General features: G+C 39.7%; 2 protein-coding genes and 2 pseudogenes across 4 annotated transcripts; 3 read left to right on the top strand and 1 right to left on the bottom strand.

The window, feature by feature from the left end:
• Positions 1 to 148,864: 148,864 nt before the first annotated feature.
• LOC149168547 (uncharacterized) lies at positions 148,865 to 709,473 on the bottom strand. Of its 3 annotated transcripts, XM_089428303.1 has the most exons (18): positions 709,224 to 709,470; positions 655,668 to 655,938; positions 644,281 to 644,312; positions 606,895 to 607,414; positions 606,665 to 606,763; positions 606,445 to 606,497; positions 584,015 to 584,072; positions 539,938 to 540,020; positions 456,499 to 456,576; positions 436,215 to 436,294; positions 386,826 to 387,022; positions 386,295 to 386,369; positions 315,498 to 315,538; positions 315,290 to 315,395; positions 236,897 to 236,982; positions 149,575 to 149,648; positions 149,327 to 149,467; positions 148,865 to 149,219 (listed from the first exon to the last, which is right to left on the bottom strand). In XM_089428303.1, exons 2-17 carry the CDS (start codon positions 655,908 to 655,910, stop codon positions 149,358 to 149,360), a joined length of 1,935 nt encoding a protein of 644 aa, XP_089284429.1. In that variant the 5' UTR covers positions 655,911 to 655,938; positions 709,224 to 709,470; the 3' UTR covers positions 148,865 to 149,219; positions 149,327 to 149,357. The 3 variants fall into 3 exon arrangements, with proteins under 3 accessions (XP_089284429.1, XP_089284428.1, XP_089284427.1); XM_089428302.1 differs by lacking the exons at positions 644,281 to 644,312; positions 655,668 to 655,938 and adding an exon at positions 419,754 to 419,834 and having other exon boundaries at positions 456,499 to 456,571; positions 539,963 to 540,020; positions 606,895 to 607,419; positions 709,224 to 709,473; XM_089428301.1 differs by lacking the exons at positions 644,281 to 644,312; positions 655,668 to 655,938 and adding an exon at positions 419,754 to 419,834 and having other exon boundaries at positions 606,895 to 607,419; positions 709,224 to 709,472.
• A 56,686-nt stretch (positions 709,474 to 766,159) lies between these two features.
• Positions 766,160 to 766,597, top strand: LOC149168548 (large ribosomal subunit protein uL15x pseudogene; annotated as a pseudogene).
• A 222,790-nt stretch (positions 766,598 to 989,387) lies between these two features.
• On the top strand, positions 989,388 to 989,900 carry LOC149168549 (uncharacterized). Its single transcript, XM_089424914.1, has one exon. The coding sequence runs from the start codon at positions 989,388 to 989,390 to the stop codon at positions 989,898 to 989,900; it is 513 nt and encodes a 170-aa protein (XP_089281040.1).
• A 51,722-nt stretch (positions 989,901 to 1,041,622) lies between these two features.
• LOC149168550 (large ribosomal subunit protein uL15x pseudogene) lies at positions 1,041,623 to 1,042,577 on the top strand (annotated as a pseudogene).
• The last annotated feature ends 110,856 nt before the right edge of the window (positions 1,042,578 to 1,153,433 follow it).

Consider the following 1,153,433-nt stretch of genomic DNA (forward strand, 5'->3'; position numbering starts at 1 on the left):
ATGGATCCCACACTATATTCATTCTGGGGTACTGACCCATAACTGGTTGAGAATACTGAGGACCATAACCGGGTTGAGGGTAGGATTGATAATTGAAAGGTACATTTCCCGTTCCTTGAACATATGTTTGACATTGGGGTGGTTGGAAACCTTGGTTCGAGTATTGACCTTGGGGTTGATACCCTTGAGGCACATACTGATACTGGGGTTGACCTTGAGGTATAAATTGATACTGGGGTTGACCTTGGGGTACATATTGAGTCTGAGGTTGACCTTGAGGAACGTACTGTCCTGTAGGTATGTACTGTCCTTGAGGTTGCCCCCCAGATGCAAATTGTGTACCTTGAGGTTGCCCCCCAGGCGTTAATTGAGGCTGCCCCCTAGGCAGTAACTGGCCACCTTGAGGTTGAGGATTGGGAATAGAACCTGACATCATAAGAATGTCTTCTACGCTCAACGACTTTGTACCATTGCTTCCAGTTAATAACCCTTGCTCAATGGATTGAGGAGATGCTCCCAAAAAAGTACCAGAAAGAGACTGATACCCGGAGGGAACAGAAGGACCGCCGTACAAAAAGGATTCAGGCGATTGAGTAAACATGGACAACTATCCTGCCATATTGACGGGAGTATAAAAACCTCTAGGTGTTGAGTGATAAGGAGCACAAGGTGGTGAAAAACTTAACCCTGAGTTTTCTAAATAATTAGTCAGAGAAAGATACCAAGAACTACTCCTAGGTGGACTGTAAAAAATTGATTCACACTCCCTTAGTTCAATAACAGGTTGATTTTCAGGGATAGGGATGCCTACTTCTTCTTCTTCCGGAGCAAGTTCTTCAATAAAAATAAGTCCAGAAGGAAGATCTTGAGTGATCACTCTTTCTACCCTAGGTGAACCAGGACCACTAAAAGTTGGAGAAACAAACCCCGATGTCGGAGTGGCAGCAAATTCACTTTCAAGCTCGGATATTTTGGGTTCTTCACCTATATCACTAGTAGATGAAAAGCTACCAGCGATTTCGGAGACAGACACTGACTGTGGATTATATTCTGCTACCGGCGTTTGAAAATCAGGATGCACTATCAAAGAAGCTTCTCCTTCTTCCGGTGACCCAACTCTACTGTCTCTAGGAGTTACGAGGACTTTTAAGCCTTCAAGTTGGCTCAGTACTTCCTCAGGAGGTTGGCCCCGAAGTCTACGGGACTTCCTCAATAACTCAGCCACGTTTATAATCTCAGGAGACTGGCCCCGAAGTCTACGGGATTGTCTTGGTAATTCAGCCACAGTTAAAGAATTTTAACTACTTCACACACAAACAAAGTAAAATCTCAATAAAAAGCACCTAAAGTCTCTAAAGAACCAAACAAATTTGAATCACACGCCTAAAGAATCTAGGAGATCAAACACACACAAACAGTAACTTTCCAAACCGAAAACACTAGTTGGTGATGAAATCCAACGTCGCAGAGTTCAGTACAGAAATGGCGGTTGGAACAGTTACCCCGGCAACCTGCTTAATGAATAGACTGGCACAATTTCCTCCACTTAACCATCTCGAGTGAAGTGAACCCCACAAAAAATCCAAGTGAGTCTAGCCGACGTCTGCTCCAGGTATAGTGGGATCTTCCCACCACTGTCACCTTAGGAAGAGTCCTAAAGAATATGGCCACTAAGGTTACCAACTGAGACAAATACACCTGGGGGAACAGTCTACTATCCGATACGCACACAAGGGCAGAGTAGCAAGCTCAATCCCCTTGAAGGCTCCTTGACATAATCCAAGGTTTACCAACAAGTGACCCCATACTCCTCGACAATGGTTAAGCCGAGGTTTACCATTTGTAATACGTGAATATCTGGCGTCGTTCCCAATGAGGAAGGATTGATTCCCACACTGGTTCGGACACGATCTCATGCTTCTCCTTTAAGAGGAGCTTTCCAAGATCATAAATGCAACAATACCACAAGATACAGCTACTTGTTTGTTTTTACTGTCTTGGAGAGTTAATTACTCTCCTACTCCAAGACACTAGCCTAAGCTAAGTTGGTGTATCAGAGCCCTAGAAATAAAAATGTTACTAGGTGAATTTTACTTTAAGCGTTAATTTTAGTGGTTTTCGTTTAAGTCCAAAGGTGCGGAGATGAAACTCATGGTGTGAAGACTCGACTCAAAATCACTAAAAATGCACTTAAGATGATCTAAACAATCTTTTTCTCCTCGATGAACTTCTAAACTAAGAAAGAGTTTGAGAATGCAAAAACTTTGTAAACACAAATCTTTCTAAATTAAACAAATTAAAAGAAGAGCTTCTCGTTTCCAAAACACTCAAAACGAGACAACTAATTATTTCACAAAAATTTCCCTTTTTCGTTTCAAAGCACTCAATCACTACAAAAAACAAACTTTTTCCAAAAGAGATTTTTTTATATATTTTTTGCAAAACACTCAAAACTAATGAAAATGACTAACTTTGAGATCTACAAATTATAAAAACCTATTTGAAGTCAAAGCCTACTAAAAGTCTTTTTAAGGATGTTTTACTCAGCTAGATGCAAGCTAAGGACTAATTTATGCAGAATCACAAATCAGTCAAGAACAACCAATTTCGTTTTCTTTTTGAAAATGAAAATCTAAACTTTCAAATACAAGCTTTTCGAAGTTTTGAAATGAGAAAATACAAAGCGTATTCCTCAACAAGGGGAGGTTTCATACATGGTCAGACTCATAAGAAGGCTGGTAGACACTAAGGTGATCTGAAGTCCCTACAGCTTCTAAGCTCAGAGCCACTACACAACCAAAATGAAAAAACAAACCCAACAAGCAAAACTCCTAGGAATTTCACCTAACCCTAACACTATTGAAATTAAACCAAGGAAAGTTTTTGATAGGGTACACGCAAGTCTGGGCAACGGCTAAAACCTATAAACAAATTCTAAACTGATAAAAAAGAGAAAAATTTAAAATTTCTCAAAATTTTGACAGGGTACGCAGGCATCCTGTTTACACAGGTGCGTTCACGCTCTGTGCACAAAGCAAAAGCGCGTACAGGTACACACTGTGCTTAACTCAGAGGGTGCGTACTTCTCCCAAAACTATGAAAAATAAAAACTAACTCAAAATTAACTAAATTCACCCAATCCCACAATCATCAAGTCAAAAATAGAAACAAAAAATACAGTTTCTCAGGTCAAAGTATAAACAAGGAAAACAATCAAGTCCCCAGCGGAGTCGCCATTTTGTCACACGGAATAAGTCGATCTTGCGGACAAGATAGACCTTCCTAGAATCTAAAGAAGACCTAATGACAAGCAAACCAACCAGACACTATCTTTCTCTAAATATGCTTTGATAAACAATAGCAAACAAGTGTTTTTAGGGCCTACCTTAGGTCCAACGCTAGCTTGTGGATGCCCTCGCTCCTTCGATCTAAATGAGCTCCTTTTCGCGAATCTACAAACACAAACAAGGCAAACAAATTAAATAGCACCTGAAAAGCCAATTGCATAAAACATATTTAACATGAAAGTCAAGGAGTCCATGAAACAAATAACATAAGATACTTGTTGAGAAAAATGAGTTTGATTGTATTAATTCAAAAGAAGAAGAACCTTACAACCTTTTCCTTGACGCTGTACAAGCTCCTCCCAGGGTCCAGCAAGAAGTCTCCTGTACTTTGACAATTTTCACTCACTCCCCAATGAAACCAAAAAGGTATGTGATCTCTCCTCTTTAGGCTTAACTAGGAAGTCTTGATTTCACCAGCATTTTCCCTCAAAAATGTTCAGCTTCTAACCTCCCTAGCAACCAGCCCAATGCCTGTATTTATAGTGCAATGGAGGGAGGTTACTAAGTCCTCCTTCAAAGGGATAAAGCCCTCCTTCAAAGGGATAACTCTTCTCATCAAGGGATTAGCTCCTTCTCTTTTGGGATGCATGGACCACCTCAGAGTGAACAATCCACGTCAAAATTCCTTCTAGAAACTCTAGAATTAACCCAAAGTGAGTTTTTAAAGATAAAACTTGTGCCTTTTGACTTTCACAGGGGTCCGCACCTACACCGTTAGGGACAGAGTGGGCAGGTCCGCAGCTTGTGTACACAGAAGGTGCGGGACTGCAGGTGACCATGAGAGAAAGTGCGGAACCAGAGTTACATTGATTTTTAATGTCTTTCTCTCATTTCCAAAGCTTGATTTGAAGAGCTGAGGTCTGAGACTTGCTTAGGAGGATAGTACAAGTGATGATAGACCCATACTGACTGCAAATAATCACGGTGACGATATTTTTGTGTAACACCCTGCAAAACTCAATCTGGCCGTCAACATAGAGCGAGAAAACGATAATAAAATTCATATTTAATAGAGATAACTACTATTATATTCAAAACCTAAATTACCATTCAAACCCCAACGACTGAACAAGATACCTATACTCAAATCGCTCTTCAGAAAGCTATATCAATGGCAAAAAAGAAATATATGCATGAAAATAATACATCTTACAGCATTTCCATGAAGAGTAACACTAGCAGAAATTAACCCCAAAGTCTTTCTTTATTGCTCATAAAAAGATTACAAGAGATCTTTTTGCTTAGTACACAATCAAAAGATCGGATGATACTGACTCACAAATGACCTTCTATTTAAAGATAAATCCTCCAACGGCTAGTTCGAGTGATCCTTGTCAAAGTGATCTCGACCGTTGATGAGGATCAAAATTTCTTTTAATCTCATCCGTCGAAATTTTAAATGTTGAGAAAATTTCGAATTTTTCAATTTAATGCATTTTAATAAATTCAAAAATTAAAATTTTGCATTTATTTTCTCAAAATTTTGACTTTGACTTAACCTCAAGGACCCAAGGCATAAAATTTAGCAAAATGATCAATTAACCTTAGTCCCTAGACCTGTTAAGATTTAATTTTTTTAAGGATCCATAATTTTTACCTCTCAAAAATTTAAATTTACCTAGGACCTAGGACCTATGAGGGGATAAATTATTTTTCTAACCCTCAAGACACTTTACATCATGATTTCACATTTTTACATCTCAAGGGGGAAAACCCATTTACAAAATACCCTCACAGACTACCCAATTCTACAACACAAATATAATATAGCAGATCAAGCAATTTGTAATAAAAAACCTAACTAAATAGTTAGGATTATTCCCAAATCACTTTTACATAGACTCGATCTAGAACACTAGGACTCCCCTAAGATTCTAGTGACAAAATCCATTCTGGCTTTGGGGTAGGCTGAAGGAAAACTCTGTCGACCATCCGAGAATGGATCGGTGAGACAAAAAATCTCCCAAAATGTAGATCGTTACCAGAAAACTAGGTTTACCTAGGTGATTACATACATGACATGGATCTGCCGAGATTATTTACATTATACACATGCAGACTAGGTTTTCATTATAAGATGATCCTCAGGATGACGATGATAGCTGGATGGCGGGAACATGTAGATGAGGCACTATCTCTTTTGCGAAAAAGGGGGTGTACTGCTATGGGTCGTTGACATGTAGAGGTCAACATCTGGCTCTACTTGGGGATAGGTTGCTGCATTGGAGGAACGTGAGAATCCAGAATCTGCATCCAAGCAACACACAACAAAACATAAATAGCGTCCATCCAAAAATCATCATATAACATTAAGCACATGAAAGATATAAGCTCTTCATTTATTAACTAGTCTAACAACATGAAAAAACAAATCTAACTATAAAATGAAACACTGAAATAATAGGGAATAAAGTTAGAAATACAATACAAAGATGCCCCATGGCATCAGATGCGTTCAATATAGTGCATACTGAGCATTTTCCTTCTTTCGAGCAAATCTGTTGGTTGTTTCTCGGATGTGCCATGTCCAATCCTGCATATAGTAGGACTTTTTCCTATCCGAAAATCAAGCTACTTACGACCATCTGATGCATCAAATCGCTTTCTCATTCTCTTTCTCTTGCGTTTTTTCTTTGTGGCAAGCTGTATCACTGATGATGTGGAACATTCTACTTCAAAACTCTCAGATAAAGTATGTAAGATATGTGTGACATGTCTTTATTCATTTTGCATCTGATTTTTATCGTTTTCAATTCTATCTGGGTCACCTTCAATTAACCACTTTTCAATGGAACAAATGACCTCCTCATAATAAGATGGCGCTTGTTGCAGCAGATAAAGAGGCTTCTGATCTATTGACGTCTCCTTGTTTCTTTCATCTTCTGACTAATGCTGAAATTTCTGTACCTGTATTATTATGGCATCCATCTAGTTAGAGTGTTCAACCTTCATAGCATTGACTTCCTTGGCATGGTCTTCCTCCATGCTCAACAACTTATTTTGAAGACATATCTAACTAGCTTCCATATCTTTTATTGCTTTGTCATTCTTTGCTTTCATGCCCATGAAACAATTTTGCATATGGTTTATCTCTTTCTTATGATTTGCTTGCATGGTAGCCAACTGATTATTATAATCGAATGTCATGATGGTCATTTCTTCATCCATAGTTAATAACTTGTTTTGCATAGAATTAATTTCCCTATCATGATTAGCTTTCATGGTTTCCATCTCCTTATCTCGCTTTTCCAGGTGGGTGTATAAAGTTCTCATATCCTTGACGTAATTAGTTACAAATTTTTCTTGATTAAGCTCCATATTTTTTACCAGCCACATTAGTTCTTCTATAATTTTCTTATGATTTTCCCTTTCATTGTCGACATTGATTTGATAACTTGTTCCTGCTTTTCCACTATCATGGATTTGATCTGCAACGGTACAAGTGGATGGCACATTCTGATATGGAGAATTGTCTTGAAATCTTTCATCGACAACTCGATCATTCACAAGATCACTTTCATTCTTTTGCATAATTTTAGGGGCACAAGGCGAGCTATCTTGATAACCATATCTATCTTTAAAAGCATTGATGATGTCTTGTAAAGAATCGAAAGAATCTTCAGGACAATTATTAAACCAATTCAAAGCATCACCCTCTAAAGAAAATGAAAATAGATGCATTTTGACATCTTCATGATCATATTGGGGAGAACTATAATATATGAGCATTATACGAGAAAACCTACATAGATGCTTTCTAACAGCGACTGAATCACCACCCGAGAACAAAGACAATTTATGAATGGCCTCTTCCGGAATATCATGGAGAAGATCAGTAAAATGACACGGGTTTAAACGAGTAATCCATGATGAATAATGAAAGACCAAATGGATGATAGAGAGAGACCTCTTCTCAAGAAAATCAAGAGATGAAAGAAGTGGAGTTGCCACTTGAACATGAATCTAACTCTAGGATCCAAAAGGCAACAAAAAACCGAATATAAGGGAGGGATTCTTGTCTGAGAAATAATAAATGGAAGAAGTGGAGTTGCCACCCAAACAAGAAATGAACCAAGAAGTCCAGGTGCTAAAGGTGCAGATGAAACAATTAAAGAAATGACATAAGATAGGGCGATGAAAAGATCAAATGACTCCAGGAAATGTTGTGCCGCTTGACAAGCTAATGAATGGTGGAAAAGATGAGATGATTAAAATGATGAATGTCGAAGGAATATCAGGAGGACCAAGGACAGAAAAACTCTATCCTCGGCAGCGGCACCAAAAATGTTGTCGCGCAGAGTGTCTAGGCACGACGACAACGCTCAGAGTAAGGGCTGTCACTCTCAAATCCTTACTCACTTTGTTTAGACTCTCTCCTAGACAAGTCAAGAGGGGTAGTCCCTAAGTAAATGGATGAGGATAGCCTATGAAAAACAGACTCTAGGAGATTTTAATGAGGGACAAATTTGATGAACCTAAATGAATCTCGATTAAACCATATGAATAGATTAACCACCAATGTAAACAAGACATGACCACAAGATAGATGTTGGCATTATGAGACAAGTGTTGGAAATAATACTGAGAGGGGGGGGGTGAATCAGTATTATTTCCAACAATAGAAACAATTATAGACCAATGCCTTTATGATCAATTAACTGTAGATTAAGTAAGAAAACAAGTTATCCAGAACAAGTTTTCCAATATGTGATCTCTAATTTTGTCCGTCAGCCTCTTAAATTTTGCCTCTATTTGATATCCTTCTTGCTCACCCATAAGAGCACATTCAGTTGTTTCGTTATCACTTATATCACCTTCAAATGGATAGATAGCTGGAACATCAGAGGATAACAAATTCATACCTGATAGTTCATCTTCATTCTGAAATGATTCTGAATTTGATTCTGAATCTGAAGTGCTTCTTCCACATAATCCCCAATCGATTCTCTTACTGTCATAGTTCTTCTGAGATGTCTTCTTCTGCTTAGGCGCTTTCTTCTTAAGCTTCTTTCCCATTGTTCCACAGATCTCCTTCAAGCGATCAAGCTTCTACCAAAGGACCTGCTCTGATACTAATTGTTGGAAATAATACTAGGGGGGGGGGGGGGGGTGAATCAGTATTATTTCCAACAATAGAAACGATTATAGACCAATGCCTTTATGATTAATTAACCGTAGATTAAGTAAGAAAACAAGTTATCCAGAACAATTTTTCCAATATGTGATGAACAGTGACAATTATGAATAACCAATATAAACGCACAAAACTTTAACACGCAAGAGATTCCAGATTTTAAATGATTTTCATTAATTGCCTAAGATCTAGAATTAATTAATTTTTTCCAATAAATCTGATTTAAAAAGTTTGTCACACTTGACCATAGAAAAATATGCATTTAATGACCAAGTGACACTAAGGAACTTTAGGTTAAAATTTTTAATTATTCCTTAGGAATTTAAATTAATCAAAGGGTTAAAAATTAAAAATTTTAATGGGCCATCGGTCACATTAAAAATTCTAAGTTGAAGCGAATAAACCCCTTAATTTTATTTATTCTCAGTCACAAAATCTTTTTTAGATTTTCTTAATCTTTAAATAATAATAATAATAATTTTTTAAAATGTTTTTTGGATTTTTTTTTTTTTTACTTTTTTAATGGTTTTTTTTTTTGAATTTTAGAAATTTTTAGATTTTTAATTTTAGAATATTTTATCAAAGTCAAAATGAAATCTAGCTGAAACAAATTAAACCAAAATCGAAATTTGATTTTTTCTTTTAAAAATTTAATTAAAAATGAAAAAATTAATAAAATGAAATAGAAATAAAGGAAACTAACCCTAAGTATAATAAAACGCAAATGAACTGAAATAAAAAGTAAAAATCGAAAGTGTTATTTATGTGCAAGTTTGATGGCTTGGACAGGAATGCATGCAGCGAGAGTGGAGGATTGATAGCAGAGAGGATGACGGCGAGGAGCTGCGGCAAAGGAGAGGAGTTCACGTTGGAGGAAGACGGGTTTGAGGAATAACGCAATGAAAGAAAGTTGCATTGAGGGAGCTGGAAGGGCATACGGATAATAGGAGGGTGGAAGGGAAATGGAGGATGCGTGGAGAGGTGGAGCAACATACAAGGTTTAGCGAAGGGGGTGAATTCCATGTACAGGAGCAGAGAAGACGCAGTTTAGTGATGGTGAAGTATGGTAGCAGCTGCGTGGGGCAAAAGAAATCTGAGTGTCGAAAAGAATAACAACGTATGGCAGAGAGCAAGGATGAGGAATAAAATCCCAGGCAACAAAAACAATCCCAAAAACGATTTCGAAAATAATCTGTCTGAAAAACCCCAAGGATGGACACAAAATTGAAATTTTCTTGCTAAAAAAAAGAAAAAAAACTAGGAAGCCAATCTGCAGAACTTCCACCAGAACCTCTAAATATTTTCCAAAAATCTTAATAAAATTTTTAGCTTGCTCTACTTCAGATTTCTTTGAAACCCTTAAAAATTACAGATTTTAAAAATTTATAACTCTTGGATTGCAAAATCTCTGGACATAAACCCTGTTAAAAATGATGCTAATAGACTTCCAGAGATCCAGATCTTACCCTCTGGGGCCTAGATCAAGACTCTGCACAACTTTCAGCTTAAGATATGTAGCTACAATACAACCAACAACACCCAAATGATATACACAAAGACCTAAAAAACACTAAAGCCCAGAAAACCCAAGTCAGAAAACTAAAATTAATCACATATCTATGTACATAAATGGCAAATCTATCAGATCTAGGGAGTGTGAGTCCGACTCCGCTCCCAAATTTGATGATCTGTGGCTCCCAACAGCCAGATCTGACGATTTAGCACGTAAAAACTAAAAAAAAATTAATTTTAGAGGAGGTACTAAGCTTGAAACCTTCATGCATTACCCAGAAAAATATCTTATGATGATCCTGGGATCGAATTTAAACTGGGATCTTCAGAAAACACAGATCGGGAGTTGGCTTGTTCAGCCGAGAACTTCCCCGAACACCCGATGATCTAATAATCAAGGATTTTCCTACAAAACTCAATCCAGATATCAAAATAGAGCGAGAAAATGATAATAAAATTCATATTTAATAGAGATACCTGCTATTATATTCAAAACATAAATTACCATTCAAACCCCAGCGACTGAGCAAGATAACTGTACTCAAATCGCTCTTGAGAAAGCTATATAAATGGCCAAAAATAAATATATGCGTGAAAATAATACATCTTACAACATTTACTTGAAGAGTAACACCAGCAGAAATTAACCCCAAAGTATTTCTTTATTGCTCATAAAAAGATTGCAAGAGAGCTTTTTTCTTAGTACACGATCAAAAGATCGGATGATACTGACTCACAAATGACCTCCTATTTAAAGATAAATCCTCCAATGGCTAGTTCGAGTGATCCTTGTCAAAGTGATCTCGACCGTTGATGAGGATCAAAATTTCTTTTTAATCTCATCCGTCGAAATTTTAAATGTTGAAGAGATTTCGAATTTTTCAACTTAATGTATTTTAATAAATTCAAAAATTAAAATTTTGCATTTATTTCCTCAAAATTTTAACTTTGACTTAACCCCAGGGACCCAAGGCATAAAATTTAGCAAAATGATCAATTAACCTTAGTCCCTTGACCTGTTAAGATCTAATTTTTTAAAGGAGTCATGATTTTTACTCTAGAAAATTTAAATTTACCTAGGACCTAGGACCTATGAGGGGATAAATTATTTTTCTAACCCTAAAGACACTTTACATCATGAGCTCACATTTTTACATCTCAAGGGGAAAACCCATTTGCAAAAGACCCTCACAGACTACCTAGTTTTGTGACACAAATATAATATAGCAGATCAAGCAATCTGTAATAAATTAACCTAACCAAATAGTTAGGATTATTCCCAAATCACTTTTACATAGACTCGATCTAGAACACTAGGCCTCCCCTAAGATTCTAGTGACAAAATTCATTCCGGCTTTGGGGTAGGCTGAAGGAAAACTTTTTCGACCATCTGAGAATGGATCGGTGAGACAAAAAGCCTCCCGGAATGTAGATCGTTACCAGAAAACTAGGTTTACTTAGGTGATTACATACACGACACGGATCTGCTGAGATTATTTACATTATACACATGCAGACTGGGTTTCCATTATAAGATGATCCTCAGGCTGACGATGGTAGCCGGATGGCAGGAACACGTCGATAATGCGCTATCCCTTTTGTGAAAAAGGGGGTGTGCTGCTATGGGTCATTGACACGTAGTGGTCAACAAGGCCATGATAAAAGGTGATTTTGATTTAATGTTAATTTTTTTGTTTTGAACAACGTTTGGATGGGTTGATATAGGGCTACCAAAAGAGAGTTGTAGATGTTATCTATAACTAGCACTCAAGTAATTGGATGGGAGATCTTGAAGGAAACTTGATGTGGAAAAGGTAGGTGTATGAATGAAATCCAGATGTGGACTAGAAGATCACTTTCAGACAAGAGGAGGGATGACATGATTGACTTGAAGAAAGTGATGGATGGGAAGGCTCCATAAAGATGAAGATAAAATTCATGACATTAAATAAAGGAGCTATACAAGAAGTTGAAGGTCCCATGATCCCCACCAAAGAAGAAATAGTTGTTGCTCGAAATAGTTCCCTAGGTAAGAGGGAGTCTGGAAACAATATTATGGTTAAGAAGGAACTTGTAAGAAAGTCCCTAGATAAGAGGGAGCTTGGAAAAGTCCTTGGTTGAGAGGGAGATTGGGTACATTCCTTCATGGGAATGGGTATATCCTCCCTATTTGAGAGGGAGAGATAGGCACATCATTTTTTCCTTCACTTGGGAAGAAAGAATGGAGGATTGGGTAAACATTTGACATCTGATACTCTTTGAGGATGTGGTAGGCCATCCAAGATAAGAGTAGTCATAGAGGATCGCTATTCTTTGAGGATTGGGAATCCAAGATAAGAATAGTCTTGGAAGGACATACCCTATGAACACTCGGGTGGGGTATGTACCTTGAGAGACAATGATGATGGTGTCTATCAATCATTGGTCTCGCCAGCATTGTGCTCTGATCTTGTGGAGAGATAGAGTTGTTAGTCAAGGCCTTGCTATGTGACAATGTTGGATGATATGATGCTAAATAGATGGGTTACCAATTTGACTCTTCTTATGAGAATTCTTCAGATTGAAAATGTACAAGTACCTTGTATAGATTATGAATACCTCCCTAGTTAAGAGGGAGTGTTGAAATATGTAACTAGGTTCGGTCTTCATAATGACATATGTAATCATGATTTTATGTATTTAATGTAAAGAGAAAAATAAATTTATTATTTTCGTTCTTGAGACATGGGTTTCATGTTCAAGGAAAATTTATTTTAGTTCAAGCACCCATTGAGTGCTTCAAGGTTTTTCATAAAGTCTATTGATTCATTGTCATGTATTTACGACCCATTTGGGTATGTTACATATTGTAAAAATAATTTATTTGAGTCAAAGTCGAGTCAAAGGCCCCTCCAAGACCTTATCATGGTGCAAGCTTCAAGTTGGCCTTCAAAAGAGCTATTCGGCCACCTAGAAGGAGATGTCAGCCTATTAAGGGACCCTAGGAAACCTATATAAAGAGGAACTTGGGCTCACTCAAGGGCGCATGCATTTAAGCAAGGAGGAGTTTGATATAAGTAATAAGAGGAAGCCTAATTGTAGCAAAGAAAAGAGAAATAGAAGAAAGAAGATCGAAGCAATTGTGGATTTGTTTATTGGGTTATTTTCCTCCACACATGCAAAGCATTAGGGCATCTTTCTGCACCAATAAGCATCAAATTGCAATCATCTTCAAGGTTCAAGTTTTGGACTAAGAAATGTCTCATTTTCAAGCCGGAATCACAAGCAAAGGAAATCAAATCTAGCAAAGGAGAAAGGATACAATTTCGTCAATTATCTAGCCACACGTGGGAACTAGGGTTACTGCATAAAAGGCCAAAAATTGTAGTCTTATCACAACAAGCCGAAATTCTAAAGAAGAGCGAAAATTTGAGATTTTAAAGCAAGTTTGACCAGCATTGACTTGAAGGAAGGAAATCACATCAAGGAAATATTTGACTTGGTCTTGGAGGAGTCTTGGCCAAGGGTCAAAGGTCTTGGAATTTTTCAATTGAAGGTCTATAAGAAGAGAAAGAATTTTGGTGGGTTTTCCTCTCAAGTTGGAGAGGTTTTGGCCCTTGCTGATCGCCTATACCTTGTGTCCTATTGTCTCATTAATTTTACTATTTGGTAGTCGTTTAATGATAGAAGAACAATAATAATAATCAAGTAAAAAAAGAAGCTTATCAAATTAAGTAAAAACACATCACAAACAATTATCAAAGAAAGAGAAATCTCCTACACTTGTTGCCCCTAGATTTATCAACACTAAGAAGGACCTATGCATAAATAAAGAACATGAACAAATGAGAAATGATGAAAATGGGTAGATGGGCTAGAAAAGGCCTTCAATGGAATTCCTTAGAGTGTTGCTCTTGAATATGAAAGCAAGCATAAAAGAAATTATGAACGACTGAAAACCATCGTGTGAATAACAACAACAATACAAGGAGTTATCTAAAACTTTGATTTATCTGTCATGTGTTAATGTATGACATGCCCATGACTAATTGAATGACAATATGACAACCAAGTGGGCTGGTTTGGTCCATGTGGATAATGGACAATGATATGGATGCCATAAAAATGGTTCAAAAGGAGGTTGTCTTGACTTTGACTCTAATTGCATATGTAAATGTACGTTTATGATCATTTATTTGTATGTATAAATTCCATTGTGTCTGACATGGTCTTGCAAGGAATCATTCATGTGGGAGAATGGTCGTGTAAACTTTATTTTATGCCAATATAAATGACTATATGGGATGACACGATAAGTTGTCCAATGAGATCCCTAGTTGAAAGAGGAATCTGTAATGTACCTCACACACACCCCAATTTTTTTTAAATAAATAATAATCAATAGATTTTTATTTCATGATGAGGTTTTTTCTTTCCTAATCATTTCTTATCTCTATTAATAATGGAATTGAGTAGTCCAGATTTCTCATATATTATTATTTTACTTCCAATTGAACTATAGATAACGCGTGCTACTCTTTAATTTATCTTGTATCATATAGATGATTCTTTTACACTCTAATGTTTAATCTTTATCCTCCTTCAAAAGGACATGTTGGTAGTTTTTATTGTGTACCCACTATTGAGATTGCCCACTATATAGTTTTCTAACCCATTATACTAGTTAATTACTAAGACTAATGTATATACACTATTGTCATATTATTAAAATATGGTTCTTGTACCATTTTTGTTTGAGCGTTTGCATATAAACATCCTTTCTACCCTCTCTACAAATGTTATTAACTTTCAATGAAACTATAATGATACAGTTGTATTATAACAAGATTTTGTTTATATTAATGCGGAGCATATTAAGTGCATAATATTAGTTGCACCAGACAAGTAACAATTTACCATATGAACATCATATTAGTTGCATCAGACAAGAAACAATTTACCATATGAATGGTTTGTCCTGCTCTATTGTTTTGAATGTGGTATTAATTTATTGATGTTTGGCTCGCCATTTGTGGTAAGACCTATGTAATTAATTGAGAACTCTCTAGATTAATCTACCCATACATGTGGCACTTTGTTGGAGTAGCCATGTATGGTACCTTTGACCTACCAAATCCATGCTCGAGATTGAATCTCGCATAATCAACGGTGGTAATAGACTTAGGGTTTCTTGATGTTTTAATGACTATTGTGCATTTACCAAACTTCTTTCATTTCATTTGTTTCTTCCCCCACTTTCATCGCTCCACAACTAGTATTTTAGGGTTAGTTTTTCTTTGGGGTGCTCGTTCAATTTACTTATATGAGAGTCTGAATCTACATTGTGTTGTTGGTCTCTCGCTTGTTGACTGGAATGACTTTTTCCAACTTTGCAACAACTTTCAGTAAAGGTAGATGGACTTGAAACTCTTTTGTTATTCTCTATCACCTTCATTATTTAACCTACAATCTATATATTTGTGTTGCTTGGATAATTTTAAAGTTATCTCTGTTTTTTTTTTTATCATAGGTTAATATAGGTTTTTTTTCTCTATCGGAATCCCTTTTCAGTATTTCCCCATAGATTTTGGATATGGGTTTACAATATTCTTTAATACCCATATGCAGACAACTTCAGATGAGCTTTCACTCATCGTTTAATTCCATAGTTGATATGATTCACAGTTCACTATTTCTTTGGCGGAGTGATGCTATAGTTGGAAAAAGGTTTCAAACCCTTGGTGATATGTTTCTTTTGGTATTTATTTAATTTACTCTGAACCCATTCAAGATTTTTTTTGGTAAGACAATGTTATATAAAATAAATCCTATAAATTTCAATGTTCTTGGGTTTTAACTACAACCCAAGTTTTTTTATTTTGGTTAACTATGAATTTTATTTTGGTCTTGGTAGTGTCTTTTCATGCTTTAATTTGACAATCACTATGTTAGGGTTTATACCCTTTAATGTCTTTGGCTATTCTTTTGGATGCAAATTCTTACATGTAAATAGAAGTTTGTAGGAGGCCACTTCTCCATCATTCACTAAAGAGTTTTAAACAAGGTTATTTTAATACTTCTATTCATTATTCTAAAAAACAATTCTCCATACCCTAGCCGAGTTTTTGTTTTTGTGTGACGCTCGACCTTTAGAATGAAACTGCTGAACTTGTTTATAATTTGGGGTTTTCTTTCAAATCTTGAGTAACAAGTAATAGTAACATTCTTTGTCAATTATGATTATTGTTCTTTTGCATACAATACTTTAATGTTTTCTTTTTGCTAGAGTTTCTTTGACCTTGGTTACCGAATAGAAGACTCGCTTATGGTATGCGACTAAATATTTACAAGGTTTTATTGGTGGTAATATTTTAGTATTGACAATTTCATTCTTTCTGATGAACTATTGAATTATTTTTCCATTCAATACAATTATTCATTTCTCAATTTCATCCCATAAGATTTAATTGTCCTATTATGTTAAAAGAACGTGTCCATGTTTTAAGTACAGTGGCTAATTATTTATCTCTATCTCCATTGTACATGAAAAGGGGACACTTGAACCTTTTATATATTAACCTCAAGTATTTCACTCTTACTCATATGCTCTTATTCTCTCAATTCCTAAACTTCTCTTTATTTTCCTATACAAGGTCAATTATGATTATTCGGTAACCAAGGTCAAAGAAACTCTAGCAAAAAGAAAACATTAAAGTATTGTATGCAAAAGAACAATAATCATAATTGACAAAGAACGTTACTATTACTTGTTACTCAAGATTTGAAAGAAAACCCCAAATTATAAACAAGTTCAGCAGTTTCATTCTAAAGGTCGAGCGTCACACAAAAACAAAAACTCGGCTAGGGTATGGAGAATTGTTTTTTAGAATAATGAATAGAAGTATTAAAATAACCTTGTTTAAAACTCTTTAGTGAATGATGGAGAAGTGGCCTCCTACAAACTTCTATTTACATGTAAGAATTTGCATCCAAAAGAATAGCCAAAGACATTAAAGGGTATAAACCCTAACATTATTGGTATACCCAATAATTCTTACATTATTGGCATACCCAATAATTGCTCTTATTCTCTCAATTCCTAAACTTCTCTTTGACCTTGGTCACTTATTCTATTTGCAGTTTATTTTACAGGTATTGGTATCGATTCAATCATAGCATATTCTTATGGTTTTTTTTCAAGTTGGACGAGGTTTAGTTTTCGACTTACTCATTTCATTTATTGGGTCGAAGTCTCCCAACTCTTGTTCTCTTCTCTTCTCTACAAGGATGAGATTTTCTTTGTTTGAAGAACAAACTCTGAGTTGTTTAATCCTGGAAGTGTGTTTTACATATATTCTTTAATGCCTTACTTGGCATGTAGTTCCTTTGAAACTAAGATTTCTACACGCCATCAGCCTCGTTTGCGTAAAACTGTTATTTCATAATGAACAGAGCTTTCCTATTTTCAATTTGTATATATTTGATAAAATTCTCATGAAATTGTAAATGCCTCTTTCTTCATTTGGTTTTCTTACCATTAGTATTACATAAATCCAAAAAATTATTGTATAATTATTTCAAATAGTTAATATTATAAGGTTTTGTAAAAAAAAATTATGTTTCATAATATTTAAATAAAATTTATAATACCACAAAAGTTTTTACATAGTTTTTTATTTTATTTACACTCATTCATAGTAAAGAACTCATTGAGGCTATTTTTGTTCTATTTATTATTGGGATAATGATTTTTATAAATAAGAATATGCTTATACTGATTATATAGTGTATATATTTATGTAAGAAACTTCTTTAATATAATTTATCTCTCGTTATTTCTTAAGGATTTACTCTCTAAATGACCATACTTGATCTAATGCATATACACATGGAGAAACAATCATGTATATCTTTTAAAAAAATACATATATACATGTAGGTAATTCTATTTAACACCGATTATATAGTGTATATATTTATGTATACAATTTCTTTAATATAATTTATCTCTCGTTATTTCTTAGAGGATTTACTCTCTAAATGACCATACTTGATCTAATGCATATACACATGGAGACACAATCATGTATATTTTTTAAAAAATACATATATACATGTAGGTAATTCTATTTAACACCAGAAATAATTCTCTAATTATCTGTATATAGTATAATATATACCTATATTTACATTTACATTCATATTTCCTTTCTATTTGGAAAATTATGTTTCAGGTTATCATTACAAATAAAATTCTACTCTATAAATTTAACACTTTATAGCACATACTACCTCCTTTCATTCTTTCATTTTTCCATAATAAGTTTTCAAATAAAATAAAATAGTATCTACTTTTTTCCTTCTGCCAATTCATGCATGTTGTTTAATTTACATGATATAAACTAGGTAAATAAAGCATAGTTTTTAAAAACTCCAATATAATTAACTTTCTTTTCTTTTCTTTTCTTTTCTTTTCCCACCATGTAAAAACTATATGTAACGCATAACCAATTCCATTCTCGTGACAAAAAAATAATTATAGAATTTAGAGATACCAACTTGAAACAATAATTTCTTTTTCCATAAAATTAATAGTCAAGTACTTGGCTCCTCCCAACCTTGACACTACAAAATAGGCAATATCCCCTGAGAATACCAGACCTGTAATTTCCTTCTGTCTCTATTTCTTGCTTCTCTTCAATCTATTTTTCCCTTAAAATGAGACAAAAGCAAGTAAAAATAGAGTATATTATCCATCCTATCTACCACTCTTTTAGCGGTTAATAACTATCTCCACCTCACCAACAAGTGGTAGGCAGTTATCTACTCATTAATGAGCTTTTGTTTCCCACTCCTGAAGACAACTCCCTATCCTTTAGTGGGGGGGAATTAATTGGCCAATCTCTTAATTTCTTAATTAAATCTAATCATCCAGATTAGATGCCTAGGACTTATTGATGGGTAATAAATATTGAACAATAATTTTCAACCTCATTTCTTTTAGCCATTTATACTCAATAATAAATTTTCCAAATTTTCTCATTTACAAAAATAAAACATCATAATTATAAATTCACAATCAATTATCATCAGCAATAAATTACTGATAATTAAAATTTTAAAATTTTCAATTGTCTTTCATATTATCATGCTTTAACTAGAAACACACATATGCACATTTATTTACATAATTTGTCAATCCAAGGGATATCACATCCTCCCCCACTTATATTTAACACCATTCTGATGTCTTAATCAATGTATTTCTAGAAACAAACTCCAATTTTTTATCCAGGCAGAAAAGGACATGCTTATTTAAAAGAATATTCCAACTCACAAGTTGCTTCCTCTAGACTAAAATGTTTCCATTGAACCTGTAGTTGCAATATATATCTATTCTGGAGCATGACTACCCTTCGCTATATAATACGTAGTGGTTCTACAAGAAATCTCCCTCTTGTTCCACATGTACAACGTTCTAATCAATGATGTGAGTTGAATCATGTACGTAATTTTTTAATATAGACACATAAAAAACATTGTGAAGTTTTATGTTTGTTGAGAGGGAAATTTGATAAGCAATAGGTCCAACTCTGGCTAAAACTTCAAAAAATCCAAAATATCTAGGTGATAGCTTGGCACAACTGCCAAGTTTGAGTGTGTTTTTCTTGGGTTTAACTTTAAAAGACACATGATCTCCCATATTAAACTCCTTCTAAACTCTTTTCAAGTTTGCATAACTCTTCTAATGATCTTGGGCTATTTTCAATTTATGTTTAACTTGCTTGACCACTTCTTCCATTTCCTTTAACATATTTGACCTCAACACTAATTTATCTTCAAGATGATCCCAACTTAAGGGTACCTTGCATCTTCTTCCATACATCACTTCGAAAGGGATCATTTTCAAGGAGGTTTGGTATCCATTATTATAAGCAAATTTTGCTAAGTGCAAATAATCCTCCCATTTAGTCTATTTGTCCTTAACATACATCCTTAACATATCCTCCAATATCTGATTGGTCCTTTCTATTTGGCCATTAGTTTGAGGATGGTAAGATGTACTAAAGTTTAACTTTGTTCCCATACCTTCAAACAACCCTTTCCAAAACTTGGATGTGAACTTTGCATCCCTATCTGAGATTACAATTTTAGGTATCCCATGGAGTCTGAAAATTTCTCTCATGAATATTTCTACAATGTTTATTTCTTTAAAAGTGGATTTTACAGAGATGAAGTTTGATGATTTACTGAGCTTGTAAACCATGACCATAATGGATTCATATTTCCTCCTATATTTGGTAGTCCAATAATGAAATCCATTGAAATTGTCTCCCATTTCCATTCTGGAATGGGTAGGGGTTGCAACAACCCAACATGGTGTTGATGAGAAGCCTTAACTTGTTGACACTCAAGACATTTAACCACATATTTTGTTGTCTCATTTTTCATATTTGGCCAATAAAAATCCTTTCTCAACACAGTAATCAACTTTTTGTAGCTAGGATGGCCAACTATTGGCTTTTTGTGCAACTCATATAAAACAAAAAATTTCAGATTTATATCATTAGGCACATAAATTTTTCCAAACAACAATATGTCTCAGCTATCTATTGAAAAATCACTCCCCTCTTTAGCTAGTGTTTCAGTTTTCTAAGATTTTTCCTTGATTTTCAGGTATTCTGAATCAGAATTTGTAGCCATTTTGATTTTATTTATTAAGTTTGTTGATCAACTTGTTGCGGATGTAGCACATATTTGATTGAAATTTCTACTTAAAGCATAAACTACTTTGTTTTCCTTTTCTTTAATATGTGTAATCTCAAAATCATATTTACTAATAAATGCTAAACATTTTCCTTGTCTAGCATTTAGATTAGGTTGATTAAATAGATATTTGAGACTAACACTATCTTTCCTCAATTGAAATTTTATTCCTTTAAGATAATGTATCCACATTTTGAATGCATGATAATAAATTCTAATACTAGATCCTGAGTAGCATAGTTTTTCCCATGTTCTTTTAGCTTTCTAAATTCATAACAAATAACATGACCATATTGCATCAAAACTCCTCCTAAAACTTCCTTACATGCATATGTACATACCAAAAAATCCTTATTGGGATCAACCAATTTAAAATTGGAGTTGTGGTCAAGAGTTGTTTTAACTTATCAAAGTTGTCTTGACACCTTTCACTCAATTCAAACTTGATTCCTCTCTTCTATAACGAAGTGATTGGATATGTAAGTCTGGAAAATCCTTCTATAAATCTTCTATATTATCCTGTAATTCCGATAAAATTTATCTGATTTCCTCTACATTTTTAGGAATCGACCACTCCATTAATTCATTTATCTTCTACGGATAAACAACAACTCCTTCTTTTGATATTACATGTCCTAGATAACGAATTTGATTTTGGTAAAATGAACACTTGCTAAATTTAACATATAATTCATTTACTCTAAGTGTTTGAAGGACCATCTGCAAATGTTGGTCATGTTTTTCTTTACTCTTCGAGTATACTAGAATATCAACTGTAAAGACAATTACACATTTATCTAGGATTGGTCGTAGTACATTTTTCATAAGGCACATGAAGGTAGCTAGTGCGTTAGGCCCAAATGGAAGTACCACAAATTCATAACGCCCATAACGTGTGCAAAAAGTTTTTTTGTGAATATATTCATCCTTACTTCTAATCTAGTGGTATCTTGATCTTAGATCAATTTTATAAAAAATAGAAGCTCCTCTGACACTATCAAACAAGTCATCTATCCTAGGTAAGGGATATTTGTTTTTTATGGTCATTTTATTAACTTGTCTGTAATATGTGCACAACTTAAGAGTATCATCCTTCTTTTTGACAAACAGAGCCGGTGCACCCTAAGGAGACACACTTGGCCTTATATACTTTTTATCCAAAAGTTCTTATGGCTTAATATTCAACTCCATTGACTCAGGAATAGTCATTCTATATGGGGCCTTTGATATTGGAACAACTCCAGATATAAGATCAATGGTAAAATCAATATCCCTTCTTGGAGGATGTCTTGGTATTTATTTTGGAAAAACATCCTTATACTATTCAAATATAGGGTATTATTCTAATGATGTTTTCTTATTATCATCAAAAATATTTTTTACTTGGATTGTGAACATTTGACTTCCTTTCCTAATATATTTTGTCTTTGTATTGCATAGATTTGTCTGACAAAAATATTTCTTGCTATTCCTTGGACCATGCAGGCTTCCCCCTTATCATCAATATAGGTAAAAGACTTTTCTAAACAATTTAATATCACTCTATGTGATTCCAACCAGTCCATACCTATGAGAACAACAAAAGATCCCAACAATAATATATTTAGATTTAGCGTGGTATGTATTCCATTGAAATTTACTGTGCAATTTTTGCTTATTTCAGTCACTTTTCTTTTAAATCTTGTGGCCAATTGTACCTGTTAGCGCTTGGAATTCACCTAGGCTAAGATAGACAAACTCTCAAGGCTACATCAAACCATTTCACCTCGTAGCTAGCCCTACGAGGTATGAGAAGGCTCTCTCGGGTCAGATTTGATAGATCTTTCAATATGATTAGGCTGACCAATTATGAATAAGGATTTTAGGCTAGTAAATTGATAGGGGGGTTGATTTAATGATTTTTGGGGTTTTTGGTGGCAATTGGTGGAAGTGCATTTCAGGGTGCGGGAAATGAGCAAAGTTTTTGCAGGGGGATCTTAGGGGCAAGGTAGGAGTGAGTGCTGATGCCTTAATCTGAGGTGGATGATCAGGAATGATAGAGGAGGAGCTAAAGAGGGCAAACAACCAATTTGAATCCTCTCTAGACAGTAGAAAACATAAATATTGAACAAACTAAAAAGTTGAGCATGTCAAAGCATGAATTCAAACTTTATCACTTCATCTGTCCAATTAGAAGCAAAAGAGAGATGTGGAATACATAAACAAACTTACAAGAACATGTAGAGAACACACCATCAACACAACAATTCACAAGAATCCACAATGATGTCTGCAAAACCCTGGCCTTCCTTTTCCTTAAATTGCAGAGATAGATGTACAATATACAATGAAAGCTTTCTTCCACAAGAGTCCAACCATGAAAATGAGAAGGAGAGAGCATAATATAGACCATCTAGACCATATAACTCCTTTCCCCACCTCTAGGGGTCGAGCTCAGCTTCCTAGGGGCAGTTTGAACTAATTCTAAACTAAGCACTAGATAATAGGCAGTCCAACAACTTGCCTCTATTACTTAGCTAACTGATTCATGCATTAATTATTCACTTTTTACATCAAGGAAGCTTCTAGAAGGGTAAAGAGAGATAAAATCTATCAAAGTGCCATGAAAATATTACATTTATCCATCATCTACAAGTAAAAATGGTCAACCATAGTCAAAACAGTGTTTTTTGACAAAAAAGGTCAATTCTGGTAAAGCTGGCTCGAATGGTCGCGCCCCCTGTTCAAATGGTCGCGCCCCTTTGCAGCAACTTTTGAGTGGGTTCCACTGGTCCAAATCAGGTGCAAGATGGCTCATTGGAAAGCTTGGTCTATCTACTTTCCATCCCAAGTGGAATTTCTGAATTTGGAGTTGTTTTTCCCCCTCAAAAACCATTTCTCCCAAGGTCACTTTCTGCAACTCAAAAAGTGGGCAGAAAGTCATTTTTTTGATGTATTTTGAGCTTTTGGAGGCTCAAATCTCAAAATCAGGCTCCTCCCAAGTATTGGTAATTTTTCTCTTTGCATGCCCTTTCCAAAAATGCTAGGTTTTCAAAATTCCGAGCAGTCCTCCAAAATGGTCTCACCCGGGGTGAGACCATTCCACGGGAAAAACCTGTAATTTTACCAAAAATTTGCAAAATGCTCCAAAATTCTCAAAATTTTCAGATTTTGATGCTAGATCAAGGCTGATCAGTACCATGATGAGTGAGGGATGCCTCAGCCAAGATACGGAGTGGGTTTGTCCTTTTCTTCTTCTTCTGGGCCTCTGACAGCTTCCTTTGGAGAATTTTCATTTTAGCCTTGCAAACATGCAATCTTGCCCAATAGTGTGTTTTCATGTTGCGTAGTAGCTCTTTGTCATGATTTGCCTTCTCCAACAATCTCTCCAAGTGTGCATTCACACTGATAAGCATGGACTCCCGATCAGCAGGCAATGGGTCACCGGGCCTCCTACGGTTCAAAGTTCGATCATTGCGGATCCTCCATAGCTCATCAAGTTCTTTTTCTTCTTCTAATTGTTTGGTGCGCTGTTCTAGATAAGTGATGGTCCATTGAGCCATTTGGAGCTTTTGCTGCAACACGAGGTTCTCCTCCTCTCTCTGCCTGATAATCTCATAAAAATCTGAAGGAGGAGAGCGGGCATCACGACCAATGAAATCATCATGTGCCTCGCCAACTGCCTCATCCTCAACCATGGGTTGCTTGCCCTCTCGTACTGCCTGTGCCGATGAAGAAAGCGAGGCCCCTTCCACCTGGTGTGGAGATAACACTCGATGCTCTGAAGATGATGACGAGACCCCTTCCACCGGCTGTGGAGAAAGTACTCGTCGAGCTGCTGCAAATAAGGTCCTATGACCTCTCTGATATGTGACCCTAGGAGAAGAAGCCATGTGTCTCGGAATGCTGGTCTCGGGCTGATGTGATGGCCCTCCCTCCTCGTGAACTGCCTCTGGCTCTGGATGTGGCTGTGTAAAAAACTCTCGGGAGATAAAATCTGCCCAAGGAATGCCATGTTGGCTCAGCTGATAGGAAACTACTAGCTGAATAAGACCATGATGGCATAGGCTCCGAAGTTGCTGTACTAGGGTCTGTCTCTGAAAGATAGAGACCATCCTCTGAGTGTCGTGAAATAAGTATGCTGAGATGTTCATCATCCTCACTCTGGTGAAGTGCATTAGCATGCGGATATGACCAGGACCTACCCGTGAGAATCTCCCCTCGCATGTGAAGTAGTGCATAATGAGTCTCATGATATCTACATACTCTGCTCGGAGGAACTTGATAGGAAAGTTCCTTGTCAAGTTACGCACATGTGTAGGCCTGACATATGGCTCATAGTATACTAGATCCAGCCACTTGCGCTTCGGCCACACCTCACCCACATTGGGTATCCCGGTAGCCTCTGTGATAGCCTCTGGAGAAAACACAAAATTCACCCCTGCAAGGGTGACCTGCCTGTCATGGAGATGTAGGACAAACAACCAGGCCAACTCTCTGTGATGCTGAATGTGTGACAGCCTCTCACAAAACTGATAACAAGCCATGTGCTGAAAACAAGCCACTGCCAATGGGCAAGCCTGCAACTCTGTCAATGATGTGGGCTCTTCTCTCCTGTGGTGACCACCTTTGCCTCCCCTACGAGGCCTCCGCTGTGTCTCAATCTCAGAAGATGATGATCGGTCATCACCTTGCTCATTAGTCTCAGTAGTTGACATGGTGTTGTTATTGAGCAAGGTGGAATAAACAAGTCAAAATGACCGCTGCCCTGCCTGCAAAATGCTGTGAAGTATGTTGTTTTCAAGGGGAAACATCATGAGGGACGTGTTAGGGGAGGGAATTTACATATAGGAAAGGGAAAAATATATATAAGCAGGGAATTTTGAAGGAAAACATCACATAATGCTAAACATGTCATTCCATCTTTCAACATTTGCAAATCAATACTTTATTTAGGGAAACTGTGTTTTTTAAGCATCAAGGGAAAGGACAATGAAAATCTTCATGATGGAGGGGAGGATGTCATGGGTATAGGGGGATAGGGCAGCATCACTTATGTACAAGTAACAGGCAGCTCATTTCATTTTGCTTTTGCATGTCCTTGAGGAGCATACTCTGTTTTTTATAACTTTTGGAATGGCCATTTGATGCTTTGGGAAACAGGGAGTTAGGGTATTTGATTGCAAGAGGAAGGGAGAGGGGATTGCTGTGATTATGTTACAATGGAAGGGAGAGGGAATTGGTAATTTGGGAATTAGGGAAAAGAGAGGATATTAGGAATTAGGTTTAGGGGGACAATGAAACCTTTTTAATAATCACTGCCAACTAATTTTCGTAACAGCAATTCATTTAGGACAGTGGCAGCTTCATCATGCTTTTACCATGGGGAATTAGGGTTTCACTGTGTACTTTGATCGTAGGGAGGGACATTCAATTTGCATAAGGAGTTTTGCATGAAGGGAAATGCAATTGAATTAGGGTTTTAATATAGGGAATAGATAGGGAAAAACAGAGTTCTAGGAAAGGGAGATGATACCATGTTACTGCAAACTCTAACCACAGCAAGACTGCTCTTTTTGGATAACTAGCAGCTGATACCTTTAATGAATTTTATCATTAATTTTACACAGCTTGTAACCTTTGACATCATACAGCAAGATGACATTTTTCTTTATTTTTTTTTTTAAGGCTATGCAAATGGTAATTTTCACTGTTTTTACAATTTCTTGTGTGCATGCCTTGTCATCACTTTTCTTTTTGTTTTTTACAATGTTTTCCTTTTTACTTTGCTGTGTATACTAGTGTTTAGGTTTTGAGCATATAACATGGTAAAAAATTAGGGTTTGAAATGGTTTAGAAGGGGTTAGGGTTTCATAGGATTTGGGGGTAGGGTTTGTATGGCTAATTTGCAAATATGATTAATGAATATGACATTTTAACACTTGTGATTTAACATGGGAAAATAATGGAAGGGAATAAAGGAAAAATCACCTTGAAAAACGAACAAACTATCAAAGCATATGCTTGCAAAACAACCATCATTTAACCTATTTTTCATTGTTTTCTTGCATGACAAAACATGACCATAAATCTCCTTTGAAACCATGACACACTCATAAACTTGATAAAGGAGGCATACCTTGGAAAAAACCCGAGCAAATTTGGAGAAATTTGGAGTTTGGATGAATTTTGGTGAGTTTTCTGTGCAGGCGGACCAAATGGTCGCGCACCACCCTGGAATGGTCGCGCACCACTGGAATGGTCGCGCCTGTGTAAATTTACACAGGGAAATGCTCGTGGAATGGTCGCGCACCACCCAGGTGGTTGCGCACACCTGTGGAATGGTCGCGCACCTTCCCAAGCGCTGGATTTGCAGAAAATTGCCACGAAATCGCCTTCTTTGCCTCTAGCACGAAATTTTCACTTTCAATTGCACAATAAGAGTGACTAAAGAGGGAAGTTAGCTTTTATAGGGTCATTTTAAAAAAAATTTAACTTTAGAACCCACTTTCTAATGTTTTCAACTTGCTTTTCTTTTTAACACTGTTTAGAGTCTTTTTGTCCTGAAATGAGCTCTTTTGATGCGTTTGACTTCGTTCTTTTTGCAGGTTGACCGCCTGATGGACTGTAGTGAAGGAACCAGGGTTGTTGCCGGCACTTTTACAAATTTTTGGAAATTTCTTTATTTTTACAAATTCCTCATGGCCTTGGACTTAAAAACAGGGTTTTTTAAATCCAAGGCATAAAGTGAGCTATAGCTGAAGAAAATGATAATGAAACATATGTACAAAATTCCTTCCGGCTTGCTGGGCACTTACTGACCATGACTCATTACCTTGAAATGATTTTGACTCAAAACCCTAGACCTAAGACCATGGGATCTCAAGACAAAAAAAATAAGAACAAGCATGACTCAATTACATTGTTGTATGACCTGATCCAGCAAAGCCAAGAAGGGAACAAAGACCAGCTCCTCCATTCAGTGTTATGGCATGCCTAGTGGGATGCAAAATTGACACTGATGAGACACCTATAAATGCATATGCAAAGAGTTATTGATCACTGATGGAGGGCTCAAGACCGACACTAACAGTACCAACCAAGGCTTGCTTTGTTTCTCTTTTACAAGATTACATATTTCAACTACAACAGGGGAAATATAACTTAATGTAGATCCTGGATCTATAAGTACATACACATATTTTTCAATAATTTTACCTTGAACTTCCACCATGGTGGACTGATGATTTTCTTGCCTCCCATCCAATGCAACACTAATTTTGGGTATGTTACATGAAACATCATTTATAGTAGATGCTTCTTGAATATTGTTTAATGTTGCTTTCTTATTTAATGGATTTTGTGGACAATCTCTCCATAAGTGATTTTCACTACAACCCCAACATTTTATTGGTGGTTTTATTGATTCACTAATATTTCATTTCCTATTCCCAATCCTTCTTTCTACCCCAGATTCTTTTGTTGCCTAACATTTATGTTATAGTTTCTTTCTTGCATCCTCTTAGAAAAGATAGGTTTATTAAACCCCCCTCTCTTCATATCAAATTTTTCATGTTTATTTTCCACGTCCCATCCCTTAGAACTTTCTCCTTTCTGTTTGAAACATAACTTTGTCTTTCTCATAGTCTCATCCATGGTCTTCGAGTTTCCAAATTCAATCTTATCATGTATGCAAATGGTAGGCAGATGATAAATATTTTTATTTTTGGCTTTCTCCTCTTTTAGATAAGGTACATATCTTAATAAACTCATAAATTTATTAACAAACTCATCCATGGTAGACTGTCCCAATTTCAGTTCATGAAACTCTCTAGCCTTTTCATCAAAGTACCTCTTAGTCAAATACTTCTTCTTGAATTCTTTCTTGAACAATTTCCATGTTAAGTTCTTACTTTTAATTCTCTTGATAGCTTTTTTCTCTTCCCACTATAAAAATTCCTTACCAATTAACTGATAAGTTGGCAATCTTGCTTTCGGGTTATTTGGATAATTGTATACTTCAAAATATTTGGACATATTGAGGATCCATGCCTTTGATCCTTCTTTAGATTCACCATCAAAATTAGGAGGCCTAATTTTCTTAAATTATCCTTGCAACTGAGATGAGGTCCTCTTCCTTCTGGTTATGGAGGTGACACTCGTAGATTTTTGCTCTTCTTCCTCTTCAAGTTCAAGAGATTCATCTCCACTAAAAGTTATAGAATCAATAGTATCTGTTGATTCACTTCTAAATCTTTTCTTATGAATATTTTTATTGCCTCTTTCTTCTTCCAATTTCCTTAACAACTAGCCTGTTAGCACTAAGAATTAACCTCAAGGCTGAGAAGAGGCAATTCTGAGGTAACCACAGACCAAGCTTTTGATCTAGCATCTAGCCCTGCCAGACCAGAGAGGGCTCTCTCTTTGCCAACAAAATCGTGGCTGCGATATCTGAATCTTAAACTAGCTATGAAGTACGGGGATTTGATTGAAAGTTGTGGGTCGAAAACAACAGGAGAAGGGATCATTGAGCTATGGAATCAAGGCTAGTTTTTGCCAACAAACTTGGGGCAAAGTAAGTGCAATGTTCAGCCAGATAAAAGATGTAAATGAGAGAAGGAAAGAGGATAAAACCCGCTTCCATACATGCATCAATCAAGGGATGGATCTATAGTGGCAGCGTTAGAAGAAAAAGAAACATCGGGTTACTCAACAGAGCATCTAACAGAGGATGGATTCTGCAAAGATAACCACTACATTTAACAACAAAATCATCGTGATAGGAGCATCTTGTGTGGATGGATTCCTACAACTTCTCTTAGATAATGTTGTAACAAGAATTAGAAAAAAAAAAACAAAAAAACAAAAAAAACAAAAAACAAAAAAAAAACAAACTATGTAAGTGATTTTACAAGGAACACATGCTAGACATTAAACATTGAGATGGATCCCAAATCTAAAGGGCAAAAACTGCTCCATAAAATTTTTTTATTCAAAAGAAGCTTTACACCATCCAAAGCAGCCTCCCTCTGCTGCAAAAATCGAACCCTTACATTTTCAAAAATCATCCTATATATACCCTATTACATCTTAATTTTGATTTCCTAAACATAGGAATCAAAATAATTAAAATCAAAATAAACAAATATGTGCTACGATCAGATAACATAAATTAAAATTATAACTAAATAATTTAATTAAATCTCATAAAAACAAAATAATTGGTTTGCTGTTGATTTGTTGAAGGTGTCATCGCTGGAAATCTGAGATACTCAGGAATACTGGTCAATCCTCTTCCACCTGCGCCCTATAAATGCTTTAAATGCCCAAAATTTTTTCCATTTGTTCATTTAATGATTTGGAAAAATGCCACATCCCTTGAAAAACTTGATTTGCTGTTGATTTCATGGTTGTAACACTTGCCATCAAAACTACTCTGATTCCTTTCACGGGACCTATTTCCATGCCTACTTTCATATTTATCATAACGCCTTCACCTTTATATGCTTTGTCTGTAGAATATCCACTGTCATACTTTGGGAATCACAACTTGTCAAACTGCCATAATTTCTTCTACCAAGGACATAATCTACCACCCAGATAGGAATAGCCTCATCAGTTGCAGCATTTCGTGCACAAGAACCAATTAGGATTCCATATTTATCCTTCTAAAGATCAATCCTTTCTAATTCACTTTTTCTGGATGCTTTCTCAAAGTAATCTTCTACATAGATTTTCTGAGAATCAGATGTTATTGATGCCAAGAATGGATGTTCAGGTGCAATAAATAAATACGTTGCCCCAAAAATAGTGTCTGGTCTTGTTGTAAAAACAATCAGCTTCAATTCCCTCTCTTGTCCATCTCTATCGAGGACATAAAATTCCAATTCAACACCTTTTGACCGTCCAATCCAATTATGTTGCATGTCCTTGATGCTTTCATGCCAATCTAGTCCATCCGTATCTTTGAGAAGGCGGCCAGCATACTCAGTAAATTTAAGCATCCATCGGCGCATTGGCTTGCGAATAATAGGATGTACACCTCGTTCACTAACACCATCAATGACCTCCTCATTTGCCAAAACAGTACCAAGGGCAGGGCACAAATTAACCGAAACTTCTGCCTAATATGTAAGTCCCTTTCTAGCACACAGGCTCTATGCGCAGCACCCCTTGAGGATGGCCCTACGTGCAACGCCCCTAGCTTCTCTGTATCACCCCTTCTATCATGGTTGCACTCTTTACTACTGTGTCCAAATGGAATCGTCATCTGCCTCCCCACTATATTGGGTCACAAGCTAGTGCAAGAAGATGGAAGCTTCCAATCTTGCCATGTCGATGCCTGGGCGAAGTCTGTGGCCTCCTCCAAATGGAATAAAACTGTTACCACTTGCATCCTTTTCTTTCCATCTCCAAGGATTGAATTTGTGTGGATTTTCATAATAGTCTTCATCAAGGTGAATGGATCTTCAAGTATGTGAGCACACACCATCCTTCAGGAATGAAGTGCCCTTTAATCTCCACGTCCTACAATGCTTTCCTCATCACACCAGTTATGATATTCCCCATTCACAAAGTCTCGGTTATCACATTCTGAGTAAAGGGTAAGGAAGTATAATTATTCCAAGTTAGCTGCTCTTTCTTCTGTTCCTTGGATTTCTCCATCTTCATGTTTTCTGCCTTTAATTGTTGTAGTGCAGGTGGACAATCTGTGAGAAACTTGACTGCAAGAATCATTAGTATTGGTACCGAGTTTTCTCCTGGAATCATCAAATCTATCATGGTTGTTTGCTTGGTTGTGCTCTCATAGTAAGCATGGCAGAAAAACAAGAATCCTTGGAACCAATATGCAAGGTTGCTTCAAAACTAGGCCGCAACTTATCCAGTTTGCCTCCCCAAACAAATTTTTCGAAACTTGCAGAAACATTTTTTGTTGTATGAGACATCCAGATGCCTTCTCTAGCTTAATCTTCATTGTCCATCTTATAAACACGTACATCAAACTGAGCTAGATAAAATTTAAAATCCATCTGATTTGAATAAATATCATAACATGAGATATAAAGAGGTCCAATTTCAAAACCCAACCTAAAGTTAGGTCGTTTAATTTCACTACACTCAGCATCTGGCAATTGAAAATCGATTTTTTCCATTTCCCAACTTTCTTCAAATTGACATTTGGCATTGTAATGGGTTTCATAGGATGTCCTTGGCACATTGTAATGGCTCTTGCTCATGGAAATGATTCTCGCAGATGATGGGTGATGCCTCTCAATGCTGGGTATCCTTCATTGATGTGAACCTAAGGATGGCCCTACGCACAGCGCCCCTATACTCCCTGTATTAGATGATCATTCTAAAACAAAAAACAAAAAACTCCTTTGGGAAGATGCCCACGTGGGCTCTAATATTATTGTCTTTCGTGGTCACTGCAGAAGATTTTTTGCCCCTAAAATTCTCCAGCTTAAATGATTCAAGGGCCTCCAGAGAGCGCGGCAGAGTCTTAGTGTTGATAAGAAGTGGATCATAATACATTCTGTTGTGACAAATATCCATCCATCTTAGTCAAAACATTTACATGGGGAAATTCAAGTTGCATCATTATAGAAAGAGAATACAACCATTGAGGTATTTAGCTATATCTGACGCAGACTGGGATCAAGCAAATACACAGCACAAACATTATAATTCCAACGTCGGAGTTGGTCAGCAAATGTTCGGAGTAGAGCTTTATCTTACTCAAGCAATCAAAAACAAGATAGATTTTGTCCAAATAATCCTCTAATTGTTCTGCAAGCCTTAAAGTCCTCTATAGCCGGATCAAGTTTCATAATATGGAAAAAATGACCAATACTCTCATAGTGTTGTTGCAAGTTGTAGCAGTACCACTGCCTGCATCATAACAACCTCAATATGACTATCCAATTTGAAGATATCGTGGATGTTGCGATTGAGGTGCTAGTTGCATTGGCATAGAACTTTTGCAATAATCTCGTTCTCTCAATAGCATAGTTTGAAACCAAGTGAAGGAGGCACCAATTCTAAGATCAATTTCCTGTCTAGCATCAACTGCATCTGTGATTAGTTAAAGTATTATAAGCGCCTTCTAGATATGATCGATCAATAGGGTTATCGGCAGTTGCTCCAACTTGCCAAAGCACTATAATTTTTCTACCTACTGAAGAAGCTGCTTTTAGTTTGCACGCTGCAAAACCTTTCGACTTGGTGCTAATTTTGGTGGATCCAAGATGACCAAATCCCAAGATTTTTCTTTTGAAATTGCTACTTTCATAAACTCAGTTGAATATTCATTTAGAAAAGAAATTATACAAGAGCTAATATCGTTTAGTTTGGCATTTTCCTCCGTAAGTTTCCAAAGCAAGTAATGAAGAGTCAATACCAGTAACATGAACAACACCTCCAAAATCAACATTAAGTGCAAAACCTCCACTGTAACAACAAACATCAAGAACTGTCCTGCCTTTTGAAAGTGAGCGCTTCAGAAGCCGATTGTCACGCTGATTTGCTTAGAATCCTATCTTCTGACCCTCCAATGAAACAATGTAATTAATTTTCGCAAGATCACCAACAAAACTATAATTCTGACAGAGGAATTCTTGCAGGTTCTTTTCTTTAATGTTCTCTGACACTTTTTCCCTTGTGGGATCGCCATACCTCTCTTTCTTTCACTATGTGTAAGGGTGCTATGAGCTGAAGCGAAATTCTGATAACAACAAAACCTTGATTAAAAAGGACCATTTCATATTCCCCTGAATTTCAATTTTTTCAGATGCTGGAAGAGCATAAGTTCTAGTGCCCTCATTTAGACCAAAACATTAATGATTTCCTGCTGCAATATTTTCAACATCTGAACATACGGATGCCATAATAGAAGCCTCTGAATTTGCAACTTTATCTTGTTCTAGTATCATGGGTTTCATAGAAGAATGATTTTTAAGGTTTTAATGAGCATAGAGCCATCTCACCAGAGGCTTTTGAAAGTATCCATGTTAGAAGAAAGGGGCAGTGACATCATCCCAAAAAAACCTTCCTAGGTAGGCCCAACAACATCCTTATCTAATGCAGGCTCAGAATTCTATTTCCTCTTGGCCTTCTTTTCCTTTTATCCATTCAGTGAATTTTTCATAAACAAGAATCAATCGTTCATTTGATCATATATTTTAATCCGGGAGCCGGTTTTGGGAGTGTGATATACCGTTGGAAAGATTTTTCCGAGCTGCTTCTGATGAACATGCTTATGACATATTTTTCCCTGAAGATCATGTGCAAAACATCTCTGAAAACCAGAAAAAGTAAGAGCCCATTTTGATCCCTGGTGACAGGCTACGAAGACTGGAACTAACATTGGCCTTATTGGGGATGGCAGCTCCTTGGAGGTGTCAAGAAAACTATAGACTAAGTGCCTCATACATTGGACAATACAGTCACAAATAGCTATAAACCCAAAGAAAAATCATACCAATCCAAAACATATACATACTGTCACAAATACCGGAAACTAAAATGTTGCCTTGGGTAGATTATTTATTTACAAATCTACCCTAATCTGATGCAAAATTGATCGATCAAGTAATGTTGTAATGCTAGATCAACAAATCAAGTAACTGTGACAAGGATGCTGCTTGGAAGTGCTTGAACCAGGACATAACTGGAAATGCTAACAGCCATACAGGCACAAAATGAGTGTGGTTGTGTAAAAGACAATATGGTTTGTCATTCAAACTGAAAAAATATTCCATATATGCAACAAAATGATCATAGAAACCAGACCATGTCTGCTACCCTGACTCCTCAACATATGCTTCTAGCTGCAAACTGTCAATGCAAAAATCCACGGGCAGCCCTATTGTTTCTTGTTTTGGAGGGAGAGTTTCCAAGAACCTTTTGGGATCTCGGAATTCATATGATTTAATTTGAACATCTATATACTCAATCTTCTTCCCAAACTTTTCAACCACTAACTCAAAGAAACCAGTTTTACTGTTAAGAGGAAACTTCAGAGATCTCAAACATTGAAGCACGGTAATGAAAGTACCTCATCTATTTCAATATCCACTAACTGATCTCTAACTTCTTTGAAAACTTCACAACACACAGGGTTTGCCACATACCCTACCATATTATTTTAGACATGAACGGATCAGTGAGCGTTGGAATCTCTGGATTGAGTTGGAGTCACCAGGTCAATTTTTCAACCTTCATATGTCTGATTGCTATCCACCATCAGTAACCAGATCTGCAACTTGAACGATCTTTCTCGGAGAAGATCTATCACCTCATTCCCTAGCAACGGCGCCAATATGTTAGCACTCAGAATGAACCTCAAGGCTGAGAAGAGGAAATTCCGAGGTAACCATAGACCAAGCTTTTGATCTGGCATCTAGCCCTGCCAGACCAGAGAGGGCTCTCTCTTTGCCAACAAAATCGTGGCTGCGATAACTAAATCTTAATCTAGCTATGAAATACATGGATTTGATTGAAAGTTGTGGGTTGAAAACAGCAGGAGAAGGGATCATTGGGCTATGAAATCGAGGCTAGTTTCTGCTGGCAAACTTAGGGCAAATTAAGTGCAATGTTCAACCAGATAAAAGATGTAAATGAGAGAAGGAAAGAGGAGAAATTCCACTTCCCTACAGGCATCAATCAAGGGATGGATCTACAGTGGCAGCGTTAGAAGAAAAAGAAACACCGGGTTACTCAACAAAGCATCTAACAGAGGATGGATTATGAAAAGATAACCACTACATTTAACAACAAAATCATTGTGATAGGAGCATCTTGCGTGGATGGATTCCTACCACTTCTCTTAGATAATGTTGTAACAAGAATTAGCAAAACAAAAAATAAAGAATAAAAAAACAAACAAACAAACAAACTATGTAAGTGATTTTACAAGGAACACATGCTGGACATTAAACACTGTGATGGATCCCAAATCTAAAGGGTAGAAACTACTCCATTAAAAAAAATATTCAGAAGAAGCTTTACATCATCCAAAGCAGCCTCCCTCTGCTACAAAAATCGAACCCTTACATTTAAAAAATCATCCTATATATACCCTATTACATCTAAATTTTGATTTCCTAAACATAAGAATCAAAATAATTAAAATCAAAACAAACAAATATGTGCTACGGTCAAATAACATAAATTAAAATTATAACTAAATAATTTAATTAAATCTCATCAAAATAGAATAATTGGTTTGTTGTCGATTTGATGAAGGTGTCATCACTGGAAATCTGGGATACTCAGGAATACTGATCGATCCTCTTCCACCTGCGCCCTATAAATGCTTTAAATGCCCAAAAAAATTTCCATCTATTCGTTGAATGATTTGGAATAATGCCACATCCCTTGAAAAACTTGATTTGTTGTTGATTTCATGGTTGTAACACTTGCCATCAAAACTACTCTGCTTCCTTTCACAGGACCTATTTCCGTGCCTACTTTCATATTTATCATAACACCTTCACCTTTATATGCTTTATCTGTAGAATATCCACTGTCATACTTTTGGAATCACAACTTATCAAACTGCCATAATTTCTTCTGCCAAGGACATAATATGCCACCCAAATATGAATAGCCTCATCAGTTGCAGCATTCTGTGCACAAGAACCAGTAAGGACTCCAGATTTATCCTTCTGAAGATCAATCCTCTCTAATTCACTTTTTCTGGATGCTTTCTCAAAGTAATCCTCTACATATATTTTCTGAGAATCAGATGTTATTGATGCCAAGAATGGATGTTCAGGTGCAATAACTAAATACGTTGCCCCAAAAATAGTGTCTAGTCTTGTTGTAAAAATAGTCAGCTTCAATTCCCTCTCTTGTCCATCTCTATCGAGGACATAAAATTCCAATTCAGCACCTTTTGACTGTCCAATCCAATTATGCTACATTTCCTTGATGCTTTCAGGCCAATCTAGTCCATCCATATCTTTGAGAAGGCGGCCAGCATACTCAGTAATTTTAAGCATCCATTGGCGCATTGGCTTGCGGATAACAAGATGTACACCTCATTCACTAACACCATCAATGACCTCCTCATTTTCCAAAACAGTGCCAAGGGCAGGGCACCAATTAACCAGAACTTCTACCTGATATGCAAGTCCCTTTTTAGTACACAGGCTCTACACGCAGCACCAAAGGGCTACTCATAGTGCCCCTTGAGGATGGCCCTACGCGCAGTTCCAAAGGGCTACGCATAGTTCCCCTAGCTTCTCTGTATCACCCCTTCTATCATGGTTGCGTTGTTTACTACTGTGTCCAAATGGAATCGTCATCTGCCTCCTCAATGTATTGGGTCACAAGTTGGTGCAAAAAGATAGAAGCTTCTAGTCTTGCCATGTCGATGCCTGGGCGAAGTCTATGGCCTCATCCAAATGGAATAAAATTGTTGCCACTTGCATCCTTTTCTTTCCATCTCCAAGGATTTAATTTGTGTGGATTTTCATAATAGTCTTCATCAAGGCGAATGGATCTTCAAGTATGTGAGCACGCACTATCCTTCAGGAATGAAGTGCCCTTTAACCTCCATGTCCTACAACGCTTTCCTCATCAGACCAGTTATGATATTCCCCATTCGCAAAGTCTCGGTTATCACATTATGAGTAAAGGGTAAGGAAGTATAATTGTTCCAAGTTAGCTACTCTTTCTTATGTTCCTTGGATTTCTCCATCTTCATGTTTTCTGCCTTTAATTGTTGTAGTGCAGGTGGACAATCTGTGAGAAACTTGACTACAAGAATCATTAGTATTGGTACCGAGTTTTCTCCTGGAATCATCAAATCTATCATGGTTGTTTGCTTGGTTGTGATCTCATCATAAGCATGGTAGAAAAATAAGAATCCTTGGAACCAATACACAAGGTTGCTTCAATACTAGGCCTCAACTTATCCAGTTTTCCTCCCCAAAAAAGTTTTTCGAAACTTGCAGAAACATTTTTTGTTGTATGAGACATCCAGCTGCCTTCTCTATCTTAATCTTCACTGGCGTTTCCATCTTATAAACACGTACATCAAGCTGAGCCGGATAAACTTTAAAAGCCATCCGATTTGAATAAATATCATAACATGAGATATAAAGAGGTCCAATTTCAGAACCCAACCTGAAGTTAGGTTGTTTAATTTCACTACACTCAGCATCTGGCAATTGAAAACCGATTTTCCACTTCCCAACTTTCTTCAAATTGACATTTGGCATTGTAATGGGTTTCATAGGATGTCTTTGGCACACTGTAATGGCTCTTGCTCATGGAAATGATTCTCGCAGATGATGGGTGATGCCTCTCAATGCTGGGTGTCCTTCATTGGTGTGAACCTAAGGATGGCCCTATGCGCAATGCCCCTATACTCTCTGTATTCGATGATCATTCTAAAACAAAAAACAAAAAATCCTTTGGGAAGATGCCCACACGGGCTCTAATATTATTGCCTTTCGTGGTCACTGCAAACGATTTTTTGCCCCTAAAATTCTCCAGCTTAAACGATTCAAGGGTCTCCAGAGAGCACGATAGAGTCTCAGTGTTGATAAGAAGTGGATCATAATACATTCTGTTGCGACAAATATCCATCCATCTTAGTCAAAACATTTACATGGGACAATTCAAGTTGCATCATTGCAGAAAGAGATGTCATACAACCATTGAGGTATTTAGTTATATCTGACACAGACTAGGATCAAGCAAATACACAGCACAAACATTATAATTCCAATGCCAGAGTTGGTCAACAAATGTTCGAAGTAGAGATTTATCTAACTCAAGCAATCAAAAACAAGATAGTTTTTGTCCAAATAATCCTCTAATTGTTCTGCAAGCCTTAAAGTCCTCTGTAGTCGAATCAAGTTTCACAATATGAACAAAATGACCAATACTCTCATAGTGTTGTTGCAATTTGTAGTAGTACCACTGCTTGCATCATAACAACCTCCATATGACTATCCAATTTGAAGATATTGTGGATGCTTTGACTAAGGTGCTAGTTGCATTGGCATAGAACTTTTGCAATAATCTCGTTCTCTCAATAGCATAGTTTGAAACCGAGTGAAGGAGGCACCAATTCTAAGATCAATTTCCTGTCTGGCATCAACTACATCTATGATCAGTTAAAGTATTACAAGTGCCTTCTGGATATGATGGATCAATAGGGTGATTGGCAGCTGCTCCAACTTGCCAAAGCACTATAATTTTTCTACCTACTGAAGAAGCTGCTTTTTGTTTGCACGCTGCAAAACCTTTCGGCTTGGTGCTAATTTTTGTGGATCCAAGATAACCAAATCCCAAGAATTTTATTTTGAAATTGCTACTTTCATAAACTTAGTTGAATCTTCATTTAGAAAAGAAATTCTGTAAGAGCTGATATCGTTTATTTGGAATTTTCCTCCGTAAGTTTCCAAAGTAGTGAATGAAGAGTTAATACTAGTAACATGAACAACACCTCCACAATCAACATTAAGTGAAAAACCTCCATTGTAACAACAAACATCAAGAACTGTCCTGCCTTTTGAAAGTGAGCACGTCAGAAGCTGATTGTCACGCCGATCTGCATAGAATCCTGTATTCTGACCCTCCAATGAAACAATGTAATTGATTTTCGCAAGATCACCAACAAAACTATAATTCTGACCGAGGAATCCTTGCAGGTGCTTTTCTTTAATGTTCTCCGACGCTTTTTCCCTTGTGAGATTTCCATACCTCTCTTTCTTTCACTATGTGCAAGGGTGCTATGAGCTGAAGCGAAATTCTGATAACAACAAAATCTTGATTAAAAAGGACCATTTCATATTCCCCTGAATATCAATTTTGTCAGACGTTGGAAGAGCATCAGTTCTAGTGCCCTCATTCAAACCAAAACATTAATGATTGTCTGTTGCAATATTTTCAACATCTGAACATACGGATGCCATAATAGAAGCCTTTGAATTTGCAACTTTATCTTGTTCTAGTATCATGGGTTCCATAGAAGAATGATTTTTAGGGTTTCAATAGGCATAAAGCCATCTCACCAGAGGCTTTTGAAAGTATCCATGTTAGAAGAAAGGGGTAGTGACATCATCCCAGACAAACCTTCCTAGGTAGGCCCAGCAACATCTTTATCTAATGCAGGCTCAGAATTTTGTTTCCTCTTCGCCTTCTTTTCCTTTTATCCATTCAGTGAATTTTTGATAAACAAGAGTCAATCATTCATTTGATCATATCTTTTGATCCAGGAACCAGTTTTGGGAGTGTGATATACCTTTGGAAATATTTTTCCGAGCTACTTCTGATGAACATGCTTATGACATGTTTTGCATTGAATATCATATGAAAAACATCTCTGAAAACTAGACATAGTAAGAGCCCATTTTGATCCTTGGTGACAGGCTGCAAAGACTGGAACTAACATAGCCATTAATTTTCTCCTATTCTTATTTGGCTTTAGACAACCTTTCTAGATTTGTATTAATGTCATCTAAATCTACTTTCAAGTTTTGTATTACTTGCGATAACTCAAACCCTCGATTCCTTACATTATTGGTTCCACCACCCATCATTCCTAGTTCAATATCAAGATCTTCAACACCCCTTGGTAATATTATAGAACTTTGTCCATTAAATTATTCAACCATACTTGCAACTCCTAGTAATCCTTTAAATAATTTATTCATAACATATAAACAATTTTAGTTCAAGACCCATATAAGGCCCAATGTTGTAACCTACAGCTCTGATATTGCTTGTAATGTGACTCACACACACCCAATTTTTTTTAATAATAATCAGTAGTTTTTATTTCAATTTAACACCCATTTTTTTTACATTTAAATAGATAACCTAAGTTTAACAATTAACGTCAATTCTAATGCCCGAACTTAAAACTTAACAATTCATTTATAAGTACTTACCTGGAAATCTTGTTTGAAGGCATTTCTAGTCTATTGTTGCTCCCGCTCCTGCTACCAAACCGATCTTCTCCTCCCATCATATCTGGGATCAACCTATCCAGTGCCCAGATCTAGAAGACTTCAAAATAGAGGTATTCTCGGCCCCGTGCCCAAAGCTCCAAGAATAATTAAGGCTCAATCTTCAGTCTTCCTCTTTGTCTATGATTTTCTCGGTATTCCTCCTATGTCTGTGAAAGACCAAAAAAAATACTTCCCACGAAAAGAATGTCCCTTCTTACAGTACCTCCCACCCTTTATATTGGAGAGGTTTCTTCCTCTCTTGAAATTTCTACACTACCCTTGCATAAAAATCTTCTCCACCCCTCTGAGCTACCTGCAGCCTACAATTTCCTTAATGATTATTAGGGGGTCACTGATCTTCATTGTTTCACAATGTTTATATATTAAATGATTTGTAACTTTATTTTAATGAATTTATTAAATGACTTTTAAATCCTAAGTATAAAGTTATGAATTGTAACTTTATTTTAATGAATTTATTAAATGACTTTTAAGTCCTAAGTATAAAGTTATGAATTGTAACTTTATTTTAATGAATTTATTAAATGACTTTTAAGTCCTAAGTATAAAGTTATTTAATGTTTTTTTTTTTTATAAAATTATGGTATGTATGTGAAGAGATCTTATTCTATATACAATAAGATTTTATATACACATGTAATTTCTATCCATAACTTTTAATGGAGTCCGTTTTTAATGAATTGATTAAATAACGTTTTTTCAAGGTTGAAAAAAAATTAATAACAATTGAATTTTGTCATAAAAATCGAATAATGACATCATTTTCCACCCCAATTTAATAGTGTCAATATTATTATTATTATTTAATATTTATTATATATATAAAAAACTAGTGATAGTTTCTCAATTTATGATTTTGGTACAATTCATTTTTGGATTTGGAGTAAAACATTAGAATATTTTCACAATAAACTCTAATTAATGCTTAATTCATTTCAAAATTATTTTTTCTTGGTAAATTGTAATATGTCCTCTTCTAGCAAAGTAGTGAATGTTGAAATTTGGCAACTCAGGGAGAAATTCCCTCCTTTGGGAAGCCTTCCTCACCCTTTAGAGAACCTACTAGCCCTTGGAAGAATTTAATTTGCACAAGGAAAAATATTATTTTTAATGTGAAACCCACATCTACACAAAAGTACAAGTTAACCTAGGCGAGGAAAAGCCACTTCATCAAGAACATATAAATACATCTCATGTCACATCATTTGGAGGCATCATCACACATTCACATCTTCTCTTGTTTGGTTTGAATACTTCTGAAAATTGCAGGTCAAAGCTCACACGTGTGAAGAGAATAGAGAGGAATTTATTGATTTCGTTGACTTTCTATTTTGGACCTTTGACTAGTGTTGAATTTTGGTTTTTGGACTTAGTTTGACCTACTTTGACTTGGGTTTTGGGATCTCTTTGGAAGTCCGAGTTGAATACTTCTTTGACCACGATATTTTGGGCATATTTGGCCAACATTTATTGCATTTCCAAGCTAGGGTTTCCACAGGTCAAAGTTTGACTTCGACCAAATCTTATGGGTAGATTTTTGGGACTATTTTGACCGATTTTGATTGAAGGAAGGAATCTGAATTCTTTGCTCCCTTGAATAAAAAATTTGGATCACTTTTATTATTGATCGTTGATTGGTTAGGGTAGCATTGACTGTTGTTGATTTTGACCATAAATTGCAAAGTTGAATTTTGATTAGATTTGACTTTTGGGCTCACATTTGATTGAATATTGGATGGTTGATTTCACTAGTCAAGACTTTGACCTTTGACTCATTGATCATGTACTTATACTATGTATCTCTTTGTTGAACATTTGATGACAATCTAATAGAAGAAGAATTTGGAAAGGGTTTTCCCCCTTGCATGGTTTTTCCTTGGTCTTCAACCAATCTACTATCTCTATTGTCCTTGGTTATATTCAATTGTGAATTTGGTTTACTAGTCTATTTATAATTGTTTATTGTTGCTTCAATATTGAAATTACATTGCAAATTTATTTCTAATTGAAGAAGAATTGTTATAAGTGATTGTGCCAAGCATTAAACACTGGAAAATTAACATGCTATCAAAGCAAAGCTGAAGACAAGCCCAAGGAGACAAGAGCAATTACCTTTGAAGGAATCTGATTTGAAGAAGCTTATTATCCTTGGTCAAGATGTCAATGTCATGCTTCAAGATTGAAGATAAGTTGAATGACGCATCTAACTATGTTGTTTGGAGAACTAGGTTGGATGTGACTTCAGATGAAAATGATGTCTTGGAATATGTTGAAGGTAAGGTGCCTGAGCCACCTTAGAATTTTTCTACTACCATCAAAGGAAAGTACAAGAAAGGTGAGATAAAAGAAAAGAAAAATATTATTGATTCTTTGAGATACCATTTTATTGCTTATATTTCAAAGTTGAAAAAGTCCAAAGAAATGTACGATAAGGTGATTGAGATGTATGAAGTCAACAATTTGAGCCACATTCTATCCTTGAAGAATCAACTCAAGGACATTAAGATGAACAAGGGAGAGACTGTGAAGTCATACTTCATGAGGATATCCCAACTCAAGGATCAATTGTTGTTTCCTAAAGAAGTTACTTCTGGTAGAGAGCTGGTACTAATTGCACTTAGAGATCTTCCTCTGATTTGGGAGACATTTATTACAACTATTACCAACAATGACAAGTTTCCTTCATTTGATGAGCTCATTGGAAAGTGTACTAAAAAGGAGACTAGGATGATATATAGAGGGAGAATTAAAAAGCATGAAGAAGGGGAGCCCACTACATTTATCGTTCAAGACAAGAAGAGGAAAGGAAGAGGAGGGTCATCTAATTCAAGAAGGCTTGCACCAACACCAAAGGATTATAATAGAATAATTAAAAGGGGTGTATCACAAATTGAATGCTACAATTGTGACAATATTGGTCACCTTGCCAGAGATTTTCCAGAGAAGAGAAGTGCCCCTAAGTCCAACTACAACAACAATCGTGTCTATGACAACTACAAGTTTGATGATAGAAGAAGAAGAGGAGCTCCTATTGATTGAGAAGAAGGCCATTTTTCTCCCAAGAGATATCAAGAAACTCAAGGTATGCAAATAATGCAACTGCTACTCAATCTGAATATTTTCTTATTTTTTCTCTTTCTAGTTCCTCTCCTCCGGATCTGCTTGATAGTTGGTTGGTAGATAGTGGGACATATAGACACTCCACTATTTATCATGAAGTCCTCTCAAACCTGGTTGAGAGGGAGACAAATTTGAATATTATTCTTGGGGACAATTGTACTTATCTGGTGAAGGGGTATGGATATGTTTCTTCTAATTTGAACTATGGTCAAATCATACATCTACTGATATCTTATATGTGTCGGGATTGAAGAAGAACCTTATCTCAATTTCTGCCATGAAGGACAAGTGTTTCAAGATCACATTCATCAATGGAAATGTTCTCACATGGCCAAGGAAATTTAGTGTGAGAGATAACTTCACTCTTGGGTCTAGGAATGAAGGCCCATATAAATTTTGTGGGAGCCCTATGCAAGCCCTAGTACATGATGTCTCTCGTCAATGTGAATTATGGCACCGAAGATTCACACCACTACACTATGAAGAATTTCCCAAAGTAAGAAAGATTGTTTCTAGAATGCCCTAAATTCAAGTAAATCAAGAAGGAATTTGTCAAGGATGTGCCAATGGAAAACATGTGAGGGGACCATTCCCTTTAAGCAGGAGTAGAATCAGTGGGATACTTCAACTCATTCATTCTGATTTATGTGGACCCATGTCGATGACATCCCTTGGTGGCTACATGTACTACATAATCTTTGTGGATGACTTCTCCCACAAGTCTTGGATATTCTTCTTGAAGCACAAGGACCAAACATTTGATATGTTCAAGGATTTTAAGGTGTTGGTAGAGAATCAAACATGAAAGAGAATCAAAGTATTTAGGTCTGATAATGGAAGAGAATTCATTTCAAATGAGCTCATTGACTTTTGCAAGAACGTTCGAATCAAGAAGGAAACAATTATATCTTAAAACCCTCAACAAAATGGCATAGATGTAAGGAAGAATAAGACAATCATGGAAGTTTCCCAAGCCATGTTGCATGATCAAAAGTCGTCAAATTTTCTATGGGGTGAAGCTGCTAATACAACGGTCTATATTCAAAATAAGACTCCTCATCAAGCCTTGGGTGATAAGACTCCCGAAGAATTTTTCACACGTGTGAAGCCTGACTTTTGAGAATTTTCAGTTTCCTCATTTACTTTCATGTGCCAAAGGACAAAAGGAACAAGCTAGAAGCTTTTGGAAAGAAATATACTTTTGTTGGTTACTAGGAAAAATGTAAAGCTTATATAATATATGTGCTTGATCAAAGGAATATAGAGTTTAGCAGGGATGTGACATTTGATGAAGATGTTGCCCAAAAGCAAGGGACACTCCTCCCCCTACCAATGTTGAGAGGAATGATGATGCCATGGATATTCTAGAAGGACCTTTTGTGCCTAGGCCTGAGTCTCACATTGTTGATGATCCCATGAACCAATGGACCCCTTGGATCCCCCTTCATATGATCCTCCTTCCAGGAAGAGACCACTTTGGCTCTGTGACAATTTACAGGATGTTGAGAAACATGCTACTGCCAAAGGAACCTTGATAGAAAGCAAGAAGTCATGTTGATATCAGGGATATGTTGCGGCTATGAGCAACATGATATAAGATGAACCACACATATTTTAAGAAGCAGTGAAAGAGCATGTATGGAAATATGCTATGGTTGAAGAAGATGAATCTATAATGAAGAATGATGTATAGGAAGAAGTTTTGAATCTTGAAGGAAGGTCTGTTGTGAGTTCTAAATGATTTTACAAGATTAAGCATGGTACGCATGGAATTATCGAGAAATATAAGGCGATATTTGTGGCTAGAGGTTTCTCCCAAAAACAGGGAGAGGACTATGATGACATATTTGCATCAGTTGCTCGCTATACTACTATTTGACTTATTGTTTCCCTTGCTACTATCCAAAGATGGAATCTTTACCAGATGGATGTAAAGACCATGTTTCTACATGGCATACTCAAGGAAGAATTATATGTTGAGCAACCACGGGGGATTTGAGGGGAAAGATAGGAAGACTCATGTGTTCAGGCTGCAGAAAGCACTGTATGGATTAAAGAAAGTCCCCAGGGCTTGGTATGCCTTTTACCCACAATTTTGTGGGTGATATCCTTGAGTGAATTTTTTTTTCCAAGATGGTCTTCAGCCGACAGCCAACATCCCCTTGTAGCCACTAACTAGCTCCTTGTGCCATTTTTCCACCACTTGAGCCAGCCATGTGCTCCCTCACCCATATGTCATGATTATATGTTTGAAGGTGGGCCTCTCGAACCTAAAGGTATGCCTTGTCATTTGGTACTTAAGTATTGTAGTTTGCTTATCATGGACACTTCTAGACATAGATTAATGGGGGGATTTGATGAAAAGAATGGGTTAGGTCTATTCTCTTGTCCCTTAGACCCCTTTTGGATATTAACCTTGGATTCTAGTCCTATAGGATCTCGTTTACTGACCATTTGGCTTTAGGGATGGTACTTCATGGGAAACCCTGATTTTGGTTGCATGGTCCTGCTACCTCATCCATATATATTACCCCCTTTCCACTCATTATTACCCCATTCATCATTCCTCCCAACTGGGTCTGCATTCCTCCCCTGGGTCCATAGAGGGCTAGCTCTCCCCTTCCCCTTGCCCACACCTTGGGACAAGCCTGGAATGATGCCCCGGAGGTTGATGCAACTAAAAAGAAAAGTAAAAGCATAATTGGCCACATTCAACTAGAAAATGTACCAAAAAATGCAAAAGATGGTTGAGATAAACAAATTTAGCACGTGGGTAAAAGCTAATACATGAGCTCTACCCCATCATCATAACCATCACCCTGGTTCCTACAGGTTCTATGAGCCGCCTTCATCATATAGGAATCCATAATTGTCTGAACCCCTGGTGGGTAATGAACCGCCCTACCTTAAAAGGGGGTATCCACTGCTATAGCTCACACATCATGCTCTTACCCTGTGAGTCCTGAGCAGTTAATTGAAGAAAAATCATAAAAAGGAAAAAGGCATATAAAGAAGGGTGGAAAAATCAAGGTTGGGGCACCTCATGTACCATGATTTCTCCCTCCTATACATTATATAACCAAGTGTGGGCTTCCCTTTTACTAGCTACCCTTGTACCCCAACATGTAGCCCAGGGTTGTCCCTTCTCATTCCCTACTCCATTCACCTCTTTATCACATGCCACCACCTTTTAATGGATGTACCTTGGACATATTATCCCCTTTAGAAGTAGAAACCACCTAATGGGATACTTGGTTAACCCGATTTGGAGTTTGGAGACATTGGCACATGCCAAATCCCATTATGGAAGGGAATTCCATTATAAAATCCCCACCTTTGGTCCATGGTTTGTAAGCTCTTTGACTTGGTTTCCTTAATGGCTTGTTGTAATGGAAGGCTAGGGGATGCATTGGATATTATGCAGGATTGTAGGTGGTATCCATCTTGGGTTTGGTCTCCCTATACAGGGTCCTAACTCTCCAAAGGGCCACATTGGCACATGTAGGGTGTGTGTTGAGAGCCATGGGCCTCCACAACATAAGACAACGCTCCATGGATCCCCATAGATGTTCAGAGATTGCTTGAGAGTCACCTTTTGGACGAGGAAGATGCACCTGGTTCACCTTTGCCCAGCTTGCCCCACAGATGTACCATGCACTTGGTAACTGACCTAGGACTTGTAGGATGATGTGGCGTCACATACACCATCATCTGAGCCCTTATATATGGTCTACATGCATCTTCTACATACTTGGAGACCCTTGAGGTCACTTGTGTGCCCTCACAACCATTGGAAGCACCACCTGTTTAAATGTGGAGAATAAGGGGCCAACCCCTTGTCCATTATTTTTGGAAGTCCAACTCATCATTTTGACACTTATGGACTTATTAGGCCTCTTAGAGAGCCCAATGACATGCATGGTTGATCACTTAACCTCTTGGGAGGATTACTATTTTATTTGTGAGCTAGTTTGGTGGGCTTGTCACCAATAGATAGTTATTTGCACATTATTTTAGTTGATGGGATAATGTAGGCTCAAATGAGGTAATTTGAACTCCTAATGAGTGTGTAAATAAGAGAGACATGAATTCATTTGTATCATCACTTTGTATTGGATCATTCTTCTCTTTAGATAATTTCACACTTTTTCTGGGATGATGAATTGGAGAATGGATGAATTTTCATGTTTGGATTGGAGTATTTTATCTTAGAGCTTCTTTATTGTCAAATTGTTGATGGTTGGATATGTTCTATTACATGAAAGTACATAAATTTAATGATATTCTTGTTTTACTTTTGTCATATGCATTGAATGGGATTTCCACCATACTAGGGATAATTGTTGCATTGCATAATTGCAAGACTGTGGAATTATTGTTTCTATATAGCATCTCTCAATGTTTGCGCCATGTATATGAATGAAATCTCCTAGGGATAATTCCACTGTGAATTTATCTTGACAAGACATCTCATTTTCCAAGCAAAGTATAAAATCTTTGAGGTCTCTTCTTCTTGCCCTAAAGGCTAAGCGAAGTAGTCCTTAAGGCCTCCTTGACTGAAACACGAGTTCCTTTCTCATCATTCTCCTAGACTCCATTCTCCCCAAGGTATTAGGCATTGGTCCACCAATAGGTGATCACTCAAAGAACATTTTTCTCCACATTTCCCTTTCTCTTCTAGGTCTAGCTAAGTTGGGTCACCTAGGGCATCACTTTCGTGACAAAATAACCCATGAAAAATTTTGATCGCCTAGCCTCTACTACGTTGGTGTGTCCTTAAGGCCTCCTCCAATTTTGAAGCCATTCTGACGGTGGAGTTGTAAGCTAACCCAAGCCCTAGCTCTAAGATCAAACTTTGCCCCAGTATTCCCTAGGGTAGCATGTCATAGGATCAATTTGACACTTTTAATTGGAAATTCTTGCTTTGATCCTTTCCCCTTCCTTGTCTAGGTTAAGAACATCATTGGTTGCTAGATTCTCTCTCCTTAATCTAGGTTGGGTCCACTTGGTCCCGTGTGGTCCCATACCTTTGAAAGGTCAATTCTTCAAGAACCATTTGGGAAGTCAAGTTCAATAAGGGTTTTAGGATTGGGAAACTCCTTTACAAGGAATATTCCTCTAACCTAACCCTCAAATCCCCACTTCCTTATCCTAGAAATCTGTGTACCTTGCTTGAAGGGAAAGTAAGCTCCATTATTTATCCCCTTCTAGGAAAAGGATTATTAGGGTCACCTCACATCCATTTATTGATTCATCCTTCAAAATTGACTTCCATATACCAAGTCTTCTCCCATCGGTGAAAGTTCGTAAAGAGTACAGAGTCTTAGCTAAGGTGACAGTGGACTAAGTCTCCATTTTTTGCCCTTGGCCTATCAATTTTCCCCTTTAGGCCCCTTACTAGTCTAAGCGGTAATAATGCCCACATTGATAGCTACCTAATGAATCTTGGATTCACAAGGAGCAATGCCAACCTGAACCTCTACTTCAAAATTGTTCAAGTTATTCCCCTCATTTTGGTATTATATGTTGATGATTTATTCTTGACAGGTGGAGAGCTTCTAATTCTTGAATACGGTAAGAGGGAGCTAGCCTATGAATATGAGATGAAATACCTTGGATTGATGCACTACTTCCTGGGTTTAGAGGTGTGGCAGAGGCCTGGTGAGATTTTCCTTTCATAAAGGAAATATGTTGTAAAATTGTTGGAAAGATTTGATATGAAGGAATGCAAGTCCATGGCCACACCAATGGAAATGAACTTCAAGAAGTTATGTGGAGAAGTTGTGGGACCCAATATGACGAATCCCTCTAAGTATCAATAGTTTATTGGGGCTTTGATGTTCCTTGTGAACACTTGACCGGACATATGTTTTGTAGTTAACACTCTGAGTCAATTTATGAATGAGCCTCGACACACACACTGGGTTCCTGCCAAGCATGTGTTGAGATATTTACATGGGACGATTAATCTTGGAATAAAATATGCTACCAGAGATGTAAGGCTTCATGGATACATTGATGTTGAATGGGCTAGAATTGTTATTGATAGAATGAGCACATCAAACTATTGTTTTAGCCTTGGATCTGCCATGATATCTTGGTTGAGTAGGAAACAGAAGTCCGCTACCCTTAGCATGGTTCAGGCTACATATATAGTTGCTAGTATGGCTAGCTGTGAGGTAGTATGGTTGAGGAAGCTCTTTGGAGAGTTGTTTGAGTAGGTTCTAGATACGACAATGATCTATTGCTACAACAAGAGTGGGATCTGACTAACAGAAATCATGTGTTCCACGAGAAGTCCAAGCGTATTGAGATTAGATATCACTAAATTCAAAATATGGTGCAGAGAGGAGCCGTAAGACTCCATCACATTTATATTGATGAGCAGATAGCTGATATTTTTACTAAGGCTTTGCTGAAAGGGAAGCTCTTGGTTTTTAGAGAGCACCTTGGACTGGTGGATGTGACCCTCCCGAGAAAGGGTCACGACTAATCGAGGACACTGAGTTATGATCGCCCCCCTTGTTTGAGCTACCAATGAGAGGAATTGAACTAGAGAGCTCCTGGAGTTGAGGGAACTCTAGAAAATAGGTGTGTGTGATCCTTACCCCTTGCGGTAAGTTGTGTCTCTCCTATTGTCACTATAGGGTGTCTGTGATCCTTGTCATTTATAACAAGTTGTATCTCTCCCTATCAGTTTTAGGATATGACAAAGTATACCCCATTATGCATCCTACCAACAAGTTGGGCTTGTAGGGATTGCCACCCATCTAGCCAATGGGTAAGGAGACTTAGGTATGTGTGACCCTTATCTTTTATGGTAAGCAGTATCTCTCCCAAGTGATGGGATGCATTTGTTATACCACTTGATTCTTGAGGGTCAAGATGGGAAGATCAATAGATAATAGGTGTGTGTGATCCTTACCCTTTGCAATAAGTTGTATCTCTCCTATTGTTAGGCAATAGGTGTGTGTGATCCTTACCTTTGATGCAAGTCGCATCTCTCCTATTTTCATTGGATATAGGGTGGTTTATTTATTTCCCCTATGATGATTCTTCTTCTTTATATTGAGAGTGTTCAATCGATGAGCATAGATGAGATATTGCAACGCAAATGATGATGAGACATTTAAAATGAGACTTATGGTGTAGTCGATAATTCCTCCTAGCTGAGAGGGAGTGTTGAAATTTGGAAACTCAGGGGTAAATTCCCTCCTTTGAGAAGCCTTCCTCACCCTTTGGAGACTCTACTAAACCTTGGAAGAATTTGATTTTCACAAGGAAAAATATTATTTTTAATGTGAAACCTGCATCTACACAAAAGTACAAGTCAACCTAGGCAAGGAAAAACCAACCACATATAAATACACCTCATGTCGCATCACTTGGACACATCATCACACATTCATATCTTCTCTTGTTTGGTTCATTAAATTCTAAAAATTGTAGGTATGATCTCACACGTGCAAAGAGAAGAGATATGAATCTGTTGATTGTGTGACTTTATGTTTTCGACCTTTTACCAACATTGACTTTTGGTATTTGGACTTGGTTTGGCCTACTTTGACTTGGATTTTTGGATATGTTTAGAAGGCTAAGTTGGTTGCTACATTGACCGATATTTTCTAGGCCTCTTTGACTAGCATTAACTGCATTTCTGAGCTATGGTTTCTGTAGGTCAAAGTTTGCATTTGACCATAGCATATGGACAAATTTTTTTTACTAGTTTGACCAATTTTGATTGAAGGAAGGAGGCCAAATTCTTTGCTTCCTTGACCAAAATTTTTGGAGCACTTTGACTGTTGATCATTGACTAGTTAGGGTAGCATTAACTGTTGCTGAATTTGACCAAAAAATACAGAGTTGACTTTTGACCAAATTTGACTTTTGGGCCCCTATTTTATTGAATATTGGATGGTAAATTTGACTAATAAAGGCTTTGACCTTTGACTCATTGATGATGTACTTGGATTATGTATCTCTTTGCTAAACATTTGATGACAATCTAATATAAGAAGAATTTGGAAAGGTTTTTCCCCCTTGTGGGATTTTTCCCTGGTCTTTGACCAATCCACTATATCTCTATTGTTCTTGGTTGTCTTCGAATGTGGATTTGGTTTACTGTTCTATCTACAATTGATTATCATTGTTGGAAGATTGAAGTTATATTGGAAATTTATTGCAAACTAAAGAAATTATTATATGTGATTGTGTTAAGCATAGAACACTGGAAAATTAATAGTGAATTTGGAGGTGGGAGATAATTCTTTGCAACTTTATTGCAAAGCATTAGTAGTGTGCAAATTTTCCAAACGCAATAGACTAAAGAATTATAGATAATATACGATAATGTGGTGCACCAAACAATTTCTATAATACTCTAACATGCTATAGAATTTGATCAAAACTATCATAGTATAACAACTATGGAAATAAATTATTTAATGAACCACAATATGCAAATTTGAAAAAACTAAATGTGATAGAATCAATGTTGCAAATAAAAAGAAATAGAAGGGAATGGATATAATCTAAGACTTTATTAAAGAATACACCAATTTAACTTGTGTTTTACAATTTGGAGGTCTTAATATCTACACAGTTCATAATATTCAAAGTAGTATGATTGGAATGACAAACAATCTCTGAATGCCCTAAACATAAGTAGATATTCAATCTCTTCTTCTCTATTACAAATTTGGCTTTGAAATTTTCTTCTCCTATTTAAATTATTGGAACTCTGTTCTTCTTTGTTAAATTTAATATATCTAAAATTTTCTATCCAACTCTTTAGTTCACATGATAGCCCAACAATCTTTGTAGCTCTTTACCTCCTCTTGAGATTTCTATAAATGCTTAGGTGGCTTGTGATCAAGCTCCTATTGGCTGTCACAATTTAAATTTTATGTTATGTATCCAAATCAAATTAACGCAGAAACATAAGAAAAGATAGATCAAAGACTAGATAATAAGCCACTTCAAGGGAGAAACCTCCTTTTACAATGCATAAATCAACAATTATGGGATGATTCAAATGAGTAGACCTCCATGGCATATATAGGAGTCTAAAGGGTCAAAATATAATTAGGGCCTACAGAATAATAATAATGTAAGGGAACAACAATAACAATAGTGGGCTTCTATACCTGGATGCGGGTGTCACTACTGAGCATTTATGAGGAGTTACTCCTCACAGGCAGTTGTCCCTACACCTGGCGCGCGGACGCGGAACCCACAATCCCATGGCATGTGATATGAATTCGACAGGGTACAGAATAATGGTCACACAGTTGGTATTCAATGCGCGCTCGACTCGAGAGACTATGCGCGGTGATTTATCCATGGCCTGGTGTCTGGTTTATGCAATTTCCCTCGGCTCTTTCTACCTCCGCCCGCTATTCTTCCCGCACCCCTGTTTCATTCAGGCAGATTGGAAGCTCACCTGGATTCTAAGTCTTGCCTGGTCTGCCTGCGCTCAGCCCTTTCCCCTTCGGCTCTGCCATTTTCCCTTACCTGGTCTCTCTGATAATTCGAAAATGGTTCGTCGTCGTGGAGTCTCTCGCCGTGGAGGCACCACTGGTAATCGAGGCCGGACATCTCATTCTGCTCCCTAGAACATTGTCCTTATCGCTTATGCCTCCCCGTCCTCTCCGCCTTCTGTCCATGCTAGGCCTCTCCTGCACAACTCCTTTCAAACAACCCGCTTCACCTTCCATAACAGGCTCAATAAGCCCGTGCTATCAGCCAACATCACTGTAATCCTTGCTGAGGAGGAGGATAAGCCCAGCAGCTCGGCCCACACCACCACATCTCAGTCTCAGGATGATAGTGTCCTTCAGGGGGAGATGGCTGGGGTCGTTTTCAACGACGACAACATGCAGGAAGATGGCATTGTACCTGAAGCTCCTCAACCTCCAGCAGACTCCAATCAGCGTGAGGTGCTTGCATGTGAGCCGGTTCATCCTCCAGGTAGCATTTTGAATATGGTAATTCCTCCAGATGGTGGTATTGCGGGTGATGCAGATAATGAGTTCATCACGTGGATTGCCTCTTCCAGCCAAGTGGACAAGGATGCTCCCGACTCTCCTAAACATGTTTAATGATTCTGGTTCAATGCCTACTGTTGGCATTCTTGCCTCTGCTCTGTTTCATTTTATGTTATGAGTCTATGCTATGCGTCTCTGGATACTGTTCTTGTTTCAGTTCTTGTTTTTGTATCGGTGCGAGCCAATATAATCTGATGAGCAGTAACAAATCATGGCTCAGCAAGCCTTGTTTTTGCTTTAATTTTGTATATGGTGGTTATGACAGAATTCTTATCAGCAAAGCCATAGTCGGCCATAGTACTGTTGTGTTAGACACAGAACTGGTGCACTTTCTTGTCGGTCAGGGACTTACAAATCATGTTTCAAGGTCTCTGAATCCTGGAAGGGCGGATAGAAGGATCTGTATGTATCAGAATCTCTGGTTGAGGGCTGGCTTCTGCCCCCTCTGAGGTCTTGACCTCTTTGTACATATTCTTTCTCTCTTTTTTTTTATATAAATAGTCTTTACGCAGGAAAAAAAAAAAAATAAAAAATAAATAAAATAAAATAAAATAAAAAATAGTGAGCTTCTATGGGGCACACCAATAACAATATGGGGGCTACACTAGTATTAGAGGGACCTAACATGCCCCTCTCTTTCAAAAAGTGTTGTCTTCAACGCTTGAGTAGTTATGGATGCTTCTGTAGAAAACACTCATCCTCCCATGTGTAATCTTCAACAGATAAGTTCTTCCACTTAATGAGATACTCTGAAATTGATCGATTTCATAGTTGTTAGATTTTTGTTTTTGTTATTGCTTCAGCCTCCAATATGATTTTTCCTTCCTCGTTAAGTTCTCGAAATATAGTTTAAATTGGGAACTTGTCACCTATAACCTTATTTAAGCATGAAACATGGAAAACTAGGTGTACTCACAAAGATGCAGGAAACTCCAATATGTATGTCATAGTACCAATCTTTTGCAACACCTTATAAGGTCCATGATACTTGGGTGATAATTTATTATCCTTCTTAGCTTGCTTGAGGGACATTTGTTTGTATGGTTGTAGCCGTAAAAATACCCAATCACCCACATCAAAAAAAAATTCACTGGGATGTTGATCTGCCTATTGTTTCATTTGATTTTGTGTTAGTCAAGTTATCCATTAAGAGTTGGAGAGCTTGTTGATGCTCGATGTGATCTTCCATTGCTTGAACCTTATAATTGTTTCTTAAAAGCGATGTGATGGATGGTGGATGATATCCATAGAGTGCCATAAATAGAATCATTTTTCCTATGATATGGTAGGAAGTGTTATACCACGATTCTGCTAGAGGTAACCACTTGACCCATTGTGTTTATTTATCAAATACAAAGCAACAAAGATATCCTTCCAAATATTTGTTCACTATTTTAGTTTTCTCATCTGATTGAGGATGATAAGATGAGTAATGAGCTAATTGAGTACCAAGACAACAAAATAATTATGTCCACAAATTTCTAGTGAAAATGGAACCTCTATCACTTACAATAATATTTGGGTTTCCATATAGCTTTTGAATTGTTTCCACAAATGTAATAGTGACAATACTGACTTTGAAAGGATGAGATAGTGCATAAAAGTGTGTTATGATACCAAATGTTATCTTTGTAGATAAAAATAACACAAAAAAATAAGAAAAGATAGATGAACGACTAGATAATAAGCCACTTCGAGGGGGAAAACTCCTATTACATCACATAAAGCAACAATTCTTAGATGATTGAAATGACAAGACCTCCTTGGTATATATAAGAATCTAAAGGGTCAAAATATAATTAAAACCTACATAACAATAATAATGTAAGGGTAGAACAATAACAATAGTGGACTTCTATGGATCACAACAATAACAATATGTGGCTACATTAGTATTATAGGGATCTAACATTTTAAGTATTTGTCTTTTGTAATAACTATTAATTCTATAGTGATTTCTTTATTCCTCCTATTAAGCTAAATGACTAAACAATAGGAAATGCATATTAAATAAAATATTTGATGCTAATTTCATGAGCCCAGGGATGTTCTTGCATCATAATGGAATATTATTGACATGATGGACTTTGTTTATTTGTTGAACTTTTTCCCTTACCATAGTTGCAAACCCTATAAATCTTGTAGAGCATACATAGATTCATCCCTATGTCAAAGTATCATTTAGGAAAAGATTTAATATAAGGAAAACATCTAAAGATTCCTTAGATGCTAAATATTTCCTAGATTCCTTTGATTCTAAGAGTGCAAATGGTGGTTCGATCACTAGGAGGAAAAAGGCATTTAAGAATACAAAAACTATCTAGGCGTCTTACCAATCTACCAATACCTTTGGAAAGTGTTGGTGTTGATGCAAATCTTCAAAGAACCCCAGTGACACTATATACAAATTCATATAATAGATCCACTTATGGTATTTGGCCTCATCCAAGGAGTTTCCCAGAGATTTTCTCATAATGTGGCTATAGTTTCATAATTTTCCCTTCTAAAATCAAAGGAGAAAACTTCATTTCTTCAGCATGAGGTCCCAATTAGACCTCACACCATTTGGTATGAGAGATCCATCTAGATTTTGGCCCCACCACCATGCTTGGTTTTGGGTGAATGTTGTGACATATTAGTGATTGTTACAGTGGTGGGGTGCACCTACTGGGCTAGATGTTATCCTAAGCATAGTAGGACACTCATGAATTTAAAGAAAGTGAGAGAGAATATGAAAAAATGCAACTTTCTAATTTATCTAAAGGGTAGGTAGATAAGGAAATTGGAAGTGATGAGTAGAAATTGCACAACTACGCAACCAAGGGATAGTTATTTGTAGTCTTAGATTATCAAAACCAGAACACAAAATAATTAGTCCCGAAAAAAACAATTACTCAATGAAGAAAGCAATTTAACTGAAACCACGAGTAAGAAATTACAAGCCAATTTTAGATTAGTCTCAAATTAGTAGCAATGAATCTCATCAATACATAGATAAATAATTGTTCAAGAACAACAAAAAATCAAAACAACATCATGTATGTGGAGTGATGTTTAGGAGTGGCCTTCATGGCTTCTCTATGTTAAATGGAAAAAATAATATAGAGACACCAACTCCCAGTCTCTGGTTTACAAGAATTTCAAAAAGATGCAAATAATTACAAATGTTCAACATCTCCTATTTGCCACTTACAATTACAATAATAATTTGTTGGATTTTGTACAAGTCATACAAGACAATTGCATCCTCTAGTAGAATCTTCTCAATCTCCTTATGATGCATTATCAATACTTCATGATAGGATCCAATCATTTTGATCGTACTTCACAACAAACTCTCCATGACAACATGATACTGTTTAGTCCTCAGGGAGAATGTGAGTAGTTCTCTTTGCAATGTGACTAAGAAGGATTTGAGGACTATTTTCTTTTGTGTTGGTTCCACCAGATGATGATTTAGGTTTTCCTTGGTAAGCTTGCTAGTGAAAGTGTTGAAGGATATCTCTTTCGCATCAAAGGCTTCTTTTAGTTCCTTGGTTACCACTTCAATATCTTTAGCCTCTCTCGCAACTCCAATTGAAGGAAATTTATTGACTTTGATGATTTTTTCAGCTAGAGAGTAATTATGTTAATACATGGCCACTAATCTATAAATATATTTCTCTAGTTTCTCTTATATTCTTATGGCTCGATTAACAATAAGAAAATCATAGGTCAACTCCTTGCTACTAATACTTGGGAGGTCTGATGGGGCTTGTAGATACTATTTTGGCCATTCCTTTAACTGAAAGACTACACTTAGAACTACTTGTAGCTGCAAACCTTGTTCTCTAGCCTTCTTCCAGAGCGGAATCAATTCAGCCATAGATTCTTGCATAATTTGTAGATGTGAATACACTTGTTGGACCTATTCTTTATAATGGTCATGAACTTTCACAGCGCAAGCCTTGTTCTCATCCACCCTGATACTTGTTTGCCTCATGGTCTTAGCTTCAATCCTCAACATTTTCACCTGTTCTTCCAACTCTGTGATCCAAGCATCCTTTTCTTGGACCTAGTGTAAGAGAGCTTGAATAGTTCTTTTGATTGCTTGGGAAAACATTGTGCCTACAGAAGCTATTGCAAGAGGGTATTTTCTTGTATCCAACATAATAGTTCTGTTGGTCATAATATGTATCAGTGGTAGTTGTGGGCAACTTGTAGCATAACATGTGTTATGTCTGTGTGCTCCATGATTTTGTTCTAAGAGTAGTCGAATATGAACTTATTTAGATTTACCATCTTCTTTCTTTTAGCTATCACAATGGCCATCTCCTCTATTGGTAGACAACTTTTTGTGATCTTTGGTAGCATTGGAATTATTGGGTCAATCTCCATGTCAGTCGTGTCACGTTGAGGTTGCAGTTCTGGTTCTGCTGGTTGAATCTACAAGGCTTCTTCTTGGATCCTAGCCTCAGTTTCATCCTGTATCCTTCTCTACTCTTCTTCCTTCTTAGCTTCAATTCCTTTTCTTCGCTCCATTTCTTTCCTCATCTCTTCCTCTTCTTGTTCTATATGGGGAGTTGTTTTGTTAGCTTCCTTTGCTATCTAGTCTGGTTCTTGTTCCCACCTTATCTTGTCCTTTTTCATCTGAGCTACTACCTGCTCTCAAGCTAAATCTTATGACTTAACATGTTCCTCCTCCATATTTGTTTGGTTCAGGTCATAACTAGTTCTTAAAATAACTTTCCCATAATTCCAAGCATTAATTTTTTTCCTCTTGCGCTGAGGTCTTTGATTGGTACTCCCATCTAAATCTGCATGTTTTGCAATGATTTCTAACTGCTAATCTATGATCATACCATTGAAATGTTAGATCATAAAAATGGAGAAGTGCCAATATATGTTCCTCCTCCTTGGCCTTCTTGATGTCCATCAATTGATAAGATCCCACATGGAATGACATTTGTGGCCATGGAAGCTTCTTGACTCTGGACAGAGCACCACCCACTCCTACATGAATATGGGATGCTATTTCTAGCAACACTACGTGGTCAATTACAAACATAGATAACAAGTGGGGAGGTTTGGTTGCCCCAAACACTGATGAATATATCATTTTTCTCCACAAACTAGTCGCCAATTGCAGATACTACCTATCTATCCCTTTCAGACATGCAAGGAGTAACTTCATTAAACAAGGCCTCGTATAAGGGAATTAGGAAGTCATGGAAAGTCTATGTGCATGCCAGGATGTAGTGGTCCTTCCTGATGATCTTACAATAAATGTGTATAGTTTCCTCGTGTAGGGTTCATCTCCACTTCATGCCTTGGAACAAAATTCTAGTGTAGATCACATCTAGCAAGAATGAAGCCATATAAAATTTGGGTTGTTTTCCCTCTCCAGGATTTTGGGCATTCTCGATATTGTCTTTTTTGCTCACTAAGATGTTAAACCAGTTGAAGATTCTACCCTCAATAGCTATTGTGTACATCATGGGAACCCAACTTTCCAGAAATGTTTATGCATTTTCTTTGTCGTGTAGTCTACAGATTATGGCAACCAGAAACTGATATGGAGTATTAAGCATGTTGACAAGATACTCTTTGTTGGCTCACATTCGAATGCACCTTTACCAACCCACCACTTCTTTAGGATTTCCCTGGGAAAGACCTTGAAACTTGTCAACCAATATTCATCCAAAGATACCTCTTATTTGAGTAGTCTATAATATAGTTCTATGTTGGAAGCAATGAATGAAGCTAGAGGTTTTACATGGTTGTCTCTGTTCATGGCCTCCTCCAGATCTAAGTGTTGCACAATCCATTCTATTGCCCCAATGCACGAAAAGAATGGTGGGTGAGTTGTTATCTTCGATATCCATGATCTATTTACTACTTGGTAAAATTCAATGTCTAGCTCAGCTGCATGAAGGTTATCTTTATGGAACTTCTGGAAGATTTCGTCTAGTTGTAGGAAGTGATTTCATTTATGAAGCATGGGGTATCCCATAATTCATGTCTGGTAGGGTTTTCTAGATATTCCTCTATATTTTCAATTACTGGTGCCTTGCCAGCCATTCTCTTAGGTGTGGACATGGATTCCCTACGAAAAACATCAATAAGCGACAAATACCCATTATGTAGTTAGCCTTCAAATATGAAATGCAAAGGACTATGACTTTTGATGTATCGGGGTTGTATGGGTTTCAACAAAGAAAATTTGATTGAAGCAAAGAGAACCTATCATTTTCACTCACTTCCACGGCGGTTGAATGTTTACTTTTGGAAAAGGTACTTGGCATGCAAGGTAGGTAGCTAGGGCTTCTATGCCTTAGGTTTTCTGTCATGTCCCTTCTCAAACACATTTGTAACAAGGTGCTACTACACAATTTTGCACAATTTGGGCTAAGGAAGAGAACCCATCATTTTTTACTTAGGGACTTAGGAGGAAATTCGACTTAATTTGGTTGCTAGTGGAATGTGGGGGCCACCCACATGGGAATTCAAATTGGCCCATCAGAATAGCTTGGATGGAAAGTCGAATAGGTGGATAGAGGGGCCCACATGAGGTAAGGGAGGCCCAAGGAGTTATAAGGAGGGAGAAACTCTCATTTTGGGATTCATTCATACATCTTGCAAATAAAATTACTTGACTGTTCACTCTGTTGTTTTGTTGATTCAACCGAATGTTTAGCCATGAATCTCTCAAGTGGGAGATTCAACCTCTACTTCGGGGGACCATCCGTGCCCGCTCTAGAGAGGCAATTCTATAAGGATTTCAAGAGTTCTGGGGCAGTGACATAGCACCACCAACTAGCGCAGAGCAGGAAGTGCATATTTCTGGGCAACCAAAGAATACGCAGAGGGAGATAGAGGCCAGCAGGGATCAGATTATTTGCCGCAGATTTAGAGAGCTGAGATGGAAGCAATAGACTAGCATTCTTGCCGAGTTTTACACCCAGCAGATCCAACATTCCAGTGGTTCGAATCGTTGGGCTAGGGGACAACACAGAGGCCACTCAACTGTTTTTCGTGGAGCTTAGGAGCAGGTGTCTTACCAAGCACTCACCCGGGAAGTTAGGGATTGGATAGCAAGGGTTAGCCTAACATTTTGGGGGCATTTACGGGAGAATTTACAGGCAATTTCCAACAGGTCGAGTATTGCAATTGCAGCTAAGGTTGGGCTCCAAGGGGATCAAATTTCAGAAGTCTAAACCAGCCAAAATCCTTTTTGGGTTTTTGACAAGGATCCCAAATACATAGTTTCATAATTTTATGAGCACTTGAGGTGGGGTTTTAAGCCGTATCTTTGCAGCAGACAATGTAGAATTGATGGCGATTAAATAGTGCCTTTAGGGGTCGATTTTGGGAAGTCCAAATCGGGCCAAACCATTTTTGGGTTTTTGTGGGTTTTGGCCAAGGAGTGTGTGTCTGAAGTTTCATCATTTTATGAGCACTGGAGGAGGAGTTTGTTGCAGTCCCTTTCCAGGTAATAATGAAGTTTTCTAGGCATTGTAGAGCATTAGAGGAGCTTTCATTTCTAGCATTTGAGATCATTATATTATCACCTGGGTTCTATCACACTTGCCATTGATGCAAGCTCAGGTGCATTCCTCTATACTATTGTACTTGATCCATTGATTAATAAAATGGCTCAGCTAGTTCTTAATTCCAAATTTTTTATGAGCATTTGTTGATTGTTTAAAAATTTTGTGCTATAAATTGTTTTTACTTTGCATATCACGATTTATTTAAGTTTGGAACATTACAGTGGTATCAGAGCATGATCTTGGCCCAGTGTGGGAAATTAGCCAAAAGATCATGGAAGCTTTGGGTATGAGTGCACAGTGACAGGTGAAACCAAAGACAAACCCATGTCTCAAGGGAAATCCAATATGCGGAAATTATGGTGTAGAATTCATTAGAACGATGAGAGGTTGGCCCAGTTGAGGAGGGTGACAGACCAAACCCATCCTCACCCCTACAACAAAGACATTAGAGGTGACCAGACCATGGGAGTGCAACCATCTACATCGTGTGGGAAAATTTGACCAAATTAGGGCACCAAATCTCCTGAAAAGGAGCAGACAAGACAAAGACGCTTAGAGGGTGAGACTAGGGGGGCGCTTTTGCTGGTGGAGACCTGACTTTAGATATCAGGAGCCTCAGGAGGAGGTTGAGCATGATGTTGAGAGTCCACAGGATGGTGACGAGCACATCAATATACCCGGTGTGGCATAAGAGTCACCTTTATTAGAGACCTCTTTGATAGCCCCAATTGACACCCTAGTGGACAGGATAGAGCCTACTCGCATAGAGCCATTTTTTTAGGGGATGCCATCCCTGGATGAGATGCCAACAACTGCTGAGGTATCTGGAGCTGTGACCAAGTTTACAGGTGATAGATTCCCACGACAGTTCCATCAGTTTCAGGCCGACCGTCTAGCATTAAAAAGGAAGGTTGTGTTAGTGCGAGAGGCTATTTTGCAACAAAACGAGGAGCTAGAGGGCATGAGAGTGGTTTGTGCCGAGTCCATGACCAAATTGACTCACGTTGGGGAGAAATTGGATTCCCTACTGGTGCAGCTAGAGTGCACATTGGAGCATGAGAACAGCCCTCTTCGGGCATACATAGATGGGGTTGGAAACACTGTTAAGTTACCTTGGCTCATTGGACAGAGGGAGACATGGATACCTAGTCAGATTGTATGTATTGATCAGGATAGCGAGCTTAGACGACCTGAGTTGCATAGGGTGAAACACCCACATGTTGGGGTTGTTCTATGTGCAAGAGTTCATGCATTTGATCCCTCTGTTGGGGTTGGGTGGCGAGAGATTCTTAGTTGGTACCCGGTGGAGTGGACTATGGAGATGGCAATGGACCCAAGTGGAGCTCAGCAAGAGTTTCTAGGCACTGGGGATGCTGGAAGCCCCCACTGGCATTGGGATGCAAGGGGGACTACCTATCATTTCCCATGTACATCGATTGACTACAACCGAGATGGTGCAACTGACCTAGCAGTTGAGCATGCACATTCGCTAGGGGAGTCTCGGGAAGCACCAGTGGATGACCAGTTTATGGACAGATTCTTTTGGTTTTCTTGGTATAGCATTTGTACATGGGATCACCGGGTGATCAACATACTCTGGCAGGAGTTTGTCGCAGGAGGTGGCATTGGCAGGCCACCAGACGATGCCTTGCATGGAGTTGGGGGCTCTTCACTTTTTTGTGGGGCACATAGGACGCAGAGGAGCGGAGCAGTGGTGGCATCACTACTGACACATAGGGAGAGTCACTTCTCGGATCCCTTAGGGGGGATTTGGAGGGAAGATCCATTCATCGGCAGGGATATTGAGGAGATGGTGGAGGTGATGATACTAATAGGGTGTGGCCTGACACATAGAGACCTAGCTCTAGGCCATCATATCCAGGGATGTGTGGGAGCATCTAGCGTTGAGCAGTGGTCTACACGTGGGCATGGAGATGCATGGTGGTGTGTTGGACTACGTTGTGGAGTGGGAGTGTCTCACATTGTAGTGAGTACATGCGAGGAGTGACATGTGTAGTGACACAGGTAGGAAGCAAGACGGTACAGGATGGCATAACTGTAGCCAAAGGTATCCAACAATGTACAAGGGTAGGCCGCGGTGTACATTGGCATGTTCAGGAGTACTGGGATGATTGGTGGTATGCAGAGGCGTATGGTGCTGCACAACGAGGTCTTGGAGCATTGCCTCCATGGACACCCATGGATGAAGATACCAGGCATACCTTTGGGTGTAGTTCACCCAGGATCGATGGGGACATAGATGAGCAATACTTGATGGTATCTGCAGGGAGTCTTGACCCTCTTCTACGTCACTTACAAGAATGGGCGATCTGGTTGTTTTCCTTTGACACTCTAGGCATGAGCAGTAGGGGACGGGGAGCTCACCCAAGATATTTGGATGACACTTGGTGCGATAGAGGGGAGACTTCTCAGCGGGGGCATCGAGTCGGTGTGCGAGTTGACAGCCATAGGTCGAGGGATGAGGTGATCACTGACAAGGATGGCATATCATTCATCACTGATCCTATGCCTGGGGAGCTGGTCACAGGGGAGACATGTTTCACTCTTTCCACAGGGCATGTTTGGACCATGGTGTATGGTTGAGATAGTTGTCCAGTATGTATCTGGGTTCCCAACATTGTATTGACACATTCTCCAGGGGGCGAGTAGCCGACCTAGTGGCGATGGCTGGCATGAGTACTACACAGTGGCAGGCAACAGAAAATTTAGCATGCCTCAGATTAGTTCATGATGTATGGAGCCTATATATGGGTGGCATGCAGGGACTAGAGATGAGGGCCAAAGGGATTCCATTGGTTGTTAGGGCTATGCCACAATAGGTCTGCCTATGGGATGCAAGGATTCAGTTGATTGATAGATCACTCATGATAAGTGGAGTTGTGAAAGAGAGTGATATTGTTCGCTCTTGGGATGACACATGGGGGTTCACAGAGGGTTTCATCATATGGGAGGCAGACATTCTCTATTGTTGCTCAGGTTCGGAGTTAGATTTGGATGGATAGACCTTGGTGATCCAGGTGGATATTGGTGGCCACCCGTCAATTCCACTTGGACCCCCACCATTGCTTCTTTCCATTTTTCAGTTTCCTTAATTGTAGCACAGTTAACTATTTTTAGCAATTTTTCGGGTCCTAAGATCGTCTTTTTCGTCGTAGTCCTCAAAGAGATATTTCCAATGGGTTATCATGCATGTCAAATGGAGATAATATGACCAAATCGCGACCCCGGGAAGTTGGTTGTCCAACTCACCCCAATGGGGCCCATAAACTCTTGGTGTTACATCTCCTCGGGTTAGGGTTTTGGTTGTTTAGGGTTTGCTCTTATTGTTCAATAATAAAAAGGCACTTGAGCCTCATTGTAAGGTAGTTCAGAGGCATGCAGCTATCACATCTCTTCTCAAAGACAAACTACCATCGCCTTAACTGGTTTATTTCCATTTCTGTTTGTAAGCATATTTAAGTATTTTACATTAATGAAATGAAGTATTATTTCCACATCATCTTTGTGTTTATGGTTATCTCTGTAATTTGTTGTGTTCCTGTTTAAATCCGGATCACTTGGTCCCATGGATATGCCCAGGAAGGATATGTCTCACCTCTTTCAATATTCCACCATCAAGTTCCAGGGAGAGGAGGATACTATCTACGCACGATGGGGAGTATGACATAGTCAGAGTAGCGTCGACACCACTCTAGGACTAGCAGGGAACTGGGGCGTCACAACTCTTCACAACTTAATAACCTTTAGGGATGCGTCGACTACTGCAGAGGGAGATCATACAAATCTCCCATTGGGATTTAGCGAGTCATTGATAGAGCAAGAGACTCCTGGTACTTCCACCGGGCAGGATAGTGAGAGGAGCAAGGGAAGCTTCATGTTGGACATGATGGCCTGGGATCCTGGTATAGAAGGATTCTTTCATATCATGATAGTGTTGAGGTCAGGAACGATTCAACGACACATCTGGGACCTTGGCACATGTTACAGAGACAGTGGGGAGAAACAGTTAGATAGGATGCTCGTTCAGGCATTGCTTGAGGACAAATGATTTTTGGAGCGTTGGAAGAACTTGTTGGATGAGGATGTCACATGGGAGGGTGAGCACATATTAGAGCACCCAACTTTGAGGTTGCTTGAGGGCAAACAACATTTGGGAGGGGAGGATTGTCATGTCCCTTCTCAAACACATTTGTTGTAACAGGGTGCTATTACACAATTTTGCACGATTTTGGCTAAAGAAGAGAACCCATCATTTTCGACTTAGGGACTTAGGAGGCAATTCGACTTAATTTGGTTGCTAGTGGAATGTGGGGGCCACCCACATGAGAATTTGAATTGGCCCATTCAAATAGCTTGGAAGGAAAGTCGAATAGGTAGATGGAGGGGCCCACATGAGGCAAGGGAGGCCCAAGGAGTTATAAAGAGAGCAATTCTCATTTTGGGATTCATTCATACATCTTGCAAACAAAATTACATGACTGTTCATTCTGTTGTTTAGCGGAGTCAACCGACTGTTTAGCCACAAATCTCTCAAGCGGGAGATTCAACCTCTACTTCTAGGGAACATCTGTGCCCTCCCTAGAGAGGCAGTTCTACAAGGATTTTAGGAGTTTCGAGGCAGTGACATAGCACCACCAACTAGTGCAGAGCAGGGAGTGAGTATTTCTGAGCAGCTAGAGAATACGCAAAGGGAGATAGAGGTTAGTGGAGATCAGATTGTTTTCCGCAGAGTTAAAGAGCTGAGATAGCAACAATAGACCAGCATTCTTGCTGAGTTTTACACCTAGCAAAGCCAACATTCCAGCAGTTCGAATTGTTGGGCTAGGGGAAAGCACAAAGCCCACTCAACAGTTTTTCGTGGAGCTTAGGAGAAGGTGTCTTAGGCAAAGAGCTCACTCAAGAAGTCAGGGATTGGATAGAAAGGGTTAGCCAAGCACTTTGGGTGCATTTCCAGGAGGATTTACATGCAGTTTCTAGCAGGTCGAGTTTTGCAATTGCAGCAGAGGTTGGACTCCAAAGGAGTCGAATTTCAGAAGCCTAAACTAGCCAAAATATTTTCTAGGTTTTTCTAGGTTTTTGACAAGGATCCCAAATACAGAATTTCATAATTTTATGAGCATTTGAGGTGAGGTTTTAAGCCATATCTTTGCGGCAAACAATGTAGAATTGATGGGGATTGAATAGTGCATTTTGGAATCGATTTTGGGAATTTCAAATCGGGCCAAACCATTTTTGGGTTTTTGTGGGTTTTGGGCAATGAGTTTGTAGTTGAAGTTTCATCATTTTCTAAGCACTTGAGGAGGAGTTTCTTGCAATCCCTTTCCAGGCAGCAGTGAAGTTTCTAGACAGTGCAGAGCATAGATGTCAGATGAGCAGTGATTTCCAACATTTGAGATAATTGTATTATCACCTGGGTTCTGTCACGCTTGCCATTGAGGCAAGCTTAGGTGCATTCCTCCATACTATTGTACTTGCTCCATTGATTAATAAAATGACTTAGTTGGTTCTTAATTCCATAGTTTTTATGAATATTTGTTGATTGTTTAAAAATTTTGTGCTATAAACCATTTTTGCTTTGCATATCACTATTTATTTAAGTTTGGAACATTACATTTTCATGAAACTACCTTTGGATGTAATGGCTTTCCCACTAAGTTGGGAGCCCCATGATAGGGAAGTATGAGAATGATTCCAAGAAGCGAAACATAGGTACTTCGGAGAAGAAACCATATATGTACGAGGAGGTAATAAGTGTTTAAGAGTTCCATATCTTTGATAAACACTTTTTAATTTTATTGCACCATAGTTAGTTACCCTCGTCAAAACAGTTGCAGGGGAGCTAGGGAACAACTTCAGATCACTCTGGGTGGAAAAAGGGGAAGATAAATCTCAGAAATAATAAGCTTGGGGTGGAATGACCAAACAATCATGATGTTCAAATCATTTTGCTGGCCAATAAAGGGTGATTTTCCTGCTAACTCGAATTGAAACATGTGGTAGCCAGAAGCACTGGGCCGATGGGTGCAGCTAGGAAAAGAGACATAGAACAACTCTCCAAAACTCATGAAATACCATTAAAATCATGCAATCGCTTGCTTACTTGATGGCAACAAATTAGAAGACAAAATTCCTTCGGTAGAAATATTTTCATTGCGTAAAAATCATGGTGGGAAAATCAAAACAGCTAAATCTAAATGGAACCGTGTGAAAAACTTACCTTAAGGCTGCGCTGTCAAGATAAACAATAGCCAAGATGGAGGATCCCTTCTTTCCAAGTGGTTTGATTCGTTGAGGGACCAGGTAGATTAATTTTACTGTCCACAGAGTGGGGTCGAATAAGCTAAAGTGCACTCTATGTGTTCTGCAAGCTAAAGCAATGCTTGGCTAGGCTCTTGTTATCCTTTATGTGGCTACCATTTTCTTTTTAACCTCTCATTAGCTTCTTATTAACTTGCTAAACGAATGCGTGAGCTTCATATGTGATTGGGAGTAGAGCGATTTGATGCCTAAACTGACCTATGCTGTAGCCAAGCGTTGTAGCGGTACTTAAGACACCATTGGAGTGACTGGTTATATGGGGGAGGTTTCAAAGGTTTAGAATCGTAACTCTTAACCTCTGACCAAGCAGTGTTGCGCAGGATTGCTCTAGCGCTATGCTAATAGCGTAGCCATGGGTTTCATGGCATGTTGTAAGCCCTTTAGTTTGAAGGTTGAAGTCTCAGTTATAAATTTCGTTGCCACTTAACCAAGGGCTATAGCACTGGTTTCACTACCAAGCTGGTGATACTAGATATGAGGGTGGGCCGTTTACATGTTTAACTTTATGTGGAGCTCTTACTTTGTGCCATATTGCTGCCTTAGTGGCTAGCCTGGTGCTATAGCGTTGTCTTAGCTGCCAAGCCAGCCAAATGCTTCTTTTGTTTAAACGTTTTCGTTTAAAACGTTGTATCGTTGCCTTGGGGTTAGCCTAGCGCTATACTGTTGGTTTACCCTACAAGGTGGCCCTACATAACACCCTTTTATTTGCGCAAACGACAATTTATCACCTTGTTGATTAAGGGAGTGGTGTAGCGTTGAGGATTAGCCCAATGTTATACTTGTGAAAAGGGACTTAAAAAAATGTTTATTATGACAAATCTTTAAGGGAGTGGTGTAGAGTTGGTGTAGAGTTGGGTTGAGGATTAGCCCAATGTTATACTTGTGAAAATGACTTTAAAAAGGAGGAGTTTATTATTACACATGCTTGAATTTGTGGCGATGGAAAAGGAGAGTTTGAGGGATATTGTAATGGCCATTATTAATTATTTTTTAAAAAAAATTATTATTATACATGCTTGAATTTGTGGAAGTGGAAAAAGAGAGTTTGAGGGATATTGCAATGGTTATTATTAATTAAAATTTGTAAATGCAATCAAGAATAGAATTGATATTTTTAAGTTATTTTGGAAGGTGAAGTTACCAAGAAAGTTTTGAAGTTTGAGGGAATTGCAATTGCAATTATAATTATTAATTAAAATTTGTAAATGTAATCAAGAATACAATTGGTTTCTTTAAGTTACTTTTGAAAGTGAAGCCACTAAGAAAATTTTGATGTTTCATGCCTTAGATCAAGTATTGTGTCAAAAGAAGTTGGTTATTAATAACTCAGTGCAAAGAAATTTTTTCGAGGATTAACAAGAGTATACAAAAGGAATCTTGATTTTAAAATGGTGAGCCCCTTAATTCCTTCCAACTACATGCAACTTGAAGAACTAAGGAGGGTGTTGCAACATCTACAACAAGTAGATTGATACAATTATAGATATTTTGTGTTTAACTACATTATATTCTTTATTCATTTGGAGACGAATGATTATGTATACGTAGATGGTTGTCCATGCACACATGGGAATATTATATGATTCATTAATAATTAAAACAACCATGCATTTGTATATTTGTTGAGGCAATTAATGATAATGAAAGATTCATGGTTGGGATTGTCAAGTTATATATTTCAGGAGATGCAATTGAAAATTTATTTGTTAGAGCTGAATTCTCTGTGAATTATTGTTTTTATAGTACAACCAATTTGAAAACATATTTGGTCTTTCGTTAAAGGTACCAATGGGATGCAAGAAGGAAACAAAATGATATTCTAAAGCTTTCCAACTTTAAGAGCTCATAGGAATTTCTTGTCGGTATTCGATTCGAGATGATGTGTATTGGCGATGTTCTTCCTGCTAAGGTTCCTGCGCAAACTCTGATGCCCTAATTCTTTTTGCACACTGTATCGAAGCTCGGCGTCTCGAGCTTCTCTTCTGACTCTTTCTCCATGAATCCGCCCTCCGGAGGGGTGGGCACGCCCCCCCCCCCCCCAAAACGGTTCCTCTTCTGACAACTCTGCAAGCGCAGACACAAATGCCAGTCCCGGCTCCACCCCACTGGCCGCCCATGTTATCGATCCCGCTATCGACAATGCTGGCAACACTGCTGCAGGCTCCGCGGCCGCTAAAGACAAAGGCATAGACCAGAATGCCTCGACGTCACTGCCAAAGGTGTCCTCTGCTACATGCATCCCCAAGACTTTAGAAAGAACCAAAATAGATCTCCCCAGTCACCGAATCAACGGCCAAATCCAATATATGAGGGATCATGCCCTCATAGGCAAGTTCTTAGGACTCTGGCCTACTGAAAAGGCCTTGCAAGGATGGATCGCTTCCAAATGGAAGCCTAAAGGACAAGTTACCCTGCAGCTTGGTCCCAAAGGCTTCTTCACTGCTATTTTCAACTGTCTGGAGGACAGAACTTGTATCTTTGAGGGAGGCCCATACTTCTTCAACTCTGCAGGCCTGTACCTTCGTGACTAGATAGAGAGATTCAATCCAGACAAAGAATATTTCAACTGGGCTCCAGTATGGATCCGTATGTACTCTCTTCCCCTAGAATACTGGGACGAGGAGACCTTAAAGGACATAAGCAATGGCCTGGGGGTTTTTATCAAAGTCGCTAAGGAAACTAAAAACCGAAGATACACCTCCTATGCCAGGATCTATGTACACATGCATCTGGCCAAAGCACTCACGGACTCGGTAAGTCTATTTCATGACGATTTTGAATGGGTTCAAACAATAGACTACGAGCATGTTCCATTTCGTTGCAGGAAATGCCATGAACATGGCCACCTATTTAGGGATTGCCCACTGAATCTTCAGTCTAAAGCCCCTGTCACTAAGACTAGCAAAGATGCTAAGGGATTCACAAAAGTCACCAGTTGAAGAAAGCATGCCAAGAAATCTCCAGTCGCCCCAGATAATCTCAAGAAACCTGATATACGAAACAGCTTCAAAATCATGACCTCTCAAAATAACTTGGAGGATCAACTTTCTATCCCTTCTTCTTCAGATCCACCTCCTACTTCTTCCCCCCCTCTTCCAAAATCTTCAGCTCCTCTCTTAGCCTCGATCTCACCATCATCCCCGCCTCTACCTCCTCTGATAATAAAGATCAAGATACAGCCCTTCAAACATCCAACATGGAGATAGATGCAGCTCTAGCTCTCAGTATCAATCAAAATCCAAACAAGGAAGAACATAACATACCTATACACATGGATGAGAAACCAGAGAGTTTAGGTCTGGGAGATCTGGACATTGTCAGCCTGGAAACAACGTGTCGACAGAAAGAATTCAGTGTTATACCCCCCCGGCAAATCAAAAGTCTTGAAGTAGTTTTAGCCAGAGCATAGCATAACAAATGTCTTAGTATTTAGGCAGGTAGTCCTTGGGATGGAAAAAAAATACTGAAAGAATCGAAGAAACGCGGGTGTAAAACAGATCTACAGAGGACCATTGTTATTGGAGAAATGTTGGTGGAATCTGGTAGATTCCCCAAGCTGACCAAGTTTTTCAAATATCTTCCCCACTGTTCCTCATGAAGCTCATCTCTTGGAACGTGAGAGGGCTTAACAACCCTGCAAAACATAGAATGTTAAAAAACATGATCAAGCAAGATAAGCCTTCATTAGTCTATCTACAAGAAACAAAATGCAATAGCACTGCACTAGAAAAGATCCTAAATAAAGCCTGGTCTGGATGCCATTCAGTCTCAGTGGATGCTTCAGGGGCTTCAGGAGGGCTAGCAATCATTTGGAACCCTCAAGTTCTCTCCCTTCATGATTTTCATGCCTCACACTACTTTATTCAGACAACTTTCCACCTAATTGGGACCAATATCCATGGTCATCTCTCTAATGTGTATTTCCCACAAGATTTACAAAAGAAGTTGGATCTGCTGGACACTCTCACAGCTCTCAACTCTGTCAGGAGCTTTCCCCTTTGGATTTGTGGTGGTGACTTCAACATCATCACAACTTTGGAGGAAAAATCAGGAGGAAGATCGAGGCTGGAAGGAGACAGCATCGGCTTCAAAGACTTCATCCATAGAAATCAGTTAATGGACCTACAGACTTCTAATGGTATGTATACATGGACCAATAAAAGAAGGGGACCACAGCATATAGCCTCCAGGCTGGATCGATTCCTTATGTCGGATAATGCCATTCACCTGGGTGGGGACTTTCATGCCTCTATCATGCCTCAAGTGGGCTCTGATCACTGGCCCATAATGCTACAGTGGTCGCGTCCGGGCTCTAGGTGTAATAGACCTTTTCGCTTCGAATCATTTTGGTTTTCACATCCTAACTTCAAAGAAGTAGTTAACGATGCCTGGAAATCCTTCACTCCCCCTGAAGGAGCCAAGATGTTCCAGTTTCAACAAAAGTTAAAACACCTCAAACAAGCTCTCAAATCATGGAATCACACTCAGTTTGGTAACATTTTTTACCATCAGAAAGCGCTGGAGCAACAAATGAATACATTGCAACAGTGTATTATCTCTGAGGGAAGAACAGAAGACTATGTGCAATAGGAGAAGACCCTCTTGACCAAGATTGAAGCACGAAGGCAACAAGAAGAGACCCTGTGGCATCAAAAATCCAGGGTCAGATGGCTTAAGGATGGGGAGAAAAATACCAAATTTTTTCACAGGTCTACTATTCAAAGGAGAATGCACAATAACATCGCCTTCATTAATAATCAGCAAGGGGAGCGACTGGAGGTGCATGAAGAAGTGGAACAGGAATTCAAAGAGTACTTTCAGGACATTCTTCGGGAGCCTCCGGGCTGCAGAAATCAGGCCATTCGATCTATTACGTAGCATATTCCAAAAATCATTACGGCGGACCACAACAATATGCTTCTCCAGCCTATCTCTATGCAGGAAGTGGAGGACGCTATGGCCCAACTTAAGGATGGCAAAGCACCTGGCCCCGATGGCTTCACAGCCAATTTCTTTCATGCTTTCTGGGAGCATATCAAAATAGAGGTCTGGGAGCTCGTGGAAGAATCATGATCGATGCATTGGATCCTTCCTTCCCTTAACATGACCTTCATAGCGCTAGTACCTAAAGTGGAAGAATCCAATACACCTGATAAATATAGGCCCATTGCACTCTGCAATGTAATCTACAAACTCATATCTAAAGTCCTAGCGAACAGGCTCAAACCTCTTCTCCCTCTCCTCATTTTGCCAGAGCAGACAGGCTATGTAAAAGGGCGCCAGATTCTAGACGGTATCATTCTCTCACATGAAGTGATCCATTCACTCAAGATTCTAAAAAAGCCAGGTATGATTCTCAAGTTAGATCTTTCTAAAGCTTTCGATAAACTCAGCTGGACCTATATTAATCAAATGTTATTAGCATTTGGCTTCTGTGCAACTTGGACACGTTGGCTTATGAATCTTATCTCCTCCCCCTGTTTCTCCATCCTTCTTAATGGTTCTCCTTCCTCACCCTTTCGTCCCTCCCGGGGTATTCATCAAGGCGACCCTCTCTCCCTGTTCCTTTTTGTTCTCATGGCCGAAGGCCTTAGTCGCCTTCTTCATTCTGCTATCTCTTCACACTCCTTAAAGGGCATTTATCTTGATGGTTAACCCCCCATCTCTCACCAACAGTTTGTCGATGACAATATGCTTTTCGACCATCCATCAGTTCAAGAGGCCTCTGCCTTCAAGTCCCTACTCAATCTCTTCTCAGAAGCTTCTGGCACCACCATCAATGCTTCCAAATCCCAGCTCTTCTTCTTCCACACTCCCATTCTCACTCAGAGAAATATAGCCAGGATTTTGGGCTTCCCAATAGCTGTGCTTCCTTCGAAATATCTTGGAGCTCCCCTGTTTGACTCAGCCATCAAACATGCTTCCTGGAGATCCCTCCTTGACAATTTAGAAACCAGGCTCTCTTCTTGGACCTACCGCTCGCTCAACATTGCTAGTAGGCTTATCCTAATCAAATCCATTCTCCAAGCCATGCCTCTGTACTTATTTTCTATATTGGCAGCCCCTAAATGGGTTCTTAAAAAAATTCGCAATCTTCAAAGAAACTTTCTTTGGGGTTCCTTAGGCCTCAACAGAAAATGGGCTCTTGTCAAATGGACTGAGGTTTGTCTTCTGAAGTCAGCTGGTGGGCTTGGTCTAAGGGATCCCCTCCACAGCAATAACACCATGGGTGCCCACATCTGGTGGAACTGGATCTCCAAACTACACACTCCTTGGGCACGTCTCTGGCAGGCCAAATATGCTCCAGGCAGTCCACTGGAGGATCTCATCCACATCAGCACGACCACCCCTGGCTCGTTGATTTGGAATGCGGCCAAGCAACATAGTGCCTTTATTCAAGTGCACAGCTTCTGAGAAATCCATTCGAGTACCACGGCAATATTTTGGGAGGACTCTTGGCAAAAACTTCCCAAACTCACCTCTCTCTTCCACAAACCCAAGTGGCAAGCTACTATGCAGAACAATGATCAAATCCATGTCCATCAGTTTTGGCAGCAGCAATCCCCTCAAGGTTTTCAACTTTGGAGATCAGCTGGCACCCGGCAGGCTAACTAGCAGGAGGAAACTTATGAAGAGATCGATCAAGAGCTCAGACTCAGGAATATTAAACTCTCTGATCAGAAGGACAAAGTGCGATGGGGATATACACCCAAAGGTATGTTCACTACCAAGGAAGCATGCCAACTTCTCTATCAACCCACGCATATAATAAAGGACCAGCTATGGGATCACGTTTGGCAACCAAGCATCTGGCCTAAGGTCTCTACTTTCCTTTGGCTACTAAGCAAACAATGGATCCTCACTTGGGACAATCTACAAAAGCGAGGATTTACTGGGCCTTCCAGATGTCCCAATTGCAATCTTCACACAGAGACCATCTTGCATCTCTTGGACACCTGCCCATTAGCAACACAACTTTGGGAGAGAACTGCACAGTGCAACAGAAGAATGGGCAGACGTGTGGGAGATATTTTAAACACCATCAGGAACTGGCCTCGGCATCCTTTCCAAAGTCTACTACTCAATTCCCTCTGGAACCTCTTACCGGGCTTTGTCTATTGGATCATCTGGAAGGAGAGAAATAACAGGATCTTTAAAAATCATAGTATGCCCCTTGACACCCTGTGGCTACTTCTCAAACAAAACCTTCAAGAAACTCTAGCTCTAAGACACTGGCAAGACTCGGATTTGCCAGCTTCACCCTAGGAATGCCTCATTATGAAAAATTGGAACCTGGACCTCACATTTTTAGCTCAAGTCAAGCCCAACTCCTCCATCCATACTGATTCTCCCCAATTCTGGTCTCCTCCTGCCACCCACTCTTACAAACTGAACTTCGACGGAGCTGCTAAGGGAAATCTTGGGCAGGTTGGTTACGTTGGTATTTTCAGAGATGCTGTAGGCTCTGCTCTGCACATATATCATGGTTCGCTTGGAAGAGACACCAACAATGCTGCCGAACTTGAAGGCTTATGGAAGGGCATTTGTATAGCAGAAATAGAAATTTTTTTCCCTCTAGAGGTAGAAGGGGATTCTCAAATCTTAATAGAGGCAGCTATTCGGATTCACTCAGGCACCTCAGCAACAAATATCGCTTTGAGCTGGCGGCTTCTAAGCAGATTGGAACAAATTGAAGAATGGCTCAGGGCATCCCGTAGCATTACCTTCAAGCACATTTGGCGTACAACTAACAAGGTAGTAGCCAGACTGGCTAATCAAGGTGTCAATTAACAGCTCCCATTCTTCTCTGGTCCATTGAGCAGTTCTAATGATGCAAAACTCAAACAAGACTGCACTCTTCTGGTGCAACAAGATCTATCTCTCCCGGATGCGGGTGTGTAACATTGGGTTCTGTACGTGGGAGGCTTGGTGGGTTGGTATATGGCTTATTACCACCTCCATCCGGCCTCGCGTGATGCCAGTCTTTAAGTCTTCTGCTAACATCTTCAATGCTGCGTTAATGCAGCTCGTCCCTCCACACCAGCCTGCAAGTTCATCTGTCATGGTGCCCCTCCAAGAATTCATTCATGCTTCTCCCCTGTGCTCGTGTTGTTCCCTTGCTGCCGCAGAGCCTTGCTCTTGGACCAGCCCAGGGAAACATTGTGCTCTGGAATGCTGTGTTGATTTATCGCTGGTATTTCATGTTTCACAAAGCCCATTCTGCAAATTCAGTTGTCGATCACCCTCAGTATTTCCCAGTGCTCCTTTGCGAGCTGAAGCTAGGCCCCTTTGAGTCCCCCCCTGCCTTCACAGTACTACTGCCTGTTCAGTACCTCCTGCTCTTTTCATTATGCCTAGATTGCGCCAGAGAATGTGCCGCAGGAGGGGAAGTTCCCATGGGCGAGTTATCCGCCAGCCCTCCTCCTCTACTTCAGACTCCTCGTCTTATTCCTTGGACTTCTGCTCTGACCTATATCCCGTTACCAGGAGTGGTCGTGGACGGGGTCGATGGCAGCATAATTCAATAACGCGCTCTCATAATTCTCAATCTCACACCGCTCGTTTTCAGTCACCATTGAGCTTCGAGAGGATACTTCTGGTCTGGTTGCTGTGACACCAGGGGTGAATCTGGAGACGAGGGTGGAAGATAAGCATGGCACTTCTCATATTGACAACAAGCAGAGTAAGAATCCTGGTGGCACTGCAACCCAGGACATGAACATTCAAGCTAGTCTGAGTGTCCTTACTGGTGGCGGTTCTTCAGGCAAAGAGGGCCATCCCTCTGAGGATGAAGATCCCTACAAATATGGGTGTCACATCATTGAAGAGTCGCCTTCCACCTCTCATGAAGCTTAATCAGGTCTGCGTTCAATGGTTTTTGATTCTCTATTGCTCGAAGGTGCTCAATCCCTCCTGTTTTGTAGTCATTATATGCTCTACAATTCTCATGCTCAGACCTTTTTTCTAAAGTTAAATTGCCGGTTTCCCCTGCGTGGGCGGCATTCTTCTAACTGTGTCTTTGGGTCTCAGTTACAGTTACAGTTGTTTAATGGGTCAGATTTCAGTTTTGAATTGGGTAGCGCTTCCCTGTTTATTTGTATGGGCCCAGTCAACTTGTTTTGGTCTTTGAATTACCTCTGGTCAGTCTTCAGTTTCGATATTGGCATATTCTGTTTCTATGAACTAGTCATGGTCATGGTCCTAGAAGCTCTTCTGGTCAGTCTTCAACAAGTCTTTTTGGTCAGTGTTCAGCTATGTAATGTGAGCATGCCGCATCTCTGGGCTAGACTTCTCGAGGCCACTGCCTCTTTGTAAAAATATTTTTGTATCAATATAGGAGTAGACAAATTCAGAAAAACTATGATGTTATTTTTCAAACATTTATTTTTAAAAAATATTTATATGCGACATTCTCAAGGAGCTTTGTTCAAAATAGTTATTGAATTGGATGAATTTTTATCTATTGTATTGACAATGATGAATACAATATATGGTTGTTCACATTGTATCCACTATTACAATGGTGATGAAAGAAGTTACGATGGTATCATCATTGTGTATTTTTATGTTGATATATAGAATGATGAATCCATTACTATTACATTTTTTTCCATTTCATCGTGTTAGAGTCGGTCTAGTAGCCCTCCACCAGAGATCAAAGCTCTTTGCATTTCATGATTAGGTGTCCCATCAGTGTGATCATGTTGCATTCCGTTAGGCATGCCATAACTCTGGTAGAGGAGTTTGTGTCTTTTATTCCCCTCTTGTTTGGCACTGCTGGTTCAGGTTTGCTTAAGTAAATAAAATCTTCAAAGGGTCATTCATCTTGTTTTAACTTTCGAGGTCTTAGGTCTAGGGTTGAGTCAATTTTTGTCTTGAGAGGTCATAAAGGACCAGCAGGCTAGAGGGATGTCCTTCATAAAACATCATTTCAATAATTCTCACTATTGTACAGCTAAATTTTCACCTTGTTTTCAAAACTCTGTTTTTGAAAAACAAAGGTCATTATCTCGTTTTTGTAAAAATTGTCAAAATTTCAAATTCTCCAAATGTTGAAGCGCAGCCTTGGTCTCCTTTGCCAAAGCATCTTAGAAGTTATCCCTGCAAAAATTTTCAAAAGAAATCATCATTTCAACCAATTTTTTTCAAAGAAAGGAAACCAGAAGTCAGAGCCAATTAATTCAAAAAGTGTCAACACTCAAACATTATAAAGTGGGTTTTGGGCAAATAAAAATCAAAAGGGAGCCTATAAAAGAACATCACTCTTCATTAGCAACTCATTTGCCTCTCACAAGCCAAGTGAATCCTTGCAAAGGCGATTTCAAGATTCATTGAGAAAATTGGGCAGTTTCAGGGGCGTGCTACGCATCAGGGTGGGCGCACTATGCATCAGTGCAATTTTCTCAGTGTAATTTTGTTCAGGCGCTACGCACCAGAGGGGCGCTACGCGTTGGGAAAGGTGCGCTACGCGTTGGGTTTTTCGCCCAATAAACCGCCAGCAAGCTACCAAATCCTCTTTTCTCTCAAGCAAATTTCAGGTAGGCCTCTCCTCCATGGCTAGTTTTGGTTTTGCAAGATGAATGAGAAATTAATATGTTAAAATGCCATGAAAATGAGAAGTCAAAACCCTACATTGTTGTGGAAGATTTAAAGACTTAATGGTGCTAGGGTTTCAAAATATTTTGTTGTCCAAGGTTGCCCATTTTTTATCCCTCTTTTCCCTCATCTTCACCAACATTCTCCTTCAAATTTTCCCATAAAATTTTATAATCTTCCTCTCTAAAATCCCTAAAACCTACTAAATTCCCAAACCCTACTTCCACCTTAAAGTTCCACAAGATTATGATTTCCCATGTTGCCTTCCCTAAATTCCTTATTTTTGTTTATTGTCCCTAATTCCCTCATGTTCCCCTATCCCTAACAATCCCCTTGTATTTATGTCCCCTTGGTGACAACATTTGAAAAAGTCAAATAGCAGTTAATTGGGTGCAAAGTTAGCAATACATTTCAGCCATCTTGCCTTCAAAACCATGTCAGAAACCGAATCAGATTATGAGCAGAGTTATGACAGTGATTCAACACCGGAGGTAGAAGTGCCAAGGAGGCATCACACGGGTGGTAAAGGTGGTCGGCATGTCAGGGAGGAGCCCACTTCTTTGGCTCATTTGCAAGCTTGTCCACTTGCAATGACATGTTTTCAGTATCAATCATGCTTTGGATATTGTGAGCGGATCTCACAAATTCAACATCTCAGAGAACTAGTCCGCTTGTTTGTCCTACATTTACACAATGGTCATGTGAACCTTGCAGGAGTGGACTTCACCCTATCACCCGAAATTGTTGCTCAAGCCACCGGGATACCAAATGTTGGGGAGGAGTGGAACAAGTGCCAACAGCTAGACAGATTTCATTATCAACCATATATCAAACCCAGGTGTATGAGACACCTAACTGCTATTTTTCCCTTCAGATTCTTAAGGGATGAGTATGCACCCTTGATGAGGCTCATTATGCGCTATTTCACTTGTGAGGGCAGATTTTCACGTTTATATTCATACCATATCCGTTTGTTGATGCATTTCACCCGGGTACGAATGATGAACATTCCATTTTTCATGTGCCGAAATATAGAGAGGATGGTGCCCTTAGTGCAAAGGAAGAACCCCGCACAACAACACAAGAGTATATATCATTATGCACTGATCGAGATCATAGTGATGCATCAGTTGGCACAGCAGGGTATTGCTTGGGAGGATTTCATCTCTCGCGACTTCTTCACGGTGCCACAGCCACCCCCTGAGATTGTCCATGATGAGGGAGGGCCTTCACATCAGTTTCACATTCCAGAGCCCGAGCATGTCAGCACTCCAGCATGTGTTACATATCAGAGAGGCCACAGGGCCTTATTTGCATCTGCACAGCGAGTATTATCTCCACACCAGGTGGAAGGGGTCTCGCCTTCTTCATCAGCACAACGAGTGTTATCTCCACATTAGGTGGAAGGGGCCTCGCTTTCGACAGCAGCATAGGTACAGGAGAGAGGCAAGCAGCCCATGATCGATGAGCGAGCATCAGGTGATCCGGACATAGACATCATTGACCTTGACATCAATTCTCCTAGCTCGGAGCTAAAGGAGATCATTCAACAACAAAAGGCTGAAAATCACTTGTTGCAGCAGAAGTTGGAAATGGCAAATTGGACAATCAACTACTTAGAGCAGCGCAACAAACAGTTAGAGGATGAACATACTCTTGATGAGTTGCGGAGGATCCGAGAAGACCGGAACTTGGCTCGCAAGAGACCCGGTGATTTGACATCTATTGAGCAAGGGTCTATGCTCATTCAGGTGAAAATTCATTTAGAGAAGTTGCTAGCCAAGGCAAACAGGGACAAAGATATGCTCTGCCACATGAAGAATCATTATTGGGCCCGCATGCATGTGTGCAAAGCGAAAATGAAGGTACTCAAAGGACGATTGGCCAAGGCACTAAAACGGAGAAAAAGGCCCGATCCACTTCATATTTTGGCTGAAGCCTCCTTGAAGGAGCATGGTGCTCAATGATACACCCCCAGCTCAAAATTCAGAAAATTTGGAGCAATTTTGGTCAATTTTGATTTTTTTTTTTACTAAAAACAGGTTTTTGCCCTCAACGCGTAGCGCGCCGTGCGCTACCCTGAAGATGGGGAGGTCCATTTCACAAAAACTATGCATTTTTGGATTTGTCATGACAAATTACATTTTCTCAGCCACTGCCAAGACATTTCATTGAGATTTGGGCCCCCAAAAGGTCAAAAAATAAGCAAAAAATGACCTTCTGCCACTTTTTGGACACACAGGAAGCAGTCTTGGGAGATTGCATTTTTGGAGGGGCAAATGGGCACCAAATTGAGAAATTCCACTTGGGCTGGAGAGTAGACATCTAGAACTTTCCAACAAGCCCACTTGAGCCTCATTTGGATGCCGGGAAGTTCCCCAAAAGTGGGCTCAAAGGCGCGCTACGCGTTGAGAAATGGCGCGCTACGCATCAGGGAAATTTGCCAGTTTTTCATCTACAGCTCAGGACAACGCAACTTTTGACTAGTTTTGACTTTTCATGGGATTTTTCACCCTCTTTGATGTAACTAATGTATTTTCATGATGACATGACACTTTTTTACCTATTCTAGAAGATTCATTCATAAAATAGTAAAAAATTAATGAATGAATTGGTTTCCTAACTTATAGAGGAAAGTTGTTTTGATTGCCTAGATTGTAGTGCTCAGTTTAGAATTGGTTGAAACAGCTCCTAGGATGATGAGCTCGACCCCTAGAGGCAAGGGAATGTGTTAGCTTGCCTATATTATGTATTTTCTTAGTCATTTTCATGGTTGGACTCTTGAGGGATAAGCTTAGACTGTATTACTCTTTGTATCTCTGCAATTTTCGCAAAGGAAAGACCAGGGTTTTGCAGCACTATTTGGGATTCCTGTGGTGATTTGTGTTGATGGTCTGTTTCTCTCATGTACTTGTAAGTTTTTTATGTGTATCATTTTCCTACTCTTCTCTTCTGCAAATTAAGTAAATGAAGTGTTAAGGTAGAATTCATGGTTTCTATGCTCTGCCTTTAAGTTTTCTTAATATCTATGTTTTCATCTTTTTAAGGAGAACTCCTGATGGTTTCTTGCTCTCCTTAGCTCCTCACCAGTCATACCTATCCATTCACTTCCTTCAAAGGCATCAAGACAATCTCCTACCTTGCCCCAAAAAGACCTCTGCAAAAACTGTGTCTCATCCCCACACCCAAAATTGCCGTGCTCAGGTTTCCACAAAAACCCTAAAAATTTGAAATCAAACTTTCCCTATCAGTTTACTAGCCTAAAATTAATGTTCTTTATTGGTCATCTCATCCCTTTGAAGACCTTTTGCCGAGATAGACCCGGAGAGAGCCCTCTCCTGTCCTCGTAGGGCTAGCTACGAGGCTAAGTGGTTTGATGTTGCCTTGGATTTTGCCTTCTTCAGCCTGAGGCCAAATTCGAGCACTAACACATTGCACAACTTTGTCTTGGAGAAAGAGGGGGGTAAACTATTTTCCCATAAGATTTTAATGAGTTTTTTAATATGCATCTTTAGGATGTCCGTTTTCTAATTTAAATGTAATTACAACACTAAAAGTTCAAGGGGTATTGATAAAAATGAAAAATATGGGATAAAAAGTGTAAATATGAATAGTGGAGATGAAATTATATGCCATATACACATTGCAAACCAATTGTTAGATAATGATTTTGAGAGGGAATACATTTATGCAATTCATGAACATGAAGAACAAATGGATGGAGGCACTACAACTATGGTATTGAATTAGAACATTCAACATATGTTGCACAAACACCTCCTTTCACAATGGTCCATGAAGAAAAATGCTAGAAGTTGAATATTGTTCTAATGCTTTATAATTTGAAAGCAACATATGGACGGTTGGATAGTAGCTTTATGTCTTTGTTAAGGTATAAAATGTTGTGAGTTCTTTCATTTTGTTAACTTCTTGTTAATGTTAGTTTATATCAGTTTGCTAAAATATAAATTGTTCAAGCATCAGACAATGTACATCTTAGCACATGTAAAGATGTTAGAAATATTTGATTGATTTGGATATTGATCACAAAGTATATCATGTATTTCCTAAGGATTGTATCTTATACAACTGATTATATAAAGATAATTCCATCTGTCTAAAGTATAGAACAAGTCGTCACCGGTCTAATGTAAAGGGAAAAAATATCCCCCAAAAAATATTACACCAATTGCCCATAAATCCTAGACCAAAACACATGTTTTTTTCTAATTATTTCACATAATATATGGATTACCATGCAATGAGTAGTGGGCACAACATGTTCATTATTGCACATTCTTGTATATTCTAAGACAATGAAGCATGTAAATATTACATGACCTAGAAATTTTATATGTGAACGAGGAAGCATAAGATTTGGCTTAGTGATGGACAAAGTGATATATGTATTCTCTTTTTAGCACAAAAATTCTACAATTTGATCCATTCTTATAATAAATTATGACACCGTTCATTGGATGGCTATGTGTAAAGAACATTTGATGTTGTTCCTATGGAATGATAATAAGATATATGATATTGCATGATTTATGTGTGGAAGGTCATTTACAATGTATTATATAATGTGTTGGAAACTCTATGAATTTTTCAAGGATCAAAGTATGCTCAAATACCTTTCTTTTGGAATAGTTTAAATCAGTTTGCTAATTATAGTCAGTGAGATTCATTATCAACTAATGCATCATCCCTTTTTCTTCCTTTTGTGGTTTAGGACTAAGGAAAAAACCATTATTTCCTTGTCTCATGGTTGTAGTGAGGAAATTTGTTTGAGGTATTCTAAAAATTACTTTAGTTATTCTAAAAATTTACATATGTGCATGTATGGAGGACACAAGATTTTACTACAACTATAGTATCACTTTTATCAAATGAAAAGAGTTTTTAGTGAACAAACCAAATAAATACCTCCTCCTAAAATCTATTGAATTTGGAAGCCATGGAGAAATTCCCAAATCCCCCTCCCCTCCTACATTGGATGAAATAAAGAAATATCAATTAAATTCATTTTTGGTATCAAAATAAATTATTAATATCCTCATCTAAGCCGGCTTAAATTATTGGAGGGAAATTATTTAAAGAAATTCAAATTTAGCTCAAGTCAGTCTTATCATCCAAGTTAACTCTTCAAGAGACATGACCCTTTTGCTTAACACATGAGCTATATTCCTATATGTCTTGTTTCAAAATGACATAGATCATTTGAGGTTCTAAGGCTGTGAATTATGGTGTGAATTATGTCTCTGTTATGGTGCAATTTATGTCTCTTTGTGGAACGAATTATGGTGAGGATTATGTCTCTCCTATGGATTCGAGATATGTCTGAGGTTCATGTTGTTTCTCTAAGGTACATCTCACTCTAACACTCACATGGCTACAAGACTCACTACACTCTCACTTCAGGACTCTCGCATCATCATGCTTGTAATAACAATACTCTCGCATACCTATGGCATATGATCTCTCTCTCTCTCTCTCTTATATTCTCACTATAATGCCTATAATAGCATATGGTTTCGTTCTCACTGTAATGGCATACCGACTTTGCATATGGTATGGTCTCTATAATGAATATGGTCTCTCGATTGATACATTGTGTGCATGGCATCTATGTGATATAGTTGGCATCAATTCACATGGTTCCTCTGCATTACATGTATGGTTCTTCTACAATTATATGTACAATTCCTTTGAATTTACATTTATGGTTCCTCTGCAGTTACATCACAGTTCTTCTCAGTTATATGATTGGCATCATTGCAGTATAGAACAAATAGTGATATGGAATCATAGAGCAATATTGGTATATTGGTATGGAAACATCATATTGGTATTAACATATTGGTATGGCATCATATATATATATATATATATATATATATACAATTTTGGTATTGGTATGATGATTTGGCACAATATATACTATCCTGTGGCACCATCTCATGTCTCTCTAAGATATATGTAGAGACCTTGAAGAGAAACCCCAATACTCATACATCGGTGACCTTGATGGAAGTCACTCTTGACTCATGGCAATGCATATATGATGTGTGCCCTTGATGATCGAAGTTAAGAGGCCTAAGATGACAGTTGGGCCTCATTCTCATTGTACTTTATATATTAGTTGAACAATTTATGATTATCTAATAGAAGAAGAAGAACTGAATTTTGGGTTTTCCCATGGTATCCAACCAAATCTCGGTGTCCCTATTTTTGTATGCTTTTCTTTTGATGTCCCTTTTATTGTTTTGTTACATTGTTGATTATATTTTTCTTTCTACATAACTACTAATGATGTTAAAATGTATGTGGGGTGATTGTGATATATGAAAAGGTGTAAAAATGCAATTATCTAAATCAAAACACAACATATCCCTAAGAAAAATTAACATAGTATTAGAACTGGGCTAGAATAAAAGTCATTGATATCACCCCCTTGAAGATGCTTATGATAAAAGAGGTGAAGATATTGGAGACCTAAAAGAATGCTAGGGTTTGAAGGCAACCCTAGGCAACTTTGTTCTAGCAAGAGAAATTAGGGTTTGATGGATAACGTGAGGTTAGGGTTTGGAAGAAATCCCTGAAGTGTGCTTGGAAGGGCTTGGATATGATAAATTCTTGAGTTCTATGAGTCTTGAAACCCTATCATGATTAGTAAGATGTTATTTCAACACCTGTGATAGATTCAGTGTAACCCTAGATGGGCTACTCTCAGTTGGGTTTGGCTGCTGATGAAGAGGATTGAAAATATTCCAGGCAACAATGACATATGAATGATAGACATTAATGACTCTTGAAGGCTAGTTCAAGAGGAAGTTGATCACCTCTCGTTAAGGATAAGTACCTTCTAAACTTATGTTATTTCTTTATGACATTGCTCTTGTTTAGATTTATTATTTTGAGTATTGCTTATCCTTCCTGCATAAATATTTGAATAATTGAATACTTCTAACTTCCTTGTTTGGGAAAATTATAGACTTATAATTTGAGAGACACAAATTATTGACCAAGGGTAGGTAAGCTTGTGAGATGTTGTGCAAAATATATGCGGGCTAATATTGTAAGTGTTTGTTTAGATAAAATCACACATACACAGCTTCAAGAACTCTTTTCATCATCAACACTTAGTAGCAAAGGCTATGGAGTATGTTAGTGTCAGTCTTTCCAGCCTTCCTCCAGTGATCAAATATGCTCTTACAAAGCGGTCTCAGAGTGTCAAGGTCAAATTTTGTCATTTCAAAGAGTCTTCAAGCAATATTTGGTCACTAGGCATTAGATCTAGGGTTTGCTTTCACTCTCTCTAAAGTTGTCCAAATGTTGGTCCATGTCATCATTCAGCTGAGTCTATCATCATTCATAGGGTTTTCCTCATCATTTCATGTTCCGTTGGGTCATTTTACACCTTGTTCATGCTTCAGTTGAGCCTAGGTAAGGTCATTTCCCTCTCCTAGGGTTTTGAAGGAAATCTCTCTTGGATGGTCAAATCATTAGCAAAACTTGTATCCAGATGTTCATACACCTTCCCCTATCCTTCATGTACCTTATCAAATGCTTCCCATCACTGAGATCCCCCAAATTCCTCATTTTCGCACAAACCCTAGTTTCTTGCTACAACCTGGCAATTTTCTAGGTTGGACCTGTGTTTTTCCCTTTTGGACCCCTTCCCCTCACTGGATTTCTGATATTCCACTTTCCCCTACTTCCTAACATCCCTCCCCACTCCCAAAAATTTCCTTAAGAATTTACGAGCCCCTCATCCCCTTCATTGCGCTTCATTTCCACAAGGTTCCTTGTTTCACACATCGGGATAAGTTTCACTCAAAAGATGTTTCAGTGCAATCAAAGAAGGATTTTGGAAAACAGAGAGAGGTTTTTGTCCAAAACATGCCAAATAAGAAAAACCTCCTTCACTTTTTACACAGGTTTCATGGTTTTAGAGAAATGTCAAAAATATCGTTGCCTCAGGAGAATCGAATGCACCTCTGAAGTGACCTTGGGAAAATCAAGTTTTCTCCTAGCTTGGTTGGCCAAATGACTTTCTTGATGAGTCAAATGATAACTAGACACAAGGATATTTCCAATGAGCTATCATGAGCTCAATTTGGAGTTGCGGAAGGCATTCAAAAGTTGACTGCAATAGCACTCTGCCTTGAGGCAACCTCATTTGGCACATTTTGACCAGTCTTGGGAGATTTGATTTTTGACAGGGCAAATGAACTCTAAATTGAAAAATTCTAGTTGTGTTGAAAATTATACTCAAATACCTTTCCAAGGAGCTATCCTACGCCCAATTTGGACACCGGGAAGGCCTCCAAAAAGCATCTGAAAGTCGCGCTATGCGTAGGGATCAGGCGCGCTACGCATCAGGGTTTTGGCTCAACGCGTAGCGCGCCGCGCGCTACCCTTAAGTTGGGGAGGTCCATTTCACAAAAACTTTGCATTTTTGGATTTTTCATGACAAATTACACTTGCTCAGCCACTGCCAAGACATTTCATGGAGATTTGGGCCCCCAAAAGGTCAAAAAACAAGCAAAAAATGACCTTCTGCCACTTTTTGGACACACAGGAAACATTCTTGGGAGATTGCATTTTTGGAGGGGAAAATGGCCACCAAATTAAGAAATTCCACTTGGGCTGGAGGGTAGACATCCAGACCTTTTCAACAACCCCACTTGTGCCTCATTTGGATGCCGGGAAGTGCCCCAAAAGTGGGCTCAAAGGCGCGCTACGCGTTGAGAAATGGCGCGCTACGCATCAGGGAAATTTGCCAGTTTTGCACCTTCAGCTCAGGAAAACGCAGCATTTGACCAGTTTTGACTTTTTGATGGGATTTTTCATCCTCCTTGATGTAATTGATGTAATTTCATGTTGACATGACACTTATTTACCTATTCTAGAAGATTCATTCATAAAATAGCAAAAAATTAATGAATGAATTGGTTTCCTAACTTATAGAGGCAAGTTGTTTTGACTGCCTAGATTGTAGTGCTCAGTTTAGAATTGGTTGAAAGTTTGAAATAGCTCCTAGGATGATGAGCTCGACCCCTAGAGGCTAGGGAATGGGTTGGCATGGTCTATATTATGTATTTTCTAAATCATTTTCATGGTTGGAGAGGTTGGACTCTGGAGGGATAAGCTTAGACTGTATTACTCTTTATATCTTTGCAATTTTGGCAAAGGAAAGACCAGGGTTTTGCAGCACTATTTGGGATTCCTGTGGTGATTTGTGTTGATGGTGTGTTTCTCTCATGTACTTGTAAGTTTGTTATGTGTATCATTTTCCTACTCTTCTCTTCTGCAAATTAAGTAAATGAAGTGTTAAGGTAGAATTCATGGTTTCTATGCTCTGCCTTTAAGTTTGCTTAATATCTATGTTTTCATCTGTTTAAGGAGAACTCTTGATGGTTTCTTGCTCTCCTTAGCTCCTCACCAGTCATATCTATCCATTCACTTATTTCAAAGGCATCAAGACAATCTCCTACCTTGCCCCAAAAAGACCTCTGCAAAAACTGTGTCTCATCCCCGCACCCAAAATTGCCGTGCTCAGTTTTCCAACAAAACCCTAAAAAAATTAAAATCAAACTTTCCCTATCAATTTACTAGCCTAAAATCAGTGTTATTTATTGGTCATCTCAGCCCTTTGAAGACCTTTTGCCGAGATAGACCCGGAGAGAGCCCTCTCCTGTCCCCGTAGGGCTAGCTACAAGGCTAAGTGGTTTGATGTTGCCTTGGATTTTGTCTTTTTCAGCCTGAGGCCAAATTCAAGCGCTAACAGAGTAGATAATTCATCTCTCTACAGCACGTAGAATTGCTAATGGAGATCAAGAAAATATACAAACCCAAACAAAAACAATTAACTCAATTCACAATTTGCATAACATAAATGAAATCCTAGTCAACCATTCCAAATCATTCATCAAATAAGCTCACATTAAACCATCATTCACAAGTTGTTACGATTTAGAAAAGAGAAATGTAGACTGTGTGCTAATTCTATTAATGCATAACAAAAATAAATAAAAATAAAACAAATTTGCAGCTACAGGAGTTGTGAGTAAAGGGGGCCCTCCCTTACTCACAACCCCTTCAACTATGAAAGGAGTTACTCAATGAAATTCAGTAGAACATCAAGTATTATATTAATTTGGAAAATATACAGTAATACAAGTCTGATATATTCAATCTGTCCTTCCTCTCTCCAGATCCTCCCTTCAAATCATGTCTTAATAAACATAAAGGTCTTTTATACAAATACATTGGCATAACTTGCCTCGAATTAGAAAATCTAACACCCTACAAATGTTGACTAACAATAGTCGATAAAGATAACATAAATAGGAATGATGAGTTCGATCCGTGACTGAAATCACAGATCAAACATATTTCATGAAGCTGCTGGAATTGCCTCTTAATACTACCATCTGAAGAAGGAATGAAGGTCTGGGAAGTTTCAATGGTAGTTCTGAGGTGACCAATAGGATAACACCCATATTAGTGACTTTCTCAACAAAACCCATGTATTTTTTCTCCTCAAGGCTGACCGAAACATGCCCAACCATGGATATTGCTATAGGAAATCGAGGCGGTTACAAGAAATCTCCACATATACAAGAAATCGTTGAACTTTGCAGGAAATTACGGAGTAGCTATAGGAAATCGGGGTGGTTACAGGAAATCTCCGCGTCTACATGAAATAGGTGAACTTGCTGGAAATTGTGGAGTAGCTGCAGGAATCTCAGAAACACTTCAAAAAATGGTTGATCTGAGCAAGATGTGGTCAGCTCCTTTGATACTGTAGGTGATTCGATTGGATAACATTTTAACTTCAAAAATACTTAGGAATTAAAGTAAAATGATATATTTTAAAACAAATTGTATTTTTTCAAGTTCATAACACCCTCTTGCTCAAAACACACAAAATGTAGTAAAAGAGGGTTTTTAAGGATAAGAAAGGTTCCAAATAAGGGGATTAAGGCCTTAAAAATATTATAAAAAATGAGAAAAATTGGGGCTCAACATCTCCCCCACACCAATCTCCTTGCATGTCCCTTATGCAAGCAAAAATGTTCCTCCAAGAAGAAAATTCAGTCCTTCTTCTAGATCGCAACTACTGCAACAAGATAGTCTAGGTGTGCCTTGTTGGATTCTCCTTTCTGTACCCTATTCCGATACTATTCATTCTTCTTCTAAAAAAGACCAATCTGAACTTTATGTTTCTTCATAATACGATAGGCCTTATGATGTTTTTTCTTTCCATTCTTCCACCTTTTTCTACAATTGCAAGCTATTCTCTTTCAAGTTTTTATTTTTTTGTCCAGAGCACTCGTTCAGAAATGGTGAGCTCATTTTAGAGGTCCCCTCATCATCGTGCTACCCCTAGGAGAACTGTGGCAGACTTGATTCCTCAATCTTAACAGGCTGTGCCCTTTCCTCTACAGGTTCTTTAATCACCAGGTTTGTGATCTGGATCCTCATAAAGTGTTTAGCAGGCGCGAGGGTGCCCTTTTGGCTTCGGGTTTTGCCCAACAATTTCCCTTGTTACTAAAACTAAGTGGAAATAATTTGAACCCAATGAATGCAAGAAGGTTTAATTAGGAAAGACTCGAGAGTAATGGGAAACTTTGAGTTATGGGGGAACGTGATCATTATTGTCATCATGATCTGTTCTACCAGATAAACATTAGGAAGATAACATCGTGCAAATCAGAATAATAGGCGGGTATGGTAATTTGTGTAAAATACCAACAGTCAAGGCCATCTTTTCCATGAAGGTAGCCATGACTTAAATTCATGAAAATTTAAAAAAATTGGTACCATTACTTTTCTTACCCTAAGTATTCTAACGTCAAAACGTACCTTCGATCTTACCTTACAACTGTCAATACATTTGATGACGCCTGTACTTACTTTGAAATTATGAACCACTTTGAAATCATATTAGATGAAAGATCATATAGCTACATGGCCTCAAATAACAATGATGATAATCGGTACTTTCCAGATTCTGTAGAATATGCTCTGATTGAAATTCGTTCTTCAGGAAATAATTATTTTTGTTGCGGAAATGATGCTGATGAAATGTTCTGTAGGAAATCCATCTACAGAAAACCATATTCTCCCCCTCTTGTATAGTTCACTACACACAAATAAATATACTGAGGTCAAATGTGTAGTGGACTCGTTGGATTACTAGCCATTAAGGTCAGTTGTTAACCAATGCAAGGCCCATCACCAATGATGAGAGCGAGGACCAAGGTACATTTGATGCATCCTTTCAGGTGTGAATGTATGATTTGTTGTCAAACCCCCTATAGGATCCAGTAGTCAAGGAGCCATAATGAATCCCCATTGTTGCTGACAAGATAGCCTATTGTTAAGGTATACAAACTTCAAGGCATCACCAGTTCTCTAATCTTGGAACCTAGATAATTTGCTGATGTCAATGGGCCAAGATCTTTGGAAGGAGGGCCTTAAGAAATCACACATCATTTCAACACGAGAAAATAATTGTTTTTCTTGAAAAACAAAACTTAATCTAAGGATCCACTGACCTGTTATTTTAACAAGCCTAGGACAGTCTATGCTCATCAGATTTTAATTTTAGAGTCTGAAATACTGAAAAAGAAGACTCCAAGGGGGATCATTTTCCGTAATTAGTCGATTGGGCCCCGAAAAAGGAATAAACCTGTACCCAATAGACGTTCCTCTCATGGTTTAATGAGCACAAGAAGGAACAAAGTAAGCTCAATTTATTACAGCAGAAGATCAAGAAGAGGTAGTGAAAGGAATGACCTCCTTTCCCACCATTTCGAGCTCTTTCTTCTTCAAAATTACTTCAATTTTTGCCGGGTCAACTTTAATTCCTACAACAGAAACATGATGATCCAAGACAATGCCTTCAGTCATGATTATAAAACGCTTTTCACTGCTTGATGAAATATTAGTCACTCTACATATGTGAAAAACGTTCCTAAGATTAAGTAAAGCCTCTTCAAAAGTATTGCCCACCACCATAAAATCATCCATATAAACCTCTATGCAATCATATAAGAGACCAGAGAAGGTACCAAGTATCATATACGTATCTACATATTCCTAAGAAAATGTGTCTGAAAAATATTTCAATATATGAGTTAATCGATTTTCCTGTTCATAAGTTAGGGCAAAATCGATAATTAAAGTTCTTTCGAGAAAGATCTCAATTACCTTGCTTCCACCTTCAGTCATTGATTCTGTAGGAAATACATATAGGAGGGATGAATTTAATTCAGCTGTTGTACTATGGTCTTGGAAGTTATGGTTAGCAATGACATTTATCTCATGACTTGAATGCCCCTCTAAGTGTTGGGAAAAATCAGGGTTTAAAATATAGAAATTAATTAAATTATCCCCATTGTTTTCTTTACAGCCCATAGCTTGGAATATTGTCAAAACGGGTTGAATAATTTATGAATTAAGTTCTTCCTCAGCCCAATGAATATTTTCTGATTTCAAGAGGGGTTTAGCATGTGGATATAGATTGATGTGCTTAATTTTAGCCTCATGAGTGATGGTCATGTTCCCCGACCTACACTTAATGAAGGCATCCATTGTGGCCAACCAAGGCCTCCTCAAGATTAAAGGGTGCCTCCCTAAATTAGTCCTAGGCTAAAGAACATAAAAATCTACAGGATATTCCCGGGAATCTAATGAAATGACAATGTCTTCCAAAACACCCTCTGACTTGACCTTAGATCTATCTGCTAATTCTAACACAGTAGGGGTAGGAGGCAAATCAAAGGATCCTATATGGGACAATGTTTCCATTGTCATTATATTAATGGTTGTAACTAAATCAATTAAAGTATTTATTATTGGATATCCATCGATGAAGGTGATAACCACAAGAATTCTAGGGTCTACATATTTTTCAATGGAAAATCCAGTAGACACAAGGCTTGCAATTTTCCCACCTACTTGAATTGTAGAGGGTTCTTGTGATCTTAGAATGTTTTGTTCTATTGTTTCTTGTACATTTTCTATTTCAGGTGTATTAGGGGTTTCTTCCTTTATAATCTCTTCAATCTTTTCTGGTTGGGTCACCACTTTTCCTAACCTTAGTTCAATTTCCTACAGAGACGTAGGAAACTCCTGCAACAAAGGTACAAAAATTTCCTGCAGAGGCTGAGGTGCAATGCAATAGGTAGGATAAGTGGGATAAATGGCCATTCCAATATTGTGAGTAGATTGGATGGCTTTATTATTGAGATTGAATACTAGCTAGGTAGGAAGTTGTTGTTGTACCATTTGTTGTAAATGAAAGTTTTGAGGGGAATAATTTGGTGCAGCAAGGTAAGGGAAATTCCCCTGCCAAGGCCAGGGCTTCCAAGGCATTGGAATGTTCCACATCTGATTTTGGGCATAAGGAAATTGAAAATGTTGTTGTAACATACCTGCAAGACATGTTTTCCATGGCCTTTGAGGTGCCATTGCAAATTCTGAATGAGAAGCAACAAAGGATTTTTTGGCAGAAGAAGCTGTTGTGGGAGTATTAGTCCGCTTAGGATCAACTATCAAACCCTCCTTAGAGTTGTAACCCCTTGTTGGATTCCTTTGTCTCCTTTTCCTTGTTATTTTACGAACTTCCTCTCCCTTACTAGTTTATTAGTGAACGAAGTGGTGCTCACACCACCACTAAAAATATTTGAAAATATTGGACCCTATTCATATAGAAAATTTAAAAACTTCTACTTACCAAACAATCAGGACATGGCTTTGGAAAAGTCGGATCTCCCCCAGCCCGGAAAAATTCAAACAAAAGAAATCATACTAAAACACTTCCAGTATCATCCCTTAGCACCTCCCTGACAACGACACCAAAATGTTTGGGCAAATTATAGACTTATAATTTGACAGACATAAATTATCGACCAGGGGTAGGTAAGCTTGTGAGATGCTGCACAAAATATATGCAGGCTAATACTGTAAGTGTTTGTTTAGATAAAATCACACACACACAGCTTCAAGAAATCTTTTCATCATAAACACTTAGCAGAAAAGGCTATGGAGTAGATACCTCATCTCTCTACAACACCTAGAATCACTGATGCAGATCAAGAAAAGATACAAACCCAAACAACAACAATTAACTCAATTCACAATTTGCATAACAGAAATGAAAGCCTATTCAACCATTCCAAATCATTCATCAAGTAATCTCACATTAAACCATCATTCACAAGCTGTTACGATTTAGAAAATAGAAATGTAGAATGTGTGCTAATTCTATTAATGCATAACAAAAATAAATAAAAATAAAACAAGCAGCTACAAGAGTTGTGAGTAAAGGGGGCCCTCCCTTACTCACAACCCCTTCAACTACGAAAGGAGTTACTCAATGAAATTCAGCAGAACGTCAAGTATTATATTTATATGGAAAATATACAGTAATACAGGTCTGATATATTCAGTAGGTCCTTTCTCTCTCCAAATCCTCCCTTCATATCCTCTCTTAATAAACATAAAGGTCTTTTATACAAATACATGGGCATAACTTGCCTTGAATTCAAAAATCTAACACCCTACAACTGCTGACTAACGATAGCTGATAAAGATAACATAAATAGGAATGATGAGTTCGATCCATGACTAAAATCACGGATCAAATAGATTTCGTGAAGCTATTGGAACTGCCTCTTAATACAACCATCTGAAAAAGGAATGAAGGTCTAGGCAATTTTAATGGAAGTTCTAAGGTGAACAATAGGACAACATCCATATTAGTTAATTTCTCAACAAAACCCATGTCTTCATTCTCCTTGAGGCTGACCGAAACATGCTCAACCATGGATATCATTGTAGGAAATCAGGGCAGTTACAAGAAATCTCCACGTCTACAGGAAATTGACGAACTTTGCAGGAAATTTCAATGTAGCTGTAGGAAATTGGGGTGGTTATAGGAAATCTTCGTGTCTACTGGAAATCAACGAAATTGTCGGAAATTGCAGAGTAGCTACAATAATCTCATAACCGCTTCAAAAAATGGTTGATCTGCGCAAGATGTGGTCAATTCCTTTAATATTGTAGGTGATTTGATTAGATAATGTTTTAAATTCAAAAATACTTAGGAATTAAAGTAAAATGATACATTTTAAAATAATTTGCATTCTTCAAGTTCACAACACCCTCTTGGTCAAAACACACAAACTGTAGTAAAAGAGGGGTTTTAAGGATAAGAAGGGTTCAAAATAAGTGGGTTAACGCCTCAAAAATATTATAAAAAATGAGCAAAATTGGGATTCAACATTCCTGATGAAGATGTGATAAGATGATCCTCCTTGAGGATCACCTGAATGCTAAAAGGTGTAGGAAAAGAGAGCTAGTGCAAGAAGAGAAAAGCTGGAGAAGGAACAAGAAGCTAGAATAGGAAAATAAACTTGATGCAAATTTAATTTTGAGAGCTAGTGGAAAGTATTATGGGCATATGCAAGATGACAAAGTGTATATGCTACAAGTTGTTAATTCATTTGAATATTACGAGCTATGTATAGTATAACATAATTGTTACAATGTTATGTTTTGATTTAGCTGCAACATTGGGATGACATGTTAAGCTCTAAGGTATGTCAAAAATATTAGCTTCAGAAAAGTATTAATTCATATAGTACTCTTGAGTAATGCATGAGTAAGTTTAATTCCCAGTACATGTGATATACTTTTTCACTTTATAGTTTAAATCTCATTTGTATTTGGATATCTTGATTTTGTCTAAAGATAAAGCATACCCAAAAACATTGACTTTGATAAACGGTAAATTGATAATGTTGTGAATGCTTGTAATGAGTATGATAACCCCGATGGAAATAGTATGGCTGTAATATTGATACTCAGGATCTACTAACTATCTTCTTGTTGATCTTGATAATGATTTGATAAGTTGTCACTGCTATGATGACTTAACAACATAGTAAATTTTATAACGTGACAAAAAATGGATGCTCTGATTTGATGATGTTAGGACTTTGATGGAAATGATTGTATAACGTGATAGATATGTGATATTGAATGAAGGTACACTTGTCAACTACCCTAATTGTATGACATTAACCCTTGATGAATGATTGATGACATATACATGTATGACAGTGAAGCCAAATTGAATAGCTGATGATGACTTGTCATGATATCTATATCATATATATATATATATATATATATATATATATATATATATATATATATATATATATATATATATATATATGAGAACTTGATATAGTTTGACTCCGTGGTATGATATATGACGGTTTTGCATGAACTAAAATAGCTATGCCCTGAAGAGACACTAATCTTGATGCATTGATTATAACTTAAGAAGCTTCTCATTAAGAGGAAGAGACCCTTGATGAGATTCCAACACCTATTATTATTTGCGTAGATTGTAAACTTGGGGCTACCTTAGAGGTTTTCAGGTGGATGAATAGGAGACCCATGATTGCATATTGAAATAAGTATTTTGGACTTGGATTGATGAACATATGATGTTGTTAAAGTGTAATATTCCTAATGGAAATATACAAATGATAAACAAGGAAAACATAACCAAAAACACGCAGAAAATACTCAAGCATCAAAGCACCATTTTAAAGCCAAAATATGTGTTGTTGAGACATTTTATTATAATATGAAGAGGGCATAATGAGGTGCTGGAAAGAGTGCAGCTGGGATTGCTCAAGGCAAGCTAGCAAAGCCCCAAATGACAGATAAGACACCCTCCACCTCAATGCTGCTATGCTGCTCAAGCTCTGTGCTGAAGATACTCATAAATACGTTGCTGGCTGAATGGATCTGCTACCAAGGTCCTCTCCAGTGCTCAAAAAACTCTGGGAAATTAATCCCGAGTTGTATCAGAGCACTAGAGAGGGCCCTAGTAGCAGGTCCATTCAAGAAACAACATATTTATGGGTATCTTCAGCATAGAGCTTGAGCAACATAGCAACATTGAGGTGGAGGGTGTCTTATTTGTTTGGGGCTTTGATAGCTTGCCTTGAGCAAGCCTAGGTGCACTCTTTCCAGTACCTCATTATACCTTCTTCATATTATAATAAAATGGCCTAGCAACACAATTTTTGGCCTTAAAATGGTGTTCTGATGCTTGAGTATTTTTATGTTTGTTTTTGGTTATGTTTTCTTTGTTTATCATTGTATAATTCCATTAGGAATATTACAGTGGTATCAAATCCATAATATTGGCTTAGCCTGTGGGAAATATTAGAACCAAACAACATGGTAGTAACCTTGAATCAAGTGATTAGGATATAACGAATGATGATTGATGTGGGGGGGAAGCTAATTCATTCCATAGTTGGGAACCTGGACATGATTGCAACTGATGTGGAGTTATTTCTACTCATGGCATTCAGGCGTCCCTCTCTTTTTGGGAATTATGTGAACTAAGGGGCATGCACAAACTAATGGAGATTTAGTGGGATTTTCTAGGGATGATGAGGAGTATTAAGGAAGAAAATGAAAGAGTAGTTGAAGGGGCCATGGTTGGTAAGGAGAAAGTTGGGAATACACCCATTGATGAGGTGTCATCCATTGTTGAGGTATCCATTGATGGGGTATCCGAAGTTGTGACTGAGTACTCAGGTGATAGTAATGCACCACAAGTTGATGAGGTGCTGGAAGATAGCCCCATTGTTGTTGAGAAGTTGATAGGTACAAAGGCCTCCAGGTCCATGACAGAGTTGCCGGAGGACAATTACCTGCAATAGGCTGGTGATAATGTCTTGCGTGTTTGGTTGTCTATGGAGGAGCAGTGGGAGGTTCATGTTGAGTCCATGATGGAGGAGGATGTGCAACCATCCTTTGTGGTAGCCATTGATGAGGGGCAGGAGAGAGGCCACACATTGGTTTTTCAGCACAGTTCACTTTAGAGGCACACTGATGGGATCTACAACGTTATTATCCCACCCTTACACACTGGGTTGAGGGAGGGAGAGTTGTCTAGATAGACCCGAGGGGACGACAAGGTTAACAAGACTGAGCAACATGAGCTGAGTATGACAACACATCATCTTGGAGGGATTTTTCCTTCCACAAGGGATTGTACATTCTATCCCTCCTTTGGGGTTGGAAGGCGAGGGGTATTGAGCTGGTACCCGATGGACCAAGCTAGGCGGTTGGATACATCCATGGCCATAGGTCAACAAAGGCCAAGGATTACCAGAGGGACTCGAGGGCCAGACCCTTTTGGGATCCAGGTGGGATTTCCCATCACAACATAGAGTTGGTAGGTGATGGTAGTAGATACGTGATGGATTTGATGCTTGGGCACACACACAATTTTAGATCTCCATAAGAGCCCCACTCAACACTAGTGACAGGATGGATTAATAAGTGAGTAGACAAATTTCATGAGTTGTCTTGGAATATTGACTGTGCATGGAGTCATAGGGTGATTAGCCTACTTTGGTAGGAGATGTTAGGAGGAGGTGGCATCAGCAGGCTAAAAGACACGACATTGTATGGAGACAATGCTCTCCTATTGGCATATGGGACATAAGGGCTACTGAGGCTAGGCGCAATAGTATCATTCCCATTAGCATGTGAGGAGTTAGGTCACTTAGGTATATCTAGGCAGATGAGGAGGTGTAACTCACCTCGTGGAGGGCTTACAAGTAGAGTGGTAGTAGAGATGGTGATCTTGAAAAGATGCGATATGTTACCTATGGATGCAGCCTTAGACCTTGATATCCAGGGGTGTATATGGGTATGCAGTGGTGCACAACATTATGCGGAGGAGGACAAAGATGTGCATTGGTGTGCAGGGTTGCATCGTGGTGTAGGAGGAGCGGTTCACATCTTAGTACATTACCTCATAGAGTGACAGACACATCAATACAGGAGGGATACCAGTTGAATCTGGATGATGCAGTAGCATGTAGTAGGGTCAAGAAGTGCATAAAGATGTGCGATTGGGTGCAGTTCAATGCTGGGAGACAAGAGGATACATGGTTATATGCAATAGTGTATGGGGTTGCATTATGGACTAAGGGAGTGCTACTAGCAGGGAGATTCCTTGACGAGGATGTTAGGCATGTCATTGGGGTGGACATACCTAGGTTGGGAGATCAGATTGGTTATGAGATGGGTTAGGAGCGTTCACATGGGTTCTTGATCATAACCATTGGAACCCATGCATCTTCCACTTGTTGGCACCATGTGCAGTTCAGGGGAGCCTTGTGTTCAATTGAGACCCAAAAAGTAGATAATAGGACTTGGGAGGTTTTCCTGAGACAATGCTATGAGATTCAGTGCCTTAGGGTCATGATAGATATTCTCCAGTCGAGGAGTAGGGCCGATGTGTGATTTGACAGCCACAGGCTGGGAGATGAGTTGATCTTCTACAGGGGTGGCATATTTTTCATCAATAAACCTATACTTGGGGGGCTGGTCACAGGGGAGACATGTGCCACTCTTTCCACAGGGCATGTCGAGATCCTGCATGAGCAGAGAATACCATGTGTGATTGAGGCAATTTTGCAGTGGGTGTTTGGGCTCCAGACATTGTATTGGCACATTACTGAGAGGATGGATGGCAGACTTAGTGGTGATTGTTGGCAAGAGTAGGTTGGATCCACATACATTGAGTCGATTGCGAGTATCGGAAACACATCTATTGGTTGCCTTCAGGCGGTAGCTATTTGGCACATACGGTTTCTAGTAGTCATCAGTACTACGCAGTGGCAGACATAGGGTAGTTTAGCATGCAATAGATTAGTTCATGATATATGGAGCATATATATTGCTTGCATGCAGGGACAAGAGATGAGGCATGGATGGATTCTAATGGCTATCAGAGCTATGTCACAACAAGTATGGCTATAGGATCTGGGGATCTAGTTGGTTGATAGATAACTCTATCTCATGATGAGCAAAGTCATGGTAGAGAGTGACCTATTTCACTCTTAGGTTGACACATGGGGGTTCGCGGAGGCCTTCATCAGATGGCGAGGCAGGGTTTCTCTGTTTTTGCACAGGTTTGGAGTTAGATTTAGATGGGTATACTTTGGCGTCATGGAGATGTCTGGGCAGGATGTGTCTCACCTCTATCAATACTCCACCATCGGGTTCTAGGTTAGGAGGATAGAATGTACACACAATGGGCAGTCTGTTAGAGCAAAAGTGGCGCATCGAAAACATGGTGGCACCCTTCTATGACTAGCATGGGACCCAGGCATCACAGTGCTAGATAATGCAATGACCATTAGGGGTGAGTTGGGTGCTACATGGGGAGGTCACTCAGATCTTCCTTTGAGCTTTAGCGAGTCACCAATGGTGTGGGGGACTTTTGGTATTAATACTGGACATGATAACGAGTGGAGCGAGGGGAGCTTCAGGTGGGACAAGATGGATTGATATCCTAGTATTGAGGGATTCTTTCATGTCAGGACAGTGCAGGGACCAAGGATCACTCAGCAGCATGTTTGGGACCCCAATATTACTTATGGTGATAGGGGTGATCAACAGACAGAGGAGGCACTGGTTAGGGCATTGCTTGAGGACAAGAAATTTTTGGTCGGGAGGACTATAATATCCCCAATTTTGATTTTCAGCATAGAGATGAGTTTTGGGATAAGACAAAATTCTGGCACCGAGACTTAGGAGGAAAAGAGAAAAATACGGCTCTAGTGGAAAGTGGGGACCACAAGAAAGAGAAATTCGACTAACAAGGAGGGAACTCAAACTCTTGGAAGAGAGAGGAAAGAGAAGGGAATTCAAATTAGGAAGAGAGAGAGAGAGAGAAAGAGTGGGGACCATAAGGAGAGAATGAGCCATAAATTATAAATAGAGCAAGAGGCACTCATTTTGGGCATTCATTCATCTATTCAAAAATTGTGTCTTTGACATAGCACGCTTGATTTGAAGCCAAGCTTGCAGTGTTGTTTAGCACACGAGTGTCTCCGAGCAGAGATCTGAACCTTCCTTCGGTGGACTTCGAGTGCCAGCCAAAGGAGGGAATTTTACTTCATCCCAAGTCGTACCAGCAAAAGTGAGCTGAGTTACGACAACTGTAAGTCAAGTTACAGTAGAAGGGAGAGTAACAACAAGGAGGCCGAGTTACAGTAGCAAAGAAAGTAGCAGCAGGAAGGGAGAGTTATAGCAGTAGGGGAGTAGCAGTAAGGAGGCCGAGTTATAACAATAGGGAAAGTTGTAGTAGTGCATGGACTGTGCAGTTCCTGGAGGAGGCACGTTGGGAGGTTGAGGAGTGAAGGGAGATAGGGCTAAAAAATGAGGTGGAGCCTGGGGAAGTGTTGTGAAGGATTTCCTAGCATTTTGGCGAAGCAACAAACACAACATCTACTAGAGGCTACATCTTTTGCTTATGGAGGAGGGCCAATCATTTTGGGTCAATTTTGGAATGTCAAAACTAGGACAAACCCTTTCTAGGTTTTTCAGAAGGACCTCAAAAATAATTTGATAGAATCTTCTGGGCATATTTGAGGGGTCAAACAGGGGTCCCGATTTAGCCAGCAACTAGAGGAGCTAGGGAAAATAAGGCTGAATTTCCAAAGTCAAGCATTGGCCAATTACTTCGTGGGTTATCCTGGGTATTTGGTGGAGAGGCCAGGATTAATTTCCCAATATTTTTTGAGCAATGAAGAGGGCCCTAATAGCTAATCCATTCAGCGAACAGTGTATTTTTGGGTATTTTCAGCCCAGAGCTTGATTAGCATAGCAACATTGAGGTGGAGGGTGTCCTATTTTTCATTTAGGGCTTTGCTAGCTTGTCTTGAGCAAGCCCAAGTGCACTCTTTCTAGCACCTCATTATACCCTCTTCATATTATAATAAAATGGCTCAGAAATGCAACTTTTGGCTTTAAAATGGTGTTCTCATGCTTGAGTATTTTTCTGTGTGTTTTTTGTTATGTTTTCTTTATTTATCATTGTATATTTCCATTAGTAATATTACATAAAGGTATAACTTTGCTAATTAATTTTATGAGATTACATTCATTACTGACATGATTGGTTTACCCTAAGTAGTTTCAGGATCCACTTTTCATGTATAAGTGTAGTAGAGGAATTCCTTCTTAGAGGAAGTGTATTATCAGAAACATGGCATGTTGGATTGCATAAATGAATTATCATTGCTAGATTTGGTGGATCTCGTAATGAGAAAACAACTAGATGGATTCTTATGTTGCAGAAAAGCACCCCAAGCTAGATAGAGTTTGGACACACACACACACACATATAGCTGGGATAGAGACATCTTCATGGATTGAGATCATGTTGATGTATCAGACAAGCTTGGGCTTGTGGTTGTTTCCTACCTATGTGAGTGGGAGAAAATATGAATATGGTATTTTTTTCTTAATGACATGTATTTTATCTAACATAATATTTTATTTCATGTCCTATATGAACAAGAAAACAAAGGATTGTTGCTAAAAAATATTGCATAAGGTAGTGTGCTTTAACTCTTCAGTGAATTATTTGAGCTGATACTGGATATGATCACTTTGATATGTTGCAGATAGAAGCAATGATGCTCCATCACATATTCATATCTCTAGAAAGAATCTTGGATTGATGGATGTGACCTTCCCAAGTAAGGGTATTGAATGATCGAGAACACTGAGCTATGTTCTTCCCCCCTGTACGAACTCCCAGGGTAAGGAATTGAGCCTTAGAGCACATGGGGTTGAGGGAACTTTGGAGAATAGGATAGTCTGTGATCCTTACCTCTTGGTAAGTTGTATCCTTCCTATTGTCTTTCTTTGGTGTTGACAGAGTATACCCCAGTTGGCATCCTACCCACAAGATGGGCTTGTTGGGATTGTTTTCCCACCCACCTGGCCATTGGGTGTTGACTATTTGAGTTAAGCGTGATCCTTACCATTTATGGTAAGAGTATCCTGCTCAAGTTATGGGACACAGTTGTTCTACCACTTGAATCTTAAGGGTCTTGATGGAGGATCAATGGAAAATAGGACAGAGTGTGATCTCAAGTCGATCTTGCCTATGGTCACTAGATGATAGGATAAAATGTGAACTTTGAGTAGATCTCGCATATTGTCCCAAGTCAATAGGATAGAGTTTTATCTTTGCCCTTGCGGTAAGTAGATCTCGCCTATTGATAGAGGGTGGTAGCTTTAGCTCCCCTATGAGGTAAAATTATTTCTCTTTATATTTGAGATTGTTTAGGAGATGGAGATGGTTAGAGATGAGCTGAGACGAGATATGATTATTGATTATTGGATATAGGGTGGAAGCCAGATGCTCCCCTATGATGATTCTTCTTCTTTAGATCAAGACATCATTGTTTAGTTGTTGATCAAAGGACAAAATTTATGTTGATATATGATGAGATGGATGGTTTATTGATGTCACTGAGATGAAGGCCATGGGACTTGTTGTAGCAACTACAACCACCCTCCAAAAGTTTTCCTTAGCCTCTTTTTGGAGCCTCCCTTCCAACCTTCACAACAGATTTCCTTTCTTCGTCAAGTTCACAAGCTTCAGTGTCTTTCTTGCACAAAGGTAGCCTGTCGGTCACAACTTAACCCATTCCTCTCACAGGTTATTCACCCGGAATTAGTCCAGCTGCAGGTTGAGCAGCTTCCCGTTGAAAATTGTGCATTTCTGGAGGGAAACCAACCTTCCCTCTAGAAATTGTGCAATCCTATTTGGTAGCTTGCTGGGCTCCAGGATTGCGTAATCCTGCCTGCCAACACTCCCAGCAGGATTTTTGAAAATTTCCCTAACAAGGCTACTCAGCCTAGGACTTACACAACTCTGGGTAGCAGTCAACTGCTCTATCCACAAATTGTGCAAATATCTTGGGCACCCAACCCAATTCCCAGCCAAAAATGCGCATTTTTCTCCAACAGTCAAGCAGTCTCTTGTATGTGCAGCTGAGTTGACCGTTCCCTCAGGAACTGAGAAAAATAGACTTGCATACATGGGCTACTTCTCCCAAGGAAACATGCAAAGGCATCCCTTTTTTCAGGGATCTATGTTTAGCATTTGGAGGTTACATGCAAGGAGCAATTCCAAAACATCCCACCAAGTGTCACTTCCCCTAGATTCATGGCATGAATGTCACAACCTAGATGCTATCAAAACTCATCAGTCAGATACTGCAAAGCTCCTTCCTCACATCAACCTTGCATCTCTGACATCCGACATCACATCTAGGAGCAATCAACACATTCAGCTCAGTTGTTTTGGGGTAAGCCCGCTTCCCATGCCTTGTGCTACATTTCTATCTCTTTTTGTGTTTTTGCTTGTGGAAGTACTGTTTTCTTGATTTCTTTGAACACTTGTTGTCATTTCATATATACTAGCTTGTCCTAGCTCTGTTTCAATTTTCGTTGTTATCTCACTGTTGTCGCATGCATGAAATTGTTTTGCACGGATGTTCGCCCAACCGACGAACCACCTCACCCACATGCATGTTGATTTATTTGATGAATCTTTCATTCATGTTTTGCATGCACTATCAATCACTTATGCTATCACTTAGTTTCGCCATGCATTTAATGTCTTAGTTGCTTTTATTTTCCCGTCGGCGAGTTGGGCCAACCTTGGCCCGAACTCTGCAATCTGGGGAAGGAAGGCTCACCTTCCTCTCTAGATTTGCACATTCTTGCCCAGCACTAGCCTCCATGATTTTTTTGCATATTTCTAGAGGAAAATGGTTGCTTGGCCCAAGAAATTGCGCAAATCTGTCCCTAGGCTAGTAGTCCTTCCCAGCTAGAATTGTGCATTGCACAATCCCAGCAATCAACAGTCAGACTGGATTGTGCATTGCACAGTTCCAGCAATCAACAGTCAGACTGGATTGTTCATTGCACAGTTCTAGTAGTCATCCAGTCTCCCAACAGCCCAGATTGTTCCTTGTGCAGTCTTGGCAGTTGATCTCCTGATCTCCCGGCTGAAATTGCACAACCTTCATGATCATGCACCCATATATGTTACAAGTCAGTTCTCATGTTCATTTTGGTTTTCCACTAACAGATTGCTTGCCATGAGTGTTTCCATGTCTCCAGGTATCCCAAGCGTTCATCTGCCTCTCAGCAGTATAGGTACAATGGTTTCCAAGAGAGCAGGAATGAAGACACCATTCATAGCACACTTGGGGATGCAGTCGATCAAGTGTCCATGGACTTGCCTACCCACGAAGACATGAAGTTGTTCGTAGACAAGGACATCAAGCAACAACATCATAAACAACAACTGAAGGCAGAACACCGAATGCATTGAACACAACGAATGCAAGAGGAAGGTTTTTGAAAACACAGAGGCGAAACAAAGTTGCAAGATCAGGCAGATCCACTGATAATGAAAGAGACTTTGGAGACTCAGGCTATGAAGTGATGACACGAGATGAAGATCATGCGAAAGCAGAAGATGGAACAAAGAAGGAGTTTCATGTGTTGAAGCAACAACTCAGGAAAAACATGAAGCTACACAGACAGATGAATGAGTTGCAACAGGAACAGGAACAGCAATGGGCGCAACATGTACTCATGGAAGAAACTACGCCCGTACAAGTTAAGGATCCATCCCAGTAGCTAACACAGAGCAGACATGGTGAGCAATGTTGTTGATCGCATGCAAGGGTTTCAACAACATGCATATCGTTGAGCACATACATGCAATCCAACCCATTCAACACACTCACCAAGGCGCAGACAAGAAGCAAGTCCAACTGGGGCCGAACATGACCACCAACACACACTTGAAGATCAGCATAGACACTATGCATCAGTGTGTTGCTGATTCAACTGTACCTAAGAAGACCATTCAAATGTTAACAGACGAGTTAGATGAAGGGGCCAAACCAATGAGCCAGTTGCAACAGAGGCAAGAGTTCACATCAGCGAGATGTCACCATAAGGTACATGCACACCATCACGGGTGACCAAGCTTGGCATCAGCTCACCAGCTTCACCATCACAAGCATGTCAAAGAGTTGGTCTCACCAAAGTGGACCAAGTGTCAGTGATGTCTTGCAAGGCTTGCTCAAGCCATGTTGTCTCACATGAGTACATGTGCATTGTAATGTTGAGTCATGTCAAGTGTAAGTTGAGTGTCAACAGTTGGATGTAACGGCCATAGAGTAGGTGAAGAGTCATGGGGGTAGTTGAACTGTCACAAAGGGGAATGTCAAGGGTCACCCCACCCTTTGCTATAAATAGTCCCTGATAACTCATTGTAGAGGCTTTTGGTCAGCCAAGCTTCTACTAATACTATCTTGAAGAAGGCTTGGACAATATTGTAACGTGCCTTGGCTTCTACACTGCATGGAGCTAGTACATCTCTTTGGACGAGCAGGCGGATGTGGCTGTAATGTTCCACTGTTGGGGCTAGCAGGTTTACATGGATGTATTGTATGATTATGACTTACAATTCTTTATATAATAAGAGCTAGCACATTTTCATGCATATGTTGTTATTGTAGTTGGACTACTCGGGTTGACTTAATGATATATTTTGTTTAACTTACATATTTGTGTATGAACTGATTCACGCTTGCAATTATATGAAACTTGTTGTTAATGTGTTGATATGTTGTTAATGTTGTCACTCTCCATGCTAACTGCCCTGTCAGACATCACACATACCTTTCACATGAGCCTTGCTGTAACAACCATCACTCTTGGACTGATCTGAGAGTGTTGTACGTGTTATCTTACCTTGTATGATGTGACTGCCACATCCGAGTGGACTGCTCTGCCTAAAGCTGTGCATGTCCTTTTGTGTTGTGTGTTCCTAGATGAGTTGGGATTGATCCCTTTAAACCTGGAACTCACCTTCACCTTCTTCTCCCTTCGAAGTGTTAGAACCTCTCATACACCTTCCTTGACTCACTGCATCAGTCACACCCTTGCTACTGACAGAGTTATCTTACTTGCCTCTGTGCGACATCGCGGTCAAGGCATTACCTTACGACCCACTGCTGGGACTCCTACACCAAACGGTCTGAGGTATAATTGGGACTTCTTACTGGGGAAATCCCCTTGACATGTTGGTGGGTCCAACACTGTCAACAAGACTTTACCTAGAGAATAGTAGGATTTGGAGGATAAATCTCCCCTACCATTGTTCGTGGATTATTCTTCTACTATGACAGTGAGATGAGACTAGATGTGATATGATGGAGCGATGATGCTAATTCAAGATGATACTTTTGATGCAAATGAAAAATTATCCCTAGCTAAGAGAGGGTGTTGAATTTGGTAGCCAGGGAGAAATTCCCAAATCCCCTCCCCTCCTACATTGGATCTAATAAAGAAATATCAATTAAATCAATTTTTTGGATCAAAATAAATTATTAATATCCTCATTTAAGTCAACTTCAATTATTGGAGGGAAATTAGTTAATTCAAAATTTAAATTTAGCTCAAGTCAGTCTTATCCTCCAAGTTGGCTCTTCAAGGGACATGTCCCTTTCACCTATAGAATCAATTATAAATTCCTATACGTCTTACTTCAAAATGACCCAGATCATCTAAGGTTCTGAGGTTGCAAATTATGGTGTGAATTATGTCTCTGTTATGGTGTGATTTATGTGTCTCTGTGGAACGATCTATGGTGCAGATTATGTCTCTCTTATGGATCCAAGATTTGTGTGAGGTTCACGTTTTTTCTCTAAGGCACAACTCGCTCTACCACTCACATGGCTATAGGACTCACTACACTCTGCTGGAGGACTCTCGCATTGGCATGCTTGTAATAAAAATACTCTCACATGCCTATGACATATGATCTTGCTCTTATATTCTCACAATAATGGCTATAATGGCATATGGTTTCAACCTCACTATAATGGCATAACGACTTTGCATATGGTATGGTCTCTATAATGGATATGGTCTCACCTTGGTCTCTATTGATACACTGTGTGCATGGCATATATGTGATATAGTTGGCATCAATTCACATGGTTCCTCTGCATTACATGTATGGTTCCTCTACAATTATATGTACAATTCCTTTAAAGCTACATTTATGGTTCCTTTGTGGTTACATCACAGTTCTTATTAGTTATATGATTGGCATCATTGTAGTATAGAACAAATATTGATATGAAATCATAGAGAAATATTAGTATATTGGTACAGAAAAATCATATTAGTATTAGCATATTGGTGTGTCATCATATATATATATATATATATATATATATACACACACACACACAATTTTGGTATTAGTATGATGGTATGGCACAATATATACTGTCTGTTGGCACCATCTCATGTATCTCTGAGTTATATGTAGAGGCCTTGAAGAGAAACCTTAATACTCATACATCAGTGACCTTGATGGAAGTCACTCTTGACTCATGGAAATGCATATATGATGTGTTCCTTTGATGATCAAAGTTAAGAGGCCTAAGATGACCGTTGGGCCTCATTCTCATTGTACTCTATATCTTAGTTGAACAATTTATGATTATCTAATAGAAGAAGAAGAATTGAATTCTGGGTTTCGCCCCTTGTGGGGTTTTTCCATGGTCTCCAACCAAATCCTAATGTCTCTATTTGTGTATGCTTTTCTTTTGATGTTCCTTTTATTATTTTGTTACATTGTTGATGATATTTTTTTTCTACATAACTACTAATTCTGTTAAAATGTATGTGGTGTGAATGTGATATATGAAAATGTTCAAAAATGCAATTATCTAAATCAAAAAACAATATAGCCCTAAGAAAAATTAACATGGTATTAGAACTGGGCTAGAATAAAAGTCATTGAGATGACCACCTTGAAGGCGCTTATGATCAAAGAGGTGAAGATATTGGAGACCTAAAAAAATGCTAGGGTTTGAAGGCAACCCTAGGCAAATTTGTTCTAGCAAGAGAAATTAGGGTTTGATGGTTAACATGAGGTTAGGGTTTAGAAGAAACCCCTGAAGTGTGCTTGGAAGGGCTTGGATATGCTAAATTCTTGAGTTCTACAAGTCTTGAAACCCTAGCATGATTAGTAAGAAGTTATTTCAACACTTGTAATAGATTCAGTGTAGCCCTAGATGGGCTAGCCTCAGTTGGGTTTGGCTGCTGATGAAGACAATTGAAACTATTGCAGAAAATATTGACATATGAATGATAGACAGTAATGAATCTTGAAAGTTGGTTCAATAGGAAATTGATCACCTCTCATTAAGGATAAGTACCTTCTAAACTTATGTTATTTATTTATGACACTGCTCTTGTTTAGATTTATTATTTTGATTATTGCTTATCCTTCCTGCATAAATATTTGAGTCACTGAATACTTCTAACTTCCTGATGAAGATGTGATAAGATGATCCTCCTTGAGGATCATCTGGATGCTAAAAGATGTAGGAAAAGAGAGCTAGTGCAGGAAGAGAAAAGCTGGAGCAAGAACAAGAAGCTAGAACAAGAAATTAAACCTGATGCAAATTTATTTTGAGAGATAGTGGAATGTATTATGGGCATATGCAAGATGAAAAAGTGTATATGCTACAAGTTTTTAAGTTATCTGAATATTATGAGGTATGTATAGTATAGCATAATTGTTACAATTTTATGTTTCAGTTTAGTTGCAACATTGGGATGACAAGTTAAGCCCTAAGGTATGTCAAAAATATTAGCTTCATAAAAGTCTTAATTCATATAGTACTCTTGCGTAATGCATGAGTAAATTTAATTCCCAGTACATGTGATATACTTATGCACTTTATAGTTTAAATCTCATTGATATTTGGATATCTTGATTTTTCCTAAATATAAGCATAACCAAAAACATTAACTTTGATATACAGTAAATTGATAATGTTGTCAATGCTTGTAATGAGTATGATAACCCCGATGGCAATAGTGGGTTGTAAGATTGATACTTAGGATCTACTAACTATCTTCTTGTTGATCTTGATAATGCTTTGATAAGCTATAACTGTTATAATGACTTAACAACATAGTAAATTTGACAGTGTGACAAAAAATGGATGCTCTGATTTGATTATGTTAGGACTTTGATGGAAATGATTGTATAACGTGATAGAGATGTGATATTGAATGAAAGAGTACTTGTCAACTACCCTAATTGTATAATAGTAACCCTTGACGAATGATTGATGACATATATATGTATGCCAGTGAAGCCAAATTGAATAGATGATGATGACTTGTCATGATAATGATATATATATATATATATATGTGTGTGTGTGTGTGTGTGTGTGTGAGAACTTGAAATAGTTTGAGTATGTGATATGATATATGACAGTTTTGCATGAACTGATATGGCTATGCCCCGAAGAAACAATAATCTTGATGAATTGATAATGACTTAAAAATTTTCCCATTAAGAGGGAGAGACCCTTGATGAGATTCGAACACCTATTATTATTTGCGCAATGATTGTAAACTTGGGGCTACCTTAGAGGTTTTGAGGTGGATGAATAGGAGACCCATGATTGCAGATTGAAATAAGTCTTCTGGACTTGGATTGATGAACATATGATGTTGGATTTAAGACCTCTGTGGTTTATTATTTTCGACTTAGTCACCGGAGAATCCACAGTGAGAACGATTTTCTGCCAACGTTTCGAATCCCAACCGGGATCCATCATCAGGACAACTTGAATGCTTTGATAGAAGAAGAGCAGACTATTAGGGTTTAAATAGAAATGAGGAGGGAAAAGAAGGGAAGGGAAGGTCGGCTCTCAATTTTTGAGAAGTCGGCTCCTCTCATTGATTAAATTGATTAATTAATTTAATTTATTTATTTTTTTTTTTTTTTTTTTTTTTTTTTTTTAGAACATTATAACTTTAATTATTATTATCAATATAATAATTAGTAATAAGTACTATTAATTATATATTATTATTGAAATTAATTAAAATGATTATAATGATTATTAATTATTATTATTATTAATATAGAAATATTAATTGAAATGATAGATTATTATTACTTCAACTATTATTATTATAATATTTGTAATATCAAATAATGTATATTATTTTCGACTTGTTAAAGTGTAATATTCCTAATGGAAATATACAAAGTTAAACAAAGAAAACATAACCAAAAATACACAGAAAAATACTCAAGCATCAGAACACCATTTTAAAGCCAAAAATTGTGTTGCTGAGCCATTTTATTATAATATGAAGAGGGTATAATGAGGTGTTGGAAAGAGTGCATGATCCAGGTGGATATTGGTGGCCACCTGCCAAGTCCACCTGGACCCCCACCATTGTCTTTCTCAGCATTTTCAGTTTCCTTAATTGTAGCACAGTTTACTATTTTTAGCAGTTTTTCGGGTCCTGAACTTCCGGAGCCGTTTTGAGGCCCTAAACGACGTTTTTTTGGGAATCTGGGGCAACATGGGTCCATGGACCATGTTGCCTCCCAAAGTGGTAGTACTCGGATAGATCTTTCTAACGAGCTATTGTACGCGTCAAACGGAGATCATATGCCAAAGTTACGACCCCGGGAAGTTGATGTACCAATTTACCCCCAAACGGGGCCCACAGTTTGGCGTTTCATCTCCTAGGGTTAGGTTTTGGAATGTTAAGGGTTTTCCATTGTTTCTCAACAATAAATAGGCCTTCGAGCCTCATTGTAACACAGTTCAGAGGCATGTAGCCACCACATCTCTTCTCAGAGATAAGCTACCATCGCCCTAGCTGGTTTATTTCCATTTCTGGTTGTAAGCATATTTCAGTATTTTCCCTTAATGAAATGAAGTATTATTTCCGCTGCATCTTTGTGTATATGGTTATCTCTGTAATTTGTTGCGTTCCTGTTTAAATCCGGATCAGTGGTATCAGAGGGGTCTGCTTTTTCTCTGTTTTTCTTTGCATGTCCCCAACAAGGTCGGGATATAAGGAGTTAGGGCTTGAACTGGTTGAACCTTTGCAAGACCAGCCTCGCAAATCCCGACGGCCTCCCATGGCGGACGAGAAGAAAGACGAGGGGGCAGGAGATCCCATCAAAATCTTGCTCGAAGAAGCCCTCGAGCGACAATGGAACGCGATGATGGACAGCTTTGCCCAGATCCTTCAGCGGCTACCCAGAAGCAACGCATCGGCTTCCAGCAGCTACTCTGGAAACGCCACACCCTTTAAGGTACAAGTTAATTTTGAAATCCCCATATTCGAGGGTCAGATAGACGCAGATGCCGTAGATAAATGGTTAAATCTGCTAGAGGGTTATTTTTCTGTTCATGAATTTTCGAGTCGGGAAAAGATTGTTTTTGCTCTTCTCAAAGTAGCCCCCCACGTCAAGGACTGGTGGGAAACCTACTGCGAGCAGAAGGATGAAAGTACTGGCTCACTATTTTCAGCCGCACCCACCTGGGATTCGTTCCGGGATGCCATCAAGGAGCAGTACTACCCTGTCGGAAGCTATGAGGATGAATACATAAAGTGGACCACGCTGCGGCAGGGAAGGGACCAAGACGTGCCAGAGTTCACCAATCTTTTCCATACCCTTCGCACAAAGTTGGGTATCAAGGATTCGGAGCAACATTTGATACTCAAATACCGTGGTTGCCTGCACAAGTACATCCAGGAAGAAATAAAATTCCTAAACATCCCCTCGCTCGGCGCAGCATACCGATATGCCGTCAAGGTCGAGCAGAAGTTTAAACAAAAGAAGCGAGACTTTGGATCTGCGAATCCGAAGCAGGGGAAAGGTGCCCCTAAACCACAGAACAAAGGACAAAGCCAAGGCAGGACAGCCCAAGACAACCAGCCGAAGCCGCAAGCAAAGAACAATGCCGCGAAGCCAAAAAAGGACACTGGAAAATGGTGCGAGTTCCATAAGAGCTCCACTCACAACACAAGTGAGTGTCGGGCCAAGCAGTCACTGGTGGCTGAGCTAAAGGTTTCAGAATCAGATGCATGTTCCGACTCTGAGTCAGAACCCGATAAGGGGTATGAAAAAGGGAAGCAGATCATTGATGCGGATCCCAGCGCCACTGTTGCTACCGCAAAGATCCAAAAAAATGAACCCGAAGATCCAGAGGAGGAGGAGCGTCTCTTCCACTCCCAGATGTGGGTAAAGGGCTCCCCAATACAGTTCATTGTTGATAGCGGGAGTCAAAAGAACCTCATTTCGGCAGAGGTCGTGAAGCGGTTGGGCTTACCGACCACAACACATCCACAACCATACACCATTGGGTGGCTTCACCAAGGACGAGATCTTCGCGTGAGCCAGCAATGTCGCCTTCCATACAACATCAAGCCCTTCACGGATGAGGTATTGTGTGACATTGCTCCCCTTGAAGTTTGTGATGTATTACTAGGACAACCATACTTGTGGAAGCGACATGCTGTGTATGAATCAAGGCCCCGTGCTGTTATTATTACATTGGGAAATAAGTTGTTCAGGATACCAGAGGTAGCACCACCTGCCGCCCTCTCTTTGATTACTGCAAAACAATGCAGTAAGATCATTTCCAAAACCAGGAAATTTGTTTTCCTGATGATACGCCCTCAAGGAAAGAAGAAGACAGTGGCCGCGGCCTCCAAACGGGGTCCCTCTGCACGACAACTACAGATGGACAAGGTTGTGGAGGAGTACGAGGACATCTTCACCTCCCCGGCAGGGGTTCCTCTGCACTGTCAAGTCAAGCACTCCATCGATCTGACCCCAGGTGCGCCGCTACCCAATGGACCAATTTATCGGCGCTCCGTTCTGGAGAACGATGAAATCAAGAGGCAGATTCAGGAGCTCCTGCAGAAAGGTCACATCCGTCCGAGTTCATCGCCCTGTGGGAGCCCGATCGTGTTGGTACAGAAGAAGGATGGGACGTGGAGGCTCTGTATTGACTATCGGGCGCTGAACAAGATCACTGTCCGTAATAGGTACCCGATCCCATGGATTGATGACCTCCTAGACCAACTAAAGGGGGCGAAATATTTCAGCAAGATCGATCTGAAGTCAGGATATCACCAGGTACCAATCGAACCCTCCGATGTGTGGAAGACTGCCTTCAAATCCAAGGAGGGCCTCTTCGAATGGTTGGTCATGCCTTTCGGATTGACGAATGCTCCTGCAACCTTTATGAGGCTAATGGATGACATCTTGCGGCCATTCACCAACTCCTTTGTAGTAGTATACTTGGATGACATTCTGATCTTCAGCCAGAGTTGGGAAGAGCACCTCCACCACATCCGACAGGTTCTCCAAACACTGCGGCAACACAAGCTATGTGCCAATTTGGAGAAATGCACTTTTGGCATGACCCAGGTTCAGTATCTGGGATACATCATTGATGAACAGGGGGTGCATGTCGATCCGGCCAAGATCCAAGTCATTCGGGATTGGCCCTCTCCAACCACTCTAACAGAGCTCCGCAGCTTTCTAGGTCTTGCCAACTTCTACCGCAGGTTTGTGTTGGGGTTTTCTCATATTTCTTGGCCCTTGAGTCAAGTCACCAAGGGCGGGGCGAAAGCAAAATTCTTTTGGTCTGAATCTCAACAGAAGGCATTCAGGGAATTGAAGGATCGCCTCTGCACAGCACCAGTGCTCGCGTTACCAGATTTACAACAACCATTTGAGGTCGAGACAGATGCCTCTGACTATGCTATTGGGGCAGTCCTTACTCAACATGGACATCCAGTGGCATATCACAGTGAAACACTTTCAGACACAGTCCGGAAGTACCCCACTTATGATAAAGAGATGTATTCCATTGTACAGGCCTGCCGACAATGGAAGCATTACATTTTGGGGAAGGAAACGGTCATCCACACAGACCACCGACCTCTGCAGTTCATACAGACCCAAGGGAAATTGCAGAATGATCGCCATCAGAAGTGGTCTACATACCTGCAACAGTTTCACTTGAATATCAAGTATAAAAAGGGCAGCACCAATAATGTTGCAGATTGCCTCAGTCGGCCACCGATCATGGCGCTGACCACCGTGCTCAACTCTTGTGGGCACGAGACTGCTGATTGGCCACTTCTCTACAAGAGCGACCCAGAATTCGGCCACACATACCAGACACTCTTGGAAGGTCGACATGTTGCAGATTTTCACCTCCAGGACACCCTATTATGCCACCTCGGTCACCTTTGTGTTCCTTCAAGCGAGCGTGCCAAGATGATTTGGGAAGCACACTACAGTCGGGCTGCTGGGCATTTCGGGGTCGAGAAAACAGTGGCAGTACTGCAAAATTATTTCTATTGGCCGAATCTTCGACAGGATGTTGGGAAGTACATCCGATCATGTACTGCCTGTGCCATTGCCAAACCGACCATTAAGAAGCACGGCCTCTATACCCCGTTGCCTACCCCTAGTCGACCTTGGGAATCCATCTCCATGGATTACATGTCAGGCCTTCCTTCCACTAAGCATGGAAATGACTGTGTTTTTGTGGTCGTCGACAGGTTCTCGAAGATGGCCATTATGATGGCCTGCAAGAAGAATATCACAGTAGAAGCCACTGCTAAACTCTTCTTTGAGCGAGTGTGGGTGCACTTTGGGATCCCACAGTCTATCATCTCAGATCGGGACAGTCGGTTTCTCAGCACATTTTGGTCCAGTCTCTGGTCAATGCTGGACACCAAACTCACGAAGTCCACAGCCTTCCATCCTCAAACTGATGGCCAGACAGAGGTTGTCAACAGGATGATTGTGCACATTCTGCGCATGTATAACTCAAAGCATCCACGCACATGGGACGAGAGCCTCCCCTATGTTCAGCACAGCTACAACCGAGCTCTTCACAGCTCCACTGGCCATAGCCCTTTCCAAGTGGGTTTGGGATTCCAGCCACTATGCCCCATTGATGTGGCCATGCCCCTTGCAGCTACTCACATGAATTCAGCTCATGTCCAGTCCGAAACAGATAAGGCCACCAGCTTCATTGAGCGCATCCAACATATTCGCCAGCAGGTCCATGACATTCTTGAGAAATCAAATGCCAAGTACAAGCAGCGACATGATCAACACCGGGTGCCACACAAGTTTCAGGTGGGCGACAAAGTCTGGTTGCATTTGCAAAAGGAACGCCTTACTGGAGCCTATCGGAAATTGAGACCACTCCGATATGGTCCTTACACCATTACTAAGGCTATGGGAGACAATGCATTTGAGCTCAGCATTCCCCCATTCCTTGGCCTGCACCCAGTGTTCAATGTGGACCGCCTTCGGCCATACTTTCCACCATTGCTAGACACATCCGACATTGCAGAACAGCTCAAACCCACAGAATTAAATCCAGATTGCATGGAACAAGCTGCAACTGATCGGATCATGGACACTCAGATCAAGAACACTCGCCAACAGAATATCCAACTGTATCGAGTTGTCAAAGCAGGCCAACTCCTTCAGCAGGGCAAGTGGCTCACCAGGGAACAAGTTCAGCAGAAGTTTCCTCATCTCATGGAGGAGCTCAACGCAATGGGGACCATTGCTTCCTAAGGGGGGATGAATGATCCAGGTGGATATTGGTGGCCACCTGCCAAGTCCACCTGGACCCCCACCATTGTCTTTCTCAGCATTTTCAGTTTCCTTAATTGTAGCACAGTTTACTATTTTTAGCAGTTTTTCGGGTCCTGAACTTCCGGAGCCGTTTTGAGGCCCTAAACGACGTTTTTTTGGGAATCTGGGGCAACATGGGTCCATGGACCATGTTGCCTCCCAAAGTGGTAGTACTCGGATAGATCTTTCTAACGAGCTATTGTACGCGTCAAACGGAGATCATATGCCAAAGTTACGACCCCGGGAAGTTGATGTACCAATTTACCCCCAAACGGGGCCCACAGTTTGGCGTTTCATCTCCTAGGGTTAGGTTTTGGAATGTTAAGGGTTTTCCATTGTTTCTCAACAATAAATAGGCCTTCGAGCCTCATTGTAACACAGTTCAGAGGCATGTAGCCACCACATCTCTTCTCAGAGATAAGCTACCATCGCCCTAGCTGGTTTATTTCCATTTCTGGTTGTAAGCATATTTCAGTATTTTCCCTTAATGAAATGAAGTATTATTTCCGCTGCATCTTTGTGTATATGGTTATCTCTATAATTTGTTGCGTTCCTGTTTAAATCCGGATCAGTGCAGTTGGGCTTGCTCAAGGCAAGATAGCAAAGCCCCAAATGACAAATAAGACACCCTCCACCTCGATGTTGCTTTGTTGCTCAAGCTCTGCACTGAAGATACCCAAAAATACAATGTTGCTTGAATGGATCTGCTGCTAGGGCCCTCTCCGGTGCTCAGAATATTCTGGGAAATTAATCCCAGGTGGTATCAGAGCACCAGAGAGGGCCCTAACAGCAGATCCATTCAACAAACAACATATTAATGGGTATCTTCAGCATAGATCTTGAGTAGCATAGGAGCATTGAGGTGGAGGGTTTCTTATTTGTCATTTGGGGCTTTGCTAGCTTGCCTTGAGCAAGCCTAGGTGAACTATTTCTAGTACCTCATTATACCCTCTTCATATTATAACAAAATGGCTCAACATCACAATTTTTGGCTTTAAAATGGTGTTCTGATGCTTGAGTATTTTTCTGTGTTTTTTGTTATGTTTTCTTTGTTTATCATTGTATATCTCCATTAGGAATATTATAGTGGTATCAAATCCATAATGTTGGCTTAGCCTGTGGGAAAGATTAGAATACATTAACATGGCGGTTACCTTGAATGAGGTGATTAGGATACAACAAATGATGATTGATGTGGGGCAGAAGTTGATTTATTCCACAGCTGGGAATCCGGACATGATTGCAACTCATGTGGATTTATTGGGAGAAAACTGGAGGGCATACCAATCATTGGGTCATGGCATTCAGGCATCCCTGTCTTTTTGGGAATTTTGTGAACTAAGGGGCATGCACAAAGCAATGGAGATTTAGTGGGATTTTGCAGGGATGAAGATGAGTATTAAGGAATAAGATGAAAGAGTAGTAGAAGGGGCCATGGTTGGCAACGAGACAGTAGAGCATATACCCATTGATGGGGTATCCAGGGTTGTGACGAAGTTCTCAGGTGATAGCAACGCACCACAGGTTGATGAGGTGCCAAAAGACAACTCCACTGTTGTTGAGGAGCTGATAGGTACACACACCTCCAGGTCCGTGACAGAGTTGTCAACAACAATCACCTGCAGCTGATTAGTGAGCATGTCTCTAGTGTTGGGTTGTCTATGGAGGAGAAGTTGGAGGTTCATTTTGAGTCCATGATGGAGGAGGATGTGCAACCATCCTTTGCAGCAGCCATTGATGAGGGGCAACATAGAGGCCACACATTGGGATTTCAGCACAGTTCGCTTCAAAGGCACACTGATGGGATCTACAACGTTATTATCCCACCCTTACAAATTGGGTTGAGGGAGGCAGAGTTTTCTAGATAGACCTGAGGGGATGGCTAGGTTAGCAAGACATAGCGACATGAGCTGAGTATGACACCGAATCATCTTGGAGGGCTTGTTCCTTCAACAAGGGATTGTACATTCGATCCTTCCTTGGTTATTAGATGGTGAGAGGTATAGGCCTAGTACCCGATGGGCTAGGCTAGGTGGTTGGATACATCCATGGCCATAGGTCAATAGAGGCCAAGGATTACCAGAGGGACTCGAGGGCCAGACTGTTTTTTGGATTCAAGTGGGATTTGCCATCACATCATATAGTTGGAACGTGATAGTAGTAGCTACATGATGGATTTGATGCTTGGGCATGTTAGCGCTCGAATTTGGCCTCAGGCTGAAGAAGGAAAAATCCAAGGCAACATCAAACCACTTAGCCTCGTAGCTAGCCCTACGGGGACAGGAGAGGGCTCTCTCCGGGTCTATCTTGGAAAAAGGTTTTCAAAGGGCTGAGATGACCAATAAAGAACACTGATTTTATGCTAGTAAACTGATAGGGAAAGTTTGATTTTAAATTTTTAGAGTTTTTTTGGAAAACTGAGCACAACAATTTTGGGTGCGGGGATGAGACACAGTTTTTGCAGAGGTCTTTTTGGGGCAAGGTAGGAGATTGTCTTGATGCCTTTGAAATAAGTGAATGGATAGATATGACCGGTGAGGAGCTAAGGAAAGCAAGAAACCATCGAGAGTTCTCCTTAAACAGATGAAAACATAGATATTAAGCAAACTTAAAGGCAGAGCATAGAAACCATGAATTCTACCTTAACACTTCATTTACTTAATTTGCAGAAGAGAGGAGTAGGAAAATGATACACATAACAAACTTACAAGTACATGAGAGAAACACACCATCAACACAAATCACCACAGGAATCCCAAATAGTGCTGCAAAACCCTGGTCTTTCCTTTGCCAAAATTGCAGAGATACAAAGAGTAATACAGTCTAAGTTTATCCCTCAAGAGTCCAACCATGAAAATGACTAAGAAAATAAATAATATAGGCAAGCTAACACATTTCCTTGCCTCTAGGGGTGGAGCTCATCATCCTAGGAGCTGTTTCAACCAATTCTAAACTGAGCACTACAATCTAGGCAATCAAAACAACTTGCCTCTATAAGCTAGGAAACCAATTCATTCATTAATTTTTTGCCATTTTATGAATGAATCTTCTAGAATAGGTAAAAAGTGTCATGTCATCATGAAAATACATTAGTTACATCAAAGAGGGTGAAAAATCCCATGAAAAGTCAAAACTAGTCAAAAGTTGCGTTGTCCTGAGCTGTAGATGAAAAACTGGCAAATTTCCTTGATGCGTAGCGCGCCATTTCTCAACGCGTAGTGCGCCTTTGAGCCCACTTTTGGGGCACTTCCCGGCATCCAAATGAGGCTCAAGTGGGCTTGTTGGAAAGGTATGGATGTCTAATCTCCAGCCCAAGTGGAATTTCTCAATTTGGTGGCCATTTTCCCCTCCAAAAATGCAATCTCCCAAGACTGCTTCCTGTGTGTCCAAAAAGTGGCAGAAGGTCATTTTTTGCTTGTTTTTTGACCTTTTGGGGGCTCAAATCTCCATGAAATGTCTTGGCAGTGGCTGAGCAAGTGTAATTTGTCATGAAAAATCCAAAATTGCTGAATTTTTGTGAAATGGACTTCCCCAACTTAAGGGTAGCGCACGGCGTGCTACGCGTTGAGGGCAAGAACCTGTTTTTAGCAAAAAAAATTCAAAATTGACCAAAATTGCTCCAAATTTTCTGAATTTTGAGCTGGGGGTGTATCATTGAGCACCATGCTCCTTCACGATGGCTTTAGCCAAAATTTGAAGTGGATCGGGCCTTTTCCTCCGTTTTAGTGCCTTGGCCAAGCGTGCTTTGAGTACCTTCATTTTTGCTTTGCACACATGCATGCGGGCCCAATAATGATTCTTCATGTGGCAGAGCATATCTTTGTCCTTGTTTGCCTTGGCTATCAACCTCTCTAAATGAGTGTTCACCCGAATGAGCATAGACCCTTGCTCAATAGGTGTCAAATCACCGGGTCTCTTGCGAGCCAAGTTCCAGTCTTCTCGAATCCTCCGCAACTCATCAAGAGTGTGTTCATCCTCTAACTGTTTGTTGCGCTGCTCTAAGTAGTTGATTGTCCAATTTGCCATTTCCAACTTCTGCTGCAACAAGTGATTTTCAACCTTTTGTTGCTGAATGATCTCCTTTAGCTCCGAGCTAGGAGAACTGATGTCAAGGTCAATGATGTCTTTGTCATCCATACACTTGCAATAAAATTTCCAACTGTAGCACCCAGTGCAATAGCAAAGCAACTGGTGAATCAAGAGGGAGGCATCTCTAGCTGTAGTAATCAGCCCAGCTTCTCAAAACGACAGATAGGGAACTCTGAGGCTCTCTGCAAGGGCACATGTCACCTGGCAAGTTCCAACTGCCTTCTGTCTTGAGGAACTCAGCTTCGAGACATTCACCAATTGCAGCTTTGCTTGCCATCAATGACAGGCCACATGTACATTCAAATTTCCATAAATTATCTTGATGAAGTCCTTGTTTCATTAAGAAAGAGCAACATGTTATCTGCCCCAGCTCCACCTTCTCTATACTTTCTCCAGTGAATCTAAATGGGAAATCATGCAAGATGCTTATGCATTTCATTTGTTCTTCCATTCGCTTACATTCATCTTTGTGGTCATTCCAATGAAGTTTTTGTATTTTTCTTGAGTTAAGAGAGAATTTGAGAGCTTGCTGGCAAGTCAAAGGGAAAAAAGCCCAACGCGTAGCGCGCCTTTCCCAACGCGTAGCACCCCTCTGATGCATAGCGCACGTGCAAATTTGCACTGAGAAAGGCAGCCTGATGCGTAGCGCGCGCCCGACGCGTAGTGCGCCCTCCCTGATGCGTAGCGCGCCCTCAGCTACATAGTGCATTTGGCAGGAGGCTTTTGGAGGCCTTCTAGGTGTCAAAATTGGGTGCAGGATAGCTCGTTGGAAAGGTATTTGAGTCTAATTTCCAACCCAACTTGAATTTTTCAATTTGGAGTTCATTTGCCTTGTCAAAAGTCAAATCTCCCAAGACTGGTCAAAATGTTCCAAATGAGGCTGCCTCAAGGCAGAGTTCTGTTGCAGTCAACTTTTGAATGCCTTCCTCAACTCCAAATTGAGCTCCTGATAGCTCATTGGAAAGATATTTGTGTCTAGTTATCATTTGACGCATCAAGAAAGTCATTTGGCCAACAAATCTAGGAGAAAACTTGATTTTCCCAAGGTCACTTCAGAGGTGCATTCGATTCTCCTGAAGCAACGATATTTTTGACATTTCTCTAACACCATGACACCTGTGTAAAAAGTGAAGGAGGTTTTTCTTCCTTGGCATGTTGTGAACAAAAACCTCTCTCAGTTTTCCAAAATTCATCTTTGATTGCTCTGAAACATCTTTTTAATGAAACTTATCCCGATGTGTGAAACTAGGAATTTTGTGGAAATGAAGCGAAATGAAGTGGATAAGGGGCTTCTAAATTCTTGAGGAAATTTTGGGAAGTAGGGAGGGATGTTAGGAAGTAGGGGAAAGTGGAATCTCAGAGATCGAGTGAGGGGAAGGGGTCCAAAAGGTCAAAACACAGGCCTAGCCTAGAAATTGCCAAGTTGTGGCAAGAAACTAGGGTTTGTGCAAAAATGAGGGATTTGGGGGATATCAGTGATGGGAAGTGGTTGATAAGGTACTTTAAGGATAGGGGAAGGTGTATGAACATCAGGATACAAGTTTTGCCGATGATTTGACCTTCCAAGAGAAATTAGTTTCAAAACCCTAGGAGAGGGAAATGACCTTGCCTAGGTGCAACTGAAGCATGAACAAGGTGTAGAATGACCCATTAGACACTGACATGATAATGACAACCCTATGAATGATGATAGACTCAGCTGAATGATGACATGGACCGACATTTGGACAACTTTAGAAGGAGTGAAAGCAAACCCTAGACCTAATGCCTAGTGACCAAATTTTGCTTGAAGACTCACTGAAATAACAAAATTTGACCTTGACACTCTGAGACCACTTTGTAAGAGCATATTTGATCACTGGAGGAAGGCTGGAAAGACTGACACTAACAGGGCACACACACATTTTCAGATCTCCATAAGAGCCCCAGTTAGCACTAGTGATAAGATGGTTTTAGAGGTGAGCAGACAAATTTCATGCATTGTATTGGCAAATTGATTGTGCATGGAGTCACAGGGTGATTAGCCTACTATGGTAAGATCTAGTAGGAGGAGGTGGCATCAACAGGCTATCAAACAGGGCATTGTATGGAGAAAATGCTCTCATATTGGCATATGGGACACAGGGGATACTAAGGTTAGACACAGTAGTATCATTCCCATTAGCATGTGATGAGTTAGGATGCTTAGGTCTATTTAGGGAGATGAGGAGGTAATAGGTATAGCTCACATCATGGAGGACTTTCCAGTAGAGTGGTAGTAGAGATGGTGATCCTGACAAGATGCGAGATGTTTCCTATGGACTCAGTCTTAGACCCTGATATCTAGGGTTGTATATGGGTATGAAACGGTGCACAATAGTATGCAGAGGAGGATAGAGGTGTGAAGGGTTGCATCGTGGTGTAGGAGGAGCGGTTCACATCTTAGTGCATTACCACATAAAGTTATAGATACATCAATACAAGAGGGATACCAGTCTATCCCGGATGATGCAGTAGCATATAATAGGTTCGATTAGTGCACAAAGATGTGTGATTAGGTGTAGTTTTATGCCGGGAGACACAAGGATACATGGTTATATGCAATAGTGTGCAAGGTTGTGTTGCGGACTGAGGGAGTGTTACTAGCAATGAGATTCCTTGACGAGGATGTCAGGCATGTCATTAGGGTGGACATACCCAAGTTGGGAGAGCAGATCGGTCATGAGACAAGCCAGAAGTGTTCACATGGGTTCTTAATCATACCCATCGGAACCTACCCATAATCCACTTGTTGGCACCATGTGCAGTTGAGGGGATCCTTGTGTTCGATCAAGACCCACAGAGTGGATAACAAGACTTGGGAAGTTTTCTCGAGACAACGCTGTGAGATTTAATGCCTCAGGGGCACGATAGATATTCTCCAGTGGAGGAGCAGGGTCGGTGCATGAGTTGATAGCCACAGGCTGAGAGATGAGGTGATCTTCTCCAAGGGTGGCATATTGTTCATCACTGAGCCTATACCTGGGGAGCTGGTCATAGGGGAGACATGTGCCACTCTTTCCACAGGGCATGTCGAGATCCTGCATGAGCAGAGAATACTGTGTGTGAATGAGGCAATTTTGCAGTGGGTGTCTGGGCTCTAAACATTGTATTAGCACATTACCGAGAGGGTGGATGGAAGACGTAGTGGTGATGGTTGGCAGGAGCAAGTTGGATCCACATACATTGAGTCGATTGTGAGTATCAGAAACCCATATATTGATTGCCTTCAGGGGGTATCTATTTGGCACAAATGGTTTCCAGTGGTCATCAGTACTACACAGTGGAAGACATATGGCAGTTTAGCATGCAATAGATTAGTTCATGATATATGGAGCATATATATTGATTGCATGCAGGGACCAAAGATGAGGCATGGATGGATTCCAATGGCTATTAGAGCTATGTCCCAACAAGTCTGGCAATGGGATTTGGGGATCCAGTTGGTTGATTGATCACTCTATCTCATGATGAGCAAAGTCATGGCAGAGAGTGACCTAGTTCACTCTTGGGTTGACACATGGGGGTTCGCGGAGGCCTTCATCGGATGGCGAGGCAGGCTTTCTCTATTGCTGCACAGGTTCAAAGTTAGGTTTAGATGGGTATACTTTGGCATCATGGAGATGTCTGGGCAGGATGTGTCTCACCTCTATCAGTATTCCACCATCAGTTTCCAAGAGAGGAGGATACAGTGTACGCACGATGGGAAGTCTATTAGAGCTAGATTGGCGCAATGACAACATGGTGGCACCATTTTATGGCTAACATGAGATCTAGGCATCACAATACTAGACAACACAACAATCATTAGGGGTGAGTTGGCTGCTACAGGGGGAGGTTACTTAGATCTTCCTTTGGGCTTTAGCGAGTCATCAATGGCATGGGGGACTTATGGTATTAATATTGGATAGGATAGTGAGTGGAGCGAGGGGAGGTTCGGGTGGGACAAGATGGCTTAGGGTCCTTGTATTGAGGGATTCTTTCATGTCAGGATAGTGCAGGGACCTAGGATGACTCAGCGACACGTTTGGGACCCCAGTATTACTGATAGTGATAGGGTTGAACAACTATTCAAAAATTGTGTCTTTGACATAACACGCTTGAGTTTAAGCCAAGTCTGTAGTGTTGTTTAGCACACAAGTGTCTCCAAGTGAAGATCTCCACCCTTGCTTCAGTGGACTTCGAGTGCTAGCCCAAGGAGGGAGTTTTACTTCGTCCTAAGTCATACCAACTACAGTAAGCCAAGTTACAACAACTATAAGTCAAGTTACAACAACAGGGAGAGTAGCATCTACAAGGTTGAGTTACAACAACAAGGAAAGTAGCAGCATGAAGGCCGAGTTATAGCAGCAGGAAGGCCGCGTTACAACAACAGGGAAAGATGTAGCAGTGTAGGGATTGTGCAGTTCATGGAGGAGGCACGTTGGGAGGTTGAGGAGTGAAGGAAGATAGGGGCTGAAACTTGAGGTGGAGTCTAGGGAAGTGTTGTGGGGACTTTCCTAACATCTACTATAGGCTACATCTTTTGCTTTTGGAGGAGGGATAAGCATTTGGGGTCAATTTTGGAGCGTAAAAAATAGGACAAACCCTTTTTAGGATTTTGACAAGGACCTCAGAAATAATTCGGTAGAATTTTTTGGGCAGATTTGAGGGGTCAAACAGGGGTCCTGATTCAGCTAGCAATGAGAGGAGATAGGGGAAATAGGGCCGAATTTCTGAAGTCAAGAATTGGGTAATTCCTTCGTCTGTTATTATGGGTATTTGGTGGAGAGGCCGGGATTAATTTCATAGAATTTTATGAGCACTGAAGAGGACCCTAGCAGCAGATCCATTTAGCTAGCAGTGTCTTCTTGGTATCTTCAGTGCAAAGCTTGAGTAACATAGCAACATTGGTTTGGAGTGTGCCTTAGTTTTCATTTGGGGCTTTGCTAGCTTTCCTTGAGCAAGCCCATGTGCACTCTTTATAGCACCTCATTATACCCTCTTCATATTATAATAAAATGGCTCAGTAACACAATATTTTTCTTTAAAATGGTGTTCTGATGCTTGCGTATTTTTATGTGTGTTTTGGGTTATGTTTTCTTTGTTTATCATTGTATATTTCCATTAGGAATATTAAATAAAGGTATTTCTTTACTAATTAATTTTATTAGATATTGGTTTACCCTAAGCAGTTTCAGGATCCACTTTTCATGTATTAGTGTAGTAGAGGAATTCCATCTTAGAGGAAGTGTATTATCAAAAACATGGCATGTTGGATTGCATAGATGGATTACCATTGCTAGATTTGATGGATCTCGTAATGAGAAAACAACTAGATGGATCCTTGTGTTGCAAGCATGCACCCCAAGCTAGATAGAGTTTACACACACACACACACACACACAGAGCTGGGATAGAGACATCTTCATGGATTGAGATAATGTTGCTTGGGCTTGTGGTTGTTGCCTCCCTATGTGAGAGGGAGAAAGGATGAATATGGTATTTTTTTCTTTATGACATGTATTTTCTCTAACATAATATTTTAGGAAAACAAAGGGTTGCTGCTAAAAAATATTGCATAAGGTAGTGTGCTTGAACTCTTTAGTGAGCCATTTGAGCCGATATTGGATACCATCACTTTAATATGTTGCAGAGAGAAGCAATGACACTCCATTTTTTCTGATCTCTAGAGAGAAGAATGGATTGATGGATGTGACCCTCCCAAGTAAGGGTCTTGAATGACCAAGAACATTGAGCTATGTTCTTCCCCCCTGTTTGAGCTCCTAGGGTAAGGATTTGAGCCTTAGAGCACCTGGGGTTGAGGGAACTATGGAAAATATGATAGTCTATGATCCTTACCTCTTAGTAAGTTGTATCCTTCCTATTGTCTTTCTTTGGTTTTGACAGAGTATACCCCAATTGGCATCCTACCCACAAGCTGGATTTATTGGGATTGTTTTCCCACCCATATGGCCAACGGGTGTTGGCTACATGAGTTAAGTGCAATCCTTAACATTTATGGTAAGGAGTATCCCACTCATGTTATGGGATACAGGTGTTCTACCACTTGAATCTTAAGGGTCTTGATGGGATGTCAATGGAAAATAGGACAGAGTCTGATCCTCAAGTCAATCTCACCTATTGTCACTAGATGATAAGATAAATTGTGAACTTTGAGTAGATCTCGCCTATTGTCCCAGGTCAATAGGACATAGTGCTATCCTTTCCCTTGCAGTAAGTAGATCTCGCCTATTGATAGAGGGTGGTAGCTTTAGCTGCCCTATGATGTCATATTCTTTCTCTTAATATTCGAGATTGTTTAGGAGATGGAGATGGTTAGAGATGATCTGAGGTGAGATATGACATGATGACTATCATGATTCTACTTCAAATGAAAAAAATGATTATTGTATATAGGGTGGAAGCCAGATGCTCCCTTATGATGATTCTTCTTCTTTAGATCGAGACATCATTGTTCGGTTGATGATCGAAGGACACAAGTTATGTTGAGATATGATGAGGTGGATGGTTTATTGATGTCATTGAGATGAAGACGATGGGACTTTACTTAGAGACTAGTAGGGTTTAGAGGATAAATCTCCCCTACTGTTGTTTGTGTATTATTCTTCTGTTATGACTCATGACTCATGATAAGGTGAGATGAGACTAGATGTGATATGATGGAGCGATGATGCTAATTCAAGATGAGACTTTTGATGCAAATGAAAATTTATCCCTAGCTAAGAGAGGGTGTTGAATCTGGCAACCAGGGAGAAATTCCCAAATCCCCCTCCCCCCCTACATTGGATCGAATAAAGAAATATCAAATAAATTAATTTTTAGGATCAAAATAAATTATTAATATCCTCATTTAAGTCAACTTCAATTATTGGATTATGGTGTGGATTATGTCTCTCTTATGGATCCGAGATATGTCTGAGGTTCACGTTTTTTCTCTAAGGCATAACTCTCTCTAACACTCACATGGCTACATGACTCACTACACTCTTGCTGAAGGACTCTCGCATTGGAATCTTTTTAATAACAAGCTCAAACGAGTTTACACGACTGCCCTCAAACGACCCGCCCGAACGAGTTTACATGGCAAACAACTCGCCCGAACGAGTTTATATGGAAAACGACCCGCCCAAATGAGTTTACATGGCGAACGACCTGCCCAAATGAGTTTACACGGGCACCCTCAAATGACCTGCCCGAACGAGTTTACATGGGCAAATGACCCACCCGAACGAGTTTACATGGGCAAACGACCCGCCCGAATGAGTTTACATGAGCGCCCTCAAATGACCCACCCGAACGAGTTTACACGGGCGCCCTCAAACGACCCGCCCGAATGAGTTTACATGGCAAACGACCCACCTGAATGAGTTTACATGGAAAACGACCCACCGAACGAGTTTACATGGGCAAACGACCCGCCTGAATGAGTTTACATGGGCGCCCACACATGACCGAAACGAAGGCACAAGGGAGAGTTGGGCAAACGGGTTGCACAAACGTGCACAAGGCCCACCCTCGGTCACAACTTAGCTTTTTTGATACGGGCACGTGTGCCCTGGGCGCCCTCACATGCCATAACTCAACCCACCCTGGGCAACCCGACCTGACCTGCTCGAACGAAATTTGGGGTTTCCATGGGTGCACGACCCGAATGAAGGCACGAGGGAGCACAGGCAAACGGGTCACACGAATGTGAATAACACACACGGGCGGTCACGACTTAGCAATTTTGGCACATCCACAGGTGCCCGGGCACCCACACACAACACGACATGACTTGACTTGCCCTAGGCGAGCCGACCTGACCCGCCCGAATGCGTTTGCATGGGCACCCACACACGACACGACCTGACTCGCCCGAATGTAATTTGGGGTTTCCATGGGTGCATGACCCGAACGAAATTTGGGGTTTCCATGGGTGCACAACCCGAACAAAGGCAAAAGGGAGTGTCAGGAAAATGGGCCACACAAATGTGCAAAAGACACACGGGCGGTCACGACTTAGCATTTTTGGCATGGCCATGTGTGCTCGTGCACCCACACATGACACGGTATGAACTGATCCACCCTAGGGATCCAACCTGACTCGCCCGAACGCATTTGCACGGTCACCCACACACGACATGACTTGACCCGCCTGAACGAAATTTGGAGTTTCCATGGGTGCACGACCTAAACGAAATTTGGTGTTTCCATGGGTGCATGACCCGAACGAAGGCACGAGGGAGTGTCGAGCAAATGTGCATAAGACACACGGGTGGTCATGACTTAGCGTTTTTGGCACGGCCACGTGTGCCTGGGCACCCACACACGGCACGACATGACCCGACCGGCCCTGGGCGAGCTGACTCGACCTGCCTAAAAGAAATTTGTGGTTTCCATGGGTGCACGACCTGAATGAAGGAACGAGGGAATGTCGGGAAAATGGATTGCATGAACGTGCAGAAGACACACGGGCGGTCACGTCTTAAGATTTTTGGCACGACCACGTGTGCTCGAGCACCCACACACGGCATGGCACGACCCGACCCGCCCTGGGCGAGCCGACCCGACTCACCTGAACGCATTTTCATGGACACCCACACACGACACAACCCGACCCGCCCCAACGAAATTTGGGTTTGCCATGGGTGCACGACCTGAATGAAATTTGGGGTTTCCATGGGTGCACGACCCGAACGAAGGCACGAGGGAGCGTCGGGAAAACAGATCACACGAACATGCAGAAGACACACAGACGTGACAACTTAGAAATTTTGGCACCATCACGTGTGCCCAGGTACCCACACACGACACGGCCACGTGTGCCCGGGCACCAACACACGACATGTCATGACCCGACCCGCCCTGGGCGAGCCTACCCGACTTGCCCGAATGCGTTTGCATGGGCACCCACCCACGACACGACCCGAACAACCCAAACGAAATTTGGGGTTTCCATCGGTGCACGACCCGAACGAAGGCACAAGTGAGCGTCAGGAAAATGGGCTGCATGAACGTGCTAAAGACACACGGGCGGTCACAACTTAGCCTTTTCGGCACGGCCACGTGTGCTCAGGCACCCACACACGGCACGACCTGGCCCGCCCAAACTAAATTTGGGGTTTGCATGGGCACATGAACCAAACGAAGGCACGCGGGTAGGAATATCTTTGACTCTAATACATATATATACCTGGTGTAACATGCCCTTAAGGTCTTCAACGTTTTCTTTTGACTCTTCGACTCACCTATAGCACTTTAACACGTGCTAGACCTATTTCAATGAGAAAGAAACTCAATGATAAATATATATATATATATATATATATATATATAGATATTTCTTTTCTTGAATAAATACAAATATCAAAAGTACATTTATGAAGACCGAACCTAGTTACACTTTCTTCAACACCCCCTCTTAACTAGGGAGGTATTCATAAATCATTACAAGGTGTTTGGCTATTTTTCAATCTTGAATAATTCACATAAGAGAAACCAGATTGGCAATCCATTTGTTATAGCATCATAGTAGCCAACATTGTTCATAGCAAGGCCTTGACTAACAACTTTATCTCTCATAAGATCAGAGCACAATGTTGGCGAGACCAATGGCTTATAAACACCTTAGTCATTGTCTCTCAAGGTACATACCCACCCAGGTGTTCCTTGAGTATGACCTTCTAGGAAAATTCTTGTCTTGGGTTCCGAGCCCTCAAAGAATATCGGTCCTCTTGCCTACTCTTGTCTTGGATGCCCTACACATCCTCAAAGAGCATCAAATGCCAGATGATTACCCAATCCTCCCATTCTTTCTTGCCAAGTGAAGACAAGAATGTTGTGTCTATCTCTTCCCCTTGATTGAGGAAGACATGCCCAAGTTTCCTCTGACAAGGAACTTGCCCAAGCTCCTTTGTAGTTGGGAACTTGTTAGAACTCCCTCTTAGCTAGGGACTTGTCCATTCATCAACAACGTCTTCTTCGTGGGTCCTTTAGCTTCTTGATCTCCTTCTTTCCTTCGATGTCATGAAGCCTTTGTTTGAACTTCTTCTTGGTAGGGTACCGACCATCGATCACTTTCCCTCCTGCTTTTTCATGTCATTGCTCCCTTCGTGGAAAGTGGGCTTCTAGATATATATCAGGCCCTTTTGTCATCTAGCTACTCCTTTGTCATCATGTCTACGCTTCATGATACTTATCACATGGATGCTTAGTTGTACTTCCTTGTTCCCATACTTTGATTTAGTGGCCCTTCATGACCTCATCGTGATATTGCTTCAACATCAAATGGTGCTTTTGTTGGATGGCTTATTCATCATGACATATTTGTAGAGTTGAATCAGTTATCTGCACCTTACTATCTCCAAGGCCTTCGTAGGTGTCAAGGGTCCTTTGATATTTTTCTCCCTTTGTTAGAGTTGCCATGCCTTCTTTTGAGAGATGTTGAGGAATCTTGTCAGATAGTGATTCTTTGTGACCACGATGTTCTTCACATGCTTGATCTCTTTCTTCATTTGCTTCTTCTTGGATTGATTAGTCAACCACCTTATACTCATGAAAGAGCTTCTTCATGTTGACCTTTACTGCATTGTAGTACATGCGTCCAAGCATATCGTTGGCAAAAGAGATCCTTTTATTCTTGATCATGATTCTAGAACTTTTCCCATGACCCAATATATATGATGACATGACTTAAACTTTGATGCATACATACCTCATCTTGATTATGCTTTTATCATCTCGGATTTATTTGATAGTTCTCCTTGATTGGTGTAGCCTTTCTTGCTTCATCTGCTCTCGCCTGTATATCATCCTTTCTTGAATCCCATAAATGGGACTCCCAATGAGACATCTGCCCTTATGTACGAACCTTCTTTTGAAGATTCTATCAGAGGATCTTGAAGACCCTTATCTTGCAAATGTTTCTTCCTTTGATGATGGAGGCCTTCTAAGAATTTTAATCATGATCAATCATTTTTTCATTGTGGATGAGGCCCTATAATAGGTATGCTCCTTCTATATGAATATCTTGAGCTATATCTACACCATGCTCCTATATTCTAGAAGATATCTTTAACCATGCAATCTGTTCTATTTCTATATGCTCCTATACTACTCAAAACTTTGAAAGAAGACTTTAAGCAAAGAGGTTGACTTAGTCATAGTAGAGATCTGGAGGATCTTCCTTCTTTTGCTTCTTGTCTTCTTCTTTCACTTCTTGAGTTACATGAGCTTCTTCCATTTTTCTCTTGTTGTTGTTGTCCTTCTTAAGTTTAGGACAATTCCTTTTGTAGCGTCCATATTCTTGGCATCCAAATCATTGGACTTTGGACATGTAGTGGTCCCAACCAATTTGTTACTTTCCTTGCAAAAATACATTGAGGTATACTCAAAAGGGGACATATACTTACTTGATAGAGTTTGAGATGTAGTGAACTTGATTTCTTCTTGAAGACTTGATGGCTTGCCTTCCTTAGATATTGATGTTCTTCAAGTTGCTTTCTTCAAATGGACTTGCTTGATGATGAGATTTGCTTGATGACTTGACTCGTAGTGCCTTTCCTTTTTGAAGATGGTGTGGCTTGATGTAGGTCCCTCTTTGATTTGTTCTTCTTGTAGGTGTCTTTATACGAGGCTTTTCTTCTTGCTTTGTAGTCTTCCATGCTGAATGATAGATGGTAGACCTTCTTTTCCTTGATGTGATTGAGACTTGGCTGGATGCTTCAACCTTGTAGATGTTCTTGAGATTCTCTTTCCTTGATGTGTCACCTTAGCTCCGATACTGTGTTGAAGAACAATCTTCCCGAAACAATACTCTCGCATACCTATGACATATGATCTCGCTCTTATATTCTCACTATAATGGCTATAATGGCATATGGTTATGATCTCATTGTAATGGCATAACGGCTTTGGATATGGTATGGTCTCTAATATGGATATGATCTCACATTGGTCTCAATTGATAAACTATGTGCATGACATCTATGTGATATAGTTGGCATCGATTCACATGGTTCCTTTGCATTACATGTATTGTTCCCCTACAATTATATGTAAAATTCCTTTGAAGTTACATTTATGGTTCCTCTGCGGTTACATCACAATTATTCTCAGTTATATGATTGGAACCATTGCAGTATATAACAAAGATTGATATGGCATCATAGAGCAATAATATTGGTATGGCAACATCATATTGGTATTAGCATATTGGTATGACATCATATATATATATATATAGATATAGGTATGATGGTATGGCACAATATATACTGTCATGTGGCACCATCTCATGTATCTCTGACATATATGTAGATACCTTAAAGAGAAACCCTAATACTCATACACCAGTGACCTTGATGGAAGTCACTCTTGACTCATGGAAATGCATATATGATGTGTTCCTTTGATGATCGAAGTTAAGATGCCTAAGATGACAGTTGGGCCTCATTCTCATTGTACTTTGTATCTCAGCTGAACAATTTATGATTATCTAATAGAAGAAGAAGAATTGAATTTTGGGTTTTCCCCCTTGTGGGGTTTTCCCATGGTCTCCAACCAAATCCTAGTGTCTCTATTTCATATGTTTTTCTTTTGATGTTCCTTTTATTGTTTTGTTACATTGTTGATGATATTTTTATTTCTACATAACTACTAGTGATGTTAACTATATATGGGGTGCATGTGATATATGAAAAGGTTCAAAAATGCAATTATCTAAATAAAAAAAGAATATAGCCCTAAGAAAAATTAACATGGTATTAGAACTGGGCTAGAATAGAAGTCATTGAGATCACCCCCTGGAAGACATTTACGATAAAATAGGTGAAGATATTGGAGACCGAAAAAATTGCTAGGGTTTGAAGGCAACCCTAGGAAACTTTGTTTTAGCAAGAGAAATTAGGGTTGGATGGATAACATGAGGTTAGGGTTTGGAAGAAACCCCTGAAGTTTGCTTGGAAGGGCTTGGATATGATAAATTCTTGAGTTCTACAAGTCTTGAGACCCTAGCATGATTAGTAAGAAGTTATTTCAACACCTATGATAGATTTAGTGTAACCCTAGATGGGCTAGTCTCAGTTGGGTTTGGCTGCAAATGAAGACGATTGAAAATATTGTAGGAAAAATTGACATATGAATGATAGACAATAATGACTCTTGAAGGCTGGCTCAAGAGGAAGTTGATCACCTCTCGTTAAGGATAACTACCTTCTAAACTTATGTTATTTCTTTATGACACTGCTCTTGTTTAGATTTATTATTTTGATTATTTCTTATCTTTCTTGCATAAATATTTGAGTAATTAAATACTTCTAACTTCCTTACGAAGATGTGATAAGATGATCCTCCTTGAGGATCATCTGGATGCTAAAAGGTGTAGGAAAAGAGAACTAGTGCAGGAAGAGAAAAGCTGGAGCAGGAACAAGAAGCTAGAACAGGAAAATAAACTTGATGCAAATTTATTTTGAGAGCTAGTGGAAAGTATTATGGGCATATGCAAGATGACAAAGAGTATATGATACAAGTTGTTAAGTTATCTGAATATTACGAGGTATGTATAGTATAGAATAATTATTACAATGTTATGTTTCGATTTAGCTGCAACATTGGGATGACAAGTTATGCCCTAAGTTATGTCAAAAATATTAGCTTCAGAAAAGTCTTAATTCATATAGTACTCTTGAGTAACGCATGAGTAAGTTTAATTCCTAATACATGTGATATCCTTATGCACTTTATAGTTTAAATCTCATTGGTATTTGGATATCTTGATTTTGTCTAAGGATAAAGCATATCAAAAAACATTGACTTTGATATACTGTAAATTGATAATGTTGCCAATGCTTGCAATGAGTATGTCAACCCCAATGGCAATAATGTGGTTGTAAGATTGATACTCAGGACCTACTAACTATCTTCTTGTTGAGCTTGATAATGGTTTGATAAGCTTTAATTGCTATGATGACTTAACAACATAGTAAATATGATAACGTGACAAAAAATGGATGCTCTAATTTGATATGTTAGGATTTGATGGAAATGATCGTATAACGTGATAGAGTTGTGATATTGAATGAAGGAACACCTGTCAACTACCTTAATTGTATGACAATAACCCTGGATAAATGATTGATGGAATATACATTTATGACAGTGAAGCCAAATTGAGTAGTTGATGATGACTCGTCATGATATATATATATATATATATATATATAAGAACTTGATGTAGTTTGAGTCTGTGATATGATATATGACAACTTTGCGTGAACTAATATGGCTATGCCTTGAAGAAACAATAATCTTGATGCATTGATTATGACTTAAGAAGCTTCCCATTAAGAGGGAGAGACCCTTGATGAGATTCCAACACCTATTATTATTTGCGCAATGATTGTAAACTTGGGGCCACCTTAGAGGTTTTGAGGTGGATGAATAGGAGACCCATGATTGCATATTGAAATAATTCTTTTGGACTTGGATTGATGAACATATGATGTTGTTAAAGTGTAATATTCCTAATGGAAATATACAAATGGTAAAAAAAGAAAACATAACCAAAAACACAGAAAAATACTCAAGCATCAAAACACCATTTTGAAGCCAAAAATTGTCCTGCTAAGCCATTTTATTATAAGATGAAGAGGGTATAATGAGGTGCTGGAAAGAGTGCACCTGGGCTTATTCAAGGCAAGTTAGCAAAACCCCAAATGAAAAATAAGACACCTTCCACCTCAATGCTACTATGCTGCTCAAGCTCTGCGTTGAAGATACCCAGAAATACGTCGATGGCTGAATGGATCTGCTGTTAGGGCCCTCGCCAGTGCTCAGAAAATTCTATGAAATTAATCTCGGGTGGTATCAGAGCACTGGAGAGGGCCCTAACAGCAGATCCATTCAGGAAACAACGTATTTCTGGGTATCTTCAGCACAAAGCTTGAGCAACATAGCAACATTCAGGTGGAGGGTGTCTTATTTGTCATTTGGGGCTTTGCTAACTTGCCTTGAGCAAGCCGAGGTGCACTCTTTCTAGTACCTCAATATACCCTCTTCATATTACAATAAAATGGCCCAGCAATGCAATTTTTGGCTCTAAAATGGTGTTAGGATGCTTGAGTTTTTTTTTGTGTGTTTTTGGTTATGTTTCCTTTGTTTATCGTTGTATATTTCCATTAGGAGTATTACAGTGGTATCAAAACCATAATATTGGCTTAGCCTGTGGGAAAGATTAGAATCAAACAACATGGCGTAACCTTGAATGAGGTGATTAGGATAAAAAAATGATGATTGATGTGGTGGAGAAGTTGATTCATTCCATAGTTGGGAATACAAACATGATTGCAATTGATGTGGAATTATTGGGAGAAAATTGGAGGGCATACCAATCACTGGGTCATGGCATTCAGGTGTCCCTCTCTTTTTGGGAATTCTGTGAACTAAGGGGCATGAACAAACCAATGGAGATTCAATGGGATTTTGCAGCGATGATGATGAGTGTTAAGGAAGAAGATGAAAGAGTAGTTGAAGGGGCCATGGTTGGCAAGGAGACAATTGAGCATACACCAATTGATGAGGCGTCATCCATTATTGAGGTATCCATTGATGGGGTATCCGGGGTTTTGACCAAGTTCTTAGGTGATAGCAATGCACCACAGGTTGATGAGGTAGCGGAAGACAATATCACCTTTGTTGAGGAGTTGATAGGTACAAAGGTCTCTAGGTCCATGACATAGTTGCCAGAAGAAAATCACCTATCGCTGATTGGTGAGCATGTCTTGCGTGTTGGGTTGTCTATGGAGGAGCAGTTGGAGGCTCATGTTGAGTCCATGATGGAGGAGGATGTGCAACCATCCTTTGTGCTAGCCATTGATGAGGGGCAACATAGAGGCCATGCATTGGGTTTTCAGCACAGTTCACTTCAAAGTCACACTGATGTGATCTACAATGTTATTATCCCACCCTTACACATTAGGTTGAGGGAGGCATAATTGTCTAGATAGAGCCGAGGGGATAGCCAAGTTAGCTGGACTGAGTGGCATGAGCTGAGTATGACACCACATCATCTTGGAGGGCTTGTTCCTTACACAAGGGATTCCGCATTCGATTCCTCTTTTGGGATTGGATGGTGAGAGGTATTGAGCTGGTACCCAATGGACCAGGTTAGGTGGTTGGATACATCCATGGCCATAGGTCAACAAAGGCCAAGGATTACCAGAGGGACTCAAGGGTCATATTGGTTTCGGGATCTAGGTGGTATTTCCCATCACATCATAGAGATGGTAGATGATGGTAGTAGCTATGTGATGGATTTGACGCTTGGGCGCACACACAGTTTTAGATCTCCATAAGAGCCCCAGTCAGCACTAGTGATAGGATGGTTTGACAGAGAAGCATAAAAATTTCATGATTTGTCTTGGAATAGTGACTGTGCATGGAGTCACATGGTGATTAGCCTATTCTGCTAGGAGCTGGTATGAGGAGGTGGAATCAACAGGCTATGAGACAGGGCATTGTATGGAGACAATGCTCTCTTATTAGCATATGGGACACTGAGGCTAGGCACAATAGTATCATTCCCATTAGCATGTGAGGAGTTAGGCTGCTTAGGTCTATCTAGGGAGATGAGGAGGTATAACTCACATCGTGGAGGGCTTACCAGCAGAGTGGTAGTAGAGATGGTGATCCTGCCAATATGTGAGATGTTGCCTATGGATTCAGTCTTAGTCCTTGATATCCAGGGGTGTATAGGAGAATGCAACAATGCAAAATAGTATGCGGAGGAGGACAAAGGTGTGCAGGGTTGCATCGTGGTGTAGGAGGAGCAGTTCACATCTTAGTGCATTACCTCATAGAGTGACAGACACATCAATACAAAAGGGATACCAGTTGATCTTGGATGATGTAGTAGCATTTAGTAGGGTCGAGCAGTGCACAAAGATGTGCGATTAGGTGCAGTTGTATGCCGAGAGACACGAGGATACATGGTTATATGCAATAGTGTGTAGGGTTTCACTGTGGACTGAGGGAGTGCCACTAGCAGGTAGATTCCTCGATGAGGATGTCATGCATGTCATTGGGGTGGACATACCCAGGTTGGGAGAGCGGACTGGTCACGAGAACAGTCAGGAGCATTCACATGGGTTCTTGATCATGCCCATCGGAACCCACACATCTTCCACTTGTTGGCACCATGTGCAGTTGAGGGGAGCCTTGTGTTTGATCCAGACCCATAGTGTGGATAACAAGTCTTGGGAGGTGTTCCTCAGGCAACGCTATGAGATATAGTGCCTCAGGGGAATGATAGATATTCTCCAGTGGAGGAGCAGGGTCGGTGCGTGGGTTGACAACCATAGGTTGGGAGATGAGGTGATCTTCTGCATGGGTGTCATATTGTTCATCACTGAGTAAATACTTAGGGAGCTTTTCACGGGGGAGACATGTGCCACTCTTTCCAAGGGCATGTCATGATCCTGCATGAGAAGAGAATACCGTGTGTGATTGAGGCAGTTTCGCAGTGGGTGTCTGGGCTCCAAACATTGTATTGGCACATTACTGAGTGGGTGGATGGCAGACTTAGTGGTGATGGTTTGCAGGAGCAATTTGGATCCAAATTCATTGAGTCGATTGAGAGTATCAGAAACCCATCTATTGGTTGCCTTCAGGGGGTAGCTATTTGGCACATGTGGTTTCTAGTGGTCATCAGTACTACGCAGTGGTAGGCACATGTGGTTTCCAGTGGTCATCAGTACTACATAGTGGCAGGCACAAGGCAGTTTAGCATGCATCATATTAGTTCATGATATATGGAGCATATATATTGCTTGCATGCAGGGACCAAAGATGAGGCATGGATGGATTCCAACAACTGTCAGAGCTATGTCGCAAAAAGTCTGGCTATGGGATCTAGGGATCCATTTGGTTGATAGATCACTCTGTCTCATGATGAGCAAAGTCATGCCAGAGAGTGACCTAGTTCACTCTTGGGTTGACACATGGGGGTTTGTGGAGAACTTCATTGGATGGTGAGGCAGACTTTCTCTATTGCTGCATAGGTTCGGAGTTAGATTTAGATGGGTAGACTTTTGCGTCATGGAGATGTCTGGGCAGGATGTATTTCACCTCTATCAATATTCCACCATCGGGTTCCAGGAGAGGAGGATACAATGTACGTACGATGGGCAGTCTGTTAGAGCCAGAGTGGCACAACGACAAAATGGTGGCACCCTTCTATGGCTAGCATGGGACCCAGGCATCATAGTACTAGAAAAATCAGACCATTAGGGGTGAGCTAGTTGATATAGGGGGAGGTCACTCAGATATTCCTTTGGGATTTATCAAATCATCGATGTTGTAGGGGAATTTTGGTATTTATACCAGACAAGATAGTGAGTGGAGCGAGGGGAGCTTCAGATGGGACATGATGGATTGGGATCTTGGTATTGAGGGATTCTTTCATATTAGGACAGTGCAGGGACCTAGGATGACTCAGCGACACATTTGGGACCTCGGTATTACTAATGGTGATAGGGGTGATCAACATACAAAGGAGGCACTGGTTCATGCATTGCTTGAGGACAAACAATTTTTGGTGGGGAGGACTGTAATATCCCCAATTTTGATTTTCAGCATTAGAGATGAGTTTGGAGATAAGACGCAATTCCGGCACCAAGAATTAGGAGGAAAAGAGAATAATGCGGCTCTAGTGGAATGTGGGGACCACCATAAAGAGAAATTTGACCCAAGGAGGGAACTCGAATTCTTGGAAGAGCGATGAAAGAGAAGGGAGTGCGAATTAGGAAGAGAGAGAGAGTGGGGACCACAAGGAGAGAAGGAACCACGAATTATAAATAGAGTTAGAGGCACTCATTTTGGGAATTCATTCATCTATTCAGAAATTGTGCCTTTAACATATCACGCTTGAGCTGAAGCCAAGTCTGCAGTGCTATTTAGCACACCCAAGGAGGGAGTTTTACTTTGTCCCAAGTTGTACCAACAATAATGAGTCGAGTTACAACAACTGTATGTTGAGTTATAGTAGCAGGGAGAGTAGCAACAAGGAGGCCAAGTTACAACAACAAGGAAAGTAGCAGCAAGAAGGGCGAGTTATAGCAGCAGGGGAGTAGCAGTAGGGAGGCTGAGTTTCAGTAGTACGGAAAGTTGTAGCAGTGTAGGGACTTCACAGTTCCTGGAGGAGGCACATTGGGAGGTTGAGGAGTGAAGGGAGATAGGGGCTGAGACTTGAGGTGGATTTTGGGGAAGTGTTATGGGGGTTTTCCTAAGGTTTTGGCGGATCAACAAATGTAGGATCTACTACAAGCTACATCTTTTGCTTGTGGAGGAGGGCCAAGCAGTTGGGATCAATTTTGGAGGATCAACACTAGGAAAAACCCTTTTTGGGTTTTTTACAAGGACCTCATAAATAATTTGGCAAAATTTCTAGGCAGATTTGAGGGGCCAAACAAGGGTCCCGATTTAGCCAGCAACTAGAGGAGCTAGGGGAAATAGGGTCGAATTTCCAAAGTCAAGCATTTGCCAATTCCTTCATGGGTTATTTTGGGTATTTGGTGGAGAGGTTGGGATTAATTTCCCAGAATTTTCTGACCATCGGAGAAGGCCCTAGCAACAGATCCATTCAACCAACAACGTATTTCTAGGTATCTTCAGCGCAGAGCTTGAGCAGCATAGCAACATTGAGCTGGAGGGTGTCTTATTTGTCGTTTGGAGCTTTGCTAGCTTGCCTTGAGCAAGCCTAGGTGCACTCATTCTAGCACCTCATTATACCCTCTTCATATTATAATAAAATAGCTCAACAAGGCAATTTTTGGCTTTAAAATGGTGTTCTGACGCTTGAGTATTTTTCTGTGTGTTTTTGGTTATGTTTTCTTTGTTTATCATTGTATAATTCCATCAAGAATATTAAATAAAGGTATGCCTTTGCTAATTAATTTCATGAGCTAATAATTCATTACTGACAAGATTGGTTTACCCTAAGCAGTTTCAAGATCCACTTTTTGTGTATAAGTGTAGTAAAGGACTTCCTTCTTAGAGGAAGTGTATTATTAGAAACATGGCATGTTGGATTGCATAGCTGGATTATCATTGCTATATTTGGTGGATCTTGTAATGAGAAAACACCTAGATGGATCCTTGTGTTGCAAGCATGCACCCCAAGCTAGATAGAGTTTGCACACACACAAACACCTGGGATAGAGACATCTTCATGGATTGAGATAATGCTGATGCATGAGACAAGCTTGGGCTTGTGGTTGTTGTCTCCCTGCGTGAGAGGGAGAAAGGATGAATATGGTATTTTTTTTCTTTATGACATGTATTTTCTCTAACATAATATTTGATTTGATGTCCTATATGAACAGGAAAACAAAAGGATTGCTACTAAAAAATATTGCATAAGGTAGTGTGCTTGAACTCTTCAATCAGTTATTTGAGCTGATACTGGATATGAGCACTTTGATATGTTGCAGAGAGAAGCAATGGTGCTCCATCATTTTTTCTGATATCTAGAGAGAAGCTTGGATTGATGGATGTGACTCTCCCAAGTAAGGGTCTTGAATGATTGAGAAAACTGAGCTATGTTCTTCCCCCCTCTCTGAGCTTCTAGGGTAAGAAATTGAGCCTTAGAGCACCCAAGGTTGAGGGAACTCTGGACAGTAAGATAGTCTATGATCCTTACCTCTTGGTAAGTCATATCCTTCCTATTGTCTTTCTTTGGTGTTGACAGAGTATACCCCAGTTGGCATCCTACCCACAAGCTGGGCTTGTTGGGATTGTTTTCCCACCCATCTGGCCAATGGGTGTTGGCTACTTGAATTAAGCGTGATCTTTACCATCTATGGTAAGAAGTATCCTACTCAAGTTATAGGATGCAGGTGTTCTACCACATGAGTCTTAAGGGTCTTGATGGAGGATCAATGGAAAATAGGACAAGAGTGTGATCTTCAAGTCGATCTTGCCTATTGTCATTAGATGATAAGATAAACTGTGAACTTTGAGTAGATCTCGCATATTGTCCTAGGTCAATAGGATAGAGTGTTATCCTTTCCCTTGCGCTATGTAGATCTCGCCTATTGATAGAGGGTGGCAACTTTAGCTCTCCTATGATGTCAGATTCTTTCTCTTTATATTCAAGATTGTTTAGGAGATGGAGATGGTTAGAGATGAGCTGAGATGAGATATGAAATAATAACTATGATGATTCTACTTCAAATGAACAAATTGATTATTGGATATAGGGTGGAAGCCACATGCTCCCCTATGATGATTCTTCTACTTTAGATCGAGACATCATTGTTCAATTGATGATCAAAGGACACAATTTATGTTGAGATATGATGAGATGGATGGTTTATTAATGTCGCTAAGATGAAGGCCATGGGACTTTACCTAGAGACTAGTAGGGTTTGGAGGATAAATCTCCCCTACCATTCATTGAGGATTATTCTTCTGCTATGAATCATTATAAGGTGAGACGAGACTAGATGTGATATGATGGAGCGATGATGATCATTCAAATGAGGCTTTTGATGCAAATGTAAATTTATCCCTAACTAAGAGAGGGTGTTTAATTTGGCAACAAGGGAGAAATTGCTAAATCCCCCTCCCCTCCTACATTGGATTGAATAAAGAAATATCAATTAAATTTATTTCTGGGATCAAAATAAATGATTAATATCCTCATTTAAGTCAGCTTTAATTATTGGAGGGAAATTATTTAATTCAAAATTAAAATTTAGCTCAAGTCAATATTATCCTCCAAGTTGGCTCTTCAAGGGTCATGACCCTTTCACCTATAGAATCAATTATAATTTCCTATGTCTTACTTCAAAATGACATAGATAATATGAGGTTCTGAGGTAGCATGAATTATGTCTCTGTTATGGTGTGATTTATGTCTCTCTATGGAGCGAATTATGTCTCTTATGGATCCAAGATCTGTTTGAGGTTCACATTTTTTCTCTAAGGCACAAATTGCTCTAACACTCACATGGCTATAAGACTCACTACACTCTTGCTGAAGGACTATCACATTGGCATCTCTATAATAGAAATACTCTTGCATACCTATGGCATATGGTTTTGATCTCACCATAATGGCATAATGACTTTGCATATGGTATGGTGTTTGTAATGGATATGGTCTCACTTGGTCTCGATCAAAACACTATCTGCATGACATCTCTGTGATATAGTTGTGGCATTAATTCACATGGGTCCTCCGCATTACATGTACGGTAACTCTACGATTATATGTACAGTTCTTCTGAAATTACATGTATGGTTCCTCTGTGGTTACGTCACAATTCTTCTCAGTTATATGTATGGCATCATTGCAGTATAGAACACATATTGATATGGCATCATAGAGTAGTATTGGTACATTGGTCTAGCAACATGATATTGGTATTAACATAATGGTATTGCATCATATATATATACAATTTTGGTATTGGTATGATGGTATGGCATGGTATATACCGTCTTGTGACACCATCTCATGTATCTCTGAGATACATGCAAAGACCTTGAAGAGAAACCCAAATACTCATACATCAGTGACCTTGATGGCAATCACTCTTGACTCATGGTAATGCATATATGATGTGTTCCTTTGATGACTGAAGTTAGAGGCTTGAGATGACTATTGTGCTTCATTCTCATTTGTATCTCAACCGAACAATTGATGATTATCTAATAGAAGAAGAAGAATTGAATTCTTTGTTTTCTCCCTTGTGGGGTTTTTCTCTAATATCTGACCAAATCCTAGTGTTTCTATTTTTGTATGCTTTTCTTTTGATGTTCCTTTCACTGTTCTGTTGCATTGTCGATGATATTGTTTTTTTCTACATAATTGCTAATGATGTTAAAATGTATGTGGGATGAATGTGATATATGAAAAGGTTCAAAAATGCAATTATCTAAAGCAAAGAACAATATAGCCCTAAAAAAATTAACAAAATCATGGTTAAAGAAGATTGAATCTTGCATTGAATCGATTTGAGAGGATATGTTTGATGGAGACCTATATGATATTGACAATGATTTAGATGAATTCAAAATTTCTCTTGATCACATGCCAAAAGGCATGAACAAGGCTTCCAAATTCTACAACATCCCATATTGAGAAAACATAAAGTGACACATTTATTGTATCCAAAGCACATGTTCAGAAATGTGTTGGAATCTCTTTGTAAACATATTTATTTCATGAGAAAGATACAAAATGGATTTAGAAGAGATTTAACTCAATTAGACAAACATATATATGAAGAATGAAACAACTAATGTGGATAATCAAAAAAATTATCCCACTACACAATGGATATTGTTTAAATATGGCTTAAAACTTGTGAATAAGGTAGTTCATGCAATTAAAACATCAACATGATATGATTCTTTATTGAGCAAAACATTCACCATTAATGGTTAGTTGACAAATCTCAGGACGTATGTTCACTATAAATTGTTTAAGGTACATATTACTAATGTTGTTTTCCATGTTATGAAGTACTATGTAAACCATGGGATTGAATGTTCAAACCCTCGTGAATCAAGCCAACAAAAAGAAAAGTAATTATGATTTAAAATACTCTAGAAATATTAATTATGCATATTCTAATTGATTTTGAGGTTGCATATGTTCCACATATCTATCAAATAGTTATACGTAGATGCACTAGTCTCACACAAGATTAACATCACACCATGAAATGGTTATTTGCATTTATAAGGTTGTTTTCTCATATATTCTATCTAGACCATAAATTTATCTTCAACGACTAAATATATCCAAGTATTACCATGACAATTTTTATGAAATTGATAAATAGTAATTAGGGTCATCTTGACTTTAGATGGATCACATCTAAAGAGACACATGTCACAAGCACCCCTTATTGTAGAATTAATTAGTGGAGTTTGTTTGTATTTTTTAAAAAGAGTTCATTTCTAGTTTTATGGATACTTAGGTTCATCTTTTGGTACATTTGATTAAAGACATTCAATTTGTTGGCATCGTAAGTTATAGTGGATGTTCTTCCTTAAGAAAGGTACATGGAAACACTTAGGGGGTTTATAAAGCAACAAGCATGTCCTAAAGGATGCATAGTTGAATGGTATATTGCTAATAAATCTCTTTTTATTTATGTTGAGTTCTTGAAGGAAATGCAAATAAATGTTCTACTCATGTGGAATGGTGATCTTGATGAAGTACAATTACAAGGAAAGAAACTTGAGACAAATGAAGACATATGGGTTTAAAAATGTAATATACTTATTTTAGATACATATGTAAAAATTGTAATATAGTTATTTCACAGATATATGCATATTTATAATTGTGTTATTTTAGGAATACACATTTTCACTATAAAATTAAATAATATTAAAGGTTCACTAACATTGCAAATGAAAATTAATGGGATCACAGAAATAGATTCATTTCATTCAATATGGAGGCTAATAGGAAATGGTGGTAATGCACAATACTATGTGTAAAGAGTGATAGAAACACAACCATTTAGAAGGCTAAACCATTATATTCCACTCTTTGAAAAATACATTACCAATGGCTCATATAGTGCACAAACATATGGGTGAAGAAATGCATTCAAAATTTGGAATCAACCAACAAGGAAAGTGAGCTAAATGCATTGAACATACAAATTGGATGCAAAAAGATTATGCGTGACATTGAATTGATCGTGAGATTCACTGCATAAATTTCAAGTAAATATATTTATATATTGTTGCAAGTTGAAAAACAATAATTTATCTTATAATACAATCTTTTTTGTGAAGGTACAAGCATATCATGCAATGTGGGCATTGGTCATCATTTTAAAGTGCAAGTGTAGATTGTCACAAAAAAATATGTGACTGTCAAGTGTTTATTGCATTTTATCATATAATTGATGCAAGTTGAAAGGATACAAAACCAATAAAATGGGGAACTTGATTATGTTGGTTGGGCACCAATTATGAGATAATTGAGGCGGTCTATAGGGCATTTAAATGTGTGATTTTAAATCTATATAATTATGAATTTTCTTTTTACAGAAGAATATTGGTTAGATATCACCTAGATAATGAATTATATTCTACTGACATATGTAAAAGAATGTTAGTATCTTAAACCTAATTATTCATGTTACCAAAACAATGTGAACAAATTTTATTCCAATCTAATGTGTTTGACAAAAAAAGGTGGTTTGTTAATCTATGTACACCTAGAGGAAAAAGGGATTTGGAAAATGTAATTGTTGCACTAAGTTAAGAAGAAAATGATGTCAATGCAACTGATGAAGTAAATGTAGGTGATCAAGTAGAATTAATAGTATAGTATAGTTTTTTCAAGAATTCAACGTACTCTTAGTCATTTTTTTTTGTAATACATACATACATGATGATTTTATATTGTTATTTTGTGAATTTAAATTCATAATAGATATTTTAATGAACATAAAGTCACCCAAGATCAATTAATGATCACATAAGCATGAAGTAAATGTAGGTGATCAAGTAGAATTAATAGTATAGTATAGCTTTTTCAAGAATTCGTTGTACTCTTAGTCATTTTTGTTTTGTAATATATACATACATTGCAATTTTATATTGTTATTTTGTGAATTTAAATGAATAAGAGTGTAAATTCATAATAGATATTTTAATTAACATAAAGTCACCCAAGATCAATTAATGATCACATAAGCATATTAGCACTTATTATAAATATATGATGTCCAATATCTTCATTGTTTTTCTTTGATAACTTCAATGACTAGGTAAATTATGTTCAATTTTATTGATTGATATAGCAGCCTTCACTTTGTTGTCGTGATTGATTTTGGCATGTCTATTTTTCATTCAAGTAGTTGATTGATTTTGTTTGAAGTATTGGTTTTCTTAACAAGAAAAAATTCACTTGAATCATTATGGAACATGGCTTTATAAAATTTATTAATGCATATTTTCGAATATATACATTGTAACACCCTCCTCCCGCAACTACCCAAGCAACCGGCCAACCGGGGTAAACATGCGACAAGAGGTCACTATGATATGATTCAACCTCCTAAGTCACGTTAAGGAAGTGGAACCAACGGAAACACACCATACATACATTCAACATCAGCTTCAGGGCCCTCCGGAACAAATCCAACACTTCAGACAACTTGGCCTTGGGTCCCACTGAACTTTTGGACAACTTAAGCCTCAATCACTCTTATGTTATAGGCATGTAATTCGCTCTCACAGGCTTGTCTGCCAACGTCCAAAGACTAAATTTGTCAGTGCTCTGCCAACATCCCCGAGATTTGAGCCACTTTTTCAAGCCCAAAGCCCAGGTCACTGCCTAGAATTTAATGACACCTTCAGAACAATAAAGTAACATGGAAATGACAGTACTCAAGAAAATGCTTGAATGACACCTTGAATGGACCCCTACTAGCCATGACAAGCATTTCTTCAGACATATCACGAATATGTAATCTACAGATGTAAAGAACAATTATGAGCATAGGGGTCTCATACTTAGCTGAGAATCGCTAAGAACCATTGATGTCTCAACACATCAACTGCCATTCCATCCATTAGGTCAGGAATACATTGAGCATTCAATTACAAGTGAAAAACATGATGAAATCCATACACATTTGCTGTCATAAAACACAAACATAACAAGCATAATAGCAACATAAATACTCATGAAAGTACAACTATATATACCACATATAATCCATCAAAATGCTCATAGAAATATAAGGAGAAATAACCTTTCATTAATGATGCAAAATCCAAACTTGGGATGGGACTTCCACGTTACACCCAACTGTAAAATGGCTAAGCCAAATCTCTCTTTAGCCATTCACCCCCGTGCCATATTCCAATCATGAATGTGGGATTTCATAGAATACATCAATCAAACTCATCCAGGGCTTCCAAAGGCCATCCACCTCAACCCATCAAACAATGATTCCACCTCACAGTCGAACATCACAAAACCATCATCAAATTGATCTCTATCCAAGCCTTCTAGGGCTCTAGAGTGTTTGTCCAACCAAGGCTTCAAGACTAGTAACTCAACACACAACTTTTACCGAGCTCCAAAGCGTTCGTCCAACCAAGACTCTAGGATTAGTAACTCCACCCACCAAGGCTCCAAAGCATTTGTCCAACCAAGGCTAGGGGACTAGTAACTCAACCCAAGCTGTTCTAGGGCTTTGTCAAACCAAGGCTACGGGACTAGTAACCCAACCCAAGCTAAAGAAACATGAGAACCAACCAAAAACACCACAATGAAAATAAACCCACAATCACCATGGCTGTCCAAGAAACGGCAAGGCCAGACAATCCACTGTCAATCTTGACCATCCTCCATGCCAATGACAAATCACAACCAACAAACCACATGCATATGCCATGCATGCCAAAACTAGTGAAGGAAAAATACATACAACTCGATATCTGCATGTAAATCTGATGTAACTGCTAATCCCGATGCCATCTTGCGCTTACCTGCTCTTCCTTTGCCTTCTTGCTCCAAGAATGCAAGTATGCCACACCCACCAAGAGTGCTCCAAGAAAACGCTAAGTCTCCAAGAGTATGAGAGAGAGAGAATAATGAGAGAGCTCCAAAAATGAACTGACAAAAGATTACCAACTAATCCTCATAAGTCTTTTTATGAATTAGACCTATATTTTTTTCATTTTCCATTACTTTCCTTCATTATCCTCCTCACATGCAACCTGTAACCTTCCACCTTCTTTTTCTTTTAATTTTCATTATTTTCATAAATAAATGTGTCAAAAATGCCATTTTGCCTTTACAAAGCTTTAGCCATTTCCTTTGCCAATTTCCTTAGTCATAAACAATCACAAGTGATTCCCATCACTAGGATTTTGCCCAACATTCAGCGTAGAATAAGTGTCCCATCAACCGTGGTTTTTTTTTGCTTTTATTAACTTTTATTACATGAAATTTTCACAAGGGCTGTTACATACATCCTTTCCTTCCACAGTTAATTGATTCAAAATTTGTCATCATAATCTCTTGTAATTTTAAGAAAATTGCAAGGGGATAACTACTTAATGGAACACATAAATATAAACCAGATAAAATATTAGCAAAAATGTTATTTGAAAGTTTGTGAGATTGTGAAAATTCTTACGTTTAATAAAATAGCCATAAGTTTTCAATATCATTGCAATATGCAAACCATTTCCTATTATTTAAAATAACTCTTCCCTTTTGGATAAATAATGAATCGTTTTTATTGTTGCGTTGAATGATTGCTATAAATGCTATACAAACAAAGAATGACATGACATATTCACTCATTTTGTTTCGTGAAGTGCTTTTCCAAAATAGATTTTAAGGTGACTTGCTCATTCCTTTATATATAGATGTTTCATATCTATGTTGGCATGCTTGCACAACATGTTTTACATGCAGTGATTACAATACATTTTTTTTCTAGACGTTTTTTATCACACAATTTTGTAAATTTTCATATTTGAGCAATAAGGAACATTTTTTTTCTAGACGTTTTTTATCACACAATTTTGTAAATTTTCATATTTGAGCAATAAGGAATGAGTAAATGGTTTTTATTACACTAATTTTGTTTTTCATATTTGAATAATGAGGAATGAGTAAATGGGGGGCGAGAAGGCCATACTTTTTTAATACGAGTATTTTTACAATAAGGAAGGGTGGTGATATAGTTATAATTTTTCCATACGAGTACTTCTATCTTTTATATGGTATAAGTGGTGTTTTGTCACCAGGACCACCATTTTTAAAGTGCTTCTACCTTGATTACTATTTTCTAACGTGGTGCCAATAGTAAAATAAATATCAACTTCACAACAACTAAAATCAAATAATGAAGAAAAAAGCTAATTTTGTAGAAAGGATGAGTATTACTTACAACTACAAAATGATGAAAATATGAATATATCAAAAATACATAAATAGAAACAAAATGTCTTATTTGCTTAAAATACCTATTTTCTTGGCTTCATTATTTGAAAGACTAGAATAAAATGCCATTCAATGTTATAAATATAGATGTTTCAGTAAGTCCAATGTCTTTCGAATTTTTTGATACATATGGTTGCTATAACTACAACAACTAGCACATCCAATTTACCATCAATTCCATTCACTATCTTACTCTTATAGAGTTATATAGGTCAACATATTCGCCAGCTGATTTTTCCCAACTACTGTCAATCTGCATAATCTTAGAAACAAGATCCATCCAAAATTGTGGCTCTGCAAAATTACATGAAATATTTATAGGTGAGAAGTGTAAAGATTTTTACTTGCTTTATGGATGATTAACTTGTACGAAATGAACCAAAATGGCAATCTCAACTTACTTTCATTGGAATTTACCAGCAATTCCATTCACTATCTTACTCTTATAGAGTTATATAGGTCAACATATTCCCCAGCTGATTTTTCCCAACTATTGTCAATCTGCATAATCTTAGAAACAAGATCCATCCAAAATTGTGGCTCTGCAAAATTACATGAAATATTTATAGGTGTGAAGTGCAAAGATTTTTACTTGCTTTATGGATGATTAACTTGTACGAAATGAACCAAAATGGCAATCTCAACTTACTTTCATTGTAGTATTTGAAAGCACGTTCCAAAGCCCCATTTAAGGATCCTTCATCTATGCCTTCAAATACAAATCTGGAAATAGAACGAGTTTATATTATTTTTTCAAAATAAATCAACAATGTTAAATAATTCAATCTTATAAAATCTCCCTATTCAATAAAAAGAATACGAGCTTCAAGTTGTCTAAAGGTCTTACAAAGACTATATCTACATAGTTGAGTAGAGATCTTAGCTTACTATGATGCTTATAATGATAATTCCATCTAAATCTAAGTGCAAACTCCTTGGCTCCTGAAATATTTGGGATTTTATGGATCTCTGCTACATTATTTTTCCACATTTGGTGATTAATTAAAAGTAACTATATGCCATATTTGGTTTTCTCTCTTTTTCATTTCAACACTAGACATTTTAATTTATTTTGTTAACATTACCTAAATATGTGACACATGAACACACAAAGACAATGATCTATTCCACCTAAGGTGGTAAGGGAGCTTCACTTCTCTAGATGCAACGGAGAAACACATTATTCTTATCATGGATATAAAACCCCTAACTATATAAATATTTACCACGACCATGTAGTCATAGTTGTGTGCCGCCAACATTTTTGTTTAATATGATCAAAACAAGTTGTAACTATATAAATATTTACCACGACCATGTAGTCATAGTTGTGTGCTGCCAACATTTTTGTTTAATATGATCAAAACAAGTTGTACGGGTCATGGAATACCCTTGACATTCTTATTGATATTATTGATTCTATTATTAATGCTTGTAGTTACTATTGCCATTTTAAGGAAACTACTTCTAAATCCACCTTCATTTGGGAGTGGTGTTGATGCTTGGATAAGCTCTCTTGCTTCTTTTTTTCAATTCATATTTGTTCTTCCAATTCTTTCATTAGATATATAGTCATCTACCCTTACATCACTCGTGAGTTCTTTTAGATGACTAACCATGGTATATCAACCCTTATGCCTTACACTTTAGATATTATGTGCACTCACAAATGCTACCTCATGTATTCATACACATGATCTTTATTTGATTTGATGTGCTATGCTCTTGGGAGTGGGTTTCTTACTTAGACATCTTGTGATGGTTTTTTACCTAGTCATGAACATGGGAAACATCGGGTGTGATCTAATAACACTTCTTAACAACAAAAAATTTAACATTTTGTCTCATTGTACCATGGGGTAACATAATTGTCCTCAAATAACTATCGTGAGACTCGGGTCAAGCCATACCACTAAGGATCTAGTTGAGTTAGCATACTTCATATCCTAACTATACTAAACATTTTTCATCATTTCCACTCATTCATAAAAAAAATATTAAATTCCCACTCATGTTTGGCTTATAATATGCCATCTAGCAAAGTCTAGTTGAACAAAATGAAAATCAACGAAGTCCAAGTCAAATAAAGCAAAAAAAGAAAAGAAAAGAAAAGAAACTAGAGGTAAAAAACATCAAAGTTAAAGGTTAAGAAATAATATAGCTAAAGCTATGCCACCTCATTAAAAAGCCCTTACACCATAAGTCCTATTCTGAATAATGCATATCTAAAGGAATGGATAAGAAATAAAGAAAAAAGAAAATACGAAAAGGGGTAGTAAAACAAAGTGCTAAGGTGGTAACTCTAAGAAAAAATCCTTTTTAAGGCTTACATGTGCAAATAATGAAGATTCCTAGCTCTTGAAAGCTAGTTAGACAAGATAAAAAAACCTTTACATCATCACATATGGCATTGAGGGTCAATACATAAAATTCCCTTCCATTTCCATAACTTATCCATCATTCTTACCTATTTTTAACTAAGTGATCTAAGAGATCCCCGTTCTCTTACGGATTGTCACATGTAATAGGGGTAAGGTTGTCCTAACATTGTAAACATTAGGCATATTATAAAATTAACTTATGTTAGGATGTTGTTAAAAGATGTTATTTAATGTGCATTGCTTAATGACTAGTGTATTAAGACTCGACTCACCACTATAGGTGGATGCCTTGCATTGGGATCCATGTTGTATGCCTGAAGATTCATGCACTTGCATTGAGATCTGTGGTATTGCCTTGGATCCATGTACATAATGGGAGTTGTGCCATTTGTCTTGGAATCCATGACACTATGTTGGGATACATTTAATTTCCTAGGATTGTGACAATGCATTGGACATCATCATAGAGGTATCCACATCATCATTTGTACATTTGCCTACATATAGAGCATACATGATCGAATTATGACGGTGATATCTTGACATTTCTAGCACTTCTGTGGAGTGCACCCATTTTGGACCCCTTTTTCACATTGCTAGGATGGTTAGTGTACTTGCTTAGAATGTGTGAACAACACACTTACTCTCTCCTATGCCACATGTGTGGATGTTTCTAAAACTTTTGATAGGGTGCACCTCCTTTAGCCCTCATTTCTCACATGTATGGTGGTTTTGGAGGGCACCCATGGTTTTTCCCATGGTATATTGAGGGCACTCATGGTTTATGGTAGTAGTTTGGGCACAAACATGGTTTTTACCGATTGTTTTTATGAGGGTGCTCATCTTGGAGTGTTTTTTACTCATTGAACTGAGGGTACTCATGGTACTAGGCTTATGATTTTTTTCTTGAGCACATGGTATTATATTAGCTTATGGTTATAGGAACACCTTATCTATATAAGGAGGGAATCTCCCTCATTTCCCTTTGTTGGAAGTCAATTATAAAAAATTGCTTACCTAGCAAACGCTCGTGTGAGAATTATCTAAATTTTAATATATGTTCTAGAACTAGAATAGAGAGCAATTGACCTTGTGGGTTTCTAGGACGAAAGGAGCTATTACAACATTAAACAATGTAGTGGAGTTAATGGATGTCTCCTATCTCTTATCTTTAGTGAATCTTTGAGATTAGATTATTGTATAGGACATAGAATTTCTAGGATTTTATTCTTTTACTTTATGCTTAATCAAATTTCATATTGTAGTACTTAGACTAAGTCCTCTAAGGATTAGTCTTCCATAGTGTTGACCACTATGTGTCAACGACCCATAGCAGTACACCCCCTTTTTTGCAAAAGGGGTAGCGCCTTATCGACGCGTTCCTTCCATCTAGCTATTATTAACAGCGTAAGGATCATCTTATAATGTAAACCCAGTTTGCATGTGTATAATGTAAATAATCTCAGCAGATCCCTGTCGTGTATGTAATCACCTATGTAAACCTAATTTTCTGGTAATGATCTACATTCCGGGAGGTTTTTTGTCTCACCGATCCATTCTCGGATGGTCGGCAGAGTTTTCCTTTAGCCTACCCCAAAGCCGAAATGGATTTTGTCACTGGAATCTTAGGGGAGTCCTAGTGTTTTAGATCGAGTCTATGTAAAAGTGATTTGGGAATATTCCTAACTATTTGGTTAGGTTATTTTATTACAAATTGCTTGATCTGCTAGATTATATTTGTGTCACAGAAATGGGTAGTCTGTGAGGGTATTTTTCAAATGGGTTTTTCTCCTTTGAGATGTAAAAAATGTAAAAATCATGATGTAAAGTGTCTTGAGGGTTAGAAAAATAATTTATCCCCTCATAAGTCCTAGGTCCTAAGTAAATTTAAGTTTTCCAGAGGTAAAATTCGTGGATCCTTTAAAAAATTAAATCTTAACAGGTCCAGGGACTAAGATTAATTGACTATTTTGCTAAATTTTATGCCTTGGTTCCCTGGGGTTAAGTCAAAGTCAAAATTTTGAGAAAATAAATGCAAAATTTTAATTTTTGAATTTATTAAAATGCATTTAATTGAAAAATTCGAAATTTCTTCAATATTTAAAATTTCGACGGATGAGATTAAAAGAAATTTTGATCCTCATCAACGGTTGAGATCACTTTGACAAGGATCACTTGAACTAGCCTTTGGAGGATTTATCTTTAAATAGGAGGTCATTTGTCACTCAGTAGGATCCGATCTTTTGATCGTGTATTAAGTGAAAAGCTCTCTTGTAATCTTTTTATGAGCGATAAAGAAAGACTTTGAGGTTAGAAAAAAAAAATTATGAATGTGTTTTTATTTTTGAATTAATTTAAAAAATAAATAAATAAAGAAAAACTTTGAAAAGGACTAATTAAATTGAAAAATTGAAAATTCCTTTTGGTGACTTTTTGTGCTAAGGACAAGATATAGAGAAAATTGTTGTGGTATTAACATTTTCATTTCTCTATAGTTAAATGTGTTTAAATTTCTTTTTTTCTGAAGATTAACTATTTGAAAGTGGTGAATCCTTTTTTGAAACTGGTTAGCTTTTAAATTTCGTGGTTGATTAAGGGATTTGCATTTCTTGAAATTTAATTGCAGAAGCATTGTGCATCTGTTAAAACTGATCGTCATTGCTTGATTTATTTAATGCTCGTTACATGTTAGACATTTTGCAAATATTTTCAAGCAATTGGTTTTATCGTGGAATCATTTTCTTGGATCATTGGCTCCATAAGGCACTGGTATTAATCAATTAAAGTCTAATTCATCTTAAGTATTGCTAAGCCTTAATCAAGTATTTGATTGCCTTGCTGTGTCTCTCGAGTTGGTTGATTCCCAGCTGGTTCTCCTTCATCCCATTTATCCATAGGGTCTACCCCCCTTAGCTTGCTATAGGGAGATAGCTTAAACGGAGAGATCCGAGATCAGGATGACAACCCTCAATCTGAGTGTTGTCGCGGTGTTTAGACAATCTGTGCGACAACACATAGCATCTGGTAGTTCATCAAGTATCTAAGCTTGAATCGCATTTAACAATCCTTCATGGTGCTAGTAACTTAAAGTACTAAAGATACAAGAAAATCAATCAAGATTGTTTAAAGTGTCCCCCACAGTCTAAGTGGGGAAGGCATTGATCTTCCTAGCATTTTTAATCACCTTAACTTTTTCCTTGTTCATTTTTATTCTTACATGCAATCTAGGGTTTGTAGGTTCATATTTTTAGAGCTGGGTTGCATCTCCAAGTTCATTTAGCTACAACTTCAATATTTGGCTGTTAATTTGGGTTTTTATCTAGGTTATTTTTTCAAAATTTGGGCTAAGTTTGACTTGCAGTCTGGGTTTAGATCTAGCAAGTTTATTTCAAATCTATGCATAGGTCTACCTTAGTAATTCCTTCATAGGCAAAATCGTTATTTCGAATCTATGCATAGGTCTAGCTTAGTAATTATTTATTAGGCCAAATTGATGCATTATCTCCTAGAATGCCTTATAATTTCAGGTTCAATTGCTTCCGCTCTTGCTGGTTTGAAATTTTAAGGGTATGATGTCATCTTTAATGGATTCATATTTCAGATCCAACTGATTTAGGGCAGGTAAGTGATGCTTTAAAGAATACTTCTAACCTCCTCCCTCTCCTTCACTGAATGGTGAATGACCTATGATAGAATTTACTTGAATGATATAATCACACAAATATTTAATATGTTACGTATATTCACGTGTGATTCACTCTTCATAATCCTATGTTCTCCACAAAACAAATGATGAATCTGATGGTCCCTAAATGCTTTGAATTGGATCTTTCATGGCATTCCGATGATTGAACACTTAACAGCTTTGAGCATATTTGAATTGGGGTTTATAGACATTTGCGTGTTCCTTTTCAAAGTCATTTGGCTGAATTTAAGCTCTGATCCACGCTATCTTCTAAAACGACCTGTTAAGATTTAAACGATTTGCAATCGGTATGAAAGAATTTATACTTCTAATGGTTTATGCCATTGGTTTATTCAGTGATTATTCTGGACATTTAATTAAATAAACTAAAGTTCATTTATGGCATAAATCATCCTATTCTAAATGCTTTGTTCCAAGGTTTGATGATTCACACATACTACTTTCATATATGATTTAGCTCAAATCATAACATAGCTGAACTGGTAGATTCCTTTGAGCTCTTAGCTGATTTATGATGATGTGAAATTGGAATGGTAAGACCTTGAAGGATTCACAAATGAATGGTAACATGACGGGCTAATTTACGGTTCATTGTCACAATGACAACATCACTGGTTCATTGACCTGGTCACAAATAAATGTTGAAATTGTCTATTGGATTTTGCACCAAATTCGAGGTTTAAGTTATTGCACTCACTAAAAAAAGATTTGGAGGTATGCCAATCACTTCTTCAAAAACTCTTAAATCCACTTCAAGTTCATTCTGAGTTTATTGCTTCTGTTATTCTGAGCTCTAAGACTTGAGCAACGAATATTTTGAGCACATTTCCGTACATTTGCTGATCTGGACTGTTATATTCATGCTTAATTCTGTTTCATGATCAGCGCTGTCATAATTCTCAGGTTCGTCACAGTTTATCATTCATGTTAATATCTGCTTACACCTTTCATAGCAACATCACTTTGCCGGAATATTTATGTGAATGACATTTCTGTCTTGACTCCTAAGCATTAAAACCTAAGGTGATGATTAATAAAACAGCAGCATGGTGTTGTGAATGGTTTCTAATTGTTACTTTGGATATGAAAAATTTGGTGACCCCCTAAACGATCTACATTTTCCTTAAATCGCTTATTCACAAGCATATTTGTATAATATGAACTCCCTTGTCACATGAGTTCTGGGTCCAGCATAGTTGAAGCATAACTTACATTTTGTATTAATCGGATCAAGGATTTAAGGGAAACTTGGTCAGAGTAAATCCATACGAGATTTGGTCATAGTGACTTCACTTTCTAGCTTTAGTCTTGTTCTGAAATAAGTTCTCTCATGACGTTGACAGTATAAATTGCTGGTATATTATCATTTGCATGTTTTGGTTGATCAAATAAACCATCTTGAAACTTAATCCATATTTTGCAACATCTTTAAAATACAATATTGGTTTCATGGGTTAATAACATTGATCAATTTACGTTATTTTTCTTCTCCCACTTCATCTGTAACAGTTTAGCTTGGAATGAACATAGGGACACTGCCCCCAACACTAGGAACCCATTTTCCTTAGTATGAAGAGTGGGGCAAGGTCACCAAGGAGATAGTAGGTGGCTTGCCTGATAATGCCTCTAGGATCTTATGATTTGTGGTTAGGGCTTTCTTCACCTAGTGAAAGTTTGAGCAGTAATAGTTTCTATTAAAGAACAAGCTGATAAACATGCAACTATAAGTATGGGCTGGGAGTTGCAAACTACTTCTTGCTTCCTTGGATGATAATGTAGAATGTGGAGGCTTCCCAAGGTACTTTAAATGTAGAGTCCTTCTTGCAACAGAGGTAGGGTTTTTGAGGTCTTCTACAAAATGTTGATGCTTCTAGATGATATGATCTTTGTGATGAGATGGGTAGTCCTCTTCGATGTTTCTTAGTTCCTTCCTTCAAGATGATGTGTGGATTGGTCCTTCATGATGATCTCCTTGTGCACGACGCTTATATATCCTTCTTCAATTGAGTGATCTTCTTCAAGTTTCCTTTCCTTGTTGTAGTCACCTTTGCTCTGATACCATGTTGAAAAATATAGGGGCAGATAAATAGATGATTTCTTTTACTTTGATAACTGCTTGTGATGTATTTTTACTTAACTTGATTATATTTTTCTTTTCCTTGATTAATATTAGTGTTCTCTATCATCAAACAACTAACAAATGAGATGAGAGGACATAAGATATAGACTAGAAGCCAGGGCCAAAACCTCTCCTCTTGAGCAAAAAACCCACAAGAACTCTTCTTATAGAAATTCAAATGATGAATTCCAAGACCTAAGACCCTTGTCAAAGACCGCTCCAAGACTAGGTCAATCCTTCCTTCTTGATGAGCTTTTCTTCCAACAAATTTTCTAGCAACTTCGACCCCAACAACTTCTGCAACTTCAACCCCAGCAGTTTCTCTTGCAACTTCAACTCCCAACAGTGTCTTTTGTAGAAACCCTAGCTCTTGCACGTGTGGAAAATATGGTGATTTCTTCCTCTTTCTTCTTCGCTTGAATTGATCCTTTCTTCTAAGGAACTTGACTTGCAAAGTATTCCAATTGATGGCTTAACTTCTGATGCCAGCCTAAACCGCATATACTTAATGATGCAGCCTAAGCCGCAAATACCCACAGTATGCAAATAAAATTGCATGTCACACTATGTCAATGTCATGCCAAAATCAATGGTGAAACCCTCTTAAACCAAAGTTTAAGTCTTTTAAATGAATGTCTAAGCGGAAGCTATCAAACTTTACCATGAAATGTTAATCCCGCTTATTTCTATTATAATTTCCATATAATAGAAATATTTTGTAACCCACACTTAAAACCTTACCTTTTCGCCATTCTTCAAACCTTTGCACATATATTGATGCTCTCCTTAGCACATTAAATCTCCGCCGTCGATCTCATTCCTCAATCCGACAATTATCGCGTCACCCAATCGCCAACTAGCTTGGTCGATCTACACTGTTGATCTGTCTCATTCGATCCAATGGTTATCGCGTCGTCTGCTCGCCAACTAGCCTGGACAATCTCCACCATTGATGTGACCCGTCCAATCGAACGACTATCGCGCAATCTCGGGCAGATTCTTGCACGACCGATATCAAGTTGAGAGCGCGCGAGAAAAGTAGTTTTCTCGTGCTACGTGTCGACTGCTAAGGTTAATCGCGTAGAATTTAGAAATATCGCTTCCCACCTTTAGGGCACGCAAGATACCACTTATCATCTTTTCAAGACCGCTCCGTCCTTCTGCTAACACGTTAATCTGCGCGTACTTTTAGAAGTGATATGCGTCCGATCACCCATTGAACAGATGACCCAATCACTCTGAACCTTAAACTCTTGACTTCATTTTGCGCGACTTAATCCTGGCCATCTAGCTCCCTCACTCTCGTTCGTTGATCTCACTAATCCAACGGTTCCTGTGCACTATTACGTTCATTTGTTTCTTACTGTGTAATAGCCCATTCGGCTTTCTGCCTACGTATTTGTTCACGCCTTATGGTCTTCACTTGTTCTGATCTCAATCTCCGCTATGTTACTTCATTTCTTCGCGCCTTTATGCTTCCTTCATAAATCCTTAGGTTTTAGGAAACCTTACAGTTATACCTTCGCTGTAACATTGAAGGTTTTCTCCAATACTGTCTGTGTGCAACCCCGTAACACTCTTCTATGAACTTCTTCTCTGATTTTGCACACCTGCAACATATGTTACGTAGAATTACTCTAGTCCACACACAATTTATAATTCAGTTACTCAATACAAACCACACAAACTCAGAAATCGAGTTATCTGTATTAATAAACAAACATTTACACAGGGATTTCTTCTCGGCTTGATCTTCTATATCAGTGGCCTTTCCTTTCCTGCCCGTAGGTTTACAGTCAAACCTATCTAATCTCTGAACTAACTGACTGACTGACTGACTCACCCTATGCTTTTAGGCTTACATTTATACAAAAGGTTCCGTTAACCAATTCTGTTTCAGATCCTTAATCTGCTGAACTAAATCCTGAATATCCTCTAAGTCCACTTTTGACTCCACTAATCCCTAAGAATCCTCTCTAGTTCCACAAACCATGAAACCAATTTCTAATTTAAGATTTACAATTGATTTCCAAATCTCTCAATCCTCACTAATCACTCATCATCACTCATGTTCTCCTACATTTGAAAGCATTTACAAACATTCTCACAATATCTAATTAATTCCAATTCCAATCACTCAAAACATTAATAATTACATTAATTTGATACATAGGAATCCAACTTGAAAACACAAGACCCCCTAAGTTAACTAGAATATAATGAAATTGCTGAGCTGGATGCTCCTGCATCAGGTTCCCAAGGTTAAAATAATCATGATCTCCTGATCATGTGCTTTCGATCTTTGTCCTCCTAGATCCCATACTTTGTTCTGTAATTTGTCTTTGGTTGCTGCTGTTGTTTGTTGCTGTTCTCCAAGTTTCCACACTTTATGTTGCTTTGCCCCACTAGCTATGTTTTCACAGTCTGTTGTTGTCTTTCTCTTGCTGCTGCTTAGCCTTCTTACTGCTGTTTTCTTCTGAGGCACCTTCATTATCAATCTTATTATTCTTTCAATCTCTATGTCCAATTTATCTTTTGACTAATATACTTCGCCATTTATTGTTGTACTCTGTCCACTCATCTTCAAACTGCTGTTTACTGTCTTCTCTTTGAAGTTGTTGGATTCTTACTACCGCCCTTTCATCCTTACCCTCTTGTGACTTTCCAAACAACCTCTATTCAATATCTGTAAATTTACTTTCAAGAAATAAATTATCCTCCAATTCCCTTTGTACTTGATTCCTCTCAAATACATTACTATGTTGTTCATCAATTCCAACATATTCTCTTTCCTCTTCTTTGACAACCCTCAGTAATTGTCCTTCACTTCCTTGACTGATTCTGACAATTAGTTTAACTTCTTCAAGCATGGTATCTTCATGCTTTTCTTTTTCCTCATCAGCATGTCTGACCTAGCAACTTCCAGTCTTCTTCAGTTCTAAAACTGACTCTTCAACTTGAAACATGTTTGTCTCATCTTCATCAAATCCTGTAATCATAAAACAATTATCAGAATTAAAAATATAAGGCCTCATTACCTTTTCCTTCTCTGGCAACATCTCAGTATGCTGCTCTGAGTTTTCCTTCAATTCCTTTGTCAACACATCAGTATGTTGATTTAACCTCTCCTTCATATCATCTGTTTCAATGATATCTCTCTGCTTTGGTTCACAATAATGAACTCCTCCTTCTGTAATGTCAATTTGCTGAACTTTTATTACCATCCTCTTTTCCTTATGATTGTCATTCATGACAATTTCTTTGTCTTCCTTTTTCAGCAATTTATCCTGAGTATACATCCTCTGCTTTTCCAACTTTCTTCTTTGAAAGTCTAATTTTATATATAACTCAATAATTTCAATTGGAGTAGAATTTGGAAATTTTACACAATCATCAGATATCCTTTCTCCCTTTGCTAAATCTTTTGCATAGACTTCCTCTTTCTTCAATTCTGTGATTGTCTTTTCTTTGTCTTGAGACAAATCTACCTCCCCTTCTTCTTCAATACACTTTTCCTTGCTGTCTCTCTGTAAACCTTCTTCAAGAGCTATCTTGGCCCCTTCATCTGCATTAATGATTTCCTGCATTTGTTCTTCATCAATAACATTAATCAAATTCATTAGATTACCTCTCTGAGACAATATTCCTTCGTTCTTCATCAGAATAAGATCCTAATCTTCCATCTCTATGACAGCTTTAAATGACTGTCTTCTCTCATTAAGTAACTCATTCATCGACTCTCTCTGCTGTAACCAGTCAAATTTTTCATCTTCTGAGAAATTTTCTTTGTCACCTTTTACTTCAAGATCTTTGTCCATTCTGAAGACATCTTCACAAAGTTGTTTTTCTCCTGTAATACCTGCAATCATACACAAATTATTAGTTTTAAAAACATAAGACCTTATGGTCTCACTTGATGCTTTAGTCATCATATCTCCTTGCTGTCTTGAATTCTCACAATAATTCATAAGATCTTCCACAGATCTCCAGTCTTCATCTTCACCCAGAACTTCACCTTGTTCTGCTTCACAAATGGAAGCTTCCATTCTCAACTCAGCTTCTCTGAGTTCTTCCACCAGCGATTTCACTTGCCTCTGTTGCAGCCTTCTTTGCAACTTAGACCATTTCACTGCCTTTTTCCTCAAGACCCAACCTTGTCTTTGGTTTTCCTCTCGTAGCATCCTTAATACATTGAGTTGTTCTTTTAACTCCGCAATCTCCTTGTCACGCTCCTCTTGACTCATTCGCTTGCCATTTGCCTTGGCATCCTCCTTCTTCTGTTGTGGTTTTCCTCAGAACATCTGTTATGACTATCAGTAGTCATTTCCTTCTCTATCTTCATGAGTTCCTCACTCACTTACTATGAGCTGCATTAAAGCCTCTGCAACAGCAAGTCCTCCCTGCTGCCACTTACCTCACCAAGCTCTCCTTTGTACTTGGTCTTTTGGCAAGCACTTGGTTCTCTATTCTCTCGAACCTCTTTGAGCACTTCTCTCTGCTCCTTCTAGGCTTCAACTCATCTGCACCTTTTAAGAACACAACTGTCCTCTTGTATTTCAATCACAAATGAAATACTAGGTTTTGGCCACCTCTTCTTTCACTCAGAAATTCTTACTAGCTTCCTTCATCCCTTAGCAATTCTACCCACATCCTCTGTGGAATTGCCTTTATGATCTTTCCGTGAGCTACAACAAAACCTCTGCAGTAACAAGTCCCCCTTGCTACATGATACCTCACTAAGCTTCTCTCCTTTGAGCTCAGTCTTTTGGCATCTCTCTGGTTCTCTCCTCTGGAACCAATTGAGCACTCCTTGCTCTAGGTTGTTGCAATCTTCTCACCTTCTTATGTCGCTGCCTTCAAGACCTTTGCATGATCTTGTTCTACCATTCACCTGCACTTTGAATGGATTGTTCTCTGTTTCCTTTGCATCTAAAAATTCTGCTACACTTTATCTCTGTGTGCCTACTGTTTGTCAGATTTAAAATCTGATCTCCTCTTGCTTGCATACACACCTTCAAAACCTAACTCTATTCTAAGAATTCTCAAAGAATTCTTACATGCAAAATTTCCTTGTTTTGCTCTGATATCAAATGATGCCAGCTTAAGCCACATATACTTAATGATGTAGCCTAAGCCGCAAATACCCACAGTATGCAAATAAAATTGCATGTCACACTATGTCAATGTCATGTCCCAAGATGAACACCAATATCAATGGTGAAACCCTCTTAAACCAAAGTTTAAGTCTTTTAATTGAATATCTAAGCGGAAGCTATCAAACTTTACCATGAAACATTAATCCCGCTTATTTCTATTATAATTTCCATATAATAGAAATATTTCATAACCCACACTTAAAACCTTACCTTTCCGCCATTCCTCAAACCTTTGCACATATATCGATGCTCTCCTTAGCGCATTAAATCTCCGCTGTCGATCTCATTCCTCAATCTGACAGTTATCACGTCACCCGATCGCCAACTAGCTTGGTCGATCTCCATCGTTGATCTGTCTCATCTGATCCAACAACTATCACGTTGTTCGCTCGCCAACTAGCCCGGACAATCTCCACCGTTGATGTGACCCATCCAATCGAACGGCTATTGCGCAATCTTGCGCAGATTCTTGCACGACCGATATCAGGTCGAGAGCACGCGAGAAAAGTAGTTTTCTCGTGCTACGTGTCGGCCGCTAAGGTTAATCGCATAGAATTTAGAAATACCGCTTCCCACCTTTAGGGCGCGCGAGATACCACTTACCATCTTTTCAAGACCACTCTGTCCTTCTGCTAACACGTTAACCTGCGCGTACTTTTGGAGGCGATATGCGTCCGATCACCCATTAAATGGACGGTTCGATCACTCTGAACCTTAAACTCTTGACTTCATTTTGCGTGATTTAATCCTGGCCGTCTATCTCCCTTGCTCTCGTTTGTTGATCTGATTGATCCAACGGTTCTTGTGCACTATTACGTTCTTTTGTTTCTTACTGTGTAATAGCCCATTCAGCTTTCTGCCTGCATATTTGTTCACACCTTACGGTCTTCACTTGTTCTGATCTCGATCTCTGCTATGTTACTTCATTTCTTCGCGCCTTTACGCTTCCTTCATAAATCCTTAGGTTTTAGGAAACTTTACAGTTATGCCTTTGCTGTAACACTAAAGGTTTTCTCCGATACTGTCTGTGTGCAACCTCGTAACACTCTTCTCTGCACTTCTTCTCTGATTCTGCACACCTACAACCTATGTTATGCAGAATTACTCTAGTCCACACACAATTTATAATTCAATTACTCAATACACACCACACAAACTCAGAAATCGAGTTATCTGTATTAATAAACAAACATTTACACAGGGATTTCTTCTCGACCTGATCTTCTATATCAGTGGCCTTTCCTTTCCTGCCCGTATGCTTACAGTAAAACCTATCTAATCTCTGAACTAACTGACTCACTCACTCTATGCCTTTTAGGCTAACATATATACAAAAGGTTCTGTTAACCAATTCAGTTTTAGATCCTTAATCTGCTAAACTAAATCCTGAATATCCTTTAAGTCCACTTTTGACTCCACTAATCCCTAAGAATATTCTCTAGTTCCACAAACCATGAAACCAATTTCTAATCTAAGATTTACAATTGATTTCCAAATCTCTCAATCCTCACTAATCACTCATCATCACTCATGTTCTCCTACATTTGAGAGCATTTACAAATATCCTCACAATATCTAATTAATTCCTATTCCAATCACTCAAAACATTAATAATTACATTAATTTGATACATAGGAATCCAACTTCCTTGAAAACACAAGACCCCCTAAGTTAACTAGAATATAATGAAATTGTTGCGCTGGATGCTCCTGCATCAACTTCACTTCTGCAATTCAGTCTTAGATGCTGCAATAGGTTCCCTAGTTTTCTCGCACACGTGAAGGAAATAGCCCAAAAAACAATCTCAAAATTTCGCTTTCTTCTTCCTCTTCTAGTCCTCCACTTCTTTGCACTTTTTTGATCTCTCTTTCTTGCTTGATCGAATCTCTTTTTTGTGTGTGAGTTAGTGCTCTTCAAGTGAGGTCGAAGTCTCTAATATATAGGCTTTCTTCTAGGTCAAATTGCTGCTTGGAGGCTGACTTGTCCTCTCATGATGGCCAACTTGAACTTTGCTTGTTGACAAGGTCTTGGAGGGTCTATTTGACACTTTTGACTTTATATAAATTTTCTTTACAATATACAACATGCCCAAAAGGGTCTTCTATACATGACAATGACTCAATTGACTTGTTGACTTAATGACAAGCCCTAGAAGCACTCAATGGGTGCTTGAACTATAAATAAATTTACTTTGAGCATGAAACCCATGCTTCAAGAATGACAAAAATAAATTTCTTTTTCTCTTTACATCGAATACATAAAATCATGATTACATATGTCATTATGAAGACCAAACCTAGTTACATATTTCAACACCTCCTTCTTTTGATGCTAACATGGAGCTGGTATTCTACCTGTATTCTTCTTATCAAACTTTCGAAAGTTTCTTCTTCCTTTTCCTTTTATTGCATGAGTTGCAAGAGCTTGAGTTTCACCCTTTTTATACTTGGCCTTCTCCTCAGCTCCCTTAGACTTTGGAGTGATTTTCTCCACATGATACTGAAGCTCATTCTCTTCTAAGATAAGAAGTATCCTGCTCTTCCAGGATCTGAAATTGGTGGCACAATCCAACATATTTTCAACTTTGAGACTTGGTGCCATTTTGACAAGAGATCCAAAAACCAATCAAGTTACTGAACAATGTCTTTTAGGCTGACTTCAATGGATGGTCTTTCAACAAGGCTCCGATACCATGTTCAATATTTTACAAGAAGTACAATAGATACAATTTCTGCTAGATAATTATTTCCTAATGATTTTCAAACAATATTTTTATGCCAATGCTATCATTGAAAATTATACTCAGAAAATCTCAACAGTAAATACAGTAGAGAGTAAAGATGATAGAAAGACAACCATGAACAATAGAGACAATAATTTTGCCCTGGAAAACCCAACCTTGGGAGAAATCCCAACAACTTTTCTTTAGGAGAAATTATTCTTTAGCAAGGTTTACAAATCAACAATTTGTCTATAAATATGTGCAATAATCCAAATCCAAATACTAGTCAAACCTGGTCAAACAACAACAATTCAATGCTAGTCAAACCAACCAAAAACCACAAAAGTCAATGCTAGTCAAACACCAAGCCTACGATCAAAGTTGGACCTATGGTCAAACTCAAACCTGGGGTCAATGTAGTGAATTGCGGTCTGCAGTCAACCTGCGGTCAATAGTCCTATGATCTGTGGCTAATCCCGAATCAAAAACTCGATCAAAACGAAGATCAAAAGCTCGATCAACAACTAGTCAAACTTAGTCAAACATATACTCTTTCTCTAAACTGTTGAATGGTGTTGTCATTGATGCCAATGTCGGTCTTTGAATGCTCTTATTATTCGTCTATATTGCATTACTTGGAAGCTCCAATGGACAAGAAGCCTCAGAAGAGAGTAGCCCCTGCAGTGTGGTCATGATGCCCTGCATTCAATAAGGATTTTGGATGGGAAGATCAATGTTTTTGGACTCAAGACCATCACCAGTTGATTCTCCTTGTTGAGCCATTTCTAACGATATGTAGCATGCCTTGTGGTTCATCACGATTGGGGAGATATGTTCGTTTAAAGTTAAAACCCCAATTGTGGCATCAAGGAGCCCAAAAGGAATGTTGGAAGGCAACTTGGTGATTGGTTAAATATTAACATTATTATTCAAATAAATTTAATTAAATCTTGTGAGTCTTATTAGCCCTTAAAAATAGGATTTTTCTTAGACCAAATTCGCTGGCCAAGGAGAATTACATTAAGAATTTTGATGAGATTTGGTTGGCTTTATTGGCTCCAAAAGTTTTGAATTTAAAAATTTGAATTCTGTCAAGTCGACCTCCATGATTCAAGGCCATGTCAGCCCCTCTAGAACCTCCTCACTCAGTATAAATAGTGAGCTCCTTTTTCCTTGTACAAGACATCAAATCATTTATGTATAATTGGGAGTAAATCAAAATGACTTTGCCAGCAAAATGTATGTCATTTGCTCCATCATTTAGGCCCAATATTGAATGTTGCAGATGCCATAACTATGGGCATATAGCTCACGATTGCAGGTACAAGATGAAATATTCCATGAATGACGGCCCTAACACTAGGTACAAGAAGGTTTGGAGAAGAAAACAAAAGCAAGAAGACCAAGCAAATGAAAAAGTCTCAACAATCATGATTTTAGGATTTGCAAAGGTGCAAGACTATGATGAATCGATAGGTACATTGGAAGATTTCAAGGTTCAAGATGATTTGGCCGCAAAGCTGGCTCATACATTATTCTAAAGAATCCAACATGATGACTCACTGTCCTATGAATAATGAAGAGGGGGAGTCTATGTAGCAGTGGTTGCACCTTTCGATATCTATTCTTTGATAGTTTGACTGATGGCAGATATGAAGAAGTTTTCAAACTAGTGATCAACATGGTGCGCAAATTAGTTAGCTTTGTGGAGCAGCAAGTTTGAAAAGCAAATTCGTGGATAGATTTTTCAAAAGAATTAAGGTGTAATCAACAATGGCATGTGTGAAGCATAACATGTCAATGGGAGAAAGGTGGTCTATTGCAGCAAGCGTTAAATGAAGATAGTTGGTTAGTGGGGGAGAAGCAATTAAAGGAGGAATTTTTTTTTGTAGGAAGTTAGAAGAAGATATTTTGTTAGGGGGAGAAATCAAGGAAAGAAGATTAGAGGCATGAAGTCAGGGGAAGTAGTGATCATAGGGGGAGTATGTATGTTGCAATCAATGACAAAAGGGGAGATTTTTGAATGGTGTTGTCATTGATGCCAATGTTCGTCTTTGAATGCTCTTGATGCTCGTCTAGATTGCATTAGTTGGAAGCTCCAATGAACAAGAAGCCTCGGAAGACAGCCATATTAGAAGTTAATATGGGTCATTCGTTGTCCAACAGAAAGATATAAGAAGAGGCTTGAGGGGCACTTGGAGAACATACAGAGGGGAGAACAGAAGTTCGATTGTCTGAAGCAAAGTAGCTTTCGGAGAGATTTTCGATAGCGATATTTTGCAGTGAGGGGTCGGGATAGTATTTGAAGGGAAATCTTTCTCAGTCGGAGAGTACTCAGCCGAGAGGAGAGAGAGAGATCCAACAGTGGCAGCATAGAGCCAGAGAGGCTGACACAGAGCCACGCAAAGGCAACGCAAAAGCTAAGAGGGAATCCAAACATTTGCTGAAGGAATTGATTGCCGAAGTTGGAAGCTGGGGTGTGAGACTGGGAGGTGCAAATGGAAGTTCCTGGGCAGCGAATCGATCAGCTGAAGGGGTGACATTGTCCCCAAAGGGTGTGACACTGGGCTGATGTAGTGACTGCGCAGAGGCAGCCAGGGGCAGTTCATTCAGTGGCTGGATCAGCGAGGATTTCCAGTGATAGTGTAAGGTAACCTAACTTATCTCTCTTTCAGTGATATTCTCTGTAATTGGATTGCTGGTAAGGCATCCAAAGATTGTATTAAGAAATTACTACTGCATAATAATAAAACCCTCAGAGTTGCTGCACTGATTTTCCCGCACTGGGTTTTTTCGGGGACATCTGTCCAATAATAACTGGGTAGATGTGTTGTGTATTTCTTTCTTGTTCAATTTCTTGTTTCCATATTTTATTTAAATGGTGAAGGCTGCAGTGTTTTCGTTTCAGTGTTTACTGTAAGAAGCAATAAATAATTTGGTTAAGTAATTAACAAATGGAAGAAATGTAATCAGTTGCTGCAGTAGGAATTTGGGCATCCAAATTTTGTTAGAGAGAGGATTGGAGGAAAGAGAGAGTGATGGGGGAAGAGAGAGGGAGGTAGGAGATAAAGCGAGAGAGAGGAATTGAGAGATAGGATGAGAGAGGGAGTGAGAGAGGAGGAGAGAGAGATGGAGTTGGAGGGGGAGAGAGGGAGGGAAGAAGAAAGACATAGAGTGAGAAGTGGAGAGAGAGCGGAAGCGACAAGGGAGAGATGGAGAGAGAGTGTGTATGTTTGGGGGTGAGATAAAGAGACAAAAAAGGAGAGATGGAGAGAAGGGGTGGGGGGAGAAGGATAGAGGGAGGGATATATTAACAAAGTTGGAGGGTGAAGAGAGAGAGAGAGAGGTGGGAGAGAGGGAGGAAGAGAGAGGATGTGAGAGATTGGAGAGGGAGGGAAAGAGAGATGAAGTTGGAGGGGGAGAGAGAGGGAGGTAAGAAGAAAGAAATAGAGAGAGAGAGAGGGAGTGATGAGGAAGATGGAGAGAGAGAGAGGACAACAGGAGGAAAGAGAGAGAAGCGGGGAAGAGGGAGAGAAAGGAGAGAGAGAGAGAGGGAGAGGAGGAGGGAGGGATAGATAGATAGATTGGAGAAAGAGAGTGTATGTTTTGGGGGTGATATAGAGAGACAAAGGGAGATAGAGATATTGATGGAAGGTGAAGAGAGGGAAGAAGAGAGAGATGGAGAGAGGGAGGGAGGGACAGAGAGATTGATAAATATGGAGTGAGAGAGCATGTGTGTTTGGGGGTGTGAGATAGAGAGACAAAGAAGGAGAGATGGAGGGATATATAGATATAGATGGAGGGGGGAGAGAGGGAAGAAGATTTATTGCACTAGATGCATTGATTTCAGTGTAGATGGCGATTTATAATCCTATTTGATTGCTTGCACTAGATGCATTGATTTTAGTGTAGATGTTGATTTCTAATGATATTTGATTGCTTGCACTAGATACTGTTGGAAATACTGAGAGGGGGGATGAATCAACATTCCTTAGCAATTAGCGCTTTTAAATCTTTTCAGAGCATTAGTTAATCTTCAATTATTATTAATGTTTATGCAGTAATAATAGTAAATACAAGAACACAGTAGACACAAGAATTTTAGGTGGAAAACCCCCTCCGGGTTAAAAACCACCGAACGCTTTTCTAATAAATTCTTTAATCTTTAGCCCCTATTGAAATGAAAGCAACAACTTCCTAGAATTCTAGAAGCATTCTTCTCCAGCTCCCACTGGAAAGATGCCCCAACGCCCTGGTTTCTTCTGTAGTCAATTGAATGGATCCCCCAACATCCTAGACCAACCTACCACCTTGAAGTGTTCACAGGCTCCAACCTGTAGGCGACTTCATGCACCAGCCTAGCACCTCTTTGCCACCCTATAATGACTGAAATGTGACAAGAGTGTGGATTCCCGTACCAGGGAAAACGATCCATGATACAATATGATTTACAATGATTTTGACCGAACACCCAATCACACTATGACCTGCAACCCAACCATGACATAATCCCAACAGAGACTCCTATACCTCCCAATAATGCCTTTTCGACTCTAGGCAGATTGACCCTTTTACAATAATGACTCTTCCAATGATGACACTTTTACAAATGACTCTTTTACAACTTTACAATGATGACTCTTGGCCTTGACACTTCTTCACAATATACGAATGGTTATCATGTCTTTAAAGGATGTCCCATTGCAATGCTTCCTTTGATTTGATACTTCTGCTCTTTAATTCTTTCTTGAAGTTGTACTTGAATCTTCATCTACTTGCATGAAAAATTTTCTCGGCGAAACCAATCCCAAAACAAAACAAAATACCCTTTAACTTACCTCTGCCTGCAAAACACATGTAAGTGCATAATAACGAATAAATACAAATTAAAATTACAATGCGTACCTGAAGTGTGCTTGTCACTTTTGTTGTTGACTTGTTGCAGCAGTAGACAAAGACTCCCACTCTTGATATAGGCCCGGACTCTATGCAAGACTATATCCAAAACTGACCTAAAGATATATACAATAAAAACTGATGACAAACCCTAGACTTGTGATGGACCAAGTTCTAAGTACAATAACAGAGACCATTGTATCAACTATGAAAAGACAAGCAACATGAACTTACAACATCATATAGATTTAGCAGACTTGGTGCAGCATCAAGAATATGTAGCATCAAATGTGTAATATCAAGAATAGGACATCCGAAATGTGGTATCAAAACTAACTGTGACATATAGAGACATAGAGATAAAACCGAGACCCTGTATATAGTTACGTTGTCCTGCAAAAATATATGTCAGAGATGATACTCATATTTCAAATGTAAAGACTAATCATACATACCTTGCCTTAGGAGACTTACCCTTGACTGTTGATGTGTGGTCCTTACTGCAGTGATCCTTGAATGCATGTTTTTTCTTGCCTTCTAGGAGCTCGATATTGAATCTGTTGTATCTATGTAATTTCGGATCTCCAGGGTCTGAAATTTTGTCCTGTGGTAGCCCTTTGAGTCCTCTTTCCAACCCCACAGGTCTGATCAAGATTGGATTCTTCAAGAAAGAGTTATGCCCAATCTCCCATGATGACCTGATTATAGACTGGTTCAGTAGAGCGAACTTGTACGAAGTGCCACGTGTCATTGTTGCGACCTTCGGCCCTGAAAACGCTACTCAACAAACTACAGTCCGTCCTCTTTTTGTGACTATTTACAAAATTTGAATCCAATGCTCAGAGATAAAGTTATGACGATTTTCTCAACGTTACCTGTTTGACATGGAATTTGGGAGCCTGCAAAAACGTTAACTTCCTCAGATCATATCTCCAAAAATATAGTGAATCAAGATCTGAAATTCAGTCACAAAGTTCATCAAGATTTTGGCTCAAATGGGTTTTAATTTCAGCTTCTGAAGCTTCGCAGAAAAAAATTATAGCGAAAATGCCACGATGACTTGTTTGAAGCTACAAAATCCCTATTAGAGGAGAATATGAGGGTCATTATTTATATGAATGTCTTGAGTTGAGAGGGTCCTCAACAAGTGAACGTTGGAGGGATTTTAGGAGATTTATTTATTTGTTATTAATTATTGACTATTCAATGACCACAACCAATTATGAGTGCCATGCCACAACCCCATAGGGTTTTAGCCCACTAACTGGGGTTACTAACTTCAAACATGAATATCTCTCAAACCGTGAAGAATTACTTAGCGTGCCATATATCAATGGAAACATCTGGACAAGTAGAATACATCTAGAAGATCCTTGACTCAGAATAGAGTAAGTTGTCAAGTCAAAATGCCCATGCAAGATCGGAGTGACCCCTGATGCTGCTTGGGTTGACATCAATGACAACCACTGATCAACAGATGCATTGATTTCAGTGTAGATGATTTCTAATCCTATTTGATTGCTTGCACTAAATGCATAGATTTCAGTGTAGATGGTGATTTCTAATCCTATTTGATTGCTTGCACTAGATGCATTGATTTCAATGTAGATGTTGATTTCTAATTATATTTGATTATTTGCGCTAGATGCATTGATTTCAATGTAGATGATTTCTAATCCTACTTGATTGCTTGCACTAAATGCATTGATTTAAGTGTAGATGGTGATTTCTAATCCTATTTGATCTTGCACTAAATGCATTGATTTTAGTGTAGATGTTGGCTTCTAATCCTATTTGATTGCTTGCATTAGATGCATTGATTTCAGTGTAGAAGTTGTTTTATAATCTTATTTGATTGCTTGCATTAGATGCATTGATTTTAGTGTAGATGTTGATTTTTGATTTAGTGTAATTGGATGTATGATGGTACATTAATTTTAAAGTGATTGGATTAACAATGTGCATTGATTTCAGTGTAAGCAAAAAACAATATTGGTAATGTACAATGATTTTTGTGTTATCGTAATTCAACTTATTAATATTGGAGAACAAGAGAGACGAGGTATGATGTTAATTACAACATCTTGAGCTAAACATTTAAATGGTTTATGATTTCAACTGTCCTTTGAATTACTTATTAATATTGGAGAGCAAGAGAGACAAGGTATGATGTTAATTACAACATCTTGAGCTAAACATTTAAATGGTTTACGATTTCAACTGTCCTTTTCATATAATCGATATGAAAAGATGAAAAAGCTAACAAGGGTGACAATAAGAATAGTAGAAGAAAATAGTTTGAGATTGATCACAATGAAGACTATTTGTAATTGACTACATTCTTATTATTCACATTTTTAATCATTCAACACTATTACATTGTCACTTTGCATTCAATTTTTTTTATTTCATCATTAAAGTTATTAACAATATTTATCATATCAAGAAACTAAGGTAACTAAGCAAATTTAAAATTAAAATGACCAGATTAATCTCAAACATATTTAGCATATTTAAAATGATTATATTAATATTAGATGTATTTACATATTATTGATAAAATTAATCATATCTTCAATAGGTTTTCCTTGGCCGCACATGAGTGAAACCAGCCTAGATCCATCTTAACTCCGGATCTATCAAGCGCCGAGAGGGATCAAATATCTCGAAATGCAAACCTTTCCTCAAGTTTTGCACTCAAAAAAGAGGTTTGCACCTCAGGAGATTTGATCCCTCTCGGCGCTTGATAGATTCGGAGTTAAGATGGATCTAGGTTGGTTTATGTATAATTGGGAGTAATTATTATGAGATTTGTTAAGATCGAGGGCAGTATGGTAAATCTGAAGCAGAGGACGAGACATGTAAAGTTCTGTCTGTGCTTCTTCGTAATGTTTTTTTTCTTGTTATCTACTATGGCACAAAAATATTGTCTATTGATGCGATTGGGGTGATGGGTGTAATTGGTATCTCGAATTTGGTACTTCATCAACTTCCGGAAACATGAAATCAATTATTGTTTTTGGTAGTATGTGTTAAAAGCGATTCTAGAAACGCTTGTGGTGCGAACCTGTGAGCCCTTGTAAACTTGTGTAAGGCTATTTAAGGCAGCTTGTATCGTTGTTTATCAATTGGGCATATTCGTGACCGTCCAGGGCATATGATTCAAAATCAGTCACATCGGTCTACGTAAAATATTAAAATATTTGGAACTAGTTCTAGTGCTCTTGGTTTTGTGGACAAAGGTCGTTTCATTGATCCATGTGAACGAATTACAGGAGAAGGAACCATAACATTATGACTTGAACCCTCGTCATTCCCTCAACCCTGCAATGTGTTCAATCTACTGGTCACGAGGATTGTTGTATGTGCCTTTGCGGCTCGACGTGCCATCAACATATTGGCGACGAGTTCGAGATCCCTCTCAATAGGAAGGTAAAAGTTACTATGTTGGGCCATGTCGTAGGAACCTCGGCTCAACACATATAGACTTATTGTAACCTTCGACAATCATTGTGGAGCTCATTGTTTATGAACTTTAATATATTACTCAAGGTTGAAGGTTCAAATTTTACAAACTTTATTTTTTTATTTTAAGTTTCATTTTGTCGAATCATTTGCAGAATCCGGTAGTTTATTGACGTACGTCCTGTGAGGAGAAAAGTGTAGAACACTTAATTTTATGTATGATTTTCGAGTTTCTAAAGTCATTGATTGTCCAAATTGAGATCCAAAAGAAGCCTTAAGATCTAAACTCAGAGATAGACTTTTGAAGGTAGTAACCTGTGTTGCAAAAGTTTTCTCTAGTACATTGATGCCATCAATTGAAGACAACAACAGACATCTCCAGAATACCATGATAGATGTACATTTTTAAGGTAAGGTCATCAACGGAAGAAATTAATTTGTAATATCCCCATTTTTTATTTTCCGCATTACAAATGATTTTTTGAAGAGGAGACAATTATGGCATTGGGAATTAGGAGGAAAAAGGGAAATCGCAGCTCTAGTGGAATGTGGGGCCCACAAGAGAGAAATTTTGGCCAAAAAAGGAACTTGCACTCTTGGAGGGGAGAGAGACAAGGGGGTGCGAATTTCGAGAAAGATTGGGGGCCACCAAGGGAGAAAATGAGGCCAACAATTATAAATGAGGAGAAAAGGTCTTCATTTGTATCTTTTTTCGTCAACTTTACTTCTGAACACAAGTTTTCTTGAGCTATTTAGCCAAGACAACCAGTGTTGTCTAGCACAAGGGATTCCCAAGCGGGAATTCCACTTCTACCTTCGGTGAACTTTGAGTGTCACCCTAGGAGTGTAAGGGGGAGTTTGTTCCGAGTGTTTGAGGAGCTAATTTGTAGACCATTCATCAATTTGGATGTGTTTTTTGTTAGTTTTTGTAGCATCAAGTGTGTTTTAGCTACAAAATTTGGTGGAAAGGCTAGAATACATGAGATTTCCAAAATCTAGAAATCGTTTATGGAAATTACACCTAGAAGTGTCTCAATTAGATTATTAACCGACTTTTAAATATTTCCTAAGTCTAAACTTAGGGAATATGTTTAATTAATTAGTATTAATTGAGATAAGGTGAGAATCATCCAGAAACTCAAACGGATTGATCCATAAATGATATGAGCCATTGATTAAGATTTAATCTTGGCCATTGGAGTCCCAGCAGAAAGATATAAGAAGGGATTGATGTGGTGATGGAAAATACACCAGTGCAGATACACAGTTGTGCAGACAACTCGATTTTCTCAGAGGCAGAGATTCAGCAGGGAAGATAGAGCTAGAGGGTGCGTAGTAGGTGGTAAATGGAGTAACAAAGTTCTAGGTGTAAGTATTCCAGTCCTGGGAAGAGGTAGTGAGAGGAAGGTTGAATTCCCTAGAGGATCTGGGTAAGCACTGCACAGATGGTGACGCAGAAGACTCAATGTAAGACTAGGGAGACAATTTCAGTGGTAGAAATTAGCTGTGGGGTGAGAGAAAATTCTCACAATAATTTTTCTAGTATTTTCCTCGGATTAGATTACCAGTAGAGTGTCTAAATCATTGTACTCAGAATTGCTGCTGAAGAATAATAATAAAACCTTCATCTACTGCACTAGTTTTCCCATATTGGGTTTTTTCGGGGACAATTGTCCAAAAATAACTGTGTTAAAATTCTTATGTGTGTGCTATAATTTTTCAGTTTCCAATATTTTATTTTCCACGGTATTTTTATGGTGAAAATTGCATTTTTGATTTTATTCATTGTTTTTCGTAGCAAATAAGCTGCACAATTTAATTTACAGTTAGGAGAATAATTTCTAGTTGCTGCAATAGATGGAATTTTCACATGGTATCAGAGCATAAGTGGTCAGCTGAAATCTCAAAAGAAAAATGAAATAATTTTGCTGCTCAGGAGGGGCAATAGGGCGAAATTCTTGAGGCACGCAATTCATTTCCAGTCAGGCTGAGTTGCTTGAGGAAGTTCGGTTTTTCTGTGCAGGGGGCAGAAAAAGTTCAAATTTCCCAGATCAGTGATTCTAGCAGGTAGAGGGAGCAACTGCAACTCAGAATTTTCGTTGAGCAGATTCCTGTTTGGACACAGAGGGTTTTGCTACAAGTTGCAAAAGCATAATTGTCGGGAGGGCAAGAGGAATAACACACAGTATGGCCATGGATCGATTTAATATTCAGGGAGCTTCAAAGTTATCTTCCAGATTGGAGGATGAATTTGCTTGCTTATCAGACTCAACTTCACAGGGTGTCTGGTATATAGACAGTGGAGCGTCAGCTCATATGATAGGGGTTAGAGAATATTTCTCTAGCTACAAGGAGGAGCAGATGGACTTCCAGATCACGATGGGAAACATAACTAAGTGTACTCCAATAGGGAGAGGTGCCATTGATTTTTAGAGGGAGTCAAGAGCAAGCACCAATGCTACAGATGTACTGCATGTGCCAGGATTGGGTATGAACCTGATTTCAGTATCCTAGCTACAGGATAAAGGATATGATATTCACTTCGTAGGGAAGAGAGTGTTTATTAAACACTCAAGCTGGAAGAAGGTAAGATAGATTAGAGTCTGAAGCAACAAATTGTACAGGTTGCAGCTCGACTCTCCAATGGCACTGATAAGCAGTGACAATAGCAGTGGGAAGGATCCCGAATGAGTTATGGCATAGCAGAATGGGATATCTACACCATGGAGCACTCAAGATGCTCAAGGAAACAGTTACAAGGGTTCCAAAACTTGGCACAGAACATGATGATGTGTGCAGAGGATGCGTACTTGAGAAGTATGGTAAGGCAACATTCCCAAGAAGTTACAGCAGCGCAGAAGGCGTGTGAAGACCCATACATTCAGTTATTTGTGACCTGATGTCCACTATAGCTCTAAGTGGTGCCGAATACTTCATCACCTTTATTGATGACTATTCCAGGATTACTTGGATCTACTTCTTGAAGACCAAAGATGAGATCTTTGGTTGCTTTAAAGATTTTAAGGCTCTTGTGGAGAATGCGATAGGGAAGAAGATCAAGGTGCTTCGCTCAGATAATGGTGGAGAATATATTGATAAGGACTTCACATATTTTTGTGCAAAGGAAGGCATCATAAGGGAATGGACAAATCTGTATAATCCACAACAGAATGGGGTAGCAGAGCGGAAAAACAAAACCATAATTGGGGCTGCAAAGGCTATGTTATATGACAAGGATTTTCCCAGGTTTCTATGGGTAGAGGCATGTAACATGACAAAGTATATCTAGAATAGGACTCCTCATAGAGCTTTGGGTAAGAATACGCCAGAAGGGATCTTCACAGGGAAGAAGCCAAAAGTTAGTCACTTCATGATCTTTGGAAGTGTTGCTTATTGCCATGTGCCAGATGAAAAGCGTAACAAATTGGATCAGAATGCAGAGAAGGGGTTTCTTGTTGGGTATAGCGAAACCTTAAAGGCATACATGATCTACATTCCTAACAGTAGGAAGATCGTGGTGAGACAAGATGTGAAGTTCATGGAGGAACGTGCTTTCAGGAGATCTTGTGAGATGCCTGCAGGTGATCAGAATTAGTCAGTAGAAGCTCCTTTGGTCCAACAGTAGGGCAGCCAGTGGGATTGACAAGAAGACAATCACAGGGATTGAGTACAGTGACTAGTACCCGTATTTCCTTAGGTGCAAGAGATATGGGGAGTTATTAGAAGACAGAGCAGCTGAGGTAGGATGAGGAGGAGCTGGTTGAACCTCCCACCACTAGTGGTTGAGCCAACAGAGAGGTTTGTCAAACATTGAGAGATGCAAAGGAGTTTATTGGAACTCCTAGGATGAACAAAAGGCAGTGCAACTGCAGACAGCCTGGCAGGTACCAAGCATTGGTGGCTTAGGTTGCAGAACCTTCTAGCTTTCAGGAGGCTACACAACATCAGGTGTGGGTAGACACCATGGTAGAAAAGTATAGCTCTATCATGACGAATGATGTTTGGGAGGTGGTGCCAAGGCCTGAAGACAGGTCAATTATAGGTTCTAGATGGATCTACAGGACTAAGTATGCTATAGACAACAATGTGGAAAAGTACAAGGCTAGGTTCGTGACAAAGGGGTATGCACAAAAAGAAGGGATATATTATGAAGAGACCTTTGCCCTTGTTTCTAGACATACCTCTATCCGGTCAGTTATATCCCTAGCAGCTCAGATGGGATGGCAGATTCACCAGATGGACGTCAAGACAACTTTCTTGAACGAGATGATATAGGAAGAGGTGTACATAGAACAACTAGAGGGCTTCAAGACTCATGAGAGGCGCACTCATGTGTGCAGATTGAAGAAAGCTCTATATGGACTCATGTAGGCTCCCAGGGCATGGTATGGTCAGATTGACAGTTATTTGCAGCAAATGGGATTTGTCAAGGGTGATGTAGATCCCAACCTTTACTATTTGACGGTAGAGGGTGAGCCACTTATCCTAGTTTTGTATGTGGATGATCTTTTTCTAACAGGATCATTAAGGCTCATAGAGGATTGCAAGAGGAACCTGGGAACAAATTTTGATATGAAGGACTTGGGGTTGATGCACTATTTTTTAGGATTGGAAGTGTGGCAGAAGGATGGGGAGATCTTCCTTGGGCAAGGAAGATATGCTACTGATATTTTGAAAAGGTTCAGAATGCAGGATTGTAGACCCATGTCTACGCCCATGATCACCAACTGGAAGAAGATAGATGCATCAGATGACAATGTAATATTCCTAATGGAAATATTAAGTGAATAACAGAAACATGCACTGTAACAACTAGGAAATTCGACACATACACATGAAATCAAAACAAAAGAGGAAATGCACTAAAACTCTGAGCCATTTTATTTATTTTGAGCAGAATGGAGTACAATGAGTATGGAAATAGAAACTTGGGCTTGCTATAGCAAGCTAGGTGAAACCTAGGTTGGAATTGTGATGCCCAAGTACTGGAATGACTCCACCAAAAACCTTTATTGATCCAGTAAATTATTGCCATTGTTGTTGTAGGTGAACTGAGATTTCGGCTCTCAAATCTACCCCAAAATTAAATGTAGGCTCTCCACATCAACTCCAACAAAACCCCAAAATATCTCACGGACCCAAGTGGTGGAAATGGTCTTGGGATAAACTATGCCCTCCAACAAATTCTGTTGTTAACTGCTGAATGGAACTAGGAATTCTGCCATCAGAAGTGTTCAGAAAATTCTATAAAATTAATCCTAGCCTCCTCTCACCAAACCCACAAAAACCCAAAGAGGGTTTGGGCTAAATCCACTGACCCTCGGTGACCCCCAACAAGTGTGAATCACCTAATTTGGCTAGAAAACACCCCACAAAATGGAACTGCTATAGGATGCCCAAAATATGACACTGAAAGGCTCCCAAAGTCCTGCAAAGATCCCCTCCGGAAAATGCCTGATTTCTCCAACCCAAATTTCCTCAGAAAGAAGCCACCTCTTGCTCCTGCACAGACTTGAGCCAGTGAGCTCTGCGCACTATCAAAATGAGGGGAAATTCATCCCAAATTCTAACCTCACTAGCTGCGCTGCAAAATGCTCCAAATCTCTGGCCTTAACTATGAAGAATGTCTCAGCGAAATCCTAGAGTCTCCAACCAACTCCAACTGCTCCAAATGATGTGCCATGAACTCCTTCTGTACCCGAGAAATGCGCATAGATGGGAAAAATCTTGCAATGAAACTCAAGGAAAGCCCTGAATTGCACTCCCAAATTACCTCACTAGGGAGGCGCTTGAAGTTCTCTGAAATGAAGGTGGAATTCCGCTTGGAATTCCTGGTTGTAAACAACACTTTTCTTCTTGTGCTAAACAACCCCAAGAGAAGATGAAAGGTGAAATGAAATAGTCAAAAAATGATTATCAAATGAGTTAATCCTTCTTTTCTAATTTCTCCCCATGCTTCTAGACGCCTTTTTAAATTATTATTTTATTGGTGGGGGCCATTTTCCACTAAGTGACTTTTGCCTCCATTTTAATAAAATAATAATTTGCCGCCAATCTCCAATAAAATAATACTTGCCACCTTTCTCCAAAATAATATTTGCCCCTTTACTTAATATCACCAAAATTAGGAAAAATTCCCATGCTCACAAAATTGGGGATATTAAAATCCTCCCTGCCAAAAATTGCTTGTCCTCAAGCAATGCCCGAACATGCGCCCCCTTTGACTGCTAATCACCACTATCATCACCAGTAATACTAGGGTTCCAAATGTGCCATTGATTCAACCCCGAATTGTCCACTGTCTGATCATGAAGGAATCTCTCAATACCAGGATCCCAAGGCATCCAGATCAATGTGAAGCACCCCTTGCTCCACTCATCGTCCAACCAGGTATAAGCTCCAGAAGCCCTTTGCATACTATCAATAAGTAGAACATCATGATAATGTAGGACTATGTCCAAATCTCCATGAAGCTGCTCTACCAAGTAGTCCACCTCATGCACACCAAGAGTAAACTCCTGAAGATACAACCCAATCCTTATGGGGATGAAGTCTTTCCTGCATGATCTCCTCCTGATATCCTCCTGTTGACGAACCTGCCATGCTGATGATGTCCCCTATGCCATCAGCAAGTCACTGAAGCCCAATGGAAAATATGAGCGATCTCCCCTATAGCAGCCAGTTCATACCTAAAGGTCGTTGAGCTGTCTCATACTGCGATGCTCGGGTCCCATGCTCGTTTCAAAAAAGCGCCACCATACTGTCACTACGCCACTCTGACTCGAATAGGTTGGCCATCATGTGCACACTACAACTTCCTCCCCTAAAACCTGGAGGTGAAATATCGACGAAGGCCAAGCTCATCTTGCCCAAGTGTCTCTATGATGCCAATATCTACCCACCCATCGCTAGTCTCGATCGTGAGCTGCAACTAAAGAAGCTTGCCTTACCAAACAATGGAGGCTTCAGTAATCCCCCATGTGTTAACCCCAAAGTGAGCTAGATCACCCTCTGCTACGGTCTTGCGCCTCACGGGATGGAGTGGCTTGTAAACAAACTGAATCTTGGATTCCCTAGCCAAACCTGTTGCGGCATAGCTCTAACAAATGTTGGAATCCATTTTTGCCTCGTCCTCAGTCCTTGCATGCAACCAACATATAGGGCCCATATATCATGAACTAATTTGATGCATGCTAAACTACCTTGTGCCTTCCACTGCATAGTACCGATCACTGCTGGAAGCCACATGTGCCAAATAAATACCCCATGAAGGCAACCAATACATGGTTATCTGATACTCGCAATCGACTTAGTGTATGCAGACCCGTCCTGCTCCTGCTAACCATCACCACTGAGTCTGTCATCTGCCCTCTTGATAATGTGCCAATATAATGTCTGGAGGCCGGACACATACTTGAAAGCTACCTCAGCTATACACGGTATCCTCTGCTCATGCATGGTCCTAACATGCCCTGTGGAAAGAGTGACACATGTCTCCCTCGTGACCAGCTCCCCAAGCATAGGCTCATTGATGAACGATATGCCACCCCTGCAGATGATCACCTCATCTCGCAACATGTGGTTGTCAACTTGTGCACCGACTCAATGCCACCGCTGAGAAGTCTCTCCCCAGTGCGTTGAGTGTCATCCCAATATCTCGGGTGAGCTCCCTGTCCCCCGTTGTTCGCACCCAAAGTGTCAAAGGAAAACAACCAAATTGTATGTGCCTGTAAGAGATGTATAAGAGAGACAGGTGTGTGAGTCCCCATGGATACCATCGAGTATCGCTCATCTGCGTCCTTGTCGATCCTGGGTGAACTACACCCAAAGGTATGCCTAGTTTCTCTGTCCATAAGTCTCCTTGGAGGCAACCCTCCAAGACCTCGCTTTGCAACACCATATGCCCCTGCATCCCACTGAGTATCCTTGTAATCCTCGACCTGGCACTGTACCTTGCGGCCTATCCCTGTACACCACTGGATACCCCGTGCTACTACTGTACCATCTTGCATGGTCTCGTATCCTGCTTGTGTCACTGTACTTGACACTCCCCACGTGTACTCGATGTGATGTGAGTCGCTCAATGCAAACCAACATGCTACATCAAACAACCACACATCTCCATGCTCCTCTGCAAGCCACTGCTCATCACTACATACCTCTATACAACATTGGATGCTAGGGTCTAAAATTGGGTCTGTATGCATCTGGTTGCATCCCTCTGCATAACACTGTAATCTACGGCATATCTCTGTGCACCCCTGGGTATCGCTACCTATTGTTGTACCACCCTATATCATATGCTATCCTGCATGTGCCAACGCATCCACCACTCTGCTAATAAGCCCTCCATGATGTGAGTTATAGCTCCTCATCTCCCCAGATAGACTTGAACGGCCTAACTCGTCACATGCTAGCATGAATGACACTACTAATCCTATCCTCAGTAGCTCATGTGTCCAATATACAAGTGAGAGAACATGGTCTCCATACAATACCCTATCTGGTGGCCTGCCAATGCCACCGCCTCCTACCAACTCCTGCCAGAGTAGTGTTTTAGGGAACACTGAAGGGGATATGAAAAGGTGTGTGCACCCAACAGAGTCCATCATGTAGCTACTACCATCACCTACTGACTCTACAATGTAATGGAGAATCCCACTTGGATCCCAACAATAGTCTGACCCTTGAGCCCCTCTAGTAATCCATAGCCTTTTTTGATCTATGGTCATGGATGCATCTAACCTCCTAACCAGCACCACCGGATACCAACTCAACATCTCTCGCCATCCAACCCTGAGAGATGGATCGAATGCACGAACAACCATACACGAAACAAATCCTCCATCTCGCAAATGCTGCACCCTGTGCAACTCGTGTTGCCTCATCTCGCTAGTTTGGCCAAACCATGTAATCTGCCTAGGTAACGCAGACTCTCTCTCACCAACATGACGAGGCGACCTAATAATGTTGCAAGCCCCATCGGTGTATACCTGAAGAGGACTGCCGTCTGAAAGCACGACAACTCTGCTAGCTGCCGATGCACCTAATTGCTCCTCATTGATGGCTGACTCTAAGGATGGTTGCTCATCCTCCTCCACCATGGGCTCAACATGAGCCACTAACTGCCCCTCCACAGATAGCTCATCATGCATAACATCCTCAACAATCAGCAATAGGTAGCTACCGTCTAGAAACTTTGTCACAAATCTGGATGCCTCTGTACCTATTAGCTCCTCATCAAAGGTGGATATGTCTCTAGGCACCTCACCAATCTAATGTGTGCTGCTATCACTTGAAAACTCGGACACAACCCCGAATATCTCATCAATGAATACCTCAACAACAAATGGAAACTCCTCAATTTTGGACACCTCTGTGTCTCCTGGCACCTCATGTAGCACCCTACTTTCTTATTACAACAACCATAGAAATAACCATAAAATTCGAAAAAAAACAGTAATGCATAGAACTGAAATCTGCACCTACCTGTACTGCTGGCTGACCTCCGGTACTGCTGCTGAACTGGCAGTTCTGAACTGCTGGCTGTTTTGATCCAATTTCGGGATGGCCAATACCACCCTACCAGACAGAGCAACCTGGTTGCTCAATCCAGAGAAGCTCTCCACCGAGGCTCTCTGTCCCTCCGTGCCCAGAACTCAGATCACTCAAGACTCTGCCACTGCAAGGTTACTTCTCCTGGTTTTTGCTGATCAATCCTCAATCCTCCTCCGGTTTTTCCCCCCCTCTCTTCAGGTTCAGACCCTGCTATTTAACCCCTGGTCTGGCGGTGGCCGCCCTCCCACTTGCAGCCACCGCCTTCCTTGCATTCAAGTTTCCCGGATATTTTTCCCTGACTTCTGCGTTTTGGCAATGAATGCCTGCTGGTTCGGACACGTTTTATTAATGGCTGGGGTGACTCATAGGTAGGTTAATGAAATAATATCCTGAATCCATTAATTGACTTGATAGCATATAACTTTCGTATAACTTGTAGGTTTTATTGTGTACACTTTATAACATTATATACGTACTTTATGACATTCAATATAAAGTTTCTTTTATATTTATAACACTACATATAAAGTTCATTTTATACTTTATATTTTACCTTACACAAAGTTATATATAAATATATATATACTTTATATAATTCAATTATATGATTTGTAATATTAATATATATATATTTTATAAGGTTAAATTGTATATTTTATAAAATTTAAACTTATAATGTTTTAAATTTAATTTATATATATATAATCTTAACATACTTATAGTTTGAATTTCCGCACAGTTGGTTTTTTTTTTTTTATTATAAAGTTAAAACTTTATAAGGTGGATTAATTTAGCAGGGTTGTTACATACATTCCCCCTTCTGAAAACTTCGTCCCGAAGTTAGAGCTTTAGGTTCAAGGTTTTAATAGGTATGCCCTTATCTATCCAGGTCCCCAAGCTATTCAAACTCATCCTATCCTCCCTAATCTCTTCTGCTCCCATCCTATCCGTCCTCTACTAGAGTATGCCATGGCGTCAATTTACTGACCTAACCATTCATAACACAAAGGTAACAGCGTCGACTATACCGACCTGATTCCCAGTAGGCATCTGGCAGTCATCATCACACGTCTAGGGGAGCGTGACTCGCACAGTCCTCCCATGACTCCAGGTTTCGGAGGATAAACGGTGGGTAACACCTCCACCCCTCCAGTAGTATCAGGGCTACTACCCTATCATAGAATCACTTTGAGCTTTAACTGATCTGAGTTCTGTCATCACGTGGTCATCTCGAAAATTGGATCAATTATCTGCAATCGTAGTTTACCTGCAAGTTTACCTGCAATCTTATACTTACCCGGCATTTGTAAGATGTGCATCAGCATATTCGAAATAACTTATGTATTATCTACATATAACAAAATTTTGTTCATTTTCTCATGCATGTATTCTGACTTTTCTATAGGGTGTATTCACTTCCTGTCTTTTATTTCAGTTGCTCGTTTTGACATGCATAAAATAAAATAGATTTATATTGTTCAATTTCTACCAGAAGTAAATTCATTTGACAGTCTTAATCTTTACTTCAACATTTATAATTGAGTAATATAATCACATATATTGTTTTGGTATCCATGTACCAGTAGGAATTAAACACATATTATTTTGGTATCCACGTACCAGCAGGAATTTTAAACATATATTATGCCGCAAAGTTTCATGTTTATCACTAATCATTCAAATGTTTTTGGTTCTCTGACAGAGGTGAAGTAAATATATATACTAAACATAGAGTAAAGTTCTTCAAAATGGACATAAACTAGGGTATCTCTGACATATGTCCTCTGTATCCTCCCAAGTCGCTGATCCAGGACTATACTTGTCCCACTGGACCTTAACTTGGTCCACCAGGCGGTTCCTCAGCTGTCGAACTCTACGTTCCAGTATACGTAACGGTTCGACCGTTATGACTCCCTCGTCCGATACCTGCAATTCTTTCCACTGGATGTTATGAGATAGATCAGCTACATAATGTCTTAATACAGAAACATGAAATACATTATGAATTCTATGCAGGTGAGATGGCAGGGCAAGACGATAGGCCACAGGTCCAACTCTTTCCACGACTTTAAACGGTCCTATAAATCGGGGTGACAGCTTTGTCCCTTTTCCGAATCGAATAGTACTTTTATTTGGCTTGATGCGGACGAAGACCTGGTCCCCTACTTCATACCTCCTATCAGACCGGTGAGCATTAGCATAACTCTTTTGTCTATCCTGTGCTTCCTTTAATCGCTCTCTAATCTGCCTGACCTGCGCTTCCATTTCATGGATTAATTCTGGTCCTATTATTACTCGATCTTCTAACCTGTCCCAACTTAACGGTGTTCTGCACGGTCTGCCATATAAAGCTTCAAATGGAGGCATCCCAATTGAACTGTGGTAACTGTTGTTGTAAGCGAATTCAACCAAGGGTAAATACTTTTCCCAGTGGGATTGCTGATCCATTACATACATCCGCAACATGTCTTCAAGTACTTGATTTACTCTTTCAGTCTGCCCATCAGTTTCAGGATGGTAAGCCGTGCTTAAATTTAGCTGAGTACCTAAGGCTGTCTGCATGCACGTCCAAAATCTGGAAGTGAATCGCGAATCTCTATCGGATATAATCTTCTTAGGTACTCCATGATATCTGATAATTTCGTTTATGAATACTCGAGCCACGTCAGCAACATCATAAGTATCTCTTACCGGAATAAAATGGGCGCTTTTTGTTAATTTATCCACCACTACCAGAATGGCATTGTGTCTTTGAGAAGTAAGAGGTAGTCCAGTGATAAAATCCATAGAAATGGTCTCCCATTTAGACATAGGAATGTCGTGGGGCTGTAAGAGACCCGCTGGGTGACAATGATCTGCCTTTACCTGCTGACATTCCAAACATTTTGCAACAAATTGAGTGATATCCCGCTTCATGCCTGCCCAAAAGAAGAGTTTCTTGGTATCCGCATACATTTTCCCTACTCCAGGATGAGCACAATATACGGCTTTGTGAGCTTCCCTGAGGATGGTATCTCGGAGATCTTTATCATCAGGAATGTACATCCTTCCATGGAATCGCAAGATCCCATCGCTTTCTAATTCATAACCCTCGAACTTAGATTCCTTTGCCTTAATCCCCTCAAGACTTGCCCTCACTTTTAAATACCAGCTGTCTTTTGTAAGACGATCCAGTACTCGTTGCCTTAAGTCCACTCTAACGGGTATGAGAGAAAATATCCAGGGTCTCCTGCTTAAGGCATCGGCTACCACATTTTCCTTCCCTTTAATATATGATATTCCGAAGTCATATTCACTTAGGAATTCACTCCATCGCCTTTGCCTGGCATTTAAGTCTCTTTGGGTGAACAAATATTGTAGACTTTGATGGTCGCTTTTAAGTGTAAACTTTCGTCCTACCAAATAGTGTCTCCAGATCTTTAAAGCTAGCATTACAGCGGCCAATTCTAAATCGTGAGTAGCATAAAGTTCTTCATGAGGTTTTAGCTTTCTGGAAGCATAAGCTATCACTCCCCTATCCTGCATCAATACTGCACCCAGCCCTTGCTTGGATGCATCAGTACATACTGTAAAGTCTTTGCCCATATCAGGGACTCTTAGGATTGGTGCACTGGTGAGTAGTCTTTTGAGTTCGGAGAATGCATTATTACATTCCTCGGTCCACTCATACTTAACACCTTTACGCTGGAGGGTTGTGATTGGCTTCGCGATTTTGGAGAATCCTTCCACAAATCTCCGGTAATAACCTGCTAAGCCCATAAAGCTTCGTATCTCATGTGCATTTTTCGGTATTGGCCAGTCCATGATCGCTTTTACCTTCTCCGGATCTACTGAAATCCCTTCACCTGATATGATGTGACCCAAATAATGAATCTTTTCCTGGAAGAAGGAACACTTGGACAGTTTTCCGTATAACTGACGTTCTCTAAGGCAGGACAGTACTAACCGCAAATGCTCTCTATGCTCTTCTTCATTCTTGGAATAGATGAGGATATCATCTAAAAAGACTTGTACAAATTTATCAAGATACTGACGGAAAACACTGTTCATAAGATTCATGAATACGGCTGGCGCATTTGTTAACCCAAATGGTACCACAGTAAATTCATAGTGTCCAAAACGTGTCCGGAATGCTGTCTTAGAGATATCATTTTCAGAAATCCTTAGCTGATGGTACCCTGATCGAAGATCAATTTTTGAAAAGACAGAAGCTCCTTTCATTTGATCGAAAAGATCATCGATTCGCAGCATAGGGTATTGATTCTTTACTGTAGCTCGATTCAAGTCCCGATAGTCTATGCATAATCTTAAGGATCCATCTTTCTTCTTCACAAAAATTACAGGAGCGCCCCAAGGTGAGGTACTGGGCCGAATAAGCCCTATATCGAGTAGTTCCTTCAACTGGATTTGCAATTCCTGAAGTTCTGGAGCTGTCATTCTATAAGGCGTTTTAGAAATCGGCTGGGTACCTGGCTTTAATTCAATAGTGAGATCCAATTCTCTTACCGGGGGTAATCCAGGTAGTTCCTTTGGAAATACATCCGGGAACTCGGTTATCACCGGATATTGTTCTAAGGACGGTCCCTTTTCCTGGCTTACTTCGTGAATTGCATAAGCCTGACAACCCTTTCTTAAACAACGCTTCACCTGCATTGCCGAAATGTAGCGCAAAGAAATTTCTCTCTTGATTCCTTGAATTTGGATTACTTCCCCCTCATCATTTAAGCCCAAAATCCTTTTCCCATAACAATCTACCCACGCTTGGTGAGCTTCCAGCCAATCCATACCTATGATAAGATCATACGTCCCTAGGGCGGTGACGTAGACTTTTAGTTTAGTCGAACAGACTCCTAGGTCAATTTTGCATTGATCCACACTCAAGCCCACGGTTTGGAGTTCTCCTGAGGCCATTTCCACTTGGTGGAAATCATTTTGTCTACGAGCTGCCAGCCCACATTTGTTTAATGCATATGACGAAATGAAACTATCTGTGGCACCAGTATCAAATAAGATTTTGAGTTTTACACCATTGATAATACCTGAAGATTCCACTACAGTGGATTGATGCGCTGCTTGGTCGTGGTTGACTACTGCATGAATTCTATGATTACTTCGCTTGGCTGATATCGGCTCCCTCCCAGTGCTTTGCAATATGTCCGATGACGCTTCTGGGCAGTTACGCTGGAAATGCGGCCCCCCACATCCCCAACAATTGAGCTGCACTGATCCTCTTGAATTAAGGTGAGAGTTCCTAGAGAACGAGCCGCGTCCTCCCATGTTGGTTCCTCTCGCACCCCTTCCTCTGCTGGTAGTCCCTCGCGATGCCCAAGGTCTGGTGCTGGATGATTCCGCAGCTATAGTGTTTACAGCCATGGGAACTCTTGTCCCCATACTTGGGGTAAACCTGTTACCGTAAGGTGGCCTCGAGCTACCTCCTCTGAAAAAGTTCCGTGGAGCCTTCCCTGGAAGTCCTGACTGTAAAGGCCCTGCTGGCCCTATATCCTTTTTGATTCCTAGGTGTTCTTCTGCATATCGGCTACATTCGACTGCCTCGGCTACCGAAGATGGTTTCCACATACTTACCAAGGCTCTGATGCGAGGGTTTAACCCAAATATGAAACGTTCAGCTTGACGTTCATCAGAGTCTAAGTAGGGAATGTATTTGACCAGCTCCATAAACCTTATTTCGTACTCTTCCACCGTTTTACTTCCCTGAATTAGTGTATGAAAGGCTCTGGCTTACTGCTGTTGAAAATATGGAGGTAAATACTTCGCGCGGAACCTTTCCTCGAACAGATCCCAAGGAACGTTGTCTGATGTAAGGTGTAGCTGCTTTTCCAGGTTTCCCCACCAAATCAGGGCACTTTCCTTTAGTTGAAACACGGGAATTTTTGTCTTTGCTGAAGGCGAATATTCTCTTAACCTAAAGCACCGGTTCATCCCTTCCAACCATGCCTCAGCGCGTTCACCAGCTCGACCTCCCGAAAATTCTGGGAGTCTAATTTTCTGAAGCTCTCTAGAGATGTCTTCTCTCGATCCTCTGGGCTCCAAATTATGTGGTTCCGCTGAACTGGTGGCTACATGCTGAAATTCCTCTTTGTTTTTAGCCTTAGTTGATTCCTTTAAAGTCTCCAACAAGGCCTCCAAAGAGTTCATTATCACAGCCAACTCTGGCGCTGGAGCGTTTGATGTTGACGGTTGCCTTGGTGGTGACGAGGGTGAGGGGGATGGCGATGGTGACGGTGGCGGCATTAATGGTGATGATGCTGCCTGGTCACGTCGTCGTCGCTCATACGTCTTTACCATCGTAATGGTCCCTGAGCACAAATAAAATGTATATATATAAAAAAAAATGAGGCGGATAACCGAATTTTAACACACCAATTTCCTTGCAACTTCACATTTAAAACGGGTATAGTTTTGCTATTTTTACCCGCTAGGCGGATCTTACTGGTACCGAGGTCAAGGAGGGTGGCCACGCGACCTCCTTGTCCTAATGCAGGGTTTTCAAAAAAAAATGAAAAATGAATAATGCAGAAGTGTATGGTTATTAGCCCCTAAGGTAAGACATCCAAAGTTTATTTACCTAATGACATCCCCAAAACGAAAATGTTAGCTTTTCGTTTACAATGTACATCGGTAACATAACTGTCATACCTCAACCTGACTATAACATTTAAGGGGGTCATCTGTATCCATACCCTGAATAAAATACAAGGGTATGTATTAAGTCTTTAGTTTGTATGATTACCGGCATTGACAACTTGGCAATAAATTGCAAGCAGTTTGCTATAGGTTCTAACATGCTGGTGCCTCCACTGATTGGCGCATGAATTAGCTAATTGAATTTCCAAAAGTCAGAAGTAATCAACCCAGAAGTAGTTCTTCCTTCGGGTGATGGAAGTGTGCCAATTTATCGATTCCTGTCATGACAAAAACTAAGGGCAGAATGGTTATTATACCTTTAATAAGAAAATTCAGTTCTTGACAGAAGATGTCGCGGATCTGCTGGAATACTAAGGATTTTCATTTAGCTGTGTCGTAAAGGTTTCATCAGCATCACATTTTTCAATCGTGTGAGTTTAAAGCTTCTGACATGAACCATGACAGGGAGGCACACATGGCCAGCAAACTCTGGGCTTCGATAGCATATCTCCTTTGTAATCAAACTGTTGTTTTGTTTTCCTTGCACTTTCAAGTAAATTGTAGTGCTTTGTTATTGGTTTATAGTTGTAATTACAAACTACCATTTTGTAAATGTTCTCACATTTGCAGATTCAATAAAACTTAACTCTGCCAGAATATTGCTGTGGTTGTTCCTTACTGTTGGTCTTCTGCAGCTTCTATTGTCACATGTTTTGTAGGTATTTCCTACACTATAAAATGGAATTTCATCTTTATCCAGTAGTGAAAGATCTCCTGTGATTAAAAGCAATAACATCTAGATTATGTAAACTATCTATTACCCGAATGTGATCTAAGTCACCTGGTTCATGTCCATCTCGAAAAAATAGTCAGTGCAAAGCGATGTGATCAAATTCAGCCTTAAGTTCGAGGAAATAAATAATCCTAAGTTTGAATTTAAATTAATTTAATTGCTGTATTTTAAACATAAATGAATTTAATCAAATTTTCAAAAGAAAATGCTCAACTTTAATGCACTTATTCAGCTGTCCATGAAATTTGTCGAATTCACAAGGATTAAATTCAGCAAACATGGTGACTTAGCATGTGATCCATAACTGAACTGTTTAAAAGGATTAATTACTTGAGAATCAGATTTGACGGTAACATATCATTAGTTGCAATCTTGCACTCATTTTCTCTAAGTTTGTCTATGCATCAATATGTTAAAATTTTGTTATGGTTATTAGATTCCTGAGTCTCTTGGATTTTTACTCGAGCCATTTCAAAACCTACAATGGATTAATTTTGCATGCAAATATTTATTTCTCTTCAGGTTTCTATAATTCAGAATCCAGACGACACAAGTTTCTTAGCTGATGGTCCCCGAAACTCAAAAGGTAGTGGGATGTTTGATGGCTCTTTCTACCTTATTTCTTCATTCATAGATACAGATGTAATACATCTTTCTTAAATATAATTTATATTTATTATTCTCTGACCTAATCATTAGTTTGGACAAGACAAACACTAATCACTTTACTTTGGTTTATTTCTCTTCCTATATATGCTTTTGCTATGTTTTGGACTTCATCAAATTGATTTGGTGGTCAAGGAGGGCACCTGTACACTAGCATTGAGTATTTCAGTTCCTGTAGTCAGCCTATGCAGACACACAACGTGGGCCCTAACAAGACTATATGATACAGTACCAGCCAGGTAAAAGAATAATATGGACACATTCTCACTGTCAGGAGCTTGAGCTTATATGGTGGTTCCCTTTTACACTAATTTGGTTGGTCAATGCAGCTCATCTTTTGAAATGCTTCCTTCACAGTTTCTGATGTGTGCTTTGTAATTTCTTAATGTACAGTATTATAAATTTGTAATAACAACTGAACAAACATGCAAAGAAACAAAATACAAATAGAACAGAACTCACTGTACTGGAGTCTTGACCAATAACCAAGACTATCATTTGAGTGACAATGAACTTCTACGAGCACGTTGAAAGCCAAAAGGTGACTTGATTAAATTATTTCACAAACAATATAAAAAAAAAACCAAATGAGCATCAAATATGAAATGATATTGTCACAAGGGTGAATTTTTTTTTTTTTTTGTGCGTTTCCTTCAAACAACAGTAATAAGAAAATTATATTTGTGGGTTTAATGACACATCGATAATCCATACAATCACGTCATGAGCTCATAACAATTTCAAAAAGAAAGTGGAGCCATAGACCATGTATAATTCAGAATAAAAAAAGGAACATAGAAAACCATATGGATCAATTGCGTTTGAGAAAAATGAAAGTGCTATGGTTCGGAATTATGAACAAATGCCGAATTAAAACAGAGGTTTTCCCTCATTGCGAAAAAGGGATTCAATATTAAATTTCCGCTTCTTCTTTTACTATTTTCTCGACATAATGTCGACTTAGCCGCATGGAATATTATGGTCCGACTGATTTCATTATAATTGGGCGTCGAACTTTACGGACTTTGACGTACCGATCACGGTGAACAGGGTTCGAATCTCGTTGCCGTCAATGGAACCCACAGCCTCAAGTTTCGCAGCAAAGCCGTAACTTCATAGCACAGCTCTCTATGTGAGTCATGTCAAACCCGAAGTCCGAAGAGAGGTTCGGACAGACAAGGTGCTGAGCCACGGCTACTGGCGAGGATTCGATTTGATATGGAACACTGGAACACTGCCCCGGATAGGGCAACTCCATCCGGTCTAGCCCACAAAAGGATTTTTCTAACTGTTTATTTAATTAACTTATACTTTTAAATTTAAAATTTACCAGAAGGAAATACAACAGCGTGAGCCATGCCTCCCGGAAAGATACTCGGCTCTCACCCGAGAGACCCGGGTTCAAGTCCCGGCAACGGAAAGTTTTCTTTTCGTGGATTTTAAACATTGTCGGGATCCACTGGATGTTAAATATCTTTATAATAGAACGCTGCTAAACGCTCTACAGGAGTAATGAAATCTGCTACAGCAGAGAGTATAGATATAAGAAAAGGCATACGTCTAATGGATTCTAAATACTTTGATAAGGGAACAACGCTGAAATGCTCTGACGGAGGAAAGACTGTAGAAACATGAAATTCCGTCTACTGGATTCTCAATAATCTTGATAAGGGAACAACGCTCAAATCCAATCACGCTTAGGATTCTCTAATCGTTTCAATTAATGACAGCGTAGGAGCGTAGGGTTGGGAGGTCCGAAGGTTTGAACAGGCTCCGATACCATGTGTAGCACCCTACTTTCTTATTACAGCAACCATAGAAATAACCATAAAATTCGAAAAAAAACAGTAATGCATAGAACTGAAATCTGCACCTACCTGTACTGCTGGCTGACCTCCGGTACTGCTGCTGAACTGGCAGTTCTGAACTGCTGGCTGTTTTGATCCAATTTCGGGATGGCCAATACCACCCTACCAGACAGAGCAACCTGGTTGCTCAATCCAGAGAAGCTCTCCACCGAGGCTCTCTGTCCCTCCGTGCCCAGAACTCAGATCACTCAAGACTCTGCCACTGCAAGGTTACTTCTCCTGGTTTTTGCTGATCAATCCTCAATCCTCCTCCGGTTTTCCCCCCCTCTCTTCAGGTTCAGACCCTGCTATTTAACCCCTGGTCTGGCGGTGGCCGCCCTCCCACTTGCAGCCACCGCCTTCCTTGCATTCAAGTTTCCCGGATATTTTTCCCTGACTTCTGCGTTTTGGCAATGAATGTCCTGCTGGTTCGGACGCGTTTTATTAATGGCTGGGGTGACTCATAGGTAGGTTAATGAAATAATATCCTGAATCCATTAATTGACTTGATAGCATATAACTTTCGTATAACCTGTAGGTTTTATTGTGTACACTTTATAACATTATATACGTACTTTATGACATTCAATATAAAGTTTCTTTTATATTTATAACACTACATATAAAGTTCATTTTATACTTTATATTTTACCTTACACAAAGTTATATATAAATATATATATACTTTATATAATTCAATTATATGATTTGTAATATTAATATATATATATATTTTATAAGGTTAAATTGTATATTTTATAAAATTTAAACTTATAATGTTTTAAATTTAATTTATATATATATAATCTTAACATACTTATAGTTTGAATTTCCGCACAGTTGGTTTTTTTTTTTTATTATAAAGTTAAAACTTTATAAGGTGGATTAATTTAGCAGGGTTGTTACACCTCATCAATGGATGGCCCTATGGGTGTGTGCTTTACTCTCTCCCCCAAGGTGTCAGCGAGAGCTATCAAAGGAATCTCCAACAAGGGTGACTCTTGCGTCACACTCGACACATCGACTTGCTCCTCACACTCTGGTGTGCCAACAATCTCATGCTCAACCTCCTCCTCAGGCTCCTAATATCTAAATCCAGGTCTCCACCAACAAACGCGCCCTCTGGTCTTACCCTTTAGCTGTCCCTATCCTGTCTACTTCTTTTGAGGAGATCTGATGCCCTAATTCTGTCGTCTTTCCCCACACAGTGTAGATGGATGCACCCCCACAGCCTACGCACCACTAGTGTCTCTGCTGTAAGGATGAGGACGGATTTGGTCTGACGCCTTCCTCAACTTGGCCAATCTCTCATCATTCCATCGGATTCCACTCCAGAATTTTTCAATACCAAATTTTCCTTGAGCCATAGGTTGTCTATGGTTTAACCCATCACTATGCACATATACCCAAATCTTCCATGATCTAGATGGCTACCCCACAGCTGGCCAAGATCATGACTTTGATACCACTGTAATATTCCTAATGGAAATATTAAGTGAATAACATAAACATGCATTATAACAACAACCAGTAAATTCAACACATACACAAAAAATCAAAACATAAGAGGAAATGCACCAAAACTTTGAGCCATTCTATTTATTTTGAGCATAATTGAGTATAATGAGTATGGAAATAGGAACTTGGGCTTCTATACCAAGCTAGGCGAAACCTAGGTTGGAATTGTGATGCCCAAGTACTGGAATGACTCCAAAAACCTCTGCGTTGACCCAATAAACTACTGCCACTGCTGTTGTACATGAGATGAGATTTTGACTCTCCAATCTACTTCAAAAATTCTGCAAAATTAAATGTAGGCTCTCCACACCAACTCCAACAAAACTCCGAAATATCTCAAGGAATCAAGTGGTGGAAATGGTCTTGGGATAAAGTGCGCCCTCCTCCAACAATTTTTATTGTTGACTATTGAATGGAACTAGGAATTCTGCCCTCCAAAGTGCTCAAAAAATTCTGTAAAATTAATCCTAGCCTCCTCTCACCAAACCCACAAAAACCCAGAAAGGGTTTCAGCTGAATCCACCGACCCCTAGCAAGTGTGAATTACCCAATTTGGCCAGAAAATACCCCACAAAATGGAACTGTTATAGGATGCCCAAAATATGACAATGAAAGCCTCCCAAAGTCCTGCAAAGATCCCCTTTGGAAAATGTCTAATTTCTCCAACCCAAATTTCCTCAAAAAGAAGCCACCTCCTGCTCCTGTGTAGACTTGAGCCAGTGAGCTCTGCGCACTATAAAAATGAGTGGAAATCCGTCCCAAATTCTGACGTCACTCGCTGCCCTGCAAAATGCTCCAAATCTCCGGCCTTAACTATGAAGAATGTCTCAGCAAAATCCTAGAGTCTCCAACCAACTCCAACTGCTCCAAATGATGTGCCACGAACTCCTTCCGTGCCCGGGAAATGTGTATAGCGGGGAAAACCTCTACAATTAAGCTCAAGGAAAGCCCTGAATTGGGCTCCCAAATTACCTCACTAGGGAGACACTCGAAGTTCTCTGAAATGAGAGTGAAATTCCACTTGGAATTCTTGGTGCTAAACAACACTTTTCTTCTTGTGTTAAACATCCCCATGAGAAGATGAAAGGTGAAATGTAATAATCAAAACATGATTAGCAAATGAGTCCATCCTCCTTTTATAATATCTCCCCATGCTTCTAGGCTCATCTTTTAATTATTATTTTATAGGTGGGGGCCATTTTCCACAAAGTGACTTTTGCCTCAATTTTAATAGAATAATAATTTGCCACCAATCTCTAATAAAATAATACTTACCACCTTTCTCCAAAATAACATTTGCCCCTTTACTTAATATCACCAAAATTAGGCAAAATTCCCATGCTCACAAAATTGGGGATATTACAGACAAGGATGTCGATCCCACCTTGTATAGACAGCTTATTGGGTCTCTCATGTATTTGGTCAACACTATGCCAGATATCTGCTTCACAGTTAATACTCTCATTCAGTTCATGGTAGAGCCGAAGAGGGTACATTGGGCAACAACGAAGCATATTCTAAGGTATGTGCGGGGCACAGTCGAGTATGGATTGAGATATACCCAAGGGGATGACGTCAGACTATGTGGGTTCACAAATGCAGATTGGGCAGACAGTTCAATCAACAGGAAAAGTACCTCTGGGTACTGCTTTCTCGTTGGATCAAGGATGGTTTCGTGGCGCAGTAGGAAGCAAAAGTCGGTAGCTTTGAGCCTAAGTTGCACGAAACGAGGAAACGGGTACGAGTTTCCGATACGGGAAGCGATATGAAACGCGACCTCCCCAAATTTTGGAAACGGGGAAATGCGATATATATATATATATATATATATATATATGTGCAATCATAAAGCATAAATGATACATTATAATTTATTACACTTAAACATTAAGATTTAATTTACATCACATTTACTCATGAATGATCACATAATGAAAATAAAAATATCGGAATATGCAAAAGCAACGTTTATTATATATCCAAATCTCAAAATCAACCTTTATTTATATTAATATATGAGGCTGCAAGTACAATAAAGACTATAAGGCTGCAAGAGAGAGATCCAAATCAGGATTTTCTGCATCCACATCCCATTCTTTAGAAGGACCACTGTTGTATTGGGAGTCTCCTCCTACATAGTCGAACGACCTTAGTGCTCTTGATTAAATACACGTTTCATACCCTAGTACCCTACATGATCTTGATTATTGGGAGTTTCCCCTGCATAGAGGGCTTGATTCTCTTGATTAAATACAAGTTCCATACCTTAGTACATGATAAAATTCAATGGGAACATTGCAATCCCCCCACTTCTGAAATCCTGAAAAACAAATAAGTCTGCTGGATTTTGAGTGAGATCTAAAATTCTACTTTCTCCATATGAAATCCAATGAGGGTGAAACCACTCTCAAACATCCTGAGTCATTTCATGGTAATGTTAAAAATTTAAGTAAAAGGATGAAAATGAAAAATAAAGGAGAATATCACTTTTACTTTAAGAATTTAACATTACCATGAACTGCATATGCCTCAAACTTCCTGATGAACTGCATATCAACACTAGGGCAAAAATTCACTTTTATAACTTTACACACACATCTAGAAGTCACTAACATACCCTAAAAGTAAATTAAAAAACAAATTAAAAAAACACAAGTTAATGAGAAAACGTGGGTCGTACAGCCCTGAAACGCGTTTCCGACCGTACTGGCCACGTTTCTGTTTCGGGAAACGTGGCAGTATGGCCAGAAACGCGATTCACGATCGTACCAAACGCGTTTCCACGTTTCGTACCCGTTTCCGTACGGAAACGGACCTCTATGCCACGTTTCTTGCAACATAGCTTTGAGCTCTGCAGAAGCAGAGTACATGTCAGCGAGCACAACTACGTGCGAAGCTATATGGATTCGGAAGCTGCTAGTAAGCTTGTTCAGGCAGAGGATGGAGGCGACCAGAGTCTACTGTGATAATCAAAGTTGCATCAAGCTCTTTGAGAATCTAGTGTTTCATGACAGGTCGAAACACAGATATACAATGTCATTTCATCAGAGATTGTGTACCGCATGGGGCGGTTCAACTACAGTATGTTCCTACAGAAGAGCAGGTTGCAGACATACTCACAAAAGCTCTAGGGAGAGTTAAGTTCGTCTATTTCAGAGAACAGATGGGTATGGTGGAGAACCCGTTCTAGTAGCAGGGACAAATTTTAAGTTGCAGATGTTGCAGTTGCAACAAAAATAGATGAGAGGGAGTTGCAGTGTTGGCAGCAGTATGGCAGTGTCAGCAGCAACACAGATGTAGCGTATATCAGAGTTGCACAGTGGTTGATGGGCAGCAACAGCCAGACATCAGCAACGTGACAGGAGATGATACAAAGATAGAGTGTTGTGGTAGGGTGTGCAACATTAGAACACATCCCTTGCTAAGAGGGAGTGTTAGATTTTGTAGCATCGAGTGTGTTCTAGCCACAAAATTTGGTGGAGAGGCTAGAATACATGAGATCCCCAAAACCCAGAAATCGTTTCTGGAAGTTCCATCTAGAAGTATCTCAATTAGATTATTAACCGATTTTTAAATATTTCCTAAGTCTAAACTTGGGGAATATGGTTAATTAATCAATATTAATTGAGATAATGTGAGAATCATCTAGAAACTCACACAGATCGATCTAGAAATCATCTGAGCCATTGATAAAGATTTAATCTTGGCCATTGGAGTCCCAACAGGAAGACATAAGAAAGGATTGATGTGGTGATGGAGAATACAACAGTGCAGATACTTAGTTGCCCAGGTAGTTTGATTTTCTCATAGGTAGAGATTCAACAGGGAAGATAGAGCCAGAGGGTGAGTAGCAGGTGGCAGAGGGAGTAGCAACATTCCAGGTGGAAGTATTCCAGTCCTAGGAAGAGGCAGTGAGAGGAAGGTTGAATTTCCTAGAGGATCTGTGCAAGCACTGCGCAAATGGTGATGTAGAAGGCTCAGTGTAAGGCTAGGGAGGCAGTTTGGTGGCAGAAATTAGCTGTGGGGTGAGAGAAAATTCTCACAATAATTTTTCCATTATTTTCCTTAGATTAGATTGCTAGTAGAACATCTAAATCATTGTACTCAGAATTGCTGCTGAAGAATAATAATAAAAACCTCATCTGCTACACCAGTTTCCCACATTGGATTTTTCCAAGGACAATTGTCCAAAAATAACTATGTCAAAATTTTTATGTGTGCTAGAATTTCTTAGTTTCCCGTACTTTATTTTCCACAATATTTTTATGGTGAAAATTACAGTTTTGGTATTATTCATTGTTTGTCCTCTCGTAGCAAATAAACTGCGCAATTTAATTTATATTACGAGAATAATTTCTAGTCGCTGCAATAGATAAAATTTTCACATTTTCCTTAGGGTGCAGAAAGGGAATTTGTGGGTTGAGAAGAGCTAGCAGGAAGTGGAGATTGGGCTAGAGATTTTGAAGGAATTTATCCATTGGAAGGGCAAGTTTCCTCTTGGTATTTTGTAGGGCTAAGAGTGTTTTATTTTGGAGCACCGACTTGTCTAAAATCTAGGTCTGCGTAGAGATCACTGGACATCTACTATGCAGTTATAGAGAACAAGGAAACTTCATGGGAGTTGGGCAAGGAGAGATAAAGTGATTTGGAGTGGTTTTAGGGGTTGGAGGAGATTTTCCAGGAATTGATTTGGCTTCCTACAGTCTAAGTCACCAGATTCGCCGAATTTGAACCATTAAATTCGAAATTCGGCGATTTTCAAGGGCAAACGAACATATTCGTTCGAGTTCGCCATTAAATTCGGCGAACTCGAATTTCATGTCGAATTTGATTTTCTGTCGAATAAAATCGCATGAAATTCGTTTAAAATCGTTGAAATTCGCCTACAGTTCATTAAATTCGTTTTTTTTTTTTTCGCGCGCCCGCGGGTTTTATTGTTCCTGTTTGGGACCTGGGTTTCATTGTTTCATTGTTTCATTGGCGCCGGCGGTCCAGACTCGTCACTCAGCACTGAGCAGACGCCATACTCCAGTCTCCAGTCACGATCGTAACTTGTAAGGGCTTGTGTTCACTGTTTACCAGGCCGAGAAAACTGCAGGCGTGCCCACTGGCGCGTGAGTCTACAACTGGAAATTTACCACAGGCGTGCCCACTGCCGCGTGAGTATTTACCTGCAATCGTTTTAATTTTTATGGTAAATTTATTCGAAGCCAGAGATGCTGTTAGTCTATAAGCAACATATAATCATTGCTCAACTACACCTGTTTAAAATTTCTCGCCATCCAGAAACCTTTATTTGAGCCATTAACTTTGTAACAATTTATCAATGGTGACTCACGGGTCACCCAGTTCTTACTGGTGTCGGAGTTATTCAGTATTGACCTTCAGGCTTCAACAGATTAAAGTCCAAACCATGCATTTCATTTACATTTATTGTTTTTTTTATGTTTTCTCAAGTTTTTCACCCGGATGGTTGATAAGTTATAGGGTCTTCTAGGGCTGCCCTTCTTTGTAAGTTAACCCCGTGTAGCTTTGCTGCATATTCAGAATTAGGAGTGAGATTGCATTAGTCAAATCACAAACAGAAGAATAAGACGAAGATATATAAATTGTTTACACCTCAACTTTCTTTGAATTTTCATTACTATTAAATAAAAAATAAAAAACTACAGATTCTCAAAAAAGCGTTCATTCTATTGACATTCCCAGCATAACATTCACCTATCAGCCAGCCACGTTTTGACATGATTTATTTAAACTTCCTTTTCCTTGAAAATTGACACAATTATTTAAACCCAAAAACTGATTTGTGAATTATCAAGTCTTGGAAAAGGAGATATAAGGGAGTTACCTAGGATTCATCAAAATATCCAGAATAAAGAACCCACCACAGGCTTCCAGCCTTCCACAGTGACAAGGCTGCTCTTTTGTCACACAACTTGGGGCATCAAGGAATTCCCACTTAACTGTGTCAAATGTATTCCTTGTCCACATGTAGACACAAGTTATTCACATCAACTTTCCCATTCTGGATAGTGTTCCAGAAGGACTTACAGGGCTTCAAGGATTTGCAACCTCTGGGCTCAGACAAGGCAGGCGTTGGATATGTAGCCTTATTTGGAGCTGTTCTAAGTTCTAAGTCTAACCATAGACTATAGTCCAGTTTCCCAAACAAACATGTGCCCAAATCAGGAAGCTTATTCATAATAAATTCACAGGAAGCTTGAGTGCAGAATCCTGACTTCTGCCATCTTATTCAAATTCAGGACCTGTTTGTATCACAAAGACAGCTTTCGATTTAAAACAAAAATATAGGCTGCCATTTCCTTATCTGAGGTGGTTCGGTTCGGTTTATATTTCTGTGTAGAAGTGACTTGTTAATCTTGCAATATGTTTGCTGTCAGCCTGTAGGCTGTCACAGTTTGATCATGAACATTTGCTTTACAAGTTTACATGACTAACGAAAATGTAATTTCAAAAAAAATTGCAGGCATTTCAGACATTGCAGTGTCAGACATTTCAGACTTCTAGATTCCAATGGCACCCCCAAAATCAACTGCTGTAGCTTGGAATTTTATCCAAAAAGATGGTTTTAATCTTTCATGTCAGCTGTGTGGACATAATTTCACTGGCACTTTGACTAGAGCAGTGGATCACCTTCTCGGTATTAGCAATGGAAGTGGAGGTGGTGTTGAAGCCTGCCGCAAGATCACTGATGAACAAAAAGCCAAAGTGGAGAAAGACCATTCCAGTTCACAGATGCAAAGGCAGAAAAGGGTGAATAAGAGGCAGCGAATTGAGAGGGAGATTGCCATGTCTTCCTCCAACACCATTAATTCAGTTTCAGACATTCATGGATCAAGTTCTACAGCTCCTCAAGCAAAAACAGGTGGGCCGAAAACATTAAATCAATTCTGGAAACCTGTTGAGAAACAGGAAGTTGATGACGCTGTTGCTGAGTATTTTTATGCATGTGCAATTCCCTTTAATGTGGCGAGGAGTCCATATTTTAAAAATGTAATTAAAAAGGCCATTGATTTTGGGAAGGGCTATGTTCCTCCTGGATCTGAAGCTTTAAGGACAACTTTGCTAAAGAGAGCGAAAGACAGAGTGACAGGAAAGTTGGCTGATATTAAAGAGTCCTGGAAGCTTACAGGATGCACAATTTTGAGTGATGGTTGGTCAGATTTGTGTCATCGCCCATTGATCAATGTGCTTGTTTATTGTCCTCAAGGGGTACTTTTCTTGAAGGCAGTGAATGCAATGGATCGAGTGAAGACATCAAAATTTATTTTTGGAATTTTGGATGAAGCGATTCAAGAAGTTGGGGTGGAAAACGTTGTCCATGTTGTTACAGATAATGCATCAAATTGTGTTGGTGCAGGGAAGCTGATTATGGAAAAACATGGGCAGATTTATTGGACCCCTTGTGCAGCTCATTGCTTGGATTTAATGTTGCATTACTTAGCCAAATTTCCTTGGGTCAATGAAACAATCCGAAGAGCCAAATCAATTTCAAACTTCATCATCAAACATCGTCTCACTTTGAGCATATACAGGAAGAATGCATCAAAAGAGTTGTTGAGGCCTTGTGATACAAGGTTTGCCACTTTTTATATTACTCTGAAAAGAGTTGTTGAGGAAAAAGCGAGCCTAAGAGCTGTTTTTTGCAGCACTGAGTGGGAGAGATCTACTCTCTCAAAAGAAACTAAGGGGAAAAATGTTGAACAAATAGTGCTCAATAATGGCTTTTGGGAAAATGCAAACAAGGTTTTAAAAATTTGTGGCCCAATTGTTAATGTGCTCCGCATGGTTGATGGTGACAAACCTTGTATGGGTTTTGTTTATGAAAGCCTTGATCGTTGCAAAGAGGCCATTGCAACTGCTTTTGATAATGTGGAAGCTGATTACAAGGAGATATGGGATTTAATTGATCATAGATGGAAGATGATGCATAGTCCATTACACGCAGCAGCATGCTATTTGGACCCTAGATTGTTTGGGTTACCAAGACATAGGGACGAAGAAATCATGAATGGACTTATCCAATCTATTGAGAAGCTAAATCCAGATCCAGAGATTGCAGGTTTGATCAGAAGTCAGTTGAGAGCATACAGGTTAGAAGAAGGATTATTTGGAACAGTATCAGCAAAGTATGATAGGAGCAGAAGTGATCCAGCACTATGGTGGGAATTTTATGGTTCAGGGGCACCAGAATTGCAAAATTTTGCAATTCGTATCTTAAGCCAAGGAACAAGTGCATCAGCATGTGAAAGGAATTGGAGTTCCTTTGACCACATTCATTCCAAAAAAAGAAATAGACTGTCATCTCAAAAATTAGAAGATCTTGTTTATGTTCGTAGTAATTTGCAGTTGGCATTGAAGAATGTGGCTAAAGAGTCATCCAATTCTTCTACTCCGTGGATCGATCCTGTTCCAAATGCAACAATGGATGATGCTGATTTGTACATTGATAGTGACATAAACACTGACAGGGAATTCAATGATGAATCTGGTGCTGAAGCATCTAGCGGATTCACATCTCATACTGCTCTTGATGACATAGAACTTTTTGATATAACAAGTGGGCAACAGGAACGTCAAGAATAAAACTTGTGTTCCTGTTTTAGATTTCTAGTTTAGTTTTTGCATGAACAATTTGCTAAAGCCTAAAACTGTCAAGCTGGCTGCTACTTTAAAGTTTAAAGTTTAAACTGTCTTTTTATCTTATAAATTATGATGCAGAGTTTTTCATTGAACTGCCAAAAGAATATATATTTGCTGTTCATTAATTAAATATCTTAGCATACAAGGGGTCCCCTACTGGGAAACTGTTTTTGTATATTTTTTTTATGCCAATCTATCTTTAAAAAACAGTTATGAATGGTTGCTCACAGCCTACAGGACTTGCTGCACTGGTCTGTTCTGAATTCTGTATACATGAATGATGAAGTAATTTACATTGTGTTTCAAGCTGACAATTTGTTTTGCAGACCTTGCAAGGGTTGGTCACCAAGTATCAAGCATTAAACATCACTTTTTTGTGGTCAAATCTCCAAATTTTCATTCCCTAGCTCTGCTAGTTATTTCTCTATAAGGCTGATCTGTTATTGGCATGTGTATGTGGGCTAACAAACTGTGGTTGCAGCAGTCATAAAGGTCTGATATTTGGTTTTGAGCTAACAATTGGTGAGTGCAGCTATTGAAAAATTGATCTATTCCATATCTCCAAGCTTGGCGTTGATTATTAGGCCTTGGGTTTGCTTCTCTTGCCCTCATCTTTCATTTCGATTAACAGCATAATTTATATCAGATCTGATATATCAACATAACAGTGGCATGAATCTGAATTAATCATCTTTAATAGACCTTAAAACACATCTACATAAGTTTGAGAACATTTCTCATTGATCTCTGAAGGCTAAGTAATTCATAGACTTGTCTTTTGAAGGCTTTATAGATGATTTCAGAATTTTGATATGTCTGATATAAAATTTGATATAAGCATTTAAAAGTCTGATTATAAGGATAACAATGATAAAACTCACTCTAAGTATACATGAAAGTATCCATACCATTTCTCATATGCATATGATATATCTATCTTTAATATACATTTTTTTTTTCGAATTTCTATATGTCGAATTTTATGTCGAATTTTATCGACAAAATTTGAGTTGCCGAACTTTATTCGAATTTCATGGTCCTCGAACTCGAACTCGAACTCGAACCTGGTGACTTAGCCTACAGTACGATTCTTTCTATACAGTGTTTTTTGAGCCAGTTGGAGCCACATGCACTTCTTGGGGGTCACTGGGGCATGTTGGATTCAACCCAAACCCTTTCTGGGTTTTTGTGGTTTTGGTGAGAGGGGACTAGGATTAATTTTATAAAATTTTCTGAGCACTTATGAGGGCAGAATTCATAGTTTCATTCAACAACCAGTAGCAGAAATTGTTGGAGGGAGCAGTTTACCCTGCGACCATTTCCACCACTTGGGTCCGTGAGATATTTCTGGGTTTTGTTGGAGCTGGTGTGGGGAGCCTACATTTAATTTTACAAAATTTTTGGAATAGATTTGAGGGTCGAAATCTCAGTTCACCTACAATAGCAGTGGCAGTGAATTTTATGGGTTAGCGCAAAGGTTTTTGGTGGAGTCATTCCAGCACATGGGCATCACAATTTCAACGTGGGGTTTGCCTAGCTTGTTATAGCAAGCCCAGGTTCCTCTGATCTCATTTATTGTACTCATATTTATCAGAATTAATACAATGACTCGGAGTTTTTGCCCATATTTTCGTGTTCAAATGTGTATGGTTGTGCATTTTTGAATTTAGTAGCTATAGCTAGTTCATTGCTTCTTTTATCTACGATATTTTTCCATTTGGAATAGTAAATGGTATTAGAGCCGTGATCTTGCCTAAATGTGGGGTAGCCAACTAGATCATGGAAGAATTGGGCATGTATGCACAGTGATGGGTTAAACCTTAGACAACCCATGGCTCAAGGAAGATTTAGTATGCCAGAATTTTGGGGTGGAATATGTTGGAATAATGAGAGATTGGCCCATTTGAGGAAGGTGTTCGACCAAATCCATCCTCATCCTTATAACCGAGACACTAGAGGTGCGCAGGCCAAGGGGGTGCAACCATCTACACCTTGTGGGGAATGTTGACAGACTCAGGGCACTAGATCTCCTCAAAAGGAGCAGGCAGGACAGGGACAGTTAGAGGGTGAGACCAGGAGGCGTTTTTGCCAGTGGAGACCTAGCTTTAGATATCAGGAGGTTGAGCATGAAGCCAAGGGCACGCAGGATTGTGAGGGGCACATAGATACAACGAGTGTGACAAAAGAGTCACCCTTGTTGGAGATTCTTTTGATAGCTTTGGCTAACTCCTTGGAGGAGAGAGTAGAGCATACACCCATAGGGCCATCCATTGACGAGGTGCCAGGAGACACAGAGATGTCCACAATTGAGGAGGTGCCATCTGTTGTTGAGGTATCCATTGATGAGGTATCCTGGGTCATGACCAAGTTTTTAGGTCACAACAACACACAATAGGTTGATGAGGTGTTGGTAGACATCTCCACCGTTGATGAGGAGTCGATAGGTACAGAGGCATCCAGATCTATGATAGAGTTGTCGGACGACAGTCACCTACAACTGACCGGTGAGGATGTTTTATATGATAGGTTGTCGATAGAGGAGCAGTTAGAGGCTCAAGTTGAGGCCGTGATGGAGGTTGATGTGCAGTCGTCCTTTGGGCTAGACATGTATGAGGGGCAACACAGAGAGTGTAGTACCTATTTGTTTACCTATTAAACAAAAATGCAAATATTGATTAAATCAATATCTACAGGAAATATACCTAAGCTTTCCACTTATTCATACATTCAATTAAGTTGGAATTGAATAACTGGGATGCATAAGAATACTTGATTATTTATTCGAAGGTGTTTTGGCTTGTTGCTATTCCTGCAGCAGTTACCAAACCAAACCTTTTCCTCCTAGCCTATCTGTGATCAACCTATACGGTTCCCAGATCTAAAAAACTTCAAAATGGAGGTCTTCTGGCAATTGTGCCCAAAGCTCCAAGAACAATCGAGGCCCAGTCTTCCTGTTTGTTTGTGGTTCTATTGGAAATTCCTTTTCTGTCTGTGTAATACTCCCAAAATCTCTCGCCCCCCCTATCCCAAATTCTTTCTCCTTATATTCCTCATACCACTGTTTCCCTGTCATCAGATTTGTATTCCTTGCTCTCCAACACGTGGAATATGTAAAGGCCATTTTTCTTTTAGAGTTTGTCAATTGAATTCATGGAGTCGGCTATGTCCTTGTCACAAATTTATTTTAATTCATACGTACATTAGTCATTGTTATTTGGTTCTTTTAAATAATATAACATATGTACCTTTTAGTTAATATTTATTTCTTTTAATTCCTTTGTATTTTATTTAATATAAAATATATAATTTCATTAACATAATTAATAATTAATACAATATTATGTTATATTTCTCTATCCCGAATTCTTTCTCCTTATATTCCTCATACCACTGTTTCCTGTCATCAGATTTGTATTCCTTGCTCTCCAACACGTGGAATATGGAAAGGTCATTTTTCTTTTAGAGTTTGTCAATTGAATTCATGGAGTCGGCTATGTCCTTGTCACAAATTTATTTTAATTCATACGTACATTAGTCATTGTTATTTTGTTCTTTTAAATAATATAACATATGTACCTTTTAGTTAATATTTATTTCTTTTAATTCCTTTGTATTTTATTTAATATAAAATATATAATTTCATTAATATAATTAATAATTAATACAATATTATGTTATAGTTCTTATTTAGTTAACATAATTAATAATATTATAGTTACCCTTTTATTTTGTATAATACCTTGTATTTACTTTTATTCTGAATAATATGTTAATTATATATTATCATGGTGGTATATATAGCAAGTAATCCACCTCAATATGTTCATTATATTCTGGAGAGTATTTACTCAGTATGTCAATAATTCATTCATTGGACTTTTCATAATTGGTTAGCACATATACTAGTGCAGTGCATGTGATACATGCATATGTAGCTATCATATGCATGTCTCGTATGCATGCTAATATTTCTATGTTCCCTATAAGTTGAGGTGGGTCATTATAGAGAGCACATGTTGGGATTTCAACATAGTTCGCTTCAGAGGCACGCTGACGGGGCCTACAACGTTATTTTCTCACCCTTATGCATTGGATTGAGAGAGGCAAAGTTGTCTAGACAGATCATAGGGGATGACCAGGTTAGCAAGGGCTAGCAACTTGAGTTGAGTATGGCACAACGTCAACATGGAGGGCTTGTTTCGTACACAGGAGATTGTACATTTGATCCCTCCTTTGGGATTGGATGGCGAGAAGTACTGAGCTGGTACCCAATGGAGCAGGTTAGGAGGTTGGGTACATCCATGGCCGTATTTTAGTAGAGGTTGCATATGACCAGAGGGGCTCAAGTGCTAGATTGTTGTTGGGATCCAGGTGGGGTTTCCCATCACATCATAGAGATGGTAGGTGACAGTAGTAGCTGCATGATGGATTTGATGATTGTGCACACACATTTTCAGATCTACGTCAACACTAGTGACATGATGGTTTGATAGGAGAGAAGGCAAATTTCACGAGTTATATTGGCATGTTGATTGAGTGTGGGATCATAGGGTGACTAGACTACTTTGGCAAGAGTTGGTAGGAGGAGGTGGCATCGGCAGGCCACCGGACATGGCATCATATGGAGATAGTGCTCTCTCATTGATGTATTGGGCATCGGATTCCACTGAGGATCGGCACAATAGCGTTATTCATGATTGCATGTGAGGAGTTGGGCCACTCAGGTGTGTTAGCGCTTGAATTTGGCTTCAGGCTGAAAAAGACAAAATCCAAGGCAACATCAAACCACTTAGCCTCGTAGCTAGCCCTACGGGGCAGGGGAGGGCTCTCTCCGGGTCTATCTCGGCAAAAGGTCTTCAAAGGGCGGAGATGACCAATAAAGAACACTGATTTTAGGCTAGTAAACTGATTGAGAAGGTTTGATTTCAGATTTTTAGGGTTTTGGTGGAAAACAGTGGGAAAAGCAATTTTGGGTGCGGGGATGGGACACAGCTTCTACAGAGGTCTTTTTGGGGCAAGGTAGGAGATTGTCTTGATGCTTTTGATTTAAGTGAATGGATGGAAATGACCGGTGAGGGGCTAAAGAGAGCAAGAAACCATCGAGAGTTCTCTTTAGACAGAGGAAAACATAGATATTAAGCAAACTTAAAGGCAGAGCATACAAATTATGAATTCTACCTTAACACTTCATTTACTTAATGTGCAGAAAAGAAAAGTGGGAAAATGATACACATAACACACTTACAAGTACATGAGAGAAGCACACCATCAACACAATAACCACAGGAATCCCAAAAAGTGCTGCAAAACCCTGGTCTTTCCTTTGCCAAAATTGCAGAGATACAAAGTGTAATACAATAGAAGCTTATCCCTCAAGAGTCCAACCATGAAAATGACTAAGAAAGTACATAATATAGGCAAGCTAACACACTTCCTTGCCTCTAGGGGTCGAGCTCATCATCCTAGGAGCTGTTTCAACCAATTCTAAACTAAGCACTACAATCTAGGCAGTCAAAACAACTTGCCTCTATAAGCTAGGAAACCAATTCATTCATTAAATTTTTGACTTTTTATGAATGAATCTTCTAGAAGAGATAAATAAGTGTCATGACATCATAAAATTACATCAATTACATCAAGGAGGATGAAAAATCACTCCAAAAAGTCAAAACTAGTCAAATCTGCGTTTTGCTGAGCTGTAGGTGAAAATCTGGCAAACTTCCCTGATGCGTAGTGCCCCAATCCTGAATGCGTAGCGCGCCTTTGAGCCAACTTTTGAGGCACTTCCCGGCATCCAAATGAGGCAAAAGTAGGCTTGTTGGAAAGGTCTGGATGTCTACTTTCCAGCCCAAGTGGAATTTCTCAATTTGGTGGTCATTTGCCCCTCCAAAATTGCAATCTCCCAAGACTGCTCCCTGTGTGTCCAAAAAGTGGCAGAAAGTCATTTTTTGCATGTTTTTTGACCTTCTGAGGGCTCAAAACCTGATGAAATGTCTTGGTAATTGCTGAGCAAGTGTAATTTGTCATGACAAATCCAAAAATGCTGAGTTTTTGAGGAATGGACTTGCCCATCTTCAGGGTAGCGCGGGGCGCGCTACGCGTTCAGAGCAAAAACCTGTGTGTAGCACAAAAAAGTCAAAATTGACCAAAATTGCTCAAAATTTCCTGAAATTTGAGCTGGAAGTGCATCATTGAGCACCATGCTCCTTCAAGGTAGCCTCAGCCAAAATATGAAGGGGATCGGGCCTTTTCCTCCGTTTTAGTGCCTTGGCCAACCGTCCTTTGAGCACCTTCATTCTTGCTTTACACACATGCATTCGAGCCCAATAGTGATTCTTCATGTGTCGAAGCATTTCCTTGTCCCTGTTTGCCTTCGCTATCAACCTCTCTAGATGTGTGTTCACCTGAATGAGCATAGAGTTTTGCTCCTTAGGTGTCAAATCACCGGGTCTCTTGCGAGCCAGGTTCCGGTCTTCTCGGATCCTCTGCAACTCATCAAGAGAGTGTTCATCCTCTAATTGCTTGTTGCGCTGCCCTAAATAAGTGATTGTCCAATTTGCCATCTCCAATTTTTGCTGCAACAAGTCATTTTCAGCCCTTAACTGCTGGATGATCTCCTCTGACTCTAGGCTAGGAGAAATGATATCAAGATCAACAACATCTATGCCTGGAACACCTGATGGCCCCTCATCAATCTTGGGCTGCTTGCCTCTCTCTGGTACCTGTACTGTTGTCGAAAGCGAGGCCCCTTCCACCTGATGTGGAGATAACACTCGCTGTGCTGATGAAGAAGGCGAGACCCCTTCCACCAGATGTGGAGATAATACTCGCCGTGCAGATGCAAATAAGACCCTGTGGCCTCTCTGATATGTAACATAAGGAGGAGTGCTGACATGCTCGGGCTCTGGAATATCAAACTGATGTGAAGGCCCTCCCTCATCATGGACAACCTCAGGAGGTGGTTGTGGCACCGTGAACAAGTCACAAGAAATGAAATCCTCCCATGGAATACCCTGTTGTGCCAATTGATGCATGACCACAATCTTGATCAGTGCATAATGATAAATGCTCTTGTGTTGCTGTGCTGGGCTCTTTCTTTGCACCAAGGGCACCATCCTCTCTATATTTCAGCACATGAAAAATGGAATGTTCATCATTCGTACCCGTGTGAAATGCATCAACAAACGGATATGGTACGAATACAAACGTGAAAATCTGCCCTCACAAGTGAAATAGCGAATGATGATCATCATCATAGGTGCATACTCATCTCTTAAGAATCTGAAGGGAAAAACACTAGTTAGGTACCTCATATATGCAGGTTTGATATATGGCTCATAATGAAATCTGTTCAACGGCTAGCGCTTGCTCTATTCTTCTCCAATATTGGGTATCCCTGTTGCTTGAGCAACAATTTCAGGTGACAATGTGAAGTCCACTCCTGCAAGATTCACATGCCCATTGTGCAAATGTAGGACAAACAAGTGGGCCAATTCCTTGTGGTGTTGAATTTGGGAGATTCTTTCACAATATTCATAGCATGATAGATATCTGAAACATGACACTGCAAGTGGACAAGTTTGTAGATAAGCCAAAGAGGTGGGTTCCTCCCTGACATGCTGACCACCCTTACCACCCCTGTGATGCCTCCTTGGCACCTCTACCTCTGGTGTTGATTCACGGTCATCACTTTGCTCATAATCTGTTTCGGTTTCTGACATGATTTTGGAGGCAAGTGACTAAAAAATAATGCTGACTATGCACCCAATGAACTGCTGTTTTGACTTGTTTGAAAGCTGTTACCAAGGGGACAAACACACATGGGAAATGTTAGGGAAAAGGGAAAATTTGAGGGGATTAGGGAAAACAAATGTGGAAGGAAATGTTAGGAAAGGAACATGGAACATATACAGTCATAATTTGTAGGATTGTAATGGGAAGTAGGGTTTAGGAATTTACATAGGATTTTAGGAATTAATAGGGTTTAGGGATTTTAATGATTTTTAGTAGGGAAATTATATGATTTGCATGGGAAATGTCAAGGAAAATGGTGAGGAAAATATGGGGAAAGAGGAATGGGAAAATGGGTTACCTTGGGCAGCAAATTTCAAATGAAACCCTAACACATTTGCATTTTTAATATTTGATACAGCAAGGTAAGGTTTACTGCATATTAGCATGGCATTTTTGCATTTTCATTGCTCATTCATCTTACCCAAACCAAAAATCACCATGATTAGAGGCCTACCTGAAAAGATTTGGAGAGAAAAGCAGTTTTGGTGGCTTGCTGGCGATTTCCTGAGCAAGAAATCCAACGCGTAGCGCGCCCAGCCTGATGCGTAGCGCGCCTCCCAACGCGTAGCGCCTGAGTAAAATTGAACTGGAAACTGCGCGCTGATGCGTAGCGCGCCCTCCAACGCGTAGCGCGCCTCTTCTGATGCGTAGCGCGCTGCTGCAACTGCTCAATTCGCCCAATGAACTTTGAAATCGACTTGACAACTATTCTCTTGGAGTGTTGAGAGGCAAATGAATTACCAATGAGGGATGGCATGCTTTTATAGGCTTCCTTTTAATTTTTCACTTGCCCAAAACCCACTTTGTAATGTTTGAATGTTGACACTTTTTGCTTTAATTGGCTCTGACCTTTAATTTCATTTCTTTGAAAAATTGGTTGAAATGATGATTTCTTCTAAAAATTTTTGCAGGGGTAGCTTTTGAGATGCTTTGGCAAAGGAGACCAAGGCTGCACTTCGACATTTGAAGACTTTGAAATTTTGATGATTTTTACAAAAATGAGATAATGACCTTGTTTTCAAAAACAAAGTTTTTTGAGAACAAGGCAAAAATTCAGCTGTACAATGATAAGAAATGTTTAATGAAGGACATCCCTCTGGCCTACTGGTCCTTGATGACCTCTCAAGACAAAATTAGACTCAACCCTAGACCTAAAACCTAAAAACTTAAAGCAAAATGAATGACCCTTTGAGGACTTTATTTATTTGAACAATCCTGAACCAGCAGTGCCAAACAAGAGGGGAATAATGACATAAACTCCTTCCACCGAGATTATGGCATGCTTAACGGAATGCAACATGATCACACTGATGAGACACCTAACTATGAAATGCAAAGAGCTTTGATCTCCGGTGGAGGGCTACTAGACCGACTCTAACAAGGTGTACCTGGGCAGATGAGAAGGTGTAGATCACATCGTGGTGGGTGTACTAGTAGAGTGGTGGATGCATGGGCACATATGGGAAGCTCTATGGTACATGGTGGCATGGCATTAAACGTTGGTATCCAGTGGTACATGGAGTTGTGCCACAGAATTCAGTGTTATGCAAAGGAGTGTAGGGTTACGTATTTGTGTGCAGTAGAGCATGATGATGCACAATAGGTTGTTGGAGTGTTGCCGCCAAAGAGATCTCTTGACAAGGGCATCAGGCACACCATTGGGTTTGGCACACTTAGATTTGGAGAGCGAGTTGATCATAGGGCCAACCGTGAGCTTCCATTTATCACTCTCCAGCATTGCACACTGACATAGGGGACTTGGATATCGTCTCTTGATGCTCTCATCATGAGCAATAGGACCCAGGAGGTTCATCTGAGACAGTTGGACAGGACACGGTGCATCAGGAGAGAGGCTTTCCAACTGTGGCATATGGTTAGGGCACGAGTTGGTGGATGTAGGCTTGGGGGTAGTCCGATCTTCTGCAGAGGTAACACTTGCACCACCCTTGAGCCCACACTCAAGGAGATGCATGACCCCCTTTTGGTGAGACATTTCAAGGTCTCTCAGGAGCATCTATAGTGGTGGGTGGACCTTACTTGTAGGCAGATGTTTAGACTCCAGACAGTATTGGGGAGCACTTTTAGGAGGTAGGACGACAGAGCCCACTTCATGGTATGGCTGGCGCAGGGTAGTTTTGCATGCACCAGATTGATTCGTGATGTATGGAGTCCATATATTGATTGCAAGCAAGGACCTGAGACGTGGTACAGGTTGGTGCCAGCAGCTGTTAGGACTATGCTGCAGTTGTTCTCGTTATGCCATCCAGGGACTTGGTTGTTTGATTCGACACTCTGTTTCACGATGAGCAAGATGAGGACAGAGGATAACCCAACTCACACTTGGTTTGACATGCGGGGGAGTGGTGAGGCCTTTGTCGTATGGCAAGGTTGGTTTTCCTTGTTGTTGCTACGAATTAGGGTGAGTGTTGGATGGGTAGGCCATGACATCGTGGAGATGCTTGGGCCAGATGCATTGGGGCTTTATAAATATTTTTCCATCAGGTCGTAGGAGAGGAGGATACATCTTGCGCATGATGGGAAGACCGTCATGGTCAAAATTGCGCAACGACAACATGGTGGCACCCTTTTTAGACTAGCATGGGATCCAGGCATCACAAGACTTGGCAATATAGCTACCCATGGGGATGAGATGATTTCTTCAGGGAAGATCATTCAGATCTTCCATTGGGCTTTTGTGACTCGTTGATGTCATGGGGGACTTTATGAGCATGGCAGGTTGGTCAACAAGAGGATATCAAAGGAAACCCATGGAGAAGAGACTTCATTCCCATAGTAATTCGGGTGTATCTTCAGGAGTTTGCCCTCGGAGTGTAAGAGGTGGACTACTCAGTAGGGAAGCTCCATGGGGAGTTGGAAAAAGTCCTACATTATCATGATGTTCTACTTATTGATAGTATGCAGAGGGCTTCTGGTACCTATACCTGGCTGGACAGTGAGTGGAGCAAGGGGTGCTTCACAGTGATCAGGATGGCTTGGGATCCGAGTATCGAGAGATTCCTTCATGACCAGACAGTGCAGAGATCAAGGATGACTTAGTGGCACATTTGGGACCCTGGTATTACTAGTGGTGATCAAGAGTCAGAGGGGGTGCTTGTTCAAGCATTTCTTGACAAACAATTTTTGGCGGGGAGGACTGTAATATCCCCAATTTTGATTTTCCGCATTAGAGACGATTTTTGGAAGAGGAGGCAATTCTAGCATTGAGACTTAAGAGGAAAAAGGGAAATTGTGGCGCCAGTGGAATGTTGGGCCCGCAAGAGAGAGAAATTTGGCCAAGAAGGGAACTCACACTCTTGGAGGAGAGAGAGAGAGAAAGAGTGGGGGCCACCAAGGGAGAAAAGGAGGCCAACAATTATAAATAAGGAGAAGAGGCCTTCATTTGTATCTTTTGTCAACTTTACTTCTGAACACAAGTTCTCTTGCGCTGTTTAGCCAAGACAACCAATGTTGTTTAGCACAAGGGATCGCCAAGTGGGAATTCCACCTCTACCTTCAATGAACTTCGAGTGTCACCCTAGGAGAGTAAGGGGGAGTTTGTTCTGGGTGTTTGAGGAGCTAATTTGTAGGTAATTCATCAACTTGGGTGTGTTTTTCTTAGTGCAGAAAGGGGATTCGTGGGTTGAGAGGAGCTAGCAGGAAGTGGAGATTGGGCCAGAGATTTTGCAGGAATTTATCCATTGGAAGGGCAAGTTTCCTCTTGGTATTTTGTAGGGTTGAGAGTTTTTATTTTGGAGGGCCGAATTGTCTAAAATCTGGGTTTGTGCAGAGATCACTGGACATCTACTACGTAGCCATAGAGAGTAGGGAAATTTCATGGGAGTTGGGCAAGGAGAGATAAAGAGATTTGGAGGAGTGGTTGCAAGGGTTGGAGGAGATTTTCTAGGAATTGATTTGGCTTCCTATAGTAGGATTCTTTCTACAGGGTGTTTTTCCAGCCAGTTGGAGCCACACGCACTTCTTGGGGGTCACCAGGGCATGTTGGATTCAGCCCAAACCCTTTCTTGGTTTTTGTGGGTTTGGTGAGAGGGGGCTAGAATTAATTTTACAGAATTTTCTGAGCACTTGTGAGGGAAAAATTCCTAGTTCCATTCAGCAGCCAGTAACAAAAATTGTTGGAGGAGGGCGCAACTTACCCCAGGAACATTTCCACCACTTGGTCTTTGAGATATTTCTGGGTTTTGTTGGAGTTGGTGTGGAGAGCCTACATTTAATTCTGTAGAATTTTTGGAGTATATTTGAGGGTCGGAATCTTAGTTCACCTACAACAACAGTTGCAATAAATTTTATGGGTCAGCGCAATGGTTTTTGGTGGAGTCATTCCAACGCTAGGGCATCACAATTCCAACCTGGGGTTTGCCTAGCTTGCTGTAGCAAGCCCAGGTTCCTCTGATCTCATTTATTGTACTCATATTTATTAGAATTAATACAATGAATCAAAGTTTTTGCCCATATTTTCAAGTTCAAATGTCTATGGTTGTGCACTTTTGAATTTAGTAGTTGTACCTAGTTCATTGCTTCTCTTATCTACAGTGTTTTTCCATTTGGAATATTACATATGTTGTGCAGTAGTTTGATTGGTTGAAGTTTGTTTATCCTCCAACAGTTTTTATTTGAAGAGTTTGGTCAGTTTGAAGTTGGGAATAATTGTGCATTCTTCAACAATTTGAATTTGGACAACTGTCATTGATTCTTGAGCTTTCACTGAGTATCTTTATAAGTGAGTCTGCTACAGTGACATTGTTGGGGTTGTCATGTATAATGATGTTAAGAGCAGAACTTAATATGAAAGTTCGAAGACTTGTATGTCTCTCATGTATTGATGAGCAGAGTTGACAATGAACTAAGATTTTCCGATACCATGTATAGCTGAGCTGGAAGAGTTTTCATATGACAAAATATAATTGATAGCTGTTAGGGCTTGATCTTGATTTTTAAAGACACCATATATGCTGCTGAGCATAAATATCAGTGAACAATCCTCTAGATCCTAGTTGCTTTATGAGCAGAGTTGACAATGAACTAAGATTTTCCGATACCATGTATAGCTGAGCTGGAAGAGTTTTCATATGACAAAATATAATTGATAGCTGTTAGGGCTCGATCTTGATTTTTAAAGACACCATATATGCTGCTGAGCATAAATATCAGTGAACAATCCTCTAGATCCTAGTTGCTTTAGACAAGGACACACTCAACACAACAATTAAGTTGGTTCTCCCATCTGTAATGTCCCTTCCTAATTATTTTCCCAAGGTGAGGAGAAACCATTTTTGGCAATTTTGTTATTTTTGGCTTAATGCAATTTTGATGGAAGAACTTAGGAGAAAGGGGGTCGATGTGCCTTTTAGTGGATTGTGGGGGCCACTCACCCACCCAAAATACGCACCCCTTGGAGGCAGCTCGATTTTCCTAAGTGGGGGATCGAAATATTTGATGGGACCCACATGGGGCCCAAGGGAGCAAGAATAAATAGAAGGAAGTGAGTAGAATTTGGGGCCTTTTGATGATTTGAGAATTTCATTGTTGCTTTGGTTGTTTAGCTAAGCTACAAGTGTTGTTCAGCACAAGAGCTTCCCAAGGAGTGAAGCTCATCCCTCTCTTCGGTGGACTTCGAGTGCCACCCTAGGAGGGATTTCTTTCCCATTGGAGACAAAGAGAATATCACCCAACAGTGGAGTACGCTGCCTTGGCTAGCAAGGACGTAGTTTGGGAGCAGCTGGGGACGCAGTGGGAGAGATTGCGTGTTTGGTGGAGCAGGGAATTCAGTTGGGAAGGTTGTTGGAGGTATTCACATCAAGTTGCCACGTAGGAGAGGAGAGATTACAATAGGAAGGCCAGTCAAATACCCAGGTCGAGCTGCTGGTCAAAGGGCCTGCGTCATCCTCACTCAGGACTGCGCAGTCACTAGTGGGGGTCACTTGGAAGGAGGCTTAATAGGAGGATTGGGGAGCTGGGTTGTGGGGAAATTGTTGGGAGTTTGATTTGGGGAGGTTTCCTGACTTTGTGGCAGCAAGTTACAATAGTTCTAGTTATAGGCAGTGAGTTACAGTATTGGAGGAGGGTCAATCCCCAAGGGGTCGAATTTGGAGGGTAAAACCCAGAGCAAACCCTTTTTGGGTTTTTGACAAGGATCACAGTCCTAAATTTACAGAATTTTTTGGGCAGTTTTGAGGGGCCAAGTCAACCAGTAGTGTAGAAAAACTGGGCCAATCCCCAAGGGGTCGAATATGGCAAGGGAAAACCAGGGAAAACCCTTTCTGATTTTTTCTAGGTTTTTGGAGAGTAACACATCCTCAAAGCTAGAGAAATTTCTGGGTTGTTTTGAGTGGGTAAATCAAAGCTTGAAGTCAACCAACAGTGTAGTTTTGAGGGGACAGAGCAGTTTTGTGGGAGCATCAAATTCATAGTAGCTGGGCACTTTGTATTGATCACCATAGGCTTGTAACTTGCCTTGTGCAAGCCCAGGTTCACCTCATCCAACTTTTATTGTACTCCAGTTTATTTATTAATGAAAAATGAGCCAATCTCGATGTTGATGAGAAATTTCTATTCATATGCTCCTTACTGAAATAAAATTTTATTGTGAATGTTATTACTTGCCTTTGTTATCACTGCAAATCATCCATTAGGAATATTACAGTGGTATCAGAGCATGATCTTGGCTAGCTGTTGGGAGGCTAGCAAGATCATGGAGCAGTTGTTGAGGTAGAGCCAACAATTGGTGAGGTAGAACCAATAGATTCTAGAGGGTATGCAACAACTGATACATAACCAACATAGAAGCCAAGTACATACACACGCATCCAAGTAGTACAACACCCACACATATGGTCAGTCTGATCATCCTACCATGCCTCATTCCTTGGATGAACAGGAGAAGGAGAAGTATAGTTCAAGGGTTGGACCATCATGTAGGGGTGACGAGTTAGAGGATGAGACCCGAAGGTGATTTTGTTGGTGGAGACCTAGTTTTAGACATTAGGAGACATATAAGGAGGCTGAACATGAGGTTGAGGGCACGCAGGGTTATGAGGAGCACGTAGATGCATACATCGTGACACAAGAGCCACCCTTGTGGGAGTTTCCTTTGGTAGACCCGATTGACACATTGGTGGAGACAGATGGGCACACACCCATAGGACCATCCTTTGATGAGGTGTCAATAGGCACAAAGGTACCCAGCGTTGTGACAGAGTTCCTAGACAATAACTACATTCAACAACATGGAGAGCACCATGAGAAGCGTGAGCTAGATGAGGATGTTATGCTTGAGGAGGTACCTGTGGTGGGGCAGTTCAAGACTTTGGTTGAGGCCATGATGGAGGAGGATGGGAAGTCATCTTTTGGGTCTGCCATCAATGGGGAGCAAATAGATGCGCAGGCAGCTAGCAGAGATGCAATACTTACATTTAGTAGCTTTCTTCAGGCTTACATAGATGGGGCCTGCAGTACTGTTAGGTTACCTCTGCACATTGGAGGGAGAGTGCCTAAGTTACCTAGACAGATTGTATATGTTGTTCGAGCCAGTGCGAGGAGGTGACATGAGTTGCGTAGGGAGCAACACTCGCATGATGGATTTGCTACGTACTCGGGGACTCTTGCATTTGATCCCTCTCATGGGGTTGGGTGGAAAGAGGTGTTGAGTTGGAACCTGATAGTGCTAACTAGTTTTTTGGATACATCCATGGTCGGGGGCATAGTTCAACATGGGTCGTGGTTTGCCAGAGGGGCTCGAGGGTTGGATCATCGTTGGGATCCAGGTTGGACTCCCCATCACTCCATGGATTGGGTTAGTCATGGTGTTAGCAAGATGGTGGATGCGGTGATTGGATTCACCCCCATTTTCATATTCCCATCAGGGTTGTGGATAGCATTAGTGACAGGTTGGGCTGACAGGGGCGTAGGCAAATTTCATGAGTTGTCATGGCATGTTGGGTGTACATGGGATTGTAGGATGATTAGCCTACTCTGGCAAGAGTTGGTAGGAGGAGGTGGCTTTGGCCGACCACCAGATAGGGTATTGTATGGAGACGGTGCTCTCTCACTGGGATATTGGACACCAGAGCTACTGAGGATAGGCTCAGTAGTGTTATTCACATTAGCATGTGAGGAGTTAGGCCGCTTAGGTCTATTTGGGAAGATGAGGAGATATAGCTCACATCGTGGAGTGCTTACCAGTAGAATGGTAGTAGAGATGGCGACCCTGACAGGATGCAAGATGATGCCTATGGACTCAGTCTTAGACCTTGATATCCAGGGGTGTATATGGGTATGCAGCGGTGCACAACAGTATGCGGAGGAGCACGAAGGTGCACAGTGGTGTGTAGGGTTGCATCGTGGTGTAGGAGGAGTGGTTCACATCTTAGTGCATTCCCTCATAGAGTGACGGACACATCGATACAGGAGGGGTACCAATTGATCTGGGATGATGCAACAACATGTAGTAGGGTGTGACAATGCATAGAAATGTGTCATTGGGTGCAGTTGTATGCCAGGAGACATGAGGATACATGGTCATATGCAGTAGTGTGTGGGGTTGCACTGTGGACCGGGGGAGTGCTACTAGTAGGGATTTTCCTAGATGAGGATGTCAGGCATGTCATTGGGGTGGAGATACCTAGGTTGGGAGAGTGGATCGGTCATGGGATGACAGGAGAGCATCCACACGAGTTGTTGATCATACCCATCGGAACCCATGCATCTTCCTCTCATTGGCACCACAGGTAGTTGTGGGGAGGCTTGTTGTGTTTGATTCAAACCCATAGTGTGGATAGCGGGACTTGGGGGATTTTCTTGAGACGACGCTATGAGATTCAGTTCCTTAGGGGCACAATAGATATTCTACAGTGGAGGAGCAGGGTTGATGTGCGAGTTGATAGCCACATGTTGGGAGACGAGGTGATCTTTTGGAGGGGTGGCATATCGCTCATCACTGAGCCTACACCTGGGGATCTGGTCATGGGGAATACATGTGCCACTCTTTCCACAGGGCATGCTAGCATCCTACATGAGCAGAGGACACCATGTATGATTGAGGCAACTTTCCAGTGGTTGTTCAGGCTGCAAACATTGTATTGGCACATAATCGAGAGGGTGGATGGAAGACTTAGTGGTGATGGTTGGTAGGAACAGGATGGATCCACATACAATTAGTCGATTGTGAGTATCTAAAACCCATCTATTGGATGCATTCAGGGGATAGCTATTTGACACGTGGTTTCCAAAGGTCATCAGTACTATGCAGTGGAAGACACAAGGAAGTTTAGCATCCATCATATTAGTTCATGATATATGGAGCATATATATTGATTGCATGCGGGGACTAGAAACGAGGCACGAATGGGTTCCAACAACTATTAGAGCGATGTCATAGCAGGTCTGGCTATGGGATCCGAGGATTCAGTTGGTTGATAGATCACTTTGTCTCATGATGAGCAGAGTCATGGCAGAGAGTGATCTAGTTCAGGCCTAGGATGCCACATGGGAGAGTGGACAAATCTTGCAGCACCCAGTTTTGCAGTTGCTTGGGGACAAGCGACATCCGCGAGGGGAGGACTGTAATGTCCCTTCGTAATTGATTTCCCAAGGTGAGGAGAAACCACTTTTGGCAATTTTGTAATATTTGGCTTAATGCAATTTTGATGGAAGAACTTAGGAGAAAGGGGGTTGATGTGCCTCTTAGTGGATTGTGGGGGCCACTCACCCACACAAAATACGCACCCCTTGGAGGCAACTCGATTTTCCTAAGTGGGGGATCGAAATATTTGATAGGACCCACATCGGACCCAAGGGAGAAAGAATAAATAGAAGGAAGTGAGCATAATTTGGGGCCTTTCTGATGATTTGAGAATTTCATTGTTGCTTTGGCTGTTTAGCTAAGCTACAAGTGATGTTCAACACAGGAGCTTCGCAGGGTGTGAAGCTCATTCCTCTCTTCGGTGGACTTCGAGTGCCACCCTAGGAGGGCATTCTTTCCCATTGGAGATAGAGAGAAGATCACCCAATAGTGGAGTACGCTGCCTTGGCCAGCAAGGATGCAGTTTGGGAGCAGCCGGGGATGCAGTGGGAGAGACTGCATGTTTGGTAGAGCAGGGGAGTCAGGGAATTCAATTGGGAACGTTGCTGGAGGTATTCACATCAAGTTGTGACATAGGAGAGGAGAGATTACAGCAGGAAGGCCAGTCAAGTACCCAGGTCGAGCTGCTGGTCAGAGGGTTTGCGTCATCCTCACTCAAGATTGTGCAGTCACTAGTGCGAGTCACATGGAAGGAGGCTGAATAGGAGGATTGAGGCGCTGGGTTGTGGGTAAATTGTTGGGAGTCCGATTTGGGAAGGTTTCATGACTTTGTGGCAGCAAGTTACAGCAGTTCCAGTTATAGGCAGTGAGTTACAATATTGGAGGAGGGCCAATCCCAAGGGGTCAAATTTGGAGGGTCAAAACCAGAGAAAAGCCTTTCTAGGTTTTTCTGGGTTTTTGACAAGGATCACAACCCTACATTTACAGAATATTCTGGGCAGTTTGGAGCCGCCAAATCAAGGGGAAAAGTCAGCCAGCAGTGTAGAAAAATTGGGCCAATCCCAATGGGTTGAATTTGGCAGTTCAAAATTAGGGAAAAACCTTTTTGGTTTTTTCGGGGTTTTTGGAGGGGAGCACATCCCCAAAGTTGCAGAAATTTCTGGGTTGTTTTGAGGGAGTAAATCAGAGCTTGAAGTCAGCCAACAATGTAGTTTTGAGGGGATAGCGCAGTTTTCTGGGAGCAACAAATTCACAACAGCTGGGCACTTTGTATTGATCACCTGAGGCTTGTAGCTTGCCTTGTGCAAGCCCAGGTGCACCTCATCCAACTTTTATTGTACTCCAGTTTATTTATTAATGAAAAATGAGCCGATCTCAGTGTTGATGAGAAATTTCTGTTCATATGTTCCTTACTGAAATAAAATTTTATTGTGAATGTTATTACTTGCACTTGTTATCACTGCAAATCTTCCATTAGAAATATTACAGTGGTATCAGAGCATGATCTTGGCCAGCTGTGGGGAGGCTAGCAAGATCATGGAGTAGTTGTTGAGGTAGAGCCAACAATTGGTGAGGCAGAACCAACAAATTCTCGAGGGGATGCAACCACTGATACATAACCAACATAGAAGCCAAGTACATACACGTGCATCCAAGTAGTACAACACCCACACGTATGGTCAGTCTGCCCATCCTATCATGCCTCATTCCTTCGATGAACAGGAGAAGGAGAAGTATAGTTCAAGGGTTGGACCATCATGTAGGGGTGGCTAGTTAGAGAATGAGACCCAAAGGCGATTTTGTTGGTGGAGACCTAGTTTTAGACATCAGGAGACATATGAGGAGGCCAAACATGAGGTTGAGGGCATGCAGGGTTATGAGGAGCACGTAGATGCACACATTGTGACACAGGAGCCACCCTTGTGGAAGTTTCCTTTGGTAGACCCGATTCACACATTGGTGGAGACAGTTGGGCACACACCCGTAGGACCATCCATTGACGAGGTATCAATAGGCACAAAGGTACCCAACGTTGTGACAGAGTTCCTAGACAACAATTACATCCAACAACATGGAGAGCACCATGAGAAGTGTGAGCTAGATGAGGATGTTATGCTTGAGGAGGTACTTGTGGCGGGGCAATTCAAGACTCTGATTGAGGCTAGGATGGAGGAGGATGGGAAGTCATCTTTTGGGTCTGCCATCAATGGGGAGCAGATAGATGCGCAGGCAACTAGTAGAGATGCAGTACTTACATTTAGTAGCTTTCTTCAGGATTACGTAGATGGGGCCTACATTACTATTAGGTTACCTCTGCACATTGGAGGGATGTCAGGCCAGGGTAACTCCAGCAATTAATGAACGCAAGACAGAACTGGATGATTTATTCATTTAGACAATTATTTATTTATACATATACACAACGGATCAGTTCATCTTCTAGATGACTGTCCAGCTTCACCTCATCCGTTTCGGATTAGGTGTCAACATTCCCCCCCTTAATCTGAAGGGATGTTGGTGAGTCCAAGCATCGTTCTGAATCTTTCAAGCTTTTCTCTTCCAAGCGCTTTGGTGAAGATGTCTGCAATTTGCTCGTTTGTGGAACAATGACGAAGATGGATTGTTTTGGCCTCAACATGATGTCGGATCAGATGATATTTAGTATTGATGTGCTTAGTACGATCATGGAACTTTGGGTTCTTGGCCAATTTTATTGCAGAGGTGTTATCAATCATGAGTGGAGTTGATTGTATTTGTTTTACCTACAAATCTTCAAGAATTTTCCTGAGCCACACAATTTCTTTCGTTGCTTCAGCTGCTGCCACATATTCTGCTTCTGTTGTGGAATCTGCTGGTACTGATTGTTTGCGTGATCTCCAGGAGACAGCTCCTGATCCAAGACTCATAGCATATCCTGAAGTAGATACCCCAGTTTCTTTGTCTCCATCGAAGTCTGAATCAGAGTATCCAATCAAGTTGAAGTCGTCCACCTGTGTATACTTGATTCCAAGGTCTTGAGTTCCCTTCAAGTACCTTAGAACTCTTTTTGCAGCAGACCAATGTCCCTCACAAGGCCTTTGCATGAACCTGGAGAGGATTCCAACAACAAATGAAATGTCTGGTCTGGTAGTAGTGAGGTAGATGAGACTTCCTACAAGCTGTCTATACTTTGTTGCATCCTCAAATTCCTTTCCTTCAGTAGATGTGAGCTTTAAGTTTTGTTCCATTGGAGTAGAAAGGGGATTGCACTCTGTCATGCCAAATCTGTATAACAAATCTCCAATGTATTTCTTTTGAGAAAGAAATATGGACTTTGGATGTTGGGTTACTTCAATGCCAAGATAGTAATGAACATAGCCCAAATCAGTCATTTCAAAAAAATTTCCTAATTCTTTCTTTATGGATGCAATATAGCTTTCATTGTTCCCTGTCATTAAAAGATCATCTACATATACCACAAGATATACAACTGTTTTGCCAACTTTCTTGACAAATAAAGTTGCATCATCAAGATCAAAATGATTGAAGTTGAGTTTCAGAAGATGCTCAGTTAGTTTTTCATACCAGGCTCGTGGTGCTTGTTTGAGGCCATACAAGGACTTCACAAGTTTGCATACTTTGTGTTCATGTCCTTTCACAGCAAATCCTTCAGGCTGGGACATAAAAACATTCTCTTTTAGATCTCCATTCAAGAATGCAGTTTTTACATCCATTTGATGGACTTTCCAACCGTTCTGAGCAGCTAGTGCAAAGAGTGTCCGGATGGTGGCCCATTTTGCTGTGGGAGCAAAAGTTTCCTCATAATCGACCCCTTCCTTCTGTGCAAAACCTTTTGCCACAAGCCTAGCTTTGTGCTTGTCAAGTGAGCCATCAGCTTTGTACTTGTTCTTGTAGACCCACTTGCAGCCAATTGGTTTGGTTCCAAATGGAGGATCAACCAGCTTCCAAGTGCCATTCTTTATGAGGGCATCATACTCCTTCTGCATCGCTTCTTTCCATTCATCATGAGAAGCAGCTTCTTTGAAGGAAGTTGGTTCAAAATCTGTAGACAAGTTCAATTCACAATCATAAGTAACATCCATATCAACAGGTGAATTAGAGTTATCTACATCACCTCCATCTTGTCGGTTTGAATTTCTGGTTCCTGTTTTTCCAATTTCATCAGGATGAACACTTTCAAGTGTCTTTGTTAGCCACTTTGGGGGACCTTTCTGAGATGGTCCAGGCTGTTCTGTTGATTGAGTTGGGTCTGAATCAAGATTGAGTCTCCCAATTCTATCAATTACATCACTTAAAGCATCATCCGCTGTTGGAGTGTCATGCAGGGGAGATTGTTCTTCAGAAGGAGATTCCACATGTTGATCTAGTATAGGAATCCCCCCTTCAAGATGTGGAATCTGATTATCAAACTCTTGAAATGATTTCGGTTTTGTGAATCTATCCAAGCGATCAAGTTGCCGCTCAACAACACTGTCAGATTTGGATGATTCAAGAAAGATGACATCTCTAGATAAAACAAACTTTTTATTTACTTCATCATAAAGGCGGTATGCTTTAGATGTGTTTGAATACCCTAGGAAGATACACTTACGACTTCTAGCACCAAGTTTGTTTCTATGTACCTTTGGTATTAAAGCATAACAGGTGGAACCAAATATCCTGAGATGTTTTACCGAAGGAACATGTCCATACCACAATTCATAAGGAGTCTTGTTTCTTATAGCACTAGATGGACATCTATTCTTTATATATGCAGCACATAGAACAGCATCAGCCCAAAACATTGTCTTTACATTTTTTAAGAAAAGCATGGATCGTACCATATTCAAAATTGTTCTGTTCATTCTTTCAGCTACACCATTCTGTTGAGGATTATAAGGTACAGTTGTTTGATGTTTAATCCCATGTTGGCGAAGATAGTGTTCAAATTCATTTGATGTATATTCTTTTCCATTATCAGTGCGAATAGACCCAATATGAGATTGTGCATCATTTTCAATCCACTTATGAAAATTCTTGAATGTTTGAAAAGCATCAGATTTGTTCTTCAATAAATAAACCCAACACATTCTGGTGTAATCATCAATAAATGTCATGATATACTTATTTCCATTTGCAGAAGGAACAGGCATTGGACCACATAAATCTGAATGAATAAGTTCAAGCTTCCTATGTGCTCTTGAATGTGAATCATGAAAAGACTGTTTGCTATGCTTTCCTAGAATGCAAGCATCACATTGTTTATGTTTTCTAGGAATTGTAGGCAAACCAGCAACACCATTTTTCTTCAACAAGCGGAGACTATCATAGTTTAAATGTCCAAATCTAGCATGCCATAATAAACTTGATGGAAGTGTACCTTCATCATGATGAGAAATATATGAAAAATGCTGTGCATGAGCAGAGGTTCCTTGCAGTTTAAGAAGTCTTTCTTCTTCTATACCCCTCATGACAAGTGAATGGTCAGATGCCTTTCTTACCTCAAGCTTTCCATCAAACATATGAATGGAGTGACCTTGCTGGCGGATGTGGACCAGGGACAACAAGTTTCTCTTGAGCTGTGGGAGATATAGAACATGATCCAGAAGAAAGTCTGGAAGACCAGGCAGTTTAAGCCTGATTGTGCCGAGCCCTGATGGCTTGATTTTTGACTGATCTGCAAAGTATACTGCTCCATCAACATTGTCAGTGAAATCTTCAAAGAAATCTTTCCTATGAGTCATATGACAGGTTGCTCCTGAATCAAGCAACCAGTCATTTTTCGACGAAGTAAGTGAAGCATTAAACAGATCTTCATTTACTCCAATGTTACATTGTGCCTCAATATAGTGAGCGGATTCAGGTGCTTTACCTTTGTCTGTGTCATCAGTTTTACCTTTCTGCTGTTTTCTTCTCTGCTCAATCTTGTCCCATGGTAGCTTGCATGTAGAAGCATCATGGGATCCATTTTGTTTGCAGCGAATGCAATGTAAGTCTGCCTTTTCTTCTTGAGGGTGTCTGCCCCCCCTGCCTCTGAAGTATCTTTTTCTTTCTCTTGAAGGCATACTGTAACAAAAAAACTTCTGCTGATAGAAAAAAAATACTTCTGCTGAAAAAAATCATATGCCATAGCTTTATGCACTTTATTTTCTTCCTATGTTTGATAGAAGCATCAGCATCACTGCAATTTTACTATGTTTGAAAAATGCGCAATGGATCTCATCACTTCATTCTATAACTTCAATATATCAATATATATGCAATTGAAAAACTGCGCAAGAGATATATATCTTCAATCAATGCAACACGCATAAGGGATAATATATATTACTTCAATATATATTAATGCAAAGCTGTTATGAAAGCAGTGCAATATATTGAACTTTTTGAATGAAACAGCACGTTTTAGTCTTCACAGTCTCCAACACACAATACATTACAGGCTTCAATACATCAAACACAGTCTTCTTGCGTTGCTTCAAACAGCCAAGCTTCAATACATTAAACGCAGTCAACCATTAATACGTTGCTTCAATACATTAAACGCAGTCAATAAAAAAACGCAGTCACCCACCGATGCCGAGAGTCTTCAATAAAAAACGCAGTTCCACGGTGAAACGAGAAAATGGCTTTCACTGGAGATGCTCTTTTAATACGTGGCTGTGGTCGCACTGATTTTCAGGGAGGAAGTGCGGAACAACTTTACAAATCTGTGCACTCATGACAGGCCATACAGTCACGACTGTAGAAGAAGAATCGCTCTATAATCCTCGGCTTTCAAAGGATATGGATATATTCAAGAAGATAATGGAAAATCTTGGTCTTTGTTATCCAAAAAAAAGATTGATGTAGCAGTGCCAGCAAATAATTACCCACGACACAGCCTCAGGACATCAATGCAAATGCAATAAACGCGGTGCTGGGCATTAAAAGTAATAACAACAGTATGGGTTCCGGTTGCTTGTCACAAGAAAATACTTTAAAAAAAGGCACGGACCGTCAGAGCTCTAAACAATCGGAGTTATGAAATACTCAGATAATTTAGCTGCTTGTCAAAAAAATGAAACCCAAACTCAGAGGAAAACGAGCCGACTGACGTGCTGTAATGAGGAGGGAAGAGGCATGAAACGGCAGACGAATCGGTTGATAGCGATTTGCATTAAATTTCTAACCATTGCTAGCCCCGAATATTAACCATATAAATACCATCCAAAACCATGCTCACGGCATTCACCATATTTCATGAAAATATTCGACCAACCATACCAGAAAACGCAGTCCACAGCACAAAAAACGATACCTCAGTTTGCATAGGTAACGGAGCTTCAACGCAGCGTTCCAGGGAAAGAACGCATCAACTCAGGGCGCAGTACTCAAGGTCTGAGGGCGCAGTCTCCAGAGGCGCAGTCTCTGGCAGTCAGAGAGCGCAGCGAATTCAGGCAAAGGCAGAGGCAGAGCCAGGGAATCAAGCCAGAGCAGCTCTCAAGACAGGAGTTACTACTATTTTAGGGATTGGGACCTGGGCTCTGATACCATGTCAGGCCAGGGTAACTCCAGCAATTAATGAGCGCAAGACAGAACTGGATGATTTATTCATTTAGACAATTATTTATTTATACATATACACAACGGATCAGTTCATCTTCTAGATGACTGTCCAGCTTCACCTCATCCGTTTCGGATTAGGTGTCAACAAGGGAGAGTGCCTAAGTTACTTAGACAGATTGTATATGTTGTCTGAGCCAGTGCAAGGAGGTGACATGAGTTGCGTAGGGAGCAGCATTCGCATGATGGATTTGCTACGTACTCGGGGACTCTTGCATTTGATCCCTCTCATGGCGTTGGGTGGAAAGAGATATTCAGTTGGAACCTGATAGGGCTAACTAGGTTTTTGGATACATCCATGGTCGGAGGCATAGTTCAACATGGGTCGTGGTTTGCCAGAGGGGCTCGAGGGTTGGATCATCGTTGGGACCCAGGTTGGACTCCCCATCACTCCATGGATTGGGTTAGTCATGGTGTTAGCAAGATGGTGGATCCAGTGATTAGATTCACCCCCATTTTCATATTCCCATCAGAGTTGTGGATAGCATCAGTGACAGGTTGGATGATAGGGGCGTAGGCAAATTTCATGAGTTGTCATGGCATGTTGGGTGTACATGGGATTGTAGGGTGATTAGCCTACTCTAGCAGGAGTTGGTAGGAGGAGGTGGCTTCAGCCGGCCACCATATAGGGTATTGTTTGGAGACGATGCTCTCTCACCGGGATACTGGACACCAGAGCTACTTGAGGATAGGCTCAGTAGTGTTATTCACGTTAGCATGTGAGGAGTTAGGCCGCTTAGGTCTATCTGGGCAGATGAGGAGATATAGCTCACATCGTGGAGTGCTTACCAGTAGAATGGTAATAGAGATGGCAACCTTGATAGGATGCAAGATGATGCCTATGGACTCAGTCTTAGACCTTGATATCCAGGGGTGTATATAGGTATGCAGCGGTGCACAACAGTATGTGGAGGAGCACAGAGGTGCACAGTGGTGTGTAGGGTTGCATTGTGGTGTAGGAGGAGCGGTTCACATCTTAGTGCATTCCCTCATAGAGTGACAGACACATCAATACATGAGGGGTACCAGTTGATCAGGGATGATGCAACAGCGTGTAGTAGGGTTTGACAATGCATAGAGATGTGTGATTGGGTGTAGTTGTATGCCAGGAGACATGAGGATACATGGTCATATGCAGTAGTATGCGAGGTTGCACTGTGGACAAGGGGAGTGCTACTAGCAGGGATTTTCCTTGACGAGGATGTCAGGCATGTCATTGGGGTGGAGATACCTAGGTTGGGAGAGTGGATCTGTCATGGGACGACCTGAGAGCATCCACACGAGTTCTCGATCATACCCATCGGAACCCATGCATCTTTCACTCATTGGCACCACAGATAGTTGAGGGGAGACTGCTTGTGTTCGATCCAAACCCATAGTGTGGATAGCAGGACTTGGGGGATTTTCTTGAGACGACGCTATGAGATCAGTTCCTCGGGGGCACAATATATATTCTACAATGGAGGAGCAGGGTTGATGTGCAAGTTGATAGCCACATGTGGGGAGATGAGGTGATATTTTGGAGGGGTGGCATATCGCTCATCACTGAGCCTACACCTGGGGATCTGGTCATGGGGAATACATGTGCCACTCTTTCCACAGGGCATGCTAGAATCCTACATGAGAAGAGGACACCATGTACGATTGAGGCAACTTTCCAATGGGTGTTTGAGTTGCAAACATTGTATTGGCACATTATCGAGAGGGTGGATGGAAGACTTAGTGGTGATGGTTGGTAGGAGTAGGATGGATCCACATACAATTAGTCGATTGCGAGTATCAGAAACCCATCTATTGGCTGCATTCAGGGGATAGCTATTTGGCACATGTGGTTTCCAACGATCATCAGTACTATGCAGTGGAAGACACAAGGAAGTTTAACATGCATCATATTAGTTCATGATATATGGAGCATATATATTGATTGCATGCGGGGACTAGAAACGAGGCACGAATGGGTTCCAACAACTATTAGAGCTATGTCACAACAGGTCTGGCTATGGGATCCGGGGATTCAGTTGGTTGATAGATTAGCTTGTCTCATGATGAGCAGAGTCATGGCAGAGAGTGATCTAGTTCAGTCTTGGGATGCCACATGGGAGAGTGGATAAATCTTACAACATCCAGTTTTGCGGTTGCTTGGGGACAAGCAACATCCGGGAGGGGAGGACTGTAATGTCCCTTCCTAATTGATTTCCTAAGGTGAGGAGAAACCATTTTTGGCAATTTTGTAATATTTGGCTTAATGCAATTTTGATGGAAGAACTTAGGAGAAAGGGGGTCGATGTGCCTTTTAGTGGATTTTGGGGGCCACTCACCCACCCAAAATATGCACCCCTTGGAGGCAACTCGATTTTCCTAAGTAGGGGATCGAAATATTTGATAGGACCCACGTGGGGCCCAAGGGAGCAAGAATAAATAGAAGGAAGTGAGCATAATTTGAGGCCTTTTTGATGATTTGAGAATTTCAGTGTTGCTTTGGCTATTTAGGTAAGCTACAAGTGATGCTCAACACAGGAGCTTCCCAAGGAGTGAAGCTCATCCCTCTCTTCGATGGACTTCAAGTGCCACCCTAAGAGGTCTTTCTTTCCCATTAGGTACAGAGAGAAGATCACCCAACAGTGGAGTACGTTGCCTTGGCCAGCAAGGACACAGTTTGGGAGCAGCTTGGGATGTAGTGGGAGAGACTGCATGTTTGGTAGAGCAGGGGAGTCAGGGAATTCAATTGGGAACGTTGCTGGAGGTATTCACATTGAGTTGTGACGTAGGAGAGGAGAGATTACAGTAGGAAGGACAGTCAAGTACCCAGGTCGAGCTGTTGGTCAGAGGGCTTGTGTCATCCTCACTCAAGATTGCGCAGTCACTAGTGCGGGTCACATGGAAGGAGGCTGAATAGGAGGATTGGGGCGCTGGGTTGTGGGGAAATTGTTGGGAGTCCGATTTGGGGAGGTTTCATGACTTTGTGGCAGCAAGTTACAGCAGTTACAGTTATAGGTAGTGAGTTACAATATTGGAGGGCCAATCCCCAAGGGGTCGAATTTGGAGGGTCAAAACCAGAGAAAAGCCTTTCTAGGTTTTTCTGGGTTTTTGACAAGGATCACAACCCTAAATTTACAGAATATTCTGGGCAGTTTCCAGGGGCCAAATCAAGGGGACAATTCAGCTAGCAGTGTAGAAATCTGAAAAACTGGGCCAATCCCCAAGGGGTCGAATTTGGCAGTTCAAAACTAGGGAAAACCCTTTCCGGTTTTTTCTGGGTTTTTGGAGTGGAGCACATCCCCAAAGTTGCAGAAATTTCTGGATTGTTTTGAGGGGTTAAATCAGAGCTTGAACTTAGCGAACAATGTAGTTTTGAGGGGGCAGAGTAGTTTTCTGGGAGCAACAAATTCACAGCAGCTAAGCACTTTGTATTGATCACCTGAGGCTTGTAGCTTGCCTTGTGCAAGCCTAGGTTCACCTCATCCAACTTTTATTGTACTCCAGTTTATTTATTAATGAAAAATGAGACGATCTCGGTGTTGATGAGAAATTTTTGTTCATATGTTCCTTACTGAAATAAAATTTTATTGTGAATGTTATTACTTGCCTTTGTTATCATTGCAAATCATCCATTATGAATATTACAGTGGTATCAAAGCATGATCTTGGCCAGCTGTGGGGAGGCTAGCAAGATCATGGAGCAATTGTTGAGGTAGAGCCAACAATTGGTGAGGCAGAACCAACAGATTCTAGAGGGGATGCAACGACTGATACATAACCAACATAGAAGCCAAGTACATACACGCGCATCCAAGTAGTACAACACCCACACATATGGTCAGTCTGACCATCCTACCATGCCTCATTCCTTGGATGAACAGGAGAAGTATAGTTCAAGGGTTGGACCATCATGTAGGGGTGGCCAGTTAGAGGATGAGACTTGAAGGCGATTTTGTTGGTGGAGACTTAGTTTTAGACATCAGGAGACATATGAGGAGGCCGAACATGAGGTTGAGGGCATGCAGATGCACACATCGTGACACAGGAGCCACCCCTGTGGGAGTTTCCTTTGGTAGACCTGATTGACACATTAGTGGAGACAGTTGGGCACAAACCCATAGGACCATCCATTGACGAGGTGCCAATAGGCACAAAGGTACCCAGAGCTGTGACAGAGTTCCTAGATGATAGCTACATCCAACAACATTGAGAGCACCATCAGAAGCATGAGCTAGATGAGGATGTTATGCTTGAGGAGGTACCTGTGGTGGGGCAACACGAGACTTTGGTTGAGGCCATGATGGAGGGGGATGGGAAGTCGTCTTTTGGGTCTACTATCAACGGGGAGCAAATAGATGCGCAGGCAGCTAGCAGAGCTGCAGTACTTACATTTAGTAGCTTTCTTCAGGCTTACGTAGATGGGGCTTGCAATATTGTTAGTTTGTCTCTGCACATTGGAGGTAGAGTGCCTAAGTTAACTAGAGAGATTGTATATTGTTCAAGCCAGTGTGAGGAGGCGACATGAGTTGCGTAGGGACCAACACTCGCAGGATGGATTTGCTGCGTACTCGAGGACTCTTGCATTTGATCCCTCTCATGGGGTTGGGTGGAAAGTGGTATTGAGTTGGTACCTAATAGGGCTAACTAGGTTTTTGGATACATCCATGGTCGGGGGCATAGTTCAACATGCGCCGTGGTTTCCTAGAGGGACTCGAGGGTTGGATCATCGTTGGGATCGAGGTTGGACTCCCCATCACTCCATGGATTGGGTTAGTCATGGTGTTAGTAGGATGGTGGATCTGGTGATTGGATTCACCCCCATTTTCATATTCCCATCAGAGTTGTGGATAGCACCAGTGACAGGTTGGGCTTACAGGGGCATAGGAAAATTTCATGAGTTGTCATGGCATGTTGGTTGTACATGGGATTGTAGGATGATTAGCCTACTCTGGCAGGAGTTGGTAGGAGGAGGTGGCTTCGGCTGGCCACCAGACAGGGTATTGTATGGAGACGGTGCTCTCTCACTGGGATATTGGACACCAGAGCTACTGAGGATAGGCTCAGTAGTGTTATTCATGTTAGCATGCGAGGAGTTAGGCCGCTTAGGTCTATCTGGGCAGATTAGGAGATATAGCTCACATCGTGGAGTTCTTATCAGTAGAATGGTAGTAGAGATGGCGACCCTGACAGGATGCAAGATGATGCCTATGTACTCAATCTTAGACCTTGATATCCAAGGGTGTATATGGGTATGCAGCGGTGTACAACAGTATGCGGAGGAGCATGGTGGTGCACAGTGGTGTGCAGGGCTGCATTGTGGTGTAGGAGGAGCGGTTCACATCTTAGTGCATTCTCTCATAGAGTGACAGACACATCGATACATGAGGGGTACCAATTGATCCGGGATGATGCAACAACATGTAGTAGGGTTCGACAGTGCATAGAGTTGTGTGATTGGGTGAAGTTGTATTCCAGGAGACATGAGAATACATGGTCATATGCAGTAGTGTGCGGGGTTGCACTGTGGACAGGGGGAGTGCTACTAGCAGGGATGTTCCTTGACAACGATATCAAGCATGTCATTGGGGTGGAGATACCCAAGTTGGGAGAGCGGATCGATCATCGGATGCCCCAGGAGTGTCCACACGGGTTCTTAATCATACCCATCGGAACCCATGCGTCTTCCACTCGTTGGCACCACAGGTAGTTGAGGGGAGACCTGTTGTGTTCGATCCAAACCCAAAGTGTGGATAACAGGACTTGGGGGACTTTCTTGAAATGACGATATGAGATTCAGTGCCTCAGGGGCATGATAGATATTCTACAGTGGAGGAGCAGGGTCGATGTGCGAGTTGACAACCACATGTTGGGAGATGAGGTGATCTTTTGCAGGGGTGGCATATCGCTCATCACTGAGCCTACACCTAGGGATCTGGTCATGGGGGATACACATGCCGCTCTTTCCACAAGGCACATTAGGATCCTACATGAGCAGAGGACACCATGTATGATTGAGGCAACTTTCCAATGGGTGTTCGGGCTGCAGACATTGTATTGGCACATTATCGAGAGGGTCGATGGAAGACTTAGTGGTGATGGTTGGCAGGAGCAGGATGAATCCACATACATTGAGTCAATTGCGAGTATCAGAAACCCATCTATTGGCTGCATTCAGGGGATAACTATCTGGCACATGTGGTTTCCAACGATCATCAGTACTATGCAGTGGTAGGCACAAGGAAGTTTAGCATGCATAAGATTAGTTCATGATATATGGAGCATATATATTGATTGCATGGGGGGACTAGAAACGAGGGACGAATGGATTCCAACAACTATTAGAGCTATGTCGCAGCAGGACTGGCTATGGGATCCAAGGATTCAGTTGGTTGATAGATCACTTTGTCTCATGATGAGCGGAGTCATGGCAGAGAGTGATCTAGTTAAGTCGTGGGATGCCACATGGGAGAGTGAACAAATCATGCAGCACCCAGTTTTGCAGTTGCTTGGGGACAAACAACATCCGGGAGGGGAGGACTGTAATGTCCCTTCCTAATTGTTTTCCCAAGGTGAGGAGAAACCAGTTTTGGAAATTTTGTTATTTTTGGCTTAATGCAATTTTGATGGAAGAACTTAGGAGAAAGGGGGTTGATGTGCCTCTTAGTGGATTGTGTGGGCCACTCACCCACCCAAAATACACACCCCTTTGAGGCAGCTCGATTTTCCTAAGTGGGGGATTGAAATATTTGATGGGATCCACGTGGGGCCCAAGGGAGCAAGAATAAATAGAAGGAAGTGAGAAGAATTTGGGGCCTTTTTGATGTTTTGAGAATTTCATTGTTGCTTTGGCTGTTTAGCTAAGCTACAAGTGTTGTTCAGCATATGAGATTCCCAAGGAGTGAAGTTCATCCCTCTCTTCAGTGGACTTCGAGTGCCACCCTAGGAGGGATTTTTTTCCTATTGGAGACAAAGAGAAGATCACCTAGTAGTGGAGTACACTGCCTTGGCCAACAAGGACGCAGTTTGGGAGCCGCTGGGGACGCAGTGGGAGAGACTGCGTGTTTGGTGGAGCAAGGGAGTCAAGGAATTTAGTTGGGGAGGTTGTTGTAGGTATTCACATTGAGTTGCCACGTAGGAGAGGAGAGATTACAACAGGAAGGCCAGTCAAATACCTAGGTCAAGCTGTTGGTCAATAGGCCTGTGTCATCCTCACTCCGAACTGCGCAGTCACTAATGGGGGTCACTTGGAAGGAGGCTTAACAGGAGGATTGGGGAGCTGGGTTGTGGGGAAATTGTTGGGAGTCTGATTTGGGGAGGTTTCCTGACTTTGTGGCAGCAAGTTACAACAGTTCTAGTTATAGGCAGTGAGTTACAATATTGGAGGAGGTCCAATCCCCAAGGGGTCGAATTTGGAGGGTCAAAACCAGAGCAAACCCTTTTTGGGTTTTTGACAAGGATCACAGCCCTAAATTTACAGAATTTTTTGGGCAGTTTTGAGGGGCCAAGTCAGCCAGTAGTGTAGAAAAACTGGGCCAATCCCCAAGGGGTCAATTTGGCAGGTCAAAACCAGGGAAAAACCTTTGGATTTTTCTGGGTTTTTGGAGAGGAGCACATCCTCAAAGTTGCAGAAATTTCTGGGTTGTTTTGAGGGGGTAAATCAGAGCTTGAAGTCAGCCAGTAGTGTAGTTTTGAGGGGACAATGCAGTTTTATGGGAGTAGCAAATTCACAGCAGCTAGGCACTTTGTATTGATCACATGAGGCTTGTAACTTGCCTTGTGCAAGCCCAGGTTCACCTCATCCAACTTTTATTGTACTCCAGTTTATTTATTAATGAAAAATGAGTCGATTTGGGTGTTGATGAGAAATTTCGTTTCATATGTTCCTCACTGAATAAAATTTTATTGTGAATGTTATTACTTGCCTTTGTTATCACTGCAAATCTTCCATTAGGAATATTACACCATCCTTGCAGTAGATGAATCTTTATGCCAGTCCACAACATCCTCAACATCATGTTTCACCTCATAAGGAAGTGATATATTCTCCAACGTTGTTTCAATGCCCTCCAACAAGTTTTTCTCTTTGGTAGGGAGGGCATCCAATAGTTTTCTTCCCTAAGCCTCTTCTATTCAATAAATTTTTCTGTCACTAGTTAAAGAACTCCATTTTGAGCAGGAACAAGTCCAGACAAATATCCCCACTACACATAGCCAAAGGACTATTTCATGTTTCTTTGAAATGGGTGTACTCACCACCTATGATCAAACTTGGGGATAATTTCATCTAACAAAGGATGACATAATGAGAATTGTAAGGTAAAGATGTGGATAATGTATTATATTTGTAACTCGTATTTTAAGAGATGCTTGTAAATCTCACCCAATACTCCATCTACCAATTTTTGTATTCATATATATATATATATATATATATATATATATATAGTGTGTGTGTGTGTGTGTACAATTGCTTATAAGTTATATTTTGTCCTCTTATGCAAGTCTTCATTGCTTTTATTCTTCATGCACATACCATTTAGACTCTTTGTGACAGATTCAGATGTAGAGCTCTGATCTCTGGTCAACCAAAGGTTATTCTATGCTCATAGGATCAATAGAAAGTTGTATATTTTCTGTAAATTATAAAGTTTTGAATTACCAAAATAATAAGGTTTAAACAAACTTATTCCATATCAAAACCTCAAAGCGAATGAAGATCATTCATTAGTGTATTGTGACAGTGCATATTGACCACACTACCAGTTTAAGCACACTTTCCAACCTGGCTATCAAAGGATTTGATCCTTTATCAAACCTTTCTAATATTGCAATATAAAACAATTCTAATTCCTCATGATGTAACACACAACAATTTCAACGATGTTTTATAACTTCACTTTCAACAATGAAAATTCCCTATGTTGATAATTAAATTACCCGTTTGGTTGGTTGGCATGGGATTGGCCATGATCTACATCAAAAACTGTATCCGCCAACCCTCCAGTTCTTCGAACTATTGGAACCTGTAAAGAATAGAATTGCTGCAGGTTAGGAATGTCGATTACAAAAGTAATGTCCATGTCATGATGAATGCAAACAACGGACATATTTATGTCATCTAATGAAGAATGGTTTCTGAGCATTTGACAAAAATTAGTTCAAAGAAACTGTCACTGTGGGTTAGAAAATAAGAATAGCCTTATATAAGAAGAATGGTTATCACAAGGATGATTTTAATTTCCAAAGCTTCGAATCATGAACTATTGTTAACATTTTCAAATTAATAGTAGAAAAGAAATTTCGCCAATAGGCATCATTATAGAAACAAACTCTAACAGAAGTCCAAAATCTTCAAATGGAAATAATCAGAAAATGGTTCACTTTTCCTAAAAATGGGATCTATGCTTATCTGCCATCTAAATGAAATACACTAGAATATCCATGTACATTTGAGAAGAAAAAATTATGTCATGAACTTTGCACAAGGTTTAGCTTAGCCAATCCTTCCGCTATAGTTTGAATCATGAACTATTGTTAACTATTGTTAACATTTTCAAATTAATATTAGAAAAGAAATTTCGCCAATAGGCATCATTATAGAAACAAACTCTAACAAAAGTCCAAAATCTTCAGATGGAAATAATCAGAAAATGGTTCATTTTTCCTAAAAATGGGATCTATGCTTATCTGCCATCAAAATGAAATACACTAGAATATCCATGTACATTTGAAAAGAAAATTTTATGTCATGAACTTTGCACAAGGTTTAGCTTAGCCAATCCTTCCACTATAGTACCCAACCAACATTCAATTTGTTCTTCATCGTTTTAAGATTTAAAGATATTTTAAGAGATCACTCTTGCATTATCCTTTGATGGTGACAATGTAGTTAATACAATTTTATGGTGGGTTTCACTGTTTTAACCAACGTTGCACAAAGCAGAGACAAAACAGGGACGTTTTTTGGAAGTGGGGATGTGGAAGCGTCATTTTCCAAAAATCTAGGAAGTGAAGCGTCTACTATCTATCTATATATATATATATATATATATATATATATATATGTTGCATTTATATTCAAAACAAACATCCCAAATAACAAATTAGTTGTAGAAGACATGAAAACATGCATATTTTACATAAATCAAGATAGATACCATGATTCCATTGTACATCAATGATTAATTATTCGAGCATCAACCATCTATATTCTAGCAATTACAAACATACATCAAATTTTTAAGCATATTATAAAACATAAAACATTTAAGCATATTATAAAACATAAAACATAAAGCATATTATCTAGCAGGTGAGCAACTGTCAACATTAGTCATGTACAAAATTCAAATAATAATGTTTACAAAATAGGCCACTTGCAAAAAAGTTCAAATTCACAACAAGCCTACAAGTCTAATGATTAATCTATGAGAAAAGTAGTAAATTGTGAATATATCTACTAATCTCTCCTCCTTCCACCATGAAGAGTAAGTGGCGGTGGGCCTCCACGTGGTGGCAATGAAGAAGATGGTGCTTGTGGAAGTTGTGGGAGTGGGATTGAAACTAATGAAGACGATTGGTGTTGAACCATGGAACCTGGGAACCAAGGGCCCAGATGGGGGTGGCAACTCAAATCGATCATCATCATCTTGGAATCGCTCAAAAAATTCATACCAAAAAAACCACTAGTTAACAAAAAAATTAAAAATAGGAATTAGAGAAATGATTTATAAGCAAAATTGACACATTTGAATTCAATGGACATACCACTTATTGACTGAATTTTGAAATTCATACCACAATGGACATACCTGGATAAGAGCATCCTCTAATTGCTCTCATCGCGACACTCCATCCTCCAAATTGGGCTCCTCTAGATTCTTGTCCCAAACCTTAAGGTCTTTATTAGTCTTTGCATCATCACAGTAATGGGAGAACAATCACAAGTTGTAATGAACATAAACCAAGCTCTCTGCTCGGTCTAAACTCAACCTGTTCCTTTTAACATTGTGGATGAAAGAATAAGAGCTCCAACATTTCTCTGCAAAAGAGGTGTTTATCGACTGTGATAGCACCCGCAATGCCAAAGTCTGTAGAAGTGGAGTAGCACCTCCATGCATGTTCCACCACTCAAGAGAAGAAAAACTCTCTCGATCTCTAATTGCATGCATGCTCCCTGTTGCATCAACTTCCCATAGCAGTACACCCCCTTTTCTTTGCAAAAGGGATAGCGCTTGATTGACGTGTCCGTGCCATTCGACAGTCATTGTCGACTTGATCATATTATGTTGTAAATCTAGTCTGCATGTGTGAATTGTAAATAATCTTAGCAGAGCTAAGTCATGTATGTAAATTGCCTATGTGGACCTAATTTTCTAGTGATAATCTACATTCCGGAAGGTAATTTGTCTCACCGATCCATGATCGGCAGAGTTTTCCTTCAGCCTAACCCCAAAGCCGGAATAAATTTTGTCATTAGAATCTTAGGGGAATCCTAGTGCGTTGATATGCTAGATTATAGTTGTGTCGCAGAACTGGGTGGTCTATGAGGGTCTATGTCAAATGGGTTTTCCCCTTGAGATGTAAAATTGTAAAAGTCATGATGTAAAGTGTTTTGAGGGTTAGAAAATGTTTTAATCCCCTCATAAGTCCTAAGTCCTAGGTCCTAGGTGATTTTTCCAAAGGCTAAGTTCGAGGATCCATTTAAAAATAAAAATTAAAAATTGAAAAAATAAAAAACAATAAAAAAATAAAAGATATAAATAATTAAAAAAATAAAAAAATTTAAAAAATAAAAAAATTTTAAATTTTAAAATATAAAAAATTAAAAATAATAAAATAAAATAATAAATAATAAAATAATAATAGGTCAAATTTTTGAGTAAATAAATGCAAAATTTCAGTTTTTTAATGCATTTGAAAATTCGACGGATGAGATTAAAAGATATTTTGATCCTCATCGACAGTTGAGATCATTTTGACATGGATCACTCGAACTAGCCGTTCAGAATTTTTCCTTTAAATAGGGTGCTAGGGGTCATTTGAGATCATTCGATCTGTGAGTCTTGTGCTGAAGAAAGCTCTCTTGTAAACTTTTATGGTGCAAATAAAGAAAGACTTTGGGGTTGAAATCTCGCTGGTGTTACTCTCCTGAAGTGTTGTGAGCTGTTTTATTTTCTGCATAATTTTATTTTCAGCCATTAGTAATAGCTTGATGTAGTGTATTGTTGAGCACAGGTATCTTGTTCACTCACTAGGGTTTGAATGGTGATAAAATTTCTGAAATAATGGCAGGTATCTCCATTGCATCTGGAATTTAATACTGTTTTTTCCCTCTTTATTGATGGTTGAAGTAAGCTGTGCAAGAAACCCTTATTGAAGAAATCAGTGGGCATTTGGGGAAGTTCTCAGCTGAACCAGCCAACTCCCGCAAAGCATTTTCTTGCAGAGCCCAGCCAGTTTCGATTCTGGGTCTGACATTTAAAGTTTATTTTTTTTTGAATTGCATGAGAGATTTCCAAAGTATCTCATAGTAGATCTGATATTCTGAAAATATTATTTGAGGGTTACTGACAAATCTGGCTGTTGCAGAGTCACAAAGCTGTAAATATTGTAACTGATTTGTAGGGTTTTAGTTTTTATACATATATTCTCTGGTTGTCTATCTTTCCATTACAGGTTGCAGGGTTTTCTGAAGATTTCCAAGGGTTTGAGCAGCTCCTTGCTATTTCTCAGGATTTCTTTGTGTTACAGGGGCATTTTGAATTCTTTTTTGAGGCAAATCTGTGCAGTTACATCACTCAACGTTTCCCCTGCATCTGCGTGTTGTATTCTCCTTGCTGCCATTCCACTACATGTACGCAGCCCTTTAAGCCATCATTCTCCACGCGGATTGCTGCAACACTGCCCACGCAGCTCCAGCTCTCACGTATTTTTATTGACCTACATAAAGCGTGGCTCCATGCATTGATTTGTCCTGCGCAGTCACTCCATGCTGGCCATCCCACATACACTGCAACCTGTCTCACGTGGTTTCATTCCATAGATCTGGCCTTTTCCATGCGTTTCCCCTCTCTGCGTACTCATTCCCTTCACCACCTCCGTCCCCATGCAGCATCACCTTTGCTTTTGTTGGGCATTGGATAATCCAACACTCCCCATGTGTTTCGTGACATGGACTAACCGCCTCTCAAGGATCCGTTAACTCTGGCGATGCGTCCGTTTACTAACACCTGCGGGTTTTGGTGTAACGGCAATCGTGATCCCAACAAGTGGTATCAGAGCCAAAGGTCTCGAGTTCGAATCACACCCGGCTCGCGCTGGGGGGGAGATTGTTGGGCATTGGATAATCCAGCACTCCCCATGTGTTTCGTGACATGGACTAACCGCCTCTCGAGGATCTGTAAACTCTGGCGATGCGTCCATTTACTAACACCTGCGGGATTTGGTGTAACGACAATCGTGATCCCAACAGCGTTTACGCATTCATCCTCGTCCCTTCACGTTGCCCTCTCCATCTGCGCGTTGCATCATTGCTGCGTGTAATTCTGAGCTGGCATCTTCATCTTGCAGCCCATCCCACGCTGCTACCATTAAACCTTTCTTTCTACATGCATTTGCAAGCAATCCACGTGCTCCTACGCTATCTGCAGCTCTCTCACTGAACCACGCAGCTGTTTACCTATGCGTCCAGCTTCAAAGCGCTGCGTTCGAGCCCTCTTCGCGTCACTGTTCACATCTACACGTTACCTTTCCTGTCGTCGAGTTCTCTTTTCTCCTCATCGAGCTCTTTCACAAGATGACAAGCAACCAAACATTTATGATTTTCATTCCTATTAATCACCACGTATGTGCTTGGTTGGTTAGGGTTAGCATTCATTTTTTGATTTCGATTTTTCTTACATCCTTAACGTTTGTAGTTGGGGTTCATCGTATGCAGTCGTTTCCAGTTTCGACTTTAGGTTCTATGCTTGAAGCGTTTCAGTTTCATTTTCATTTTTTTTGGGTGCATACATTTCTATATAGTGTAGTTTTAGTTTAGAATTATCATCTTTTATATTTATTTGCTTTAACCTTTGTTTTATTTGGATCTTGAATTTACAATTTTATAATCATATAGAACCAAAAACCAAAGAAAAAAATAAAAAAAATAAAAATAAAAAAATTCCAAAAAGCATAAAAAGTAATTTTTAGACTTTTTATTTTGTTCTATAGTTTTGATTTTTTTAGATTTAAGTTTCATCTATTTAAACTTCAGCTTTTGCTTAGCCCAATTTTTTTTTATTTGAAAATATAAAAATACAAAAAATTTGGAAATATTTTGCCGGATTCAGTCTTGGCTCAAGGATTTGTCATGTTTGTGAAATATCTTTTCTACGGAGACTAAAATTTTGATGTGGGATTAATATTTATCATTTCTTTATGTGGTTAAACATGCTTAAATGTTCACTTGAATATTAGCTACATGAATGTGATCTCTGGTTAGCATTTTATGTGATTGTTTAAAGCATTTAATCTTTCGAAATTTTAGTTGCTGGAGTATTGTTATGCCATTGAGCGCTTATTGATTATCTCACGTTTGGTAAAAGTTAATCTTTGTTTGAGTTATTTGATGGTAAACGATTGTTAATGAGTTCATCTTTCTGCAGCGTTTGATAGATAATCATTCAGTCATTAACTCTATAAGGCACTGGTCTATTAACTTAATAAAATCAATTAAGTGCTTGTTCCCCCTCGTGTCTCCCAACCCAACTGGTCCTTAGTTGGGCATCCATTTTCCCATAGGGTCTACCCCCCTTAGCCGCGGGAGACAGGCTTAAACGGAGAGATCGAGGATCAGGGTGACAGTCCCCGGTCTGAGCGTTGTCATGACAATCTGTGCGACAACATTTTTTGGCGCCGTTGCAGGGGACAAAGTTTTTTTTGTCCTTGGTCCTTTCATTTCGAGCTTTTCCGTGTTTCACTTCCTGTCCGAGTGGCGACTCCACCTCATATATTATCTACAAGAGTATATACTAGAAGACATCCAAGCATTCTGTGTAATCCTGCTCCTGATCCTGAAAGGGCCCTCAGGGTACGATTACACAAACTCTCTTCTTGTACACTTCTTGTTAACCTCGGACAAGAAGCCCTCTCTGATATCCATTTGCTTTTTACTAGTCTAGTTGGGACCGTACATCATTCAAGATATAGCTGGACCAAACTCATTCCACTTGAGCAAATTGGGTGGCAAACCACTTGATCTACCTGCGAATGGCCAAATGCTCAAGCTGTTCTTCAAAGATGATATCTGATGCCATAGGGCATCCTTTGTACTGTATTTCTAACCCTACTCCATGTTATTTCAGCATTTTATTTCTGTTTTAGGATTATATTTACTTTCCTTGTTAATAAATGAAGAGCTTATACCTTTCATGTGATTAAATGTTATATGATGATTTTTGGATGGACGCTACTTATTTCTGTTGTGTGTTGCATGGATGCAGATTCTGGATTCTCACATTCCTGCAGTGCAGCAACATGTCCCCATGTAGAGCCAGATGTTGACCACTACATGTCAACTTCCCATAGCAGTACACCCCCTTTTCTTCGCAAAAGGGATAGCGCTTGATTGACGTGTCTGTGCCATTCGACAGTCATCGTCGACTTGATCATATTATGTTGTAAACCCAGTCTGCATGTGTGAATTGTAAATAATCTTAGCAGAGCTGAGTCATGTATGTAAATTGCCTAGGTGGACCTAATTTTCTAGTGATAATCTACGTTCCGGAAGGTTTTTTGTCTCACCGATCCATGATCGACAGAGTTTTCCTTCAGCCTAACCCCAAAGCCAGAATAAATTTTGTCAATAGAATCTTAGGGGAATCCTAGTGCGTTGATCTGCTAGATTATAATTGTATCGCATAACTGGGTGGTCTATGAAGGTCTATGTCAAATGGGGTTTTCCCCTTGAGATGTAAAATTGTAAAAGTCATAATGTAAAGTGTCTTAAGGGTTAGAAAATGTTTTAATCCCCTCATAAGTCCTAAGTCCTAGGTCCTAGGTGATTTTTCCAAAGGCTAAGTTCGAGGATCCATTTAAAAATAAAAATTGAAAATTGAAAAAATAAAAAACAATAAAAAAATAAAAGATATAAATAATTAAAAAAATTAAAGAAATTAAAGAAATTTAAAATTAAAAAATTAAAAAATATAAAAATATAAAAAATAAAAAGTAAAATAAAAAGTAAAAAAATAATAATAAAATAATAATAGGTCAAATTTTTGAGTAAATAAATGCAGAATTTCAAATTTTTAATGCATTTAAAAATTCGACGGATGAGATTAAAAGATATTTTGATCCTCATCGACGGTCGAGATCATTTTGATATGGATCACTCAAACTAGTCGTAGGGAAATTTTCCTTTAAATAGGGTGCTAGGGGTCATTTGAGATCATTCGATCTGTGAGTCTTGTGCTGAAGAAAGCTCTCTTGTAAACTTTTATGGTGCAAATAAAGAAAGACTTTGGGGTTGAAATCTTGCTGGTGTTACTCTCCTAAAGTGCTGTGAGCTGTTTTATTTTTTGCATAATTTTATTTTCAGCCATTAGTAATAGCTTGATGTAGAGTATTGTTGAGCACAGGTATCTTGTTCACTTACTGGGGTTTGAATGGTGATAAAATTTTTGAAATAATGGCAGGTATCTCCATTGCATCTGGAATTTAATACTGTTTTCCCTCTTTATTGATGGTTGAAGTAAGCTGTGCAAAAAACCCTTATTGAAGAAATCAGTGGGCATTTGGGGAAGTTCTCGGCTGAACCAGCCAACTCCCGCAAAGCATTTTCTTGCAGAGCCCAGCCAGTTTCGATTTTGGGTTTGACATTAAAAGTTTTTTTATTTATTTTGAATTGCATGAGAGATTTCTGAAGTATCTCATAGTAGATCTAATATTTTGAAAATATTATTTGAGGGTTACTGACAAATCTAGCTGTTGCAGAGTCACAAAGCTATAAATATTGTAACTGATTTGTAGGGTTTTAGCTTTTATACATATATTCCCTGGCTGTCTATCTTTCCATTACAGGTTGCAGGGTTTTCTGAAGATTTCCGAGGGTTTGACCAGCTCCTTGCTATTTCTCAAGATTTCTTTGTGTTACAGGGGCATTTTGAATTCTTTTCTGAGGCAAATCTGTGCAGTTACATCACTCAACGCTTCCCCTGCATCTGCGTGCTGTATTCTCCTTGCTGCCATTCCACTGCATGTACGCAGCCCTTTAAGCCATCATTCTCCACGCGGATTGCTGCAACACTACCCATGCAGCTCCAAATCTCATGTATTTTTATTAACCTGCATAAAGCGTGGCTCCATGCATTGATTTGTCCTGCGCAGTCACTCCATGCTGGCCATCCCACATACACTGCAGCCTGTCTCACACGGTTTCATTCCATAGCTCTGGCCTTTTCCACTCGTTTCCCCTCTCTGCGTACTCATTCCCTTCACCACCTTTGTCCTCACGCAGCATCACCTTTGCTTGTACGCATTCATCCTCGTCCCTTCATGCTGCCCTCTCCATCTGCACGTTGCATCATTGCTGCGTGTAATTTTGAGCCAGAATCTTCATCTTGCAGCCCATCCCACGCTGCTGCCATTAAACCTTTCTTTCTACATGCATTTGCAAGCAATCCACGTGCTCCTACGCTATCTGCGGCTCTCTCACTGAACCACGCAGCTGTTTACTTGTGCATCCAGCTTCAAAGCGCTGCGTTCGAGCCCTCTTCGCGTCACTACTCACATCTATGCATTACCTTTCCTGCCGTCGAGTTCTCTTTTCTCCTCATCGAGCTCTTGCACAAGACAACAAGTAGCTAGACATTTACGATTTTCATTCCTATTAATCACCACGTATGTGCTTGGTTGGTTAGGGTTAGCGTTCATTTTTTGATTTCTATTTTTCTTACATGCTTAACGTTTGTGGCTGGGGTTCATCGTATGCAGTCGTTTTCAGTTCTGACTTTAGGTTCTACGCTTGAAGCATTTCAGTTTCATTTTCATTTTTTTTGGGTGCGTACATTTCTATATAGTGTAGTTTTAGTTTAGAATTATCATCTTTTATATTTATTTGCTTTAACCTTTGGTTTATTTGGATCTTGAATTTACAATTTTATAATCATATAGAACCAAAAACCAAAGAAAAAAAAAATTCCAAAAAGCATAAAAAGTAATTTTTAAACTTTTTATTTTGTTCTATAGTTTTGATTTTTTTAGATTTAAGTTTCATCTATTTAAACTTTATCTTTTGCTTAGCCCAGTTTTGTTTTATTTGAAAATATAAAAATACAAAAAATTTGGAAATATTTTGCCAGATTCAGTCTTGACTCAAGGATTTGTCATGTTTGCGAAATATCTTTTCTGTGGAGACTAAAATTTTGATGTGGGATTAATATTTATCATTTCTTTATGTGGTTAAACATGCTTAAATGTTCATTTGAAGATTAGCTACATGAATGTGATCTCTGGTTAGCATTTTACGTGATTGTTTAAAGCATTTAATCTTTTGAAATTTTAATTGCTGGAGTATTGTTAAGCCATTGAGCGTTTATTGATTATCTCACATTTGGTAAAAGTTAATCTTTGTTTGAGTTATTTGATGGTAAACGATTGTTAATGAGTTCATCTTTCTGCAGCATTTGATAGATAATCATTCAGTCATTAACTCTATAAGACATTGGTCTATTAACTTAATAAAATCAATTAAGTGCTTATTCCTCTTCGTGTCTCCCAACCCAACTGGTCCTCAGTTGGGCATCCATTTTCCCATAGGGTCTACCCCCCTTAGCTGCGGGAGACAGGCTTAAACGGAGAGATCGGGGATCAGGGTGACAGCCCCCGGTCTAAGCGTTGTCGTGACAATCTGTGCGACAACACTCCCAAATGGACTAGTGTTAAGTGTATAGTTGCTCAACTGTTTCCGTACCATGGCAGCCACCTCCTCATCAAGGACTAATTTACCCAATGCAATCATATATTTTTCTAGAACCTCTAAATCTAGGTGTGGTTTTCTCCTACTCCCCCCCACTGGTGCTGGTGTTGAAAGCCATGATGGATGATAGCATTTAGGTGTCAAAACATATGCTAATGCATGAAAAGGAACATTTAGCATTTCCCATTGGTTTTTGCAAATTTAAGCAACTGCAACTTGGAGTAAGTGCCATAGAAGTAGTTTACCCTTGTATGCCCTGTGATAAATTTAATGAGTTGCTTCCCTTTCGTATAAAGCTCATTAATCCACCCACATTCTTTATGCTTCACAATATCATGCATCAAAAGGTTCAATGTGTGCACCAAGTGTTGGAATTTCTAAGTCTAACCCATTAGAAATTCTTCCTGTACTATCTGGTTTAATTCACCTACTTGTTTAATTACTTAACAAGTTATTTACCATGTAAATACTGAAAATAAACACAAGTATAGTATCAACATCTATAGATCATCAACTGAAAGAAAACAAGCACACAAGTGACACCGTTATTTTTGGACCAACATCCCTGGAAAAACCCAATGCGGGAAAACCGGTGCAACCATTCAGATGGTTATATTATTATGCATTTTATATGAGTACAACTGGGTGCCTAAACCAGCCCACCCGACAGAGAAAAATTCACGGCAATAATACCTCTATATCCGGAAACAGGTATTCAGAAAACCTGTCCCATGAAACCCTCTCTGGCACAACTGAAGCACAACGCTAGCCCTTCTAGCCACTGCGTCAGCCTCCTGTTGATCTGCGTTAGCCCCAGGACCCTCTGCGTTAGCCTTCTGAGGCACTGCGCAGCCTCTGGAAGCCTCTACGTCACTCCCTCTGCCCTCTGCGTGGATGACATAGTCTCTCTGGGCTCTGCGTAACTTGGACTGACTATTGCTCTGGCTCTCTCCGCTTCTGTGCTGGTCTCCCAGTATTGTCCCTGCCTCTCTGCCTCGTACTCACTGCCCCTCACTGCTAACCATTGATTCAACTTTGCTTAGCAACCCTGCTCTAACAAAATGAATGATTGATCACTCTGGTGTGTTCTCCAACTGACCCCCAAGCCTCCTCTTATACTTTTCTCATTGGTCCATCAACAACTGAGATTAAATCTCTAATCAATGGTTAAGATTAGATTTGGCTTGATCCATGACTTTTGGAACCTTCTAACCTAGTTTTATATTAATACCCATTAATATTTTATTTTTCCTAAGTTTAGACTTAGGAACTCCATTAAAAATATTAATTATTTTAATATCTCCCAAACTGGTTAGAATTTTCCCAAACCACTTCCGGGTCTTGGAGATCTCATGTGCTTTAGCCTCTCCACCAATTTTCAAGGCTAGAGCACATCCGATGCTACCCCAAATCAACACCAAGCACCCAAACCAAAAAATGTGTGGATGAGTATGCTCAATAACTTTTTCTACTGCCTTACAATTTGATGCATTAACTGTGATCACTTGAACCACATTATTCGGACCAACATCTCTAATTGATTCCAATAGGAGATCTGCAATGTTTTGGGAAGTTGCACTAATGGAGGAGGAGTCATGACATGTAATAAATATTGCACCACTAGCAGAAACACCAAGAAAAATTGTCAAATGTTGGTTTCTAATATTTGTCCACCCATCTGATACAATGGATACCCCACAATCCACCCACTCATTTGTAAAACGTGTCAAATCTCTTTGAACCTTTGCTTTTTCTCTTTCTAATAACACAGTTCTAGCTTTCTCATAGTTGGGGGACTTGTATCCTTTCAGGGCTTCATTGATGGCCTTTACCATTTCATGCCAATAGGGAGAGTGAAACACATTGAATGGTACATCGCAAGCACAAAGAAATCAGACTATCTTTCCATCCACATCATCCCTCCCAGCAACATTCAGGAAATCCCCTATTGTTCTTTTACCTCCAGAGCTTGCAGAAGTACCATGAGGAGATGAGATACCAAATCTAGAGGTTGCACTTGATTCAAAATGAGTTTTTTGTTTCTTGATTTTTTGTTGTGCAACCTCCTCTATTTGGATGTATTTTCTTCTTTATTCAGCTGAAATGTTTGGGCAAATTTGTATCCCCACAACACCCTTTTTTTCATCATTGTCCATCACCCCACAAAGATGGCTCCTCACATGGGTATATGAACCGCTAAATAGTTTTCCTCCATGACAACCATGAGGGCACAAAAATTTGTAGCTTTCACCACCTTTTCCCCCTTCAAGTTTGGTCATATAGTTCCACAAGGGTGTCAATGCAACCTTCCCCTCTAGTGTTTCAATGTTCCCTTCAAGTTCATCCCCTTCATCTTCAAACCCTTTCTCCTCATCATACATTGGGTCACTCATAGACCATTATCCTCTTGTTCTTCTTCCCTTCTATCCCTACTTCCTCTTGCCATCATTAAAACCAAAATTGGAATGATACATAGAAACCAAAAGAACACCATCTTGGAATATGAATATAGGTGGTGTACAACCTGTAATTAAATGAGCAAGAAGCAATAATGGGAAAGAGTAGGAGAGGGAGGAGAAAAATACAAAAAACAATGAGAAAAAAATGAGGGAGTTTAGGGTTTGCACTTACCTCTTTAGCTCTTGTAGATGGAAGCCTATTTTTACTCCTCCAAGCTCCTTCTCCTTCTTCATTTCAAGCTCTCCTCTCTTTCTCATCCCTTCTCCTCTCTTCTCCAATCTCTCTTTTCCTCTCTTCTCCAAGTTCACAAAAAATACAAGTGAGCAAATGAGAGGTGAAAAGGCCTTTTAATCCCTTCATTCCTTACCCTAACCCAACTTGGACCCACCCCCAACCACTAGAAAAAAAAAAAAAAAAAAAAAAAAAAAAATCTTATTTGTGTGGCCGTGCGGCAGAACTGACTGGCTTCCCACGGAACCGATCGTGATCCGTACAGATCTGGCCTCGAAACGTCGTGTTTCGTACAAACGATCCGTCGGCCGAAATGCGTTTCAGAAATTCCGAAACGCTGATATGTCAGATGGTACCCACAGGAAAAGAACTGTCTTTTCTGGCTCGATCTGCGTTTCGGAATTTTCGAAATGCGTTTCGGCCGACGGATCACCCACAGATCCGTATAGATCGTGTTTTGGGGTTTTGATCCGAAGGGGCATTTCATGCAACACTGGTTTTAACATGCATCAATAACGCACATTAAGGGTTGCATAAGTCACTTCTGTTTCTAAGGTCATAAACCTTTAAGATATTAGGCAGTCTTCATACATTAGTGTCTTGTTAGTATGGTACATGTTATCCACCATCAGTGGGTAACCCCATAGGAGAAATTTTCTCCTATATTTGTCTTCAGCCGACAGCCAACAACCCGTTGCCAATCACCTGATAGCTTTGATGTGCTACTTTTCTCCGCCACCTGAGCCAGCCGTTGTGTACCCTCACTCATCTATCATGATCGTATGTTTGAAGGTGGGCCATCCAATCCCAAAGGTATGAATTTTCATTATGTAATTGGGTGTTTATGCTTGTTTTTCTTGGGCACATTTGGGCATGGATTATTTGGTGACTTGGAAGAAGGAAGGGTTTTGACAATACTCTTGTATCCTTACCTCAATTGGGCGGTTAATCCCAAATCCTAGTCCCACGGGATCTCCTTTATTGGTTATTAGCTTTAGGAGTGGCACTACATGGTAAATCCTGATTTTGGTTGTGTGGTTCCGCTTCCTAATACCATATATCTCACTTCCCTCCGCCCATTACAAGCCCATTTCACATTTTCCCTATCTAGGTCCACATTTGTCGATTGGGTCCACAAGGTTTTAGCCTCCCCTTCCCCTTGTCCACACCTTGGGTTTGTTAGTTTCTATAGCATCAAATTTGTTCTAGCCACAAAATTTGATTGAGAGGCTAGAATATATGAGATATCCAAAACCCAAAAATCATTTATGGAAATTTCACCTAAAGATGACCTAATTAGATTATTAACCAATTTTTAAAATATTTCCTAAGTTTAAACTTAGGGAATATGGTTAATTAATCAGAATTAATTAAGTCAAGATGCGAATCATCTAGAAACTCACACGATTGACTCCGATATGATCCTAGCCATTAATTAAGTTTTAATCTTGGTTGTTGGTGCTCCAACATAGGATTATAAGAAGTCATCGATGGGCACTTGGAGAAGACACACCAATAGTTCAATTTCCTTGGTAGATTGATTTCCAAAGTGCAGCAATAGTTGTTGGAGAGAGAAAGATCGAAGCAGAGACAGTGGGGTAGAGACAGTGATCCAGAGGAAGTTTTCCAGATCCAGAGAAGCAACAGCAAGGGGCCGAGTTATTCCCAGTGAGGCAACGTAGAGGACTATGTAGTTGCTTCAAAGAAACAATTCGATTTAGCTGGAGAGAAATTCATTTTCAGTTCTAGAGGGTGGGCACAGTGTCCAGAGTGCTAGAGAAGTGATTTCCTTAGCAAAGAGGCAAAATGACTTCATCAGAGGCAATTCAAAGGCTAGAAGTCATTGGGTCTGTGCAGAGCAGCGCAGAGGCTAATGCAGAGGGTCCAGGAGGACGAGTTTCTTAAGGGAAGTTGTGCTGGGATTGCTTGTGGAAGAATGGTAATTCCTTCAAATAATTTTGCCCAGAGTTTCTTTCTGTTTGGATTGCCAGTTGGGAATCCATAGATTGTACTCAGAATTTCTATAATAATAAAAACCCTCACTGTCGCATCGGTTTTTCCACATTGGATTTTTCCGGGGACAATTGTCCAAAAATAATGGTGTCATTTTTATTGTGTGTGTGTGTGCTAGTACTTTATCAGTTTCTAGTGCTATTATTTCCACAGTATTTTATTTGTGAAGGTTGCAGTGTGATTTATTTGATATTTGTCGTAGCAGATAAATTGTTAAAATAATTAATAATTAGGAAAATAATTTCCAGTTGCTGTGATAGATGAATTTTTCACATGGTATCAAAGAGTGAGTGATCAGCTGGGAAGTGTTGTACCTCTGAGATAGTAGTAGGTCAGGCTGCCAATGCCAAAGCATCTAAAATATTTGTTTTGGGGGTTTTTGGTTTTAATTTTGAAAGACCAATGAATGAAGACAGATGTAGAATTGAAGTAATTAATCCTTTGGGGTATATTAAGACTTCAGCAAAGGGCTGCTATAAAGCATTACACAGGGATATAGATCAAAATAGTGGTGTGTAGAAGACATCAAAAAATATGATTATCACAGTTTCCAGACTGTAAAACAGAACAATCACAAGTTGGAAAACCTTCTAAACTACGTTCCAAAGGTTCAAAGCAGTATATTTAAGCTTACACAATATGCTGATGATTTATAGATTAGAGGGGATGAGCTACACAAATAGTTGCATTAATCCAATCTCTTAATAGATTATCACTTCAGGAGCTTATAGGAATCAATTGAAACTCTAATTGTTCCTACCTAGATATCTCTGCAAGTCATAAATATATGAAGAAATAACATAATGATTGAAGAACTAGAAAAACTTACAAGATAACACAAACTGTGCAAGACCATATTCAGAATCCTTTGCTTTGTATTAAGGTTCCAAGAAGACCAATTACATCAAGTGTCTGCAAAAGCTTCTTTCAGAGGTGGCTTCCAGGTTCAAAGTAGTATAAACAGTCACAACTTTATAAGCAATGCTCTGTGAATCTTGAACTCTGAACCATTTACAACTCAAGAAAAGAGTTATTTATACAACAAGGAAACTTAAGAAAAGATCCTAAAACAGATTAAGATTTTTAGGAAAAGAAAGATCTTCATGGCAAGAAGATAGGGGCAGTTGTTTGAACTACTTCTTGTTGTCTCCTTTATTCAGGCTGTGCTGGCTTTCTGTAGGATATTTTCGCCCTTTATGCTGCTTTGTTGTTTGTATCCTCTACGCTGGCAGATTTCTTCATTTAACCCTTTTACTGACATTCTTTAAACTCTGTAACTCTCTTTTAACCCTGCTGAGTAGATTTGAATATGCATTTCAGAGTTTTACTATGTTTTTCAACAGTAAAACTTCATATTTATCTTCAAACCGTTATACAAACTTGTTTCTTTATAAGCCTGAAACAACAGTCTTCCCTGCAAAAAACAAAACTTGTTAAGAAAAACAGAGGTGACAGAGGAGGTCTTCAATGGCTCTGCTGAGCTTGAAAGGCTATCGGAAGGAGTCTGGGGCATATTGGAGGCTAAATGATGGCTTAAATGGCCGCAGAGGCATAATGGAGGCTGCGCTGTGTAAAACAGGCAAACCAAGCAAATGGTGCTTTTTGTTTAAATGGAGAAAAAGTTAATTTTTAAACTATCAGGCAGAGGTGGAGTGAAAAGGCAGCGTGGAGGATTAATCATGGTGGGAATGGCTTTAATTTGGGTTAAAACGTGTTTAGCAGTTAAATGAAGGTTTCAGGTCATTTATGCGTTTAAATCGAAAAAATGATTTAACACAAAAAACCTTTACAAAACGCATATGTGTGGACTTGAATATATATAAATCGGAGCAGATAATGATATCGGGTCTGGGGCCTATTTGCATATCACAATCGCAGTATGGCGGGGGAAAGCGCTTCGCAAAGGCATATAATAATGGGCGGATGCGACGTGAAATAATATATGACATATAACTATGTCGGGTCCAGGCTACAATCGCAATCGGAAATCGCAGTTGGCGGGAGGTATAAGCGGGACTGTGATTATGGCAATGAACTATGGTATATATTCTGTCGGGTCCGGGCTTTCATATCGCAGTCAGGAATCGCAATAAGCAGAGGGTTATGCTTTGGTGGGGAATTGCGATGGAAGTGGATGCAAAATGGAATGAAACATATATATATTGGCCTCGGGTCCTGGTCTATCATATATCGCATATCGCAATGCGGGGGTGTATGCATGTTTAAAGGGTTCTGGATCCCGCCGATGCGATATATGTTTAAATACATAGCTTAATTAATAAAACTATTGTATATGCATGTTTAAAGGCCTGCGGTCCCGCCGATATTGCGATGTGATATTATCATGAAATACATAGTTTTTAAACAAAACTAAGGGTTTTCGGGATATATAATATATGAAGTTAATATATATGGGAAAAGGGAAGTTTAAGGGTTTAATACATTATGTTAATGTTAATATGGAAAAAGGTAAATATATGCGAAAAGGGGAATTATATGTGAAAAGGGGAAAATGGGCTACGTATGAATGTTTTTAAATGAATCATTTGACTTTTCATATATGCATCAATACTTAGGGAAAATATATTTTTGTGGGTTTTTGGATAAAAGAGAATTTACATGGTAAAAAGGGTCTTTAAATAGTAAAAAGGGGTTTTTCTTGGTGTTTTTACTTTTCCTAGGTAAAAAGGGTTTTTACCATAGGAAAAGGGGTTCTTAGGGGAAAATGAAGTATGAAGGTAGGAAGGGGAATTTAGTAAATATATGAATGAATAAGGATGAGGAAGGTTAATATGCAACTCATCTTACAAAATCATCACTAAAATCCTGTCATCCAGGCTTAAACCCCATCTCTCATCTCTGATCTCCGAAAACCAAGGGGGATTCCTCCTGAATAGGCACATCTCTGACTCTATCCTGCTTGTTCAAGAGGCCATTCACTCCAGTCTTAGTAGAAAGGAGAAAGGATTTGTCCTCAAGCTGGACCTTGCCAATGCCTTTGACAGGGTTCGGCATTCCTTTCTGTTCGCTGTCCTCCATAGAATGGGCTTTGACCCCTCCTTTATTTCAATGATCAAAGCTTGTATTTCGGATCCTTGGATATCCCCTCTGATTAACGGAAGACCGTGTGCTGCTTTCAAATCCTCTCGAGGCCTTAGGCAAGGCTGTCCTCTGTCTCCCTACTTGTTTATCCTCATGGCTGAGTCCCTTAGCCAAACCCTGGATTTTAATCGAAGAATAGGCCTCATCACTGGTATCAAATTTGAGCATGGCACAAAAAATATTAATCACTCCCAATTTGCAGATGATACCCTCCTGATAGGAGGAGCGTCCACCACCATTGCAAGGCGCTTCAAGAAGATTTTAGATCAATTTATGGAATACTCAGGAGGGAAAGTTAACCAGTTAAAAAGTTGTATCTATGGTTGGAACACTCCCAGCCATACCATCCATAGCATTGCTAGCATTCTAGGAGTCTCCTACAAGCTCAATTGGAACCACTTCACTTACCTTGGAATGCCAGTAAGTTTGAGACCACTGAAATCTGACACCTGGAATGAAATCCTCGACAAAATAAAGAGAAAAATTCAACAATGGGGCACCATGTGGCTGAACCCAGCAGGAAGACTTGTTCTTCTGAAATCAGGCTTGGCCTCTCTGCCCATTTACCGTCTCTCTCTATGTCAAGCTCCTGCAACCTTTCATCAGAAAATGGAAAAAAATCTCAGGCATTTCCTCTGGCAAGGAGGCAAAACAGAAAAAAGAAAGTTCAACCTTGTCAGTTGGAAGAATGTCATCCAATCTCAGGAAAAAAGCGGGCTAGGAATAAGATCACCAAAAATTCCGAATTTAGCTCTGGGAGCTAAAATAATTTGGAGAATGATCACTGGTCCCACAGCTTGGTGGAAGAAGGTCTTAGAGGCTAAATATTTGAACAGTGCGAGGCAGCAACTTTTAGATACCAACATTCCCAACAGAGATAGCACAAAAATATGGCAACTCTGCAAGAAAGCCATACCCTTCATGACTCAAAATATTTCAAAGGTTCCTGGAGGAGGGAACAGTGTCAACTTCTCCACAGATAGAATTCTCGGACAGCACCCAATCGGATCACAATCGGAGGCAATCCCTGCAATAAACTGGCTCAGCAGTAAAGAAATAGTATACCTGTCCCAAATATCACAATGGGAAAATTCTACACAAGCATGGATAGGTTGGGAATTTCCGGAATACCCCAGAGAGCTTGAGACCAGCTTTATTGCTCTCAAGAACCTCCTTCACAGCAAAGCCCCGACGCAAAAAGGCAAGCAAGATGGCTACCGTTGGGATCCAACTGGAACTCAGTACACGACCAAGGCTGGGTACCATTGCTTATGCGATAACATCTTCCCACAGGATGTTTGGAGTCAATGGAAGCTGGTATGGAGAGCAGAAGCACCCCCCAAAATCAAATTCTTTCTTTGGCTCCTTTTAAAAGGGAAGGTTCTAACAGCAGAAAATTTAATGAAAAGAGGTATAATGGGACCCTCTCGATGTCCAAATTGCTGCAGATCAGAAGAGACACTTCAACATCTGTTCATAGATTGCCCTGTAGCTGAGGAATGCTGGAGGACGATGGCATCTCTCGGGAATGCTCCATGGGAGCCTAAGGCATCTATTGCAGACACTCTCTTTAGCTGGAAGAAAAACTGTCCTTGGAAAGGAAAACAGAGTAAATTAACTCAAAGGATTTGGAACACCATGGCAATAACCCTCCTATGGCGAATCTGGTTAGCACGTAACGGTAAGATCTTTCAAGGGAAAAATTGCAATATCAGAGTTATGTGCCATAAAGCTAGGATCTTAGCGGTAGAAACAATCACAGCCCATACCAAAGGCAAGATAGAGGTCACCAATTGCAGCGTCGAAGAGAGAAGTCTGATTAGCCATGTGCAAGAAAACATAATCAGTGCTCAGGAGATAAGCCAAAGGAGGGTGCAAACGAAAGAGACAAACAGGACATGGAAGCTGAGATTAAAGGAGGAGGAGTTCGCAACTTGGCTGAGAAACTGCAACAGGTTCTTACTGTTCTTTGATGGCGCATCTAAATCTAATCCTGGCCAAGCAGGGGCAGGGGGCCTAATCTGCAATGCGAATGGCGAAAAAATTCTTCATTTCGAATGGGGATTGGGAGAATTATCCAATAACAGGGCAGAAGGATTGGCTTTGTATCAAGGGCTCCTCCAGCTGATCAAGATCGGGATAAGAACAGCAGTAGTCTTCGGGGATTCAGCAATCATCATCAGGCTCATGGTGCAACGGCAAAGCACACCGAACATCCTCCTGCAACAGATCAACTACAGGAACCAAATCCTCCACGACTCCATGCAAGAAGTCCGTTACTACCATATCCTCCGTGGACTGAATAAGGAGGCTGACATGTTTGCCAACAAGGCATGTGAGCGCTCCAAGGGCAACATGTACTGCAATAATACCTCCTCTTTCCAACCGCTCCCATGAATCACACGCATTCAGTCAAAGCTCATTGTACCGCAGCTGATAGCATCTATGACTACCGGCAAACAATCAGTGCAAGGGACAGAACAGGTATGGTTGATAGGAATTTGATCAGAATTTGGATTGGGAGATCTGCCCAGAGCGTGGGAATCAGGCGAACTGCAGGAGGAAATCGTCCCGCCAGACAGATCCCATGTGCCTATCAGGATTTGCTTTGGGCTGTGTGGACCAATTTTGGAAACTGCATACGGGTTTGTTCCCGCCTCAACAGCATGTATGCGTTATTTATATCTATTTTGAGCCTTAGGATCCTTCATTTCGGAGAAGCCTATTGGGACAGTGATCATAGCTTCAGAGCCGCTTCAGTTTAACCCCCTTCTATCAGAGGTGCCGACCATAAGACTTCCGAGTATTCAGCGGGAGGCACTAGTGACAAGGAGCAAGCCCAGCGCCCCCGCATCAGAGAGGCGATCATAGCAAATAGGCATACCTCAGTGCCAATGGAGCGTCCAGAACAGTGCTTTCACTGCCGTGACCTGCAGGCAGAATTTGAAGAAGTGCGCGCGCAACAGAGGACCCTGGAAGATCATGTCCGCAGTATGGAAGCTAGGCATGCAGACCAAGTTCGGAATCTGGAAGCAAAACTCGATGAACAATGCAAAATTTTACATGAAAAATATCGAGCCGAGATGAATCTCTTCCTACATAGAGTTCACTCTTTGCACGAGCAGTTCAACAATCTGAGCAACAGATGTGCTCATGCCGAAGAATCAATCACCGTCCTCAGGTATATGATGGATAAAAAGTTCAAAGAAGCGTCATCCTCCTCCAGTGCAAAACCGAACGAGCCAGACCCAAACCCGGAAGACTCTACAACACGGAAGATTAGTCACATAGAAATTGATTAGCCATGTGTTGCAGTTGTAAATTTTGGTGTTTTCAGTTTGTAAGAATCTATAGTAGTAAAAGATGCCTCATAGGTAGGAACACTAGAATCAGGATCAAGGAAAGGAACTTTTTTGTAATTCCTTGGATCCACAATGCTCAAGAAGCACTATATGTACGGCAAGCTGTCTCTCTCTTCTTTTTTCAGATTAATACATAGCAACCGAACTTGTCAAAAAAAAAGGATGAGGAAGGTTAATAAATTGATGTTGTAGAACTTCATTTGCTTTGTGTAATTGCCTCCTGGACACAAAAACATGATAAATGTACATTTTGTCCAATCAATAATCAAACTGCTGCAACCTTTCTCTACTTACCCTTTGCTTATCCTATCATTTTTTCTTCACTTAATGGATGCATTTAAGCTAGCAAACCCTTTTCCCTTCTTCTTATTTAACAAAAACAAACTATCTAAATCTACCTTTATAACCTCCAAGGGCTCAGATTAAACTGATGAGCACCTTATTATTCTCTACCTAACTACTGATCTGCCAAGATTAAACAATTTGGCAAGATCTTTATTCTCTAACTATAACATCAAATTTAAAACATGAAGCAGTCAAGATTAAACAGTTTCACTGTCATGGGTTGTGGCATTTAAAAACAAGCTGCACACAACCATTATTTTGCAGAAACAGAGTAGTGGCATTTAGACTTGCTCACTTTCAGAGTTTATTTGTTTTCTTTCTACCTAACATTTTCTTTTTGCCTTGATTTTTTAGCACAGCTAACCTAACATTTTCTTTGATATGGACATCATCATCAAATTTTTTTTTTTAAACTAACATTTTATTCACTATCGTTATGTCCATATCCTAACTTAAGATTTTTTGAAATATTTTATCTAATCAAAACCAAAAAATGCTACAACAGGAAGCTCAGAAGTGGAGGAGAAAATTTCGCTGCTCAAAGGGAGCAGCAGGCCGAAATTTTCAATGTCGCGGGGTACCTAGATAGGCAGGCCGAATTGCTTGGGAAAAAATTCGATTTTCAGTTGCAGGGTTGCAGAAAAGTCAAATTGCCTAGGATTGTGATTCCAGCTGTCAAAGAGAGTAACTGCAACTCAGGTTTTCGCTGAGCAGATTTTTGGTTGGATGCAAAGGGCTTTGCAGTAGTTTGTAGTAGTAGAATCAATGTTGGGTGGAAGAGAAAAGCACACACTACAGAGGGAAAATTTCTCTCAGGGAAAATTTCTCTCATGGAACTTCGAGTCTCAAAAGTTCGATTTTTCTAGGCAGATTGGTAGTAGCAGCTAGCATATCTGCACATTCCATAAGGGAGTGCGAGTAGTAGAGAAACAACCAAGTAGAAGGAAAGAGGGGGTACACCCCCTTTTCTTCGCAAAAGGGTAGCACTTGATTGACGTGTCCGTGCCATTCGACAGTCATCGTTGACCTTATCATATTATGTTATGTTGTAAACCCAGTCTGCATGTGTGAATTGTATATAATCTTAGCAGAGCTGAGTCATATATGAAAATTGCCTAGGTGGACCTAATTTTCTAGTGATAATCTACGTTCTGGAAGGTTTTTTGTCTCACCGATCCATGACCAGCAGAGTTTTCCTTCTGCCTAACCCCAAAGTCAAAATGAATTTTGTCATTAGAATCTTAGGGGAATTCTAGTGCGTTGATCTGCTAGATTATAGTTGGTCGCAGAACTGGGTGATCTAGGAGGGTCTATGTCAAATGGGTTTTCCCCCTTTGGATGTAAAATTGTAAAAGTCATGATGTGAAGTGTCTTGAGGGTTAGGAAATGTTTTAATCCCCTCATAGGTCCTAAGTTTAAGTCTTAGGTCCTAGGTGATTTTTCCAAAGGCTAAGTTCGAGGATCCATTTAAAAATAAAAACAAAAAAATTGGAAAAATAAAAAAATAAAAAATATAAATAATTAAAAAAATTAAAAAATATATATTAAATTAAAAATAAATAAATAAAAATAATAATAAAATTTAAAAATAATAAAAAATAAAATAAAATAAAAATTTTAAAAATAATAAAATAATAATAAGTCAAATTTTTTGAGTAAATAAATGCAGAATTTCAATTTTTAATATATTAAAATGCATTTAAAAATTCGACGGATGAGATTAAAAGATATCTTGATCCTCATCGACGGTCGAGATCATTTTGACATGGATCACTCGAACTAGCCGTTGGGAATTTTTCCTTTAAATAGGGTGCTAGGGGTCATTTGAGATCAGATTTGATCTGAGAGTCTGGTGCTAAAGAAAGCTCTCTTGTAGTCAGTTTTTGTGCAATAAAGAAAGACTTTGGGGTTAAAAATCTTGTTGGTGTTACTCTTCTGGAAATGCTGTAAGATCTTTTATTTTTCTGCATAATTTTATTTTCAGTCATCGATAATAGCTTGGTGAAGATTGATTCAGGCACAGGTATCTTGTCTGATTTTTGGGGTTTGAATGATAGTTTAGATTCTGAAATATAATGGCAAGTATCTCCATTTGATCTGGATTTCACTATCGTTTTTTCCCTCTACGTTAATGGTTGACTTTAAGCTGTGCAGGAAATCTTAGTTTTTAGTTTACTGGGCGTTAGGGGAAGTTCTCGGCTGAATCAACCAACTCCCGGATTGCGTTTTCTGAAAGAGCCCAACCAATATTAATCCCGGGCTTATCATCTGAATTTTTTTTATGAATGCATGCAGGGTTTTTCTGAAGTATCTCACATTAAATTTAAATTCTGAAAATATCGCAGTGGATTATTGACAAATCTGTCTGCTAAAGAGTCGAAAATCTGTAAATATTGTAATTATTCAGCTGATTTAGGGTTTTCAGTTTTATTTCTTGCACATTTTACCTCTGGGTACTTTTGCTTTTGCTGTTACAGGTTTTGGAGCTGAGAATATAATCTTGTCTTGAAGCCAGATCTAGGCCCTGGAGGGTAAGATCTGGCCTCAGCATCATTTTCGCAGACATATTTGCTTCAGATCCGGAAATTTTGGTGCGATTTTCTGAGTTTTGGGCTTCCATTTTGGTGGCTGGGAAGTTAAATATTTTTAAGGCAAATCGTGTTCATATCCACGCACCTGGGCGTGATCGCTTCATTCCTACTAGCAAAACCCTCTGGCAGCGTCAGCGTTCTTACATCGTCGCATTTCTCCTCCTGGCGATTCTCTGTGTCTTTTCTCCCTTCAAAACCGGTGATCATTGCATTTTTGTGATCTCCTTCTAGCTTTCCTTGCATTGTGCTGATGCCATTCGCTGCATTCTCCGCATTATTTTCCACACCACACAGTCCCTTCATTCTTTGTTGCTGTTGTACTGCATTCGTACTTTCATCTCCACGCTTTAACAACAAATCCCTTCCTCATCTTGCGTGGAACCGTGATCCACAATCCCTGCGTGAAACCCTCGCTGCCATAGCATCTGAAAACAATCCCTGCGTGCTGCTATCCTTACCGCATCCCCTCGGCCATTCGAACTTCACTTCTGCTCCTGCGTTTTCCGCCATTGAACACCCTTCAATCTGCATCTTTTCCGAGCTGCCAAACCGCTCCCTGCTCCCACGCTGGCTATTGATCCTTCGCTGCTCCTGTGCCATCGAAATTTCATCCTTCACGTAGCGCCCATCGCACTTGCTATTCCCTCATCCGTACGGCCTGCATACATTGAAAAACAACAGCAAAAAACAAAAATTTCGACTTGGTAAATTATGTAAGTTTTCCCTTTTCTTTTTTTTACATGCGTTGATTAATTTTAAGTTAGGGCAGTGTATAGTTTTTTAGTTTTAGATTTTGAATTAGAATTATTTTTTTTTAGTCATAGTTTTATACATACGTTAGTTTATTTTTAGACTTATTAAATCTTAGATTTAGTTTTAGATTTTAGTTTTAAATTTAGATTTAGATTTTTTTTTTCTTATTTAGATTTAGATTAGTTTAAATATTTGATTTTTAAAGTTTTGTTTTTTTTTTTTGGTTTAGATTTATTAAATTCTTATTTTAGTTCTTTTTAGATTTTGACTACTTTAAATTTAGATTTTAATAATAATAAACCATAAAATATAAAAAATATACAAAGAATAAAAAAATAAAAAATAAAAAAATCATAAAAATATAAAGATTTATGAACTTTCCTTTTTGTTCTATTTAGTTTTCATTTAACTTAACATTCATATTTTGTTTCATATATATTAGATGTTAGTTTAGTTGAGATTAGCTTTAGGTTTTATTTAGATTTTAGATTTAGTTAGTTGTTTAAAATTTTGACTTTAAAAAAATAATAATATTTAAAAACGAAAAGAAAAGAAAAGAAAAAAGTTGATCTTTAGGCCTCGTTTCGAGTTTTTTTTAGAATTTTAGATATTAGTTTTGTTTTATCTTAATGTTAGAATTATATTTAAAAATCAAAAAAATAAAAAAATCATAAAAATTTTCTTCATATTTTGTTTAGATTTATTTGATTTTAGGATTAAATTTTAATAATTTTAAGTTTCATTTAGTTTAGTTTAATTTAGAATAGTTTTAACTTTTATTTATTTTAGCTTCATTAAGATTTTAGTTTGTTTTATTCTTAGAAAAAAAAAAAAAATAAAAAATAAAAAAAAAAATATTTAAAAATATAAAAATTAAAAAATATTTTGAAAAAGCTTAATAAAAAAATTGAAAATTCATTTTTTGTGGTCCATTTTTCTATAGCTAAACGCACTTAAAATGTTTATTTACAAGTTGGCTATATGAAAGTGGTAGCTGGTCAGCATTTAAATTTTATGATCATTTAAAGCATTTAATTTTTTTTGAAGTTTAATTGCTAGATCATCGTTAAGGCGTTCTGCATTTGTTGAAAATCTTACATCATTTGGGTTATTTGATGATAAATGATTGTTTTACATGGTTTATACTTTTGCAACATCTAATAAATAATCATTTAATCATTAAACCCATAAGGCACTAGTCTATTAACTTAATAAAATCAATTAAGTGCTTTTTTCCCCTCGTGTCTCCCAACCCAACTGGCTCTTAGTTGGTCATCCATTTTCCCATATGGTCTACCCCCCTTAGCCGCGGGAGACAGGCTTAAACAAAGAGATCAGGGATCAGGGTGATAGCCTCCGGTCTGAGCGTTGTCGTGACAATTTGTGTGACAACAAGGGGGTTTTCAACAATTCTTGAGATGGCCACAATAGGGCTTAAAGATCAGGATAGGTTGGAGGGTTCCTCCAACTATGTCATCTGGAAGGCTAGGATGTCCTTCCTGTTGGATGAATGTGGTCTGAAGCTCTACATAGACAGTGTTGTGGCAGTTCCCCAGGATACGGATTAGCTCAAAGAATACATTAAGGAAATGGTGAAGGCAAAGCAATTGATCCTAGATGGAGTCCGGGACTATATAGTCTCACACATAGATGACAAGGACACTGCCAAAGAGATGTGGGATGCTCCCTCCACGCTGTATGAAGGCACTTCTGAGCAGCGAAAGATGTTCCTGGAAGAAAAGATGAGATGCGTCAGCATGCAGAAAGGGGAAGGCATAGATCCCTTCCTCACCAGGATTCAAGAGTTTCGAGACCAGCTTGCAGCGGTTGGGGCAATGCCTCAACCAACAGAGTTAGTGAGATTGGCACTAAACAATGTCTCTGAGGAGTGGCTAGTTTTTGTCCAAAGTATATTGGGCAGAGACAAGCTACCAGAATGGGACAAGATGTGGTCAGACTTGCAGCAACAAGCGTTGAGGCGAGCTCTGTTAAAGAGCTCCATCAATGGAAGCAGTAGTAGCGGATCGAAGGTAGTGGAGGAGGAGAATGTGGCCCTCGCATCATAGGGTCCCTGTCAGGGGCAAGTGGAACAAAGAAGTAAGAAGGACCAGTCAAAGGTCAAGTGCTTCAGATGTGGTGAGTTCGATCACTACAGCACGCAGTGTACTCTCAGGAATAAGGACAAGTCGGAGAAGCAGGACCAGCAGACAACGTCAACTAAGATCAACAAGTTTTCCTCCAGGTTTGAGGAAGACTTCGCGATGTTGGCAGCCATACCTCTAGGAGTGAGGTGGGGTGACTTGGAGTTGTAGCCTGAGAGAGCTACAGAGATTGGGCAGGGTCCTTGAGATTTCCACCTCATGGATCATTACCTAGCTATGGGGACGCACAGTATTTAGTAGCAGGATGGATCAATTGCAGTTGATGCAGTCAATACCAGAGTCACAATTGTAAACTAGTAACAGTCTGATCCTGAGGAGCACAGTGTAGTGTTGACATCAGAGCAGGTGGCTCAGTGCAGAGTTGGCAGCAACGTAGATTCTTCAGTGACAGTGCAGATGCTAGTAGCAGTTAGGACTCGAGAGATAGATGCATCATACTGAACACAGTTGATTCAATATTTTGGATGCTTCTCAGTTGCAATAGTTGCAGTTGCAGCAACAAAAGATGAGAGGGAGTTGCAATGCAAACGCAATGTTTGTAGCGGTATAGCAGGGTTAACAATAGCACGGATGCAACATCAACGTTGCATAGTGGTTGGTGGGAAGTATGGCCAGACATCAACAGCGTGACAGGAGGTGATATGAAAACAAGGTGTTGTGGCAGGATATGCAACACTAGAGAGAACACAGTCCTCACTAAGAGGGAGTGTTAGTTTCTATAGCATCGGATGTGTTCTAGCCATGAAATTTGGTGGCAACTCTAGAATACATGAGATCTCGAAAACCCATAAATCGTTTATGGAATTCCACCTAGAGATGAATTAATTAGATTATTAACCAAATTTTTAAATATTTCCTAAGTCTAAACTTAGGGAATATGGTTAATTAATCAGAATTAATTAAGTGAAGGTTTGAATCATCTACAAACTCACGCGGATCGACTCTGATATGATCCTAGCCATTGATTAAGTTTTAATCTTTGTCGTTGGTGCTCCAACAAAGGATTATACGACGAAGTCGATGGGCAATTGGAGAAGACACACCAGCAGTTCGATTTCCTTAGCAGATCGATTTCCAGAGTGCAGCAACAGTTGTCGGGGAGCCAAAGGTCGAAGTAGAGACAATGATCCGGGGGAAGTTTTCCAAATCTGGAGAGGCAACAACAAGGGGCTAAGTTATTCCTAGTGAGGCAATGCACAAAACTGCGCAATTGCTTCAGAGAAGCAATTCGCTTTAGCTGGAGAGAAATTCGTTTTCAGTTCCAAAGGCTCGGAAAAGTGTCTAGAGTGTCGAAGAAGCGATTTCCCTAGCAGAGACAAGCATAATGACTTCATCAGAGGCAATTCAAAGGCTAGACGTCATAGGGTCTGCCTAGAGCAGCGCAGAGGGTCCAAGAGGACGAGTTTCTGAAGAGAACTTGTGCTAGGATTGCTTGTGGAGGAAGGGTAATTCCTTCAAATAATTTGGCTCAAGTTTTCTTGCTGTTTGGATCAAGGTTGAGGGGGAGTGCCCTCCCCCCACGAATCTGCTCCCAATTTGCGCTCTGCTAGGGAGTGCGCTCCTGAAGGGGAGCGATTTTGGGAGTGCACTCCTGAAGGGGAGCAATTTTGGGAGTGTGTTCCCTTTAAAAAAGATTCGCTCTTTGTTTTTGAGGGAGTGATCACTCCTTGACCGCTCCCCTTCACTCCAGGAGCGATTTTTTAAGAGGGGGAGCAGTCAGGGAGCGATCGCTCCTGATGGCTCCCCCTCTTAAAAAGCGCTCCCGTCAGCGCCGAAAAAGGCAGCGCGATCAAGAGAGGGACGCGACAACCAACGAATGGAGAGGGAGAGGAAAGGGAGGTATAGGGAAGGGGAAAAGGTTAAAAAGACCCTCTCCCTTCCCATTATTCACCCATTTGTCTAAGTTGGAGAGAGCAAGAGAGAGTTTGGAGCTTGGAAAGAGCAAGAGAGAGGAGCTTGCAAGGGAGATTGGAGCTTGGGATTGAAGACCAAGGAGGTAGGATCACCACTCTAATCTAGCATTTCCATTTTTTTGTGTTCATGGCTAAATAATTTTTTTCTCTGTTTCCCATTCCCATTCCTCCATTTTTTTTGTAGACTAAAAACTTCAAACATCATGGCTATATGGCTTGGCATTTTCTTCTTGTTGGTTCCATTTTTTCTTATTATGGTTTTGGAGAATAGAAGAATGAGGGTTGATCATGATGAAGAAGAGAATGAAGAAGTCATTTATAGTGGATTTAAGGAAAACCCAAGAGAGGAGTACCTTGGTGAGGAAGAAGAGAGTGGCCATGATGAGGCCCCAAAAACTAAACAAGACCAAACCCCATTGTGGAAATATGTTAGTAGGCCTGAAGCAAGGAAAGGGGGGTGGAACCACTAAATGTACATGCAACCACTACAACAAAACTTACAAAGGTTCATACACCCGTGCCAAAAGGCACCTCTGTGGGAAAAGGCCATGGGATTGAGATACACCAATAGGAATCAAAGCTTGTGTAAGTGTGTCAGCAACAGATAGGGCCAAATACATAAGGGAAAAGGAGGAAGCTCAACAAAAATCTAAAAAATCAAAAGGTTTCTTTGAACATAACTCACAATGACCTGCACAAAGAACTCCTTTAGCATCCTCCCTTGGCAGTGGATATGGGAGGCACAGGAACAAACATTTCTTTAAGGCGTAGAAGCATATCAGATTTCCTTGATGAAGGGTGTAGGAATGATGTGGATTAAAAAATTTACCAGTTTCTCTATGCATGTGGGATACCATTCAATGTTCTTCGCTCACCTTGTTGGCATGAAATGGTTTCTTCCATAAATGATGCCCCCAAAGGATAGAAGATCCCTGTGTACGACAAGGCTAGAACTGTTGGACTTGGTCATGAAAAACAAAAATATCACATTCTTTGAATAGAATGACAAATTCTTGGACTGAGCATGGGGTGTGCATTGTCTCTGATGGATGGACAAATGTAAAAGGTAAGCCATTGATAAGTGTTCTCACTGTGTCTGTTAGTGGTGCCATCTTCCTTTTAGCATATGATTACTTAGAGAAGTTCAAGATCGACATCAACATTGCAGGACCGTTACTTGAAACAATTGATCGTATTGGGCCATACAATGTCATCCAAGTCATCACCGATAAGGTTGCTAATTGTCAGGCAGCGAGAGCAATTATTGAGGATAAATACCCCAAGATATTTTGGTCTGGGTGTTTGGTTCACACAATGAACCTTTTGATGCATGATATTATTAAGAACAAAAACCAACAATACAAATGGATTGGTGATTTGTACAAGAGAGGCAAACAAATGATAAAATTTATTACAAATCATAGCAATACCCATGGGCTTTTCCATAGTCACTCAAGATTGGAGCTGATGAAGATTGCGAAGACTAGAATTGCTAGCTATTACCTCACCTTCAGGCGCCTTTTGAAGGTAAGAGAGTCATTGGCTAGCATGGTATCAAGTCCACACTGACAGGTATAAAAGGACAGGGCTACAAATGCAACTGACAAGCAAGGTTTTGAACATGTGGAGACCGCTCTTGATGGTTTGTTTCAGGCACGTGTGAGGCAAGTATTGCAATTCACCAAGCCCATTTATAGCAAGATTCGTTTTGCAGATATAGATAAACCAGTCATTAGGGAGGTGTATGAGCAGATGGATACCATGTTGGGGCAAATAAAAGATATTGTTCAGGGAGATGATCCCAACTTGTATACAATGTTTCACAATTGTGTGTGTACATAGTGGAATAAAATTAATGTTCCACAGCATGCCTTGGCATATATCCTTATGCCAAAATACTACTCTCCATCTTGATTGGGCCAACCTGCACCTAGGGGTGAGGTTAGGGCCAAACCCCATACAGACCCAGAGGTAGAAGAGGGATATATGAAAGCATTAGACAAGCTAGTTCTTGATAGGAAGGAATGTGCTAATCTGCGTCTTGAATTAGGCAGATACTTTAGTTGCACTGGTTTGTTTGGTTCTTTGCATGCAATGGAAGATAGAGACAGATTTGATGCTCTCATATGGTGGGAAGCATATTGAGGCATGGGACTTTTGCCAAAATTGGCAAAAAGGTTCTCTCACAGGTTGTAAATACTTCTTCTGTAAGGAGGTGTTGGAGCACCTACAACTTCATACATAATGTGAGAAGAAACAAACTCAATGAAAACTGGGCATAAAGCTTGGTTTATGTGCACTAAAACTTGAGGTTGTCGAGTCATTATTGTGATCGGGCTTATGAGGATCCTGTTGACCACTGGAGTCGCACCTGATGATTATATGAAGACTCCATGCCCAAGGATGATCCATAGGACACTTGTACCATCAGATATTGTCAGTCAACAGAGTTTTTTAACTCTACTTTTATCTTCTCGTCATCTTTCTTGTACTCAGATTGCACACCCTACGGGGAATTGTAAGAAGTGATACTAGTACTGATGAGTTTTGAGTCTGTAACAAGTTTAAGACGTTGAAACTCGATCAACAAACGAGTACACCTTGGAGTGTTTTTTTAATCTGGTTAATTATCCCTTCTTTTTCAGAGGCAGATAATTTTTTAGGTCTTTTCACTAGTGTTTTACCCCAAAGCCAGGGTGACGGTTTGAAAGTTGAGCCCCTGACACATCTTAGTGTCTAGAGTCGGTGTATATTACCATACTAGATCACACAAAAAATTTAGTGGAATTTGGTTAGGTCTAGGTAGTCATTTTTTAATTTTTTAAATTTCCCGCAAGTCAAAAATTACAAATAAAATTGTATTTAAATTGCAATAAGTGTAGTCTAGAGAAGTTGTATGGGGCATGAGTAATTAAAATTATACCTCTCACCTTCAACTTTCTACTATAACACATATTGAGGGGTTAATAATGTGTTTTGGACCATCAAAACCCACTTTTCCTAAGTTTAGTGGGAAATCTGGCAATTAATTAAGCCATAAATTAAATAAATGGAGAAAAATAAATATCCACACATGCAAAATGTTGTGAAAATGAGGTGGAAAATTATGGGGGAGTTAAAGTGAAGTCCCAAGGTGATGTGGATTCCTAAAATCAAGGAAAGGACATGTGCTCAAATAAAATCGAATTTCTGGCATTAAATGAAAAAGTTGTTTGGAAATTCGAATTTGTGAAGTTAATGTACATTTGGGATGATTTGGGAGAAGATTTGGTGGAGATTTTTGTGGAAAATTGTCCCCACATGGGTTACCATCCATATACACTTGTCATTCCACCATAAAATTCGCATTTGGCACATGAGGGAAGAAGAAAATGATGTCCACTTGCCAGAATTCGATTTTTACACTTGGCATTGGAGCTCCATTCAACAAATTCAAATTTCTACTTCGGATTGTCACCTCATGTCACTTGCTTAATCACTTACATTGGGATTGGCTCCAATGCCATTTGTCATTGTCATTCTGCATTGGGATTTGCTCCAAACTCTTTATAGAATAGAGCCATGGGCTCTCACATTGTATAAGATTGTTACTAGCTATTGTGCTTGCAGAAGCGCTGTTGCCTTGTACACTTTCAGAAATATCAATAAAGACTTTGGGGTTTCATTTATGAGGTGTTCCTCCTTTTTGAGTGTGATGATTTGTTGAACATTGGTATAATTCCTTTTACTCATGCTTTGATCTAATTTGCTTCCATATGCTATTGTAGATTTGTTAATGTAGAGCTATCTTGCATTGACATTTGATTTAGAATTATGTTCTAGGTATAGAATGCTCTAGTTGGTTTTAAACTTTTAAATAAATCTCTAGAGTTTCTTATCATTGTTTATTGCTAAATCTATATGGAACTAATTCTTGATTGAAGTTTTGTAGAGGGAACATCTTGTTGGGATTACAGAATCAAGCGTGAAGGGAAGTCTTTGGAGAGACCAACCCACTTTTGATACATTCTTAAAGGAGCTCTCATTTGTTCTTTGAACCTTCATAGTCTTATCTTACAAAGTGCTTTTGCAGGGATTTCGGCACATAGCTTGTACACAAGCCGATAACTTCTAAATTTAAATTTGTTTAAAAAAAACATTGTACTTCATTTCTTTCATTTGCTATCTAAGAGCTTGAAGATGGCTAAGCAAAGACGAGAGTTTACCCTCACTCTTTAGCTTAGCCTTTTGTAAATTATAATTGTACATATACATTTTATCTTGCTGATTTTTCCATTAATACTTAACTTATTTTGTAGCCATTGTTTGGATTGTTTGCTAACTCGTGTGGCAGATTTTGAAAAACAACTTCCTGCAACATCTAACAAGGGTTTGCAGGACCTTTGGCAAGTGTTGGGGGTTCGATTTCCAAGGATGTCATGAGCCCTTTTGAGACTTATTTTGGCCAAGTCGAGTTCACTAGAGGGCTGCCCATTTTCCTCTCTAAGCTGTGGGCATTTGGAGGAAACTCACACCTTGTTTCCCTTGCATAAGTTTTGTGAAATCTTGTCACTACTTTCTCAAGAAAAGAGGTCTAGTGTCCAAGTTTCAAGCAATTATTGTGAGGACTCTCCTTGAAGTATAGTTGAGAACTTTGAAGGGCCCTCTTCTCATTGTAATATTAATAAAAGATCTAACTTGCTTGTGGGAGCTTGGGATTTCTCCCATGGTATCCTATCTCCCCATTTAGAGGGAGGCTTCTCTTGGGTCGATTGACATTTGCATGGTTTAAGCTTTCATACTTCATTCACTTACATGCATGCTTTAATTGGGAATTAAGACAACCTCACTATCACATTTCATTAAGTTAAAGTTTGTTACAATTTCATTTGAGCTTTGCATTTTCTTTCTCATTGTTGCTTGGAGCTACTACACTTTACTTTGGGCAATTCATCCTTTACATGCAAGCATTTTACATTCTTAACAAACTTTGATTCGTTTCCATTTACCTTCGTAAATTGTTTCATGAGCACTTGAATACATGCTTCAATTTTATGCTACATTGTTATCTTGAATATTGGAGCAATTTATTGTTATTGTCTATTTGAAACAAATTTTACTTTCAAGCAAATTACTTGTATCATTTTAATTCATTGATGAAACACATGCAATACTTGTAAGCTAATTTTATTCCTCCAATTGAAGTTATAATTGCAACTTATGTTGAACACTATTTCATTTTCAAGCATTGCAAATCAATCTCTTTCAAGCATTTGCATGTATCATTATTTTAATTTGGGAAATTAACACAATTTTCATTTCATCTAGGCATTTTAGTGTAGGAAGGCCCCAAGCCTCATTAAAATTTTACCTCCAACATAAGTTGGTTGAAGTAGACATCTTAGGGATCCTCTACTCCTCTATTGACTCCTCACTGTGAGATCCATATCATTGGGCAAGGGTGAGGTTTGAGGATTGAAGAGTTAAATTGTAATCTTGTTGTAGAGCTATTTAATAAAATTAACCAAAAGCACTTTCTATTACATTTACTTGTCTCTTGATAGTTTGAGTTTTCATATGCAAAGTCTATTCCAAAAGCAAGTATTGTAATCATTTCAAACAAGTGTTTTCTTTTCATGTTTCAAGTCTAATTGCATATTGATGTCTTGGTTTAACACTTCCTTTCTTTTACATTTACAAGTTAATTACTAATTTTTGGGTTTTGGCAAGATATGTTTCACATGTTTTGATTTCTAAAGTTGATTATCTCAAAAGCATTTTGTATATTACATATCTTGTGTTAACAATTCTTATTTACATTTCAGGGTTACTTTGTTTTATCTTTTGAGAGAATTGCATTTTACTTTGAGCAAATATATCTTTAAATTGTTGAGCAAATTCCTTATAAGGCACTGGTTTTATGGTTTTTAATCATATTAATGGTAGGGATTGTTATTTCAAGTTGTTCACTTCATATTTGCCCATAAATCCTTAAAGCTAATCCATTTTCACGGTAACACTCTCCTAGAAACTCACATCTTTTAACTTAAATTTTCATTAGGGACCACCCCCCTTAGCTAACCTAGGAAATAGCGCAAACGGAGAGAGTCGGGATTAGTGTGATAGCCCCTTCTCTAAGTTCCCTGCCACCAACCACACCTTGTGGGGTTGAAGGCTTTTTCTCATTAACTTGTAGGTAGGTGTAGGCAGCAGGGTCAACATCTTTGGCGCCGTTGTCAGGGACAAGTCTTCTTGTACCTAAGAAAAATCGACTAACCTTTTGGTTTTAGCATTTTGAACTTTAGATTTAGATTCTTGCTCAAGTGGCAACTCCACTCAATCCAAATTTTGCAAGAGTCTCTACTAGGAGAAATTCAAGTGGTCTAGTTAGCCCCTCTCCTGATCCTGAAAGGGTTTTTAGAGAGAGGTTGAATAGACTTTCTCGTAGTAGAGCTCTTTCTAGTCTTGTGTAAGAGGCTATTTCTGATATTCATTTTCTTTTTCAAGAACAAGTAGAGCCTAGCATCATGAATGATATTTTTGCTCCTTGTGACTTCACTAACATAAATGGCTATCCTCACAATATCCCGGACAAGGCTATTGAAAAGTTGCCTTCTTTTCAAGGTAACAATGCCATTAGTGCTACATCACATGTGAAAAACTTTAATGTTTGTATCTTTAAATGGTGTAACACTTCTAATTATGAGGATGTGAAGATAAGGCTTTTTGTTTTATCTTTAGAAGAGGATGTTCTTGATTGGCTCACTGAGCAACCTGCTAACTCATATAACTCTTTACAAGCCATTATAACTGCATTTTTAGATGAGTTTGGAGAGAAAAAGGAAAATAGGCATTTGATCAATGCCATTAGCAACATGAAGAAAAATGAGAATGAGACCATGGAGGAGTTTAACAAGAGATTCAATGAATTAGTAAAAAGCACGCCTGCTACTGTTAAACCTCCTGATGAATTTCTTTTATGCTCATATCTAGATGCTTTTGGGGTTAACACTGCCTATGAGTTGAGGAGGAAGGAGCCTACAAATCTAAGTGTAGCTCAATTTGAAGCCTTGAAGATAGAAAGGGCTAGAAAGCAGTCAGGAAAATCTGAAATTCCTGGTTTCAATAGAAGGCCATCAAAATCAAATGATTACAAAGGCAATGCCAAGGAAGAGACTACACATGATCCTATTAAAGAATTAACTCAACTCATCAAGTGCATGGAAGCAAATAACATCAAAGAAATGCAAACCATGCAAAATAGGTTGGTGGCCATGGAGAGATCACAGGTGCAAATATTCCAAACTAGGCCAAATGATAGATGGCAAAATAATAAAGGCTCTCAACAGGAGCATAAGCCTCCAAATCCATTGGAATCCACCAACATGGTAGATCAGATTCCCCCTTTTTTTAGGCCATGTAATGAGCTCCATGAAGAAGCCACATGCCCATATGTGAAGAGAATCATGGAAAGTGGCATGTTAGGAGGGACAAGTGGTCAAATCAATATGTTCTCCATGGATGATCAGATATAAACCTTTGAGAGAAATCAAGAGATTGACCATAGGCCTAATAATCTTGGGGTTTACAATATGATTGCAGATTTTGACGAGGTCACTAAGATTTTTGGGGAAAAACCTACATCTGGACAGATTCTTGCTATGGCAAAACACAAAGGGATGATTTATCAGAGAAGGGATATCCAAGACCGAAATAATCACAAAAAACTTTCTCCTCCTACTTCAGAATTGAATTTTGACTTGGGCAATTGGGTGAATAATGCAAAGGTTTCTATTCCAGTGACAAAACTTTTAAAGATACCATCTCAAAGGACCAAGTTACTAAGTGCCATTGAAGTTACTCCAAGGGAAGAAAAGCCTAGTGACGAACTGAAAGATGAGGAAATTGTATTGAAAAGTATGAACTATTATGTGGGGAATGAAGATCATCTACCATTTTATGTTTCTTTGATAGCGAATGATCGTCTTGTACACAACTGCATGCTTGATTCAGGGGCTTCATCAAATGTCATGACCAAGTAAGTCATGGAGCAACTGAATTTAAGGGTTTCTAGCCCCTATCACAACATATGTTCAATGGATTCTAAAAGAATTGAAATGTGTGGGATAATTAAAGATTTATAGGTTTTCCTAGCTGCATACACAAATAGAATAATGACTATGGATATTGTTGTGATAGATGTTCCAAATTCATGGGGAATGTTAGCTCTGCTACATTCTTCAGCATTTGGAGGACCAAATACTAGCTTGGCCATGTGTTTATGTAGAAAAAGGGAGCTCGCAGCGGTCGATTTCCTTCTCCTCCTTCATGTTTCGTATACTTCCATAGCCCCGCTGTCTCTGTTTTCCTCCATTTTACCTCTAAAACGCTGTGAAAGTCCATGTTCTTTCGGCCCCCGAGCGCTAAGTTTGAATCGTCATGTAACTGCAATCACCTGACCGTGTGCTTTTCCCCGCCACCACAGCCTTTTTCCCGCGCGCTAAACCCCATTTATTTCCCCGCCGTCCGATCGTTTGCCGCGCGATCCGATGGCATTCGCACCTCCCACGCCCGTAAGATGCCCGCGCATTAACCCGCGGGAAAAGTGGTTTTACCCCTGTCCCGTCCGCCACGTGTCATCACCTGATTGTGATCGCGCACCCCTGTACGATTACCGCTCGCCTCCAAAAAGCGGTGCGGGCAATACCGCTTACCGCCCATCGTACCGTCCCCGCTCGTTATCTCCCACGCAACTCTTCCGCCCGATAGCCGTCGGATCTGTCCGCCCGCGATCCGATGGCTCACGATTGTCCATTCCCATTTCCGCCCGATACCTCCTGTAAACCGATCTCCGTCGTCCATCTGCGAGATCCGACGGCTCATAATCACTCTGCCCCGCTTCCTCCCGATGCCTCCCGCCGAGAGATCCCCATCGTTCATTCGTTTAATCCAACGACCGATTTTCTTCCTCCGCCTGTCCCGACTATCCACATCCATAACCATTTTGTGCTCCCAAAGGACAAAGGTGGCTAGCTACCTGTACCCGGCGTAGTTACTCCTCAATGACTACATTCAACTGAAAGTATGGCCGAGAAGAAAAGGACGTGCCTCGAGTAGTTACAAGCATTTATCAGTCATGGAATGCCTTCTATACTACAGTCCACCTGTTCGAAAACGACAACAGAATACCTGAGAATGTCAAATTCATTCATTGAAGCAGTCAGATTGCAGCAGAGACCCATATTAGATAGTTAAAGTGGTTGGTGGTCCATTATGACCCCTCCACGCATAGAATAGCAGAGCATTTTTGTAATCAACCTTTGTATATACCCAAAAACAAGATGTAATGAGGGTTGATTGTTGTTGTTTGATGTAAGGTTCAACTTCTGGAGACTGTAACTACTTTGATATTTGCAGCGTCTGGTCTTCATTTTCAGCTAATACAAGCTTCTTTTGTTGTTAATTGCTCACTTTCCATTTTTACTATGTTCTAGGCTATGCCTATTATGCATTATTTCATGTGCTCTTGATATTTAGCATTAGAGGGGCTATCATCCCACCTCTATGTTGAAGTCTAGTATGTATCATTGAATGTGTTATGCAGGTTTCTGTTTACTTAGTGCCAGAGAGCTGTCATCTTGTCTGTGCATTAGGAAATAGATTTACAGACCTCTTTACTGGTTGCAGCCGGCCATCACATGGTCTTGTGCATCTGCTGGTGTGGTCAGTATTCTCCATGTTCATCTAATCCTCAAACTGTGAGTAATTGGTGGTCTAAAGCCTTGTAGTCTGGGGGTGTTCACCCATGTCTAGAGTTAAGCATAGTAGAAGTGGTTATCTGGCTTGAATATGCATCATTCCTTCCATTCATCCATTTCCAACATTTTGTTGAGTTTGTAATGTTCCCGAGCATCTCTGAGATACAACCTCGGAGAGTTTCTTGGGGTGATAACAGGGAATGCTCCTATCAAGAAAATGGGCATTAGATCTAGGCGGCAGCCTTCAAATGGACTTATCATATGCCACCATCCCCATGCCTGATAATACCTGTCAGGCTAGGCAGTAACTCCATAAGGCAAAAAATGATTCGTGTGTTATATTCTATCAGGTAGGTCTTTGTTATATACATGAGGGAGAGACTGTTTAGTTCATCTCCCGATGACTGTTCATATTTCTAATTTATTTATTTACATAAATTCACCCAATCACAACGATTAGGTGTCAACATTCCCCCTCTTAATCTGAAGGGATGTTGGTGAGTCCAAGCATCATTCAAAATCGTTCAATCTTTTATCTTCCAAGCGCTTTGGTGAAGATGTCTGCAATTTGCTCATTTGTGGAACAATGACGGAGATGGATTGTTTTGGCCTCAACATGATGTCGAATCAGATGATATTTAGTATTGATGTGCTTCGTTCGATCATGGAATTTTGGGTTCTTGGCCAACTTTATTATAGAGGTATTGACAATCATGAGTGGAGTTGATTGTATTTGTTTTACCTGCAAATCTTCAAGAATTTTCCTGAGCCACACAATTTCTTTTGTTGCTTCAGTTGCTGCCACGTATTCTACTTCTGTTGTGGAATCTGCTGCAACTAATTGTTTGCGTGATCTCCAGGAGACAGCTCCTAATCCAAGACTCATAGCATATCCTGAAGTTGATACCCCAGTTTCTTTGTCTCCATCGAAGTCTGAATCAGAGTATCCAATCAAGCTGAAGTCGTCCACTTGTGTATACTTGATTCCAAAGTCTTGATTTCCCTTCAAGTATCTTAGAACTCTTTTTGCAGCAGACCAATGTCCCTCACAACGATTTTGCATAAACCTGGAGAGGATTCCAACAACAAACGAAATGTCTGGTCTGGTAGTTGTTAGGTAGTTGAGACTTCCTACAAGCTGTCTATACTTTGTTGCATCCTCAAATTCTTTTCCTTCAATAGATGTGAGCTTTAAGTTTTGTTCCATTGGAGTAGTAAGAGGATTGCACTCTGTCATGCCAAACCTGTTCAACAGATCTCCAATGTATTTCTTTTGAGAAAGAAATATGGACTTTGGATGTTGGGTTACTTCAATGCCAAGATAGTAATGAACATAGTCCAAATCAGTCATTTCAAAACTTTTCCCCAATTCCTTCTTTATGGATGCAATGTAGCTTTCATTGTTCCCTGTCATCAAAAGATCATCTACATATACCACAAGATATACAACTGTTTTGCCAACTTTCTTGACAAATAAAGTTGCATCATCAAGATCAAAATGTTTGAAATTGAGTTTCAGAAGATGCTCAGTTAGTTTTTCATACCAGGCTCGCGGTGCTTGTTTGAGGCCATACAAGGACTTCACAAGTTTGCATACTTTATGTTCATGTCCTTTCATAGCAAATCCTTTAGGCTGGGACATAAAAACATTCTCTTTTAGATCTCCATTCAAGAAATCAGTTTTTACATCCATTTGATGGACTTTCCAACCGTTCTGAGCTGCTAGTGCAAAGAGTGTCCGGATGGTAGCCCATTTTGTTGTGGGGGAAAAAGTCTCCTCATAATCGACCTCTTCCTTTTGTGCGAAACCATTTGCTACAAGCCTAGCTTTGTGCTTGTCAAGTGAGCCATCAGCCTTATACTTGTTCTTGTAGACCCACTTGCAGCCAATTGGTTTGGTTCCTAATGGAGGATCAACCAGCTTCCAAGTGCCGTTCTTTATGAGGGCATCATACTCCTTTTGCATCGCTTCTTTCCATTCATCATGAGAAGCAGCTTCTTTGAAGGAAGTTGGTTCAAAATCTGTAGACAAGTTCAATTCACAATCATAAGAAACATCCATATCAACAGGTGAATTAGAGTCATCTACATCACCTCCATTTTGCCGGTTTGAATTTTTGGTTCTTGTCTTTCCAACTTCATCAGGATGAACACCTTCAAGTGTCTTTGTCAGCCACTTTGGGGGACCTTTCTAAGATGGTCCAGGCTGCTCCGTTGATTGAGTTGGGACTAAATCAAGATTGAGTCTCCCAATTCTATCAATTACATCACTTAAAGCATCATCCGTTGTTGGAGTTTCATGCGAGGGAGAGTGTTCTTCAGAAGAAAATTCCACATGTTGATCTAGTATAGGAATCCCCCCTTCAAGATGTGGAATCTGATTATCAAATTCTTGAAATGATTTTGCTTTTGCGAATCTATCCAAGCGATCAAGTTGCCGCTCAACAACATTGTCAGTTTTGGATGATTCAAGAAAAATTACATCTCTAGATACAACAAACTTTTTATTTACTTCATCATAAAGACGGTATGCTTTGGAGGTGTTTGAATACCCCAAGAAGATACACTTGCGACTTCTAGCACCAAGTTTGTTTCTATGTACCTTTGGTATCAAGGCATAACAGGTGGAACCAAAGACCCTGAGATGCTTTACCGAAGGAACATGTCCATACCACATTTCATAAGGAGTCTTGTTTCTAATAGCATTAGATGGACATCTACTCTTTATATATGCAGCACATAGAACAACATCAGCCCAAAACATTATCTTTACATTCTTGAAGAAGAGCATGGATCGTACCATATTTAAGATTGTCCTATTCATTCTTTCAGCGACACCATTTTGTTGGGGATTATAAGGCACAGTTGTTTGATGTTTGATCCCATGTTGGCGAAGATAGTTTTCGAATTCATTTGATATGTATTCTTTTCCATTATTAGTGCGAACAGACCCAATATGAGATTGTGCATCATTTTCAATCCATTTATGAAAATTCTTGAATGTTTGAAAAGCATCAGATTTGTTCTTCAATAAATAAACCCAACACATTCTGGTATAGTCATCAATAAATGTCATGATATATTTATTCCATTTGCAGAAGGAACAGGCATTGGACCACATAAATCTGAATGAATGAGTTCAAGTTTTCTATGTGCTCTTGAATGTGAATCATGAAAACACTGTTTGCTATGCTTTCCTAGAATGCAAGCATCACATTGCTTAAGTTTTCTAGGAATTGTAGGCAAACCAACAACACTATTTTTCTTCAACAAGCGGAGACTGTCATAGTTCAAATGTCCAAATCTAGCATGCCATAATAAACTTGATGGAAGTGTACCTTTTCCATGATGAGAATTGTATGAGAAATATTGTGCATGAGCAGAGGTTCCTTGCAGCTTGAGAAGCCTTTCTTCTTCTATTCCCCTCATGACAAGTGAGTGATCAGATGCTTTTCATACCTCAAGCTTGCCATCAAACATATGAATGGAGTGACCTTGCTAGCGGATGTGGATCAAGGACAACAAGTTTCTCTTGAGCTGTGCGAGATATAGAACATGATGTAGAAGAAAGTCTGGAAGACCGGGCAGTTTAAGCCTGATTGTGCCAAGCCCTGATGGCTTGATTTTTTATTGATTTGCAAAGTATACTGCTCCATCAACATTGTCAGTGAAATCTTCAAAAAAATCTTTTCTATGAGTCATGTGGCAGGTTGCTTCTGAATCAAGCAACCAATCATTTTTCCAAGAAGCAAGTGAAGCATTAAATAAATCTTCATTTACTCCAATGTTACATTGTGCCACAACATAGTGAGTGGATTCAGGTGCTTTACCTTTGTCTGTGTCATCAATTTTACCATTCTGTTGGTTTCTTTTCTGCTCAATTTTGTCCCATGGTAGCTTGCATGTAGAGGCATCATGTGATCCATTTCTTTTGCAGCATATGCAATGCAAATATGCCTTTTCTCCTTGAGAATGTCTGCCTCCCCTGCCTCTGAAATATCTTCCTCTTCCTCTTCAACCACCTCTTCTTCTTGTAGAATCTTGAGCATGATGCTTTTCTTTATGAGCAAGGCACACAGCCTCTTCAGAAGATTCAAGGGCTGTCTTCTTTCCAAAAGCTTTCTCTCTTTCAGCAAACTTTTTCACAAGAGAGTAAAAGGTTATATCTTTGAGATTTCCATTTGCTTGCAATGACTCAAGGTAATTGGAGTAAGTAGGATAAAGTGCCTTGAGAAAAGCAATAAGAGGAATATCCAATTCAACCTTAGTGGATTTGATATCATGCATTATAGACTTTACTTCAGATGCAAGAGCAAGAGGATCATTATTTTGCAGTTCAAGAGTGAAGAGTTTAATGATGAGTTGAACAACTTGAAGTGCAAAATGTGAGTCATAGAGTTCTTTCAGCTTTTGTAAGGCTTCAAAGGCAGTTGAATATGACGAAATATGGCGACTAACCTCTTCATTTACAGATGTTGCAATTAATGCATAAGCTTTGCTGTTCTTGTTTTCCCAAATGACAAGCTCTTTGTCTGAGGTACGCTGTACCGGTTCATTGTCTCCTTCTCCGAAACACACTCCTTTCCACAACTTATTGAAAATGAGGGTGTTTTTTATCATCCGAGACCATTCAGGATAGCTCTCCTTGCCAGTGAGAACTATTCCCACCATGGATATGATTGAATGCATTCTGTAAAAAAAAATTACTTCTGCTGATAGAAAAATACTTTTGCCAATATACAGTAAAATTGTACTCAAAAGAGCATTCTCAAAAGATTTCAAATCTCTTCCTTATATAAGTGTTTTGCTTTAAACCTCATATAAATCCACCATTTAAAAACGCCATTCGGTCTTCATAAAAGTGAATTTTTTTTTCACAATTTAAAACACTATTTGGTCCTCATAAAATTGGATAGTGCATAGTCAATTTGCATAGTACTCACCATAGAAACCAATGCATTGCATAGTCAATGCAACATCAACAACTGTCGGCGGGATTTTTGATTAAGATACTCCACACTCACAGCGTTCAAAACAGCGTATATATGTGACAGTGTTTTTGGAGCCAATGTATACGCTTTTCTGGAGCCAATCGTTCAAGCTTTTCTGGAGCCAACGTATATAGCGTTCAAAACAACGCGGCGGCGTTTCTGGAGCCAACGTATACAGCGTTCAAAACAACGTATATGTGTGATAGCGTTTCTGGTGCCAACATATACAGCGTTCAAAACTTCCATAGTACAGAGCGGCCAGAAACTCCTCCCATTCTCAACCATCTATCCTTTGCAAGGCACCCATCCTCGACCATGCATTATGTGCAAGATGCCCAGTGGGTAAGATATTTTCAATAGCATAAACAGCAGATTTTGAGCCGAAGAGTGAAAAAAACAGTCCCAGAAATCCGCATATGGCAGATTCCAGCCAACCCAAATGAACTTGGTGACCCAAAATAAAATGGTCTGCAGGTCCAAAATTTGCAGAATAGATATATGAGGTTAACCACCCAACAGAGTTGCCAAAGACTAAGATCCCAAATTCCTCCCGGGAAGCAAAACCTCAGGGAATCCAATGAACAATAGGGCAGCCTGGCAAGGCACACGGAGAAAAGAAGTGAAGGGAAGCGGGAAGTGAAGGAATGTGTCAGACCACTGACACCAACGTTTATGGACAGTGAATTATAGACAAACGTACAGGCACTGGGTGGAGCAGGTCACTGCGTGGAGCAGGTCATTCAGGAAGTCAAACGTTCAGGCTACACAAATAGCAATTGAGACAGACATTAGACAGGGAAAATGGTAGTATGGACAGCGCCTTTGAATGGAGAGCAGAGGAGCAGAATAAGGAGTTAAAAAGCACATAAAAGCTAAAAAAGGAGCTGGCTTTGATACCATGTCAGGCCAGGCAGTAACTCCATAAGGCAAAAAATGATTCGTGTGTTATATTCCATCAAGTAGGTCTTTGTTATATACATGAGGGAGAGACTGTTCAGTTCATCTCCCGATGACTGTTCATATTTCTAATTTATTTATTTACATAAATTCACCCAATCACAAGGATTAGGTGTCAACAATACCTTTGTCAAACTTGATCGAGAGTTAGAGAAAAGATATCATGTTGAAGATCCAAGGAAACCCAACAATGAGATTATCTATAGATCATGCCAGATAGGGAGTGATGCAGTGTTGACAAATTTCCTTCTCCCCTTAATAGAACAGATTCAAAACAAAGAGATTAGGCATAGCTCAAAAAAATTGGGTACTTCAAATTTTCCATCAAAGCATTTTCAAGACAAAGCAGTAGGATTGGAAATAAATGCATCATCATCACCATCGCAACTAACCAAGAACAAAAGAAAAAAGTGAAAAAAGAAAAAAGGTATAAAAAATGAACCATCAGTTTTGAGCAGGATCAAGCCTTAATGCATCAATAGTCGGAAAGGGAAAAGGAAGAGGTTTGGTATATCTGATGGCCACAAACATGTTAAAATTGGGGCAAGTCATAATCCCAAGATAGTCAGAATTGGGCAAGGCACATCAAATAAAGAACCTATGGACTTGCCTGTGAGTAGGCAAGTTCACAAGATGGATTTCACCGAAGACATCTAATGCCATGGGGCATCTTTTTGTACCATATTTCTAACCTTATCTCGTGTCATTTTTGTTTAAGTAGTTTTTTTCATGAATAAGTTGTCATTTATGCTCTTAGAATAAATTTCCATTTCTTCGTTTCTGCACTTTATTTCATTTGATGATATTTTGAATGGATATTGCTGATATATGTCTTTTGTTGGTTGATGCAGATTCCAGGTTCTTACACACTATCACTTTGTATCTAGCATGCATCTCCATATGGAGCCAAATGTTGACCACTAGAGTGGCACCTGATGATTATATGAAGACTCCATGCCCAAGGATGATTTAGAGGACACTTGTACCATCAGATATCGTCAGTCAACAGAGTTTTTTAACTCTACTTCTATCTTCTCATCATCTTTCTTGTACCCAGATTCCACACCCTACGGGGAATTGTAATAAGTGATACTAGTAATTATGAGTTTTGAGTCTGTAACAGGCCTAGGATGTTGGGAATCGATCAACAAACGAGAACACCTTGGAGTGTTTTTTTTATCTAGTTAATTATCCCTTTTTTTAGAGGCGGATAAATTTTTAGGTTTTTCCACTCACGTTTTACCCGAAATCCGGGGTGACGGTTTGAAGGTTGAGCTCCTGATACATCTTAGTGTCTAGAGTTGATGTATATTACCATACTAGATCGCCCAAAAAATTTCGTGGAATTTGGTTAGGTCTAAGTAGTCATTTTTTAATTTTTTAGATTTCTCGCAAGTCAAAAATTGCAAATAAAATTGTATTTAAATTGTAATAAATGTAGCCTAGAGAAGTTGTATGGGGTATGAGTAATCAAAATTACACTGCTCACCCTCAACTTTCTACTATAACACAATTTGAGGGGTTAATAATGTGTTTTGGACCCTCAAAACCCACTTTTCCTAAGTTTAATGGGAAATCTGACAATTAATTAAGCCAGAAATTAAATAAATGGAGAAAAATAAATATCCACACATGCAAAATGTTGTGGAAATGAGGTGGAAAATTATGGCGGAGTTACAGTGAAGTCCCAAAGTGATGTGGACTCCTAAAATTAAGGAAAGGACATGTGCTCAAATAAAATCGAATTTCTGGCATTAAATGAAAAAGCTGCTCGGAAATTCGAATTTGTCAAATTAATGCACATTTGGGAGGATTTGGGAGAATATTTGGTGGAGACTTTTGTGGGAAATTGTCCCCACATGAGTTACCATCCATATACACTTGTCATTCCACCATAAAATTCGAATTTGGCACATGAGGGAAGAAGAAAATGATGTCCATTTGCCAGAATTCGATTTTTACACTTGGCATTGGAGCTCCATTCAGCAAAGTCGAATTTCTCTTTGGGATTGTCACCTCATGCCACTTGTTTAATCACTTTTACATTGGGATTGGCTCCAATGCCATTTGTCATTGTCATTCTTCATTGGGATCTGCTCCCAACTCTCTATATAATAGAGCTATGGGCTCTCACATTGTATAAGATTGTTACTAGCTATTGTGTTTGCGGAAGCGTTGCTGCCTTGTACACTTTCAGAAATATCAATAAAGACTTTAGGGATTCATTCATGAGGTGTTCCTCCTTTTCGAGTGTGATGAATTGTTGAGCATTAGTATAATTCCTTTTACTCATGTTTTGATCTAATTTGCTTCCATATACTCTTGTAGATTTGTTAATGTAGAGCTATCTTGCATTGACATTTGATTTAGATGTATGCTCTAGGTATAGAATGCTCTAGTTGGTTTTAAATAAATCTCTAGAGTTTCTTATCATTGTTTATTGCTAAATCTATATGGAACTAATTCTTGATTGAGGTTCTGTAGAGGGAACATCTTGTTGGGATTACAGAATCAAGCATGAGGGGAAGTCTTTGGAGAGACCAACTCACTCTTGATACATTCTTAAAAGAGCTCTCATTTGTTCTTTAAACCTTCATAGTCTTATCTTACAAAGTGGTTTTGCAGGGATTTTGACACATAGCTTGTACACAAGTCGAGAACTTCTAAATTTAAATCTCTTTTAAAAAAACATTGTACTTCATTTCTTTCATTTGCTATCTAAGAGCTTGAAGATGGCTAAGCAAAGACGAGAGTTCACTCTCACTCTTTAGCTTAGCATTTTGTAAATTATAATTGTACATATACATTTTATCTCGCTGATTTTTCCATTAATACTTAACATATTTTGCAGCCATTGTTTGGATTGTTTGCTCACTCTTGTGTGGCAAACTTTGAAGAGCAACTTTCCGCAACATCTAACAAGTGTATGCAGGACCTTTGGCAAGTGTTGGGGGTTCGATTTCCAAATATGTCGTGAGAACTTTTGAGGCTTATTTTGGCCAAGTCGAGTTCACTAGAGGGCTGCCCATTTTCGAGTTCACTAGAGGGCTGCCCATTTTCGAGTTCACTACATTCTCAAGAAAAGAGGTCTAGTGTCCAAGTTTCAAACAATTATTGTGAAGACTCTCCTTGAAGTATAGTTGAGAACTTTGAAGGGTCCTCTTATCATTGTAATATTAATAAAAGATCTAACTTTCTTGTGGGAGATTGGGATTTCTCCCATGGTATCCTATCTCCCCATTTAGAGGGAGGCTTCTCTTGGGTGGATTGACATTTGCATGGTTTAAGCTTTCATACTTCATTCACTTACATGCATGCTTTAATTGGGAATTAACACAACCTCACTATCACATTTCATTAAGTTAAAGTTTGTTACAATTTCATTTGAGCTTTGCATTTTCTTTCTCATTGTTGCTTGGAGCTACAAGCTTACACTTTACTTTGGGCAATTCATCCTTTACATGCAAGCATTTTATATTCTTAACAAACTTTGATTCGTTTCCATTTACCTTCGTAAATTGTTTCATGAGCACTTGAATACATGCTTCAATTTTATGCTACATTGTTATCTTGAATATTGGAGCAATTTATTGTTATTGTCTATTTGAAACAAATTTTACTTTCAAGCAAATTACTTGTATCATTCTAATTCATTGATAAAACACATGCAACACTTGTAAGCTAATTTTATTCCTCCAATTGAAGTTATAATTGCAACTTATGTTGAACACTATTTCATTTTCAAGCATTGCAAATCAATCTCTTTCAAGCATTTGCATGTATCATTATTTTAATTTGGGGAATTAACACAATTTTCATTTCATCTAGGCATTTTAGTGTAGGAAGGCCCCAAGCCTCATTAAAATTCTACCTCCCACATAAGTTGGTTGAAGTAGACATCTTAGGGATCCTCTACTCCTCTATTGACTCCTCACTGTGAGATCCATATCATTGGGCGAGGGTAAGGTCTGAGGATTGAAGAGTTAATTTGTAATCTTGTTGTAGAGCTAATTAATAAAATTAACCAAGAGCACTTTCCATTACATTTACTTTACTTGTCTCTTGATGGTTTGAGTTTTCATATGCAAAGTCTATTCCAAAAGAAAGTATTGTAATCATTTCAAACAAGTGTTTTCTTTTCATATCTCAAGTCTAATTGCATATTGATGTCTTGGTTTAACACTTCCTTTCTTTTACATTTCCAAGTTAATCACTAATTTTTGGGTTTTGGCAAGATATGTTTCACATGTTTTGATTTATAAAGTTGATTATCTCAAAAGCATTTTGTATCTTACATATATTGTGCTAACAATTCTTATTTACATTTTAGGGTTACTTTGTTTTCTCTTTTGAAAGAATTGCAGTTTACTTTGAGCAAATATATCTCTAAATTGTTGGGAAAATTCCTTATAAGGCACTAGTTTTATGGGTTTTAATCATATTAATGATTGGCATTGTTATTTCAAGTTGTTCACTTCATATTTGCCCATAAATCCTTAAAAGTAATCCATTTTCACTATAACACTCTCCTCGAAACTCATATCTTTTAACTTAACTTTTCATTTGGGACCACCCCCCTTAGCTAGCCTAGGAGATAGCTCAAACGGAGAGAGTCGAGATTAGTGTGACAACCCCTTCTCTGAGTTCCCTGCCACCAACCACACCTTGTGGGGTTGAAGGTTTTTTCTCATTGACTTGTAGGTAGGTGTAGGTGGCAGGGTCAACAGATCCAACATATAAAATTTGGGACAACCACACGAAGGACGATAATTTGGAGGATGGCACTATACATCTTGAAGAATTGGAAGCAAAAATTTTGAGAGATGATGATGAAGCAACAACAACCATGCCACCCCCATCCACTAGCAGTGCCAGTGCTTGAGCTCCAACTATTGTTCCTTTGTCGTCATTGCCTCCATCTACATCCTCATGTGGAGGGCAATTGCCTTCTGGTTCTGGTTGTGCGACTATGGAGGAGGAGACTCCTAGAAGACCACCAATACCACGACCTGCTCACAAATTAGATATTTCTCGTGGTGGCAAGAGGAAGCTGTAGATAATAGATTTACTTGTCTTTTCTAGTTTTTAGTAGTTTTAATAATTGTTGACTCTTTCATATTTATTATGATATTTTTTGTAAACAATATATGACAATTTAAGTTTGAAGTTGGCAATTATAACTCATTGGTAATGAATTACGAATATGATGCTTCGTGAAAGTTGAAAGTTGTTTCATTTCATGTTAGATATTCTTTGTTGTAATGGGGAGGGAGAGGGAGAGGAAAGGGAGGGAAAGGGAGGCGGAAAAGGTTAAAAAGACCCTTTCCCTTCACATTATAAACCCATTTGTCTATGTTGGAGAGAGCAAGAGAGAGTTTGGAGCTTGGAGAGAGCAAGAGAGAGGTGCGTGCAAGGGAGATTGGAGCTTGGGATTGAAGACCAAAGAGGCAGGATCTACACTCTAATCTCGCATTTTTGTTTTTTTGTGTTCATAGCTAAATAATTTTTTTTTCTCTTTTTCCCATTCCCATTCCTCCATTTTTTTGCAGACTCGAAACTTCAAACATCATGGCTATATGGCTTGGCATTTTCTTCTTGTTGATTCCTTTTTTTCTTATTATGGTTTTGGAGAGTAGAAGAACGAGGGTTGATCATGATGAAGAAGAGAATGAAGAAATCGGTTATAGTGGGTTTGATGAAAACCCGAGAGAGAAGTACCTTGGTGAGGAGGAAGAGAGTGGACATGATGAGGCCCCAAAAACTAAACAAGACCAAACCCCATTGTGGAAATATGTTAGTAGGCTTGAAGCAAGGAAAAGGGGTGGAACCACTAAATTTACATGCAACCATTGCAACAAAACTTACACAGGTTCATACACCCATGCCAAAAGGCACCTCTGTGGGAAAAGGCCATGGGATGGAGATAAACCAATAGGAATCAAAGCTTGTGTAAGTGTGTCAGCAATAGATAGAGCCAAATACATAAGGGAAGAGGAGGAAGCCCAATACAAATCTAAAAAATCAAAGGGTTTCTTTGAACATAGCTCACAATCACATGCACAAAGAACTCCTTCAGCATCCTCCCATGGCAGTGGATATGAAGGCACAGGAACAAACATCTCTTTAAGGCATAGAACCATATCAGATTTCCTTGATGAAAGGTGTAGGAATGATGTGGATTCAAAAATTTACCGGTTTCTCTATGCATGTGGGATACCATTCAATGTTCTTCGCTCACCTTATTGGCATGAAATGGTTTCTTCCATAAATGATGCCCCCAAAGGATAGAGGAGCCCTGGGTATGACAAGGCTAGAACTGTTGGACTTGGTCATGAAAAAGAAAAAATATCACATTCTTTGAGTAGAATGACAAATTCTTGGACTAAGCATGGAGTGTGCATTGTCTTTGATGGATGGACAAATGTAAAAGGTAAGCCATTGATAAGTGTTCTTGCTGTGTCTTTTAGTGGTGCCATCTTCCTTTCAGCGTATCATTACTCAAAGAAGTTCAAGATCGACATCAACATTGCAGAACCGTTACTTGAAACAATTGATCGTATTGGGCCATACAATGTTATCCAAGTCGTCACTGATAAGGTTGCTAATTGTAAGGCAGCGAGAGAAATTATTGAGGATAAATACCCCAACATATTTTGGTCTGGGTGTTTGGTTCACACAATGAACCTTTTGATGCATGATATTATTAAGAACAAAAACAAACAATTCAAATGGATTGGTGATTTGTGCAAGAGAGGCAAACAAATGATAAAATTTATTACAAAAATACCCATGGGCTTTTCCACAGTCACTCAAGATTGGAGTTGATGAAGATTGCGAAGACTAGAATTGCTAGCTATTACCTCACCTTTAGGCGCCTTTTGAAGGTAAGAGATTCATTGGCTAGCATGGTATCAAGTCCACACAGACAGGTATTAAAGGACAGGGCTACAAATGCTGCTGACAAGCAAGGTTTTGAACATGTGGAGGAGACTGCTCTTGATGGTTTGTTTTGGGCACCTGTGAGGTAAGTATTGCAATTCACCAAGCCCATTTATAGCATGATTCATTTTGCAGATACAGATAAACCAATCATTAAGGAGGTGTATGAGCAGATGGATACCATGTTGGGCCAAATAAAAGATATTGTTCAGGAAGATGATCCCAACTTGTATACAATGTTTCACAATTGTGTGTGTACACGGTGTAATAAACTTAATGTTCCACAACATGCCTCGGCGTATATCCTAATGCCAAAATACTACTCTCCATCTTGGTTAGGCCAAACTGCACCTAGGGGTGGGGTTAGGGCCAAACCCCATACAGATCCAGAGCTACAAGAAGGATATATGAAAGCATTAAACAAGCTAGTCCCTGATAGGGAGGAGTGTGCTAATCTGCATCTTGAATTAGGAAGATACTTTAGTTGCACTAGTTTGTTTGGTTCTTTGCATGCAATGGAAGATAGAGACAGATTTGATGCTCTCACATGGTGGGAAGCATATGGAGGCATGGGAATTTTGCCAAAATTGGCAAAAAAGGTTCTCTTGCAGGGTGTAAATACTTCTTCTGCAGAGAGCTGTTGGAGCACCTACAACTTCATACATAATGTGAGAAGAAACAGACTCAATGAAAACTGGGCATAAAGCTTGGTTTATGTGCACTACAACTTGAAGTTGTCAAGTCATTATTGTGATCGGGCTTATGAGGATCCAACATATAAAATTTGGGACAAGCACCTAGAGGACGATAATTTGGAGGATGGCACTATACATCTTGAAGAATTGGAAGCAAAAATTTTGAGAGATGATGATGAAGCAACAACAACCATGCCACCCCCATCCACTAGCACTGCCAGTGCTCGAGTTCCAACTATTGTTCCTTTGTCGTCGCCGCCTCCATCTACATCCTCATGTGGAGGGCAATTGCCTTCTGGTTCTGGTTGTGCGACTATGCAGGAGGAGACTCCTAGAAGACCACCAATACCACGACCTGCTCAGAAATTAGACATTGTTCGTGGTGGCAAGAGGAAGCTGTAGATAACAGATTTACTTGTCTTTTCTAGTTTTTAGTAGTTTTAATCACTGTTGACTCTTTCATATTTATTATGATACTTTTTGTAAACAATATACAACAATTTAAGTTTGAAGTTGGCAATTATAACTCATTGGTAATGAATTATGAATATGATGCTTCGTGAAAGTTGAAAGTTGTTTCATTTCATGTTAGATATTCTTTGTTGTAATGGTTACACTTAGCTTACAAGTACGACTTTGCTGATCAATGATGATAAATGTTATATATTGAATTTTGAAAGCTTGAAACTTTGAGATTGATGAATCATGAGACTCAATATGTTGTATGTTACTAACTTGTGGACATGGTTGATGAAGATTATAACTTCTAGATGATTGATGTTATATGGTTCAATCTATGTTTTTATGCTTTTTATATCTAATTCACCATTCTACATGCTTTTGTTGACATATATGCATCAAAATATAAAAATATATATATTACATAAAAATTCACTCCTCGAATCACTCCCAAACTAGGATCTTCTAAAACTGTTGCTCCCGCACCTGCTTCTGCTCTTGCTCCCAAGTAACCTTGATTTGAATTGCCAGTTGGGCATCCATAGATTGCAGTGTTGATAATATCGGTATCGGGAAAATATCGGTGAGGGTCCAGAAAATATCTTATCGGCAATATCAACGAAAATATCGGCAAAATATCGGCAAGCATAAAAAATGCATAATATATTCATTTTTTTTCATATTTTTAAACATATAAAGCAATAACAACATGAAATAAACATATTGGCACATAAATATGAAGAAAACACTAATATATATGATGTCAAATAGAAATGATATATCAAAAGCGATACCAAATCCTGCTGATCCCTGATAATTGTCCATTCCAGGACTCAAATGTGGAGAACCAATACAAAATAAAATCACATATATAAAAGTATCTCATCATCATGAGTTACATGTAGCATAACAAATAAAACTAGCAGCTATCTATCTACTGCCCTCTCCCCCTTTTACGGGAAAACATGATGGGTTGTTTGTCAGGCCTGCCCCTAGTAGTAGAAGGCCCTGACCCTGCCTCTGCACCTAATGTCAAATAATGAGTGCTAGGTATGGAGCTATGCTCTCCTATATCTATAGTAGATGGTGTTGATGTTGATGCTCCCGCAGTGTCCTCCTCCTCCTCCTGCTCCTCCTTTAAGTGTTGTTGCTCCTCTGACTCCGAGTCCTCCTCTTGCTGCCCCTGCTCTAATGGATCATCTGCCACTGGCTCTAACCATGAAGGTGACTCCTCCAATATGGGCTCCTCAGACTCCACCCTCCACGGAGACAATACATCAATATTGTCTAAGGAAATGGCATCTGGATCCATTGGTGATTCTATTTGCCTCACTCGAAGTCGAATGTTGTAATGCACATACACCAAATCGTTGAGGCGTGCGAACTCCAACCTGTAAGAGTGTCAAAAAAAGTAATGAGTCTTGACTCTTGACTCTTGACACTTGAAGGTCATAAATTAAAAATTAAAAATTACAATAAGTGTAATTGCTCAACTGAAGGCTTGAGTTCAAAGTTATACATGTTGAGCTTTTTGGCGTGTGTTTTCTCAAATACACTCCAATTGCGCTCACACCCTGAAGAGCTACAAGTTTGACTCAAGATTCGTATAGCCAATTTTTGCAAATTTGGTGCCCTTGCACCATAGCTTCGCCACCAAATATCTACAACAAAATAATGAAATAAAAAATTCAAAAACTTAAAAGTTAAAACATAATTAAATTTAAAATTCTAATTTCTAATGAGTGATGACTTGTCACTTACGTGGCATGAAGAGGGTCATTTCCCTAATAGCATTATCAAAGCCAAATAGGCCAACACAATCCCGATAAGACTGTATTTCGCGATTGATTTTGCTACGAAGCTCAAGATCAGGTACCATCCTCTGAATACAGGAATGGAGCCCTTCCATCACCTCGCCATCAAAATCAAAGTTGCATTTGTATGAAAATGCGGGGTTGAGGAAGAGTGCTGCTGCATGAATGGGTCGATGAAGCATCCCTGTCCATCGACTATCGATCACATCCCATAACATCATCTGCCTATCAAGGCCAGCAGAACCCTTGTCTGCATAATAGGAACGAATGGCCTCCTTGGCCCTATCCATGCCCTCATACAAATAAGGCATTGCAGGCTTCTCTCCATCCACCAATCTAAGAACCTTTACTATAGGTTCACTAACTGCACATGCTTCTTCTACTCCATGCCAAAATGTCTCAGAGTACACCATTTTTGCAATGGCTTTCCCATCAAGTCTCTTGTTGTATCTACAATTATGCCAATCATCAGACACAAACATTTGCTTCAACTCGAACTGACATCGAAGCAAAGACTAAAGAGTAATAAAGGTTGTGGCAAAACGTGTGATGGCAGGACGCCGCAACTCCTTGTTTCTAGTGAACCTCCTCATAAGGCTAAGAACAAAAGCATGGTTATAAATAAACTTGGGGATGCTCCTAGCCATATCAACTGCCTCCTTGATGAAGGAGAGTTTCCCCATATCCTCAAGCAACAAATCGAGACAATGCGCTGCACATGGAGTCCAAAACAATGTGGGATGCCTCTCCATAAGCATTCTGCTGGCAGACACATAATTAGCTGCATTGTCTGTTATGACTTACACCACATTCTGCACACCAATCTCCCGAATGAATCCATCTAACAACTCACATATCGTTGCTGCATCTTTGATATGTTCTGATGCATCCAACGATTTAATAAACATGGTACCTTTAGGATAATGTACCAAGAAATTTAGAAGGGTCCTACCCTTCCTATCTGTCCAACCATCAGACATCACTGTGCATCCAATGACTTCCCATGTCTTTTTCAACTCCGCCAATCTAGAGTTGATGTCCTATTTTTCTGCTTGAAGAATTGGCCCCCGCAACTCCTCATATGTGGCACTTTTGTACCTTGGGCCCACAACAACAATAGCATCACACATTGGCTGCCAAAATGGATTGGTTTTTGTGATGCTGAGAGGTAAGTTGCTCCAAAAAATACACCTCCCCATGACTCTATCTGCTTTTTGCTTCTCCTTCTCTTTAACAAGCGATTTTATGCCAAGTTGTGCTCCAACTGCTATTCGTGGAACAAAAAATGATGACCTCGCACTCACACTAGCAGTAGCATGTGATGGTGTGCCAGTTGTGGAGACCCTCCCACTAGGGCCACTAGGCCCACTACCCTCAACACCAAAATCAGGAGAAGATATCTCCAAAGATCTACCTGCACGTTCAACTTTGTTTCTTTCTGCCTCTTCCTTCTTTTTGTCCTTTTCTTCAATTGCCTCAAGAGATTTTTGTATAATCTCCGAACTAGAAACTGTACAAACCCCAACATCATGTCCACTGAGTCTAGCAAGATGGTATTTCAGTCGTGTAATCCCACTTGTCATCTTGGTCCCACACAATTTGCATGTAAGACATGCACGATTTGTCCCACCATCAGGGATCCCATACTCCCAAAATGGGTCCAAGGCTTTTGGCATATTTGTATTTTGTAGTGGGCTAACTCAAAAGGAAACCTAGAGCACCAAAAAAAATTTGGAATTAGTAACTTAATAAGTAATACAAAATTACAAATAACCACATCATTTTACAAAACAGTTTTAACTTTTTTTGCTACATTATTTGCAAATTTGCAATTTTGCAATGGGCATGAAAAAAAGAGCAGACTTAAAAGTTAAGAGGGCAGTGAGCTTGTATCATGCAATAATTGCCACTTTAACCAAAGATGCCAAGCAATGAAAGAGCCTAACAATGCAAAATTGCAAATGATATGCCAAGGAAATGAGGTGACTGTATATCACTTATTATATCACTGTTACTTAATTAATAATTAATTATTATACCACTGCTGTAGGTGCATTATTAGACCTCGGTATTCAACGGTTTCAACCTCCTAGCAGTGACCTCTTTTGTATTTGTATTACCTTGACAGTGATATGAACCTGATGATGACTTGTCACTTGACAATGATACAGGCCTGATATAGATGTGACACATCACAGTGAGCTTGACTCTCCTGACAACAATGATCCTCTAAGTAACTCGATGATGATGTATGGCCATAATAGTGGCATGGAGAGTTTCTTAAGTTAATAGTTCCAATCTGATGTGAAATAGAAATGAATTTTCAATCTGTTTTAGTGAGATGAAGATCAGCCATTTACTTCAATTATTATTCAAAATGCACTTCAACAAGAAGGTAAAAAAATTGTCATGTGAAGGAATTGTCTAACTGTTCTATTTTTTGGACCTATTTTGGTCATGATTTTACTGATTTTGGTCATATATGGATCAAAAAATTAGAACAGGTAAACTAGTTCGTTACTTAATTATCCACTGTCCAGTATTTTCATTCCATTCTAATCTACTGTGAAGCTGTTTCTTTTTCTCTAGGAATAGGATAGCCTTCCCTTCCATCACCAATTGAAGAATCTTAACAGTGGTAATAATTTGACACTAACAGTGATCTATGATGGCAGCAATGAAAACATAGTGACAAACCTTGATGACTTGTGCAATCTATTGAAACAGATGTAGCAATTAATGTATGGAATATATGTTTGTTCTGAGCAGTGAGAATCACTATGTTTTGCAAAGAGTTTCAATGCATCTCTCTCCTACACACTATGGTGATAAATTTAAAACCCTTGCATTTTGAAATGGAAAACAAAAACCAAGCAAAATGATTGTACGGAAGAATGAGATGTCTCACTGTTCTTGGCACTTGCAGCTTAGAGAAATCTTTGTTCTTGGTGGAAAATTGGCAATAATGGCTATGGAACGTTCAAACCCTCCTTGGTAGCAACCACATTCCTTCTCTAGCGCTCAAAAAAACAAAATGACATGAAAAAAACCAAAAATCAAATTTTATAGGCCGTGCGGAAAGATTTCACTGTCACTGGGCGATATTTTCCGTCGTCGCGTGATATTTTCCAAAACATCGGTGATGTATCGGAAATCGCGCAATATTTTCAAAACCATAAAATATCGCGATATTTGGTCGGCGATATTTCGGCTCACCGAAAATATCGCGATATTTCCAAATATCGCCGATATCTCGGCGATATTATCAACACTGATAGATTGTACTCAGAATTTCATTGCTGCATAATAATAAAAACCCTCACTGCTGCACCAGATTTTCCACATTGGGTTTTTCGGGGACAATTTTCCAAAAATAACAGTGTCACTTTTATTGTGTGTGTGTGCTAGTATTTTCTCAGTTTCCAACGCTATTGTTTCCGCAACATTTTGTTTGTGAAGGTTGCAGTGTGATTTATTTGATATTGTTCGTAGCAGATAAATTGTTAAAATAATTAATAATTAGAAAAATAAATTCCAGTTGCCGTAATAGGATTTCAATTTTGGAATTTTCATAAGGTCAAAGTTGATTTTCTGAGTAAATTAGCTCAAAATAATTAATTTTGAGCTAATAAAAAATGGGTTGAATAAGAAATTTGAAAATTCCTCAAAAACAAATATTTTCAACAGTGGAGATTAAAAGATGATCAAATATTTTTCGACGACTGAGATTATTTTGACGGGATCAAGCCAACTAGCCGTTATTTTCCCACTTGGAGGATTTATCTATAAATTGGGAGTCCTTTGTGTCTCAATCCATCTAGTTTTGGCTTATGTAACTCTAAAAAGCTCATGTAAATTATTGTTCAGATGGGATTGTTGGAATAATCATAATAAAGACTTTGGGGTGTAGTTCATGGTGTCTCTAATCTCATGATTTGTGGTACATGTCGGGTACAGGCATTCTTATATTGTGCTTTATAAATATTTTGATCGTTATTTTATTGTAGGTGATAGGAATATTCTATTGGTAAGTTGTGAGCTTATCTTAGGTGATGCAATTCACTGGGTGTTCTAATGATTTGTTCTTCAAAAATATATAGTGTTTGCAGGTTCCTTAGCCCTGGACTCCAAGGTTATGAACTTTGGATAGAGGCTAACCGTGTTTGGAATCTAATTATTTTTATGTTGCTAAGGTTGTAGTTTCTCATTTATCTTTCAAAATACATTTAGCCACTACTAAAGATTTATAAAATTTCAAATTTTTTCCAAGCACTTTACATCTACATTTTGTAAATATAATTTATATAATACACTTGTAGATTATTTTATTTTCTAATCTTGGTTTTGCAAATGGGGTTTGAATTAATCTTGAATTTTTGTATATATTGGGGTTTTGGGTATTTTTATTTTCATTTGTGCAGGTGAGATCAAGTGGAAAGAGCCGGATTGGAGCTAGATCTAGGCCGTTGAGGGTAGGATCTAGCCTCTAAAATTTTTGCAAGGCCAACTATTGAAGAGAATTTGAAGTAAATTTGAAGATCTGAAACAAATTTGTTTCAGAGCAAGGGTTTCGAAATTTTTTAGGGCCAAAAGGCCCAACGTCCTCCTCCAAGGCCAACATCAACCCTTCTTCCCCAAGCGTCAGCCATTTTCGGCCTCATGGAGGTTGGTCGCAAGCCCTAGAGGGCCACAACCTCCTTTTCAACCCTTGTCGTGGGCATTTTAGGGCCTTATAGGCCTAGCCCTCTCAGCCTGCCCTCCCTTGCTTAGCTGTGAGGCCTTAAGGCCTTGGCCTCCCCTCCTCAGCCCTCCTTCCCTCTCGGCGCTCCTCCGCAGCCTCTCCTTCTTCCTTTGCTCGCCCTTCTTCCCATCCGCTCTCCCTCCTCTCTTCCTCGACCCTCTCTCTCATCCCTTTCCCCTCTTCTCCCCTAGCTGCAACCCTCCAAGGGCTTGCAGCAGGCCTTCTAGGCCTCCATCCCTTCAACTGAAGGCCTATTCGGCCTCTTCCCTTAGCCACTAGGCCTTTAGGGCCTTCCTTTCCCCAACATTAGCCATATTAGGCTTAGTGTTGCCTCTTCTTGGCCTTAGTTTGCCTCTCCATCCATGGTTGGCCTCTGAATTTTGTGAACTGAATATTGGTGAGTTTTGCAAGTGAAATTGGCTCTAACTTGGTGTTTTCAGGTGCCAAGTACCTTGGAGAATTCTTTGGAAATTTGGGCAAGTGATCTACAAGGCCTTAGGCCTAGGGTTTGCTCTCTAAACCCTTACTTTGTCACTCTTTTGCTACCGCCGTAATAAATTGTACATAACAATGATTTAAGTGCCATAAAATCTCATCTAAATAGTCCAAACACAATAATAATTTCATAGTAAAAATTTGCTAGTGCTTTGGCTACTTAGGCCCTAGAGAGGCAGTTCCATAAGTATTTCAGGAGTTCCGAGAGTCTGTTACAGCACTACCATTCAACCACAACAAGGAGTGTGTATTTCTGGCTAGCTAGAAACTACGCAAGGAGAGTTTGGGGATATCAGTGATCAAACATTTGCCGGGAGAGTTAGAGGATTAGGAGAGCAACAAAGGGCCAACCTTTCTTGTGAGTTTGGAGTCAGTAGAGCCATCATCCCAATGGTCTGATTTACAGTTACCTGGGCATTCGCAGAGAGCCATCACTAGGCTCACGTGGGAGTTGGAGGAAGGAATTGTAGAGTTGGAGCTGGCCGAGGGAAGTAGGAGATCGCTTGGAGGGCCATTTGAGGAGGAATCCTAGAGTTGGGAGAGCGGAGATTGACAGGATCAGTCACAGAAAATAGAATTCAAAATTGGATGAGGGCTAAGCTGTGAAGGGTAAATTTTTTAAGGTTGGAACCAAGGGAAACCCTTTCTGGGTTTTGGGCACGGATCACACTCCTAAATTTATAGAAGTTTTTGGGCAGATCTAAGGGGTCAAACAGGGGTCTCAACTCAGCCAGCAGCTAGAGGAGCTAAGGGGAATTTGGGCCAAAATTATGAGGTCAATGTTTGGCCAATTCCTTCATGGGTTTTTTTGAGTTTAGGCCAAGGAGCAAAGCGCCGAAATATCATAATTTTCTGAGCACGGGAAGCAGTGATTCCAGCCCTTCGAAGTCAGCGGACAAAGCAGTTTTCTGGGGTAGCGCAGTTCAGTTTGGTGCAGCAGTTGTAGCAGCCTTTAGTTCAACATTTTCTCACTTGGGTTTTGTCATGCTTGTGCATTGAGACAAGCCCAGGTGCACCATTCTATTTTACTATTGTATTTGCTCCTGAAAAAGTAATAAAATGGCTCAATAGTTCTCTATTTCCAGTGTTTCCATGGGTGCTTAATGTATATTTCATTTTTCTTATCGCTAGATTGTTTGCATGCTTTGTATATCACTTACATTCCTGTTTAGGAACATTACAGTGGTATCAGAGCCATAATCTTGGCTTAGCCTGTGGGAAAGATTAGAATCAAACAACATGGCAGTCACCTACAATGAAGTGGTGAGGATACAACAAATGATGATTGATGTGGGGAAGAAGTTGATTCATTCCTCAGTTGGGAATCTTGACATGATTGCAAATGTTGTGAAGTTATTGGGGGAAAAATGGAGGGCATACCAATCATTGGGTCATGGCATTCAGGCATCCCTCTCTTTTTGGGAATTCTATGAACTAAGGGGTATGCATAAATGAAAGGAGATTCAGTGGGATTTTGTAGGGATGATGAGAAGTATTAAGAAAAAAGATGAAAGAGTAGTTTAAGGGGCCATGGTTGGCAAAGAGATAGTTGAGCATACACCCATTGCTAAGGCGTCATCCATTGATGAGGTATTCGGGGTTGTGACCGATTTCTCAGGTGATAACAATGCACCACAGGTTGCTGAGGTGCCGGAAGATAGCTCCATTGTTGTTGAGGAGCTGATAGGTACAGAGGCCTCAAGATCTATGACGGAGATGCCAGATGACAGTCGCCTACAACTGACTGCTGAGCATATCGTGCATATTGGGTTGTCTATGGAGGAGTAGTCGAAGGCTCATGTCGAGCCCGTGATGGAGGAGGATGTGCAGCCATCCCTTGGGCTAGCCATTGATGAGGGGCAACATAGAGGTCATGCGTTGGGTTTTCAACACAGTTCACTTCAGAGGCCCACTGGCGGGGTCTATAGCGTTATCAACCCACCCTTACGCGTTGGATTGAGGGAGGACAAGTTGTCTAGACATACCTGAGGGGGTGGACAGGTTAGCAAGACTGAGTTGAGCATGATACCACATCAGCTTGGAGGGCTTGTTCCTTCCATAGAGGATTACACATTCAATCTCTCCTTTGGGATTGGATGGCGAGAGGTACTGAGCTGGTACTCGATGGAGCAGGTTAGGCAGTTGGATACATCCATGGCCACATGTCAGCAGAGGCCATGGATTAACAAAGGGACTCGAGGGAAGGACTATTTTTGGGATCCAGGTGGGATTTTCCATCACATCATAGAGTTGGTAGGTGATGGTAGTAGCTACGGGATGGGTTTGACGCTTGAGCACACCCACATTTTCAGATCTCCATCAGAGCCCCAGTCAACACTAGTGACAAGATGGTTTGACAGGGTAGCATACAAATTTCATGAGTTGTCTTGGCATATTGATGGTGCGTGGAGTCACAGGGTGACTAGCTTACTCTGGAAGGAGCTGGTAGGAGGAGGTGGCATCGACAGGCTATCAGACAGGGCATTGTATGGAGAGAGTGCTCTCTTACTAGCATATGGGACACAGGGACTATTGAGGATAGGCGCAGTAGTGTCATTTTCGTTAGCATGTGGGGAGTCGGGCCGCTCAGGTCTTTCAGAGCAGATGGGGGGATGTAGCCCACATCATGGAGGGCGTACTAGTAGAGAGGTCGATATTTTGGCCCATGCAAGATACTGTATGTTACAGGGTGGTACGACAGTGGGCAGTGGTACACAAGACTACACAAAGTGTTGGAATTTCTAAGTTTAACCCGTTAGAAATTGTACTATCTTATTTATTTCTTCCTACTTGTTCAATTACTTAACAAGTTATTTACCATGTAAATACTGAAAATAAATACAAGTACAGTATCAACACATACAGATCATAAACTGAAAGTAAACAAGCACACAAGTGACATTGTTGTTTTTGGACTAATGTCCCTAGAAAAACCCAATGCGGGAAAACCGGTGCAGCTATTCAAAGGGTTTTATTATTATGCAGTTTCAAAATACAACCTGGGTGCCAGAAATGGCGCATCCAACAGAGAATTCCCTCGGCAGTAGTACCTCTTAGTTGGAGAGATATATTCTGGCTAAATCAACAATGAACAATCCCACAACAACAATGTAGCCTTTGCTGCTCTTTGTCACTCTGATAGGGACTGTGTCACCCTATCCAGCTCTCCAGCTCCAGTCTTTCCCACAAAAAATCTCCCAATGCTGCCTCTAGGCCTTGCGTCAGCCTCTCTAGCCCCGCGTCAGCCTCTCTAGCCCAGCGTCAGCTTCTCTGGCCTAGTGTCAGCCTCTTTGGGCTCTGTGTCAACCTCTCGAGCCTCTGCGTCTCACACGCTGGCCCTCTCTGGCTCTGCACAGCTCCTGGATGCCTTTGCGTGGCCTCTAGATGGCTCTGCGTCAGCCTCTCCCGCTTCTGCGCTGATCCTCTCGGTACTAACTCTGCCTCTCTGTTATGTATTCACTGCCCCTCAGCTACAACTCTTATCACTCACTCAATTTCCTCAGCAAACCCTGCCCCAGAAAATTGAGTCCTTGATCTCTCTTGGTGTGTCCTACCACTGACCCTCAAGCCTCCTCTTATACTTTTCTCGTTGGTCCATCAATGACTGAGATTAAATCTCTAATCAATGGTTAAGATTAGATTCGGCTTGATCCATGACTTTTGAACCATTCTAACCCAGTTTTATATTAATTCACATTAATATTTTATTTTTCCTAAGCTAACCATTCTAACCCAGTTTTATATTAATTCACATTAATATTTTATTTTTCCTAAGCTTAGACTTAGGAACTCCATTAAAAATATTAATTATTTTAATATCTCCCAAACCGGTTAGATTCTGCCCAAACCATTTATGGGTCTTGGAGATCTCATGTGCTTTAGCCTCTCCACCAATTTTCGTGGCTAGAGCAAGTCCAATGCTACCCCAAATCAACACTCCCTCTTAGCAAGGACTGTGCTCTAGTAATACTCGTCACTGAGTATCACCCTCATCATCCAGCATTGGTCCCTGTGCGGATGCTAGGACTCCCCACCCAACATCCTCTACACTGTTGCATCCTATACGACTGCCCATGGCATTGCCACTGCCACCGCTACATCTGTACGACAACTCCCTCTTAATCCATGCTACTGCCTATGGCCCTGCCACTGCCACTGCTGCATCTGCACTGCATCCCCTCTCATCTTGCTGCATCGCGCTGCCCATATCACTGCCACTTCTAACCGCTACATTACAACTCAGTTACTGAGAAGTAAGTAACTGATCCTCCCAACTCTGACATCTCTGTCAAACTAGAAACACTCTCAATGTTGAAGCTCCCTTTGTCGCTGACAAGTGCTCCCTCTACTGACCTCAATGCTGCTGCAAAAACTCCATGCATCTCGAACTGTTGCCTCACGTTGTCCCAGGACTCTGCACTGTAGAACCCTCTATCGCTCCAACCACATCTGTCTCTACCGACATCGACCAGTGCTGCTACTCCTCTTCGGGGCTCCCTTAGCAAGGTATAATCCAAGAAGTTGGGTACCTCGAGGATCTTGCCCCTCATCGCCTGTAGTCCGTCTGACTACAGCTCAATGTCTCCCCACTTCCTCTCAAGTGGCGCATGAGCACTCATGGCACAGTCGTAATATGTTTCCACTTCTTTTTCCGCCCTCACTGGCGCTACCTTGATCTCAGAAGCTTCTCTCTTGCTCTTCTTCCTTGGACACTGGTTCGCATAGTGACCCAGTTCCGCATAATGGAATTATTTGACTTTGGAGAGGTCCTTCATCTTTCCCTTCTCTTGCTTTCCCACAGATGCGAGAGCCGCATCTTCATCTTCCTCCTTCTTGATTCTGACCCATTTTCCGCTACTTCCTGCCTTGGTCACCCTTCTGATCTCTTCTTGACGAAGAGCCGCCCACAGTTCCTCCCAATATGGAAGGCTCGTCTTGCCCAGTATGCTCTTGACAAATACCTCCCAATCCTCTGAGATTGCGTTCAATGCAGACCTCACCATTAGTTCCTGATCTGTCGTCGCCCCTATGGAAGTTAGCTGATCACGAATCTCCTTCAATCCACTGAGGAAGACATCTATCTGCTCTCCCTTCTGCATCTGGTATGACTGCAACTGATTTTCAAGTAACATCTTCCTTTGCACGGAAGTATGTTGATACGATTTTTTCAGGGCCTCCCACATCTCATTTGCCGTCTCCTTCTCGGCAATATGCGACACCACATGATCCTTGAGCCCATCAAAGATGATGCACTTTTCCCTAGCCATTGCCTCCTCGTACTTCTCATTTTCAAGGCGAAGTGCTTGATGTGATACCTGTCTAGTGTGGACAAGATCCTGGCCTTATAAACTACAAAGTTGGAAGCTTCGTCAGTCTATCCTAATCTCTCAACCCATTCACTACCATTTCGCTGCTCCTCTTTCAACTCTTTCGAGTCTTTCAACTTCCCGTCTAGAAGTTCTCAGTTTGACTCCCTCTGAGCCTCGATTTCCCTCCTGGAAACCCCTCTGCCAATGTCGAATGCCCCACTCCGATCGTTTGTGCAACTGCACCACTGATCTAGATTTCTTGGCTAGAAATCCTCGACATCAACTCCCTCCTCCTTGCTCTTGCCCTGTTAGGTACTGTTATGACCACAATACCCCACCAGTTTTGCTTTGCAACTTACCCACAGCCTCCTATGCCTCAACAATCTGAAGGTTTGAGCCTCTAGGTTTTGCACAATCCCGGCACCGGCAAAATCTGCACCTCCTGGCCACAACATCGATCCTTCTTGACCAAGAAAGATGACCAGGCACTGCGTAGGTCAGGTCTGTTGCTTTCTGCCTTAGCGTTGATCCTCATTCTGGCTCGAACTGATGACGCAGGCCCTTTGTGTCACCCCTTCCTTGCTGCTTTCTGCTAGGAAGAACTTCTGTCACTCGGGACAATCGTTTCTGCTGCTACTGCTTTGCTCAGTTGATGCCTTCAGTTATCCTGTGGTCTGCAACCACGATGTGATACCATGTTGGAATTAGAAATTCTTTATGTACTATCTGTTTATTTCTTCCTACTTCTTCAATTACTTAACAAGTTATTTACCATGTAAATACTGAAAATACATACAAGCACAATATCAACACATACAGATCATCAACTAAAAGTAAACAAGCACACAAGTGACACCGTTGTTTTTGGACTAATATCCTCGGAAAAACCCAAAGCGGGAAAACCGGTGCAACTATTCAGAGGGTTTTATTATTATGCAGTTTGAGAATACAACTGGGGCGCCATAAATGGCTCACCCAACAGAGAATGCCCTCGGCAGTACTACCTCTCAGTCGGAGAAAGATATTCTAGCTAAATCACTGGATGAACAATCCCACAGCAACAATGCAGCTTCTGCTACTCTGTGTCACTCTGATAGGGACTGTGTCACCCTATCCAGCTCTCCAGCTCTAGTCTGCCCCACGAAAAATCTCCTAGCGCTGCCTCTAGGCCCTGCGTCAACCTCTCTAGCCCAGCATCAGCCTCTCTGGGCTTTGTGTTAACCTACGGAGCTTCGCGTCTCACACGCTGGCCCTCTCTAGCTCTGCGCAACTCCTGGCTGCCTCTGCGTGGCCTCTAGTTGGCTCTACGTCAGCCTCTCCTGGCTTCTACGCTGATCCTCCCGATACTAACTTGGCCTCTCAGCTATGTATTCATTGCCCCTCAGCTGCAACTCTTATCACTCACTCAATTTCCTCAGCAAACTCTGCCCCATAAAATCGAGTTCTTGATCTCTTTTGGTGTGTCCAACAACTGACCCTCAAGCCTCCTCTTATATTTTTCTCGTTGGTCTATCAACGACCGAGATTAAATCTCTAATCAACGGCTAAGATTAGATTTGGCTTGATCCATGACTTTTGGACCATTCTAACCCAGTTTTATATTAATTTACATTAATATTTTAGTTTTCCTAAGTTTAGACTTAGTAACTCCTTTAAAAATATTAATTATTTTAATATCTCCCAAACCGGTTAGATTCTGCCCAAACCATTTTTGGGTCTTGGAGATCTCATGTGCTTTAGCCTCTCCACCAATTTTCGTGGCTAGAGCACATCCTATGCTACCCCAAATCAACACAGGGTTATGTCATAGCATCTAGTGTTATGTAGAGGGATGCAGTCTAATGCATACAGACCCAACGTTAAGCCATAGCATCCAGTGGTGTGCGGGGCTATGGATCGAGGAGCAGGGGCCTGCAGAGGAGGATGGAGATGCAGGGTGGTGTGTCATAGTATGTTGGACTGCATTGTGGAGTGGGAGTGCCTCATTCGCATTGAGTACATGTGGGGAGTGACAGGCACAGTAACACATGCAGGACCCAATCCAATACAAGATGGCATAGCCATAGCCGAGGGTATCCAGCTGTGTACATCGACAGGCCATGGTGTACAATGGCATGTCCAGGAGTACTAGGATGATTGGTGGCATGCAGGGGTGTATAGTGTTGCACAACGAGGTCATGGAGTGTTGCCTCTAGGGAGACCCTTGGACGGAAACACCAGGCATACCTTTGGGCATAGTTCACCCAGGATCGACGGGGACAGATGAGCGATACTTGATGGTATCCGCGGGGACTCACACGCCTGACCCTCTTCTACATCCCTCACGGGCGCAGTCGATTTTGTTGTCGACTTTCTGCACTTTGGGCATGAGCCACGGGGGACGAGGAGCTCACCCGAGATATTTGGGTGAGACTCAGCGCACTAGAGGGGAGAATTTTCAGCAGTGACGTTGGGTTGGTAAGTCAGTTGACAGTGACGAGTTGGGGGATGAGGTGATCATCTACAGGGGTCGCACATCGTTCATCACCGAGCCTACATCTAGGGATCTAGTCCCAAGGGAGACGTGTCACTCTATTCTCATGGCATGTCGGGACCGAGCATGAGTAGAGGATAGTGGTTACGATTGAGGTAGTTTCCCAATATGTGTCCGGGCTCCAGACCTTATATTGGCACATTATCGAGAGGGCGGATGGCAGATCCAGGGGAGATGGTTGGCAGGGACAGGAGGGGACAGGAGGGATCCACATGCCCTGATTCGATTACGAGTATCAGATACCCATCTTTTGGTTGCATTCAAGGGGTAGCTCTTTGGCACACGTGGCTTCCAGCAATCATTGGTACTACCAGTGTTTTAAAAACCGGCCAGTCTAAATCGGTAACCAGTCAAACCGGCCGGTTTTGTCCTAAACCGACTGGTTTATTGCCATGGAAATTATAACCCCCACAAAATGCATTTTTGTGAGTTTTGAAGTTGTTTTGAGGGAAATTTGGGGTTGTTTTCCTCCAAAAATAGTCCCTCCAAGAAAAACATGCCTACCCTCTCATTTTCCTGACACATCTCAACCCTAACAATGTTGGCAATTAATGGTAATGTTAAATTTTTAAATTTTTACTTAAATTTTTAACATTACCATGAAATGACTAAGGATGTTTGAGAGTGGTTTTGACCTCATTGGATTTCATATGGAGAAATTAGAATTTTAGATTTCACTCAAAATTCAACAGACTTAATGCTTTTTAGGATCTCATGGTTTGGCGGTTTGCAATGTTTTCATTTGATTCTATCATGTGTGAAGGTAAGAGATTGGAATTTGATCAAGAGCATGAAGCCCTTTAAGAACCTTGATCGTGGTGGCATTGATTGTTAAACTTTGTTGATGTTGGTGGTACTGATTGTTGAACTCCTCTACCATGGCCATAACAAGAATGCACCCTTAACTCAAAGAAAAACAACTAGTTAGGCATGCTAATCTTTTTCTACCACATTATAAGGTTGAGGAGATGAACCCTTCACTCAAAACAAAATCATTGGTTAGGCATGTTAAACCTTTTCAATTTCTATCATGTCATAAGGTTGAGAAATCCTAGTCTGAAGACTTTGAGCTAGATGATGTTCATGTATCTCTTGTTGATGATGTTTATGTATTTCTAGTAGCGTTGAATCAATGATGAGTTTCATGAGTGACCATGCTGATCAATAATTTGTAGTTTTGATGTCTAATTTTGTTACTGCTACTAAAGTTGTAGAGGAGTTTTAGGAGTCCTCAAACTCGGAGGCATATTATTTATGTAGCTCATGTTGATGATCTCTTGTCTAGTAGCGGTGATGAGTTTGATCATGATGAGGAGTGATCATGTTGTTGATCACTGATATGTAGACTTGTAGTAGTTCAATGACCCCATAGCTTAGAGCATTGTTTTCGAACTCTAAAGGCCATTTAGAGCCTCATTGATTATGTATTTTGTTGCGGATATGTATTGCACTCGATGCCATTTTGATATATTCACCTTTACATGGTATATAGGTGAGAAAACCTTGCATATTTTGTTTCTATTGGCTTGGAATCATGGTTTTAAATCTTAAAAATAGGTTTTTTCATTAAAAATTAATTATTTAATGTCTTTTTTTAACCGGTTTGTTTAGACCTAACCAGTCCCGGTTCAAAACTCGGTTCATTAGGTGGATCGGTCCAGTCACCGATTCCGGTTTTCAAAACATTGGGTACTACACAGTGGCAGGCACAGGGCAGATTAGCATACATCAGATTAGCCCACGATATATGGAGCCTATTTAGTGATCACATACAGGGACTAGAGATGAGGGCCAGAGGGATTCCATCGGTTGACAGGGCTATGCTGTAGCAGGTCTAGCTATGGGATGCAAGGATTCAGTTAAGGGATAGATCACTTGTGATGAGCGGAGTCATGGCAGAGAGTGACACAGTTCGCTCTTGGGATGACACATGGGGGTTCACAGAGGGTTTCATCATATGGGGAGGCAAACATTCTCTGTTGCCGCACAAGTTTGGAGTTAGATTTGGATGGGTAGGCCTGGGTGCCATGGAGATCCCCAGGCAGGATGTGTCTTGCCTCTTTTAGTATTCCACTATCGAGTTCCAGAAGAGGAGGATACTAACTACACACGATGGGGAGTATGACATAGTTCAAGTAACGCAACGTCAACATGGTGGCACCACTCCTGGACTAGCAGGGAACTGGGGCATCATAGCTAGTGTTGTTAAAATCGTGATATTACCGCGATTTTATCGTTTTATCGCGTGTTTTTCATCAGAACGAGAATATCGCGAGTAGTACTCGCGTTTCTTTTTATACGCGATTTTTTCGGTAATTATCGTGGAGGGTCGGGGCAGCGCGACTTTATAAGGAAAAAGTTTAAAATGAAAAAAAAAAATGAATATTTTTGTACCAAACGATTTTTTCCCGATTTTTTCCTCGCACCGATATTATCCCGATAACGATTAATGCAACATTGATCACAGCTCTTCACATCTCAATAACCTTTAGGGATGCGCCGACTACTGCAGGGGGAGATCATATAGATCTTTCATTGGGCTTCAACGAGTCACTGATGAAACAGGGGACTTCTGGTACTTTCACTAGGCAGGATAGTGAGTGGAGCGAGGGGAGTTTCATGTTGGACATGATTGCCTGGGATCCTGGTATTGAAGGATTCTTCCATATCAGGACGGTGCAGAGGTCAAGCATGATCCATTGGCCCATCTGGGACCCTGGCACATTTTGCAGTGATAGTGGGGAGCAACAGTTAGAGAAGTTGCTTGCTCAGGCATTGCTTGAGGACAAGCGATTTTTGGTGCATTGGAAGAGCTTGTTGGATGAGGATGCCACCTAGGAGGGTGAGCACATTTTGGAGCACCCAACTATGAGGTTGCTTAAGGGCAAGTAGCATTTGGGAGATGATGCTTCACCTGGAGGGTGATATATGCTCCTCTAGTGGACTCAGGCCTTGGTTAAGTTGCCCAACCCATGATGAAACCACCTACCAATCACACATAATGTCCAGTGCTGCATCTTCACCATTAGGTATAATAATTCATTAATGCATCTAAGCGAACCAAATTTGTTAGTCAATGGCACATTGAGACTTCATATAGGGCTTCTCTTCCAAATTTGGGACTTTGATCTCATAATAGTGTTACCTCCCTAGGTAGGAGTGGCAAATAGACGATCCTATTAGGTCTTCCCAGTCCCTAAGCGGAAAGACAATGTTAATCGTTTGGGCTAGATTATTCTTTGCTGAAGATAATTGCATTTTCATCATTTAAATTTTACATTCACCCCATAACATCTTAACATCATTAGCAATTATCTAGAAAGAATAATAACACTAATAATGCAGCGGAACAATAAAGAACAACAAAAGAAAAGCATGCATAAAAGAGACAATGGGATTTAGGTAAGAGACCAAGGTAAAACCATACGAGGGGGAAAACCCAACCAGATTCTTCTTTATTAGATATTCATCAATTGTTCAACTGAGATACAAAGTACAATGATAGTGAGATACAACGCACACATGAGGCCTTCTAGGGCCAACCCAAGTCATCTCACAACTATGTTTGTGAACTGACAGATCTAATCTTTGATAATTAAACAAGTCCAAGAGGGTTGTTATCATATCATTGTCTCAGGTTGCGTTATCCATGTCACTACAATGTGAAAATTCATTAAACCCGAGAATTCCTACTGCAACACTGATGATAGTTCTCCTACTTGTTAGATTTACATGAACAAATTATTTGCAGTTTCCTACAACAAACATCGAAATACATACACTGTAGCCGACACCAATTAAATTATATGCCGAAACAAGAAATTGAATGATAGAGAAAGATACAGCACAAATGACACAATGGTTTTTGGAAAAAGGTCCCTGGAAAAACCCAATGCCGGAAAACCAGTGCAGTAGATCTGACGGTTTTTATTATTAAGATGAAGTATTTCTGAAGACAACTACTAGATGCCTTCCCAACAATTCAGTTACAGAGAAAATCACTTAGCAGAAGAAATTGGTGAGATTACCTCACTCTACACTGCAAGTCTCGTTTGATCTTGGTAGTTGAACTGCGAGTTCCTCGGCTACTTCTATGCTGCCCCTGCGTGGGCCTTGCATCAACCTCTAAGCCCTTGCGTCAGCTTAATTGGGAACCGATTTTCCTACAGAAGCCTTTTCCAGCCCTCCCAACTCAAAAACGTCAGCTTCCTTAGCAAATTCAGACCTCTGCACTGGAAGCTGCTGCACTGCTCTGCGTGGGGCCTGCGTGAGCCCTTCCTGGCTCTAAGTCACCCTCTTTGCACTCTACATTGCCTCCTCTGTGTGTCTCTCTGCCTCTCTGTTGAGTATCCTTAGCTCCAAAGAATATTCTCTAGCCAAAACTCCCTCTGCCCCTCTCGGCAAAATCTCACTTAGAATTTCTCTTTCGACAGCTACTCTGCTTCAGAAATTCGATCTTCTGAACTCTATGTATGTTTTCCAAATGACCCTCAAGCCTCCTTAGATAATCTTCTTGTTGACATTCAACGACCCAGATTAGAAGCTAATCAAAGGCTAAGACCATTTCTGCTTGATCCTTGTCTTCTTCTAGAAGTTACACCCACAGTTAGATTAATAACCTTTAATTGTTTTAATTTCCTAAGTTTAGACTTAGGGTCTCATTAGAAATAATTATTTATTTTAATAAAACTATCTCTGGGTGGAATTTCCCAAAACGTTTTCTGGGTTCTTTGGAATACATGTGCCCAAGCCTCCCTGCAAAATTTGAGACTTAGAGCACATTCGATGCTACCAGAAATCAACACTCCCTCTTAGCGAGGAATGTGCTCTAACAATACCTCCCACTAAAGCATCACCCTGACTTCATAACATCGTCCTCTGCACTGCTGATGTCTAACATGTTGTCCACCAACTACTGCGCAAATGCTACATTTGTACTGTCACTGACCTTGCCATTGTCAACACTGCATCTTAACTACAACTCCTTCTGAAATTCTGCATCTGTGTTGCTTCTGGCACTGCCACTACCAACTGCCCCTCCATTGCAAACTGTTGTTGCTACTGCATCAATGATGGAAAAACATCCCAAATTATTAAACAAGTGTTCAACATAGATGCATCACGATGCTGAAGATATGGCTGTTGCTAGTCCTACGCTATCCCTTTGAAGCTATTGCGCTGATGCTGCTACTGCATTGCTACAACTCTGCACTTCGCTGCTCAGACTTGCATTCTAGCCATTGCATCTGTCGTTCCAACACTCCTATGCACAATCTGACCCTTCGTCCATCCTAGTACTACACATTTGGGCTCCTGTAGCAAGGAATTGATCCGAGAGGTGGGCTCCTCAAGGATCCTGCCCATCTGTAGCTCTTTCGAACTATAGCTCCAAATTAGCCCACCTCCCTCCTAGAGGTATCTTGACTGTCATGGCAAAATCCTCCTCCTCGATCTTCGCGGGTGTATCCTTCGGATCGTGCTTCTCATCTTTGTCCTTCTTTCTGAGAGGACATTGTGTCGTGTAGTGACCCATTTCACCACACCTGAAGCATTTTATCTTTGAGACGTTCTTCTTCTGCCTCTGCTTCTCCTACTGCCCCTTCGATGCAAGGGTTGCATTCTCATCCTCCTCCTTGGGCTTCAACCCACTGCTGCTGCTTCCGTCAAGTTTACATTTGACCAAGTCTCTCCTCAGTTCCTCTTGCTTGAGAGCTGCCCACATCTCATCCCAATTCGGCAAAGTCGCCTTGCCCAGGATACTTTGGACAAAGACTTGTCACTCATCTGAGACAAAATTGAGGGCCATTCTAACCAACTCAGAATCTTGAGGTGTAGACCCCACAGTTGATAGCTCATCTCGGAAATTCCACCCGGTTAGAGAGATATTAAAATAATTAATATTTTTAATGGGTTCCTAAGTCTAAACTTAGGAAAATGATAATATTAATGGGTATTAATATAAAACTGGGTGAGAAGGTTCTAAATGACATGGATCAAGCCAAATCTAATGTTAGTCATTGATTAGAGATTTAATCTCGGCCATTGAAGACTCAACAGAAAAAATATAAGAAGAGGCTTGAGGGTCAGTTGGACATACACCAAGATTGATCAGTCAGTTTGATTTTCTAGAGCGGGGTTTGTTGAGAAAATTCGAACAAGTGATCAGAGTTGCAGCGAGGGGTAGTGAGTGCATAGCAGAGAGGCATAGATAGTGTCGAAGGATCAACGCTAAGGCAGAGGAGGCTACGCAAAGCCAGCATGAGCCACGCAGAGGGCCAGAGTGACTACGCAAAGGCTAGCAGAGCCTGCATGGGAGACGCAGAGGGCCAGAGAGCCAGTGCGGAGCAGCAGAAGGCTGAAGCAGGGGGCTTCAGAGTGACGTAGAGCCTCAGAGAAGCGTTGGAGAGATTTTCGTGGAGCAGACTTGCCGAATATCTGCTTCCAAAGAGAGGTATTACTGCTAGATAGATATCTCTGTTGCGTGATCAAGTTTGGCACCCTAGTTGTACTCAAGAACGTTGCTTAATAACAAAACCCTCAGAACTGCTGCACCAGTTTTCCCAAGTCTGGAGGAGAGAGCATCTGGTCTCACCTGCTACTTATGAGCTAGCCGAAAGGTTGCTTGAGTAGAACATTGGGTTGTTTAGGAGACAGTTGACCAGGGAGGAGCTACTCAGGTTTGGTGGGTCATGCAGCAAGAATGAGATGAGGAGGAAGGGGCGTTGCTTCATCTACAAAGGACCTTGGGGACCTGACCACTCATGCTTGAGTGACACTGAGGAGATGATAGCGGTAACGCAAGGAGATATTCTTTATGTCTGTTAGGATGAGGACTCTTTGTTGGATGAGCACATGGTATCGTATGATGATACCTCTGAGGAGCACGAGTATTTGTGTCAAGTTGATGGCAGTAGCCCAAATATGCATCCATGTGTGGTAGAGGAGTACGAGGAGTAGCCGATTGTTCCCATGAGGGAAGGAGATCAAGAAGCAAATATGTGACTGTTGATTCAACATAGAGAGTAAATAGAGGAGCATGAGTCAAATGATACACAAAGTGTGCAGGATGGGCCATTTTTGGAGAGTCGACTAGTGGCTCATGTTGAGCCCATGATGGAGAATGAGCAAATGCCCTTGGGGCCAGCCCTTGGAGTGGAGCAGATAGATGTGTAGGCAGCCTCCAGGGAGGCAGTATTTGCAGACACTTGTCCTCAGGAGATGTTGGAGATTGACAGGGTAGTCTTGCATGAGGCTGGTAGATGACAGGAGCTGTTGGAGATGGTGGTGCATCCATCTTTGGGCCGACCCACTAATGAGGTGCGGGTAGATGCACAGGAAGTTGGAAGAGCTGCGGGACTTGCAGGGAACAAGCCTCTCCAAAAGTATATAGATAGGGCTTGCAACACATTGTGCACACTTCTTCCGATTAGAGGGAGAAAGGAATAATTTCTCGAACATGTTTTGATTGACCGGGTAGAGGCTCAAGAGTTGAGCATGGACCAGTTTCAGCATAGCTGATGTATCCCTTGCATAGATGTCCATGCATTGGATTGGTGAGAGATCATGAGATGGTATCCTTTTGATGGAGTATTATTTTTAGTCAAGAGCATTGTATTGCAGGAGCCCTCAGAGGTGAGGGATATCACATGCTTCAGTTGGCAATATGATGTAGGCTGGCCACTCATCAGTGTTTTAGCACAGCATCAACATGATGAGATTGACCTTGGTCTATGCCAAGGGTTGGATTGGAGAGAGGTGATGAGTTGGTACGCGGTGGATGGAGAAGCATTCATGGTTGGAGTTATCGCACAACAGGAGCCATGGAGCCTTGATATTTGTTCTTGGTGGCATTGAGGTCCTGGAGGATTCGTTGATGAGAGATTTAGCCAAAGATTGGTTTGGGATCTGAGCATTGAGGGGTTTGTTCATGATGGGTTGACACAGGAGCAGAGCATCACCTACTGGTTCGTATGGGATCTGGGCATTGGGTCTCAGTTGCGTCGGGCCACCAGATTGGTCAACAAATTTGGATTGATTGAGGGCAAACAATCTTGGGGCAAGAGGAGGACTGTCATGTCCCCATTTTTATTCTTCTTCATAGTACAACCAGGGTGGATTTCCAGGGTAGGGGATGGCTAGGTTAGTGGGGCAGGTTTATGTCATCAGGGGTCCTGATGGAGTTTTGAGGAGTTTTTATGGGATTTGATGGCATTCACTTGGCATATTCCATTATCCGCCCAGTTTTCATTTCATTCTATCGCATTCTGACAACTTTAAAAAATCAACGTTACTATTAGGCATAACTTAATTAATTATACTCGAGGTGGCATTTGGGGGAGATTAATTGATGGAACACCTGTGTAATAGCTCGTTGGCAAAGAACGAAGAGAGGTTGTAAGGGGAGAACTTGGGCGGCGAACCTAGGGTTTACTCGGCTCTGGCTGCTGCCTGAGCCTGCGGCGGCGGGGCTACCTGCTGGTGGGGGTTCTGGTCGCCCTTCCGGCTACCATCGCCTGATATCTGTGCCGGGGCTCGACTTCTGGTGGTTTCTGCGGATCCGGGGCTCGTGCATCTGGAGGTTCTGCGGACCAGTTTTGCCTGCGGCGTGATCTCGACCTCGGCTCCCCTATCTCCTGCTTTTTCTCTCGCGCGGTGTTTTTTTTTTCTTCATTATTCCTCTGCGAGACTCGGGCTTTGGGCTGAGCGGCGGCGGCGTTCCTCTGGTGCCTCGGCGGCTCTCTGCGCACCGACAGTCCTTCTGACTTGCGGTTTAACAAGGGGTTTTGGCCTTTGCGTTTTGTACTGCGCCGCAGAAGGGGCCAAGGGTTTTTGGGCTCCTGACTTTCTTCATGGGGGCGAGGTGGCTGCCCTAGCCGCCTCTGCCCCCGGAACCGACCCGCCTCAGCTCGTTTCGGGACCTGTTGGGCTCCTTTGCTGATGCTGGGTACTTTTTTGGTCCTCTGCTAGTTACCAATGCAGCTATGGAGAGTGTTGAGGGATCTGAGATGTAGAGTCTGTCTCTGCATCGATTCGTGCCGCTCGTCTATGGCTGTTGCTGGTTAGTTTATTTTCTGGCTTCTCTGGATATATGGGTGGCTTTCTTTCACTGGCTTCTGCGGGTTTTGGTGGAGAGTTGAGGGGATGGGGGAGGTGTGGCCCCATTTCGTGCCTCTCCCCACTGTCTTTGGGCTGCCATTTGAATTATTTCTGCACATTACACAGGAGCTTTCGTTTATTTACTGTTTTTATTAGCTTGTTAGGGTAGGAGTATACTCCTGTTGGGGTTTACATACCCTGTTTATGGATGCCCTGTCTGAGGGCTTTATCAGCATACTTCCCTGAAGTATTGGTTATTGTAAGTGGTTTACCCACACTACTGCATATGCGTTTCAGCATCTACAACATGTAATTTTCTGAAATTAATGGAAATTACGCGTTCTTTTCTTCGGAAAAAAAAAATAGCTCGTTGGCACCGTAACAAGAATATGTACAGGATGGGATGTTGAGAAGAGACTTCCAGTGGCCGAAGAGAGTATGGTGGGCAATTTTCCATTTTCCTAGTTAAAAATGACTTTAATTAATCATTTAATTAAGGAAAAAATAATTTATTGGACAAAAAGGCCCAAAAGTGACTTGAGTGAAATAAAATAAAATTAAAGATCACTTAAGATAAAGTCAATAGAGGAGCTTCTAGAATAATAATAAAAAAAGATGCTCCTAGAGGCTTGGAGATCTATCCATCAGATCTATAAAAGGAGAGGAGGAGATCATTTGGAGACATCTTGGATTTGTGTATTGTTTTGTGGAGAGGTTTGAGAACGAGGTTCACTTCAGCAGTAGCCCACGACGGAAACCCTTGGATGATTCAGTGAGATTGGGCGAGCACCCATCTCCCCTTGGTGGATTCATTCAAAATCCATAGGTTTAGTGATTGATTTCTTGTTTCAGTTTGGAGGCCGGCATCAACATTATTACATATCTTGGAGGGTCGTTCCCAACTACTGTAGTGGCAAATATATTTCTATATAATAACGCTGGATATTGTTGCTGCATTTCTCATTGTTCCTCATGTTGTGATCTTTTAATGAGATTTTTGTACAATTTATGGGTTATTGTTTTTCCGGTGTCTTGGTTTTACATGGCAATCTTCCGTTGAGTGAATGGTAAATGTTTGTGAAGGGTTTGTTCCAAATTTATTTCATTTGGGACATTACAGCTATTCACATCTAAGTGTAAAATTTAATTGAACAAATTATGCACAATGGTTAACAATGTTCCTTCCAAGAGAACCTAAGGATATGTACAAACAATATGAAAAATAGCGTGAACAACCGGTTTTTGGTTTAGAATATTCCAAGTTCCAATGCATTGTCCTCCAACCATACATTGGTAAAACTCAAAATAATCAAACAAAATTTTCCTATATCATTTTTCCTGATATTCATTAAATGAAAAGAAATCCATATTATTATTGATATCATTTCGAAGCACCAAATTTAACCTCATCCAGTTTATGGAATAAATAAAAAATGACAACATAGAAGCTATTAAAGGTGCACTTGCAGAAACACAAATGATACTGGTTTCATCATATTCTGATTTGTTTCCATCTGCTTATTTTGCTAGCTAAGGCATTTGGCATCTTCATTCTTTCCTTGTGATGATGTACTTGTAAACAATGAAGGATAACACAAAGAAAACAGAATTCTTTCTTTACTATCAACATTTTAATGATGATCACAGGAACTGTAGTCTGAGAGTACATACTGCTCCATAGCGCATGCCAATCATTTGGGCAAGTCCACATGGTTCATACATGGAAGGAACTAAGACAATATCTGCAGCAGCATACAGCATGTGTGATAACTCCTCACTGCATCCAGTGCAGACCAAGGTTTGTGCAAACATGTAGGATTAATAGCAAACTACATCTACCAGGCATACAAAATTAATCAAGAACTTAACATATTCGTACCTGTATGTCAGGAGCAGACGTACATTGTTACTTTCCTTGCACTGAAAAAAGGATTGCTCATTTTAGAGCATGAAAAACTGCCGAATAATGATTCAAAAATATTTTCTCTTATCATAAAAGAAGCATTTATGGTTTAAAATATCATGAACAACCAGCAATCGAAGGAACGAATAGGATCCAAAACACATTGTGCTTTCATAACAGCATTGAGAAAGAAAATACCAGAACTTCCACAGAAACCATTAAAGGCAGATGATGATCTAAAAATTACCCTATGTAGATTGCAAGATAACACTTTCAACCAAAATTGCAGGACAATGTGGCATAACTCAAATACAGTCTAAGGAATTGGGATGTGCATGATAATCTATAAGCATCATACACTGGACAGAGAGATGCACAAAACTATTCAAATATCTAATTGTTAAGCAGTAAGGGAAAACACAGACATGATAAGATATGATAACTTTATGCATGTGCAACGAATGACCAAAATGACGTCAATAGTACTCAAAAGTATATCCAGAGTAAATACATACTGGGACTGCAAAATAAGCTCCTAGCGCTACTCTATCAACAACAGAAAAGGAGAACTACGTAAATAGGTAAAAGAAGTACACAATAAGTGAAGGAACAAAGCCATGACAACCATAAAGGAAGTCAAGGTGTGATGGAACTGGAATCTGAGACAGAACGGGGAGAAAGAGAAGAAAGCTTCTCAACTGAGTCAACAATCACCACAAAGGGGCCGATGCATTACCTGTAAACTTGATTGGAGAATACCCAAGGCCGAGGGGGCTTGGCTATGCAATTCTGCGAGGACCTTTGTTGAGGAGGTCCATCACTCTTAACAACCAAGGATTGGGGGAACAATCTCTAAATGGAAGATTGGTTGCCCAACCAAGCCTAAATAGGTACTTTGCATGGTGAGAGTCCTATTACCCACTACTTGTGGGTGATATCCATAGGAGAAAAAATTTCTCCTAGATGGTCCTCAGCCGGCAGCCAGCAGCCCCTTGCAGCGACCAAATACCTCGATGTGCCACCATCTCCACCACCTTAGCCATTGATTATGCTCCTTCGCCCATCTGTTATGATCGTATCTTTCAAGGTGGGCTTTCCAACCCCGAAGGTATAGCCTTTCATTATGTACTTGGGTATTTTGGCTTACTTATTATGGACAATTTTGGGCATGGATTAGTGGGGCGATTCGGCGGAAAGAAGGGCTTGGTTTGTATTCGTCTCCTTTGTCCAACTTGGTGGTTAACCTTGTCTCCTAGTCCCATGGGATCTCCTTTATTGGAAACTAGCTTTAGGAATGGCACTACATGGGAATTCTGATTTTGGTTGGGTGGTCCCTGTTACCCACCACTTCATGGGTGATATCCCCAGGAGAAATTTTTCTCTATGACGAACCTCAGCCGGCAGCTAGTAGCCCCTTGTAGCCTCCTACTAGTTCGTTGTGCCATTTCTCTGCCACCTGAGCCATCCATGTGGTCCCTTGCCCACCTGTATTGATCGTATGTTTGAAGGTGGGCCTCCCGAATCTAAAGGTATGTTTTGTCATTTGGTAATTGAGTATTGGGTTTACTTATCATGGATACTTCTGGGTATGGATTGATGGGGGGATTTAACAGAAAGTGTGCGCTTATTTTTTGCTCTTGTCCCCTTGATCTCTTTTGGATGCTACCCTTGGATCTTAGTCCTGTGGGGTCTCCTTTATTGACCATTTGGTTCTAGGGTGGTACTACTTGGGAAACCCCAACTTTGGATGTCTAGTCCCGCCCTTTATCCACATATATTACTCTCTTTCCACTCACTATTCCCCACTCATCATTTCTCTCACCTGGATCCACATTTCCATTCTGGGTCCACATAGGGCCAGCCTCCCTATCCCCTTGCCCCCACCTTGGGTCGGGCCTAAGATGATGCCCCGGAGGTTGAAGCAACTAAAGATTAAAAAAAACATAATTGGCCACATTTAACAGGAAATTTTACCACAAAATGCAAAAGATGGTCGAGACAAAAATAATTAGCACGTGGGCACAAGCCAATACATGAGCTGCTCTACCCCAATCCATGGTCATCACCCTAGTTCCATGGGCCCTAGATGAGCCTCCTTTATCATTCAAGAACCCATGATTGTCCCAACCCCTAGAGGGCAATGAACCACCCTACCTAAAATGGGGTAATCATTGCTATATCTTATGCATCATGCTTTTGTCCTTTGAACCTCGAGCAGTTAATGAAAGAAAAATTCATAAAAGGCAAAAGGCATATAAAGAAGGGTGGAAAAATCAAGGTCAGGGCACCTCATGTACCACGATTTCTCCCTCCTACACATTACATACCCAGGTGTGGGCTTCTACTTATCCAACTATCCCTATGCCCCAATATGTGGCGCAGGGTTGCCCCTCCCATTCCCTATTCCATTCCACTTATTTATCACTTGCCACCCCCATTAGAGGGATGTACCTTGGACATACTATCCCCTTTAAGGGTTGAAACCACCTAATAAAGTGCTTGGTTAACCCCCTTTGGAGCTTGGAGACACTAGCACATGCCAAAGCCCACTCGGTGAAGTCTATCCATTAGAAAATTAATCTGTATTCTGTTGGTCTATTTCTTCTACTTGTTTAAAATCGAACAAGTTATTTAATACATTTAAATACCGAAATAAACACAATACATTCACAACATCTATACATCATCAACAAAAAGAAAACAAGCACACAAGTGAAACCGTTATTTTTGGACAAATGTCCCCGGAAGAACCCAATGCGGGAAAATGGTGCAGCTATTTTGAGGGTTATATTATTATGCAGTCTTTCTGAGTACAACTGGGTGCCTAATCGGCTCACCCAACAGAGAAAAATACACTGCAGCAATACCTCTATATTCAGAAACAAGTATTCAGGAAACCTATCCCACGAAACCCTCTCCGGCACAACTAAAGCTCAGTGCTGGCCCTTCTTGCCTCTGTGTCAGTCTCCTATTGACCTGCGTGAGCCCCAGGACCCTCTATGTCAGCCCTCTGAGGCACTGCACAACCTCAGGGAGCCTCTGCATCACTCCCTCTACCCTCTGCATGGATGACGCAGTCTCTCTGGGCTTTGTGGTGCCTCTGTTGGGCTTTGCATAGCCTAGACTAACTGTTGCTCTCGCTCTCTCTGGTTCTGTGCTAGTCTCCCAATATTGAACATGCCTCTCTACCTTGTAATCACTGCCCCTCGTTGCTAATCATTGATTCAATTTTGCTTAGCAACCCCGCTCTAGCAAAATGAATGAATGATCACTCTGGGGTATTCTCCAACTGACCCTCAAGCCTCCTTTTATACTTTTCTCGTTGGTCCATCAACGGTCGAGATTAAATCTCTAATCAATGGCTAAGATTAGATTTGACTTGATCCATGACTTTTGGAACCTTCTAACCTAGTTTTATATTAATACCCATTAATATTTTATTTTTCCTCGGTTTAGACTTAGGAACTCCATTGCAAATATTAATTATTTTAATACCTCCCAAACTGGGTACAATCTATCCAAACCATTTCTGGGTCTTGTAAATCTCATGTGCTTTAGCATATCCACCAATTTTCATGGCTAGAGCACATCGGATGCTACCCAAAGTCAACAATACCTTTTAGTGAGGACTGTGCTCTAGTAATACTCCTCACTGAGCATCACTCTGATCATCTGGCACCGGTACCTGTGTTAATGTTAGGCCTCCCCGCCCAACATTCTCTGCATTGCTGCATCCTGTACTGTTGCCCATGGTCCTGCCACTACCACTGCTGCATCCCTACGACAACTCCCTCTGCATCCATGTTGCTACTGGTCCATCCTCCCAGCACTGCATCCCCTCTCATCATGCTACATCGTGGTACTGCATACTGCTACTGCACTACAACTCAGTTACTGAGAAGTAAGTAACTGATCCACCGAACTTCTGACATCCCTGTCAGGCTAAAAACACTCCCGATGCTGAAGCTCCCTCTGCCGCTAACAAGTGCCCCCTTTACTAACCTTTGCGCTGCCGCAACAACTCCCTGCATCTCGCACCGTTGCACACCTATCTGTTCCATCCTGCACTGGTGCAACACTCTCGTGTCTCTCGCACTGTTGCAACTTGCTAGCCTCGCGCTGCCCCAGGACTCCTGCATTGTAGCACTCTCTTTCGCCTCATCTGCATCCGTCTCTACCGACATCTGCCAGTCCTGCTACTCCTCTTCAGGGCTCCCGTAGCAAGGTATAATCCAAGAGGTTGGGTACCTCAAGGATCCTGTCCCTCATTGCCCGTAGTCCTCCTGACTACAGCTCGATGTCTCCCCACTTCTTCTCAAGTGGCACATGAACACTCATGGCACAATCATCATCCTCGACTTCTTTCTCCGCCTTCGCTGGAGTTGCCTTCGAGTCAGAAGCCTCTCCCTGACTCTTCTTCCTCGAACACTGGTTACCAAATGACCCAGTTCCCCATAATGGAAGCACTTGACCTTGGAGAGGTCCTTCTTCCCCTTCTCCTGCTTTCCCGTAGATGCTAGAGCTGCATCCTTTTCTTCCTCCTTCTTGATCCTGACCCCTTTATTGCTACTCCCTGCCTTGGTCAGCCATCTAATCTCTTCTTGACGAAGAGCCGCCCAGAGTTCTTCCCAATTCGGAAGACTCGTCCTGCCTAGTATGCTCTGGACAATACCTCCCAATCCTCAGAAACTGCATTAAGTGCGGTCCTCACCATTAATTCCTCATCCGACGTGGCCCCTATGGAAGTTAGTTGGTCGCAGATCTCCTTCAACCGACCAAGGAAGACATCCATTTGCTCTGCCTTTTGCATCTGGTATGCCCTTAGCTGATTCTCCAGGAGCATCTTTCTCTGCACGGAAATATGTTGGTACAATGTCTTCAAGGCGTCCCACATCTCCTTTGCCATTTCCTTCTCGGTAATATGTGGTACCACATGATCCTTGACCCCATCGAGGATGATGCACTTAGCCTTGGCCATTGACTCCTCATACCTATCATTTGCTACTGGGTCAACTGGGATAGCCATAGTTCTCAAGGCGAAGCCCTTGATGCGATGACTGTCTAGAATGGACAAGATCCTGGCCTTCTAGACCACAAAGTTGGACGCTCCGTCCAGCCTATCCTGATCTCTCAGCCCATTCACGGCCATCTCTCTGCTCTTCTCTGTCAACACCTCTGAGTCTCTCTACTTCCTGCTTGGATGTTCTTGGTTTGACTCCTACCGAGTCTCTTTACTTCCTATCTGGAAGTTCTCTTCTGGACTCCCTCTGAGTCTTGATTTCCCTCCTGGAAATCCTTCTGCCAACATCAAGTTGCGCCACTCCGACCGTCTGTGCAATTGCAACACTGAACCAGATTCCTTGGCTAGAAATCCGCTTTGGCAGCAACTCCCTCCACCTTGGTCTTGCCCTGTTAGGTATTGTTCTGACCACAGTACCCCACCAGCTTTGCTCAGCAAACTACCCACAGCCTCCTATGCCCCAACAACTGAAGGATTGAGCCTTTCAGCTCTGTGGAATCCCGGCACCATCAAAACAGCTCCCTCAACCCACTATGTCAGCCCTTCTGGCCTCTGCATGAGCCTGTTTTTGCCCTCCTCAGCCTCTGCGCTGCCTCTCTCTAGCCCAGATAGATGACGCGGTCCCTCTGCGTCACTCCTTCCTCTGTTGCTTTCTGCAAGAATCAACTCTGTCACTCGGGACAGCTGAATCTGCTACAAATGCTCTACTAAGCTGGTGCCTTCAGTTTTCCTGTGATCTACAACCACCCTCTGATACCATGTCGGAATTTCTAAGTTTAACTCGTTAGAAATTCTCCTATACTATCTTATTTATTTCTTCCTACTTGTTCAATTACTTAACAAGTTATTTGCCATGTAAATATATACAAGTATAGTATGAACATCCATTAGAAAATTAATCTGTATTCTACCGGTTTATTTCTTCTACTTGTTTAAAATTATGTTGCACGAAACTTCTAGGAACCCGACGTTTTAGGCCGTACCCATACCCGAAACTCCGAAACTCAGCTGAAACTCGGCCGAAACTCGACCATCATATAATCATCTATGAGAGTTAATATAGACTTGGTTTTCCTTCAAAATTGTCATCTATGGATGTTATTCCCCCTTTTCTTGCAAGATAATGTGTTATTCACTTATTTATAATTTTTTATATATATTTATATACATATATGATGTTTCAGCTGAAGTTTCCATTTTTGGGAGGTGACACTTCTAAAGTTACCCGTTTCAGAAACTCTGAAACGTTTCAGCGTTTCATGCAACTTAGGTTTAAAATCAAGCAAGTTATTTAATACATTTAAATACCGAAATAAACACAATATAGTCACAACATCTACAGATCATCAACTAAAAGAAAACAAGCACACAAGTGACACCATTATTTTTGGACAAATGTCCCTGGAAAAACCCAATGCGGGAAAGCCGATGCAGCGATTTTGAGGGTTATATTATTATACAGTCTTTTTGAGTACAACTGGGTGCCTAACCGGCTCACTCGACAGCGATAAATACACGACAACAATACCTCTATATTCGGAAACAGGTATTCAAAAAACCTGTCCCACGAAACCCTCTCTGTCATAACTGAAGCTCAAAACTGGCCCTTCTGGCCTCTGCATCAGTCTCCTACTGACCTGTGCCAGCCCCAGGACCCTCTGCGTCAGCCCTCTGAGGCACTGCGCTACCTCTGGGAGCCTCTACGTCACTCCCTCTGCCCTCTGCGTGGATACATAGTCTCTCTGGGATTTGCGCTACCTCTGCTGGACTCTGAGTAGACTAGATCGACTCCTGCTCTCGTTCTCTCTGCTTCTGTGTTAGTCTCCCAGTATTGTCCCTGCCTCTTTGCCTCGTACTCACTGCCCCTCGCTACTAATCACTGATTCAACTTTGCTTAGCAACCCCGCTCTAGCAAAATGAATAACTAATCACTCTGGTGTATTCTCTAACTGACCCTCAAGCCTCCTCTTATACTTTTCTCGTTGGTCCATCAACGGCCAAGATTAAATCTCTAATCAACGGCTAAGATTAGGTTTGCCTTGATCCATGACTTTTGGAACCTTCTAACCCAATTTTATATTAATACCCATTAATATTTTATTTTTCCTAAGTTTAGACTTAGGAACTCTAGTAAAAATATTAATTATTTTAATATCCCCCAAACCGGGTAAAATCTATCCAAACCATTTCTGGGTCTTGGAGATCTCATGTGCTTTAGCATCTCTGCCAATTTTCATGGCTAGAACACATCTGATGCTACCCCAAATCAACATACAGAAGGGCATGCCATTATGAAGTGCCCACTTTGTTATCCATGATTTGTAGCTTGTTTTACCTTATTATTTTAATGACTGGTTGTACTGGAAGCCTAGGGGACGCATAGGATCTTATGCAGGATTACAAGTGGTTTCGATTTGGGTTTGGTCTCCCTATACGAGATCTTAACCCCTAGAGGTCTACATTGGCACATATAGGATGTGCATTGAGATCCATTGGCCTCCACAGGAGTAGACAACACTCCACGGACCTTCATTGATGCTCAAAGACTACCAGAGATCCACTTTTGGGATGATGGTGATATACTTGGTACATTATGCGCAGTAGGCCCCCCATAGGAGCCCGACACTCTTGGCAGGTGTCCCAGGACCTATACGTTGTCATGGCAACATTCATTCCACTACTCGGACCCTTGCAGAGGATCCACATGCATCTCTGATTCATATGTAGATCGATGGGATCATTTATGTGCCCTCAGACCCACTAGGAGCACCACGGGTTTACTACTTGGAGAACAAGGGGCCACCCACTTGTCCATCATATTCTGAGGAATTTATTCAACAATAAGGCACTTTAGGACATTATTAGGCCTTTGGAGGGCCCCACGGCATGTACATATTATTATTTGGCCCCTCGTGAGGCTTATTTTTACACTTGTGAGCTAGTTTGGTGGGCTTGCCACCAATAGGGGTTTTATTTGCACATTATTTTATCATTAAGGCGTAATGTAGGCCCATAGGCTAATTCAAAGTCCTTCGAAGGCTATATATTGATGTTAGATACATTCATTTGGATCATCACTTGACTTGGGATCTCTCTAATATAGAGAACTTCACATTTTTCCTTGGAGGATATTTTTTGGAGATGGATGAATTTTGACGTATCGATTTGGGTTATTAATCTTGTCTTGGAGCTTTGTCTTGTAAACGGAATGTTGATTGGATATATGTTAAAATTGGCAACTAGGGCCAAACTCCATGTCGATCACCTTATTTATCGCTTCTGATATTTTTCCTACATTCCTCTCATCGAGAGGTGTAGGATTGATCTAAAGATCATCCAATTCCGATAAGTATTTATGGAGATATGAATTTATTTTGAATATGGACAAATTGTCGAGGTCGGCCAACAAACTTATGTAGGCTCAGAAGCCCAACAATCACATCTATTCATCATCAACGTTTGCATATAAATACAAGGAGCATTCTCCTCATTTGGACAATTCAATTCACTCATCTTCGCTCTCTCTCTCCTACGCATAAAAGGAGCCTCTCTCTCTCACACATGTGGCTGAAAGGAAGACGTCCTAGGGAAAGGAAGATGCAAAAAGAAGGACACTAGGATAGCAGGTCATCTCTTTGACCAACGTTAACCAAGCGTTGACCATCCAGAAGTACAGATTGGGTGTGGTTGCCTCTCCTACGAAGGCCACAATTTTTTGTACGAAAATCGAGGTGATCTGACCTCTGATTTGACCGGTGTTGACTGCCCTAGTTTAGGGCTGCAATAGACTTCATAAATCTGCAAATTGACTGTACTTTTGGGGCTGTTCAAGGGCTGTTTCTTCAGGCTGTTCAAGCACAAGCTGACCAGAAATTGACCAAGTACTTTAGAGGTCAATTTCAACTCGTTTGACCAAGTTTGACTTTGCTGATCTAAGATTTGTTGCTGCTGATATAAAATTACAAAATTCAGATTTTGTACTATTTCTCTCTGCTGAACTATTATTGAAGATAAAAAAAGACTTGATCAAAGGGTTTCCCCGCATTGAGGTTTGTCCCTGGCTAGCCGCCACATCTTGTTTCTCTTGTCTTGGCTTGTTTTTTGTTGATCAGTTATTGTTCTATCTGCACTTTATTTAATGTATATGTGATTGCTAATCTATGGATAATAAGAATAAAAATAAATAAACTGCTCTAAGCATAGAACATACCATAATTTAACATGGTATTAGAGCTGAGGTGAAGGCAAAGCCCAAGCAAGAGCAAGAGAAAGAGCAATTACCGAAGAGAAGGTTGGTAAGGCTATCTTAAAGAAATCATGGGGTCCTCAACACACTTTCCTGCTGAAGACAAACTCCGTGAGAAGTCTGACTATCACGGATGGAAGATGTCTCTCGATCTAACATTAGAAGAACAGGAAGTGTTGGACCATGTGAGAGGCAGGATTGTTGAGCCTCTATCAAATGCATCCGTTGCTGCTAGGAACAAATGGACCAAGGGAGAAGTCAAAGCAAGGAAGATCATTCGGGACTCTATCGACAAGTGCTTGGTGGCCTATGTTTCCGAGCTGAACACCTCCAAGGAAATCTACGATACACTGGTGAGTTTATTTAAAGTTAATGATGCAAATCAAGTCTTGTTTCTTAGAAATAAGTTGAAGGAAATTAAGAAGGGCAAAGATGAGAGTATGCAAGCATATTTTTTAAGGATCACCAAGATCAAGAATGATCTTCTATCTATTGGGGAAGTAATTCCTGACAAGGAAATGACACTCACAACTCTTGGAGGACTGCCATCTGAATGGTATATATTCAAGACTACTCTTCTCAACAATAACGTAATTCCTGAATTTGAGGAATTAATGGCCAGCTGCATTCAAGAAGAAACGAGGATGGAAGAGCAAGAAATGCCCATACTTAAAGGTCATCCCTCTGCCTTTTCTTCTCATACTAAAAGAAGAAACAATTCCGGGGCTAAATTCAAAGGAAAGGTTGGACCAAAGGGTGGAAGAAAAGGACGATGTTACAATTGCAATAAAACGGGTCACTATGCAAGGGAGTGGCCTGATAAAAGGGACTCACACCGGGACGATGACCAAAATCCCTCTCAAGGCAATCAAAGGAATGGCAAGTCAAATGCGAGAGGTAAAAGAAGTGCCAGAAATCAAGGAAGAGGACAACCATTCAAGAAGGCAAGAAATTTCAGGTATGAATCTAACACTGTAAACAATAAGCAAGATGAATACTATCTACCAGCAGCTCTATCAACTACTGCTCCCCGGACTCGCTGGGAAATTGGCTTATTGATAGTGGTGCCTTAAGGCACTTCACTGGTTACAAAGAAGCTCTCTATAATCTGATAGAGAAGAAAACCACCCTGGAAGTTGTTCTTGGAGATAATTCAAAATATCCCGTGAAAGGCATAGGAAATGTCACTCTTCAATTGAATCAGGGTAATACCACCCACTTACAAGATGTATTATATGTACCTGATCTCAGAAAGAACCTGGCGTCCATTTCGGCAATGGAAGACAAAGGCTACAAGGTGGCCTTCAATGATGGCAAGGTACGTGTATGGAAAAAGAACTTTAAAGATGCTTTTACTCTTGGGTTTCCAGTCGATTCATTATATCAGGTCGGAGGAATTCCATTGGGTGTCATGTCTTGTGACACATCTCTTCAGTCCGAACTATGGCATCAGAGGTTTGCTCACCTTAATTATAAAGCTCTACCCGATGTAAGAAAAATGGTGACTGGGATGCCCGAGTTCAGATTAGAGCAAGAAGGTGTATGTCCAGGATGTGCCGAAGGAAAGCTCAAAAGGGGACCATTCCCCTCAAGCCAAAGCAAGACCTCCGATATATTGCAGTTGGTTCACTTAGACATATCCGGTATGATGCCTATGAACTCCTTGGGAGGATATTTATATTACCTCACTTTTACAGATGATTATTCTCGCAAGACTTGGATATACTTCTTGAAAAAGAAGGATGAAGTGTTCTCCTGGTTTCGGCACTTCAAAGCCTTGATCGAGAATCAAACCGAAAAGAAGATCAAGATCTTAAGGACTGATAATGGGACTGAATATGAATCCAATGAGTTTCATGACTTTTGCAAAGAGGTTGGCATTAAGAGGGAGACTACTACACCATATACTCCTGAGCAGAATGGTGTGGCGGAAAGGAAGAATCGTACAATTGTGGAAGTTGTCTGTGCTATGCTCCATGATCAAAGACTTCCGAAGTTTCTATGGGCCGAAGCTGCAAATACCGCCGTATATGTACAAAACCGATGCCCTCATCAAGCATTGGGTTCCAAGACTCTCGAAGAAATGTTCATCGGTAAGAAACCTGACGTATCTCATTTTAGAATTTTTGGAAGCCCTGTATATTTTCATGTGCCGAAAGAGAAAAGGAATAAATTGGGTGCATCTGGAAAGAAAGGAATCTTCGTGGGCTATAGCGAAAATACTAAGGGCTATAGAATCTATGTAGTTGGTCAAAGGGAAGTCGAGATTAGTCATGATGTCACCTTTGACAAAGATATGGCTCTTAGCAAAGTAGACAGTGTTTCTACTTTAAGAGGATCTAAAGAAGCTGACACTGGGGAACCGAAGGAAAAGGAAGATGAGACGATGCCCGACGTGGAAGAACCTATGGATCCTATTGATCCTCCTCCGCAAGACCCTTCTTCTTCTACGAAGAGGCCTTCATGGCTTAGGGGGACACACTTGATGATGCTGAAGGACACATTGCACCCCGAGGAACCTTCCGTGAAAGTAAGAAGCCGAACAGGTATCATGCATACCTAACCATCATGAGCACGATCATCCAAAATGAGCCTTCGTCATTCACAGATGCCATCAAGCATCAAGTATGGAAGGATGCTATGACCGAGGAATATGAGTCCATTATATAAAACGATGTTTGGGACATGGTCCCCAGACCCCAGGACAAAGCAGTTGTCACTTCAAAACTAAGTTGCACGAAACGGGGAAACGCGGAAGCGAAACGAAACGGGGAAGCGAAACGAAACGCGACCTCCCCAAATTTTGGAAACGGGGAAACGCGAATATATATAATAATATATATATATATATATATATATATATATATATATATTAAAAATATTTAAAAATTATTATTATATATATGTGCAATCATAAAGCATGAATGATACATTTACTTACATAAACATTTAAACATTAAGATTAAATTTACATCACATTTACTACCTGGAAACCCTAAAAAAAATTAAAAACAAATTAAAAAAAAAAAAAAAAAAAAAAAAAAAAACAAGTGTTTTTTTTGGGGAAACGTGGCACGTACGGCCTGGAAACGCGTTTCCGGCCGTACGGCCAAGTTTCCGTTTCGGGAAACGTGGCCGTACGGCCGGAAACGCGTTTCCAGGCCGTACGGTACGCGGAAACGCGTTTCCGTTTCGTTTCCGTACGGAAACGGACCATGTACCTGCGTTTCCTGCAACTTAGCTTCAAAATGGCTTTACAAGATAAAGCATGCAGTTGATGGAAGTGCGGAAAAGTATCAGGCTCGTTTTGTCGCTCGTGGCTTCTCCCAGAAGGAAGGTATAGACTATGACGAGATATTTGCACCTTTTGCCCGATATACCACCATCCGCTCGATCATAGCCCTTGCTGCTTCCCAAGGATGGAACCTACATCAAATGGATGTCGAGACTGCGTTCTTACATGGTTCGATCAAAGAGGAAATCTATGTGGAGCAACCCGAAGGATTTGAGATTTATGATCGAGAATCTCATGTGTGCAAGTTGAAGAAGGCCCTCTATTGGCTAAAGCAAGCACCCCGAGCATGGTATGAGAGGATTGATAGCTACTTGATGAAGCTGAGCTTCACTAGGAGTGAAGCTAACCCTAACCTTTACTTTAAGGTAATAGATGACAAGCCTCTCATACTGGTGCTATATGTTGACGACCTCTTTCTAACAGGTGCAGACTCTTTCATTCACGCATGTAAGAGGGAGATGGCTTCTAAGTTCGAGATGAAAAACCTAGGACTTATGCACTATTTCCTAGGTCTGGAAGTCTGGCAAAAACCAAGGGAGATTTTCCTATCTCAAGAAAATATGTGGTGAAGGTATTGGAGAGATTCGGCATGGTGGACTGCAAGCCCATAACTACCCCGATGGAGCTTGACTTCAAGAAGTTAAGCGGTAGTGTTGCCGGACCTGTTTTACGAAATGCTACCGAGTATCGGCAACTCGTCGGAGCATTAATGTTCTTGGTGAACTCTCGTCTGGATATATGCTTTGCATTCAACACGTTGAGTCAACATATGGTTGAGCCTCACCACTCACATTGGATTGGTGCCAAGAATTTGTTGAGATATCTTTGTGGCACAATCACTCATGGGTTGAGATACACTGTTGGAGATGTGAGACTACTTGGGTATACTGATGTTGATTGGGCAAGCAGTGTGGTGGACCGAAAGAGCACTTCTGGGTGTTGTTTCTCTTTGGGATCTGCCTCGATATCCTCGATGAGCAGGAAGCAAAAGTCGGTGGCTTTGAGCACCGCGAGGCAGAGTACATTGCTGCTAGCATGGCCTCCTGTGAAGCAGTCTGGTTGCAAAAGCTCTTCAGTGAGTTGATTGGATTTACATTGGATACCACCGTGATTCTGTGTGACAACCAGAGCGGGATCTGTTTACCAGAGAATTCCATATTTCATGATCGCTCCAAGCATTTCGATATCAAGTACCACTATATTCAAGATATGGTGCAACGAGGAGCAATAAGGCTCCAACATATCGGTACAGATGAACAGGTCGTCGACATTTTGACAAAGTCCCCAGGAAAGGTCAAATTCCTGACTTTCTGAGAACGAGTTGGTGTCGTCAAGAGACCCTCTTATGAGGGTCGAGTATGATGTATTAAGCTCTGGGAGCTCCAGGGGGGCGCTGGGTACTTCTTGGAGTGACATGTAACCACAAGGCGACTCACCATCCCCTGGTGGTGCACTATGTACAGGGTAAAGGTTCAACCTTCCCCTGTGACACCCCGTGGCGACTATGGAACAGGATGATTAGTTCTCCTATGGGCCAGGATGATTCGTTCTTCATGGCCACTGTGGAATAGGATGATTAGTTCTCCTGTAGGCCAGGATGATTAGTTCTCCGTGGCATCCACTGGACAGGATGATTCATTCTCCTGTGGATAGGATGATTAGTTCTCCTGTTGAGGCATCCTACCCATGCAGTCTGGGACTCATGGGAAGTACCTCTCATCTGATCAATGAGTAGGGAAATGAGGATAGAGACCATAGTAGTACTATCGATGGATGCATCGTTGTATCTACTGTACTCCCTATGCTAGGATGACCTCCATTGATCTGGGATCAATGATACTGATCTGGGATCAGTGAGAATGTTTCACACTCTGAGACTGACTTCGGGTCAGTGGAGGATGGTATGATACTGATCTGATACGACATCTAAGACAATTAATAAGGTATTACAGACTTACGTGCATGGATTAGTCTATGTCATTGTATGCAATGGATCGATAAGATTGCAAAATGCACAGACAATGAAGCAGTAAACAAACATAATAGATAACACATGGCACAACAAATTTAATAAAGAGTTCACCCAATACTCCTAGGCTACATCTCCTAGTCCAGCCTTCAGTGGTGGCCTCTCTATTATGTCTTCAGGCAGAGTTTTGCTTACAACAATGAGCTCAATTTGAGCCTCACACACAACAGAATACAGCAATAAGAGTTCACTTGAACCTCTCAAGTTCCCTATGAGTACAAAGACTCCCCTAATGCTCTCTGTCCCAACTCTGTCTCGGCATTTGCCTGAACACTGCTCTTTGCCATTATGCTCTCTGTCTGTGGCTTTTAAAGCCAACCACGTTGCCTATTCGTTTCACATCCTCGGCTCTCAGTCTCCCTGGCTTTTGAACGCTTAGAATCCCTCTGCCAGCATTATTCAATCATTGTTTAACGCCTAGAGAGGAGGTGGCCACCATTCTGTAACACCATAGTGCCGCGGGCCTCTGAAACTCCTGAAACGGCCGCGCTCTGTCAAACACAGGGAAAATGTGTTTAAACAGAGAAAGTCTGCCAAAAACTCATATATTGGACTTTAAAAGTCCTTAAATATGCTTCATTCCCCTATCGGGTCCATTCATAAGTCGCCATCGCATCTCGGAAGGGCTCCGTCTCTGTGTATTTCGTTTAATACGAAAATACATTAAAACACTGTAAATCCCCGCATTTTGGACTTGAAATATTGTTTAATATTGTTGATAAACCCTTTCGGGTCCGCAACATCGCATCGACGCTTTTCCCTTTAGTTTTTCGTTTGTTCACGAAAATGCGATTTACAAAGGAAAACTCAGTTTTCCGGACTTCAAAATACATGCAATGTCGCCTATTTTATGATCGGGTCCGCAATATCACTGCCTTTATGGTTATCGGCCCCGCTCCACTGCATAGTTCCGATGCGATGCGGCGATGCGATATATCGCAATCGCTCATCGCAATAACCCTCGGGCCATTGTAAAGCACTCTGCTGCATTCTCCGATAGCGATCCCGCGATGTGATATGGGTCGTCGATCTACGCGCTTGATCGACGGTCCATATTAACTCCGCCAATTCGTCGTCGCCATATATGTGTTTTGAGCGCCGATATCCCTGTTCTGCGAGTCCCGATTGCGATTTCCAATCCGATCTGGACCGTTGATCGACCAGATCGGACGGCTACTGTGCATCACTCTGTTCTGCCTCTGATAGCTCCATTTTCTCTATTTTCACAGGTTTTGGGCTGCCCGATAGTGTTTTTCCGCCCGGCTAAGGGTGTCCCTCTTTCGATATTTTCGCTCTTTTAAGGGATTTTGGCTTTGGCATGATTTTTAATAGTTTTATGAAGACTTAGAGGGCATTATTTGATCCATTTGGATCAAATACATCCTCAATCATTTCTTCTTCTTCATAGTTCGAGCAGAGCAGAACAAAGCAGAGTAGAGTGGGGTCAAGTTGTACAAGACAGTGCATTTGATGGATGGATAGCAACGACGGTCTGACAGATTGCAGATGAAGTTCTCCCTAGATAAGAGGGAGTGTTAAAATTGGCAACTAGGGCCAAAATCCATGTGTTTCACCTTATTTATGGCTTCTGATATTTTTCCTAGATTCCTCTCATCGAGAGGTGTAAGATTGAACTAAAGATTATTCGATTTCGATAAGTATTTATGGAGATATGAATTTATTTTGATTATGGACAAATTGTCAAGGTCGGCCAGCAAACTTATGTAGGCTCAGAAGCCCAACAGTCACGTCTATTCATCCTCAATGTTTGCATATAAATACAAGGAGCATTCTCCTCATTTGGACAATTCAATTCACTCATCTTCTCTCTCTCTCTCCTATGCATAAAAGGAGCCTCTCTCTCTCTCACACACGTGTGGCTGAAAGGAAGACGTCCTAGGGCAAGAAAGATGCAAAAAGAAGGACGCTAGGACAGCAGGTCATCTCTTTGACTAGCGTTGACCAAGAATTGACCATCCAGAAGTACAGATTGGGTGTGGTTGCCTCTCCTAGGCAGGCTGCAATTTTTGGCACAAAAATTGAGGAGATCTGACCTCTGGTTTGACTAGTGTTGACTGCCCTAGTTTAGGGCTACAGTTGACTTCAGAAATCTGCAAATTGACTGTACTTTTGGGGCTGTTCAAGGGTTGTTTCTTCAGGCTGTTCGAGGACAAGTTGACCAGAAATTGACCAAGTATTTTAGAGGTCAATTTCAACTCGTTTGACCAAGTTTGACTTTGTTGATCTAGGGTTTGTTGCTGCTGATATAAAATTACAAAATTCAGATATTGTACTATTTCTCTTTGTTGAACTATTGAAGATAAAAGAAGATTTGATCAAAGGGTTTCCTCGCATTGGGGTTTGTCCCTGACTAGCCGCCACATCTTGTGTCTCTTGTCTTGGCTTGTTTTCTATTGATCATTTAATGTTCTATCTGCACTTTACTTAATATATATGTGATTGCTAATATGTGAATAATAAGAAGAAAAATAAGTAAACTGCTCTAAGCATAGAACATACCATAATTTAACAATATACTCTATAACGTTGTAAGTAAATTTTGATGTTATTATTCTTGTTGTTGCATACTGCTAAAACTAGGGCTAGTTGCTGCATGATTGAATTGTGGAATTGAGCATGTTTTAGCTAATTTAATGTATGGGCCAATGTTATATAAATGAAATGTCCTAGAGATTATTTGTCTTGATAAGCTTGCATCATTTGCTTTCAAGTATAAATGCTTGAAGGTCACTTTTCTTTTCTTTCTTATCAACATTGGACGAAGCTGACACTCTGGGCCTCCTTTATCAAGAAACCAAGTTCTTACTCATCATCATCCTTGACTCCATATCCCCAAGTGAATTAGGCATTGATCCCTAAAAAGTGTTAGAATTTCTAAGTCTGACACGTTAGAAACAGTCATGCACTTTACTGATATATTCCTACCTACTTGTTATGTTAATTAACAAGTTATTTACCATGTAAATAATGGAAATAAATACAAGTACATGCTCAACACATTAAAGATCATAAACTGAAGGAAATAGAAACAAGCACACAAGTGACACTGTTGTTTTTGGACTAATGTCACCGGAAAAACCCAATGCGGGAAAACCAGTGCAGCTATCTGAGGGTTTGATTTATTAAGCAGTTTCAGAATACAATCTGGTTTCCAAATTTGGCTCACCCAACAGAGAAAAATCTCGATAGTAGTACCTCTCTACTCGGATGCAGATATTCTAGCTGAAACCCCGGATAAACACTCCGGTAGCTCCACAGCTCCAATCTACCCCACGAAACCCCAATGTCAGCCTCTAGGGACTGTGTCAGCCTCTCTCTGGCCCAGCGTTAGCCCAACGTCACTCTGGCTTGGCCTGCGTCAGCCCTCTGGCCCTCTGCGTCACCCACACTGGCCCTCTGAGGCACTGCGCAGCTCCTGGTTGGCTCTGCGTGAACCTTTGGCTGCTTTTGCGTCCCTCTCTCCGGCTACTGCGTTGATACTCCCGATGCTATCTTTGCCTCTCTGCTTCTGTATTCACTGCACCTCAGTTGCAACTCAGATCACTCTCTCAACTTTCTTAGCAAACCCAACCCCAGAAAGTCGAAATCTTGATCTCTTGGTGTGTTCTCCAAGAGACCCTCAAGCCTCCTCTTATACATTCCTCGTTGACATATCAACGATCGAGATTAAGTCCCTAATCAACGACCAAGATTAGATCTGGCTTGATCCATGCCTTTTGGACCATTCTAACATAGTTTTATATTAATTCACATTAATATTTTAATTTCCCTAAGTTTAGACTTAGGGACTCCATTAAAAATATTAATTATTTTAATATCTCCCAAACTGTTTAGAATCTGCCCAAACCCTTTCTGGGTATTGGAGATCTCATGTGCCTTAGCCTCTCCACCAATTTTCGTGGCTAGAGCACATCCGATGCTACCCCAAATCAACACTCCCTCTTAGCGAGGACTATGCTCTAGTAATACTCCTCACTGAGCATCACTCTGATCATCCGGCATCGGTCCCTGTGCTGATGCTAGGCCTGCTGCCCAACATCCTTTGCACTACTGCATCCTTAATGCTACCCATGGCCCTGCCACTGCCACAGTTGCATCCGTACTGCAACTCCCTCTACATCAATGTTGTTGCCCATGGCCCTGCCACTGTTGCATCTGCACCAGTGTTTTTAAACCCGGCCGCCGGCTCAGAACCGACTCGGCCAACTTGGTTCGATTCGGTCAAAAAAATTTCAACCCGGCCATTGAACTGGTCCGGCCGGCTGGCTTGGTATTAACACAGCTGGCTCGGCTGAGTCCGTATCAACCCGGCTGGGTCACGGACAGCGGCGAGTGAACCCCAAAAAACGGACTTTTTTTTTTATTTTTTATAATTTTTCTGAGTGTGGGAGACTCCCTCGACTTTCCTCTCTGACTCATGGGTTTCCCTGTCTGCCTCTGATCCCGCTTTGGACATTGCTAGCATCCCTGGACATCCATCAAGTCACGAGAATGATGGTACATGGGGTGCATGTGTTTGATGGTGATCCACTCTCCGCAGCTAACCACGTAGAAAGATTTAATGCACATGCTTCAAGAACGAAGGTTGTCCACCAAGATGTACTTATGTTATTGTTCATGGGATCTCTCAATGGTCATAACTCATGGCTGCACAATCATGAACCTAGGAGCATCTCATCTATTGAAGAGTTCGTTGAAGGCTTTCTCAGACATTTTCAAGTACATCTTGCATTAAGCATCAAAGAGGAAGCTTTCATTGAGCATCATCAAGACATCAAGAATCTAGGTAATGAGCAAGAAGATGGGTCCTCTTTGGGTCCACATGATGAAAATGATGATTTTGAGGACAGATGTGTTGGTAAGGATGAATTTATGTAAAGTGAAATTGAGACCAACTCTAATTTTCTCAAGGATACTAATCCCGATGAATTAGGATAGTAACAGCACTAGGGAGAGACAACACAACTCCAAGAGGGTGATGCAGAGGCTGGAGGGCTGACGCAGTCACGCAGAGGCAACGTTGGGGTTTCTGTGAGGCAAATTTGGCATCAATTCAACAGATCGATTTCTGAGTCGGGAAGGCTCACCGGGAGGGTGACACAGCTCCTAGAAGAGGTGACGCAGTCCCAGCGTACAGCTGGGAGCAGCCATAGTTGCACAACACTAGGGACAGCGCAGTCCCCTGTGGGGTTTGTTCATCCAGTTGTTGGATCCGCTAAGATATCTGTCTCCAAACAGAGGTACTTCTGTCGGGTTTATTCTCTGTTGGGTGAGCTGGATTTGGCACCCTAGTTGTATTCAAAAATCTGCTTAATAATAAAACCCTCATATTTGCTGCACCGGTTTTCCCGCATTGGGTTTTTCTAGGGACGTTTAGTCCAAAAATAAGTGTCCTTTGTGTGGTTGTCTCATTTATTTTTCATTACTTGATCTGTATATTGGTGTAGGCTGGAGTGTATTTGCATTTATATTTTCTGAATATTTATGAAAATAACTTGTTAAAATGAAGAACACAAGTAGGTAATGCAAATCCGTTTACTGCAGTAGGATTTCTGATTTGTTAGATTCAGAAATTTTCACCATGTGGGATGCCTTGGCCACATTGTATCTGGGATCTTCTGAGCAACGAAAGATTTAATTAGAGCAGCAGCTGAGATCTTCTCAGATGCAGAAGGGAGAACATGTGGATCCATTCCTCATGAAACTGAAGGAAACCCGTTATGAGTTGTCGGCTGCGAGGAACACACCTCAGAATTTAGAGTTAGTGAAACTAGCTCTAAATTCCGTCTCGGATGAATGACAAGTCTTTGTCCAAAGTATCCTGAGCAGAGAAACATTGCCAAATTGGGACGAGATGTGGTCAACTCTGAAACAAGAAGAGTTGAGGAGAGACCTGATCAAGGTCAAACTTGACAGAAGCAGCAGCAGTAGTGGGTCATAGCCCAAAGTAGAGGAGGAGGATAATGCAGCCCTTGCATCGAAGGGACTGTAGGGGATGTTAGCGCTTGAAATTTCACCTCAGGCTGAAAAAGGTAAACTCCAAGGCAACATCAAACCACTTAGCCTCGTAGCTAGCCCTACGGGGCAGGAGAGGGCTCTCTCCGGTCTATCTCGGTAAGGATCTTCAATGGGCGAGATAACCAATAAGGAAACACTAATTTTAGGCTAGTAAACTGATAAAAAGGTTTGAATTTGGAAATTTTAGGATTTTGGTGGAAAATCGGGGAAAGACAATTTTGGGTGCGGGGATTGGACACAGTTTTTGCAGGGGGTTCTTTGGGGCAAGGTAGGAGACTGTATTGATGCCTTTGAATTAAGTGAATGGATAGGAATGACCGGTGAGGGGCTAAAGAGAGCAAGAAACCTTCAAGAGTTCTCTTTAGACAGATGAAAACATAAATATTAAGCAAACTTAAAAGCAGAGCATGGCAATCATGAATTCTACTTTAACACTTCATTTGCCTAATTTGCAGAAGGAAAAGTAAGGAGATGATTCACATAACAAACTTACAAGTACAAAGAGAAACACACCATCAATACATGTAACCACAGGAATCCCAAAAAGGACTGCAAAACCTTGGTCTTTCTTCCTTTGCCAAAAATGCAGAGATACAATGAGTAATACAATAGAGCTTTCTCCCTCAAGAGTCCAACCATGAAAATGACAAAGAAAGTACATAATATAGGCAATCTAACATCTTTCCTTGCCTCTAGGGGTCGAGCTCACTATCCTAGGAGCTGTTTCAACCAATTCTAAACTGAGCACTGAAAACTAGGCAGTCAAAACAACTTGCCTCTATAAGCTAGGAAACCAATTCATTCATTAAATTTTTGCCTATCTCATGAATGAATCTTCTAGAAGAGATAAATAAGTGTCAAAATATCATAAAATTACATCATTTACAACAAGGAGGATCAAAATCTACTCCAAAAATTCAAACCCAGTCAAAACTACGTTTTGTTGAGCTGTAGGTGAATTTCTGTGAAAACTGCCCAACACGTCGCGCCCTGATCCTGAACACGTCGCGCGCCTTTGGAGCTGCTTTTGAGGCACTTCCAGGTGTCCAAATGAGGCAAAAGTAGGCTTGTTGGAATGGAAAGGTCTGGATGTCTACTTTCCAACCCAAGTGGAATTTCTGAATTTGGTGGCCATTTGCCCCTCCAAAATTGCAATCTCCAAAGACTGCTTCCTGTGTGTCAAAAAGGTGGCAGAAAGTCATTTTTTGCTTGTTTTTTGACCTTCTGGAAGCTCAAAACTTGATGAAATCTCTTGGTAATTGCTGAGCAGGTGTATCTTTGCATGACAAATCCAAAAATGCTGAGTTTCCCTAAAATGGAGTTGCCCATCGAAAGGGTCGCGCGCGGCGCGCGACGTGTTGGTGGAGAAAACCTGTTTTTTGCCCAAAAATTCACAAGTGACCAAAAATGCTCAATTTTTTTTTTTAAATTTGTGTTGGAGTTAAGTCATTTAGCATCATGCTCCTTCAAGGAAGCCTCAGCCAAGATGTGGAGGGGATCGGGCCTTTTCCTTCATTTTAGTGCTTTGGCCAACCGTCTTTGGAGCACCTTCATTCTTGCTTTGCATACGTGCATTCGGGCCCAATAGTGGTTCTTCATGTTCCGGAGCAAGTCCTTATCTTTGTTGGCCTTGGCGAGCAACCTCTCCAAATGAGCATTGACCTGGAGAAGCATAGCCTCTCGCTCAACGGGTACCAAATCACCGAGTCTCTTACGAGCCAAGTTGCGGTCTTCATGGATCCTCTACAACTCATCAAGAGTGTGCTCATCTTCAAGTTGCTTGTTGCGCTGCTCTAAGTAGGTGATTGTCCAATTTGCCATTTACAATCTTTGCTGCAATGAGTCATTTTCAGCCCTTAGGTGCTGAATGATCTCCTTTGGCTCTAGGCTAGGAGAACTGATATCAAGGTCAACAACATCTATGCCTGGATCACCTGATGGCCCCTCATCAATCTTGGGCTGTTTGCCTCTCTCTGGTACATGTGCTGCTGTCGAAGACGAGGCCCCTTCCACCTGGCGTGGAGATAACACTCATGGTGCTGATGAAGAAGGCGAGACCCCTTCCACCTGGTGTGGACATAATACTCACCTAGCTGATGCAAATAAGGCCCTATGGCCTCTCTGATATGTGACCAATGGAGGGGAACTGACATGTCTGGTCCCAGGAATATCATGCTGCTGTGAAGGCCCTCCCTCCTCATGAACAACCTCAGGGGGTGATGAAGCTGGTGCTGTGAAAAAATCTCGAGAGATAAAATCCTCCCATGGGATACCCTGTTGAGCCAACTGATGTATGACCACAAGCTGGATCAAACCATAATGATAGATGCTCCTGTGTTGCTGTGCTGGACTCTTTCTCTGCACCAAGGGCACCATCTTCTCAATATTCCGGCACATGAAAAATGGTATGTTCATCATCTGTACCCGTGTGAAATGCATCAACAAGCGAATATGGTACGAATACAAACATGAAAATCTGCCCTCACAGGTGAAATAGCGCATGATGAGCCTCATCAAGGGAGCATACTCATCCCTCAAAAATCTGAAAGGAAATACACCAGTCATGTACCTCATGTCGGCAGGTTTAATGTAGGGCTCATACTGAAATCTGTCCAATAGTTTGCGCTTGTTCCACTCTTCTCCCACATTGGGTATCCCTGTTGCTTGCAATAATTTCAGATGACAATAAAAAATCCACCCCTGCAAGATTTACATGCCCATCATGCAGATGCAAAACAAACAAGCGGACCAATTCCCTATGGTGCTGAATTTGAGAAATCCTCTCGCAAAATTCATAACATGAGAGGTGGCAGAAACATGTGACTGCAAGTGGAAAAGTCTGCAAATAGGTCAAAGAGGTGGGCTCCTCTCTCACATGGTGACCACTCTTACCACCCCTGTGAGGCCTCCTTTGTACCTCAACTTCTGGTGTTGACTCACGGTCATCACTTTGCTCATAGTCGGTTTCGGTTTCTGACATGGTTTCAAGAGCAAAGTGGCTGAAATGTACTGCTGCTTCTGCTCAAATGACCTGCTTTTTTCCCTGTTTGAAATGCTGCTTCAAGGGGACAAGTAACACAAGGGAGATGTTAGGGAAGGGAGACTTCTAAGGGGAATTAGGGAAAATACATGAAAAATGGAATTAAGGGAAGGAATCATGACATATACAATCATCATACCATTATCATTTGCAAAGATTTTATGGGAAGTAGGGTTTAAGGTTATATTATTGGATTTTAGGGATATGGGTAGGGTGTTGGGCCTTCGATATTTTTTGGTAGGGAGATTAGGTAAAAATGATAAGGGAGATGGTTGGGATGTGGGGGAAAAAATGGGAGTGAAAGAGATGACCTTGAGAGCAGCAAAACAAAACCCTATCTCTACTTGCATTTTGACATTTTTAAAGCAAATATACATGATCTTCTCATTTCAACTTGATAGCATTAAATTACCAGAAAACGGATACGGGTACGGGGTTTGAAACGGATATGGCAAATTTTCAAAAAATCTGGATACGATACGGCAGGAAACGGCACATAATAAATATATAAAAATTTAAATATATATATATATATATATATATATATATATATTAAAAATAAAAAATTCAGAGGAGATATAATGATTTCTTGGGAGGAGAGGGATGATTAATTTTCTATACCCTATTTTGTAGAGTTTGGACTTTAATGATAACTATTTCTGAGCTTATTTTATAGGTAAACCGTAAAACTAAAGTTCTTCATTGAAGTGTATTTCTTGTGATGCATGTTATGTTTTTTTATTAGTCACTTTAATATTGCTCAAAGGAAATTTCCGGCAAAAGTAGTAGCTCTTGCAAAGGTTTTTGAATCGGGCCATAGGCTTGTGATATTTGCTTTTGGATCATCTGATGAGGGTTCTGTGACCTGTCTAATGGTCAAAATATGATGCATGTAAATCCCAAACTTATTTTTATGAAAACCCAAGCAAAGCTATTAAAACAGTAAAACTGTGACTATGGATTCGACAGCAGAATTACCATGCCAGTAGTATGAATCGAACGATAAAATATAAAAATCATAAAAATAGACGCTGATCAGTGATAAGTTGTGTTACGTGTACCTTGTAGTTGTCCAACGATGCCGGCAGGAACTTCAAACTTCAGTGACCAGTCACTCCACGCAATGAAAATGACAGAAAGGCAATGTTCACCCAACAAGGCAATGTTCACTCAGCAACTTTCCAGGGCAGCAATCACGCTTTCAGTCCAGGAATATTCCAATGAGCAGTTCCAAACTTCCAAAGTTCAGTGACGGAGCGAAACTGAAAACTCTCAGCGGCGGCACTGGGCAGTGAACTCAGCGGCGACACTCACTCTTCAGACTTGTCGTTTAGGGATTAGGTTAGGTAAGATAGTTATACTAGTGACTAGAATGAACATTGAATAATAAAACCGTGCCGTAAAGTGAAGTTCAAAACCTAAAATGCCAGATTTTGAAAATCTGTTCCCGGCGGGCAAGTGATAGCGACTGAAACGTATTGAAATTTTTTAGATACGAATCACGATTTTGCAGATACGTTTTGAAAATTTCGAAATACGTTTTAAGTTTTTCTGAAACGTATCAATTTTTTTTAAACGGGAGGTTTTTTCCTTGAAAACGCCTGAAAAACGGCAAAAAAAAATTCGATACGTTTCCAAATCAACAAAAACGTTTTTTAGCCGTTTTTTTGCCGTTTCTGGGGTGAATACGTTTCTGATACGTAAAACGGCGTTTTTGCCTGCCAGGGAGCCGTTTCCGGTATCTTAGATTAAAACACATTTCCCATGCTCATTTTTCTTTATCAAGCAAAATACTTTGATGATCAGAGGCCTACCTGCAATCTTGAAGAATTTTGGGGTCGTTTGGCAGTTTACAGGCGATTTTTTATGGATGAATTCCCAACACGTTGTGCGCAGGTCTGGACGAGTCGCACGCACCCAACACGTCGCGCCAGTTTTTTTTCTCAACTGCTATGACCCCCCTGACACATCGCGCCTGCCCAACACGTCGCGCGCAGGTCTTGATAGGTCGCGCGCGAGCTCTGTCTACAATTTCACCCAATTTCTCTCCAAATCGCTTTTCACTATTGCTTTGAGGCAAATGATGATCAAATGGAGGGAGAGGGGATTTATAGTCTTGATTTAAATTAATTTCCCCTCAAACCCTCTTTCTAATGTTTTTAACTTGACACTTTTTCAAAATTTAAACGCTGTTGACTTTATGGTTTCCTTTTGTCCTGAAATTGGTTGAACTGATGCTTTTTCTTGAAAAATTTTGCAGGGATAGCTTCTGAGGAATCTTGGCAAAGGGGACCAGGGCTGCATGCTGACTTTCGAAGAATTTTGAATTTTTACAACTTTTTATAAAAATGAGAAAATGACCTTGTCTTTAAAAACATGGTTTTTAAATCCAAGGTAAAAATTAGCTGTACAAGATGAAATCTTTTGAAGAAATACTTTGATAGTCATCCCTCTGGCCTGCTGGGCATTTATTGACTTTTAAAGACATGACCTCAAAGACAAATTGGACCTAAACCCTAGACCTAGGACTTTTGACCTCAAGACAAGACAAGAAACCTTGAAAGAGTTTATTGACTGAAACAACTTGATCCAGAAGTGCCAAGAGGGGAATAAAGACACCAGCTCCTCCATCAGGGTTATGGCATGCCTAATGGAATGCAATGAGATGACACTGATGAGACACCTACTTATGCAAATGCAAAGAGCTTTGATCGCTGATGGAGGGCTACTAGACCGACTCTAACATTGGCTCTAATGGGGATGGTAGCTCCTTGGAGGTACCAAGAACCTTAGACCTCTGGGAGAGCAGACCAGTGCCTTTCAATCATTGGGCAATGGAGTCATTATTTACATATGTGACCCAAACCGGGACAGCTTTATTGACTTTAACAACGGACTGAAAATTAGACTAACTTTGACCCAAACTAACTCAACTTTTGGACAGGAAATGGACTGATAAAACAACATAAAAAACTCACACCAACTAATCTCCATCTTCAGAATTATAGCCTTCACTGCGGGCCCCAGACTAAAGATGAAAGATCAGTGCATACTTGTAGTGAAATAAAAGTAAAATGGTAATTACAATGATAATGGCTAGAGCAGAAAATGCTCAGACATGGTACCTTTTAAGCAGCCAGCCATTGACCGACCCTCCAAGACAATCATCACCATTCATTTCTTTGAGAAGAAAGGCATTTGGACCACGGTATGCTGCAATTTTGTAAGGACCTTTCCATAAGTCATCAAACTTTCCATGTTTCCCTTTGTCTTCATTTCGGGCATCCCACCTCAAAACAACATCATCTATCTGGAAGTCATCCGGCTTTGCTTTTTTGTCATAGATTTTCTTTATGCGCTCTTGCAACTTAAGAGTATTTTGAAGAACCTCCTCCCGAGTCTGCTGTAAATGAATCGTTTGACTAATCCGCCTTTGCATTGGATCCTCCTCACCACTAGTTTCTTGAAGCAACTTTGCTACCGGAATACTAAGTGAAGTAGGAAACACCGCATCTGTCCCGTAAACTAGTTCAAAGGGTGACATACCAATTGACTTTTTCTGACTTACATGATCAGCCCATAATGCATTTACTAACTGTTTGTGCCAGCTCTTCTTATTGTTTTCCAGCAGTTTCTTTATGATGTTTACCAAAGATTTATTCGAAGATTCAGCCAGCCCATTTCCTTGCGGATGATAAGCGGTTGAATGCCCAAGCTGATGTTATATTTGTAGCAAAAATCAACCATCTTCTTTGATTTAAATGATGCTGCATTATCTGTAATCAACTTATGTGGACAGCCGAAACGTGACAATATGTTATTTTCAAGGAAAGAAATAATTACCAAGTCCGTGGCCTGCCAGGTGGGAATGGCTTCAATCCATTTCGTGAAGTAATCGGTAGCTGTCAATATCCATCGATGTTGTCCGGAAGATGCTGGATGAATTTCGCCGATGAAATCTAAGCCCCACTGCTGAAATGGTGCGCTGACTTCAATGGGCTTGAGAGGCAAGGGCAGTAATTTCTGCTTTCCTTGAAAAATTTGACATTCATGACAACTCTTGACTGCTTTATATACATCTGAAAACAACGAAGGCCAATAGAAACCTGCCCTTAGGATCTTGTTTGTCGTGGTCTTCCAAAACAAGTGACCCCCGCAGTCACCTTTGTGAAAATCCTCTACAGCTCTCTTAGCTTCCTCCTCGACCAAACAATTCAGCAATATGCCACCGGGGTCTTTCCAATATAGTGCAGATTTGATGATGCAAAATTTGGCGGCCTTTAACTTCAATGTCCTAGCTTTGTTTCGAGGCATCCCGGGAGGTGAAGACAAATTTTGAAGCACATATACAATATCAGCATACCAAGGAGAGGAAATAAAGATATCAGATACCTGTAACGCTGAATTTTCTTCATCTTCGTCGGACAAGGCAGCAGTCAAATTAATGTCTAGGACATGGAGATTTGTTTCAGCCATCAATTTAGCAAGACCTTGGCCCTTGATCAGCTTGGTAGGCTTAATTTCCACATCATACTCCAATATTGCAGCAATCCACTTACCCAGTTTTCCTTCCGGTTCCGCTTGTACCAAAACATCTTTAACAGCTGCGTTAGGAACATATGCCAAAATGTGGGAATTCAGTATGTACACACGGAAATCCTTCAAGGCTTTTACCAACGCCAATGCTTGTTTTTCAATGATATTATACTTCAGCGCTCCGTCCCTTATAATACGACTGAAAAAAGCAATGGGCTTCTCAACTCCATCTCTCTTTTGCATCAGCACAGCTGCCAATGTATGCTCAGAAGCAAATGAAAATAAAATAAAATCTTGTGTATAATCCGGGCTGATTAGAGTTGGGGTTGAAGATAAAATTAACTTTACCAAATTGAAAGACTTTACCGCCTCTTCGGTCCATTTGAGCCGGCTGTCCTTTTTGAGCATGTTAGTGATTTCTCTAAGGTGTTCGGCAAGATTCGGAATAAAGCGACGCAGAAAATTCAACTTGCCATTAAAGGACTGAATCTCTTTCTTGTTTCGGAGCTGCTCTAACTGCTGAATGGCTTCCACACGTGCAGGATCTATACGAATGCCATCTTTGGAAATGATGTGGCCCAACAATTTGCCTTCACTCATGGCAAAAAGACTCTTCTTTGGATTCAATGAGATACCATATTTTCTGCATTTTTGAAACACCATTGTTAAATGATACAAATGTTCTTCATCAGATTTAGAAAACACAGTTAAATCATCAAGATAAACGACCAAAAAGACATCCTTCTCATTAGCAAAGGCCATGTCCATCGCCCGCTGAAAGGTGGCACCTGCATTTTTCAATCCAAATGGCATCTTGGCATAATGAAATGTTCCCCATGGAGTAGTGAATGCAGTCTTGTCGCGGTCATCCTCATGCACCAAAATCTGATTGTACCTGGAATAACCATAAAGTAGCGACATCCTTGATGCCCCAACTACCCGCTGCAGTATATGGTCCATCTTGGGCAACGGATAATTGTCCTTTAGCGACACCTTGTTCAGATTTCTAAAGTCTATACACAAGCGGATCTCACCAGTTTTCTTTCTCACGGGCACCAAGTTGGAAATCCAATTGGAAAATCTGATTGGCACTATAATTCCAGGCTTGTACAACCTGTTAACTTCCTTCTCAATCAATGGCAGCAACTTAGGATTAATTCTTCTCAACTTTTGACGGAAAGGCTTTTGATTTGGCTTTATGGGAATGGTATGCTGAATAATACTTGTGTCATAAGTCTTCAAATCCGAATAATCCCATGCAAAAACATTAGAAAACGAAGACAACAATCTGATATATTCTTTCTTTACCTTTGGCAACAATGCTTTCGATAGTTTCACCATCTTTGGATTTTCAGCTGTTCCGAGATTCACTTCTTCGACACCTTCTTCTGTTGGCCTCAAGGTTGGTTTGCGAGCCACATCATCTTGATCGAACAGCTCTTCCAAAGGAATTAATCCTTTAGGAATGAAATTGTCTTTAAGCTGCAATACATCCATTTGATTTACTTCCTCAGGTTCTGTGTCTATGGAAATGTCTTTGAACTCACCTTCAACTTGCAGAAAATCCTTGATTTCTTCATCATCCTGGAAAACTTGCCAACATCTTTGATTGTCTGCGACTGTAGGACGGTGCTTCACATAAATCTCAAACTTATTGCTGGAATTCATGGGGATTTTTAGATTACTTGCTGCCTTAGCCAATGCATCCGCAACACCATTTTGGATACGGGGCACACATGTCAAAGTATGTTCAGAAAACAGCTTCAAGATATCTAGGACAGCATTTCGATATGCTCGCATACGAGGATGCTTGGCCTGAAACTCACCTTTCACTTGCTTTATAACCAACTCGGACTCGCCATATACTACTATCTTCTTTGCCTTCAATTTCCGAAGGATTTTCAGGCCAGCAATGAGAGCCTCATATTCCGCCTCATTGTTTGAACAATCAAATGCTAATTTGTAAGAGCATACTCGTACCTTGCTTGGGACTTTGTTTCGGACAGAAAATGGACTTCGAATCCACACACGTATACCAGCACCATCGCTGCCCACAGCGCCATCAAAATCCATGGTCCAAAGACAATCCTCATCATCTTCTAAATGCTAAAATTGTGATGTCTCTGCATTTTCTGTTTGCTGGAAGTTCATTTCAGCTGTTGGCTTCATGACAGCGGACCTTTCTTCACTTTCTTTTCTCAAAATTTCTCTAAAATTTTTTGTAATGTCTGGTATATCTTCTGCTTGAACCAACTGACTATCTATCTCATTAAAATTATCAGCAAACAAAACAAACGATTCCAAATCTGTATGTACAAGATTTACAGGATGATTTACTGGTTTTTCCTTACTAGTGATCATGTATTTCATCTTTTGCTCCCTATATAATTTCCTCATCTGACCAAAAACCGGGATTGTAGCATAAGAAAAATCAAGCTGAAGTGTACCTTTGAGCTTGGCTCCCCAAGATCTCGAAAGCAACATGCCGAACCGCGGAGGAATATCCGCCACCACTACATCCATCAAAACATTCTTTGCTAGGATTTGATCTAGGCTCACCACCAAGTCCTTGATCAAACCAATACATTTTACCCGCCCGGAATCAAATGAATACAAATCATGATATTTCCTTGTGATGTCTAGTCCCAGCTTCTCCATAATTGCTTTCGGCATCAAATTATGCGAAGCTCCCGAGTCAAACATGGCATTATGTAAAACATACTCATGCAATCGTAAACTGATATAGAATGGAGGAACATCACTTTCGGGAGACTCACCATTTAAAGCAGGCCCAAAAATCTATTCCGGCTGATCATCTTCTACATTCACCGTGTCTAGCATTGGATCAAAATTCAACATCTTGGAGATTTGGCCTCGGTAAGTGCTGTTCTTCATGATTTCCGTCAAAGGAATGGACACTTTCAACTTTGAAATTTCATTCTCCAAACTGAAAGCTGAAACGTTCTCACCTTCTTTGGCCGGAACTTCTCTTCTTTCAACTTTATCTCTCGATGTGCTTGATGGCTGATCTAACTTGCTTGCTGATGATGATTGACTTGCTGAAGGATCAATTATGTCTTTTCCTTTTGTCTGTGGGGAAGCTGAATCATGTTTTGCTGAAGCATCTTTCCTTTTCTGAATGGGATTTATGGGAACAGCTCGGTTTCTTAATTGCCTCTGCTGAGCGGACAAAGCATTGAGATATCCTCTTTGGTATTCCTCCGATTCTTCCTCAAGTACTGCCTCATTTGATAAGATATAATGCTCATCCTGATGTATGACTGAATTTCTCACAAATTCTTCTTCTTCTATAATATAGGTAGGCAGATCATCAGGAGTGAAAAAGTGATTTTCCTCTCCCACCGTATCACCTTCATCCTCGGATTCTTGGCTAACAAAATTCTGCTGAAAAGTAGGTTTAATTTGCTGCTGAACTGCTGCCTCTTGTGCTCTTGTTTCACGCTGTTTGATTCTATATTGCGGCTGTTGCGGACCTCGGAAATTAGGATTACGGATCTGCGGTTCCGGCTTGCTGAGATGAGTATGTTCAAGTGCCCTTTCAATCTTTTCAACCTTACGGAGGAGCTGATCTGATGTAGAAGCTTCTTCTTTGATTGTGACTCGCTTTTCCGCCTTCATCCTTGCTCTTTTATCATTCAAATTCGCTTCAACACTAACAGCAATTTTCTGCATATCCTCCAACGTAGGCGGATCTCTATCTCGCAATGAATAAGCCATCTCCGGATCAAAGCCATCCGGGAATTTGAGGAGCGCTGATTTTCTTGACGGTCTCAAATCATCGGGAATAGCATTGTACACTGTATTGAATCTGATTATGTAGTCTTGAACGGACTCACCATGATTACGCTTAAGGTTGTTGTATTCGGCATTAATCTGAAGCGGATCTTTTCTGATTTCGCATCGATCTAGAAACTGCCTCTGAAGTGCCTCTAAGGTAGCAATGCTCCGCGCTGTCAAACCTTTGAACCACTTTCTTACTTCGCCATCAAATGTTTGTACAAACAAACGCATAGTTACATCCTCTTCATCTATCTCATATAGATCAAAGAAAGTCGTCATTTTGTCTATATGTTCTTCAGCAGAGATACTTTGTGGAGTGCCATCAAACATGAGAATTTTACTCTGATAATCGGCTGGCATATCATGCAGATTTTGGGGAAGAGCAAGAGGAGCAAATCGGGTAGCCATTGCTTTAGATAGATTGGGTCTAGGAGTAGCAGGTGGAGTGAGTGTAGCTGTAGTATGAGGAGTATGAGGAGGAGAAGTGGTATGGGATGTAGAGGGCGAACCAACTGTAGATTCCGGATAAGTGATTATAGGAGAAACAGAAATAAAAGGAGGATTGGACTGCTCATGCGCTGTGATAGTAGATCCGATATGAACAGATATAGTTTCAACAAACTCAGCAAGATTTGTAGCGTGAATATCTGACTGAAGAGATCTTAGGATGAAATTGTCAACCAATTTATTATGTCTCTCAACTTCAAGCGCAGCTGCAAAATCAAGGTTGGGAACTAGAGAATCAAGTGCACTTTCAAATTTAGTTTTGAACAAGGACAACTCAAAACTCTCGTCAAAATCAATGTCTTCAAGATACTCAAAAACAGCTGGACATGACTGAGATTTGAATATATGACCAGAATCTGAAGCCAGTTTGGATATCAAGGAACAAATAGCCAATCAGCCTGTGAAAACTCTTAACCAATCACCCAAAAGTTTAGAGTTTACAAATATACTGGGGTGAAATACAATCGAGGTGGTTGTATTCACAAGCTCACGGAGATTGACTGAAGCAGCGTTTATCTACTTCCGCTAATGCAAAGCATAAGCGTTTCGAAGGCTACCTGGCATAACTTCAAGCTCCGTCTAAGACTTATGAAACAAACACATCAATCAACAAACAATTTGTTCTCCCCAGTATGGTCGTCAATATGTTAGCGCTTGAAATTTCACCTCAGGCTGAAAAAGGTAAACTCCAAGGCAACATCAAACCACTTAGCCTCGTAGCTAGCCCTACAGGGCAGGAGAGGGCTCTCTCCGGTCTATCTCAGTAAGGATCTTCAATGGGCGAGATAACCAATCAGGAAACACTGATTTTAGGCTAGTAAACTGATAAAAAGGTTTGAATTTGGAAATTTTAGGATTTTGGTGGAAAATCGGGGAAAGGCAATTTTGGGTGCGGGGATTGGACACAGTTTTTGCAGGGGGTTCTTTGGGGCAAGGTAGGAGACTGTATTGATGCCTTTGAATTAAGTGAATGGATAGGGATGACCGGTGAGGGGCTAAAGAGAGCAAGAAACCTTCAAGAGTTCTCTTTAGACAGATGAAAACATAAATATTAAGCAAACTTAAAAGCAGAGCATGGCAATCATGAATTCTACTTTAACACTTCATTTGCCTAATTTGCAGAAGGAAAAGTAAGGAGATGATTCACATAACAAACTTACAAGTACAAAGAGAAACACACCATCAATACATGTAACCACAGGAATCCCAAAAAGGACTGCAAAACCCTGGTCTTTCTTCCTTTGCCAAAAATGCAGAGATACAATGAGTAATACAATAGAGCTTTCTCCCTCAAGAGTCCAACCATGAAAATGACCAAGAAAGTACATAATATAGGCAATCTAACATCTTTCCTTGCCTCTAGGGGTCGAGCTCACTATCCTAGGAGCTGTTTCAACCAATTCTAAACTGAGCACTGAAAACTAGGCAGTCAAAACAACTTGCCTCTATAAGCTAGGAAACCAATTCATTCATTAAATTTTGCCTATCTCATGAATGAATCTTCTAGAAGAGATAAATAAGTGTCAAAATATCATAAAATTACATCATTTACAACAAAGAGGATCAAAATCTACTCCAAAAAGTCAAACCCAGTCAAAACTGCGTTTTGCTGAGCTGTAGGTGAATTTTAGTGAAAACTGCCCAACACGTCGCACCCTGATCCTGAACACGTCGGGCGCCTTTGGAGCTGCTTTTGAGGCACTTCCAGGTGTCCAAATGAGGCAAAAGTGGGCTTGTTGGAAAGGTCTAGATGTCTACTTTCCAACCCAAGTGGAATTTCTGAATTTGGTGGCCATTTGCCCCTCCAAAATTGCAATCTCCCAAGACTGCTTCCTGTGTGTCAAAAAGGTGGCAGAAAGTCATTTTTTGCTTGTTTTTTGACCTTCTGGAGGCTCAAAACTTGATGAAATCTCTTGGTAATTGCTGAGCAAGTGTATCTTTGCATGACAAATCCAAAAATGCTGAGTTTTCCTAAAATGGAGTTGCCCATCGAAAGGGTCGCGCGCGGCGCATGACGTGTTGGTGGAGAAAACCTGTTTTTTGCCCAAAAATTCACAAGTGACCAAAAATGCTCAATTTTTTTTTTTAAATTTGTGCTGGAGTTAAGTCAATTAGCATCATGCTCCTTCAAGGAAGCCTCAGCCAAGATGTGGAGGGGATCGGGCCTTTTCCTTCATTTTAGTGCTTTGGCCAACCGTCTTTGGAGCACCTTCATTCTTGCTTTGCATACGTGCATTCGGGCCCAATAGTGGTTCCTCATGTTCCGGAGCAAGTCCTTATCTTTGTTGGCCTTGGCCAGCAACCACTCCAAATGAGCATTGACCTGGAGAAGCATAGCCTCTCGCTCAACGGGTACCAAATCACCGGGTCTCTTACGAGCCAAGTTGCGGTCTTCATGGATCCTCCGCAACTCATCAAGAGTGTGCTCATCTTCAAGTTGCTTGTTGCGCTGCTCTAAGTAGGTGATTGTCCAATTTGCCATTTCCAATCTTTGCTGCAATGAGTCATTTTCAGCCCTTAGGTGCTGAATGATCTCCTTTGGCTCTAGGCTAGGAGAACTGATATCAAGGTCAACAACATCTATGCCTGGATCACCTGATGGCCCCTCATCAATCTTGGGTTGCTTGCCTCTCTCTGGTACCTGTGCTGCTGTCGGAGACGAGGCCCCTTCCACCTGGTGTGGAGATAACACTCGTGGTGCTGATGAAGAAGGCGAGACCCCTTCCACCTGGTGTGGAGATAATACTCGCCTAGCTGATGCAAATAAGGCCCTATGGCCTCTCTGATATGTGACCAATGGAGGGGAACTGACATGTTTGGTCTCAGGAATATCATGCTGCTGTGAAGGCCCTCCCTCCTCATGAACAACCTCAGGGGGTGATGATGCTGGTGCTGTGAAAAAATCTCGAGAGATAAAATCCTCCCATGGGATACCCTGCTGAGCCAACTGATGTATGACCACAAGCTGGATCAAACCATAATGATAGATGCTCCTGTGTTGCTGTGCTGGACTCTTTCTCTGCACCAAGGGCACCATCTTCTCAATATTCCGGCACATGAAAAATGGTATGTTCATCATCCGTACCCGTGTGAAATGCATCAACAAGCGAATATGATACGAATACAAACATGAAAATCTGCCCTCACAGGTGAAATAGCGCATGATGAGCCTCATTAAGGGAGCATACTCATCCCTCAAAAATCTGAAAGGAAATACACCAGTCATGTACCTCATGTAGGCAGGTTTAATGTAGGGCTCATACTAAAATTTGTCCAATAGTTTGCGCTTGTTCCACTCTTCTCCCACATTGGGTATCCCTGTTGCTTGAGCAATAATTTCAGATGACAATAAAAAATCTACCCCTACAAGATTTACATGCCCATCATGCAGATGCAAAACAAACGAGCGGACCAATTCCCTATGGTGCTGATTTTGAGAAATCCTCTCGCAAAATTCATAACATGAGAAGTGGCGGAAACATGTGACTGTAAGTGGACAAGCCTGCAAATAGGTCAAAGAGGTGGGCTCCTCTCTCACATGGTGACCACTCTTACCACCCCTGTGAGGCCTCCTTTGTACCTCAACTTCTGGTGTTGACTCACGGTTATCACTTTGCTCATAGTCGGTTTCGGTTTCTGACATGGTTTCAAGAGCAAAGTGGCTGAAATGTACTGCTGCTTCTGCTCAAATGACCTATTGTTTTTCCCTGTTTGAAATGCTGCTTCAAGGGGACAAGTAACACAAGGGAGATGTTAGGAAGGGAGACTTCTAAGGGGAATTAGGGAAAATACATGAAAAAGGGAATTAAGGGAAGGAATCATGACATATACAATCATCATACCATTATCATTTGCAAAGATTTTATGGGAAGTAGGGTTTAAGGTTATATTATTGGATTTTAGGGATATGGTTAGGGTGTTGGGCCTTTGATATTTTTTGGTAGGGAGATTAGGTAAAAATGATAAGGGAGATGGTTGGGATGTGGGGGAAAAAATGGGAGTGAAAGGGATGACCTTGAGAGCAGCAAAACAAGACCCTATCTCTACTTGCATTTTGACATTTTTAAAGCAAATATACATGATCTTCTCATTTCAACTTGATAGTATTAAAACACATTTCCCATGCTCATTTTTCTTTATCAAGCAAAATACTTTGATGATCAGAGGCCTACCTGCAATCTTGAAGAATTTTGGGGTCGTTTGGCAGTTTACAGGTGATTTTTTATGGATGAATTCCCAACACGTCGCGCGCAGGTCTGGACGAGTCGCGCACACCCAACACGTCGCGCCAGTGTTTTTTCTCAACTGCTATGACCCCCCTGACACGTCGTGCCTACCCAACACGTCGCGCGCAGGTCTTGACAGGTCGCGTGCGAGCTCTGTCTACAATTTCACCCAATTTCTCTCCAAATCACTTTTCACTATTGCTTTGAGGCAAATGATGATCAAATGGAGGGAGAGAGGGGCTTTATAGTCTTGATTTAAATTAATTTCCCCTCAAACCCTCTTTCTAATGTTTTTAACTTGACACTTTTCAAAATTTAAATGCTGTTGACTTTATGGTTTCCTTTTGTCCTGAAATTGGTTGAACTGATGCTTTTTCTTGAAAATTTTTGCAGGGATAGCTTCTGAGGAATCTTAGCAAAGGGGACCAGGGCTGCATGCTGACTTTCGAAGAATTTTGAATTTTTACAACTTTTTACAAAAATGAGAAAATGACCTTGTCTTTAAAAACAGGGTTTTTAAATCCAAGGTAAAAATTAGTTGTACAAGATGAAATCTTTTGAAGAAATACTTTGATAGTCATCCCTCTGGCCTGCTGGGCATTTATTGACTTTTAAAGACATGACCTCAAAGACAAATTGGACCTAAACCCTAGACCTAGGACTTTTGACCTCAAGACAAGACAAGAAACCTTGAAAGAGTTTATTGACTGAAACAACTTGATCCAGCAGTGCCAAGAGGGGAATAAAGACACCAGCTCCTCCATCAGGGTTATGGCATGCCTAATGGAATGCAATGAGATGACACTGATGAGACACCTACTTATGCAAATGCAAAGAGCTTTGATCGCTGATGGAGGGCTACTAGACCGACTCTAACAGGGGAAACAAAGATGAAAGAAGGACGTCTCCAAGGTGAAATGTTTCAGATGTGGCAAGATGGGCCACTATGCATCCCAATGTTCTTTGAAGAAAAAGGACAAGGATGAGAAGCAAAATCCTAATGTTGCAGTCGCAAAGATTGAACAAGAGGAGTTCGCCATGACAGCCAAGATACATCTAGGAGGGAGGTGGGTTGATGTAGAACTGTAGTTCGATAGAGGTACAGATGGGCAGGATCCTTGAGGAGCCCACCTCTTGGATCACAAACTTGCTACGGGAACTCGTGATCATTAGTAGCGGGATGGTGGAGTTTTTAGTTAGTGCCATGGAGTGTTGATTCGACATATGCAGTAGTTAGTAGTGCCAAAACGTGAGCAGCGCAGAGCAGAGAGGCACCAATGCATGGAGGCACAGTGCAGAACTTCAGCAATGCAGTGGCTTCAGAGGACCGTGTAGGACTAGCAGTAGTTAGGATTTCAGCACCAAGGCGTATCCACTGGATACTTGTACAGTTTGGGTGTTTTCAGCTGCTTCTCTCAGCAAATGAGTTGCAGTACGAATGCAGAGTTAGCAGTGGCAGTGCTAGTAGCATAGCAGATGCAGCATTTGAGAGGGAGTTGCAGTACTGATGTAGCATTGGCAGTGGCAGTGTCAAAGGCAGTAGTACAATATTTGGTGGACAACATGTCAGACATCAGCAACGCAGAGGATGATGCTTCAGAGTCAGAGCAGTATGCAGTAATAGCGTATTGCTAGGGCACATTCCTCGCTAAGAGGGAGTGTTGATTTGGGGTAGCATCGAATGTACTCAGAGCCTCAAATTTTGCAAGTAGGCTTGGGCACATGTATTCCAAAGAACCCAGAAAGCGTTTTGGGAAATTCCACCCATAAGTGATTTTATTAAAATAATTAATATTTTTAATGGGTTTTCCAAGTCTAAACTTAGGAAAATTAAAATATTAATGGGTATTAATCTAATCATGGTTGAAACTTCTAGAAAATGACACGGATCAAGCCAAAATGATCTGAGCCTTTGATTATGATTTAATCTAGGCCGTTGGTTTTCCAACAAGAAGATATATGTAGGTCATTTGGAAGACAGAGAGAGATCAAGAAAATCATTTTTTTGAAGTGAGAAGTTCTCAAGAGGAAAAATGGACTAAGGATAACTTTTGCAGCAGAGGAGCTGTGAGAATACGAAACAAGGAATTTCCGGAGAGTCCGAGGTAGAGAGAGGACAGAAAGACGTCGAGAGGAAGGTTGACGCTGGCCCATGTAGTGTTGACGCAGAGGCAGCGCAATCCTTGAGGGGAAGTCAAGTTTCCTGCTAAGGGAAGTTGAGTTTCAGTTGCCAAAAGCTGCGCAGTGAGACTAGGAGGCAGAAGTTCGATTTTCTCAGCTAGTAGAGGATTCAGAAGAGAGGCAGCATAATACCTAGCAAGGGTGATGCAAAAACTGCAGGGCGTGACGAGATTCTACGTAGAGACCATGCAAGGGGTGACATATAGCCTCTAGTTCAGCAGGATAAGTCATTGATTCTCCCAATGACAGGGTGAGATCATTTCTCCAATCTTTTGTTCAATATTCTCTCTGTATCGGATTGTTAGTTGAGCATCCTAGAATTCTACTCAGATTTTCTCCTGCATAATAATAAAACACTCAAAGTTGCTACACTGGTTTCCCAGCATTGGGTTTTTTTGAGACTTTTTTCCAAAAACAACGGTGTCCTATGTGTTTGTATTTCCTTGCTCAGGTTCTATGTCCAAAATCATATTTAATTTGGTGTAGGCTGCTTTAGTAATTTACTTCAATGTTTCAAGAAGAAATCTGAAATAAGTTTGTAATGTAATATACAATCTAGGTGAAGTAGATTCAGTTGGTTGCAGTAGGATTCCGGAGATTGTTAGATCTAGGAATTTTCACAAACAGGTCTACGGTGACCAAGAGATTATTGGAGTTCTTGTGACCTCCCGTTCGAGTAGCCTCATCCACTTATTCGAGAAATCACATCCCAGTTGGAGCCAGATGTTACCCACCACTTCATGGGTGATATCACCAAGAGAAATTTTTCTCTATGATAACCTCAGCCAGCATCCAGTAGCTCCTTGTAGCCTCCTACTATCTCGTTGTGCCATTTCTCTGCCATCTAAGCCAAGCCATGTGGTCCCTCACCCACCTGTATTGATCGTATGTTTGAAGGTGGGCCTCCCGAATCTAAAGGTATGTCATGTCATTTGGTAATTGAGTATTGGGTTTACTTATCATGGATACTTCTGGGTATAGAGTGATGGGGGGATTTGACGGAAAGGGTGCGCTTAGTTTGTGCTCTTGTCCCCTTGATCTCTTTTGGATGCTACCCTTGGATCTTAGTCCCGTGGGTCTCCCTTATTGACCATTTGGTTCTAGGGTGGTACTACTTGGGAAATCCTGACTTTGGGTGCGTGGTCCCGCCCTTTATCCGCATATATTACTCTCTTTCCACTCACTATACCCCACTCTTCATTTCTCCTACCTAGGTCAACATTTCCAATTTGGGTCCACATAGAGCCAACCTCCCTATCCCCTTGCCCCCACCTTGGCCACATTTAACTGGAAATTTTACCACAAAATGCAAAAGATGGTCGGGACAAAAATAATTAGCACGTTGGAAAAATCCAATACATGAGCTACTCTACCCCAATCCATGGTCATCACCCTGGTTCCATAGGCCCTAGATGAGCTTCCTTTATCATTCAAGAACCCATGATTGTCCCAACCCCTGGAGGGCAATGAATCGATCTACCTAAAATGCGGTAATCACTGCTATATCTTACACATCATGCTCTCATCCTTTCAGCTTCGAGCAGTTAATGAAAGAAAAATTCATAAAAGGCAAAAGGCATATCAAGAAGGGTGGAAAAATTAGGATCAGGGCACCTCATGTACCACGATTGCTCCCTCCTACACAATACATACCCAAGTGTGGGGTTCTACTTATCCAACTAACCCTATGCCCCAATATGTGACCCAGGGTTGCCCCTCTCATTCCCTATTCCATTCCACTTATTTATCACTTGCCACCCCCATTAGAGGGATGTACCTTGGACATACTACCGCCTTTAAGGGTTGAAACCACCTAATAAGGTGTTTGGTTAAACCCCTTTGGAGCTTCGAGCCACTAGCACATGCCAAAGCCCACTACGAAAGGGCATGTGATTTTGAAGTGCCCACTTTGTTATCCATGATTTGTAAACTCTTTTACCGTATTATTTTAATGCTTGGTTGTACTGGAATCCTAGGGGACACATAGGATCTTATGCAGAATTACAAGTGGTTTCCATTTGGGTTGGTTCTCCCTATACGGGATCCTAACCCCTAGAGGTCTACATTGGCACATATAGGGTGTGTATCGAGAGCCATTGGCCTCCACAACAGCAGACAACACTCCACAGACCTTCATCAATGCTCAAAGACTACTAGCGATCCACTTTTGGGATGATGGTGATATGCTTGGTACATTATGCCCAACAGGCCACCCATAGGAGCCCCACGCTCTTCGCAGTTGTCGCAGGACTTGTACGATGTCATGGCATCATTCATTCCATGACTCGGACCCTTGCAGAGGATCTATAGGCATCTCCGATTCATATGGAGACCCATGGGGTCATTTATGTGCCCTCAGACCCACTAGGAGCACCACGAGTCTCCTACTTGGAGAACAAGGGGCCACCTCATTGTCCGTCATATTCCGAGGAAATTATTCCTCAATATGGCACTTCAGGACATTATTAGGCCTTTGGAGGGCCCCACGACATGTACATATTATTATTTGGCCCCTTGAGAGGCTTATTTTTACACTTGTGAGCTAATTTGGTGGGCTTGTCACAAATAGGGGTTTTATTTGCACATTATTTTATCATTAAGGCCTAATGTAGGCCCATAGGCTAATTCGAAGTCCTTAGGAGGCTATATATTGGTGTTAGATACATTCAATTGGATCATCACTTGACTTGGGATCTCTCTAATATAGAGAACTTCGCATTTTTTCCTTGGAGGATATTTTTTGGAGATGGCTGAATTTTGACGTATGGATCTAGGTTATTTATCTTGTCTTGGAGCTTTGTCTTGTAAAGGAAATGCTGGTTGGATATACTCTATAACGTTGTAAGTAAATTTTGATGTTATTATTCTTGTTGTCGCATACTGCTAAAACTAGGGCTAGTTGTTGCATGATTGAAATGTGGAATTGAACATGTTTTAGTTAATTTAATGTATGGGCCAATATTATATGAATGAAATGTCCTAGAGGTTATTTGTCTTGGTAAGCTTGCATTGTTTTCTTTGAAGTATAAATGCATGAAGGTCAGTTTTCTTTTCTTTCTTTCAACATTGGACGAAGCTAACTTTCTAGGCCTCCTTGATCAAGAAACCAAGTTCTTACTCATCATCATCCTTGACTCCATATCCCCAAGTGAATTAGGCACTGATCCCTAAAACGGGTGGTCATCCCCTTCACCTTTTTCATCTTTTATCACCTTTTCCCAAGTCTAGCCCTCAAAGGTCACCTAGGGCATCAATTTCCTAAGAATTGACCCAAGGAAAAATTTCGATCTCCAACAGGCTACTGCATTGGTGGGTCCTCTCCCTCTCCTCCAAATTTGAGGCAATTCTAACAGTGGAATCTCCAGGAATCCCAAGCCCTAGCTCTAGGATTGAATTTTGCCTGGACATCCCCAAGGCTAGACCTCAACAAGAGCATTTGAATCTTTCGAATTAAATATTCTTGTTTGGTCCTTTCCTTTCACCTTGTCCAAGATAGGAACATCATTGGTTGCTACATTCCATCCCCGAACTTGGGCTGGGGTCACTTGGCCCCGTGTGGTCCCACTTCTTAACAAAGATTATTTGTCAAGGACCATTTGGGAATCCAAGTTTCCCAAGTTTATATGGATTGAGAACCTCGTTTATGTGAAAATTCGAGAACCCCCAAACACTACTGCAGCAAATTGATATTACTTCTCCTAGTTGTTAATCCATGCAAGTTATTTACTATGTTCTACTATAAATATCGAAGTAAATACAACTGCAGCCTTCACAACTTTAAATAATATGTGGAAACAAGAATCTAAGCAAGAAAGAAATAACACACACAAGTGACACCGTTGTTTTTGGACCAAAGTCCCCAGAAAAAGCCCAATGCAGGAAAACCGATGCAACAACTGAGGGTTTGTATTATTATGCAGTAGTTTATGAATACAATCTTTGGATGCCTCACTAGCTATCCAATATACAGAATCTCACTGACAGAGGGATGAGTGAGATATACCTCACAGTATCACTGGTGATCCACTATTGATCCAGCCACTAAATGGCTATCCCCTAGCTGCCTCTGTGCAATTTCTGTGCAATCATTGCACTACTCAGTGTCACAGCTTCTGGGAACTACGTCACTCCTTCAGGCTGATTGATTTGCCTCTAAAACTTTGACTTTCTTCCCTTCCGGTCTCATACCTCGACGTCAGGCTCTGGAACTTGATTCTCCAGCAATTTCGGATCTCCTCTCAGGCTCTACGCTACCTTAGTTTAGCCCTACGCTGCTCAGCATGGCTTTGCGCTGCCTCTTCTGGATCTCTCTTTGCCTCGTCTACAATTCATCCCTGAATCAAGAAATCTTCCTCCGGAAGCTATTCCTGCCCCTCACTGCAAGAAATCACCTTCATCACTTCTCCAGCAACTGCTGCACTACTTTCTTGAGAAAATCGATCTGTGATCTCTCCCCTAATTTGTCTTCCAAATGCCCATCAAGCCTCTTCTTATAATCCTCTCGTTGATCAATCCACGGCCCAGATTAGATACTAATCAATGGCTCAGATCATTTTGGCTTGATCCTCATCTTCTTCTAGAAGATTCACCCCCAATTTGATTAATACCCTTTAATTTTTTTAATTTCTTAGGTTTAGACTTAGGCCTTCATTAAAAATAATTAATTATTTTAATAAAACTGTCTCCGGGTGGAATTTCCCAAAATGATTTCTGGGTATTATGGAATACATGTGTCCTAGCCTCCTTGCAAATTTTGAGGCTTAGAACACATCCGAGGCTACAAAAAATCAATAGTTTATAAGCCTATCCTCTCTCCCTCATCCCTCCAATCATCACCCCTTACGCGGTGGACCAAGTCTGTTGCTTAGCTGTTGATTAGAGACTTAATCTCGGTCGTTGAAGTCTCAACATGAAAAGTATAAGGAGGTTGGGGGTTCAGTTAGAAACACACAGAGAGATTGAGGAAATCGATTTTCTGAGGTGAGATGTTCTAAGGAGGAAAATCGATTGGGGAGATCTTGCAGCTGAGGGGCAAGGATAGTTCAGGAATACTGATAGAGAGGCGGAGAGAAGCTTGTAGATGCAGTGCAGTAGCCAAGAGGACTGATGTTGGGCCAATTTGGGCCCACGCAGCCTTGACGCAGAGCCAAAAGGGCCAATGCATAGGAGAAAGCTGCCTTCCATGCAGAAAGTCGAAACTGTCAGGAATTGTCGGAACTGCAGGGAAAGCTGATGCAGTGGGCAGAAGAGCTGACACAGGGCCAACGCAGAAGTAGTCAGGGTTAGCCAGTCTTGCTACCAGATCAGCCGAAATCTGCCCAGTGAAGTGAGGTAAAACTCACTGAGATTTTCCGCCATTGTATTTCTCTGTCACTGGTTTGTCAGGAGGGCTACCAGCATTTGTATTAAGAATTACTGCTTAATACTAGAAAACCCTCAGAGTTGTTGCACCATTTTCCCGCATTAGGTTTTTCCGGGGACTATTTTGTCCAAAAATAATTGTGTCCTATGTATCTTGTTCTTTGCTTAGTTTCCTTGTTTCATGCAAATCAAATTTAAGTAGTGTAGGTTGTAGAAGCAATTTGCTTCAGTATTCAAGAGAATAACTTGATGAATGTGATTGTATGTGAAGTAGATTCAGATTTGCTGCAGTAAGGGTTCCTTGACGATTAGGAATTTTCACATGGTATCAAAGCATTGATTTTGGAACAGGGAAGAGTAGATCCAGCGCTAAGCAGTGAGGCCAAAAGTTGCACTTGGCAGCAATTCGAATCCCCTTGAATGGATTGCGCAGTCCTTGCTGGGGAGCAAAGATTCCGAGGAAGGAAATCTCTCTCTAAGAGAGTCAACTGAGAGGTACGATTTCCGAATCGTGAGCTTGCAGAGGCAGAGGGAGTGACGCAGAGCCTCAACGCAGTGCTTGAAGGGCGCAGTTTTTGTCAGGGCAGAAATCCGCCAGAAAAGAGCAAAGACACATAGAAGGGGAATTTTCTCCTCAAAGAACTTTTGCCAAAAAGTTTGAATTTCTCACTTGCTGAGCAACTGAGCATTGTTGAGCAGTGATTAGAGGAGGCAGTTCGACAGTTGGGTGAGATGACATCGCATGGGCTCAGAGATCAGGACAGGTTGGAAGGTGCTTCCAACTATGTCATATGGAAGACCAAAATCTTAGTTGTTCTGGAGGAGTACGATCTCGAAGCCTACGTCAAAAGTGTTGTGGTTGTTCCTGCTGACAATGATCAAAAGAAGAAGTACAAGGCCGAGCAAGGGAAGGCGAAGAGGCTCATTCTCGATGGAGTTTGAGATCATGTGGTCTCACACTTGCAGGGCAAGGATACAAGCCGAGAGATGTGTGAAGCCTTGTCTTCTCTGTATGAAAGCTCTTCCGAACAACGAAAGATATACCTAGAACAGAAGTTGCAGCGGACATTGATGCAGAAGGGAGAAGGAGTCAACTCCTATCTTCAACGTCTTCAGGACACCAGAGACAAGCTTGTTGTAGTGGGGTCCACTCCTCAGTCAACGCGATGATGAGGATAGTCGTGAATAGAGTCTCGAATGAATGGCAAGTTTTCGTCCAAAGCATATTGGGCAAGGAAAAACTACCTTCATGGGAGGAGATGTGGGCAGCTCTTCAACAGGAGGAATTTAAGGAGGGACCTAGTTAAGGTCAACCTCAATGGCAGCAGTGGGAGTGACACAAAGGCCAAGGAGGAGGAGGAGAACGCAACTCTAGCATCAAAGGGAAAGCAGAAGCAGAAGTGTAAGAAGGACATTTCGAAGGTGAAATTTTCAATTGTGGCGAGATGGCCCACCATGCATCCCAATGTCCTTTGAGGAAAAAGGATAAGGATGAGAAACATGATCCTAAGGTTGTTTCAGCAAAGATTGACGAAGATGAGTTTGCCATGAGTGCCCACACATCTCTAGGAGGGAGATGGGGCGATATTGAGCTGTACTCGAGAGGACTACATGTGGGCCGGATCCTTGAGGAGTCCACATCCTGGATCAATTCCTTACTACGGGAGCCCAAGATTCAGTAGTAGCGAGATGGACTTAGTGTTAGATGATGCAGCGGATTGTTTGGAGGACTGATGCAGTAGTCAGAGACCAGAGATTGATCAGCGCAGAGCAAGGTTGGCAGCAGTGCAGATGGCACAGTGCAGAAGTCAGAAACAGCGCAAAAGATTCAGAGGGTTAGAGACTAGAGCAGTCAGATTCCAACATTCATGGTATTATGTTGAACACAGTCAAGTTCAGTTAATTTTGGATCTTTTTCAGTTGCTTCTCTCAACAACTGAGTTGCAGTAGGAACGCAGTGTTAGCAATGGCAATGCTAACAGCATAGCAGATGCCGCATTTGAGAGGGACTGGAGTACAGATGCAGCAGTGGCAGTGGCAGGGTCATGGGCAACAATACAGTAGCAAAAGCAGCACAGTGCTGGTGGCAGCAACAATGCAGAAAGGAGGTACTTCAGAGACAGTGCAAAATGCAGTTGGGCATTGTTGCTACAACACTTTCCTCACTAAGAGGTAGTGTTAGTTTTTGGTAGCATCGGATGTGCTTTATCCTTGAAAATTGGTGGAGAGGCTAAGACACATGAGTTCTAAAGACCCCAGAAACCGTTTCGTAAAATCCCACCTAAAATGTATTTTATTAAAATAATTAATATTTTTAATGGGGTTCCTCAGTCTAAACTTAGGAAAATTAAAATATTAATGGGTATTAATCAGAATATGGGTGAGAATGATCTAGAAGGCGGATCAAGTCATGTTTTAATCTTAGTCGTTGATTAGAGACTTAATCTCAGTCGTTGAAGTCTCAACGGGAAAAGTATAAGAAGGAGGCTTGGGGTTCAGTTAGAAACACACAGAGACACGCAGAGAGATTGAAGGAAATTGATTTTTTGAGGTGAGAAGTTCTCAGTAGGAAAATCGATTGGGGAGATCTTGCAGCTGAGGGGCAGGGATAGTTCGGGAATACTAACAGAGAGGCGGAGAGAAGCTTGTGGAGGGAACGCAGTAGCCATAAGGACTGACGCTGGGCCAGTATGGGCCCACATAGCCTTGACGCAGAGCCAGAAGGGCCAACGCAGAGGAGAAAGCTGCCTTCCACGCAGAAAGTCAAAACTGCCAGGAACTGTCGGAACAATCGGAAAAGTTGATGCAGTGGGCAGAAGAGTTGATGCAGGGCTGACACGAAGCCTGAAACGCTGACTTCAGAAAGTTGGAACTGCCAGGAACTGCCAAAACAACCGAGAAAGTTGATGCAATGGGCAGAAGAGCTGACGCGGAGCCTAAAAAGCTGACGCAGGGCCAAAGCAAAAGTAGTCGCGGTTAGCCAGTTTTACTGCCAGATCAGTCGGAATCTGTCGGGTAAAGTGAGGTAAAACTCACTCAGATTTTCCGTCAATGTATTCCTCTGTCACTGGTTTGTCAGGAAGGCTACCAGCATTTCTATTTAGAATTATTGCTTAATAATAGAAAACCCTCAGAGTTGGTGCACCGATTTTCCCACATTGGGTTTTTCCGACGACTATTTTGTCCAACGATAACTATATCCTATGTATCTTGTTCTTTGCTCAGTTTCCTTGTTTCATGCAAATCAAATTTAAGTAGTGTAGGTTGCAGAAGTAATTTGCTTCAGTATTCAAAAGAATAACTTGATGAATATAATTAAAATCAAGTAGGTGAAGTAGATTCACATTTGCTGCAGTAGGGGTTCCTTGAGGATTAGGAATTTTCACAACCCTTAACCTAGCAGTTTCCCTCTTAGGAACCCCTTTAGGTCCCTTGTTGGTTTGAGTGGTAACATTCTTGTTTCCTGACACTACATACATCACTCCCCTCTGCTCATTATAACCCCTTTTGTTGAAATTTCTTAGTCTGACACATTAGAAATCCCTACTGCATTATCTGCTTTAATTCCTCCTACTTGTTCATTCCATTAACAAGTTATTTATAGATATAAATACTGAAATAAACACAAATGTAGCCTTAACTCATATACAGATCAACAACTAAAACACTGAAACAAACACACAAGGGACACCATTATTTTTGGACAATCGTCCCCGGAAAACCCAATGCGGGAAAACTGGTGCAACATTTAGAGGGTTTTATTATTAAGCAGATTTTGAATACAACTAGGGTGCCATAAATGGCTCATCCTTCAGAGAATATCCTTGGCAAAAATACATCTATCTGAAGAGATTCCGGCTGATCAACAACCGATGAACAATCCCACAATGACTCTGTTTGTTCCTTGTGCTTGACAAAGAAACCTGATCCATGCACTTCTCTAGAACTGCGTCGCCCTCTTCGGAACTGCGTCACCCTCTTTGGCTCTGCGTCAACCAATCAACTCTCAGACTGTCCCAACACTCACCTCAGTGCAGCCTCTAAATCTCTCTGCGTCTTTTATGTCAGCCTCCATGGCCTCTACGTCAGCTTCTTTGGCCCTTTGCATCCTCTGTGCTAGCCTCCTTAGCCTCTACATAGTCCCCAGCTACCTCTGTGTAGCTTATGTTTCCTTTGCGTAGCTCTGGTTGCCCCTACATAGCTCTAGCTGCCTCTGCGTCAGCCTCTTTGGTGTCTGCACCAGTGTTGCAGGAAGCGCCCCCCCCCCCGGATCCTAGGCCGGAATCGCGTCCTATACGGAAGCGTTCCGGAAGCGCCCAAGGAAGCGCGATTCCAACTTTTCCGAAGCGCGATTCCTAATTTTTTATGCGCTTCCTGGTTTTTGAGAAGCGTGGGCCCCGAAGCGCGCTTCGGATGGCGCTTCGGGCCTCCGGAAGCGCCACGCTTCGGGCCCGGAAGCGTACGCTTCACGAGCGCTTCGGAGCGCTTCCGAAAAAACCGCGCGGGCTAAGGAAAGACACTTCATTTTTTTTAATTTTTTTTAAAAGTTAACTTAACTTAGCAATGAGGGGGTGGGTTAGGGTGAGTTTAGGGTGAGGAATGAAAAGCATAAAGCTCCCATTCATTCCTCATTTTCTCACTTTGAGTTTATGATAGTTGGAGAAGAGAAGAGAGGAGAGGAGAAGAGAAGAGAGGAAAGGAGAGGAGAAGAGAGGAGAGCTTGGAGGAGTGAAGAAGGAGGAGCTAGGAGAAGGAGGAGGAGCTTGGAGCAAGAGCTTGGAGGACTTCATCTACAAGAGCTAAAGAGGTAAGTTCAAACCCCAAACTCCCTTGTTTTTTTGAAAAAAAATTTGTATTTTTCTCCTCCCTCTCCTACTCTTTCCCATTGTTTCTACTTGCTCCTTTATTTACAGGTTGTCCACCACCTATATCCATATTCCAAGATGGTGTTCTTTTGGCTTCTATGTATCATTCCACTCTTGGTTTTAATGATGGCAAGGGTGAGGAATAGAAGGGAAGAGGAAGGGGATGAACTTGGTCCTAATAGTAGTGACCCAATGTATGATGAGGAGGAAGGGTTTGAAGAGGAAGGGGATGAACTTGAAGGGGACACTGAAGCACAAGATGGGAAAGGTACATCAACACCCTTGTGGAACTATGTGACCAAACTTGATGGGGGAAAGGGTGGTGGATCTTACAAATTTGTGTGCCCTCATGGTTGTCATGGAGGAAAACCATATTGTGGTTCATATACCCGTCTGAGGAGGCATCTTTGTGGGGTGTTGGACAGTGATGAAAAAAAGGGTTCTGTGGGGGTACAAATTTGCCCAAACATTTCAACTGAAGAAAGAAGAAAATACATCCAAATAGAGATGGCTGCACAACAAAAAAACAAGAAACAAAAAACTCATTCTGATTCAAGTGCAACCTCTAAATTTGGTAGTTGCCCATCTCCTCATGGTACTTCTGCAACCTCTGGAGGTAGAAGAACAATAGGGGATTTCCTTAATGTTGCTGGGAGGGATGATGTGGATGGAAAGATAGTCCGTTTTCTTTGTGCTTGCGGTGTACCATTCAATGTGCTTCGCTCTCCCTATTGGCATGACATGGTAAAGGCCATCAATGAAGCCCCAAAAGGATACAAGGCCCCCAACTATGAGAAAGCTAGAACAGTGTTATTAGAATGAGAAAAAGCTAAGGTTCAAAGAGCTTTGACACGTTTTACACATGAGTGGGTGGATTCTGGGGTATCCATTGTATCAGATGGGTGGACAAATATTAGAAACCAACATTTGATAAATGTTCTTGGTGTTTCTTCTAGTGGTGCAGTATTTATTGCATGTCATGACTCCTCCTCCATCAGTGCAACTGCACAAAACATTGCAGATCTCCTATTGAAATCAATCAAAGATGTTGGTCCGAATAATGTGGTTCAAGTGATCACAGATAATGCAGCAAATTGTAAGGCAGCAGGAAAAATTATTGAGCGTACTCATCCACACATCTTTTGGTCTGGGTGCCTGGTTCACACATTGAACCTTTTGATGCATGATATTGTGAAACACAAAGATTGTGGGTGGATTGCTGAGGTTTACAGGAAAGGGAAGCAGCTCATTAAATTCATCACAGGGCATACAAGGGTAAACTACTTCTATGGCACTTACTCCAAGTTGCAATTGCTTAAAATTGCAAAGACAAGATTTGCTAGTTATTACCTCACCTTTAGGCGGCTAGTGAGGGTGAGACAAGCTTTAACTAATCTGGTGTGTGCTGAAACATGGGATGAAATTAACACTGACACAGATGGTGCTAATGCAGTCAAGGACACTGTTCTTGACAGTTACTTTTGGTCACAGGTTAAATATGTTTTGAAATTCACCAAACCAATTTATTACATGATCAAGTTTGCAGATTCAGATCGACCAGTAATTGGGGAGGTGTATGAGCAAATGGATAGCATGTTGGGGCAGATTAAAGACATTGTTGAGCCTAGAGATACCACCTTGTACAATTATATTCGTGTAGAGGTGCAAAACCGATGGGAAATGCTAAATATTCCATTGCATGCATTAGCATATGTTTTGACACCTAAATACTATAATCCATCATGGCTTTCAACACCAGCACCTAGGGGGGGAAGCAGGAAAAAACCACACAAGATAGAGAGGTTCACGAAAAATATATGGCTGCATTGAGTAAATTAATCCCTGATGAGGAGGAGGCTGCATTGGTACGGAGACAGGTGAGCAACTATACGCTCAACACTGGTCCATTTGGGAGCATGCATGCAATTCAAGATCGAGAGACTTTTTCTGCTCTTGAGTGGTGGAACATGCATGGAGGGGGTACTCCACTTCTACAGAGTTTGGCATTGCGGGTGCTATCACAGGTGGTAAACACTTCTTCTGCAGAGAGGTGTTGGAGCTCTTATTCTTTCATCCACAGTGTTAAAAGGAACAGGTTGAATTTAGACAGGCAGAGAGCTTGGTTTATGTTCATTACAACTTGCGATTGTTGTCCCATTACTGTGAAGATGCAAAGTCTAATAAACACTTGTTGATTTGGGACAAGAATCCAGAGGAGCCCAATTTGGAGGATGGAGTGTTGCGACTAGAGCAATTAGAGGATGCTCTTATCCAGGTATGTCCATTGTGGTATGAATTTTCCAATTTTCCCTTATAAAGCATTTCTCTAATTCATGTTTTTAATTTTTTTGTTAACTAGTGTTTTTTTTTTTTTGCATGAATTTTTTGAGCGATTCTAGGATGATGATGACCGTGTTGATATGCCACCGCCCCCACCCCCATCTGGTCCCTTGGTTCCTAGGTTCCATGGTTCAACACCAACAGCAGGGGGTTCTTCTTCATCAGTTTCAGTGCCACGACTTACACAGGGACCATCTTCTTCATTGCCACCACGTGGAGGCCCGCCATCACGTTCTATTCGTGGTGGAAGGAGGAGAGATTAGTAGATATATTCACAATCTACTACTTTTTGTCATAGATTACTCATTAGACTTGTAGACTTGTGAATTTGAATTTTGAACCTTTTTGGCTTGGCGGTGACCAAGTGACATATTTTGTAAACATTATTATTTGAATTTTGGACATGACAAATGTTGACAGTTGCTCACTTGCTAGATAAATCATAATATGCTCTATGTTTTATGTTTTATAATATGCTTAAATGTTTTATGTTTTATAATATGCTTAAAAATTTGATGTATGTTTGTAATAGCTAGAATATAGATGATTGTTGTACATACTAGTAACTACAATGGAATCATGGATGCCTTATCTATCTTGATTTATGCAAAAATATGCATGTTTTCATGTCTTCTACAATTAATTTGGTATTTGGGATGTTTGTTTTGAGTATAAATGCAAAAAAATATAAAAAAAAATATATATATAGCAGACGCTTCCGCGGACGCTTCGCTTCCTAGATTTTTGGAAAATGACGCTTCCGCGCTCCCGCTTCCGCTTCCGCTTCGCTCCCGCTTCGTGCAACATTGCTCTGCATTGACCCTCTAGCATTATCCCTGTCTCTCTGCTATGTACTCACTACCCCTCGCTGCAAAAGACCACTAATTCGAATTTTCTCAACAAGCCCCCATCCAGAAAATCGAACTGATTGATCAACTTGGTGTATCTCCAACTGATATAGTGTCACTCCCTCTGCTGATTGATTTGCCTCCCACGAACTTCGATTTCCACCTCTTGGTCTCACACGCAAGCTTCCGGCTTCAGAAATCTATTCCTCTAGCAAAAGTACAGACCTCCTCAAGGCTCTTTGCTACCTTTACATCAGCCTAAGCTGGCCAGCTTAGCCTTTGCGCTGCCTCTCCCAGATCTCTCTCTACCTCCTCTACTGAGTATTCTTGGATCAGGAGAAATCTCCAACCAGAACTATCCCTGCCTCTCACTGTAAAAGATCACTTTGAATTCCTCTTTCGGCAACTGTTGTGCTTCAGAAATTCAATCTTTTGATCTCAACTCGATTTGTTCTCCAAGTGCCCATCGATGTCCTTATAATCATCTAGTTGAGAACCAACATCCCATATTAGATTCTAATCAATGGCTCAAATCATTTGGACTTGATCTCCATCTTCTTCTAGAAGTTTCACCCACAGTTAGATTAATACCCTTTGATTATTTTAATTTCCTAAGTTTAGACTTGGCCACCATTAAAAATAATTAATTATTTTAATAAAACTAATTCTAGGTGGAATTTCCCAAAACGATTTTTTGGGTATTGGAAAATGCATGTGTCCTAGTTTCCCTGCAAATTTTGAAGCGAAGAGAACATTCAATGCTACCAAAAATCAACACTCCCTTTTAGCGAGAAATGTGTTCTAGTAATGCAACATGTTGAAGCATTACCCTGCCCTGTAACATCTTCCTCTGCGCTGCTGATGTCTGACATCGCTGCCCACCAACTACTGTGCAAATGCCACATTTGTACTATTGCTAATCCTGCCACTGCTAACAATGCAACTTCCTCTCAAATTTTGCATTCGAAAGCTGCTGCCACTGCCACTGCCAATATCGCATTTGCACTGCAACCTTCTCAAATTGTTGTTGCTACTGCATCAACAATGGAAAAGCATTGTTGTTAGTCTCTATGCTGACCCTTTGAAGCCTCTGCTTTGTTGCTGACCTCTGCTCTGTGCCAAATGGACTGCTGCCAACTCTAGCTCTGCACTACTCAATCTCTAACACTCCTACCCACTGCAACTGTCACTCTGATACTCTTCTGCACCAACTGACACTGGTCCATCCTGCTACTTCTATTCTAGGCTCCTGTAGCAAGGTATTGATCCAAGAGATAGATTCCTCAAGGATCCTGCCCAACTGCAGCTCTTTCGAACTATAGTTCTATATCACCCCACCTCTAGGCGATCATGGCAAACTCCTCCTCCTCCTCTTGAGAGGACACTGTGTAGAGTAATGACCAAGTTCGCCACACCAGAAGCACTTGATCTTCGAAATATCTTTCTTCTTCTTCCGCTGCTCCTGCTGCCCTTAGATGCAAGGGCTGCATTCTCATCCGCCTCCTTGGGCTTCGTCCCACTGATGTTGCTACTACTATCAAGTTTGCACTTGACTAACTCTCTCCTCATCTCTTCCTGCTGAAGAGCAGCCCACATTTCTTTCCAATCCGGCAACCTCTCTCTGCCCAGGATGCTCTAGACAAATACTTGCCATTCTTCTGAGACTGGATTTAGAGTCAACCTCACCAACTCGGTAAGCTCTATTGACCCCACAACTTCCTGTTACTCCTGCCGCCTACACCTACCTACAGCTTAGTGAGAAAAACCTTCAACCCACAAGGTGTGGTTGATGGCAGGGAACTCAGAGAAGGTGTTGTCACACTAATCTCGACTCTCTCCATTTAAGCTATCTCCTAGGGGGTGGTCCCTAAAGGAAAATTAAGTTAAATATGTGGGTTTCTAGGAGAGTGTTATAGTGTTATGGATTACTCTTAGAGATCTATAAGAAAATGTGATATGAGCAATATGACATCAAATAATTATGACAGCCATCAATAGATGAGCAAATTTTCCCAAATACTTGATGCATGTAAGATGTGTTTAATAGTGAAGCATAAGTAAACTTGGAACTATGTTAAAGCCAAATAAGGTCAAGTAAAAAATGTATGTATGCAAAAAATCTAAACTTGTTATGGACTTGAAACATGTAGTAAATTAAATTAAAGTGCATGCAAATGAAATAGATCAAAAATCAAACCACCAAGCCTCTCCAAAAGGTGCAGAGATAGGTATACCAATAGATAAAACCCACTCTCCCAAAATCAGAAATTGTATTAGTTGTTACAAGAAAGAAAAGACAATGAAGTCTTCTATAAAATCCAAGGAAAGTCTTAACAATTTGGCTTCAAACCATAGACCTTTCCAAGTTGAAAATTTATGCAGTTTGAGGCCCACAAAGGCTCAACAAAATGCATATTTTTGAAGAAGGAGAAGAGAGGATAAGCTTCCTCTATTACCACAGACAAGAGAGAAAAATAGAGGCCCAAAATGAACTCGGCCTCCCTCAAGAATAATACGGCCTTGTCCATGAAGAACTTGGCCTACAGGTGGAAGTAGTCACTAAATTTGAGCCCCAAGGTCCTGCATGCAAACTTGTAAGTAGTTTTTTATAATGAATCCTGCAAGTAGCTGCAACAGAACAAGCTAGAAATGGCTACAACAACACAACGAATATTAGCTCAGGAAAACTACACAATATGTTACAAAATAATCTACAAGAGGCTATGCCAAATAGTATGAGCAAGCTCTCCTCTTTGACTAGCCATGACATGGCTCTTTGAAATAGACAGATATTGATAAACGAAATGCAATATGTGAAAAACAAAATTATTTTAAGTTTGATTTTTTGATGCAAGAAATAAGAGCTTTAAAAAACTTGAAATAATCCCTGCAAGACAAAAATAAGATATAGATGAGACTTTGGAGCTCAACACATGCGGGTTCTTCTTGAATATTTTTCAAGAATGGGTTGATTCCTCCAAGAATTTCCCCACGCTTGAAACGCTTGACCAAAGAATGATTCCTCTACAAAACTTCACCACAAATCATTAAATCCACATGAAATTAAATAAGTGCAGTGGAAAGAGTTCCTAGAGATACATCTAACATCCACTAGAAGATTTCTTTTCCTAAAGCAAATAAGTAATTCTTATGCTAATATGAGATAGTTGCATACTAACATAACTTGAAACAAGCATGAAAGAAACAATGACATGAGGAAATAAGTAGAAGCATAACAACAAGTCAAGAATTTACCACATATGCAAAGAGAAGAACACCATCACGATTTACCCCAAAGACTGTTGTATTATATTGCAAGTAGTGAATACAATTCTGCAGCGTCTCCTCAAGCACAATAGCTTGTATTACATGATACAATATGAGAGCCCATAGCCTCATTATATAGAGAGTTGGGAGCAAATCCCAAAGAAAAATGCATGTGAGAACTGAAATTGGAGCAAATCCCAAGAAAGAGCAAGTCGAGTTCCAAGTGGAGATGATAGAGACACCAAGGCAAATCGAATTCCTCATGTGGCACCCAAAGAAAATCGATTTCTCTATATGGCATAGTAAACATATCCATGAGTGAACCAAAGCAATGAGATAACTCCCGTCAAACCAAATCAAACTCGAACCAAGTGTTGCCACCTCAGATGATGATCCCAAAGATGCTCTATGCAAATCCCTAGAAACTATCTGATCTCTTCCAAGTGAAACTCATAATCCTCCAAGTGAAGTGCTAAGTGTAGAAGCACTTGAGCTAACAGTGAGAGAAGGCCCCACGAAATCCTCAGTCTAAATATTCCATAGAATATTCCTTTGATGCATGAGTTCTAATAAATTTGATTTTCCACATGTGCAACTGCTGCTTTATTCCACATCCTCATAATTATGAGCATGAGCGAATTTAGCCCACCAAGTCTGAAAAGCATATAAATGACTTTTAACAGTAATTGCATTATTTCCTTGGAAAGCGAGTAACTTGTCTAGACCCTTATTAGGAAGGTTATGGGGATAACTCTCGATGTTAGCAAAGTTAAGAGGCTCATAGATATCCATGACGTCTGAAACGAGAGGATTGAAGAAGAGTGAATGGATGTTACAGAGAGATTCCTGGCCGAGATTGTCAAGGAGTGTACGGGACGAGAGCTTGTGTAATCTAGCTCTAAGAGCCCTTTCAAGATCCGGAGTAGGATTAGCCAAGTTGCTTAGGTTCCTCCTAGTACACGCCCCTGTAGAAGATGAAGGAAGTGGAGTCGCCACCCGGACAGAAATCTAACTTAGACACAGAAGATGATATGATGAAAATGAGATGAAGATGAATGGGTGAAGATGAAAGGATCAAATGATGAGAAGAGATTGAGAGGACCAAGAATAGAAAAAATTATCCCCAGCAACAACGCCAAAAAATGTTGTTGCATAAAGTGTCTAAGCACCGCGACAACGCCAAAAAATGTTGTTGCATAAGTGTCTAAGCACCGCGACAACGCTCAGAGTAAGGGTTGTCACTCTAATCCTTACTCCGTTTAGCCTCTCTGTAGGAAATACTGAGAGGGGGGTGAATCAGTGTTTCTTAGCAATTAACACTTTTTAATCTTTTTTAGAGCATTAGTTAATATTCAGTTATTATTATTGTTCTTCTTCAGATGATCATAAACAATAATCAACAATAGACAAAACCATACAACAATGCAGAAAGATAAAACAAAGGACACAAATTTTTAGGTGGAAAACCCCCTCTGGGTCAAAAACCACCGAACGCTTCTTTAGTAATTGTCTTCTCCCTGTTAAAAGAAAATTGATTACATCAAGATTTCAGCTACAACTGAGGGAGGTGTCAACCCCTTGATTCACAGGCCACAACCTGTAGGATGCTACTAAACCCTAATATCCTGTTGCAACCAGAAGGACGCCCCAACGCCCTGTAGATCAGGCCACAACCTGATGAGTACCCCAACACTCTGTTTACTGGCTACTGTCGGAAAGGATGCTTCGCTGCCCTGTTAGTTTATCAGCCACAACTGAATGGACGCCACAACGCCCTGTGAAAGCCACAACTTGCCCTAGCACCACCCTGCCACCCTGAAGTGTTCTCAGGCCACAACCTAAAGGTGACTCCAATCACTTGCCTTGACGAGCCAGAAGACCATGTTTCACAATTTTCAGACTGGATCCCTTGTACTCTAAATCAATGTAGAATAGTTGTAAGGAAAATGTAGAATAGATATCGAATCCTAGTAGTCGTTGATCACTGTGCCCACAAACTAGTTGTTGCACGATGCTACACAACAAGCTATCATTGTTCAATTGCACATCATTGTCATTGCACACTGTACATCACTGTTGCTACAAATCACTGCATTATTGTTGGCCATCACTGCATGTCACTGCTCATGAATGAATAGTCATCAATGCACAACCACCGTCACTGCACACATATATCACTGCACATTCGTTCGCTACCACTACATGTCAATGCACTGAGCTGCTCACAAATGAATAAGCATCAAGACCCAATATATTATGTTGCCACACGTTGATTTGGGGTAGCATCGGATGTGCTCTAACCATGAAAATTGGTGGAGATGCTAAAGCACATGAGATCTCCAATACCCAGAAATGGTTTGAGCAGATTCTAAACAGTTTGGAAGATATTAAAATAATTAATATTTTTAATGGAGTCCCTAAGTGTCTAAACTTAGGGAAAATAAAATATTAATGTGAATTAATATAAAACTGTGTTAGAAGGGTTAAAAGTCAGGGATCAAGCTAGAGTTAATCTGAGCCGTTGATTAGGGACTTAATCTTGGCCGTTGATTTGTCAATGAGAAAAGTATAAGAGGAGGCTTGAGGGTCACTTGGAGAACACACTGAGTTGATTAAGATTTCAATTTTCTAGGGCAAGGTTTGTTGAGGAAGTCGAAAGAGTGATCAGAGTTGCCGTTGAGGGGCAGTGAATACAGAAACAGAGAGGCAGAGATAGTACCAAGAGGATTAGCGCAAAAGCCAGGAGAGAGGGACACAAAGCCAGCCAGAGGTTCACACAGAGCCAGCCAGGGCTCACGCAGAGGCAGCCAGGAGTTGCGCAATGCCTCAGAGAGCCAACGTGGGTGACGCAGAGGCTTTAAGGGCTGACGCAGTGTCTCTAGAGGCTGATGCAGTGCCTCTAGAGGCTGACACAGGGCAAGCTAGGGTGACGCTGGGCAGATGTTGGGCCAGAAAGGGCTGACGCAGTCCCTAGAGGCTGACACTGGGGTTTTCGTGGGAAAGATTGGAGCTGGGAGCTGTCAGAGTGTTTATCTGGAGTTTCAGCTGGAACATTTATCTCCGACTGAGAGGTACTACTGTCGAGATTATTCTTTGTTGGGTGAGTCAGTTTTGGCACCTAGATTGTATTCTGAAACTGCTTAATAATTGAAACCCTCAAATAGTTGCACTGGTTTTCCCGTATTGGGTTTTTCCAGGGACATTGGTCCAAAAACAACGGTGTCACTTGTGTGCTTGTTTTGTTTCTTTCAATTGATGATCTGTAATGTGTTGAGCATGTACTTTTATTTATTTTTAGTATTTACATGGTAAATAACTTGTTAATTAATCAGAACAAGTGGCAGAAATGAACCAGAATAGGACATGAAGGGTTTTTAACAGTTAGACTTAGAAATTCCAACACCACACTGTATCAAGTTGCACACGATGTTGTAACCATCTGGCACTGCTATCAAATGATAGCACAAACCAAGGTGCCTCAGGTCATCCCTATGACCTGCCTCTAATGCTCTCAAATTCTTCCCTCAAGAAGCTATCAACATACGTCCCTTTCATTATTGAGCACTGCTCATACACTGCTATCCATCTTTACGTCAATCTCCTGTACAATAAAATGATATTTCCCTCAAAGATCTGCTGCCCTGCAAGGTTACAGTTGTGTCACTATAAACTCTCTAGGTCATCACTACAAGACAAATCCCTAGGTCATGATAGTCTATGTCAAGTATTATTGTAGTGTCAACCATCTGTCATAGACAACCTACTCACTATGTCAAGTATTACTGCAACCTATAGTTTGGATCTAAGTGTGTCAATGTATCACATCACAATCATAATAGTTTTATTAATATAGTCAACCATATGTCATTGCTAAGTCATTTACATGTCAGGTCCATTAGTTATGTCTAGGTGTTAAGTCAATTCACACTTCTCAGTTTTGTCATAGCTCAATACCCGATACTACAAAAGTCATATAGTATATGGATCAAGTTCTCTGCATAGCATATTCCAAAGGTGTTGTTGCTTCATAGATGGCCATCATAACTTAGGTCACTGTTGGTAAAAATTCATAGTCATTGTTGTGTCAAGTAGGTCAATGTATCAAGTCACAGTCAAGGTACAGTGATTATAAAAAGGTCATAGTCAAGAGGCCAAAAGACTGTAATGCAGCTATGTTAACACAAATTCTCATGCACTACTACATAGGGTTATTGTATCATTTGTCATCTTGTCTAGTTGTTTTACTTCTTGTTAATGTGTTGTAGGTTACGCATGCCACTGTAATTACAGTCCTAGGTCTTTAAATCACTGTGTCATATCTAGGTGTAATATCTTAGATTGTCACATCACTTAGGTTCTAAGTCTCTGTTAAATCTATCTATACACTTGAGGATTGTTATCACAATTATTAACACATGATGATGAATGTCATTTTGTCATTAGTGTTACTGCTGCTGCCAAAAAGTCATCATATTACAAAGGTTATATCAAAATGCCAAATCACTGTTCTAAGGTCTGCAAGAATAGCATCGAAAAGAGGGCAGCATCAGTCTCAAGACTTTGCACAGTGAATTATTTAAGTATCAGGCCTTCAACGTCTTTGATTAGTGGTTCAGTGCATGCCACAACAGATGTGTTTACCCTCAGAATTTTGCTAGAGACTTCAGTTTTCAACTCTCTGGATAATTGAGAAAGATGTGCTTTAGATCAACCTACTCACACAGTGACTACAAGGATCAAACATCACACGATCATACCTTGTTAGATATCTTCTTTCATGCAAAATTGTTACTATAATGAACTTAATTTGGACTGCTATTAGAATGATAGTAAAGTTGGCTTCTTTACTTAAGTGACTTCAACAGGTCGGCTTAACTTTAAGTTGTATTCACAGGTATATATACTAGAGTACTGCTTGTAGTGTTTCAGATGAGAGACCGTACTATCCTGAAGTTATAAGAATTTTGCACAAGCATCAAGCATTGAAGTACTCCACAAGAACCACAGTCATGTATACTTAGAGATGATCAGAAATACACAATCCTAAAAGGATTCAAGACTTGAATTGAAAGGTCACCGGTACCTACAAATAATGCCACAGAGATGAAGACTTTAGTACTCCACTACAACTTCAAATTAGGCCACATAAACAGACCTTAAAATTTGATGCCCTAGACCATAGTATAGTCTTCGTTACTAGCAAAAGAAAAATGCTCAAACAGGCTTGTGGCCTAACCTTACACCTGCACTAAACGAAAACCAAAACAACTTAAAGAAATCTACAAGAACTTACCTTGTATTTCGCTTGAGAGGGAGCCCTATTCATTGTACTTTGCCTCAAAAAAAAATCCGAACTGTTCTTTTTCAGATATCTTATTATTAGGCCGAAAATTTCAGAAGACACGTGAGAAGTTATGTCTTTAGAGGAGTGATGGGTCTTCCTTTATAGTTTGTAGAGGGACTTCATAAGTGACCGTTATAGGACAAGGAAAGGGCTTCATGAAGGAGTTATTAAAATTTTAATTAAGTCATGTCTTGTGTCTTAAGTAAGAAATGCCGCGATCCTTACGAGTGAGAAATGCCATGATTTTAATTAAGTCTCGTCTTGTGTGTTAAGTAAAAAAGGCCTTGAGCCTTATGAGTGAGAAAGGTCGTGAGTCTTATGAGTGAAAGATATTAGCCTTTACAATATGAGGGATACCTTTTATAAAAATAAATAAATAATTTAATACTTTTCTTAAGATTCCTTAAGGTATGGTTAATTTATTTTATAAGTATTATAAATTTGTTTGTTTAAGTTCTAAGGAATTTGTACACTAACCCTCTTTTGTGTGTTTTGTAGGTGACATATGAGTGTATTAAGTCAATGATTGATTTATTGTCTTTGGTTTTGAAGTTATGTAACTTATATGGGGTGAGATTACAGTGATAAACAATGTCATATGTTGACAATTGTAGGAGGAGGTGTCATGTCACTACCCCTGGGGTTTTTAGCCTGGGTCACTAACTTCAATTGTGAATATCTCTCAAACCAGGAGGCCTCTCGGGCGTACCACATATCAACAAAAACATCTTTTCGAGGAGAATCTAATGACATAGATCTCCAACCCAAAATCAATGATTTGACCTACCAAAAACCCTTGACAAAGTCAGGGCACATCCTTAGTCCAGGGAACCCAAACCCTAGGACTTGGGTTTTTAGCCATCCAACAGTATAGCTGCCATCTTGATGTAATCTGACAATTACTAAGAAGCGTTCATTAACCATTTGATATCAATGACTGGTGTTTTTGGTCAAAGTCAAACCTAGTCAACTCCATGGGTTGACATCAATGACAACACCATCCAACAATCTCCCCCTTTGTCATTGATGGCAACACACGTACTCCTCGTGAGATCACAACTTCCCTTGCCTTTCATGCTTCACCTCCTTCTTGAGATTTCAATCTTTTTCTCAGGTTTTTCTCTCCCCCTTTGACTTCAATGGCAAAGGGTTACCCCCCCAAGAATTTGCTTGCTTTATGTGGACCTGTTATCTTCCTATGCTCCCCCTGACGAGAAGCCTCTTGTAATATTCTATCAATGACGATCCCTGTGGACCTGTGCCCTGAAGAGAAGCTTTCCTTTGTGAACCTGTAATCCTTCAATTGTTCTGCTCCCCCTGAACCTGTTATGAAACTGCCATCTTGTTCAAACTATCTGTCTGTCAATCGTAGACTTGTGCCATATACTGTTGCATAGACTCCCCCTCTACAAACTTCAAGGAGTCAACAAGCCAGATTGTTCAAAATAGTGAGTCACCTAACAGGCCATCTTGACTTGAGTCATTATCTGAAGCAACTGCTAATTCCTCATGACCTTTTGCTTTTACGAATCCTGAAAACATAACTGCTGAAACCTTCTTATCTACTTGGTCTTCCTATACCTGTTTCCTTTTCCAGACCTTCTTGTTCTTGCAATCTCGAGCCATGTGCCCATAGGTATGACACTTGAAGCATTCAATGTTGTCCATAGGTGATTTCATCTAATATCTGCAATCGCGAGCACTATGGCCATAATTATGGCATTTGAAACATTCAATGTTTGGCCCATCTAGCACGTATTCTCTTCTGACAAAATCATCATGGAACTTGTCCCGTGATCTTGCAAACTTGCTTCTAGGGTTTTGTAGATAATGATTGTACCTGTCAAAAACTTCACAATCCCTAGCCATATGTCCATAGTTAGCACATAAAAAGCAGTAACCATTAAATAAATGTGTGTACCTAAATGGTTCATTCGAATGCAATGGTCCTTGATAATTGTACCTGTCAACAACTTTACAATCCCTAGCCATATGTCCATAGCACACAAAAATAACCATTAAATAAACAGGGGGACATCATACAGATCTTCCATTGGGCTTTAGCAAGTGACTAATAGAGCAAGGGACTTCTGGTACTTGCACCAGGCAGGATAATGAGTAGAGCGAGGGGAGCTTCATGTTGGACAGGATGGCTTGGGAACCTGGTATTGAAGGATTATTTCATATCAGGATAGTTAAGAGGTCAAGCATGATCCAGTGGCACATCTGGGACCCTGGCACATTTTGCAGTGACAATGGGGAGCAATAGTTAGAGAGGATGCTTGCTAAGGAATTGCTTGAGGACAAGTAATTTTTGGTGCATTAGAGGAGCTTGCCGGATGAGGATTATACTTGGAAGGGCGAGCGCATACTTGAGCATCCAGCACTGAAGTTGCTTGGGGACAAGCAACATTTGGGAGGGGAGGATTGTAATGTCCCTTCCTAAATTATTTTGGAACAAGATTAATTTCTACATTTTGGGGCCGATTTTGGAGGTGATGGGGCCCATTCGATTTTATTAGGAGGCTAGACTTAGTAGAAGTTATTTCGATGTGGTTAATTTATATGTGGAGGCCACCCACACTAGGAGAATATGCATTCCCTAGTTCAATTTGCATGGAGGTGAAATCGATGGTTAAGTGAGGGACCCACGATGGAGGGAAAATGGAGGGAAAAGTGCTCCACAAAATCTATATAAGGCAACTCTCCTCATTTCAGCATCTTATCTTTTGACATATTGAACTCAATCTTAGTTGCTCGAGCTGCTTAGCCGGGTTACTGTGTTGTTTAGCACACGAGTGTCTCCGAGCAAAGATCTCAACCCTTTCTTCAGTGGTCATGTAACTATTTGGTTCATATGCAAATGCTATGACTTTTAGTTTAAGTACAAAACATCAAAGTCATTAAAACATTTTTCGAGCACAGTGGTAAAATGCAAGTCCCATATTTTCCAAAAAAGGCTATAGTAGGATGTTTTTGACTCCAAGTTGAATTTCCCAAATGTTGCTTCCCCATTTTGATTAAGCAGCGATTTTTTCGCTTACTATCATTATTTATACATGGGTTAGTATGTAATGTTCCTAAACAGGAATGTAAGTGATATACAAAGCATGCAAACAATCTAGCAATCAAGAAAACGAAATATACATTAAGCACCCATGGAAACACTGGAAATAGAGGATTGTTGAGCCATTTTACTACTACTTCAGGAGCAAATACAATAGTAAAATACAATGGTGCACATGGGCTTGTCTCAATGGACAAGCATGACAAAACCTAGGTGAGAAAATGTTGAATTGAAGGCTGCTACAACTGTTGCACTAAACTGAACTGCACTGCCCCAGAAAAATGCTTTGTTTGCTAACTTCGAAGGGCTGAAATCACTGCTCCCCGTGCTTAGAAAATTATGATATTTCATCTCCTTCCTCCTTGGCATAAACCCAATAAAACCCACGAAGGAATTGCCCACATGTTGACCTCGGAATTTTCGCCCAAATTACCCTTAGCTCCTCTAGCTGCTGGCTGAGTTGGGACCCCTATTTGACCCCTTAGATCTGCCCAAAAAATTCTATAAATTTAGGAGTGATCCTTGCCCAAAACCCAGAAAAACCCATAAAGGGTTTCCCTTGGTTCCAACCTTCAAAAATTGACCCTTCATAGCTTGGCCCTCCTCCAATTTCGAATTTTGTTGTTGTGACTGATCCTGTCAATCTCTACTCTCCCAGCTCTAGCAATCCTTCTCAAATGGCCCTCCAAGTGATCTCCTACTTCTCCCAGCCAACTCCAGCTCTACAATTCCTTCCTCCAACTCCCACGTGAGCCTAGTGATGGCTCTCTGCGTAGGCCTAGGTAACTGTAAATCGGACTATTGGGATGTTGGCTCTATCGGCTCCAAACTCGCAAGAAAGGCTGGCCCTTTGCTACTCTCCCAATCCTCTAACTCTCCCAGCAAATGTTTGATCACTGATAGTTCAAAACTCCCCTTCTGTATTATCCAGCTAGCCAAAAATGCACACTCCCTGTTGTGGCTGAATGGTAGTGTTGTAACACACTCCCAGAACTCCTGAAATACTTATGGAATTGTCCCTCTAGGGCGGGCATGGATGGTCCCCCGAAGTAGAGGTTGAATCTCCCGCTCGAGAGATTCATGGCTAAACATCCGGTTGACTCAGCTAAACAGCAGAGCGAATAGTCAAGTAATTATGATTGCAAGGTGTAAGAATGAATCCAAAAATGAGAGTTTCTCTCTCCTTATAACTCCTTGGGGCTCCCTTGCCTCATGTGGTCCCCTCCATCCACCTATTTGACTTTCCCTCCAAGCTATTTGAATGGGCCAATTTGAATTCCCATATGGGTGGCCCCCACATTCCACTAGCAACCAAATTAAGTCAAATTGCCTCCTAAGTCCCTAAGTCGAAAATGATGGGTTCTGTTCCTTAGCCAAAATTGTGCAAAATTGTGCAGCAGCACACTATTACAAATGTGTTTGAGAAGGGACATGACAGTCCTCCCCTCCCAAATTTTGTTTCCCCTCAAGCAACCTCAAAGCTAAGTGCCCCAATATGTGCTCACCCTCCCAGGTGGCATCCTCATCTGGCAAGTTCTTCCAACGCTCCAAAAATCGCTTGTCCTCAAGTAATGCCTGAACAAGCATATTGTTGCTCCCCACTGTCACTGCAACATGTTCCAGGGTCCCAGATGTGCCACTGAATCATCCCTGACCTCAGCACTGTCCTGATATGAAAGAATCCTTCAATACCACGATCCCAGGCCATCCTGTCCGACATGAAGCTCCCCTCGCTCCACACACTATCCTGCCTGGTGCAAGTACCAAAAGTCCTTTGCTCCATCAGTGACTCGCTAAAGCCCAATGGAGGATCTGTATGATCTCCCCCTACAGTAGTTGGCGCATCCCTAAAGGTTATTGAGTTGTGAAGAGCTTTGATGCCTCAGTTCCCTACTAGTCCCAGAGTGGTGCCACCATGTTGACGCTGCGCTACTCTGACTATGTCATACACCCCATCATGCGCAGACAGTATACTCCTCTCCTAGAACTTGATGGTGGAATATTGAAAGAGGCGAGACACATCCTTCTTGGGCATCCCCATGGCACCAAGGCCTACCCATTCAAATTTAACCCTGAACCTGTGCAGCAATAGAGAATTTCTGCCTCCCCATATGATGAAACTCTCTGTGAACCTCCATGTGTCACCCCAAGAGTGAACTATATCACTCTCTGCCACGACTCCGCTCATCACGAGTGATCTATTGATCAACTGAATCCCTGCATCCCATAGGCAGGCCTGCTGCGGCATAACCCTAACAACCGATGGAATCTCTTTGGCCCTCATCTCTAGTCTGTGCACGCCATCCATATATAGGCTCCATACATCATGAACTAATCTGAGGCATGCTAAACTGTCTGGTGCCTGCCATTGTGTAGTACTGATGACCATTGGAAACCACATGTGCCAAATAGCTACCCCTGAATGCAACCAATAGATGGGTATCTGATACGCGCAATCGACTCAGTGTATGCGGATCCATCCTGCTCCTGCCAACCATCGCCACTGGTTCGGCTACCTGCCCCCTGGAGAATGTGTCAATACAATGTCGAGAACCCGGATACATACTGGACAACTATCTCAATCGTACACGGTATCCTCTGCTCATGCATGGTCTAGACATGCCCTGTGGAAAAAGTGAAACATGTCTCCCCTGTGACCAGCTCCCCAGGCATAGGATCAGTGATGAATGATATGCCATCCATGTCGGTGATCACCTCATCCCTCCACTTGTGGCTGTCAACTCGCACACCAACTCGATGCCCCTGCTGAGAAGTCTCCCCTCTATCGCACCAAGTGTCATCCAAATATCTTGGGAGAGCTACCCGTCCCCTGCTGCTCGTGCCCAGAGTGTCGAAGGACAACAACCAGATCACCAATTCCTGTAAGTGACGTAAAAGAGGGTCAGGAGTGTGAGTCCCCGTGGATACCATCAAGTATCGCTCATTTATGCCCCCATCAATCCTAGGTGAACTACACCCAAAGGTATGCCTGATATCTCCATCCATGGGTGTCCCGAGAGGTAACAATCCAAGACCTCGTTGTGCATCACCATATGCCTCTGCATACCACCGATCGTCCCAGTACTCCTGGGCATGCCATTGTACACCGCGGCCTACCCATGTACACTATTGGATACCCTCGGCTGCAGCTATGCCATCATGTACCTTCCTGCTTCCTATCTATGTCACTGCACCTATCACTCCCCGCATGTACTCACTGCGATGTGAGGCACTTCCACTCCGCAACGCAGTCCAACACACCACCATGCATCTCCATGCCCACTTGTAGACTACTGCTCAACGCTAGATGCTCCCACACATCCCTGGATATGATGGCCTAGAGCTATGTTTCTACGTGTCAGGCCACACCCAATCAGTGTCATCACCTACACCATCACATCATTATCCCCGCCGGTGAATGGATCTTCCCTCCAAATCCCCCCTAAGGGATCCGAGAAGTGACTCTCCGTATGTGTCAGCAGTGATGCCACCACTGCTCTGCTCCTTTGTGTCCTCTATGCCCCACACAAAAGTGAAGAGCCCCCAGCTCCATGCAAGGCACTGTCTGGTGACCTGCCAATGCCACCTCCTCTGACAAACTCCTGCCAGAGTATGTTAATCACCCGGTGATCCCGTGTACAAATTCCATACCAAGAAAACCAAAAACGTTTGTCCATAAACTGGTCGACCACTTGTGCTAACCGAGACTCCCCTAGCGAATGTGCATGCTCCACTACTAGGTCAACTGCACCATCCCGGTTGTAGTCAACCGGCATACACAGGAAATGATAGGTAGTCCCTCCCGGATCCCAATTCTAGTCAGGGCTTCCAACATCCCCAGTGCCTAGAAACTTTTGCTGAGCTCCACCTAGGTCCACTATCATCTCCATAGTCCACTCCACCAGGTACCAACTCAGAATCTCTCTCCACGCAACCCCGAGAGGGAGATCAAATGCACGAACTCCCGCACATAGAACAACCCCAGCATGCTGGTGTTGCACCTTGTGCAACTCAGGTCATCTCATCTCAATATCCTGGTCAATACATACAATCTGACTAGGCAGCTCTGTCTCCCTCTGTCCAATGGGCCAAGGTAAACTAACAGTGATGCCTGCCTCATCTATGTATGCCCAAAGAGGGTTTCTCTCACGCTCCAACGTGCACTCTAGCTGCACTAGTAGGAATCCAACTGCTCCCCAATGTGGGTCAATTTGGTCGTGGTTTCGACACAAACCGCTCTCATGCCCTCCAACTCCTCATTCTGCTGCAGAATCGCCTATCGCACTAACGCGACCTTCCTTTTTAATGCTAGAAGGTCGGCCTGAAACTGATGGAACTGTCATGGGCATCTATCACCTGTAAACTCGGTCATGGCTCCAGATACCTCAACAACTGTTGTCATCTCATCCAGGGATGGCACCCCCTCAACAAATGGCTCTATGCAAGTAGGATCTATCCTCTTCACTAGGGTGTCAACTGGGGCTATCAAAGAGGTCTCTAATAAAGGTTACTCCTGCGGCACACCGGGTATATCGACGTGCTCTTCACCATCCCGTAGGCTCTCAACATCGTGCTCAACCTCCTCCTCAGGCTCCTGATATCTAAAGCTAGGTCTCCACCAGCAAAAGCTCCCTCTGGTCTCACCCTCTAACCGTCTTTTTCCTGTCTTCTCCTTTTCAGGAGATCCGGTGCCCTGAACTGGTCGACTTTCCCCACACGATGTAGATGGTTGCACCCCCACGGCCTGCTCATCTCTAACGTCTTTGTTGTAAGGGTGAGGATGGGTTTGGTCTGTCACCCTCCTCAACTGGGCCAACCTCTCATCGTCCCAATGAATTCTACCCTAGAATTTGTGTATATTGGATTTCCCTTGAGCTATGGGTTTGTCTCAGGTTTCACCCGTCACTGTGCACTCATACCTAAAGCTGCCATGATCTTCTAGCTAATTTCCCATAGCTAGGCCAAGATCATACTCTTACACCACTGTAATGTTCCTAAACAGGAATGTAAGTGATATACAAAGCATGCAAACAATCTAGCAATCAAATAAACGAAATATATATTAAGCACCCATGGAAACACTGGAAATAGAGAATTGTTGAGCCATTTTATTACTACTTCAAAAGCAAATACAATAGTAAAATAGAATGATGCACCTGGGCTTGTCTCAATGGACAAGCATGACCAAACCCAAGTGAGAAAATGCTGATCTGAAGGCTACTACAACTGTTGCACCAAACTGAACTGAGTTGCCCCAGAAAACTACTCTTTTTGCTGACTTCAAAGGGCAGGAATCACTGCTTCCGTGCTCGGAAAATTACGAGATTTCAGCTCCTTCCTCCTTCGCATAAACCCAGTAAAACCCACGAAGGAATTGGCCACCTGTTGACCTCGGAATTTTGGCCCAAATTCCCCTTAGCTCCTCTAGTAGCTGGCTGGGTTGGGACCCCTATTCGACCCCTTAGATCTGCCCAGAAAATTCTATAAATTTAGGAGTGTGATCTTTGCCCAAAACCCAAAAAAACCCAGAAAGGGTTTCCCTTTGTTCCAATTGACCCTTCACAGCTTGGCCCTCCTCCAATTTTGAATTCTATCACTGTGACTAATTCTATCAATCTCTACTCTCCCAGCTCCAGCAATCCTCCTCAAATGGCCCTCCAAGTGGTCTCCTACTTCTCTCGGCCAACTCCAGCTCTACAATTCCTTCCTCCAACTCCCACATGAGCCTAGTGATGGCTCTTTGTGCAGCCCTAGGTAACTGTAAATCGGACTGCTAGGATGTTGGCTCCAAACTCACAAGAAAGGTTGGCCCTTTGCTGCTCTCCCAATCCTCTAACTCTCCCAGCAAATGCTTGATCACTGATAGCTCCAAACTCCCCTTGCGTATTATCCAGCTAGCCAGAAATACGCACTCCTTGTTGTGGTTGAATGGTATTGTTGTAACACACTCGGGAACTCCTGAAATAATTATAGAAATGCCTCTCTAGGGCAGGCACGAATGGTCCCCCAAAGTAGAGGTTGAATCTCCAACTTGAGAGATTCGTGGCTAAACAACTGGTTGACTCAACTAAACAGCGAATCGAACAATCAAATAATTTTGATTGCAAGGTGTAAGAATGAATCCAAAAATGAGAGTTGTTCCCTCCTTATAACTCCTTGGGCCTCCCTTGCTTCATGTGGGCCCCTCCATCCACCTATTCGACTTTCCCTCCAAGCTATTTGAATGGGCCAATTCGAATTCCCATGTGGGTGACCCCCACATTCCACTAGCAACCAAATTAAGTCGAATTGCCTCCTAAGTCCCCAAGTCGAAAATGATGGATTCTCTTCCTTAGCCAAAATTGTGCAAAATTGTGTAGCATCACCTTATTACAAATGTGTTTGGGAAGGGACATGACATAGTAGGTTAGACAATGCCATTTAAGTTGTGGAGTTGTGCTTTACTTTTTGGAGTGAGCAAAGGTAATATCCATTGTCATAAAGTGATGTATAATATATAATAACTATTCTGTCCCATAAATATGAAGACTGTTAAACGAAGAAAAACATCAAGCAGCTTCACTAGGTTGATGATGGATCAAATTCTTTGGTGGGCATACTGTGCCAATGAGTTACAATTCTGTTGAACAAAAGAATTATCTGTATCATATTCATATCCTTTTGGTGATGTGCCTAGAAAGGATAGCCTATTCTAGATGTATGTAAAGAAATTTTCACAAAATATCTTCTCTTGAACAAAATTCGATTGGCATACTCTTTACCTGGCTGGAAAGATATTCAAACTCCCCTTGGACTCTCCCATCCGGTGCTGTCCCAAGCAAAATGAATTTTCCACCCTAAATCCAGAGAAGGGAAAGGGATGAGTCTTAATATATGTTGTCACACAATTTCTATATATAGGGTTTCATAAAGCATTGTACACTGCTATAAATAAATTCATAACAGTCAAAGCAGTACAGGATTTATCTTTTACAGTATCTACATTCATTTGGAAACAAAATTTGGACAGAAAAAACACCTTAATGCTTCAGATTATCAAGGAAATAGAACTTTTGTGAACCCTATGATGCAAATCAACCAATAAATGAAGCATTCGGAGAAATACGAGGAATATGGGTAAAAGCATCTAACTGCAAAAGATTCTGTGAAAGATTGCCATGCAAAGGAAATAAGATAGAGACGATAAAAGCATATTTCAGATATGAAAATATTTGTTACCATAGCTGTCTAGTAGACAACATTCATCTAGCCTGAGAAGCTAACATGCAATATGAATGGAAATGAAAACTTACCAATTCTGCAACACGTTTTATTGCATAACGAATAAGATGAAGGCCCTTTTGTGCAACAAGTCTAGTAATGCATACAACCAATGGTGAATCGTTTCCCTTATTTGTACAATTTTTTCTCATTGTCATAAGATTTGAGTCTAAACCAAGTCCCCTTTGAACATATTGCTTGCAAATCCTCTTCCCTTCAATCTCATGTGCTGCAAATATTAAAAAGGATAAACCTTTCAATTAAATTGAAAGAACAAAAAGGTTAAATTATCTCCAATTATGTATCTCAGGGTTTCATTATAATATAAACAAAAAGAGATCGCCCAACTTGAGATATACCATAATTACATATAATTGATTAATTGAATAAATATCCCTACCACAACAATATTAGTTGACTAATTAATTGATTAATATTACACAATAAGAATATGAATGTTGTGTTGATTTTCAAGTGCAACAGAAACAAGCACTGATTTCTGAAACTGATAATTACTTCTAATGATATAGAGGTTATCTTTAGCACTTCCAGTTGATCACTAAGCAATTATACTTCAGAAATTCAACCATAATGAATAGTAGGACAGTATAGATCACAAAGAGACAACGATGCACAAAACAGCACAAGATTTACCCTAGTTAAACCCACTTAAGGGAAAAACCCAACAATCTTTTCCTTAGAGAATTTATTCAATTTAATAGAGATACATCTAATTCTTCAAGTCAAACAGCCCTGGTCAAACCATTGTTTTACAAAACGACCGAATCGACTCCGACTCGGCCGAGTCGAACCGAGTCAAAGGCCTGGGGAGTGACTCGGCCAGCTACCCGGTTCGGTTGACCGAGTCACATATGACTCGGCCGAGTCATCCAATGACTCGGCCAAGTCATCCAATGACTCGGCCGAGTCATCCAATGACTCGGCCGAGTCATATGTGACTCGGTCAACCCGGCCGGGTAGCTGGCCGAGTCACTCCCCAGGCCTTTGGAGTCTAAACGCAATCTTTGTCTCATCTCAGCATAGCAAGAATGATAAGGAAGCACATCACTCTCTGTCTCGGCATCCAGTCATGATCTCGGTATATTTAAAGAGGTAATACACTCTCAACATACTCTGTCAGACAACAGAGTATTGCAATACACTCTCATCATATCACAGTTGTTACCACATCATAATAATCTGACTTGATTCTCAAGTTTCAAGTTCAACAGTACTGCTTATTAAATGAATCCTTCCAATCTCAGCTTGAATTCAATATTTCTGCAGATAATTATAATATTAAAGAGGTAATACACTCTCGAGTCTCGACTCTCAACATACTCTGGCAGAAAATATTATAATTATTAAATGAATCCTTCCAATCTCAGCTTGAATTCAATATTTCTCGACATAACAGTGATTCCACAATACACTCTTGGTATACTCTGTCTCAGTACGAAATTTGAACATTGAATCAGCCTGGATATGAATGTTGGACTCCAATTTGGCAATGTGACCCCTTCAGAATGCAACGCTGAGCCTGCAATTACAAATTTATTGGCCCTGTACTGTATAGTTATACATTAAGGAAGAGACCCTGTAGATGCTGGTGGCTGAGGGAGAGTCGAGACAAGGCTGAACAAGGCTGCAGAAAAGAGAAATAAGCCTTTTAGACCTGTGATAATGCCCAATAAGCCAGTGGCCAGGGTAAGGAAAGATAATCAGGCCTGTAAATCAACAGGGATAGTCACAAATGACAAATTCTCAATGTAAACTCACACCAATCCCTCAAAAATTCATCTCTAGGCCTGTAAATAAAATATCAGTATATATGATTAACAACAATAAATCTATTAAACCCCAGCGTCAAGGGTAAATGTCCCCTTTAAAGCTTGTAATAGGGTTTGATACCCTCGGTGCCTGCAGCTAGGTTTCTTTTGGCAAATGTGGGCCAAATGGATACAAAGTTGTCTTCCATGTATATTATAATGTTGTGTGTTTGGAAACTTGAATGAAAATCTTTAAAATTATGTTTAAAATATTTAAAATTATGTTTTTTATAAAAAAAATAAATATTTAATGTATTTTTTACAACGACCGAGTCATTGAAATCGAGCCGGCCGAGTCATTACCGAGTCGGAGTCCGAGTCGGAGTCGATCCTCGGCCGAGTCCGAGTCCGAGTCCGAGTTGTAAAACATTGGGTCAAACTGCCCTCTAAACAAGTCAATCTGTAATGTCCCCAATTAATTTATATGGTTAAGAAGAAATTCCATTTTTACATTTTGACCATCGGGAGATATTTTGGCATTAGAACTTAGGAAAGGTGGATTAGGAGGACCCCACTTGGCTTTTAGGAAAAGAAGGCTTCCAAACATTAGGAAAGGTAATAAATCAAAGTGCAAGAGGAATGTGGGGGACACTCTACAGGGAATTTATAACCCTTAGGAGAGTTCGAACTTGTGGGTAGAAAGAGTAGAGGGAACTCGAATTGTGGTGGCCACATGAAAAACTAGAAAGGGTAGCGAGATAAATAGAGGTGGAGGGCCTCATTTTGGACATCTTTTGCTAGTTTGATATTTGAATCATAGTTTGCTCAAGTTGTTTAGCTGGGTCAACAGAGTGTTGTTCAGCACATGAGATTTCCGAGGGGAAATCTCAACTCCTACTTCGGTGGACTTCGAGTGCCACCCTAGGGGAGACATTTCCACACTTGTGAGTTGGTCTGGAGTATTATACAGAGGAGATCAAATTGTTCTAGGGGCAGACTGGACGCAGAAGGGAAGTACGCACTTCCCAGGAGAGGGAGCTTCAGAGCAGCATTGGTTCCAGACTTTTGGGGACATAATTGCCTTGGATTTTGCTACTCTTGGGTGGAGTTTACCGGGTTGAACCAATGGTTGGTCATCCGGTAGAAATTCTTCCTCCAGTGCACATGCAGAGGCAATCATATTGGGCATGTGCAGTCATTAGAGGAGCACGTAGGTTGTGGAGGCTTGTACCAGAGTTGGGGGTTGAAGATTTGCAAGGCGGTATAAGGATAATTCTTCGAGGTACCCTCAGCTCATTCTGGAGGGACTTGGCAGCTATTTACCAGGCAGTACGAATTACCCAGCTGTAGAGGGTGCTCACATTATTTGGGGCAAATTTTGGAAGGTTGGAATTAGGCTCAACCCTTTCTGGGTTTTTCTAGGTTTATGAGGAGAAGCCAAGATTAGTTTGGCTGAATTTTTTTAGCACTCTAGCAGGGTCAAACAAGTGTCTCTTTCCAACCAGCAGTTGTTGGTAAATTGTAATATTGCTCCATTTTGTGGGTTTTCTGGTTTGAAGGATTGGGACCAATTCCTTTCTAGGTCTTGTGCGAAAAATTAAGACGAAGCTACAACAACAATTTCAGGCAAATCCAGGCATTCCAACAAGGGACTCGAACCAATTCTAGATAGCAGCAGTGGCACAATTTCTGGGTCAGCGTAGAAGCTAATTTTTGGGCACTCATGAAAGGTTGAGGAAAGGAGTTTGGGAGCTGGGTTGTGCTACAAGTTTGAGGAGATCATCTGGGGAGTGGAGTTCAACATTTTTGGGGGAATTGGAAGGCCGCTTCAGTACATTCCAGACAAGCAGTATTTCCAGTTAGTTTGAGGAGGACATGGTATTTGGGGTCAATTTTCGGAGGTCGAAACTAGGCCAAACCCTTTCTAGGTTTTGGTGGGTCTATTAAGCGGAGCTCGGGGCTAATTTTATAGAATTTTATGAGCACCGAAGGTGGGACTTTCAGCAGCGTCCTTCCAGCAAACAGTGCAGTCTACTTGGGTAGCGCGGGGCCTATTTAGGCCAGCTCACTCTCTCTCTCGGCGTTGCATTTTCTCGCCTGGGACTTATCAAGATTGCCCTTGAGGCAAGCCCAAGTGCACTCCTTCCATATAATTGTACTCTTGCTCCATATATTTAATAAAACGGCTCAGCTGCATGGTATTTGTGGAGATTTCATGGGTGTTCACTGATTTTTGGAAATTTTGTGCTTGCACATGTTATTTTCTTTGTATATCACTATTTTTCCTATTTCGGAACATTACACAAGCTGCTACCCAAACAATTCAACCTGGCCTGATCTACTAGGGCCAATAATTGGCCTTCTTTTGTGCCCTGAAAAAGTCAGACCTGCTACCTAAAAGAGCTCGGACCTGCTGCCCTGAAAAGCTCATACCTACTACCCAGAAATTCACACGTGTGAAATTGCAGGAGGAGGGCTTCATATGTGCGAGATAGAGAGAGAGAGAATGCTTGAGATGTCTTCGTCTTTTTTAGTCCTTCTTGTCTTCTTCTTCGCTTGGATACACAGAAGGTATCTTATTGTTGTGTGATCCGAAATTCTACTTGGAGGACAAGGTCGATGTTGGAAATTGGTAGCTTCGGTCGATATTTTCATGGTCAAAACTAAAGAAGAAATTAATTATATTCTAGCTATCCAAGTCAGCCTCAAATGGACAAGTCGGCCTGGTTGTTACACAAACTAGTAGACCTTGTAGAGAAGTGAAAGCTAGAGGGCATGACAACACCCTGGGGCAAAGGCCCACTGTCACCACAGCCTAAGTCCTCTTCTCTTCTTAGATTTTCACCGAAAGGAGTCCCAATATTTCTCACTTGTGATAGATGTGTCTAGGATAGATTTGAAGTGAGGCAAGGTGGCTCATTCAATGGAAAGGTTCAATGAAAGTACGAGCTTTGGGAGAAGCTAGGAAGACTTTCCAAGAAAAGCTTCGTGAAAGGAAGGTTAGATGAGACCTAGGGTTGAGATATTTAGCGATATATGATCTCATCCAAGGTCAAGGTAGGCAAGAGAAAAGGTTATGAATGATATACTTCAAGAAGTACTAAAGTACAAGCCCTGAATAAATCCCCAAGTTGAAGGATTAGCTTCTAGGGTTCCCACTTGATGTGAAGGCTAGGGCATCAATTTTATGGAGATTCCACCATCGAAATTCATTCAAAACTTGAAGATGCCTAGAGGAGACACTAAAGAAAAATCCTATCCAAACGAAATTCAAAATTTCCTCCTCTATTGGAATTCGCACCAAGCCCTAGAGCTCTTTATCCTTGAAGGGAGGAAGGAGAATTGTGAAAAATGGCGAAAGAAAGATGGTTTATCAATTTAATAGTGATCACCCCAGATTTAAGACCATTGGCTAGCCATTGGGAAGTTAGGAGTCACGAAATATTCTAATACAGACACCTCGCTCTTCAAGGAGAACTAGAAGCAACTTTGGTAGCCCTAAGGAAGCATCTATACAAGGCTTCTAGATATTTATACTTCAATGGAAATTATTAATGGAGTTTCAAGGAACATAAAATACATCATTTTCCCTAAGAACATTCATTCATTCATTATCTATGAATAACACATGCAAAAATTCCCAATAGTTTCAATGTTTAAGCAATATTTCATCAATTAGGGCATATTAATAACTATGAGACAATATTCCATGCATTAGACATCAATTAAAACAGAAATTTAGCATTAAATAGCACTTACAAGACAATGAAGAACAGGTACATCCATCAACATGCCAAAAAGAAGCTCCAAGAGAGATGGTGAAATATCCAAACAAATGTTGCACTAATCGTTATCGGGATAATATCGGCACAAGGAAAAAATCGGAAAAAATCGTAATAATCGGGAAAAAATCGTTTGGTACAAAAATATTCATTTTTTTTCAAATTTTTTAATATCTAAACCATCTACAACATAAAATAAATACATGAAAACATAAATATGATAAAAGAACTAATATATAAGATGTTTAATATCATTTCTAGTGCTAAAATCACACATAACAGTGAATCATGTCCTGACTCCTGAATAGTAAGTCCTGACTCCTAAGTCCCAACTCAACCTCAAAATATCAACAAAAAATATAATAATGTATCTCATATCATGAGTCATAATGTCATATACAATGAAATGAACCAAATAACTAAAGTCTAATACTACTGATTTCCTTTGCCCCTCTAGATGTAGATGTCGGTGGAGTTGGCAGGCCACAGTAGACTATGGAGTCTGTTGTGTTCTAGAAGCTAAAGAACTAGGAGCTACAGGAGGTAGACCACGTCCTCTACTTGTGACAAGGGTAGCTTGGGTCACCTTCTCCTTAGCAAAAAAATAAATAAATAAAAAATCCCATGATTTTTTCCCAAAAAATCGGGCAAAAAAAAAAATCCGATTACTAAGCGCGATTTTCTCTTTTCATTGAAATTATCACGATTATATGATAATATCGTGATTTTAACAACACTGATCCAAACATTAAAATTCATTCATAGAACTCCAAAACATTCCACAAATTGCAAGTCTGAATTGTCTTCTTAGGCTGAAAATGCAAGTGTGTGATGATTTCAAATGAGAGGGAGCCTTTCTTATTTATACAAGACTCATCAGTTCAAATTCCTAAAGAGGGAGCCCCTAAACATCATAAAGGACATGCAAGACCCTTGGTTACAAGCCAACCAAGACAGCTTAGACATTAATTATTATTTAATTTCTCCTCTAGCCCATGCAATCCAAGCAAAGTGCTCTCCAAGGTTAGCGTTGAGGCCTATTGTGGTCAAACCGTGGGAGAGGGCATCAAGAATGATGATAAAGAGAGTCATGCCCTCTACATGTTGTGAAACATCTCCAAAACTCCTATTTGGGATTTGCAGGCTCCAAATGGGTCTCATGGGTCTCCAAATGGCTCAAGATCAAGTCGATGCTCCATCAATGAGGGCTAGAAGATGACATATGCCCTCCCATGTCTCCTTAGCAGAGACATAACCTCATCTAGACCTTGGATTAGCTGCCAACTGTCGGGTGCAATGTATAGTCGATAGGGCAATGTGGTCCACGCGCATCACCATCTCTATATAACTGGGGCCTGAACAAGTGGTGGTGCTGAAAAAGCCCATGGCATGGCAATCAATGCTTTGCATGGCTGGAGGCCCATGGCTCTCAATGCTCACCCTATAAATTCCATTCTGATCCTCTGGAAGGCTTGGATCCTGTATAGGGAGGCCAAGTCTAAGATGAAAATCCACCAGCAATCTTGTATAAGATCTAATGCTTCTCCTCACCTTCCAATACAATGATTCATTAGTGCAATTGAGTAAATAAGCTTGCTAATCAAGGTAAGAAGTGGACGCTTCATGGTGGCTTTCCCTTCCAAATGGGCTTTGAACATGTATTGGTGTTACCTTCCTCGACAAGATATGTTGATGAAGGACACTATTAGGTGGTTTCAACCTCTAAGGAAGTGATAGGTCCATGTGTACATCCATCAAATAGCAGGGGTCATGAGAAATAGTGATGGAACAAAGAGGGGGCAAAAGGGGAGGCTCCAAGCCACATGCCATGTTACAAGGGTAGCTATGATGAGGGAGGCCCATACCTTGGGTGTATGAATGTACGAGGTAGAAATCGTGGTACATGAGTTACCCTCGCCTTTATTTTTCCACCCTTCTTCATATAGATTTTTCCTTTTATTGATTTTTGTTCATTTTACTGCTCGGGGCTCAAGGGGATGACAGCATGATGTGTAAGATATAGCAGTGATTACACCCTTAATGTGGAACAATTCATCGCCCACCAGGGGTTGGGATAGTCATGGGTTCCTTAATGATGCAAGGGGAACTCATAGGGGCCCTAGGAACTAGAATGATGAACATAATAATAGGGGGTAGACCTCATGTTTAGCTTTTGGCCACGTACTAAATTTTATTGTCCCGACCATCTAGTTAGCTGAGGAATTTGCACCATTTTGTGGGTTCAACTTTGGCTTGGAATTAGACCAAACCCTTTTTGGGTTTTTGAGGGTTTTGGTCAAGGAGCGTGGGGTTAGTTTTGCAGCATTTTCTGAGTGTCGGATGTGGGGTTTCTAGCAGTTTCTTTCCAGCCAGCAATGCAGTTTTCTAGGCAGCGTAGAGCATTAGAGGAGCAGTCATTATCAGCGTTTGAGATTATTGTCTTATCACCTAGGTTCTGTCACACTTGCCCTTGAGGCAAGACCAGGTGCACTTCTTCACACTATTGTACTTGCTCCATTGGATTAATAAAATGGCTCAATTGGTTATTCTTATGGAGTTTATGAGTAGTTGTTAAATGTTTAAAATTTCTTGGTGTTGTATTTGTTTTTGCTTTGCTAATCACTTTCTATCCAAGTTTGGAACATTACAGTGGTATCAGAGCATGATCTTGGCCCAGTTGTGGTTAACCAATAAGATCATGGGAGATTTGGGCATGTGTGCACAGTGACAGGCTACACCATACACCACCCATGGCTCAAGGCAGCTTCAGTATGCAGGAATACTGGGGTGGAATCCGCTGGAACGATGAGATGTTGGCTCAATTGAGGAAGGTGTCAGACCAGAGCCATCCTTGTCCTTACAGCAGAGACACTAGAGGTGCACAAGTCGTGGGGGTACAACCATCTACACCATGTGGGGAAAGCCAACAGAATTTGGACACTAGATCTCCTGAAAAGGAGCAGGCAGGACAGGGACAATTAGAGGGTGAGACCAAGGGGCACTTTTGTTGGTCGAGACCTGGCTTTAGATATCAGGAGCATGAGGAGGAGGTTGAGCATGACGCTGAGAGCCCACAGGATGGTGAGGAGCACATTGATCTACCCAGTATGGCGCAGGAGTCACCATTATTCGAGAGATCTTCGATAGCCCCAATTGACACCTTGGTGGAGAGGATAGAGCCTACTCATGTAGAGCCAGCTATTGAGGAGGAGCCACCCATGGATGAGATGTCGATAGTTGTTGAGGTATCCAGAGTTGTGACTGAGTCTGCAGGTGATAGATACCCATGGCAGTTTCAACAATTCCAAACTGACCTTCTAGCATTGAGAGAGGTCACCACAGTACTAGAGGCCATTCTACAGCAAAACGAGGAGTTGGAGGGCATGAGAGTGGTTTGTGCCGAGTCAATGGCCACACTGACTTGCATTGGGGAACAACTGGATTCCCTGATGGTACCACTAGAGTGCACTTTAGAGCATCAGAGCAGCCCTATTTTGACATACATAGATGGGGTTTGTAGCGTCAGTAGTTTTCCTCTACACCTTGGAGAGAGAGAGGCAGAGCCACTTCGACATATTTTATGTGTTGACCAGGCCGATGAGATGAGGTGACATGAGCAGTGCAGGGTGCAGCATTCACCGGATGGAGGGCTTGTCCTACGTATGAGAGTTTGTACATTCAATCCCTCTCTTGGGGTTGGATGGCGAGAGATTCTAAGTTGGTACCTGGCGCAGTGGGCTATGGAGATGGTAGTGGACCGACATGAAGCTCAGCCGAAGCTTTCATGCATTGGGAATACCGGATGCCCAGACTGGCATTTGGATCTAGGTAGGACTACCTATCATTCCCCGAATATACTGGTTGACTGCTACTGTGGTGGTGTAGTTGGCCTAGTGGTTGAGCACACACATTGCTAGGGGACTTTTGGCCAGTACCAGCAGCCAACCAATTTGTGGGCAAACTCCTTGGGTTGTCTTGATATGACAGTTGTGCATGGGATCACATGACGATCATCATACTTTGGTGGGAGTTTGTCAGAGGAGGTGGCACCAATAGACCACTAGACAGTGCCTTGTATGGAGCTGGGAATTCTTCACATTTGTGTGGGGCATGGAGGACATGGAGGAGTAGAGCAGTGGTGGCATTGTTACTGGTACCTAGGGAGATTCACTTGTTGGGTCCCTCTGGGAGGATTTGGAGGGGAGATCCCCTTATCGGAGAGCATAATGATGTGATGGTGGAGGTGATGATACAAGTCGGGTGCACGTTGACGCATATGGACACAACTTTAGACCATCACATCCAGGGATGGGTAGGAGCATCTTGCGTGGAGTAGTGATCTGCATATGGGCATGGAGACGCATGGGGGTGTGTCATAGTATGTTGGACTGCATTGTGGAGTGGGAGTGCCTCACATCGCATTGAGTACATGCAGGGAGTGACAGGTGCAGTGACACAGGTGTTGGAATTTCTAACCTGTTAGAAACCCTTCACGTAGTTTCTGATTTATTCCTACCTTCTTGTTTTGTTAATTAACAAGTTATTTACCATGTAAATATTGGAAATAAATACAAGTACATGCTCAACACATTACAGATCATCAACTGAAGGAAATAGAAACAAGCACACAAGTGACACCGTTGTTTTTGGACTAGTGTCCCTGGAAAAACCCAATGCGGGAAAACCAATGCAGCTATCTGAGGGTTTGATTTATTAAGTGATTTCAGAATACAATCTGGGTGCCAAACTCGGCTCACCCAACAGAGAATAATCTCAACAGTAGTACCTCTCAGTTGGAGACAGATATTTTGGCTGAAACCCCGGATAATCACTCCGACAGCTTCACAACTCCAATCTGCCCCAAAAAACCCCAGCGTCAGCCTATAGAGACAATGCCAGCCCTTCCTGGCCCAACATTTGCCTAGCGTTACTTGGGCTTGGCCTGCATTAGCCCTCTAGCCCTCTGCATCACCCACGTTGGCCCTATGAGGCACTGCGCAGCTCCTCGTTGTCTCTGCGTGAGCCTTAGCTGGCTCTGCGTGAACCCCTAGCTGGTTCTGCGTCCCTCACTCTCGGCGACTGCGTTGATCCTCCTCGTCCTATCTCTGCCTCTCTGCTTCTGTATTCACTGCCCCTCAGCTGCAACACTGATCACTCTCTCGACTTCCTCAGCAAACCCAGCCCCAAAAAGTCGAAATCTAGATCAACTCGGTGTGTTCTCCAAGTGACCCTCCAGCCTCCTCTTATACTTTTCTCGTTGACAATTCAACGGCTGAGATTAAGTCCCTAATCAACGGCTAAGATTAGGTCTGGCTTGATCCATGACTTTTGAACCATTCTAACTCAGTTTTATATTAATTCACAATAATATTTTATTTTCCCCAAGTCTAGACTTAGGGATTCTATTAAAAATATTAATTATTTTAATATCTCCCAAACTATTTAGAATCTGCCCAAACCATTTCTGGGTATTGGAGATCTCATGTGCCTTAGCCTCTCCACCAAGTTTCGAGGCTAGAGCACATCCGATGCTACCCCAAATCAACAACAGGTGGGACACATGACGGTACAGGATGGTATAGCTGTAGTCGGGAGTATCTAGTGGTGTACCGAGACATGATGCGGCGTACAGTGGCATGTCGAGGAGTGCAGCCATACTGGGTGGTATGCAATGGCAAATGATGCGGCGCAGCGGGCACTTGGAGCTTTGCCTCCCAGGATACTTATGGACAGGGGCACTACGCGTACCATTGGATGCAGCCCACCTAGGGTCAATGAGGACACTATTGAGCATCTTGGGACACCATGTTTAGTGGAGACAGGGCTTCGAGGGGGTTATCAGTAGATCCAAGACAGAGAGGGGGTCGTCCGTAGGATTACTCTTGAGCATTCCAGCAGACTCTTCATCATACCCATTCTCCTTCGGTGTTGTTTACAGTTGCAGAGTGTTTCTTTGTTGCCACTTGACGCTCTCCATTCATGCAACAGGGCATGGGATGATCCGCCTAGGCAATTGGATGAGACACCTCGTGTCATGAGCCAGGAGGAGACTCTCCAGTTGAGACATTTGGTAGGTGCACGAGTTGACAGATACATGCTTAGGGCTTGCGTGGTTGATTGTCAAGGTAGCATATGTTCCACCCCTGGGCTCACACTTGGGTAGGCGTCCAAGAGGGAGTTACATGGTGCTTTTTCAATTGCACAGCTCGAGGCATTAGGTGAGCATGAGGTGTGGAAGACAATAGTCCTTGTTGGCAAGATGTTGCCTAGGCTTCCAACAGTTCCCAGGCGCATCATCAAGCGCTGGGATAACAGATCTCGTTGTGTGATTTGGCAGGCACAGAGTAGTTCGATATTCGGCGCATAGGTTCTTGATGCTCGGTGTCTACTTATTGAATACCTACAAGAGACAGAGACGGGGCACAGAGGGGTCACAACAACTAGCAGCATAACACACCAGCAGGTAGAGAGGATTCGAGGTTGTTGACCTCTAGTATGGTTATGGGATCCAGGGATCCAGTGGATTGGTGGGATACTCCACTCCTCAGAGAGCCTGGTCAGAATAACAGGCAAATTGATTCATTCACAGACAGACATATGGGGAGTCACCAAAGCCCTCACCATAAGGCGAGGCAGATTGTTGTCCAAGATTGGGGCCAACCATGGGGTGATAGGTGCTGGCACTATTGAGGTGCTTTGGTAGGTTGGGCCTAACCTTGATCATCACATAGATTGTAGCAGAGAGTTATGCGAGAGGAGGTTATGGTACGAGCGTGCTAGATAATTAGGGATGACCAAGGTGTTACAGGGTCAACATGATAGTTTCTTGCTACGTTGGGTAGGAGGCCCTAGTATCACAGTACTTAGCGGTTCAGCTACCCATAGGGGTGAGCTGGTCTCTACAGGAGAGGGTCATCCATATTTTCCACCGGGTTTCCATGATTCACTAATGGCGTGGGAGACTTCATCGGCATGGCAAGATGGCCAACAAGAGGATTTCAGGAGTGTTGATTTGGGTAGCATCAGATGTGCTCTACCATGAAAATTGGTGGAGAGTCTAAAGCACATGAGATCTCCAAGACCCAAAAATGGTTTGGGGAAATTCCACCCGATTAGATAGATATTAAAATAATTAATATTTTTAATGGGTTCCTAAGTCTAAACTTAGGAAAATTAAAATATTAATGAGTATTAATATAAAACTCGGTGAGAAAGTTCTAAATGACATGGATCAAGCCAAATCTAATCTTAGCCATTGATTAGAGACTTAATCTCGACCGTTGAAGACTCAACAGGAAAAGTATAAGAGGAGGCTTGAGGGTGAGTTGGAAACATGCCAAGATTGATCAGTCAGTTCGATTTCTGGAGAGGGGTGTGCTGAGAAAATTCGAACAAGTGATATGTTGCAGCGAGAGGCAATGAGTACATAGCAGAGAGGCAAAATAAGTGCCTGAGGGTCAACACAGTGACTGAACAGGCTGACACAGAGGCAGCCAGAGCTACGCAGAGGCAACAGGAGCCACGCAAAGGCAGCTAGAGACTGCGCAGAGGCTCAGGGGCCCGCATGGGTGATGCAAAAGGCCATAGAGCTGACGTAGACAGGCAGAAGGTTGACGCAGAGGGTTCAGGAGCTACGCAGAGCCTAGGAGAATCGTCGGAAGGATTTTCATGGGGCAGACTAGCTGAATATCTATCTCCGAGAAGAGGTATTACTGTTGTGTAACAATCTCTATTGGGTGAGCTAGTTCGGCACCCTAATTGTACTCAAGAAATCTACATAATAATAAAACCCTCAGAATTGTTGCACCGGTTTTCCCACATTGGGTTTTTTCGGAGAAGAATGTCCAAAAATAATGGTGTCCCTTGTGTTTTTGTTTCAGTATTTCAGTTGATGATCTATATATGAGTTAAGGTTGCATTTGTGTTTATTTCAATATCTATATTTATAAATAACTTGTGATGGAATAAACAAGTAGGATAAATAAACTAGATAATGCAGTAGGGATTAATAAGGTGTCAGATATAGAAATTTCAACATGGTATTGGAGCATTGCAAATCACAGAAGCACTGAAGGGACCAGCAGATATCGGAAATTTGTAGCAGTAACAACTGTCCTGAGAGACAGAGCTGGTCCTAAGCAGAAAGAAACAGAGGAGTGACGCAGAGGGCCTGCGTCATCATTTCAAGCTAGAGAGAGGGCTAGCACAGAGGCAAAGAGAGGCAGAAGAGGCTCACGAAGAGCCCTGTTATCCTACTCATCCAAGTAGGCTTGACGCAATTGCCCAGAGGAGTGATTCCGCCTTTGTTGGGATTGCGCAAAGATGGAAGACTCAGTTTCTTCAGTTGTCAAGGCCTAGAGAGCTATGTGCATATTGTGGATTGGGAAACTGGTGGGGTGTTGGTTCTGTCGAAGCAGAACAGTACCTAACGAGACAGAACCAAGGTAGAGGGAGTCACTACCTTGATGGATTTCTAGCCAAGAAATCCAGATCCAAATTGCAGTTGCAAAGAGGATTGGAGAGAAGCGGTTCAACATTTGGCAAGAAGACTTCTAGTAGGGAAATCAGGACTTAGAGGGAGATTTCCAAGAGGAAAGTCAAAACTCAGAGGGAGTCCAGGAGCAGAGATGGCAATGAACGAACTAAGAGATCAGGACGGGTTGGACGGGGCTTCCAACTTTGTCATCTGGAAGGCCAGGGTCCTATCAGTCCTGGATAGACATCGCATCAAGGGCTTTGCCTTGAAAACCGTGGTTATCCCAGTCGACCCAGCTGATAATGAGAAGTATGAAGATGAAATGGCGAGGGCAAAGTCCGTAATCCTTGATGGAGTCAAGGACCATGTCGTACCACATACTGTCGAAAAGAACACGGCAAAGGAGATGTGAGATACTTTGACAACATTGTATTAGGGCACTTCCGTGCAGCAGAAGATGCTATTAGAGAATCAGTTGTGGTCATATCAGATGCAGAAGAGAGAGAAGATAGTATCTATACCTCCTCAGATTACAGAAAATTTGGGACCAACTTACTTCCATAAGGGCCACGCCGAATCAGGAGTTTATGGTTAGGACCGCCTTGAATGCAGTCTCCGAGGAGTGGGAGACATTTGTCCAAAGCATTTTGGGTAGAGCTACTCTTCCAGGATGGGAAGAGATGTGGGCAGCTCTTCACCAGGAAGAGATCTGATGATTGACCAAGGCAGGGAGTAGCAGCAAAGGAAGTCGAATCAAGAAAGAGGAGGAGGAGTATGCAGCTCTGGCATATGCGGGACAACAAGGGAAGAGGAAGAAGAAGGATATCTCCAGGGTGAAGTGCTTCCATTGTGGGGAGCTGGATCATTATGCATCCCAGTGTCCCAGGAAGAAGAACAAGGGAGAGGCTTATGACTCCAAGGCAGCTCCGGCTAAGGCAAAGAAAGAAGTCGAGATTGATGACGACTGTGCCATGAGTGCTCATGCACCTCTAAAGAAGAGGTGGGGTGACATCGAGTTGTAGTCAGGAAGACTACAAAAGATAAGGGGCAGGATCCTTGAGGTACCCAAACTCTTGGATTAGATCCGGCTACAGTTGCCCTCAACTACAATAGCATGATGACAAATGTCGGTAGAAGCAAGATGCAATGGAGCAACAAGGCAGTGCTAGAGTGCAGAGGTCTGTAGCAACGCAGTGGGGGTTGCAGCAGTGCGAGGGGAACAAAGGAGGTTGCAACAGTGCGAAAGGCACAGAGGTGTTTGCAACAGTACAGAGCTAGCTTTAGCATCAGGAGGCTTCCAGACTGACAAGGATGCAAGTGTTTGGATAGATAAATTAACTACATCTCGGTAACTGAGTTGCAATGCAGTAGTTAGCAGTGGCAGAGCTATGGGCAGCATGGGTAGCATGCTGAGAGGGAGCTGCAGTACAGATGTAGCAATGGAAGTGGCAAATCCATGGGCAACAGTATAGGAAGCAATAGTGCAGTGGATGTAGGGCAGCAGGCCCAACATCAACACAAGTACCGGTTTTGGAGGATCAGTGTGATGTTTAGTGGTGGAGCATTACTAGAGCACATTCCTCGCAAAGAGGGAGTGTTGATTTGGTGTAGCATCGGATGTGCTCTAGCCATGAAAATTTGTAGAGAGGCTAAAGCACATGAGATCTCCAAGACTCGGAAATGGTTTGGGGAAATTCCACCAGGTTAGAAAGATATTAAAATAATTAATATTTTTAATGGGTTCCTAAGTCTAAACTTAGGAAAAATAAAATATTAATGGGTATTAATATAAAATTGGGTGAGAAGGTTCTAAATGACATGGATCAAGCCAAATCTAATCTTAGCTGTTGATTAGAGATTTAATCTCGGTCGTTGAAGACTCAACGGGAAAAGTATATGAGGAGGTTTGAGGATCAGTTGGAGACACACCAAGATTGATCAGTGAGTTCGATTTTCTGGAGCGAGGTTTGTTGAGAAAATTTGAACAAGTGATCTGTTGCAGCAAGGGGTAGTGAGTATATAGGAAAGAGGTAGAGATAGTGCCAGAGGGTCAACGCAGTGACTGAAGATGCTAACGCAGAGGCAGCAGGAGCCATGCAAAGACAGCGAGAGACTGCGCAGAGGTTGAGGGGCCTGCGTTGGTGACGCAGAAGGCCTGAGAGCTGATGCAGAGAGGCAGAAGGCTAACGCAGAGGGTTCAAGAGCTATGCCAAGGCTAGCAGGGTTGACGCAGAGCCTAGTAGAAGCGCCGAAAGGATTTTCGTGGGGTAGACTAGCTAAATATCTGTCTCCGAGAAGTGATATTATTGTCGTGTAACAATCTTTGTTGGGTGATCCAGTTCGGCACCCTAGTTGTACTCAAGAAATTTGCATAATAATAAAATCCTTAGAATTGCTACATTGGTTTTCCCACATTGGGTTTTTCCAGGGATGATTGTCCAAAAATAATGGTGTCCCTTGTGTGTTTGTTTCAGTGTTTTAGTTGATGATATGTATATGAGTTAAGCCTACATTTGTGTTTATTTCAGTATTTATATTTATAAATAACTTGTAATGGAATAAACAAGTAGGAGAAATAAACCAGATAATGCAGTAGGGATTTCTAACGTGTCAGACTTAGAAATTTCAACAAGGAGGAGCTCATACAGGAGAGGCTTCATTCGCATGGGGATTGAGTTGTATCTTCAGGGGCCGACAATCAAAGTGCATGGGGTGGACTATTCAGTAGGGCAGCTTCATGAGGATTTGGACAGAGTTTTACATCATTAGGATGCTCTACTTATTGGCAGTAGACAGAGGGGTTCTAATGCCCCTATTTGGCAGGAAAACGAGTGGAGCAAGGGGTGCTCCACGTTGATTGTCATGTCCCTTCTCAAATGAATTAGTCACGGGGTGCAACAACACAATTTTGGCATCATTTTTGGCTTAGGAGGAGGACCCCACACGCAGAACTTAGGAACTATAGGCAATTCGATTTATTTCTGGCAGCTAGTGGAATGTGGGGGCCACCACATGCATAATTCGAACTTGGCCAAGGAATGCGTTGGAGGGAATTCGAACTAGTGGAAGGAGGGGCCCACAAGAGGCTAAGGGGGTCCAAAGTGATAAAAGAGGATGGAGCTCTCATTTTGCAGCATTCTGATTATTTGACAAACAAACTCACTCTTGTACGCTCTGCTGCTTAGCGAGTCTACCGGCTGTTTAGCCACGAGTCTTCCGCAAGGAAGATTCAACCTCTACTTCGGGGGACTATCCGTGCCCACCCTAGGGAGGTTGTTCCACAGAGGTTGCAGGAGTACTATAGGGAGGATGTACTTCCCTACATTTGATGGCACTTCCAAGTGCACAGCCAGGGCTTGGGTTGAAAAGATGGACACATGCTTTCAACTCAACCGGATGGCGGAACAGGAGGCCATTAAGATGGTAGCACTACACTTGGAGGGGGAAGGAGATGACTGGTGGTTTCACAGCCTAACCACTTTGGGGCATGCCCAGATAGTTTCGTATGAGGACTTCACCAGGAGGGTGGTGGAGAGATTTGATCAGAGGGATCCGAAGGCATCCTTCAGGGAGTTGACACAACTGCGCCAGACAGGCAACCCAGAGTAGTATTTTTCTGATTTTTTGTGTGTCAGTGATGGTCTCGGATCTGTCAGACGCAAGGAGGGTATACCACTTCATTGAGGGTTTGCTTGAGACTTTACATGGACTGGTGAAGTAACGCAGACCTTCTACACTGCAGGAGGCGGTGGTGTGCGCCAGAGATTTGTAGGGGGTCATTCCCAAGACCAGAGCACCATTCCCTACACAGACCCCTCTCCCACAAAAAGGGGCATGAGACTAGACCCCCACCACCGAGGACCACACAGGGGAGGGGGCAGCTAGATGAGGAGACACGGAAGGATCTCCGGAGGAGGAAGCCATGCTTCACATGCAAAGAGCCCTGGGCACCAAGCCATAGGTGCACAGTGGGTAGAGCACATTACATTGAGGTCTTTTTCGATAGTGACCTGGAGGACGAGGTGGAGCAGGATTGTGGTGGGACAGATGGAGAGAGTTTGGGGGACAGAGGTCCACCACCTCCATAAGTAGGGGCATCTCTTGCCTCATCAGGGGGAGTCCTTGCTTCTCTATGCTTGATTCCTAAGTTTTTGACATTCTGGATCAGAGGGACGGTACAGGGGCAAACGGTGTCGGTACTAGTGGACAGTGGGGCTACTCACAACTTCATAGATGCACAGTTGGTCCACAGTAGGGGCCCCACCATGAAAGAGTTTGAGGGATTCTCCGTCCTAGTGCCAGGTGACCGTACCATCCAGTGTACCAGAGACATGCCCTCCTTGACAGTGGTTATGGGAAACTACTCGATGACGGACCACTTATTTGTGGTCGATGTGCCAGACACCAACGTGGTGATGGGTGTCCAGTGGCTGTATTCCCTTGGGAGAATTACAACAAATTGGAGGAAACCTGAGATGGAGTTCATGGGGCCAGACAGAAAACTGGTGGTTTTGAGAGGCATGCAGTCTTATCCGCCTCAGACAGTTTCGGCCCACAAGATGGAGGTAGATCTTCGACATGGGGACATTGCATGGGCAGTCAAGTTGAGGATCTCAGAGGCTGGGGAATAGGTACAGTCACCACCAGCAGACATATAGGCTCTTCTGGATAGGTACGCAATAGTGTTCGGGGACATTCCACCAGGGCAGCCACCAGATAGAAGGTTTGAGCACACCATTGAGCTAGAGTCAGGTATACAGCCAATCATCACTACTCCTTACAGGCACCTCAAAGCCTATAAGGACGAGATAGAGAAGGCTATTCAGGAGCTATTTGCGTTGGGTCACATCAGGCCTAGTTCCAATCCTTTTGCTTCTTCCGTAGTGCTGGTGAAGAAGAAGGATGGGACCCTCAGGATGTGCATAGACTACAGAACCCTTAACAGGAAGACCCTCAAGAACCGGTACCCCATTCCCCACATTGATGAGCTGATAGATGAGCTTAGAGGCGCCAAGTACTTCTCTAAGATCAATCTGCGCTCGGGGTACCACTAGATCAGAGTTCGAGATCAGGAAATCCCAAAGACAGCATTTCGGGGCCACTATGGGCACTTTGAGTTTCTAGTCATGCCATTTGGGCTAACCAACACTCCCACCACATTTTAGTATTGCATGAACCACATCTTTCGGGGGCAGCTGAGGAGGTTCGTGCTAGTGTTTTTTGACGACATCCTGATCTATATCCGGACATGGGAGGAGCACCTCCAACACTTGGAGGAGGTACTATGCATTCTGGAGGAGCAGCAGTTCTATGCCATGCTCTCCAAATGCGAGTTTGGATTGACAGAGATGCTTTATCTCGGGCATATCATTGGAGCAGACGGGGTGAAGGTCCATGAGGAGAAGATCCGGGCCATCCAAGATTGGCCAATACCCCAAGGCACGACTACACTGAGAGGCTTCTTGGGCATTTGCACTAACTACAGGAAAGTTTGTCAAGGGGTTCACACAGCTAGCAACATCCTTGACCGATTTGAGCAAGAAAGGGGCCTTCGCATGGACTGAGGGAGCACAGGCCGCTTTCGATCGCCTCAAGGAGGTGATGAGGAGTTACCCTGTTTTGGCACTCCTGGATTTTTCCCAACCATTCACGGTGGAGTGTGATGCATCAAGGGTAGGAGTTGGAGCCGTATTGTCACAGGAGGGGCACCCCATAGCTTTCCAGAGTCGGAAGCTCCTACCGCATGAGCTGTCATATTCTATATATGACAAGGAGATGCTGGCCATCATACATGCATTGGCCAAGTTCCGCCAGTACATGGTGGGCAATTGATTCCGAGTGAACGCTGATCACAACAGTCTTCGACATTTCATGGCGCAGCAGGGCCTCAATGATAGGCAACAGAGATGGGTCAACAAGGTGCAAGCCTACAACTTCGATATTGAGTATCTACGGGGCAAGCACAATGTGGTGGCCGATGCTCCATCCAGGAGACCGGCTAGGTTATCTCCTATGAGCATCTGCCAGGATGGGAAGGCTCAGTTGTTGGTTGAGTACTCCAAGGACAGGAAGGCCTGTGAGGTGCTAGAGGGGACACATGCAGATGAGCATTATCGTGTGATGTATGAGGTCATCTACTACAAGCGGCGCATTTACTTAGTGCCCAACTCGCAGTTTACGGAGAGGGTACTCCAGGCAGCTCACAATTCACCATTGTCCAGACACTAGGGGTTCTGTAAGACTTACATGGTTGTTCGGGAGAGGTTCAAGTGGAAAGGCCTCAAGGAGGATGTGTTGTAGCATGTAAGGGAGTGTGAGGCCTGCCAATGGAACAAGGGGGAGTTGACTCACCCTGCAGGGCTATTGCAGCCACTTCCCATTCCAGAGGGGAAATGGGAAAGTATCTCGATGGATTTCATCACAGGGCTCCCCACAGTATAGGGGAAGGATTGCATATATGTGGTGGTCGACAAGCTGACCAAATTTTCCCACTTCTTCGCCATCCCCACTAGATTCACGGTTGCCCAAGTTGTCAAGTTGTTCTTCTGGGAGGTTTTCAGGCTACATGGGCTCCCCAAGAACATTGTGAGTGATAGAGATAGTAGACTCATGGGTGGCTTTTGGCAGGAACTTTTCAGGTTGGTTGGGACGGAGTTTACCCCTAGCACCAGTTGCCACCCTCAGACGGGTGGCCAGACAGAGAGAGTCAACCAGTGGTTGGAGGTGTACCTGAGGAACCATGTGACAGGTCAGCAAATGACGTGGATTCTGTGGTTGCAATTGGGCGAGTTCTGCTACAACACCATTCACCACATGTCTGTCGGTATGACTCCTTTCCATGCCCTCTATGGTTATGATGCTCTAACTTTTGCTGATGTTATTATCGGAGACAGTCGAGCCCCAAAGGCCAAAGACTGGGTCCAAAAGAGCCAAGATATCCTCAAAGCTCTCAAGGATAATCTAGTGAAAGCCTAGAATCAGAAAAACTATATGCATATCGGCACAGGGTAGAGAGGCACTTTGAGGAGGGGGACCTACTGTACCTCCTATTGCAGCCTTACAGACAATCTACGCTGAAACAGAAGGGGGCCGAGAAGCTACAGCCACGCTTCTATGGGCCTTACCAGGGGACTAGGTGAGTTGGGGAGGTGGCGTATGAGCTAGCGCTGCCTCTGGGGAGTACGAGGTTGATTTCGGGTAGCATCAGATGTGCTCTAGCCAAGAAAATTGGTGGAGAGGCTAAAACACATGAGATCTCCAAGACCCAGAAATGATTTGGGGAAATTCTACCCGGTGAAGGAGACATAAAAATAATTAATATTTTTAATGGGTTCCTAAGTCTAAACTTAGGAAAATAAAAATATTAATGGGTATTAATATAAAACAGGGTTAGAAGGTTCTAAATGACATGGATCAAGCAAAATCTAATCTTAGCCATTGATTAGAGATGTAATCTCGGTCGTTGAAGACTCAACAGAAAAGGTATAAGAGGAGGCTTGAGTGTTAGTTGGAGATACACTAGAGTGATCAGTGACTTCGATTTTCTAGAGCGGGGTTTGCTAAGAGAAATCGAACCAGTGATCAGAGTTGCAGCGAGGGGCGGTGAGTACAAAGCAGAGAGGCGGAGATAGTAGTGCCAGAAGACCAGCGCAGAGGCCAGCAGTGACTGCGCAGAGGCCAGAAAGGGCTTGTGTGAATGACGCAGAGGCTACAAAAGTGACGCAAAGGGCCAGATATGCTGCACAGAGCCTCAGAGGGCTGACGCAGAGGCCAGAAGGGCTGACGCAGTGCCTCAGAGAGGTGTTGGAGAGGGTTTCGTGGAGCAGATTTTCAGAATATCTGCTTCCGAAGAGAGGTATTACTACCAAATTATTCTTTCTGTCGGGTGAGCCAGTTTGCCACCCAGTGTACTCAAGAAAAGCTTCTTAATAATAAAACCCTCAGAACTGTGGCACTGGTTTTCCCACATTAGGTTTTTCCGGGGACGATTGTCCAAAAATAACGGTGTCCCATGTGTGTTTATCTATTTCTTTCATCTGTCGAACTGTAGATGGTTGAGACTGTATTGTGTTTATTTTAGTATTTATATGGTTAAATAACTTCTTAGTAATTAAACAAGTAGGCAAAATAAACCAGAGAATACAAAAAAATTCTAACGTGTAATACTTAGAAATTTCAACATAGGATCCATAACATATTTCATGTCTCATGCCTGAAGGTGTTGGGACAACAGGTGACCGTAGCAGCTGATCTAACCCCATTGGATGATGAGGGCCATTTGGTGTTGGAACAAGAGGCCATACTAGAAAGCAAGGAGAGAATACTAAGGAGCAGAACCATCAAGGAGTTCTTGGAGCGCTGGAAGAACTTGCCGGATGAAGATGCCACCTAGGAGGGTGAGCACATACTGGAGCACCCGACTTTGAGGTTTCTTGAGGGTAAGCAACATTTGGGAGGGGAGGATTGTCATGTCCCTTCTCAAATGAATTAGTCACGGGGTGCAACAACACAATTTTGGCATCATTTTTGGCTTAGGAGGAGGACCCCACATGCAGAACTTAGGAACTATAGGCAATTCGATTTATTTCTAGCAGCTAGTGGAATGTGGGGGCCACCACATGCATAATTCGAACTTGGCCAAGGAATGTGTTGGAGGGAATTCGAACTAGTGGAAGGAGGGGCCCATAAGAGGCTAAGTGGGTCCAAAGTGATAAAAGGGGATGGAGCTCTCATTTTGCAGCATTTTGATTATTTGACAAACAAACTCACTCTTGTACGTTCTGCTGCTTAGCGAGTCTACCGGCTATTTAGCCATGAGTCTTCCAAAGGGAAGATTCAACCTCTACTTCGGGGAACTATCCGTACCCGCCCTAGGGAGGTTGTTCCACAGAGGTTGCAGGAGTCTCAGCATTGATTCACAATTCATCCAACCATGAAGAGGAAGGGATTGCGTACCTTTTGGGCAACTAGAAATATGCAGAAAAGGATTGAGCAAGCCAGGAGATCCATAACTTGTTGTAAGTTCAGGGAGCAAGGAAGGTGGAGGACTGAGGGTATTTTCTCAAAATTTTGCAACCAGCCAGTTAGTACACACACCAATATGCATTTCTGGGCACAGGGATTGCGCAGTGGCCTCTGGCAATAAATTCGTGGCACTTAGGTGATCAGCGATCAAGGCCAAGGGCCATCCGGGGAGCAAGGGGTCAGCTACTATAGGTGAAAGCAACAATTGAGGGGTGTTTCCAGGTGGATTTGTAGGTTGTTTCCTGCAAATCGAATTTGGCAGCAGTAGCCAGAGAGGGGCTCCAAAGAGGCTGAAAATCCAAAGTCAAAATCAGAGAAATTCCCTTCTCGGTTTTTTTGGGTTTTGTCCAAGGAGTCTAAGGCTGAAAGGACAGAATTTTCTAGGAGGTTTTTGGGCACATTCCAGCAAGTCGAAATCAACAGAACAACAATTTTCTGGGACAATGCAGTGCATAGTGGTGCAGCAACTGAACAGCCATCTTTCCAGCTATTCCATCACCTGGGTTTGGTCCAGCTTGTCCTTGAGACAAGCCCAGGTGCACCACTTCATTCATATATTGTACTCATGCTCTCATATTTCATAATATATGGTTCAGCAATTCAAATTTTATAGTGTTTCATGCATGTTTGATACATGTTTTTAATTTTATGTTGCTGCACTGTTTGTTTATTTGAAATACCACTTAAATTCTTGTTTAGGAACATTACATTGATCAAGTTGGCATGGAATCCTGATATGGAGGGAATCCTTCACTATAGGATAATACAACGATCAGGGACAATCCAATGGCATATTTGGGACCCTAGTGAAGTTTGCGGTGACAATGGGGATCCACAGTGAGAGAGGGTGCTTGTTCAGGCACTGCTTCAGGACAAGCAATTTTTGGCGCATTGGAGGAGCTTGTCGGATGAGGATGCTACTTGGGAGGGCGAGCACATACTTCAGCATCCAGCATTGAAGTTGCCTGGGGACAAGCAACATTTCGTAGGGGAGGATTGTCATGTCCCTTCCTAAATTAATTTGGAACAAGACTAATTACTTCATTTTGGGCCAATTTTGGAGATAGTGGGGCCCATTTGATTTTATTAGGAGATTAGACTTAGGAGAAGTTCTTTTGTTGTGGTTAAGTTCTACGTGGGGGGCCACTCACACTAGGGAATATGCACTCCCTAGTTCAAATTGCTTGGAGGGGAAAAGTCAATGGTTAAGTGAGGGCCCACGATGGAAGGAAAATTGCTCCACGAAATCTATATAAGGAAGGCGGACTTTGAGTGCCACCCTAGAGAGGTTCATCTACATTCTTTTGGTAGACGTTTTCATTGTGATTTCCAACAATTGCATCCATCGTCTCCAAGTGGTGAGTATTTCTAAAGGACACAATGAGGAAAGACCGAGTTGAAATTGTGACATCTTCTAGAGAAGCTTTGGCCGAGAGAAATTCCAGAAAGGAGGCTTGGGTGTTTGGCTGCCATTTGGGTGAGTTTTGGAGCTAGAGGAGAGAACTTTTATTTAGTGTGACTTTCACACTTCCTGGGCCAGCGCAGAGGGGGGATATTGTGCACACGTGGGAGGTGGAGACTCATCTTTGGTGGTTGATCCTTGTTGGGAGAGATAAGGGAAATATCTGTGGAGGAGATTGCTACTTTTCCGAAGCCTTGGAGGAGGATTTTGTTGGCATCTTTGGAGGTCATGTGCTTCAACAATTTGGAGGGCGTATGGCCTCTTGGGGGTCGATTTTGGGAGGCCAAAATCTGGACAAACCATTTCTAGGATTTTTTGGGTTTTCTGAGAGGAATTCGTGATTAAAATTTCATAATTTTCTGCATGATAATCGGCCCTGAAATCCTAATTCTTATAACAGGGTGAATTGCTAGTTAGCTGGGGAATTTGCACCATTTTGTGGGTTCGATTTTGGCTTGGAATTAGACCAAACCCTTCCTAAGTTTTTGTGGGTTTTGGTCAAGGAGCTTAGGGTTCTTGCAGTATTTTTTGAGCACCGGAGGTGGGATTTCTAGCAGTTTCTTTCCAACCAACAGCGCAGTTTTCTGCGCAACACAAAGCATTAGAGGAGTGATCATTATCAGCATTTGAGATTATTTATCACCTGGGTTCTGTCACGCTTGCCCTTGAGGCAAGCCCAGGTGCACTTCTTCATATTATTGTACTTCCTCCATTGGATTAATAAAATGGCTCAATTCATTCTTACTTATGGAGTTTATGAGTATTTGTTGAATGTTTAAAATTTTATGTTGTTGTATTTGTTTTTGCTTTTCGTACCATTGGTTATCCAAGTTTGGAACATTACAAAACTCCCAGCCAAGCCCCCTCAACAAATAGCCTCCACAATTGACTGCGCAAGCCTAGTCCAATCACTTCTGTGCATGCCCAGGAATGATAAATTCGTCCTAAAGAATGGCCACTCAATCCACCAGTCAATCCCTAGCAAAAATGCTATTGAACCCCAAATGCATATGCTCCTAAATTCCCAGCTCTGCTTAGTAGCTCACTCCCTTCAAGAGTGCGTGGTCCCTTCATGCGCCCAGTATGCTCCAGAATAACACGAATTTCCTTGTAGAATGCTCTCCGGAACAACTCCACAATGTAGCAAAGGATCCCCTAGGGTGGCACTCGAAGTCCGCCGAAGGAGTTGAGATTTCCACTCATAAATCTTGCGTGCTAAACAACACTCATAGACTTGGCTCAACATCACAAGCATACAAGGTGAGTTTGTTTGTCAAAGGTTCAAAATCCCCCAAATGAAGTCTTCTCCTACTATTTATCATTGAGCTTTCCCTCTCCAAGTGGGCCCCATACATTGACCCCCTTTCCCTTTTTCTCTCTCCACAAGTACGCCTTCCTTCAAGGGGTGCGTATTCCTCTTGGGTGGCCCCCACTTCCCACTAAGAAATAGATTCGTCTTCCTTTCTCCTATATTGGAGCCTCCTCAAGTCAAAATTGCCACGTGGGGTCCTCCTAACCCACTTTTCCTAAGTCTATGATGGCAAAATTGCAAAATTGGCAAAACTAATAATTACTTAGCAAGATTGCTAAGTAGGAACATCACATACCAAAAATATTTCTAGACACACTTTTACACCAAGATATTACAATAATTCAACCCTTAGAAGGGGAATTTTACAATAGACACAGACCTTTTAAGACTCAACCAAATTTAGCGACTCAAAAGACATGATCTAATATGATAAAAATACATAGAATCGATAACACTTGGACTCACCTAAGACCTCATCAATGAGCTCCACCCTAGCTTTGGGGTATATCTGGGAGAAAATTTCTGCCAATTATTCGTGTTTACAAACACAAATAATTTGGGGAGGTTAAAAAACTCCCTATAGTGAAACCCTTTGAGAAGAATCATAGGCTTACCTAGGTGTTGTTACATGACTTAATAGTCATACTAGAATTATTTTTACAATACAAAAGCAAAATTTGGGAGTACAATGATGATGATGACTTGGAAAAAAATTTACTACACTTTTGTACTCTGCTTCTTGGAACTGTTGACATGTACATGGTCAACAGGTGGAAAAAGGCTAATTACAGAATTGTTTGTTTTAGTAAAAGGATGGCAATCAGGTAAATTCATTTTTAAATTAAAATGGACCCACCAAAGAGAATTATAAGAGGAGAAAGAGAGCTCATTTTGAAGGTTAACAAGTTGATCGTTTTCTTATTGCAGCTGCTCAAGAGCTCAAGGGAGTTCGTCGAGAGGATTTAAAGGGAAATTCTCCAACCAGTTTCGGTAGAATCCAATTGCTACCCTAGCTGGACCCCCAATTTCAATGGAAGAAATTGCCACTCTAGTTGGGTTCGTTGTTGGACTGAATTTCCACTAACCTTGCATGAGAACAGGGACCAACTTTTAATTGCAGGGAAGAGTTTTAGATAGGAGGACGAATTTTGTGTGTGAGGGCCAAGTTCCTTCTCTTAGGTGGGTTGAGTTACCAGGAGGGCCGCATTCTCTAATTGTCCAACAAGATCAAGTTCTGCACACTAATTCATCACACGGGCCAAATTGCTTGTATCAAGGTTGAGGAGGGTCATCCTTGAGGCCAAATTGGAGCCTTTCCTTGGTAGGCCGAGTACCAACTAAAGAGGGCTGTGTCCATTAACACCTGGGCTGAGTTATTTTGGCAATGAATTTTCAACAACAAAAGGGGTCGAGTTACTGTGAGCAGACTCCCAAGTGGGCCAAGCAGACTTCAGAAATTTGGTGTCCAAGGTGAGCCTCATTTCCAAATTTGAATGGTGCGTTGAGTTATTTCTTGGCAGCGCAATGGTATTTCCCATACGGCCATGTGGATGGGCATCTTCTATGGGTCAAAATGATGTTTCTCGATGTCATGTCCCTTCTTAAATATATTAGTCACGGGGTGCAGCTACACAATTTTGGCATCATTTTTGGTTTAGGAGGAGGACCCCACACGCAAAACTTAGGAACTATAGGCAATTCGACTTTATTTCTAGTAGCTAGTGGAATGTGGGGGCCACCCACATGAATAATTCGAACTTGGCCAAGGCATGCGTTGGAGGGAATCGAATTAGTGGAAGGAGGGACCCACAAGAGGCTAAGGGGACCCAAGGTGATAAAAGGGGAAGGAGCTCTCATTTTGCAGCATCTTGAACATTTGCAAACAAACACCCTTTTGTATGCTCTGCTGCTTAGCGAGTCTACCAGCTATTTAGCCACGAATCTCTCACGCAGGATATTCAACCTTTTCTTCGGGGGACCATCCGTGCCCGCCCTATGGAGGTTGTTCGGCGGGAGTTTCAGGGACACTGGTACAGTCACACACTTCAGCAATCAGTGCAAGGAGCAAAACTGCATATTCCTGGGCAGCCAGAGAACACGCAGGAGGAGTTGGAAATCAGTAAGGGGGATTCACAACTTGCTGGGAGAGCTGGGAGTTGAGGAGGCAGCATAGAAAAGGAAATTTTGCTGGAGTAGCAGCCAGCTAGACCAGCGCAACAATCAATCGAAGTTCTGGACAGAGGTACTACGCAAAGGCCTCTAGCAGCAAACTCGTGGTGCTAGGAAAGCAGTCATTTGGGCCAAGGGTCATCTGGGAGCAAGAAGTTAGTCAATACAGGTGAACCCAACATTCTAGGGGTGTTTTCAGAGGGATTTGCAAGTTGTTTCCTGCAAGTCGAATTTGGTAGTAGCAACTGAGGAGACGCTCCAATTAGGCTGAAAATCCATGGTCAAAACCAAAGAAATTCCCTTCTGGGTTTTTCTGGGTTTTGTCCAAGGAATCTAAGGCTGAAAAGACATAATTTTCTGGAAGGTTTTTGGGCACATTCCAGCAAGTAGAAGTTCAGTAGGACAGCGTAGTGCAGAGTGCTACAGCAACTAGGCAGCCTTCATCTCAGCTATTCCATCACCTGGTTTTGGTCCAGCTTGTCTTTGAGACAAACCCAGGTGCACCACTCCATTTTATATTGTACCTACGCTCTCAGATTTTATAATATATGGCTCAACATTTCTAGATTTACAGTGTTTCCATGGATGTATAATGCATGTTTTTAATTTTATGATGTTGAATTGTTTACTTGTTTAAATATCACTTATATTCCTGCTTAGGAACATTACAGTGGTATCAGAGCCTAGTTCTTGGCTTGGTTGTGGGGTTGGTCTCCTATGAGAGGAGAAGACCAGGAGAACATCACTTACTGGAGGCAGAGGTACAGGAGTAGAGAAAGAGCACTTGAAATTATGCCAGAAACGGAGAAAAGAGGGAAAGCAATGGCCGAAGAGGAGGAAATGGCAGAACCCAAAAGCAGGGAGGAGATGGCTTTCGATAGCCTCTTGAGGGCTTTGAGTGACTTGGCCAAGGGGCAGAAAGGCATGCTGGAGGAGATCAAATCACAGAACAGAGATAGGGTCATACCAAAAGGGTTTTCGTATGCAGAAACTTCTGTGGCTTCTCAGCATTTCGATCACCTCTCACCAGCGGCGCAGCGCCCTGCAGTTAGTGTGCCAACTAGGGCTACCGTTCGTGCCAATGGCACAAATCGAACCAGCAAGGGAGGAAGACACTCCCTAGATGGGGGATTACTTCAAAGAGTGGCAGGCGATGGACGAAGATTTCAAAGAAGCCCTCTCCTTCAGAGATTACTGCAAGCTCAAGCAGAGTGAGAGGAACAAGGGGTATGGAGGACAAGGGACCCAAAACTATGAGCTGCAGAGAACTATAGGGAGGATGTATTTCCCTACATTTGATGGCACTGCCAAGTGCACAGCCAGGGCTTGGGTTGAAAAGATGGACACATACTTTCAACTCAACCAGATGACGGAGCAGGAAGCCATTAAGATGGCAGCGCTGCACTTGGAGGGGGAAGCCCATGACTGGTGGTTTCACGGCCTGACCACTTTGGGGCATGCCCAGATAGTTTCTTATGAGGATTTCACCAAGAGGGTGGTGGAGCGATTTGATCAGAGGGGTCCGAAGCAATGTTGCACGAAGCGGGGACGAAACGGGGACGTTTTTTGGAAGTGGGGACACAAAAGCGTCATTTTTCAAAAATCTAGGAAGCGAAGTGTCTGCTATATATATATATATATATATATATATATATATATATATATATATATTTTTTTTTTATATTTTTTTGCATTTATACTCAAAACAAACATCCCAAATACCAAATTAGTTGTAGAAGACATGAAAACATGCATATTTTTGCATAAATCAAGATAGATATAGCATCCATTGTACATTAATGATTAATAATTCAAGCATCAACCATTTAGATGCATCAACCATCTAGAATCTAGATTCTTCTCCTCTTGTCTAGCCTTTGCCTCTACCTCGATTGTCTAGGGATATTAGTCAACATTGCCCAATTTTGATCAAACTACCTAATTCAAGACTTAAAATATGGTAGAAAAAGCTTAACATGCTTGATCGATGATTTTGACTTGATTGAAAGGTAATTTTTTGCTAAGGGCGTGACAAAGGAGTTCAACAATTAACACCACCAACACTAGGGTACATATAGGGCTTGGTGCTCTTGATTAAATGCTAATCGCATACCTTCATACTTGATATAATCTAATGAAATGCCACAATCCCATTGATCCTGAATTCTTGAAAACAGTTAACTCTGCTGAATTTTGAATAGGATATGAAATTCTATTTTCTTCATATGAAGTCCAATGAGGCTGGAACCACTCTCAAACATCTTGAGCCATTTCATGGTAATATTAAAAATTTAAGTAAAAGGATGAAAATGAAAAATAAAGGAGAATGTCACTTTTACTTTAAGAATTTAACATTACCATGAGGGAGCATCTGCTATATTTATATTTTTTTATATTTTTTTTGCCTTCATTCCTCACCCTAACCCAGTGTTGCAGGAAGCGCCCCCCCCCCCCCCGGATCCTAGGCCGGAATCGCGTCCCGTACGGAAGCGTTCTGGAAGCGCCCTAGGAAGCGCGATTCCAAAATTTTAATGCGCTTCCTGGTTTTTGAGAATGCGGATTGCAATGGAGACAGTTCTGTTATGTATTACAGTGACTCAATGTTATTCCTATCACAGTTTCGATGCTACCTTGTTATTCCTATCACAGTTTCGATGCTACCTTGATTTCGATGCTATTACAGTGATCACACTTCGGTGATATTACAGTGATCACACTTCGGTGATATTACAGTGATCAGACTTCAGTGCAGTGATGCAGTCACAGAAACTCGAATTATCTCTGAAATAAAATTTGGGACCTGGGTACCATAGTAAGGTAATGCAGATTAAAGGTTTTGTGCTACCACAGTCTTGGTGCCTCAACAGTAAGAACAGTCATCAATAGATTTTGGTATAACTACAGTGATACAAATTTGGTATCACAACAGTGAGAAAGTTTTCATCACAATAAGAAGATCTTGGTACCTAACACAGTCTCAATGATAAGGGTTCGGTGAGAAGGTTTCACTGTCAAAGTCTTGACGCATAACAATGATATTACAAGGATAAGGACTTTGCATCACATACATAGAAATTCGATCAAGGCACTTCAGAGTTTCGATGATATTATGTAATGCTTAAATCAAAATTTTCCCATTTAATTTTACAATTGAATTGCTAAATTCATGTAATGCCCAAACAGAATATAATATCCAAATTAAATTTCGAATTTGTTCTAAAATTTACTAACTAGTAGTAACTACAATTTAAGCAAGAAATTTATCAATTTTAATGCACAAAGGCCTACAGTTGCTCACTTGCTAGATAAATCATAATATGCTCTATGTTTTATGTTTTATAATATGCTTAAATGTTTTATGTTTTATAATATGCTTAAAAATTTGATGTATGTTTGTAATAGCTAGAATATAGATGATTGTTGTACATACTAGTAACTACAATGGAATCATGGATGCCATATCTATCTTGATTTATGCAAAAATATGCATGTTTTCATGTCTTCTACAATTAATTTGGTATTTGGGATGTTTGTTTTGAGTATAAATGCAAAAAAATATAAAAAATATATATATATAGCAGACGCTTCCGCGGACGCTTCGCTTCCTAGATTTTTGGAAAATGACGCTTCCGCGCTCCGCACTTCCGCTTCGCTCCCGCTTCGTGCAACATTGCCCTAACCCAAGGTGGACCCACCCCCAACAAGCAAACTCACCAAAAAATAAAAATAAAAATAAAAAAAATAAAAAAACAATTTTCTTAGGCCGCGCTGTGCACTTTTCCAAAGCGCGTACGGAATCATACAGAAACCATACAATTCGGCCTTCGAAGCGCCGTACGAAACGCGTTTCGGAGGGACGCTTCCGGAATTTCCAAGAAGCGTCATTATCAGTCTGAAACGCATTTCAGAATTTCGGAAGATCATTTCGGGAGGTGCTTCCTGGACGCATCCTTACGGACCGCGCTTCGGGGGTTAGATCCAGGGGGGGACGTTTCCTGCAACATTGGTCCGGAGGCATCTTTCAGGCACTTGACACAACTGCGCCAACGAGTGCTCATGTACCTCTAGAGAAGAGGTGGGGGAGACATCGAGTTGTAGTCAGGTGGACTACAAGCGATGAGAAGAGGATCCTTGAGGTACCCAACCTCTTGGATTATACCTTGCTACAGGAGCCCTGAGGAGAGAGTAGCAGGGCTGGTGGATGTCGGTAGAGATAGATGCGGATGAAGCGGCAAAGAGTGCTACAATGTAGGAGTCCCCGGGTAGCGCGAGGCTAGCAGGCTACAACAGTGCGCGAGGCACGAAGAGTGTTGCAACCAATGTGGAAAAAGTCTGGAAAAAATTCCGATTTAATCCTAAAAACGCGATTTTTTGAACTAAACGATTTAATCCCCCGACTTTTTGGCGACTTTTTCACGAAGGAAAAAATCTCGATTTTTTCCTTAAATCGGGAGTCGACCCAAAAAGTCTGCCTCCCTTTCCAGGCCGCGGATAAAGAGACTGCAAAGGTGAAAAAAACTGTAAATTGAAGCTTCCATCCATGCATTTTCAAGTTATTGCATTGTATTGTTTGTCATACTTCTTGCGAGCATAGCAGTCTCATTTGTAATCTGTTAGTTTTGAGGTTAAGATATGTTTTTGTTTTCCAAGGAAAAACAAATCTTTATACCTCATATTTCTAGTTAGAAAGCAAAGTATACATTGGCTAAGCCTCCAGGCTTTCAGTGATCCAGACTCTAACAACCACTACCCCTTCAAAAGATTACAAAAGTACCAAAAGGACAGGCATACAACAGTCTTCCGTAGAAAGAACCCCACACCATCAAAAACATTGTTACAGTTGTTGAATGCTTCCAGAAGAAACAACAAAGAGGAGGTCATGAAGATCAAATAGCAACAAACTGTCCAAAAAAAACAAAACCAGTGCCTAAAAAAAGAACCCATTTTTCAGACAGGAACAAAGTACCTGAGAAATCTTGTGACAACAAAGATCCTTCCTGCAATGAGAGCACGTTTTGAAAGGGAATCTTCTTTAGTGGTGAACTCCCTGTAAATGTGGGAAAAGGTTATGTATCAGAAGTGGATTTTACCTCCAAGAGTTTTTGAATAATAGATGCCAAGGCTAGGTTAGTAATCTGACATCTACTGTTTTATCAGAAAATAAGCAGCTTGGAGTCACCAAGCGTTAATTTTCACATCTACTGTGATACTCACTGTTAATTTTCATTGGACCTACCACCTGACACCTTATTACCCAAGCAGATTACAATCTACTGAATAAATGCATGACTTATTTCTTAATACAATTAGCGGAAACAAAAATTAAAAGGGGAAGAGGATCTCAGTGACTGATTACTTGATGACTTTTATATGACTCATGATATACATTTATTATATTTTTTGTTGAGATTTTGACTCTTGAGAGTTGAGACTCAGACAGGACCCAAAATTCAGGAGTTGATTCACTATTTTGATATGTGATGTAGCTTTAGACTTCATATACATATTATATATTAGCTTTCTTTACATGTTTATGTGGAAATGCATTTATTTGATGTTGTGGATACTCTAGATGTTAAAAAAAATAAAAGAAATATGAATAATTTTGTGTTTTTTTAATTTTGCCGACTTTTTCAAAAAACTCCCGACTTTGACGAGTTTTTCAACTTTTGGACCCTTGCCGAATTAATCCCGACTTCGACTTTTTCCACATTGGTTGCAACAGTGCAGAATGTCACAAAGAGGTTTGCAGCGGTGCGAGATGTAGGGAGTTGTTGCAGCAACAAAGAGGTCAGTAGAGGGAGCACTTGATAGCGACAGAGGGAGCTTCAGTATCGGGAGTGTTTCTATCCTGACAGGGATGTCAGTAGTTGGGTTGATCAGTTACTTACTTCTCAAGAACTGAGTTGCAGTGCAGTAACAGTTGGCAGTAACACAATGCAGCATGATGAGAGGGGGATGCAGTGCAGATGTAGTGTTGGGAGAAAGGACCAGCAGCAGCACAGATGCAGAGGGAGCTACCGTACGGATGCAGCAGTGGCAGTGGCAGGGCCATGGGCAGCAATGTACAGGATGTTGGGCGGGGAGGCCTAGCATCAGCACAGGTACCGATGCGGCGGTGCCATATAATCAGAGTAATGCTCAGTGAGGAGTATTACTAGAGCATAGTCCTCGCTAAGAGGGAGTGTTAATTTGGGGTAGCATCGGATGTGCTCTCGCCATGAAAATTGGTGGAGATGCTAAAGGACATGAGATCTCCAAGACCTAGAAATGGTTTGGGCAGATTCTAACCAATTTGGGAGATATTAAAATAATTAATATTTTTAATGGAGTTCCTAAGTCTAAACTTAGGAAAAATAAAATATTAATGGGTACTAATATATAACTCGATTAGAAGGTTCCAAAAGTCATGGATCAAGCCAAATCTAATCTTAGCCATTGATTAGAGATGTAATCTCGGCCATTGGAGAACCAACAGGAAAAGTATACGAGGAGGCTTGAGGGTCAGTTGAAGAATACACCAAAAGTGATTAGTCATTCGATTTACTAGAGCGAGGTTTGCTAAGTAAAGTCGAATCAGTGATCAGCAGCGAGGGGCAGTGAGTACTGGACAAAGAGGCAGAGATAGTGCCAAGAGACCAGCGCAGAAGCAAAGAGGCCAACGCAAAAGCCAGTGCAGACCACGGAGAGCCCAGCAGAGACAGCGTAGAGGCCAGAGGACCTGCGTCATCCACGCAGAGGGCAGCAGGGGTAACGCAGAGGATCCCAGAGGCTGTGCAGTGCCTTAGAGGGCTGACGCAGAGGGTTTTGAGGCTGACCCAGAGGCTATAAAGGCCAATGCAGTGCTTCAGAGTTGTTGGAGAGGGTTTCAAGGGACAAGGTTTTTGAATACCTGTTTCCGAATAGAGACGTATTACTGCCATTATTTTTCTCTATCAGGTGAGCTAGTTTGGCACCCAGTTGTACTCAAGGATATACTGCATAATAATATAACCCTCAAAATTGTTGCACTAGTTTTCCCACATTGGGTTTTTCCGGGGATGAGTTGTCAAAAAATAATGGTGTCACTTGTGTGTTTGTTTTCTTTCAGTTGTTGATTTGTAGATGTTGAGACTGTATTCTGTTTATTTCGTTATTTATATGTTTTAAATAACTTGTTCATAATTAACAAGTAGAAGAAATAAACCAGAAGAATACAGACTAAATTTCTAATGGATAGACTTAGAAACTTCAACATAGAGCACATTACATTGAGGTCTTTTCTGACAGTGACCAGGAGGATGGGGTGGAGTAGGATTGTGGTGGGATAGATGGAGAGAGTCTGAGGCATCTCTTGCCTCATCAAGAGGAGTCCTTGCTTCTTTATGCGGGATTCCTATGTTTTCGACCCTCAGGATCAGAGGTACAGTACAGGGACAGAGGGTGTTGGTATTGGTGGACAATGGGGCTACCCACAACTTCATAGATGCACTACTGGTCCAGAGGAGGGGCCTCACCACAGCAGAGTTTGAAGGGTTTTCCATCCTAGTACCAGGTGATCCTACCATCTAGTGTACCCGATACGTGCCCTCCTTGACAGTAGTCATGGGAAACTACTCGATGACGGACCACTTCTTTGTGGTCGATGTGCTAGACACCAACGTGGTGATGGGGGTCCAGTGACTATATTCCCTTGGGCGAGTCACAACAGATTACAGGAAACCTGAGAAGGAATTCATGGGGCTAGATGGAAAATTGGTGGTCTTGAGAGGCATGCAACCTTATCCGCCTCAGACAGTTTCGGCCCACAAGATGGAAGTAGATGTTCGGCATGGGGACATTGCATGGGAAATCGAGTTGAGGATCAGAGTTCGGGATCAAGACATCCCAAAGACAGCATTCTGATGCCACAATGGGCACTTTGAGTTTCTGGTCATGCCATTTGGATTGACCAACGCTCCCGCCACATTTCAGTCTGGCATGAACCATATATTTGGGGGAGAGTTGAGGAGGTTCGTGCTAGTATTCTTTTATGACATCCTGATCTATAGCCGAATGTGGGAGGAGCACCTCCAACACTTGGAGGAGGTACTACGCATTCTGGAGGAGCAACAATTTTATGCCGATCTCTCCAATTGCGAGGTTGGATTGACGAAGATGCTTTATCTCAGGCATATCATTGGAGAAGACAGAGTGAAGGTTCACGAGGAGAAGATTCGGGCCATCTGGGATTGGCCAGTACCCCGAGATGTGACTACGCTGAGAGGCTTCTTGGGCATTTTCACTTACTACATGAAGTTTGTCAAAGGGTTCTCACAGCTGGCAGCACCCTTGACTAACTTGACCAAGAAAGGGGCCTTCGCATGGACTAAGGGAGCACAAGTCACCTTCGATTGCCTCAAGGAGGAGATGAATAGTTTCCCTGTTCTGGCACTCTCGGATTTTTCCCAGCCATTCACGGTGGAGTGTGATGCATCCAGGGTATGAGTTGGAGCCGTATTGTCAGGGGAAGGGCATCCCATAGCTTTCAAGAGTCGGAAGCTCCTACCGCATGAGCTATCATTCTCCATATATGACAAGGAGACACTGGCCATTATGCATGCATTGGCCAAGTTCTTCCAGTTCTTGGCTGGCAACCGATTCCGAGTGAAGACTGATCACAACAATCTTTGACATTTCATGGGGCAACAGTGCCTCAATCACAGGCAGCAGAGATGGGTCAGCATGGTACAGGCCTGCGATTTTGACATTAAGTATGTGTGGCGCAAGCACAATGTGGTGGTCGACGCTCTATCTAGGAAACTAGCTGGGTTATCTCTCATGAGCATCTGCTGGGATTGGAAGGCTCATTTGTTGGTAGAGTACTCCAAGGACAGGAATGCCTGCGAGGTGCTGGAAGGGAAACATGCAAATGAGCATTACCGTGTGATGGATGAGGTCATCTATTACAAGGGGCGCATTTACTTGGTGCCCAACTTGCAATTAAGGGAGAGGGTACTCCAGGCAGCGCACAATTCACCACTGTCTGGACACCAGGGGTTCTAGAAGACTTACATGGCTGTTCGGGAGAAGTTCATCTGGAAAAGCCTCAAGGAGGATGTGTTGTAGTGTAACAACCCTGCTAAATTAATCCATCTTATAAAGTTTTAAACTTTATAATAAAACCAATTGTGTGGAAATTTAAACTATAAGTATGTTAAGATTATATATATAATTTAAATTTAAAACATATATAAGTTTAAATTTTATAAAATATACAATTTAACCTTATAATATATATATATTAATATTACAAAACATGTAACTGAATTATATAAAGTATATATATATATATATATATATATATAACTTTGTATAAAGTAAAATGTTATAAAGTATAAAATGAAACTTTATATGTAATGTTATAATATATAAATGAAACTTTATATATGATGTCATAAAGTATATATATAGGAATGTTATAAAGTATATACATTAAAACTTACAGATTATACGAAAGGTTTATATGTTATAAAGTCAATAAATTGATTCATGATATTACTATACAATAACCTACCTATGAGTCACCCCAGCCATTAATAAAAGCGCGTCCGAACCAGCTAAATATTGATTGCTAAACGAAGAAGTCAGTGGAAAATATCCCAGAACCTTGAATGCAAGGAAGGCGGTGGCTGCAAGTGGGAGGGCGGCCACCGCCAGACCAGGGATTAAATAGCAGGGCCTGAACCTGAAGTGGGGGATAAAAAAAAACCAGAGAATTATGAATTCATCAGCAGGAAACCAGGAGAAGTAACTTTGCAGTGGAAGAGTCTTGAGTGATCTGAGTTCTGGGCACGGAGGGACAGAGAGCCTCTGTGGAGAGCTTCTCTGGATTGAGCAACCAGGTTGCTCTGTCTGGTAGGGTGGTATTGGCCATCTCGAAATTGAATCAAATCAGTCAGCAGTTCAGGATTACCAGTTCAGCAGCGGAATCGGAAGTCAGCCAGCAGCTCAGGTAGGTGCAGATTACAATTTTATGCATTACTGTTTTCAAATTTCATATGAGTGTTTATCTGGTTACTGTAAATTCGAAATTAGGGCACTACACATGGTATCAGAGCATAGATCTGGCTCAGCGTGTCTAGCTAGCAATCTATGACACTGGGGGAAAGGCCCTACATTTGTTACAGAGGTAGGAGATACAGAGACACTGGGCGTAGGTTGGAGAACACCTACGGAGAGGGAGACTGTGTTCCAGTGGTGGACGCAGAATGTAGTGCCCTAGATTATTCGTTCTTTTCATGAAAGACAGTTAAACTTTTAAATAAATCTAAAACCTCCTCTTACAAGTCAGTTTCCATCACAGAACACCTTACTGTCTGCTGCACCTTCACTGAAGTCATCCCTGTTGTACCTTCATTGAGGTCACCATTGCTGTACCTTTATTGAGATCATAACAATGTGGTCTTTATGATAGCTACACCGAGATAGGGATCAGGACCTTGTCTTCATAAAAGAACAAGATCATGACTGCTATTTTCACCAAGATCTTGACTGTGTCTAGAATGCCAAAATGTATAGCTGTGAGGTCACAATCATGCCGAGATTGTGACTGTGTAATGCTAAGAGTGCCATATACTTAAATAAATTAAGTTTAACAATTAAATTGAGTATGCATAATGGTAGCCATTAAAAACTACATGTTATAATAGTGGTCCATGTTTTAATCCATAGCCAGCTCATATCACTCATTAGGCGTTTAATATTAAAATATCAAACTGTTGGGAAATAATATATATTGTAAATGTGCTATAAAAGTGCCTCAAATTCCTCTGCCCAGAGCAACTGTAGTGTTGGTCTGTGCAGGCATTAAAATCAGTGCTCACCTGTATAAGGGTGTGACATTCTGCCCTTAGGTTTTTGTCATGGCAGGAAACCATAAATTAGCACACTTCCATCACCCGAAGGAAGAACTACTTCTGAGTTGATTACTTCTGACTTTTGGAAATTCAATTAGCTAATTCATGCGCCAATCAGTGGAGGCACCAGCATGTTAGAACCAATAGCAAACTGCTTGCAATTTATTGCCAAGTTGCCAATGCTGGTAATCATACAAGCTAAAGATTTAATCCATACCCTTGTAATTTATTCGGGGTATGGATACAGATGACCCCCTTAAATGTTATAGTCAGGTTGAGGTATGACAGTTATGTTACCGATGTACATTGTAAACGAAAAGCTAACATTTTCGTTTTGGGGATGTCATTAGGTAAATAAACTTTGGATGTCTTACCTTAGGGACTAATAACCATACACTTCTGCATTATTCATTTTCATTTTTAGAAAACCCTGCATTAGGACAAGGAGGTCGCGTGGCCACCCTCCTTGACCTCGGTACCAGTAAGATCCACCTAGCGGGTAAAAATAGCAAAACTATACCCGTTTTAAATGTGAAGTTGCAAGGAAATTGGTGTGTTAAAATTCGGTTATCCGCCTCATTTTTTATATATATATACATTTTATTTGTGTTCAGGGACCATTACTATGGTAAAGACGTATGAGCGACGACGACGTGACCAGGCAGCATCGTCACCATTAATGCCGCCACCGTCGCCATCGCCATCCCCCTCACCCTCGTCACCACCAAGGCAACCGTCAACATCAAACGCTCCAACCCCAGAGTTGACTGTGATAATGAACTCTTTGGAGGCCTTGTTGGAGACATTAAAGGAATCAACTAAGGCTAAAAACAAAGAGAAATTTCAGCATGTAGCCACCAGTTCAGCGGAACCACATAATTTGGAGCCCAGAGGATCAAGAGAAGACATCTCTACGGAGCTTCAGAAAATTAGACTCCCAGAATTTTCAGGAGGTCGAGCTGGTGAACGCGCTGAGGCATGGTTGGAGGGGATGAACCGGTGCTTTAGGTTAAGAGAATATTCGCCTTCAGCAAAAACAAAAATTGTCGTGTTTCAACTAAAGGAAAGTGCCCTGATTTGGTGGGGAAACCTGGAAAAGCAGCTACACCTTACATCAGACAACGTTCCTTGGGATCTGTTTGAGGAAAGGTTCCGCGCGAAGTATTTACCTCCATATTTTCAACAGCAGCAAGCCAGAGCCTTTCATACACTAATTCAGGGAAGTAAAACGGTGGAAGAGTACGAAATAAGGTTTATGGAGCTGGTAAAATACATTCCCTACTTAGACTCTGATGAACGTCAAGCTGAACGCTTCATATTTGGGTTAAACCCTCGCATCAGAGCCTTGGTAAGTATGTGGAAACCATCATCTGTAGCCGAGGCAGTCGAATGTAACCATTATGCAGAAGAGCACCTTGGAATCAAAAAGGATATGGGGCCAGCAGGGCCTTTTCAATCTGGGTTTCCAGGGAAGGCTCCCCGGAACGTTTTCAGAGGAGGTAGCTCGAGGCCACCTTACGGTAACAGGTTTACCCCAAGTATGGGGACAAGAGTTCCCATGGCTGTAAACACTATAGCTGTGGAATCGTCCAGCACCAGACCATGGGCATCGCGAGGGACTACCGGTAGAGGAAGGGGTGCGAGAGGAACCAACATGGGAGGACGCGGCTCGTTCTCTAGAAACTCACACCTTAATTCAAGAGGATCAGCGCAGCTCAATTGTTGGGGATGTGGGGGGCCGCATTTCCAGCGTAACTGCCCAGAAGCGTCATCGGACATATTGCAAAGCACTGGGAGGGAGCCGATATCAGCCAAGCGAAGTAATCATAGAATTCATGCAGTAGTCAACCACGACCAAGCAGCCCATCAATCCACTGTAGTGGAATCTTCAGGTATTATCAATGGTGTAAAACTCAAAATCTTATTTGATACTGGTGCCACAGATAGTTTCATTTCGTCATATGCATTAAACAAATGTGGGTTGGCAGCTCGTAGACAAAATGATTTCCACCAAGTGGAAATGGCCTCAGGAGAACTCCAAACCGTAGGCTTGAGTGTGGATCAATGCAAAATTGACCTAGGGGTCTGTTCGACTAAACTTAAAGTCTACGTCACCGCCCTAGGGACGTATGATCTTATCATAGGTATGGATTGGCTGGAAGCTCACCAAGCGTGGGTAGATTGTTATGGAAAAAGGATTTTGGGCTTAAATGATGAGGGAGAAGTAATCCAAATTCAAGGAATCAAGAGAGAAATTTCTTTGCGCTACATTTCGGCAATGCAGGTGAAGCGTTGTTTAAGAAAGGGTTGTCAGGCTTATGCAATTCACGAAGTAAGCCAGGAAAAGGGACCGTCCTTAGAACAATATCCGGTGTTAGCCGAGTTTCCGGATGTATTTCCAAAGGAACTACCTGGATTACCCCCGGTAAGAGAATTGGATCTCACTATTGAATTAAAGCCAGGTACCCAGCCGATTTCTAAAACGCCTTATAGAATGACAGCTCCAGAACTTCAGGAATTGCAAATCCAGTTGAAGGAACTACTCGATATAGGGCTTATTCGGCCCAGTACCTCACCTTGGGGCGCTCCTGTAATTTTTGTGAAGAAGAAAGATGGATCCTTAAGATTATGCATAGACTATCGGGACTTGAATCGAGCTACAGTAAAGAATCAATACCCTATGCCGCGAATCGATGATCTTTTCGATCAAATGAAAGGAGCTTCTGTCTTTTCAAAAATTGATCTTCGATCAGGGTATCATCAGCTAAGGATTTCCGAAAATGATATCTCTAAGACAGCATTCCGGACACGTTTTGGGCACTATGAATTTACTGTGGTACCATTTGGGTTAACAAATGCGCCAGCCGTATTCATGAATCTTATGAACAGTGTTTTCCGTCAGTATCTTGATAAATTTGTACAAGTCTTTTTAGATGATATTCTCATCTATTCCAAGAATGAAGAAGAGCATAAGGAGCATTTGCGGTTAGTATTGTCCTGCCTTAGAGAACGTCAGTTATATGGAAAACTGTCCAAGTGTTCCTTCTTTCAGGAAAAGATTCATTATTTGGGTCACATCATATCAGGTGAAGGGATTTCAGTAGATCCGGAGAAGGTAAAAGCGATCATGGACTGGCCAATACCGAAAAATGCACATGAGATACGAAGCTTTATGGGCTTAGCAGGTTATTACCGGAGGTTTGTGGAGGGATTCTCCAAAATTGCGAAGCCAATCACAACCCTCCAGCGTAAAGGTGTTAAGTATGAGTGGACCGAGGAATGTAATAATGCATTCTCTGAACTCAAAAGACTACTCACCAGCGCACCAATCCTAAGAGTCCTTGATATGGGCAAAGACTTTACAGTATGTATTGATGCATCCAAGCAAGGGCTGGGTGCAGTATTGATGCAGGATAAGGGAGTGATAGCTTATGCTTCCAGAAAGCTAAAACCTCATGAAGAACTCTATGCTACTCACGATTTAGAATTGACCGCTGTAATGCTAGCTTTAAAGATCTGGAGACACTATTTGGTGGGACGAAAGTTTACACTTAAAAGCGACCATCAAAGTCTACAATATTTGTTCACCCAAAGAGACTTAAATGCCAGGCAAAGGCGATGGAGTGAATTCCTAAGTGAGTATGACTTTGGAATATCATATATTAAGGGAAAGGAAAATGTGGTAGCCGATGCCTTAAGCAGGAGACCTCGGATATTTTCTCTCATACCCATTAAAGTGGACTTAAGACAACGAGTGTTGGATCGTCTTATAAAAGACAGCTGGTATTTAAAAGTGAGGGCAAGTCTTGAGGGGATTAAGGCAAAAGAATCTAAGTTCGAGGGTTATGAATTAGAAAGCGATGGGATCTTGCGATTCCGTGGAAGGATGTACATTCCTGATGATAAAGATCTTCGAGATACCATCCTCAGGGAAGCTCACAAAGCCGTATATTGTGCTCATCCTGGAGTAGGGAAAATGTATGCGGATACCAAGAAACTCTTCTTTTGGGCAGGCATGAAGCGTGATATCGCTCAATTTGTTGCAAAATGTATGGAATGTCAGCAAGTAAAGGCAGATCATTGTCACCCAGCGGGTCTCTTACAACCCCACGACATACCTATGTCCAAATGGGAGACCATCTCTATGGATTTTATCACTGGACTACCTCTTACTTCTCAGAGACACAATGCCATTCTGGTAGTGGTGGATAAATTAACAAAAATTGCCCATTTTATTCCGGTAAGAGATACTTATGATGTTGCTGACGTGGCTCGAGTATTCATAAACGAAATTATCAGATATCATGGAGTACCTAAGAAGATTATATCCAATAGAGATTCGCGATTCACTTCCAGATTCTGGACGTGCATGCAGACAGCCTTAGGTACTCAGCTAAATTTAAGCACTGCCTACCATCCTGAGACTGATGGGCAAACTGAAAGAGTAAATCAAGTACTTGAAGACATGTTGCGAATGTATGTAATGGATCAGCAATCACTCTGGGAAAAGTATTTACCCTTGGTTGAATTCGCATACAACAACAGTTACCACAGTTCAATTGGGATGCCTCCATTTGAAGCTTTATATGGCAGACCGTGCAGAACACCGTTAAGTTGGGACAGGTTAGAAGATCGAGTGATAATAGGACCAGAATTAATCCATGAAATGGAAGCGCAGGTCAGGCAGATTAGACAGCGATTAAAGGAAGCACAGGATAGACAAAAGAGTTATGCTGATGCTCACCGATCTGATAGGAGGTATGAAGTAGGGGACCAGGTCTTCGTCCGCATCAAACCAAATAAAAGTACTATTCGATTCGGAAAAGGGACAAAGCTGTCACCCCGATTTATAGGACCGTTTAAAGTCGTGGAAAGAGTTGGACCTGTGGCCTATCGTCTTGCCCTGCCACCTCACCTGCATAGAATTCATAATGTATTTCATGTTTCTGTATTAAGGCATTATGTAGCTGATCTATCTCATAACATCCAGTGGAAAGAATTGCAGGTATCGGACGAGGGAGTCATAACGGTCGAACCGTTACGTATACTGGAACGTAGAGTTCGACAGCTGAGGAACCGCCTGGTGGACCAAGTTAAGGTCCAGTGGGACAAGTATAGTCCTGGATCAGCGACTTGGGAGAATACAGAGGACATATGTCAGAGATACCCTAGTTTATGTCCATTTTGAAGAACTTTACACTATGTTTAGTATATATATTTACTTCACCTCTGTCAGAAAACCAAAAACATTTGAATGATTAGTGATAAACATGAAACTTTGCGGCATAATATATGTTTAAATTCTTGCTGGTACATGGATACCAAAATAATACATGTTTAAATTCCTGCTGGTACGTGTATACCAAAATAATATGTGTTTAATTCCTGCTGGTACATGGATACCAAAACAATATATGTGATTATATTACTAAATTATAAATGTTGAAGTAAAGATTAAGACCGTCAAATGAATTTACTTCTGGTAGAAATTGAACAATATAAATCTGTTTTATTTTATGCATGTCAAAACGAGCAACTGAAATAAAAGACAGGAAGTGAATACACCCTATAGAAAAGTCAGAATACATGCATAGAAAATAAACAAAATTCTGTTATATGTAGATAATACATAAGTTATTTCGAATATGCTGATGCACATTTTACAAATGCTGGGTAAGTGTAAGATTGCAGATAAACTATGATTGCAGATAATTGATCCAATTTTCGAGATGACCACGTGATGACAGAACTCAGATCAGTTAAAGCTCAAAGTGATTCTATGATAGGGTAGTAGCCCTGATTCTACTGGAGGGGTGGAGGTGTTACCCACCGTTTATCCTCCGAATCCTGGAGTCATGGGAGGACTGTGCGAGTCACGCTCCCCTAGACGTGTGATGATGACTGCCGGATGCCTACTGGGAATCAGGTCGGTATAGTCGACGCTGTTACCTTTGTGTTATGAATGGTTAGGTCAGTAAATTGACGCCATGGCATACTCTAGTAGAGGACGGATAGGATGGGAGCAGAAGAGATTAGGAAGGATAGGATGAGTTTGAATAGCTTGGGAACCTGGATAGGAAAGGGCATGTCCGTTAAAACCTTGAACCTAAAGCTCTAACTTCGGGACGAAGTTTTCAGAAGGGGGAATGTATGTAACAACCCTGCTAAATTAATCCATCTTATAAAGTTTTAAACTTTATAATAAAACCAATTGTGTGGAAATTTAAACTATAAGTATGTTAAGATTATATATATAATTTAAATTTAAAACATATATAAGTTTAAATTTTATAAAATATACAATTTAACCTTATAATATATATATATTAATATTACAAAACATGTAACTGAATTATATATATATATATATATATATAACTTTGTATAAAGTAAAATGTTATAAAGTATAAAATGAAACTTTATATGTAATGTTATAATATATAAATGAAACTTTATATATGATGTCATAAAGTATATATATAGGAATGTTATAAAGTATATACATTAAAACTTACAGATTATACGAAAGGTTTATATGTTATAAAGTCAATAAATTGATTCATGATATTACTATACAATAACCTACCTATGAGTCACCCCAGCCATTAATAAAAGCGCGTCCGAACCAGCTAAATATTGATTGCTAAACGAAGAAGTCAGTGGAAAATATCCCAGAACCTTGAATGCAAGGAAGGCGATGGCTGCAAGTGGGAGGGCGGCCACCGCCAGACCAGGGATTAAATAGCAGGGCCTGAACCTGAAGTGGGGGATAAAAAAAAACCAGAGAATTATGAATTCATCAGCAGGAAACCAGGAGAAGTAACTTTGCAGTGGAAGAGTCTTGAGTGATCTGAGTTCTGGGCACGGAGGGACAGAGAGCCTCTGTGGAGAGCTTCTCTGGATTGAGCAACCAGGTTGCTCTGTCTGGTAGGGTGGTATTGGCCATCTCAAAATTGAATCAAATCAGTCAGCAGTTCAGGATTACCAGTTCAGCAGCGGAATCGGAAGGCAGCCAGCAGCTCAGGTAGGTGCAGATTACAATTTTATGCATTACTGTTTTCAAATTTCATATGAGTGTTTATCTGGTTACTGTAAATTCGAAATTAGGGCACTACATGTAGCACGTAAGGGAGTGTGAGGCTTGCCAACAAAATAAGGGGCAGCTAACTCACCCTACAAGGTTACTACAGCCACTTCCCATTCCGGAGGGGGATGGGAAAGTATTTCGATGGATTTCATCACTAGGCTCCCCACGGTACAGGGGAAGGATTGTATATATGTATTGGTCGACAGGTTGACCAAATTTTCCCACTTCTTCGCCATCCCCATTAGATACACGGCTCCACAGGTTGCCAGGTTGTTCTTCCAGGAGGTTTTCAGGCTACATGGGCTCCCCAAGAACATTGTGAGCGATAGAGACAACAGATTTATAGGTGGCTCTTGGCAAGAGCTCTTCAGGTTCGTTGGGATGGAGCTCACCCCTAGTACTAGTTATCACCCTTAGACAGACGAGCAGATGGAGAGCGTCAATCAGTGGTTGGGGGGGTACCTGAGGAATTATGTGACAGGTCAGTAGAGGACGTGGATTCGGTGGTTGCAATTGGGCGAGTTCTGCTACAACAACATGCACCACATGTCTATCCGTATGACTCCTTTTCGTGCCCTTTATGGTTATGATGCACTAACTTTTGCTGATATTATTTTCGGAGACAGCCGGGCCCCAAAGGCCAAAGACTGGATCCAAGAGAGCCAAGATATCCTCAAAGCTCTCAAGAATAATCTAGTGACAACCCAAAATCAGCAAAAATTATATGTAGATCAGCACAATATAGAGAGGCACTTTGAGGAGGGGGACTTAATATACCTTTGATTGCAGCTTTACAGACAGTCTACGCTGAAACAGAAAGGGGTCAAGAAGCTACAACCATGCTTCTACGAACCCTACCAAGTGACTAAGCGGGTTGGGGAGGTGGCTTATGAGCTAGAGCTGCCTCCGGAGAGTAGAATCCATAACGTATTTCGTGTCTTATGCCTGAAGAAGGTGTTGGGACCACAGCTGACCGCAACAGCTGATCTACCCCCCTTAGATGATGAGGGCCATTTGGTGTTGGAACCAGAAGCCATTTTGGAGAGCAGGGAGGAAACTGAGGAGGAGGGCCATCAGGGAGTTCTTGGTACGTTGGAAGAACTTGTCGGATGATGATGCCACTTGGGAGGGTCAGCACATATTGGAGCACCCAGCTTTGAGGTTGCTTCAGGGCAAGCAACATTTGGGAGGGGAGGATTGTCATGTCCCTTCTCAAATATATTAGTCACGGGGTGGATCTACACAATTTTGGCATCATTTTTGGTTTAAGAGGAGGACCCCACACACAAAACTTAGGAACTATAGGTAATTCGACTTTATTTCTGGCAACTAGTGGAATGTGGGGGCCACCCACATGAATAATTTGAACTTGGCCAACACATGCATTGGAGAGAATCGAATTAGTGGAAGGAGGGCCCACAATAGACTAACGAGACCCAAGGTGATAAAAGGGGAAGGAGCTCTCATTTTCAGCATCTTGAACATTTGCAAACAAACACCCTTTTGTACGCTTTGCTGCTTAGCGAGTCTACCAGCTATTTAGCCACGAATCTCTCGCGGGAGATTCAACCCCTTCTTCGGGGGACCATCTATGCCCGCACTAGGGAGGCCGTTCCACAGGAGTTTCAGGGAGTCCGATATATTCACACACTTCAGCCATTAGCGCAGGGAGGAAAACTGTGTATTCCTGGACAGTCAAAGAACACGCAGGAGGAGTTGGAAATCAGCAAGGGGGGTTCACAGCTTGCTGGGAGAGCCGGAAGTTGAGGAAGCAGCATAGAAAAGGCAATTTTGTGGAGTAGCAGCCAGCGAGACCAGTGCAACAGTTAGTTGAATTTATGGACAGAGGTACTGCGCAGAGGCCTCTGGCAGCAAACTCGTGATGCTGGGAGAGCAGTGATCGGGCCAAGGGTCATCCGGGAGCAAGAAGTTAGTCAATACAGGTGAACCCAACATTTTAGGGGTGTTTTCAAAGGGATTTGCAGGCTATTTCCTGCGAGTCGAATTTGGCAGTAGCAGCTGGGGAGAGGCTCCAAGGAGGCCGAAAATCCAAAGTCAAAACCAGAGAAATTCCCTTCTGGGTTTTCTGAGTTTTGTCCAAGGAGTCTAAGTCTGAAAGGACATAATTTTCTGGGTGGTTCTTGGCCACATTCCAGCAGGTCAAAGTTTAATAGGACAAAAGTTTCACTGGGACAGCGCAGTGCAGAGTGGTACAGAAACTGGGTAGTCTTCAGCTCAGCTATTCCATCACCTAGGTTTGGTCCAGCTTGTTCTTGAGAAAGCCCAGGTGCACCACTCCATTTTATATTGTACCTATGCTCTCAGATTTTATAATATATGGCTCAACAGTTCCAGATTTACAGTGTTTCCATGGATGTATAATGCATCTTTTTAATTTTATGATGTTGCACTGTTTATTTGTTTAAATATCACTTATAGTCCTACTTAGGAACATTACACTCGAGGCCATTATTCACTTCTAGATTGTCCATAATGGGTGGAGCAACCTCAGAAAAATCACTTCCAGGTTCCCTCTTTATGCAAAGAGATTTCCAGCTGTGTGAATGAAATACATTTTTGTTGGGAAGGAATTTTCTGTCTGTAATCATTTGATGTAGCATAATTCCCAGTTTGCATACTAAATGTTTGTGAAAGAAACTGAATGAGTTGGCTGTATCAAATTTGGGTTTATAACAAATTTCGCATGCAGATCATTGTTGAAAGTTTGGTACAGGATTGTATGAATTCTGAAAAATTTTGTGCAAGTTTCTAGTGTTAGTTCATTACAAATTTTTCATAAAATTCATGATCTTTTTCTTCATTAGTGAAATCCTTCTTCCTACAAAATCGGAAAAGAATAAAAGGTATGGATTCAAAACCAATTTTGCAAATTGATATGCCCTTAATTCAGTGCAATAGATAGAATGCAATGTTGGCTGCATTTTTCAATTCAATTAACATATATGCCACTTCATCAAGTATGCAATATTCCCTATTTCAGCAACATATCATGTGTGCAGGAAGAAGGTTTTAAACATAATCTTCGTAGAACTCAGGTACAAGCTATAGGGAATACCCACACAAATCTTGTTCGATTGATATTATTTCTATTGTTTATGGCAGGTTAGATCAATATTTATTGGCGAATAGGTCTGTGAGCCACTTTTCAAAAATTCAAGTCATTATATTATATAACCAGTCACAAAGTTTGTCAAGGAAAAAGCATAGAAGCAATTTCAAAGCTTTATCTAGACCTTCTACCAAATGAACAGATAGATATTGAAACCTAAATGTCATGCCATAGAATGCAGCATTCCCCATTTGGGACAGCATCAAGTAATCCCTGCTAGAGTATCTATTAATTACGGAACCTGTGAATTACTATTAAAGAGTCGATTTAGGAAAGAAGAGGCACATGTAGGTTCAAGCAAGTGAGTCAAAAAAGATGAAGAGAAGAACATACCTTGGAAATGAGCTGGCAAAAAGACATCAGTAGCTGGGTCCCATATTACAGTGTCAATTCCATTTAGAATGCCAACATATCTGCCAAATTCAATTACTTAAATGTGTTTATATTTCAGAAATATATATATGTGTGTGGAGGACACAATACAGCCATAGCCTGGGCTTAATATTTAGCTAGTTTGTGGAAAGTTCAACAACCAACTATACAAATAATAGAAAGAGGATCAGAAAACAATACATTTGCTGGACATGAATACATTGAGTAGACAAGAATTGTGAAAAAGATTCTCATGTCACGTGCTTCTGATATTTGAAAATTCAACAAAGGATTCACAATTGTGATTTTCACTAATTGAGGTTTTCATCACACCCCTTCTGATTTTCATCACAATTCAGTTACACGTGACATTCATCACATGCGACAGAAATTTGCTGGAAGATGCAAGATAGCAGTTAATGGATAGACGAGCATTGTCATTGGTGCACTTCTTTCCTCGGCATTTCCCTTGTAACTTTGTAGACCATTGCCAATGATGGGTGTGCAGTTCCTTGAGAAAAGTTATCATTGCATGATCTTTGGACTATTGCACCATAGCATATCATGGTTACTAGTGGTTGATTATTGGTGTACCTTGGGTTGATATTGGAACAACCTTTGTATTTTGCTATATCTTTGTATGGTGGTGTTATATTTGATATATTGGTTTTCTAATATACGATAGTGCTCCAGAGATTCCCTTTTCCTGTGATTGTTCTAGTCATTACATGGGTAGGTTTGGATGAGCTTTTATTTTGTATGGTTAGCTTGTTTTGAGCTCCATGGTGTAAGCATCCCAGCTTGGTTTTGACACATGGAATAGTTTATGATGACAGGGACCATCGCTCCTAGTGCAGTTCTCCTCTTGTGCACACATTTTTAGGTGACCTAGCCTTTCCAACAGTTAGTTTGACCTACTTTGACTTAATTGGAAGTTTATTGTAAGAGCACCTTCGCTTATGAGGATTGTTTTCATACTTGGAGTGGATTATGGTGGTGTGGATGATGAACCTAGGTGGAGTGCTCAAACCCATTGGCACATTTGCTGAGGCACTTCACATTTTATATCATGTATTGCTTGAGTGATAGGGTCATTCCCTGCCTCCATGGAGTTAGTTTGCCTTTATTTGAGCATGCACATGGATTAACATCATTGCTTAGTTGGTTGACTCCCTCTTTCTTGGGATATAACCATGTGCTCACATTTTGAGGACTGCTAACCGTTACACACTGGAAACCACATGGAGAAGGTTGCTGAGGAGATATCCTAGAACTGGGGAGCTATCCTTAGCATTGTGATCAACATTTATGGCACTCCATCCATATTTCTAAGGGTCAGTCCATCATTTGATGGTATCATGGCGCATTTTTCATTCTTATTGATGAGGTGCATCACCTAGAGGAGCCACACATGACACTTGGAGGTGGTTATTGCACATTTTTTTAGGGTCTTTTAGCTGGATGATTCCCTCGGAGAGGTTTGGGAAAGGAAGTTGGAGCATTTGACATGGCCCTCTAGCTATTTTGAAGATGCAGCCTATTGCTTGGAGCTCATCTTGTTAGAAATTTGTACAAGTGGCATGGCCACCAATATTTTATGCATTGTTTGATTGTCCACCTTAGTCAGTTCACAGATAATAGCTTCTAATGCATTTCTAGCCTAGATGTAGGGTTTTAGCCTTGATATTATTATTTTATTGTTGAAATTTGAGCCTAGAACATTATATAATAGAGGATTCTCTCGCTTGTAATAGTTGTTGAAAGTGGTCAAAACTTTGGAGACATATTACTAAACACTTTGTTGAAGTCTTGCAGAAATATATGGGTGCATTCTTGTTCATGTAAGATGATTTCCTTAGGAGCTTTATCGCTGAATGTTGATCGTGATTTTATATATGCAGAAGTTTGTTTCATGAGGCCATAAGTGAATGCTTGAATGGTAATAGGTATATTTGCCACAAGGCAGTAAACCAAGTGTAATGACCCATCTCAAATTACATGCAAAATGGAATATTAGCATGTATACGAGGCATGCATATGAAAGCTACATATGCATGCACCGCATGTATTGCATTAGTATGCATACTAATTGAATACCTAACTCAAAAGAAAATTTAAGTTATATTTCTGAGTAAATTAATGAAATAACATAAATAAATTATATTTATAAACAAATGTTATAAAATCATACTTAGAACTAAATTAATAAAGAAATATAATTAAATTATATTTTCAAACAAATATTAGATATTTATAAACATAATAAAAAAACACAATTAATAAAGTTATAAACAAATATTACATATTATTTTTCCAAACTTTAAAATATAAAATCAGCTTAGCCTCACAAACAAACTACGTACGACTTTGTTGTCAACCTTGAGCACAGGTGGCGGATGCATGCCTAGAACCGAATACCTTATCCCTTATCCACTTATTAATTGAACAGAGAGGCAAGCCGGCCACTGTTTGGGGGGGAGACAGTAGAGAAATTATATATAAAAAGGCAAAGGAGAAGAGGAAGGGAGTCTGCGGGAAGGGTGAAGTGCAGCGTTGTAATATTCCTAATGGAAATATTAAGTGATAACAGTAGTGAAATCATAAACATGCAATAAAAATTGTACACATGCAGAAATACCAGATTATGCCAGAAATAACACCCAAAACGCTGAGCCTTTTTATTAAATTAATCAGATGGAGTACAATGAGTAGGAACAGAAGAACCTGGGCTTGCTACAGCAAGCAAGGCAAGATCCCAGGTGAATATGATGGTACCCAAATGTTGGAAATGACTCTACTACCAAATCTGCGTCCACCCAGAAAAATGTTGTTGTTGCTGGAAAGGAACTGTTGATTTAGCCCTCCAAACTGCTCCAAAAATTCTGAGAAATTAGCCATAGGCACTACTCCACCAGCTCAACAAAACCCAAAAATATCTCACGAACCCAAGTGGCAGAAATGGTCCCCGAAATAACTGTGCCCTCCTCCAATAATTTCTATTGCTGAATGCAACTAGGAATTTTGCCCTCAAGAGTGCTCAGAAAATTCTGCAAAATTAATCCTAGCCTCCTCTCATAAAACCCACAAAAACCCAGAAAGGGTTTGGGTTGAGTCCAACATGCCCCGGTGACCCCAATTTGTGCGTGGACCTCTAACTGGCTAGCAAAATTGGTTGTAGATGAAATCTGCTACAAAATGCTCCAAATCTCTCCTAGAAAATCTCCTTCCCAAATTTTCCCTTATTCCTCCATAGCCACACCATAGATTCTCCTTGCCCAAGTGATTGCGTAACAATGCCCAGTGAGCCCCTGCGCAGGCCAAGAATTGGAGCAACTCAGCTCTCCCAAATGCCTCACCAACAGACCTGCAAATTGACAAGAAACTCCAGCCCTCTTTGTGGAAGGATTCTCTGCTAATTGGCTGGCCCAAATTCCCCTTTTTGTTGGCCCTCCCAAGAGCCACAATTTCTATTCTGCATCCAAGGGAAACTCACTCCAGCTGAAGGAAATGACTGTAAATGTGCTCAATGGAAACTCTGAACTGAGCTCCCCAATTGCCTCACTAGGGAGACACTCGAAGTTCTCTAAAATGAGGGTGGAATTCTCGCTTGGGAATTCCTTGTGTTGAACAACATAATTGTCTTGGCTAAGCAACTCAAGAGAACTAATGTTAAATTGTCAAATGATCAAAGTACCAAATGGAGACCTCCAAGCTCTATTTATAATTGTTGGCCCTCTCTCCCTTGGTGGTCCCCACCTTCCACTAATTCGCACCCCTTCCTTTCTCTCTCTCTTCTCACTAGTGCGAATTGCTCCATTGGGTCGAATTTCCTTCTCTTGTGGCCCCCACATTCCACTAGAGCTATAATTTTCTATTTCTCCTAAGTCCCATACGCCAAAAATGCCTCCAATGCCCAAATTACAAAATTGTGCTATGCTTAGCACCTCCCCAATAAACTCCATTAATCCCCTCAAATAAAAAATCAAAATTGGGGATATTACAGTCCTCCCCACCAAAAATTGCTTGTCCTCAAGCAATTCCTGAACAAGCGCCCTCTCTAACTATGGATCCCCACTGTCACTGCAAACTATACCAGGGTCCCAAATGTGCCACTGGATCGTCCCTGATCTCTGCATTGTCCTATAGTGAAGGAGTCCCTCGATACCAGGATCCCAAGCCAACCTGATCAACATGAAGCACCCCTTGCTCCACTCACTATTTGAGTAGTCCATCTCATGCACTCTGATGGTGGGCCCCTGAAGATACGACCCAATCCCTATGCGAATGAAGTCTCCCCTGCATGAGCTCCTCCTGATATCCTCTTGCTGACCAACATGCCATGCTGATGAAGTCCCCCACGCCATCAGCGAGTCACTAAAGCCCAATGGAAGATCTGAGTGACCTCCCCTATAGCAGCCAACTCATCCCTAAAGGTCGCTAAGCTGTCAAGTACTGTGATGCTTGGGTCCCATGCTAGTCTCAGAAGGAAACTGTCTTGTCAACCCTGCAACACTCTGGTCATCACTGACCACCTAATATGCTCGTACCAAAACCTCCTCTCCTATAACTCTCGGCCATAATATATGTGATGATCGAGGCTATGCCCAACCTGCCAAGGTGACTCAACAATGCCCGCACCTATCACTCCATGGCTAGCCCCAATCCTAAACAACCACCTACCTCGCCATATAATGAAGACCTCGATGATCCCCCATATGTCAACCTGATAATGAAGCAGAATGTTGAAATTTCTAAGTCTGACACGTCAGAAATCCCTACTGCATTATCTGGTTTCTTTTCCCACTTGTTTATTCCATTAACAAGTTATTTATAAATATAGATACTGAAATAAACATAAATGCAGCCTTAACTCATATACAGATCAACAACTGAACATATTGAGACAAACACACAAGGGACACCATTATTTTTGGACAATCGTCCCCAGAAAAACCCAATGCGGGAAAACCGGTGCAACAGTTCTGAGGGTTTTATTATTATGCAGATTCTTGAGTACAACTAGGGTGCCAGAAATGGCTCACCCAACAGAGATTGTTACACGGCAGTAATACCTCTTCTCGGAGACAGATATTCAACCTCTCAGCTCTAGTCTGCCCCACGAAAATCCTTCTAGCGCTTTGTAATGGCCCTGCGTCAGCCCTATCAACTTCAGCACAGCTCCTGAAGCCTCTACGTCAACCTCTTGGCTCTCTCCATCAGCCTCCTGGCTCTCTGCGTCAGCTCTCTGGCCCTCTATGTCACCCACGTAGGCCCCTCAGCCTCTGCGCGGTCCCTAGTTGCCATTGCATAGCTCTAGCTGCCTTTGTGTCAGCCTCTTAAGTCTCTGCACTGACCCTCTGGCACTATCCCTGCCTCTCTGCTACGTACTCACTGCCCCTCGCTGCAATAGACCACTAGTTCGAATTTTCTTAGCAAGCCCCGCTCCAGAAAATCGAACTAACTAATCAATCTTGGTGTGTCTCCAACTAACCCTCAAGCCTCCTCTTATACTTTCCCGTTGAGACTTCAACAGCCGAGATTAAGTCTCTAATCAACGGCTAAGATTAGATTTGGATCGATCCATGTCATTTAGAACATTGTCACCTAGTTTTATATTAATACCCTTTAGTATTTTAATTTTCTTAAGTTTAGACTTAGGAACCCCATTAAAAATATTAATTATTTTAATATCTCTATAACCGAGTGGAATTTCCCCAAACCATTTCTGGGTCTTGGAGATCTTATGTGCCTTAGCCTCTCCACCAATTATCATGGCTAGAGCACATTCGATGCTACCACAAATCAACACTCCCTCTTAGCAAAGAATGTGCTCCAGTAATGTTCCACCACTAAAACATCATACTGATCCTTCCGCACCGATACCTGTGCTGATGCTTGGCTTGTTGCCTCAAATCATTTGCACAGTTGCTTCCTATACTGCTACCCATGACACTACCACTGCCACTCCTACATCTGTACTACAACTCCCTCTCAACATGCTACCCATGTTGCCCATAGCATTGCCACTGCTAACTGCTGCACTACAACTCAGTTACTCAGAAGTAAGTAACTGATCTACCCAAATACTAACATCCTTGTCAATCTGGAAGCCTCCTGATGCTGAAGCTACCTCTATTGCTATTATGTGCTCCTTTTGTTGCCTCTGCATTGCTACAAACACCTATATGCCTCTCGCACTGCTGCAACCCCCACTGCGCTGCTATAGACCTCTACACTTTAGCACTGCCTCGTCACTCCATCGCATCTTGCTTCTACCCAACATCCGTCATCCTTCTACTGTCATTAAGGGCTCGCGTAGCCGGATATGATGCAAGAGTTTGGGCAACTCGATGTCTCCCCTCCTCTTCTCTAGAGGTGCATGAACACTCATGGCACAGTCGTCATCAATCTCGACTTCTTTCTCCACCTTAGCCGGAGTTGCCTTGGAGTCAGAAGCCTCTCCCTTGTTCTTCTTCCTAGGACACTGGGATGCATAATGACCCAGCTCCCCACAATGGAAGCACTTCACCTTGAAGATATGCTTCATCTCCCTCTTCCCCTGTTGTCCCGCAAATGCTAGAGTCCCATCCTCTTCTTCCTCTTTCTTGATTCAACTTCCCTTGCTACTACTTCCCGCCTTGGTCAACCGTTTGATCTCTTCTTGAAGAAGAGCTGCCCACATCTCTTCCCATCCTGGAAGATTAGCTCTACCCAAAATGCCTTGGGCAAATGTCTCCCACTCCTCAAAGACTGCATTCAAGGTAGTCCTCACCATGAACTCCTGATTCGACATGGCCCCTATGGAAGTAAGTTGGTCACGAATCTCTTGCAATCTGAGGAGGAATAGATCTATTTTCTCCCCCTTCTGCATCTGATACGACCGTAGTTGATTCTTCATTAGCATCATCCGCTAAAAGGAAGTGCCTTGATACAAGGTCGTCAAAGTATCCCACATCTCCTTTGTTGTATTCTTTTCAGCAACATGTGCTACAACATGATCCTTGACCCCGTCAAGTATTATGCACTTTGCCCTCGCCATTACATCCTCATACTTCTCATTATCAGTTGGGTCGACTGGGATAGCGATGATTCTCAAGGCGAAACCCTTGATGCGATGTCTATCCAAGACTGCCAAGATCCTGGCCTTCCAGATGACAAAGTTGGAAGCCCTGTCCAACCTATCTTGATCCCTCAGTCCGTTCACTGCCATATCCACCCTTCTTCTGGACTCCCTCTGAGTTTCGACTTCCCTCCTGGAAATCTCCCTCTAAGTCATGATTTCCCTACTGGAAATCTTCCCATCAAATGTCGAACCGCTCCTCTCCAATCCTTTTTGCAACTGCAACACAGATATGGATTTCTTGGCTAGAAATTTGTCCTGAGAGTCGGTGGATTTAGCCCAAACCCTCTTTGGGTTTTTGTGGGTTTGGTGAGACGAGGCTAGGATTAATTTTATAGAATTTTATGAGCACTTCTGAGGGCAGAATTCCTAGTTCCATTCAGCAGTTAACAATAGAAATTGTTGGAGGAGGGCGTAGTTTATCCCGAGACCATTTCCACCACTTGGGTTCCTGAGATATTTTAGGGTTTTGTTGGAGCTGATGTGGAGAGCCTACATTTAATTTTGGAGTAGATTTGAGAGCGAAATCTCAGTTCACCTACAACAACAATGGCAATAATTTACTAGATCAACAGAGGTTTTTGGTGGAGTCATTCCAGTACTTGGGCATTGCAATTCCAACCTGGGTTTCACCTAGCTTGCTATAGCAAGCCCAAGTTTCTATTTCCATACTCATTGTACTCCATTCTGCTCAAAATAAATAAAATGGCTCAGAGTTTTAGTGCATTTCCTCTTTTGTTTTGTTTTCCTGTGTATGTGTCAAATTTCCTAGTAGTTATAGTGCATGTTTTTGTTATTCACTTTATATTTCAGTTAGGAATATTACATTGTCATCTGATGCATCTATCTTCTTCCAGTTGGTGATCATGGGCATAGACATGGGTCTACAATCCTGCATTCTGAACCTTTTCAGAATATCTGTAGCATATCTTCCTTGCCTAAGGAAGATCTCCCCATCCTTCTGCCACACTTCCAATCCTAAAAAATAGTGCATCAACCCCAAGTCCTTCATATCAAACTTTGCTTCCAGGTTCCTCTTGCAATCCTCTATCAGCCTTGATGATCCTATTAGAAAACGATCATCCACATACAAAACTAGGATAAGTGGCTCACCCTCTACTGTCAAATAGTAAAGGTTGGGATCTACATCACCCTTGACAAATCCCATTTGTTGCAAATAACTGAAAATTTGACCATACCATGCCCAGGGAGCCTACTTGAGTCCATATAGAAATTTCTTCAATCTGCACACATGAGTGCGCCTCTCATGAGTCTTGAAGCCCTCTAGTTGTTCTATGTACACCTTCCTATATCATCACGTTCAAGAAAGTTGTCTCGACATCCATCTGGTGAATCTGCCATCCCATCTAAGTTGCCAGGGATATAACTGACCGGATAGAGGTATGTCTGGAAACTAGGGCAAAGGTCTCTTCATAATATATCCCTTCCTTTTGTGCATACCCCTTCGTCACGGACCTAGCCTTGTACTTTTCCACATTGTTGTCTGCAGCATACTTAGTCCTGTAGATCCATCTAGATTCTAGAACCTATAATTGACCTGTCTTCAGGGCTTCGCACCACCTCCCAAACATCATTTGTCATGATAGAGCTATACTTTTCTACCATGGTGTCTACCCACACCTGATGTTGTGCAAACTCCTGAAAGCTAGAAGCTTCTGCAACCTGAGCCACCAATGCTTGGTACCTATCAGGCTGTCTGAACTTCTGTCCCGTTAGATACTGTTCTGCTTCAACAAAAACATCACCCCACCAGCTTCCCAATGCACAATCTCCCCACATCTCCATAGGCCTCGAAAACTGAAGCAACTGAGCCTTCCAGCTCCACGCAACCTCGGCAAAAGCTGAATCGGTCCTCAGGTCAACTGCGTCAAGTCGACTTGGCTGAGCAGGATGACGTGGCTCTTCGTGAGCCTCTTCTGCGTCTGTGTTGGCCCTCTCTCTGGCTCTAAAATGATGACGCAGGCCCTCTACGTCATTGTTGCCTTCTGCTTAGGAGCAACTCTGTCTTTCAAGGCAGCTACTACTGCTGCAAATTTCCGATATCATTGACTCCTTCAGTCCTCCTATGATCTGCAACGCTCTGATACCATGTTGAAATTTCTAAGTCTGACACGTCAGAAATCTCTACTGCATTATTTGGTTTATTTCTCCTACTTGTTTATTCCATTAACAAGTTATTTATAAATATAAATATTGAAACAAACACAAATGCAGCCTTAACTCATATACAGATCAGCAACTGAAAGACAAACACACAAGGGACACCGTTATTTTTGGACAATTGTCCCCGGAAAAACCCAATGCGGGAAAACTGGTGCAACAGTTTTGAGGGTTTTATTATTATGCAGATTCTTGAGTACAACTAGGGTGCCAGAAATGGCTCACACAACCGACACTGTTACACGACAGTAATACCTCTTCTCAGAAACAAATATTCAGCCTCTCAGCTCTAGTCTGCCCCACGAAAATCCTTCCAGCACTTCCTACTGGCCCTATGTCAGCCCTGTTAGCTTTAGCTCAGCTCCTGAATCCTCTGCATCAACCTCCTAGCTCTCTACGTCAACTCTCTGGCCCTCTGCGTCACTCAGTAGGCCCCTTAGCCTTTGCACAGTCCCCAGCTGCCTTTGCGCAGTCCCCAGTTGCCTCTGCGTAGCTTTTGCTGCCTCTGCGTAGCTTTTGCTACCTCTGCGTAGCTCTAACTGCATCTGTGTCAGCCTCTTCAGTCTCCGCACTGACCCTCTCGCACTATCCCTGCCTCTCTGCTATGTACTCACCGCCCCTCGCTGCAACAGACCACTAATGCGAGTTTTCTCAGCAAGCCCCGCTCCAGAAAATCAAACTGACTAATCAATCTTGGTGTGTCTCCAACTGACCCTCAAGCCTCCTCTTACACTTTTCCTGTTGAGTCTTCAACGGCCGAGATTAACTCTCTAATCAACGGCTGAGATTAGATTTGGCTTGGTCCATGTCATTTAGAACATTCTCGCCCAGTTTTATATTAATACTCATTAATATTTTAATTTTCCTAAGTTTAGACTTAGGAACCCTATTAAAAATATTAATTATTTTAATATCTCTCCAACCGGGTGGAATTTCCCCAAACCATTTCTGGGCCTTGGAGATCTTATGTGGCTTACCCTCTCCACCAATTTTCATGGCTAGAGCACATCCGATGCTACACAAATCAACACAGATAACCTACTATCTTGACCGTGCTCACTACGTGCTCTAAGCCTCAAATTTTGCAAGGAGGCTTGGGCACAAGCATTCCAAAGAACCCAAAAACTGTTTTGGGAAATTCCACCCAATGACGATTTTATTAAAACAATTAATATTTTAATGGGGTTCCTAAGTCGAAAGTTAGGAAAATTAAAATATTAATGGGTATTAATCTAATTGTGGGTGAATCTTCTAGATAAAGACGGAGATAAAGTCAAAATTATCTAAGCCTTTGATTAGGAGTTAATCTAGGTCGTTGGTTGTCCAACAGGAAGATATAAGAAGGGGCTTGAGGGTCATTTGGAAAAAACACCAAGAGAGATCAAGAAGATCGAATTTCTGAAGTGAGAAGTTCTAAGGAGGAAGTTCTGATCGAGAGATCTTTTGCAGTAGAGGGGCAGTGAGAATCCTTGAGAAGGAATTTCCCAAGAGTACGAGGCAGAGGAGGGACAGAAAGACATCCAAAGAGAGGCAAACACTGGCCCACGTAGTGTTGACACATTAGCAGCGCAGGCTAGAGGGAAAGTTGAGTTTCAATTGTCGGGAGACGAGGTGTGAGTCCGGGAGGCAGAAGATCAATTTTCTCAGCCAGCAAAGGATCTGGAAGAGGGGTAGCGTAATACCCAACAGGGGTGATGCAGAAACTGTCGGGAGTGACGCAGTTCTGCGCAGAGGCCACGTAGAGGGTGACACAGAGGCTCCAGTTCAACAAGATCAATCACTAATTCTCCCAGTGACAGGGTGAGATCATTTCACCATTCTTTTGTCCAGTATTCTCTCTGTATCGGATTGCTAGTTGAGCATCCTATAATTGTACTCAGATTTTCACATGCATAATAATAAAACCCTCAAAGTTGTTGCACCAGTTTTCCCTCATTGAGTTTTTCTAGGGACTTTTTGTCCAAAAATAACGATGTCCTATGTGTTTGTATTTCCTTGCTCAGTTTCTATGTTTCAGAATCATATTTAATTTAGTATAGGTTGCTTCAATAATTCACTTCAATATTTCAAGAAGATATTTGAAATAAGTTTGTAATGTAATTTACAATCTAGGTGAAGTAGATTCAGTTAGTTGCAGTAGGATTCCTAAGATTGTTAGATCTAGGAATTTTCACACCCATCACCACATTGGTGTCTGGCACATCCACCACGAAAAAGTGATTTGTCACTAAGTAGTTCCCCATGGTCACTGTCAAGGTCGAAACATAATGTGTGCACTGCATGGTTCTATCACCTAGCACCAGAACCGAAAAACCCTCAAACTCCTTGGTTGTGATACCCCTCCTCTGGACCATTTGTGCATCAATGAAATTGTGGGTAGCCCCACTGTCTACTAAAACTAAGACACATTGCCCCTGCACAGTGCCCCTCATCCTCATAGTCAAAAACTTGGGTACCCCACGTAGAGATGCAAGGATCCCTCTTGATGGAGCGAAAGGATCTCCCCCAGGTGGGGGTGGTGTTGATGGCCCCCTTGTTGATTTGGGGTAGCATCGGATGTGCTCTAGCCATGAAACTTGGTGGAGATGCTAAAGCACATGAGAACTCCAAGGCCCGGAAATGGTTTGGGCAGATTCTAACCAGTTTAGAAGATATTAAAATAATTAATATTTTTAATGGAGTTAGACTTAGGAAAAATAAAATATTAATGGGTATTAATATAAAACGGGGTTAGAAGGTTCCAAATGACATGGATCAAGCCTAGACTAATCTTAGTCGTTGATTAGAGATGTAATCTCGTCCGTTGAAGGACCAACAGGAAAGGTATAAGAGGAGGCTTGAGGATCAATTGGAGAATACACCAAAGTGATCAGTCATTCGATTTTCTACAGTGGGGTTTGCTAAGAAAAGTCAAATCAGTGATCAGTTTGCAGCAAGGGGCAGTGAGTACTGGACAAAGAGGCAGAGATAGTGTCGAGAGACAAGCACAGAGGCAAAGAGGCAAATGTAGAAGCCGGAGCAGGACACGCAGAGGCTAGCTGAGACAATGCAGAGGCAAAGAGGCAAACTCAGAAGCTAGAGTAGGCCACACAGAGACTAGCTGAGACAGCACAAAGGCCAGAGGGACTGCGTCATCCACGCAGAGGGCAGCAGGAGTGACACAGAAGGTCATAGAGGCTACGCAATGCCTCAGAGAGCTGACGCAGAGGCCAGGAGGGCTGACGCAATGTTTCAATTGTGCTGGAGAGGATTTCATGTGGCAGATTTTGTGAATATCTGCTTCTGAATAGAAAGGTATTACTACTGGTTATTTTTCTCTGTCAAGTGAGTCAGTTTGGCACCCAGTTGTACTCAAGGATACACTGCATAATAAATAACCCTCAGAATCGCTGCACCGGTTTTCCCAAGTTGGGTTTTTCCGGGGACGAGTTGTCCAAAAATAACGGTGTCATTTGTGTGTTTGCTATTTCTTTGAGTTGATCTGTAGATCGTTGAGACTATATTGTGTTTATTTCGATGTTTATATGTTTAAATAACTTGTTTGTAATTAACAAGTAGGAGAAATAAACCAGAAGAATATAGATAAAATTTCTAACGGTTAGACTTAGAAATTTCAACATGGTATCAGAGCATGGTTGCAGATCACAAGAGAGCTGAAGCAGATCATTTGTAGCAGAAATAGTTGTCACGAGTGACAGAGGTCGTTCTTAGCAGAAAGCAGTGGAGAAGGGTTGACGCAGAGGGACTGCGTCATCAGTCTGGGCCAGAGAGAGGCCAGCGCAGAGGATGAGGAGGGAAAAAAAGGTTCACGCAGAGCCACGCAAAGACCAAGAGGTTGACGCAGTTGGCTAGGGACCATTTCAACCAGTGCCGAGATTGCGCAGAGCCTAGAGGCTCATTCCTTCGGTTGTTGGAGTTTAGGAAGCTGTGGGAAATTTGCGAGGATTGAAGCTAGTGGGGTGCTATGGGCAGAACAGTACCTAACAGGGAAAAACCAAGGTAGAAGGAGTCACTACCGAAGCGGATTTCTAGCCATGGAATCCAGATCAGTCTTGCAGGTGCATAGGAGATCGGAGAGGTGTGACTCGACAATTGGCAAGCGGATTTCCAGGAGGGAAATCGAGACTTAGAGAGAGTATAGCAGAGAACTTCCAAATGGGAAGTAGCGACTCAAAGGGAGTCGAAGAGAGAACTTCCAGAGGGAAGTAGAGACTCGAAGGAGTCAAACGAAAGAACAGAGAGATGGCCATGAATGGACTGAGGGATCAGGACAGGCTGGACGGGGCATCCAACTTTGTGGTCTGGAAGGCCAGGATCTTGTCCATTCTAGACAAAGATCACATCAATGCCTTCGCCCTGAGAACAGTGGCTATCCCAATTGACCCAGCTGATAATGAGAAGTACGAGGAGGCAATGGCCAAGGAGAAATGCATCATCCTTGATGGGGTCAAAGATCATGTGGTCCAACATATTGCCAAGAAGGAGACGGCAAAGGAAATGTGGGACACCTTGAAGACGTTGTACCAGCATACTTCCGTGCAGAGGAAGATGTTACTTGAGAATCAACTGCGGTCATACCAGATGCAAAAGGGGGAGCATATAGATCACTTCCTCAGGAGATTGAAGGAGATCCAGGACCAACTAACTTCCATAGGGGCCACGCCGAATCAGGAATTGATGGTGAGGACCACCCTAAACGCAGTCTCCAAGGAGTGGGATACATTTGTCTAGAGCATTCTGGGTAGTGCGAATCTTCTAGATTGGGAAGAATTATGGGCAGCTCTTTGCCAAGAAGAGATCATACGGTTGAGTAAGAAGGGAACTAGCAGCAAAGGAGTCTGGATCAAGAAGGAAGAGGAAGAGGATGCAGCTCTGGCATCTACGGGGAAGCAGGAGAAGAGGAAGAAAAAGGACCTCTCCAAGGTTAAGTGCTTCAACTGTGGGGAACTGGGTCATTATGTGAACTAGTGTCCGAAGAAGAAGAACAAAGGAGAGGCGTCTGACTCCAAAGTAGCGCCAGCGAAGGCAAAAAAGGAGGTAGAGGAGGATGACGATTGTGCTATGAGTGTTCATGTACCTCTAGAGAAGAGGTGGGGAGACATCGAGCTGTAGTCAGGAGGACTACAAGCACAGAGGGGCGGGATCCTTGAGGTACCCAAACTCTTGGATTATACCTGGCTATGGAAGCCCCGAAGTGCGAGTAGTAGGATGGCAGATGTCGGTAGAAACGGATGCGGATGAAGCGGCGGAGACTGCTACAGTGCAGGAGTCTCGAGCAGCGCAGAGCTAGCAGGCTGCAACAGTGCGAGAAGCACAGAGAGGGTCGCAATAGTGCAGGATGGCACAAAGAGGGTTGCAGCAATGCGAGAGGCAGGGATTTGTTGCAGCGGCGCAGAGGTAGTAGAGGGAGCACTTGTTAGCGGCAGAGAGAGCTTCAGCATCAGGAATCTTTCTAGCCTGACATGGATGTCAATAGTTGGGTGGATTAGTTACTTACTTCTCAGTAACTGAGTTATAGTGCAGTAGCAGTTAGCGGTAGCACAATGCAGCATGATGAGAGGGGGTAGCAGTGCAGATGCAGCATTGGGAGAATGGACCAGCAACAACACGAATGCATAGGGAGTTGTCGCACGGATGCAGCAGTAGCAGTGGCAGGGCCATGGGCAGCAGTACAGGATGCAGCAGTGCAGAGGATGTTGGGCGGGGAGGCCTAACATCAACACAAGTATTGGTGTCGTATAATCAGGGTGATGGTTAGTGTGGAGTATTACTAGAGCACAGTCCTTGCTAAGAGGGAGTGTTAATTTGGGGTAGCATCGGATGTGCTCTAGCCATGAAAATTGGTGGAGAGGCTAAAGCACATGAGATCTCCAAGACCCAGAAATGGTTTGGGCAGATTCTAACCGGTTTAGGAGATATGAAAATAATTAATATTTTTAATGGAATTCCTAAGTCTAAACTTAGGAAAAATAAAATATTAAAGGGTATTAAATTTTAATATAAAACTGGGTTAGAAGGTTCCAAATGACATGGATCAAGCCAAATCTAATCTTAACCGTTGATTAGAGATGTAATCTCAGTCGTTGAAGGACCAACAGGAAAAGTATAAGAGGAGGCTTGAGGGTCAGTTGGAGAATACACCAGAGTGATCAGTCATTCGATTTTCTAGAGTGGGGTTTGCTAAGAAAAGTCGAATCAGTGATCAGTTTGCAGCGAGGGGCAGTGAGTACTAGAGAAAGAGGCAGAGATAGTGCCGAGAGACCAGCGCAGAGGCAAAGAGGCAGACGCAAAAGCCAGAGCAGGCCACACAAAGGCTAGCTGAGGCAGTGTGAAGGCCAAAGAGCCTGTGTCATCCACACAAAGGGCAGCAGGAGCAACGCAGAAAGCCGTAGAGGCTGAATGCCTCAAAGGGCTGACGCAAAGGGTTTTGAGGCTAACACAGAGGCCGGGAGGGCTGACGCAGAGGCCGGGAGGGCTGATGCAGTGCTTCAGATGTGCTAGAGAGGATTTCGGGGGCAGATTTTGTGAATATCTGCTTCCGAATAGAGAGGTATTACTTCCTGTTATTTTTCTCTACCGGGGGAGCCAATTTGGCACCCAGTTGTACTCAAGGATATACTACATAATAAATAACCCTCAGAATTGTTGCACCAATTTTCCCAAGTTGGGCTTTTTCGAGTACAAGTTGTCCAAAAATAATGGTGTCACTTGTGTGTTTGCTATTTCTTTCAGTTGTTGATCTATAGATGGTTGAGGTTGTATTGTGTTTATTTCGATGTTTATATGTTTAAATAACTTGTTTGTAATTAACAAGTAGGAGAAATAAACCAAAAGAATACAGATAAAATTTCTAATGGTTAGACTTAGAAATTTCAACACCCCTCTCTGCCTGCCCTGCAGTGTCATCTCCACCCATCTCAATATACGCATCATCCTCCCCATCATTGTCAAAAAATACCTCAATGTAGTGGGCCTTGCCTGCTACTCATCTATGGCCTGGAGCTGATGGTTCCTGACATGTAAAACACAACTTCCTCCTTCGGAGGTCTCTCTGGGTCTCCTCATCCAACTGTCCACGCCCCTGTTTGGCGCTCGGTGGTGCAGCTCTGGTGTCACCTCCCATCTGTGGGTAGGGAGTGCGTGAGGGAAAAGGTGCCATAGTCTTGGGGATGGCCCCCTGCAAGTCCCTAGCACAAGTCACTGCCTCTTGTAAAGTTGAGGGTCTGTGTGACTTCACCAGTCCACGCAGTGGCTCCAACAACCCCTCTATGAAAGTGTACACCCTCCTAGCCTCCGATAGGTTTGGCACCATAACTGAAACCCTCAAAAACTCTGATATGTAGTGCTCCGGAGTCTGGCTGGCTGGCCTGTCTAAGTTGGGTCAATTCTCTGAAGTGAACCTCTGGATCCTTCCTATCAAAATGCTCCACTACTCTCTGTGTGGAGTACTCATATGTAGTCACAGTGGCTTGCGCCAATGTGGATAGGCCATGAAACCAGCACTCGTGCACCTCCCCTTCCAAGTGCAGGGTACCCATTTTGATGGCCTCCATCTCTATCATCCAATTAAGCTGGAAATAAGTATCTAGCTTCTCCAACCAACCTCGAGCTGTGCACTTGGAAGAACCATCATATGTGGGGAAATACATCCTCCCAACAGTGCATTGTAGCTCTGAGTTCTGTGAATTCTACCCTCCATTATATCTTCCCTTCTCATTCTATTTGAGATGACAATAATCTCTAAATGACAAGACCGCTTTGAAATCTTCCCCCATGGCTTTCCATTCCCTGAAGAAAACCCCATGGGCATTTGATCATCCGGTCCCCCATGCTCACTAGGTGTTGGTGGTAAGAAAGCAAGCAATGTTGTTCCGAATGGCCCACTGTAGGCTGGTGGGTGAGTGGCTGGTGAAGGATGGTTGTACTGCTATGAGGCTCCTGAGGCCTCCCCAAAAAGGAACTTGTGGTGGAGGCCCTTGTCCCTATTTTGTTGCTTGATCTCCCCCAGCATCTCTTTCCATCCCCTATCCAAGTCATTCAAAGCCTTCAAGAGTCTATTGAATGTTGCTTCTTCCTTACTCCTTAGTTCCCCCATCTCTGCTACAATGACTGTCTTCCCACATGCCTCTAAACCAAGGGTAATCTCCAACTCCCTTTCCCTACTGCTGTACCTTTGCCTCTGGTAAGTGATGTTTTGCCTATCCTCTGGTGTCATAAGTTGCATTGCTCCCACAGGCTGAGCTAGGTCTATGAGCTTTGATACCACTGTAATATTTATAGGGAATTTTTACAGTGAATAACAGAGCATACATAGACAAAAAGCCACAAAAATTAAACACATGAATTAGACCATGAATATGCACCAAAAACTACACTATTGAGCGATTTTATTATAATATAAAGAGGGTACAATGAGGTGCTAGAAAGAGTGCACCTGGGCTTGCTCAAGGCAAGCTAGCTAAGCCCAAATGAGCAATAAGAAGTCCCCCTCAAATATGTTGTTGCTCTATCTCCTAGCTCTGCACTGAACTGCCTAGAAATATGTTGTTGGGTGTGAAGGTCTGCTGCTAGGGCCTCTTCTGGTGCTTAGAAAATTCCAGGAAATTAACCTCGACCTCTCCACCAAATACCCAAAATAACCCACAAAGGAATTGGGCTATGGTTGACCTTGGAATTTCGACCCTTTTTTCCCTCTATGGCTCTATTGCTGGGAAATTCGACCCACCTATCAATCCTGTTGCAAATTAACTCAAAAATAGTTGCAATCTCCCAACAAATGCTCTCCTAGGCTCCTCCTAAAATCTCAGGCCTAACACCCTTCACTCCTCAACTCCCAAGTGTGCCTCCTCCAAGCACTGCGCAGTGCCTGCGCTGCCGCTGATGACTCCTCCCCACAAACTCACACTCCCACTGTTGGAACAATCTGAAAAGGATGGAACTCCCTCCTTGGGCTAACACTAGAAGTCCACCGAAGCAAGGGCTGAGATTTCCGCTTGGAAACACTCGTGTGCTAAACAACAATTGTAGACTTGGCTTCATCTCAAGCATGCTATGTCAAAGACAAGATTTCTGAATTGATGAATGAATGACCAAAAGAGTGCCTTCCCTTCCTTAGTCAAAATACCTCCAACGCACTCATGTGGGCCCATCTTGATTTCCTCCCACCGAATTTCCCTCCAAGGCATGCATATTCTCCATGGGGGGCACAATTCTCCATGTGTGGCCCCCACGCTCCACTAGGGGCTCGATATTCTCCTCCACCTCTAATGTTTGGGACTTGCTTTTAATCAAAAATCAATGTAGGGCCTCTAAACCCACATTTCTTGAGTGCAAACATGAATTAAGACAAAATTTATCAAAATTGATATTTCACTTAGCAATAATGCTAAGTGGGAATATCACAAACAGGTATGGACTTGGAATCAAAATCACACACATTTTTCTAAGGCCTAGTGATGTCCATTTCTAACTGATGCATGACCTTAAGGAGCATAACATTTGTTGAAGCACCGGAATCAAGCATATAGTTATGTAGTATTAGATTATTGATCACTAGAGATAGCAAGAATAGTTCATGAGCTCCATTTTTCCTATCAAAATACATGTTTTGCAGAAAGACAAAAGGGTCCTCAAGCCCTTCCTCAAAGTCAAAACCCTTCCTAATTTTCCTTTGAGTAGGAATCTTTGCCATCTCCATAAGAGGTACTTGCACATTTACTTTAGTTAACACATTAGTCATATCCACATGTAATGCTACATAATTTTTTCAAGGTTTTGAATTGGGTTTATTGTGAGCTTGTACTTGGGAATTGTCCTTCTTTTGAGGTGCAACTCCAGAGCTAAAGCTTGCTTTGCCTTGGTCAATATTTCTCCTAGAATATTGCAAACCTTTGAATCTTCCACTATTCTCCACAGCCATGATCGGTTCAGCTTGATCACTAGTATCTTCGCTATGGACTTGATCAAGCTCTGAGTGGAAGTAAGTATCACCAAGCAAAATGTTGAAGGATACCTGTAAGGTGTGGTGATCAGTGGATTCGTTTTCAGTTATCCTTGTCATTATGTATTTCCCATAATGAATCACAAAAATTATCAAAAGCAATCAATAGAATGAGAAGATGAAATCGATATAAAAGTGCATGAGAGGTGGAACCCAAGCCTATAACCTAAATCAAGAACTATAAATAAAGAAGCACAATACAACTATTAAGATCAGACAAGCATAGGTCATTTGAGGGTCTCATTTTCTTTATTAATCATTCACCCAAAATCCACAAATGTTATCATAAATGGAAAGTTAAGGTCTTTGTTTTTACATCCTTGATTGAAATTTTGTAAAGCATCTTTAGAAAAGGAATTCAAGATCATCAATATGATTACCCTTTGCAGGCATATAATTAGTGTGAACGTGATAACCTCATGAAAAAACTTAATAGAAAATCTCAATAGTTAACCTGAATATGATGCAACGTCTATTACACAGATAGCAAAACATAAAAGTCAAAATACTTTTATCTCGCCCAGTAATATATATGCTAAAAACAATAATCATAGGAAGAGGGTCTTTCATCATCACTTGATCCGTTAAGGCATTGATTAGTTCTTTTCATCAAATATCTGTCATATATCTAGAATTTAGTTCTTTTTACCGAGTATTTCAGTAATATATGTACCATTATTGTTTAAATTAGTTCAGTGATTATATCAGGAAGAAAAACTTGAACCATATATTTGCAAGAAAAACAACTAGTAGTGACCCTTAATATGTAGGCCTTTGTGTATTCCACTCAACATGAATAGCCTAAAACACCAAATTGGACAAACAATATCATAATGCACACCACTCTGCTCACAAAAGTAACCATCTTAACCCATTTCCTTCTACCAATAGCATAACTGCAGGGTATTGATGTAAGATTTAAAGGGTAGAAATTAAAGGCTTACTTTTCACGATATTGCAGTAATGTATTGGACAACCAACCCGAGCAAAGTGTTTCCTGAACATATGTTGGTGAAACTGTACTGCAAATTAAAAAAATTGCTACATCATTCTCCTAACAGTAGTAGATATAATCATCCATTCATATGTGAAAAAAACCCTTTATCATGAAATATAATAAGAACTTACTAGCATATCCAAAATATTTTCCTTTATCACGGTAATTTACAAATAAGGAAAAAGCTTGCAAAGAGGAATTAAGCCTAGTATGGCAAAAACCAACAAAATTTCTAATGTTTTGTCAGAATATGGCAAGAAAGACTTGCATGAATTAGAACCCCCTTATTTATCCCCAAGTATTCTCAACTCTCTACCACAAATATTGAAAGAATATCTATTTGGTCCATCCAATGGCCATTATCCATGATATTTTTCCTGTCTGTTATTATGAGTTTATTGAATATTGGCATGCATATGATTTGATTATCATTTAACATTTGCTCTCTCAAATACAATAAAAAGAAAATATGTATCTATGTTCTTGAAGAGGTTACACTTTCTTATTTATAGTGAGAGATCAATTAGGCCAATTGGTGGCTATTACATGTGGGATATGCAAATGAGGTTGGTGGGATCATACCAGTTATCATTTTAACATTTTATATGTGAACTTTTATGAACCCACCCACTTCTTTTGCATATTCCACACATCATAAATATGAATTGGCCCAATAGATCTCTTACTATAACTAAGAAAGAGTAACCTCTTTAAGAACATTGATAAATATTTTCTTTGCATTGTATTTGAGAGAGCACTATGCTTGAATGGGACTTGGCTATTTGCTTGTGTTAAATTTGGCAACTAGGACCAAACTTCACCTTGGACAGCTCATATGAGGCAGCTGATATTTTATTGGATTCCTCTCTCCGAGAGGTGTAGGATTGATATACAGATCGTTTCATTCTGACATACACAAATGGAATTATAATTTTTTTTTGTTTATGGACAAATTGTCGAGGTAAGCCAGCAAACTAATGTAGGCTCAAAATCCCAACAATCACATCTATTCATCCTCAACGTTTGCATATAAATACAAGGTGCCTCCTCCTCATTTAGAAAAGTCACTCACTCACATATCTCTCTCCCCTTCATTGATTGGGTACGGATTTCTGAGGCAGCTCTCCACATGTACAAAGAAGGGCAGTTTTGTTCCTGTGTTGACCAAAAGGGTTGACCTGTTTGACTGCAGTTTTCTGAGGGATATATCTGTTTGGGCAGACAGCATTTCTGGGCACAGAAAACGAAGCAGACCATACTGTTTGACCAGTGTTGACTGCAATAGGGTTTACTGTTTGACTGCAGAGTTGACTTTCGTTGACCAGGTTTGACTGGATATTTTCTAATTGCTTTTGGGCTGATTTGATTTGCTGTTGGAGGCCGAGTTGATCAAGTTTGACTGAGCTGTTTTGGAGGTAAAATTCTTCCCTGTTGACCAGCGTTGACTTTCTAGTTAGGGCTTTCTGTAGTTGTTGTTTGTTGGGACAGATTTCACTATGATTGGGCAAGTGAGTATTGCATAATGTGCTCTCTCTGTGTGCTGAACTTTTGAAGAATAATGAGAAGAATTGATCAAAGGGTTTCCCCACATTGGAGTTTGTCCCTGGCTGGCGCCATATCTTGTGTCCTCTTGTCTTCTACTATTATTTTTATGTTCTATCGGCATTTTACTATCATGTTGATGTGATTGCTAATCTAGATATTGATATTGGGCTAATAAGAAAATTGAAGTAAAATTGCTCTTAAGCATAGAACATACCATTGTTATCTAAAATTAACAGTTTGTTATTCCATTAAAGGATATATTACATAATTTCTTTCCCACATGTAGCTACATTATGACTACAATGCCACCATCTATAGTGCGGTGTGCCTTTCTTGGAATTTCTTTGGTGGTGTTGCTTCTTTCCTGCAAATGTAAAAGAATGTTATCAAGAAGTCATTGCACTCGTGATTCACATATCAATTCAGGTTCATCACATGAAGATCACATGGTCTTACCAAAGTCCCATCTTCATTGCTTTGATGTGCATCCTTTCTGACTTATGCACACTTGCATTCAGGCTGTTAAGCTCACTCACCAAACCCATATTTCTGTTGATAAATCAATAGGGCTACAAAAGAGGAGATTTCTCTTAGACTTGATAACTACTTGTGATATTCTTTTACTTTTCTTGATTATTAGCTTCTTCTTTTCTTATTATTATGTTGTTCTTATCATCAAACAACTACCAAAACATAAAGATCAATAGAACACAAGGACACAAAATGTAGCCTGCAAGCCAGGGCTGAAACCTCTTCTCTTAAGAGAAAAACCAACAAATCTCTTCTCTTCTTATAGATTCTCTAAATGACGAATTCCAAGACCTCTAGACCAAGACCAATACTCTTCCAAGACCAAGTTAGACCTCCTTGATGATGTGCTGCTTCTAACCAAGTCAAACAAAATCAAATCTCTTCCAACTGCACAACTTCGACCCCCAGCTACAGATTTTCGGCCACCACTCCAGCTCTGAAATTTTCTGCCCCTTGCAACCAACTACTGCTTCGCACATGTGGGTGAATTATGACTTCTAGAACTTCTTCCTTCCTTCGTTTGGACGACTTCTTCTATGCCTTATGAGAGATCAAATTGCCTCTTTTTCTCTAGAGTTCGACCCTCCTTGGCTTCTAGTGAACTTCGACTTAGTAGCTACAAAACCCTAGCCTTCCTTTCGCATGTGTGAGATAGAGAGAGAGAGAGATTGAAAATCTTCCTTTGTCCTTCAAGTCCTTCACTTGTCTTCTTCTTCTTGTCCTTCGCTTGATAGATGAGTGAATGAGTGAGTGAAACCATAAGAGGTCAAATGCTCTCCTATATATAGGCTTCCAAGGAGGACGACATGCCCTACTTAGGCCGACATCTCTGCTTCCACGCTGACTTGGTCTTGGAGGGGTATTTTGTTAGTTTTTGTAGCATCAGATGTGTTCTAGAATTAAAATTTTGTGGAGAAGCTAGAATGCATGAGATCTCCAAAGCCCAGAAATCATTTCTGGAAATTCCGCCTAGAATGACTTAATTAAATTATTAGTCAGTTTTTTAAATATTTCCTAAGTCTAAACTTAGGGAATATCACTAATTAATCAGAATTAATTAAGTCAAGGTGTAAATGTTCTAGAAACTCACGTGGACCGACTTCAAGTTAATCCTATCCATTGATTAAAATCTAATCTTGGTCATTGAAGTCTCAACAGAGGATTATAAGAAGAAATCGATGGGGCTTGGAGAAATCACTTGAGGAGTTCGATTTCCAGAGTAGCAGCAATCAATTGTCGGAGAGAGAGCCAGTGAGATCAAAGCAGTGATTGAGGGGCAGAGACAATGAGACAAAGGAAATCTTTTCTAGATCCGGGGAGGCAGCAGCAAGTGAGTCGAATTATCCCAGAGAGGTAGTGTTGAGGGACTGCGCAGTGCTTCAGTTAGGAAAATCGATTTGGTGAGGAGAAAAAATTGTTCTCAATTCCAATGGCTGTGAAGGAGTCCCAGAGAGTCGGAGAGACAATTTTCTCAGCTTCCAGAGGCAAAATGACTTCAGCTGAGCCCAGTCCATAGCAAGAAGTCCAGCCAGCTACACAGAGTAAAGCAGTGGCTGACGCAGTGCTCCAAGAGGATCAATGTTGACAGGGAAAGTCCAGCTAGAGATTGCCTGTGGGAGAAGGGTAACTCCCTTCAGTATTTTACTCAGATTTTCTTGTTCTTTGGATTGCCAGTTGGGCATCCATAGATGTACCCAAATTTCACTGCTGCATAATAAAATAAACCCTCACTACTGCACCAGTTTTCCCAAGTTGGATTTTTCCAGGGACATTGTTCCAAAAATAACTATGTAAATTTATGTGTGTGTGCTAGTATTTCTTCCAGCGTTTATTTCTTCCACAGTTTTATTTGTGTAGGTTGCAGTGTGATTGATTCAGGTTTTTGTTGTAGCTAACAATAAATAAATTGCTAAAAATTAATTTAACAATTAGGAGATCTATTTCTAGTTGTTGCAATCAGATTCGGGTTTCCGAATTTTCACATGGTATCAGAGCGCAGATGAGCAGTCGGAGAGCTCAGTAGCGAAGGAAGAGGGAGTTTCGTTGCTCAGTGTGGGAAACAAATCGAAATCCCAGAGGCAGCGTAGTCAACTTGGCCAAGAGGCTGAATTTTTTAAGGAGATTCGATTTTCCCGAGTGTAAGGCAGAAAAATTCGATCTCTACAGATTGAGGGATTCCAGAGGCAGAGGGAGCAGCCCAGTATTTTCGCAGAGCAGATCTCTAAATGGACACAGTGGTTTTGCAGCAGTTTGCTAGAGCAAAGCTAGCGTCAGGTGGAAGAAGATCACACACTGAGGGAAAAGTTTCCTCAAGGAACTTCTAGTCTCAAGAAGATCGATTTCCCTTGCAGATCAGTAGTCATTGTGTGTAAAGTGTCTCACTCCAGAAGGGAGTGTGAATAGCTAAGCAGCAGTTGAGCAAAAGCGAAAAGGATATTTTTGACATTGGTTGAGATGGCCACTACTGGGGTTCGAGATCAGGATAGGTTGGATGGTGCTTCCAACTATGTCATCTGGAATGCAAGGATGTCCTTCCTTCTAGATGAATATGGCCTCAAGACATTTATACATGCAGTGGTAGCAATCCCCATGGATGCAGATTAACTGAAGGAGTACAGAAAGGAGATGGCGCAGGCGAAGAGGTTGATCCTTGATGGTGCTCGAGATCACATTGTTTCACACATATCTGGCAAAGGGATTTCTAGAGAGATGTGGAAGACTCTCACCACGTTGTACTAGGGCACTTTAGAGCAGCGGAAGATGTTCTTAGAGGAGAAGATAAGATGCACTAGGATGTAGAAAGGGGAAGGCATAGACCCCTTCCGCACTAGGATTCAGGAGGTCCAAGATCAGTTGTCATCTATTGGGGCAGCGCCTCAACCCACAGAGCTTGTGAGATTGCCACTCAACAGTGTCTCTGAGGAGTGGCAAGTCTTTGTCCAAAGCATATTGGGTAGAGACAAGCTACTAGAGTGGGACAGGATGTGGGCTAACTTGCAGCAAGAGGAATTAACGCGAGCTCTTGTAAAGAGTTACTTCAGTGCCAGCAGCAGCGGATCGAAGCAGGTGAAGGAAGAGGAGAATGTGGGCCCCGCATCGAAGGTTCCCATTCAAGAACAGGGGACGCAGTGAAAGAAGAAGGACCTGTCAAAGGTCAAGTGCTTCAAATGTGGTGACCTTAGTCACTACAGTACCTAGTGTCCTCTCAGGAAGAAGGGCAAGGAGGAGAAGCAGGACCAAGAGGCAACATCAATAGAGATTGATAGGATTTCCTCTAGGCTGGAGGAATATTTCGCCATGTTTGTTGATATACCCCTAGCAGTTAAGTGGGTTGACTTAGTTTTGCAGCCCCAAAGTGCTACAATTGGGCAGAATCCTTGAGAAGTTCCACCTCTTGGATCAATACCTTGCTACGACGGCCCACAGTATTCAGTAGCAGGATGGACCAGTGGCATTGGATGCAAGAGTAATAGATGTAGAGACTACTAGCAGCCAGATGTTGAGGAGCACAGTGCAGAGTTGGCAACAGTGCAAGTGGCACAGTGCAGAGTCGGCAATAGTGCAGATTCCGCAACGGCAGCACAGATGCTAGCAGCAGTCAGAGACTAAGGAGAAAGATGCATCATACTAATCACAATTGATCCAGTATTTAGGATCTTTTCAGTTGCAGATGTTGCAGTGCAGCAGCAATAGATGGAGAGGGAGTTGCAGCAACAACAGATGGAGACGAAGTTGCAGTGCAGATGTAGTGTTGGCAGCAATTCAGCAGGGTCAGAAGCAGCACAGATGCAACACATATCAGAGTTGCGCAATAGTTGGTGGGACCCAGTAGCGAGACATCAGCGACGTCACAAGAGATGACGTAGAGACAGGGTGTTGTCATAGGATGTGTTGTAGATCATTAGAACGCATTCCTCACTAAGTGGGAGTGTTAGTTTTTGTAGCATCTGATGCATTCTAGCCTTGAAATTTTGTGTAGAGGCTAGAATGCATGAGATCCCCAAAACCCGAAAATCGTTTCTAAAAATTCCACCTAGAAATGACTTAATTAGATTATTAGTCGGTTTTTAAATATTTCCTAAGTCTAAACTTAGGGAATATGACTAATTAATCAGAATTAATTAAGTCAAGGTGTGAATGTTCTAGAAACTCACGCGGATATACTTCAAGTTCATCCTAGCCATCGATTAAGATCTAATCTTGGTCGTTGAAGTCTCAACAGAGGATTATAAGAAGAAGTTGATGGGGCTTGGAGAAATCACTTGAGCAGTTCGATTCCCAGAGTAGCAGCAATCAGTTGCTGGAGAGAAAGCCAGTGAGATTGAAGCAGTGATTGAAGGGTTGGAACAGTGAGCCGAAGGAAAGATTTTCCAGATTTGGGGAGGCAACAACAAGTCAAATTATCCTAGAGAGGCAACGCCGAGGGACTACGCAGTGCATGAGTCAAGCAGATCAATTTGGTGAGGAGAAAAATGTGTTCTCAATTCCAACGGCCGGGAAGGAGTCCCAGAGAGCCGAAGCAACGATTTGCTCAGCTTCTAGAGGCAAAATGACTTCATCTGAGCCCATTCCATAGCATGTCGTCCCTCCAGCTACGCATAGCAGTGCAAAGACTGACGTAGTGCTCCAGAAAGTCGAGTTTTGATAAGGAAAGTCCAGCCAAAGATTGTCTGTGGGAGAAGGGTAATTCCCTTCAATATTTTACTAAGATTTTCTTGCTGTTTGGATTGCTAGTTGGGCATCCATAGATGTACTCAGGTTCCACTGCTGCATAATAAATTAAACGCTCACTGCTGCATCGGTTTTCCCAATTTGGGTTTTTCCGGGGACATTGGTACAAAAATGACTATGTAGATTTATGTGTTTGTGCTAGTATTTCTTCTGCAGTTTTATTTGTGTAGGTTGTAGTGTGATTGATTTAATATTTGTTGTAGCAAACAGTAAATAAATTGTTAAAAATTAATTTAACAATTAGGAGAATTATTCCCAGTTGCTACAATAGGATTCGGGTTCCCGAATTTTCACATATTTTGACTTTTTTAACTCAAAAATAATTATTTTGACATGTCATGAGATGCCCAATGGGGTCTTTTACATATGACAATGACTCTGACTTCTTGACTCAATGACAAAACCTAGAAGCACTCAATGGGTGCTTTGACCTAAAATAAAATGACCTTGAGCATGAAACCCATGCTACAAAAAAGAATAATAATAATTTCTTTTTCAATTTACAATATACAAGAATTAGGAGTACATATGAGGACCGAACCTAGTTACATATTTCAACACTCCCTCTTAACTAGCGAGGTATTCATGATGGTACACGGACAGTCTGATACTAAAGAGATCTCATAAGAAGAGTCGGATTGGTAAGCCATCTCATAAGCTATTATTTCAACTTATCTCATTGCATCTCATCATACCAACCAGTATTGTCACCTGACAAGGGGAGAATTGAGTGTGACTGTTTCTTCTGTAAATAGTTATCAGTATGAATACAGTGTCGATTGTGTATCTCTTTGTGTAATTCAATATTGAGTGTGTCAGAGTAGGCAGAGTGTGTTACGCAAAGGTTAGATAGTGTAGAGAGAGCTAAGTGGAAGAGAGAACAGATCAGAACACGAGATGTTTTGTGCATTATGTAAAGATTGTTATGAATAAAAGGAGTTTGTGTACAAAGCTTGTTTTGCGTGGTCTTTTGTTATGTGATTGGCTTCTTAGATCGTAGGTTGAATCCTCTGTAATTACAGTGAACAGTTAAGAGCTTGGATATGTTTTAAGAAACCGGAGTATATAGTTTAGAGACCGACTAACTTGGCAGAAGTGCTAAGTCTTGGCGGAACTTGTTAAATTTGTGAAGAAAACCCAGAATAAATCAACACCGTCCGTTGGCTAGCAGATCTGACGGTGATCAAAAATTGCGGGGGCAAGAGTGTACGGATTTCTTGATCGTGGCTGAAGCCCTGCACTCCTAGCCGTCGATCTCATAGTCAACTCTTAGGTCACAGTCAATTGCGGGAGTTAACCCTGTTTTTAAACCGTGTGCTAGTTGAAGTCCCATCGGCCATAAATTTGATGGCCTCTTATATCCAACGGATATCGGGTCTTAAAGTGATCGGACATTAATTTCAAAACTGGACCCAAACATTTATAGATGAAGGATTCATATTCCTTATCGGCTCCGTAAGGGCGGGTAATCCTCGTGCAAGTGCCTCACCAGATATCGTTGTTAACCGTTGCATCAAGTGCTTTGATCAATGGTGGAGGATCTTCGATTAGTTTCGCATCACAATATTTCATGAGTGGATGAACCTTGGCCTTAAGAAAATGTGATTTGCAATGTGCGATGCTCCGGTGTATCATCAACCATTGGATTGAAGGGTGAGATCAATGGCGGAGAATTAACCCGATAATATTTGTGGTAAAAGCAAATCCGATAAGAATTGAAATGGGATTTATTTTATTTCGGTTTCGGCTGTATGCGTTCGGAGTGGGTCCGACGTTCGTTGGTAGGTTCTGTCTTATTCCGTTGTTTGGTGATTGGTCTGGTTTTGTTAAAATCCACCAATGAAAAGGCTTTTGTTGTATATGTGGACCCATAACTCATAGGTCCACATGGGATTTTTAAAGGATGTCAGTTTTCTGGCATCATTTTTGGTATCAGAGCTAGACCAATGCTCTATGGAGTTTGGTTGAAGGGTTGAATTTTATTCTCAGCAAGTAGCCGTGACAAAGAAGTGAATGAAGCAATTTCAGCAGAGGAACTATAAGGAAAAGTCTTGGGATGATTAGAAAAACATTAGAGATACCTATCAGAGTTCTTAATTAGAGGCAGTTGATATTCTATCAAAATTGTTGAAATCTAGGAATTACTACAAGATATTGCAGATCTGGTAAGAAGATTTATTTTGCGATTTTACAAAGATTTGTTTTGAATGTCTGAAGAACAACAAGGGAGTGAAATTTCAGAGGAGAAGATGTTTTCCTTTCAGGAAAATGAAATTTCCATGTAAGTTGATTGAATGATTGGTTTGATTTAAAAGGTAAATTGAAGTAAAAGGTTTTGAATTTAAAGTCAAATAGAAGAGTGGATTGCTATGACTGAAATCATTTAAATGATTTGAAGAATTTCAATGATTAAGGATTGCAAAAAGTATCATTGAAGACAATGATATTGATGGTTGAAAGAACAGAGATTGGGTTTAATAGGACTAAAAGAAGAACCACTACAAGGAATGAATTTTGGAATTTGTAGAAGCAAGACAGGATTTGCTTACAACAAATTATCAGAAGGAATTTGTAGTGTGTCATGAATTTGTAAATATAGGTGAATTTCAAATTGAATCTTAATCGTAAGATGAAGAATAGTTGTTGACTGTATGGAGTCTTTTGAATGGAGAAGTTTAAATGAAATAGTGAACAGATGAATCATTTGGCAAAGATTTAACTGATGGAATGGGAATTAGTTTTAAGACATCTTTGAAGGAAAATTGGCAGGTTTGAAAGGTGCTTTGATGTATCTTGAGATAAGATTGTACAGGTCAATGGAAGCAGCGAAATTGCTGGAAGGTAGAATGAATTGTATCAGCATCATAGCACATGAGCTATGTTAAAGAAGATGAAGCAAGAAGAACTCTCAGATGAGTAAAGGTGACAGTACCCAACAGTAAATGAAATTACTGAATGAAAGAAGGAAGTGAGCAATTGAAGATGCAACAGCCTAGAGCAAGGAGTGTTCAAGAGAATCTGAGAAAAAATTCCAACTGCGGTTGGGTAGAAGTTGTTGAGGCAGCTCCACAATTGTGATTGTGGGTAGAGTTGTCTTAAAGATAACAATTCCAGCAAGAGGAGTGCTGGGTAGAATTGCTAGTCAGTGAAAGGTTCGAGGAAAGAACCAATAGATGCCAAAAGGCTAAACTCAGAAAAGTTTGGTGAGGCATGAAGGAGACTTGTTACAGATGAAAGAAAGGGCTAGTTGCAACTCACCAGTGAACAAGGAAAGTTCACCAGAGGAAGAAATGGAATTGACTATTGATAGTCATAACAGGGGTACAGAGGAAAGTCACAGATAGAGGAAAAAGAGTGCCAAAGCAGTTGGACTCAAAAGAATGAGTAAAGAAGAAATGGACATAGAGTTGGCTGAGATGAAGGCAGAACTCAATCATTTGAAGAAGCTGGTATAGAAAGGAATCAGAGAAGATTTGGAACAAGGAATTTATGTGGGAAAAAGAGTTAAGTGGCCTGTCAAAGAATTGTTTGCTGAGAAATTAATGCTTCGAAAAGTTGAGGATGAAGGAGTAGAATACATTTGTGAACCAGAGAAAGGATCTCTCCTTGGAGAAGGAGACAGTGATGACAATGATGATAATGATGATAATGACGAAGAGATGATCTACACATATCAGCATGAGAGAAAGGTGTTGGTAGCATCTTCACAGGCAAGAGAATCTCATAATTTTGGGATTAATTATTTGTGTGAATGTAAAGTTGTAGGTATGCAGCCAAATGAAATTGACTCTGTGAAAGAGGCGGAGACAAGAAAAACAAAAAAGGAGGTGCAGGAAGACTTTCAAGACTTCGATTGGTGGAGAAAATTAAAAGGTATGAGTAAACGGTTGTGTCTTCTCTTAGTGAAAACTTGTTGGATCATGTTAGAAGGAATATTAACATGGATAGAAAACCAATGGAAAATGGACAGAGGGAGAGAAGCTAATGCATTTCAAGGTTGTGAAGAGAAGAGAAGCGAAGCTGACACAAAGCACTCAAATGAAGAAGTTAAGTCAAGGAAATCTTTGAAAGATCAAAGTCTTATCATAGAAGAGAATGAGACATTGTTATCTTATTTGGATAAACTGAGTGTTGGAGAAAATTGTGAAGGACAGGGGGATGTTATGCAGACTTATGATGAAATTGTCAAGCAAAGTCAAGAAGTTGCAGTCCCAGAAGTTTTCTTTGATGAAAGGGAAATCAGAGATATTGAGAAAGAAGTTCTCAATAACTTAGTGAACTATCTGAATAGTTCAAAGGAGCATGAAGGTCTGGTCAATGAGAGTTCAAATGAAGAGCCTTGTATTTTTGAAACTGACATGATGTGTATATTTTTAGGTTTGACAGGTGATGAACAACAATTGGACAATGTGCTCATGCATGTTGATGAAGAAGTGAAACTGTTTGAGGAAATAGTTGAAATAGAAGGATATTTTTAGCATGTATTTAATACTTTTGAGAATGATGGTATTGACAGGGAAATTGTCATGATTAAGGAAGTTGAAGACAAACAAATGGAAATTTGTGATGATAACCAGAATGAAGTATCTTCAGTAGAAAATCCAGACAGTGTGGAAAATGTGAAGGAATGTATGATGATGTTGACAAATACAGAAGTTCAGGAATTCTGTGATTTTAAAGTGGATTATTTTTATGAATCTGTAAACCATGAAGAAGCTTTAGAAAACCAAAATTTTGTTTTTGTTGTAGGTGAAGATGAAACAACATTAATTAGTTGTACAAAAGGTGAAAGGATACTTCACAATGATATATTTCAGGAGATTTTAATTCTTGAATTGTTGAATGACATTTTTGTGTCAAAACAGGGAATATTTTGTAATGAACAGGAAAGTGCTCAAATGAAATTTATTGACAGTTTTATAAATTTTGTAGAGGATCAGTATAAGGACTTGATGGCAAAGTTATCTGTGGAGACAGAAATCCATAATAACTTTAAATCTGATAATTGTGGCAGAAATTTGGTTTGATATAGGAAAGAGGAGTCATATGCAAATGATATGCTTATTGGAGATGAGGGAAGATTCAAATTACTGGAAAAGTTATTAGATGAACCTGATAAGATGAAGGGGAAGATTATCTTTAATGATAATGAAAGGGAAGCTGTAGAGTACAAGCAACATTTTGTAAATGACAGAGGAGAAGAAGAATTGGACAGAAATTTCATAATTTCTATGGTAAGGGAGAATGTACAGTAGACAGAGGTCAGTGGAGTTCATCTAAGAACAAATTGTAAAGAGGAAGTTAAGAATGTGTGGAAGATGAAGTCAGTTAAGAAGAGGGACAGCAAGGAAGAGAAATTAACGAAAGAAATTTGTATCAACAAGGAAAGTGGACAGCAACAACATAAGATTTGGAATCCTGGAAGAACAGAAGTGACAGTGGCAGAAGAATTGAATCAGCAGCATGATGAAAGTGATGGCCAATTATAAAGTAAATTCAGCAGAAGAAACACATGACCAGGAGGTCATGAAAACTTTCAACTTTGGGAGTCTGATGCATGAGCATTTAGACCTAGTCAGCAATGTGATGGTATGATCAAATGTTGTGGCTAACAAAGGGTTGGAAGACAAGAAATTAATTAATTTTATTAATTTAAATGTATGAGAGTGTTTTATTTGTTGTCAAAATCTGAGCAGAAAAGGGTATAAGTAGCTGATTGATCCTCCCTGCGTGGAGATCAGGTCAAGCAGTTAGATTATCTGGTTTGAATAGGATATGAGGGATTTGAAAGCTTAAATTAGCATTTGTTTGAGAAAAGAGTGGAGTAAAGAGATTCTTTAAGGAATAATGAGAGATTTCTAGATTTGAACTAAATGGGTTCATGAATCCGCATTTTGTATAAATTGTAATCTTTTGGAATGAGTGAAGGGGTTAGATTCAGATGGAAAGATAGGATGGATGAGCAAGGGGAGAATTGAAACAGTCGAGTGTGACTGTTTCTTCTGTAAATAGTTATCAATATGAATACAGTGTGGATTGTGTATCTCTTTGTGTAATTCAGTATTGAGTGTGTCAGAGTAGGCAGAGTGTGTTACACAGAGGTTAGATAGTGTAGAGAGAGCTAAGTGGAAGAGAGAACAGATCAGAGCACGAGATGTTCTGTGCATTATGTAAAGACTATTATGAATAAAAGGATTTTGTGTACAAAGCTTGTTTTGCGTGGTCTTTTGTTATGTGATTGGCTTCTTAGATCGTACGCTGAATTCTCTATAATTACAGTGAACAGTTAAGAGCCTGGATCTATTTTAAGAAACCAGAGTATATAGTTTAGAGACCAACTAACTTGGCAGAAGCGCTAAGTCTTGGTGGAACTTGTTAAATTTGTGAAGAAAACCTAGAATAAATCAAGACCATCCATTCGCTGGAAGATTCGACAGTGATCAGAAATTGCGGGGGCAAGAGTGTACGGATTTCTTAATCGTGGCTAAAGTCCTGCACTCACTCTTAGTCGTCGATCTCATAGTCAACTCTTAGATCACAATCAACTACGGGAATTAAGCCCGTTTTTAAACCATGTGCTAGTTGAAGTCCCACCAGTCGTAGATTTGATGGCCTCTTACATCCAACGGATATCAGGTCATAAACTGATCGGACGTTAATTTCAAAACCGGACCCGAACATTTATATATGAAGGATTTATATTCCTTATCGGCTTCGTAAGGGTAGGTAATCCTCATGCAAGTGCCTCACCCTATATCGTTGATAACCGTTGGATCAAGTGTGCTTTGATCAACGATGGAGGATCGCTGATTAGTTTCGCATCACAATATTTCATGAGTGGATGAACCTTGGCCTTAAGAAAATGCGATTTGCAATGTGCGATGCTCGGGTGTATCATCAACCGTCGGATTGAAGGGTGAGATCAACGATGGAGAATTAATCCGATAATATTTGTGGTAAAGGCAGATCCAATAAGAATTGAATTGGGATTTATTTTATTTGGGTTCCGGCTGTATGTGTTTGGAGTGGGTCCGGCATTCGTTGGCGGGTTCTGTGTTATTCTATTGTTTGGTGATTGGTCGGGTTTTGTGGTGGGCTCCAATATTGCAGCAATAATGTTACAACTCCTATGGCTCCCTTCTTTACTTTTATCAACCCGGTAGTTCGTAACAAACTTGGAAGCGATGGTGCTATATGCACAAGTACTAGCTCTTGTCGCGGCTGTCACTTATTCAACTAGCACAAGTCCGCTAGGAGCTTAAGCCAACTTCTATGAGCTGTTAGAAGAAGCTTTTAACTGTGATGGACGAAAGCTAACTCAAAAGAGGCTAGTCTACTTGCAAAAAGAAGCTGAACGCTGAAAGAAAATGCAAACCCTAGTTTTACCCACTAACCCTACTAGTGCGAGAAAAGAGATGAAAGCGGTGGAAATGGATGCCATTGACTCTTGGAAAGGTAAAAATGCATGTGACTAAGCCACTTATGAAGTAAAATCTGGAAAAAACATCTTTTTGTATTTTTGAGTAAGTTGGCAGAATTATTATGCATGTGCTTTAACTGTTTTCTACTGTGCAGAGGTTGATTGGCGAAAAAAAATGGAGCGAGCACTTGCAGGAGGTTGGGAAGGTGAGAAGAGGGCCTAAGGGGTCCCTAGCACCCTTCCAGAGAATTTCACAGTGATCAGATCTCAAAAAACTGCTCACGTGAGCTTCCACAGGAAGTCTGCAGGGGTTCTACAGGATGTTCTATAGGAAGATCCGAGAGAGGATTTTGGAGGGTTAATGGGGGAAAAACGGTGAGAAAGTGGAAATGGAGGATAGATAAGGATGTTAAGGGGTCTAGGACCTGGTAAATGAGGCTAAGGAGTGATTAAGGTCAGTGGATTTGTTCAAGGATGGAGGGAGCGATGATGCACAAAAGTGAAGAAATTAGGTCAAGTTGGAAAAGGGTGGTGAATGAAGGAAAGGAATCTGGAATTAGAGGTTGGAGCAGGTGAGATGATGGAGGAAGGATATACAGGGAAGTATCACAGATGCTCTGCACACTATTTCTCAAAACTAATCAAACAAAGACTATGCAAACCAAAGATCTAGCTATCTTGACCTAATTTGACCTAGAAACCCAGCAATCATGATGAACAGAACTTTATTGGTAGAAAATCAGGTAAGATAACTATGAAAACGAAGCGAGAACAGATCTAGGCCTGTAATCACAACTGGTATCAACTTCTACACTAAGAATCTAACACTAGCAATTGCATGAAGAAGCAAGAACAACATTTTTGTGGTAGCAAGGACACCTTGCTCTCAGCTCATGGTCCCGAGGAGGGAGAGGTGAGATCAAGGATTGCTTGATGGCCTTTTTCAAAGCTCTTTTCTGTTACCAACCTATCAAATCAACCTGAACATGAAAAGCTAATTTAATCATCAAAAACAACCTAAGTAACAAAGCAAGATTTTAACCTAAATAACAAAAATTATTCTATGAATGCAGCAAAGACACATAAAAGTACACAAAGGAGGTATTGGGCACTTGGGTTGGGCCCAACCCCAAGAGCTACAGCCTCCTAAAAAATATTAGAACTGGTGCAAAGCTGGATCCATCTTTATTGATCAAGAAACATAATAGTTACATCCCAAAAACTGTCTACAAGAAAAAGCTCGAAAATGTGCTGAAATGCAGAGCTAACCTACTGACTAAAATCTAGCTAACATCTAACTAAAATCTGACTACCATCTGCCTACAAACTGACTAACTGGAATGAGGCCCTAAGCCTTCTTATTTATACAAATTGAGGACCCCAACAGTCCTCCTAAACTTTAGGAACTCGACTGCCAAAACTTGCAATTAACAGTAGTCCTACTTGACTTGCTTGGCTGCCCCTTGTGCTCTAAGTTTTTGATGGAGAATTCGAGGTAAGGGTTCATAAATGAAGGGGACACCTTCCTACAAATTCTCTCCCTTGTTCTTCCACGAATTTGGCTGCCAATTGCTCATTAAACCTTTGATTTTGTCTCAAAATTGACCAAAAACACTGCATAATGCACACATTAGACTTGTTGGCATAATGACTAACCCAATTCACTCTATTAGCATAAATATAATCAAAAACATGTAATAAACTAATGTGAATGGTGGATTAAGTCGAATTAAGAGGCTGAATGAGCCCATATAATTACTCATTTCTGGGGCTCATCATCACCCCCTACTGAAAGTGTTGCTCATCCTCTGAGCAACTAATCTATCTCTTCATCTTTGATTGCTTTGACTGCCTCTCTCACATCCCAGGCTTCCAAGGTGATGTCCTCTTCTCGGTCATGAAACCCTGCTTTTCTCTCTACTTCCTCCCACTGCCTGTGACTCCTTCTCCTGTAGTTGTTTTGTTAGCGCCTCAACCTCAACCTGCAGCTTGTCCTCTTCCTGCTGTCCATCAGATGCTTCCTTGCCTGATGGAGGTCCCTCTTGCTGCTGTTGTTCATCCAAAACGGAGGGCCTGTCTTCCTTATAGCGTCCCTGTAGTTGTAGCTGTTGTTTCAACAACTCGTTCTCTTCCTGTAGTTTGGCCCTCTGACTGCTTTCCACATGCCTTACCATGGCCAATTCCTTTCTTGATTCCTTGAGTTGTTCTTCCAGGTGACCTATGTCTGCCACACCCTTGGACTTGGCAATCCTCATCCAAGTGTGAGTCCTCACCCTTTCTTGTTCTAGTGCAAAGAAGAGTGGTACCGCAAATTTCTAAGGAATTATCTTCTCGGCTTCTAACAGGTTGTAGTATGAGCCCAAGCTAGGCTAAGGGCTTGGTTCCAATATTTCCTCAGCCTTTTCTTCTTCCTGTGATGGTTTTGCTGCCTTTTCCTCCAATTTCTCGGTCTCTTTTAACTTAGCCAGAGTTTCCTATAGAACTGTCTCAGCTTCCTGTAGAGTTGTCTTTGAGTCCATCATCCTAATTCTCTCTCTCCAAGTGGAGGTTTTTGGGCTTCCTCGTTCATAGGTGATGGATATCTTTGAAGGAGACTCCTCCTTTTGTTTAGTTGTGGTGCCCTCAATTATAATTGGCTCCTTTGACTGTGGCTGAGGTCTGCCCACTTTGATCCGTGTGCTCCTCCTTGCTTTAAAGTACATGGAGGTTTGCCTCTTTCGCTTCCCTTTTTGTTTTGGAGGTGTGCTTAAGGCAGCAAGCACAGCTGCTGCCTCCCTTGCCCATATCTCAGGTGATTTCTCCTCTTGCTATTCTTTTTCCTTGCTTCCTGTAGAAATCCCTATGTCAACTGTTTCTGCGTGTTGCTGAGATCTCAGGGTGTGTCTTTTACTTTTGTTTTTGTGTGCCCACTTTGGCTATGGCAGCCTTCATTTGGGCTTTCTTGGCCTTTTTCTTCCCAACCTTTTTCCTTTTTCGCCTTATCTGTTTTTGTTGTTGTCTCCTTTTCTGTCTCATGCTCAACGGTCTTGTCAAATTCCTCTTTTTCCTTCTGTTCTTCCTCTGTTTTGCCCTTTGCTTGAATGTCCTGCGCTCCCTCATCAATGTTCTTCTCAATTTATTCAATTGGCATGGTGTTGAGTTTGTGTTTTAACCAGGAAAGAAAATGCTCAGTTGGGAAAAAACACAGCCAATCCCTAAAACAGAGGATAGCTGAATTCGGTTTTTTCTGAACCCAGGGAGGAGTTTCTCTTGTGTTCCTCACAATACCAGATAGCAATAATTCCCTTGTTTTTGTCACCCAGAATTCGACTGTTGGTTTATTGAAAGGAGAATGTTGTTTTTGAAGAACTGAGCATAAGGGCACAAATTCTCTTCTCAATCACATAGATAGATATGTAAATTCAGGTTTTCATGCACACAGGGTGGCCTCTACTATAGCATATATCTTCTTTACAGGAGAACTTTAAAGATGATGAGGAGATTTCGAAGTGCAGAGAAAGAACTTGGGCAAATACAGTGAAATATGCAAGCAATCTTTCATAGTTTTTTGAATACACAGGTAGACTTTTACTCTCATTTTTCAATTTAATGTCGTGTTCAACTCACCATTTTGCACCAACAAATCATGCACAGAGAATTTTTCGAGCCTACCTCATTTGGAGCTCCAAATTCAACGAAAATCCCAGGTTTTCCTACTCCGTAAAGCTGTTCTGCCTTTCCTGTAGACGGCTCTCGTTTCCTATAGAATGAAATTGGGCTTCTTGTAGAATGCCGACAGGCGGGAGATTTAAAAAAACAGACAGAAATCTCGAAAAATCAGGCAGAAATCTTGCAGAGGACCATTGGTTAGCTGCTCTGGAAGTGGTGGACGTGTACTCCAGTTGGGGACGTCGTGAAGGCACAGTGAACAAAGAGTGGCGAATGCATGAACTGAGCTGTCTTTTTAACTGCTGGCGTGATTCGTGGTGAGGAGATGAGGTGGCCAAGTGTACGTGGCCACATGCAGACTGCAGTGCTATTATGCAACTTCATGTTTTCTACCTATTAATCACTTGACATCATGTGTTTTGGAGTTCAAAACATCTATCACTACCTGTTTTTTTAAATTTCACGTGAGTTGACTATACACGTACACTGGGTGATCTCCGGATGAGTGCAATCAAACTAGCTGAGGGTGTCGGGTTAACTGGCTAGCTTTCTGGCTTAATCCAACCATTTCATTCGTTCATGCACTTTCGAATCATACAGATGCAAATAGAGGAACTGGTTTAGACACTTACCTGTAAGTCGACGTGCTACTTGGTTCTTTTTGCTGCTGCATGCTCATATTCCATTGCTGCATGCTTGGATCCCTTATGCTATATGCTTTTTGTTGTCTAATGTGTGGCTATTTTTCTTATGTAGGTATCCTCTGGCTGGATCTAAGCTGCAGAAGTCTGTTTCATCCTTCAGATTTGCACCCTCATGCTGCTGATGCTGGATTTTTGCAGGACAGCGACTTGTTTTCTCCATAGCTCCCAAACGATAGATCGGATTGACTTGAAACTTTCTGAGCATGTTTCTATCATCACTATGCACCTCCCATAGCAAAATTGTGGTCAATGGATGCACAGATTTCGAGAAAAAATGAAAATAGCTGAAGGTGAAAGAGGTCAATTTCTCGGAAACCGTGCACTGGAATCGCTGAAACTGCTTGGGCAAGTTACTATCACCTATATGCATCTCCCCATGAAACAGGTTTTGAAATGGATGCATGGATATGGAGAAAATGCAAAAACGGCTGAAGGTGATGGAGGCTGATTTCTTGGGAACCGTGCACCAGAATTGGCTGAAACTGCTTGGGCATGTTGCCATCATCCCTATACAACTCCCCATGTAACAGTTTTTTAAATGGATGCACATTTTTCAAGTTAGGGAAAAACAAATTTCTTCTCTATGTATTTGAGCATTCTGCAGTTTTTTGGATAGTAGGAAAAATGAGCTTGGGGTATGATGCAGGCATGGAAATGATGGAAAAGGGGTTTGAAGTCTGCAGGAGGAGTTATGAACGCTTTATGAAGCTTCCATATTCGCCAAACTACTTTTTAAAATCCATTTCTAGCTTTCTGTAATTTCTACAGGAACTTCCGGTAGAAAACACAGTTTTCAGAAAAGAAGCACAATGAGGTGGAAAAAAATGATGGAGAAGGGTGAGGGATGAAACATGGATGTTTGCAGGCCTCATGGACAGATTCCCAACCTTCGAGTCCTCTTCGGAGATCAATTTTGGCTTGTTTGCAGGCTCTACAGGATCTTCCTGTAGAAGACACAAAAATTCCTTTGTCTTTTCTTGTGCCATCCTCCTAACCTGCAATGTCCTTCCTGCAACCTACAATTTATTCATCAGAAATTAGGTCTTTTTCTTTTTCTCTTTTCTTCTTTCTTTTTTCTCTTTTTTTTTGAAAACAACTAGGGTGCCTCAAGGAGGTGTTCACCCTAATTGCCTGCCCTGGGCGCCTCCAAGGGAGGTTTTCACCTAGTGATCTTATTCTCTTTTTCTTTTCTCTTCTTTCCAACCCATTGACCGCCTCATGAAGGTTTTCAATCAATGAGCCAATCTGAGGCGCCTCCGAGGAAGTTTTCACCTCAGATTTTTATTTTCCTCTTATTTTCATTTTATCTTTTTTTTCTACCCTACCCTACTTGAAAAACAAAATCACTTTCAAGTATAAGAATACTTCCAATGGAGCCATGTGCACATCGAGATGATAAACAAAATAATGTGGAGGCTTGAAATGCATGCTTTGACAGATATCCAGATTTCAAAGACCAAATGATTTGACTTTGAAGGGATCAAACATAGCAGAGGAAGAGAGTACTACTGCAACTTAGTGACCATCTGGAACCATATCTCAATATAGCTCTAATATCCTTGGTCCTTTTGCTGATCTAGATCATTCTCCATATCTTCTTCTATCATGACCTTCACATCTTCCTCTTTTTGCAGAGTTTTCTCTTGAATACATGGAGGATTTTACGGTAACCATGAGGGAGCTCTCTCGATCTTTGATTCTGATGTCTTCTCTTCATCAAGTGCAGCCCATGGTGCTTTGATCTCCTCTTTTGAATCTTCTTTTGCTGGATGTGGTCCTTCAATGCTGTCAATATAATCTCTGTTTTGCAATACTCTTCTTGAGCTATGGTCAATATCATTGAACTCAAGAGAAGTTGTTTGGACATGTTGTGCCTCAGCATTGTAATTGGGTTGAGCTACTCCAATGTGCGAGTTTGGAAATGGTGGTATGGTTAGTTGAGCGGGGGTGTATATTTGAGATGGATGTGGATGGGGTTGTGGTTGGGCAGGTGGTGGAGGCAAAGGAGCGGAAGGAGAGTTGTACTGGGGCCTCCACCCTGATGAGGTGCATTCCACTAAGGCTGTGGCTGAGCATAGGGGTGAAATGGATGAGTAGCTAGTTGAGCAAGATATTGAGGAGGATATGACCAAGGAGGGGGTGTGGACCAGGAAGGATGAGCAGGGGGACCCCAAGAAGGTATGAATGTGACTTGATTGGGGTTGTAATAAGTCTGGGATGTTCCTTGCATTCCCTGCTGGTAAAGTATGGGTCCATATGGCCTCCTTTGGTTCATAAAATAGAGTGTTTCAGTGGCTCCTTTGACCCTCTGATATGCAACTTTAATTCCGAGCAAGGGGGGGCACTGATTCATAGGATGGTCTCTTTCACAAGCAAAACACACTTCTATGGAGTGCAATGGACATTCGTTCCTAGGATGCATTCTAGTGCACCTGGGACAAAAGATGGCCAAAGCCCTCTTGGCTTCCTCTTGCTTCCTTTGGATCCGCAAGGTATCCAGTTGCATGGCAAGAAACTGCCTCATCTCGCTCTTGAAATCTTCCATCTGATTTGCAAATTCGTTTTTGGACAAGGTACTGCTCCCAACATTTCTATTTGTAGCCATTTGCTCCAGAGGAATGTTTTCTTCTTCTTCTCCCCTAGAGGTTCTTCAAATATGTCTTGCTGTCCACCTAGGGGTTCTTCTTAATCACAGCCATCGAAGAAGAGAGAAGGTTGGCTGTGTGAAGCAGTGGGGGTGTTGCGCAAACTGACTTATCTCTACTCCTGCAAGGCATGAAAGGAAATCTTTTTCGTTGATTTTTGTTTCTTTTTTCTGCTTGTACCTGCAAAAACTAAAATAGATTGAACTGCAACTAACTAAAATCTATTTTGCTGAAATGAAAATGCGGAATTGAAATGAAAGCAAGAAAGGACTAATCTATTTTGTTGAAATGAAATCGCAGGAATGAAATGCTAGGCTACGCTTCCAAAATTGAAATTGCGGAATTGAAATGCTAATCTACGCTTGCAGAAATGAAATTGCGGAATTGAAATGCTAATCTATGAAAGCAGGAAATGTCTAATCTACTTTTGCAGAAATGAAATTGCAAAATGGAAATGAAACAATCTACTCTACGCTTGCTGAAATAAACTACTTAGCAGAAGGTTGTAGTAGAAAATAGAAGAAAAGCAGCAATCACCAATACTCTGACACTTCCCCGGCAACGGCGCCAAAAAGATGGCAGGCTCCAGTATTGCAGCAATAATGTTGCAATTCCTAGGGCTCCCTTCTTTACTTTTATCAACCTGGTAGTTCGTAACAAACTTGGAAGCGACGGTGCTATATGCACAAGTACTAGCTCTTGTCGCGGTTGTCACTTGTTCAGCTAGCACAAGTCCGCTAGGAGCTTAAGCCAACTTCTATGAGCTGTTAGAAGAAGCTTTTAACTGTGATGGACGAAAGCTAACTCAAAAGTGGCTAGTCTACTTGCAGAAAGAAGTTGAACGCTAAAAGAAAATGCAAACCCTAGCAAACCCTAGTTTTACCCACTAACACTACTAGTGCGAGAAAAGAGATGAAAGCGATGGAAATGGATGCCATTGACTCTTGGAAAGGTAAAAATGCATGTGACTAAGCCACTTATGAAGTAAAATCTGGAAAAAGCATCTTTTTGTATTTTTGAGTAAGTTGGCAGAATTATTATGCATGTGCTTTAACTGTTTTTGACTGTGCAGAGGTTGATTGGCGAAAGAAAATGGAGCGAACACTTGCAGGAGGTTGGGAAGGTGAGAAGAGGGCCTAAGGGGTCCCTAGCACCCTTCCAGAGAATTTCACAGTGATCAGATCTCGAAAAAAATGCTCATGTGAGCTTCTACAGGAAGTCTGTAGGGGTCTACAGGATGTTCTACAAGAAGATCCGAAAGAGGATTTTGGAGGGTTAATGGTGGAAAAACGGTGAGAAAGTGGAAATGGAGGATAGATAAGGATGTTAAGGGGTTTAGGACCTGGTAAATGAGGCTAAGGAGTGATTAAGGTCAGTGGATTTGTTTAAGGATGGAGGGAGCGATGATGCACAAAAATGAAGAAATTAGGTCAAGTTGGAAAAGGGTGGTGAATGAAAGAAAGGAATCTGGAATTAGAGGTTGGAGCAGGTGGGATGATGGAGGAAGGATAGACAGGGAAGTATCACAGATGCTCTGCACACTATTTCTCAAAACTAATCAAACAAAGACTGTGCAAACCAAAAATCTAGCTATCTTGACCTAATTTGACCTAGAAACCCAGCAATCATGATGAACAAAACTTTATTGGTAGAAAATCAGGTAAGATAACTATGAAAACGAAGCGAGAACAGATCTAGGCATGTAATCACAACTGGTATCAACTTCTGCACTAAGAATCTAACACTAGCAATTGCATGAAGAAGCAAGAACAGCGTTTTTGTGGCAGCGAGGACACCTTGCTCTCAGCTCATGGTCCCGAGGAGGGAGAGGTGAGATCAAGGGTTGCTTGATGGCCTTCTTCGAAGCTCTTTTCTGTTACCAACCTATCATATCAACCTAAACATAAAAAGCTAATTTAATCATCAAAAACAACCTAAGTAATAAAGCAAGATTTTAACCTAAATAACAGAAATTATTCTATGAATGCAGCAAAGACACATAAAAGTACACAAAGGAGGTATTGGGCACTTGGGTTGGGCCCAACCCCAAGAGCTACAGCCTCCTAAGCAATATTAGAGCTGGTGCAAAGCTGGATCCATCTTTATTGATCAAGAAACATAATAGTTACATCCCAAAAACTGTCTATAAGAAAAAGCTCGAAAATGCGTTGAAATGCAGAGCTAACCTACTCACTAAAATCTAGCTAACATCTGACTAAAATCTGACCACCATCTGCCTACAAACTGACTAACTGGAATGAGGCCCTAAACCTTCTTATTTATACAAATTGAGGACCCCAACAGTCCTCCTAAACTTTAGGGACTCGGCTGCCAAAACTTGCAGTTAACAGCAGTCCTACCTGACTTGCTTGGCTGCCCCTTGTGCTCCGAGTTTTTGATGGAGAATTCAAGGTAAGGGTTCATAAATGAAGGGGACACCTTCCTACAAATCCTCTCCCTTGTTTTTCCACGAATTTGGCTGCCAAGTGCTCATTAAATCTTTGATTTTGTCTCAAAATTGACCAAAAAAACTGCATAACGCACAGATTAAACTTGTTGGCATAATGACTAACCCAATTCACTCTATTAGCATAAATATAATAAAAAACATGCAATAAACTAATGAGAATGGTGGATTAAGTCGAATTAGGAGGCTGAATAAGCCCATATAATTACTCATTTCTGGGGCTCATCATTTTGTTAAAATCCACTAATGCAAAGGCTTTCGTTATATATGTGGACCCATAACTCATAGGTCCACATGGGATTTTTAAAGGATGTCAGTTTTCTGGCATCAAAGAGTCTAGAACTCTCATTTTTTCTATATAAGGAAGCATATGCTCCTCATTGTAACACATATGATATTTGGACAGTGTACTGGCTCTAAAGCACTGTAATTTTTTATGCAATAGAGCAAAAGACTTTGGGGGTTATACTATGGTGCAATGTGGAAAAATTCGAAGTCGGGATTAATTCGGCAAGGGTCCAAAAATTGAAAAACTAGCCAAAGTCGTGAGTTTTTTGAAAAAGTCGGCAAAATTAAAACAACACAAAATTATTCATTTTTTTTAACATCTAGAGTATCCACAACATCAAATAAATGCATTTCCACATAAACATGTAAAGAAAGCTAATATATAATATTTATATGAAGTCTAGTGTTACATCACATATCAAAATAGTGAATCAACTCCTAAATTTTGAGTCCTGTCTGACTCTCAACTCTCAAGAGTCAAAATATCAACAAAAAATATAATAAATGTATATCATGAGTCATCTAAAAGTCATCAAGTAATCAGTCACTAAGATCCTCTTCCCCTTTTACGAGAATAGGGAATGGCTTTGCCTTTTCCTCTAGAGGAAGAAGGCCCTGCCCCTGGGGATACAAAAACAAATGGACTCAATCGTCCTCTAGAAGTCGATGGAAGAGGTGGCCTCTGTCCTATGTTGTTGCTGCTGCCCATCTTATATGGTGTCGCCTCCTCCTCATCATCCTCATCCTGCACTGCTACTGCCTCCTGACCCTGATGTTGCTCCTCCTCTATCTCTGGCTCTCCCCCCCTTGCAACTGCTACATCCTCTAAATCCACACCTAACCAATCCGGGATCGAGTCCATGATCGGCCTCTCAGTCTCGACTCTCCATGAAGAGGTGGTATCAATATTGTCCAATGAGATGACTTCCACATCAGTAGGTTTCTGAAGCTGTCTCACCCACAATCGAAGATTGTAGTAGAAGTAGACCACGTCATTGAGGCATTGGGGCTCCAATCTGTATTAGGGTCATAGATTGTAAATTAGTAATTAGAAAATTTAAATATTAAAATTAATCAAATGAATTCTAAAAATTTAATTTGAAATCTTTTTACCTGTTGCGCTTTTTGTTGTGTATTTTGTCAAATACACTCCAGTTGCGCTCACACCCAAGGAACTGCATGTTTGGATGAGCACTCGAATGGCAAGCTTTTGGAGATGGGGTACTTTGGCACCATAGCTTGTCCACCAAGCATCTACAAGTTAAAAGAAAAATGAGAAACATAAAAAAAAACATTGAAATTCTAAACTTGAAAGTTTGAAACAAACTGAAACTTACCTGCCATTTTGGTTGTCCTATTCTTAATAGCCATGTTAAAACCAAATGTGCCACCTCCCATCCTATAGACCTCCATTTCTTTAGAAATCTCTTCACGTTCTTGCTCAGATGACGCCATCCTCTCGACACAAGTGAAGAATCCATCCATCACCTCAGCATCAAATCTGAAACCACAAGCGTAAGAAAATGCAGGGTTGAGGTAGACAACTGTAGCATGAATGGGGCAATGGAGGGTATTGTTCATCGCTGATCAATCACTCTCCATATGACTTGTTGTTTCTCTACCCCCTCATCTCCCTTATCTGCATAATAAGCACGAATGGCTTCTTTGGCCCTATCCATGGCCTCATACAAGTAGCCCATAGCGAGCTTGTCTCCATCAACCAACCGAAGAACCCTTACCAAAGGTTCTGAAATGGCACACACCTCCTCTACTCCTGCCCAAAAGCTCTGATCATATGAAACTAGTCTGCATATGCCCTCTCCCTCTGGTTTGCGGCTAATAGATAAAGAATGCCAATCCGCTGAGAGAAACATGCTCTTCACATCCCACATAGAATTTAATAGAGACTGAAGAGATATGAAAGTAGTGGCAAATCATGTAATGGCAGACCGCACCAACTCTTTGTTGTTGGTGAATCTTTTCATCAAGCTAAGCACAAAGGCATGATTATAAATAAATTTTGTTATGCTCTTGGATGATTCAACAATATCCCTCATAGTAGGAATCTTACCTATATCCTCCAACATCAAATCAATGCAATGAGCAGCACAAGGTGTCCAAAACAAGTTAGGATACCTCTCCATAAGAATCTTGCCAACTGCAATATAATTTGCAGCGTTGTTCGTTATGACTTGGACAACATTGCTTGGGCCTACTTCTTGAATGAAGATGTCCAACAACTCACATAATAAATGTGCATCTTTAATGTGTGCAAATGCATCAACAGATTTCATAAACATTGTCCCCTTGGGACAACTAACCAAGAAGTTAAGAAGGGTCCTACCCTTCTGGTCAGTCCAACTGTCTATGAAATTTCCAAGTCATATTCCAACAACTTTGCTATCCACTTCCCCCTTCTACCATCACTGTCTGGCTGACATAAAATGTCTTTGACCACATTGTTGGGCACATAAGCAACAATATGAGAATGTAGGACATAAACTCTGAAATCCTTTAATGCCTTTACCAATGCATAGGCTTGTTTTTCTATAATATCATACTTCAACTCAGAGTCTCTCAATGCCTTTTTGAAGAAGGATATGGGCTACTCATAAGCATCTGCATTCTTTTGAAGCAAAATTCCTAAAATTGTATGATCAAAAGCAAAGGAGAAAACCAAAAACTCCTTTTGAAAAGTTTGGGCTAACTAGGACAAGGCACTGAGTTAGAGCATCTTTAATCCCTTCAAAAGCTTCTTTAATCGAGGTTGTCTACTTAGTTTCATTGTATTTCTTCAACATATTAGTAAATCATCTTTAAAATTTCATCGAAATTATGAATGGGCCTTCTCAAAAAGCTTACCTTACCCATAAAAGATTGTATTTCTTTTTTACTCCTCGGAAACTCAATTTTCTATATGGATGCCACCTTGTTGGGATCAATTTGAACACCATCTTTGGACAACATACGGCCCAACAACTTTCCCTCTTTCATAACAAAATTTGACTTTTTCGGATTCAAGGAGACATCGAATTTTCTGCATTCTGAAAAAACTTGTCTGATATGTTTCAAATGATCAGCTTCAAGTTTAGAATAAACTGTTATGTCGTCCAAATAAACCACAACAAACTTATCCTTTTCCTCCGCAAATTCTATGTCCATATCCCTCTGAAATGTAGCGCCGGCATTCATTAGACCGAAAGGCATTTTTGAGTACATAAAAGTGCCCCAAGTCATAAAGACAGCCTAATCCTGATCCTTTGGATGTACTAAAATTTGATTGTACCTTGAAAAACTATCCAGCGTAGAAATCCTCTCACCTCCAACTACACTCTGCAATATATGTTCCATTTTAGGCAGGGGTAATTATCCTTCAAAGAAACCTTATTCAGATTTCAAAAATCTACACACAACCTGATTTCTCCACTCTTCTTTCTGACTAGGACAAGATTAGCAATCCATTGAGAAAACCTTAACGGCACAATTATCTTGGCAGAAAGCAATCTTTTCACCTCCTTCTCTATTAATGGCAACAACCTTGGATTAATTCTTCTAAGCTTTTGTTTGAAAGGTTTTTCATTAACTTTGAGTGGAATAGTATGTTGAATGATAGCTTTGTCATACACTTTTAAATCCTCATATCTCCAAGCAAACACGTCTGAAATTTATCTCAATAATTCTGCATACTCATGCTTTTGCTCTCCATTCAAAGAATTCGAAACTTCAACAAATTTAGGATTGTTTTTGTTCCTAAACTATAATCTTGCAACTCGCTGTCAACAAACAAAATCCTAGGCTTAACAATACATCATTACTATCAAACAACATTTCTAAAGGAACCAAACCTCTGGGAATAAGATTATTGCTTAACTAAATAATATCTTGTCCATCTATAGTATTCAGAAAATCATTTGAATCTGCATCCAAGTCTGTCATAACATCTTCGTCTTCATCAAGAGGTGTACTTGCAAACTCATCAAACATTTCTAAAATCTTTTGATTTGTTAGTCATCCTCAAAAACTTGCAAGTGCTTGATATTGTTTGGAAGAGAGGCTTATGTCTGACATTTATTTCATACTTCCTATCTGGATAAATAGGAATTTTAAAAGCACTAGCAATAGTACCTAGGGAGTCTGCTATACCATTTTCTTCTCTAGAAAGAACAAAAATTTCATGCTTTGAAAAGAAATTATCAAACAGGTCCCATTCATCATTTCTATAAGCCCTCATCATCGGATTGTTGAAATTTCCAAGTATTACCCGTTAGAAATTTTATCTGTATTCTCTGGTTTATTTCCCCTACTTGTTTAATTACTAACAAGTTATTTAACCATATAAACACTGAAATAAACACAATACAATCTCAACCATCTACAGATCAACAGCTAAAAGAAATAGACAAACACACAAGGGACACCGTTATTTTTGGACAATCGTCCCCGGAAAAACCCAACTTGGGAAAACCGGTGCAGCAGTTCTGAAGGTTTTATTATTAAGCAGCTTTTCTTGAGTACACTGGGTGCCAAACTGGCTCACCTGAAAGAGATAAATAATCTGGCAGTAATACCTCTCTTCGGAAGCAAATATTCTGAAAGTATGCCCCACGAAACCCTCTCCAGCACAATCTGAAGCACTGCGTCAGCCCTCCTGGCCTCTGCGTTAGCCTGAAACCCTCTGCGTCAACCCTCTGAGGCTCTGTGCAGCCTCTTTGGCCCTCTGCATCACTTCTGCAGCCTCTGTGTGGGTGATGCAAGCCCTTCTGGCCTCTGGGCAGTCACTACTGGCCTCTGCGTGACTTCCTCTGGCTCTATGTCTGCCTCTTTGCCTTTGCGCTTGTCTTTCGGCACTATTTATGCCTCTCTGCCTCGTACTCATTGCCCCTCGCTGCAACTCTGATCAGTCGTTCGATTTCTCTTAGCAAACCCTGCTCTAGAAAATCGAACTGACTGATCACTTTGTGTATCTCCAACTCACCCTCAAGCCTCCTCTTATCCTTTTTATGTTGAGTCTTCAACGGCCGAGATTACATCTCTAATCAATAGCTAAGATTAGATATGGCTTGATCCATGTCATTTAGAACCTTCTAACCCAGTTTTATATTAATACCCATTAATATTTTTATTTTCCTATGTTTAAACTTAGGAACCCATTAAAAATATTAATTATTTTAATATCTCCTACAACGAGCAAAATTTCCCCAAAACATTTCTGGGCCTTGGAGATCTTAAGTGCTTTAGCCTCTCCACCAATTTTCATGGCTATAGCATATCTGATGCTTACCCCAAATCAACACTCCCTCTTAGCGAGGAATGTGCTCTAGTAATACTCCACCACTGAGCATCACCCTAATTATACGGCACCGGTACCTGTGTTGATGCTAGGCCTACCTGCCCAACATCCTCTGCACTGCTGCATCATGTACTGCTGCCCATGGCTCTACCACTCCCACTGCTACATCTATATGGCAGCTCCCTCTGCATCCGTCCTGCTGCTGGTCCTTCCTCCCAACATTGCAGTTCTCTCTCATCATGCTACATCGTGTTACCCATAGCACTACCATTGCTACTGTTGCACTACAACTCAGTTACTGAGAAGTAAGTAACTGATCCACCCAACTACTGACATCCTTGTCAGGCTAGAAACCCTCCCAATGTTGAAGCTCTCTCTGCTGCTATCCTGTGCTCCCTCTACTGCCTCTGCATTGCTACAACGAACTATGTGCCTCTCGCACCGCTGCAAACACCTTTATGCCTTCCTGCACTATTGTAACCTCCTTTGTGCCTCTCGCACTGCTGCAAGCCTCTCCGCGCTGCCAGGGACTACTGCACTCTAGCACTCTCTACAACTCCATCCGCATCCGCTTCTACCGACATCCACCATCCTACTACTTTCACTTCGGGGCTCCCGTAGCCAGGTATGATCCAAGAGTTTGGGTACTTAAAGGATCCTTCCCCTCATCGCCTATAGTCCTCCTGACTACAGCTCGATGTCTCCCCACCTCTTCTCTAGAGGTACATGAGCACTCATGGCACAATCGTCATTGTCCTCTACCCCCTTTTCCACCTTCGCTAGCGTTGCCTTGGAGTCAGACACCTCTTCCTTATTCTTCTTCCTCGGACACTGGTTTGCATAATGGCCCAGTTCCCCACAGTTGAAGCACTTTATCTTGGAGAGGTCCCTTTTCTTCCTCTTCCCCTACTGCCCCGCAGATGTTAGAGGTGTGTCCTCTTCCTCCTCTTTCTTTACTCGAGCTCCTTTGCTACTACTTCCCACCTTGGTCAACCATCGTATCTCTTCTTGACGAAGAGCTACCCATAATTCTTCCCAATCAGGAAGATGCTCTCTGCCCAAAATTCTTTAGACAAATGTCTCCCACTCCTCGAAGACTGCATTCAGGGTGGTCCTCACTATTAACTCCTGATCCGGCGCGGCCCCTATGGGAATTAGTTGGTCCCGAATCTCCTTCAATCTGCTGAGGAAGTGATCTACCTGCTCCCCCTTCTACATCTGATACGACCACAGTTGATTCTCCAGTAGCATCTTCCTCTACACGGAAGTGCCCTGTTACAATGTTGTCAAGGTGTCCCACATTTCCTTTGCCGTATTCTTCTCGACAATATGCTACACCACATGATCTTTGACCCCATCAAGTATTATGCATTTTGCCTTGGCCATCGCATCCCCATACTTTTCATTGTCAGCTCGGTTGACTAGGATAGCCACAGTTTTCAAGGCGAAGGCCTTGATGCGATGTTTATCTAGAACGGACAGGATCCTAGCATTCCAGATGACAAAGTTGGAGGCCTTGTCTAGCCTGTCCTGATTCCTTAGTCCATTCATGGCCATCTCTCTGCTAGACTCCCTCTGAGTCTCGATTTCCCTCGTGGAAATCCGCCTGCCAACCGTCAAGTCGCACCTCTCCGATCTCCTATGATCCTGCAACACTGATCTGGATTTCTTGACTAGAAATTCGCCTAGGTAGCGACTCCCTATACCTTGGTTCTGTCCCGTTAGGTACTGTTCTGCCTCAACAGCGACAGCACCCCACCAGCTTCACTCTCCACAATCTGCCCATAGCTTCCTATGTCGCAGCAACTGAAGAACTGAGCCTCTAGGCTCTACGCAATCCCGGGAAGGCTGATTTGCTCGCTTGGCCAACTACGTCAATCCTCCTAGTCTCTGTGTGGCTCTTTGTGAACCTCTTCGGCCTTCTTCTGCCTCTACGCTAGCCTCTCTCTGGCTCGTATTGATGGCGCAAGCCCTCTGCGTCAACCCTTCTCTGTTGCTTTCTGCCTAGTAACAGCTTTTGTCACTCAGGACAGTCGTTTCTGCTGCAAATTCTTTGATTCAGTTGGTGCCTTCAGGTCTCATCGGATTTCCAATGCTTTGATACCATGTTGAAATTTCTAAGTATTACCCGTTAGAAATTTTATCTATATTCTTTGGTTTATTTCACCTACTTGTTTAATTACTAACAAGTTATTTAACCATATAAACACTGAAATAAACACAATACAGTCTCAACCATCTACAGATCAATAGTTCAAAGAAATAGACAAAAACACACAAAGGAAGAAATAGACAAACACACAAGGGACACCGTTATTTTTGGACAATCGTCCGCGGAAAAACCCAACTTGGGGAAACCGATGCAGCAGTTCTAAGGGTTTTATTATTAAGCAGCTTTTCTTAAGTACACTGGGTGCCAAATTGGCTCACCCGACAGAGATAAATAATCTGGTAGTAATACCTATCTTTGGACACAGATATTCCAAAAGTCTGCCCCACGAACCCCTCTCCAACACAATCTGAAGCACTGCAGCAGCCCTTCTGGCCTCTGCGTCGGCCCTCTGAGGCTTTGCGCAACCTCTCTGGCCCTCTACGTCACTTCTATAGCCTCTGCGTGGGTGACGCAGGCCCTTCTAGCCTCTGGGCAGTCACTGCTGGCCTCTGCGTCTGGCTCTGCACTCGTCTTTCGACATTATCTCTGCCTCGTACTCACTGCCCCTCGCTACAACTCTGATCACTAGTTCGATTTCTCTTAGCAAACCTTGCTCTAGAAAATCGAACTAACTAATCACTCTGTGTATCTCCAACTCACCCTCAAGACTCCTCTTATACTTTTTCTGTTGAGTCTTCAACGGCCGAGATTACATCTCTAATCAATGGATAAGATTAGATTTGGCTTGATCCATGTCATTTAGAACCTTCTAACCCAGTTTTATATTAATACCCATTAATATTTTTATTTTCCTATGTTTAGGCTTAGGAACCCATTAAAAATATTAATTATTTTAATATATCCTTCACCGGGCAGAATTTCCCCAAACCATTTCTGGGTCTTGGAGATCTCGCGTGCTTTAGCCTCTCCACTAATTTTCATGGCTAGAGCACATCCGATGCTACCCCAATTCAACACTCCCTCTTAGCGAGGAATGTGCTCTAGTAATACTCCACCACTAAGCATCACCCTGATTATACGGCACCGGTACCTGTGTTGATGCTAGGCCTACCTACCCAACATCCTCTACATTATTGCGTCTTGTGCAATTGCCCATGGCTCTACCACTGTCACTGCTATATCTGTACAACAACTCCCTCTGCATCCGTGCGGCTGCTAGTCCATCCTCCCAACACTGCATCTTCATGCAGTTCTCTCTCGTCATTGATCTGAAAATGGGGCACTTAGGCTTCTTGTCTAACTTACAAGAACCTCTCCCACTTCCAAAGCTTATTTATTCCCAAATCTTTATGATTAACCAATGCAGAATTAAATATGTGCTTGAAAATAAGGTGTATGCTGATGTCTGTTTTAGCGCTATTAATGTGCTCTTAATACTCTGTTGTTTATGTTGATACAACATATATATAACAGTAAACAATGCAGCAATAAAACAAAACACACAAAACAACAATTTAATTAGGAGTTCACCCAAAATTCTTGGGCTACGTCTTCGTGAGCTCTAGTCAACTCGACTAGGCTCTCTGGGATTATGGCAAAGTCCTTTTTTAACAAGCTCTTGGCTCAACTCCATTGTTTTACACAGAAACAATGGGTTTAGACACCATTTTATCCCTAGCTCTTGAAGCTCTCAGCTTTCTGGCTCTCGGCTCTCGCTCTGGCTCTTGGCTTTGGCTTTGGCTCTTGGCTCTGGCTCTTGGCTCTGACTCTGGCTCTTCGGCTCTAGCTCTGGCTTTGGCTCTTCAGCTTTGGCTTCTTTGGCTCCCTGCAGCTCTCTAGCTTTTCACTTGACCTCCAAGTGACTCCCTTGGCTGCTCTGCCCAGTAGCTTTTCGTTTTTTCTCTGTTCTCTGCCTTCAGCTGGCAACCTCCTCTTCATTCTATCATTCGTTGGCTCTTTAAGCCAATCGGCGTTGGTCGGTTTGTTTTCCCCTTCTGGTTCTTCGGCTCCCGGCCTCTGTCAGCTCAAATCCCCTTCTAAGCGTTTAACAAGCACTTGTTAACGCTTTTAGGAAAGGTGGACACCTGTTTCTGCAATGGAAGGAACCATCAGCGCTTGAAATCCCCAGAAATAGTCGTTCCCTGTTTACATAGAGAAACACTGTAAAACACAGGAAAATTCGCCAAAATGCAATCTATCAGACTTCAAAACCCATTAATTCTGCCCTAGATTCCTTTCGGGTCCGCCTTTGGGCGCTATTGCAATCCCCATCGTTGATCTACGGGATCCTTGATCCAACGGTCCATATGCGATCTCGGGCAGCCTAGGAATACGGAGGTTACCCGCCCGAAAAGGCGGTTTTCCTCTCTCCTGCGCCAGCCACGCGTCATTCACTGTATGGGATCGGGTGGAGCCAGCCTAAAACCACTTTCCGCCTAAGGCCCGCCCGAAATCCCGCCTACGGAACTGAAATTTCACTAATCGCACCTTCATTTCCCCTTTGGATCCGGCTGTATTGTTTTCGAGCGTTTTCCTTTGTATTTTGGAAAATACATTAAAACATTGAAAAGTCCCGCAAAATGGCTTTATGGCGGACTTGAAATGTTATGCATTTGCATCTATAAGTTCCATCGGGTCCGATTTCATCGCTTATTGCATCGCGCATGTGCTTTTGGGTAAAATCCCAAATACACGGGAAATATGTGAAAATCCGAATTCCCGGACCTGAAATTTTATACAATCAGGCTTTGAAATGTTATCGGGTCAGGCCTTTTTATCGGCGTCGGTGGTCGTCAATTGTCGATCGCCAATTTCGGCGATCGCAATGTCGCTCGGCCCGGGGTTCTATGTATCGCCGATGCCGATTCGCCGATCCGATCATCGACGATCAGCGTATCGCATGATCGCAATTGCCAATTCCAAGGTCTCGATATCACATATGTGTTTGCCTCCGATCCGATAAGTCGGGGATAGGCGTTCGGGGGTTTCTCCCCTTTCCGCTTAAGTCCGCCATTGGCCCTCCTCCGACGCGATTTCCCTTTATAAGGTTTTTTTGCCATTTTTAGGGGATTTTGCCTCTTTTTCTAAGGAACAAAGGGCATCTTCTTTGAGCGATAACTTCTGCATCCTAAGTCCATTTTTTCCCATTCAAGTTGCAGTAGATTCAAAATGAAAAGATCTCTGCAATGGGGCTATGTCTAGGAACTTCCTTGGACTTTCCTTTTCCTCAGTGAGGAATACTTAGACTTAGGAGTCTATCCAAAATCCATTTGGATCCGGCCTTCCCACTAAAAGAACTTTTGGTCTCCAAAAGACTGATATACCGATCTGAACAGTACCTGAGAGTAACAACACCCTCTTCTTTCAACCTCCACACACTTGCCTTGCATAGTGCCTCTAAACCAAAGTCTCTGACCACTTCCCTTCCTGGATGAGCTGGTCTTCCTGGGAAGAACTATCCTCCTCCTTGCCTTCCTGCAGAACTTTTGCTGAAATGGTCATAGAAGGTGGTTTGAACTTCTTTGCCTTGATCATTGATCCAAGGTGGCTCAAACAAATGTGAAGTACATCTGCTCCACAAAACTTTCATTTGTATCTATTTGACAAGCTATCAACAACAACTGTTAATAACAACATAAATACAGACAACAACTGGATGGCCTAAACTCCTACTTCAACAAAAAAAACAGATTTCACAGCTTGTGAACACCTCCATGTCTTACATCTGCATACAAATGATGGACTAGATAACAAGCCCACAAAACATACCTCTAAACAAATGACCCTTCAAGTCAATCATGTAGAAAAAGACCATTAGGACTCTTTTAAAAAAAAAAAAAACACTTCATCATTATCTCCATCTTGGAGACCAAGTTAACTTCTCCCAAGTCAACATTGCATCACATGCATGTCAAAGCAATCAACCCTACAAGTTTATTACACATACATGTTTAAAACAAGGAAAACATCAACATCCATGTGTCCATGCACATCATGCTCATGCACGCATTTCATCTTTCAACTTTCACTTAAGTACACTGTACTTTCGAAGCTGAAATGAAATATAATGTTGCAGCAATAAAGTGAGTCTCCTACTCAACTTTTCCATTCACCTTCTTGGTAAGAACCTGCAACTTGCATCTCATTAACAAAGAAATGCAAATAGATGCATCAATAGACATGCAATCTTAATTGGATAAGAACTCTAGCCATTTCTTACTAATCCAATTCAAAGGTCTTTCCTTTGTCTGCACATCAGCATCAACATGTGAATCATCCTGAGACACATCCTCCATGGAATCTTCCTTTCCATTTTTGCCATCTTCTCTTTCCACTTTCTTCAGCTTTTGTGGAAACATTGTTGGATTCAAAGTCCAACATCTTTCAGCAAGATTCCCTTGCTTATGGCAGTAAGTGCAACACATGTGCATCCTCTTGACAACATGATTTTCCTTGTTCACTGGACCTTTGGCTTTTTGTTTCTTTTCCTTCAAAAGTTTCCTATATGTGGCCATTCTCTTCCAACATCTAGAAACATGATGGTTATCCAAACCACAAAAGGAACATGCAATTCTTTTCCCATGCTTATGTGGAAATTTATCATGCTTTGCAAAATCAAAAGGAAGATGATTAGAACCAGATTTATATCTGCCTCTTTCACCTTTATTTCCTTCATGAGGGGGTGAAGCAAATGAAGAAGTGGCTCCCTTTGGAACATCATCACTCTCTTCAAGGCTGTCAGAGTTTCCACAACTCTCTGGTTCAAGTGTGTGCTTCTGAACACCTGCATCCTGCAAATGACGTTTCAAGCCATTGCATTCCTCCTTAATACAATCTTCACACTCTGCAATGCAACCCCTTCTTGGAGTTGTTTCAATGGCCTTCATGGCAGCGTTGGAACACTTTCCATAAGATTGTCCATAGCCAAGACCCAAATACTTAGGCCTTTCCTCAACCATTATTGGTTCAACAATACCTTGTGCATGCTTTCCCAAGCCCTTTCCTTCATAGCCCATCTTGGACATTAGCTTGGAACCTATGCCCCTAGTATGTTTCTCAAAAGAACCAATATAAGCATTCTCAAAGGAATTTGAAGACAAACTGGAATGGTTTACCTCTTCTTCAAGCTGATACTTGACTAAGGCTTCTTGGGCAACAAAGAGCTGCATCTCCAACTCATGCATCCTTTTCAGGGTCATATTTGCAATATGAAGTTGCTTCTCCATTTCCTGCAATTTGTCAGAAAGCAACTGCTTCTCTTCCTTCATGGAATTCAACTGCTCTCTAAGTATGTTGCTCTTCCTTCCATCCTCATACATTTCCCTCACCATATCCATCATGGTGGACAAGTCTTGCTTCATATCTTCAGCAAAGAGTAATGTGATAAAGAAAGAAGAATTCGAGGACTCACTTGTAGAAGTTTTCATTATGCCAATGAACAAAGAACTTCAAACAAAATTAATAAAGAGCTTATTCAGCAACCTTTTGCAACAAACCTCTTGTGCTCCAAGGATTGCTCTGAGGTCCTTTGGGATAGAAGAATGCCTTCAGCCCTTCTTCCTTCTTGCCCTTCCTGGACTGAGCTATCAATAGCTTTCCCTTCACCTCTGCAAACTCAGACAAGAGTCAGTCTGCAAACAAGCATAAAATCAACCTCTGACTGTTTAACACCTTTCAGACAAACAATCTTTGCTCTGTCAATCAAGCATTCGATATAACCTTCTTTTGAAGGTGAGGTCAATCAATCTCAGGCTTTGATACCACCTGATCTGAAAATGGGGCACTTAGGCTTCTTATCTAACTTACAAGAACCTCTCCCACTTCCAAAGCTTATTTATTCCCAGGTCTTTATGATTAACCGATGTGGAATTAAATATGTGCTTGAAAATAAGGTGTATGCTAATGTCTGTTTTAGAGGTGTTTATGTGCTTTTAATATTCTGTCGTTTATGTTGATACAACATATATATAACAGTAAACAATGCAGCAATAAAAAAAACACACAGAATAGCAATTTAATTAGGAGTTCACCCAAAACTCTTGGGCTACGTCTCCGTGAGCTCTAGTCAACTCGACTAGGCTCTCTGGGATTATGGCAAAGTCCTTTTTTTACAAGCTCTTGGCTCAACTCCACTGTTTTACACAGAAACAATGGGCTTAGACACCATTTTATCCCTGGCTCTTGAAGCTCTCGGCTTTCTGGCTCTCAGCTCTCGCTCTGGCTCTTGGCTTTGGCTCTGGCTCTTGGCTCTGGCTCTGGCTCTGGCTCTGGCTCTTCGACTCTAGCTTCTTTGGCTACCTGCATCTCTCTGGCTTTTCACTTGACCTCCAAATGACTCCCTTGGTTGCTATGCGCAGTAGCTTTTCACTTTTTCTCTGTTCTCTGCCTTCAACTGGCAACCTCCTCTTCATTCTATCATTCGTTGGCTCTTTAAGCCAATCGGCGTTGGTCAGTTTGTTTTCCCCTTCGGGCTCTTCGGCTCCCAGCGTTTGTCCGTTCAAATCCCCTTCTGAGCATTTAACAATCACTTGTTCATGCTTTCAGGGAAGGTGGACACCTGTTTCTACAATGGAAGGAACCATCTGCGCTTGAAATCCCCAGAAACAGTCATTCCCTGTTTACACAAAGAAACACGGTAAAACACGGGAAAATTCGCCAAAACGCAGTCTATCGGACTTCAAAACCCATTAATTCTGCCCTAGATTCATTTCGGGTCCGCCTTTGGGCACTAGTGCAATCCCCATCGTCGATCTACGGGATCCCTGATTGCGGCCTAGGAATACAGAGGTTACCCACCTGAAAAGGCGGTTTTCCTCTCTCCTCCACCAACAATGCGTCATTCACTATATGGGATCAGGCGGAGCCAGCCTAAAACCGCTTTCCACCTAAGGCCCGCCCGAAATCCCGCCTACGGAACTCAAATTTCATTAATCGCGCCTTCATTTCCCCTTCGGGTCTGGCTGTATCGTTTTCGGGTGTTTTCCTTTGTATTTTGGAAAATACATTAAAACATTGAAAAGTCCCGCAAAATGGCTTTATGGCAGACTTGAAATGTTATGCATTTGTATGTATAAGTTCCATCATGTCCGGTTTCATCGCTTATCGCATCGCATATGTGTTTTTGGGTAAAATCCCAAATACACGAGAAATACGTGAAAATCCAAATTCCCAGACCCGAAATTTTATACAATCGGGCTTTCAGAACTTCTCAGGTCCGGCCTTTTTATCGACATCGGGGGTCGTCGATCGCCGATCTCCGATTTCGGCGATAGCAACATCGCTCGGCCCAGGGTTCTGTGTATCGTCGATGCCAATCATCGGCATATCGCATGATCGCAATCGCTAGATCCAAGGTCCCAATATCGCATATGTGTCTGCCACCGATCCGATAAGTCGGGGATGGGCGATCGGGGTTTTCTCCCCTTTCTGCTTAAGTCCGCCTTTGGCCCTCCTCCGATGTGATTTCCCTTTATAAGGTTTTTTTTCCATTTTTAGGGGATTTTGCCTCTTTTTCTAAGGAACAAAGGGCATCTTCTTTGAGCGATAACTTTTGCATCCTAAGTCCATTTTTGCCCATTCAAGTTGCAGTAGATTTAGAATGAAAAGATCTCTGCAATGGGGCTATGTCCAGGAACTTACTTGGACTTTCCTTTTCCTCAGTGAGGAATACTTAGACTTAGGAGTCTATCCAAAATCCATTTTGGATCAGTCATGCTGCATCGTGCTACCCATGGCACTACCACTGCTACTGCTACACTACAACTCGGTTACTGAGAAGTAAGTAACTAATCCACCCAACTACTGACATCCTTGTCAGGCTAGAAACCCTCCCAAGGCTGAAGCTCTCTCTGTCGCTATCCTGTGCTCCCTCTGCTGACTCTGCACTGCTACAACAAACTTTGTGCCTATCGCACCGCTGTAAACACCTTTGTGCCTTCCTGCACTACTGTAACCTCCTCTGTGCCTCTCACACTACTACAAGCCCCTCTGTGCTACCAAGGACTATTGCACTCTAGCACTCTCTGCCACTCCATCCGCATCCGCTTCTACCGACATCCACCATCCTACTACTGTCACTTCGGGGCTCCCGTAGCTAGGTATGATCCAAGAGTTTGGCTACCTCAAGGATCCTGCCCCTCATTGCCTGTAGTCCTCCTGACTACAGCTCGATGTCTCCCCACCTCTTCTCTAGAGGTACATGAGCACTCACGGCACAATCGTCATCATCCTCTACCCCCTTTTCCACCTTCGTTGGCGTTGCCTTGGAGTCAGACATCTCTCCCTTATTCTTCTTCCTCGAACACTGGTTTGCATAATGGCCCAGTTCCCCACAGTTGAAGCACTTTATCTTGGAGAGGTCCCTTTTCTTCCTCTTCCCCTTCTGCCCCGCAAATGCTAGAGTTGCGTCCGCTTCCTCCTCTTTCTATACCCGGGCTCCTTTGCTACTACTTCCCACCTTGGTCAGCCGTCGGATCTCTTCTTGACGAAGAGCTGCCCATAATTCTTCCTGTTGACCACTATGTGTCAACGACCCATAGCAGTACACACCCTTTTTTTGCAAAATGGATAATGCATGATCGATGTGTTCCTGCCATCCAGCTATCATCATCATCTTGATTGTCATGTTATAATGTAAACCTAGTCTGCATGTGTATAATGTAAATAATCTCAACAGATCCGTGTCGTGTATGTAATCACCTACGTAAACTTACTTTTCTTGTAACGATCTACATTCCGGGAGGTTTTTTGTCTCACTAATCTATTCTTGGATGGTCGGCAGAGTTTTCCTTCAGCCTTACCCCAACGCCGGAATGAATTTTGTCACCAGGATCTTAGGGGAGTCCTAGTGTTATAGACCGAGTCTGTGTAATAGTGATTTTTGAATAATCCTAACTATTTGGTTAGGTTATTTTATTACAAATTGTTTGATCTGCTAGATTATATTTGTGTCGCAGAGCTGGGTAGTCTATGAGGGTGTTTTGCAAATGGGTTTTCCCCCTTGAGATGTAAAAAATGTAAAAATCATGATGTAAAGTGTCTTGAGGGTTAGAAAAATAATTTATCCCCTCATAGGTCCTAGGTCCTAGGTAAATTTAAATTTTCTAAAGGTAAAATTCGTGGAACCTTTAAAAAATTAAATCTTAACAGGTCCAGGGACTAAGGTTAATTGATTATTTTGCTAAATTTTATGCCTTGGGTCCCTGGGGTTAAGTTAAAGTCAAAATTTTGAGGAAATAAACGCAAAATTTTAATTTTTGAATTTATTAAAATGCATTTTATTGAAAAATTCGAAATTTCCTCAATATTTAAAATTTCGACAGATAAAATTAAAAGAAATTTTGATCCTCATCAATGGTCGAGATCACTTTGACAAGGATCACTCGAACTAGCCGTTGGAGGATTTATCTTTAAATAGGAGGTCATTTGTCAGTCAAGATCATCCGATCTTTTGATTGTGTACTAAGCAAAAAGCTCTCTTGTAATCTTTTTATGAGCAATAAAGAAAGACTTTGGAGTTAAATTTATGTTGGTGTTACTCTTCATGGAAATGTTATAAGATATATTATTTTCGTGCTTAATTTCTTTTTTGTCATTAATAATAGCTTCTAAAGAGCAATTTGAGTACAGGTATCTTGCTCAGTCGCTAGGGTTTGAATGATAATTTAAGTTTTGAATATAATAGCAGGTATCTCTATTAGATCTAAATTTTATTATTGTTCTCTTGCTCTATATTGACGACTGAATTGAGTTTTGCAGGAAAATCCTTGATTATTAGATCATCGGGCGTTCGGGGAAGTTCTCGACTAAACCAGCCAACTTCCGATCCATGTTTTCTGAAGAGCCCAATTTGAATTTGAGCCCAGCTTATCATAAGATATTTTATGGGTGATGCATGAGGGTTTTGAGCACAGTACCTTCTTTAAAACATCAAAAAACTTAAATTATTTTTCTGTGCTAAATCGTTGGATCTGGCTATTGAGAGCCTCAAATAATCAGATCTGGGAGCGGAATCGTACTCACACTCCCTAGATCTGATAGATCTACCATTTATGTACATAAATCTGTAATTAATTTTAGTTTTCTGACTTTGGTTTTCAGGGTTTTAGTGTTTTTTGGGTCATTGTGTATATCGTTTGGGTTTTTTTTGTTGTATTGCAGCTACAGATCTGAAGCTAAAAGTTGTGCAGAGTCGGCTATATTGACCGCATCTGATGGCATGGGGCATCTTTGTATTGTATTTATAACCTTATGCCATGTTGTTTCAGTGTTTCATTTTGTAGTTAGATTTGGTTTTTCATGTTGTTAGACTAGTTAATAAATGAAGAGATTATATCTTTACTGTGCTTAACGTTATATGATGATTTTTGGATGGACGCTACTTATGTTTTGTTGTGTGTTGCTTAGATGCAGATTCTGGATTCTCACATTCCTCCAATGCAGCAACATGTCCACAAGTAAAGCCAGATGTTGGCCACTACGTGTCAACGACCCATATCAGTACACCCCCTTTTCTCGCAAAAGGGATAGCGTCTGATCGATGTGTTCCTGTCGTCTAGCTATCACCATCAGCATGATTGTCATGTTATAATGTAAACCTAGTCTGCATGTGTACAATGTAAATAATCTCAGCAAATCCGTGTCGTGTATGTAATCACCTAGGTAAACCTACTTTTCTGGTAACGATCTACATTCCGGGAGGTTTTTTGTCTCACTGATCCATTCTCGGATGGTCGGCAGAGTTTTCCTTTAGCCTTACCCCAAAGCCGGAATGAATTTTGTCACCGGAATCTTAAGTGAGTCATAGTGTTATAGATAGAGTCTGTGTAAAAGTGATTTGGGAATAATCCTAACTATTTGGTTAGGTTATTTTATTACAAATTGTTTGATCTGCTAGATTATATTTGTGTCACAGAACTGGGTAGTCTGTGAGGGTCTTTTGCAAATGGGTTTTCCCCTTGAGATGTAAAAAATGTAAAAATCATGATATAAAGTGGCTTGAGGGTTAGAAAAATAATTTATCCCCTCATAGGTCCTAGGTCCTAGGTAAATTTAAATTTTTCAGAGGTAAAATTCGTGGATCCTTTAAAAAATTAAATCTTAACAGGTCCAAGGACTAAGGTTAATTGATTATTTTGCTAAATTTTAAACCTTAAGTCCCTGGGGTTAAGTCAAAGTCAAAAGTTTGAGGAAATAAATGCAAAATTTTAATTTTTGAATTTATTAAAATGCATTTAATTGAAAAATTCGAAATTTCCTCAATATTTAAAATTTCAATGGATGAGATTAAAAGAAATTTTAATCCTCATCAACGGTCGAGATCACTTTGACAAAGATCACTCAAACTAGCTGTTGGAGGATTTATCTTTAAATAGGAGGTCATTTGTCAGTCAAGATCGTCTGATCTTTTGATCGTGTACTAAGCGAAAAGCTCTCTTGTAAAGTGTAAGCTTGTAGCTTCAAGCAACAATAAGATAGATAATGCCAAGCTCAAATTAAATTGTAACAAACTTTAACTTAAAGAAATGTGATAGTGAAGTTGTGTTAATTCCCAATTAAAGCATGCATGTACGTGAAAGAAGTATGAAAGCTTAAACCATGCAAATGTCAATCCACCCAAGAGAAGCCTCCCTCTAAATGGGGAGATAGGATACCATGGGAGAAATCCCAAGCTCCCACAAGAAAGTTAGATCTTTTATTAATATTACAATGAGAAGAGGACCCTTCAAAGTTCTCAACTACACTTCAAGGAGAGTCCTCACAATAATTGTTTGAAACATGGACACTAGACCTCCTTTCTTGAGAAAGTAGTGACAAGATCTCACAAAACTTATGCAAGAGAAACAAGGTGTGAGTTTCCTCCAAATGCCCACGGTTTAAAGAGGAAAATGGGCAACCCTCTAGTGAACTCGACTTGGCCAAAATAAGCCTCAAAAGGGCTTACGACATCCTTGGAAATCGAACCCCCAACATTTGCCAAAAGTCCTGCAAACACTTGTTAGATGTTGCGGGAAGATGCTTTTCAAAATCTGTCACACAAGAGTTAGCAAACAATCCAAACAATGGCTGCAAAATAAGTTAAGTATTAATAGAAAAATCTGCAAGATAAAATGTATATTTACAATTATAATTTATAGAAGGCTAAGCTAAAGAGTGAGAGAAAACTTTCGTTTTTGCTTAGCCATCTTCAAGCTCTTAGATAGCAAATGAAAGAAATGAAGTACAATGTTTTTTAAAAGAGATTTGAATTTATAAGTTCTCGGCTTGTGTACAATCTATGTGCCGAAATCCCTGCAAAACCACTTTGTAAGATAAGACTTTGAAGGTTCAAAGAACAAATGAGAGCTCCTTTAAGAATGTATCAAGAGTGGGTTGGTCTCTCCAAAGACTTCCCCTCACGCTTTGATTTTGTAATCCCAACACGATGTTCCCTCTACAAAACTTCAATCAAGAATTAGTTCCATATAGATTTAGCAATAAACAATGATAAGAAACACTAGAGATTTATTTAAAACCAACTAGAGCATTCTATACCTAGAGCATGCTTCTAAATCAAATTTCAATGCAAGATAGCTCTACATTAACAAATCTACAAGAGCATACGGAAGCAAATTAGATCAAAGCATGAGTAAAAGGAATTATACCGATCCGTGCGGTCACGGTTTGGGTAGGGTTTTCAGAACCCTACGGGCCCTGTTTTCATTCTACACCTACCATAGCTACACTTCGATGCTGGTCGCTCTCCGTTACAGCTGCCTGCACTTCCGCCGTTCGATGCTGCCGTTCGATGCTGCCGTTTGGTTCTTACCTTCAGGGCTACCGATTACCTTGAGGTCGTTCGCAGTCAGGTAACCTTCTGACGTTATCTGCACTAGCATCTTGATTTACCCTGGGGTTTTTACTGTGCCGTGTTACTACCGGGAACTCTCCACCGCCAGACTCGCTCACCGTTTCGAGAAGCCGTTACCATGGATGACTTGGAAAGCGTAGACTACTCCGCGGATCCCTTGGAAGGGGTCTCCATCTGGAGAACCCCCAATGCCAGCTCAGACGGAATGCTGTATGGTGATTTATCTGGGATTTATTCACAGTATGTGCATGGTGAATCCTCCAGAACTTTGCCCGTGATTCTTCCGGAGGACCCCCCCACCTGGCCGGCCCTCTCGACGCCTTCTCATTCCCCGGCGACCCTAGGGTTTGTGGCTGGTTCGACAACCCCATCCCTCGGGTTAACTCCACCGACTATTGGTTTATCACACCTGCCGCATTACCCTAACCCTGTTTTGAATACCTCTGGTTCTGCAAGGTTATTTGGTCCCTCACCTGGTTGTTTCTCATCCGTACCTCCCCTCTCGGACCCCCTTTCTGGCATATCACTCGCCCCCTTCGCTGGTATCCCCGCGACCTTACCTTCTTCCATACCTTCACATTCGCCTCCATCGGCTCCTTGCACGCACCGGACCCCTTCTCAATCAGGAGGCCCTAGAAAGAAAACTAAATGCTTTAAATCTCGGGAGGCTGATTACTTTCTCAGGCTGGAAGAGGACATTAAGTGGGGCGAAGCCATGGATTTTGCGGACCGGGTCTTAGTCGGTCGCATTAGGGGACGGAACTACACGGCGGCACGCTTGAAGGCATGGGTTACTGAGGTCTGGGGACACCACTTGGTCGAGCTTCCGTTTGTACAGACTTTTGTGAGGGGATGGTTTGCATTCCGTTTCGCGCGTGCCGACCACACAAACTGGGTTTTGTCTTCTCACTGGCATTTTGACCACGCACCTGTGTTACTCAAGCGGTGGACTCCGTTATTTGATCCTGAGACGGAGCAAATTGGGATTGGCCCTATTTGGATTAGGCTTCCAGGTCTCCCCCTACAATATTGGTCGGAGGAAATTTTCAAGCGCATTGGCAACGCTCTGGGATCCTATATGGGTTATGACAATTCATACCTCCAGACTGGTATGATGGCCTACGCCAGGATTCTTATTTATATGGATACTCGGGGAGGACTATATGAATACATTACCATCCAATGGAGGGATTCTGCGCGAAGGCAGATCATCGACTACGAGGGCATACCATATCGTTGTCGCAGATGCCACAAAGTGGGGCACCTTTACAGAGATTGCCCACTACTTCGGAAATCCCCTCGGCAAGCACAGGAACCGACCACGGAGATTGATAATCCTGCAAATTCGCAGCCTGATCAGCCAGAACAGCCTTCTGCCGACCCACATTGCAGCTCCGGGGATGCTGAGAAGGCCGAAGGAAATGACCACATTCAGACAGCTCAGGATCCTCCGCCCCCGGTACCGCCTTCGTCCACAGAGGCTCAGGAGCACTCACTGAACCCTCCTAAGGACACTGCGGTTACGGGTATGTGTTTATTTTCTTCTCCCATCTCTTTGAATTTACAAGCATCCTGCACTTCATCTGACATCTCACTGGCTGATCCGCATGTTTCTCACCTTCCTCATCAGCTGACTCATACATCTCTCTCCTGCTCGATCCCTCCCCCCCCTCCCTTAGCTCCCCCTCCCCTGATCTCATCGACCTCTTCTGTTCCTAAGCTATCACCTCGGTACGCCCTTCGTCCCCGGAACAGAGATAGGGGACCTGATGTGATCGGCCTTGATTCTATTAACCCTCCCTCGCATTTCAAATTAGGCCGTGGTCGTCCATCCCGTATTACTAAAGCCAGGAAGATGACTGATGAGGAAGTCGCCCTCGGGCGACAGCATACTATTATTGGGGCCCTTAGAGCAAAGGATGGCCCTCCCCCGCCTTCTTTATGAAAATCCTCTCCTACAATTGTAGGGGGTTTGCTAGTTCCGCTAAAAAACTAGCGCTCAGGAGGCTTATTACCTCGGACCATCTGGACATCATTTTCTTACAAGAAACCCTCTGCCCTATGGATATACTTGTCCGTACCCTATCTACATGGCTTCCGCATTGGACATTCTATGCTCTTGATGCTGCTGGCCATTCGGGGGGCCTGGCCGTCGGTGTCTGTAACAAATCCATAGATATCAGAAATTACTGGGGTGGCAAGGGGTACATTGGTATTGACATTCATATTCATACTCTGGATCGGGAGCTCCGTCTGATTAACGTCTATGGCCCCTGCACTGATAGACTCACATTCTGGAGATCCTTATTTGAGAGGCAGCTGCTACAAGATAACAACATTGTACTGGGAGGTGATCTTAACTTCTCTCTGGGACACAGTGAATCATGGGGGCATATGGCACAAGTGGACTCCCTCTCAGAATCTCTATCCTCTCTCTTGGAAGACCACCACTGGGTCGACATTCCGACAGCCAGACTTCAGTATACCTGGACAAACAATAGAAGTGGAGAACAGAGTCTGGCTAGGAGACTGGATCGCTTCCTTATTAAAGAACAATTATATAGTGATCTACCCAGGACCAGACAATGGGTTGGATCGGGGGGTCTATCAGATCACAGGCCCATCTATCTCGAGCTAGATGGTCTCACTCACAAGATAAAAAGTCCCTACAAATTCAATGCAGCATGGCTTCGAGACCCAGCATATATACAACTGGTACAAGATTACTGGCATAATAATCCTATTAGGGAGGAGGAAGACTTACCTACGGGTTTTGTCCGGAAGTTATCCGAGCTCAAGCTGGCTACTAAGAAATGGGCTCATCAGAAGCGGTTACAAGACAACCACACTCTATCGGAGGCAGAGAGAATCATATCTGAATATGAAACCTCTACTTCAGGGAACTTTAACACGCCAGAGGACAAGGAGCAGTTTAATCTTCTGATAGCCCAGCGCACAAAAATTCTGAAGGATAGAGAAGAAAGTATGAGATTGAGAAGCAGGGCTATATGGCTCACAGAAGGTGATGACAACACTAAATTCTATCATAAATTTGCAAATGGGCGCAAAGCTATCAACACAATCTGGGAACTTAAAGATGAACGGGGACACATTATATCAGAACAGCGTGAATTGGCTAGACTGGCATCTGATCATTTCCGGGGCATTTACAAGGCCCCAAGGAATGCAAATATACTGGAGATCATGCGAATTGCAGAGCTCTTCCCCAGATTTGTGGACCAAGAAGACTCGGAAGAAATTCTCAAGGAGGTGACCATGGAGGAACTTGAGGCTACTCTGAAATGGTTCAAGAAGGACAAAAGTCCTGGGCCAGATGGGTGGACAATTGAATTTTATATCTCCTTCTTTGACATTTTGGGCCAGGACTTGCTAGGTATTGTAGAGGATAGCAGGAAAAGAGGTAGAATATCATCTGCTATAAAATCTACCTTCATTGCTCTCATACCTAAGACGGATAACCCTGCCACATTTGACGAGTTCAGACCAATATCATTATGTAACTGCCTTTATAAGATTATTGCTAAGATAATTGCCAATCGTATCAAGCCCATACTCTCACAGCATATATCTTCTGAACAGTTTGCATTCTTACATCATAGGCAGATACATGAGGCCATTGCTATGGCCCAGGAGCTCTTGCATACTCTGCACACCAAGAAACAGAAGGGAATGATCCTCAAAGTCGACCTCACGAAGGCTTTCGACCGAGCCAATTGGTTGTACCTAAGGCTACTGCTCACTCATATCGGCTTCCCTTTTGACTTTATCAAATGGATTATGAGCTGCATTCTGGATGTTTCATACAGTGTGCTCCTCAATGGAGAAGCGACACCATTCTTTACAGCAGAGAGAGGGCTACGACAGGGTTGCCCTCTATCTCCTTTACTGTTCCTGCTGATCATGGAGGGACTGAGTAGGATCATCTCATCCACCAAAGCTCGTCGTCAACTCACTGGCATCAAAATTGCGGATGATCTCTTCCTTACTCACCTTCTATTTGTGGATGACATCCTTATCTTTCTTAATGGCAGCATTGGTGACTCTACCTCCCTTCATAACTCCTTCCGACTCTTCCAACAGGCTACAGGTATGCAAATTAATCATAACAAATCTTCTATCACCTCTGTTGGATGCTCGGCACATGAAGAAATCTATGCCTCACAGCGCTTCCCATTTGCTAATCTGGAGCTGTCGGATGGTATTAAGTATTTGGGCTTCAGACTGAAGCCAGCAGGTTACAAGATTGCAGATTGGTTATGGCTCATCGCCAAGGTGGAGAAAAGACTACATGTTTGGTTTCACAAATACCTCTCGAGAGCTGGCAGACTCGTTCTCATTAAGGCAGTTATAGAAGCAACTCCGGTGTATTGGATGGCCTTGGCCTGGATACCCAGAGGTATACTGAACCGTCTACAGAACATATGCTGTCGTTTCCTATGGAAAGGACACCAAACAGGTCGTATTTTTGCATGGGTCAAATGGGAAACTATCACTAAACCTAAGAGATGGGGAGGATGGGGAATCAAGAGATTGGCCATATTCTCCAAAGCGCTGGCAGCCAAGCTTGGTTGGAGCCTAATAACAGCGGACAGCCTCTGGACCAGGGTGGCACATTCTAAATATATAAAGCCATTATCTACTCTCGATTGGCTTTGCACCAGACCTGGACATAACACGCAATATTCAAATATTTGGAAAGCTGTTATTGATTCTATCCCTTTGATAAGAGAAGGCATTACATGGCGCATAAAAGAAGGGAATGCTGTTAGGATAGGGGTGGATCCCTGGGTAGGCTGTGGGAATGCACACAGACTCCCGGTGGATCTGGTGCGCTATCTTAATGACAGAGGCATAGTATATATTAAACATATTGGGGACCAAGACAACACCACATTTCTTCAGCAGGCTTGGTTGACAGACAGAGCTTTGAACTTGCCACACCAGTGGATTGATGATTGGAAGGATTTCACCTCTGCGCTCAGTCAGGCCAATATCAGACTCCTGGACGGGCCGGATGAGATTATATGGGCACATGCCAAACATGGTGCATACACTCCTAAGTTAGGATATCTTAAACTTATGGAGACCTTCATGCCACCTGATATTCACAGTGCATGGAAGTCGATCTGGAAGTTAAAGGCTGCTCCAAGGACTAGACTCTTAATGTGGAATATTATATTTGACAAAGTCCCGACTGGTTCCAATCTCATCAAACGATCTTTCCACGGGCCATATCGTTGTCACCTCTGTTTAGCTGCTGAAGAAACTACGGAGCACCTTTTCCTCTCCTGCACTGTGACCACACATATTTGGCAAGACATCACCTCACATTTTCCTCAACTGAATCCATGGCGCGGGGCATCCCTTCAGGAGGCGTGGTCTTCCTGGTGCACTGAACATCCTGGCAAAGCCAAAAATCTCCCTTTGCTGATCTGCTGGGCTATATGGATAGCTCGCAACTTATCGATTTTTCAATTGAAGAGAACCCACTGGCCCTCGATCATCCTTTCCACGGTTGCTGATTACAATCTTATACCTGATGATATTACCATAACTACCCCTCGAACTCTCTCCCCAATTCCCATTGATCACACCAAACCTTGGGCATTTTTTGATGGATCGGCCCAACCTGAAGGCTGTGGGGGGGGTGCTACTCTTCATTTAACTGACAGGCATAGTTTTAAGATTCAAATATATCTTGGCAGAGGCACTAACAATTACTCTGAGCTCATTACAGCTAAACATATTATCCATTTTGCTATTCATAAACGATGCCGTCACTTGCAACTATTTGGAGACTCAAAAGTTGTTTGCAATTGGCTTAACAATGCATCTCATTGTCATGCATTTGCTTTAAGACATATTTTGGAGGAAGCCAAGAGACTGACCATGTCCTTTGAATCTTTTACCTGTCATCATATATACAGGGAGCAGAACACCATTGCAGATCAACTCTCCAAAGAGGCTGCGCACAGAATAGGAGAAGACTGGTGGATACAGGAGGACACAGACGGCACCTATTACCAGTACTATCATCGCCCTTTTGAAGAACTACATGAGTGATGGGCTATAATTGCCCATTTATATGATGATAGGTTATGATAGTTTTTTGTTTATTTACAGATTACTGTAGATAAAGACTTTTCTGTACATCTTTAGATATATATAGGATATATATGCTCTCTGCGAAGAGCAGGACATCAAATTTTGATACTTTTTTCAGATATAACATGCTCCCTGCGTGGAGATATAACAGCAATAGTGACTTCGACAGGCATACTGCCTGCATTTGAATATGCCTCGGCATCTGCAGAATGTAATTTTCTTAAACACTAATGGAAATTACGACTTTTTCCCAGGGAAAAAAAAAAAAAAGGAATTATACCAATGCTCAACAATTCATTGCACTCGAAAAGGAGGAACACCTCATGAATGAAACCCCAAAGTCTTTATTGATATTTCTGAAAATGTACAAGGCAACAGCGCTTCCGCAAGCACAATAGCTAGTAACAATATTATACAATGTGAAAGCCCATGGCTCTATTATATAGAGAGTTGGGAGCAAATCCCAATGAAGAATGACAATGACAAATAGCATTGGAGCCAATCCCAATGTAGAAGTGATTAAACAAGTGGCATGAGGTGACAATCCCAAAAAGAAATTTGAATTTGTTGAATGGAGCTCCAATGCCAACTGTAAAAATTGAATTCTGGCAAATGGACATCATTTTCTTCTTCCCTTATGTGCCAAATTCGAATTTTATGGTGGAATGACAAGTGTATATGGATGGTAACCCATGTGGGGACAATTTCCCACAAAAATCTCCACCAAATATTCTCCCAAATCCTCCCAAATGTGCATTAACTTCACAAATTCGAATTTCCAAGCAGCTTTTTCATTTAATGCCAGAAGTTTGATTTTATTTGAGCACATGTCCTTTCCTTGATTTTAGAAGTCCACATCACCTTGGGACTTCACTTTAACTCCCCCATAATTTTCACCTCATTTCCACAACATTTAGTATGTGTGGATATTTATTTTTCTCCATTTATTTAATTTATGGCTTAATTAATTGCCAGATTTCCCACTAAATTTAGGAAAAGTGGGTTTTGAGGGTCCAAAACACATTATTAACCCCTCAAAGTGTGGCATAGTAGAAAGTTGAGGGTGAGAGGTATAGTTTTGATTACTCATACTCTATACAACTTCTCTAGACTAACTTATTACAATTTAAATACAATTTTATTTGCAATTTTTTACTTGCGGGAAATCTAAAAATTTAAAAAATAGCTATCTAGACCTAACCAAATTCCATGAATTTTTTTGTGATCTAGTATGGTAATATACATCGACAGTAGACACTAAAATGTGTCAGGGGTTCAACCTTCAAACCATCACCCTGGCTTTGGGGTAAAACGTGAGTGAAAAAACCAAGAAAATTATCCGCCAAGGTGTACTCGTTTGTTGATCGAGTCCCAACATCTTGGGCCTATTACAGACTCAAAACTCATCATTACTAATATCACTTATTATAATTCCCCGTAAGGTGTAGAATCTGGGTACAAGAAAGATGATGAGAAGATAGAAGTAGAGTTAAAAAACTCTGTTGACTGACGATATCTGATGGTACAAGTGTCCTCTGGATCATCCTTGGGCATGGAGTCTTCATATAATCATCAGGGGCCACTCCAGTGGTCAACAGGTTTTTCCAGGGACATTTGTCCAAAAACAACTGTCATTTGTGTGTATCTTTCTCTATTGTTCAGTTTCTTGTTTTGGCATATAATTTAATTGCAGTGTATGTATTTCGATGTTTGTTGTAGGAAACTACAAATAACTTGTTTATGTAAATCTAACAAGTAGGAGAAATATCTTCAGCGTTGCAGTAGGAATTCTCGGGTTTAAGGAATTTTTACATGCTATCAGAGCGAGTGCAGGTGAGACAAGAAGACCAGTGCCAAAGAACCCAGCACTGAGCAGAAAAGTAGGTCGAAATAGCTGCAGGAGGCAGCAGTTCGAATCCCTAGAGGGGTTTGAGCAGTTTGAGCAGGAGGGCTATATTTTCATGGGTGTCTCTCTCTGAGTGAGCCGACATAGAGGTAAGACTGCCAGATTGAGAATTCGCCAAGGCAGAGGGAGCCACACAAAGCCTCAGCGCAGAGCTAGAGGGACGCAGTTTTCTACAAGCTGAGTGCTGGGAAGAAAAGTCGTCGGAAGAAGGAAGCATATCGCTTAGTGAGGGAATATTTCCTCAATGATTTCTTGCCGAGGAAATCAGTATTTCTCATTTGCTGAGTAGCAGAGGAGAACCAGACTTACCAGCTCCATCAGGGAGTGCATAGGGCAGCCTAGGAGCTACGCAGTAGGGAGAAAGAGGGAGTTGTTCGACATGTTTCGGAGGATATGGAAACCAGTGGCTTGAGGGATTAGGACAGGTTGTACGTGGCTTCCAACTATGTCATCTAGAAGGCTAGAATGTATTTCCTTCAAGATGAGCATGCCCTCAAGACGTATGTTGATAGTGTGGTAGTTGTCCCTGCGGATGCAGATCCGCTGAAAAGTACAGAGATGAGATGGCAAAGGCCAAGAGGATGATCCTAGATGGAGTCAAGGATCACGTGGTGTGCCACGTTGCTAGCAGAGCAACTGCTATGGAGATGTGTGATGCTTTGGCCACAATGTATCAGGGATCTTCAGAGCAGCAGAAGATGTACTTAAATTCTGTCTCAGATGAATGGCAAGTCTTTGTCCAGAGTATCATGGGCAGAGCAGCATTGCCTAATTGGGATGAGATGTGGGCAACTCTAAAACAAGAAGAGTTGTGGAGAGACTTGGTCAAGGTCAAACTTGACGGAAGCAGCGGCAGCAGTGGGCCGAAGCCCAAAGTAGAGAAGGAGGATAATGCAGCCCTTGCATCAAAGGGACAACAGGGCCAATAGACACGAAAGAAGGACGTCTCCAAGGTGAAGTGTTCTAGATGTGGCAAGATGGGCCACTATGCATCCAAGTGTCCTTTAGACAAAAAGGACAAGGATGAGAAGCACAATCCTAAGGTTGCAGCCACAAAAATCGAACAAGAGGTAGAGTTCGCCATGACAGCCAAGATACCTCCAAGAGGGAGGTGGGTTGATTTAGAACTGTAGTTCGATAGAGCTATAGATGGGCAGGATCCTTGAGGAGTCCACCTCTTGGATCAATACCTTGCTACAGGAGCCCAGTTTTGCAGTAGCAGGATGGACTAGTGTCGGATGGTGTCGAGGAGTGTCGAAGAGACAGTTGCAGTGGCTAGCAACGCCAGATACTGAACAGCGCAGAGCAGTGTTGGCAGCGGTGCAGATGACACAGAGCAGAGGTTAGCAGCAGCACAGTAGATTCAGAGGGTCAGTGCAGAGACTACCAGCATTCACGTGGTATCATACTGAACACATTTAGTTCAGTAATTTTGGATGCTTTTCAGTTGCTTCTCTCAACAACTGAGTTGCAGTACGGATGCAGTGTTAGCAGTGGCAATGCTAGCAGCATAGCAGATGCAATATTTGAGAGGGAGTTGTAGCACAACTGTAGCATTGGCAATGGCACTATCAAAGGCAGCAGTACAATTGCAGCAGCAGCGTAGTAGTTGGTGGCCATCATGTGAAACATCAGCAGCGCAGAGGATGATGCTTCAGAGTCAAAGCAGTATGCAGCAATAGTATATTGTTAGAGCACATTCCTCGCTAAGAGGGAGTGTTGATTTGGGGTAGCATCGGATGTGCTCTATGCCTCAAATTTTGCAAAGAGGCTTGGGCACATGCATTCAAACCCAGAAACCATTTTGGAAAATTCCACCCAGAGACGATTTTATTAAAATAATTAATTATTTTTAATGGGTCCCTAAGTCTAAACTTAGGAAATTAAAATAATTAATGGGTAATAATCTAACTGTGGGTGTAACTTCTAGAAGGACACGAGGATCAAGCAGAAATGATCTTCCCCATTGATTTCTTCTAATCTGGGCGGTCGAATGTCAACAAGAAGATTATTTGAGGAGTCTTGAGGGTTCAGAAGTTCGATTTTCTGAAGCAGAATAGCTGTCGGGAGAATTTCGATAGTGAGCCTTTGTAGTGAGGGGCAGGGATAGTTTGGGTTGGAGAATCTTCTCCTAAGCCAAGGATACGCAGTAGAGAGGCACAAAGACACCATAAGGAGGCAGCGCAGTACCCAGGAGGGGTTGACGCTAAGCCAAAAGGGCTCACACAGAGGTAACGCAGTCCTCCAAGCAGAAGTCCGAAAATTTGTTGGGGTTTGACATTCCGAGCCGGGAAGGTTGACGTCATAACTCCGGGAGAGCAAATTGATCCAGCGTTGAGGTGACGTAATACCTTAGAGGCTGATGCAGGGCCCACGCAGGGGCAGCGCAGAAATAGATAGGGACATGTTGGTTCAGCTGTCGGATCAACCGGGACTTGCCGAGTAGAGTGAGGTAATCTCACAAATTTCCTCTGCCAGTGATATTTCTCTTTAATTGGATTACTGAGAGGGCATCCAGAAATTGTATTCAGAAAACAACTGCATAATAATAAAACCCTCATATCTGCTGCACCGGTTTGTTGAAGTCTCTAAGTTTACTTAGTTAGAAACACTCCATGCACTTTATCTGATTTATTCCTACCTACTTGTTATCTTCCTTAACAAGCTATTTACAATGTAAATACTGAAAATAAACACTAGTGCACGCTCAACATATTACAGATTAGCAACTAAAAGAAATAAGAACAAACACACCACATGACACCATTATTTTTGGACTAATGTCCCCGGAAAAACCCAATGTGGAAAAACTAGTGTAGCTATCTGAGGGTTTTCTTATTAAGCAATATCAGAGTACAATCTAGGTGTCGAAACTGGCCTACCCAACAGAGAATTTCCTTAGCAGTAATACCTATCAATTTCTAACAAATCCACTGGCTGAAACCCCAGATAATCCTTCCGGCAACTACTCAGCACCAATCTGCCCCAAAAACCCCAGCGTCTGCCCAATCTGGACTGCGTCAGCCTCTCCTAGCCCAGCGCTGGCATGTGTCAGCCTATCTTGTCCTACGTCAGCTCTCTGAGCCTTTGCATCAACTACGCTGGCCCCTCTGGTGTTCTGCGCATCACTTCGCTGCCTCTGCGTGGCCCTGTGTGAGCACTGGCTACTCCTACGTCTCTCTCTCTGCCTGCTCTGTTGCTATCCCGGCACTATCTTTGCCTCTCTGTCTCTCTGTACTCAATGCCCCTCAATTGCTCTCCCGATCATTGATTCTATCTCTCTTAGCAAACCCCCCTCTAGAGAATAGAATGACTGATCACTCTGATGTATTCTCCAAGTGACCCCCAAGCCTCCTCTTATACTTTTCCTATTGACATCTCAACAACCGAGATTAAGTCCCTAATCAACGGCTAAGATTAAATCTGGCTTGATCCATGTCTTTTGGACCATTCTAACACAAATTCATATTAATACACATTAATATTTTATTTTCCCTAAGTTTAGACTTAGGGACTCCATTAAAAATAATAATTATTTTAATATCTCCTGATCTGCTTAGAATTTGCCCAAACCCTTTTTGGGTATTGGAGATCTCATGTGCCCTAACCTCTCCACCAAATTTCATGGCTAGATCACATCCGATGCTACCCCAAATCAACACAGTTTTCCCGCGTTGGGTTTTTCCGGTCACATTTGTCCAAAAACAACTATGTCATTTGTGTGTATCTTTCTCTATTGTTCAATTTCTTGTTTCAGCATATAATTTAATTGGTGTAGGTTGCAATGTATGTATTTCAATGTTTGTCGTAGGAAACTGCAAATAACTTGTTTATGTAAATCTAACAAGTAGGAGAAATATCATCAGTGCTGCAGTAGGAATTCCCGAGTTTAAGGAATTTTCACAAATGGACCCTAGACACACCCGTGGAAGGTTGACTCTATTCAAACAGTCAGTCCAACTATATTGGGTAATGAAGAGCTTAGTGGCAAGAGCCATGTTAGAAACCCAGAACTTGGAAGGCCCCCAAACCCAACAAGTTGAGTCGAGTCTCAAGGACATTTAATGGGAAATGCAGTGAGTACAGGTCGAGTTGTACCATCAGAATGTCCGCCTTGGTTGCGTGGAAAAACAGCTACAAAGTCTACAACAAAATGAAATGCTAGGGTCGACAGTAAAGGACCCTGCCCCGGTAGCAGCATTTGATGATTGACTACCGGAAAGTTATGATATTTCTGAAACTTTCTGATGTTTTTTGTTTTTATGATCTGGTCCATTTTCAGTAGTAAATATAGATGGGCGATAGATATGATAGCTTATAAATCTTGGATGGACATACTCAAACTGTTTATGTTTTGGATGGCTTATGATGTTGATCGATGGCCAACAGACCTGGTTTCCTTCGGGCAGCTTGAGGCCATCGGACATATATTCTAGAACCTTCCTTACATATGATTAACAGAAAGGCATTGCCAAGCTCACAAAAAAAAGTTTTGACTAAGGAGAAAAGAAACACAGTAGAAAAACTGACTAGAAACCATTCACATGTGAATCTCTAGAAATTGCACATGTAACCCTACTTATAGCAAATTATATTAATATCAAAGTAAACACAAGGTTTTCTTTTTCAAAAAAATCGGCACCCTCGTTTTTTGTTTTGGAATAACTTTATAGAGAATTGTTTACAAACTGAAACCATGATTCTAGGAAAATTTAATTACAAACTATCTTTAGGAAATATATCGTATTTCTTATACTAGATCTAATATGCATTTAAAAAGATAAATACTTAATGTGTTGTCTCTTGACTTCACGGTACATGATAAACTACTTGTAATAAAAAGTGGAATTGTAGCCAGTAAAGTTGCTAAAGAAAAGGAATGAAAACAGGTAACTGATCTTCTCCCATAAAATCTGGTAAACCCTTGTCTTGTGCCTCAAAATCTTGCTCAAATATTCATTACTATGCTCGTAATAGCACGTCTTCTTAGACCTTTGATCTGATCCTCGAGAATGATATCAATTGTGTAAAAACATCCTCCAGATAACTTTTAACAAAATTTATCCTTTCATCATTGCAAAAATCCTGCAAAATATCTGGAAGCTGACAAAATAATAGGCGTATTTTGTGGGATCAAAATTGTAAACAACACTGACAAAATAATTGGCAATATATATAAGGAGGCAATCTCGCAGTGCGCTGCCAAAACAAAGCAAAATTGGCGCTGACAAAATAATTGTCAATACAAAACATAACAAACTAGCGCTAACAAAATAATTGTCAGCGCAAAACAGAAAAAACTAGCACTGACAAAATAATTGTCAATGCTCTGTGTAAAACTGTCAAAATGAACACTGACAAATTAATTGGTTGTGTTGTTAAGAAAATATCAATAAAAGGTCTAACTCGCCAATTTGATTTGATTTCACCCTTTTAGTCTTTCTGGCCTTGGGGCCCTGCTTCCTTTGATGTTTTTGCTTCTTAGAATTTGTAGGCTGCTCTTTGTCAGTAAATCTTTGAGGAGTGTGTCATCTAGGTCAATGACCTGGTTTTCTAAAGCAAGGTTTTGCCTCAGTTTAAACTTGAGCCTAAGTTTTTTTATAGGTCTAGTATGAGGCTTTCGAATCCCATAAATTTCAGCCACGGTAGGTTCCTTTTTTCTCTTCCCCTGCACCATGTCAAATTTACCCTCTCTTGTTTCACTAGGTTCGTCTTCAGCGACTTCAACTGGTTGATCTGCAGAAATTTGTTCTGGAGGGTCGGCAATTGTCGTGTGCTCTAGTTCCTGGGGAGGAGATAGGCGTCTCTCTCTCACAGCCCTTTTAGCCTTCCTAGTATAAACCCTTTTTAATGCAGGTACTGGAACGGGGGTTTTAGCCTTCCTAGACTTGCTTTCAAGAAAATGTGTTGATGCCTTTGCCAACAACCCGCAATTGAGCTCCCAATATTCAAACGATTTTAAATAATATTTGGCCCCTTTTAATAAGATTTTCACCGCTTTAAATAATAATCCACAACCCACTTTGAATATTAATCTAGCACCGCTTTAAATAATAATCCACAGCCCAATTTGAATATTAATCTGGCCATAATACTTTGGTTGGGCATGAAAATTAAACCAGCCCCTTTTTAAAAATTATTCACCACCAAATAAAAAAAATTTCGCTCCTCTAATAATATGGGTCAACAAAATACAAATAACAGCTGGCCTCTTTAAAATTTAATTTGGCCACCCCTTTGACATATCAACCTTTCGGCTCTCACAGACTTCATACTTTGAGTCGGCCCGTTTTAATCATTGACATGGCTTCCTTTTCGGCCCATGATTATCCCGAAACAAATCAGTTTCCAATGTGGAGAATTTTGAAAATGTGGCTCGCTGCAAATGAAAATAAATTGGTCCCATTTATAAAAAAAATTGATCCTCAGCAGCTTTTGGAAACATTGGCTCGATTTATTTATTATAGCCCCTTCAAAAAATTTATCCGCTAACAAAATTTGATCTTTTATACGGCCTCTCTGCCTTGCTCCAAGATAAGCTTCAACTTCATAATGTTCGTCGGCTCTATGAACAATCAATCCTTCATCGGCTCTATGAACAATCAATCCTTTCTATAGTTATATTGGGCCGAATGATTTGACCAAAATATAATGCACACGTCTTAAGAAAGAATTTGATCCATGACACTTGCAAAACTATAAATTTAGATGCTCTAATTTGTCGAATGCCTTAAACAATTTGCCTGAGAAATTGTTGCACATTTAAGAATAGTATTTGTTGAACCCTTTAATAAATTTTCATTTTGCTGCTTGAACTAGGTTTTTGAATTCTTCAACAAAACCCCCCAACAATAATCACTGGAATTGGAAACTCAAAAACCTGCAGGCTAAGCCAAGACCAAAGGCTCTGATACCAATGTAATGTCCCAAATGCAAAAATAATAAATATGGGTTTTCTCGATATTTTAACTCGAAGATTCTTCAGACAGAACTTTCACTCATAAACAGAAGATTGCCATGTAAAATTCAACACCATAGAACTGTAAATAACAATAATGAGAAAAAATAATCTCAGCTTTATTCATAATATATAAACTGGGGTTACATGCACATACAACCAAAAGAGCTGAGATGAAAAGTTGGCCTCCAAGATAATCTGTTGCACCGCTATGCTGGCCCTCCAAATTGAACTAAACTGTACTGCTGAGCTCTCCTGTGAATTCTAGATGAATTCACCAAGGGGAGATGGGTACTCGCCCAATCTCACTAAATCACCCAAGGGTTTCTGTCCTGGGGCTACCAATGGAGTAGAAAACCGGGTTCTCAACCTCTCATACAAGAAACAATATCAAATCCAAGATGTCTCCAAATGACGTCCTCCTCTTTTATAGATCTGATGGATAGATCTCCAAGCCTCTAGAAGCATCTTATTGTGTTATTTTATTATTATTCTAGAAGCTCCTCTATTGACTTTATCTTAAGTGACCTTTTAATTTTATTTTATTTCACTTAAGTCACCTTTGGCTCACTTCCTCCAATTAATTATTTTTCCTTAATTAAATGACTAATTAAAGTCATTTTTAATTAAGGAAAATGGTAAATCGCCCACCATACTCTCTTCGGCCACGGGAAGTTGCTTCTCAGCATCCCATCCTATAGATCTTCTCATTTCGGTTACAACGAGCTATTACACTTAGGTGTTACATCAATTTCTCTGCCCGGAACGCCACCTCGAGCATAACTAATTAAGTTGGGCCCCATAATAATACTAATTTTTGAAAGTTGTCGGAATGCAACAAAACGAAAGGCAAACTGTGTGGATGATGAAATAAGCCAAGTGAATGCCATCAGATCCCACAAAAGCTCCTCAAAACTCCATCGAAACCCCTGATGACATAAACTTGCTCCACTGGCCTAGCCATCCCCTGGCCTGGAAATCCACCCTAGTTGTACTATGGAGGAAAATAAAAATGGGGACATTACATCCTCAATATTCAGGGCAGCAAGAGAGAGCTCCAAATCAGGACTTTCCAGATACACATGCCATTCTTTAGAAAGACCATAGTTATATTCTAGACCCCTACGAGATGCAAGGCGAAGGTTGGAGTGCACATAAACAAGATCCTTTGCCTTCTGTGAGTCCAACCTGTTGCGCTTCACAGAATGAATAAACAATAAGTGCTCCAATTCCTTTCTGTTGATGAAGAGCTTGCCACTTGTGAAAGGACACGAATGGCAAGGTTTTGCAAATGTACACCATTTGCTCCATGACAAATCCACCATCTAACTGGATTCATGGTCCTTCATGTTGAGAAATCAATGCTAGTAGAATTAGGGTTAGATTTCTCTTTCTTGATAATTACTTGTGAATTATGTTGGCTTCTTTTACTTCTTTGTTATATTATCTTTCATCAAGCAATTACCAAATTATGTATGTATGAAGATCACAAAAACAAAAGACACAAGATGTAGGCACTCTGCAGGGCAAAGCCCCTATCTAAGGGAAAACCCAGTCAACAATTCTTCCTTCAATAGTTTCTCGAGATAATCCAAGACTCTTGACCTAGACAAAGACTTCCTCCACACCAAGTTAGCCCTCAATCCTTCTTGTAGATGATAACCCTTCAATAGCAACTTCAACCTTGTAGCATCAACTTGTAGTAGCAACTTCGAACCAGCAATGGGTAGCAGCAACAACTTCGACTAGACAAAGAAAAACTTCTATCTCCCTAGATACTCCTCCTGAGTGAGAGATAGATGGCGCAAAATTTCAATCTTGATGACTTCTTCTTGCCTCCAAAATTTCGCACTCTTTGATAACCCCTTTCCAGCTCTTCTTCTACTTCGCATTTCCCACCTTCCAACTTCAGGATATTGAACTATGTGAGAGAGAGTGAATATTTCCAAATGAATTTGAACTGCCTTGTATATATAGCCTTCCAATGAGGTCGAATTACCTTTCTTGACGCTGACTTGGTGTGGAGGAGACTAAATTCATTTTTGACTCGAAAATAATTCTTTTTACATGATTCAAAAGCCCAAGAAGGGTCTATTTTAATGGACAATGACTCTAATGCCTCAAAATAAATTATGGAAGTCCTCAAAGGGGACTTTGACCTAAAACAAGATGACCCAAGCATGAAACCCATGTTTTAATAAGTCATAATAATAATATTAAAAATATTTTCTTCATTCTTTTGATAAGTACATTTCATCATGACTCAAATACATTTATGAAGACCGAACCTACTTACATATTTCAATACTCCCTCTTAACTAGGGAGGTATTCATAAGTACAAGTACAAAGAAGATCTCAGAACAAATGAACCATGAAGAATTTAGGCATCGCAATGCCATGGACTAGATTCCTGACCAAGGCAATCTATCCTAGTGGGACTAGGATGGACTAAAGCTTTAAACCTCTCCAGGTACCATCAGACTTACTTACTAACCATCAACCTAGGGATCTAGGTCTGTATCCGAGGTCAGAGCTCCATGACCAACGCCACCCTCCCTACTTCAGGAGCTAGACATCAACACAAAGTGTCAGTGAGATGTCCTCCCAGGCAATGTGTCTCACACATAAAGCCTCAACTTTCTCGATTATTACAATCAGTAACAAATCATCCCCGATCAAATAGATCGGTAACAACAAATCTCAACCAATCAAACTGATTGATAACACTAATCATGTAAAACATTATATCAAACCTCTGAGAGATTTACCTGTATAATCACAAGCCCAATTAGTAACAAACTTTCCAATGTACATAAGTAAACACAAACCTCTAGGGTATTCCAGACAACTGATGTTGCTTCTTAATCATAGTAGGACTTTCAAACGAATCTTGACAGAAGATTCCTTCATCATACATCTTCCTTGTTGCTTTGTGGTAGCATCGGATGTGCTCTAGCCATGAAAATTGGTGGAGAGGCTACGGCACATAAGATCACCAAGACCCAGAAATTGTTTGGGGAAATTCCACCAAGTTGGAGAGATATTAAAATAATTAATATTTTTAATTGGGTTCCTAGGTCTAAACTTAGGAAAATTAAACTATTAATGGGTATTAATATAAAACTGGGTGAGAATCCTCTAAATGACATGGAACAGGCCAAGTCTAATCTTAGTCATTGATTAGAGACTTAATCTCGGCCGTTGAAGACTCAACAGGAAACGTATAAGAGGAGGCTTGAGGGTCAATTCGAGATACACCAAGATTGATCAGTCAGTTCGATTTTCTAGAGTGGGGATTGCTGAGAAAATTCGAACAAGTGATTTGTTGCAGCGAGGGGCAGTAAGTACATAGCAGAGATAGTGCCTGAGGGTCAACGTAGTGACTGAAGAGGCTGACACAGAGGTAGCCAATGCTACGCAGAGAAAGCAGGAGCCATGCAGAGGCAACTAGAGACTGCGCAAAGGCTGAGGGGGCTGCATGGGTAACGCAAAAGGCCAAAGAGCTGACGTAGAGGGTCCCAAAGCTACGTTGAGGCTAGCAAGGCTAACGTAGTGCCTAGGAGAAGCGCCAAAAGGATTTTCGTGGGGCAGACTAGCTGAATATCTGTCTCCGAGAAGAGGTATTACTGTCATGTAACAATCTCTGTTGGGTGAGCCAGTTCGACACCCTAGTTGTACTCAAGAAATCTGCATAATAATAAAACCCTCAGAACTGTTGCACCGGTTTTCCCGCATTGGGTTTTTCTGGGGACGATTGTCCAAAAATAACGGTGTCCCTTGTGTGTTTGTCTAGTATTTCAATTGTTGATCTATATATGAGTTAATGTTGCATTTGTGTTTATTTTCCGTATTTACATGTATAAATAACTTGTTAAGGAATAAACAAGTAGGTGAAATAAACCAGATAATGCAGTAGGGATTTCTAATGTGTCAGACTTAGAAAATTCAACATTCCTTTCCTACTACACATGCAACAACATATTCTACAAACAGATTTGGCTTTTCTTATCTTAGCAGCCCCTCAAAATACATTCTCCAATTTCTTCTTTCAAGGTGTCCGTCATGACTATAGTATGTCTGCCCTCTCAACTCAAAAATTGTTTTCATGAAGACAATAGTGATGTGTCCTTCTCTCACTTATGGCCTTCACTAAGACCTACGGTTGTTACCATATCCATCACTTCCTCTTAACCAGGGAGGATTTAATCATTCCTATACAAGGAATATACCCAAGCTCCTTCTTAACTTAGGAAGATAAACTTCTTTTCTATGACATAAGAGAATCTTCCATGGCTTCCATCCTTCTCATCAGAGTTATTGTGACCATCATCATTCATATAACTTTCTTCATCATGCTTATCATATCAACTATACTTATGAACATCTTCACCATCTTGAAGATTATGTACCTGCACAACCTAGACAGAAAGTACAACCAAATATATAGAAGCATGAAGTTAACCTCATCAAAATCATACAATAATGGAAGCATTAGACTTTATAGACATAATTAGTATGAGAATTTACATCTATATTTCAACTTCGTGGCCAGGGTTTGTTACAAACCCTAAATCACATCAACAACTCAAGATATCAATCTCATTATATCGAGGGCTTTGATATTTCTTTCAAAGATATGACAAACTCTTTTATAACATATAGAAAACCCTAGATACCAGTATAACAATGCATCTAACAACTTTTGGAATTCATATGTTAGACTTCCTGCTACGATTTCATACAAAACCTAGATTTCATACATGAGATTCAACAATCAAAACCAAAGATAGCTCAATCAACAACATGACTAGCTTCTACTAGGGTTTGATGTAAACCCTAGATTTTCATTTACTAATTTTCAACAATCAAACTAATCACAATACAATTTCAAGTTTTTATCAACCTTTCATAAATCCCAGATTTGTCAAATCATATACTAGAGAATTTAACTTCTACTAAGGTTTAGCTACAAAACCCTAGAATTCACAAACAATATCATCCTAGAATATCAAACTTCGACTAGGGCTTAGTTCCAAACCCTAGGACTCATGACCATCAACGATTAGGTCAACTCATACATCTAGGATTCCATCATCATGTACAAGCATATCATAACATGTGTTAGTCAAACCCAAAGACACAAATATCAATAAAAGTTAGACATATAACAAACTTGATCAGACCAAGGTTTGATTGGACAAACACACATATACCAAGGATTTCATTTCTATGACATTATAAGGGTCTCACTTATAGACCCTAACAAACCCTAATGATCTAGGGTTTCAATACAAAACATAGAAAACCCTAAATTACCAATACTTCAAAGGTTCAGGATTTGAGACATTACCATTCAACCCTAAAAAGTTAGGGTTTCCATACCTTATACCAAAACCCCAAATGTGACATCATCAAAGCATCATACATTTTCTTTAGACTTCATTAATAAACCTAAATAGGCTAGGGTTCCACAACAGTAATCAAAGATATGAGGGTAGATTTATCTAATGATAGATCACCCAATCAAGAATCTTTATGATTCAAGAGAGCTAGACACAATAATGTTAGTAATAGTTTATCAACAATGAATATCATGAAGAGAGCAAAAATTATAGTTTAAGACATACCTTTGTTTCTTAACAAACCTTGTAATTCCAATGCTTTATCTTGTGAAGCCTTCTTCCATGTTCCTTGAGTATTCAGCAAGTCTTTCCTAAACAAGGAAAATATGAATATAAATCTGATTAGTATTTAATGCAAACAAACCTAGATAAGTAAGGAAAACTAAAAAGTAAAAAAGGTAATAAGATACTTATCTTTGGAAGTTGGTAAGGGCTCCCTCCAAGCTTGAGGGTGTCATGTCCCTTTCTAAATTAATTTGGAACAGAATTAATTATTACATTTTGGGGCCAATTTTGGAGGTGATGGGGCCCATTCGATTTTATTAGGAGGTTAGACTTAGTAGAAGTTATTTTGATGTGGTTAAGTTTTACGTGGGGGCCACCCACACTAGGAGAATACACATTCCCTAGTTCGAATTGCATGGAGGGGAAGTCGATGGTTAAGTGAGGGACCCACGATGGAGGGAAAATGGAGGGAAAAGTGCTCCACGAAATCTATATAAGGAAGGAAGCTCTCCTCATTTCATCATCTTTGGCATATCGAATTTCTCTTTGGTTGCTCGAGCTGCTTAGCCAAGTCACTTGTTGTTTAGCAAGAGTTCTTCAAGCAAAGAGCTCACCCTTTCTTCGGCGGGCTTCGAGTGCCACTCTAGAGAGGTTCATCTTCATTCTTTCGGACGAGGATTTCATTGTGGTTTCCAGCAGTTGCATTCATCATCTCCAGGTGGTGCATATTTCTGGAGGATGCAGTGAAGGGAGGTCGAGTTTTGATTGTGGCATCTTTTAGAGGAGTTTGGCTGAGAGAAATTCTAGAGAGGAGGCATAGATGTTTGGTTGCCATTTTCATGAGTTTTGGAATTGGAGGAGAGTCCTATTCAGTGTGACTTTCGCGCTTCCTCGGCCAGCGCAGTGGCAACATTTTCTACACACGTGGGAGGTGGAGCATCAGTTATTAAGGCTGATATTTGCCGGGAGAGTTAAGGGAAGCATTTGTGGAGGAGATTGCTACTTTTCCGGACCCTTGGAGGAGGAATTTGGTGGCATCTTTGCAAGTCGTGTTCTTGAGCAGTGTTGGAGGGCATAGGGCATCTTGGAGGCCAATTTTGGGAGGCTGGATTCAGACCAAACCCTTTCTAAGTTTTTGTGGGTTTTGTTCAAGGAGCTTGGGGTTGATTTTGTAGCATTTTCTGAGCACTGAATGTGGGGTTTCTTGTAGTTCCTTTCCAGCTAGTAGTGCAGTTTTCTAAGCAACGCAGATCATTAGAGGAGCAGTCATTTCCAGCATTTGAGATCATTGTCTTATCACCTGGGTTCTGTTATGCTTGCCATTGAGGCAAGCCCAGGTGCATTCCTCCATACTATTGTACTTGCTCCATTGATTAATAAAATGGCTCAATTGGTTCTTACTTCTAGAGTTTTTATGAGCATTTGTTGATTGTTTAAAAATTTTGTGTTGTAAATCATTTTTGCTTTGCATATCATTGTTTATTGAAGTTTGGAACATTACAGTTGTAATGACCCGCCTATAAATAAAATAATAATATATTATGTGGCTACAGAGCATTCTTTCTGCTCAGTCCATTTTTCTGTTGGCAGAGGTTATTGAATCACGTTGGTTATACATTTGCAGCGTGATACATCAAGTTTGAATTTAACAGCGGAACAGCTACGGATGAGTAAAAAGGCTTGGGAAAGACAGAATATTTGAAGACAGCTAATGCAAATTTCCTTGCACGCTTGGTCCTGAATTTTGCAGTGAAAATTTTTAAACATAAAGACAACACAATAAACAGTGTTTTATCACTCAAAAATCGGAAGGTTGGTCATCTAAGCACACAAAAAGGTATGTTGTATATATGTAGTCACTGAAGCATAATAGCCACTAAGTTTATTTTCATATAATACATGTAGCTATGCACTATTATCTGTAACAGGCAGTATGGATTCCATCTTCAGTTGATAAATCAATGTGCACCAGTATATGTCCTTGATACAGTGAAGGGTTTCTGATGCATCATTAACATTATACTATAGCAGTAAGGTTCAGGTACAGCCATGAGGTTTTCAATTTTAAACAGTACATTAATGAGGGTTTTTAAAGGACATCAATTATGACTATACTTTGCCTCAGGATTACGCTCTCAGGAGTCAGAACAATTCTCTTCTTGCTACAAGACTTTTGCTCTTGGTATAATTGTATGGCCATTGATTCTATCACATTGTCCCCCTACATCTTTCTTAGTTCCTTTACATCACAGTATGTAAAGTATCCTTGTGATTTTGTTGTTATAAAGACTATGTGCAATTTCTACTCGTACTAATTGCTATTGACACCAGGTATGGCAGCCGTGGGCATAAACCAGTTCAGCAAGGATTTAAACAAATTTATCCAAAAGAAAGGAATTAAGACAAGTGCATAAGGGTTTACTACTTCAGCTAGCGCCTAATTGTACAAACGTACACATTCTGGTCACTTCCCATAATGACCTTAAAGCAGGTGCAAATATTTCATTGCAGATGTAAATCACCGTGCCAAAGTTGGCTTGTTCTCTGAGGAAATCATCTTTAAAATCCTCATCAATGTATTATATATATATATATATAGATATAGATAGATGTTTTTTTAGAAGAACAGTTGCCTACAGAAGACTTGATATAATACTATGGTTTATTCATTAGTGACTCTCTTATTTTCTAAGCTTGGATGTACCTTTGCTTCAGCCAGTGTAAGACCTTTCTATTTGTCTGTTCATCACTCAAAAGTTCATTAATTTTTAAATTCAACTGTAACTAACAGATTTAAATCTGTAAATCTTAACAATCTTAATGACCCGCCTATAAATAAAATAACAATATAAATTTATTAAATTTATAATTTTAATTAATTTATATTATTATTTTATTTATAGGCAGGTCATTACAACAGTGGTAGCAGAGCTCAGATTCTGGCTCAGCCATGGGAGAACTTTCCTATGAGTGAGGAGGACCAACAAAATATTACTTACAGGAGGCAAAGGTACCAGAGCAAGGAGAGGGAGTTGGAGATTACTCCAGACACAGAGGATCGTGGGAAGACAGTGGTAGCAGAAGATATGGGGGAGCCCAAGAGCAAGGAAGAAATTGCCTTCGACAATCTCTTGAAGGCCTTGAGCAATTTGGCAAAGGGGCAGAAGGAGATGTTGGACGAGATCAAGATGCAGAACTGGGAGCGGAGCACTCACCAGGAGTTTATATTTGGAGAGACTTCAGGGGCCTCTCAACAGCTCGATCATCTTTCACCTACTGCGCAGCGGCCATCCTCGAGTGAGCCAACTCGAGCCACTTTACCTTCTTTTCTACCTTTGGCGCAGGGTGAAATGGGTGGAGGAGAGGATCCGTCATTGATGGGAGAGCATTTCAGGGAGCGACAGTCCATGGGAGCAGATTTCAAACAAGCTCTATCTTTTAGAGATTTTTGCCAGCTCAGACAGAATGAGAACGGGAAGGGCTATGGAAGCTATGGTACATAGAATTGTGAGTTGCACCGCACCATTGGGAAGATGTATTTCCCCACCTATGATGGCACTACCAAGTGCACAGCACGTGCTTGGGTGTAGAGGCTAGACACATACTTCCGGCTCAACAAGATGACGGAGGTAGAAGCCATCAAGATGGCCACATTGCATCTGAAGGGGGAGGCACACGGCTGAAGGTTTCATGGATTGTCCACTCTGGGGCATGACAACGTGACAACCTATGAGGACTTCACACGGAGAGTAATGGAGCATTTTGATCGGAGGGATCCAGAGGCTCATTTCGGGGAGTTGACTAAGCTCAGGCAGACAAGGCATCCGGAGCATTATATTTCAGAGTTCTTGAGGGTCTCAGTCATGGTCCTTGATTTGTCAAATGCCAAGAGAGTATACACATTTGTGGAGGGGTTGATAGAGCCATTGCGAGGAATGGTGAAGTCACGCAAGCCCTCTACTCTACTAGAGGTGGTGACTTGTACAAAAGATTTGCAGGGAGCCATCCCCAAGACTCGAGCACCCTTTCCTCCACGCAATCCCTACCCTCAGAAGGGAAGTGACACTAGAGCACCCACAGCACAGAGAGCAGCCCAACTGCGAGGACAATTGGATGATAAGACCAGGAGAGACCTCAGGAGGAGGAAGTTGTGTTTTACATGTTGAGAGCCTTGGGCACCACGCCATCGGTGCACAGCCGACAAGGCTCATTACATCGAGGTCTTCTCGGATAGCAATTAGGAGGACGAGGTGGAGTTGGAGCTTGGTAGGGAAGACAACGAGGATCCAGCAAAGAGGGTGGTACCACCACCACCACCACATGGGGGAGCATCTTTTGCACCAGTTAGGGGAGTCCTAGCTTCTTTGTGCGAGATTCCCAAATTTTTTACCATGAGGATCAAAGGTACAGTGCAGGGGCAGCTTGTCTCAGTTTTAGTAGACAGTGGGACCACCCACAATTTTATTAATGCTCAGATGGTCAAGAGGAGGGGCATCACCACTGCAGAGTTTCAAGGGTTTTCAGTTCTAGTACCAGGAGACAAGACTAAGCAGTGCACTCGATATGTTCTCGCTCTAATAGTGACCATGGGGAACTATTCGATGACAGACCACTTTTCCATGTTGGATGTACCGGACACCAATGTGGTGATGGGTGTCCAATGGTTGTATTCCCTTGGCCGAGTTACCACCGATTAGAAGCAGCTAGTGATGGAGTTTACTAGGTCAGATGGTAAGCAGGTGATTCTTCGGGGCATGCATTCGTATCCTCCACAGACAGTTTCAACCCACAAGATGGAGGCCGATTTGAGGCATGGAGACATAGCGTGGGCAGTAGAGCTGAGGATTTCAGAGGCTGGGGGGAAGACGAAGCCACCACATCTAAACATACAGGCGATACTAGATAGAAATCCGGTAGTTTTTGGAGGCATACAGCCCGGACAAACACCTAACAGGGGGTTCGAGCACTCTATAGAGTTGAGCTTGGTGTGCAGGTAGTCATTACTACACCGTATAGGCATCCCAAAGCCTATAAGGATAAGATTGAGAGGGCCATCAAGGATCTATTGGCATTGGGCCACATTAGACCGAGTTCTAGTCCATTCGCTTCTTCAGTTGTGCTGGTGAAGAAGAAAGATGGCACCCTCAGCATGTGCATTGACTACAGGACCCTCAACAAGAAGACAATGAAGAACCAATATCCCATTCCACGTATTGATGAGTTGATGGACGAACTTGGAGGAGCCAAGTACTTCTCTAAGATAGATTTGCAGTCTGAGTATCATCAAATCCGAGTGAGGGAACAGGATATTGCGAAGACGGACTTCAGGTGTCATTATGGGCATTTCGAGTTCTTGGTCATGCCTTTTGGGTTGACCAACGCACCTGCAACCTTTCAATCATGCATGAACCCTATGTTTAGAGGTCAGTTGAGGAGAGTTGTATTGGTGTTCTTTTATGACATCTTGATCTACAGCAAGACGTGGGAGGAGCACCTGGAGCATCTAGAGATAGTGTTGTGTATCTTGGAGGAGCAGCATGCCAGCAATTCTACACCAAGATATCCAAATGCGAGTTTGGGCTTATAGAGATGATCTACTTGGGGCACATCATAGGCGCAGTCTGCAGATGGGGTCAAGGTGCACGAGGAGAAGATCAAGGTTCGGGATTGGCCAGAGCCTCGAGATGGGACAACGCTAAGAGGATTTTTGGGCATCTGTAATTACCGGAAGTTCGTGAAGGGCTTTTTATAGTTGGTAGCACCCCTCACTGATCTGACTAAGAAGGGGGCTTTTGCATGGACAAATGGAGCTCAAGCAGCATTTGATCACCTCAAGGAGGTGATGAGTTGTTGCCCGATATTGGCACTTCCAAATTTTACATAGCCTTTTACATTGGAGTGTGATGCATCAGGTGTGGCGATAGGGGCAATTTGGTCCCAAGGAGGGCACCCCACTGCTTTTGAGAGTCAGAAGCTCCTACCACATGAGATGTCATATTCCATATACGACAAGGAGAAGTTGGCCATAATGCATGCATTGGCCAAGTTTACACAGTACTTGGTGGGGGACAGATTTCAGGTGAAGACGGATCACAACAGTCTTCGCCACTTCATGGGGCAGCAGGGCCTCAATGATAGGCAGCAGAGGTGGGTCAGCAAGGTGCAGGCCTATGATTTTGATATTGAGTATGTGCGGGGGAAGCACAATGTGGTGGCGGATGCACTATCTAGGAGACCTACAGGACTTTCACTCATGAGCATTTGCCATGATTGGAAGGCACAACTATTAGTAGAGTACTCCAAGGATCGTCGAGCATGCGAGATCTTGGAGGGAAGCCATGCAAATGAGCGCTACAAGGTGATGGATGTTAGGCCCCTATACTACTAGTGTAACCCCTTATTGTTATTAGTACAAACCACTTATTATATTGATGTACCCATGTAGTGCCCATATTGTTACTAATGTGCCCCATAGAAGCCCATTATTGTTATTATTGTGCCCTTACATTATTATTGTTATGTCGGCTTTGATTATGTTATGACCCCTTAGACTCCTATATATAGAAAGGAGGTCTTTTCATTTGTATCATCCAAGAATTGTTCATTTATGTAATGTAAAGGAGGTTGCCCCCTCGAAGAGGCTGAATTCTAAGGCGTGGATCTCTCTTTTCTATCTTTTTGTGAGCTGGTTTCATAACATTTGGTATCAGAGCTTTGAATTCTAGGGTTTCGCTGCTCCAAACAGGTCATCGTGGCATTTTCGCTATAACTTTTTTTCTGTGACGTTTCAGAAGTCGCAAAAAAAACCCATTTGAGAAGAAATCGCGCTGAACCTTGGGTCCGAATTTCAGATCTTTTCGCGCGATATTTGCGGAGATATGCTCTGAGGAATTTGGTCTTTTTACAAACTCCTGAATTACATTCAAAACATGTGACTTAGGGAAAATCATCATAACTTTCTCTCTGGGGATCGGATTGAAATTTCGTAAGAAGGTACAGAAAGAGGACGGACTGTAGTTTCTTGTATATCTTTTTCAGAACCAAAGGTCGAAAATTGTACACGTGGCACTTCATACAAATTCACTCTTCTGGAAAGGTCTATAATCAGGTCATCTTGGGAGATTGTGCATAACTCTTTCTTGGAGAATCCAATTTGGATCAGACTGGTGGCATTGGAAAGAGGACACAGAGGGCTACTACAGGTAGCAATTTTAGAACTTAAATATCTGCAATTACAGAGTTACAGTTGTTTCAAGTTCGAGGTCCTAAAATCAAGAAAAAGCAAGATGAGGAAGTTTGATGGCAAGGATCCGGTAAATTGGATACTTCAGATGGAGCAATATTTTGATCTACATGGTGTACCACTGTTACAAAAGGTATGTATTGCATCTTCATATCTAGAACCGGATCAATTTTTATGGTATAAAGGGCTTTGTTCTCGTAAAAAACTTGTTACGTGGTCAATTCTCACGGAGGAAATGATAGCACATTATGAAGATACAAAGAGCAACACATTCTTTAGAACAACACCACAACAATTGGAAAGAGTAAAAGGGCTTTGTGACATATTTGAAAGTAAAATTACGGCAACAAGGAAGTCTACCCCTCACAACTATAAATATGGACGTGTTGTTCCTCCTAGCCTTCCACAACCTACAAGGGTTACACCACAACAATTGGAAGAAAAAAGAGAAAAAGGGCTTTGTTACAATTGTGATAGCAAATGCACTAACGGTCATAAGTGTGCTGAGAAGAAAATATTTTACATAGAGTATGAAGAGGAGGAAGAAAAGCATCAAGAAACATCAAAAGAAGAGGATATATGCCAGGACCCGACCCCAGAGAAAGAAGAAATGAATCAGAACATATCTTGTAAACTATTGGCAAGAATGACCACTCCTCAAACTCTCAAGATATAAAGAAATATCAAAAAGAAAAAGGTTCAAGAAGTGAAAGATCATATCAAGAAAGAAGAAATGAATCCAACCATATCTTGTAATTCACTGGTCGGAATTACCACTCCTCAAACTAGCAAGACAGAAGGACATATCAAGAAGAAAAATGTTCAAGAAGTGAAAGATCACATCAAGCGTCAAGAAATGAATCCGACCATATCTTGTAAAGGATTGGAAGAAATTACCACTCCTCAAACTCTAAAGATAGAAGGGCATATCAAGAAGAAAAAGGTTCAAGCAGTGAAAGATCACATCGAGCATCAACAACAAGTTCTCCAACTTTTAAAGGATAGCACCACTCCGGTGCAAAATCAAATGAAACAACAGGTAGATCAACATCATAATGAAAAATGTTTTGATGTAGGCAATTGGGTATTTTTACTGCTACATCTAAAGCAAGCTATTTATGAGAAGGAAATGTTCGCAATACTACATGCACTTAAAAAATGGCGACCTTACGGAATGGGAAGACTCTTCAAGGATGAGGATGTGGAAGCATTGTTTTGTGCTATTTCTATTATCCAACCAGATTGGATAAACGAAGCAGGGGATGAATGGAAGGACAAAGAAGTATGGCCACTTATTCAAAAGTTGCAAAAGATCCCAATTCAAACAATATTACCAGATACTGAAAAGGAAGGAAAAATCATATTGGAACCTGGAGCAGTCACGAAAACAAGAACCCGATAGCTACGAAATCGATCAATTTCAGAGTATCTCATCAAGTGGAAGAACTTACCCGCTAAAGATTCCACATGGGAGGACAAGAATTTTATACAGAAGCATCAAGAACTACTCAAGCGTTGAGGACAACGCTTTTTGAAGGAGAGGGGCATGTTAGGCCCCTATACTACTAGTGTAACCCCTTATTGTTATTAGTACAAACCACTTATTATATTGATGTACCCATGTAGTGCCTATATTGTTACTAATGTGCCCCATAGAAGCCCATTATTGTTATTATTGTGCCCTTACATTATTATTGTTATGTCGGCTTTGATTATGTTATGACCCCTTAGACTCCTATATATAGAAAGGAGGTCTTTTCATTTGTATCATCCAAGAATTGTTCATTTATGTAATGTAAAGGAGGTTGCCCCCTCGAAGAGGCTGAATTCTAAGGCGTGGATCTCTCTTTTCTATCTTTTTGTGAGCTGGTTTCATAACAATGGATGAGGTTATATACTACAAAGGGCGTATATTCTTGGTTTTGGGGGCCCAGTTGAGGGAGCACATCCTTCATGCAACCCATGATTCTCCTTTGTCTGGACACCAGAGGTTCAAGAAGACCTATATGGCAGTAAGAGAGCGCTTCACCTGGAAGGGCCTCAAGGGGGACATGTTGAGCCATGTGCAGGAATGTGAGGTTTGTCAAAGGAACAAAGGGGAGTTGACCCATCCAGCAGGACTATTACAGCCTCTTCTCATCCTTGAGGGGAAATGGGAGAGTATTTTTATCGAATTCATCACCAGACTTTCCTCGGTACAAGGGAAGGATTGTATTTTTGTGGTGGTCAACCGACTGACCAAGTTTACACGTTTCTTTGCCATTCTAACACGATATTCAACCTCACAGGTGGCAGAGTTGTTCTTTACTCCCTAAGACTATAGTCAGTGACCGAGATAGCCGATTCATGGGGGGATTTGGCACAGAGATTTTCAGGCTAATTGATGTGAAAATCACTCGTGAGTGATCTCAGTTAATTAATTAATTAATGAAATTATTACAAACTCATGTGCTGGTGTGTGTCTATGTTATCTTAGGCAACGGATCGATAAGATTGCAAAATACACAGACACTGGAAAACAGTAAGAGACTCAATAAGAAAAACAGAAACACAACAAATTAATAAGGAGTTCACCCTATCCTCTAGGGCTACATCTCCGATCCAACTTTCAGTGGTGGCCTTCTTTTATTGTGTCTTTGAACAGAGTTTTACAATGAGGAGCTCAATCTGAGTCTCCTGGAACAGATGATGCTTAGCAGGGTGGTACTTGGATTCCCCAAGCCACTAGAGTGCACAGACTCTTCCTTACCAAGTCTCGACCTCAAAGGGTCTTAATGGAATGAGTCCAATTTGGTACTTAGTTCCCGACAGATATCCTCACAGGGATCACTCGAACCTCTCAAGCCTTCTGTCTGCTCGATGCTGCCTTAACTCTGCAGGTCAGCTCGGCTCTCTGTTCTCTGCTTCTTGCTTTTCTCTGTTCTGGCTCTCTGTCTCCTTCTTTCTTCTCACTCGCTTATTCGCTTGTTCTCTGTTTGTTCGTTCATGGCTTAACACCAATCCATCCTCCGACTGCTCGCTTCCTCTTTCGCCCCTTCGAATCGCCTGCTGCTGTTTGCTTGGAGTTCCCTGCCTCTGCGTTATCGCCACTGCGTAACGTCTCACAGGGAAGTGGCCACTTTTCCTCTTACGAACTGCGCCAGCTCTTCCTCAAACGCTTCAGTATTTTGGTTATGCTATGTAATGATTCACCCGCCAACTCAGCGGTCAAATCAGACTTCAGACTTTTATATGCCGCAGCTTATTTCTCCCTCCAGATCCGGTTTCTCATCGGGCACAATCTCCGCCGTTAGATCTAGAGCCCCCAGATCCTACGGTGTTCGCTCTTATCGCGCGGTTGACTTGCTCGACCGTTAGCCCGCGATGAGAGGCGGTTTTCTCTCTCATCCACTGGACACGCATCGTGCAATGTGTGGAATCGCTCGTTCTCTACCAAATCCGCTTACCGCCCAAAGTGCCTCCGATATTCCACCGGTTTCGGAGCGCGGGACCCGCCTTTCGCTTTAGCGCTTTCCCTACGGTTTCCTGGCTTCCCATGCGACCGAGCGCTCGAGGCCTTTCCTTCTCGAGGGGTTTTGCCCAGCGATGCGCGATTAGCGCTTCAGAAACGGCCTCCATTTTCCGATCCGAACTTCCCAACTACTAGTGTGCCTCCTGCGCGATCTTCATGGGCCTCGGTCAGCGCGCTTTGACCGAGGTCCTCGTCGTTCCTTACTGGCTACAAACAGCAACTATTCAGAGGTCCTTCCTGATGGCTCATTGTTCACAAGTTTCTTGAAGTCTATCCTGATTCGATACAGTCATAGCATTTTGATAATTTTCATGGATCCAATTCGGATCACAGCCTTCCCACTGAAAAAGCTTTTGGGCCACCAAAAGTTGGTTTTCAAGCTTCAACTAAGTGAGGGTACAATTGTCTCACTTGTCCAATCTCTATCCACTTTGCACTGCTCGGCTTTGAACCCTTGAGCCCAACTCTGAGGTACTCAACATCTCCCCTGTGCGTCGTTCTCACCGTCCTGTCCAGAACTTTGTCTTCCTGCAATTCATTAAGATATTCAGGTAACAGGTCATCAATAGAAGGCAATTGACTCTGCTCTTCGGGATCCTCAATTAGTGAAAGTTCAAATAATCTCAAGCAATCTGCATTCACGACTGAGTAGATGTGCATGTAAGCTGGTAGATCAAGGCGAAAAGCATTCTCACCAATTTTCTCAAGTATCTTGAAGGGTCCATACCTGATAGGCTTTAGCTTTTTACCTTCACCTTGCATCTTGTCCTTGCTGATATACAGCCATACTTGGTCACCAACTTGGAAACTATGCTCCATCCGATGCTTGTCATGCCTTGCCTTGTATTTGGCTTGGCTCTTTTCCAGTTGTTCTTGTACTACCTGGTGGATCTCTTGGATTTGTTCAATGAACCTAGTTGCCCTGTCCACATCACTGTGTCCCTCAACTGTGGTGTCTTTACCAAAGACAAAATCCAAAGGAGACCTTGGTATGAAACCAAAACAAGTCTCAAAAGGAAATCTCTGCGTAGAAGAATGTTTTGCTCTGTTGTAAGCATGCTGCACATAACATAAATGTTCATCCCAAAGCTTAAGATGTTTGCTACAATATCCCCTGAGTAACTGGATCACTGTCCTGTTAACTACTTGTCTGGCCATCAATTTGTGGATGGAAAGCTATGCTTTTCTTCAGTTTGATGTCCATCAGTTCCACAGACTTGACCAAAACTTTCCCACAAATCGGGTGTCTCGATCAGATACAATGGAAGTGGGTAATCCAAAATGAACCCATACATGTTGAAAGAACAGTTTTGCATCCATAACAACATACAGATAATCATGACCTTTCCTAGATTTAGGTAGTCCTCCAACAAAATCCATCGAAACACTTTCCCAAGGGTGAGAAGGAACTGGTAATGGAGTGTACAAGCCTAGTTTTCTATTGTTGGCCTTGCTTTTAGCATACATAGTACACCCTCTTACATATCTAGAAATTGTCTCGTTCATTTTTTGCCAATAACAAAATCTTTGCAACTGTGCAACTGTTTTGCTTACCCCAAAGTGACCTGATATTAGAGAAGTGTGTGCTTCTCGAATTATCTTTACTCTCTCAGTGTGTGGAATGCATAACTTCCCACAATGATATAAGAGTCGGTCTTTTACATGATAATCCAATTCTTCTATTCGTTTGCCTTGACTTAAAGTTGCATATACATCCTTAAAGTCTATATCTTGAGCATATTGTTCAATGTAACTCTCATGTAACACAAAATTATGCTTAAGTATAGTAGATGCATTTATAATGGGTCTAGATAACGTATCTGCAACTTTATTGTGTATGCCCTTTTTATATCTGATGACCAAATGAAACTGTTGTAGAAAACCCATCCATCTATAGTGCCTTGATTGCTACAACTTAGTTTGGGAGTGTAGATATTGAAGTGGTTGATGATCAGTATGTATTACTGTTTCTTTGCCCATTAAGTAATGTTGCCACTTTTTCACACTCTGTATTAATGCATACAATTCTTTATCATATGTAGGATAGTTAACTACTGCAAAATTAAATGTCTCAAAATGATAACATATGGGTTTACTGTGTTGTGTCAACACTGCTCCCATGGCATAGTCACTGGCATCCGTTTGGATCTCAAATGGTCTTTGAAGATCAGGCAATGCTAGTATGGGTGTTATACTAATCTTTTCTTTCAAGGTGTCGAAGGCTTTCTGCTGTTTGCCTCCCCACTGAAACACCTTGTTCAATCCTGTTAAAGCATGTAAGGGGGCTGCAATTAAGGAAAAGTTAAAAATGAACTTTCTCCAATATTGTGCTGCTCCTAAGAAGCTTCTAACTTCTATAGCAGATTTGGGTTTAGGCCAGTTTACAATGACTAACACCTTAGAGGGATCTACCTTCAATTCACCACCCTCTACTATATGACCCAAATAATTCAAAGATGTTTTGCCAAATTCACATTTTGAGAGTTTAACATGAAGTTTTTCTATTTTCAAAACATCTAGTGTCTGCTTAACATGCTTTAAATGTTCTTCCCATGTTTTGCTAAATATCAGAATGTCATCCAGATACACAATAACAAAATCATCAAGAAAAGGTCTGAGTACATCATTCATTAATCTCATGAAAGTAGCGGGAGCATTGGTCAAGCCAAAAGGCATAACTAGCCACTCATACAATCCCTGCTTTGTTTTGAAAGCAGTGTTCCATGCATCTTGTTCTGCAACTCTAACCTGATAGTATCCACTATGCAACTCTAACTTGGAAAAATAAACAGCTTCTTTCAATTGATCCAAAAGATCATCTATGTGAGGAAGGGGATAACGGTTTTTTATTGTTATCTTATTCAGTGCTCAGTAATCAATGCACATTCTCCACAAGCCATCTTTCTTTCTCACCAAAACGATTGGTGATGCACATGGTGATGTGCTAGGTCTGATAAACCCTTTCTCAAGCAACTCCTACACCTGCTTCTTGATTTCTGCGTTCTCTAAAGCGGACAGCCTTTTATACCTGTGGCTGTAATAGTTGTTTCATCTCTTGAGTCTGACCCCAAATCTTTTTGAATAGTTGTAGCAGTCTTCTTCTTCTTGCCCTCGAACTTCTTAGGTCTCAGCTCCGGATGCAGAATCCAACAATGCTCATCATCATGCCCATCCTTCTTACAGTGAGTATATGAAGCCTTGCTTTTCTATGCAATGTTAGCCTTCCTTGCTTTCCATTTCTGTTTTCTTTTCTCCTTATCCTTACTTGCAGTGGGTTGGGATGATCCCCCAACTTCTGGACTTCCATTCTTTCCTCTAGCCTCTAGATGAGTAGCTTGAACAGATACCTCATCTATACTAGTGGGATTAAACATGAGGATAGTGTGCCTCATGTAGCTGTGTAGACCACCGATATACTTCAACAGAGTCTCAGGTGAGTCTAATGAGATTCCTAGAATCAATGCTCTCTTTCTAAATTCCTAAGTGTATCCTTGTACACTTTTCCCTTTCAACTGTCGAAGAGTTTGTCAGCTCATCATGGCTTGCTGCATGTAGGCCAATGGATAGAACTGCTTTTTGATTGCAGAAACAAATTCACTCTAGACAGAGATAGTCTTACCATGTCTCTTCAAGTCAGCTTGGGTCCTGCCTTCCCACCAAACTAAGGCAATGCCTCCAAGGCGTAGGCTTTCTAGTTGAATCTTGCTCTTGTCTGAATCAATACTCCACACTCTGCAATAAACATCAATTTGTCTAATCCAATTGTCCAGCTTTTCTGCATTCAACTCTCCATCATATATAGGTAAATCAAATTTAACATCTAGTTTAATCAAAGATGCCTTCTTTTTATGTTCAACGCTATTAGGAGGTGTGAGAAAGCGTTCTTCTTTCCCTTTGCCTTTTGAGTGGTCATGGAGGAAAGACTCATCTTCTCCTTTGTCTTGTTTGGAGCCCGATGCATCTTCATCCTTGTGTTTTCTAAAGTCCCTATACATTTCCTCTACCATGGACTTTATGGCTAGGAAACTATCTATGAATTAAGGGTCTGGCCCCATAGAACCTTCTTCTGACATTGTCTTCTGAGGGTAGACTCTCCCAATTTCAGGATTAGTTTCGACCAACTCTTCTTCTCCTAATTTGAGCTTTGATCTAGTTAGCATCAACAGCTAAATCCAACACAAGCTTGTCTAGCCTTAACAGCCTAAAGCTCTGATACCACTTGATCTGAAAATCACTCGAGTGATCTCAGTTAATTAATTAATGTATGAAGGTATTACAGACTCATGTGCTGGTGTGTATTTATGTTATCTTAGGCAACAGATCGATAAGATTGCAAAATACACAGGCACTGGAAAACAGTAAGAGAAACACAGTAAGCAAAACAGAAACACAACAAATTAATAAGGAGTTCACCCTATCCTCCAGGGCTACGTCTCCGGTCCAGCTTTCAGTGGTGGCCTTCTTTTATTGTGTCTTTGAACAGAGTTTTACAATGAGGAGCTCGGTCTGAGTCTCCTAGAACAGATGATGCTTAGCAGGGTGGTACTTGGATTCCCCAAGCCAATAGAGTGCACAGACTCTTCCTTACCAAGTCTCGAGCTCAAAGGATCTTAATGGGATGAATCCAATTTGGTACTCAGTTCCCGACAGATATCCTCACATGGATCGCTCGAACCTCTCAAGCCTTCTGTTTGCTCGATGCTGCCTTAACTCTGTAGGTCAGCTCGGCTCTCTGTTCTCTGCTTCTTGCTTTTCTCTGTCCTGGCTCTTTGTCTCCTTCTTTTCACTCGCTTATTCGCTTGTTCTCTGTTTGTTCGTTCATGGCTTAACGCCAATCCATCCTCTGACTGCTCGCTTCCTCTTCCACCCCTTCGGATCGCCTGCTGTTGTTCGCTTGGAGTTCCCTGCCTTTGCATCATCGCCACTGCGTAACGTCTCACAGGGAAGTGGCCACTTATCCTCTTACGAACTGCGCCAGCTCTTCCTCAAACGGTTCGGTATTTCGATTACGCTGTGTAATGATTCACTCGCCAACTCAGCGGTCAAATCGGACTTCAAACTTTTATATGCCGCAACTTATTTCTCCCTCAAGATCTGGTTTCTCATCAGGCGCAATCTCTGCCGTTAGATCTGGAGCCCCAGATCCTACAATGTTCACTCTTATCGTGCGGTTGACTTGCTTGACCGTTAGCCCACGATAAGAGGCGGTTTTCTCTCTCATCCGCTGGACACTTCGTGCAATGTGTGGAATCGCTCGTTCTCTACCAAATCCGCTTACCGCCCAAAGTGCCTCCAATATTCCGCCGGTTTTGGAGCGCGAGACCCGCCTTTCGCTTTAGCGCTTTCCCTATGGTTTCTTGGCTTCCCATGCGACCGAGCGCTCGGGGCCTTTCCTTCTCGAGGGGTTTTGCCCAGTGATGTGCGATTAGCGCTAATCGTGCATCAAAAACGGCCTCCGTTTTTCGATCCGGACTTGCCAACTGTTAGTTTGCCTCCTGCGCGATCTCCATGGGCCTCGGTCAACGCGCTTTAACCGAGGTCCTCGTCGTTCCTTGCTGGCTACAAACTGCCACTGTTCAAAGGTCCTTCCTAATGGCTCATTGTTCACAAGTTTCTTGAAGTCTATCCTGATTTGATACAGTCATAGCATTTTGATAATTTTCATGGATCCAATTCAGATCACTAATTGGCACCGAGCTCACCCCGAGCACCAGTTTTCATCCACAGACCGACGGCCAGACAGAGAGAGTGAACCAGTGGCTAGAGGGTAATCTTAGGAACTATGTGATAGGGCAGCAGAGGGCTTGGATTCGATGGTTGCAATTGAGAGAGTATTGTTACAACACGACATATCACATGTCCATTGGTATGACTCCTTTCCGTGCTTTATATGGTTATGATGCTTTGTCTTTTGCCGACATTTCTTTTGGAGACAGACGGGCCCCAAACGCCAAAGTTGGATCCTAGAGAGCCAAGATATACTCAAGGCTCTTAAGGATAAGTTGCAAACAGCTCAAAATCAGCAGAAGATGTATGCTGACAGGCATCGAGTGGAAAGGCATTTCAAGTGAGGGGACTTGGTGTACATTCGATTGCAACCATACTGGTAGTCCACTCTGAAGCAGAAGGGGGCCGAAAAGCTGCAACCGAGATTTTTTGGACCTTACAGGGTGATGAGGAGGGTTGGAGAGGTGGCTTACGAGTTGGAGCTACAACCAAGTTGCAGGATCCACAATATTTTCCATGTTTCATGCCTCAAGAGGGTGTTTTGAGATTGTTTGAGCAACTCACGTAATCGTTGACCCCTTGCCAATTGACCTTGAGTAGCTTTATCAAGATCGGAAGAAAATTGTGCAAAGGCTTCCATTATCACCTCTTCATTCCCTCCCCAATCAGTTTGAATAAATGAGTTACATGGATTAGTCCATTTATTCCTCTCCAATATCAAATTTTATTATCTATATATCGAAGGGTTCTCTATCTATTTTATGTATTATTGAAAAGATATCAGTTGCTCAAGGCCATAGGTTCCAAATCGAAACTACAAAAATGGATAAGAGTTCGAAGAAGACAAAATAGAAGAAAAGTGATGGAAGAATTAATCCATAATTGCTTAACCAAACACTAATCCCGACAACATTTTATTCATACATCCAGTCGATGGAGGGTGAAAGAAAACCAAATGTATCTAGACGTTATTGCGTGTCTCACTATTCTGACTCTGATGGTTGTATCGGCACCTTTAGTTATAGATAGAGCTTTGGATGGATCATAGATCCATGTCAAATATCCTTTAACTATTTAAGTTGATAATGTAACGAATCAAACCCACATGTATCACTAAACTATACATGCCACAATCCCATTGACGGATATTCGAGATGAACTGTATGGTTTCCATTGGTGTAAATCCAATCACCTTGATGTGGGATGAAAAGAAATTCCTCATTGGTAGTGAATGGTCATCAATCCATTGAGCGGGGAAATCATGCAAATTGAAGAAGCATAAAGTTTATGCTCATATTGCCACCAAAACGAACAATAGGGTCAGCTACCTGGCCAACCCCAGAATTACATGTCGTTATTGTATTAATAGATCTTGTAATGAGAGTATTTTCACTTATCATTTTTACAATGACTAAGTTTTCATCTAGAACACATTACAATATTTATGATATTTGTAGATATTATTGGATGTTTTATAGATTTATTATTTCCTCTAAATTAAGCTTAATTTTGGGAATGTCTCTGTCAAGGCCTATAATATAAACTAGTACATGACATTTGAAAGTTAGTCAAAACGTAAGAAGAAAATAATCTCAAGAGTAGAACTCGAAAACTTCATGCATAAGAACATGAAATAGGTTCAAACAATAATGGGAAGAGGAAAACGAAACAAGTTCAAATAGTAATGGAAAGAGGCCAAGTCAAAGGAACAAATGAAAAGCAACAGGGATGCAAATAGTGACAAGGGGGAGATTAAGCATCAAAAATATAGACCAAAGGTGAAAAAACAAGGTCCTTTCAATGGGGATGGGATTATGAACAAATAGAACTAACATTCATATAATAGTCATAAATACAGAGAAAAGTAGTTCAACATTTGCATCATTCGGTTTTCGTCAAGAAACTGTAACCCAATCTACACTACTAGAACGGTGGTGATTCCCGTAAGTGTCTCTAGACTAACCATAACATAGATAAACAAGTAAAATTCATCTTTCCAACCTACAAATAGACAAGGAAAAATTTTCAAGCTACAAGAGACAAATAGAAGGCACATACGTGACTGCGTTACTGTACACAATACCTCCCTTCAATAAGCTCAAACGCTCAGGGTTATGTCCTATAGTGCGATCATCCAATGCCTACAAAATAACCAAAAAATCTCACATAATTACCAGTAAAATCAAGCCAAAAGAAGGTTTCGATTCAATATCACTTTGCCTCTTGAAAATATAATTTAGAGTATATTTGTGCTATTCAATACAACATTAAAGAAACAAAAGAGGAGCTAAAATCTTGAAGAGATGTACTCACAACAATGGATGTACATGTTTGAGAATTGTAGTCTAATAACATAAAGGTTATATTGGAAGATGTAGTAGCGCAAAGAACTAATAGCTTTCATATGCAATTAAACCTAAGGGCTTTTAAAAACAAAGCAATTAAGGATGACAAAAAAATGTTTACATTTCTTTTAAAAATTTTAAAATGAAGTGATTAAGGATGACAAAAGCATGTTGGAGTAGAGTCTATCAAATTTAGGTAAGAATTCAAAACATGAATGGAATGGTGAAATAGATGAAAGAGTATCTACACTTGCAAACAAACATGATATCTACTCATCAAGAAAGAGGATACTAACGATATTTGAATTGAAGGACACATCAAAGAGAGATTTAAGAGATGATATATCATATATATATATATATATATATATATATATATATATATAGATAACACTTTTCAACAACCACAATTATCTCAAGAGTAAGTAAAGAAAATGAATATGATTGTGCTCGCTAAAGAGAAGGAAGAAATAATCTTGCAAAGAAGTAGCAAATAGGCCAAGCCATAATTCATTATACATCGAGCCCTATGTATAAAGGGGATTATTCAATCAATCTTACTCAATGACTAAGCATTTAATACCAAAATCCATCAAAGAAACCAAAATATATATAGGAATCTCTAGTCTCATTCTTTCAAGTAATCCTTCAATTATGATTTTTGTTTCGTATATACCAACTTAGATGCTTGCACATCGACCAAGACAAGGTTTGAACCTCTATGATAGTAAGCGTAGATACGATCACTTTTTTAATGTCCAATAAATGACACAAAAGCATGTCAAGGGGACTAAAGGAGTACATCCAATGATATTAAAAAGTGGGAGTGCAAAGACAATTCATAGAATAGTACTAGATGCAGAAAAGAAAAAGATTCAAGTATCTAGCTACAAGCTAAATGTCTAGCTAAGATAGAATGTAAGATAAGGTGCAAGTACAAGAAATATTGCTAGAAATTGGAAAATATGTGTGCTAAACAAAAGAGAGGATGTCAAGATATGCTAGAACTGGATATGGATGTTGAGGATTAGTGAAGAGACTAAGATGTTCACTCTTGTTAAATTGGCAACTAGGGCCAAACTCCATGTGGGTTAGCTTATTTCTGGCAGCTGATATTTTTATTGGATCCCTCTCGTCGAGAGGTGTAGGATTGATCCAAAGATCATCCGATTTCGATAAGTATTTATGGAGATATGAATTTATTTTGTTTATGTAATTATTATCAAGCCGACCAGCACTTACGTAGGCTCTACAAGCCCAACCGACGTGTCTATTCATTATCCACATTTTAGTATAAATTGGTGAGGATTTGAAGTCATTTTGAACAGGTATTCTTGAGGTGATCTCCTCTCCACGTCTGGGTTTTTGGAGAAGGAGAGAACCAAAAGAATACGCTAGCCTAAAAGGAGCCCCAGCTGCAAGATGATGCCCTATGTTGGTCATGAAGACATATCTGCTGGTCATGGAGACAAGTCATACGCTGACATTACAAATGATGCCCTAGTTCTAACGCACATCATACACAGTTAACCTGATACCATATACGCAGCCACCATAGATGGAAGTCGCAGTAGAAGGGAGCCACGCTAGATGGAAGTCGTTGTGATACGTTGCCTTAAGCCGCAGTCAAATCTGAGAATCTGCTCCTAAAGAGCCGCAATCCGCATAAACACAATTCACTGGAAATGACACAACGCAACAACAGATATATATATACGCAAGCAGCAACAACAGATATATATATATACGCATGCATACAACGCAGCAAGGCAATATATACATGGATCGCACACAGCTCATACGTAGTCATAGAAACGCAATTCAGCCCTATACTCTACACACAGCTCAATACGCAATCAAGGCAGTGTCTGAGATGTCATTCAAGCTCATACGTACTCCTGGAAATATCTGATATGCCGTTGATGGTAACACAGTTAATACGCAGTCATGGTAATATCTGATATGTCGTTCATGGTGAAACGCTATTCAAGGAAACCAGATACGCTATGGTGAAACCCTATATGCTGTGTATAAACACCGTCATGATGCAATTGGAACTCAATCATATATGAACGCAGCTGTATGTAGACAGATATTGGAACGCAAATATATATGTTATTGGGCAGTAGCTGTATGTAGACAGATAATGGAACGCTGTTATATATGTCATATTTATTATGTAAATGCAGTCATAAAAGAACACATTTATATATTATGGAACGACAACAATTGTATGGGACGCAACATGATACAAGTCTTATTCATTATGGGACACAATCACATTAATGATGTATGGAACACATGAGTATATACATACGCTGTAGTACACAGTCATATATACACACTATATGTGGACAGTCATATATATAATGGAACACATCCATTAGGGATTATATACAGTGTTCATAAAGTGATATTGCCTAGGTATATAAACTTCGGTGGCATAGAGATAAGAACGTTTTGTGATTTGGACACATATATATAACACGGTATTGGGCAGCAGCATGATGCATGAGATATTGTGGATGGGCAGCGCAATGATACATGGAGCATGAGCAGTAGCATGATGGGTAGCACAATGATACATGATATATGGGCAGCGTGATGTATGAGATCATGAGCAGCATGATAATGCATGATGCAGCATGATGGTGCTACACAATCAGGGGCAGCAAATGAATGAGATGTAGAATGATGATAGGTGAAGGAGTCACCTTGAGAATCAGTGGAAGAAGAATGTCTTCAACTGATCTCATCATGATACGAAATGATCTATGCTAGATCTAGATAAGTCAAAGTATTGACTTCTGTTGTAAATGTACTCTCTCTCTCTCTCTCCTTCTCTGCTGAACTTTGAAGATAAAAGAAGATTTGATCAAAGGGTTTCCCCACACATTGTGGGGTTTGTCCCTGGCTCGCGCAATATCTTGTGTCCTCTTGTCTTGGCTTGTCTTTTGCATATTATATTTATGTTCTATCTGCAGTTTATCGTAATGCTGATGTGATTGCTAACTGTGAAAATTTAAATAAATTGCTCTAGCATAGAACATACCAAATCTTAACATGGTATCAAAGCTGAGGTGAAGACGATGCCCAAGCAAGAGTGAAAGAGCAATCACCGAAGACAGTTGGGACAAGACAGAAGGATCAATGGGTTCCTCATAATTCACCTAGGGTGAAGTCAAAGCAGAGAATGTTATCAGAATGGCGCAACGAAAGTTTTTGATGGTCCATCTTAAGATCACTTCATTGGGAAGAAGAAAAGGCGGATGCCTTGTTGAAATAAGTTCGGTCGTTATACGAAGGAGTGTCTGAATGGCAGAGACACATATCTTGATGAAGATAACAATCATTCCTGGGACATCTTCAATGATCAAAAGAATGACTGGTAATGCAAGTCATCAAGGAAATGGTCAACTCTTCCACAAAAGCAAGGAACCCCAAAATCTCTTTTGTGTACCTGATTGAACCTGATGTCCATCTCGGAAATGGAAGTCAAAGGTTACAAGGTGACACTTATCGATGGAAAGGTACATATTTGAAAATAGATCTTTTAAAGATGTTTTTGAGTTCAGGGTTGTATCAAGTTGCAGGAAGTCCACTGGGGACCATGTCCATTGACTCAGCACCGGAGGTCTGTGAGTCAGATGGTGACTAGGATGCCTGAATTCAAAAAGAAGCATGAAGGTACATGTACCGAAGGAAAATATTATAAGGGGACCATTCCCCTCATGCAGCAGGTTCACAGGTTTGGAACAACCCGAGGAGTTTGAGAATCATGATCAAGGAATCTCATGTGTACAGGTGGAAGAAAGCCCTCTATGGCTTGAAGAAAAACACCTCGGGCATAGTATGAGAGGATTGATAGCTATCTAATGCAGCTGAGATTCACTAGGAGTGAAACCGATCCAAACCATTACTCAAAGGTTGTGGATGATAAACCTCTCATACCGACACCTATGTCTAACAGGTGCAAACCCTCTCATTTATAGGAGACAGAGGGAGTTGGATTCTGAATGTGGGAAGATAAGCTGTAAGCTTGTGACTACCTCGAGGATCTTAACTTTCAGAAGTTATATGGTAATGATGTCGGACCAGATTTGGGAAATGCCTTTGAGTTTCATAAACTCATTCGCATTGATGTTCTTGGAGAACCTCCGTTCGAACATATGTGTTGCAGTTAGCATGGTGAGCTCATATTTGGTTGAGCCTCACTAGATTGGTACCAAGAATCTTCTGAGATATCTTCAGGGGCACAATCTCTCATGCATTGAGATACACTGCCGAAAATATGAAACCACATGATTATTCGAATGATGAGTGGGCAGGCAGTGTGGAGGATCACTAGAGCACTTTTCAGTGTTGGTTCTCTTTGGATTCTGCTTCGATGCAGGAAGCAGAAGTCGGTCACTATAAGCACCGCCAAGACCGAATACATGGCTACGAGTATGATCTTGTATGAAGCTGCATGGTTGCGGAATTTCTTAGCTGCTTTCGATTATTGAGGAACCTGTATTCGACAATTCCTCCAACGGACAGACATCAGATACTGCCTTATCTGGGATATGGAAAGTCGATGAGCAGGGAGGCTCCATCGCACTGAAATGATATACAGGTCGCTAAAGCCCCGGGGGAAAGATCAAATTTGTGATTTTCCCGAATGACTTGGAGTCATCAAGAGACCTTTGTAAAAGGGTCCTGCATGTGCATACATTGAGCTCTGGGAGCTCTGTGGGGCTTACAGAATCTACTAGAGCAACATACGACCACAGGGTGACTCACCCTCCCCTGGTGATGCGCACTGGAACAAGATGATTCGCTCTCTTGTGGGACAAGATGATTCGCTCTCTTGTGTAGCAGGATGATTAGATCTCCTGTGAGGCCTGGATTGATGTGTTCTCCATGGCGATTGTAGCAGGATTGATGTGTTCTCCTGTGAGGCCTGGATTGATGTGTTCTCCATGGCGATTGTAGCAGGATTGATGTGTTCTCCTGTGAGGCCTAGATTGATGTGTTCTCCATGGCGATTGTAGCAGGATTGATGTGTTCTCCTGTGAGGCCTGGATTGATGTGTTCTCCATGGCAGCCTGGATTGATGTGTTCTCCATGGCGATTGTAGCAGGATTGATGTGTTCTCCTGTGAGGACAGGATTTATTAAGTTCTCCTGTCGAGGCATCCTACCCATGCAGTCTGGGACTCATGGGAAGTACCTCTCATATGATCAATGAGCAGGGAAATGAAGTTAGGGACCATAGTAGTACCGATGGACGCATCGTTGTATCTATCGTACTCCCTACGCTAGGATGTCCCCCATTGATCTGGGATCAATGATACTGGTCTGGGACCAATGGTAGGAGTTGTACATGCTATGACGCTGACTTCGGGTCGGCTGAGACTGGTCTGGGACCAGTGGTACATACTCCGATACTGACTTCGTGTTAGTGCAGTACTGGTCTGGGACCAGTGAGAGTGGTACATACTATGACGCTGACTTCGGGTCGGTTGAGACTGGTCTGGGACCAGTGGTACACTCTCTGAGACTGCGATACTGGTCTGGGACCAGTGGTAGGAGTGGTACTTACTATGAAGCTGACTTCGGGTCAGCTGAGACTGGTCTGGGACTAGTGGTATGCACTCTGAGACTGACTTCAGGTCAGTAGAGAATGATATGACTCATTCTCGATCAATTCTTCTTCTTCATAGTTCAGCGGAGATGAGCAGAGCAGAGCAGAGCCAGCAGAGCAAAGCTAGCAGAGCTGAGCTGAGCAGAGCAGAGCCAGTAGAGCTGAGCAGAGCAGAGCCAGCAGCGCTGAGCAGAGCAGAGCCGAGCCAGCAGAGCTGAGCAGAGCAGAGCAAAGCCAGCAGAGCTGAGTAGAGCCAGCAGAGCTAGGCAGAGTAGTGCAAGGCACTAATGGCAGAGATAGTACAGTCGTACATATGGATCAGCGGATGGAGTTCTCCCTAGTTGAGAGGGAGTGTTAAATTGGCAACTAGGGCCAAACTCCATGTGGGTTAGCTTATTTCTGGCAGCTGATATTTTTATTGGATCCCTCTCGTCGAGAGGTGTAGGATTGATCCAAAGATCATCCGATTCTGATAAGTATTTATGGAGATATGAATTTATTTTGTTTATGTAATTATTATCAAGCCGACCAGCACTTATGTAGGCTCTAGAAGCCCAACCGACGTGTCTATTCATTATCCACATTTTAGTATAAATTGGTGAGGATTTGAAGTCATTTTGAATAGGTATTCTTGAGGTGATCTCCTCTCCACGTCTGGGTTTTTGGAGAAGGAGAGAACCAAAAGAATACGCTGGCCTAAAAGGAGCTCCAGCTGCAAGATGATGCCCTACGCTGGTCATGAAGACATATCTACGCTGGTCATGGAGACAAGTCATACGCTGACATTACAAATGATGCCCTAGTTCTAACGCACATCATACACAGTTAACCTGATACCATATACGCAGCCACCATAGATGGAAGCCGCAGTAGAAGGGAGCCACGCTAGATGGAAGTCGTTGTGATATGTTGCCTTAAGCCGCAGTCAAATCTGAGAATCTGCTCCTAAAGATCCGCAATCCGCATAAACACAATTCACTGGAAATGACACAACGCAACAACAGATATATATATATATACGCAAGCAGCAACAACAGATATATATATATATATACGCAAGCAGCAACAACAGATATATATATACGCATGCATACAATGCAGCAAGGCAATATATACATGGATTGCACACAGCTCATACGTAGTCCTAGAAACGCAATTCAGCCCTATACTCTACACACAGCTCAATACGCAGTCAAGGCAGTATCTGAGATGTCATTCAAGCTCATACGTACTCCTGGAAATATCTGATATGCCGTTGATGGTAACACAGTTAATACGCAGTCATGGTAATATCTGATATGTCGTTCATGGTGAAACGCTATTCAAGGAAACCAGATACGCTATGGTGAAACCCTATATGCTGTGTATAAACACCGTCATGATGCAATTGGAACTCAATCATATATGAACGCAGTTGTATGTAGACAGATATTGGAACGCAAATATATATGTTATTGGACAGTAGCTGTATGTAGACAGATAATGGAACGCTGGTATATATGTCATATTTATTATGTAAATGCTGTCATAAAAGAACACATTTATATATTATGGAACGACAACAATTGTATGGGACGCAACATGATACAGGTCTTATTCATTATGGGACACAGTCACATTAATGATGTATGGAACACATGAGTATATACATACGCTGTAGTACACAGTCATATACACACACTATATGTGGACAGTCATATATATAATGGAACACAGCCATCAGGGATTATATACAGTGTTCATAAAGTGATATTGCCTGGGTATATAAACTTCGGTGGCATAGAGATAAGAACGTTGTGTGATTTGGACACATATATATAACACAGTATTGGGCAGCAGCATGATGCATGAGATATTGTGGATGGGCAGCGCAATGATACATGGAGCATGAGCAATAGCATGATGGGTAGCACAATGATACATGATATATGGGCGGCAGCGTCATGTATGAGATCATGAGCAGCATGATGCAGCATGATGGTGCTACACAATCAGGGGCAGCAAATGGACGAGATGTAGAACGATGATAGGTGAAGGAGTCACCTTGAGAATCAGTTGAAGAAGAATGTCTTCAACTGATCTCATCATGATACGAAATGATCTATGCTAGATCTAGATAAGTCAAAGTATTGACTTCTGTTGTAAATGTACTCTCTCTCTCTCTCTCTCCTTCTCTGCTGAACTTTGAAGATAAAAGAAGATTTGATCAAAGGGTTTCCCCACACATTGTGGGGTTTGTCCCTGGCTCGCGCCATATCTTGTGTCCTCTTGTCTTGGCTTGTCTTCTGCATATTATATTTATGTTCTATCTGCAGTTTATCGTAATGTTGATGTGATTGCTAACTGTGAAAATTTAAATAAATTTCTCTAGCATAGAACATACCAAATCTTAACAGCGCCTCATCATAGTCCTCAATCATTGTGGAGACACTAGCAAACGAGATCCTTGAGCGAGTGACTGAAGATATGTTAGGTCCCTATAATACTAGTGTAGGCCCTATATTGTTATTGTTGTGCCCCATAGAAGCCCACTATTGTTATTATTGTGCCCTTACATTATTATTGTTATGTAGGCCCTAATTATATTTTGACCCTTTAGACTTCTATATATACCACAGAGGTCTTCTCATTTGAATCATCCAAGAATTGTTCATTTATGTGACATAAAAGGAGGTTTCCCCCCGAAGTGGCTTATTATCAAGTCATTGATCTATTTTTTCTTATGTTTCTATGTTATTTTGATATGGATACATAACATTTGGTATCAGAGCTCTTGATCCTAGGGTTTTGCTGCTTCAAACAGGTCATTGTGGCATTTTCGCTATAACTTTTTTTCTATCAAGCATCAGACCATGAAATTGCTACCACTTGGAGGAGAAACCTTGGTGAACATCTGGTTACAATTTCAGACTTTGGTTCACTATATTTCGCATATATGGTCCAAGGACGTTAGGGTTTCTGTATGCTCTAGAATTCAATGTCAAACAGGTGTCCCCGAAAAAATCGTCATAACTTTCTCTTCAAACATTGGATTTGAATTCCGTGAAAAGTAACAGAAAGTCCACAGATTGTAGTTTTTCGCTATGAGTTTCAGGGCAGAAGGTTGAAAGAGTGGACGTGGCACCCCATACAAGTTTGCTCTACTGAACTAGTCCATAATCAGATCATAGTGAGGGATTTGGCATATAGTTACCTTGAAGAATCCTATCTAGGTCTAACTTGTGGGATTGGAAAGAAAACATAGAGAGCTACCTCAAGACGCAGTTTCAGACGTTGGGATGCTGAAATCACAGATATACCAAGGTTTCAAGGTCAACCATATCAACAAGCTCAAAATCAAGCTCTTAAAATGTGTGTATTTTTAAATTTGCATAACTTTTGTTTAAAAACTCAGTTTGAAGTGATTCAAAGGAAATAGTGAAGCATATATATATCTTTAATTGGCTCCAAAATGCCTCCAAAACTAACAAAAAAAAAATCTACACCCATTAAGCCCTTGGAAAGTTCTATTATGACAAATGACAAGGAAGAAATGTAACATGATATATCAAAATTTCAGGACCAAGTGCGACAAATTTCGCTCTCACAAAGAGCAACCAAAGATGAACTGGAAGCGATGATGAAAGACTTAAAAGTAGGCATAAAAGGGGACGTGGATGGTTTAAAAGGGGACATGGAAAGTCTAAAAATAGACATGGAAGGTTTGACAATGTTGCAACAAAAAGGCTTACTAATGGTGACAAGGTATTCCACGAAACTCATGATGAGAACAAAAGAAATGTGAATAATGATTTTAGAGACTCTAACTTTGGGTTGAAGACCAACCATATTCCAAAGATCGATATGAGGAAGTTTGATGGTAAGGATCTAGTAACATGTACACTATAGATGGAGCAATTATTTGATCTACACGATGTGAAACACACACAAAAGTTACGTATTGCATCTTTATATTTAGAATTTAAAACCCAATCAGTTTGTGTGGTATCAATGGCTTTGTTCTCATAAATCACTTGTCACTTGGACAATATTTATAGAAGAATGGATAGCACATTATGAGGATACAAAAAGCAATACCTTCTTTAGCTAATTGATAAATCTCAAACAAAAGGGTTCAGTTGCGGAGGACATTGAGGACTTCCAAAGAGTGAACATCAAGGTAACTAATATTCCAAAGGAGTATCTGATTGATGTCTTCCTAGGAACTTTAAAGGATCACATTCAACAAGAGGTTCGCCTTTGGGAACCTAAGTCATTGGAGAATGCATTAAAGGTGGCAATAAAAGTTGAAAGAAAAATTATGGCAACAAAGTCTACCACTCACAAATATAAAGATGGAAGTGTTGTGTTAAAGTTGGCAACTAGGGCCTAATTCCAATTTGGATGGCTCATTTGATGGAGATAATTATTGCATTGAATTCCTCTTTTCAAGAAGACCAAAATGGAACTAAAGATCGCTAAATTTGGACAAGAAGAAATATGTTTTGAGGTGAAGCCCACACATGTGAAAAGTTTCAAGGTCGGCCACATCATCATGTAGGCTCATGAAGCCCAACAGACATGTCTTTTGACCCTCATCAATTCTTATAAATAAGAGAGACCTCCACCCTCATATGGCATCATCATCACACAACACATTCTTCGCTCTCCTCATCTAATGGGTTTGTACACCTCAATGGGCAATTGTTCTTTTTACATATGGCAGAAAGGAGGACGAATTTCGGGAGGCCATAAATCTGAAGCTATCTACAACTTTGACTAGTGTTGACCAACATTGACTTTGACTTTCTAGGAAAAAATTTAGTTCGATTTTTTAGGCATCTTTCTGTTTGGGCAGGCTGCATTATTTGGCACAAAAACCGAGAATTTCTAGGAACTTTGACCTGCGTTGACCGCAAGCCTATTTGACCACAAATTTGACTTCAAGTTGATTGCGTTTGACTATTATTTGGAGGATTGTTTTGGGCTGACTTTGACCAGCAAGAGAGGTCAAGTTCCTATCTCCTTTGACTGAGTTGTTTTGGAGAAGTTTGACCAAACTTTGACTATTGTTGACTTTCTAGTTAGGGCTAATGTCACTGCTGTTGACTAAGGCCAGAATTGCATATTTGACAAGGTTGTTTTGGACAGTGATTTGGCAAGTCAATTTTGACTTTGACTTTGTATTATTGTACTCTCTCTCTACTGAACATTTGATATTTTTAATAAGACAAATTGATCAAGGGTTTTCCCCATCTTGGGTTTTTTCCCTGGCATTAGCCAAATATTGGTGTTCTCGTGTCTTGACTTGTCTTCTGTAGTTTATTGTTTATGTTCTACCTACAGTTACTATCAATGTGATTAATGGTTTATGTGATTGTTATTGGAAATTAGGTGGAAATTACCATTGGGCTAATAAAAGGACATTGAAGTAATTGTTACAAGCATAGAACATACCATTGTTATCTAAAATTAACATAGGATCAATGTCCAAGTGAAGACAAAGCCCAAGCAAGAGAGAAAATCAATCACTAAGAGATCTGTAGGACAAAGATTATTGGGCAAGTCCCCATGGCATCTACATCTTACTTCAAGTCTAAGGACAAGCTCAAAGACAAATCTAACTATCATGCATGGAAGATGACTTTGGACCTAACTTTGGAGGAGCATTAAGTATTGGACTATGTGTAGGGAAAAGTGGTGGAGCCTCCTTCAAATACATTGGTTGCTGCTAAGACAAAGTATAGAAAAGGTGAGGTTAAGCAAATAAAATTTTGATTGACACAATTCAAAAGCATTCAGTTGCCTATATTTCTGATTTGGGAACTTCTAAGAAAATATTTGATAAGTTGGTTGGGATGTTCAAAGTGAACAATGCAAGTCAAATTCTCTTTCTCAAGAACAAGTTGAAGGATATCAAGATGGATAAAGGGATTCTATCCAATCTTACTTCATGAGAATAACTCAAACCAAGAATGACCTACTATCTATTGGAGACATTATTGCTGACAGGGAGCTCACTCTCATTGCACTTGGAGGTCTTTCAAGACCATGGGATGTATTTACCACCACCATTCTCAAAAAAGACAGGATCCTTGGTTTTGATGAGTTATTTGTTAGGTGCGCTCAAGAGGAGACAACGATGATGGAGAGAGATAAGTCTCCAATGGAAATGAACCTACTGCCTTCTTCGCTCATGCAAAAAGGAAGAATGATGTTGGTCCAAGGAGACAGGGTCAAGGATCTAAGAAAGGAAGAAAAGGAAGATGCTACAATTGTAATAGGTTCGGCCACTATGCTAGAGAGTGTCCTTACAAGAAGAATCCTCCAAGGGATGATGACAACAACAACAACAATTTCAAAGGAAAAGGAAATGAAAGGAACAATAGGTTCAAAGGAAAGAGAAATGCTCCAGCTGCTCGAAATGGAAATGGTCGACCTCCCACAAGGACAAGAAATGACAGCCATCATGAAAGTAGTGTTGTAGAAAAACAAGATGAGTTCTATCTTATTTCTGCTCCATCTATTGCCTCTCTTCTAGATACTTTGGATCATTGGTTGATTGGTAGCGGAGCCTCAAGGCACTTCACTAGATACAAGGAGGCCCTCTCAAATTTGGTTGAAAAGAAAACTAATTTAAAGATCATACTTGGAGATAATGCAACCTACCCCGTGAAAGGGATAGGTATTGTCACGCTTCACTTAAAGCAAGGCCAAATCATTCATCTACAAGATGTGTTGTATGTGCCCAATTTGAAGAAGAACACGGTGTTTATTTCTACGATGGAAGATAAAGGCTTCAAGGTAGTATTCATTGATGGAAAGGTATGTATTTGGCATAGAAACCCTAAAGATGCATTTACTCTTGGATTTAGGATTGATGGTCTCTATCAAGTTGGTGGAAGTCCTTTGGGATCTTTGGCAAGTGATACTTCTCTTCAATGTAAATTATGGCACTGGAGATTCGCCCACTAAATTACAAAGCCTTACCTGGGGTAAGGAAGATGGTCATAGGGATGCCCGACTTTAATATGAACCATGAAAGATTTTGTCAAGTTTGTGCGGCTGGTACCCCATTGATGGAGTATCATTTTTAGTCAATAGCATCGCACTGTAGGAGCCCGTAGATGTGGGGGATACTACATGCTCCAGTTGGCAGCGGGATGTAGGTTGGCCACTCATCAGTATTTCAGCACAGCATCAGCATGGTGAGTTTGACCTTGGTCTATGCCAAGGGTTGGATTGGAGAGAGGTGATGAGTTGGTACGCGATGGATGGAGCAACACTCATGGTTGGAGTTATAGCATAGTAGGAGCCATGGAGCATTGATACTTGTTCTTGGTGGCATTAGGATCCAGGAGGATTGGTTGATGACGGGTTCAGTTAGAGATCAGTTTGGGATCCGGGCATTGAGCGGCCCATTCATAGTGGGTTAACACAGAGGCATACCATCACACGGTGGTTTGTATGGGATCCAGGCATTGGGTCTCAATTACATTGGGCCACCAAACTAGTCCATAGGTTTGGATTATTTGACGACAAGCAATCTTCGGGTGAGAGTATTTGCAATGTTCCTTTCTGGTGTTCCTTTGGCATGGATAGGATGGACTTTCAGAGTTGGGGGCAGATAGGGCACAGGTCAAGGTCGGTGTCCTCAGCGGGCCTAGGGGCTTTTGGAGGGGTTTTGAGGAGTTTTGATGAGGTCTGATGGCATTCGCTTGGTATATTCCATCATCTGCACAGTCTTCCTTTCATTCCGTCGCATTTCGACAACTTCCAAAAAACAAAGTTATTAATGGGCCTGACTCAATTAATTACGCTTAAGGTGGCATTTCGAGAGGAGTACTTGGCATAACGCCTTAGTGTAATAGCTTATTGGAACAAGAACGAGAAGATATACAGGATGGGATGGTTAGAAGTGATTTTCAGTGACTTGAGGAGGCAAGGTGGCCAACTTCACTTTTTCCCACATTAAAAAGAATATTTTAATTGAAATAAAGGAGGGAATGTGCTCCATGATTAAAATAATAATAAAATAGGAGGTTCTAGAGGGGTCCATCAGTTTTATAAAAGAGGAAGAGGAGGCCATTAGAGGACATCTTGGATTTTTATTTTCTTCTTATGGAGAGGTTTGAGAACCCAGCTCTCTACTTCAGCTGTAGCCCTAGGACGGAAACCCTCAAGTGATTTAGAGAGATTGGGCGAGTACCCATCTCCCCTTGGTGAATTCATCCAATATTGACAAGAGCGCTGAGCAATGGCAGTTTAATTCACTTTTGGTGGAGGGCCAGGCAGCATTGAGCAGCTTCTTGAGGCCAGTTCTATCTCAGCTATATCAATTGTTTTGACATGTAAAACCCCAGTTTATATATTATAAATAAAGCTGAGATTTCCTTCTGCTCATTATCATTATTTGCATGTTCTATGATGTTAAATTTTACATGGAAACCCTCTGTGTATGAATGGAAATTTTATCTAAAGTATTTCTGAGTTAAAAATTCGACAAAACCCAAATTTTTGCATTTGGGACATTACATCCTAAGGCTAACTGCATATAAGTCTGGAATCTTTAAGTAAATCGTGAATCTCTATCCGATACAATCCTCTTAGGTACTCTATGAAATCTTATAAAAGCATTTATAAATACCCGAGCTACATCAGCAACCTCGTAAGTATCTTTGACGGGAATAAAATGGGTGTTTTTTGTTAATTTATCCACCACAACCAGAATGGCATTAAGCTTTTATTGAATAAGAGGTAGCCCGACGATAAAGGCCATAGAAATTACCACCCATTTAGACATAGGAATGTCGTGAGTTTGTAGGAGACCTGCTGGATGATAGTGGTCAACCTTTCACTCGCTAACATTCGAGACATTTTGCAACGAATTGGAAAATATCGTGTTTCATGCCAATCCAAAAGAAGAGTTGATCCGGATTTAAACAGGGACGCAACAAATTACAGAGATAACCATAAACACAAATATGCAGCGGAAATAATACTTCATTTCGTTAATGTAAAATACTGAAATATGCTTACAAACAGTAATGGAAATAAACCAGCTAGGGCGATGGTAGCTTATCTCTGAGAAGAGATGTGGTGGCTACATGCCTCTGAACTGTGTTACAATGAGGCTCGAAGGCCTATTTATTGTTGAGAAACAATGGAAAACCTTTCACATCCCAAAACCTAACCCTAGAAGATGAAACGCCAAATTGTGGGCCCCGTTTGGGTAAATTGGTACATCAATTTCCCGGAGTCGTAACTTTGGCATACAATCTCCGTTTGACGCATACAATAGCTCGTTAGAAATATCTATCCGAGCACTACCACTTTGGGAGGCAACATCAGTCCATGGACCCATGTTGCCCCAGATCTCCCAAAAAACGTCGTTTAGGGCCTCAAAACGGCTCCGAAAGTTCAAGACCCGAAAAACTGCTAAAAATAGTAAACTGTGCTACAATTTAGGAAACTGAAAAAGCTGAAAGAGACAGTTGTGGGGGTCCAAATGGGATAGGTGGGTGGCCACCAACATCCACCTGGATCATTCCTCCCCCCTTAGGAAGCAATGGTCCCCATTGCATTGAGTTCCTCCCTGAGATGAGGAAGCTTCTGCTGAGCTGGGTCTCTGGTGAGTTGTTTTGCAATCTCTGATGTGTCCAGAAATGGTGGGAAGCATGGTCGACGACGATCCACATTGAACACTCGGTGCAAGCCAAGGAATGGAGGAATGTTGTGCTTCAAAGCATTGTTGCCCGTAGCCTTGGTACTGGTGTAAGGACCATGTTGGAGTCGCCTGAGTTTCTGATGGGTTCTGGTAAGGCGTTCTCTCTGCAGATGTAACCAAACTTTGTCGTCCACCTGAAACTTGTGTGGTACCCTTGTGGGTGAGGAGAAGTTGTTTCTATGTCTTGTCATGATTGTATCCCTTTGTTGTTGCTGCTGCTGCATGGAGGAACCCTTCGTGGGGGTCATGGATGTGATGACAATCTTCCCCTTACTTTGGGAGTGAACCAGACAGATGAATTTCCTGATCTGGGAGATGAGCTTGCTGCCTGTTAGCGCTTGAAATTTCACCTCAGGCTAAGAAAGGTAAACTTCAAGGCAACATCAAACCACTTAGCCTCGTAGCTAGCCCTACGGGGCAGGAGAGGGCTCTCTCCGGTCTATCTCAGTAAAGATCTTCAATGGGCGAGATGACCAATAGGAAAACACTGATTTTAGGCTAGTAAACTGATCAAGAGGTTTAAATTTGGGACTTTTAAAGTTTTGGTGGAAAATTGGGGAATGGCAATTTCGGGTGCGGGGATTGGACACAGTTTTCGCAGGGAGTTCTTTGGGGCGAGGTAGGAAACAATATTGATGTCTTTGATAGAGATGGATGGATGAGAATGACTGGTGAGGAGTTAAGGAGAGCAAGCAATAACCTTGAATTCCCCTTAAACAGTTGAAAACATTGATATTAAGCAAACTTAAAAGCAGAGTATGACAGTCATGAATTCTACTTTAACACTTCATTTGCCTAATTTGCAGAAGGAAAAGTAAGGAAATGATTCACATAACACACTTACAAGTACAAAGAGAAACACACCATCAATACATGTGACCACAAGAATCCCAAAAAGGACTGCAAAACCCTGGTCTTCCTTTGCCAAAAATTGCAGAGATACAGTGAGTAATACAATAAGAGCTTCTCCCTCAAGAATCCAACCCTCCAACCCCTGAAAATGATTGAGAAAATACATAATATAGGCAAGCCAACCTCTTCCATTGCCTCTAGGGGTCGAGCTCATCCTTCTAAGAGCTGTTTCAACCAATTCTAAACTGAGCACTAAAATCTAGGCAGTCAAAACAACTTGCCTCTATAAGCTAGGAAACCAATTCATTCATTAAATGCATGCTATTTCATGAATGAATCTTCTATAGAAGGTAAATAAGTGTCATATCAACATGAAAATACATAAATTACATCAAAGAGGGTGAAAAACCCATCAAAAGTCAGAACTAGTAATAGTTAGGCGAATCCATGAGCTGTAAGTGAAAAATTATGAAATTTGCCTGATGGGTCGCGCGGCAAATCCTGACGGGTCGCGCGCCTTTGAGAGCACTTTTGGGGCACTTCCAAGTGTCCAAATGAGGCAAAAGTGGGCTTGTTGGAAAGGCCTGGATGTCTACTTTCCAACCCAAGTGGAATTTCTAAATTTGGTTGTCATTTGCCCCTCCAAAATTGCAATCTCCCAAGACTGCTTTCTGTGTGTCAAAAATGTGGCAGAAAGTCATTTTTTGCTTGTTTTTTGACTTTCTGGAGGCCCAAAACTTCATAAAATCTCTTGGCAATGGGTGAGCATGTGTAACTTTTCATGACAAATCCAAAAATGCTGAGTTTTCCCGGAACGGAGTAGCCAAATGAAAGGGTCGCGCGGGGGGTGAGACCCGTTGAGGGGACAAAACCTGTTTTTTGCCTGAAAAAACCAAAATGACCCAAAATACTCAAAATTTTTTGGAATTTGTGCTGGAGTTGAGTTATCTAGTATCATGCTCCTTCAAAGAAGCCTCAGCCAAGATGTGTAGGGGGTCGGGCCTTTTCCTTTGTTTTTGTGCTTTGACCAACCGTCTTTGGAGCACTTTCATTCTTGCCTTGCATACGTGCATCCGCGCCCAATAATGATTTTTCATGTTCCTAAGCAAGTTCTTATCTTGGTTGGCCTTAGCCAGCAACCTCTCCAAATGAGCATTGACCCGAAGAAGCATAGCCTCTCACTCAAAAATCTGTTGTTTCAACTGTTCGAGATGCTGTTTCAAGGGGACAAATAGCACAAGGGAAATGTTAGGGAAGGGAGACTTTGAAGGGAAATTGGGAAAAACATATGAAATAGGGAGTTAAGGGAAGGAATCATGATATATACCCCATCACATATTTATGATTTGCAAAGGTTTTATGAGAGGTAGGGTTTAGGTTTAGTTTCTTGATTTTTAGGGATAGGGGTAAGGTTTAGGGCTTTTGGTATTTTTTGGTAGGAAGAATGAGTAAATGATGAGGGAGGTGGAAATAGGATGTAGGGAAAAAGTGGAGGTGAAAAGGATAACCTTGAAAACAACAAGACAAACCCTAGCTCAACCAACACTTTGACCTTCTTGAGCAAATATGCATTGGATTCATTATTTCAAAATAATGGCTTTAAACAACATTCTCATGCTTTTCAAGCTTTGGCAAACAATGTATTTTCATAAGGAGAGGCCTACCTACAACCTTGAAGCAATCTGGGGTTATTTAGCAGCTTACTGGCAAAATTTGGCGGAGGAATTCCCAACGGGTCGCGCACACTGTCCAACGGGTCGCGCGCCCTCAACGGGTCGCGCCTGTGTAATTTCTGAACTGGAATAGGCAGCCTGACGGGTCGCGCGCCCTCAACGGGTTGCGCTTTTGCAGGAGGCTTTTGGAGGCCTTCCCGGTGTCAGAATCAAGTGCAAGATAATTCGTTGGAAAGGTCTTTGAGTCTGCTTTCCAACCCAACTAGAATTTTTCAATTTGGGGTTCATTTGCCCTGTCAAAAATCAAATCTCCCAAGACTGGTCAAAAAGTGCTAAATGAGGCTGCCTCAAGGAAGAGTGTTGTTGCAGTCAACTTTTGAATGTCTTCCTCAACCCCAAATTTAGCTCATGATAGCTCATTGGAAAGCTCTTTGTGTCTAGTTATCATTTTACCCATCAAGCAAATCATTTGGCCAACCAATCTAGGAGAAAACTTGATTTTCCCAAGGTCACTTCAGAGGTGTCTTTGATTCTCCTGAGGCAACGGTATTCTTGACATTTCTCTCAAACCATGACACCTGTGCAAAAAGTGAAAGAGGTTTTTCTTCCTTGGCATGTTTTGGATAGAAACCTCTCTCAGTTTCCCAAAATTCATCTTTTATTTCTCTAAAACATCTTTTGAGTGAAACTTGTCCCGTTGTGTGAAACAAAGAATTTTGTCGAAATGAAGGGGATAAGGGGCTTCTAAATTCTTGGGGAAATTTTTAGAAGTAGGGAGGGATGTTAGGAAGCAGGGGAAAGTGGAATCTCAGAGATTGAGCGAGGGGAAGGGGTCCAAAAGGACAAAACACAGGCCAAACCTAGAAAATTGCCAGGTTGTAGCAAGAAACTAGGGTTTGTGCTAAAATGAGGAATTTGGGGGATCTCAGTGATGGAAAGTGTTTGATAAGGTACATGAAGGATAGGGGAAGGTGTATGAACATCTGGATATAAGTTTCGCTAATGATTTGACTGTCCAAGAGATATTGCCATCAAAACCCTAGGAGAGGGAAATGAGCTTGCCTAGGTGCGACTGAAGCATGAACAAGATGTAAAATGACTCATTAGACACTGACATGATAATGACAACCCTATGAATGATGATAGACTCAGCTGAATAGTGACATAGATTGGCATTTGGGCAACTTTGCAAAGAGAGAGCCGACCCTAGACCTAATGCCTAGTGACCAAATTTTGCTTGAAGACTCACTGAAATGACAAAATTTGACCTTGACACTTCAAAATCACTTTGTAAGAGCATATTTGATCACTGGAGGAAGGCTGGAAAGACTGACACTAACACTGCCTTTCTTAGCGGTGATCAAAGATGTGGCGGTAGGTGGGGCTACCTCCGGTATCCTGTATAATGAATTATTCAAAGAAATAATGACAGCACGAGGCCTTGACTCATACACAGCATGTCGCCTCCACAAGTATGGTTGGCCTAGTAATACATCACAAAAATCCAGAGGTGTAACATCACACAATACCTCGTCTGTGAAGGGCTTGATGCTGTAGGGAAGGCGGCACTGCTGCCGAACTTTGAGATCTCGTCCTTCATGAAAACATCCGATACTGTATGGCTGGGGGTGTGGTGTAGTCAGTAGGCCCAACCGCTTCACGACCTCTGCTGAAATAAGGTTCTTTTGGCTACCACTATCGACAATGAATTGTAGCGACGAACCCTTCACCCACATCTGTGAGTGGAAAAGACACTCCCCTTCCTCTGGATTTCCGGGCTCATTTTTCTGGATCTTAGCAGTAGCAACAGTGGCGCTGGGATCCGCATCAATGATTTGCTTCCATTTTCCATTCCCCTTGTCGAGTTCTGGCTCAAGGTCAGAACATGCATCTGATTCAAAAGCCTTCAACTCGGCCACCAGCGACTGCTTGGTCCGACACTCACTTGTGTTATGAGTGGGACTCTTGTGGAACTCACACCACTTTCCTGTGTCCTTCTTCGGCTTCGTGGTGTTGTTCTTTTCTTGCGGCTTCGACGGGTTGTCTTGGGTCACCCCGCCTTTGCTTTGTCCTTTGGGCTTTAGATTTGCAGATCCAAAGTCTCGCTTTTTCTGTTTGAACTTTTGCTCGATTTTGACAGCGTATCGGTATGCTGTGCCGAGTGAGGAGATGTTCAAGAACTCCATCTCTCCCTGGATGTATCTGTGTAGGTAGCCGCGGTATTTGAGTACCAAATGTAGCTCAGAATCTTTGATACCCAACTGTGTGCGAAAGGTATGAAAAATGTTTGTGAACTCTGGCACATCTTGGTCTCATCCCTGCCTCAATGTGGTCCATTTGATGTATTTGTCCTCATAGCTTTTGACAGGGTAGTACTGCTCCTTGATGGCATCTCGGAATGAATCCCAAGTGGGTGCGGCTGAAAATAGTGAGCCTATGCTTTCATCCTTCTACTCGCAGTAGGTTTCCCACCAGTCCTTGACGTGGGGGCTGCTTTGAGAAGAGCGAAAACAATATTTTACCGACTCGAAAATTCATGAACAGAAAAATAACCCTCTAGTAGATTTGACCATTTATCTACGGTATCTGCGTCTATCTGACCCTCGAATATGGGGATTTCAAAATTAACTTGTACCTTAAAGGGCATGGCGTTTCCAGAGTAGCTGCTGGAAGCCGATGCGTCACTTTTGGGTAGCCGCTGAAGGATCTGGGCAAAGCTGTCCATCATCGCGTTCCGTTGTCGCTCGAGGGCTTCTTCGAGCAAGATTTTGATAGGATCTCCTGCTCCCTCGTCTTTCTTCTCATCCGCCATGGGAGGTCATCGGGATTTGCGGGGTTGGTCTTGCAAAGGTTCGACTAGTTCAAGCCCTAACTCCTTATATCCTGACCTCGTTGGGGACATGCAAAGAAAAACAGAGAAAAAGCAGACCGCTCTGATACCACTGATCCGGATTTAAACAGGAACGCAACAAATTACAAAGATAACCATAAACACAAATATGCAGCGGAAATAATACTTCATTTCATTAATGTAAAATACTGAAATATACTTACAAATAGTAATGGAAATAAACCAGCTAGGGCGATGGTAGCTTATCTCTAAGAAGAGATGTGGTGGCTACATGCCTCTGAACTGTGTTACAATGAGGCTCAAAGGCCTATTTATTGTTGAGAAACAATGGAAAACCTTTCACATCCCAAAACCTAACCCCAGAAGATGAAACGCCAAATTGTGGGCCCCGTTTGGGTAAATTGGTACATCAATTTCCCGAGGTCGTAACTTTGGCATACGATCTCCGTTTGATGCGTACAATAGCTCGTTAGAAAGATCTATCCGAGCACTACCACTTTGGGAGGCAGCATCAGTTCATAGACCCATGTTGCCCCAGATTTCCCAAAAAACGTCGTTTAGGGCCTCAAAACGGCTCCGGAAGTTCAGGACCCGAAAAACTGCTAAAAATAGTAAATTGTGCTACAATTTAGGAAACTGAAAAAGCTGAAAGAGACAGTTGTGGGGGTCCAAATGGGATAGGTGGGTGGCCACCAACATCCACCTGGATCAAGAGTTTCTTTGTATCAGCATACATTTTCTTTACACCAGGATGTGCACAATATAATGCTCTATGGGTTTCATTAAGCATGGTGTTTCGGAGGTTCCCACTATCCGGTATGTACATCCTTCCATGGAATCGCAAAATTCCATCATCTTCTAATTCATATCCCTCAAACTTAGGTTCCTTTGGATTTTTACTATCCAACACGGATCTCACTTTTAAATACCATCTCTCAAGAGACATTCTCGTATTTGTTCCCTCAAGTCTACCTTGATAGGTACGAGGGAAAAGACCCTGGTCTTCGACTTAGAGCATTTGCTACTACATTCTCTTTCCCTATGATGTATGAAATTCCAAAGTCATACTCACTTAAAAATTCGCTCCATCGTCTTTGCCTAGCATTCAAGTCTCTATGGGTAAATATAATACCGTAGACTTTGATGGTGCTTGGAGTAGGGTTCTTCATGAGGCTTTAATTTCCTTGACGTATACGCTATTACGCCTCTATCATGCATTAATACTACACCTAATCCTTGCTTGGATGCATCAGTACACACAGTAAAATCTTTATCCATATTAGGTACTCGTAATATTGGTGCACTGGTCATCAATCTTTTAAGTTCAGAGAATTCTCTATGACATTCCTCAGTCCATTCAAACCTAACACCTTTATGCCAAAGAGTGGTGATAGGCCTTACAATTTTGGAAAATCCTTCTATAAACCTTCGATAGTAGTTCGCTAAACTGTAATGTTCCTAAACAGGAATATAAGTGATATACAAAGCATGCAAACAATCCAGCGACCAGAAAAACGAAATATACATTAAGCACCCATGGAAACACTGGAAATAGAGAACTACTGAAACATTTTATTACTTCTTCAGAAGCAAATACAATAGTAAAATAGAATGGTGCACCTGGGCTTGTCTCAATGGACAAGCATGATAAAACCCAGGTGAGAAAATGTTGAACTGAAGGCTGCTACAACTGTTGCACCAAACTGAACTGCGCTGCCCCAGAAAACTATTATGTCTGCTGACTTCGAAGGGTTGGAATCACTGTTTCCCGTGCTCAAACAATTATGAGATTTCAACTCTTTGCTCCTTGGCCTAAACTCAGAAAAACCCACGAAGGAATTGGCCAAATGTTGACCTCGGAATTTTGGCCCAAATTCCCCTTGCCTCCCCTAGCTGCTAGCTCAATTGGGACCCTTGTTTGACCCCTTAGATCTGCGCAGAAAATTCTATAAGATTAGGAGTGTGATCCTTGCCCAAAACCCAGAAAGGAATTTGGTTGGTTTAGACTTCTTAAATTCGACCCCCTTGGACCCCAACTTCAGCTGTAACTGCAAAACTCGCCCTGCTGGAATCTGCCTGTAAGTCATCCCGGAAATGGACCCAAAGTCCTGGGCTTCTGGCCTATGGCACCTGCTCCTTAGCTCCACAAAATTGTTGGACTGGCCCTCTGCGTTGTTGCCAAGCCCAGTAATTCGAACTGTTGGGATGCTAGCTCTGCTGGCTCCAAAAATCACAAGAAAGGTTGGCCCTTTGCAGCTCTCCCAATCCTCTAACTCTCCCAGCAAATGCATGATCACTGATAGCTCCAAACTCCCCCTGCGTATTCTCTAGCTAGCTAGAAATACGCACTCCCTATTGTGGTTGAATGGTAGTGCTTTAACACACTCCCGAAACTCCTGAACTACTTATGGAACTGCCTCTCTAGGGCGAGCACAGATGGTCCCCCGAAGTAGAGGTTGAATCTCCCACTTGAAAGATTCGTGGCTAAAAAGTCATTCAACTCAGCTAAACAGTAGAGCGAACAGTCAAGTAATTTTGATTGCAATGTGTAAAAATGAATCAATGGACAAGCATGACAAAACCCAGGGGAGAAAATGTTGAACTGAAGGTTGCTACAACTGTTGCACCAAACTGAACTATACTTCCCGAGAAAACTCTTTTGTCTGTTGACATTAAAGGGCTGGAATCACTGTGTCCCGTGCTCAGACAATTATGAGATTTCAGCATCCTTGCTCCTTAGCCTAAACCCAGAAAAACCCACAAAGGAATTGGCCAAATGTTGACCTCGGAAATTTGGCCCAAATTTCCCTTAGCTCCCCTAGCTGCAGGCTCAGTTGGGACCCCTTGTTTGACCCCTTAGATCTTCACAGAAAATTTTATAAAATTAGGGGTGTGATACTTGCCCAAAACCCAGAAAGGAATTTGGCTGGACTTCTGAGCCAAGATTATGGCTCTGATACCACTGTAATGTTCCTAAACAGGAATATAAGTGATATACAAAGCATGCAAACAATCCAACAATCAGAAAAACGAAATATATATTAAGCACCCATGGAAACACTGGAAATAGAGAACTGTTGATCCATTTTAGTACTTCTTTAGGAGCAAATACAATAGTAAAATAGAATGGTGCACCTACACTCATCTCAATGGACAAGCATGACAAAACCCAGGTGAGAAAATGTTGAACTGAAGGCTGCTACGACTGTTGCACCAAACTGAACTGCACAGCCCCAGAAAACTATTATGTCTGCTAACTTCGAAGGGTTGGAATCACTGTTGCTCGTGCTCAGACAATTATGAGATTTCAACTCCTTGCTCCTTGGCCTAAACTCAGAAAAACCCACGAAAGAATTGGCCAAATGTTGACCTTGGAACTTTGGCCCAAATTCCCCTTACCTCCCCTAATTGTTGGCTCTGTTGGGACCCTTGTTTGACCCCTTAAATCTACCCAGAAAATTCTATAAAATTAGGAGTGTGATCCTTGCCCAAAACCCAGAAAAACCCAGAAAGGAATTTGGTTGGTTTAGATTTCTAAAATTCGACCCCCTTGGACCCTACCTTCAGCTGCAACTGCAAAACTCGGCCTGCTGGAATCTGCCTATAAGTCGTCTCGGAAATGGACCCAAAGTGTTGGGCTAACCTCTGCTATCAGTCCCCTGACTTCTCGGATGGGCTTACGACCTATGGCACCTGCCCCTTAGCTCCACAGAATTGATGGACTAGCCCTCTGCGTTGTTCCGAAGCCCAGTAATTCGAACAGCTGGGATCAATGTTGCACGAAGCGCCCACCCCCCCACGGTTCCAAGCCCCGAAGCGCGTCCCGTACGGAAGCGCCTAGGAAGCTTGGCCGAAAGCGCCGCTTCCGAATTTTTTGTCGCTTCCTGGAAATTCGGAAGCATGGTAAGGAAGCGTTGCTTCCGAAGCGCGCTTCGTACGGTGCTTCGGGCATCGGAAGCATGGCGCTTCGGAGGAGGAAGCGTACGCTTCCGAAAAAAGTGTTTAAAAAATCGTTTTTTTCAATTTTTTTTTTTAATTTTAGGTGAGTTTGCTTGTTGGGGGTGGGTCCACCTTGGGTTAGGGTGACGAATGAAGGCAAAAAAAAATATAAATATAGCAGATGCTCCCTCATGGTAATGTTAAATTCTTAAAGTAAAAGTGACATTCTCCTTTATTTTTCATTTTCATCCTTTTACTTAAATTTTTAACATTACTTGAGAGTGGTTCCAGCCTCATTGGACTTCATATGGAGAAAATAGAATTTCATATCCTATTCAAAATTCAGCAGACTTAACAATTTTCAAGAATTCAAGATCAATGGGATTGTGGCATTTCATTAGATTATATCAAGTATGAAGGTATGCAATTAGCATTTAATCAAGAGCACCAAGCCCTATATGTACCCTAGTGTTGGTGGTGTTAATTGTTGGACTCCTTTGTCATGCGGCACGCCCTTAGCAAAAAATTACCTTTCAATCAAGTCAAAATCATCAATCAAGCATGTTAAGCTTTTTCTACCATATTTTAAGTCTTGAATTAGGTAGTTTGATCAAAATTGGGCAATGTTGACTAATATCCCTAGACAATCGAGGTAGAGGCAAAGGCTAGACAAGAGGAGAAGAATCTAGATTCTAGATGGTTGATGCATCTAAATGGTTGATGCTCGAATAATTAATCATTAATGTACAATGGATGTTATATATATCTTGATTTATGCAAAAATAGGCGTGTTTTCATGTTTTCTACAATTAATTTGGTATTTGGGATGTTTGTTTTGAGTATAAATGCAAAAAAATATAAATATATATATAGCAAACGCTTCTGCGGACGCTTCGCTTCCTAGATTTTTGGAAAATGACACTTCTACGTCCCCGCTTCCAAAAAACGCTTCCGCTTCGCCCCCGCTTCGTGCAACATTGGCTGGGATGTTGGCTCTGCTGGCTCTGAAAATCAAAAAAAAGGTTGGCCCTTTGTTGCTCTCCCAATCCTCTAGCTCTCCCACCAAATGCTTGATCACTAATAGCTCCAAACTCCCCCTGCATATTCTCCAGCTAGCCAGAAATACGCACTCCCTATTGTGGCTGAATGGTAGTGTTTTAACCAATGTTTTAAAAGCCGGAACCGGTGACTGGAGCAGTGCACCTAATGAACCGGGTTTCGAACCGGGACTGGTCAGGTCTAAAGGAATCAGTTTAAAAAATACATTAAATAATTAATTTTTAATGAAAAAAACTATTTTTAAGATTTAAAACCATGATTCCAAGCCAATAGAAACAAAATATGCGAGGTTTTCTCATCTATATACCATGTAAAGGTGAATATATCAAAATGGCATCGAGTGCAATACATATCCACAACAAAATACATAATCAATGAGGCTCTAAATGGCCTCTAGAGTCCGAAAACAATGCTCTAAACTATGGGGTCACTGAACTACTACAAGTCTACATATCGCTGATCAACAACATGATCACTCCTCATCATGATCAAACTCATCACCACTACTAGACAAGAGATCATCAACATGAGCTACATAAATAATATGCCTCCGAGTTTGAGGACTCCTAAAACTCCTCTACAAGTTTAGTAGTAGTAACAAAAATAGACATCAAAACTACAAATCACTGATGAACATGGTCACTCATGAAACTCATCATTGATTCAACGGTACTAGAAATACATAAACATCATCAACAAGAGATACATGAACATCATCTAGCTCAAAGTCTTCAAACTTGGATTGCTCAACCTTATAACATGATAGAAATTGAAAAGGTTTAACATGCCTAACCAATGATTTTGGTTTGAGTGAAGGGTTCATCTTCTCAACCTTATAATGTGGTAGAAAAAGATTAGCATGCCTAACCAGTTGTTTTCCTTTGAGCGAAGGGTGCATTCTTGTGAAGGCCATGGTAGAGGAGTTCAACAATCAGTACCACCAACATCAACAAAGTTCAACAATCAATGCCACCACGATCAAGGTTCTTAAAGGGCTTCATGCTCTTGATCAAATTCCAATCTCATACCCTCACGCATCATAGAATCAAATGGAAACATAGCAAACCCACAAACCATGAAATCCTGAAAACCATTAAGTCTGTTGAATTTTGAGTGAAATCTAAAATTCTAGTTTCTCCATATGAAATCCAATGAGGTCGAAACCACTCTCAAACATCTTGAGTCATTTCATGGTAATGTTAAAAATTTAAGTAAAAGATGAAAATGAAAATTAAAGGAAATGTCACTTTTACTTTAAGAATTTAACATTACCATTAATTGCCAACATTGTTAGGGTTGAGATGTGTCAGGAAAATTAGAAAGTAGGCATGTTTTTCTTGGAGGGACTATCTTTGGAGGAAAACAACCCCAAATTTCCCTCAAAACAGCTTCAAAACTCACAAAAATGCATTTTGTGGGGGTTATAATTGCCCTGGCAATAAACCGGCCGGTTCCATCCTAAACCAGCTGGTTAGGACCGGTTCGGGCAAAAAAAAGGCGAAATGAGGAGGTAAACCAGGTTTTTAAGCCGGTTTGACCCGGTGGGCTTGCTAACCGACCAGTTTGACCGATTACCGGTTCAGACTGACCGGTTTTTAAAACACTGGTTGTAACACACTCCCGGAATTCCTGAAATACTTATGGAACTGCCTCTCTAGGGCGAGCACGGATGGCCCCCCAAAGGAGAGGTTGAATCTCCCGCTTGAGATATTCGTGGCTAAACAGTCGGTTAACTCAGCAAAACAGAAGAGCGAATAGTCAAGTAATTTTGAAAGCAAGGTGTAAGAATGAATCCAAAATGAGAGTTGCTTTCTCCGTTTCCTGAGGATTTCAAATCTGTTTGCTGCATGGGGTTTTTCCAGCAAATTTTTTTCAAATTCTTTTAGGGTTTTGCTGCCTTGGGTTCTATTTTTCTCCCTTGCTGTCTAAAATTATCTTCTTTTGTTGCCTCATATGTCGGCCATAGTAGCATTGCCTGCTCCATCTTCCCTCACACAGCTCCATTTCCACAGTTCCTTCCTTGGTGCCATACTAGTCCAACTTTAAACCCGTTGTCCTTGCTCATTCACGCTGCTATAACCTCGTTGTCCATCCTTATCTTCAAGCCTCGATACCATTTCCTTGCTTCAACCTTCGTCTACCCTCAGCCCTCTCCGCGATGCCTGCCCTTCACGCATTCTACTCCATCGTTGCCTTATCCCTCCACGAAATATCCTCAATTTGCCTCGTTCTGCTATCCATCTGCACGATGCCTCCTTACCTGCAGCCTCTCCTTTCCACCTGCTCCTTCCTCCACTGCCGTCGACTTGCACCTGCACAACAGCAATAAACTTTCGACTTTCATTCCATGTATGCGATCTCATTTGTATTTTCATTTAGAGTTGGGGTTAGATTTACATTTACGTTTTCCTTTTTTTTCTTACTTTGTGCATTCATAGGATTGGGTTAGGTGTGATGTATTATAGCTTTATGAATTTTATTTTGTTTTGAATTATTTTGATTTTGTTTTTTTAATTTGATGTTTTTATTTAGTTTGTATATGGTTAGGGTTACTTTACTTTTATTTTCATTGTGAGATATGCGTTTGGTTTAGTTTGGTTTAGTTTTAGGTTAGTAAATAGCTAGGGTGTGTATATTTTTTTTTTAGTTTCATTAAAATTCTAACTTAGGACTTTAACAAATAAAATAAAAAAATTCACCTTTTTTTTATTTAAAAAATCTAAAAACTTTTTAAAAATTAACCTTTTCACATTTTATTTTTCTTTCTTTTATTTATGATTTAAAAAATTCAATAAATCCTAAAAATTTAAAAAGAATCTAAAAAATCCTAAAAATTAAAAATTCTAAAATTTTAAAAAATTTCTAAAAAAAAATTAAAAATGAAATAAATTACGGGGTTTTCGCTTAAACATTAAAATTTTTAATGTGGCCTATGGCCCATTAAAAATTTCGATTTTTTTAACCCATTGATTTGTTTTTTTTAGTTATCGCCTAAGGAATAATTAAGATTTAAATTTGAAGTTCCTTAGTGTTATTAAATGCATATTTTTCTATGGTCAAGATGCAATAAACGTTTAAATCATATTTGGTTGTTGGAGAAAGTTAATTGAATCTAGATTTGGGCAGTTAAATGAAAATCATTTTAGATTTGGAATCTCTTGCATGTTAAAGTTTTGGGTGTTTATATTAATCATTCATGATTGTCATTGTTCGTCACATATTGGAAAAATATTTTGGATGACTTGTTTTCTTACTTGATCTATGGTTAATTCAAATTAAAGGCACTGGTCTATAATTATCTCTAGTTGGTGGTCGTGTCTTGGTTACATTAGTGTTTAATCTATTAATCTGAGCTACTCAAGATTCATTTAAATTCGTTAAATTGTCCATCATTAAAATCTCCTAGAGCCCGTGTTCCACAGGCTTTCTCATCCATTTACCTTAGGAACTACCCCCCTTGACTTACCTAGAAGAGAGCTTAAACGGAGAGATTGGGGATCAGGGTGACAGCCCCCAATCTGAGCGTTGTCGCGGTGCCTAGACATTCTGTGCGACAACATTTTTTGGCGCCGTTGCCGGGGATAGAGTTTTTCTATCCTTGGTTTCCTCGACATCATTTTAATCATCTCATATTTTCTGCCATTCATTAGTCGGTCAAGCGACACAACATTTCCTGGCGTCATTTGATCTTTTCATCGCCCTATCTTTCGTCATCTCATTAATTGTTTCATCTGCACCTTTAGCACCTAGACATTTCGGTTCGTTTCTTGTTTGGGTGGCAACTCCATTTCTTCCATTTATTATTTCTCAGACAAGAAGCCCTCCCTTATATCCGGTTGCTTGTTGCCTTTCAGATCCTAGAGTTAGATTCATGTTCAAGTGGCGATTCTACTAGAAGCTCGCTTCTTGTGGATCTCTTGATTTTCTTGAGCAAGGGTCTCTCTCTATCATCCCTCAGGCAATTCATCATGGATGATTCGTTTACCCCGTGTCATTTTATTGATTTTCACCATGATATTTCGGAAGTGGCCATTCATAAATTGTCTTTGTTCTCGTGTGGTGATTCAGTCGTTGTTAGAAAGAATCTATGCAGCTTTACTCATACAATACTCAGATATTGTAGTTCTCCCCAATATGATCATGAAGATGTCAAAATGCGTCTATTTGCCTCTTCTTTAGAGGGTGATGCTTTGAATTGGTTTAATAATTGTCCTGAAGATTCTTTTGCTTCTTTACAAGACATCGTCAATGCTTTTACAGATAGATATGGTTATCAAGGTAGATCGCCTTATGCCCCTAAAATTATGCAACAGAATGAAAGTGATCTTGTGAAAGATCCCGTTGTCAATGAAAGATTTCAAAACAATTCTCCATATCAGAATGTGCCATCCACTTGTACCGTTGCAAGTCAAATCCATGATAGTGGAAAAGCAGGAACAAGTTGTCAAATCAATGTTGACAATGAAAGGGAAAATGATAAGCAAATTATAGAAGAACTAAAGCAGTTGATTAAAGACATGCAGTTCAGTCAAACGCAGCTGGTAAAAAATATGGAGCTTAATCAAGAGAAATTTGTAACTGATTACGTCAAGGATATGAGAACTTTATACACTCAACTGGAAAAATGTGATGAGGAGATGGAAATCATGAAAATTAAACACTCCGATCACGTAACCACCGTAGTAGAAAAGTGTGCTCAAAATATGGAGGATATGAGGACCGACATGCAGAAGGAAATGGAAACCATGAAAGCTAATCATGGCAGAGAAATTAATTCTATGCAAAGCAAGTTATTAACTATGGATGAAGAAATGACCATCATGAGATTCGATTATAATAATCAGTTGGCTACCATGCAAGCAAATCATAAGAAAGAGATAAACTATATGCAAAACTGTTTCATGGGCATGAAAGCAAAGAATGAAAAAGTAATAAAAGATGTGGAAGCTGGTCAGATATGTCTTCTGAATAAGTTATTGACCATGGAGGAAAACCATGCCAAGGAAGTCAATGCTATGAAGGTTGAACGCTCTAACCAGATGGATGCCATAACAATACAGGTACAGAAATTTCAGCATCAGTCAAAGGATGAAAGAAACAAGGAAACGTCAACAGATCAGAAGCCTCCTTATCTGCTGCAGCAAGCTCCATCTTATTATGAGGAGGTCATTTGTTCCATTGAAAAGTGGTTAATTGAAGGTGACCCGGATAAAATTGAAATTGATAAGAATCAGGTTGACGCTCACATGGTTAATCCACCAGTCATAGAAGATCAAGTTATAACTCATGACACCTGTGAGACTGATCCATCATTCTTGACAGAGCAGATGCAGAATGAAGAGAGACATGTCATGCATATCTTACATACTTCATCTGAAAGTTTTGAAGCAGAATGTTCCACATCATCAGTGATATAACCTGCCACAAAGAAAAAGCACAAGAGAAAGAGAAAGATAGAGCGATTTGATGCATCTAATGGCTGCAAGCAAATTGATTTTTGAATGACAAAAAGTCCTACCGTATGCAAAATTGGATATGGCACATCCGAGAAACAGCCGATAGATTTGCCTGAAAGCACACAAATGCACAGTATGCACTATATTGAACGCATCTGATGCCATGGGGCATCTTTGTATTATATTTCTAACCTTATGCCATGTTATTTCAGTATTTCATTTTGTAGTTAGATTTGCGTTTTTCATGTTGTTAGACTAGTTAATAAAAGAAGAGCTTATATTTTTCCTGTGCTTAATGTTATATGATGATTTTTGGATGGACGCTACTTATGTTTTGTTGTGTGTTGCATGGATGCAGATTCTGGATTCTCACATTCCTCCAGTGCAGCAATGAGTCATCAAGTAGAGCCAGATGTTGACCACTACGTGTCAACGACCCATAGCAGTACACCCCCTTTTTTCGCAAAAGGGATAGTGCTTGATCGATGTGTTCATGCCGTCTAGCTATCATCATCAGTGTGATCATCATTTTATAATGTAAACCCAGTCTACATGTGTATAATGTAAACAATCTCAGCAGATCCGTGTCGTGCATGTAATCACCTAGGTAAACCTACTTTTCCAGTGACGATCTACATTCCGAGAGGTTTTTTGTCTCACCGATCCATTCTCAGATGGTCGGCAGAGTTTTCCTTTAGCCTTACCCCAAAGCCGGAATAGATTTTGTCACTGGGATCTTAGGGGAGTCCTAGTGTTCTAGATCGAGTCTATGTAAAAGTGATTTGGGAATAATCCTAACTATTTGGTTAGGTTATTTTATTGCAAATTGCTTGATCTGCTAGATTATATTTGTGTCACAAAATTGAGTAGTCTGTGAGGGTCTTTTGCAAATGGGTTTTCCCCCTTGAGATGTAAAAAATGTAAAAATCATGATGTAAAGTGTTTTGAGAGTTAGAAAAATAATTTATCCCCTCGTAGGTTAATTAATTCAATTTTCTGGCCAAAATTAATTAAAATCCTAAGCCAGAATGTAATATCCCTTACGAGGGGTATCCCTCAAACACAAGCAAACTCCAACCAAGTGGTATAGTAGCCGGGGAACTCAAAGAGATAAAAATAACAGTAGTGCAACATACAATAATGTATACATGGAATATAAGCAGATACTCGAGAAATGGAGAGAGAAATGCTAAGCCATTTTATTATACTGAGTAATGGAAAGAGTACAAGAGGTGATCAGAAAGATAGCACCTTGACTTGCACAAGCCAAGTGAAGAAGTACACTCAGAATGGTAAGGTAATGGCCTCTCTCTGAACTGCCTCCAACCTGCCGAAGAACTGTTGTGTTGTTGCTACTGCTGGAATCAAGTGAGGATTTGGGGTTGTTCCCCTCCTCAGAAAATGCTGAAACTCTGGAATCAACCTCTGCTCAATAAACCCAGAAAAGTCCAGAAAGCTTTTCTAAAATCGCTGACCCCCGAAAATCACCCCCTTGAGGATCTATGCTATCCCTTAAGGCTCTGCGTTGCCCCTGAAGAGAATCCTCCAAAACTCTACCTGAGACTCTGCCAAAATCCTCCAATATGCAAGGGTTGATCCCTTGCTCAATCTCCAAGCTTAAATCCTCCACATAACCTCAGTTCGGAGCTCCTACCAAAAGAGACTGCGTCCTCCCCTCTCAAGACTGCGCAAGCATCAAAATGCCTAGATCCTCCTAAACTCCAGAGATCGCTCCTCCTGCAAAATACTGATGAAACTACCTTGCCCGAGCAGGCACTCGAAGTCCCCCGAGGCTAAGGACGAGGTCTCCGAACGGAGCCACTCAATGCACTAAACAGTGTTGCAGACAGGCTAAACAACCAGCGTGCTCTAAGTCGAAGTGACTAGCTCAAATGCAACATAATCGAATGCCCAAAATAAGGAGCCTCCTCTCTCCTTTATAGCATTGGCCTCGCTCAAAACCCTAAGGACCACCTCCTCCAACATAGCCTCTCTCTTGCCACTTGCTCCTTCTCCATCTACGCAGTCCCTCCAAGTGTCTACGTGGGCCCCTTCTCTACGTGGTCCTTTGGCCCCCTTGGCTCCCCTTTTAAGTTACAACGTTGTGCTACTAGGGAGTGACTTTACTCAAAAAGTGAGTTATGTCCCCTTTTCCTCACCTTTTTATTTATAAATAACTATAGAAGGCAAAATTGAGCAAAATCGAATATTCCAATTAGCCATGGCTAATTAGGAATATTACAGTCTCCCCCGGCAAAATGTTGCTTGTCCTCAAGCAACTAAAGTGATGGACGCTGCAAAATTTTCTCACTCTCCAAAGTGGCATCCTCATTCGGTAAATTCTTCCATCTCACCAAGAATTCCCGGACCATCCTGCTCCGCAGCTGCCTCTCCCTGGTATCAATAATAGCCTCTGGCTGCAACACCAAATGCCCCTCATCATCCGTGGGTGGTAGCTCATCTGTCATTGCCACCTGCTGCCCCAATGCCTTCTTCAGGCATGATACATGAAAAACGTTATGAATCTTGTTGCCTTGGGGCAACTCCAACTCATACGCAACCTGTCCAATCCTACGTATCACCCTGTATGGCCCATAAAAGCGGGCTTAAGCTTCTCAGCTCCCTTCTGCTTCAGTGACGACTGTCGGTATGGCTGTAATCGTAGGTAGACCAAGTCCCCTACCTCAAACTGTCTCTTCACCCGACCCCTATCAGCATACAGCTTTTTTTGGTTCTGCATTGTAGCCATATTATCCTTGAGAGCTCGGAGAATATCCTAACTCTCTTGGATCCAAATCTGGGCTCTCAAAGCCTTGCTAGCACCAAACATCACGTCAGCAAGATAAAGGATGATATCCATACAAAGCATAGAATGGTGACATAACAATGGACATGTGATGTGTAGTGTTGTAGCAGTACTCCCCTAGATGCAGCCACTTCAGCCATGCTCGCTGCTGCCCACTGACATAGTTACACAAGTAGCCCTCTAGCCACTTGTTAACTATCTCTGTCTACCCGTCTGTCTGTGGGTGATCACTGGTACTCGATGTCAACTCCATCCCCACCAACCCCAACCAGAAAAGCTCCTGCCAAAACCGGCCCATGAAACAGCTATCCCTGTCACTGATGATGGTCTTAGGAAGACTATGTAGCCTGAAGACCTCTCTGAAGAACAACTCGGCCACCTGCGCTGCTATGTAGTGTGCGGGTATGGCAAAAAAATGTGTGTACTTTGTCAGTCGATCAACGACGACAAAGATACAATCCTTGCCCTGCACCATGGGCAACCCTGTGATGAAGTCCATCGAAATACTCTCCCATTTCCCCTCCGGAATGGGAAGAGGCTGCAATAATCCTGCGGGATGGCTCATCTCCCCCTTGTTCCTCTGGCAAATATCGCACTTCTGGATATGCTGGAGTACGTCCTCCTTGAGGCCCTTCCATGAGAACCTTTCTCTAATGGCCCTGTAGGTTTTGGTAAACCCCTGATGGTCGGCCAATGGTGAATCATGTGATGCCTGAAGTATCTTCTTCTTGAGCTGATATCCCTCAGTCAAGAAGATCTGGTCCCTATAGTAGATGATCTCATCGACTACCCTGTACATGTCATCCGCCACCTGCTCATCCAGAACCTCACATGCAAATCTGTCCTTGGAATACTCTACTAAGAGTCGAGCCCTCTAGTCTGTGTCCAAGCTCATAAGAGACAACGTGGCTGGTCTACGTGAAAGGGCATCTGCTACCACGTTGTTCTTACCCTTGACATACTCAATGTCAAAGTCATACGCTTGGATCTTACTGATCCACTTCAGCTGCCTCTCCTGTAGCTGTTTCTGCTCCAAAAAGAACCTGAGGCTGTTGTGATCAATGCTCTCCCTGAACCTGTTACCCACTAAATACTGCCGAAATTTGGCGAATGCATGCATAATGGCCAGCATCTCCTTGTCATATATAGGATACAACCTCTCATGTGGAAGGAGCTTCCGGCTCTCAAAGGCTATAGGGTGACCTCCCTGCATCAACACTGCGTCGATCCCCTCTCCCGACGCATCACACTCCAAAACAAATGGCTGCGAAAAATCTAGCAATGCAAGCACTGGGCAGCTGCTCATAACCTCCTTGACCCTGTTAAAGGCTCACTGCGCTGTATCCGGCCAACTGAATGCCCCCTTCCTCGTCAGATCTGTCAGGGGTGCAGCAAGTTGTGAGAAACTCTTGACGAACTTCCGGTAGTAAGTACAAATGCCAATGAATCCCCGAAGTTCTGTCACGTTCCTCGGCTCCGGCCAATCTCTGATGGCCCTGATCTTCTCCTCATGGACTCTCACTCCGTCCACCCCTATGATGTGTCCCAAGTACAACATCTTCGTCAACCCAAACTCACACTTGGAGAGCTTGGCATAGAACTGTTGCTCCTCCAAGATGCGCAACACTGTCTCAATGTGCTGGAGATGCTCCTCCCAAGTCCTGCTGTAAATGAGAATATCATCAAAGAACACCAACACAAACTTCCTTAAGTGACTGCGGAAGATGTGATTCATGCAGGACTGGAATGTAGCTGGGGCGTTGGTTAGAACAAAGGGCATCACCAAAAACTCAAAGTGCCCATAGTGACACCTGAAGGCGGTCTTGGGAATGTCTTGCTCCCTCACGCAAATCTGATGGTACCCAGATCTCAAATCAATCTTTGAGAAGAACCGTGCTCCTCTCAACTCATCCATCAACTCATCGATCCTGGGTATGGGGTACCTGTTCTTCAGGGTCTTCTTGTTCAGGGCCCTCTAGTCACTACACATCCTCAATGTGCCATCCTTCTTCTTCACCAACACCACGGAAGAAGCAAAAGGACTCGTGCTCGGCCGAATGTGCCCAAGAGCCAGCAACTCCTAAATGGCCCGCTCAATCTCATCCTGATAGGCCTTGGGATGCCTATAGGGGGTAGTAATCACTGCCTGTATGCCCTGCTCAAGCTCAATGGTGTGCTCAAACCTCTGGTCCGATGGTTGTCCTGGCAGAATCTCCCCAAACACTGCGGCATACTGGTCAAGGATGGACTGTATCTCTGGGTGCACCGTCTGCCTTGTAGTCCCTGCCTCTGATGCACGCAGCTCCACGGCCCACTCTACGTCTCCCTTCCGAAAGACTGCCTCCATCCGATGAGCCGAAACAGTCTGAGGCAGATATGTGTGTTGTCCCCATATCTTCTCATGCCTCCCTGTCTTCTCATCATCCCACTCCATCTCTAGGGCCTTCCAATCCGGCGTGACCTTCCCTAGAGTGATAAGCCACTGAACACCCAGTATCATGTTGGTGTCCAGAATATTGACCACGAAAAAGTGGTCAGTCAGTGTGTAGGTGCCCATCGTCACTGATAACTCTAGGACATAACGAGCACACACCACGGTCTGATCTCTTGGGACCAAAACTGAAAATCCATCGACGCTCTCTGTCTGTATACCTCTCCGCTCAACCATCTCTGCATCGATGAAGTTGTGTGTTGCCCCACTGTCAACCAAAACTGATACTCGTTGGCCACGTACTGTCCCCCATACGCGCAGCCTCAAATACCTGGGAACTCCTCGCAATGCTGCAAGGGCCCCTCCGGTAGGTGCAAAAGTTGCACCACCTGCTGCTAGTGGTGGAGGTGGCAAATGATCCTACACGGCATGACTATCTCCTGCCTCCACATCATCCTCCTCATCTTCTTCTTCACTGCTCTCGGAGAAGACCTCAATAAAATGTGCTTTGCCAGCAGCACATCTATGTCCCAGTGCCCATGGCTCCTGACAGGTAAAGCACAACCGCTTCTTTTTCAGCTCCCTCCTAGCATCATCATCAATCTGTGCTCGTCCTGGATTCCCCTTTGGAGGCGGAATGCTCACATCCTTCCTCTTAGGCTGGAAAGCCCGTCTCTGGGGGTAAGGTGTCCGAGTCCTGGGTAAGGCATCCTGTAAGTCCCGAGTCCTGCTAATAGCATCCTGAAGTGTGGCTGGTCTAGTGGATCTGACTAGACCCCGAAGTGGCTCTGCTAACCCCTCAACAAACATGTAGATCCTCTGTGCCACGAATAGATCTAGCACTATCACTGAAACCCTCAAGAAGTCTGCAATGTAGGTCTCTGGGTTCCCGGTCTGTTTGAGCCTCGTCAGCTTAACAAAGTGTTGTTCCGGATCCCTCCGATCAAACCTCTCTATTAGTCTCCTGGTGAATTCGGCATATGTCGTCACTGTGGAGTGTCTGAGTGTAACCAACCCATGGAACCACCAGTCCAGGGCCTCACCATCCAAATGTAATGTCGCCACCTTGATGGCCTCTGTCTCCGACATCTGGTTAAGCTGGAAATAGATGTCCAGCTTCTCCACCCAAGACTTTGCCGAACTGTTTGATGAGCCATCAAACGTAGGCAAGTGGAATCTACTAGCTGTGCGGTGGGTGTCTCCATCATGATAATGTCGGTACCCTCTGTGATGGTCGCAGGGTCTACTATCCCGCTGGAGCTGAACAAAGTCTCTGAATGAAAAAGCATCCCTGAACTCCTGCCCATAGGCCTGGTACTCTGCAAAATAATCGCCCATATGACCGGGCTCTGCCTCCTGCTGGGCTCCGGCCCTCGTGTCTGCTCCTAGGAAAGTGGGCATGGTAAAGCGTGTAGGGGTATGTGAGGCCATCTGCTGAGTAGTATCACGTTGAGTGGCACCCTGCTCTGGCAAATGGTGGGACGTACCCGATCCCTCACCAACCTGGAGAACCCGTGGGTTCTCATGCTGTCTAGCCTCCACCGCCATGAATCTCTGCCCCATCACCTCGATCTGTCTCGACAAATCCTGCACTGATTTGAGGAGCATGTCCGCAAATCTCTTCCCGTCCTCATCTGCCATCGGATCCTCCTGCTCTGCGTCCACCACAGGCTCCTCCTGTTCTGTGTTCACCACAGGCTCCTCCTGTTCTGTGTCCACCACCCGAACACAGTCTCCCTCTCCATAGGTGTTCTCCAACCTATGCTCAATATCCCTGTATCTCCTACCTCTATAACAGATGTAGGGCTTCTCCCTCGGTGTCATAGACTGCTAGCTCCACAGGCTGAGCCAGATCTATGCTCTGATACCACTATAATATCCCTTATCAGGGGTATCCCTCAAACACAAGCAAACTCCAACCAAGTGGTATAGTAGCCGGGGAACTCAAAGAGATAAAAGTAACAGTAGTGCGACATACAATAATGTATACATGGAATATAAGCAGATACTCGAGAAATGCAGAGAGAAATGCTAAGCCATTTTATTATACTGAGTAATGGAAAGAGTACAAGAGGTGATCAGAAAGATAGCACCTCGACTTGCACAAAGCAAGTGAAGAAATACACTCAGAATGGTAAGGTAATGGCCTCTCTCTGAACTGCATCCAAGCTGCCGGAGAACTGCTATGTTGTTGCTACTGCTGGAATCAAGTGAGGATTTGGGGTTGTTCCCCTCCTCAGAAAATGTCGAAACTCTGGAATCAACATTTGCTCAATAAACCCAGAAAAGCCCAAAAAGCTTTTCTAAAATAGCTGACCCCCGAAAATCACCCCCTTGAGGATCTATGCTATCCCTCAAGGCTCTGCGCTGCCCCTGAAGAGAATCCTCCAAAACTCTACTCGAGACTCTGCCAAAATCCTCCAATATGCAAGGGTTGATCCCTTGCTCAATCTCCAAGCTCAAATCCTCCACATAACCTCAATCCGGAGCTCCTACCAAAAGAGACTGCGTCCTCCCCTCTCAAGACTGCGCAGTCATCAAAATGCCCAGTTCCTCCTCAACTCCAGAGATCGCTCCTCCTGCAAAATACTGATGAAACTATCTTGCCCGAGCAGGCACTCGAAGTCCCCCGGGGCTAAGGGCGAGATCTCCAAACGGAGACACTCAATGCACTAAACGGTGTCGCGGACAGGCTAAACAGCCAGCATGCTCTAAGTCGAAGTGACTAGCTCAAATGCAACATAATCGAATGCCCAAAATGAGGAGGCTCCTCTCTCCTTTATAGCGTTGGCCTCTCTCAAACCCCTAAGGCCTACCTCCTCCAACGTAGCCTCTGTCTCGCCACGTGCTTCTTCTCCATCTGCACAGTCCTTCCAAGTGTCTACGTGGGCCCCTTCTCTACGTAGTGAGTTATGTCTCCCTTTCCTCACCTTTTTATTTATAAATAACTATAGAAGGCAAAATTGAGCAAAATCGAATATTCCAATTAGCCATGGCTAATTAAGAATATTAAACAAAAATTTGATTAATTCTAGGTCCTAGGTAAATTTAAATTCTCCAAAGGCAAAATTCGTTGGTCCTTAAAAAATTAAAGTTTAAAAGGTCCAGGGGCTAAGGTAAATTAATTATTTTGCTAAATTTTAAGCCTTTGGTCCCTAGGGTTAAGTAAAAGTCAAAATTTTGAGTGAATTTATTCAAAATTTTAATTTTTGAATTAATTAAAATGCATTTAATTGAAAAATTCGAATTTCCTCAATAATTTAAAATTTCAACAGATGAGATTAAAAGAAATTTTAATCCTCTAATGTTCGAGATTTCTTTGACGAGGATCACTCGAACTAGCCATTGGAGGATTTATCTTTAGATAGGAGGTCATTTGTCAGTGAGTTCCATTCGATCTCTGGATCGTGTACTAAGCGAAAAGCTTTCTTGTAATCTTTTTATGAGCAATAAAGAAAGACTTTGGGGTTAAATTTCGTCGGTGTTACTCTTCATGGAAATGTTGTAAGATGTATTGTTTTCATGCATAATTTCTTTTTAGCCATTGATGATAGCTTTCTAAAGAGCGATTTGAGTACAGGTATCTTACTCAGTGACTGGGGTTTGAATGATAATTTAAGTTTTGAATATAATAGCAAGTATCTCTATTTATCTTAATTTTATTATCGTTTTCTCGCTCTATGTTGATGGTTAAATTGAGTTTTGCAGGAAAGTCTTGATTATTTTTTAGATCGGGCATTCGGGGAAGTTCTCGGTTGAACTAGCCAACTCCTGATCCGTGTTTACTGAAGAGCCCAGCTTAAATTTGATCCCGGGCTTATCTTAAGATAAAAAAAAATTGGTGATGCATGAAGAGTTTTGAGCTCAGTACCTCCTTTAAAATTCAAAAAATTCAAGTGTTATGTGCTAAATTGATAAATCTGGCTTTTAAGAGCCTTAGATTATCAAATCTGGGAGCGGAGTTGGACTCGCACTCGCCAGATCTGATAGATCTGCTGTCCCTGTGCATAGATCTGTAATTTTTTAATTTCTCTGACTAGGGTTTCATTTATTTTTCTAGGTGTTTGTGTTTTTAGGAACAAGTTACAGATCTGAAAGTGAAGTTTGATTTTGAAGGCAAATCTAGGCCCTGGAGGGTAAGATTTTGCCTCAAAACCAGCTTTGGCAAGGGCATTATTTTTGCAGTCCAAGGGTTTTCAAATTTTTTTTAAATCTGGAAATTTAACTTTGCAGGGGTTTCATTGATAAATCTGGAGCATAAGTGTGAGATTCGTTTTTCTAGGTTGATCTTAAGTTTGGGCTATAGTTTCTCCGTTTCTTGAGGATTTCAGATCTGTTTGTTGCCTAGGGTTTTTCCAGCAAATTTATTTTCAACTTTTTTTAGGATTTTGCTGCCTTGGGTTTTATTTTTCTCCCTTGTTGTCCGAAATTATCTTCTTCTGTTGCCTCATACGCCGGCCATAGTAGCGCTTCCTGCTCCATCTTCCCTCACGTGCTCCATTTTCGTAGTTCATTCCTTACTGCCATATCAGTCCAACTTTAAACCCGTCGACCCTGCTCATTCACGCTGCTATAACGCTCGTTGTTCATCCTTATCTTCAGGCCTCGATACCCTTTCCTTGCTTCAACCTCCGTCTACCCCCAACCCTCTCCGCGTTGCCTACCCTTCACGCATTTTGCTCCATCATTGCCTTATCCCTCCACGAAATACCCTCAAGCTGCCTCGTTCTGCCATCCATCTGCACACTGCCTCCTTACCTGCAGCCTCTCCTTTCCACCTGCTCCTTCCTCTGTTGTCGTCGACTTGCACCTGCACAACAGCAATAAACTTTCGACTTTCATTTCATGTATACGATCTCATTTTTATTTAGTGTTGGGGTTAGATTTACATTTACGTTTTCCTTTTTTTTCTTACTTTGTGCATTCATAGGGTTGGGTTAGGTGTGATGTATTATAGCTTTATGAATTTTATTTTGTTTTGAATTATTTTGATTTTGTTTTTTTTATTTGATCTTTTTATTTAGTTTGTATATGGTTAGGGTTACTTTACTTTTATTTTCATTGTGAGATATGTGTTTGGTTTAGTTTTAGGTTAGTAAATAGCTAGGGTGTGTATATTTTTTTTTAATTTCATTAAAATTTTAACTTAGGACTTTAACAAATAGAAAAAAAAGTTCACCTTTTTTTTATTTAAAAAATCTGAAAACTTTTAAAAAATTAACCTTTTCACATTTTATTTTTCTTTCTTTTATTTCTGATTTAAAAAATTCAATAAATCCTAAAAATTTAAAAAGAATCTAAAAAATCCTAAAAATTAGCAAAAAAAAAAAAAAAATTCTAAATTTTTAAAAAATTTCTTAAAAAAAATTAAAAATGAAATAAATTACGGGGTTTTCGCTTAAACATTAAAATCTTTAATGTGGCCTATGGCCCATTAAAAATTTCGATTTTTTTAACCCGTTGATTTGTTTTTTTTAGTTATCGCCTAAGGAATATTAAGATTTAAATTTGAAGTTCCTTAGTGTTATTAAATGCATATTTTTCTATGGTCAAGGTGCAATAAACGTTTTAAATCATATTTCGCTGTTGGAAAAAGTTAATTGAACTAGATCTGGGCAGTTAAATGAAAATCATTTTAGATTTGGAATCTCTTGCATGTTAAAGTTTTGGGTGTTTATATTAATCATTCATGATTGTCACTGTTCGTCACATATTGGAAAAATATTTTGGATGACTTGTTTTCTTACTTGATCTATGGTTAATTCAAATTAAAGGCACTGGTCTATAATTATCTCTAGTTGGTGGTCGTGTCTTGGTTACATTAGTGTTTAATTTATTAATCTGAGTTAGTCAAGATTCATTTAAATTCGTTAAGTTGTCCATCATTAAAATCTCCGAGAGCCCGCGTTCCACAGGCTTTCTCATCCATTTACCTTAGGGACGACCCCCCTTGACTTGCCTAAGAGAGAGTCTAAACGGAGTGAGTAAGGATCAAGAGTAACAGTCCTTACTCTGAGCGTTGTCGCGGTGCTTAGACACTTTGTGCGACAACAGGTAGATTAAAAGAAGACATTAAACATGAGCTTTTCCTAAAACAACCAGAAAAGGGTATGGAAGCTGTGCAATTTTCTTGTCATATTAAAGCCAAGAATAATGTTATACACAAGTTTGCCCTAGGAGCATACACAGGAAGCAAAGATCGTTTTGGGTTTCATAAGATAACCCTACCTCAATCTACTAGAACATCACAAGGAAATGCAGGAAAGAAGAGAAAAAGGACTATGCTTTGGTTGTAACAACAAATGGTCAAAGGGCATAAATGTCAAGAAACAAAATTGTTCACCTTGTAAAATAATGATGAAGAGGAAATGGAGGTATCTACACAAAGAAGTGAGGAAGAACTTGTCAAATTAGAGGAGCAGAAAATAAAAACAAACATTGTGCACAACATTTATTCAAACAGGGGTGAACTATATGTTCATGCACTGGCATATTTGGTAGCACCTCAGACCCCAAATCTTGTTGGTTACATTAAGAAGCAAAAGGTCATGATGTTTATTGACTCAGGTAGTACCCATAACTTTATTGATAAAAGATTGGCAGAGTGCCTCGATTGTTTTGTATATCCAGTGACCAATTTTCAAGTTCTAGTTGCCAATGGAGAGAGTATTGATTGTATAGGAAAATGTCACAACATTAAATGAGTATGGGAGAATATAAATTGGAAAGCTCAATGTATGCCATTATGTGTAAATACTGTTCTAGAAATTCAATTGTTGAGAACATTGGGTACAATTTAACAAATTATTCATGAGATTTGAATTAAAAGGAGTTCAATATAAGCTCAAAGGGTTGAAATATGGACCTCGGCAAACTATCAGTTATCATAGAATGGAAAAGCTCCTAAAAAAGGGTAGCAATAGAAATGTAGTTAAACTGTATTCTATGGAAGTTAAGCTAGAAGATGAAAGTAATCCCGAAGAATTAAAAGGCACCTTGGAAAGGAACTATAGGGTCTTCAAAGAAATTCCCAAAGGTCTGTTTTCATATAGAGATCATGAACATCAAATTGAACTAATACCTGGAAGCACTCCTAATTCCATTTTTGTGGTCATCATGAACTTCACAAAATATGCACATTTCTGTGGAATTCAAAGCAGATACACAACAAGCCAAGTAGCAAAAGTGTGCATAAAGTGGCAAAAGTATGCATGACGATCTTGAACTTTAGTTCTTGTAATCTGAGTCTTCAAACATCAAGACAATTCAGAAATATGGTTTTGGGATTGAAGAAAGATGAAGAAAAGCCCAAACATATTCAATATTATTTATTCCATTAACAAGTTGTAGAGAACTGCAGCCTGAAAATCCAAAGTATTGATTAAATAATACCTTCTCTATCGTGCCATAGATAGACCCATCCAGCCCACAGACGTTTAATTGCTCCTGCCTGAAAGAAATGAGAAAAATTGTCCAAAAATAATGAAGGATTAACTTACAATAGGAACAGCTACAATCTCTTTTAACCTATTTTAAAAAAAAGGAAGACAAACAAAATATAAAGGATCAAATAAACCAACAAGACGATTCCTATGTTTAATCTTCTTCACTCTACTTATTGGCCTGGAATCCATGAAATGTGCAATTTCAAGAATGATGGCAGTTTGTAAATAATAGAGGACTGGTGAAAAAGAATTCTAAACCATATAACAGAAAGCATATCCATTATTAATTGGCTCTAACTGCCATTGAAAAATAGTAAAAACTGTCAGTGAAAAGCACCTGTATAAAATAGAAACCATATAATTGCTTGATAAGGTTCAAAGGTCACCAGAGTCTTCCTTGTAGATGTGTATAGCTCCCTACATACCTCAGCTGCATGTAGGGATTTGGAAAATTGGGCCCTTTATTATCTAGTTGACAAGATAAAAGTTTATTTGACACATTCCAATCCTTCATATAGGCAGTTAGTTGACAAAATAAGCCAGTACATGTTTACTTTTACTGAACATAGAAGCCAAAATGCTAATAATGACAACAAAAGACTTGGCATACAGAAGAAACCATGTAGCTTTCTAACACCCATATTATATTATGGTTGCACACGTGACTTTAATCACGTGATTCATATGTTTTGCAGGTTGGTATGACGATTCAAGCCTACCAAATATTGGAATGTTGGTAGAAGCTGCTTTAATTGTGCAGAATGCTCTTCATGGAATAATTTTATGATGGTCACCTAGTCATGTTTAAGTCACTTGTTTCATTTTGTGTTGGATGTTTAGTTCATGTCTTAGTTGTGACTGTCCTCAAGCATAGAGGTGTAGTTTCCTAGTGTTTTCTTAGTTCATCCATGCTCCATAACATGTCCATAATTACACCTAGGTGATTTGTTTGTCATAGCATATCTTCACCTTTTGCCTAGGTGGAATCCATTTCACCCTTACATTTTCAGCAGAATTCATCATTTTTACCTTGGTAGTTTGTGTATCACATCACATCACTAGCTTTTATCTATAGAAAAAATTTTCATTTCACTAACATTTGACTTCATTCCATCTCCTAGGAGGTGCATGACATCATTTTCTCATAATTCCCTGAGTTGTATTCTATATCAACCCCTAATTTTTCATATTTCCACTTTTTCCATCATGAACATGCCTAACTAGCTTAGGATATTTTAATGAAATCCTAAGACCTTAGGTTGAGTCCCTAAGCATTATTGTTGATTTATCATTAGGTAACACAACTTTATGTCAATGTGGAACACAACTTATGCTATCACTCCCCCTTTGGCACCCCTGTTGAGGCAACCTGCAAAAAATTCAATTCACTTTGTCATTTTAGGGTTGTTCACACATGTCAATTTATCCACATCGTATCCTTATCCTTCGTCACAAATTTCGAGAAGGTTGTTGACAATTGATTTGACTAAAGGGTTAGATATCCATGCATCCTAGGGTTTTAACCTTCCACGTCATTTATTTGCGTGAGTATACACTCCCCCCTAGGTCACTAGATAGAGCACCACTCTAGAAGGTTCCATGTGTGACCTTGTTCACACCTTCCACACATGTGAAGTGACTTATAACTGATTTGACCACTTTTAAGGTCCATTTCCATGAGTTTTGAGGACATAAAGTGGACCCATTACACAAATTTCTAGGATGCCCTTCCTATCAATGGCTTCTTCATGGATTGACATGCCAAAGATCTCCCAAAGATGGACACATTTCAAGGGACACTTACTGTCTCTCTTCAAACCCACATTCATGCAAGGAATATTTTATTATGGTAGAGTTTTTAATGGGGATTGTTACTACAAAGCCTAGCACCCTAGTGCAAAGCCTTACTAGGCAACCTAGATTGAGCACAACAATAGGAGACTTACCATTGTCACTTAAACAACTACTCCCTTCATTTTTGTGCTTTGATACAATCTCCACAAGGGAGGCTTCCCTAGTAGACCTTAGGGATCAAGTAACCCATATAGATTTAGGATAAATGCCCCAAAAGGTATCTACAACAAGACTCAACCAAGAACAAGTATGCAATGATTAAGGTTTTGGGTGATTAAAATATAACTTCAAGCGAGTGAGTTCAAAGGTCCTTATGGCTAAATCTAGAGGGATTAGTGTTGAAGTTGTAACTAGGTTCGATCTTCATAATGCATAATTTGTCATTGATGTACTTATTTAAGCATGTTATTCATGCTAAGAGTCAAAAAGAATTTGTTTTTGTCATGTCCCATTTAGACAATGAAAAAGAAAAGAAAATTTAAATTTTTCAAAGTATAATTGTGTCCACAAGTTGACCAAGTCGGCTTGACCCCTTTTTGGCACCCATTCGGCCTCATTGATGACTATAAAGAAGGCATCCCTCCTTCATGAGCACTCAACATACATGTCAGTTGTCTCTACAATCTATGAAGTATACAAGGAAGAAGGCTAAAGAACAGAAGGATAAGATGAGATCTATATACCCTTGCTCAAGCTAGAAGAGAAGGCCAAATAACAGCCTGGATCCTTGTGACATCTTTCTGTGGTACCCGAGCTCATTGTGGCAACATATTTCTATGATCTGAAGTTTACTATGGCAACATATTTTTGTGATATTAGAGCTTACCGTGGCAACATTCTATTGTGGTACAAAGTTCTCATACTCAATTTGTGGCATTTTCAAGCTTGTTTGCTTAGCATATTGACTATTTTCCTTTGTTAGCCTGCAATATAAGTCTATTGTTATATCATTGATCATATCAGATTTTCACTATCATATTAAGTCCTACATATTCTATATGCTTCATGAGGCACTAGTCTCTTTATTCATTGCTTGAGTTGTTGTGTGAAGGGATACCACCTATGGCATTTTGTAGAAGTTGGCCTAAAGCAAGAGGAATATGTTCATGTGACAGTGGGTGTATTCTTGATAGTGCTTACTGCATAGTAGTCTTGGTTGAATCTTACCAACCTTGCTAGTTTGAGAAGTAACATGTCCACAATGTTAGTTTTTGTAGCATCGGAAGTTTTCTAGCCATGAAATTTGGTGGAGAGGCTAGAATACATGAGATCTCCAAGACCCAGAAACCATTTCTAGAAATTCCACCTAGAAGTGACTTAACTAGATTATTAACCAATTTTTTAATGCTTCCTAAGTCTAAACTTAGGAAAATTGGTTACTTAATCAAAATATTAATTAAGTCAAGGTGAGAATCATATAAAAACTCACATAGATCGGTTCCAAGATGATCCTAGCCATGGATTAAGTTTTAATCTTGGTCGTTGGAGCTCCAACAGTGGATTATAAGAAGAAGTCGATGGGCACTTGGAGAAGACACTTCTGTAGTTCGATTTCCTTGGCAAATTGATTTCCAGAGAGCAGCAGCAGTTGTCGGAGAGCCAGAGATCGAAGCAGGGTCAATGAGGGGCAGAGACAGTGATTCGAAAGAAGTTTTCCAGATCCAGAAGGGTAGCAGCAAGGAGGTCGAGTTATTCCCAGTGAGGCAGCGCAGAGGACTGCGTAGTTGCTTCAGAAGCAACTCGATTTTGCTGGAGAGAAATTCGTTCTTAGTTCTAGAGGTCGGGCAGAGGGTCCAAAGTGCCGGAGAGACAATCTCCTCAGCAAAGGCAGGAAGAACAACTTCATCAGAGGCAGATTCGAGCAACGCGTGTGGGAGACAGCGTAGAAGGGCTCACGTTGGGGTTTGGATGGCCAGTTTTCTTAAAGGAAGTTGTGCCAGGATTGCTTGCAGAAGAAGGGTAATTCCCTTAGATAATTTTGGCCAAATATTCTTGTTGTTTGGATTGCCAGTTGGGCATCCATAGATTGTACTCAGATTTCATTGTTGCATAATAAAATAAAACCCTCATTTGTTGCACCGGTTTTCCCGCATTGGGATTTTCCGGGGACTTTTTTCCAAAAACAACGGTGTTAATTTTTATGTGTGTGTGCTAGTATTTTCTCAGTTCCAACATTATGTATTTTTCGCAGTTTTATTTGTGAAGGTTGCAATGTGTTTATTTCGATATTGTCGCAGCAATAAACTGAATAATTAATTTATCAGTTAGAGGAAATAATACAGTTGCTGCAATAGGATTCCAGTTTGTGGAATTTTCACATGGTATCAGAGCATAAGTGATCAGCCAGAAGCTCAGAAGCGAAGGAAAGAATTTTGCTACTCAGAAGGAGTAGCCGGACGAAATTCTTGGGACAGTGCAATTCATTGCCAACCAAACCGAGTTGCTTGGGGAAGTTCGACTTTTCAATGCAGGAGGTGGAAAAAGTTCGAATCTCCCAGATCAGTGATTCCAGCAGGCAAAGGGAGCTGCAGCAACTCAGTTTTTCGCTAAGCAGATTCTTGGTTGGACGCCAAGGGTTTTGCTGCAGGTTGCAGAGGCAGAATCCATGTCGAGTGGAAGAGACAATCACACATAGCAGAGGGAAAATTTTCCTTAGGGAACTTCGAGTCTCAGAAGTTTGATTTTTCCTTGCAAATTGGCAATAGTTGTGAGCAGATCTTCTCACTCCAGAAGGAAGTGCGAGTAGCGGAGCGACAACCAAGCAGAAGGAAAGAGGGGATTTTCGACAGTTTCAGAGATGGTCACTGCAAAGCTCAGAGATCAAGATAGGTTGCCTGGATCATCCAACTATGTCATCTGGAAGGCTAGGCTGTCCTTCCTTCTAGATGAATATGTCTTGAAAGCCTACATTGATAATGTAGTGGCAGTTCCCAAGGATGCAGAATAGAAGAAAGAATACAAGAAGGAAATGGCGAGGGCAAAGCGGTTGATCTTGGATGGAGTCCGGGATCATATTGTCTCACATATAGCAGCCAAGAGAATGGCTAAAGAAATGTGGAATGCTCTCTCCAAAAATTACCAGACCACTTCCGAGCAGCGGAAGATGATCCTAAAGGAGAAGTTAAGATGCATTAGAATGCAGAAGTGGGAAGGCATAGATCCCTTTCTCACCAAGATTCAGGAGCTCTGAGACCAGTTGCCAATTGTAGGGGCAGCGCCTCAACCTTCAAAGTTAGTATGATTGGCACTCAACAGTGTCTCAGAGGATTGGCAGGTCTTCGTCCAGAGTATATTGGGCAGAGACACGCTACTAGGATGGGACAGAATGTGGGTCGATCTGCAGCAGGAGGAGAGGAGCTCTGTTAAAGAGCTCCATCAATGGCAACAACAGCAGCGAAATGAAGGTGGTGACGGAGGAGGAGAATGTGGCCCTCATATCAAAAGGTCCCAGTCAGGGGCAAGGGGAGAAGAGAAAGAAGAGGAAGGACCTGGCAAAGGTCAAGTGCTTCAGATGTGATGAGCTCAGTCACTACAGCAAGCAGTGTCCTCTCAGGAAGAAGGACAAGTCGGAGAAGCAGGACCAGCAGGCAGCGTTAACCAAGATCGACAAGTTGACCTCCGGGTTGGAGGAAGACTTCAAGATGTTCGCAGATATACCTCTAGGAGTGAGGTGGGGAGATTTCGTATTGTAGTCCTGGAGAACTACAGAAATTGGGCAGGGTCCTTGAGGAGTCAACCTCATGGCTCAATACCTTACTACAGGGGCCCACAGTATTCAGTAGTAGGATGAATGAGTGGCAATTGATGCAGTCAGTACCAGAGTGACAGTTTCGTACTAGTGGCAGTCAGATACTAAGGAGCGCAGTGCAGTGTTAACAGCAGAGTAGGTGCCTCAGTGCAGAGTTGGCAGCGATGCAGATTCTTCAGTGACAGTGTTGATGGCAATAGCAGTCAGAGAATCGGGAGACAGATGCATCATACTGAACACAGTTGATTCAGTATTTTGAGTTCTTTTCAGTTGCCAATGTTGCAGTTGTAGCAGCAATAGATGAGAGGGAGTTGCAGTGTAGATGCAATGTTGGCAGCAGTATGGCAGTGTCAGCAGCAGCACAGATGCAACATCAGAGTTGCGTAGTAGTTGGTGGGCAGCAGTAGCCAAACATCAGCAGTGTAACAAAGATGATATAGAGATAGAGTGTTGTGGTAGGGTGTGCAGCACTAGAACACATTCCTCGCCAAGAGGGAGTGTTACTTTTTGTAGCATCGAATGTGTTCTAGCCACGAAATTTGGTGGAGAAGCTAGAATACATGAGATCTCCAAGATCCACAAATCGTTTCTACAAATTCCACCTAGAAGTGACTTAATTAGATTATTAACCAATTTTTTAATGTTTCCTAAGTCTAAACGTAGGTGTTGACCACTAGAGTGGCACCTGATGATTATATGAAAGACTCCATGCCCAAGGATGATTCAGAGGACACTTGTACCATCAGATATCATCAGTATACAGAGCTTTTTAACTCTACTTCTATTTTCTCATCATCTTTCTTGTACCCAGATTCCACACCCTGCGGGGAATTGTAATAAGTGATAGTAGTAATGATGAGTTTTCAGTTTGTAACAGGCCTAGGATGTTGGGACTTGATCAGCAAATTAGTACACTTTCGAGTGTTTTTTTATCTGGTTAATTATCCCTTCTTTTTTAGAGGCCAATAATTTTATGGGTTTTATAACTCACTTTTTAACCCCAAAGTCGGGGTGACGGTTTGAAGGTTGAGCCCCTAACACATATTAGTGTGTAGAGTCGATGTATATTACCATACTACATCACACAAAATTTCGTGGAATTTGGTTAAGTCTAGTTAATCAGTTTTTAATTTTTTTTATTTCCCGAAAGTCAAAAATTGCAAATAAAATTGTATTTAAATTGTAATAAGTGTAGTCTAGATCAGTCGTATGGGGTGTGAGTAATAAAAATTACACCTCTCACCCTCAATTTTCTACTATGACACACTTTGGAGGGCTAATATGTGTTTTGGACCCTCAAAACCCACATTTCATAAGTTTAGTGGAAATTGTAGCATTTAATTAGGCTAGAATTAAATAAAATAGAGATAAATAAATTATTCCATGTGACAGAATGACGTAGAAATGACTTGGAAATTATCTTAAGTCAATGAGTTGAGTCAACGGACATGTGGAAGATGACTGAGCACACTACATCATAAATACACCATTATTTGGCAAAATCGAATTTCCCAAAGATAAAGCAGTAGTTGCACATGTGGAAAATCGAATTTATTAGAGGAACTCATGTACTAAAGGAATATTCTACGAAATATTTAGATTGAGGATTTTGTGGGGCCTTCTCTCACTGTTAGCTCGAGTTGCTTCTACACTTAGCACTTCACATGGAGGATTACGAGTTTCACTTAGAGGAAATCACGCAGTTCCTAGGGATCTGCGCAGAGCATCTTTGGGATCATCATCTGAAGTGGCAACACTTGGTTCGAGTTTGATTTGGTTTGACTAGAGTTATCTCATTGCTTTGGTTCACTCATGGATATGTTTACTATGCCATATAGAGAATTCGATTTTCCTTGGGTGCCACATGAAGAATTCGATTTGCCTTGGTGTCTCTATCATCTCCACTTGGAACTCGACTTGCTCTTTCTTGGGATTTGCTCCAAGTTCAGTTCTCACATGCATTCTTCCTTGGGATTTGCTCCCAACTCTCTATATAATGAGGCCATGGGCTCTCATATTGTATCATGTAATACAAGTTATTGTGCTTTGGAAGACTCTGCGGGATTGTATTCAGTACGTGCAATATAATACAACAGTCTTTGGGGTAAAGCGTGATGTTGTTCTTCTCCTTGCATATGTGGTAAATTCTTAACTTGTTGTTATGCTTCTATTTATTTCCTCATGTCATTGTTTCTTTCATGCTTGTTTCAAGTTATGCTAATATGCATCTATCTCATATCAACATAAGAATTAATTATTTCCTTTAGGAAAAGAAATATTCTAGTGGATAATAGATGTATCTCTACGAATTCTTTCCACTGCACTTATTTAATTTCATGTCTATTTAACGATTTGTAGTGAAGTCTTGTAGAGGAATCATTATTTGGTCAAGTTTTTCAAGTGTGAGGGTAAATTCTCGGAGGAATCAACCCATCCTTGAAAAATATTCAAGGAGAAACCGCATGTGTTGAACTCCAAAGTCTCATCTATATCTTATTTTTGTCTTGTGGGGATTCTTTCAAGTTTCTTAAAGCTCTTATTTCTTGCATCAAAAAATCAAACTTAAAATAATTTTATTGTTCATGTATTGCACTTCATTTATCAATATTTGGCTATTTCAAAGAGCCAAGTCATGGCTAGTCAAAGAGGAGAGTTTGTTCATACTCTTTGGCCTAGCCTCTTGTAGATTATTTTTGTAACATATTTTGTAGTTTTCCTAAGTTAATATTTGTTGTGTTGTTGTAGCCATTTCTAACCTGTTCTTTGCAGCTACTTGCGGGATTCATCATCAAAAAACTACTTACAAGTTTGCATGCAAGACCTTGGGGCTTGAATTTAGCGACTACTTCCACCTTTAGGCCGAGTTCTTCTTGGACAAAGTCGTGTTCTTCTTGAGGGAGGCCGAGTTCTTTTGGCCATCTCTTTCTCTCTCTTGGTCGTGGCCATAGAGGAGGCTTATCCTCTCTTCTCCTTCTTCAAAATCTGAATTTTGTTGAGCCTATTTGGGCCTCAAATTGCAGAAATTTTCAGCTTGGAAAGGTCTATGGTTTGAAGCCAAATTGTTAAGACTTTCCTTGGATTTTAGAGAAGACTTCATTGTCTTTTCCTTCTTGTAACAACTAATAAAAAAAATTATTTTGGGAGCGTGGGTTTTACCCATTGGTATCTTTATCTCTCCACCTTTAGGAGAGGGTCAGTGGTTTGATTTTGTTGGTTTATTCCATTTTGCATGCATATCATCTAATTGAGAAATTAACACAACATGCATCACACTCATTTTGCATGCACTTTAATTTAATTTACTACATGTTTTAAATCAAAAACAAGTTCAAATTTTTTGCATGCAAACATTTTTTACTTGATCTTATTTGGCTTGAACATAGTTCCAAGTTCACTTATGCTTCACCATTAAACACATCTTACATGCATCAAGTATTTGGACAAATTTTCTCCATAAAGTAGCATTTTATTTCATGTCAAGCAAGTACATTTCAAGTTGATCTTAATTTTCATGTGTTTGGTTAATTTACTTAATGCCCCAAGCATCACTAAAACTTACCTCTAACTTAAGTTGGGTGAATAGACTTTTAGGGACCCTCTACTTCTATTGACTCATCATTGTGACTTTTCCTTAGCACTCATTAATAAAATAAACCAAAAACAACATTCCATTACATTTGCTTTGTTTGCAAACTTCTTAAATTTTTGCTATCTTGATAGTTTAAAGTTTCACATGCAAATCTCATTTCAAGAAGCACTTTGGATGCAAGCATTGTAATCTCTTAATTTTGCAACAAGTTTAATTTTCTTATACTCGGAAATTGGCTTACCTTTTGGTTTTATTGCAAAATGTCATGAATGGTTGATTTCACTTTCAAGTACTATTATTTTGGGTTGCAAACTTAATTTCATGTTGTCATCTTGGTCTAACATTTGAGTTATTTTTGTCATCTCATTCTCACAAGTAGATTTCTAATTGTATCATTTTGAGCAAGATAGTTTCCATGCTTTGATTTGTAGACTTATTCATCTTAAAAGCATTTATAATATCTTGTGCTAACAATTTATTGTTTCACTTTTCAGGATTACTTTGGCTTTCCATTTGAAAGCATTTCACTTCATTTTAAGAAAATACAATTTCATTTCTTAAAAAGAAATACTTTGAAGGCACTGGTTGTTTATGTATTTCATGTTTATCTTATGTATTGATGGTTATTGCTCATATCAGTTTTTGCTTATAAATCTTAAAGAAGTAATCTATTTAACTCTAACAACTCTCCTAGAAACTCATATCACTTTTAACTTAACTTTTCATTAGGGACCACCCCCCTTAGCTAACCTAGGAGATAGCTCAAACAGAGAGAGTCGGGATTAGTGTGACAACCCCTTCTCTGAGTTCTATTCCACCAACCACACCTTGTGGGGTTGACGGCATTTCTTGCTAACCTGTAGGTAGGTGCAATGTTGCAGTTATCATTATCGGGATATTATCGGCAAGGGAAAAAATCGGGAAAAAATCAGGAAAAATCTTTAAAATCGGGAAAAAATCGTAAAATACAAAAATATTCATTTTTTTCAATTCTTTTAATATTTAAAGCCTCTACAACATAAAATAAATACGTTGACACATAAATATGATAAAAGAACTAATATTAAGATGTGTAATATCATTTCTAGTGCTACATCACACATAACAGTGAATCATATCCTGAATAGTAAGTCCTGACTCCTGAGTCCCAACTCAGCCTCAAAATATCAACAAAAAATATAATAATGCATCTCATATCATGAGTCATAATGTCATATACAATGAAATGAACCAAATAACTAAAGTCTAATAATATTGATTTCCTCTGCCCCTCTTGCGAGAAAATGCAATAGCTTTCCCTTTCCCTCTAAAAATGTAGATGCGATGGAGTTGGCAGTGGACTCTGCTGTGCTCTAGAAGCTGAAGAACTAGGAGCTACAGGAGGTAGACCACGTCCTCTACTGGTGACAGGGGTAGCCTGGGTAGGTTGTGTCACCTCCTCCTCCTGTTGCTCCTCCTCCTCATCAAAAAATCAGGAAAAATAAATAAATAAATCTTGAAAAAAAATTCAAGCTTTCGCGATTTTTGCCCAAAAAAAAATTAACGTAAAAATCAGGCGATAATATCGCCAGACTCAAAAAAATCGCGATTTTCCAATATTCTCATGATAATATCGTGATTTTCGCAACACTGGGTAGGTGTAGGCGGCAGCAGCAAAAGTAGGAAAATTGGTTAATTAATCAGTTTTAATTAAGTCAAGGTGAGAATCATCTAGAAACTCACACAGATAGATTCCAAGATGATCCTAGCCATCGATCGTTTTAATCTTGGTCGTTGGAACTCCAATAGTGGATTATAATAGGAATTCGATGGGCACTTGGAGAAGACACTTCTGCAGTTCGATTTCCTTCACAGATCAATTTCCAAAGAGTAGCAGCAGTGGTCGAAGAGCCAAAAATCAAAGCAGGGTCAATGAGGGGCAGAGACAGTGATTTGGAGGAAGTTTTCCGGATCCGGAGAGGCTGCAGCAAGGAGGTCAAGTTATTTCTAGTGCGGCATCGCAGAGGACAGTGCAATTGCTTCAGAAGCAACTCGATTTTGCTGGAGAAAAATTCATTCTCAATTCCAGAGGTCGAGCAGAGAGGGTCCAGAGTGCTAGAGAGACGATTTCCTCAACAGAGGCAGGAAAAACGACTTCATCAGATGCAGATTCGAGCCACACGTGCGGGAGACAACGCAAAGTCAGTGCAGAAGGGCTCACGCTAGGGTTCGGACGGCTAATTTTCTTAAGAGAAGTTGTGCCAGCATTGCTTGCGGAAGAAGGGTAATTCCCTTAGATAATTTTGGGTAGGTATTCTTGTTGTTTGGATTGTCAGTCGGGCATCGATACATTGTACTCAGATTTCACTGCTACATAATAAAATAAAACTCTCATCTGTTGCACCGGTTTTCCCGCATTGGGTTTTTCAGGGAACTTTTGTCCAAAAACAACAATGTTAATTTTTATGTGTGTGTGCTAGTATTTTCCCAATTACAGCACTATTTATTTTTTGCAGTTTTATTTGTGAAGGTTGTGTTGGAAAATGTAACTAGGTTCGGTCTTCATTATTGTACTTGAAGTCAAAATGTAATATATTTGTCAAAAGGAAGTGAAACAAAAATATTATTATTTTATTTGACTTGTTAAAGCATGGGTTTCATGCTTGGGTCAAATGTATAGGTCAAGCCTCCATTGTAGGCTTTAGGTTATTGTCTAAGTCAATGTCTAAAGACTCCTCCATCCATCAAAGTCTCCTTGCTGCCATCATCAAGTCGGCTTCCTGCAAATATTCTCATGTCGGCCTAACTACAGCGACACAACTCTTCATCAACTCATGTCGGCCTATTTTCGTATGGCAAACAACTAGATATACAGGGATGAGGACCTCGCATTAGTAAAACAGATTATCAGATCAGAAATTCAAAGCTTGCATTTTTTCGGCGATCACAAGATTCGGATAAGAATTTCGGAGCACATGTTTCGGTGATACAAGTTCGAATGAGGGCAAACATTTCAGTGATGAAATTTCGAATAAGGGCAGACATTTCGGTGTTATTTCAAGGAGTTCAGATAGGGCATCAAGATGATCTCCATGCTCTCACAGATCGTTGTTAGGTGTTGATTTGGGGTAGCATCAGATGTGCTCTAGCCTCAAATTTTGCAAGGAGGCTTGGGCACAGGTATTCCAAAGAACCCAGAAAGCGTTTTGGGAAATTCCACCCAAAACTGATTTTACTACAATAATTAATATTTTTAATGAGGTTCCTAAATCTAAACTTGGGAAAATTAAAATATTAATGGGTATTAATCTAATCAAAGGTGAAACTTCTAGAAAAAGCCACGGATCAAGCCAAAATGATCTAAGCCTTTGATTATGTTTTAATCTAGGTCGTTGGTTGTCCAACAAGAAGATATAAGAAGGGGCTTGAGGGTCATTTGGAAAATACACATAGAGATAGAGAAAATCGATTTTCTAAAGTGAGAAGTTCTCAGGAGGAAAAATCGATTGAGGAAATCTCTTGCAGTTGAGGGGCAGGGATAACAGCTTCTAGAGAGAGAGATTCTCATGTTGATTTGGGGTAGCATCGGATGTGCTCTAGCCACGAAATTTGGTGGAGAGGTTGGGGCACATGAGATCTCCAATACCCAGAAAGGGTTTGGGCAGATTCTAAACAGATCAGGAAATATTAAAATAATTAACATTTTTAATGGAGTCCCTAAGTCTAAACTTAGGGAAAATAAAATATTAATGTGTATTAATATGAATCTGTGTTAGAATGGTCCAAAAAATATGGATCAAGCCAGATCTAATCTTAGCCATTGATTAGGAATTTAATCTCGGTCGTTGAGATGTCAACAGGAAAAGTATAAGAGGAGGCTTGAGGGTCACTTCGAGAACACACAAGAGTGATTAGTCATTCTATTCTCTAGAGCGGGGTTTGCTAAGAGAGATAGAATCAGTGATCGGGAGAGCAACTGAGGGGCATTGAGTACAGAGAGACAGAGAGGCAAAGATAGTGTCGAGATAGCAGCAGAGCAGCCAGAGAGAGAGACGCAGGAGCAGCCAGTGCTCACGCAGGGCCACACAGAGGCAACTAAGTGCTGCGCAGAGCACCAGAGGGGCCAGCGTAGCTGACGCAAAGGCTCAGAGAGCTGACGCAGGGCCTCCTAGGGCTGACGTAGTGCCAGCGCTGGGCTAGGAGAGGCTGACGCAGTCCAAATTGGGCAGACGCTGGGGTTTCTGGGGCAGATTGGTGCTGAGTAGCTGCTGGAAGGATTATCCAGGGTTTCAGCCAGTAGATTTGTCAGAAACCGAGAGGTATTACTGCTAAGGAAATTCTCTGTTGGATAGGCCAGTTTCAGCACCCAGATTGTACTCTGATATTGCTTAATAAGAAAACCCTCGGATAGCTGCACCGGTTTTCCCGCATTGGGTTTTTCCAGGGACATTAATCCAAAAATAATGGTGTCATATGATGTGTTTGTTCTTGTTTCTTTTAGTTGCTAATCTATAATATTTTGAGCATGCACTAGTGTTTATTTTCTGTATTTACATTGTAAATAACTTGTTAAGGAAAAATAACAAGTAGGTAGGAATAAATCAGATAAAGTGCATGGAGGGTTTCTAACTGAGTAAACTTAGAAACTTCAACATGGTATCAAAGCGTGATTGCAGATCACAGGAGGACTAAAAGACATCAGCCAAGCGGAGCAATAGCAGCAGAAAACAGTTGTCCCGAGGTGACAGAAGTTGTTTCTAGCAACGCAGAAGCCAAGGAGTGTGACGCAGAGCCAGCCAGGGCCACGCAGAGGAAGCCGAGAGCTACGCAGAGCCCTAGAAAGGCCAGTGTTGCTGACGCAGAGGGCCAGAGGGCTGACACAGGGCATCCCAGGGCTGACACAGACCCATCTGGGGTGACGCAGAGCTAGCGTGAGGCAGAGAGGGGCTGACGCAGTTCACAGAGAGGCAGTTGTTGGGGTCTAGAAGACTGCAAGAATATTGTAGACTGGAGCTAGTGAGGTACTGTAGTCAGAACAGTAGCTGACAGAGCAGGGACAGAGGAGTTGTTACCGAGGGTTTCTAGCCGAGGAACCCGAATCAAAAATGCAACTGCACAAGTCGATCAGAGTAGGGGGCATCTCGACAAGCAGCAAAAGGATTTCCAGGAGGGAAATCAGGACTCGAAGGGAGTCCAGAAGAGAACTTCCAGACGGGAAGTAGAGACTCAGAGGAGTCGAACAAAGAACTTCCAGGAGGGAAGTAGAGGAGCATCATGGCACTACACGGGGTAAGAGACTAAGATAGACTGGACGGAGCATCGAACTTCGCAGTCTGGAAGGCCAGAATCTTATCAGTGCTTGACAGGAATCGTGTCAAGAACTTCGCCTTGAAGGTAATAGTTGTCCCAGTCGACCCCAATGATAATGACAGGTACGAAGAGGCGATGGCGAGGGCCAAGTGCATTATCCTTGATGGGGTCAAGGATCATGTGGTACCACATATAGCCGAGAAGGAAACGGCATTTGAGATGTGGGAGGCTCTCAAGAAGCTGTACCAGCATACTTCTGTGCAGAGAAGAATGCTGCTCGAGAACCAAATGAGGTCGTATCAGATGAAGAAGGGTCAATCGATTAACACCTTCCTCGGAGGATTGAAAGAGATCCGAGACCAGTTGACCGCTATAGGAGCGACACCAGATCAGGCGCTTATGGTGAGGACAACCCTGATTGCTGTCTCAGAAGATTGGCAAGTATTTGTCTAGAGTATCCTGCGCAGAGGGACTCTCCCACCTTGGGACGAGATGTGGGTAGCTATTCGCCAGGAAGAGATCAGACAGCAATCGAAGACAGGTAGCAGCAGCAAAGGGATCAAGGTCAAGCAGGAGGAGGATGTGGCCCTAGCATCTGAGGGAAAGCAGGAAAAGCGGAAGAAGAAAGATCTCTCGAAGATCAAGTGCTTCCACTGTGGGGAGCTGGGTCACTATGCGACCCAGTGTCCAAGGAAGAAGAGTAAGGGAGAGTCTTCCAAGACTAAGGCAGCACCAACACGGGTAGAGAAGGAAGTTTTGACAAACGATGATTGTGCCATGAGTGCACACGCACCACTTGAGCGGAAGTAGGGAGACATCGAGTTGTAGTCAGATGGACTATAGGTGATGAGGGGCAGGATCCTCGAGGTACCCAGCCTCCTGGATTAGACCTTGCTACGGGAGCCCCGACGAGGAGTGGCAAGACTGGTTGAGTGGGTAGTGAAAGATGTGGATGGAGCAGCAAAGAAAGCTACAGTGCAGGAGTCTCGAGACAACGCGAGGCTAGCAGGTTGTAGCAGTGCGAGAGGCATAGGAGTGTTGCACCAGTGCAGGATGGCACAGAGAGGTGTGCAACGGTGCGAGATACAGGGAGTTTTTGCAACAGCGCAGAGGTCAGAGAATGAGCACTTGTCAGCGGCAGAGGGAGCTTCAGCATCAGTGGGTGTCTCTAGCCCAATAGGGAGGTCAGATTGGGAGATCAGTTACTTACTTCTCAGTAACTGAGTTGCAGTGCAACAGTGGGCAGCACGATGCAACATGATGAGAGGAGGTGCAGTGCAGATGCAATGTTGGGAGAAAGGACCAGCAGCAGCACGGATGCAGAGGGAGTTGTCGTACAGATGCAGCAATGGCAGTGGCAAAACCATGGGCAGCAGTACAGGGTGCAGCAGTGTAGAGGATATTGGGCAGGAAGGCCTATCATCAACACAGGTACCGATGCCGGATGATCAGAGTAATACTCAGTGAGGAGTATTGCTAGAGCATAGTCCTCGCTAAGAGGGAGTGTTGATTTGGGGTAGCATCGGACGTGCTCTAGCCATGAAATTTGGTGGAGAGGTTGGGGCACATGAGATCTCCAATACCCAGAAAGGGTTTGGGCAGATTCTAAACAGATTATGAGATATTAAAATAATTAATATTTTTAATGGAGTCCCTAAGTCTAAACTTAGGGAAAATAAAATATTAATATGAATCTGTGTTAGAATGGTCCAAAAGATATGGATCAAGCCAGATCTAATCTTAGTCGTTGATTAGGGACTTAATCTCGGCCGTTGAGATGTCAACAGGAAAAGTATAAGAGGAGGCTTGAGGGTCACTTGGAGAACACACCAGAGTGATCAATCATTCTATTCTCTAGAGCGGGGTTTGCTAAGAGAGATAGAATCAATGATCGGGAGAGCAACTGAGGGGCATTGAGTACAGAGAGACAGAGAGGCAGAGATAGTGTCGGGATAGCAGCAGAGCAGCCAGAGAGAGACGCAGGAGCAGCCAGTGCTCACGCAGGGCCACGCAGAGGCAGCTAAGTGCTGCGCAGAGCACCAGAGGGGCCAGCGTAGCTGACGCAGAGGCTCAGAGAGCTGACGTAGGGCCTCCTGGGGCTGACGCAGGCCAAGATAGGCTGACGCAGTGCCAGCACTGGGCTAGGAGAGGCTGACGCAGTCCAGATTGGGCAAATGCTGGGGTTTCTGGGGCAAATTGGTGCTGAGTAGCTGCCGAAAGGATTATCCGGGGTTTCAGCCAGTAGATTTGTCAGAAACCGAGAGGTATTACTGCTAAGGAAATTCTCTGTTGGGTAGGCCAGTTTCGGCACCCAGATTGTACTTTGATATTGCTTAATAAGAAAACCCTCAGATAGCTACACTGGTTTTCCCGCATTGGTTTTTTCCGGGGACATTAGTCCAAAAATAATGGTGTCATACGATGGGTTTGTTCTTGTTTCTTTTAGTTGCTCATATGTAATATGTTGAGCATGCACTAGTGTTTATTTTCAGTATTTACATTATAAATAACTTGTTAAGGAAAAATAACAAGTCAGTAGGAATAAATAAGATAAAGTGCATGGAGGGTTTCTAACTGAGTAAACTTAGAAACTTCAACATCTCAATCGGAGATACATCAGTAGAGAGAGGCAGTAAGTGATCCAGAAGCCTTGACGCAAAGGCTGACGCAAGGCCAGAAGGGCCACACAGAAGTGACGCAAAGGCAGAGAGAGAAAGTCGAAAATCAAAGCAGAGGGTCAGCTTCAGCAAACCGGAAGCTGGAGTGTGAGATCGAGAGGCTGAGAGCAAGGACTCTGGGCTACTAATCGAACCCCTAGCTAGGTGATGCAGTGCCCAAAAGGGTTGACGCTGGGACAGCGTAGAGGCAACGCAGAGATAGCGCAGTGCCTGCCAAGGGCACTTCATCCAGCAGTCGAATCAGCCGGGACTTTTTCTCAATGATTGTGTGAGGTAAAACTCACAAAGCTTCTGTCAATATTTCTCTCTGTAACTGAATAACCCTTTGAGGTATTCAATGATGTATTCAGAATTTGCTACTGCTTAATAATAATAAACTCTCAGAGTTGTTGCATCAGTTTTCCTGCATTGGGTTTTTCAGGGGACTATTGTCCAACAATAACTGTCCTATGTTTTTCTATTTTCCTTGCTCAGTTTCTATGTTTCATAATCATATTTAATTTGGTGTAGGTTGCTTCAGTAATTTGCTTCGATATTTCATGAAGAAATATGAAATAAGTTTGTAACTTAATTTACAATCTAGGAGAAGTAGATTCAGTTGGTTGCAGTAGGATTTCTCATCCAATTCGGTATGCTCTCACGGGATTAAGGGTTATTATAGTGACCTTCGTCCGATGCTCTCACATTACCACAGTAACCTCATCTCTGTACTAGTACAGTGACTTCAAGTTGATGTTATTACAGTGTTGCTTCCACAGTTCGTTCGTGTCTCGATGCTATGAGGGATGGAGGTAGTCTTGAGTCTAGATTGTATGGGTCATGGTCGTCTCATCTTTTGAATCTATTAAAGGAAGAATTTATGACTGGGTTTTCCCCTCGAGAGTGGTTTTGCCCTAGCAGCGTGCCTATATCTGGTGTTCTCTTCTTTTGTTGCTTGGCATTAATCTTGATGACCAGAAAATATAATTAAGAAATCTAATACTAATAATGAAAACGTCACAAGTTAATGTCATTAAGAGGAAAATCATTTAACTGCCATATCTATCGATTTTCCAACATGGTATCGGAGCTATGGCTATGGTCAAAGGCAGTTTGAGGAAGGGTAGTTTGAAGATTATAGTGAGCATATTAAAGACACCTAGAATGAAAGAGAGAGAAGTTGGATCATTCCAAAGAATGAGCTTGTAAAAGTTTCAATGATATAACAAGTTTGGATCTCTTTTTTCAAGATGGATTCATGACATTCTCGGTAATGACAGACTTAATATTTTTGGTGAAGATACAACTTCGTTTTATATAACAGAAAGACATACTTTCACGGTTAGAAAATGCAAATTGGGGTCAGTCTACCACAGTTTCAATGCTTCCATGCCACAATCACGGTGCAACCACTATCTTGGTGTAATTACAGTAATAAGGATTCGGTGCCAACTTCAAAAGGAAGTTTTGATGCTATTCTTGTAAGGATGTTCAGACCAAAAATCAGAAAAAAGATATTACAAGAACTCGGACAGGGTACGAGAAGGTTTCAGTATCTATCACAGCCTAGATGAAATATTTGTTTCGGATCAACTCTAGTGATAAATTTGTGTAACAAATACAACAGAAGTTCGAATTCCAGCGAGATAGTTTCAGTGCTCCAACAGAGAAGAACAAGTTAGGATATTACAGGATGAGAAGGATTCACTATCACAACAGTGAAGGCTTGTTTCTTTGGACAGTTTCGGTGGCACCACGGTGAGGAGTTCGAACTACAGAGAGGATGTCTCGGTATCTCTACAAGAGCTCAAAAATGATGTTTCAATGTCCCTACAGTGAAAGACAAACTCAGCATTACAGTGAAGACCTTTTAAGAAGTATTCGGTGCTATCACAGTGTGAAGGATTCACCACAGTCAAGGGATCGGTGTTATCACAGTAAAGAAAACTCAGGACTAAAGATGGATAGTCATTGCTTGGGCTATATCTACAACAAGGACTGGGTTACTATCTCTATGATGACGAAGACAGGGATGACACTACAAGTATATAAATACAACTTTGTCATAAGTTATCAAATAGAATCAAAGCATGAAGTTGTGTCATCTCATCCGAAGTCTTGAAGATCTGATTGGATAAGTCTGAAGCACAAGGTACCAGCCCAAGGAAAATCAAGTAAGTACTAAGATACACTTAAAGTCAGAGGTATGTAATTCTCAAGGTACGTATGTGTTTAAATTTCTATTATCTTAAATGGTTGAATAAGGATAGTACTCCCTAGATATCATACGAAAAACCTCATATTAGAACCTTAATACTTGTTCTCTAGAGTTTACAAATAAACTAGGATGTCAAGTAAAAGGTCCTACTAATGATTGAAAATATGAACAACTTATCATAGGATTCCTTGGTATCACATGTTGTGCTTGTAAGTATGTACTACAGGTATAAGAGATGATGGCTTAATACAAAGAGAACACTTCAAGAAATCCTTATCAGGTTTGCCAAAGAACATCTCCAGGTATGTCTCAAACTATACACCTTACTAGATTCTCTTAAAAGTATGATCATCTTATTTTTGAAGTTTGCATTACATTACTAACATCGTTATGTCTAGCTATCTTGAATCATAAAGATTCTTGTTTAGGGTGATTCATCTCTCGATAAATCTACCCCCCCTCATATTCTTAATTGACTTTAAAGAACCTTGGACTAGTTCTCTGGAAAACCCTAACCTAAGGGTATGTTGACAATGTGTGAAACCCTAGCCTGCTTAGGGTTATTATGAAATGCTATTTCAATTTTTTGTTGATGGTGTCCTGTTTGGGATTTTGGTATGATCATAAAATCTTTACTTTTTAGGGTTGAATGATGTTTCTCTGAGATACCGAACCTTTGAATTTTTGGAATAGTAGGGTTTGCTTTGCTATGAAACCCTAGATCCTTAGGGTTTGGTTGGGTCTATAAGAAAAACCTTTGTTATGTATTTAGAGTCCTAGGAATGAAACCCTAGGCATGTGTCCATTGGTTGAAACCCTAGCTTGGTCTAGGACGGTATATGTCTAACATTGCCTGACATATGATATGATATACTGATGGATTCCTAGATATATGTGTTGACTTAAGTGTTAATAGTCATGAGTCCTAGGGTTTGGAAACAAGCCCTAGTCAATGGTTGATGGTCTAGGATATTGATAATTGATAAATCTAGGGTTTTGCAGCTAAACCCAGTGGTAATTAAATTCTCTATGTGTGATATGAAAATCAACTCAATACAATAGTATTTGCAAACTTGTTTCTTTATTATATGGCATCAAATGATCTTACACTCAACAACCTCAAATGGGAGGAGGAGCTAGCAATTTAGAATTCTCTTTGCTAACTGCTTGTTTCCTCCTCCCATAAAAAAAAAAATACTATCATGACTCATCATCCACATCTTGGAGATTAAGTCAACTTGCATGAAAATAAATTTTTTGCACGACATTTTCCCACAAAAGGGAGGTAAAATTGCCTCACGCAACCCAAAAAAGCTCAATGTTCCAATTACAAAGGATCCTTTAGTGCTCCAATGTTCCACTAGATGACTTCCAACATTCTCCTTCATAATTCAACTTGCCTTGGGACTTGCCCACTTTGGAAACTCACATTGCAACAGCTATATTTTGTTCACAACCTTATCTTCTTGGTCTAAGACTACTCCAATATCTTTTTTGACCTTTCCAACAGATTTCTCAACCTTTGACCTGACTTTTCATGCATAGTAAATCAAACTTGACCACCTTTTTCTAGTTCTCTAATGCCCTTGCATACTTGGCCAAGAGTTCCAATGATTTGGGCATTATTTGCCATGTGTTAACCTATAGTATGCCCTCCCAACTCCACATGTCCATAGCATTACCACATCGACTTGGTCAATTTCATCTAAATCAGCCCAAAAACATGGACTTCTAAGGTCCTTGAAGATGTGCAAAAACTGACACATGGGTTTTGTTCCTCCTACTCTATAAACCACTTCGGACGTAATGCATGTCCAAATCAACCTAACGCTCCACCTGCTTTTCCACTTGCAACCCTACAATAGCTGTTGACTAGTTTTGACCAATCATAACTTGAGCATGCCATTGCTGATTGGAAAAATTCCACGTGGCATGTCATTCTCTCATTAAGCTCTACAATCTAAGACCAAGTTGACTTTGACTTTTGGAACCACATTGAATTGGTAAACGTGAACTACCTTGCAAAGCGCGAAATGTGGCTAATTGTGAGACTGCCATGTCTGAGAAAAATCTAAGGGATACTACAAAGCCAAGGCCACCTACAAACTCAATGGACTCATAACCATGTGGAAAGACAGGTGCACCCTACATGTGCTGGACTTGCCCCTACATTGGTGATCACACCTACCAAAGGAAGGTTTTCTTAAAACCATGAGTCCTCAATTAAGCCTATCAAAAGTCCTCCAATCCTATCCAGGACAAAAGGAACAAAGATGAACTCAAAGGTACCAGTCATGGTCTGACCCAACAAGGATAGAATACCTGATACAGGGCCCCACGTGGCTGTTAAAAGGTTTTAACCTGTGACCTTGGGGTTACAATGGTATGAAAAATGCTGCAATATATGTATAGGTACCCTTGCTAGTATAAGGGGTAACATGACCATGTCTCTAATTAAATACAATAAAAGTTGACTGATCAAATTTGACCAAGTCACCTATGAATTATTTACAATGAGATCGAAGAAAGATCAAGTGCAAATTGTGAATTACAATTAAAATACAGTCTAAATAAGTCAATTGGGAACATATGGACTGTCTCATCAGCTACATCTCTTCAAATAAAAGGTATGAAATAATTCAATTTTACAATAACCATGGTTCTGTGCAGGTTCTAAATTTGGTTTGCGAAAATACAAAATCAAATGGGAATTCGTTCTCTAAAACTCTAAATCAGAAGCATTCAGCATTGCCATAGGTTGAACAAAAAATTTCTTTGGCTGCACACAGACAGCTCCAGCTTTACCCTATATATCCCACACTCAGAATTAATAAATGAAGCCCATGCATAAAATATTATAATATCTTCACAAATGTAAGTAATGTCAGATTTCTCATCATTTTAAATTTTTGTTTAGGCATAGCACTGCTATCTTCTTGTTGTATATAATATATATAACATTCCTAAACAAATCAGTATCACAAAAGTAATCAAAAGTATCTACCAAGGAAGAGAACTTTACCTGCATTCTCCATAATGCTCCATATTATGTATTGTCAAAATAAGCCTTGGTTTCTGCAAGATCAGCATATTTAAAATTAGTATATAAGTGCACAGATGTCCATTGTCAACCAAATAAATGGTGGCTGCTGATCATCTGGTGTGTCGCATATGTTAGAGAGTTTCAAAATGTTAGGCTATTTTAGGTGCCTGATGAAAAGGAGAGATAAATCATCCTTAACCTTAACAGAAAGATTGTGATACATATCCCAATAAAGAAGAGATAATGCACTAGTCTGCCATTCATGAACGTGAATGATGTCAGGCTGGGTGGCAGTCACCTGTTCCATTACATAATTTCATTGATATGTCAGAAATTTGAATTATTCGACAAGATTCTGAGGTTGCTTTTGTCTACATTGCTGGAAAGACATGCTACTCAAACAATGAATAAGAAGGCAATTGAAAATACCTGCATCAATTCAAGACAGGCACGGCTGAAAAACAAATAAGCTTCTAGCTCATTATATGAACCCCCATAGACACAGTGTCCCTTGAAAAAGTGGTTGTCTGGTTCAATAAGTATCACTGGTATTCCAGTAACATGACCACGGTATGCACGAGTAGATACCCAATCTCCATTATAATATGATGAGTATGTGTCTGAAAGAGTCAAATCATTTATCTGATTCTTCTGAATGCATTCATAGAAAAGAAGCATTATTTCCACTCTATGTCCTCTATTTAGACAAGCTCTTGCAAGACCAGTAACAACATCACCTAACCCACCGACCTTTGCTATGGGAGCCATTTCAGCTGTAACATGTACAATATGCATAATATCAGAATCCTGTCTAGCATTAACTCTGACATTTGAAGTTGCTCGACTTGTAGGAAACTCTTTCCTCCAAAATGGAATCTTGTCATCTGCAGATGGCCAAACAATATCTTCATCTTTTGGAAGAACAATTGATGCATACTTTCCTGGAGAAGTTGTCTGTGGAGAAACAAAAGCATGTTATTTTCAAGCTCAAAAAATAATGCTCACAATTTAGGATGCTGTTATTTAATTCCAGGCCAATACCTTAGATATGCCCATGACTTTCTTAATTCGAAAATATCTTCTTTCAACACAAGTATTTTAAATTTTATATAACAAGTATATATATTATCTCTATTGTTTAAAATCTGTCATCAACTTGTTCAATAAGGAAAATATAGTAGCCCCATGGGTTAGCTCAACTGGTCAAATCAGTGCCTCACCAATCGAAAGGTCACAGGGTCAATTCTCCCCAAAGCCCTTGGGGTTAGGCCTATTTATTGGCCGCGGGGCTCAATTCCCTTCGGCGTTGATCAGCCCAGATATTTCCGTGGACGTAGCGGCCACCCAATGACCAGGGTGTCCATGAACCACAACAACAACAAAAAATAATAATAAGGAAAATATAGTCATCTCAATAACTTAGGTCATTCCCAAGCTAAAGATTTCAGACGTTCAGTTGGAGAATGATAAAGATGTTGTGTTTCACTAATGAAAGACATTGGGCAACTTAGGAACAGTGACGAGTGTATTGAGCTATATGAGAATATTGTCATTAAAATGGAGAACATCCCAAAGGAGTTCCAACGGCAATTTTTCGATGGTCTATAGCTCATACTATGGCTCTATGACTTCCTTGGAATTTGACGTCTTACAAAACCAATAACCCAGTCTTGACAATGGAAGACTCTAAAGACCTGCCCTATCCATCCAGTAGGGAAAAATATCTAGTCTACAACAATAATTTAAGGCCCTCCTAACTCCAACCACCTTTCAGAAGAAAGCAAAACTTCAAGAACAAATAAAAATAAAAATAACAACAATAAGAATAACCAAAACTTCAATAAGAAACCACCATTTTTTACATATGAAGGCCCCCATGTTGCCAGAAATTCACCCCAAAATAGAACTGAAGCAAAGACCTAAAATGTTAGAAACCAAGAAAAAGAACCTAAGGTAAACATAGTTTGTAACTTGTATGGAAATGCCTCAAAAAGATCCATAGTACATAAGTAGCAATCCCCTCCATAAATTTGAGCCTATGGAACTATTCTTTATAAGGGACAAAATAAATGGAAATGAGGCCCTCATCCTGATCAATTCTGTTCATACTAGAAACCTTTGCCCTAATGGCCAAATGACTATGGAAGATTCTCCCTACACACACAAAAGTGTTAGCTGATGGCAAAAAGATTCGAAAGTGGGACACATGCAACCAACGTTAGCTTCAATATCCAAACCCACAGATGTTAAAAGGACTTTCAATTCATGAAAATAGGTAGACAAGCTGAAAACCTAGGATATAATTAGATCTATAAGCACGATATTTAATCCACCCCAGGGACCACATACTACAATTTCAAAAAAGCTAGAAAACATAAATTATATGCAGATAAGGATAACCTAAGTATACCTTATCAATTTCCCTATAACTCAAAAGGTTAGTAAGAAACATAGGATTGTGCATTTTGTCTCAAAAAAGCAAGGAGAAAGAAGAAATATCAAAAAACATATATTAGACTCAAGCCCTTAATTGAAAAATTTAGAGATGTCCTCCAAGATGAACCCCCTATAAAATTACCACCCAGAAGAGACACATCACCATATTAAAATTCAATATAATAGTCAACCTACCCTTATAATTATAATCTCTTATCGTCTAGACTTTAAATTGTGCTAAAAAGAAGCAAACAAACAAATCAAGGTGATAGAATTTATCCAACCATTCAAATCACCCCTTGGTCTTACCATCCTATTAGGGAAGAAGAAAGATTGTATCATGAGAATGTACATGGAGTACCTATCCGTTTAACAAAAGTGGATAAACTCAACGAATAGGTACTATTACCCACCAAAAAGTGTGTAACCCCATAGAAGAAAAAAAAATTCTCTCACTTTTGACAGCTAGCCAGCCAGTAGCCCTACATCCTTAGGATATGAGATATGGCACATTCCTCCACTATTTGCACTAGTCAGACACCTCACACCATCTAACATTCCTTTTAAAGGAAGGTGAGTCACTATTCGGCAAGTACTTTAGCCATTTTGCAATCATGTGCTTTTACTTAATGTTTTGGGCATTCTAACATGGATTAAGGGGTGTTTTGGATGATTGACTGATCTTGACTGTAAACTTGTTCTCTCACCTTACAAGGGGGGTTAGTTTTTACCCTAGTCCAATAGTTACTTTTGTGAGGCCTTAGAGTTATAGGAGGGGCACTACTTGGAAAACTTGGATTGAAGTAGCCTATCCATACATTTCCATAATTGCCACTTTTCACCATTTCCTTGAATTCATGTCCATCCTTTAATTTGTTGTCATTGTGTTAAGTTATGGTATGTTCTATGCTTATAACAGTTTACTTCTTTTTCTTAATATATTCCACAGATTAGCAATCACATGTACATAAAGTAAAGTGCAGATAGAACATTAAACGATTGACAGAAAACAAGCCAAGACAAGAGACACAAGATGTGTCGGCTAGCCAGGGACAAACCCCACAATGTGTGGGGAAACCCTTTGATCAAATATTCTTTTATCTTCAATAATTTAGCAGAGAGAAATAGTAAAATAAATCTGATTTATATCAGCAGTAGCAAACCCTAGATCAGCAGCATCAGCATTAGTGGCTTCATCATCAAAACTAGGGCAGTCGATATCTCACAAACCGACCGTCGGATCGGCTTGATTCCACCACCAAAAGTTGCAGCCTTCAGAGGAGGTTCAAATGAACCTACAACGCAGTTCAGATGAGGAGATCTTCTGGTCCACGCAGGTCAAACTTCACTTCTGCAGTTGCAGCTTCAATTTTAGCAGCTTCCTTCAAACTAGGGCAGTCGATATCTCGCAAACCGTCCGTCGAATTGACTTGATTCCACCACCAAAAGTTGCAGCCTTTAGAGGAGGTTCAGATGAACCTACAACGCAGATCAGAAGAGGAGGTTTGATGGTCCATGTTGGTCAAAGTTTGGATCTGCAGTTGCAGCTTCAGTTTCAGCAGCTTCCGGCTTCACATGTGTGAGAGAGAGACCCTTTTCTGCGCAATAGAGAAGAGACTCTTTTCTGCACAGTAGAGAGAAAGAGATGTGATGAGATGAGTGAGTGCAAATGAGGAAAAGTCCTCCTGTATTTATACACAACTGTTGATGTTTAAATACATGCGACTGTTGGGCTTCTGAGCCTACATGAGTTGTAGGTCGGCTTGATAATAATTCCATAATCAAAATAAATTCATATCTCCATGAATACTTATCAGAATCGGATGATATTTAGATCAATCCTACACCTCTTGATGAGAGGAATCTAATGAACATATTATCAGCCATGAATAAGATGACCCACATGAAGTTTGGCCCTAGTTGCCAATTTTAACACTCCCTCTCAACTAGGGAGAACTTCATCTGCAATCTGTCTGTCGGTTGCTACTATTCATCCATCAAATGCACTACCCTGTATAGCCTGACCTTTGCCCTGCTCTGCTCTATTCTGCATGTTTTGCTTTGTCTTGTTCTGCCCTATACTGATCTGTACGGCTCTGCTCTGCTTTGTTCTGTTCTGCTCTGCTTTTGTCCAAATTATGAAGAAGAAGAAATGATCGAGGATGTATCATACTGTAAAGTCAGCCTCAGAGTATGTACCACTGGTCCCAGACCAGTCTCAACCAACCCGAAGTCAGCGTCATAGTGAGTACAACTCCTACCACTGGTCCCAGACCAGTAACATCCTCCACTGACTCAAAATCAGTCTCAAAGTGCGTACCACTGGTCCCAGACTAGTAACAACCGACCCGAAGTCAGTGTCATAGAATGTCCCACTCCTACCACTGGTCCCAGACTAGTATCATTGATCCCAGATCAATGGAGGTCATCCTAGCGAAGGGAGTATGGTAGATACAACGATGCATCCATCGGTACTACTATGGTCCCTATCTTCATTTCCCTACTCATTGATCATATGAGAGGTACTTCCCATGAGTCCCAGACTGCATGGGTAGGATGTCTCGACAGGAGAACTTAATCAATCCCATCCTCACAGGAGAACACATCAATCCAGACCGCCATGGAGAACACATCAATCCAGGCCTCACAGGAGAACACATCAATCCTGCTACAATCGCCATGGAGAACACATCAATCCAGGCGTCACAGGAGAACACATCAATCCTACTACAATCGCCATGGAGAACACATCAATCCAAGCCTCACAGGAAAACACATCAATCCTGCTACAATCGCCATGGAGAACACATCAATCCAGGCCTCACAGGAGAACTAATCATCCTGCTACACAGGAGAGTGAATCATCCTGTTCCACAAGAGAGCGAATCATCTTGTCCCACAAGAGAGCGAATCATCTTGTTCCAGTGCGCACCACCAGGGGAGGGTGAGTCACCCTGTGGTCGTATGTTGCTCCAGTAAGAACCGCAAGCCCTCAGAGCTCCCAGAGCTCAATGTATGCAACATGCAGGACCCTTGTACAAGGGTTTCTTGACGACTCCAAGTCGTTTGGGAAAATCACAAATTAGATCTTTCCTCGGGGCTTTGACAAGGTGTATCGACCTGTACATCATCTTAATGCGATGGAGCCTCCTTGCTCATCGACTTACCATATCCCAAATGATGTCTATTTGCTGGAGCAATCGACGAATACGAGATTCCTCAATAATCGAATCCCACCTCTGGTTGTTACAGAGAATCACAGTGGTATGTGTTCAAACAACTCACTGAAGAGCTTCCCCAACCAGGCAGCTTTATATGAGATCATACTCATAGATATGTATCTGGTCTCGGCAGTGCTTATGGCAACCGACTTCTGCTTCTTGCTCATCCATTATATCGAAGCAGAAATCAAAGATAAACAGCACTAAAAGTGCTCCAGTGATCCTTCACACTACCTGCCTAATCAGCATTCGAATAATCATGCAGTTTCATATTTCCGGCAGTGTATCTCAATCCATGAGAGATTGTGTCCTGAAGACATCTCAGAAGATTCTTGGCACCAATCTTGTGAGGCTCAACCAAATATGAGCTCACAATGCTAACTGCAAAACATATGTTTGGACGAAGGTTCACCAAGAACATCAACACGAATGAGTTTTTGAAACTCAGAGGCATTTCCCAAATCTGGTCCGACATCACTACCATATAACTTCTGAAAGTTAAGATCCTCGAGGTAGTCACAGGATTGCAGTCCATCATACCAAATCTTTTCAGAATCTTCACCACATATTTTCTTTGAGATAGGAAAATTTCCCTTGGCTTCTGCCACACTTCAAGTCTGGGTTCTTCATTTCAAATTCAGAAGCCAACTCCCTCTTACATTTGTAAATGAGAGGGTATGCACCTGTTAGAAAGAGGTCATCCACATACAACACCAGTATGAGAGGCTTGTCATCTTCAACCTTAAAGTAAAGGTTGGGATCGGCTTCACTCCTAGTGAATCCTAGCTTCATCAAGTAGCTATCGATCCTCTCATACCATGCTCGAGGTGCTTGCTTCAGCGCATAGAGAGCCTTCTTCAACCTGCATACATGAGATTTTCAATCATAAATCTCAAATCCTTCAGGTTGCTCCACATAGACCTCATCTTTGATCGAACCGTGCAAGAACGCGGTCTTGACATCCATCTGATGTAGGTTCCATCCTTGTGAAGCCACAAGGGCTATAATCAAGCGGATGGTTGTATATCTGGCAACAGGTGCAAATATCACATCATAGTCTATACCTTCCTTCTGGGAGAAACCACAAGCAACAAAACGAGCCTTATACTATTCTGTACTTCCATGTGTTGCAGCTTTATCTTGTAAAGCCATTTTGAAATAACAATTGTCTTGTCCTGGGGTCTGGGAACTACTTCCCAGACATCATTCTCCATAATGGTCATAGCATCCTTCCATACTTGATGATTGACGGCATCTGAGAATGATGAAGGCTTATTTTGTATGATTGTGCTCATACTGGTCAGGTATCCCTGATACCCGTTAGGTTTCTTACTTTCACAGAAGGTTCCTCGGGGTGCAGCGTGTCCTTCAGCATCATCAAGTATCCCCCTAAGCCATGAAGGCCTCTTCCTAGAAGAGGAAGGCTCAGGTGGATAAATAGGATCCATGGGTTCCTCCACATCAGGCATTATTACATCATCTACCCATAGAGACAGCTTCCACAATCGTACGGTGCCACACCATTTTGCTCTAGAGTATGTGGTGTAGTAGTCTCCCTCTTAATGCCAACCTCAGGTATGCCTGAGTGAACCAACTGTAATATATCAGAGGTCTTGCTTAGGCTAGAGGGGAATGGTCCCCTTTTGAGCTTTCCTTCGGCACATCCTAAACATACACCTTCTTTTTCTACTCGGAATTCGGGCATCCTTGTTACCATATGTCTTACATCGGGTAGATCTTTGTAATGAAGGTGGGCAAACCTCCGATGCCAAAGTTCGGACTGAAGAGTTGTGTCACAAGACATGACACCTAGCGGACTTCCACCGACCTGATATAAAAAATCAACTCGAAACCCAAGAGTGAAATCATTTTTAACATTATTGTTTCATATACGTACCTTGCCATCGCTAAAGGTTACCTTGTAGCCTTTGTCTTCCATTGCCGAGATGGATACCAGGTTCTTTTTGAGATCAAGTACATATAATACATCTTGTAAGTGGATCGTATTACCTTGATTCAATTTGAGAGAAACATTGCCTACACCTTTCACGAGGTATTTCATGTCATCTCCAAGGACAATTTTCAGGTTAGTTTCTTTCTCTACCAGATTATGGAGTACTTCTTTGTAACCAGTGAAGTGTCTTGAGGCACCACTATCAATGAGCCAAATTCCCATTGAGTCCGAAGGAGCAGAGGTAGATAGGGCAGCTGGTAGATAATATTCAGCCTGCTTATTGTCAACAGTGTTAGATTCATACCTGGAATTTCTAGCCTTCTTGAATGGTTGTCCTCTTCCTTGATTTCCATCACTCCTTTTACCTCTGCTATTAGATTTTTCATTCCTTTGATTCCCATGGGAGGGATTTTGATCATCATCTCGGTGAGAGTCCTTTCTATCAGGGCATTCTCTTGCATAGTGACCTGCTTTATTGAAAAAGTAACATCGTCCTTTTCTTCTACCCTTAGGTCCAGCCTTTCTTTTTGATTTAGACCCGGAATTATTTATTTTCTTAGCATGAGAAGAAAAAGCAGCAGGAGGACCTTTAGGCAAGGGCACTTCTTGCTCTTCTACCCTTGTTTCTTCTTGAATACATCTAGCCATTAATTACTTGAAACCAGGAATTACATTATTGTTCAGAAGAGTAGTCCTGAACACGTACCATTCGGATAGCAATCCTCCAAGAATTGTGAGTGCCATTTCCCTGTCAGTAATAGTTTCCCCAATAGATAGGAGATCGTTCTTAATCTCAGTGATTCTTAAGAAGTATGCTTACATACTCTCATCTTTACCCTTTTTGATTTCCCTCAGCTTATTTCTAAGAAACAAAACTTGATTTGCATCATTAACTTTAAATAAACTGACCAGTCTATCGTAGATTTCCTTGGAGGTGTCCAGTTCAGAGATGTAGGCCACCAAGTGCTTGTCGATAGAGTCCCGGATGATCTTCTTTGTTTTGACTTCTCCATTTTTCCATTTGTTCCAGGCAGCAGCGGATGCATTCAATGGAGGCTCAACAATATTTCCTCTTACATGGTCCAGCACTCCTTGATCTTCTAGGGTTAGATCGATATACATCTTCCATCCGTGATAGTCAGCTTTCTCACGGAGCTTGTCTTCGGCAGGAAAGAGTGTTGAGGACCCCATAGTTCTTTTAGGATAGCCTTGCCAATCTTCTCTTCGGTGATTTCTCTTGCTCTTGCTCGGGCTTTGTCTTCACCTCAGCTCTGATACCATGTTAAGTTATGGTATGTTCTATGCTTATAACAGTTTACTTTTTTTTCTTAATATATTCCACAGATTAGCAATCACATGTACATAAAGTAAAGTGCACATAGAACATTAAACGATCGACAGAAAACAAGCCAAGACAAGAGACACAAGATGTGGCGGCTAGCCAGGGACAAACCCCACAATGTGTGGGGAAACCCTTTGATCAAATCTTCTTTTATCTTCAATAATTTAGTAGAGAGAAATAGTACAATAAATCTGATTTATATCAGCAGTAGCAAACCCTAGATCAGCAGCATCAGCATTAGCGGCTTCATCATCAAAACTAGGGCAGTCGATATCTCACAAACCGACCGTCGGATCGGCTTGATTCCACCACCAAAAGTTGCAGCCTTCAAAGGAGGTTTAGATGAACCTACAGCGCAGTTCAGATGAGGAGATCTTCTAGTCCACGCAGGTCAAACTTCACTTCTGCAGTTGCAGCTTCAGTTTCAGCAGCTTCCTTCAAACTAGGGTAGTCGATATCTCGCAAACCGTCCGTCGGATCGACTTGATTCCACCACCAAAAGTTGCAGCCTTTAGAGGAGGTTCAGATGAACCTACAGCACAGATCAGAAGAGGAGGTTTGATGGTCCACGCTGGTCAAAATTTGGATCTGCAGTTGCAGCTTCAGTTTCAGCAGCTTCCGACTTCACCTGTGTGAGAGAGACCCTTTTCTACGCAGTAGAGAAGAGACTCTATTCTGCGCAGTAGAGAGAGAGATGTGATGAGATGAGTGAGTGCAAATGAGGAAAAGTCCTCCTGTATTTATATGCAACAGTTAATGTTTGAATAGATGCGACTGTTGGGCTTCTGAGCCTACATGAGTTGTAGGTCGACTTGATAATAATTCCATAATCAAAATAAATTCATATCTCCATGAATACTTATCGGAATCGGATAATCTTTAGATCAATCCTACACCTCTCGATGAGAGGAATCTAATGAACATATTATCAGCCATGAATAAAACGACCCACATGAAGTTTGTCCCTAGTTGCCAATTTTAACACATTGATTCATTAGGATTGGCACTTTCAATGTCATCTGTGAGTCTGGGCAAGAAACTTTGCCCTAGTGGTTGATGCAACTAAAAGAAAGGTAAAAGTATAAGTGTAATATCCCGAATACCAATTTTGCAGAATATTTCTTCTAAAAATTTTGTCGTTACTTCAATAAACAAATTTCACAAATGGAACCATAAAATTAATTGGAAAAACTGGGAAATATAAACTACCACTAAAAATTGTCAAGATGCACATGCAGCAGAACTCAACCTTATTTTATTAATATAGAATATGTTGATACAAAAACTAGAAATGGTTGAGGTGGTGGCCTCAAAAAGATCTATAATAATGCCGCAACTAGCCTCCAAATAAACAGATTTGATGACTACACATGTGAATTCTAAGTGAATTCACCAAGGAGAGAGATAGGTTTTCGCCCACTCTCACTAAATCACCTAGGATTTTCGTCGTGGGACTACTATAGCAGAGAACTAAATTCTCCAATCAACACCAAAGACAATTACTCCAAACCAAGATGTCCTCAAATGATCTCTTCCTCCTCTTTTTAAAGGCCCAATAAATAGATCTCCAATCTTCCAGAAGTATTTTATTTTATTATTATTCTAGAAGCTCCCCCTTAACTTTATCTTAAGTGACTTTTTAATTTATTTAAGTCACTTTTGGCCTTTTCCCCCTAATTAATCTTTTCCCCTTTAATTAAATGACTAATTAAAGTCATTTTTAATCTGGGAAAATGGTAAATCGCCCACCATACTCTCTCCGGCCACTGGAAGTCACTTCTCAACATCCCATCCTATAGATCTTCTCGTTCTGGTTCCAACGAGCTATTACACTAAGGTGTTCTGTCAAATATTCCTCCCAAAATGCCACCTTAAGCGTGATTAATTAAGTTATGCTCAATAATAACCCCGTTTTACAGGAATTATCAGAAAGCAACGGAACCAGAAACAAGTTGTGTGAAACTGCTTCTAATGATGAATATGCCAAGCGAACGTCATTAGATCCCATAAAAACTCCTCAAAACCCCACTGGGACTCCTGATGATGTAATCTTGCTCCTATGACCTGCCATCACGTACCATGAAATTCCATCCTGGTTGTAATATAGAGGAAACAGAAAATGAGGACATTACAAGTTCTTCCACCCCAAGATTACTTGCCCTCAAGTAATCCATATTTGTCCGCCATAGAGGCATCTGCACACACATACCGGGATCGCATACAAACCAATGGGTCACATCATGCCTCCGTGCAAGACCAAAATGAATGGGTCCCTCGATACATGGATCCAAAACAAGACACTGACTCAATCCACCATCAATGGATCCACTTGGATCCCAAATCCACCATGGCCAATCATCCTCGCCCATACCCCATGGCTCTGGTTATGCTTTGTCTCTCGCTGTAGATGTTGCTCCACCAAGAGAATACCAACTCATCACCTCTCTCCAATCCAACCCCTGGCATAGACCGAGGTCAACCCCACTCTGTTGATGTTGGGCTAGTGCTATTGGAATGTTGATGAACTTTCAATCTACATCCCACTGCCAACCGAAACATGCAGTATCCCTCACATCTAAGGGCCACTATTGCACTATGTCCCTGACTAAAAATATTGCTCCATCAATAGGATACCAACTCATGATCTCTTGTCAATCCATTGTGTTGGAAGGATCAGATGCATGGGTATTGGTATATAGGAACAAGTTCACAATGTTGCACCATGCCCAACTCATTAATTCTCTACCCGATAAATCAATCAGATCCATCTAGAAAACCCTGCTTCTCTCCCTTTAATGGACACAAGTAGGTAAATCATGTTGCACGCCCTGTCTATGTACTCCTGGAGAGGGTTTCTATCTGTTGGCCCTTCAACAATTGCAAACCCCAAAAATGGTTGCTCATCTACGTCTATCATGGGCTCAACATGAGCCTCCAACTGGCTCTCCAAAGATGGCTCATCATGCACACTGTGCATATCATCTTCCTCAACTGACTCACGCTCCTCTATGTGCTCTCCATGTTGAATCGTCAACCAGTCATCTCGTAAGTCCGCTCCCTAATCTTCTTCCCTCACGGGGACAATCTGCTGCTCGTCATACTACTCCATCACACATGGATGTATATCTAGATTATTGTTAACAACTCCAAATAACTTGCTTATGCTCCTCAAATGTATCCTCATACGATCCTATGGACTCAATGATAAAAGAAGAATCCCCATCTAGAAAGTCAAAATGAATCTCCTCGTGAAAATTTCACCACTAAAATTCTATTGCAACAACTGGAATTAATTCTTCTAACTATAAATTAATTTAGCAGTTTATTACTACAACAACAACTAATTAATCACACTGCAATCTTCAGAAATAAAAATATTGTGGAAGATACACTAGAAACTGAGAAAATATTGGCACACACACAAAAATATAACACTGTTGTTTTTGGATAAAATTCACCGTAAAAACCCAACTTGGTAAAATCGGTGCAGCAACTGAGGGTTTTTATTATCAAGTAGCAGTGAGAAATTTTGAATACAATAAACATCGCCAAACCGGCGAATCTATCCAAGAGAAGTACTAGCAAAAATTTCCTGAGGGAATTCACCCTCTCTCCGAGCAATCTCGGCACTATCTGATCTCTGAAAAGCTAGTCGTCCAATCGGTCTACGCAGGCTCTGCATCACCCTAGCAATGTCTGTCAAATGCATTGCCTGAAGTAGTTGCCAATCTAATCATCCTACATGTTGCTGAATGAGAAACTCTCGTTGGCACTCGGGAAACACTTTCTAGACTCTGGAATTGAAAACAAGCTTCTCTCCAACAAAATCGAATTACCCTCTTGAGGCTCTGCGCTACCTCTGTGTAGCCTCCTGGAGAAAATTTTCGGCATCCTCTTTCTGACTCTCCAAAACTGGAAAACATCCTCCAGACTCATTGTCTCTACCCCTCTTTGTCCCTGCTTCCCTTCTCTAGCTCGAACTATTCTGGCAACTGCGTTGCTCTCTGGAAAAATCGAACTACCCAAGGAAATCAATCTCAAGTGTATTCCCCCATCTACCCATCGACTTCTTCTTATAATCTCACTGTGGGACTCCAACGTCCAAGATTAAAACTTAATCAATGGCTGAGATTATTTCCTAGTCAATTTGTGTGAGCTTCTAGAGAAATCTCACCTTCCTCGATTAATTACTGTTAATTAATAATTTTCCCTAAGTTAGACTTAGGAAAAATTTAATCACTGATTAATTAACTAAATTAAGGCATTTCTAGGTAGACTTTCCTGAAACCTTTTTCTAGGTTATGGAGTCCTAGTGTTTCTTAGCCTCTCTGACAATTGTCTATACTAGAACACCATCCGATGCTACAAAAACTAACACTCCCGCTTAGCGAGGAAGGTGTTCTAGTGTTGAACAACTCCAGCATCCTGTCTTTGCATCATCCCTTGTGAAAATTTCGAAACCCGTAATCCTACTGCAGCAACTGATAATATTTCTTTTATTTGTTAAATTAATTAAACAAGCTATTTGCAGTTTCTTACAGCAAATATTGAAATATATACGTTGCAGCCTTCAAAAAACAAATACTATGGAAAATAAATGTTGGAAAACTAGAGAAATTCTATGTAATGTTCCAAACTAGGAAAAATAGTGCTATGAAAGCAAACAAATAAAAACAACACCATAAAATTGAAACATTCAGTGCACACCCATAAAAAGTCCAGGAATAACCAACAGCTGAGCCATTTTATTATAATCTGGGAGAAAAGTACAATAATGTGGAAGTGGTGCACCTGGGCTTGCCTCAATGGCAAGCGTGATCAACCCAGGTGGTAATATGTCAAGCTCAGATGGCACAAATAACTGTTGCAATGATGCCCTGTGCTGCCCTTGTGAAACTGTGTTGTCTATTGCAAAGATGTTGCTAGAAACCCCACCTCCAGTGCTCAGAAAATTACGGGAAATTAACCCCGGCCTCTCCACCAAATACCCAGAATAACCCACGAAGGAATTGGCCAAATGTTGACCTTGGAATTTTGGCCCAAATTCCCCTTAGCTCCTCTAGCTGTTGGCTGAGTTGGGACCCCTATTTGACCCCTTAGATCTGTCCAAAAAAATCTATAAAATTAGGAGTGTGATCCTTGCCCAAAACCCAGAAAAACCCAAAAAGGGTTTCCCTTGGTTCCAACCTTCAAAAATTGACCCTTCACAACTTGGCCCTCCTCCAATTTCGAATTATGTTGTTGTGACTGATCCTGTCAATCTCTGCTCTCCCAACTCCAGCAATCCTCCTCAAATGGCCCTCCAAATGATCTCCCAGCCTCCCAACTCCAAACTCCCTTGGATGGCGCTGCCCCAAAGAGTCTCACTCCAATGACTACGCAGTCATGGAAGAGATGATGCAATCCTGCGTGTGATGAAATAAGAGTTGCGTGTAGGATGGCCCTCTTGTCTGTAGTTTCCCTCTATACTCCTGAAAATGATGAAGGATGCTCCTGTCTTCCCAACTTCCCGGAGTTCCTCACGTTGTGACTGCGAAATCCCTACACTGTTGTTACTCCCCCTGCCGCTAGTACTCGACTCACAGCTGTTGTAACTCGTCTCCTTGTTGCTGCTACGAACTGAGATGAAGAAGAACTCCCTTCTAGTGCTAGCACTCGAAGTCCACCGAAGCAAGGGTTGAGATCTCCACTCGGAGACACGCGTGTGCTAAACAACACAGTAACCCAGCTAAGCAGCTCGAGCAACTAAGATTGAGTTCAATATGTCAAAAGATAAGATGCTCAAATAAGGAGAATTGCCTTCCTTATATAGATTTTGTGGAGCACTTTTCCCTCCATTTTTCCTCCATCGTGGGTCCCTCACTTAACCATCGATTTCCCCTCCATGCAAATCGAACGAGGGAATGTGTATTCTCCTAGTGTGGTTGGCCCCCACATACAAATTAACCACATCGAAATAACTTCTACTAAGTCTAGCCTCCTAATAAAATCGAATGGGCCTCATCACCTCCAAAATTGGCCCCAAAATGTAGAAATTAATCATGTTCCGAAATAATTTAGGAAAGGACATTACATTCTAGCACACACATAAAAATATTGACACAGTTATTTTTGGACAACTGTCCCCGGAAAACCCCAACTTGGGAAAACTGGTGCAGCAAATGAGGGTTTCTTTATTAATTCTTCAATAGAAATTCAAGTACAAGAATTCAGACATCATAATAGAGGAAAACTATTGAGAGAAATTTAGTGACAGATCTCTTACTCTCCACAGCGGCTCCCTGACCCCGAGATGAACCCTTTGTCCATACGATGGGTTTCTGTGTCACCCTCTACACAATAACTGCGCAGAGTTCTAGTGGACTGCGTCTCTCCTCCTCCTGTCTCTTTCAGAACTCGTTCTGCAATTCCTAGATCACTACTGATACCCTCTCTATCTCCCCTGCAACTCACCCTCTGGCTCTATCTCCTCTACTGAACTTCAGCCACTGAGAAAATCGATCTGCCTAGGCAACTAAGTGGCTGTTGGTGTGTATTCTTCAAGCCCCGTTGAGTTTCTTCTTATAATCTCTCGTTGAGACATAAACGGCCAAAATTAAAACATAATCGATGGCTAAGATTAACTAGAACTCGATCCATGTCTTCTTCTAGAAGATTCTCACCATGACTTAATTAATACCCTTTAATTAATCATATTTCCTAAGTTTAGACTTAGGAACCATTAAAAAATGATTAATTATTTTAATTAAGTCGTCTCTAGGTGGAATTTCCATAAACGATTTATAGGTTTTGGAGATCTCATGTATTCTAGCATTTCCACAAAATTTCAAGGCTGGAACACATCCGATGCTAGAAAAACTAACACTCCCTCTTAGCGAGGAATGCGTTCTAACGCTACAACCTACTGAAGCAACACCATGTCTCTACACCACCTCCTGTCACGTTGCTGATGTCTGGCTGCTCTGCCCATCAACTACTGCGCAACTCTGATATGCGTTGCATCTGTGTTGCTGTTGACCTTGTTGTACCGCTGCCAACTATTGCATTTGCACTGCAACTCCCTCCCATCTACTACTGCTGCAACTGAGAATCCAGTTGTTTTGCTACTGAAACTGGTTCTCCACCATACTCATTTGTTCCCTAAACTGGATGAACTTATCTCTCCCTAGAGCTTTCATGAGTATGTTTGCTACCTGATCTCCTGTGGGGACATACTACAGCTGGACTGCCCCACGCTGAACACAGTCTCTGATGAAATGACATCTGATATCAATGTGCTTCGACCTATCATGAAATACTGGATTCTCAAAGAGTTTTATGCAACTCTGATTATCATAGTAAACACTGGTCGCTCCCATCTTCTTCCTTAACAAACTCACGAGCAGCTTCCTAAGCCATATAGCTTCACATATAGTTGTGTTGGCTGCCATATATTCAGCTTTTGCTGAGCTCAATGCTACTGACTTTTGCTTCCTGTTGCACCAAGAGACCATCCCGATCCAACACTGAAGCAGTACCCGGAGGTACTTTTCCTGTCCACTAAACTACCTGCCCAATCTGCATAATCTGATGTCATCTTCTCGAGTGTATTTCAACCCAAATCCAATTGTTCCACACACATATCTAAGAATGTGTCTAGTTGTTGCCCAATGTACTCTTTTTGGTTCTACCGTGAACTGACTAAGGGTATTGACAGCGAAACAAATGTTTGGCCTAGTGTTAACCAAATACATGAGCGACCCAATGAGCTAGCTGTACAAGGTGGGGTCGACTTCCTTGTCCCCTGATGTATCTACCTTCTTCCAATTGGTGATCATGGGCCGACAATCCTACATTCTTAACCTCTTCAGAATATTTGTAGCATGTCTCCCTTGCCCAAGGAAGATCTCCCCATTCTTCTGCCATACTTCCAATCCTAGAAAATAGTGCATCAACCCCATATCCTTCATGTCGAATTTTGCTTCAAAATTCCTTTTGCAATCCTTCATGAGCCTTGATGATTCTGTCAGAAACAGATCATCTACATACAAAACCAAAATGAGAGGCTCATTCTCCACCATCAAATAGAAGAGATTGGGATCTGCATCACTCTTGATGAATCCCAACTGCTGCAAATAACTATCAATCCGACCATACCACATCTTAGTTGCTTGTTTGAGCCCATATAGGGCTTTCTTCAACCTGCATACATGAGTGTGCTTCTCGTGAATTTCGAAGCCTTCAGGCTGCTCTATATACACCTCTTCTTCTATCACCTTGTTCAAGAATGTTACCTTTACGTCCATCTGGTGAATCTCCCATCCTAACTGCTCTGCTAGGGATATAACAGATATGATAAAGGTATATCTGGAAACTAGGGCGAAGGTCTCCTCATAGTCTATCCCTTCCTTCTATGCATACCCCTTGGCCACGAATCTAGCCTTATACTTCTCTACACTGCCATCTGCAGCGTACTTGATCTTGTAGATCCATCTGGAACCTACAACTGATATGCCTTCTGGTCTAGACACTATCTCCCAAACATCATTTGTCATGATAGAACTATATTCTTCTACCATGGCATCCACCCACCCCTAATTTTGTGTGGCTATCTAAAAGTTGGAGGGTTCTATAACCTGAGCTACCAAAGCTTGATATCTGTCAACCTGCCTGTGCTGTCTCTTGTCTGTCCTAGGAGCTCCGACAAACTCCTCTGCGTCCCTCAAGGTCTGACACACTTCCCTACTGGCTCTACCACTGGTGGTGGGAGGTTTAATTAGTTCCTCCTCCTGTTCCTGCTGCTCTGTCTGCTAAGAACTCGCTGAATCTCCTACCCCCGAGGAGATACTGGTACTAGTCACCGTACTCGATCCCTGTGACTGTTCTCCTGCTTGTCCCACTTGTTGTCCCTGCAGATGGACTAACGGAACTTCTATTGACCGATCACCTACAGTGATTTCTCGAACTCTTCTGAAAGCTCTATCTTCCATGAACTTTACATCTTTCCTCACTACAATATTCATGTTGCTAGGAATTGTACATCCTGTATGCCTTTGAGGTCTCGCTATATCCTACGAGGAACCCCTTCTCTGCAGTCTGATCCAATTTGTTGCGCTTTTCATCTAGTATGTGACAGTAAGCCACACTCTCGAATATCCTCAAATGACTTACTTCGGGCTTCTTTCCTGTGAAGACCCCATCTGGCATTTTCTTCCCCTATGCTCTATAAGGTGTTTTGTTTTGAATGTACATCGTTGTGTTGCATGCCTCTGCCCATAAAAATCTAGGCAAATCCTAGTTATACATCATAGCCTTTGTAGCCCCAACTATTGTTCTGTTCTTTCGCTCCACTACTCCATTCTGTTGAGGATTATATGGAGTTGTCCATTCTCTTTTGATGCCTTCCTTTGCACAGAAGTCTGTGAAGTCTTTATCTGTGTATTCTCCACCATTATCTGAACGTAGCACCTTGATCTTTTTCCCTGTCGCGTTCTCTACGAGAGCCTTGAACTCTCTGAACTGATCAAAGACCTCATCTTTGGTCTTTAAGAAATAGATCCAAGTCTTCCTGGAATGATCATCAATAAAGGTGATGAAATATTCGCCACTACTAAGAGCTCTAGTGGACATAGGACCACAAATATCTGAGTGTATCAATCAAATATCTAAGTGTATCAATCCCAACACGCCATTTGCTTTGTTGTCACTTCTAGGAAATGTTGCCTTTGCGTACTTCCCAATTATGCATCCTCTACACACATCATCGTACTCTGCGCTGAGAACTGGAACTCTTGTTATAGTTTCTCTGAGCATCCTAAGTGCGCCACGGTGTAAATGTCCCATCCTCCTTTGCCATAGTTTGTTCAGCTCCTTCCCATTATTATTCTCATTGCCTATCAGTACCATTGGAGAATCGAGCTGCAACCTGTATAACCTATTGCTCCGAGCTCCAATTTATCTCACCTTCTTCCAGCTAGAATATTTAACAAACACTTTCTTCTCCACGAAGTGTACATCGTACCCCTTGTCCTGCAACTGGGACACTGAAATTAGGTTCATACCCAATCCTGGCACATGCAGTACATTAGTAGCGCTGGTGTTGGTTCCTGTTTCTGTCTGAAATTCTATGGTGCCTCTCCCTACCAGAGTACATTTAGTTTTGTTACCCATAGTGATCTGGAAGTCTATTTCTTCCTCCTGGTAGCTAGAGAAATATTCTCTAACTCATGTCATATGAGCTGAAGCTCCACTATCAATATTCCAGACACCAGATGATGCTGAACTTAACAAGCATGTGAACTCATCCTCCAAACTAGAAGATAATTATGAGGCTTCCTGACAGTTGATTTTGTCCATGATTTTCTGCGCTATTTCTCCTTTCCTTCCTGACATTATTCTATACAGCAAACTGTTGCAAAATAATTGCGTCCCAGTTGAAGATCAACTCTGTAAGGAAAATAGTATTGCTCCCTTTACCTCTGGTAATATTCGATCTGGAAAATTTATTCTCTGTCAACTCTCTCAGAGAAATAACTTTTTCTTGAAAAACGACCTTCCTAGACAAAGCAATTGCGTTGCCTCTGAGGGTTTTGAATTGTTGCCTACGCAGAGCTTCGAAATTCATCTCCCCTTCTCCCACTGAGCTCTTCGACTTCCAAGTTGTGCTCTAATACCATGTGAAAATTTTGAAACCTGAAATCGTACTACAGCGACTAATAATATTTCTTCTATTTGTTAAATTAATTAAACAAACTATTTGCAGTTTCCTACGGCAAATATTGAAATATATACGTTGCATCCTTCACAAAACAAACACTGCAGAAAATAAATGCTAGAAAATTAGAGAAATTAAGCACACACATAAAATATTAACACAGTTATTTTTGGACAATTGTCCTCGAAAAAACCCAACTTGGGAAAATCGGTGCAACAGGTGAGGGTTTCTTTATTAAGTCTTCAGCAAAAATTCAAGTACAAGAATTCAGACATCAAAACAAAGGAAAACTACTGAGAGAAATTTAGTGACAGATCTCTCACTCTCCACAGCGACTCCCTAACCCCGAGATGAACCCTCTGTCCATACGTTAGGTTTTTGCGTCACCCCTGTGCAGTATCTACGCAAAGCTCTAGTGGATTGTGTCTCTCCTCCTCCTGTCTCTTTCGGAACTCGTTCTGCACTTCCTGGATCAGTGTTGATACCCTCTCTCTCTCTCCCCCGCAACTCACCCTCTGGCTCTATCTCCTCTACTGAACTTCAACCACTAAGAAAATTGATATGCCTGGGCAACTAAGTAGTTGTTGGTGTGTACTCTCCAAGCCCCATCGAGTTTCTTCTTATAATCTCTCGTTGAGACATCAACGGCCAAGATTGAAACATAATCGATAGCTAAGATTAACTAGAACTCGATCCATGTCTTTTTCTAGAAGATTCTCACCATGACTTAATTAATACCCTTTAATTAATCATATTTCCTAAGTTTAGACTTACAAACCATTAAAAAATGATTAATTATTTTAATTAAGTCGCGTCTAGATGGAATTTCCAGAAACGATTTCTAGGTTTTAGAGATCTCATGTATTCTAGCCTCTCCACAAAATTTCAAGGCTAGAACACATCCGATGCTACAAAAGCTAACATCCCTATACGTTGTTGATGTTTTGCCACTGTGACTGCCTGCAACTGCCCCCCATCCACTACGAAACTCTGATGCTACATCTGTGTTGCTGCTGACACTACTATACTACTGCCAACTTTGCATCTGCACTGCAACTCCCTCTCAACTATTGTTGTTGCTACTGCAACTACCGCAATTGAGAGGCATCCCAAATACTGAATCAACTGGGTCTCTGTGCTACATTTGTCTGCTGAACATCTGACTGCTACTAGCCTGTACACTGTCCACTGGGGAATCTGCATTGTTGTTGACTCAACTACTGAACCTCCTGCTCTGCCGTCAACACTGCTTTGCGCTCCTCAACACCTGATAGCAACTAGTCTGCAACTATCACTCTGGAATCTAACTACATCAACTGACACTAATCCATCCTGCTAATGAAAACCAAGGACGAAGTATTTACTAAATTTCAAGAATTCAAAGCTAAAGTGGAGAACCTTACAAAAAGAAGAATCAAGATACTAAGATATGATAATGGAGGAGAATATACATCCAAAGAGATTATAGCATTTTGTAAGGAGTCTGGGATTAAGAGGGAGCTGATAGTCCCATATAATCCCGAGCAAAATGGAGTTGCAAAACGGAAGAATAGATCCATTGAAGAAAGTGTAAAAGCAATGTTACATGATCAAGATCTACCTAAGTTTTTGTGGGGAGAAGCCACGAAGACAATTGTTTACATTCAGAATCGAAGTCCCCACAGGTCCCTAGACAACAAAACTCCGAAGGAAGTGTTCACTGGAAAGAAGCCATTTGTAGATCATCTCCAGATCTTTGGGTGTCCTGTATATATCCATATACCAAAGGACAAAAGAAAGAAGCTACATCCATCAGGCATGAAGGGAACATTTGTTAGGTACAGCAACTCATTGAAAGCCTATAGGATCCACATAAAAGGACATCACATAGAAGTCAATCAAAAAGGACATCACATAGAAGTCAGTCGAGATGTCATATTTGATGAAAGCATAGCATTCAAGAAATCAAAGGAACTTTCCATAGACTCTGATGATGAAGAACTTTCGGTATTTGAGGAAGAAATTGACAAGGTGAAAGAAGAATCACACCATGAAGAAGAAGGTCCTAGTGTGCCTGTTCTGTAATGTACCTTCCTAAATTATTTTGGAACAGGATTAATTTCTACATTTTGGGGCCAATTTTGGAGGACACAGGGCCCTTTTGATTTTTATTAGAACACTTAGGAGTTAGAAGTAAATTATTTTGGATTTTGTTAGTAGCATATGGGGCCACCCACACACGGAAATACGCACTCCCTAAGCCAATGGTTTGAAATGCATGAGAGGGAAAATCGAAGGCTTAGTGAGGGACTCACGAAGGAGGGAAAAAGGAAGGAAAAAGGCTCCACGAAATCTATAAAAGGAAGGCAGCACTCTTAATTTGACATGTTTGACATGTTTGACATAGTTCTACCAGCTTATCATATTCCCTTTTGATGTCTCCAATCCTGCTATATAGGGAATGAGGGGACCTTTGACTGATTTCATAAGAATCCCTTGAGCCCTTTGATCCATTTCATGTATTCAGATAATGCTTGACCTTCGGATGGTTTGGAGACTTTTCCATTGATATGATCAATGACTTCATTTTCTTCGAGGACTATGTCTATCCTCCTTTTCCATGCAAGGAAGTTCGATGACCCAACTAGCTTATAGATCTCCTTGCAAAACGAAGTCATTTTTACTCTATTAGATTATTGAATAAAAGATACTTACTTGACAAGTGAAGATGAAATCTTCAACTCGATCCCTTTGATGATGGTTGACGAAGATGTATTACTACCCTTTTCGATGATCTTCTTCCAAATGAAATCCCTTCTTCAATAAAAGGAGATTGCCCCTTTTATGATGACAACACCTTTTGATCTAGCTTCCTTTTGGATTTCAAGATACTTCAACTTCAAATTGATTGAGAGTGGATCCCAAGAATGCTTCTTAAATCGAGCCAGGGTTTTGACTTTCTTCAAGATGATGATGTGATCTTTGTCCTTGACCCGTAGATCTCGTCAACTTGATGAGGGTCTTAGTGGTTTGGATGACTAGAGTATACCAAGACTTTTGCTTGTGTAGACTTCTTCTTTTGGATGTATTGACTTCAATCTACCTTGATTAGTAGATCTCTTCAACTTGATGAGGGTCTTTGTGGTCTTTTGATGATGACTAGAGGATACCAAGACTTTTGCTTGTGTAGACTTCTTCTTCGATCTAGGGTTATGATGCTTCCTTTGTAGAACTTGACTTCACGATGATCTTTGCTTTGATGCCTTCCTTGAAACTTGATCCTTGAGTGTCTCTTGATTAGATGTCCTTCCTTGACTTAATTACCTTAGCTCTGATACCATGTTGAGAAATCTAGGGCATCAGTACTTAGGTGATTTCTTTTCAATTAGTAACTGCTTGAGAGTGCCTTTTTTTACTTCTTTATATTAGGATCTTCTTTACTTAGATTATTAGTGTTCTTCTTCATCAAACAGTTACCAATGCATGAACATAAATAGACAAGAGACACAGGATGTAGGCTATCTGCCAGGGCCAAAACCTCTCACTCTTAGAGAGGAAAACCCGCACAAATTCTTCTTATGGAGATTCCAATTGACGAATACCAAGACCAAGATCCTTGACCTATTTGCCACTCCAAGACCAAGACACAAGTCCTCTTCAACCTTCTCGTTTACTTCCTCGGTTCCATATACTTCAAATTTCGCACCATATGTGATGACACCGAACTAAGGTCACTGTAATGATACTGAATTTTGTGGTCACTGAGTTTATAGAGGATACTGAACCTCTCCTTCAACAGTAGCACCAAATCCTAAAGTCACGCCACTAAACCATAGTCATTGTTCTTTGATGTAGCATCGAGACCTTCTTCCTTGTAATAGCATTGAGACCTTCTTCCTTGTAATAGCACCGACCTTGTCACACACTTGTGACCTTCTTCCTATGGTGGCACCGAACTTCTCTTTGTTGTGGTGGCATTGAATTCTCCTTTTCCATGAGACAAAGATTACATCGAGATCCTTACCATGATATAACATCAAGACAATGAGGAGATGTCACTGTGGTATCACCAAAACTTTGTCCAACTTCTCTACTCCAATCCACATTGTGATCTTTGCAATTACACCAAGATTTTGTGTACCCTTATCTGTGTAATGACCTAACCATAATTAATTCCCTAAATCCTACCAGGATTTAACAACTATAATTTAAACAGGAATTTATCAACATAATTCACTCATACATACCTGCTTTTTGTGTTTGAAGTCGATCCTCAGCTTTTGAAGCTCCAAATTTGCTCCCATTACCAAAATTACCAATTCCTACCTGCCAAACCGGGCATAACCTCAGTACCCAACTCCACAATACTTCGAGAGTTCAGCACTCTAGCCCCCGTGCCCAAAAACTTCAAGAATAACCAAGGCTTAGTTTCATTCTATTAGTAACTCTCCTTGAAATTCTTTCCTCTAACTCCAAAGAAAATAATAACCTTCCATTCCCCCCTTCACAAAACCCCCTTCCATTTCTTAAGTAGCGGAGGTTCCTTCCCTTCTACGGATTCGCCCACTGTCTTATGAAAGGATATTATCGTTTGTTAAATGGTGGCTTCCTTGTCATGTTTCTTTATTCAATTGAGTTACAGTGGCTACCTTGTCATGTTTATTCATTCAATTGAGTTACGGTGGCTGCCTTGTCATGGTTTGCATTAAATTCAATCGAATGACACTATACATGGTGTGACATCACCTTTCTTTTAATTTAGGCGGTTGGTTTATTTTGATTTAGTAAATTAGTATATAGTTATATAATGATTGAATAATCTTTATTTCATAACATATAAGGCTTAACAATAAAGTTTTGGATTCAGCTTATGAAATTATTTAAATTATATCTAGGGTTGTAAGTGTATTTGTATACTGGGGTATAGCTATATATACGGGATGGTAAACTTGTGGAGAAACTCAATATATTCATTATCTCTTAATATATATATTCATTCTATTTACAAGGGTTAGGTGTTTAATTAGCACCTTTGATAATTGATTTATTTACTCTATATTTAGACATTCTTCATGAGTAATTAACACATATACTTGTGCAACGTATGTGGTGCATGCATATGTAGCTATCATATGCATGCCTCACATGCCTGCTAATATTTCCATGCTACTCGCGATTCGGGATGGGTTGTTACAATCGGAGCTTCTTTCCTGATTTGATATCCGAACTTGTCACTGCACTTGTCCACCCAAAATTCAGAGAGTTATCCGAACTTGTTTTTTATGGAAATACGAAAACCCTTCACACATATATATAGTGGTTTTGTCTATATAAATAAGTCGATATGTGTATATGAATAGGTGTTTCTCCATAAGGTGAAGCCGACATGAGTTCATCACTTCATCTAGAGGCTAACTTGAAGAGGAGAAGTTGTGCATGTCTTTGAAGTTTGGAGGGCTTCATGAAAATTCTATAGACTCATATACGTTTGTAATATGTCCAAGAAGGGTTCTTCATACATGACATTGACTCTTTTGTACTTTAATGACAAATCCTAAAGGCTCTCAATGGGAGCCATCTAAAAATAAAATCTCTTGCTCATGAAACCCATGAAGCAAGCATTACGATAATAATTTTATTTTTCTTCTTTTCATCATTTACCAAAATCACAATTACATGTCATTATGAAAGCCGAACCTAGTTACACTTTTCAACGTTGATCACTATCTGAGAAGACCTCGATGTAGTGGGCCTTTCCTGCTATGCACCGGTGGCCTGGTGCCCATGGCTTGCAACAAGTAAAACATAGTTTCCTCCTCCGAAGGTCTCTCCTGATCTCCTCATCTAACTGCCCACACCCTTGGGCTGCTCAATGTGGTGGGGGCCTAGTGCCACTCCCCTTCTACAGGTAGGGAGTCACTGATGAAATGGGTGCTCCAGTCTTGGGGGTTTCCCACTGCAAATATTTGGCACAAACCACAGCCTCTTGCAAGGTAGAGGGTCTACGAGACTTCACCAGTCCACACAATGGCTCAAGTAACCCCTCTATGAGTGTGTACACTCTCCTGGCATCGAACAAGTTTGGTACCATAACTGAAACCCTCAAAAACTCTGATATGTAATGCTCAGAGTGGCCAATCTGTCTAAGTTGGTTCAACTCCCTGAAGTGAGCCTCTGGGTCCCTCTTATCAAAATGCTCTACCACTCTCTGTGTAAAGTCCTCATAAGAGGTCATGTTGGCATGCCCCAACGTGGACAAGCCATGAAACCACCACTCGTGTGCTTTTCCCTCCAAGTGCAAAGTAGCCATTTTGATGGCTTCCACCTCCATCATCCGATTAAGCTAGGAATAAGTATCCAACTTCTCCACCCAAGCTCAAGTTGTACACTTGGCAGAGCCATCATATGTGGGGAAGTACATCCTCCCAATAGTACGTTGCAACTCTGAGTTTTGTGTGCTCGGTCCCCCACTGTACCTACCCTTCTCATTCTGTTTGAGCTGGAAATAATCTCTGAATGATAAGGTTGCTTTGAAATCTTCCCCCATGGATTGCCACTCCCTGAAGAAATCTCCCATGGGCATCTGGTCATCCAGCCCTCCTTGTTCACTAGGTGCTGATGGTAAAAAGGTAGGCAGCGTGGTTCTCGTTGGCCCACTGAAAGCTGGTGGGTGAGTGGTTGGTGAAGGGTGGTCATACTGTTGTGAGGCCCCTGAAGTCTCTCCAAATAGGAACTCACAATGAATGCTCTTGTCCCTATTCTGTTGTTTGATCTCCTCCAACATCTCCTTCTGCCCCTTAGCTAAATCATTTAGGGTCTTCAAGAAGCTATCAAATGTTGTTTCATCCTTACTCTTTGGCTCCCCCATATTTGCTACTACTACTGCCTTCCCACATGCCTCTGTATCAGGTGTAATCTCTAACTCCCTTTCCCTGCTCCTGTACCTCTGTCTCTGGTAAGTCACGTTCTGCCTATCCTCCTAGTTTATAGGAAAGTTACCCCCACGGCTAAGCCAAGATCAGAGCTTTGATACCACTGTAATACTCCTAATTAGGAAAAATTGTTGACGCCTAATCTTTGGGATTAGGTAAATCCATGTAATTATTGTAAATAGGAAATAAAGAGAATTGGAAGACAAAGAGGCATTGGGAGATGAAACCCAATAGTCTCCCTCTCCATGTATATATCCATGTTCCATCTTAATGCAAAACACAATTCAATTCGTGGAGTTACCTCCAGGACTGACATGGTATCAGAGACATCCCCATTTTTAGTTTCCCTCTGCTCCTATAACTCCTTTTACTACCATTATTCCTTGCCATATTCTCTCTCCCCTGTCCCTATTTTCTGCATGTTTGGACAAAACACTCTCAGTTGAAGAATCTCTATGGACAAATCGTCATGTTCGTTGTCTTGGTTCGATTACATAGAGTTGCAAGTCGTGCATATGGATGGTTAAATGTTGCGGTGAGTTCGTTTTAATGTGTGACATGGTTTTGTATTATGCGTGAATTGATATATGCAAAGTGTTGGTCGTATGGAAATGCATCTTTCGTGGTTGATCTGAGCACTCGTATATGCATATATATGCGATTTCTGCATATAGTGTTGACCGTGTATGCATGGTGCGTAACAATCCGCTCTACACTCCCTGCGTTTACAAATGATTTGCTATGGATACATCCTGTGCTTTAATGACCAAGTAATAGTGTTTGGTATGGTAACTGCATTTGGTATTTTCCCTTGTGTGTTGGAACTATGTTTGGATATGTTGTGTTGATTGTAACAAAGAGCTTGCCTTGTTGCATTGAATAGTTGTTGTACAGTGTTATATGTCGTTGGCCTTGACATAGTGTTATATATGTATAGTGTCTCAGACTGTTATGCGGTTCTCCATCCTATAGTGGCATATATTTTAAAGAATGTTACATACAATTGTTTACATGGTTCATTAAATGTCAAAGCTTACTATAAAAAGGCGATGGTATATATATAATTTTGTCTGGAGTGTTGAAGTTTTATGGCATATGGTTACTCATGCGTTGGGTCATATACATCCATAAAGTTCGAATGGTACGAATGGTGCCATATATGTGTCATGGTTAATGTTCCAAATCTTTACAAGTTGGAACCATAATATATTATATATAATGGTATGTGAGTGAATATGGAATATGGCCTGCATCATCATTTGATAATTTTTTGAAGACAGTTGTATGCAAATTAGTAGAGAGATCAGTTTTATTGCAAGTATTTAGAGCCCAGTTTAAATTTAATAATGTATTCACTCATATCTATTGTGGGAGTAGTTCTCACTGGCAATGAGAACTATCTTGAGTGGTCCCAGAAGATAAAACACACCCTCATTTCCAATGAGTTGTGGAAAGGAGTTTGTGAAGGTGTAGGAGACAATGCACCTGAAAAGCCCACTTCAGACAAGGAGCTTGACATTTGGGAAAACAAGAACAGCAAGGCCTATGCCTTCATTGCAGCGTTAGTAAATGAAAAGGTGAGTCGCCATATTTCTCCATTTCCAAATGCTTTTGAAGCCCTGAAGTATGACTCGCACTCTGAACTTGAAGTTGTTTAATTGATGATTAAGTTATTCAGTCTTGAATTGAAAAATGATGACCCTCTTTCCTTAGCATCAGAAGTAAGATCCATTATGCATGACATAAAAACCACTGGTGTTGAGATAGATATTCCTCTCATGGCTTATGTCAAGGCACTATATCCCACCTATTCACATTATCTTGAGTCATTGCAAGCAAATGGCAACATTAAGGAGATTACCTTTGACTCCTTTGAGAAGAATTTTGCTGAGAAAGAGAAGGCTTTTGGGAAAAAGACAGTTGCTCAGTCTTCTAAAGAAGTTGTGTGTCTTGCACATAAAGAGAAGAATCATGCACAAGATTCTTCTAGAGGAAGAGGTGGCTGAAGAGGAAGAGGAAGGGAGAATTTTATAGGCAGGGGGGGCAGACAATTCCAAGGAGAAAAGGGAGAATTTTATAGGCAGGGGGGGCAGACAATTCCAAGGAGAAAAGTTTGATCTTCATTGCGTACGATGTAATAGAGATGGACATGCTACTTCCACTTGTAAGTTGCCTTGGGACCGAATTGAGCAAGAAAGAAATGAAGGGAAAGGTAAAACAACTAACAAAGGGAAAGGTAAAGCACTAGAGTCCGCTCATTATGTTGTAGCACATTGCAACATTGGAGTAACTGAAGACTTATTCAATGCTTCAGTTGCTTCATGGAATAATGATTGGTTGTTTGATTCAAGAGCAACTTGCCACATGACTTTCAAGAGAGATTTCTTTGAAGAATTCACTGATGACACTTTGAGTAATGTGATTGACAGAATTGGGAGACTAAATCTTGATTCAGTCTCATCTCAGTCAACTAAGCAGCCTGGGCCATCTGAGAAAGGTTTTCCAAAATGGCTGACAAAGACACTTGAAAGTTTTCATCTTGATGAGGTTGGAAAGATAGGACAAGAAGCTCAACCAGATGAAATTGAGGTGATGTAGACGGTTCTGATTCACCTGTTGATATGAATGTTTCTTATGATTGTGAACTGAATTTGTCTACGGATTTCGAACCAACTTCCTTCAAAGAAGCTGCTTCTCATGATGATGGAAAGAAGCGATGTAGAAAGAATATGATGCCGTGATCAAGAATGGCACCTAGAAGATGGTTGATCCTCCATTGGGAACCAAACCAATAGGCTGCAAGTGGGTCTTCAAGAACAAGTATAAAGTAGATGGCTCACTTGACAAGCACAAAGTCAGGCTTGTGGCAAATGGTTTTGCACAGAAGGAAGGGGTTGACTATGAGGATACTTTTGACCCCACAGCAAAATGAGCTAGCATCCAGACACTCTTTGCCTTGGCAGCTCAGAACGGTTGGAAAGTCCATCAAATGGATATAAAAACTGCTTTCTTGAATGGAGATCTGAAAGAAAATGTTTTTATGTCCCAACCAGAAGGATTTGTTGTGAAGGATCAGGAACATAAAGTATGCAAGCTTGTAAAATCCTTGTATGGCCTCAAGCAAGCATCGCGAGCCTAGTACGAGAAGTTAACTGAGCATCTTCTGAAACTCAACTTCAAACATTATGATCTTGATGATGCAACTTTGTTTGTCAAGAAAGTTGGCAAAACAGTTGTATATCTTGTGGTGTATGTAGATGATCTTTTGATGACAGGGAACAATGAGAGCTACATTGCATCCATAAAGAAGGAATTGAGGAAAGGTTTTGAAATGACAAATTTGGGCTATGTTCACTACTATATTGGTATTGAAGTAACTCAACATCCGAAGTTTATATTACTCTCTCAAAAGAAGTACATTGGAGATCTGTTGAACAGGTTTGGCATGACTAAGTGAAATCCTTTGACTACTCCAATGGAACAAAACTTAAAGATCACATCCACCGAAGGAAAAGAAATTGAGGATGCAACGAAGTATAGACAACTCGTAGGAAGTCTCAACTTCCTGACTACTACCAAACCAGACATTTTATTTGATGTTGGAATCCTCTCCAGGTTTATGCAAAAGCCTTGTGAGGGTCATTGGTCTGTTGCAAAAAGAGTTCTAAAGTACTTGAAGGGAACTCAAGAATTTGGACTTAAGGGAGGGCCAGTGTGTGAGACGCAGAGGCTCCAGAGGGTGACGCAAAGCCCAGAGAGGCTGACGTTGGGCCAGAGACACTGACACTGGGACAGAGAGGCTAACGCAGAGCCTAGAGGTAGCGTTGGGAGATTTTTTGTGGGACAGACTAGAGCTGGAGAGCTGGATAGGGTGACGCAGTCCCTATCAGAGTGACGCAGAGCAGCAGAAGTTACATTGATGCTGTGGGATCGTTCATCCGGTGATTTAGCCGAAATATCTATCTCCCACTGGGAGGTATTACTGCCGAGGGCATTCTCTGGTGGGTGAGCCATTTCTGGCACCCAGGTTGTATTCTGAAACTGCATAATAATAAAACCCTCTGAATCGCTGCACCGGTTTTCTCGCATTGGGTTTTTTCGAGGACATTTGTCCAAAAACAATGATGTCACTTGTGTGCTTGTTTACTTTTAGTTGATGGTATGTATGTGTTAATACTGTACATGTAATTATTTTCAGTATTTACAAGGTAAATAACTTGTTAAGTAATTGAAAAAGTAGGAAAAAATAAATCAGATAGTACAGGAAGAATTTCTAACGGGTTAAACCTAGAAATTCCAACATGGTATCAGAGGGAGGTCGCAGATCACAGGATAACTAAAGGCATCAGCTAGCAGAGCAGTAGCAGCAGAAACAGTTGTCTTGAGTGATAGAAGTTGTTCCTAACAGAAAGTAGTGAGGAAGGGGTGACGCAGAGGGCTTGCGTCATCAGTTCGAGCCAGGAGGAGGATCAGCACAGAGGTAGAGAGGAGCATACCTAACCTATGCAGTGCCTAGTCATCTTTCTCAGTCAGGAAGGATCATCGATGTGGCCAGGAGGTGCTGATTTTGCCGATGCCAAGATTGCGCAGAGCCTAAAGGCTCAGTCCTTCAGATTGCAAGGGCATAGGAGGCTGTGGGTAATTTGCGGAGCGAAGCTGGTGGGGTATTGTGGTCAGAACAGTACCTAACAGGGCAAGACCAAGGAGCAGGGAGTTGCTGCTGAGGCGGATTTCAAGCCAAGGAATCTAGATCAGTGGTTCAATTGCACATACGATCGGAGTGGGGCAACTCAACATTGGCAGAAGTATTTCCAGAAGGGAAGTCAAGACTCAGAGGGAGTCGAACCGAGAACTTCTAGACGGGAAGTTGAAAGACTCGAAGGAGTCGACAAAAGAGCAGCAAAATGGCAATGAATGGGTTGAGAGATCAGGATAGGTTGGACGGAGCGTCCAACTTTGTGATCTGGAAGGCCAGGATCTTGTCTATTCTAGACAGGTATCGCATCAAGGACTTCATCTTGAAAATTATAGCGATCCCAGTTGACCCAGCTGAAAATGAGAAGTACGAGCAGGCAATGACCAGGGAGAAGTGCATCATCCTTGAAGGGGTCAAGGATCATGTGGTACCGCATATTGCCAAGAAGGAGACAGCAAATGAGATGTGGGAGGCGCTGAAGAAATTGTATCAACATACTTCCATGCAGAGGAAGATATTACTTGAAAATCAGTTGCGGTCATACCAAATGTAGAAGGGAGAGCAGATAGATGTTTTCCTCGATGGATTAAGGAGATCCGTGATCAGCGAACTTCCATAGGGGCCACGCCAGATCACGAACTGATGGTGAGGACCGCATTGAACGCAGTCTCAGAGGATTGGGAGGTATTTGTCCAGAGCATACAGGGCAAGACGAGCCTTCCAAATTGGGAGGAACTGTGGGTGGCTCTTCGTCAAGAAGAGATCAGAAGGGTGACCAAGGCAAAGAGTAGCAGAAAAGGGGTCAGAATCAAGAAGGAGGAAGAAGAAGATGCGGCTCTCACATCTACAGGAAAGTAGGAGAAGAGAAAGAAGGTCCTCTCCAAGGTCAAATGCTTCCATTGAGGGGAACTGAGTCACTATGTGAAGCAATGTCCTAGGAAGAAAATCAAGGGAGAGGCTTCTGAGACCAAGGCAGCGCTAGCGAGGGCGGAAAAAGAAGTGGAGACAGATGATGACTGTGCCATGAGTGCTCATGCGCCACTTGAGAGGAAGTGGGGAGACATCAAGTTCTAGTCAAACGGACTACAGATGATGAGGGGCAGGATCTTTGAGATACCTAACCTCTTGGATTATACCTTGCTACAGGGGCCCTGAAGAGAAGTAGAAGGATTGGCGAATGTCGGTAGAGACGGATGTCGATGGAGTGATAGAGGGTGCTACAGTGAAGGAGTCCCGTGACAGCATGAGGCAACAATGCGAGATGCATGGTGTTGTTGCAGCAGCGCAAAGGACAATAAAGGGACACTTGTCAGCGACAAAGGGAGCTTCAACATCGGGAGAGTCTCTAGCCTGACAGGGATGTCAAAGTTGGGTGGATTAGTTACTTCCTTCTCAGTAACTGGGTTGCAGTGCAGCAGTTACCAGTGGCAGCACTATGGGTAGCGCAATGCAGTGTGAGGAGAAAGGGATGCAGTGCAAATGCAGCAGTGGCAGTGGCAAGGCCATGAGCAGCAACACGGATGCAGAGGGAGTTGTTGTATAGATGCAGCAGTGGCAGTGGCAGGTCATGGGCAGCAGTACATCATGCAGCAATGCAGAGGATGTTGGGCGAGGAGGCTTAACATCAACACAGGGACCGATGCTGGATGATCAGGGTGATACTCAATGAGGAGTATTATTAGAGCATAGTCCTCGCTAAGAGGGAGTGTTGATTTGGGGTAGCATTGGATGTGCTCCAACCATGAAAATTGGTGGAGAGGCTAAAGCACATGAGATCTCCAAGACCCAGAAATGGTTTGGGCAGATTCTAACCGGTTTGGGAGATATTAAAATAATTAATATTTTTAATGGAGTTCCTAAATTTAAACTAGGAAAAATAAAATATTAATGGGTATTAATATAAAACTGGGTTAGAAGGGTCCAAAAGTCATGGATCAACCCAAATCTAATCTTAGCCGTTGATTAGAGATTTAATCTCGGTCGTTGATGGACCAACGAGAAAACTATAAGAGGGGGCTTGAGGGTCAGTTGGAGAACACACCGAGAGAGATCAAGAACTCGATTTTCTGGGGCAGGGTTTGCTGAGGAAATTGAGTGAATGATCAGAGTTGTAGCTGAAGGGCAGTGAAAACATAGCAGAGAGGCAGAGTTAGTACCGGGAGAATCAACACAGAAGTCGGGAAAGGTTGACATAGAGCCAGCTAGAGGCCACGCAGAGCCAGTTAGGAGTTGAGCGGAGCCAGAGAAGGCCAGCTGTGTGATGCAGAGGCTCCAGAGGCTAACGTAGAGCCTAGAGAAGCTAACATTGTGCCAAAGAGACTGACGCTCGGCCAGAGAGGCTGACGCTGTGCCAGAGAGGCTAACGCTGCGCCAGAGAGGTTGACGCAGAGCATAGAAGCAGCGCTGGGAGATTTTTCGTGGGACTGACTAGAGCTAGAGAGTTGGATAGGGTGATGCAGACCCTATCAGAGTAACGCAGAGCAGCAGAAGTTGCATTGTTGTTGTGGGATTGTTCATCTGGTGATTTAGCCGGAATATCTGTCTCCAACTGGGAGGTACTACTGCCGAGGGCATTCTCTATTGGATGAGACATTTTTGGCACCCAGGTTGTATTCTGAAACTGCATAATAATAAAACCCTCTGAATCCCTGCACCGATTTTCCCGCATTGGATTTTTCCGGGGACATTTTTGTCCAAAAACAATGGTTTCACTTGTGTGCTTGTTTACTTTCAATTGATGGTCTGTATGTGTTGATATTGTACTTGTATTTATTTTCAGTATTTACATTGTAAATAACTTGTTAAGTAATTGAACAAGTAGGAAGAAATAAATCAGACAGTACAGGAAGAATTTCTAACAGGTTAAACTTAGAAATTCCAACATGGTATCAGAGAGAGGTTGCAGATCACATAATAACTGAAGTCATCAGCTAGCAAAGCAGTAGCAGCAAAAACTGTTGTACCGAGTGACAGAAGTTGTTCATAGCAGAAAGCAGCGAGGAAGGAGTGACGAAGAGGGCCTGCGTCATCAATTCGAGCCAGGAGGAGGATCAGCGTAGAGGCAGAGAGGAGAAGACCTGACCTACGCAGTGCCCAGTCATCTTTCTCAGTCATGAAGGATCGAAGCTGTGGCCAGGAGGTGCAGATTTTGCCGGTGCCAGGATTGCGCGGAGCCTAGAGTCTCAGTCCTTCAAATTGTTGGGGCATAGGAGGCTGTGGGTAATTTGCGGAGCGAAGCTGGTGGGGTAATGTGGTCAGAATAGTACCTAATAGGGCAAGACCAAGGAGGAGGGAGTTGTTGCCGAGGCGGATTTCCAGCCAAGGAATCTGGATCAGTGGTGCAATTGCACATACGATCAGAGTGGGGCAACTCGACATTGGCAGAAGTATTTCCAAAAGGGAAGTCAAGACTCAGAGGGAGTCGAACCGAGAACTTCCAGATGGGAAGTTGAGAGACTCGGAGGAGTCGACAGAAAAGCAGCAAAATGGCAGTGAATGGGCTGAGAGATCAGGATAGGTTGGACGGAGTGTCCAACTTTGTGGTCTAGCAGGTCAGGATCTTGTCTATTCTAGAGAGGTATCGCATCAAGGACTTCGGCTTGAAATTTATAGCAATCCTAGTTGACCCTGTTGAGATTGCAACAAGATGATGGAGCTTAGTGAAAAGAGTCGCCTTCACTAAGTGGGCCCGCAGGCTATTTTTGGCGCAAGTCTATTTTTAGACTATGTCTATTTTTAGACATATGGATCATGTCTATGTTTATGGATGATTGATCAAGTTGGGAAAAATAGATGGACTTCTATTTTTGATGAAAGTGTGAGTGATCACAGTGTGAGTGATCAAAGTCTATTTTTAGACTGGCTGTCAAAAAATAGAAAAGTCAAATATTATTATCTCACAATAATATTTGGACTATAAACTTGATCTTATTCTCTTGGAGCACTTCAGTTTGAGCTACAGAGGTGGCACATGCAGCTGTCAGAAGGAAATACGCTTTTCTTATGAGTCAGTTGAGTTGTTGCATGCATGACTTCAGTTAGAACTCAAGTGAGTTGAGTTTAGTGGACTGGAGGTACAGTTGATGGAGTTGTGTTCAGTTTGACTTAGTTAAACTAGTTGTAGTTAGTCTAACTGCAGATAGACTAATGATGAGTTGTTAAACTAATTATTAACTCATAATACAACTAAAGAATACATCAGTTAACTCAGTTGCATGTCAGTGCATGTTCAGTTCAACAGGGACAAGTGGTAGAGAATCAGATTGCTATCAGTTGTGACTATAGTTGTGCATCAGATCTTTCACAATCAAAGGATTGAGTATGCCAATGAGTTTGCTCACGTATTTGGCCCACATTTTAGCCTTTCCTCACGTCCACAAAGAGTGAGTGACTATTTTGCAGGTGAAAATTGAGTTTGGGAAGCTATTCTCATCAGTTCTTGAGCAGGTATTGAGCAGTGGAGGCAGGCAAGCAGTGGAAGAGATTTGGAGATCAGATCTGAGTTGTATTGTGTGTAACAGAGGTGGAGATACTTGTGAGAAGTATTATGCTGTGTAATGTTACATGACTCAATCATTAATATACAGATAGTTGGGGTTTTTAGCGCGATGCTTTCCCCGGGATACATACTGTGTTAATGTGTGAATGCTCTTGATGTTTCATTGTTATTGATGCTGCTATATTGTTGATCAACGTAGAGGAGCTTATGTATTGTGTATGTTTTCCGCAATAGTACATGATCAGGATAATCTCCATTGAATATGTGTTAAATTATTCAAAATTTCTACATGGTATCGGAGCTGTTGATCATCAGATCTACTATTCAGGAAGTGTTTACATTCTATTTCTCTAGGCAGAGCCTGTAATCGGGCCAGGTAGCCTCTGGATTCGTCCTTCCTTTGGAAGGTGAAATATCCGGTAAAAGCCCATACAGTCAATCTCTGTACGAGAAATATTTTGTTCTCACGAATTTTAGATCGGAAGCAGTTGAGTTGGTTGCTGGTGGAATTCGAATTTGCAGCAGTGTTTTCTTGGTGACAACGCAGCAATGTCTTTCAACGGATTGCGATTGGAGTATGCTCTTGAGGGCAGCTCAAACTATATTGCATGGAAGGACAGGATGGAGGCAGTATTGGATGATAACGGGCTGAAGGAGTTCATAGATACGGATATCCCAAAGCCTACTGATGCTACTCAAGCTGATGCTTGGCAAAAGAAGATCGCAAAATGTCGAAGGATTCTGTTGGAGGGCGTGAAGGATCACATTGTGTCCAGCCTCCATGGAAAGGCTACTCCATATTTGATGTGGAAATCATTAACAGAATTATTCCAAAGCAAGAGCGATCAGAGGAAGCTGGCGCTCAAAGATAAACTCAGAAACATCAAATGCGAGAAGGGTGACAGTATTCCCAAGTATCTCACGAAGTTCACTCAGTGTCGAGATGAGCTGGGAAGTGTGGGGGTTACTGTCGATGATGAGGACTTGGTGAGCTTGGCTCTCCTTGGTCTTCCGAAGAGTTGGCATTCCTATCAGGACTCTGTCAATGGTCGGGAGAAGTTGCCAGGATGGGAAAGACTATGGTCAGATCTTGTGCAGGAGGAGATCAGGCGGAGTACCAGGGACGGATCTTCGTCAAAGGGAGCTGATGAAGAGAATTGCGCTTTGGCTGCCAAAGCAAAGAAAGGGAAGAGCAAGAAAGCTTCTCAGTCTGGTGCGAAAGGCAAGAAGCAGGATATGTCCAAGGTGAAGTGTTTTCACTGTCACCAGCGTGGACACTATGCCACAAATTGTCCGCAGAAGAAGAAGAACAAGCAAGCTGCTGGATCTGCAGGGGGAGAGGCCTTAGCTTCTCAGTTTGAGCTTGATTTTTCATTGATCGCATGCTTGGTTTCAAGTGTGATGGGATCAGTGTGGTTCTTGGACAGTGGTGCGTCTTTTCACATGACGGGAGATAGAGATTTGTTCTCTGATCTGGAGGACAAAGATCTTGGAGTGCACATCGAGATGGGCGATGATGGTAGATACAGTGCGACCGGTATCGGTACCATTTCCTTTGAGAGGGAGTCTGGTAAACCCTTTGTATTGAAGGAAGTCATGCATGTTCCAGGATTGAAGAAGAATCTCATCTCAGTGGCGATGTTAGAAGACAAGGGGTATGATGTTGTTTTCAGCGTGGGAAAGGCCTTCCTGCGCAGCAAGACAACTGGTGAGACCCGGAAGATAGGGGTTCGAGTGAGGAACCTTTATCAGTTGCATGTAGATGGATGCGCAGCAATGGCAGGCAAGGCAGAAGGATTGGTGAGCCGGGATGATGGCGAGTTGTGGCACAGGAGATTGGGTCACCTTCACCATGGAGTCTTGAAGATACTGCAGCAGATCACTACAGGGCTTCCTAAAGGCACACTTGCGCAGTCAGATCAGTGCAAGGGGTGTACTTTGGGGAAGTTTGTGAAAGCCACCTTTCACGAGAAGGATAGTCGCGCCACGACGATCCTTGAGAGAATTCACACAGACGTGTGTGGACCTTTCTCAGTTGCTTCGACAGCAAAACACAGGTATTATGTGATTTTTGTTGATGATTTCTCTCGTAAGTGCTGGATCTTCTTCATGCAGAAAAAGAGCGAGACATATTCAAAGTTCCGTGAATTCAAAGCACTGGTCGAGAAGGAGTCGGGGAAGAAGGTGAAGGCTCTTAGGAGCGATAATGGTGGTGAATAAATCTCGGACGAGTTCAAGGATTTCTGCAAGGCAGAAGGGATTCGTAGAGAGCTCATAGCTCCCCATAACCCACAGCAGAACGGGGTAGCTGAGCGGAAGAACAGAACGATTGTGGGTGCTGCACGGGCAATGTTGCATGATCAGGGCCTACCCCTTCACTTGTGGGCGGAAGCATGCAATACAGCAGTTTATGTGCAGAACCGTTGTCCTCATAGGATACTTGGCATGAGTACACCCGAGGAGGCTTATTCTGGTAAGAACCCTGATCTTTCTCATTTGAGAATTTTTGGTGCTAACGTTTACATGCATGTGACGAAGGATGCCAGAAAGAAGTTGGAGCCAACTGCAGAGGTTGGGATATTTGTGGGGTACACTGATACGCCCCACAACTATCGTGTGTATTTGCCAGACAGTGGTAAAACTGTTGTGCGACGGGATATAAAATTTCAGGAGGAGAAAGCCATGAAGTGTTCGCTTGAGAGGGAGCTACACTTGCATGCATATGAGGAGCTATTAGTTCCTAAGGATGAGCTTCAGGATGTGGATCAGCCACAGGACGAGGTTCATGGAGTGGAAGAGACCACTCATGCAGCGCCAACCATCAGAGGGCGAAAGCGCTTGACAGAAGCTGAGCGACTGGCTCAAGATGCAGAGAAAGTTGTAGGACCACCTACAGCCCAACGCAGGCAGAGACAGTCACCTGATCGGTACACTGGATACATGGCTCTTATGAGCAAGTGTGTTGTGACTGAGCCATCCTCTTTCGAGGAAGCTGTGGAGGATCCCACATGGGTAGACGCCATGGTGGAAGAGTATGATTCTATTGTCAGAAACAGTGCATGGGAGATTGTTCCTAGACCGGAAGGGAAATCAGTGGTGGGTTCGAGATGGATCTACAAAGTTAAGCAGGCAGCTGACGGGAGTGTGGAGAAGTACAAGGCAAGATTTGTTGCCCGAGGCTTTTCACAGATTGAGGGGATCGATTATGAGGAGACCTTTGCACCTGTCGCAAGGTATTCTTCCATACGGACGATTCTTGCTCTCTCAGCGCAGATGGGATGGCACATTCATCAGATGGATGTGAAGACTGCGTTCCTCAACGGAGTCATTGAGGAGGAGGTGTACATTGAGCAACTCGAAGGCTTTGAAGTCTTCAGCAGCGAGTCGCATGTATGCAGGCTCAAGAGAGCGCTGTATGGGTTGAAGCAAGCACCACGTGCTTGGTACACACGGATAGACAGCTATTTCACAGGACTTGGATTCTCCAAGAGCGAGGCGGATCCGAACCTATACCAGATTGTGGTGGAGGGTAAGTTGCTTATCATTGTACTGTATGTTGATGATTTGATTCTAACGGGTGATGAGCTGTTGATACTGTCATGCAAGAAGGATCTTGCTACAGAGTTTGAGATGAAGGATTTGGGCCTCCTTCACTATTTCCTAGGATTGGAAATATGGCAGCGCAGTGGTGGACTGTTTGTTTCTCAGGGCAAGTATGCTCGGGAGATACTGGAGAAGTTCAACATGCATGGCTGCAAGCCTGTTGATACTCCTCTTCCTGGAGGTTGGAGGAAGGAGGATGACACTTCGGGAGAAGAAGTGGATGCCACTGTTTATCGACAGTTGGTGGGGTCGCTGATGTATTTGGTCAATACACGACCTGATATATGCTATGCAGTTAACCAGCTTTCACAAGCTATGGTTAAGCCTACCAAGCTCTTCTGGAAGGCGGGCAAGCATGTATTGCGCTACTTGAGAGGCACATCGGGATATGGTTTGTGGTACAGACAGGAGGATGAGGTGAAGCTATGTGGCTTCACGGATGCAGATTGGGCAGGGAGCCCAACAGACAGAAAGAGCACATCAGGAGGGGTCTTCAGTATCGGATCGACAGCAGTTTCTTGGTACAGCAGGAAGCAGAGATCCGTGGCACTCAGTTCAGCGAAGGCCGAGTATATGGCAGCAAGTTTGGCTGCATGCGAGGCTATATGGATGAGGAAGATCCTGGTTGGTTTGTTCGGTTCTCATTTGGATCCTACTGTGATTTACTGTGATAACCAGAGTTGCATTAAACTCTCGGCTAATCCTGTATTTCATGATAGATCTAAACATATTGACATCAGGTACCATCATATCAGAGATTGTGTGCAGCGGAGGATCATGTTACTTTCGTACATTCCAACGGAGGATCAGGATGCTGATATTCTGACGAAGGCTCTCACTAGGAGCAAATTCGAGTACCACCGAGGCAGGATAGGGGTTGTTGATAATCCATATCTTGTCGAGAGGGAGTGTTCAGATTGCAACAAGATGATGGAGCTTAGTGAAAAGAGTCGCCTTCACTAAGTGGGCCCGCAAGCTATTTTTGGCGCAAGTCTATTTTTAGACTATGTCTATTTTTAGACATATGGATCATGTCTATGTTTATGGATGATTGATCAAGTTGGGAAAAATAGATGGACTTCTATTTTTGATGAAAGTGTGAGTGATCACAGTGTGAGTGATCAAAGTCTATTTTTAGACTGGCTGTCAAAAAATAGAAAAGTCAAATATTATTATCTCACAATAATATTTGGACTATAAACTTGATCTTATTCTCTTGGAGCACTTCAGTTTGAGCTACAGAGGTGGCACATGCAGCTGTCAGAAGGAAATACGCTTTTCTTATGAGTCAGTTGAGTTGTTGCATGCATGACTTCAGTTAGAACTCAAGTGAGTTGAGTTTAGTGGACTGGAGGTACAGTTGATGGAGTTGTGTTCAGTTTGACTTAGTTAAACTAGTTGTAGTTAGTCTAACTGCAGATAGACTAATGATGAGTTGTTAAACTAATTATTAACTCATAATACAACTAAAGAATACATCAGTTAACTCAGTTGCATGTCAGTGCATGTTCAGTTCAACAGGGACAAGTGGTAGAGAATCAGATTGCTATCAGTTGTGACTATAGTTGTGCATCAGATCTTGCACAATCAAAGGATTGAGTATGCCAATGAGTTTGCTCACGTATTTGGCCCACATTTTAGCCTTTGCTCATGTCCACAAAGAGTGAGTGACTATTTTGCAGGTGAAAATCGAGTTTGGGAAGCTATTCTCATCAGTTCTTGAGCAGGTATTGAGCAGTGGAGGCAGGCAAGCAGTGGAAGAGATTTGGAGATCAGATCTGAGCTGTATTGTGTGTAACAGAGGTGGAGATACTTGTGAGAAGTATTATGCTGTGTAATGTTACATGACTCAATCATTAATATACAGATAGTTGGGGTTTTTAGCGCGATGCTTTCCCCGGGATACATACTGTGTTAATGTGTGAATGCTCTTGATGTTTTATTGTTATTGATGCTGCTATATTGTTGATCAACGTAGAGGAGCTTATGTATTGTGTATGTTTTCCGCAATAGTACATGATCAGGATAATCTCCATTGAATATGTGTTAAATTATTCAAAATTTCTACAGACCCAGCTGAAAATGAGAAGTACGAGGAGGCAATGGCCAGGGCGAAGTGCATCATCCCTGATGGGGTCAAGGATCGTGTGGTACCACATATTGCCGAGAAGGAGACGGCAAATGAGATGTGGGAGGCCCTAAAGAAATTGTATCAGCATACTTCCATGCAGAGGAATATGTTACTTGAAAATCAGTTGCGGTCATACCAGATGCAGAAGCGAGAGCAGATAGATGTCTTCCTCGGTGGATTGAAAGAGATCCGTGATCAGCTAACTTCCATAGGGGCCACGCCGGATCAAGAACTGATGGTGAGGACCGCATTGAACGCAGACTCAGAGGATTGGGAGGTATTTGTCCAAAGCATACAGGGCAAGACGAGCCTTCCAAATTGGGAGGAACTGTGGGCGGCTCTTTGTCAAGAAGAGATCAGAAGGGTAACCAAGGCACGAAGTAGCGGAAAAGGCATTAGAATCAAGGAGGAAGAAGAAGATGCAGCTCTCGCATCTGTGAGAAAGCAGGAGAATAGAAAGAAGAAGGACCTCTCCAAGGTCAAATGCTTCCATTGTGGGGTACTGGGTCACTATGTGAACTAGTGTCCTAGGAAGAAGAGCAAGGGAGAGGCTTCTGAGACCAAGGCAGCGCCAGCAAGGGTGGAAAAAGAAGTGGAGATAGATGACGACTGTGCCATGAGTGCTCATGCGCCACTTGAGAGGAAGTGGGAAGACATCGAGTTGTAGTCAAACGGACTACAGACGATGAGGGACAGGATCCTTGAGGTACCCAACCTCTTGGATTATACCTTGCTACGGGAGCCCTGAAGAGAAGTAGCAGGACTAGCGGATGTCGGTAGAGACGAATGCGGATGGAGTGACAAAGGGTGCTACAGTGCAGGAGTCTCGGGATAGCGTGAGGCACCAATGCGAGATGCATGGAGTTGTTGCAGCAGCGCAGAGGTCAATAGAGGGAGCAATTGTCAGCGAAAGAGGGAACTTCAACATCTGGAGAGTCTCTAGCATGACAGGGATGTCAAAGTTGGGTGGATCAGTTACTTCCTTCTCAGTAACTGGGTCGCAGTGTAGCAGTTAGCAGTGGCAACGCTATGGGCAACACGATGCATCGTGAGGAGAAGTGGATGTAGTGCAGACGCAGCAGTGGCAATGGTACGACCATGGGCAGCAGAACGAATGCAGAGGGAGCTGCCGTATAGATGCAGCAGTGGCAGTGGCAGGTCATGGGCAGCAGTACATGATGCAACAATGCAGAGGATGTTGGGTGGGGAGGCTAAAGCACATGAGATCTCCAAGACCCAGAAATGGTTTGGGCAGATTCTAACTGGTTTGGGAGATACTAAAATAATTAATATTTTTAATGGAGTTCCTAAGTCTAAACTTAGGAAAAATAAAATATTAATGGCTATTAATATATAACTGGGTTAGAAGGGTCCAAAAGTGATGGATCAAGCCAAATCTAATTTTAGCCGTTGATTAGAGATTTAATCTCGGTCGTTGATGGACCAACGAGAAAAGTATAAGAGGAGGCTTGAGGGTCAGTTGGAGAACACACCAAGAGAGATCAAGAACTCGATTTTCTGGGCCGGGTTTGCTGAGGAAATTGAGTGATCAGAGTTGCAGCTGAGGGGCAGTGAATACATAGCACAGAGGTAGAGTTAGTACCGGCAGGATCAGCACAGAAGCTAGGAAAGGTTGATGCAGAGCAAGATAGAGGCCACATAGAGCCATCCAGAGGCAACGTAGAGCCAGCCAAGAGCTGCGCAGAGCCAGAGAGGGCCAATGTGTGAGATGCAGAGGCTCTAGAGGCAGACATAGAGCCTAGAGAGACTGACGCTGGGCCAGATAAACTGACGTAGGCCCTAGAGGCAACGCTGGGAGATTTTTCGTGGGACAGATTGGAGCTAGAGAGCTGGATAGGGTGACGCAATCCCTATCACAGTGACACAGAGCAGCAAAAGCTGCATTGTTGTTGTGGGATCACTCATTCGGTGATTTAGCTGGAATATCTGTCTCCAACTGGGAGGTACTACTGTCGAGGGCATTCTCTGTTGGGTGAGCCATTTCTGGCACCCAGGTTGTATTCTAAAACTACATAATAATAAAACCCTCTGAATAGCTGCACCAGTTTTCCCGCATTGGGTTTTTTCGGGGACATTAGTCCAAAAACAACGGTGTCACTTGTGTGCTTGTTTACTTTCAGTTGATGATCTGTATGTGTTGATACTGTACTTGTATTTATTTTCAGTATTTACATGGTAAATAACTTGTTAAGTAATTGAACAAGTAGGAAGAAATAAATCAGATAGTATAGGAAGAACTTCTAATGGGCTAGACTTAGAAATTCCAACACGGTATTAGAGAGAGGTTGTAGATCACAGGATAACTGAAGGCATCAACTAGCAGAGAAGTAGCAGCAGAAACAGTTGTCCCGAGTGATAGAAGTTGTTCCTAGCAGAAAGCAGCGAGGAAGGGGTGACGCAGAGTGCTTGCGTCATCAGTTCGAGCCTGGAGGAGGATCAACGCAGAGGCAGAGAGGAGCAGACCTGACCTATGCAGTGCCTGTTCATCTTTCTCAATTAGGAAGGATCGACGCTGGCCAGGAGGTGCAGATTTTGTCGGTGCCAGGATTGCGTAGAGCCTAGAGGCTCAGTCCATCAGATTGCCGGGGCATAGGAGGCTGTGGGTAATTTGCGGAGCGAAGCTGGTGGGGTATTGTAGTCAAAACAGTACCTAACAGGGCAAGGCCAAGGTGGAGGGAGTTGCTGCCGAGGTGGATTTCCAGCCAAGGAATCCGGATCAGTGGTGCAGTTGCACATACAATTGGAGTGGGGAAACTCGACATTGGCAGAAATATTTCCAAAAGGGAAGTTGAGACTCAGAGGGAGTCGAACCGAGAACTTCTAGACGGGAAGTTGAGAGACTCAGAGGAGTCAACAGAAGAGCAGCAAAATGGCAATGAATGGGCTGAGAGATCAAGATAGGTTGGACAAAGTGTCCAACTTTGTGTTCTGGAAAGCCAGGATCTTGTCTATTCTAGACAGGTACCACATCAAGGACTTCGGCTTGAAAATTATAGCGATCCCAGTTGACCTAGCTGAAAATGAGAAGTACGAGGAGGCAATGGCCAGGGCGAAGTGCATCTTCCTTGATGGGGTCAAGGATCGTGTGGTACCACATATTATCGAGAAGGAGACGGCAAATGAGATGTGGGAGGCCCTAAAGAAATTGTATCAGTATACTTCCGTGCAGAGGAAGATGTTACTTGAAAATCAGTTGCGGTCATACCAAATGCAGAAGGGAGAACAGATAGATGTCTTCCTCGGTGGATTGAAGGAGATCTGTGATCAGCTAACTTCCATCGGGGCCACGCCGGCTCAGGAACTGATGGTGCGGACCGCATTGAACACAGTCTCAGAGGATTTGGAGGTATTTATCCAGAGCATACAAGGCAGGACGAGCCTTCCAGATTGGGAGGAACTGTGGGCGGCTCTTCGTCAAGAAGAGATCAAAAGGGTGACCAAGGCAGGGAGTAGCGAAAAAGGGGTCAGAATCAAGGAGGTAGAAGAAGATGCGGCTCTCGCATCTGCGGGAAAGAAAGAGAAGAGAAAGAAGGACCTCTCCAAGGTCAAATGCTTCCATTGTGGGGAACTGAGTCACTATGCGAACCAATGTCCTAGGAAGAAGAGCAAGGGAGAGTCTTCTGAGACCAAGGCAGTGCCAGCGAGGGCGGAAAAAGAAGTGGAGACAGATGACGACTATGCCATGAGTGCTCATGCGCCACTTGAGAGGAGCCACTTGAGAGGAAGTGGGGAGACATCGAGTTGTAGTCAGACAGACTACAGACGATGAGGGGCAGGATCCTTGAGGTACCCAACCTCTTGGATTATACTTTGCTACGGGAGCCCCAAAGAGAAGTAGCAGGACTAGCGAATGTCGGTAGAGACGGATGCGAATGGAGTGACAGAGGGTGCTACAGTGTAGGAGTCCTGGGACAGCGTGAGGCAACAATGCAAGATGCATGGAGTTGTTGCACATCGCAGAGGTCAACAGAGGGAGCACTTGTCAGTGACAGAGGGAGCTTCAACATCAGGAGAGTCTCTAACTTGACAAGGATGTCAGAGTTGGGTGGATCAGTTACTTCCTTCTCAGTAACTGGGTTGCAATGCAGCAGTTAGCAGTGGCAGCTCTATGGACAGCACGATGTTGCGTGAGGAGAAGGGGATGAAGTGTTGATGCAGCAGTGGTAGTGGCAAGGCCTTGGGTAGCAGCACGGATGCAAAGGGAGTTGTCGTACCGATGCAGCAGTGGCAATGGCAGGGCCATGGGCAACAGCTCGGATGCAGAGGGAGTTGTCATATAGATGTAGCAGTCACAGTGGCAGGTCTTAGGTAGAAGTACATGATGCAGCAGTGCATAGGATGTTGGGCGGGGAGACTTAGCATCAGCATAGTGATTGATGATGGATGATCAGGGTGATACTCAGTTAGGAGTATTACTAGAGCGCAGTCCTCGCTAAGAGGGAGTGTTGATTTGGGGTAGCATCGGATGTGCTCTAGCCATGAAAATTAGTGGAGAGGCTAAAGCACATGAGATCTCCAAGATCCAAAAATGGTTTGGGCAGATTCTAACCGGTTTGGGATATATTAAAATAATTAATATTTTTAATGGAGTTCTAAGTCTAAACTTAGGAAAAATAAAATATTAATGGGTATTAATATAAAACTGGGTTAGAAGGGTCCAAAAGTCATGGATCAAGCCAAATCTAATCTTAGCCATTGATTAGAGATTTAATCTCGGTCATTGATGGACCAACGAGAAAAGTATAAGAGGAGGCTTGAGGGTCAGTTGGAGAACACACCGAGAGAGATCAAGAACTCGATTTTCTGGGGCAGGGTTTGCTGAGGAAATTGAGTGAGTGATCAGAGTTGCAGCTAAGGGGTAGTGAATACATAGCAGAGAGGCAGAGTTAGTACCAGGAGGATCAGCATGGATGCCAAGAAAGGTTGAGCCAGAGCAAGCTAGAGGCCACACAGAGCCAGCTAGAGGCCATGCAGAGCCAGCCAGGAGTTGCGCAGAGCCAGAGAGGGCCAGCGTTTGAGACGCAGAGGCTCCAGAGGCTGACACAGAGCCCAGAGAGACTGACACTGGGCCAGAGAGGCTGACGCAGGGCCTAGAGGCAGCGTTGGGAGATTTTTCGTGGGACAGACTGGAGGTGGAGAGCTGGATAGAGTGATGCAATCCCTATCAGAGTGACACAGAGCAGCAGAAGCTGCATTGTCGCTGTGGGATTGTTCATCCGGTGATTTAGTCGGAATATCTGCCTCCGACTGGGAGGTACTACTGCCAAGGGCATTCTCTGTTGGGTGAGCCATTTTTGGCACCCATGTTATATTTTGAAACCGCATAATAATAAAACCCTCTGAATAGCTGCATCGGTTTTCCCGCATTGGGTTTTTCCAGGGACATTAGTCCAAAAACAACGGTGTCACTTGTGTGCTTGTTTACTTTCAGTTGATGGTCTGTATGTGTTGATATTGTACTTGTATTTATTTTCAGTATTTACATGGTAAATAACTAGTTAAATAATTGAACAAGTAGGAAGAAATAAATCAGATAGTACAGGAAGAATTTCTAACGGGTTAAGCTTAGGAATTCCAACAATGATTCACTTGATAGTATTCTTAGGCTTCCTCGTGAATGAAGTTAGGATTTTCCCTCGAGGGAGTGTCTGTGAGATAACATATGGGAGGAGAGCCATCATGAAGTGAGGGAAATGAACACTAAGGTGATGGTGGGTGGCACTTCTAAGCTTCCTTAGGGTTTGTACTTGGAGAATTTGGACTTATCTTCTATGCAGGTCCAAGAAATAACACAGACCAAGTAAGCATTGGAAAAATATAAGATCTAGAAATAGAATACACTCCATATTCAATGGCCTTACTCCAAGTCTCCAACTAGAATCCATACTTCTTGTGAAGTGCTAATATAGATCAATTTTTAATTGACCTCATGTAGATCAAACATTAGCATAAGAATCAGGATTCAACTAACATATTAAGGTTTGTTCTTTAACTGAAGAACTAAACATCTTCAAAATTTTGAAATATTAATAATCAATATCTATTATCAATTTGACTTTGTTCTGCCTTTCAACCAAATGTTACTAATTTTGAATCCCTTATAACTAATTACTTCTCACCAGCTAGAATATAATTTAGCCTCAAGTCAAGGCCATTATGATCAGCCTCATTATTGACAGATATAGTGAAACCTGTTATCACTGAAAAATGCAAAATCAATTTGCATTATTTCTGTGGCATTGCATCAAGGCATGAGTACGTTGGAAGATTGGATTTGTATTTTCTTTCATATGATTGAAGAATTCTTACATCTTTTGAGGCATATTTTAGTGTTGAGTTCACATATTTGGAGGCAGGTTTGAACATGTAGCCAAAATTCACCTTTTGGAGCTCTTATCCACATATTTGCATGCATATTTACTCACTGAGGATGCATCTCAGGTATTGTGAGGCAAAGTTACATTTATATTTTGATAGAATGCACAGATTGTCGAGAAATCAATGCCAAAAGGTGTAGAGTGGTTGTTGTGTTTCATAATTGTACTCATAATAGAAAATCTAACCAATATTTAGGGAGTTACAGTGATTTCAAACTTTCCACCAAACCCTAGCCATGTTTGAAGTGCTCAACTTGAAGAAGGTTTTGAAAGAATGCCCTAGCTATAATGAAGATGCATGGCTTAGGGCTTGTTGAAGGCTTATGGCTCCCCCTTGTTGACCCTTGTTCTTGTTAAGCCATTTTCTTGGTCTTATATGCCTAAGTGTGCCACTTTGTTAGCATATTGCTCAAATCCTAGGCTATAAGTACTCTTGGTAGGTTCCTTGTAAGGCACATTATTCCTTGTTTCATTAGATTGAGCCTTGTTCTTAGTCTGAATGCCTTACCTCAGCCCATCAAAGCTATCACCTTTGAGCTATTGCCTTAGAATATCTATTAGATGACCAATACCAGGAAGCCTCCCTTGTGTGAAACTCCACTAAAGAGCAGGGGGTGGAATGCTGACGTGACAGTGGCCTTCCACCTCATTGTTGTATATGGTCTAGCCCTTGTTTTGTGAGGCCTCTCACAAGACCTGCTAGATTTTGAGGCAATAGATACCATCCTTAGAATTAGGGAAGTGCCAGGTGGGTTTCCCTGAGATATGTATTTTGCAGGAAAAAAACCCAAACACTGATTAAATTACAAATATTCAATATATCAAAAACAGAAAGGACAGTTTGTACATTTTGGAAATGTATAAATCATAGAACAGAAATTACTTGATTATTGGGGCATATAGTCAACAAGAACCTGTTGGAAATTGCTTGATGTGATTTTGATCTGATCAGGTGTGGGGATGGTATGAAATGGTGCTTTGCCATTTGTTTTTCAAGAATACCTCTATCAAATATCTTTCCTAGGATATTCTCTCTTATTACCTTTATTCAAAGTAGATCGGTTCTGGGAAAGACTACATATCTAATTACAGGAAGAAACGAGAAGAGAAAGGTAGGACTTACATGCTTAAACAATCAAATTTGATACCAGCATTATGGTAAGAGCTACTCTTCAAATCATAATTAGCTTGTGTCCATAAACCTCCGTGGAATATGTTCAAGCACATGGCATGTGTTCAGTATCAGATTAAATAATATATATTATTAAACAGCAGTTAAAAATGACTCTAGAAGGTAAATAACCTTTTTCTCTGAAGACTCCTTGACTGTAATTGTCAGAAATGCTAGTCTTGGAAACATTTATGTTTGCATGCAGTTTACACAATCTTGGTACTTTCTGTCTGCGGGATGACCATATATGCTTTTGAACATTCTGGTGGCAATGGTCCAGCCTCCTCACTGCACCAAGGGATCCCCCTTCATGTACGTTTAGTGAGCTATTGTTATTGAGTGCGGTCCAGGAGATCATTTGATTAAGTGGAAAATGTATTGCTGTGTACATGCAAGATGAACAAGTTGACTGATAGGCCCTGCCAGAATAGAAACAAGGGGTCCCAAATAAGCATTTTATAAGCTGAGTATTTTTCTTGCCATGTCAATTGAAGAAAAGATGCAGTTGCTTTATGAAGGTTAGGTTACTAATACAGATTTTGGTCTACAAGTAGAAAACAAGTCACTCGGGGAAATATCATTCCTAGGATATGTCAATTAATGGAGTTTATCACATTTATTATTGCAACATTTGCTTGATGTATCAAATGTAAAAGGAAATCTGAGTGTAAATTGACCAAGGACTTAAGCCACTGCTCCTTGTCAACCAGGCTACAGAATGGCATAATTTCAAACCACGACTCTTTAGGTTTCAATTTCAAACAAGCCGTTAGCCTTGCTAAACTAAAGTAACAAAACATTCAGGTTGCACAACCTGATCAGAACAAATACATCTAAAGCTGAGAAGAAAGAGAATGGAAAAAGGCCTTTTAAACAAGGAAATCAAAGCATTCCCTCTCATCTATCAGAGAACCCCTTCGTACTGCCTTGATAATCCTGCCACAATCACCATTGTTCTACAGGTTTGAAGCTTTCTTCTCTCACAGTTGCCTTCAAACTCTGTCCCATCTTCAGACATTCCGAACTATGCACCAACCCTTTCCATCAGCCTCTTGTTTCTCTTAAATTCAACAGGCTTAGGCCAAGATTTTGTGGCAGTTAATTTCCCCAAATCTTGTATCTGCCATTTATTGGGAAATGGGGAACTGATCAAGCACCCATGCAGCCGCCCTATCACTGTTGGCTCTCTCTGGCTCTTCACCATTTGGTCATCTGTCCAGGGTAAGATTTTGACAATTATGGGCTTCCAAAAAGCCATTAATCACCAGAAATCACCACCTAGTCAAATCTTGAAAAATCCAATAAATTTGCTTTTTTGTTTGCTAACATGGCATTGAACCAGCATCATTGTTGACCTGATGTGACAGTCAAGGAGTGTATGTAGTTTAGTAATGTGACCTGAGGGGTTTTGCCCTTTTTCCCTTTGTTTGCCTTTAGCAATGCAGTATGTGGGACGTGAGATCACAGGGAAGTAAACCAACCACTCCCCTGCTTCCATTCTTCCTGCATACCACACCGCGCGTACAAGCCTTTGCAAAACCCTTCCTCATAGGTTGTGGTGTGCAGGATCATGCAAAATCATGAGGAATGCAGATACAAACCCCAGCATAACCTCCTATACCTTGAGATCCCTCTACGTCAATAAATGCATGCATCTTGAAACCAACCGCTGCAACTAAACTGAAATAGCACTTAAGTGTGACAAAAGATGAGGATGTGAAAGGGGTCTGCAAGTGTCATGGCAACCTATCTGCTTACCCAAATCACCGTCCTCTCCAAATTTTGTGCCCTCCTTTTACACCAACATGCAATTTTGTCATTCCCCATACTTTGTTAAGCCCCTAGGTCTTGGGCCATTGCTTTGCTGTTGTTATATTATTGTTGTTATTATTGATTGGCTCATTATTTATAATTGTACCCTTTGTCTTCCATATATACCAAGGAGATCTAGTTTTCGGGATAATGAAGAGTTATTTGTAAGCATAAGGTGTAAAGGAGGTTGCCTCCTTCAAATGGCATTGTTATTAATTTACCTTTTATCATTCTCGAGGTATGTAATTACTTAATATTTCTATTCTTATACTATTTTAGTTATTTGAACCATTACATTTGGTATCAGAGCAAACAAGCCTTGGTCTGGGCTCTTTGAAATGAGTCATTGTAGCATTTTCACCAGAATTGTTTTTTGGAATATTCGATTGCCATGGGACTTATGGGATTGGACCGAAGACAGAAAAAAGGTGTTTTGGGCCCAATGTTTAAACCTGTTATGGAATATTGTTGAACCGGCAGTCCGTACAAGTTTGCAGGCCTGAAATACACCTAAAACAGCAGGTTTTGGTAGCTTGGATCTAACTCTATTGGAAGGTCCAAATTGTAGGGGATCACTGGGAACCTAAAGAGGACATATCAGAGTACATCCTGTAAAACTTTCAGCAACAGAAGATTAGAATTGATGAAGTCATAATAGGGTAAAGGTCGGCCAATAGAGTAGACCCCAACCAGGGCTTTACAAGGTGTGTCAACGTAACATTAGCATAGATTTTGATTGGAAGCTCAATTTGTGGCAATTTAAAAGGAGTTAGAAGGTGGAATTAGAGGAGAATATGCAAGCGCCAATTTTGGTACCATTTGAGGATAAGTTGTTGAAAAGGGACCATTATCATGAGGAGAAACAAGACTGTCTTGTAGGAGCAACAAAAGTGGAAGAGCATGCCAAGAGAAATTATGGAATTCCTTGTCAATTGGAAGAACCTATCAACAAGACAATGCAACTTGGAAGGACAAGTTCTTCATACAAAAGCAAGTAGAGCTAATCAAGCATTAATGGAAATGCTTGTTTGAAGAGGCAGGGCATGTTTAAGCCACTAGGTCTTGAGTCATGCATTGTTATCATTATATTATTATTGTCATTACCAGTCGACTCAGTATTTGTAATTGTATCCCTCATCTCTTGCATATATCAAGGAGATCTAGTTTTACAGATAAAGAAGAGTTATTTGTAAAAATAAGCCATAAAGGAGGTTGCCTCCTCAAACTGGTATTTTTATTTATTCGCTTTTTATCATATTCTCAAGAGAAAGAATTAACTATTCTTTCTATTTTTATGTTATTTGGGTTTAATTGTGTTACCTCTCAAAGTCTCACTTCTTGAGATGAAGTCCTAAGCCTAAAACAAGGCCTTGGAGGAACTAAGAGGGAGGCCAAATTCACCTCACCAACTCTCTTCACACTTTCAGCTGGCTCTCCTCCAGCACAAGGGATGCCTCCCTCGAAAAGGATAGCTAGAATTTTAGACCATGGATTTCAATGTGAAGTGAAGGGTAAATTCTAGGTTGGAGGGGTGGGGGGGAGAGGGGTAGGTGTGATCTCTTGCAGTTGCCAATGTCACATCACCAAACCTCGTCAGACCTTAAGCCAGCTTTGCTCCCGCACAAGGAGGGCTTCCCTAAAATACGATTGCTAGAACTTTTTATCATGGATTGTAAAGTGAAGTGACGAGTAAAGTCTGGCAAATGAAATTTTATTTGTGTAGTGCATAGAGTGGATGAATGGATCGGAGACTAGTGTCTTTTTATTGGGAAAATGGAGTCAAATCAAGGACCAACGGAAGGTTGCCCTATTGAGGAAAAGAGGAACAATATGGCTGCAAAGAACAAGCGTAAGTAACCCATTCTTTGTTGTCCCAAACTTCAAAAATTTAACAAGGGAGACTACTAGTGTAGATAAACTCCAATGGCTATGAAAATTGAACCTATCAAGAAGGGATTACAAGTGCATACAACTAAGAATAAAAAAGCATGAGTCAATATAAATCATCCCAATGCTAAATACAATTGAAGAGGAATGGTGTTACTTCATCCAGTGTTTCACAACCTTTTTTTCATCCCAATGATAAATACAATTGAAGAGGAATGGTGTTACTTCATCCAGTGTTTCATAACCTTAATGCAAAAAGATTTCATTCACATGAGATAGCATAGAGATCTAGAAAACTTCTTCATCTATTTAGCAATTTATTTATCCTTGACATACATCAAATAAGCATTAAACTAAGCTCCAATCAACCTCTCCCAAATCTAACCATCCATCAAACGGAGAGAGTAAACCCTTACATAGGTTTCAACTATCTCCTTAGCTATCAAGAGCCAATTATTTTCCTATATCTGTTGGTTCTCCAAGGAAAGACAATATGATATTACATTTCAAACTTCTTCAAAAACATTTTCCTGAAAATAGCGATAAGTTGTTGAGACTCGCATCTTTCTACAAGATGAATCAATAAAATATGGTAGGAAAACAATACAATGTGCTCTCATGCAACCAACTCCATGAGACAAGTCAAGAATGAATAAAATAGTGAGTTGGTTAGGTCTGACTCCTCTAAAGGTGGTTGATCATGTCAACAAACAACATTGTACCATCTAAATGCAAGCATATGTGTACAAAAAGAACTCCAAGATTATTCACTCCACTAAGAGTCTTCAATAAACGAGCCACAAAACCCTCCATAAGCAAGATGCCTCCATCATCAAATTGACCAAGTAACCAAATCTTGCAAAAAAAAGAGGAACTACTCTCCCTCCATAATAAAATATGCATGCTTACATTTAACATGTGCACCATGGATATTACATCTATAGCAAACCTATGGATCAAATTGCCAAGATGCAATGAGGGATGCCGGTGATCCATTGACTAAATTAATAGAGATAATCATGTGTCATAAATCCTCCATAAGTGAGTGGCATGCACAGCTTCCATAAATGGATAAAATGATGTTAGTCAACCATGGAATGGATGGACCCAATAAGACAACTCCAAGTGATAACTAAAGACCATGCCATAATGTATATGCACCAAGGCAAAATCTCATGAACCAAGACAAAGTCAACCCATGTAATATGAGTAATTTGCTTTATGAAAATAGGTATCACCCTTCAATATAATATATCTTCAAATTAAAAGGTGACTCCATGTCTGACATCACTATATGGATCCTTCTCATACTAGGTTAAAAAAAGAGCCCATGTCATGCCCCTTTTCGAATAATGATTAGAGGAGGTCAATTTAGTAGTTTGATCATTGTAGGCTATAGTCAGAAAAGTGGGTCAATCAATTCAATTATTTAATGTTATTTGGGTGAAAAAGCAACATTTCTAAGGTGGTGTTGAGTAATTAAATTTTAAAAAGGTATTATTAAGTGACTCTGGAGAAATAAGGAGGAAACTTTATAAAGTCATTTTAAATTATTTAATTAAGGCAGAAAAAGCTACTAAAAGAGAATTACGGCTCGATTTTGGGCATGCATTAGTTATTTCTCTCAACTCGAATTTGGAGAGCTCTAGAGCTTTTGAGAAAAGGGGTGAAAAAAGCCTAGTGAGGATTGGATTTCGTGGTGAGGCATATCCACCCTAGCTAATCTATAGGAAGGATTATTTAGATTCTTCACAAGTGCTTATTATTGAAGAAAGAAAATACATTTTGCTAGAACTGGTGGAGGGTGAGTTCATTCCTTGAGGAGGCCATGTGCTTTTGGTAGAGGCAAAATATATTGTCAAGACCGAATATCTTGTGAGGGCCGAAATTCTTGAGGAGGTCGCATCAATTTGGAGGAAAACGAATTTTCTTGAGGAAGCCACATTCTTCTTACGGAGGTTGTAATTTCTTGTGGAGGTTGTGTTTTCTCGAGGAGGTTGTCGCCTTTTAGTATGGGATCACAATTCTCCTGGAGAGGCCACAACTTTATTGGAGCAACATCATTCAACCAGCCAAATCGTGACATTTGAAGGAGTTATTCACAGGTTCCAGAAATCAAATTATTGCATCTTAAATGAGTTGTCCAGCATGTAATTTCATGATCAATATTAATAAATAATTGGTTGAGTTGTTGCTTTTTATTTGGGAATTTTGTGGAGTATATTTGTTGAGGCTAGGGTTTCATATTTGATTCCATTCAAAATGTTTGATAAAATGTCTAACCCATAAAGGCTTCTTATTATTTACATGCAAAGTGTTTGAAGAAAAGTTTACATACAAAAGTTTTGTCAAAATGCCTAAAAGAGAATTTTGAAAAATTTTGCAAGTTGATTAGATTATTTTAGTAAGGGACATTACAATGGTATCAAAGTTGGTTTTCCCACTAACTTGTGAATACATGCTATATTGATGAAATTGGAAACAAGGCATACGTCACCTACAGGGGGAAAAGAAAGGGTAACAACCGTCCTCAATCAAAATCAGAAGAAGAAAAAAACATGGGAGAGAACAATGAACAGTTGGGAAGCATTATGAATATCTTAAATGACCTAGCAAAAGGGTAGCAACAACTGGTTCAAGTCATCGCCCAGGCTATAGCAAATAATCAAGGGAACCAACACAATGTTGGTCCAAGTGGGTTGAATAGTCACAATGGGAATCATGTTGAAGGAATCAACACCCACATCCCCGTTCAGAATAATCTTCAAACAGCGAGTAGAACAATGCCTAGACTCCTCTTACCAAATTTCTTGGAGGAACAAGAATATCAAATACAAGAGTAGGCCATGAGGGTACAGTAGGGGTGCACAAAATCATGAGCTTCCAAGGAAATTGGAGAAGCTATCCATCCCTTCTTTTGATGGATCATCTAGCTACATTACCAGAGCATGGGTACAAAAAGTTAGACGCATACCTTGTAAAATCCCTTATTATTAATTTAATTAAAATCTCGGGGGTTTTGACTCAAAAATTTAGGGCATAAATTTTTACTTGAAAAACACCATAAAATTTGCTCAAATTTTACACAATGAAAATCACCAGCAATCAAATAAAATGTGCAACCCGAAAATGAAATGTTGTGGCTTTTGGAACTATTTTATTGAATGGAAATATTTGGAGGATCAATTCGGCCCAGAAGCTCAACCTCCATAAATATAGCAATTTGGCCCTTAGATTTGTCTCTGTCAACTACGTATAACATGACTTCCTAGCAAGTATGGACTCAGCCTCCTACAAGGATCTCGTCTACAACAACTTGGTGCTAATAGGCAATATGAATTTTGATGTGATTTTTGCTGAAGACTCTTCTCATAAACTTGTTATGGATCATAGAAGCCTTAATTCAACAATTCCAACTACTTCTACTCATAAAATTTGGCCCAAAAGAACCATTCGATTTGCTTACGAAAAGATAACTCGACCTAGCAATACAGATGGACTCAGCCCCTGTCAAACAAGTGAATTCGGCCCTCTACCAATGCAATTGATTTGACCATCAAGAAAATAATAATGCAGCCCTTCTAATACGATCATTTATCCCTCAAGACGGCTACCTCACAAGATGCATTTTGGTTTTTGAGTGAGAGGAAATCAACCTCGAAAATTCAATGGAGTTTCGGCCTCTTTTTCCCTCCACTGATTCGGCCCAATAAAAATGACAAATTGTAACAACCTATCTCAAATCACGAACAACATAGCAATATTAGCATGCATGTGAGGCATGCATATGATAGCTACATATGCATGCATCATATACATTGCACTAGTATATATATATATATATATATATATCGACTATTCATGGAGAATGTCTAAATATAAGATAAATGAATTAATTATCAAAAGTGTTAATTAAATACTTAATTCTCATAAATAGAAGGAATATACATTTAGTAAAAAATATAGTTGAGTTTATTCATAGGTTTACCAGCTCATATATAACCCAAAATGTATATTAAATAAACTAAACCCATAAACCTTATTATTAAACCTGATATGTTATAAACATAAAATAATATTTAATATTTAAAATCATTATGGCCATATACTATTTAATAAATTAAAGTACCAACTGTCATAATTAAAAGTGATACCACTCGATGTTGTAAGGGGATCTGATTCAATTAAAGGCAAGAAGCATGACAAAGCAACCATCACTTAACAAAAAAATAATATCCTTTCATAAAGGCGGTGAACAGATACGTAGACGTGAAGGGACCTCTACTATTTAAAGAGAGGAATGAGGATTTCAAGGGGGGGGGAAGATATACAGAGAAGGGGGAAATATACAGAGAAGGGGAAAAATAAATCTGTTGGAGGGATGAGCCAGGGGCTGGATTTTGGAACTGAAAATTGGAAAATCTTCAACTGTTCTTGGAGTTTTGGGCACGGGGGCCAGTGGACTTCCATTTCGAAGTTCTTTGGATCTGGGAACCGCAGAGGTTGATCCCAGATAGGTATGGAGGAATCAGTTGGTTTGGTAACGAAACCAGAAAACTTGGAGCAATGTGATCAACACTAGATGGGAGAATCAGGAACGCAAAGAAGTAGGTACGCAAATGCATTTAATTTGATAGAATTTTACAAAAGGAATCTGTCAATCTTGTTGAAATTTAATATCAGTCTGTCAATCTTGTTGAAATTTAATATCAGTCTTTACATTTGGTATCAGAGGCAAGTTCAAACACTTGGGACCTTAGTGGCTACCATCACATAGTTGGAATTATAATTAACACTAAGAGAGTTCTCCTATTTTAACACTAAGTGTTAAGTTTACAAATTCAAAACTTTCGGCACAAGGACAGTTAGAAGGTCATAACTGTGCAAAGAAGTTGACATTCTAAGCATAACTACATGATTAGGCCGCAGCCTGAACAAGACAGTGAAGTAATTTCAAGAGTATAAAAGTATTGTTTTTAAAAGGACCAAGAGGCTAGATTAATAGCCCATTCAAGGTCGAATCCTTTAGTAAAAGGAGCGAAATTCTGGGCATAAATATTAAGATAGCGAAATTCTGGGCATAAATATTATGATCTGAAATCACTTTTCAAATTAAGAATACCGTGTCACCTCAGTAATCCGAAATCTTTAAAAGTCTATGCATTTTCTATGGATAGTCACATCAAGAAATAAAGAGACATTTGAGGGTTAGTCAGCTAGTAAGTAAAGGACTTAGTGTCGAGTTGATTGGAGGCACTGTAAGTATAGTTAAAAAAGATCAACTTGAAGCTACAGTCACAAAAGACCAAGACCGAACTGTGGAAGATCTGTTACAGTCACATATATAAAGTCTGATTTGTAGACAGAGATATAGTAGCCGAAAATATGTATCCGAAAATGTCATCCCAACATTTATAGTTCTGTGCATAAACAAATGACTGAAAATTCTAAGTTAAGAAGGACTGGAGACAGCTCTTGAAGCAAGCGAAAAGACTACTTAATACCAATTCTCAGAAAGGAAGTTGTTATTGCCTGTAGTCTGTATTCATAAGAATCTAGGCATCTATATAAATAAGATCTGAGCCCCTCAGTAGGGGAGAAACCAATCATATTCCATCAATAAAGAATCTTCTATAAGGATAAATAAAAATCTCTGCTTTGGGTCAACTACAGTGCTTGCTTCTTTGTTATATCCTGAAGTTGTCATAAACAAAATTTTAATTATTTGTTGTCTGTCACAACAAGAAGCTTCCAGTCGATGTAAACATCATAATAACCTGTTAATCAAAATAGTGAAAACATATTAGAAACCATTCTTGCCAAGCCTGCAATTTAATAATCTTCATGTTGCTTAATGTTTCATTAGTAACCTTCATACGGTTATCTTTGGAAGACAGTACCTGTGATATGCATTTCTATTGTTTAGAGGCTAAGAATAGAGTCATAACCATCACAATTACCATAGTAGCCAGGCCAGCCAGCAAAGCAAATCGAATCATGCCAAAGAGAATAAGCAATGCAATTGATATCTGAATTGACATTGACCAAAAGTCATGAACACTTTGAACCATCCGACTCATTGTATTCTCATCAACCGACATATAGTTCACAATTTTTCCCATTCCATGGCTTTGTCAAGCAGAATTTGAAAGGCACAAACCCTTTTGGTAAACCATACAAATTAGTGACGATTGCAACGACAGCCTAAGTTTACCACAAAGAAACTTGTATTGATAATAGATAATAACTTCAGAAAATTTAGCTAGAAACAACACCAGTTTGCGCGTTCAACCTGTTCTTTTCTTTCCAGGAGGTGAACAGCCAAAAACTAGCAGTGATCTAGTGTGCATAGTTGAGTAACAATCATCTGAGGAGTTTGCATTGCTTAGCTTATTGTTTGATCGAGATTATTGTTTGGGATGCTTGGATCCTTCATATTCTTCAGAAGAGTCCCCCATCACTGTTGCTTATATCCAACATATTGTAATGATGTGTTTCTTTGTTTTCTTACGGAGGCCATTTGTCGCACTAAACCGCAACTGTTACCTTGGCGAAAAACCCTCGCTTCACCTAATCAAATTAGGATGCTCAAATCAGAGCTTCATCTTGTAGACTGAACCAATTTTATAAGGTTTGCTCAGCCCGTCAATCCCAAGCATTCGAAGCCAAGAAAATCATTTGTCCAACTTTTCTCGAGCTCAAATCTCACGAGTATCATCGCAGAATACCAAGACACAAAAAGGCGGCAGATGTATAGTGAGACTGAGTATTGCATGCAACATTGAAGCACCACTGACGATAAATTCAAAAGAAATCCATGAAAATAGAGGAAACATATGTATTATTAATATCAGGGACGATAGTATGAGTCTTCAAAAAAAAATGCTTCTCCGTAAATACTACACCTGTTAGATTGAAATTAACGACCCTGCATGCATATAGAAGACACGGTGCTCTCACATCGATTTAAACCCTTGACGTGTTGAAATTTATTCTTAGATAGTTGTTAGTGTTGAACGATGAAATTAAGGGTCTAAACCTTTGACGTGTGTCAACCACCGGAGGATAAACGAACATGCGGTGGTATGACGGTGGGGGCGTTCATCAAGAGACAGGTGGCAGTGGAATTGGTGTCGCTCGGGTCTCCACTTTGCTTGAAGCACTTTGCGAGCTTATAAATTCGAATACACGCTCTCACTTTAAGTAGATTTGTATTCGATTCCATGGGCGGGAATGGTGGCACATCTCTGTTTGGGTTCTCCTTTGTAATGAAACTGCAGCAGCTTGTCAATATCACCTTCCCACCCAACAAAACCCTCGTTTTTTTAAATAAAAAGTACAGATCATGGTAAAACATCATACACTTGCCTTTCCCTCGTTATGTCCCTTTACTATAGCTGTACAAAGAGGGCTCTCTTGTATTTTTCACGGCTTTAATGTTGCCTCAGCGACCGAAAGCTCTCATCCATTTCTCTTCCACGATAACCCTTTTCTCCATATGTTCTACTTTACCTAAGACGTTTATATGTTTTCCTCCTCATCTTATTAACATTATATAAGAAATAGGTGCTTTGTTTTGTGTCTAAATATTCTGCCGTTGTGCTCTAGAAAGCTTCTCTGCTTGGTGGGCTTTGCCATTTGCAATAGTAAGGTAAATTGGCAAACACGAGCACGAGGCAATATCATTTTGAAGGGAAGACTGTACTATCTCAAATGTCTCCGGTACATATCCCTGTCGTGGGATTTCATCCCATTTGAGAAAGGCCAACCTAGGTTTTCTAGTATTTTGAATTCTTCAAAATCCGCTCTACCTCCAACTTTTCTTTCCACTCTTCAGTTAACAAAATTAATTGATTAAACATCGCCCAGGTTCCTCTATGCTCTGTCACGCCTCGCTCTGTTGGGTTTCATAGAAATATTGATTGTTCTTAATTGGGATCTTTCATTGCCGGGCTTAGTTGAGTTTTATAGCAATGGACGGCGACAGAATGTGTGACTTCGACACTATTTACAAATCCAATTTGGAGAATTTTGAAATATTGAGATCAATTCATGTATCGAATAAGACGGCAAACCATTTGGGCATTCTGGAAAACGTGATAAATGCTGAAAGGAGCCAATGTCCCTCTGTCAGGCCCACAGAAAATACCATTCAAGAATCAATAACTGATAAGCAGATCCACCGAGCTGCTATGGAGGATGGAATGGCGTTTGAAACTCAAGAAAGAGCTGATAATCAGACACAGGGTGAAACATCTTGTAAAGACAAGGAAAACGGGGGGAGGTTGAGTAAACTGTAATTAGACCATCTTCTCAATCGATAGAAGATCTCAGGAAGCAAGCGAAAGAGTGGGTCTGCGAGCAGATCATTGGAGTATTTGAAGACCACTCTCAGGAGGTGGGGAAAATTGGGACTCTTAATCACGATACAAGTGAGATATTAAAAAAAAATGTAACCGAAGTTCTGCAAGAAAAAGTGGAAGAAGTCCAAGTTAAGCACAAAAAGTAGCTGATTTAGAGGAAGCCTTATCTGCAGAGAAAAGTCTGGTTGATGCTGTCCGACAGAAGGAACGGTTTCTCCAAGAGTTATTAGACAAAGCTTTTGACATTGCTGAAAATGGCATCTTGTATGTTTTCCTTACATCTTTCTGCTTACTTTTCCTTCAAGCTCTTCCCAATAAATTAACCATGAATTTATCTACCTCTTGTGATTTGACAGCATTGTATGATTTTTTTAAGCGTTGCTTTTATTCGTTGGAAATCAGACCTAAATCACTTCCTAGTTGCACAGCTAACTAAACATCTCTAGCCACATAACTCTGCTCTTTTTATTTATTGTGTTTGTAAAAGCATACAGTCGGAAATTGTTTCCATGTGCTGAGTTGTGTATAATTATTGGGTTGGGAATTGCAACATGTGCATGGTAGTATTTTTTTTAAGGCATGTTTTGTTTTGATGCTCGCTGACTAACTTACCTGCTAATTGCAACCAGAGAAATTATGGCGTATCATCAAAACTTGATGCAATGAAAATGTGTTAACATTTATTGGGCCGACTAACGAACCAAGCAAATATCAAAATTGGGAAACCGGATGTCAATAATTCAAAACCTATTGCACTATTAAGGTCTGTGTTGACTGCTTGACGGTGATAGACGGATATTATAGGCCCATCCTCAGACTTGGACACAGATTAATGACAGTTCTGGTAAAGAGGGCTTATCTTTTATGTATTTATCTCCATTCTCTAAAGATATACTTTTCTTTATTTTTTGTCTGAGTTTTTCCAGCTGTAGGAAGGAGAAGATTTATGCACTCCTATTTTCATTTTTTATATTTGCTGTGTGTTTTAGTGTAATTGATAGGCTTTGGTCCTTTGTGAAAACTATTATAATTTCTTTGTTGCTTCATTTTTTATGTCAAACCGGCCAATTTTTGAAAAGCTGAATATTATTTGGCGCGGCAAAAGCTCATAAGAGTATTTTCATAAAACTGATTTAAAATTTTATTCAAGTAGTTAGCAAGTCTGTTTTCTTCTGGCTTTCAATGTTTTGCGTGCATCGACTATCATTTGAATCTTGAATCAACAACCCTTTTTGTTTTTGTTTTTGTCATTATTGCTTCTTAACAATTTGGATTCATAATTATTCACTATTTATCTTCCTACGTCCTTTGTGTTTGAAGATTTTTTTTTTATACATCTTTATATTTATAGAAAAATATTTTATACCCAACGAAGGAGGGCGATGTGTCTAGAGGAGTTGGAAACAATTTACTAATCAACACCAATATCAAACCTAGATCAACATCCAAAGCACACAATATTATTGATTACTGGAATGTTGCCCATGGCAACAAATTTATTCCATAATTTTAAAATATCACTATGTATATGCATGGTTGATAAAGATTTCAAAGGCATGCTCCCTGAAATAGGCATGCATTGTATAGCGTTACTGTTTGTATAATATCCCTTATCAGGAATATACCTCAGACACAAGCAAACTCCAACCAGAGATGGACTGGGAGGGCATTTACCATATATGTGGCCTCTAAAAAGAGGACGAGATCCGAAGGCTACCTGGCCCTTTCCAGACTCTGTCTAAAAGTATAATGGTAACACACAAGTGGTATAATAGCCGAGAATGCTTAAAGAGATACGAATAACAATGATACGATATATATCAAATAAACCATAAGCAGATACACAAGAAATGCAGAGAGAATGCTAAGCCATTTTATTACACTGAGTAATAAAATGAGTACAGGAGGTGATCAGGAAGATGGAACCTCTACTTGCACTGGGCAAGTGAAGAAATACACTCAGAATAGCGAAGGAATGGCCCCTCTTTGATCTACGTCCAAGCTGCTGGGAAACTGCTATGTTGCTGCTAGAAATCAAGTGAGAATTTGGGGCTGCTCCCCTCCTCAAAAAACGCTGAAACTCTGAAATCAGACTCTACTCAAGAAACCCAGAAAAACCCAGAAAGCTCTTGTGGAATGGCCGACCCTCGAAAATCACCCCCTTGGGGTTCTGCGCAGTTCCTCACTGCTCTGCGCTGCCACTGAATGAGATACTCCAGAAACCTGCCTAAAACCCCTGCCAAAACTCCCCAATATGCAAGGGTTGATCCCCTGCTCTATCTCTCAGCACCAAACCTCCTGCAAACCCTCAACCCAGAACTGCGTCCCTCTCACAGTACTGCGCAGTCCTTCAGAACTGCGTCCCTCTCCTAGTGCTGCGCAGTCCTCCAAAACGCTGCCACTACTGCTGCAAAAAGGCTGATGAAACTACTGCTGAAATGCCAATGGGAATACCTTGCCCGAGCAGGCACTCGAAGTCCCCCGGGGCTAAGGGTGAGATCTCCGAACGGAGACACTCAATGCACTAAACAGTGTTGCAGACTAGCTAAACAGCCAGCGTGCTCCAAGTCGAAATGACTATCACAAATGCTCATAACAGAATGATCAAAATGAGGGGGCTCCTCTCTCATTTATAGCCTTTGCCTCTCTCAATCCCAAGGCTCACCTCCTCCTACGTGATTCCCCTCTTGCCACATGTGTCTTCCCTCCTGCGCAGTCCCTTCATGTGTCTGTGTGGGCTCCATTTTTGCATCCCCCCTTGGCCCCCCTTGGCTCCCCTTTAAGTCACAACATTGTGCTACTAGGAAGTGACTTTTATTTTAAAAGTGAGTTATGTCCCCCTTCCTCACTTTTTTTATTTACAAATAACTATAGAAGGCAAAATTTGGACAAAATCGAATATTCCAATTAGCCATGGCTAATTAGGAATATTACAGTTTGACACTAGACTTGTTTTCTAAAGACCTTACTTACAAATCCTTTGTCGAGAAGTCAAAGAGAAAAATCTACGTTGTTGACAGCTACAGAGAGGGGTGAGTCCCCTAGTATTTATAAAGGAGGGTGACTAAACATTAGAATGAATATCTAGAAGATTGTAAGAATATAAACATCATTAAGATTGTGTCAGTGTGTTCACTGTTCACTATGCCACAATTTCTTTAGGTATTTTACATCCAATCTGTAAGATTCCGCCTTGACAAACTTCTGATTTTTCTTTAAAAATTTCTGAGTTTGTATAAGTTCTTCTGTGAGACCTTTCTTCAAGTTTGTGTGAAAACTTCTGTAGGTGTTTTCTTAATAGTTTTTACTTCAGAAAATATATACAGTGGACAAATAACATCCAAATGAGGCCTCTAAAGAGTCAAATATGATATCTTCATTACTCAAAAAATTACCCCAGCCATTATACATAATTTCGCCATATTATTATCACAATACCATAGTAAAAGATGTAGGATTCCCTCCTGTATATCCTCTTAATTTCCAAGATATTTCTGAGTTTGTGTGAAGGTTATAGTGATCCCTTTTTGCACATCAGTTTGTTATCTTTTGACTGTAGATGCACAATTTTCCACTATATTTCCAGTTAAATGATAACAGAACCAGACAATTGAGCTCAAGTGGTTATATATACCATTCACAATTATTCAACAAGGAATACACTACTATTAAACACCATGTGATGAGGAACTAAACATCTTTCATCAAGGAGAATAACTCAGAATTGCAACAGCCATTAACTCATTCATATACAGGCATATAAATAACTAATATAATGCATAGAACTTAAGTTTGGAACCTGGAATGTGCTCTGGCAACAGATCTGGAAACAATAGTTCACTTGGCGTGGATATCAGCTCCTTGGTAGTGAAACAGTCAATAGGAACGGATGCATACACAACATTCAGACCTAATTTAGCAATTCTTATAATTGATGAATACAACCTGAGCACAGGTTCCATGAGCATAAATACAACATATAGGGCCGAGGTATTGAAAGAGTATACTACCATTTAAACATAAAGCAATGTATGGTGTATTATTGTTAGAGGAAATGTTGAGTACGAGATATGTTCCCCCAAATTTTGTTGCACAACAAACAATGTTATCGTTAAAAGGAATGAATTGAAGTCTATCTTTGTTAATGACTATACGCATGATGCATTTTGTTACCAAGTAAGATAAAAACCCAGCTAGTTGTTACTGGAGCAAAAACATACAGATCAATGAATGTTTGGGACATAACGATATGTGCTCGTAAGATCAAATATCAAGTGTCAGTTAACAATCCAAAGTCACAAGTTTTATGCACAATCAATACACGAAAGAATGATTTCAAATTATTATGCTTAAACATTGCTGGTACATGGATACCTAGATAAATCATGACTTATGTTATGAATGTGATATCTATAATTTTGTTTTTATTTTACATATCAACACGAATGATGAAATGGAAATAAAATAATAAATACACTTGAATACTTGATGTGAAAATGAATTTACAAATATATTAGTTAGACATAGCCAAGTATGTTATATGAACTCAAAGATTAATATCATAGATGAGAGTTTATTAAAATGCATAGAAAATCGTTATCTGAATACAATTGATTTTGATTATATCGATGCATATGTTATAATTTGTGGGCAAGTGTTTACTTTGCAGATAGTATCATTACCAAACCAACTACGTGATGACAAAACTCCAAGAACAATTGAAGCTCAATGAGATTCCATGATAGGGTATTGACCCTAATTCTACTAGGAGGGGTGGAGGTGTTGCCCACCGTTTATCCCCCAAAACCTGGAGTCATAGGAGGACTGTGTGAGTCACGCTCCCCTAGACGTGCGATGATGACTACTGGATGTCTACTAGGAAATCAGGTCGATATAGTCGACGCTGCCATCCTAAAAGTTTATGAATGATTAGGTCAGTATAACTGACGCCATGGCATACTCCAGTAGAGGACAGATAGGATGGGAGCATAAGAGATTAGGAAGGATAGGATGATTTTAAAATAGCTTGGGAACCTGGTTTGGGCAAGGCATGACCATTAAAATTATAAATCTATCAACGTTCAAATCACAAATTTTAAATTGTCCTCACAATTATAAATGAAAATTCAATCACAAAACAAAATCCTTACATACCCTAAAGGAATTATCGATATACTTTATAAACCCTTAACTTCGGGACGAAGTTTTTTTAAAGGAGGGATGTATGTAACAACCTATCTCAAATCACAAACAGCATAGCAATATTAGCATGCATGTGAGGCATGCATATGATAGCTACATATGCATGCATCATATACATTGCACTAGTATATATATATATCGACTATTCATGGAGAATGTCTAAATATAAGATAAATGAATTAATTATCCAAAGTGTTAATTAAATACCTAATTCTCCTAAATAGAAGGAATATACATTTAGTAAGAAATATATTTGAGTTTATTCATAGGTTTACCAGCTCATATATATAACCCAAAATGTATAGTAAATAAACTAAACCCATGAACCTTATTATTAAACCTAATATGTTATAAACATAAAATAATATTTAATATTTAAAATCATTATGGCCATATACTATTTAATAAATTAAAGTACCAACCGTCATAATTAAAAGTGATACCACTCGATGTTGTAAGGGGATCTGATTCAATTAAAGGCAAGAAGCATGACAAAGCAACCACCGCTTAACAAAAAAATAATATCCTTTCATAAAGGTGGTGAACGGATACGTAGAGGTGAAGGGACCTCTACTATTTAAAGAGAGGAAGGAGGATTTCAAGGGGGGGGAATATACAGAGAAGGGGGAAAAATAAATCTGTTGGAGGGATGAGCCAAAGGCTGGATTTTGGAACTGAAAATTGGAAAATCTTCAACTATTCTTGGAGTTTTGGGCACGGGGGCAGTGGACTTCCATTTCAAAGTTCTCTGGATTTGGGAACTGCAGAGGTTGATCCCAGATAGGCAGGGAGGAATCAGTTGGTTTGGTAACGGAACTAGAAAACTTGGAGCAATGTGATCAACACCATATGGGAGAATCAGGTATGCAAATGCATTTAATTTGATAGAATTTTACAAAAGGAATCTGTCAATCTTATTGAAATTTAATATCAGTTTGTCAATCTTGTTGAAATTTAATATCAGTCTTTACACAAATTCGGCTCCTGTAGAATTAATAATATCGCTTAGGCAAGATGATACTTCGGCCCTCAACAATCCACAAGAATCTCAGCCCAACAAAACCCACTAGCGCAATCCTTACTAACCACAAATTCGGCCCCTGTGAATTGAACTTGATCCCGAAAATTCAATGAACTCAACCTGCACAATGGATTGGGAAATCGTCCTCCGAAATCAATCTCCTTGGCCATGAGATCAACCTGCAACACAATAATTGGCTAGGGTGGCTTTGTAGCCACCAAAACCAATGCTACCAGCTAGGGTGTTTATTTCAACATCAAAACTAGGAATCAAACGAAAGTTTCACCTCTCTCAGCAAGCTACTAGAGCTCCTTAACAATTTCTCCTTAATTCTTCACATGTCTTCCTTCAATCTCCTTCTCCTTTTTAATAAATTTCCTCCTCCAAAAACCATGGGTAATATCATGGGTCACTTTATTTTCCTAAAGTGACTTTTTACCATCCCTTTTATTTAATTATTATTTATTTTATTATGGTGACCCTTTTTTTTTTGTTGATAGCCCATGGGTTCTAGATAGGCTATGACTCAACTCCCTTTTGCTTCTAAGGATCAAAAAGGGACATCACAGTCCTCCCTTCCCAAGTTTACTTGTCCTCAAGTAATTGCAACCCCTGCTCTCCTTCCCATGTAGCATATTTGACCGGCAAGCCTTTCCATCAAATCAGATATTCTCGGATGACGCTACTCCTTAACTTCTTCTCCCTTGCACCCAAGACCTCTTTTGGAGTGAGAACTAATTGTCCTTCCTATTCCTATGGTGGTAGCTCTATCATCACCTCAACTTGTTGTCCAAATACCTTTTTGAGACAAGATACATGGAAAACATTTTGGATTTTGTTGTCTTGAGGCAATTCTAGCTCATATGTCACCTCCTCAATCTTTCTAATCACCTTATAGGGTCCATAGAACCATGGCTTTAACTTCTCGAAACCACTCTTCTTCAAGGTTTACTGCTTGTATGGCTAGAGCCTTAACAAAAAAAATCTTCATCTACTAGATCAAGATTTGTCTCTCCTGGCGTCCAACGCTAAATGGAGAAAGCTCAAGATAGAGGACTGCAAAGAAGAAGTGTTAAAAGAAGAGGAGGAGGATGTGTTGTGTTGTTGTATGGAGGAGGATCATCTCCGCTAACTGTTGGCATGAAGTCTAAAGTCTAGACTAGCTAAGCTACTGAGACCTTTGTGCAATGTGGGCAGTCCTCCAAGGGCGTATTGATATACAATCGGAACCTAGGCCGCTGTCCAAGCTGATGATACAACTGACTCATAATGTGTGTATTTACACACAACTTATGAGGAGTGCCTTCCCCCATAACAAGGTTATGGGCCCACATAAATGCCTAGGCCAAATTTAAACACCTAGAATAATATAATGATATTGTTGTTGACCAGGTCAAGTTTTAAGCCATAACCTACTAAAACCTAATGACGGCACTTTGCCATAATGTCAAGTAACCACAAGTGAAGATTACCATCATTTCAACATTGTTTTGTATTTGGAGAATGGAAAAATGAAGAGGAAATGTGTCCTCATTTGATGCCAAATCTGAATGTACATATAACTTGTCATGAGAAGGGTTGTTCTTCATATCTTATCATATGCACCTTTTCATGAAGATAGGCATCTCTCCACATGTGTTTATGTGGGGTTTTGAAAAATGTTTCTATGTATGCTAATTAAGTTTACGGTATGTTAATTAAGAACATGCCAAACTTTAATGTGACCATGACTAGATAGAGACTAGGAGTAATAATTAGATTTCATTATAATGAACAATTATAGTTAAACTTGGTGAATCTTTCTTCGTACTACTTTGTTAATGGAGATATGGCATTTGAATTGTTTGTTTGCGACAATATTTATCAAGCAAGAAGAATAGTATACATAATAACACTTCAAAAATTCAAAGGTAGGAGACACAGGATGTGCACCAAGTAGAAGAGGGTTTTCCCAACAAATGCAAAGTGAGAATGAAAGAGAGCAATGACAGCATGGTTAAACAATGGATGATGGGGGCTAACATATGCTAGAATGAAGATAGTTAAGATTAGATAATTATATTAGTGTCCAACAAATAACCACAAAAGTAGGTCAATGGGACTACAAGCTACATCCAATACAAATATAATGTGGGAGTGCAAAAGCAACTCCTTTAACAATGTTGAAGGCCACAACAGGCTAAAAAAAGAGAATCATAACCAAGTGTCTAGCTACAAAAGTATAAGTGCACTAGTATAATAGGGAGGTTAGATATTGGAGAACTTGGTGTTGAGAGAGAGAGAGAGAGAGGATGCCTAGGCCTACAAGTCTTCATGGTCGAGGGTGGGGAGGGACTAACAAGGCTCATTGTTGACGTTGTAAGTCACTATGAAAGGGTGATGCAGTGGCAAACAATGTCCTCCAAAGAATGATTGACGCTAAGTGGGCTCTATTTTATGATCCTTAGGGGGAGCATAAGAGAGGCGTATCCCAACTCTCCTACCATCCAAGGTCGAAGGAAACAAACTTCAATAGACCCATAACTAGGTTGAATCTAGGGGTTGTCCAACCAGCATGTGGCACCCTACTTTGGATCCACCTAGCTCTAGTCTATCTATCAATTGAGTGATGCAAAGTTTTTGAACTCCCAATGACTCGTCACAGGACTCGAAGATGCCAAGTGACCACATATAGGGGGATCTCGAAGGGGTGGGGGTTGGGGGCAAGGTCTCACTAATATGTGGTCAGAGGTCTCCAAGAGTACAATCAGTAACATATTGGTCCAAGATGTGGCAACATGGAAGTATGAGGTGATCCTCATGGTGATCCCATAACAAGGGAGTGCAAGCAAAAATTGAGATCTATGATTAAGTGTTTCTATCAAAAAGAGAAAGGAAGACAAGTTTGAGGTGACAAAATGAGGGTCAAATGTAATTATGTAAGTATTCCAAACAAAATTTTTGAATTTTTCAACCAAATTTGAAGGGAGACTGCAATTTAGAGAGTGTTTATAGCTAATGAGGGGATGGACAGTCAATCAAAAATGCGAAGTGAGATACATGATTGTGCATTGATGTCAATGAATATATATCAACTCTAAGTGCAAATCCAAAAGTGTTGCCATGGTGGAAAACAGATGTGTTAACAAAAAATGTAACAACAATTTTGCCACAAGAAATGAGTAAGAACAGTTTTAGCATATGTGTTATAAAAAAGAAAATCAAGGAATGGTGTAAAGTGTGTTGTAAAAAAGAAAATCAAGGAATGGTGTAAAGTAGACCAAAATGGAAGAAAGGGAAGAAAGAGAGACAGTTCATCAATTGGTATAGAATGAGGATGTAAAAAACACAAATAAAATATTTTGTCTATGAAAAACAAACATGATAGGAAAGAGAATAAAAATTGAACTAGGAATAATAAGCAAAAGTAACAGATTATTCAAAGATATTGAAAATGATGGGATGAATAATACAATGAATGGGGAAATTGTTATCAGTGATCACTATTTCATTCTTGATACTTTTAGAAGACATGTATTCATCTATCTACACGCATGCACATAAACAAACACATATGAATGTATCTAAGTCACCTGACACGGGGATTCGGGATTCGTAGGATACGGGGATTCGAGTGTCAGATTCGGACACGTTGACCACCCAGAACAAGACACGTAGGCTTCGTTATATATTATTTTATTAAATATATATATAGATATATATATATATATATATATAATTAGATATTTCTTACACAAATTCTAATTAATGATACAAATTTATTGATTTCAAACATAGATCTTCATCTAGAGCATACATAATAATACAAAATTCAAATACATGTCAGTGGTCACATAAATCATGATTCCTAAATGAAAGACAACTTACAACTACAAGATAGTAAGATAAAGACACTTACAGCTGTAGTTTTCTCATTAAGTCATCAAATCAAAATGTGTTACATAGGTGGTGTTGGTGCAATGCCAATGGCAAATAGAAATAGAAAATATAAAATAACTACAGGTATACAAGCCTCAAGGCAATAGGTAGCCCATGACTCATGAGTCATCAATCCTCATAGTCATCATCAGAATCAGCATCAATGTCCTCATCATCATGGTCACCACTGCTCTCCTCTGCATCCTCATCCTCCCCTGTATCCATAGTTGCCTCTGCATCTGCTAGTGTGGAGGATGACCCCTCTAAAATATCACCGTCATCAAATCTAACAGGCTCTAGCACTAGATCATTGAGATCCATGTTGGCCAATGCCAACTCAACACTGCTCAAAGTATGAAAAACTGAAAGAGAAATATGGTAAAAAACATAAGGAACAACGCCTTTTTTATGTGTTCCGGTTTCAATTTAGGGGATTCGAATCCTAGAATCGGGACACATTGTGTCCTAACAGGATTCGTACGAATCTCGTTAGGACACGACGTGTCCCTTTTTTGGATTCGAATCCCCAGCAAATCATGTCCGATTCGCAGGATTCAGACACGTGGCCCCTATATAACGAATCCGGTTACTTAGGAATGCATGTATATCTTTTGATCCATTTTTCTTTCCTTCCTTTCCCTCTTTTTTCTTTTTCTTATTTTTCCCCTTTTATTCTTTTTTCTCTCCTTTTTCTTTTCCAAACTTTTAAAATTTATTACAAAAGAAAGTAGCAAACAAACATAAAAAATGGTAAGGAAAATGTTGAGAAATCCTTAGGGCAGCTTAGTTAGATTTTCTTTAACTTGATTTCTCTTATCTTGACATTTTCTTGTGTTATTCCTTATTTCTTCTTCTTTGCTATTATTATATTTTTATCATCAAGACAAATGCCAAACAATGAAAACCCAAAAGAACTTCTCTTCTTATAGAATCACTTTCAAAGGAGACTTCCAAGACCTAAGACCCAAAAACAAGATTTCCACCAAGACCAAGCCAGCCACCAAGCAATATTCCTTGACCAAGAACAAGATCTTCAATGAGTCAACTAGGTTGACCTTACCAAAATGTAGCTTCTTAGAATTTCGGCCTCACCAACTAGGTCTGCAACTTCGACATTCTAAATTCGTACCTGCAGTAACCCTAGAAGCCTCGGAATTCGCATGTGTGAGCCAAAAGAACAGAGATTTCAGACTTCCTTCTTCGCAAGGGGTTCCTCCTTCCTACACTAGGGTAATTTCCTTGTCTTCTAGCCTTCTTGCACTTGCTTTCTTCGCTTGCTATTTCAGATCAAACTTGGAGAGATGTGTGTTCACAATGGAGGTCGAAGTCCTCTTATTTATAGTCTTCCACATGGCTCCTCAAGCCTACATTAGGCCGACTTCATGTAGGCTAGCCAACTTGGTCTTGGGGTCTTTCTAGACTCTTCTAAACATTAAAATATTTTTTATTTTCTTGTTACAAGTGCCCAATAGGGTCTTTTACATCATGACAATGACTTTGACTCAAGACAAAAACCCTAGAAGCACTCAATGGGTGCTTTGACCTAGGAACCAAAAACTTTGAGCATGAAACCCATGCTTTAATAAAATAAATTTTCTTTTACAAAAATATTTTTCTTTTTCTTCTTTTGACAAGTACATAAGAATTACATCATGTCATGAGCCAAATAGCAATTATGAAGATCGATACTAGTTACACTTTTCAACACTCCCTCTTAACTAGGGAGGTATTCATAATTGATCAATCGGTACAAGGACAATACTCACTTTGAAAAGTTCTCATAAGAAGAGTATCAACATATGCAATGCTAGGGATCTTGATACCATAACTACCAAGGTATCAACCCAACAGGGACTAAGGTGTCATCAAGGCAACTTGCCACTATAGGTACCATCAAGCTACAGCCCTGGTATCAATCCAACTGGATATAGATACCATTTAGGCCTCCATGCCAAGACACCAACCCTCATAGGGATCTAGGTATCATCAAGGTCAAGATATCTAAAAACGGAGCTCCATATCATCACGACCAAGATATTGTCCCACATCAAGATCTAGACATCATCAAGGCCAAACTATAACTGAGATCTCAATACCAACCAGGCCAAGATGTCCTCCCAAGTACCATCATACGGGCACGCAGCCTAAGGTACTCATCTCTCCCTCTCAACCAAATCAAAGATATCCATCAATCCAAGCATGCTTATCAAATATTCAAACTTCTCAGGGAGAGATGTGAGTTCACAATGGAGGTTGAAGTCCTTTTATTTATAGTCTTCCACATGGCTTCTCAAGCCTACATTAGGCCGACTTCATATCGGCTAGTCGACTTCATATAGGCTAGCCGACTTGGTCTTGGGGTCTTTTTAGACTCTTCTAAACATTAAAATAATTTTTCTTTTCTTGTTACAAGTGCCCAATAGGGTCTTTTACATTGTGACAATGACTTTGACTCATGACAAAAACCTTGGAAGGACTCAATGGGTGCTTTGATCTAGGAACTAGAAACTTTGAGCATGAAAACCATGCTTTAATAAAATAAATTTTCTTTTACAAAAATATTTTTCTTTTTCTTCTTTTGACAAGTACATAAGAATTACATCATGTCATGAGCCAAATAGCAATTATGAAAACGGATGCTAGTTACACTTTTCAACAGAAAATGCAATCAAAATTGTGGTGAGTGGTGATGAAAGTGAGAATAGTGACTCTTATTATGCCTTGAACTAAGCAGTGATAAATGAAAACAAAAAAGAATAAGAAGATATAAAATTATCGAAAATGTTGTAATGTAAGTAAACAAAGAATAGACATCCATTGAGTTGTTGTCTAGTAGCAAGTTAGAGTGCTTGTCATCAAGACAATCTAGGTTCAAGTTTGAACAAGCAAGTTCCAGTGAAAAGTAAAAAAATCATTGTGTGTGATGTGCTAAATTGTAAAGCGGCTCTAGTCACAGGAACAAAAGCCCAAATGCTTCTTTAGAAAAGTACACTAAGGAGAAATGGAGATAACCTTCGATCCCCAAAGTAGAGAAATGGATCACATCCACCACAAAATTGGAGAAAAACCTCTAGAATTGAACATATTATATAGATGGTTGAGCTAAAGGATTATTATTTTATTTTTTTATTTTTTTGAAATAATACTTCTTATATTCACATTAAAATAATAACATAAACACAATAAGAAACAAAGGTAGAAGGGTATATACAATGACACTTTAGCCTAAGAGTTATCTCAAACAGTTGGTGTCACTGTTGCCTAGACATTGTCAATAATAAAGCACACTATGCAATTCCATGTTTTGGTTCCCATGAGGTGAGGTGCACTAAGTCTACGCCACCCACTTTACATTAGATACCATCCTCAAATGGCAAGGAAGTGCCCAAAAGTTTTCCAAGGATATATATGTATGCATGTATCTTTCATAGCAAGAAACCTTTAGTCAATAATTGCATGTGTATCTCATCCCTCCACATATGGTAGAGAGCTAACAAAGAGCTAAGCTCATTCCCAAAAATACACTTATAGCAAAGTTTCCAAAGGAGCAACGATGCAAAAATCCTCATACAATGCCAAATGTCATTGAAAGAAGAGCAAACAAAAGACCTAGAGTCACCAAAAAGAATTGCACGCCAATGCACTCTCCCCTGAAGAAGAATTGAACGCTATGTTTGTACATAATCCCAAAAACGCCTAGCAAACTAACAGTCCCACAACATATGCATCATTGCTTCAAAACAATTGCAAATAGGGAAAGACAATTGAAGGGGCTACTTTTCACCAACTAACTCTTAGATGGAAGGTCTTGATAGATAAGAACTCATAAAAACACACAAAGCTTATATGACTCCCACACCAACCACACACTGTGCAACCTCCAACTCCATTGATCCTCGACGTGAAAATTCAAAAGACAACCACCATGCATTGAGTACGAGGCCAAGCTCATCGCAATCATGAGGGATGGTAAGCAAATCATACTGAATAAGTGGACACCCAAGAATACAAACCCAATCATGTTGTCTTAGGCCCATCAATATTCTTCCTAAACATACCCTCCCATGAAACAAGTGTGAAAATTCCTAGATCTAACAATCTTTGGAATCCTACTGCAACCAGCTGAATCTACTTCACCTAGATTGTAAATTATATTACAAACTTATTTAAGATTTCTTCTTGAAATATTGAAGTAAATTACTGAAGCAGCCTACACCAAATTAAATATTATTCTGAAACATAGAAACTGAGCAAGGAAATACAAACACATAGGACACCATTATTTTTGGACAAATGTCCCCAGAAAAACACAATTCGAGAAAATTGGTGTAGCAGTTCTAAGGGTTTATTATTATTAAGTAGTAGCAAAATCTGAATACATCGTTGAATACCTCACAGGGTTATTCAATTACAGAGAGAAAAATACTAGCAGAAAGCTTTGTGAGATTACCTCACACAATCACTGAGAAAAAGTCTTGGTTGATCCAACTGCTGGATGAGGTGCCCTTGGCAGGCCCTGCGTTGCCTCTGTGTTGCCTCTACGTTTTCCTAGCGTCAACCCTTTCAGGGACAACGTCACCCAACTGGGCAATCGATCAGTAGCCCAGAGTCACTGCTCTCAGCCTCTCGGTCTCACACCCCGAATTCCAACTACTGAAACTGACTCTCTGCTCTGATTTTCGACTTCCTCTCTCTCCCTCTGCGTTTCTTCTGCATGGCCCTTCTAGCCATGCGTCAGCCTTTGTGTCAAGGCTACTAGATCACTCTCTGCCTCTCTCTGTTGATGATTCTCCGACTGAGAATCTCTCTCTCCGGAAGCTACTATCCCTGCCCCTCAACTGCAAGAAATCTCCTCAATCGAATTTTCCTCCTGAGAACTTCTCACTTCAGAAAATCAATTTCTTGATCTCTCTTGGTGTATTTTCCAAATGACCCTCAAGCCCCTTCTTATATCTTCCTGTTGGACAACCAACGGCCTAGATTAACTCCTAATCAAAGGCTCAGATCGTTTTGATTTGATCTCCGTCTTTTTCTAGATGATTTACCCACAATTAGATTAAATATTTTAATTTTCCTAAGTTTAGACTTAGGAACCCCATTAAAAATATTAATTATTTTAATATAATCGTCTCTGGGTGGAATTTCCCAAAACGGTTTCTAGGTTCTTTGGAATGCATGTGCCCAAGCCTCCCTGCAAAATTTGAGGCTTAGAGCACATCCGATGCTACCCCAAATCAACACTCCCTCTTAGCGAGGAATGTGCTCTAGCAATATACTGTTGTTGCATACTGCTCTGACTCTGAAGCATCGTCCTCTGCGCTGCTAATGTATGACATGTTGTCCACCAACTACTGCGTCGCTGCTCCAATTGTACTGTTGTCGTTGACACTGCCACTGCCAATGCTACATTTGTGTTAGTTTTTGGTAGCATCGGAAGTGCTCTAGCCTTGAAAATTGGTGGAGAGGCTAAGGCACATGAGTTCTAAAGAACCCATAAACTGTTTGGTGAAATTCCACCCGGATTGTATTTTATTAAAATAATTAATATTTTTAATGGAGTTCCTAAGTCTAAACTTAGGGAAATTAAAATATTGATGGGTATTAATCAAAATATGGTTGAGAATGATCTAGAAGGCGGATCAAGTCATGTTTTAATCTTAGCCGTTGATTAGAGACTTAATCTCGTCCGTTGAAGATTCAACAAGAAAAATATAAGATGGAGGCTTGGGGTTCATTTGGAAACACACACAGAGAGATAGAATTGATATGGAGCTCGATTTCTGGAGTTAGGAAGCTGAGAAATTCGAGCTAAGTGATCATTCAACAGCAGAGGGGCAGAGAGAATCTGGAAGGACTTTCCGAAGAATACTGATAGAAAGGCGGAGAGAGCATGCAAAGAAGCAACGCAAAAACCGGGAGAGTTGACGCTGGGCCAGTCTGGGCCCACGTAGTCCTAACGCAAAGCCAGAAGGGCCAGCACAGAGCAAAAAAGTTGCCTGTCAAGAAGAATCTAGAACTGTCGGAACAGCTTGAACTGTCAGGATAGCTGACGCAGAGGGCGGAAGAGGTGACGCAAGGAGAGCGTAGAAATAATCAAGGTTAGCCAATCTTGTGCTAGATCATCCAGAATTTTGCCGGGCGAAGTGAGGTAAAACTCACTCAGATTTTCCGCCAGTATTTTCTCTGTAAAGGATTGCTAGCTGAGCATCCTAGATTTGTATTCAGATATTTCTCCTACATAATAATAAACCCTCGAGGTTGTTGCACCGGTTTTCTCGCATTGGGCTTTTCCGGGGACTATTGTGTCCAAAAATAAGTGTATCCTATGTATCTTGTTCTTTGCTCTATTTTCTGTTTCATGAGATCAAATATTTAATTAGTGCAAGCTGCAAAAGTAATTTTCTTCAGTATTCAGGAGAACAACTTAATGAATGTAATTTAAAAATCAAGTAGGTGAAGTAGATTCAGATTTGCTGCAGTAGTGGTTCCTTCAAAGTGTAGGAATTTTCACATGGTATCAGAGCATTGTATCAGAGCATTGATTTTGAAACAGGAAAGAGAAGATCTAGTACTGAGCAACGAGGCCGAAAGCTGCACTTGGCAGCAATTTGAATCCCCTTGAAGGGATTGCACAATCCTTACCGGGAAGCAGATCCGAGGAAATCTCTCTCTGAGTGAGACGACAGAGAGATACGATTTCTAGTTCGTGAATTTGCAAAGGCAGAGGGAGTAACGCAGAGCCTCAACTCAGTGCTTGAAGGGCACAGTTTCTATCGGAGCATAAATCCGCTGGAAAATAACAAAGACATGTAGAAGGGAAATTTTCTCCTCATAGAACTCTCCGCCAGAAAGTTCGAATTTCTCACTTGCTGAGCAGTGCTAAGCAGTGACTAGAGGAATCAGTTCAACGGTTGGGTGAGATGGCATCGCATGGGCTCAGAGATCAGGACAGGTTGGAAGGAGCCTCCAACTATGTCATATGGAAGACCAGAATCTTAATTGTTCTGGAGGAATATGATCTCGAGGCCTACATCAAAAGTGTTGTAGTTATTCTTGTTGACAATGATCAAAAGAAGAAGTACAAGGCCGAGCAGGGGAAGAGGCTCATTCTCGATGGAGTTCAAGATCATGTGGTCTCACACTTGCAGGGCAAGGATACAGCTCGAGAGATGTGGGAAGCCTTGTCTTCTCTGTATTAAGGCTCTTCCGAACAACAGATGTATTTGGAGCAAAAGTTGAAGCGGACTTTGATGCAAAAAGGAGAAGGGGTGAACCTCTATCTTCAGCGTCTTCAGGAAACTAGAGACCAACTTGCTGCAGTGGGGTCCACTCCTCAGTCAACCACGATGGTGAGGATAGCCCTAAATGGAGTCTCGGATGAATGGCAAGTTTTCATCCAAAGCATATTGGGCAGAGAAAAACTACCTTTATGGGAGGAGATGTGGGCGGCTCTTCAACAGCAGGAGTTAAGGAGGGACCTAGTGAAGGTCAACCTCAGTGGTAGCAGTGGGAGTGGCACAAATACGAAGGAGGATGAGGAGAACACAGTTCTGTCATCGAAGAGATAGTAGAAGCCGAAGCGAAAGAAGGACATTTCGAAGGTGAAATGTTTCAGTTGTAGCGATATGGGCCACTATGCATCCCAGTGTCCTTTGAAGAAAAAGGACAAAGATAAGAAACATGATCTTAAGGCTGCTTCAGCAAAGATTGACGAGGATGAGTTTTCCATGAGTGCCCACGCATCTCTAGGAGGGAGATGGGCGATATTGAGCTGTAGTCGGGAGGACTACATGTGGGCAGGACCCTTGAGGAGTCCACCTCTTGGATCAATTCCTTGCTATGGAAGCCCAAGATTCAGTAGTAGCGAGATGGACTTAGTGTCAGATGACATAGTGGATTGTTTGAGAGGGAGTTGTAGTACAAATGTAGGAGTGGCAGTGGCAGTGTCATGGGCAGCAGTACAGTAGCAGCAGTAGCACAGTGTTGGTGGCAACAGCAATGCAGAAAGGTGGTGCTTCAGAAACAGAGCAGCATGCAGGTGGACATCGTTGCTAGAGCACCTTCCTTGCTAAGAGGGAGTGTTAGTTTTTGGAAGCATCGGAAGTGCTCTAGCCTTCAAAATTGGTGGGGAGGTTAAGGCACATGAGTTCTAAAGAACTCAGAAACTGTTTGGTGAAATTCCAACCAGATTGTATTTTATTAAAATAATTAATATTTCTAATGGAGTTCCTAAGTCTAAACTTAGGGAAATTAAAATATTAATGGGTATTAATCAAAATATGGGTGAGAATAATCTAGAAGGCGGATCATGTTATGTTTTAATCTTAGCCGTTGATTAGAGACTTAATCTCGGTCGTTGAAAGTTCAGCAGGAAAAGTATAATATGGAGGCTTGGGGTTCATTTGGAAACACACGGAGAGAGATAGAATTGATCTGGAGTTTGATTTCTGAGGCTAGGAAGTTGAGAAATTCGAGCTAAGTGATCATTCAGCAGTAGAGGGGCAGAGAGAATCCGGAAGGACTTTGCGGGGAATACTGACAGAGAGGCGAAGAGAGCTTGCAGAGAGGCAGCGCAGAAGCCGTGAGAGCTGACGCTGGGCCAATCTGGGCCCACGCAATCCTGATGCAGAGCCAGAAGGGCCAGCGTAGAGCAGAAAAGTTCCCTGTCACGCAGAATCCAAAACTGTCGGGAACAGCCGAAACTGCTAGAACAGCCAGGATAGTTGACGTGGAGGGCAGAAGAGGTGACGCGGGGTTGACGCAGGGCCAGCGCAAAAATAGCCGGGGTTAACCAGTCTTATGTCAGATCAGCCGGTATTCTGTCGGAGGAAGTGAGATAAAACTCACTCAAATTTTCCGCCAATATTTTCTCTGTAAAGGATTGCTAGCTAAGCATCCTAGATTTGTATTCAAATATTTCTCCTGCATAATAATAAACCCTCAGAGCTACTGCACCAGTTTTCCCGCATTGGGTTTTTCCAGGGACTATTGCGTCCAAAAATAAGTGTGTCCTATGTATCTTGTTCTTTGCTCTGTTTTTTGTTTCATGAGATCAAATATTTAATTAGTGTAGGCTGCAAAAGTAATTTGCTTCAGTATTCAGAAGAACTACTTGACGAATGTAATTTAAAAATCAAGTAGGTGAAGTAGATTCAGATTTGCTACAGTAGGGGTTCCTTCAAAGTGTAGGAATTTTCACAATTTGTACTACATCTCCCTCTCAAATGTTGCATCTGCTATGCTGCTAGCACTGCCACTGCTAACATTGCATCCATACTACAACTCATTTACTAAGAGAAGCAACTGAAAACACCCACAACTGGACAAGTATCCAGTGGATACACCTCAGTGCTAAAAGCCTGACTGCAGCTACTCCCACGCTGTCTTCTAAAGTCACTGCATTGTTGAAGCTCTGCATTGTGCCTCCACACACTGCTGCCTCTCTGCTCTGCGTTGCTCAAGTTCTAGCGCTGCTAACTACTACATCTGGCGCTCTAATGCTCCATGGCATCAACTGAAAACTCCTCCATCCCGCTACTACTAATCATGGGCTTCTGTAGCAAGGTGATGATCCAAGAGGTGGACTCCTCAAGGATCTTGCCCATATGTAGCTCTATCGAACTACAGTTCTAAATCAGCCCACCTCCCTCCTAGAGGTATCTTGGTTGTCATGGCGAACTCCTCTTGTTCGATCTTTGCGGCTGCAACCTTCGGATCGTGCTTCTCATCCTTGTCCTTTTTCTTCAGAGGACACTAGGATGCATAGTGGCCCATCTCGCCACATCTGAAACACCTCACCTTGGAGACGTTCTTCTTTCGTCTCTGTTGCCCCTGCTGCCCCTTCGATGCAAGGGCTGCATTCTCCTCCTCCTCTTTGGGATTCGACCCACTGCTACTGCTGCTCCCATCAAGTTTGACCTTGACCATGTCTCTCCTCAGCTCCTCTTGTTTTAGAGTTGCCCACATCTCATCCCAATTAGGCAACGCTGCTCTACCCAGGATACTCTAGACAAAGACTTGCCACTCATCTAAGACAAAATTTAGGGCCAGTCTCACTAACTCTAAATCTTGAGGTGTATGCCCCACAGCCGACAACTCATCACGGGTCTCCTTCAGCTTTGTGAGGAAGGGATTCACACGCTCTCCCTTCTGCATCTGCGCAGATCTCAACTTTTGTTCCAAGTACATCTTCCGCTGCTTGAAAGATCCCTGATACAAAGTGGCCAAGGCATCCCACATCTCCTTAGCAATTTCTCTGCTAGCAACATGGCACAACACGTGATCCTTGACTCCATCCAGGATCATCCTCTTGGCCTTTGCCATCTTAGCCTTATACTTCTTTAGCGGATCTGCATCCATAGGTTCAGCCACCACACTATCAACATACATCTTGAGGGCATGCTCATCTAGAAGGAAAGGCATTCTAGCCTTCTAGATGACGTAGTTGGAAGCTCCGTCCAACCTGTCCTGATCCCTCAAGCCACTAGTTTCCATATCCTCCGAAAATTGCCAAACAACTCCCTCTTTTTCCCTGCTATGTAGCTTGTAGGCTGGCTTACGCACTCCCTGATGTAGTTGGTAAGTCTATTGCTTCTCTGCTGCCCAGCAAATGAGAAATGTTGATTTCCTCGGCAAGAAATCACTGAGGAAGTATTCCCTCACTATGCGATATGCTTCCTTCTTCCGAAGGCTTTTCTGCACAGCACTTAGCTTGCAGAAAACTACGTCCCTCTATCTTTGCGTTGAGGCTCTACGTGGCTTCCTATGCCTTGGCAAATTCTCGATCCGGCAGTCTTACGTCTCTGTCGACTCACTCAAAGAGAGACAACTTCGACAATATAGCGCTCCTGGCTAGAATTGCGCAATCCCTCAAGGGAATCGAACTGTTGCTTGTTGTAGCAAGTTGGCCCTTGCTTCAGTGCTAGATCTGCTCTTCCTGTTTCACATCAACAGCTCTAATACCATGTGAAAAATCCTAGATCTAACAATCTTTGGAATCCTACTACAACCAACCGAATCTACTTCACCTAGATTGTAAATTATATTACAAACTTATTTCAGATTTCTTATTGAAATATTGAAGTAAATAACTTAAGCAACCTACACCAAATTAAATATGATTTTGAAACATAAAAACTGAGCACGGAAATACAAACACATAGGACACTATTATTCCTCGGAAAAACCCAATTCGATAAAACCGGTGCAGCAGTTCTGAGGGTTTATTATTATTAAGCAGTAGCAAAATCTGAATACATCGTTGAATACCTCACAGGGTTATTCAGTTACAGAGAGAGAAATACTGGCAAAAGCTTTGTGAGATTACCTCACACAATCACTGAGAAAAAGTCCCAGTTGATCTGACTGCTGGATGAGGTGCCCCTCGCAGACCTTGCATTGCCTCTGCGTTGTCCCAGCATCAACACTCTCAGGCATAGCGTCACCCAACTAGGGAATCGATCAGTAGCCCAGAGTCACTGCTCTCAACCTCCCGGTCTCACACCCCAAATTCCGACTGCTGAAACTGACTCTCTGCTTTGATTTTCGACTTCCTCTCTCTCCCTCTGCGCTGCTTCTGTGTGGCACTACGTCAGCGTCTGCGTCAAGGCTACTGGATCACTCTCTGCCTCTCTCTGTTGATGATTCTCTAGCTGAGAATCTCTCTCTGGAAGTTGCTATCCCTACCCCTCAACTACAAGAAATCTCCTCAATCAAATTTTCTTCCTGAGAACTTCTCACTTTAGAAAATCAATTTCTTGATCTCTCTTGGTGTATTTTCGAAATGACCCTCAAGCCCCTTCTTATATCTTCCTGTTGGACAACCAACAGCCCAGATTAACTCCTCATCAAAGGCTCAGATCGTTTTGACTTGATCTCCGTCTTTTTCTAAAATATTTACCCACATTTAGATTAATACTCATTAATATTTTAATTTTCCTAAGTTTAGACTTAGGAACCCTATTAAAAATATTAATTATTTTAATATAATCGTCTCTGGGTGGAATTTTCCAAAACAGTTTATGGGTTCTTTAGAATGCATGTGCCCAAGCCTCCCTAGAAAATTTGAGGCTTAGAGCACATTCGATGCTGCCCCAAATCAACAACAACCCCAACAATCTCCTTGATGGTGGGTTGGTCTTACTAGTGCTAACATATCAATGTTCATCTTAAACACATCCTCCTTTAGGATGAGCCCAACAAGATGGGGTGATTCTGATGGGGTGTAGATAAGTTCTAGTCTAAATGTTACAAAAATTGGAGAAAAATATATTTTTGACCTATACTATCTCATTTAACCACTCGTATGACCAATGAAGGTCCTTTACATCATATTTGACTCAACTTTTTTTCAAAAATACCTTCTTATATTATACGGAAATACACATATTACATCTACATATATAAAAGAGGACTTTGCTACTTAATTGTAGCCAACACCGTAACATGGTTAGAATGAGACATGGTAGAGTAACCCTAGGCATCTTTTCTCAACAAATATCCCTTACCCTTGCCTTTGGAAGAGAACTCATCAAAAATCGATTTGAAAGGAGTCACTACAAAACATCAAAAAAATTCTTACAACAAATTTTGCAAAGAGTATACGATATTGTGGATCAGATGCAACAAGGCTAGGACAAGGCTAGGACAATCCTAGAAGAATAATCCTTAGCATCTTATCACAAGAAATATCCCTTACCCCTAACGTTGGCAAAGAACTCATCAAAAGCCATTTTTTAAGAGACTATACAAGCTGCCCCACAATGGGTGATAACGGACGAGATCTCAACCCCCTCGCCTAATCATTGACGGTCACTTCACTATTTTAAGGCCTACACCATCTGGCGCATGGAAAGCACGTGCTGGTAGATGAACTCCTAGGTTTGCGTTAGATCCCAACCCTTGGGACAGATTATCATTTCAATGCGAAGATTTCAAGTACAATACGCAAAGCTCTGCCAAGGATCCACATCACTCTACATTAAATCTCATCATGGATTTTCAGCATAGCCAACATCTCAGCCATGAGGAAAAGAAAGATGGAATCGTGAAGAAGAGTGGGCAATTTGCTATAAGCAGCGGCCAATGCAACAGTGGATTTCATAGGTCGAAGTTGTATCCTTCAAACTCGTTGATGGTTTCCCTTGTCTCTCTGTCAAGTGCTTGCCTTTACAGCAACAATTCGCCATCCTCACCCTTCCCATTCCTCGAACTGAACAATTATACGAGAAACAAGAAGAATTTCGCCAATTTCTATCACGATGGCAGACTTTGGTTGCTCCCCTATCATTCTGTTCAACACGATGGCAGACTTTGGTTGCTCCCCTATCATTCTATTCAACCTATTTATCATCTTCAATCTAGGCCTAGGCATTCGCATAGTGATCGGCCTCCTCCCAATGTGAAGACTTTGCGTCCTCACTGGCATTCTACACAAAGGAGGTCATCAATTTTCCAGGTATTTTCACATCTTACTTTGGTTTGGGTTCATCATTCATCTTAGTCCCTTTCGCTTCACATGTATGGCCATCCTCTATACCTCTCCTCTAGCTCGTTGGACCTTATTCATTTTCCTGCTTTTGAATATCATTTGGTAATCCTCTGCTTCGCTTCTAGGCTCTATTACCTTCGACCCACCTCAACTTCTGCATGTGATTCTAAATTCAATTAGGGCTTATCTCCATTATTGAGTCCTCAATCCTGCTTCCACATACTTTCCCAAGCCTCTGTTTCCCTCTCTGTGGCTTTCAGGTTCTATGGCCTAACAGCATTTTGGGGTCGTTCTTGTTGTCACGATATGGCGTGTGGGTGTTAAAGAGTCAGAGGCATCAATAGGAAAGTCAACATTATGCCCTGAAGTCTAGCAGACATCATATTTTCCAACGACGAAGATGATCTCGTGCAACCATCTGCTGGTCAAGTTTTGCCTCAAGGCTAAATATGCTTCAGAGTCTGTTATATTTTGTTTTGGACCCCGCTAATGCTTATAGCCATGCACTATGTAATCAGTATGTAACCTAGCATGTTTTGCCTAAGTCTATCTCTTTTTGTTTATCGGACATCCTAGCTAAGCAAGGTTTATACAACCTCAAAATTTTGAACTTGTGCTATTGGTCCATTTCCCTGCGGGCAAATCAATAGCTGTCAATTTTGTGCTATGTAAATTTTTTATGAAGTAATGAAAGTGTTGAACTTTACAAAAAAAGAGACTATACAAACCTTACAAAACCTTCAACAATATACTTACAACAAACCTTCAAAAAAGTATACAATATCATGGGCCAATTGCAATGCCAAAGATTATAATGATGACCCTGGAAAGAGACCCACATTCACCAAGTAAAGCAACATGCCAATGAATGGCTCCTTGGAGTAGTGATGCAAGTAAATAAGAACAAAGTGTGTGATCTGATGAACCAAGTGCTAAGCCCAAATGTTCCCATAAAAAAATTACACAAGGTAGAAATGGAAGGAACCTTACAATTCCCAACATAGATAAACGAGGCACCTGTACACCATAAAGATGAGGGAAAACTCTCTAGTTTGAATAATAGATGATTAAGCTAAAGAGTGATTTTGGTGGAGTGGAGAATGGGTATATATACTCATTTTAGTCTGAAGTTTATAACCTATAGAGAAGAACCTCTATTTGAATATTTGTTAGTTTTTGTAGCATCGGATGGTGTTCTAGTCTCAACAGTTTTCAGAGAGGCTAAGAAACACTAGGACTCCATAACCCAGAAAAGGTTTCAAGAAAATCCACCTAGAGATGCCTTAATTATGTTAATTAATCAGTAGTTAAATTTATCCTAAACCTAACTTAGGGAAAATGATTAATTAACAGGAATTAATTGAGGAAGGTGAGATTTATCTAGAAACTCACACGGATCGACTAGGAAACAATCTTAGCCATTGATTAAGTTTTAATCTTGGTCGTTGGAGTCCCACAGTGAGATTATAAGAAGAAGCCAATGGCTAGATGGAGGAACATACTTGAGACCGATTTCCTTGGACAGTTCGATTTTCCAGAGAGCAACAACATTCTACCAAAAGAGTTCAAGCCATAGAAGGGAAGTAGAGACAGAGAGGGGTGGAGACAGTGAGTCCGAAGGAAATTTTCTAGTTCCAGAGAGTCAAAAGAGGAGGCCAATATTTTCTCCAAGAAGCAGTGCAGGGACTGCGCAACTGCTTCAGTAGAATAGTTCGATCCAACTGAAGAGGAAGATGTTTTCAGTTCTAGAGGACAGGAAGATTTTCAAAGGGTCGGAGAAGCATTTTCCCAGTCAACAGCAGGCAGGACGGCTAGATTGGCAATTGATTCAGGCAATGTGTATGGCAGGCAATGTTAGGGTGATGCAGGACCTGTGCAGACCACTTGGACGATTAGCTTTTCAGAGGTCAAACAGTGCCAAGATTGCTCGGAGTGAGGGTAAAATCCCTCAGTAAATTTTTGCCAGTATTTCTCTTGGATAGATTCGCCAGTTTGGCGACATTTATTGTACTCATAATTTTCTCACTGCTACTTAATAATAAAAACCCTCAGTTGTTGCACTGGTTTTCCCACATTGGGTTTTTTTGGGGACTTTTGTCCAAAATAAAGGTGTTATAATTTTGTGTGTGTGTCAGTATTTTCTCAGTCTCAAGTTTATCTTCTGCATTATTTATTTTTGTGAAGATTGTAATGTGATTGATTCGTTGTTGTCGTAGCAATAAACTGCTATATTAATTAACAGTTAGAAGAATTAATTCCAATTGCTGCAATAGAATTTCAGTAGTGAAATTTTCACACTATCATCTCATTTAACCACCCTCATGACCATTTGAAGTCCTATTTGACTTTGATTTTTATTTTGAAAAATAATTATTATATTATACAAAAACATACATCTACATATACAAAAAATGCATGTTTACTTGAATGTAGCCAAAGCTACAATAAGGTTCGAATGAATCCCAATAGAGTAATCTTGAGTACCTTAGCCCTAACTTTCGCAGAGCCCTCATTAATAGCCAATATTTGAAAGAAATCTACAAACCCTACAAAAACCTTCGAAAAGAGCATACAATATCATGGCTCGAATGCAATACCAAAAACTGCAATAAAGGCTCAAAACAAGAGATCCACTTTCATCAAGTAAAGTGTAAAACCCTATTTGTGCATTTAACCAGAGAACCCAATTTTATCAATTTATGTTGGATTAAATCTAAGCCCTAATTGGTCAATTAACCAGACAGTAAACTTGAACAACAACAACAAAAATGCGGAAGAATACCTAGAAATCAGTTTGAAGGCGTTTCTAGTTTGATGTTGCTCCAGCTCATGCTACCAAACCGACCCTTTTCCTCCCAGACTATCTGGAATTAACCTATCTACTTCCCAGATCCAGAAGACTTCAAAATGGAGGTCTTTTGGCCCCCGTGCCCAAAGCTCCAAGAACAATTAAGACTCAATCTTCCTCTTTGTCTGTGACATGCTTCTAAAATTCCTCATTTGTCTATGAGACCGGAAGGTAAAACTATCCTTCATGCCCTCCTTGGTCTCCTTATATTCACCCCCCAATGTCCACCGTCTCAAAGCCCTCCTTCAAAAACCTTCTCACTGTCTTCATTTAATTTTTTTTTTTTAATTCCCCAGTTGTCGTTGCTATTATGATAACGACCGACTTTAATAAATGAATTAAAATTTAAAAATAAAGTTTTGTCTCAATTCATTTTTACCAAGTTATATTAATTAATATACTTTGTTAATGTCATATTTACATTAATTAAAGGGTATACTAATTAATAAGGTTTATTATTATCAGAGTTATATTAGTTAATAAACTTTATTAATTGAAGTATTACTTTAGAATACCCATTTGGATGATATTATAGAGTCCTAGGCTTAATACATTTATTACTTTTGACAGTTAGGTATTTAATTTGGTTTTAACTATATATTATGATGGTGGTATATATATCAAGTACCCCACTTAATTATTCATTATATTCTGATGAGTTAGGTAATTATTTAGTATTTCCAATAATTAATTCATTACCCAATACTTGGACATTTAGTTAGTATGTATAATAGTGTTGTACATGCGATGCATGCATATGTAGCTATCATATGCATGTCTCGTATGCATGCTAATATTCCTATTCTACATGTAGTTTGAGATGGGTCGTTACATAAAGCAACGTGACAGTGAATGGCTCCCCATAGTAGTGCGCTGAAATTGTCACAAACAATTGTTCAGCAACTCTTCGTAAATGGATGCTCCCAAAGAATGTGTTTAAATGTCTCCAATCTCATACATTATGGGCATTTGTCATCCATTGGACTAGTCTTCGTCGATCCATACTTTGTAGGCAAGCCTTGATATAACACCAGCCATACAAAAACAAGTTTATATGATATCAAGTATATGCTATGATCACACACTATTGAGCCTAGTGATCCACCGAAATTCACTATCCAAACTTTCCCATCTTCTATTCAAAATCAGGCCTATGGGGGTATTTAAATAATATATTAAATCCTAATTTGACCCACCTTGTTGGCATAGGATCCTATAGAGACTCAATATAATGATATTATGCCTTTTGAGTATAACAAATCACAATTGATTCTTATATCATTACAAGACATGACAAACCAGCTGCGTCAGCATAATTATTGGATAAGATCTCAATGATGCTGATGCAACAGCACATATCTTGTAATGGCTTCTTCATGTGTTCATTCAGAGTTAACAATGATGTGCAGGAAATATGTCGAAGAGTGGGTTCTCAAATACAATGACTCGTTGCCAAATCCAGATTATTTGTCAAAAATTATCATGCAAGTTAAGAAAGGTGGAAATCTCTAAACCGATTGAGGTATAACATCGTTGCAAAGGATCAAAGGATCTGAATAAGTGCATTTAAATATCCTTGCTGGCAGAGTACCTTTTGGCACTTGCTCGAGATGGTTGAATGGAAAAGAATCTAGCATAAAGAGGTCCCTTGTGTAACCAATGGATCTACTGTATTGGCAATCATGCACATAAGCTCCTGGTAATCCCTGCACCAACAATGGAAGGGATGTCCCTACGAAGTACCATGAATCATGGACACAACATGCATGTAGGTTCCAAGAACTATTATGGACTCCTTCCATGGAATTAATATGTCCTGACAAAAAAATCAAGTGTTTGCTCAATGTGGAAAGTTTGTGTCTCACGTTAGATGTCAATTCTATGTAAGTAATTAATTGCGCATTAGTTGCTTTTGTACACATGTTTAAAAAGGCATGAGCTAAAACTGATGTGTTTATTCAGTTCATATTTTGATTTTTATGAATAACCCCTAAAGATTCATCACACTTCACTCTGCCCAAAAAGCGAGGAGATGCTTACTTCTAAATTGGATGGTACCCCCTGTGATTTGATTTATCCAGAACTTTCAATATTTTCACTAATACAACAAATGCAAAAAATAATAAAAATTCAAAATCTTGCAAGCAGGACACTGGTAGGGTAGGTCTATGCAGTAGGAGAGGGGCAGGTTCCAAACCCATCTTATCCATGAGTGTTTACCGCATTTGTAGAACCGCATTTCCAATAGCCAATTGTCTCAGATTGTGATATTCCTAATTAGCTATGGCTAATTGGAATATTTGATTTTGTTCAATTTTTGCCTTCTATAGTTATTTGTAAATAAAAAGTGAGGAAGGGGGACATAACTCACTTTAGAATAAAAAGTCACTTCCTAGGTAGCACAACGTTGTGACTTAAAAGGGGAGCCAAGGGGGCCAAAGGGGGACGCAGAAATGGAGCCCACGCAGACACATGGAGAGACTGCACAGGAGGGAAGAACACATGGCAAGAGGAGAAGCATGCAGGAGGAGGTGAGCCTAGGGATTATGAGAGGCAGAGGCTATAAAATAGAGAGGAGCCCCCTCATTTTGGATCATTTAGTTATGTGCATTTTGAGCTAGTCGTTTCGACTTCTTAGCACGCTGGTTGTTTAGCTAGTTTGCAGCACTGTTTAGTGCATTGAGTGTCTCCGTTCGGAGATCTCACCCTTAGCCACGGGAGACTTCGAGTGCCTGCTCGGGCAAGGTATTTCCTTTGGTGTTTCAGCAGTAGTTTCATCAGCATTCCAGCAGCAGTTTTAGCAGTGTTTTGGAGGATTGCGCAGCACTGGGAGAGGGACACAGTTCTATTTGGTTGTTGTGCTGGATTGGGGTCTTGCAGGTGGATTTTTACTGGGAGATTGAGTAGGGATCTAGCTCTTGTCTCATTGGAGGATTTTGGCAGGGTTTCAGGCAGTGTTTCAGGCAGATTTTAGATGGGTTTCCTTAAGTGGCAGTGCAGGGCATTGAGGAACTGCATAGAACCCCAAGAGGGTGTTTTTTGGGGGTCGGCCATTCCAGGAAAGCTTTCTGGGTTTTTCTGGGTTTCTTGAGTAGAGCCCGAATCCAGAGTTTCAATTTTTTCCGAGGAGGGGAGCAGCCCCAAATCATCATTTGTTTTCTAGCAGCAGCAGCATCCACGCAGAGAGGCCATTCTTGTCATTCTGAGTATTTCTTCACTTGCCTTATGCAAGTCGAGGTGCTATCTGTCTAATCACCTCTTGTACTTATTTTATTGCTCAGGATAATAAAATGGCTTAGCATTTCTCGCTGCATTTCTTGTGTATCTGCTTATATTTCCAGTTTACATTATTATTTTATCACTTCTGGGTTATTATACCATTTGCACATATTTGGTTGGAGTTTTTGCTGGGGTTTGAGGAATATTCTAGGTTAGGAATATTACAGTGGTATCAGAGCATAGATCTGGCTCAGCCTGTGGAGCTAGCAATCTATGACACCATGGGAAAAACCCTACATTTGTTACAGATGTAGGAGGTATAGAGACACTGGACGTAGGTTGGAGAATACCTACGGGGAGGGAGACTATGTTCCTATGGTGGACGCAGAATAGGTGGAGCCTGTGGTAGACGCAGAATAGAGAGAGCCAGTAGTGGACGCATAACAGATGGCCGACGAGGATGGGAAGAGATTTGCGGATATGCTCCTCAAATCAGTGCAAGATCTGTCGAGGCAGATTGAGGTGATGGGGCAGAGATTCACGGTAGTTGAGGCCAGACAGCGTGAGAGCCCACGAGTTTTTCAGATGGGTGAGGGATCAGGTGCATCCCATCACTTGCTAGAGCAGCGTGATACTGCGCAGCAGGTGGCCTCACATGGCCCTACACGCTCTACCATGCCCACTTTCTTAGGAGCAGACACGGGGGCTGTAGCCCAGCAGAAAGCAGAGCCCGGACATATAGGCGATTGTTTTGCAGAGTACCAGGCCTATGGGCAAGAGTTCAGGGAAGCCCACTCATTCAGAGATTTTGTTCAGCCCCAGCGAGATAGCAGATCCCGTGACCATCACAGAGGATACCGGCATTACCATGATGGCGACACCCACCGTGCAACGAGTAGATTCCACTTGCCTATGTTTGATGGCTCATCAAATAGTTCGGCAAAGTCTTGGGTGGAGAAGCTGGACATTTATTTCCAGCTTAACCAGATGTCGAAGGCAGAGGCCATCAAGGTGGCAACATTGCATTTTGATGGCGAGGCCCAGGATTGGTGGTTTCATGGGATGGTTACACTGGGGCACTCCACAGTGATGACATATGCCGAGTTTACCAGGAGACTGATGGAGCGATTTGATCGGAGGGATCCAGAGCAACATTTCATTGAGCTGACGAGGCTCAAACAAACAGGGAGCCCAGAGACCTACATTGCAGATTTCTTGAGGGTCTCCGTGATGGTGCCAGACCTATCCATGGCACAGAGCGTCTATATGTATGTTGAGGGGTTAGCAGAGCCACTTCGGGGTCTAGTCCGATCCACTAGACCAGCGATACTCCAGGACGCTATCAACAGGACCCGGGACTTACAGGATGTCTTACCCAGGACCCGAACACCTTACCCCCAGAGACAGACTTTCCAGTCTAAGGGGAAGGACGTGAGGATTCCACCTCCAAAGGGGAATCCAGGACGAGTACAGCTTGATGATGATGCCAGGAGGGAGCTGAAGAAGAAGCGGTTGTGCTTCACATGTCAGGAGCCGTGGGCACCGGGACATAGATGTGCTGCTGGTAAAGCACATTTTATTGAGGTCTTCTCCGAGAGCAGTGGAGAAGAGGATGACGAGGATGATGGGGAGGCAGGAGATAGCCATGCCATACAGGGACCTTTACCACCTCCACCACCACCAGCAGGAGGTGCATCATTTGCACCTACCGGAGGGGCCCTTGCAGCATTGCGAGGAGTACCCAAATATCTGACGCTACGCGTACGGGGGACAGTACGTGGCCAGCGAGTATCAGTTTTGGTGGACAGTGGGGCAACCCACAACTTCATCGATGCCCAGATGGTTGAGCGGAGAGGTATACAGACAGAGAGCTTCGATGGGTTTTCAGTCTTTGTCCCAAGAGATCAGACCATGACGTGTGCTCGATATGTTCCAGAGCTTTCAGTGATGATGGGCACCTAAACGTTGACTGACCACTTTTTCGTGGTCTATATTCCGGACACCAACATAATACTAGGTGTTCAATGGCTTATCACTCTAGGGAAGGTCACGACAGATTGGAAGACCCTAGAGATGGAGTGGGATGATGAGAAGACAGGGAGGCATGAGAAGATACGGGGACAACACACATATCCGCCTCAGACTGTTTCGGCTCATCGGATGGAGGCAGTCTTCCGAAAGGGGGACATAGAGTGGGCAGTGGAGTTGCGTGCATCAGAGGCAGGGACTTCAGGGTAGACGGTACATCCAGAGATACAGTCTATCCTTGATCGGTATGCCATAGTGTTTGGGGAGATTCCACCAGGACAGCCGCCGGATCGGGGGTTTGAGCACACCATCGAGCTTGAGCAGGGCATACAGGCCGTGATCACCACCCCCTATAGGCACCCCAAGGCCTATCGGGATGAGATTGAGCGGGCTATCCAGGAGTTGCTAGCTCTTGGGCATATCCGACCGAGCACGAGTCCTTTTGCTTCTTCTGTGGTGTTGGTGAAGAAGAAGGACGGTACATTGAGGATGTGCATTGACTACAGGGCCCTGAACAAGAAGACCCTGAAGAACAGGTACCCCATACCCAGGATCGATGAGTTGATGGACGAGTTGAGAGGGGCACGTTTCTTCTCAAAGATTGATTTGAGATCTGGGTACCATCAGATTCGCGTGAGGGAGCAGGACATTCCCAAGACCGCCTTCAAGTGTCACTATGGGCACTTTGAGTTCTTGGTGATGCCTTTTGGGCTAACCAACGCCCCAGCTACATTTCAGTCCTGCATGAATCACATCTTCCGTAGTCACTTGAGGAAGTTTGTGTTGGTATTCTTTGATGACATTCTCATTTACAGTAGGACTTGGGAGGAGCATCTCCAGCACATTGAGACAGTATTGTGTATCTTACAGGAGCAGCAGTTCTATGCCAAACTCTCCAAGTGTGAGTTTGGGTTGACAGAGATGTTGTATCTGGGACACATCATAGGGGTGGACGAAGTGAGGGTCCACGAAGAGAAGATCAGGGCCATCAGAGAATGGTCGGAGCCGAGAAATGTGACGGAACTTCGAGGATTCATTGGCATTTGTACTTACTACCAGAAGTTCATCAAAGGTTTCTCACAGCTTGCTGCACACCTGATAGATTTGACAAGGAAGGGGGCATTCAGTTGGTCAGATACAGCGCAGCGAGCCTTTGACAGGCTCAAGGAGGTTATGAGCAGCTGCCCAGTGCTTACATTGCCAGATTTTACACAGCCTTTTGTTTTGGAGTGTGATGCATCGGGAGAGGGGATCGGCGCAGTATTGATGCAGGGAGGTCACCTTATAGCCTTCGAGAGCCGGAAACTCCTTCCGCACGAGAGGTTGTATTCTGTATACGACAAGGAGATGCTGGCCATCATGCATGCATTGGCTAAGTACCGGCAGTATCTGGTGGGTAACAGGTTCAGGGTGAGGATTGATCACAACAGCCTCAAGTTCTTTTTGGAGCAGAAGCAGCTACAGGAGAGGCAGCAGAAGTGGATCAGCAAGATCCAAGCATATGACTTTGACATTGAGTATGTCAAGGGTAAGAACAACGTGGTAGCAGATGCACTTTCACGTAGACCAGCCATGTTGTCTCTTATGAGCTTGGATACAAACTGGAAGGCTCAACTCTTAGTAGAGTACTCCAAGGACAGGTTTGCATGTGAGATTCTGGACAGACAGGTGGTAAAAATATTTAGTTTTTCGGCTAAAGCTAACTTTGAGATTTTTTTTTTTAAATTTCTAGTTTTTTGGCTAAAGCTAACTTCGAGCCGCAAGGTTCGTTTTTCTTTGCATATTCGTGTTGGGTTTTGTGTTTTGTGTCTTGTAGGGAAAAAGAGCTTTCTCAAGGCAAGCACGCAAACCAAGGCCCCCCTCCCTCTCTCTCTCTCTCTCTCTCAAATTTTTTGTATAGATCAATTGGTTCAAAGCTATTTTAAGAGAGTAGAGGTCTTGGGTTCAAGTCTCCATTTTGTGGGGGCGGATTTTTTTCATTCCCGCACATTCGCGCACTTTGCCGGCAACGTCAACAATTTTTTTTCAAAAAGCCATAACTTCTTCTTCCGGAAGCCTTTTTCAGAGCCGTTTTTTTTAAAACCGCCTATTTTTTCGAGATCTATCCATTGGAACACTTACTTTCAGCATCTTCAGCTTCAGTTTTTTTTTTTAAAAATGGAAAGTCCATGCCAAGTCATTCTTGACAGCACTAACTACTTCCAATGGGTAGCCTACATGGAAGATTTACTTAGAAGTAAAGGTCTCTTTAGAATAGCCACAGACCAAGAGAAGAAACCAAAGGATGAAGACAAGGCTGCAAAATGGGAAAATAGACAAGATCAAGCACGTGGTTTGATAGGGATGTCTATTTCTCCTGATCTTAGATTCCACATTGCAGAACTTGAGACTCCTCATGAAGCATTAGAAAAACTCGCTAAAGTTTTTGGGATTAAAAATGAAATTAGAGCCCATCAACTTGAAAATAAGTTGCTTACTTTAGATCCTAATAATTTTTCTTGCATTGAAGATTCATTGTCCAAATTCAAGACCCTTAGATATCTCTTGGAAGGTGTTAAAGTTAAGAAAGAAGATGGTAACCTTATTTATTCCATCCTTACTAAGTTGGGACCAGCCTACTCTGTATTTGTTTCCACTTTCCATTCTACAAGGGAAGCTTTCATTTGTCAAGGAAAAGACTACAAGGCCCCTTCCTTTGACTCCTTTTGTGATTCCTTAATAAGAGAACAAGAAAAACTCTTACACCTTGGTCTTCTTAATCTTGGAAACTCTTCCGCGAAAGCGTTAGCCGCCCAGCAGCAACCAAATTCAAAGAATCCTAAGAAGTCATATCCTCAAAAGAATGGTCCTAAACCATCTCAGCCTCAAAATGAAAGATCATTTCAGCAAAATGATAAGACCAATAAAAACAAATGGAAGAAGACTGATAGACATTGTAACTTTTGTAATCGAGATGGCCACTTAGAATCTAAATGCTTTAAGAAGATGGAAGCCTTGGAAGCCGCAATGAAGAAACATAACATCCATGTGCAGCCTACTTCAACTTCAACTTCCGGAATGGCACTTTCTGCATGTCGTTGTCAATCATCTCAGTCTGGTTATGTATTAAATGTATCTTCTTCTTCTTCTCATTCTCATGAGTGGCTCATTGATTCTGGAGCCTCTTATCACATGGCCAAAAACCAAGCCATGTTTTCTTCTTTAAATGATTGTAACACCAAAAATATATATATTGGTGATGATAGATCTCTTAATGTTGTAGGGACTGGAACTGTTCATCTAGACAATGGTCAGTTTAATGATGTATTATGTGTTCCAACCTTATCCTGCAACCTTCTATCTGTCTATCAGATAACTCATTCAGGTGAAGGTAAAATTGTTGAATTTTCACCTCATGATGTTGTAATCAAGGATCTAAAAGATCCTAAACAGATTCTAGCTACTGGTCTTGCTGATGATTCCAAAAGGTTGTATAAGTTTCACAACTTTGGGTCATCAAATCTTCCCTCAGTATTTGTTGCTCATAATGATGAAGTGAGCAAACTTTGGCATGAGCGATTTGGTCACTTAAACTATCGCTCCCTTCAGCATCTATGTAAAGAAAATATGGTGACAGGTCTTCCTATGGTATCTTGCAGAGATGGTGTTTGTTCCGGATGTGTACTCGGAAAACATCATCGGGACAGTTTTGACAAACGTGCCTCTTGGCACGCCTCAGCCCCTTTACAGCTTGTGCACAGTGATTTATGTGGTCCTCTCCCTGTTGCTTCATTCTCTGGCTGCAAGCACTTCTTAACTTTCATTGATGATTTCTCCAGACGCACTTGGGTATACTTCTTAAAACTCAAGAGCGAAGTATTTAACACTTTTTTGGCCTTCAAAGCCTTTGTTGAAAAACAATCTAGACATCAAATTCTTAAGCTAAGAACTGATAATGGTGGAGAATATGTTAAAAACACATTCATCAACTTTTGCACCGAAAATGGAATTCAAATGCAACATACTGTTCCATACACTCCACAACAAAATGGTGTAGCTGAAAGGAAAAATCGCACCTTGAAGGAAATGGCTAATTGTATGCTGCAATCTAAAGGACTCAGTCTTAGTTTTTGGGCCGAAGCAATTAATTGTGCAAATTATATAATCAATCGCACTCCTACTAAGGTTCTAGAGAATATCACTCCAGAAGAAGCTTGGAGTTCCATTAAACCAGATGTAAGTCACTTTCATGTGTTTGGAAGTGAAGCATGGGCCCATATTCCAGATGAAAAGCATAAAGCTTTAGAACCTAAGAGTGAGAAATGTACTTTTGTTGGATATTCTGAAGATGTAAAAGGTTATAGACTTATTCCATTTAAGTCCAAAAATGTTATCATTAGAAGAGATGTAAAATTTGATGAAAATAAATCGGCCTACGAGCCTAGTCCGGCGGATGTGCCACCTCTTCCTATCTCTTCTACTTTTGAAAACATTTCTTCTTCAGATGATGAAAGCGAGGATGATAATCCTCCCCCACCTTCTCAGGATCCTCAACTTCCAAGATGGGTCCGTGCTACTCGGGATGCAGCAGGTGATCTTGCCGGTGATCCTACAGATCAGCGACGTACACGTTCTCAGTTTGAAAGAGCCTCTTCTTTACTGGCTCAAGCTCCAGTAAATCATGATCCTGACACTTTTGCAAAAGCTTCAGGCCATCCACATTGGGAAGCAGTTATGAATGAAGAATATCATTCATTGATGACAAATGATACATGGGATCTTGTTCCTCTACCAAAGGGACACAAACTTGTTAGATGTAAATGGGTTTACAGAACCAAGTATGGACCAGATGGGAAAGTTGATAAACATAAAGCTCGTCTCGTTGCTAAGGGCTTTTCACAGGTTGAAGGCATTGACTACACTGAAACCTTCTCCCCTGTTGCCAAAATGAACTCTATCCGCCTTGTTCTTTCCCTTGCTGCCTCTTTAAAATGGGAAGTCCATCAAATGGATGTTAAATCTGCCTTCTTGCATGGGGACTTGCAGGAAGAAATCTATATGGAACAACCCATTGGCTTCATATAAACAGACTCCAGCCTTGTTTGTCGACTTAAGAAATCCCTTTATGGCCTCAAGCAAGCTCCTCGGGCTTGGTATGCCAAAATGGATAGCTTTCTTTTAGAATCTGGCTTTTCTAGGTGTCATTCTGACAATACTGTCTACACCAAGAAAGTGGGCAACTCTCTTATCATCCTTGTTCTTTATGTTGATGATCTTATTCTTACTGGTAGTGATCCCAACCTTATAAACCATGTGAAGTCCAGCCTTAAAAAGAAATTTGAAATGACAGACTTAGGACACTTACACTATTTTCTCGGTCTTCAAGTCTTGCAATCCCAGGAGGGTATTTTCCTTTCCCAGTCCAAGTATGCTTGTGATATTCTTCGTCATTTTCACATGGAAGACTGTAAGCCAACCCCTTCTCCCTTTCAGTCTGGAGTCAAACTTTCAGTCTCTTGTACTTCTCCTGAAGTTGATGCTACCTTATATCGTCAACTTGTCGGAAAACTCTTGTATTTAACCCATACTCGTCCTGATATTTCCTTTGTTGTTGGCCTTGTTGCTCGTTTTATGCAAAACCCCCGTGAAAGTCATTGGAAAGCAGCTAAAAGAATACTTCGTTATGTTCGAGGTACAGTACAGTTTGGGATTCATTACAGTGCCAAAGCAGCTCCTCTGTTAGTTGGTTTCACTGATTCTGATTGGGCTGGTGACCCTGATGATCGGAAGTCTACTGTCGGTTATGTCTTCACTCTTGGTTCAGGACCTATTACATGGGCTTGTAAGAAACAGGCTGCCATTTCTCTTTCGTCAGCAGAAGCAGAGTATCGTGGTGCCGTGGAAGCTAGTAAGGAAGCCTTGTGGCTTCGTCAGATCCTATCAGAGTTTGGCTTTGAGCAGCAGCATCCAACCACACTTTGGTGTGATAATCAAAGTGCCATTCAGCTATGCAAAGATCCAGTCCAGCATCAGCGCAGCAAACACATTGAACTACACATGCACTTCATCAGAAAGCTCATTCATGACCATGTTCTTGAAGTGCAATATTGTCCAACAGATGATCAGGTTGCAGACATCTTCACAAAGGCTCTCACAGAGGCGAAGTTCACTAAACTTCGATATATGCTTGGAGTTCAGGAAGTTGTCACTAAGGGGGGATAGGCTCTAGTGCCTCCTTCCTTCTCCTATTGTGTCATATTTGTAAATCCTTCAATCCTATCCCAAGTTGTTCTTAAGGGGGGATGTTAGGATATTCCGACACATAGGATATAGTTAAGTTCAACTTGGTCTAGTATAGAGTTAGGTTAGAGTTAGGTAAAGTGTGTTTCTTTACCGTTGTACATTTTGTAACTTACAATCCGACGGTCACGATATGTAGTGATCCGACGGTTCACTCTCACCTCGGTATTACCGACACTTGATCCGTGGCTTGACACCCGATTGGTCCATGAGTTCTATTTAAAGCACATGGAGGGTCATTGTTCGGGTAATCCGTGCATGAGAGAAGCTTATGTAAATTTTCATTCTTTGATTAATAAATTGCCTGTAGTACCCACGTTGGGACAGGCCGTGGACTGTTTCCCTCCTTGCACTTTGAGGGTTTTAACCACGTCAAAAATACTGGTGTATTGATCTGTGATCTGGTTGTGAGCGGTGTCCTTTTGGTATTCTTTTTGAGGAACTTACCCTGTAAATTCCTACAAATGACAGGTACAGGGTGATCGATGAGATCATCTATTACAGGGATTGGATCTTCTTGACTGAGGAGTCTCAGCTCAAGAAGAAGATACTCCAGGCATCACATGACTCACCATTGGCAGGCCATCAGGGGTTTACCAAACCTACAGGGCCATCAGAGAGAGGTTCTCATGGAAGGGCCTCAAGGAGGACGTACTCCAGCATGTCAAGGAGTGTGATGTTTGCTAGAGGAACAAGGGGGAGATGAGCCATCCCGTGGGTTTATTGCAGTCTCTTCCCATTCCGGAGGGGAAATAGAAGAGTATTTCGATGGACTTCATCACAGGGTTGCCCATGGTACAGGGCAAGGATTGTATCCTTGTCGTCGTTGATCGGCTGATGAAGTACGCACATTTCTTTGCCATATCTGCACATTATACAGCAGCACAGGTGGCCAAGTTGTTCTTCAGAGAGATCTTCAGGCTACATGGTCTTCCTAAGATCATCGTCAGTGATAGGGACAGCCGTTTCATGGGCGGGTTTTGGCAGGAGCTTTTCCGGTTGGTGGGAATGGAGTTGACACCGAGTACCAGTTATCACCCACAGATGGATGGGCAGACAGAGATAGTTAACAAGTGGTTGGAGGGCTACTTGCATAACTATGTCAGTGGGCAGCAGCGAGCATAGTTGAGGTGGCTACATCTAGGGGAGTACTGCTACAATACTTCACATCACATGTCCATTGGTATGTCACCATTCTATGCCTTATATGGGTATCATCTTTTATCTTTTGCTGACGTGATGTTTGGTGATAGCAAGGCTCCCAGAGCCAAGATTTGGATCCAAGAGAGTCAAGATATTCTCCGAGCTCTCAAGGATAACATGGCTACAGCACAGAATCAGCAAAAGCTGTATGCCGACAGGGGTCGGGTGGAGAGACAGTTCGAGGTAGGGGACATGGTCTACCTACGATTACAGCCATACCGACAGTCGTCACTAAAGCAGAAGGGGGTTGAGAAGCTCAAGCCCCGCTTTTATGGGTCGTACAGGGTGATACGCAGGGTTGGACAGGTTGCATATGAGCTGGAGCTGCCCCAAGGCAGCAAGATTCATAACGTTTTTCATGTATCATGCCTGAAAAAGGCATTGGGGCAGCAGGTGACAGTGACAGATGAGCTACCACCCATGGATGACGAGGGGCATTTGGTATTGCAGCCGGAGGCTATCATTGATACCAGGGAGAGGCAGCTGCGGAGCAGGACGGTCCGAGAATTCTTGGTGAGGTGGAAGAATTTGCCGGATGAGGATGCCACTTGGGAGAGTGAGAGGATCTTGCAGCATCCATCACTTCAGTTGCTTGAGGACAAGCAACATTTTGCCGGGGGAGACTGTGATATTCCTAATTAGCTATGGCTAATTGGAATATTCGATTTTGTTCAATTTTTGCCTTCTATAGTTATTTGTAAATAAAAAGTGAGGAAGGGGGACATAACTCACTTTAGAATAAAAAGTCACTTCCTAGGTAGCACAACGTTGTGACATAAAAGGGGAGCCAAGGGGGGCCAAAGGGGGACGCAAAAATGGAGCCCACGCAGACACATGGAGGGACTGCGTAGGAGGGAAGAACACGTGGCAAGAGGAGAAGCACGCAGGAGGAGGTGAGCCTAGGGATTATGAGAGGCAGAGGTTATAAAATAGAGAGGAGCCCCCTCATTTTGGGTCATTCAGTTATGTGCATTTTGAGCTAGTCGTTTCGACTTCTGAGCACGCTGGCTGTTTAGCTAGTCTGCAGCACTGTTTAGTGCATTGAGTGTCTCCATTCGGAGATCTCACCCTTAGCCCCGTGGGACTTCGAGTGCTTGCTCGGGCAAGGTATTTCCTTTGGTGTTTCAGCAGTAGTTTCATCAGCATTCCAGCAGCAATTTTAGCAGCATTTTGGAAGACTGTGCAGCACTGGGAGAGGGACGCAGTTCTGTTTGGTTGTTGTGCTGGATTGGGGTCTTGCAGATGGATTTTTACTGGGAGATTGAGTAGGGATCCAGCTCTTGTTTCATTGGAGGATTTTGGCAGGGTTTCAGGCAGTATTTCAGGCAGAGTTTAGAGGAGTTTCCTTCAGTGGCAGCGCAGAGCATTGAGGAACTGCGCAGAACCCCAAGAGGGTGTTTTTCGGGGGGTCGACCATTCCAGAAAAGCTTTCTGGGTTTTTCTGGGTTTCTTGAGTAGAGCCCGAATCCAGAGTTTCAGTTTTTCTGAGGAGGGGAGCAGCCCCAAATCATCATTTGTTTTCTAGCAACAGCAGCATCCACGCAGAGAGGCAATTCTTGTCATTCTGAAACTATTTCTTCACTTGCCTTGTGCAAGTCGAGGTGCCATCTGTCTAATTACATTATTATTTTATCACTTCTGGGTTATTATACCATCTGCACATATTTGGTTGGAGTTTTTGCTGGGGTTTGAGGAATATTTTGGGTTAGGAATATTACACAGATTTGGACCTTGTAATTTTGACAGTGAAATAGGCATTGGAGCACAAAATACCTTTCAGGACAATAAAAGAAGGTTGATCAGCCAATGGGACATTGGTTTACTGGTGAGCTTAAGTATTTTGCTGTCCACCAGGATTCCCTTCTTGCTGCTGTCTGCCCTAACCGACTGGCATGAATTGCAAAAAGACGAAACTGGGTACAAGTCCCAGGCTATTTTGGCAGATTAGTTACTTGGCAAACCGAGAGCCTGAGCCGAGGGAAGACTGATCTATGCAGTACAGCCTCTCGGAGCATGTTTTCGAAGCGCTTAAAATGGTTTAAAAAAGAAAGACAAAAAACATGAAGGTCGTCAGTTCAAACAATTTCATGAACTATACCAGCAGAAAGTCTGGTGATGGAGCCTAGATGGAAATCTCTGAGAGCGATGTATGAAATCGTAAAACCCAAAAACATGAATTTCAGCATTTGGATCAGTGTGGGCAGAAAATGGCACTTCACTGGAATGGCCAAACAAGATAATAGGTAATGAATTCTTCTGGATTTAGTGCATCTCCCAACAAGCAGAATTTCACAATACATTATACAAATAAAGTAAAATAATTTCTCCTTTGCATTATGATATGATGAGGCAGGATAGGACAGGCAGTACTATTTTCGGATTGTAAATTCATATTAAGCAGCATCAATAAAAGAAACTTTTGAAACCCAACTCACCAGAAACTACAAATCTGGAAGTATACAAAGATTCAGCAGAAAATCACAGTGAAGTGAAACACTGAAAAGTATCCAGATCTCAACCTCGGACTTCTACGGCGCTGTGATAAGAAAGTGATAGAATTTATAACCTGAGAATCATCAGAGTATGATGAACAAATTATATGGAAGAGTGAGTAAAATATATAGAAGAGTGAGGGAGTGTCGGTGAACAAAGATGATCGAGAGGAACTACAATCAAAATCAATAAACGTAAAAGCACAGGCAAAGATTTAATTAATTAATGAATGTGAGGACCCCTTGTTCAGTCTCTGCCGATCATTGGATAATTTAATTGCAATAATATTAATAGTATAAAAGCATGGATTCTCGGATGTGTGAATGCCACCTCAGGTTATTTTTTATCGCTCCACCAGAAATAAAATAAATTATTTGCAAAGAAAAAACAGTACGAAGTTGACATTTGGTGGGACTCTTCGGATTGCGGTTATATGCCATGGCTTAAACACAAGTTTCTTAGCAAGTAGGATCGGAACCGAACGAAATATTAAAATTTGGTTAAATATCGCTGTAATGATTGAAATTTATTGTTTATTTTGAATGTTTTTAATTGCTATTGCTAGAATATTTCAATAAATTAATTATAAGGTGTTTTGAGTTATATTCATTTGCAAAAATGAACTTAGAAAAGTGTATATTGTAATTAATTATTGTGTTTTAGATTCTGATGAGATGTATTGTTACTATTAGAGGTAGGAAGATAGTGGAAAGATTTATTAGTGAAGTGGAAAAGGCATATCGTGAGGGTACAAATGAAGGTATTCGCAAAATTTTAGAGGAATGGGAAGATGAGGTTAAACAAGAAAGTGAGACGGACACGGAAATGGAGAATTGGAGGACCCTTGTCTTGGATCTTGGCAACATTAGAGGTAGGATCACTCAATTCAAACAGACCTTATACCTGTATTGGCTTATGAAAACTCTGATGGGCAAGGCTATGGAGCAGATCTCGGTGGGCATAGTTGTCACTATTCAAGGCATGCCGAATTATAAACAGGGATTTCAGAAGGTGCAGTTTCAACTGCACAAGGCTTGGCAGAATTGAGAGGCACATCCCCTGTCTCCTGGAACCGACCGAGCAACCAAGATCGAACACCAAAGACCCAGCACCAGTGGAATCGGCTTCAGCTGAACAGAATGACTAGATAATCTCTCTTGTTAGTTTTGTTTATATATGCGGATAGCTTTTACATTTCCTTATGCAAGCATATGTATAGGTAGATATCTAGAGTCTGGACATGATTCTGAGACTTATATAGCTTGAGTAGAAAAACTAAAACTCTTTTGTTACTGGATGGCATTCAATGCAGATAAGTGGCCAACAGACTTGGTTTCCCACTAGGCAAGTTGAGGCCACCTAGCCAATCTATGTGGTGTAAATTTGCTTTATAAACTAATGAAAAAGGAGGATCTACCAAGCTTAACAAAAAAAAAAAAAAAAAACTTGGTTTCCCACTGGCAAGTTGAGGCCACCTAGCCAATCTATGTGGTGTAAATTTGCTTTATAAACTAATGAAAAAGGAGGATCTACCAAGCTTAACAAAAAAAAAAAAAAAACTTGGTTTCCCACTAGACAAGTTGAGGCTACCTAGCCAATCTATGTGGTGTAAATTTGCTTTATAAACCAATGAAAAAAGAAGATCTACCAAGCTTAACAAAAAAAAAGATGTACGGTTACTCTTAAGATATTCTTGATGCTAAGGTTATTTATTAAAAACTTACTATTTAACCTTTAAAAAAATCTTATTTTTATATTAAAAATAAATAAAAATTAAACATTTTTTTATATAAATACATATTTTAAGAATATCATCATAATTAAAAATATGTTATCTATTATAATAAAATAGGTATTGTTTATCGAAATTTTATTATAATAAAATAGGTATTGTCTATTGAGGTGGCAAATTCCTTGGAAAGGCAAAAACTTATTGGAATTTCATTAAGTTTTCTCAAAAAAAATGATACTAAGAATGTTTGAATTATGTTTTTTATGGTGAAAATAGATTCAGCATCATCAAAAGTCAGAGACCCAAAATCTTGAAACTTAACAACTATAACCAAGATTTCCCAAAATTTCTACCAAACTTTATAAAAATCTTGGAATAATTTCTATCATTTTCCAAACAAATTTGAAACTTCAATAAATTATTAATAATAAAATATATTAATATAAATAAATTTTAATATATAAAAATTTAAATATAATTTTTAATTTTTAAAATTTAATAAGATAATATAAAAAAAAATTAAAATTTAAATATAATTATTTTTCTAGTGAATTCCAAGTTGGAATCCAACCCAATGGCCTAACATAAGTTTAACAATAAAACCTTTTATGAAAAAGAAAATAATAACTTGTAACTTGTGCATGTTTTAACAATGAGAACTTTAAGGAGAAAAGGGATGTGAATAACTTGCACGAATGGCAAAGTACAGATCTTAAATTCCTTCCTTGCCAAAATTTAACTATAACTTGCCATCATAATGAAAACCCTTTGATGCCACCTCAACATTACGTGGCTCTCTTAATAAAAGCTTATATTCCACTCAATCTTTTTAAATATTTCCCACCATTGAGATTTATATTTTTCACTTTTCTATATGTTCCTTTCTTCCCTGTGAAATCATTATGCAATCACTTTAAAATTTAAATTGAGAGGAAAAAATCTATTTAAAATAGTAAACGGTCGCTAAATATTAATTCAATTTAAGTTATTATTGATTTTTCAAAATAATATAATTAGTTTCTTAATGAAAAAAATGAAGTCATATTATTAAGTAGGAGGTGTTATTTAACATATTGATTAATGTCTTGTACATTGTCTTGTTAAATAAATTATAATTATAATTTTTAATAGAATATTTTGATTCAATAAAATCATATAAAAATAAAAATAAATTTAAAAATACATATATATAATAATTAAATTAGGCTATTTTTAGAGTGAAAAGATATTTATTGTGCAAAGATTTTTTAGAGTGAAAAGAAATTTGATTCATCTTACGTTTCGTAGATCCAGAGTTAAGATGAATCTAGGTTGGTTAATTGCACCTAAAAGTGCTCTCCAACGCATTATGGAAGAGATGTTGTAATGTCCTATAAAGATTTATTGTGCAAACATTTTTTTAGAGTGAAAAGAAATTCGATCCATCTTAGCGTTTCGTAGATCCGGAGTTAAGATGAATCTAGGTTCGTTAATTGCACCTAAAGGTGCTCTACAACGCAATATGGAAGAGATGTCGTAATGTCCTATCTTGTGACGTAAAAAAATAATAAAATAACAAAAATAAAAATAAAAATAACCATACTTTGCACACGAGGCATATGGTGTTATGCTAAGGCACTCCATGGTGAAAAGGTCACCAATTCGAAATTTCATGGGTAAAAATATAGTCATGCTAGGGATTGGTGTGGCCTAGGCCGAGTGTGATACCCCAGTGATTTTGATAGCGTAGATGCCCTTGGGACGTGGCTACTCAAGCCACAGGTCAGGTGCGCCAGTCATCTCACGATTCACATTACCTAACAAACAAACAAACAAACAAAACCAAATCTTAAAATAAAATTAATGAATTGACCCATGATATTAACTTGTGGTATTCATGTGGAATATAACCCATTTAAAGGGGAAAGCCCAGCCTAGATCCATTTTAACTCCGGATCTACCAAACATTGAGAGGGATCAAATCTATTTTTACTGTAAAAGAGGTTTGCACTTTAAGAGAAATGGATCTAGGTTGGTAAGTATCTGATTTATATAAAAAGTAAAACATTTATTATTATTTAAAAAATAATAATTGTACATTATATTACTTGATAAAAATATAAATGGACATTTACATCCAATTTGTTTATTAGTGGCTTAGATCCATCTTAACTCTGAATCTACCAAGCGCCAAGAGAGATCAAATCTCTTTTCAATCTAAAAGAGATTTGCATATCAAGAGATTTGATCCCTTTAGAGGCTTGGTGGATTCGGAGTTCAGATGGATCTAGGTCAGTTTAATTTTCTCATTTCAATAGGTTATATTGCACATGAATATTGTAGGTCAATACCATGGGTCAATACTATGGGTCATTTTTAATTTCTATTATTATTTTATTTTTATATGACTATTTTTATTTCGTTATTTTAATTTTTTATGGATTCATTATAGACTTCTAGAATCATCGTGGTATTCTAAAGACCTTATCCTAACATAAAAGTTGTTAAATCCATAGGGAAAAGGAGCGAAACGAGTCCAACTCTTAGTGTAGAGATTTAATATTCCATATCAAAACATCCACCAAGAAGAGTGGAGAGGTAGCAACAAAGACAAGAAATGGTATTGAGGGATTGTATATGAAGGTAGTGTTCAGTAGTATGTATGTGAGGGATGTTAATGCATATTTTGCAACCCTAACTTAATTAGACGAGGATGATTTTATGCTTAGAATAAGCACTTGCATTCTAGACGAGTTTATTGGGTGTGATGTTCTATTTGATCCATGGATTGGAGTTGTGATTTCACTTGGGATAAGTGACCAATCCATTTGATTAATTAGCTAGTATGTTGATTGAGGTATGCTTCAAGATTTACAATGATGACTACTCTTGGTCTTAGAAAGTGTGACATGTTAGAATATGCTTCCAACTTTACATCTTCAAATTATGGATTGTAGATGTTGTTGTTGGAGGTTGGGATTTGGGAATTATTAAGAAAGAGGTTATTATCCCCAGTAATTATACTGAGATGGTCAATTACAAGAATAAGGAGGCCAAAAAAAGGTGAATCATTCTTAATTCAATGAAGGATTATTTGATCCCTCGCATTGCAAAGAAGAAGGTGAGATAGAAAATGTATAATGCCTTCCTTGTTTTGTACCATAACATGAATAGTTCATGTCAAATGTGCTTGAGAAACAAGTTGTTTGCTACCACATGAGCACCACAGATATTGTGGCTAATTACTTGGTGAAGATCACAAAGTTGAGAGATCAATTTGCTACCATGGGCATGAAGGTTGAAGATGATGAGTTAGTTCCCATTGCATTTAATGGATTTTCATGTCATGAAAAGCCCTTTATCCAAGGTATTTATGCTTGTGACAAGTTACCTACCTTTGAGAAGCTTTCAAATGGCTATGTGCAAGACCCTAGCCTTGATGGGAAGATAAGAAGGAGGGGCAAGCAAGGAGTTCCCAAGAAGAGTAAGAAAGATTAGTCAAGTTCTTTGAGCCAAGGTAAGAAGGAGTCATGTGAAATGTTTCAAGTGTCGATGGAAAAGACACATGCTAGCCAATGTCTAGAGAAGAAGAAAGGGAAGCCAAGGAGTGACACAAATAAATTGTAGGGAGTATAGAGATGATATTTGATTTAGACAAATCAAAGTCCAACTTTGAGACTGCCTTCTCCGTTGTCTTTTGTCTTTCAAACAGCTTGTCTCACATTGGACAATATGTTGACTTTGGGATATCAAGACATATCACTTATGATAGAGAGATCTTCAAGAAGTTTTAAGAGAAAGAGGGGGGAATGTGAGTGGATTTGGGGTGTGGTGTGACTTATTTTATAAGGGATTCAATTCCATCTATTTTTAGATGCTTCAATTGATGTTCTTAAGTTGACTGATGTTTTGTTTATTCTTGGTTTGATGATGTACCTTCTTCAATCTCTTGCATCATAGATATACACTGGGTGGTTGAATTTGATGCTCAGAAATGGAGTCCATGTTGTGGCCAAAGGGGACCGAGTTGGCGGTGTTTATACATTGAATGAAGATCCAATGAGGCATGGTGCAAGCGTTTTAAACTTTGGTATATGTGCTTATTCACTTACATTATGGATCAATTCCTTTCCTAAATAGCATGGTGTAGGGATTGCTATGTTGATATGTGGTTGTCATTGATGTCAACTTGAGTAGCACCAGAAGATGCCCCACCTTTATTAACCAAAATGACATAACCAAACCTAGCTTTTCAACTTTGGATCATCATTGTTGGATTCTTCTTGTCGAACTAATTTTGGTGGTATATGGTACGCCATGAGAGCCTTCACGGTTTGAGAGACATCCTCATTTGAAGATAAAGCCCCCATCTTGTGGGCAAAAACCCCAAAGGTTTATAAGGTGGAGGCTCTTGTTTGAAAAGGTCAAGTCATGTGACTCTTCTCCAACAAATAGAAAATTGCAAAAAGGTCATCCTTGAGGACTTTCAAATATATTTATAAAAAAAAAAATCTAAAGAAGGGGTTTTGGTCCAAAAGATATTTTGAATTTCAAAATTAAAAAACCCTTAAACGGGTTTTTCCCCACTCTTTTTGAATTTCATATATTATATCCCTCCAAAAGTGCATTTCGGCTACTTCTTATGGAGACCTCTCAAAATATATTTAAAGGCCTTATTTAGCCCTCCTAAGTATGCACAAAAGTGAAAACCACTTGCTAGAAAGAGTTCTAAGATTATTCGGCCCTATGGAGGATTGCAAATCAAACTAGAGGCTTTGGATTTTTGGTTTTTGTTTTGGGTCTTGGCACTTCAGATTCATTTCTTGTTCTTTGTAGGACTCTACCCTCTCTAGGGCATTAAATCTGAGCGACAGTCTATAACTAAAACTCTTGGAACAAACCAATGAAAGTCCTAATTTGTTTGGTATAGGTATGCTTGAACATTCGACCTTTCTCTTTGAATAAATGGATGGAGCTCTAAACCTTTTATTTTTTGTTATGTTGGTTTGGTCTTGAAATATTGTACTCATATGAACGTGTACAGTCTGTACAAATACGACTAGCTAAAACACTAAAATTTGGCATACATTTTGGGGATCATGATTTTCTATAGTTGAATGCACATTGATTTCTTTTGGCCCTGTGATTTTTCTTTTATCTTTGAGCAATGTATTGTCTATTTGAAGTGTGGATTTGTTTGGCCCCTCTTCGAGTTACAATTTTGTGCAAGAAAGCTTATTACATACCAGCGAAGAAGAGTTTTTGCTTGGCCATCCAAGTCTACTCTTGAAGAATACCAAGGGATGATTGAGGATTGTTATTGATCCTTTTTGTGCTGCAACCTTGTATCTAAGGCTTGTCATCCAATTTTTTACACCTAATGGTACAGATATGTGGCATCATTTAAGGCTCATTATGAAAATATCAGCCTAGGGTTTCCTCGTAACTGATAAATCAATCCTCACAGCAATAGTCAGAAGTGTTGATTATTATTGTATCTAGGCTTGTGGCTCTTCTCAATTTTCACTCTGAAGCTTTCGTTCAAGTATAAAAGCATGCTCATTATCATCCTTAATCTTGTTGAAGGGTGGAAATAAAAGCATGCTCATTATCATCCTTACGACTTAATTGCACTAACAGTAATTACCTTGGACATATATATTTACTATATGTGCATTTATAGAGCCAACTTTTGTGGAATACCTATGGCCCGTCATCTAGAGATATGAAGTTGAAGTAAGATCAGTGTTTTGATTAGGAATTCGGTTGAAAAAAGGAGCCCAATCTAAAGGAGCGACAAGTGTGCAAGTAATTAGGTTTGAATCACACTGATCTTTTTCTATGCCCCAGATCTTAATGCTTGGAGTTGTCTAGACTTATACAATCCCCCCTATGAAGTATATAATCATTGTGAAAAAAGGTCTCTGCAAATCTACCAGTGGCTTATACACAACAATTTGTGGCAAAACAAATTCATCTACAGTTGGGAACAGTCTCTTCATTGTCATCCTTGTAGTTGTGTTTTTTCATTCTCAAGAAGGCAGTAAGAGGTTTGTTATGTTGTCTCATCATTGAATTTCAAAACTTATATTAAGGGTTTTGGCCTTCTCTCCTTCAAGAAATCCCTAGAAAATCATTTAACAAGGTACAACAGTTTAGCACTTCACTCATATTATATGTTACAACCATCTGGAAGAAGAATCAATTGATTCATGTCTTGTAAGGGTTTTCTCCTATTATTGTTGTAAGGGCTTTGGAAGTGTAAGGGTACTGTAAGGGTTTTCATCATTGAAATTTATTGTCATATTAGAATTCCTTTTAAGTGGGTCATTGCCCTTGCTATGAGATCCCACAATAGATAGAAGAAGTTTTTTCATTGTAAGTGGGTCATTGTCCTTGGTACGGGAGCCCACAATAGTGTGGAAAATTAATTATCATTTGCAGGGTGGTTGGGTGGTGCTAGACAGGTGGTTGAAGCCTAAAAACACTTTAGGGTGGTAGGGCGGTGCTTGGGAAAGTTAGATCTTACTAGGTGTAGGTTTTAACCCCGTACAGAAATTACCTGCATACGAATTCTAAAACACATAAAATAAACAATGCGAGAGCATAACACATAAAACACATATACAGAGAGATTTTCTCCTGGATCCCAAAACCGGGACTACCAGCTTGATTTTTCATTATGTTCCTTTCAATGGTATAATACATATTTATACATGCTGAAGCATCCAATAACATGGACCTAAAACCATCGCGTCCAAAAAACATGTGTGAAAATCATGCACAAAACCATAGGTGGGTCTGCCCAACCTAACATAGGGTCCAAAACCAAAATTTTCTAGGGTGCTGCCCCGGAACCCATAAAGTGGGGTTACGGGTGCCCCTCAAACCCCCTGTTAACTACGTGGAAAGAATATAACACAACCCAACATTCTCCCACTTGTTGTTTTCTTTCCACAGGGGGCCACAAGAGAGCTTAGTCATTTTTCCAGCCCTGAAATTCCCATTGTCTCTCTACACCAAGAGAACTTCTCAGAGCTCACAGATTTTGACAATGCATCTGCAGTATTCTTCAAAGTGTCCACCTTTACCAACAACACCTTTTTGTCTTTGATCATATCCCTCACAAAGTGATACTAAACATCAATGTGCTTTGTCTTTGAATGATATGCAGGGTTCTTTGCCAAGAAAATTGCACTTTGGCTGTCACAGTCTATCCTTATAGCTTCCTGTACTAACCCCATACTTGAACACAATCTCTGCAACCAAACTGATTCCTTGCTTGCATGAGTGGCTGCCATGTATTCTGCCTCTGTAGTTGACAGTGCCACTACAGATTGTTTCTTACGCATCCAATTGACTGCACCTCCAAATAGGTTAAACACATACCCACCTGTAGATCTTCTCTGATCCAGATCTCCAGCCCAGTCTGCATCAACAAAGCCATGAATATCCAACACTCTGTCCAATCTTGGTCTTCCTTGGTAGCACAAACCATAATCACTAGTGCCACACAAATACCTAAAAACCCGCTTCACTGCTATCCAGTGCTCTTTCCCTGGTTTTGACATAAACCTGCTCAATACTCCCACTGCATGTGCAATGTCTGGTCTAGTGCAGACCATTGCATACATCAGGCTACCGACTACACTTGCATATGGAACATGGGACATGTTCTCTTCCTCTTCTTGTGTCTTGGGACACTGTTCAGCAGATAACCTCACACCTACAAGAATAGGAACCTTCACCGGTTTACTATCCTGCATATTAAACCTCTTCAATATTGTCTCGACATACTTCCTCCGGTTTAACCAGAGCTTCCTCTTTGCCCGATCTCTTTTAATTTCCATGCCCAAAATATAGTTTGCAGCACCAAGATCTTTCATGTCGAATTTGGAGGACAATTGGGTCTTCAAATCTTGGATAACTTCTTTGTCATTTCCAACCAAAAGCATATCATCCACATACAAGACTAGATAAATAACACAGTCACCAATTAATTTAAAATACACACAGTGATCTTCTTTGCTTCTGGTGAAGCCAAGTCCCCTTATAAATGTATCAAATTTCTGATACTACATCCTTGGTGACTGTCTTAACCCATATAGAGACTTCTTTAACTTACATACCAGTTCTTTCTTACCCTTCACCGCAAAGCCTTCAGGTTGCTTCATGTATATTTCCTCTTCCATATCCCCATGAAGAAATGTTGTATTCACATCCATCTGTTCTACCTCAAAATCAAAAGCAACAGCAATAGATAAAAGTAATCTAATAGAAGTTACCTTAGCAACAGGAGAAAAAATATCACCAAAATCAATTCCCCCTGGGAATAACCTTTTGCTACCAACCGAGCTTTGTATTTCTCCACCTTTCCTTCTGCATTTGTCTTCTTCTTGAACACCCATTTGCTGCCAATGGGTTTCCTTCCAGCTGGCAACTCGACTAGATCCCAAGCTTCATTTTTGTGCAAAGATGCCATTTCATCAACCATGGCCTCTTTCCAGAGTTTTCCATCCTATGATCGACTACTTCCTTCATAGTTCTGGGATCATCATCAGTAACAGACAAAGCAAAATTTGAACAAAAAGCAGATGGACTATACCTTTCTGGCTGCCTTCTTTCTCGAACTGATCTTCTCACCGCCGGAGTTTGTGGTTCTTCATCTTCTGATTCCTCCTCTGCTGTAGAATCTGATTCTTCCTCCTTTAGCTCAAACTCTATCTTCTCAAGTTCCTTTGGTTGGACTTCATGTTTAATAACATCTTTCATGTCTCTGAACACCACATCTCAGCTGTACACAACCTTCCTTGTTACTAAGTTCCAAAGCTTATAACCCTTTAAACCATCCTTATACCTAATAAAGATGCACTTTTCAGATTTACTATCCAACTTGGTTCGTTTCTCCTTTGGAACATGTACATATTCATCACATCCAAATACCCTCATATGTGAAAGAGAGGGTTTCTTACCAGTCCAGACCTCTTGTGGAGTCTTATCCTCCAACGCTGATGAAGGTGACCTGTTAACCAGTTAACATGCAGTATCCATCGCCTCTGCCCAGAATTCCTGTCCTAACCCGGCACCACTGAGCATGCTTCTTACCCTTTCCATCAACATCTTGTTCATTCTTTCTGCAACTCCATTTTCTGAGGTGTATATGGAGTAGTCTTCTGCCGTGATATACCACACTTCTTACAGAATTCTTTAAATTCCTTGCTGCAAAACTCTCCACCATTATCTGTCCTCAGCACCTTTATCTTCTTCTTTGTCTGGTTTTCCACTAGAGCCTTAAATTCTTTAAACCTGTCAAAGACTTCAAATTTCTTCTTAAGGAAATATATCCATGTATTTCTTGAGAAGTCATCTATAAATGATACATAGTACATAGACTTACCTAGTGATAGAACCTTCACAGGTCCAAACATATCACTATGCACAAGCTCTAGTATCTGTTTCGCCCTCTTACCACCAGAGGGGAAACTCACCTGATTCTGCTTCCCATATACACAATTTTCACAGAAATCAAAATCCAGAGAGCTATTACTCATACCTTCTACCATACCTTTACCATGAAGTATTCGAAGGCCCTTCTCTCTAATATGTCCAAGCCTTTGATGCTATAGCATGGTCTTCTCTCCAGAGACCACTAGATTTTCTGCTTCATTTTCAGGAACCATAGAACTATTGCACCCATCAATAACAGTGCTACCTTGCAGCTTGTACAGAGTTCCAATTCGAACTCCCCTCATCAATACCAGTGCTCCCCAAACCATTTTGCAGGTATCCTTCTTGAACATTGTTTTTACACCTGCATCATCCAACTTGCTTACAGAAATCATATTTCTGGCCAATGCAAGAATATGCAGAACACCTGGAAGCGTTCTAACCCTTCCACCTTGCAACTTCAACTTTACTTTTCTGCGACCAACGATTCTAGCCTTCTGTCATCCCCCAAGAAGACATCACCACCATCATATTTCTCATACTCGCAGAGCCACTCTCTATGGGGAGTGAAGTGAAAGGATGCACCTGAGTCAATCAACGATGCCTCATGATCTACATGTGTACTTGAAGAAGCCAAGTACACATCCCCACCTTCATCTGAGGTGGTTTTCACCTCTGTAGAAGGAGCCTCATCAGATCCCTTTCCTTTGTCAGGAGCTTTAGATTTACAGTCCCTTTTAAAGTGGCCTTCCTTTCCACATTTCCAGCACACCACCTTTACAGGCTTTCCTAGAGATTTAGATCTCCCTCTAGATTTAGATCTCCTATTTGATGACTTATTTTTGTTTCTGTTCTCGGACCGTCCTCGTACAGACAAGGCATCACCATTTTGGCTCTCCATATTTTTCCGTCTCATCTCCTCCGTCAGAAAGGCTAAGACTATTTCATCAAATTGTAAGGCAGGTGCATTGCTACCTATTGCAATAACCAGACTATCCCATGAATCTGGTAGAGAACACAACAAACTGATGCACTTATCTTCATCTGAAATTTTAATATCAACAGATGCTAACTGACTTACCACAGTATTAAATGCATTCAAATGCTCTGTCACTGAGTCTCCATCTTTCATCCTCAGGTTATAGAGTTTTTTCCGCAGGAACAGTTTATTCACCAGAGACTTAGATTAGTACAAAGTCCCTAACTTGTCCAACAAAGCCTTCACTGTAGCTTCCCTTGATACATTCAGCAATACTGAATCTGAGACACACAATCATATTGTGCTCTTTGCCTTCCGATCCAACTTCTTCCATTCTTCATCAGACACTCCTGTTGGTTTAGTACCCGGATCTACCATGATCCACTGATCTTTATCCACCAACAGATCCTCCATCTTGAGTTTCCACAACTCAAAACTCTGACCATTAAATTTCTCAATCTCTATCTTTCCACTGCTCACCATCTTCTTTCACCACCAGAATCGATCTCGCAGATCTCCCACTGAACAGGGTCTACCACAGGCCCGAGCAAAACCCCTTAGCAACAAAGGCATCCCCTTGAAGCCAAAACAGCTCTGATACCAAATGTAGGTTTTAACCCCGTACAGAAATTACCTGCATACGAATTCTAAAACACATAAAATAAACAATGCGAGAGCATAACACATAAAACACATATACACAGAGATTTTCCCCTGGATCCCAAAACCGGGACTACCAGCTTGATTTTTCATTATGTTCCTTTCAATGTTATAATACATATTTATACATGCCGAAGCATCCAATACCATGGAACAAAAACCATCGCGTCCAATACCATGGATTGAAAACCATCGCGTCCAAAAAACATGTGTGAAAATCATGCACAAAACCATAGGTGGGTCCGCCCAACCTAACATAGGGTCCAAAACCAAAATTTTCCAAGGCGCTGCCCCAGACCCCATAAAGTGGGGTTACGGGTGCCCCTCAAACCCCATGTTAAGTACGTGGAAAGAATATAACACAATCCAACACTAGGGAGTTGGAGCACCCTTTCAGTAGGTGCTGCTAAAACTGAGGCATTAGAGCATCCTTCCAATTGGAGATGAAAATTGAACTCTTTTATAGTGTACTAGGGAGTTGGGGCTTCCCTTTTTAGTTGGAGCTGAAGCATTAATATAATGATAAATTATTAGAGAAGCATTCAGTGGCTTTTCTCCCAGAAGAGTGTCCACCTAAAACTTATGGTGTCTACTATCCATTGTTTATTTATGCTTTGAATTGATGTTGAAGAATAATTAATGCTCTGAAAATATTAATAAGTTACTAATTGTTAAGAAATATTGATTCACCCCCCTCTCACTACAATTGGTATCAAAGTGGGTTCTTGCACTAGCAATTTAACAACTGGAATGAGATCATGGAGTGGAATAAGTTGGGAATTCCACTGCTTAATAAGAACAACTATGCATTTTGGAATAGAAGGATCAAGGCCTATCTTCAAGCACAAGGATTTGAGCTTTGGAATGTTGTGTTGACCTATTACCAAGAACCTTCGACTTGCCCTTCAGATGAAAAATGTCGTACACTTTATGAAAGCAATGGTAAAGCTAAAAATGTCCTCAAAAATGGTTTGACATATTTCGTATATGTCAAAGTGATTCACTGCAAAACAACAAAAGAAATTTGGGACAAGCTCCAGTTGTTGCGATGATGAATACACATATGAAGAAGTTGCAAACTTTGTGAGAAAATTTAAAAGAGGAACATGTAAATTCAAGGGTAAGATTCACTTAATATGTTTCAATTTTGGTGAGATTGGTCATTTTGTTGTTAAGTGTCCTCATAAGAAATCTGATGAATAAGAAGAACCCGGGAAGGGGAAGAAAAATTAAAGAAGGTTCAACAAGCAAGGTAAAAGGAAAGGCTTTAAGAAAAGATTTTTCTCTAAATAAGAAAACTCCTCCTTTGAAGAAGAAAGAAACAATGACGAAGATAATAACACAAGAAGAGTGATCTTCATGGCTAGGGACAACATGAAAGAAGCTCCAAAAGAAGAAGAAAAAGATGAAGAAATGGACAAGATCTAATTTCAAAATGAGATGGTCAGAGTTATAAAAGAAATCAAGGTTGAAAAAGCAAATGTCAAATCTCTGGAAGTCGAATTAAAAGAAGTAAGAGAACATGCCGAAAGTATCAATAAGAATAATGAAGACTCAGAGGAGACCATCATTAGCCTTAAAGTCTAGTTGGAAGAAGCCAAAAAATTGAAGAGTCGCTAAGAAGAGAATTAGATGAAAACAACAAGGCAAGGGAAGATTTAGAAGCATAGATAGTCTCTCTATGAAAGGAAGTTAAATAGGGAAATACCCAACAAAGCTTTGGAACAATGGATGCGTTCATTAACAGTCAAAGGCCATGTAATGACAAGACAGGATTAGGCTTCAGGGAAGCATTCATAAAAGGCTCAGTTTGCTCCATGACAAAAAATGGAGATGTATAGAAAACTTATGCAGAAACTACTAAAGAATCTATCAAGAAAGAAGAAAATTTCACAGCAAAACGAAAGTTTCAAGATCAACAAGAAGGCTCTTGGAGAACAGTACCACGAATAAGGTCTCCCCCTCTTAGGTATCAAACCATGTTTTTCAGTGTCTTTTATTCTTACAGAAACTTTGAGCAAAAAGCATTAAATTTCCAAGCCTATGATAGTAACATAAGCAAATTTGGAAGGTCTTTCAAGAACGATTATTCCATAAACTCTAGAGAGGATTACAAGAAAAACTACAACAGGTTTGGATATTTAAGCAATGAAGTAGAATGCCATAAATGCAATAAATTTGGACATTTGGATAAATATTGCAGGTTAACCACTCCCCCAAGAGAATCGCAACAAAATCAAAATGCTCCTCCAAAATTCTAGAATAAGAAAACAAAGAGTTGTGCCCTTTCCCTAAAAGCTTAAAGAAAGAAGAACATGTGGTATGTTGATAATGGCTTCTCAACACATATGATCAGAGAAATAAACAAATTCATATCTTTGAAAATAGGAAAGGATGGAACAATATCTTTCAAAAATGATGGATTTGCAAATGTTATAGGAATGGGCAAATCAAGCTTGGAGGGAAGGATGCTACAACAAAAGATGTGCTTCTCATAGAAATTATGAATCATATTTTGTTGAGCGTAAGCCAAATGTGTGTGAGGGACACACAATGCTCTTTGACTCAAAGAAATGTGAAATTAGGAGAGAGAAATCCAGTAAGCTTGTGGCAACTACAGCTAGGACTCCAAATGACATATACAATTTAGATGAGACTGTTAACAAAGTTTGTTTCTTGGTAAAATAAGATGAAAGTTGGCTCTGGCACAAATGAATGGGACACATAAATTTTGACAACCTTGTGAGAATCAATAAAAAGGAAGTAGTGAGAGAAATGTCACATATTTCAAAACCAACCAGCGCTTCGTGTTAATATTGCAAGCATGGAAAACAGACAAGAGTTGAATTCAAGACCAAGGAACACTCCACGTCAAAACCTTTGGAGTTGGTACACCATGATCTATGTGGACCAATATAGACCAAGGGATTTAATGGTAAGCAATACTTCATGTTGATGATTGACGATTATACCAGGATGACAACAATCACTTCTTTGAATAAAAAGTCTGAAGCATTTGAATGTTTCAAAATATATAAGGAAGTGGTTGAAAACGAAATTGATTTGAAAATCACATGTCTAAGACCAGATAATGGAGGAGAGTTTACATCCAAAGAATTTCAACATTTATGCAAGGAACATGACATCAAAAGGAAATTTTCAGTTGAAAAGACACCTCAACAAAATGGGGTTGTCGAAAGGAAAAACAAAATTGTGGAAGAGATGGCCAGAACAATGTTGAATAATTCTAAATTGGATGACAAATTTTGGGTTCAGACAGTAGATACAACAATGTGCATTTTAAATACAGGATTACTTAGAAGCAACTATGATAAGACTTTGTATGAACTATCGAAAGGAAGACCAGTAAATGTTAAACATTTCAGAGTGTTTGGAAGCAAAGGCTACATTAAAAGGGAAGAACAAAATATTGAAAAATTTGACTCTTAGGTATATGAAGGAATTTTTGTTGGTTACTCACGGAAAAGTAAAGCATAAAAATGCCATAATGAGACACTCAACCAGACAATTGAAAGCATAAATGTAACATATTCTAAGACTCCCAAAAATTGGTATCAAAAGAACTATCCTTCATACCAAATCATTGGGTACTTCAATGAAGGCATAGGAACAAGAAGAAATCAACACTTACGCACACTAGAACAAGCACATCTTTCACTCTTAGCCACATATGAGCCTAGCAACTTTGAAGAGGCTAGTCACAATGAACATTGGGTAGCAGCTATGAATGAATAATTCAATCATATTTAAAAGAATGATACTTGGTAATTGGTTCCATGACCAAAGGACAAGAATGTCATTGACACAAAATGGGTTTTCAAGAACAAGCTAAATGAGGATGGATAGGTTACCAGGAACAAGGCAATATTGGTAGTAAAGGTTATGTGCAGGTTGAGGGAATAGACTTCGAAGAGACATTTGCACCCATTGCTAGGATGGAAGCCATCATTATGTTCTTTGTTTATGTATGTTTGAGGAAGATCAAGGTGTATCAAATGGATGTAAAAACAACCTTTATGAATGGAATAATTGGAATAGTAGTTCTATATAGAACAACTTGAGGGATTTATGCTCACTGACAAGAAGGATTATGTTTGTAGGTTGAAGAAGGCATTATATGGTCTTAAATGGGCTCCCAATGGTATGCTCATCTTGATAAGTACTTATAGAAACAAGGCTTCAAGAGAGGAAATGTAGATAACAACCTTTATGTAAAGGTTGAACATGCCAACTTGACCAACATTGAAGTATATGTGGATGGCGCTATTTTCGTAGTGAAGATGAAAGGTCAAGCAAGAAGTTTGCATCAGATATGCAATGAGTTTGAGATGTCATTGATTGATGAGTTGGATTCCTTCTTGGGACTTCAGAGATCTCAGGAAGATAAGGGTATATCATTTTCCAAATCAAGTATATCAAATAAATGTTAAAAAAATTTCAAATGGAAGACTGCAAACTGGTTAGCACTCTAATGGTGACTGGTTGCAAGTTGATCGTGGATGATATATCCAAGGATGCAAACCAAAGAACGTATAGATCTATGACTGACAATATATTGTATGTGACAGCCTCCAGGCTAGATGTGATGCAGGCATTTGGACAGGTGGCATGTTTCCAAGCAGCACCAAAAGAGTCCCATGTTGTTGCAGTGAAGAGAACCTTTCGATGTCTCAAGGGAACAACAGATTTTGGTCTATGGTATCCAAAAATGAATGATTTAACTATCACAACTTAGACAGGTGTAGATTGGGCAGATAATGTCGATGATCTTAAAATCACTAGTGGATCAACTTTCTACCTAGATAGTTGTCTTGTATCATGGTTGAGCATGAATCAATCTCCAATCTCCTTATCCACATCAGAAGTAGAATACATAGCAACAACAACTTGTTGCACTCATGTCCTCTGGATGAAACAAACATTACAAGATCTTCATGTGAAGTTTGATGAGCCCATTCAGATGTTTTGCAACAACACCAACACCATAAGCACCTCCATGAATCTTGTCACGAATTCAGAAACAAAACAAATTCCTATCAAATATCACTTTGTTCATGAATAGGTTGCATAAAGGAACATAAAAGTGGAATATATTGGGACAAAGAAGCAAATAGTTGATATGTTCACCAAACCATTACAGCGTGAGACATTTGAGTATATTTGATAAATAATTGGGATTCTCCCAAGTTCACATTAAAATGCTTTTATACAACCAAGATGACATGGGGAGAAAACGTAGGTTACATGTACACAAAAACAAGAAAATTTTCAGGGGGAGTAACCCTTTGTTGTTGATGTCAAAGGGGGAGAGAAGACATGTTAGGAAGATCATATGCATGGATTCAACGGAAGTACATGTGTTTCCATCAATGCTAAAGGGGGAGATTTTTTATATGTGGTTGTCATTGATGTCAACCAAAGCAACACCAGAATACGCCCTGGATTTGTTAACCAAAATGACATAGCCAATCCTAGTTTTCCAAATCTAGATCATCATTGTTGGATTCTTCTTGTCAAACTGAATTTGGTGGTATATGACACACCACGAGAGCCTTCATGGTTTGTGTGATATCCTTGTTTGAAGATAAAGCCCCCATATTGTGAGCAAAAACCCCAAAGGTTAATAAGGTGGTGACTCTTCTTTAACCAAGTCAAATGGTCAAGTCATGTGACTCTTCTCCAACAAATAGAAAATTGCAAAAGGGTTATTCTTGAGGACTTTAAAATATAATTTAAAATAAAAAATCTAAAGAAGGGGTTTTGGTCCAAAAGGTATTTTGAATTTCAAAATAAAAAAAACCTTAAAGGGGTTTTTCCCTCCACTCTTTTTTAATTTCAAATAATATCTCCCTCCAAAAGTGAATTTCAGCTACTTCTTATGGAAACCTCTTAAAATCTATTTAAAGGCCTTGATTAACCCTCCTAAGTATGCACAAAAATGAAAATCACTTGAGAGAAAGATTTTTGAGATTATTCGGCCTTGTGGAAGATTGCAAATAAGAAAAGAGGTTTTGGTTTTTTGGTTTTTGTTTTGGGTCTTGGCACTTTGGAGTCATTGCTTATTCTTTGAAGACTTGAGCCTCTCTAGGGAATTAAATCTGAGTGAAGGTCTATAACCACAACTCCTCGAACAAACCAATGAAATTCCTAATTTGTTTGGTACAAGTCTGCTTTAACATTTGGGCTCACTCTTTAAAGAAATGGATGGATCTCTAAACCTTGTTTATGCTATCATGTTGGTTTGATCTTGAAATATTGCACTCATTTGAATGTGTACAATCTTTTGTGCAAATTTGACTAGCTAAAAGACTAAATTTTGGCATACATTTTGTGGATCATAATTTTCTATAATTTAATGCACATTAAGTTCTTCTAGCCCTATGATTTCTTTTGATCTTTGAGCAACATATTGTCTATTTGAAGTGTGGAGTTGTTTCGACCCTCTTAGGGTTACAATTTTATGCATGAATTCTTATTACTGACCAACGAAGAAGATTTTTTTCTTGGCCAACCAAGTCTACTCTTGAAGAAGACCAAGGGCCAGTGAAGAAATAGATGATTTTGATGTGGAAACATATGCATGGATTCAAACTTCCTCATATCGATTTTTGGAATATGGTGGGTCTTCGATCCAACATTAGAGTCTATGAAATCATGATTAACATTTCTTTTGTTCTCAACATGAGTTTCCCTTACTACCCTTTCACCATTAGTAATTATTTCTTGTAGAAAATTTGTCAAATCTGTCTTCAAATCTGCCATGCCTATCTTCAAATCTATCTTCAAATTGTCCGTATTAGCTTCCACATCATTCATATTAGCTTCTACATCTTTCTTTAAACCATCCATCTTAGATTCTATTACTTTTTGTGCGAGTGAAATTTGTTGCACTTGGTCTCGTAATTTTGAAATATCATGTTGCATTTCTTCCTCTTCTTCATAAGTCATGCTAGAGCTTTCAATTTGCTTGCTAGGTGTTTTCGTTTTCTTTCCTCGGGGCATCAGTTACTGATAATAATCCTCTACTATGCCCTTTGAATTCCTTCAAAATAATTTTTCAAACCAAGCTTCAACAAAAATTTAAAAAAATTTACACACCTTTTTTCACTTTGTAGGAGCTCGATGTTGCCTCGGATGTATCTCTGTAATTTCGGATCATCCATTTCTGAAATTGCGACCTACAATAGCCCTTTGTGTCCTCTTTCAAATGCCACCAGTCTAATCGAATTTAGATTCTCCACGGCAGAGTTATGCACAATCTCCCAAGATGACCTGATTATAGAACTTTTCAAAAGAGCGAACTTGTAGGAAGTGCCATGTGTCACTGTTTCCACCTTAGGATCTAAAAAATATACACAGGAAAATACAGTTCGTCCTCTTTCTATATCTTCTTACAAATTTCAATCTGATGCTCAAAACAAAAGTTATGAATATTTTCCCCACGTCACCTGTTTGGAATGTAATTCGGGAGTTTGCAAAAATGCCAACTTCCTCAGATCATATCTCCACAAATATAGCACGAAAAGATATGAAATTTGGACCTGCAGTTTAGAACGATTTCAGCCCAAATGGGTTTTCTTTTTAGCATCTGAAACATCGCAGAAAAAAATTTATAGCGCAAATGCCACGATGACCTGTTTGGAGCAGCAAAACCCTAGAATTCAAAGCTCTGATACCAAATGTTATGAAACCAGCTCACAAAAAGATAGAAAAGATAGATAAACGCCTTAGAATTTGCCTCTTCGAGGGGGCAACCTCCTTTACATTACACAAATGAATGATTCTTTGATGATTCAAATGACAAAACCTCCTTTCTATATATAGGAGTCTAAGGAGTCACAATATAACCCAACCGACCTAATAATAATATAAAGGCACAAAAATAACAATAGAGGGATTCTATGGGGCATAGTAATAACAATATGGGGACAATAGGGGCACAATAATATTAATAAGGGATACAACTCCAATAGTAATGGGGTAATCACTAGTATTATAGGGACCTAACATTTCGACCCTCTTAGGGTTACAATTCTATGCATGAATTCTTATTACTGATCAACGAAGAAGAGTTGTTTCTTGACCAACCAAGTCTACTCTTGAAGAAGACCAAGGGCCAGTTGAAGATTGTTATTGATCCTTGTTGTGTTGCAGCCCTGTATCTAAGGCTTGTCACCCAATTTTTGACGCGTAATGGTACAAATATGTGGTGTCATTTAAGGCTCGTTTTGAAAATATTCGCCTAGGGTTTCCTCATAATTGATAAATCAATCGTCCTGGAAACAATAAGAAGTGTTTATTGTTATTGTATCTATGCTTGTGACTCTTCTCAATTTTCACTTATGAAGCTTCCTTTCATGTACAAAAGCATGCTCATTATTATCCTTAATCTTATTGAAGGGTGGAAATAAAAGTTTGTATTGCAGCCTAATTGCACTAATAGCAATAACCTTAGACATGTGTGTGTGCGTGTGTGCATTTATAGAACTGAATTCCATGGAATACTTGTGGCCTTTCATTTGGAGATTTGAAGAAAAAGTAATATCAGTCTCTTGATTAGGAATTTGGTTCTAGAAAGGAGCCCAATCTAAAGGAGCAATTTGGTTCTAGAAAGGAGCCCAATCTAAAGGAGAAATAAGTATGCAAGTAATTAGGTCTCAATTGCACTAATCTTTTTTTATCCTAATGCTTGGAGTTGTCTAGACTTATACAGTCCCTCCTCTGAAGTATATAATCATTGTGGACAAAGGTCTTTGCAAATATACCAGTGGCTTATACACAACAATTTGTATAAGAACTAACTCATTTATAGTTGGGATCAGTCTCTTCACTGTAATCCTTGTAATTGTGTTTTATCATTCTGAATAAGGAAGTAAGAGGTTTGTTATGTGGTCTCACCATTAAATTTCATAACTTACAGTAAGGTTTTTGGCCTTCTCTGCTTCAAGGCATCCCTAGGAAATCATTTAATAAGGTACAACAATTTAACACTTCACTAGTATTATATGTTATATCCGTCTAGAAGAAGAATCAATTGATTCATGTATTATAAGGGTTTTGTACTATGATTGTTGTAAGGGTTTTGAAGTAATGGTTTTGGAAGTGTAATAGTAACTATAATGGTTTTCATCATTGAAATTTATTGTCATATCAACATTCATTTTAAGTGGGCCATTGGCCCTGATATGGGTGTCCACAATAGCTAGAAGAAGTTTATTCATTGTAAGTGGGTCATTGTCCCTAGTATGGAATCCCACATTAGTGTGTCAAATTCATTATCATTTTCAGGGTGGTTGGGTGGTGCTAGGCAGGTGGTTGAAGTCACCTTCAGGTTGGAGCTTGAAAACACTTCAAGGTGGTAGGGTGGTGCTAGGGCAAGTTGGAGCTTGCTAGGGTGTTGGAGCATCCTTTCAGCAATTACTGATAAAACCAGGGCATTGGAGCATTCTTCCTATTGGAGTTGAAAATTGAACGCTTTTCTAGAGTACCAGGGAATTGGGGCTTCCCTTTGAAGTTGGAGAAAAAGCATTAATGTACTCATAAATTATTAGAGAAGCATTCAATGTTTTTTCTCCCATAAAGGTTTCCAACTAAAAATGTTGGTGTCTATTGTCTACTATTTATTTATGCTTTGAATTGATGTTGAAGATTAACTAATTCTCTGAAAATATTAATAAGTTACTAATTGATAAGAAACATTGATTCACCCCCCTCCCAATATTTAGAACATGCTAGACCTCAAGATCAAAAAAGGAGGGGCATGCAAGGGATTTGAACTTGTCACACATGCCCAAGCTATTTTTCCAAGCAACGAGTAAAGATTAACAATAATTCTTGAGCTAATCCTTTTGACTGTATCTAGACCTATGTCTTCCTCTTCTTTGAAGGGTAATATACATTATGCTACTTTTGTAGATTATTTCTCATGCAAGACCCAAATTTATTTTTTGAAAACTAAGGATGAAGCATTTAGTAGGTTCACATACTTCAAGGCCTTAGTTAAAAAATGGATATGGAAGGATATCAAAGTGAATCATTTAAATTATGGGGCTAAGTATACATACATGAAGTTTAATTCTTTTTTCAAGAAAGGTGGGATCAATGGAGAGTTGATAGTGCCCTATAACACACAACACAAAAGTTGTAGAGAGGAAGAATAGATCTATTGTTGAGATTGTTAATTCCTTGATACATGGCATGAATTTTCTTGCACATCCTTGGGAAGATGCATGTAGTACAACAATGTATATTTTGAACAAATATGCTCACAGGATCTTGAAATATAAGACACAGGAGAAATCATTTACAAGTGAGAAAACTAGAGTTCATGTTTTTGTTTCTAGATTCTAGTTTATATTCATGTTTGAGATAAGAAGAGGAATAGGTCGGAACCCTCGAGTATTAAGGATATTTTTTTAGATATACTAAAATTTCCAAGACTAAGTCTAAAACAATGTAATGAAAGATAATAGTTGGCAAAGACATGAAATTTTGACGAGGATGTGTGGTCCTTGAGATGAATATTTAAATACAATTATGTTGTAATCATTTATAAGAGCTCTTAACTAATTCTTGTATATTATTAGTATAATTCTTATGATTATTGGTGAATTTATGGAAGATAAACATTAAAAGATAAGTGATATATTCATAGAATCTGGTAGCACCATACTTGTCTTCCTAACCTATACTGGGAAAAAATTCAAATTTGGAGCAACAATTTAACTTTGGAGGATAAAGGGATATTACTTGTTAATTATTATAATGAAGTTCATAAAGAGGAGTAAAATCATACTGAAAGGACTAATACATTAAATGGATACTAAAACTACCTAAGCATAATTTTTCAATCTTCATTAACATGTACCTTCTTTATAAGGCCCTTAAGACTTGTTGAATTTCCCCATTAATGTCCAAATCCCTTCTTTGTTTAGCAATCTCCATAAACTTTTAGCTACAAGTGCTTTTCCAAATAAGTGTACATTTAAGAGTCCATCCTCTAACTATATCACGCTTTGCAATTCTCTTCCATTTCGCTAGGGCTATATCATCCTTCTCCTTTCAACTTGTCCACAAATAAATTAGAAAAAAAACTTCATATTCTTTTCCAACATCTCCATGGTAATATGGGGCATTTAATGCCAAATTATATGCTTGAGAAAATTCAAGTAAATATTTGACAAGAGTCAACCAACACCCCAGACATAAGCATCTACGACACCATGTGGTGAGTTGTTTCTCCACTTTTTGTTATAACTAAATCCATTCTATAAAGCCATGGGTATTAATAAAATTCCCAAATATTGAAAAAATTGTTGAAATCAATATATGGGAATGTTAAGATTATGATAATAGCCTCTTCTTTCCCTTGACCCATTATATGTTGGACATTGGGTTCAATTCTCCCTGTGTGTTTTACGACATGGACTAACTGCCTCTCGTGGATCCTAAATTTGGTGATTGCAGCGAAGACTAATGCCTACAAGTTTTGGTCTGACTGCAATCTTGATTCCAACAAGTGGTATTAGAGTGGCATGTCTTGAGTTCGAAACTCACCTGGCTTGTTTTGAGGGGGATATTGTTGGACAATGGGTTCAACGCTCCCCTTGTATTTTGTGACATGGACTAACTGCCTCTCGTGGATCATAACTCTGGCGATTGTAACAAAGACTAATGCCTGCAAGTTTTGGTCTAGCAACAATCATGGTTCCAAAATTATATTGAAGGCGTTTGATGATTTTTTTCTCATTAATTTCCATATTTGTTGCTAAACAATACATGGAGATAATTTATTTGTATCTCATGGATTCTCTTAAGGTTCTATTTCCAAACAAAAGTACATTATCAAAAAAGAGTAGGTGGGTAAGAGCAAGTGCCTTCACTATATTTATATCTTTTATAACACCATTTTTTTTTCATTGTTAACTATTATTGAGTCCCTCATAAACATGAAGAATAATAAGAGAGATAAAGGGTATCCTTACCTAAGGATTTTTGAGGGAGTAAGAAAATTTGAAGTTTAACCATTGATTAAGATTGAGAAGGAAACAAAAGACAAAGAAACCATTATCCAATATACAAAGGAAACACAACATCCTATATGAGTAAGAATAAGATGAACATGTAACAAGTTCACCTAATCATAAGCCATGGAGAGATTGAATTTGATCACCACATCTTTCATTTTTCTCATGTCATGAGTGAAACGCTTCTTGAGACACTCCAATAGTATCATGGTCTATCTTATGCTCAAAAAGCCACATTATTCCTTCAAAATGGTCTTAAAAGGACACCCATTAAACTTTTCATTGTGACTTTTGAAGTGATTTTATATAAGATATGAGAGGGTGAAATTAGCTTGAACTCCTCAAAAGTCTCTAGATCACATATTTTTAGAAATTAATGTAATTAATGTGGAGTTGACTAATCCTATGACCTCGCAAAATTGATTCTTCCATTACTCTCAAAAAGTCATCTTTCATAAAATCATGAAAACCAACGCATATTTCCCTCTACAAACCTATGAAAGAAAGAGGCATCCTTGAAGTGCCATCTATGTTTGCTCTGTCAAAGTCCCAACAGATGCTTTTTAAATGAGCCACCAGTAGTTCAAATATATCAACGAACCTTCTTATTTTGTTACCATCCTCTCCCTTCATTCTTTCTCTATTTACCATAATTTTGAAAAAAAATGGTGATCTCCCATTTGTTCAACCATAAAGCTCTAGTTCACATTCTCCAATTAGGGTCCTCCCACAAATAACAATTTCATGTATGTTTCCACCAATTATTTGAGTTTCTTCCTCTCTTCTCAATGTAAACACACCCTCAATATCTTTATTCAAATAGAAAGGATATTTGGTCTCAAATTCCAACTAGTGTTCCAAAAAACTCGATCTTCCTTGCTAAGGGCCAATGAGGAATTTGATTTGATCCCTCCTCTTTGAGTGGCTAGGGTATATGATCTCAGTACTAAAACCTCTCCCGACTAGATCAGCTAGGGTGGATCACTTACCACTGAAACTAACCATCTACATAAAGTGGGCTCTCACCCGGACAATATCCAAGAGCTCAACTCAATAACAACAAACAATAATCCAAATGCATGCCTAAGGAGTGATCTCTCATATCCTTTAATAGTCATGGACTATTGGAATAACATGGGTCTTTTTCTCCTTTTATTAATTTGACTAGTAATATTATTTTTCCTTGGTCACTTTTAATTAATTAATTCCCATATATTACATCATTACTTTTATATCTGTAGCCTATGGTAATGGTTAAGCTCTTGAGTTATTCTATGTTCCCAATGCTAAAAAAGAGGGATATTATACATCTTGGCTATATATCTGCTCCAAACCTCATACATCAAGGGGAAATAGTTATCATCCAAAAATTCCTCTTGCAACTATATAGGGGATCATTAGAAGATATCAATTATCAAGCAAAACAAAGCTTTTGTAAATCTATTAATCAAACATTCAAAAATAGTTGCTAAACATCACAAATCACTTTTTAAATAATCCATGCAAAATTACCACTTAGGATTTGTGTGGATCCACGTGTCTATTTCTTCAACAATTGTGTTGATCTGTAGAAAGTGATAGTTCACGAGACAACGACATGGGAAACCATAAATATTTGTGCTAGGTTCTAAGTATGAGGTTTGTAAGAATTGACCCTAAACTTGATCCAGTTTTCAACAGGAACACAACAAATTACAGAGATAACCATAAATACAGATATGAAACAGAAATAACACTTCATTTCATTAATGTAAAATACTGAAATATGCTTACAAACAGAAATGGAAATAAACTAGCTCTGGTGATGGTAGCTTATCTCTAAGGAGAGATGTGGTGGATACATGCCTCTGAACTGTCCTACAATGAGGTTCGAGGGCCTATTTATTGTTGAGAAACAATGGAAAACCCTAAACATCCAAAAACCTAACCCTAGGAGATGAAGCGCCAAACTATGGGCCCTGTTTTGGGTAAATTGGTACATCAACTTGTTAGGGTCGTAACTTTGGCATACAATCTCCATTTGACACGCACAATACCTCATTAGAAAGATCTATCCGAGGACTACAACTATGGGAGGAGAAACATTGACCCATGTCCCCATGTTGCTCCTAGTTTTCCCAAAAAACGTCGTTTAGGGCCTCAAAACGGCTCCTGAAGTTCAGGACCCGAAAAAACTGCTAAAAATAACAAACTATGCTACAATTAAGGAAACTGAAAGAAACAATGGTGGGGGTCCAAGTGGAATTGGCGGGTGGCCACCAATATCCACCTAGATCATTCCCCCCACCCCCCACCTTAGGAAGAAATGGTCCCCATTGTGTTGTGTTCCTCCATGAGATGAGGAAACTTTTCTTGAACTTGGTCCCTGGTGAGTCACTTGCCCTCGTGAAGGAGTTTGCTTGCTTTGACAACTCGATACAGTTGCATCTTCTGCTGGCGAGTGTGCTTGATTTGTGTATCCACGATCTGATCAGTTGTAACTTTTTCCATGCAATCTGGATTTAACTCTGTTGGTGTGAGCTGTTCTGCAATGTCGGATGTGTCTAGTAATGGTGGAAAGTATGGCCGAAGGCGATCCACATTGAACACTGGGTGCAGGCCAAGGAATGGGGGAATGCTGAGCTCAAATGCATTGTCTCCCATAGCCTTGGTAATGGTGTAAGGACCATATTGGAGTGGTCTGAGTTTTTGATAGGCTCCGGTAAGGCATTCCTTTTGCAAATGCAACCAAATTTTGTCGTCCACTTGAAACTTGTGTGGCACCCGATGTTGATCATGTTGTTGCTTGTACTTGGCATTTGATTTCTCCAGAATGTCATGGACCTGCTGGCGGATATGTTGGATGTACTCAATGAAGTTGTTTGTCTTATTTGTTTCAGATTGGATATGAGTTGAATCTGCATGAGTAGCTGCAAATGGAATGGGCACATCAATGGGACACAGTGGCTGGAATCCCAAGCCCACCTGAAAAGGGTTGTGGCCAATCGAGCTGTGGAGAGCCCGGTTATAGCTGTGTTGAACATAGGGGAGGCTCTCATCCCATGTGCATGGATGCTTTGAGTTGTACATGCGCAGAATGTGTACGATCATACTGTTTACAACCTCTGCCTGGCCATCAGTTTGGGGATGGAAGGTTGTGGACTTAGTGAGTTTGGTGTTCAGCATCGACCAGAGACTGGACCAAAATGTACTGAGTAACTTGATGTCCCGATCTGAGATGATAGACTGTGGGATCCCAAAGTGTACCCACACTTGTTCAAAGAAGAGTTTAGTAGTGGCTTCTGTTGTGATATTCTTCTTGCAGGCCGCCATAATGGCCATCTTCGAGAACCTGTCGACGACCACAAAAACACAGTCATTTCAATGCTTAGTAGAAGGAAGGCCAAACATGTAATCCATGGAGATGGATTCCCAAGGTCGACTAGGGGTAGGCAGTGGAGTATAGAGGCCTTGCTTCTTGATGGTTGGTTTGGCAATGGCGCAGGTAGTGTAGGATTTGATGTACTTCCCAACATCCTGTCGAAGATTCAGCCAATAGAAATACTTCTGCAGTACTGCCACCATTTTCTCGACCTTGAAATTCCAAACAACCCGACTATAGTGTGATTCCCAAATCATCTTGGCACGCTCGCTTGAAGGAACACAAACGTGACCCAGGTGTCATAACAAGGCATCCTAGAGGTGAAAATCTGGAACATGTTGACCCTCTAAGAGTGTCTGGTATGTGTGGCCGAATTCTGGGTCGCTTTTGTAGAGAAGTGGCTAATCAAAAGTCTCGTGCCCACAAGAGTTGAGCATAGTGGTTAACGCCATGATCGGTGGTCCACTGAGGAAATCTGCAACATTATTGGTGCTACCCTTCTATACTTGATATTCAAATGGAACTGTTGTAGGTATGTGGACCACTTCTGATGGCGATCATTCTGCAACTTCCCTTGGGTCTATATGAACTGCAGGGGCCGGTGGTCTGTGTGGATGACCATTTCCTTCCCCAAAATGTAATGCTTCCACTGTCGGCAAAACTGCATAATGGAATACATCTCTTTGTCATAAGTGGGATACTTCTGGACTGTGTCTGAAAGTGTCTCACTGTGATATGCCACTGGATGCTCGTGTTGAGTGAGGACTGCCCCAATAGCATAGTCAGAGGCATCTGTCTTGATCTCAAATGGTTGTTCCAAGTTTGGTAATGCGAGCACTGGTGCCGAGCTGAGGCGATGTTTCAATTTTGTGAATGCCTTCTGTTGAGATTCATACCAATATATATATATATTTTATTTTTTTTTTCGCTCCTACCTTGGTGACTTGACTCAAGGGCCAAGTGATATGAGAAAATCCCAACATGAACCTGCGGTAGAAGTTGGCAAGACCCAGAAAGCTGCGAAGCTCTGTCAGAGTGGTAGGAGATGGCCAATCCCGAATGACTTGGATCTTGGCTGGATCCACATGCACCCCCCTTTCATCAATAATGTATCCCAAATACTGAACTTGGGTCATGCCAGAAGTGCATTTCTCCAAATTGGCACATAACTTGTGTTGCCGCAATGTTTGGAGAATCTGTCGGATGTGGTGGAGGTGCTCTTCCCAACTCTGGTTGAATATTAGGATGTCATCCAAGTATACCACTACAAAGGAGTTGGTGAATGGCCACAAGATGTCATCCATTAGCCTCATGAAGTTTGCAGGAGCATTTGTCAACCCGAAAGGCATAACCAACCATTCGAAAAGGCCCTCCTTGGCTTTGAAAGCAGTCTTCCACACATTGGAGGGTTCAATTGGTACTTGGTGATATCCCGACTTCAAATCGATCTTGCTGAAATATTTTGCTCCCTTCAGTTGGTCTAGAAGGTCATCAATCTGTGGGATCATGTACCTATACCGGATAGTGATCTTGTTCAGCGCCCGATAGTCAATACATAGTCTCCAAGTCCCATCCTTCTTCTGAACCAACACGATAGGGCTCCGATAGGGCGATGAACTCGGTTGGATGTGACCTTTCTACAACAACTCCTGAATCTGCCTCTTGATTTCATCGTTCTCCAAAATGGAGCACCGATAGATTGGTCCATTGGGCAGCAACACACCTCGGGTCAGATTGATGGAGTGCTTGACCTGACAGTGCAGAGGAACCACTGCAGGGAAGGTGAAGATGTCCTCGTACTCCTCCATGACCTTATGCATCTGTAGTTGTCGTGCTTAGGGGCCCTGTCTAGAGGTCGTGGCCACTGTCTTCTTCTTTCCTTGAGGGTGTATCATCAGGAAAATAAATTTCTCGGTTTTGGAAATGAGCTTACTGCATTGTTTTACAGTAACAAAAGAGATGGCGGTAGGCGATGCTACCTCCGATATCCTGTACAAATTATTTCCCAAAGTAACAATAATGACATGAGGCCTTAACTCATACACTGCATGTCACTTCCACAAGTATGGTTGGCCTAATAATACATCACAAACATCAAGGGGAGCAACGTCACACAATACCTCATCCGTGAAGGGCTTGATGTTGTATGGAAGGCGACACTGCTGGCTCACGCGAAGATCCCGTCCTTGGTGAAGCCACCCGATGGTGTACGGTTGTGGATGTACTATGGTTGGTAAGCCCAGCCGCTTCACGACCTCTACCGAGATGAATTTCTTTTGGCTCCCGCTGTCGATAATGAACTGTAGTAGGGAGCCCTTTACCCACATCTGGGAGTGGAAGAGGCGCTCCTCCTCCTATGGATCTTTGGGTTCCTCCTTTTGGATCTTCGTGGTGGCAATGGTGGCATTGGGCTCCGCATCGATAATCTACTTCCCTTTGTCATTCCCCTTATCAGGTTTTGACTTAGAGTCGGAACATGCATCTGATTCTGAAGACTTTAGCTCGGCCACTAGTGACTGCTTGGCCCGACACTCACTTGTGTTGTGAGTGGAACTCTTATGGAACTCACACCACTTTCCCGTGTCCTTCTTTGGCTTCATGGTGTTGTTCTTTGCTTACGGCTTTGGCGGGTTGTCCTCGGCCACCTCGCCTTGGCTTTGTGCTTTGTTCAGCAGTTTGGGAGCACCTTTCCCTTGCTTCGGATTTGCAGATCCAAAGTCTCACTTCTTCTATTTAAACTTCTGCTTGATCTTGAAAGTGTATTAGTACCGTGCCAAGCGAGGAGATTTCCAGGAACTCCATCTCATCCTGCATGTACCTGTGTAGGCAGCCGTGGTATTTGAGTACCAAATGCAACTCAGACTCCTTGATACCCAATTTTGTGCGAAGGGTCTGAAAAATATTGGTAAACTCTGGCATGTCTTGGTCCCTTCCCTGCTGCAATGTGGTCCACTTTACGTATTTATCCTCATAGCTTCTGATAGGGTAGTACTGCTCCTTGATGGCATTCCAGAATGAATTCCAAGTGGGTGTGGCTGAAAATAATGAGTCTGTACTTTCATCCTTCTGCTCGCAGTAGGTTTCCCACCAGTCCTTGACGTGTGGGATGGCTTTGAGAAGGGAGAAAGTAATCTTTTCCCAGTTGGAAAAATCATGAACAGAAAAATACCCTTCTAGCATATTTAACCATTTATCTATAGCGTCTGCATCTATCTAACCCTCAAATATGGGAATGTCAAAGTTAACTTGTACCTTAAAGGGTGTGGTGCTTCCAGAGTAGCTGCTGGAAGTAGATGTGTCGCCCCTGGGCAGCCGCTAAAGGATTTGGGAAAAGTTGTCCATCATCGCGTTCCCTTATCACTCGAGGGCCTCTTCAAGCAAGATTTTGAGAGGATCTCTTGCCCCCTCGTCTTTCGTTTCATCCGCCATGGGAGGCCATCGAGATCTGCGAGGCTAATCTTGCAAAGGTTCGACTAGTTCAAGCCCTAACTCCTTATATCTCGACCTCGTAGGGGACATGAAAAGAAAAATAGAGAAAGAGAAGACCGCTCTGATACCACTGATTCAGATTTAAACAAGAACGCAACAAATTACAGAGATAACCATAAATACAGATATGCAGCAAAAATAATACTTCATTTCATTAACGTAAAATACTTAAATATGCTTACAAACAGAAATGGAAATAAACTAGCTCGGGCGATGGTAGCTTATCTCCGAGGAGAGGTGTGGCGGCTACATGCCTTTGAACTGTCTTACAATGAGGCTCGAGGGCCTATTTATTGTTGAGAAACAATGGAAAACCCTAAACATCCAAAAACCTAACCCTAGGAGATGAAGTGCCAAACTATGGGCCCCGTTTTGGGTAAATTGGTACATCAACTTCCCAGGGTCGTAACTTTGGCATACGATCTCTGTTTAACACGCACAATACCTCAGTAGAAAGATCTATCCAAGGAATACAACTTTGGGAGGAGAAATATCGGTCTATGGACCCATGTTGCTCCCAGTTTTCCCAAAAAAACGTCATTTAGGGCCTCAAAACGACTTTGGAAGTTCAGGACTCGAAAAAAACTGCTAAAAATAGTACATTGTGCTACAATTAAGGAAACTGAAAAACTAAAAGAAACAATGGTGGGTTCCAAGTGGAATTGGCTGGTGGCCACCAATATCCACCTGGATTAAAACTTCCACACACTTGAGAAGGGTACTTAAGCCCCCAAAGGACTTCTCTTGATCCCTTCAAGCATGAGAAACCCACACAAGAATCAAAGTTCATTAAATGGACCAAGTCCATGAGAGCCTTGAGTTTTCTTATAAACACTAAGGCATCTAGAGCTCCTTGAGTTTTCCACATAGCGATCCTTAACAAATTCTTCACCCTCAAGCTAGATTGGATTTAAAATTTAAGGGACCAATTGGGTTGTCCTGATCCTTTTCCACCTGTGAAATGGTTGGAGAATGATCATTGAACCCCCGAGCTAATGCAGGACCTTATTTATGTTTGATTCTGAAGTTAGTAATTTATATAATACAAATCTATTAAGCCAATTAGATATGGTCTAATTTTGTGTTCTTGCTAATTTTATTAGTTCTACATCACATAGCTTTGATATTTCCATGTTATGGGAAAATAGTCCACGAGGGCATCCATTTAGGTTGTTCACCACAAAATTTAGATTCATGGATGATAAATTTGAGGCCACTTCATATAATGACAAAATGATGCATAGAAAAATCCAATTCAAAGGGTCTCGAAATTCCTTTCTTTCTTTATATGGTTTGGAAATGTGGATGAAAGATATAGATTTCCATGATTCCTTCAAATTTAATTCAATCCATATGTCTATATTGAAAAATGGGGAGTTTAATACTCAAGTTACTTATTCCACCCTATGATTAGTCCCCTCAATTCCCATCCAAGTCTACTATTATAAATTTCCAACTTGACACAAGAGAAGAGAGAGTGGTTTTGCATCTCCCTTTATTTGTCAAGGTATCTTGCAATAATATAAATTTTGGCTTCTATTTTTTAGGAGATGTTTAAGAGTTAGTTTACATTTGAAGGATCTTAACCCACTAATATCCATGGAAATAATGAAGACTAGTGACCTTCCTAAGGATTGTCCTTGCTCTAAGGGCCCCAGTTTTAGAGTTTGTTTATCTTCTCAATGTTACTACTTTCTTTTATGCCAATTTCAACATTGATTTCTTCTTGGGAATGGGAGATTTTATGTGATCTTTATTTAAGCCCAAACATTGTTGACTCCCTTAAATCAGTAATTGGATATCACTAGTTTGGAGGATGTTAAATGGTAACTAGATATATTATTTGGTATAGGTTCAAACCTATTACTTTTGGGTCTTCTTGGTTCTAGAAAAATTTCAAAATTGCATTCACCAATTGGTTCAAAGTTGGAGATAGAGATTGAATTGGTTAAATTGTTTAAGTGAGGAGAGATACTGGATTTGTATCCATTATTATCTGTAATTATCCTCCTAAGGCTCATTTTGAATAAATTCTTATTATTTGGAGAGGGCAGGTCATATTAACTTGTAGCATAAATGAGGGGATCTTTCTTATTATCACCCTAATTATGCTCACATAAAACATTTTAGTATATGGAAATAGTACCAATTTATGTATAACTCATATAATGCACTCTATAAACTTATTTAGTTACTATTTATATCCATTTAATTGAAGTTAAACCTTTAGTTAACTGACTCTAGGGTCACCTGACATATCACTTGTAAATGGCAACGATTTTGCTTAAAAATCCTTCATAATCATGTGGCCATTGTAAATTCATAAACCTAGCTACTATGTACCACATAAACGACCGAGGACTCATTGAATTAATGTAGTGGGTGCATACAAACTAAGTTGAGCCTCCCATATCATGAATACTCAATCATTTCACTTTTCTCGATGTCTCATCAAGCACATGGTCTACTATGACTAAATGAGGAGCATTCACATGCTGATTTGTATAGGATGGGATTCCATTATACTTATAAAAATGAGTCATAGTTAAGAACTAAATCATAGAAATTCATAGAAATCTATGTTGAAGGAATGCGATCAAAGAGTTAAGAATACATTGTTCTTGCTTATCCACTTTTAGTTTTCCTACCCTTTTGTTATTTGTTTTGCCTTCAAAGTGGATGTCCATAAGGGGTAAATGCTACCCAATCATACCAAATATTGATATTGAACATATACAAAGGTCAAAGGACCATCCATGGAGGAAATTGGAACCCACCTACTGCCATTATTCTCCATAAATGATACCATATTATATTTTCCTTTTATTTGAATGAAATAAATAGCTACTTACCATCCCCTCGCTAAAAGAAAAAAAAAAACTCCCCACCCAAATATGTTATTTGAATGTTTCTTAATCATTAAATTCATTATTTGATGCTTTTATTACCCTCATATATGCCAGTGGGTTGAGCGATTATTTTGTACATTCCCCCTCTCGTTTGCTTATATGACATTATATTTATAACCAATTAAGAGAGGGTTTTAGCACATCAATGATTCAAAACCCCCACAACAAAATGGAAACTCTATTGGGGAGCTTATTCCTTTAATCTAATTCATGGTTGCTTATATGCTCAACTTTTAAACTCTAGTAGTATGTAGGTTTGATATAACATTCATTTTTTCATAAAAAAAATAGCTAGAAAGGGGCAGATTTTCCAAATTTTGACTTTTTGAGTTCCTAGATTTTCATTAGGTTGTGTATGTTTTTCCATAAAGTTTGCACCAGATTTTTTTCAAACCTGATGTCATTTGTGTATATTTTGTTGGTTGAATCCTATGTGACAAAATCACACTCTAGGTATATTGTTGCATAGGATGAATCACACAGTTAGTAGGTTCTATTAAACACACAAGTATCAAAATGGGAACTTGTGCTACCCCTCCAAATTTAGGTTTTAAGCAACATTTCACTTTAATTATTTTCGAGGCAAAATTAAATTTTCCATCAAATATTGATTGTCCTCAATTTGCTTTAAATGTTTAGAAATTGAAATAACTGTGTTTAAAGAATGGACTTCATTTTTCAAGTGCTTAATTATTTTACAATTCTTATTTTTTCACACATACATTTCAATATTGAACTTTAACATTGTGATTGTTGTTGTCAGTACACTTTTGCACCCTAAAATCTACCCTAATCCAAGTATTTTCTTCACCTTGTGCTTCTTATAGCAGTTTGGGTGATTTATAATCATTAAGTTAGTAAAATGCCTCCTTTAATGCTTTGTAATTATAAACTTACTTGGTTCATGACACAAAACTCATCTCACTAAAAAATATAAAGCAACCTAATATCTGTTGGAAATAATACTGAGAGGGGGGTGAATCAGTATTATCAGATCTATAATTTTATTTCCCAAACAGATTTATATACGTTACTTCAGTGAAGTGAACTAGTGTGTACACACGACTGTACTTAAAGAAACCAACGTATATGCAGAGAACTTTTGATTTAGACAATTTATCATGTATTGAGCTTAAACTAGTATATTAGAGATTTATTAGGCAGTGCAGTAAAAGCACAATAAAGCATCACACATAAGCAACACACATGAATACCAAGATATAAGGTGGAAACCCAATGTGGGTAAAAACCACCTGCTGCTGTCGTCTTTGTCTTCTTTTTAATAATAAGAAAATCTGTTTACAATCTTGTACTGGTGCAGATTCATACCAGTACGCAGGCACCCACCTGCAGAAGGCTACAACCTTCTCTCATTCTCCAGCTACTACTGGAAGGGAGCTACAACCCCCTAGCTCTTGTACTATCCAATATGTTTACTAGTACGTAGGTGCCAACCTACAGAAAACTCCACTCTTCCACCAGGGACCACGTTTCATGAATTTTCAGACTGGATACTCCTGGAACACAACACCACAATCTAAAGGCCACGTTTCATCCAATTTTCATACTGGACCCATCAACAACATTGAAATTCAGAAAATCATAACTGCAATACAACCATCAAATACATTTGCATCAACCAATCAATGAAACTCAATCATCACTTTCTGAATCAACCACAACTGAATCAATTAATTACTGACAACCCATCATCATTGAAGCAAATCACAACCAATCAATCTGATCATTCAAAATACTGTCACCAGAATATAGTCACGAGAACACAAAGCAGAACCTCGAACTCTGCAACAGCAAACATAAACAACTGAAACTTTAAACATCATACTTCATAAGGTATACGCTACTTCCATGTGTCGAACCAGTGTGTGTATACACACTTTTACCAATGGGAACCAGCGTACAGATCTGCAAATTCCAATTTATGATGTATATGATACTTTGATATACTACGCTCTTTTACTAAATCGAACCTTTGTATAGATCTGTAAATGCTAACTTAAAACATCACAACTATTCCAGACTTCAGTCATACCCAGATCATCACATTTACAGAATAAAACATGTGTCAGTATTCAGATCTAGATTGTTCAAGATCAAACCACATAATGATAATACTTTTCAGCCTTTATAATCCTGGTCCATCAACCTTCATCATCCATATAGGTGCATCCTTAGATCAGATCAAGCAAACCATTAGAAGCTCATTAACCTGCATATATGATCCAACACTTCATAAGTTATTCAAATCCTTGTTCACTTGGCCTAATGATCTTCTCCTCCTTATCTAGCTTTAGGTCTTTCTCAATACCATGGACCAAAAAAACTTAGGACCAATACCTTGGACCAAATGCCTCGGACCAATTACCTTGGGTCAACTACCTTGGACCAAGAAATACCTTGGACCAAAAAATTTGGTTTTCCAAGATATATGCGCTTTTCCTTCTGTGAAAGTGCGTGTGTATGTATACTTGCGTATACCTCTCTTTCTTCATTCTTTGGAGTCTGATCTATAACTCTTCGCTGTTGACCTGCTACACTGTGATCTTTCATCTGAGTGAGTTGCCATTAAGGACAACACCTGTATCATAATGCCAACAAAATCTAGTTGAATAAAATCTCCCTTGGGGGAAAATTGTTTTATACCCTAGGTTAGTATTACGGAGATATGCATCCAAATAATTTTCCACTATTATTTTCATCAATACATAATTATTTCCGTAAGGTTCCTAACATCATTTTTAGCAGATGTGTTTTCCAAAACAAGGGACGCACTCTCATTTGAGTGTCAATGCTTAGGTTGGGATCGATATTTGATAGAGCTACTTGGTCCTTTAAAGTTGCATGCCACTCTTGATCATTTGAATATAATAACCCCTTGTCCATGACCCATGAATAAGTCACTTAAAGGCACCTGAGATAGATAGTTATTTTTACCTCTTAGAGGTTTGCTACAAGATCACTTCATTATAATCATTTCTATCATACCTTCACTTGTGATCTTTGGTGGATTTCATCACCATTCATTTACACAATTCGAAGGCTGGGTGATGATATATAAATGAGTGAAGATCACTAGAGTGACTTTTAGGACCATACTTTTACTTTTCAACTTATTTTGTGAAAACTACTATGCCAAATCCATAACCTTTAACCAATTGAAACACACTTATCAATTAGTTGTTGCACCACTCGACCATAAATTTCAATTTAAACTCACTCATTTTTAATCCTTTACTTCATAACACTATTTCCTTTTCCTATCACCTCATAGCTTGGAACTATATAAACAATATGAAATACAACAAACTCTTAATCACCTAGTAATTCTCTTTGGCCTCCTAACCATCCTCCCATTTTCAACTCTTTGGAGTGGTGTGTTACACCAACCTTATACCAAATCTAAGTTTGTTCACGTGGAGATCATCCTTGCAAAACATGCTCTTTGCCAGCTTATCTACATCGAGCTCTACCACATGTAACTTGTAAATCACCCATCCATCTATGATCTAGGTGGATATTGGTGGCCACCCACCTATTACATTGACTCGCAACACAAATTTTCTATTTTGGCAGTTTTATGTTTTTGGCAGGTTTTAGGTCATGAACTTTCAAAGACGTTTTGATGCCATAAACAACATTTTTTGGGATGTTGGTGCAATGAAAATCATAGGCTATTGTCAATAATAATAAAAATGTATTTCTTGGATAACCCTTTCCAATGGGCTATCCTGTGTTTCGGAATTATGATACAGGTGTTGTACTTGATGGAAACTCAGATAGATGACAGTTCACAGTGCAACAGGTTATCAACAAAGGATTATAGATTAGACTCAAGAAGTATACGCTGGTTCATTTTGTCCAAGTAGCGTATACACGCGGGTTATGTTTAGTCAATTTAGTGCCTTAAATTGCTTGCATAAATTATCAACCGAGATTTGTAAGCTGATGAAGTGTAGTGCACTATATGTGCTTAGTTAACCCTTCTTACTTCGTTGTTTTGTATTTTTATATTGTTTTGGGGGTTTTTGTTCTTTGATTCCTAATGATGTACAATATGAACTATGAGAAACTGAATCTAAACTTCCTAAAGGTGAACCAAGAGCTGAAACTAGTCAAAATCTAATTTAAAGAAAGGAAAAACAGAGTATCTGTCCTATCTTGTCATTAATCCTAAGTCATGAATCTAAAAAGGTGAAGTTGTAATTCATGTTGAAATAAATACAGAGAATGAAATCAACTAAAGTACTTCTAGTTACTCTAACCTTCAATTTTGAAAGATAACCTTCTTGAGATGGAATACAAGCAACTTTTTGTACTTTATGATCTAGAGAACTAAATGAAAACATATAGAAGGTAACTGATTGATTTCAACCATTGTGTGAAGTGAATGTTTAACCATTTAGTTTAGGATGAGTATCAAGTTGAAATGGTGATAAAAAAAATTCATTAACGTAGTGTATTGACAATCTAAACTAGAAAATAAATAACAAAACAATGAGTAAACTAGTCAAAAATGCATTCTCATTACTTCAACCTTACTCTGTTTAGAAACAAAATCGTTTCCTTTCATGAAATGTGTTGGAGGAATAAGACTGCACAATTAAGATTTAACATTATGCTATTGATCAAAACTAAAATGAATCAAACTAAAATAAATCAACCTAAGTTAGAAATACTGCTAAAAGCAAATGGTGAAATTAAAACTAAACAGAAAATGAATGGAAAGAAAACCTCCTTCAATGCAGGGACCCTCTGCAAGTAACTGGGTTGAGCTGCTAACTAATTGAAAATTCTCTCTTAAACAATCATTGGTCAACACACGATTTTATATTATAGACAGGAATGAAGTCCAAAAATACGGAGCTGAAAGTCTGAACTTTAACACATAAAATTCTTCGAACCTCCCTCGGTTCTGTACAACTAGTATTTAAAAGGAAATAATCATAACTATCTTTGAGTAAAACTAGCTACAGGTGGCCTATACGTATTACAACAGGACTGCATAAACGTTTGATCAACTACATGTGACTTAAATTCGAGCGAGGTGTTTGCAACAGAACTGTTAACACAGGTGGCTGATCTGAGTTAATGCTGCAACAGAACTGTTAGCTTATTGATTAACCGCGAAAGGGAAGACGAAGAGTCCTATTGCTTCCGGGTATCATATGTTTGAGTCCACCTTTGACTACGATCTTGAGCTTGCTTTCTTATCGATCTGGGCTGAGTGACTAGGATAGGATCCATGTGGAGACAATTCTAGAGATGCCCATGTGGCCGGATTCTTCATTTGACACCTAGAACCTACCAGACCATGGAAGTAGCTACGGAATACACAGTTAGCTGCAGAATAGGCTGAGTTCTATAGCTAATTTGTAAAAATTTATTCAAATAGCAAAAACATAAAGATATAACATGTCAATCATTTAATGCCCTCCTTAAGACAAAACCTATAATTTATCATTGATGGGGACCTGTAATCTTATGGAAAAGCAAGGGAAGAAGTGAGAAAAGTTTTCAAGGAGAGGGTAATTATGAGGTTCAACATACCTCCATTGCGAAATCATTGCATGTCCTCATGCAATCTGCAAAAAATGTAATTCTTCTTTCCTATTGCATTTGCTCAGACACTTCTGCTAGTACATCTAATTTTCTTCTTTTGCTCTTCTTTGAAGTGACTACCACTATGGGTTTCTTCATGGGAAGCCTGTATTTAAGGTTGATGACTGTTCTATTCAAGCTTCTATTCTCCCTCTTCAACTTCCTATTCTTCTTATACCATAGCCCTAGATGTAGTATTGTATTATCATGAATAGCCTTATCAAATTTACTTTGTTCCCTCAAGGTTTCATTTTCTTTCTTGATATCTCTGTTCAATATCTCTAACTCATAGATTTCCTGTTTGAGAGAGTCAATTAGAGGTTCTTCTGGATTGAAAGAGGGTTCTAGATTGACAGAGGATTCTGGATCCATTGAGGCACTTTTCTTCTCCAGTGATTCTATATAATCATATATTTGTTGTTGCACTGGGTCTATGCCTGGAGATCTTCTGCTGGGGCTGCCTTCGAAATACTGTTCAGGAGAATTTTGAGGATTGTGTGCAGATGGAACATTATCAGGAGATGGTATTGGGGTTTCTTCTTCTAAATTTATGAACTCCGTTCCCTTTGATGATATCTTCTTTACCATACCTCGGAGTCTAGAGCTCCTTCTAAGTTGTAGAGGGCTTACGTTCTCCTCCTTTGTACCATTTTTCTCCTTTCTTATCTTTTCTTTTCTCTTGATTTGTTTCCTAATATCTGCCAAATTTTTAGAGATTAATTTTTCATCATCTTGTTGTAATGAAGATTCAGGTTTGTTTCCAATAGTTTCACCAACTTTCTTTTTCATCTTCCCTTTTTGCTTGATTTGCTCCCCGATCTTTGTCAATTTTTCAGAGACTAGCTCTTCATAATTTTTCTGCTTTGAGGAATCAAGTTTGCTTTGAATGGTTATATCGGTCTTCTTTCTCCTACTCCTTCTGACATTACCCTCTTCAGGTGATTTTGGTGCCTCTTAGAAATAGTTTCTTATCAGGAAATTTTCCCAAGTATCTCCTATTCTTTTCAAATGAAACTCAACCAATATCTTTACCAACCCATGATGGTACATGGTTGTGTCTGTGAATTCTATTTTCTTCAGTACAATTGAAGCCATCCTTCTTAAATTGTTTAACAGGAAGAAAGGGAGATTGATTTCTCCATTTTCTAGAAATTTCATCAATAAATGTATATGGTAGACATACATGCACCCGAATCTCCCCTCACAGGTAATAAATTTCTGTAGTATCAAAAGCATGCTTCTCCATTTACTTTTAAGTGTTGAAATAGGAATTCCTTTTCTAATCACAGAGACATCCATACCTGGGTTCCTGAGGATTACTTTCCATGATTCACTATGGAATTCCTTGTTTTTGAACCATCTTTGACCATGTCTTGGTAGTTCTGTAGCCTCTGTTATGTAGGATTCTATTACTGCAAACTTAATGTCTCCAATTTCTACTTCTGTACCATCAAATGATCTAGCAAAATATTTTGTGATCTCTTTGTGGAAGCCATCAAATTTTTCAATGAAATTGAGCCATCCATCCTTCTGCAACATTTCCTTGAGTAGTGGGTATCCTTCCATATATTTTTCTCCTACTGCCTATGTCCTGACAATGAGTCCCATGGCTTCTGTTTTGAAAATTTTCTTAACCTTCAGAATTACTCTCCTGGTCTATGAAATGGACTGACTGCGGGTATGGTGAAAAAGAACTATGGGTTTGCGTGGAATAAGTAGATGGTGAGGGTTTGGAGAGACATGGATAAGTTGGTCACATTGTAGCCATGACTGTTAATAGATGGAGTTATTAGGGACCGTTTAGGTACAAAGTATGGAGAGTGTAGCGGAGATGTGGTATGATGAAGTTATTATGGACCGTTTGGTACTGAGTATGGAAGATGTGGCGGAGATGTGGTATGATGAAGTGGCAGTCAAATCAAATGATGACTCGTTAAGGAGACATACGATTATTCATATTATACATGCCTTATGTTTTTAACTTGCTGTTTGAAATAAATTTTGCATTTTACCTTTAGAACTTAACCTTTTGCTTGATAACTCTTTTGGTGTTGATCCGTAGGTACCTTTTAGCATGTTTGGTCTCCAAAACTTGATTCTTCAATTTCCTGCATTCATGATTTATTTATGAGCTGTATAATTGTGACAGAGTTGATAAGTAAGTTGTAGTTGCAAAATCAGATTAGCTGCAGAATGGAATCAACTGCAGAATGTGAAAAGAAGGAAAAGTGAAGTATGGCTATGGAATATGAGTGTAAAAATGAAATGGGAAATGGGTTATGTAGTGAGATGGAATGAGATGTAAAATAAAATGGGAAATAGGGTGAGATGGAGCAAAACTATAAAAAATAAAATGTAAATGAAATATGACAGTGAGATGAAATGGAACTGTAAAATAAAATGAAAACAGAATGAGATGAAATGAGACTATTAATTTGCAGACTCTAAACTGCAAATGAATGTAGCTTTTTGTCACTACTTATTACAGAAATGAAATGGAAAATATAGGATGTCAGAAATATCTGATTTTCACCCTGTATTTTCTGTAGAAGTATGCCAATCAATGATTGGTTTTCAAACTCATATATATATATATATATATATATATTTCTTTGGAAAAATAAAGGCTAAGTTAGTGGAGAAGAAGAATTCTTCTTCACTAGCTTCATTTCAAAGTTATTCTGGAAAATCTTAATGAACTCCTCTCTTGAAATTGGCTTCTGATATATCTTCAACAGATGACCATTCACAAGAAGAGGTATTTTTCTTTCATCTATTGTCCTTATCTTTACTGCTCCATTATTAAAGACTTCTTCAATCTCATATGGCCCAAGCCAATGAGTCTGAAACTTCCCTTGAAAATATTTGAATTTTGAATCAAACAAAAGTGCCCAATCTCCTGCTTGAAACTTCTTCTCCTTGATATATTTATCATGCCATTTAGCCCTTTTCTGTTGGACTATACTGGTTCTTTGAATTGCATCTTTCCTGATTTCATCAAGCTCATTGAGTTGCTCCAATCTATGTTTATGTGCCTCTGATAAATCCAGTCCGAATTGGACTGCCATCTTGAAGGTTTTGATTTGAAACTCTATAGGGAACAAGACTTGTTTTCCATAAACAAGTTCATAGGGTGTGTGTCATGTTGTGTTCCTCCATGTAGTTCTATAAGCCCATAAGGCTTCAGGAAGCCTTTCTGCCCAATCTCTTCTATGTAGATGCACAGTCTTAGTGAGAATTCCTTCAATCACCTTATTTGTAGATTCAACTTGACCATTTTCTTGTGGATGATAGGGGGTATATTTCCTATGTTTGATCTTGTAATCTTCCACAAGACCCTTCACCATTTTAGATGTAAATTGAGATCCCTGATCTGTCACAATTTCTCTTGGAACACCAAAACGAGTGAAGATGTCCTCAAAAATAAAATTAACTACAGATTTTTCATTAGCAAAAGGTAATGCTTTAGCCTCTACCCATTTAGTGACATAATTAGTGCATACCAATATATACTTCTTTTGCTTAGATGGGGGATTAATTGGTCCAACAAAATCCAAGGCCCATTTTTCAAAAGGTTCAATGAGTACCTAAATTTGTAGTGGCATTTCATTTGAAGGAGCAAGTTTTCCTACCCTTTCGCAACTATCACACCTCCTGACATATTCTTTGGCATCCTTGAAGATGGATGTCCAATAATATTCTAATGAAATTATTTTATAGGTTGTCCTCTTGTCAGCAAAGTGTCCACCACACGGTTCATCATGACATGCCTTAAGAATCTCGGGCATTTCATCTTCCCTAACACATCTTCTGATCATGAGATTTGGACCTATTTTATACCATTCATTAGTGATCCATGAGTATCTTGCACTTATTTGAATGATTTTTCTTTTCTCTCTAGGAAACAAATGTGAAGGAAATTTCCCTGTGACTAAGTAATTTGAAATATCTGCAAACCAAGGGGTCTGAGTAGTCACTGAAAAAGGTATTCATCAAGAAACTTATCTTCAACTGGAGTGTCATCTTTGATATTTTGAATTTTGGACAAGAAATCAGCAACTGTGTTTTGTTTTCCAGGTCTATCTAGCACAGTAATATTGAATTCTTGCAAGAGTAATAGCCATCTTGTAACTTTGCCATTAGTAATAGGTTTATTCATTAAGTATCTAATTGCAGAGTGATATGTTTGAACAAAGGTTTCATAGCCTGTTATATAATGTTTGAATTTATTGATGGCATGAACAATAGCTAAAAATTCCTTTTTGGTTGCAGTATCATTTAACTTGGTGGAGTCAAATTCTTACTTGTATAGTAGATGGCATAGGGAATCAAATCTTTTTGTCCTAATACAACTCCCAGAGCTGTATCTGAAGCATCTGTTGAAATGTGAAAAGGTAGTTTCCAATTTGGACCTCTCAAGATGGGTGCTTCAGAAATTCTTGCTTTTAAAGTCTCAAATGCTAACTCGCAATCAGGATTCCAATTGAATTCACAATCTTTGGTGAGTAATTTGAAGAGTGAAGATGCTATTTTAGTGAAAGTTTCTATAAATCTTCTATAGTATCAGGTAAATCCTAGAGAACTTCTAACATCCTTTTGACAATTTGGAATTGATAATTTAGAGATGACTTCAACTTTAGATTTATCAAATTTAATTCTGTCTCCTGAAATGTGATGTCCTAAAGCAATCCATTCTGTAAACATCATAAAACATTTTTCATGGCTTAGTGAAAGGTTTGCTTCCTTACATCTTTTAAGAATTTTTTCCAAATTTTCCAAAGCTTCTTCAAACGTATTCCCATAGACTGTAAAGTCATCCATATATACCTCTACACAATCATGTATTAGATCAGAAAAAATTCCTAGTGCTGCTCTTTGGAATGTTGCAGGTGCATTACATAATCCAAAAGGAAGTACTCGGTAGGCATAAGTTCCCCATGGAAAAGTAAATGTGGTTTTATCTTGATCTTCAGAAAATAGCTAAAGCATCAGCGTCTATTTTTTGCTTGTTTTTAACTTAAAGGTGTCTATTTTCTCACTAAGGCTCCCTAAAATATATGTTTTGAATTCATCAAGCATATTCCCAATTTCTACCCTACTTACTGATCCAGTTGCAGATTTATTCACTCTAACAAGAGAAGGATCTCTTGGATCTTTCCCAGTTTTGGATTTTCCTCTTGAGAGATGAACACATAACTCTCCTATGTCACTTAATGGGAGTTGAGAGATATCTCCCTTCGCCATCATGTTAAGGATATCTATCCACTCATCTCTAATGGCTTTTAATAGAAGAGCTTTTCAGGTATCTTCATCTAAATTATCCATCTTTGCTCTTTTTAAGTTATAGTTGAATCTCTCAATTAAATCCTCAAAATTTTCATCCTCTCTTTGCATCATTTTGAACACTTCATCCTTGTGATTGGTAGGCATGCAATAATCCAAGTACTTGTCCAAAAACACTTTCTTCATGTCATTCCATGTTCTAATGGACTGAGTGACCAACCCCATGAACCACTTCAAAGCAGCTCCTTTCAACACTGAAGGAAACAACTTAAGTTTTTGAGAGTCTTCTAAGTAATCATAGGTTCTGCACAAGACTTCAAATTCAAATAAAAATGTTTCAGGATCCTCACATTTTAATCCATGAAAATTTGGGAGGACAGAATGTGAGATATTTTTCATTATGGCATTTGTTTCTTCATCAACTATAGGGAATCCAAAAGAATTATCTATTTCCCTATTTCCTCTGCCTCTTCCATTATTTCATCTACCTCCTCCATTATTTCCTCTACCTCTTCCTCTACCCCCTTCTCCAAACAGTGCGAATTTTCTATCCTCTCCTTCTTCTACCATTATAGTTTCTTCAGAGTTGGTATAAGACTCAACCTGCAAGATTAATTTATCTTCTTCTGGTTCATCTATTAATGGTATGTGGGAGAGAGGTTCTACTTCTTCTTCCTCACTAGGTAATCTTAATTCTTCAACTAAAATATGCTCCCCTGTGGAGGTGAAAAAGGCTAATCCTTCTTTGGAGATCCAAGATTTTCCTCCTTTAGGACTGCCTCAATAGATGAAGTAGGAGATCCTCTTGATTGAAGTTATGACCTTAGAACTTCAGGAGTTCTATGGATAGGAGTATGAGCTTGAGATGGAGGTGTATCTCTTCTTATTCTTGGTGGAGTAGGTGGTGTTGTAGGAATTGAACTCCTTCCTCAAGCTATAAATCTACCCCTAGAGTCTCTTTCTCTATGCATATCACTTTCCTTTTTTTGAATGTAAGAGATAAGGTTACCTAATTACACTTCCCTGACAACGGCACCAAAATTTTTAGTCAATTTAGTGTCTTGAATTGCTTGCATAAATTATCAACCGAGGTTTGTAAGCTGATGAAGTGTATTGCACTATATGTGCTTAGTTAACCCTTCTTACTTCGTTGTTTTGTATTTTTATATTGTTTTGGGGGTTTCCTTTCTTTGGTTCCTAATGATGTACATTTTGAACTATGAGAAACTGAATCTAAACATCCTAAAGGTGAACCAAGAGCTGAAACTAGTCAAAATCTAATTCAAAGAAAGGAAAAACAAAGTATCTATCTTATCTTGCCATTAATTCTAAGTCATGAATCTAAAAAGGTGAAGTTGTAATGCATGTTGAAATAAGTACAGAGAATGAAATCAACTGAAGTACTTCCAGTTACTCTAACCTTCAATTTTGAAAGATAACCTTCTTTAGATGGAATACAAGCAACATTCTGTACTTTATGATCTAGAGAACTAAATGAAAACATACAGAAGGTAACTGATTGATTTCAACCATTGTGTGAAGTGAATGTTTAACCATTTAGTTTAGGACGAGTATCAACTTTAAATGGTGATAAAAAAACATTCATTAATGCAGTGTATTGACAATTTGAACTAGAAAATAAATAACAAAACAGTGAGTAAACTAGTCAACAATGCATTCTCACTTCAACCTTACTCTCTTTAGAAACAAAATCATTTCCTTTCATGAAATGTGTTGGAGGAACAAGATTTCACAATTGGACTTTAACATTATGCTATTGATCAAAACTAAAAGGAATCAAACTAAAATAAATCAACCTAAGTTAGAAATACTGCTAAAATCAAATGGTGAAATTAAAACTAAACAGAAAATGAATGGAAAGAAACCCTCCTTCAGTGCAAGGGCCCTCTGCAACTGACTGGGTTGAGTTGCTAACTAATTGAAAATTCTCTCTTAAATGATCATTGGTCAACACATGATTTTATATTATAGACAGGAACAAAGTCCAAAAATACAGAGCTGAAAGTCTGAACTTTAATACATAAAATTCTTCGAACCTCCCTCGGTTCTGTACAACTAGTATTTAAAAGGAAATAATCATAACTGTCTTTGGGGAAAACGAGTTACAGGTGGCCTATACGTATTACAACAGGACTGCGTAAACGTTTTATCAACTACATGTGACTTAAATTCGAGCGAGATGTTTGCAACAGAACCGTTAACACAGGTGGTTGATCCGAGTTAATGCTGCAAAAAAACTGTTAGTTTATTGATTAACCACGAAAGAGAAGACGGAGAGTCCTATTGCTTCCGGGTATCATATGTTTGACTCCACCTTTGACTACGATCTTGAGCTTGCTTTCTTATCGATCTGGGCTGAGTGACTAGGATAGAATCCATGTGGAGACGATTCTAGAGATGCCCATGTGGCTAGATTCTTCATTTGACACCTGGAACCTACTAGACCATGGAAGTAGCTACCGAAAACACAGTTAGTTGTAGAATAGGTTGTGTTCTATAGCTAATTTGCAAAAATTTATTCAAATAGCAGAATCATAAAGATATAACATGTCAATCATTTAATGCCCTCCTTAAGACAAAACCTATCATTTATCATTGATGGGGATCTGTAATCTTATGGAAAAGCAAGGGAAAGAAGTGAGAAAAGCTGTCAAGGAGAGGGTAATTCTGAGGCTCAAAAGGTTAATATAACAAAAGGAGCATATACATATACACACACTTTCACAGAAGGAAAAGCGCTTATGGAATGGAAAATCAAGGTCTTGGTCCAAGGTATTGGTCCGAGGTATTTGGTCCAAGGTATTGATTCAAGGTATTTAGTCCAAGGTATTGGTCCGAGGTATTGAGAAAGGCCTAAAACTATATAAGGAGGAGAAGATCATTAGGCCATAGTGTGCAAGCGAATGGGTTTCTGAGGAATATTTCTATCTGAAGTATATGTTATGTTGCATGGGCTATGATTATGAGATGATCTGAAATATTTTGTGCACCTTGGATACTATGTTAGATCAGGATCATAAGAACTGGAATGAATTATCATTGCATGATCTGATGTTGATTGGGCTAGATCTTAATACTAACACACGTTTTATTTTGTAAATGTTATGATCTAGGTATGACAAAAGTCTGGAATAGTTGTGAAGTTTTAAGTTAGTGTTTTCAAATCTGTATGCTGGTTCGCTTTGATAAAAGAGCGTATACACGTTGGTTTGGCACATCGAAGTAGCATATACATTATGAAATATTATGTTTGAAGTTGTAGTTCGTTCTGGTTGTTGATGCAGAGTTCTGGGTTCTGCTCTGTGTTCTGGTGACAGTGTTCTGAATGTTCAGATTGATTGATTGTGATTTGCTTCAGTGACGATGGGTTTTTCAGTGATTGGTTGTATTGCAGTGGTGATTGATTTTGAGCTTCAATGTTGTTGATGGGTCTAGTATGAAAATTTGATGAAACATGGCCTTCAGATTGTGACGTTGTGTACCAGGAGCATCCAGTCTGTAAATTTATGAAACGTGGTCCTTGGAGGAAGAGAGAAGGTCGTAGCCTTCTGTAGGTTGGTGCCTATGTACTGTTAAACATATCGTCCAGTACAAGAGCTAGGGGGTTGGAGCTCCCTTCCAGTAGCAGCTAGAAAACGAGTGAAGGTTGGAGCCTTCTGTAGGCCAGCGCTTACGTACTAGTAAATGGATCGGCTAGTACAAGAGCTAGGGGGTTGTAGGTCCCTTCCAGTATAAGCTGGAGAACGAGAGAAGGTTGTAGCCTTCTACAGGTAGGTGCCTGTACTGGTATGAGTCTGCACTAATACAATATTGTAAACAAGTTTTTCTTATATTAAAAGAAGACAATAGCAGGTGGTTTTTGTCCCGCATTGGGTTTCCACCTTAAATTTTGGTGTTTGTGTGTGTTGCTTATGTGTGATGGTTTATTCTGTTATTACTGCACATGGTTACTGTTTATATGGTTAATGAAGTACTGATGCACTAATTAAATATCAACATATGATGAATTAACTGAATCATAAGTTTGATGGATATATGTTGGTTGCTTTAAAGACAGTTGCGTGTACACGCGAGTTACCTTCATTGAAGTAGCGTATATAAATCTGAGTATGAAATGAAAAAGTTATTGATTTGATAATACTGATTCACCCCCCCCCCTCAGTATTATTTCCAACAATTGGTATCAGAGGAGGTCCTTCAGAAGAAGCTTGATCGCTTGAAGGGAGATCTTTCAAAATGAACAATCACGAAGGCATGGGATCTATCAGACCACCAATATTCAATGGGAACAACTTGGTATATTGGAAAACACGAACTAGAGCATATCTTCAGTCACTTGGAGCTGATGTTTGGGCAATTGTGGAGAAAGGATATCAATATCCAGCAGCAGTCCCCACAGATCCAGCAGAAAGGAAAACATATGAAATCAATGCCAAAGTTGTCAACACCTTATTGGGAAGTCTATCAGAATCAAAATTCATCAAAGTCATGCAGCTCAACACAGCCAAGGAAATATGGGACAGAATCATTCAGAGCTACGAAGGTGACTCCCAGGTAAAACGTGCTAAACTACAAACTCTCAGAATCCAGTATGAAACTCTCAAGATGCATAGTGATGAAAGCATTTCTAGTTATTTCTTGCGAGTAGATGGGATTGTAAATCATATGAGAAATCTGGGTGAAGAGATAAAGGAAGCTACTTTAGTTGAGAAAATTTTGAGATCTTTGTCTTCTAAATTTGAGTCAAAAGTGTTTGCCATAGAAGAAAAACAGGATCTTCAAACTATTACTGTGACTCAACTCCATGGAATCCTAACTGCCTTTGAAATGAGAAAAGGAGGTCCATCAGATATGAGAGAAGCCACTTTTAAAGCATCAACAAAGGGAAAAGAAAAGGAAGAGCACAATGAATTAGGACACATTTCAGAAGAAGAAGATGAGGTAAAATTTTTCAAGAAGCTTCAATGGGGTTCCGAAAGATTCAAAGGTAAGCTACCATTCAAATGCTTTGCTTGTGGTAGAGTTGGTCATTATGCTGCTAAATGCCCTCATGTCAAAGGAAAGATGTCTGTAGAAGGTAATAGAAGTTATTATACTCATGATGATAGTGATGGCTTGTCCAATAGTGATGAAGATGATCAAGAAATTAAACTACTCATGGCGTATGAAAATGATGCCTTAGAAAAGGAAGATTTCCTTAAAGAAATCAGTCAACTCAAAATCAGTTTGGCAAAAAAGGATACAGTCATAAACACAGTGACACATCAACTCACTAAAAAGGACAAACACAATGAAGTGTTAGAATGTGAAGTAGTAAGTCTAAGAAAAGAACTTGAAAAGACAAAGACTCTGAATATTAGATTTGCTAAAGGATCAAATGTTAGATGAAATCATCAAAGTTTAGCGTTCGCCTATTATAAATACTGGTCTTGGTTTTCATAAAGGTGAATCTAGCTCACAAGATGAGACAAGGAACTCCAATGCAGAATCTGAAATGCTTAACAAGCAGATAAAAGGTCAACCCCATCAACAACCAAGGAAAGAAAGACTTAAAAGAAAAACATTTCCACCTAACTATGGAAGGGATAATTGTTTCTTTTCTCTAACAAATAATGTTGAATGTTTTAAATGTCATAATTATGGACATGTTGCATCCAGATGCAGAAGTAGAATGGTTCAAGATCGTCACACAGAAAGATCATCAGTTTCTAGGTACTTTAAGGGATATTGTTTTGCTTGCAATATGTTTGGTCACAAAGCTATTGATTGTGATAGAAGGAATATGAAACATGTAAGATTCTATGCGTGTAACAAGTTTGGACATAAAACAAAGGAATGCAGGAGCAAATTTTGGGCATCATACCAAAAGGAGAAAACATCATCACAACCCAAGGTATTGAAGAAGAAGGAATTGTTGTGAGAAAGATGTGGCATAGCTCAGTTTACAGACATAATAGACCTAGGGGGAGCTAAAAGTGTAAAAATTTAGTATTCCAATTATCATATGCAGTTATTATAAAGAGAAGTCGCGTATATAAATGAGTTGGAAGTTGCACAGTTGCGTATATGGTGTTTTGAAGAAAAAGCAGTGGGACAGACTCAGGAAAAGGGGTCTGATATGGTTCAATCAATTATCAATTATCTATTCTGTTCTGATTGATGATGGTTACAGTCTGTTGATGATATGTGGAAGTGTTTTTGGCCCTCATAAGTTGTTAATAAGTTGATGAATAACTGGTTGATGATGATGCCTTGATGATTCTTACTAACAAATGCAATGATCAGATTTGATAGTAAATAGTTGGCACAAGTTCATGGGGAGGATATGTTTCTAATAATGCATTGTTGGCATTATATTACAAGACCTTGGTACATGATGATAATTATATTGCCCGATCCATATAGTTGTTTGATTTAGGTGACTCTTTTGATGATGGACATATACAGGTTGTTGATCTTGATGCTGCTGACAAATGTTGATGGTGCAGATCATATATGGTGTATGATAGTTGCTGATGACTATCATGGTCTTGTTTAGATTGTTGGTCCTTGTTATAAATGTCATGTATATCATTTGATGTAAAGGTCATGAAAATACCTAATTCGTAACTCCACTATGCATGGGAAGGATGATGTAATAATGGTTATTTCAGTCATGTATAAACATTTTGTATATCCCCACTTGGTTGGGTGGATGAGTCAAATTTGGTGTATCCCCACTTGGTTGGGTGATTGATGTATGTATGAGTCATTGGTCTTAGGGAGGTCATACTCACTTAGTTGAGTTATAGAGTCATGTTATTATTTTGAAAAATATCTTTGTGGACTCTGCATGTACTTAGGGGGAGCATGGACAACATAATGTATATCAAAAGGCGAGAATATCTTGGTCCGCCCTTTGCCCTTGATGTCAAAGAGGGAGAGTATCTTGGTGTTGGGGTTGCCATCAAGTCCAAAGGGGGAGATTGTTGGCATTATGATACAAGTGTTGTCCTTTATGGCAACTCAGATAGATGATAGTTCACAGTGCAACAGGTTATCAACAAAGGATTACAGATCAGACTCAAGAAGTATACACTGGTTCATTTTGTCCAAGTAGCGTATACACGCAGGTTAACAGAACAAAAGGAGCGTATATGTATACACGCACTTTCACAAAAGGAAAAGCGTGTATGGAATGGAAAATCAAGGTTTTGGTCCAAGGTATTGGTCTGAGGTATTTGGTCCAAGTTATTGGTCTAAGGTATTTGGTCTGAGGTATTGGTCCGAGGTATTTGGTCTGAGGTATTGATCCGAGGTATTTGGTCTGAGGTATTGGTCCTAAGTGGTTTTGGTCCGAGGTATTGGTCCTAAGTGATTTTGGTTTGAGGTATTGAGAAAGGCCTAAAACTATATAAGGAGGAGAAGATAATTAGGCCATAGTGTGCAAGTGAATGGGTTTCTGAGGAATACTTCTATTTGAAGTATATGTTATGTTGCAGGGGCTATGATTATGAGATGATTTGAAATATTTTGTGCACCTTGGATACAATGTTAGATCAGGATCATAAGAACTGAAATGACTTATCATTGCATGATCTGATGTTGATTGGGCTAGATCTGAATACTAACGCATGTTTTATTCTGTAAATGTTATGATCTGGGTATGACAAAAGTTTGGAATAGTTGTGAAGTTTTAAGTTAGTATTTTCATATTTGTACGCTGGTTCGCTTTGATAAAAGCGCATATACATGCTGGTTCGGCACATCGAAGTAGCGTATACATTATGAAATATGATGTTTGAAGTTGTAGTTGGTTCTGGTTGTTGATGCAGAGTTCTGGGTTCTGCTCTGTGTTCTAGTGACTGTGTTTTGGTGACAGTGTTCTGAATGTTCAGATTGATTGATTGTGATTTGCTTCAGTGATGATGGGTTTTTCAGTGATTGGTTGTATTGCAGTGGTGATTGATTTTGAGCTTCAATGTTGCTGATGGGTCCAGTATGAAAATTTGATGAAACATGGCCTTCAGATTGTGGCATTGTGTACCTGGAGCATCCAGCCTGAAAATTTATGAAACGTGGTCCCTAGAGGAAGAGAGAAGGTCGTAGCCTTCTGAAGGTCCGCGCCTATATATTGGTAAACATATCGGACAGTACAAGAGCTAGGGGGTTGGAGCTCCCTTCCAGTAGAAACTGGAAAATGATTGAAGGTTGGAGCCTTCTGTAGGCCAGCGCCTATGTACTAGTAAACGGATTGGCTAGTACAAGAGCTAGGGGGTTGTAGCTCCCTTCCAGTAGAAGCTGGAGAATGAGAGAAGGTTGTAGCCTTCTGCAAGTGGGTGCCTGCATACTGGTATGAGTCTGCACCAATACAAGATTGTAAACAAGTTTTTCTTATATTAAAAAAAGACAACAACAGGTGGTTTTTGTCCCGCATTGGGTTTCCACCTTAAATCTTGGTGTTCATGTGTGTTGCTTATGTGTGATGGTTTATTATGTTATTACTGCACATGGTTACTGTTTATATGGTTAATGAAGTACTGATGCACTGATTAAAGATCAACATATGATGAATTAACTAAATCATAAGTTTGTTGGATATACGTTGGTTGCTTTAAAGACAGTTGCGTGTACACGCGAGTTACCTTCATTGAAGTAGCGTATATAAATCTGAGTATGAAATGAAAAAGTTATTGATTTGATAATACTGATTCACCCCCCCCCTCTCAGTATTATTTCCAACAATGTATGCCAAATATAGATCGTATGCCAAAGTTACGACCCTAGGAAGTTGACATTCTAACTTACCCATCGAGGCACAAAAGCCTTTTGTGCTTCATCTCCCAGGGTTAGGTGTTTAGATGTTTAGGGTTTCTCATTTATTTTTTATGATAAAAATGCCTCTAAGCCTCACTGTAACACAGTTTGACAAAGGCACATAACTCTCACATCTCTTCTTAGAGATAAAATACCATTGTTTGAGCTAGTTTATTTTCATTATGCTTGTATATAGTTTCAACATTTTCAATTTGTTAAGAGAAGTCAAGTTTCATTGTATCTCTATGTTCTAGTTATAAATCATTGTATCATTTTGTTCCCTTTATATATTCGGATCAATGGTATTGAAGCAGTCTACTCTTTATCTTTTTTTCTCTACATGTCCCCAATGAGGTCGACGTATAAGGAGTTGGGGCCATCCTCGATGAACCCGATGGCCTCCCATGGCAGAAGAAAAAAAGTAGAGGGGCTAGAAGAACTTATTTATTGTTTCTCAAAGAAGCCCTCGAGCGACAAAGGAATGAGATGGTGGACAATTTTTCCCATATACTTTGATGAATGCTATAGGTGATGCATCTTCATCTAGTGACCACTTTGGAGGCGCAACCCCCTTTAAGGTACAAGTTAATTTTGATATTCATATATTTGAAGGATAGATAGATGTGAATTCTCTAGATAAATGGTTAAATCTGCTTAAAGGGTATTTTTCAATCCATAACTTCTTCGATAAAGAAAATATTATCTTTACAGTTCTTAAGGTTTGTCCCCCATGTTAAGGATTAGTGGGAAACTTACTATGAGTAGAGGGACATAAAGGAATATGCATTGTTTTCAATTGCACCCACTTAGGATTCTTTTAGGGATGTTGATAAGGAACAATATTACCCTTTTGGAAGCTACGAAGACCAATATATCAGATGGACCACACTACGACAAGAAAGGGACCAAGCGGTGTAAGAATTCACAAATATATTTCATATCGTGCACACCAGGTATCAAAGACTATAAGCAACATCTGGTGCTCAAGTAATGTGGTTTTTTGCATAGATACATTGAGACATGGATGGAGTTCTTGTATGTCTCCTCATTTGGAGTAGCATACCAATATGTTGTCAAAATAGAGCTAAAATTTAAACAAAAGAAGCGAGACTTTGGATTTGTGAATCCTTCATAGCATAAATAGGGAAAGAGCATCTCAAAATCACAGAATAAAGGACAGAGCTAGGGTGGTCTACCCCTGGACAACTCGCCTAATCCACAAAAAAAGAATGGTAATGTGAATAAAATGAAAGACACAGGAAAGTGATGCAAGTTCTACAAGGTCCCCTCTCATAACACCAATGAATGTCGCGCAAGGCAGTAATTGGTGGCTAAGCTAGAATCCTCAGAGTCAAATGCAGGTCCCTACTCTAAACCAAACCTAGATAAGGGGAAACAAAACATTGATGCAGATCCCAATGCCATTGTTTCCACCGCCAAGGTCTAGAAAAGCGAGCCTAAAGATTTAGAAGAAGTTGAGCACCTCTCTCACTCACAAATATGGGTGAAGGGTGCTCCACTACATTTCATTGTTGATAGAAAAAATCAAAAGAATGACATCTCAGCGTAGGACATTATGTCGTTGGACCTACTAACAACACCACACCAGCAACCATACACCATTGAGTTGCTCCACCAAGGGTGAGATCTTCGCATCGGCCAACAATGTTGCATGCCCTACAACATCAAGTCTTTCAAGGATTAGGTATTGTGTGATGTTGCTCCAATTGAAGTTTGTCATGTTCTATTAGGCCAACCATACTCGTGGAAGTGTCATGTTGTTTCCAAGTCTAGACCTCATAAAGTTATTATAATTTTAGGCAGACAACTATACATGATACCGGAGGTGGTCTCACTTACTTACACTTCTTGTTCTCTGCTAAGCAATGTAATGAAGTCATTTTCCATACTAGGAAATTTCTCTTATTCCTGATCACTCTCAACATGGTAAATTTTAGGGGTGAATTATAGCCCAAAGGCGAAATTTGAGGGTTTTTACATTTTAAGAAGGCTAATTTTTCATTAAAAACCCTTTTCATATATTTAGCCCCAATTTTATTTAAAAAATAATTAATTTTTTGATTTTAGCCCAAAATAAAAAATGGACGGATAAACTAACTGAACCTTTATTTGGCCCAATTCACTAGTTTTGGGAAATCGTATTCCCTTAAAATCACCGAATTTTGATATTTGCCCCTGGTTTGGGAGATTAAAATCACCATATTTCTGATTTACAGTTTGGTTTTTCTGGTTTAGGAGTGGTTTGTGAGGGTCGATTTGGTCCTAGGAGGTTAGATTTGTTTTGAAATGGAGGGCGGAGGTTAATTTATTTTCAAATGGAGGGTCCCTCTTTTCACAGATTTAGCCCCCTGTTTTCACGAATTTTGATTTCATTGTGTAAACTTTTTGCCTTTCCATTAGTGCAAACCAAATTAGGGTTTCGTTTTAATATCGTAAAACCCCATACGTGTTCGAGGGGAGCCTTATTCTATTGAGGAAGATAGGGCCAGAGGAGAGGACGACAAGGCAGGGTAAAACAGAGCAGAGGTTTGCAGGATGACGACCAGGTTGAAGAAGAACAAGAAGAAGAGAGGGCACGTGAGCGCAGGCCATGGGCATATAGGCAAGCATAGGAATCACCCGGGTGGTCGGGGTAACGTTGGGGGTATGCATCACCACAGTATTCTCTTCGACAAGTACCATCCCAACTACTTTGGCAAGGTTGGTATGAGGCATTTCCACAAGCTCAGGAATCACTATGATTGCCCTGTTGTTAATATTGACAAGCTATGGTCTCTGGTTCTCGAGGATGTCAAGACCTAGGCCACTGTGGATAATGTCCCGCTCATAGATGTTACCCAATTCAGGTATTTTAAGGTCTTGGGAAAGGGCAAGCTGCCCTCGCAGCTTATCATAGTCAAGGCCAATATTATTTCTAAGTTGGCCAAGAAAAAGATCAAGGAGGCTGGAGGGGTAGTCATGTTGACCGCCTGAGTGGAGTTTTACTATTTTTTGGGATTTAGTGTTTTAAGGGGATTCAGGCTTTTAACCTTAGCTTTCAAAATTTTTATATCTGTTAATTTTTTGGGTGCTAGTGGACAGTGTTCTATAAACCCTTAAAATTTGTGTGGATTATGTTATGTCTGTCTTGAGTTTTACTAAAGATTTTGTTATAGATCGTTACTTTTAGTACCGACATCATTTTTCTATGTCATGGTTTGCAGTCATTTTGAACTGGTTTGCGAGAATATTAATCAGTTGGTATATTTGAAAATGTCAATGCTAGATATTATTTTACGAAAGTAAGGCCATTTATGAGTTTAAGAACATTGGAATTTTGGGCTGCATGATTTTTCAAGATATTTCTGATAATGTGAATGTAAGGAATCTTCTGAATGAGGCTTTTCTTGACCTACACGTTAGGATAAAATGAAATAAGCCAAAGCCGGAAAAATATATGGACATGGCCCAAATTATGCATGATTCAATCGAAGTTGATCAATGTTGATAGTTATTTCAAATCATTTTATCCAACAAAACATTGTGGACTGGAAAAATAATTTGGCCCAATGGATTTGAAGTCCTCAAATATTAAAGACATTTGCTCCATGGATTATATGAAAAAGATCAAATGGCTTGGCTTACTAGTTACACTGATACAAGGTGCTGTCTGTGTTGCCACCAATGCTTGTTGAGTATATGTAAAATGTATCTGCATTGCAATGTTTCATGATATTAGAGCTAAAAGGTAGATGGAACCAAGATGTTTAAAACGGTATTCAGTTAAAACTTTCTAATCTTGTAGAGATTTGTAACTCTTGATAACTTTTGGTGAAAGGTCGACTATTTTAGTTTTAGACCCACTATTTTAGCTTTAGAGAAATTTTCGATTGAAGATCTGTTGGATTTAGATAAGTCGCCGGTTATGGATAATTTTTTTACCAAGCATTTTTCTAATATCCCGACTTATCATTTAGAAGTCAATTAGGAATATTATTTGGTAACATTGTTATGCTATTGTGTTGCATGTCCATATATGTAAGTTAGATAAGGCATTTAATGCTTCACCCTCCACCTGTGTAGTATGCACATCTGTTGTAAGGAGAATTCTAAGGAATGTAGTGTTTATTTCTTGGTAGTGTAGAACCATTTCGTTAATGACTAAATTGTTGGTAGTTTGACGCTTCTTGGCACCGTACAACCATTTTGTTAATGACTAAATTGCTGGTAGTTTGACACTTTTTATTGAAACGAAATCCATCAATGCAATAAAAAAGTTTACTGGCATTGCTTTTAAAAGTGTTTTCGAGTTCCGTTTATGTTGGAGTTTTAGATGTTTCCAGAAGTTGATACATATGGTCCAAATTCCACCTACACCATCTTTAACTTGAATTATTTAGATGCATTGTAATTTAAGATCTGAACTTATTGGTTCTACTTCTGACCTAGTTCTCTTTCATTGATTTGGAGCATTTGACAGGTATTCTAACTAAATCAATCAGTGCCCTAGATTTTCGAGGCATTCATTTCAATTGCAATATGTTTAATATACTCAACATGACTTAGAAGTGATTCATTGATTTGTATTGATGTAGTAGTGTCTTTTGTTCCTGAGACCAAAGCTTTGGTTCCTTGTTGGTTTATACATTTTCAAGCATAATTAGGTCAATGTAACTCAATATCTGCTAAAAAGTCTTATGTGGAGGATTTGGTTTAATGCTTTTTGATTTCTCCCCTTCCAATCGTGTCCGCCATGACTCCAGATTTTTTAGCCATTTCCTTTGCTTCTCCATATCTACATGTTGTTTCATGCTAGGCGATATATAGGGAGTCTAACTATAGATTGATGTGCCTAAATAATATTGGATGACGGGAGGAATTTCTTCATTATTGTTTCATTTCCTTCATTTCAATAACTTGTCAGAATGCCTTGGGACTACGCTGACCACATTGGAGGGCTTTTAAATTACCAAGGGCCTTCACAACCTAACGGGGAAGCAATCAACCCCAGGGTTTATGTAATAACAACAAGCCCAACTACCATGTAAACTACTAAAAATATCTGAGTTACATAGATAGCCCCAATTTTTACCCTCAATTGTCAGCTGTTTTGAGACATAAGGACATTGATATGTCCAAAGCATTTTTCATGCAAGGTACTTCCTCCAACAAGTGTAAAGAGGATTATCTCTTACAAATCATTGTTGGCCTTGAATTTACACAATATTCTAGCAAATCCCTTTAAAGAGCATACCATTGGTCTATTTCTAATCATACCTGCAACTGTGTGACTTGTGTAAATGTTGTCTCACCCTTTGAAGGTTGGTGGTTGTCATATCTACAATATTTTGCTGTTTAGTTTTTCTACCACGTCAGAGACCATTAGTTTCATGCATTGTTATTAGCCTTTCGAATTATTGATTCTAGAAGTTGTTTTGACAACAAATCTTATTAGGACAAGTAGTTTGTTAATAATAGAATAATAATAATAATATGATTTAAATTCTTGTCTAGACATGACAACGCTTTGGTGTATGAGACCCCCACCTTTGTTTGTGGGACAAGGAACCTAGCTCGCAGTGATTTTATTGCTAGAGTCTATGGAGGTGTTATCACAAAACCAGACCCTGATAGGCTGTTGATCAGGAAGACTTTGAGTAACTATTTCAAACCAATCTTTTGGCTGAGGCTTAGCCTCCTCAACCTGAGAGGGCTCTCTCACTAGGTTAAAGATTTTAATTTGAAGATTAGATGGCTAACTCTATGGAAAAATCAAACAAAAATGTATAAATGGTTGAAATACCAATCAACAAACATCTATTGGGCTATGGAGTCAAAGTATGTTTCAGTACAACAGCAAGATCAACTTAACATGGAAGTCAAGGCATAAAGAGTCTTAATATATCAACAAAACAGAGACATAATGCAAGGAACACAGTTTATAAACACATGAAGGAAGTTAGAGCATTATCAATGAATTCTAAGTAACATGTGTTTATACCACTACAAGTAAATGAAGAAAGCCATGAGAAAATCAAACATTAAAAACCCTCTCTGAATCCTGAGTAGTGAAGCCAATATCTCTGTATTAACATGAAAACATACAGTCTCATACAATAACACAGTGTGCTTGTTTCTTTTGAAAATTACCAACCCCTTGGTGGAATTTCACCTCTTGTCTTTTATAGAGTTATCATTACAATCTTGGATTCCCTGATCCAACTTGAGGGGAATTTGAATTTCCTAGCTTGACACCTATTCATACCTAAAACAGAATATTAATTACAAGTAATAGTTAACTGACTGTCTTAGAGTCCTAATACAATTAGGAGTACAACTCCTTATTATGATAACAACAACCTAATCTAGGAATTAAACTCGATGCTTGACAACTTCTCCTCCTTAACTTTGACCTTGGTAATGTCCAAAATCCTCCTGCTGGCCTTTAATAACTTCTCCTTTATCTCCCTGAAAACTAGGAATATGTCCCCTGCACTATAGCCTTGGTCTTCAATGATGTTCCTCGAATCTTTTGATGAAAAAACTAGCCCCTTTAGTCATGTAACCTATGTTAAGTTAGCCATAGAACCCTGCTCTTTCACTTGTGTAAAAATTAAACTCCTTGAAGGTGCATGAAGAAGGTCAATCTGGACGTGCTACGAAACTAACTGTTGTTTTTGTAGCGCAAAACTTTGCTTTTACATATATCCTTTATCCTTTGAGTTTTTTTCCTTGCTTGAGCTTTAAACTTTCATAAGTGACCTCCTCACATTATCCAGTAGCATCATTCTCCAAAAAATAACCACTTCTTTCCTTTGAGAATTGATCAAAACATCAAAATTGCACCTGCAGCAGTTTCGTAGCTCACTACGAAACTGTTGTGTATGTCACCTACAGCAGTTTCGTAGCGCGCTACGAAACTACTGTGTGAATCAATTTACATAGTTTTCCTCCAAAAAAATTCTTTCTAAGGATTCTTTACAGCTGTTCCATTATGTACATATGCCATATATACTTAACATCCCCCATCCTTAAAACATCTTCAAAAAGTAATGTCTTTGTTTCAACCAAAATTGTATTAGGGTTTCATCACTTACTGCCCTGTTCATTTGTGTTGAGGCTGACCTCCAGACTTGCTCAACTGAATTTCAAAGTCTTCAGTTTGTCTTTTCATCCTCTTGATATTAGTTCTTAGTCTGCCAATTATCCATGTTACATACCTTACCTCCTTGATTGCAAGGATCGTCCAGGTAAAGTATTGAGCCTTTCTGCTAACTACTTCAGGTTTTGAAGCTTTTTCAGCTTCCCACAGAGCCTTCATTCTGTTGAAATTGGCCTTCTCAGCTACATGTTTCCTTGCCCTTTTCTTAAGTTTAGCAATCTCAAGATTGGCAAGTTTCAATTCCTTCTTAACTTCCTCATAGCTATTTTCTTCTTCTTGAGTATTGACCACTCACAAAACCTCCAACAACCTACATTTTTGAAGGCTTCTTCAACTGATTTATCTTTCGTGAGAGCATCTAAGCCTTCAGGTTCCGTTCTCAGACATCGACCTGACCTGTGATTTCTTCTTTCTTTTGACATTTTTCCTTTGAAATCCCTGTAGACAGAAAACCTGGAAGAAAACTACCTTGCTTAACTGAGGAAGAACTCTGGTTTCTGCTCACCCTGGGCTTGTTTACTTAGACTAAGAACAACACCAAGTGTCTCTTGCATGAATATGACCAAGATCAACTAACCTTTTTTTGAAATTTAAAATGACTAGTGACAAATGACCCCTAACGAATCTACTGATGGATATGAATGGTTGCATGTGAGAGGAAAGGTTCGTGGACTGACACCTGATGATGAAAATTTAACGGTTTCTAGTGGATTTGACAGCTAGACAGGATTGATCACGATCCCCGATTTCGTAGTGCACGTAGTGTAATTTTAGGGCTTTGCGCTACGAAACGACTAGAAAGTTTCGTAGTGCGTTCAAATTTTTGAAATGACTCGACACATGAAACTTAAAACATGATATGGGATCCATAAGGGGCCAGACAATGCTAATGGATTTTATTTAATGATGGAAATGAGACTCTAATGCTATAACTGAAACTCTTAAAAACATAAAAAATGACTTGACCGTGTCTAACATAAAAACTTAGGAACAAATGTAAACTGTCCAAGTTTAGAGAATTTTTGGGTGATAATAGTGGCTCCACTAGGGATAGTGTGCCCCAGTGGTACACTAAGAACCGGTAGCTCCAGTGCTGCTATCCATCCTTTAGAATAAAACTCTGAAATTTTGCCCAATCTGCTCCCCAAGCTTTAATGATTTCTGCAAGAAGGACTCAAACTGCACCTACTAAAAAAAATGATCAATCAACCTACCCTGAGCTTATTTGCACATTCCTACCTACCCTATTGGCTGCAATTTCCACTTTAGGTCAGGCAACATGATATTTCCAATAAAGCCAATCAATTGTCTTTTCTGATATTTTAGGCTCTTGACTGCATTCGACCTCAAAATAACCATGATAGTGAGATGACCAAATCAACTTATAATGTATCTGATCTTCATAATGTAAATGAAAATGAAATGCTGGTGTGCAAAGCTTTGCCATGTATTCATTTATATGGTCAAAAAGGACATGGTTAGTTTGATGATCATCATAACATTCTATATATTCAGACGGCTGATTCTCAACCACAATAGATTCCTTTGATATGCTATCCAACTGCTTTTCCGAATGATTCCCACAAACAATGTAATTTTCCTCATTATTATGATCATTCATTGATGTAAGCCGCTGCAAAGTATGACATAAAAAATCAACCTTTTCCTCTGCCTGAGGGTTATAAAAGCTATCTTCCAGTGTTTCTTCTTGGTGTTTGCAATGATTTTCATACTCTTTATGATCAAAAGACTGGCAAGTTTGCTGCATCTTTACATTAGTCTTAGAGGATGTAACATGGTTTGCATATGTAAACCCCTGTTGACTTTCATGTTGCATTTCATGGGATGTTATCCCTTCTTCTTGGTGTTGAAATGTATTGTTATGAAGAGCCTCTAAAATTTCTTCATCCATGAATTCATCATCATCATAACAATCCTCCAAATATTGAATAAAGCTCACAGAATGTTTACAACAATCTTTGACCAGCAATAAGGAGGGATGACACTCTTTATACATCTCATAGAATACATCATGGAAATTAGCAAGCAAATATATTGAACCATTTTCCAAACCTTTATACCAAGACCATGCTTTTCCTTCTAAAGTGGTCATAAACATCTTCATGAGACAATCTTTAGGGAAATGAACCTTAAGACAGTGTACATGCATATGGAACCTAACCAAATGAAGAGCAGAATTGTCTTTCTTTTCATATTTGAATATTGGAAGATCATCTAACCATTCGACCTTTGGCATAGGATTTGGAAAACCAGGGATATGACACTGATTCATAGGGGCATACCTGGAATTCATTCTTGCAATGGCACTCATCTTGAAACTTCATCAAGCTACTGATCTTCTAGCAGTGGAGTCACCTTCCAATTTGTTATTTGATGTGTGGAGTCGCCAAGGTAGATGCAGCCTCAAACAACTTCCTGAGCTCCTGCTAGCTTCAGAAGTTCAGCTTCTTGATTTCGGGAATGAGTAATCTTTAGGCTCCCGGCAGATGCACCAAAATTTTATCACAAAACCAGATCCTGATAGGCTGTTGATCCGGAAGACTTTGAGTAACTATTTCAAACCAATCTTTTGGCTGAGGCTTATCCTCCTCAACCTGAGAGGGCTCACTCACTAGGTTAAAGATTTTAATTTGAAGATTAGATGTCTAACTCTATGGAAAAATAAAATATAAATGTATAAATGGTTGAAATACCAATCAACAAACATCTATTGGGCTATGGAGTCAAAGTATGTTTCAGTACAACAACAAGATCAACTTAACATGGAAGTCAGGGCATAAAGAGTTTAAATATATCAGCAAAACAGAGACATAATGCAAGGAACACAGTTTATAAACACATGAAGGAAGTTAGAGCATTATCAATGAATTCTAAGTAACATGTGTTTATACCACTGCAAGTAAGTAAATGAAGAAATCCATGAGAAAATCTAACATTAAAAACCCTCTCCGAATCCTGAGCAGTGAAGCCAATATCTTTGTATTAACATGAAAACATACAGTCTCATACAATAACATAGTGTGCTTGTTTCTTTTGAAAATTTCCAACCCCTTGGTGGAAATCCACCTCTTGTTTTTTATAGAGTTATCATTACAATCTTAGATTCCCTGATCCAACCTTAGGGGAATTCGAATTTCCTAGCTTGACACCTATTCATACCTAAAACAGACTATTAATTACAAGTAACAGTTAACTGACTGTCTTAGAGTCCTAATACAATTAGGAGTACAACTCCTTATTATGATAACAACAACCTAATCTAGGAATTAAACTTGATTCTTGACAGCTGCTCCTCCTTAACTTCGACCTTGGTAATGTCCATAACCCTCCTGCTGGCCTTTAATAACTTCTCCTTTATCTGCCCTGAAAACTAGGAATATGTCCCTTGCACTATAGCCTTGGTCTTCAATTGTTAAAATTGGCAACCAGGGCAAAACTTCATGTGGGTCATCTTATTCATGGCTAATAATATTTTTATTAGATTCCTCTCGTCGAGAGGTGTAGGATTGATATAAATATCATCCAATTCTGATAAGTATTCATGGAGATATGAATTTATTTTGATTATGGAATTATTATCAAGCCAACCTACAACTCATGTAGGCTCAGAAGCCCAACAGTCGCATCTATTCACCCACCAACGTTGTGTATAAATATAAGAGGACTTTTCCTCATTTGGATTCACTCATCTCATCACATCTCTCTCTCTCTCTACTGCGCAGATATGAGTCTCTTCTCTACTGCGCTGAAATGGGTCTCTCTCTCTCACACATGTGAAGCCGGAAGCTGTTGAATTTGAAGCTGCAACTGCAGAAGTAAAGATTGACTTGCGTGGCCTAGAAGATCTCCTCTTTGGAACTGCACTGTAGGTTCATCTGAACCTCCTTTGAAAGCCGCAACTTTTGGTGGTGGAATGAAGTCAATCCGACGAATGGTTTGCAAGATATCGACTGCCCTAGTTTGAAGCCGGAAACTGCAGAAACTGAAGCTGCAACTGCAGAAGTAAAGATTGACTTGCGTGGCCTAGAAAATCTCCTCATCTGAACTGTGCTATAGGTTCATCTGAACCTCCTCTGGAAGCCGAAACTTTTGGTGGTGGAATGAAGTCAATTCGACTGTCGGTTTGTGAGATATGGTCTGCCCTAGTTTGATAATGAAGCCGCTAATGCTGATGCTACTGATCTAGGGTTTGCTACTGCTGATATGAATCAGATTTATTGTACTATTTCTCTCTGCTGAATTATTGAAGATAAAAGAAGATTTGATCAAAGGGTTTCCCCACACTTTGTGGGGTTTTTCCCTGGCTAGCCGCCACATCTTGTGTCTCTTGTCTTGGCTTGTTTTCTGTCGATCGTTTAATGTTCTATCTTCACTTTACTTTATGTACATGTGATTGCTAATCGGTGGAATATAATAAGAAAAAGAAGTAAACTGTTATAAGCATAGAACATACCATAACTTAACATGGTATCGGAGCTGAGGTGAAGACAAAGCCCGAGCAAGAGCAAGAGCAATCATTGAAGAGAAGATTGGCAAGGCTATCCTAAAAGAACTATGGGGTCCTCAACACTCTTTCCTGCCGAAGACAAGCTCCGTGAGAAAGCTGACTATCACGGATGGAAGATGTCTATCGATTTAACCCTTGAAGATCAAGGAGTGCTGGACCTTGTAAGAGGCAATATTTTTGAGCCTTCATCAAATGCATCTGCTGCTGCCTGGAACAAATGGAAAAATGGAGAATTCAAATCAAAGAAGATCATCGAGGACTCTATCGACAAGCGCTTGGTGGCCTACATCTTTGATCTAGACACCTCCAAGGAAATCTACGACAGACTGGTGAGTTTATTTAAAGTTAATGATGCAAATCAAGTTTTGTTTCTTAGAAATAAGTTGAGGGAAATCAAGAAGGGTAAAGATGAAAGTATTCAAGCATACTTCTTAAGAATCACCGAGATCAAGAACGATCTCCTATCTATTGGGGAAACCATTACTGACAGAGAAATGGCACTCACAACTCTTGGAGGATTACCATCCGAATGGTACGTGTTCAAGACTACTCTTCTGAACTATAATGTAATTCCTGGTTTCGAGGAATTAATGGCTAGTTGCATTCAAGAAGAAACAAGGGAAGAAGTGCAAGAAATGCCCATGCCTAAAGGTCCTCCTGCTGCCTTTTCTTCTTATGCAAAGGGAAGAAAGGACTCACACTGGGACGATGATCAAAATCCCTCTGATGGCAAATCAAAGGAATTACAAATTCAACAGCAAAGGTAAGAGGAGAGCTGGAGATCGAGGAAGAGGACAACCATTCAAGAAGGCTAGAAAGTCCAGGATGTATTAAATGCACCTGATCTCAAAAGGAACCTAGTGTCCATCTTGGCAATGGAAGACAGAGGCTACAAGGTAACCTTCAGCAATGGCAAGGTATGTATATGGAAAAATAATGTTAAAGATTCCTTTACTCTTGGGTTTAGTGTTGATTCATTATATCAGGTCTATGGAAGTCCGCTAGGTGTCATGTCTTGTGACACAACTCTCTAGTCCGAACTTTTGCATCGGAGGTTTGCCCACCTTCATTACAAAGCTCTACCCGTTGTAAGACAGATGGTAACAGGGATGCCCGAATTCCAAGTAGAGAAAGAAGGTCTATGTCCGGGATGTGCCAAAGGAAATCTCAAAAGGGGACCATTCCCCTCAAGCCAAAGCAAGACCTCCGATATATTACAGTTGGTTCACTCAGGCATACCTGAGGTTGGCATTAAGAGGGAGACTACTACACCATATACTCCTGAACAAAATGGTGTGGCAGAAAGGAAGAACTGCACAATTATGGAAGCTGTCCGGGCCATGCTACATGATCAAAGTCTTCCTAAGTTTCTATGGGCTGAAGCTGCAAACACTGCCGTATATGTACAAAATCGATGCCCTCATCAAGCATTGGGTTCCAAGACTCCTGAAGAAAAATTCACCGCAAGGTGATCAATCTTCTGACTTTGAGGAGCTCTCAAGAAGCCGACACCAGGGAACCGAAAGAAAAGGATGATGAATCAATGCCTGATGTAGAAGAACCCTTGGATCTGATTGATCCTCCTCCACATGAGCCTTCCTCTTCTAAGAAGAGGCCTTCATGGCTTAGGGGGATACTTGATGATGCTGAAGGACATGCTGCACCCTGCGGAACCTTCCGTCAAAGTAAGAAACTTAACAAGTATTAGGGATACTTGACCATCATGAGCACAATCATACAAGATGAGCCTTCATCATTCTCAGATGTCATCAAGCATTAAGTATGGAAGGATGCTATGACCGAAGAATATGAGTCTATTATGGAGAATGATGTCTGGGAAGTAGTTCCCAGACCCTGGACAAGACAATTGTTACTTCAAAATGGCTTTACAAGATAAAGCATGCAACAGATGGAAGTACGGAAAAGTATAAGGCTCGTTTTGTTGCTCGTGGAAGGAAGGTATAGACTATGATGAGATATTTGCACCTGTTGCCAGATATACGACCATCCGCTTGATCATAGACCTTGTGGCTTCACAAGAATGGAACCTACATCAGATGGATGTCAAGACCGCGTTCTTGCATGGTTCTATCAAAGAAGAGGTCTATGTGGAGCAACCTAAAGGATTTGAGATTTATGATTGAAAATCTCATGTATGCAGGTTGAAGAAGGCTCTATATGGGCTGAAGCAAGCACCCCGAGCATGGTATGAGAGGATCAATAGCTACTTCATGAAGCTGGGATTCACTAGGAGTGAAGCTGATCCTAACCTTTATTTTAAGGTTGAAGATGACAAGCCTCTCATACTGGTGTTGTATGTGGATGACCTCTTTCTAACAGGTGCAAACCCTCTCATTCACAAATGTAAGAGGGAGATGGCTTCTGAATTTGAAATGAAGGACCAAGGACTTGAAGTGTGGCAGAAGCCAAGGGAAATTTTCCTATCTCAAGGAAAATATGTGGTAAATATATTGGAAAGATTCGGTATGATGGACTGCAAGCCTGTGACTACCTCGAGGATCTTAACTTTTAGAAGTTATATGGTAGTGATGTCAGACCAGACTTGGGAAATGCCTCTGAGTTTCAAAAACTCATTCGCATTGATGTTCTTGGTGAACCTCCGTCCGAACATATGTTTTGCAGTTAGCATTGTGAGCTCATATTTGGTTGAGCCTCACTGGATTGATGCCAGGGATCTTCTAAGATGTCTTCAGGACACAATCTCTCATGGATTAAGATACACTGCCGAAGATGTGAGACTACTTGGATATACTGATGTTGATTGGGCAGGCAGTGTGGTGGACCATAAGAGCACTTCCGGGTACTATTTCACCTTGGGATCTGCTTCGATATCCTGGATGAGCAGGAAGCAGAAGTCGGTGGCTTTGAGCACCGCCGAAGCAGGATATATTGTTGATAGCATAACCTCGTGTGAGGTAGTCTGGTTGCAAAATCTCTTCAGTGAGCTGTTTGGATTTAAATTGGATACCACTGTGATTCTCTGTAACAACCAGAGGTGGGATTCGATTATTGAGGAATCCTGTATTCATCGATTGCTCCAGCAGATAGACATCATCTGGGATATGGTAAGTTGATGAGAAAGGAGGCTCCATCGCATTAAGATGATGTACAGGTTGATACACCTTGTCAAAGCCCTGAGGAAAGATCTAATCTGTGATTTTCCCAAACGACTTGGAGTCGGTAAGAAACCCTTATACAAGGGTCCTGCATGTTTCATACATTGAGCTCTGGGAGCTCTGAGGGCTTGTTGTTATTACTGGAGCAACATACGACCATAGGGTGACTCACCCTCCTCTGGTGGTGCGCTCTGGAACAAGATGATTCGCTCTCTTGAGGAACAAGATGATTCGCTCTCTTGTGGAACAAGATGATTCGCTCTCTTGTGGGACAAGATGATTCGATCTCTTGTGGAACAGGATGATTCGCTCTCTTGTGTAGCAGGATGATTAGTTCTCCTGTGAGGCTTGGATTGATGTGTTCTCCATGGCGATTGTAGCAGGATTGATGTGTTCTCCTGTGAGGCCTGGATTGATGTGTTCTCCATGGCAGCCTGGATTGATGTGTTCTCCATGGCAATTGTAGCAGGATTGATGTGTTCTCCTGTGAGGCCTGGATTGATGTGTTCTCCATGGCAATTGTAGCAGGATTGATGTGTTCTCCTGTGAGGACAGGATTGATTAGTTCTCCTGTCGAGGCATCCTACCCATGCAGTCTGGGACTCATGGGAAGTACCTCTCATCTGATCAATGAGCAGGGAAATGAAGTTAGGGACCATAGTAGTACCGATGGACGCATCGTTGTAACTACCGTACTCCCTACGCTAGGATGACCTCCATTGATCTGGGATCAATGATACTGGTCTAGGACCAGTGGTAGGAGTTGTACCATACTATGACGCTGACTTCGGGTCGGTTGAGACTGGTCTGGGATCAGTGGTACATACTCTGAGACTGACTTTGAGTCATTGGAGGATGATATTGGTTTGGGACCATTGGAGTTGTACTCACTATGACGTTGACTTTGGGTTGGTTGAGACTGGTCTGGGACCAGTGGTACATACTCTGAGACTGACTTTGAGTCAGTATGATACATCCTCGATCATTTCTTCTTCTTCATAATTCGGACAAAAGCAGAGTAGAACAGAACAATGCAAGAGCAGAGCAGAACAGAACAAAACAGTACAGATCAGTGCAGGGCAGAACAAGACAAAGCAGAACAGGCAAAATAGAGTAGAGCAGGGCAAGGGTCAGGCTATACAAGGCAATGCATTTGATGGATGAATAGTAACGACCGATAGACAAATTGTAGATGAAGTTTTCCATGGTTGAGAGGGAGTGTTAAAATTGGAAACCAGGGCAAAACTTCATGTGGGTCATCTTATTCATGGCTAATAATATTTTTATTAGATTCCTCTCATTGAGAGGTGTAGGATTGATATAAAGATAATCCAGTTCCGATAAGTATTCATGGAGATATGAATTTATTTTGATTATGGAATTATTATCAAGCCGACCTACAACTCATGTAGGCTCAGAAGCCCAACAGTCGCATCTCTTCACCCACCAACGTTGTGTATAAATATAAGAGGACTTTTCCTCATTTGGATTCACTCATCTCATCACATCTCTCTCTCTCTCTACTGCGCAGATATGAGTCTCTTCTCTACTGCGCTGAAATGGGTCTCTCTCTCTCACACATGTGAAGCCGGAAGCTGTTGAATTTGAAGCTGCAACTGCAGAAGTAAAGATTGACTTGCGTTGCCTAGAAGATCTCCTCTTTGGAACTGCACTGTAGGTTCATCTGAACCTCCTTTGAAAGCCGCAACTTTTGGTGGTGGAATGAAGTCAATCCGACGAACAATTTGCAAGATATCGACTACCCTAGTTTGAAGCCGGAAACTGCAGAAACTGAAGCTGCAACTGCAGAAGTAAAGATTGACTTGCGTGGCCTAGAAGATCTCCTCATCTGAACTGCGTTGTAGGTTCATCTGAACCTGTTCTGGAAACCGAAAATTTTGGTGGTGGAATGAAGTCAATCCGACTGTCGGTTTGTGAGATATGGTTTGCCCTAGTTTGATAATGAAGCCGCTAATGCTGATGCTACTGATCTAGGGTTTGCTACTGCTGATATGAATCAGATTTATTGTACTATTTCTCTCTGCTGAATTATTGAAGATAAAAGAAGATTTGATCAAAGGGTTTCCCCACACTTTGTGGGGTTTGTCCCTCGCTAGCCGCCACATCTTGTGTCTCTTGTCTTGGCTTGTTTTCTGTCGATCGTTTAATGTTCTATCTGCACTTTACTTTATGTACATGTGATTGCTAATCGGTGGAATATAATAAGAAAAAGAAGTAAATTGTTATAAGCATAGAACATACCATAACTTAACACCAATAATGTTCCTCGAATCTTCTGATGACAAAACTAGCCCTTTTAATCATGTAACATATGTTAAGTTAGCCATAGAACCATGCTCTTTCACTTGTGCAAAAATTAAACTCCTTGAAGGTGCATGAAGAAGGTCAATCTGGATGTGCTACGAAACTAACTTTTGTTTTTGTAGCGCAAAACTTTGCTTTTACATATATCCTTTATCCTTTGAGTTTTTTTCCTTGCTTGAGCTTTAAACTTTCATAAGTGACCTCCTCACATTCTACAACAACATCATTCTCCAAAAAATAATCGCTTCTTTCCTTTGAGAATTGATCAAAACATAAAAGCTGCACCTACAACAGTTTCGTAGCACGCTACGAAACTATTGTGTATGTCACCTACAGCAGTTTCGTAGTGCGCTATGAAACTACTGTGTATGTCACCTACAGTAGTTTCGTAGCGTGCTACGAAACTACTGTGTGAATCAATTTACACAGTTTTCTTCCAAAAATTTTCTTTCTAAGGATTCTTTACAGCTGTTCCATTATGTACATATGCAATATATACTTAACATCCCCCATCCTTGAAACATCTTCAAAAAGTAATGTCTTTGTTTCAACCAAAATTGTATTAGGGCTTCATCACTTACTGCCCTATTCATTTGTGCTGAGGCTGACCTCTAGACTTGCTCAATTGAATTTCGAGGTCTTCAATTTGTCTTTTCATCCTCCTGATATTAGTTCTTGGTCTGCCATTGATCCATCTTACATACCTTGCCTCCTTGATTGCAGGGACAGTCTAGGTAAAGTATTAAGTCTTTCTTCTAACTACTTCAGGTTTTGAAGCTTTTTCAGCTTCCCACAGAACCTTCATTCTGTTGAAATTGGCCTTCTCAGCTACATGTTTCCTTGCCCTTTTCTTAAGTTTAGCAATCTTAAGATTGGCAGTTTCAATTTCTTCTTAACTTCCTCATAGCTATTTTCTTCTTCTTGAGTATTAACCACTCACAGAACCTCTAGCAACCCGCATTTTTGAAGGCTTCTTCAACTGGTTTATCTTTCATGAGAGCATCTAAGCCTTCAGGTTCCGTTCTCAAACATCGACCTGACCTGTGATTTCTTCTTTCTTCTGAATTTTTTCCTTTGAAATCCCTGTAGACAAAAAAACCTGGAAGAAAACCACCTTTCTTAACTGAGGAAGAACTCTGGTTTCTGCTCACCCTAGGCTTGTTTACTCAGACTAAGAATAGCACCAAGTGTCTCTTGCATGAATATGACCAAGATCAACACGAATATGACCAAGATCAACTAACTTTTTTTTGAAATTTAAAATGACAAATGACCCCCAACGAATCTAATGATGGATATGAATGGTTGCATGTGAGAGGAAAGGTTCGTGGACTGTACACACTATATGCCTTTCTAGATTTGAATTTGTGACCTCTAGGAGAAAAATGACAATCGTGATCCCAACAAGTGGTATTAAAGTGACAGATCTCGAGTTCGAAACTCACCTAGCTCATGCTGGAGGGAGATTGTTGGACATTGGGATCAGCACTTTGCGTGTGTTTCGCGACATGGACTACCCACCTCTCATGGATCCTATCTCTGGCGATTGTAGCGGAGATTAATGCCTGCAGGTTTTGGTCTAATGGCAATTATGATCCCAACACATAGATGGCAAACATTAACAGTAATGTAACATGAATCAGATATACACCTCAAGTGATATTTACTTTTGGAATTTCCAAGTAAATATGCACACCCTCAAAGGAGGAGGGTATTATGTTATGGGAATATATTGCAAAGAGAATATTTTGTGTTTACTTTTAAAAGTGGCTGCTCTTAACATTTTCGAGGGATATGGTGAGAGGATATATTTCTTATCTACAAAGAAATATGAACTGTAAAGAACTACAATTTAATTAAGCAATGGATGTTTTTGCAATTTATATGCTACCTAAGTTTTAAGTGCTCATTTTATGGCTTCTTATATTGTAAATTGCAAATTGTAATTGATTTTACTACATGTTGAACTACTATAAATAATTACATTTTAAGGGGATATGGTGAGAGGATATATTTCTTAGCTTTAGAGAGCCATAGGGAACTACAATTGTATAGAAATGGATGTTTTTTTGCAATTTATATGCAATTAGTTTTGAGTGCTCACATGCTTGCTTGCTTATGTTCTACAATGTAAATGAGTGTGGTAACTGATTTTACTTGCCTTGTGGATTTTAAGTTTTGAATTTGTCAACTACACTAATTTGGCTTCTTGATTTTTCAAGGAACCTAAATTTATCAAAGATTGCGTTATCAACCTGTGGTCTATAGGATGTTTTCAAAGGGCTATGGTTGATTATAAAACTATACTAGGAATTTTCACTTATTCTGAACATTAAAAATCCTAGATGATTGCCTTTATAGAACTATGCACGAGAGAACACCATGCATTCCATTTTCCTTTAAACCATAGAAGGATTAGATGTAAATTGAGGTAGCAAGTATTGATATTTGTAAATCTTTGTCCTGAACTTAGCTTGTCTTTAGTGTAAAAGTGAAATATTAATTTGATAGAGTGGGTAAGAGACTTGATCATGGCTTGGAGTTATCTAGAGATATTTACAATTCTAGCCCACAAGAGGTATGTATGACATATGAGGTCCTGGAGTCAAGTTAGCATCAGATGAGGTACAAATCTAATCCATATAAAAAGTGAATACAACAAAACCCATGTCATGACTCGTTAGAAACGTATCAGTATGTGTGGATGTATCAAGAGAACATGAGCTCAATCATCTTGATGCAAACAATCAATTAAGGCTTAGGTGCATATTCTTGTAGTCACCCTAGTAACTGAATTACAACCATTGATCTTCACAACCCTACTGAGGTAAGGAGACAACTTGCAGCTTCAAGTTCGAAATGCTAGCTTGGGGAGTAAGAAGCACAATGGGCATAGTCATCTTGGCCATGTGACAACTATCTTGCATGTACATCAATTTGTGATTAAGAAAATTTGCAAGACGCATATTAATTTAGTAGATCATACATTTGTCCAAAATCATCACTTAAAACTGCCAACTATTAGTCAGCATACTAATAGAGTGGACCACTTCTTTACATTAGATTTCTATCTAAGCTACACTGAAAATTGGAAATAGGCAATAAGCAGCACCAAGGTCCAGGTGTTCAATTTTTTTTTTAGCAAATTTGCAGAGACCTGCACAATAATGATATTTGAATGCACATAAACAAAGGCCCATTTACCAGCTCACATGAGCCTCTATGAACACAAGAATATTTGGTTTTTGTGCCATCTACCACAAAAACCAAGAAGCTGCAGTAACCATATACTCCAGAATCCCAGAAACTCCAAAATGCCAATTATTTATTACTGGCAGTTTAATGATTTAGCAAAATGCATTAGTGCTCTAACATTTTGCTGTCAATGGTCCCTGCCTTGAATTGTGGTCTCATTTGGCTGAGTTATTGTGTAAGCTACTACAGCTAATGCTTACTTAGGTACATAATCCCTAGTTTTTGACAATTTAGTTGTTTTAAGGCAAGCGAACTTGGTGACCCTGACCAAGTTCCCCCTCTTTGTGGAGTATTCGACAAGTTTTTTCCCTCTGTTAATCAATCCCCAAGCTGTTCCCCCTCTTTGTGGAGTATCCGACAAGTTTTTTCCCTCTATTAATCAATCCTCAAGCCTTTTGAAGGCACTCTTCTCTAATGAAATATATTGAATATGCCAACACGACAAGTTTTTTCCCTCTGTTAATCAATCCCCAAGCCTTTTGAAGGCACTCTTCTCTAATGAAATATATTGAATATGCCAACACGACAAGTTTTTTCCCTCTGTTAATCAATCCCCAAGCCTTTTGAAGGCACTCTTCTCTAATGAAATATATTGAATATGCCAACATGTCCTAGAATTGGTTAGCTTGACCAAGTTCCCCCTCTTTCTTGAGTATCTGACAGATTTTCTCCTTTTACTAAAAAAAAAGTTGGAACGAAAGGCCATGGCAATGGTAGCATGTCTCTTTTTATAACACATTTAGATTTTGTTGTTGTTGTTGTTGTCGTCTTATAATGAAAGTGTTAAAGTGATATTTTTATACAAGATGTTTTGAGAAGGGAAAACAAATGGTTTATCTTTGCTCTCTCTAACATTTTGATAGAATCCTGACACTAAAGTCTCTATCCATAGAAAAACCCTTCAAAGAGGAAAGATTATAAAGATTCCCTATGTAATAAGCTTTTTTGGAAAAGAAGATATATCTGAAAGAAAAGGTGACTCCATATGAGAAAAGGTGAAACTTTGGGCATTGAGTAGATAAATCTTCAAATAATGAGTTGGCTAAAGCCCACTTATTTAGTGGATCAAATTTTCAAGCCCCATTATCTAAGAAGTGTATAAACCTTGCATTTGGGATTTTGTTATGGAATCTAATGCTTTTGATGATGTTGATGCTAATGGTGATTCCCACGTAGATTTTGATGTACAAATCAATACATTAGATGTTAATCCAAACTCAACGAGCAAGGATTGTAACCCTAATGCTTTGTTCCATTTAAATTCTTGTTCTCACATTTCTTTCCCAGATTTCCTCCCTCTCATGACTGGCATAGAGCTTAATGTTTGTTTAGCTACACTTGCATAAGTGAGAGTTCTAATGTCTACCTTTGTTACCCCTAGGCTGAGGGAACATCTTCCCTCACTATCTCTAATCATTGTTCCTCCCATGGATTATTAATTTGTTGTTTCACCATTTTTCCCTTGTATTTCTTCTCAATTTTTCCATTTTCACCTTTTTTATTTTTTGCACTTATCTTCTTCATGTCAATTTTCTAAGGACTTATTGTGGCTCATTTCCCACTCCTCACTCATATATTTATATTCCAATACATGAGAAATATATTTATATTCCATATGAGTAATATACATATTTCAGTCCTCGAGGGATTGCTTAGAAAACAAGGCTCATAGTCATTACAAGAAATACTCATTATGAGTCCAACACATTGTCACATGTAGGATTTCTCCCTACCACCTGCACTAAACCTAATTGACTTTCCATGAGAAATATCTAAGGAATATACTTATAAGGAATATACTTGTTTTGGTTCTTGATGGATTGATTAGCAAGGTTTGAAGCCATTACAAGAAATACTCATTATGAACTTTGTTAGCCCTTTACAAAGCCTTTATTATTCAGTGAAATATTCGCCAAGATCTTACAAGATTTTATAATCCAATGAAAGATTCGCCATGATTTTACAAGATAATATAATTTGGTGAGAGATTCGCCAAAAAAATTATATATACATATTATATTATTGATAAAATCGCATTCCATTTTTCCTATATATCATGGGGATTCACCGATTTATTATATATATAAATTTAGGGGGGTTCTTAAAATTTTCCCTGACTCTCAAAGTAAGCAAAAGATTGTGACAACATCCATAACCTCCACATAGGGCTCTTCCATTCAACAGAGGTATGTGGATAAGTTCATTCAAGAATACAAAGACATCTTCTTCTCACCCAATGGGCTACCTATGTGCTATCAAGTCAAGCAATCAATCAATTTGACCCCCAATGAACCTCTACGCAATGGGCCAATTTGCCATCGCTATGTTCTGGAAAATGGGGAGATCAAGTGACAAATTTAAGAGCTACTCCAAAAAGGGAATATTCAACCAAGTTTCTCACCCCGTGGAATCCCAATTGTACTTGTGTAGAAGAAATATGGGATTTCGTGACTTTGCATTGATTATTGAGCCCTAAAAAAAATCATAGTCAAGAATCGGCACTCTATTCCCCATATTGATGACCTTCTTGACCAAATCAAGGGGAAAAGTACTTTAGTAAGATTAATTTGAAATTCGTCTACCACCTAGTCCTAATATAACCAATTAATTTATGGAATACTACTTTCAAGTCCAAAAATGATCTTTTAGAATGGTTGGTCATGCCATTTGGTTTGAAGAATCCCTTAGCAAATTTCATGAGGCTAAAGGATGATATCTTGCAACCTTTCACAAACTCTTTCGTGGTTGTATATCTAGATGATATACTCATCTTCAGCAAGAGTTGGGTAGAACACTTGCAGCGCATTCAATAAGTCCTTTAGACTCTTTGGCAACAAGAGCTATGTGATAACTTGGAAAAATGCTCCTTTGGCATAGACAAGGTCCAATACCTAGGCTACATTATTGATGAGCAAGGTGTGCATGTGGATCTAACCAAGATAAAATTCATTCAAGATTGGCCAACTTCAACGACTCTAATAGAGCTTCACAACTTCTTGGGCCTTGCAAACTTCTACTGAATAGTCGTGTTGGGGTTCTCTTATATCGCTGGCCCTTAAGTCAAGTGACCAAAGGTGGAGCAAAAGCAAAGTTTTTTTGGTATGTCACAATAGAAGACATTTGATGAACTCAAACACCGCATTTGCTTTGCACCAGTCCTCACCCTACCAAACCCGCAACAACCATTTGAGATGCAGACAAATGCCTCTAACTATGCTATTGGTGCAGTCCTCATTCAACAAGGACATCTGGTGGCCTATCATAGTGAAACACTCTATGATATTGTTCAAAGATAACCCATCTATGATAATAAGATATACTCCATCATGTAGGTTTGTTGGTAATGGAAACATTATATTCCGGGGAAGGAGATGATCATCCATATGGATCACATGCCTCTTCAATTTATGCAAACATAAGGGAAGTTACATAACGACTGCCATAAGAAATGGTCCACATACCTGCAAAAATTCAATTTGAACATCAAATATAAGAAGTGTAGCACTAATCATGTTGCATATTGCGTCAATCAACTCTCAATTGTGGCACTGATCACAATTCTCAACTCTTCTGGGCATGAGACCTATGGATGACCACAACTATACAATAATGACTTGAAATTCATTGACACATAACATATGTTGATGGCATGAAAGCAAGTTCTAGACTTCCACCATTAGGATGCATTGTTGTGATATTTGGGACACCTTTGTGTTCCTTCAAGCGAACATGCCAGAACGATCTAGGAGGCACATTGCAGTTGGGTAGTAGAGCACTTCGACATGGAGAAGATAGTGGCAACACTGTAGAAATATTTTATTTTCCAAAAATTCGAGAGGATGTTGGCAAGTATATTAATTCCTACACCACTTTCACCATTGCCAAACCCACCATTAAGAAGTAAGGCATGTACACCCCTCTTGCTACTCCTAACTGACCTTGGGAATCCATATTTATGGACTATATGTCTGGCATTCCTTCTACCAAGCATGGTAATGACTGTGTGTTTTTGGTCATTGATAGATTTTCTAAGATGGCCATTTTGGCTGCCTGCAAGAAGAGTAGCACAATAGAAGCCAGTGTAAAGCTCTTCTTCGAACCAGTGTGGGTACATTTCGAGATCTTGTAGACCATCATATCGGAATAGTGGATTCCTAAGTGAATTTTGGTCAATCCTTTAGTCATTTTTGGACACCAATCTCAGCAAATCAACTACCTTCCACCCCTAGACTAATGACCAGATAGAGGTCATAAACAACATGATCGTGCACATTTTGTGCATGTAAAACTCCAAGAATTCGTTAACATGGGATGAGAGTCTCCCCTATGTTCAACATAGTTACAACAGAGCTCTCCATAGCTCAATTGGCCACAACCCCTTTCAAGTGGGCCTAATATTTCAACCATTAGGTCCCACTCATGTCACAATGCCCCTTATAATTACATAGGAAAAATTTGCACATGTCTAAGCTGAGGCCAACAAAGCTACCAAGTTTATTCATTGAATTCAACACGTCCGCCAGTAGGTCCATTATATCTTGAAAAATTCCAATACTAAGTACAAACAATGCCGTGATTATCATTAGGTGCCACACAAGTTTCAATTGGGAAATAAGGTTTGGTTTCATTTGCCGAAGAAACGCCTTGCAGGGGCCCATCGAAAGATTCAACCACTTCACTATGGACCTTACATCCTCACCAAGGTTCTGGGTGATAATTATTTTGATATAAGCATCCCCCCCTTGGCATGCACCCAATGCTCAATGTGGACTACCTTTGGCCATACTTTCCACCATTGTACGACACATCAAAAACTGCAAAGCAACTGACACTGACATAGCACAACCCAAATTGCATTGAATAGGACACAATTGATCGAATCATGGACATACAAATTAAGAGAATTCACCTACATATGATCCGATTGTATTAGGTTGTCAAAGTAGGCCTGCTCTTGCACCAAGGCAAGTGGCTCACCATGGGTCATGTTCAACAAAAGATTCCTCATCTCATGTAGGCACTCAATGTAATGGAGACTATTGCTTCCTAAGGGGGGAGGAATGATCCAAGTGGATATTTGTGGCCACCCACCTATTCCACTGACTCACATCACAAACTTTTATATTTTGGTTGTTTTCTATTTTTGGTAGTTTTTAGGTCCTGAACTTTCAAAGCCGTTTCAAGGCTATAAATAATGTTTTTTTTGGGGAAATGGGCCAACAAAAATTGTAGACTTCGTTAACAATTGAAAAATGTACTTCTCGGATGGACCTTTCCAATAGATTATCATACGCACCGAACAAAGATCATATGTCAAAGTTACGACTTCGAGAAATAAACATTCTAACTTACCTATAGGAACCCAAAAGTATTGACACCTAATCGGAAAGAATTGAGATTATTAATATCGTAAATAATTTAGTATTTAATTTTCTACCATATTCTTTGTTACTCTGTCCCTCTGCATCTATCCTTTTTAAACCATTTGAGGGAGCAGTGTCGTGTTGGTTGAGCGATTGAAACTGCGTTGAACAGTTTGGAGATGGCGCGATGGTCGTCTGAGCGTTTGAATGGTGTATGCGTAAGAATAGGATGTGTGTTTCTCCCATGGCCGTAAATTGAATAACCGTGGGTCAGCTGTTCTTGTGCGTTGAACAATTATTTTGGAGGCCGATATGTGTTGACCACATATTCTATTAAAAACCGTATATACAATTCAATACAAATCTTTTGTGCTCCTAGATCTGCGTTAAACAATGTTTTGAAGGTCGTGACCATTTGTGCGTTGATCATTTTTTATGACTGTGCATTGATTTTCTGAGTTTTTGGATTGCTGGGTTGGTCAAACGCTGGTTGTATGGACTATGAATGCCACGATAAAATACGCTTGTTGTGTGGTGTATTATGGCATGCCGCAATTTCATGTGTGTTGAAAATTCCATATGTTATAAAACACTGTGAACGTTGTTGACAAGTCTTTGAAAGTCGTATGCTATAACGACCTCTTCCCTCTTGAAAACGTGTGGAATGTTTCGTTGTTTTTTATACATGCGTTGGAGCTATGGTATGTAATATGAAAGTGCATTGAGTTCTTATGGTATATGAGTATGTATGGTATGTGATATTATATATGTTGGAGCCGCCACTATTACTACTACTATTATTATTATGTTACCACGTATATCCTAGAATATTTATTTACCCATATTAATGTGACCGTGTATATCATAGAATATCTACTTGTATTAAAAGTTTGGACCTAGTATGAGCTTTTTGTTAAATCGTTGCGTTGCTGCAACCCTAGCCGCGCCGCCTGAATCGACTCCCCTCCACGCGATCTCCCCCATGGAGCTTGGAGGCAGCCCTGCGGCCCCTCCTCCCTTACCTCTGGAGCTCGAAGCCTTCAAAGCTCTAGTAGCTGCTGCAGGGAAATGCCAGCCCTCAGGCCCGCAGCAAAAGTTTGTCAAAAAATTGGACAACATCCCGAATGAGTCTACGGGCAGGGACGAGTCGATTTTTTCATAACTCATAGAGCTAAATGAAATGACTCCAAAGTTCTTCTCCTTCTATAGCAAGAAGTTATATATTGAACCATTGTGATCCAAAAGTGAAACCCTTTTTTTTCCCTTTTGTTTTCTCTTTTCACATCTTAATTTCGATCCATTTCTCACCGGTGTAATCACCATACGTTACATTCATATGAAAATATTTAGTACATCGTAACAGAATCACATATTTTATTTGTGTATCAATTTCGTCTAAACAGAGAAAATAAGTTGTCCGTAATTCGGCTCGGAATGGACTTACTTCAGGATCTATATCTCTTTCTGTCCAGGGAAGGGAGAAGAGATCATAAAAATCGGGTAATAGTTTCTTTCTTTCGTCCCAACCCAACAAACTTCTTTATTCTATTGTTTGTTCCAGAACGCATTCCATGAAATATGTGTATTCTATAAAATAGTGGGTAGATTAAAGCAAACGTTGGTCTAGATGTACAGTCTGGGACGGAAGGATTCGAACCTCCGAATAACAGGATCAAAACCTGCTGCCTTACCGCTTGGCCATGGTAGAACGAAAGTCACTGGATTACAAGCGATCAATCACATCAAATTCAAATTTGATCTCCTTCCATACTTCACAAGCAGCAGCTAGTTCAGGACTCCATTTACAAGCTTCACGGATCACTTCATTACCTTCACGAGCAAGATCACGTCCTTACGGTGACCTTGCCTGTGGAAGAAACCTGCAGATCAGTGCTGAAACTCGAAGAAAGAGGCCTCATTGGCCAGTTTACCGGACTATGGCCATCCCCGAGAGCAGTCGAAGAATGGGTTAAAAGAAACTGGTTACCACTGATCAAAGAAGGAATAAAGAGTCACTTTGTAGGCAAAGGGTTCTTCGTCTTCGTGTTTGACAATGTAGAGGACAGAAGCCTGATCTTCAGAAATGGGCCATACTTCATGGGCCCTCAAGGCCTCTACTTGAACAAATGGTCTCCAGATTTCGACCCAACACAAGATGTGCCCAAGGCTGTACCTATCTGGGTGCGCCTCCCGCACCTTCCCCTTCATTGTTGGAGTCAAAACTCACTTCAATCCATCGGCAATGCCCTAGGGAGATACATAGATCAGGCTCCGAGGAAGGATCAATTCTCCTGCGCTCGGATCTGTGTGGAGGTTGACCTGGAAATCGGGCTTCCTGAAGCAATAAAGCTATCGGTGGCAGATTGGACTCACATCCAAGAGCTCGACTACGAACAACTGCCCTTCAAGTGTCAACACTGCCATGAGTACGGGCACTTCGCAAGATACTGCAAAAAGAGAAACGAGGAGGCATCAGAGAAGGAAAAGGGAGAACAATGGAAATAGGCAAAGAAACCAACAAGCAACAGACATAACAACAAAAATAAGGCTAAAGAGACAGAGAATAAAGTAGGTAATGGAAGTGCAAGCAATCAAAACACCGGAAGCAGAGACACAAACAACAATGAGGGGGACAAAAACCCCTTTGAAATTCTCACGCCACCCTTAGACCCTCCAGAGGCAGAGAGAGAAGATCCACCTCAGCTGGAGAATAACGACACCATAGATCCAGGTAATAACCCAATCCCCACCCCAAGCAATATTTCCTCCCCTTCCTATGCAGATATAATCAAACAAAAGAAGAAAACCACAGAGAATATGGGCTCATCAGATGATGAAACATTTGAAAGGCCAACAAAAAAGGTTGGAAGAAGAACAAACAGGGAAACTAGAGAAGAGGAGTCAGAAAGACAAAAAACCCTTGGCAGTCAAGCAACCATAGAAATGACACTTGGGAGGAATACCAGGCCTAGGGCTCCCAAGGGAGGAGGGCCTACCCCTACAAGTGGTAAATGATGCAGCTGACCTCTTGGAACTGCAGGGGTTTGGGGAATCCCACAAAAGCAGAAGCCATAAAAGACCTTTTGAAAATGGAACCCACAGACATCCTCATGCTCCAAGAAACAAAAGTAGAAGGGGAGATCCTTCTAAGCACCAGTAACACCAAATGGAAATTCGACTCTGGAAAGGTTGTGAGTGCAAGAGGCACGACTGGAGGAATAGGAACATTCTGGGCAAAAAACTCCTTCTCTCTAGAAAGATCATTCGAGACCCAGCATTGGATATTTACTGAACTGCGACATATAGCAAGTAATCTCAACTTAGCCTTGTTTAATATGTATGTTCCTGTTCACTACGAGGAAAAGAGAGAGTGCTGGAAGACACTCTCAGAGTTTCTAGACCATAACAATCCCAGGAACATAATTATAGGAGGTGACCTGAATATAATTCTTGATCCTAAAGAGAAGAGAGGAGGGACTTATTCAAGAGACCCTTTTCTTACCACAGTGGAGAACATAATATTACAGAGGGATTTAGTAGACTTCAAGCCAGTTAAAGGCAAATACACATGGACCAACAACAGAACAGGAGAAAATCATATCGCAGCAAGGCTGGATAGATTCCTCATCAACAGCTCTATAATGATGGGAAAAAGAATAGTCATCAATAAGATCCTTCCAAAGCTCAGCTCGGACCACAAACCTGTCCTCCTCTGTCTGAAAGATGAAGAGGATCTAGGCCCTCTCCCCTTTCGCTTCAGTCCTCTCTGGGCGGAAAGAGAAGGATTCTTTGAAACAGTCCAAACAGCATGGAGTACAGAAGTCTCAGGTTCCCCAAGCTATGTGTGGGAGCAAAAAATAAAAAATACAAAGAAGGCCCTTAAAGAGTGGATAAAGAAACCTATGGAAACTCCCACCAGCCAGAGGAAAGAGGCTGCCACCTAGCTGGAAGAAATACAACTTGATTTGGAAGAGAAAGACATCCATTCTATGGATTTAGACCAAGAAAAAATTGCACAAAGGAAAACATATTGTTCCTTCAGAAGCGAGGAAGAGTACTGGCGCCTAAAGTCCCGCAGCCTGTGGCTTAAAGCTGGGGACAGAAATACCACATACTTTCATAGACAGTATAGGGCTCGACTCAGCGGAAACCATATAGCAGAAATCACCTTATCTAATGGACAGGTATGCAAAGGATTTGCCCAAATCAAGGAAGCTGCTGTGAAACACTTCCAAACTCTACTTACAGCAGAAAAAGAGGGGAGTGAGGAAGATACACTAGAGTTCCTCGCTAATATTCCAAAGCTAGTCAGTACGGAGGATAATGAAAACCTCAAGAGCTCAGTAATGGAAGAAGAAGTATCCAACATTGTTTGGTCTATGGAGCCTGACAAAGCGCCAGGACCCGATGGATTTTCAATCCATTTCTACAGAATCTGCTGGGCGTTAATCAAACCAGACCTTCTCAGAATGATACGTGGATTCATGAGAAAGGCAAGGATCGGGGGCGGAATCAACTCTACCTTTCTTGCCTTAATTCCTAAGGAGACAAATCCAGGATCTTTGGACAGGTACAGGCCGATTTCACTGTGCAATGCGTCCTACAAGATAGTGGCCAAACTTCTGGCGAACAGAATCAAGCCTCTCTTGCAAAAGCTCATTTCTCCAGCTCAAGGGGGATTTGTGAAAGGAAGACACATTCTGGACAATGTTATCCAAGTCCAAGAAGCTTTGCACTCGAGCCATTCATGCAAAGAACAAGGTATGCTTATAAAACTGGACATGTGTAATGCTTTTGATAGAGTTAATCGCTCCTTTTTGTACAGGGTCCTTTCAGCCTTTGGATTCAATCAAGAGTTTATAAATCTAGTCAAAGCATGTCTAGAAAAGATCTGGATAGCCCCAATGGTAAACGACAGACCAGCAGATTTCTTCTTAGCCACCAGGGGACTGAGGCAGGGCTGTTCCTTGTCACCATTTCTTTACATACTAATGGCAGACTCTCTGAGTAGAAAATTAACTTTGGAAAAAAAAATTGGCAACCTTCCTGGAATCAGGACAGTTAAAGAAATCAACCCAATGAATCACGCGCTGTTTGCTGTTGACTCACTACTGCTTGGGGGTGCATCTCCACGAATTGTGAACTCCTTCAAAATCATACTCAAAAAGTTCTGCAACATCTCTGGAGTGTTAATCAGTGAAAGGAAAAGTGTTGTCTATGGGTGGAACACAGAACATCAGACTATCAATAGAATTGCCAGTGACGTGGGCTTCAATGGACACACAGATTGGGACAAATTTAAATACTTAGGTCTCCCAATAACAATGGGATCCAATAGGAATCAACTGTGGGAAGAGGTGATCTCTAAATTTAAGAAAAAGATCGCAGGATGGGGGGGTCATTGGATTACCACAGGAGGCAAAGTCACGCTCATTATATCGGTCCTCTCGGCACTGCCAATGTTCTAGGCCTCCTTAATGCTAGCTCCAAAGCAAATCTCAGACCGGATCTCCAGCCTTATGCGAAATTTCCTATGGAATGGAGGGCGAGGAAATGATAACAGATGTCACCTAATAAATTGGGAAACAGTGAAAAGACCAATGGAGGAAGGTGGCCTCCAAATACGAGACCCTCTTCTAGCAAATGTAGTGCTGGGATGCAAATTACTGTGGCAATTGCTCGATGAGCCTAGTCACCTTGTCAGCAAGATTTTATACAAATATCTCAAACAACATCCAATCAGAACCTTTATTTCGGAAAAAGCCCCTAAAGGAACGCAAGCCTGGAGGTTATGCAGCAAAGGTATCGAATTCTTCAAAACTCACCTGTACAAAATTCCTGGGAATGGCAAAAACACTTTGTTATGGAAAGACAGAGTCATGGGCCACCCTCCTCTCAAAGACAACAGTGAAATCGCAGAGATAAGATTATGGCTACAATCAAAAGGAGTTCGTAAGATCGAAGATATCGCTGGTTGGGATAACAGAGGAGAATGGCAACGCTGGAACTTCCCCAAGGCACCAGCGCACCTCACCCCACAGTTACACGCTCTTAAAAAGGCAATTACAGACTTCGCTCCAGTTCATAGAGATAAAGAAGACACCTGGGGATGGGGGAAGACGGGTGTGTACACAGCGAGGCAAGGATACCTACAAATGCAAAGCAAAAAGAACTCGCCTCATCCGAAAGAAGTATGGAAGCAGGTATGGGACAATTTTAGCATTCCTAAGATCAATTTTTTCTTTTGGACTCTGTTCCATAACAAAATCTTGACCGGAGAAAACTTGTGCAAGAGGAACATAGCAGGCCCCCATCGATGTGTTCTATGCAAAAATGCTCTGGAAACCTCAGATCATTTGTTTATTAATTGTGAGTATGCCAAGAAGACCTGGACTATCTTTCTGACCGGATTAAATGTGAGATCCTCAGCTCATTGTACGATTGCAGATATGTTCACCACATGGAAAGCCAGTTACCCACATAATATACCTGGAAAATCTCTATGGTACAAAGTATAGATTTCTGCTCCAAAATACGTATGCTTGAAGCTCTGGCTTGCCCGGAACGAAACCATCTTCAACCATAATGAAATATCAGCAGAAAAAGTGGCAGAACAGGCAAAGAAACTCCTTCTAGAAACCCTGAATTATTCTTCAGTCAAAGATGACAACTCCCTTCGAACAGAGGAAAGGGCCTGGCTGGACGGTTTCTCATTCATCACCAGACCTTCAACAATCACCCGGCCAACCCACAAGGAAAGTTGGCAGATCCGAGAACCCGAGGATAGATTTCAGCAGTGGTGGAAATCCCAGGGCAAGTGCACTATCTTCTTTGACGGCGCTTCAAAAGGCAATCCAGGCACATCAGGAGCAGGAGGGGTAATCTACTATCCGAGTGGAGAAAAAGAAGATTTCAGTTGGGGACTAGGAACGAAAACCAATAATCAGGCAGAAGCTCTTGGTCTCTTAAAAGCCTGCCAATTAGCCAGAAAAGAAAGCCAAAAAGAAATCCTTATTTTTGGGGACTCAGAATTGCTGATAAAGGCATTAATAAGCAAGAAATGGTTAAAGGACCCTCTGTTAAATAAACAGCTCTCAAGAGTGAACATAATTTTGAAGGACTTCTCCTCGGTGCAAACATTTCACATCCTCAGAGATTTAAACAAAGAGGCGGACAAATTGGAAAATACAGGTTGCACTCAACAAAGTGGAATGATCAGCATAAACGCAGGTGCTTTGAAAATGGCAATCATCCCTTTACTGGGAGAGGAGCTCATGCAAATCCATGTATTGTAATCTGGTTGATTAGGCTTTGCCTAACCTGGAATTCTCAATAAAACACAACCGTTTTAGTTTAAAAAAAAAAAGTTTTGACCTAGTATAATGAAGAGATAAGTCATGCCATTTATATATTTATAAGATATTAAGATGGGCAGATAAAAATGGACACGATGTTTCTTCATTTAAGCTTTCATGTGACAAGATCAGACAGGAAATGGATGAAAATAAAAGAAAAATCATTAAATAAAGCACCCAAATCCGTTCATTATGTTGTGACATATTGTAACATTGGACTAATTGAAGACACATTTAATGCTTCACTTGCTTCATGGAAAGATGGCTGGTTGCTTGATTTAGAAGCAACTTTCCACATGACTTTTAGAAGAGATTTATTTTAATAATTCGCTGACAATGTTGATGGAGCATTCTACTTTGCAGATATGTCAAAACTCAAGTCGTCAGGGCTTGGCACCATCAGGTTCAAACTGCTTGGTCTTCCAAAATTTCTTCTACATGATGTTCTATACCTCCCAGAGTTGAGGTGAAACTTCTTGTATTTGGACCACATCCACTAGCAAGGACACTCCATTCACATATTTGATGGCAATGTTGAGGTTAGAAAAGCATCAAACCACCCACTTGTTATGTCTGGGATAGAAGAAGAAAGACTATTGAAGCTGCAAGGAACCTCTGCTCGTGCACAAAACTTTTCATACAATTATCACAATGATGAATGTACACTTCCATCCAGTATTTTATGGCATGTTAGATTTGGACATTTGAACTATGACAACCTTCTGTTGTTGAAGAAAAATGGTGTTACTCTTTTGTTTACATTTCTTAGGAAGCTTAAGCAATGTGATGCTCTTATGAAAACACAACAAATAGTATTTTCATGATTCTCATTCTAGAGCACATAGAAAGCTTCAACTAATTCATTATGATTTCTGTGGACCAATGCATATTCCTTCTACAAATGGTAATAAATACATGATGACATTTATTGATGACTACACCAAAATGTGTTGGGTATATCTATTGCAGAACAAATATGAAGCTTTTGAAACTTTTAAGAACTTTCATGTATGTATTGAAAATAATACACAATCTCATATTGGCTCTATTTGTATTGATAATGGAAAATAATATACTTCAAATGAATCAGAAATTTGCCTTCGCCAACATGAGATCAAACATCAAACAACCGTGCCTTATAATCCTCAACAAAATGATGTAGTTGAAAGAATGAATAGGACATTCTTAAATATGGTACGTTCAATGATGTTTTTTAAGAATGTTGAGCTGATGTTTTGGGTTGATGTAGTTCTATGTGTTATGTATATTAAGAACAGGTGTTCATCTCATGCTCTAAAGAACAAGACTCCCTATTAAATATGGTATGACCACATTCCTTTGGTAAGGCATCTCAGGGTTTTTGCTTCCACCTGCTATATCTTGATACTTGAGGAACAATCAAACAAGCTCGCTGCAAGGAGCCGAAAATGTATTTTCTTGGGGCACTCAGATACCTCCAAAGCATATTATATCTATGATGAAGAAAATAAGAAGTTTATAATATTTAGAGATGTGATCTTTCTTGAATATTCCAAGATTGGCAATGTTGTTAAGCGACAACTTGATTGCTTGGATAGATTCAAGCATGCAAAATCTTTTCAAGAATTTGGTAATGAAATTCCACATCTTGAAGGGGGGATCCCTATGCTAGATCAACATTTGGAATCCACTCCTATTCACTTGCCTCTTCAAGGGGCAAACCTCCCAATGAGCTAATCTCCACCACAATATCTTCTAATACATGTTTCAAGAGGATGATTTCATCCTTATTAATAGCTATATAGTAAACCTTGATCATAACAACCTCTTAACTACCTTATGGACTTTCTTTAATGAGTTGGCATTACTTTTATTCAATGTTAACAAACTAGTGGGCCTTATCCAATAATAACCAACATAGTGAACTCAATCCACTTTACATTGAATGATTACCACAACCTCATTATTATTACTCTAATGGGCCCTTCATCCCCACATTACACCCCTAATGAGGATCCCAACACTTCATCCCCCTTCAAATATTGTTGCCCTCAATGCTTATAGTGATGAACTACGATTATAAATCAATTTCATATGGTTAGGCACTAGATTCAATACTAAGATTGTCTAGTGAACTAGGGTCCCATGTTCAAGGGTTGGTCATAAAGCTAAAGTAGTCCAAGTGTCTAGTCCATAAGGCTAGGTTCCATGTACAAATATTGACCACAACACTAATGTAGTTGTGGAAGATCATAGATAAATTGGATTTCTACGCACAAGCACTATCCTCAATGTTCAAATAGTCTAAGAAGCTCATCAATAAGCTTAGATCCCATGCCTAAGTTCTCATGTTAACTCCCAATGAATGAGTCCTTGGTGTGATGAATGCTTGAATATGGTACTCCTAATGCCCACCATCATTATGCAGATAAAAAAAAGGAACCATCCATGTCCAAAATATTATCCATATAATTACAAAATATTGATTATGGATCCTAACTACCACTTGAGAAGAAACATAATTGATAGTCAGATATCCCTCGGTAATTTTCTTGGTATAAGCTGAAGTAAAGTCATAAAATAGAAGGTGAAAGTAGTTGCTTCACAACAATGACAACTATCCCAATACTAATAATCTCAAGGATCCTCTAAATCAAACTAGGAATGTGTGTCACTCGGATACTCTTATATTATAAAAGTATGTTTGTGAGCAAGGTTTCGATCCTCCTTAATTTTTTTAAATTTGGCCTTAACCTTATCAAAATACTATTATTCGGGTTTATCTTGGGTGGTTTTGATGAAACATTATTATCCTCCCCACCTAAGTTCAAATTTTGCAAGTGACGTGTTAATCACTTAATGAGTATATTGTTTTAACAACCTTTAGTCTTATGTCGACAAAACCTTGAGCTTCTACAAAATAGAATTACCCTAGATATTATTCTTGTAATGAGTTTAAGTAACCAACAACGTTTCCCAAGATATTTATTTCATGAAAGAAAATATCTTAACTTAAAATCTACCTATGTCTTAAGTTTCCATTAGTAATCAACCCTATATATTACCATTCTTTTTTTTTTGTTCTATGGTTGTGAGGTAGTGAATTTAAATCTTCAAACTTTTTCAATATGACTAGAAATATATCATAGATTATTCCAAGTTGAAGCTTCTAAAGTGTTAATTCACCTAGATTTTGTCTAACTTCAATCTTGTCCAACCTCTCAAAAGTTTTCTCGTTTATAACACCTAGAATAAAGTCATAATTGTACTAGGAAACCCCTAAGAGTTAACTATGTTTAAATAAATGATATCTTCACTTCCCATGTGTTGGAATTCACAATTAGACTGAGAGGTTAATTCCATTTAAATATCATAAAACATCAATTTCATAAACTGAATAACTAACACAGGATATGCGTGGAAACCCTTATAGGAAAAAACCACAAAACTTCTTCATATAAAATATCTTGTAGGCACCAACATATAGGAGACACCAATCCCTTTGCTACTTTGTAGGAACCAACCTACATGACACACCAATCCACTCTATTGCATTGTAGGAACCAAACTAAAGGAGACACCAGTCCCCTCTACTTGTAGGAACTAACCTACAGGAGACACCAATCCTCTCTGCTTCTTTGTAGGCACCAACCTACAAGATACACCAATCCCCACTGCTACAAATATTTGTAGGCACCTACCTACTCGTTTGAAGCTTATTTTAGGAGCATTCAAGAAGCCTAACATCCTTTGGAAATATCTACGAAATTATAGGAAACCAACATTTGATATTTTAACCACGGGTACATGAATATCTCCTTTATAGTTCTACATATTTTCATAATCTGAAACATTACACACAAAAAGATATAGTGAAAGAGCGAAGATGACTTGTTCACTCCTTAAATCGCATTTTTGCTTCTACCTTTAGACTCCAAGAATCACCCCAAAATTTATTCCTCAACTCCTCTTGCGACCTCATCTATTCTTCAATGAAGGTTAAAATTAACTCATATTCCCATTATTTATAGTGTCTATACATTCACTTATGCAACTGACTTGTAAAATTGGTTGGATCAACTTGCTTGTACTTTGGATGGATTATCCCGACGAAATATCTCATATCTCCTCATTCGTATAGAGTTAGAGGGGGTGACATATATTGTTGGAAAGGTCTTGGAATAATATTTCTAACCATATATATATGCTCACATTTTACCTATGTGATTGGGGTGTAAAAAATATAAAAACAATGTTTCTAACAATATTCATTTCCCAATATTTATATTAGACATAACTAGGCTCCCCCTGCCTTTGACATCAATGAAAAAAATATTTCCAATAATCTCCCCTTTTTGCATTGATTGAAACCCTTAGTCAATTCTGCAATAATACTATAGAACTCCCCCTATCCGAAATTCTCTTTGTGCCTGCAACTTCTCCCCCTTTGACATCAATGACAAATGGATGCTCTCCCCGAACTTGTGCTTCTTCTTATCTATATCTCTTCTTTTGTATGAAAATTTTGTTAGTGAATACAATTGCTCCCCACATCTCTTATCTCTCCTCATGTCTATATTTTCTTCCTAAATTGATGCATATCCTTATTTATAGCTCTCTCCCTTTTTTGATATCAAGAGAAAGATGTTGGTTGCCCTAAACTAAATACATCATTTACTTCACTTTCTTCAAACTTCAATTTTTATCTAGAGCCTACAAACTCATCATTCCTCCCTCTCAGCTTATGTTCTAACACTTCCAACATTTTGATGAGACTTGTCACCTCTTGCTTCACTTGAAGCTATATTCTCTTTTGTTGATGAGATATTAGGGATATTACTCCCATAGAGGAGTTTTTATTTCTTTTAATTTCATTGAGGACACATACATGATTTGGATACTTGATTGAATTTGCTACTAATCTTCATGGACCTACTTTTCTTATTTCAAATCCTTTGGAATTGAATGTGAGATCATACCTTTGATCAACCATTCGACCTACACTCATTAGATTGTGCTTTAGTCCTTCAAGCATAAAAATTAGAGATTTTATCCTTCCATAATCAAGACTGATTGTTCCCTTCCCAATAACCCTTCATATATCATTATTTCCATAGAAAACGCTAACTCCTTTAACTTCCTTGAAAGAGATAAATTTGTTTTTATCACCCGTCAGAGGATTTGAGAAACCATGGTTTATACACCATTGGCTTTATTTTTCTTGAACACATAGAGCTAGGTTGCATTCTTCACATTGCACTTAGTTTCTTCTCCATATACTCATACTTCGATTTCTATTGATGATGATGTCTTATTTTCTTCTTTTATCTTGAGGACATAATATACTTCTTCTTCAATCATAAGCTTTATGTCTGAAATTGTTGCACTTGAAACATTTAATATGATCCAATAAGGGGGAAAATGAACTGAGGTTCTTGATTCCATTATTGTAGCAATTTCTAAATCTGATAAGGCTACTTACTAAGGTTTGATAAGGACATATGTTTCTTCCTGACCTACAATAGTATGCTTTGTGACCAAAGTTAAAACAAATAAAATAATATCCATTAAAGAAATATAAGTACCTTGATGTGAATGGTATTCTTGGAGGAATTGATCCTTTTAAAGGAATTGGATCGCTTTGGATTCTTGCTTGAGGAAGTTGTTGATTTGCATCGTTGCATGTGGGGATGATCTGGTTTTGCTTTCACTGATCCTCACTTTATTTCATGTTATTTGTGTGGTTGGTTTTTTCAATATTCTACTTTTCTTTGGATTTGTTTATCACTTTGTTTGATTGATTGCTAGTTCCTTTAAGCACACTGAAATATCTCTTAGGGTATTTTGCCTTTGATGTGTTTGCACTTGATTCTCCCTTGAAAACTTCATGATAACAAGATCCTATTTTAATAAAAGGGGACCTTTGGATGTTGATTAAATTATCCAAGATCTCAAAACTTCTTCCAAACTTTAGGTAGTCATTTGTCTTTTCATTATCATTTCTCAAGGAAACAATATCAGCTTCTAGTTTCTCACAATGTATTTTATTTTCATCTAGTTGGCTTGTCACAACTTATTTTATTCTCCTTTCTTCTTCTAATTTAGTTTTAAGGATGACAACCATTTTCTCTATTTCATAAATATTTTGATTTTCCCTTTTTATGAAAATTTCCTCTTTTTCTATGTTCTTTTTCATCATCGCAATCTTTAAATTTTCCATATGGACATTTTGAAGCATAATGGCCTATTCTACCACACTTAAAACATTTGAATGGTATCTTACCTTTATAGTTTCCATGTCCTCTTTTTGTCTCTCTCACAAATTTATCTTCTTCTTCATTTGAATCAGGGATGGAGTGATCATGACATTTGTGTCCTTTTGTTTTGTTTAGTCCTACTTTTTGTATTCCAAACTTCTCTTTTGTTGTTTTCATCTCATGTGTAGTGAGTATTCCATGTAGTTCATCCATTTTGAAGTTTTAGATATATTTTAGTTCTTGAATAGATAATACCTTTGGATTGAACCGCAATGGAAGAGACCTTAAGACTTTCTAAACAATTGTTGATTCTTCAATGTTTTCATCCAATCCTTTAATAATGTTCAAAAATTCATCTAATCAAGGGGAAAAATATGTAATGTCTTATTCTTTGTTCATCTTTAAACTTTCAAATTGTATTCTATGAATTTGAAGTTTAGCCCGTTTTACCTTACCATATCCTTCATATATGTTTTGAAGCTTGTCCTAAACTTCTTTAACAAAGGCACAATGCATTACCATGATAAAAAGATATTTATAAAGACCATTAAAAATGGAATTCATTGCTTTGGAATTATTTACATAAGCCTTCTTCTCATCTGCATCTATTGGAGGAATTTTTGGAACTTTATAACCTTTTATCATTGAACATCAAACATCAAAACCAAGATATGTTAGATGCACACTCGTTCTTATCTTCCAAAAGCATAATGTGATTTATCCATTAATGGAACTCTGATTATGTAAGATTTGTCCTGACTAGCCATAGTCCCTTAGAGATCTAGCTTCTAGTAGTTAGTTTTTTTTGAAGGAACCTTCTCTTATACCAACTATTGGAATTCATAATTATACTAAGAGGGGGGGTGAATTAGTATAATTACAATTTTTACTTATTTAATTCCATTAATATTATAAAACATCAATCTCATGAACTAAGCAAGTAACACAATATATACATGGAAACCATTATTTTTACTTATTTAATTCCATTAATATCATAAAACATCAATCTCATTAACTAAATAAGTAACACAATATATACATGGAAACCATTATAGGATAAAATCACAAGACATCATCATATGAAAGATCTTGTAGGCACCCACTTATAAGAGACACCAATCTCTTCTTCTACTTTGTAGGCACCAACCTGCAGGAGACATCAATTCCCTCTATTACTTTATAGGAACTAACCTAAAGGAGACATCAATCCCCTTGGTTGGTTTGAAGACACCAACCTACATGAGACACTAATCCCCTCTATTTCTTTATAGGAACCAACCTACAGGAGACACCAAGCCCCACTGCTGCAAATATTTGTAGGCAACAAACTACTTGATTGCTTGTTCAAAATGTTTGTTAGTTTCTTTTGTTTTCACCAAGTTTGTGTGTTGCTTATATCTTCGCCAGCTTTGTTAGTTGCGTATACCTTCACCAGGTCTACTCTCCTTCTTCCATAACTAAGTCTAGTTCTCCCAAAACTTGTTGCTTTTGATTTCTTCCTGATAATGAATTTGCACAGCATGCCATGTATTCAATTTGCAAATATGGCTCTAAAATTTCTACCATAGGTGTCCAGAGATCTCTCCTTTGTCTCCTCTAAATTTCATATTCTAAAACATCATACAAAGAAAGATACATAGAAAATACCAAGTTGACCTGTTTGAAGAAGATTTATCGAGCATTCATGAGGCCTAACTTCCTTCAACCATATATCTAAAATTATAGATAATCAGGGGGTGAAACTTTAACCAACGGTACATGAAGATACTTGTTAATTAATTAAATTATTAAAATATTATTTAAATAAGTAAATTATTAATTATAATCAATTAATTAACAAATAATTGGCTAAATGAAGAGACATTAGTCCCCAAGGGACATGTCCCTTTGATTAGGCATAGCCAGTCAAATCCTATTAAAGGAGCACTGCCTCAGCCTTGTAATCATCATCCAAAATTTATCAATTAATATATATATTACATTCAGAACTCATCTGGTGTACTTTTAACAGTAAATAGCAGATTAGAAATTTTATTTCTAATAGTGGTATCCGAGCTAGCATTAGACTAGTGACACCCACGACGTCCTGCTGGCCATCAGGCCCTACAGGCCTCCCATCCTGAGACTCCTTGCGATTTTCTTGTTGCAAGGTATTGTTCGGGATCAATTGTGTGGTTCCCTGTGCTCAATGACGTTGGGGGAATAACGCTCGTGGCAGAGCAACCGTGTGTCTGCGGGTTCGGGCGGAGAAACAACCATCATCACCCTACAACATCAATTAGCTCCGGTGGTCGTGACTGTGTTTGTGACGTGTGCTTAATAACATGGAACACCACACCATTGTGCCATCCACGGTTTCTGAGTGTGTGACTAGTGTCGGTGCCATGGAGTGTACTCCGTGCTAAGCATTGCACGCTACGTCGTTATGCCGCCATCGAGCCATTGTGGTCAAGCCATCGAGCGAACCGGTGTGTTATCAATCCAAAAAAAGGGTGACAGTGGTCCGAATCGTGGTGGTCAATGATAGTGACGGGTCAACAACGAAATAAACGTTCGAACTATTGGCATTTACGATAATTTAATTTAATTTAACTAAAATTATATAATATATAAGTTATAGTTATATATAATATATGTAACTTATAATCATATAACATATATATTATGTAATTATAATTTAATTAATTAAATTATTGAAAAAAATGGGTCTTCAAGGAAAAAACGAAACAAAATGGCAACCAACAACAATGATGATATGAAAAAAATTCAATAGGACATTAACAAGTTAAATAAATGCCTGGATAACATCGAGAAGTCAGTTAGTAAGCAGGACCAGATGGCCAACGATATCTCTTACTTAAAAAACTTGATGAGTCAACGTTTCAAAGAGATTGATCCAACTTCAGCTATACAGAGTCCCAAGACTCTGGAAGGTGAGACTTCTCTAGAGCATGAGTTCTTGAGGCATGAGAAGCAGCCAATACCATAAATTCACTTCGAGGGAAGAAAATATTATGCTAAATCTTTTGAAATGAACCATCTTAAAATAAAAAATGAATTACCTAAGTATGATGGTAAGAACTATAAGGGCGTTGTCGTATGGGTAAATAAGATGGATGCAATTTTTTTAGCAAACCCTCCACCCAGTGAGAAAGAAAGAGTCATGACTGCATCCAACTACTTAGAAGGAGAAGTGTATGATTGGTATTTGTGGTGGTCGTCTAAATGTACGAGTTGTTCATTCAATTGGAAAAACTTTAAAAACACCTTGTTAAAGAGGTTTCATGACAATGAGGAGGATGACGTCTACGAGAGATTCGTTCACCTAAAACAAAAAGGATCAGTGAGTGAGTACACTCATGAGTGGGAATGATTAGAAGTAAGGTAGAGAGGGTCCTTAGATGAGGAGCTGCTAAAAATGTATCGTTGTGGCCTTAAGGATTACATTCGTGAGGAAATAAAATTGCATAAACCCAAAACCATTCAGGAAGCTAGACACACAATGATGCAAGAGCATTAGCTTGGGGAAAATACTTTGTATTTTATTTAAACTAAGGGGTCTTATGTTTATGAGGAAATATTAATTTTATGTAAATATTAATGGGATTTTTGAGGATTTGTTAATGTTTCCAAACAATTGGAAACATGAGAGAAATTAGCCTTGAGATAATTTAGAATCAATGATGGAGCCTAAGTTAGAATTTGTTGCAAGGTTTTAGGGATAAAAATCTATCTTTTAGGGGTGTTGAGATATTTGGGGATTTGTTGAGATATTAAAGGGATTGAAGTCAAATGAGATCATTTTGGAATTTGTATAAATTGATATGCCTCAAAGGTAAATAGATCAGAAGTTGGAGATGTGAAATTAGACTGATTAAGAGCAGGTTTGAATAGCCAAGGCTGTAAGCCTCTGGGCAAATTGTAAGGCCCATGAATATTGAATATCTGGGCAGGAAGAAAAGTTTGTAAGTATTTTCATTATTAATATGATGAGTGTGTTTTAGAGCTTTATTGGTGGATTTAGAAATTGGGTGTTTAAATTTTTGTAACTAGGAAATCGAATCGCCTAATGCATTTGTTAGAAACATTTTAGGACCGAATTTATGAGTTAAAGAACTGTGTGAAGAAGAACCAAAGATAATTCTGATTTCGTGGTGAACTGGTAGAACTCTGTTTCTGTTAGATTGAATTTGGTTGGTTGTTGACCGCGTTATTAAGTTGAATGCAGATCTGGAAATCGAATGATGGCAAATTGATGTGGAATGTGTTAACTTTGTTAAAGGTTAAACAATGTTTTAAATCTGGTTTGATAAGTTAAGTTCTGGCTTGAGATTGAATCATTGACACGTAGAACAGGGTAATGGGACAGCGCTGGCTTAATCGAAGGAGGATGTGCCATCGAATGAGGTGTTCGATCAAACAAGTTGACAAGTCGTAATGTGATAACGCAATGTTTAAATATATGTGGGAACTGAAATTGATGTCAATTGCATTTATGGATAGACGTGAGAGAAGGCGTAGGACTGTTTATTTATTTGGAATTCAATTAAAACGATTTTAATTGTTGGGTTCTAGAGTCGAGTGAAGGGAACGATATGGACAACGTGGCGAATTTGTGACAGTGTGCTATGCAGAGGCGATGTGGATGCATTGAAATGCCGAAGAAAAGTGTTTTATAGTTGCAAATTGGAGTGGTTGAATACTTTGCGTCAATTCAGACATAAATGGTACCATAACAAAGTTTTAAAATTGATTTTAATATCATTGTAATTGCAGAATGTGGCTTGGACCTGGAAATGGTGCAATAGGTTAATCCATTTGATGGATCATATCCTAACGCAGAGGAAACATTTTATTGCTAGACGTGATAAATAATGCAGAAGTCAAATTATATAATTGCGGAATGATGTTTTGCAGAAGGGGTAGATTCGACGGATGAAGACAGATTGATTTACATAAATCGATGCTAATTTGTGTTAAAGTTCCTACACAAGGAGTCAAGGGCGCAGAGGAAGCGCTGTCAATTCGATGATGTATCGAATGGTAAGTCACAATTCGACATTGGGGAAAATTGGTACAGAATGAGTACCATAATGAAGATTGTTGTTATGTTGGTTTTTGAATTCTGGTTGAATATAAATTGGGAGCGTTGGCATTCTTTTTAAACGATCTCACTGGCATTAATTCAAACAAGTTCAAATCTCATTTATATTGTGGTGCCTGAAATCGATGTGCAGTGGTATGAATTTGCCAGGTTGAGCTTTTAAAGCATGGGCGCATTCTTTTTACTGAATTTTGATTTTAAAATCCAGTCATATGTGAGTTGGGTTTAATCACATGAAGAAATGATGGTTGGGAGCACAGTTTTCATGAACCATAAAATTTGTGAACAGATGTTTGAGAAGCTTCCGCAAATGAATGGTGTAGAATTTGCTTGGACTGGGAGTTTTACTTGGGCAGTTATTGAAGGTGCATTTTTATATGCATGAGAATGGGAAAGATTTTGGGTTATGCAGGTTTAACCTGTGTCACACAGCGATAATTATCAAGTGGAAATATAAACTTCACAAAGAACCATACGCTAGTAATGACATAACTAATAGTTATTCCAAGGGGAAAGTAGGTAAACCCTTGCCAGAGAATACTAGCAAGTATGTTCCACCATCGTTGCGAAATGAGGGGAAACAACAATATAGTGTCGAAATAAAAAAGGATGGAAAATGATGGAAGTGCGTAGACAAGTATTACGCAAGGCACAAATTTGCAACACAAAAATTATACAACTATGAAGTCGAATAAGAAGAGGAATCTTTAGAAGACAGCTCTGATGAAGAGGACAATGAAGAAAATGAAAACCCTAGTCTAGAATCAGAAGAAGATATGCCACGAATTTCCCTAGGAACCATCACAGGGACAACTCAATCACATACACTAAAGCTTAAAGGTCACATCTAGAAGCAAAGCGTTATCGTTTTAGTAGACTCAGGAAGTACACACAAATTCGTAGATGTCAATGTTGCAAAAAGACTAAACATTTTTGCTTACCCAGTAGCAGATTTAAAAGTTATGGTAGAAGATGGAAAACATATAGATGTAGTAGGCAAGTGCAATAAGGCTAAGTTGCAATTAAGCGACTATGAAATGGAGTCCAGTTTTTATATAGTTCCCATAGGAGGAGTAGATGTCATTTTAGGTGTACAATGGTTAAGAACACTATGCACACATTTAGCAAATCAAATAAAGCAGTTCATTAAATTCAAATGGGATGGAAGGAAATATAAGTTGTTCGGGTTTCAGGCACAACCAACTCAAGTCATCTCTGCTCAACAGATGAAGAAACTTATTCACAAGGGGGCACCAACGTTTGTCGCACAATGTCAGTAGTTAGAATTATTGTTGACAGAAAGGATTCATCAAGCATCATAAATTTCATCCTTGATTCATAAATACGAGAAGGTTTTTCAAGATCTACCAATGAAGTTACCCCCTGAGAGGCAAATTGAACACATTATCGAAGTCAAACCAAACTCAACACCAGTAAATGTTAAGCCATATCGTTATCCCCATCACCACAAGATAGAAATATAACGCTTAATACAAGACTTGCTGAAGCATGGAATCATTATGAAGAGTAGAAGTCCATACGCTGCACCCATAGTATTGGTGAGGAAAAAGGATGGATCCTTCCGATTATCTATAGATTACAAAGGTTTAAACAAAATCACTATTAAACATAATATTCTGATTTCGTTCATTGACGAAATACTAGATGAGCTACACGGTGCAAAATACGTTTCCAAACTAGATCTAAGATCGGGCTACTACCAAATACGAGTAACGTTAGAAGACGCCGAAAAGACAAAATTTAGGACTCATGAAGGGCATTATGAGTTCAAGGTCATGCCATTTGGATTAACAAATGCGCCAACCACTTTCCAAGCAACCACGAATGAACTATTTCACCCTTATCTTTAGAATTTTCATTAGTTTTCTTTGATGATATTTAGGTCTATAGTAAGACGTGGAAATAACATCTCAAGCATCTGGAAGAAGTATTGTCTGTATTGGAGAAGAAACAGTTTTACACCAAGCTATCAAAGTGTACGTTTGGGCAAAAGGAAGTTGAATACCTAGGACATGTTATATCCAGGGAAGGAGTCCAAGTGGATCCCAACAAAATCAAGACAATCAAAGAATGGCCCAAACCCAAAAATGTATCCAAGCTAAGAGGATTTTTAGGTTTAACGGCTATTACAGAATATTTATAAAAAACTATGCACATCTAACATCACCCCTGACCAATTTGTTAAAGAAGAATGCTTTTCAGTGGAATGACCAAGTAGACAAGTGTGTTGAGAAATTAAAGGAATTAATGTCAACCACACCAGTACTAGCAACTCGTGACTTCTCCAAACCGTTCGTAATCGAATGTGATTCTTCTGGGTTCGGAATTGGAGTTGTATTAATGCATGACAACCATCCTATAGAATTTGAGAGCAGGAAACTTAATAAACGAGAAGGATTAAAATCAACATACCAAAAAGAGATGCTCGCCATCATACATGCTTTGATGAAGTGGCGCCAATATTTTCTTGGAAGTAAATTTTCAATCCGAACCGACTACAACAGTATCCAGTTCTTACTTCAACAAAAGACATTATCAACAGAACAATAGAAGTGGATGGATAAGTTGTTAGCCTTCGACTTAGAAATATTACATAAGAAAGGAAAGGAGAATATCGTAGCTGATGCACTCTCACGTAAGGATGGCAACCACACAACATGTGCTGCCATGATAGTTGTTCCAGAATGGTTGGACGAGATACGAGCTGAATACAACCAAGGATGAGGATTGTGACTCCATGATTAAGGATATCAGTCAGTATACCAACTTCGAGTGGAAGAATGACATCTTATGGTACAAGGGTAGAATTTACCTAACACTTGCATCTAAATTTAAGGTGAAAATTCTAAAAGATTCTCACAATTCCCCAACAGCCAGAAATGTCATATTCTACAAGACTTACTACAACATCTGACAGTCATTCTATTGGAAAAGTATGAGCAATAAAATTCAGAAATATGTTGTGGAATGTGATATTTGTCAAAGAAACAAGAGAGAAAATGTTCTCACTCCAGGATTACTACGTCCACTACACATTCCAAATCAGAAGTGGGAGGAGCTTTCGATGGACTTTATTGAAGGACTACTTGCATCTGACGGGATGGATAAAATATTTGTAGTAGTTGACATACGCACTAAATATGCCCACTTTATGGCTATTAAAAAGACAAACACAACTAAACAAATTGCTGATGTGTTTTGTAAAAATATTTACAAACTACACGGGTTTCGTAAGGTCATCGTCAATGATAGAGATGTAAGATTTAAGGGAAAATTTTGGAAGGAATTCTGCGGCCAAGCCGAGATATTGCTCAACATGAGTTCGGCCTATCACCCCCAAACAGATGGGCAAACCAAAATTGTTAATAAATGGTTGGAAACATATCTTCGTTGTTTCGTTACATATAAACAAAACAGATGGACCTAGTGGCTACACCTAGCAGAATTGTGGTATAATACCACATACCACACGTCAGCTATTATGACACCCTTCCGAGCCTTATATGGTTATGAGTCACCCAGGTGGAAGGACTTTGCACTTCTTGATTCTAGAGTACCAACAGTTAAAGACCACTTAGGAGAATGTCAAAGGATCATCAAATTACTAAAAGATAGTCTAACCATGGCTCGTAATAGAATGAAACAACAAGCCGACCAACACCACTCTGAAAGAGAGTTTGAGGAGGGAGATTGGGTCTTTGTTAGAATTCAACCTAATAAGAAACTATCACAAACAACAAGGGAACAATAAATTATCACCTAAATATTATGGGCCGTATCAGATGATCAAGAAAATAAATAGTGTAGCTTATGGATTAAAGTTACTGGACAACTGCTGAATCCATAATAACTTATACATATCAACTCTCAAAAGAGTATTAGGGCAAAACCAAATAGCACAAACAATAATAGCAGAGACCGATGAAGAAGGAAGAATAGCCCTCGAACCTGAAGGTATACTCGCTACCCAGGAAAAGGTTTAAAGATCCTAGAGAATAAAGGAATACCTCATCAAATGGAAGAGGTTACCAGAGGAAGATTCGTCTTGGGAATCATAACGTTTCTTGCATCAACCCCGAGGCCTACCTATGCTTTGAGGACAAAGCATCTTAAGGGGAAGACAATGTTATGAATTTAAATTCATAAAAAATAATTAAATATTAAAATATTATTTAAATAAGTAAATTATTAATTATAATCAATTAATTAACAAATAATTTGCTAAATGAAGAGACATTAGTACCCAAGGGACTTGTCTCTCTGATTTGGCATGACCAATCAACTCCTATTAAAGGAGCATCACCTCAACCTTGTAATCATCATTCAAATTTTATCAATTAATATATATATTACATTCAGAACTCATCTGGTGAATTTTTAACAGTAAATAGCAAATTAGAAATTTTATTTCTAACAATACTCTATCTATATCCTCCAAGTTTCATGATGTGAAACATCCCAAAACAAAATTTTTAGCGAAAATTCCCAGTTAACATGTTTGAAGAATATTTCAAAAGCATTTAGGAATCCTAACTTCCTTTGGCCATATCTCTAAAAATATAGCAAATCAAGGTCTGAAATTTGAACCATTGGTACATGAACTATCTTCTACATATATCCTCAACGTTTCATATTTTGAAACATCACAAAAGAAATTTATAGCGAAAATGCCAAGCTAACATGTTTCAAGTTGATTTCAGGAGCACTTAAGAAGCCTACTATAATTTGGCCACACATTTATCAAATTATAGTGAACTAAGGTCTAGTATTTCAACCACGAGTACTGAAGATGTCATTTATAACTCCTCCAAGTTTCATGGCCAGAAACATCATAGGTGAAAAGATATAGTGAAAATGCAAAGATGACTTGTTCACACCATAAATCGTATTTTGTCTTCCACATTTAGACTCCAATAATCACCCTAAAATTTATTCCCCAACTCCTCTTGCGATCTCAGATCTATTCTTCAATGAATTGACATTAAACTTAACTCATATGACCTTTATTTATATTGCTTTTATGTACACTTATGTGGATTAATTGTAAAATTGGTTGAGTAAGCCTACTTATACTTCAGATGGGTCATCCCGATGAAATCTTTAATATCTCCTCATTCCTATGCACTTACATTGAGTTCCATATATTGTTGGAAAGGTCTCAAAATAATATTTACCAACCATATATACTATCCTCGTATTTGAGCTAGGTAATTGGAGTAAAAACTGAATTTAAATATAGGGTATCCAAATGGGGCATTGTTGTCTAGGAAAATTCTCTTTGTGGACAAAGACGATCCCTCTAGCCCAATGAGTGGGACTAGCAACGTGACAATCTACAAGGACACTGTCTTAAATTACAATCGAAACGAGAGAAGAGGAAGATAGCCTACCTCGTTCTGATGCTATAACGTACTCCTTTGTTGAATACCTCGAATCGCTCATGCCTCAATCTCATCTCTACTGCTCACAACATTTGGATACCTGCACAAGAGATCAAAAGCACAACAAAGCATACGAGTACAAATAAAATAATCGAAAGTAATCCACTTAACAAATTAAGGATCATTAAGATAAATGATGCATTAACACAAACATTTATGGAAAGTGAACTAATAGTTGTATATATTAATAAAATAAAGGAGGAAGCATACAACCAAGCCTTGATGTCAATAAGCTTTCCTTGAGTGAATGTCTAAGTCCAAGCTCAAGCTCTCCAAGCACTACTTCTCCAAGCCAAATGAATAGCATGTAGGCATTATCTCAGCATAAGGGTGCAAATAGCCAAAGACCAACCATTTGGGAATCGGAGAGGATGAATATATAGGCAGGTAAAGGGGGTTAGGATCTCTCCAAAGATAGGAGAAGGCTCTCATCTCAAGGAGGTAGCTCATAGAGATAATATCAAAGGGAAATATTAGGAGAATTCGAACACATCCACACCGAACAACCTCCAACTCTTCTTTTCGGAAGCCTCTAGATCACAAAGCTTCTTGTCCTCTTTGGGAAAACTTGCCTTTTAGGGATCAATGCGAGTATCCAAGCAAAAAGCGCACTGGTATCACGAGGCTAGTATAGTGCAACTAGCGATCAACACTAGTTTCCAGTGTCATGGTCGTGTTAGTCTTGAAATTAGGGTTTTAGAGCTTGTTTCTTCATGGAAGGCTCAAGGCATGTTTCCATCAGTGTTTAAGGGAGAAACTGATTGTATATCCGGATGGGTACACTGCATGATTTCCAAGTTTCAGGAACTTCGGGCATGACACAGGGAAGTGCAGGAGGCGCGACAAAATATTATGTAACAGATGCCCCCTAAAGCATGAAGGCATAACAGAGAGTGATGGTTGAGATGCTTTACGAGCTTTTGCAAGGATGAGAACAAACACTTTTAGGAGACCTGCAAATCAAGGATGCACATACATATACATATCTGATGTCGAAACATAAATCCACAATATGGACATAGAGATCTGGATATAAAAGACTATCTAAAAAGATCCATGGCATGGGCGCAACCATCCAAATGAAAAGGATCATCTGTAAATCCAAGATACAAGGCATGGACACAACCATCCGATATAGAAGGATCATCATCATAAATATAAAGTCCCACAGTATGGTCACAACCATTCCTATAGAAGAAACATGTGTACAATCATGAACAATACATAACTCCACGCAGCTTGAGTCATATCAGAAAAGACTCTGGGTCTTGCACTCCATCCCAACCCGCTCAAAGTATGAATTCTAACATGTGAATGAATGTGTCAAAGTTGAACATGCTAGAAAACCACATGTTACCAGCCAATGAGGTGGACCGTTAACAGGTACAAGAGGAACCACCAATAATGATAATGACCCTCAAGGTATGACAATACAATCCGTGAATGTGAAAATGAAGCTGATGTCAAACACTCGTGGAATCACTTTATCGAAGGTCAATAATGAAAACCTATCGTCAGATGCAAAGAAATTACCATTAAGGCATGCAAGCTCTAAGGTACTGAAAGGGAGTTTCTAGATCATCTTCCTGGATAATGAGCTGAAGTCGACAAGAAGTGACCCGTCGAAGGAGGGCCATGATGATTCCCTCATCATCGACAAGAAACAAGGAATAAAGTGAAATGAATGAGTATGATCAAGAGTGTAGCAAAAGGTTGGACAATGTATAGATAACAAACTGCATATAGGACTTCTCTTGAACATATTGGTGACACGACTCCAGAGTGTGGCAACATTTGACTCAACATAGGACCAACAGTTATGATGACGAAATGGAATAGTTAGATGAGAAGTAAATGGATCACCCAAACCCGGAAAGTCAAGTGATTGAGTGAGGATATCCCAAACCCGACACGAGAAACAAATGAGTTTCATGTTCAAGAGCGACATGCTGCCTATACAAGAGATGTTTCACTTTCATTTTCCCCACTATTGCTAGCGAGTACCCAAATTATTTTTATCAAAAGCTTGAAGGGGATAGCATATGCTTGTTGTATAAGTTCATTCTACAAATGAATCCATCCTAGTAAGTATTACGAGTCCTAGGAAGGAGAAAATCGATCTCGTCATGGTGACAAGTCTTTCGCCGTTTAATTTTTAACGAGTCCGTCAGAAGAATAGCTCGGTGTCTTTTTCATATTTAGAGAGTTTGAAAAAGAGATGAAAAAGAAAACTCCATCATGTCCCTTTTCGTAATTTGTCTCTCAAGTCCGAAAAGGTAGAAAATGATATTCGAGAGAACCTATTGACCATGTTGACCAAGGTGTACCTTTTTCTTAAATAGTCAATCCCAACCCAAAAAAGGGGTTAAAGTATATTGAGGCAACGTCAATTCATTTAATTTAACGATTTCAAAAGGACACGTACTTGAAAATATTTTCATATTTAGAGAGTCAGAAAAGAGCTTAAAGATAAAACAAAAACTCGTTGAATTAGTAAAAAATAATCATTGTAACCACCGAAAAAGACCTGTAACTGCACAAAGACAACCACACATCACTGATATCGAGGAAAATAATAAAATATTGGTAAAAATGTAGTTAAAAATTATAAATAGACTAAAAGTAAAAACATTTTTACCATTTTCACTTGGAGTAAATTGGAGAGAACATTTTTCTCTATTTTCCTTAATTCTTCAGGCAAGCAGTGTGGGAGATCCAAGGCATCATTTCGCGAACTGTTAGCTGCGGGTAAGATATCTTCCTTTTTCCTTGCTTTTCATTCTAATTTCATGCCATTTCTTAGGGTTTTTATCATCCAGAAGGGAGGATTTCAAAATTTTAAATTGGGGGCGATCAACGTGGGTTTGCTCATCGTGTTCATGCTGATCGCCCCTGAGCCCGAAAGGCTGTTGTGCTGCCAGTGCGAGATTAATTAAAATAGTCACACTGGCTGGAGGGTAGAAAAATTGAAGATAAATATTCACTTTTGAGCGAAATTTTTGAGTTTTATCTCATGAAAAAGCATTTAATCATTGCTAATGGTTGTTTTGAAGGAAATTTTGACAACATGGTCATCAAATGGAAGGAAAGAGGCCATGAGGTAGAAGATCACGAGGTTACCCAAGATCCTGAATGCGTCAATGCTTTGAGGAAATGTGGGCTACTAAAATTCTTTCGAACTACAGGATGTAGAGCCCAAAATGAGTTGCTACACTATTTGATCAGTTTATGGGATGTTGATCGGGAGATATTCCTCATTGGAGACCAAGAATTGGAGCTGGACGTAGTGGAAATTTACTTCATTACTGGATTGTCCAGAAGAGGGGAAAGGGTTCAACTCTTCGGACCTCGTGCTGGATGTGAGAGCACCAATGCCCTAACCATAAGGCATTTCCCGCGTGTAGAGACAATAATGAGCGAGAAGGTGAAGATACTAACCATTGACAATCTTTCCTTGAGGATAATTCTACACACCATGGCCTGTATAGCTGGGTCGCAAGATTTGCATGAGGTTTCAAAATCTCAATTCAAGTATGCGGTAGACTGCCTTACTCCAATAGTGTTCAACTGGTGTGATGGATTGTTGGCCAACATGAAGAGGAAACTAACCAAAGACAAGCAGGGAAACTTGAAGCAGTTCGACTTCGGTTCAATTTTGGTCACTTTTGTTTTGGAGCGTGTGCCCCTATTCTGGTATCAATGGATAGAGGTGTTGGTTTCGGCTCCACAAAATCTGAGGCTGGTTAGATGGAGTGAGCTCATGCCTCGTGGAGGAGGCGGTCAGCAGATGCATTTTCCTCCACAATTATTCGGTTGGTTGAGCCAACAACTGATCGTTGTGGATGACTATGCCTATGCAGGCACAAACTTCAGATGGGATCCAGATCTGACTTTACCACTAGGTGAACAATGGACTTGTGATAAATGTGTAGACATGGGACCAGAAATGCCTCCTGGCATGTCGCCAATAGCACGATGGGTAGCATGTCAGATAGAGGATGCTCCATACAAGGGAGCATATCCTATGGTAGAGATGGAACGAAATCTGGAAGTAATCACCTGGGGCATTCTAGAATACACGACTATAGATGACGTGCCACTGCAATACCAGAGGCATACAGTAGGAGTTTCTGCGAGACTGTGTCAGCTTTTAGGCCAAGTGATGAGAGCGGTCTCGTGCTATCGAGAGCATCATGTGGGCGAATAGACTTTTCTAGTCTTGTTTTTTGCACTGTTGTAGGCTTTGAAAGCCATGTGTCCCAAAACACTTATTTTTTGAGATTCTAATGAACAAAATTTGAAAGACGCGATATATATATACATACACACACACACAAACATGCATGTTTTATCTTCTACTTATGTGTTCACGTATCATGATGATGTGATCATTTTTATAAGGTACACAAATGTCTATCAAAAACATAATTTACTATTGCATCTGTTAATGTATTCAAATTCCTTGGAATGCATTGATATGTGATATAATCAAAATTTCTTTCAGTTAATTGAACACATAGATACATAAGAAAAATTTGTGGATTTCTTACTAAGTAATGACTATTTAATTGTAACACGAGTTGTGAATCCAACTTAACGACTAAATTTTTAATGCCAAGAGAAACTGCTTTTGATAACAGCTCAATAACTGCACTGTACTCAAAAATATTATTAGTTGTTCATCCCAGACAAATACCTTGTAAATCTATTAACTCACCATCAGGGGAAAAAAGTGCCCAAGATTCGGAAGATAAGTTCTGTGTGCTATGACAAGCACCATCAACAAAACCAACATAATTGTTTGATGACATTTGCAAACTGAGTGGAACACAAAGTAAGAAGAAGGAACATGTCTGCAAAGCAAACACTCACACCAAAAATCAAAACTAAACGCCAATGAATTCGCACACTAATGTACAAAAGTAATTACACAAAATTCACGCATAATACTTTTTTAGATAAAGCTCGTTGCGGGGTTGTGATAATGCATTACCTTCATGGTCAACTAGCTCATTTGCACCTTTCGGTAAGACACATTTAACGATATATGGTCCATGCCACATAGGTTTGAACTTCCCAGCTCCCAACTTATCATTGGATTGGTCATACAACAAGACCAAGTCACCTTCAGTGAAAATGTGTGGAGAAACAGTTTGATCAAAATGATCTTTAACTCGCTTTTTCTGTGCCTTGATTACCATCGCAGCAATACAACGAGTCTCATTAGATCCAATTATACCATCAACAGGTGGTACATCAGGAGACTTCGAAGATGCCGGATCTGAAGATGGTCTTGGAGCATTAGTGTCATGTTCCTTCTCAAACACATTTGTAACAGGGTGTTTCCACACATTTTTGCACAATTTTCGCTAAGGGAAAGAACCCAACATTTTCAACCTAGGGACTTAGGAGGAAATTCGACTTAATTTGGTTGCTAGTCGAAGGTGGGGGCCACCCGCATGGGAATTAAAACTAAGCCATTCGAATGGTTTGGAGGGAATTCAAAGTGCTGGATGGAGGGGCCCACATGAGGCAAGGAAGGCCCACAAATATAAAAGGAGGAGAGAGCTCTCATTTGGATTCATTCTTACACCTTGCAATCAAAATTACTTGACTGTTCGCTCTACTAATTAGCTGATTCAACCGACTGTTTAGCCACGAATCTCTCAAGTGGGAGATTCAACCTCTACTTCGGGGGACCATCCATGCTTGCCCTAGAGAGGTAGTTCCATAAGTATTTCAGGAGTTCCGGGAGTGTGTACAACACCACCATTCAACCACAACAAGGGAGTATTTTGGCTAGCTGGAGAATACACAGGGGGAGTTTGGAGCTATCAGTGACCAAGCATTTACAGGGAGAGTTAGAGGAATGGGAGAGCAACATAGGGTCAACTTTTCTTGTGAGTTTTGGAGCCAATAGATCCAGGATCCCAGCATTTCAATTTATAGTTACCCAGGGCCTGCACAAAGAGCCACCACTAGGCTCACGTGGGAGTTGGAGGGAGGAATTGTAGAGTTGGAGCTGGCTGGGAGAAGTAGGAGATCACTTGGAGGGAAATTTAAGGAGGATTGTTGGAGTTGGGAGAGCAGAGATTAACATGATCAGACACAACAACAGAATTCGAAATTGGAGGAGGGTCAAGTTGTGAAAAGTCAATTTTTGAAGGTTGGAACCAAGGAAACACTTTCTGGGTTTTGGGTAAGGATCACACTTTTGATTTTATAGAATTTTCTAGGCAGATCTAAGGGGTCAAACATGGGTCTCCACTCAGCTAATAGCTAGATGAGCTAAGGGGAATTTGGGCCAAAATTCCGAGGTCAACATTTGGCCCATTCCTTCATGGGTTTTTCTAGGTTTAGGATAAGGAGCAAGGCGCTGAAATCTCGTAATTTTATGAGAAGGGAAGCAGTGATTCCAACCCTTCGAAGTCAGCAGACAGATTAATTTTCTGGGGCAACAAAGTTCAATTTGGTGCAATAGTTGTAGCAGCCTTCAGTTCAACAATTTCTCACCTGGGTTTTGTCAAGATTATCCATTGAGACAAGCCCAGGTGAATATTCTCTTTTACTATTGTATTTTTCTCCTGAAGAAGTAATAAAATGGCTCAACAGTTCTATATTTCTAGTGTTTCCATGGGTGCTTAATGTATATTTCATTTTTCTGATTGCTGGATTGTTTGCATGCTTTGTATATCACTTACATTCCTGTTTAGGATCATTACAGTGGTATCAGAGCCATGATCTTGGCCAGTTGTGGGGTAGCCATCTAGATCATGGAATATTTGAGCATGTATGCACAATGATAGGTTAAACCATAGACAACTTATGGCTCAAAGAATATTTAGTATGCAGGAATTCTAGGGTGGAATCCATTGGAATGATGAGAGATTGGCCCAATTGAGGAAGGTGTTGGACCAAATACATTATCATCCTTACAACAGAGACATTAGTGGTCTGTAGGCTGTGGGGGTGCAACCATCTATATTGTGTGGGGAAATTCGACAGAATCAGGTCATCAAATCTCCTCAAAAGGAGCAGATAGGACAGGGATAGTTAGAGGGTGAGACGAGGGGATGCTTTTACTGTTGGAGACCTGGATTTATATATCAGGAGCCTAAGGAGGATGTTTTTTTATGAACACTAGAGCATGAGGAGTATGTCAATGTGTCCAGTGTGACATATGAGTCACCCTTGTTGGAGATTCCTTGAATAGCTCTGGTTGACACCTTGGGGGAGAGAGTAGAGTACACACACACAAGGCCTTCCATTGATGAGGTGCCAAGAGAAACGAAGGTGTCCACCATTGAGGAGGTGCCATTCATTGTTGAGGTATCCATTGATGAGGTATGCAGGGTTGTGACTGAGTACTTAGGTGATAGTAGCGCACCACAAGTTGATGAGGTGTCGAGAGACATCTCCACTATTGATGAGAAACTGATAGGTATAGAGGCATCTAGATCTATGCCAGAGTTACTAGACGACAATCACCTGCCGCTGATTGGCGAGCATGTCTTGCGTGTTGGATTGTCTATGGAGTAGTAGTTGGAGGCTCATGTTGAGTCCATGATGGAGGAGGATGTGCAACCATCCTTTGGGATAGCCATTGATGAGGGGCAACATAGAGACCGCACATTGGGATTTCAACACAGTTCGTTTCAGAGGCACATTGATGAGATCTACAACGTTATTAGCCCACCCTTATGCATTGGATTGAGGGAGGCAGCATTGTCTAGACATACCCTAGGGGATGGTCAGGTTAGCAGGACTGAGCGACATGAGCTGAGTATGACACTACATCAGCTTGGAGGGCTTGTTTCTTCCACAGGGGATTGTACATTCGATCCCTCCTTTGGGATTGGGTGGCGAGAGGTACTGAGATGGTACCCGATGGAGAAGGCTAGGTAGTTCGATACATCCATGGCCACATTTCAGCAGAGGCCATGGATAACCATAGGGACTCGAGGGCCAGAATATTGTTGGGATCTAGGTGGCATTTCCCATCACATCATAGAGTCGTTAGGTGACGGTAGTAACTGCGTGATGGATCCAATGTTTGGGCACACACACATTTTCAAATTTCTATCAGAGCCCGGGACAACACTAGTGACAAGATGGTTTGATAGAGGAGCAGGCCACTTTCATGAGTTGTCTTGGCATATTGATTGTGCATCGAGTCATATGGTGATTAACCTACTATGGCATAAGTTGGTAGGAGGAGGTGGCATCAGAGGACCATTGGACAGGGCATTAAATGGATATGGTGCTCTCTCATTGGTATATTAGACACTAGAGCTACTGAGGATAAGCACAATAGTGTCATTCCCATTGGTATGTGAGGAGTCAGACTCCTCAAGTCTTTCAGGGCAGATGGGGAGATGTAGCCCACATCATGGAGGGATTACTAGTAGGTTGGTGGATGCGTTGGCACATGCAGGATGACATATGATACAGGGTGGTACGACAGTAGGCAGTGGTACCCAAGGGTGCATAAGGATATGCTGCAGAGTCCAGTCTTATGCAGAGGGATGTGACCCAATGCATACAAACCCAATTTTAGAACCTAACATCCAGTGTTGTATAGAGGTATGCAGTGATGAGTAGTGGCCTGCAGAGGAGCATGGAGATGCGTGGTTGTTTGATGTACCATGTTGGTTTGCAATGAGCGACTCACCTCGCATCGAGTACACGTGGGGAGAGCCAGATACAATGACAAAGGAAGGATATGAGACGGTACAGGATGGTACAACAGTAGCACGGGGTATCCAATGGTGTATAGGGATAGACTGCGGGATACAGTGCTAGGTCGAGGACTATAGGGATACTCAGTGGGATGTAGGGGCATATGGTGTTGCACAGTGAAGTCTTGGAGGGTTTCCTCTAAGGAGACTTATTGACGGAGAAACCATGCATACCTTTTGGTGTACTTCACCCAGGATCGATGGGGACGCAGATGAGCGATACTCGATGGTATCCATGGGGACTCACATGCATGTCCCTCTTATACATCACTTACAAGCACATACGACTTGGCTATTGTCCTTTGACACTCTGGGCATGAGTAGCTGGGGACATAGAGCTCACTCGAGATATTGGGATGACACTCAACGCACCAGGGGAGAGACTTCTCAGTGGTGGCATTGGGTCGGTGCACGAGTTGACAACCATAGGTTGGGGGATGAGTTGATCATTTGCATGGGTGGCATATCGTTCATAAGTGAGCCTACACCTGGTGAGAAGGTCACGAGGGAGACACATGTCACTATTTCCATAGGGCATATCAGGACCATGCATGAGCATAGGATACCGTGTACGATTGAGGCAACTTTGTAGTATGTGTTCGACCTCGAGACATTGTAGTGGCACATTATCGAGAGGGCAAATGGTAGACCAAGGGGAGATGGTTGGTAGGGACAAGAGGGGTCCACATACCCTGAGTCGATTATGAGTATCGAATACCCATATTTTGGTTGCATTCAGGGGGTAGCTCTTTGACACACATGGCTCCCAGTGATCATCGATACTACACAATGGCAGATTAGCATGCATCATATTAGACCGCGATATATGGAGCCTATATAGTGATCACATGCAGGGACTAGAGATGAGGGCTAGAGGGATTCCATCCATTGACAGGGCTATGTCGCAACAGGTTTGGCTATGGGATGCAGGGATTCAATTGATCGATAGATCACTCGTGATGAGTGAAGTCGTGGCAGAAGGTGATATGGTTCGCTCATGGGATGACACATGGGGGTTCACAGAGGGTTTCATCATATGGGGAGGCAAACATTCTCTATTGTTGCATAGATTGAGAGTTAGATTTTGATGGGTAGGCCTTGGTTCCATGGAGATGCCCAGGCAAGATGTGTCTCGCCTCTTTCATTACTCCACCATCGAGTTCCAAGAGAGGAGGATACTAATTATGCACGATCGGGAGTATGACATGGTCAGAGTAGTGCATCATCAACATGGTGGCACCACTCTGGGATTAGCAGGGAACTAGGGCATCATAGCTCTTCAAAACTCAATAACCTTTAGGGATGCGTCGGCTACTACAGAGGGAGATCATACAAATCTTCCATTCGGCTTTAGCAAGTCACTGATGGAGTAAGGGACTTCTGGTACTTTCACCGAGCATGATAGTGAAGGGGCGAGGGGAGCTTTATGTTGGACAGGATTGCCTGGGATCCTGGTATTGAAGGATTATTTTATATTAGGACAGTGCAAAGGTCAGGCACAATCCAGTTGCACATATGCGACCCTGGCACATTTTGCAGTGACAGTGGGGAGAAACAATTAGAGAAGATGCTTTCTTAGGCATTGCTTGAGGACATGCACTTATTGGTTCATTGGAGGAGCTTTCCAGATGAGGATGCCACCTGGGAGGGTGAGCACATTTTGGAGCACCTAGATTTGAGGTTGCTTGAGAGAAAGAAACATTTGGGAGGGGAGGACTGTCATGTCCCTTCTCAAACACATTTGTAATAGGGTGTTTCCACACATTTTTGCACAATTCTGGCTAAGGGAAAGAACCCAACATTTTTGACTTAGGGACTTAGGATAAAATTTGACTTAATTTGGTTGCTAGTGGAAGGTGGGGAGCACCCACGTGGGAATTCAAACTAGGCCATTAGAATGGTTTGTAGGAAATTCATAATGATGGATGGAGGGGACCACATGAGGCAAGTAAGCCTTACATAGATAAAAGGAGGAGAGAGCTCTCATTTGGATTCATTCTTACACCTTGAAAACAAAATTACTTGACTGTTCGCTCTGCTCTTTAGCTAAGTCAATTGACTGTTTAGCCACGAATCTCTCAAGCGGGAGATTCAATCTCTACTTTGGGGGACCATCCATGCCCACCCTAGAGAGGCAGTTCCATAAGTATTCCAGGAGTTCCGGGAGTGTGTACAACACTACCATTCAACCACAACAGGGAGTATGTATTTCTAGCTAGATGGAGAATACGCAAGGGGAGTTTGGAGCTATCAGTGATCAAGAATTTGCCGGGAGAGTTAGAGGATTGGGAGAGAAAAAAGGGTCAACCTTTCTTGTGAGTTTTGGAGCCAACAGAGCCAGGATCCTAGCAGTTCGATTTATAGTTACCCAGGGCCTGCGCAGAGAGCCACCACTAGGCTCATGTGGGAGTTGGAGGAAGGAATTGTAGAGTTGGAGCTGGCCGGGAGAAGTAGGAGATCACTTGGAGGGCCATTTGAGGAGGATTGCTAGATTTGGGAGAGAAGAGATTGACAGGATCAGTCACAGCAACGTAATTCAAAATTGGAGGAGGGTCAAGCTATGAAAGGTCAATTTTGAAGGTTGGAACTAAGGGAAACTCTTTCTGGGTTTTGGGCAAGGATCACACTTATGATTTTATAGAATTTTCTTAGCAGATCTAAGGGGTAAAATAGGGGTCCTAATTTAGCCAGTTGCTAGGGGAGCTAAGGGGAAGTTGGGCCAAAATTCCGAGGTCAACATTTGGCCAATTCCTTCGTGGGTTTTCCTAGGTTTAGGCCAAGGAGAAAGGCGCCGAAATCTCATAGTTTTATGAGCAGGGAAGCAGTGATTCCAATCCTTCGAAGTCAACAGACAAAGTAGTTTTCTTGGGTAGCACAATTCAGTTTGGTGCAGCAGTTGTAGCAGCCTCTAGTTCAACATTTTCTCACCTGGGTTTTGTCAAGTTTGTCCATTGAGACAAGCCCAAGTGTGCCATTCTATTTTACTATTGTATTTTCTCCTAAAGAATTAATAAAATGGCTCAAAAGTTCTCTATTTCTAGTGTTTCCATGGGTGCTTAATGTATATGTCGTTTTTATGACTGTTGGATTGTTTGCATGCTTTTTTTATATCACTTACATTCCTGTTTAGGATCATTACAATCAGGTAACATTTCATATAGCGCGCCAAATTGGGAATAAACCAAATCCAAATACTGAGTATGGGCAATAGCATGGTCCTTGGTAACACAACATCCCATTTCTATATCTTTAGCGATTTTGTTTACGAATGACTTGGTAAACCATACAATCAATTACTCATAAGGGATTTCAAATTTGATGAGGCGACGCTGATGTCTCCATTCATGGATATGATCAGAGATATGGGTCGTGGTATCTTGCTTCAGATATGTGAGAAAATGGGTACCATTTTCATAACAAACTGGAAGCTGGAAGTGGGTGAGGAAGGCTTGCGGACTTCAACTCTTTGGCTATGGCCTTCCTCACCCACTTCCAGCTTCCAGTTCGTTATGAAAATGGTACCCATTTTCTCAATTGGAATTTTAGTGGGAACTAGAGGCCAATAAGGCGAATGAAGAATTAGATCATTAGTAAGCCTTGAGACATTGGGCAGTTCCAAGGTTGCCAAAAATGGCAATTGTGGATTAAAAGGAATATAAGGCCTTTGATAAGGCCCAGTCTATGGGTTCCAACCTTGTTGGTAAGGATTATTCCCCCAAAGTGAGGGATTCTTACCATAAGGGGCTTGATTTTTCCCCCACTGAGGGGTACCTGGACCATAAGGTAGATTCTGACCAAGCTAGGGTTGATATTGACTTGCCATATGTCGTTGGTAACCGTAAGGAGGATAAACATTATGTGTGGCATATGGATTGTGAGGTTGTTGCACTTGCTGATCTTGGTAATAAAGTTGTTGGCTCCTCTGCTGCAGGGGTTGACCTTGTGCCTTCAAGGTTTGACCTTATTGATATACAGGTTGAGCTTGTTGCTACAATGGTTGATCTTGCTGATTCAAGGGTTGATTGGGTTGTTGAACAAACTGCGTTTGTTGTTGCAAAGGCTGTTGAAACTGTTGCAAATGTTGCCCTTGCTGCTGCAAAGGTTTCCCTTGCTACTGTAAAGGTTTCCCTTGTTGCAGTAAATTTTGTTGGACAGTTCCTTGAGGGATTCCCTGTGGGTATTGGTAAGTTCCAAATGGGATTTGACCATATGCACCAGGAATAGAATTTTGACCAGGTTGCACATGAGGACCTGTTTGTGGAATATAAGGTGGATTTTGTAGTGCTTCTGAACCGTATGGAACATAAGACTATTGGAGGTGTATTTGGGCCATGTAAGGCTATTGATACTAGATATTACCTACCCCGGATGGACCAACGTGATTAGGAATACCACTAGGATTAGGTTGAATCACTCCAACTATGTGAGGTTGGGATTCACTCACATAGGTTCCACCTGACACAAAAGGAATATTGGGATTCCCCCCCTAGGCTGTGATTGAGGTGGTGGTACATTCTATCCACTTGATGGAGGAACTAAGGAACTTACAGCTGTATAAACCAAAACAGTCAGTTGCACCGGAATGGAAGGTTGAAATGATGGTAATGGTTGTGAGAAAATCGTTTGTTGAATCAGAACTGAAGTAACGATAATTTGCACAGGTATATGAGAGGTCACATTAGGAATAAATGGACGAGAAGTAGGCATAACATTTGACTACCAAATGGGATTTTGGTACAAAGAGGATGCACTGGGAGTGCTTGAAACTAATTGAGCCAAAGTTGTATAACCAAGTGGAAAAATATGCCCAGTGTTTTCATGAGACGATTGAGATGGAACTCTTCCTACATAAGGAAAGCCTTCCAGAGGAAAGTCATATTCAGACTCATCATCAACATTAGGACTGTGTGTAGTAGAGACTTTCAGAGGACCTCTAGGAGAGGTTGGAATCTCACCTTCTGAAGCCATAGGTGGAAACAACTGGCAAGGAGGAACCAGAGATGGACGAGGAGATAACTCCAAAGGAACACCTAGTTGATCGTATGGAATATAAGGGTGTTGAGGAGATATCACAATTGGATCAAATAGTGGATTCAGAGGGTATAAAACAAACCTCTGTGGACTCTCAGGAGTTTCTGGATCAGACTCCTGAGATGACGATGAATCTCGAGGTGGGGGACGAGAAGCAAGGGGTTGCATGCTTGGGACAATCCCAAGTTCAAAGCCTTGAGCCTCAAGTGACTACGAAAGTTCAAGATGACCTCCTTGTGAAGACCCTTCAGTATCAAACAATGAAGGGTAACTATGAGGTGAACTCAATGGTTCAACCACGGTGACTTTCTCTCAAAAGAAAAAGGAGAAGAGATGATTCATTGAGGGTTGGTTAAAAATTAAAATTTACAAATAATGTAATCAATATGGGTTCAAGAAGAAACTGCATGGGTTCGACATGTTATCGTGCACTGCGGGGTATAACACAGGGAAATGCACGAGGCGTGACAAAATATTGCGTAAGAGGCATAAAAATCCACAAACAATATTTCCAACAACATTCATTTTCCAATATTTATATTAGACATAAGTAGGCTCCCCCCACCTTTGACATCAATGACAACAATATTTCCAACATGATGCTCCATTTCGATTCATTTTTTTATATATAAAATGGATATCTTTTCAAGAGAAATTCAAATATCCAACTTATATTTTTTTATTATACACAAGGGCATGAATATGTGGGATAGATGTTGAATTGAAGAAAGACGGGAGACCATTCCTAGAGGGATCCATGCCTGGGGGGAAACTACCAAATTTAACAGTCCAATTTTGTAATGTGAACATAGCCATATGACAAGAAACACTTATTAGAAGAGAAATCTAAGAGGATGTCCATAGTAGGAATATTTCATGGGAAGAGAGTTTATTCATAGGGGGAGAATCCATTCACAAGAGGAACAGGTCAACAAGAAGAAACAAGAATAGTTCTGAAGCATTAAGCATTTTCTAGATAAGCAACCATCTTCAGTAGGTCCCTTTTCCATTGATTTCAAAGGGGGGAGAAACAAACATTGAGAAGAGAAAGCATAAATAAGATTTTTTACTATCAACTTGATTGGGGGAGTTCAATTTAGAGAAAGCATAAAGTAGACCAGTAGCTTGACATGCGAAGCTCAGTCTATTTTCATCAATGACCATCAATGTCTAGTGGTGTTGTCATCAATGGAAAAGAGGTAGATTGTTGGACATAGTTTTGTCATTGATGACAACCAATATCATTAATGTCAAAGGGTATGTCAAAGGAAGGAGACCGTTGAATCATGATAGTTCGATGCTTTGATAGATCACATCAATGATGACGAAGTGGCTTGAAGATTATTGATTTTTTTTGAGGTTATGTTGTTTAAATAAAAGTATAGATGGTATGGTTGGATAGTCATATTCGAGACCTTTCCAACAATATATCACAATTTTTCAAACTCCTTCGAGATTAGAAGATAACTTAGTTTGAAGGTGACATTATAAAAAAGAGAAAAAAACACCAAATTTATGATTAAAAACACGAAATTTGTTAACAGGCATGGATCTTCAGATTGGATCCATGTCTTTGTGGCAGATGGTGTGTGGACTTGTGCACCTATTAATAGGGTTAAATTCCATGCATCTCAAGACAGGACAGGCCATTGTGAATTTCATGAATAGTGAATGGAGCATTAACTTGTGCAAGTTTTAATGGATCTCGCGCCCACCTCGCGCCCCACCATGTCATCTGCTCTCTACCACATTCGACCAATGAAGACATGACACATGGAAACTATAGATGCATGCCAATTGGATGCTCTTAGTGTAGGTAATTGGTGATGTGGCACTCTGATGTGGATGCACAAGTGGTAGTATCAAATTGGTCAAGTGGTAAGACAATAGCATGTGGAAACACGATAAATTGCCACATGGCAATTTTAGTTGACCAATATGGCCAAATTTGGGTGACACATGAAACCACTTAGGGAGTGCCACATGTCATTGGTGATGTCATTTTAACATCAAAACAGGTTTGATTATGGACCCCTAGGATCAGGTCACATGAAGTTCTAAAGGTTGGCCCGGGACTTAAAATAACGTTGGATCCAATGTGATTGTGGGGCACCCACACATCTAAATATTCATGTCATGTGGTGCAAATGAGAGCAAACAAAGCATCGATTGTATTATAAGATACATATCTCTGTGAACAGCTTGAAGGCATTCGGGTCTGGCATATTGATTTGGCCCGAAGGCATATAAGTTGGTCTGGCATATTGATTTTACTCGAAGTCATATTGGTTGGTCAGGCATATTCATTTGGCCTGAAGGCATGTTGGTTGGTCTAGTGTATTGATTTGGCCTGAAGGCATATTAGTTAGTCTGATGTATTGATTTGGCCCGAAGGCATATTGGTTGTTCTCATGTATTATTTTGGCTCGAAGGCATATTGGTTGGTATAGCATATTTATTTGGCCTGAAGGAATATTGATTACTTTGGTGTATTGATTTATCCCGAAGGCATATTTTTGGCTTGTAACCAAGTTTGATGGCATATTAATTTGATGGCTCTTCCTGAAGGCACAATGGTTGGTCTATAACGAAGTTTGATGGCATGGCTAAGCTCAAAGACACAATGGTTTGCCTATAACTAAGTTCACTGGAATATTAATTTGACGGCTCATCCTGAAGGTGCAATGGTTGGTCTATAACCAAGTTCAGTGCAATATTAATTTGATGGATCGACCCAAAGGCACATTAGTTGATCAGTGGCATAACTTGATGGTGTATTGATTTAGTTCATCTTGAAGGCGCATTGGTTGATTTGTAGAATAATTCCATGGTGTTTTGAGTTGGTTCAGTCTAAAGGTGCATTGATTGGTTTGTAGCGTAGCTTGACAACATATTGATTTTGTCGTTCATAGTTCAGGCCAAAGGCGCATTGGTTCGTCTAAAGAGTAGGTCGACAACGTATTGATTTGGCGGTACATGGTTTGGCCTGAAGGTATATTGGCTGGTCGGTAGCTAAGACTCGATGGTGTTCTAATTTGAATCATTGTTCATGCAAAATTCATATTGGTTGGTTTGTAGCTAAGCTCGATGGCGTATTGATTTTGCTCATGGTTCGAATCTAGTTTGCAACACATGTTTTAACTTGGTGGTTTATCCCTAAGGCATATTTGATCCGGACTTAAACAGGAACTCAACAAATTATAGATATAACCATATACACAAAGATGCAGCGGAAATAATACTTCATTTCATTCATGGAAAATATTGAAATATGCTTACAACCAGAAATGGAAATAAACTAGCTAGGGCGATGGTAGCTTATCTCTGAGAAGAGATGTGGTGGCTACATGCCTCTGAACTGTTAAATAACTGTGTTACAATGAGGCTCGAAGGCCTAGTTATTTTTGAGAAACAATGGAAAACCCTTAACATTCCAAAACCTAACCCTAGAAGATGAAACACCAAATTGTGGGCCCCGTTTGGGTAAATTGGTACATCAATTTCCCGGGGTCGTAACTTTGGCATACGATCTACGTTTGACGCGTACAATAGCTCGTTAGAAAGATCTATCCGAGCACTACCACTTTGAGAGGAAAAATGGGTCCCTGGGTGGACCCATGTTGCCCCAGATTTCCAAAAAAACGTTGTTTAGGGCCTCAAAATGGCTCCGGAAGTTCAGGACCCGAAAAACTGCTAAAAATAGTAAACTGTGCTACAATTTAGGAAACTGAAAAGACTGAAAGAGACAGTTGTAGGGGTCCAAATGGGATAGGTGGGTGGCCACTAACATCCACCTGGATCAATATTGGTATGTTATGAGTTCAAATATGAGACATATATATGGTGCATGGGCTTGGTTTTGTGTTTATCTCAAAGACACACCCTTTTGATTTGGTCATAGTTTTGGTTATAATATGAATACATGTTTGCTGATTGCCATAAACAACTTACGTTGTAGCTGATTTGGTATTATGCCTTATAGTGAAGTTTAAGTTTGGTTGACTCCATCGAAAATTTATTTTTTCCCTCAGGAGTGCATTCTGTCGAAGTTTTTGACAGACTAGAGAAGTGAATTTTGTAGAACGTGCACTGAAAAAGTGCATTTTGTAGACATCAGATCAAAAAGGTTAACTTTGTAGAATGATTAATTTTTATAATGTTTTGTGGGCTATTTTGAGGGTAATTTGATTTTTGAAAAAAGGGGAAATGGTCTATATTTTCTTGTGATCTATACGAGGGACATGAAAATTCATGAAGACAAGATTTTGAGGACAAGAAGTTGTATTTCTTTTATTATTGTCAAAAATATTCTGAGTCATATGAGTAGGTTTAATGTTGATACAAGAAATCAAGAATGAACTATTGGTTAAAGTTGTGTTCATGTGATCAGATTTGGAAGAGACGTTTATTGTGTTGAGCCAGTGGATCCAATTTGAAAGATTGTGAAAAGTGGTCCACTATAGTTTGGAGAAGGAGGTGGGTGACTCAATCAAGGTTGATGTGTCATTCACGTTGGAGCCTATTGCAAGTTTGTGATTTCATATTTTTGGGTTTGGTTCCTCAATCAGGTTATAGCCTATAGCAGGTTGGTTCTTGAAAATATATTTTGGGGGTTGGTGCCTACAACAGGTTGTTTCCCATAGCAGGTTAGTGCCTCCGACAGGTTGTTGCCTACAACAAATTGGTGCCTCCAACAGTTTGGTTCCTACAAATCTATTTTTGGGGTTGGTTCCTACGAATTGATGTAATCAAAGTTTGAAGTGGATAAAAATATGTGTGATTTTATCCCGCAAGGGTTTCCACATACATATGGTGTTTTCATGTGTTGATTTGATGCCAATGTTTATTGAAGATCTATCATGTTTTTAGTTATGATCAAATTGTAAAATTGTCTAATTTGGTACATTTGGTTGCTATATTGATTCACATCCCCTCTCAGTGTAATCATTATTCTAACAATCAGTAACAAAACAGGTTCCTTCAGGAACAATTAATCACTAGAAGGTTGATCACAGGGAAGATGACCAATATCATATTTTCAGGCAAGCCTTTTCAGTTTTGATGGAACAAACTATGCTTTCTAGAAGATAAGAAAGGAAACCTACATCATTTCCTTTGGTATTGATTTGTGGGTGAATTTTTAGAATTATTTCCAAGTACCTGCTACTCTTCCCATTGATGCCAATGGTAAAGCTCTCTATAAATCCAATGCAATAGCCAAAAATTCCATCTTAAGTGGCTTGTCAAATTTTGAATTTGTCAAAGTGATGTGTTTCAAGTCAACCAAATATCTATTGGATTAGCTCAAAAATTGTTATGAAGGGGATAAAAAAGTAACATAATCCAAGCTATACACTTACAAAGGTCCCTTTGTAAGTTTGAAAATGGAAGAAGATGAAAATATTGCTTCATATTTCCTTCGAGTATATAGTATTATAAACTCTATCATAGGTCTCGGTGAAGAAGTCAAGGAAGTTTATATTGTTTGAAAAATATTAATATCACTTCCTTCAAGGTTCAATCCTAAAGTATCAATGCTTGAAGAGTTATTTGACATGAGGAATTTAAGCATGGATATCCTTCATGGAACTTTTACTGCATTTGAATTAAGGATGGAAAAGGACAAGAAAAGAACTTGATAAGTTGCATTTAAAGTAACCAAGGAAGGAAGAAATCAAGAGACTCAAGAATACTCCAGTCATGAATCATATGAAGAAGAATCCAAATTTGTGAGAAAGCCAAGGAAGGGAACTAGAAAGTTCAAAGATAAGGTTCCATTTAAATGTTTTGAATGTAAAAGAATAGGACACTATGCTTCTAAATGTCCTGATGCAAAAATGAATGATGGTGATGATGAAGTGAAATTCAAATCTAATGAATATAAAAGATGAAATGCCAAAAAGAGAAGCTTGTACTTCAAATAATACAATGATTATGAAAGAAATGGAAGCATGTCAAATGCTAAAAGAGGAGAGATAGTGTTCATAGTTGAAGAAGAAATTGAATTTGCAGTAGATTATGAAGGAGAAATCACAAGTGAATTGGAAGAACTAAAATCTCTAATAAGGATGGAAGATCAACTAGAACAAAAATTGCAAGACAAAGATTGTGATGCAGATTCTATCATCTCTCTCAAAATTGAATTAGAATAAACTAAGAGGATGAATGAGATTCTATCAAAACAACTAATTGAAAATGAATAACTTTGTAAAAAAATAAAATAAGAAATAGTGATTTTGATACAAGAATAAGAGGAGTCTTCAAATCAGCTCAATCAAAACATAAAGCTCCTTAAAGGTTCCAATTCATTAGATCATATACTCGGCGTGTAGAGATCTCCCCTCATCCACACAAATCTCGGTTATTAGGGAGATTGTAATACATCCAAAGAAGAAGCACCCTCAAGCACACCACATGGATAAAAGCATAAGAATAATTTATAAGATCTAGTAGGATTACAGTTGAACAAACTGTTCAAGGACCAGTCTAAGCATGTTCACTTCTTAAGTGACACTCAAAAATGAATCAAGGATTAACAAGTTATAACTAGCTCAAGCAAGGGAAGAAACCAAAATGTAGGTACAAGGACCACTATGACAAAAAATATTATCGAGGGATCTACAAGAAACAATGGAATATGAGTCAATGATCAACAAATATATGAATCTCTTCCAAGAAACAATTTTAGAAGAAATGCTTCAACAAGACAACCCCATTCAGCTAGGTATCAAAATTTGTTTTTGGTCATTGTTTCTCATGCACTAGAATTGGAAATAAAGAAAGGGATTGCAAAACCTATGTCATGAATGACTATATATAGAAGATATTATCAAACTTCCAAGAACAAATATATAGGCATTCAAACCAAAAGTTATAGCAAGAGGTCATTCCCACCAATATTCAAGCCCAATACAAAATGTTACAAGTGCCACAATGAAGGGAATATAACCTATGCTTTTAGGATCAAATTGAGACAAGTTCAAGGGAGAAGATCCTTCTGCTTACCCAAGAAAAAACATCAAGGCATGGAGAGTGAAAAAGGAAGAACAAAGGATAGATTTATCATTCATATCTAATCCATTAGTGAAATATTATTTAACAATATAGAGGAATGGAATGAAACTTGAAGAATCTAGAATATGCAGGATAGTTGTTGAATTGAAGACAGAAAGGAGACCATGCCTAGGGGGAGTTGCTATCAAATTGAGCAGTCCAAATTCTGCAAGGGAAATATAGTCATAAGACAAGAAGCATTTATTAGAAATAGCATTCCAAGAGGATGTCCATAGCAGGAATATTTCATAGGAAGAGTTTTTATTCACAGGGGGGAATCCATTCATAGGAGGAACATGCCCATAGGAAGAAACATGAATAGTTGCGAAGCATTGAGTAGTTTCTAGATAAGAAACCATCTTTGGTAGGTCCATTTTCCATTGATGTCAAAGTGGGAGAGAAAGGAAACATTGAGAAGAGAAGGAGAAAAACAGATTTTGGACTAGTAGCTTGATAGGGAGAGTTCAGTCTATTGCCATCAATGACCATCAATGTTTAGTGGTGTTGCCATGAATGACAAAGGGGGATATTGTTGGACATTGTGTTATCATTGATGAAAACTAGTGCCATTGGTGTCAGAGGGTATGTCCAGGGAAGGAGACTATTAAGTCATGATAGTTTGATGCTTTGACAAATCACATCAATGATGACAAAGTGGCTTGAAGATTATTGCACTTTTTTGAAGTTATGATGTGTAAAAACCCTCGTGAAAAGGTTCATGTAATAAAAGTTAATAAAGGAAAAATAAGACCATGGTTAAGGGACACTTATTCCAAGTTGAATGTTGGGAAAAGATATCCTAGTGGGCATCACTGGATGTGTTTTTGACTAAGGAAATTGGCAAAGGCTAAGGCAAAGGCATTAAAAGGAAAAAAGGCATTTTTGGCACATTTATTTATGAAAATAAAGTAAATTAGGAGAAAAGTAAGGTGAAAGGTCACAAGTTGCATGTGAGGAGGAAATTGAAGGAAAATAATGGAAAATGAAGAAAATAGAGGCCTCATTCATAAAAAGTCTTCTGAGGATCAGTTGGTAACCTTTTGTCAGTTCAATTTTTGGAGCTCTCTCATTATTCTCTCTCTTTCTCACTCTTGGTCACTTGGAGTTTTCTTGGAGCACTCTAGCTTTGGATCAAGGAAGGAAACACAATCAAAGGGAAAGGAAGGAAGAGTAGGATTAGGTATCTTTAGAGGGAATACTTGCAGGTAACACATTGCATGTGTGATTTCCTTACTAGTTTTGACATGCATGGCTTTGCATGTTGGTGTATGGTTCTCTTGTTGTCGGTGGCATGGTTTTTCTGGGTTACGACAGTGGTTTTCAGCATAGCCTTGCCTTTTTCTGGATGCCATGGAATTTTGGGATGTTTCTCTCGGTTTTGAGCTTTGGTTTTCCAACGGATTTCAGAATCTAGGGCAAAGGTGGTCTCAAGGTTCATTCCTGTTGATTTGGGGTAGCATCAGATGTGCTCAAGGCCTCAAATTTTGCAGGGAGGCTTGGGAACATGTATTCCAAAGAACCTAGAAAGCATTTTGGGAAATTCCACTGAGAAACAATTTTATTAAAATAATTAATATTTTTTAATGGGTCCCTAAGTCTAGACTTAGGAAATTAAAAATATTAATGGGTATTGATCTAATTGTGGGTGTAACTTCTAAAATAAGATGAGGATCAAGCTAAAATGATCTTAGCCATTGATTAGATTTTAATATGGGCCGTTGAATGTCAACGAGAATATTATTTAAGGAATCTTGAGGATCATTTGGAAAACACACCGAGAGATCAAGAGATCAAATTTCTGAAGTGAGAAGTTCTCAGGAGGAAATTTTGATCGAGTAGATTTCTTAGAGTTGAGGGGCAGAGATAGCATCTCAAGAGAGAGAGATTTTATCAACCAGAGAATCATTAGCAGAGAGTGATCCAACAACTCTCACGCAGAGGCTGACGCAGGGCCATGTAGAGGCAGTGCAAAGGGTGAGAGAAAGTCTAAAATTTTGCAGTAGAGTCAGTTTCAGAAGCCGAGAGTTGGGGTATGAGACCGAGAGGCTGAGAGTAGTGACTCCAGGTAGAAAATTGATCAACTGGATTGGTGACACGGTGTTAGAGGGGTTGACATAGGGACTGTGTGAGGACTTCTTAGAGGCAGCATAGGGCCTACCAGAGGCACCTCACCCAGTGATCAGATCAGCAAGGATTTTTCTCAATGATTGTGTGAGGTAATCTCACAAATATTTCTACCTGTATTTCTCTCTGTAAATGAATAGCCCTTGATGTATTCAAAATTTTCTACTTCTTAATAATAATAAACCCTCAGATTTGTTGCATCTGTTTTCCTGCATTGGGTTTTTCCGAGGAATTTTGTCCAAAAATAACGATGTCATTGTGTTGTATTTTATTTCTTTCTCAATCTCTTGTTTCCACATATAAATTAATTAAGTGAAGGCCACAATGTATGTATTTCAATATTTGTCGTAGGAACTACAAATAACTTGTTCATGTAAATCTAACAAGTAGGAGAAATATCATTAGTTGTTGCAGTAAGAATTTTGGTTTTGGAATTTTCACATGGTATCAGAGTTGTAGGTGGATCAAGAAGAGTAGTACCAGAGAACCCAACCCTAAGAAGAAGAGGGAGATCAAAAAGCTGCAGGAGGTAGAACTTCAAAACCCTAAAGGGTTTGCGCAGTGCTTAGCCAGAGGGCTGAAATTTCAAAGCAGTCTCTCTCTGACGGAGTCGGTAGAGAGAAGGGCTTCTAGATCGAATTTTTGTTGGGGCAGAGGGAGAAACGTTGAAATATCAGCGTGAGGAGAAGATGGTGGGACACATATTTTTTTGCAGGTTGTTTGTTGGGCAGAAAAACTCCAGAAGAAAGAGGAGAAGCACAACTGAGGGAATTTCTTCCTCAAAGAATTCGTAGCTAAGGAATTCAAATTCTCTAGATTTGAGCAACATTTTTACTAGCTCCAGCATGGAGTCCATATCCTATCCCAGTAGCAGCACAAAGGAGAGAGGAGGCCATTCGACTTTCTATTTGTGCAGAAATGGAAACTAGTGTCTTGAGGGATCAGGACAGGTTGGACGGAGCATCCAGCTATGTCATATGGAAGGCTAGAATGTCATTCCTTCTAGATGAGCATGCCTTAAAGACATATGTTGACAACATGGCAGTTGTGCTTGCAGATGCATATACGTTGAAGAAGTACCGAGACGAAATGACAAAGGTAGAAAGAATGATCCTCGATGGAGTGAAGGACCATGTGGTCTGTCACATCGCTAGCAGAGGGATTGCTAAGGAGATGTGGGACCCATTGTATACGTTATATTAGGGATCTTCCAAGCAGGGGAAGATGTACTTGGAGCATAAACTTAGATCTGCTCAGATGCAAAAGGGGGAGTGTGTGAATCCATTCCTGACAAAGATTAAGAAGACCCTTGATGAATTGTTTGATGTGGGGCATACACCTCAATATTCATAGTTGGTTAGACGGTCCCTCAATTCTGTATAAGATGAATGGCAATTCTTTATCCAGAGTATCCTAGGTAGAGCAACATTTCCAAATTTGGATGAGATGTGGGCAAATCTAAAACAAGTGGAGTTGAGGAGAGATTTAGTCAAGGTTAAATTTGATGGAAGCAGCAACAATGGGTCGAAGCCCAAGGAGGAGGAGAATAATGCAACCCTTTCATTGAAGGGACAACAGGAGCAACATATACGTAAGAAGGATGTCTTGAAGATCAAGTGTTTAAGGTGTGGTGATGTGGGTCACTACGCTACTCAGTGTCCTCTCAAGAAGAAAGACAAGGATGAGAAGCACAATCCGAAGGTTGCACCCGCAAATATCGAAGAGGGGGATTTCGCCATGACAATATAGATACCTCCAGGAGGGAGGTGGGCTGATTTGGAACTTTAGTTAGAAAGGGCTACAGATCGGCAGGATCCCTAAGGAGCCCACCTCTGGGATCATTTCCTTACTACGGGAGCCCATATCAGAAGTAGTAGGATGGACTAGTGGTGGATGATCCTGAGGAGTGACGGAGACACAGTTGCAATGACTAGGAGCACCACAGTCTAAATAGTGTAGAGTAGAGTTAGCAACAGTGCAGATCGCACAGAGTAGAGGTCAACAACAACACAATATATTTAGAGGGTTAGTGTAGAGACTAGCAGCAGCCAGGCTTCAACATTCACGTGGTATCATATTGAACACAATTATTTTAGTAATTTTGGATGTTTTTCCATTGTTGATGGAGTAACAACAACAATTTGAAATACAGTGGCAGTTGGTAATGGAAGTGATAGCAAGAGCACATATGCAACACTTGAGAGGGAGCTGTAGTATGGATGAAATGTCGACAGTGGAAGTGTTAGCAATAGTGCAGGTGCAACAAAAATGTAGTAGTTGGTGGATAGCATGCCAGACATCAATAGTGTAAAGGACAATGATTCAGAGTCAGAGAAATATGCAACAACGTATATTGCTAGAGCACATTCCTAGCTAATTGGGAGTGTTGATTTGGGGTAACATCGGATGTGCTCTAGGCCTGAATTTTTGTAGGGAGGCTTGGGCACATGTATTCCAAAGAACCTAGAATGCGTTTTGGGAAATTCCACTCAGATTTTTTATTATTAAAATAATTAATATTTTTTAATGGGTCCCTAATTAAAAATCAGGAAATTAAAAATATTAATGGGTGTTAATCTAATTGTGGGTGTAACTTCTAGAAGAAGAGGGGGATCAAGCTAAAATGATCTTACCCATTGATTAGCTTTTAATCTGGGTCGTTGAATGTCAACGAGAAGATTATTTAAGGAAGCTTGAGGGTGTATATTTCTTGCAGTTGAGGGGCAGAGATAGCATCCAGAGTGAGAGAGATTTTCTCAACCGGAGAATCATAAGTAGAGAGAGTTAGAGGTGATCCAGTAGCTCTCACACAAAGGATAACGTAGGGCCATGCATAGGTAGCACAAAGGGTAAAAGAAAGTCCAAAATTTTGTAGCAGAGTTAGTTTCATAAGCTGGGAGTCGGGGTGTGAGACCGAGAGGCTGAGAGCAGTGTCTTCAGGAAGCAAATTGATCAGTTGGCTGGGTGACCCAGTGTCTAGAGGGTTTGACGCAGGGATTGCGTGAGGAATACTTAGAGGCAACGTAGGGCCTGCCAGAGGTACCTCATTCAATGATCGGATCAGTTGGGATTTTTCTTAGTGATTGTGTGAGGTAATCTCACAAATCTTTCTGCCAATATTTCTCTCTCTGTAACTGAATAATCCTTGAGGTATTCAAATATGTATTCAGAATTTGCTACTACTTAATAATAATAAACCCTCAGATCTGTTGCACCAGTTTTTCTGCATTGGATTTTTCCAGGGACATTTGTCCAAAAATAACGGTGTCATTATGTTGTATTTTCTTTCTTTCTCAGTATCTTGTTTCCACATATAAATTAACTAAGTGAAGGTTGCAGTGTATGTATTTCAATATTTTTTGTAGGAAATTTCAAATAACTTATTCATGTAAATCTAACAAGTAGGAGAAATATCATCAGTTGCTGAAGTAAGAATTCTGGTTCTGGAATTTTCATAATTCCCAAAGGCCTATGAATCCCTTGACTGGTTTTGGCAGGATACATGGTAAATCCCGAGGGAGAAGTCTCAGTGTAGGGCCCAGTGATCTGGGTTTGGATTGCGATAAATCCTAAGAGGCTGGTCTTAGTTTATGGCCTAGTGATCCGATATTGGATTGTGGTAAAGTCTGAGAGACTAGGAGATGAAAAATTCCTCAAGGATAGTGATGGATTCTGGATGGAATTCCAAGTTCAGTTCGGTTGTGATCAGAGCACCAGTTTTGGTGTGATCACAATTTGGTAAGGGTGGAGGCGGTTTAGTCTCTAGATTCCCTTGGTTGTTTTTGGATTGGTTTATCCATGATATCGCACATTCATGCTTGGACTATGGCACGGGGGTGACTGGATGGAAGAAATATTTGGTTCAGCCATATCTATGGTTGGGTGGTGCGTGGAAGTCCCGAACTTGGTCGGATTTCCTATGATTAATGAAAGCTAATTTCGCTTGCTTTTTCACTTATTTATACGTGGATTTAATGGTTGTTATATCTTTGTTATTTACATGGTTTTATGTTGGTTATAAACATGGTTATCTCATGTATTTGCTTGTAATTGTTAAATTGATTGATGCAAGTCCTAATTGATGTTATAAGATTTTAATGGAGAAGGTGGTGATTCTTCTTGTCATGTAGGTTGCATTGGTGCCAGGTGTTTAACATAATGTCAGTCCCGGTTTGGAATGGTCAAGCTTAGTCCTGAGGTTTATTTCAGGTTTATTAGCTTTTTCATCATGTCTTTGATGGATTATGGAAGTTATAACAAGTTCTAGGCAATGGCCAAAATTCTAGGCTAGAAAAGTGACATGAATTTCGCGGACATTGGCACAAGTCTTCTGGGAAAGGTCCCTGGACACTGGCTTGCAAGCCTATGAGAGCATCAAGAGGTCCCTGGACACTGGCATGCTTATAGCATGGGAGTGTCTAGAGGTTAAGATGCATAAAAGATCAGTGGGACCCAGGGGCAGGATGTCTGAGTGGCTAAGATGTCTCCTGGGGTTGTTGTTGTTGATGTGTTCCGTCGATTCCATTTCCTCAAGGTCACCAAGGAGGTTAAATCCCTTATAGTGGCCTCTCTTGTCGCATGTTTACCCCAGTTGGTCAGTTACTTGGGTAGAAGTGGGAGGAGGGCGTTTACAGATTGGTATCAGAGTGTGGTTGCGCTCTCCTTGGGTGAATGTGTTTGTCATGCATTCATGTCAGTTTCACATGTGTCAATCATACTTGAATGCTTGTTGCATATGCACGGTGTTGGTCATAGTCGTAGTGATGTCGCCATGGGGATAAGGATGTCTTTGTGTGAAGCATGTTTTCATGAGTGAATGATTGGTTACTTCTTGTTATATGTTGCTTACATGTGTCATTCTTGCATGCTTGGTTACTTGTATCATTCTTGTAGGTTTGGTTACAAGTATTGTCGTTCATGCTTGATTATATGTGTTCATGCATGTGTGTGGTGGATTACGTATCGCTTATGCATGTTAATCTTTGCATGTGGTCAAGTATACAGTGGTGTTATGGTTTTGGTTATCATGCATGTAGTCATGGTATATGTGTAGTTGATATGTTCATGCATTGATGACTAGTCCCTAGCTAGAATGATGGACATATGGTTACATGCCTATGTGTTATATTTTATATGTTATAATGATTATGTTGTACATGTATCACATTGATTTGATGATCTTGTAGATGAGATTTGGTTAAGCTGACATAGTATGCCTTGCAGGAAAGAGATCAAATGGTTAGTAAGATGGCATGCTACAAAGACTCTCCCTATGAATTGAATGAGCAATGTGGTGTTGGGCTATCATATGATTTGGCAGATACATTGAGAAGCTTGAAGGAAGAAATAAGGAGTTGTAAGGCTAACAATGAAAAAATCATGCAGGCACAAGAGAAACAAGAAGAGGATAATGCAATACTACTTTAGAGTTTGTCAGAATTGCAGTGATTGGGACCACTTTGGATCAACCATGAGCAGGAGGAAAGAATTAATGGGGCATATGCCAGCAGGTCTTATGGTGGCCACAGGTCACATAGAGATGACAAGATCAAAGATGGTAGGTTGTTGGACACTCTAGATAGGAGAGGTTATTGACACAGTTATTATTCTAATTCTGGTTCAGATAGGAATCATGATATGGTTCAAACATGCTCATCATTATCATCATTACAGGAGGAGTGATAGGGGATACTTGCCGGATGAGTTTAAGATAGAAAATATACCTACCTTTGATGGAGAGAAGAAGAAATCACAGGATGCGGAGGCATGGATGCTTGGTATGAGGAAATTCTTCAGATTACATGACTATTCAAAAAACATGAAAGAAAAGATAACCACTTTTAGTCTTAAAGGAAAAGTAGATATTTGGTGCGAAGATGTGAAGAATGTTAAAGGTATACATGAGGATGATTTAATGGGCATGAGTTTGAGAGGCTCTTCAAGAAGAAGTATTTGTCAGAAAGATACTTTGATGACAGAGCTAAGGAGTTTTATGAGTTCCGGATGAGTTCCATGACATATGATGAATATACTAGCAGGTTCTTGTTTTTGTTGAGATATGTGCCTTACCTCAAGGAGGAGAAGGCCAAGGTTCAGAGATTCGTCAGTGGACTGCAACTAGCATACAGAGACTAGATTGAGTTCGATGAGCCTAGATCGTTGGAGGAGGCCATCTGAAAGTTGAAACATTGTTATGAGCAGTCGAAACACAAATTTGAGCCTAAGCATGACTTGAAAAGAAATGAGAAAGCTAAAGGAAAATGGCCACCAAATCAAGGAAGACCTCAAGATGCAAGCAAGAAAGAAAACGTAGTTCCTTAGAAGAGGTTCAATACAACTCAGAAAGGACATGGAGAGCAACAATATAGAGGTGATGGTAGGGAATCATTGCAGTGTTGGAGATGTGGTAAGGATCATCGTAAGAGGGATTGTCCATAGTATCAGAGTGGTAGCAGACCCCAGATCTATAGTGCTCAGGAGGCACATACAGTTCATGATGTTGGTCATAGCATTCCTCGGATCTATGCAGTTGTGGACAACAAGCAGGAAGGTCATCAGGCATCTATCATTGAGATGGAAGGTAAGATTTGTGATCAAGTTGTTTCTATTTTGATTGATCTTGGATCTAACTATAGTTATATTAATCCTGACCTAGTGGATAAGTGTGGTTTGAGAAAATAAGTGCATGCAAAATATTGGTTGGTGCAGTTGGATATAGGTACAAAGAAGAGAGTTCACCATTGGGTAAGAGCTTGTGCATTTGAGTTAAATGGTATGCCTACAACAACACATTTGAATGTACTGCCATTGGGTTCATATAGTATGCTTTTGGGTATGGATTGGTTGTACCTTCATAGGACCAAAGTGGATTGCTTCGACAAGGCCATTGAGTGTGTGGATGATAGAGAGGAAAAGAGAACTTTGTAGGGGAAGAAGAAGCCTACATCAGTGAGGATGGTTACCACTATGCAGGCTAAGCGTAGTTGCAGAAAAGTTTGTGTGATGTTTGTAGTGCACATTTCTAGTGAAAAAGGTAAGGAATTTGGGGATGCAGATGTTTTGAGCAGATACTTAGTTCTACAACCATTTCAGGATGTATTTCTTGAGGACATTACAGAGTTGCCACCTCATAGGGAGGTAGAATTTTCTATTGAGTTGGTGCCAGGGGAAGCTCCAGCATCAAAGGCACCTTACTAGATGAGCACACCTGAGTTGGTAGAGTTGAAGTTGCAGTTAAAGGAGATGCTTGACAAGGGATACATTAGGCCAAGTGTATCACCTTGGGGTGCACCAGTGTTGTTCGTAAAGAAGAAAGATGGTACTCTCATATTGTGCATTGACTACAGGTAGCTGAATAAGGTAACGATCAAGAACAGGTACCCATTGCCAAGGATTGATGATTTTTTTGATCAGTTGAAGGGAGCAACAAAGATCTCTAATATCGACATGAGATCGGGATACCATCAGGTACACATCAAGGAAGAGGATATCTTCAAGACTACGTTCAGGACGAGGTATGGGAATTATGAGTTTGTTGTAATTCCATTCAATTTAAATAATTCTCCAGCTACATTTATGTGTTTGATGAATAGTGTTTTGCATCCTTATCTAGATAAGTTTGTTATTGTATTCATTGATGACATACTAGTATATTCTAAAAATGAGGAAGAACATGCCGAGCATTTAGCAGCAATGTTGAGATTGCTAAGAGAGCATCAGTTGTATGCTAAGAGCAAGTGCAACTTCTTTCAGAATGAGTTACATTACTTGGGATATGTCATTTCTAAGGAAGGCATAACAATAGATCCAAAAAAGATAAGGGCCATCATGGAGTGGGAAACTCCTAATAATGTGGATGAAATGACATCATTTATGGGATTGGCAGGTTACTACAGGAGGTTCATCAAGAACTTCTCACACATTGCATATCATATCACAACATTGCAGAGGAAATATAAGAAGTTTGAATGGACAGAAGAATGTGAGGCTAGTTTTGAGTAGTTTAAGCAATTGTTGATACATGCACAAGTACTAAATATTGCAGTTTTGGACAAGGAGTTTGTAGTGTGTACAAATGCTTGCAAGAGAGGACTTGGTGGAGTTCTCATGCAATAAGGATAGGTAGTGTGCTATGAGTCACAAAAACTAAATGACCATGAGCAGAACTATCCGACGCATTATCTTGAGCTAGAAATGATCATACATGCATTGAAGATGTGGAGGCACTATCTTCTTGGCAGGAGGTTTGTACTGATGAGTGACCATAGTGGGTTGAGGTACTTGTTTGACCGACATAATATGAATTCCAGGAAAGCTGGATGGTTGGCCACCCTCAGTGAGTTCGACTTCGAGATTAGATACATCAAAGGGAAGGAGAACTAGGTCGCAGGTGCTCTTAGTAGGAGGTACAGGTAAATCATATAGCATCTATGAGCTCTTATGGGATAGATGTACATGATAGGATCTTGCAGGTAGGACAATGGGATGACAAGTACGTGGAGATCATGCACATGTTACAACATAGTACAGGTACATGAATAGGTGTGGGTGTAGATACAAGTAAAGTTACTGGTGATCAAGATGAAAACTATCATCTCATGACAGATGGTTTGGCGATATTTAGGGATAGGATCTATGTTCTGAATTGCAGTGAGCTCAAGAAGCTTATCTTGAGGGAGTTTCATGCCAAACCATACCTGGGTCATCCAGGATATCAGAAGATGTTGATGGCGGTGAAGAAGTTTTACTATTGGCCGAATTTGAAGAAGGAAGTGGCGTAGTTCGTGGCTAGATGCTTAGATTGTCAGCAATTAAAGGTGGAATGCACGCATCCAGGTGGTTTACTACAACCTATTGCGATTTCAAAATGGAAATTGGAGGTCATTTCCATGGATTTCATTATAGGTATTCCCAAGACATTGAGGTAACATGATTCTATTATGGTCATGGTTGCTAGGTTGAGAAAGGTATCTCCCTTCATTTCGTTGAAGACTACATATTCCGAAAGTGAGACAACACTAGTATTCATCAGAGAGGTAGTGAGATTACATCGCGTTCCAAAGAAGATTGTGTCGGACAGTGATGCAAAGTTCACTTCCAAGTTCTGGAAGGAGTTATTTGCAGGCTTAGTGTTGTTGGGAAAAGTATCTATTCAGAACGCCCCTATCCCACTCTAAGGTGTGATAGTGCCTTAGCAACAGACAAGGAAAACTATTTGAGTATTCTTCTTTATGAAATGTAAATGAGGAGGAAGGATGTAACTAACCTGTGTCTTTCGCTAGTTTGTTGATCCAATCGCTCCTCTCTTCGATGGCTCCCAGCTCCCTGCTCCCTTACCGGCCCAGCTTCACCGAATTCCTGCAAGATCACAAGAGAGAGAAACTACACGAAGATATAGATATACATTCATAAAAAGCTCAAGATCAGACTAAGATAAACATGCAAATATCACAAAACATCATTGATACACAGCATGTAGGAGAAACTCAAATAATTTTATTGATATGATAAGAAAGTCCAAGAGGAGATACAACCAAGTGAGTTCCGATCCAGCATCTACCTCCCAGCAAAGGAATTCCTTCCTCTCCTCCAACAAAGCATAAATCACCCAATGTACTAATCTTAATCTCAAACCAACAACAATTCTCTGCAAAGTACCAAATTCCAGCCTCTGGATCTCTGGGATGAGGGATCCATATATAGATGTAAGCAGAGAGGATGAGTCAGCTTATGTTTTGACTTGTGGCTTCTCTCTGTCAGTTCTTGCTTCCACTTGGAGACTAAGAGCCTCTTACTCATCACTTGGTCGAATTCAGTGAGGCAAGTGTCATTGGAGAAGATTCTGGAAGCTTCCATGGTCTTTCCACCTCGTTGAATGACTCTGCCACTTGTCATTTCCCGCTCAACGCACCTGGGTAGTGCATTCAAGTGCGTTGCAGCGCACCTAGCCAGTGTATTTGGGTGCTTTGCAACGCAGGCAGCTAGTGGAGCTTCTGAATTGATCCTGATTTGACTAGTTCTGAGTGGTTTTTGGTGGAGAACTTCTGGGAGAAGCTGTCATTGGTTGACCTTGTTCCTTTAGGGGCAGGAACGACACTTTTAGGGACTTTGGATCCCTTGGATTATGGAAATTTCATGCTCAAAGCTGTAAGGCACAAAAATGTCTATAACAGTTGCCCCCTAAAGTATGAGGCCGTTTATCGGGTGAAATGCTTTATTAGGAGGATCCGAAGTTCTTTCAATGCTGGGAGGAGACCTGTAATAAGATACAATACAATACATTATTTTTCATACTGTTTTCATGATCTAGCTGAGGCGGGCATTCCCATGCTCAGCTTTATAAATTCATTTTTATGTACATAGGACAGACAATCGTCTGATGGTAGACTGATGATTCTGATGAAATCATCATCCTTTTGGTAGGATGATTATCTGTTCTGTAGTGCTGTACATGTCAATGTCTTTATTTTTCCTGAATATATATCGCAGCCCGGATGGATGAAACTAGATCCGGGGTCTTCAATCTCGTCCGATCTTCACTCTAAGTACAAGTCGATCCATGTGAGAAATGTTTTGAAGTCGAACATGGAAAGACATCGCTTGATTACCAGTCAATGATGTAAACTGTTAACAAGCGCGAGAGGAATCACCGATAATGATAATGACCCTCAAGGTACTGTAGTACAATTCACGTGGTGTGAATAAAGGACTTGGCGTCGAACACCACGCAAAATCTTTTGGTCGAAGGTCATTGATGTATACCTGTCGCCGGAAGTGAGAAACTTGCCATTGAGGCATGCAAGCTTCAAAGTACTGAAGGGGGTGTTCCTAGATCAACTTCTTGGATAATGAGCTGATGTCGACAAGAAGCAATCCGTCAAAGGAGGGCCTTGATGTATCCCACATCAGTGACACGGAACGGAGCAAATGATTTTGATGGAGGTGAAAACGATCTGATGATATATGGTTCAGGGTGGCGGTCATGAAAGAATGAAGTATAATGTATGGTAGTGGATGGGACACGGTTTACTTCTCTGGATGACTTCTCTTGAACATATCGGCGACACTTATATGATGGATTGGTAGCATTTACCCCAAAGGTGGATGGTATGGCGAGACCATGGTGATGTGACCGGTGAATGAAACAACCCAACCCGACTCAGGCACGAAGTGGAAGTGTCATGTTCAAGAGCGACTTGCTACCAATAAAGGTTCTTTGAGTTTCTTCCCAATTTTTCCCCAGTCATTGCTGACCAGTACCTCTTTATTTTTGTCAAGCTTGAGGAGGATAACATATGCTTGTTCTATAATTTGCCCTTCGGGCAAACCCATCGCTATGTTTTAACGAGCCTAGCGATAGTGAAACTCGTTCTCGTCTAAAGACAGGTTTGTCGCTATTAATGTTTTTAACGAGTCTAACGACAAAGATAACTCGGTCCTTTTCATTTTTAGAGAGTCTGAAAAGGTACGTAAAGTTAACTCCGAAAGTCCTTTTTCGTCATCTAATCCCTTAGGTCCGAAAAAGTATAAAACAATACAGAAGGGATGAATTTTCGATAGTTTTAACGAGCCGAACAAAACAAGCGCTCGATCTTTTTGTGCAATAATCCCTCAGGTCCAAAAAGATTAAAATCTAGAGGAGGGATAGCTCTTCCGGTCGCTTTAACGAGCTGGAAGGCCAAAACTCGGCAATCTTTTCATATTTTACGAGTCAGATGAAAAGAGCTTAAAGAAGACTCGTCTTTTGAGGAACGATTGATAAAATGGGTAGCAGCTGATTCCAGGTAAGGGTTGGAATTTTCCAAGCACGGCAGTGTCACAAGGATGGCTAGTGAAATCACTCTTCGCAGCTGTTCCTCAAAATGGGTAAACAATCATATGGAGGTGAATGATCGGCCAATGGAAAAGTGGAGGTGACGGTGCAAACACGACCAAGGCTTTAATGGCTGATAATGTTACATTTACGGTGGTTATTTACCGGAGGATAGTTCATTTTTTAACGAGCTTAAATGCGGGTTGAAACACTTGCTCGATCTTATGTTTATTTTTTAACGAGCATGAACTATGCGCTAAAACTGCTCGATTAATCCAGTCATATGATAAGAATGTCTCATGTAAGATGCCATTTTTTATGGAGCTTGCGCCTTACAAAGCTATGCCCCGCATCCTTTCGTTATGCAAGTTCGGAAACGACTAATCCTACGAGTTTAAAGGGTTAGACCTACAGGTTTAAAGGGAGGACCTAAAAATTTAAAAAATAAATAGCCGCCCCTTGCTTGCACTCCAAAAGGTTTGCATGCCCCCAGGTATAAAGTACGATTTCAAGGTTACCTCTACTTCACTTCCGCCAAAACAATTGTTTTACCGAGAGAGGCCTACCTCTTTCAGGTTACCCAAAGATTGTTCTGTTAATCTTTCAAACAAAACACTTCTTCGGCGATGTCTACCGAGATAAACAAAGGTGAGCGACGAGGCCCGCCAACTCACATAACTTTGACAAAAGAATCTTATTCTAGAACAACCCCTCTTCCAATCACGGACGGGGTACGGACTAGTCATATTCTCCCGCGGAAACCTACCCTATATCCAAAGTTTTCCTGCCGAAGCAGACCAGGATGCATGCCCCCTGGGTTCCAGTCATATCCTTCCGAATCACTCGCGCTCATTGGGAGGACGGACCGTGGGTTGAGAAGTTTCTTGCGTGAAGAGACCATTTAGGGATGGTATATGACTATTTGCGATGCATGATCCAGGAAATGAAAGCTGGTCCACGAGCTTGACCACTATTCCTTCGTGCGGAAAACACATTACTCTAAAGAGTGAGGAGACGATGGCTCCCATGCAATAAATATAGTCTCGTCCAAGGAGTAGCTTATAATCCAAGGGTCCTTGAACGACCATCACGTTCATTTGAACGGTCTTCCCTTTCAATGTTATGGGCACATTGGGGAGGATCCCTAAAGGTCGACTGGTTCTTTTATCGAAGCCTGTCAGATTTCTCATCTCAGGCAAAAGCGATGGCAAACCAAGCGCTTTCCAAGCAGTAGAGGAAAGGATACTCATAGATGCCCCCTCATCAATGATGGTGCCAACCATGACCATTCTATATATTTGGACGATAATTCTGAATGGTATGCTTGCTGGAAAACGGGGTCTGCCTAGTTGGTTCCAGTCGAAGGAGACAACTAGGTTGCTTGGTGGTGGGACCGAGTAGACGGCCTGGTAACGCTCTGACGAACTTCCTTCCTGCCATAAAGGAATGGGTGGATTGCCCCCGTGTTCGTCGGAGTCTGTGTTGATGAAGAGAATTTGGATGGTGTCATCCTTATTCTCCTCAGTGACTGTGTCATTCGAAGATAAATCCTCTGAAGGCAAGACCGGGTCAACTGCCGCCTCGACCTTTTGACTTTCGTCGGGTATGGATTCAGCTGGTTCATATTTAATGACCGGCGCTTCAGCTGACCACTTGAGCGGGCCAACTGGATTTTCAACTAACGAAGGACTCGACAAGAGTTTTTTTATATCCAGGAGGAAGTCGTAACGGTGAAACCGGACGATCATCCAAAACTCTTTTCGCTTCATCTAAGAAGGGACAACGGTGGATGGCGTGATTGCCTTCGCACAGTTTACAGGGAGATCTAGCTCTCCCTTTCTGTCTTGGGACTTCACTTTCGCTAGTTGACGGTGTGCTTTCAACATGGCTATCAGAGGTTGATGCCACCGGATTGTGCAAATAGGGAGACCAGTCCCTTAGTATCCGAGGGATGCAGGGACAATCTCTGTGAAAGTGGTCTCCCTTGCAAATGACACATGGCGATTTAGGCCTGGTCAGTGCAGTGTGTGGATTTTCGTTAGACGACACTCGTTTGCCCCCAGTCGCTTTTGGCTCCTTCTTCTTCTTCTCTTTCTTCTTCTTTTCCTTCTTCTCCTTAGGAACTTGACTTTTGGCTTTTCCAGCCCCATCAAGCGAAGAGGAAGGAGGAGAGGAAGAATTAGAGGAAGTAGAAGGCTAGTGGGTAACTCTGGACTGGTCTAACTGCTGATTCGACTGTTTAGGAATAGCGGTGTTCTGAACGACATTGGTTGAGAAGAGCCAGACCAGCAAGCCAATTGTCAGCCCTGGAAGCGACAATGTGGCCATATGGGGCGCACCAACATCTCCCCAAGAGGAGAAGGGACTAGGATTTCCACCAAGGGGAATTCCTTGGTTGGTAGGCTCCATTTTCTCAACCTAAAGATCAACGCAGGAAAAAGGGTATGAGTATTCCGTTTAAAATAAATTTTAATGACGCTTGGACACAACTTGATTTTTCAATTTTAAAGAGTCGAGAAAAAGCAAAAGATGACTCTAGTCTCCTTCGATTTTTAATGAGCCTGAAGTGAAAAGTGCTCAGATGGACCTTTTCCGTTAAGGAGTCTGAAAAGGAACGAAAGGGACTGCTCTGGAGTTCTAGGTAGAGGGTGTGCCAAACTTTTCGCAAAACCGCAGAATACTTTTTAAGGTACGGGCGGTCAATCTTCCTGAATGCTGTGTTCAGTGCATTGCGATCAGTAGGGCGGCCGACATGGCTTCCTATGGATAAAGGTTTTATGCCTATAGGGGTCTCCCAATATATACTCGACGGTACGTGGGAGCACAATCCGTACTGGCGCTTATCGTCTCTCAGGAGGAATCACCCAACCATCAGTGAGATCGACAGTCACCAGGTTTTACGACGCCGGAACACGTCTCTAGCCTAGACCTCTATGTTGTGCGTTAAGTTCCAATGCATTGTTAAGTTCATTCAATTTATTTTAGGTTGATCTTTCTTAGAAGTTTGCCTTTTTGGATCACCACGAGATGTATATATACAATTCCTAAATGCAGTCTAAAGATGATAAGCAAGCATTTATCTCTTTTCAACAATGAAAATCCTAGCTACAAGGGGAAAAGAAAGACACAAACTTTTCTCAAAGAGCATAGAGCACACTGTAAATGCACTTTTCCTAAATCAAACCATACAAACTATCAATATGCAAATGCACAAATGCATGTATTTGTTTTCACTTTCTTAATATTGATGCCTAAAAAGAAAGTTGTTGTACAAATTTGAATTCGATTTCAAGTGAAAACACAAACAAGTTTCTTTTTGAAATAAAAAAGACGATTACGACACTTTATGATTTTGAAGTAAACACTTGTTTCGACACTAGAAATTCATAAATTCAAACCAAAAGACAAAAGTAAAAGCGCAATCAACTGTCAACAGTAAACAAATTTACTCCTAAGATCAAAACGACACTTACGACAGGTCTAGATCTAAAGGCGACAGTATGACTAGTTTACTTTTGTAAAGGAAACTGCAAATGATGTAACAAATACACAAAAACAAATACAGTTTCTTTTATACAACTGAGGTGGAATTAAGGCAGAGAAAAGGAGTTTTCAGATAGGTACACACACTGATAACAGGCTGCAAAAAACAAAGATAAAACTGAAAACAAGGATGCAAAGAACCACAACTGCACAGGGCAAAGGCTGATTAGCGCACCTACAGCACAGAGAAACTGAATTGCAGCGCAGGTAGCCCTCTCGGGACCTACGTTGAAATGCAGAGTCTCTTCACAGAGCCTGTGCTGAAGCAGAAACGAGAGTTGTCTCTGGGTTCTGGGTCACGGTTTGTAGTTTGATCTTAGGTTTTTGGCCGGACAAAAGCTATCAACAAGGTACAATTAGAAGGATGATTTAAAGGAGGACTAAGAGCTATCACAAAGGGCAGTTAGAGAATTTGTGGATCAGCTTGTTCAGATCATAAACAGGCCCAGTGAGTGGAATAGAGTGGCAGATCTCTACTTTGCATTTGTAAATGGAAAATGCAGTTCGATTCAACACTCCTAAGTTTATGAGAAGAACAACAATAGAAACACAAATAAACTAACTAGATACGATCCCCAGCGGAGTCGCCAATTTGTTGTTGGGAAAAGTATCTATTCAGAATGCCCCTATCCCACTCTAAGGTGTGATAGTGCCTTAGCAACAAACAAGGAAAACTATTTGAGTATTCTTCTTTATGAAATGTAAATGAGGAGGAAGGATGTAACTAACCTGTGTCTTTCGCTAGTTTGTTGATCCAATCGCTCCTCTCTTCGATGGCTCCCAACTCCCTGCTCCCTTACCGGCCCAGCTTCACCGAATTCCTGCAAGATCACAAGAGAGAGAAACTACACGAAGATATAGATATACATTCATAAAAAGCTCAAGATCAGATTAAGCTAAACATGCAAATATCACAAAACATCATTGATACACAACATGTAGGAGAAACTCAAATAATTTTATTGATATGATAAGAAAGTCCAAGAGGAGATACAACCAAGTGAGTTCCGATCCAACATCTACCTCCCAGCAAAGGAATCCCTTCCTCTCCTCCAACAAAGCATAAATCACCCAATGTACTAATCTCAATCTCAAACCAACAACAATTCTCTGCAAAGTACCAAATTCCAGCCTCTGGATCTCTGGGATGAGGGATCCATGTATAGATGTAAGCAGAGAGGATGAGTCAGCTTATGTTTTGACTTGTGGCTTCTCTCTGTCAGTTCTTGCTTCCACTTGGAGACTGAGAGCCTCTTACTCATCACTTGGTCGAATTCAGTGAGGCAAGTGTCATTGGAGAAGATTCTGGAAGCTTCCATGGTCTTTCCACCTCGTTGAATGACTCTGCCACTTGTCATTTCCCGCTCAACGCGCCTGGGTAGTGCATTCAAGTGCGTTGCAACGCACCTAGCCAGTGTATTTGGGTGCTTTGCAACGCAGGCAGCTAGTGGAGCTTCTGAATTGATCCTGATTTGACTAGTTCTGAGTGGTTTTTGGTGGAGAACTTCTGGGAGAAGCTGTCATTGGTTGACCTTGTTCCTTTAGGGGCAGGAACAACACTTTTAGGGACTTTGGATCCCTTGGATTATGGACATTTCATGCTCAAAGCTGTAAGGCACAAAAATGTCTATAACACTTAGGTACAGAGTTGGCCTTCAGTACATCTTATGCTCAGGAACAGAGCCATAGAGCAAGTTAAAGCGCAGTGGAAGAACTTTGGGTCTGAATAAGCTACATGGGAGATGGTGGATCAGATGTGGGCCCTATATCCTTCTTTGTTTTCCGGTTGAGGCAAAACAATTTAGGTTTGATGTTGATATATGTTTGGAATATATTTTGCTGATGTTTTGGTATATGTAGATATATGGATGTAAATACCGCCATGAGATAAGTTATAAAGCTCCAAGAAGAGGTATGGTTTTTATCTTGTCATGTTGTCATGATGTTTTTCTTTTGAGTAGGTATTTCATTGTAAATACTGCAACGAGCTAATTTATAAAGCTCCATGGGTAGTATGTTTTCTTTTTAGTGGTTTTGATTAGGTCTTGGTGTGGTTTAACACTGAGGATGGTGTTCCCCAAGGGGGAGGGTTCTGTAACATCCCTGGTGAAAAAGTTCATGTAATAAAAGTTAATAAAGGAAAAATAAGACCATGATTAAGGGACACTTTTTCTAAGTTGAATGTTAGGCAAATATATCTTAGTGGGCATCACTAGATGTGTTTTTGGCTATGGAAATTGGAAAAGGCTAAGGCAAGGGCATTAAAAAGAAAAAAGACATTTTTGGCACATTTATTTATGAAAATAAAGGAAATTAGGAGAAAATTAAGGTGAAAGGTCACAGGTTGCATGTGAGGAGGAAATTGAAGGAAAATAATGGAAAATGAAGAAAATAAAGGCCTCATTAATAAAAAAGATTCTAAGGATCAATTGGTAACCTTTTGTCAGTTCAAGTTTTAAAGCTCTCTCATTATTCTTTCTCTCTCTCACTCTTGGTCACTTGGAGTTTTCTTGGAGCACTCTAGCTTTGGATCAAGGAAGGAAAAGCAAGCAAAGGGAAAGGAAGGAAAGCAAGGATCAAGGAAGGAAGAGCAGGATCATGCAACTTCAGCAGGAATACTTGCACGTAACACATTGCATGTGTGATTTCCTCACTAGTTTTGACATACATGTATTTTCATGTTGGTGTATGGTTCTCTTATCGTTAGTGGCATGGTTTTGCCAGGTTATGATAGTGATTTTCAGCCTAGCCTTACCTTTTTCCGGATCACATGGTATGTTGAGATTTTTATCTCGGTTTTGAGCTTTGGTTTGCTGAATGGATTTTAGAATCCATGGCGGAGGTGGTCTCAAGGTTCATTCCCATAGGCCTAGGAATCCCTTGATCGGTTTTGGCGGGATACATGGTAAATCCCGAGGTAGAAGTCTCGGTTGAGGGCCTACTGATCTGAGTTTGGATTGCGGTAAATTATGAGAGATTGGTCTCAATTTAGGGCCTAGTGATCCAGGATTGGATTGTGGTTGTTATGTTCCTATACCAATAGGTGTCATAATTTATGATTGACTTAGTTTATCTCTGTAATATGTACATACCTTTGCTCTCTGCAAATCTTTTCCATATTCAAAAAATCAAAAAAATTAAAAAATGTAAAGAGGGTATGTCCTAACAGAAAAATCAAAGGACAAAAAGAATGAAAAAGGTCAAAAAAGATGAAAAATATGAACCCCAAAGAAAAAGGAAAAGACCATGAAAGTGTGCAAGTCCAAATGCCACTGTTATTTTACTTTTTCTACAATAATGATTGTGTGAAAATTGTTGTTTATGCCACAATCCATGGTAACCAAATAGTTTAATCTTGGTTATTCCATGTTTTCAATTTCATGCTTAGGGGTAGAGAATGAAAATATGACCAAACAGTGTAATCTTGGCAGATAATTAGATTAGGTAGAGTGAATAAAAGGAGCTCAACTATTTAATCTGAGCCCTTGGATGTAATAAGGTTAGACTTTGTTAGAATACCATTGTAAAAGAAAAGGAAAATTTGATAAGGGTTTTCCAGTTTAAGTGCACCCTAATAAAGAGTAGAAAAAATGGTAGGATGTGTAGGTGGGTAAGTAGATGAATGGTTGCAAAATTCTGATGAATGATTAGCTAAGATCACATCATTTACTTTCATCATCAAGTTGCTAAAGTATGGATAACAAGGAAACAATTACAAAGTCAAGTGTTTAATTCCCTCATTCATTTTACCCCTTATTTCACTAATTTCCCACAAATAACGATCAAAGGACCTAAAACCTTAAGTTAAAGGGGCTCAGAGTATTTCTCCGACTTCTGGAGGGACCAGACCCTCGTCCCAATAACTTATAAGGTCTAATTTCTAAAAACCCCTCATCAACATTCACCCCTTCCATCATTCATTCATTTTCCTTAAAAACCCCCTTTTCCTAAGGTAAAATCACTATTTGCCTAGGAAAAGTAATTACCCCCATATAAAAACCCACAAACATACTTAAGCCTAAGTTGTGATGTTAAAATGCGGAAATGTCAATATATTTAAAAAAAACATTTTACTTAGCGCTTTCTATTTTCATTTTCATATTAACATCTAATTTTATTTATATATTTAAATCCCAAAAATACTCCCCTTTCCCATATATAGTATTAAAATTCCATATATTAATATCCCGCCCCGGTTTGAAATATAAACCATAATAAGATAATTGCATGAGTTAATTAATTGATCTGCGATTAATTAAGAAACATAACCCTCCACCATGTTAAAAGGGATTAATTAGTCAAATTGTGATTAATTAATAACTATCTTCCAAACAAATCATCCCCGACATCATTAAATATCCTTAATCCGCAATTATTATCCCGTCGGGCCCCTACATTAACTCCCGATCAAACCATTGCCCCGATCACCGTACGATCTGACCCCTTCAAATGCAACGGCTGATGCTGATATCGAGCGGCCTTCGATGCCGAAGTTTGCCTGCCCGATGTGAGCGGTTTTACTGTTCACCCTACCGCTACGTGTCGCCCGATGAATGGCATCGGGCGAACCTCTCCCAATACCACCAAGCCCTCAAAAGTGGCGCGATAGATTCCACTTACTGCCTTCGCTTATCACCATCGCTAAACGACAAAACGTCACCTCCATTAGTTGGCGCCAACTGTTGCTTTCCCATTATACACTTTGCAAATAAAACAAAAAATACTCATTATTTTTGTTTTACCAAGAAAAGAAACTTTTGTTCCCCATGCACATGTAGAGTACGTTCGAACTGTCAAACTGCTTCAACCGCCAACCTCCAGAAGCCATTGAACTCCAGATTACTAGTGCGAAACCGTGCTCTCCCTGCAAACATTGCACCAGTGCCATTAATCCATTTTTACAAACAGCACTAGGTATTTACCCCGTTTTCAACCAAGAAACCCTATTTTCATACTGAACCTGAGCTGAATTGCTTTATAAATTAAGTAATTTAGTGAAATTAAGCTGTTGACAGTCTTGAAACTCTCTGAGACGACCCAGTTTTCCATAATCCCCTGAAACCCCCTGTTATCGTCCTTGAATCCATAAGAAACAAGGATGGATGACCCAGTTTCCTTGAATGTCATGCCTGTTCCCACTCCCCACGGAGATTTAGACCATCTTCCCCTAGCTGACAAAGATTTTCAGATAAAAGACCTCACCTTCGACGAAACCCCTTTGAAATTGCATTGTAGACACCGAGACAACTATTTGAACCATGCAGATAAGATAGGCCTCTCGGAATCAAACCTGCCCAAATATCAATTTCCCAGTGTTCATGTCTTCCTAGAGATTATTCACTACTGTCATGCAAATTATGACCCTATCACGAGAGCTGTAATGTCCCCAGACCAGAAAGTCCTGTTCACTATCACTACTGAATCCATAAATGAAATGTTACAGTTACAACCTGGTCAAGACCTCACCCCCCTTACCATTGTTGATTTGCTTGAAAGATTCTCTAAGCTATCTAGTTCCAGAAGTACCCAAATCCTCCAGACTTTCATTGTTGAAGAAAAATACATGCCAAAAGACCCCCCTCCTTACGTGTCAGTCATCTTTTCTGATCTGGGCAAAGATATCACAACAATGATATCATGCATTTTAGGTTTTACCACTAATGAATATGTAGATGAGATCATTTTTGCCTACATGTCTATTTTTACCCCTGGTCAACCTCCTACAGTCAAGTTTGATTATGCAAAATTCATTGCAGATAAAATGCATGATTAGTTTATGAGATTAGAAAATGAGAGAGTGTTCAAGTATTCATCAGTCTTGTATCATTTGTTTCTCTACTACCAAACTGATAAGTTTCCCTTTTCTGTCTAAAAGCTTGATACTAGAGGGAATCCTAGATTGGTCATCTTCTGGACATCTCTATTCCACAGGTCTAGTTCTTATCCCTATCCATATACAGATTTTATTGACCTATTTGTACATCCAGTGACTACAATGTTATTAGGAAGTCCCCCTCCCAGAATCAATGCAGACATTAAGAGGGTTCTCCAGCTGTCCAAACAATACAAAGTAGGGGATTGGTACTTATACCAAAACCATATTGAAATCAGGATTTATGGGTGTGAGCTGCCTCCTTACAAATTACCTAGATATCTCCCCATGCGATTATTTTCTCTGGAGTACTACAAGAAAATGATCAATTCTGATGAGATTCACTTCGTCAAAACCAAGAAGAAGGCCCAACTAAGAATAAAAGATCATCTAGGCCCATTTATTTGCAATAATAGAGAAGTAGGAAAGGAGGCAGATCAAATCCTCCAAAGATTGAGATTAAAATAGAGTTTCATCTGGACCTATGATCCCCACAACTTCATTTGTAGCAGAAGGCAGAAAAATAAGCTATCTCCCTATATTCACCATAGGATTCCAGAAATTGAACAATATGCCAACCAATCTGAATGGGTGGAAGGTATTATGGTAGATCAATATAGCACACAAGTTGCAGTTGATAATGTATTGGTGGATTTAGAAAGAAGGCTCGATGAAGATTAGTTTGTACAGGTGCCTGGAGAAACTTCATCACAACAACAGTCACAGGAACATAACTCACAACCATCAGAGCAACAAAAGTCATCAGAATAGGTAGAAGATTCAGAGCAACCAGAAATTTCGGAGGAGCTAGACCAAACATAAATAAACATGAGAAACCTCCCATTTTACTGATTCCTCTGAATGAGGAGAAGAATCCAAAGAGAAGCCGAGATGAGGCCACTCCTTCTACTATGTCTATTGATCAAAATTTTGCTAAAAGGCAAAGGTTAAACCCATATGAAGAAGAAGAGCATATTGAGGAAACAACAGGCAACACAACAGCTGAAAGGAGTGATAGCAGGCCAACCATTCCAAGAGGAGGGACATCATCTACTTCACAGATACAAGCATTGGAAAGACAACATAGCACAAAGGTGTCTTCATTCAGAGCTCCTTCGGGACAAAGGTATGACATAAAAGAAAAATATAAAGAAATTAAAGCAAGGAATGAGAAACTGAAAGCTCAGACCTATGGTCACTATCTCAAAATTGCTCCAACCAACTAGACAAGGCTGATGTCAGCATTTGACATAAAGGAAGGAAAGATGTAGATGAGCTTCCTCAAGCCAACTGTGCAACAACCAAGATCCATGGATGATTATTTAAAGACTGATTTTGAAGTTTTGGCAAAGGATATTCATCCTATTAACCAAATAGAACTGAACAAACAAACTGGTGAGATGGTATATTCTACACTGACTAATAAGGCCATCACAGCACATCAATTGCAGAACTCATTGACCAATACCTCTGCAAAACTTCAACTGGAAAATGCCTCCTCTCTGGCCAAAGACACCAGGATAAAAACTTTAGAAGACTTGGTGATAGAGTTGGGACAGATCCCAAAGATATCAAAGCAGGAGAGCAGTTAATTAAAAAGAAGAATGATGCTATAACTGCACTGAAGAAGCAAATTAAGATCCCTCCTCTCCACCACCCTCAGACTGCAGAAGTTATAGAGAAGCAAAAGGAGGAAGAACTTATGGACTTAGTCCTTAAGTTAAATGATCAGTTAAAAGAAACTGAAAAATAATTGGAAAAAGCAATACAGTCTAAGTAGAGTGAGCTGGCCACCGCTCCTCAGACTGTCATACCAACAGTTTCTACAATAGTACCCTCCACTCTGGCAACTTCCTTGGCACCAACACTTCCACCAGTGACATCATTGCCAGTAGCAGAGACTATTTCAACCAGGTACATCAACCAGTGCAGGGACATCAACAGAAAAAACATATGAGATGATTAAAGCCATGGAACAAATGAGTATCCAGGCCACAGAATTGAAAAAGCTCAGAGAACAAATGACAAGTTTGGAAACAAACTATGAGCTTGCCCAAATTCAGAATAAAGAAGAAGAAAGAAAAAACCAAAGGATGGAAGAAAGAATCAAAGTCCCGGAGAAGGATTTGACATTAGAAAAACCATTGGGAGACATGAGAAATATATTGTGGGCCAATATCATTGATTCCATCAATGATATTTGGCCTTCTATCCAGGTAATTTTTGAATAGACTGAATTAATAAAAGTAGTTGTGGAAGCTATACAGAAAACTAAAGAAGAACTTGGAGATAAGCCTGAAGAGGCAAATCAGTTGATTTATTTCTTAAACAGTAGGAACAGGTACCGGCTAGATGAGTTAGAGATTGAGGATATAACAACTACTATTATTGAAATAAAGAAAGTTCTTACTAAAAGGAACTTAATGCTCAATTTAGAGAAAAGGTGTTAGAGTATTCAGGCAGACATAGATAACTTCATGTTGAAATATGGCATTTTGAGAGAAAAAGGCCTTCCTAGCCCACTGGTTATACATGACAAGTTAATGACACAGAAGACTATATCGAGAGGTTAAATAAACAGGCCAGGAGCCAAGCAAGTTCCTCAGGACTAAAAGCATTACCTACAGGAAAGGTACTTTATGATGGCTTGGAGAATCTATTTTACATAGAACATGAAGTAAAACATCTATTCACCAACAAACCCAATTTTGCTAAGTACACAGAAGCTGATGAAGTATACAGGAAGATGATTAGGATGAAATTACCGGATAATGAATGGTGGACCAGTTTGACTGATTTACTATAAGTTTACTGTAGTAAATCTGTGGAGTAAAAGATGTTTACCATGGTAAATCTGGTAATACAGGATGAAAGGATGAAACAACACAGGTAAAGAGTATCAGCACAGGTAAAGAGTATCAGTAGGTGAAGATAAGAGTGAAGTCCAGCACATAAATACCAAGGCAACTGCAAGAGCCTAATCCGAGTTCCAGTATCCAACACATTCACAAATAAAGGGACAACAAACAATCTGTTTTCCATCTGTCTCTATCTTCGTGTGGAAGATAACTTTTGTTTCCTAGAATAAATCTCATATAGTTATGAGATATTTTGTATTAATTTTTGTATAAATACTTCACAAATTGAAGTAATTAGGGTGGATTAAAAAGCATTTCTGTAGACTTTTTGTTTTGAGCTAAAGGAGCTATTGTAATCAAGGCTGGATTGGTTTACTCAATTAAATAAAGCTGAGGACATTTCACTCGATTCATGTGCACTGTGGGAAACAAATAAGTATCCCTTCTCTGAGTTTGATTATTGTTTTCCTTCATGTTATTAAATATCATATGTGTTTCTTATAATTCTTAAAAGCAAACAAGGAGTAATATCATCAGAATTAGCTTAAGTTCTCTTTGTTTTAATTATTTGCTTATTTAATGTTTTCTACTAAATTGCTTAAGTTTGGGAATTCTTAGTTGCTCTCTTACTTCTGTAATTCATTCCCTCTATTGGCCCATTTCCCTTGCTATTTTCCAAACCTCCCTTCTTCATCTTAATCCCTGTTAAGGATTCCTCATTGCCCTTGTCCCTGGTTAAGATTTTCATCCATCGAAACCTTCAGATTTGTCCTTACTATGCTAGCTTGCCTTGTGAACTCTTACCTCGGTGATTAATAAAGTCCCGATAAACCTTTCCTACTTGACTAAATAGCCCAATGGCCTAAATACCTGCTCTGCCCATCTGTTTCCTTAATTCCACCAAACAAATCAAAACAAACTCCTTAAGTATTAATAAATAGCCTAATATCATATCAAAACAACACTAAATTATAAAGAGAGAGTCCTCTCTAAGTATAGGTCGGCTAGGATCTGTACTTAAAAGATTGGTTTGTAGTTACCTTGGACACTTTCCTTCTTTTGAATAACTTCTAAGGAAAACCTAAGTGATAACATAGTGGCGACCATACTAGGGAATGAGCAAATCCTCAGTTGAAGTAAACCTTTGAGAAACATAAATTTTAATTTTAAAGCATCTTAAAGGATTATTAGAATTTATTTTTAACATCCATAAAAGAAAGCATTTAAAAAGCTCGAAATCTGGCTTCAGGAAGAACTCATTATATCAGGGCTAACCCTGATCCAAATCGTCCCCCTGCGTTTGAAAATCCCAACCTGATTCCGAGAGTCATCAGAAGACAAGAGAGTTCAGTGAGCCCTAGACCTTTGTTTAGATCATATTCATGCCCTGCTGAGTGGCTTTTCTTAGAAGACCTTCCTTTTGACGAATACTTTGAAACTTCTCTGTTTAGAACCACATCTGATAGTGAACTGTTGGACTTAGTCCCAGATCCAGAATTCACCAGAGAACTTGAAATCCAATGAGCCAACTTGTCAATTGATCGAAATCTACTGAACTCCCCTCAGTCATCCCTTACCACTGATAGAGCCCCTGAACTTTCTGAAACAACTTCACTTTCTTTTAATTCATCATTATTCCCTCACCTTTCTGAAGTCCAATCCACCCCTCCATTCATTCCTTCACTTCCTCTTCAGCCAATCACTACTCAACACCCTACCACTACCTCTAGTTCTTCCTCCACAACCCAAACACCCCCTGTTACCCCAACTCTAGTTCCCACTCCTACCCAACCCAGAATCATGGCCAATAGATATGCTCCCATTGTGATGCCTGCTCCCCAAGGTGCTATGCCACAGGACTATCAGAGTAGAATGGTTACCTTCGATGGCATTGGAACATACACAACACAACAGCACACCACGAAGATGACAGACTACTTTGAACTTCATGAGATTGATATAGTAGATGTCCAAATGAGAATCTTCGTCCAAAGTTTGGCTGGAGAAGTGAGAACATGGTTTAGATCTTTGGCCCCTCAGAGCATAGATAGTCTAGAAGTCCTTTACCAACAATTATTGAATAGGTGGGAGAAGAAGAAGAACCACCTTCAAATTTTATCTGAATATGAAAACATTAAAAGGGGGTCAAATGAAACTGTTGAGGACTATTGCACCAGGTTTAATAATGTATATAATGCCATTCCACTTGATCTTAGACCTCCACCTGGCTTAGCCCTGATCAAATTTCCGGATGGATTTGATACAGATATGGATTTTCAATTCAGAGAAAGAAATCCCCCCACTCTGGAAGAAATGCAGAGTGTAGCAGTAAGTGTTGAAGCTAACCTACTTGCCAAAAGAGCCAGAGCTAGAAATGAGAGAAGAGTACCCTTGAAAGAGGAAACTTCACCCTTTGACCAAAAAATGGATGCTTTGACCAAAGGAATGGAAAGGTTGATGGAAAGAATTGAAAACATTGAAAGAAAACCTCACTGGGATAACCAGCAGGCTCCCCCAGCAAGAAATCTGAACTTTAGGAAAAACCAGAACCAGAATGTTGGAAAGAATATTCCTAACCAGAATATCAGACCACCTTTCCAAGAAAACTATGCAGAGGCCTCACATTTAGAAGACCTTGAAAAAGACACTCAGATTAATTTGATGGGTCTAGATGATGAGGAAAACATTTTCCTAACTCAGGATGACCAAGAATCACACATGCTCCAACAATTCCAAACCCAAACAGGAGAATCATTTGATTTCAAGTAGGGGTACGACTCTGCTATTTTTGAGGTACATAAACAGTACAATTTAAGAAGCAGAAGAAATACTGATGCCCCAGAATAAAACCAAAAAATAGTTCCTAATCAGTCTAAGAAAATCAAAATAGCTCCAGTGACAAAAACTCTTCAAATCCTTTCTAGATCAAATCAAAATCCCCCCAACCCCACCATTGAAGATGTAACTGATAAACGACCTTCTAATGAACAACCTTCCACTTCATCTCCCCCCAAGGAAACAGTGGAAAAGTTTCCAAAGGTTATATTAGAAAACCCAACAAAGAATGCTCCAAACCTTGAAAAAGAAGAAAACACTGCTGCCAAAGTTTCAAATGTTCAAACGGATAAAGCCCCTTTGTCTTTCAATCTGGGGGTAGAGGTGGCCAAGCTCAAAATCTCAGTTCCCTTAGCAGAACTAGTTAAACATGATACTTATAGGTCTCAAATAAGCAAATAATTAAATTTCATTGAAAAAGAAGATTCTGTAAACCTTTTTGATGATCAACCTGAGTTAACTTTTGGCCCTGATGTAAATGGGAAACCAATGGAAGGAGGGGCACCACCCTTCTATATCAGTCTCAACATTCACGACAAAATCCTACATAATGCCATGCTTGACTCCGGTGCTTCACATAATCTCATGCCCAAGTCTGTTATGGAAAATCTTAACTTAGACATCACTAGGCCTTATAGGGATTTATTTTCCTTTGATTCAAGTCAGGTTAAGTGCTTAGGGCTTATAAAAGATTTATGTGTTTCTCTGGTTCAGTACCCTGCCAAAACTATACTCATGGACATTGTTGTTGCCGATATACCTCCTAAGTATGGAATGCTATTGTCCAGATCTCGGGGTGCCAAATTCTAGGGATCCCTCCAACTTGATATGTCTTATGCTACCATTTCAGTTTTTGGACATCCCAAGGAACTGTATAGAGAACCTTTAATGAAGTATGTAGTGAGTAGTCAGGAGAGGCCTCAGAACTTTCCTATATATTTAGTACATTCTGACATGGATTTTTTTATTCTTTATAATGCTGAAACAAGACATGAAGCTGATTCAAATAACATTATAACATAACCAAAAGAAATTGCAGTACTAAAAGAAAATTCAAATGTTCAAATTCATGAGATATCAGATGACAAAGAAAACCTAGATGCCCTAGTCAAGAAAGAAACTACCACTCCAGATACAAATTATGAACATGAAATCTTATGGCATCTAGAATTTGATGGTTCAGTAAACAAGCTAGGTGCAGGAGCAGGTGTATGGATTTATAACTTAGAGAATGATCATGCAGAAGGTCATGCCTATAGGTTAAACTTCAAATGTACAAACAATATGGCAGAATACGAAGCACTCCTGTTAGGTCTTAAACTGGTTAAAGGGTTAGGAGCTATAAGGGTATCAATTATGGGAGATTCTGAATTGATAGTTAAACAAATTAATGGTGTTTACCTGACTAGAGACCCTAGACTAGGATTTTATAGAGGTACAATTGTAGAAATCCTTAACACTTTTTTAGAAACCAAGCTTGCTGCTATCCCTAGAAAACATAACATGCAAGCTCACACTTTGGCCATGTTTGCTAGTACCTGTAAGTTGCCCGTCCAGCCCAACCATTAGTACACTGCTGAGGTTAGGCACATACCAACTATTCTTGACAACTTAAAGCACTGGAAAGTATTTGAAAATGATAAGCAGATTAAAAAAATTTTAACATTAGATGAAGGATTTGCTAATATTAATATAGATACAGAAAAAGCTTCAGATTTTGATCACACTACTGAAATAGAAATTAACCAAATAAAAGAAGATCAAATAGATAGACTTCATCCTACATAATTCACAAAATCAGATATTTGAGATTTAAAACAAATGGAAATTGATGAAGTAATTGATGATGAAACTGAAGTCATAAATCTTAAAGATAATTTCTTACCCAAAGGATTAACTCCTTTGGAGGACTTATTCGATTCAGATGATATTCCTAAAAAGCCAAAAATGGAACCTTTGAAATCAGACATGAGGAATGTAATATAGGATCTGAAGAGAATCACAAGCTAATAAATTGTCTAAATCATTGCCTCCCAATGAAAAACTGAAATATATGGAACTTATGAAGGAATTCCAGGATGTTTTTTCCTGGAGTTATGAGGACCTAAAATCCTATGATACTAGCATTATACAACACAAAGAAGACCAGAAGCCCTTTAGACAAAAGCTTAGAAGAATTAACCCTGTTCTAATACCTTCTATCGAAAAGGAAATCAAACGAATGTATGAAGCTAAGATTATTGCACCCATTAGGTTTTCAGATTGGGTATCTAATCTTGTCCCTACATGAAAGAAAACTGGAGAAATAAGACTGTGTGTATACCTTAGGAATTTAAACAAAGTTTCGCTCAAAGATAACTATTCCCTACCTAAAATGGTCACATATTGCAAAGGGTAGTAGGTTCCACAAGGATCTCACTGTTAGATGGGTTCTCTGGTTACAACCAAATCCTAGTCCATCTAGATGATCAAGCAAAGACTGCTTTCACTACCCCATGGGGTACCTTCATGTATGTTAAAATGCCTTTTGGATTGAAAAATGCAGGGGCCACCTTTCAAAGAGCAATGGATATTGCCTTTGCTAAGGAAATCCATGATTTCTTGGTTATATACCTTGATGATATCACAATGTTTTCCAGATTAGATCAGCAACACCTGGATCATCTTAGGCAGGTCTTTATTAAATGCAGGAAATATGGCATCTCTCTGAATCCAAAAAAGTCTTTATTTGGTTTGGAAGAAGGAAAATTATTAGGCAACATTATCGCTAAAGATGGTATCAGGATTGACCCAACCAGGATTGAAGCTATTTTGCAAATACCTCACCCAAGAAACATCAAAGAACTTCAGGCATTTTTAGGAAAAATAAACCTTTTTATAAGATTTATCTCTAACCTAGTTGAACTAATTAGACTGCTAAATAACATGTTGAAAAAAGATTCAGTTATTAAATGGACCGTAGAGGCTAAGAAATCATTCGAAGATATAAAACTAGCCTTGACTCAAACACCAGTCCTCATAAGTCCAATGTTTGACAGAGAATTTATCATTTTTTCCTTTGCATCAGAACATACCATTGTTGCAGTTTTACTATAGAAGAATGACCAGGGATTTGAACAACCAATAGCCTTCTTCAGTAAAGCTCTAAGGGATACACCTTTAAAGTATAACATAATGGAAAAACAGGCTTTTGCTTTGGTAAAAGCTATCAAAGATTTCAGAGTCTATATCTTGTACTCACACATAGTAGCTTATGTTCCCAATGCTGTAGTCAAAGACATTCTAACACAGAATGGAGTTGGTGACAAAAGGGGAAAGTGGATAGCTACCATATTAGAGTATGACATTGAGATTAAACCTACAAAATTAATCAAAGGTCAGGGGCTGGCCAAACTTATGGCTGAAACAAATTGTTAAGCCGTAGATATAAACTTCATTGCAGAACTGGATAACGAAGAGAAGATGGCGACTCCACAGATCAACCAGGTATTTACAAATTCACCATGGTATGCTGATATAATATATGTTCTACAAAATTTACAAGCTCCTCCATGGTTGTCCAGAACTAAAAGTAGGTTTTTGAAAATGAAATCTTTGAAATTCTACATAATTGATGATACTTTATTTTGTAGAAATCATGAAGGTATTCTGTTAAATTGTTTATTAAAGGAAGAGTCTGCTAAAGAACTCCAAGAATTTCATGTAGGTGGTTGTGGAGGACATCTTTACTGCAATACAACAACTGATAAAATATTGAGAGCTGGATTTTACTGGCCAACTTTGTTTTCTGATGTAAAAAAAATTGTAACCTCCTGCGACAAGTGTCAGATCTTTGAAGGAAAAAGAAAACTTCTGCCTTTACCTTTGAAACCCATTTCTACTGAGAAACCTTTTCAACAATGGGGTATAGACTTCATTGGTGAAATTCACCCCCCTTCTTCTCCTCAACATAGGTGGATCTTGACTGTACTTTACAAAATGGATAGAAGCCATTCTCTCTAAACAAGCCACTGATATTGTCATAATAGGTTTTTTGGAGGCCAATATTCTGTCCAGATTTGGTTGTCCCAACAAAATTATCACAGACATTGATGTAGCCTTTAAATCAAAGAGGATGATTGATTTCTGCCATAAATACCGTATAACCCTTGGCCATTCTACAACCTACTATCCCCAAGGAAATGGACTTGCAGAATCCTCCAACAAAAGCCTGATGAACATTATTAAAAAATTGTTGGAAGATAATGAGAAAACATGGAAGAAGAAATTGATAAATTCTTTGTGGGAAGACAGGCTGACCACTAAGAAATCCATTGGAACCAGTCCCTATCAGCTAGTCTATGGGATGGAAGCAGTTTTCCCTTCATCATTGGGAATTCCAGTGACGCAACTACTCCAAGAATCCCAAGTTGAGCCAAATGCAATTCAGAGGAGAATCAATTAGACCATTCATTTGCAACAAACCAGGGAGGAAGTATACATCAGAGCCCAAGTACTGTAGGAAAAAATCAAGAAAGTTTTTGATAAAAGAACTAAGGTAGAAGACTTCTATCTTGGTGATAAAGTTTTGAAATGGGACTCCAGGAGGGAAGACAAAGGGAAACATGGGAAGTTTGATTTCCTGTGGAAAGGTCCATACACTATATATGCCTTCAGAGGTAATAATGCTTACTTTCTCTAAGAATTGGATGGTGCAGAGGTAGAAGGAGGACTAGTAAATGGTCAAACATTGAAACACTATATTGATCCAAGTTACTAATTTTACCAGTTTCAGTTGTACATACTATATCATTCTTAAAGTTTAGTTTGGATTGGATGGTTACTTGGGTAGATGTATATACTATATACTATATCTTTGATTGGTCGGTTACTTGGGTAGATGTGGGAGGAGGGTGGTTACATGATGTTGAAATGAATCTATAGATGGTATGGTTGGATATTCCTCTTCAAGACCTTTCTGACGGTATATCACAGTTGGTCAAACTCCTCTAGATGAGAAGTTAAGTCAATTTGAAGGTGATAGTGGCAAAAAGGGAAAAAACACAAAATTTATTATTAAAAGCACAAAATTTGATAACACTTGTGGATCTTCATATTGGATCCATGTCTTTGTGAGCAATCAATGGAAGAGCTTGCACATTGGTTAACAGGGTTAAATTTCATGCATCTCAAGACATATTCGGCCGTTATGGATTTCATCAATAGTGGATAGAGTGAGAACTTGAGTAAGGTTTAATGGAGTTCATGCCCCCCCCACATCTATGTCATCTTACCTCTACCATGTTGGATCAATGAATACATGACAACTGGAAAGTGTAGATGGATGCCAAGTGGACCCTGTTAGGACAACTAATTGCTGACATGGTGGGACCGAATTTTCGAAGTGGCAGCATGAGATTGGTTCAAGGATGATTACATGGACATGATGATGTGGTAGTATGGTGATGGAATGACATCCTGACAAGGTGGCACATGGCATGCTAAATTGGATATTTTGGTTGGCCAATAGGGCCAAATTTGGGTGACACATGGTACGATTAAGGGAGTGTCATGTGGCATTGGTGATGCCATGTTTACGTCATCACAGGTTTGACTTGGACACCAAGGATCAAGTCACATAGTGTGGCCACATGGGGTTATAAAGGTCAGTGCGGAACTCAAAATAACACTGGTTCCAATGTGATATGGGGGCACCCATACATATAAATGTGTGTGTCACGCGGTGGAAATGAGAGAAAGAAAGCATCGATCGTATTCTAATATACATAAAACTGTGAAAAACCCGAAGGAATTATAGCCTAGCATATTGATTTGGCTCGAAGGAATATTAGTTGGTTTGGCGTATTTATTTGGCCTAAAGGTATATTTGTTGGTCTGGCGTATTGATTTGGGCCGAAGGCATATTGGTTGGTTTGGTATATTGATTTGTCCCAAAGGCATATTGGTTGGTCTGGCATATTGTTATGGCCCAAAGGCATATTGGTTGATTTGGCGTATTGATTTAGCCCAAAGGCTTATTGGTCATGCTTCTTTTATGGCTTGGGCCAAAGGAGCAATGGTTGGTCTGTAACCAATTTCGATGGTGCATTAATTTGATGGTTCAACCTGAAGGTGCAATGGTTGGTTTGTAACCAAGTTTGATGGTGTATTAATTTGATGGATCATCTTGAAGGAATAATGGTTGGTTTGTAACCAAGTTCGATGGCATATTAATTTGACAGCTCATCCCAAAGGCACAATGGTTGTTCTATAACCAAGTTTAATGGAATATTTATTTGATGGTTCAACTTGAAGGCATAATGGCCTGTCACGAGTTCAAGTCTGAGACATATATATGGTGCTTGGGTATTTTCTGTGTTTAACCCGAAGGCACACCCTTTTGATTCGGTCACAGTATAAATACATGTTTTTTGATTTCCATAGACAACTTACATTGTAGTTGAGTTGGTATTATGCCTTTTAGCATGATGGGAGGTATGTTGCTCAAGTTTGCTCAAGTTTGTTGAAAAAATATTTTTCCCCTTAGGATTGCATTTTATCGAAATTTTTAATAGACCGAAGAAGTGCATTTTTTTGAGCACACACAAGAAAGGTGAATTTTATAGACAATTGACCAAAAAGGTGTAGTTTGTAGAATGATTAATTTTTATAATGTTTTGTGGGTTAATTTGAGAGTAATTTGATTTTTGCAAAAAAGGGGAAATGGCTTGTATTATCTTGTGATCTATATGGGAACATGAAAATTCATGAAGATGGATTTTTGAGGACAAGAAGTTGTATTTATTTTTGTTGTCAAAAATATTCTGGGCCATATGAGCATGTTTAATGTTGATACAATAAATGAAGAATGAACTATTGATGAAGCCATGTTGGTGTGATCAGATTTGGATGAGATGTTTATTGTGTTGAGATGGTGGATCCATTTTGAAATATTATGAAAATTGGTCCACTATAGTTTAGAGAACGAGGTGGGTGCCTCCATAAAGGTTGGTTCCTCAATCAGGTTGGAGCCTACTGCAAGTTAGTGCTTGCATATTTTTGAGTTTGGTGCCTAAATTAGGTTGTAGCCTACATCAGGTTGGTGCTTGCAAATCTATTTTTGGGGTTGGTGCCTCCAACTAGGTTGGTTCCTACAAATTAATGTAATAAAAAATTGAAGCATATAAAAATATGTGTGGTTTTCTCCTGCAAGGGTTTCTACGTGCATTTGGTATTTTCATGTGTTGATGTGATGTTAATGTTGATTATGCTCTACCATGTTTTTAGTTATGATAAAATTGTAAAATTTTATAATTTTCTATAATTGTCTACTACACTGATTCACACCCCACCCCCACCCCCCCCCCCCACCCAACCCAACCCCTTAGTGTGATCATTATTCTAACATGTTCTTCTTTTATCACCCAAAAAACAATTTAGTTATCACTTGTAGTGGTATTTAATGCTTAAAATTGAATCCAATTTTTTATTAGGAGTCCTACTTTACTTCATATATCAAAATATCATTATGGTAATGCAATATTGTATAATAATCCTTTTATGGAAGGAATCCACACCCATTCATTTGTTTGTTGGAGGGGTCAACCTTCAAATGAACTAACATTAAATATAATATACTTTAATACATGCTCCAAAAGGAGGACTTCATACCTATTTACAACTATTTAGGAAAACCTAATCATAACTACCTCCTATGTTAATTTTAGGCAACAATGGTATGTTCTATACTTTAGAGAAATTTTACTTTGATTTCTTTATTAGCCCAGTGCCAATATTCAGATTACCAATCATATCAACATGATAGTAAAATGTAGATAGAACATAAACATAAACAGTAGAAGACAAGCCAAGATAAGAGGCACAAGATGTGGCACCAGCCAGGGACAAACCCCAATGTGGGGAAACCCTTGATCAAATCTTCTTTTAGTCTTCAATAGTTCAACAGAGAGAGATAGTACAATTTACATATCTGATAATTTATAACAACAACAAAAAAGCCCTAATCAGAAAAGTCAACGTTGGGCAACAAAGAAGATTTGACCCTCAACAAATCGATCAACTTCAGTCAACTTTGGCCTCCAAACAACAAGAGAAAACAACCCTCAAAACAGTCAAATTCAACCTAGTCAAAGTTTGGTCAAATAGCCCACTTGCGGTCAGCCCTAGCTGCAGTGAATGCTGGTCAACAGTCAACATTTAGCCTTGATTTATGTGCCCAGAAATGCGGCATGCCCAAATAGAGATAGCCCTCACAAAAACACAGTCAAAGGAGGTCAACACATCCTAGTCAATGCTTGGTCAAACTATCCAGAAATTCAGTCTCGTGAAATTTCGGCCTCCTGAAATTCGCTCTCTTGAAATTTCTCTCTCCTGAAATTTCGCTCTCCTGAAATTTTGGACATTTGGAGAGAGAGAGGCCCATAAATCCATACCCAATCAATGAGGTTAGAGAGAGATAAGTGTGAAGATGAGTGTGTGCAAATGAGGCTAAGTCACCTTCTATTTATATGCAATGTTGGGGATGAATAGATGTGACTGTTGGGCTTCTGAGCCTACATAAGTTTGCTGGTCGACCTTGACAATTTGACCATAATCAAAATAGATCCATAACTTCATTTTTACATGTCAGAATTGGATGATGTCTAGATCAATCCTACACCTCTCGGAGAGAGGAATCCAAGAAAAATATTATCTGTCATAAATAAGATGACCCATGTGGAGTTTGGCCCTAGTTTCCAATTTTAACACTCCCTCTCAACTAGGGAGAACTCCATTTGCTAAACCATTTGCCAATCTGTAGTGTCTCTGCCATTAATGCACTTGTTTGCACTGCACTGCTATGCTGAACTATGAAGAAGAATAAGTGATTGAGAATGTATCATACCGTTCTCTACTGGGCCAAAGCCAACCCCAATCAAAAGAGAGTGTCTCATACCACTCTTATTGACCCGAAGTCAGTTCCCATGGATCCCTAATCAATATTGGTCATCCTAGCATAGGGAGTAGAGTAGTACATGATGCGTCCATCAATAGTACTATGGTCCCTATCCTCATTTCCCTACTTATTAGCCAGATGAGAGGTAATTCCCATGAGTCCTAGACTGCATGGGTAGGATGTCTCAGCAGGAGAAGGATGAACCACTCATCCTGCCTACATGTCTCCAAGGGGTATCGCATGGGAAGGCTAAACCACTCACCCTGTACACATCAAACCACTAGGGGAAGGATGAACCAATCACCCTATGGTTTCTCATCACTCCAAGAAGTACCCCAAGCCCCCTTGAGCTCCTAGAGCTTAATCTCCATCTCATATAGGACCCTCATAGGAGGGTCTATCCACGACTCCAAGTCGTTCTTGGAAGTCCAAGAATTTGACCTTCCCTAGGGGCTTTGTCAAAATATCGATGACCTGCTCATCATTCCCAATGTGATGGAGCCTTATTGCTACTCGTTGTACCATGTCTCGGATAAAGTGGTACCTGATATCTATATGCTTGGAGCAATCATGAAACACAGGATTCTCTGATAATCAGATCCCACTCTGGTTTTCGCAGAGGATCACAGTGGTATCCAACACATGCCCAAACAACTCACTGAAGAGCTTCCTCAACCAGAAAACTTCACAGGAGGCCATACTAGCAGCTATGTATTCAGCCTCGGCAGTGCTCAAGGCAACCGATTTTTGCTTCTTGCTCATCCAGGATATCAAAGCAAACCCTAAAGAAAAACAACATCCATAAGTACTCTTGCGATCCAATGCACTGCCAGCCCAATCAACATCAGAATAACCATGTAGGCTCACATTAACGACAATATCTCAATCCATGAGTGATTGTGCCCCGAGGATATCTCAGAATATTCTTGGCACCAATCCAATGTATATGATGAGGCTCAACCATATATTGGCTCAATGTGTTAACTGCAAAACGTATGTACAGATGGGAGTTCACCAAAAGAATTAGTGCTCCTATGAGTTGATTATACTCAGAAGAATTTCCCAATTCAGGTCCAACAACACTACTACATAACTTATTAAAGTTAAGTTCCATCAGAGTAGTCATAGGCTTGCAGTCCACCATCCCAAATCTTTCCAATATATCCACAACATATTTTCCTTGAGAGAGGAAAATTTCACTTGGCTTTTTCCAGACCTCCAACCCTAGGAAATAGTGCATCGGTCCTAGATCCTTCATCTCAAATTTAGAAGCCAATTCCCTCTTACATTTGTGAATGAGAGGGTTTGCACATGTCAGAAAGAGGTCGTCCACACAAAGTACCAGAATGCGAGGTTTATCATTTTCAACCTTAAAGTAAAGGTTCAGATCGGATTCACTTCTAGTGAATCCCAGCTTCATATGATAGGTATCAATCCTCTCATACCAATCCCGAGGTTCTTGATTCAATCCATAGAGATATTTCTTCAACTGCATACATGAGATTTTCGATCATGAACCTCAAACCCCTCAGGTTGGTCCACATAGACTTCTTATTTGATTGAACCATGCAAGAAAGCGGTCTTGACATCCATCTGATGTAGGTTCCATCCTTGCAAGGCAACTATGATCGAGCGGATGGTGGTGTATCAGGCAACAGGTGAAAATATATCATCATAATCTACACCTTCCTTTTGAGAGAAGCCTCGAGCAATAAAGTGAGCCTTGAACTTTTCTACACTTCCATCATCCCTATGCTTGATTTTTTAGAGCCACTTAGAGGTGACAACTGATTTGTCCTGGGGTCTAGGGACCACATCCCATACATCATTCTTCATAATTGACTCGTATTCTTCATTCATAGCATCCTTCCATACTTGATGCTTCACAACTTCCTTGAATGATGAAGGTTCATTTTGAATGATAGTGCTCATGGTGATCAAATATCCTTGATAACTGCTCGGCTTCTTTCTTTCATGGAAAATCCCCCTTGGTGCAATGTGTCTCTCGGCATCTTTGAGAGTCTCCCTAAGACATGAGGGTCTCCTTTTGGAGTAGGAGCGCTCATGAGTGTCTCCTTTTGGAGGAGGAACACTCATGAGGAGGAGGATCAATAGGATCCATAGGTTCATCAACATCAGACATCATTTCTTCTTCTTTTGCAACCCTAATTTCCGGTGTCAGCGTCTTTGTCCTTCCTTAGGATATGAAGTTTGCTGATCTTCCTAAGGGCCATATCTTCTTCGAAGGTGACATCATGACTTATCTCAACTTCCTTTTGACCAACCACATAAATTCTATATCCCTTAGAATTTTTCACTATTGCCCACAAAGATTCCTTTCTTCCCAAATGCACCCAATTTGCTCCTTTTCTCTTGCGGCACATGAAAATATATGGGACTTCCAAAAATTCTAAAATGAGAGACATCGGTTTCTTATCAGTGAACATTTCTTCGAGAGTCTTGGAGTCCAATGCTTGATGAGGGCATCAGTTTGGAACATACACAACAATATTTGCAGCTTCAACCCATAGAAACTTAAGAAGTCCTTGATCATGAAGCATGGCACAAACAACGTCTACAATAGAGCGATTCTTCATTTCATCCACACCATTCAACTCGGGAGTGTATGGCATTGTAGTCTCCCTCTTAATGCCAACTTCTCTACAATAATCTTTGAATTCATTGGATTCATACTCGATTAGTCCTCAATATCTTGATTTTCTTCTTGAATTGGTTTTCGATCAAGGCTTTGAAGTGTCGGAACTAGGTGAACACTTCATCCTTCTTTTTTAAGAAGTAGATCTAGGTCTTGCGAGAATAATTATCTGTAAAGGCGAGATAATATAAGTATCCTCCCAAAGAATTTACGAGCATAATACTAGATATGTTGGAGTGGATCAATTGCAATATATATGTGTTATTGATATTACTTGAGGGGAATGATCCCCTTGTAAGTTTTCCTTTGGCACATCCCGAACATACACCTTAATTATCTACTTTGAACTCGGTCATACCTATCACCATTTGTCTCACATCAGGAAGGGCCTTATAATGAACATGGGCAAACCTCTAGTGCCATAGTTCAGATTGTAGATATGTGTCACAAGACATGGATCCCAATGGACTTCCTCCAACTTGATACAAAGTGTCAACCCTCAACCCAAGAGTAAAATCATATTTAAGTTTTCTCTTCCAAACACATATCTTTCCATCGATAAAAGCCACCTTGAATCCTTTGTCTTCCATTTCCGAAATGGACACTAGGTTCTTCTTGAGATTATGTACATATAGTACTTCTTGCAAATGAATAGTGTTACCTTGATTCAATTGAAGGGTAACATTCCCTACTCCCTTCACGAGACTGGTGGCATTGTCTCCAAGGATGATCTCCAAGTTTGTCTCCTTTTCTATCAGATTAGAGAGGGCTTCCTTGTATCCAGTGAAGTGCCTTGAGGCACCACTATCAATCAACCAATTTCCCAAAGTGTCCGGGGAGAGGCAGTGGAGAGGGCCGATATAAGATAGTACTATTTTTGCTTATTGTTAACAACATTGGATTCTTCATACCCGGAGTTCCTTGATTTCTTGGAGGGTCGACCATTTCCTTGATGTCCCACATTCCTTTTTCCTTTGCCATTGGTCCTACCATTCCTTTGATAGTTATTGTTGAAGTTTCCCCTGTAATGATTATGATCATCATCATGCGATGTGTCCCTTCTATTTGGACACTCACTTGCATAGTGGCCAAACTTATTGCAAACAAAGCATCTTCCCTTCCTTCCATTTTTGAATCCCAGTCTTCCTTGACTTCACTTCTTTGTTCCTTGACTTTGCTTCTTTGAACCTGCATTGTTCTTCCTCTTGTCACGAGCGGAGAATGCAGTGGGGTTACTTCGAGTAGAAGGCATTTCTTGTTCCACCATTCTAGTTTCTTCTTGAATGCATCTCGAAATCAATTCTTCAAACCCTAGAATTCAATCATTGTTGTGTATAATGGTTCTAAATACATACCACTCAGGTGGAAGTACTCCAAGGGTGGTGAGAGTAAGTTCCCTGTTAGGAATGACTTCTCCAATCAAGAGTAGATCATTCTTGACCTCAGTAATCCTCAAGAAATAGGATTGAATATTTTTGTCCTTGCCCTTATTAATATCCTTCAACTTATTCTTGAGAAATAGAATTTTATTAGCATTACCAACCTGTCGTAGATCTCCTTGGAGGTCTTCAGTTCGAAGATATAGGCCACCAGATGCTTGTCAATGGAATCCCAAATAATCTTCTTCACTTTGACTTCAGCCCTATTTTACTTAGTCTTCGCAGCAGCCGATGCATTTGAAGGAGGTTCAAGGATTTTAACCTGCACATAATCCATCACTTCCTTTTCTTCCAAGGTCAAATCAAGAGACATCTTCCATCCATGATAGTCATATTTATCATGGAGCTTGTCTTTAGCTTGGAAGTAGGATGAGAAATCGATTGAACCTTTTGTCCTTGTCCAACTATCTTTGGTGATTTCTCTTTCTCTCTTTCTTTATTTCTTGGGCTTTGTCTTCACCTTAGCTTCGATACCATGTTAATTTTAGGAAACAATGGTATGTTCTATGGTTTAGAGAAATTTTACTTTAATTTCTTTATTAGCCCAATATTAATATTCAAATTAGCAATTACATCAACATGACAGTAAAATGCAGATAGAACATAAACATAAACAGTAGAAGACAAGACAAGACAAGAGGACACAAGATGTGGCACCAGCCAAGGACAAACCCAATGTGGGGAACCCTTGATCAAATCTTCTTTTAGTCTTCAATAGTTCAATAGAGAGATATAGTACAATTTACAAATTTGATAATGTATAACAGAAGCAAAAGAGCCCTAGCCAGAAAAGCCACCGTTGGTCAATAGGGAATATTTGACCCTCAACAAATCGGTCAACTTCAGTCAACTTCGGCCTCCAAACAACAAGATAAAACAACCCTTAGAACAGTCAAATTCAGCCCAATCAAAGTCTGGTCAAACAACCCACCTGCGGTCAGCCCTAGCTGCAGTCAACGCTGGTCAACAGTCAACATTTAGCCTCGATTTATGTGCTGAGAAATGCAACTTGCCCAAACAGAGATAACCCTCATAAAAATGCAGTCAAAGGAGGTCAATGCATGCTGGTAAACACTTGGTCAAATTGTCTAAAAATTTGGTCTCCTGAAATTTCGACCTCCTAAAATTTCTCTCTCCTGAACTTTCGGCCTCCTAAAATTTCTCTCTCTTGAAATTTCGGCCTCTTGAAATTTCACTCACCTGAAATTCCGGCCTCTTGAAATTTCGGCCTCCTAGAATTTCAACCTCCTGAAATTTTGGACGTGTGGAGAGAGAGAGGCCGAGAAATCCATACCCAATCATTGAGGAGAGAGAGAGAGAGAGAGAGAGAGAGAGAGAAGTGTGAAGATGAGCATGTCCAAATGAGGCTAAGTCAACTTCTATTTATATGCAACATTAAGGATGAATAGACATGACTGTTGGGCTTCTGAGACTACACAAGTTTGTTGGTCGACCTTGACAATTTGACCATAATCAAAATAAATTCATAACTTCATTTGTACATGTCAGAATCATATGATCTTTAGATCAATCCTACACCTCTTGGAGAGAGGAATCCAAGAAAAATATCAGTTGTCATAAATAGTGGAGTTTTTCCCTAGTTTCCAATTTTAACATCCTACCTACCTAGTAGACTTTCTTTAATGAGGCCACATTGCACTTATTCAATGCTAGCTAACTAAGGGGCCTTATTTAATAAAAATAAACACAACAAATGTGGTTGACCTGGTCCTTTTTACCTTAAATGACCACCATAACTACATTATTGTTACTGTAATGGTTCCTTCATCCACCCTCCGCCCACCTCGGCAACCCATCCCCCTATTATTATAGCCCTAGGGAGAATGTCAATAGATTCCAGATCCTCCAACCTTTAATATTTATCCCACGTTGTGGAAAGTTTCTCTTTTTTATTTTATTTTTCTTTTTTGAAATAAAGTTGAAGTAGGGAAATTATACTATTGTAAAATTTGTAGCAAAGCCAATAACATTTTTACATATGATATATGTCCAAATGTTAACCATAGTTTAGTATAGGCCTTATATACAATTTACATGTATTTTGGGAAGTTTTTCCAATATTTTGTATTGCTATATATTTTATAAAAAAATCTTGAAATGCTCATAACAATAGATAAAAAAACATTTACTTAACAAAATACATGGCAACTAACAACCTCATCCAAACCAACATTGGAAGGAATTGATCCTTGTTGTCCCATCTCCACATATTCAACTTGTTGGTGCATTGTATCTTCTTATTTGAGATCCCCATGCATTGGAGTAGGATACCATGTTTCTTAATATCTTGCATTCTATTTCTAATGTGTCTATATATTTCTTTTATTGTACTAAATTTCTCATTACCAAGGGAATTTGTGAAACTATTTGGCATTTGTTGTCATGAACCTTAGCAGTGACAGAAAAAAGACAAGCTCTATTACATTGAATCTGGTCCTTGTGGCTTTAAATCAACCTTCACCATTTTTGAAGGTCCCTATCATCCATGAAGTTAGAATCAAAATAGACTAAATAGGAGCTAATAGACTAGGATCATCTAAAAAATAACGAAGTACCTTGGCTTCTTTCTTTTCCATGTTGAACATGTGTTGACATTGATGTAAGGAAGGGTTGTTAAAGAGAGTTAGTGTTTTTTATGTAAGTCATTGTTACAATTACCCTTGCATGGAATTCCATCATTGAAGCTTGTTTGATCTCACAAGTTGAACCACCTTATGGTGACTGATTATTTGTAGTAGAGTTGTGATATGATAATTGCATTGGGTTTCTGAAAAGGAACACTGAACATATTTGTGTGTATATGTACAAATAGAGTGAAAGTTGATCATATGGCTTGGAGAGCAATGTTGGGTTTGTTGTTATTAATAGGGTTAGTGCTGGAGGTTTATGCTTCAATTCATGACTATGATAATCGTAGGTTTTCTTCACAAGGAAACTCATTCTTATTTTATGGAAAATGCAAGGGGTTGATTTGAACTGAAGGCATACAAAGGAAAATAATAACAAGTAGAAGCGCCTTCAATGCTCCTCCATGCCGATAGTCATGTCCATCCCCAAAATCAAAGTTCGTGGTGTTATAAAAAATTGTGCTACAATTCTGCAAAGAGAATTCTTTGCGTCAAACATTTCAAACATTGCAAAACTAATTCCAAGTTTCTCTTAATATTGTGGACATCCTTGAAATATTTGTAGCAGGTATAAATAGTGGAAGATGGGATGTGATACTGTTATAGGTTGCACAAATTAAGCTTCCTAGAAAGAAGCTAGCATAATTGTATGAACATATTCGATTGGAGATGATTGAACTTTGAGAATTAGATATTGTAAGAGCTTTTCTAAGGCAAACTCGGGCAATGGTTTTCATGAAGTAGGAGCAACCTGCACGTTATCTACACCTGGAACACCTTTTAGTTTGCATATATTTTGATCCTTTTGAGGCTTATCCCAAGTAATCAAAAGAGAAGAGGCAGTCAAAAATATCTCAAGCTTTGGCTTTCGAAGTAACTGTTGTCTTGTCTTCTCGATTAATGTGTTGAAAATGCAGTAAGAAATTACTAATTTAATTTTGCCTTAATTAAATTAAGAGAAATTCGAATTTCAATAAAATAAAATACTTGGAGGTAGTTAACTGAGGTGACATGGGTCTTGTCACTTAGTTAAATTAGTAAATTCGAGTTATAGACACTTGAGTTCAGTCATACATGATTGATTGCTAATTTGTAGCAATCTATTTCAGTTAATTTGAGTTATTGTCAGTGTAACTAGTTCTCACTATTAGGAGAACTAGTGGAGGTTTAGTCAAGGGTGTGTAACATTTTTCACACTAAGTGATCATCTAGTTAAACTGATGAATCAACCTAAATTAAGTCATTCATGCAAAGAATTAAAGTTACCCAGTTGAGATTGGAGTTCAAGAGCAGTGTACTATTTGTTTTAAACTATTCCAAGTTGTACAAGCGTGTTGTAGCGGCTACAACCACCCTCTATAATTTTGCCTTAGCTTCGTCTTGGAGCCTCCCTACCAACCATCCTTAGTCGCATGTCTTGCACTGTCCAAGTACAAATGCTTCAATTGAGTTTCAGTGGCTTAGAAACCCATGATTGTCAACTTTTTTTCCTCCCACCCGCAGGCTGACACTCCGGGACTTAGTCATTTTCTGGTTGTGATGCTCACCTAGGAAATTGCACAATTCTGGAGGGGAACTAACCTTCCATCTAGAAATTGTGCAATCCATATGGGCTACCTTTTGGGCTTGGAAAATGCACAATCCAGTCAGGCAGCCTTCCCTCTGAAAACTGCGCATTGCAACCCAACACTAGGCTTCCTCTCAAAAATTGCGCAATTTTGACTGATAGCCAGGGCTTTAGTCCAGACATTGCGCAATGCATGAGGGACAACTAGACTTGCTCAACTCAGAAACTGCACAAATTTCATTCCCAGGCTTTCAGACTATTGCATGTGCTCCTAAGTTGACCAGTTCCCTCTAGGACTGAGTAATCTTGATTTTCATGCATGGGTTGCTTTTCCCGAAAAAGCAAAAAGAAAAAAAAGAAAGAAAAACAACCATTGATTTTAGGGATCCATTTTTAGCAGCTGGAGGTTACATGCAAAATCCATTTTAGAAAGCTCCTACAAAGTGTTGCTTTTTTCTAGATTTGTGGCATGCGCTTCATAAGCCTCGATCTTATCAAAATTATTTATTCGATGATTCAAATCTCTTTCCTCACATCGATCTTGGAGCTCTGACATCCCACATCGCATCTAGGAGCATTCGGCACACTCAACTCAACTTTTTTCTGGGTAAGTCCGATTTTCATGTCTTTTGCTGCTTTTCTGTCATTTTTTGTATTTCGGTTTGTGTGAGTGTTGTTTTCCTAGTTTTGTTGAACGCTTGTTGTCGTTTTGATGCATGCTAGCTTGTAGAAGCATTGCTTCAATTTTTCATTGCATCTCACTGCTGTCGCATGCATGACAATGTTTTTTCACTAACGGGTGTCGTTGCAGCGACTTGCTTCACATACATGTTTGTTTTCTCGTTTTTTGAATCCTACAATCTCACTGTTTACTTGCATGATCATTAGCTCTTGTTTGCAATCAACTTCACAATGCATTCATACTTTTCATGTTTTCAGTCGCCTGTTGGTGGGTCTGGGTTGCCTTGGCCCACACCTTGCCTTGCCCAACTAGAAATGCACAGTTATGAGAGTGAAGGCTCTACCTTCCTCCTAGAAATTGCGCAAATCTGGGCCAGCACTGGCCTCTAGGCTTTCTCTTTGCAATTTTGAGAGGCAGTGCCTTGCTGGCCCCAGAAATTGCGCAAATGCAGTTTGTTGGTTGCAGTCACTGTAAAAACCCATCTATAAATAATTAACTAATATAAAGTTTTGAACTTTATGTTAAAACATATATGATAAACTTCATATTAAATTAAATATAAATTAAACTTTATAATAAATATAAATTAAACTTTATAATAAAAATAGAATTAAACTTTATAATAAAAATAAAAGTAAGACCTTATATAAAAGGGGACGCATAAACCAAACCTGGCTATATGAAAAAATACATGTATAAACAAAAAGGGTAAGATTGATAATATATGCGTGTCTGAAATGCATGCGAAGGCATGGCGGGAGGAGGAAGAGCGATGGCTGCAGGCGGGAGGGAGGCCACCGCCAAGCCCGCAATTATAAAACTGTAGATCTGAGCCAGGCACCGGGGGGGGAACGGAGGAAAAAGGAGGAGGAGAAAATCAGGAGAGAACCAGGAGGGCAAACCAGAGGAAGAAAATTGACCATTGGAAGAGCTATAGGCATTATGAGGTTCTGGGCACGGGGGACAGTGAGCTCTTGTGAGAAGCTTACTGGATTGAGAAGCCAGGCTCTGCTCAGTCTGGCTGGGTGGAATTGGTCTCCCGATAATTGGAGTTGAGCAGTGGCAGCATCATCAACTACACCAGATCAGATAGCAGTCCAGGTAGGTACCTACTTTTAATTTTTACTGTTTCCGCATTTCAGTTTTATTATGGTTATTACAATCACTGCTGACTGAAACCACACATTACACTGTTTCAGTCCTTAGCAGGCCAGGCTGGACTGTGCATTGCACAATTTCAGCAGTAATTCAGCCTCCTGACATTCCAGACTGTGCCTTGCGCAGTTTTGGGAGTTAGTCTCCCAGCCTCCTGGTGAAAATTGCGCAATCTTCCGAGTCAGTCACCCAGGTGTGTTGCATGTCAGTTCTTAAGTTGCTTTTGGTTTTCAACTAACAGATTACTTGCCATGAGTGTTTCTATGTCTCCAGGTATCATAGGTTTTCGTCCGTCTCTCAGCAGTACAAGTACAATGTCTTCCAAGAGAGCAGGATCAAAGGACACTGTTGAGAGTGAAACTGGAGATACAGTTGAGCAAGTGTCTATAAGATTTCCCATCTACGGAGACACCAAGTTGTTCATAGACAAGGATATCAAGATGAAATGGCAGGACATCAATGACACCTTCTTGGGCACATTTGAGGAATATCTGACAGACCGCAGGGTCTATGTCAACATTCACAAGTTTGGATTGTACCGGATTGCATGCAGGTATCCCGCATTTCCATGCGCGGACATGATCCACTAGACTATCTCTCATACTGATCCAGAGACAATGGTGTTGAGCGGTGTCACTGGAACACAAATTTCTACCTTCAGGGTGAAGGACTTTTAGTAGATATATCACTTGGCACAACCGGTGATCACGATGGATACACCCTTCACCAGACCCACAAATAGTGCAAACTCAAGAGATATCTTGAAGAGCTAGGTAAAAGAGCCATCCAAGTTCAAAACACCACTCAGCAAGGTTTACAAGCCGAAGATACTGCGGAAGGAATATCAGCTCTTGGTCATCTTTAAATGTCGCTTATAAGGCCAAGAGAGAACAGAGACCTTCCTGCAGAGTTGGGTGATTGTGTTGGATCAACTAGCAAGCAAAGGAATACCTTGCAACTGGTCCGACATGTTGGCTATTAGGTTGAAGGAATAGGTAACAGAAGCCCGACATCTGCTGAAGGGTCAGTAAGCGAAGATATACATGTCTGCTTACATACTGGATGTAGTTTGTGCCCGTCAGTAGTTCCTAGGCTTGGGTTGGGCATGGAAACCTTCAGAAACCTCCATGCACACTTATTACAAGTTTTTATCCGAATGAAACTTCCATGGAGTTATCATACAATTATCAGACCACTTCCTCACCTCATTGTACAAGATGATATTTGATCAAGATCCACCTTGCATGTCACAGGCAACGATGGAGGCATTGATCGACATAGAAAATTGTTATGCCTCACCCCTTGGCACCTTCATACGGATGTACAATGCGGAGAAGGCTCTGCATATTTAACCGAAGTTTTCCATGGATAAGCACATCATGCAAGAGGTGTCATATCACATCTCGACAAGGTTGTTAGCGAGACTGCACAGGAAGAAGAAGGCACCTTAGCCCGCTCTTCCTTTGCGGATCAGGTTGTATGAGACTCAAGCATGTTGAGAACGACATGGAGGAATTCAAAAGATTGACCTTCAACACCAGAAGTTTCAATTCGTTTGAGTCACATTTCTTAGTGAAGGACCACTGTGCGAGAGTGCAACATCCTTGGATCCACGTGGCATGTCATTGGCTTGAGGAAGACCCATGGAGATACTGCTATCACTTCTCAAGGCTCAATGAACCAGTCAACATAGTTGTAGAGTGGTTAAAAAAGTAGAAGGAAGCAACATCTTAGAGAGCAGAATCATCAAAAACAGACCTGCGCGCAACAAAGGCAAGAGAAAGGTTGTTGACAACGCAGAGGGAGAGAAAAGCTGCAAGTTCAAAGCAAATCCACTTGTGTTGAAAGAAGCCTTGGAGATTGAGGCTAAGAGGCGACAACGTGACAAGAGGATTGCATAAAGTCAAAGGGAGAAGCAGAGGATGGAGGAAACAGAAAAGGAGTTGCAGGAGTTGAAGCGACAACTAAGGGAAGAACAAGAGTTGCATAGAAGAGAGAGGGAAGCATGACAGGAACAGGTACAACAGGAGGTGCAACATGCACAAATTGATGAAACTGCACCCATAAAGGTTATAGACTCATCCGAGCAGCTGACACAAAGTAGACAGGGTGTGTAGTCATAGGATCAGGACTTGGCTGAAGAGATTGAACATATGCTAGAGCATATGGACACGGATATGGTTAAGCCAGAGTCAGATCAGGATATTGACCTCATGCCTCAAGACCAAGAGATCACCCCACCAGCTTCACCAGGTCCGGAAGCAGAGCAAGTCCCAAGCGATCAAGGAGACACAAAGATCCTCGAAGACAATCCGGAAGTGGAGATGCACAACATATCTTTTGACGAGTCAGAACAAAGAGTTGTGAAGTTGAGCAGAGTGCCTACTCGTGATGTCCATATATCTCCTACGCAGTTTGAAAAGCAAGTGATCGTTTCTGATGTGCATAAGCATCCAGCTGCATTAGCTGATGCTACCAAAGCATATGATGAAGCCACCAGATTGAGTGTTAGATTCTTGATAGCTACAAACGAGCGCATGGTTAAGGAATTACAAGCGACCAAGAAGGGAGGAGAACAGGTTACAACATTTGCCAGATCAGAGTTGAGGAAAGCGATATTGGATGAAGTATCGTCTCTCGAGATAGTCATGCGGAAGTTGTACTCCAGATTCTTCACCATAAGTCAATTTTCCATCTCAACAATTGGCAACAACGTTGTGCTAGGAGAGCACACATCTTGTCAGATCTGCACACTATTGTTGATCACATGCAAACATGGATAATGAGGTACAAAGGAGCCCCATTGCACTTACCAAAGATGATGAAGCCAAAGGCGATAGAGTTGAAGGCACGCATCCAAAGTCAGATCCGGAACCATGAAGAACTCATGTAGTTCATCACCAGTTTGTAGGCTTCACATGCATGGGTTTTCAGGAGAATGGATGTCATTGTGTGCACACATGTGATCTCATCCATTGTCACACTCACTGAGGCAGAGTAGAAGAACCAAGTCCGACTGGAGTTGGACATGTACTTTGATGAGTTGATGCGTGTAGCCATTAGCATAGACTTGGAGATCAACGCAGACACTATGCATCAATATGTTGCTGGTCCGGCTGCACTCAAGACTATGATGCACATGTTATCGGATGAGTTGGACAGAGGTGCCAAATCAGTGTACCCAGATGCAACGGAGGCAATATTTTTCTTTCAGAAGGATTTTACCATAGAGCACATAGACACCATAACAGACTACCAAGCTTGGCATCAGTTTGCCACCGTTGATCATCGCGAGGACGTCGAAGACTTAGTCTTCCCATAGCTGTTTGAGTCTTAGTGATGTCTTGCATGGCTTACTTAATCCTATTTTTGTCTCACATGGGTACATGTGCAGATTGTAATATAAACATGTTGTAACAGTGAAAGACCAAGTGTCGATATTAGAATGTAACAATCATGTAGTAGTTGAAGAGTTATGAGGGTAGGTGAAGAGTCACAAAGGGGAATGTCAATGGTCACCCCATCCTTTGCTATTTATAGAACCTCATAACTCATTGTACAAGCTTTTGGGAGCCAAGATTCCTATAGGTGTAACTCAGAGAAATATTGGAGTGTATTGTAACGAGCCTTGGCTTCTCCACAATGCCGAGCTAGTATATCTATTTGGAGGAGAAGGAGCAGTGACTGTAATGTTCCGCTATCGCGACTAGTGGTTGGTCATGGTTGTATGTATGATTGGATCTTTCACTCTTTTAATATAACAGAGCTAGCACATTTCATGCATATGTTGTTATTGTAATTCAACTATCCTAGTTACTCTAATGATATATGTAGTTGTGACTTACGCATGTAAGTATGGAATATTCTTTATATGTTTGTATGAATCTTATTGAAATGTGTTGTTGGTGTAACCATCACTTTGGATCGTCAACAATCCTACTTTCGATCTTGTGATGTCTTTCTGCTTATGTGTTCCCTTTTAAGTTGCGTGCTATCACAGGTCTATAAGGGGCACACTCATCCCCCCGTTCCATGTGTTAGAGCCTTCCATGCACCTTCCTTGACTTGTTGAAAGGTCACACCCTTGCTAACAACAAGTACATCTTGCTTACCTCTACGCGCAATTGCGGTCAAGGCAATACCGTACTACCCCACTACTGGGACTCCTACAACAAACAATATGAGGTCTAGTTGGGACTTCTTACTAGGGAGATCCCTTGACATGTTGGCAAGAAACATTATCAACAAGGTGGTTCATGAAGTCAAAGAAGGGCCTAAAGGAATTTCAAAATCAAAATTGGTCAAATTCCTAATTAATAGGGGCCTAATTCCCAAGGGAACATCACAAGGAAATAAGAGCTTGGCAGGCTAAGAAATCGAGTAAGTATTGGCTTGAGTTAGTTTGTGAGGCAGTGAGATAGATTATACTAGTGCAGAGGTTGCTCAGGCTCTAGCAAGCATTGTATTTCTTCTCTAATCTTTGATTAATGCAATACATACAGTAAATGGTTTTGAGTAGTTACTTTCCCCTAGATAAATCTATATATATGTGTGTTGAATCTTGATGCATGTTAATGATTTGTGTTATCAATCGTGATTTTCTTTCCACATATGAGTAGAGTAGCTTCAAGTCTTGTGATCTCGTAAATTTCATGAGTAGTTTTGAATCTACACATTAAATTTCTACATGGTATTTGAGTAGGAATCACAGTAGAGGAGATTTCGAAGTTGACTTTGCAGGTGGATTGAATTTGCATGATCAATTCTTTAGAGATAGCAGGATGGATTTTTATGGACTGAGACTTGAGTATGCCCTTAAGGGTAGCTTGAATTATGTTTCTTGGAAGGAAATGTTAGAGGCAGTGTTGGAAGATAATGGGCTGAAGGAATTCATAGATAATGATATCCTGAAGCCTCCAACATCTAATGCTCAAGATCTAACAGAATGGAAGAAGTATGTAACAAAGGAGAGAAGGATCATATTGGAGGGAGTTCAAGACCATATTGTCTCGAATCTCCATGGAAAAGAAACTCCATATGAAATGTGTCAGGCCTTGACAGATTTGTTCCAGAATAGTAGTGACCACAGTAAGCTGACACTAAAGGACAAGATTCAGAATATCAAGATGTAGAACGGAGACACAAATCCATAATACCTCAACAGGTTCACATAATGTCATAATGAACTAGGTCAAGTTGGTGTTACCATAGCAGAGGATGATCTAGTAAGCCTAACACTTCTAGGCCTTCGCAAGAGCTGACACAACTACCAGGATTCAATAAATGGGAGGGAGAAGCTACATAACTGGGAACGCCTTTGGTCTGATTTGTTACAGGAGGAAATAAAGGGGAACACCAGAGACATAACCTCATCTAAGGTTGATGATGAGGAAAATTGTGCCTTGGCCAGAAAGGCAAAGAAAGGGAAAGGGAAGAAATCCCAATCCAAAGCAGAATCGGGTCAAGGGGGCAAGAAGAAAGACTTGTCCAAAATAAAGTGCTTTCACTGTCATGAAATGGGACACTATTCCATGAAATTTCCACACAAGAAAACAGGCAAGAAGACCGCAGGAGGAGTAGCAGGTGAAGCCTTGGCCTCACAGTTTGAACTTGATTTTTCCCTCATTGCGTGCATAGAAAGCACAGTGATGGGTAGTGTGTGGTATCTCGACAACGGTGCCTCATTCCACATGACGAACAACAAAGATTTTTTTAGTGACTTTGAGGAGAAGGATCTCCAGATGCACATCGATATGGGAGATGATGGAAGGTATAACGTGATCAAAATTGATACCGTTACATTTCAAAGGGAGTCTAGCTCCCCTCTTAGGCTCAAGGATGTGATGTATGTACCGGGTCTGAAGAAGAATCTAGTTTCTATCATGATGTTGGAAGACTATGGCTATGATGTGATATTACACCAAAGAAATGATTTCTTGAGACATATTGCCACAGGACAAGTGAAGCAGATTGGGGTTCGAGTGTAGAACCTCTACAAATTAGATGTATAAGATTGTGAAGCATTGAACACAAAAGAAGAGAAGGTGAAAAGTTTCTATGTTGATGAATTATGGCATAAAATACTTAGCCATTTGCATCATGGCACTTTGAATATCATGCAATAGATTTATACTTGCCTTCCCAATGGAGCACTAGAGCAGCGAGATACATGCAAAGGGTGTACATTATGGAAGTACACAAAAGCCACCTTCAATTATTGGGATAATAGGGCACATGAAATCCTTGAAAGAATCCACTTTGATGTATGTGGACCTTTCTCGACAGCCTCCATCGCCAAACACAAGTATTATGTTATATTTGTGGAAGATTTCTCACGGAAGTGTTGGATATACTTCATGCAAAAGAAAGACCAGATATTCTCCAAATTCGTTGAGTTTAAAGCACTTGTTGAGAAAGAGGCTGACAGGAAAGTGAAGGCTCTAAGGAGTGATAATGATGGTGAGTACGTGTCAAATAAGTTTAAAAATTTATGTGCAAAGGAAGGAATTTGACAAGAGTTGACAACACCTCATAACCAACAAAAGAATGGGGTGGCTGAGAGGAATAACAAAAGTATTGTGGGAGCAGCATGGGCAATGTTGTATGATGAAAGCCTAAGTCTACACTTGTGGGATGAAGCATGCAACACAATGGTCTATTTGTAGAACAAGAGTCATCACAAGATTCTTGGCATGAGTACACCAAAGGAAACTTTTTCACGGAAGAAACCAAATGTGTCACACTTTAGGATCTTTGGATCATCAGTTTACTATCATGTTTCAAAGGAAGCAAGGAAAAAGATAGAACTGACAGTAGATTTGGGCATCTTTGTGGGGTACACTGATAAACCTCACAAATTTTTGGTGTACTTGCCATCCCTCAGGATTACAGCTTAGATGGGATGTGAATTTCGATGAGGAGAAGGAAATGAGGTGTTCTCTTGAGAGGGAGCTTTAGTTGCATCCTAATTGGGAGATTTTGGCTCCAAAGGAATAACCTCAATAGTTTGTGGAGTATCCACAAGAAGATGAGGAGAGAGTGTAGGTATCCACTCAAATAGAGACATCCAGAGAAGGAAGGAAGCAGACTAGGGAAGTTGATAGATTATTGCAGAATGCTAGAGAGAATGTGGGAGCACCCACATCATAGCATAGGTAGAGGATGTCACCAGATCAGTACATTAGGTACATGGCTCTAATGAGTGAGCTAGTTGAGACAGAACCATCCTCGTTCGAGGAAGCAGTGCAGTAACCAATGTGGGTTGATGTTATGGTAGAGGAATATGATTCCATTGTCAGAAACAGTGTTTGGGAAGTGGTCCCAAGGCCAATAGACAAATTAGTGGTTGGTTTGAGATGGATTTACAAGGTAAAGCATGCAACATACACAATCATAGAGAGACACAAGTTCATATTTGTGGCCAATGGGTTCTCTCAGGTGGAGGGAATTGACTATGAGGAGACCTTTTCTCCAGTAGCAGGGTACTCATCCATTAGGTCAATTCTAGTACTGTCAGCGCAGATGGGGTGGAAGATTCACCAGATGGATGTGAAGACAACATTCCTGAATGGAGTTATTGAGGAGGAGGTGTATATTGATAAGTGGAAGGGGTTTGAAACCTATGACAGAGAGTCACATGTGTGCAGACTCAAGCGAACATTGTATGGACTCAAGAAAGAACCTTGTGCTTAGTATACCGATATCGGTAGATATCTCACCAATTTAGGATTCACCAAAAGTAAAGAAGATGAAAACCTTTATCACATTGTGTTAGAAGGTAAATTATTGATTATTGTTTTATAATATGATGACTTGATCCTCACTATTGGTGAGTATTTGATTAGATCTTGCAAGGAGGACCTTGCAATAGAGTTTGAGATGAAGGACATGGGACTCATGCATTATTTCATCGATTTGGAAGTATGGCAAGTGTTGTATATCTGAGACGATAATGGTCAATTTATCATGCCAGTGAATCTAAAATGTTTTGGATGTTTTGTTTTAATTTTGGAGGACCAATGTATGAAACAGATTTTAAAAAGTGATGCCTAACCTTTTTGAATAATACTAATATTTAACAAAGGGTTGCTATTAAAATCCACAGAGTATTTAAGCTTATCTGGTGATGAGTAGAAATAGAAAGATGATATGACTATTATAGTTTTCAAATAGAAAATCAAATAACCATAAGTAAGAAAAGCCTTCCAACAATGTTCAGAAAGTTTAACAAAATATGCCCAAGATTACAAAGAGACTGATAATTTTATGATTTAGAGGGAATTACTTAAACAAATAGTTTTTGTAATTCATTCTCTTTAAAGATGATCACTTCAGAGAGTTTCTAGGAGTAATTGAGACACAACTTCTCCCACCTGGTTATCTTTGTAAAACTTAAGAATATGAAGAAAACACAGTGAATGAAAACTGGAAAAACTTACAAGGAATATGAAACTGTATGAATCAAAATTCAAAATCCTTTGCTTTGCTATTAGTGATTTAGAAAAAGATGAGTACATTTAGTGCTTACAAATGTTTCTTCAAGGGTGCAACCCTTAATAACTAGTGAAAGAGAGTTATTTATACAAGTTTAGTGTTAATAAAATATCTTAAACAAATTTACAAAAATATCTTAATACAAAATCATAAAAATGAATTGATAGTTGATCTATCACTATTTTCTGTTGAATTGTTGATTATTGTTCCCCAAAATTTTGAATGTTGTTGATCTGTTGATGGTTTTTCCCCAAAATTTTGAATGTTGTTGATCTGTTGATGACTATTCCCCAGAATTCTGAATGTTGTCGACCCTTCTTTCAGTCGAGTAAATCAGTTAACTGTTACCGTTTTTCATTTGGGATAGATAACTTAATTACCCTTTGATAAAACTCATCCATTTCTGTATATTTAGTAAAAAGTAGGTTTTACTAAAAATATGTGTTTTACTTCAATAAGGATGAAAAAGATATCTCAGAGTGCGTTCAGCATAAGACTTGGTGTTATTGTACCCTTTTATTTGAAACTATAGTTGCACTGGCTGCAACCTCTCTGAGATTGCAGATATAGTCTTCAATAGGCATTAACTTATCATTTATCACAAATATGGAGGGCAAACCCTTGGTTGTCAAGGGTTCCAACCTACTGAAAAAACGTTGAATTATGACATTGACACTGCTGCACTTTTCCTTCAACTGAAGAGTGAGATTTTTCTTTGTAATAACTTTCTTTACGTCCAGTATGGTTGTTGTCCTGTCATCAGTACCCAATTCTTAAAGCTCATAGCTATCATTAGAATTCAGAAACTTGACTATTTCAATGCTTGTTTCTGGCTTGTCCTCAAGTTCATTTGAGATAGTTTCAATAGCTTCTTGAGCTTTTTCCAACATGTCTTTTTGATAACAAATTATTCTGATATAAGGCCAGATATATTTGATTGATTCAATAATCTCTCCCCATATATTCTCCTTTACTAAACCCAGTGTATTTATGAGGTAAGAGTCTTTGAATTCTTTCTGCAATCTCTCAATTTGACCTCTTGCCCTCTGCAACTCAACTACATGTGAGCTCTCTGCAACTACTTTCATGTGTTGTAGTGTCTTTAGCTGATCCTGCAATTTCTTAATTTCCTCTATCTGAATAGACAAGTTCTAAATAGCTTCAACAAGTTGTTCAGCTCCTTCTGTTGTACCTGTGGTTGCTGTTGTGCTTGAGGCAGAAACTGTAGTTATAGAGACTGCTGCAAGAGGAACTACATCCATTGGAATATTGGCCTTTTTCACAACTTCCTCTTTCTCTTTGACAAGTTTTTCCATTTGTTCCTCCATCTGTTTTATTTGCAGATTTTGTTCCATAATGAGTTTCATCATGTCTAATTTCTGAGCCTCAGTTTCTTCAATTTCTTTAGTCATTGGGTCCTCTGAAGCTGACAATTTGAGTTGCTTCCTTAATGCTGAAATCTCAGCATTTTTCTTCTTGACAATTTCTTCTGCAACATTTATATTGGAGGGATCATATCCAATCTTCAGTTCCAGATCTTCTAAAGCTTTGATCTTGGTTTCTTTTACCAATGAGGAAACTTTTCCAATCTTGAGCTATGACTGTGTATTAGCCAAGGTGACCTGCAACTTTGACAAACTCATGGTAGTGTTAGTTAAAGTAGAAGAGATCATTTGGCCAATCTGTTTGTGCATCTCAATTTGGTTAATTCGATGTACATAGTTAACATTATATTCAAAGGAAGTTTGCTTCTGGTAATGTGCAACAGTTCTGGATTGTGGAATCTGAGCCTCTCAGAAAGCCATCTTCATTTTACCCTTTTAAGAGTCAAACGCTGAAAGAAGTCTGGCTTGAGAATTGGAAGAATGTTTCCATAATTGAGTATAAGTGCTCAACTTTAAATCGTCATTCTTCTTCTTAATTTCACTGAAAACATGAAAAATATCATCTTCTTCGTTTTTATCCTTCTAACTGCCTTCGCTAGTATGAATCACCTGCTATTCATGAGATGTGGTGGAATGAGGGGGAGACTGAGTAGATTGTCCATCAGACCATGTGAAAGCAGATGTCTCTCCAAGTTTGTCAAATGTTCCTTTCTATGACTCATTAGTTGCACTGAACTACAAAGAGAGCCTATGTCTCTTCTTTCTGTCCACAATTCTAAAGCCTTTACTTGATACTTCAGTTGTAGGGGATGACTCTTCTTCCCTTCCTCATTTGGTTGTATTTTCCTGTGCAAGTGGAGTTTGTATATTTGAAGTAGAGACTTCATGTTCTTCAGCTTTTTGAAGGGTGTTTTCCTTCCATTCTAACAGATTTTTATATTGCTCAATCTCAGGCCTAGCTGTGTGATGATATGGAGTAAAATTATTTTCTACTCTAAGTTTTCAAATCAATCCCATTGGGTCATAAGACCAAGTAAAGCTGAGGCCAAACTTCATCTCTTTCAACAACTTGTCTACTTCTTCTCCTGCTGCTCTAGTGTTACAGATGAATGGACCAACCTGAGCTTTTAGCTTAAACTGTGATTTCTTCTTTGAAACCACAAAATTCACTTCATCTGCATTGAGCATCTGCCTAATATATTCTAATGAAAAAATTATCATAGGGAGGTACTTAGGTAGCTTATAAGGTGGAAGCTCACAACCATAGACTTTGATCTCTGTATAATTTTGGTAAAGGTACCAATCTCATGTTGTGGTTTGGTCAACTAGCTGCAAAATTTTTACAATTTCATCACTAATTCTTGGTTCTGGAGTGGTTCTTAGAAATGCCATATTTTCATCCACCTTTTTCCTTACATTTCATCATCCCATTAACCTGTTATCATATCACTTTCCTACATACACTTGGGTTTCACCTTCTTATTTTCCATTTTATTCATTTTTGTATTTTAAGTGAATTTATGATTAATTATTAGAAAATGTACATATTTTTATATATATCTCAAGGATATGTGAGTTTTGTGATGTGTAGGAAATATGTGAAGAATTAATATCTCCTCCACCATATCAAGGAGATAATTATGCAAGCCTTTTTCTAAGGAGAAAATCATGGAGACATATCTTATCCTAAGGAGAAATTCATGGAGACATATCTTATCCTAAGGAGAAAATCATGGAGACATATCTTATCCAAGATATGTGAGAGATTTGTGCGATGATATCTTGTAATAACGGGAAACTAGTTGAGAGTGCTTGAGAGAATATTGGATATGTAATTATGGAAAGGTTATCTTCTTCATGTATATAAGAGAGTGCTCTCTCTTCATTGGGATGAATAATGAATGATAGAGAATGGAGATTAACTTTGATTCATTGTTATGCTTTCATGATTTGTGATTTAGTTCTTGTAATATAATTTGACATAGTTTCATTGTTGTGAGCTCACATCTGTTGTTTGCCATTCACTTCTTCACATGTTGTATTGCTTTTCTTTTATGCAACTTCCTGCTTTCATAGTTAATGTTTCAATGCCTTCTTAGATTAATTTGATTTCAGTAATTCAGATTAGATTAGATTAGATTAGTTCCACTTCAGTCCTGCATATATAGTGCATGTGTCTCGTAAGTTTACGGACCTCGGATTGACAAATTAAATAGTTGGGTAAGTACTACAACGGAATTAAACGAACATAGTTTCACCCAACAGTCAACTAGCTGCAAAATTTTTACAATTTCATCACTAATTCTTGGTTTTGGAGTGGTGCTTAGAATATTAATGGCTGGATGAATAAACAATTCTATGAATTGTTTATATGAAAATTCTTCTTTCTCCTTCATTCCCATAGAAGTCCAAATATGACTGATTTTTGGTTCCCTTCTTCATCTAGCCTCTGCAAAGTGAATGGAAACTCGTCTCCCTAAAAATAGATAAAAATAGATACAAGTACTGAAGCATACTTGAATACCTCTTGAGTATTGAACTGGACAAATTGTTCATGAATGGCCTCAGCTAGAAATTGACTAAAGTTAAAAAGAATAGTGGGTTTGGAACCAGCAGAAAAGATAGACAAGAAACAAATGATGGCTTCATCTACATATTGATCAGAATAGTAACCAAGGAGATAAGAGAGAATGGTGATAATTTGCTTAGTTCTGTTTGGGAATATAGTTGAATCATAGGGAAGGTTTCTTTTAGGCATAGGGCTATCTACAACTAGGAAAAGTTCTAGGGTTTCAGCTCTTTTAGTGAAATCCAGCTTCTGATAGGATTCTGTTAGGCTTTCATGAGAAAAAGGAGTGGTTGGCACAATAGTTGGGGCCTGCAACATTTGTTCAATGGTATGGGCATTGATGGAGCACATGATTTCTCTTGTAGGTGAGATAATAGCTCTTTGACTAGGGTCATAAGATGCATGACATTTTCTGACAAATTTAGGTGCTCTGTGGGTCTGAGGGAAGATGTAATGAGGAAGATGGGAGTCCCAAAGTCTAATTTTGTCTGTTTGATCGATGAATTGGTCGTCTATCCAGCAATAGATCTCAAACAATTCAAATTCAGACAAGGACTGATGGATTTTACAGTCACTGTCAGCCAAGGGAGTATGATGGAAATCAACTTATGGATGAATGAGAGGATTTGGGGTTTCTGCAACTTCCTTCCCCTTAGGATAAATTCCGGTGATTGGATTACAAATTGAAAGTGAGAGAAATGGGAAGGATTCGACTGAAATACAGTGATAACAGAAAAACAGTATAATTGAAATAGATTGAGTGAACCTGGATGCCGGCTTGCTTGTGAATAGGATAGAAAATTCCGTTGAATGGGGAATTTGTTGATTTGATTATAAGATACAAGTATCCAGTGATCAATTGAGTTACAAGAATGCACTGTGTAACAATTTTTATGAAAGAATAGGGTTTATAAGGCATAAAATGGAGCGGGTATGTTAATCAACGACTAAATTCGTATTAACTCTCCAACGGGACTGAGAAATAGATTGATGGAATATTCATTTGCAAGGGGTGGCGAATTAAATGGATAACGGGCAGACAGGCAGAAGATTGGTCCACATAAGGATGATGGGTCAGAGGAAGTGACGTGGGTATTGACATAAACAATGACGTGGGAGCGGCGGTGATGGAGGAGGCCGAAAAGTGTGTTCGGGGGTGAGTTTGGGTGGTAAGTAGTTTGGGATTTTAAGTCCCGAACAACTAGGAGCAGAGGTTGGTAGTTTCGGAGGGTGGTTTCTAAAACTGCCCACTTTGGACCCCCCCCGGATGATAACCTTCGGACGGTAAGGGAGGGCCAAGGAGAAATTTAGGCTATTCAGAGGGAGATGTGAGGGATGAAAGGAAAATGGAGGGAGTTTAATGAAGTGAGGTGGAAGGTGATGGTGGGGTCGAAACATATATGATGGATGTGACAGGTGTGGGGTTTCTTGGGGAATCAATGGATAAAGTGTGAATATTATAAAATAACATTGAGATTTAGAAAATTATGGTTAATTAAAACTATTCATTATATACACATATATCCAATGTTTTAACTTAGGTTAAAAATCATATCATGCTCCAATTTCATTTTATTTCTCTACCTACCCTTAACTTTCATAACATTTTTTGCAATCTTAGTCACCCGAGTGCACTAGCAACTCAACATTTTCCTTTTAATGATTGATCTACTTCTATCCCTTATTGCTTCCATTGGCTTAGATTAAACTATTGAGCCAATTTTATTTACTACCTACTAACAAACAATTTAAATCTAATCCAATCATGATTAAATTGTACGATTGGATTGTATGAACTAGTGCGGCATTTAAACAACCCACACACAACTTTATTTGCAAAAATAAAATTGACTAAGAGTAGTGGCATTTGGATGTGCAACACTTTCAGAATTTATTATATTTTCTTTTATTTCTAATCTAACATTTTATTTTTTGCCTTCCTTTTTTACGACATCTATTCTAACATTTTATTTGATATGGACTTATTCATCAAAATATTCCTAACATTTTTGTTTCTTTATTCTTTTTGTCCATATCCCAACTTAACATTTTCTTAAAACATATTTTCATTTTTTTTGGACTAATAAATGCTAACTTACCAAAACCAAAAAATGCTACAACATCGACTCCAACTGGGGACTGCTTTCTCCTGTAGAATGCAGAGAACCTGCAGATCCATGTGCCTTCTCCTCGGGCTATGGAGTCTTAGCTGTGAAAAAATCACACTGACAATTGAAAAAGTAAAATAAATCGGACTTTTTACAATGGTAGTAGTGAAATCTACTTCAACTTCTTAGTACTGAATGTAATGCTTGAGAAATCTTCCATTAATAGGATATGTGGAATATAGTCCCTCTATATTTTGTAGCACAAAAGTGTTGTTTCCCTTTACTTCAGCAATAGCTAAAGGGCCAAACCATAGGCTGTCAAACTTTCCGTGTTTTCCCTTGTCTTCTCTTCTGGAATCCCATCTTAGAACTAGATCACCCTGCTTGAAGTCCCTTTCCCTGGCTCTTCTGTCTAATAGGTTCTTCATCTTATTTTGATACTTTTTCAATTTGTATTGGACTTCATCTCTGTTCTCATTCAGTTCAATAATTTGATTTATCCTCCTTGAAAAATCATCAGTTTCATTAGTTGAATCCTGCAGAAACTTTAAAACAAGGAAGGCCAAGTTGGTAGGGAAAATTGCATCTTTCCCATAAACTAACTGAAAAGGAGATTTTCCAATAGATCTCTTTGGAGTAATCCTATTTTCCCAGACTGCATAAATTAGATGAGTGTCCCAACTCTTTTTATGATCTGATAAAGTTTTTCTGATAACCTTTACCATACTTTTATTGGATGATTCTGCAAGACCATTACCTTGAGGATAATATGGAGTTGAATGATGTAGCAGAATATGATATTTATGGCAAAACTCAATCATTTTAACATTGGAAAATGTTGTGGCATTGTCAATAACAATTTGGGTTGGGCAACCAAACCTAGGTAAAATGTTTTGTTCAATGAATTTGATTACTACTGAATCAGTAGCATTTCTTACTGGAATTGCTTCCACCCATTTAGTAAAGTAGTCTGTTGCAGTGAGGATCCATCTATTTTGATTGCTTGAAGTAGGATGAATCTCTCCAATAAAATCTAATCCCCATTGGAGGAAATTTGTTGAGACTATTGTTGGGATCAGTGGAAGAGCTGCTAGTTTTTGCTTACCAGCAAACATCTGACAAGGGACACAACTTTTGACTTTTGCTCCTACTTGTAAGAACAATGTTGGCCAATAAAATCCTGCCCTTAATATCTTATATGTTGTTGCTCTCCAAGCATAATGTCCTCCACAAAATCCTGTATGCGTGATAAATTTTAGGGGTGAAATTTAAGGGGTTTTTCATTTTAGAGGGGCAAATTTTTTATTAAACACCATTTTCATATAGTTAGCCCAAGTTTTATTTAAAAAAAAATTACTTTTGATTTTAGCCCAAAATAAAAAAGGGTGGATAAACCAAGCGAAGCTTCATTTGGCCCGATTCCCCTGGTTTGGGAAATTGTATTCCCTTAAAATCACTACATTTTCAGATTTTCACCTGGTTTGGGAGATTGTATTCCCTTAAAATCTCTAGATTTTTTTATTTACAGTGTTAAATTCATTTGTAATTGCCTTGTTTTTGGTTTTTCTAGTTTGGGAGTGGTTTGTGAGGTTCGATTTTGTCTTGGGAGGTGGTTTGTGAGGTTAGAGGTTAGATTTTTTTTCAAATGGAGGGCGAAGGTTAGATTTGTTTTCAAATGGAGGGTGGCTCCCTGTTTTCATGGTATTCATGGTGTATAAAATTGTTTTCAAATCGGGTTTTCATGGTGTATAGTTTCAGTCCTCAGATTTCTCAGTTCACAAATCTGACTCTTTCCAGCAAATTTGCTAGTTTCGGTTCTAGGATTTCTCAGTTGACAAATCCGACTCTTTCCAGTGGGTCTGAGTGCTAGTTAGAGGGCATCCATGAAGTCTAAACAGAGCTAAGATATGGAAATCCATTCTTGTGAAGAACATTAGCCTAAGGAAGGAGCAGTAGAATCTCAAGGAAAAGTCGAGCTTGAAGAGGACAAATGGAAGTCTGTTTTGTGCATGTGAAGAGGCCGAAGTCTGTCCAGAAGGAAGGCCAACATTTTGTTTCTTTTCCGAGCTCTAGAAGGATTTGTTTATATGCAGAAATAAGCCCACTGAAATTCTGCCTGAGGTGTATTTTATTCTAAGTCAAAAGGGGCAGGCCAAAGCCTTAGAAAGTGGCATAACAACCTCATATCTGCCCACTGTAGGAAGCTAAAAGGCCTCAGGACTTGCGCAAGAGTTTGTGGGGGAGGCGAATCCCTAGAGGAGCCCAAAAAAGACCTCAGACCTTGACCAGTAGCAGGTGAAGTGCCTTAAACAAAGAGCAGGCCAGAGAGAAATAAGTCTCATAGGGACCAGGGTGTACATTTTGTGCAGAATCCTCCATTTCTTGGCGACTCGTTGCAACCAGTGCTAGGGTATACATTTTGTGCAAAATCCTGCATTTCTTGGCGATTTGTGAATCAGAATCTGAAGGGGTTTGGCATTCCAGGTAAGCTGCAACCTTGTTCTTGTTTGTTTACAAGTGCCATTCAATTCACAGATCGATATTAGTGTTCCATTCTTCTGTTATAGAAATATATATGAACACAGAAACACCATTGATAGATTGATCATGGATTCAAACCAATTACAACACCAATTTCCTAAATTACAAGTTTGTCTTGAAAATTAATTCACGTTGTCAACTTAACTTCTTTTTTCTCAGTTTTAGTCTACTTTTTTCGCTCTCACTTAAGAGACCCTGGTTTGGTTCTCTATGTCCTAGCAGTGGGATTTCATTGTCAAACAAAAAATATATGACTCAGAACTCTAGATGTCTACATTCTAGTGCCAAACCAGGACGATTATTCAAAGTTTATGACTCTAGATGTCTAAAAATTTTCAAGGACACCCAACTCGTGTCAAAGGAAAGGCACACACAGTTTGACAATCGCTAAGGAAAATGTATAGACTACGTTTTTTCTATTTTCAATACTACGTCATTGTTCAATTTTAATCAACATGACCGCCAAAGGCTGATCCTCCAGGTGTTCAAACATTCAATGCTGCCAGATCAAGGAGATAACGTCCAGTTCACACGAATGCACTATTGTTGGGTTATTGAATGTGAGGTAAATGAAAGAATATAAGATGGAGGAGGCACATGCAGAGTTGTCCTCCTCTATTTTGCATCTCTTTATTTCAAAACCCTCAATTTCATGTTAAAAATATATTATATTGTTGTAAGGGTCCTATTTTGTTGGATATAAGAAAAATGATGCAGGGTATAAGAGCCATGGAGTCCAGAAAGAATTGCAGGAAACTCCAAGTGTTAATTTATATCTTAGGATATAAAGAGTTGGTCTCTGGTTCTACGTTTGCTCATGGATTTATTAAAGTTTAGGGAGGCAAGCCGTAACATATTGTAGGAAGAGGATTGTAAAAACCAAAATTTCCATCTATGATTTCGTGTGAAGTGCCTATTATAAAGATTCAAAACATTAACCAGTCATCTAAGGCTTACAAAATGATTGTAAAAATAAAAATAAAAAAATTGCAAATATTCTCCTGTGGATAGATGAGAAGCAGACATTCACAATAATGTTGGATTTTAGTGTTTTCCATGCCCAAATTTTTGTTGCCCTTCACTGTGACCTTGTTCATCCACGGTATTCTACCTTCTTCATTGTTTGGTATACATATGAGCCAGCTAGAGGACATCTTGAGGCTTGCTGATACAGAGTGGCCTAATGTGACAATCACATCCCAATTTACTTGGCACTAAATCAACAATTCCATGCTTGCAAGACATAGTTGGCAGTATTAAAGACAAGTGGAAACTTTAAGGTCCTTTGCAACTATTTCCAGCCAACAATTTCCAACTACCTTCCAACCATTCAAGACTTTGCAATCGATTTCAGATTTGATTTTATTGACAGTTTGAGAACTATTTTTAATTTGTTATTGTATTATTGCAAAAGACATTTTTATTTTTTTATTAAAAATAGGCCCTTGTAATTTGGCTTATTTATTCCAGCAGTTTGTAAGTATGAGGGTTTGGCTTCTGAAACAAAAAGACTACTGGCCAATTTTTGAAGGGGAAGGCTTAACCTTTTGGGTTAAAAACCTAAAATGAAAAGTGTTGGAGCAATGCTTGATATCTTTGAAATAGAAATCATGAACGTCGTCGAACTCGGAGAGGGAAAAGTGATTTTTGAAAAGTGGATAATACATAATTGGTTGGAACACCAAAGAAAAATGACAATACCCCCAACAAAGGAAGGAGACACAACACTTCGATTAAGATTGGGTCATGTCGAATGACAAGCCCAAGTAGAAGGTATAGCTCCAAATCTCCTCCACAACCCTAAGGAGAAGGTATAGCTCCCAAAACTCCTCCCCAACCCCAAGAAGAAGGTATAGTTCCCAAAACTATGTCTAGAAGTAGCAACGTCCTGTTTGTTGGTAGCGAATAACATAATTCTATTTCAGGTAGGAATAAGGAAGGGATGCTTCCAAGGGCCACATAGATGTGGTGGATGCTTGGGGGAAGAGGAAGAGTCAATCATACACAAGAAACCTAGATAGGATCCTCCATGATAGCTATCACAAAAATAACCTCAGTCAAACAGGGAGGCAGACTCAATCTTTTACTAATGCACTAAAGAAACCTAGAGAGAATCCTCCATGGTAGAGAGAGAGGCTCAAACAAGGATAAAGATAGATAACATTATGTGTGTGTGTGTGTGTGAGAGAGAGAGAGAGAGAGAGAATGTGAGTAGAGTTCCATAAACTGAAAACATAAGTTTAGGAATTTGTGTAGACAATTGGAGATAGTGAGGCGTGCATCTTAACTATCTCCTTGTCATGGACTTAACACATTAGAGAGAGAGAATGCAAGTAGAGTTCCCTAGAATGAAAACACAAATTTAGGAATTTGTGTAGACCGTTGGAGATAGTGAGGCGTGCATCTTAACTATCTCCTTGTCATGGACTTAACACATAAACCTCATTAGTTGTAGTTGGCTCTAGGTTTTGTTCTCCATTAATGGTTAATTTGATCAAGGGGTTTCCACGCCTTTGAGGCACTTTCTAAGTGCCATGATGGATGGATCCATCCCGATTATTCATTTTGTGGCGAGGTGGATTGATGGCTTGAATTTCCATCATTAAAGATCCTTGATCCTTCCACATTATTCCTATATGCATCATTTAGGAAGTGAAGTTTATCTTTTCATATCCCCCTAGAGGATGCTCCACATATCTAGATATCTTGTTGCACCTGTCCTTCTTGCTCCTTGCGTGTTTGAGTTCCAAATTGGGGATGAGGGAAGCCGCCCTTTTCATTTATGACAATGGACTCCAACCTCCAATGATTCATGGAAGGTTGTTGATTCCTTAATTGATCGTAGTTGAGTTTTGAGTCCCCTTCCAAGTCTACACTTCTACATTCAAATTTATGGATGCTCTAGCTCCTTCTTGGCTGCCACAACGTCGACATAATTCTTGGAAGGTTAGCCTATATTCCCTATAGCAACATAGAATGGGTCTTCCATGTGATTCTTAATTACAAACTCAAAACTAGCATTTGATTGGGAAACCTCTTGAAGAACCATCAAAATGGAATTTAGAATGGAGACTTTCACATGTGGACATATTTTTTGTCATTGGATTTGTGGTGAGACTTTCACAAGTGGGCATATTGTTTGTCATTGAATTCGTGGTTTTTATAGTTTGAAATATCTTTTTTTGACCCATGAAAATCGTATTTTGAATGGAGTCTTTCACAAGTGGACATATTGTCTGTCATTGGATTTGTAGTGTGGTGAGACTTTTCACAAGTGGGCATATTGTCTGTCATTGGATTTGTGGTTTTTACAGCGTGAAATATCTTTTTTTGACCCATGAAAATTGTATTTAGAATGGATACTTTCACAAGTGGACATATTGTCTGTCATTGGATTTGTGGTTTTTACAGCGTGAAATATATTTTTTTGAACCATCAAAATCGAATTTAGAATGGAGACTTTCACAGCTGGACATATTTTCTATCATTGGATTTGTGAAATATATTTTTTGGAGCCAACATGGGTCAAGTGAAGCACTTTATTCTTTTTTAATCATTAAGGCTAATAGTGTGGAAGAGCAGAGAACAATTTTGCAAATATTTGGCTCAGCAATATTTCATGCATCAAAAACCAAAAATCCAATGTCACAATTGATTTTGCTACCTTACCTTGAAAGAAGGGGAAAGACCAAAGTTGCAAATTCTCATTCCTATTTTCACTTCGGGTTTGAATGATGTTCAAAGTGTCATTAGCCTTCTGCCCAAAACGAGTCCACCAATCCTAATATATATCTATATATATATATATATATATATATATATATATATATATATATATAGATATATATTGTGTGCAGTAGAGAAAATGCAAAAATAGGGTAACCATAATTCCTAGTTTTAAGAGGAGCCATTGACAGCTAGCTTGTACAGTGAATGTGGGTGCAACCAAGACTTAGACCAATGGGACTTGCAAGATAAAGAGGACTTGGTCATGTTGCAGTTTTAACTGTTGTAACAACAACAACCATTGGAGGTTGCAAGCATTGTAAATTCCATTACCCGGATAACTAATAAATAAGAAGGAAAACCTGTTGTGTTTATTTCTTTCTTAAAAATAGAGTCATAAGCATGACATCTATATCATTACCAATCAAAATGAACTTCACATTCTTATCATAATCAATCAACCTTTCTTCCACCTCTCCTCCAAAATGAAATGTGTGTTACAGCCAAAAGTTGTCAAGTTCCTTTTCACTTGGCTTGTTCCCGTGTCATATCTTCAAACATGACATTATTCCGCAATGTTGCAGTGGGCATCCCATCCTATCTCAAACAACATATGGCGCAACACAGTGTCATTTGCCTTTGCCCAAAATGGGTCCAGCAAGCAAAATCCTGTACACATATATATTTGAGCACGCACCCTGCACTCTCCCTAAGAAATCCCTATTCTTCCTTTTTCACAACATCACGATGATGTGTTGAAGAAGAATTCGACATTGTATAGTCGAACATCCATCATCTCACTAACGATGAAAAAAAATATACTTGAATACTCTAGAAACATATTGTGCTAACCCCCATTCTCACATTTCAAAATTAAATTTTCAATGTCTACCAAAGTGCTTCTCATGTTGCTAATGACTTGGGGATATTATACATGACATAACTTCTTCCTTCATGCACACATTTTGTAAATTCGAGCTATAGTTGAAATTGCTATAGTGAGATATAAATCAAATTATTCCACATCCAAAAACATCCACATACACAAATTCCCATCTCATAACGACAAAATATATGTAGAGACCAATATCGTATCCCTGCTCATATATTGAAATGGCTATTGTGGTATTATATTAAATCATATTATTCTTCACATCCAAAAGCAAAGACAACTACGTGTACAACAAAATTTTCGTTTTACATTCACATCTGTCCATCCCTGCTCTTATATATCTAGATTAAGGGAGCGAAAGCTATGCTACAGACCCCGCTCACTATGGCCCCGAGAAACCCCAAATCATCGAGATAGAGAGAAGTGTGTTAATCTAGTAAGAACCAATAAAAGTGTTAGCGCTATTGAAGATATGGGATTCGTGATGCAAACTGCAGATGGAATTACAAATGCTCACATAGAATTCCCATTTAACACATGCAAATTTCATTGATTCACCCACTTCTTAGCATGATATATGGCTACACAAATGCAAAACAACAAGGGAATTCTACAACAAATCCATATGAAATTTACTCATTTAACAATGGATTTCATGCTAGATCATGCCTACATTCAAATTCATGAGGATTAATATTCTATTTTCTGCACAAAATCCAAAGAGTCATTGATTTTTCTAATAGAATTTGTCCAAAAAACTGACTGCATGGAATGGGAATGATTCAAAGCCCACCCATAGATATCTAGCATGGATATCAACCCAAGCCAAACTAGTAAACCAAAAGGACTAAGATAGACCTGCAAGGATGACGTTTTTTCAATGTTATACAAATGAATTGTTATATTTTATGTCTAAAAAGTTAATAGTTTCCCATTATCATTGTTAAATAATTTTTGTGAAATTCCATTTTTGTCTCAAAATTCAATTTCTGATATATGTTCTTTCAATATTGACTCAACAATTCTTTTGCAAAGTACAAATCTATTTTCTATGAACAAGTGAATTTATATGAAGCATATCTCAATGCTTGGAAACTGTTGATGCAGGTTTGCAGATCGATTTGAAATTTTATTAGTGGAATATTCAGTGAGATGTCAAAAGATAATTGTGGGAAGAAACCATCAAGGCAAATGGATGTATTATCATACTTTCAAAAGGATCCATCCAAAAATACACATTCTCTTCATGATTCAAGCTCCTTTGAACAATCTGTTACTGAGAGAGAGGTTAAATCTTGTGGAAATGCATTTGATATCCATATAATGGATGAAATAATAGGTTCCTCAAGTGATCAGGGTGAGATAAATGCAGTTTCAACAGAAATTAGTGATGAAAATGTTAAAGATTTTTCCTTGGAAGGTGACACAATCCATTCACGGAAAAGGAAAAGAGGCCAGTGGACCATAGGGAGACGATTCCAAGAAAATTGGGTCTCAAGTTTTCCATTTATTGAAGAAATACCTCCTACAAATGAGAACGAGGTTTTCCGACAAGTTAGATGTATTGCCTGTAGTTAGAAAACTCAAAAGGTAGTGAAATTTTAGATGAAGCTAGATATGATACAAAAGCATGCAAGAAAGGTGTATGAAAAGAAAATTGTAAATGGTAAAGAGAAATCTATTGTTAAATGGAAATCTTCTGAGGAATGTCGACGTGTTGAATATGCAGAAGAATATAAGAAATATTTAATAAGTAAGAGGAAACTTGAGGCAAGCAGAGGAACCATCATATCTCTATTTGAAAAGATGATGGAAAGAAGTTTGTTATCAAAGACGATACAATTGAGCACTGTATTTCACATCTTATCTAAAGGTCGTCCTATGACGTACTATCCAGATCACATGAAATTGCTATCTTTTCTTCAAGTGCAAAACTTTCCATCTTCTCATTGGTATGTAATCAGTGGTTGGGGATGGGCATGATATCTAACTCAAGTAGAAAAGGATGATTTGAAAGAGAAGATTGCAAATGCTAGGTTTTTGGCATTTTCTTTGGATGAGGTTACGGCTATAGATAATACTTCATGGATTTGCATGATAATTTATATGGTTAATGACCATATTAGGCATTCCTATCTACTTGGGATTAAAAATATGAGAGAGACTTCTATAGCTGAAAATATTTATGAACTTGTTCTTAATGGTTTGAAGGAAAGTGGTATGGATCAATTAATGATTGCAAAAAAGTTGGTATGTGTTGGAGCAGATGGAGCATCGATAATGCAAGGAAAAAGGAATGGCCTTTGTGTTAGACTACATCTATTATGGCTCATAGGATGAATCTTTCATTTAAAATAGCAAGCAAGTTTGCATCAATTTCAAAAGCTGAAGATCTTGTACGTGAGACTCATGCATACTTTTCTTGTAGTCCCAAACGATATTTAGAGTTTAAAAATTTGTAGGTGGTGTTACGGATGGAAAAAAACTATTGAAAGATGTTAATACAAGATGGCTCTCATTAAATGGAGGAGCTCAAAGACTATTTAGTGAGTTCAAATCTTTGGTAGGGTTGATGTATGAAAATCGCTACAATGTAGATAAAGCTCAAGCTCTTCTTTCTCGACTAACTAATATAGAGACATTATTGACATTGGCTGGAATTCTTCCTATGCTACATGAAATGAATGTCCTCGTGAAAATGTCTTAGAACCGCACAATGTATATTGCGGAATACAAAAATGCGAGAACATCAGCATGTCTTGCATTGGATAATTTGTATATGATGCCAGACTCTTTTAGTGGTCCAGAGTTTAAAAGTTAGACTAAGATCATAAATATAGAAAATACTGAAATTTTTTTGACGTTTGATGAAAAAGGGATACTATGTATCGCAGTGCGTGGGTATATGATTCCCTTTCATTATATTAGTAATACGGGACAAATCACCAAAGATTCCCCCGTGTCAAGAGACCAACTTGTTAATATTGTGATTTCAACGAGACAAACTTCGATAGAAATTGAAAGATCACTATAATTAGATATAAGAGAATGATTTCCTCGAGATGAATTGTTGGAGGCCATGTGTATGGTATACCTTCAATATTGGAACAATTGTCAATGTCCAAGAACTTTAAAAGTCGATTTTCAAAAAAGATTAAAATGTATTGTAGACCATTTTTGCAAGAAAGTCTCGATACATGGAGAACAAATTGAAGGTATTTTAGATTCATCAATTGTATCAACAAGGTGGAAGCTTTGTTGAAACAATGTGGAAGCAATATCATTTTTGGAGAATCCTAATGAAAATGGTGCTATAACAAGATTATGGACTACTTTAAGTGCTAGCCAATACCTGCAAGAAAACATATCAGAATATTTCAAATTAGCGGGTTTGTGTCAAACCATGATTTTGGGATTAGTGGAGGATGAGAGAATGTTTAGTTCATTATCATTCTTGAAGTCGAAGTTGAGGAAAAAGCTTGATAAACATGTGGATACATGTTTAAGATTATGTGTAACAAATTATGACATTGACAATTTTCCATATGAAAGAGCGCTAACTCTTTGGCGATCAGATTGTGATAGAAGGGGAGAAAACAATATAACAAATCTCTCTAATGAACTTGATATAGAACATAATGTTTTGGAGGCTCATAATGACAGTTCATTTAGAGAAGATCATGTTCACAATTTAGAAAATGAGGACCAAGATGAGAACTGGGAAATTGAAATACCCTAGGACTCTTATTTTGGTATACATGTTCCATTGATCATGCAAGATTACTATATTTCAAATTCAAGTAAAAATAGGTTCTATATTTTTATTTTTCATTGTAACATTGCAGCGACATTACTTTGATGTGTGTTATTTTAAGATTGATGTTTCATATTTAATCATTACATTGTTTGTTTCTTATTTGTGACAGGAAATAAAGTTGGATTTGGTGAGGTTGGGACCTATTTGTTTTCACATAGATAGTGTACGACTATTATTAAATGATAAATAACAAATTTAACAAGACTTTCAAGTCATTTGTTAGCCATTTCTTGTTAGTCATTTGTCAGCCATGTTTTCAAGTCTTTCAGGTACAATGTTGTCTGGGTCCCCACATGTCCTTAGGACCATTAAGGGATGAGATAACATGAGTCAGTCCAACTCATGCCCCAAATTTACTTTTTACTTATTGATGTAAGTGTTTTGTTACCACTTATCACCAACAAAATTCTACCATAACTTAACCCAACTTGAAGACAACACTTCTTATCTTCCTTTTACATAAATGCTCGATGGATCTCCCTACTATACTTTCTCGAGACCAACAACCTTTCTTGGTAGGTCTCTCCACCATACCACTAATTGCACAATAGACACACACTAGTAACTACCACATTCTATAAATCTCTCTAGTCTCAGTTATTGGTGTCCCTGTCACACTCGACCAATATAATCTTGCAGGTCTATTTTTATCATATCTTTATTTTTTGTTATTTTGTGTATTTAACTTTAGCACCATCCTAGAGTAATGAGTTAGTGTCCTTTGGATTTGATCTTTGATTGGAAATGAAGTCGGATTTGATGAAGCTGGGACCTATTTATTTTCACATAGACAATGTCCTAGTATTAAATGATAAATAACTAATTTAAGAAGTCTAACGCTAAGCAACAATGGGCTTATTCAAGTACATGAAATTGCATTGATGTCTAGCTCTGATATTTTAGAAAATTTTAGCGGTTTGTTGGATACTTGTTTAGAGGATTTTGTCAAGTTTGAAATTTTTGGTTTGTTTTGGTCAGATTTTTTTAATCGCTTGACTCATTTCACGCATAGATCAATAGATCTAGTTTTATTTTTATAATTGTTGTTGTTTTCTTTATATATTTGGTGGTTTGAGGAAAGATATTTGATTTCCTTTCACTTTGTGGCATGATTTCAGCATCTTCACCCTTTAGAATATAGTAAAATATTATTCTTATTTTATGTTTTCTTGGAAAATAATTATTGATATTTGGAAAGGGAAATAAGCCCTGGGTAGCTAAGCAAAGAGAAAAATGATCTATGTACTAGGTCCCTGTGAAGTCATCGTAGGAGACATATTGGCATGAGATCGACATTCCTTTTATGCAATTACACTTTGTCAAGGTGGAGTTGAGTTCATTGGCCTGGGAAGAACAATGACAACTGATCATAATGCTAAGGAGATTATAATGTTGGTTTCAAAAGCAGGATTGTGAAAATTGTTTGCACTAGTTCTTATTTTGGTCATATTTACTAACAAATTTGTGTGTTGCTGATTTTTTACATTTGTAATGACCTTGTGTAGAGTTGGTTTGGAGAGCCCGATGTTAGAGCAAGAAGACTCTCTACAAACCACAAGGACTACATTGTCTTGGATGACCAATTCTTGGAGGGCACTCGATGTTCTTGGTGTTGCCAAGTCTCTTCGCTCGATGCGTCAACATATACAATGGTATGGCCATAACATCACTTAATTTGATCCTCTTTACTAATCTCCTAATATCATTTCAATACATCAAATTTTTCTATTTTCATGGAATTCAGAGATACATCAGTAATGTTATTTTGTCTTGGAAATACTAAATTATTTTGTTCTGAGATCACCCAGTTTGAGTTGTTCTTTGCAGCCACCACTTGATCCTTTAACAAGAATTTGAAATTAAAAGCGTAATAAAGCTATTTTAGTTGATTCCCAGAAGAAGATTGCTACAAGCCAATGAATATTACCGTGATTAAACTAGATGTTGCACTTGGTACCATAGGCCTTGTAATAGGATTGTACTCCATTTCAGTGTATGGCAGTAGACTGATTTCTAACTGCTCCATGTACCCACATATGATATAATATATTACCCACATAACTGTAACACTTTGAAATCAGTTCTATATTCTTTATTTTGTCAGGTGAAAGGAAACTACAATTGTCCTTTTTCATTTTCAGCTCGTTGAATATATAAAGAGAAAATTGCTTAACATTGTTGCTTAATTTGACAACAGTTTTACTTTTATCTAATACAAGAGTGGAGGTAGTCTTAGATTTTACCTATTTCTCAGTAGTTGTTCTCCTTCGGCAACAACATCATCCTTCAAAAAATACATTCCAGCTTGTATAGAGGAAAGTTGATGTTTAGTAGAGGGCCCATAAGAGATCCTATAATGGAGGTGTAGCAGTTTAGTAGGATCACTGGATGAGGCACATATATGAATGTATTGTCTTCAATTAGGAAGGCACAGTTACCCATCCAGGGGAGCGCATGCATGAATGTCTATTTTGTGAATGGTGCAGTTTTCTAAGTGTGTTGGGTGCATGAGTTCATGTGTTCAGTCTACCCTAATGGGTCTTGTATTTGAAGCAATGTTATCCACACGTGATGGTGATATCCACTAGGTGAATTAGGTTTAGGGATATCCGATGAAGCCAGATTCAATGGTTCAAGTCCTATAAAAGATAGATTGAAGAATTGCAAAGAAATGATTGGACACACATCTCACTCAAAAACGACAACTCAAAATCCCTATGGAACCTTGTGATATGTTGCTATGGATAGTTCTTACCTGTGAATTTATACCTCTATAACTTTAGCCGATTTCTATAGGGGCAAATTATAATTTCCCCTAGATCAAATTCCCCCTACTACTTGACCTCACAGAAGATCTGATTAGATAGTGGAGTGTGAGGCTTGAGGTGAGGTGAGGTGCTTTTTATGCACACATGTGAACCCTTAAAAATGTCATTCCTAGGCTAGGGCAGAACATTATATCTAGAATAGGTTTCTTGTTATTACCTCATGATGTTCTCAGCCCGAGATAATCTCCCACATATATTTCATTGCACGTATATCCTAATATTGGAGGTTTTTGTTAAGTATATTGCATGTATCATAATATTGGAGTTCGCCCTCCTACACAAGTAAAATCAGCATGAGTGCAACCTGTCTTCCCACGAGATTTCTTGTTTATATTATGCATCTATTCACTTTATTAAAAATGGAAATGAGTGACATCCATGGAGGACTAGTGCTCTACCCTCTAATCAAGATGTTTATCAGCAGATTTATCTGATTATTAAAGGAAAACAACAATTATGAGGGAGGGATGTGCTTTAGAAGAGCCTACTTTCAGCCTATGGTTTTAATTATTATTGGAAATCAGTGTAGGTAATTGCCAACAGGTTTGTGATCATAACTAGAAAGAAGCCAATACTTTAGAAAGGTTGCGCTCTAATAGAGGTTGTTTCAGTTTACTACCAATTGGTTTAGAGCATGCATAGAATGGTACTGTTATTGTAAAACCAACTTGGACCATGGTTAACACATGCAAGATAAAATAAACAATGTGAGAAGAGGTGCACTCCACATGAGGGTATTTTTAACATATTTCATACTTCTAGCATGCAATTAAGTTTGTTTATCTTGGAGAAAGGAAGAGTATCAAGGGGGTGAGGGAGGTGATGGATGAGTTACAATCATGCAGAAAGGCAGTTAGTTCGCCATGTAGAGAAGATTCTACTTCAGTTTTATCCCTTTCTCTCTCACACACTCTAGTCCAAGAACATTTTTCTTTGATTAGCTTTTGTTCTCTAGCCACCAGATCTTGTCTAGTCCAAGAACATTTTTCAAAGCGATGTGAATAACACCTATCAAAATGGAAAAAATTTTGGCTACTATGTGAGTGTTTCTTAAAATGAGAGCATCCTTACACAATATAGACTATTCCAAGTGGATTGTTGCAACTACTCATAAATAGGCTCTTTTTCTGCCATTGTCAATAGATCCAAGCCCATAACTAGTATTGCTTAAAATGCTGGCATGATACCTTTTATGTTGGTCAAAGTATAATTACAAAAATTTCTTAGAGAAGGTCCTGAAGTGAGGTATACATATGGCTTCCTTAGTGTTTTTAGTAGTTGTTTCTATCTCCTGAAAATAGTTTCCAATGTGTTGCCATAATACAATTCTCAAACCACTACATAGTCATCATTTGAAAGTAGATCACTTGGTGCTCGTGTGGAGGGATGAGTTGCTATATAAGATTAGGGAATACTACTGGTAACTTTAACGAATATAAGTGCTTTTTCTCATGCCAATGTCACCTTCAAATTCACTTTCACAAAGCTATCATAGAGTATTGTTAATGGAGACTCACTACTGGAATAATATGTGATGTTGTTATAGGTGTCATTTGAAACATGTCCTGGGAAGAAAATAGGCTTAAACCAAGAAATGCTGCTCCATTGTAGTCATAATGCAATTAGCCTTGCATAATACTTACCTTCCATACTTTAGGTATATAGTGATGTCATAAATAGCTAGAAAGACTAATCTAGAGCAAGATCAAATACGCACAAGAGTGAGGAATCTACAACAAGGCCGAATCATCAATAGGTTGTATTGTTGCACTGAAGAAGCCAAAAATTCACCTTAGAAAAGCATATAAATACTTTTCATATTAAATATGAAGAGAATTTGGCCCTAATTTCTCCATTGGAAACATGCCAGGTCTATTAGAAATGAGTTTATTTTAATGTTTTGATTTTTTTAGACTGATGTAGATTTACAAAAGTAGGGCATAGATGTTTTCCATTTATCAAAAATTGGAAAGCAACGATATTACAACTATAGTAGATACCTTGAGCTATGTAGAAAAGTTTGCAACGATGGGCCTTTCTTATAGTTTTCTTAATGTAGAATTCAGAAATGTTCCAAGATCTTTTGCCTTGTAATTGACAAGGTACAACTAAAATTCATTAATATACATCATAAAATATTTTTCACCAGTGTTGCAAAAGTTGTACTTAACAATAACTCAAGAAGGGCTTGAAAAAATAAAATCAGGGAAAAATTATAAAAACCAGCAAGCAATTGAAATAAAAAACCAGAAAACCTATAAAAGAGAAAATTTATGCTTATATGAAAAGTAGGAGCTTGAAACCCCATGAGGTGAGGGAAAACTTGATTCTACAGAACTTTTAGGCTTTGTCAAAACAAGAGTGAAGACTGTGACAACAATATGGTCATCAAGAGCTTAACGTGTCACTTGTGGGAATTGCTCTTGGGTTGGAAGGTTAACACTCCTCACAACCACCCAACCTAGCCCCAATTTACAATTTTTTTTTAAATATATATCCTGGCACTTCCTCTCATTCTGAGGATGGTCTCCAGGGTAAACCCAAATTATTTGGGTCTTGAGGCAATCAACAATACATTCATTAAGAGGTCAACATGTCACTTGTGAGAATTGGTCCTGGGTGTGGAGGGATAACATCCCTCCTCAATTTCCTGGGCTAGACCCAATTGACTAAAATTCTTTTTGCAAAATATATCGTGAGAAAACCCACGGAACTTTTCCTCATTTTGAGGATGGCACCCAGGCTTAAGCAAATTCATTAAGGCCAAAGGCCATTTCAACACGTCATTGGCGGGAATAGAACCATTGTAGGGAGGATAACAATCATTCCACCTAATTAGTGGAGCTAGACCCAATCGACATCAGATGTGTTTTCAATTAGACAAAGGTCTAGGAATTTTGGAAATGAGTTTTTTGGTGTTTTTGGACAGTCAGATATTGCTCTTATTTTGGTTGTTTTCCAGTATGTTGGAAAAGAGCAGCCGTTTCTTTTTCATTTTTACTTGAAAATTTAAAGGATCTTAAAAAATAGTTCAATAATGGTAGATGGCCCTTAGTAAGGTAGCCAAACAAAACAAATTCTTACTAACTTAAAACTTCTCCAGGAGGTCCCACCTTACCGATTTTCAAAAAGGTGCAGTCCAGGAGTCCTAGAAGAGCTTATCCATCCACTTGACTTTCAATGCCGGTTCCAAGTGACAAATGAAATACTATTCTACTAGTAAATTGTTCCATAAATAGAGCAATGACTATGAGGGACATGTTGGGCTTCTAGTTCATTTGAACTTCACACAAGTCTGCTGCTCCTAGTGTTATTTTCCATGCTTGATGCATCTGTGATTTGCATGTTCTCCCTTTTGAATGTAAATAACGGAATTTCTACACTACATTAAATGTTGATTTCCTAAATTATTTTCCAGTCCCCTATTAGAGGAGGTTAGAAGAGGGCTTCTTGATAGGATTAATGATTAAGACTATGTGTCATGTTTTGGGCCTTATACAAGGTGAAACTGCAAGATCTTCAGAAGTGAGGGAAGTTGGGGTGAAGTTATGGGCTTGAAGAGAGGGAAGTTGGGGTTCCATTGTATTGCGTAACTTTTGCACAACACTCGGCAAGGATCTTAATTTTTCCAAGCATCATTTATCTTAATTAGCTCTACGATTATTCTTGAATAGATCATCCCATCAATAACATTTACTTTTTTTTCTATTGAACTCAGTGGACATTCAAGTTTTATTTCCATTTGAAATACATATGGGAGACATGGTGATATTGATGCATGATTTAAAACTTTCTTCACTTGTTTTGCATTCAACAGGATTTGGCAATTGTGGTTCTAGGTCTTGAGCCAGCAGGAATTGATCTGCTCTTGGTGAGGACAAACATTATCTTTGTTCTTTGGAATATGATCAAAGGATTTTGGATTTAAGACCTCTGTGGTTTATATCTTTTGAATTAGAAGCCGGAGAACCCACAGTATTAACCATTTCTTTTATCAACGTTTCGAATCCCAATCGGGATCCATCATCAGGACAAACTTGAATGAAGAAAGAAGAAGAGCTCTAATTAGGGTTTAAATAGTTTTTAATAGAGATATGTCTGCTAGAATTTGTCGGTTGTTTGCTTGATTAAATCCTTTTTTTTTTTTTAATTTATTAATTAATTAATTTTTTTTATTAATGATATTTATTAATTAATTATTTATTTATTCAAAATTATATTAACATGTTTATTGCTTGAGCTAATATTCAGAATATAAATATTAATAATAATAAGTGAGTAAATTTTATTTTTTATTTTTATTTTTTTTATTACTTTTTTTTAAAATTAAAAATAACATTTAGTGTATTAATATATTACATATTTAAATATTAAATATTAACCTTAATAATAATATTAATGTATGGTAACAATTTTTCTTAATGCTGACAAATTTGTTGTTTGTTTCTTTGTTTTCTGCCACCATGTTCCCTCCCAGAAAATGTTGTGCCTGGAGCCCAGTAGACGCATCACTGCTCGTAGTGCTCAGGAGCACGAGTATTTCAAAGATCTAGGTTTTGTACCCTGACCTGTATATTAGCTGTGGGGATAAAAAGATTATTGGCCTGTTGTAGCGTAGCCTGCATCATCTCACCAATGAGTTTCTCTTTGGAGACTGGTAAAATAGATGGAAACTTGTATAAGTAACATGATCAAGTATACCATGTTTAAAAAAAAAATTATTTTGCCACATTTGTTAAGGATTTGCACCATTGGTGTAGCTGGATTGTGGCAGTTCTAGTTCTTCAAGACTATTGAACAAAACTTTATTTGGAAATTAAGTTGTTTACAATTGTCAAATATGACTGATCATTTGAAATTCTTTGCCATCTGTTGTTACTGGCGGGATATTTTATAATATTGTGCAATCTGGTTCTTTATGCTTTATAGCATGAGAATTTACTTGTTATGGTGATGTCTAGAGGATATGATATTCAAGAGGTTTTTATGTTGGTTTTGACGATAACATCTTAATGGTGATGGAACCCTTGCTTTGAATCATGTAAGGTTCCAATGGTGAACCGTGAAAGAGAACGCTTATTTTGGATTCTAACCACGAAACTTTTCTCAAAAGTCGAGCCCATATAAAAAGGTGAAATATTGTATATAAATGATGTTTGTTTTCTGAGAAAGAAGTCTTGTTAAAATCTGCAATATGATATATACTAGTGACTATGTTTTTGAAGCACGTTTTTTGATTGGGAGGCATAATTTTTTTCCTGTTATATTTCAAAATTTAAACCTGCTTGTTCTTGATGGTTTTACAAAGGCTTTTAGTGACATTGTATTCCTTGTTGAATGAATGCTAGGGGTGCCTTGTTGAGAATAAGGGTATCTTCTATGATATTGATGTCTTTTCTTCAATGGATTTCATGCACCATATGTTTACATTGATGATGAAGTAACTCTATGATTATCTTGATCTACATGGATAGCTCATTGTTGGTGTTGTTTGCTCATGGGTATCACTGCATTATTGAGCTCTTTGGATTAATGATGGAGATGATCCTTGCTCGTTGCTTCATGTGATCCTGTGCTTCTTCAGAAGAGGTTGGCTAAGTAGTTGATCATTGTTTTGCCACTACAGATGTAGCATTCTCTTGTTTGTGTAAAAAATTATGCTTGAATTTAGGTTCTTACACTGTTTCATTGGTGATTGACATGTCTTCTTGCTAAAGTTGTTTTTTTTATGATCAAGTTGTGTGAAGTTTTAACAACGTTGACCCTCTTAGTTGCTTTGTGGTTAGGTGCATGTTCCATGAAGAGTTTCTCCTTTGAGTTTAGGTGCATGTTCCCTAAAGTGATTGGCTTTCATTACCTTAAATACAAACCTTATGCAACCATTGAATGCTATTATTTTGATCATCAATGTCTTGATTGCACTTGATTACTTATAACTATGTGTAAAATTCCAAACAAGGAAACTTCCCAATTGACCACAAATTTATGAGTTTTTCAATGAATATTCAGCTATAAATTTTGTCAAACACATCATATAGATGGTGTTGTAGGTGTTGTCTTACGATAGTGAACAAATAACATATCATTGAAACACCAAAAGAGTTCAATCTGATATATTCATTACTCAGAAACTTACATACAACTTATACATATAATTTTGACCACCAACTCAACACAATATCCAAGGAAATAGATTCTAGAAGCATAGTTTCTTGTATTTGACAACAAAAAGATTTACAAGCCTCAAATCCTACTAAGATTACATGCACAACAGGCAGTGAAACTTGTCCAAGGCTCCTAACTGATACACACAATTTCTTCACACTTGTTCCTTATGTTAACTAGTCCCAAAGGGTACATATATCCTCCACACAATAGTGTAAACCATAGCTACGTCCAACTATGGTAATACAACTTACCAAAGTCTCAAATAAGGCCCACGAACCTTCAGAACCAGATTAATTGACATCCACACACGAGGTACAGGCCCACGTCCAGCAGATGAGTGTGGAGTCTAGTTACAAAGAGAATAGGCCCCATAAATGATATGTTTAACGCAACCCACTTGTACACAACCCAACAAAATATGGTTCGTCCAGCTGTAAAGAAACTTCAGGTTTTGACCAGGAGCTCGAGCTGCCCCTCCAAGGATAAAATCTTACTTAACAGAGACCACTTCTCCAGCACAAGAACACAATGAAACTCGAGTTGTGCCTTCCTTACAGATTTGAACTTTAGAACAGTGAGAATCTTGGCTTGTGAATGATGAAACTCATTCTCCTTGAGAGTTGGCATCTGCAACTTTCAATGGTCCCTATTCTCATTCACAAAACTTCCAGGATTTTCCATGGTTATCACTTGTAAGAGAAGATTTATGAAAAAAACATCAGTGAACAAAATTAACTGATAACGCCTCAAAATATCATCGGCCAGAGGAAAAACCTAGAGCTAGGGAATGGTGGGATAATTATTGACACCTAATCATCAGGATTGGGTGAATATAATGTAAATAAATAAATAAGTAATATGAACAGTCATCGGGAGATGAAGTGAACAGTCTCCCTCATGTATATAATAAACACCAACCTAAAGGAATAACATGAATTGAACTTTGTCGAGTTACTACCTGGTCTGACATGGTATCAGAGCTAGTCCTAATTTTAATACTCCTGCGCTTGTAACTCCCTATTCTGCCTATGTTCTACCTTGCAGGCAAAACTCTGCTCCTCTGCTCTCCATTCAAAAGCATTGCCCATATAAACGTTGTGGTGTCAGTGCCTGACATTTTCTCTCAAGCCTACCTGTATGCTTGTCTGCTACGCTGCTCGATACCTGCCTTCAACCATTGACTACGCCCTCTGGCTCCCTGGACTATTCATAATTGTCCTCACTGCATGGTTTTTTCTTGGGTGTAACATCTCTCTGTTTTACAGAAGAAGAGCATTGAATCTCTATGATGAACGCCCAACTCCCACAAAGAAATTCCCTGCTCCACGAATTCGCTCATTTCATACAATCAGCATAAGGTTTTCTGCTCACAAACAGGGAGTGAAACAAAATAAGTCCGGCGAGCATTGGTATCTATGGTATGAGCGTTGATTTTCCTTTTTAAATCCATGCTGGCATATGCGTTGAGGCCTGAAGTTTGAATGTTGCGTGTAATATGATTGACACTGCCTGTTATAAATCAATTTATAAGTTAATACATAGTCCTTGTATTACATTGAACGCTGGTGGTCTAGTTTCTTGAATGCGTTGTACAATTTTTTGAATGTTGCATGTAATATGAAGCTGCTCCTATTTTGAAGAACGTTGGTGGTCTAGTTCTTGAGTGCGTTGTACAGTTTTTTGAATCCTGCATGATTGATAGCTGCCCACCTGCGTACGAGAATCAAAGCACACCTGCGTGTGAGGATCAAAGCTTTTGAAGATTGATCTGCATGTGAAAGGGTTGATGCGGAAGTTTCTGGTATATACGTTGAAACTTATCTTGTTTTTGAAGAGGTCGTATTTCTCCTGCGTTGAAGAATTGTATTGCAACTTGCTGTATTGAAAATCTTAAATCAATTGAAGAAAAGTGCATGAACTGCATTGAAGGCTGTGACTCCTGGTACTCTGTTTGGTATAACCTGTAGGTCAATCTGTTGGAATGTGCATTCAAACCTTGTGTGTATGCTGATTGAAACTCATTCATTCGGTCCATACACTTTGCTGCAAACAATCTTGGTATGTGCACAATGCACCGTATTGTATGCGTTAATTAATACTGTGTAAGATTGCGTTATGACATGTTATGGTAAGCATTGACATGGTATGTGATGCTTTTCCATATACCATAAAGGCACATGGTTGGAGCCTTTCATTTAGTTCTCGCATAAACAATGAGGTGAGGGAAATATGTTGCATAAAGGTGTAGCCTATTACCTGCTGTCCAAGAATATTGTTGTCCAAGAACACTGTTGTTTTGGTGCATTAACTCGATGACGATGCTTAGCATATGATCCGGATTTAAGCAGGAACGCAATAGATTACAGAGATAACCATAAATACAGAGATGCGATAACCATAAAAACAGAGATGCAGCGGAAATAATACTTCATTTCATTAATGGAGAATACTGAAATATGCTTACAAATAGAAATAACCCAGCTAGGGCGATGGTAGCTTATCTCTGAGAAGAGATGTGTCGGCTACATGCCTCTGAACTGTTTCGAACTGTGTTTACAATGAGGCTCGAGGGCCTATTTATTGTTGAGAAACAATGGAAAACCCCTCACATTCCAAAACCTAACCCTAGAAGATGAAACGCCAAATTGTGGGCCCCGTTTTTGGGTAAGTTGGTACATCAACTTCCCGGGGTCGCGAATTGGTCGTACTATCTCCGTTTGACGCGCATGATAGCCCGTTGAAAAGATCTCTCCGAGGAATACGACGAAAAAGACGATTTTTATCAAAAAAATCGCTAGCGGTGGATTTCCCAAAAAACGTCGTTTAGGCTTCAAAACGGCTCCGGAAGTTTAGGACCCGAAAAGCTGCTAAAAATAGTAAACTGTGCTATAATTAAGGAAACTAGAAAACTGAAAGAGACAGTTGTGGGGGTCAAAATGGGGTAGGTGGGTGGCCACCAACATCCACCTGGATCATTCCTCCCCCCTTAGGAAGCAATGGTCCCCATTGCGTTGAGTTCCTCCCTGAGATGAGGAAGCTTCTGCTGAGCTGGGTCTCTAGTGAGTTGTTCTGCAATCTCTGGTGTGTCCAGAAATGGTGGGAAGCATGGTCGGCGGTGGTCCACATTGAACAATCGGTGCAAGCGAAGGAATGGAGGAATGTTGTGCTTCAAAGCATTGTTGCCCACAACCTTGTTACTGGTATAAGGACCATGTCGAAGCGGTCTGAGTTTCTGATGGGTTCTGGTAAGGCGTTCTCTCTACAGATGTAACCAAGCTTTTTCGCCCACCTGAAACTTGTGTGGTACCCCTCTGGGTAAGGAGAAGTTGTTCCTGTGTTCTGTCATGACTGTATCCCTATGTTGTTGCTGCTGCGTGGAGGAACCCTTTGCGGGGGTCATGGATGTAGCAATGATCTTCCCCTTACTTTGGGAGCGAACCAGACAGAAAATAAATTTCCTAGTCTGTGAGATGAGCTTGCTGCCTTTCTTAGCAGTGATCAAAGAGGTGGTGGTAGGTGGAGCTACCTCTGGTATCCTGTATAATGAATTATCCAAAGAAATAATGACAGCGCGAGGCCTTGACTCATACACAGCATGTCGCCTCCACAAGTATGGCTGGCCTAATAGTACATCACAAACATCCAGAGGTGCAACATCACACAATACCTCATCTGTGAAGGGCTTGATGTTGTAGGGAAGGCGGCACTGCTGGTGAACTTTGAGATCTCGTCCTTCGTGAAGCCACCCGATACTGTACGGTTGTGGGTGTGGTGTAGTTTGTAGGCCCAACCGCTTCACGACCTCTGCTGAAACGAGGTTCTTTTGGCTGCCACTATCGACAATGAATTGCAGCGGCGAACCCTTCACCCACATCTGTGAGTGGAAAAGACGTTCCCCCTCCTCTGGCTCTTCGGGGTCATTCTTCTGGATCTTGGCAGTGGCAACAGTGGCACTAGGATCCGCATCAATGATTTGCTTCCCTTTGCCATCCCCCTTGTCCGGTTCTGGCTCAGAGTCAGAACATGCATCTGATTCGGAAGCCTTCAACTCAGCCACCAATGACTGCTTGGTCCGACACTCACTTGTGTTATGAGTGGGACTCTTGTGGAACTCACACCACTTTCCTGTGTCCTTCTTTGGCTTCGTGGTGTTTTTCTTTTCTTGCAGCTTAGAGGGGTTGTCTTGGGTCACCCCGCCTTGGCTTTGTCCTTTGGGCTTCGGATTTGTAGATCCAAAGTCTCGCTTCTTGTGTTTGAACTTTTGCTTGATTTTGACAGCGTATCGGTATGTTGTGCTGAGTGAGGAGATGTTCAAGAACTCCATCTCTTCCTGGATGTATCTGTGTAGGCAGTCGCGGTATTTGAGTACCAGATGCAGCTCAGAATCTTTGATACCCAACTATGTGCGAAGGGTATGAAAAATATTTGTGAACTCTGGTACATCTTGGTCTCGTCCCTGCCGCAGTGTGGTCCATTTTATGTATTTGTCCTCATAGCTTTTGAAAGGGTAGTATTGCTCCTTGATGGCATCCCGGAAGTCATTCCAAGTGGGGGCGGCTGAAAACAGTGAGCCTGTACTTTCATCCTTCTGCTCGCAGTATGTTTCCCACCAGTCCTTGACGTGGGGGGCTGCTTTGAGAAGAGCGAAAACAATCTTTTCCCGACTTGAAAATTCATGAACAGAAAAATACCCATCTAGCAGATTTAACCATTTATCTACGGCATCTGCGTCTATTTGACCCTCGAAGATGGGGATTTCAAAATTAACTTGTACCTTAAACGGTGTGGCATTTCCAGAGTAGCTGTTGGAAGCTGATGCGTCGCCTCTGGGTAGCCGCTGAAGGATCTGCGCAAAGCTATCCATCATCGCGTTCCTTTGCCACTCGAGGGCTTCTTCGAGCAAGATTCTGATAGGATCTCCTGCCCCCTCATCTTTCTTCTCATCCGCCATGGGAGGTCGTCGAGATTTGCGAGGCTGGTCTTGCAAAGGTTCGACCAATTCAAGCCCTAACTCCTTATATCCCGACCTCGTTGGGGACATGCAAAGAAAAACAGAGAAAAAGCAGACCGCTCTGATACCACTGATCCGGATTTAAGCAGGAACGCAATAGATTACAGAGATAACCATAAATATAGAGATGCGATAACCATAAAAATAGAGATGCAGCGGAAATAATACTTCATTTCATTAATGGAGAATACTGAAATATGCTTACAAATAGAAATAACCCAGCTAGGGCGATGGTAGCTTATCTCTAAGAAGAGATGTGTTGGCTACATGCCTCTAAATTGTTTCGACCTGTGTTTACAATGAGGCTCGAGGGCCTATTTATTGTTGAGAAACAATGGAAAACCCCTCACATTCCAAAACCTAACCCTAGAAGATGAAACGCCAAATTGTGGGCCCTGTTTTTGGGTAAGTTGGTACATCAACTTCCCGGGGTCGCGAATTGGTCGTACTATCTCCGTTTGACGCGCATGATAGCCCGTTGGAAAGATCTCTCCGAGGAATATGACGGAAAAGACGATTTTTATCAGAAAAATTGTTGGCGGTGGATTTCCCAAAAAACGTCGTTTAGGGCCTCAAAACGGCTCCAGAAGTTTAGGACCCGAAAAGCTGCTAAAAATAGTAAACTGTGCTATAATTAAGGAAACTGAAAAACTGAAAGAGACAGTTGTGGGGGTCCAAATGGGGTAGGTGGGTGGCCACCAACATCCACCTGGATCAGCATATGAATATTGTGGAATATGTTATAAGGAATATAATATATATTGCATGATATATGAATATTGAGAGCTTGCAGTTGATTCCATTTTGTAAAGACATAGCAAATTACTATTAGTGTTTTTCTACGAATATTGTAATTATTTTTGGGCTCAGTTCAAATTTTATGATGGAGAAGTTTGTTGAAAAAGAGAGGGGTTTTTTGTCTTCAGAAAAAGTTGTGTGTCCTACACATAGAGAGGATAATATTGCTCAAGATTCTTCCAGAGGAAGAGGTGGTCGAAAAGGAAGAGGAAGAAATTTCAGAGGCAGGGGGGGCAACCACTCTCAAAGAGAAAAGACAGATTTGCACTGCATACATCGCAAAAGAAATGGATCACATGATGCCTCTACATGCAAGCTACCATGGGACAAAATTGAGCAGCAAAGAAACCAACAGAAAGGTAAAACTGATGATACAGACAAAGGTAAAGCACCTGAATCCACTCACTATGTTGTGGCACAATGTAATATTGGAGTAAATGAAGATTTATTTAATGCTTCACTTGCTTATTGGAAAAATGATTAGTTGCTTGATTCAAGAGCAACCTGCCACATGACTTATAGAAAATATTTTTTTGAAGAATTTATTGACAACGTTGATGGAGCAGTATACTTTGCAGACCAATCAAAAATCAAGCCATCAGGGCTTGGCACAATCAGGCTTAACCTGCTTGGTCTTCCAGACTTTCTTCTGTATCATGTTCTATATCTCCCATAACTCAAGAGAAACTTGTTGTCCTTGGTTCACATCCGCCAGCAAGGTCACTCCATTCATATGTTTGATGGCAAGCTTGAGGTAAGAAAAGCATCTGACCACTCACTTGTCATGAGGGGAATAGAAGAAGAAAGGCTTATCAAGCTGCAAGGTACATCTGCTCGTGCACAACATTTCTCATACAATTCTCATCATGAAGAAGGTACACTTCCATCAAGTTTATTATGGCATGCTAGATTTGGACATTTGAACTATGACAGCCTTCGCTTGTTGAAGAAAAATGGTGTTGCTGGTTTGCCTACAATTCCTAGGAAACTTAAGCAATGTGATGCTTGCATTCTAGGAAAGCATAGCAAACAATCTTTTCATGATTCACATTCAAGAGCACATAGAAAACTTGAACTCATTCATTCAGATTTATGTGGTCCAATGCCTGTTCCTTCTGCAAATGGAAATAAATATATGATGACATTTATTGATGACTACACCATAATGTGTTGGGTTTATTTATTGAAGAACAAATCTGATGCTTTTCAAACATTCAAGAAATTTCATAAATGGATTGAAAATGATGCACAATATCATATTGGGTCTATTCACACTGATAATGGAAAAGAATACACATCAATGAATTTGAAAACTATCTTCGCCAACATGGGATGAAACATCAAACAACTGTGCCTTATAATCCCCAATAGAATGGTGTAGCTGAAAGAATGAATAGGACAATCTTAAATATGGTACGATCCATGCTCTTCTTCAAAAATGTAAAGATAATGTTTTGGGCTGATGTTGTTCTATGTGCTACATATATAAAGAATATATGTCCATCTAATGCTATTAGAAACAAGACTCCATATGAAATGTGGTATGGACATGTTCCTTCTGTAAAGCATCTCAGGGTCTTTGGTTCCACCTGTTATGCCTTGATACCAAAGGTAAATAGAAACAAACTTGGTGCTAGAAGTCGTAAATATATCTTCCTGGGGTATTCAAACACCTCCAAAGCATACCGTCTCTATGATGAAGTAAATAAAAAGTTTGTTGTATCCAGAGATGTAATTTTTCCTCAATCATCCAAAACTGACAATGTTGTTGAGCGGAAAATTGATCGCTTGGATAGATTCACAAAAGCAAAATAATTTCAAGAATTTGATAATCAGATTCCGCATCTTGAAGGGGGGATTCCTACACTAGATCAACATGTGGAATCTTCTTCTGAAGAACACTCTCCCCCGCATGAAACTCCAACAACATATGATGCTTTAAGTGATGTAATTGATAGAATTGGGAGACTCAATCTTGATTCAGTCCCAACTCAATCAATGGAGCAGCCTGGACCATCTGAGAAAGGTCCCCCAAAGTGGCTGACAAAGACACTTGAAAGTGTTCATCCTGATGAGGTTGGAAAGACAGGAACTAGAAATTAAAACCGGCAAAATGGAGGTGATGTAGATGACTCTAATTCACCTATTGATATGGATGTTTCTTATGATTGTGAATTGAACTTGTCTACAGATTTTGAACCAACTTCCTTCAAAGAAGTCGCTTCTCATGATGAATGGAAAGAAGCGATGCAAAAGGAGTATGATACCCTCATAAAGAATGGCACTTGGAAGCTGGTTGATCCTCCATTAGGAACCAAACCAATTGGCTGCAAGTGGGTCTACAAGAACAAGTATAAAGCTGATGGCTCACTTGAAAATCACAAAGCTAGGCTTGTGGCAAAAGGTTTGCACAAAAGGAAGGGGTCGATTATGAGGAGACTTTTGGCCCCACAACAAAATGGGCTACCATTCGGACACTCTTTGCCCTAGCAGCTCAGAACGGTTGGAAAGCCCATCAAATGGATGTAAAATCTACTTTCTTAAATGGAGATCTAAAAAAGAATGTTTTTATGTCTCAGCCTAAAGGATTTGCTGTGAAAGGACATGAACATAAAGTATGCAAACTGGTAAAGTCCTTGTATGGCCTCAAACAAGCACCGCGAGCCTGGTATGAAAAACTGACTAAGCATCTTCTGAAACTCTGTTTCAAACATTATGATCTTCATGATGCAACTTTATTTGTCAAGAAAGTTGGCAAAATAGTTGTATATCTTGTGGTATATGTAGATGATGTTTTAATGATAGGGAACAATGAAAGCTACATTGCATCCATAAAGAAGGAATTGGGAAAAAGCTTTGAAATGACTGATTTGGGCTATGTTCATTACTATCTTGGCATTGAAGTAACCCAACATCCGAAGTCCATATTTCTTTCTCAAAAGAAATACATTGGAGATCCGTTGAACAGGTTTGGCATGACAAAATGCAATCCTCTTACTACTCCAATGGAAGAAAACTTAAATCTCACATCTATTGAAGGAAAAGAATTTGAGGATGCAACAAAGTATAGACAGCTTGTAGGAAGTATCAACTACCTAACTACTACCAGACTAGACATTTCATTTGATGTTGGAATCCTCTCCAGGTTTATGAAAAATCCTTGTGAGGGACATTGGTCTACTGCAAAAAGAGTTCTAAGGTACTTGAAGGGAACTCAAGACTTTGGAATCAAGTATACACAGGTGGACGACTTCAGCTTGATTGGATACTCTGATTCAGACTTCAATGGAGACAAAGAAACTGGGGTATCTACTTCAAGATATGCTATGAGTCTTGGATCAGGAGCTGTTTCCTGGAGATCACGCAAATAATCAGTTCCAGCAGATTCCACAACAGAAGCAGAATACGTGGCAACAGCTAAAGCAACAAAAGAAATTGCGTGGCTCAGAAAAATTCTTGAAGATTTGCAGGTAAAACAAGTACAATCAACTCCACTCATGATTGACAATACCTCTGCAATAAATTTGGCCAAGAACCCAAAGTTCCATGATCGAACGAAGCACATCAATACTAAATATCATCTGATTCGACATCATGTTGAGGCCAAAACAATCCATCTCCGTCATTGTTCCACTAATGAGAAAATTGCAAACATCTTTGCTAAATCACTTGGAAGAGAAAAGCTTGAACGATTCAGAATGATGCTTGGACTCACCAACATCCCTTCAAATTAAGGGCGGGAATGTTGACACCTAATCATCAAGATTGGGTGAATATAATGTAAATAAATAAATAAGTAATATGAACAGTCATCGGGAGATGAAGTGAATAGTCTCCCTCATGTATATAATAAACACCAACCTAAAGGAATAACATGAATTGAATTTTGTGGAGTTACTACCTAGTCTGACAATAATGAATCATGTGTGATAGTGCAAACCATATGGGACAAATTTCCCAGGACTCACCCAACTCTTGATATTCCTTTGGCAAAGAAACATTCCATGCAGAATTCTTTCAAAATTTCACTTAAAATCCTCAATCACCCCTATGTACATAAGCATGTTCATAATTTGGTCCTTGGTGTTAAAGAAAGTTGATTCCATTGTTGTTGTAAGTAGACTAGTTAGGTTGGTTATGTACAACATATTTTGAAATATTAAATGGGAAAGTGTCAATAGTTGTGTATGATTCTAAGTAGTTTGAGGTATCTTAATAATTACTTATATTGTAACTCCCTTTAAACTCTAATACAAGAAACCATCCATTCCCTTGATCTGCATGTTACTGATGCTTTTGTGATACCCTATTGTCGTCTCTATGATTATGTTTTAAAAGAGACAATTGGTGGCAGATTTGTATTAGTTGCAATATTTTTGGGAGCTACCTTTGTACAACTCTAGATTCTAATTTGTTTTCCTTGGAGTCCTTAGTTGCATAGAATCCAACCATTGAAATTCTAAATGCTCCATAATAATAGTTTTTCCACTTTGAACCATTGGAATATAATTCTGATTTGCACCCTGCCTAAAACAACTTGACTCAAGCTTCCCATTAGACACGTCTTTTACTAGAGAAAGTGAAATGCTTTCGGCCTCATAGCTACTTGCAATGTTATCCCTATATAATTCTCTAGATTTGTAGGAGGCTGATGATTTTTTATGACTCAGTAAGACTGTAGGAGATTATATAATCCTTCTTTGAGAACATGTTGCACCTACTGAGTGGGCATTAAATTCAGGATGTAGTTGGAACTAGTTTGATATCCATTCAAAAGTGAACTTGATAGTTGAAATTATACTAAAATGTATGAAAATTGTGAGATTATTCTCACTTGTACACCAATTGGAAATGACAAACTATCTAGTATGTGAATATGGTTTGATGTTCGTAAAATGATGTTGAATTAATAAAATGGGGGAGAAAAATAGATTCATTCTTCTTGAAGTATGGAATCTATATGGAAAATTGCAACAATATTGACATTATCTGCTTCTTTATGTGTATTCGATGTGATAGTTGTAAATGGCCATGGAAGATGCCTCTAGATGTGAAATCTCTAGTACAAGCAGAATGTCAGGAACAATCCTTGTGCTACATCGCAAGTAAGGAGAGCTCTCAACAAATTTCATGGAAGCAACAATCTTAGTACTACAATGCCAGGAAACAAAAATCATTATGATACATTGCCAGCAAGGAAGGACCCTTGCACTACATTGTAAGGTAGGAAGGTTAATCAGAATACATTGCAAACTAGGGAGGCTAATTGTGTTAAATTACAAACTAGGGAGGATAATTGCACTAAATTACAAACTAAGGAAGCTAATTGTGCTCAATTTCAAGCTAAGGAATCTAATTGCACTCAATTGCAAACTAGGAAATCTTATCACGTTAGTTCATTGCAAGACAATTACATTTGGTTGTTCGTCTTCCTTGTAATGATTAGAGGATATCTTAAAGCCTGGGAAACCTAGTAGTTAAGAAAAGGTTTGATTGACAAAATGATGAAGAAGTATTTATATTTTTAGGCATACATGTATGTATCTTAATTTTTTCCATTATGTGGCGAATTTAAATGAATAAAGAAACCTGGTAGTTAAGCAAAGGTTTGATTGACAAAATGATGAAGAAGTATTTATATTTTCAGGCTCACATTTTGTATGTATCTTAATTTTTTCCATTATGTGGTGAATTTCGAACTTCAATCTTGAAATTCTTCCAACCGGTGACTTAGTCATGCATAATTTCCATTTACAACACTTGATAGGAAAGTTTGAGAAAATAAAAGAGCATGTAAGTCTTGAATTTTATAAAGGCCAATATTGTGCATGCCTTCACTATCATGTATTTGAAACTATAAATCAACACAACTATAGTGTGTGGAAGTTAAAATGAAAAACATAATATTAATATTTTTTAATAATTTAATGCAATAAGTTATAGTTCATTTAAGGTCATTGTATTTTAGACTCTTGATATGAAAGTATTAAAGAGGAAAATAAAGCTAATACTAATTGCACTTGTATTCTTGTTCTATTAAAATATCATTTTCATCTAAGGTTATAAATTTTAACATCTTAACAAAGAGACTTAAAATTGGGATGGGTATATCATTTTCAAAAGGAGGGAGAACAAGGACCATGTGCAAGCCTATGAAAGACTAACACACTTTTTAAGAATGTTTACGATTTTTTACTTAAAAGTTTAACTAAAATAATTTAATAGTCTATTTGTGGAAGAGCTTATTTTTGTGGAAATTTCAAACAAAATGAACCTTCCATATCATGAAAGCTAAAAAACATGTTGCCTCTAAAGCTCAAGAGAAGGTGAGCATTTCAACACAAAAATGCATTCTCACCACACCCGTGTTCACCTTTTTGGGTGGTGAGGGTGTTTTTGGACAACCAGATGCCAAATAAAGGAATGGGAAATTATGGAAAAATTGTATTCTTTAAGGACCAAGTGTCAGGATAGGTAAGGTATGCATGCTCATTTTCTTAAAAAATATAAAATGGAATGGTAGTAATCTCATTACTTTTATTAAGTGAAGTATTTTCTTAATGGTATTGAAGTGGGAAATAATATTGTTCTAGATGAATCACAATGCAATTTAAAGCTTAGACAAAAAGGCCAAGAGAGGAAATATTAAAATGGGTTAAACAGTAGAGTGAATCAGGGCATCAATGATGTATAGTGGATGTATACAAGTCTTTTTTAATTTGGAATTGGATATATATTTGATTTTTTTTTTAGGAAATTCACATGAACATATCCAAGTGACACCACCATATTTGTGGATGATACAACTAATAAACTTGTAACATTGATTAATGTGTTTCATCTAGGAAGATTTGATTTTGGTACCTATTGGCATAGAACTAGCCAAATGTCCAACAATATTGGAAACAACTAGTTGAGTTAACCTCTTGGACTTGTATATATTTGAAATATATTTTTATATGCTTGCACATTAGTCATACATACCACATTTGAATTACTAGGCAACAATGGAAATACCTTTTTAAGTGGTCACACATTAGTCCTGTTGTGAATTCGATGGCCACCTTGGGCAATTAGAAAGAAAGAAGCACAAAAGAAAGGTGAAGTTGCAATGGTGATTATTAAGTTAGTTGTTAAAAAGTTGCACACTTAATGAGATAGACACCTATTGATATATAAAGATGGGGAATCTATCATCCTTCCTTATTAAGTGCTCCCCACTTCCTTAGTGGGAATTGCAATATGATTTTTTGTTTAAAACTAAGATCAATCGATCAAAATTTTATCATCAATGTCATAAAGCTCTGACATAAGGATTGCCAGTTGACATGAATTATGCAATGATTGCTTAACTAGACAGTCCATGCACCTAGTATAAATAAAACAAGTAATAGTTAATCCCTTGTGCACTTTACAAAATCGTTTTTTCTTGCTTAATTTTTGAATTATAATCCAGTGCATTAAAAGTTCATTGGAAAGAAATGCATAAATATGGATTGCATGTATGAGAGAAAAAAGAGTTTTTTGGTTGAATAGTTAGTTACATAGTCAACATTGACATCTAGTGTTGGCTGGAAAATATAAAATGTTTAGAATGATTAGAGAGAGAGGAATTCATATGTCCCCAAGGAGACGATCCTTGCAAAAGAAACAATAAGAGGATGAGTTTGTTTTTTTATTTTCCTCTAGGCTCTAGAATGAAGGTCCCATAACAATATTACTTCTGCCAACCATGATAACATATGGATTTACATGTTTCAGTTTGTCATGAGTGCCATTACATGGATTTTTTTTCCTAATTAACTCTTCTTCGCTTGAGGTAGAGAGTGATCAAGAATGAAAACTACGTAAGCAATAAATAAAGCATGGAGAAAGAATATGTAACAAGCACATGACAAATTTGTTATTCATGAATGATATGTTGAAAACAAAAAACAAGTTTAATACTCAAGGCTTTATTATTTTATGAAAAACAAGTTTAATACTCAATGTTTTTTTTTTTTTTTTTTTAATTTGTTAGAAGATAAAAAATGTGAAAGAATAAAATTAATAGTTGAGATATTTTAAAGCTAAAGTGAATTGGTTTGTACCTATCCAATTCTATTGAATTCATTCATTGTTTAGAAATAGTAGCAACAGGATGATATGCCAACATGAAAAAACAAATAAACAAACCCCATCCTTATTCTTCTATTACTAGTATTATGGAAACCTAAAACCCTTCTATTGCTAGGGTTTTGACCTAGGAATATACTTGTTTTGGTTTTTTATGGATTGCTTAACAAGGCTTGAAGTCATTAAAAGAAATACTCATTATAAATTTTGTTAGCCCTTTACAAAGTCTTTATTATTTAGTGAGATTCGCCAAGTTCTTACAAACTTTTATAATTCCATGAAATATTCGCCTTGATTTTACAAGATAATATAATCTGGTGAGATATTTGCCAAAAAATTCTATATACATATTATATTATTGATAAAATCGCCTTCCATTTTTCCTATGTATCATGGGGATTTGCCCATTTATCATGCATATAAATTTAGGACGGTTCTTAAAATTTTCCATGCCTGTATGAAACTGATCAATGATCCCTTCAGCCTATGATTCTGTTAAACATAATAACAAGATATTGAGTGGTCCTTCCAGTATAGATTTTCATTTATGATACAATACTTGACTGCTTTCAATTTGAGAGTTTTACATTGACTTTTGGAGAATGATGTTGGACATTCAAAATGGATCAAGAAATTTACAATATCTTGATACCAATTTGATAAAAGAAATTTCTCATCAATGTGTACACAAATAGTCTGATTTGAAGATAAAGGTTCTTGTGGATTCTTTTCTTCGGGATACTTGGAAGGTTCTTATGGATTCTCCCCTTGTATTTCCAAAACAAAGTTGATGCCTAGCACTTTACAGTTGGATTCAGCTAGAAGCTTAGATAATCCTTGACCCTTTACTAGCTTTGTGGTTTTGATAGTTAAGTCATACTCCAGTATTTGAGTGATCCATCTACCTCTCTTCCCATCAGTGTCTGGTTGGGTTAAAGAAATTTTTACAACACTGTTAGGAACGTAAGCAGTAATAGGTGAATGTAGGACATACATCCTGAATGATTTGAGGGCTTGTATGAGGGCATAGGATTTTTTCTCAATTATGTCATACTTAAGCTCGACATCTCTCATAACCTTACTAAAAAAGGCTATAGGTTGGTCATGGGAATCTTCATTCTTTTGTAATAAAACAACAGCAAGGGTTGTTTCAGAGGCAAAGGAAAATATACTAAATGGTTTGGTATAATCAGCACTGGCCAAGGTTTGAGCTTCAGAGATAGATTTCTTGATTTGATTAAATGCATGTCTGGAAGGGACAATCCATTTAACTTCATGATCCTTTCGGAGCATATCAGTTATGTCTTTTACAATTTCAGCATAATTCGGGATGAACCTTCTTAAAAAATTAATCTTGCCTAGAAAAGCTTGAATCTCTTTCTTATTTCTAGGTAATGACAATGTTTGAATGGCAGATACACATTTGGGATCAATCACCACTCCTTCTTTTGAGATTATATGGCCTAGTAGTTTTCCCTCTTTGATAGAAAACAAAGACTTTCTAGGATTCAGGGATATTATGAATTTCCTACACCTGTCAAAAACCTTCATCAAGTGCTTTAGATGTTTCTGATCAGAATTAGAAAAAACAGTGATGTCATCAAGATAAATGACTACAAATTTGTTTACCTGACCCACAAAAGCTATGTCCATAGCTCTCTGAAACGTTGCTCCAAAATTGGATAAGCCAAATGGCATCCTAGAATACATAAATGTACCCCAGGGTGTATTAAAAGTTGTCTTCTCTGTCTGTTGGATCAACCATTATCTGATTGTAGCCTGAAAATCCATCAAGCATGGAAAGTCTTTTTTCTCCTGAAACCATCTGTAGTAACTGATCCATTTTGGGTAAAGGATATTTATCTTTTAATGATGCTTTATTCAAATTCCTAAAGTCCACACAAAGTCTGATTTCCCCATTCTTCTTTCTAACAGGAACTATATTGGCAACCCAATCATAGTATCTTAGAGGCATAATAATCTGGGCATCTAGCATTTTCTTAAGCTCCTTTTCTACAGTTGGTAGAAGAACTGGATTAATCCTCCTAAGTTTCTATTAATAAGGCTTAGCTTCTGGTTTTAAAGGAATATTATGTTGTATCAGTGATGATTCATAAGTCTTTGAATGAGCGTAGGTCTAGGAAAAAACATCCTTATATTTTTCAAGAAACTTAAGGTATTGAGCTTTGATTTCAGGATCTAAGGACACACAGATTTTGATGTTCTTAATCTCATCATTTGTTCCAATATTTACTTCCTCTATGTCATCTTGTGGAGAAATTGACTGTGGGTTTCTGGGGACATCATTTTGATCAAATAATTTCTCTAAAGGAATGAGACCTTTGGGAATAAAATTGTTAGACAGTTGAATGATATCATGATTGGAAATTTTTGAATTTAAATTTGAACTATCATTTTCATTTGTGTTTTCATTTGTTTCTGTTCTATCTTCATCAATTTCTAGAACTGAAAATTCATCTATAACCTACAGAAAATATTTTAGTTGTTCATCATCTTCAAATATCTGCCAGTATGGCTTGTATTTGACTTGTATTTGATAGAGCACATTAGTTTGATCAGGAATTTTAAATGAATTGGCAGAGGCAGTTAGGGAATCTGCATGAATATTCTCATCTCTTGGGATATAAGTCAAGTTAAAAGCATTAAAGAAATTTTCAATTGAATCCCAAACCTCATTTCGATAAGATCTAAGCCTAGGATGTTTTGTTTGGAAAATATTTCTAACTTGTTTTACAATGAGCTCCGAGTCAATGAAAACATTCAGGTTGTGTACCTTTAAACTCTTGGCTAACTGTGGTCCTAGAAGGAAAGCCTCATATTCTACTACATTGCTGGTAACTTCAAAATCAAGTTTACATAATTGTGTAATGTTTTCTTTTTTCTAGTGAGATTAGTACTACCCCGGCCCCTTCTCCATCCTTTGTACAAGAGCCATCAAAGAATAGGGTTTTGAATTACATCTTCAATTTTTACTTGGCATTCATGTATTTGATTTGAAGAGAGTTGAAAACAACCAAAATCTTGATCAATTGTATAAATGGGATGGTTCCTTGGTTGATCTGTTTTGCATACAGTGTGCACAAATCTTACCTCTCCATACAACCTAAGTTGTTCTCCCCCATAAACTGGAATAGTGGCATAAGACATGTCCATCTGAAGAGTTCCCCCTAATTTGGCACAGCATGTTGAAGATAACAACAAGAAATGCTAAAAATAGCACTGCTATAAATAGCAGTTCAGCCAGTGTTGAACTTAGCAACAATGGATGAAAAGTGAAAGTGCTAAAAATAGCTTTTCTATAAATATAATTTCGAGATACCTTCCTATTTTAGTCAGTCCCTAAACTATAATAGGAAGTAAAATTCGAATTTGAACTTAACAGCTGTTTGAAAATAAATTAATTAATTCACCATGAGTTAATTAGTTGTGAAAAATCAAACATGAAGTCTATGTGAGGACATGCAACAGTTTCTCCATTAATTGAGGAATTTATCCATCAGTTAAAGAGATAAGGATGAGTTCTAATTTGAGTAGTAATTAGTTGGCTCAGTTAACTGAGTCAAGTCTAGTTAGATTGATTTAAACAGTTTGTTTAAATTAATGTAAGTTCAGTTAGTTAATGCATGCTTGCATATAATTGCTGCTCTTCAGATAACTGAATATTCTCTCATACATAACTCATGCATGTCAGTTCAGATAGAGACCCAGTTGAGATCAGATGGAGGGACAATGTACTATCAGTTGCTAGGATATTCCTTGGTGAATATTCCTTGCATGCAAAAGGATTTCTTTCCAAGAGAATTTCATTGTTACTTTTCCCTGTTCAGTGAATGTAATGAGGCCAATTCACACATGTGGCTTCACTGGACCCTAAGAAAAATTTCACAAAGAAATAGGGGCTTGGAGGACTTGAGGAGGATATATACTTGTCTATTCAGTCTATGAGCTTCATTGTTTGATTACAGACAGAGTAGGATAGCTTTTGAGCTGATTCTTTTTGTAACTTGGACAAGATTTCCACTTGTATGACAATATAGAGTTGGGGTTTTAGGCTGGTGCTTTCCCCTAGTTATTTCTTCTGTGTTATGTGTGATTGATTTCTTCTTATCACTTATATGTGTTCAATTGATCTTGCTCAATTCGATTAAGCTTCCGCATAATTTTTTTTAGAAGTAGATCAAGTATTTTGCTTTAGCATATTGCATTATCACGTGATCTACAGGGGGGGATTTCTACACAGCAAGACCTTGAAAGGAGCATTCCAAATTTGGGAGGGATATCAGTGACAATTATATCTAACACTATGCTCTTTACTGAGATTTGGGCAAGAGTGACTACTAAATCCTTAATCAGCCCTAGACAAGGTACCCTTTTGGAATCAAAGGTGTACAAATCATGATAGGATCTAGTTATGTCAAGATTTAAATGATCCATGATGGTTTCTGGCATGAGATTATGTGATGCTCCAGAATCAAGCATACAGTTGCATAACATGGAATCATTTGTCTTTACTGTCATATAGAAAGGGGGTACTATTTTATCTATCATATCTGAGCTAGGGCCAAAGGCAACTGCTGATTTTTCATCTTGAAGGCTAATAACATCACTTTCAACATCAACAGAGGTGTTTTGTATCCATTTGGAAACTTGATTTTTATATCCAGGGTTTTTGGAAAGTTCTGAAAGTGGTATATGGATTTTAACTCTTTCTAACTCCTTTTCAACATTAAATGCAGTTAAGACAGTTTTTTCAATTTGAGCTGTATCAGTTGGTTGATTTAATGGTCAAATAGTATTTGTCTGAGTTTCAATAGCTTTGGTATGAGGTTCAATTGTTGGAGTTTCCTTAGGAGGTCTTCTAGGGCCAGGTCTAGGTCTAAGATCATATCTTTTGTTTAGCTCTGTAATTAAGAATTCAAAGAAGGCAAGGTATTTGGAAACCTGTGAGGATTCTTGATCTTGTTGAACTTGCTCATGTCGTGAAAGAGGAATAATAGTGGTTTGAACAGAAGAGGTATCCATATTGTTAATATCTCTGGTGATAGTCATGGTATTGTCATTAGGTTGTTGATCATCTATCAGTAAAGGAGTTGGAACCTGCTGATCATTACTAGGGCTTTGAAGAATTTGTAATTGTGGAGTTCTTCTGTATTGACCTTGATTCTGGATTTGAGGTCGAGTGACCATCTGTTGAACTATTCTAGGTTGAGTCTCAATCTTGGAAATTCTATTGGATAGATTTCTAAGAAGTGAAGTTATCTCATCTATTTTAGAATCTTCAATTTTAGTCTTTGATGAAGTAGAGGCCTCTTGACTAGATTTAAGCTTTCTTTGGGCCTTTTCCTCTTTAGCTTTTAAAGTGGCTTAGGCAGCCCTATTTGTTTCCACCTCTATATTATTAGTTTTCATTTCTTCAAGAGTCTTGGAAGTTCTTTCTCTTAACATTACAACAAAATCATCTTCAAAAGATTTTGAAAACCTAGATTTGGTTGCTGCTACAGGGGGTTTGCAATTAGGGGGCATCTTATGATAAAGTTTGTTGAACCTTTTAATAAAATCAGATACAGGTTCTCCAAAGTTTCTTTTAAGTTCTTCAAACTTAGTCAAAAAGTAAAGAGCATCTTTCTTCACACCCCATTTGTTTTTGAATATATTTGTTAACTCTTCCCAAGACCTAATGGAATTTACAGGTAACTGCCTAAACCAGGTTCTCACATTTCCTTCAAGAGATTGAACAAACAACCTCATATAAACATTTTCTTGCTCAATATTCATATTATCTGCAAAATCTAGAAATGATTGAAGATGGTCCTGCATGAGGAACCAATTTCTCCATTATACCTAGGAAGGTGTTTTAAATATCTAGGATGGAATGCATCAAGGTTTTGAGGTAAGGCTAAAGTTGCATATCTAGCTTGTACAATAGGTTGGAATGCCATAGTAGAAGGTGGTGTATGAGGTGTTTGTGTGGATGATGAAGAAGAAGAAGAGGATGGTGATAGAGAGGGTGTATGACTATGTGGAGGTGAAGAAGGAGGGGATAAAGAAGGAGGAGACGTCCTGAATGATTTTAAGGGAGTCTTAATAACTAACTTCTGGACCTGAGAATGAATATCCTCTTTTGTTTCAAAGAGTGGATTTGAATATATAGAAAAGGTCCCTTCAGGTTGTTCAGAAGTGGAAGCTTCAGGTTGTTCAAAAGTGGAAGGAAATGAATAAGTAGTGGGGGATATGAAGTCTGTAGGTTTGTATTCAGGTAAATGAACACCCAAGTCAGACTCAGATTTAGGTGATCCTAATGGTAGTGGGGGTTCTTGACACGTTTCAAATGAGTGAATGAGGAAAGCTGATTTGAAATCAACTCCCCTATCTAAGAGTTCAGAAACCCTAGGTGATAATTGTGTCAAATATGGATTGGATGGAATGTTACTATAGGGATCAAATGGTAATATATCTTCAGACTGCAAGGTTGAAGAAGAAGAAGCTCATTGATGTCTTCTTTTAGAATTTTCCCTTCTCACAAGTTTTTCTGGGTTTGACAGAGGATTAATTATGTCAGATTCAGGACAAGATCTAGTGTGCTTAAAAGGTGCCAGTTTGGCACAGTGGAGTCGCAAGGTTGATGTTGTATCTTTGAGATGAAAAAGGTCAGCTTATCATGCCAGGGCATCTAAAATTTTTTGGATGTTTTGTTTTAATTTTGGAGAACCAATGTATGAAACAGATTTAAAACAATGATGCCTAACCTTTTTGAATAATATTAATATTTAAACAAAGGGCTGCTATTAAAATCCACATAGTAATTAAGCTTATCTGGTGATGAGTAGAAATATAAAGATGATATGACTATTACAGTTTTCAAATAGAAAATCAAATAACCATAAGTAAGAAAAACCTTCAAACAATGTTCAGAAAGTTTAACAAAATATGCCCAAGATTACAAAGGGACTGATAATTTTATGATTTAGAGGGTATTACTTAAACAAACAGTTTCTGTAATTCATTCTCTTTAAAGATGATCACTTCAAAGAGTTTCTAGGAGTAATTGAGACACAATTGCTCCCACCTGGTTATCTTTGTAAAACTTAAGAATATGAAGAAAACACACTAAATGAAAACTAGAAAAACTTACAAGGAATACGAAACTGTATGAATCAAAATTTAGAATCCTTTGCTTTGCTATTAGTGATTCAGAAAAAGCTAAGTACATTTAGTTCTTACAAATGTTTCTTCAAGGGTGCAACCCTTAATAATTCGTGAAAGAGAGTTATTTATACAAGTTTAGTGTTAAGAAAATATCTTAAACAAATTTACAAAAATGGCCTAATACAAAATCAGAAAAATGAACTGATAGTCGATCTGTCACTATTTTGTTGTTGAACTGTTGATGACTGTTCCCAAAATTTTGAATGTTGTTGATCTGTTGATGAATTTTCCCCAAAATTCTGAATGTTGTTGATCTGTTGATGACTGTTCCCCAGAATTCTAAATGTTTTTTTATCATTCTTTCAGTCGAGTAAATCAATTAACTATTCCCAGCGTTTTTCATCTGGGATAGATAACTTAATTACCCTTCGATAAAACTCATCCATTTCTGTATATTTAGTAAAAGTAGGTTTTACCAAAAATATGTGTTTTACTTCATTAAGGATGAAAAAGGTATCTCGAGTGCGTTCAACACAAGACTTGGTCTTGTTGTACCCTTTATATTTGAAACTGTAGTTGCATTGGCTGCAACCTCTCTGAGCTTGCATATATAGTCTTCAATAGGCATTAACTTATCATTTATCACAAATATTGAGGGAAAACCCTTGTTGGTCAAGGGTTCCAGCCTGCTGAAAAAACATCGAATTATGACATTAACACTGCTACACTTTTCCTTCAATTGAAGAATGAGATTTTTCTTTGTAATAGCTTTCTTTACTTCCAGTATGGTTGTTGTCCTGTCATCAATACCCAATTCTTCAAGCTCATAGTTGTCTTTAGAATTCAGAAACTTGATTATTTCAGTGGTTGTTTCTGGCTTGTCCTCAAGTTCATTTGAGATAGTTTCAATAGCTTCTTGAGCTTTTTCCAACAAGTCTTTTTGATAAAAAATTACTCTAATATAAGGCCATATATATTTGATTGATTCAATAATCTCTCCCCATATACTCTCCTTTACTAAACCCAGTGTATTTATGAGGTAAGAGTCTTTGACTTCTTTCTGCAATCTCTCAATTTGACCTGTTGGCCTCTTGCAACTCAATTGCATGTGAGCTCTTTGTAACTGCTTTCAGGTGTTGTAGTGTCTTCAGTTGATCTTGAAATTTCTTAATTCCCTTTGTATCAATAGACAAGTTCTGAACAGCTTCAACACGCTGTTCAACTCCTTCTGTTGTAGCTGTGGTCGTTGTTGTGCTTGAGGCAGAAGCTGTAGTTATAGAGTCTACTGCAAGAGTAACTACATCCGTTGGAATATTGGCCTTTTTCACAACTTCCTCTTTCTCTTTGACAAGTTTTTCCATTTGTTCCTCCATCTGTTTTATTTGCAGATTTTGTTCCATAATGAGTTTCATCGTGTCTGATTTCTGAGCCTCAGTTTCTTCAATTTCTTTAGTCATTGGGTCCTCTGAAGCTAGAAATTTGAGTTGCTTCCTTAATGCTGAAATCTCATCATTTTTCTTCTTGAAAATTTCTTTTGCAGCATTTATATTGGAGGGATCATATCCAATCTTCAGCACCAGATCTTCTAAAGATTTGATCTTGGTGTCTTTTGCCAATGAGGAAACTTTTTCAATCTTGAGTTGTGACTGTGTATTAGCCAAGGTGTCCTGCAACTTTGATAGAGTCGTGGCAGTGTTAGTTAAAGTAGAAGAGATCATTTGGCTGGTCTATTTGTGCATCTCAATTTGGTCAATTGGATGTACATATTTAACATTAAATTCAAAGGAAGTTTGCTTCTAGTAATGTGCAACAGTTCTAGGTTGTGGAATCTGAGCTTCTAAGAAAGCCATCTGCGTTTTGCCCTTTTCAGAGTCAAACACTGAATGAAGTCTGGATTGAGAACTGGAAGAATGTTTCTAGAATTGAGTATAAGTGGTCAACTTTAAATCCTCATTCTTCTTCTTAATTTCACTGAAAACATGAAAAATATCATCTTCTTCGTTTTTATCCTTTTGTCTGCCTTCCTTGGTCTGAATCACCTGTTGTTCATGAGATGTGGTGGAATGAGTGGGAGACTAAGTAGACTATCCACCAGACCGTTTGAAAGCAGATGTCTCTTCAAGTTTGTCAAATGTTCCTTTCTGTGACTCATTAGTTGCATTGACCTTCAAAGAGAGCCTAGGTCTCTTCTTTCTATGCACAATTCTAAAGCCTTTACTTGATACTTCAGTTGTAGGGGATGACTGTTCTTCCCTTCCTCATTTGGCTGTCTTTTCCTATGCAAGTGGAGTTTGTATATTTGAAGTAGAGATTGCCTATTCTTCAACTTCTTGAAGGGTGTTTTCCTTCCATTCTAACAGATTTTTATATTGCTCAATCTCAGGCCTGGCTGTGTGATGATATGGAGTAAATTTATTTTCTACTCTAAGTTTTGAAATCACTCCCATTGGGTCATAAGACCAAGTAAAGTTGAGGCCAAACTTCATCTCTTTCAATAACCTATCTTCTTCTTCTCCTGTTGCTCTAGTGTTACAAATGAATGGACCAACCTGAGTTTTTAGCTTAAACTGTGATTTCTTCTTTGCAACCACAAAATGCACTTCATCTGCATTGAGCATCTGCCTAATATATTCTAATGCAAAAATTCTCATAGGGAGGTACTTAGGCAGCTTGTAAGGTGGAAGCTCATAGCCATAGACTTTGATCTCTGTATAATTTTGGTAAAGGTACAAATCTCCTATTGTGGCATGGTCAACTAAATGCAAAACTTTTATAATTTCATCACTAATTCTTGGTTCTAGAGTGCTACTCACAAGATTAATGGATGGATGAACAAACAATTCTATGAACTGTTTATGTGAAAATTCTTCTTTCTCCTTCATTCCCATAGAATTCAAAAAGATGATTGATTGTTGGTTCCCTTCTTCATCTAGCTTCTACAAAGTGAATCGAAACTTGTCTCCCTGAAATTAGATAAAAATATATACAAGTACTGAAGCATACTTGAATACCTCGTGAGTATTGAACTGGACCAATTGTTCATGAATGGCCTCAACTATAAATTGACTAAAGTTAAAAAGAACAGTGGGTTTGGAACCAACAGAAAAGATAGACAAGAAACTGATGACGACTTCATCTACATATTGATTAGAATAGTAACCAAGGAGATAAGAGAGAATGGTGATAATTTTCTTGGTTCTGTCTGGGAATATAGATGAATCATATGGAGGGTTTCTTTTAGGCAAAGGGCTATCTATAGCTAGGAAAATTTCTAGGGTTTCAGCTCTTTTAGTGAAATATATCTTCTGATAGGCTTCTGTTAGGCTTTGATGAGAAAAAGGAGTGGTTGGAACAATAGTTGGGACCTGCAACATCTGTTCAATGGACTGGGCATTAATGGAGCACATGATATCTCATGTAGGTGAGATAATAGGTGTTTGACTGGGATCATAAAATGCATGATATTTTCTGACAAATTCAGGTGCTTTGTGGGTCTGAGGGAAGATGTAATGAGGAAGATGGGAGTCCCAAAGTCCAATTTCGTCTGTTTGATCAACGAATTGGTCCTCCATCCAACAATAGATCTCAAACAAGTCAAATTCAGACAAGGACTCATGGATTTTACAGTCTCTGTCAGCCAAGGGAGTATGATGGAAATCAACTTGTGGATGAATGAGAGGATTTGGGGTTTCTGCAACTTCCTTCCCCTTAGGAGGCATTCTGGTGATTGGATTACAAACTGAAAGTGACAGAAATGGGAAGGATTCGGCTGAAATACAATGATAACAGAAAAATAATATAATTCAAATAGATTGAGTGAACTGGATGCAGGCTTGCTTGTGAACAGGACAGAAAATTCACTTGAATGGTGAATTTGTCGATTTGACTGTAAGATACAAGTATCAATGATTAATTGAGTTACGAGAATGCACTGTGTAACAATTTTTATGAAAGAACAGGGTTTATAAGGCATAAAATGGAGTAGGTCTATTAATAAACGACTAAATTCGTATTAACTCTCCAAAGGGACTAAGAAACGGATTGATGGAATATTCATTTGCAAGGGGTGGTGAACTAAATGGATAACGGGCAGACAGGCGGAAGATTGGTCCATGTAAGGATGATGGGACAGAGGAAATGACATGGGTATTGACATAGACAATGATATGGGAGCAACGGTGATGGAGAAGGCCAAAAACTTCATTTGGGGGTGATTTTGGGCGGTAAGTAGTTTGGGATTTTAAGTCTCGAACAACTAGGAGTGAAGGTTAGCAGTTTCAGAGGGCGGTTTCTAAAACTAGCAACTTCGGACCCCTCGGCCCCCCGCTGATAACGTTCGGACAACAAGGGAGGGTTCAGGATCAATATAGGTCGTCAAATCGAAGGGAGATGCGAGGGATGAAAGGAAAATGGAGGGATTTTAATGACGTGAGGCGGAAGGTTATGGTGGGTTCAAAACAAATATGATGGATGTGACAAGTGTGTGGCTTCTTGGCGAATCAATGGATAAAGCGTGAATATTATAAAATAACATTGAGATTTAGAAAATTATGGCTAATTAAAACCATTCGTTATATGCACATATATCCAATGTTTTAACTTAGGATAAAAATCCTATCATGCTCCAATTTCATTTTATTTCTCTACCTACCCTTAACTTTCCTAACATTTTTTGCAATCTTAGTCACCTGAGTGCACTAGAAACTCAACATTTTCCTTTTAATGATTGATCTACTTCTATCTTTTATTGCTTCCATTGGCTCAGATTAAACCATTAAGCCAATTTTATTTGCTACCTACTAACAAATAATTTAAATCTAATCCAATCATGATTAAACTGTACGATTTTATTGTATGAACTAGTGTGGCATTTAAACAATCAGCACACAACTTTATTTGCAAAAATAAAATTGACTAAGAGTAGTAGCATTTGGATGTTCAACACTTACAGAATTTATTATATTTTCTTTTATTTCTAATCTAACATTTTACTTTTTGCCTTCGTTTTTTAGGGCATCTATTCTAACATTTTATTTGATATGGACTTATTCATCAAAATATTCCTAACATTTTTGTTTCTTTATTCTTTTTGTCCATATCCTAACTTAACATTTTCTTAATATATATATATATATATATTGGACTAATAAATGCTAACTTACCGAAACCAAAAAATGCTACAACAGCAAGGAGATGGGGAATTGTTTGTCTCTTAGGGAAAGTATGCTAACGAGATACTATAGAAGTTCTGCATGGAGAGAGGCAAACAAATAGACACTCCTCTAGCAGTTAACTGGAGGAAAGAGGATGTGACTTTAGGTGAGGAAGTGGAGGCTACCATCTACAGGCAACTTGTGGTTTCACTCATGTATTTGGTGATCACATGACCAAACATGTGTTATGCAGTTAACCGATTTAGTCAATCCATGGTTCAACCAACCAAATTGTATTAGAAGGAAACAAAGAATGTGTTGAAATACCTCAAAGGCACTACTTAGTTTTCTCTTTGTTACTATTGTTGAGGCTACAACCACCCTCCAAAATTTCACCTGCACCCAATTTCGAAGCCTCCCTTGAGAGTTTCACTTGATGATTACACACCCCTAGGTTCACTCTGTGAGCCAGTGTGAGTCTTTTCATCCGCATTTCTTGTTCATTTCATTCAACTTTCTTCGTGTTGGTGTCTAAGTCATGCTTGTGACCATGTTCCGGTTATGCTCAAAGTCTTTGCTTCGTGTGTACTTGTTGTGTCCACTATGAAAGCATCTGCCACACTCACAGATGGAGTCACATTCACTGTCGCACAAGCGCCATCATGGTCGATCAATGATAAATCACGAGTGTTGCGCTTGTCGCTTGCAACGTCGGTCATTCATGTTGAACATGTGTGTCTGGATGGTTTGAGTCGTCTCGTCGTTTTGTCATGTGAGTGTGTGTTTGCATTATCACCTATGCATCTTTCGATCATTCACACACTTAGTCATTTTTGCTGAAGTTCCGATGACCGGACTCCCCTCTGACAGTCGGACCATCACCTCACCATCGAATCGATCGACTATCAACCAGAGTAGTGCAGAAGCATTAAGCAAGTATTCCCAAGTTGCGCTTATCACAAGCAATTCAATTAGATCTCATGCTGGAAACCCAGATAGTCAAACTTGGCAGCCACCCCGGGACTGACTACCCTCCAAAATTGCATAGAGGCTACTGACCTTGCTTGCTCGGCTGACTAAGGAAATTGTGTAGACAAGCCGGATAGACACCAAGCTCCCGTCCCTGTCTCCCTCAGAAAATTGCACAGTTTTCCCAGTCAGTCGACCAGCAGCTCATCCAAGAAATTGTGCAGTTTTCATGAGCAGGCCTTTTGCTGCCCAACAGTCCACTCATCTCAGAAATTGCATAGAGCTGATCAGCAGGCCAACCTCCCAACCTCAGTGTAGTTCCCCTCGCCATCAGCTCCTAGTAGCAAATTGCCAGTTCCTCCCAGGAATTGTGTAGTTTCTGCTGCCAGTGACCCAGCTGCCAATTGCTAGTTCCCTCTGGAATTGCACAGTTTTGGTTGCCAATGACCAAGCAGCCAACTACCAGTTCCCTTTGGGAATTTTGTAGTTTTGGCTGCCAGGCTCCCGAGCAGTTCCTCCCAAAAACTACGCAATCTCTGCTTGTTGACCCTCCTTTTCGCTCGACCTATTCCTCCATAAAATTATGCAAATTTTGCCTTTCAGCCCCTGCTTCCTGCGCGTTCCAGAAACTGCGCAGATTCTTCCTACCTTGCCTTCCTACAACCTAGACTGTCCCTCCCAAAATTTGTGCAATTTTGCCTTTCCAGCCGAGCCAGGCCTTATGGATAGTCACTGTCGACTTAGATTGCCCATATCCATCACTCAGTGACTCTTGTGCAGTTTTGATCAATAGTGCCCAGAGCCATCATCTCGCTTCACAACCTTGTTGCCTCTCTCGGTCACCTGCATCCAAAATGATCATGTGTCATGGTAGACTAGGATGTTTTTGGATTTAATGTCATCTAATCATGTGTGACTGCAGGCACATGTACACTAACAAACATGGCACGACAACGAAAAGGATGAACAAAGGGAGCACATGCAGAAGGATAGGTTCACCAACGGATGAATGAACGATGCATGCAAAGAGAGGTGCTCACGAACGGTTGATAATGCAAAGATGTGTTCACGGACAAACGAATGAGTAAACATGCAAAATGTGTTCACGGACAAACGAATGAGTAAACATGCAAGATGTACTCACCAACGGACAAATGGATGAACATGCACCTTCGCGAACAGATGAGCCTGTCAAGCCTCCCAACATGCAAGCAAGGAACAACATGCCAAAGCTTCATCAAGTGAACCAAATACCATCGAAGACTTTGCACACTTCACCATGCGGAGGTGAAGCTGTGATACACCATGAAGAAATCCATCACCTAGCAGCACTATAGCTCGACATGCACTCCAGCAGCAGCACGAATGTACCAGCATTGTCATGTCGAGTCATGTCATGAGTCATGTTGCCCACATCTCTACTATGGGCTATGTTGTCAATCAATGTAATGTAACGTGGAAGTCCAAGAGACCCACTTGTTGTACAAAGAGTCATGTAAAGTCGAAAATTCATGGAAGTCAAACAGTCATGAGGGTAGTCGAACAACCACAAGGGTCAGTTTCACCCTTGGCTATAAATACCCCCTCATTTGTACATGCAAAATATTTTTCACCTCAGCTCCTCCCACATAGCCAAGAGAGTCTGTAATATTTTCTTTGAGGAGTAAGTAGTGGCTCCAATGCCCCGCACTCGAGGTTAGTGATGTATGGTGTAACGATGTGTCTTAGAACTTTCACTTAATTCAGAAGCCTGCTAACAAGCCAACACATTTTCACACATGTATTGTACTTGTTGTAAGACTAATCTTGAACACTTGTAATGCATGTTTCTTTAACCTGTGTTGAACACTTGAACTATTTCACTTGTTGTAATACATAATCTGTTAATGGAAATGTGTTGTATATGTTGTTAATGTTGTCTCACCCGTGGTAGCTATCTCCCTGGACACCAGAGAGACCTTTCACATAAAACTTGTTGTAACAACCGTTGCACTCGTTAGGACTCATCCGTTGAGTGCTATACGCGTTATCTTACCTTGTGTGTTGTGTCTACCGCATCCGTGTGGACTTCTCCTCTGGAAGCTGTGCACGTCCTGTTGTGTTGTGTGTTCCTAGACAAGTTGGGAATTCATCCCAACCAACTTAGGACTCACTCTCACCCTCTCCCCTTACAATGAAAGAACCATTGACATGAGTACACTAGCACTCACCAGGCATGCGAACCTCACTTCTCGAAGGCAAAGCAAACCACTCTCCTCTGCTGACAAGCAAGAGTTGAGGCAAATCCTTAAGACAATGGAAACTGGGCCATCATACGGGATGGGCATCCCACACCAAACAGTGTGAGGTCTAGTTGGGACTTCATACCGGGGTGATCCCCTGAATGTTGGCGGGTCTAGCACCATCAACAGGTACAGACAGACAGAGGGAGTGAAGCTGCAAGCCTTCGTATATGCAGATTGGGTGGGGAGTCCATGAGATAGGAAGAGCACTTTAGGAGGAATTTTCAGTGTTGGGTCAACAAAAATTTCTTAGTATAGAAGGAAGCAGATATCTATAGCAGTCAGCTCAACAGAAGCAAAGTACATGGCTACAAGTTAAGCATCATGTGAGGTTATTTGGATGAGAAATATTCTTGTTGGGTTATTTGGTCAGCAGATGGATCCTACAGTGATTTACTATAACAATCAGAGTTGTATCAAACTCTCTGAGAATCTAGTATTCATGATCGATCCAAGCATATCGACATTAGGTATCACCATCTACGAGATTGTGCGTAGAGGCGAATTATGTTGTTGCAGTACATTCCGACAAAGGAACATGATGCAGATATTTTGACAAAGGCTCTATCAAGAGGAAAATTCAAGTTCCATAGAAGCATGATTAGGGTATCTGATAATCCTTTTCTTGTTGAGAGGGAGTGTTGAAAATGTAGCAAGAAATTCCTAATTTAATTTTTCCTTGATTAAATTAGGAGAAATTTCAATTTCAATTTCAGTAAAATAGTTAAAGGTAGTTAACTGAGATGACATGGGTCTTGCCCCTCAGTTAACTCAGTAAATTCGAGTTAAAGACACTTGAGTTCAATTCTACATGATTGATTGCTAATTTGTAGCAATCTATTTCAGTTAATTTTAGTTATTGTCGGTGTAACTAATTCTCATTGTTAGTAGGACTAGTGGAGGTTCAGGCAAGGGTGTGTAACTTTTTTCACACTGAGTGATCATCCAGTTAAACTAATCAATCAGCCTAAATTAACTCATCCATGCAAATAATTTGAGTTACACAACTGATATTGGAGTTCAAAGGTAGTGTACTATCAGTTGTAAATTATTCCAAGTTGTATAGGTGGTGCATGCAATAAAAGAAGGGCCTAAAGGAATTGCACAATCCAAATTGGTGAATTTCCTAATTAATAGGGGCCTAATTCCAAAGGGAACATCACAAGGAAATAGAAGCTTGGCAGGTTGAGAAATTGGCTAAGTATTGGATTGGGTCGGTTTGTGAGGCAGTGAGATAGATTATACTAGTGCAAAGGTTGCTCACGATTGAGAAAGCATTGTATTTCTTCTATGTTATTTGATTAATGCAACACATATGGTAAGGGGTTTTGAGCAAATGATTTTCCCTAGATAAATATCTATGTATGTGTGTTGAATCTTGATGCATGTTAATAATTTTTGTTCTCAATCGTGATTTTCTTTCCGCAGACGAGTAGAATAGCTTCAAGTCTTGTGATCTAGTAAATTTGATGAGCAGTTTTGAATCTACACAAGATGTTTATGGGTTTTGAATCTACCCAAGATGTCCAAGAATTGATAATGGGTACCACAAGATGTCTATGTTGTGGTAGATATATTAGTCCAAGAGGATCTCAGGCATGGGCTATTGTTTTATTCATTGCAACTTGGTTGACATTCTTTTTTCTTGAACTAAATTTAGGTAGCTATAGAAGTTGGAAAGATAGGTTTTGACACAGTCAAGACATAATGCGATGAGACCAAACAATGGTATTGATTTGGTCATGAGTGCCAAACAATTGTAAATATTGAACATAATGGAGCTACCTGAATGTATAATATGTGTCATTCAATTGAGCACATCTAAAAAAATAAAATAAAATAAAATAAATAAAAATAGTGTGTATGTTAAATAGGTTGAATTGAGTGAGAACGTTGGTAGAGGGTGATTGATGAAAATTTCAAAGTTGAGTAAAATTGAGGAGATTAAAATCAGAGCAATCTTGATGAGATTACAGATCAAAGATTTGTAATGTACTGAACTTGTAAAGGCTATAGATTTGAAGCATAGTGAGGGTGATTGATAAAAGCTTATTGGCTCAACACCACATTAAATACAAATCTGAAATCGAAAAGGGTATGGATGTCTCCTGCATGTGGGTGTCTGCAAAGGTTAAAGGTGTTAGTGTCTCCTATAGTTTGGTGCCTACAAATATGAAAGGGGATTGGTGTCTCCTGCAAGTTGGTCACTGCGAATATTGTAATACCAGGCTAGTACCTACATCCATTAATAAATCAAAATTTGTTTTGTGGTTTTCTCTTGGATCGGTTTCCACCTAAAATTCTAAGTAATGTGTTATGTGTTCAAGATTGATGTTGTATTCTTCATTAAAGTTGTGTAATTGGTTTAATTGATTGGGAATAAATGTGTTTATTAAGGAAAATTTTGAAGAATATTGATTCCCCTACTACCCCCCCCCCCCCCCCCAGTATTCAAAAATTGGTATCAGAGCAAGGTTCCTTCAAAGTTATTCTAACATATGGAAGGAAGATCTTGTAAGGAAAATGACCAACCAATATGGTTCTTCCTCAAACAAACCTCCTCTATTAAATGGAAGAAATTATGCTTTTTGGAAAATCAGATGGAGGACCTACTTGATGTCTCTTATTGTGGAAGTTCGAAAAGTTGTGGTGGATGGTTACAAAACTCCACCAACTCCTCCAACTAATGAAGTTGGTAAGAATTTTTTTAGAATAATGCAAAATTTATGAATTCTATCCTATATGTCCTTTCAGAATCATAGTTTTTTAAAGCTATGCAGTGTGAATCAGTAAAGGAGATGTCGGACAAGCTTCTAGGTAGCTATGAAGGAGATGAAGAGGTAAATCGTGCCAAACTTCAAGACCACAAAAAATCAATTTGAATGTTTAAGAATGAATAATGATGAGAATATAGTTGGTTTCTTACTCATAGTAGATGATATTGTGAATAATACTAAAGGACTTGGTGAAAATATTGATGAAATTGTAGTTTTACAAAAGGTGCTAAGATCTCTCCCCTTTATACTTGATGCAAAAGTTTTTGTCATAGAAGAATTATAGGAACTAGATAAACTAACTACGGATGGGCTTCATGGAATTCTTACTGCATACAAAATGAGGACAAAGAAATAACAACCAAAACTAAAGGAAACAACCTTCAAAACCTCAAATAAATTAAAAGCATATTGAGATCATGATTGCTCCAACCATGATCCATATGAAGAGGAAGCTATATTTGTGAGGAATATGAAAAGAGGCTATAGAAATTATAAAGATAATTTACCATTTAAATTCTTTAATTGTGGTAGAATAGGCCATTTTTCTTCTAAATGTACATATAAAGATAATAATAATGAGGAAAAATAAGAAAAATAAATGATGAAGTCCAGGATGAATAATAAACGAAAATGTCTTAGAAAGAAAACTTGTATTCCAAAGAAGATAGTAACTCATCAGAAGATGATGAAGACTATAAAATTGATGTAAGTGAAGATGAAAAGCCTCTTTTTGATCTTGAGAATTAGAATTCTAATAAAGAAAGGAGTGCTCCAAAAGATGAAGAGTTTGAGGTAGAGATAGATATGGAAGGCAAACTCCTAAGTGCTTTAGATGAAATACACAGACTAAGAAGTAAGAACCAAAATTAGAAGGAACAACTCCAAGCCTATGAGGAAAAATATTATGAGGTAACAATTCTTTTAAGAACGCAAGTAAAAAAGGCCAAAAGAATAGAAGACATTTTGGTGAATCTGTTAAAGGAAAAAGAAAAGAACTATGAAAGATTAGAAGGAGAGAGTGATTCTATAAGAAAATATCTAGAGAAAACCAAGGCTCAAATGAATCTAAACCTAAAGTTTGTAAATGGATCTGAAACCTTAGATAACATCCTCAGTAATCAAAGATCACCAACAACCAAGATAGGACTTGTCTAGCAATGAAGCTGCCAAAGGAGAATTAAGCTCTAACACATTAAGAACAGAGGAACCCAAGAGTTATGTTAATGTGCTCAAAGGACAAAACAAAATCAAATCAGCCTTACAAATAACAATGGATCAAGTAAGCAACAAAAGCCTAAATCTCCTCAACCCAACAAATAAAGCAAGTCTTAAAGATCAATCCCTTCAAGAATACTCTTCACATAATGGTACCCAAATCTCTTTTATGGGTATTGTTTTTCATGTCATAACTTTGGTCATAGGTTGTAAATTGCAAAGCCTATGTAATATATAGATATATAAAAAATATAAACTTTATATCTAATCAATTTTTAATGCTTAGATATAGAAGTTCTTATCTTAATGATGTTGGGAAAGATAATGAATTTTCTCCTCTCTTGGATGAAATTGGGTGCTATGTATGCAATAACTTTGGACATAGGTAAAATGAGTGTAGAAGCAATATGATAAGTTCTTATAAGAAAAACAGGCAAGAATAATTCACTAAGGTATGGAAGAAGAAGCCTAAGAATTTAGAAGAGTGTGGATTTGCTCTATATGCTCAAAATCAAGGAAATCAATGGTACATTGATAGTGGTTGTTCAAATCACATGATAGGGTACAAGATAAAGTTTGTATCTTTTAATGAAGATAGAGGAGGTAAGGTTACTTTTGGTAATAATGCACTAGCAAGAATAATGGGAAAAGGAACAGTTGTTTTGGACAAGGGAAATACCAAAGCTTAGAATGTATTGTATGTAGATGGTATTAAACATAATATTTTAAGTGTTAGCCAAATGTGTGACCAAGGATATGATGTCATATTTCATTCAAATGGTTGTGAAGTAAAGAAGGCAAATTCAGGTAAAACAATTGTGAAGGAAATTACAACCTCGAGTAATGTATATGTACTATATGGAGGCAAAGAGAGTTGTTGTTTGGGAAAAATCAATAATAAATGGTTATGGCACACAAGACTAGGTCATCTCAGCTTTCACCAACTTATCAAGTTAGGTGAAAAATGATGGTGTACGATATATGCACAAGATCTCAAAGCTAGAGAATACTATTTGTTATTCATGTTAATTTAGAGAAAAAAAACACGAGCTTAGTTCAAGGTCAAGGGGCATTCAACAATGAGACTTTTGGAACTCATCCATACAATTTTTTATGGACCCACGAGAACTCAAACTCCATAAGGTGGGAGATTATTCATGCTCAAAATTGATGATTATACTAGAATGACATGGGTTGGTTTACTAAAAGATAAATATGAAGACTTTGATAAGCGAAATTCCTTCAAAGCATAGATTGAGAATGAAATGGACTTGAGAATTGAGTGCTTAAGATGAGACGGAGGAAGAGAATTCATATTCGATGAATTTAATTCTTTTTGTGAGAGACATGGGATTAAGAGACAAATTTTAATAGCAAAAACCACTCAATAGAATGGTGTGATTAAGAGACTAAATAGGATTGTTCAAGAAATGGCCAGAGCAATGATTGATGAGTCAAAAGTGAAAAATACTTTTTTAGTTATAAACAATTCAAGTAGCATTCATAATCCTTAATGAGGCTCATATTAGAGTAAATAGCAACAAGACTCCCTATGAACTATGGTATGGAAAACCAACTTCAATAAAACACTTTAAGGTCTTTGGAAGCAAATGATACATCAAAATATATGAGGACAACTTAGGAAAATTTGATTCCAAAGCAGTTGAAGGAATTTGGCTTGGCGACTCCTCCAAGAGTAAAGGATACAAATGCTACAACAAAATACTTTGCAAGATAGTTGAAATCATTGATGTGAGAATTGATGAGGCACCTCTACACAAAGGAAGATGACAAAAATATGATAGATCAGATGATCCAATTAGCTATGAGCCCTAAGAGGAAGAACATGAAAAACAAGATGACAGAGGAAGAAGAAGAGAGAGTTGATTCACCACATCCAAAGATTCCATCAAAGCCATTGTTCAAAAACATCATTGTGAAATTCAAATTCGTGGTAACAAAGAAAGGTTTGGACTAGAGGGAAATTTGTAGGTACATATAGTCATGCAAATTTTTCACTTTTATCCACAATAAAACCCAAGGATTTTTCTCAAGCTAGTCACAATCAACATTGGGTGAATTCCATGGAGGAAGAAACATATAAAGTTGAGAGAAATCAAACAAGGGAATTAGTTAAAAGACCAAAAGATAAGAATGTGACTGGCACCAAGTGGGTTTTCAAGAATAAATTGAATGAGGATGGTCAAGTAGTTAGGAATAAATCCATATTAGTGTGCAAAGGGCATGCACAAGTAGAAAGTGTAGACTTTGAAGAAACATTTTCTCAAGTCGCCAAAATTGAACCAATCATAATATTCTTGTCCTTTGCATGCCTTAGAAAGTTTAAAGTTTATCAAATGGATGTAAAATAAACATTTTTGAATGGAGAGTTAAAAGAAGAAGTATATGTGGGACAACTTGGGGATTTCCAATTGTCTCATAATGAAAATCATGTTTGCAAATTAAAGGATGCTCTCTATGGATCGAAACAAGCCCCTAGAGCATGGTATTACAAACTTTTCAAGTATCTACAACAACAAGGACTTAAAAAGGGAAAAGCAAACAATAATATTTATATGAAATATGCAAATGATAAGTTGTTGATTATTGTTGTTTATGTAGATGATATAATTTTTGGTAGTGATGTTGATTTAATGAGTCAAAGTTTTGTAGTTGAAATGCAGAAGGGAATTGAAATTTCTATGTTGGGAGAATCATCAATTTTCCTTGGATTGTAGGTTCATCAATCAAAAAAAGGTATTTGTGTTTCTCAAACTAAATATCTTAAAGAAATATTGAGGAAATTTGGCATGGAGAACTGTCACCTTTGATCACACCCATGGTAATAAGTTGTAAACTCAGCAAGGATTATAAATCACTAGAGGTGGATCAAACAATGTACATGTCTATAATTGGCCATTTACTTTTCTAACAACCTCAAGACTAGACATTATGCAAACAATAAGATTAGTGGGTAGATTTCAATCAAATCCATAGGGAACTCATGTGAATGTAGTGAAGAGGATATTTAGGTATTATGAAGACACCATAGATTTTGGCTTATGGTATTCAAGAGGTGCATAATTCACTCTCAAATATTCTATAGTTGCAAATTGGGTTGGTAGTGTTGATGAAAAGAAAATAACCAATGGAGTAGCACTCTTTCTAAGCAGTTGTCTAGTCTCCTGGCTCAGCAAGAAACAAACTTGAATTTCCCTATCCGTAGCTAAACCAAAGTATATTGCAGTAGCATCATGTTGCACCTAGGGTATATGGGTGAATAAAAGTTTCATGGATATCCAATTAAATTTTGATCAACCTATGCTAATTATCTGTGATAACATTAGTGCCATTAATATCTTTGAGAACCTTTTTATGCACTCTAAGAGAAAGCACATACCCATCAAGTATCATTTTCTAAGAGAACAAGTTGCTAATTTGATTGTCAATTAGAGTATATATCCTCAAAGGAGAAGGTTGTGTATATATTTACCAAACCACGCTAGAGATACTTTTGCATCCCTTAAACAGAGGTTTGGGCTGCTTTCTCCTTCGTTTTCTTAGTAAAATAAGTAATGTGCACTTGTAGTACACCTATCCATGTTAACTTAACAAAGTGAACTACATGAAAAGAATTCTGATAATGACAATTGATATACAACACAAGCGGATAAGTCCATCAATGGGACAAATTACACCGACCAACAAGAGTTATGTTGCCATCAAGAGAGGTAAAATAAATCATAAGAACAGGGGAAGTAGTAGACATGCAAAGGAGAATAGAGTTGTAGACCAAAGAAGACTTAACCATGCAACACTTTTCCATTGATGTCAAAGGGGGAGAAAGACGCAAACATAATAAGAAGAAGAGTTAGCCAGCAATTGGGAAGAAAAAAAAACTTACCAACATAATGGGGGATTTCTCAACCAAAGTACATCAATGAATATATTATGTATGGTGGTGTTTCCTTCAATGCTAAAGGGTTTGATTATTGAACATGTGTTGTCATTGATGTCAAAGGAAGGATTGTCGAAGAAATTTAATGTCATTGATGTAAGAAATTGTTGCAATGACTCGTGCATGGCATTCCATCACTGAATTTTGTTTGATCTCATAACCTAAACCACCTTATGGAGGGTGATTTTGTGCAGTAGAGCTATGATCTAATCATTGCAGTGGATTTCCACAAAGGGGCATTAAACATATTTGTGTGTATATATAAAAATATAGTGAAAATTTATCATATGGCTTAGAGAACAATTTTGGGTTTGTTAGTCTTAATAGGGTTAGTCTTGGAGGTTTATGCTTCAACTCACAAGTATGAGAATGGTAGGATTTCTTCACATGGAAACTCATTATTCTCTTATTGCAAAAGTGAAAGCTTTGATTTTGAAATAAAGATATACAAAGTCCAAGAATAACAAGTAGGAGTGCCTTTAGTGCTCCTTCAAGTCAGCAATCATGTCCATGCTCAAAATCGAAGGTCATGATGTTATAAAAAATTGTGCTAGAATTTTACAAAGACAATTCTTTGCACCAAACATTTCAAACATTGCAAAATGAATTCCAGGTTTCTCTTAATATTATGGAAAACCTTCAATATTTCAAGAAATAAATGCATATAAATTATGGATGGGAAGAACGCCATGTTAGACCCACAGTTTCCAAATCATAAATTGCACTATCAGCCCAAGGAATCCTCATATGATGTTGTTGTTGTTGTTACTGTTTTTGCTAATTTCATTGTTGAAATCCCACTAGTCATTGAAATTAAGTTCTCTCTACTAAATATGTTGTGTATGTGTTATATTATTTCCATGAATATCCCTAAAATAAATTATTTGGGATCTGATGCAGTGCCCTCGAAAAAAAATCTATAGGAAGTTTTGCAGATGGTTTTCACTCATGATTTTGGGCATGATGGTTTTTTGCCCAACGCATTTTGTAGATCCGGTCATGGGAACTATGGTTATGTTCTAATCTAGGGTTAGTGGAATGGGGTTTATGAATGCTTCAACATATATATGTGTGTGTGTGTGTGTGTGTGTGTGTATGGGGACACCTTTGCTGCTGATGGGTTTCACTTGGGCTTGTGGTAGACCCTGTTTAGGGGGAGATCTGTGGGATCGATTCTTGTGGTGAAAGATGATGACGAACAGTGGAAAGATAGGGATCAAGAAATTTAATGGTCAGAGTTTTGAGTTGTGGAAGCTCAAGATGGAAGATTTGTTGGTGGACCGAGATCAATGAATTGTTGTAGATCCGGGCATGAAACCAACAAGAATGTCAGAAGAAGACTGGGTGAAGTTATATTAGAAGGGAAGAGCACAATATGATTATGTCTCTCACATTCAGTTTGGTTGAATGTCGAAGGCTTTGTGGGACAAATTAGGGACTTTATACCAATCTAAGTCTCTAGTGAACAAATTGTTCCCGTGGAAAAATTTATATAACCTTAGGATGAACGATGGAGAATCGGTGACAGAGCATCTGAACACCTTTAATATTGTGGTAAGACTGTTGTTATCTATTGATATAAAAAAATTAGATGAAGATAAGTGCATCAGTTTGTTGCGTTCTCTACTAGATTCGTGGGATAGTCTAATCGTTGCTATAGGTAGCAATACAAGTAGCTTGAATTTTAATGAAATAGTCTCATCCTTATTGTCATAAGAGATGAGATGGAAAAATATGGAGAGTCAGAATGGAGGTGCCTTGTCTGTAAGAGGACAGTCCCAAAACAGAAATAGAAATAAGTCCTCAAGTGGGAGATCTAAATCTAGAGGGAGATCTAAATATACAGGAAAACCTATAAAGGTGTGTTGTAAATGTGGAAAAGAAGGGCACTACAAAAAGGATTGTAAATCTAAAACTCCTAAGAAAGGAAAGGGATATGATGATTCTCCTTCTACAAAGGCAAAAACCACCTCAGATGAAGATGGGGATGTGTACTTGGCTTCTTATTCAAGTACACATGTAGATCAAGAGGCATGGTTGATTGACTCAGGTGCATCCTTTCACTTAACTCCCCATTGGGAGTGGTTCTGTGAGTATGAGAAATATGATAGTGGTGGTGTCTTCTTAGAGGTTGACAAGAAGGAACAAATCATTGGACGGGGAAGAGTCAAGTTGAAGTTGCAATGTGGAATGATTAGAACACTTCCTAGTGTTCTGCATATTCCTGCATTGGCCAAAAATTTGATTTCTATAAGCACGATGGATGATGCATATGTAAAAATAGTGTTTGAGAAAGATAGTTGCAAGATGATTCAGGGAGCACTCGTATTGATGCAGGGAGTTCAAATTGGAACTCTTGTTGGACATTGGATAAACCAACGCTTCCCATGTGTTTCATGACATGGACTAACTGCTTCTTGTGGATTATTATCTCTTGCAATGCGAGTTTTGGTCTAACAACAATCGTGATTCCCAACAAGTGGTATCAAAGCATAGGTCACGATTTTGATACACAACCGACCCACATTGGGTGGGATATTTTTGGACATTGGATAAACCAACACTCCCCATGTGTTTCATGACATGGACTAACCACCTCTCATGGATCTTTATCTATGGCAATTTGATCGTTGACTAACACCTGCGGAGCGGAAATAATGATTCCCAACAACTTTGTACAAGCTTCTGGGTAACATTGTTATTGATGGGAGCAACAATTTTTTGGTTCCTAAAAGTGGAGCAGAAAATCTAGTGGTCTCTGGAGAAAAGACCATGATATGGCATCAAAGGCTTGGACATATTGGAGAGAAGGGCCTTTGAATATTGCATGGTAATGGTATGGTAGAAGGTATGTATAATTTCTCTTTGGATTTCGATTTTTGTGAACATTTTGTATATGGGAAGAAAAATCAGGTGAGTTTTCCCTCAGGTGCTAAGAGGGCAGAAGGGATATTAGAGCTTGTGCACAATGATGTGTTTGGACCCATGTCAATTCCATCACTAAGTAAGTATGTGTACTATGTATCATTTATAGATGAATTCTCAAGGAATACATGGATATATTTCCTCAGGAATAAATTTGAAGTATTTTACAGGTTTAAATAATTTAAGGCTCTAGTGGAAAATCAAACAGATAATGGCTCTAGTGGAAGAAGATTAAGATGTTGAGGACAGATAATGGTGGAGAGTTTTACAAGAATGAATTTGAAGAGTTCTGTAAGAAGTGTTGAAGAATGTAACTAGGTGCGGCCTTCATAAATGTATTTGAGTCTTTATGTAATGAAAATAAAATTTTATTATTATTATTATGACTTATTAAATGATGTGTTTCACACTTGGGTCATCATGTTTTAGGTCAAAGTAACAATTGAGGACTTCTAGGATTTATGCTAAGTCATTAGAGTCATTGTACATTTAATAGGACCCTTCTTAGGATTTTGAATAATGTAAAAGGAATTATTTTTTAGTCAAAAATTTTGTCACCTCCACACCAAGTCGGCTTCAAGAAGGGTAATTCAACCTCACCATAATCCTATATATTAAAGTAGTTTAATTCATTTGGAGGAGAATCACACACACAAGTTCGATCCCCTAGAAGAAGCGTGAAAAAGTAAGAAGTTGCAGTGGAAGAAGGATAATTACAGGATCAAAGGTTTTGGGTTATCTCTCTCTATCAAACATGTTATTTTCTGGGCTACGGCATCAAGGTCAAAGTTCTGTATGGCATCAAGGTCGAAGTACAACATCTAGGTCAAAGAACGGCATCAAGGTAGAAGTGTTGCTTCAAGGTTGAAGAGCTAAGTGCTTCAAGGTTTAAGTTGTTGCATTAATATCAAAGTAGCTAGTCAAAGATACTACTGCATCGAAGTGTTGTTGCTACTACTACTGCATCTAGGAAAAAGGAAAGCGCTGACTTGGCACATGGAGGAAGTCTGTGTCTAAGTAAAGAGTCTTGGATTATCTCAAGAAAAATTGTTGAAATAAGAGTTGTTGACTAGGTTTTCCCCAAGATTGGGGTTTTGCCTTGGTTGTTCACCTACATCTAGTGTCCTTGATCTTCATGTTATTTTTTTGGTAATTTCTTGATGAATTAAGATAAAAGAAGAACATAAGAAAGTTTATAAGAATACAAGAATCTCACAAGTAATTATCAAGTGTAAGAAAATATTTTTGCCTTTCTAATTTTCTAACATGGTATCGAAGCTAAGGTGAATAAGAAATAAAAAGGTAGGTTGAAGATCTATTGAAAGAAGACTAAAGAATATCAAGAAGTTGAGCAAGGGATCATATAAAGAGATCTTACAAGGAAATAAGTTTAATACCTTCAAGGACAATGTCTAACTCCATAAAGGGAGAGAAAAAATTAGAAGGATCATCAAATTACAAGTCATGGAAAAAAATGATAGATCTAATCCTCGAAAAGAATAAAGTTTTGGATCTAGTCAAAGGAAAATTAAAGAAGCCTACAGATGAATCAAGTGAAGCAAAGAAATCAAAGTTTAGATTTTGGCTATGAGCCTAATAGTGGATGGAATGCATGCAGTCAAGGAGTCAGAATATCTTAAATGATCAATAAGAACAGTGAAGAAGAGAAAATCCCTAATGATTGTTATTCTCATCACAAGAAGAAAGGAACCTTCAAGAAGTCCAAAAGACCAATGCTATTGTTGTCACAAGATGAGTCACTATAAAAAGGATTGTCCTGAGAATCCAAGGAATAAAAGGAGGAACAAGAATCAAGCAAACTTTGTCGAAGAAGTTTCACCAAAGAAGAACAAGATGGAAGCATCTGAAGTCAAAGACCTATTTGTTAAGGACTCTATCCCTTATGTATCCCTCAAGTTTGGATTAAGAGGGAGCCCTCTCCATTTTCCAAAGATAAGTATCATACTCGTTTTATCTTCTATATTTGGTTTCCCTTACTTATCCAAGTTTGTTTATATTAAATACTAATCACATTTCTATTCATGTTTTCCTTGTTTAGGAAAGGCCAGTTGAATACTCAAGGATTAAGGAAGAATGCCTCACAAGACCAATCATTGGAATTACAAGGTTTGTTAAGGAACAATAGGTGTGCCTTAAACTATAAGTTTTTCTCTCTTCATAAAGGTACATTCATTCTTCATAAATTATTCTACATTACTAACATATTTTGTATCTAGCTCTCTTGAATCATAAATATTCTTGATTGGGTGATTCAACATTAGATAAATCTACCATCCTCGCATCTTTGATTATGCTTGTGGAACCCTAGAAAAGTTCTTTGTAAAAATCCTAACTTAAGGGTATGTCGATGATAATGTGTGGAACCCTAGCCTACATAGGTCTTTTAGTGAAGTTTAAGAAAATGTTATTCTTGATGTTTGATGTCATGTTTGGGTTTTAATATGGTTATGAAAACCCTAAATTCTTAGCGTTGAATGGTGATAACTAAAATCCCAAACCTTTGAAGTATTTATAAATTAGGGTTTGATATGTTTTGTATTGAAAACGTAGATCATTATGTTTTGGTAGAAGACCCTTATTTTATATAATGTCCTAGGAATGAAATCCTAGGTATATGTGTGTTTGTTTGATCAAAGCCCTAGTCTGATCAAGTTTGTTATATGTCTAACTTTTATTTGTGTCATTGGGTTTGACTAACACATGTTATAATATACTTGTGCATGATGATGGAATCTTAGATATATGTGTTGACCTAATTGTTTATGGTCATGAGTCCTAGGGTTTGGAACTAAGCCCTAGTCGAAGTTTGATTCTCTAGAATGATAGGATGTGCGGATTCTAGGGTTTTGAAAATAAACCTTAGTAGAAGCTCAATTCTCTAAATATGTGATGTCTAGTGTGATAATCTGAGATTTATGAAAGACTGTTGAAATATGAAATTGAGCTATGATTGATGTTTGATTTTTGATGCTTAATGGTTCGTGATGAAATCTAGGATCTTCCACTAAATCCTAGTGAAAGTCTAACATATGAGTTATAAAGTTGTTCGATACATCGTTGAGATATATTTGTTTGAATTGCTTCTAGGGTTTGCAATATTTTTGTGTGTCATACCTCTGGAATAAATATTGAAGCCTTAGATCTAATGAAGGTTGTTCTCTTGATTGAGGTGCTCAAAGTCTTGATGATGAAATCTAGGGTTTATGACAAAAACCCTAGCATATAGTTGAAGTATAAAAGTATGTGTTTCTTGTTGGTGAACCTAACTAAATTTAGGTGGTTAATGTCTAATTTCGAATTCTTCCATTATTATATGATTATGATATGGTTAACTTCATGCTTCTATAGATTTGGTTGTACTTGCTATCTAAGTTGTGCAGGTACATAATCTTCAAGATGGTGAAGATGTTCATTTGATAAGCATGATGAAGAAAGTTATATGGATGATGATGGTCATGATAACTCTGATGAGAAGGATGGAAGCCATGAAAGATTCTCTGATGTCGTAGAAAAGAAGTTGATCTCCCTAGGTTAAGAAGGAGCTTGGGTATATTCCTTGTATAGGAATGTTTAGATCCTCCCTGGTTAAAAGGGAGTGATGGATATGGTTCTCTACTTCATGTATTATGTACTAGTCTAAGAATAACAGTCGTGAGTCTTAGTGAAGGCCATGAGTGAGAGAAGGACACATCACTCTTGTCTTCATGGAAACAAATCCCTAGTTAAGAAGGATGGCATATTATAGTCATGATGGACACTTTGAAAGAAGAAAATTGGAGAATGCATTTTGAGGAGCTACTGAGATAAGAAAAGAAAGATCTGTTTATAGAATATGTTTTTGCATGTGAAGTAGGAAAGGAATATGTATGATTAATGAATATTCTGCCAATATTCGTTTGGAAGTCCTACTATGATAAATTGAGAAGCAACATTAGTTTTCTGGAAGACCCTGAAGGTTTGTGTTTACTTATGTACATGTGAAATTTTGTTATTGATTGGGGTTGTGTTTGTACAGGTAAATCTCTCAGAGGTTTGATAGCATGTCGGTTACATGAGAAATATTTGCTATCGATCTGTTTGATTGAGGAGGATTTGTTATCGATTGGAATAATTGGGAGTGGTGAGGCTTTGTGTGTAAGACACATTGCCTGGGAGGACATCTAGTCAGCACTTCGTGTTGATGTCTAGATCCCGAAGTAGGGAGGGTGGAGTTGGTCATAGAGCTCTGACCTCGAATATGCACCTAGATCCTTGGGTTAATGGTTAGCAAGTAATCCCGATGGTACCTAGAGAGGCTGAAAGCTTTAGTCCATCTTAGTCCCACTCAGATAGATTTCCCTGGTTAGGAATCTAGTATGTGGCACTGTGAGTGCCAAAATGTTTGATGACCTTAGATAGATTTCCCTAGTCGGGAATCCAGTCTGTGGCATTGTGGTGCCTAAACTCTTCATAGTTCATATGTTTTGAGATCTTCCTTGTACTTGTTGTTATGAATACCTCCCTAGTTAAGAGAGAGTGTTGAAGATTGTAACTAGGTTCGGTCTTCATTAATGTATTCGAGTCATTATGTAATGAAAATAAAATTTTATTATTATTATTATCACCTATTAAAGCATGGATTTCATGCCTGGGTCATCATGTTTTAGGTCAAAGTCTCCATTGAGGACTTCTATATTTATGTTGAGTCATCAGAGTCATTGTACATTTAATAACACCCTTCTTGGCCTTTTGAATCATGTAAAAAGAAATATTTTTGAGTCAAAAATGAATTTTGTCACCTCCACACCAAGTTGGCCTCAAGAAGGGTAATTCGACCTCACCAGTAGCCTATATATTGCAGTAGTTTGATTCATTTGGAGGAGAATCACAAACACAAGTTCGATCTCCTAGAAGAAGCTATGAAAAAGTGCGAAGTTGCAGTGGAAGAAGGAGAATTGCAGGATCAAAGTTTTTGGGTTATCTCTAACATGTGATTTTCTATGCTATGACATCAAGAACATAGTTACAGATCAAACAAGAAAATTACCTAGTACCCGTTTTTTTGAGGTAGAAAAAAATACTGAATGTTGAAAAGTGGTGATTTAGAATACACTCTTTTTTTAGCATATTTTTGGCACTTTAAATTTTCTTATGAACATTTTTTTTACATGTTAGTGATTTTCATGTTGATTTTGAAAAGTATTGATGCAACATCAACCCCTTTTTTTCTGGAGCATATTTTTAACACTTTAAATTTTTTGATGTATCAAGTAAGAACATTTCTTTTAAAATGTTAGCAATTTTCATACTAGTTTTGAAAAGTGTTGATGCAGCATCAACCACTTTTTTTAGAGGGTTTATTTCTAACACTTTAACTTTTCTAATCTATTGAGTGTGGATATTTTTTTAAAATGTTTGTGATTTTCATGGAAATTTTGAAAATCATCATTTTTTTAAGGCATATTTTTTTATGCTTAATTTTTTTTGATGTCATAAGTATGCACATTGTTTTTTTTAAATGTTGATTATTTAACAATTGTTCAAGTTATCTTATTCATATTCTTGCTTTTCATTCTAAGATATTTTTTTAAGGGATTTCAAAATATATGTTTTTTGTTTTTTTTATAATGAATTTTAAATAACTTTTGCAAAAATAAAAAATAAATAAATTCTAAAACAGATAACAATTCTAAAATAAATAAATAAAAAAATTAGGGATATATATATATATATATATATATATATATATATATATATATATATAACGTATAACCTGGAAATTAAAAGCAATACACCCTATCCTATTCTCCTTATAGAAGTAGGTCTTCCCCCTATCGAGAGCCTAGATATGACTAGGCTTCTATTGTACAAGCACAAACTCAATAACATAAGAGATCATAGACTTCCTAAGCTAGCTTTAAATTCCAGCCAAAACCACCTAAGGCTCAAGCGGGGGTGGTATAAAGACATGAGAGCCTGGTTAAACCATTGGGAGATCAATGAGAATGATGCATTGCAAAACATTAATAACATTAAAAATATTGTTACTTCTAAGTTCAAAGAAAAAATGTGGTGTGAGAAAGATTTAGCAGCTAAAAGAAAATTAAGTTATTATAAGAAGGTCATCAACCCCACCATAGAAGATCAAAAATATCTCTCTGCTTTAACTAGCTCAAAGAAGAAAATTAATATAGCGAAGATTAGAACCAACTCTCATGAGCTCCATAGTGAAACAGGTCATTGGGCAGTTCCTAAAACACCATGGATGGAAAGGATCTGCCATCTATGTGAGAATAGGAACATCGAGGATGAAAATCACTTCCTCTTAGAGTGCCCCGCATACAACCACATTAGATCTGAGTTTCATAATCTTTGTCACAGTACTGACCTTCCTAGTCTTTTACGATGTCAAAGTTACAATAAGTTCGGGAAGCTTCTCTCCAAACTTTTTGAGCATAGGAATAAAATCTTAAATCAAACTAAATAATTTGTTTCTTTAGGTCCGATAGACCAAAGTTTGGTCTCAGTGGACGTTAACCATCATCATCATCATTTTTTTTTAATTTAATTAAAAAAGCAGATAAGTAAAAATGAATTAAATAATTACAAAATAAACAAATTAAATTAAATTTTTTACTAAAAATAAAAACATGGTAAAAAAATGTAAAATATTAAACTTATAAGAAAATAAAACAATTAAAAAATAAAAACTAATATATATATATATAAGCGTTTGAATATTTAAATAAAATTAAATTAAAAAAATAAAATTATTTACAATTAAAATTTTCCAATAAATGAAGTAAATTAAAAAAATTTAAATAAATTGATTTAAAATTTCTTATTAAAAACTATTTTTAAAACTATTAAATAAAATTAATTAAAAATAAATTTAAAAAATAAAATTTTTATAAAACAATATATTTTAAAAAAAATATAATTCAAAAAATTATATTTTATAATTTTATAATTTTAAAAATTATTATTTTAAAAATTAATTTTTTTATTAAAATTTAAAAACAAAAATTGCCCCATCTCCGGCCTAGCCAAGGGCTGATTACGGCCAGGCGATAGCTTGAGGGTTGCCCTAGGGCCGACAAAGCAGCCCACAGGCCAACTAGGGTTGCCCTAGGGCCGACAGAGCAGCCCACAGGCCAACTCGGCCTGCCCTGGGGCGTCCCTTAGGTCCCTGCCTAGTTGAGGGTCGATTCTTAGAATCATCCCTCAGTCCCCCGCCTAGCCGAGAACCAACTCCGAGAATCGGCCAACGACCAGGCGGGGACGTGAGGGCCACGAATCGGCCCTCGGCCAGGCAGGGACCTGAGGGCTGTGAATTGGCACTCGGCCAGGCGGAGAACTGAGGGTCGCTCGAGTGGCCTGGAGGCAAGCTCAGATTGCCCTAGAGCGGCCCTAACGCCCCCGCCTGACCGAGTATCAATTCCCGAAATTGACCCTCGGCCAAGAGGGGGCCAGAGGGTCGGTCCTCGAGCCCTTGCTTGGTCAACGGACGATTCCCAGAATTGGTCCCTGGCTAGGCAGGGACCTGAGAGCTGACCGAGAAGCTAGGAGGCCAGCTCGGGTGGCACTCAGGTCCCCACCTGACCGAGGGACGATTCCCAGAATCGGCCTTCGGCCAGATGGGGGCCTAAGGACAATTTTTTTTTCAAATTTTAATAATAGTAAAAAACAATTTTATTTTTAATTTTTAAATTTTTTGAAAAAAATTAAGTTTAAAAAAAAATATTTCATTTAAATAAATTTAAATTAAATTTTTAAAATTTTAAATTTTAAAAGATTTAAAAATTTTAAATTCTTTCGATATTAAAGTGTTTCTTTAAATTTTTAAATATTGTTTTATTTTAATTTTTTTTTTAAATATTAATTTTTTTTAAAGAATATTTTTAGTAGAAATTTTTTAAAATGGTTTAATTTTTTTAATTAAAAATAAAATAAAAAATACTTTTTTTAAAGAATATTTTTAGTTGTTAATCAAGATTTCCCTAGGAGGTCACCCATCCCAAATTATCTTTAGCTCAAGCATACTTAACAATGGAGTTTTCCCCACATTCAAGCCCACTTAGCATGCTACCCTATTTGCAAAACCTTAGCAAGTATTGTGCCTCATGAACCATTCAAGTAGAGTACTTTAAATTATAAATTTTTTATTTTTTCATGTTTTTTTAGGTTTTTTTATTTTTACAATTTTTATCTTTTTTAATTAATTTTTAATATTTTTTTTAGATAATTTATAATTGTAAAATTTTACTTTATTTTTTTTAATTGTTTTATTTTATATTAGATTTAAATTTAAATTTTTTATAATGTCTATATTTTTTTTATTTTATTTAAATTTTAAATTTTAAATTTTATTTTAACTTTTAATTTTTAATTTTTTTTTGTTTCACTAGTTTTTTTAATGTTTTTTAATTTATTTTTAACTTTATGATTTAAAAATAATAATAATAATAATAATAAAATTAAAAAAAAAAAAAAAAAAAAATTGTTTTTAGTTTGTATTTAATATTTTTTTTTATCTAATTCCTTGTTTTTAGTATTAGTTTTTTTTTATTAATTTGTTTGTTTTTTGTCTTAATTTTATTTTTTAAGAAATTTTATGTTTGTTTTTCTTTTGTGTTATAACTACTCTATGATTTATCTTAAAATATATATATATATATATATATATATATATATATATATATATATATAGATATTTTTATGTTTGATTTTTTTTATCTTATTAATTTATTTATTTTAGTTATATTTTTTTAATTTTTTAGTTTTTGCTTCATTTTGTATTTTTCATTATTTATCTATTTATTTATTAGTTTGTTTTTTCAGGGTTCGTATCGATCATCAACTAGCAACCCGACTTCATTATGTGTCAATTTGATAATTGATTTTAAACTTATCGTTATAATGGACAAGTCTGCCCCACATCGTATCAATTTTATGATTGATTTTTAAGATCTCATTGCAATAGGTCGAGTTCACCTACACCACATGTCAATTTGATGGTTGATTTTTAATTTTTTGTTGCAATGTGTCAAGTTATCTTAGGCTAAGATTTTAAAATAGCTATACTTTTTAGGATTTTAAAAATAACTTACACTTGGTATAATGATTCTTTTATTCAAGTGTTTATTTTTAAAGATTTTTTAGTCATGTAATTTTTCGATAATGCCATGGTTGAAATATATGAAAACTTAAATGTTTTTTGCAGTCGTGATATTTGGTTTTAATTCTATGGTTGAAGAATTGTCAAACTTTTAAGGATTTTTTAAGTCACGATATTTTATCTTTAATGCTATGGTCAAAAACAATTATAAGTATTTTATCTTTAACGTCATGACTGAAAATTGTTTGAATTTTAAGGATTTTCAGAGACATGATATTTTATCTTTAATGCCATGCTTGAAAATTGTTGCAATTTTAAGGTTTTTCGGAGACTTGATATTTTATCTTTAACACCATTTCTAAAAAATGTTGAAACTTTACCATGACAAAAAAAAATAATAATAATAATAATTCCAAAATCAACACTTTTCAATTTCAAGGTGTTTTTTGCACCAAACAAAATGACTTTTATTGTTTTTTACTGTTATTTTTAAAAAATATTGAAAATTTGTTTGAAGAAGTCATACATAATAAAAATATATTTTTTTGGCTCTGCGCGCGCGGCCGGCTCCTCTGCTATCAAGCTAGGGTTCTGCGACCTACAGCGCCGCCCAGGCTGCTGCGCCCCTGCGCACAGCCTCGCCCTCTACTCTGCAACCGGATGGAGACTCCTGAGAGCTCTGCCCCCCAACGGATCCGCCCCCTAAAGTCGCAGCGTTCAGAAATTTGATTGCAAATGGGACAAATCGCCCTCCTTCTGCATCACAGCAGAAATTTATCAAAAGAATGGAGAAGATACCCTATGTTGCCCTGCCAGAGGAGGACACCTACAAAGCGGCTCTGAATTTGGCAGAAAGAGGCCTCATAGGCCAGTTTACAGGCCTATGGCCCTCCCCCAAATCCGTGGAGGAATGGACCCAGAGAAACTGGAAACCACTGATAAAAGATGGAGTGAAGAGTTATTTTGTTGGCAAAGGGTACTTCGTTTTTGTTTTCGAAAACAAGGAAGACAAAAGTTTAATATTCAGAAACGGTCCCTACTTCATGGGGCCACAGGGACTGTATTTAAATCAATGTAACCCAGACTTTGATCCCTCTCAAGACGTCCCATCTGTTGTGCCGGTGTGGGTAACGCTCCCCCATCTTCCCCTTCATTGCTGGAATCAAAAATCGTTTCAGACCATTGGGAATGCACTAGGTAAATACATAGATCAGGCTGTTAGAAGAGACCAATATTCCTGTGCGCGTATCTGCGTCGAAGTGGAACTTGAAGAAGGATTGCCTGAAGCGATCAAGCTCTCGGTGGCAGGGTGGACGCACATCCAAGAGCTCGACTATGAACAGCTCCCCTTCAAATGCAGACATTGTCATGGCTACGGTCACTTTGCCAAGCACTGTAAGAAGAAAGCGGAGGAACAGCCTGAAAAACAGAATGGAGATCAATGGACCTTAGTCCAGAGAACAGCCCAAGCAAAGAAAGATGCAGGAAAAAGCGCAGCATCAGGGGACAGAAACATCAACATCCCATCTCAGGAAGAGGGAGAAAAAGCAAAAGGAACCGAGGAGTCACAACCTGATCCACCGAACAAAGAACAGGAAAAAGAGAACCATGAGGAAACCCCTCCTGCAAGCAAAGAGGGAGGGGGAGACATCCAAGGCAGCCCCTCTAACCCCACCTATGCAGAAATCATAAAGAAAAAGCTAGTCGAAAGCTCTGAGTCCTCAGAGGAAGAGCTCTTTGAGAGACCATTAAAACGACCCGGAAGGAAATCCCGCAAGGAAAAAAGAGAAGAAGAAGCAGAACGGTTCAAAACCCAAGGGAGCCAATCCACGATAGAAATGACAATCGGAAGAAGCAGCAGGCCCAGGTCATCCAAGGGTGGCTCCACCCCTAACATAGGTAAATAATGAAGCTAGTCTCTTGGAATTGCAGAGGATTGGGGAACCCCGCAAAAATAGAAGCAGTAAAGGATATTTTAAAGTCGGAACCTACTGACATCCTCGTGCTCCAAGAGACTAAGATAGCAGGCCAAGCCCTACTAGAAACCAGCAAATTAAAATGGAAGAAAAATTCAGGCATAGCTGTCAGCGCTCGGGGCTCCTCGGGAGGTTTGGCAACTCTCTGGAACGAAGATCAATTTCAGCTGATCAAATCTCACGAGACCCTGCATTGGATATGCACAGAAATAACTCACATCTCAAGTAAGTTACCTTTCTCTCTAGTCAATCTATATGTACCTGTCAATTACTCCGAAAAAAGAGACTGCTGGAATTCTCTGGCAGAGTTTCTTGAGCAGGAATCCCCCACCAATATCATTCTCGCTGGGGATCTCAACATAGTTTTGAAAGCCAAAGAAAAAAGAGGAGGTACCATCTCTAAGGACCCGATGGTGGGAGTAGTGGAGGAGCTTGCCCAGCACTGGGATCTGCAAGATTTTAACCCAACCCAAGGCTTATTCACCTGGTCAAACAACAGAACAGGAACAAATCATATCTCTGCTTGACTGGACCGATTTCTCGTGCAAACCTCCCTCCTCATGAACAAGAAAATCATAACAACAAAAATTCTGCCCAAGTTGTCCTCTGACCACAAGCCAATCCAGCTCTGTTTAGAAGATGAGGAGGATTTGGGCCCCATTCCATTTCGTTTTTCTCCTCAATGGATCGAAAGGGAAGGCTTTTTGGAGACTGTGAAAGTAGCTTGGGACACCTCCATTTCAGGCTCTCCAAGCTTCGTTTGGGAGCAAAAACTGAAGCTTACCAAAAAAGCTTTGAAGGAGTGGATCAAGAAACCAGCTCCCAACCCCATCTCTCTTAGAGTTGCAGCAGTCCAGGCTTTGCACACACTACAAAATGACATGGAAAGCAAAAATATTAATGAAGAACTCTTGGACAAGGAAACAAAAGCGCAGAGAGCAGCCTACCAATCTTTTAGAAATGAGGAAGAATATTGGAGATTAAAGTCTAGGAGCCTGTGGCTAAAAGCCGGGGATCGTAATACCTCTTTCTTTCACCGACAGTACAGGGCTCGACTGTCAAGGAATCATATAGCAGAAATAAAGACTTCGACGGGCCAAATCTGCAAGGGCTTTCAACAAGTCAAAGAAGCAGCAGAATTACACTTCCAAAACCTCTACAACTCGGATGCTCAAGGTGAAGAAGCGGACGAAGCAGATTTCCTCAATCACATCCCCTCCTTAATCTCACCGAAGGACAACTCAGAACTATGCAAGCCTGTTTCAGAGGAGGAAATAATCAAAGTAATCTGGTCTATGGATTCCGACAAGGCCCCTGGGCCGGACGGATTCACCATTCATTTCTACAAAGTATGCTGGGATATCATAAAATACGATCTGCAAAAGATGATAAGGGGATTCATGACAAAAGCTAAAGTAGGTGGTAGCACCAACTCAACCTACTTACCTCTGATTCCCAAAGACTCTAACCCGGAAACGTTTGCTAGATTCAGGCCAATTTCGTTATGCAATGCCTCCTATAAGATTTTGGCAAAGTTGTTAGCCAGCAGAATAAAGCCTCTGCTTCCCAGAATTATCTCTAACTCCCAAGGAGGCTTTGTGGAAGGTAGACACATTCTGGACAATGTCATTCAAGTGCAGGAGACTATACACTCAAGCAAGCAGAGGAAAGAGAAAGGTATGCTCATAAAGCTAGATATGGCGAATGCGTTTGACAGAGTCAACAGAGCATTCCTCAGCAAATTTTTTCTCTCCTTTGGTTTTACCACTCAGTTTGTTAACCTCTTAAAAGCATGCATGAATAATCCATGGATTGCTCCCCTCATAAATGGCAGGCCTGCCAATTTCTTTAAAGCCAAGAGAGGCATCAGGCAGGGATGCCCGCTCTCCCCCTATCTTTACATAATATTGGTTGAAGCATTAAGTCGAAAACTTGAAGCTGAAAGACTGTCAGGATCCATTCTGGGCCTCAAACCCTCCAACAGAGTAAGACCCCTGAATCATGCATTATTCGCAGATGACTCAATCCTGTTGGGGGGTGCCTCAATTAGAATAGCAAAGGCCTTCGACACGGTCATCAGGAACTATTGCAAAGTCTCAGGAGCCTTGGTAAATGAAAGAAAAAGCGAAGTCTACAGCTGGAATACAGATCAACAGGAGCTCAATAATATAGCTAACACACTTGGATTCAAAGGGCATTCCCAATGGGATAGAATCAGATATCTTGGGCTCCCCATAATCTCAGGGGTGAATAAGAGATCGTTATGGAGTGACATAGTTTTCAAATTTAAAACCAAGATCTCGAAATGGGGAGGATACTGGTTGACAAAAGGAGGCAAGGTCATTTTAATTAAATCTCAGCTCTCTTCCTTAATTATTTACCAAGCAGCCTTTCTGCTTGCTCCCAGAAATGTCATGGATCAAATCTCCTCTTTCCTCAGAGATTTCCTTTGGCAAGGAGGCAGGGGCAATGATAAGAAACAGCATCTTGTTAACTGGGAAACTGTCAAGAAGCCCATCGCTGAAGGAGGACTGCAAATTCGAGATCCTTCTCTGGTCAACCTCGCCTTAGGCAGCAAAATTCTGTGGAAAATGATCAAAGAACCAGGACATCCTGTAAGTGCCATATTGCGGTCAAAGTATACAAATAAAATTGATTTGAGAAATCTCCAATTGAGTTACACAGCTAACAGCACGCTGTTGTGGAAGCTTTGTTATAAGAGCTGCAATTTTTTCAAAAGAAATGTCTACAGAATACCAGGAAATGGTAAACAAACTCGTCTTTGGCAGGATCGGATAATGGGACAAAATCCGCTAAGCGAAAATGAGGAAATCGCTGACTTAAGGGAATGGCTCATTTCTGTTGGGAAGCAAAGTTTATTTGATATCTCCTCATGGGATCAGAGAGGCGATTGGGCCGGTTGGGCAATCCCCGTGCCTCCTGCCCACCTGCAACAGCAAATGAATACATTCCTGAAACTGATCGAAGACGCTTCACCGATACATCGTTCACTGCAAGATCGGTGGGGCTGGGGTCAATCTGGAGAATACACAGCAACAGAAGGATACAAAGCACTTCAGACTTCGGGAAACAATAAGTACAGTGCCGAGTTCTGGAAAAACGTTTGGGAGCCTTTAGCTCTCCCGAAAGTAATTTTTTTTTTCTGGATCCTGATTCACAACAAGATCTTAACTGGAGACAACCTTGCAAAAAGAAACTTCGCTGGCCCTCACTGGTGCGTTCTTTGCAGAAGCAACGCCGAGACTGCCCAACATCTCTTCATCGACTGCCAGTTTGCAAAGGAAGTATGGGAATTAACGCTCCAAGATTTAAATATAAGCTCCCCCGCTCAGATATCTGTCCCAGATCTCTTCGCAGATTGGAGCCATCGCTATTCTCAGTATATTCCTCAAAAATCGATTTGGTACAAAATCTGGAACGCCCTGCCCAAATTTGTGTGTTGGAAGATATGGCTGGCCCGTAACCAGAAGATCTTTAAAGACCTCCATCTCACTCCCTTGCAAGTAGCAGCTAAGGCCAGATCTCTTCTCCTAGAAGCGGCACAGCATCAGAACTACAAAGAGGATGCATCACTCCAGCAGGTAGAGAAAAGGTGGCTTGGAAAGTTTGAATTTCAAAACAGAAAAAATCTCCTTTCTCCACAAGTAGAGCCCCCAAACTGGAAAAAGAGAGACACAGATGAAACATTCCAGCACTGGTGGAGAGCTCAAAACTCCCACACAATCTTCTTTGATGGGGCTTCCAAAGGAAACCCCGGCCCCTCGGGCGCTGGTGGGATCATCTATTCCCCTGAAGGGCTCTCCCGAGATTCTTTCTGTTGGGGTCTTGGCCTGAAGACTAACAATCAAGCAGAGCTGCTCAGTCTCCTCAAAGCATGTCAAATTTCCAGAGAAAAAGGGATCAAAGACATTCAGGTTTTTGGAGATTCGGAGATTCTTATAAAGAAGCTGAATGCTGGAGAACTATTCAGAAATGCAGACCTTAATAGATCTCTGGAAAGATTGAAAAGAGTGCTCTCCTCCTTCGCTTCCTACAAATTCTTCCATATACTTAGAAGCTCAAACAGCGAAGCGAATTTGATGGCCAACAAAGGGGCTGCTCTGGATAAAGGGTTGTTGTTCATAAATGAGGACAGATATGTAGAAACTCCTTACTAAATGCTTAGATAGATCAGCTGATTTAGAAGTACAAGCATGATGTAAACAGGGCTGCTTTGGCAAAGCCCCACTCTTTTCCTACTATAAATAATATAAAAAAAAATCATATCTGTTATAGTTAAAAAAAAAAAATATTGAAAATTTACTCCGAAAAAAAATGGTGATGCAAAATCAACACTTTTTGTTTTCGAGGAGTTTTTTCATGTTTTTTTGGGTTTTTTTGGTAGAGTTCTCATTTGATCGGTAACTATGTTCAAGGTCGAAGTGTTGCTCCAAGGTCGAAGAGCTAAGAGCTTCAAGGTCGAGGTTGTTGCATTAAGATTGAATTTACTAGGTCAAAGATACTACTGCATCGAAGTGTTGATGTTGCTACTGGTGCATCTAGGTCAAAGATAGTACTGGAAAAAGATTATCTGCTGAAAAAGGAAAGGGTTGACTTTGTGTGGAGGAAGTCTATGTCTAATTCAAGAGTCTTGGATTATCTCAAGAAAAACTATTGAAGGAAGAGTTGTTCACTGGGTTTTCCCCAAGATTGCGTTTTTTCCCTAGCTATCCACCTACATCTAGTTTCCTTGATCTTCGTGCTATTGTTTTCGTAATTTCTTGATGAACTAAGATAAAATAATAACATAATAAAGTTAATAAGAACACAAGAATCTCACAAGTAATTATCAAGTATAAGAAAATATTTTTGCATTTCTGATTTTCTAACAAGAAGTGTGGTATAGCATGGTAGAAGACTACTCCATACACACCTCAGCAAAATGGAGTTGTAGAAAGAATGAATAGGACATTGATGGAAAAGGCAAGAATCATTCTCAATGGTGTTGGGTTAGGACAGAGATTTTGGGCAAAGGTAGTGGATATTGCATGTTACCTGTTTAACAAATCACCTTCATCAGTGTTGGAGGATAATACTCTGCATGGGGTATGGACTGGTAAGAAACCCTCTCTTTCACATCTGAGGGTATTTGGCTATGATACATATGTACATCTTCCAAAGAAGAAAAGAACCAAGTTTGATAGTAAATCTAAAAGGTGCATCTTCATTGGGTATAAGGATGGTTTAAAAGGTTATAAGCTTTGGAACCTAGAAACAAGGAAGGTTGTGTACATTCAAGATGAAGTGTTTAGAGAGGTTAAGGATGTTATTAAACATGAATTCCTACCAAATGAACCTAAAAAGATAGAGATTGAACTGAAGGAGGAAGAATCAGACTCTACGGCAGAACAAGAATCAAAAGAGGAAGGGTCACAAACTCTAGTTTTGAGGAGATTAGTTCAATAGAGAAGGTAGCTAGAGAGGTATAATCCATATGCTTTATGTTCAAATTTTGTTTTATCTATTACTGATGATGATCCAAAAACTGTTAGGGAGGTAGTTGATTCAGACGATGGAAAACTCTGGAAAGAGGCCATGGTTGAAGAAATGGAATCTTTGGATAAAAATGAGGCTTGGGGTCTGGTGGATTTTTTGGCTGGAAGGAAACCCATTGGCAGTGAATGGGTGTTTAAGAAGAAGATGAATGCATAAGGCCAGGTGGACAAATACAAAGCTTGATTGGTAGAAAAAGGTTATTCCTAGGTGTGAGGAATTGGTATGGGTGATGTATTTTCTCTTGTTGCCAAGTTAGCTTCTATTATATTACTTTTATTTCTTGTTGTTGCTTTTGATTTTGAAGTAGAACAAATGGATGTGGAGACAACATTTCTTCACGGGGATCTGGGAGAAGAGATCTACATGAAGAAACATAAAGGTTTTGCAGTGAAGGGTAAGAAAGAACTAGTATGCAGGTTAAAAAAGTCTTTGTATGGGTTAAAACAATCACCAAGGATGTGGTATAAGAAATTTGACACATATATATGGGGACTTGGCTTCACTAGGAAAAAAGCAGATCACTATGTGTATTTTAAATTAATTAGTGACCGTGTTATTTATTTGGTCTTGTATGTGGATGATATGTTGTTGATTCGAAATGACAAAGAAATTATCTAGGATTTGAGGACCCAATTGTCCTCTAAATTCGCCATGCGGGATCTTAGTGTTGCAAACTATATGGGCATGGAAATTAAATGAGATCAGGTAAAGAGGAAGCTCTGGCTAAACTAGGGGAAGTATGTCAAGACAATATTGCATAAGTTTAATATGCAGGATAGTAAACCAGTGAAGGTTCCTATTCTTGTAGGTGTAAAGTTATTTGTTGAACAATTTCCCAAGACACAAGAAGAGGAAGAGGACGTGTCATGTGTTCCATATGTGAGTGCAGTTGGTAGCTTGATATATGCAATGGTTTTCACCATACCAGACATTACACATGCAGTGGGAGTATTGAGTAGGTTTATTTCAAAACCATGGAAGGAGCATTGGACATCAGTGAAGCGGGTTTTCAGTTATTTGCGTGGCACTAGTGATTATGGTTTGTGCTACCAAGGAAGACCAAGATTGGACAGAGTTTTTGACATTCATGAATTTGTTGATGTACATTGGGTTGCATATCTGGATTGAAGAAGATTTACAAGTGGATATTTGTTTAACCTATTTTGAGGAGTAATCAGTTGGATGAGCGAGAGACATTCTATAGTGGCACTTTCAACTACAAAGGTTGAATACATGGCAACCACTCATGCAAGCAAGGAAGTAGCTTGGTTGCAGAGATTGTGTTCGAGTATGGGGTTGGTACAACGAGCTATAAGGATAGACTGTGACAACAAAAGTGCAATTTTATTGGCAAAGAACCTTGCTTATCATTCAAAGACAAAGCAATTTGATGTTTAATATAACTTTGTGAGGGATATGGTTGAATACAAAAAGGTGTGGTTGGTAAAGGTGAAAACTTTGAAGAATGTTGCAGATGCATTGATGGATTTTGTGAGCATTGAGATTTTTTCTTGTAGAAAAGCAATGGGCACTACAGCCTTGGATCAATAACTATGCACTCCTGCGGCCCCCTATGTGGAAAGAAAACAACAAGTGGGAGAATGTTGGGTATGTCTTATATCCTTTCAACGACTAGCCCCAGAATATTTTTTTTGGGTTCCGGGGCAATGGCCCGGAAAAAAAATAAATAAATAAATAAATTCTGGGTGGCTTTGTGCATGGTTTTGGGCTTGATGTTTTTCTGCCCATGGTATTGTGTTGATCTAGTCAAGGGAAATATGATTATGTTCTAATTCAGGGTTATTGGATTGGGCTTATGAATGCTTCAGCATGTATATATATGTATTGTAACATTGAAAGGAATATAATGAAAAATAAATCATGTATTCTCGGTTATGGGATCCAAGGGAAAATCTATGTGTATATTTGTTTTATGTTCTCGCCATTGTATATTTTTCTGTTTTAAGAATTCATGTGCAGGTAATTTGTGTACAGCGTTAAAACCTACAAAATATACTACCTAGTGACAAAAAGGAAAATAAGTCTCTAAAAGAAATTCCTTGTACTAAAACATCACAATCCACCTCTACCCATTGAAAATTGAAAAGTAGACTTTCAAAAGGAAGAGAAAGGAGATAGATGAGAGAAAGGAGGTATATGAGAGATCTAATTTATTGACATGCATCTTAAGTTATTGTTAAGAATATTTTATTTTATTTTCATGTTAGTATGCTTATTAAGTTGAACTAGATAAGACATTTAATTTTTTATTAGTACCAAAGCTTATGATATTTATTTCTAGAAATTTCCCTTTCTTATATAGAAAAAGGAGGGGACAATCATCCGACCATCGGGCAAACAAAATTAGTACGAAATATTCTGTTAGTACATGAGATGTGGCTCAAAGCGCACCAAAAGTTGGAGAAGTGCTCCAGATCTCATGAATAAAGAATCCTTGTACTATAATTACATAGTGAAAGCATAAACTTTACAAAGTGGATGCTTTTTGAACAATAAATCCCACTAGAAAACTGGTCACATTTAGTCTATGACTAGACATCATAATTACATTGTGGATGCTTTTCGGAAAATCCCACGAGAACCAATTATGTATCAGGACTACCAAGAGGTGTAATCCCTGGGAAGCGGATTCTAGGATATATGATCCCATCCCATGCTTTAGTATAGATTCGTCGGACGATCATGAGTTTATTGAGTACATATTGATGTTTTATTTTAGTCGTGACTAGCCATTCATCATGCCTAGCCACGAATTGTTGTAAAGTTGCATGGTCAGGATATTGAAATAAATCTCTGACATTTTTACATGGTATATGGAAACAATCTACAATATTTCTTTCAAAACATTTTTCACACTACATTTGTAAGTAGCTTTCATAGTAGATTGGATCAATTGCAGTTCTATTTATTCTATAATCTTTCCACCAATCTCTTAACCATTATGCTTGTTGATTTCTCTGCATGCTTCCCGTGGATCCAAATTTAAGATTTGTATAATTAATTTCATCTTTTCCATCAACATTTAAAATGTCCCACCATAATTTCTTGTATCCAAAAAAATTATAAATGGTATCAAGAAAAATGAGATTTGGATCATTTTGTTGGCCAGAGTACAGCATTATTTCTCATGATTGGCCAATTTGTATTTCTGGTTCTATTAATCGAGAAAAATCTATGAAAGATTTTTCTCCTGTCTCCTCCTTCTGACCATACCATTGCAATTTCATGGAAAGCATACTATAATGCTTCTTCGGCTTGGTGAGCTGCTGCCATACTGTTGGTGTATACCATATCATGTATCCACCGACTCCCTTTCAGAAATACTCTTCTTTCAGGAACAAGATGTAGGATGTCAGTGTGCGGCTGTAAGTATGCATCTAAAACCTTTGTATTTCTGAGCTGCCATGTAGGTTTCCAATTATTTTTATATTCATCCCAACTCTAATCTTTGTTGATTTTCCTCAACACTTCTTGTTGCTGAGCTGGGTCCCATTCTGTCACAATTATCATCACATGTTCTTGATGTTGGTTTTGAATATGTTCTCTACTAAGAAAGATTGGTAGAAAATTCTCAACTCCTTTTATATGCTCAACTTCAAAATCGAAGTTAGCAAAGAGAGCTTGCCATCTTGCAAATTTTTCTTCTCCTGGCTTTTTGATGTCTTTGGTTAAGACTTTTTTTAGAGTTGATGCATTTGTTCTAAGGAGGAATGGCTTATTGACAAGATGTATTTCAAATTTATTTATACAGTTCCACGCTGCCTTAATTTATTTTTCTATAGTAGAGTAGTTTCTTTCAGCAGGATTCCATGTACCTGAAACAAATTGTACAATGTTCTCTTCATTATTTTTCTTTTGCTTTAGGATTCCCCCCCATCTGATGTCACTGGCGTCGGATTCAACAATCTTACATGCTTCATCATCAGAGATGTGGAAAATAGGAAGGGATTTAACCTTAGCTTTTATATTTTGCACTGCTCTTGTGTGTGCTTCAATCCAAGGTTCTGGATTCTTTCTAAGACACTGATTCAACAAGCTTCTATCTTTAGCACAATCTTTGTAGAAATTGCTAACATAATTTAAGCATCCAAGGAAACTTTGGAGCTGCATCTTATCTGTAATAACATATGGAAATTTGCTGGAAAATTCCAAAGCATGTTTTTGCAGAGAGATTTGGCCATTAAAAATTGTATGACCAAGAAACTTAATTGAAGTTTGAAATACTTCAATTTTCTTTTTGCTGAGAACAAGACCATTTCTTTTAACGGTATTTAAAAAAATCTGTATGTGCCTAAAATGGTCCTAGACATTCTTTGAGAAGATAAGAATATCATCAATATAAACAATTAACCAGTCAAAGAAGGGTTTAAAAATGGAATCCATCACCTTTTCGAATTTAGATGGTGCATGTTTGAGTCCAAAAGGCATCACATTCCACTCATAGTGCCCTGCTGGCACACTGAAGGCAGTTTTAAATTTATCTCCTTCTGAAATTGAAACTTGCCAAAATATTGACTTTAAATCAAATTTGGAGAATACTTTAGCACCTGCAATCCTACTAATAAGATCACCTTTATGAGGGATTGGGTAGGTATTGTTAGCTAAAACAGAGTTCAAAGGTTTATAATTGATTACTAGTCTGGGGATTCCTCTGATTTGTTCAGCCCTTTTGTTTACATAGAATCCATAACAATTCCAGGGGCTATCAGATTCTCTGATTAGTTTTTTCTCCAAAAGATTATGTATTTCCTTCTCACAGAGATCACGATACTCCTTATTCAATGGTATGGCTTTGCTTTTGCAAGGCCTTCATGTATATTCTGTGTTGTATGGCAGTTCTACTGAATACTGTTTTCGATGCCAGAAAGCATTTGGTTCTTCAACACAGCATTCTTCTTCAATCTGCTGTTTAATCTCAACAATTTTCTTCTGGTTGGCTGGTTGCTTTAGCTGTTGTGAAACTTGAATAGTGGATTTTATATCTTTAAGATCTAGCAGTTTTGACTCAACTTTATCCAACTCCTTCATGGCTTGTACCATTGTTGAGACTCTGGGATTTGAGATGTAAGGCATCTCCATCCTTTTAGGAATGCGACTGGATGTTGGAAGTGTGATGAAATATCCACCTCTTTTTTTCTTCAATTGGATAGACCCATGTGGTTCTATTGCAGCTAGAAAAATATTGCCAAGAATACAGTCTACTCGGATATCACCGACTCCAAATTTTAACTTTATACAATGATTATCAAAACAGATTGAGGCCTTGGGTACTTCATATTTAAGTGTTTTATCACCCAACCCAATCACCTTTCTTTCTGCAGACGTCCAGTATTTAGCAGGAACCACTTTGGTGTTTAAAATATTAACATCTGCTCCTGAATCTATAAGAGCAGATAGACTAAACATTTCACCCCAAATACATATGTTAACCTGTACATGGTGTTGTTGATATTCTATTGCAAGTATCCTCATTTCTTGAAAACCAGCAGTAGGATCCTTTTTTCCTTCAAATATCTAGATATTTGATTCTTGGAGTTCTGGCGGATCATATTCATCAAATGGATCTACAGCCATATTTTGTTTTCCTTTTTCTAACCTCTCAACCTGAATTTTTAATGTAGAAATATCAGATTTAAGGTTATGAATTTCTTTACTTACCTCTCCCAAGGTAAGTGCATGAACCTTGTCTTGTTGTTTTTGCCTTTGAAAAGATTTTGCATTGCAATCATAGGAGGCATCAATGAATAGGGGCTTCTTTGAAGATCCTTTATTGAGACTGGAAGATTTGAGCTGGTCCATGAAAGCTTCAATAAGACAATTTTTCATCTCCTCGTTTTCCATTGCTCTTATTTGTGACAGAATCTTGATTTGTTCTTCTTCTATCTGAGCTGTTAAAACTTTTTCTTTCTATTGTTTGTTTCCTAGTTCATCATCAGAAGATTCATCAAAAGAGTCAAAATCAGTGTTTGAGTAATTACACTGGCATTCATCAAAATCTGAACAATTACAGGCCTGAGCATGAAGATTCAATTCCTCATATTCTTCTTCTGATGTATAGACAGAACTGGAACTAGAATGATCAGCAGAGGAATAAAGTAATTGTTGTTGTTGAATTAGAGGATGATCTTTGATTACTACATTTTGACAGTGTTATGTTTTATGTGTGTTAGACCCGCATCTCATGCAAAACATTGGGGTCTCTAGTTTTTCTGTTTTTACAATCTTTTTCTGTGATAGAGGTTGAGACTTTTTACCTCTATTTTTCTTGGACTCTTCTCCTACTGGACATCTATTTGCAGTGTGTCCAGTATTACCACAAAGCCAACATGTTAACTTGTTCCATTGTTCTTGCTTAGCACTATGCAAATGGATATCTGATGGCTTGTAGTAATGAGTCTTAGGGACATACCTGTAATATCCCTTTCTTTGTTGCTTCTTAGGCCTGGAAGATAGTCCTTTTTTCTTGTAATGGTGCTTGGTTGTACTATTCATTTCTTTTTTAGTTCTTCTCTTGATCTTTCTTCTTCTGACTAATGGGTCATCAATGGATAAACCATATCTACTGCAAATAGATTTACTGTCTGGGAGTTTAAACAATTTTTCAAGAGATTTGTTAAATTTTGAGCTAGTCCAAAGGCCAACCAAAGCTTTTGTAATATTAGAATAAATCTATCCCCATGTATAAGATTCAAATGGCATTTGAAAAATTTCTTGCATGCGAATGTAATCAACAAACCTTGAAGGTAAGGCTGCTAGATATACCTGCTTCCAAAGAAAATTCTTTGAATCTTTTACTTCATAAATGCATTGCATCATGTCCCGATGGAAATCTTCAAATTGGGACATCTTATTGCGTTTTAAGTTCATTAGGATGACTTCATGTTTATCAGCCATCTCTGCTTCTGATCCACACCAATTCTCTACAATCATGGACGTTAATGCTTCAATCATGTGATTCTGAACAGTCACATCAGAATTGTGTATAATATTTCCTTGCTCATCTCTAAGCAATTGTTCTTCCATTTTGGCTACTAGGTCTGGAGAGGACTCAGTCTCCCACCATATTAGCAATGTCCCTATGAAGCATTGGATTATTGTTTTACAGGCTTCTACTTCATTTTTCCCCTTTAAATACATTAGCTTATATTCAATGAACATCATGTCCACCATCTGCCTGATTTGACCAACACTAAGGTTGTCAATGTTCCATTCTTTGTGAGAATTGAGAAAAAATGTGTGTGAATCTAGAAGCTTCCCTTTGACTCTTAGATCTGGAGCAGAATATCTACAGTACTGGCTTTCTAAAGGCTTGTATACAGGAAGTACTTCTGCTTCTTTTTCTTCTTCTTTAAATAGAGATGCCAAAGAGATAAATTCTTCTGAACTAGAAGCTTTTGTTCTATATTTTTGTGTTAGTGCAACTTCTTTAGGAAATAAATGGGGAAACCTATCAACAGGCTTGATAGGATCTTGTATTTTTACACTCCTCTTGTACATAAAAGAGGATGGAACTGGTTTATCTTCTTTTGATAAATACATTTTATCAACTTTTCCTGCCAGTTCATTTCTTTTGCCCGAGGTAGAATCAATGTGTTCTACAAATTTCTCTTCTACATTTTCTAGTTTCATCAGAGATTCTCTGACATAACCTCTGACCATTGTTGTGGAATATTGTATATCATTCAAAGATTTATTTATATCATTAATAGAAACTTGAACAGTATTGAATTGTTCCTTCACTTCTGCAGATTTCGCTACATTCATCTCTAGCCCTGTGACCGCTGTGTTAGTCCAATTTAGTTGTTCGTTGGCTTTTTGTATTCAGCCACCAATGCCTAAACCATTGTCATCTTTTAATACCAGTGGAATGGATTTAGCAGAACTCTGGCCTTCTCCTAGGACTATTCCTTTGTAAGGAGGGAATGTGGTAGGAGTTTCAACTTTGCTACCATCTAATGCTGACCAGGAGTGTTTGGATGATGTGGATATGTTGGCATCAGTCATTAGAACTGTTTCTGATTATTAGTACTTAGAAACACTCTATCAACAGCAACACAGCTGCTAGGCCTTGCCGAGTCTCTTCTCTACTTTTTCCACTTATTTTGACTTACACGAACCCATACATGAACCCATAGCACATTTCTCGCTCTGTCGACCTTCTTCCATGGCTTCCTCGCCTTACTCAGTCTGGCATCCCTTCTGTGCGTTGGCGAACTTCTAGTGAACCTCAGTACAGAATAACTCAAGTAGATACTACCTCAACAGATCATTTATAATGCACAAGTACTCAGATGTGGAATCAAGATGACACTCTTTTATATTAATTCAGAAATGGATTACAATCTATTCAATCCTGAGATAGACTGTATTCGCTTTTACCAGAGTTTTGCTACTCAACAAGGAGATAGCATACTGGAGGCTACCTGGCGAGATCACAGACTTATTCTTTGAATACCAACACTCATCTAAACAGACTCAATAGACTCTCTAAAGATCTGGCCACTTTAGGTTCTCACTTGTGCCGAACACACAGATTTGCAGGCTTCTCAGATCACCTAAGACTTTTGAGATCTTTTCGTGATGCAATCAAATCAAACAGTAGTCCGCAGTTGCAGAGCAGGAAGAAAAATCTCTAGACTCTCTAATCTCTAAAACACTCCAATTCTAAATGCCAAGAATGAGCCTTACCCCTTTCTTATATAGCAAAAGGAGGGGACAATCATCCGACCATCGGGCAGACAAACTTAGTACGAAATATTTTGTCAGTACATGAGATGTGGCTCAAAGCGCACCAAAAGTCGGAGAAGTGCTCCAAGTCTCATGACTAAAGAATTTGTGTACTATATTTACATAGTGAAAGCATAAACTTTACAAAGTGGATGCTTTTTGAATAGTAAAGCCCACTAGAAAACTGGTCACATTTAGTCTGTGACTAGACATCATAATTACATTGTGGATGATTTTTGGAAAATCCCACGAGAACTAATTATGTATTAGGACTACCAAGAGGTGTAATCCCTAGGAAGCGGATTCTAGGATATATGATACCATCCCATGCTTTAGTATAGATTCGTTGGATGATCATGGGTTTATTGAGTACATATTGATGTTTTATTTTAGTCATGACTAGCCATTCATCATGTCTAGCCATGAATTGTTGTAAATTTGCATGGTCAGGATATTGAAATGAATCTCTGACCTTTTTACATGGTATATGGAAACAATCTACAATATTTCTTTCAAAACGTTTTTCACATTGCATTTGGAAGTAGCTTTCATAGTAGACTGGATCAATTGCAATTCTATTTATTCCATAATCTTTCCACCAGTCTCTTAACCATTCTGCTTGTTGATTTCTATGCCTGCTTCCTGTGGATCCAAATTTAAGCTTTGTATAATGAATTTCATCTTTTCCATCGACATTTAAAATGTCCCACCATAATTTCTTGTATCCAGAAAAATTATAAATGGTATCAGGAAAAATGAGATTTGGATCATTTTTTGGCCAGAGTGCAGCATTATTTCTCATGATTGGCCAGTTTGTATTTCTGGTTCTATTAATCGAGAAAAATCTATGAAAGATTTTTCTCCTGTCTCCTCCTTCTGACCACACCATTGCAATGTCATGGAAAGCATACTGTAATGCTTCTTCGGCTTGGTGAGCTACTGCCACATTGCTGGTGTATACCATATCATGTATTCACCATCTTCCTTTCGGAAATACTCTTCTTTCAGGAACAAGATGTAGGATGTCAGTGTGCGACTGTAAGTCTACATCTAAAACCTTTGTATTTCTGAGCTGCCATGTAGGTTTCCAATTATTTTTATATTCATCCCAACTCTAATATTTATTGATTGTCCTCAACACTTCTTGTTGCTAAGCTGGGTCCCATTCTGTCACACTGATCATCACATGTTCTTGATGCTAGTTTTGAATATGCTCTCTACTGAGAAATTCTGGTAGACAATTCTTAACTCCTTTTATATGCTCAACTTCAAAATCGAAGTTAGCAAAGAGAGCTTGCCATCTTGCGAATTTTGCTTCTCCTGGATTTTTTATGTCTTTGGTTAAGAATTTTTTTAGATCTGATGCATCTGTTCTAAGGAGGAATGGCTTATTGACAAGATGTATTTCAAATTTATTTATACAGTTCCATGCTGCCTTAACTTCTTTTTCTACAGTAGAGTAGTTTCTTTTAGCAAGATTCCATGTACTTGAAACAAATTGTATAATTTGCTCTTCATTATTTTTCTTTTGCTTTAGGATTCCCCCCAATCCAATGTCACTAGCATCAGATTCAACAATCTTACATGCTTCATCATTAGAGATGTGCAAAATAGGAAGGGATTTAACCTTGGCTTTTATATTTTTCACTGCTTTGGTGTGTGCTTCAGTCCAAGGTTCTGGATTCTTTCTAAGATGCTGATTCAACAAGCTTCTATCTTTAGCACAATCTTTGTAGAAATTGCTAACATTGTTTAAGCATCCAAGGAACCTTTGGAGTTGCGTCTTATCTGTAATAACATCTGAAAATTTGCTGGAAAATTCCAGAGCATGTTTTTGCAGAGAGATTTGGCCATTAAAAATTGTATGACCAAGAAATTTAATTGAAGTTTGAAAGACTTCAATTTTCTTTTTGCTGAGAACGAGACCATTTCTTTTAACAATATTTACAAAAATCTGTATGTGCCTAAAATGGTCCTGGACATTCTTTGAGAAGATAAGAATATCATCAATATAAACAATTAACCAGTCAAAGAAGGGTTTAAAAATGGAATCCATCACCTTTTGGAATTTAGATGGTGCATGTTTGAGTCCAAAAGGCATCACATTCCGCTAATAGTGCCTTGTTGGCACACTGAAGGCAATTTTAAATTTATCTCCTTCTGAAATTGCAACTTGCCAAAATCCTAGCTTTAAATCAAATTTGGAGAATACTTTCGCGCCTGCAATCCTAATAATAAGATCCCCTTTGGTTTTCCCGGTGATCTTTGAGAGCTGTTGCTTTGACCTAGCACCCGTCGCGCCTGTTCAAGCCTCGGCCCTGTTGGCCGCCTTGGTGGCTCCTGGCACGGTCACCCTCCTGCGCGGTGTTCTCCTCTGGATCCCTCCCCGAGCTACTCCCCTCTGCGCGGTGCCACCCTTCTCTGGGCTGGATCGTGGACCATGTGAGTCGAAGCCAGGGCAAGCTCGCCCATCCGAGCTAAGCCGGCGGTAATATGGATCTGTCAATGCCTCAAGGTTCTGCTGCAGAGGCGTTCATTAAACTGCTGGAATCTCTCCCAAAGAAGAAAGCAGTTGAAGCTGCAAAATTCGTTAAGCGATTAGATGATATCCCTGAGATCGAGCTCCCTCCTGAGGGGCCGATTCAGGTTGCACTCTCATTGTCAGAGAGAGCTTTGGTCGGGCAGTTCACTAGACTCTGGCCCTCCCCCAAAACCACGGAGAGCTGGGTAGCAAGGAATTGGGCACCGCTGATCAGCCACAGAGTCACCTCATACTTCCTAGGGAAGGGCTTCTTCCTCTTCGAATTTGCTGAAAAGGAGGATAAGGAGCTGATATTCTGCAATGGACCCTATTTCATGGGCCCTCAAGGGCTGTATCTCAATAAGTGGACGCCTGACTTTGATCCATCAGTCGACGTCCCCACAGCCGTCCCAGTGTGGGTTAGACTCCCCAACCTGCCCATGCACTGCTGGAACTGGGAATCTCTCAAGCACATTGGGAATACATTGGGAAAGTTCATAGACAGAGCCAACAACAAAGATCAATTTGATTGCGCTCGTATCTGTGTCGAAGTGGATCTTGAGGTTGGTCTACCTGAGGCAATAAAAATAAAGGTTGGAAACTGGGTGCACCTCCAAAAGTTGGATTATGAGCAGCTACCATTTAAGTGTAGAAAGTGCCATGTCTATGGTCACTTTGCCCGTAACTGCCCAAAGATTAGTGAAGGGGAAAAAAACAAGGAGGAAGGATGGACACAGGTCAAAAGGAGCAAAAATGCTCATAAAAACCCTAGATCAGGAAGCAAGAACGACAAGGTCCCCCAGCAAGGCCCTGTGACTCAAGGTTCCCCCATGGAAGATCAAGGTAACAAATTCACGCCGATAAGCTCAGCACCAGAAGATCCTAAAGGAATAGAGAGCCAGAAGGAAGCATCGCCCCACTTGGAGGCCCCTTCGGGATCAAAGCAAGCTGATCCTAGCCCAGACAAGCAAAACGACATACACACAGAAGATGTTGAGGAAGAGCAAGGATCGAAGGATTCAGAAGAGGAAGGTGAAATAGGGGATCCACACTCCTCGCCTAGAAGATCATTGAGAGGCCGCAAATCAGCTCGCGAGAAAAGAGAACAGGAGACTTATAAAGATAAACTACAAGGAAGCCAACCAACCCTTGAGAAACTCTTGGCAAAAACTCCGAAGATGACTAGAAATCAGCACCAGAGCTCTAAAGGAGCTCCCCACTCAAAAACCAAGTGATGAAGATCGTCTCCTGGAACTGTAGGGGTATGGGGAGCAGAACAAAAGAAGAAGCCGTCAGAAGCCTGATAAGAACTGAATCTCCTGATATACTCCTCATCCAGGAGACTAAAATGGAGGATAAGTCCTTCCTCCACTCAGTCAAAAAACTGTGGAAAAGAAGTGAAGGGCAAGCTGTTTCAGCCCGCGGTGCGTCAGGAGGACTGGGTACCCTTTGGAACGCAAATAAAGTTTCAAAAATCAAAGAAGTCGCCAACACCCACTGGCTGTTCACCAAACTACAGCACATGGATTTAAATGAGACCTTCTGCCTCTTCAATGTGTATGTTCCAACCAGTGCAGGTGAGAAAAAGAGCTGCTGGGAATCCATCAAAAATATGGCAGACTCGGAAGACTTAAAGAATGTCATCATCGCAGGGGATCTCAATCTAACCCTCTCTCTAGCTGAAAAGCGTGGAGGAAGTATTGTAAGAGATCCGGCGCGAGAATGGGTTGAGGACCTGCTTCAGGATTGGGACCTGATTGACATAAAACCCTCGTCGGGCAAATACTCCTGGTCCAACAAAAGACTCGGCCCGGGGCACATCGCTGCAAGGTTAGATCGTTTTTTTGTTCAAAGTTCTTTTCTTCTCCTTGGATTAGACTCTAGAATGCATATTCTCCCATGCAGTGTTTCAGATCACAGACCCATCAAGCTCGATCTGCTGGCACACATGAATCAAGGCCCCATTCCTTTCAAATTCAGCCCCCTCTGGGTTAAAGAACAGACCTTCATGCAGCTGGTAAAAGATACTTGGAAGCAATCAGTCAATGGTTCTGCCTTCTATGTATGGGAGGAAAAGCTCAGGAGAGTGAAAGCTGCCTTGAAATCCTGGGCCAAATCCCTTCCTAACCCAGCAGTGGAAAGGAAACAGATCCAAGAATGCCTTGAGATCCATCATATGAAGTTGGAAAATGAAGAAATTACAAAAGAAATTTTAGATAAGGAAGCTGAGCTACAAGGAAAATTTCTCAAGGCAAGTTTGGCTGAGGAAGAGTACTGGAGGGTCAAATCCCGTAGGCTTTGGCTTAAGGCTGGAGACAGAAACTCCTCCTTCTTCCACAAGCAAGTTCAAGCCCGGAAAAGTTTCAACTCCATCTCAGAAATCAAGGAAGAGAATACAAGCCATAAAGACATCCAAAGTATAAAAAAGGCAGCATATCATCATTTCAAAAAGTTGTATAATGAAGAAGAGGGACAGGGGCTTGCACTAAATACTGTGAACGAGGTTCCCTCGTTGATCACTTCCAATAAGAAGCAGTATCTAGAAGCAGAAGTCACCAATAACGAAATTAAAATAGCTCTCTTCGCAATGGAGCCAGATAAGGCACCGGGGCCGGATGGCTTCACAGCTAGATTCTTGCAGAGCTGTTGGCAGATAGTGGAAAAAGACTTGTGCAGAATGGTGAGGAAGTCTCAAACATGCCAGAAAATTGGGGGAAGCACCAACTCAGCTTTCTTGGCCCTTATTCCTAAGGAAAAAGGAGCTAGCTCCTTCTCCAGATTTCGCCCTATTTCCCTCTGCAATATAGGCTACAAGTTGATAACAAAAGTTATTGCAAACAGATTAAAAACAATTCTTCCTAATATCATCCCCGAGAATCAGGGAGGCTTCATCCAGGGAAGGCAGATTGTTGATAATTTTATTCTGGTCCAAGAGGCGATTCATTCAAGTCTGACTCGGAAAGAGAAAGGTATGGTCATTAAACTAGACCTGGAAAGTGCCTTTGACAGGGTAAGACACAGATTCATGTTTGAGGTCCTCCACAAATTTGGCTTTGGACTCAAATTCATCAATTGGATCAAAGCTTGTATCAGCGATCCCTGGATTGCCCCTTTGGTAAATGGGAGGGCAACTGACTTTTTTAAAGCCACTAGAGGGCTGAGACAAGGATGTCCTCTTTCCCCCTTGCTCTTTGTCCTTCAAGCTTCTGTCCTAAGCTTCCTTTTAATAAAAAAGCAGAATGACCAAGAGATAACTGGTCTGAGCATTGCAAGAGGTGTAAAAAATATAAACCACGCCCTTTTTGCGGATGACTCTCTCCTGCTGGGCACTGCCTCTTTGTCCACGGCTAATCATTTCAAAGAAGTGCTGGATGCTTACTGTGAAGACTCAGGAAGCAAAATTAACAAAGGCAAATGTCACATTTACTGCTGGAACTCTCCCCCCAGATTCCTCCAAGCTATTTCCAACTGCTTTGGATTTGCAGCCTCCTCTGCCTGGAATTCCTTCAAATATTTGGGGCTCCCTGTTTTCCAAAAAAGGGCCCTCAGCAAAGATTGGATGTCGTTATTGGAAAAATTCAAGCTCAAAATCCACTCCTGGGGATTCAACTGGCTCAATCTGGCTGGAAAGACAGTGCTGGTCAAAGCTGTCTTGAACAGCCTTCCTACCTACCAAGCTGCAGTCATGATGGCACCTACAGGTATTATGAGAAAAATGGAGGAATACATCAGGATTTTCTTCTGGAAAGGTGGGAAAGATAACGAGAAAAAAATTCCCCTTATTAACTGGGACACAATCACACTACCCAGAATGGAAGGAGGTCTCAACTTCAAGAACCTCAGCAAGCAAAACATTGCCTTGGGTGCAAAACTCCTATGGAGGATTATATCTCCAAAGCCGGGTTGGGCTCAGGTTGCGATGTGGAGGAAATATTTCAGGGGATAGAGAACCCGCTGTTTGGACAAACCCAAACCAAAAACTAGAACGCTGGTCCACAAACTGTGCATCAAAGCGGCCCCCTTGATCAACCTCCACGCGCACTGGATTCTTGGAAATGGTAAGCGTATCAGCATTTGGGATGACCGAATCATGGACAGTGAGCCCCTCTCTGAAGACCGCTCACTGCTGTTGCTGAGAGAATGGATGGACAGAGCGGGCCTAAAAACGCTTTGGGATATCTCTCAATGGGAAAACGACAACTGGAAGAACTGGATCGACATAGAGGTACCCCACAACCTCTCCAGCGATTTCGCCTCCCTCCGATCTCTCTTAGCAGGCAAAGCTCCTTTAAAATCCAGGAAACCCGACACCAGGGGATGGGGGCCCTCATCTGGTCGATACACTGTGGTGCTTGGTTATAAAGTTCTCTCCCTTCGACCTCACGTTCCCCCTGATCCGAAGCCATGGCAAGGGATCTGGTCGCGGATCTCAATTCCTAAAATTGATGTCTTCAGCTGGCTTTTATGCCATCAAAAGATATTGACAGACGACAGGTTACGCAGAAGAGGTTACAGCGGGCCTTCCCGCTGTTCGTTATGTGGAACTGACGAGGAAAATGCCCCCCACCTTATGCTCCGCTGCAATTTCTCTGCTGATCTCTAGACCGAGGCCTTAAAACCATGGAACGCTGGCCTCGCCTTGCCAAATCGATGCGCTGACCTGTTTGCTAATTGGCAATCAAGGTTTCCTGGAGGTTCCCTCCAGAACACCCACATAAAAGACGCCTGGCTCATCCTCCCTAAGCTCATTTGCTGGCATATATGGCTGGAAAGAAACCAGCGTATCTTCAAAGACAAAAAAAGCGACTTTAAAATCATTTGGGAAAAAATCAAATGCCACTTAAGAGACTGTTTGGGCGATCAGCTGGACAGAGCAGACTTAAGTGACCAAGAAGCTACATGGGGCGATCATCTTCAACTCAATTTCACTGATACTATCAGATCCCCTCCTCTCCACAAAAATTGGCAAATCCGAATGGATGCTGCAGATTTTACTGAGTTTTGCAGCAAGAAGGCAAGATACATTCTCTTTTTTGACGGGGCAGCGAAAGGCAACCCTGGCAGATCCGGTGCAGGTGGAGTAATCAAAAATGCTGAAAACAAAACTGATCTAAGGTTTGCCTGGGGCGCGGGCTTCAACACAAGCATTCAAGCCGAAGCTCTGGCTCTCTTTCAGGGCCTTAAACAGCTCATATCCTTGGGTATCAAAGATGCAATTGTTTTTGGGGACTCCCAATCCATCATCAAGATCATTGTCGACAGCTCCCGTCCTACTGATCTAAGGCTCTCAAGATTGATGAACAGAATCAGAACTCTTATAAATTCCTTTCAGAACCTGGAATTCTTCCATGTAAAGAGAGATAACAATAAAGAAGCCGATGTTGAAGCCAACAAAGCGGCTCCCCTCTCTCCAGGAGTCCTGCTAAGAAATGACGATGAAGGCTGGGATCCCATACCTTGACTATTAGTTTAATATGTTTTACTGTTTCTTATTGGAGCAGTTTGTCTGTTTATGGAAATCAGGAAAGATAGAGAAGACCAATCGTATGATAGCCCAAAGAATTTGCAGACTCACTAGGGGGGAAAACATTTGGTCCCTATCTGAAGAGAAATATGAATTCTGTCTATTTTTTGTAATCTGCAATGAGGCACTTTCCGCCTGAAATTAATACATCATCTAACCATTTCTGTCAAAAAAATAAAAAAAGATCCCCTTTATGAGCAATTGGGTAGGTCTTGTCGACTAAAACAGAGTTCAGAGGTTTATAATTGATTACTAGTTTGGGGATTCCTCTGATTTGTTCAGCCCTTTTGTTTACATAGAATCCATAACAATTCCAGGGCCTATCAGATTCTCTGATTAGTTTTTTCTCCAAAAGATTATGTATTTCCTTCTCACAGAGATCACGGTACTCCTTATTCATTGGTATGGCTTTGCTTTTGCAAGGCCTTCCTGTATATTCTACCTTGTATGGCAGTTCTACTGAATACTGTTTTCGATGCCAGAAAGAATTTGGTTCTTCAGCACAGCATTCTTCTTCAATCTGTTGTTTAATCTCAACAATTTTCTTCTGGTTGGCTAGTTGCTTTAGTTGTTGTGAAACTTGAATAGTGGATTTTAGATCTTTAAGATCTAGCAATATTGACTCAACTTTATCCAACTCCTTCATGGGTTGTGCCATTGTTGAGACTATGGGATTTGAGATGTAAGGCATCTCGATCCTTTTAGGAATGCCACTAGATGTTGGAAGTGTGATGAAATATCCACCTCTGTTTTTCTTCAATCGGATAGACCCATGTGGTTCTACTGCGGCTAGAAAAAAATTGCCAAGAATATAGTCTACTGGGATATCACCGACTGCAAATTTTAACTTTATACAATGATTATCAAAACAGATTGAGCCCTTGGGTACTTCATATTTAAGTGTTTTATCACCCTACCCAATCACCTTTCTTTCTGCAGATGTCCAGTATTTAGCAGGAACCACTTTGGTGTTTAAAATATTAACATCTGCTCTTGAATCTATAAGAGCAATTAGACTAAACATTTCACCCTGAATACACATGTTAACCTGTACATGGTGTTGTTGATATTCTATTGCAAGTATCCTCATTTCTTGAAAACCAACAGTAGGATCCTTTTTTCCTTCAAATATATGGATATTTGATTCTTGGAATTATGGTGGATCATATTCATCAAATGGATCTACAGCCATATTTTGTTTTCCTTTTTCTAACCTCTCAACCTGAATTTTTAATGTAGAAATCTCAGATTTAAGGTTATGAATTTCTTTACTTACCTCTCCCAAGGTAAGTGCACGAACCTCGTCTTGTTGTTTTTGCGTTTGAAAATATTTTTATTTTGCATTGCGGTCATAGGAGGCATCAATTAATAGGGGCTTCTTTGAAGATCCTTTACTGTGACTAGAAGATTTGAACTGGTCCATGAAAGCTTCAGTAAGATGATTTTTCATATCCCCGTCTTCCATTGCTCTTATTTGTGACAGAATCTTGATTTCTTCTTCTTCTATCTGAGCCATCAAAACTTTTTCTTTCTATTGTTTGTTTCCTAGTTCATCATCAAAAGAGTCAGAATCAGTGTTTGAGTAATTACATTGGCATTCATCAGAATCTGAGCAATTACAAGCCTGAGCATGAAGATTCAATTCTTGATATTCTTCTTCTGATGTATAGACAAAACTGGAGCTAGAATGATCAGCAAAGGAATAAAGTAATTGTTGCTGCTGAATCAGAGGATGATCTCTGATTACTGCATTTTGAAAGTGTTCTGTTTTATGTGCGTTAGACCCGCATCTCATGAAAAACACTACGGTGTCTGTTTTTTCTATTTTTACAGTCTTTTTCTGTGATAGAGGTTGAGACTTTTTACCTCTATTTTTCTTGGACTCTTCTCCTACTGGACATCTATTTGCAGTGTGTCCAGTATTACCACAAAGCCAGCATGTTAACTTGTTCCATTGTTCTTGCTTAGCACTATGCAAATGGATATCTGATGGCTTGTAGTAGTGAGTATTAGGGACATACCTATAATATCCCTTTCTTTGTTGCTTCCTAGGCCTAGAAGATAGGCCTTTTTTTCTTGTAATGGTGTTTGGTTGTATTCTTCATTTCTTTTTTAGCTCTTCTCTTGATCTTTCTTCTTCTGACTAATGGGTCATCAATGGATAAACCATATCTACTATAAATAGATTTACTATCTGGGAGTTTAGATAGTTTTTCAAGAGATTTGTTAACTTTTGAGCTAGTGCAAAGGCCAACCAAAGCCTTTGTAATATTAGAAAAAATCTGTCCCCATGTATAAGATTCAAATGGCATTTGAAAAATTTCTTGCAGGTGAATGTAATCATCAAACCTTGAAGGTAAGGTTGCTAGATATACCTGCTTCCAAAGAAAATTCTTTGAATCTTTTACTTCATAAATGTGTTGCATCCAGTCCCGATGGAAATCTTCAAATTGGGACATCTTATTGCATTTTAATTTCATTAGGATGACTTGATGTTTATCAGCCATCTCTGCTTCTGATCCACACCAATGCTCTACAATCATGGAGGTTAATGTTCCAATCATGTTATTCTGAATAGTCCCATCAAAATTGTGTATAATATTTCCTTGCTCATCTTTGAGAAATTGTTCCTCCATTTTGGCTACTAGGTCTGGAGAGGACTCAATCTCCCATCATCTTAGCAATGTCCCTGTGAAGCATTGGATTATTCTTTTATAGGCTTCTACTTCATTTTTCCCCTTTAAACACATTATCTTATATTCAGTGAACATCATGTCCACCATCTGCCTGATTTGACCAACACTAAGGTTGTCAATGTTCCAGTCTTTGTGAGAATCGGGAAAAAATGTGTGTGAATCTGGAAGCTTCCCTTTACCTCTTAGATCTGGAGTAGAATATCTACTGTACTGGCTTTCTAAAGGCTCATATATAGGAAGTACTTCTGCTTCTTTTTCTTCTTCTTGAAATAGAGATGCCAAAGAGATAAATTCTTCTGAACTAGAAGCTTTTGTTCTATCTTTTTGTGTCAGTGCAACTTCTTTAGGAAATAAATGGGGAAACCTGTCAACAGGCTTGATAGGATATTTTATTTTTACACTCCTGTTGTACATAAAAGAGGATGGAACTGGTTTATCTTCTTTTGATAAAGACATTTTATCAAATTTTCCTGCCAGTTCATTTATTTTCCCTAAGGTAGAATCAATGTGTTCTACAAATTTCTCTACTACATTTTCCAGTTTCATCAGAGATTCTCTGACATAACCTCTGACCATTGTTGTGGAATATTGTACATCATTCAAATATTTATTTATATCATTAATAGAAACTTGAATTGTTCCTTCACTTCTGCATATTTGGCTACATTCATCTCTAGCCCTGTGACAGCTGTGTTAGTCTAGTTTAGTTGTTCGTTGTCTTTTTGTATTCTGCCATCAATGCCTAAAGCTTTGTCATCTTTTAATACCAGTGGAATGGATTTAGCAGAACTTTAGCCTTCTCCTAAGACTATTCCTTTGTAAGGAGGGAATGTGGTATGAGTTTCAACTTTGCTATCATCTAATGCTGACCAGGAGTGTTTGGATGATGTGGATACAGTGGCATCAGTCATCAGAACTGTTTCTGATTGTTTCTTCTGGATCCATAAGTAGAATGAAATCCAGATATTGTTTTCTTCCACGAACTGTTTCCAATCTTGGGACAGTCTAATCTTTTCTCCAATTGAATGACTTAGACCAAATTCTTCAACCTTTGGATGGGTAAAGATATCCTAATTTAACATAGCCTTCATCCATTGATGATCTGGAGTTTATCCAGGACAAAGAATTAAAGGTATTACAGACTCATGTGCATGGATGTGCCTATGTTACTTTATGCAATGGATCGATAAGATTGCAAAATACACAGACACTGAGGCAGTTAGAGAAAACATAATAGGAAAACATGTAAGACAACAAGTTTAATAAGGAGTTCACCCAATGCTCTTGGGCTACGTCTCCTGGTCCAGCTCTCAGTGGTGGCCTCTCTATTATGTTTTCAAGTAGAGTTTTTACAACAATGAGCTCAATTCGAGTCTCACTAAACAGATAAAAGTCAGTAGGAATGGAGTGCACAAACTCTCCTTACTGAAATTCGACCTCTGATGGTCACAGTAGTATGACAGGCCTATGCCGAGGAGTTTGCTTGAACCTCTCAAGCCTTCTATGGAGTACGCAGACTCTCTAACTCTCTCTGGCTCTATCTGGCTCAACGCTGCCTTCAGGTCAGCTCGATTTCTGCTCTCTGTTTTCTGCTCTTAGCTTTCTACGTCTAGCTAACTCTTGTCATTGCCTTCTTGTGTGTTCTCTACTTTTGTCAGGTCATGGCTTTAAAGCCAGTCTGTTCTTTTGACTTTTCATTTCCGCTTCCGGCCTTCTGGTTTCCTTACCTCTCTCCGTTCGAATTCCTCTGCTCTACATCATCATCACTGTGTAACACCTCGTAGGGAGGTGGCCACTTGTTTCCTAACTAACTGGGTGTCAGATTTTTGAAGGCCATTTATTCTGTTTTCTTCAAGATCGCCCGCAAAACATGAATCGTTTGCCACTCATCGTCCACATCAGACTTCAAATCCCCTGTAATCTTGCTTTTTGACTTGTCAAATCTGATCATTTATCGGGACGCGCCTTCGCCGTTGATATGGGCCCTCCAGATCCTACGGTCATCATTTATATCGGGCAAGCAAGTTTCATGACATTTACCCATCCGATGCGAGCGGTTTTCTCTCTCATCCGTCAGACGCGTGTCGCTCGATGTGTGGCATCGAGCAGGACTCAGTCAAAACTGCTTACTGCCTCGAGGCCTTCCGATATCCTGCCGGTTTGTGGAATCCCACGCTACAGAACCAAATGCATTACTTTTCCGCATTTCATAGTGATTTTGTGTCTGGGCGCTTCGGGGCTTTCCTTCACTGAGGGGGACGCCCTGCGATATGTGATTAGCACTTTAGCACTAATCGTGTATCAAATTCCACCCCCGTTTCTTGATTTTGCCTCCGGTTTTTCCAGTTTGCGCCAGCGTTCGTTACCGTGGGCCAACAGTTTGCACGCTCGACCGAGGGTCCTCATTTCTCTGCTCTGGCCACAACTGCAACTGTTACGAGGATTCCTTCTGATAGCTTTGATTTTTCTAAGACTTGAATCTTTTTTGGCATAATTTGAAACAATCATGAAAACTTAGAGAGTGTTTAGGATCCAATTCGGATCACGGCCTTCCCACAGAAAAAGCTTTTGGACCACCAAAAGTTGGTTTTCTTTTAAGCATTAATCAAGTGAGGGTATTGATTCCTCGCTTTCTCAATTTTTATCCATTTCGCACTGCTTGGTTTTGAACCTTTGAGTCCAATCCTAAGGTACTCAACGTTTCCTCTGCGCGTAGTTCTTACCTTCCTGTCCAAAACTGTATCTTCCTACAATTCATTAAGATATTTAGGCAACAGATCATCAATAGAAGGCAATTGACTCTGCTCTTCGGGATCTTCAATTAATGAAGGTTCAAATGGTCTCAAGCTGTCAGCATTAACAACTGAGTAGATGTGCATGTAAGCTAGTAGATCAAGGCAAAAAGCATTCTCACCAATTTTCTCAAGTATCTTGAAAGGTCCATACCTTATTTGCTTTAGCTTCTTACCTTCACCTTGCATTTTGTCTTTGCTGATATACAGCCAGACTTGATCACAAACTTGGAAACTATGCTCCATCCGATGCTTGTCATGCCTTACCTTGTACTTGGCTTGGCTCTTTTCCAGCTATTCCTGTATTACCCGGTGAATCTCTTGGATTTGTTCAATGAACTTGGTTTCCTTGTCCACATCACTGTGTCCATCAACTGCTATGTCTTTACCAAAGACAAAATCCAAGGGAGACCTTGGTGTGAAACCAAAACAGATCTCAAAAGGAGATCTTTGTGTCGAAGAATGTTTAGCTCGGTTGTAAGCATGATGCACATAACATAAATGTTTATCCCAAAGTTTTGGATGCTTGCTGCAATAGCCTATGAGCAACTGGATCACTGTCCTATTGACCACTTCTGTTTGGCCATCTGTTTGCGAATGAAAAACTGTGCTTTTCTTTAGCCTGGTGTCCATCAATTCCCACAAAATTGACCAAAATTTCCCAACAAATCGGGTATCTCGATCAGATATAATGGAAGTGGGTAATCCAAAATGAACCCATACATGCTGAAAAAATAACTTTGCAGTTTGTTCAGTTGTAATCTGTTTGTTACAAGGTATTAAAATACACATTTTGCTGAACCTATCCACAACAACATATAAATAGTCATGACCTTTCCTAGATTTAGGCACTCCTCCAACAAAGTCCATGGAAACACTTTCCCAAGGATGAGAAGGAACTGGTAGTGGAGTGTACAAGCCTAGTTTTCTATTACTGGGTTTGCTTTTAGCACACATAGTACACCCTCTTATATCTAGAAATTGTCTCGTTCATTTTTGGCCAATAACAAAATCTTTGCAGCTGTGCAATTGTTTTACTTGCCCCAAAGTGACCTGATATTAGAGAAGTGTGTGCTTCTCGAACTATCTTTACTCTTTCAGTTTGTGGAATGCATAACTTCCCAAAATGATACAAGAGCTGGTCCTTAACATGGTAATCCAATTCTTCTACTTGTTTTCCTTGACTTAAAGTTGCATATACATCCTTAAAATCTATATCCTGAGCATATTGTTCAATGTAGCTCTCATGCAATATTGAATTATGCTTGAGTATAGTAGATGCATTTATAATTGGTCTGGACAACATATCTGCAAATTTATTGTGTATGCCCTTTTTATATCTGATGACTAAATGAAATTGTTGTAGAAAAACCCATCCATCTATAGTGTCTTGATTGCTGCAACTTAGTTTGGGAGTGTAGATATTGAAGTGGTTGATGATCAGTATGTATATCTGTCTCTTTTCCCATTAGGTAATGTTTCCACTTTTTCACACTCTGTACTAATGCATACAATTCTTTATCATATGTGGCATAGTTAACTACTACAGAATTAAATGTCTCAAAATGATAACATATGGGTTTACCATGATGCATCAACACTGCTCCCATGGCATAGTCATTTGCATCTGTTTCAATCTCAAATGGTCTTTGAAGATCAGGCAGTGCTAGTACCGGTGTTGTACTAATCTTTTCTTTCAAGGTGTCGAAGGCTTTCTGTTATTTGCCTCCCCACTAAAACACCTTGTTCAATCTTTTTAAAGCATGTAAGGGAGCTGCAATTAAGGAAAAGTTAGAAATAAACTTTCTTCAATATTGTGCTACTCCTAAGAAGCTTCTAACTTGTGTAGCAAATTTGGGTTTAGGCCAGTTTACAATGACTACAACCTTAGAGGGATCTATCTTCAATTCACCACCCCCTACTATATGTCCCAAATAATTCAAAGATGTTTTTCCAAATTCACATTTTGAGAGTTTAACATAAATATTTTCTCTTTTCAAAACATTTAGAGTTTGCTTAACATGCTTTAAATGTTCTTCCCATGTTTTGCTGAATATAAGAATGTCATCCAGATATACAATAACGAATCGTCAAAAAAAGGTTTGAGTACATCATTCATTACTCTCATGAAAGTAGCAGGAGCATTAGTTAAGCCAAAAGGCATAACCAGCCACTCATACAATCCCTGCTTTGTTTTGAAAGCATTCTTCCATGCATCTTGCTCTGCAACTCTGACCTGATGATAGCCACTATGCAAGTCTAACTTGGAAAAATAAACAAATTCTTTCAACTGATCTAATAGATCATCTATGCGAGGAAGGGGATAACGATTTTTTATCGTTATCTTATTCAGTGCTCGGTAATCAATGCACATTCTCCACGAGCCATCTTTCTTTCTCACCAAAACATTTGGAGACCCACATGGTGATGTGCTAGGTCTGATGAACCCCTTCTCAAGCAGATCATGTACCTGCTTCTTGATTTCTGCATTCTATAAAGTGGACAACCTGTATATTCCGATGTTAGGTGATGGAGCCTCTTGCTGCAAATTAATATCATGCACTATTTCCTTTTTGGGCGGCAGACCTTTAGGTTCTTGAAACAATATATCATATTCTGAAACAACTTTTTCTAAATCAGCTTGATGTTTAGCATCACAGCCCTCAAATACATTAGTTTTATCAGTTTTCTTTTCCTTTTCAACCATCAGTAAAAATTGTTTGCATGAATTTACAATTTGTTTCATCTACCCTGAGTTTATGAGAGTATAATTATTCTTGAGCTTATGAGCTCTTATAATATATTTGATTCCATCTTTAACGAGTAGATACTTGTTCTCAGCTCTATAGAAAATAGCTTTTCTATCATACAAGTAAGGACTTCCTAAAACAATTCCACATATATCCAAAGGAACTATATTTAACTCAACCTCATCTACAAATGCTGACCCAAAAGAAAACTTAAGTTTACATTGTCTAGTCACTTGTAGCTTTGCTTTATCACATAACCAACCTAATGGATATGGTTTCTTGTGAGGTGTGGTTAGTAATCCCAACTTCTTTACAATTGCTTCAGAAATTAAATTTACTTGTGAGCCACTATCAAACAAAGTATCAATCTTTTGATGATTGGAAATAACTCGAATATGAAAAAGCTGATGTCTTTTCCTCTCATTTTCTTCATTATCAGTAGATTGTGCAAAATTACTAGTAGATGCTTCAGAATTTTTACCTTTTATACCTGTGGCTGCGATTGTTGCTTCATCTCCTGAGTCTGACCCTAAATCCTTTTGAATAGCTACAACAGTCTTCTTCTTCTTGCCCTCGAACTTCTTAGGTTTCAGCTTCAGATGCAGAATCCAGCAGTGTTCATCATCATGCCCATCCTTCTTACAGTGAGTGCATGAAGACTTGCTTTTCTATACAGTTTTTGTCTTCCTCTCTTTCCATTTCTGTTTTCTTTTCTCCTTATTTTTGCTTGCAGTGGGTTTGGATGATCCCCCAACTTCTGGGTTCCCATTCTTACCTCTAGCTTCTAGATGCATAGCCTGAACGGATACCTCATCTATACTAGTGGGATTAAACATGAGGATAGTGTGCCTCATGTAGCTGTGTAGACCACCTATATACTTCAACAGAGTCTCAAGTGAGTCTAAAGAAATTCCTAGAATCAAAGCTCTTTTCCTAAATTCTTGGGTGTAACCTTGTACACTTTGCCCTTTTAGTTGTCGAAGAGTTTTCCAGCTCATCATGGCTTGCTGCATGTAGGCTAGTGGATAGAATTGCTTTTTAATTGCAGAAACAAATTCACTCCAGACAAAGAATCTTACCATGTTTCTTCATGTCAACTTGTGCCCTGCCTTCCCACCATACCAAGGCAATGCCTCCAAGGCGTAGGCTGGCTAGCTGAATCTTACTCTTGTCTGAATCAATGCTTTGTACTCTGCAATAAACATCAATCTGTCTGATCCAATTATCCAGCTTCTCTACATTCAACTCTCCATCATATATTGGTAAATCAAATTTAACATCTAATTTAATCAAAGATGTCTTCTTTTTATTTTCAGGGCTATTAGGAGGTGTGAGAAATTTTTCTTCTTTCCTTTTGCCTTTAGAGTGATCATGGAGGAGGGATTCTTCTACTCCTTTGTCTTGTTTGGAGTTTGATGAATCTTCATCTCTATTTTTCTTAAATTCCCTATACATTTCCTCCACCATGGATCTCATGGTCATAAAACTATCCATGAACTGGGGGTCTGATTCCAAGGGACTTTCTTCCAACATTTTCCTCTTAGAATAGACTCTTCCAATTTTTGGGTTAGTTTCAGCCAACTCTCCTTCTCCTACTTTAAGCTTTGATCTAGTTAGCATTCAACAATGAAATCTAGCACAAGCTTGTCTAACCTTAGTAACCTAAATCTCTGATACCACTTGATCTGGAATTTATCCAGGACAAAGAATTAAAGGTATTACAAACTCATGTGCATGATGTGCCTATGTTACTTTATGCAATGGATTGATAAGATTGCAAAATACACAGACACTGAGGCAGTTAGAGAAAACATAACAGGAAAAAATGTAAGACAAGAAGTTTAATAAGGAGTTCACCCAATGCTCCTGGGCTATGTCTCTTGGTCCAACTCTCAGTGGTGGCCTCTCTATTATGTTTTCAAGCAGAGTTTTTACAACAGTGAGCTCAATTCAAGTCTCACTAAATAGATAAAAGTCAGTAGGAATGGAGTGCACAAACTCTCCTTACTGAAATTCGACCTCTGATGGTCACAGTAGTATGACAAGCCTATGCCGAGGAGTTTTCTTGAACCTCTCAAGCCTTCTATGGAGTACACAGACTCTCTAACTCTCTCTGGCTCTGTCTGGCTCGATGCTGCCTTCAGGTCAGCTCAGCTTCTACTCTCTGTTTTATGCTCTTAGCTTTCTGCGTCTAGCTAACTCTTGTCACTACCTTCTTGTGTGTTCTCTGCTTCTGTCAGGTCATGGCTTTAAAGCTAGTCTGTTCTTTTGACTGTTCGTTTCTACTTCCATCCTTCTGGTTTCCTTACCTCTATCCATTCGAATTCCTTTGCTCTGCGTCATCATCACTAGGTAACGCCTCGCAGGGAGGTGGCCACTTGTTTCCTAACGAACTGGGTGTCAGATTCCTTGAATCATTTTTGAATGGCCATTAATTCTATTTACTTCAAGATCGCCCGTGAAACATGAATCGTTTGCCAACTCATCGTCCACATCGGACTTCAAATCCCCTGTAATCTTGCTTTTTGACTTGTCAAATCCGATCATTTATCGGGACGCGCCTCCACCGTTGATCTAGGCCCCCCAGATCCTATGATCATCGTTTTTATCGGGCGGGCAAGTTCAAGACGTTTACCCGTCCGATGTGTGTGATTTTCCCTCTCATCCGCTGGACGCGTGTCGCTCGATGTGTGGCATCGTGCGGGACCTAGTCAAAACTGCTTATCGCCTCAAGGCCTTCTGATATCCTACCGATTTGTGGAATCCCGCGCTACGGAATCAAATGCATTACTTTTCCGCATTTCATAGCAATTTCGGGTCTGGGCACTTCAAGGCTTTCTTTCATTGAGGGGGACGCCCTGCGATACACGATTAGCGCTAATCGCATATCAGAAACCACTCCTGTTTCTTGATTTGGCCTCCGGTTTTGCCAGTTTGCTCAAGCACGCGTTACCATGGGCCAATGGTCTGCGCGCTCGACCGAGGGTCCTCGTTGCTCCACTCTGGCCACAACTACAATTGCTACGAGGATTCCTTCTGATAGCTTTGATTTTTCTAAGACTTGAATCTTTTTTGGCATAATTTGAAACAGTCATGAAAACTTAGAGAGTGTTTAGGATCCAATTCGGATCAATTGAGCACCATTTTTATGCTTTGGAAAGCCATTCATTAAAGTAAAAAATTCCTGCATTTCCATGACTGCAGGCTTTTTACAGTCATTTGGTATTTTGCCAAATCTTGAATCTGGAATTAAACCATTTTCTTGCTTTAAGTATCCTAGCCCATATCTAGGCTTTGCTGGCCTCATGGTGCTAAAGGTTGTTGTTAATCTTGGATCTTCATTTTCTAAAGTGGTTATTTCATGCATCATCAAGATATGCTCAGACTCATGGGGAAATGGTATATCTAAACATTTAGGGTTTGGAAAAGGATTTACAAAAGTAGAAGGTGGGGCTTCTCCTGTCCTAGGATGATGATTCTCATGCATGACCATTTCGGCAAGATGCCTAAGATTTACAGAGCAATGGCATTCTAGACATTTTACTTCAAGTGAAAAAAAAATTACTATCTGTGCAAACTCAAATAATGAAATATGATTACAAGAATTTGAACTGGAGCTAGAGCAAGTTGTATCTACAAGCTCAGGATTTCTGTACAATGGTGAACTTCTGCACATCTGATCTATTCTTTGCCTATCAATAGTTGATCTTCGCGGAAAGGTAAGAATAGCAGAAGAGATTTCTTCTCTAACATCAGCAGAAGTAATTTTATTTATGGCAGGAGACTTGGGATTGGATACCACCCAGTGTTCTGCGAAAGTAAGATCTTCCTATCTTATAGTTTGGTGTTCAATCTTTTGATTTCGAGAATCTGTTAACACTACTACACTTTCTTTTGACTCTTTGCTGGGGGCATGTAAGACTGCGGGATAGAGGGTATTTGTATGACGGAAGCAACCTTTGGTTTGTATGGCAATATTGTGTCTCTTTTTGGCCATGTCAAATCATTTGTCTCGATTTGCAGCTGAAGAATACTTTCAATTGTTTCATCGAAAACATATACAAAGAAATGAGGATAACAATCGAAATAGACAGGGCCATTGGATAGAGAAGCTACAATCCCACCAATCAATGAGTCAGTGTATTTGTTATGGGTCAAATCTCGAATAGTAGCTAAGACAAATGTGTTTAGACCCTGATGTGTTAAAGCATGAATCCCAATGCGTATGCATCCCAGATGCAGATACTGAGTTTTTAGTCTTTTTGCCTCGGCCTGGAGTTGTTTGGAATTTATAATAGGAATGGATTGGACACAATCAGAGTTTTCTTGAATTTGGCTTATAGATTCCTTAATAGAAATTCTAGTTGCGGCTTTTAAATGAAAAGAAGACAGGTCTAAGTAAACTTTAGATGCATTTATTCTGGGTAGCTGCCATCTAGCAGAGGGTTGTGTTTCCTCATACTCTAACTCAGCAGAATTTAATACTCGACTAGATGCAGATGCGAACATATCCCTAAGGGGATTTTCTAGAACAGATGACTTTTTTTCTTCTATTTCGCTGAAATAAATAGACTTCCTGAAAGGTTCCATTTTATATATAGAGTGTTTCTGAGTACTAAATACTTCGAAGTTTTGATATATATATATATGGAGGAACAAGTGATCAGATGTTTTATATAATCTCGTGGTTCTTTGTGTTATGTTTACTTAATGCTCTACATATAGTTATATGATATAATTTGCAATGATAAGTGTGGAGTGACAAGGGGAATATTTATATGATATAAGTTATGTTTGATGGTAGAGATATCTTTAAAAGTGACCAAGAAAATAAAAGTGATATTGATTTGTGGTCTTGTCCTTAAGGTTGTTTATTTTGTTGTATTTGTTTACACTCTTTAGAAGTTTTGAATGTGTTTAATGCTAACATAAATGGTGTGCTTCACATAGATTGAGTTGGTCCATCTCAAATTATAGGATTTCTCTCTTTATATGGCACTTGGTTTCCTTTATATGAATCAGTTTACATCTTAGCATTTTAAAGACTTTTTTGGTCAAAGTTTTTGCAGGAAATTGTAGAGGCAATTAGTCTAAGACTAATGTTTGGTGATTCAATAAATGATCGTTGTATTTTTTTAGGGTTGGATCTTAATTCATTATTTAAATTATTTTTTCCAACCTTTGTACTTTCATATTACATTCATTATTTATTGTTGCTACAAGTCTTATTGACTTAGTTGTAGATTTTAAGGGTTTTGTGTATATACTTTTGTATTTTTCAATTTCGGCACAACTTTAGCTTACCTTATTTTACATTCTTTTTTTTAATGTATAATTATAAACAAAACAATATAAATTATAAATTATAATAATAAAAGTACATTTAGATCTAGGATTTCATTCATTTGAAATCTTAATTATCTTCCTAAGGCTTAAAACAAGGAGCAATAATCATGCCTACCTCCCTTAGCCTTATGAGGTTCAAAGTGTTTTCTATGAAACATTATAGTTTCACCCTCGGCACCTAACAAACTAACTCCAAATTCACCAAAGCTTCAAAAGTAAACTAAAGAGAACTCCAAGTGTTTCTATGAAACATTATAGTTTCACCCTCAGCACCTAACAAACTAACTCCAAATTCATCAAAGCTTCAAAAGTAAACTAAAGAGAACTCCAAATAAAAGAATATAGAGATATAAATTCTTTGCATATAGTCCTAGGATAAAATACCATTGAACCTAAATAATGAAACAACTCATAATTGACTATAAGCTCACTTACCATATCATGATAAAAAATCGGGAACTAGAAGACAAACTTCCTTGGACACCAACCTATCCTTAATTTTCACATGCAACTTAGTTTTGCCTAGGATGCCATGTGAATTTTATTCATTGCACCTATGGTGATGCCAAGATTCGTAGAGAAAAGATGTACTACCAATCCCACCCTATACCACGTTCAAATAGAAATACTTTAGCTACATCTTCAACTTCAAGTTTAGCCATGAGATCAAGCATGACATAGGGGTATGAAAAACTAGTTGATTTATTGAGTTTGCCTTATAGGAAAGGTTCAATCATGTGACACACATGGAGTCTAAGTGTCCTTTCTTTCTAGATTAATTGGATGGGATTTGGTTATGGTATAGTTTGCTACCCCCCCTCCTTGTTAACTATAATTACCCCTTCTTTTAACTTTAAAACTTTGTTCGCATGGTTATCCACTACCTTATTATTCTCTGTTAGAACATAATGAAATGAAAGTGCTTCAATTTATAGCTTCCATGTAGACTCAAGAAAGCGAGATAGTCAAGATTATCACCCAAAGTTTATAGAATTTATAACTATACAATCTGATTTTAAGAATTAAATCTTTAAAATCTAGTATCTTCTTTTTACTCAATGATGTTTTATTTTTCTAATTTTTAATTTTAATTTATTTATTTTTAATTAAAACAACTAGCAAATAAAATACAAAATGAAAGAAAAATTCAAAGTAAAGAAGATAAAAATGTATTCAAAAGACTCTAAATGGAAAGCAATCTATAAATAATAACTCCATGCTTCAATAGGACAAAACTAAGAAAGTAATCAGCAAATAATCTATATTATTACCAATATTAATTACAATTAAAATATCTCTTTTCAGATCCCTACGATGATAAGGATCAAAGAATACCCTTAGAAACCAAAGAAGTAAAATAAACTCATACAATTGAAGCAAAGTGCCCAATGAAAGAAGTAAAACACAAAGTCTATGTTGGATCACTTCAAGTAATGCCAAAATAACATTAAACTCTACAAAAATCGAACTAATCAACATTGAATAAATTACAACTTCTGAAAAATATGAACATATTTCAAATCAAGTAATCAATCTTGAAGAATATCACATAATTTTCCAATCTATCTTTATTTGCCACCTTTCAAGAAATCTTTGCTATCAACAAGATAGTTTAGTTATATAGAAACTATAGAAGGGAAATGAATGGGAATGCTAGATTTCAAAACCTAGGCATATCTTCACATAGAATTTTCCTCCTCTTCCATCCATGATCCCTCTTGATTTATCCTTCAGGGAAACAATTTGGTAAGTGAACAATCTTTTAATCATGAATTTGTTTACTATTTTTTAAGAGAGAGTGTAAACAAGTTTTGAGAAAAATGGTTATGATTGTTCTTAATATTTACCAAACATATGTATTCCACCCTTGTGACTGCCATAAACATAATTAAGAGCATAAATATATGGCAGAAATAAAATCATCATATGCATGAAGGTCATAAAAATTTTCCACACCTACGAAATGTAAAAATGAAATGTAACAATTATCCAAAAAATAAACATCGCAAAAATAAAATTGCATAGTATCTCAGGATGCATGTCATCAAGCGAAACTTATCTTTTGCCTTCATCTTTAACCTTAACTAAGTGCAACTTCAACTGAACAAAGGTAGACTCAGAACTATCTGAACTTGGTTTTCCTAGAGGTCTCTTCCTATTTTCTTCTTGAAATATAGACGGGTTGATTTTCAGGCCTGGGAAGAGAACAAGCAAAGGAAACAATAAGGAATAACATGATAAGGTACATGTGCAACATTATTGTTTCTTGTACTAGTAGGCCAATGTACAACACCAAAGGGAAGCTAAACTAGCGTATTATCCTAGCAATAGTGCACAAGCTACTAAGGTGGTTCAGGAATGTCCATAATACTCGGGTAAGGTTACAACTAGTCATGAGGTTGGATAAGCAGAGGAGGAAAAACAACTTGGCCACCAAGATCTATTCAGCTAGTTTGCAAAATCAGATTAAATTATTCATAATTTGCATAAAAGAGAATAGAAATCAAATTATCTTGTTCCTGCCCTCTTTCCAAACCATGTTTGGCCTTTTTCTTTTACCTCTTTTATTTTCTTTGCTGCCTCTACTGAAAAATATCATCTATACATTCATACAATGAATCAATAAGCAGAAAAGTTGATGTTAAATGTAGTAAACACCTCAATAATTTTGTTAACTAACTTAAATATGGTCCATATCATAGTATAAATGTCAAGCACTAAAGAGACATGGTATAAGATAATTTCGTAAAAAATTACATCAATGCAAATCATTCTATTCATACATAGTTACTCTTTTTTACTCCATGTATCGACAATAATCAAGAAACAACCTCTAACTTCTAATATTTACCTCAGAAGTGAATCACATTAGCCTCATGTTCATTCTTTGTATAAGTAATGCCACCAATAAACAAGCATGATTTTGGAACAGAAAATGAAAACAAATGAATGCATTAAGATATTATTTTTATATGGGAAAAAATACATATCTTTATATATGGAATAATGTATGAAAAGTGGAAAGATGAAATGTTATGAAGCCTTCATATTAGTGACTTAAAAATTGCTACTGGTTTGGATGTAGAACCAATAGGGGTGAAGAAATGTTTTATCTTGACTTCATGAAAAGATTGTAGACATCATTAAATGTCTCAAAACTTCGATCTATGCCTTGGGTCTTATTATCACTTGTATATTAGTGTTGGCATAATAATTGTGTCAAATTATTTGTGGGTTCGAGTTTGGGTATTTCGAGTCATAAGACGTGTGGTCTTTCACAATAAAATATATCCTTTCACATGATAACCATACTTGAAACAGTGATTCATATGTAACCTAAAGGTTAAGCTTAATAATTCACTTCAATAAGTGTTAATTGTTAAAATTAATACTTTTAATATATTGGTATCAACCTTATGAATTTCTTCAATACTTATATTTTAACATCATCTTGATGGTTAACATCAATAACATATGTATCAGGTGCCAAAATGGCACAATGACTACTAGGTAGGCGATCTTAGTATCAGAGTATGAACTAGGTTTGAACCTTAATTCTATTAATGCCCAGTTAGCATATTCCATGTTAAATAACCCAAAGGGTTAGCTCAATTGCTCGAGGTCTCGTTGCTAAAGCACCTTGTCATTGGGAGGTCATATGCTTAATTCTTGACAATGCCCTCAGGGTTAGGCTCAAATTAGTTTGGATGGGGGGTGTGATCCCTTCGAGTGGACCTACCTCGATTTTCCGTGAAAAACAAATTAAAAATAATATTCCATGTCAAATTAAACGCTAAAAAACTTCATTATATGTTACTTCATATTTTGGTAAGAAACTCCTATTCCCTTTTTAAAATTGAATATAAGCTTAGAAATTCTGTCATTTTATTGCCAATTATGACAATATGGTTTATGTCAATTATTTATTTGGTAACTGTATAAGTTCTATGTGTTCCATATCTGGTTTAGGGTATCACCCAAATGCTCATGTATTATGTTGACCTGAACTGTTCATAAATATTTAATAAATCTCTTTACTATGTGGAACCATTTTGAATTGAGTTCAAATAGTAAAGTTTGGCATGCAACACCTTAGTTTTCCATGACTAAAAGAAGTCATTCTCATTCATATTGTATTAAACTTGTAAGTAGAACTACTTAAGCAAATTTTAGATTCTTTATGCCTAATATTTGAAACAGAGTTTAATGAGGATTTGAACCTCACATATTCAAATTGTCTTCCATAGCAAACTAAAATCAACCATACTCTGTCATTTGTTGTAGATTTAAAGACATATTATTTATGATTCCTAACCCAAGTCATTTACAGCTAAACAAAACCGTGTAGTTTGATAAACAGAGTGAGATGAGGGAGTGATAAGCTCATGGAAAATAAGAGTATGAGAGTATGCAAAGAAACGAAGAATAAATTTGCACATATCCATTCTTTAAAACAAAAATGCTAGTGCCATTATTTCATCCTTTTCAAACAAACCAAATATTTAATGAGCAATAACATAGGGGAACTAAGTACTTAGATTATTCATACTATTACCATGCCATGTTTAACATGCAATAACAAAAAAAGCAATTTGGGTGCACTACTACAATAGTACTAACCTTCAACCAATGAGGAAAATCATTGAGTTTGAGCTCATAAATCCTTATGAACTATTGAGCAGTTGCTAGGAACAAGTTCAAAAATCTTTCATGTAGATTCTAGCAATAGAGCTCTCAAAATGACAATTGAAACAAAGAAACTATCCTTTGAAATGGCTATTAGCTAACTCCAAAACATGCCAGTTGTAAATCCAACACTCTTAATGTTGTATCCCAGCATAATAAATGCATGTGTGATATTTGGTTGCCACTGCAACCCAAAACATTGCCAGTTTTGTTCACATTCCTCATATTATATCATTCTCCAACTATAACATTAACCCTGACATCATAATAAGTTGCCTCAGGTATGCTACCCAATCACACAATTAATACAAATTTTGAATATGAAATAGTTGCATGGCCCAAAACATTGCCAATTTTGTTCACATTCCTCATATCATATCATTCTCCAACTATAACATTAACCCTGACATCATAATATGTTGCCTCGGGTATGCTACCCAATCACACAATTAATACAAATTTTGAATATGAAATAGCTGCATGGTATAGCATGTAGCACATATCCTCTCTTATATCAAATTTATAGCATACAATTTTACCAAGGCTTAAATGTATCTTATATATCACATATGCCAACCTATATATCATTTCAATGTTTAACACTTCACATACACCTTATTTTCTTTTAAAACTTTCCCTTTGCATTACCATTGTGGCATAGTATAATGTGTATGCATCCATATAATGTTATTTCATGCTACCTTAGAACAATGATATCATTTGTGCTTACAATCCTGAATAATTTCTTAAAAAAATGGGACCCTATACACATTTTTAATGAAAACTCACACCACTTTTCTATGTACACATTGTGAATCAAGGTCAAAACCTATAATGTCTTGAAGATCATCCTGAATTCAATATCTTATCAACTCAAACATATAAATTGTAGTAGGGCCATCATGGGATTTTGATGTTAGGACTTTTTTAAGAATGATGTAACAAAAAAAATCAAACCACTACTTCATTTTCTCCTTTTGATATCATATAGAGCTTATCTCTAGAACTAGTTTGCATGAAGAACAAAGGATCAATTGTCAATAGAACATGTGATGCATCAAAAGAAACTATCAAACCAGCATCTTGCATAATAAAAGTAAGTATTATGGCATAACTGGTAAACTTTTCTCAGGTAACCCCGCTTTCTTTTGTTTCTTATTTCACATGGGGATAAAGTTTTGCAACATTTGCAAGCCTTCAAAGAAGTTAGGGATACATGTGCCAACACCATTGAGTTTGAAATTTTGTCTTGTAACAAATTATTTATCTACTTTTCAATTTCATGGTTTAATTATAATTTGGACGCATCAAGAAAAACTTATAATCATTATGCCAAAACTTGTTGATTTTCATCCTTGTCTAAAGAGTGAGGTTGTATGGACGTTAAGTTCGTTAATTCCACATTAATAAATAACATTTTTGTACCTATAAAATTATAAGCTTTATCATTTATTTTGTCACTACTTTCACTTCAATTAGACCTCACAATAATTGAAGTGATAGTAGTGATAATTTAATTTGGTTCAAACATATCTCGTATGTGATTTTTCCAACCCTTCAAATCTTAGTTCATTTAAAATTCCCTAACAAAAGTTATAAATAAAATTCCGCATGGTGTTGTTGGATGGTGCTAAAATCAACAATCATCTACTCTGATACCAAATTTTATGTACCAAATAAAAAATAAACATACGAAATTCCCAATTAGTAATTCAATGCCTAAATAAAGTGAATGAGTGATTGAATAAGAAGCATATGTAAGGGTGCAACATCCTATTACATGATATCCAAATGCACAATAGTAGATAATTATTCAAATGAGTCTCCTTAATGTATATTTACGTGATAAATATGGTGATAAGAAATTTTTAATAATAATCCTACCCAACTATAATTCCTATAATGATAATTAATGGGGTTTATGACCATAATATTGACAAGCCTTATGCCCCTCTTCTCTAGACACATAATTGTGAGGCTTAAAACTATTATCTGCCTTTTCATATGCAAAAAAATAAGCTCTAACTTTGCCTCAATGTCTCCATTGTAACATTTCATCTCTATTTTTATCTAACATTTCACCTCTTTCATCTTCTCCTCTTCCCAGATTATGGGCCTTGTAACATACCCAACCACCCCTATAACACTATTGAGGTGGTGGGATACTCCAAATTTTTCCCACTAGGGTAAAATTTTTGCTCGTATACGCAATTGTGATATGCTTAGTAACTTTTCCTCTATTCAAGCAACAAGGTACTTTTTGAAACCTCAATTTCAATCATCTCCTTGCATAGGTACCACTGTGTAACATACCCGACATCCATACTACACCAATTTCACGTTTATTTTAATTCTAATACCAAATTCCCTTGTTAATGAATCAATGTAGTCAAATATTACAATGTGCATTCACGTAAATAAAACTAGCCAACCATATCTATAGATGCAGACTTATACATGCATGTATAAGAGCACTCAATTCATAAGTAAAAGCATTAAATCAACAAATTATAATTAAACCATAGCACTTGTGTTTATGAAAATTAATCACCAACTAGTTGTAGAAGAAAGATATTTCACCTAATTATAAAGTTTTGTTTTCCTCAATATTTTTGCAATAGGGTCACCCTTGTGCTATGGCTATGAGTCCTCAAGGATGAAATAACCTATGGTTATCTTGAATCCTCTCACATAGCCCAATTTCCTAGAATTTCACACTTTTTAAACTCCTTCAGCGATCCCAATCCATCATCTCTCTTTCACCATTAGCATGAACAACTCAAGGAATGGGATCCCCTTCTCTACCATGCAAGCCCTTGGGCTATCCCACTTCCCTCTAGGGCTCCAATATGTAGTGACCAAGAAATGTCTCTACTAGGGACTCTAAAGATTCTTAGTTTCCATGGAGTTTACTTAAGGATAATAATTTCCCTTACACATGGGTATAATCTTTGCATAGCTTTCACAATAGCCATTTCCACAATTTTATTGCACGCATAGTATGGTAGTATAGGACCCAAAGCAAACTCCCGGTAGAATAAATGTGAAAACTCCTTTACATGCCCAAAATTCATGGGATATTTTTGCATGATTATGATAAACCAAGTATCTTGAGAGGAAGTCCATGTATATCTCTTAGAAATTAATCCCAAAGTCTAAGAGACCTAGGAACACATAAAGTAAAAGACTTGGGCTTAGGAATAAAATAATATTATTTGTCTTTTGTCACCCTTGAACCCCTAAGCCTCCTGTCAAACCTCTCTTACAAAGTCATAGCCCCTAATATTTTTTGTCATTCTTCCTTTGTACCCTGTGGTATATGTTTTTATTATTTTTCAATGTACATTTACATATAATTTGCGTCACCTAGCCCTTATCCATTCATCATACACACACACACACACATATATATTGCTAATTTGGAAATCAAAACTGGGAGTGTTACAAAATTTACCTCCATGACTGCTTCTTCAACTTTTAACATTCTTCCTATTCTCTTTTTGGATTAATTTATCTTTTACTTTTATGGCCAATTGGTAAGTCTCTTCTCAAAAATACAATCTCTGCAAATTAACTTCATCTTAAATACAAAATTTGAATACATTAACATATATCTTGTTATTATTTAACTTTTTTTAATTATTCAATGGTGACTTTAATAACTAGCTGATAAAATCTTCGGTGTATTAATACATACTCTACTCCTACTACCTCAAGGTCTAAATTTTCCCAAACAACACTTGTTAATAATTAGCTAATAAAAACAATTCTCACAATTCACTCACTAGTTTGGTCCATGCTCATATGTTCTTCTTCATATTTTGAACTCATTCTCTTGGCACAAAATCACACCATAAGGTAGAATGTCCTTTCACTCTAGTTGAAGTAAACTTTGCATTTTTATGGCCATTGATTCCTTAATATTACAAGTGATGCCCCATATATCCTATCCATTCTAGAAGAGTTTTTGCAATTAAATCAACATCATAGCTAATGACTTATACTCATGTTGTCCCTTTGTTTTCACAAACTCAGAATAGTTGCATCCCTAGATCTTTCTCATGCTTGTTTTTTTCACCCTCTTTCTCGAGTTCTGCTTTAGAATCTTCTCATTCTTCTTCCCCACTCTTCATGGTCTCCAATTACTCAATGTTCATGGTATTTCTTCCACCTCTCCATATCATTTCGACAATTACAACTCTCTTTATGTGACAATTCCTAAGTTCTATTGTCATGTAACTTTGCCAGTGACCACCTCATTCTAATACGAATATAAGTCACCTGGTTTGTGTTCATATTCGAGTTTGATGTCTTTAAAATTCAACAAAAATTCGACAATTGAAATTTTTTAAATATAATTCGGTATTAAATTCGACCTACTCACAAATTAAAAATATATATATATTATTATCATTGTATAGATTGTTGAAAATTGTTGTAACTCTTCTATATATAATGTTAAGAATTGTTGTAACTCTTTTTTATATACAATGTGAAGAATACATATATATATATATTAAAAAATAATAAATGACAACTAAATTTAAAAATAAATATTTTTTAATATAAGTATGTTTCTTTTATATATCTAACTTGTATATATTATTGAAATATAATACTTCTATTATAATCATTTACAAATGTACAAATTTGTATAATGTAAGTGTGTATATTACAAAGGAAAAAATATATATATATATATATATATATATATATATATAATAATAAATGAGTATGTATATGTTTTTTCTATTTAATTTATATATTTTATTGGAATATTATATAAATTATAAATACATAAATTATTATGATAACAAAATTTAAAGATTAAATATTTTTTTAATTTACAGATTTTTTTATATATTTAACTTTTATATTTTATTAAAATATTACATTTATATTATCACTATTTATAAATATATAAATTTATATATGAAGAAAAATTTCGATGGAACTGTGTATAAGATTAATATCATGTCTAATGTTTTGGGTGGACCCTCTATCCATCATCAAGACTAGAGAATATTGAATGATAAACAAGCGAGTGTTGGAAGCCTTAAATAGAAAATAATTCACTTATTTAGCAGTTGGGAAAAATAATAAAATTTAAGATAGTCAAGTTAATGGAAAAAAAATATAAAAATAAAATAAATTAAAATAGTCGTTAAGGATCAAGACAAAAGGGGGGGAGGCCGGGGGGTTTGAGAATGCAAACTTTTGTGATTCATAATGTTATGAGAGAATATTTCTAGTAAATCACATTTCAATTTTTGTTGTCTACGTGTTTCAAACCACTAAGTATGGTTCATCATCGGAACATGGATGAAAGAACTGATCCAACGTGTAGACACTTAGGGGTTCGAAACAGGTCAACAACAAAAATTGAATTCGGATTTTAGACTTTTGCGATTCTGTTGAACTATAGTTTCCGGATCCATGGCATTTATAAAGGTTGTAATCGACATTTCGAACCGTCTTCCGTATAGAGTAAAGATTTCAGATTTCAGAATTTTGCAATCAATATTTTGTTGAAGTATAGTTTTCGGATCCAGCGCATTTATAAAGGTTGTAATTGATGTTTCGAACCAATTGAAATGTGATTTATCGGAAGTGTTCTCTCATATCAAAAGGGTAGTGTTTAAAGAAGATATGTTTAATGAAAAAAAAAATTAATTAAAATTAAAATAAACAAAATAATCAACTAATAAAATTCAATTATCTAAATAAATAACTAAAGTAAAAAGAAGGGGGAGAAGTCAAAGAGAGAAATAATTAACTATAAAAAAAGAAATTAACAACAATAAATAATTAACACAGATTTTGATTAAAATAATTAAAAATAAAAATTACATTTAAATAATTAAATTCAAAGAAGTCCAATGAACCAAGTCAAGGGGATAAAGAAAACGGTTGAATCAAATAATAATGAAACTTTTTATAATGAAAAGTAATTTAAAATTAAAATGGTAACCAAATTAAAATCAATGATTTAAATAAATATACAAGGAATTGAAGTTCGGATGCGGGTTTCAATATCGGAGAAAGATATTGGATCTGAAGATGGCCATCGCAGCGAGCTCTTCCTGTGCCGAAAATGGAATCCACGACTGTGCGATCGTTGGAGGCGGTGTGGTAGGGACGGCCATAGCCTCTGGCCTCTACAGGTTCGGCTTCAAGCATGTGATGATGGAGCTCCTGGAACCCCTTCGCTTAATCGGTATGGACGCGTTTATGTGGCCCAACGCCAGGGAAGCACCCGACGTCCCTGGCATAGCAGACATGATTGAAGGGCTAATCATATCAAAGGCAGAACGGAAGGAGAAGCCTGGAAAGCTGAACGAGGACAGAGATCGGCAGACAATTTACGTTTTTGGGCTCAGAACCCATTTCGGGGGCGGAGAATCGTCAGGGTTTGGCCCGATTGATGCAGGCCATGCCAGTCGGCTGTTCATCAGGCTAATCTCTCTACTGCCGCCTTCTGCATGCAAAGATGGGGGACTGCATGTAGCAGATCTAATCCATCTCACATCTGCATGGCCCAAATTCTACAGATCCAGGCCGGATCTAACTGATCTGAGCAAGTTTCATGATTACCCAGAATCCAGGCAGCAGATCGGCGGGAATAGGCACCGATTGAGCAGAGGGTACGCAGATCCCGTCATACAAAAGGCAGATCGACCCAATAGGAGGCAAGATCTGGAAGAATGCACACAGCCAGACCATCTGGCAACCAGCAGCGACACCGGTTCAGGCAGAGCTCAGCCAAAACGCAGACAACAGGTAACCAAAAATCGATTTCAGATTTTTATTAAAACCCCTGAGAAGAAATCTGTTTTAGTATGGGCACATGCAGAAAGCTCTATTTCACAGCTAAAGCAGCAAATTTGGGCAATGACTGGCTACCCTGGCCAGATCCAACATTTAGTCAGTGGCAGGTGGTCCCTCCAGGACAACAGAACCCTGGGAAGCTATGAGATTAGCCCAGGAGAAACCATTGTTTTGAACCTCAGGCTGAGAGGAGGGGCCCCATCTCAGGGACAGCCAAGCAGTTCAGGAAGGGACAAGGGGAAAACAGCACCCCAGCATAAACCTAAGGGAGTTTCATCCTATAAAAACATTCTCCAAGGCAACAGAGAATCAGGATCCCCCCCAGATCAAGGTGGATATACTCCCCGGCCTTACATTGTAGACCAGCTAGGACAAACTCCAGCCTTTAAAATAGAATCCACAGGGCTTGATGAATATGTTAAATCATATGAAACACAAGCTCTAATATGTCGCTTCAACAGCTTCTGGCCAAAACCAACGGATCTATTTCATTGGATTTTTACCACTTGGACCATGGAATGTGACATCCATCTATGCTCCAAAGGGTTTTTCATAGTTAGATTCGCATCCAAGGAGATCAGAGATACTATCATCAGTGTTGGGCCTTGGTTCTAGGGAACGGCGGGGCTGTTCATGACCCCATGGTTTAAAGATTTTGATCCAAACAAAATGACTGTATCTAAAGTGTCGGTTTGGGTTCGTCTACATAACCTTCCCCTTCACTTTTGGAGTGAACGAGTCTTGGAGGGAGTTGGGAACAGCATAGGGAAATAGATCAAAACAGATCTAGAAAGGATTGATGAAAGGATCTTCACTTTCGCACGTATTTGTGTGGAAGTAGATCTAAGTAAAGGGCTGCCAGACAACATAAGGCTGATCTACAAACAACAAAATTGGCTGCAAGTACTAGACTATGAAAATACTGCTTTCAGATGCAGGCTTTGCAGACAAACAGGACACTTGCAAAGCACATGTCCAGAAGCCAAGAAAGTAAACAGTAAAAGAAAGCAGAAAGGGAAGCAGAGGAAAGGATGGCAATTCTCCCCCCCTATCTCAGAGGATGAAGAATCAGAAGCAGAAGAGGACGATACCCCCACAGAGAATGTTGAGGCACCCCAAGCAATGGGAACCCAGAAGGAAAATACATCAGAAAACAAGACTCCACAGTTCTACCCAAATCAGGCAGAGAAGGCAAACGAGGACCAGAGCACGGGAGGGATCAAACGAACTCATCAATCAAATACTTCAGATTCAGACAAGGAAATAGGTCCGCAGAGAGCAGAAACACAGTTAGTCATAGCTTCGATTGAGCCTACTCAAGGAGAGTGGCGCAAGGTCGAAAAGAAAAAGGGAAGGAAAACCTGAAGATCCGAAATTCAGTTTTCCTTGCTCCTCCTCTCTTCCCTTTCTTTCTCTTCTTCTTCTTTTTTCATTTTTTTCATTTCTTGCACGCTAGTTGTGTATCGTTGCGAAGGGTGCGAAAGCACTTGAGCCCAATGGGCAGCTTATGGAAATGCTCAATGCATCTGCAATTGTAACTTTTCATTTTTTAATAAAAGGTTACAGATTTTTCCACTGGAAAAAAAATATACAAGGAATTTAAATTTAAAAATAAAAAATTCAAAATACAAATAATCGATAATTAAACTTAATAAAGAAATAGAAAAGGTAGAAGGATTTTAAGGGAGGAAATAAATGATAAATAATAATTAAGTAATAAAATGCATTAATAAAATTAAATAATTTATATAAAATTAAACAAATGAAATAAATATTCAGGGAGAATAAACAATTTAGATAAACAAATCAAGATCCACAAAAGGAACATTTTAATGAGAAAGATGATGGATAACAGGTTTCCAAGATTGGCTTAATTTGAATCCATCTTCCCTATTGAAATTATCGAGGTGCTTCTCTATTTCAAGAGCTTCCCTGATAATGCGAGTGTTGTGAAAAGGAACACAAGCTAGGATTTTGGATTGATCAAAGCAAATAAGATGTTTGGAATTGAATGAATGTTCAACAATGGCTGACTTAGACAAATGGAGATGATTAATATCAGCTATATGTTCCTTTAAGCGAACTTTGATGGGATGACCAATTTGACAAATATAAGATTTCTCACATGAGCAGGGAATTTGGTAAACACCAAAACATGACATGGCGTCAGACTTATCTTTGGCTGACCTAAACATCTACCTTAGAGTTCTATGAGGTTTAAATGTGGTTTTAATATTCTTGTTTGATAATATTCTAGAAATGAGGTCAGCAGTCCTTTTAATATATGGAAGAGATACCTGGCCTAGGGGAGGAAAGGGGGGAGGAGACTAGGATTTGGGATTGAAGACAGCCTGAAAGGCTTTATGAATTTGAGAAGGGGTGTAGCCATTGGCTCTGAAATCTTGGAAAAGGTGGGCCTTTTCCGAGCGAAGGAATTGAGGAGCAGAGATTTTAAGGGCTCGAGAAGGGGTGTAGCCATTGGCCCATCTTTTCCAAGCTTTCAAAGCCAATGGCTACACCCCTTCTCAAATTCGTAAAGCCTTTCAAGTTGTCTCCAATCCCAAATCTCGGTCTGCTCCCCCCCTCTCCTCCCCTAGGTCAGGTCTCTCTTCCATATATTAAAGGGACCATTGACCTCATTTCTAAAATCTTATCAAAAAATAATATTAAAACCACCTTTAAACCTCATAGAACTTTAAGGCAGATGTTTAGGTCAGCCAAAGATAAGTCTGACCCCATGTCATGTTCTGGTGTTTACCAAATTCCCTGCTCATGCAGGAAATCTTATATTGGTCAAATTGGTCGTCCCTTCAAAGCTCGCTTAAAGGAACATATAGCTGATACTATATCTTTGTTATATATATTTAATTTTTATATTTTATTGAAATATTATATTTATACTATAATTATTCATAATTTATGAATTTATATAATTTAAGTGTGTATGGTATAAATAAAAAGTTAACACACATATATATTCAAAAATAATAAATAACAACAAAACTTAAAGATTAAAATATTTTTGAATTTACATATGTTTCTTTTATAGGAGAGAGAGGTGATGGCGGTTACAAGTATATGGTTAGGGTTTCAGAGGTTGATCACTGTCGAGCTCGAGGTTCGTTGGTGACAGCTGGCAGTCTGGCTAGGGAACGAAGTTTTTTTGGCCGGATGACAGTGCCCTTTTCACCAGACAATGTTGAATACCCTAGTCACATGAGTATCCTTGTGTTTTATTACGAATTTATAATGAATAGGGCTCTTGGTTCCCAACTGTCTAGGAGTTTTGGAGGTGGTTTGAATGAACCAAAACGAGGTTTTCCGGTTACACGCTGCATTGCTCTTATGGTATGGTATCAAGTGGTTTTGGGACTGAACTAAGTGGATCTTCCTTGGTTTCTATGTTTTGTCCCCCTTTGTCGGAAATTAATGGTGTTTCCGAGTTAGTGGAGTCATTATGTGAAACTCCTTGGGTCTCCTCCTCCTGTGGGGATTTTACCCCTTAAGTTTTTGAGTCAAAATTTGAGCATTTTTAGGCGATTGCTTTAGTTTCTTCTCTGTCTTTTTCTTTGGGTGAGGGTTTCTTTCCCTCCTCTGTAGAAAGAGCAACTTTTCCTTCTGTGGGGCTTATTTTTGAGGCATATAAAAATTCAAAGGGTTTTCTGTCAACCTCTAACAGTTTGTAGAAGCACTTCCAAGTGAAAGGTGTTAGTGAGATTGCTTAGGAGGTGCATGAAGTGGGTGAAAATCAAGTGAAGGATATTGGGAGAGAGGAGGGTTTGCACTCTCCAATCAAAGGGTCATCTTATTCTAATTCAAATTTGATGAAGGATAGCTTTCTCAAAAGTGTTAAATCATCTTCTCCATTTCAACTTAGTCTCGAGGTTGATGTAGAAATGGACCAATCAAGGACATTTTTGGATATGGATTTGTTTGGTCGAGCCAAGGGAAGGAAATTTTGCATAGGCACTTTACAATAATGGCTTAGCGTTGAGATCGCTCACGTGGTGTGGTCTCCCCCATAGATTTTTTTATTTGCCAAAGGATGGATCAAAATAAAATTTGGATCCTAGGAGGATGCAAAATGTATAGTTTGTTCGGTATGGTCCATCGATTCAAATCCCATTTGTTTTAAGTACTGGAACCCGCTTTTTGACATGAGTTGGGAGCGTCTTGATGTTGTTCCCCTTTGGGTCTAGTTTCCTAGTCTCCCCTCCAATATGTGGAATGATAAAAAAATTATGGACCTTGGGAACAACCTGTGGGATTATATTAAGGTGGACTAATCCTTTTATAAAACAAAGGATATGTCTATGGCACATATTCTGATGCATTTGGATTTGTGGAAAATCCTTTATGAGACTATAAACATTGGTATAGGGATCGAAAGGCTACAAATACTTGATTATGAGGGAGTTTTGTTCAGGTGTAAGTGTTGCCACAAATATGGTCATCTAGTTCACTTTTTTCAATCAACCTTTGAAAAGAGGTACCTCGCAGAAAGGGGTAAAGAAGAAAATGATGGTTGCTTAAATTTGGCTATGGGAGGTTGTTTGAAGGTCAGGGAAGCGGCCTTAATGGATTTGGCTAAAGTTTTGCAGGCTTTGCCTAATGTGGAAATGTCAAAAGAAGAACAGTAAGAAAATGCCTTTGTTGGTGACAATGGGTCTCCCCCTCTGGATGTCGATGGGTTGTCTTCTCTAGTGGTGCCTATTTAAAAAACATTTTCACTTGATATTGTGACTGGAAATGATGTTCCATCTAAGGTTCTTGGTGGGTCAACCTCTTCGACTTCGCGGTTGTTAGGTTCTCTTCCATCCTTTTCCTATGTCTCTTCCCTACCTTTATCATTATCTCTTTTAGGTTTGGACGGGGATATTGTTCTTGGGGGTCTAGATTCTGTAGTTATTTCTTCTATTTCTAGAATAGGCACAACCCGGGTCCCTTTCTTTGTTCCTTCCTCTCATTGGCCATTTTGTCCCCATGAATTTCCATCAATTTAGGTCAATATCCCTCCACTAGGGATCTTAATATCAGTGAAATCCTTTATAATCTTTGGTCTAAGCAGGATTTCCCATCTACTAAAGGTTAGTTGTGTGGTATTGGCTAGATTAATATCTCTTTTCCCTAGATTAAATATCATGGGAGAAAATCTATTTTGGTTAGGGCTAAGGAAAAAGCCAGATAAGAGATGGTTGTTAGAAGACAACTTTCCATTACATGGGTGCTTAGAGCTATGTCAGCTCAGGGTTTGTTTTCTCATGAAATTGGTATCATTTAACTGTCGAGGGTTGGAAAGCCACTCTAAAAAACTTGCACTTAAGTGATTGATTCAAGTATAGGGGCCATATATTATTTTCCTCAAGGAAACTCTAGGTCCTAGGGAAGTTGTCACAAAACTACTGGAATATTTATTTAGTGGTTGGATCTTTGTTGCCTTGAATGCTAGAGGTCGGTATGGAGGCCTAGTTTTTGGGTGGGTGTCTCGAAAGATTAAAGTTCAGAACTTTTGGAGTATCAAGTCTAGGTTAGGTCTTGAAATCTTTTCTTCAAAGCTAGGGGATCCTCTTATTTGCAATAATATCTATGGGACATGTGATGGTCGACTAAATTTATAGAATCATTTTTCTGGATATGAAAGTGGTGGAAGCATAGAATATGGTGATAGGTGGCGATCTAAAATTTTCTATGGGAGATACAGAATCGTGGGGGCCATGGTCTAGGGCTAACAATCTATCGAATTTTCTCCTTAATAAACTTGTTGGAAAAAAAAATTCTGGATGTTGAGCATGTTAGGCTCAAACCATCCTAGAGAAATGAACGTATTGGGGAATCCCACGTTGCTAAGTGAATTGATTGGTTTTTAGTGGCTAAATCCTTAGTAGAAAAATTCTTTAACATCCGAAAGTGGATCGACTCTAGTGGGGAATCTGATTTTATTGGAATTAAAAAATCTTGGGCCCAAACCTGGTTGTTCTTTCAAGTTAAATTCCTCTTAGATTAGAGATGATGAATTTATCAAATTATTCAAGGAGGGATGGTTCCCTTTTGATCCACAATCTAGGTTGTCAATTTCCCAACAATTTGAACAGAATCTTATTTGTGTTAAGAGAGTGTTTTGGAATGGGAAAATAAAAAGTGGTGCAGATAGGAGTAGGAACTGGTGGATATTGAAAATCATATTTAGGATGTTTTGAGACTTAAGTTATGGTGGATTTTTGGATGCAACCTCTAGAGAGGCTATGTTTAGTTTGTCCTCCTATAGGAAGCCCATTCGAGAAACTCAGGAGGCTACTAATTAGTGCTTGAAGAGCAAAGTTATATAGTTAGAAAGTGGGAATGATAACACTAAGTTATCTCAAGCCTACGCTAAGGGTCGGAAGATGTGTAACACCATTCAGAATCTTCAATATGGTTTGAGTGGGGAGATTACAAATTTTGAAGGTCTTACTTCCTTAAGTGTCTTTTCAAAACCTATTTAAGGAGCCCGAGAGAGCATATAATATTGAAGTCATTAGGGTCACCCAATTGTTTCCTAGATTTGTGATCAATGAAGAAAATAGAACCCTAGTGAAGGAAGTCTCTGAAGAAGAATTGAAGGCTATTATTTCAAGTTTTTAGAAAGATAAAAGTCCTAGTCCAAATGGTTGGCAGATTAAGTTCTTTAAAATTTTCTTTGATATCATTGGAAATGAATTGTTATGGGTTGTAAATGTATCTCGGAGGGAAGGAAATATTTTACTGAATTTCAATTCCACTTTAATTGCTAGCATCCCCAAAGTGGATTATTGCAATGAAATTTAAATGCAAGGAGTTATTTCTCTGTGATCTTTTGTCTGAATAAGATCAACGAATAGCAAAAGAAAAATATCCAATGGATAGACAATCAAATCCCAACCCAATGCTCATACATGCAGCAAACAAACAATTCTATATATTATAAATGAAAGATCATGCACCTAGCCTCCTCGTAGGTCGATGAAGGGTTTAGAATTCATAGCAGAACCCTCGCACTCCACTCAAGCAATCTGCTTCATCTTAAACTTGATCTCAACACCTACACATAACCATAAACGCTCAAGGATGAAAAGTGATCTTCCTCGGAAGATGGTCAGATCAAAACATCATATAATTCACATATATCATTGCTGCAAACATATAAATATAGGGAAGGAACATAGGTTTCTATTAATCTAGAATCAAAATACAATTATACCTTCACTCAAGTCACCTCTCCAAAATCTGGCGGAGTCTCCCAAATACAATAGGAAAAGATCCATGAAGAGCATGAACTATAGTAGCATAAACCTCAAGGATTCACTCTAAAACTATGACTCTCTCTAGAAATTTGATGCCAATACTCAAACTCAAGATCCAATAATTGTAGCTAGCATGACCCTCTCAGATGGTCCAGTATAAATAGGGTGAAGAGAGCTCCTAGGAGGATGAATGTAGACACTCAAGATGATGAGAAGTTATGGAAGCTTCTCAATGATAAGTCTTGTCCAGATCAAATAGGTGATGAGTCGAACTAATCTCCTAGGAACCACAAAACTCTAGAAAGATTCCCTCTGTCACCAGAACAGAACAGGGAAAACTAGGTTGTAGTTGCACGCATAAGGCATGTTGTCGGTGACTAGAAGGCTCCAGTCGCACGTATAAGGCATGTTGTCGGTTGCTGGAAGGCTCCAGCCACACGCATAAGCCAACATCCATGAAATCAGGTGTCATGACTGGAAAAAAGAAGTTCTGATATTCAAAAAAAGGTCAAGAAATTTAGTGTCTCAGGAATACTAACCCTAGGAATAAAAATAAGTTGATAACAAATGCCCCCTAATCTATGAGGTCATAAGAGAATATGATGGTTGAAATACATTACGAAAGAGCTCAAAGATCAAAATAGGAGTGAGGAGACAAAGCCAAGGACTCAGATCGAAAGACATTGGAGTTGAAGTCTCATCTGTGCTAATAAAATCCCCGAGGCATACATACCCATGCTCGATCACAAGAATATATTGAACATTACTACCATAAAATACACTACGGATCCATGACATGAAATGCTAGAACATGGCCATGAAGATATGCACAGTGGATCAATGTGACTCAATAAATATAGCATAGCCATCAGCAAATATAATGTGGATCTATGTCACGATATACATCAATAGGACTATGGACACATGACAGATAGAGGAGTGTCTCAGATAGCCCTCAAAGTACATAAATGATACATAACTCCAACACAACTAGGGAAGGATTTCAAAGAAGAGTGAGATGTCCCTAACCTAGGATCTTCGACATAACCTCTATGGTATGAATCTACATCATACAAATCGATGAGCTAAGGTTGAGCATGGTAGAAACATCCTGATTACTAGCCAATGAGGTAAACCAATAAAAAAACTTGAAGGAATCCACCAATGAGGAAAATGGATCCCAAAGTACCTAGGATAGTTCACCAAGTGTGAATAAATGAGTTTTCGTCGAACACCATTGAACTTGATCAATCAAGAGCCAATGTTGTAAACCCATTATCGATCACAAGGAAGCATTCCACTAAGGTCTTCAAGCTCCAAGGTACTGTCGGTTCCTAGATAAAGCTCCAGGATAATGAGATGAAGTCGACAGGAAAATATATGTCGAAGGAGGGCCTTGATGTATCCCTCATCAATCAACATGAAAAAAACCAGGATGATGTGATGTATGGATGAAGTCATGAAGCGATGAAGTACCACTGACACAGGGATGGTCAACTCAAAAAAGGTCAACAGGCTACTGTAGATGGCCGAAACAAGCTAAGAATTCCCTTGAACACATAATGGCACAACACAAGAGTGGCTTAGCAGCATGACTAATGAGCACCATGTGATATCGTGTGACAACGCAGGAGGCATTGAAGCACGCTCCATATGGAGTAACCAGCAAGAGGATTAGACAGACACATATGTATGGTATGGCTCCTAAGCAAGATAAAACCCAATTGTGTGATAATCGAGCAGGCAGGTATCGTGTTCAAGTGCGACACAAAGGATGTTTTCATTTGATGACTAATGAAATTTACATGCAAGGAGATATTGCTCCTTGATATTTTGTCTAAATAATATCACCATACAACAAAAGAAAAATTACCAATGGATAGAGAATAAAATCCAAACCCAATGCTCATACATGCAACAAATAAATGATTCTAGATGTTATAAAGGAAAGATCATGCACTTGGCCTCCTCGCAGGTCAGTGAATGGTTTTGAATTCGTAGAAAAATCCTCACACTCCACTCAAGCGATTTGCATCATCTACACTCGATCTCAACGCCTACACACATCCACAAATGCTCAAGGAGGAGAAGTGATCTTCCTTGGAAGATATTCAGCTCAAAACATCATAGAATTCACGTATATAACTAATGAAAACATGTAAATACAAGGAAGGAACATAGATTTATATTAATCTAAAATCAAAATACAAGTATACCTTCACCCAGGTCGCCTCTCAAAAATCCAAAGTAGATTCTCCCCACTACAATAGGAAAAGATCCATGAAAAGCATGAACTCTAGCAGCATAATCCTCAAGGATTTACTCTAAAACTATATTTCTCTCCAGAAATCTAATGCCATTAATCAAACTCAAGATCCAAAACTATAGCTAGCCTAACCCTCTTAAATGGTCCAGTATAAATACAGTGAAGAGAGTTCATAGGAGGATGAATGTAGACACTCAGAATGAAAATAAGTTATGGAAGCTTCTCAATGATAAGTCCTAGCGAGCTCGAATAGGTGATGAGTAAAACTGATCTCCTAGGAACCACAAATATATAGAAAGTTTCCCTCAGTCGCGAGCACAAAACCAGGAAAACTAGGCTGCAGTCGCATGCATAAGGCATGATTCCAGCGACTGGAAGGCTCCAGTTGCATGCATAAGCCATCATCCATGCAATTGTGTGTCATGACTAGCAAAAGGAAGGTGTAACGCTCAAAAAAAGGTCAAGCAACATAGTGTCTCATTTTCGCTCTATTTATTTATGCAATTGTACCTACAAATTCATATCTAAAGTGATTACCAAGAGGTTAAAATCGATATTGTCGGCCTCTATTTCAAAGGAACAGTTCTTGATGAGAGAAAGATTTATGAGGCCATTGGGGTGGCACAAGGAGGTATTCATAGTATTAAATCTCACAAATTAAAGGGTGCGGTAATAAAAATTGTTCTATCCTAAGCTTATGACTGAGTGAGTTGAATGTATCTTAGACTACTTCTGAATTATCTCGGGTTTAGGATAGATTTCATAAATTGGGTGATGGGATGTTTGAGATCAGTTTCTTTTGTTTTATTGATCAATGGAGTGGCATCCCCTTTTTTCCATGCTCAGTGAGGTATTCACCGGGGTTTTCTATAATATCCTTTATTGCTTGTGCTTGTTGCTTAAAGTCTCAACCATTTGCTGGCTAATGCAAATTGTCGGGATGATTTTCAGGGCATTGTTATTTCATATGCATTAGTGATCACTCATTTGTTGTTTGTTGATGATATCAATGTTTTTTTCAATGGATCTTGTAGAGATGTAGCTATGATTATCAGATGTTATTAATCTATTTGGTATAGCTACATGCATAGTTATAAATGACAAGAAGTCATCTATTTTGACGAAAAATTTGTCTAATATTGAAGATCTGAATCTTAGAAATGTTTTTCCTTTTCAAATTCATGTGTTGGATGCTAGTATAAAATACTAGGGCTTTCATCTAAAACCCAATTATTAAAAGAAGGAAGACTAGTTTTGGTTTATTGCCAAGATCAAAAAATGATTAAGAGTTGGAGTCATATGTGGATTTCTAGAGCAGGATGACTTTTACTGTTTAAATCAGTATTGGAGGCCACCTTGGCCTTTTAGATGTCGACAACCTAGATTCCCCATGGTATTTTAGAAAAAAAAATCATAGAATATGCTTTAAATTTTATGGGTTAGTACTCAGGGTCAGTTTGTATTCCCATGGGTTCATTGGGAATGGATTTCTCTTCACAAAGCGTTGGGAGGCTGGGGTCAAAAAACATTTTCTTGTTCTTGCATGCTTTAGCAGCTAACTGTTGATGGAGGCTATTATCTATGCACAATTTATGTATGTAGGTGGTTTACAAGAAGTACATGCATCATTTTTCTCTAGAAGATTGGATTAGGTTGAGGGATAAGCCTCGAGTTAATATATTTATCATTTGGTGTGTTGCACTCGACTCTTATGACGTTATTTCTTCAGGTCTTACTTAGAAGATTGGGAATGGCACTAAGGTCTGTTTGGGGCATGACCCTTGGCCAGGGCGGGCTCTCTTATCAATTGCCTCAAGCCTGATTCGATCAGCTCAGAGATAGTGGGTACTCTCATCTCACTCATATTAATTATCCAACTAGGACTATTATATGGTGTCAATGGTGGTTATCATTGGGGGCTCTGCAGATAGGTTTGGAATTTCATGATGTCTAGAAAGGGTACCTGGAGGCTCTATATGTTTCCCATATAAGCCTGTCACATTTTGAAGGTGAGTTGGTTTAGGCCCATTCCCCAATTTGAATCTACACCCCCAAGGGGGGATACCTTCATATGAATATGGCCACTACTGGTGTGGAAGGGGAATGGTGGTGGAGAGCTGTTTGGAAAGTGAAGTTTCCAGCAAAATTCCATCTCTTCATGTGGTGCATCCTTGCTAAAAAAATTCTTACCTAGGATAAGAATCAGAGGCGTCATAATATTGCTCCAGGATGGTGCATACTTTGTAAGGCTGATGGTGAATCTATTGAACACCTATTTGTTGTTTAGTCATTTATTTTCCAGATATGGAATATTTGCATTCTTTTTTTGGAAGTAATTATTCATGGACTAGACAATGTTTTTAGGAGATACAGAGGGGTTGGGTACCGAACAGGAATACAAAATTGTATAGAGCCTTACCTCTTCTCATATGTTTAGGCACGTGGTTGGCAAGAAACAAAGGCATTTTCTAGATATGTATTCTTCTTTGGATTCATTTATGGCTAATGTTATGGCCATCCCGTCAAACCTTTCTCAAATGGTTTCTATCCCCTAATCTAGAATTGTTATTCCAAAGAAGCTAGATATTTTGCATCCTTCAGGATATTTTTATGGGGCCACGCATGGAGGAAAATCCATGTGTGTAGGAGGTTTTATCTTATTCTTATCTTAGTAGCACTTTTACAAAGCTTCCATGGGTATTTGGAGGGGTTCAAACAATTTGGATGAGTAGCTTGTTTGTCACTCTCTTATAGTTTTTGCAAGGGAAAAGGATTGTGACCAATTACAAGTTTTTGGTGGCTCTTTATTGGTCTTCAATTGGGTCAATTATATCCAATAGTGCCGCAATTTACGTCTTATTCACATTCTGGAGGGTTGTTAAGGATAAAGCACTCATATGTTAATTTATCTTGCTCTCATATTTACATGGAACGAAACCACGAGGCAGGTTGCCTTTCTAAGGAAGGCCTTCAGTTGGCTACAGGGCTATGGTCAATTGAAGAAATTTTAAATGATGCACACTTTCAGTTTTGTCACCAGCCTTTTATGGACCCTTCAAAGACTCGGATCTAGTTTTTTCTCATTCTAATTTCCTAAATTTTTCACTTATTTTTGGATTTTATGTATGTTCCTGATATATAGTCTTGACACTATGATATAATTCATATCGCTATCTACTCTATTTTTTGTTTGGTTGTATATGGTGCCAGTGATATTTTTCAGATGGACTCTCCATGCCCCTGTAGGTTTTTTTTGTGTATTAGTTGAAAACATTTTTTGTTGGGATGTATTGTCACATGTTTTTGCCATAGTATGGATTTGGGTAGATCCATCATGAATATACACCTAGTTGTGTATATAAAAAATGTAATTTTGTTTCATTAAAAAAAATTTGTTGTGATGCGTTGCGCAACCCGTGACCTAGACAGTGCCACCACAAAGATCTCTTCACAGGTTTGCAGCTCCAATGGAGGCCGACGGGGGTGTCGATCCCTCCCCTCCCTTGCCTGAACTCCTCGAATTCAAGAAGCTCATTGCCAGATCTCTCAAGAGACCACTGTCTGAGACTCAGTAGAAATTCGTCAAAAAGCTGGACTGCATCCCAATCGTGGAATTGCCAATTTCAGAAACATGCATATCAACAGTCAATCTTGCAAACAAAGGGCTCATAGGACAGTTTACCGGGCTTTGGCCTTCTCCCAAATCCGTTGAAGCTTGGGTGCAGAGGAATTGGACGTCGCTCATATGAGAAGGAATCAAGAGCCACTTTGTAGGAAAAGGATTCTATGTATTCATGTTCGAAAGCTCCGAGGATAAAAATGTCATCTTCAAAAATGACCCATACTTCATGGGGCCTCAGGGTTTATACCTGAACAAATGGACCCCTGATTTCGACCCAGCCCAGGATGTGTCGTCTGGCGTTCTAGTTTGGGTCTGCCTACTTCATCTTCCTTTACATTACTAGAATAAAAAATCACTACAAGCTATCGGCAATTCGCTTGGAAGGTATATTGATCAAGCAGTGCAAAAGGATCAGTACTCATGCGCACGGATCTGCGTGGAGGTTGATCTGGAAGTAGGGCTGCCAGAGGCAATTAAACTTACTGTAGCAGACTGGATGCACATCCATGAGCTAGACTACGAGCAATTACCCTTCAAATGTTGGCACTGTCATGGCTATGGCCATTTCGCAAGACGTTGCAAAAAAAGGAAGCAGAAGAGAGCGAGAAAGCAGAACAATGGACCACAGTGAAAAAAGCAGGGACAACAAAACCTAGAAGCAAAGGAATAACAAAGGAAAACAACCCTGGGCCAACAAGGAAGGAACAAAAAGATGGGAAATCCAACCCCATGTCGAAATCAGGATCTCAAAATGCAAATCCCAGTAAGGTCGTAGAAGAGCCGGAAGTAAATAAGGACTACAGTGAACAACCCAAATCCCCTCCTAACGGGAAAGGAACAAAGGAGCAAGGGAAAAACGCAGGAACCCCCGAAGTAGTCCCCTCCCCCTCTTATGCCGACATAGCAAGAAAGAAAGTACATGAATCACCAAGCTCATTGGAGGATGAGATCTTAGAAAGCCCTGCCAAAAGAGCAGGAAGAAAGTCCTGCAGAGAAGCAAGGGAAGAAGAAGCTGAAAGGCAAAAGACTCAAGGAAGTCAACCCACTATAGAAATGTCAATCGGCAAAAGTACAAGGACAAGGCCGCCAAAAGGAGGAGGCCCAACCACCCCTAACAGTAAGTAATGAAAATCGTCTCTTGGAACTGCAGAGGGCTGGGGAACCCGATGAAAATTGAAGTGGTCAAAGATCTACTAAAAGCGGAACCAGCAGACATTCTAATGCTCCAAGAGACAAAGATAGAAGGGGATTTCCCTCTAGAGATCAGCAAAAAAAATGGCAGAAGAACGCAGGAAAATCAATAAGCGCAAGAGGCTCTTCCGGTGGAATAGCAACCCTGTGTAAGGGAGACCAGTTCAGGCTTGTCAACTCCCACAACACAAAACGTTGGAGCTTCACAGAGCTGAAGCACATAGCAAGTAATTTAACCATTGCATTATTCAAATTATATGTACTGGTATTGTATTCTAAAAAGAAAGAATGTTAGAAAACATTAAATGAGTTTTTGGAACTGAATACCCCAAACAACATAATCATAGCTGGAGATCTAAATCTAGTGATGAATGAAAAAGAAAAGAGAGGGGGCAGGACCAGCAAGGATCATATGATCTATGTAGTAGAAGACATGATACAACAATGGGACCTACTGGATTTTAAACCAAGAAAAGGGCTCTACACCTGGACCAATAACAGGATAGGGGAAGACCACATATCCGCCAGATTGGACAATTTCTTGGTTCAAAGCACAATGTTGATGGAAAGGAGGCTAATCTCATCAGCCATTCTTTCCAAGCTTACCTCGGATCACAAACCCATCCAGCTAATGTTAGAGGAGGAAGAAAATTTGGGCCCAATCCCTTTTAGATTCAGCCCATCGTGGAATGGAAAGAGTGGCTTTGCATAAACGGTTTGACTAGCATGGTCCACCTCAGTCAATGGCTCCCCCAATTATTTATGGGAATAAAAATTAAAAATAACAAAAAATTCCCTCAAGGAATGGAGTAAACTCCCATCAAATACTCCCAAAGATCAAAGAATGGAGTCAGTGCAGCACCTAGAAAAGCTGCAAAGTGAAATGGAAACAATAGATATAACTAAAGTAGAGCTAGAAAAGGAGCAAGAAGCCCAATGCAAAACATTTTTCTCCTTCATAAATGAAGAAGAATATTGGAGATTAAAGTCCCAGAGCCTTTGGCTGGAAGCCGGAGATAGAAACACAGCATATTTCCATCGACAATGTAGAGCCCGTCTTTCCACGAATCACATCACAGAGATCACCACCTCCGATGGGAGGTCATGCAAAGGAATATATCGAATAAAATCTTCTACTACGTTACATTTCCACCATCTTTATAGTAAAGAGAATGATGATTGTGAAGAAGACAACAAAGAATTCCTAAAGAACATTTCGGCATTGGTCACTAAAGAGGACAATGCAACATTGTTGAAGCAAACCAATGAAGAAGAAATCAGCAAAATTATCTGGTCCATGAATCCAGATAAAGCCCTTGGGCCAGATGGGCTCACCATTCACTTCTACAGGATATGTTGGTACATAATCAAAACAGATCTTATTCAAATGATAAAAGGATTCCTTCAGAAAGAAAAACTGGGTGGCAGCACCAACTCAACATTCCTTGCTTTAATACCGAAAGAGTCAAACCTTGCTTCCTTTGATAGGTTTAGGCCAATCTCTTTATGCAATGCTTCATACAAAATAATTGCAAAACTCCTTGCAAACAGAATAAAGCCACTGCTAAACAAACTCATATCATATTCGCAAGGAGGCTTCGACAATGGCAGACACATTCTGGATAACTTAATTCAAGTTCAGAAAGCCATGCACTCCAGCAACCTTAGAAATGAGAAAGGCATGCTAATCAAGTTAGACATGGCGAATGCATTCGATAGAGTAAAGTTGTCCTTCCTGTATCAAGTTCTACTTTCCTTCGAATTCGACCAAGAATTTATCAAACTGATCCAATCTTGTACCATAAGTCCTTGGATTGCGCCTTTGCTAAATGGGAGGCCAGTTGATTTCTTCCAAGCCACGAGGGGGTTGAGGCAAGGATGCCCTCTTTCTCCATTTCTTTACATTTTAATGGTGGATACATTGAGCAGAAAGTTGGAGCAGGACATGATAGCAGGAGCTGCCCCAGGTTTGAAAATAACTAAGGATCTCAAAGCAATAAGTCATGCCCTGTTCACGGATGATTCCCTCATGCTGGGCGAAGCTTCAAACAGAATGGCATCTGCGCTCAAAAATACTCTCCAAGCCTACTGCAAAGGAACTAGAGCACTAATCAGTGAAAGAAAAAGCACAGTCTATAGTTGGAATGTAGAAGAGGAAGAAACTCAAAACATAGCTCGCAATTTGGGGTTCAACGGATACTCAAAATGGGACAAAATCAATTATTTTGGACTGCCATCAGCACTAGGCACAAACAGAGTCAATCTATGGGAAGGAGTAATAACAAAAATCAAAGGCAAAATCCTGCATGGGGAGGTCAATGGCTAACTCATGGTGGCAAATTAACTCTGATAAAATCCGTTCTGTCATCTCTGCCAATATATCAAGCGTCCTACCTCATGGCACCAAAGTCGATTTCATGGCAAATTAATAAAATCATGAGAGATTTTCTGTGGCTTGGAGGCAAAGGAAATCAAAACAAATTCCATTTGGTTAAATGGGAGACAACAAAGAGAACCATGAGAGAAGGCAGCCTTCAAATTCGCGATCTGGACCTCGCCAATACAGCTCTGGGATGCAAGATACTATGGAAGCTCCACAGCAACCCCAATCAGCCTATCAGCAAAACATTGAGGCATAAATATATACCAAATGCAAAACTCAGAAACCTACAAAATGCAAACAGCAAAAGGAGCATGTTGTTATGGCAACTATGTATCAAAGGATTGCGATTCTTCTCCCAAAATCTATATCGTATCCCTGGGAATGGTAAGCGTGTCAAGTTGAGAATAGATTGCATAATCGAGCAGTCTCCCTTAGCATCAAATGATAGCCTGCAAGAAATCTGCGAGCTTCTTGAAAGCAGAGGAGATAAGACAATATATGATATCTCAAAATGGGACGAATTCGGGTTCTGGATTGATTGGAACTTTAGTAACATACTAGATCATTTATCACAGCAAACAGAAACGCTAAAAGAAGAACTTCGTGAAGCAGCTCCGGTGCACAAGACAGAAAAAAGATAAATGGGCTTGGGGACCTACAGGAGTATACTCCTTAGCCAAAGGTTACGAGTTGTTGCAATCACACAGAGATAGATCTCTCCCTGCAAGGTTTTGGATGGAGGTATGGGATCCATTGGCGCTGCCCAAGGTTAACTTCTTCTTCTGGATATTAATGTACAAAAAGATTTTGACTGGTGAAAACTTATTAAAAAGGAAAATAGCAGGTCTGCATAGATGCTCACTATGCAAAGAGGCCATGGAAACCATGGATCACCTGTTTGCAGACTGCTCATTTGCAAAGAAAGTTTGGACACTCATACTCCAAGGACTCAAGGCGGCACTCCCCACTAAAATTTCAGTAGTGAACTTATTTTTATCATGGAAAGATCTCTATCCTTTGTCCTCCCTCAACTCCTCATGGGCCAAAATCTGGATCACCATCCCCAAATTTGTGTGTTGGGAGCTATGGTTAGCGAGAAATGAGCAGAGATTCAACATTGTAGTCTGGACACCCAACACGGTAGCAGCAAAAGCAAAAGGCCTTCTCCTGGAAACTTTAAACTCCCAAAAACTCAAAGATGACTCTTCGGTGCAGCAAGAGGAAAAGAGCTGGCTTGGAACCCTTGCATTAACCCAATGGATCCACAGTATTGGAAAACCCCAACTCAATCCTGAGTGGAGGCTAAGAGATAAGGACGAAATATTTCAGAGTTGGTGGAGGCAACAAGGAATAACTACAGTCTTCTTTGATGGTGCCTCAAAAGGGAACCCTGGGACAGCGGGAGCTGGAGGACTCGTATACTCTTATGACGGAAGCACCAAAGAAACCTTCTGTTGGGGACTAGGACAGCGATCTAACAACTAAGCAGAAATCCTGAGCTTGACAAAAGCATGTCAAATAGCTAAAGAAAGAGGACACGGGAGCTGCAAGCATTCGGCGATTCAGAAATCCTGATCAAAATGATACATTTGAAAGGTCAATTTAATGATGTCGACTTAAATAATAATCTGCAAAGGTTGAGATATATCCTACAAGACTTCACTTCCTTTAAATGCTACCATATTCTCAGAGAATCAAATAAAGAAGCGAACTATTATGCCAATAAAGGATGTCTTTTGAGCCAAGGAGACCTCAACATAAACGAGGGAGAACCAGAAAAAATTTGCATCCCATGAAAAAGACATCAGTTTGTAACAGGAAAATGTAAAAGTCCTACACTGAAGATTGTAAGGCTTCGACCATTTGGAGCTCTTTATTAATAAAAATCCATACCCGTTTCATTTTAAAAAAAAATGTAATTTTGTTTCTTTATAAATAAAGTCACAATTTTTTCTTTAGAAAAAATATATAATTTTATATTTTATTGAAATATTACACCTCAATTATAATTGTTTATAGATATATAAATTTATATAATTTAAGTGTGTATAATTTAAATAGAAAATTAATACAGACACACTACTCAAAAATAATAAATGACAACAATATTTGAAGATTAAAATATTTTTTTATTTAGATATGTTTCTTTTATATATTTAACTTTATATTTTATTGAAAAATTACACTTATATTATATTTTTATAAATATCTAAATGTGTGGTATAAATAAAATATTACTATATCAGAATTGTGAAAATATATATATATATATATTAAATGAAAATATTTATTAAAAAAATATAAATAAATGAAAAATATTATTAAAAAAAGTCATATTCTATGTAAATTAACAACATGACTATTAGCATCTTCCCAAAGCTAACTTAACTTGTATTGGTCTCTCTTGTTTTCAAGCTTGACATTTAGAGAGAACATTCAGTTAGAGCAGTATTTGTGTTCGTGTTTGACTTAATTGTATTTAGCTTGAGATTTGTGAAATTACAATAGGCCTTCAGTCGAGAACTTTATTTAAGTTCTTTTTTATGAAAAGACACCCACTTATAGAATCACGGTTGTTACAACCACACACTATCCAGATACAAAATGACATTTAATGGATCTAATTTCCTATAAATTGAACTTGTATTATTGTTCTGATTTTTAAGTGTCCAACACATTTTAGATTTAGTATCTATCCATTATTGAGGAGAAAAATGAAGTATAAAGTAATGAAATGTTAGGATTTTGACTATGTCATCTAAAAGAGTTGTTTTAAAGATAAGTGAAGAAAATAGCTAATAGGAAATCATAAAAATATGAAGATGATTATTATTAAATATGGATGAAAATATTAATATTAGAGATCAAATATAAAATTAATAAAGTAAAGAAATATAATAACTAATTAAGTAAGAAATATGAATAAATATTCATGTAAAAAAATAAACTTAATAAATATACAGGAAAAAGAAATCGCAGAAATAGATATAATAAACACAAAAGTAAAAGAAAGAGGGATGGATATAAATGATGAAACAAAAGCATATAAATGAGAGATGAGAAAATATGGAAAGAGTTTACAAGGAAACGGAAATATGTTGAAAATAAGTTAAAAGAAAAAAAGAAAGAAGAGGTAGGAGCAGTGAGTAAATAAGATTGACGTGTTTGATAAATAGGGTATATCTACGAAAGTTGAATGCCTTAAGGAAGTAACTAAATAAAACATTAATATACCAATGTATTATGTGGTTACACCCTCAAAGAGGGAAATAATCTACAGCCCCAACTAGTGTAACCACTTGAAACAATATATCAACAAAAAAGGAAAATATTTTATATATGAGTATCTCATCATCAACCATCAACAAATAATCCTTCATGCTCTTTAAATGGAGATAATGGACCAATCAAGTGCCAAGCCATTGATCGAAGGTTGTTAATATTAAGGAGAAGATGAACACTCAAATCAATGTATGTGTAAGCATAACCATGGCTATATAATTACATTAATTACAAATGTGCACTAAAGAAATACAATTGACCTAAAGACGCATTAGAGTGAGTTGATTTTAATTGATTCCTAAATGTCTACATATCCTAACATCCCCCCATTTGAATAGCATGGGATAGTATTGAAGGCTTTATAAACGTGATCCAATAGGAGAAGAAAAGAGGAATTAGAGCCTATCTCTCCTTAATGGCAACTTACTAAACTCCTTACATAGGTTGAAGTTTGGAAAGTTTCTCTTATGTAAGAGACTTTATGAAAATGCATGCAACATCATCTATAGGACAGCATATAACTTGGAAAATGCAATCCTGAAGAATATTTCTAATGGAGTACATGTGATATACAGGTTGAGTGGGCCTATTGGTTAAGAGCATGTGTTTCCTCCTAAGAGTTCACAAGTTCAAAACTGGGGGGGGGGGGTTAGAGTATGTATGCCTTCGTAGACTCAGATAATAATATTAATAATTAAAGTTTTAAAGTCCGCTTGGGGTAGCTCAATTGGCAATGGCTATGGAAATGAAGTCTCACTGAACTGAAAGTCTTGGGTTCAAATCTTGTGTTATCACCTCCTCCCACACCCCCCCCCCGATTGGGGTGAGAAGTTGGACATGATGAAGATGTAGTTCTACCAAGCTTACAAAAAAAATGGAGTACATGTGCAACACAATATTGTACTGCAATAATTCTTAACCAATCTTTGTCGAGCTAAATGGTTCTCTAATTATTATTCCAGATTGTGGTAGGATTCTACTGTTGGAATCCAAACTTTGAAAGAATTTTTCAACACCACAAGGTTCTTTGGCTTGAACTAATTGCAACTCTTCACTATGTGAGTAATGCCAAGTTGCTTTTTACAAACTCAAGTAATAGGTCTGGAACCAATATTGAAAATGTAACCTGCAATAAAATTTTGATCATTTGGGTTGCCAACTCAATTATAATAAGTGAAATAAACCAACAAAGGATCCCCCCTTGAATTGCAATGTAATCCAAATTGTAATATCCCAAATAGAAAATTTTGCAATTTTTTCAACAAAATTATTCAGAAAGAAATTTCATTCATCCAACATAAGATTGTCATGTAAAATATAACAAATAAAGTGTTGCAACTCAATAATATGATGGACAAAAATAATCTCATCTTCATTATAATAGATAAACTAGGGTTACATGTAAATATAACCAATATAGCTAATATGAAAAACTGGCCTTAAGAATTTGCTCCAATGCTACACTAGCCCTCCAAAACTGAACTGAACTGCAACTGCTGAGCTCTCTTGTGACTTCTGGATGAATTTGTCAAGGGAAGAGTTGGGTGCTCGCCTACTCTCACTGAATCACATGAGGATTTCCGTCCTAGGGCTACTGTTGAAGCTCAGAACTCCTCATATTCCAAACCTCTCCACAAGAAAGAAAACCCAATTCCAAGATGCCCTCAAATGTTCTCATCCTCCTCTTTTATAAATCTCATGGACCCCTCTAGAAGCCTTTATTTGATTATTATTTTAATCACTTAGCGCATTTTCCCTCATTTTAATTAATTAAAATACCCTTTTAATTCAGGAAAATCGTAAATTAACCACCATCACCCCTTAGGCCACTAAAAGTCACTTCCCGCCATCTCATCTTGTAGATCTTCTCGTTCTGATTCCAACAAGCTATTACACTAAGGTGTTCTGTCAAGTATTCATCTCGGAATACCACCCCAAGCGTAATTAATTAAGTCAGGCCTAGTAATAAAACCATTTTTTGAAAGTCGTCGGAATGCAACGGAACAAAAGGCAAGTTGTACATATGATGGAATATGCCAAGCAAATGCCATCAAATCCCATAAAAACTCCTCTGAGACCCCTGATGACATAATATTGCTCCCTTGACTTGGCCATTCCGTCCCCTAGAAATCCACCCCGGTTGTACTATAGAGGAAAATAAAAATGGGGACATGACAAATCCTCCAGCCCCAAGATTGCTTGCCCTCAAGCAATCCATATCTGTCCACTACAGAGACATCTGCAAACTGATACCAAGATCCCATATGAACCACTGTGGCATGTCATGCCTCCACGCTAACAAAACATGAATGGATTCCTCAATACCTGGATTCCAAACAAGTCGTTGACTTAATTTGTCGTCCATGGATCCACCTAGATTTCAAAGCCAGCATGACCAATTGCCATCACCCATACCCCATGGCTCTATCTATGCCCTGTCTCTGGGCATAAACGCTACTCCACCAAAAGAATACCAACTCATCACCTCTCTCCAACCCAAACCTTGGCATAAACCAAGGTCAATCCCATTATGTTGATACTATGTTGAAATAATGATGAGTGTCTAGCCTACACCCTGCTTCTAACTGGAACATGTAGTATCCCTCACATCTAAGGGCTCCTGCAGTATTATGATCTTGACTAAAAGTGACACTCGAACAATAGGATACCAATTCATGATCTCCTACCAATCTATCCCATGGAAAGAATCAAATGCATGGACACCTATATATGGAACAAGTCTATTATGTTGTCATTGGTCCATGCTCAACTCGTGTTTCTCTATTTGGTCCCTCAACAATATTTGTCTAAGAAATCCTACCCCTCTCCCTATAATGGGCCTAAGTGGGCAAGTTACGTTGCAAGCCTATTTATGTAATCCTAGAGAGGCTTGCTCCATGAAATAACTACAGCTTTTCCAGCTACATGTGTCTACCAGCACCTCATGATAAAAAAAAATAGGGGAAAAATTAGGGAGTTATTTTTTTCGGTTGGGTGAATTTTTTATAAATAGGGATTTGAATATGCATCACCCAATATTATTTTGAAAAAACAAATAGTTGTAAAGCATTAGCCCATGGGAATTTCATGGGGAGATTTTAAAAAATTATTTTGCCTTGCAAAATTCAAACCATATTCTCCCATTCGCCCTATATTTATCATAACCGCAAGTATCCAAACATATTTCACCCTATTTTTATGGGAATACCAATTATTTGGATTCGTTTCTCCTCGTGGAAATTATTTTTATTTTCACTCTATTATATTTTTCTATTAGCCCAAAATTGTTTTTTGTTTTTTTTTAATCGCAAGAATCAAGATATATTTCACCCTATTTTTATGGTAATCCCAATTCTTTGGATTTGTTTCTCCTCTTGGAATTTATTTTCGCTCTATTTATATTTTTCTATTAACACAAAATTGTTGGAATTTGTTTTTTTTCCACTAAAATGTATCTCACACGTCATGGAATATGGAATCATGTATTTACAGGAATTGGGGGTTTATATGAAAGTTATTCCATCACTATTTAAACAACCATTGCAATGGAGAGATCAGTTGTCAATTCTTCTTTGTTGATTCCACTATCTGCGTTTTAATCTGTTAAGCATTCACCCACATTTGTGTTCTCTAAATGTGTTTTAATTTGTTCAACATTCACCCACATTTGTGTTCTTTAAATGTTCAAATGAAGAAACTTCTTCTCTGTTGATTTGACATCTAGGGGACATAGATATTCCACTATATGCGTTTTAATTTGTTAAGCATTCACCCACATTTGTGTTCTTTAAATGTTCAAATGAAGAAACTATCTGACATAAAAATATGAAAATGATTATTAAAATTTTATTTTTTACCTAGATAAACTATTATAAATTTTTCTTATTGTAATAACAGAGACTATCAATAAAGCTCTATATAAATAATAGAGGATGTACCATCTTTTTATATTTTTATATGTCTAGATTGAAAATTTGTTTCATTTACTAAATCATTTAACCCTATATATAAAAGAGAGCCAATTTTATAAACCTAAAATACGCTGGTTGTAAGATAGAGTTAATTGTAGACATCATTGCATCCACCATTGAAGCTGTCAAAATTGTGCAATGATTGTTGTGGGAGTTCACAAATTCCTTTAACATGGACACTCTAGGACATTCAATGGGCTTGATCCACCATGTATCATGAAAGGGTGATTGTTCTCATAACTTTCTAATTCAATTATCTATAAATGATGGCAGTGAGGGTGGTGGAGCTATATTCTAATGTAGATATAAAAACTAATAACTTGTAATGTCTCCCTTTTACTTACATGGCATTTTTATAAAGGTTACAAAATAGTTAGTTTTACACGTTAATTAACTCATTTTCATGTAGCTCTAAAGGTTTGAAATCACCTTCAAAAATAATAATGTCTAAATTCCTTTGATTTTACATCCCCCTTTGTGCTTTTGCTTGAGTACAACATTTTTATATGTTTAGTTAAGAGCTTATTCATGTTTAAGGTATAAATCTGAGATCTTAAGAAGTTTTGCACAACAGGTTGTGGATATTAGTTTTCCTCACTACTTAGAAACATTCTATTGCTTACATGTAGTTTTTTAGTAAAAGTTTGTGTATAGAATTAAAAAATATAATCAGCAAACATACATAGATAAAAAGAATAATAATTAAACATTTTTTACAAAACATTATCAGAGATACTAAGTTTGTGCATGGAATAAAAAAATATAATTACTTATATAGATGAAAGAGATAGTAAGTTTGTGCATGGAATAAAAAAATATAATTACTTATATAGATGAAAGAGATATTAAGTTTGTGCATGGAATAAAAAAAATATAATTATTTATATAGATGATTTGCTGGTGGAGATGTGCATGGAATAAAAAAAATATAATTATTTATTAGACGATTTGCTGGTGGAGACGAAGTGGGCTGATTCCTTCTCTTCCTTCATGGTAAATTTTAGGGGCGAATTATAGCCCAAAGACGAAATTTGAGTGTTTTTACATTTTAAGAGAGCGAATTTTTTATTAAAAGCCCTTTTCATATAGTTAGCCCCAATTTTATTTAAAAAGTAATTAATTTTTTTATTTTAGCCCAAAATAAAAAATGCGCAGATAAATTAACTACTGAACCTTCATTTGGCCGGATTCGCTGGTTTTGGGAAATCGTATTCCCTTAAAATCGCCGAATTTTGATATTTGCCCCTGCTTTGGGAGATTAAAATCGCCATATTTCTGATTTACAATTTGGTTTTTCTGGTTTGGGAGTGGTTTGTGAGGGTCGATTTGGTCCCGAGAGGTTAGATTTGTTTTGAAATGGAGAATGGAAGTTAATTTGTTTTCAAATGGAAGGCGGATCCCTATTTTCACGAATTTCAAATTCATCGTGTAAGCTTTTTGCCTTTCCATTAGTGCAAACCAAATTAGGGTTTCATTTTAATATCGTAAAACCCCATACGTGTTCGAAGGGAGCCTCATTCTATTGAGGAAGACAGGGCAAGAGGACAGGACGGTAAGGCACGGTAAAATGGAGCATCAGCGGCTAATCAGCTTGCAATAGGGCATTAAATGTTTGGTTAATCAGCTTGCAATAGGGCATTAAATGTTTGGTTATATGCACGCTGGATAACCCGATAACACGCGAGTCCCTATCTTGCAATAGGGCATTAAATGCCCGGTTATATGCAGGTTGGATAACCCGATAACACGCGAGTGCCTATTTCTTATTTATCTAGTCTCGCGTTCATTTCTTATTTATCTAGTCTCGCATTTCTTATTTATCTAGTCTCCCACGTGTTATCGGGTTATCCAGCCTGCATATAACCGGACATTTAATGCCCTATGAGGCTGGTTAGCTCTGCCAAAAGGAGCAGAGGTTGGCAGGATGATGACCAGGTTGAAGAAGAACGAGAAGAAGAGAGGGCACGAGCGCAGGCCATGGGCGTATAGGCAAGCACAGGAAGCACCCGGGTGGTCGAGGTAATGTTGGGGGTATGCATCACCACCGTACTCTCTTCGACAAGTACCATCCCGGCTACTTCGACAAGGTTGGTATGAGGCATTTCCACAAGCTCAGGAATCACTATCACTGCCCCATTATTAATATTGACAAGTTATGGTCTCTGGTTACGGAGGATGTCAAGACCAAGGCCACTGTCGACAATGTCCCGCTCATAGACGTTACCTACTTCGAGTATTTTAATGTCTTGGGAAAGGGTGAGCTGCCCTCGCAGCCTATCGTAGTCAAGGCCAAACTTATTTCTATGTTGGCCGAGAAAAATATCAAGGAGGCTGGAGGGGCAGTCATGTTGACCGCCTGAGTGGAGTTTTACTATTTTTTGGGTTTTAGTGTTTTAAGGAGATTCAGGCTTTTAACCTTAGCTTTCAGAATTTTTATATCTGTTAATTTTTTGGGTGTTAGTGGACAGTGTTTTGTAAACCCTTAAAATTTGTATGGATTGTGTTATGTCTGTCTTGAGTTTTACTGAAGATTCTGTTATAGATTGTTGCTTTCAGAATTTTTATATCTGTTAATTTTTTGGGTGTTAGTGGACAGTGTTTTGTAAACCCTTAAAATTTGTATGGATTGTGTTATGTCTGTCTTGAGTTTTACTGAAGATTCTGTTATAGATTGTTACTTTCAGTGCCGGCGTCATTTTTCTATGTCATGGTTTGCAGTCATTTTGAACTGGTTCGCGAGAATATTGATCAGTTGGTATATTTGAAAATGTCAATGCTAGATATTATTTTACGAAAGTAAGACCATTTATGAGTTTAAGAACGTTGGAATTTTGGGCTACATGATTTTTCAAGATATTTCTTATCATGTGAATGTAAGGCATCTTCTGAATGAAGCTTTTCTTGACCTACATGTTAGGATAAAATGAAATAAGCCAAATCTGGCAAAATATATGGACATGGCCCAAATTTTGCATGATTCGTTCGAAGTTGATCAATGTTAATAGTTATTTCAAATCATTTTATCCAACAAAACATTATGGACTGGAAAAATAATTTGGCCCAATGGATTTGAAGTCCTCAAATATTAAAGACATTAGCTCCACAGATTATATGAAAAAGATCAAATGGCTTGGCTTACTAGTTACACTGATACAAGGTGCCATCTGTTTTGCCACCAATGCTTGTTGAGTATATGTAAATTGTATCTGCATTGCAGTGTTTCATGGTATCAGAGCTAAAAGGTAGATGGAACCAAGATTTTTAAAATGGTATTGAGTCAAGACTTTCTAATCTTGCAGAGATCTGTAACTCTTGATAACTTTTGGTGAAAGGTCGACTATTTTAGTTTTAAACCCACTATTTTAGCTTTAGACAATTTTTCGATTGAAGATCCATTGGATTTAGATAAGTCGCCGGTTATGGATAATTTTTTTACCAAACGTTCTTCTAATATCCCGAGTTATCATTTACAAGTCAATTAGGAATATTATTTGGTCGCATTGTTATGCTATTGTGTTGCATGTCCATATATGTAAGTTAGATAAGGCATTTAATGCTTCACCCTCCACCTGTGTAGTATGCACATTTGTTGTAAGGAGAATTCTAAGGAATGTAGCGTTTATTGCTTCGCAGCGTACAACCATTTTGTTAATGACTAAATTGTTGGTAGTTTGATGCTTCTTGGCAGCGTACAACCATTTTGTTAATGACTAAATTGCTAGTAGTTTGACGCTTTTTATTGAAACGAAATCCATCAATGCAACAAAAATTTTTACTGGCATTGCTTTTAAAAGTGTTTCCGAGTTTCGTTTATGTTGGACTTTTAGATGTTTCCAGAAGTTGATACATATGGTCCAAATTCCACCTACACCATCTTTAACTTGAATTATTTAGATGCATTGTAATTTAAGATCTGAACTTATTGGTTCTACTTCTGACCTAGTTCTCTTTCATTGATTTGGAGCATTTGACAGGTATTCTAACTAAATCAATCAGTGCCATAGCTTTTCGAGGCATTCATTTCAATTGCAATATGTTTAATATACCCAGCATCACTTAGAAGTGATTCATTGATTTGTATTGATGTAGCAGTGTCTTTTGTTCCTGAGACCAAAGCTTTGGTTCCTTGTTGGTCTATACATTTTCATGCATACTTAGGTCAATGTAACTCAATATCTGCTAAAAAGCCTTCTGCGGAGGATTTGGTTTAATGCTTTCTGATTTCTCCCCTTCCAGCCGTGTCCGCCATGACTCCAGCGTTTTTTGCCATTTCCTTTGCTTCTCCATATCTGCATGATGTTTCATGCTAGGCGATATATAGGGAGTCTAACTATAGATTGATGTGCCTAAATAATATTGGATGACGGGAGGAATTTCTTCATTATTGTTTCATTTCCTTCATTTCATTAACTTGGCAGAATGCCCTGGGACTATGCTGACCACATTGGAGGGCTTTTAAATTACCAAGGGCCTTCACAACCTAACGGGGAAGCAATCAACCCCAAGTTTTATGTAATAACAACAAGCCCAACTACCATGTAAACTACTAAGAATATCTGAGTTACATAGATAGCCCCAATTTTTACCCTCAGTGGTCAGTTGTTCTGAGACATAAGGACATTGATATGTCCAGAGCATTTTTCATGCAAGGTACTTCTTCGAGCCAGTGTAGAAAGGATTATCTCTTACAAATCACTGTTGGCCTTGAATTTACACAATATTCTAGCAAATCCCTTTAAATGGCATACCATTGGTCTATTTCTAATCATACCTGCAACTGTGTGACTTGTGTAAATGTTGTCTCACCCTTTGAAGGTTGTTGGTTGTCATATCTGCAAGATTTTGCTGTTTAGTTTTTCTACCATGTCAGAGACCATCAGTTTCATGCATTGTTATTAGCCTTTCCATTATTGATTCTAGAAGGTGTTTTGACAACCAACCTTATTAGGACAAGTGTTTGTTAATAATAAAATAATAATAATAATCCGATTTTAAATTCTTGTCTAGACATGACAACACTCTGGTGTATGAGACCCCCACCTTTATTTGTGGGACAAGGAACCTTCCTCGCAATGATTTTATTGCTAGAGTCTATGGAGGTGTACACACTATACGCCTTTCTGGATTTGAACTTGTGACCTCTAGGAGAAAAATGACAATCATGATCCCAACAAGTGGTATTAAAGTGACAGATCTCGAGTTCGAAACTCACCTAGCTCGTGCTGGAGGGAGATTGTTGGACATTGGGATCAGCACTCCGCGTGTGTTTCGCGACATGGACTACCCACCTCTCATGGATCCTATCTCCGGCGATTGTAGCGGAGATTAATGCCTGCAGGTTTTGGTCTAACGGCAATTATGATCCCAACACATAGATGGCAAACATTAACAGTAATGTAACAGGAATCAGATATTTACCTCAAGTGATATTTACTTTTGGAATTTCCAAGTAAATATGCACACCCTCAATGGAGGAGGGTATTCTGTTATGGGAATAGATTACAAAGAGAATATTTTGTGTTTATTTTTAAAAGTGGTTGCTCTTAACATTTTCGAGGGATATGGTGAGAGGATATATTTCTTATCTATAGAGAAATATGAACTATAAAGAACTACAATTTAATAGCAATGGATGTTTTTGCAATTTATATGCTACCTAAGTTTTAAGTGCTCATTTGATGGCTTCTTATATTGTACAATGCAAATTGTAACTGATTTTACTACATGTCGAACGACTGTAAATAATTACATTTGAACGGGATATGGTGAGAGGATATATTTCTTAGCTCTAGAGAGTCATAGAGAACTACAATTGTATAGCAATGGATGTTTTTTTTGCAATTTATATGCAATTAGTTTTGAGTGCTCACATGCTTGCTTGCTTATGTTTTACAATGTAAATGGGTGTGGTAACTGATTTTACTTCCCTTGTGGATTTTAAGTTGTGAATTTGTCAACTACACTATTTTGGCTTCTTGATTTTTCAAGGAACCTAAATTTATCAAAGATTACGTTAGCAACCTGTGGTCTGTAGGATGTTTTCAAAGGGCTATGGTTGATTATAAAATTATACTAGGAATTTAAGTGAAATATTCTGAACACTAAAAATCCTAGATGATTTCCTTTATAGAACTATGCACCAGAGAACACCATGCATTCTGTTTTCCTTTAAACCACAAAAGGATTAGATGTAAATTGAGGTAGCAAGTATTAATATTTGTAAATCTGTGTCCTGAACTTAGTTTGTCTTTAGTGTAAAAGAAAAATATTAATTTGATAGAGTGGGTAAGAGACTTGATCATGGCCTGGAGTTATCTAGAGATATTTACAATTCCAGCCCACAAGAGGTATGTATGACATATGATATCCTGGAGTCAAGTTAGCATCAGATGAGGTACAAATATAATCCAGATAAAAAGTGAATACAACAAAACCCATGTCATGACTCGTTATAAACGTATCAGTATGTGTGGATGGATCAAGAGAACATGAGCCCAATCATCTTGATGCAAGCAATCAATTAAGGGTCAGGTGCATATTCTTGCAGTCACCCTAGTAACTGAATTACAACCACTGATCTTCACAGCCCTACTTAGGTAAGGAGACAACTTGCAGCTTCAAGTTCGAAATGCTAGCTTGGTGAGTAAGAAGCACAATGGACGTAGTCATCCTGGCCATGCGACAACTATCTTGCATGTACAGCAATTTGTGATTAAGAAAATTTGCAACAAGCATATTAATTTAGTAGATCATACATTTGTCCAAAATCATCACTTAAAACTGCCAACTATTAGTCAGCATACTAATAGAGTGGACCACTTCTTTACATTAGATTTCTATCTAAGCTGCACTGAAAATTGGAAATAGGCAATAAGCAGCAGGGTCCAGGTGTTCAATTATTTTTTTTTGCAAATTTGCAAAGACCTGCACAATAATGATATTTGAATGCACATAAACAAAGGCCCATTTACCAGCTCACATGAGCCTGTATGAACACATGAATATTTGGTTTCTGTGCCATCTACCACAAAAACCAAGAAGCTGCAGTAAACATATACTCCAGAATCCTAGAAACTCCAAATTGCCAATTATTTATTGCTGGCAGTTTAATGATTTAGCAAAATGCATTAGTGCTCTAACATTTTGTTGTCAATGGTCCCTGCCTTGAATTGTGGTCTCATTTGGCTGAGTTATTGTGTAAGCTACTACAACTAATGCTTAGGTACATAATCCCTAGTTTTTGACAATTCAGTTGTTTTAAGGCAGGCGAACTTGGTGACCCTGACCAAGTTCCCCCTCTTTGTGGAGTATCCGACAAGTCTTTTCCCTCTGTTAATCAATCCCCAAGCCATTCCCCCTCTTTGCGGAGTATCCGACAAGTTTTTTCCCTCTGTTAATCAATCCCCAAGCCTTTTGAAGGCACTCTTCTCTGATGAAATATATTGAATATGCCAACACGACAAGTTTTTTCCCTCTGTTAATCAATCCCCAAGCCTTTTGAAGGCACTCTTCTCTAATGAAATATATGGAATATGCCAACATGTCCTAGAATTGGTTATCTTGACCAAGTTCCCCCTCTTTCTTGAGTATCTGACAGGTTTTCTCCTTTTACTAAAAACAAATGGTTTACCTTTGCTCTTTCTAACATTTTGTTAGAATCCTGAAACTATAGTCTCTATCCATAGACAAAGCCTTCAAAGAGGAAAGATTATAAAGATTATCTGTGTAATAAGCTTTTTTGGAAAAGAAGTATATCTAAAAGAAAAGGTGACTCCATATGAGAAAAGGTGAAATTTTGGGCATTGAGTAGATAAATCTTCAAATAATGAGTGGCTAAAGCCCACTTATTTAGTGGATCAAATTTTCAAGCCCCATTATCTAAGAAGTGTATAAACCTTGCATTTGGGATCTCGTTATGGAATCTAATGCTTTTGATGATGTTGATGCTAATGGTGATTCCCAGATAGATTTTGATGTACAAATCAATACATTAGATGTTAATCCAAACTCAATGAGCAAGGATTGTAATCCTAATGCTTTGTTCCAATTAAATTCTTGTTCTCACATTTCTTTCCCAGATTTCCTCCCTCTCATGACTGGCATAGAGCTTAATGTTTGTTTAGCTACACTTGCATAAGTGAGAGTTCTAATGTCTACCTTTGTTACCCCTAGGCTGAGGGAACATCTTCCCTCACTATCTCTAATCATTGTTCCTCCCATGGATTATTAATTTGTTGTTTCACCATTTTTCCCTTGTATTTCTTCTCAATTTTTCCATTTTCACCTTTTTTATTTTTTGCACTTATCTTCTTCATGTCAATTTTCTAAGGACTTATTGTGGCTCATTTCCCACTTCTCACTCATATATTTATATTCCAATACATGAGAAATATATTTATATTCCATATGAGTAATATACATATTTCAGTCCTTGAGGGATTGCTTACAAAACAAGGCTCATAGTCATTACAAGAAATACTCGTTATGAGTCCAACACATTGTCACATGTAGGATTTCTCCCTACCACCTGCGCTAAACCTAATTGACTTTCCATGAGAAATATCTTTATATTCCATATAAGGAATATACTTATAAGGAATATACTTGTTTTGGTTCTTGATGGATTGATTAGCAAGGCTTCAAGCCATTACAAGAAATACTCATTATGAACTTTGTTAGCCCTTTACAAAGCCTTTATTATTCAGTGAAATATTCGCCAAGATCTTACAAGATTTTATAATCCAATGAAAAATTCGCCATGATTTTACAAGATAATATAATTTGGTGAGAGATTCGCCAAAAAAATATATATACATATTATATTATTGATAAAATCGCCTTCCATTTTTCCTATGTATCATGTGGATTCGCCCATTTATTATATATATAAATTGGGGGGGGGGGCGGTCTTAAAATTTTCCTTGCCTTCTATTTGTAAAGGTAGATTGGCTATGTTTTCTGGTACAATTTAGATCAATTCATTTAGAATTCAAGACCAAGTTTTCTCACCTACAATTATATAAATATGTCATATATATATATATATATGTTGTAGATGTAAAAATTTTAAATGGGTTTTGATGCAAAATTATAGTAACACTTGAGTTTGCATTTTCTTAATCAATTCACTTGTTCCATTTCATTTTATTGCATTGTAGTTGGGAAAAAAAAACTAATTATTGCTCATAGTAATAATATTAGTGATTTTTTTTCCCATAAGGAAAAAGTCATAATTTCTATTAATATGGAGAAATTACATTTTGCAGATGCTGTTGCATTCATATTGTGGTCCAGAGGCCTGCCTTAATAAGCCCCATTTGTCATGACTCCTCGCAGGGAGTCCTAGTATCTGAGGCCGGATATGCCCAAAACTAGAAGAAACAAGATGTATAATACATTACATTCCAGCTCTACGCAGAGAGCACTGCTGAAACTGATTCGGATACATAGATGTTTATACATGTAATAACAAATATGAAAAACCACACAAAATGGAAACTGATTATATGTGGGTCTGTGACCCATTCCTAGCAAATATCATGAAATGGTCTGTGATAGTGCTGATGGGAAGTTCCATCAATCACCTCCTGGATCTGCCAGTCGTCCCGTTGATTTTGCGCTGCTTCTTTGGATAGTTGGTCCGCATCAGTGTTCTGTTCCCTGTATATATGGCTGCAGATAAAGGATTCAAATGATGTGATCAGTCTTTTTGCCTCTTCAAGAATATGTCTCAGAGAGAAAGCATGGCAATGAGATGCATCGTTCAGCCAGTTGCAAACAATTTGTGAATCCCCAAATAATTGAAGGTGGTTGCACTGTTTCTGTATCGCAAAGTGAATGATATGTTTCGTTGTGCTTAATTCAGCAAAATTATTGGTGCCTCTGCCAAGCTTAATCTGGATTTTATAATAATGATCATCGCTGAGGTATAGTAACGCTCCTCCACCGCAGCCTGTTTCTTGGGCAGAGCCGTCGAAAAACGCCCAAGGCTTCGATTTGTCCAGACTTATAGGCTTGATTGTGCGGATGGGATTTTTAAGAACTACCTCAGGTAGTAAATCATAGTCTGCGATAGTGTGACTCAGAATTACAGGCCAATGAGGCGCCTTGTTTTGAAATGTAATCTGGTTCCGAGCAATCCATATTGCCCAGCAAACCAGTAAAGGCATGTTGATGGATTTTCCTGAATGTTCACGGCACCAACCGCTCCAAGCCTCCATAATATTCGGACCCTGCCAGTCTTTGAGGGAGGGATAGAGAGTAGAAATGTTTTGCCAAAAATCTTTAGTAACATGACATTTTAAAAACAGATGTTCTGTGCTTTCCTCTTCTAAACAGCAGAGATGGCATCTGAATGGACCATGAAATGATCGCTTCATAAGATTGGTTCCGGTAGGGATTTTGTCGAAGAGTATATTCCACATTAAAAGACGAGTGCGTGGGGCAGCGCCAAGCTTCCAGAGATCTTTCCAGATGGGGAGGATATCCGGGGGCTTGAATGATTCCATAAGCTTTATGTATCCCAATCTAGGTGAGTATATGTCGTGATTTGCAATGGCCCAGATAATTTCATCGGGGCCTTCAGTGAGTCTGATATGAGCCTGCGTGAGAGCATCTGTAAAGTCCCTCCATTCTTGATGCCACTGATCAGGGATCTCTAAAGTGCGAGGAGTTGCCCAAGCCTGTTGTAGAAAGGTAGAATTTGCGCTGTCTCCAATGTGTTTTATATGCATAATTCCTCTGTTGTGAAGGTGCCTTAACAGTCCATCAGATAATCTGTGTAAATTGCCGCACCCCACCCATGGATCCACCCCAATCCTTACGTTGTTTCCTTCTTTAATGCGCCAAGTAATGCCTTCCCGCAATAGAGGTAGTGATTGGAGAACAGCTTTCCAAATATTTGATATATTGCGTCCAGGGTCATGCTGTTGACGGAACGAGTCCATAAGATGTGATGGCTTGATGTATTTGACTTGAGCGACACGAGACCATAGGCTGTCTGTGGTCAAGAGATTCCAACCGAGTTTGGCTGCCAAAGCTTTGGCAAAGAAATTAAGATTCTTAATGCCCCAACCGCCCCAGCGTTTGGATCTAGCAATGGTATCCCATTTAACCCAGGCAAATTGCTTCCCTGTGTGGTGACCTTTCCATAAAAATCTAGCACAAATGTTTTGTAGTCTGTACAGGATGCCTCGAGGTATCCAAGCCAAAGTCATCCAGTAAACTGGTGTGGCTTCAATAACAGCTTTTATGAGGATCAATCTACCAGCTCTTGAAAGATATCTGTGATACCATACCTGCAATCTTTTCTCCACCTTTGCTATTAACCAAGTCCAATCTGCAATCCTGTAGCCGAGGGGTTTTAGTCTATATCCCAGATATTTGATGACGTCAGCTAGATTTAATGAGATGAAGGGGAATCGATGGGATGCATATGTAGATTCATGTTGTGAGCAGCCAACAGCCGTGATTGTAGATTTGCTTTCATTTATCATCATGCCTGTAGCCTGTTGGAAGAGTGCAAATATATTCTGGAGAGTAGTGGTGTCACCTATGCATCCATTAAGAAATATGAGAATATCATCCACAAATAAAAGGTGAGTAAGATAAAAATTATCAGAGATATTGATGCCGATGATCTGGTTTCTAGCCCGGGCAGATGAAATGAGTCTACTTAAGCCTTCCATAATGAGAAGGAATAGTAGTGGTGATAAGGGGCATCCTTGCCTGAGCCCCCTTTCTGAGGTAAAGAAAGATGTGGCTTCACCATTAAGAAGAACGTTGTAGGATACGTCAGTAATGCAGCTCATTATCCATTTGATGTAGCTATAAGGAAAGCCAAGGTGAGTCAGAAGCAGCCTGATGTAGAGCCAGTTGGCTCTATCGAAAGCTTTGGAAAGGTCCACCTTTAATATCATACCCTTTTGTTTTTTGATATGAAGAGAGTGGAGGAGCTCTTGAGTGGTAGCGATGGCTTCATGTATTTGCCTGTGATTAAGGAAAGCGAATTGTTCAGGGGATATGTGGCGAGATAATATAGGCTTCAGACGATTGGCAATTATCTTGGCAATAATTTTATATAGGCAATTGCAGAGGGAAATGGGTCGGTAGTCATTGAAAGAGATCGGATGGTTGGCTTTTGGGATAAGAGCAATGAAAGTGGATTTAATAGCGGATGATATTCTGCCATTTCTTCTGCAATGCTCAATAATATTGAGAAGATCATTGCCCAGTAAATCAAGGAAAGCAATGTAAAATTCGATGGTCCATCCGTCTGGGCCAAGGCTTCTATCTTTCTTAAACCATTTAATGGTGGCTTCTAGTTCTTCCATGGTCACTTCCTTTGTGAGTTCATCTGAATCTTCTTGTAGAACAAATCTGGGGAATTTTTCAGCCACTCTCATAATCTCCAGAATATTGGCCTCTCTGGGAGCTCTATAGATGCCTTTGAAGTGATCGGTGGCTAATCTGGCAAGGTTCCTCTGTGATGAAATAATCTGATTCTGTTCATCCCTTAATTCCCATATAGTGTTGATAGCTTTACGTCCGTTGGCAAATTTGTGGTAGAAATTTGTGTTGTCATCTCCCTCGGTGAGCCATATAGCCCTGCTCCGAAGCCTCCAGCTTTCTTCTCTTTCCTTCAGAATCTGTGATCGGTTGGCAACGAGGTAGGTGTAATGTTCTTTGCTTTCCTGGTTAGGGAAGATACCATCAGAAGAGTCCTCATATGATGCTATGATCCTCTCAGCTTCCTTCAGAGTTTGGTCATCACGGATGCGCTTCTGGTGTGCCCAGTGCTTGGAGATTCTCTTGAGCTCGGTTAGTTTCCTAATAAAACCTTCAGTAAGGTTTTCATGATCCCTAATAGGATTGTTCTGCCAATAATGAGTAACCAGCTGAATGTAGGAGGGGTCCTTTAACCATGAGGAATTAAATTTGAAGGGGCTCTTGATCTTGTTATTGATGTCGGCCGTCTCCAAGAAAATAGGGCGATGGTCCGAGATGCCCCCGGATCCGACCCATTGCCTTATGCGCGGAAGTCTGTTATATAGAGATTCCTTAATCAAAAATCTATCTAATCTTCTGGCCAAGCTCTGTACTCCGCTTCGATTGTTAGTCCAAGTATGTTGTAACCTGGCAGTGGGTATGTCTACCCAATGGTGCTCCTCCAACAGATTGGATATAGTATCCGAAAAAATGTCAACCTGGGCAGAGTGCCCCCACGATTCGCAAAAGCCCATGGTGAAATTTAAGTCGCCACCGAGTATAATGTTGTCCTCCTTTAATAGTTCAGATTCCAGTAAGGCACTCCAAGAAGTGGCCCTATTTGTACATGGGCCATAAACGTTGATGACCCGTATGTCCATTTCCATGGAGAGAACATAAACGTCCAAGCCGATGAAACCTCTGCCGCCCCAAATGTTTCGGATCTTAATTGCTCTGTTATGGATTCCAATAGCGATCTCCCTGTTGCATCTAAAGCATGAAATGTCCAGTTAGGCATCCAGGAGTTGAGAGACTGGACTAGGGGGTCTGCAGGACAGAGGGTCTCTTGTAGAAATATGATGTCAGATTGTGATAAGGTAAGCAATCTCCTGAGAGCTAGTTTTTTGGGGGAACTAGCAAAACCCTTGCAATTATATGAGAGAACCTTCATGTAGGATGGGGGGCTGGGCCATTCTTCACCCTAAGGGCCCTGAGGATGGTTTGTTGTCGCCCAATGGCGACTTCAGCATCAGCAGTGTGTCTGGCTTTTGTTATGCGAGAGGGACGACCCCGAGAATGCTTATGGGGGACAGGAGCAGATTCGGTATCAAGACCAATAGCATCGAATCCTCTATCTTTTGATCTGGAACGGAGGGAGTATCGAGGGGATGCAGGGGGGGATGGGGCAGGGAGGGCGGAGATGGAGGAGGTGATCAGAGAGGGTAAAATCGAGGATAAGGCAGGAGAAGGAGTCGGAATGGAGCAGATAAGAGAGGGAGAGGGAAGGGGGACAGAGAAGTCGTGGGGTGCCACCAAGAGATTATCATACGAGCAGCATGGCGGGCATGTGCTCTGATGAGGAGCAGAGCCTACAAAGTTAAATGATTTCGGAGGAATATAAGGGGAAGAGACAGTCGAAACCGTAGATACATCGCCCTTCAGAACAGTGTCTTCTTGTGCGGGGGCTGGCGATGAGTGGATAGTGTTCTCGACTGAGGTGCCCGGAGGATTGTGTGGTACTCCTTCGTCCATATTTTGCTTTGCCTGAGTCTTCTCCGCCGGTGGCCGAGATGGAAGGTGCGAGGGGTGCTCTCTAGCCCCTTCCTGATCAGTCTCCTTACCCTTGCGGAGAAATGGACAATCTCTGTATAGATGTCCTACTTTGTGACATCTTCGGCATCTAAACGGGATCCCTTCATAGTCAATAATCTACTTGCGTGCTGAGTCCCGCCAATGTATAGTAATATATTCTTGTAGTCCACCCCTGGTGTCCAGGTTGATGAGAAGGCGAGCATAAGCCATCGAACCGGTTTGAAGAAAGGATTTGTCATAATCCAAGAAAGTACCCATTGCATTCCCAATTCTTCTGAAGATGTCTTCAGACCAATACTGTAATGGGAGACCTGGAAGCCGAACCCATATAGGCCCTATACCAATCTGCTCAGTTTCGGGGTCAAACATAGGAGTCCAGCGCTTAAGGAAAACTGGAGCATGTTCAAAATGCCAATGAGAGGACAAGACCCAGTTTGTATGGTCGGCACGAGCGAACCTTAAAGCGAACCATCCTCTCACTAAATTTTGTACGAAGGGGGCGTCCACCAGATGATGTCCCCAAACTTCAGAGGCCCAGGTCTTCAAACGTGTAGCCGAGTATTTCCGTCCCCTGATGCGACCCACCAGGACCCTGTCTGCATGATCCATGATTTCGCCCCACTGGATGTCCTCCTCAAGTCTGAGAAAGATGTCTTCAGCTTTGGTCTTGAAGCATCTGTATTTCTTCTTAGGGCCAGGGGTCGAAGAAGGGTTCCGAGCTCGATTCGAAATCGGGGAGGTACCAAAATCGGGAGGAGGGATAGGGTTTGGTGATGAGGGTAAATCGCAGCCTCCGGGGAAGTTCAATGGACCAGAGTGTGGAGGATTATGAGAGAAACTGCCCAATGGAGTACTAGTAAACAAAGAATCGGCGGCAGGGTTAATGGTAGTCGGAGCAGTTGTAGATATCCACGAACCAGAAGCAGAAAGGGGGGCAGAATGGGGGATAGGGTTAATACAATCCGCCGCAGATCCGAGGGTAGCCGGAGAGAGAGGAGGCGAGGAAAGAGCTGGCCAGGAGGGGGGAAAATCTGGAAGAGTCACAGGACATAGCCGCGACAGCTCCCCGATGGAGAAAGAAGCCAGATTATTGGAGTGACCAGTGTTATACTTACCTTGTGATGCGGAAATGAGGGTGCGCCAGATAGAAACCCCTTCCAATGGGTCTTCTGAGTAGTCGACAGCTTCATGGTCCTCCATATTGTCAGCAGAATTCTCGGAACAGCCAGTTACTTCGGAATGCAGTTACCAAAAAGAATCGGGCCGCGAAGATACAATCGTGACAGCTAGTAACCGGAAGGTGACTGCTTGAAAAACCCTTGTCTGGTTACCAGGAGCCTATCGCACAGAAGAACAGAGACGGCCAACAAAACGTGTGGTGGAAGGGGCGCCCGGTGGATGCAGATGTCCAAAGGGTCGCGCAGTCACAGAATACTGCAGGTAAACAGGAAACCCTATCTAACCAAAATATTAGTGATTTATTTTACTAATTTTTGTATTATTATTATTATTATTATTATTATCATCATCATCATCTACGATACTTGAGCAAAGAAGTGTTTGATAATTTTATCATTTAAAATTAATAATTTTATAAATTTAAAAACACCTAGTAGGATAAGCTATCTTTTTAAGATATTAATTAAACAATCTAAAAAAATTTATTGATTTTTCAGATAAATAAATAAATTATATATCCAAATATGTTTCAATGTCATCTTCTAAATTGACTTGTCTAATTTTCTTTGTATTATATCAACAGTTAAAAAAATTATCTGCACATATTTAATTATTTTTATAATTAAAAGATTTGCCAAAAAATTATATATACATATTATATAATTGAAAAAATAGCATGTACATTTTTATATCTACAATGAGGTTTCACCCATTTATTATACATATAATTTCCAGGGGGGGTTTCTTAAAATTTTCTCTTCACCTCATCAGAGTGTAGGCCCAAAGATCTATGCACCACCATCTCCAAAATATCCTCCCTTATCTGACTCGACACTCCACTCTCCTCCAATCTACTAACCTCCTACAAAACTATCATGTCAGGCTCCAACACCTCCTGATGACGAGTGTCTGCAAATACTACCACCCTGCTAGTTGTTTGTACACCTGTTTGCTCCTCGCCAATGTCTATCCCAAAGGACTGTTGCTCATGCTCCACCATCATGGGCTCATCATGGGTCACAAAGTGGCTCTCCAAAATTGGCCAATCATGCATATTGCACATATCATTCTCCTGATCTGAATCATGCCCCACCATCTGTTGCTCATGTTGAATAGTCACTGGTGACTCATCTCCCTGAATGTCTCCCATAGGGTCCACTAACTGCTCACCACACACACCAGAATATATATCTGGCATGTTGTCAACAACTCCCCATGACTTCTCATGGTCCTCAAAGGAATCCTTGTATGAACCCATGGACTCATCCAATAAAGAATGAGCATCTTGTAAGTCAGAAGGAACCTCCTCCTGCTCCACCTCTCCCATCTCCTCTGCATCACTCAAACATGAGTGGTCAGGTCTCCATGGTTCCTTGCAAATGAAGCAAAGACCCTTCCTCCTCAACTCATTCTTGTTACATGGTTGGTCACCACCAATCCCTCGCAAGTCCCCTTGGGTCAATCATATCCTAAGCAGATTGATGTTCTGTTTAACCAACCTTTCGGTGAATTCATAAGCAATAAGTGAGTCAAATTGTTTTCCCCTCCAAATGGCCAACAATTTGAACTGGAACCTCCTGCAAATGGCATCATGGCCTCCCATACATGAGGACAAAATGCACTGCATGTGTGTTATGACTATGTCGGGATGATGTTTCCTAATGCTGAAGAAACATTAGAACATCTGCATGATCAAGTCGTCACACGCCAGATCAAACATGAGGTCATAAGATCTAACCAAGGCCATGACTTTTAGAATCTCTAGCCTCTTCCCAAAGGTAGGTCCCTCCCTATTATCCAAATCCTGAAAGGTCTCCACTATCAATATGAAGACTCTCCTCATAATGTCATCACTGTAAGGGGGTATAGGTGCAATCAACATCATGATACTACTGAGACAAGAGGAAACTAGAAGTTTGAATCCTATACAAGGGTGCTTCAAATACTTGTGTTGTACTAAGGCAAGCATGTCTAGTTTTAAAGCCCAAATCAAACTCTTCCCATCTAACTGATGCACCATGGATTGGAGTGAAGCAAGTTCTTCCAATTTGAGAAGGGACTTTACTATAACTCTCATGTATCTCAAATCTGTCCCAAGTGAAAAAAATTTGGGTCCCAACTCATGTTCTTCTTGTGGTTGCTCTTGTTGTAGCATAGAAAGTATTCCCTTGGAAAGGGATCTATTGATTGTTGTTGCTAGTTTATTAAGGGAGTTGATGAATGTTTCATCCATGTTTTACATCAAGTTGTTTTGACTATCACTCTCCCAACTTACAACATAACAATACAATGATTAGGGATAATCATGAAAACTCAAGACTCTAACTCATTCAAGACTTGATAACAGAAATATTATAGACCTCTTATGATGCATCACCAGAAGTGGGATACAAGACATGGACCGTTTAATAATGAAGAACCAAGTGGACACCCTTAAACTTGATTTCAAGGAGCAAATGTAAATTATTGCTATAAACAGACCATTGCTAATAGGATCATATTCCAATAGGAAGCATTGTATAAAAGAGAGGCTCTATGTAGATTACTGTAAGCAACTTTACTTGGACAACTCAGTACAAATATCTATTTGTGCCAAAACACTTAATAAAGTGCCTTCAAATATGAATGATACACACCCTAAGCACTGAAATCTCCCCTCTTGGAATTTCATTGTTCTTCTACTTAGACCTGAGTTTGGAATATATATGTTTACTGTTTACTATCATATTTACCACCTCTAGTTTATATTTTTTCCCAGAAATACATATTGTCAATTCTCTGCCCGGGTCTGCATAATGACTGTAGAAGATCTGCTATGGTATTAATAAGGTGTTCCTTCCGTATTTTCACAATATTCAAACAAGAATTACACTGTTGCATTGAGTTTCAGTTCTCATAATAAGTGGGTACATGGTCTGTTGTAGGTGCATTCTTTAAAACATATGATGGCACAAAAACCAAACTTTCAACTAGTTCATGATATGATGCACAAACACAATCTGATATTTAAGAAATACAAAGCAGTAGTGGAACCTGGAACAACGACATAACATCATCCTAGAGTTGTGTGACCAATGGTCTAATAAATACACCAAGAGTGATAAGCTTTTCACTTTGCTACAAAATTTTCACCCTTAATTCGACACTGGTTCATGCTCCAGCAATAGAAGTCATGATCGACTGAGAAGGAAGGAAAACTCAGTGAGAGTTTATGTCAAACACTTGTTGGCATACTACTCTCTTACCCCTTTGGAATACATTTAACTTTGCTCTATAGATAACCTCAACAACAAAACTATACAGAGGTGGATTTAACCTGCTTATTCATTGTCAGTTGGATCTGAAAAAATTTCGCAATACCCCACTCCCCTAGCTGAGCAAATAGTAGAGAAAATGCCCAACTCGGCTTCTAGGAATTTTCACAAATTTTGGACATAAATTTATGTATGAATGGTGACTGAAATGTGATCCAATTGGTTTCTATTGGTTCAGGAAATAAACTACTCTTCCCACAGCCTGCTTAAATGACAATTTCGTCTCCCTTTTAGCACACAAATTTTGTCTTTTATACCCTGTAGATCAGACATAGAATTCATCCTTTTTCAGGACAAAGATAAGTTTTGGCCCTCATGCACCATTGTTGCTTCAATACAATGCTCAGGCTTCCTACACTTCTGCAATTAAAATCCTTTGGAAGTCGACCTCTTATTCCTCGATCTTTCAGCCTTTGTCACAGCTACAGCAAGGCCACAGATATAAGCTTGACTATAGGTGTGGATGCAAAATTAACCAAATGATTCCATTCTCTTTTGGAACTCAAACTTTAGCTACTGGAATGGATACATAGTCAGCAGAGGATTAATAGACTCAGTTCTATGCAGGCTTTGGTTTAGTCTCCCTTCAAAGAGCACCCAACAACACACATAAGGCAGTAGCTTCATACAAGAGTAATCGATCTTCAAGGCAGTAATTGGATTCGGTCTCTAGGTATGGAAAACATGTGGATACTTGGCCTCAATAATAGATAAGCACTTGAGCCCAGCAGATAAATAGGTAATCTCAGGGTGAGCCCGATTGGATTTATTCCTCTCGCCGATGGTCTCAACAATCCCAAAAATGGACAATTTCAATCTGTTTGAGATTAACTTTCTAGCGACCAACACTCACGACCTTCGCAAATAAATATTGGGTCACAATTTCTTCTGCCCAGGATTATTTGACTCCTTTCTATAATGATTCGCTCTTGGCCTTATAAAATAATTCGAGTCTCAAATAATATTTACCTGCCCAACAAATAATTTGGCCCATTTTTACAAAGTGAATTTTAATTCTCTCGGCCCTTTTAACAATTAATTTGGCCAACAATGAAAAAATAGCTCAACATTATTTTGGCCTTTTATAATTTATATATGACCAAATAATTTCCCCCCACACCAAAAATATTCGCTCCACAAAGACAAAGACAAACTTTTGAATAAAATAATTACAGATATTTTTTGGAGGGGTTTCGTCAAACACTCCCTATGCAATTTTGATGAAAATAATAAACCCTCAAACTTCCTCTTATTTTGATCGACAATAAAACCCTCAGGGTGGCAAGAAGAAATACCCCAAACAGGAAATTTTGTAAATTTTTCAATAAAATTCTTCACAAAGAAATTCCATTCATCCAACATAAGATTTCCATGTACAATATAACAAATAAAGTGTTGCAACTCAATAATATGATGGATGGAAATAATCTCAGCGTTATTATAATGGATAAACTAGGGTTACATGCAGACACAATCAATATAATTGAGATGAAAAATTAGTTTCAAGAATCTGCACCAATGTTGCATTGGCCCTATTAAATTGAACTGAAATGCAACTGCTAAGCTCTCTTGTGAATTCTAGATGAATTCACCAAGGGAAGAGTTGGGTGCTCACCTACTCTCACTAAATCACCCGAGGGTTTCTGTCCTAGGGCTACCCCTGAAGCTGGGAACTCCCGGCTCTCCAAACCTCTCCACAAGAAAGAAAACTCAACTCCAAGATGTCTTCAAATGGTCTTTTCCTCCTCTTTTATAGATCTCAGGGACCCTCTAGAAGGCTTTACTTAATTATTATTTTAACCACTTAGTACATTTTCTCTCATTTTAATTAATTAAAATATCCTTTTAATTCAGGAAAATGTTGAAGGAAATGTAACTAGGTTCGGTTTTCATTATGACTTGTAATTATAATATTATGTAAGAGATGAAACAAATGAATTATTATTCCTTGCATCATGGGTTTCATGAGCAAGATGTGTTTACCATAGGTCAAAGACTTCTTCTTGATGTCTTTAGGATTTATTATCTTAACATAAGTATTATAGAAGTCATGATGTCAAAGATCTACGCTCCAAAATGAATGTCACTATTCCCCTTGCAAGTCGGCTAAAATAAGACAGTGATCTCCTTATATGAAATGACGGCTCAGCTCAAAGGTTCTCATGTCGGCCTACCATACCAACGTTGGTCTCTATATATAAGAAGTGACTTCGCATTACAAGAAACAAGTCTTCAGATCATCTCTGAGTATACAGCGAAGAAGTGAGAATGCAATACAGTGAACAAAGGTGACATATAACTCTCAGTGAAGTTTGTCTCATATATATATATATATATATATCAACGCTCTCGGTGAAGTCTACATATATATCTAAATGATCTTGGTGGAAGTTTGTCTCATGATCATCATAGTGAAGAAGAAAAGGATTGTCACAAGATAGTGCAACAAAAGAAAAGGACTATCATGGTGGAGCGAAGAACTGTGGTAGCTGAGGAAGAGAAGTCGAGGACTGTAACAAGACAACAAAGGTATAAGGAGACCAAAATCTGAAGGTGTATAGTGACATAAAGACAAGTGTGAAGATCGAAGACTATGGTTTGAAGGCCGAACAGTGCAGGGGATAGTGACAAGCATCTTGGAGGTGACCTTCAGTTAAGTAATTTTGTCAAGGGTCTTGGTATTCATCAACTAAACATCTATAAGAAGAAATTGAAGGGTTTTCCTCTCAAGAGGAGAAGTTTTAGCCCTGGCTTGAAAGCATAAACATTATGTCACTATCTTATTGATTTGGTTGCTATTTGATGTATGGAACACACACTGTAATAAGGAACTAAGATAATAAGATGTACACAAGTAGTAATCAAGTAAGAGAATTTTGAAATAAAACATGCCCTCCCTAAATTCTCAACATGGTATCAGAGCTATGGTTCAGTCAAGGGCATCTAAGTGTCACTTATGAAGGCTATCTCAAAAAGGATCAATTACTTAACACTATCTCAAACATCTTTTCATTGTCTCATCATAAGATCACAGTTCAGAGAAAGGTTACAGTGCTACATCATGGTGTCACAGTGTTGGTACCTCAAGCACTGAATTATCATCTCCATATTGGATTCCTCCCACTATCTCTGCCTCAGGGAGCTCAGAAAAAATCTCAGTGAACTTATGAAATCACAATGAGCAGTCTCAGTGAAGTCTCGAAGTCATCACAGTAACAAGTTGTTTGGGATTCAGTCATCTCTATGTTCTCAGTGATCCTAAACAAGGAGGTCTATGTTCACAATCACCTCCCTTACTGTCTCAAGAATATATACTTAAGTCCAAGACTTCGGAAGTCTCAATGTCCACTTGAAATCACAGTAAGAAGGTTCAGTTCTCCTTTTCATCTCGGTGCCAAATTACATTATATGAAGTGTCAACTTGAAGTATCAACTTCGGTAATTACAGTCATGCACTCAACTTCAGTTATCAACTCATGTTCAGTTCAATAGAGTATATCAGTGTCATTCCTGGGATCCTCACTTCTTGATCACTGAACCTCTTCTATGCAATAAAAGATAGTCTCAGCATAAATTATAGTCTCAGGAAATATATATATATATATATATATATATATATTGCAGAATTGATCTAAGGAGTACCTCTCACAATCCATGTTATACCACTGTCTCAATCTAGTTGTTGCAACAGGGTAGTTTCGATGATAAGACAATCTATCTATACAGTGCTACCTGCAACTTAGTTATATATGTTATTCGGTGACAAGTTCAGGCTCAAAACACAGTGCCTCTCTACACAACTCGTATGTATAGTGCTCATAAACATCATTGTCTCAGTACAGTGTCATAACAATATGTCTCAGTGAAGTCTCGAAGTCATCACAATAATAATTTGTTTGGGATTCAGTCATCTTTATGTTCTCAATGATCATAAACAAGGAGGTCTATGTTCACAATCACCTCCCTTACTGTCTCAAGAATATATACTTAATTCCAAGACTTCGGAAGTCTCAATGTCCACTTGAAATCACAGTAATAAGGTTTAGTTATCCTTTTCATCTCGGTGCCAAATTACATTATGTGAAGTGTCAACTTGAAGTATCAACTTCGGTAATTACAGTCATGCACTCAACTTTAGTTATCAACTCATGTTCAGTTCAATAGAGTATATCAGTGTCATTCCTGGGATCCTCACTTCTTGATCACTGAACCTCTTCTATGCAATAAAAGATAGTCTCAGCATAAATTATAGTCTCAGGGATATATATCTTGCAGAATTGATCCAAGGAGTACCTCTCACAATCCATGTTATACCACTGTCTCAATCTAGTTGCTGCAACAAGGCAGTTTCGATGATAAGACAATCTCTCTATACAGTGCTACCCACAACTTAGTTATCTATGTTATTCGGTGACAAGTTCGGGCTCACAACACAGTGCCTCTCTACACAACTCGTATGTATAGTGCTCATAGACATCACTGTCTCGGTACAGTGTCATAACAATATACTTGTCACAGTCTCGGATCTTGTTTATGAACATGATCTCAATAGCATGGTGCTCGGATCAGAACATAAGTCTCTCTATATCACTACCATAGTTTGGATAATGCTCGATATAGGTGTTTGTTGATGCACTCCTAGGAATATTGAGTGTGATAAAGTCCACTTGTGGGATAGCAATATCTCTAGCATGTCAACAATGTGTTCAAATATAGGAGTCAAAAGTACCTTGAAGATGAATTAGGAGTCAAGATGATCTCAAGGTCACGAAGCAGTTTCGGTGATGTCAAGATCACAAATGTCATGCTATGGTGCTAGAAGGTCTCCAAGAAAGTCTTGATAAAAGGATACTAGTGGTTCATGATGGGAAGCTCAAGCAAAGGAAGCATCAAGGTAAATATCTCCTCTTCACATGCCAAGTGAGTATCTTTCATGTTTAATCAATTTTTGGTTTAATGACTTTGTTTTGCAAGGAAATATAAATACTGGAGGATAGTCATAGTCCTCATGAAAAGGTCCTTGCATAAAATGAGGAGGATAGTATTAGTCCTCATAAATGAGCGAAGTCGTTGAATAAGGTCTCCTTTGAATTCATAAGGTAGACATTAGGGAAGCTAGTAAAGGAATTACGAACATTATAAGAAAAGTATGGTTCTTAAAAGGACATTGATAAGAGGAAAAGAAAATTCATGTCATTGGATAGGATGGAAGGAGCTGAATGAAGCCCATGGTAAGAGGGAGTAGAATTCTTTAAGTTAGCCTCTCTCTATAAGTCTCTTTTTGGGCTCCTAGATCCTGCATAGAATGTGACTACAAAATATTATAGGATGTGGTGTGACATCATGGAAGTATTAGAAACAAGATCTCATGACATCATCACGAGGGTGACTAGATTCACAAGGATAAGTAAGATACCTTTGTCAACAACTTAGGGTTTCTATGAAAGAAGGCAAGTTGTAGGCAACAAATTTACAAAACTCAAACATTTGAAGAAGACTCATCATGCAACAAAAGGGAAACATCTGTTGGATAGGGATCTTTAAGATCCTCAAGATTCTTTGATGGAATCTTCACTAGAAGATTCACTGATTCAGGAATGAAGCAAGTGTTTTAATAGGAACTCCAACTTATGGAGTTCATGGATGATGATATGATGACGTAAGAGCAGTTCAAGGAGTTGAAGATCTTTCAATCAAGAAATTTGTTGAAAGAAGCCTGGATGATCTAAAGGTAACATGGATCACTAAGAAGCATGATCAAGGAAATAGGATCTCCTCCTTGGTAAGAATGCAGGAAAGCATAAGTCACACTAGATGAAATCAACATAATAGGTTCTCATATGAAGTATGAGATGGTTGACTATAATCAAGGAACTCTGATTGGAAGTTATTGGAAGGATATGTGTGATGAAAGGAAGAGATCACGAAGATATGCAACCATGAAGAAGCAATCAACATCCAAGAAAAACCAAGAAGAGTTGACTAGTAAGATCTCCTGGAAAGATATGAAGTCTCTGATGAAAAAGAGATAGAGACCCTTGATGATGAATAACCTGGGGAGATGTGTCAACATGTATGAAGGATGTTGATACCTACAAAAATATGTCATGATGAAGAACCATCTCGAAAGGTATGATTTGATTTAATATTATGTTTTGATTTCTTAAATAATATATGGGTAATGTAGGACTACTTGAACAAGAGTTGTAAATACAAGTACAACTAGCATTCATGTGGTGTATGGAAGAAGCATGATGAGAAAGAAGTAGTCATATAACGAAGGTTCCAGATATGAAGAAGGTCACTTTCCATGAAGAAAGAAATTACATGATGAACTAAGGAGAAAAGTGATCGATGGTTGTTGCCCTACAAGGAAGAAGCTCAATTGATTTTCATGACATCAAGGAGAGAAGTTGATCAAGCAGCTGAAGGACCCATGAAGAAGAAGTTGTTGATGTATAGAAGATTCCCTAGCTAAGAGGGAGCTCTGACAAATCCCTGATCAAGAGGGAGCTTGGATTGGATCACCCCTGATTAAAGAGGAATGACCGTTGTATTTTTTCTATTTCATGTGTCATGCACTAGACCTGGACTAACAATCATAAGTCTAGATGAAGGCCATGAAGAAAAATGTAAACGCATGATATCCTCCTTAGTTGAGAGGGAGAGATAGACACAACATTCTTGTCTTCCATCATCATTGGGTAATCATTTGGCATCCGATGCTCTTTGAGGATGTGTATGGGCATCCAAAATAAGAGTAGGCAAGAGGACCGATATTATTTGAGGGCAGGGGACCCAAGATAAGAATAGTCCTAGAAGGTCATACTCGATGAACACCTGGGTGGGTATGTACCTTGAGAGACAATGATGAAGGTGTTTATAATCATTGGTCTCACCAACATTGTGCTTTGATCTATAGAGAGATAGAGTTGTTAGTCAAGGCCTTTCTATGTTATAATGTTGGTTATAATGATGTTATACAGATGGATTACTAGTCCGACTCTTCTTATGAGATCTCTTTAGTATTGAGAATAGCCATGTACCATTTAATGAATACCTCTCTAGTTAAGATGGAGTGTTAAAGGAAATGCAACTAAGTTCAGTTTCATTATGACTTGTAATTATAATATTATGTAAGAGATGAAAAATTGAATTATTATTCCTTACATCATGAGTTTCATGAGCTAGATGTGTTTACCATAGGTCAAAGGCTTCTTCTTGATGTATTTAGGATTTATTATCTTAACATAAGTATTATATAAGCCATGTTGTCAAATATCTACGCTCCAAAATGAATGTCACTATTCCCCTTGCAAGTCAGCTAAAATAAGATAATAATCTCCTTATATGAAACGACGGCTCAGCTCAAAGGTTCTCATGTCAGCCTACCATACCAACGCTGGTCTCTATACATAAGAAGTAGCTTTGCATTACAAGAAACAATTCTTCAGATCACCTCTGAGTACAAAGAGAAGAAGTGAAAACGCAATACAGTGAACAAAGGTGACATATAGCTCTCGTTGAAGTTTGTCTCTTGTGATCATCATAGCGAAGAAGAAAAGGATTGTCACAAGGTAGCACAACAAAAGAAAAGTACTATCATGGTGGAGCGAATAACTGTGGTAGCCGAGGAAGAAAAGACGAGGACTATAACAAGGCAACTAAGGTATAAGGAGATCGAAATCTGAAGGTGTACAGTGACATAAAGACAAGTGCGAAGATCAAAGACTGTGGTTTGAAGGCCGAACAGTGCAGGGGATAGTGACAAGCATCTTGGAGGTAATCTTGAGTTAAGTAATTTTGTCAAGGGTCTTGGTATTCATCAACTAAACATCTATAAGAAGAGATTGAAGGGTTTTCCTCTCAAGAGGAGAGGTTTTAGCCCTAGCTTGAAAGCCTAAATATTGTGTCACTGTCTTATTGATTTGGTTGCTATTTGATGTATGGAACACACACTGTAATAAGGAACTAAGATAATAAGATGTACACAAGTAGTAATCAAGTAAGAGAATTTTGAAATAAAACATGCCCTCCCTAAATTCTCAACAGAAAATGGTAAATCAACCACTATCACCCCTCATGCCACTGAAAGTCACTTCCCACCATCTCACCATGTATATATTCTCGTTCTAATTCCAATGAGCTACTACACTAAGGTATTTTTCCAAGTATTCCTCTTGGAACGGCACCCCAAATGTAATTAATTAGGTTAGGCCTAGTAATAAAACCATTTTTTGAAAGTTGTCAGAATGCAACAGAGTGAAAGGTAAGTTGTGCGGATGATGGAATATGCCAATTGAATGCTATCGGACCCCATAAAAATTCCTCAAAACTCACCCGAGACTCCTGATGACATAATTATGCTCCCCTGACCTGGCCATCCCGTGCCCTGAAATCCACCTTGGTTGTACTATAAAGGAAAATAAAAATGGGGACATGACACAAACTGAACTATACCTTGTATACACCAAAGTATTTTTTTTCTACTTTATAATGGATCTCATGATAAGTTTGCATATATTATGCTACAAGACCAAATACAAAGGAAATTTCAAGATGGGTATGGGTCAAATGTAAAAGGATACCAACTAACTAACCATATAAAGTGCAATCTACTTTAGGTGTAATACAAGTTGTAGCAAGAGTTAGGATATAAATCTCACATTCGTAATAGAGTCACCATTTATGGCTTTAGGAGATGTTAATGTTCAAATTTGTGTAAATAGGTTTATCCCACATTCATAAGTGGAATTATTTGCTCAATCAATAATGATATATAAGAAAGTAAACTCCACTATAATAAATGCATCGATTATTCATTGATAATATCATATGATGGTATTATGGGTATCATTATTTGAGCTTAGTTATCTAAACGTTATCTAGACTTTCCTCATTTAGTGATTGAGCTTATTTTGCAACATGGTATTAGAGTGGGAATCAATGTTGAGATTCTTGGGCCTTTGGAAGACAAAGTTCCACTCTTGTGACTTCAACAATCTAATAGCCACAAAGTCTATGTGAGCATGAATACCTAAGGATTGTTGTCAATAAAGATATATTGAAGAACCACCAACGTGTCTTCTCAAACTCTAGAACGTGTGATTTAGCTCTGCTAGTTAAAAAAAGGAGAACCATTGCAGGAGAGACCGAAGGCGATTCTTGACCTAAGATGCCATTGTACCTAAAAACAACTATAGCAAATTAGCCAAAGGCAGGGGGGAGATGGTACGTTGTTATTGTAAGAAAATGGTTCACAGAACATGGAATTATAGATTTCAAGTTAATGAAATTCTCAAGGGAAAAGGCATAGGAAATCCACATGTAACAAATATAGCCATTATTGAAGATCCACTAGATGTCAATAATGGTAAATATCTTACTAAAAAAATGAAACTTAATACATTTTAAGAAGCTTTCACTTTGAATAAGGGAAGGTATCTAGTGTAGATACAACCTAACATGGATGGTTGCTGAGATAGTTTGGGAGTTTGAGAATATTGTGAATTATACCCTTACTAGGGTCATGAGACAACTTGATAGAGCATTATGGACATAACACAACATGGTTGGTTATCCAACAATTTGGGAGATTTTTAATTCAGGAGTTCTTGAAAGTTGAATCTCAAACTCAAGAATTCAACTGAGGAGCTACACCTTTACAAGGGTTATCAGCTAGTTTGATGGATCTCTACCTGATCCAAAAACTGTTTTCCAAAGAAGAAGCTTCTAAATATTGTTTGGTTATAATGTTTTATTTTTTAGATGGCATGTTTTAACTTTAGTTATTATTCTTTTATTTTATTTTTGCAAGCCTTGAGAGGGGGTGTCATAATTTAAGGCGTACATTTATAATAATGTCACTTAATAACTTTATGTTATGTTCATACTCATTTTTTGTGTAAAGCGGTCCATCCCACATTCATAAGTAGAAATGACTTGCTCAATCGATAATGATGTATAAGTAGGTAAACTCCATTGTAATAAATCATTGATAAAAATATGTAGTGTTATCATGAGTATCTTCCTTTGAGCTTAGTTCTACAATCGAACCCATTCTAGGCTTTCCTCGTTTAGTGATCTAGCTCATTTTGTAGTAGCAAGTTTGAATCTAAAACTCAAAGGGAGATGGGACTAGTTTACAATATTCCGTGTGAAGTTGAGGAAGAAGGTCACATCCATAATTAGACTAGGAAAGGGAAATCCCTTCCTTGGATAATAATATTTGTAGGCCAAGAAAATTATGCAAATGTCCTAAGTATATCATTTTAAATTTCTTCTAAAGATTGGATTGCACATGGGTTAAATGTTTACAGTCATTTATAGTTACTATAAGGTCATAAACATATATCACAAGTATGATGAGATGGCTTCCTATTTTCCTCGTATAGACACTGGGTTAGAATGACATATATAAAAGTTTGTGTCAAGAGAAAGTTATCCATGTTTGCATACTAAGCTTAAGGAGCTTATTTAAGACCATAAAAATATTCGTAAGGCAATAAACAAGGGTGGAGTCATTTCAAATATATTCAGGAAGTTGTTCCATACAAATTTCCTCTTGCAAATCCCCTTGCAAGAAGGAATATTTAATGCTTGTTTAATGGAACTCCTATTTATATGGAATTACTAAGGTTAGAACAAGGTATATAGAATTCATTTTGACTACAAGGGAAAAGGTTTTACTATAGTGAATTCCCTTGAGAAAATTATTTGACAACTAATCAATCCTTATATCTTTTAACACTTCCGTCTAATGCATACTTAGTTCTATACATGCATTTTCACCTTCGAAGATTTATTCTTCTTAGAAGAGTTACAAGATCTGGATTATTGTTCACCATTTAGGAATGATATTCTTCATTCATTGTTGCATATCATTTTGGATGGCTAGAAGCTTCTACAAATATTTCTAGATCACAAGTTTATGAAACATGAGCTAAAAGACAGAAGGATAATTAAATCCTGAACATGTATGACATTGGTATGAAGGATCACTAACTTCTTCTTGTTTCTTGTGAACACATCTAATAATTTGTGGTGCTAGTGTAGGTTCATGTTCAACATGCCCAATTAGAGGAAGGTGAAAAGGAGAAGGTGTGTTTTGATCCTCATTGTCATTATTTGAAGAAGAAACCATAATACGAGCACTAACAGAAAAGTTGGGAACAGAAAAAGTCACAATCACCAAAGATGGTTAGTAGATTGAAGATGGCACAAATGTTGAATTATATTTGTAGGTTCATATTCCTTCATCAAAATTAACATATTTCCTTAATAATTTCATTAGAATAAAGTTGAAGAAGTCTATTACCTTTTCTAACTTCAAAATATCCAACAAAAATGCACTTTTGAATTTTAAGCTATACTGCTTTCATTTTCTCATTGGGAATGTGAGCCCATGATTAACTATCAAACACATAAAAGTGGATTAAATATGGTTTAATTTTACTCCACACTTCTTTCGATGTTATATATTTTAAATCCTTTGTTAAAGTGTAATTAACTATGTAATTGACACAATTAATTGCTTCCACCAAAAAATGAGAATTTAATCCCTTAGATTGGATCATACAATTTGTCATTCCTTTCAATATGTGATTCTTTCTCTTAGCAACACCATTTCACAGTGGTTATATGGAACAATATGTGCATATGAAGGTTCTATGCAGTGTAGTAAGTTGTAAATTTGTTGTTAACATATTCACTTCTATTATTTATTCTCAACCTCTGAATTCAATGTCTATATTGTTCTTCCACAAGTGCCATATAGGTCAAAAACCATGTCAAAAACATCACTTTTAAGTTGTTATAAATAAACTTGAAAGTGTATGGAGAAAAATTAATGAAATACAAGAAGCACTTCAACCCAAATAAGGAAGCATACCAAAAAAATCACTGTGAACAAGCTATAAGGGGGTCAAGGTATGCCAAAATCCACATTTTCCAAAATTGTTCCAGTGATGTTTGTCAAGAATACAATTTTGACAACCATCAAATCTATAAGAAATAAAAGGAAGACTGGTCACCATACTAAAATTACATAGATGCTACAATGAGCGTAGTTTAGATGACTGAATTATTCATGCCAAAGTTTGTATGAGCAATAAAGACTAATGAAAGATATGATGACCCAAAGTTGTCTAATTTATACAACCTAGTAGTATCATTTACAATTCTAGTTGGTAGGACATGCATATGATCTGTAAAGTCCTTGATTATAACTTGATGAGTTGAAAATTTATTGTTCTTCACCTAAAATAGTGATTTGATATTGATAGAAGTGGAATGTCCCCAATTTTGGATTACCTTGTGATGTGGTTAGGAGCTATTTCCAAAGCTTGTGTCAACCCGATCACAGGAGCAAGATTACTCCATTGGTGGGCCCATAGGGTTTTGGAGGAGTGTTATGGGGCCCAATTGGGATCACTTTCCATATTTCATCATCAGGACCAATTCTGCACAGTTTGATATTGGTTCTATTGCATTCTAATGATTTCCATAAAACAAAGTTATTATCAGGCATATTTTAATTATTTACGCTTTAGGTGTGATTTTTGGATGATTACTTGGGGGAACACCTTAGAGTAATATCTCATTGGAAATTGGGTGGAAATATATATAAGGCAAGATGGTAAAAAGTGGCTTTGAACAGCCGAGGTGATCATGGTGGCGAATTAAGCATTTTCTAGAGCTAAAAGTGACTTTAATTAGTAAATTAAAAAAGCCACTTTATTTAAAGAGGTGAAAATTGCTTTTGGAGAAAAAGGAAAAAGGGTGGAAAATGAGTCAAGTGAGTTATTAAAAGGTAAAATGAGGAGTCTCTCCTTGTTCTTGCATTTTCTCACTTGAAAATTAGAATTTTTGAGAACTCTCGAGAAAGATTCTAGGGTTTTTGGAAACCCTCATTGTTGGTTATTGGTTTCAGTGTTTAAACTATACACCCTAGTTCATATTGGAGCGAGATCGCTCAGATTTCAACATTGGACTTCAAGGAGAAGAAGATATTTGTAGAAAAGAGTAAGTTATTGGTGTTATCAATTGATTTTATAGATTTATTTTTTCTATTCTATCTCTTATATAGGTTGATCACACCCATTAAGAAGTCAAGTTCTTGAGCCATGTTTGGTGGGCCAAGTTACCAAGTTTGTTGTAGCATTTGTGGATTGAGTTCTACCCTTCAAGAGGTTGAGTTAATTTCTAAGTTGTTGGCTAAGTTATGTTGTCCATGGGGCAAGTTACCCATTGCTATAGAGGTCAAGTCGCATCTTTTCCAAGGGATGAGTTCTAGCATAGATCTAGGAAATCGAGTTTCATAGCTAAGAGGATTGAGTTCCCTACTATTATTGTTGGCTGAGTTTGTGATAAAATGGAAAGAGATACCCACACCTATACTGGTCTAGTTCACCTCTATATTTTCATTAATGGCCATGCTAAATTGATTGTTTGTGGGGCTGAAATATCGTATTGAAAGGGACTGTAACTATTTTTTGAGTTTACACTAGTTAGATGGTTGAGTTCTACTTTAGATTTGGGGTCGAGTTGCATTGTTAAAGAGGGGGTCGAGCCATCATTATATTGTTGGCCATATCTATATTTTAATGAAGATGAGTTACAACCATTATAGAAGGTTGAGATCCCTTTCTTTGTGTGGAGTTGACAACTGAAAATAATACCAATTTTTTGTTATTTACTATGCATTGTGATATATGTTATATTGTTAATGAAAATGCATAGTGTCTTTAGATTTACTATGGATGCTTCTGAGCTATTTTTAGTGAAAAGAAAGTGAACATATTGTTGATACTTATTGCTATATCTTCCTAATATAATACAAGAAGCCTCTAATAGTATAATGTACCATTTTTTAGTACACAATAAATTGTATAATGATGTTTGGAAGTGTCTTTTTGCAATTGGTTGATACTTTGTATCTTTATTTTCAGTAAAATGCATAAAAAGTACACCTACAACCATACATGTGAAAATTGTTTGACGAAATGTCACAATGACAAATACTAAACACACTTAGAAATTTGAAGGGAGATTCTAAGATATTCCAAGGGGATATCTTACAAGAAGGTTGTAGGAAAGACTAGTTGGAACACACAATATATCATTAAAATGGCCATCAATTAATTGAATTATTTGAGACCGTGCACCACTAAGAGATATATCATCACCAACATATATATGTCTAGCATTATATTCATTAATATAATAATAGATGGCTTTATCCTAAGCCATATGATGAGATGATCTACAATTAATGAGCCACTCGTTAGGAGAGCAAGTAGATTTGCATAGAACGAAAAACCAAAAGCAAAACATGCATGTCCATGAGAAGAGGAGTTAGAAGAAGCAGAGTCGAGATTGATGTTGTGCTTCTTCATTGTTACTTCCAAGGCTTCCATATTCTTGAAATGTTACACTCCAAATGAGTACCTCACCCAAAAAAATTACAATGTATCTTAGACTTATTGACTTTTGATTTATTTCCTATAAAACTGTTGGGAGTAGGAGCTAGCTAAGAGAGTTTGAGACCCTTACATTTTGTTTTATTATTATTATTTTATTTTGTGAGGATGTTAACTTTTTATATGCTTATCTTTGTCCTTTTGTTTTTCCTCTAAGGCTTTGTGTGATGTACCTATAATACTGAGCATTCCACAATGCAAGAGCTTATCTTGTTCTCTCATAAAAGAATCAAAAAAAGCTTCAAACGATGGCATTTTGCAAGTAGCCTCTTGACTAATAAAAGCCTTTATAGTGGAGTGAAAATCATATAAGAAAAATAAATAAATCTTTTATAGTGGAATGAAAAGCATATAAGAAAATAAATAGGCAATGCCAAACTCAATAAGAATAACATATATGTGTTGGTTATCTATCTTAATTATCTTAAATTCTACAACTAATAGTCAAAGTGTTTTGGACTTATATAGAAAGTCTTCAATGAAAAAGAAAACATTGAGATCTAAAGTAATCAGTTGGTTCTCAAGTTGGTTGGCTTGAATCTCAATTTGTTTACTAAACATGATTCCTAAGTTTTGACATGTTGTACTTGGGGGTTTCAATTCCTTGAAGGCAAAATGTAAGATCACTAGAGAGAGACATTTCAATTAAACCACATGCTTTAACTTTTTTATTATCAGCTTTAGAGTAGTGATAGAGGCAATTTTTGTTACCAAAGTAACTTGGTAGAGTGCCCTACTTCATAGTAAATCCTCCATACATGATTTCCATGAGAAGTTGTTTGAACTCGTAAGCATGAGATCACTTGGACTAGTCATATTACAACATGTAGTTAAGTTGGCCTAAAAAGTGAAAACTAACTCTCTCTCTCTCTCTCTAAAAAAAAAAAGGCTTCAAATGTCAAAGTTATGCCCTCTTGAATAAAGGAATAAAAATTAACCAAGGTACCAAGTGGCAAGTGGAGGTTGATGAATCTGGTGGTAGGTACACAATGAGGATGTTGAGTTCAAAAGATTTCAAAAAGAATCCCTCCTCATCTAACTTCACCTATAATCTCACTTTTACATTCGAATTAATTTATAATTTAAAGTTCCACAACAAGCAACTAAAAAAAAAACATTGTTATTTTACTAGTTATTAATTTTTGTAATTTAAATGAGATGCATTTCACAATAAAGTTATGTTTTTTTACTTGACTTGACTTGACTTGACCCACGAGGGATTTGAACCTTGAATATCATGGTTTACATAATACTTCACAACATGAAAATCGCTAATTGAGTTGTCCCCTGTGAGCTACAATAAAGTTATGTTATAACTTAAAGATATATGATTTTTTTCAAAACATAATGAAAAGAAAAACTTGAACATGCATTTAATATAATAAAGTGGTTTTCAATAGAGGGTATTATTACAAAAGGTGTAATGAATGTGTGAAAGGAGGAAAGGGGTATTTTTTCTTCTACTATTTACTTAGAATACAAAAGAAACAAGGAAAATAGCATACATAGATTGTAAAGGGAGCAAACTAAGTATAAGAAAAGAGAGAGTGTGTGTGAGAGAGAGAGAGAGAGAGAAAGATATTTTAAACACATTGAAACTGTACCTCTGGAACTTATATAAAATGGTCATATCGTGGGTAAATAAAATACTTTTTGGATCAAATGGAAAGGGTTTCCAACTAGAAACAATGTTTCAAATGCACTGGAATATTTTTCTCTGACTATAAAATGCTTATAAATAACAAAGTCCTTAAATACATGCACTAATATAGGTTCAAGATCTCGACAAAAATAGGAGAAGACCTTCATAACCTCCCTGATACCATGTTTAATAAATAAATTATATTCACATGGGTTGATAATCTTGAGACAATTGCTCACACAAATGGATCAATGATTAGTTAACTAGTGTATTACATGGTTAAAATGAAATCTACTATAAATGGTCATATCCTAGGTGAACGAAATACTTTTTGGATCAATGAAAATGGTTTCCAATTAAAAACAATTCTTTAAATCTGTTGGAATATTTCTATTTGACTATAAATTTTCACAAATTATAAATTCTTTTGATACATGCACTGATATAGGTTCAATATTTCAACCAAAATAGGAGTAGGCCTTCATAACCTCCATGACAGCATGTTTCATAAACAAAGCATATTCACACAGGTTGATTGCCTTGAGACAATTGCTCACACAAATGGATCAATTATTAGTTGACCAACGTACTATGTGGTTAAAACCCTCAAAGCAGGAAATATTCCATGACCCTAGTCAACACAACAACTCGAGGCAATATATTAATACAAAGGGAAATCTTTTAAATATGAATTTCTCATGGATAATTATCAACAAATGATCATCCACATTCTTTAAATAAATATTATGACTAGTTAATTTCTAAGCCATGGATCATAACTACTAGTATTAAGGACAATATGAATGATCAAATCACTTTACGTCTAGAATATAATCGTGACCAACAAATTCGATAATTACAAATGATGCTAAGGAAACACATTTTACCTATGGGATACATTGCACCAAGTGGAAATTAAATAACTCCCAAGTGTCTAAATATCTTAATGTTAGGGGCATAAGAGAAGAACCAAAACCAAGAATGGTTGGATAACTAGCTATAGGTGAAGGTGATGACAAGGGTTCAAAATTAGCTAAGATTAAGCTTATTGTTTTTTTTTTAATTTGTGAGGTTTTCATTTATTCTTAATGGTTTTTCTTTATAATTTGGTCGAATTATCTTAGCTAGTACATGTTTCATGTGCAAGGCTAGGGTTTTGAGCAAAGTTTATAGGAGATGTTGAGTAGTATTGTACGTCCCTAACTTGTGATAAGCTCAAGGTCACCAACTTTGTGCATAAATGTGATCAATCCTTTATTGATGTGATTCCCTATTGATGGATCTCATATAGCTTCTTTGTACACCTCAGTGGACAAAGCCTAATAAAATCCCATTTGACCTCATAGAATTCATATGGGAAGGTCAAGTCCTAGAGATTTTTCATCAACCATTACCATCGTATTTATCATCTCAGCTAAAGACAATAAATGATTATGCATCTGTTTATGTTTAGGTATGAGACAGTGTGGAATTAGATCCAAGTTTGCTTGGCCACTTTACGTTCTTTTGAAAGTAATTGCATTTGCAAAATAATATTATAGTGACCAATGAACTATTCTTTAGCATTTGTTCATTGGTTATACATCCCTTAATACATTTTTTGACAATGATCTTCTTAATGGCTTATTTAGAGGCTAGTGCTTTAAAAAATTATCATGTCTAACTATCCCCCAATTCAATACAATGCAATGCATCTTATAGTTGGGCTCCTTAAACTTGGAAATTTCCATTAACTTTTATGAAATGATTGAGTTTGTTTGTCAAAGTCTTGAGCTCTTCAACATATGGACTAAATTGAAGCTTTTATTTCAACTCGTCCAATTAATCTTTGATGAACATGTGATGTTTGTGACCAATAACTACAATTTTTCTCCCATAGCTATGTAGCAATGTAGTAACCCAATTGATACATCTCCTTGAAGGGGTGTCAAAAATTCTTTCTCTCTCAGACCCAATGATAGATTCCAAGCCCTTTTTATGGAGTTCATGCAACTTGAGTGTTGTAAATTAGGAATTTACAGGGTAAGTTCCTCAAACAGAACACCAAAGGGCACCGCTCACAACCAGATCGCAGATCAATACACCAGTATTTTTGACGTGGTTAAAACACTCAAAGAGGGAAACAGTCCACGGCCTGAGCCAACACGGCCACTTCAGGCAATTTATTAATAAAAGAATGAAAATTTACATATGCTTCTCTCATGCACGGATTACCCTACAAATGACCCTCTATGCGCTTTAAATAGAAATCATGGACCAATCGGGTGTCAAGCCACGGATCAAGTGTCGGTGATACCGAGGAGAGAATGAACCGTCAGATCACTACATATCGTGACCGTCGGATTGTAAGTTACAAAATGTACAAGGTAAAGAAACACACTTTACCTAACTCTATACTAGACCAAGTTGTACTTAACTATTTCCTATGTGTCGAAATATCCTAACATCCCCCCTTAAGAACAACTTGGGATAGGATTGAAGGATTTACAAATATGACACAATAGGAGAAGGAAGGAGGCACTAGAGCCTATCCCCCCTTAATGACAACTTCCTGAACTCCAACCATAAATCAAAGTTTAGTGAACTTCGCCTCTGTGAGAGCCTTTGTGAAGATGTTTGCAACTTGATCATCTGTTGAACAATATTGCACTTCAAGAACATGGTCGTGAATGAGCTTTCTAATGAAGTGCATGTGCAGTTCAATGTGTTTGCTGCGCTGATGTTGGACTGGATCTTTGAATAGTTGAATAACACTTTGATTATCACACCAAAGTGTAGTCAGATGCTGCTGCTGAAAGCCAAACTCTGACAGGATCTGACGAAGCCACAAGGCTTCCTTACTAGCTTCTACGGCACCATGATACTCTGCTTCTGCTGATGAAAGAGAAATAGCACCTTGTTTCTTGCAAGCCCATGTAATAGGTCCTGAACCAAGAGTGAACACATAACCGGCAGTAGACTTCCGATCATCAGGGTCACCAGCCCAATCGGAATCAGTGAAACCAACCAATAGAGGAGATGCTTCTGCACTGTAATGAATCCCAAACTGAACTGTACCTCGAACATAACGAAGTATTCTTTTAGCTGCTTTCCAATGACTTTCACGGGGGTTTTGCATGAACCGAGCAACAAGGCCAACAACAAATGAAAGGTCAGGACGAGTATGGGTTAGATACAAAAGTTTTCCTACAAGTTGACGGTATAAGGTAGCATCAACTTCAGGAGAAGTACAAGTGACTGAAAGTTTGACTCTAGACTGAAAGGGAGAAGGGGTTGGCTTACAGTCTTCCATGTGAAAGTGGTGTAGAATATCACATGCATACTTGGACTGAGAAACGGAAATACCTTCCTTGGATTGCAAGACTTGAAGACCGAGAAACTAATGTAAGTGTCCTAAGTCTGTCATTCCAAACTTCCTTTTAAGGCTAGACTTCACATGGTTGATAAGGTTGGGATCACTACCAGTCAGGATAAGATCATCAACATAAAGAACAAGAATGATAAGCGACTTTCCCACTTTCTTGGTGTAGACAGTATTGTCAGAATGATACCTAGAAAAGCCAGATTCTAAAAGAAAGTTATCCATTTTGGCATACCAAGCTCGAGGAGCTTGTTTGAGACCATAAAGGGATTTCTTAAGCCGACATACAAGGCTGGAGTCTGTTTGTATAAAGCCAATAGGTTGTTCCATGTAGATTTCTTCATGTAAGTCCCCATGCAAGAAGGCAGATTTAACATCCATCTGATGGACTTCCCATTTGAACGAGGCAGCAAGGGAAAGAACAAGGTGGATAGAGTTCATTTTGGAAACAGGGGAGAAGGTTTCAGTGTAGTCAATGCCTTCAACCCGTGAAAAACCTTTAGCAACAAGACGAGCTTTATGTTTATCAACTTTCCCATCTGGTCCATACTTGGTTCTGTAAACCCATTTGCATCTAACAAGTTTTCATCCCTTTGGTAGAGGAACAAGATCCCATGTATCATTTTCCAATAATGAATGATATTCTTCATTCATAGCTGCTTCCCAATCTGGATGGCCTGAAGCTTCTACAAAGGTGTCAGGATCATAATTTACTGGAGCTTGAGCCAGTAAAGAAGAGGCTCTCTCGAACTGAGAACGTGTATGTCGTTGATCTGTAGGATCACCGGCAAGATCACCTGCTGCATCTCGAGTAGCACGAACCCATTTTGGAAGCTAAGGAGCTGAAGGAGGATCCTGAGATGGTGGGGGAGGATTGTCATACTCACTTTCATCATCTGAAGAAGATAATGTTTTCAAAAGTAGAAGCGATAGGGAGAGGTGGCACATCCGTCGGACTAGGCTCGCAAGCCGATATATTTTCATCAAATTTTACATCTCTTCTAATGATAACATTTTTGGACTTAAATGGAATAAGTCTATAGCCTTTGACATCTTCAGAATATCCAACAAAAGTACATTTTTTACTCTTAGGTTCTAAAGCTTTATGCTTTTCATCTGGAATATGGGCCCACGCTTCACTTCCAAAAACAAGAAAGTGACTTACATCTGGTTTGATTGAGCTCCATGCTTCTTCTGGAGTGATATTCTTTAAAGCCTTAGTAGGAGTGCGATTTATTATGTAATTTGCGCAATTAATTACTTCTGCCCAAAAACTAAGACCAAGTCCTTTAGATTGTAGCATACAATTAGCCATTTCCTTTAAGGTGCGATTCTTCCTTTCAGCTACACCATTTTGTTGTGGAGTATATGGAATAGTATGTTGCATTTGAATTCCATTCTCAATGCAAAAGTTGATGAATGTGTTTTTAACATATTCTCCGCCATTATCAGATATTAGCTTAAGAATTTGATGTCCATATTGTTTTTCAACAAAGGCCTTGAAGGCCAAAAATGTGTTAAATACTTCACTCTTGAGTTTTAAGAAGTATACCCAAGTGCGTCTGGAAAAATCATCAATGAAAGTTAAGAAATACTTGCAGCCAGAGAATGACACAACTGGAAGTGGACCACATAAATCACTATGCACAAGCTGTAAAGGGGCTGAGGCGTGCCAAGAGGCACGTTTTCCAAAACTGTCCTGATGATGTTTTCTGAGTACACATCCGGAACAAACACCATCTCTGCAAGATACCATAGGAAGACCTGTCACCATATTTTCTTTACATAGATGCTGAAGGGAGAGATAGTTTAAGTGACCAAATCGCTCATGCCAAAGTTTGCTCACTTCATCGTTATGAGCAACAAATACTGAGGAAAGATTTGATGACCCAAAGTTGTGAAACTTATAAAACCTTGTAGAATCATCAGCAATGCCAGTAGCTAAAATCTTTTTAGGATCTCTTAGGTCCTTGATTACAACATCATGAGGTGAAAATTCAACGATTTTACCTTCACCTGAATGAGTTCTCTGATATACAGATAGAAGGTTGCAGGATAAGGTTGGAACACATAATACATCATTAAACTAACCATTGTCTAGATGAACAGTTCCAGTCCCTACAACACTAAGAGATCTATCATCACCAACATATATATTTTTGGTGTTACAATCATTTAAAGAAGAAAACATGGCTTTGTTTTTGGCCATGTGATAAGAAGCTCCAGAATCAATGAGCCACTCATGAGAATGAGAAGAAGAAGATACATTTAGTGCATAGCCAGACCGAGATGCTTGACAACCACATGCAGAAAGTGCCATTCCTGAAGATGAAGTTGAAGTTGAAGATTGCTCCAAATGGATGTTATGTTTCTTCATCGCTGCTTCCAAGGCTTCCATCTTCTTAAAGCATTTGGATTCTAAGTGGCCATCTCGATTACAAAAGTTGCAATGTCTATCAGTCTTCTTCCATTTGTTTTTATTTTTCTTATCATTTTGTTGAAATGTTTTTTCATTTTGAGGCTGAGGTTGCTTAGGACCCTTGTTTGGTTTAGGACCATTCTTTTTAGGATATGACTTCTTAGGATTCTTTGAATTTGGTTGCTGCTGGGCAGCTAACGCTTTCTTGGAAGAGTTTCCAAGATTAAGAAGACCAAGGTGTAAGATTTTTTCTTGTTCTCTTATTAAAGAATCACAAAAAGAGTCAAAGGATGGGGACTTGTAGTCTGTTCCTTGAGAAATGAAGGCTTCTCTTGTAGAATGGAAGGTGGAAACAAACACAGAGTAGGCTGGTCCCAACTTAGTAAGAATGGAATAGATAAGGTTACTATCTTCTTTCTTAACTTTAACACCTTCCAAGAGATATCTAAGGGTCTTGAACTTGGACAAGAAATCTTCAATGCAAGAAAAATTATTAGGGTCCAATGTAAGCAACTCATTTTCAAGTTGATGGGCTCTAAGTTCATTTTTAATCCCAAAAACTTTATTGATTTGTTTCATTGCTTCATCAGGAGTATCAAGTTCTGCAATATGGAATCTAAGATCTGGAGAAATAGACATCCCTATCAATCCACGTGCTTGATCTTGCCTATTTTCCCATTTAGCAGCCTTATCTTCATCCTTCGGTTTCTTTTCTTGGCCTGAGGCTATTCTGTAGAGACCTTTACTTCTAAGTAAATCCTCAATGTAGGACAACCATTGGAAGTAGTTGGTGTTGTCAAGGTTAACTTGGTATTAACTTTCCATTTCAACGGAAACTAAAGCTAAAGATGCTAAAACTAAGTGTTCCAATGGAAAGATCTCGAAAAATTAGGCTGGTTTAAAAAAAAGGGATCTGAAAACAACTTCCGGATGAAGAAGTTATGGCTTTTTGAAAAAAAAGTTGATGAAGTTGCCGACGAAGTGCGGGAATGTGCGGAAATGAAAAAGTCCGCCCCCACAAAATGGAGACTTGAACCCAAGACCTCTACTCTCTTAAAATAGCTTTGAACCAATTGAGCTATACAAAAAATTTGAGAGAGAGAGAGAGAGAGAGGAGGAGGGGGGGGGGGTGCTTTAGGTTGCGTGCTTGCTTTGAGAAAGCTCGTTTTCCCTACAAAACAAAAAACACAAAACCCAACACGGACATGCAAAGCAAACGGACCTTACGGCTCGAAGTTAGCTTTAGCCGAAAAACTAAATATTTTCAAAAATGAACCTTGCGGCTCAAAGTTAGCTTTAGCCGGAAACTAAATATTTTTCTCAATGTTTCTGATTTTCTGAGATCACACTAAGGCGCAGGGAAAAGAGCATACGCATGAGAAAAATCCTTCCTTTCTGTTTCTGATTTGAACAGATTGCACATAGTCGCAGGGCAAAGAGCATACGCAGAAATGAAAGGTATAGATCCGGTAATAAAAAAGGCTAAATAAACCGAAACCAAAATAAACAGAGAGAAAATAACTGTAAACTACAAATAAACACTGTATACCTCCAGATCTTAAAAATGACGCAGCTAGGGCTACCGGAAACCTTTTCGCGTGAAACGAAAGGGGTTCCTCACTGGAACAGATGCTCCCGACACAACAGAGCAGTCCTCTCGGCCTGGAAGCAGTCAGAAACAATAGATCTAGGAAACGGCAGTCGGATGCAGTTCTACCGGCTTCAGATTTGGATCACCAATGGACGCGGCCCTCAAATAGCTCTGATACCATGTAGGAATTTACAGGGTAAGTTCCTCAGACAGAACACCAAAGGGCACCGCTCACAACCAGATCGCAGATCAATACACCAATATTTTTGACGTGGTTAAAACCCTCAAAGAGGGAAATAGTCCACGGCCTGAGCCAACACGGCCACTTCAGGCAATTTATTAATAAAAGAATGAAAATTTACATATGCTTCTCTCATGCACGGATTACCCTACAAATGACCCTCTATGTGCTTTAAATAGAAATCATGGACCAATCGGGTGTCAAGCCATGGATTAAGTGTCGGTGATACTGAGGAGAGAATGAACCGTCAGATCACTACATATCGTGACCGTCGGATTGTAAGTTACAAAATGTACAAAGTAAAGAAACACACTTTACCTAACTCTATACTAGACCAAGTTGTACTTAACTATTTCCTATGTGTCGAAATATCCTAACAGTAAATGGATTAAGTTTTGAATTAGTTTTGGGCTGTTTATTGTATTAACCTAAACCTATTTATGATAAAAAACCCTTTTTTAAACTTATAAATAATAATATATTTCCTAATGATATAGTTAACTTTAATATTTTTTGGAATAAATAAATATTGAATAAATATTATTTAGCCATTAAGTTTAAAGGAAAACCCTTTTTGAACTAATGAATAATAATATATTTCCTAATGATACAGTTAACTTTAATATTTTTTGGAATAAATAAATATTGAATAAATATTATTTAGGAATATAGATTAATTGGCCATTAGGTTTAAAGAAATATTATGTTTTACCAATGATATTAGTTACACTATTATTAATATACTTATCAACCCTAACTTTTGGTATTTACCAGATAAGTAATAGTATATTTACCCAATGACCTAGTTAACTTTAATATTTTTATTGGATTAAATAAATATTGAATTATATGGATTATTTGACCTTAGGTTAAAGGAGTAATTATGATATACCATTAATATAGCTATACTATTATGGACTTTAACATCCCTAAAGTATGGTATTTACCTAATGTAGCGAAATTCTAGGAATAATAATGATTTAACAATTTGTGTGGAATTATAAATTTAGATCAATTATTAAACATATATTATTTTATACAACTTATTATATTTAAATAATAAATAAAAATTATCTACCTTACCAAAGGACCATTAAATAATTATTACAAGATTACCTATTGTAACTAAAGTCTAAGATTAATAGAGATTCATTACCTTTTAAAACAATATTGAAATAAATATAGATTATTTTAATAAATATGAATGACCATTATAATTAAAATATTAGATATGGGTATGTATTTTCTTAAGATTTGAGATAATATATTTTTAAATTAACAGTTGGATTTCTTTTTTACCTATTTTTAAATTAACAATTGATTCTTTTTTACCTATTTCTAGGAATATTAATTAACTAATTTAGTGGTTTGACCAGGTTCATTGGTCAAAATTAGCCGTTGGTAGTATAGCCGTTGGAATCTCTGCACACTCTATTTAATCAAGCTAAGCCAGATTGGTCTTCAACTTGTCCTGACGATGAACCACACTGGTTGGTTCGAAACGCGTCGACAAAAGATTGGTTATGTGATTTTGCCGAAGATTATCTAACAATGTTATGGATCACAGAAGTCTAAATTCCTTAGTAAATGGATTAATCATAAAAAATTGAGTCTTGTGAATGAAAATTTTTATAGCCCCTGTCATGTCCCTTCTCAAAAACATTAGTCACAGGTGTTGCTACACATTTTTGGCACAATTTTGACTTAGGAGGAGGACCCCACACTTAGACTTAGAAACTATGGGGCAATTTCAAATTTATTTAGCAACTAGTGGAATGTGGGGGCCACCCACACGAGGAATTTGAACTTGGTCATTCGATGTGCTTAGAGGGAAATAGAATGGATGGATGGAGGGGCCCACCTGAGGATAAGGAGGACCAAGGTAATAAAAGGAGGATCAACTCTCATTTTCGACCATCTTGAACATTTGCAAACAAACACTCTTTCGTATGCTTTCCTGCTTAGCGAGTCTATCGGTTGCTTAGCCACGAACCTCTCACACGGGAGATTCAACCTCTTCTTCGGGGGAGCATTCGTGCCCGCCCTAGGGAGGCCATTCCACAGGAGTTTTAGGGAGTCTGGTACAGTCACACACTTCAGCCATCAATGCAGAGAGGGGATTGCGTATTCCTGGGCAGCCAGAAAACACGCAAGAGGAGTTGGAGATCAGCAAGGGGAATCACGGCTTGTTGGGAGAGATGGGAGTTGGGGAGGCAACATAGAAAAGGCTTTATTGCTGGAGTAGCAGCCAGCTAGACCAGTGTAGCAGTCAGTCGAAGTTTTGGACACAGGTACTGCAAAGAGGCCATCCAACAGCAAATTCATGGGACTTGGGGAGTAGTTGATCCTAGCCAAGATCCATCCAGGAGCTAGGAGTTAAATAGCACAAGAAAAACCAACGTTTTGGAGGAGTTTGCAGTAGGATTTGCAGGTTGTTTCCTGCAAGTCGAAATTGGTTGTCGAAGTTGGGGAGAGGCTCCAAGAGGGCCAAAAATCCAAAGTAAAAACCAGATAAATTCCCTTCTGGGTTTTTCTGGGCTATGTCTAAGGAGTCTGGGGTTAAAAGCACATAATTTTCTGGGCATTTTTTTAGCACCTTCCAGCTAGTCGAAGTTCAGCTGGGCAATAGTTTACTCTAGCAGCGTAGTGTGAAGTGGTGCAGCAATTGGGCAACCTTAAGCTCAGTTATTTTCCCACTTGGGGTTGGTCTTACTTTTTCATTGGGACAAGCCTAGGTGCACCATTCCATTTCATATTGTATCTAGCCTGCAGATTTTTAATAATATGGCTCAGCAGTTCCTTATTGGCAGCGTTTTCTGGGATGTTTGATGTGTGTTTAATTTTTTTATATGTTGCTTCATAGTTTATTTGCTTAATATCACTTACATTCCTATTTAGGAACATTACAGCGGTATCAGATCCTAATTCTTGGCTCAGTTGTGGGGATTGTTTCCTATGAGAGAAGGGGACCAGGAGAACGTCACCTATTGTAGGCAGAGGTACATGAGCAGAGAAAGGGAGTTAGAAATTACGCCATATACGGAGGAAAGAGGGAAAGCAGTGGCTAGAGAGGAGGAAATGACAGAGCCCAAGAGAAGGGAGGAGATAGCTTTCGACATCCTCCTAAGGGCCTTGAGTGACTTGGCCAATGGGCAGAAAGACATGCTGGAGGAGATCAAGTCGCAGAACAGAGATAGGACCACGCCTAGAGGGTTTCTATGTGGAGAAAATTTTTGGGCCTATCAACCTTTCAATCACCCCTCACCAGCAGCACCGCACCCTTCATTCAGTGTGCCGACTCAGGCTACACTACCTTCTTTCGTGCCAGTGGCACAAATCGAGCCAGCAAGGGAGGAATACACTCCTCAGATGAGGGATTACTTCAAAGAGTGGTAGACTATGGATGAAGACTTCAAAGAAGCCCTCTCCTTCAAATATTACTACAAGCTCAAGCAGAGTAAGAAGAACAACGGGTACGGAGGACAAGGGACTCAGAACTATGAGCTGCAGAGAACCATAGAGAGGATGTATTTCCCTACCTTTGATGGCACTTCCAAGTGCACGGCCAGGGCTTGGGTTGAAAAGATGGACACATACTTTCAACTCAACCAGATGACGTAGAAGGAAGCCATTAAGATGGTCTCGCTACACCTGGAGGGGGAAGGCCATAATTGGTGGTTTCACGATCTGACCACCTTGGGGCATGCCCAGATAGTTTCCTATGAGGACTTCACCTGGAGGGTGGTGGAGCGATTTGATCAGAGAGATCTGGATGCTTCTTTCAGGGAGATGACACAACTACGCCAAACAGGCAACCCAGAGCAGTACTTTTCAGATTTTCTATGTGTGTCAATGATGGTCCCAGATCTATCTGAGACAAGGAGGGTGAACACCTTCATTGAGGGATTGCTTGAGCCCCTGCATGGACTGGTGAAGTCACACAGACCCTCCACGCTACAGGAAGCGGTCTTGTGTGCTAGAGATCTACAAGGGGGCATCCCCAAGACTAGAGCACCATTTCCTACACGGACCCCTTTCCCACAGAAGGGGCATGAGACTAGACCCCCACCACCAAGGACCACACAGGGGAGGGGGAAGTTAGATGAGGAGACACAGAAGGACCTCCAGAGGAGGAAGTTGTGCTTCACATGCAGAGAGCCTTGGGCACCTAGCCATAGGTGCACTGCAGGTAGAGCACATTACATTGAGGTCTTTTCTGACAGTGACCAGGAGGATGAGGTGGAGCAGGATTGTGGTGGGACAGATGGAGAGAGTCTGGCAGACAGAGGGCCACCACCACCACCTCCACAGGGAGGGGCATCTCTTGCCCCAACAGGAGGAGTCCTTGCTTCTTTATGCGGGATTTCTAAGTTTTTGACACTCAGGATCAGGGGCATTATGCAAGGACAGAGGGCGTTAGTGCTAGTGGACAGTGGGGTTACCCACAATTTCATAGATGCACAACTAGTCCAGGAGGGGCCTCACCACAGTAGAGTTTGAGGGTTTCTCACTCACAGTTCCAAGTGACTGTACTATCCAGTGCACCAGATATGTGCCCTCCTTGACAGTAGTTATGGGTAACTACTCGATGACGGGCCACTTATTTATGGTCGATGTGCCAAACACCAACGTGGTGATGGTTGTCTGGTGGTTGTATTCTCCTGGGCAAGTCACGACGGATTGGAGGAAACCAGAGATAGAGTTCATTGGGCCAGATGGAAAACTAGTGGCCTTGAGAGGCATTCAGTTTTATCCGCCTCAGACAATTTCAGCCCACAGGATGGAGGCAGATCTACGGCATGGGGACATTACATGGGCAGTCGTGTTAAGGATCTCAGAGGTTGGGGGACAGGTGCAACCACCACCAACAAACATACAGTCTTTACTGGACAGGTATGCGGTAGTGTTTGGGGGCATTCAACCATGACAACCACCAGATAGAGGATTTGAGCACACCATTAAGTTGGCGTCGGGTGTACAGGCAGTTATCACTACTCCTTAGAGACACCCAAAAGCCTATAAGGACGATATAGAGAAGGCCATTCAGGAGTTGCTTGCATTGGGCCATATCAGGCCAAGTTCCAGTCCTTTTGCTTCTTCAGTAGTGCTTGTGAAGAAGGATGGAACCCTCCGGATGTGTATTGACTATCGGGCCCTCAACCAGAAGACTCTTAAGAACTGGTACCCTATTCCCCATATTGACGAGCTAATGGATGAGATTAGAGGAGCCAAGTACTTCTCTAAGATTGATCTACGTTCAGGGTACCACCAGATCAGAGTGAGGGATTAGGACATCCCGAAGACAGCTTTTTGGTGCCACTATCGGCACTTTGAGTTTCTGGTCATGCCATATGGGCTAACCAACGCTCCAGCCACATTCCATTCTTGCATGAACCATGTTTTTCAGGGAAATTTGAGGAGGTTTGTGCTAGCATTCTTCGATGACATCCTAATCTATAGCCGAACGTGGGAGGAGCACCTCCAACACTTGGAGGAGGTGTTGTGCATTCTAGAGGAGCAGTAGTTTTATGCCAAGCTATCCAAGTGCGAGTTTGGATTAACATAGATGCTTTACATAGGGCATATCATTGGAGCAGATGGAGTGAAAGTTCACGAGGAGAAGAATCGGGCCATATAAGATTGGCCAGTACCCCGATATGTGACTACGTTGAGGGGATTCTTAGGTATTTGCACCTATTACAAGAAGTTTATCAAAGGTTTCTCGCAGCTGGTAGCACCTTTGACCGACTTGACCAAGAAGGAGGCCTTCGCATGGATTGATGGAGCACAGGCTCCTTTGATCACCTCAAGGAGGTGATGAGAAGTTGCCCTATTTTGGCACTTCCGAACTTTTCCCAGCCATTCACTATGGAGTGTGATGCATCTGGGGTAGGAGTTGGAGTAGTATTGTCACAGGAGGGGCATCCCATAGCTTTTGAGAGTCGAAAGCTCCTACCGCATGAGCTGTCATATTCCATATATGACAAGGAGATGCTGGCCATTATGCATGCATTGGCCAAGTTTCGCCAGTACTTGGTGGGAAACCGGTTCCGAGTGAAGACTCATCACAACAGTCTTCGACATTTCATTGGGCAGTAGGGCCTCAATAACAGGAAACAAAGATGGGTCAAGAAGGTGCAGGCCTATGATTTTGACATCGAGTATGTGCGAGGGAAGCACAATGTGGTGTCTAATGCTCTATCTCGAAGACCACCTGGGTTATCTCTCATGAGCATTTGCTAGGATTGGAGGGCTCAGTTGTTGGTGGAGTACTCTAAGGACAGGAGGGCATGCGAGGTATTGGAGGGGACACATGCAGATGAGCATTACCGTATGATGGATGAGGTCATCTATTACAAGGGGCGCATTTAATTAGTGCCCAACTCGTAGTTAAGGAAGAGGATAATCCAGGCAGCTCATGATTCACCATTTTCCAAACACCAGGGGTTCTAGAAGACTTATATGGCTGTTTGGGAGAGGTTCACATGGAAGGGCCTCAAGGATGACGTGTTACAGCACGTACGGGAGTGTGAGGCCTGTCGGCGAAACAAGGGGGAGCTGACTCACCCTGCAGGACTACTACAACCACTTCCCATTCCGAAGGGGAAATGGGAAAGTATTTCAATGGATTTCATCACTAGGCTCCCCACATTACAGGGAAAGGATTGCATATACTTAGTGGTCGACAGGTTGACCAAACTTGCCCACTTCTTCGCCTTCCTCCCTCGGTACATGGCTGCACAGGTTGTCGAGTTGTTCTTCCGAGATGTTTTTAGGCTGCATGGGCTCCCCAAGAAAATAGTGAGCGACCGAGAGAGCATATTCATTGATGGCTTTTGGCAGGAAATCTTCAGGTTGGTTGGGACGAAGCTCACTCCTAGCACCAGTTATCACCCTCAGACAGACGGCTAGACAGAGAGAGTTAATCAGTGGTTGGAGGGGTACCTAATGAACTATGTGACAGGTCAGCAGAGGACGTGGATTCAGTGGTTGCACCTAGGCAAGTACTTATACAACACTATGCACCACATATCTATCGATATGACTCCTTTTCGTGCCCTTTATGGATATGATGCACTGACTTTTGCTGATATTGTTTTTGGAGACATTCGGGCCCCAAAGGCCAAAGACTGGGTCTAAGAGAGCCAAGATATCCTCAAGGCTCTCAAGGATAATTTGGTGACAGTCCAAAATCAGCAAAAACTTTATGCAAACCAGCACAGGACAGAGAGGCACTTTGAGGAGGGGGACTTAGTATACCTTCGGATGCAACCTTACAGGCAGTTTGCGCTGAAATAAAAGGGGGACGAGAAGCTACATCCACGCTTCTATAGGCCCTACTGGGTGACTAGGCGAGTTGGGGAGGTGGATTATGAGTTGGAGCTACCTACAAGGAGTATAATTCATAATGTGTTTCATGTCTCATGCCTAAAGAAGGTGTTGGGACAACAAGTGATGACAACGGCTGATCTACCCCCGCTGGATGATGAGGGCCACTTGGTGTTAGAACCAGAGGCCATTCTAGAGAGCAGGGAAAGAAGACTAAGGAGAAAAACCATCAGGGAGTTCTTGGTACGCTGGAAGAACTTTTTGGATAAGGATGCCAACAAGGAAGGTGAGAACATATTGGAGCACCCAGCTTTGAGGTTGCTTGTGGGAAAGCAACAATTGGGAGGGAAGGATTGTCATGTCCCTTCTCAAAAATATGAATCACAAGGTGCTGCTACACATTTTTGGCACAATTTTGACGTAGGAGGAGGACCCCACACTTATACTTAGGAACTATGGGGCAATTTCGACTTTATTTAGAAGCCAGTGGAATATGGGGGCTACCCACATGAGGCTAAGGAGCCCCAAGGTAATAAAAGGAGGATCATCTCTCATTTTCAACCATCTTGAAAATTTCAAAACAAACACTCTTTTGTACGCTCTTTTGCTTAGCGAGTCCATCAGTTGTTTAGCCACGAATCTCTCACGTGGGAGATTCAACCTCTTCTTCGGGGGACCATTTTTGCCCGGCCTAGGGAGGCCGTTCCACAGGAGTTTCAGGGAGTCTGGTACATTCACACACTTCATCCATCAGTGCAGAGAGGGGACTGCATATTCCTGGGCAGCCATAAAACACGCAAGAGGAGTTGGAGATCAGCAAGGGATTCACAGCTTGCTGGGAGAGCTAGGAGTAGATCAACAAGGAGATTCATAGCTTGTTGAGAGATCTGGGAGTTGAGGAGGCAACATAGAAAAGGCTTTATCACTGGAGTAGCAGCCAGCTAGAACAATGTAGCAGTCAATCAAAGTTCTGGACAGAGGTAATGCGCAGAGGCCATCCAGCAGCAAATTTGTGGGACTTGGGGAGCAGTTGATCCTCGCCAAGACCATCTAGGAGCTAGGAGTTGAATAGCACAGGAAAAACCAACATTTTGGAGGAGTTTGTAGTAGGATTTGTGGGTTGTTTCTTGCAATTTGAAATTGGCAGGCGAAGCTTGGGAGAGGCTCCAAGAGGGCCGAAAATTCAAAGTTTAAACCAGATAAATTCCCTTCTAGGTTTTGCTGGGTTTTGTCCAAGGAGTCCGAGGTTAAAAGTGCAAAATTTTCTGGGCAGTTTTGAGCACCTTCTAGCTAGTCAAATTTCAACAAGGCAGCAGTTTACTATAGCAGCGCAGTGCAGAGTGGTGCAGCAATTGGGAAGCCTTCAGCTTAGTTATTTTCCCACCTGGGGTTGGTCTTTCTTGTTCATTGGGACAAGCCCAAGTGCACCATTCCATTTCATATTGTATCTAGCCTGTAGATTTTTAATAATATGGCTCAGCAATTCCTTATTGGCAACGTTTTCATGGATGTTTGATGTGTGTTTAATTTTTTTATATGTTTTTGCACAATTTATTTGCTTAATATTAGTTACATTCCTATTTAGGAACATTACAGCCCCACATGAAGTAGAGAATATAATGGGATATGGATCTAACATAGTTATATCCCAATATTTTAACTCCTCGCATGTGCTACAATCTTTGATGAATTTGTGATGCTTGTGACTAATATCAATCTTTGTCGAATTTGTCTTATTTCATGTTTACACTTAGGAGATGTGGGTTCAAAGGTCGTACGTGAATTTTGGGATTAAGTGGGGGCCCAAAAATTATGAACAAAGGGAAATATTGCCGCTCTAGTGGAGTGTGGGGGCCACCCCATGGAGAATTACGGCCCACATGTGGAAGACACTCTCATTGGAGCAAAGTTGGTGTGGAAAGTCGAGTTGGGCCCACATGGGCATTTGGAGACTCTTTGATAAATAGTGCAAGAGGCACTGATTTTGGTCATTCATTCATATATTCATAAATTGTGTCTTTGGCATATCATGCTTGAGATGAAGCCAAGTTTGTAGTGTTGTTTAGCACACAAGTGTCTCTCAGCAGATATCTAAACCCTTGCTTTGATGGAATTCAAGTGCCAACCCAAGGAGGGAGTCCTACCTATACCAGTTCGTACCATTAGTAGGGAGTGTGAGTTTGTGGAGAGGATTGGCAACAACAACACAGGGACAATGCAGTTCTTGGAGGCACGCTTGGAGGTTGAGGAGTGAAGGGAGTTAGGAGCTGAAACTTGAGGTGGAGTCCGGGGAAGTGTTGTGGGAGATTTTCCAGCATTTTGGTAGAGCAGCAAATGCAACATTTGCTACAGTTTACATCTTATGCTTGTGGAGGAGGGCCAAGCATTTGGGAGTCAATTTTGGAGTGTCAAAACTAGGACAAACAGAAAGGGTTTTTCTAGGTTTATTGAGGAGAGGCCAAGATTAATTTGGCATAATTTTCTGGCCATATTTAAAGGGTCAAACAGGGGCCCCAACTCAGCCAACAACTAGAGGAGCTAGGAATTGGGCCTAAATTCCAATGTCAACATTTGGCTCATTCCTTTGTGGGTTTTTGTGGGTTATTCGTGGAGAGCCCGGGGTTAATTTCCCGGAATTTTCTAAGCATTTGAGGAGGCCCTAGCAGCAGTTCTTTGCAGCCAACAACATATTTTTTGGGTAATTTTAGCGCAGAGCCAAGAGAGAGAAACAACAAATTTGAGAGGGAATTCTTCTTATTCATTTGGGTCCTAGCTAGCTTACCTTGGGAAAGCCTAAGTGCACTCTTTCCAGCACCACATTGTACCCTCTTAATTACTAATAAAAAGACTAAGATCAACGTAGTTCATGGAGATTTTTGGGTTCTAAATGTGCTGTAAATTTTTCCATGTGTTTTTGTTGTGTTTGCTTTGTTTAGCATTGTATATTTCCATTAGGAATATTACAGTGGTATCAAAGCATGATTTTGGCCATCTTTGGGTCTAAATCATACAAATGCTCAAGTGTTATTGTGGACTAGAATTTCAAAGGCTAAAACACTAGTCCCACATTATTCTCTAGATTGAACTTATGCCCAAAAATGTCTTAGCAGGATAAATTTGAAAATGTTACTAGGAGCATCAAGAGACTGGTGGGGCTTCTCGAAGACTGGTTTTCATCAAGGGCAGCAAGAAGGAGCAGTAGTTGTTGACCCGCAAATGAAGAAAATAAGAGGAGCATGATTGTTGAATGAAACATTAGTTGCAATATTGCAAAGACGAAGATGGGAGGTGGAGGTAGTGACGAGATGAGAGAGAACATACCCCTAGAGGAGGGAGTTCATATAGATACGTTCCAACCGTTTGATCATGAGGCTAATGGCACGCAGGAGGAGCATGAGGATACACCTACTGTGACATAGGAGTCACCCCTATTGGAGCTACCTTTAGTAGACCCAGTAGACAGATTAGAGGAGGAAATTGAGCACACATCCATTGATGAGGTATCCATTGATGAGGCATCTCGGTCTATGACAGAGCTTCAGAATAGAAACCACCTATAGCTGATTGATGAGCACGTCTTGCATGTTGGGTTGTCTTTGGAGGGGAAATTGGAGGCTCATGTCAAGCCCATGATGGAGGAGGATGTGCACCCTGTTAATTTTTCATAGGGCTACATTGTTCTTTTCTTTGATAATTTCATTTCTCCATTAACACATTAAGTTCACCCCATAACGTTATAACATTATTCAGATTTACATTATTATACATCATCATATGCAACTATGTAGAAAGAACAATATCATCATCATCAATGCAGCAAAACATAAAGGAACAATACAAGAAAAGCATGCACACATAGAGACACTAGGATTGGTCAGAGACCAGGGCAAAACCCATTATGGGGAAAACCCTTGTAAATTCCTCTTCTTCATCTTCTTCTTCTTCTTCTTCTTCGTCTTCTTAGGTCGTCATCAAATGATTCAGCAAAAGAGATAAATGATCCATATCTTCATCAAAGCAACAAAAACAACTAGAACATCCATAACATGACCTTAAAAATACTTATACTCAAAGATCTTGATTTTGAGGATTGTAATGACTGTACTTAACTATTGGATACTATTGTCACTGTTTTGAACACTGTTGAACATTGTTGTATACTGATAACTCATATTTAGGTCCCATACGCATGCATAGATATTGTGTTCGAGCGTCTAAGACAAATTTGGACGCTCTCTACAAAACTGTATCAATGCGTCTGGGACAGACCTGGATGCTCTCTGGAGAACTAGATGAGGGCGTCTGGGGTCCAAGCATACACAGATTTGCCTTGAACCTTGGACACTCCCATTAGGATTATGTGTGAGCATCTATGGCAGCTCGGACGCTCCCTAGACCATTATGTGTGTGTCTGAAACTTCTCAGATGCTCCTTAGACCATTCTGTGTGTGCATCTGAAACTTCCCGAATGCTTCCATGACCATACTATGCCATCTTCTAGGGACGAAAAACCATAGTTATGAGTGATCATCCGAGACTCAGAAACCCTAGACACGTGCGAGCTTCACCCCTGTGATTTTAAGACCCTTGCACGAACTTCATCCATCAAACCTATGCGAACCAAGACAAAAGAGAAGAGTAGAGGATGGCTTGATCATTGTGTACAAATGAGCTTAAGGCTGCTTCTATTTATAGGCTTTCATGAGGGTCCAATTGGAGTAGAGGCCGATCTAACCAATTTCACATGCGCTTAGAGCTGACCCATTCCATTATACATGAATGAATAAAATAATTCATAAACAAACTTTTGCTTATCCAAATAAGGTGATATTTAGGTTGATTTTGGTCCTCTCAAAAAGAGGAATCTATTGCAATTATTATCTTCATCATATGCGTTGTCCAAAGTGGAATTTGACTGCAATTGCATAATTTTAACACTCCCTCTCAACTAGGGAGAATTCCACCTACCAATATATGTCCAACGATCAATATGCCATTCTGGTATCTTCAAGTGTCATCATGTATCATCACTAATCATATCTTTAATGTATTCATCATGCCATGGCCATGTCAAGTATCTCATCATCACAAATCATCAATGTACATCTTGATCTATCCTTTGCTTATTCATGCTTATCACTTGATTTTTTTTCTCGTATGCTGAACATTCTCGAATCTAAAAGAAGAATATTTTTAACATCGGAGGGGAGCTCAATCTACCACCCTTTGTCCATCGAACTACTACCCAGGATCGCATCATCAATCATCATTAGAGAGCATATCATCAAGGATCAAATCTCAACTTGTAAGCACATCGGAGAGCACATCTCAACCCCTAATCTCATGGGGGAGCTATACATCTATGACCCCATATCGATCAATAGGATATCCAAACACATAGCGAAGAGCGTCTCGACCCTCGGATCACATCAGGGAGCTCAATCTCAACCTAGAACCACATAGGGATATCTCAACCCATCCTAGTGCTTATTAATATTTCCATCAATGACCATGAATAGTCATGTTGTAGAACATCTGTATCATAATCGACTTGGGTTGTACACCTTAAGTACACTCTCAAATCATTGGCAAAATGAGGAGTGGTATTCCCAACGAGCCTTACTTGTGGGTATGATGCCAACTAGGGTATACTCTACAAAGACCAAACATGGGAGCAACATTCTCTAACCCTATGAAGATAGTGGAGTAGCATCTCTAACCCTATGGTAACATATAGGGGTCATACCCTATTGTCCATAGTTCCCTCAACCCTAGGAACCCTTTATCTCAATTCCTCACCCTAGGAGCTCAGACAGGGAGGAAGAGTTGGCTTAGTGTCCTCGATCAATGCTACTGTCATAATACTCAAATCTGGTATCTTCTTGTCTCAATATCATTTGTTTCTCATACAAGACATTAAATCAAATATCATGTTAGATCACAAATAATCATATAAATCACAAAAGGATGCCACAATCATCCTCCCTTTCAAGGAGGTGTCAATCACAGGTATAAGTTTTTCTCGAACAACTACACTGTCTCAATATATGGAAGCATCTCAGTACCAACTATATATCGGATTCTCTATCATCACAATGTATCCATGTAATATTCATATCCTGATCAGACGGATCTCTAAGGAGCTTCTACATCCTACCTCACAGCTAGTGATGCTAGTAACATCATACTCAATCTCGGTTGAGTGTAAAGCTATGGACCTTTCATTAATAATATCATGGCATATCTCATATTAAGTCAGCACTCATATGTGCTCATCAACAATAATATCTATTAACAACAATACATCCATGCAGTCACACATCATAGGATAAATATCTCAGCCTCAAAAAATTGAACATCTCTTGCAAATATTTCAAAGGATGTTTGGTGGCAACTCTATGTGAATGAAGCAGCTCAATGATGGATTTATTCAGGTTCTATGCACATCATATATGTGGACAAATGTTCAAAAGTAGAACATCAATGCTTTAATCAATTGACGGTTTCCAAGTCAAGTTTAACAATATCTCTTCACAACATCTTGTCATTGAATCAGAGTATCCAAGGTTTTTGCATTCCATTATTCAAAAACATTTTTCAATAGCCTTGCAATATAGAATTTCTTTCCAAAATTTTAGAAATCGATTCATCATGCCATGATACATCATTTAGAGCTTTAGAAGCCATATCCATCTTCCTTATTTCATGAGAGGCTCATCACCTGTCAAGAGTAGACCATCAATGTATAAAACCAAAACCAAAACCATAATCAAAATCAAAGCCATACCTTGGAACTCAGCATCCTAACTTCATCAGATAACTATCAAATATGGACATATCTGGATCAGGGAGTTTGCTTCATGCAATTCTCTCTACAAGCATAATGCCTTATTAAGCCAACATAATCATCCTTACGTAAATCAATGTTGTATCAATAAAGGCAGCTCATCAAAGTTCAGAATTCAGATGAAATCTATTGTCAAAGTCATCAATATTACAGTATCAATTCTTTCAATCAAGTGACAAGAAGTGTGCATATCAAGTCTTGATTTCATCTATTATCATGACAAAAAGTTGTCATCAACCATGTAATATTAATACAAAATTCCATCAAGTCATTCTCATAACCATAATACAAGTTCTTTCTGTCAATAGATGCAAATGCATACACCAAGGATAAGTCTTGCAGGTTCCATCTTCATATTGAATCACAACTATAAATACTTCAACCATTGTGCTAGGAACATGGAGGCCAATACAAAACCATTTTTCTAAATACTCATATAAGTTATTCCCACATAGCATTGATATCAGGGCAAATCAACAATTGTCAAATCAAATCATTAGTCATCAGGTCAAGTCTAAATATGTTATCGTATAGAGATCTATAGTCCAAAACATATCTCAATCATCAATTCAAAGTTATAAGGCATTGTCAAGCATCATATCAAAGCTACAAACATAACTCATCTATATCAATCAGCCAAATCATGCCAAATTCTTGTAGCAAAAACCTCAAACAAAATGACACATCTATATGTATGTCCTAGTCACCTGCGAACACAAGTTTGGTCTTCATGTTCATATTATGGAAAACATTCAAGATTTTCCTGCTTGTAGATCTTATGGTTATCTACAACACATATGTAGTATTGACATCTTCTAGGTGAATATATAATTTCATGCATAGTACTTCATTTTATGTTATCAGCAATTTAACCCAACAACTTCAAAAATCAATTTACAGTGGCAGAATATGTCATAGGCACCTTGATTCAGAGTCAGGTAGCTTCAAAAAACTTTGGATGATGGTCAACTGAAGTCAAACCCCTGGACGCTCCCTTCAGGTTAGCAAGGGAGCGTCTTTAGCTTCCTGGATAATACCTAGGCTTTAGCATGTGCGCGTTCAGGGACGAAATCTCCCAGTTTTGTGTCTGCGTCAGGAGCATAAACCCTAATTTTTGTACAAGCTTCTAATCTGAGACTTTGTTGCAGTTCAATAATGTCAGATGCACATAAATCATCCTTCAACAATACATAATGAAAATAGTGATGTGAGTAAGAATTTTGAGAAGAGATTCTCCCTCTGACTGGGAATCTACTTCATTCATCTTCATTCATGTCACCAACTTGTCTCTACTAGTGTCATGCAGCAGCATATCTGTTAGATCATAAACATATATCTATCGTGGTCGTCAATCTTTCATCAAGGGTTGGACTTGAAATATTAGGGCAGTAGATAGATGTGACATCAAATCTCAAGGATTATGAACACAATAACACTTTCTGATCAAGACAATCCATCAACTTAGGGCATCCATATACCATCAAGACATGACCGTGGGTACGTAAGAGATCTAGAATATCAATCTCATAATTATACCTCTAACATCAAGGTTACCATGGTTATCATGATCAATGGGATCAATTTAGGTCATTCAATAAAACTTTACCAAAACAACAAGAGTGACAATCTCTCTTTCCATTAGCTTTCAGCATGCTTATCATAAGCATTATCAATAGTATCATGTATAAGAATTAATGAGCTAACCTTTTATGTGAAATCCATCATGTCTTATGCACGACAAGTATCAAGAGTATCATCTACTAGACTCAAGGTGCTAGCCTTCTTTATAGGATCAAGATATCCAATAGATAGATGTTAGCCAAACATCAAGTATATCAATGTATCAACATTAGATAGCCTCATAGACTTCAAGAAGATCAAAATGTTCAACACCAGGTGCATCATTTCATCATAGGAGACATAGATCCAAGTCACTTTCATATGCATGTATGAGCCATTAAAGAGACATTATCATCATACCCTAAGGCTTACCTAGCCATCAATGTTACTATTGAAATACAACATACCATGCATACCTTGTGGTATTCAAATACCTATGCACCTTTTCATTAGACATAGGCAACTTGAAGTACTTTTTCATATTTTCATATAGTGCCTCTTTACCTTTTCTAGCTCTAGCCATCCTTCCTGCATTTCAAATGATCCTCAAGAAGGATTCACCCATCACATCTCATCAAGGAGGTTAGAAGCATCCATATACTCAAATACATATGCAGGAAGTACAAACAATAAACATAATAATCATATCCATAAGTCTAAACAAAAGTAAGAGGCATCATAAGTCAAGAAATACTTATCTTTAATGAGAGGTGATCCTCTCCCTCTAGACCCATCCATCACCATCCATTGTATGCATAAAACTGCTACCTTTAATCAACAAACCAACCTACTAGGGATTATCCCATCTATGGCTTCATCAAGCCTCTCTCAAGTGCTTGAGCCTCCTTTGACCATGCTATATCATGTCTTTTCCATAAACCAAGGTTTCTCTCAAACCCTAATACGAATAATCAAGTTACCTAGGGTTTTTTTTCAAATCCTAGAATTCTTTTAGGTATCCGCCATCCTCTTCTTGCTTCCATCAATGGTGTCATCCTCGGGGTGATATCCATGGCTTTTCTTCAGCCCACCTCTGATACCATGTTAATTTAACTTCGGCGTAAATCACATGTAGACAAACATTTGTCGACGCGTTTCGAACCAACTAGTGTGGTTCATCGTCAGGACAAGTTGAAGAAACAGATCCAGCTTAGCATGATAAATAGTCCGAGCAGAGTCTCCAACGGCTAAATTGACTAACGGCTAATTTTGACCTTAGGGCCCAGGTCTAATTATTTTATTATTATTATTATTATTATTTATTTATTTTTTATATTATTTATGGAAATAAGTTAAATTAGGTAAAAATATTAACATTAATGGTTGGTTTAAAAAGAAATTTAGTTATTTATTTAAATTAATTATTATATATATATATATATATATATATATATATATATATTAAAGTTATAATATTAGGTTAATAAGATAAAGGTTAGGATTAATAAGAAAAATAATATCAATGGTTAGTTTATTTTTAATTATTATTATTTATGGAAATTAGTTAAAAATATATAAAATAATTTTAATGGTTGGTTAAAGAAGTAATATATATATATATATTATAATAATAGGATGAGAATTTTCATTTATTAATTTAACAATAATTTATAATGGTTATTTTAAAAAAGTAATTTAAATTGTTATTTATTAATAATCAAATATATGTATACTGAGCAGTATCTTCATGCCGATTCCCATCACTTCCCTGCTCAAAAGTTTGGTGTTCTTAACACCCTCGCTACTCGTGCCCTTAGGATCTCTGATTGTGAGAGCTTTGATAAGGAGAGATCCCATCTCCTTAATGTCTTTGTGGAGAATGGATATAGTAGATGCCTGGGTCAGAAGGCTTTCCATAAAGCCTCTAAAAACACGTTGATTAAGAAAGAGCCAAAAGAGCGTCATCCAGGTTTCCATCTTCCCTATGTTCAAGGAACCACAGACAAGATTGCTCGGATCCTTAAAAGGTATGATATTCCCTCTTCCTTTAGCCCCTCAACACCATTCGCAAATCCCTCCAATCGGTGAAAGATCCCGTTAACCATAATGACATGAAGAGTGTCTACTTGATCCCTTGTTCTTGTGGGACCCCCTATATTGGGGAAACAGGGCGCTCCATCCATCAAAGGATCTGCGAACATGCGGCTGACCTGAGACATGGGAGATCCAAGTCTTCAGCATTAGCTGAGCATATGGAAAAGACCAAGCATCAGGTGTGTATTGAGGAGGCCAAGGTTGTTGCCAAAGTCGCTCAGTTCCACCATCGTAAATTGAGGGAAGCTATTGAGATTGAAAAGAAGCCGAGCAATCTCAATAGAGATGATGGCTGGAAAATCAGTAGGTGCTGGATTCCAGCGCTCTCTTCTTAGTCGGTTTTTCTGCCCCCTCCTTTTTTTTTTTTTTAGAATATATATGTATATATGCAACATTAACAATATTTAATAAATAATTGAATTAAATAAATAAATTACCTTTTTAAAGCTAACCTTTGAATTATTCTATTTATTTATATAATATTTTATCCTAACTTTATAATTTTTATTATAAATTATATATACATATATTTGATTATTAATAAATAACTATTAAATTACTTTTTTAAAATAACCATTATAAATTATTGTTAAATTAATAAATGAAAATTCTCATCCTATTATTATAATATATATATATATATATATATTACTTCTTTAACCAACCATTAAAATTATTTTATATATTTTTAACTAATTTCCATAAATAATAATAATTAAAAATAAACTAACCATTGATATTATTTTTCTTATTAATCCTAACCTTTATCTTATTAACCTAATATTATAACTTTAATATATATATATATATATATATATATATATATATATATATATATATATATTAATAATTAATTTAAATAAATAACTAAATTTCTTTTTAAACCAACCATTAATGTTAATATTTTTACCTAATTTAACTTATTTCCATAAATAATATAAAAAATAAATAAATAATAATAATAATAATATTAAAATAATTAGACCTGGGCCCTAAGGTCAAAATTAGCCGTTAGTCAATTTAGCCGTTGGAGACTCTGCTCGGACTATTTATCATGCTAAGCTGGATCTGTTTCTTCAACTTGTCCTGACGATGAACCACACTAGTTGGTTCGAAACGCGTCGACAAATGTTTGTCTACATGTGATTTACACCGAAGTTATTCTTTCAACTATTGTGGATCACAGAAGCCTCAATTCAACTACCATGTTAATTTCTCATACGGTTGCATTGTTCTTTGCTTTGATAATTGCATTTCTTCATTAACACATTAAGTTCACCCAATAACATTATAACATTATTCAGATTTACATTATTATTCATCAACGTATGAAAATATGTAGAAAGAACAATATCATCATCATCAATGCAACGGAACATAAAGGAACAATAGAAGAAAAGCATGCACACGTAGAGACACCAGGATTGGTCGGAGACCTGGGCAAAACCCACTATGGGGAAAACCCTTGTAAATTCTTCTTCTTCTTCTTCTTCTTCTTAGATCGGCATCAAATGATTCAGCGAAAGAGAGTGCACTAATCCATATCTTCATCAATGCAACAAAAACAACTAGAACATCCATAACATGACCTTAAACATACTTATACTCAAAGATCTTGATTTTGAGGACTGTAATGCATTGTCACTGACTGTAGTTAATTGTTGGATATTGTTGTCACTATGTCGAACACCATTGTATAGTGATAACTCATATTTAGGTCCCGGACACATGTGGAGATACTATGTGCGAGAGTCTAAGACAGAACTAGACGCTCTCTGCAGAACTGGATGAGTGCGTCTAGGATAGATCTGGACGCTCTCTAGAGAACTAGATGAGGGCGTTCGGGGTCCAAACATACACAGATCTGCCTCAAACCCTGGATGCTCTTATTAGGCTTATGTGCGAGCGTCTATGGCAACCCGGATGGTCCCTATACAATTTTGTGCGTGCCTCTAAGACTTCTTGACCACTCCCATGACCATATTATGCCAACTTCTAGGGACGAAAAACCTTAGTTACGTGCGAGCGTCCAAGACTTAGAAACCCTAGACACATGCGAGCTTCACCCCTGTGATTTCGGACCTTTTCACAAACTTCATCTGTTAGACTTGTGTGAACCAAGACAAAAGAGAATAGTAGAAGATGGCTTGATCAATGTGTAGAAATGAGCTTGAGGTCACTTCTATTTATAGGCTTTCATGAGAGTCCACTTGGGGTTGTGGCCGACCTAACCAATTTCACATGTGCTTAGGGCCAACCCATTCCATTATACGTTAATGAATAAAATAATTCAAAAACCAACTTCTACTTGTCCAAATAAGGTTATCTTTAGGTCGATTTTGGTCCTCTCAAAAAGAGGAGCCTATTGCAATTATTATATTCATCATATGCATTGTCCAAAGTGGATTTTTACCATAGTTTCATAATTTTAACACAACCATCCCTTGGGCTAGTCGTTGATGAGGGGCAGCATGGAGACCACGCGTTGGGATTCCAGCATAGTTCGCTTCAGAGGTGCAGTGACAGGATCTACAACGTTATCATCCCACCCCTACGCATTGGATTGAGAGAGGCGAAGTTATCTAGACATACCATAGGGGATGACCATGTTAGTAGCACTATTGCATCACCTTTACCCATTAGAGAGAGAGCTACAGAGCTACCTTGTCAGATATCATGTGTTGACCTGGATAGCGGGATGAGACGATTGGAGTTGCACAAGGTGCAACATCCGCATGTTAGGGTTGTTCTATGTGCGAGAGTTCGTGCATTCGATCCCTATCTTGGGGTTGGATGGCGAGATATTTTGAGTTGGTACCCAGTGGACTGGACTGGACTCATGGATATGGTCATAGTTTGGAGTAAAGCTCAATGGGAGCTATTAGACACGAAGGGAACTGGAGGCCCAGGTTGGCATTGGGATCTAGGTGGAGCTCCCTATCCGATATCAGACATGCAGGATGGCTATGGCATTGATGAGGTAGTCGACCCAGTGACTAAGCACATACATTCCCTAGGGGAATTCTAGTAGGCGTTAGTGGACATGTAGTTTGTGAGCATGCTCCATGGATTGTATTGGCATGTTGGTTGCGCATGTGGTCACAAGATTATTAGCATTCTCTGGCAGCAGCTGGTGGGAGGAGTTTGCATGGGTAGGCCACCAGATCGAGAATTTTATGGAGACAATGTTCTCTCGTTGGGGTATTGGGAACAAGAGTCATCGAGGATCGACACATCATAGATATCCCCTCTAGTAGGTGTGGAGTTAGGTCGCTTAGGTCTACCATGGAAGATGAGGAGGTGTAGATCACTTTGTGGCAGGTGTACTAGTAGCGTGGTGGTTGCATGGGCACATATGGGATTCCCTATTGTACATGGGGGCATGGCATTGAGCGTTGGTATCCCAAGGTGCATGGAGTTGTGTCATGAAGTTCAGTGTTATGTAGAGGAGCGTAGGGGTACATACTTGTGTGAAACCGAGCAAGATGATGCACACTAGGTTGTCAGAGTGTTGTCGCGAGAGAGATATTTGACGAGGGCACAAGTACACCATTGTGTTGGGAACACTAAGATTTGGAGAGCGAGTTTATCACAAGGCCAACCATGAGATTTCGTTTATCACTCTCCAACATTACACACTCACACAGGGGACTTGGATATCATCTCTTGATGCTCTCATCATGAGCAACAGGAACCATGAGGTTCATCTGAGATAGTTGGATGGGACACAATGCATTGGGAGAGAGGCTTTCCAGTTGTGGCATATGGTCAGGACGTGATTTGGTGGATGCAGGCTTGGGGTTAGTCTGATCTCCTGTAGAGGTAGCACTTGCACCACACCTAAGCCCACACTCAGGGTGATACATGATCATGTTTTGGTGAGACATTTTGAGGTGTCTCTGGAGCATTTACAATGGTTGGTGGACCTTGCTTACAAGTGGATGTTTAGAATACGGACAATGTTGGGGAGCACTTTTAGGAGGTAGGTGACGACAAATCCCACTGTGTTGTATGGTTGGAATAGGGTTGTGTCGCATGCACCAAATTGGTTTGTGATGTATGGAATTCTTATATTGATTGCACGCAACAACCTAAGATGTGGTACAAGTTGGTTCCATCACTTGTTAGGAGTCAAAGTCGTTCTAGCTGTGGGATTTAGGGGTTTGGTTGGTCGCTTGGACACTCTGCTTCATGGTGAGTGGGATCAGGATGGAGGATGACCCAACTCACCCTTGGTTTGACATATGGGGGAGCTTTGAGGCATTGATCACACAACAAGGTTGGTTTTCCTTATTGTCGCTACGGATCAGGGTGAGTGTTGGATGGGTAGGAGGTGACATCATGGAGGTGCTTGGTCTAGATGCGTTGGAACTCCATAGATGTTTTGCCATCAGTTCCCAGGAGAAGTGGATACAACTTGAGCATGAGGGGCATACTGTCATGATTAGAGTTGCGCAGTGACACAATAGTGGAACCCTTTTTAGACTAGCTTTGGATCCGGGCATCATAAGACTTGGCAGTACATCTACCCTTCGAGATGAGCTGATTTCAATAGGGGGATATCATTCAGATCTTCCATTGGACTTTAGTGACTCACCGATGGCATGGGAGACTTCATTAGCATGGCAGGTGGGCCAAGAAGATGATATCATGAGAAGCTCATGTGAGTGAGATGTTATCTCTACAGGGATTGGGTGGCATCTTCGACAGTATACTCTTGGAATGGATGGGATGGATTACGTGGTGTGACAACTTCAGGAGGAGTTGGGCATAGTGCCATATTATCATGACCCCCTACTCATTGATGGTATACAGGGGACATCTGGTACTTATACCAGGAAGGATAGTGAGTGGAGAGAGGACAGCTTCAAGTGGGACTGGATGGCTTGGGATCCTAGTATTGAGGGATTCTTTCATGACAAGATAGTACAGAGGTCAGAGACGAATCAGTGGCGCATCGAGGACCTGACACATTTTTTGCAGTTACAATGGGGAGCAACAACTAGAGAGAGCATTGTTTGGCAATTGCTTGAGGACAAGATACGTTTTGGCGGGGACGACTGTGATATTCCCACTTAGCAATATTTTTAAGGGAAATATAGATCTTTCCCAATTTTGTCTTATTTCATGTTTTCACTTAGGAGATGTGGGTTCAGAGGTCCCACATGAATTTTGGGATTAAGTGGGGGCCCAAACATTAGGAACGAAGGGAAATATTGTGGCTCTAGTAGAGCATGGGGGCCACCCCATGGAGAATTACGACCTACATGTGGAAGACACTCTCATTGGAGAGAAGTTGGTGGGGAAAGTCAAGTTGGGCCCACATGGGAATTTGGACACTCTTTGATAAATAGAGCAAGAGGCACTCATTTTGGTCATTCATTCATCTATTCATAAATTGTGTCTTTGACATAACACGCTTGAGCTGAAGCCAAGTCTGTAGTGTTGTTTAACACATGAGTGTCTCCAAGCTGAGATCTCAACCCTTGCTTTGGTGGAATTTGAGTACCAGCCCAAGGAGGGATTCCTACCTATTCCAGTTCGTACTAGCAGCAGGGAGTGCGAGTTTGTGGAGAGGAGTGGCAGAAACAACACAAGCATTGTGCAGTTCTTGGAGGAGGCATGCTTGGAGGTTGATGAGTGAAGGGAGTTAGAGGTTGAAACTTGAGGTGGAGTCCGGGGAAGTGTTGGGGGGCTTTTCCAACATTTTGGCGGAGCAAAAAACGCAACATTTGCTACACATTACATCCTTTGCTTGTGGAGGAGGGTCAAGCATTTGGGGGTCAATTTTGGAGCGTCAAAACTAGGACAAACTCTTTCTGGGTTTTTCTAGGTTTATTGAGGAGAGGTCAAGATTAATTTGGCAGAATTTTCTGGGAAGATTTGAGGGGTCAAACAGGGGCCCCAACTCAACTAGCAGATAGAGGAGCCACGAGAAAATAGGGCCGAAATTCCAAGGTCAATGTTTGGCCAATTCCTTTGTGGGTTTTTGTGGGTTATTGGTGCAGAGCCCGGGGTTAATTTCCCGAAATTTTATAAGCATCCGAGGAGGCCTTAGCAACGGTTCTTTGTAGCTAGCAACATATTTTTTTGGTACTTTTAGCTCAGAGCTAGGAATGAGCAACAACATATTTTAGAGGGATTTTTTCTTGTTCATTTGGGGCTTATCTAACTTGTCTTGAGCAAGCCCAGGTGCAATGTTTCCAACACCACTATTGTACCCTCTTATTTATTAATAAAATGGCTCAAATCAGCGTAGTTCATGGAGATTTTTGGTTGCTAAATGTGTTGTAAATTTTTGTATGTGTTTCTTCTATGTTTGCTTTGTTTAACATTATATATTTCCATTAGGAATATTACATGTTTGAATGCTTTTTTTCTTAGTCCCAGGTGAAATAAAGAATATAATGAAATAGTGGTATAACATAGTAAATATCCCAATACTTGGACACCTTGCATGTGCTACAATAATAATAATAATAAAACAAAAAAATTTGCTATAAAATTTGTTAGGTTAAACAGTGGTAGTCTTGGGGCACATGGTATTATGTACCCATGGTTTTTGTTGATGGTATTGCATGTATTAAAGCCTATAAAAGGCTCAGAAGACTTCATTGTAAGGCGGGGCGAGGGCAATCTTAGGCACATGGTATTATGTACCCATGGTTTTTTCGCTGATAATATTGCATGTAATAAAGCCTATAAAATGCTAAGAAGCAGGGAAGGCTCACTTGGTAAATAAGTTAATATCTCGGATAATTTTTTCTTGATCCATTATCAGAGCGGAAGATTGTGTTTTGGATTCAAAAGGACAATTTTGTTGCCAAGGGTTATTTGGCCTGGTTAATGAAGTGATCGCTATAAAATTTACTTTTCGATATTTGAGGTAGCATGGTTGTGATTTTTTCTTGATCCATTATCAGAGCGGAAGATTGTGTTTTGGCTTCAAAAGGACAATTTTGTTGCCAAGGGTTATTTGGCCTAGTTAATGAAGCGATCGCTATAAAATTTATTTTTCGATATTTGAGGTAGCATGGTTGTGAGAGTGCTATGTGGCTAGTGGTGCCAAGGGTTCTTTGGCCTCGTTAATGAAGTGATCGCTATAAAATTTATTTTTCGATATTTGAGGCTAGTTGTCAAGTTGCAACTGCTCACGGACGCAAGTAGTTGGTGAGCATATCCATCGTGAGGTAAGCGTGAGTACAAATATCTGAGATCCTGGAAAGGTTTTCACAATCTACAACATGGTTAATACGAACCTATATAGGGAACTATTAGCACCGGTGGAGCACTTGCATCTGGTAATAAAGGAACCACTGGACATCAAAACCATAGATTTCTCCACATGCGATTTTATTAGAAAGTCCACGTTTGTGTATGATCATGGTGAATGAACTTTAGTCGTGGTGACAAAGTGCGTTGACATACACCTGGGCTATGCTTGCAATCACACCGTTGACGAAACTGATGAGCTGGTGCGGGAGTACGAGAAGGCAGAGTTGAACAATCTGTTGCAACATTATGCAGTTAAGATGAGGCCAACCGATTGTTCTACAAGTCGGAGTCACATGGATAGGACATAAGCACCATATGAACCATCAGGTAATTGGTGGACGTGAAAGAAAATTGGGCTTGCGACCAGAGTAGGAAGGCGCAGTCCCTGAGTGCATTAATGGCAACGATAGCAGTCCCGGTGGCGGTGAAAATTGGGTATTTGAAGTTTCCCAAACTGTTCAATGTGTCCACAGCGTAGACTCCACGAGGAAGGCCAGGTCATTGATCAAAAGTATGTCGGGCACTCGGGTAAGGTGCAGGAAGGAGGACTGCGGTATGTGGTCCATAGTGAAATGGTGCAACGTTCCGCAGGAGATCCAGAAATTCCCAGAGTTAACAGGAGGTTGTGCGAAGGAAACTAGCACTATGTGGATAAATAATTCATTGACAGTGCCTGCCATGAAGAAGGGTTATGGTTCTCTTCGACGAGTCAAACTCGAGAAGTTTAAGTTGGATTTGTCGCCGAATTCTGAGACCTTTTCATTTAAATTGGGACAACAAGTGTTTGTCTTTTTACCAGTTTATTCTGAAATACCTTTGAGGGTTCCACTTGAGGTAGTGACTGCGTGTATGTCCAGCGTGGTAGACGATAATTCTACAACGATGTTTGATGGGAATTTGAGTATTGTAGATTGGTTGGTGATATATTGCTACCGAAGTTTGGCTTTGGAAACGAGAGAATCGAGATAAAGGAGAATCAAATAATGGTTATATAAAAGAATAGCAATAAGGCATATACTAATATATATATATATATAATAGAGTGAATTTTTTTTTAGTGTGCATGTAAAGTATGGGTTACACTTATGTGATAGGGGATGTCCGGTTAGTATTAAACTTTAAACTTTGAGCGGGGTAAGGGTCAAAGTGAGCAGGGTTGGGTTGACTTATTTGGAAAGGTTGGTTGGATTTAGGTAATGAATCCCAAGTCAATTTTAGGGGGATTGTTAGATAAATTCACTGGGGGTTAGAGTCAAATTTGACCAAGTTAAACAGTGGCAGTTTTGGGGCACATGGTATTATGTACCCATGGTTTTTTCCCATGGCATTTCATGTAATAAAGCCTATAAAAGGCTAAGAAGACTTCATTGTAAGGCAGGGCCAGGGAAGTGGGCGGTGAAAGCTCACTTCGTCGGGTCGGGTTAGGTTTTGGCCAAGGCTTATGAAATTTCATTGGGATGGGTTTTTCCCGGGAGCCGGAGCTGGGGTTTTCCCAAGGAAAATATTTTGTGCATTATTTGTATGTTTATTACTGTTGCTATATTATTTTTTCTCTTGGTAAATAAGTTAATATCTTAGGTAATTTTTTCTTCAAAAGCCCTGCTCTATTAAGTATTTTGTAAACTCCCTCATTGTCTTTTTGAACCTTGACCAAGTAAACCAAGAATTTGAAGAAGCATGTATCTAGAGGTATTGAGATCATAAGCTAAGCATGTCTTTAAGACTATTCTAGGTGGCTAGGTCTCTAATGGGGAACAACCCATCCTTATCATCTTAATTATCCACCGTGTTAAAGACACCACATACTAGATAGTGGGCTTCATCTAGTTTGACAAATTAGTTCCAAAAGGAAACACTTTCCTTAATGTCATTCAAAGAATATCCATTTTATTTTTTACATGGAATGAAATCACAGGAAACCCAGAGTACTTTGCCACATCTCGTGGATGATAAACCATGTAAAACATCAACCTTAATTACAGGAGCTCGCTCCAAGGGAATCGAAGGGAGCCAAATCCATGATCAACAACAACTAGCAACAATATCAAAGAATCTAATGTTTGGTTTTAGACCACTTCAAGTAAGCCTTAGGGCTAAAAACTATGCATTTATTAGCCCTAAAATCAAGCCATCTATATTCAAGAATGTTGACACCAATAATTGAGGGTTAATATCAAAACACATAACAAATAATGATAGGTTTGGTGAAATAAGGGTTGAGGCCTCCCTTTACCTCTAAATGTTAAAACACAATATAAAAGTTTTTGGAAATACAAGATTCGGGTCAATTTAAACAAAATCTAGGAAAATCAACTTGTGGTAAACAAAAAATATTCAATAAAGAATTAACTTTTTAATCCTTTCAACCATGTATGTTTTATAAGTGTTAATGATTCTAGTAACTTTCCATAATTCTAGGTATAATAGGTATAGTTAGGTATTCTCTTTCCACTTCTTTAACTCCTAACTCAACAAATACCATAAATGAATTTAACAAGACCACAAATGTTGTTGTTTTTTTTTTCTTCTAAATAGTTCTAAATTCTATTACTGAAACATAGTGATACACTGAGGCTTTGGCCTTTGCAGGTCAGTGCCATGGTTCAAGGCATATAACAGCAAAACAAGATTGAGACTGCCCAGAATGGGAAACTAGTCTAGTCCAAAAATGAAATTGCAAAAATGAACTTGCTGCCCGCGCAGGGGAAACCAGCAAACAAGAACAGTAGCTAACATGATTCTCAAAAATGCACACAAAAAAAACCTATTGATGTAATTCCGGAAACCTGAGACTCGATGACGCGTGGCGAGTCATGTGGCATGTTGTGCTGGCGAGTCAAGTGTTATGCGGTGGTGATGGGTGTTCCTCAATGACGAAACACCTGTATGCATCAATGTCGTCCTCTTCCTGCTGCAGCGCACCCATGTTGTCTTTCTCCGAAGGGTCGCGGTTCTTCTCCTTCGCAGTGTTCTTGTCCTAAGGATTGTCCTTCTTCTCCCTTGTGCAGTGTGGTCGTCCATCGTCCTTGGCTGGCTCCTCGCAGGTTGGGCATCCATCTTCGTCGGCTGGCTCCTCGTGGAAGGTAATTGATATGGTGGCTTTTATGAGTGGTTGGTTCAGGGAGCAGCGATACATGAACTGGGCTGAGCGAAGGGGTTGTTGTGAGCTGGAGGGGATGTCAATGGTTGGAGAGGCGGATTGCGACGGTTGGGAGTGGAGGGCTCATGAGCGGCCTCTGCCGCTACGAGTGTTTGGATGGTGGCTAGATACATATTGAGCCAAGGGGGAGGAGGAGTCTGAGGCAGGAGATGGTGGAGAGTGAGGCAGTCTGCCTCTGCTACTCCCTCTTCTGCTTCGCATTCTGTGGCGAAGCCTAGGCATGCTGACGCGGGGATGGAGAGAATGTCTGCGAGGAGGCGGTGCTGAGAATTGAGAAGGCGCAGCGGGTTCAGAGGTCGGCTCAGAGGTAGAAAGATCAGCAGATGCAGAATGGAGAATAAGGTTGCAGATAAAGCTCTGCGAATAATGATTGCCCGGACCAAATTCAATGCAGCATAGAATGCTGCAGCGCCTGCCCGTAGTAGTGCGTGAGCTTGGTTCCGCTGCAACCAGTGGACAATGGCAGTGCAGAGGCGTAGGATTAGAGACAAAGGAGGTGGAATTGAAATTACCAGAGGGCGCCATTATGCAGAGCCGAGGCGGGTAGACGCGGCCAAGTTGAATAGAGTGCCAACTTAAATGCCATTTACTGTTGTTGTTTATTCGTTTTATGGCTTTGTGTTGGGATTACAGAGGGCCATGTGGCAAGGCCACTTGCTGTCCCGTTCACCTACAAACATATCAATTCCGACATACACCCGCATTGGGGAACAAGACCACAAATGTTAATTAACAACTTGAATACAAACCTTAAGATATTTCAAGTGTTTCTCACCCTAAACAAAAAATAAGCTAGACTAGATCACTATATAATTTGTCATCCATCTCGATGCTTTCATAGTATAAAAATTGAAGGAACCCCTTACATGCGCAGTTTTACCGGTGGGACCCATTATGGAGAATCGGGGTTTAAAACTTTATGGAATCATTTTGAGGGGTAAAACTTCCTTACTTATCATATATTTTGACATTATTCTAAACTTGAATACCATTACAATGGTGAAATAATTGGATCAATTAAAATTTGGATACAAAAATTATGCTTCACAAAAGTTGATCTTGTTGGAAAATCAAGAATCTTGTATATTATGTTTGACTTTCCTTACTTGTAATGCTAGTTGGCCTTTTATTACTTTTATTTCTTGTTCAAGCAATTACCAAAAAAAATCAAGATTACAAAGAGACAAAGTACACAAGATATAGGCTCCAAGCCAAGGCAAAACTCCTCCAAGGGGAAAACCTAGAAACAATACTTCTCTTCTTATAGAATCTATTCAAAATAAGACTTCCAAGACCCAAGACGAAAGCTGAAATTCCTCCCAAGCACCAAGCCATCCCACCGACAAGATCTCTTCAAACAAACCATGTCCTTCCAAAGACAGCAAAAAATAAAATAGCTTCACCTCAAAGTTTTGGCCTTGCAACAAGGTCAACAACTTCAACCTGCAATTTTAGCGCTTACAACTCGCACAAAAACCCTAGATAGCACCGCACGTGTGGACAGAAAAGAGAGTTTATTTAAGATATGTTCCTACTTCGATTTCTTCTTCCTCTTCTTACCTTTCTCACTCTTCCTTCTTCTTTGCAATTGTTGAACGAACTTGCTTGCAAGTGTGTTCTAAATGAGTCACATTCCTTCTTATTTATAGCCTTTTGTAGGGGTTGAATAGGCCTCTTTAGGATGACTTGTCCTTGATGGGGCCGACTTAGTCTTGGAGGATACTTTTTCTTTCTTGACTCAAAAATAAATATTTTTATTTTGTTACAATGAGTCCAAATGGGACAATAATACATGACACAAATTCTTTTTTGACATAGAAATTCCTAAAAGCATGAAGAACATGCTTTGACCTAGACTTGAGCATAAAACCCATGTTTTTACAAATAATTTTTATTTTTCCTTTTTATATAGAAAATATACAATGTCATGTTTACAAAGGTCATTATGAAGACTGAAACTAGTTGCATTCTTCAACACTACCTCTTAACTAGGGAGGTATTCATAATCCCATCATGAAGTACAAGGAATCTCAAACTTGAGTATTCTGAGAAGAAGAGTTGGATTGATAAGCCATAATTTAAACATCTATATTACAACCAACATTATTAACAAGGCCTTAACTTGATAGGCTCAACTTATATGAGAAAATGATAGTGGGAGGCTTTACGTGAGATACCACACTACCTCTAAAGGCACAAACCCCATTCAAATGTTCACCAGGTATGTCCTTTTAGGAATTTTATTATCTTAGATTTCCAATCCTCAAAGAATATTGGTCCTCTTCGATTACTCTTATCTTAGATTCCCTACCTCATCCTCAAAGAATATCGGTCTATAAGTTCACTTCTATCTTGGATTTTATGATCTTCAAGAAGTTCCAATCTCATATGCTTATCCAATCCTTCGGACCCCATTCTTTATTTATGGCATTCACTAAGACTTACAGTTGTTAGTCCTGATCTATTGGATGACACATAAAGAGAAGAATATATTTTCCATCATCCCTCCCTCTCAATCAGAGAAGAGATATCCACCAAACCAATCTTACCTCTTAGGTAATCAAGCTTTGTGTTTGGTAATGCTTTTGTCATAATATCAACTACTTATTCATCTGTAGGGATATAGTGTAGCTTTACAACCCCATCTCATACCATACTTCTGATGTAGTGGTACTTATTATTTATATGCTTTGTCCTCCCATGAAACATTAGCTCCTCTGTCAACTTTATGCAACTTTCGTTGTCACAATGTATACATATAGGGTTAAGTGGTCCTTTAAATAAATTTGATAGCAACTTCTTGAGCCAAATAGCTTCTCAACAAACTTCACTTGCAACAACGTACTCAAATTCAATACATCTCAAAGAAAGAGTATATTGCTTCTTTCTCATCCATGAGATCATGGAAGATCCCAAACTAAAGCATCCATTTCTAGTGCTTCTTCCATATGTCTCACCGCAACCCCGATCATAATCTTTATATCCTACGAGTTGGATTTCATTATCAACATATCGAAGGTAGTGATATATGGTCCAACGTAGATATCTTAGGATGTGTTTTCCTACTATCCAATGGTCATGCTTTGGATCCTTTTGAATTGCCTAAGGACCAGGTCTAGTATTTACCAGGTACATCAAGGAGAAAAATAACTATCTGTAACAACAAGGATCTACCAAACTAGAATCTGCATTCCTTAACTTCTTTAAATTAGTAATCATGGGAGTTGTCATTGTCTTGTTATCCATCATGCAAATTTTTTTGTAAAATCTTGATCACATATTTTCCTTGACCAAGATATATTTCACCTGGTTTCTTCCAAACTGCTAGTCCCAAATAGTAATGCATAATCGCAAGATCCTTCATGTCAAATTCAGCTACTAACTACTCCTTACATTCCTGAATTTGATGTTCCACATTTGTAATGAGTATATCGTCCACATATAAAAGGATGATAATTGATTCATCCTTGACTACTTTAATGTAGAGGTTAGGATCTACAAAACTCTTGGCAAATCCAAGTCTCAAAAGGTATGAAACCATCCTAGCATACCATGCTCTAGGTGCTTACCATAAGACTTATAGAGCCTTCTTCAACCTGTATATGTGTGGACCCCTCTTATTGACTTCAAATCCTTGAGGTTTTTCGATGTAAACCTCTTCATTAATAGTCCCATTTAGAAAAGTTGTTTTAACATCCATTTGATGGATGTTCCATACCATAGTAGCAGCCGAAGGGACACGTGATCTAATCGTCGTATATCTAGTTGTAGCAGCGAAGATTTCTTCATAATTGATGGCTTCATTATGTGAGAAGCCTCTAGCTACAAATCTAGCTTCGTACTTATCAATGCTCCCATCCACAACATGTTGTATCTTATATATACATTTTGAAGGCACTATAGATTTTTCACTTGGTCTAGGAACAATTTCCTAGGCATCGTTCTTCACAATTGACTAGTATTCTTCTTACATTGCATTCGTCCACTGTTGATGTTTAGTTTCATCTTCATAGGAGGAGGGTTCAACTTCAATAAGCTTAGTCATATAACCTACATAACTAGAATACCTCTTCAGAATTTTACTATCTCTAAAGGTCCTTTTTGTTGTGTGTCCTTCTACTTCTTGTAGATTTGTCCTCAACCAAGAAGGATTCTTACAAATTTCGAGAACGATTACTTGTTGCATAGGCTCACTAAGACCTTCAACATCTTCTTGAGTTGATGTAGGATCTTGACCATTGTTGTTCCTCGAGATATCCTAAAAAATGAGTATCTCTTCTTTATCAGAATCGACTGGAATATATTTGGATCTCTTGTAAGCCACATTTTCATCAAAGATTACATCCTTGCTTACTTCAATACAACGATCCTCTTTAAGGTAGATTATGTATGCCTTTGATGAAGCATTATAGAGAACAAAGATGCCTTTCATACTAGCAAGATCCAACTTCTTCCCCTTGTCCTTTGGAATGTTTATATAAACAAGGCATCCAAATATTTGAAGATGATCCACACCAGGCTTCTTTCTAGTAAACCCTTCTTCTGGAGGCATATTGTTGAGAATCTTATGAGGAATTCAATTATGCAAGTAGATGGGTGTTACACATGATTCTCCCCATAAGAATTGAAGGAGATCTTAATCATGTAGCATGGGCTTGACTCATTGAGTCAATTTTTTTGTTTTTTCTTTCATCCACACCATTTTGTTCAAGATTATAAGGAATAATTAGCTCCCTATTAAACCTTGCTTCCTTGCAAAATGTTATGAGCTCTTTGGAGGTATATTCTCCACCATTCTCATACCTTAGGATCTTGATCTCCCTTTCTGTCAGGTTTTCTACTTCATTCTTGAATTCTTGAAACTTCTTGAATACCTCATATTTGTTCTTGAGGAGGTATAACCATGTTTTCCTTAAGAAATCATCAATGAATGTCACATAATATTGATGACCTCCAAGATACTTTACTGCCATAAGACCACACACATCAGAGTGTATGAGATCTATTATTTCCTTTGATATGGTATCACTTCTTGCAAAGGGATTCTTTGAATTCTTTCCTAGAGCACATCCCTCACAGGTTCCTTCATGTTCTTTCTCAATTCAAGGATTCCATTAACCATTTGACTTAGAGATGGAAAAACTTTGTAGTGAAGGTGTCCATACATTCTATGCCATAGTTCAGAAGGGCTCACATCTAAGTGAACTAGGGCTTGAGGGAGAGGAGTATGTAATCTATACATAGTTCCCTCACGAATCTCAATTACTTTTTCATGATCAATACTAGAGTCGTGTCCCCAAACAAAAGCATTCCATAAACAAAAGCAATACTATCACCTTTATATTCTAGACAAGAAATATAAAGAAATTTTTCTTCAAACCTGGAACATATAAAATATTATTAATATGAATTCTCCCACCGGTCTCGAGCTCCAACGAGGTATATCCAATTCCCTTCACTGGATATCTCTTCTTGTCTCCAATATCAACTAAATGAGAAGAGGTTCCTTTTGATAGAGTTCGGAGTTGACTGTGTTCACTTGTCATATGTTTGGAAGCTCCATTATCTATAACTCATATATTATCATCCTTGAAAGTGCCTGAGAGAGCAGAGAAGAAACTTCCATCCATTACTTATTTTGCTAGCTTGGATATGATATTCAAGATGCTTTCTTTGAAATTCACAAAGAGGTTCCTAGGAAACTCGAAATCCTTCTTCATAATCCTTTCCATTGAAAGAGTTCCAACTAAGATGTGATATCCAGTATCCTTCTTGCACCTTAGCTCTGAAACCATGTTGGAAAATCAAGAACCTTGTATATTATGTTTGACTTTCCTTACTTGATAATTACTTGTGATGTTAGTTGGCCTATTATTACTTTTATGTCTTGTTCATCAAGTAATTCCCAAAAACAATGAAGATAAAAAAGAGACAAAGTACACAAGATATAGGCTCCAAGCCAAGGAAAAACTCTTCCAAGGGGAAAACCCAGAAATAATACTTCTCTTCTTATATAATTTGTTCAAAATGAGACTTCCAAGACCCAAGACCAAAGCCAAAATTCCTCCCAAGCACCAAGCCATCCCACCAACAAGATCTCTTCAAACAAACCAGGTCCTTCCAATGACAACAAAAATCAAAGTAGCTTCACCTCAAATTTTGGCCCTCCAACAAAGTCTAAAACTTCAACCTACAACTTTGGCCCTTGAAAATTTCACACAAACCCTATATAGCATCACACATGTGGACAAAAATGAGAGTTTATTCAATAGATCTTCCTACTTTGAATTCTTCCTATTCTTCTTACCTTTCTCGCTCTTCCTTCTTCTCTGCAATTTCATATCAAACTTGCTTCAGAGTGTGTTCCAAATTAGTCGAATTCCTTCTTATTTATAGCCTTTTGGAGAGGTTGAATAGGTCTACTAGTCCTTGATGGGGTCGACTTGGCCTTGGAGGATAATTTTTCTTTCTTGACTCATAAATAAATATTTTTATTTTGTTACAATGAGTCCAAATGGGACTATAATACATGACATAATTTCTTATTTGGCCTAGAAAGTCCTAGAATCGTGAAGAATATGCTTTGACCTAGACTTGAGCATAAAATCCATGCTTTTACAAATAATATTTGTTTTTTCCTTTTTATATACAAAATATACAATGCCATGTTTACAACGGTCATTATGAAGACCGAAACTAGTTGCATTCTCAAAACTCCCTCTTAACTAGGGAGGTATTCATAATCCCATCATGAAGTACAAGGAATCTCAAACTTGAAGTATTCTCATAAGAAGAGGCGGATTTCTAAGTTGTCTTTTAAACATCTATATTACAACCAACATTATCAACAAGGCCTGAACTTGACAAGCTCAACTTATATGAGAACATCATGTTGGGAGGCTTTACGTGAGATACCACTCTACCTCTAAAGGCACATACCCAACCTGGATGTTCACTAGGTATGTCCTTTTAGGACTATTCTTATCTTGGATTTTCAATCCTCAAAGAATATTGGTCCTCTTCGACTACTTTTATCTTATATTCCCTACCTTATCCTCAAAGAGTATCAGTCTTTAGGTTCACTTCCATCTTGGATTTTATGATCCTCGAGAAGTTCCAATCTAAGATGCTTATCAAATCCTTCGGACCCCATTCTTTCTTTACAAATTTCACTAAGACTTATGATTATTAGTCCTAGTCTAATGCATGGCACATAAAGAGAAGAATTTATTGTCCATCATCCCTCCCTCTCAATCAGAGAAGAGATATCCACCAAACCAAACTTACCTCTTAGGTACTCAAGCTTTGTGTTTGGTAATGATTTTGTCCAAATATTAGCTACCTATTCATTTGTAGGAATATAGTGTAGTTTACGACCCCATCTCGTACCATACTTATAATGTAGTGGTACTTATTATTTATATGCTTTGTCCTCGAATGAAACATTGGGTCCTCTGTCAACTTTATGCATATTTTGTTGTCACAATGTATACATGTAAGGCTAAGTGGTCCTTTAAATAAACATGATAGCAACTTCCTGAGCCAAATAGCTTCTTTGCAAACTTCACTTGCAACAACGTACTCACATTCAACACTTCTCAAAGCAAAAATATCTTGCTACTTGCTCATCCATCAGATCATGGAAGATCCCAAACTAAAGCATCGTCTTGTAGTGCTTCTTCGATCTGTCTCACTACCACCCCAATCAGAATATGTATATCCTACAAATTGGATTTCATTACCAGCCTATCGAAGGCAGTGTTGTATTGTCCCACGTAGATATCTTAGGATGTGTTTTCCTGCTATCCAATGGTCATGCTTTGGCTCCATATGAATTGATTAAGGACCAGAACTAGTATTTACCAAATACATCAAGGATCCAATTAACTATTTATAGCAAGAAGGATCCACGATACTAGAATCTGAACTCCTCAACTTCTTTAAATTAGTAATTATGGGATTTTTCATTGGCTTTCTATCCATCATGCCAAATTTTTGTAGAATCTTGATCACATATTTTCCTTAACCAAGATATATTTCACCTGCTTTTTGCCAAACTGCTAGTCCCAAAAAGTAATGCATAATCCCAATATCATTCATTTCAAATTCAAATACTAACTACTGCTTACATTCCTGAATTTGATGTTCAATGCCTCTAACAAGTACATCATCCACATATAAAAGAACGATAATTGATTCACCCTTAACTACTTTAATGTAGAGGTTAGGTTCTGCAAAACTCTTGGAAAATCAAAATCTCAAAAGGTATGGTTGGTTGCATACCATGCTCTAGGTGCTTGCTTTAAGCCATATAGAGCCTTCTTCAATCTGCAGACGTGTGTTTCCCTCTGATTTACTTAAAATCCTTAAGTTTATTCGATGTAAACCTCTTCATCAATGGTTCCATTCAAAAAAGTTGTTTTAACATCCATTTGATGGATGTTCTATCCCATAGTAGTAGCCAAAGAGACAAACAATCTAATCGTTGTATATCTAGTTGTAGGAGCAAAGGTTTCTTCATAATCGATGCCTTATTTCTATGAGAAGCCTCTAGCTTTGTACTTATCAATGCTCCCATCCACAACATGCTTTATCTTATATATCCATTTTGAAGTGACTGTATATTTGTCACTTGGTCTAAGAACAATTTCCTAGGCATCATTCTTCATAATTGATTGGTATTCTTCTTGCATTGCATTCGTCCACTCTTGATGTTTAGCTACATCTTCATAGGAGGAGGGTTCAACTTCAATAATCTTAGTAATATAACCTACATAACCAGAATACCTCTTTAGTCTTTTACTTTCTCTAAAGGTCCCTTTTGCAGTGTGTCCTTCTGCTTCTTGTAGATTTTTCCTTAACCAAGAAGGCTTCTTACAAATTTTAGGAACAATTACTTTTTGCATAGGTTCACTAATACCCTCAACATCTTCTTGAGTTGATGTAGGATCTTGACCATTGTTGTTCCTCGAGATATCCTAAAAAATGGGAATCTCTTCTTTATCAGAATCGACTGGAATATCTTTGGATCTCTTGTAAGCCACATTTTCATCAAATATTACATCCTCGCTTACTTCAATACAATGATCCTCTTTAATGTAGATTTTTTATGCCTTTGATTAATCATTATAGAGAACAAGGATGCATTTCATACTAGTATGATCCAACTTCTTCCTCTTATCTTTTGGAATTTGTACATAAACAAGACATCCAAATATTTGAAGATGATCAACACTAGGCTTCTTTCCTGTAAACCCTTCTTCTCGAGTCATATTGTTGAGAATATTATGAGGAATTTGATTCTGCAAGTAGATAGTTGTTACACGTGATTCTCCCCATAAGAGTTGAATGATATCTTAATCATGTAGCATGGCCTTGACACATTCTTCAATTGTTTTTTTCTTTCTTTCAGCCACACCATTTTGTTCAAGGTTATAAGGAATAATTAGCTCCCTCTTAATCCTTGATTCCTTGCAAAATGCTATGATCCCTTTGGAGGTATATTCTCCACCATTATCATACCTTAGGGTCTTGATCTTCCTTTCTATTATATTTTCAACTTCATTCTTAAATTCTTGAAACTTCTTGATTACCTCATATTTGTTCTTTAGGAGGTATAACCATGTTTTCCTTATGAAATCATCAATGAATGTCACATAATATTGAAAACCTCGAATAGACTTTACTGCCATATGACCACACACATCAGAGTGAGATCTAAGATTTCCTTTGATATGATATCACTTCTTACAAATGGTTTCTTTACATTCTTTCCTAGAGCACATCCCTTACAGATTCCTTCATGTTCTTCCTTCAATTCAAGGATTCCATTGCCATTTTATTTAGACATGGAAAAGCTTTGCAGTGAAGGTGTCCATACATTCTATGCCATAGTTCAGAAGGGCTCACATCTAAGTGATCTAGGGCTTGAGTGAGAGGAGTAAGTAACCTATACATAGTTCCCTCATGAATCCCAATTATCTTTGCATGATCAATACTAGAGTCCTTTCCCCAAACCAAAACATTTCCATCAACAAAATTAATTTTATAACCTTTCTCTTCTAGACAAGAAATAGAAAGCAATTTTTTCTTCAAACCTGGAACATATAGAATATTATTGAGATGAATGCTCCCACCGGTCTCTAGCTCCAACAAGGTAGATCCAATTCCTTCACTAGATAACTCTTCTTGTCTCCAAGTTCAACTGAATGAGAAGAGGTTCCTTTTGATAGAGTCTGGAGTTGACTTCATTCACCTGCCATATGTTTGGAAGCTCCATTATCTATAACTCATACATTATCATCCTTTAAAGTGCCTGAGAGAACGAAGAAGAAACTTCCATCCATTACTAATTTTTATACATTGGAGATGATCTTCAAGATTCTTTCTTTTTTATTCACAAAGAAGTTCCCAAGAAACTTGAAACCCTTCTTCATAATCATTGCCATTGAGAAAGTGCCAACTAAGATGTGATATTCACTATCGTTCCTGCACCTTAGCTCTGAAACCATGTTGGCCCAATCAAGAATCTTGTATATTATGTTTGAATTTCCTTACTTGATAATTACTTGTGATGTTATTTGCCCTTTTAATACTTTTATTTCTTGTTCATCAAGCAATTACGAAAAACAATGAAGATCACAAAAAGACAAAGTACACAAGATATAAGCTCCAAGCCAAGGAAAATCTCCTCCAAGGGGAAAACCCAGAAATAATACTTCTCTTCTTATAGAATGTGTTCAAAATGATACTTCCAAGACCCAAAACCAAATCCAAAATTCCTCCCAAGCACTAAGCCATCCCACTAACAAGATCTCTTCAAACAAACCAGGCCCTTCCAAAGACAACAAAAATCAAAGCAACTTCACCTCAGAGTTTCGACCCTGCAACAAGGTCTACAACTTCAACCTAAAATTTTGGACCCTGCAACTCACACAGAAACCCTAGATAGCATCTCACGTGTGGACATAAAAGAAAATTTATTGAAGATATCTTCCTACTTTGACTTCTTCCTCTTTTTCTTACCTTTCTCGCTCTTCCTTCTTCTTTTCAATTGCAGATCAAACTTGCTTGAGAGTGTGTTCCAAATGAGTCAAAGTCCTTCATATTTGTAGCCTTTTCGAGGGGTTGAATATGCCTCTTTAGGCCGACTTGTCCTTGATGGGGCCAACTTGGTCTTGGAGGATAATTCTGCTTTCTTGACTCTAAAAAAAATATTTTCCTTTTGTTACAATGAGTCCAAATGGGACTATAATACATTACACACATTCTTCTTTGACCTAGAAATTCCTAGAAGCATGAAGAACATGATTTGACCTAGACTTGAGCATAAAACCCATCCTTTTACAAATAATATTTCTTTTTCCTTTTTATATACAAAATATACAATGTCATGTTTACAAAGGTCATTATGAAGACCGAAACTAGTTGCATTCTTCAACACTCCCTCTTAACTAGGGAGGTATTCACAATCCCATCATGAAGTACAAGGAATCTCAAACTTGAAGTATTCTCATAAGTAGAGTGGGATTGATAAGCCATCCTTTAAATATCTATATTACAACCAACATTATCGGCAAGGCATTAACTTGGCAAGCTTAATTTATATGAGAACATCATGTTGGGAGGCTTTACGTGAGATACCATGCTACCTTTAAAGTCACATACCCCATTCGGATTTTCACCAGGTATGTCATTTTAGGACTATTCTTATCTTGTACTTCCAATCCTCAAATAATACTAGTCCTCTTAGACTACTCTTATCTTAGATTCCCTACCTCATCCTCAAAGAGTATTGCTCAATAAGTTCATTTCTATCTTGTATTTTATGATCTTCAAGAAGTTCGAATCTCAGATGCTTATTCAATCCTTCAGACCCCATTCTTTCTTTATGGCCTTCACTAAGACTTACGGTTGTTAGTCCTAGTCTAGTTCATGACACATAAAGAGAATAATATATTGTCCATCATCCCTCCCTCTCAATCAGAGAAGAGATATCCACCAAACCAAGCTTAGCTCTTAGGTACTCAAGCTTTGTGTTTGGTAATGCTTTTGTAAGAATATCAACTACCTATTCATCTGTAGGAATATAGTGTAGCTTTAAGACCCCATCTCATACCATACTTATGTTGTAGTTGTACGTATTATTTATATGTTTTGTCAAGGCCTAAAACATTGGTTCCTCTGTCAACTTTATGTAGCTTTCTTTATCACAATTAATACATGTAGGGCTAAGTGGTCCTTTAAATAAATTTGATAACAACTTCCTGAGCCAAATAACTTCTCTCAAAACTTCACTTGCATCAACGTACTCGGATTCAACACTTCTCAAAGCAACGGTATCATGCTTCTTACTCATCCATGAGAGCATCAAAGATCCCAAACTAAATCATCCACCTATAGTGCTTCTTCTATCTGTCTCACTACCACCCCAATCCAAATTTGTATATCCTACAAGTTGTATTTCATGAACAACATATCGAAGACAATGATATATGGCCCCATGTAGATATATTAGGAAGTTTTTGGCTATCATCCAATGGTCATGCTTTGGCTCCATATAAATTGACTGAGGATCGGGTCTAGTATTTATCGGATACATCAAGGATTTAATTAATTCTCTATAGCAAGAAGGATCCACTAGACTAGAATCTGAACTCCTCAACTTATTTAAATTAGTAATCATGGGAGATTTCATTGGCTTGCTATCCATCATGCCAAATTTCTGTAGAATATTGATAGCATATTTCGTTGTGACCAAGATATATTTCACCTAATTTCTACCAAACTTCTAGTCCCAAATAGCAATGCATAATCCCAAGATCCTTCATGTCAAATTCAGATACTAACTACTTCTTACATTCTCGAATTTGATGTTCCACACCTGTAACAAGTAGATCATCCACATATAAAAGAATGATAATTGGTTCCTCCTTGAATACTTTAATGTAGAGGTTATGATTTGCAAAACTCTTGGAAAATACAAGTCTCAAAAGGTATGCATCCATCCTAGCATACTATGTTGTGGGTGCTTGATTTAAGACATATATAGCCTTCTTAAATCTACAGGCGCGTGTCTCCTTCTGATTGACCTCAAATCCTTGATGTTGTTAGATGTAAACCTCTTCATAAATGGTCCCATTTAAAAAAGTTTTTTTAACATCAATTTGATGGATGTTCCACCCCATAGTAGCATCCAAAGAGACAAGCGATCTAATCATTGTATATATAGTTGTAGGAGAAAAGGTTTTGTTCATAATCAATGCCTTATTTCTGTGAGAAGCCTCTAGCTACAAATCTAGCTTCGTACTTATCAATGCTCCCATCCACAACATTATTTATCTTATATCTCTGTTTTGAAGTGACTATAGATTTGTCACTTGGTCTAGAAACAATTTCCCAGACATCATTCTTAATAATTGATTGGTATTCTTCTTGCATTGCATTCGTCCACTCTTGATGTTTAGCTGCATCTTCATAGTAGGAGGGTTCAGCTTCAATAAGCTTAGTCATATAACCTACATAACCAGGATACCTCTTCGGTATTTTACTTTCTCTAAAGGTTCCTTTTGTTGTGTGTCCTTTTACTTCTTGTAGAGTTTTCCTCAACCAAGAAAGATTTTTACGAATTTCAGGAACAATTACTTGTTGCACAGGCTCACTAGGACCTTCAACATCTTCTTAAGTTGATGTAGGTTATTGACTATTGTTGTTCCTCAAGATATCCTCAAAATGGGTATCTTTTCTTTATCATAATCGATTTGAATATCTTTGGATCTCTTGTAAGCCACATTTTCATCAAAGATTACATCCTTGCTTACTTCAATACAATGATCCTCTTAATGTAGATTATGTATGCCTTTGATGAAGCATTATAGATAACAAAGATGCCTTTCATACTTGTAGGATCCAACTTTTCCTCTTGTCCTTTGGAATGTTATATAAACAAGACATCCAAATATTTGATCCACACCAGGCTTATTTCCAGTAAACCCTTCTTCTAGAGTAATATTGTTGGGAATCTTATGAGGACTTCAATTTTGCAAGTAGATATTTTTTACAAATTATTCTCCACATAAAAATTGAGTGATATGTTAATCATGTAGCATGGCCTTGACGCATTCTTCAATTGTTCTGTTTTTTCTTTCAACCACACCATTTTGTTAAAATTATAAGGAATAATTAGCTCCCTCTTAATCCCCTCTTCCTTGCAAAATGCTATGACCTCTTTGGACATATATTCTCCACTATTCTCATACCTTAGGGTCTTGATCTTCCTTTATATCGGGTTTTCTACTTCATTCTTGAATTCTAGAAACTTCTTGAATACCTCATATTTTTTCTTGAGGAGGTATAACCATGTTTTCCTTAAGAAATCATCGATGAATGTCACATAATATTGATAACCTCCAAGAGAATTTACTACCATGGGACCACACACATCATAGTGTATTATATATAAGATTTCCTTTGACCTTGTATCACTTCTTTCAAAGGGATTCTTTACATTCTTTCCTAGAGCACATCACTTATAGATTCCTTCATGTTCTTCCTTCAAATCAGGTATTCCATTAACAAATTGATTTGGAGATGGAAAAACTTTGTGGTGAAGACATTCTATGCCATAGTTCAGAAGGGTTCACATCTAAGTGAATTAGGGCTTGAGGGAGAGAAGTAAGTAACCTATACAAATTTCCCTCACGAATCCCAATTATCATTGCATGATCAATATTAGATTCCTTTCCCCAAACCAAAACATTTCTATCAACAAAAGAAATTCTTTCGCCTTTATCTTCTAGACAAGAAATAGAAAGACATTTTTTCTTCAAACCTGGAACTTATAGAATATTATTGAGATGAATGCTCCCATCAGTCTCTAGCTCCAACGAGGTGGATCTAATTCCCTTCACTCGATAGCTCTTCTTGTCTCCAAGTTCAACTGAATGAGAAGTGGTTTCTTTTGATAGAGTCTGGAGTTGACTGCATTCACCTGTCATATGTTTGGAAGCTCCATTATCTATAACTCTTAGATTATCATCCTTGAAAGGGCCTTAGAGAGCGGAGAAGGAAATTCCATCCATTACTTATTTTGCTAGCTTGGAGATTATATTAAAGATGCTTTATTTGATATTCACAAAGAGGTTGCCAAGAAACTTGAAACCCTTCTTCATAATCCTTGCCATTGAGAGAGTTCCAACTAAGATGTGATATTCAGTATCCTTCTTACACCTTAGCTCTGAAACCATGTTGGAAAGTCAAGAATATTGTATATTATGTTTGACTTTCCTTCATAATTACTTGTGATGTTGTTTCGAATTTTATTACTTTTGTTTCTTGTTCATCAAGCAATTACCAAAAGCAATGAAGATCACAAAGAGACAAAGTACACAATCTTACAGAATCTATTCAAAATGAGACTTCCAAGTCCCAAGACCCAAAGCCAAAATTCTTCCCAAGCACCAAGCTATCCCAACAACAAGATCTGTTCAAACAAACTAGGTCCTTCCAAAGACAGTGAAAATCAAAGTAGCTTCACCTGAGATTTTCGGACCCACAACAATTTTCTGCAACTTCAACCTACGATTTCGACCCCTGCAACTAGCCCAAAAAAACATAGACAACTTTGCACATGTGGACAAAAAAGAGAGCTTATTCAAGAGATCTTCCTACTTTGATTTCTTCCTCTTCTTCTTGCCTGTGTCACTCTTCCTTCTTCTTTGTTATTAGAGATCGAAATTTCTTGAGAGTGTGTTCCAAATGAGTTGAATTCCTTCTTATTTATAGCCTTTTGGAGGGGTCGAATAGGCCTCTTTATGCCTACTTATCCTTGATGGGGCCAACTTGGTCTTGGAGGATAAATTTGCTTTATTGGCTTAAAAATAAATATTTTCATTTGTGACAATGAGTCCAGATGGGACTATAATACATGACAAAATTTGTTCTTTGACCTATAAAGTCCTAGAAGCATGAAGAACATGCTTTGACCTAGACTTGAGCATAAAACTCATGCTTTTACAAATATTATTTCTTTTTCCTTTTTACATACGAAATATACAATGTCATGTTTGCAAAGGTCATTATGAAGAATGAATGTAGTTACATTCTTCAATAGATCTATTGTGATTCACCACCATAATTCAAGAGGTTGCTACATCAACCCTTGTTACTCATGGAAAAGGAGATGGTCACATGGTGATTATGAAGAAGACTCTATAAGGGTCTAGTTGTAACTCATGTTTGGGATGCATAAAATTTAACCTCCAGCTTGCTACTAGGTTGTGTTAAAATCGAGCCACTAGGAGGAAGCGAGATTCCAGTCTATTTGCTTGCATTTTGTTCCACAGTATAACAAAGTAGTTGAGTGTGGAAAGAGAAAGGGAATAACATAGGGATTTTGTGTTCTGTAGCAACCCATGGGCCACAGGTCTCAAGCAACTCCATATAGAGTGTCTTCTTCTTTGTACTTGCATCATTTCCATTATAGACAAAATAGGGCAGGCCAATCTCACCTTCGATTTATGTGTTCTTCTGAAAGGGTTTCCTAGAGCTTATCTTGGTATTCATTTTGGTTTGTAGTGATTATATTTCCCATTCTCTATTTTCCACATATTATCTATTGTGTGCATAAAAAACAAATCAATAATAACAAATATGGAATCTAAAAGGAAGTAATCCTTCATATTTTAGATTATGATTTACTTTCACAGATATGTTGTCATGAACTATACAGTGGAATATCCATGGTAGTTTACATATCATATTAATATTAGAGAAGGTTTATTTGGGTATTTTGTGGGAATTTAAAGGGGATCAGATAATTTTGAGTAAAAATCGTAAAAGCCTAACCATGGCTGATGAATCAATTTATTATATCCCTTAAGATCTAGTAGGGGAGAGGTTTTTGCAACTAGAAACATAGGTTGCAGATATAAATTGTAATGTGAGCTTCCTCGTTGTGGCCCTAGCCAATAATATCAAGCTTTTCGAAGAATATAGAGGTTCCAAATGAAAGATTAGATAGAAGGAGAAATTGGGGGATTGGGAAGAACCAGAGATGTCCAAGAAACCCAAAAAAGAGAAACCAACTTCAAGCATCATGAACCATTCACAACCTCTCTTCAATATGGAAGTGAGAGTGGAAATCAAGCCATATTAAGATGAGATAGATGCTTTAAAATTAAATCACGGGCGACAATAATTAGAGGTTTATTTTAATGTTAACCATATACAGGAGGAATATAAAATATCATTTTCTTGTTTGAAATTGGAGGGCCATGTCTTGACCTGGTGGGAAAGCCACATGGAAAAGCTTAGGGAGGAGGGGAATCCTCTAATAACTAAGTTGGAGTATTTAAAATTCTAATTGAGTACCAATTCTACCCTTGAAGTATGTAGAGGGCTAGTGGATCTAGTGGCATCACTTCAAGCAAAGACATGGGCAGTGTGTGTACAAGAGTACACCGTAGAATTCAGAAAGATGACAATGATGTTGCCCATATCTCCAAAGAATTCATACATACTCTTCAAGTATCTGGGGGCTCTACACAACCATATACAAAACCAAGTGATGTTGTTCAAACCTAAAATGGTGGATAAGGATTTTCTATAGGCAAAATAATACATGAAAACATAGGCTAGATGAAAGGGCAGTTAAGTGGTGCAAAGTAGAAGGAACACCAGGAAGATTACAAGGAGGCGAAGAAGAAATGGAAAGTGAGGAAGGATAAGAAGACAACATTCATAACACACTAATGCAAGTATCATAACAACCACTGCATATTATATGGTCACACAAAGGAGATGTGCTAGAACTCATATCCAAAGCTCAACCTGAAGAACCAAAAAAGAACATGAAGAAAATTCTCATATCTATATATTTTAGTAATCAAGTGGAGAACAACTTGGACGTGAATGAGAAGATTGTTTGCACGTTACTACGGAAATGGGTGAATCTAAGTATCCATCAGCAATAGGAAGAGAAGGAGACTCCCAAACTCTTCCATATAAAGATACAAGTCAAGAAGACAAAACTTGATGCTCTCTTCAACTCAGGATGACAGGCGAATCTCATAGTAATGGATTTGGTCAACAAACTTAGATTGTAGGTTCATGATAATCCAACCCATAGCCATTGGGATGGGTCGACAAGAAGGTAGAGACAAAAGTAACCAAATAGTGTAAAATTAAATTTGTTATCAATTATGATTTTATTGATGAAGAAAAATTAGATGTAATTCCACTTGATTTATATGGAGTTACATTTGGGAGCCCTTATATGTACATGTAGGATGAAATCTTCATGTGGAGAGATAAGTGATATCACCTTATCAATGACAAAAAATCCTTCATCATTAATGCACACAAGGGAAAGTCAAGGTTTTCACTAGTAAGCACCAACCAAGTTAAGAAATTGATCAATTCTAGCAAGAAGTATGTTTTATTATTCTTAAGAGAAAACCATTTTGTGAAAGTGTTAATGAGAGAAAAGGAAACCGTAGAGGGGTGCACCAAGTAACATATATAGAAACTAGAAGAGTTTCTACATGCATATAGGGGAGTGTTCTAGGATCCTAAAGGGCTACCACCCAAGAAGGAAGTGGAGCACACATCCAATTGTTGTGAGCCCCTCCATTGCCAAACATTGGCTTATATAAGCAGTTCATTTTAGGATCAATTGAAGTGAAGAAGTAGTTGCAAGAACTATTGGAGTAGGGTGTTATTCAACCAATGACCACATCGTGTGGGTCACCCATCATAATTGTACCAAAGAAGGATGGGACTTGGAAAATATGCATTATTTACAAGGCATTAAACAAATTCATGCTCAAGAATAGGTACCCCCTTCTTGATATTGGTGACTTGTCGGTTGAGTTGCAGGAAGAAAAATATTTCACCAAGTTGGATTTACAATTAGGGTATTACCATGTTCAAGTTAATGAAGAAGATAGATGGAAGGTTGCCTTTAAAACAAGACAAGGTTTATACATGTGGTTAATTCCATTTGGTTTATTCAATGGACTAGCTACGTTCATGAAAATAATAAATAATATATTGTGCCCATATCTAGATTCAATTGCTATCATTTATTTAGATGATATAGTGGTATACAATGTTATTTGTCAGGAGAAAATATCACATCTAATGTAAGTGTAAGATACATCAAGAAGAACCAACTATTGCAAAATCTCAAGAAGCACCAACGAGATCCAATTGTTGTGAGACTCTTCATTCCCAAACATTGGGTTGTACCAACAGTCCATTTTAGGATCAAATGAGATGAAGAAGTAATTGCAACAACTATTGGAGCAAGGTGTTATTCAACTGATTACCTCACCATGTGGGTCACCCATCATAATTGTTCTAAAGAAGGATGGGACTTGGCAAATATGCATTGATCACAGGGTGTTAAACAAAGTCATGCTTAAGAACATGTACCCCTGCCTAAGATTGATGACATGTTAGTTGAGTTGAAAGAAGCAAAATATTTCACCAAGTTGGATTTAAAACTAGGGTATTACCATGTTCAAGTTAAGGAAGAAGATGCATGGACGACTACCTTCAAAACAAGACAAAGTTTAAACAATTTGTTAGTCATTCCATTTGGTCTATTCAATGCACTATCTACATTCACGAAATTAGTAAATAATATATTGTACCCATATCTAGATTCATTTGTTATTGTTTATTCAGATGATGTAGTGGTATACAATGCTACTTGGCAGGAGGAAATATCACATCTAATGCAAGTGTACATTTAAGAAGCACCAACTATTAGAAAATCTCAAGAAGTGTAGGTTTGTACGGCAATGTTTGGTGTATTTAGGCTATGTGATTGGTGGATAGGAGCATAAGATATATCTTGTAAATATGGAGGCCATCATGAAGTGGCTTGTGCCAACAAATGTTTTAGAGGTTAGGAGTTTTAACAGGGAAACATAGTATTAGAGAAAATTGATATCTTCATTTTCAATAGCTGCTCCACTCCACACCATAATATTGAGTGGATAGAATTTCCAATGGGGGAAGGGCCAACAAAATCCTTTTGAAGAGTTGAAGAAGAAAATTAGTCAAGCACCAATTCTTGCATTACCAAACTTGCAATAGACCTTTAAAGTGAAGACAAATGTGAGTGGGTATGATATGGCAGTGGTCTTGATGCAAGGAGAAAGGCCTATATGCTACCATTCTAAAGTGTTTCATGAGGAGGTTCTCAACTACCCTAGCTACAACAACGATATCTATGCCCTATTTGAAGCTATCAAAAATTAGAAACACTATCTAATAGGAAATGAGACAGCCATCCACACAGATCACCAACCACTACAATACCTACAAGCCTAGGGCAAGTTATAATAGACTAAGAATTACAAGTGGATGGGGTTTTTATAACAATTCCATTTAGTAATAAAATATAAGAATGACAACACAAACAAGTTGACTGAGATGCTTTAAAGGATAGCCACATAAAAATTTAATAGCCTTGGGAACTCTAATGCACATGGAGCCTTTCACACATAATGCATAAAGAGAGGCATATACAAAGGATGAGGACTTTAGAGAAGTGTATCAATATCTAAAGGACTAAATTCATGCAACAATGGTGAAACATAGTTGACTACTATCTCCAAAATGACTTACTCTACATGTTGGACAAACTATGTGTTCCTAAAGGTTAGTAACTACAACTCATTAGAGTGTCTCACACCTCTAATGTTGCATGGCATTTTGGTGTTGGGAATATAACTTACAATTTGCAAAGGTATGTGTATTGGCCTAAGGTGCAATATGATGTACTAGGTTCATTAGAATATGTGTAGTTTGTTGTACTGACAAAGAAAATAACATGAAACAGGGTCTATACCATCCCTTACATATACTCGCTTTTCCTTGGGAAATAATTTCTATGGTCTTTATGGGAAGTTTACCAACAACTAGGAAGGTAGATGACTACCTATTCAAAATAGTTGAAAGGTTCAACAAGATGTGCATTTTCTTTCCTTATAAAAAGACCATTAGGGAGCAAGAAGTAGAAAAATTGTTCTTTAAACAGGTTTGGGTCCATTTTGGGATACCAAGAAACATCATTTCAAACAGGGACACCAGATTTCCTAGTGAATTTTGAACTACAATGTGGGAGTAGATGGACACAACATTGGGGAGGTCTACAACATTCCATCCACATACATATGGGCAAACAAAATTAGTCAATAGAATTTTGGTACAACTTTTAAATGGTTATAATTAGAAGCATCTAAAGATTTAGGATGAAAATATGGTTTATATACAACACTCCTACAATAAAGCAATTCACACTTCAACTGGTAGATCTCACACTTGAGACTTGTTTTGGATATTTTTCACCTTCACCTTTGGATGTTTTATATGGGAAATAAGGAGGTGTGAAGGAGGATCTCATAGAGGACGCTTTAAGAGTAGAAAAATTATTGAGAAGATTAGTCAGGTCCACCTATCGGTATAGGAGGTGTTGAAGAAGTCATGGGAAAAATACAACGATAGGCATGATCAACATAGGACAAAGGGTTCATTCAAAATGGGAGACAAACTGTGGTTGTAGTTGAATAAGAGGAGGGTACAAGGTTTTTCAAAAAAAAAAGGTTATGGATTATAGTGCTTTCAAGATACTAGAAAGGTTGGAGATAATGCCTATAGACTCAGTCTATCCCCATACATGTGTATTTACTCAATGGTGAATGTGGAAAATCTGGAACTCTATGAACCTTACATGTTGGACCAAAAAGAGGAATAGGTCCAACATTTCCCTAAAGGATTTAGCACCAAACGCTCAGGTAGAGTTGTCAGAGGACACAATTTTTCATAAGAGCTCCAAAACTATAAGACAAAGGAAACATGAACTTTGGCATATTAGGTTGAACTAGGACAACTTCCAGGTAAGGCTAAATGGTACTTGAGGGAGAAGGTAGAGAAAAACTTCCTCACCTCATTCAATGAAGCTTGTAATGCGAAAAAGTATCCAAAAATGAGGAGGTATGAACCCAATTATATCACTATATGATTTTTCATCCATCTTGATGCTTTCAGGTTTGAAAAATTGAAGGAATCGACTTATAGGAGCAATTTTATTGGTGGGACTTAGTATGGAGAGTTAGGGTTTGAAACCATTTAGTCTAGTTTCAGAACTTAAAATGTAAATTTTGGGGGTAATTTTTTTTAAGCAAGCTCTGAGCCTTGTGACAATATTCTACACTTAAAGACCTTTCCAACGGTGCAAGAATCACATCAATTAGAGTTTGGATGCAAATTTATGCCTCTCGGAAGTGGACGTATTGTTATTTACCACCATAATTTCAGAGGATCCCATGTCAGCCCCCATTATTCATGGAAAAGGGGATAGCCACATGGGGACTATAAAGAAGACTCTAGAAGGGTCAAGTTGTATCTCATGTTGAGGATGTTAGGGAACCAACTCACAAAAAGATAGAAAAGATAGTTGAACGCCTTAGAATTCAGCCTCTTCGAGGGGGCAACCTCCTTTACATTACATAAATGAACAATTCTTGGAGGATACAAATGAAAAGACTTCCTTTCTATATATAGGAGTCTAAGGGGTCATAACATAATCAGAGACGACATAACAATAATAATGTAAGGGCACAATAATAACAATAGTGGGCTTCTATGGGGCGCAATAGTAACAATATGGGGACTACATGGGTACAACAATATAATAAGGGGGTTTTACTAATAACAATAAGGGGTTACACTAGTAGTATAGGGGCCTAACATGCCCCTCTCCTTCAAAAAGTGTTGTCCTCAACGCTTGAGTAGTTCGTGATGCTTATGTATAAAATTCTTGTCCTCCCATGTGGAATCTTCAGCGGGTAAGTTCTTCCACTTGATGAGATACTCTGAAATTGATTGATTTAGTAGCTATCAGGTTCTTGTTTCTGTGACTGCTCCAGGTTCCAATATGATTTTTCCTTCCTCTTCAAGTTATGGCAATATTGTTTGAATTGGGATCTTCTGCAACTTTTGAATGAGTGGCCATACTTCTTCGTCCTTCTTCCATTCATCCCTTGCTTCGTTTATCCAATCTGGTTGGATAATAGAAATAGCACAAAACAATGCTTCCACATCCTCATCCTTTCTTAAGAGTGCATCTGCAACAAAATTTTGCTTTCATTTTCTATAGATGATGTCAAAGTCATATCCCAACATATTTGTGACCCATTTTTCTGTTCTTCTAAAGATAATAGTTGTTCTAAAAAGTATTTAAGACTATCATGATCCATTTTTACCTTGAAGTGTCTTCCCATTCGTAAGGTCACCATTTCTTAAGTGCATGTAGTATTGCCAACATTTCCTTCTCATAAATAGCTTGCTTGAGATGTAGTAGTAAAAATACCCAATCACCTACATCAAAGCATTTTTCACTACGATGTTGATCTACCTATTGTTTCATTCAATTTTGCACCAATGTGGCGTTATCCTTTAAAAGTTGGAGAACTTGTTGTTGATGCTCGATGTGATATTTCACTTCTTGAACCTTTTTCTTCTTGATATGTCCTTCTATCTTGAGAGTTTGAGGAGTGGTAATTTCTTCCAATGCTTTAGAAGATATGGTTGGATTCATTTCTTGATGCTCGATGTGATATTTCACTTCTTGAACATTTTTTTTCTTGATATGTCCTTCTATCTGGATAGTTTGAGGAGTGGTAATTCCAGCCAATTCATTACAAGATATGGTTGGATTCATTTCTTCTTTCTTGATGTGATCTTTCACTTCTTGAACCTTTTTCTTCTTGATATGTCCTTCTATCTTGAGAGTTTAAGGAGTGGTAATTCTTTCCAATGCTTTACAAGATATGGTCAGATTAATTTCTTCTTTCTCTGTGGTTGGGTCCTGGCGTATATCCTCTTCTTTTGATGTTTCTTGATCCTTTTCTTCCTCCTCTTCATACTCTATGTAAAATAATTTATTCTTAGCACACTTATGACCTTTAGTGCATTTGCTATCACAATTGTAACAAAGCCCTTTTTCTCTTTTTTCTTCCAATTGTTGTGGTGTAATCCTTGTAGGTTGTGGAAGGCTAGGAGAAACAACACTTCCATCTTTATAGTTGTGAGGGGTAGAATTCCTTGTTTCCATAATTTTTCTTTCCACTTTGTAACAAAGCCCTATTTCTCTTTTTTCTTCCAATTGTTGTGGTGTTTCTCTTTGTATTCTCATAATGTGCTATAATTTCCTCCATGAAAATTGACCACGTAACAAGTTGTTTACGAGAACAAAGCCCTTTATACCATAAAAATTGATCTTGTTCTAAATATGAAGATGCAATACATACCTTTTGTCATAGTGGTACACCATGTAGATCAAAACATTTCTCCATCTGTAGTATCCAATTTACCGGATCCTTGCCATCAAACTTCCTCGTCTCTCTTTTTCTTGATTTTAGGAGCTCGATCTTGAAACGACTGTAATTGTATACTTTCAGATCTTTAAGTTCTGAAATTGCGATCTGCGGTAGCCTTCTGCGTCCTATTTCCAATGCCACCAGTCTAATCGAATTTAGATTCTCCAAGAAAGAGTTATGCACAATCTCCCAAGATGACCTGATTATATACCTTTTAAGAAGAGCGAACTTGTATGAAGTGCCAGGTGTCATTGTTTTGACCTTCGGGTCTAAACAATATACACATGAAACTACAGTGCATCCTCTTTCTGTAACTTCTTACGAAATTGCAATCTGATTCTCAAAACAAAATTTATGACGATTTTCCCAAGGTCACCTGTTTGGAATGTAATTCAGGAGTCTGCAAGAAGACCAACTTCCTCAGATCATATCTCCGCAAATATAGCATGAAAAGCTCTGAAATTCGGACCCGAGGTTTAGCACGATTTTGTCTCAAATGGATTTATTTTTTTTCGCTTCTGAAACATCACAGAAAAAACATTATAGTGAAAATGCCACAACGACCTATTTGGAGCAGCGAAACCCTAGAATCCAAAGCTCTGATACCAAATGTTATGAAACCAGCTCACAAAAAGATAGAAAAGATAGATCAACGCCTTAGAATTTAGCCTCTTTGAGGGGGCAACCTCCTTTACATTACACAAATGAACAATTCTTGGATGATACAAATGACAAGACCTCCTTTCTATATATAGGAGTCTAAGGGGTCATAATATAATCAGAGCTGACATAACAATAATAATGTAAGGGAACAATAATAACAATAGTGGGCTTCTATGGGGTACACTAGTAACAATATGGGAACTACAGGGTAAAACAATATAATAAGGGGGTTGCACTAATAACAATAAGGGGTTACACTAGTAGTATAGGGGCCTAACAGAGGATTGAATGGGTCAAATTTGCTTGCATTTTTTTCCATATTAGAGCAAAGTAGTTAAGTGTGGATAGAGAGAGAGCATAATAAAAGGGGGTTTATGTTCTATAACAACCCATGGGCCAAAATTCTGAGTAAAATCCATATAGAGTGCCTTATCCTTTGTACTTGCATCATTTCCATTCCAGACAAAAGAGAGTGGGGCGACCTAACCTTCCAACTAGGTATTCTTTTGAAAGAGTTCCCCATAGCATATATTGGTGCTCATTATGGTTTGAGTGATTTTATTTACATGTTATTTATTTTTTTCATATTATCTGTTGCATGCGTAAATAGTGAAATAACAATAGCTGGAATCTAAAGGAATTGAGCCTTCATAGTATATATTTTGGTTTATTTTCACATATTTACTATGATGAATTGTATAGTGGAATAGCCACAATAGTTTAACGACCACATTGGTATCAAAGCAGTTTTTTGGGTGTTTTGTGGGAAGTTTTAAGGGATCATATAAATTTAAGAAAGAAGTCATAAAACCCCGGCGATGGCCAAAAAACAATTTATGATATTCCTCGAAATATAGGAGAGGAGAGATTTGCATAGCTTGAAATGAAAGTCATAGATATAGATGGTAATGTAAGCCTCTTCACGACATCCCTAACTAATAAAATTGGGTTGTTCAAAGAATATGGAGGTTCTATCTTAGAGGTCACATCAAAAGGGATATCAGTGGATTGGGAAGAACTAGAGGAGTCTAGGAAACCCGAAAAAGAGTAGCCTAGTTCAAGTTCCATGAACCATTCACAATCTCTCTTCAAGATGGAAGTGGAGGTGGATATCAAGTTGTATCAAGGTGAGATAAATGTTTTCAAATTAAATCATTCATTTTAGCATTTAGAGGTATATTTTAGTGTTCAATATATAGTGGAGGAATACAAAATTTCATTTTCTCATTTGAAATTAGAGGGAAATTCCCTGACCTGGTGGGAAATCCACACAAAAGGCCTTATGATGGAGGGGAATCTTCTAGTAAGTAAGACGCCGGATTTAAAACTCTCATCAAATCCCAATTATACTGTATCAAGTATGTAAAGGACCAATAGATTTGATGGCATTAGTTTGGTAGAGACAGGGGCAGAGTGTACATGAGTACACCACAAAATCCAAGAAGATGGTAATAATGACATGTCTCTCTCCCGAAAACTTAGATGTACTCCTCAAGTATCTAGGGGGTCTACATAGTCATCCACGAAAGCAAGTGATGTTGTTCAAACCCATAACGGTGGATGAGGCTTGTGTATAGTCACAATAGCTGGACAACATAGACCAAAAGAATGGGTAGTCAAGTGTTTAAAAGAAAAAGGAACACCATGAAGATTCCAAAGTGGGGAAGAAGAAATGGAAAGTGGGGGAGGAAAAGAATAGAACAACCATAACACACTAGTGTAAAGATCATAGCAGCCACTACAACCATTGCAACATTGATGGTCATACAAAGGAGAAGTAATGGAAATTACATCCAAAGCTCAACTTGAATAACTAAAAGAAGGACATGAAGAAGAAAAATATCATAACCACAGATTCAAGTAATCACATGGAAAGTAACTCGGACATGGATGGGAATATTGTTTGCACATCAATGCATAAGGGTTTGAATTTTAGTAGCCATTAACAATAGGAAAAGAAGGAAATGGCCAAACTCTTTCATATTATAGATACTAGTCAAGAAGACAAAAAATGATGCTTTGTTCAAAGTAAGATCATGGTTTAATCTCATAGAAATGGATCTAGTCAAAAATATTGGGCTAGAGGTTCATGACCATCCTAGTACATATTCATTGGTATGGGTCAACAAGGAAGTAAATATTAAGGTAACCAAACAATGTAAAATTAAAATTTGTTATCTATGTTGATTTGATTAATGAAGTAGAATTGGATGTAGCTCCACTTGATGAAAGTGAAGTTGTGTTCGGGAGTCCCTATATGTAAATGTGGGATGTAATTTCATGTGGAGAGCCAACCAATATTACCTCATCAAGGATGGAAAATCCTTCATCGTCATCATGCACAAGGGAAAGTTAAAGATTTTAATGATAAGCCCCAACCACGTTAAAAATAGTTAATGAGAGAAAAACAATATATAGAAGAGTTAATGAGAGCAAAGGAATCCTTGGAGGGGTGCACTAATGAACATATATAGAAATTGGAAAATTTGTTATAGGCTACCAACCAAGAGGGAAGTGGAGCACAAGCTAAAATTGTTGTTGGACTCTCCATTGCCAAACAATTGTCTATATAGGTAATTTGTTATAGGAGAAAACAAGGTGAAGAAGTATTTGTAGCAATTGCTAGAGTAGGGTGTTATTTGACCAACCACCTCACCATGTGGGTCACCCACCATAATTGTGCCAAAGAAGGATGGGACTTGGTGAATGTGCATTACTTACAGGGTATTAAAAAAAATACACTCAAGAATAGATCACCTTTCTCGGGATGGACAACATGTTGGACAAGTTGCAACAAACAAAATACTTCACCAAGCTAGATTTAAACTCAAGGCATCATTAGGTTCAAGTCAAACAAGAAGATACCTAGAAGACTGCCTTCAAAATAAGGTTTATATGAGTAGTTGGTAATTCCATTTGGTCCATGTAATTCACTAGACATATTCATGAGATTAATAAATCATATATTGCACCCATATCTCGATTCATTTGTTACTATTTATTTAGATGATATATTGGTATATAGTGCCACTTGGGAAGAGCATATCTCACATTTTATGTAGGTGATAGAGACATTGAAGAAGCACTAGCTGTTGTTGAATATAAATAAGTGTGAGTTTGCATAACAATTCTTGGTGTATTTGTTGGCATTATGGCTAAAGTGTTGTCCTTGATGGCAACCCATTCAGGGGACAGGTCACTGTACTTCAAGTCAGCAGCAGAAGTTGATGATCAGCTACCAAATATTGAAGGAAATAAGGAGGACGCAGGTATACCTTACAGAAAATGCGTACCCGCAGGTACACCATGCAGAAGCCGCGTCCAGGGACGCAGTCCAGCCGTTCAGAAGGTGCGTCCACCCAGTGCACACTTTTTAAGGCAGAGAAAAGCACACGTGGGGGTTTCTTGTGATTTACTCCTGGTATCTAGCCGACGGTATTGTGTTTTTAAGGTGTCGGCTCGTGGTATTGTTCCTTGATTTGAGGAGGAGCTTGCCTATATAAAGCAAAGGAGATCATTTGGTTTGAGTATGTCTTTGGTTGAATATCTTATTGGGTGAGATCTAGTCTAAATCTAAAGAAGGCGAATCTACTGAAGGACTAAGATCTCTTTGGCGCATGATCAGATCTATAGATCTGTGTGTTTGGGTTTCTCTTAAAGTCTTGAAATCATTCATACCCGAAGGCACGCAGGTACAGTGAAGGGAAAGTGCACCGGGACGCAGCGCAGCAGAGAGAGACCTGCGTGGGGACGCAGGGCAGACGTGGCTCAGGTGCGTCCGGGACGCAGTTCAGTAACGGGAGATCTGCGTGGGGACGCAGGACAGACCAGGTTCAGGTGCGTCCCTGAGGTAAAAAGACGCGGCGCGATAGTATCTCTGGGTGTGTCTTTTGAGCAACTGGACGCGGCGCGATAGTGTTTTTGGGTGCGTCCCTGCAGCAAAAGGACGCAGAGCAGTTGAAGGAACGGTGCGTGGGCACGCAGTGCAGCAGAAGGATCTCTGCGGGTGGTCGCAAGAAAGCAGAAGGTGAACTACGTCTATACGCAGGCCACAGAAGGGAAAACTGTGTCTCTGTTCTGTTGATTGTATTTCTCTGTTGATAAGGTGTTCTGGGTTAATTCTGTTATTACTGATCTGATAACTGTAGTAGACAGTAACTGTTATGTACTTGATGATCATTTGATGCTTTATGAAAAGAAGTAGAGAGTTGTAGCTCTCTGCAGGTTGCAGCCTGCGTACTGGTAAATGACTGCACCAGTACAAAATCATTGTAAAAGGAGTTTCTAATTTGAAAGAAGATAGAGACATATTGCAGCAGGTGGTTTTCACCCACATTGGGTTTCCACCTTACATCTTGTGTTCTTTGGTGTGACTATCTGTTTTCTTTGATCATGCTCATTATTTTATGGTACTGATATGCAAGAATAATTCAAAGATCAAATAAAGAAGAATTGTTAAATTGCTAGATAATACTGATTCACCCCCCCCCTCTCAGTATTATTTCCAACAATTGGTATCGGAGCAGGTCCTTCAGAGAAGCTTGATCGCTTGAAGGTAGATCGTTCATCATGAGCAATTACGAGAGAGAAGCATCAATCAGGCCACCGGTTTTCGATGGGACAAACTTCAATTATTGGAAGGTAAGAGTTACTGCATATCTTCAATCTCTTGGTACAGAAGTTTGGGACATTGTAGAAACAGGCTATGCTTTTCCTTCAACTACTCCTATAGATCCAGCTGAGAAAAAGAAGTATGAAACAAATGCAAAAGCAGTCAGTACTCTATTAGGAAGTATATCCCAAACGGAATTCATGAAGGTAATGCACTTCAAATCAGCAAAAGAGATATGGGACAAAATGGTCACGAGCTATGAAGGAGATGAACAGGTAAAGCGAGCTAAACTTCAAACTCTCAGGATTCAGTATGAGACTCTCAAAATGTATAATGATGAAAGTGTGGCTAATTATTTTCTTCGGGTAGATGAGATTGTTAATTGCATGAAAAATCTGGGTGAAGAAATAAAAGAGGCTATAGTAGTTGAAAAGATTCTAAGATCATTATCCCCCAAGTTTGAATCTAAAGTATCTGCAATAGAAGAAAAGGAAAATCTCCGAATTCTCACTATGTCTCAGCTACATGGAATTCTAACTGCTTATGAAATGAGAAAGGGAGGTCCATCAGACAGAAGGGAAGCTGCTTTCAAGGCATCAGGCAAAGAAGATTACTATGAAGCAAGACATGTTCCAGAAGAAGAGGAAGAAGAATCAAATTTTGTCAGAAATCTTCAAAGGGGTTCTGGAAGGTTCAGAGGTAAGCTACCTTTCAAATGCTTTGCTTGTGGAAGAGTAGGTCATTATGCTGCAAAATGTCCCTATAAGGATAAAGGTAAGGAACCTACTAGATGGAACAAGAAACAAAGTACAAATAAGAAAAGCTACTACACCCATGAAGACAGTGATGGTTTATCAAACAGTGATGAAGATGAACAAGGTAATAAATATAAGTTGTTAATGGCATTTGAAGATGATGATTATGAGGATGTTGTAGATGTGAATAACCTCTATGATGAAATTACTAGACTCAAGAGATGTATAGAAGAAAAGAATGTGATCATTGATACTCTACAATTTCAGATTGATGAAAAGGAAAAACATCTTGAAAAACTAGAAGGTGAAATTGTTGGTCTCAGAAAAGAAATTGAGAAAACAAAAGCTATTAATCTTAAGTTTGTCAAAGGATCTGAAACTTTGGATGAGATTATCAATGTGCAGCGGTCTCCTCTAAACAAGACAGGTTTGGGTTATAATGGAGAAACCTCTCAAGCATCCACCTCAAAAAGTTATCTTGATGCGGCAAGAAGAAATGAGCAGAAGAACAATGAAGATAATCAGGTGAAGCAGGGACGAAATACAAACAGAAACTATCAAGGGCAATCCATCTTAAGGGTGAACAAAAGCTACAACCAGCCACAGGTAAAATCTTCTCAGTTTGGTTCAAGAATAGATGAAAATAGAAATTACAATAAGTTGGCAGGTAGATTCAATAACCGCAGAAGCTTCTTCAATGGACAATGCTTTTCTTGCCATAATTTTGGTCACAAAGCAGCTCAATGTGTTGCATATAAAACAATCATGACTAGGGAAGCTCAAAAACAAAGAAGCATGACAGGGATTACAAAAAGGACCTATAACAACTTTTCGGCTCTTGAAAATGAAGTTGAATGTTCCATTTGCAATAATTTTGGTCATGAAGACTCTGAATGCAGGAGCAGGTTTCAGGAGAGAAAGGAACAAGAGCGGAAAAAGGAACAAGCCTCAAGCACCAAAACATGGAGAATAAAGGAACCTCAAACAGAAAGATGTGGGATAGCATTCTATGCAGAGGGACAGGAAAATCTATGGTATATTGACAGTGGATGTCCGAAGCATATGACAGGTGATAAAGAAAAACTTGAGTCTTATTCTACTTTAGAAAAGGGAAAGAAAGTCTCTTTTGGAAATGATACTCCTGCAACTATAAAAGGAAAAGGTATTGCTCCTTTAAAAGAAAATGTCAAGGCTGGAAATGTTTTGTATGTTGATGGATTGAAGCATAATCTACTAAGTGTCAGCCAGATGTGTGATCAAAGAACCGAGGTTATATTCAGATCAAATGGATGTCTTGTTCGTGATCTTGATACAGGTAAGACAGTACTCAAAGGCAAAAGAACTCCAAATAATCTGTACATATTTGAAGAAGGACAACAACAATGCTATCTGAGCAAGGATGAAGAGCACTGGTTATGGCATCGAAGGTTGGGACATCTAAGCTTCTCACAAATAAGGAAAGCATGCAAATATCAGGCAGTTCGCGATCTTCCAGATATCAAAATTCCTGACAACACCATATGCAGATCATGTCAGTTTGGAAAACAAACCAGAACTAACTTTCCAGAGAAAGAAGGATCAGCTAGCATGCCTCTTGAGCTAGTACATATAGATACATGTGGTCCATTCAGGAAAAGAACACCTAGAGGAGAGGAATACTTGATATTATTTATTGACGATTTCTCCAGGTTTGTCTGGTTGGGACTTATGAAGCACAAAGATGAAGCATTCGAAAAATTCAAATCCTTCAAAGCCTTGGTTGAAAATGAATCAGGTCACAAAATTAAGTGCCTCAGATCCGACAAAGGTGGGGAATTTACTTCAAATGAATTTTTCGATTTCTGTGATGAACATGGGATAAGGAGAGAATTTTCTACAGCTAGAACTCCTCAGCAAAATGGAGTTGTTGAAAGAATGAACAGAACAATCCAACAAATGGCTTGTGCTATGCTTGATGAATCAGGAACTCCCGCAACTTTCTGGGGTGAAGCTGCACATGCTGCGGTCGTTATTCTCAACAAAACAAATGTCCGGGTGAACAGCACTCAAACTCCTCATGAGCTTTGGAGTGGCAGGACTCCTTCGGTAAAGCACTTCAAAATCTTTGGGAGCAAATGCTATATCAAGAATACTGATGAGCAGCTTGGCAAACTTGAACCTAGAGCAGATGAAGGCATTCTTCTTGGTTACTCTCCACATAGCAAAGCATACAAGTGCTACAATAAAAGACTTGGCAGAATTGTTGACAGCATTGATGTGGTGGTTGATGAGAAGGGATACATTCCTAGGCAAGTACATCGGGAAGATATCGAAGAAGATGAAGGCTACCCTCAAAGACAAAATGATGAAGAAGAAGAACCTCAAGAAGAACCAGAGGAGCAAACAAGAATAGAAGAAAAGACTCCATCCAGATATGTTCAGAAAAACCATCCAGAATCTCAGATTATGGGACAGAAAGAAGCAGGTGTACAAACTAGAAGAACAGTTGCAGAAGCCTCAAGCTATTTGGCATTACTCTCCTCGACTGAACCACAAAATGTGAAGGAAGCATGCAAAGATGAATGTTGGGTGAAAGCAATGGATGAAGAACTTGAGCAGATCGAAAAGAACAACACTTGGGAGCTGGTTCCTAGACCAAAAGATAAGAATGTTATCGGGACAAAATGGGTCTTCAAAAACAAATTGAATGAAAATGGAGAAGTAATTAGAAACAAAGCCAGACTTGTTTGTAAAGGGTACGCACAGCAAGAAGGAATAGACTTTGAAGAAACTTTTGCTCCTGTTGCAAGACTTGAGGCCATCCGAATGTTCCTTTCTCTCTCAAGTTTTCAAAAATTCAAAGTATTTCAAATGGACGTGAAATCAGCCTTTCTGAATGGAGACTTGGAAGAAGAAGTGTACATTGAACAGCCAGATGGGTTCATTCTTGGAAATGATCCAAATCTTGTATGCAGATTGAAAAAGGCTCTCTATGGTCTTAAACAAGCACCAAGGGCTTGGTACTACTGGTTGGACAAATATCTTCATCAACAAGGTTTTTCAAAAGGTTCAGCAGATAGCAATCTGTATATAAAAGTTGAAAATGACAAATTGCTAATACTTGTTGTGTATGTAGATGACATTATTTTTGGCAGCAATGAAGAAGCTATGAGTCAAAGCTTTGCCTCGGTCATGCAGAAAGAATTTGAAATGTCCTTGCTAGGAGAACTGACATATTTCCTTGGTTTGCAAATCCAACAAAAAGAAGGAGGAATCTTTTTATCTCAAACCAAGTATCTCAAACAGATTTTGAAGAAATATGGCATGGAAGATGCAAAACCAGTATGTACACCCATGGTCACAGGATGTAGTCTCAGTGCAAATGATGAATCTGCAGCAGTACATCAACCAACCTACAGATCTATGATTGGAAGTTTACTATATTTGACAGGTACCCGACCGGACATCATGCATGCAGTTGGAATAGTTGGAAGATTTCAGTCAAATCCGAAGGAGACTCATCTTCAGGCAGTGAAGAGAATTTTCAAATATCTTCAAGGGACTCAAAATTATGGCTTATGGTATCCTAGAGATACAGATCTTACTCTTCATGCTTATACAGATGCAGATTGGGCCGGAAGCGTGGATGACAGGAAAAGCACAAGTGGTGGTGCGTTCTTTATGGGTTCCAGACTGGTATCTTGGTTCAGCAAGAAACAGAGTTCGATTGCCTTGTCTACAGCTGAAGCGGAATATGTTGCTGCTGCATCTTGTTGCACCCAACTTCTTTGGATGATGCAGACTTTGCAGGATTTTCAAATCACTTGTACACCACCTATCCCCATCTTATGTGATAACACAAGTGCAATCAGCATCTCAAAGAATCCGGTTATGCATTCAAAAACCAAGCACATACCAATCAAGTATCATTTTCTCCGGGAACAAGTGCTTGAACAGAAGGTCAAGTTGGAGTATGTTCCTTCTAAGGAACAAGTTGTTGATATTCTCGCCAAACCATTGCCCAGGGACACTTTTGAATACCTCAGGCAAAAGCTGGGGGTTGTTGATGCATCATCTTGTTGAATCTTTTCTGATTGATGGTACAGGTTCAGGGGGAGCATATAATGCATTGTTGGCATTATGGAGGATGGTCAGAAGGAGGTCTTGGAAATAGCTGCAATATGTCTCTATCTCTTTCATGGTGGATTATGGTTCTTTGTTGCAGATCTGGTTCATATTCAGGGGGAGCATGTCCTTAGGGGGAGCATACCCCTTTGCCCTTGATGTCAAAGGGGGAAAATGAAGCTGAAGGTTGTGAGGTTGCCATCAAGTCCAAAGGGGGAGATTGTTGGCATTATGGCTAAAGTGTTGTCCTTGATGGCAACCCATTCAGGTGACAGGTCACTGTACTTCAAGTCAGCAGCAGAAGTTGATGATCAGCTACCAAATATTGAAGGAAATAAGGAGGACGCAGGTATACCTTACAGAAAATGCGTACCCGCAGGTACACCATGCAGAAGCCGCATCCAGGGACGCAGTCCAGCCATTCAGAAGGTGCGTCCACCCAGTGCACACTTTTTAAGGCAGAGAAAAGCACACGTGGGGGTTTCTTGTGATTTACTCCTGGTATCTAGCCGACGGTATTGTGTTTTTAAGGTGTCGGCTCGTGGTATTGTTCCTTGATTTGAGGAGGAGCTTGCCTATATAAAGCAAAGGAGATCATTTGGTTTGAGTATGTCTTTGGTTGAATATCTTATTGGGTGAGATCTAGTCTAAATCTAAAGAAGGCGAATCTACTGAAGGACTAAGATCTCTTTGGCGCATGATCAGATCTGTAGATTTGTGTGTTTGGGTTTCTCTTAAAGTCTTGAAATCATTCATACCCGAAGGCACGCAGGTACAGTGAAGGGAAAGTGCGCCGGGACGCAGCGCAGCAGAGAGAGACCTGCGTGGGGACGCAGGGCAGACGTGGCTCAGGTGCGTCCGGGACGTAGTTCAGTAACGGGAGATCTGCGTGGGGACACAGGACAGACCAGGTTCAGGTGCGTCCCTGAGGTAAAAAGACGCGGCGCGATAGTATCTCTGGGTGCGTCTTTTGAGCAACTGGACGCGGCGCGATAGTGTTTTTGGGTGCGTCCCTGCAGCAAAAGGACGCAGAGCAGTTGAAGGAACGGTGCGTGGGCACGCAGTGCATCAGAAGGATCTCTGCGGGTGGTCGCAGGAAAGCAGAAGGTGAACTGCGTCTATACGCAGGCCACAGAAGGGAAAACTGCGTCTCTGTTCTGTTGATTGTATTTCTCTGTTGATAAGGTGTTCTGGGTTAATTCTGTTATTACTGATCTGATAACTGTAGTAGACAGTAACTGTTATGTACTTGATGATCATTTGATGCTTTATGAAAAGAAGTAGAGAGTTGTAGCTCTCTGCAGGTTGCAGCCTGCGTACTGGTAAATGACTGCACCAGTACAAAATCATTGTAAAAGGAGTTTCTAATTTGAAAGAAGATAGAGACATATTGCAGCAGGTGGTTTTCACCCACATTGGGTTTCCACCTTACATCTTGTGTTCTTTGGTGTGACTATCTGTTTTCTTTGATCATGCTCATTATTTTATGGTACTGATATGCAAGAATAATTCAAAGATCAAATAAAGAAGAATTGTTAAATTGCTAGATAATATTGATTCACCCCCCCCCCCTCTCAGTATTATTTCCAACAGTATTTAGGCTATGTGATTGCTAGAGGGGATCTTAAGATAGATCCTATGAAGATGGAGGCCATCATGAAGTGGTCGATGCCTATGAAAGTTTTAGAGGTTAGGATTTTTGTTGGGGTATCATAGTACCTGAGAAAATTAATAGCTTCATTCTTAGTAGTAGCCACATCACTCCATGCCATAACAATGGGTGGAAAGATCTTCTAGTGGAGGAAGGGCCAGCATAAGGCCTTTGAAGAGTTGAAGAAGAAAATTAGTCAAACATAGTTTCTATTATTACCAAACTTGTAACAACCGTCGAAGTGGAGACAAATAAGAGTGAGTATGTTATGGGAGCAGTCTTGATGTAAGGAGGAAGGCCTATATGCTACCATTCTTAAGTGTTTCATAGGGTGGTTCTCAAATACCTTAGCTACAACAAGGAGCATTATGCCTTGGTACAAGCTATCAAAAAGTGGAAGTACTATTTGATGAGAAAGGAGACAATCATTCACACAAATCACTAGCCACTATAATACTTGTAAACCCAAAGTAACTTAAAACATACAATTCATTACAAGTGGATGTGATTTTTATTGTAGTCCCATTTAGATGTCAAGTACAATAGGGTAGCACAAACAAGTTGTCCAACATGATTTCAAGGGCGACCACATCAAAAATCACAGTTTTGGGAACTCTGATGCACATGGAATCTTTTACCCATGATGCATATAGAGAGGATGATGGATTTAGGGAGGTGTGCCAACAACTATAGGGATAGATTCATGTGGATGATGGTGACAACGGAATTAACTACCATCTTCATAATGGCTTATTCTACAAGCTGGATAAGCTATGTGTTCCTAAAACTGAGTGATTGCAACTAATTAGAGAGGCTCACACCTCCAAGTTTGCAGGGCATTTTTGTGTTGGGAAGACAATTTCAAATTTTTAAAGTTATGGTACTAGCCTAATATATAAGAATATGTAGCTAGGTTCATTAGAGGACGTAAAATTTGTTGTGCCAACAAACCAAGTAATAGGAAATAAGGTCTATACCATCCCTTACTTCTACCCACTCATCTTTGAGAAGGCATTTCCATGGACTTTGTGGGAGGTTTACCAACAACCAAGAATGGACATGACTACCTGTCCATGGTAGTTAACAAGTTCAACAAGATGTGCATTCTCATGCCTCATAAAAAGACCATTGGGGGAAACAAATACAAAATTTTTCTTTGAACAAGTTTGGGTTCATTTTGGGATACCAAGGAACATCATTTTACACAGGGATACCAAATTTTCCAATGCATTTTGGACGACATTGTGGGAGAATATGGACACAAAATTGAAGAGGTAAAAAACATCCTATCCATAGATAGATAGGAAAACATAAGTATTCAATAGGACTTTGGTACAACTTTTGAGGGGTTATAATCAAAAGCATTTGTAAACCTAGGATGAAAATCTAGTTTATCTATAACACTCATACAACAGAGTAGTCCACACTTCAACTAGTAAGTCATTATTTGAACTTGTTTTTGGATATTTGCCATCTTCACCTTCAGATGTTATATTTGGGGAACAAGGAGGAGTGAGGGAGTATCTCATAGGGGATTCTTAAGAGTATGAAAATTTTCCAAGAATATTAAGCATATCTATTTGTAGGTATATGAGGTGCCGAAGGAGTCAAAGGAAAAATACAATGCCAGAGATGATCAATACAAGATAGAGAGGTCATTTAGAGTGAGAGACATAGTACAGTTACAGTTGAACAAGGAGAGGATACAAGGTTCTGGTAAGAAATCAAGGAACTACGATATGATCCTTTCAAGATACTAGAAAAGGTGGGAGATAATGGCTACAGAGCCAATCTACCACCATACATGACATTTACTCAGTAGTGAATGTGGAAAATCTGAAACTCTATGAGCCTTCCATATTGGACCAAGAAGAGGAGTAGGTCCTACGTTCCATAGACAATTTAACACCAGATGCTCAAGCAAAGTTGATAAAGGATACAATTTTAGAGAACAAGTTCATAACTACAATATAGGGATAACATGACCTTTGGTAGATTGGGTTGAAAGGACAACTTATAAGCAAGGTTAAATACTACTTTAGGGAGAAGTAGAGGAAAATTTCCCTCACCTTATGTAGTAAAGTTTTTGGGGACCAAAAGCCTCAAAAAATGGAGGTACGATGCAAATTGGATCACTACATAATTATTCATCCATCTCTATGCTTTCAAAGTGGAAAAATTAAAGGAATCAACTTACAATAACAATTTTATTGGCAATACCCAGTTTGGTGAATTGGGATCTGAAACCTTTTTGGGCCAGTTTGAGGCCTTAAATGAAGCTTTTTGGGGGTAAAACATTCATGTGAAAATGATGGAGATTGTGAGCTATTATACACTTGAATGCATTTCCAACAGTGCAATGATTTCGTCAATCAAAGTTTTGATGCAAAAGTTATCCCTCCCGAAAGTTGACCTATCATGATTGACCACCATAATTCAAGAGGATGCCACAGCAAACCCCATTACTCATGGAAAATGGGCTAGCCATGTGGGGACTATGAAGAAGGCTCTAGAAGTGTTGATTTGTAACTCATGTTTAAGGGTTCAATGGGTCAAATTTAACCCCTAGTTGGCTATCGGGTTGTGTTGTAACTGAGCCACTAGGAGGAAAATGGTTTCCATTCTATTTGCTTGTATTTTGTTCCATGGTAGATAAAAGTAGCTAAGTGTGGATAGAGAGAGATCATAATAGAGGGGGTTCATGTTTTGTAACAACCCATAGGGAAAAGGTCTTAGGAAGCTCCATAAAGAGTGTCTTCCCCTCTGTACTTTCATCATTTCCATTATAGACAAAAGAGAGTAGAGAAACCTCATCTTCCAATTGGGTTTTCCCCCAAAAGAGTTTCCCATATCATATCTTCATGTTCATTATGGTTTATGAGTGATTATATTGATTTGTTCTCTAGCTTTTGTGTATTATATTTTGCATGCATAAACAACAAAAAAATAATAACAAACTTATAATCTAAAAGGAATTAAGCCTTCATAGTATAGATTTTGGTTTATTTTCATAGATTTGTTGTTACAAATTGTCTAGTGGAATATGCACGGAAATATATATATCAACAAAGGCAAGGAGTGTGTTTTTTCCTCCTCTATGAGAAGTGGAGGCACATGAATGGCACATAATATCCTCCCCAACAACGAAGGTTGTGGGATTATTTTGGGTTGACCTTATTTCAATGGTAGATTTGGCATAATGGTTTTTCTTGGTTGTCACCATTTTCTTACTTCGTGAGGAATTTTTCACCACTTGTACCAACAACTAGAGTTTGATCAAGGAACACACATCTTAGGTTTAACAATGATAGTGTAGTCACAAATTACGTGATTGAGTCTTTGACATCCAAATCATATGTTTTGGAGGTTAAAATACCTCATAAGTTGTTTTAGCATTTTGTCCCTGACCTTGATATAAAAAATTCTTTCAAATATTTCAATAGATTAATCTTGGGACATACTTTGACAAACTAAGTTACGGATAATATATCCCCTAATAGACATTGAGATATACCCCTTTAATTCCCAACATTGCATAGATAAGCATAAGAATTCCATTTGGATGGGGCAATAAAGTTCGGTAGATTGCTCAACTAAGAAGTTTTCAACCCATAGACATAAGACCACTAAGGTGTTACCGCAAAAACAAGATCTTAAAGAAATAACAACAACATAATGCATATCATCTTTAAATGATATCAAATAACCTTTTGTCAAGTAGTGACACTACTCCAACAATGCCATCCATGTGGCTCCCTGATATTCATTAACCCAAACCTCAATAATGGGCTCATGTATGTTGTTTAAACTTTCCTACTTGTTTGAAGGGGAAATATATAGATGCACTATGGAATATTTCTCGAAAAGCGGGACTTTCCCCTTTGAAAGGGTGCATTGATAGGTGCCCTACCAAAAACGGGATTTTAATACTTCCCTATAAAATGGAAATAGTAAGTTGGAGACGGTGAACCAACAGTGGAATCTACAAGTTTTTTCCAAAAGGTGCTATACATTATATAGTGTGATTGGGGCATAGTGTAGTTCACTAAATTTGTAAATACCACCATCTAAAGCAAGGTTAAAAAATTGCTTTCAAGTTGCAAGGTGGATATAGTGAATGGGTGATCCTTTGAATTCGTGGATGGCATGCTTGCATGATGCTTCATTCCTCCAATAATTTATATGGATATAGACAAAATACTTGCAAAGTGAGTGTGTTTTGATTTTTATAAAAAAACACCATAACTTTCATTAATAGGAAACTTATCATGAAGGTCTTCCATGAAGTAATGGAAATCATGTTACAAAAGATACAAATTCTAGCAAACTAATATATTTTTGTTCAAAATATGTGATTGACAAATTCTTTTCTCCTTTTGGTCTTTTACACACTAACCAAATTATACCAAAGCATAATGAATCTTCTATTTTTAAACTTAATTATGATTTGGAGAGCCAAGTTAGAGGAACTTTAACCTTGACCCCTTTGGTCCATTCCTTATTAGGTTGTGGAGTTTTAAACTATTTACAAGTAAAAAAGGGGTTGCATTGTAATTGCTTCCCAACCTTGGTTGGTGATTCCTCATTTATTTTTGCAACTCCTCCACGGGGAACTGATTACACATTGAAAGGGTAGTGGGAGGAAGGAAGGATATACAACAAAGGTGGTGAACCCTTCCCAATTCTCTCATTAAGAAGCATGTGAGAATTTATTGCACTTTGATAATAACTTAGGTGGCATGTGCCATATACCATTCTCTAATGGGTATCTAACTCGGTATTCCCCCCTTCAGAGCAGTGGTACGAGGTAACAACCATTATATGGTTACTCAAAGCTCTACCTTTCAATATAGTGCAAGGAGGTGATGAGATTCAATAAGGGGGAGGTAGTCCCTTAGTCTATGCACTAAGGTAGAATAACTTTCCTCTCTCCATCTTCTTCACAAATAATTAGTGATTCACAAGGCTTACAAACATGGCTTGATTTGCGAACTAATTTCCCCGTTGATTGATTGATCTTTTGACAAACATAATTTTACAACATTAAAAACTAATTACTCTTTGTTGACTTTGTTTCTCAGATGTTTAGTAACAATTTTAGAATTGCCTTTAAAGATTATTTTTGAAATCCATATGTTAAAGCTTTGATAAGGTCACAATTTCTTCATGATTATTTGTTATTCTTCATATTTTAGTTTGTTGCATTAAAGTTTAATTCTAACCATCCTCCACTTGGAGGATTTCGCTACTTTTGGTATTTCATTTAATGTGACATCAAAGTTAAATTTTATCCACCCTTCAGGGGAGGATTCCATTCCCTTTGGCAATATTTTGATGCACATTTAAAAGTAAATTTTACCCATTGAGGCGAAGGATTCAGGTTGTCAGAGCTACATTAACGAGTGTGCCATCCTTGCACTTGGCTCCTCCTTAGGATGGCGTAGCAGGAGGCAGTTAATAAGCACATGCAAGCAAACGGGGGACTCATTGTTTTAAAGCGCCAGTTAAGGTGATGGACATGCCGTGGTACAAGCTTAATGGGAGAGGAGGTGAGGACAATTCCTTGACCTCCATTATATGTTTCCTCTTGGTGGATTTTCATTTCATTCTTCACTTTCTATTGTTTCATTTCTGGATAGTATCTCTTCTGGTATGCACCGAGCTCCACTTTGTTCTGGTAAATTTTAGATTGTCTATTATGAAATTTCACTTTCTATTACTCATTTTAGGATAAGAATTTGGTATGTCTGCTCTATTCATTTCTTCGTCTCGGTCTTTAGGGGTAATTTCTCAGTTTTCTTGCTTAAGTGAGTCTCTAAGAAAATATCCTCTGTCTCTATGGGTCATTGTTGTTATTTGGGTGAGGTTCCCATGCTCTCTAACTCTAAATACTTTAACATTGATGTATGTAGCTCTAGATTTCAATTTATTTCGTCAAATGTAGTTTTATGGAGGTGTCTTAATTTCTTTGTTTACTGGGAATATTCAAGGTTTTGGGCATTGTTATAGTTTCTTAGTGTTAAATCTTTGTAACAGAGAGTTTCAAGGGTTGTGTCATGAACCTGAAATGTGGAGAGTTTGAAAATATTTTGAGTTTTTCTCTAGTAGTGTGGTCATTAGGTGATGACTTAATTGTATTCAAGTTGAGAGTTCAGTGATCCGAATTTAAACAGTAATGCAACAAAATACAGATATAACCATAAATACAAAGATGCAACAGAAATAACACTTCATGTCATTAATATCAAATACTGAAGTATACTTACAAACAAAATGGAAATAAGACTAGCTCAAGCAATGGTAGCTTATCTCTGAGAAGAGATGTGGCGGTTACATGCCTTTGAATTGTGTTACAACGAGGCTCAAAGGCCTATTTATTATTGAGAAACAATGGAAAACCCTAAACATCCAAAAACCTAAACCTAGGAGATGAAGCGCCAAATTATGGGCCCCGTTTGGGTAAATTGGTACATCAACTTCCCTGGGTCGTAATGTTAGGTCCCTATACTACTAGTGTAACCCCTTATTGTTATTAATGCAACCCCCTTATTGTATTATTGTGCCCATATAGTC

This window comes from Pinus tabuliformis, chromosome 4_2, assembly GCF_031772625.1.
Source record: "Pinus tabuliformis cultivar Carrire ecotype Pingquan chromosome 4_2, CPIR1, whole genome shotgun sequence".
NCBI classification, from domain to species: domain Eukaryota; kingdom Viridiplantae; phylum Streptophyta; class Pinopsida; order Pinales; family Pinaceae; genus Pinus; species Pinus tabuliformis.

Coding starts and splice junctions, on each gene's coding strand:
- LOC149168547 (XM_089428303.1), bottom strand. CDS start 655,910: ATGTACACAGCAATACATTTTCCACTTAATCAAATGATCTCCTGGACC. Junction 607,415..644,280: donor AAATCATCAACAAAAATCAC/ATAATACCTGTG, acceptor TCCACAGACAAC/TTCTCCAGGAAAGTATGCAT. Junction 456,577..539,937: donor GTGTACAGTAACGCAGTCAC/GTATGTGCCTTC, acceptor TTTAATTTGCAG/TACAGTTTCACCAACATATG.
- LOC149168549 (XM_089424914.1), top strand. CDS start 989,388: ATGGACAGTGAGCCCCTCTCTGAAGACCGCTCACTGCTGTTGCTGAGA.